The 1,047,491-nt window shown below is 41.6% G+C and overlaps 40 protein-coding genes and 6 long non-coding RNA genes across 78 annotated transcripts in view; 34 read left to right on the top strand and 12 right to left on the bottom strand.

Annotated features, from left to right (window-relative positions):
* Positions 1–8,044: 8,044 nt before the first annotated feature.
* On the top strand, positions 8,045–10,330 carry LOC145554844 (olfactory receptor 8G17-like). Its single transcript, XM_081615554.1, has one exon. The coding sequence runs from the start codon at positions 8,132–8,134 to the stop codon at positions 9,083–9,085; it is 954 nt and encodes a 317-aa protein (XP_081471680.1). The 5' UTR covers positions 8,045–8,131; the 3' UTR covers positions 9,086–10,330.
* A 2,948-nt stretch (positions 10,331–13,278) lies between these two features.
* LOC103459877 (olfactory receptor-like protein COR6) lies at positions 13,279–14,380 on the top strand. The gene has a single exon (XM_008401806.2). It carries the CDS (start codon positions 13,372–13,374, stop codon positions 14,323–14,325), a length of 954 nt encoding a protein of 317 aa, XP_008400028.2. The 5' UTR covers positions 13,279–13,371; the 3' UTR covers positions 14,326–14,380.
* Positions 14,381–18,101: 3,721 nt separating this feature from the next.
* LOC103459879 (neuronal acetylcholine receptor subunit alpha-10-like) lies at positions 18,102–27,262 on the bottom strand. 2 transcript variants are annotated; one of them, XM_017303008.2, is made up of 7 exons: positions 25,730–27,262; positions 25,127–25,371; positions 22,388–22,533; positions 22,166–22,320; positions 21,745–21,991; positions 21,389–21,674; positions 18,102–19,410 (listed from the first exon to the last, which is right to left on the bottom strand). In XM_017303008.2, the coding sequence occupies exons 2-7, from the start codon at positions 25,335–25,337 to the stop codon at positions 18,755–18,757; spliced, it is 1,701 nt and encodes a 566-aa protein (XP_017158497.2). In that variant the 5' UTR covers positions 25,338–25,371; positions 25,730–27,262; the 3' UTR covers positions 18,102–18,754. The 2 variants fall into 2 exon arrangements, with proteins under 2 accessions (XP_017158497.2, XP_081471354.1); XM_081615228.1 differs by having other exon boundaries at positions 25,127–27,262.
* Positions 27,263–28,742: 1,480 nt separating this feature from the next.
* siah2l (seven in absentia homolog 2 (Drosophila)-like) lies at positions 28,743–31,527 on the top strand. The gene is made up of 3 exons (XM_008401808.3): positions 28,743–29,327; positions 30,120–30,299; positions 31,067–31,527. Exons 1-3 carry the CDS (start codon positions 28,896–28,898, stop codon positions 31,436–31,438), a joined length of 984 nt encoding a protein of 327 aa, XP_008400030.1. The 5' UTR covers positions 28,743–28,895; the 3' UTR covers positions 31,439–31,527.
* A 2,223-nt stretch (positions 31,528–33,750) lies between these two features.
* On the bottom strand, positions 33,751–37,434 carry rbmx2 (RNA binding motif protein X-linked 2). 2 transcript variants are annotated; one of them, XM_081615227.1, is made up of 7 exons: positions 37,101–37,434; positions 36,528–36,627; positions 35,754–35,869; positions 34,910–34,961; positions 34,710–34,839; positions 34,449–34,632; positions 33,751–34,361 (listed from the first exon to the last, which is right to left on the bottom strand). In XM_081615227.1, the coding sequence occupies exons 2-7, from the start codon at positions 36,530–36,532 to the stop codon at positions 33,937–33,939; spliced, it is 912 nt and encodes a 303-aa protein (XP_081471353.1). In that variant the 5' UTR covers positions 36,533–36,627; positions 37,101–37,434; the 3' UTR covers positions 33,751–33,936. The 2 variants fall into 2 exon arrangements, with proteins under 2 accessions (XP_081471353.1, XP_081471352.1); XM_081615226.1 differs by lacking the exons at positions 36,528–36,627; positions 37,101–37,434 and adding an exon at positions 35,999–36,024.
* ap4m1 (adaptor related protein complex 4 subunit mu 1) lies at positions 36,790–44,003 on the top strand. Its single transcript, XM_008401809.3, has 16 exons — positions 36,790–37,108; positions 37,938–38,020; positions 38,158–38,243; positions 38,303–38,409; positions 38,476–38,572; positions 39,017–39,127; positions 39,396–39,473; positions 39,551–39,613; positions 39,875–39,941; positions 40,025–40,078; positions 40,159–40,265; positions 40,341–40,432; positions 40,827–40,871; positions 42,521–42,571; positions 42,793–42,910; positions 43,159–44,003. Exons 2-16 carry the CDS (start codon positions 37,960–37,962, stop codon positions 43,348–43,350), a joined length of 1,329 nt encoding a protein of 442 aa, XP_008400031.2. The 5' UTR covers positions 36,790–37,108; positions 37,938–37,959; the 3' UTR covers positions 43,351–44,003.
* A 1,717-nt stretch (positions 44,004–45,720) lies between these two features.
* On the top strand, positions 45,721–55,238 carry LOC103459883 (arrestin red cell). 2 transcript variants are annotated; one of them, XM_008401814.3, is made up of 16 exons: positions 45,721–46,169; positions 48,809–48,839; positions 49,293–49,353; positions 49,435–49,479; positions 49,708–49,805; positions 50,569–50,667; positions 51,366–51,425; positions 51,749–51,816; positions 51,913–52,048; positions 52,132–52,216; positions 52,325–52,397; positions 52,723–52,860; positions 53,110–53,193; positions 53,448–53,524; positions 53,599–53,653; positions 53,732–55,238. In XM_008401814.3, the coding sequence occupies exons 1-16, from the start codon at positions 46,147–46,149 to the stop codon at positions 53,817–53,819; spliced, it is 1,221 nt and encodes a 406-aa protein (XP_008400036.1). In that variant the 5' UTR covers positions 45,721–46,146; the 3' UTR covers positions 53,820–55,238. The 2 variants fall into 2 exon arrangements, with proteins under 2 accessions (XP_008400036.1, XP_008400035.1); XM_008401813.3 differs by having other exon boundaries at positions 45,723–46,169; positions 53,729–55,238.
* Positions 55,239–59,260: 4,022 nt separating this feature from the next.
* Positions 59,261–65,630, top strand: cdx1b (caudal type homeobox 1 b). The gene is given in 4 exon segments (XM_008401815.3): positions 59,261–59,736; positions 59,738–60,233; positions 63,306–63,454; positions 63,653–65,630. Coding segments are annotated over 4 exon segments (1,137 nt in total). The 5' UTR covers positions 59,261–59,472; the 3' UTR covers positions 63,881–65,630.
* On the bottom strand, positions 60,311–61,644 carry LOC103459884 (uncharacterized). Its single transcript, XR_532824.3, has 3 exons — positions 61,134–61,644; positions 60,863–60,992; positions 60,311–60,436 (listed from the first exon to the last, which is right to left on the bottom strand). It is a non-coding gene; the product is annotated as an uncharacterized LOC103459884 (long non-coding RNA).
* A 9,776-nt stretch (positions 65,631–75,406) lies between the features above and the next one.
* Positions 75,407–79,720, top strand: taf9 (TAF9 RNA polymerase II, TATA box binding protein (TBP)-associated factor). The gene is made up of 7 exons (XM_008401816.2): positions 75,407–75,541; positions 76,584–76,665; positions 76,773–76,909; positions 76,986–77,120; positions 77,195–77,276; positions 77,356–77,469; positions 78,960–79,720. Exons 1-7 carry the CDS (start codon positions 75,506–75,508, stop codon positions 79,115–79,117), a joined length of 744 nt encoding a protein of 247 aa, XP_008400038.1. The 5' UTR covers positions 75,407–75,505; the 3' UTR covers positions 79,118–79,720.
* A 3,829-nt stretch (positions 79,721–83,549) lies between these two features.
* LOC103461422 (odorant receptor 131-2-like) lies at positions 83,550–85,045 on the top strand. The gene has a single exon (XM_008403721.3). The coding sequence runs from the start codon at positions 83,863–83,865 to the stop codon at positions 84,859–84,861; it is 999 nt and encodes a 332-aa protein (XP_008401943.2). The 5' UTR covers positions 83,550–83,862; the 3' UTR covers positions 84,862–85,045.
* A 4,882-nt stretch (positions 85,046–89,927) lies between these two features.
* LOC145554927 (odorant receptor 131-2-like) lies at positions 89,928–91,760 on the top strand. The gene has a single exon (XM_081615863.1). The coding sequence runs from the start codon at positions 89,928–89,930 to the stop codon at positions 90,924–90,926; it is 999 nt and encodes a 332-aa protein (XP_081471989.1). The 3' UTR covers positions 90,927–91,760.
* A 3,945-nt stretch (positions 91,761–95,705) lies between these two features.
* On the bottom strand, positions 95,706–98,713 carry LOC103459887 (uncharacterized). Its single transcript, XM_081615862.1, has 5 exons — positions 98,516–98,713; positions 97,636–97,738; positions 97,302–97,345; positions 96,375–96,489; positions 95,706–96,302 (listed from the first exon to the last, which is right to left on the bottom strand). Exons 1-5 carry the CDS (start codon positions 98,696–98,698, stop codon positions 96,190–96,192), a joined length of 558 nt encoding a protein of 185 aa, XP_081471988.1. The 5' UTR covers positions 98,699–98,713; the 3' UTR covers positions 95,706–96,189.
* A 9,454-nt stretch (positions 98,714–108,167) lies between these two features.
* On the top strand, positions 108,168–123,065 carry LOC145554854 (uncharacterized). Its single transcript, XM_081615638.1, has 10 exons — positions 108,168–108,359; positions 112,559–112,636; positions 112,710–112,965; positions 113,897–114,489; positions 114,612–119,857; positions 120,280–120,478; positions 121,838–122,070; positions 122,157–122,441; positions 122,509–122,615; positions 122,708–123,065. Exons 2-10 carry the CDS (start codon positions 112,568–112,570, stop codon positions 122,944–122,946), a joined length of 7,227 nt encoding a protein of 2,408 aa, XP_081471764.1. The 5' UTR covers positions 108,168–108,359; positions 112,559–112,567; the 3' UTR covers positions 122,947–123,065.
* A 4,732-nt stretch (positions 123,066–127,797) lies between these two features.
* LOC103459936 (GTPase IMAP family member 7-like) lies at positions 127,798–132,006 on the top strand. Its single transcript, XM_017303010.2, has 2 exons — positions 127,798–127,994; positions 131,253–132,006. The coding sequence occupies exons 1-2, from the start codon at positions 127,895–127,897 to the stop codon at positions 131,864–131,866; spliced, it is 714 nt and encodes a 237-aa protein (XP_017158499.2). The 5' UTR covers positions 127,798–127,894; the 3' UTR covers positions 131,867–132,006.
* Positions 132,007–133,860: 1,854 nt separating this feature from the next.
* On the bottom strand, positions 133,861–145,852 carry apbb3 (amyloid beta (A4) precursor protein-binding, family B, member 3). 3 transcript variants are annotated; one of them, XM_008401818.3, is made up of 13 exons: positions 145,552–145,852; positions 141,384–141,547; positions 141,242–141,300; positions 140,809–140,857; positions 140,449–140,598; positions 140,001–140,128; positions 136,875–136,880; positions 136,655–136,769; positions 136,190–136,271; positions 136,038–136,121; positions 135,685–135,800; positions 135,431–135,610; positions 133,861–134,730 (listed from the first exon to the last, which is right to left on the bottom strand). In XM_008401818.3, the coding sequence occupies exons 1-13, from the start codon at positions 145,598–145,600 to the stop codon at positions 134,473–134,475; spliced, it is 1,440 nt and encodes a 479-aa protein (XP_008400040.2). In that variant the 5' UTR covers positions 145,601–145,852; the 3' UTR covers positions 133,861–134,472. The 3 variants fall into 3 exon arrangements, with proteins under 3 accessions (XP_008400040.2, XP_081471878.1, XP_081471879.1); XM_081615752.1 differs by having other exon boundaries at positions 141,242–141,297; XM_081615753.1 differs by lacking the exon at positions 136,875–136,880 and having other exon boundaries at positions 145,552–145,851.
* A 1,835-nt stretch (positions 145,853–147,687) lies between these two features.
* sra1 (steroid receptor RNA activator 1) lies at positions 147,688–149,751 on the top strand. 2 transcript variants are annotated; one of them, XM_008401820.3, is made up of 7 exons: positions 147,688–147,766; positions 147,845–147,942; positions 148,491–148,604; positions 148,683–148,766; positions 148,834–148,982; positions 149,071–149,179; positions 149,264–149,751. In XM_008401820.3, the coding sequence occupies exons 2-7, from the start codon at positions 147,918–147,920 to the stop codon at positions 149,518–149,520; spliced, it is 738 nt and encodes a 245-aa protein (XP_008400042.2). In that variant the 5' UTR covers positions 147,688–147,766; positions 147,845–147,917; the 3' UTR covers positions 149,521–149,751. The 2 variants fall into 2 exon arrangements, with proteins under 2 accessions (XP_008400042.2, XP_081471969.1); XM_081615843.1 differs by having other exon boundaries at positions 147,702–147,942.
* Positions 149,752–151,734: 1,983 nt separating this feature from the next.
* On the top strand, positions 151,735–169,721 carry camk2a (calcium/calmodulin-dependent protein kinase II alpha). The gene is made up of 18 exons (XM_008401822.3): positions 151,735–151,973; positions 153,869–153,963; positions 156,878–156,937; positions 159,734–159,788; positions 161,543–161,608; positions 161,699–161,771; positions 162,168–162,270; positions 162,720–162,803; positions 162,888–162,982; positions 163,059–163,181; positions 163,470–163,553; positions 163,638–163,680; positions 164,796–164,836; positions 164,912–164,960; positions 165,082–165,157; positions 165,838–165,932; positions 166,005–166,233; positions 166,466–169,721. Exons 1-18 carry the CDS (start codon positions 151,912–151,914, stop codon positions 166,467–166,469), a joined length of 1,437 nt encoding a protein of 478 aa, XP_008400044.1. The 5' UTR covers positions 151,735–151,911; the 3' UTR covers positions 166,470–169,721.
* LOC145554774 (uncharacterized) lies at positions 151,980–156,946 on the bottom strand. The gene is made up of 3 exons (XR_014090765.1): positions 155,109–156,946; positions 154,780–154,844; positions 151,980–152,788 (listed from the first exon to the last, which is right to left on the bottom strand). It is a non-coding gene; the product is annotated as an uncharacterized LOC145554774 (long non-coding RNA).
* Positions 169,722–170,235: 514 nt separating the features above from the next.
* Positions 170,236–173,276, top strand: rps14 (ribosomal protein S14). Of its 2 annotated transcripts, none has more exons than XM_081615124.1 (5): positions 170,236–170,372; positions 171,125–171,278; positions 171,350–171,511; positions 171,588–171,664; positions 173,165–173,276. In XM_081615124.1, the coding sequence occupies exons 2-5, from the start codon at positions 171,130–171,132 to the stop codon at positions 173,230–173,232; spliced, it is 456 nt and encodes a 151-aa protein (XP_081471250.1). In that variant the 5' UTR covers positions 170,236–170,372; positions 171,125–171,129; the 3' UTR covers positions 173,233–173,276. The 2 variants fall into 2 exon arrangements, with proteins under 2 accessions (XP_081471250.1, XP_008400046.1); XM_008401824.3 differs by having other exon boundaries at positions 170,265–170,372; positions 171,128–171,278.
* A 2,763-nt stretch (positions 173,277–176,039) lies between these two features.
* Positions 176,040–190,318, top strand: LOC103459894 (A disintegrin and metalloproteinase with thrombospondin motifs 2-like). The gene is made up of 25 exons (XM_008401826.3): positions 176,040–176,214; positions 177,788–178,227; positions 178,812–178,971; positions 179,944–180,041; positions 180,634–180,717; positions 180,924–181,007; positions 181,398–181,551; positions 181,724–181,829; positions 181,916–182,059; positions 182,135–182,267; positions 182,969–183,082; positions 183,250–183,395; positions 183,466–183,555; positions 183,651–183,733; positions 185,203–185,336; positions 185,619–185,742; positions 186,776–186,856; positions 186,930–187,093; positions 187,180–187,339; positions 187,410–187,542; positions 187,629–187,839; positions 188,020–188,149; positions 188,221–188,295; positions 188,586–188,868; positions 189,468–190,318. Exons 1-25 carry the CDS (start codon positions 176,148–176,150, stop codon positions 190,108–190,110), a joined length of 4,041 nt encoding a protein of 1,346 aa, XP_008400048.2. The 5' UTR covers positions 176,040–176,147; the 3' UTR covers positions 190,111–190,318.
* Positions 190,319–192,916: 2,598 nt separating this feature from the next.
* Positions 192,917–196,988, top strand: ndufa2 (NADH:ubiquinone oxidoreductase subunit A2). The gene is made up of 3 exons (XM_008401827.3): positions 192,917–193,119; positions 196,635–196,741; positions 196,817–196,988. Exons 1-3 carry the CDS (start codon positions 193,016–193,018, stop codon positions 196,906–196,908), a joined length of 303 nt encoding a protein of 100 aa, XP_008400049.1. The 5' UTR covers positions 192,917–193,015; the 3' UTR covers positions 196,909–196,988.
* An 891-nt stretch (positions 196,989–197,879) lies between these two features.
* Positions 197,880–203,018, top strand: ik (IK cytokine). Of its 2 annotated transcripts, none has more exons than XM_008401828.3 (19): positions 197,880–198,091; positions 199,080–199,146; positions 199,223–199,315; positions 199,404–199,463; positions 199,570–199,737; positions 199,821–199,935; positions 200,012–200,082; positions 200,158–200,204; positions 200,909–201,072; positions 201,151–201,259; positions 201,324–201,363; positions 201,437–201,594; positions 201,671–201,752; positions 201,856–201,942; positions 202,045–202,102; positions 202,177–202,265; positions 202,339–202,447; positions 202,526–202,560; positions 202,833–203,018. In XM_008401828.3, the coding sequence occupies exons 1-19, from the start codon at positions 198,082–198,084 to the stop codon at positions 202,858–202,860; spliced, it is 1,590 nt and encodes a 529-aa protein (XP_008400050.1). In that variant the 5' UTR covers positions 197,880–198,081; the 3' UTR covers positions 202,861–203,018. The 2 variants fall into 2 exon arrangements, with proteins under 2 accessions (XP_008400050.1, XP_081471717.1); XM_081615591.1 differs by having other exon boundaries at positions 202,794–203,018.
* Positions 203,019–203,884: 866 nt separating this feature from the next.
* Positions 203,885–208,966, top strand: chm (CHM Rab escort protein). Its single transcript, XM_008401829.3, has 17 exons — positions 203,885–204,035; positions 205,054–205,120; positions 205,239–205,311; positions 205,386–205,510; positions 205,576–205,676; positions 205,744–205,796; positions 205,862–206,005; positions 206,089–206,205; positions 206,273–206,384; positions 206,466–206,688; positions 207,078–207,155; positions 207,484–207,585; positions 207,662–207,725; positions 207,904–207,997; positions 208,067–208,165; positions 208,359–208,504; positions 208,592–208,966. The coding sequence occupies exons 1-17, from the start codon at positions 203,894–203,896 to the stop codon at positions 208,868–208,870; spliced, it is 2,019 nt and encodes a 672-aa protein (XP_008400051.1). The 5' UTR covers positions 203,885–203,893; the 3' UTR covers positions 208,871–208,966.
* Positions 208,967–209,155: 189 nt separating this feature from the next.
* On the top strand, positions 209,156–212,748 carry LOC103459899 (GTPase IMAP family member 8-like). Of its 2 annotated transcripts, XM_008401831.3 has the most exons (4): positions 209,156–209,324; positions 209,596–209,740; positions 210,475–211,080; positions 211,721–212,748. In XM_008401831.3, exons 2-4 carry the CDS (start codon positions 209,734–209,736, stop codon positions 212,518–212,520), a joined length of 1,413 nt encoding a protein of 470 aa, XP_008400053.1. In that variant the 5' UTR covers positions 209,156–209,324; positions 209,596–209,733; the 3' UTR covers positions 212,521–212,748. The 2 variants fall into 2 exon arrangements, with proteins under 2 accessions (XP_008400053.1, XP_008400052.1); XM_008401830.3 differs by having other exon boundaries at positions 209,156–209,740.
* A 221-nt stretch (positions 212,749–212,969) lies between these two features.
* LOC103459900 (uncharacterized) lies at positions 212,970–217,155 on the top strand. 2 transcript variants are annotated; one of them, XM_008401832.3, is made up of 6 exons: positions 212,970–213,395; positions 214,226–214,306; positions 215,200–215,493; positions 216,343–216,471; positions 216,548–216,643; positions 216,714–217,155. In XM_008401832.3, the coding sequence occupies exons 2-6, from the start codon at positions 214,258–214,260 to the stop codon at positions 216,764–216,766; spliced, it is 621 nt and encodes a 206-aa protein (XP_008400054.1). In that variant the 5' UTR covers positions 212,970–213,395; positions 214,226–214,257; the 3' UTR covers positions 216,767–217,155. The 2 variants fall into 2 exon arrangements, with proteins under 2 accessions (XP_008400054.1, XP_081471506.1); XM_081615380.1 differs by lacking the exon at positions 214,226–214,306 and having other exon boundaries at positions 212,973–213,395.
* A 975-nt stretch (positions 217,156–218,130) lies between these two features.
* On the bottom strand, positions 218,131–254,166 carry LOC103459901 (arf-GAP with Rho-GAP domain, ANK repeat and PH domain-containing protein 1). 4 transcript variants are annotated; one of them, XM_081615379.1, is made up of 27 exons: positions 254,076–254,166; positions 251,655–251,743; positions 230,300–230,376; positions 230,175–230,233; positions 227,921–228,349; positions 227,719–227,817; positions 227,224–227,413; positions 227,048–227,143; positions 226,558–226,665; positions 226,399–226,459; positions 226,188–226,308; positions 225,288–225,552; positions 225,015–225,214; positions 224,822–224,907; positions 223,067–223,249; positions 222,900–222,968; positions 222,725–222,824; positions 222,591–222,647; positions 221,916–222,048; positions 220,786–220,885; positions 220,516–220,717; positions 220,277–220,322; positions 219,958–220,172; positions 219,396–219,605; positions 219,216–219,321; positions 219,000–219,141; positions 218,131–218,349 (listed from the first exon to the last, which is right to left on the bottom strand). In XM_081615379.1, the coding sequence occupies exons 3-27, from the start codon at positions 230,374–230,376 to the stop codon at positions 218,281–218,283; spliced, it is 3,423 nt and encodes a 1,140-aa protein (XP_081471505.1). In that variant the 5' UTR covers positions 251,655–251,743; positions 254,076–254,166; the 3' UTR covers positions 218,131–218,280. The 4 variants fall into 4 exon arrangements, with proteins under 4 accessions (XP_081471505.1, XP_008400056.1, XP_008400057.1 ...); XM_008401834.3 differs by lacking the exons at positions 251,655–251,743; positions 254,076–254,166 and adding an exon at positions 231,666–231,996; XM_008401835.3 differs by lacking the exons at positions 251,655–251,743; positions 254,076–254,166 and adding an exon at positions 231,824–231,996.
* LOC103459902 (platelet-derived growth factor receptor beta-like) lies at positions 233,328–250,831 on the top strand. The gene is made up of 27 exons (XM_008401836.2): positions 233,328–233,479; positions 234,194–234,262; positions 234,987–235,055; positions 235,217–235,311; positions 235,387–235,585; positions 236,307–236,567; positions 236,648–236,778; positions 237,162–237,243; positions 237,376–237,450; positions 237,752–237,935; positions 238,300–238,415; positions 238,495–238,606; positions 238,679–238,766; positions 238,841–238,949; positions 246,022–246,116; positions 246,201–246,333; positions 246,436–246,540; positions 246,608–246,712; positions 247,708–247,810; positions 247,876–247,982; positions 248,057–248,172; positions 248,944–249,066; positions 249,151–249,262; positions 249,342–249,441; positions 249,556–249,661; positions 249,732–250,042; positions 250,512–250,831. Exons 3-27 carry the CDS (start codon positions 234,998–235,000, stop codon positions 250,603–250,605), a joined length of 3,120 nt encoding a protein of 1,039 aa, XP_008400058.1. The 5' UTR covers positions 233,328–233,479; positions 234,194–234,262; positions 234,987–234,997; the 3' UTR covers positions 250,606–250,831.
* A 164-nt stretch (positions 254,167–254,330) lies between the features above and the next one.
* On the top strand, positions 254,331–269,791 carry csf1rb (colony stimulating factor 1 receptor, b). Its single transcript, XM_008401839.3, has 22 exons — positions 254,331–254,447; positions 261,453–261,725; positions 261,807–262,109; positions 262,214–262,347; positions 262,431–262,593; positions 262,711–263,047; positions 263,760–263,875; positions 263,965–264,070; positions 264,291–264,454; positions 264,677–264,783; positions 264,887–265,013; positions 265,101–265,205; positions 265,283–265,393; positions 266,162–266,321; positions 266,510–266,583; positions 266,659–266,747; positions 266,941–267,063; positions 267,146–267,257; positions 267,346–267,445; positions 268,698–268,824; positions 268,908–269,037; positions 269,111–269,791. The coding sequence occupies exons 1-22, from the start codon at positions 254,393–254,395 to the stop codon at positions 269,176–269,178; spliced, it is 3,084 nt and encodes a 1,027-aa protein (XP_008400061.1). The 5' UTR covers positions 254,331–254,392; the 3' UTR covers positions 269,179–269,791.
* A 1,551-nt stretch (positions 269,792–271,342) lies between these two features.
* On the top strand, positions 271,343–279,432 carry tmprss15 (transmembrane serine protease 15). Its single transcript, XM_081615885.1, has 27 exons — positions 271,343–271,454; positions 271,524–271,648; positions 271,820–271,887; positions 273,199–273,341; positions 273,829–274,008; positions 274,169–274,288; positions 274,549–274,654; positions 274,734–274,843; positions 274,929–275,069; positions 275,149–275,298; positions 275,369–275,474; positions 275,549–275,705; positions 275,781–275,922; positions 276,440–276,529; positions 276,608–276,733; positions 276,813–276,956; positions 277,028–277,138; positions 277,333–277,456; positions 277,522–277,629; positions 277,697–277,746; positions 277,814–277,894; positions 277,973–278,117; positions 278,201–278,382; positions 278,587–278,682; positions 278,772–278,911; positions 279,083–279,137; positions 279,204–279,432. The coding sequence occupies exons 1-27, from the start codon at positions 271,343–271,345 to the stop codon at positions 279,326–279,328; spliced, it is 3,237 nt and encodes a 1,078-aa protein (XP_081472011.1). The 3' UTR covers positions 279,329–279,432.
* Positions 279,433–280,449: 1,017 nt separating this feature from the next.
* On the top strand, positions 280,450–283,337 carry ttc1 (tetratricopeptide repeat domain 1). The gene is made up of 8 exons (XM_008401840.3): positions 280,450–280,571; positions 280,935–281,259; positions 281,648–281,708; positions 281,795–281,907; positions 282,431–282,467; positions 282,545–282,693; positions 282,884–282,938; positions 283,010–283,337. Exons 2-8 carry the CDS (start codon positions 280,942–280,944, stop codon positions 283,147–283,149), a joined length of 873 nt encoding a protein of 290 aa, XP_008400062.2. The 5' UTR covers positions 280,450–280,571; positions 280,935–280,941; the 3' UTR covers positions 283,150–283,337.
* Positions 283,338–283,382: 45 nt separating this feature from the next.
* Positions 283,383–286,298, bottom strand: pfdn1 (prefoldin subunit 1). 2 transcript variants are annotated; one of them, XM_008401842.2, is made up of 4 exons: positions 286,203–286,298; positions 283,964–284,130; positions 283,803–283,887; positions 283,383–283,509 (listed from the first exon to the last, which is right to left on the bottom strand). In XM_008401842.2, the coding sequence occupies exons 1-4, from the start codon at positions 286,236–286,238 to the stop codon at positions 283,426–283,428; spliced, it is 372 nt and encodes a 123-aa protein (XP_008400064.1). In that variant the 5' UTR covers positions 286,239–286,298; the 3' UTR covers positions 283,383–283,425. The 2 variants fall into 2 exon arrangements, with proteins under 2 accessions (XP_008400064.1, XP_008400065.1); XM_008401843.2 differs by having other exon boundaries at positions 283,383–283,506.
* Positions 286,299–289,803: 3,505 nt separating this feature from the next.
* On the top strand, positions 289,804–293,212 carry LOC103459907 (deoxycytidine kinase 2). Its single transcript, XM_008401844.2, has 8 exons — positions 289,804–290,066; positions 291,190–291,308; positions 291,649–291,732; positions 291,863–291,972; positions 292,184–292,331; positions 292,518–292,633; positions 292,714–292,813; positions 292,913–293,212. Exons 1-8 carry the CDS (start codon positions 289,970–289,972, stop codon positions 292,937–292,939), a joined length of 801 nt encoding a protein of 266 aa, XP_008400066.1. The 5' UTR covers positions 289,804–289,969; the 3' UTR covers positions 292,940–293,212.
* Positions 293,213–295,078: 1,866 nt separating this feature from the next.
* Positions 295,079–303,684, top strand: oatx (organic anion transporter X). Its single transcript, XM_008401845.3, has 16 exons — positions 295,079–295,279; positions 295,452–295,532; positions 295,610–295,777; positions 296,315–296,388; positions 296,459–296,588; positions 299,098–299,201; positions 299,336–299,490; positions 299,836–300,004; positions 301,139–301,262; positions 301,334–301,449; positions 301,577–301,631; positions 301,712–301,871; positions 302,212–302,320; positions 302,401–302,479; positions 302,798–302,925; positions 303,251–303,684. Exons 2-16 carry the CDS (start codon positions 295,506–295,508, stop codon positions 303,399–303,401), a joined length of 1,749 nt encoding a protein of 582 aa, XP_008400067.1. The 5' UTR covers positions 295,079–295,279; positions 295,452–295,505; the 3' UTR covers positions 303,402–303,684.
* Positions 303,685–307,382: 3,698 nt separating this feature from the next.
* pwwp2a (PWWP domain containing 2A) lies at positions 307,383–312,021 on the top strand. The gene is made up of 2 exons (XM_008401846.3): positions 307,383–308,226; positions 309,438–312,021. Exons 1-2 carry the CDS (start codon positions 307,415–307,417, stop codon positions 311,035–311,037), a joined length of 2,412 nt encoding a protein of 803 aa, XP_008400068.1. The 5' UTR covers positions 307,383–307,414; the 3' UTR covers positions 311,038–312,021.
* Positions 312,022–315,170: 3,149 nt separating this feature from the next.
* Positions 315,171–323,724, top strand: slc23a1 (solute carrier family 23 member 1). Its single transcript, XM_008401847.3, has 15 exons — positions 315,171–315,617; positions 315,701–315,753; positions 317,586–317,741; positions 318,483–318,640; positions 318,708–318,796; positions 318,879–318,946; positions 319,572–319,753; positions 319,840–319,960; positions 320,038–320,194; positions 320,269–320,416; positions 320,492–320,597; positions 322,033–322,162; positions 322,249–322,392; positions 322,831–322,926; positions 323,210–323,724. The coding sequence occupies exons 1-15, from the start codon at positions 315,602–315,604 to the stop codon at positions 323,476–323,478; spliced, it is 1,893 nt and encodes a 630-aa protein (XP_008400069.1). The 5' UTR covers positions 315,171–315,601; the 3' UTR covers positions 323,479–323,724.
* Positions 323,725–324,163: 439 nt separating this feature from the next.
* Positions 324,164–329,186, bottom strand: LOC103459938 (uncharacterized). Of its 4 annotated transcripts, none has more exons than XM_008401878.3 (4): positions 328,894–329,186; positions 327,971–328,318; positions 326,342–326,516; positions 324,164–325,965 (listed from the first exon to the last, which is right to left on the bottom strand). In XM_008401878.3, exons 2-4 carry the CDS (start codon positions 328,307–328,309, stop codon positions 324,578–324,580), a joined length of 1,902 nt encoding a protein of 633 aa, XP_008400100.2. In that variant the 5' UTR covers positions 328,310–328,318; positions 328,894–329,186; the 3' UTR covers positions 324,164–324,577. The 4 variants fall into 4 exon arrangements, with proteins under 4 accessions (XP_008400100.2, XP_081471375.1, XP_081471374.1 ...); XM_081615249.1 differs by lacking the exon at positions 328,894–329,186 and adding an exon at positions 327,060–327,212 and having other exon boundaries at positions 327,971–328,079; XM_081615248.1 differs by lacking the exon at positions 328,894–329,186 and adding an exon at positions 327,101–327,212 and having other exon boundaries at positions 327,971–328,079.
* A 267-nt stretch (positions 329,187–329,453) lies between these two features.
* mat2b (methionine adenosyltransferase 2 non-catalytic beta subunit methionine) lies at positions 329,454–336,242 on the top strand. Of its 5 annotated transcripts, none has more exons than XM_081615253.1 (8): positions 329,454–329,574; positions 330,325–330,519; positions 331,716–331,830; positions 333,034–333,186; positions 333,362–333,558; positions 333,652–333,693; positions 335,454–335,570; positions 335,735–336,242. In XM_081615253.1, exons 1-8 carry the CDS (start codon positions 329,545–329,547, stop codon positions 335,906–335,908), a joined length of 1,023 nt encoding a protein of 340 aa, XP_081471379.1. In that variant the 5' UTR covers positions 329,454–329,544; the 3' UTR covers positions 335,909–336,242. The 5 variants fall into 5 exon arrangements, with proteins under 5 accessions (XP_081471379.1, XP_081471377.1, XP_081471378.1 ...); XM_081615251.1 differs by lacking the exon at positions 329,454–329,574 and adding an exon at positions 329,701–329,880; XM_081615252.1 differs by lacking the exon at positions 329,454–329,574 and adding an exon at positions 329,702–329,880 and having other exon boundaries at positions 335,457–335,570.
* Positions 336,243–345,081: 8,839 nt separating this feature from the next.
* Positions 345,082–620,884, top strand: ntm (neurotrimin). 3 transcript variants are annotated; one of them, XM_081615741.1, is made up of 9 exons: positions 345,088–345,379; positions 542,021–542,111; positions 579,269–579,501; positions 592,375–592,500; positions 601,490–601,618; positions 605,086–605,206; positions 605,418–605,569; positions 607,612–607,647; positions 611,553–620,884. In XM_081615741.1, the coding sequence occupies exons 1-9, from the start codon at positions 345,157–345,159 to the stop codon at positions 611,651–611,653; spliced, it is 1,212 nt and encodes a 403-aa protein (XP_081471867.1). In that variant the 5' UTR covers positions 345,088–345,156; the 3' UTR covers positions 611,654–620,884. The 3 variants fall into 3 exon arrangements, with proteins under 3 accessions (XP_081471868.1, XP_081471867.1, XP_081471869.1); XM_081615743.1 differs by lacking the exon at positions 345,088–345,379 and adding an exon at positions 541,555–541,701; XM_081615742.1 differs by lacking the exon at positions 607,612–607,647 and having other exon boundaries at positions 345,082–345,379; positions 611,565–620,884.
* Positions 620,885–627,136: 6,252 nt separating this feature from the next.
* opcml (opioid binding protein/cell adhesion molecule-like) lies at positions 627,137–913,094 on the bottom strand. 4 transcript variants are annotated; one of them, XM_081615739.1, is made up of 8 exons: positions 912,742–913,094; positions 782,067–782,142; positions 693,415–693,650; positions 676,190–676,315; positions 635,999–636,136; positions 632,584–632,704; positions 631,239–631,390; positions 627,137–630,131 (listed from the first exon to the last, which is right to left on the bottom strand). In XM_081615739.1, the coding sequence occupies exons 1-8, from the start codon at positions 912,800–912,802 to the stop codon at positions 630,031–630,033; spliced, it is 1,011 nt and encodes a 336-aa protein (XP_081471865.1). In that variant the 5' UTR covers positions 912,803–913,094; the 3' UTR covers positions 627,137–630,030. The 4 variants fall into 4 exon arrangements, with proteins under 4 accessions (XP_081471865.1, XP_081471864.1, XP_081471866.1 ...); XM_081615738.1 differs by lacking the exon at positions 912,742–913,094 and adding an exon at positions 817,979–818,111; XM_081615740.1 differs by lacking the exon at positions 782,067–782,142.
* LOC103459915 (uncharacterized) lies at positions 709,773–715,814 on the top strand. Its single transcript, XR_532829.2, has 3 exons — positions 709,773–710,007; positions 715,200–715,366; positions 715,443–715,814. It is a non-coding gene; the product is annotated as an uncharacterized LOC103459915 (long non-coding RNA).
* Positions 818,320–820,701, top strand: LOC145554881 (uncharacterized). The gene is made up of 2 exons (XR_014090922.1): positions 818,320–818,846; positions 820,334–820,701. It is a non-coding gene; the product is annotated as an uncharacterized LOC145554881 (long non-coding RNA).
* Positions 913,095–944,891: 31,797 nt separating the features above from the next.
* LOC103476231 (pannexin-3) lies at positions 944,892–956,062 on the bottom strand. 3 transcript variants are annotated; one of them, XM_008428421.3, is made up of 6 exons: positions 953,845–956,062; positions 953,335–953,527; positions 948,069–948,211; positions 947,585–947,799; positions 945,789–946,540; positions 944,892–945,450 (listed from the first exon to the last, which is right to left on the bottom strand). In XM_008428421.3, exons 2-6 carry the CDS (start codon positions 953,516–953,518, stop codon positions 945,392–945,394), a joined length of 1,353 nt encoding a protein of 450 aa, XP_008426643.2. In that variant the 5' UTR covers positions 953,519–953,527; positions 953,845–956,062; the 3' UTR covers positions 944,892–945,391. The 3 variants fall into 3 exon arrangements, with proteins under 3 accessions (XP_008426643.2, XP_081471452.1, XP_008426642.2); XM_081615326.1 differs by having other exon boundaries at positions 944,892–946,540; positions 953,335–953,600; XM_008428420.3 differs by having other exon boundaries at positions 944,892–946,540.
* Positions 956,063–956,167: 105 nt separating this feature from the next.
* Positions 956,168–1,047,491, bottom strand: part of pknox2 (pbx/knotted 1 homeobox 2) — a 92,422-nt gene continuing 1,098 nt past the window's right edge. Inside the window, exons 2-13 of one of the 5 annotated variants that reach the window (XM_081615320.1) lie at positions 1,018,844–1,018,886; positions 988,914–989,020; positions 986,454–986,590; positions 985,884–985,895; positions 970,305–970,476; positions 968,202–968,387; positions 967,929–968,064; positions 965,507–965,604; positions 962,417–962,536; positions 962,063–962,139; positions 959,565–959,743; positions 956,168–958,121 (exon numbers count right to left, since the gene is read on the bottom strand). In XM_081615320.1, coding sequence (XP_081471446.1) covers positions 957,787–958,121; positions 959,565–959,743; positions 962,063–962,139; positions 962,417–962,536; positions 965,507–965,604; positions 967,929–968,064; positions 968,202–968,387; positions 970,305–970,476; positions 985,884–985,895; positions 986,454–986,590; positions 988,914–989,000 — 1,539 coding nt within the window. In that variant the 5' untranslated portion in view covers positions 989,001–989,020; positions 1,018,844–1,018,886 and the 3' untranslated portion in view covers positions 956,168–957,786. The remainder of the gene's footprint in view (positions 958,122–959,564; positions 959,744–962,062; positions 962,140–962,416; positions 962,537–965,506; positions 965,605–967,928; positions 968,065–968,201; positions 968,388–970,304; positions 970,477–985,883; positions 985,896–986,453; positions 986,591–988,913; positions 989,021–1,018,843; positions 1,018,887–1,047,491) is intronic. The other 4 variants (XM_081615324.1, XM_081615323.1, XM_081615325.1 and 1 more) reach the window with 4 other exon arrangements.
* Positions 1,002,490–1,007,057, top strand: LOC103476230 (uncharacterized). Its single transcript, XR_535425.3, has 2 exons — positions 1,002,490–1,002,952; positions 1,006,605–1,007,057. It is a non-coding gene; the product is annotated as an uncharacterized LOC103476230 (long non-coding RNA).
* On the top strand, positions 1,031,493–1,032,644 carry LOC145554921 (uncharacterized). Its single transcript, XR_014090975.1, has 2 exons — positions 1,031,493–1,031,983; positions 1,032,144–1,032,644. It is a non-coding gene; the product is annotated as an uncharacterized LOC145554921 (long non-coding RNA).

Genomic DNA, 1,047,491 nt, shown 5'->3' with positions numbered 1-1,047,491 from the left:
GTTTCTCAAGCAAATGTAATCATTAATGAGGTCCACAGTGAACTGCTCTCTAACAAACATTTACAAACAGTTTCTGATGCTAATTAGCCTTTAGGGAGGAACATGGAAACCAAGAATTAGATGTTAATAAGAGCTCAGAGAATAACACCAAAGTACAGGAGGGTAATAGTGACATTCCCTAAGGTCTAAAAGGACTTACCTTTCTGTTCAAGTATGAGAAACTTCTTATCACTGATTATGAACAGGATTACATAACCTTTCAGGTGGTGAGAATAAGCAGAGCAGGGGTTCAAAGCTGGAACTTTTTTCCAAGACAAATTCCTCCCTCCTGAGTCACTGTCATACCATCAATACCAGACAAATATTAGATACATTCTCACAAATCTTATAGAAGTATTGTTTTTAATGTTATTTCTTTATGGATCACATTTAAATTTCCAGCTTTGGCCTTCAAAAAACACCTATTCATAACCCCCATCCATTGACTGGATGCTTTATGAACTTCACATGTAAATGGACTAGTAACGCTTCATTATAAAGTTATGGTTGATCATAACATGCTTACTTTTAGCACCATTGGAGAAAAGGACTTTCCTGTGTTCATAGACCAAGGGTGCAAATATCATATTTAACTAGTTCTTGAAGTTGAGGAAGTCAGTTTTAATCGACCCTGCAGAAATCCTTAGATTTACTGCCACAAATACATTGGCATGATCCAATAATCAATCAAAGGTGACTTGAAAATGAATTTTCAATGGCAATTAGCTATTTTCGTGGTTAAATAAGGAGTAAATAAAATTAAATGTGAACCAAAGTCAAACACTATTTATTCACAGAAGAGTGAGAAGTGAAGGTTAATGAAAAAAGCCACCTGGAGCTATTAACTCCCTTTATGACAGTCTCTGAACACAACACTTCAGATTTAATTGAATCGCTTGCTGGTCATTAAGACTCAGGGGACAAGAGAGGCCTCATTTCAGCCAAGTCCCTAACAAAGCTGCATACAGTCAATCAGTGAGTAAGTTTGTTCTAATGAGGCCAGTGTTGAGTAGTCATTAAAACAAGGCTAAGTACAGTTTTATCTTGGACAATACAGATCAAGAGACTGATGATTACTAGCAGCATTCACTTCTCCTTGATGAGCATGAATAGACAATATATAGTAACTTGCATTAACTCATTGACTTTGAGCATGACTTCTTACTGATGTTATGCTCAGTGAGGAAGTTAACTAAGAGTGCTTTTCCTGATACAGATCTGATCCTTAGCAAAGTCAAACACAATGTTAGATAATTGTTCAATTTGAGGTTGCTTTAGACAGGGGTTTCATAACATAAGAATTAGGTTTGAATTTAGACGACAGCATTTTTTTTCAGTAGTTTCCGTTCTGTTGGATATTGGCACAGGGATCTTGTATTGTGCAGGGGCTTTCCATGTCAGACCCATGACTGACATGGAAGGCACAAGGCCCTTTCCATGTCAGACTTCTATGGAGATCAGAGGTGTTGATAAATCAGTGTAGTTAGTCAGTTGTGAATCCCAAGCGTTGATTGATATTTTTAGTAAAGTTAAGAAACAACAAGCCAGGAGATGTTGGGTCTGATAAAGAAGAGAAGAAAGAAAGATGTGGGATGAGGGGACTAGCAGCACAGGGTGTCTCCAATGTGGGAACATTGAGGTGCAGGAAAGAACCAACCAAAGACTAGCTGTTGTGACTTTTTTACACTTATATGTTGTTCAGTATGATAAGTGACTGATTTACAATTATATGTTAAGCATAGATTACATGATTATTATTAATTGAATTGAACATGATTGTATATAATTACAAGGATGAAGTGAAATATATTTAAGTACAAGACATGATTTATTTGAATAGAAGAAGTCTTTTATTTGGAAGAATGCTTAAGTATCTGGTTCTGTTTTGTCACTATCTTGCTTTGTTGATATTTTGGTTGTCTTGGTTACGAACAGCTGTTGCCGTTATCAGCTGTCACCGTTTTCTCTCTTCAATAAAGAACTGAACAGAAAGGTTCAGTAAAAGACATACGAGCCTCCGTTTTGTTTGAAGAAGCTTCACTCTAACACTAGCACATCCCTCCATGTCTGCAAGATCCATTATCCCACAACCAAGTCCTGACTGTTGTGTAGTAGTACATGTGGTGTGGTGTCACAAATGTTAATTATGAAGGTCTGGGTGCCAGACTCTCCAATTGACAAGGCTTCCCAACTCAAAAGTTATTTAAAAAAATGGAAAGGACAATCTTGTGAGGTACAGTTATTTCTCCAGTCAATATAAAAGTATGTAGGAGTGTTTAGGTCAGCCAGAGCTACATTGAAGGTGTAGCTTTAAATGTGTATATGATGGATGTTATCAATACTCAACACCAATTCAAGTAAGAAATCTGAGAACTGATCTAAAATTTCAGTCATCAAAAGCCTGGTATCTATCTATGGGGGCCAATGGGCGATTGACAGGGCATATCCCAAATCAAAATTGACCTTTGGTAAAACCTGGTTGAAAGATCATGTAGAAAACATGAAGTGATGAAGGCACTGATTATTTTTTCCCTCAGTTTTAGGTGACACAAGTCAGGCCTAAGAAGGGGTCTGGGACGTTTCAGGCCGTCAAAGATTATAAAAACTAATTTTATTTGGAAAACGAGTAAACCAATAGAATAGAGGAGTGCTTTATATTACCAAGTGAAAAAATGCCATTAAAGTGATGGAAGTAGAAAACACATACACACACATTTAAACTAATGAAAGGCAAGTCAAGTTTATTTGTATAGCAAATTCAAGAAAGAAGGGAATTCAAATGTTTTACATGATGAAAATTGCATTGCCATGGTATAATAACGAGCAGTTATAAAAGTTGTTACCTAAACCAGAATCAATGATGTTCCAGTTTTTTATTTTCAAAGGCAACTCTAACCGACAGGTTTAGTCTGGATTTAAAGGAACTCAATGTTTTGGCTATTTTTCAATTTTCTGGAAGTTTGCTCCATATTTGTGGTGCATAGATACCGTCTGCTCCTTCTCCATGTTTGCTTCTGGTACTGGATGCAGAGCAGAAGAGGAACCACATGATTTAGGAACTAAAGCATTTTAAAGTCTATTCTCAGACCTGTGAAGATGTTGCTGCACTAATCAATGCCACTAAAGAGAAACACCTGGATGAGTTTCTTTGATGCTGAGACATTAGTCCTCTGATCCTGGAATTGTTCTTCAGCTGATAGAAGGTCCACTTTGTAACCATCATAAAGATGGGTCAAGTGCATCACCCCAGCCAGATTTCAGGCCTGTTGGCCTGTTTATAACATCCATATCTCTGTGAGACTGCTCTTGCCTGGTCCATATCAAAAAAATAAACTATTTCAGTCAGTTTAGATTCGATAAAAAGCAGAACTCTGAACAATATCCCACTCAACTTTCCTTGTTGACATGTTTTTGTGCTCTTATTCTTTGTTTTCTTATTGGATTATTGTGTGTCGCATCACGTGACCTGTTTAATTTAACACACTAATTTAAAATAAAGGGTGTGTCCTTAAAACAAAGGAGGAACAACATGAAAGCCAAACTGTCTCTCATGCTGTCATGTTGAATGCTGAGCCAAAAAAGTTTCTGATAAAAGGTTATGGGCCCAGAATCGATGAACAAACAGGTGAATGTCGCGACGGATAGTGTGCACCTGCTGTACAAATGAACAAGGAAAATGAACAGAAGAGAAAAGGACATCGCACATAGTAGCTGGTCAAGACTTCTCTTTTATGGAGATGAGAAAAATTACAAACTATGGGAAACAAAGTTTAAGACTTCAATTACAAGGGCTGAATGGTACAATTTTGACAAGCCCTACCGATGATGACGATGAAGACGCAAAGAAAAACGCAGAAGCTTATGCAGAGCTCATTCAGTTTTTGGATGACAGAAGTCTATCACTTATCATGCATGACGCAGCAGACGATGGGCGTGCGGCGCTTGGAATCTTGCGGACCCATTACGCTGGCAAAAGAAAGCCCAGAGTGATTAACCTGTACATTGAGCTGACTTCACAGCAGAAGTTCTGAGATCGTGTGCTTTAAATGTGGGATGAAAGGCCACATAAGCAGAACCTGCCAGCAGAAGCAGTGGTGCAGTCACTGTAAGAATAACAGTCACAGCAATGGAACCTGCAGACAGAGAAAACAGCGAGACAACGCACAGAAAGTAGCTGAAGAGTCGGGCGGTGACAAAGAGTATGCTTTCCGGGTGAGCGATGCCGACACGCAAATGGACGACATCAAGAGAGGTCCTGGAATTGTTCTTCAGCTGATAGAAGGTCAGCTGAAGAACGTGATGTGCAATGTCGCCAGTGCGACATTGCACATCACGGACATCAGGAAGTTTGAGATTTGATTAAAGTTTCCAGGCCGAAACGCATTGCATGGAATTGGCAGATGGATCCAGGTGTCTTGGGGTTGCTATGCAACGAGGAGACGCGGAAGTGTGTTTGATCGACAGCAAAGGTCAACCGCTTAAAACAGTGCTGAGGAGCGCAGTGTACATCCCTTTATATCCGCGAGACATCTTCAGTGAAAACTGCAACATTCTGTGGAGCAACGATGATCTTCAAAGAAGGAAAGAACGTTCTTCTCAGAGACGGTACCAAATTCCTCATTCACGTGTGGCGGGAGCAGTGTGGTAAGAATTGGTAACTTAAATTTAAAAGCACTATTTTGATAAAGATTAAATTGATTGCAATGACTCCACTAAAAAGCCAGATAGACCCGCTACAGATGAGGCTTGAGACAATCTCACAATTCAATAAGTTTATTTATTACACAATTGTTTTAGTTTAATCAAAAATACTAGTTTAAAACCACTGACAGTTATAAAAGACAATTATAGCTCAACTCAGAGATGGGAGTGTAATTCGGGGTAGTGTCCCAAAAGAAAAGAAACAGCAAAAACAAAAGAAAATCGTGCACCAAACCAGAAATAGTACCGCCACCCGGAAAGTCCACCACCAACACCACGAGCTGGCCGTTCTTGTCAAAATAAAGGAAAAAGAAACATTCGAATTACAGACAATACAATTCAGTCCACGACAAATCAAGCAGCAATAGTCAAAATTGAGGGTCCATCCTGGTCCGTCTGTAGTAGACGCCACTCAGAGCGGCACTAGAAGGAATAGTCCGAGCTGGTCATCAATCAGCCCAAATCAGCCACACTGGACGAGTGATAGGAGCCAGCTTTACGCCGACCATGACTGTGGGCATGAAGCCAGCAAACAGGACGACAGGTAGGCAGCCGACAGATAACCCAGTCGGGGACAACCAGAACAGCAGGCAAACAACCGGCCAAGGACAAACAGCAGCGGCTATCAAAAATAAATGTTAGAAATGGAATCTGAAAGCATGCAAAAAACTAGTACTTCACTTACCACTGAGCTCTTTAAGTAATGCCTCTGGCAGGAAGGAGGAAACGGGGAGCTTGTACAGGCGGCCTGGATATACAACAGAAGCTGAGCTAAAGCTAAGCTAAATAAACATAGTGTGGGATTCTTCCTACAAGGACGATGGATCTTCGATCAGAGCGTCATTAAGCGCACTATTTGAGCGCGCATTAATTTGCGGCTGTTATACAGAAAATGGAAATGAATCACAAGTAATAAGCTTGATGGAGAAAAATGAAGCCTGCCTTACCTAGCATGCAGCACCAGCAAACGCCGAGGTCTGAACTGGAAGGAAAACAATGTGATGTCAACCAGGTGAGGGAGGGCCCTTTATATACAGGCAGCCAGTGCCACAACCAATTAGATTCAGGCACTTGTGTGGTGCGTTCAAAGGCTACAAGGCATACTGCTACACACGTATGTAACAAACTATTACTTACACACGCTGGACAATGAATGTGGTGATCAGTGTAAAAAATTTTATGACTTACAAATTTGGCATGAGATTCTTGGACATTGCAATTACAGAGATGTACTAAAACTAGAAAATGTTGTTAATGGCATGGAAATTAAAGGGAGAGGTGAACCAATGCCATATTGCGAAGTCTGCACAAATAGAAAATTTGTTCAAACTAGGAACAGGGAGCCATATGCAAGAGCTAAAATACCACTAGCAATGGTCCACACAGATTTAGCAAGACCTACAGACCCAATGTCCAAAGATGGCCACAGATATACATTATCCTTCACAGATGATTATTCTAGTGAAGGATATACCGTTTGAAAAACAAGAGTGACACAGTACAAGCTACTGAAAAGTTTATTGCTGACATGGCTCCACATGGAAAGATTAAATGTCTGAGGTCAGACTATGGTACAGAATTTACAGGAAAAGAGTACCAGGCATTACTGAGCAGAAATGGTATCAGACACGAGACCTCAGCGCCATATTCTCCATTTCAAAATGGTACGGCAGAACGAAACTGGAGAACTTTATTTGACATGGCTATGTTAATCGATGGTGGGTTACCAAAAATGTTATAGCTATATGCAGTTCAGACATCAGCTGTAGTGCGAAACAGATGTTTAACAATCTCACAAAGCAATCGCCTTACTTCATGTTGATAGGCAGACAGCCTAACATTTCTAGAATGCAGAAGCTTGGATGTGTTTTTTACACTTACAAACAAGAGAAAGGAAAGCTGGATTCAAGGTGTGAAAAAGGCATTTTTATAGGGTATGACAAGAATAGTCCAGCCTGTATGGTCTACTATCCAAACAGCAGGAAAATGTAGAAACACAGGCTAGTGGAATTTGTATCCAACGAGAAAAATGAGACAGCTGTAACTTTGGATGATGATGATATTTTTAGAATTAGTCCCAGAGCAACCAAAACTCCAGATGCTGATCCAGTAAATGTTTCTGACCATAGCCTGAGCACAGAAATGAACCAATGGCGAGTACCAGCCACACAATGAAACATCAGGAACCAAAGAGAAACGATACTCTGTCAGAGAGAGAAAGAAATCAGGTTATCTAGACCAATGGTCCCCAACCTTTTTATTACCAAGTACCGGTGAAGACTTGGAAATTTTGCTGTGTTTTAACTCACGATAATGACTAACGGGAGCCCTGAGCTTGTTTCTCTGCAGACGGTCCCATCTGGGAGTGATGGGAGACAATGACACATGAAGCATTGCTTATGCACGGGGTGCTTGGTCTCAACGTGGCGAAGCAGTTTGAAGCTTCATTAGCGAGCCGGTCGCTGCATGTTACGCAGAGCGGACTTGTAATGTGGGACTCGCCTACCGATCGGGAATAAATCCATTCTCCTGTCTCTTCTCTGGGCCTTTACCCCAGTTGCAAAGAAACTTTCCAAAGACATCTGATCCGTTTCTTGCTCATTTTGCTGCTTGTGGGCTCAGTGTTGGTGCGCAAGTAACCGAGAGAATCCGGTTAAATGATTTTCAAAATAAAAGATCCTCCAGACTCAAATAATACATAAAATGGAAATATTTAATTATTTCTTGCGTGGCCCACTACCAGTTGGTCCACGGACCGGTGCCGGCCCAGGGGTTGGGGACTACTGATCTAGATCAGTCTAGACATTTAAAATTTTAATAATTAACTATTATCATGATTATTGCAGATGGTGATTCTTGGTTAATGTCAAGTTGTCACAACAGAGAAATTTTGAATAATGCAAAATTTGGTTTCAAAAGGTTATTATTTACCGAATGACACTTTACGACAAGAGTCATAAATATTTATGAAGACTTCATCAAGTTCATGACAGGTGTTATGTCATGTTTTTGACAGTGCTGTCAGTCTTATGCATGACTGACATGCATAACACTGACATAAGGCACATTACATTATATAATGTAATGTGCCTTATGAACAAATTAAAGTGTGAGGAAGATAAACCCCTTTGAGAGACCGTTGTAGTCACGACATGGGTTTCTTAACATTACATCAGTCAGCATGCAAACATAAACACACCCATCCAAAGATAAACTATATCTACCAACAGGAGCATTACTGCTGACAGGTGGTAAAATTTTCCCACAGATACCACGCTCCTCTCCATACGCTGCCTGTTACTGTTATTTATTTGTATTGATCCTATGTTACGACTTTTGTTGCTGTATTGTGACTTATTATAACTTGTTTCAGCTTTTGATTTTCAGACTGATGGAAAACTTCACCTACAACAGTTTTATGCTCCAGCTGGAGGGCATAGATTTCACAAAGGATGTTGTATACGCCGCCTTTTTCTTGTTCCTAGCTTTTTACATTTTTACTGTGACTCTTAACTTGGGTTTTTTGATTCTGATCATTATTGAGAAGAACCTTCACCAGCCCATGTACATTCTGTTTTGCAACCTGACAGTCAGTGATATCATTGGAACTACATTACTCTTTCCTCGCCTGCTGGTGGATATTTTGAGGCCTCCGTCTGAGCGCTTCATCAGTTACTATGAGTGTGTGGTTCAGGCGTTTCTGAATCAGTGGGTGAGCAGCACTTCCCACACGCTGCTGATGATCATGGCCTTTGACAGATACGTTGCCATCTGCAACCCTCTGCGTTACTCTGCAATAATGACCAGGAGGATGTTGGTGAAGCTGTCGGTTGCCGCCTGGGGCGTTCCCTTCTTGTTTGTTTTGGTTCTGATCGGACTCTCTGTCAGGCTCAAAAGATGCAGGACTTTTGTCTCAAACCTTTTCTGTGACAACGCTTCATTGTTTAAGCTCTCCTGTGAAAGTGTGGAGATCAATAACATCTATGGCCTCTTTTACACTGTGCTGCTGCTGGTAGCATCGGTCGGCAGCATTGTTCTAACCTATGGGAAGATTGCTGTGATATGTGTGACCAGTAAGAATATATCAATGAAGAAAAAAGCCCTAAAAACCTGCAGCACTCACCTGGTTGTCTACCTGGTTTTGTCGTTCAGTGGATTTAGTGTTATTGCTCTGCATCGATTTCCTCAGTACTCATATTACAGAAAAATCCTTGCCATTCTGTGTTATATCATACCTGGAAGCCTCAACGCTATTATCTATGGTGTCCAGTCAAAAGAGGTGCGACAGTTTATGTTTAAAACACCTAAATGCAGAAAGGTTTTGCCTTCCCAAAAGAAAACATGATTTTAATATGCTATTCTCGAGTGTGTGCATTTTATTTGATTTCAATCAATATTAAGATATTGTATTTGTGAGTCAATATTTAATAGTGTTATCTCCCTGATTGTAAAGAAAGAAAGAGCTGTCTTTATTTATGGCTGATAGTTAGGACAAGTTAGAAAAGAAGTGGGACAGTCCACCAGATTAAGACAGTGGTGGAATCAATAATTGACCACATAAAGCATTTAGGAACCTTTTAAGGTTTTACTCTATTTTTTGGGCAACCAGGTTGAAAGATCATGTAGAAAACATGAAGAGATGAAGGCACTGATTATTTTTTCCCTCAGTTTTAGGTGACACAAGTAACCCTAACAAGAGGTCGGGACGTTTCAGGATGTCAAAATTGTAAAAACTAGTTTTATTTGGAAAACATGTAAACCAATAGAATAGAGTAGTGCTTTATATTACCGAGGGAGAAAATGCCATTAATGTGACGGAAGCAGAAAACACATACACACACATTCAAACTAATGCAAGGCAAGTCAAGTTTATTTGTATAGCAAATTTAAGCAAGAAGGGAATTCAATGTTTGACATGATGAAAATTACATTGCAATGATATAATATTGAGCAGTTATAAAAGTTGTTACCTAAACCAGAATCAATGATGTTCCAGTTTTTTTATTTTCAAAGGCAACTCTAACCGGCTTGTGTTTAGTCTGGATTTAAAGAAACTCAATGTTTTGGCTATTTTTCAATTTTCTGGAAGTTTGTTCAAGATTTGTGGTGCATAAAAACTGAATGGTGCTTCTACATGTTTGGTTCTGGATGCAGAGCAGAAGCAGAACCACATGATTTAGAAACTGAAGCTTTTTAAAGTCTATTCTCAGACCTGTGAAGATGTTGCTGCACTAATCAATGCCACTAAAGAGAAACACCTGAATGAGTTTATTTGATCCTGAGACATTAGTCCTCTGATCCTGGAAATGTTCTTCAGCTGATAGAAGGCCCACTTTGTAACCGTCTTTATGTGGCTTTGAACCGTCAGAGCCCCACATAAAGACAGTTCAGGTGAATTTTGCATCCAGATTTCAGGCCTGTTGGCCTGTTTATAAAATCCATATCTCTGTGATAGACTGCTCTTCCTGGTGTGGCACTATGAAAGAGAACAAGGCATGAAAATAGTATCCCCCTCATTTTATTTTTATGCTAAAGTTTACTTAAAGCGAGAAACTAGCGATAGAATTTATTATACCTAGCAATGTATGGATTTCGCCATTGGAGGGCGCTCAGCGCTGCATGCAACAGTGATTGATGCTCTGGCAGGCTGAAGAAGTCCGCCATTGCTGAGAAAACAGTTTACAGCAGATATTAGGAGCAGCTACTATAACCGCTGTGCTTTCTGTTCAGAGGTAAGCTGCGTTATAAATAGCACCATAACGCTACTAGCCTCTAATAAGTCCCGTCTGGCAGAAAAAAAGGTGTTTCAACAGAACTAGTGATGGGTACGGCAACACCGATGCGTCGGCGAATGTGTCAAGCCCACAGACCAAAACCCGTGTCGGTGCGCGTATTGGTTTCAACAAGTCACGTGACCGATACAGGAACTGTTTCGAAATGACATTAACGCGCCAAACTGTCTTTATAAGGAAGCAAATCTGTAAATCTGTCAAAAGCATATGCCAAACGAATTCTTGATCTTTTACAGCATCAACTATGGAGCAGCTTCAAAGGAAAGGTTTCCACAGTGTGGGACCATTTTGATCTTATATTGGAGAATAAATTTGTTTTCATTTTTGTTGTTTCATCTGGTTCTTGTCAGTTTCTACTTGATCTATCTGAATCCAAATTCAGCTGAAATTAACTCTTAGTTTACTTTCATATTGTGTTCTGCAGGTTAAGTGTCGCATATGTTTGACTAAACTGTCTTATTTAAATAAATCCACCTTTTCAATGTTGAGGCATTATGAGGCCAGGCATTAGAATGAAGTCCCAGATACACCTAGATAAACTCAGATATACAGCCAATTACTCAGTTGCATTTCATAAATTATTTCATATACAGTGAACCCATCTCTATAACGCGGTTCGCCTTTCGTGGCATCACTGATTCGCAGATTTTTTTTTTTTTTCACAGTGTTCTGTGTCCTGCTTGACTGTATGATTGTTAAAAATCATACGGCTTTAACCGTATGATTACAGTTAAAACCTTATTGGCACTCTCTACCTGAGTGCCAATAAAGTTACGGTATTTAATACAGATTGTCCATTCAGGAGATGGAAACTGAAACTTTGAATGCCAGCTGGAAAAAAAACTGGGCAGAGGCAGCAAAACCCGACCGGAGGCTCGCTTGACGAGATCCATCCCTCTGCCGCTCTGCCGTAGATACAGCTGTGAGTCTCGCGGGGCAGCTTGGAGGAGACGCTTTAATGACATGATCCGGATCACATTAAGGCCCGAATGATGCACACACACAGCTGATCTGAAAACAGGTTTTGTTCTTTGGTTTCAATGTAGAGTAATTATGCTGTATAATAATTGTAACAACTAAAGGTAACTAATTTCGCCTATCATGGGTTATTTAAGGAAATCAACACCTAAGAAAAACAAGGGTTCGCTGTAAATGTAGTGTTTACTTAATTTTTTTTCTACAGCAGGAGAAGTTTTGTCAAAAATTTCAACATGTTGTATAAACTTTTTTCTTTTTTTTTTTTTTTATAAAAAATTGTTGAAAAAGAAACAGTCCATGCATACTCATTCCAAACACATTCACTTAAATTTTCACTTTATGGTACATGTTCACATTATTTATTGACTGTATATCAAATATATTTTAAATTTAACTGGAGATATGACATAATACAATATATAATGTTCAATAAAATACAAAGACTTAAATCTTATTGTATAGACTAGGTCATCAAATCACTACGATGCCTGTAGGAATTTTTAATGACCAGCAGGTGTCAGTATTGAGTGACAGTATGGACACAGAATCAACACAGTTTTGCACATGACGCCTCATCTACCCATCACTAAACAGAACTGAACTGCCGAGCTGAATGTGAAGCCGGAGTTAGCATCAAGCTAAAGTAATTATGCTAATGGCTCGCGCTGGCTTGGTTGGTCGGTGGAAATAGGGCCGCAAAATATTTTCTAAATATATGTAGTTTGAGTTCAGTTAATTTATGTTAGAGTAGATGTACAGTGACGTCAGTGGTATGTGTGCCGCTCGTTGATTTTTGTGTTTAGCGGTTGAGCTTTGCCAGGCAGAAGAAGTCCACCATGCCTGAGAAAACAGCTTACAGCAGATATTAAGAGCAGCTACTATAACCGCTGTCCTTTCTGTTCACAGTTTAAACCAAGTAAATATGCTACACCAGAAGTGACCCGGCCCATCATTTTCTGCTGAGTAACATTGGTTTTATATCATAAAAATAAACTACTTCAGTCATATTAGATGCAATAAAAAGCAGAACTCTGAACAATATCCCACTCACAACTTTCCTTACGTCAACAATATCAACTATGACCTCACCTGAAAGATATCAGTGCAGTGGGAAGAGGAGCTTTGTGGATTTAGAATCTCTAATTTGTTTTCTGCAATTAATTGGTGAAATTGTGTAATTTTCTCCAGATTGGTCTTGATTGTGCAGAACGTTGGTTGTGGGATTTTACAGATTATGAATAAGAATTTAGTACATTTTAAATATTCTTCCTAACAAAAATCTAATGCTAAATAAAGTCAGTTTATAACTATTTTCTAACTTTATAACTGATATTGAGACAGGTGTGGAGTTAAAAGTTGATTCAAAATGCTGCACAAAGTCTTCTGGTGAAACTTAAAATGACAGATTATATTTCTCCTGCCTTAGCTTCCCTTCACTGGCTGTTACATCTACAATTAAATATGTAAAAATAAAATGTTAAATTTTTTTTTCATATTTACAGCCCTTAATAATCAGTAACTTACTTTTAGGTGTCTTGTATTTAAAATAATGTAGAAATTAAAGTGTGAAGAAGAAACCGTTCCAAAGATAAACCCCTTTGAGAGACCGTTGTAGTCACGACATGGGTTTCTTAACATTACATCAGTCAGAAGGCAAACATAAACACACCCATCCAAAGATAAACTATATCTACCAACAGGAGCATTGCTGCTGACAGGTGGTAAAATTTTCCCACAAATACCACGCTTCTCTCCATATGCTGCCTGTTACTGTTATTTATTTGTATTGATCCTATGTTACGACTTTTGTTGCTGTATTGTGACTTATTATAACTGGTTTCAGCTTTTGGTTTTCAGACTGATGGAAAACTTCACCTACAACAGTTTTATGCTCCAGCTGGAGGGCATAGATTTCACAAAGGATGTTGTATACGCCGCCTTTTTCTTGTTCCTAGCTTTTTACATTTTTACTGTGACTCTAAACTTGGGTTTTTTGATTCTGATCATTATTGAGAAGAACCTTCACCAGCCCATGTACATTCTGTTTTGCAACCTGACAGTCAGTGATATCATTGCAGCTACAGAAGTCTTTCCTCGCCTGCTGGTGGATATTTTGAGGCCTCCGTCTGAGCGCCTCATCAGTTACTATGAGTGTGTGGTTCAGGCGTTTCTGACTCAGTGGGTGAGCAGCACTTGCCACACGGTGCTGATGATCATGGCCTTTGACAGATACGTTGCCATCTGCAACCCTCTGCGTTACTCTGCAATAATGACCAGGAGGATGTTGGTGAAGCTGTCGGTTGCCGCCTGGGGCGTTCCCTTCTTGTTTGTTTTGGTTCTGATCGGACTCTCTGTCAGGCTCAACAGATGCAGGACTTTTGTCTCAAACCCTTTGTGTGATAACGCCTTGTTGTTTAAGCTCTCCTGTGAAAGTGTGGAGATCAATGACATCTATGGCCTCTTTTACACCGTGCTGCTGCTGGTAGCATCGGTCGGCAGCATTGTTCTAACCTATGGGAAGATTGCTGTGATATGTGTGACCAGTAAGAATAAATCAATGAAGAAAAAAGCCCTAAAAACCTGCAGCACTCACCTGGTTGTCTACCTGATTTTGTTGTTCAGTGGATTTAGTGTTATTGCTCTGCATCGATTTCCTCAGTACTCATATTACAGAAAAATCCTCACCATTCTGTTTTTTGTTGTACCTGGAAGCCTCAACACTATTATCTATGGTGTCCAGTCAAAAGAAATACGCAACTTTTTATCTGAAAAAATTAAGACACATCAATGTTTTCAATTAAAAAATAACAAATAGTGACACAGACTTTATTTTTCTTGTATACCCAATAAAACGTGAGTTCCAACTTTTATGATGTGTGTTTTTTACTGTGTACATATTTCACTGTCTTTAGAAATTAATTTTGATGCAGTGAATTTATGCTTTGCATCTATAATAATAATAATAATAATAATAATAATAATAATAATAATGGGACTTCATGTTAACAGAAATATGCTCATTAAGGATGTATATATCTTAAAATGTTTAATCTCTTTTAATCTGACGAGTGTTTGTAGCTGACTCGTGATTAATCGCAAATTAATCAGATTGATGAAAATATTCCTCATGTACTTTAACACAGTATTTTTTTATCTTTCTAATGTTCTTAGAAACACTGGAAAAATAAACTTTTTTCTTTGAAATGTACTTTTATTACAGTTGCAACTATATCAAGCAATACAAAATCAATAGCTAGCAAAAGTGTTTGCACCCATTGAGCTTTTCTGTATTTTGCCACATTATAACCACAAACATATTAAATCAATTTAATGTGAAAGACCAGCAATAAGTGGAATACAGTTGTGAAGTAGAAAGAAAACTATCCCTCATTCTAAATATTTTTTACAAATAAAAAACTGAAAAGTGCGGCCTGTAAAAGTATTCATTTGAGCAGGGGTCTCGATAACGGAGTATTTTCCGCATTTCACCAATTTTGTTTTTTAAAAACGATGGAAAAATTTCAAGCCTGACCTTCATTTTGACAGGTTATAATTGCCTTGTTCACATGAGCAGACATTATAGACTTTACGCTAAGAGTTCATCGCAGAGGCAACTAAAATCAATCAGTCAATAAAATCCTTTCTGAAAATCATCTCATGGACTCTGAACTAAATGTTACTTTCTGATCGGGAGCTGACAGCGTGTTGAAGAGATACGGACCGGACGAATTTGGAGCCCTTCTGGTTCAGAGGGGCATTTGGTTCAAAATGTCCTGCACCTTTGGTTCAAATGGCGTCTTTAATTTCAGTCTCCACTACATACAGAACAGAGAAAACTAAAGAGAATGCAATGTTGTGTTAATCCATTTATAGGGTAGAGTTAGGGTTAGGACGGCTTCAAATGTTTTTGTGTGGTTTCTTCCCCAAAACAGACATATATCTGACCGTGACATCTGCCGCGCTCCTCCTGAGCATCGCGCTGAGACCATGGGAGGCTAAAGTCTTCCAGCTGCAGTGCTAAAACCGCAGGGTGAGTTAAGTTTAAAGCTTTGCAGTGGCCGAGCCGCATACGCATTAGTTGTGCATCCGCCGCACACTGCGCATGTTACAGTCTAATTAACTTCTGCACCTTTATTTATTTCCTCAAGATAAATGTCGGCTCCATTGTTTAGACTATAAATGGATTAAAACAACATTGCATTCTCTTTAGTTTTCTCTGTTCTCTACTGGAGACTTGAATTAAAGGAGCCTTTTCAACCAAAGGTTTGAAACGCGCTTCTGAACCAGATGCACCAAAGCGTCGGGTCCATATCTCTTCAACACGCTGCCAGCTCCCGGTCAGAAAGACGCATTTAGTTGAGAGTCCATGAGATGATATTCAGAAGGGATATTTTTGAGTGATTTTTGCGTAAAGTCTATAATGTCTGTGCATGTTCACCAGTCAACAGTGTTAATTATAACTTGCCAAAATGAAGGACGGCTTCAAATTTTTACATCGTTTAAAAAAGATGAGGAAAATATTCCGTTATCGCGACCCCTGCATGTAGGTATCAACTGATCACCATCCACCAACATTAAGGCAATCAGCTGGTCCTGGTCTTAGTCCTGGTTCTGGTCCTGGTTCCAGTTCTGGTTCTGGTCCTGGTTCTGGTTCCGGTCCCCTGGTCTTGGTTTTTATTCTGGTTCTGATCCTGGTTCTGGTCCTGGTTTTATTCTGGTCCTGGTTCTGGTTCTCTCCACTGGTTGCTCTGGTAGCAACTTGCTGGTTTCCTGTGGATAATCAGACGAGGTTAAAAGAAACTGAACAGAACAGTTCTGGACCTGGACGCCACCGGACCTGGATGGGACTGGACCTGGACGGTACTGACCCGGTTCATGTGGACGTCAGACTCAATGTCAGATCAGATGTTGAGGGAATGACTGATTCCCTGTTTGTTCTGTAAAGTGAACTGATCTAATGAACTCAAAGCGGAGAGCCTTCACAATGACGTTCCAGGTTTATTTCATCTGCAGGACTCTGGCGCCCTCTGCTGGCCGCCATTTGTCACTGCTCTCTGGAGTTTACATGAGAATTTTTGTTCTTTTGATCAGATAAACAGCATGAACCTTTTAGTGTCCTGCTTATCAAACTTTAGCAGGTTAGGCCTTACCATATTAAATCTTCCAGATATAAATCCATATCTGATGCATAAATATTAATATTAGTGAGACTGCTTCCACCTGGGCCCAAATACAGAGACGAGCCCTGCAGGAGGAAAACGATTTTAATGACAAACGCCTAACGCTTGGATACAACTGGTCTGGTGGTTGTCATGGAGAGTCATTGTTCTGGGTCATTGATGGAGTGGTTATGGTTGGTCGGCCTCTCCAGCGGTCCAGGTGTGGATCATGGTTCTGACTCAGGTTTTCTGGAGACCAAAACCTCAGAAACGGTTCTGTAAGCATTTCCAGACTGATGAAAAAATTTTGTTTCTGTTGTTCAGGCTCTTCATATCGGAGCAGCATGTTCTGCTGTTTCACAAAAGTTCTGGTTCTGATCTGGCCTTTTCTTAATTATGGTTTTAAAATTGCATTTTTACATTTAGACAGATTATCTTTGATATTAAAAATCTGAAATATTTAATTATGGCATCAAACTAGAACTGCAAGCAGATCTAATAGGTTCCTCGCCCGACCTGGCAAGTCCCCTCCTTGAGCCACCCACCCACATGCAATAGGTAGAACAGGCAGCACAGGCCTGTTCCATGCAGTGCTGCCTGAATGCATCATTTTATAACAACATATTATTATGGTTCTTTTCGGTACATTTGTTTACAGTTTCTTCTTTATTTTTTTTCTTGTAAAGTGTCTTGAAATTAATTTTTGATCAACTGACAAACATTTTTCCTCTATAGTGTAGTAATTCTATTTGGCCATAAATTGGAGCCAAATCCACATTTATCTTGGCCAGCAATATGTCTGAACTTCAACATACTTATCTCTTGTCTAACTTCATCTATGGGGAATTTCAAGTTTAAATGAACCATTTAAGTCATCAAATCTATATAAAGTAATGTTTATTCGACCATAGTATGATTTGTTTACTGAGTATTCTTCTGTTTTGTCTCGTTTCAGTTTCACACTTTTTCGCATTAAATCCTCTTCAAATACAACACTGGGCTTTTCCTTGAAGGAAGTGACAAGAGACACAGTTTAGCTCACATTGGGTGGATCAGTGCATTTATCTTCAGGACTGTCCTGCATTTGAAACCTTGTGGGATCAAAAACCATTCTGGAAAATTGCCAATTTGGCCAACGCTTACAGAGCGCCGGCGATGATGAGGCTAACGGGAAACACGTTGTGGGGTGTGCAGGTGGGTGTGGGTAGAGGCTGTGGAGAGGAAGGACCTGCGGAGTTGGGCGAGGAACCCATTATATCTGCTTGCAGTTCTAGGTTAGCTTTGTCTTCTATTTATTTTATGCTTTCAGGGGGTGACTCATATGTCATCCCCCACAGGTCTCTGCAGTCCTCCCGTTCTGGATCTCTGTTCTGAACCGAACACGTCCGGTCCAGAGTTCATTGGGTCACAGATTAAAATCAGAAGCAGAGAATAATTATAAATATCATTTATTGTAAATCAACACAATCACAGATTCAGCTGATTGATTATACTTACTGAACAGTGAGCGACTCATGCAGTGTTGGTTTATAAAGTGGATAAAATGTAAAAGAATCAGAACCGACCCCGGTCCAAAATAAAGCTCCCAGGTTTTAGGACTTTAGATGATTTTATGTCCTTAATAAAGCACTAAATGATCAGATTAACGGATAATCTGTTGCCATTTAATGTTTCAAGAATCAGAATGAAAACCCTCTGAAGTTAAACATCATCAACAAACATGAGGAAGTTCTGGAAGTTCTCAGGTCCATGAATGACTCGGCAGATTACCCAGCTAGAACCAAACGAGCCATTTGGACTTGCAGGGAACCGGACCCAGGTTTTCCTGGTTCAAATATTTACACATTATTGCTTCAGATATTTTAATGTGACTGTATTCTTCACTTCCAGAAAACCAGACTTCATTTGAAGGTTCTGGGATAAGATTCTGCTTGGTTCTGTTTGGGTTCAAAGGTCACAAAGCAAGACATGGTGAAAAACTTCAAACTTGATGAGCTATAAAGGTGAGAAACCTCAGCAGAGTGGAGGTGGCGCTGCTCATGGCGTCGCCACGGCGGATCCGTCCAGATGTTCTGGTCGGATCCGTCAGACAGCCTTGCCCAGGATCAGGACGCTCATGAAGAAGAACATGATGAAGAAGAGCCACATGAAGAAGCGGTCCATGACCTTGGCAACCTTCCTCCACTCGGCAACGCGGCGCTGGGCAATGCGTTGGTCCTGGTAAGACCCAGCGATGGACTCCACGCTCTGCAGCAGCCGCTGGTGCTGGCACACACACCTGGTTCTGACCCGGATCTCCCTCTGGGTCGCTCCGCCGGCCGGCTGCTCTGCCTCTCTCTCCTCGGAGTGGTCGATGGTGACCAGCAGATCCTCCTTCCACACCGTTTCCTGCCCTCCTGCCTGCTGACCCCCCTCTTCCTGCCTCCCAGGACCCTCCTCTTCCTCACCTCGCCCCCCCCAGGCCCGCCCATTGACATCCCAGCTGGCTCCTCTTCCTCTGTCGTCAGACCGGCTGTGGGACTCCTGCCGGGAAAGTGGCTGCTTCCTGGACGGCGCCCCCCCCAGGCAGCTGGCCCCCACCTCGCTGACGAAGCAGATCCGGGCCAGGAAGTTGAGGACGAGGAGCTCCGCCCACTTTGGGACGGGCCGGGCCTCGGAGCCACAGTGGTGGATATTCATGATGAAGATGGTGAGAGCGGTGGACGCGGTGACCATCGTCATGGTAGCGATGTAGTACTTCCCTGGTGGGACACAGACAGGTTACCATCTGGACTCAGAACCAGGTCAGACTTAAAAGGCCAGTACCATGTCCTCCAGACACATAGGGCCATTTTATAGCTCAGCAACTATTATTATAAAAATATCAAGTATAACTTAAAAGAAATGCTACTTCCTTATTTAAAGCCCTGAAATTTGGCCTCTGTCTCTTTAAGAATCTCCTCCTCTCTCTGAAGCTCCGCCTCTAGGAAGTCATCCCAATATGGCTCCTCTATTAACAAGTTATGGGCTAGGTCCACCCAGGCATTTTGCTCAGCTGAATGGTTGCCATGGAGATTAAAGGATTTCTCACACATGAAAGAATCAAACCAGCACTGCAGGGAAAAACATTAGAATACGATGAAAGCTGACTTTACATGATACTGCCCCTTTAAACAGAACCAACCCTGACCAAAGCTAACTGACAAACAGATTATTTTTCCTATTTCATCCATATGGCCGTCACCATGGCAACGAGGTCAAAAAGACATGTATTTATTAAAGCTGAATATTTATTAAGTTTGAACCGGTTCCTGACTTTAGCCTGCTCCTCTTCTTTTCCCTCCTCAGTGTGTGTGTGACAAGGTGTGTGTGACTCGGTGTGTGTGTGTGGATTTAAAGCTGCTGCCGGAGCTGCCCGGTGCTGAATGGATCGGCGGATCCTGAGCAGTGATTGGTGGATTCGCTGACAGGAAGCATCGACCCGCCGGCTTCCTGCTGATTGCTCTGCCATAGTCATTACGGCTGATCTGCTGACTCAGCAGGATTTAAACTTTTCCTGGTTCTGCTCTGATGGAGCGACCTGATGTGGATCCCAGCCAGGAATCTAAATCCTTTAATTAGGAGCAAGGCCTTCACCCCCCAGCAGAGCTGGAGGCTTTATCCGTTTATCTGAAAGTCGTTTCCTCCATGGAGTCAGACTGAAACGCTGCTGTTCATTAAAACTTCCCTCAGAGAGATTACAGGATTCAGTGAGAAAATAACTTTATGCCTCCAGATATGATTATTAGATAAAACTGCAGCATTTCTGTTCTGCACAATTGATTCTGACCTATAATAATGAGGTAGTTAGTGGTAATAATGTGATTATTAATGTGATTAAACTCAGCTGTTTTATTGTTACAAGCTGACATTAAATCTCTGCCTGCATGCAGCATCAGCTTCATCTGCCTGCAGCTTTAACAACAAGCGAAATAAAAAAATTGCTTTTTTTTTTATCTAATAAAGAATCATAGAAATGTACATAATCTCACTGCATCACATTCATTTTCATATTTATTTCTCCTGCAGATATAAAAACCAGAGAGAAATATTAACATTTCTACCTGAGATCATTTCTGAATAAAACACTCCAAACATACTTATTTTTGTTGTATGGCAGGCAGTTTTAACATTAAATCAGTTTAATCTATAATTACATTCTAGTTATCTAAGAGACGGCTGCTTAAGTCCGCAAAGAATTTATTGTTTATTCTTTCCAAAAAACACAAACAATTAGCTTAAATTGCTTAGAAGAGATAAAAGTGCTGCTATTGAACAACTTAAAACAATATTTGACTTTTAATAACTTTAAATGCTATGTAAATCTGGGGCAGTTTGACAGAATAATTATCAGTGACGTTTCCTGGCTAGTCAGAATATTCATTCAACATATCTGGAATAGAAAAACCATCTAGATTAAATATATCTACTTCAATCGAAGACATAACAAATTATGATGAGTCAGAATTCCAGATATCTATAAGTTAGTTTTGCTGACTCATCATTCATCTGCACTAATCTAACATCGCATATCTATGCTTAGGATATCTTGAATGATGGAGTCATTAATGTGCCTTTAATTGGAACCAAAGGTAATCTATCTTAATTGTGTTTTATGTTGATGTTTGATAGCAGACATGTTGAATCCTGCTGTCAGACATTTCTCCTCTGCTGAGGTTCAGGACAGAGAAAACTCCTCACCGATCAGTGGGACGCTCTCGGATGGCGGCATGCTCTCAGCCACCAGCAGCTGGAACACGGTGAGGGCCAGCAGCACCGTCACGCCCAGCGATACCTTCTCGCCCGAGTCGGCGGGCAGGTAGAAGCCCAGCGGCGCCAGGAAGGAGATCATCATACAGGGCAGCAGCAGGTTGAAGATGTAGAAGGAGGCGCGGCGCTTCAGGTGCAGCGTGAAGGTGATGTCCGGGTACGGGTCCGAGCAGCAGCCGTACAGGATCACGTTCTTCTTGGCCGGCATGCGCAGAACCTGCGGGACAGGGGCCAGAGGTTGGTCACAGCAAGCTGGGCAGCAAGCAACATGGCCGGTGACCTCTCACCTCCCACTCCACGTTGGGGACGAAGTCGGCCAGGTCGGCACTGTCCAATGCGTTGAACAGGTCCATCTGGTTCCCGTTGTGGGTCCAGGAACCGAAGGTCAGGTGGCATTGCTGAACGTCGAAAGGGAAGAATGCCACGTCCACCGAACATGAGCTCTTAGTGATGGCCGGCTGGTCCCACGTCACCTGGCCATCGTTACGCAGCACCACGTTGGTCTCCATGGAGCTGGAGAACTCATCGTCCGCACTGCGGAGAGGCGAGGGTTAAACCTCAAGGAAATCACAAGCCCTGCCCACCTAATGTAACTCCTCCCACATGCAGAACTCATCATCCACACTAAAGACAAGGAAGGGTTAAACCTGGAGGAAACAAGGGCCTGAAGACCACAAGCACTATCCATCCTATAGTAGCCCCACCCACCTATTGTAGAGCACGATGTCGGGCCTCCAGACGTAGTGACTAGGGATGCGGATGGCGTCCAGGCCGTCGTACTCGTCGCTCCTCCAACTCAGGAAGGCGTCCATCCACACCTGGCGGATCCACAGGTAGGTGGTCAGGATCTGGTTCCGCTCGTCCTGCAGAGAACGGAGCAGTGAGGTTGGGGAGCCGCCGAGCGCGTTCAGATGGCGGCGGCGTGGTTACCATGTCGATGATCTGGGACAGAGTGATCTGCAGCGTGACGTTGATGACGTGGTCAGTGTCATCCACCGGCCGCAGAGCATTGGTGTAGTTGGAGAAAAGGTTCTTGAGCAGCTTCTGGGCGAAGCGGCCATGGGCCGAGAAACACCCTGCAGACCAGATTATTCTGGATTATTCATGCTGAAATGCTTGGTCTATAACTTTTTCTCATGTTTCTTTAATTTCTCTTTTCAAACGTTAAACTTGTTTCCAGGAGTTTCTGTCCTCTGATCTGATTGTGAATCATTTGTAATCCGCAGCGCTTCCTGCTGCAGCTGATGCATTCCCTCCTTAATTAACCTGATCATCACCTCAGCCTAAATCTGGAACAGGAGGATTACACTAATCCATTCATTAATGAGGAACAGGCTCAGAATCTGATTCAATTCTTTTAGAAATTAAAGTTGTTTAGCATTCTTTTTATGAGTTCACATTTCTGTACTTATGTTTTTATTGGTTGGATGCCTGCAGCTGCTGACCAATCAGATGAGAGAACCCTGCAGGTGATCCATCAGAACCTGATCTCCCGTCTCCCCCTCTGATCAGAGGAACTTCCTCATAAGGGTGGAGGGAAACTCTGCATATCCATAAATCAGGAATAAAATCCAAGAACGGCCCAGAACCAGCAGCAGAACCAGCAGCAGAATCAGCAGCAAAACCAGGTGGGCCTGCTGAGGTTCTGTTGTGAGCCCAAAGCTGCTGGGTTCCAATGAAATGAGGTCCAGATGAATTATAACTAGAATATGAATGAATCTGCCGTGGTTCTGATGAAAACAGGAATAAAACCCAGTGAGTCTCTGTGGCTGTTGGAACTGAACTGGGTTCTTGTTCGGCTCGGTTCTGGTCCGATTCATGTTTCATTGAGTTGAGCAGCAGCTTGCTGAACTAAAAAGGAGCGGCTGCTGCGGCGCTGACCTTCAGATTCCTGAGGACAGGAGACGCTGCTGCTCTGGACAAACATGGACATGCTTACTGGACCTGGTTCTGGCCCGGTTCTGGCCCACCATCTGCACCAGCTGGGGATGTTTGTCAGAACCTGGCGGCCTTTAGCGCGTCTGGGAGATAATCTGAGACAGGACGCCTCCCATGTCTCTCTGGGCTAAATATTTACCTTGTTTAGGCTGATTCTCCCTGGCAGCCGTCTTGCCTCTGGGGTTATTTACCTCCAGATTAGATCAACTTCCTGCTCAACGTCCCTCTGTTTACCTCATTTCTAACCTTTATTAGTCAGCGTGCGCTTTAAATCTAAGGACCAAATCACAATCTGAATCAGATACAGATCAAAGTAGTCACCATAAACATTTATTTGTGCTGCATTACATCATGAAATATTTGCTGCTGCCTCGTTAATAAACCCCAACATTTGATTGGTTCAGCTGACTTTAGGGGCACCAATCAGGTGACGCCTCACAAATCATCATCATGATTATTCCTCAAGTCACAACTTTTACCCAACAATTACCAATAACTTAAAGAAACATTTTATTTATCTACTCATTAAGGAGAACTGGGTGAATCTGATGCGTCAGGAGGCGTGAAGAGGGTCGGGCGCAGCAGGCGCAGTGGGCGAGTCTGATCAGAGGCTCTCTGTCTGTCGCTTCTTCTTTCTGCAGCTTCAGAGAGACAATCCTGGGTCCAATGAAATCACCAGAACCAACTTCCTGTTTCTGTCTGAACTGAGGAGAAAACTCTGATTCTGCTGGATGGACAAACAGCGGGTCCAGGTCTCCGATTATCTGGTTCTGAAATGATCTAGACACCAAGCTAATGCTAACCTGGGCGGACCTCAGCCGTTAGCATCCCATAATAATCCATCATCACTGGATAATAATAATAATTTTTTTATTATTATTATTATTATTATTATTATTATTATTATTAATGTTTACTATTATTAATATTAATATAATAAATACCGTTATTATTATTATATCATTAATAACAGTAATAAATAATAATAAAGCTCATGGTTTCACAGTAAGCCAGTTCCTCCTGTCCCTCCGTTACATTTGATGAACTCTGGAACTGGAATGTTCTGGTTGTTTATTTCTGTCTCTTATGATTCGATTCTCCAGTAAAACTCTTGATGTCCATAAGCATCTCCCCCCTCAGCATGATGCTCCCTCTACCGGATCACCAGCCGGGCTAAGCTCCGTCCACACTGGGGACTAGTGTGAAAAGACTAGTGGACCAGAACCGGGCCACAGAAAACCAAAGCAGCCAGATAGAACTGAATAAATGTAACCAGAGAGGATATGGAGAACCTCCAGACAGGTTCTGGTTCTGGTTCTGCTGGATCAGCTCAGTGAGCCCAGATTGAAGGTTTTGGTTCTGATGAGAAAAAGTTCTGCTGAAGTTCTTCTCTAATGCTTCAGAAGCTGCTGGAATCTGGACCAGACCGGGAGATTCTGCCTCACTCTGACTGTTTACAACCTTTACCTCATGCTGTCCTGGTCCGTTTCTTTCCCATTCCACTACGTCTCACTGCCCAGCAGAACCAGAACCAGTCTGTAAATGTCCTGACTTCTGTCCTCCAGGTGGGACGTGATGGACTCTGTCCGTCCAGAACCTCCACAGAACCGGCTCTGTTCTCAGAATAAAGCATCAGAACTTTGTGTTTCAGTTCCGAAACCAGTTCCAGTAGAGGTTTCGGTTCTGGTTCTGGTCCAACCCGAGCGTAGACCCACATTAAACTGTTCTTACCTGGAAGCAGCAGCAGCAGCAGGACGGCCGAGGTTCTGCAGCAGAGCTCCATCCTGGTTCTGATCCGATAGATGGAGTGGGTCCAGACTGAGGAGGAGAGGGAGGGGGAGGGGCTGAGGCAGAGGATGGTGATGAAGGTCTGAGCGTGTGCAGTAGAGCTCTGGTCTCTGATGTATGAGGAGTCGTTAGTGCTCCACCTGCTCTGCACCATAGGACAAAACTCTGCAGGACACCGTCCACCGTGCCTGGAGGACAGATGACCCAAAACTCCATCAGTCAGTTTTGGGTCTGCTGACCCAAAACTCCATTAGTCAGTTCCTCTTTGACCCAGTTAAAGGAACCAGAAGACAGACTACAGTTCATCTGTTTCACGATTGAATCAGATGAATCGATTCAAAATGGTGAAGATTTTTGTCTGAGCATGCTCAGTTCAGATCAATTCAGTTCATCAGTACAGTTCATTCATCTATTCATTCCAGCTGATCCTGGTTATCAGTGCAAAAAGCTAATTTCATTGTTAAAATGAGATTAAAAAGTTTCTAAGAAAACCCAGCAACATGCTCATCATGCAGCTCTGGAAGTGGGACTTCCTGTAGAACCTACCTGTCACAGTCAGAGTCTGCAGAGGTTTGTCAAAATGTGGTGAGCAGGAAGACAAGCTGACTTTTTCTCCTACTGCCCTCCAGTCTGCATTATCTGCTGTTATTCCAGCTCTTAACTTTTTGTTTCCTCAGTTATGTCTACACCTGCTCTGTGTTCCGATTGGCTGATTCCCTCCTGGAGGCGGGGCATCAGCAGTCATGATGCTGCCATCACCTAATCGTTTTATGTCTCCTGCTGTTAACTTTTTACTGTAACATAGAAAGTTCTCCTGGTTCAGTTCTTCTGCTCTATCAAACCTCCAGTCGGGTCAGACGGCCTCTGGTACCGACCCGGTTGTGGTCCTGCTGGAGGTTTTTTCCTGTTCCAATTAATTTTTTTTCCTCTCTACTGTCGCCCCCTGCTGGTCAGGAGCAGCTCTGCTGGGTTTCCACAGAAACTGAACTGATTTAATATTCCTCCATTAAAATGTTAAAATAGAAAAACAAAAGAAAATATTTTCATGAGAGCAGAAGATCAAAGATTCCTGCTGTGAACAGAACCAGAACCAGGACCAGAACCAGCTGAAGGTTCTGGAGTTTCTGATCCAGTTTCCCAGCTGCTGAAGGACGGAGTATGTGACGTTAGCTGAGTGTCCAGCAGGGGGCTTCAGAGACTTTTACATCAGCAGGATCAGGTTCAGCTGCTGGGTTTGGGTTACCACCAGGCTGCAGGTCAAAAGTCACAGGTTGCTTTTGGGTGTTTCTAATATTTATATATTGATTTATTATTATTGATTTATTTGCTATGCCTTCTAGAGTTGTTATTTTAAAATTTGGTTTGCTGTGTTGCACGATGATGATAAACGAATTCTGCTTCTGATCTGATGGGCAACAGTACCAGAACTGGAACAGAACCAGAACCAGGACTGGAACAGTCCTGGTTCTGCTGTTGTTCTGGTTCTGCAGAACAACAGCAGAACCAGAACATAATCAGCATTCTTCATCGGGTTGTTTAGCCTCTTCAGGTCTTTGATTCTGGTTTTGGTTCTGTACCGGACGGTTCTGGTTCTGGTCTGGAGAACCTCTGGAGGTAATGGTGTAAAGAAGTACTCTTCAGTCAGAAGTGTCAGAGGACCACTGTAATACAGACTGCTACAGGAGGCCGTTCCTGCCCCTCATTGAATGATTTGCATTATAACATCTACAGATCCTTCTCAAAAAATGAGCATATTGTGATAACGTTCATTATTTTCCATAATGTAATGATAAAAATTAAACTGTCATAAATTTTAGATTCATTGCACACCACCTGAAATATTTCAGGTCTTTTATTGTTTTAATACTGATGATTTTGGCATACAACCCAAAATTCCTATCTCAAAAAATTAGCATATTTTATCCGACCAATAAAAGAAAAGTGTCTTAATACCAAAAAAGTCAACATTCAAATAATTATGTTCAGTTATGCACTCAATACTTGGTCAGGAATCTTTTTGCAGCCTTCAATTCGGCGTGGCATGGAGACAATCAGCCTGTGGCTCTGCTGAGGTGTTATGGAGCCCAGGATGCTTCGATGGCGGCCTTAAGCTCATTCAGAGTGTTGGGTCTTGCGTCCCTCAACTTTCTCTTCACAATATCCCACAGATTCTCTATGGGGTTCAGGTCAGGAGAGTTGGCAGGCCAATTGGGCACAGTAATACCATAGTCAGTAATACCAGTGGTTTTGGCACTGTGAGCAGGTGCCAGATTGTGCTGAAAAATTAAATCTTCATCTCCATAAAGGTTTTCAGCAGATGGAAGCATGAAGTGCTCCAAAATCTCCTGATAGCTGCTGCATTGACCTGACCTTGATAAATCACAGTGGACCAACACCAGCAGCTGACATGGCTCCCCAGACCATCACTGACTGTGGGTACTTGACACTGGACTTCTGGCCTTTTGGCATTTCCTTCTCCCCAGTCTTCCTCCAGACTCTGGCACCTTGATTTCCAAATGACATGCAAAATTTGCTTTCATCCAAAAAAAATACTTTGGACCACTGAGCAACAGTCCAGTGCTGCTTCTCTGTAGCCCAGGTCAGGCGCTTTTGCTGCCGTTTCTGGTTCAAAAGTGTCTTGACCTGGGGAATGCAGCACCTGTAGCCCATTTCCTGCACACGCCTGTGCACAGTAGCTCTGGATGTTTCTACTCCAGACTCAGTCCACTGCTTCCTTAGGTCTCCCAAGGTCTGGAATCAGTCCTTCTCCACAATCTTCCTCAGGGTCCGGTCACCTCTTCTCGTGCAGCTTTTTCTACCACACCTTTTCCTTCCCACAGACTTCCCACTGAGGTGCCTTGATGCAGCACTCTGCGAACAGCCTATTCGTTCAGAAATTTCTTTCTGTGTCTTACCCTCTTGCTTGATGGTGTCAATGATGGCCTTCTGGACAGCAGTCTTACCCATGGTTGCGGTTTTCAGTAATGAACCAGGCTGGGAGTTTTTAAAAGCCTCAGGAATCTTTTGCAGGTGTTTAGAGTTAATTTGTTGATTCAGATGATTAGGTTAACTGCTTGTTCAGAGAACCTTTTCATGATATGCTAATTTTTTGAGACAGGGATTTTGGGTTTTCATGAGCTGTATGCCAAAATCATCAGTATTAAAACAATAAAAGACCTGAAATATTTCAGGTGGTGTGCAATGAATCTAAAATATGTGACAATTTAATTTTTATCATTACATTATGGAAAATAATGAACTTTATCACAATATGCTAATTTTTTGAAAAGGACCTGTATAACATTTAATTTCCCTTTGGGATCAATAAAGTATTTCTGAATTGACCAAATAGGATTAATGATTTATAAATATTCATGTTTCAGTTAAATGTTTATATGATACAAAGTTTTACTTTGATTTAATGCAATATGTAGATTTGAATGTAATTGCTTGATAAATTTATGGGACGTTATGTGTTCTTTCACTTCTCAACATTATGTAATGCCACGCCCCCTCTCTCTCTCATTGGCTGAGCGGACCGTCACTTCAAACTGAACCAGCCAATGGTAGTGTGCGGATCAAGATGCAAACTAATACAAACTAACCGCCGCCATGTTGTGTCTCCGCGGCCCGGAGGGACGTCCGGTCGTAAATAGTAAATGACGGTACCGCCCGCTGGGCCGCTGACTGGACTGGACCACAGCAGGACGCCATGAGCCGTCCGTCCTCAGCCGGAGGTGGAGGACTGGGAGCCGGTAAAGCAGGTGGGGGAAAGCCCGGAGGCTCCGGAGGCACCGCTTCTGCCGCCGCCGCTGCCGCCGCCGCCGCGGCCGCAGCAGTGGCAGCTACCGCCGGTGTGGGCTCCGTCCCCGGCTCGGGTTCCGCCGCCTCATCCTCCGCCGGTTCGCTGCCGCATGCCGCGGCTCTCCCCGGCCAGTCCCCGGAGCTGACGGCGCTGTTCGAGTGCCCGGTGTGCTTCGACTACGTTCTGCCGCCCATCCTGCAGTGCCAGGCGGGTCACCTGGTTTGCAACCCGTGCCGCCAGAAACTGAGCTGCTGCCCGACCTGCCGCGGCCCGCTCAGCCCCAGCATCCGGAACCTGGCCATGGAGAAGGTGGCCTCCACATTGCCGTTCCCCTGCAAGGTAAGGTACCGGACCGGTCCGAACCGGGCTGGGCTGGGAGACACCGATCACTCCGCTCGACGCTTCCACTGCATGCGCGCGCGTCGGGTGACGTCATGGGGATTCCTTCTGAACCAAAACAAAGCTAGAGTCTGTACCCGTCCGATTCTGGTCCAGAAACAGAACCAGGAATGAGACATTCAGGTGGTCAGAGCGCAGGAGTCTGGTTCTGGTTCCTCAGGAACCAGAGACAGTGTTCAGTGTGATCCTTTTTTGGAATAAATATTATTAATTCAATGTTGATCTGGTTCTGGAGCTGTTTGGGTCAAGCTCTGCCGCTCTGCCTCAGTGTAACAGAACCTGCCGTCTCTGGTTCTGTTACAGACACATTAAAGTTGAAGTGGATTGGACTGAAATCTGAGTCCTGACCTCTGACCTGATCTGGGTTCTGGTTCTACACATCAGCATCAGAAATGTCCTCTTAACTCTAAAAAAGCGTTTTTTATAGTTTCATGATGTTTTTTCTGGTAAAATTGTCTTTATTCTGCTAAAATGTAGATTTTATTCTGATAATCAAACTTCTGGCTCAGGAATAAAAAACACTTTTTAACTGTATTTTCTATTATTTATTTGTTTTTAGAAAAGAAAGTGAGGGGAAAAGAAATTTATTAAAATCTGATCTGGTTGGAAAAACTCACTTTTTATTTTTAAGCAGCAGAACCAGAACCTGTTCTCAGCTGTCGAACCCAGACATCCAGTTCTGGTTCTATTCTTGTTCTGACCCAGTTCTGGCTCGTTCCCCTTTCCCTGCAGTACTCTGGTTCCGGCTGCCTGCTGGTCCTCCACCACAGCCAGAAGGCCGACCATGAGGAGCTGTGTGAGTTCAGGCCGTACACCTGTCCCTGCCCTGGAGCCACCTGCAAGTGGGCGGGGCCTCTGGAGGCCGTCATGCCACACCTGATGCACACGCACAAGTCCATCACCACACTGCAGGTCAGAACACACACACACACAACTGTCTGGAGTCCAGTCAGAACCAGCAGAACTAGTTCTGCTGATTGCCTGAAAACTGTTAGTCATCAGAATAACCGATCAGTAAACTAATCAATATCTCCCTTCAGATATCCTGAGTCTGACCAGAGGTATGTAAACTTCTGAGTTCATGGAGGGAAAAAATTGTAAACATTCCCAGGTTTTCACCAGAACTGGTTGTGATGGTTCTGATCAGAACCCAGACGACTGGTTCTGATTGGACTATAAATCAATAACAAACACTTTAAAGACGTGAGCAATATATGATCAATGGATAAAACAAAAGAATGAATGTACAATATTTTCACTGATCTCTGATCCCGATCTGCACAGCATTCTGGGAGATGTAGGCTTTAGCCGCTTAGCCTGGGCCAACTAACTCTCACTTTCTGGTTGCCTAGCAACAGCCTGTAGGGTAACAGACAGTTTCAAATTCCCCCTGACTTTGGTTGCCTAGCAACAGCCTGCTGGGTGCATGGCGCAACAGTAGTTTCAGGTTTCTCCACTTTGCCTCAGAACTGCTTTGAAATCAAAACATGGAGTGAAAACTGGACAAGAGGTTAAAGGTCACATCACCAGTTCTGCTGTATGTATGATAATAAAAAAACCTGATCCATAATTATCAATATAATAAAGTTTTCTAGGGTCAGGGTCAACCACACACACTATGGGCGTGTGTGGTTGTGTCTGAGCTGCAGGTCAAAGGTCAGCATGCTGTCTCCCTGCAGGGCGAGGACATCGTGTTCCTGGCGACGGACATCTCGCTGCCCGGCGCCGTGGACTGGGTCATGATGCAGTCGTGCTTCAGCCACCACTTCATGCTGGTTCTGGAGAAGCAGGAAAAGTTCGAGGGCCACCAGCAGTTCTTTGCCGTGGTTCTGCTCATCGGCGCCCGCAAGCAGGCCCAGAACTTCGCCTACCGCCTGGAGCTCAACGGGAACCGGCGCCGCCTCACCTGGGAGGCCACACCGCGCTCCATCCACGACGGCGTGGCGGCGGCCATCTTGAACAGCGACTGCCTGGTGTTTGACACATCCGTCGCTCACCTGTTCGCTGACAACGGCAACCTGGGCATCAACGTCACCATCTCCATGTGCTGAGGATGGCGTGGTACCGACCCGGTACCGGCACGACCCGGTCCAGATCGGGTCTGATAAAAACTGTTGAAATAAAAGTTCTGTTGGGTCTGGTTCTGGTTCTGGTCAGTGATCTGTGGATCAGAACATTGTCTAGCTCAGAGACAGAACCGTTTCAGTTTGTTGGACCTGTCCAGCTGGCAGAACCTTCCGGGTTGATGGTCCACTTCTCCAGGGTTCGGTTCTGGAACCCAGTCAGAGAGAACTCTGACTGGGGTCGGTCATGTGACCTTTGACCTTGTGTTGGCAGAACTTCTACATCATCAACTGGTTCCTGCAGAAGTTCTCCTATGGGCCAGCAGGGGGAAGGAACCTGTTCCGGTTCTGGTGTTTCCCTTTGGCTTTGAGAGGAGAACCAGAACCTCCAGGAAGTCTTCATGTTGACTGCAGAACCAGAACCGCTGGTTCTGGATCAGTAGAACAATCCAACAGAACCTGACTCGTTCTGAAGGGCTTTTGAGCCGAACCAGACCGACCCTGGGGTTGGGAGGTTTCTGGTTCTGATCCAGCAGTGAACAGTCCAATCTGCCACCACAGCCTTACTTTTCTACCGCTGCCTTCTTTCTGTGCTGCTGAAGTTCTGATGAGACCCGCTGGACCCGGAGTACTGCTCAGCTCTACAGAACCAGAACACAAACAGTCCGGGTTCACTAATGACTGCAGCAGGAAGATACCTCAGAACTCCTCCAGAACCCCTCATGCCGGGAACTGGACCCTGACTGCAGCTCAGGACACGCTGGTTCAGCAGAATCTGCAGATTTGCGGTCAAAGTTCAAGCTCAGAATATGTAACGCTACTATAAAGATCAGTTTATGTGAGCAGAAGAAGAAACATCAACTTTTTTTCATTATTAGAACCTTTACATTTCCAGCTGAGGCCAGAGAAAACCTCCGGCCCTTTAAATCATTCCAGGCAGTTCAACCTCACAGACACCTTCAATCAACGTATGAATGTAAAACACCACAAATGCATCAATAAGGAATAAAACCTGCCTGATGCTCCATCCACCCACCGTTACATTGTCGGGTTCCACTTGCTGAAACTAGCTTAGCATCGTTAGCATGCTAGCTGTTGGATTCCAAATAAATTTCTGACTCACGAGGAGATGAGCTTCAGATGTTGAATATAAACACTGTCTTTTAGTTGGTCTGTGATTTGGTCTAACCGGTTCTGGGTCAGTGTGCTGGTCCGGACCGGGACCACAGCCGTCTGGAGTCCAGTCTTCACCGAGATAATCTAAATAAAATCGAATTATCGGATTCAGTCAGGTCCAAGTCTCATCTGGATCCCTTCAAACACTCCTTATGGAAAATAACTTATTTTTCTCTATTTTTAAATAAAAACGGATATCAGGCGTCTAAGCTGGCATATAACAGGTTAAACCCTAAAAACTGCTGAATGTTTTGAGCTGGGCTCAACTTGATGAAAATTATACTGATACAACATTCATCTGTAAAGTTTTCAGCAGTTTTTGTGTCGGTACTGCCACCTTGTGACCGCTGTAGCTGAAAATAAATCAAACAGTAAATCAGATTATGATTTAAAGCTAAACAGCCAGCATGCACGGGACGTTTTAATGATTAAAACAAAATGTTTTAGGTTTATTCACATAAACTCATCTGTTACTATGTTTTCTCTAACGGGAGCTAATTCAGGTAAAAAGAAAAGTCTTAATTGATCCCAGATGGACATTAAATGTTCATGTCTGACCTCAGAACCACCCCGGTTTGGTTTGAAAGCATGTTGAAGAACCCTCAGACATGCTAACAGTGTTAGCATTAGTGTTAGCATGGATGCTTAGTGCAATAATCAGGATTTATCAGAACTTTTTCACTTGCAACTGAAACACAATTAAGTTGGCGTCATAGACATCATGGTTGGCGTGACGTCAAACACTGACTTCCTGTTGATTCAAAATTACACTTCCCGTTTCCTTAAGCCTGCGACCACACTTTTTTCTGATTGGCCAGTTTAAAACACCCTACAAAAAAATGTGTGAAGAAATTATTTCTACTGTTTGCTGTCTGGAGGTAGATTCACCTTTTTCAGATGCTGTAACCAAATAAAAGAGTGAATAACCAATGATTTTATTTGCTTCTATTTTTTACCTCAGAAACATTCGGTTCTGTCTGGATAAACCCGGATCAGAACCTGGTCTGGATCAGTGACTCAGAAAAGCAGGGAATCACCATCGTAACCAGTGACTCAGCATTTTCCAGCTGCTTTTTCTTCTATTTAACTTAAAATGTTTCTTAGAAATGAAAGTTTCACCCAGCATTTATTTATTTTTTATTAAACAGATCTGTAAAAGTCTTTTTTTTTTCCTGCTGCGGTTTCAGGCCAGCTCCCCCTGGTGGCCGGACGCCATGCAGCTACAGCAGCAGCAGGAAGTGACATCACAGGAAACACTTTTGAAAAGAAACTTAAACGAGCTTCTGCTCCGGTTTCAGCAACCATCGTCTTCATCTACGCTCCATCTCTCGTCTCCTTGTGTCTCTGTCTCTTCTTCGGCTGTCCTCTCTGTCCCTCCATCTGTCTTCTCTGTCTTCCTCTCTCCTGTCCTCTCTTCTACCATCGTCTCTCCTTCTGTCTGTATCTCTGTCCCTGACATCTCTCGCCCTCCTTTCTGTCTCTCTGTCGTCTCTCCTTCTATCCCTGTCGTCTCTGTCCTCTCTTCTGTCCATCTCTCTGTCCGTGTCCTCTCTGTCCCTCCCTCTTTCTGGCACCCCATGGTGGTTGTACTTGTCATAGGCAGCGTCCTGTTTCTCCTCTTTAACCCGTATGGCTGCAGGAGGACGAGGAGACGAATCGGTCGAGGAAGACGACTCTCTGCTCTTCTTCTTCTTTTCCTTCTTCTCTTTCTTTTTTTTCTTCTTCTCTTTCTTATCTGAGGAAAATGAAAACAGCAAAAGAAGAAATTAAGAGACATCTGGTTTTGGGTCGGGAGTTTCTTGTCAGCAGGAAGTGACCTCACCCTTCTTGGCTTTCTTCACGGGGACGTCCTGCTGCTCGTCTTCCTCAGACGGGGCGGCAGCAGCAGGTTCAGTGGGTGCGCAGCCGTCTTCTCTGAGACGCTTGGTGATGTCATCAATGTCCTCGTGGTCTTTGGGAGGACGGTAGTTCTTCACATGGTCCACCCGGATGGTCCGCCCTTTGATCTGGAGCCCAGAAGCATGTCAATACCAGCAGGGGGTGGGGCCTCTCAGCAGGGGGCGGGGCCTCTCAGCACGCTCACCTTAATGCCGTTGAAGTTGTCCACAGCCAGGATGGTACTCCTCTGGTCCTCATAGCAAACGAAGCAGAAGCCTTTGGACTTGCCCGTCTTCTTGTCTCTCACCAGGTTGATGTTGACGATCTCGCCGTACCTGACCGGAACGTAGCTTTAGCGCCATGCTAACAGGACGACCTCTGGAGGTCAGAGCGAGCGGGACTTACTGGGAAAAGACGCAGATGAGGTCGCCCTCTGTCAGCTCGTAGGGAAACCCACCTGCAGGACCACAACACACACACATATACACACACCCACAGCTGATCACACACAGTGTAGATCATCATTTTTCTGTGTTCACACCCTGTTGCATCACTTCCTGTCTGGACCTGGATGGAAATACACAGGACTATAACAGTCAAAGCTAACTGCACTAATTATTATTTCCATTTTAATGTCTTACCATAAAGATTTTCACCATTCCTTTTTGAATCTTTGTACAAATTAAAGAATTAAACGGTCATTGTGAATTCTTTAGCGTTTCATGAATGTTTTAGTGATTTGTTTTTTTTGCTAATCAAAATTTATTATTTTGTGGAGCTACTTTAGAAATATTTACAATTTTGCAATATTTTTCCTCTTTAAATGTTCCCTTCAAAATCCACAAAGAGAACCAATTTGAGAAAAAACAATAAGCAGACAAATGTAACATTTTAATGTTTCTTCTTTAAAGACTTTGATCATGAATGAAAACTAGACATCAAGTCAGGCTTAGGCAACAGCAGAAACACAGAGTCACTTAAACTCTGATTTTCATCATTTTCACAGAAAATCTGGGATAAACTCACAATTATGTGTTAGTTTTAAAAACCAGAGGAATGAATAATCACTATATTTAGAAATGAAGTCATAGAATATGAATGCAACGTTTCACAGAATAATAAAACTGAGTTCATTGAATTATTTAGATATCAGTTAGCATCTTATTCTAGATGAGCCGTGTCTGTAGTAGCTGCAGATTTTTGGCCACTTCAGGCCTCCGTAGTAACATGTGTTAGGTGAAGGCCTCACCGACGAAGATCCAGGCGCTGTCCCTGTACTCGCTGTGCCAGGACACGGCCTCCTTGATGCCCAGGTCGGCCTCGCGCTCGTTCAGCTCATTGATCAGCTTCACCTTCGTCAGCGGACTGCAGATACAACAGAACCACCGAGTCGGACTCAACAACCAAACTGGACAAATTGGGACATCAAGTTTAATAAATCCATGCATGGTTTAAATATGTATCTCCTTATAACAGATAAAGCAGCTGCTCTACATTAGTCTCATCCATCCTCCGGTGTGAAGTTAGGTCAGACTTCACACTGGGCATCAACCCCTAGTCCCCCTTCCTGGAGGTTACATCCTAGAACAGGTGTCCACAAAGTCTAAACCAGTCCAACCTCCGAGTTCCAGCATGAAACTTCTGGTAGCAAGGGGAACCTTTCACATCAAATAATCACATGACTAAATAAGGCTGAATCGTTTTTAAATCCTCAGGAAGAAAACGGTCCAGATCTAAAATGATAAAGTTTTGGTGTTACTGTGTGAGCCGATTTAGAGAGCACCATATTTCTGTCTCTGTGGATGTTCTAGTTTGGGTTTGTTCTGACTTATCAGCCAGTTATTGATACACGTAAGTTTAAACTGATCAGATTGTGAATGAGGTCCGGGGAGGAGCGGAAGAGCGGCTGCTTCCCGGACCAGCTGCGACTGCAGGTCCGCTACAGTCTGCAGGAATAGGTCCTCAGGACATCGGTTCACTACCAGCAGAAAAGCAGCCTGAATGAAGGAGAAGAATCACTTACTTCATGGTTTAATACAGCTCGGAGGAAGCGGCGTGAGGAGGAAACGGTTTACTCTGTTTACATGACCAACTTCCGCTTCAAATCTCTCCTCTGCTGCCACCTAACGGTCAGATTGATACTAGTTGGTTATTAAAACGCATCTACTGTAAATCATCTGAGAGTTTAAAAGATGAAATAATTAAATAACTTAAATTAAATAAACAGTAAGGAGATTTTAGTATTTTTCCTTCTCAATAAACCTGATAAAAAAATCCGTTCTACTCCCCTCCTTTAGGGGGCGCTGTGAAGCTAGCTGTTAGCTGTTGAACCGGTTTAAAGTCTGCCTGGTCTGCTCGTAAACGTTACATTTATGTCTAATTTGACCTCTAAATATTTCAGAAAAATTGTTTATTCCGACGTTGATCAGTTTGATGTGAGCTAGAGTCATGAAATATCTTTAGTTTTAGTATAATTTAGCTAAATGTAATAACCTAGCTGCTAAATTAGCTCTTCTGCTGTTAACTGAGGGAACTTAAACTTTCAGGATTTTTATGTAAATAAACCGAACCGAACCGAAGCGGGTCCAGCTCCTACCTTCAGTGGTAAGTACATTTAATTTAAACCCGAATGCTGGAGCCAATTTAAAGCTTCCTGTCAGTTTCTGAATGCAGAGGTTTCTGTTTGGTGGAACAGAGAGGGATGGAAGTGAAACGTTACAGGAGCAGAGGTAAATAAAATAGAAATAAAAGAAGGTAGAGGACGTTAGGGACGGGGATCAAAGGTCCAAAGATTCTGGAAAAGGGGCAAGGTCATTTTATTATTATAAAATATTTAATCAACAAGGTAATTTAAAGAGTTTTACATGATTAGAAGGAAAATAAAACAAAAAACAAGCACACACAAAAAACATGACACAGCAGGCAAGAGGTTGAAAAACAGACACATATGATGATGCTCCGCTACTCACCAAATCAACTCTAACCAAGTAGGTTTCAGCCTGGTATTGAAGGGACTCGATGTTTCGGCTGGTTTTCAGTGTTCTGGAAGTTTGTTCCAGATCTGTGGTACATAGAAACTGAATGCTGCTTCTACATGTTTGGTTCTGGTTCTGGATGCAGCAGCAGATCTTTGATCCATTCAGTGATTTATGAACCAACAGAGGGATTTAAACAGGCGGAGAAGAGGAAGAATAATTGTTGCTTTAAATTAAGAACATTTTAGACGTTTAATGTTATAAAGCTGTTATGTCATCATCCGGTCCGTATCTGACCAGACTCCAGAACTGAGCTCCCAGTAAAAACAACTGGGCTCTTTTCTGACCAATCAGAATGCTGCCTCAGCTGTGCCGGGTTTGGGTGGGTTCTGTGGCTCCTCCTGCCAGACAGGGGCTGCTGTTGAGCTCAGCCTGTGGTAACCTTCTGTTTGTCTCAGAGGGACCAAGACAACAACGACGATGATGATCTCTCAGCTCTTCATCCTGTCCTCCAAGGGCGACCACCTCATCTACAAGGACTGTATCCTTCTGACCCGGTTAGCTCCAGGTCCTGGTTATGGTTCTGGTTCTGGGTCTGGATTTGGTTCTGGTCAGCCCAGCATCAGCCAATCAGAGTTTAGCTTTTTTCTGTGTTCAACACTTGACTCTGAGACTCAGATCGTGGAGAGGCAAGAAGTGATGTCATCGACATTTTCTATGAGAAGGTCACAGCGCTGACAGGAGACCAGCCGCCCGTCGTCATGGTAACACTGCTGTCCCTCTCTCTCTCTATCCCTCCATCTGATCCTCTGTTTTCCTGCAGAGCCACAAAGACCTCCACTTCGTCCACATCAGGCAGGGCGGTCTCTACTGGGTTGCCACGACGACAGCTGACTCCTCTCCATTCAGCATCATCGAGTTCCTGAACAGGTTGGTGTTGGTTCGCCCCCAGCTGCTGACCCGTCGGCCGGTGGTGACCTCTGACCTCTGCTCCAGGCTCAGCGGTCTGGTGAAGGATTACTGCGGCAGCCTGTCAGAGAAGGCTGTTCAGATGAACTTTGCCCTGATCTACGAGCTGCTGGACGAGGTGCTGGTGAGTCTGTGGCCACAGTCTGTGCTGTTGGTCTGACAAACAGAAGAGATGCCCTGAGCCAGAGCCGTAGCTCCGCCCACACGCACAGAGCGATTTGTGTTACTGTTGCTCATAGTAACATATTTAACTGAAAATGTGTGAAGAATGTCAATAAATATAAAAAATACAAAAGATAAAAAACTTGATCTGTCTGTGTTGGAATAATCAGAATTATTTTACTGTAGACAGACAGTGTCGCTTTTTGTAGACAGAAAAAAAGCAACAACTTTGTTTTTAAACTAATGAGAAACATGACAACTAGTAAATATTGAAGCAGCAGAGACCCGAGGAAGGTTCCGTGTCCGTCTGTCCATCCGTCCTGCTCTAGACACGAATCGCTGTGTCAGTCTGAATAATCATTTAGCTCCATGTGAAAGCGTTCAGGCTGTGACTCCATGTCTCCAGGACTACGGCTACGTCCAGATGACATCATCAGATGTCCTGAAGAACTTCATCCAATCAGAGGCCGTCTCCTCCAAACCCTTCAGCCTGTTCGACCTCAGCAACGTGGGGCTGGTACGTATCGCCCCCTACTGGGAGTCATTACGTCCCTTGCAGCCGGGCCCTGGTCACAACCTGATCAGAACCTGATCAGAACCACATCAGCAGAGGTTCTGCTCCTCAGGTCCAGCAGTCTGGGCTGAGTTGGACCAACATCTCCAACTTGTTGTTCTGGTCCAGGTTCCAGGTGAAGCCTGGAACCTGTAGAATCTGAACCTGTGGTGCTGGTTCTGATGGTTCTGGTGGTTCTGGTTCTGATGGTTCTGATTGTTCTCTGTTGCAGTTTGGAGCGGAAACCCAGCAGAATAAAGTTGCTCCCAGTTCTGCTGCCACCAGACCAATCCAGTCCAGCAGAGACCCGGTACCAACACTCTGGCTGTGTTTGACCAGAACCGGACTGCTGGTTCTGGTCACTGACGTGGTTTTGTTGTTCTCTAGGGAGGGAAGAGCGAGATCTTTGTGGATGTGATCGAGAAGATGTCGGTGGTGATCGGCTCCAACGTGAGTTCAGTCCAGGTTCTCCACCACCAGTAATATCCAGAACCAGAACCGCAGTCGGGAGGTTCTGGAGATTCAGACTCAGAAACAGAACAAACCTGGTGGTGTCATTCAGAGTCTCAGTGGAGACGTTCTGGGCTTATCTAGAGATGAACTGGACCTTCTGCTCTCCAGCTATCAGAACCTGAACGGTTTTGCTGGTTCTGTTGACCCATGACCCGAGCCGTCAGCTGCAGGCTGAGCTGTCTGTGTTCTGATCCACAGGGGGTTTTGATGAAGGCCGACATTGAGGGAGAGGTCCGAGTCAAGTGCTACATGCCGAGCTGCTCTGGTGAGTCTTCAGAACCAGAACCAGAACCAGGTGTTACTGGTACACCTGGTCCCAGTAACACCAGGTGTTCCTCTGTCTCCCAGAGATGCGGATCGGTCTGAACGAGGAGTTCAGTGTGGGAAAATCCCAGCTTCGAGGTAAGCTCCATCCCCTGACCTCTGACCAATGACCTGTCCAGTAGCAGGCTCTGTCCACTGAAAGGTTCTGACCCGTCTAGGTTACGGCGCCGCTGTCCGGGTCGATGAGTGCAGCTTCCACCAGTCGGTCCAGCTGGACGAGTTCCACAGCCACCGGATCCTCAGACTATGTCCCAGCCAGGGAGAGGTGACCTCTGACCCCAACATAACTGAGCTCTTCATCCTGTGATGACCTCACTGACTCCTACTCTTCCTCCTCCAGCACACAGTGATGCAGTACCGGCTGAGTGACGAGCTGCCGTCAGCGCCACCGTTCCGCCTCTTCCCCAGTGTGGAGAGGGACTCAGCAGGACGGTAAGCCCCGCCCCCTCAGGGGTTCTGATTCTGGTTCCGGTTCTAGTCTCCATCAGACTGGAGAACTGTTAGTCTTCACCAGCAGGGGGCAGCATCACCATCACCTCTATATCCTCCATGTTTATGCTTTTCCTCATTTTACTAAACAAATATTTTATTATTATCCATCTGACCTTTGACCTTATTCCCATTCTATACCTATGGTGATGTCACTTCCTGAGTTCTTGATGAAGCATTTCCAGAATATTAAAGCTGCTCAGCTTGTTTACAACTGGCTGTTCCTACCAGGGCGTCTCCATGGTAACGGTGAACTGCCACCAGGGGGCTCAGGTCCCTGCAGATGAAGCTGCTCTCTGATTGGCTGCTCTAATGAAGCTGTTGTTGTCTTCCTCAGGCTGCTGATGTACCTGAAGCTGCGTTGCGACCTTCCGCCCAAGAGGTCAGTCTCCCTGCTTCCTGAGGGGGCGGGGCCAGCGGCTCAGGTGAAGCACACCTGCTGCTCTGCGTCACTCTGCTCCCTGAGCGCAGCTGGAAATGGTTTGTTTGTTCAGGAGGAAATTGATCTGGGTTCTGTTGGTTCTGGATGGATCGGCAGTACCCAGGCCACTGACCCCATCATCACTGACCAGAACCAGGCCGGCTTGCTGCCACACCCTGCAGCCACTGCTCTGGTTCAACATGCAAATCAGGGCAGAGTGGCTGCAGCTCACCTGGCGGGTTGCTAGGAGACCACAGCTGGGTTCCTGTATGAGGAACAGCAACTTCTGGTTCTCCTGGTTCTGAACCGTTTGGTTATACCTGAGCGGGCCTGGTTCTGATCCTGGCTCTGCTGATGGAGCTCAGTGACCCGGTTCTGATCCAATTCTGATTTGGTTCTGACCCGCAGCTCAGCTGGACAGCAGTGCTGCTTTTTTGTTTTGAGTTTTGCTCACTAATTCAGGCTCAGATCATCTCCTGCCTCTGGTTCACAAACAGACACCAGCTGCATAAACTATAAAATAACAGAAGAATCAAAGATTAATATACAACAAGAACCCGGTCAAAACTGACTCAAAAGTAACCGGTTCTACCATCCAGCAGGACGGATCTGTCAGAGTTGACACCTATTAACACAGATTAAATAACACAGGAAAGACAAGAGAAAGTTAGATTCTGAATACTCGCGAGGAGAACAGACTGAGATGTGCTTTCAGTAACAATCTCCTACCGCTCTGAAAGCACATTTGCCTGCCCCTCTCTTTTTAGGATCCCTAATCACAGAGAGCGCTGTAACTCTAAAGGGAGGGGGAAAGACACTTCATCACACAGTTACAGCGCCAATGATTGTCACTAACTAACAACACAATCTTATCTTGCACTAGATAATCCAGTTCCTGACCCAGGGTCAAACAGAGCAAGTTGTACGTCTTCACGGCGATGGTTTTACAGCTATCTAACAGGTCAAAAAGCAGGGCGTTCTGTAAAGAGCTGCTGTCACTGCTCTTCTTCAGAGAGGCCCTCTGAGGAAGGAAATCAGAGTGATTAACAATACAGGAACATTTCTTAAAAGATATGACTAAACAAATAAGAGTACATAACATTAAGTACAGTAAGAACATTAGAGATGTATAACAACATTTGATGACAATACAATTTACCTAACAGGTCACATCTACATCCATTCATGGGTTAGAATGGCCTAGTCAAAGTATGAACCTGGATCTAAGTGAGAATATCTTGTAATTATGTGAAAAAAATAATATAGTGTGAATAACTTTCATAAATGTAATTAATTTAAATTATTTAGTTTAATTTCCCTTTGGGAAAGTATTAATATTAATAATAAAGTATTTTTTTAATTTGAATTGAATTGAAGGTCAGGATTTGTGAAAACATTTCAGTTCAGGTTCCTTCATGGTGGAAGATAAACTGTCCATCTAATCCAACAGATTATCTACCTTAGATTACACAGGAACAAATGAATGGATTCACAACTGCAAACTACAGACACTATAGTAAGTTACTGTAACAGAAAGTAGAAGTCACTGTAACAGGAAGATGGAGCACAATGATGATGATGATGACGACATCACCTTCTTCTCTTTGTAGCACCGCCATCAACCTCACCGCCTCCATCCCGGTTCCTAGAGGTTCTGTGAGGTGAGCGTTGCCATGGAAGCTCTGATTTGACTGTGGTTCTGGTGTTTGGCTTCCGACCCAATTTGGTTTGTAAAGTCGGATGGAAATAAGGAGCCGGCATCCGTTCCTGATGGATGGTTCTGGTACTGATCCAATGGAAGAACCAGAACCTGTCTTGGCCGTGGATGGATGCTGACCCCATGGTGACCTATGACCCTTGTGACCTCTGTGTTTCTCCCCAGTCTGTCCCAGGAGCTCAGCAGTCCTGATCAAAGCGCGGAGCTGCAGCTGCAGAACAGAACCGTGTTCTGGAAAATCCCGCGGTTCTGTGGAGGAACCCAGCTGTCCGCCCTGTTCAAGGTGACCCGGTTCTATTCTCTCTACCTTCTGGTACCAGAACCTGCTGGTCCACAACCAGTTCGCCAGAACCTGTAGATGCAATAATATGTCCAGTTTTTGACCCATTTCTGGAATGATCTGCTCCATATTTTCAATCATCATCAGAGTAGATGGGTTCTGAATCTGGTTCTGGACAAGTCTGGTTCTGGGCTGACAGCGCATGGTGTCAGTAACAGAACCGCTGATTCTGTCGTGTCCTCTGTCCCCAGCTGGACGTTCCGGGTCTGAGCTCCGCCTCCATGCTTGAGGTTGGTCCGGTCGGACTCAGCTTCGAGCTGCCTAAGTGGACCGGAACCGGATTACAGATCCGCTTCCTGCGCCTGTCTCCCATCCATCCCGGCCCATCTCAGCGCTGGGTCCGATACGTCACGCACTCCGACTCCTACATCATCCGGATCTGACCCGGTTCTGAACCGGCTGGACCTGGTCTGAATCTCTGGAAATTCAGTTCTGTTGGACCTTTTAAAGCAGAACTCTTGAGTCTAGAACCAGGAGGAAGTTCTGTGCTGATTCAGCCTGATCACGCTCACTGACCCGTTCCACTTCTGCTTCAAAACTTCCTGCTGATAATGATTCACCAGCCGACCCGGAGCAGTGCGGTGCTGAAGGTTAAACCCGGCTGCGGCCCGGCCCGACTCGCTGGGCTCGTCCCTTCCTCTGGGGTCCCACAGGAAGGCCCGCGGTTCTGATCCAGAACAGCGACAGGAAGCAGAGGAGGCTGCAGAGACAGCGGTAACTGGGTCGGCTCTGGACTTCCTGATGGAAACAGTTCTGACAGGCCCGGTTCTGAACAGCGCCTCCATAACATGTTGCTGCTCTGTTCCTGTTCAGGACAGAACCAGAACCAGTCCAGAACTCCTCTGACCCGCCCTGAGGTGATAGTTATCTGAAGAAAAGTTCTTCTTCGAGTTCTGTGATTTGAATAAGTTACTCTGATTTGCACTTATGCTAATCAGCTAATAGCAAAGCTAATTTTAGTCTATGGATAAATTCTGAAACACTTATTTCCTTGGATGTTTTTTAAGATTTCATTTGAATAAAGTTTGACATCTGGGTTGAAGTTTTAGTTTTTGACTGTTAAAAATCTTCAAAAAGTTAGACGTAATAGTCATGCTCTTATTTTGAAGTCTGTGGATACAGCAGCTCCAATTCATCACTCCACAGTTAACAGTTTAAAATCTGCTGAAGGCCTGGTGCTTTCTGACCGAATCCCTACCGCGGTCAGTTAGGCTAAACTAGCAACAGCGTTAGCAACAACTGTGACACTTAAACATGGTATAACTCATGTCACTGACACATGGGGCACATCAATATGACTGAATTTCGTGCTTTAGCATTAGCTTCTGCTAATTACTGTGTTGGTATAGCTACTTAGCATTAGCAGAACAAATATTTATAATTAGTGCTTTAGGATTAGCATAGCTAGGTTTGTAGTTGGCGATCCTACCACTGAGTTAATGTCCTTCCTTAGAGGATCATAGAAGCATCCATACAGGGTGACCTCTGACCTCTGGAGGGACCCTAATCTCCTTACCTGCTCTGTTAACAGAACTCTGAGGTGATTCAGATCCATAACTGGAACAATAACATAAATATTATTTTGATCAGTTTCACTTCCTCCCAGATGTTGAAAGCTTCCAGATGTTTTTCCATGAAGACTTCCAGCTGTGAGCCCAGCCTCTTCCTCTTCTCCCTCCTCTTCCTCAGCCTCTGGGCCGCGTGCAGAGCCGACCGGAGCTCCTGCAGCTGAGTGAACATGTTCTGCTGATTAACATCTCGTTCCACTCAATAGACCGCAGGACGGAGCCGGGTTCTGCTGGGACCGGCTAGAACACGTCGGCACCAATAGTAGCCCGGGAGGTTCTGGTCAGAACTCAAAGCCAGGATCTGGACCCAGACTCACCAGAAGGTCAGGACTCGGAACCAGAATCTAGACCAGGATCGAGGTTCTGGAGGAGCTTGAATCAGTTCTGACCCAGAACCAGGAAGTTTTCAGTTTTGTTTTCATGTTAAGAATTTTAGTTTCAGTTTCTATGGCTTCTTATTAAATATTAGCATAAACTTAAAACAAAACACCTTCCTGCTGAGTCATCCTATCTTCTTCAGCTGTAGAAAAGTTTTACAGCCTGATGAACTTCGGACTTTCATCATAATTAATGTTCATCAATAAATCATGGAGTTTTGGTTTTGATCTGGGAACCAGCTAACCAGGACAGGCCCAGGTCTGCTGGTTCTGACCTCAGATAAGCAGAAGGAAGCGGGTCAGCGCCACAGACCTGCTGCCTCAGCTGTTCTGGGGAAACAACAACTGGCTGGACTGAACCGGTCCTGGGTCAGAAGAACCTGGCCAGCGCAGTGTTCAGCTGGACTCAACCGGTCCCGGTTCTGAGCCGATCCCGGCTTGTGGATATTTCCTCTTTAATAAATAAGCTTTTATGCTTCTGACTAATTGAAATAATTTTATTTTCAACTATTTGTTTATTTTCATTTTTAACAGTTTTCCAGAAACTTGTCAGGCAGCTTCAGACTGATCATGTAAAAAACTAAAACAGGTGAGGGAGAAATTGTGCTTGCATATTTATGAAAATATTATCATTAATATTTGCTATTTTTTATTACATAATAAAGTTAGAGCCCTGAACAGGTCCAGGTTCTGATCTCGATCCTGGTTCCGAACCGGTTCTGGTTCTGATCCCTGCCCGGTTCCTCTCAGATGAATCCTGATCTGTTAAACGTTTCACGCATCGTGTTGACATGTTGGAGGACTCCGCGTTGCGCAATCTGCAGTCTGCGCGCGCACACACACACGCACGCAGACGCAGGTTTGTGTTCCCGCATCCCTCCATCCTCCTCCTCCTCCTCCTTCTCCTCATCTGGATCGAGTCCTTCACAAACCTTAAATCCGAGTTGTAACCTTCTCAGTTGCGGTGAAAGTGCGTTGGTCCTCGGTAGTGCGGGTTAACGGCGCGCTCGGTCCTCACAGGCACAGCAAGCCCGCTCTCACACACGCAGCCGTTGCGGAAGCTCGGAGCAGCCGAGGCGGCGCTAAAACCTATTAGCATACTAACCAGTTCTGGGTGGATGGACGGCTGAACGGAACCTCCCGGACCGAACCGACACCGCCTGACAACCAACAACACTCCGCCGGCTCAGGCCTCATTTTGTCGGGATTCTGCTGCCGTCCGCCTGCCGAGGAGATGGGGGACAAGGCGGGCACCAGGTAGGGCTGTTAGCCGCTGTTAGCTGCGGTTCTGACGGGCTGAGCTAGCGTTAGCAGCCGCTCTGCTGGTTCTGGACGGGGGAGCTGGGCCAGGCGGGACCGGCGGGTTTAACTGCTTTATTGGAAGGGGGTACCCCAACCAGGGCGAACAGAACCCTCGGGGCTCGGTTCGGGTCTGTTCCCCCTGAGGACACCAAGGCTGCGGGCGAAGTTAGCCCCGCAACAGGGTGGGGTTAGCGGGGCAGCCCAGGCTCCAGAACCGGTCTGACCAGAGCCACTGCTCTGGGACTGGAACAGGTTGGGGTCGTGGGTGGAAAACACGACTCCAGCATGAAGACAGGTGGGCGGAACGGACCCTGGAAATCCTGGAGTTTCACGGAGATTTCCGTTATTTCCGCCCAGGGAACACACCGAGCTACTCCGGTTAAATATCAGCCTGGTTCTGGGTCCACCTGCTGGTTCCGACCCAGGTGGAGGAGCGGGTCGGCCCGGGTTCAGTCACTGGCCTGAAGCCAGTAAACAGAAAGCCAGCCTGACGGCCTTCTGGTTCCTGCAGACACCTGAACCGACTCTGTAGTTTGTTGTGTTTTCATCAGAACCAGGACCAGAATCAGGCCGGTGGAGCCCACTAACCTGCTGCAGAAACGGTTACATGTGGATCCAGTCGAACCGATAACTCCCAGTTTCACATCCTGGTTTTAGGAGTTTCCGGGTCACCTTCCATGGAGACCTAGGATTCAGTTCAGGTGTTGCTGCGGGGTAGACGGGGCCCCAGTAGCAGTTGGTGTTACAGTGACTCTTTGAGGCCTCTGACTGCAGACGGCTGCCTCGTGCTAACAGCTGATGCTCCTCAATGACCTGTCCAGGATGACATTTGGTTGGGAAGTCGTTGCTTAGTGACCACATGAACTCAAAGCCTCAAAGTGGGCAGAACCAGAAAGGCTCCCATCATGATCCAGTTGATCCCATCAGAACCGGTCAGGAACCTATCGGGTTCTGATGTTCTGTTTGCTGCTTTAAGGATCCACCAGCTGGTTCTGTGTACGTTCACTCAGGTTTCCATGACAGCAGTCCTGTTCTGCTGATTCCAGAACCGATCTGCCGGCCCAGATCGTTTGTTTAGGAAATCTTCAGTTTTCCATTTTGGAAACGTTCCAACTTCCTGAATCGCTGCTCAGCCACTTCCTGTCAGGAAGCTGCTGGCAGGGCAGGAAGTGAGGAGCCAACATGGTCGCCAGCTGCAGGGGGAGAGTTCTGCTGCAGCCGAGTCCACAAGGACTCGCCAGGGGAACAGGCTGGTTCTGGTTTGCTGCAAGTTCTGGTTCTGGTTCAGTGTTTCCTGCTCCAGTCCAGCTGGTTCCAGTTCACACAGAAAAACCCAGAACATTCAGAACACTGAGACTGTCAGGGTTTTGTTGCCGGTTCTGGTGACACTCGGTGCTGAAGCCACAGGCTGGGTGGGTCTGTGTGGTTCTGGTTCTGGTGATCAAACAGAACCCAGTTTGGACCAAAACTAGAGGTGCAGACTAGGCCAGAGGAGCCTCTGGTTCTGTAGAACCCGGCTCGTTCTGGGTCAGATCATCAGAACCAGCCCACAGCACCGCCATGTTCCAGTCTGTTCATCTGATTTCTAGAGAGAAGAGGCTTTCAGGATCGTGATCTCTGACCTTTGTCCTACCTGTAGAGGCTGACATGGAGCTCGTTTCTCTGAGCTTCCTGCTCTGTCCTTTGACCCCAAGCTGACCCTGCTGAACCAGGAGCCTTTCTTCAGGTTCCTTCAGATAGAACCAGTATCAGCTTCTCCTCCTCGTCTTCCTCCTGGCAGCTGGCGTTTTCCCAGCAGGCCATGCTGCAGCAGGTGGAAGTGATTCCCAGGAGGAGCTTCAGTCTGTAAACACAGCGACATCAGCAGCTGGGCAAGAACCAGAACTCGGTCCAGTCTAGGTCTGACTCATTAATACTGAATAATAAACAGGAGATAAAGGTCAAAAGTCAACCAGATTAACAGAACCTGAGATGGTGGGTCGGCTGAATCGTTTTACTGGACCGGGATTTTCCTAGAATCAGAACCTGTTGATCACACCACTGTGGAGCTGCTCCAAACACGTCACTGGTTCTGATGGTTCTGGAGGTCCAGGTGGTTCTGGAGGTCCAGCAGCTCGTTATTGTGTCAGAGGTAGAGCAACCTGATACTTCCTGTTTGGTGGTTGTGGTTCTGATGGTGGCAGGAAGTGAGCGTTGGACCCCATCAGAGTATAAATGACAACTTCCTGAAGTTGTGACGGGCCTGGACCCGGACATCCAGAACAGAACACAGACTGTTCTGGTTCTGCTCACATCCCAGAGGGTTCCATTAGGCTCTGGACTTTGAGTAAGCCTCTGACTCTTCCAGAGCCAGTTGTTTAGAGAAGCTACTGCTGTCATCAACCACTTCCTGCTGACTGCACACCAACAGGAAGTTCACACACACACACACTTCCTGTGGCTGCTGATGCAACTCACCTGCAACCTGTCAGAACCACTTAGAACCCCATTCTGGACCAGTGGTCCCGTGCAGAACCAGGGGGCCTTTCAAACAGAACCAGCAGCTTGTCTCGGACCCAGACTAACTTTCTTCTTCTTTTCCTCTTTCTCCTCAGAGTCTTCAAGAAGTCCAGTCCGAACTGCAAGGTGAGTTCTGCTGAGTCCAGTCTCTGGTGGCCAGACTTCGGTACTGTTCAGTGGTTCAGGATCCACTCAGGGATGATGATGAACTAAAACTGGATCAGAAACAGGAAGTCAGCTCTAAAGCCTGACAGAGGGGGAACAGCACCTCCATGTGGTTAACATAGACCTTACAGGTTCTGATGGAGACTGGTCCATCAGAACCTTCATGGGTCAGTACAAAACAATAGCCCAGTCAGACACTAGAGCCAGGTCCGGTTCAGACTGAATCAAGACAGAACCGGGTCAGGCTATAGGAGGAGGTTCTGTTCCTAGAGGAACCCAGGTTCTGAACACAGATACAACAGAACCTAATGAACAGTTTAGAGAGCTGATCTCAGTGTCATAGACGGAACCAATGAGGACCTGGTCCAGTTTCTGCTTCTGCTTCTAACTGGACCTCCTTGTTCTGACCCGCAGCTCACAGTCTACCTGGGGAAGCGGGATTTTGTGGACCACCTGGACCACGTGGACCCAGTAGGTGAGTCCCGAGCTCCAGAACCCTCAGATGTTTGACCAGAACCGGGTTCTGGACACCAACTGATGAGTGTTTTCCTCCCAGATGGAGTGATCCTGGTGGACCCGGAGTACCTGAAGGACAGGAAAGGTGAGCCGGACCTCAGAACCGTCATTGGGTTCTGTTGGAACCACTCCTGATGCTGGAGGGTTTTTTTCCTTCAGCCAGATGGGTCGGTTCTACAGAGCGGGTCAGACCCAGCAGAACCCAGAATGAAGGTCCAGTCAGAAGCTCTGGGTCTGAACCCTGACTCCGGAACACGGATCTGGTGGGTCCCGTTGACCAAGTTGACCTGTACTCCTCCTCTTCCTCCTGCAGTCTTCGTCACACTGACCTGCGCCTTCCGGTACGGCCGGGAGGACCTGGACGTCCTGGGCCTGTCCTTCCGGAAGGACCTGTACATCTCCACCTTCCAGGTGAGACTCTCCGCCACGAGGAACCGCCGGCTCAGACTGACACCAGAACCACGGCTCATTTAGGAGGATACAGAACCCAAGAATTCGTCAGCTATAAACACCGGGTTCCCCCTGACATCCTGCTGAGCCCGGTGGGAGGGCGCTAGAGCAGTCATCCAGCGGCCTGCTGTTTTTGAGTTGAAAAAGTTTTGAAGTTGGCAGAAAATGTTAGAATATCACAAGGTAATTATGTGTTATTGGAAAACATTAATAATACCTAAACATCAACTATAAAGTCTTTAAAAAGCCAAACAAAAAAAATTTAAAAATCCTGAAATAAATAAACAAGCTATGCCTATCCTGGTGGGGGCAAAAGGAAAGGCTGGTGGCCCGCCAGGCTTATAATACACTGGGGGAAACCTTGAAACCCCTCAACACCTGATTCCCCAGCGCTCAAAACAAACTTCCAACAGTGTGACTACAACTCAGCTTTTAGAGTTCTGACTGAGAAATGGTTCCTCAGTCATCTATGAGGAACCATTTCAGGAGAATACACCTCTGTCAGCTATAAACGGTATAATTCTTGCTTGGCCCGTACATTCACAGCACATACTTTCAAAAGTGCAACTGTAACTGTAGAGCCCCAAGGTAGAGACCCATAGAGTCTCTGTAGAGTCCTGTTGAGACCCCTGCAATTTAGTGCAGCCCCATAGAACCCTGTAGAACCATCCACCTGCAGCTAAATGCTGATCAATGACAAGCTTTCTCATGTCGTGTTCTCCAGGCGTTCCCTCCAGTTCCTGAGGAGAAGAAAGCCAACAGCCGGCTGCAGGAGCGCCTGCTGAAGAAGCTGGGCCAGCACGCCCATCCTTTCTACTTCACAGTGAGTCCTTTCTACCGCTACAGCTCTACCTAACTCTAGAATGGTTGTTAGAATCTGCTGAATCTGATGGGTTTCAGTGGAGCTTAGGTTCTGGTTCTGGTCCTTTGGTTCCTCCATCCAGCTGTGTCTGTGTATTTGCTGAACTAGATGATAGCAGAGCCTTGGTTCTGCTCAGCATCACGGAGGCCTGAACAGAACCGGGTGCAGGTTCTTATCTCAGGAAGTCACTCGGTGATTCACTCGCTTCCTGCTTCACGCCTCTGCAACCAGTTTCCTCTGCAGTGCGGCATTGTTGTACTCCAGGTGACCCTCTGGCCACACTAAGACCTACAACTGTGGAAAACTTCTAGAAATTACCTTTGACCTTGGAGGAAACAGTGAAAGCTGCTTTCTGATTCTGATGCTCCCAGATCAGGGTCCAGGAAGGCCCTAGAGGGCCTCCTGCTCTTTTCAGAACAGAAGAGTCTCCAGAGCTCCGGTCTGCAAAGCAGCACTGATATTCATCAGATCTAGGTCTCTAGTTTATAATTTATAGAGATTAAAGTGTTAATCTCACTGCAGACGGTGAGCCATGACCTCTGACCCAGGGTTTAAATGAGAGATGAGTGAATGCATCCCATAATAACAAGCAGTCTATATAGCTCTTAGCATTGATGATGATGATGATGGTTTAAACTATGATGCTTACTGTGTTCCAGATCCCTCAGAACCTGCCGTGTTCGGTCACCCTGCAGCCCGGACCAGAGGACACTGGGAAGGTAACAGCTCACCAATAATCACCAATATTCATCATTGATCAACAGTAGAGCTGAGTGTCTGGCTCATGTCTGAGGGAACCAGTACCTGGACTCTAACTGGACCACTCCGGAACCTTAACGTTGATCAGGTTAAAAGATGACTTCAGGGGTATGAATAATTCTGAGCCTAGCTGTAGTAGAGGAAGCAGATCATCAGATAAATCAGCTGGACTGGCCCAGTTCCACTCAACTGGACTGGCCAGTAAAACCAGTCAGTCAGCATTAGTCCAGCCTGGTTCTGCTGGTTCTGATTCTGAAGTGAACCCGGTCTGTCCTCCTTGTAGGCTTGCGGTGTGGACTTTGAGATCAGAGCGTTCTGTGCCAAGTCCATAGAAGAGAAGATCCACAAGAGGTGAGTTCAGAGCAGCAGTTCCACCCTGACACCACCAGGTGGTGCACTTCCATCCCACCAGTGTGCCCAGTGCTCCCATTGTGCTGTGTGTCTCAGGAACTCGGTGCGCCTGGTGATCAGGAAGGTCCAGTATGCCCCGGAGAAGCCGGGCCCTCAGCCCATGGTGGAGACGACCCGCAGCTTCCTGATGTCGGACCGCTCCCTGCACCTGGAGGCGTCGCTGGATAAGGAGGTACTGCTGCTGCTTCTTCATCCTCCTCTTCATCGCTCACGTCACCGCTATCCTCATCCAGGACTCTGTTTCCCATCATGCAGCTGTACTACCACGGAGAGCCCATCAGCGTGAACGTTCACGTCACCAACAACTCCACCAAGACAGTGAAGAGAGTCAAGATCTCAGGTCTTCTTTCTCTTCCTCTCTCCTCCTCCTCTTCATTTGTGCTCAGTGGGACCAGAAAGTTCTGAAGAACCCATTGATGTCACTCTCTCTCTCTCTCTCTCTCCGCAGTGCGCCAATACGCCGACATCTGCCTGTTCAGCACTGCCCAGTATAAATGCCCAGTTGCCCAGCTGGAGGCAGAGTGAGTCTCAGTTCAACCACAGCCAACACATGATGATGATGACTTGAGGCTTTCTGTCGGAAACCTGTTTGAAGATCAACTGGTTCACATATCAGCTAGAAACTGGTCTAAACTAGTTTGAGATAAGTTAAGCTAGTTTGGACCAGTTTTAGTTGGTGTAAACCAGTCTGAACTGGTATAAGACAGGTGAACCAGTTACAGTTGTTTTGAACTGGTTTAAGGTAGTTGAGTCACTTAAACCAGTTCACATCTGTTCACATTGTGTTTTAACTTTACGCCAGAATAGAAACTGGTTGAGACTAACGTCAGCCTGTGGTTTTCATAGCGACCAGGTGTCGTCCAGCTCCACCTTCTGTAAGGTGTACACTCTGACTCCGACGCTGGACAAGAACCGGGAGAAGAGAGGCCTGGCTCTGGACGGGAAACTGAAGCACGAAGACACCAACCTGGCCTCCTCCACCATGTAACACACACACATACACGTCATCATTGACTTTCATTCATTTCTACAACCTGACCCTAAGCAAAAGTAATTTCACACCTTAGCCCTAAACCTAACCTCTGACCCAAAAACAGTGTTTCCCCTCATGGGGACCAAGGAGCAGAGGTCCCCACAGGGACACAAAAACCTGATTCTTTCTCTCTCACACGCACACACACACATACATACGGCACTATGGTCACATAAACTCCTTTTCCTCCTCTTCCGCAGAGTGAAGGACGTGACCAACAAGGAAGTTCTGGGCATCCTGGTGTCCTACAGGGTCAAGGTCAAGCTGGTGGTGTCACGCGGAGGGTAAGACACTTCCTGTTTTTTTTATCAGTCACATTGGGAAGAAAATACAGACAGACAAGCACCTTATGGCCAATCAGAGCTCTGCAGGTCAGTTTCAGGGGTGCTATTGGATGCACTATTCAATTTATTAGCTTCAGTAACAGACTGGACCCGTTACAATAAAAGCTTGCAGCCAGTTGACTGAGCAGTGATCCCAGTTAGTGGCTACTGTTCTGGTTCCACCCGGTTCCAGCAGCTTCCTGTCTGTCCTACAGGGACGTGTCGGTGGAGCTGCCCTTCATCCTGATGCATCCCAAACCCGTGGAGCCGCCCGCGTCCCGCCCACAGTCAGGTGAGACATGCCGGCACTTGCCCTCAACCCATTTCCATGGCAACCTCCACCGCTCACCCTGTCTCTGGTTGCAGCCGTGCCGGATTCGGACCCGCCTATTGACACCAACCTCATCGAGTTCGACACCAAGTGAGTCACAGACGGGTTTGATCAGCTGCTGGCTCTGGTTCTGGTTCTGACTGTCTGTCCGTCTCGTCCTCTCAGCAGCGTCTCCCAGGACGACGACTTCGTCTTCGAGGACTTCGCCCGCCTGCGCCTCAAAGGCGTCGTGGATGACAAGGATGAGGACTGCTAGGAGGACGCCTCACGCTCGCTTCAACACACACACTGATACACATACACACACACACACACTGATGCACACCGACACGCTTCATCACCTTACATTCCCCAGCAGGGGGCGGGTGAGAGCTGGACTGCATTGAGGCTCGGTGGTTCTTCTTCTTCTCCTGTTTCAACTCCTTATCCCCCGTAAGCCCTCCTTCTTTTCTTCAGTGGGCGGGGCTTAGAGCTGACCACTTCCTGTTAGGTGTCCCTGAACGTGGATTGGTTTTGTCTCAAACCAGCGTCCCCGTGTCCTCTGTGCTGCTCCAGTTCAGCTTCAGACTTTGAACCAGTAGAACCAGTCACTCAGGCAGCAGGAGCCAATGGTCAGCCTGTAGCTGAGTAGAGATCTGCTGCCACCTGGTGGCCAATCCGAATCTGATGTTCTGTTGGTGTCTCAAGTTCAGGAGTCAGAATCCAGTTCCTCCCAGTCCCATGATCAACACCAGCGTTCCCAGTCCTATTCCACTCCACGTGAACTGGCTGAACCGGTCCGGTCCAGTCTGGTACAGCTCCTGGTGGTGGCTTGTTGAAGGAAGTGGAGGTTCTTCCTGATGGTGCCGATCAGAACCAGAACTAACCTCACTTGTTCCTGTTTTTAGAGGAGAATCTAAAAGGTTCAGATGTTCAACTTAAACGGGTTTGGATCCTCTTCAGGTTCCAAACCCGTCTATTCTAAACCCGTCCTTCAGAATATTGTCCCCTTTTCAGCACCAAATGTTTTGGGTTTTCGGGTTGGAGATGAGGTTCTGTCAGAACCTAGACGTTTGTTCTGCAGCTGAATCAGGGTAGTTGAGTTGTTTCTAGACGGAACCGGTTCTGACCTGATTTTGTTCCTCCAGCTAGACCTGAGCCTCCATCAGTCAGTTCTCCTGTCGCCCTGCCACACTGACCCGTTCAGAACCGAGCCCCTCTCAGCCGGTCCTCCGAGCCGCCCGTCCGGCCTCGTTCACCAAGAAGAAGAAGGTTTTTTGTTCCCACGCCGTGCTGTGAATCGTTGGAGCTGTGATTCTGTCCTGGTTTCGTCGTGCTCTGTGGGGTTCCTTCGCTCTACGTGTAAACAGTGCCACCCCCTGGCCGCCGCCATGCCCTGGGCCGCCGCCACGCCCTGGGCTGCCAACGCTGCCCTCTGGGCCGCTGCCATGCTTATGTCTATACAACAGAGAAGTGATCTGGAAACATAGAGTTCTTCTTCTATTATTATTATTATTATTATGCTTCTGATTATTATTATTATTATTATTATTATTATGGTGACTTATTACTGCTACTGTATCATCAGCGACCATGATTATCCTCATAATCAGTTCAGAGTCTGTTTGCCATGTATTTTTTATTTTCAGATTTTTATTTAGTTTTCTTTTTATTATTAAAGTGAAATGAACTAACAGTCTTCCTGTTATTATTGATTATATAGAAACAATAAACAACTAACAAACAAAAGCTTAAAAAATTAAAGTTATACTTAATATCTGAACCATCCATTTTCCGCTTGTCCAGAGTCAGCAGCTTCAGTAAGGAGGCCTAGACGTCCGTCTCCCCAGTCGTTCCCAGCAGAATAACATCGTCCCTCCTGTGTGTCCTGGTCTTCCTCCGGGTCTCCTCCCAGTAGGACCTAAACTCCTCACCAGGGAGTCTCCATTCTAGCCAGATGCTGAGCCACCTCATCTGGCTCCTCTCAGTGTGAAGGAGCAGCGGCTCTACTCTGAGCCCCTCCTGGATGACTGAGCTTCTCTCTCTAAGGGAGAGCCCAGACACCCTGCAGAGAAAACTCATTTCAGCTGCTTGTATCCGTGACCTTGTCCTTTGGTTCATGACCATAGATGAGGGTAGGAACTTGAATTGACCGGTAAATTGAAGGCTTCACTTTTTGGCTCAGATCTCTCTTCACCAGAACAGACTGGTACAACGCCTGCTTCACTGCAGACGCTTCATCCATCTATCTGTCGATCTCCTGCTTCATTTGTCCCTCATTCATGAACCCAGAGATACTTAAACTCCTGAACTTGGGGCAGGATCCACCCTCTTCCCCCCCCCCAAACTGGAGAAGGCACTCTACCCTTTTCCGGCTGAATACCCTCGGTTCTGGAGGCACTGATCCTAATCCCGACTGCCTCACACTCTGCTGCGAACCGCTCCAATGAAAGCTGTAGATCATGACCTGATAAAGCCAATAGGACGATATCATCTGCAAAAAGCAGAGACGGGATCCTAAGGCTACCAAAGCGGATCTTCTCCACACCTTGGCTGGTCTAGAAATCCTGTCCATGAAATTAATGAGCAGAATCTGTGACAAAGGGCAGCCTAAGCTGAGTCCTACTCTCACCAGAAATGAGCCCGACCTACTGCCTGCGGCCCGTATCAAAGGCTCTGGTACCCTGGTTCTCCAGGAGGGCTCCCTTAGGGACATGGTTGAATGCCTTCTCCAAGTCCACAAAAGACATGTAGACTGGTTGGGCGAACGTCCAGCACATTGATCTCTGATTAAATTTAAATTGTTTAAAACTAGATTAAAATGCAGAAAATAAAAATCGGTAAATAAATCAGAAATGATCATGTTTGTTTAGAGCCATCCTCTCTCTGCTGCCCCCTGCTGTTCAGGAAGCTAGTGTCATTGTACAACCCGGAGCTAGACGGAACCGGGTTTAAAGTGGTTCTAAGCAGCCTCTGGTTCTGGTTCTGTTGGATCCAAGTCATGTGAGGAACATTAGACAGAAAAGCATCATTTCTTGTTCAGTTATTTAAGAGAAAAAAAAATTATTTTCTTTATTGTGCCGGACAATAAAGTCTAAATTATATTTTCATAAAGTTTTAGACACATCTAAAGGCTGACGGCCTCTGGCCCTCGATGAATGCAGTTTCATTCACTGGTTCTGATGGTTCATCATAGCAGACAGAAACCAGTCAGAAACTGGGAACCAGTCAGCTCCGTTTAAATGGTGCAGAGGCTGACGGCACCAGCAGGGGGCAGCAGAGAACAGCGGATAAACCGGACACAGAAAGACACTTCATCCCCTCATCAGAAAATATTATTATTATTATTAAATATGTTTCTATCACGGCTACAAAAGAAACCATCTGAAAGCCAACATGGCTGCTGCGTGTTCCGGTCCAGTTCGATTCGGTCCGTTTTAGAGGTTCCCAGAATTTATTTCTACATTGTAAGCATCAGCGGAAAAAATTATTATTATTATTATTATTATTATTATTATTATTATTATTATTATTATTATTATTATTATTATAGTTGTTTCTGATTTTATTTTCAAAAACAGACTTTTATTTTGAAGATCTTGTGTTTTCTCTGACCCCATTCTTCATCATTTATGGCCCACCATCATCATCATTCTCCATAAAGTGAAGTTTTATGAGCCTCGGGGTTTAATGATTCACCTGCAGACAGGTGAAAGAAAACAGAACTTCTCTCAGATCACCGCCGACTCCCGGTTCTGGTTCCGGTCCTGGTTCTGCTCGATTCAGTAAGAACCTTTTCCCGGTTGGTTCTGGAGCTACGTTCTTGCTTCTTCTCCCGAACTTTGAACTCCTCGCGGTTTAACTGAAGGACCGGTCCATTGCTCAGCCAACAGAATCAGAACCGGAACTTGAGGAACGCTCCAGAACTTCTCTGGTTTCTCTGTTGGGTTCCAGAAAACGTTCAAAGTTCATATGAAGCAAAATGAAATATAAATCTGATTTATGTTCAACGCTTCAGACAGAAAGAATGAACGGATCGATTGTCCCGATTCTGAAGATCCGGATCTTTTTTTTTAATTCTGAGTTTTTTCTGAAAGCAGAAGAAGCATCGATCTGTTTTGGTCTATCGATCACATCATTTATCACCGATTCATGTTCTGGCTCATATGTTGACAACTAAATACATTTATTTATTTTTATTTATTCATGAATAAATTAGAAATGATTTTATTAATTTCAATAATATCACACTCATTTTTATTCCAGCTGAACTGACTCGTTTATCATTAATAATAATAATAATAATAATAATAATAATAATAATAATAATAATAATAATAATAATAATAATAATAATGATGTATAAGTCGTTAATTATTGCCTACATACATAAAATAAATGGACCAAAAATCAAATCAATTATTTGGACCTTTAAAATGGAACCAATTAAAAACTAGAATATTTCTGAAACCAGCTTTTGTTTGTAAATAAAGCGTAAATGTTTGTAAATAAACAATAAATGAACGCGGAGGCGCAGCGCGCGGAGGCGCAGCGATGATCTGAGGCAGAAGTTTAAACATCATTAAAGCTCCAATCAAACACTTGAAAAGATGAAAAGTGAAGCTTTACGCGGCTTTACGGCGCTACACTAAACTAAATACTCATCAGCGTAAAACAATAAATCTCCCATAAATCCATAAAGATGCAGATAATTCCTCCACAGGAGGCCGCGGAGGCATCTTCAGAGTTGTCGGTTCGAGTCCCTCAGAGAAAAAAAAAATGAAAACACGGAGAGGATTCATGAGAGAAAATATGAGAAATACTCCCGGCAAACAGGAAGAGTAAGGCCAGGAAATATGGGAATAATGAAATAATCTGTTCACTGCAGAAAAACAGGACAGAAATTCATGTTTTTAAGTGTTTATTAATGTTAATTATGAATTTAAAAAAATAAAATAAAATTGTAATATTAAATCAGAACAATAAAAGCATATTAATGCAGAAACATGGAAATAATCAGTTAGGTATCTGCTTAAAGGTCTTTGTACTGATGAGACACACACACACACACACACACACACACTCTCTCACACACCCGAGAACATTCTTGCGTGTCTAGGTTAGCAGATGTGCGTGTCTCTCTGCGTTTTCGCGCGTCCTGCGCTTGTCCAACATTGACGTCCATGGAGGATAAAACCGAACCGGGTCAGAATATTTAATTACAGAAAAGGAGGGAGGTGACGTCAGCAAATGTTTACGTTATAATTATGAAACGTTTTTAGTTTTTCTGCTTCCTCAATCTGTAAAATGTTCAAATTTTTTTAATATTAAAATGAAATCTAGCTAAAAGTCTAGATTTCACAAACGTTTTGAACATGTTTATGATTATTTATATGAAAAAAAACCTGCGGAACATTTGTATCCGCGAATCGAACCGCTGTCGGTTTCATCAGAATCATAACCACAAAAAAACATAAATTAATGTTTAATAATCCTGATGAATAAAAAATTTAATCCAATTAAATTATGTATAAATGCTTAATATAAAATAAACTGAATCAATAAAAACAGCTTAAATAGATAAAAAGTATTATTATTATTATTATTATTATTATTATTATTATTATTATTATTATTATTATTATTATTATTATGCTGAAGGCGTATTTCGTAATTAAATTTGTTAACTAGTAATAATCAAATGAAGGAGAAACTCATGTAAAAATGATTTTAAATAAATACCAATAATTAATAGAAATTAAAACATTACTGTAATATTAAGTTCAAGCACATTCTTTGAACGTTTTAATAAGTTTAATTCAAATAAAAGTACATAATGTGATTTTCTTATGTTTTAAATGAGTTTAACTAAACTGTCATAAATGATCAGATATTTATAGTTCAGTTTATTTCTGGTGCTTTATAGAGAAATGGAGCGAGGCCCTTTGAAGTGTAAATGCCCCCCTGAGGATGATGAGGATGATGATGACGATGTCGGGCTCCTGATGAAGGCTGGAGGAGGAAGAGGAGGATATCGGGCCATAAACGGACCATGTGACCGCGCCCGTTTATACCTGGCGCAGACGCAGCGCGCGCAGACTCGCAGGGCGGCCGGCAGGCAGCAGGTGGAGGCGCGCGCAGGCCACGGACACGCGGACACAGAGCTCACCTGCAGACAGGTGAGCGGCAGCAGGCAGGCTGGAGCCGCAGTATGCTGAGGGAGAACCCTCACCTGGGAAGATGTACGTCAGTTACCTGCAGCTGGACAAGGAGCCCACCATGTACCCACACCAGAACCCGGTGAGCCGCCACCCGGGGCTCAGCCTCAGCCCCCAGAACTTCCCGGTACCAGGCCCGCCGCAGTACCCGGACTTCCCCGGGTACCACCACCACCACCACCACGGCCTGAGCGCCGAGCCGCAGCAGGCCGGGCCGGGCGCCGGCGGATGGAGCCCGGCTTACCCGCCGCCGCCGGCCCGGGAGGACTGGACCGCGCACCAGTACGCCGCCGCCGTGGGCGCTCCGACCGCGGGCGCCGGGCCCGCGCTGAGCTTCCAGGAGTTCCCCGGTCAGCCGGCCGCGCTGCTGCCCGCCGCCCTCAACCCGTCCGCGGGGCAGCTGTCCCCCGGGTCCCCCAGAAGGAGGAACCCGTACGACTGGATCCGAACCTCCGCGCCGCCCAGCAACCCAAGTAAGAACCCGAACCAAAATCAGCAACTGGGCCGCCAGACGGTACCGAAGCTGCAGACAATTAAACATGATAAAACGTTAAATTCATCGGTTTATTCTTAGTTAAACGTGGAAAATGTTGTTCCTGGTGGTTCGATTCGGAGCAGTTTGGACCGGGAGCCTCGCCGCTCCCAGCAGAGAACTGTTGGACATTTTAATATGAGGCTGATATGAAAACAGAGACGATACGAGTCAGCTTCAACAGCTGCATAACTCTGTCAGGAAATATACTAACTAACTAACTAACTAACTAACTAACTAACTAACTAACTAACTAATTATTATTATTATTATTATTATTATTATTATTATTATTATTATTATTATTATTATTATAACGCGGCCTTGTCACTACACTGTCATTAAATATTACATTTATATTATTTATCATTTAGTTTTAATCTGATGTTCGGATTTTCAAAAATATTTCATTCTCTTTTTTTGCATCAGATTTTATTTGAATAATAATAATAATAATAATAATAATAATAATAATAATAATAATAATAATAATAATAATAATAATAATAATAGCTTTTCTCTAACGGAACAGAAGCATTTCACTCCGATTAATCCAGAATAAATCCTTACTATCGGTGTGAGTTCGGCGGGAGGAGGTGGAGCCGCGGGTTCGGGCCGCGGTCCGTCCGGTTCGGTTCGGAGCTGTCATGAAACCGCTTCATGATGGAAATGTTACGGGTCGGGCCGACACACCTGGAGACTGTTGATGAGGAGATGATGAAGGCGGGACTCACTCAGAGTTGGAAGTGGACCAGAACCAGAACCAGAACCTGGAGTTATTTGCCTGTTTCTTCATTTCTGGGACTAAGATGAGAAAACCGAACCATCAGAACAGACTCACCGTCCTGTTTAATACCACGACCTGCGGTTCTGTACTTGGAACAGAACCGAACAGAAGTTACTTCTCCTGTTCTGACCCAAAAAGAAACCCAAATCTGGTTCTGAGTTTGGAGGGAAAACCTTCAACCGGTTCTGATCCGGATCAATCCGGGGTTCCGTCGGGTTGACGGAAATCGATTCTCCTTCAGAAATATTTAATATTCCGGAATTTTGCTCAAAACTCATAAAAGCTGATTTGATCGACAGAATAATACTGAGGAACTGGGCTGTTGCCATGGTTACAGTAGCCAGAACCCGGAACCACCTCCTCTGTACTGGATCATTAAAACCCGATCCCTTCCTGGCAGTAGTAGAACCAGAACGTCTGGACCTTCTAGGACAATCCAGAACCTTTTAACTTCAGATTCTTTTTCTGTTTATTTAAATAAATAAAATAAGGCCATCTTATTTATTTATTTATTTATTTATTTATTTATTTATTTATTTATTTATTTATTTAAATGATTACATTTTCTTTTTCATGTTTCCTTGCTTCGTTCTGATTGGCTGAGATGAACAGAACCAGCCCGTGGTTCTGGATCTGTACTGGGTCAGAACCAGGCTCAGCTCCAGTACGGTGGAGGCAGTGTGCTGCTGTGGGCCGTTAGTCAGGAGAGACGGTGACTTGAGAGGTCAAAGCACCAGAACTGTCAGAATCTGCATTGGACCTTCAAACGGGTCTGAAGAACATCGAGTTCTGGAAATGACCGGGTCGGTTAGGATCAGATCGGGTCTGATCGGATCGGGCTGGTGTCGGTTCTGATCTCCAGGTCCAAGCTCAGGTTTGTTTCTGTGGCCCATGTTTGATCGGGTCGATTCTAATTGGATGGGGCCGGTGTCGGTTCTGACAGACGTTCCTTTGGTTCTGAAATGCTGGACCACTAACGAACCGGACCAGACCACTGGTCTGGGTTCTGGTTGATGTTGTTGATAACAGGTCCGGTTATCAGGCTCTGACAGACAGAACCGGACCGGGCGGCTGGGTCGGTGCCAGCTGCTGCTTTCTGTTTCCTCAGACTGGTTCTGTCTCCTGGATCCAAACCGGTCCGACTGGTCCGCGGTGCAGCCTGAAGGATGGACCCTCTGGCCCGACTCTTCAAAACCGTTAACCCTGCTGAGCCACCTCTGACTTACTGCAAAGGTTCTGATTGGACTTTCTGTGTGGTCAGGAGGACTTCCTGTTCCAGGCTCATCGGGTTAGAACCGGTCCCCATGGACACACCACTATCTGGACCAGAAGATCTGTGAACAGAACCAACTGGATCAGAACCAGCTAGAGAACACCAGCGGTACCTGGTTGTGTTTTATGGACCGGTTTGGTCCCGTTTGGCGGTCCGACCCGGTTTGTTGGTTCGGTCCGGTGAAGTTATGAGACGAGACGATCAGTTTCCAGTTTGCTGACTGCCAACTAATTTATTGATTGACTAATCGTTGACTAATCATCTAAAATAGATGATCTGGGATATCTACAGTGGTGCAGCTGGTAGTCAGCTGGTGACTTTCTGACAAAAACTCTGACCTTCAGCTTCGGCTCCAGGTGCATTGTGGGTGATATAGGCAGCAGCCATGGGAACTCTGAGGCCACAAACGAGTGATAAACTGAGTGGATGAAGGCGTCTGACTGCAGCAGTGAGAACCGCTCTGCCTCAGGCATCCTGCAAAAACTCACATCTTTACATAATGACAGCCGACGTGATTAACAGCTGCAGCTGAGAGGAAGAAAGACTGCAGCAGAACCGGGTCACTGTTAGTCACAACCGGGTCACTGCTGGTCAAAATGATTGCTGTACGACCCACTGATTATTTATATATCTATCCAACAGAAAGTGATGTCATTAAAAACTGTTATGATTATAAGCCATAAGCACTGTGAAGCATCTAATGTTCACAAGGGATGGATGGATGGATGGATGGATGGATGGATGGATGGATGGATGGATGGATGGATGGATGGATGGATGGATGGATGGATGGATGGATGGATGGATGGATGGATGGATGGATGGATGGATGGATGGATGGATGGATGGATGGATGGATGGATGGATGGATGGATGGATGATGGTCGGTCTTGTGACCTGTCAGGATCTCCTCCTCTGGATCCTCAGCCTCTCTTCTCCTCTTTGTGTTCCAGATGGGAAAACTCGGACCAAGGATAAATACCGGGTGGTGTACACCGACCACCAGCGGCTGGAGCTGGAGAAGGAGTTCCACTACAGCAAGTACATCACCATCCGGAGGAAAGCGGAGCTGGCCACGGCGCTCAGCCTATCAGAGAGACAGGTAAGTTCCGATCCGATCCGATCTGATCATCAGGAAGAACTTCCGCAGCTTTCTGATTGAGGCTCTGTGGTAGATTTCTCTGTTTTTAACCGATTTGAAGTAATGTAAAAGTTTGTCATCCATCTTTGAGTAAATCATATTTGAAACTCAAACCGACCGGCCGCGTTCTGCAGAACCAACGTTCTGATCTGTTTCCAGGTGAAGATCTGGTTCCAGAACCGCCGAGCGAAGGAGAGGAAGATCAACAAGAAGAAGCTGCAACAGCCGGCCTCCTCCACCACCACGCCCACCCCACCCACCTGCAGCACTGGAGGGGGTGCTCTCAGCAGCAGCAGCAGCAGTGTCGCCATGGTTACCAGCAGCAGCGGCAGCAACGGGCTGGTGTCTCCGTCTTCTCTGACTCTGAACATCAAGGAGGAGTACTGAGTGGTAAAACCTCAGAAGGAGTCGTCCTTCCACCAAACTTTCTCTGGCTGTTTGATCCAGAACGGCTGGAAGAACTCTGATTGGTTCAGAACTCGGCTCCTCTGGTGGTTGGACCAATCAGCTCCAGACTCGGGGTTCAAAGGTCGCAAAGCTTCAGGAAGAACTGCTCTGGTTTCTGATTGGCTGACAGGAGGTCAGGTGAACCCGGAGTGCCTCCTGGGTTCTGGTAGAGCTGCTGGACCCGACCCGCTCTGTGCAGAACCTGAGACCTTCAGCCATCAGCAGAGACTGCTGTCACCTCTGACCTTGATCTGGACCTGCTGACTCATCGTTACGTTTTTTACCCTCAGACGGTTCAACAGCTGATGGTAAAACTGGTGGTCAGAACCAGATGTTTCTGATGGTTCTGATCGGCTCTGATTGGTTTTGGAAACTTCAATCAGAACCATTTTCTCATTTTTTTCTGGATTTAAAACTCAGAAGGTTTTTTTTCTCCATTCAACAAGAAATAATTTAAAACTGTATTAAAATGAAAAACGTTTTATTGGACGTTTTACTAAAACAGAAGAAATTGTTTTTAAAGGTTGTTTTATTTTATAATGTTATTGTATAACAGTTAATCATTTGGACTCATGTGATCATCAAAACCAAAACATTTTGAATTTTATACATTTGTATAAAGGATTTGTCAGATTTATTTATCAGCATGTTTACCAGTCAGTCGTCTCAGAAATACTAAATATTACTAATAATATCAATAATAACTCGATCAATCTGGGAGCAGCTGGACGTGTTTCTGAGGTTTGAGGAGAATATTTTTATTTTAAAGTTTTAATCCTGAGGATAATTTCCTGTCCAGATCAATATGATCAATTTGATCATCATTTTGTCTGAAAAACATCATAAAAGGTCTAAACTTTTATTAAACACGTCCAGATTAAAGTCAAATGTTTATTTATGTATTTTCTTCTTCAATCGATTTTATTTTCAGAATTTAGAGACTAAAATACAAAGAAAGAACTAGAAACAGATTTTATGTTTATTTAGAAAAGAATGAAAACATAACAATAGCTTGAATATTTATTTAATCCTTAATAAAACGTCTGAAGGAAAGTTGATGCAATCTGCATAAATATTATGACATCAGACGTCCTGAAAACAATTAATAAGCTGTTAAAAAAAAGTAAAAAATCCAAAGACTAAAAAAAATTGTTTAAATATTAAAACATGATTAGAAAACAAGAGTCAGTTAAAGTAAACAGAACTCCCATCAGGGAACCAGTAACTAATGGGAACCAGTAACTGGTAACCAGTGGCCCGGTCCAGTCTATCAAAACATTAATCATTAATAATTAAACTTCCTGTTTCTGTCGGACCAATCAAAGTCTCTTCTCCCATTGTGTCCATGGTAACAGTGTCGTCAGAGAAGTTCTTGAGGGAGAATCTGGACCAGAACTTTCACTGGTCCGGTCCATTGATCCAGTAAAACCGGGAGGAAAAAACTTTCCAACTCAAAGTTTCAACATTCAGAAGCTGAAATGTTTGGAATCAGAACTCCAGATCTTGACCCACTTGGTGGTTCTGATACGGTTCATGTTCTTGTCCACTTCTGTAGGAACCGGGTTCTACAGAAGTTCCTGCTGATGTTTGTTTTTGCTCTGATTTCCTGTAAATGCTGGTGATTTTAGAATTCATCATTTGTACATTTTAAATCTCGTTTTTATTAAAAACTAAAAGTTTTATTGTAAAAGTTTGTGTTCGTATTTTTGCTCTGCTGTCCTGGACTCCTGGGTCCAGAACCCAGACCCCAGACCCAGTCAGGATGTTCTGGTCGAGTAAACGTCCCATTCCTGCTGATCGGCTCGGCCTCGACGCGCAAAGATAAAATGTTTCAGGAATCAGAATTTAAACCAGACAGAACCAGCAGTCATGTTGGTGGAACCACTGAACTGGGCCTGATCGGACCTGGAGCATCGATTGTCTGTTTTTAATAAGCTGTTCTGGAGTTCTGCTCAAACAGAACCGTGTTTGCTGAGCGGCGCATCGGTTGAGGTGTGGCGTCCAAAGGGCAAACACAGGATCTGCTATCTGTCCACACTGAGACCTTTGTCCTCCAACAACAGCCCTATCTGACGCTGATACACACTATCTGCAGCGGGTGTGTGTGTGTGCGTGTGTGTGGCAGCTAACCATGGAGGCCGGCGTCTTGAACTTGAGACCTTCGTTCTGTCACCAAATGAAACAGATCTTCAGGATTTGTCTTGAAACTCTTAGAAATCAAAAGTTTTAAAAATGTTTTAAATTTAAACAGACTCGAACCGTCAGCCCTGAGGAACTCCTGAACTGATCTGTTTCTGAATCAAACATCTTTACAGCTTAAATCATAAATCACCCGGTCATGAAGTGAAGCTGATTATGACCAGGTATTTCCTGGCCTTGACTCTCCGTTGCCATGGCAACGGAGCTGCCTTCAGGTTTATCAGGTCAGTGGTTCCAAGACTGGCTCCAGCAGCACAGGATAAATCAGAACCTCATTACAGTTCTGAACCATATTCAGAACTGCTGAGAGAAAATTTAATATTTTATTTTAATATTTTTTAATCAGAAACATTCGTTCATACGCTTCGTTCATACGCTAGATTATTCAATCCAATTGATTGATTTTTAACTTTATGAATTAAAGTGAAATATTTTTATTTTTGTGACCCGATAAAATCAGCAGTTCCTATTTATAGTCATAAACACCTTAACTTGAGACCCTGTATCGTTTATATAATTCATTAACATCTGTGACACCTGCAGCTGACGTCACAAGGCGCAAATGTCGTCACGTCGCATGTTTATGCCACGCCCCCTCGTTAATGTGACCTGAGTGTGAAAATATGCCAAGTCACTTTGAGCAGAAACAAAAATACTCTGAAAAAATTTTGGAAACCTGAGATTAGGGTCATATTTTTTATTTTAAAAAATGTTTAAAATATTTTTTCAGTATTAAAGGTGAAAATTTAACTAACTTAAATCAGGTAATTTTCTGATATTATTGACAGAAAATCAGTGATGGAAAGTTAAAGCGTCGGATTCTGTGAGAATATCTGGGTCCAAACGGGTCAGACCAAGTTGGATCAGGAGGGCCCTGAAGGTCACCACAAGGTCAATTTGAAGTACATCTAATCAGTTCTGATGCATCACAACCGACCAGAACCTCTAACAGGTCCAGAGGAAATTTATCTCAGCGTTTCACTCTAATTTTATCACATTTTAGTCCAACCAAAGGATCCAGTAGAATCGGCCCATTGGTACCAGAAGGACTGGTGGTTCTGATGGGTCGGACTACCTGCTGGTTTTTAATGGAACCAGAATGTTTTAGTTCTGTCAACGGTTCTGGTCCTTCAGTGGTTTTGACACAGCAAGCTGATATGGTTCTGGCTCTGGTCCAGTCTGGTTCTGGTAAATTTTGGATGTGGTTCTGGTTCTGACCCATACAGGATGTGGTTCTGGCCCATTCTGGATCTGTTTCTGATCCATTCTGGATGTGGGGGTTAACCCAACCCCCTAACCCTAACCTTGTCTCCTGATAGGGTTGGTTCAGAAAAAGCCCTGTTCTATTGGTTCTGTGAGCTCCACTCTGCTTCCTGAGAGCTGAGCTACCAGGAGGACCTGATCGGCCAATCACACACAAAGCTGCATCGGCAGCAGCCAATCAGAGACTAAGTAAGGAGCTGACGATTATGTTTGAGCAAAATGAAGCAAAATTATCAAAATCATGATAGAAAGTCCAATTGAGCTGCAGGAGGTTCTGGAAGAGAAAAACATGATCCAGATGTTAAAACAATAAATTCAACATTTAATGGAGAAATTCTGGAAAACATCAAAGAATTAAATTCAGTTTATTTATGAAAGAGACCGAGCTACAGGTTGAACATCTAACTGGATTAAACCTGTTAGAGATCCGTTTATATGTACCGATAGAAACAGAGGATCAGATCTGGATCCTTTAACCTGATCAGATCCAGTCTTCCCAGTCAGAGGAATCCAGAGTATCTGGGTGGATCCTCTGCAGCAGCTGCTGCTGCTCCTCGCCTCATTTTTGGGCAAACAGACGTAATGAGTGTGAAGCTATAAAGTTTATTATGGGATGGCTTCTCCTCAGAGACGCAGAAATGTTGGAGGAGGGCAGAGCTGCAGATCTCTGAGGGGGAAATGTCCCAAGCAGAATAAAAAGTTCTTCCTGAAACGATCTGGAAGCTGATTCTTCCTCTGATTTTCATATTTTTGACATTTTCTAATATTAATTTTCCTTAATTTGAGTCAGAGACATTAAAACGTCTGGATGTGATGGAGACGTTGTCTTAAACATCTGATTGCTATAGAAGCTCAGAGGATCTGCAGGTTGTCTCTGATTGGTCAGAACCTTTAGCCCACCTGATGCCCCACCCACTTCACCCCGTTTCAATGCCAACAGATTGTTGGACAAATGATCAGGTCCAACCAGGTTCTGGTCCCTATTGGACCATCAGAGACCGAATCCGGGAGGACAGAGCAGACAGAGGTCCAGAGTTTCCCCCAGTGTATAAGCCTGGCGGCCCGCCATGCTTTACTAGCCCCGCCGCCAGGCTAAGCGTTGCTTGTTTACGTTTCTAGGGTGGAAAAAAATGAAAAAAAAAAAATTTTTTTTTTTTTTAAAGCCGGACTGCAAGCGTCTCTTTTACTCTTAGCATTTCACTAGCAGAGCAGCTTAATAAAGGATAGGTTTATAATAGATAGGTTTATAGTTCATGCATTTAAACCCGAAAGCACGCGGACCAATCACACAGCTGGCCCCTCTGCGCTTTGCCTCACGCGCTGCCGCTGCTTTACCTCAGCTGGATCGCGCGCATCTCCTTTCACTCAAACCAGACACAGGCTGACCTGTATGGATATTTACATCAACCTACTGTGAGGAATTATGATCCTTTGGAGAACTCTAGGTAAGAGTTTAAAACCCGCCGCGTTAGCTCTGGTTGCGCAGCTCAAAGTGAACCGCAGGAATAACTCATAGCGAATTCAGAGGTCGTTTTGTGAAGTGGTGAGAATGATTTATCTTTGTGAACGAACAATTATATGGGACGTTTACATCTCAACGCGCTGCCCAGCATGTGGCTCTGTCTCCGTCTTCCCTGTAAAGTTTATGTCTGTGGTCCCGGTTGGCCGGAGCGTTTGTGGATAACGAGCAGCGCTAACCTTATCATACAGGTTCAGCCCGGTGAGGAGCTTTCGCGCTCTCCTCGCAGTCACGCATCACGCTGATCTTTTATTATTTTATTATTATTTTTAGTATTTTTTTTCTGGTTACACGATGCATCAAACCATATCATATGCGTTGTCTACTTAGAGTTAATGTGCAGGACCACACGGAGATCTGAGAAACTTGTGACCGTCAGGCACAGTCGAGTCCCATAAACTTGATCAACCAGAATAGTTACTGTGACGATTAAAAACTCAACAGACACGAAATGAAAGCGCTACTAAAGCCACATTAGCAGCATTGAATTAAATCTCCCGTTTGTTGCGCGTAGCAAGATTACCTCATCATGCAGGGCCGGTCCAAGGCTGCATGAGGCCTTGAGCAGAATTTGATTTAGGGGCCCCTTTTGTTCCTAAAAATATCAGCACCTCTAACAGCTTCTGTGTTAGATTTAGTGAAATATGGGAGAAGGGAGTAATTTAATTAGCCAGCCTAAAAAGCAATAAGTTATAATCGCACTTTACTAATTTATATTTGTAAATTCAAAGATTAAACTCAGAGCATCAGATTGTTGCTATAGTAACAAAACAATCTAACTATGAATATTGTTCTTTGAAGTTTTACAAAGTAAACTTGCCAGCTCCTTAAAATCGTGTATTTAAATGTTAAACAATTTAAAATCATTTAATTTATGTCTTGGACTCTCCAATCTCTGGGAACGAGGTCGCTGAGGTGGTCAAAAAGCTCCTCGGTGGCAGGGCCCCGGGGGTGGATGAGATCCGCCCGGAGTTCCTTTAGGCTCTGGATGTTGCAGGGTTGTGTTGGCTCACGCGACTCTGCAATATCGCATGGACATCGGGGGCAGTTCCTCTGGATTGGCAGACTGGAGTGGTGGTCCCCCTGTTTAAAAAGGGGGACCGAAGGGTGTGCTCCAATTACAGGGGGGTCATTCTCTTAAGCCTCCCTGGTAAGGTCTATTCAGGGGTCCTGGAGAGGAGGGTCCGTCGATTAGTCGAACCTCGGATTCAGGAAGAGCAGTGTGGTTTTCGTCCTGGTCGTGGAACACTACATCCTCAGCACGGTCCTGGAGGGTGCATGGGAGTTCGCCCAACCAGTCTACATGTGTTTTGTGGACTTGGAGAAGGCGTTCGACCGTGTCCCTCGGGAGGCCCTGTGGGGGGTACTTCGGGAGTATGGGGTACCGGGCCTTTTGATACGGGCTGTCAGGTCCATGTATGACCGGTGTCAGAGTCTGGTCTGCATTGCCAGCAGTAAGTCGGGCTCGTTTCCGGTGAGAGTGGGACTCCGCCAAGGCTGCCCTTTGTCACCGATTCTGTTCATTACTTTTATGGACAGAATTTCTAGGCGCAGCCGAGGTGTTGAGGGGATCCGTTTTGGTGGCCTTAGGATCGCATCTCTGCTTTTTGCGGATGATGTGGTCCTGTTGGCTTCATCGGAACGTGATCTGCAGCTCTCACTGGAGCGATGGCTCATCTACCATCCAGTGTGTCAGGTCAGTGCGGGTCGCTCTGTCCGGCTGGTGAAATAGTTTGGACCCGAAGGTTAGACCACAAAATCATCACTTTAATGCTAGCTAACAGCTAACTAGCTAACTGCTTTGATCTCATCACGGATAAATCATTGGCCAATCAACGAATGTTGTCTCCTGCCACCCGGCTAGGTCTGGCTGGAACCACCAGAACCATGCAGGATCAGTTTTGACCCAGTTTCATCCTGAGGCAGAGGTGGGCTCACAGGCCAACGACCAATCAAAATGCTTCAAACTCCTGCGTTAGTTTGATGGTTAATCTGCTGAAAACCAGTAGAACACAAAGGCAGAACCAGAAGCAGCTGGTTCTGATGATCCCAGAAGGACCCGGCCCGCATGGAGTTGATGCTCTGGACCATGTCCAGAACTCCAGCCCGTTTCTAGATCCATCACATCTCTGCTGTTTGGAAAGTACTGGTTCTGGTTCAAAGCCCTGTTTTGGGTTGTGAATTGAGTAAACTGGTAATCTGACCTGCTGGTTCTGGTTCTCCAGGTCTGCAGCCTGACTGTGGGACTCCAGCAGAACCAGCAGGTTTACGACCCAGTCCAGTGGGGAGCTGATCTCTGTTAATGAGGAACAACATCCCTGGCCTCTTATCTGGGGTCAAAGTTCATCCGGCAGCAGCAGGAGGCCGAGCAGGAAGTGGCACCGTCCGAGAAACGCTGCTCCGCAGCTCCGTGTTCACCTCCAACTCGGTTCTGGAACGTTCTTCCTGGTTTTACTGGTCTCTGGGTCCAGGTGGGTGGGGTAGGTTCAGCTGGGTTCGGGTGGGGAAGGTCCGGTATCAGTCAGCCTCCGTGTTCATGAAGCTGGTGAAGGGTAGCGGGCAGCGGCCATTTTAGGACACATTTCTGCTCCTCCAAACAAAATGGCTGCTAGCCACGGGCCGGCTGCCGGTCCGGACAGGACCTCGGGCCTCCGAACTGCAGCAGAGCCATCTCCTCTGTTCTGCTCCCGCTGCTCCATAAACAATGATTAGAGCAAATAAAAGAGCGTAAGTAAGTGCACCCCTCGCAGCCCATAAACTGCCAGGCTTATATAGCCGCCTGTTTATGGGTCATTTTCCCATAAACTTTCATTTACAATATGCTAACTGGCCCTAATACGGCTATTGGCGCTGATGGAGGATCAACACAGAGCCGTAAAGCAGCGGTAGTAAAGGCCTGATTAGCCCAGATTAGCATCGCTCCCACCGGCGGCAGACTACTGGTATTCCCCGCTAAACAAACCGGAGGACGGCGGCTTCCTCAGCCCACACCAGCTGAACCAGTGCTCCCAGTTCATTCACAGTACTCCACCGGATACTGGGTGCTCCTGTACCAGAACCGGCCCGGTACCGGCCTTGGTAGTACCTGTCGGCTCACCGCTATCAGCTCAGGTATTCCAGGTAACTCCGGATCCTCTGCTGGTTTAATCAGATTCTCGCCTTTAAACTCCGATTTATTAAAACCTGTTTTTTTATGTCACTTTACTTTTATTCATGGTTTTATTTTAGTCTTAGAAAATATTAAATGAGCAAAGATTTAATTTAATTATTTAACAATATTAAAATTGAAATTATTAAAACGTTAATGTTAGAAAATAAATATTTCATATTTAGTTGTGTTATTTATTTAAAAAATATATTTTGTGTTTCATTATTATAAAGTTTTTCTGTGATGAAATTCATATAAAAATTAATTCTTTAGACGTGGAAGTTCAGGTTTTCTTTAAACTATACTGATGAGAATAGTAATAATATAGAATACTATAATTGATTTCTAAAAATAATGTAATTATTATTGTGTAATTATATTTATTGATCAGAAAACAATCTGAAATGTGACAAAAACAAAATTGATTTAAGTTGAAAATTAGAAAGACGTTAAATGTTTAATAATGAATACAGAACATATTTCAAATAAAACCTTAGAATAAAGCAATTATTCTAAGGTTATGAATAATTGTTAAATTAATTTAGAAATAATTTATTTGTAATTAATTAATTTAACAGTATGAACTGTTAATGTTGCATTTCTTAATTTTAGAAAATAGGTTCTAGATAGTTTTGCACATTCAACATGTCAACCGTCTGAAAACTTATTAACATTCACTGGCCTCAAACCAAACTGGGACTGATTTAACTCTTATTGGTATTAATTTTATTAGTATTTATTTTATTGGTTTAACTGTGTTGTTTTATTATGTTGTGAATTGAGCTTTTAATTCATTATTGTGTGCTTAGTTTGGTCACTTTATTTTTATGCTTTTATGTTATGACTGTAAAATTGCTTTATAAATAAAGTTATTGATGATGATGATGATGATGATGATGATGATGATGATGATGATGATGATGATGATGATGATGATGATGATGATGATGATGATGATGATGATGATGATGAGGATGATGATTGTAAACTTTACTGTTAAAATGTTATTTTCTTAAATTTAATAAAACACAATTTTGTAATACGTTTGTTTTTAATTTAATAATATTTTCATTTAGTGTAATTGTTCTTTTAATGTCAAATACATTAAATTGGTAAAAATTAGTTAAAGTAAAATAACATTTTATTAATGTCTGATTAATTTATTTTTTCATTTTGATAAAATTAAAAATAATTTAAAGATCAGAACTGATGAGTTTAATAAGGTGGTACGGGTCAGAACCAGAACAGGAGAGGTTCTGTCTGGTTTTGCTGCTGAGGGAGGAAGAGGAAGTTCAGTTGATGAGAGGAAGATCATCCAGGAGAAACCGTAAAGCAGAGAGGAAACCAGAGCTGGTCCGGTTCTGGTACAGTTCTGATCTGGTTGTGGTATGGTTCCGGACCAGTCTGGTTACTGATGAGTTTCTCCGCAGAACCAACACCAACCCAGATGAGATCTAATCAAGATCTCATTAAGTGGAGGTGCTGGGTCTACCATCCAGAACCAAGACCTAATGGGTTCTCTGGTTCTGGTTCACCTCTCTAACCTGGACTTGGTCAGAACCATCTGCTAGACCTGAAGGTTCTGATGGTTCTAAAGGTCCAGTTCTGTCAGCCTGATGTTTCTCACCTGCAGAGCTGAATACCTGCTCTTCCTGAGGTTCCACCCCCTTCCCGATATGACCCAGCCCCGTATAACACGTGGCCCCGCCCCTGAGGCTCCGCCCTCTTCCAATCTCCCCCTCGTTAACCTTCGTCCCTGTGATAATGTCTGAGGTTTCAACATTCCACATTCCTGATTTCCCTCCAGAACCTCCAGCTGTAGAACCCGGCCGCTGATCCGAACCTGAATGGGTTGGCAGGAACCGGTCTGGGCTGAGACCTGCTTCAGATTCTGACCCGGTTCTGGAGGCTCTGGGAGGCGATGCCGGGTCCCTCTGACCCGGCTTCAGCAGAACCCAATCAGGGTGTGCGTGCGTGCGTGTTCCCGTTAAACAGTCAATCGTTAACCAGCAGCAGCTAAAGGCTTAGTGATACCTGAGTTCATCACAGGTTGCCATGGTGCTGACCTGCTGACCCTACCCTGACCCCAACCCGTTATGGCTTCGCGACCCGGTGAAAAACTCCTGGACCTGCTGCCTAAGGGTGCTGTTATTATTATTATTATTATTATTATTATTATTATTATTATTATTATTATTATTATTATTATTATCCTGTGATGTCATCACTTGGGTTCTTCTTTGTTGCAGACAAAGCGGATCAGGAAGAGGAATCATGGGAAACTATTGGATCCCATGACTCCTCTTCAGGTTCTGGAGGTCCAGTCTAATAGGAACCATCATGTCTGGGTCCAGAAAGCCTGAAGTTCTCCAGAACCGCTGTGTTAACCTGACAGTAGCTTTTTCTGATCCAGAGGAAGAGTCGGACCTCTGGATGGTGTCAGCTCAGGATGTTCTGAAGAGGTTCTGGTGTGCCTCAGCAGCGGTTCTGTGAAGGTTCTGCCGGGCTTCCTCGGGTCTCTGTGGTTGACCTTCGACCTGCAGAGACTCGTTGCAGATAAGACATGGCACGCAGCTCCGTTTATGATTCTCAACAGGTTTCCTTTTGTCACGACCCAGACATGAATAATAACCTTCAGCTTATTGATTATCAGCTTATGGATTATTATTGTTAATGAGGCAGGCGCTGGTTCGATGTTTTCCTTCTCTGATTATTTCTTCACTAAGCTACCGATAGGAACTGAAACGTGAAGACTTACTGATGTTTCCACGTTGTTCTTTATCCTGCAGCGCCCCCTCCTGGCTCTGCATCACTTTAGCGCTGTCTCGTTGCGTTCTCAATGTGTTTCTTCTCTCCTCACTGTAACCAGATTTCCTATTAAAATATTAATGACTGTTGTGCAGATTTTGACGAATTTTATATGTTTTAAATGATTAATAAAGATGAATACCATGCAGAAGGAGTTTATAAAAATGTTAGAAATGTTTGATAAGGAAGTCAACACTACAGTTGTTAAAGTTTATGATGAGATGAGAGAAGGTGTGAAATATGTGAGAAAAATAAAATAAGAAATGTGGAAGAGATGAAGAAATCCATAAATATCAATGACTATTTAAACAACAGGCAATAACACAAATTAAAAGGAGACAAATTATTGTTGTTTTGCTTCCAATTGTTTTACTTTTGTGTGTGTGTTGTTCTTACTCTCTGTTTATATGTTTTTCAATATTCTTGTACATTTATATAATTCTGTTTTCTGTGTGCGAAAACAATGATTGTTGATGTTGTTTCAGCATCCTGGTTCCATTCTGTTCTATTTGAGCCAGTTCAGATTGTAAATCGGTGCAGTTCCTCATGTGAACCTGTAGGTGGAAGCACTGCACTGCTGTACCGGTATTGCGTGTAGTATGAAGCAGCAGAAGCAGTAGCCGCTAAGATGTCTGCACCGAAAACAATCCCAAAAGATGCGCAGGTAACTTCCAGGCATCTATCACAGTAAACTGTTTGGTTTGACTGAACTAAAGCAGTTTCTGTCATATTAGCAGTTGTTCTGAACTGCAGCTAAAATGAACGGAGACTCTGTTTAACTTGTTAGCTTAGCTGTTAGCAGCTAGCTTTTTAGCTCCGCGCTGTTTTCTATCGTAGGAATAAAAACAAACATTTGAGTTGAGTTTATTATTATTTATTGATTTAAGCTAAACATAAAGCACATTTACAGAAGATGACATTTATACTTATTATACATTCCACTTGTGTTTTTGCTGAAGCTTTGAAGCTAACTGCAGAGGTTTAAAACGCAGAGGTGTTGTGGTGAATTTGGTCACCTGGTTATGATGCTCAATCATCCGTTAATCAGTCCAGCTGGTTTACGGTCAGCTAAATGTTTGTTTAAATAATCACAATAAATCAAATATCAGTTTTAATAATAACAGAAGTAGATTATCATCTTGTATTATGTGATGTTAAAACAGATGCTGATGAACCACGATTATTATTATTATTGCCTCCATAAAAGTTCTTCTCTCAAAAATGAGGGCGGCCATACAATGAAATGCATTTATTTCAATAAAACATTTAAGACCTTTTGCTTCTTCATAAATCTAATTGATTGCATTTTTTCTTATGTAATGAAGTTACGAGAATCATGTGACTCATCTGGTAAAAATAAATGTTGCATCAGAATAAACCAAAACTTGAGATTAAAATCCTTCATAGTTCTGATTATTTTCCTTTTTTATTATTATTATGAACCTGAACACTAATTAATTGTCATAACTGTTGGAAAGGAGCAGATTATGGGTTTAATGTAGTGGTCTAATTCAACAAGCAGCTACCAGCAGATTTAAAACACCGCCTAGAGAAGATCAGAGAACTCTGGTAAAGGAACATTAAAAACTTTATTTAAAATATGTTCCTGTCTGATTGATGCAGAAAGAGTTCAGAGTATTTTCCAAGCCTTGCCAGAACCCATCAGAGCCAGGCTGGTCCTGATGAATCCGCTCCGTGTTTTCCAGGTGATGATCCAGATCCTGAAGGACATGGGCGTGACGGAGTACGAGCCTCGAGTCATCAATCAGATGCTGGAGTTCACCTACAGTAAGTCACTGAAAAAGAAAGTTCAGGTCAGGTGACCTCTGACCTGTTGAGGGTGCTCTCAGGTTGACCTCTAGCAGGAAGTGACCTGTGACCCCTGCTGTCTCCAGGATACGTGACGACGATCATCGAAGATGCTAAGATCTACGCGTCTCATGCCAAGAAGTCTGCGGTGGACGCCGACGACATCAAGCTGGCCATCCAGTGCCGGATGGACCAGTCCTTCACCTCGCCGCCGCCGCGAGATGTAAGCCCCGCCCCCCTGTGGCCCAGGGCCCAGTTGTGGTTCTGGTTCTGGTGACCATGCTGTGCTCTGTGTCCAGTTCCTGCTGGAGGCGGCGCGGCAGAAGAACCAGACGCCGCTGCCTCTTATCAAGCCCTACACCGGCCCGCGCCTGCCGCCCGACCGCTACTGCCTCACCGCACCCAACTACCGCCTCAAGTCCATCCAGAAGAAGGTCTGCTCCTCTTCCTCACCCCCACCTGCCTCCACTCTGATGACTTCTGACCTCTCTTCTCTCCTCCTCTGCAGGTGTCGTCGTCCGCCGGCCGGATATCGGTGCCTCGCCTCAGCGTCGGCGCCGTCTCCAGCAGACCCACAACGCCCACACTGGGTGAGTCCAGGAGAGGAACCAGTAGAACCAGTGTTATCAGTACACAGCCTGACCTCTGACCCCTCTGTCTGGTCCTCAGGAACCCCTTCAGTCCAGTCGGTCTCCTCTAAGGTTGGAACCCCGGTGTCTCTGACGGGTCAGAGGTTCACGGTCCAAATCCCTCCGCCCTCCCAGACGGCCACCACCAAAACCAGTAAGACCTCCTCCCTCCCAGTGGGTCGACCCCAGAGCGACCAGTTCTGGTTCCAGTCCAGGTTCTGTCCCAGGGCAGTTCCTCAGGTTCCGGAAATGTTCTAGATTTCTTCTTCTGTGGTATTAGTCAGATAGAACGTTGAACTGGTCCCAGTCTGAGCCTGGTTCTGGACCCAACCAGAACCAGAAGCAGGCTGATGGTTTCTGTGGAAGGTGATGAATCCTCCCAGTAAGTGACTCTGTTTTTCCACCATCCGGGTCAGAACCATCAGAACTTTAGAAATATGATAATTAGGTTTGAATGTTCAGGAACATCAGAGTTCTGACGGCCATCTTGGTTCCTTCTACTTTAATGTTAAGTAGTTCACTAGCATTAGCTAGTTAGCTACATTTAGCTAATAGCTCTACTAGCACATGTTGGCTGTTGGAAGCTAATGTAATCATTAGCTTCAGTTCTGCATTTGGTTCTGGTTTTGATTCTGGCTCGTTGGATCTAGTCAGTCAGAGGTTGTGGGTTTGAGTTCTGCTGAGAGAAAGACTCCGGCTGATGAAGTCTCCACTCAGCTGACGTTTGACCCTCTCCACACTGCCTGAACCATTTGGATCTCAGCTGAGATAAACATGAAATGGGACCTGCTGACTTCCTGTCACTGTTTAGTTATCAAACACCAGAGGGCGCCATAAGCAAACTAAATACATTCATTGAATTTAAGACATAGAGCTGTTGCAGCAAGAAGGTTCTGGGTTCGATTCCCGGTCTTTCTGCATGGAGTTTGCATGTTCTCCCTGTGCATGTGTGGGTTTTCTCCGGGTACTCCGGTTTCCTCCCACATTCCAAAAACATGACTGTCAGGTTAATTGGCCTCTCCAAATTGCCCCTAGGTGTGAGTGTGTGTGTGCATGGTTGTTTGTCCTGTGTGTCTCTGTGTTGCCCTGCGACAGACTGGCAACCTGTTCAGGGTGACCCCGCCTCTCGCCCGGAACGTTAGCTGGAGATAGGCACCAGCAACCCTCCCGACCCCACTGAGTGACAAGGGTGCAAGAAAATGGATGGATGGATGGATTTAAGACATGTCATGAATCAGGAACAAATCCTTTTGTTTAATTAAATAAAAATAATTAAAGAAACATTCAATATAAAAAAACTTAATGTTCATAGAAAATATGAAAGTAGCTCACATGCTGCGGTTAGCATGCTAATATGATGTAGTGAGCTAAAATATGGCTGTATGCTAGTTGTATTTCAGAGAACTTGATGCTTCCACAGATTTATTTTTCATAAAATAAATGTGTAATACGTCTCATGTCCTGTGTGAGTGAAACATTTTTCGGAAAGAATTCAATTACAGAATAAAATCAGAAATAGTTTCTAAACTTTCCAATAAAACCAGAATATAACAGAAACCAGATAATTTCCATGAAGTCGTTCTGTAGTTTTCCATCAGCTGACCAGTGGCAGCAGACTAATGGCAGTCGTCTGTGTCTCCATAGCAACAGCGGCGTCGCCGGCCGTGTCCAACGTCCTAATCAACCCGTCTCTGATCGGCTCCAAGAACATCCTGATCACCACCAACATGGTGGCTCAGAACGCCGGCGGAGACGGCCTGAAGAGGAAACTCGAAGATGACGATGACTACGATGCTTTATGACCACAGCTGGACTCAGACATAGATGCTGGTTCCTAGAAGCTGAACCAGGACAACTTCTGCTTGCATTTTCAATAAATTAAATAAAACCTGAAACCAAACATGAACAGATCACTTTGATAACCAGAAGTTACTGAGTTCAGACCAGAGATGATTTACTGATCACAGAGGATCATTAGGCGGTGCTGAAACTCATAAAGTTATGGATCCATAATGTATCAGAATGAACCCATCAGTAATGGTCCGATCAGTAGAACTGGGCCCATGTTAACAAATGAGTGAAGGAGAGTTGAGTGTTTAACTCTAGCAGAGAAGAAGTAATCATCTCTGGTTGGTTTCATTGTCCAAAGGGTATGGAAATATAAATATCAATAAATATTGGGTATAACAGAAATAATATTTGATATCGGCCCAGATTTGCATTTCTGTGTTTTAGAAATGGAAATCTGAACCGATATCCAATATTTTTTACCTCTATTCTTAAGTGTTTTTTTTTTTTTTACCGTTTCCTGTTGGATGCTGTGAGATGCTCAGAGTGGAGTTTGGGTCACAGGGACAGAACTACTTGGCTGAACTGCTGACTAACAATAAATGGTTTCAATTCAACTCAGTTCAGAAGTTCTTTATTTGTTGTGAAGGAAAATTAGATGCTGAAACTCAAATCATCAAAGTATCTTCAAAGAGTTGTAGATAGTGATGCTGTGGACAGGAAGGGTCTCCAGTAGTAGTCAGTGTTGCAGCTAATCTAAAGAAGTCTGACTGAAGACAGTTGCCTTATGATCATTATGACACACTGACAGATCAACATCCAGGCAGCAGAGACCAAATTCAACCAGTTGGTTTTAGTCCTGATTTAAAGGAACTCTGTGTTTCGACTTTCCCAATTTTATGAAAGTTTGTTCCAGATCTGTGGTGCACAGAAGCTGAATGCTGTTTCTCCATGTTTGGCTCTGGTTCTGGTGCAGAGTAGAACCAGAAGCAGCAGATTGATCCAGCAGCAGCAGATCTTTAATCCATCCAGTGATTTCTAAACTACCAGCAGCATTTAAAGTCTCTTCTCTCAGTGAAGAACTGTAGAAGTGGGTGATGTGCTCCATCTTCCTGGTTTTAGTCAGAACTCCAGCAGCAGTGTTCTGGATCAGCTGCAGCTGGACCATTGATTTGTTAGACAGACCTGTGAAGATGCTGCTGCTGCTGCAGTAATCAATGCCACTGCAGAGAAACGCCTGGATGAGTTTCTCTGGTGCTGAGACATTAGTCCTCTGATCCTGCAAATGTTCTCCAGCTGATAGAAGGCCCACTTTGGAACTGTCTTTATGTGGCTCCGAAGGTTCAGGTCAGAGTTCATCCTGATCTCTAGTTTCTAGCTGGAACAACTGAAGCTGCGGATGACTCTAGAGATATAGCTCTAGATCTATAAGTCTAGATCGTTCCTCTTTAGGTTCAAAGATATCTTCAATTTCTGTTCAGATGGTGAGTTTTGGCGCAGCCACTTGGGGACATCATAAGGTAGAGCTGTGAATCATCTGCGTTGTCATGGTAACTGGTCGTATTTCCTGTTGTAACCTGAGCCAGTGGGAACATATAGATTTAGAATCCGAGGGATTCAAATGTGACCTCTGACTTCTTTGATGAGAAGTGTCCTATTGAAACAAAGAAATCCCAGTTCTTTATGTGAGACTCGAACCAGAACAGTGCTGAACCGGAGAGTCCGACCCAACTCTCCAACTGGTTCAGTGGTGAATCCTGAATGACACCATCAGGTATTTGGCTAGCACCGCTAATCCACCTCACCTGCTTTTTCCGCTGCTCTGTAAATCTGTCCAGCAGTATTGTTGGAGAGCCGGACAGAGAGACGATGGAGTCGGAGATCTGATGTTATGATGAATGGAAGAGATTCAACTTCCTGCGTTTTCTGTAAAATGTAAATTTGTAGCTTAAAGTGTAGAAGCTCAGAGGAAAGTCTGGTGAAAAACTTCAGGAAAATAAAATGATATGATAAACTGAAATCTGCAGAACTTCAGGAAAATCAAAAACCTTGAGGAATTGGTTCCTCTGCAGAAGTTTTTCCAAGTTTCTATTAAACTTTTAATCCTCAGAGAATCTCCTCCATTAGAGCTGCTGTCAATATTTACTGCTTTAATAATTAATGCTGCTAAATGAGCCGCCGGGGGAGGAAGGAGCGCTCCTCATCATCATACCCAGAGGATTACATCACTCAACAAACTATCTCCATGGCAACCATTCAGTTACTGCTGATGACTTTAATATGAGACTCTTCAAGATACAACTTTTATTAATCTGCAGTAACTGATGGATGTGAGGCAGAGACTGGTCGGAACCAGAACCTTTAGTCAGAACCAGTACCTTTAACTGGGTCGGAACCAGAACCCCTGACATAAAACACAAACACATGAAGACCAGCAGAGGTTCTGGTCCACCGCGTCAGAACCAGAACCACTTTAATGCTTCCTGGATAAAATGGTCAGCATCAGGGAGAATCCAGAACCTGAACAGAACCGTCTACTTCTGGTCTGGATGATCAGAACAAGACGGTTCTAAAGGTTCTAACAATGAACCTTTATGGATCCTCAACCCGTCATGGCTCAGCAGAGATGAAGGATGAACCGTTTTAGACGGAGAAACGTTCTGCTGGAACTCAGTTAGCTAAATGCATAAACATAATGAAATGATAGACGCCTCATGAATCGCTCTGGTCTACTTTCGCTGAGAGACATAGGGCAGCCATCTTGGAGCAGTTGACTGCTCCAAGATGGCCGCCGTATTTCCTGCACCCTAGCAGCCAACCCAAGGTCTACTCATTTATTATGTCTGTGGCTAAATGTAGCTGAACTGACATCAAGCTAGCAGACAGACAGAAGCAATCGAGCTGTAGAGATCAGATCAGATCCAATGGAAGAAAAACGACTCATCAGGAACAAAATGTGAAGATTCTGGTTTTGTTCATTAAAACCAGAGACACATCACTGATCCTGCCAGCCTTCTTCCTCCACCATCACCAGGGTCGCAACTACATATTATTCAGGTGGATGTGAACACATAAATAGGTCCCCCTCCCCCACACCCGAAGGAAGGTACGTGAAAGGTAAAACTCACTACATTTATCCCGTTATGGACGGGACATGAAGGAGTGTAAGGGCGCTCAAGTGGATGAGAACACATCACCGGCGCGCAACCCCTTCCAGACAGGGTTTTGACGCCCCCTCTGGTGCAGCGCCCCTATGCGTTGATTGCGCTGCATGCCCACTTTTTGCACCACTGATCATCATCATCATCATCATCATCATCATCATCATCATCATCATCATCATCATCATCATCATCATCATCATCATCATCATCATCATCATCATCATCATCATCATCATCATCATCATCATCATCAATCATCATCACCATCACCATCACCATCATCATCTGTCACTGAGCCTTCACCAAGAGGTCAAAGGTCAGGATGCTTTTAGTTGACGACAGTACAATGTTAACCCAATAAGTCAGTCCTAAACATTCTGATTATCTTCAGTCTGAACTCAGTGACCGTTACCATGGAAGCGCCACAGGGCTGTGTGTTCGGTCCACTTCTCTATGTCACTCTGTGGCCCAGCAGCTTCCAGATCTGCTGTCCTGCAGAGGTGAGATAAACCCGTGATCCAACACAGATCTGGAGGGTTAGAGACCCCTGATCTACATCCTGTGGATCCACTAAGCTGCAGCTGGATGGGTTCACCGCCAATGTTCACTTATGATGTCCAACTGCCTGACGATGAGTCCATAGCAAACTCTCCCTGAACATTAAACCCTGATGAACTTTAATCAGACAGAGGAGAGGGAGACTCTCCAAAGATCCTAGTCCAGGATGAAGCATCAAAGATCTAGGAGCAGGAAAAGCTCTGGATGAACTACAGAGAAACCCAGAGTCCATGAGAAAGACCAGAAGGAGCCATTAAGGGAAGATAAAACTCAGGAAGTGGATGACGTTGACGAGTCCTACCAATGGACTGAAGGCCGGCACAGAAAACGAGATCAGGAACAGGATCTCAGACCAGTGGAGGTCAGGGTCCACCACACCGGAACAGAACCAAGATGGAGGATGTGCAAAGACTGAAATAGGTCAACAGGTAGCAGCTGTTTGGAGCTGGTTGGTAAAGCCAACATGAAGCACCGTAACCTGGAGGTGGGAACAGTCTAACATCTGATCAGATTCATTAACTCTGGGACTGAAGAGTTTGACATCCTCCTGAGTTTCCAGTTCCAGACCAATAAACACGATGACCAACCAACTGGGTGGAAAAAACAGAAAAGATCCTCAGACAAACCAATGAAAACCTCAGGGAGCATCGTGAGGAAGAGGACAGCTGTGGTCTTTTGTTTTTATTAATTCAGTGAATCGTGTTGAATATGAATCAGCAGGTCTGACCTTTATGAGCATCATCATGAAAACAGTTCTTGTTATAGTGAAACTTTGCATGTAAACTTTTGTTTGTCAACAGAACACAGTACTGAATCAGTAATGAAGTGTTGATGACGTTCTGCTGCTCAGTGGTCATGTGATGTTTACACCCCTCAGCTGTAAACATCACCGGCGCTGGTGGCAGGAGAGAGAGGAAGAGATAAAAGCTGATGACAGGAAGTGGATCTGCCAGTCTGGCCGGTCTGACGATGCGGGGTTGTGGTGGCTGTGACCTCTGTGACCTCTGTGACCCTGCTGGGCCTGTCATGATGCTGTGATGCTGAGCAGGAGGAGTGCGCTGAACGTGACGGTGACGGGGCCTCACCAGGGGGTCCTGGGCCTGGTGCTGTTCACCATCGTCACCACGCTGCCATGCTGCGTGTTCCTCTTCATCAACATCACCATGCTGTACACGCTGCGCAGCCGGCCGCTGTTCAGAGAGGCGTCCCGCTACGTGCTGCTGTTCAACCTGCTGCTGGTGGACACCGTGCAGCTGTTCCAGAGCCAGTCCATGTTCCTGCTGTCCGCGGTCAGCCTCACGCTGCTGTACCCGGTGTGCGCCGCACTCATCGCCTTCAGCAGCCTGGCCCAATGCGTGTCCATGGTCACGCTGGTCAGCATGTGCCTGGAGCGGTACGTGGCTGTGTGCTACCCCCTCAGGCACAGCGCCATCGTCACCCTGAGGAACACTGGCGCCGCCATCAGCGTCATCTATGGCGTCAGCTCCTCCCACGTCATCGTCCAGCTCAGCCTGATGCTGTCCCGCTTCTCGGTAGCTGACCTGGGGGTCATGCAGATGGTGTACTACTGCGGGAAGGAGAGCGCCTTCATTGACCCCGTGTCTGACCACTACGACAGAGCCTTCACCTACTTCCTGTTCCTGCTGGGGGCGGCCACCGTCTCCTTCGCCTACGCCGGCATCATCGTGGCGGCGCGCTCTGCGTCCACGGACAAAGCGTCGGCCTTGCGGGCGCGGCGCACGCTGCTGCTGCACCTGGTGCAGCTGGGCCTCAGCATGTCCTCCACCGTCTACAACTCGCTGCTGATCGTCATCACCAGCAACCTGGAGCGCGTCCCGGCCGTCCGCCTGCAGATCAGCCTCTACATGGCCGTCATCATCCTGCCCAAGTGCCTCAGCTCACTCATCTACGGCCTCAGAGACCAGAACATCCGGCCCATCCTCATCATGAACCTCATCTGCCAGTGCAGAGGCTCCGCTCTCCACACCAGAACCAGAACCAGAACCAAGAACAGAACCAGAGTCCAGCTCAGCTGAGACGTTCACTGGAAAATAAAGACAATAATGAGAGGAAGTCAGGGAAAATGTTCAGCAACAGAATGTTTGGTTCTGTTTTCACTGAAACAAAATTTATGGGAAATGACTGAAGGAGTAATAATTATAATAATTATAATAATAACAATAATAATAATTTTGATGGTGTTTTTATTTTCAGAATAACTTCAAGAGACCAGGAACATGTTTGTCTAATAATTAAAACATTAAGCAAATTTTTCATGAAGAACTTTGAGTGATTTTTTGAAACCTGCAGCTTTTAAAACAACATGAACTTTGATTAAAAACATGTTAAACCTGTCTGCCTTAATGTTGAATATGGAATATCAGGATTATTATGATGTTGGTGTTTAATAGGAAGGAAAACAGGTTTCCATCGTCATCATCAGGTTCAGGATGTTTAAATCAAACTTTATCATTTCCAGCTGTAGAGTGATTCCTCTCTGTAGATACAACTGGAATCACAGCAGAGTTCTGCAATCACTGAATTCCTCTAACGGCTAAAATCTCGTTAAGTTTAAATCTGTTTTTGATTCATAATAACTGGAACATTGGTTCATTTTAGTTATATTCCAACTCCCTGTTATGTCTCTTTATTAAGCCACTGTAACTGTTTAGTTTTGTGTTTTTCTCAAATAAACCAGTTTACATGCTGCTTTGCTCAAAGGTCAGATGGCAGCTGAAGGTTAGAAAACTGATTTTGAGTTTGGTGAATAATATTCTTCTGCTGGATTTTAACCAAGTTCATGAATAAAATCTAGTTTTAATGACTTGATAACTCAGAGTAAAGAGCATCAGTCATTTTCTCTGGTTTTCACCTTCATCGTTCTGCTCCTCATCACATTTCACTGCTCAGCTCAGAAAACCACAGAGACGTTGCTTAAATATGTCTTATGGATTTTATAAAACCCTACTTCAAATGTTTGGTGATAATATTCTCATAATCATTTTTATAATAAGGATAAGGAAACCTGCCCAGAGGCAGCCCCAGCCTGTTTGGTGCCCGGGGCGAACAACCCCACCGACGCCCTCTGACAATCTTCAGTGTACATCCAGTTTATGAACATTTTACACAAAGTTTTGCCTTTGATATTATATTTTGAAATAATATTAAAATAACCTGAGGACTTTAAGATGTTTGATAATAATATTCAAGTGTTTACGTCAGCAGATGAATAAACACGTTGATGGTCAGATTTTGTCTCTTAACCCTGGAGGGGAAACCAGGCAGTCGGCCCACTGGCTGCCAAGCAGAGTTATTTATCTGAGACATGAAAACTCACAGCTGGAGAATAAAAATGTTCACAGCAACAAGATGGAGGAGACGACAGCCTAACCCTGTTTATTCAGAGGGAGCAGCAGGAAAATCAGGAGGCTTTATTAAATCTACAGAAAAAAAAATATATAAAGAAAGTCACCAGAAGATATTGAGTTGTTAAGTTGAAGCGAGACTGTAATAAAAAATAAGAAAAAGAACAATCAAGGGAGTTTGAGTTGTAAAAGTTAGTTCATCAGCAGTGATGCTGTACAGGGAAGCAGAAGTGAGTAAAGATTTTTTTATAAAAATGATTTTCACAGACATAAAATCACACTACACTGTATAATAAAAATCAACCTAGTTGAGGGTAAAGTCTTTCCTCTTGATGGATTTTCTGTTTCTAACCTCCAGATGTCACATGTTTACAGGTAAAACACATGACAGACTGAATTTATCTGAGCTGAGATGAAACTGAAACTATTCAGCATCAGAACATCAGCAGGAGCAAAAACACCTACCAGACACCGACATGAAGGATGAAACTCTTCTTCTTCATAAGAACATTTATTAGATTATATATTTTTACCTCATTCTGTGGGATTATATCTATTTTATCACTGTTTATGTTTTGGGAATATTTCTGTATTTGACTGTTCTTTACCTCCATAATATTAACTATCTTAAAGTTTAAAGACTTTAAATGAATGTTTTTATAGGATTTTATATAAAAGAGTCACCAAACTTCATCATCAGTAATTTTCTAAATCCAGTTTGTTGCTGCTCACTTCCTGATAAACTTCGACTTCCTATTTATATCAGTGGATATTTTGTGTTTTGTTTTCATCCATCATCTTCTGCTTGTCCAGAGTCAGCAGCTTCAGTAAGGAGGCCTAGACGTCCCTCTCCCCAGTCGTTCCCAGCAGAATAACATCGTCCCTCCAGTGTCCTGGTCTTCCTCCGGGTCTCCTCCCAGTAGGACCTAAACTCCTCACCAGGGAGTCTCCATTCTAGCCAGATGCTGAGCCACCTCATCTGGCTCCTCTCAGTGTGAAGGAGCAGCGGCTCTACTCTGAGCCCCTCCTGGATGACTGAGCTTCTCTCTCTAAGGGAGAGCCCAGACACCCTGCAGAGAAAACTCATTTCAGCTGCTTGTATCCGTGACCTTGTCCTTTGGTTCATGACCTAAAGCTCATGACCATAGATGAGGGTAGGAACGTAGATCGACCGGCAAAATGTAGGCTTCACTTTTTGGCTCAGATCTCTCTTCACCAGGACAGACCCGTACAACGCCTGCTTCACTGCAGACCCTGGATCTGAATCCATTGAGCGGTTCTCTGTCACGCTTCTTCAGGTCAATGAAGGCTCTTCTCCACTGACCTCTGGTTCATATGCGGTTCTGTTGCAGGAGGTCTAATGGTGGAAGTCACCAGTGTTGAATATGAGACGTTACTGTGAGAACAGGAAAGACTTTATTTGGGTTGTTCTTATCTTCTATATCTACAAACTGGAGAAATTTGAGAAGAAGGTCTTTTAGTATGAAATAATTGTTAAAAACAACAAAATTACAAGAGAAAATGTTCAAAGACTCAATAATTTTGCTGAGAGGAACCGCCTGAGTCACAGAGCGGTCAGAATAAGACCCGGATCCGTTCCCAAAACCCTTCCACCTTTATTGATTGATAATCCACTGGCTCGAGGCGGAAAGAACTATGTCAGAATTTAGTTAACTATGGACTGATCCAACTTGTATCACAGGGCTGTCAAACTCATTTTCATTCAATCAAGATCATGAATGCTCTTAAAGGGCCAGTGGTGCCAGAATGTACAGATAAAACCAGTGAACCAACTTTTAAAATATTAATAAATTGTTAAAATTACATTACATTCGTCATCTTTTCACATTAATCAGTTCCTCCAGGGTTTCCCATTTTATTTGTAATTATTTGCAATAAAAATCAAATGTTTGTGGTACTAATTTAGAAATATTTGCGATAATTGCAGATATGTATGACAAAGTGCAACATTTTATTGCTCACCTTATAGAGCATCAACTATAATTTGACGTCAATTAAGGCTGAGGCAACTGTTTAGTAAAAGTAAGAAAGTTAGCATCACTTAAACTCAATGTTTTTCATAATTTTTGCCAAAAAATGTTCAATAATTAGCATCAGCATAAAAAAGTGTTGGAATTTGTTGATTTGGTGTGAATTTATACAAAAGATCCTGAAAAACTGGAGGGACTAACTGATGTAATCTGACAGTAACTATATAAAAACTGCTTTTATTTGAACAATAAAATATTATTTAAGAATATTTATTTTGACGGCTATATTTATGTGTTCCTCTAGTCTAAAAACTATGGCAGGCTGGATTTGGTACCCCAGGCCTCGAGTTTAACACATGTGATGTGTTGGAACCTACACATAATCATGGACACACTGTGGACCATATTATTTCTAAAGTTTCGATTATATCTAAAATTGTAGTGCTTTATGTTGCAGATCATTTTGGGTATTTTTTGATAGTTTTCTCCCTGATTAAATAGATAACAATACACAACCCAGATAGCACAATATGGGTGAAAGATCACTGTAAAAATGTCAGGCAGAGACATTGAATCTACGTTGTAGCCTGGCATTGAAACGGAATGGAAAGTGGTCGATGACTTGTATGTTGAATCCACGTTAGGGTTTCAACCATAACTGACATCATCTCAATGTTTATTCAACCATTATTTGAATGTGGATTTGCATTCACATTTTACATTGAATCAATCCCTAAGGTCTGCATCTGCATGAGTTCACCACCAATGTTCACTGATGATGTCCAACTGCCTGGTGATGAGTTCATAAGAAACTCTCCCTGAACATTAAAACCTTGATGAGCTGTAATCTGAGAGAGGAGGTGGAGAAGCATACTAGTTCAGTCAGTACCAACAAGGATCTCCAAAGATCCTCCTCCAGGATAAAGTATCAAAGACTCAGGAGCAGAAAAAGCTCTGGAGATGAGAAAACCAGAGTCCACAAGAAAGACCAGCAGGAGCCGTCATGGGAAGACAGATTCAGGAAGTGGATGGTGCTGACGAGTCCTACCAATGGACTGAAGGCTGGCACAGAAGACGAGATCAGGAACAGAATCTCAGACCAGTGGAGGTCAGGGTCCACCACAGCGGAACAGGAGCAAGATGGAGGATGTGCAAAGACTGAAACTGGCCAACAGGTAGCAGCTGTTTGGAGCTGGTTGGTAAAGCCAACATGAAGCACCATAACATGGAGGTGGGAACAGTCTAACATCTGATCAGATTCATTAACTCTGGGACTGAAGAGTCTGACATCCTGCTGAGTTTCCAGTTCCAGACCAATAAACACGATGACCAACCAACTGGGTGGAAAAAACAGAAAAGATCCTCAGAGATCTGGAAGAGAACCATCAACCTTTAGAGGACAAACCAATGAAAACCTCAGGGACCATCGTGAGGAAGAGGACAGCTGTGGTCTTTTGTTTTTATTCATCATGAAAACAGTTCCTGTTACAGTGAAACTTTGCATGTAAACTTTTGTTTGTCAACAGAACACAGTACTGAATCAGTAATGAAGTGTTGATGACGTTCTGCTGCTCAGTGGTCATGTGATGTTTACAGCCCTCAGCTGGTTGCAGCAGAGAGAGGAAGAGATAAAAGCTGATGACAGGATGTGGATCTGCCAGTCTGGCCAGTCTGGCCGATGCGGGGTTGTGGTGGCTGTGACCTCTGTGACCTCTGTGACCCTGCTGGGCCTGTCATGATGCTGTGATGCTGAGCAGGAGGAGTGCGCTGAACGTGACGGTGACGGGGCCTCACCAGGGGGTCCTGGGCCTGGTGCTGTTCACCATCGTCACCACGCTGCCATGCTGCGTGTTCCTCTTCATCAACATCACCATGCTGTACACGCTGCGCAGCCGGCCGCTGTTCAGAGAGGCGTCCCGCTTCGTGCTGCTGTTCAACCTGCTGCTGGTGGACACCGTGCAGCTGTTCCAGAGCCAGTCCATGTTCCTGATGTCCGCGGTCAGCCTCACGCTGCTGTACCCGGTGTGCGCCGCACTCACCGCCTTCAGCAGCCTGGTCCACTGCGTGTCCATGGTCACGCTGGTCAGCATGTGCCTGGAGCGGTACGTGGCGGTGTGCTACCCCCTCAGGCACAGCGCCATCGTCACCCTGAGGAACACTGGCGCCGCCATCGTTGTCATCTGGGGCGTCAGCTCCTCCCACGCCATCGTCCAGCTCAGCTTGATGCTGTCCCGCTTCTCGGTAGCTGACCTGGGGGTAATGCAGATGGTGTACTACTGCGGGAAGGAAAGCGCCTTCATCGACCCCGTGTCTGACCACTACGACAGAGCCTTCACCTACTTCCTGTTCCTGCTGGGGGCGGCCACCGTCTCCTTCGCCTACGCCGGCATCATCGTGGCGGCGCGCTCTGCGTCCACGGACAAAGCGTCGGCCTTGCGGGCGCGGCGCACGCTGCTGCTGCACCTGGTGCAGCTGGGCCTCAGCATGTCCTCCACCGTCTACAACTCGCTGCTGATCGTCATCACCAGCAACCTGGAGCGCGTCCCGGCCGTCCGCCTGCAGATCAGCCTCTACATGGCCGTCATCATCCTGCCCAAGTGCCTCAGCTCGCTCATCTACGGCCTCAGAGACCAGAACATCCGGCCCATCCTCATCATGAACCTCATCTGCCAGTGCAGAGGCTCCGCGCTCCACACCAGAACCAGAACCAGAACCAAGAACAGAACCAGAGTCCAGCTCAGCTGAGACGTTCACTGGAAAATAAAGACAATAATGAGAGGAAGTCAGGGAAAATGTTCAGCAACAGAATGTTTGGTTCTGTTTTCACTGAACTCATTCATTGGAAATGACTGAAGGAATAATAATAATAATAATAATAATAATAATAATAATAATAATAATAATAATAATAATAATAATAATAATAATAATAATTCTGATGGTGTTTGTATTTTCAGAATGACTTCAGGATACCATAAACATGTGTGTCAAATAATTAAATGCTGAAGTTGATTTTTCATGAAGAACTTTGAGTGATTTGTTGAAACCTGCAGCTTTTAAAACAACATGAACTTTGATTAAAAACATTTTAAACATTAATCTGACCATGCTGAACATTAATCCTGCTGTGTTTTCCTGAACCTGCCTGCCTTAATGTTGAATATGAAATATCTGGATTGTTATGACGTTGGTGTTTAATAGGAAGGAAAACAGGTTTCCATCATCATCGTCATCATCAGGTTCAGGATGTTTAAATCAAACTTTATCATTTCCAGCTGTAGAGTGATTCCTCTCTGTTGATACAACTGGAATCACAGCAGAGTTCTGCAATCACTGAATTCCTCTAACGGCTAAAATCTCATTATGTTTTAATCTGTTTTTGATTCATAATAATTGGGATATTGATTCATTTTATTTATATTCCAACTCTCTGTTACGTCTTTTTATGAAGCTACTGTAACTGTTTTGTGTTTTTCTCAAATAAACCAGTTTATATGCTGCTTTGCTCAAAGGTCAGATGGCAGATGGAGATTAGTAAGCTGATCTTGAGTTTGGTGAATAAAATTCTTCAAGTGGATTTTAACTCGTTTCATGAATAAAATCTAGTTTTAATGACTTGATAACTCTGCATAAAGAGCATCAGTCATTTTCTCTGGTTTTCATCTTCATCGTTCTGCTCCTCATCACATTTCACTGCTCAGCTCTGAAAACCACAGAGACGTTGCTTTGTCTACATTAGTCATTGGGCATATTCTGTAGAGCATTCACACTACCGAGTTCCTGATTCATTATTATTGTTATTCCCCATTTTTTCATTTTGTTACTACTTCTACATTTTCTCTGCTATTCCATCTGTTCGTCTTCTACATGTTTTTGTTGTTTCTGCTCTCAGTGGTGATGATTTTTGGTATTCACAACTTTATGAAATATTCAGCTTCTTATGCATTTGTTGACTCCACTGAAATAAATGAAAAATGACCAAGTTGTACAAAAAGCTCTTCTTTCATTTCCACTTACTGTCAGAAACACCATTAAATTTTTTTAAATGTTGTCATATCCTTCGACTATGGTTCAACATTTTCATATGTTTTATGGGTTTCTTAAAATCCCTTCAAACTCTTCAATGTTTGGTCGTATTATTCTCATAATTAGCTTTACAATAAGGATAAGGAAACCTGCCCAGAGGCGGTCCCAGCTTGTTTGGTGCCTGGGGCGAACAACCCCACCAACACCCCCTGACAATCTTCAGCGTTCAATGAATATGAGACGCTACTATGAGAACAGGAAAGACTTTATTTGTTTTGTTCTTATCTTCTATATCAACAAACTGGAGAAATGTGAGAAGAAGGTATTTTAGTATGAAATAATTGTTAAAACAACAAAATGACAAGAGAAAATGTTCAAAGACTCAATAATTTTGCTGAGAGGAACCGCCTAAGCCACGGAGCGGTCAGAATAAGACCCGGATCCGTTCCCAAAACCCTTCCACCTTTATTGATTGATAAGTCATTGGATTGAGGTGGAAAGAGCTTTGTCAGATTTTAGCTGACTGATCCAACATGTATCACAGGGCTGTCAAACTCATTTTCATTGAATCAAGATCATGAATTCTCTTAATCAGTTCCTCCAGGGTTTTCCCATTGGATTTTTTTATTATTTGGAATAAAAATCAAATGTTTGTGGTACTAATTTAGAAACATTTGCAATAATTAAACATATGTATGACGAAGTTCAACATTTTATTGCTCACCTTATAGATCATGAACTATAATTTGACATCAGTAAAGGCTGAGGCAACTGTTTAGTACAAGTAAGAAAGTTAGCATCACTTAAACTCGATGTTTTTCATAATTTTTGCCAAAAAAAATTACAATAATTAGCATTATAATAAAAATGTGTGGGAATTTGTTGATTTTGTGTGAATTTACACAAAAATTCCTCAAAAACTGGAGGGACTAATTAATGTAATCTGACAGTAAGTAGATAAAAACTGCCTTGATTTGATCGATAAAATAATATTTAAGCACACCGTTATCTTGACTGTTCTATTTATGTTCCTCTGGTCTAAAGGGCCACATAAAAGCTGTGGCAGGCTGGATTTGGCCCCCAGGCCTCGAGTTTAATACGTGATGTGTCAGAACCCACATATAATCTGTGCATAATCCCACACTGTGGACCATATTATTTCTAAAGTTTTGATTATATCTAAAATTGTATTGCTTGATGTTGCATTTCCAGATCATTTGTATTTTTTGACAGTTTAAGCAGGGTACTACTGTTTGAAGGTACAGTAGTACCTTCAAAAAGAAGCATCATATAAACTACTGTTGACCAATTTATTCAGGCCCTTCCTTCATCTGCTACAAACTCCTGTACTTCTCTCAGTGATTTAATGGACAGTTTTATTTTTAGAATTGGAAAAAACCATAGCTCCCATTACAACAAAAGTGATCTCTGGAAAACGTAATCCTCCTCAGAGAAACTCTGAGTCAATTAGAAAAGGGGAAAAAGTGTGCTGAAAAGCTGAACGTCGGTGGGATAAAAGTAAATAAATAACATAATAAGCATAAATAACATTTGCACAGTGGAAAGTAAAAGGATACTGCAAATAAACACTGCCAAATATATTATCCGCAGAGAAAAGGAAAATTAAAATATATGTGCAAAGAAAACAGGGAGTGGGATTGAAGTGGTGGTGGGGGGTAAGGTATTATTTTTTCTAAATCCATTTAGAGCATAACATCCCTTAGCCAGTGAACTGGGAGTCGGGTCTTTCCACCTGAATAAGGCAGCCCTCCTGGCAATTAATGATGAAAATGAAAACATTCTTTAGTTGAATTATGGTAAAGCCAGTTCTGAGTTCCAAAGATGGCCGAGAAGGGGTTTGGCTTGATCTCACAGTGCAAAACTTCAGATATTGTATGGAAGACTGATTTCCAGAAACTAGCTAGAGAAGTTGTTTAAATCCAGAACATATTGATTACTGTTGCAAGTGCACTCCTACACCTGTCATGTGTTGGATCCATATTTGGGTAAATGTGCACCAGTTTAGTTCACAGAACAAAACTTCAAATGGAAATGCTGCCAGTAAAGCAGAACTCGGATGTTAGCTGCCCAGCAGTAGTTTTCAAAGTTAGCACCTGACTGCCCAGGCCTTTTCTTAATCTGGGGTGTTTATCTTTCCTAGTAAAAGAAAGAATTAATGAGTCCAGAGATCTAAAGAATGTTAGGAATCATAACAGGGAAGTACTGGAAAACATTCACATATTTGGGGAGCAGCATCCTTTTCACAGAGTCAATTCTGCCTGCAGGAGACAATAACAATAAGGACCATTAAGATAAGAGCTGTTTTGATTAATCAGTAAAGGAAGAAAATTAGCTTTAAATAGATTTTTGAAATGTCCTAGTGACACATATGCCAATGTATTTAAACTGTTCAGTCACTTTCCTAAGGGGAAATCCTCCATAATTAACATGGACGTATGAGCCAATCAGACGCTCTGTTGTTCCAGGATTCAGTCTTTCACTTCCTGTCTTTCACTCTCTCCGCTGGATCATCACATTAAACCCTGATTTTCTCCATGTTTCTTTTAGTTCCTGCTCTTGGTTTCCTCCTGGCAGATTTGTTTTGTTATTTATCATTTTAATTCAAAAATACCAACTCATCTATCTCCAAACATGACACTAATCATAATTTGAGTTAACCATTAGTTATTTTCAGACTAATTGATATTAAAGTAGAAGATTAACAAACAAAAGTTTATATTTTTCTGTTAAACATTTAATAATCAATTTGGGGAATTGTATACATTTTGTTCTTAATTTAAACTCTATTTCTTAACTCCTTGTTTTTTATGATAATGGTTGCATTAAAGAAGAAATTCTGCAGAATTCAGAGAAAATGGACGCCATCAACTCATCTGAAGGTTGTTGCAGAAATAATTCACAAAATCAAAGTATCTCTATTTAATCACTGATGTTTTTAAACTTTTCCAAGACTTCTTTGTTTTCGGGGTGATGCAAGTTTCATTCAGCTTGTCTGTATAATCATAACTGCTTACTGGACATGTGATTTTCTAGAGTGATTTGGGTTAGGGTCAACAGTTGACCCTAACCCCGGCTCATTGGACACTCGGTCCGTTCCACCGCAATAAGGTGGCGGTCATCCTGCAGAGCTGCTGCTTCTCCACCCTGAGAGGAGCCAGGTGGTTCGGATGGTGAGGCGTTCAGATCCCACTGGGAGGAGACCCAGAAGAAGACCAGGACGATGTTCCTCTGCTGGGAACGCCTTGGATAGAAACCTTTAAACTAATCTAAGCTGAACTAAACTTGAGTGAGAGGTCAGGTTCCTCCTAGTCAGCAAGGTTTTCTGCTCAGCAACTGCTCATCTGATTCAGGCGTGTTTGAAAGTTGCAGGACGGTGCAGAGGACTGGAGCTGCAGATCCCTGATTACAGCAATAATGAAGATGAAAGAAATGATTGATGGTTTTATGATGGCATTGATAAAATGCTGTACTGGCTGCTTGTTCATTCTATATTCTTAATCAAAAAGTTTATTATCTCATGTTTTTATCATGTAAAACACTTTGACCTGCCGTGTTGCTGAGATGTTTGGTACAATAAACTGGAATTGAATAAACAAAACTGCAGCTGCATAAGAGAAAACATGTTTTCTTTAGAAAAAAAAGGAAACAGAGAAAAACTGTCAAAATGTTACAATACAAAGTTACCTATCAATCACTTTATAGATCAGCTGTGACCAATCTGATATTCAATAAGATCAATAATTAAAGAGACACCAGCAGAGTGGTTAGAAAATGTTTTCACATGATGTTATCATCCTCCATGTTTGTTTCTACTCGCCGTCCAATCAGACAGCGGGATTTTCCTCTGAACCTTCATAGAGAATAACGTCGATTTAAACCCAAACATGTCGGATATTCCTGGTGTCAGCAGACCAGACGGTCACATGGTCACTGCTGAGGATGATGATGAAGGTGATGATGGTCAGCGGTGCAGCAGGTCCCACAGGCAGCAGCAGCACAGTGCAGCACAACATGCGGCCAGGTACGACCCGACACCGCCCGGCTGCTGATTGGTCCGAGGATCCATCAGCAGAACTGTCGATGACATCATCAGTCTACCGTTAGTCTGTGGCCAATCAGACTACAGTCTGCAGGTGAGGAGGTTACCTGTTGGCTTCGCTGGATGGGAGGCCTGGTGTTTGTTGCCGTAGTAACCAGGTGACATCACAGAGGCCTCCTGCTGTGCAGCGGGTCCTGGTTGGAGAATGGTCTGAGGGAAAGTCTGCGGCAGAGGAGGTGGGGGGTGGGGTGTTGTTGGAAATTCAGATGTGAAACTTTAATCTCCTAATTTAACTCAATAATCTGCTTCAGTTCTGTTCTGGTCCAGAACCGGATCAAAACTAAACCAGTCAGTAACTTTTATTTATTAAACGACTTATGGATAAACGTCTCAAAGCGCTTTACAGGAAGAAAAGATGCTGAACACACACTAGAAGTTTTTGGCTCCATCTGCTGGTCATAATTTGAACAACAGCTCATGGTTTGTTTCCGTCTATTGTCTTTGTTGTAGTTTTTATATTTTTTATTTTGTTTCTAATGTTTTTAATCTAGTTTTTATGGATGTTCATATGCGAGAGCAACACATTGTTTCAAAATTTCCTCTGGATTACTAAAGAACCACCCAACTCGGCCTGGCCTGAATGGCGCCCCCTGCTGGCCAGTTACTCTGTTTTCATCTTGTTCTGCCGTTTGTAGTAAATTACTTTTTTAATCTGAATGAGTTTTTACTTGGATAATAAACGTTAAATTAAAACGTATGAGTATTTCTGTAAAGTAAGATCAGCTGATCTCCTCAGATATTAAAACTTTTTGGCTTCATGACTGGGAGAAAGCTGGATTATGTTTAAACTGGACTTTATAGTTTGATTTTATTATGTTTGGATTAATTATGATAAAACAGCTTGTAATTATCTGGCTGTTAATATAATAAATACAATTCCTGTAGTTTATTCTGAACTCATCACGTCACATCAGCAGCAGGTGAATCAATCACATGACGTCGGACAGAAAGCTACCGCGGTTCATTCTGGGTACCTGATAGGCGGAGCCGGGGAAGGCGGTGGGCGGGGAGTAAAAAGCTGAGAGAAAACGACAAAAATACATTTTACAAAAAGTGAAGCAGAAAAAACAAAAACAAACCTTTAGAGATAAATGAGGTCGTCTCATAAAGGTGACAGATAAAGTCAGTAATGTGAAAATAATGTGATAAATTTAATTTCTCATTTTTTAGAAAGAGAAATTACAATAATGACAGAAATATTATAGTAATGAAGTTGTGGCATCTCAGGAATGAAAAGTAAATAATAGTTCACTAAAGTTTAAATTTTACTAAATGATTTCTGGCTTTGTGATAAAAACAGAAACGAACCTGGAGGAAACATGGAGGGAGACGAATCGTCTGGGAAGAACGGACGATACGGAGGAGGATGATCACTCATCTGGACGGATGGATGGTTGGATGGTGGATGGATCTATGCAGAAAGCAGAAACATGTTTTTGCTATCTTAAATGATGAAATCTAATCATTTAAAGTAAATGATTAGATTCATTTTCAATCTGAGACATTATTTCCATCTCTGTGGACGCCTGAGACGCTCCAGGACATAAATCTGATGGGTCTGCTGCAGATTCATCTGTAACAATCTCATTAGCATCGCCATGATGTCGGATTTCCCTCCAAACCAGTCAGTCTGACCTCTGACCTTTCACCAGGCAGTCAGTAAACATTTGTCCCTGCAGAAACATGTGGACATGACTGTCCACCAGCAGACACACAGTGCAGTCAGATGCCTCCATACCAGCGCTCATCTAATAAACAGGTTGCCATAGCAACCGCCACACAGACACAAATAGCCGTCTGTCCCACACAGGAGCAGCTTGTTCCAGTTAACCCAGTCAGCTGCTGCTGGGAGAGCTGGACTGGCAGCGGGTTGGCATGGCAACAACCAGAACCAGTCTGATACCTAACCAGCATGCTAACCAGCTAGCTAGCTCCTAGTTACTACAGCAGGTACTGATGATGTCATCCAGGTGATCTGGCTGAGATTGGTGGACAGGAACCGTCCATCCGTCCTGCTGCTGCTCCGTCTTCACAAGAGGACAGAGACACCCAGCGCTGATGTCTCTGATGTCTCCAATGTCTCTCATGACTCCAACGTCTTTAATGTCTTTAGTTTCCAACGTCTCTGACGTTTTAAATGTCTCTTATATCTAATGTCTCCATGAAGCCTGAAGAAAACTGGGCTTACCTGAAGAGGAACGGCTCTGCTGTCCTGATCAGATGCTGACCAACTGAGGAGACGGTCAGAGACACAAGGACAGGGTGAGGCCCCGAGGACCACCCTCCTCATCATCATCTTCCTCCTCCTCCTTATCCTCCTCGCCCCCTTCAACTCTTCGTTTTCTTCATTTCCTCTTAGCTGCTTTTTCATTTTTCCTCCGTTTTTATTCCTCTCCTGTGAAGAAACTCCAGTTTGCAGTTTGCTTATGAATCATAAATCTGTTTTTTAAACTCTGTTGCTACAGAAATACGAAGTAAAATCTGAGTTTTTACTCCTGACTGAAATCTTCCTATTGACTCTTCAAAGGAAAACAACCTTCAGGTTCGTCCTGACCTGCAGATAATATCCCATAAATCTGCCTTTTCATAAATATCTCCATAATCTCTGCTGGAAGTGTCATTTAGCCCAAACCTTTCCATCTCCACCAATCAGCATTAGCTTTCAGCTCTGTGATCATGCTGCAAACCCAAAAACAAAACTAGTAAATATTTTAACAAACATCAGCATTTAAACAGTTTATCTCTTTTATTCTGTAAAAGAAATATACAGTGTATATATATATATATATATATATATATATATATATATATATATATATATATATATGCTTCTTTGTGTGCTTTGGAGTTTCTTTGCTGATGAATTTTTTTGAGAAGCGATAAAAGCTGGATAGCTCTTTAGTTGCTACAAAATAGAGCTGTATTTCCTGCAGCCCACTGGCTGCAATGTTGACACCACGAGATGCCATGAGACCTAAATTCTGAACATCATGGCATAGGGTGCATCCCAGTTTTCCATGTCTGGCGTATAACCATTCATTTTAGCTTTTAAACTGGTTATGTTGATCTTGTGTCCAGAAAGAGGGATAATCGATTGCTTAGTATCATGACCCGTTTGTGCTGAAGATCCTGCAGCTTCCACTTTGTCTTCCTAACATGGCACCTCCTCACCCTGACTCTCATACTGAGGAACCACAGAACACTATAAGTTAAAGCACATATTATTCCTCCAACAGGTTCCAGAGGCATCACCTCAAACCAGATGTTGGACTGGATTTTATTTCATTTATGTCATTTGTGAATGTTAGCGTCTCTTTTTCGACAGTGGTTATCATTAAGTCTCATCAACATCAATATTTCCACTACATAAGAGACAAAAAAAATTAGTTTGATAGAGGAAAAGCCTCAGACTCTGAGCTCAAAGCAAGATGCCAGAGAGCATCAAACTATTTTTTTTAAATATTACAAAATTAATTTAATTTCACATAATCATCGCGGTAGAAGCCTTTTGTTTGTTAAATACTTAATGAAACATACTTAAGTGTTACATGTTTGTTGTGAATGACGTGTACTCACAGACGAACGAGATACTTAGTCCAAGTTTGTCGTTTATTGAATGTTCAGCAGCTGTGATGCGCCACAGCAGAGGTAAACAAAGGTAAAACAACCCAACAGGTGATCAACTCTAAACCACTCGCACCTTTTTACTCTCCGTCTTTCTTTGTCGTTTAAGTTGCCGTGGCAACCGCCTGCGCTCCTCGAGCCGAGCAGGGACTACGTTAAAAACATAACATTCAGTCCATTATGATATTAGGTTCTTCTTTAATAAAGTTACGAATGTTTTGATAAGCCAATGAGAGGAGGACCTGCTGGTCTCAGCATCCTGGCGGCGTTCAGTTTGTCACCTAATGCCGAGATCAACTCAAAACCTTCCGTGATCGACGTATTGCAACGCTGCTCTAGCAAAGCACGAAGACTTCAGAAACAATATGAAATGGAAGGGGTGAGGGGTTATCTATTAACTGATTAAGTCGTATTTTAGATTGTTCTTGAAAACCTAATCAGTCACGGCTGATTAGTGGGTGAACTCACGGCTGCACAGTGAACCCATTGATTTTTTTTTTACAGCAGACAGTCGCTCCCCCATACCTGCCTACTTTCACCCCTGCTCACAAGCTAATAAACATTTCATCAGGACAGACAGAAAGTTAACTTGTGACATCACAATGAAATGAAGTATCCTAAAAATAAATAAATAAATGTTTACCTCCGAGAATAAAATATAGGGTAATGAAATGCACAGAATTTTGTTGCATTTGTATGTACGCAAGGATGTCTTGTATGTATGTATTTTATTTGAAAAAGTCCGCGAAGTAAAAATATATCTGGGTCACAACTTTTACCGGAACTGATAAAAGGAACAAGGGACACTCGGTTGAGAGAAGAAAAAAACAAAAAGGGGTGTGACAGCAGGCTGGGAAGAGGACGCCGAGCGACGGACCGGGGAGCTTAAAAGACGAGCCCGGAGATACCTGAGTTTTTTTGGACTAAAAGCGTTGCCAGATCAACTAACAAAGGAGTCACAATTCTTCTGGAGGCAAGATAAAGCCACACGGAACGATGACCGGTCCCGATGCGCTCGCGTTCCAGGCCTGACAAAGGGAACCGCCCGGGTACACAAACGCCGACCCGGTGAGACCCTTCCATTTTTTTTTATTTAGGTTTTTTTTGTGTGCACGAAGACTGATAAATATTTTTGGGCCCCAACGTTGTTTTTTTTGCGCAACAAGAATTTTACTTTTTTTTGATCGCCTGATTATGGACTTTTCGATGGATTATTATTATTGATGAACAATTTATTTTTGTTGGGATTCAGGCTGGGTTATAGATTTAGTTTTGAATGTGGGGTTGTTTAATTATAAAAAATTAAAGAGTGACTGGTATAATGGCATGATTCCAGGAAAACAGATGTGTGGTTATTAAATGTAGCGGGTCTTTCGTAGCCGCATCCGTTAGATGACGTGTCCCCTCTTTCTTTTTATTAGAACCAAATCGTTTTTCTAGCGTTGATTAGTTAAAACTGCGGTCATACTTATTTCTAAATTTGTATAAAAACAAGTCAAAGGACTCTCTTGTGCGTGTACATTTCTCGTTTATACGAGGATTTGTTACAGAGTGGTGGCCCGTATGGGGTGCTTTTTTTTATGAGTATGACAAAATTGATGCATAGCATTTGAATGTTTTTGTTGTTTGGCATTTGTTAAAAACAATTTATGTTGCAGTAAAAGGGATAACCATATTGACTTAATGGAAGGAATTTCCCATCATCAGATAGAAGCTGAGGAATCAGATGACAGGGTTTCAGGACCCATTTTAGAGACAGAAGAAACCGACAATGTTCCAAGAGGTGATTCCTGGGTGACCCGGAGAAATCCGGTGAGGGAAATAACTTCTTTACTTAGCTCATTGTATGTGTCTGATGGGGAGAATGACGAGGAAGAAGAAGAAGAGATACCAGGTTTTACTCCTGCGGATCTCTCTAGATTCAAAGATGAAGTAACAGCAGTGATTGAGAAGGTTAGCACTTTAGAGGAGAACTATCAGGACTCAGTGACCAGCGCCTTAAATCGAGAACAAAATATAAGAACTTATATAGACCGAAGTGTTGAGGCATTAGAACAGCGTATGATTACAACCCTAAGAGAGTTTGAGGAAAAGTTAGTTCAGTGTTTACATCGACGTGATGATAGGTGGAGAGTAGAGGTAGAGAGATTGAAGCGCGCCTATCGATCTACTAATACCCGACCCCTGATCAGGGCTGAACATGATTTGGACTTGTCTGCTGTTCAAAGGACACCTAAGATGGCACCTTCTACAGTGCAGATCCCAGTAGTGTATACTTCAACTGGTCAGAGGCCACCAACCATCCATTCAACACAACTGGCTTCATATAGGCAGAGTGAAGACCATCAAAGTACATGCTCTGGTGACCAAGATCGACCAGCACCTGGGCTTTCCGAAGAGCTACCAGCTATGCCGCCTAGTAGTAGGGGAGTATCTACCCTTCACATGGCTGTACCTCTCTCTTCTGGTAGAACGGCTGTAGTTTATGCCAAACCTCCCATCCACATGGACTTTCCCACATTTGGAGAGGCACGAGAGGTAGCAGATGTGTTGAACTTTATTGACAAGTGTGAAACATTCCTGTCTGTGAGACCACTCTCTGACCCTGAATTAATTGGGGCTTTGACCGGTGTCTTAAAAGGACCCGCTCACAGCTGGTGGTGTGTAGCCAAGAATCAAATCCAGAACTGGAAGGATTTTAAGGAAGCCTTCTATGCTGCATTTCTCCCCCCAGATTACCTCTCAGAGGTGGAAGAAAAACTTCGAGAGATGGTGCAGTTGCCTGAGCAGTGCCTGAGAGACTTCGCCTTCGACTACCGAGCGTTGTGCTTGAGGTGGAAACCTGATATCTCAGAAGCTGAGCTGGTGAGAAGGATCCTAAATAACTGTAAACCTAAACTGGCTGGTTGCCTCCGAGGAACTGTCACCACCATGGATCAGCTGGTTACAGTAGGGTCCCAAGTAGAAAGAGACTGTGCAGGAGCAAAGGCCTATTGGGGGAAGGTGGACCAACAAAAATCCAAAGGCAAAGCTCCAGCAAAGCCAGCATCTAAGGGGAGCTTCAGAAGACCAGCAGATGTAGTGTCTGTTGTTCAGCAAGTGCCGAGGCTGGCGTCCTCACTTTTATATGTTCCTGTAGAGATCAGAGATAAGAAATATCATGCTGTCCTGGATACAGCCTGCACTTTTACACTAATGAGGCATAGCCAGTGGCAGGAAATGGCCCGGGCAGATGAACATTTAAAACAAGCCGACCACCAAAGGTTTGCCCTGGCAAATGGGAAAACTTACAGCGTCATGGGAAAAACGACTATTCTCTATTGCTGGCATGGCATGATGTGGTCGTTAGACACGTTCGTGGTTGAAGATACTAACCTCACATTTCCCATTATTCTAGGCCTGGATTTCTTGACAAGAACTTCAACCATCATCAACTTAGGTGATCACACCTATGGAATCAAGGGGCCCAGAGGTTATTCGTTTTACCCTTTCATTGCTCCACCACCAAGCAATTCCACTGGGTGTCCTAGTTCATCTTCGCTGAGTCTAATCATGGCTCTGCCCATTAAGGACACGGATGACTTCCCAGCGAAGAGAGGACCAGCGGTTTTGAACCAAACCCCTGAAGTTACTCGACTCCTGCAAGCCTGGCCAACAGTGTGCACTGATACGCTGGGTAAGACATCCCTGGAAGTGCATCACATTTACACGACAGATGAGATGCCAGTTCGATCTAGAGCCTACAGGGTGTCACCCTTTAAACGGCAGATAATCAAAGAGCATATAGAAAAAATGCTTCAAGATGGCATCATTGAGCCCTCTCAATCCTCGTGGGCATCTCCGGTGGTCCTCGTCCCAAAACCAGACAAGTCCTTTAGGTTTTGTGTGGATTACAGGGCCTTAAATGCCAAAACTCGCCAGGATGCCTACCCAATGCCTCTGATTCATGAGGTGCTGGAATCCATGAATGGAGCTTCAGTTTTCAGCACACTGGATTTGAAATCGGGCTACTGGCAAATGCTAGTAGCTAAAGAAAGTAAAGCCAAGACAGCTGTAATAACCCCTTTTGGGCTGTATCAGTTTAAATGTATGCCTTTTGGACTGAAAAATGCTAGTGCCTCATTTCAGAGACTTATGGAACGAGTGCTTGGAGAGTTGAGAGGGAAAATTTGTTTCGTATACATTGATGATGTGATCATTTTCTCTCCCTCACCTGAACAACATATGAAAGATCTGGAGGCAGTTTTTACCAAGTTACACCAGGCAAATTTGACCCTCAATCTGGGAAAATGCAATTTTTTCCAATCGGAACTCAAATTTTTGGGTCACATAGTGTCTGGGAAGGGGGTGCAAGTAGATGCAAGTAAAAGCTTGGCTGTCACAAATTATCCCAAACCAGCAGACAAGAAATCGCTTCAGCGATTCTTGGGGCTAGTGGGCTGGTATCACAAATTTATTGCTCATTTTGCTGACATAGCTGCACCTTTATTCCATCTTCTTAAAAAAGACAGCAAATGGGACTGGTGTCCAGACTGCCAGCAGGCCTTTGAAAAGTTAAAACAGGCCCTGGTGGAGGCCCCTATACTTATGCAACCTGACTTCCAACGGCCGTTTGAGATACACACAGATGCCAGTGATGTAGGCCTCGGCGCAGTACTGGTGCAGATGACACCTGAGGGCGAGCGGGTCATTGCCTATGCGTCTAGATCTCTGAGGGGTGCAGAGTGTAATTATTCCACCTCAGAGAAAGAGTGCTTGGCTGTAGTGTGGGCAGTTGAAAAGTGGCGACATTTCATAGATGGATCAGAGTTCACACTATTTACTGACCACGCAGCATTGACTTGGGCGTTCAATTGTCCAAAGGCATCCTCTCGTTTGACCCGGTGGGTGCTTCGGCTGCAAGGATACCAGTTCAAAGTTCGATACAGAAAAGGGCTACATAATTTGGTTCCCGATGCGCTGTCAAGAAAAGTGCATAAAACCGATGTCACGTATGTTGCAGCAGTCATGTCCAAACCTCAGTCCGAGTTGCCTTTGTCATTGGCTGAAATCAAAATGGCTCAGGAGAAGGATTCCTCTCTGATTGACATGGTCCAGACGTCGGCTGAGAAAGACCCCAACAGAATAGGGTTCTGTCAAGTACATGATGTCTGGTACAGGAAGTCCTGTATCAAGAACCAAGGCGAAAAGTTTCAGCTGGTCGTGCCCAAGTCGTTGATAATCCAGTTTCTCAGTTACTTCCATGATCATCCTCTAAGCGGGCACCTAGGGAAATTAAAAACCCTGTTAAGGATACTGGAAGTAGCCTGGTGGCCCTCAGTCAGAAAAGATGTCTGGGCCTACATTAAAGCCTGTGTCACCTGCCAAAGATATAAACCTGACAACAAAAAGCCTGCAGGGCACATGCAGCCTACCCCAGTAACCGAAGCGTGGGAGAAAATCGGGGTTGACCTGATGGGTCCTCTACCTCGCAGCAAGAATGGAAATAAATACCTGCTGGTAATCATTGACTATTTTACCAAGTGGATAGAGGTGTTTCCACTCAAAGACAGCAAAGCTCAGAAAATTACCAGCATCTTGAAGAATGAAATATTTACCCGCTTTGGTGTCCCTCAAGAGCTAGTATCAGATCGTGGCCCTCAGTTTACAAGCCATGAGATGGAAAAGTTCTGTCGCACATGGGGGGTGATTCAGAAGTTCACTACAAGTTATCATCCCCAAGCCAATCTCACTGAAAGGTCAAACCGAACAATAAAGACCATGATAGCCTCTTTTGTGGGAGAACACCATTCAAACTGGGACCAGTGGATCCAGGAGTTTAGATTTGCCATCAATGCCGCTCAGCATGAGACAACTGGAAGGTCTCCTGCAGAGCTCACTCTGGGTCGGCCTCTCAAAGGCCCATTGGAGAGAATCATTGGCCACTCTCCTAGCCCTCAGCAGACGCCCTATAAACTTCTGGACAGACATAAAGAAATGACTGAACAGGTGAAGCGGAAGATAGGGTTGAACCAGGTCAGACAAGCTAAGTATTATAATGCCCGTAGGAGAAGTGTACAGCTCTTTCCGGGAGACTTAGTCTGGGTTCGGTCTCATCCCCTCTCCAAAGCTACTGATAAGTTTTCCTCTAAGTTAGCGCCTAAATGGTCAGGTCCAGCAGTAGTGAGGAAGCAACTGGGTCCTGTGAATTACCAGATACAGTGGACAGACCAGAATAGAAAGACGGATACAGTAAATGTGGTGAACTTAAAACCCTATTATGGAGATCAGGTCCAGGTGCCTCCGGCAGGGGGGGGGGGATCTGTGACATCACAATGAAATGAAGTATCCTAAAAATAAATAAATAAATGTTTACCTCCGAGAATAAAATATAGGGTAATGAAATGCACAGAATTTTGTTGCATTTGTATGTACGCAAGGATGTCTTGTATGTATGTATTTTATTTGAAAAAGTCCGCGAAGTAAAAATATATCTGGGTCACAACTTTTACCGGAACTGATAAAAGGAACAAGGGACACTCGGTTGAGAGAAGAAAAAAACAAAAAGGGGTGTGACAGCAGGCTGGGAAGAGGACGCCGAGCGACGGACCGGGGAGCTTAAAAGACGAGCCCGGAGATACCTGAGTTTTTTTGGACTAAAAGCGTTGCCAGATCAACTAACAAAGGAGTCACAATTCTTCTGGAGGCAAGATAAAGCCACACGGAACGATGACCGGTCCCGATGCGCTCGCGTTCCAGGCCTGACAAAGGGAACCGCCCGGGTACACAAACGCCGACCCGGTGAGACCCTTCCATTTTTTTTTATTTAGGTTTTTTTTGTGTGCACGAAGACTGATAAATATTTTTGGGCCCCAACGTTGTTTTTTTTGCGCAACAAGAATTTTACTTTTTTTTGATCGCCTGATTATGGACTTTTCGATGGATTATTATTATTGATGAACAATTTATTTTTGTTGGGATTCAGGCTGGGTTATAGATTTAGTTTTGAATGTGGGGTTGTTTAATTATAAAAAATTAAAGAGTGACTGGTATAATGGCATGATTCCAGGAAAACAGATGTGTGGTTATTAAATGTAGCGGGTCTTTCGTAGCCGCATCCGTTAGATGACGTGTCCCCTCTTTCTTTTTATTAGAACCAAATCGTTTTTCTAGCGTTGATTAGTTAAAACTGCGGTCATACTTATTTCTAAATTTGTATAAAAACAAGTCAAAGGACTCTCTTGTGCGTGTACATTTCTCGTTTATACGAGGATTTGTTACAAACTTACACTCTGGAACTGAAGCTTAGAGAAAAACTTAGTGACTCTTAATCAGTCTTTGTGCTGCTAATTCAGGTGTAACAGCTGCATCAGGTAAAAGGTTCATCCAGTTTGTTTTTTCTATTTTGATTCAGGTAAAGGAGCAGAGAAACAGTCAGAAGCAAATGGCAAAAATTTTCCAATAGATTGTTTTACCAACCTGAAATCACCTAGCAGTTGTTTCAGGTAGGTGAAACAACTGTTAACCAGTTATTCAGAGAACCGTTCAGGTAGGCTCAGTACCTGAACGGTTCTCTGAGTAATGATGGATATCTCTGAGTAATGATGGATATTCTTACTACATAGATTAAAAACAGTGGATTTTAAATCAGATCTTGGTTATAAAAAAAAAAACATTTTTCTAAATGTTTATTATTCCAGTGAAGTGAGAGGCAGCAGAGGAGGAAAAGTTTTTCTGCCTGTCGGTTCAGACACCTCAGACAAGAGACACCTTAGACGCGTCTCTTGTCCTCCACTGTGGCAGGAAATGGTTAAAGGTGGATCAGAACCTGAACCACGTGGTTTACAGGCAACAGATCACTACCTCTGCCAGTTCCAGGAAGCTGCTGACTGAGCCAATCAGCACAGCAGCATTTTAGCTTCTTTAACCCATTTTATCATGATCATGAAAAAATAGATCAGATTTTATGATAATAAAAAAAATTAAAAATGTGATTAATTTTTTTTGCATTTTTTTTCTCATCTTTCTACCAATTTTCTGAAGCTCCCCCACCGCCTCCTGGAGGCCCTCCAGGGGCACACGGCCCCCACTTTGATTCATTCAATAATGGACTGTCTTTCAGTCCATTGACTTTATAATCTGGAGTTCTTGTGTCGACCAGAAGGTGGAGCTACAGTCTGACTCAGCCATGAGTCTGCAGACAGAACAACCTGAGATCATGCTGCAGCTGCTCATACACAAACACACACACACTGGGAGTTCCATGATAAACTTTCTGTAACCTCTGATGTCACCTCTACACTGCGCTGTGATTGGTCCTCTGCATACTCCTAAAAAGCAGCGGACCATGAGGAGATGTCCCACAGCAGCAGACGTCTGGGAAGGACTGAGGGACACACAGCAGGATTCTATCTGCAGCGTCCAGCACAGTAAGTCACGTTCCGTTCAGATTATCTTCAGGATTCAGAAACTTCCTATTTCCTCAGAAAACAGCAGAAAGAGACCAGAAACACTCAGCTGGTCAGCTGGCAGCAGAAACAGTTGCTCCTGTTTCAAACAGGAACTGGAGCAAAGGTAGCTTATTCCTGATGTTGCAGGCGGTGAACTGATTATAACGAACAGCTGTAACCTGTCTGGTGATGTGATAACCAGAGGTCAGAGGTCACAGTGTCAGGTGGGATTGGAAACACTGAAGCAGTTTTTTGTGTCATGTGACCCAGTCCAGGTCTCTGCAGAACAAGGACAAACTGTATCTAAATTTATCCTCAGTGAAATAAAACCTGAGTTTCACTTTGAGTCGGCGCTGGTTCCCTTCAGCCTGTTGACCCGGCAGAACTCTGACCCGGCAACTTCCTGGAAACCAGCCGAACAGAACCAGCTTTCCTGTAAACCTCTCTGGTTCCGATCCAGCCTGCCGGTTCTGATCTAGTCTGCTGCTCCATCTTTAACGTTTGGAGGCTCTTTGGCCATTTCCATTTATCATAGAAACTATTCTGTTGTAGGGTTGCCCCCTTTCAGAAATAACAATAAGGGACGTCCACCATGACGTGTGGTTCTACTCTCATGTTGTGGGACGAACGCTGAAGTGATACATTATTTTATGGTGGTATTTTTTGTTTTTAAAAAGTAATCCATAGAGCAGTCATTCATACATAGAGTATTCCAAAATTGTACTCCAATTAGAGTAGCATACCTTAAACACGCTTAATTAAGCAAGTGTAAAACATATATTGGTAAACTGCTCAAGTACTGAGCAACTGATCGTAACAACTGATTTAATAATCAAAATGTATCCTCAGACAGCCAAAAGTATAAAAGTTATGTGAACATTTTGGTACTTTAAATAATATTACCAGAATAATTTATACAAAAAAGGAGTTAGGTTTGGAGGCTGGTTCTGGAACAAATTCACCATGAGGGCCAAGATAGTCAGACAAACAAAAAAAAACAAACAGAGCAATATTTCATCATTAGATATAATAAGTGTCAAGTTAATATTTCCTGTGTTTTATTTTGGTCATTATTGTTACAATTAGTTTTAATATGTGTGTGATAGAAGTGTCTATCGGACATTTATAGAAATATGGAACAAATCGCGTCCCGTATCAGTTCAATACGGGACGCAACATTTAACAGCCAAAAACGGGATGATTCCGTATTTTACGGGACGGGTGGCAACCCTATTCTGTCGTTAATAAATTACAAATAAAATTAATCACGTTCTTAACTAATGCTGTTTGAAATGAATAAAATGAAAGTGAAATAGTTTTTGCATTTTTAAATACATTAGTGAGTATTGTAACATTACGACTCTCCATTATTTAGCTAGTTCTTTTGCTAGGTCTTTAGCTAGTTGTTAGCGCTGAGCTCTGAAATCATGTGATTAAAACCACATTTTCAGCTGACAGTCGTATGATTGGAGCTGGAACTGGAAGCACCAAACTGTTTACCTTTGGTCACTAAATTAATTTATTGCCTCTAAATTATTATTAATAACTGAAACACAGCAGCGTTCAGCCCAGACATCCACCATGTTGGTTGGGGAGGAAGTGGCTAAATAAAGAATCAAATTACTTGTTCCCTGAATGCTAGAACTATCTTAACTAATAGTTCTTCACTCTGTTATGTATACGTCACCTCAAAACATCACCTGAAAACAAACAAAATGTTATAGTGTTTCTTCTGACTGAATTTAGCGTTTTAAGTTGTGTTGTGTAATTTTTTATTTCAGTCTAAAATACCACAATGTGAACAGTCTGAAATGAATAAGTTTTGATTCTTACTCATTGGGCAGCAATTTATTACCAAATACTTTTTAACTGGAGGGATTTCTTGGTTTAACTTTTAGCTGAGTGGAATGGTGCTGCTGCGTTCTTCACCTCTGAATGTTTCACATCCTGTTTCTTCTGTTTACCTCATGCTTTCCTCCTTCAGCGGGGAAATAAACACTCTAAAGTTGGGCATCCGCTGACAGGAAGACATTTTTTAAACTAACCTTGAGCAATAAGTGGGGGTGTCAGAGAGATCCTGGATGGAAAATCTTCCTCTAGACCTTTTAATCAGATGTTGTTCATCCAGGAGTAACTAGAACTTCGACTGGGCCCAAAGTGGCAAAAGTACCTCAATTTAGTCAAGTTAGATGAAAGAGCAATAACTGATCAGTGCCTTAACAAACAGCTGCATTTTCCAAATAATTCACAGAAGACAGAAAATAATTTTCTTGAATCAAAAATAGGTTTGTACTTATAAACATATGCTGCGTAAGAATAGGCCACTGCTGCCACCTGCTGTTTTGATGGAGAACTGCATGTTCTGGATCTGTGCTTTGCTCTGGGGTGTTTCCTCTCTGGGTTGATGTTTATATTAAACTTTTAACTTACTGACCGAAGGCAACACTACAGCATGTGAGCATCCAGTAAAGTTTGGTGTGATCATCAGCGGTGACTTCCCTCTGCCAAACCTTCTGAAGTTACTAGATTTACTCTGTAAACAAGTTGAATACAAATACAAAGTTAATCATTTTAAGACCTCCAAAACTGACGTCTCAAGCATGATGCAGTTTCTTCATGACTTCAACTACAACATTTAGCAAAAGATTCAAAAAGTAAAATTTGTCATAAGGACTAAAGGCAGAGCTTATTAATGGATGTCTTAACCTTTGTGTTTACAAATGGGGTCTAACCGACCCCACACACGTAAAACTTGTATCATTTGGCACAGTCCTCCACGTTTGCCTCAGTCCTCGCACGCACAAGGGTTAAGTGGATGTCTTGACTACAGTTTCTATTTATATACTGTCTTCTTATTTTTCTCTGTCTTAATCTAAAGGGTTTTGTATATTTTTGGAACTAAGATGCAGGTTTGAATGGTGGGTGCGTGAGTGAATGTAAGTGTGTATAAATAAATGTTTACAATGTTAAGTTTGTTGTTTGTAAGTTTATTGTGTCCTAACAGAGAAAATTCAATAAAATATATTGGGGGGAAAAACAAAAAAAGTACAACTTGCTCATAAATTGGTGTTTTCTCTCTTTTCTCTGCTTTGCTGACTTGTTCCTGTTTTTTTGCTGACCAAAAAGCATAGAAACAAAAATAAAAGGAAAAGTTTTGAGGATTACCTTACTCATTAAACTCTTGGGGCTTTAGCCAAATCTATTGTCAGTATATGAACCTGTAGAAACAGTGCCACCTAATCATCTGCAATTAAGAGACAGTGGAAATATTTTACTTTGACATTGAAATTTAATAGAAAAATAGAACTTGGAGAAACCAACAGCTGACCCAACACTTTGTAGAATCACCTTAACCAGGAAAAACCCAGAGTCGGTTTTCCATCTGACATTTAGAGTCAGAGATAAAATTATAATATAATGACAAAATCATTCCTAACACCCGGTTGTCATATAACAATATATATGACAACCGGGTCGTTGTCGTACCATACCACGATCCATGGTACGACAACCATGCATCGTGTATGCTGTAGTTTATGGTCTCTGTTGAACACCTATCGACTTGGGCAGAAATGTCGAAGGTAAAAAGCGTTCAAATGAGTAGAATGTTCTAAAAAGACCAGATCCAACTAACTGCTGTAGATCTGAGGTGCTGCTGCTCAGCTCTTACAGCTTTTATCACAAATTAGCTTATCAGGAAGTGAAAGTCCTGACCACACCCAGACTTCAACACAAGCAGAGCACTTTGTGCTCACAACAGAAATTAGTCATTAGGCCTACAAACAAAAGGTCACAAATTTTCCATTACATTGTCAATTGGTGCCACACTACTGAAGGTTGGACTTGCCCAGGTAGGGTGGCATCAGTTGGGCACTGAGATCCTGACGAGGCCCCAGCTCAGCGATTGGTGTTGGAGATTTCCTGATGAGCTGTATGGCTGCATCGTTGTTGCCGTTGGAGTTTCTGGCTCCCGTTTGTGCTGATGGACCAAACAGCAGTCCAGATTCCCAGAACCTCTGTGGCAAACTCCGGATGTCCCTAAGAAACGACGTGTTCGAACATATCTGAATTCTAGTCATTGAAGGTCCTTCAATCGCTTTGATAAAGTGCTGAAGTTTCTCAAGAGGAACACTTGAATTTATCGTTTCCTATAGATAATCGATTCTTTGTCCTTGCAGAGCTGAGAGATGGTAATCACCATTACAGTAACCAATGAGACCCCTTACACCTGGTACCACTCTTATGAAAAAGACGAGGTAAGAGTCCAAGCTGAGATATGAACCAGTGGAAGAATCTTCTCTTGACTGTTTCTTCTCCTCGTCTCCACAGAGTGGGACAAAACTGAAGCCACATGGTACAGCAACAGGAAGATGGCCTTTAGGATTTTCGTTGTTAAAATATCCATTCCGATTGTTTGATGCTGTTCTGGACAGAGGTGTCTACCTTAGCTACGGAAACCACTCTGAATGGGACCTCCACTCTGACAATCGCATCGATGATTTCACTGTAAGAGAGAGCGATGATCGGGAACACTTCGAGCTGGTCAACAGCTCTGATGAAGTGGTTGACCGCTGTCCCAACTATGGTAAGTCTTTCAGAAACATTCAGGCTGCACATTAATGCTTTACTTCCTGGACAGGCGTGATCTGCTGTTCGTCGCGAACCTGTTTCTACTCTGCGATAAAGGGAAGTTCCAGTTAGTTCAGATATATCTCACATATATCTCACAGTTAATACTGAATGATGAACTAGATTAACTCAGCTTCAATTGTTTGACTTTATACGTGAAATGATTTGGTACATGAAGGATTAGGAGCCAACTCAGCTGGAAATCAAGAGACGAGAACGCTGATCACTGCTGAATGTTGGACTGAGAACACGATGACTGAACATCTTTCTAAACGTCATGTTTAGATCAGTGGTCATTTCTTATTTATGTATTTTAATCCATTCATCCATCCATCCATGCATGACCTTTGTCCACCATAGTTGCCTCTTCTTCTTTAGTGAATTATTTAGGCGCTTGAAAACTAAATATTTTTGCTAACCAAGTACTTAGCTTACTAAATAAAAATAATTTAGTTTGTAGTTCTGAAGAGAATAAGTAAACGAAAAACAACAACAACAAAAACAAAAACATGGCGGAAATATGACTTTGAACATGAACCCCTGATTTCTAATTAGGCTACATAATCCCAAATTACTGCTGTTAATTATTGACTGAGAAAATTTTCAAAACAGCACCCCATATTTTTCAACATCAATCTTTTTGTTAATGATTTTATTAATCTACTTTAATGGGTAGGAAATTTTCTGAATTTTTAAGCCCAAAAAATTGGACCCTTTGCCTGAGACCTATGGTAGCATTACTGACTTGATTTGAGAAAAATTTAGTTAAAATAGTTAACTTTTTTAAACCTTCTAAAGAAATACTAACCCAGAACATCCTCAGTTAGCTGTGATTAAACTAAAGAGGGTAATAAAATTCACAAGAAAATTCCTGAATTTTCTTTTAGCAAGAATCGAAGAAGAGAAACGAGAAAGAGAAGAACGCAAAAAACGGCAACAAGAAGAGAAACGTCAGAGGGAAGAAGAGGAGCAGAGGCGCCAGGCAGAGCTGGAACGAAAAAGAAAGATCCAAGAGGAGACAAAGAGGAGACAAGAACAGGAACGCCGAGAATGGGAACGTCGAGAACGTGTACGACGAGAACAAGAAAGGCAAGAACGTGAACGACGAGAATGGGAACGACAAGAACGTGAACGACGAGAATGGGAACGACAAGAACAGGCACGACTGGAACTTGAAAGGCAAAAACAGGAAAGGCAAGAACGTGAACTACGAGAATGGGAACAATGGAAGAAACGGCAAAAAGAACTGCAGAGAAAAAGGCAAGAAGAGGAGAAAAGACGCCTGGCAGAGCTGGAGCAAGCCAGGAGAATCCAAGAGCAGATTGACTGGGAGAATAAAACCTCCAAGAGAAAGATCAGAAAAGCTCAGGAAAGACTTCAAGAGCAGGAACAAGTCAAAGCTCAAGAACACCAGCAGCAAAAGACTGAAGTCCTATACCAGTTGTTGGACGATCATACAGCTTACATAGAGAGGGATGAGGTAAGGTTTGAGATCTTCTGGGTTTATCACATTAAATATGAAAAAGCAAGTTAGATTCTGGCAATAGTTGACCATATGATTTTATACTTGATGCTAATATTCTGAATTTATCTTTTATGCAGTTCAGAGATGTGCAGCAACAATTTGAAGAACTTCTGTCAAGCTACCAAATCAAAGAGAAAGAGAAGTCAAAGATGAACCTTGAAGACAGAATGAAGTCTCTCCAAAATGTGCTGATATTAAATTACCTAGAACAGCACAATATCCCCATCTGGTCACAGTGGGCTTTGGATCAGGCCACTGGATACGTGGATCTGTCCTTGACCGAGCGCTTCAGTGTTCTGGAGGCTGTGGTCAAGATTACTCTGGATGGCGAGCCTGATTTTCAGTCTCAGCACAGAACTGGACAAGACAAAAAAAACAAATTCTTTCTCAGTTTGGAAGATCAGCTGCAGATTTCTAATCCAACTCTAGCCAGACGGGTTTTAGTAAATATTCTTGAAATTACTTCAAAGTTACCAAAACACGGCAAGGAGATCCTCAGTCAAATACTTTTCAACAACATCTGGACTCCAAAAGAAATCAAGCTGTTCATTGGACGGACATTGGGCATGGATCAGGAAAAAGTCTCAAACATCCTTCACTGGGTGTGCACCTATAGGCTAAGCTGCATACTGGCTGTCACTGCACTGAATCACAAAGATCCCATAGGATATATTCGAGACTCTATATCATGTGAGGAGGACAAAGATCATGAGACTCTCCTGAGTGAAATGCAGGAAAATAACTATCCAGAAGATCTCCTGTCACAACTGGAAGACACTCTTCAGTACGTTGAGGCAGTGTTGCCCAGATGTAAAGGAGTGGACCTAGAGTCAGACTTGATTGAAGACTGTAAAAAGTGGATAGTTTCAATAGATTTTTACAATCCAAACACTGATATGTTAAAGAGCATCCTCATTGTCATGTCCATAGCCGTGAAGACGTGCACAGCCTTCATCACCTCCAGTGGAAAGAGCATTCAGGGATACTTTCCCAGACTGACTCAGCTTGCATCGTTACTGCTACTGCTGCTACAACAGTCCCAGGACAAACGAGGATGCCTCTTGGAAATCGGAACTGGTGAGGGAAAAACCTGCATCTTAGCCATGTTTGCCACCATCCAGGCGATACGAGGTACTGCGGTGGATGTTGTGACCAGCTCCCCTTTGCTTGCCATTCGTGACCAAGAGGAGTGGAAAAAACTCTATGCAATGTTTGGTGTGACCTCGTCAGCTGTTCCTCCACAACACCAAACTAAAAGTTCCTTCGAAGACCATGACAAGCTGCTTGAAGAAGCTTATTCTATGCAAGTAGTTTATGGGACTGTTTGTACTTTTGCTGCAGACATACTGAGGCAAGAGTTTGAGAAGAAAACAACTCGAGGACAGAGAAAGTTTGACTGTATTATTGTGGATGAAGTGGATTACATGACATTGGACAGTGGAGTCCAGGTGACCTTCTTGTCACATCAAGCCAGTGGGCTGAGACACCTGGAACAAGTCCTAGCAAGCATCTGGGCCTTGATGTCTACCTGCCGTCCGATAGAAATATTTGAAACAGGCGAGATCCAATGGGGATCTAGGATCCAGTACTGTCACAAGGTTGCCAAGCAAGTTGTGGTTGGCCCACAATCAGACTTTTCAGAAGCTGACATACTGTTGCTGGGTGTGAAGCTGGGCCTTTATTCTCAGGAGGATCTTAATAAAGTAAATGAAGCAGTGAGTCAAACTCAGACAGAGAAAGGCAGCTCTGAAGATCCCACATTGCAAGTCATTGGAACTATCATGGCCAAGTTGGGACATCAGCAGCAGCATGAGCTGTTCAGGGAACTTGAGACAGCAGTGCTTGATGGCGTGGTGGTGGACTGTTACTCACTTGTAAACAACAAAGCCAAGCGCCATGGTAAAGACGATTCTTCCGCAGACCCTGATGTCAGGATCCTTCTTCTGCAGAATGGATGTGCTTGTGAAATCATGTCTGAGAAATCACTCATTGAAACAACTCTTGAAAAACTGAAATCCAAAATTAGATTTTCTAGTGAGTGCTCATTAAAGTCAGTGGAGAAAACTGAGGGATATATTGTGATTCCATCTTTCTTGAAAGAGTATGTTGAGAACCAGCTGCCCATTTTTGCAGAGAATGCCTTGAGAGCCATTCAGATGGCGCTAGACAGAGAGTACATGATTGAAAAGACACCAGAGGTTGACAGGCCTGGTTTCTGCAGTGAGGACTCTCATCATTACGATGCCATAATTCCTGTGGACTTCCAGGCCAGTGGGGTACTAGAGAAAAACAAGCGCTGGGGTGAGGGACTGCAACAGTTTTTGGAGATGAAACACCAACTGGCAATTTCACAATTATCTAACGTCACAAACTACATGTCAAATGTCCACTTCTTTAAAAAGTACCTGACAGGCAAAGGGATTTTTGGAGTCTCTGGGACATTAGGGGGCAAAGCAGAGAAAGCATTTCTTAAACGGCAGTACAAAACAGCCAGTTACATCATTCCAGCTCACCGTCATAAAAAGCTTGTAGAACTGCCTGCAGTTCAGGTTTCTGGAGGAAAAACTGAGTGGATCCAGGTCATCTGTGAAACTACATGGAGAGCTGCAGACAGGGGGCAGGTTGTTTTAATTATCTGTGAGGATGTCAAAACTGCCAAGGAGCTGAAGGGTAAAGTACAGGTTCAAAAAAGACACTCTGCCAAGATCAGCATGTATACAATCAGCGAAAAGCACAACATTGAAAAGGAGACTTTCAGAAAGGGACACATCATCATAGCTACAAACCTTGGAGGCAGAGGAACAGACATACATGTTCACCAAGAAGTCAATGAGTGTGGAGGTCTCTTTGTGCTTCTCACATACTTCCCTGGAAGTCACCGTGTAGAGAGACAGGTGTTTGGACGCACTGCCCGCAAAGGAAACCCAGGAATGGCGCAGATGATACTCAACCGGGATCTTCTAGCACCAGCATACCAAGGCCACTCAGTGGAAACCATGAGACAACTCAGAGAGGAGTACGAAGTCAGACGTTTGGATGGTATGGAGAAAAATGAGCTGCTTCAAATTGAAATGAAGGAAAGTCTGTTCTCCACATTTTGTGAGTTTCTCTGTGACTTTGACAAGCATTACACAGAAGAGGAGAGGAGGGATATCAAAAAGCTGAAGTCAAAAGATCTTCCTGAGTGTTTTAGGAGTCATCATCAAAAGTTTGATTATGAGACTGCGATCAATGCTTTGAAAGAATCATGGGCCTTGTGGCTCATCCTCCATGAAGAGCACTTCAGCAGGCACGATGATATCCACCTCTTGAAAGAAAACCTTATGAAGGTGTTGAAGAACACTGCGGATCAAATCTTAAAGGGGAGGAGCAACAATTTCTACGACTACATTAAACTGGCAAAAAGCAGAACTGACATACACCGCAGCAACAAAAAGGAAAGCGACTTTGGAGCATTGCTGTACTGGCAGAATGCTGTGCAGTGTGATCCTTTCTACTGTGCTGTGGCACTTTATAACCAGGCGTACATCACAGTCAACCTGCAAAGGAGCGGCTACAAAAAGGAAGCAAAGCAGTTGTTGGAAAAAGCAAAGACTGCTGTGGATGTGTACCTGTCAGAGTCAACAAACACCATGATGTTTTGTAATTTGGCTGTGACTAATGACTTTTTAACCCACCACAAAGACAGCAACCTGCAGAACCAAATGAAAGCCAGAATGAGTGTCTTCAAATGTTGGAAAGGATACATTGAGAATGCCCTGAAAGCCCTCCAGCACATTGAGAATAGCAAAGGAGAGGCGATCTTAGAAGACTCCAGTGTTTACAGTCTGTCCAAAGACAAAGACCCCATCACCACGAATGAACTAATGGTACTTCATGAGTTTGGTCTCTGCATCGTGTTTGATGTTAAAAAGAAGCCAGAGTTTTCCATTGACGCCTTTGCTTGTTTTTGTCTTGGAGTTGTCCAAGTGGCAGCAGGTGTTCTGGTTTGTGCTCTGTCCTATGGAAGCGCCAGCCAGTTTGGGCTTGGACTCATCAGTGAAGGAGTTTCTGACATGATTCATGGCATAAAGGGGATGATACAAGGAAGCTTTGACTGGGCTGAGTGGGCAATCTCCAAAGCCATCAGCATTGGGGTGTCTCTGGTCTTTGGTGGACTGAGCAAACTCCAGGGAGCTGTAAGGGCTGTACGAAGTGGTGCCAAAGGTCTGGTTGCTGGGGCTAAATGTAGCTCCATCCTCACAGTGAAAGAGTGCTGTAAACATGCAGGGAAATTTGCTGTTCAGGAACTGGCAAAGCAGGGATGTGTTGCTGCGCTAAGTTACACTGCCAGCAATGCACTTCCAGCTGTTTTTAAAATGATTCTGGATAAGGCCTTCAGGGACAAAGTCTTTTCAATGATAAAAGCTAATAGCCGTCTGGAGTCTGCTCTCACAAACTTCATTTGTTCAGCAGTACCAAAGACGGCCATGGAGCAGAACTTCACCAACTTCACAATAGACATGAGTTGTGAGAATGAAATCCGTCTATCAGTGGACATGATGACACGAGACATAATCCCTGACCTGATGATGGACTGCACCCAGGTTGGTAAAGTTCTTGATACCCTGTCAGAGGTCTGTGGTTCTGTGGTACGGCACATGGAGAAACAGAAAGAGATGAAAGTGCTGATGAAGCTTTTGGAGTCGGCCCAGTATATCAAACTCTGTGTAGAAATCTTGAATTCATTTCCTACAGAAGATGTCATTCATAAAGCCTTTGTGCCTGGGTTGTTGAAAAGCCTGGATCAGCTGCCGCAGGAAAAGTATGACAAGGATGGAAGACACTCATTAGCTGATGTGAAAAGGCTTAAAAAAGACCTTCTCCACATTATAGCTACAAGTGTTTCAGAGTCATTTGTTGAAGCTTGCTCAAGACACATGACCTCCATCATCACCAGAACCTGCATGACTCAAATAAACAGCGCTGCTAGTAGTGCTGTTGGGAACCTACTGGGCAGGGCTAATACTCAAGGTTTCTTTGACAACCAGCTGTATAAACACCAAATGAAGGAAGCCATCCACAGACCGTGTGAATCTCTTTCAGATGAGAGCAAACAGGACCTTCATTGTTACATAGAGGAGGTTTGTGATGTTGACCGTCCTGCTTCAGCTTTGGACATCCATGTCCTTACGCAAAGTGACGCTCTCCAAGGCAAAGGGATCAGAGTTATAGTTGTGGACAAAGATAAGAAGAAGCTTTCTGAGGATTACTTTCCAGGAAAGGACAGTTCTGCAGGAGATATCGTCCTCCAACTGAGCAAAGACCCAGAAGCACAAAAACAGTGAGTAACGATTGATAATCTGATATTGACGACATTGATGTGTTTTATTCTGTTAGAGTTAATAAGTATTCATCAATTCATTTTCATATTACCTTATTCACAGTAAATGTCCTCCAAATGCACATTAATTCAATTAACTGCACTAAGCAAGATAGTCAGTTACATTTCTATTCAAATTGGTAAAAGGATCTCCAGGAAGCCAAGCTGACTGCATTGAGTCACTTCCGATGCAGCAATCTTTGGCTTGAAGTATCAGGATATTTTTTTTAAATCATGAATTACCTACCACATCTTAAATTACGTCGTAAAAACCTCAGATTACCTTCAGGTCCCCCTGGTTTGCTCTGTTAGATGGTGTTTCCAGGTAGACTCATTTTGCAGCTGTATAAAAATGTTTTGATATTTCTGTTTGTAATTTTCAGGACATTCGCAGAACGGCTTGCTGGTGAAACGAGGCCCTACAGCGGACATTTTGACATTGTGAAGCCAGATGGCGCTGTGATCCCAGTGAACTCTGCAGATATGAACTGCTTCTATCATGCTGTGGTCCAGGCCACCAGCTGCAGTACTGCTGACCACAAACAGAGGGCAGTGCTGCTTCGAAGTGAAGTGAAGCATCTGGTGAGTATGATGACATTCAAAACATTAACAAAACATAAAATGTGCTGATAAGGAAACTAAAGTATTTTTATGTGGAAATCATTTAAAAGTTTTGAGAAATACCAAACCTAAAGACTTCCAGTCACTCTGGCAGAAACTCACAGCCTCCTGCTCCTCTCACCTCCCTCAATCTCTGTTTAAAGCCTTTCTGAGTTTTTATTTTACCTTTACTTTATCGGAATAAAATCACGCTGAGATTAAAAACTTCTTTTTGAAGGGAGTCCTGGCCAAGTGGCAGCAATAAATAAAACACCAACAAGTAACAGTTTAAAGAAAACAACAAGCTATGAAAAACTGGTGCATGCTTTTGAAACTTTTACTTTGTAGGTAAAGGCACTCAGTGAGATAACATGAGCTAATTTAAAAGTTTTCTGTAGCAAGTTCCAGGATCAGAGAACAGAAAAAAAGTCTTCTCAGCCGATTCAGTCCAAGTAAAAGGAGCAAAAAGAAGCAGTCAAGGCAGAAGAGTCAACATTTCTCAGTGCAGATAGGCTGGCAGGAGTCCAGGTAATACTTAGATAAAAACTGAGCAGGACCAGTCAGAACATCCCACCTGTGAGGATGAATCAGTGTCTCTATAATCCAACACAGATAAGCAAACTGCATCTCTATATTAAAAACAACTTATTTCAAAAATAAAACCCAACTTTGATTTTAAACTTTCCACTAGACTTTCCACATTTGATTTAAATTCCTCTGGGAAAAATAAATCAGTTTATTTGTATTTGTTTCAATAACAAGTTCTAAATGTAATAAAGAGTGCTGGATAGCAGCAAAGCCTTTCTGTAATAGTTCAAAGAACAGAGTAGGAGTGGATCCAGTTCAATAAATAACCGTCATCTGCATAAAAATACAAATAAGACGCATTTTGTCCAAATTCATTTATATACGTTATGAACAAAAGGGGACCTAATATAGATCCATGTGGTACCATTGCTACATCTCCAGACAACAAATCATATTTATGTTTATGTTTTCCAGACATAAACTCTGACTAACAGACTGGATTAAGATATAGCTGAGCATCATCAGCATCACAGTGGATATTTATCCCCTGCTGTCTGATGGTTTCACCAACTGGGTGAATATATGTGATGATTGGTGGTGGAGTAAGAGGAATAAAACAAATTAATTAATGATAAATGTTGCTGGTGGAACTCAGCAACGCCACTTAGCTGCTTAGTTTATATTTATATCCCTATTGTAATTTAAAATCTCTGCTTAATTTAGCATCCTGTTGTCAGTAAAAACAAACTGAATGTAGCTTTGGTGTAAGGAAAAGTAGACATGGTGAAATGTTTGTGACGTGGCATGGTTCAGATGCTTCAGGACACAGACAAGTACGCAGCAGCTGTGAACCTGCAGAGAGGATATGAAGAAACCCACAGATACCTGGATAAATACATCATCAGTGGAGGAGGCAGGAAGACGCAGCAGGCTAGCAGAAAAGACTACAATGACAAACGAAACACAACAGACATGCAGGATTTACAGGAGCATGAGGCCGATCTGATAAAAACCTACGACCTGGGTCTGGTTGGAAGGTTTGATGAGTGAGTTCATTCTATCCAAAGATTTAAATTGGCAGCCGTCACTCTGCAACACATAGTCATCTTAACTTGATGTTTGGTTTGTGAAGCATCAAGGGCCTCCGGAGGACGAACAGACCCAACACTGATAACAACAACCAGAGCTGTCCTGTGAATGCAGATCACATCCCACCAATCAACACCTTCCAGAAAGCTCATGAGATGCTGCAGAAACCCGAGAACGAAGCCCTGAGGAACAGGCTGAAAACAAACGAGCCTAAGCTTTACGACATGATTGATAAAACCGGAAAGCGTGGGCTCTGCAGAGAGGTTCTCACCGAACATCACAAGCAGGCGCTGACCACCGGAAACAGCAAGGGCTCCCACAGAATCAGGTGAGAATGTGTCACTTCATGGCTGATTGCGGCCCTTTGCTGATGTCACTTCCTCTGTTTGCTGCAGGGAAAAGCTCGCTGAAGTTCTGATTTCTGGTGATGCTCATAAAGCAATGAAGATGTCCTTAATAGCAGCCAATCCAGAGATGTCGGAGTCTCTCCGGAGAGATGCAGGTACATAAGAGACTGATTCAGCTGCTGCTGCAACTAGCCTGCAGAAAAACAGGCCATTTCAACCAGTCGGCTAATGTTTTCTCTCTGTGCAGGAATTTATCAGCAAAACAAAAGACCTGATGTCATGTCCACCAAAGCAATCAGGACATATCACGGCATTGGAGACAGACTGCTGTTGGATAAATACTATGACATGGGAGTCATCAATCAGAGCTCTAAAGATGATCTTCATCAGTGGACAAAGTCGCAGCTTTACTCCAGGAATTCAGCAGAATATCATGAACTGCTGGAAGTGCTGAAGCTTTCTGCTAAACACCAGAAACGCCTTTAGATGTACATTTATCTAAATATTAATACTTTTCATCCTTATTTCTTTTTTTTTTTTTTTTTTTTATATTAACATTTTTTATTGAGAAAGCACGTTACAATACAATTATATAATTATACTGATTACGTTCACATTTTTACATGGTTTCTCTGTTTTCTAATTTTAAACACGTTAAAGAAGAAAAGAAAAAAAAATAATAATAATAAAATAAAAAAAAATAAATGAATAAAAATAAAATAAAATAAATGGGAGTGGCGGGGAAGCCTGAATATCAACCAATAATTGACAACACATATCAAATTAGAGCATAAATCTGAATGATACAAGGTTTACAGAAAATCAGACATAACAGGTTTGACATATTCTGTCCACTTTGACCATATCTTGTAGAAAGTGTCTCTCTGCACATTAATGGAATAAGACAGTCTCTCCAGTACATAAATCTCTTTCACTACATTTATCCAGTCATCAGTTGTTGGAGGTTCCTGTTTAAGCCATTTTCTTGTGAGGGCCTTTTTGCTCCCGGCCAGTAAAACGAACAGAAGTTTTTGATCGTTGTAGTTCAGTTTGTCAACCGGAATGTTACATAAAAATATGCATTCAAAAGTTAAAGGAAAATCAACTGTGAAGATGTTCTGTAAATGTTCATGGATTTGAGACCAATATTGCTGAATGGTTTGGCAGTCCCAGAAAATATGGAAATGATTGGCACCATCCCTTCCACATCTCCAGCAGGTAACATCCCCTCCCTGGTATCGTTTCTGCATTGGGGTTATGAAAAATCTTATAATATTTTTCCAGCAGAATTCACGCCAAACCTTTGATCTTGTTGTTGTCCATGGCATCTTACAAATGTGGTCCCAATCTTCTTCTGAAATCGTCAGACTGGCTTCTTTTTCCCACTTCACTTTAATATAAACAGTGCTGTCCTTCTTACACCGCAGGATGGCGTCATACAACCTGGAAATAGTTTTGCCTGGTTTTGATTTAGTTAGTAATATAAACGTTTCCACAAATCTCAGATTATGTAAATGTACTTTTAGATCTTTATTAAAATAATTTCTGACCTGTAAAAATGTAAAAAAGTCATCTGCACACAAATCATGTTTTCTTTTCAAGGTCTCAAAACATTGGAATGCCCCCTTATGGACGAAAGAATAGTAGCTAGTTAGGCCTTTTGAAATCCACTTCTTGAATCTATCATGTTGATTTGGGATGAAGTCCGAATCATAAGCGCACCATCTTAAAAGTTTAGAGGCATTTTCTAAACCACAGATTCTAATTGCTTCGTTCCATGCAGATATCATTACTTGTGATATAGGTTCATCTGCTAAATTAATTTTGCTCTGTAACTTTGTGTCAGCTATTATCGCTCTAATCGGTATTGTTTTGACCGTTTCCCCTTCCACATTTTTCCATCCTGCAGTGTAATTCGGACAGCACAAACACACCAAAGATCTCAACTGAGCTGCACAAAAATATTCTCGTAAACATGGAAGCCCCCATCCCCCTTTTTCCTTTTTTAATTGTAAAGTTTTGTATTTGACTCTGGCCTTTTTCCTTTTCCAAATGTATTTGGACAGCATCTTATCCCATTCTACAAATTGTTTTGACGGTATGGGAACTGGTAAGGATTGAAATAAATACAAAATCCGGGGAAGAATGTTTAATTTAATTGATTCAATCCTGGAGTGTAGGTCTAAGAAAGGTATGGCATTCCATCTTTGGATATCCGATTTTATGGCTATGTTCAGGGGGGCATAATTGGCTTCAAACATTTCAGTAAGGTCACGATGGATCACCACCCCCAGATACCTAACACTATCCGCCTCCCATTTCCATTTATAGCAATTTTTAATTTCAGATGGTGGGTCATAATTTACCGTTAGTACCTGTGTTTTGTTCACATTAACCCTGTACCCTGAGTATAAACCGAAAACTGATAGGATTTTCATTATTTTGGGGAGAACATGGGTAGGATGAGATATAACAAGCAACAAGTCATCAGCAAATAATGCCAATTTTTGCTCCCCTCCTATGGTCCTTATTCCAATTATATCCCGTCTCTGTCTGATCCACTGGCTCAATGGTTCTATAAACAAGGCGAAGAGGAGTGGCGACAAACAGCAACCCTGTCGAGTACCTCGCTCGAGTATGAATGATTCAGTAAGGTCTCCATTAATTTTGATTTTGGCTGTTGGTTTATTATACAACCCAGATATAGTATTTATTATAGATTTATCAAATCCAAATCTCTCAAGAACCTGATATAAAAAGGACCACCTCACAGAATCAAATGCCTTTTCGGCGTCTAAACTCAACACTAAAGTCTCTATTTTTTGTCTATGAACCTGATTCATAATATGTAGAACTTTCCTAATGTTATCTTGAGTTTGTCGATGTTTAATAAAACCTGTTTGATCATTATGTATTAGCCCTGGTAGGATAGTTTCAAGTCTCTTAGAGATGATGGAAGTGAACAACTTATAATCAATATTTAATACACTGATTGGGCGATAGTTGTTACAATCTAGGTTGTCTTTTCCTTCTTTCTTAATTATAGAGATTATTGCTTCTTTCCATGAGGGGGGTACAATTTTTTCCTCCATTACCCAATTAAATGTTTTCTGCAAGGTGGGAATCAAATGATCCTGCATTATTTTATACCATTCTGGGCCAAATCCATCTGCCCCTGCCATTTTTCCCCCTTTTAGTCTTTTAATTGCCGAGTGAATTTCTTCTCTGGTTATTGTGGATACTAACAATTTATTTTGTTCCTCCGTCACTGTTGGTAGCTCTAGTTTAGACAGAAAGGTATTGACATCTTGATTATTATCTACATGGGTTTGGGAGTAAAGTTTTCTGTAATAATTCTGAAAACATTGTTGAATTTTCTCCTCTTCGGTTTCTATTTGACCATTTAAAGGATTTCTTATTTTGTGTATAGTCCTCTCTGCTTGCTGCTTTCTGAGTTTATATGACAGAAGTTTTAGTGATTTCCCCCCTACATCTCAGTACTGCTGCTTGTTAAAAATGATTTTTTTCTGTACTTCAATCATGTTTAGGTCATCTAATTCTTTTTTAAATTTTTCCATGTCAGATTTAATGCTGTCGTTCATAGTCACGGAGTGTTGATGTTGCAATTTTAACAATTTGTCTTCCAGGTGTTTACGTTTTTGCACGTTTTCTTTTTTTAAGTGGGAGGATATACTAATAATTTTCCCTCTAATCACTGCCTTCATTGCATCCCATAGTATTCCTGGTGACACCTCCGAATTATCATTTTGAGCTAAATAATTCTCTATGTCTTTTTTTAAATTATCTTTAATGTTTGGGTAGTTTAAAATATTTGTGTTCATCCTCCATACTGTAGATCTATTTTTTCTGTTCAGACAAATATCAGCATAAACTGGATTATGATCAGAAATTGTACATGGACCGATTTCACATGTTTTAATTTTAAACAAATCATTCTTAAACGTAAGAATGTAATCTAACCTAGAATATAAGTTATGTGGGTGTGAGAAGTGGGTGTATTCTCTCTTAGTTGCGTGATGTTCTCGCCATACATCAACTAATCCTAGATCGCCCATGAGGTGTCTCACCCTCTTACCAATATTTCGTCCATCACCTTTCCCACTAGAAGAATCAAATTTGGTGTTTAATAAAATATTGAAGTCACCGCCGCATATTAAAGTTCCTTGGATCCTAGTAGGTGCAATTTCGAGAACCTGTCTATACAGGGACCAATCACTGCCCGGTGGAATGTATATATTCAGGATGGTGGTCATGGTACCATCAATCCTGCCCGTAATCATTATGTAGCGACCTTCTTTATCTTTGTATTCTGATATATGTTCATAGTTAAGAGTTCCAGATAACAAAATTGCCACTCCCCTTCGCCTCCCAGAACTGTGGGAAGAATAAAACACGTGTTTAAAACCCATCTTGTTTAATTTAACATGCTCGCTATCTGGTAGATGTGTTTCCTGCAATAAGACAATTTGGGCTTTGTCTCTCTTAAATTTAGATAAGACTTTCCACCTTTTTACAGGATTATGTAAACCATTAATGTTATTTGACACCAATTTTATCAACCTGCTACTCATCTAAATTATATTTCTTAATTATATCACACAGATTATTGGGCTCCCCGCTCACTCTTAAAAACATTGAACATAGAACATATAAAAAAGTCAACATTAAGAACAAATAAAACTCAAACTGAACTCTTGACTTCCAAGGTGGGGGTCTCAGATGAGAGCCCTGCTTCACCTCCAAAGGCAGCTTCCTCATCGATTAATGAAGGGGCCCTTAGTGGCTAAGGCCTCAGCGTAGAAAGCACCGCGAGAAACCTGCCTTATTTACTTATTGTACGTCATAAACCGAATGCAAGTCTTAATTATTAATAAGCGTGGATAAACCTTAATTTTCTTTGTGCGTGGGGGATGTCCTCTTGAAGGCTCTGAGTTTTTCTTTGTAACCGGCTGCGGGGTCCCGCCTCTTGTTTGCTGGCCCGCTCCCCGGTCCGCCGCGTACTCTGCTCCAGGTCAGCTGCTTCAGTTGTTCCAGGACCGTTTCTGGTGACTTAACGACCCGCACAGCGTAGCCTCTACTGGACATGTCTTCCGTAGCTTCCAACACCGTGTTGTAAATCTTGGTTTCATCGCCATATTTCACCCTCAGCCGGGCAGGAAAGAGGGTCTGAAAAGGGATTTGTTGCTCTTTCAGAATCTTGCGCACTTCTGCGTATTCTCTTCGTTTTTTCAAAATCAGAGGGGGGTAGTCATGGTCCAAGTTCACTTGCTTGCCGTTCCAGGTGAATCCTCTTTTCTGCCATGCCTTGCGAAGGAGAAGTTCTTTGGTTTTAAAACTGAGGAATTTTACAATAATAGATCGCGGGGGAGCGTCGCTTGGGGGCGGAGGGCCTAGAGAGCGATGAGCCCGTTCAATGTGCATGTCGAACTCGTCTTGGGACAGCACCAAACCCTCCCGCAGCAACTTCTCCACAAAGTCACCCATTGATGCAGAGTCCCGTTCTGCCGCCTCGGGTACGCCATAAATGCGTATGTTCTCTCTTCGTGTACGGCTTTCTAGGTCCATTAGTTTATCCTCCAGCTTTATCTGTAGCTTTATTATTTCAGTGACGGCGTCCTCCGTGGTTAAAATCCTCTCCTCCGCTTTTTCAATCCGATCCTCAGCCTCATCTAGTCTGGTGTTCATTTTTCGAATTTCTTCTTTGATTTCCCCCAAATGCGCATTATTTTCCTGTCGGAAGCCTCTTAATTCCTGCAATACCGTCTCCCATTCAGCCATAATACCACTCTTGGTTGCTTAGTTCAAATCAAAAAGTGCTGCGGTAGTTTTTCAAAGCAGAGGTTCGAGATGGATAGCGGTTAGCATTAGCTGAAGTGCTAGCAATATTTTCTCGACTTTCAACAACCGCTTAATGGCGCTACAAAGCATCGGTTTTGAAGTATTTCGCTCACCCCTGTTCTTTTCCACCTCTATAGGTATGTTTTCGTCGTTTAAGTGGGGTTGGGTTTTCAATTTCTTAGGTTCTCTCGGGAGCCCGTTCACAGCGTGGCCATCACGGTGACGTTCAAACCGGAAGTCATCCTTATTTCTTTTAATGAACCATTTTCTGTTGCTCCACTCACTCAGATGAGACTGGAAGCAGGAGTTTCGTTGAACTGGTAATGATTCCATGCAACCACAACTCTGAGACAGAGGAAGGTCTGGAGCAAAGGACAGCATGATAACATGAATCAAATGTTTGCTTAGGAAATAACTTCATATTTAAATCACAAGAGGAACATTTATATTTAAATGTGAATGACCACCCTGCTGCTGGATCAACCTGCAGACCGCTCAAGTCTCCTGATTCTGGATGCAGGACCAGAACCAAATATGGAGAAGCAGCATTCAGCTTCTATGCTCCACAGATCTGAGACAAACTTCCAGAAAACTGAGAAACAGCTGAAACACTGAGTTCCTTTGAATCCCTAAACCCAGCTGGTTAGAGGTGATTTTAACTGGAACATTGACCAACATCCTGATGTGGAACAGCGACACTTAGTGTAATGTGTCATTACATTTGTGTTTCAGGGTTGTTGTAAACAAACACTTTAATAATCGAGTAATTATGGAGGAATTCAATGGTGCTAAACTCATGAATTAAGAGACGATACACAAACTCCATTCTCTCCGGCTCACTGACAACCAGGAAGACATTTAATACATTGAGTGTGTGTTGGAAGTTCCGAGAATTCTGGGCTGACCTCATGGAAGTTAAATCTGCTCCTTCAGAGGACCATTAGTCAAATTGTTAGTTCTTATCTGTCCAAACAGAGACTCTGACCGAGTCCCTTGCATGCCAGGAATTTCTTGCACAACACCTTATTGGGTCAGATTGAACCAGCACATTCAACATAATACATTCCTTTTCAGTAAAACATATCTTAATGTGAATCCACATAACTTCCAACTACTAACATAATTATATTCTTCAACATAATCTATCGATTATTCTTACGATTAATCGAGTAATTGGATTAAAATTAAATAAAACATTGGTAAATCTAACATAATAGCAGTATTACTATAGAATATCAATATCAGTCCAATTTTTCACATTTGAGCATCCCCAAGAATAACTTTTCTGTAGTTTAGAAAATTAATTTGTAACAATAATAGCTCACTTTCTAAGTTAACCTGAAGAAAAGTTATACAAAAATCTGAAATTATATTCAATTTAATGACAAATGTAATGGAACATTTTATGATGTGCTCCTCACCCCTTTTGTGCTTTAGATTGTATCTGATGTGAGATCATGTGTCTGCATGAGCTTATCATGAGATTGGTCAAGCTGCTCTCCTATAACAGCAGGGGATGCCTTGATTCTGGAGACTATCTAGTGTTACTTGCCCAACCCAGGACTTATCTGCCCTCTTTAGCATGAAAGAACAAACCCTATCCTTAACAACAGACAAATGGCCAAACCATCTGTGTTGGGCTCCACAGAATCCCTGGTACATCACAATCAGGGATTCACACCTATTGTCCAATCAAGTCTCTCTTCTCTGACCAGAACCTATAAAAGGAAGCCAGATCCACTGTTAGTCAGAGCAGACTTGACAGACCTCTTGACTCTGTATTTCTGTTCTCACCTTGCAAAGTTTTAATGCATTTCTTATTTCTTCTTATCCAGACTCTTAATTTTTTCCACTCCCGACCAAACAACCAATCAGAGCCAGGAGGAGGGGCTTAGCGCTCTCAATCAAGCTCATGTACTCACTTCTAAATGTGGCAGAAAAACAACCTCATGTTACAGGAAAACAGTTTATCTACTGTTATCGGTGGCCACGCTTAAATGTCATAAATGCTTAGCCTTAGCATTTATGACAGACTAACTGTGATGAAACAGAGAGAAAAGGGGAGGGTGTGAGAAGCACATACATCATGTACAGCGATAAGACCCGCCTCCTGGCTCTGATTGGTTGTTTCTAATATGTATTTCGGACAGCCTGAGGGACGAAGCAGAGGGCTCAGTTTTTGCAGATTGTCTCATACTTTCACAAAATGTCCACTTATTCAACAAATATTAAAAAAAAAACATTTTTCATAAAAGTTAAATACTGCTGGTTTAATAGAGGTCCTTTGATTTCTGACCAATGTGATTATATTTTTCATTTTTATGTCTTAGGAAACAAAAGTTCCCATTTATAAAATAAGCTGAACTCTGTGCATCATTAGTCAATCAGGATCTATGTTCATATCCTCATATTCAGTCGATCAGAACAATGAGGCTTGTCTGTCAGATTAATAAACATCATTTTCATTAATCTCAGTTCTATATTAAAATGTTTTTATTTGATGTAATATTCCGATTTTAAATGCCATGTTTTCATTGAAAATCAGCGTAATTCACAGGAATAAAGGCATTAATGCAGACATTGTTTCACTAAATGAACTGATTTTATGTTTCTGTGTAAACTGGATGTTTGTGTTTTGAAGACATTTATTTGAAGACATTTATTTAGAAGCAGTCCATGTACAATAAACTGTGTGAAAAGTTGATTAAATATTTTTTCATGCTTTTGTAGGAGGAGTCATGTTAGAGGACATGTTATGAAATGCTGGGATCAAACCATCATTTGTGTGTTTTCCTGCTGCAGCTTCTGTATGTGATACTAATAAAGCAGATCTCCCTGAAAGGCAGTGTTGCTTCTTCTTTATAGCTGTGTGTGTTTCTAACTGATGATGAGTGACTGTCCAGACAGGATCTGATGAACTCTGCTGTTTTCAGGTTCAGACCTCAGACTGGTGCTGGTGGGTCAGGAGCGAGTGGGGAAGAGCTCAGCAGGAAACACCATCCTGGGAAAGAAGGAGCTGGACTGTCGGTTCAGCTCCGTCCCTGTGACTCTGAGCTCCCAGAAGGTCGAAAGTGAGGTTGAAGGTGGCAGAGTGGTGGTGGTGGACACCCCTGGCCTCTTTAGCACCCAGCTGTCTGCAGAGCAGGTGAAGGAAGAGCTGCTAGCAGCTGTGGAGCTGAGCTCTCCTGGTCCACACGTCTTCCTCCACACCCTCCAGCTGGGCAGGTTCACCCCCCAGGAGCAGAAGGGGATGGAAACACTGCAGAAGATCCTGAGTCCTGAAGTCTCCAAACACACCATGCTGCTGTTCACCTACGGAGACCGTCTGGAAGACACCGATATCCAGCAGTTCATCAGAGAGGATGCCAACCTGCTGAAGCTGCTAAAGAGCTGCAGCGGCCAGTACCACGTGTTCAACAACAAGAATATGGAGGAAAGGAGTCAGGTCCAGCAGCTGCTGGATAAAATCCAGATGATCTCCCAGGATGGGAGGCTGATCTACCAGAGAGGAACCAAGTCAGAGGAGTCCAGATGCAGTCTTTCTTGACTTGGATAAGGAAGCAGTTGCTTAGACGCTGATGGGTGTTTGCCGCAGCGTCTCCATCAGAGGAAGGAAAAAATGTGACAACATCTGTACATACAGCAGAAGGAGGTTCTAAATGTTTCAATAAAGGCTATGATGATAAAGTGACAAAGTTATTGATCTGCTATTGATGAACTAATCCTGTTTTCCTGGTCCATAATAGAACAGGTCAGAAAGCCTGTGCAACAGTGACTGTAGTACGGCTATGTGTCTTTTACGGCTATTAAGTTTAAAATAACTATGAAGTCCAGCACTGGCATTTTCCAAACAGTAAGACATTAATAAACACAACTCCAACATAATGACTTACATTTACATACTTTAACAAGGTCACTAAGCTAACATTCAACTGAACCACTGAGAAAAAGATGGAAGAATAAACATTTAAATAAACATTTAAAAGTAAAACATTATACAAGAATAGAACCAATATTATGATGAAAGATGTCCCAGTTCTGTATGAACTGAAGGCTGAGAAACCAGGTTTATTTTAGAGGAAACTGGGAATGAAGCCAAAGAAGACCAGAAAACTGTGATGCAAACTGAAGAGTAAAGTATGAGGACGGCTCAATTTGGAGCAGCTTTAAGCATCAATGCTAACACACTGCAGGGCAGCTGGGGCTACTGTGCAGTAGCCAGCCGTAATAAGAGTGTGAATATTGATGGAAATGATTTAATTGTAAAGCATCTTTGAGGGTCCTGAAAAACCCTATAAAAGTCTGATGTAACTTTATTTAACTTAAAAGCATACTGAGATCTTTTATCCTGAGCTAATTAATCTCTGACACAATTAAATAACTTAATTAACACTTAACGGAGTCATGTTGGAGAATCTGACCCACTAAATAAAGACTGCATGACTACCTCCAGTTCTTCCCTAAGGAATGGCAGTCAGTATCTTGGGACCCTTTCCTTCGTCAACCTCCTGACTTCAGCATTCCCTCCCTGAAGTTCTGCTCCAACAGGGATGACCTCACATTTTTCAGGTCCACAATGATCATCACAAGCTCTGGTGGATGTCTGGGGAGCGGGTGACTGAGTTCGCTCACTCTTTAGCTGCTGCTCTGCTGATGTGGTCTCACTCCGCTCCTGGATCTGGTGTGGCTCAAATGCTGGAGCTTCAGGATAAACTGGTGGCACTGGAAATGCTTTGTTTGTCTCACCTAGTCCAGTGTTACTGGTTTCTGTTCGTCTCCATCATATGGATCTCAGATTACCTTTATATGTCCTTGTTCATTTTATCATCATCATTTCTGGCTCCAACATCGTTCACCATTTCCATGGTGTCATATTTTCATAATATTCCTCATCCTGAGTCTCTGAGCTGCACTGTTCTATCTGCAGTTTTAAGGAAACTTTTGGCTTCCGGGTTTTCGTCTGAAGGGAACAGGGTAAAACCAACTCAAACTTCTTTTTGAGACTCGGTTCTCACTGCATCACAGAGGACAAGCTAATGAGCTTTAGAGACTCTTCTGAATCAAACTCACCAATCAATTTAAGGTCTTTGACTCTTACTATTTTACTGACGTATGACCTCAACAATATCTTCATCTGTGTTACCATGTAGTGTGTCCTTCAAAATGATCAATCTCCAGGCATTTGCACCATACTTACTGTCAACAATAGGAACCTTATTTTTATCTGGTCAAAGTTACAATGGGTACTTGGTAAACTCTTTACAAAGGTTCTTGTGGCGTAAAATTCACCTGGTTGGCTCACCATGTTGAGTAACTGAAATCTGGAGGTTTACCTGTAGCTGTAGACCCAACGTCAAACTGGGAGACACAGGATCCTCAGAACTAAAACAATCTCCAAGTTACCAGCTGATTTTTACATTTCATTGTAATAAGCAATGAAAGCATTATATTGTCATTGTTATGCAACTTAAAAAGCCATATTGCAAATTAAAATAAACTGATAAATGAAAGAACAATAAATCAAGTCAGCAGGAAGCAGAATTAAGGATTTTCTGTTTTATTCAGATTCATTCATACATGACATCATTTCCAGACATAAAGAGCCTCAGCAGCTTATTGCTTCCTGAAACTTAAAAACTCCTCAACCTGCAGAGGCTTCAGCTGGGAAACCAGGAAATGTGAGACTAATGTGCGCCCCTTGGTGGTCAGCAGCACACACCTCAGCCTCAGAGTTTCCGTCCAGAAGAAGCTGACTGAGGAGCTGCTGTCTGGCATGGAAGAAGCTTTCTGCTCTAACTCTACTTTTCTGCTTTTGAAGAATATTTTAGGGAAATCAGAGGCAGAAATCCTCCTGGACCTCCATCACTCTTCATCAGAACAATTCTCTGCTGTTCTGTGAAGGAGTAACTTGGTATTAATAGCTAACATCTGAAAATCCTGAGTCGGTTCAGTTTCTACAGGTTGGTTTGTTCTAAAACGGAGGAAGAATTGATCGCTCTGATTGGTCAGACACCTGCAGACGTTCCTCCTGTTCAGTTCAGTTGCAGCGACAGGTGAGACAGGAATCCAGCTGCTCCTCAGGTGGGCCTCGCCTCAGGTGTTGCCAGTTCAGACACTGATGTCATCGCAGTCCAGTCGGACCAGCGGCCATCACTACGAAGTGGCGGCTTGTTTGTTGCGGAACGTCTCGAAGAACGCCATCATCCCTTTCCTCACATTGCTGCTGCTGCTGCCCTTCGGCATCGGCACCAATGTGGTGCTGCTACTGCTGTTTCCATGGTAATGGGATGTCAGCGGGGGAAAGGCGACGCCGTCCATGGAGTTGGCTCGTTTCACCTTGGATGGAGTTGCACGCCAAGATTTGGTTCTGGGAGGCGGAGTCTGAGCCACCAGACACTTCTGGTACTGGAGCTGATGGGAGGAGACAATGAGATGAACCACCAGCAGGGGGCGACAACACAATGGCTACAAAACACATGAACACAGTGTTGGGTGTCCCAGGCAATCCCAGAGCTGATTCAGGGTGGGATTACTATTCACATCCAGCCTGAGGAAGCCCGAAAAGCCGTTTGCTTTTCGGGCTTCCACAGGTTTTCTTTCTCTGATATTAAAATTTTGTTTGATAATCTGAAATGTTTCAGTGAGATAAGAAAGCAAAAACGGAAGAAATCTCAATGGAGTGAATACTTTTTCACAACTCTATAGCCATCAGTTGCACCCTGATGACATCTTAATTTGCTTGCTTGCAGTCAGAGGGAGAGGGATCCCCCTGTGGTGAGAAAGAGTACTGCTGAGGATGGAAACTAATTCACAGCTCAGTTTGTTAAACCTAAAATCAGTCAGATAATAATACTCAATAATACCAGCAGTACCATCAGCGGTACTATCAACAGTAGTATCAGTAATACTATCAGCAGTATATCAGTAGTACTATCACTGTGATATGGCCCCTTCCTGCAGGAGGAAAAAGGAAGGCCTACAGCTTCTCTTTAAGGGTGATGATATTTTTCTGTCGCCCCCTGGATTTCTGAATTTCACAGATACTGAAATGTGAAACTCTTTAGCTGTGTTTTGATTCCTTGTAAAAGCTCATATTCATCCTCATCCTCACCATGCACGCCGCCTGGACGGCCTCAGAGATGATCCCTGCGTCCGGTTCACACCAGAACACGTGACACTCGAACTGCTGTGTCCCGGCGTCCACGATCACAGCGAAAGTGTGGCTGTCATGGCCAACGCCAAGGAAGGTGAGGAATCGCACCTGGCATTCCCAGAGCGGCTCGTCTCCATCCTGCTGGCAACCAGCAACAGTTAGACAGGTGAAGCGACATATTACCTGAGCTCCACCAGCAGCGAGGACGGTACCTCCCCCTTCCACAGAGACAGAACCCTGTCGCTGATGTGGATCACCGTTGGCTCCCAGTCGTCGCGGTCTGTGGAGTTCATGATGCTTTCGATGGCTCTGTTCAACACCTCCATACCTGCAGAACAGCAGACAGTCCAGCGGGTCGGTTACAAAACCCCCCTTCATTCAGAACTGGGTCTACTGATCAGGATTAGCAGAGGCTCAGGCTGCTGGGGAAACTGGGAACTAGATCTTTAGGATATTGTAGAGCTGACGACCCAAGGATGATTATCTGATTGGTCGGTTTAACGATCTGGGAACTAAAGCAGAGCTACAGAACACCTGGTGGAGAACAGGTGAGTCTCTGTCCTACCCATGGCTCTGGACACTGGCAGGTTCCCGATGTACTGGACCTCAAACTTCTGGACCTGCTGCCTCACCGCCTCCAGGAACTCCACTGAAACAACAGGGCATGGTTAAAGAACCAGTACCTGGTACCAGGTGGACCCAGAGCAGGTGAGTCACCTTGTCTGGGCAGGTCTTCAGGTGAGATGCTCTCCATGGTGAGAGAACGGGACGGTCTCATCAGAGCTTTGTCCGACATCATCTGCACGAAAGAAAGAGTTCAGTCAGAACCGAACAGCACAGGAGGAAACCACGTTTCCATGACGATCAGTGAGAAGATGGCAAACACTGGGTCTAACAATAGGTCCAACAGAACCAGGACCTCCTCTAGTAGGTTCAACAGACCAGAACCTCCTCCATTAGGTCCAACAGAGCCAGAACCTCCTCTAGCAGACCTTTCTCCAGTTGTGGTGTTTGCTGATGTCTCAGTTGCAGCAACCTGATGAGCTCCTGCTGCTCTGGAGACTGATGTAATCACTTGGTCAGTGTCCTGGTTCTGACCCAGACCACCAGGCTGCACTCGGCTCTTCAGACTTTGGTCTTCATCAGTTCACTAGTACGGTACTTCAGGTGTTGGAGTCTCACCTTGGAGCACATCTCGTGCAGTGCTGAGGCGATGGCCTTGGCCGGAGCGTTACAGCGAAACACGTGACACTTCAGGACGCAGCTGTCCTTATCGCCGGCCACAAAGGCGAAGTCCCTGAATGCACCATAAACACACACAGAGAGCCTGGTGAGCAGAGGCAGCACAGGGGGAAGTCCATGGATGACCCTGACATTCGGCTGTGAGTGTGGAGGGGTTTACCTGTCCCTGCACACATAGGGGTGGGCGTGGCAAAGAAACAGAAAGTAACAGTGTTAGAGCGCAAAACACAATGGTGAGCTTGTTTTGAACTTCTTAGCATGCAGGAGCAAAGCAGCAGCAGTGAGTCCAGCTTAGCTTAGCACAATGACTGGGAACACCACCCCTCAGAGGCCGGACCCGTCCTACAGCTACAGGCGAGTCTGACAGACAGGTGATGGACCAGTGGACTGTCCAAGCTGGGGACAGATGACATGACTGGTTTCTACTTTAGTTTCTGCACTCAGGATCAACCAGACCAGATGAATCCATCTGAATTCATCAAACTCTCTGGAAACACAGCTGAATTTCTGATGGGCCTAACCCACCAGCAGGGGGCGCTAAGAGCAGATATTCAGATGGGTTATATTCCTGTTCTGCTGAGTTTCCAGTTGTCTTTACATCCAGGAGGAATGAACGTTCAATGCTCAGCTGCGATTCCTAAGAAACTTCAAAGTACTGTGAATAACTAGCTGAGCTTAATGCACTGTGTGATGACTAGAATCGATAGGAATCCATGTGTGATTAAACTTAAATACTTTTCTGTCAAGTGATACAATTGTTGTGAATTGGTGCAATATAAATAAGTTAATTGAATTGAATAGTTTCACTCGTCATAAATTAATAAAAAGTGAGAAATAAAAATAAAAATGACATTTTAAATTTGTAAAGTTTATACCACAGATTTATATACAGGTCATTCTCAAAAAATTTGCATATTGTGATAAAAGTTCATTATTTTCCATAATGTAATGATAAAAATTAGACTGTCATATATTTTAGATTCATTGCACACCAACTGAAATATTTCAGGTCTTTTATTGTTTACCTAATACTGATGATTCACCTAATCATCAGTATTATCACCTAATACTGATGATTTTGGCATACAGCTCATAAAAACCCAAAATTCCTATCTCAAAAAATTAGCATATTTCATCTGACCAATAAAAGAAAAGTGTTTTAATACCAAAAAAGTCAACCTTCAAATAATTATGTTCAGTTATGCACTCAATACTTGGTCAGGAATCTTTTTGCAGCCTTCAATGCGGCGTGGCATGGAGACAATCAGCCTGTGGCTCTGCTGAGGTGTTATGGAGCCCAGGATGCTTCGATGGCGGCCTTAAGCTCATCCAGAGTTTTGGATCTTGCGTCTCTCAACTTTCTCTTCACAATATCCCACAGATTCTCTATGGGGTTCAGGTCAGGAGAGTTGGCAGGCCAATTGGGCACAGTAATACCATGGTCAGTAATACCAGTGGTTTTGGCACTGTGAGCAGGTGCCAGGTCGTGCTGAAAAATTAAATCTTCATCTCCATAAAGCTTTTCAGCAGATGGAAGCATGAAGTGCTCCAAAATCTCCTGATAGCTGCTGCATTGACCCTGCCCTTGATAAAACACAGTGGACCAACACCAGCAGCTGACATGGCTCCCCAGACCATCACTGACTGTGGGTACTTGACACTGGACTTCTGGCCTTTTGGCATTTCCTTCTCCCCAGTCTTCCTCCAGACTCTGGCACCTTGATTTCCAAATGACATGCAAAATTTGCTTTCATCCAAAAAAAGTACTTTGGACCACTGAGCAACAGTCCAGTGCTGCTTCTCTGTAGCCCAGGTCAGGCGCTTCTGCTGCTGTTTCTGGTTCAAAAGTGTCTTGACCTGGGGAATGCAGCACCTGTAGCCCATTTCCTGCACACGCCTGTGCACAGTAGCTCTGGATGTTTCTACTCCAGACTCAGTCCACTGCTTCCGCAGGTCCCCCAAGGTCTGGAATCGGTCCTTCTCCACAGTCTTCCTCAGGGTCCGGTCACCTCTTCTCGTTGTGCAGCGTTTTCTGCCACACTTTTTCCTTCCCACAGACTTCCCATTCCCACTGAGGTGCCTTGATGCAGCACTCTGCGAACAGCCTATTCGTTCAGAAATTTCTTTCTGTGTCTTACCCTCTTGCTTGATGGTTTCAATGATGGCCTTCTGGACAGCAGTCAGGTCAGCAGTCTGACCCATGGTTGCAGTTTTCAGTAATGAACCAGGCTGGGAGTTTTTAAAAGCCTCGGGAATCTTTTGCAGGTGTTTAGAGTTAATTTGTTGATTCAGATGATTAGGTTTACTGCTTGTTCAGAGAACCTTTTCATGATATGTTAATTTTTTGAGATCGGGATTTTGGGTTTTCATGAGCTGTATGCCAAAATCATCAGTATTAAAACAATAAAAGACCTGAAATATTTCAGTTGATGTGCAATGAATCTAAAATATATGACAGTTTAATTTTTATCATTACATTATGGAAAATAATTAACTTTATCACAATATGCTAATTTTTTTAGAAGGACCTGTAGATCTGATGGTTCTGATCAGATCTGCTAAAGTTGAGAGTTTGGGCCATTAATCTGTTTTAGAACAACTCTCAATGCTGGTTTTATCATAAACATGTTTTTATGTATGTCTGAACAAACAATCGTATCGTGTCTGGATCACACAAATAAACCTGTGAAATAAAATGCTTACTTTTTGGTTAAAAAATTAATTATTTGCTTTATTTATAATTTCCTTCATTGTTTACTGTTTTAGTTTGATTTTATCCCAGCATGACTGTAATTGACAAGCTGAATATTATTCTGCCCAGCGCTGTGCATTTGTAATGTCACATAGCTACACGCAAAGTTTTTTTTTACTGAAGGCGACTCAGGGCACCAGTCATCAGCCTCATTCTGATTGGCTGTCAGCAACACACGTTTACAGTTTGGTCGGTGATCTGTTCACACAACCCGACCGGGTCGCCCAGTATGTCTGTTTAACCAAGGCCAAGGGACGGTTTCCTTCTCTCGCTATCTCGCCCACCGCCTTGCTGACTGACCCAAATAAGAGCGGACTGCTCCAGACTTTCCCGGTGTTCTGTTCAGGACTGGCAGAGACATCATGTAGCTTGGCCCCAGCTTAGGTTGAATCTAGACCAGGGTTCTGCAGGTCCGGTCTTTGAGTACCGCTGGAGGGTTGGACCTGGAGAACCCTGATCTAGAGTCATGATAATGTAATTGAAGTCGATTCTGAAGTTTTTGCGTTTCGAGCAACCTGGGTCTGATCAACTCACCTGCCGTTGTTGCAGCCCACGCCCCACACTCGGATGTTGATGATTGGCTGACAATGGAGGGGTGTGTGGTCTAATGGGTCCAATAAGGTCAAGGTGTCTTTCTTGAGAACCAGCATCATCTCCCGACCCTGCAGGTCAGAACATGCTCTCATAAGCAGCTTCCTGCTGACTCCGGTTAGCTTGACCTGTTCTGGTTTGTCAGCGTCCATGGATGTTAATGTAACATTAATTTAGTGAGCCCCCTAGTGGCTGGTGAGTAGAACAGGTCAGGAGAACATTACGCAGGGGAATGGCATTTTTAGTTCATTCATGTAAGTGCTGTGAATACGACCAACAATATCAAACTGCAGAACTGCTGTCTTTTCACAGAAATCAAACTCAGTAAAACCCAGATAAAAACAGGTGCAGTTCCAGCACACTGCCACTAGGGGCAGCCCTCACATCTCACCTCGCCCCAGGCCCCGGACCTGTCTCTCTGCTCGGGGCTGCCACAGTGAGACAGCTGCTGGATGACGTTACTGACAGCTAAGCTGCTGCGACCGGGAGACAGGTCCTCCTCCTCCACCTGCAGCCAGCCCAGGGAGCGAACGGCAAAGCACTGCAGAGAGGCAGGCAACATCAGATTACTGCTCCACAAAACTACGGTGGAGAGAGATTAGAACAGATTAGACCATCAGATTAAATCCTGATGCAGAGGAGGAGCTAAACTCTTATTCTGGCCTCATGCCCTTCATCATCACTTCCATGTTATTGTCAGAGTATTGGAACTAAAGTACAGTTTTTCATAGAGAAGATGTTTTTATGCTACCTTTGAGTCAGGGTCATGGTCAGTGAGATAGTCCTCCTGCCATGAAGACCTGAGGAGAAAGAAGTTCATATAAACTGTGGAGGTTCTGACGATGACTGGACAGTAAATTATGTCAAGACAGCATCTGTATAAAACTGCTGGTTTACTGGGATAAGCACTTTAGAGCTGCTGGTTTACTAGCATAAACACTTTAGAGCTGCTGGTTATGGGGATGAAGACAAAAACTGGTGGTTTATGGGAATGTGAACATAAAGACTGCTGGAGAAACAAGGCCAAATTGCCTCCACCTCCCAACTTGGAGGACCTGATTAGGCCAGCAGCCTTCTGAGGTTCAGGTGTGAGGCTAACAGAACATCTGTCTGTACAGAACCAACTGCTCAGAAGTTGTTTGACCCCCAGCGAACCTAACAGACGGACATTCATCCTGAGTTACCATTCCTCAGAGGCTCCCTCCGTCTCTTTGGTGGTGCTCTGGTCTCCTGCCTCTTCCTGCTGAAACACCACAGAAAACGATCGGGCTGAGCCACACTGGTGCAACCGGAGAAGCTACAAGAGGAAAACCAGTCATGTCTCACCTGTGTCTCAAGAGGCTTTGGTGTCCCGGTAAGGCAGGGGTGCTGCCACTGGGTGGCGCCGGTAGGAACGTGCCAGTAGTAGGTCCCCGTGGAGTCTTTGATTGTCCTCCAGCCAGAAGGAAGGTCTGGGTCCAGGAGGAGGTTCTGGTCTGTCCAGATGTTGTCTGTAGGGAAACAAATAGCTGTCATCAAACAGACATACCTGTCTCTGTCAATGCCCCCTAGAGGCAACAATGCTCCCCACCGGTAACACAGGAGTGAAGTTTTATCAGATCCATTCAAAACTGCCTCTATAGCCAACCAGTTCCTATCTGCTAGTTATTGTAAAATAAATATATAATAAATACATTTACAATATAATTATAGAATTAGCAAATATGTAGTAAAATGAACCATCGAGGAGTTAAATGTTTCTGTGCTTTATTTCAGGAAACAAACAAATTAGCTGCTAGAATAAAATTTGCATCATATCTGGAGCCAGTTAAAAACATCCCTGATGATTTCTGCCTGCATTGAAAACAGAGATTATCCAGTATTTATAGGAAAGATTGTAAATAAGCAGATCCTCTTTCACAGATTAAAGCACAGAGACAAAGAATAACAATTAGACCATTATTAAATTGAAAAAAACTAATATAAATGTTTATGGTCCACTAATCTGGAACAAACTTCCAGAAAACAGAAAGACCGTTGAAACGCTGAGCTCCTTTACATAAAGAACAAAACCATTTGTTTATAGCTGCCTTTCATTTCTGGTAACTGGTGTAATAGAAAATTTCGTTTTCAGTCTTAATTCATTCTTGAAGGAACTGATGATACTTTTTACCATTTATTTACTGATAATATCTGCTTTGTTTTTGTATTTCTGCAAGATGTGTTTGTCCATTAAATAAGTTTGCAGATAATGTTTAGATGTATGCCGTGAAAGCAGAAGAGACCTGAAGACGTCTTGGGTAAAATGCTTGATCTAATGATTGTCTTAAAGGACTGATGTGTGGGATGTAGTTTGTACCCTGTTTGAGCTGAACCCATGAACTGACAAAGAAGTGTTAGAAGTTCCTCCTGAAATCCTTATCAACTGTCTTTCCTGCCATAAAATCATCTCCTTCAAGAGGTGAGAGATAGTTCATGAGGAGGGGGTCAGGGTGTCTCTGTGGCCATCTGGCAGTAGAGATAACATCAGACTTTGGGAGGGTCTTTGTCTTGCTGTGACTATATAACGATGTGATGGGTGTTGCGCAGGGCTCTTCTACTGACTGCGCTCAGTGAGAAGGGTCTTCGAACGCTTTTGCCTTCGAATAAAGAAACTTAAAGACAATGATTAATCTTTCTCTTATTGAAACAGATTCTCATTCCTTGATAAGGAAATTTCCATAACACTGGAACATTGATCATCATATTTATGATGGCATTTGACAAAATGTACAAAATGTAATGTTTATTGTTTCACAATTGGTGACTGAATGATGTTTCATGGTGAACACACTCTGAAATTCCTTATTGCTGAAATGTGCTGTGTGAATAAACTTAACTTGGGTCTGAGGAGAAAGTCACGTATTTATCACTTTTAATCAACAATGTTTATTTTTATCTGTCATTGCAGGTTTTTAAAACATATTTTGAAAAAATGTATTATGAATTCCTCTAAGAGCTTTAAGTCAACTTCCCATTTGTCAGCTTGGTGAAAATGTTATGTTTTAATTGAAGTCAAACTGTCATTCAGAAGATTTGAACTCAGACTTTCAACAGAAGTAGACAACTTATTGATCAGAGTTTCTTCTGTCCAGTCAGTCGCTGGGCTGAAGAGCTCCTGTCCAATCAGCTGTCCATGTCAGCAGGTCACACGTTGTTTTTATATTTTGCTGTGATCAGATGACATATTGATTCTCATGCCTGCATAAAGACGAAGCAGGAAACTTAACCCTCCTCTTCTTTATGTCCTCCTTGTTGACTCAGCAGTTTCATTCCCGCAGATGAAGGTCACCTTGATCATTGAGGGTCGTTGCTGACTCATCAGAACCGTGTTCATCACTCAGGACAGCAGAACCGGCCCAAGGTTGAAGCAGGTCCTGTTGGAGCCTCCAATCACTGCAGCTCCTCCTTTACCGCCACTGTTTTTAATGGTCCATGCTTCACATCTCACCTGGATTTCTAGTTTAACGCAGTTAGCTGAGTAGTTTTTAACAAAAGCATGTTAAAGTCTGTTCTCTCAGTGAAGGACTATAAAACTGGGTGATGTAGAACTGGGAGATGTGCTCTATCTTCCTGGTTTTTGTCAGAACTCCAGCAACAACGTTCTGAATCAGCTGCAGCTGGACCGTTGATTTGTTAGTCAGACCTGTGAAGACGTTGCTGTGGTAATCAATGCCACTAAAAAGAAATGCCTGTATGAGTTTCTCTGATGTTGAGACATTAGTCCTCTGATCCTGGAAATGTTCTTCAGCTGATAGAAGGCCCACTTTGGAACCGTCTTTATGTGGTTCTGAAGGTTCAGGTTGGATTAAACATCGGAAGGTTAGGGTTATGTTACTCTAAAGCTTAGATTTTAGTTTAAATTGAACAAATTTAACCAACTAAAAAAGACCTGAGACTAAGCATGCTGACTAACGTGACTAACATTAAAACTAACATTCAGTCTGACCCGACCGGAACCAAAGGTTCTGTCACAGTTAACACATCCTCCGGTGAACGGTGGGTTGGTGGTTTCAGATGGATCTGATTGAGATTTCTATTCTGATAGGACTCGGTTCTGTCTTGTTGACCCACGGGTCAGGCTGGGTTCTGATCTCCTGCAGCAGTGGCTCTCTGAACCCAGATCATGTTGCCGATCCAACATCATGTGTCAGGACGGGCGCCATTGATTGGGTCAAACTGCTGAGCAGGAAGAGATTAAACTGAAGAAGCCGTGAATAATTAATAAACCCTCGGACACACGAACCGCTGAATCAGCTGAGAGAGCCTAGACATCCTTCGTCCCGCTGAGCTGCTGGACGGAGGCCCAGGTTCTGAACAGAACCAGAACCCTATCCTCCCAAAGTCTCTGGGACAAGATTGTTTTAAAGCATCAGCCTCTCCAGGTGCTTATATCCAGTTCTGACAGGTCCAAACCAGCAGATAGGGACAGACAGATCCATGTCCTCTGGAGCAGAAACATTGCAACACTCTAAAAGACTTGCCCTCTTCTTCCTCACAAACACGTCCTTCCTCTTCCTGGTCCTCCAGACTCTGAGGAGTTTTGCTGAAGAGCTGCAGGTCCAGAGTCAGAGAGGATTCCAGCTGGATTTCAGTAGGAAGAATCTCTAAAACGTTGTCAGAAATAATTAAAACTTTCCATCGATTTCCATCTGGAACTCCAACAGCAGATTCATCTGAAGTCATTTTTCAATTTCTGCTGATATGTAGTTAAAGACATGACGAAGAGATGCAGAAACTGATTACAGAGTTTCATTACCAGCAGGAAGATGAGGCTGAAGGAGGTTCTAGTTGAGGGCAGAAAGTGGATCAGAACCAGAACCAGAGGTAGGACCCGCTCAGGGATGGGAGTAATGTGAGTGACTGGTTAATATAAATCCAGCAGAGAAAACATTCATGCATCAGAGCAGCAAACTACTGAACTACCGATGCTGCTTCAGTCAGGAGCCCTGCAGAGCTCCACAAGTTCTGGTTCTTCTGGACCTTCTTGAAGGGTTGTTGATGAGTGGTTCTGATGGGTCGGCCTGCTGGGAAGGCTCCCTGTGGTTCCAGGTGTGAATCCTGGTTCTTACTGAGATTCTCTGGAGTCCAGAACCTCAGAGGTGGTTCTGGAACTATTTCCAGACTGATGCAAGTCAGACACTTTGTTTCTTATCAGTACCAGTTCTGCAGCTTGGTCTTTGATGAGCTGCTTCGTTTCTTCATCTTTGTCCGATACTAAACTCAATTTGACCAGATGAACTCAGGAGCTGCAGGACTTTCTGTCTTTAACTCTGCCACAAGTTGGGATTCAAACTAAAACGTCATTGAGCATCTGAGTGTTTACACCCAGAAACATCCAACATAAACCCCAACCTGCATCCATTATGAGGACAATCCTCATAATGCTGTCCCACGCCCAGGACCTCTGAACGGATGGAAACCTGAATGTGTGTGTGTATGCGTGTGTGTATGTGTGTGTGTGTGTGTGTCTCACCATCATAGTTGACGATGATGATGGCCAGCATGTAATCCTTGCCCATCATGGTTCCACCCTCCCCGGTGAGTTGCAGTCAGCTGATCAGGCCCAGAGGACGGCTGCTGCAACCTGTCTCTCCCCCGCTGTCCCCCTGTCTTTGTGGGTGTCTCTCGTCCCGACGTACGCCCCCTTCTCAGACACCATCAGTGTTTCTTCTCCTCCCTTGTTTTGTTACCCGTCCCGGCGTTTTCTCTGCCTCCTCTTTGCCTCTCTCCTCTCCGTCTGATGAAGGATGCTGTTTTCCTCCTCCTCCTGATGATGTCATCACTGCCCTCCCTCTCTGCCTCACTCGCTCTCCCCTGTAAAAAAAATGACTCCACTACAGCAAGTGATGCTGAAAGTAAAATCTGTTGGAACATCTTCATCCTGAGGCTGAAGCTGGAACAGAAAATACATCATCAGGCTCGGTGGAACCGATGAAGATGATGCTGCGACTCTCAGCAGTGGAGAACCTTGAGGTTTTAATGGACTCATATAAATCCAAATATTTCATTTTGTCTAAATGTTAATCCAAACAAAATGAAGAAAAAAAAAACATCTGTTTAGGTGATTAGTTTGTTATTCCTACAAATCTGTCCATATTGAGACATTTTTTCAATATGTAACCTTTAGAGTTAGGTCATATGTGTCCAAACTTTTGGTCACATGGACCAAAATTGTCAAGTTTAGATGACTTAAGAGCCAGAAAAATTTAATCTTATGTATTCAACAATAATCTAATCATGCAACACTTTAATTAAATTAATAGCTTTGTTGTTGGTAAGGAATGTTTAAATGATTAAAGATCTGGGTTTGCCTCAAAAAGTAATTTTGATCATTTTCTAGGCATCAATAGAAAAAAAGAGAGAAAAAATTAATTCATTCTGAACAATAAATTCAGGATCTATTAGAGAACTCTTGCTGAATTTAGCCAACTTTAATAAAAATAATAATAAAAGCAGATTTGGATGCAACAAAGTCTGTTTTTGAATAAAAGTCACAGGAAAGATGTGGAGCTTGGAAATAAAAGGCATTAAAAAACAAATTGCTGCTGTGGCCAGTGTTTTCTACTGTAGGAAGACTTTAATGTCTCTGTGATGGTATTGACCTAATTAAAAATAAAAGGTTTCTATCTACATCAAACAACTATGATGTGGGAAAGAATTTCCATGATTACAGGGGCCACACGCAATACGATTGGGGACCGCAAATGCCCCCCTGACCACACTTTGGACACCCTGATTTAGGTAATGCAGTCAAGCGATGTAAAGCAATATCTATGAGTGAATTTTATTGGATAGAAAAACCAAAACAGAGAATGAAAAAAAGGTCCGTAAAATAGTCACTGTAAATCCACCTGAAGGCGTGCTGACGTCACACTGTTTCAATAGGCGTTTCACGGTGGCCACGTCCCGGACATTCTTGAGGAACTGGCAGCACGTAAAGTAAGCCTTTGCAACAGGAAGTAAAATTATTCATCTCTTCAAAGTAAAAATAACGATAAGTCCTCTGAAGGACTTCAAACAGAATCAAACTGAACATTTTGAATTCCAGCCAGCGGTCAGGCTTGTTCTCCGTGTGGACATTCTCTGAGTACTCCGGTTTCCTCCCACAGTCCAGAAATATGCATGTTGGGTCAGCTGCTGCTGCAGTGGATGGGTGACCTGTTCAAGATGGACCACACATACTCACAGACACCTGGAGGCATTAACTGCCCTGCGTGAAAAATAGGAGCAGAAAACAGATAGAAATAATCATCCTTCAAAAAGAATTTATATTCACTTTATATTAGCTAGCTGTGAGTTTTATGAATTCAAAAGCATTAAAACACAAACATATAGCAATATAATTTTACTTCAGCTGTAATATACTAAGGTTTTGATGCTTCAGTTTTCTCTCAATGGGAAAACTTGAAGATAAAAACCACACAATTAACTACCTGTAACTGATATTAACCTAGAAATTCTTCAGTCAAGAGCTGATTCTTTGGCACATTTGAACATGTAAATGTTCATAAATATGACTTTAAAGAAAAGATAAGACAGGAGAAATCGAAGAGTCAAAATAAATTAAAAACAGCTGACATCAGAAGCTTTTATTTTTGACATTCTGACCGGATGTGCTGACTGCAGTTATATAACTTAATGGGTTATTCATTGCAACAACAAAACACAAGACTTTGTGTTTAGTTTGGGTGAGTTAGACAAGAAATAGCCTTTAATTATATCCAGAGTTTAATCGAAGTTTATTTGACGCTTTTATTCTGTAAAAGCTCTTCCGGTTAGCCTAGCCGCTAGCTTTGCTCAGCCTTCCTGGGAAGAATCAGCTGATTCCAGGCTCCAACAATGGAGGACATGTACGTGAAACCCGGTGAGTTTCCTCCAGAGGATCAGTGCAGTCCGAGAGAATATTACCAGAGTCCCGCTGCGGGGATTAAAACGGCCGGGCAGTTAGGCGCCTACTAACAGTCACAGACTGGAACTTCACTTAAAAACCTCTGGATTCAAACTAATCTGATCTGTACCATAAATTTAAGTGGATTAATTATGGCGGCGATGACAGACCTGTGTGACGCGATGAATTCGGGTCATTAATAGTTCATCTAATGTCAACCAGCTCAAAATATGAGTGCTGAAACGCTGATGATTCATAAACTTGATGTTTGTTGTGATGTTTGATTATTGATCATAAATTTCTGTCCTGCTGGATTAAAGCTGTTGGATTATTGATCAGAGCTAATGACATCTGCATTATTTATTTATTTAGTCAGCAGGGAGTCTCTGGACTCTTCAGTAAAATAAATGTTTATTAGAGATTATTTTCCCCACCAAGACGTTCAGTTTCAGAGTATCTCACTATAAATTGGTCATAATCAGGATTTCTGCTGAACTGTATTTATTTAAATTTCTGTTTCCAAGGTAACCAGGAGCGGGGCTGGAACGACCCCCCTCAGTTTTCCTACGGGCTGCAGACGGCCCGCGGACCTCAGAGGAACCCCTTGAGCAGGAGAGCTGTTCCAGCAGCGAGCTCAGGTAATCTGACTCACCTGAGCACTGACTTTACCTCATCTGTGATCTGATGTGAAACATCTGAATCTGATTGATCTCCAGGTCCAGGTGCTCCACCCCCAGCCCCTCCCTCCTCCAACCTCATGGCCCCGCCCATGTGTGGAGTAGCTCCGCCTCCTCTGTCAGGTAAGAGTCAGAACTGTCTCACTGCACCTGTTCAACGCACCTGAGTGACAGCTTTAATGTCCTCCAGCTGGACGTCCACCTGAGGCAACGCCCACTGCCCAAAAGGGACCAATGAGAAAGCAGGGAGAGGTGGATGGCAGCTTATCAGAGCCTGACCTGGAGACTGTGATGTCAGTGCTGAGCAGAGCGCTGGAGGCCTGCAGGAGCTCCGTGAGGGTGAGTTTCCACCAGCACAGGGCGCTGGAGGCCTGCAGTACTGCACCTGGCCAGCAGGGACACACACTAACCCGTCACCTGTCTGTAGGCTCAGGTGTGTAACGAGGTTGCTAAGAGGCTCCGCCTCCTGGAGGACAGCTGGAGGTCCGGTAAACTCAGCCTACCTGTAACCAGACGCATGGATGTCCTGTCCCAAGGTAACCTGTCCCACCTGTCTGTCTCATGCCTGTCTCATCTGACTGTCCCACCTCATATCTCACCTGTCCACCTGTGTGTCCCAGAGCTGCAGGCCGGTCACTGGGACTCTGCTGATGAAGCTCATCGCTCTCTGATGGTCGACCATGTGACCGAGGTTAGCCAATGGATGGTCGGCGTTAAGCGGCTCATCGCTGAGACCCGCAACCTCAGTCCAGATCACCTGAAACCGCTCCAGAACCCAACAGAACCAGCCCAGGACCCAACAGAACCAGCCCAGGACCCAACAGAACCAGTCCAGAATCCCATAGAACCAACCCAGAACCCAGGATGCCAGTCTTGAGTTTCCCAGAACCCTGCATTCCAGCTCTGGGTAACTTGGCCGGGATTCTGTGCGGTTCTTCTCATTTTCTGCGCTGGACCGGTTTCAGTTGTTTTGGTATCGGTACCATCAGTACGGTACCATCTGTTCACCAGGTTTGGACTCCTACATCCTGGGGCTCTAGTTCTGCTCATACAGACCCAGAACCTGAACCTCAGGCAATAAACAGAACCAGACCTACTCACATCAGAACTGTGGACTCTTGATTCTGGAACCAGAACTTCTCTGGGTCGTCAGGTGGACTCGGACTAGAAGAACCAGGACTTTAAGGCCTGGACTCTGAGGGTTCTGGACATTAGGGAACCAGAACTTCTCCATCAGAACCTGCTGTTTAGAACCAAACTGAACCAGAGCAGACCTTTCAGCTGATTGGATTGGGAGTTGACATTGACGTTTCCCAGCCAATCAACTGTGCATAGCTCCATTCTGATTGTTCAGTTTTCCTTCAGGGGCCACTCTGATTGGTCTTCTGAAACGATCACAGCTTTGACTATTTCCTCTCTGTGTCCTGATCCGATTGTAAGCTTGACTGGTTCTGTTGCGGCGTAGCAGCAAAATAAACATCTGAAAAAAGTGGCGTGTCTTTATCAGCTTCATTAATAACCGGAAGGAGAATAAATGCTGCATTCAGGTTTCGAATAAACCAGAGAGTTTCTGACTCTGGTTCCAGTTAGAGTTTCTGATAGTTTTTGACTGGAACCAGAAACACTGATGGAAACATCATGTGACTCATGTCAGACTCCAGGTCCTTCCAGGCAGCTCTGGTTTATGATTAGAGCTGTATTTAAATTTAAACGTTTGTTTTCCTGTGGCATCGTACGGGCTGTAGTTCCAGTGTTTGTCCAGCAGGTGGCAGCAGAGGATCAGCTCGAGATGCTGAGGCCGGTTCCCACCTCACAGGTAAGGCTGGTTCTGGTCAGGCTGGTTTTCTTACCGGGCCTGGTCTGGATGGAACCTGCTGGTTCTGGAGCGGCCCTGATCAAACGTCAAGTAAATCCGGATTGTTTTTAGGTTCGGCTTGTCGTTATCAGAACCAGAACCCGTCTGGTTCGATTGTTATCAGAACCAGCTGGCAACAGGAAGTAGGCTGGAGACCCAAATCAGCAGAACTTCAAGTTCTGATCAGAACCGGGGAGACGGTTCCAGATCTGTCTCTGAGGTGTCCAGAACCTCTGGGTGAGCGGCACCAGAACCTGTCTGGTTTTGTTGGACTGCAGGCTGAACTCTGCTGACTCGGCCGCCCTCCTCTTCCTCCTCTTCGTCTCTGGAGAAAGGAGGAAGAGGAGGAAGCCAAGCAGAAAGGAAGAGATCGGATCCCATCGGAACCAGAATCTAAAAATAACCCGGAGGAAGGAAGAGATGCTGCAGGCGCCGACTCACAGAGATCTGGACCAGAACCTGGAGGACCAAGACTGGGCCTTCAGAATCAGATCTTCAGAACCAGACCTTCAGAACTGGACCTTCAGAACCGGTCCTGAACTACTACAGAGCGTCCAGTCAGCCTGTAACTGCTGAGTTACCAGACCTGACATTATTAATGTTCCATGAACTGCTGGAACATTAATAATGTGTTCATCTGGAATGAAATAATCCTCTTTACCATTCATCCTGGGGTTTTCTGATGCTAATCTAGAAATATTTACAATATTTGTGCTGACCTTAAATTTGTTTTTTATTACTCAGCATATTAATCATGGACTTTGACTAGACATGAAGTAAATCTGGGGCAGCAGAAATACTGCCACCTACAGGTCACGTAAAGCCACTGTGTCTGAACATTAGATGTTCTGGATTAGCGGGAATAACTGAGTAAATCTGATGTACTTTAGCATCTCTACAGGGCCACAGTAGAAGCATGTGGAGGGCCACATGTGGCCCCCGGGCCTTCAGTTTGACACATGTGATCTGAGAGGACGTCCAGCAGGGACATTCACTGATTGATTGGGTTGGGGTAGCCCAAACCCAAACCTTCTCCAGAATCAGAACTTCAGCTCAATAAAATCTCTCTCTCTCTCTCTCTCTCTCTTTCTCTCTCTATTTATTTTTTACTTTTTTTCTCTGTCTCCTATCCGCTGTCAGCTCTGGCTGAGGACTCAGTTTCCATGGCGACGCAGCGCGGCCTCTGATTGGCTGAGGGTGCAGTGGGCCGGGGGCCGAGCCTGTAAAGCTTCGGCGTCTCGGTTCTGGTTCTCATTTCGGTTCGAGAGACGAAGCGGCTCTTCTTCGCTGCTCTCTCCCTCTATCTTCCTCCTCCTCTTCCTCCTCCTCCTCTTCCTCAGACGGTCGGTCCGACTCCTCTCCATCGCCGCCTCCATCATCATCCTCGGAACCAGTCGACCCCTGACCCTCACCATGGCAACGGTCATCAGCACGCGCTTCTCCGATGAGTATCAGCTGTACGAGGAGCTGGGGAAGTGAGTACCACCTTCATCACCCTCCTCTTCCTCACTGACATCACACCTCTAACTTTCTATCTCCACAACCGATAATCTATCAATAAATGATCGATCAGGCTCATCCTGATTTAAAATGTAGTTTAATTATTATTAGTATTATTTCTTTATGACTTTATTGGACGTTCTGATCATTTTTAAAAGTTTTCATGAAGCTTCGCCGTTTATAATAATGTTCACATTGATTATCAATATTATCAGTATTGCATTTAAAAAAAATCAAATTTAAATCTGTGTTTATCTGAATTTAATAATTAGATCATTTAAAGATTCAGCCGGTGATTATTACAACTATTGATTATAGATTAGAAATAATATCAGGTCTAGATCATAAATTATAGATTGCACCAGGTATGGATCATTGAATATATCAGGTATAGATTATTGATTATGAATTATACCATGCACAGATTATAGATTACAGCAGTTTTAGATTATAAATTATAGTTGATATGAGGTATGGATTATTGATTGTGCTACTGATCAGTCACTGATGAGCAGCAGGATAAATACATCGATGGACGGATGGAGAGAAGAGTGAAGCACCTTTCTGACCCCATCCCACTCACCACCCACCCACACACACACACACACATGCACACACACACACACACACACACACACACACACACACACACACACAGTCTCCCTCACACTTAATGCCAGGTCTCTTACATAATGCGATGGTGGGCGGCAGATTGCAGCTCAGAAGAAACTCGACGCTTTCAGCTTCACTTCACCTCAGGAATGTCTCCAACTGATTATTGATTATTGATCTGAAGGGTTCAGGTGAAAAACAGAGATGGTGGGGTTGATGACGATCATCTGCATGTCAGAGTCTCCCATTCATTCATTCATTCATTCATTCATTCATTCATTCATTTAAATACAGAGAGATAAAGATGGAGGAAGATGATGGTCTGGTCAATGTCCCATGTCCTCAGGCTGCAGATTCAGCCCGAGGTCAGAGACATGACCAAAAACCCCAGAGCTCCATCCCTCTGTTAGCAGGTCAAAGGGTAAAGGTCAGGTCCCTGAAAGCCTCTTCTCTCGAGAAACAAGATGGCAGACTGATGTCAGCAAAGACTTCTGGGAAACCATCGAGACTCAAGAGGAGATGATGGACCGGGACAGACAGAACCGGGACCTACACAGAACCAGACCCAGCAGATCTGTAAAGCATGGTAGAGGAGGGATGGTGATGTGGGTCATCTCTGCATCTTCTGGAGGCAGTGTTAATCGATCTGTCCTACAACAGAATGGCCTAGTCAAAGGCCAGACCTTGAAGCTGAATGCACTGCATCTACGCTGAGAAGACTGGACCAGAACCATCCTGCTCCGATGGACCCACATTTACCTCCCACCCCGACCTGGAAGGGCTGTTTCCATGGCAACAGCCGCTCAACTGGGAAGGGTCACTTAGCTTAGCTTAAACATTCAATAGCTCAGCATACCTGTGTGCATCGCCCCCTGCTGGTCGCATCAGAAGAACTCTTTTCTGGAGGGGGAATGTGGAACAGGAAGTGACATTCTGCACTTCCTGCATGACGGACGTCTGGCTTGGTTCTGAGTCCTTCGGACCCGTCCATGTCTGTTCTGGTGCTTCCTGAACAGCAGGTCCAGACATCCACCGGGTCCATCCAACCAGGAGGCGCAACGACCAGCTCCCTCCTCCATCCCTCTGTAAACGTAACAACCATGGAACAGAAAATGCCTCCAGAACCTTTCCTGGACGGTTTTCTCTGGTTTTAGCTGTTTTACTGGTGGATGGACGGCCCCAGCTGTCCATCTGTCCGTCTGTTCACCTGTCCATCTCTCTGTCCTGTGACTGATCGGTACCTCCTGTTGTGTTTCAGGGGAGCGTTCTCCGTGGTGCGGCGCTGTGTGAAGGTTCTATCGGGTCAGGAATACGCTGCCAAGATCATCAACACCAAGAAGCTGTCCGCTAGAGGTAAAAGGTCAACAAATGGCGGGCATGTTGCCATCTGAGCGGCTGTTGAGATGCAACCGGCCCAACTAGGAGGAGAACTGACATGATAGGCTGAAACCTAACAAGCTTAAACGTGATTGGCTGAAACTTAACAAGGTGTTTGAAGTTTGGGTCATGTGGGTCATCTAAGTCAGAGAATAAATGATAAATATCAAACTGTCCTTAAGCAGCCGGTAGCAGCCTGACAGCAGCAACGGCTCCGGCTAACCCCGGCCAGCTAGAGATGGTTTGCAGCAGGAAAGGATTCATGCTGGCAGTTGCTGGCAGCGGCTGGAAGGCAGCCAGGGCAAATCAGGGTAAATCAGGACAAATCAGTACAAATCAGAACAAATCGGGGTAGGAGTGTGGGAGTTGGTCCCTCAGTCTGTGAGCTACTGGTTTGTTATGGTTGTGTCCTGGAGCAGGACCTCCACCTGCCTGCTGCTGGTGGTCAGAGGGCCCAGCAGGGGGCGCTGGTGAACTGTTAGCATGAAGAGCTTTGGAGTCCTCTGGCCTTGATAAAGGCAGGACAGCTACTGGACCTTCACCATCAGCTTCATTACAATTGAAATCTAAAGTCTGGAAAACATTCAGGGTTCTGCCTCAGAAAACTGGTTCCACTGGACAGGAGGCCTGCCTCCCTGTCTGCTCTGGAACCAACAGAACCAGAACCTGCACGCTGGTTTTCTATGTTAGAGTACCAGGTTCTGTCTCCAGAACCTGGTACTCTAACATAGAAAGTTCTGCTGGTTCATGTGGTTTTTGTGTCTCTGCTCTGTCTTCTCAAACCCCAGTTACCTGATGGTTCTGGTGGTTCTGGTTCTGCTTGTTCTGGTTCTGCTGGTTCTGCTGCAACTTCTTTCCTGTTAAAGGCAGAGATTTCAGAATGGGGATTGCTGCAAGTTAATGACTGAATTCCTGCAAAAGAAACCTCTAAATATTTACAACAATAAATTGGACATCATGTATTGACCAGTTAAACCAGTTAAACCAGTCAGCATGTTGCTCTTAAAAGACAGACTCAAGTAACGCTGAGGGAACTGCAGCCGTTTACTGTCAGAAGGTTTTATGTTGTTGCTCTAATTTAGTCTCTAGCAGATGTATAGTCAAAGCACGGCAATATTTACCTGATCAGAATCAAACAGAGGAGAGGACTGCCCTCCCACACACACACACACACACAGACACACACACACACACACACACACACACACACACACATCCCCCCGGCTGAAACTCAGTCAAGTTGAAGGATTTTTCACTCTGGGAATTTTTTCACTATTCTGGTTTTAAGATTCCTTCGGTTGCTTAGCAACAAGCTGCAAAGTTGACAGAGAATATTTCTGTGTGAGCTTGTGTGTGAGTGTTCTGCTGCTCAGTGTTACATAACGTTCCTGCAGCTGTTTAACACACCTGATCAATCAAACATCTGCCGCTGAAAGAAACTCTGACTGGATCCCTGATTCACATCGGGAACTCTGAGAATTCGGGGAACTTGGGGAACTTGAAAGAGAACTGTTCCCTTCCTGTCTGTCTCTTCCAGGAGGAGCATCTGTCCCTCTGCTCTTCTTCATCACTTTTATTGTTTTGTTTATGACTTTTGTGCAGAAATTTGGGCAAACTCTCTGCTATGAGCTTTATAAAGAAAATTGGTCTGGGTTTCCCTGAATGACCCAGATCCATAATGACCCGATACCACCGTGAACCTTTACCTCTGTGATCCCACTGAAGGGGAGGTTCTGGTAACTGCTTATAGATAAATGGTTAGCAGCTGTTGGCAATTAGCTGCATATTGGTAATTGATCAGTAGCTGTTAGCGGTTAGCTGCTTATTAGTAATTGATCAGCAGCTGTTAGCTGCTGATCAATTACAGCCACTACGCAGCTGACATAGCTGCGTAGTAGTAATTGATTAGCAGCTGTTAGCGGCTAGCAACTGTTAGTGGTTACCTGCATATTGGTAATTGATCAGCAGCTTTTAGCAGTTAGCTGCCTGGTTGTGAGGGAATGAGCCATTCTATCAGCACTCAGACTGAGAACAGAAACACACACACACTCACTGCATGGCTATAAAGACACAGGGCTGCAGCGTCAGGCGCCACCTACCTGTGTCTTTATTGTTTATGTTCTTTTGACGGGCTGAACTGAAATGTGATTTCAAATGTGGTTTGGTTGAAGTGAAGTATGGTTTGGTTTGAATGTGAACGCCAAGTGGACCGGAGACCACTCTAAATGCAGGAAGTGGACTACAGCACAGAGTATTCTGGGTAAATACAGCCAAAGCTAACATGTTAGCCTATTGCTAGCAGGAGAAATAGCTCATGGTCTTTAGCCAAAGACTAAGGGGAAATCCTCCAACCACTAAAGTCTGACGCCAACATTTTAGTTTCCATTTGGTGAAGAAGGAAGTTGCGCTCAGAGGTTTTCCTGTTGTTTCCTTCAGTGGTTCTTGGTGCAGCGCCCCCACAGGCAAGGAGGGGAACAGGTTGCTCAAAGGGTTTGGTTGGTTTGACTCAGAGCAGAGAGAAAGAGAACCACAGCAGCTGGAGTCAGAACAGATGATGAAGTTTTTAGTTCCAGTAGAACTGGGTCTACTGGACCATCAGGAGGAAAAGCAACCTGAGAGTTGGATCAGGAACTGCAGTGATTTATTCAGCTGCAGAGAGCGACTGAGAGGAGATGGCAGAAACTCCTCTTAGTAAGGAGCGATGGTTGACGCGTTGCTAGAGGTGGTTGACCTGTTGCTAGGGGTGGTTGCTAGAGGTCAACCACCCCTAGCTAATCCTACCTAGGGGTGGTTGACCCATTACCATTACCAGCACCAGACCCAGACTAACTGAATGTCCCTCGTCATCTTCATCGTCAGCTTCTGACCAATCTTCTCTGTTTGTCCCCAGATCATCAGAAGTTGGACCGAGAAGCACGGATCTGTCGGCTGCTGAAGCATCCCAACATCGGTGAGTTGCCATGACAACCTGATGCTGAGATGATTATGAAACTGATTTCTGGTCACATCTCAAAGAAAAACCTCTCATTTGTATCATTTGTTCTGCATATTAATAATGCTTTTGGAAACAATCAAAACAATATTTACACTTTGAGGAAATATGAGAACATGAAGATCTCCACCAGTCTGGACCAGAACCAGGACCAGAGCCTCCAGATATCTGGTCCATTCACACCCAAATGCAGAAGGTTCCTGATTCCTCCTGGTTCCCGGTTAGCTCTGTCTCTTTAATGAGTTGCAGGTTGAATTCCAGGAAGCCTGGTGGCTCCAGAACGACGACAATGATGATGATGATGATGATGATGATGATGATGATGATGATGATGATGATGATGATGATGATGATGATGATGATTGATCAGGGTGATGATGCTAGTAACGCTGCAGACCCTCTCGTCCTGGTGTTGCTAACGGTAACCATAATCTAGTAGCTAACATCTAATTATGGAGGAGATGCTGTCGCCATGGCGAAGTCAGAGGAGCCTTCCTCCTCCAATCTGGTCTCAGATCTACTGCCTGTGGATCTGCAGAGCAGGACAGCCGTGGAGTTCTGGGACCTCCCAAACGAGGTTCTGCAGAACCTCCTTTGGGCCCGGCAGTTCGGATGAGGCTGATCCGCTTCGCTTTGACACCCTGAAATAAGAAGGAAGGGGTGCCAAAACTTTAACGTCAAAATTATCAGCAAGTCAACAGAAACTACTGGACAAAGACAGAAGGAAGGAAATCTGGGTCCAGTGTTTAAGTTACAGTTCAGGTGATCTGGCACTGCTGGGGTTAAACTACCAGAAGTTGTACTGGTCTGGTCCAGTCCAATCCGTTTTGGTTTGTACTGGTCCAGTCTGGTCCATTCTGGTCCAGTCCGGTCTGTTCTGTACTGCTTTGGTCTGTACTGGTCCGGCCCAGTCCTGTCTGGTCCGTTCTGGTCTGGTCTGGTTTTTACTGGTCCTATCTGGTCCAGTCTCTCTGACTCGGCGGTTCCTTCCAGTTCCGGCGGTCTCCCGCTCCGTCTCCTCCTGGCTGACGATCTGCTTGCTGAGGGTTCAGGAGGATTTCACCGTCTGAGCTGCAGTCTGGTTCACGTTTCTCTGATCAGATGTTCTTCAGCTGTGGACTTTCATTGTCCACCGTCTCTGTGGACGAGTTTTAGTCCTGTCTTGTAACACTGCTTCGGTTCCGTAAGGTTTCCTGAGACAGTTTTGTCCTCAGAGTCCCGTTTTGAACGAACCAGGTTTCCCTGATGAATGAACGCAGCGAGCTGCTGCTGTTCCTGCAGGTTGTGGTTACATAATGACCCGCTGCACTGCGCCCTGAGGTGGATTGTCCACCTTAGAGACGTTTGGACGCCATCAGAAGGACATCGCAGCGTCATCAGCGTAAACGCATCACTTTTCATTCTCTCATTTCCATCCAGGTGGATTTGAAACCAGACGGTCTTTGTTTCAGTGAGTCTCCACTCTCTGACTCAGAGATCTCTTCAGGATGAGCAACAAGCCTTTCAAAATAAAAGCTTGTCTGAACAGCGCTGCTCTTTGTGAGAAACATTTGAAATGTAAAACTGAAGTAGTAAGCCTGATGAAGTCTGGAGGAGAACAGCCAATGGGAGAAGGCTCAGTCACATGGCCCAACAGGCCAATAAGCAGGCAGCGGTCCAGCTCCTCGGCCAATCAGGACGCTCTGTGGGAAGGTGATGCTCCACAGATATGAGCGGTGTTACGTAACTGTGTGTGTGTGTGTGTGTGTGTGTGTGTGTGTGTGTGTGTATGTGTGTGTGTGTGTGTGTGTGTGTGTGTGTGTGTGTGTGTGTGTGTGTGTGTGTGTGTGTGTGTGTGTGTGTGTGTGTGTGTGTGTTGCTAGGAAACAGCGCCCATAGGTGAAGGCATTAAAACCATCCGTCCTCCTACACACACCAACAGAACGTACCTGTGTGGAGCACTCAGCAAGAAATCATCAGGTTTCTCTTCAAACACTCCTACACACTGCAGCAGTGGGGTTTAATGTGTGTGTGTGCGTGTGTGTGTGTGTGTGTGTGTGTGTGTGTGTGTGTGTGTGTGTGTGTGTGTGTGTGTGTGTGTGTGTGTGTGTGTGTGTGTGTGTGTGTGTGTGTGTGTGTGTGTGTGGGCAGCAGCTTCTTTCTCTTCTGTGATAATATGAGATATTATACAATATAAGCAGAGAACAGACGCCTGCAGAGAAGCTCATCCATCATCTCAAGACAACTTCCTGCAGAAACTCATTTAGACTCAACATCAGCTGGTGTTCATCAGCATCCAACCACTGGAACATCCAACCACCAGGACATCCAACCACTGGAATGTCCAACCATCAGGACATCCAACCACTTAATCATCCATCATCTCAGGACAACTTCCTGCAGAAACTCAGTGATAAAATGTCTGACAGGCCTAACATCAATTGCTGTTCATCCAGCATCCAGCCACTGGATCATCCAACCACCGGATTATCCATCGTTTCTCCTTCCTGCTTCATCTCCAGATCTCCTGCTGCTCTGTGTCAGATGGACGATAAATGAAAATTCTTTGAGCGATTCTTATTTCCTGGTTTGTTCTCGTGAAGTGATTCCCGTTAAATCCATGAATGTCTTTAGGATTATTGTGAGTCAATGATGGCTCATTAGCTGTTTCTGCAGTTTGACTCTAAATAAGATCAATAATAATCACTGAGGTTATAACCAATCATGCAGCGATTGAAGCTGAGATTCAGAGAAAACCTGTTTTCTGTCTTTCAGTTCGGCTTCATGACAGCATCTCAGAGGAGGCGCACCATTACCTCATCTTCGACTTGTGAGTTCACACCTGACTGGTTAAAGGGACTGTGTGCAAGGCTCATTGCCATCTGGTGTTCAGGCTGGGAACTGCAGAGACGATCATGCACACAATACATAGTGTCTTTGCAGTCAGTTAAATATTCTGCTGAGAATAAACGAAGTGAAAACCTTCAGTAGCTGCGTTTCCAGTCACCATAAAACGCACAAATAGGATTTACAGAAATAAACTTCTTTAATGCAAACGTCGGAGCGCCGGCGGCTGAAAAAATTCTGGTTTTTGCACTGGGGTGGTGTGGTTTTTCAGCAGTAGTGAAATTTGTGTTTTGGAAACACCGCTGTGATGTCATTGACACACTTCTCTCTAGTTTGATTTCAGCTGATTATTTGCAGCTCTGGTCTCCTTGGACTAGACCATCTGGCTCCACCAGAGCCGCTGCAGCATCACACTTCAGAAAATGTCTCATTCCAACGTGTTGAATCCATAACTCCTCTGTAAAATCACCAACTACAGTTTCCCCAAAGCACCGCATACGTAGCTGCTCCCAAGTAGCCGGAGCTTGTTGCTCCACTGCCTGAATCAGATGCTGACGTCTCCTCTGATTGGCTGATAGATGATGAGCGCTAGCACCCATCACTGCAGGGTTTCACCCAGAAAACTAGCTGAGCCTGGTGGTCGGGGCGTCGAGGCATTCCAGCGGCAGGCCGCCGTGTGGGGGCGGCTAGCAAAGCATGGCGGGCCGCCAGGCTTATAATACCCTGGAGGAAACCCTGTTACTGCCATTATTTTAAGGACTTACTGTATAAACAAGCTTATCAATGTGATTTTAATCTCATTTCTTATTTAATGGAAACAGTTGGGTGTTTTTGACACTAGCAGAAAAAGTTTTGTGAACATAGTGTAACAGAAACGCAGCTAGTGAGAAGAACAACAATTCATGTCCATCTGCAGTTTTTTCCTGACACTTATCATCAGTTTACCATCATTTGATCTGAAATGATGGAGGAATGTCTCCTGGTGATGATCAGGGAGCCATTAGAGCTTTTTATCGGCCGATTAAAACGCTCTAATGGCTCCCAGTGATGATCAGGCTGGAGCTGCCATGGCAGATCTTCTCGGCTCTAATGGCCGATAAAAGCTCAGATCTTAGACCGGCAGTGATTTACCATGCGGCTCCGTGTTCAGCCTGCAGCCATCGGGATAAATCATTGATCAGCTCCAATCTGATCTTTATCAACAGGAAACATTCAGACGGTTAAGAGGAAGTAGAGTCCGTCCAGTGACGGAGAGCAGATCAAACCTGCAGCAGTCGGAGCGCCGGCGGCCGTTAAGGATCCGGCATATCGGCGCTTTCTGGGTGTTGACTCAGTTCTGCTGTGAACCAAACACCTCCTTCTGTTACATCACATTCTGTTGTTCTGCTGCTTGACTTTCTGCAGCCAAATTCAGGATTATTTATAGAAACGTGCTGGTTTTAATGCAAGTGTTCTGTTTCTGGGTTTATTTAACACCTTCACCTCTTTGTTCATAATCTGACTCTCACATCCTGTAATTCTTTTATCCTAAAAAGAATCCGACGCATGAAAACATTTTTACTCTCAGAAAGAATCAAAACTTTATTTAATTAACTTCATTCCGTTTTATGAAATGAGTTCCAGTTAAATTCTCTTATTTCTTGATTGATTTATTCTAATAAAATCATGTGTGTCTCACTGTTACCATGACACTTCAGATTATTTCCCTGATTATTGACCAGATTATGGGGTTTCCAGGGTTACAGGTGGAGAGCTGTTTGAAGACATCGTAGCCAGAGAATATTACAGTGAAGCTGATGCCAGGTGAGAAGCACACCTGCTCCTTCAAATGTCTGGAGACATGACACCTCCCGTTATCACCTGCACTATGTGACCTCTGACCTTTACCTGCAGCCACTGCATCCAGCAGATCCTGGAGGCTGTGCTTCACTGTCATCAGATGGGCGTGGTCCACCGAGACCTGAAGGTATCGTTTGACATAAATGTTCTGGAGAAAACTGGAAAATGAAAGAGTCTCATGTTTGCTCACCAGAAATATTGTAATTGGCTTAAGATGGTTATTGGTTCTGAGCTCCATTAGCATGGCTAGCTAACAGAACTCCTGTTGATGTTAGAAAATACACAGAATTAACATTGTTAGCACCAACCATTTAAACCAATGGGCAGAGTTAGCATTGTTAGCGCTCCTCATGTAAACCAGTGGGCAGAGTTAGCATTGTTTGCAACCAATTAAACCAGTGGGCAGGGTTAGCATTGTTAGTGCTCCTCATGTAAACCAGTGGGCAGAGTTAGCATTGTTAGCGCTCCTATTGTAAAGCAATGGGCAGAGTTAGCATTGTTAGCATGTGCTCTGTGTCTCCAGCCAGAGAACCTGCTGCTGGCCTCCAAGTCTAAAGGAGCGGCGGTGAAACTGGCCGACTTCGGCCTCGCCATCGAGGTGGAGGGCGACCAGCAGGCCTGGTTTGGTGAGGCAGTCCTGACTGTAGTACTCGGATTACTTTTACTGAAACTTTATCATGCCTTCATGCTTCATTTAGTCCAAGTACTCTGTGTTGTTGTTGTTATAAATGTACATTTTGTTTATTCAGTCTTAGCTTTAGGGTTTTAAACAAATTTAGATTTTAGTCTATATTCTGTTTATTTGGTTTTTTTCTTTCAGAAATATTGTCAAAATTATTTTTATTGTATTTTTATTATAAAATAAAAATGAAACCTGTTATATAAAATACAGGTTTAATTTTTACTTTTCTGTCTTCCTCAACATGTTTTGTTCTTATTTTCTAACTCCATAACAACAAGGCATCTTCACTACCAAGCTGGCTGGCGCTTAGCAACCAGCCCAGTAGCCATGGTAACTGCGTGCAGCAGATGTTGCCTCTGGTGTAGCTGTGTAGCTTCCTCTGTGTGTTTGCAGGCTTTGCAGGAACTCCAGGCTACCTGTCTCCGGAGGTCCTGAGGAAGGACCCATATGGGAAGGCGGTGGACCTATGGGCCTGCGGTCAGTCTCTCCTCATGTCTCTGTGTTGGTCACACTCAGCTGACCCACTGCATTCTGGGTAAATGCAGCATTTCTGATCTTCAGGCGTGATCCTCTACATCCTGCTGGTGGGCTACCCTCCGTTCTGGGACGAAGACCAGCACCGCCTCTACCAGCAGATCAAAGCCGGAGCCTACGACGTAGGTCACATGACTCGCTGTGAAGTCATCGACACGGAGCGCTGCGGTTGGTCAGTCTGCTCTCCTTGCCTCCTAGTTTCCTTCCCCGGAGTGGGACACGGTGACGCCCGAAGCCAAAGACCTGATCAACAAAATGCTGACCATCAACCCGGCCAAACGCATCACCGCCGCTGAGGCGCTCAAACACCCCTGGATCTCTGTGAGTGGGGGGAGGGTTGGAAGATGATGATGATGGTGATGATGAAGACATTGATTAGGATGAAGATGATGATAATAACAATGAAATTGTTAGTGACGATGATGATGATAAGAATAGTGATGATGGTGATGATGATAATAAGAGTGAGATATTAGTGATGATGATGATGATGATATCGTTAGTGATGATGACGATGATGATAACGATAGTGATGATGATGATAATGATATTGTTAGTGATGATGATGATGATGATGATGATGATGATGACACAAACTCTTCCTCCCAGCACCGCTCCACCGTGGCTTCCTGTATGCATCGCCAAGAGACAGTTGAATGTTTGAAGAAATTCAACGCCAGGAGGAAGCTGAAGGTGAGGATTTTCACAATAAAGTGACAGGAAGTGATGTCATAGGGCTTGACTTCTGACGATGCATTTTCTGCTTCTGTCCTGCAGGGAGCCATCCTGACCACCATGCTGGCCACCAGGAACTTCTCCGGTAAGCTGATCAAAGGTCAGAGGTCAGGCTAGAGGCCACAGGACTCCTCATTGACTGTGAGGGTTGCAGGTCATGACCTTTGAACTGGAGGCTTGTGTTTCAGTAGCTAGAGCCTTAAAGAAATCTACCAATCAGCTGCCAGCTTTACACACAGTTAGCGGGTTAGCACTGTGTGTGTATGTGTGTGTAGGTGTATGTGTGTGAGCAGCTGCTGTGGTCTAAAGATAGCAGGAAGGGAATCCCCCACCACGCTCCCAGTCCTCCCAGTCCCTCCAGCTGGACCAAATCGTGTTCAGTCATCTGCACATGGTCAGTACGGGTCTGAGAAGGAGCTGCTGCAGATGTTCTACTGGTTCTGCTGGTTCTGTTGGACCACCTCCTGTGCAGTTCAGCGCCCCCTGCTGTTACTATGCTCTCTGAAGAAAACCTAATAATATTCAACATTGAAGTTTCATTTTTAGAGGGTAAAGTCTTTCACCCCACAGCCATAGGCAAGGTGGGGTCAAAAGGTTAAAGATGTCAAAGGGCTACCAGGTTCTCAACAAGGTGGGCTTTAATCTGGCCAGAAAGTCTCAGATTCGGACTACAAATCCTCCCATGATGCATTTTTCCATCAGAATCATCGGATCGTCTCCAAGCTGCTTCTGCTCTCTGTCAAACGGATCACAACCATCTGATACGGTCCTGAACCGGGCTTAAAGGTCCGGATACTCAAACAGCTGCAGCTCAGAATACCAGGAACTATAAAACCAGAACCGGACCCGTCCTGGTGTAACCAGCAGAACTGGACCTGTCAGCAGCTGGCTCAGTGAAAGCAGGCTGGTGGAGATCAAGGGTCAGGTGCTCTCTGCGCAGCAGAACCGGGCCGGGTCGGGCCCTCAGGAATGTGCCGGGCTCTGCTGCTATCTTAAGTTGCTCCTAAATTTGGCCTCAGCCCCCAGGGAGCGACCTACAGGCAGGCGGACCGCCCCCGGCTGCGGGGCAGAACCAGGGCGGTTCTGACGGGTCCGGTTCTGCTCCCTGACTTGCGATGGCGCCGCTCCTCTTCTCTGCTTTCGTTCCATTCTTTCTCACTCTGCTGCTTCTGTTTCTGTTCGTTGTCATCCCTCGCTCAGGAGGAAAGAGTGGCAGCAACAAGAAGGCCGACGGCGTCAAGGTAACACTGCTTCCAGTCACTACCAGAACCAGTACCAGAACCTACCCCACTAACTGACCGCTGTTTCTGCTGCAGGAGTCGTCTGAGAGCACCAACACCACCATCGAGGATGAAGACACCAGAGGTGAGACTCCGCCCACCAGACCTGCCGCCCAACAACAATCACCCACCAATCTGACCCTATGTGTGTGTGTGTGTGTGTGTGTGTGTGTGTGTGTGTGTGTGTGTGTGTGTGTGTGTGTCAGTGAGGAAACAGGACATCATTAAAGTGACGGAGCAGCTCATCGAGGCCATCAGTAATGGAGACTTTGAGAGCTACACGTATGTCACCGCTTCACAGTCCTCACTGTTAGAGGCTTTTATTCCGAAAGGCCTTTTGGTACCAGGAAGATGGTAGGGGTCACGAATTTTCATGAATTTAGCTCTCTGCTTTGAACATCTTAAAAAAGAATGAGCTGTGTTTCAGCTGCTCACATTAGCAGGGAAATACGTTCTAATTCCTCAATCCAGCGACCTAAAACATGTGGTGGAGCGCTGCTACACAAAGGCGGACCAGGTTCCTAAAACATAATTATTAATTCTACTTGTGTTAAAAAACCACACCAACATGGTATTTTGCAGAAACTAAAGCTAAACTTCTACATTAACAAAGTACTTATTGGAAAACCAATGTTAAAACGCTACACTACCAATGTACTTAGTGGAGGCTAAAGTGCTAAATTCAGCCATGTTGATACCCACCATGCATCATGAGATGAACATAATCTCAAAATAATTGATATTTATGAGTTTTAGCATGTTTCTGTGCTAAAACTGGTTGTTAGCGTTGTATTCTTCTGTAAACCTTCATTGGCTTGTTGAATATTTTGCATTTGCTCATTAAAGTTTCTTCAGGGGTGGTTATACTGCTAGTTCTGGTCTGGCCAGAACTGCTCTGAGGTCAAGAGGTCCCAGCAGAACCTCTGTGGTACCTGCACCAGAACCTCTTTTTCTGTGTCCAGGAAGATGTGCGACCCGGCGGTAACGGCGTTCGAACCCGAGGCTTTGGGAAACCTGGTCGAAGGCTTGGACTTCCACCGCTTTTATTTTGAAAACTGTGAGTTTGTCTCAGTGTTGTGGACAGGCCAGGCCGGCTCACCTGCACAGGTAACCGCTGTGTGTGTTTCAGTGTGGTCCAAGAACAGCAAGCCGGTGCACACCACCATCCTGAACCCCCACATCCACCTGGTGGGCGACGAGGCCGCCTGCATCGCCTACATCCGGGTCACGCAGTACATCGACTCCAACGGCACGCCGCGCACCGCCCAATCAGAGGAGACCAGGGTGTGGCACCGCCGGGACGGGAAATGGCAGATCGTCCACTTCCACCGCTCAGGATCGCCCTCCACCCTCAGCAAGTAAGAACCGACTGCAGAGGCGTTCAAGCAGGCTGGGACAGACCAGACTCAGCAATTTGTCCCAGCCTTACTGAACGCCTTTACGCTGCAGCTCAGCTTTAGATGAGCTGCTAGACAATAAATGAAACATTGACCAGTTTAGTTTCCTCCAGTGTTTTATGGTTATGATGTTTGCTGTCATGATGCTTCCTCCACCGTTCTGAGCTGAAGCTCTCTTCCTTTGTTCCTCCAGCTAACGTCCTCCTCCAGAGTGGGCGGGGCTCTGATGGGGCTGCTGTCGCCTTGACAACGGGATGATTGACAGCAGGCCAGCTGTTGTCTGATACCAACCATTCAGGATTTTCTTTGAGGCGTTGGAGGAGGAGACTGCGGCGTCAGAAAGTTTCGGTCATCCAGCAGTGAATCCCATCACCAATTAACCAATCAGTCATCCAACCAATCACACGACTTTGTAACCGACCAATCAGCTCAATCCGGGCAGAGGGTAGGAAACCTTGTATCTCCAGCTGTAGGCACACAGCGCCCCCTTGTGGTCAGAAGCTCTCATTGATTAAAGTGTGTGGTTAGCTCTGACCTCTTTGATGCTACTGAGCATGTGCAGAAAGCTCTGTGCTTACATCGTCATGTCAGATGTTTATTATCAACTAATCAGAATCTGAAAACCATCAGAACCAATCACATTGATTCCAATGAGCCTGAAGTAGTCTGAGATACAAGGCTTCCCCCTGCTGGTCACTTTAGGTATCTGCAGTAATAATATTTAGTTTATTGTTATCTTTAGAGTTAAAATATAAATAAGTTGTAATATTGATTATCTGCTGATTACAGAGTTTATTATAATATCTCATTTACATACATACATACACACACACACCTCTACCTGACATGCACACTGCACCCTCTGGTGTTCAGAGAGTGCCAGAAACTTCCTACACTTTCGATCTTCCACTAACACCACCCACCACACCTAGGAGGGCCTAACAAGCTAGTTTAATGAGCTAGCTTAGCGAGCTGTCTGCTGCCTGCTCCTCCTCCATGGCTCCTTCAGCTGGAGGAAGTTTATCGTTCTGGTTGAAATGTTTTCCATCTAGAAACAGGAAGAGGAAGTGACCTCAGGTCTGTGGACTTGATGTCTGTAAGGCTAGTTCTGCTGGGAGATTCTAGGCACTGCTTTAGTAGAACCAGCAGGTCGTTTCAGAACAAACCCGAAAACAGACGGCCAATCAGAACCACGGACACAATACAATGGCCAATCAGAACCACAACACCATTCACATCAACCTGGTACGAGTACCAGTACCATGGTCGGTACCGGTACCAGTACCATGGTTGGTACTAGGTGTAGAGGTGAGTAAATGGATCAGGTTCTGATCCAATATATTTAAATAAAACCTTCTAAACGGTACAGATCACAGATGTTGGTCTGAAATGGATCAGAACCAGCTAAACTTCCATGATCATTAAACACCACCAGGTTCTGCTGCATATCCAGTTGGACTCATCCTACACAGTCCATCTCCTGGTTCTGGTTGGTACTCTTGTTGAACTTGTCTGGACCTCTGTCAGCAGAGCCACCAGGTTCTGCGGGTTTGTTCTGGATCGTCTCTGTTGGGTTTTTAGGAACTTGGGTCGACCTGGACTGAGGCAGAACTCAGCAGCTCCCTCTGGAGGTTGGTTCTGATGGACCCTGCATGGACAGCTCGTGTTTCTTCCTCCTCGGTGCCGGTTCTGTACAGACTGTGTGACTCTCTGCATGCTGGACTTTGTGTTTAGTGTTTGGGCTTCAGGCGCCACCGCGTTCCGGCCGTTCCCGGCTCTCGGACCTTTCCTTTGCTAGGTTTTAGCTCTGCTAGCATTCCTCATTGGGATCAATGGCGTCCGTTAGCCTTGAGCTAATGAAACGCCACCGGTGCCACTTTGATATTCTGCCTCTTCGGACCCGTTGTGTTTGTCTCTGAAGCTTTTAGGAGCTTTTTACCGTCGGGAGAATGTAGAACTTTGTACAATCAGATTCTTACCATGACGATGACGAAGATGATGATATTATACCTTCTTGTGTGGCGTTTGTATATTTGAAGCTTTTTAAGCTTCCAGCTTCCTGGTTTGGGTTTTTCCGTGTTTTAGCAGCTGCTGAATGTTTTCCCTGCTGCTGCCCTTTGGTTCGCTTCACACTGATCTCTGGGTCATTCGGAGTCCAGGCTGAGGACACAGGGGTGCGGGGCATCGGGGGCGGACCCTTATAGCTGATGTTTAAGCCACGCCCACTGATCCAACAGGAAGTTGAGTCAGAAAGCCGCTGCACCTTAAAGCTGGTACATCAGATTATGTTCTGGTGACCTGTTCTGTTCTTTCTACTCTGAATTCATGCTTTTATATCAGTGGTGGGCACACTAATGCTAATGCGCTAACAGCAGATCTAATTTTTAGCTTCAGCGTTGTTGCTAACTTATCTTGACTTAATTTTCTGGATAAATTCTAAAGTGCTAATTTTCTCAGCTGTTTTATGAACTTTCAGTTGAATAAAGTTTACAATGAACAGCATGTAAACACCATTTTGTTATGAACTTGTAAATTATAATGTCAACATTAAAGTGGTGCTGATGGGTTGTCAATAATTTGAATGGCTTTAGTGTTAGCATTTGTTAAATACCGTGTTGTAGCGTGTTAGTATTAGCGTAGCTAACCTTTTAGCTATCGCTGCACACCACTGCAGAAAATCTTTGTTTGCGCTCCTGTCCCGTTAAGATGCTCCCCTCTTTGCTGATTGGCCAGCCTGTGGATGACCCCTGACATTTAGAGCCGGTGTTTGCCAGTCTGCAGTGCAATGCCCCGTCTGGACTCCGGGTGGCGCTGCAGAGCAAACGGCTGTTTCCTACAGTCTCAGTGGTTTTTACAGTTGCACCTTCACTCTGAACTCTTACGACACTTGAAAGTATTTATTAGTGGTGAACGATGCAAAAATATCTGAGATGTCATTTTTTAGAAACTTTTGCTGTTGAAGCTGAGTCAATTCTTCTCCCGAAAAGAATCGTTCTGCTGCTGGATCCGCTTCAGGATCCGCTTCCCGACTCAGCGGCGCAGTGGCGGCGTTATGATGTGGGATCCCACCCCCCGCCGCAGCTCTGCGGACAGGAAGCAGGAAGAAGCTCCAGACATTAATAAGTTAATAAATGAGCCGGCTGAATGTATCCCTGCTGGATTAAGGTCCAGCCCAGAGAGCTGCTCTTCCTGCTTTCTGTCCCCCTACAGAACTAATCAGTGATCAATAATCCCCAATAATCCTCAGCTTTTTCTACTATGATGGATATTGTTATGTACTGTATTAACTGGACTAATGCTGCATGCTCAGTGTTTACCTGTGGGAGTCTGTGTGCGTCTGAGGGAGAGAGTGTGTTTTTAAATAGTTTCTTTTGTAGTTTTTGGAGTATTTTCTTCTTCTGCATCGTGCTCAATATGATTCTGTAAATAAATGAGATGGTCAAACTCTCTGCTTTGATTGGTCTGTTTTTCCTCCCAGTATTCACTCTAATATCTGGTTTCTAGATCCTCTGAGCTTCTGCAGCAGTACCTGGTCAGAACTGTTTAATTTGTCAGTTAGGAAAACTGCAGAATTTTAGATCGATTCTAATAATACAGTTCAATAAAACAGGAGAAAAAGAAATATGGTAAATTAATAAAACTTTAAAATGTAATATAGTCATGCATGCACATGAATAGTTTAATTAATTAAAAATTATAAACAGAAAATAAAAATATAAACTGTAGTTGCTTCAAAATAAATGTATGTTAAAAACAAAGAAATTCATGTGAAACAATATTTAAAAATGAAGAAATAAAGGTAGACTATTTGCATAATGTAAAACATTATGCAAATAGTCAAGTTCAAGATGACAAAATTAAAATCAAAGCACCATATAATTAGCAACAAAACAAAATCATGAAAATATAAAGAAAGCTTCAAAGTTTGATTCCTGTGATCAGAAAAAAAGTCGAGATTGAAGGATTCAATCTGTTAAACAGCGAGTGGAGAAGTGTCCAGCAGGGGGCAGCAGCAGCAGATTGAGAGTCTCATTATTTCTACTTCCGGTGGCGGAGCTTCCTTCCTTTCTGATTGTGCTCAGTGAAGAGACGCTTGTAAGGTGAGTCTTGCTGAGAAATAAATCCGTTTTAATCTTCCTTCCAGGTGACTATCCTACCAACCGAGGCGTGTTTTCTGACAGAATGATGGATTAAGGTTCTGTTGGGGTCTGAATTATGTCTCTGTGAAATATTAGAGCTACGTTTATGTTCCGTTTTCCTCTGTTTTTCCGCTGTGCCGTGCCGCCATGTTAGTTTCTCACGGTGCGTCCAGCAGCGGGAAAATAGAGCTGGTTTATTGTGAAAGTTGTTGTTTTAGAGATTATTTAGGGTTCGGAACGATGCGATGGGCTGATCACGGCGTTGAAATTCTTCGCCAGGTGATAAATGTTAGGTTTATTTTAGCGGTGTCTGAGGGAAAGCTAACATGCTAACATTATCCTCGCTGTGGGTTTCTCGATGTAAATGTAGAATTTACTGCAATGTTTAATAGCACATCTGCACAACAGGAGAACATTCTGGTGTCAGTCCGTTAAAAGGACTGGAACAGCAGCTTTAACTGGTTTTGGTATCGGTTCTGGTTAGCATCAGTTAGCATCCGGAGCATCAAGTTGCAGGTCGAACCTCCATGTGAGCATTGTGCCCGGTGCTTCCATTGCCGGACAGCCGCTGGTCTGACTCTGAACTTGGTGCTCTGCTTGGTTCTGAACACACCCAGTAAGATTCTGAGAAGATCCAATATCTCTATGATGTTATGGTTCTAAACAGACAGTTAGTCTGTGATGTTCTGGTTCTGATGCTGTGGTTCCTCCAGCAGACATGGCTCCCCGTAAAGGCAAGGAAAAGAAGGAGGAGCAGGTGATCAGCCTGGGCCCACAGGTGGCTGAGGGAGAGAACGTGTTCGGCGTCTGCCACATCTTCGCCTCCTTCAACGACACCTTTGTCCACGTCACCGACCTCTCCGGGAAGTAAGTGCACCCCTGGCCCGACCTCCAACTCCCAGGTCCGGTTCCTGGTTCTGACGGCCGCTTGTTTCCAGGGAGACAATCTGCCGCGTGACAGGCGGCATGAAGGTGAAGGCGGACAGAGACGAGTCGTCGCCGTACGCCGCCATGTTGGCGGCTCAGGACGTGGCACAGCGCTGCAAGGAGCTGGGCATCACGGCGCTGCACATCAAGCTGAGGGCCACTGGAGGGAACAGGTAGGCTCAGCTGGAGGTCAGGGGGTTACTGCCCGGACGTCAGAAGTCGGCACGCTGAGCTGTGTCTCTGTTGCAGGACAAAGACTCCTGGACCTGGAGCCCAGTCTGCACTCAGAGCTCTGGCCCGGTCCGGCATGAAGATCGGACGCATCGGTACTACTCACACACACACATACACACGCAGTCGTGTTTTCCATTGACTTCCATTCATTTCTACAGCCTAACCACCTTAGCCCTGACCTCTAAGCAGCGTTTCCCCTCCTGGGGACCAAAACATCCCCATAGGGAGTAGAGGTCCCCACAACCCACACTGCAGACAGAGAGGTTCCTACCAGGATATAAAGACCTGGTTTACACACACACACAAAAAATGTGTTTAGTGTTCCACCAGGTGGGTTCTGGCCCGGTTCTGGTCTAGTCTCCTCAGGTAGAAGCTGAGCTCTGATTGGCTCGTTTTCCTTAGTCACGTAGTGGTTATTATGGAATATTTGTTAAATTTGTCTGAATTGGCAGACTGGTTTGTTTCCTTGGTAACCATGTTAACAGTAATCATGAGGTCAGTATGTAATGTTAGTGTTATTGTGGTTCCCATTGGGACTCTGCTGCCCCCTGAGAGAAGTTTGTCTAAACTTAAAACTTTAGTTTCTATCTAAAGTTTAACGTTGACTTTAACTCAGGTGAAATCTACTGATTGAGTCATGTGACGATTGAGGGATTTTGGGTAATGAAGGCGCCAGCAGAACAATACAGTTTTCTACACTAGAAATGTGTAACAGATACTGACATCAGGGGTAGAGATGGAGGAACGCTGACTTGCTGAGGACCGCTCCAGGTTTTATGTTTATTAGAGGAAACGGGAAGAAGATCTGATAATCTGAACTTTAAGCCGTTAAAGTTTCTGCTGATAGTTTCTCTGATGATCTGACTTAAAGGTGCTGTAGGCTGGACTGAAACAAATCTTTACAAGAAATATGTCAGACATATTGATCACTTACAAAATAATAAAAGGGTCCCATTTCAGATCAGTGGCCGCTGTTGTAAACATAACTTCATTTTGTTTCCCATTTATATAAATACTTTTAATTCAGTGTTTGTCATTAACATCTGACTAACTTTCAGGGGAAACTAAAATAAATCAGAGGAAACTTGGTCACTTCCAAACTTTCAGTTATGAGAGTTTTGATTCAAGAGGTTGAAAATGGCTGTAGAATTTCTGGGCTAGAGATCAGTGAAACGCATTAAAAACATCTAAACAACTCAGACTTATCATAACTCTCATTCCTGGATGGTTTTTCTGCTATGCAGGCAGAAAAACCATCTGTTGCTGGGAGGGGCATTAACCTGGGATAAATTCATCATCACAATTTAATGATCTAATGTTTAAACTGTTTCCTCTGCTGTTCATTGACAATATGGAGATCAATAACTGATTAAATGTTAACTGAGGGCGGTTCAGAAGTCCTCCGTCTCTCTTTTGGCCTTAAGCAGAACCTGTCTGTGGCTCTGCCTGTTGCCATGGTTACCACCACTGGTCACCAAGGACTACAGCCTGGTTCTGTTGCCATGGCTGATGATCTGTTCGGTTCTTCTCATCAGAACCGCCAGCACTGTCCCTTTAACTGACCGCCATGTTGTTGTTCTTCTTGTGTCCAGAGGACGTCACTCCGATCCCGTCAGACTCTACCAGGAGGAAGGGCGGTCGCCGCGGTCGTCGTCTGTAATCAGCTGCTGGAATTTCACAATAAAAGCTTGTGGTTAACTCTGAGCCTGGTTGATGTGAAAATGTTCTGATTGGTTCTGAAGCTAAAACCCACTGAGCCCAGACCAGCTCTGACCAGCAGGGGGCGCAGCCAGCCAGACGTCAACATGGGGTACATGAAGGTCTATGTTGCCTTTCAAATGACCAATTTATTAATCCGAAACGATGAGGAAATGCGTGATTCTGCTCTGATTAGCATAAATGTTAGCTCCATCTAACAATCAGTTTCTGATCCCTGAAGTTTATTTCTAAAAATACAAAATCTACAGCGATATTACTCAGAAGAAAGTAAATTTTCCCATAAACTCAAGCAAATGTAGCCACACTTTAGAACATTGGCAGCCTGTACTTAAACTAAATGTGATTTACAGTGGATATTAAGTTTACGTGCCCTGATCATGTCAGGTTTTCATCATGTAAAAAAGACAGCTTTTTACACAATTTAGCAGAAAAAAACCCGCAAAGGGAAATAAAATAACCTGGCTGCATAAACTCAAACAGCTTGTTGCAGGACTTCTGGTTTTCTTCCAGCCTCAGTGTTCCTGGGAGGATCCTGTTCTATTAAAAGTTGCTCCAATCGGTCAGATTGAGCTGCCTGTGCTCAGCCCTCTTCACATGTTTCGTGGGATTGAGGTCTGGACTTTGACTGGGCTCATTGCAGTGAAGCACTTCTTTACCTTGTTCCTGTGTGTTTTGGGTTGTTGAAACATGAAGTTCCTCTGAAGGCTGAATGTTTTACTCCAACACTGACTGGTATCTTGAGCCTTTCAGGAATAGGTCCAGCTGAACACAAATAGCCCCAGAGCACGATGCTACCACCACCATGCTCCACTGTAGATGTTTTCTTTTCAACAGACCATGACATATTTTTGCTAATGAAACCGAGCCTGGATGTTTTCCTGTCAGCTCAGGCTTCCCTCTGGCTGGCCTGAAGCCCAGAAACGTGAAGACAATAGTCATCTCGTGTAGTATCCGGACAGTAGTTACAGAAACTCCTGCAGCTCCTCCAGTGCTTCTCTCGGCCTTGATGTTCAGACGTCCTGTTCTTGGTAATGTCACTGTTAGGCCATATTTTCTCTACCTGATGACAGTCTGGTAGAGTCATCTAGTCATCATGGTATCTGTGTTCAATATACCATGGAACACATATTCCATGTGTTCCATGGTATATTTAATTCCTTGGAAATTCTTTTGTGGTCTTCCCCTGACTGATACCTTTGAATACGGAGACCCCTCTGATGCCTTAAAGGCTCTCCATGCTCTCCATGTTTTGTGCTGGGAGATGTCTGTAGACGTCAGGAAAAGCAAACGAGACCAGCTGAGCTCTTATTTGATTAGACTCTTTACCAGGTAATGTTTGAATGGAGTGGGTTAAACCTGATCACATCCCAGTTATAAAAGGACTTAAAATTATGGCTGTTTATTTTTACTTCACTTCCCTGAAAGATTTGTGTTTTTCAGTGGTGTAATAAAGGTCATAGGTCATATTAAAGGTGAAAAAAGTTGTACAATTATTTACCTGGCTGTGGTTTGATTTCCACAGCATTAGCATTAGCTAGTCATCATGTAGCTAACATCAGCGGCTAACATTAGCTAGTCATAATGTAGCTAACATTAGCTGCATCCAGCAGCATTAATCATTCTGTTAGTTTTGGGAGAAACTGTGCTAAGATCTTTGCTGGTTTGCTGCCATGATTCTGCGCAGACACACACTTGTTTCTGCGCAGCCGCAGGTCTCCGTTGTTGCCAGGTGTAAAACCGGGGTCGAGTTTCTTAGCGCTGATGTTATAACATGCTAACAATAGATTAAGCTGTTATATCGGCTGAAAAAAGTGCGGTAGACAGAGGGCACAGATACGGGAAGTGCGGGAGCCCCGAATGTATCAAACAGAGATAGAAAGATGGCCAATCTGAAGTAAAAATAAAAATAACAGCTTCCAGGCAGAGTTAGCCATGCCTCCTAGCCAGGCCCGGAGGGCATGGCTAACTATGGGCCAAGCCACTGGGCCTGGACCGTTCTCATTTCTTCATTTTCGGTCCAGCTGCTGCCTCATTTTTATCAGAACCGAGTGGATCCGAACAGAATCAGAACTTCCTCATAACAAAACGTTATTTAGATTTTTCCACGTGTGAACAACAGAGCAGCTGATTAGATTCATCATCATGGAGGGAAGCTCCAGTCTGAACTATTGGAGCGTTACCTTGGAGACGGCCCTCCGTCGTCTCTATGGCAACGCCCGGATGCTGCTGGGAAGTTGGTATGAAAAGGTTTTCCTGCCGTGAGCTGCTCTGGTGGAGCCAGTAGATGACTTTCTCAGGTTGATGTTTCAGGTCGGTGGATCAGAGCAGCTTTGGACCTGGTTCTGATAACATCAGGTTCTGGTTCGGTCCAACTGTTATTACTTAACCACATTTCAACCAAAAACTATATATAAAGTATCAACAAATTAAGCAAAATTTTGGTTGATTTATGGTTTTTAAGGTTTTTGTAGCAAAGAGGTTTTCTATCCGTTCATTTTTCCAGAGTTTCTTTAATTATTCGTGGACTGTGGATGCTAACATTAGCATTAGCTGCTACATATTAGCATTCAGATGCTATTTTAGGTTAGTGTAGCTTCTCTGATAGGCTAACTTCTTTTAGCACAATTTGAATACAGCAGAACTTTCCAGTGTGACTGTAGCTGCTGTCCAGCAGGGGGAGCATTCACACCGAGCAACTGCAGCAATTCTGGCTGGTCCAGAGTCACAACATCAAATTATTTCACACACACACATATGCAGTGGCGGCGGAGGGAGGAGATAATGACAGAGTGAAAAAGCCGGAGCTCCGGCGCTCAGTCAGTCTAGATTGGTCCGTGTCCCGTCTGTCCCTCCAGCATGGACCGGCTTGGTTCTGGACTGCTGGTCCTCGTCTTCCTGCTGCACGTCAGCTGCTGCTTCTCAGGTGAGCTCAGGTTCCTCTCTTTTTCTTCTGTGGTGGACAGGTCCTCCAACCATGACCTCTGACCCCTGCATGCTCCCTCCATAGGGCTCAGAGTTTATGGTTCAGGCGCTCAGAGAATGTAAAGCAGCTCAGGTTTCATCACATCCTCGTGTGTGTGTGTGTGAGAGAGAGAGAGAGAGAGTGTGTGTGTATGAGAGTGTGTGTGTGTGTAAATCATATCAGCTACTGTGAACACATGCATCCATCCGTCTGGGGTTCCAGGGAGGGAAAACGTCTACTGAGCACGCTTAGAGCAGGGACCTGCAGGAGTCAGAGGGATCCTGGTGTTCCTCCAGAACCGAACCAGAATCATTTCTCCAACAGAACCAAGGTCCAACCCTCAGGAAAACACCGGGAAGAGTAGAACGGATCCAAACCAGAACATCAAAACAACCTGGAGACAGAAAGCAGGAAGAGAAACAACTGGACCCCTCTGTACTCGACTGGTCCGAGACAAACGGGGAGAAAATTTAAATTTACAGTAAGCTCAAAAGGAGCCAAATTAAAGATTAAAATTGTCTCGGAGGAAAAAGGAGAACCAGCATTTTGTCTCTAGACAGACGGGTTGGTTCTGGATGGAGTTTAATCAGAACCATCTGGCTTCTCGGAACTGGAATCAGAACCAGGATGTTTTTGCACCTGAAGCAGCCATGAGTTTGCCTGCGCATGCTCTGCTCTGATTGGTGGAGCTGGGTCAGATGATTTCTGGTGTGGTTCCAAAACAGGACAGGAAGTCCAGGATATATGCCTCAGAGTGAAGCATCTTCCTTCAGCTAACGTCTTGGAGCCATCAATGGACACCAGTCGGACCAGGTGGTACCAACGGACAGGAAGAACCCAAGAAGCAGAGCCAGCAACTTCCAAGCTAAAGCTCTAGAGCAGGGGTGTCAAACTCCAGTCCTCGAGGGCCGGTGTCCTGCAAGTTTTAGAAGTGCCTCTGCTGCACCACACCTGAATAGAATAATTAGGTCATTAGCAAGGCTCTGGAGAACTGAGGAGGTAATTAAGCCATTTGATTCAGGTGTTTTGTACCTGTGGCACATCTAAAAACTGCAGGACAGCGGCCCTTCAGGACTGGAGTTTGACACCCCTGCTCTAGAGATCCCCTGACACCAGAACATCAGAACCAACGGTCTGGTTCTGGACGGCTCTGCTGTTGAGGCTCTAGCATGGACAGAGAGAGACCAGTCCGGTCCTACACAAATGAACCCGGTCCAGTCCACAGTAATGAAGACCAAAGTGTCTGTTGTTTGGGTCTGACCATAGTCCTGGTACTGGTTGGTACCGGACGGTACTGGTTGGTACCGGTTGGTCCTGGTTGTTGAAGACAGTAGCTCCTCCTACTTTAGCTCCAGTAACCTGTCACACATGATGAACTCGCTGGCTGTAAGTGATGACTGACTTCTGTGTTTTTAATGAAGGTTCTGCTGAAGATGCAGTTGAGTCCATTTCACATTAACCGAGTCAATAATTGTTCTGAACCGCTGACGTTGATTTGATGATGACCCGGTCTTAAATATCTTCTGTCTCCCAGGTTCTCTCCATCAGGTTCTGTCAGAGTTCAGCATCATTCGTCCAATCAGAACTGACTCAGAGGGACGGCTCCTGTCAGAGTCAGTCTCTGCCCACCATCCATACCGAAGCAAGAGACACGCCCCTTCCAATAAGGACACGCCCAACAACTCCCAGGCACAACAGGCCCCGCCCACTTGGAGATCATCCTTCAGCCATTCATGGAGGGGGAGGAGTCCCAAGGAAGAGGCGGAGCTCTTCTACAACGTGACGGTGTTTGGTCGGCACCTCCACCTGCGGCTGCATCCAAACTCCCGCCTCATCGCTCCCACTGCTACCTTGGAGTGGGAGGAGTCAGGATACCTGCACTCTGAGCCAATCAGAGAGGATGACTGCTTCTACACAGGAACAGTGTCAGACCTGGATGACACGTCTGTGGCCATCAGCAACTGCGACGGACTGGTAGGTGGTTTCCAGAGCTGAACTGGTCCAAACGATCAGGACCAAATGCCTGAAAGATGAGGCTGAAATGTTTCGGGGGAACAGCGGCCATATTGGACTGGAGGTTGAGAAAAGCTGCCAGGGACGAAGACTAGAGCCAAGGATCAGGTGGTGATGGAGGATGAGAAGAGGGTTGGTTTAGCAAAGGAGAGTGGTAGAGACGATCTGGAGACTCCTAGACATCTGGTTCTGGTCCTGGTTTTGATTCTGGTTGGTGTTTAGGTTCTGGTAGGAGTCAGTGTTTCAAGTCCTTGAAGATCTGTTTCTCTGTGATCTGCTGCGGAATCTCTGGGTCTAAGGAGGGAGATGTGTTTTGAACACGACTCTCAGCATTCCGCCATACTGGCTTTGATCATTTTGATCTTTATGATGATGATGATGATGTTTTATCTCTGCATTGATCCCGAGTCAGACTCCAGAACCTTTCTGTGAATGAAGCTGGTTGTAAACTGGGCCGATCCAGTTGGTTCTAGTTTAATGCTGGTTGCTGCCCTGACAGGTAAACTGATCCAGAACCGGGTTACAACAGGTTCTTGTGTCTCTAGGCAGGGATGATCCGGACCGGAGGAGAAGAGTTCTTCATTGAACCGCTGAAAGACGATGAGGAGGAGGGCAAAGGCGAGCAAAGGCACATTGTTTATCACTCTTCGGCCATCATCAGGAAACCATCAGCTGCTAATCAGACCTCAGAGGACTTCCTGCGAGGTGAGTCAAGCACTGGTTCTGTTCTGCCAGGTCTGGTTCAGATAACAGCAACCATCAGGAGGTCAGAGGTGTTTGGGCTTACTAGGGGCTATCAATGTCATCGTTAAACCCAACTAGCCAATCAGGGATCAGAACTGAAACAATGGAAGTATGGATTAATCAGTTTTCAGTCAGAACCAATCACACTGACCCAGCGCCACTTCAGAATACAGACCTGAGTTCAGATTGTTGCATTCTGCGCTGCGTGTTAGCATGCTAACAAACCGAGCCGAGCCGCAACTCCTCCACTTCCTTCATTCCAGCTGAAATAAGGAAAATAAAATGGTGGAAAAGGTCCAGGAAACTTGGCTTTGGGCTCAAAGACTGAGACACTCTGGTACACACAGAAACACACTGAGACACTCAGAGACCTACAGAGACACACAGAGACCCACTGCAAGCAAAACAATGGAACAGAAAATGCTGTGAAACACATTTCAACACAAAATGCACAGAACACTGAGGAAGAGGTTCCCTTCCCCCTGGGTTTCCTGCCAAAGTGGACTGTAGTGGTTCCCAGTGGTCTGTACTGGTCAGTACTTGTGCAGCCTCATAACCGTTCTTCAAACTGTTTACGAGGTAAAGAGAGATTTTCTCTGCCTGGTTTCCATAGCAACCCTTTATGGACATCAGGGTTTGTTGGTTTCAGTTGGTGAGGTCAGAGGTCAGCCTTTGGCTCCTTTGCTTCATCTGGTTTTTATTTCCAGTGTATGTGGTAGTTAAAGCCTGTGGTGATGAGCTGAACCCTGGCCGGAGATCCACCGCTGTTCGGTTGACTGGGCTGGGACTCGTTACAGGACTGACGGATTCTAATGAGGTTCATGGAGGTCTCTGTAGTTCTGGTCCATCCTGGAAACACCATCAGTTGTTTGGATCCATTGAATCAGCTGAGCTGACCTCCTGATCTTCAGACTGCATGAATTGTGCTTGCAGGGCCGCTGCTAGGACTGCTGAATCCGAACCCAATGCTGGGTCCAAACAGGTCAGGTCGTCGGCGCCGTGACACCTTGGCTGAAATGTTTCACATTGAGGTACGTGACCTTTCTGACCTTTGCTCTCTGAACTCCAGATTTATGTCGGAACAAAGTATTAGTGCCTTTGATCAGTTGAGCAGATAAAATCCCAGGAGTCCATCTGCTTCTCAGCCAACCAGAGATTAGGATGAGTCAGTGAGCGCCAGGAGAAAAAAAACACCAGATAATTTAATCAGCAAAGACTTAAACCGCAGCTAGCGAAGCCAGACTGGACGATTTCATAGACCCTCATCTGTCTGGTTCTGGCTCATCGTTCTGTTGGCGAGTCTTCACAGTCTTCACAGTGATGCATAAGAACGGTCTGTCCAGGTTCTTCTGGACAACAGAGCCGAGTCTGGTTCCGTTGATCAGAACAAACCGCCTGAGAAATGATTGGTCAGACCCAAAACCGCTCACTGCTGCTAACCTTCAAAGGTCAAAGGTTATCTCTTCTCCATCTCACCTTGTTTTTTTATGACTCGACGTTTTCTCGTGTTTTTCTGTGTTTCTATATTGATTAATTGTGTGTTTGATGTTTATGGGGTTTTCTGTGTGAGGTGTTTAGTTTCCTGCTCTCTGATTGGTGCTCACCTGCCTCTGCGTCCTCCAGGTGCTGCTGGCCGTGGATTACTCCCTGCTTCTCTTCCACGGCCGTGAACACATCCTGAAGTATCTCCTCACCTTGATGAACATTGTAGGTGGAAGCAGTCGTGAGCTTTGCATCCAGCCATGTTGGCGCTGCAGAGCGGCACTACATGAATGAACAAGAACCCAGAAGTTCTGCTCTGGGTTCTGGTTCCTTCTGTTTGATGTTCTCCTGCTCTGTTCAGATCTGCTGAGGTTTCCTGCGTTTGGTTACATTCAGAAGCTCCTCATGCAGATTCTGCTAATTTCCTCCAGGTCAATGAGATCTACCAGGAACCCTCTCTGGGGGCCAACATCAATGTGGTGGTAGCCCGGATCATCATGCTGACCGGAACCAAGGTACGGGCTGCAACGTCCCTTTGGGAAGTCACTCTGCTACCAGGAAGTCACTCTGCTCAAGCCACAGCTAACAGGAAGTCACTCTGCTCAGACCACATGCTAACAGGAAGTCACTCTGCTACCAGGAAGTCACTCTGCTCAGGCCACATGCTAACAGGAAGTCACTCTGCTAACAGAAAGTCACTCTGCTCAGGCCACATGCTAACAGGATGTTAGCATGTGGCCAACAGGATGTTAGCATGCTCAGGCTGGCCTGAGCCAGCATGCTCAGGCCACATGCTGCTCAGGCCACATGCTAACAGGATGTTAGCATGTGGCCTGAGCAGGAGGCAGAATAGCTCCTGTTTAAAGTAGAAAACCAGTAAAAGCTAGAATTGTTTGGTCCCTCAGTCCCAGGAGCTGATTGCGGTGGGGAATCCTCAGAAGAGCTTGGAGAACGTCTGCGGATGGTCGTACCTGCAGCAGGTGGAGCAGACCCAGGAGGCGCAGCACGACCACACCATCTACCTGACCCGCCAGGAGTTCGGTCCCACTGGCATGCAGGGTACCACTACTTTACTACCTCTGGTACTGCTGCTGTATTTCAGCTACATATAGTACCAAAGCTACCTATAGTACTACTAACACTACTATTACTACTACTTCTACTAATACTGCTACTATTACTACTACTAGCAATAATAATATTCCCCTTCCTGTGCTGCGCGTTGCTGCAGGTTATGCTCCGGTCACCGGGATGTGCCAGCTGCACCGGAGCTGCGTCCTGGTTCTAGAAGACGGATTTTCCTCGGCTTTTGTTGCTGCGCATGAGACGGGCCACGTGTGAGTCACACAAGAATGGTGATACTAAGGATAATTCTACCTGTTTAGTGATAAATATCTAAGGTAAGGTGTGTGCGTGTGTGCAGGCTGGGCATGGAGCATGATGGGGAGATGAACAACTGCATGGACGACGTCCCTCTGGGCAGCATCATGTCTCCCCGGGTCCAGGCCACCTTCTACCGCTACCACTGGTCCAGCTGCAGCTGGAGGGAGCTGCACCGCTACCTGCAGTGAGTAGCAGCAGCAGCAGCAGTGCTTTCAGTGCCAGGAGGGTTTCCACTCACAGCCACTCCCTCTGCCTACAGCACCTACGACTGTCTCCGTGATGACCCCTTCAGCCACGAGTGGCCCGCCCAGCCGCAGCTACCGGGCTTCCAGTACACCATGGACCAGCAGTGCCGCTTTGACTTCGGCCCGGGATTCAGCATGTGTACCGCTGTAAGTCAGAGTCTAACCGGATCCAAGGTTCTTACTGATCCAGAGTCCAACCAGACCCAGAGTTCAGCCAGATCTAAGGTTCTCACCGAACCTAAGCAGCGACCCGTTGCAGCTGCCTCTGAGTCGGTTCCTTCTAAAACTTCTGAGCAGAATGATCCAGTTATTAACCCGAACAGAAAATGAGCCTAATACGATCTTGTGGTATCGCCCTTCAGCCGTTCATTCCCAGACTGGTTCACTGTCATACCAGTTTGAGGTCAGACTGGTTCTCTGTCTGACCTGTCTGACCAGTCTGAGGCAAAGAGCTGGCAGACATCCTGGCTGAAATGTTTCCAGTCCTGATCCGGTTCAGAGGAGAAAACCACCAGAACCAAAGTCATCAGTAGAAATATCCAACTCACTGGGCTCAGAGCTGCTGGACCCGATCTGCCAGGAATGCTTCCTGTTATCAGTTCAGTTCTGCATCTGGACCCGGCCAGCACATGGACCCTGCCAACATCTGGACCCGGCCAGCAGCTGGACTGGAAACGTCAGGGAGCTCATTAAAGTCCTGCTGGTGTTTTCCTGTCAGTTCTAGGTTTTTCCTTCATGGAGCTCAGGGTTGTTTTCATTTCACATTTGGAGAGATTTCTGATTAATTTCTGATCAACAAGGTCATGTTAAGCCACAGATTCTGATCTCTGAGTGATCTGTGTCTTCAGTACACAACTCCTGACCCCTGCAAGCAGCTGTGGTGCAGCGACTACAACAACCCGTTTTTCTGTAAGACCAAGAAAGGTCCGCCGCTGGATGGGACCAAGTGTGGACCAGGCAAGGTGAGTTCACAAATTAATCATCAGTGTATATTTAACGGCCAAGTTCTGCTAGCAGCAGAGGAACCATCCGGTACCTCCCCAGTACCAATTGGTACCACTGCAGGACATGTTTCCAGTCTTTATCCACACAACCAGATGAGTCACCAAGGCAGCTGTCTGTGTTGCAGCACTGCTTCAAAGGCTTCTGCATGAAGTTGACCCCAAACCTCCTGAAACAACATGGAAACTGGGGGCGCTGGAGTCCATTCGGCAGCTGCTCCCGGACCTGCGGGGGCGGGGTCCGGTTCCGGACCAGACAGTGTGATAACCCCCCGTGAGTGACCAGCAGTGATGCCAATCACTGGCTGCGCCAATCAGACACACTTACCTGTCGCTGTTCTCAGTCCAGCCAACGGAGGGCGCACCTGCTACGGGAACAGCTATGAGTTCCAGCTGTGCAGCCAGGAAGACTGCCCCCCCCTCACCGACTTCAGGTCAGGACCTCGTTCTGTCCTCTGGCTGACTGGATCAGAACCTGGTTCTGTCCGCAGGCTGAACGGATCAGAACATCTGAAGTGTTGTGTTTCAGGGAGGATCAGTGTAAAGCCTGGAATCCATTCCTGGAGCATGAAGGAATGAAGCATCATTGGCGTCCATATGAGCATCCTGACCGTAAATACACACACTCAGACACACAACTTAGCATGATACTAGTAGCAGACACGTCTATGCTAACATGATGCTCAAAACAGACACACCGCTATACTAGCTTGATGCCAGTAAAAGAAATTGCTATGCTACCAAGATGTCATAAAAGAAAACAGCTATGCTAATGTCATGTCAGTAACAGACACCCCGCTATGCTAACATGTTGTCAGTAACAGACACTCTGCTATGCTGACATGATGCCAGTAAACAGGAACTAAGCTGTTCCTGGCTGCTGCTGATACAAACAGATGTGTTTTAAGACCTTTGGGTTCATATTTCAATGGAATCTCTTCTCATTGTGGGGACGTTGTGTAATGCTGTGGGACGGACCAGATCTGGGTTCAACTTCAGTCTAATGTCCCTGGAATGCACTCTGTAATTCACGGTCCTCACAAATACCAAAGACAGACCTGTGTGTATGAGTGTGTTTGTACTTGTTTAGGCTAACTCTTCAGGACTTGTTCTGGCATTTTCACGTGTCTTCTGAGGACAGATGACGGAGTACAAAGACTGGATTAAAAGGTTAATGAAGTTAATTTCAGGGTCTGTAATTAACTGCTCACATGTAAATCTAAAATCATACATCAATTAAATAAGTAACATTTCCAATTCAAGTGTTAAACCGCTGCTAAATTATTGAATAAATAAGACATAGTAGCTCAACAAAGATATTTATAGTTTTTTATTCTTTCTTTCTATCTTTCTTTATTGCAAACAATAAAAAAAATTGCATCCATTGCTGTTGTTAATACCAGAAATGTGCAAATATAAAGGTTCTGGCTCAGGACTTCTGTATAGAAAAACCCCCACAAAAAAACTGTTAATTCCGTTAACATTTTTAAAACATTAAATTCTATTAAATCCATTAATCTAATTAATGAATTAAAATTCGGACCAAAGCAAAGTCTGAATTACCCTAATGTGGCAATAAATACATGTGCATGTGTGTGTACATTATTGGGCATAACACATATAGAAGACCACTTTCACCACTTTCACCCACAAATAGAGGTCAGTGGGGAAAGTGAGGACATTTTTGTGGTCCTCACTTTTTTTGCAGCTCTACTAGTTTATATAGCTTTAAATGTAAGCAGTGGATTAAGTTCTGGATAGGGTTAGTTATGACTAAACTGGTAATGGTTTAGTGTCCAGGTAAGGCACAAATGCAGTTAGTAAAATGAATGGAAGTCAATGCAAAGTCCTCAGTTTGTATAGAAGTACATGGATGTGTACGTGCGTGTGTGTGTGCTCTCACATGTTAAAGTCATCAGACAGGAATCTGTTGTTGGAAGGAAACTCTGAGCCTCTCCTCCCTTTAACTCTTCATCATCTGAGAATAATTTAGTGTCTGCAGGATTTTTATGATCATCTTCAGATATTCCACCTTAAATCTCTCTAAGCCTGTGCGTGTGTGTGTGTGTGTGTGTGTGCAGAGGACGAGCGCTGCCGTCTGTACTGTCAGTCCAAGGAGACGGGCGCCGTGGTGTCCATGAACAGAATGGTGCATGATGGGACGCTGTGTTCCTACGACGACGCCTACAGCGTCTGCGTCCGAGGAGAGTGTGAGGTCTTTATTGTGCTTCAGTTTCCAGGCTTGACTCACATCCTGAGCTGTTTTTCTCCTGACTCTTGCTTCTAATTTACTGAGGAATAAAGAGGGAAATAAAAACTCTTGACCCAAAATGATCCTGAATAATTAAGATTTCATTTTCTTTCAGGCAGTTGTTGTTTTCCCTGTTATTGACCAATTTGATCATTTTATTGTAGAATTAATTTCTATTTTCTGAGGTCTCGTCACTCAGCAGCGTTGCGTTGTTCAGCATTGTTGCATGTGCCCCCCCACCCGCAGCATGTGGGATGCGACGGCCAGATCGCCTCGGACCGGCGGGAGGATCAGTGTGGAGTCTGTGGCGGAGACGACTCCACCTGTAAGATCGTTAAGGGGAACTTCACCCGCAGCACCAGGAAGCTAGGTGACTCACTGATCAGGCACAACATTATGACCACCCACAGCTTCTCCATCAGAGAAACCCTGGGGACAGGGGTCAGGGTCTTAAGTCTGATGAGTCTGATGTTCTGTTTGTCCAGGCTGTTCCATCCAATTGTCATGAGAATTATAAACTAATGTTAGAAATGTCACAAAAAAACAATAACAAAGAAACAAACATGAAATGTGAATTTCCATCTGTTGGTTTGGAGTAAATCAACCAGGCTGACATGGCTCAGGTGTTGCTGCTACGCAAGGCAGTAATAACAGGAAGCGGAGGTCACTAACTGGACAAGGGTCCTTGGTGCCTCTGATAAGACTCAGAGCCACCAGTAACTGGGAGCGGTTGTTATATTTGTGCTAATGTACTCAGCTAATGTGCATCACAAGTCTGTATAGTGCTGTTAGCCACAGATAACCACAGCTAATGGCAGCTAGCAGGAGCTAGAAGCAGCTAACCAATGATATCTCCTGTCTCAGCTATGCTGATGATATTCAGCAGTTTCTTATTACCACCTCCTCACATGAAACTGAAAACTTTCTTTCCTGTCTTTCTTTCTTCACTCTGGAGAGTTAAAAACATTTTTTCAATCTGGTTTTGGTTTTTCTGTCTAGTTTTACCTCAACTGTTTAGGACTTTGGGATTTCCAAATCCTGAAGGAATTTTGAATGTAGAAAAAAGTTTTACAATTCTTCAAACTTCTGGTTGTGGACCAACCAGTCCGAGGCTTTAGGTTCCTCGTATGATCAGGTTCTGACTCCTTGGACTCCAGAACCAAAGCAAACTTTCAGAGCTCTGATGGAGTCTGTGGTCGTAATGTTATAACAGGTTCATCAGTATCAGAATGATACTGTAGCTTGAGACGCTGATCTCAGATCTGCCCTCCCTGGTGCCACACAGAGCAGAGTTTAACACTAGAGGGCGCTAGGTACACCATGTACTGGAAGAAGGATTCAGTCCTGAATGCATGGTATGTTTTGTTTTGTTCTTTTTCTTTTTTTTTTTTTTCTTGCTGTAGGTTACCTGAAGATGCTGGAAATTCCCAAAGGAGCCAGGCGTCTGGTGATCCAGGAGTTTAAGGGGAGCCCTCACACCCTGGGTAGGTGGACCAAAGACACTATGGGTCAGCCGATGACTCAGGAACAAATTTGATCTAGAGTTTTACGCTGCAGCTGTGAAGAACCAGGAGACGGATCATCTCTTCCTCAACGATGAACATGAGATTCCTGAGAGCCGGGTGGTGATAGAGAAGGGAGTGGTGTGGCAGTACAACAAGACCGGTGAGCAGGAGGCGCTGCACAGTAACGGGCCGCTGAAGTACAGCGTCATACTCATGGTCAGTCCAAAGAAGGACCGGCGCAATACTGCCAATAGTTCTGAAAGGCCTAGAAGAGCCAACCTCCTCCTTCCTCTGCTGCGCAGGTCCGTTCTCACCTGGATTCCAAGGTGACGGTGTCTTACAGCTACATCATTCAGGACCACATCCGGTCCTCTCTGGAGTCTAACCTGGTGCAGGAGGAAGCTGTGGTCTATGAGTGGGCCCTCAAGAAGTGGTCCCACTGTTCCCAGCCCTGTGGTGGAGGTATGTCCTGGCCAGCAGGTGTCCAGTCCGTAATGACCCTCCTGGGACTAAAGGTCAGCATCTCTTGCAGGGACGCAGTACACACGGTTTGGCTGCAGAAGGAAGGCTGACGGGAAAATGGTGGAGAGGGTCTACTGCTCCGATGTCAACAAGCCCAGACCCATCAGCCGCAAGTGCAATGCCGAGACCTGCAGATCTCCACAGTAACTCATGCAGATAACCACAGAAACCCAACATGACCAATCCGTCTGGTCAGCAACATCAAGCTAACATTTGGCTCTTCCACCAGGTGGGTGACTGGGGACTGGGAGGCCTGCAGCGCCTCCTGTGGGCAGACAGGGTGGCAGCGCCGCTGGGTAAGTTGCCAGCAGGAGTCCAGCAGTGGGAAGCAGCGCCGCTCAGTAAACAGCAAGCTCTGTGGCGATGACCGGCCAGAGGCCAAGCAGACCTGCAACCGGTTCCTCTGCCCCGCTGGTTGGAGGACTGGGCCCTGGACTGTGGTGAGGACATGGCTACAGGACCTTGTCTAACCCAGTTCTCCTCAAATTTCTACAGCTTTCTTTCTGTTCTCAAGACCAAATTCCTTCAGACTTCCAGTTTCTTCCTTTGTTCTGGTTTTAATTTGAATGATGTTAAGGACTTTAACATGCTTCCCCTCACCTTCACGAATATGTTCGCAGTGTTCGGTCTCCTGTGGAAACGGGACTCAGGAACGTCAGGTTGCTTGTTTGAATCCTGAAGGCTCACCTGGAAACTGCAGTGATCTTCAGCCAATAGCAGCGCGCCCTTGTCAGGCCCCGCCCTGCAACGGTAGGCATTGACCAATCAGCAGGTCTCTCTGCTGCAGCCAATCAACTTTTGATGGTGTGTTTCCTTCCCAGGAGATCCAAAGAACGCCATCATCCTCTGGCTGTCCAGGTCCAACCCCAGCTTCCCGGCTCCACAGACATCTCCCAGTAAGAACCCGCTGATCCGTCTCCATGTTCTGACCCGGTAGACCGACGTCTCCTCATTTGTCCCCTTTATGCTAACAACTAAACCAGTCAGAACCAGCCACGTCCAAGTGGACCTTTGGAGCGTTGCCTCTGTAGTGGAAGGGTCAACTCTCTGACCAGAACTAATTATTGTTGGTGTCTGTCCCACCGGGTCAGGCTGGCACTAGCATTGCCCAATCTTTGAGGGTTCTGTAGAACTTCTTGGACTGCTTAGATCTCCCATAACTTTCCTGATCCATCTGTGTCTACAGGGCAGCGTTGCCGTGGAGACCGATCTGTCTTCTGTCGGATGGAGACGCTTAGTCGGTACTGTTCGATCCCTGGATACAGGCAGATGTGCTGCAAGTTCTGCAGTGAGAGGAACACTAGCAACTCTGATGGGTTCAGTAACTTCACCAACTCCAGCAACTTCACCAACTCCAGTAACTTCACCAACTCCAGCAACTTCACCAACTCCAGCAACTTCATCAATTCCAGCAACTTCACCAACTCTAGCAGCCAGAGTCCCACTGACTCCCCAGCAAACAACAGCAGGTCAGTAAAGTAGTCAAAAGAGTTTCAAGACATAAAATACACACTGATGTAAAACCCACTGAAACCGGGTCAGACCAGGTCTAACCAGATCAAACTGGTTCAAAATTAATCAAAGCGAGTCAGAATGTTCTGATTGTTATGAATCAGCTGTCTGCTTTATAATTGCATGAAATACCTGCATAGAGCTTTTAGCTGCAAACTTATATTTATTTTGTTTTCTTCACATTTCTCTTCTTGAGACGTTCAAAGGATTTATTGGACCAAACTCAGAAGATCGTACCAAACAATCCATACCAAAGAGCAACTACTACAACTGTTTGGTATTAGCCCTTTAGCTAATAGCAAACAGCGAATAGCAAAAGGCTAATACCAAATAGCTAATACCAAATAGCTAATACCAAACGGCTCATTGCAAGTGGTCTATATCAAACAGCTAAATACCAAACGCCTAATACCAAACGGCTATACAAAATGGCTAATAGCAAACGGCTAATACCAAACTACTGCTAACAAACGTCTTGCACCAACATGGAGTAGAGAAGCCAATGTTTCAGAGCTCATTCCTATTTTGATGTGAAATTTGTGCCTTTGTCTTTTAGTTACTGGGAGCTGACTGAAAGGATGATGTCGGTGACTTCGTCTACCTCATCAGTTGGTGATGTCACCAGTGATGTCACCAGCACACCCACCCCTACAAGCAGGAGCAGCACCGACTTTCTCTATGTGGACTACGACTACGAGTTTCAAACGTACGTTGACACGCCTGTTGCTCCAGCCACCACAGCTGCCGCAATTACTGCGGTTACCATGGTCACCACGGTTACATCCACAGCTGGGACTACAACAGCGCGGCCAATAGAAACCACTCCCGTGCATCTGCTGAGCAGGAAAACTGCCCCGGTCTCCGTGGTTACGGTTGATCAGAACCAGACAGCGCCACCAATCAGAACCTCCGAACACACTGCCCCAGCAACAGGGGCGCCGGTGTCGGCCTCCAGGGAGAAGAACTCGGTGGATGAGGTCCAGTACCGGGTGGTTGGAGCAGATGGTACCACCAAAGACCAGCAGAACCTCTTCGTTCCCCGCGTGCTGCCTTTCCATGAACGTACTCAGAACCAGCGCATCCAGCAGCTTCTGAAGGAGAAGCAGCTGCAGAACCTTCTGAGGCTGGAAGACCGGACCAGGGCGAGGCGGAACCTCCTGGCCCGGCAGAACCGGACCAGAGCGAGGCGGAGGGACTGACCCGGTTCTATTGGGCTTAATATCAGTCAATGAGAAACAGAAACTGACAGAAACTCCTCCATCTTTGTTTCTCTGAGCTTAAACCAAAGTTACTCTATCAGGCGTGAACAACCAGAACAGGGGCACAGAACACTCCGGTTCTGTTGGGTTCTATACTCATGCTGTCTGTACCAACTTATCCTGTCTTAATAAAGCAAAGTCTCTTTCAGCTGCTGATGTCATCATGACTCATCAACATCTGGATTGCATCAGTCCGTCTGAGTGTCCCGAAGTCCGCCAAGGTTTATGGGCCAACTAGAACCCTTTACGGGCTGCTGAGCCCACCAAAACCGGCCAGAACTAGCGGCTCTGTATCAGAACTTGGTGTGGACGGCGGTTGGAGTCCTGTCTCAGTCTGGCAGCCATTTTGTTTCTAGAGAAGAGTTTTTCTCCTTCAATCCTTCCTAGCAGCCAGACAGAACATTCATGCATCACTAATTCGCTTGTTTTTATGTAAAATGCTCTTTACCTACTGCCACCTAGTGATAAGAAAATTACATGATTACGCTGCTAGTCACTACTACAGCAAAGACACTCAAAGATGGCATTATTTGCAGATAATTCGTTTTCAAAAAATATTTTAAGACCAATTACCGTATTTTCCGGACTATGAGCGCACCATACTATAAACTATACCTTCAAATTTTTTTAACCACCCCCTCCTGGAAACTTACATATATCAGCTGCACCGGGCTACAGGCAGCTGGTATCTCTGCCGCTCTCGGTTTTCCAAAAAGACCCAGCAGAGGGCTGCATCATAATAACTGCTGGATATATTAAGGACACAGTTCTCCGTCTCCAAATCCGGTTTTGTTCACGCCGTGTTTACGTGCAGCGGCTCTATTTCCCTCCTGTACTGCCAGATCAATACTCCTCAATTTAGAAGCTGCATCATATGAGTTTGAAAACATTTCTCCGTCCTGCGTGCTGCTAGCATGTGCTTGTAAATGAAAATTAGCGCATTCTTCTTTGATTTCCAATTTTGACTTCCAATGATTCACTTCCTGCTAAAGAGCCCCCTGGTGGATGAAGAAAAATCCACAGAAAAGCCGCATGTTCAAAGTGTAGGAAAAAAGTAGCAGCTTACAGTCCGGAAAATACGGTAGGTGAAATTGGATAATTCCCACGGCACACCTGACGATCACTCACGGTACACTAGTGTGCCGCGGCACAGTGGTTGAAAAACACTGGGTTATAACATAACCGCCCCCCCCGCCCCCAAAAAAAAGTTTAAAGTAACTTAAGTTATAATTTCATTAACACATGACTTGTATTGAGAACCACTGCAATAAATCAATATTTATGAGGAATTTTATTAAGTGGAGTTACTTATTAAAACTTGTTTTTAGTCAGAGCCTTAAGTTTTTGTAAAGGTGTAGCAGAGATTAGATCTGTGATGCTGAACCAAACTCATATCTAAACATCATTTGAATCTTAGGTTTACTTCTATGGGGCTCAGCAGGCTGGTTACTGAGAAAAACACTTGTTATTCATTGCTACTTACTAGTCATTTTTGATGGTGCAGCTTGAACAAAAAATTTGAACCACATTTTACTGTAACTTTGCCGACCCCCCCCAAATTGCTCTTGAAAAATTACCCTGTTTACGGTCCCCTCCAATAATGAGATGGGATCTACACCCTTGACTCTGATCTCTGGCCTCTGACCTTGGAGCAGGTGCTGACTTGAACCCAAATCACCAGATTCTTGTCCCATCTCAGGCCCTGGTGTTGCCATAGTCAGTGTTTCCTGGGCGGGTTCTCCGGCAGCCAAACATGCAGGTTCTGGAAAGCGCTGATCCAGAACCGGTCCCTGCTTCCAGAACCACCTGATGCCAGTCGATGAATCAGCCACCAACTGAGACAGGAAGCAGGGAAGGGCTAAAGCAAGCAGGGCAGGAGGACCAGGGATCAGGGAACATGCAGATCCTGGAGGAGCAGGATCTGCATTTTTCCCTGGTCCCTGAGTAGATCCTGCTCCTCCAGGATCTGCATGTTCTAGTTCTGGTTCTGTTTCCAGACCAGAACCATGCCCAGGAATTAGCCTGGCCCTGCATAATAAGGCGGTTCTGATTTGGTTTTCCGGTCCCGCCCCCTAGTGGGCGACTTTTAAACAACACGTTTAACTGATTAGCTTAGGCGGTTACGTGGTCCATGAAGGCTTTGACCGATTAGAGAGCCCGGTCTGTCAGCGCGGTTCTGATCCAGATTTGATGGTTTGTTGTTCAGATGGATCAGATCCGTTTTTCTCTGGATGAAGAAATAAAACCACGATTATCTTCAGCACATATTTCAGATCTTATTTTTGTTACTTTCAGTATTTTTTACTGATTTGATATCAGCCATATGTTCTCTCAGCTCTGATTCTGGTATTTATGCTAAATGACTTTTCTGGATAATAACCTGAATAGGTTTCTGTTAGATGTAAAACTTTCAAACGATAAAGAGACAGAATCAGAATGCTCTAATTATCATAAAACAGTAATTGACATCAATTTTTTCCCCATTAATCATAGCAAATCCTGAATTTTAACAGCTGTACACTTCTCTTTACTGTTTGTAACAAAGAACTAGCAAGGTGAGCGCCCTCTGGCGGCCAGTAGTTTATCTGTGATCAACTTTTCAGTTTGCTATCTTTAATGGTTTAAACATTTTCAGTTTAATGTCAGGTATAGCTGTACAGAGTTTTGCAGATTGTAAGTTGATGCTGCAATTTGACTTCCTGTGAAACGTTGTGCGTTTATTTGCGCAGCCTGATCCTGTCAGGACAAACCCAGGGAGAAACACGCACATATGTGTAGCCTGTCAGGATTCACCCGGGGCTGAAACAACTCACAGCTCGTCCTTGACAGACGAGAAGAAGCCAAGATGGCGGCCGCCGCAGCGAGAAGCCTAGGCTCCAATTTGGCTAAAAACCTCAGAGAGATTCGCCTCCACCTCTGCCAGAGCTCAGCAGCCAGCCAGGGGGCCAGGTGAGCGGGGAGCCAGGGCGGCCGGGGCCGGGGAGGTTCTCCGGTTCATACCAAGGTTAACTACTACTAACCGGGGCTAGCTCATGCTAACTGATGCTCACCGAGGCTCACAGGCGGTACCTTCTCCCTCGTTCTGATTATTAATCGCAGTGTTGACCCGGGTTGGTCTCCACCTACTCTACCGCATCCTGCGGCCCAGAGACGGGATGAACGGAACAAGAACCTTCCGGGTCCTCTGAACAGCAGATTCTGCTGAGGTCCAGTTTATTGAGGTTCTGTCCGGTCTGTCAATCCCAGAAGAGTGACCAACTGTTAGTGGGTCAATGGTTCTGCTGATTGGGTCACTGAGCTGAAGAGAACCGGGTCCAGTTCAGAACTACTGCAGCTCCAGAGTCGCACCCTGTGACGGGTTGCAGTCCTCTGCTCACCTGGACCAGGTGGACTAAGTGTCTCTGTTCTTGTGATGTGTTTGGGTGTAATTGGTTTCCTAGGACTCCAACAAACCAATCGCTGACCATCTGTCTACCTGGTTATTGTCTCGACGTGCTGGTCAAAAAATTTGAATATCATGAAAAAATTTATTTAAATCAGTAATTTTGTTCAAAAAGTAAAATTTGTATATTTCGTTACTCACAACTAATGGAAACTCCAAATTCAGTATCTCAGAAAATTTGAATATTGCGGAAAGGTTAAATACTGAAGACACTCTAATCAGCTAATTAACTCTAAACACCTGCAGATCTGACCTGACAGTTGTCTAAAAGATGACCTTTGACACCTTGCACAAGAGGGCGAGAGACAAAGGTCTTTGCTAAAGAGGCTGGCTGCGCACTGAGTTCAAACACATTCATAGGGAATGAAGCGATGTGGTAGAAAAAAATGGACAATCAGAATAACAGCACCCTAGAAAGGATTGTGGAACAAAACCCATTTAAGATCACAAAGAGTGGACTGAAAGCTGGAGTCGGTGCTTCAAGAACCACCAGGCACAGAGAGGCATGGGTTGCGGCTGTCGCATTCCTGGTGTCAAACCTGAACCAGAGATGGCATCAGAAATGTCTCACCTAGGCTGAAGACAAACAGGACTGGACTTCTGCTGAATGATCCAAGTTTATGTTCTCTGATTAAAGTAAATTTTGCATTTCCTTTGGAAATTATGATCCCAGAGTCTGGAGGAAGAGAGGAGAGGCAGAATCCATATTGCTTGAGGTCCAGTCAAAGTTTACACACTCAGTAATGGTTTGGGTGGCATGTCATCTGCTGGTGTTGGTCCACTGTGTTTTCTGAGGTCTAATGTCAATGCAGCCATCTACCAGAAAGCTTTTGAGAACTTCCTGATGCTCACCAACTTTATGCAGATTTAATTTTCCAACATGACTTGGCACTTGCACACAGCCGAAGCTCCTAGTACCTGGTTTAAGCACCATTGTGTCCCTGTTCTTAATTGGCCAGCAAAGTCTCCTGACCTTAACTCCATAGAAAATCTCTGGCGTATTGTGAAGAGGAAGATGTGTTACTCCAGACCCAACAATTTAGAAGAGCTGAAGGTCACCATCAGGACAACCTGGACGGTCATTACACCTGAGCAGTGCCACAGACTGATCAATTCTATTGCTGCAGTAATCTGGGTAAAAGGAGCCCCAACATGAGTGCTGAACATGCTCATGCTTTTCATGTTCATATTTTCAGTGGGCCAACATTTCTAAAAATGCTTTTTTTATATTGGTCTTAAGTAATATTAAAATTTTCCGAGATACTGAATTTGGAGTTTTCATTAGTTGTGAGTTTTAATCATCAACATTAAAAGAAAAAAACATTTGAAATACGTCAGTCTGTGTAACAAATGAATATAAAATACAACTTTCACTTTTTGAAAGGAATTACTGATTTACATTTTTCATGATAATCAAAATTTTTGACCAGCACCTGTTGGTGATAATTACCTAGATCAAATCATTATCTCACCTGGTTATGTAGATATTGTCTTGTTATTACCTAAGAATGAATGAATGATAATAACTCATGAGGGAAATTCACATGGTTATTACCATGTGAATTTTTTATTATGTTAAGCAGTTATCATGTAGTTATTACCTGGATGTTATCTTATTAATACCTGGTTACTTGGTTATCTAGTTATTATGTAGTTATCAACTGGTCTTTATCTAGAATACTCAGCAGAGGAGAGCCCACTTGTCCTACAGCAGGGGTGTCCAAAGTCGGTCCTCGAGGGCCGGCATCCTGCATGTTTTAGTTCTCTCCCTAGTGGTTGCAACAATCTCAGCATGTCAATGTTCTCCTTAGGCCTTCTAATGAGCCATCATTTGATGCAGGTGTGCTAAACCAGGGAGAGAACTAAAACATGTAGGATGCCGGCCCTCGAGGACCGACGTGGGACACCCCTGTCCTACAGGGACATACCCTAATAGATTCATCCTGGATTTATTTGGATGCATGATAACAGGATTTCTGCTGTTTCGAGTTGGCGTATATTGGCATATTGATAAATTTGTGATGGACTGATCCGAACTAGTAAAAACTTAGACTGACATGCTGTGGGACAGAGACGCAAATTGGATGTGATTCTTTCGCAGGCAAACTTTGGCAAACTCACTAGCGGCATGGAATCCATCTTGGAGAAGTTGCTAGTTTCGGCCCGATGGGAACGACCACGCTAATTTGGATGATTGGAAATAAGACATGTACCGGTTTAGACTTTAGGGCGGATGGAAATTTTAAGTCTGCCCGATCTAACGACAATAGTTTATTCTGAATCTGGCTCCCTGTGGCCTTGGCTGGCTGACTATCTTAAATCTCCTGGTGTTTATCTAAACAAGCCGCTCTTTCCTATCTCCTCCCCCCTTCTGAATGACAACCATGGAGTCATATGGAGTCAAGGACTTGGTCTGAGATAATACCACCTTATCATAAATGTTTTTGCATAGGAGAGCGGCTGCACAAAATTCATGGTCAAACTGCACACACATCTCATCTTACAGATACATTTCTGTGATGTCACTGCCTTTGCTGGCCATGTCTTCTATGTTGCTGCTTGTACTATCATTCCCTGATGTGTTGGTTCTTGCCCCGTCTGTTTATTTGTCTAGTTTATTGCTTATAGAAATTGTGCAGTACTCTTTATTTATACCAGTATTATACTTTTTAGATTATTATGCAGAGAAACTCCTATTAGTTTTTCCAGAGAAACTCCTTCTACCTTATAAATGATAAATTAGGGAGTATTTATAATTATCTTGCAACCCAGAAAAGGAATTAGAACAAACTTAGAATTCAGAACAGGAACATTTAGTTTTCTTCTTCTGCTCTTTCCTTTGGTTTGTTTTGTTTGCATTTCCTTCTAATTCATGTAAAGCACTTTAAACTGCCTTGTTGCTGAAAATGTGCTAAATAAAATTACCTTACCTTGCATTACCTGGTTATTACCTGGTTATCACCTGGCTACGGACCCCCCTGGTTGCCACGGCGCCCCTTGATGGTTGTGTTTGGTGTTTCAGGGACTTTGTGGAGCAGAACTACGTGGGCCTGAAGAAGGCCAACCCAGACCTTCCCATCCTGATCCGAGAGTGTTCTGGAGTCCAAGCCCGGCTCTGGGCCCGATATGGTGAGTAGGCGAGGGTCTGCGGAGGTCTCACTCTGCTGCATTAAGCTCAACCTGACCTGATGTGTTTGTGCTCAGATTTTGGGAAGGAGAGGAGCGTCTTGGTGGACAACATGTCAGCTGAGCAGGTGGCCGCCACACTTAAGACTCTGGCCCAGTCCAAACATTAAGCCCCGCCCCCTCAGAGCCAGCTCTACTTTCTCTATTTTCTCTGTAAATGTGTTGATATGAATAAAGACTCTTGACTCCACAGCTGCGTGTTTACTGGGAGGAGTGGTCCGGATGGTTCATGTTGAACGGGTCAATACCAGAGCATCTCAGATTCACTCTTTATGATTTCATAAAACATTTTAAACATAAGAAGCATAAAATTTTACAGCATCTACTTTCCAAGATTGTTTGTTTTACAGAAATAAAATTCTTTCAGATCCTAAGTTTATTCCTAAATCACCCAAATAAGAAAACATGTCTTGTTTTTTCTAAAAGTCAGATTTTAATGTCTGATTCACAGCTGAACTCCATCTGTGTGAATGAGACCGACAGCTTCACTCCACACTTTATAGATTTTATACTAAAACTCATCCAGAAATTCATAAGGTAGAACAAGATAGATCAATTTAAACCTGCATCTCAGTTTTTAAGCAGGAAAATTAGGAAATTTTTTGTTTGTTTGGCACATTGTCCACACAAACAAAAGATCTGAATATGGTTCTGCTTTGCTTTCAGCACAATAAAACATTTAATACATAAAGATTATGTACATAAAAAGAGCCAAAAAAACATGTACTTTCTTTGTTTAGTTGCTTTATGTTATGGTTATTGTAGCTGAACGTCAGAGGTCGTTTATTAGATAATTGAGAGAACTGAAGCAGCAGCAGAACCTCCAGCTGGTCCTGGAGAACCTTCAGAAGAAGAAGCTGCATTGACTTCTCCAGCCTGCAGGGGGCGGTGCTACCCTGCCCAGCCTGACGAGAAGAAAGCCCTAAACTGAAATTTAAAATAATTTAATTTTTACATAATCAGTGTCAAATTTTAGCCTTTTAATTTCTTTCATTGTTTTATTTTGTTTAATCATTTTCATATTTCTAGCTTCTGTGCCCCATTATGCGCTACTTTAAGCCTCCTGCTGGGGTCGCTGTCTGAATGAAACGGCAGGAAGTGACGCCAGTGCGCCTCTACACAGCTTCAGACAAACAACAAACAGCCGCAGAGAAAATCAGCTTCAACCGACAGAGAAACAATTAAACACAGAGACTTATACCGTCCCACAGCCAGGATAAAGCTCCTGTCAGCCCGGAGCAGAGGACCAGAAGCCCGCGGCGGAGGACCAGAGACCCGCAGAGATGCCTGAGAGTGAGTGTGTTAGCATGCTAACTGTTGGTTAGATAGTGTAGCATCCTGTAAGACTGATATCTAGCTAAAAACAAATCTATATAATATAGCAGTATGTCAGTTATGATTATGAATTAAACTCTATAATCCCTGAAACATCTCTGGTTGTTTCAGAATGTGTCCTTTAATTTCAAAAAGACTGTTAGCTAAGACCGTCTCCAGACTCCGCTCTTCTTCCGCCGGTTTGAAGCATTTATGCGGTCCAGTTTCTCCTCTTTGCTGCTTTTAAGCTCTTTATCATGAAGAATAAAACTGAGGACTCGTTGATACTATCGGCACAATTCTCATCATCTGTAGAGTAAATTAGACCTGATAAAATCAGATTACAGTGGCTGGTTCCGTGCAGACCTCCAGATGTTGTCCAGATGTTTCCTCATCGGTCTGGCTTTAGGTCTGGCACCCAGGGCCCGGCTGAGGCGGGCCGGGTTCCTTCTGGAGACTCCAGGAAACTTTCCTTCTTTTGTGAAACGTGAGAGAATGTAATGGAGGTTGATGAGCTGAGCGCCTCCGCTACAATAAATAATGGTACAAATATTCACCCTACATGATTTTTTTGCACATTTTACATGCACAATGTATTTTATTTAGGCTTTACTCAGATTTTATGTAACAAACCGACACAAGGCAGCAGAAACAAGGCTTGCAATTTCTTTTAAATAAAATCCTCAAATGTGGGGCAAATGTTTGTATTCAACTTTACTCAAAAAATATACACTGATAAAACATTTGAAAGTCATGGATCATTTTCCATAATTTTTCTGAGGGAAAATTCTGACCTCACCTGTCTTCTGCTCTGTAGAGCTAGCAGACGCCTCAGTCAAAGGTCAAAGGTTTGTCCTGGGACTGGGGGTCCTGTTTGTTCCTCAGCCTCAGCTTCCCGTTGTTTGGAGGTAAATGTGTAGCGCCCCCTGCTGTCCGCCTGCTGCCTAACATATTGTCTGTGTTGCAGCTGAGAGCTACTCCAACCCTCTGGCCCCGGAGGGCCACGAAGTGGATGACCACCGCTCTGCCGCGCAGTGAGTGCTGCTCACATACACACTGCAACACACATCGTCACTGCTCCCGCTGAACTCTGTGTGTGTGTGTCCTCAGGTCCAAACTGACCAACGATGACTTCAGGAAGTTGCTGATGACGCCTCGGGCTACGCCTGCCTCGGCTCCGCCCACCAAGTCCAGACATCATGAGTGAGTTGGCTCAGAAACCAGGCAGAGGTCAAAGGTAAATTGTTTCTGCTGCACCCCTGCTGACGGGAGCCGTGTGTTTATTTCCCAGAATGCCGAGGGACTACAACGAGGATGAGGACCCTGCGGCCAGGAGGAGGAAGAAGAAGAGGTCAGAGGTCACGTTCCGGGCGGGTCAGAGTCGGTCCATCTGTCCTCAGCCGTCCTCAGCTGTCCCCTGTGTGTCCCCTGTGTGTCCCCTGTCTGTCGCCCTGCAGCTACTACGCCAAGCTGCGGCAGCAGGAGATGGAGCGGGAGAGAGAGCTGGCTGAGAAGTACCGGGACCGGGCCCGAGAGCGCCGAGACGGCGTCAACAAGGACTACGAGGAGACCGAGCTCATCAGCACCACGGCCAACTACCGGGCCGTCGGACCCACCGCCGAGGCGTGAGTAGTGCTGCTGCTCCTGATCCAGGTCCAGGTTCTGGTTCTGGTCTCTACATGTAAACCCGGCGTCTCATGTGATTCAGGGATAAGTCTGCAGCAGAGAAGCGCCGGCAGCTGATCCAGGAGTCCAAGTTCTTGGGTGGTGACATGGAGCACACTCACTTGGTGAAAGGTCTGGACTTCGCTCTGCTGCAGAAGGTCAGGCTGGGGTTAAGTGGTCAGGAGTCAAGGAGGGTCCGGTGGGTTCGCCTCTGAATGTGTGTGTGTCTTCTAGGTGAGAGCTGAGATCACCAGCAAGGAGAAAGAGGAGGAGGACATGATGGAGAAGGTCCAGAAGGAGACCAAGTAAGACCAGCGAGTCCTGCACGGCTAGAGCGGGTCAGAACCGGTTTTGATCCGCTCTGCTCTGTGTTTGAACAGGAAGGACGTGGAGCCAGAGGAGAAGATCGAGTTCAAGACTCGACTGGGTGAGTCCCCGGTACCAAGGACATGTTCAGAGTTCAACCCAGGAGTCCAACTGATGCTAGGCGACCCCGTTGCTGGGAGCGATCAAAACCGTTGCTAGGTGGTCAACCCTGTTGCTAGGGGGCGGTCAAACCAGTTGCTATGTGGTCGACCTTGTTTCTAGGTGTAAACCTGTAAACCTTCCAGAGAGTGATTGGTTGTTTCTCTTGCGTAACGGCAGTTGGTAACAGTTTTATGCAGCATTGGCGCCTCCTGCTGGTGAGGTCCAGATGTCTCAGTTAACCTTGTCATGGTAGCTGTGACTTCCTGAGGCTCAGATGATGCAGCAGGTCAGATTTTGGCTCTGATTGGCTGAAATGTGAAACAAAGTAAAACAATAAACCCAATGCTCCGCCCCTCTACTCCAACTGGGCGGTAGAGGGGGCCTCTTTGCTCAGACTGAAGCTCCGCCCCTTTACTGCTAACATCAGCAGCAGCTGACATACTGCAGGAATCTGAGGGAAAATTCAGAGAGAAATTGTTCTGTAGTTGTAAGAGGTTTTTCCCAAATGGTGTCACCAGTGGCCGCTATTAGCACCATGCTAACAGTATCTCACAGTAGTTGCCCTTAGCCTCATGCTAAAAGTAGCTGTTGTTGGCGTCATACTAATAGTAGCTGCCGTTAGCCTCATGTCCATCCTGAAGCCGTTGTCCCGTGCGTCCCTAGGCAGGAACATCTACCGCATGGCGTTCCGGTCGGGTGTCCAGGAGAGGAATGAGCTTTTCCTGCCTGGCAGGATGGCTTACGTGGTCGACCTGGATGACGAGTTCACCGACACCGACATCCCCACCACCCTGATCCGCAGCAAGGCTGACTGCCCCAGCATGGAGGTCAGACACATCCCCATGGAAACAGTGCTGTCCCTCTGTCTCCTTCTGTGTCCTCACGCTGTCCTCTTGCTGTCCCAGGCTCAGACGACTCTCACCACCAACGACATCGTGATCTCCAAGCTGACCCAGATCCTGTCCTACCTGAGACAGGGGACACGCCACAAGAAGATGAAGAAGAAGGATAAAGGTTGGACTCACTTGCAGCCTGTGTCCCCTGGACTCTTCCCCATCTTAACGTGTCTCTGTTTCAGGTAAACTGGACGACAAGCGAGCTCCTGAAGCTGATCTCAGGTGGGTTGTCCTGTCCTCCGCTGTCTCTGTCCCCACGCTCGGCTGTCCAGTAACGCCTCCACTCCTCTTTCAGCATCTTTGAAGACATCGGGGACTACATCCCATCCGCCACGTCCAAACCCAAAGACAAAGAGCGCCACCGGGGACGAGACGAGGACAGCAAGAGCAGAAGACACGCCTACTTTGAGAAACCGCGTGGAGACGAACACCCGCTGATGGATGTAGACACGGGTAGGTGTCCCCCACTCTGACCTGTACTGACCAGCTGATGGGTAATCTGTCCATCTGTCTGTTCCTCGTCCTTCAGGTCCTGGGTCGATCAAAGACCAGATCAAGATGATCAATGAGAAGTTTGGAGCAGCAGCCAACCAGTGGCAGAACCAGGAACCATATCCTTCTTTACTGTTACTGTTTACTGTTACTTCCTGTCTGACTCTGATCCGGTTCTGAAAGGTACCATGAGTCCAGTTGTCAGCCTTAACTGGTGTTTACTGGTTCCCAGAGGAGGGACTCCAGTAAAGAGCAGCTGGGAGATTTCTTTGGAGGATCCAACTCCTACGCAGAGTGTTACCCGGCAACGTGAGACACACACACACAGACACTCTCACACACATGCCAACCCAGGTGTGTCCTACCCTGAGGACTAGCCGCTATCCCCTCTGATCAGGTGTGTCTCTGCAGGATGGATGACTTGGCAGTGGACAGCGATGAGGAGGTGGACTATAGCAAGATGGACCAGGTAGGTGGTTCTCCCAGTATGCCTTGCTGCTGGCAGCATGGGGTCGGAGGTGATGGCCTGTGGTTCTGTTGCAGGGGAACAAGAAGGGTCCGCTGGGCCGCTGGGACTTCGACACCCAGGAGGAGTACTCTGATTACATGAACAACAAGGAGGCACTGCCCAAGTATGCCGGCTGTTCCCTCAGTGTTGACTGGCAGGCGCCAGGCTGCTGCTGACGCTGACGTTTGTCCCCACAGGGCCGCCTTCCAGTACGGCATCAAGATGTCTGAAGGCAGGAAGACGCGTCGATTCAAGGAGACCAATGAGAAGGCGGAGCTGGACCGCCAATGGAAGAAGATCAGCGCGGTGAGTCTGATGAAGGCTAGCGTCTGGCTGAAAGCGCCTCCCCTCTACTTTTTTAAGCTAAACTCTGTTCTGATGCAGATCATTGAGAAGAGGAAGAAGATGGAGGCTGATGGGTAACTACTTCCTGTTTACTGCTTCCTGTTCATCACTTCTTGTTTACTGATACCTGTTGATGCATTCCCATTTTCAACTTCCTGTTGACTCTTCCTGTTTACCACTTCCTGTTTTCTACTTTTTGTTTTCTCCTTCCTGTTTACGACTTCTCTTCTTGTTTTCTACTTTTTGTTTTCTCCTTTCTGCTTTACACTTCATGTTTCCCCCTTCCTGTTTTCTACTTGCTGTTTAGTATTTATCGTCTGTAAAACTTGATCCGTTGTTTTTCCAGTGTCGATGTCAAGAGACCAAAGTACTGAAGACCTCCTGAGGTTCTGCTTACTGACCCGTACCAACCTGTTGCTAGGAACTTTAAACACAGTCTGTTGTCATGGAAACAAGATTTATTCTGATTATTGTATCTGTTGTTATTGATCAGTTGTTGTGATTTCCCAATAAAAAATCCCATCAGATCCCAGTTTGTCTCACTGGTTTGATGTTCTGGACCTTCCAGGCTTCTGTAGCAGGAGATTGGGATGAAGGCTGGACCGAGGAATGTTCTGGTTCTGGTCTTCAGCGATCCTGAGGCAAGTCCACTCTGGGCTGGTCAGCAGAACTTGGACTCTCCTTCTAAGGTTGTAGAGGTCCAATAGAACCATTTTGAACCAGTTCTCTGATGGTTCTGGGCTGGTTCTGAATGAAGTGTAGTACCTGATGCCATCAAGGGGCTGCGCTGCTCTTAGCTTAAAGTTCTGGTTCCGTAGAACAAAAAGGATCAAAGTTCACAGAAAGTTTTTTATTTCGCCTTTAAATAATAAGCAACTGTTAGAGTTCTGAATGGTTCTGGTCTCAGGAGGTTCGGATTCTGAGCTTGTTAGCATAACAAGGTTCTGTTCATTCGTGGCTGAATATGGATCTGGGCGGTATCCATATTCAGATCTATAGATTGTTATGGTCTGACTCTAGAACCATAAATAAAGGGAAGCAGTGCATGGGGTAACTTAAAATTTTCGGACATTGGACTTCTCTTGTCTGTGTTGAACATATCAGCTCAGTGCAATGGCTCAGTGATTACAAGATGTTTGGTTTGACAAACAGTCGCCATTACTACTACACACACAGGCTTCTACGGATTACCAATCCTGTATTACGCACGGGTATTTCTAGACTAGTATATCGCCATAGAGAAACCGTTATATTAATGTAATTAGCGCATCCATCCATCCATGCTGACTGGATTTAATGACGTCAGTCAACAGTTGAGGTTCAAGCTTATATATTTTTTAAAAGCAACTCTGCCCTGGTACATGTAGGCAGCCATCTTCTCCCTGTATTATACCTGAAACTCCATAAATGACAGGACACATGAAAAAAAATAATGCACTGAAAATAAACAATGAACACGTTTCCTCCTGGTCACATGACCGTGCATCTTCTGCCAACATGGCTACCGAGGACTTGCCGTCTGATTTTGACATCGTCATTTTGGGCACAGGTAGGAGCTAACCTAGATGTTATGACGTAATATGGCTTGGGTCTTGTGTCGGAATGGGTTTTGGTTCCGTCTCGATCCAAAACATCCCCAAAGACAAATGTAAACCAGTCTGAACCAGACCAGGAGTTGAACTTAAACAAGCCGTTAGCTAGAGGCTAACAGTCAATGCATTTTCAATGGCAGCGGCTAGCAGCTAACGGCTAGCTGCCAGATGGAAGAAGTAAGATAAACACTACTACTACTACTAATAATAACAATAATATTAATGTTAATAGTAACGATGTAGTAATGAGGCTTAAAGTGACAAGAAAGAAGAAAAGCAGAAAAAGGACTACAAGTCTGAGCTAGCCTTAGCTAGCTGAGGTTAGCAGCTGCTCAGGCTGGTGGGTGTGTCAGATCATCGGTAGTAAACAATGTTTATGGTCAGCAGCAAATCAATAATCACTTTTATCATCATTGCTCTTCTTTATTAGAACTGAATTCCTGATTTGTTCCAGATTAATCAGAATCAGAACCTGGACCAGAACCAGAACCCCCATACTCAGCAGATCGCCTCTGTGGTTCTGCTAGCTGGTCAGAACCAGAGAGCCGCCTTGTGGAGGTTCTGTAGAAACCCGGTTGTGTTCCTGGAGGTTCTGATCTGGAGGTTCTGCTGGGTCTCATAAAGTTCTGGTCCTGGTTTTGTTAAGCAGAACCCAGATGTTCTCTTCAGAATGAAGCTTGCTGCTCCGAGGCGTCCACCAACATGCCTGATTTAAAACATCTTCAGTTGTTTTTACTCCAGAGGAAAAGTTCGTTTCACTATGTTTATATCAATATAATAAACAGCAGAGCTGCACAGAGACTGAGCCCCTTACTTTGACTAGGACACCAGGGAGGTCTGTGGGGATTGTGTGCTATGTCGTTCTGGTGGTTCTGGGTCTGGAAGGAGAAGAACTGAGGCGGGCCTCCTTCATCCCCTCCGGTCATCGACTCTGAATGTTAGATGATGAATCTGTATCGGTTATTGATTGATCAGGTTTGGCTGAGTCGGTGGTGGCAGCTGCCTGTTCGAGGGTCGGACAGCGAGTTCTCCACCTGGACAGGTGAGCTCCAGCCTGTCTTAGGTCAATGTCTACTTAATGATCAATCAGGTCATTGATCATCACCAATAATATCACCTGGGAGGGCTTTTTTGTGAAAGGCTTCTGCTTGTGTCCTTAGGAGGAGCTACTATGCCGCTAACTGGGCTAGCTTCACCTTCAACGGCCTGCTCACCTGGATCCAGGAGCAGAACGTGAGATTATTGGTTATTGATCATCTGATCACTGATTATTGATCTCCAGCTGATTGATGTGTGTGTGTCGGTAGGAGGAGCCAAAGCCAGAGGAGGTCAGGGATTGGTCAGGTCTAACGGAGGAAGGGGAGGAGCTAATTCACCTGTCACAGGCAGACTCTGCCTCCATCACCAACCTGCAGGTGTTCAGCTACGCCAGGTAAGCTCCGCTCCCTGGTTCACCTGTGGGCTGGGACGACCTGTGAGCTGTTTACATCTCCCCAGTGAGGAAGAGGAGGAGGAGGAGGAAGCTGCAAACACCACAGAAGAAGAGAAAGCAGCTGATGAAGACGCGGTTAAAGAGTCGTCAGAAACAGAATCTGCAGGTGGGACCTCATCAATACTCATTAACTATTACTGATCAGCATCTGGATTAACGACTCAAATGTTCAGACTCAAAGGAGGAAGAGGAGGAAGAGGAAGGAGCTGGGGAAGAAGAGGAGCAGGTGAGGAAGAGTCAGCTCTTTAATCAGGTCTGATCATTTGACACTAACTTATCAACCAATCACAGCCCGCTCAGGCAGAAGGGGAGGAGCCAGAGGCTGACCAGCCCCGCCCCTCTCCCTCCGGCCAATTAGAGCCAAGCAGGAAGAAGATCAGTTACACCCAGCTGGTGAAGGAAGGCCGGAGGTTCAACATCGACCTCGTCTCAAAGGTAAACGCAACTATGATGTCGTCATCTGGACAGCAGGAGTCAGCTGATGATGTCATACACTAAACCCTTCCCCGCCTCCTCAGATATTGTTTTCTCGCGGCTCATTGGTCGATCTGCTCATCAAGTCTAACGTCAGCCGCTACGCTGAGTTCAAGAACGTCACCAGGATCCTCACTTATCGCCACGGCAACATAGAGCAGGTTGGTATTTGGTTTTCCACCCATCTGCCGGGTTCTCTGCTGACCTGTGACCTCTGACCCCTGCCAGGTGCCGTGCAGCAGAGCAGATGTGTTTGCGAGTCGCCAGCTGTCAGTAGTGGAAAAGAGGAAATTGATGCGCTTCTTGACTTCCTGTGTGGAGGAAACAGAGGAACAGACAGGTGACTACTGCCTGTCCTCCTGATGACATCATCAGCTATTCAGCCTGAGGCATTGTGGGTAATGCAGTCTTCTGCCTTCAGCCTACCACGGTCGGCCATATTTGGAGTTCCTGCGGGACCAGCAGCTGGGGGACAACCTGCAGCACTTCCTGCTTCACTCCATTGCCATGGTAGCCGAAGACACACCCACAGAGGAAGGTCTTGCCTCGACACGTCACTTCCTGCGCAGCCTGGGTCGCTATGGCAACACTCCCTTCCTGTTTCCTGTGTACGGCCTTGGAGAGATCCCCCAGTGCTTCTGCAGGTGAGAACCAACCATTCCCATGGCAACGCCACCACAGGTGGAAGGGAGGGAGGTTCTGCTCTGACCCGGTATTGCTCAGCAGACATCAGTGCTGGTTCTTCTTGATTTTAAAGTTCTGGTCTGATCCGGTTTGGTCTTCTGGAGGTTCTGTTTAAAGCTTCTCAGGTTCTGGTTGTATTGGGTCGGGTTTGATCAGCTGGTACTGCCTCCAACCAGGCCGGGTTCGTAACAAGCTGGACGGTGTTTGTTTGCAGATGTAACATAAATCATTAGTGTGTTGCAGTAAAGAAGGGGCGCGGCCAGACAGACAGCTACCTCTGACTGGATGCCATTAGAAGCCAGTTGAACGGTGGTTCTGGTTCTGACGCTCTGACCCGGTGTCGTTGCAGGATGAGTGCCGTGTTCGGAGGGATCTACTGCCTCAGACATTCTGTCCACTGTCTCATCGTGGACCGGGATGCCAACAGGTAACCATGGTAACCGCACCAACCAGAGCCATGGGGCGGTTTGGACCAGTAGAGGTCCGTTTGAATCAGAGCCAGAGTGTCCGGCAGTGTTCGGTCCTGCTCCGACCCGATTCTCAAAGAGTGGACCTGGTTTGACCTTTGACCCGACTCACCTGTATCAGTGATGAACCCCAGGTTCAATCAGAACCACTCGGAGGTCAAACGTCAACCCAGTTCTGCTCCATTAGGCCACAGAGGGGAAGAGGTCAAAGGGCACGACTCCATCCAAATGGAGCATGGATCTGATTCTGGTCCAACTGATGCTTTGTAATATCACTTCCTGTTGCAGGTGCACGGCGGTGATAGACAGCCGAGGACAGCGAATCAGCTGCAGCCACGTTGTCATGGAGATCAGTTACCTGGATAGGAGCAAGGTGGCTACGCCCTCCAAGTGAGTTCAGTGAGAACACGGAGCACCTGGTGATGATGATGGTGATGGTGATGGTGATGATGATGTGTGTCTCTAGGTTCCTGAGCCGAGCTGTTCTCATCACCGACTCCTCAGTCCTTCCCTCAGAGTCCAACCAGCAGGTAACTCCCATACCTCACCCCCTCATCAGCAGGTAACCCCCACATTAGCAGGTAACCCCTCCATTAGCAAGTAACCCCCACATAAGCAGGTAGCTTTGCCCCTATCCACACTGCTGGATCTTGATTAGAGCAGTAAACAGGAAGTAGGAGCTTAGCCATCTCACTTGTGTGTGTGCAGATCTCCATGGTAACGGTTCCCCCTGAAGGAGAAAGTCCTGCAGTGAAGATGGTGGAGCTCAGCCCGTCCTCCATGACCTGCATCCCTGGAACCTGTGAGTGGGCAAGGCTTCATCAGGTTGCCATAGAGATGGCCGCAAGCTCTAACTGGTTTTCTGTTTCAGATCTGGTCCACCTCACCTGTCGGTCGGTTGGCTCTGCCCACCAGGACCTGTCTCCGTTGGTAACCAGGATGTTCAGAACCACAGAGTCTCAGGAGGAAGGTGAGCAGCAGAACCGACCCGGTTGTGACCAATCAGAGCGGAGGAGGAGGAGCCAACACCTCCTCTTCCTCTGTGGTGTAATGGCCAGGTTGGTGGTAATGAGGAAGACCTCTGGCCCCACCTACCTTTGCTCGGCCTCCCTTGGGCCGGACTCATCTGGCCCCGTCCCCTAATGTTGTCCCTCTGTCCCCAGACCGGCGTCCCTCTGTCCTCTGGAGTCTGTATTTCAACATGGCGGACGGCACAGCGTCGCAGGTCGAAGGTCAGCCTCTGCCTTCTAACGTCCACATCTGCCACGGTCCAGACAGCGCTCTGGGACATGAAGATGCCGTCCAACAAGTGAGACACCTAGGGTCACCTGGTCCTCACAGCTGGTGCTGCGTTCATTGTCATCATGGCCTCAAGCTCTTCTTCTGCTGTTTTCAGGCGGCGTCCATCTTCCAGAGCATCCTCCCAGAGGAGGAGTTCTGTCCTCCTGCACCCAACCCAGAGGACATCGTCTACGACGGAGACAACACGTCCACTGGAGAGGACAGGGGAGACATGGGCCAAGACGACGAGCAGAACCCAGAGCAGAACCAGGAGAACAGGAACCAGAATCAGGAGAACCAGAACCAGGAGAACCCAGACCCAGAGCAGAACCAGAACCAGGGGAACCCGGAGCTGCAGAGCGTTGGACCTGAGGAACGTCCATCTTCATCCTGAAATCTTCCAGAACCAGCACCGGGTCAAACTTTCTGCTGGCTTACTTTGTTCTGTTTCAATGTTTTGTCTCAATAAAGTTTCATTATGAATCCAGAAGCCCCAGCAAGTCAGATGTTTACATACCCATCAGCGTCTCAGCGCATATTGGACCAGAACTGACATAAATAGCGCATATATATATATATATATATATATATATATATATATATATATATATATATATATAAAGCGCAAAAAAAACATTTTTTTTTTTATTTTTATATATATATATATATATATATATATATATATAAAGCGCAAAAAAAACATTTTTTTAAATAATAATAATATAGCCGCAACGCGCCTGCGCAGCTGCATCGTGTGCTTACGGGAAGTGACGAAGCGAAAGTAAATCCCTTCAGAAAGTTCCCTCAGCTGCGGCTTCTAAGTTGTGCGAACCGGTTTACCTGAGCAGGTGAGTCCGGTCTGGTTCGGTTGTGATGTCAGAGTTCCGAACCTGCACGGAGCTGTTCGGCCCAGGTGGGTCTGGACCTGAGCTCGGTACCAGCCAGGTTCTGGAGCTGCAACTCAGGCGGTTGTAGGTTCTGCTCTCTGATTGGTTCTGATTAGTTAAACTGTCAGTTTAAACGGAACCAGGAATGAGTGGGATCCTGGGTAGTTCAGGTTCGGGTTCGGGTCTGGATCAGAACCACAGCTAACAGCTGATTTCTGCTCCGGTTCTATAGCTTCACTCCCTGGATCCTGATGGATGAGACCTGAGGGAGAGGAAGAGGAGGCCACCTGACCCATCAGTCCCGGTCCCGATGGTTCTGTTAAGGCTCTCATCAGCAGAACTCTAACCCGAACCATTCAGACCGTCCAGGATGTACGGTAAGCTAGAAGGGCCACAATTCAGAAAAAAAGTTCTTTATAAAGTAATAATTTAGTCAGTTTGTCTTAAATATGTAAAGTTTAATTCAGAATCAGCCAGGGTATTGGAGCAGGTTCACCAATCAGGTGTCAGGGTTTATTCTCAGAAAGGGGCGGGGCCTGGCGGCTGACTCATAGCATATTTGGAACATGGTCTACTGCACTCCAGAACCGAAGGGGGCGCTACTTCCCACAAGAGCCTCGATCTTACGGTTTTTTTATTTTTAATCTTTAGAGCTGTTAAAACAATTATCAAACACTAAAGTGGTTGTTGGTTTTACTCTTAATTATTTTACTAAAGCTGCAGACAACTTTACTTACCTTTACATTATTAGAAAGATTATCTAAGGTGGGAATATGCGCCCCCTTCAGTTCTGGAGAGTCTCCAACTCGGTTACGACTCGTAAGGCCGACTTTGTGTTTCAATATGGCTGCTCCCAGCATCAGCAGCAGTGTTGGTTTTAGTTCCATGCAGCAGCAGACAGACCAAGGTTTGTATTGGCTTTAGTGGCCTTTATTTAATATTGACTTGACAGGAAAGGGGGTAATGAGAGAAGGGGGAAGACATGTGGTAATGGTCGCCAGGCCCGGAATCGAACCTGCAACCGCGTCAAGGACTAGGGCCTCCATATGTGGGTTGTGGTTAACCCTTGCGCCACCACAGCACTCCATGATGAATGTTCTCTGTCCTGCAGGACCTCCAGCTATGGAACCAGAAACGGACCCGGACCTGACCATCGTCCTGCTAGGGAACTCTGGTGTGGGGAAAAGCGCGTCAGGGAACACTATCTTAGGCCGCACGGCGTTCCTGTCCCGGGCGTCCTTCAGTCCCAGCAACATCCCTGTCAGACAGGAAGCGGGTCGGGTCTTCGGGATGCAGGTCCGGGTCGTGGACACAGCCGGGATCCTGGAGTTCGAGGAGCAGATCCAGTCCTGCTGCCAGGAAGTTCAGCGGACCAGCCGGGCCCACCTGTTCCTGCTGGTTCTGAAGCTGGACCGCTTCACCAAGGAGCAGATCCGGGCGGTTGAGGCGTCCCTCAGGGCAGTCGGGGGGCGGGGCTTCAATCGCTGCTTCTTGCTCTTCACCCACGGAGACGGCCTGAAGGACGCCTCATTAAGTGACACCACCTCATTAAGGGACGCGGCCCTGAGGGACTTTGTGTTCAAGGATGAGCAGAGCTCGCTGCCGGAAGTGGCCCGCAGGTTCTGTGGGAGGATGCACCTGTTCAACAATGAGGACGGAGGAAGACAGCAGGTCCAGGAGCTGCTGGATAAGGCTGGACACCTGCTGCTATCTGCAGGTAAAGAGCTAACAAGCTAATTAAATAACAAGCTAGCAAGCTAATTCCATAACAAGCTAACAAGTTAATTAGATAGCCAGCTAACGAAGTGGTATCATGTAATATTGACTTTATATTGTGTTCTAATGTTTTTCCCTGTAGTATTGCTTTGATTCTTTCATGTTTGAGAAATCCTTTAATCTCCATGGCAACCATTCCTATGCCTGGGTGTACCTAACCCCACCTTCGAGGCGCAGCTCCTCCATCACTCAGCTCCTTCAGACTAGCCAGCAGCAATTAGCAAACAGCTGGTGGAACAGCTGAGCTCATTTCTGGTAATAATGGTAAAGGGTTGACAGAGGAGCCATGTTGGGATGACTTCCTGGAGGCGGAGCTTCAGAAAGAGCAGGAGTTTCTTAAAGAGGCAGAGACCCAATTTCAAGGCATTTAATCAGGAAGTAAAATTTCTATTAAGTCATATTTAATATATGAAGCATTTTTATAACAACTGAAGGAAAAATGGAAAACATGGTACCGGCCCTTTAAGGAGTCAGCAGGTGGCCCACTGGTTCTCTTGGGTTGATTGTTCCGTTTGATATTCAAACTGGTTTAAACTGGAAGGGCATAAATACTTTTCTCCTCACTTTCTCTGGTCCTGCAGAATCTTTCAGTGACGGGATGGACCGGGCCACAGGGTCTGATGGTCCAGATGGTTCTGCTGGTTCCACCGCCCCGCTGAGGGACAGGAGGATTGTCCTGATCGGACCAGCTGGTTCTGGAAAGAGTTCTGCTGGGAACACTCTGCTCGGGTTCCAGCGCTTCGAACCAGACTCAGACTTTGCTGGAGTGTGGTCGGACCCGGAGCGTGGTTCTGCTGAGGTGGGTCGGGTCCAGCTCACTGTGGTGGATTCGGCCGGACTGCCGGAGGAGATTCTGTCATTGGACCGGCTGGTTATGGAGCTGCGGGCCCGGATGTTCCTGGCGGAACCGGGACCTCACGTAGTGGTTCTGGTGCTGAAGATCGGCCGGTTGAGCTACGGTTCCACCCAGCTGCTCCGCCTGCTGACCCAGCTGCTGGATCAGAACCAGAACCTGGCCCGGCATGCTGCGGTTCTGTTCACCCACGGAGACGCCCTGGGGGGGCGTAGCCTGCCGGACCGGGTCCAAGCCAGCAGCTGCGTGTCGGACCTGCTGACCCGCTGTGGCGGCAGGCACGCGGTTCTGGATAACACTCGGAACCGGGACCGAGTCCAGGTGGATTGGTTCCTATGCCTGCTGGACCAGATGGTCCAAGAGAACTCGGGCCGGTTCTGGAGCCCAGCTGACTGGAACCGGCCACCAGAACCTGGTCAGACGTTCTGGAGCAGACTAAGAGGATCGGGTCTGCTCAGGGTTCTGTCTGCAGTTGGGTGGATCCAGATTTTGCTGGTCAATAACCAGAACTATAGGTTCTGCTGCTGACCCAGAGACACGGGACCAGGCCCGGTCCTGGTTCTGGTTCTGGTCCTGGCTCCAGTTCTGAATATATCTGGACCATTCTCTGTTTCAGAACCAGACTTGTCAAACCAGACCGGGTCTGTCCACATTCTGCTGCTGAGCCAGAGACAACAGTTTTTATTTTTCTGCAGAACAAAAATATTTCTGTTTTTTATTTTGCACTTTTATAATAAATTTTTTAAATTTCATGAATCTGGATTCGTATCGTGGTGTTTTTATCCATGAAGCTAGTTAAAAGTATTCACACCCCCAGTTGGCAGCAACAGGATATGGGAAGCTATTGCTAAGCTAGTCTGTAGTTTCAGTGTTTTGCTGCCATGTTAGCTTGTTGTTAGCTTGCTGTTAGCTATCACCCCACTTTACCCAGAATCCCCATCTACTTTCTGTTGAAGGTTTCTAAGTTTCCTTTGCAGCAGTCAAACTCATCACTTCTCTCTCTGCAACTTTTTTCTACTGCTCTCAAGTTATTAAATCGAATGTTGAGATTCAGAACCAGCTGGGCCCAGAACTGAGACACCGCCTGCTGGTTCATGGCTCCACCAGTAGGGGGAGACACCACCTATTTCCCAGCTGAAGATTGTTTGGTCCAGTCAGTTCTCACTGGGCTCAGCTAGAGGGACGCTGCTCCTGCACATACCTGGTCCTGAGATCCTACCAGAACCTGACCTTGATCCAGAACCTGATCTTGATCCAAGTCTGGGCCAGAGCCGGACCAGAATCCTTCAGGAATAGATCCAGGAACAGCAGCAGCTCGGTTCTGCTCTCACTTCCTGCTTGGTTCACTTTGGCTCCACTTTGAATCGGATCTGCAGCGACTCGGGTCGACCAGCAACTCTCAGGTAGGAAGAACCTCTATGGGTCAGAACCCGTACACGAACACACTCTAGGAACAAAGTAACATCCATAGTAAAAATATTAGTATGAATGAAGGTTTATGCTGGGTGTTCTGGAGGGGTGACCACCATGGACGTCTCTGGTGCAGTGGGGTTTCCACTCAGGGCTCTGGATTTGGGGACGACTGGTGAACATTATTATGGAAAAATCTTACAGGCACATACACTCAGTCTCAGGTGTGTGTATGTGTTACTGCGGTTTGCAGTAAATGCATCAGCTGTTGGCGTGAAGCATGTTCGTTCCACCGAGCTATTATTAAACACGGCGTTAGCTGTTCTGGTTTCTGTTTTTTCTCTTTCTGCGAGTTTAGAGGCAGATCAAAGGTTTTAGCACCTTGTTACATTAAACACCTACTGTCTTCCAGACTAGTCAGGTCTGCTGGTTCTGATCTGCATCCAGAACCAGAACCAACCAGAGAAGCTGCATTCAGTTTCTATGCACCGTAGATCTGGAACAAACTTCCAGAAAACAGAAAAACAACCGAAACCCTGAGTTCCTTTAAGACCAGAAACCTGTTTAAAGTTATTTTGATTTTTGATGACTGGATCTCTGATCGATATAATCGATAATGATTCTGATGACGGCATTTAACATCATGTCTAACGTGTTTGTGAAGTAAATGTGGTCAAAGTGGCTGTCTGCCGGCAAAGCTCCACCAAAGGAGCGGCGGCGACTCGGTGCTCTGATGCGTGGGTGGAGGATGTGAGTCCTGTCTGGCTGGAAGTCATGTGACCCAAACCCACTCTGACCACTGACTCGCATTTCCTCTCCACAGATCAGCGGGGGGGCGGAGCCAGCTGTCGCGCCATGATGCCTTGGGTGATGATCCTGATGGTGATGATGATGAAGAGAGACAGTTAGTGACCTTTCATTGTTCCCATCAGAACCACAACCAGAACCACTTGGCTCACGATGATGACACCTTCAGTCATAAATCAGAACCAGCAGGATTTGATTTAACCACACAGGCTTACCAATGTTCAGGGTAACTGTGCCTTAACCAAAGCAATAAATACCATCATCATTCAGATTTAATCAGATAAAATTGATAAAATATTAAAATCAGATGGGTTTTTCTTAAACCTCAGAGTCAGCTTCACTCTCAGACTGTGGAGTAAAACTGCTGATAATGCACTAAAAGCAGAGATCATTTTTAGCTTATAGCGCATTAGCGCTTTAGCTAACTTTGAAAACATTTAGCATGCTTGGCTTCCCTTAAATAATTTTTTCCAGATAAATTCTAAAGCAGAAATTTATTTGGTTGTTTGTAAACTTTCAGTCAAATAAAATTCAACATCTGTGTTGAATTTTTTTTTTCCGACTGTTAAGAATCCAGCAGGTAGTTAGCCGTTCATGCTCTTATTTTGAGGCGGGGGCACTGTTTCCACTTCCTCTCCATATATTCTCTTTGCTTCCAAGAAATTTTATGGGGCAAATTCCAAGGCTGCAACAACAAACAAATGAAGAATACAAACAACGTGGATATTATTAAACATTTAAATGCAAAAATTAATTAATAGATCTCCAAACACCTGGCAGTTTGAGGGAAAGTTGTTGTTTCTGGGCAGCAGGAGGAAATTCATCTCTGCTGGAACTTGTGAACAGAATCTGGGAGGAAAGGATTCAAAGACTTGAAGGATGCAAAACTTTAAAGTCTGGTTGAAACAGAAGGGAAATAACAGTGCCACCTAGTGGACAGGTGATGTACTGATCCATAACATGCTCTCTATGTGTGACCTCTGACCCCAGCTGCCTCGGCTGACATCACCAATGTAACTAGAACCAGCGGCGAGAAACTCAAGCTGTCGCCTGACCCTAGAACAAGGAGGATGGGGACCGGACTGGAATTCAGGTGGACCCACCCCCACTTGCTGCTGGACAACCGGAACACCAAGTGTCACCACGACCGCTGTGAGCTGCTGGAGGACGGGTCGCTGAGCTTCAGCAGAGTTCAGCCAGAGGACTCTGGAGTCTACACGCTGGAGGTCTACAACCAACAGGGGACGAGGCAACACAAGAAGGTGTTCCGCCTGCAGGTGGAAGGTGAGTCCAGCAAACACCAACAGCCTCCATAAACACCGTGATGCTAACACTTGCCTATCCATTGCTAACTCCAGCCTATCCATTGCTAACTCCAGCCTATCCAATGTTAAAACTAGACTATCCAATGCTAACATTAGCCTATCCAGGCTAATGGATAGGCTGAATAATAACCCATAATAATGGGTTATTATTCGTCTTAATAACCCATTTATTAAGACGAATAATAAATTCGTCTTAATAATTTATTATTCGTTTAAGACGAATAAATGGGTTCGTCTTAAAACCCATTTATTTTACTTGGCTTTTAACTCCTGCGGGATCTAGTTTTAGAGTGTATGTTTTTGTTTTTAAACTGTAAGAGTTTTTATTTTTTTTATTATGCTGTGTTTTAATGTACAGCACTTTGTATCAGCTGTGGTTGTTTTAAAGTGCTTTATAAATAAAGTTGGTATGGTATGGTAAGTCCTGTCTATCAAAAGCTAACATTAGCTTATCCAATGCTAACACTAGCATATCCATTGCTAATGCTAGCCTATCCATTGCTAACTCCAGCCTATCCAATGCTAAAACTAGACTATTCAATGCTAACATTAACCTATCCAGTGCCAACTCCTGCCTATTCAATGCTAACACTAGCTTATCCAATGCTAACTCCAGCTTATCTGATGCTATCAGAGACTAAGCAGCCTGAGCATGGTTACCCTCTCCAAAGCTAATGCAGCTCAGAAGTCTGGTTCTTGGTGTCACCCTTTCATTATTCTGACACTGCTCATCAGCAGCATTGGAATGGTGATAGCCTCCTGTTACCAGGTTGTAGCCGTGACCCTCCACCCATCTCTGTGTCCTCAGAAGTCAACCAGTCCAGGACGACTGCCATTGTCTGCTCGCTCCTCCTGTTGCTAATCCTGCTGCTCCTCATCATCTCCTTCCTCCTGTGGAAGAGGAGGCTTCTCAGCTCCAGGACTTCAGGTGCAGCAGGTCAGAGGAAGGCGGAGCCAACAGGTGTTCTCTATAACCACAACATGCTGGCAGTCACTGACTACCTGTTCTCCAGGTGAAAGGGAGACCCAGATCTACATGGAGATGCGTGGTAACCATGGCAACAAGGATCAAGAGGAGGGGGAAAAGAAGGAGGAAGAACCTATTTATGGTAAAAACATGAACTCTGACTTCTGACCTCAGTGTTGATCTGCCTCTGAAGTTCCCCCTGTTCTTCACAGTTCCCTGTTATCCTGGAGTTCCTGCTGAGCCGGCCGAGAACATCTATGTCTGATGGCCAATCAGAGCGCTGCGCTGTGGGGCCGGCCAAACAGAGTGCTGCGCTGTGACGCAGGTCAATCAGAACGCTGTGCTGCAGGGCCGGCCAATCAGAACGCTGCGCTGTGGGGCTGGCCAGTCAGAAAGCTGCACTGTGGGGCCGGCCAATCAGAACGCTGCGCTATGGGGCTGGCCAATCAGAACGCTGCGCTATGGGGCTGGCCAATCAGAACGCTGCGCTATGGGGCTGGCCAATCAGAACGCTGTGCTATGGGGCTGGCCAATCAGAGCACTTTGCTGCAGGGCCTGGCCAATCAGAGCGCTGCAAGGCTGGCACTCAGCTGTGATTGGCTGAGCTGTTAACTGTTTTCCTTTCTACCAAATAAAGAAATAAATTAACCCAGACGTTGATGTTAGAACCTACTGATGTCTTTCTCTTCAGGTCCGGCCAGGTTCCTGTCAGACAGAACCAGGTCCGTTCCAGTTTTTTCTGCCTGGTTCTGCTTCATGTACTCAGAACCAGAATTCTGGGACCATCTGGACCTGCAGCTGGTTTATGATCAGAGACCTAGAGGTCCTGGAAGCGTTCTCTGTGACCCAGGAGAAGGTTCTGGTGATGTTACACACCGGAACGGCTCATCATCAGGCCACAGGAAGCCAGTGGAAATCTGATCTCTGGGACAGGAAGTGGTTTCAGAATAAAGGTCATCAGAATAGTTGTCATGTTTCTCAAGTTTAATGGGTCAGAGGAGAAAGTGACTTGGAACTCAGAGCTTCACCTGCTGGCAGAAACACATCACCGCAGGTGGAGGATCCAGAGATCCAACTCCAGTCATGATAATATTACATTAAAGTTAAAGTACTGTGTAACCCAGCTACTCCTGAATAAACATTATCTTCACAAGTTACTGAAGTAACTGAGTAAATGTAACTAGTTACTCTGCAGTGAAGAGGACAGAGGCCGAGTGACTAACACCCTTAACGAATGAAATGACTTTATGAGGACGAAACGGGTAGCTGACAAACATTCATGTACTCAGAAAATACTCCAGATCACCTCCAGAAGATTAAAGATGGCCACCATGAAGGCCACAGGTCAGCAGGACATCATCATGGTGGACATGGACTCTGTCCTCAAAGGAAGACAAATCGGTATACAGGAAGACGACCAACAGCTTTAGGACTCCCCCTCCTTCAGGTGAGCCTGGTATTGAAGGAAGTCCAGAGATTCCAGTATGAACCCGGTTCATGTACTGGACCATGGGGAAACAGTTCTGATGCTCTTCTGAAGTCCAGTGAGTGGAACCAAAGCAGCGGTTTTGTGGGCCATCTCCATGTTTCAGACAGCAGTAAAGACACAGAACTGCCCAACAGGGGTGCCACAGTAGACACAAGGCTTTTATTGTTTGATTCAGTGGGATTACATGAGATTGGATCAGAACCAACACCCAGAAGACAGAAACCGGTCATGATTTAAAAAAGATTCTGATGATCAGGAAATATTCAGGCATTAAAATCAGAGAAACTTCATCACAGGATGGTGATCTGCTCCTCTTCATCCTCCTCCTCTGCTTTGTCTTCATCCTTCCGGTCCGGAGTCTGCACACAGATTGGATCAGAAACATGAGCATCACCTTCAGCCTCACATCCACCAGCCAATCAGAGCTCAGGTTTACTCAACACGCCTGGACCATTCCTTGACACAAAGGATTCGCGTTACTGCCATCTAGTGGTCAGATTTTTGTCAGGTTATTATGATTCCTTTCTCAAACTGTGGTCCCTGGACCGTTGGTGGTCCACGGGCACCCACAAGTGGTCCGCGTTCTGCATGTAAACCACTTATTTCCCGTGATGTCAGCTCAAAGTGCGACGGTACAACTAGTTTACCAAAAGACTGTTAAAAATAATAATGGAAAACTGGTTTTAAACCGGGTCACTCAAAAGAAAAGATTTAGATCCAGAACCAATCCCAGAGCAGAGCTAGTCCCGGAGCTAATCCCACAACTAGTACCAGAGCCAATCCCAGAGCTAGTCAAAGCCGCTAACAGTGTTCCATCCGCTTTCAGTTCTGGTTCTGTTAAACACAGCTAGCTATCTGATGGCTAACAGTTAGCTTACAGACGGCTAACGATTACATTTTCGGTAGCCAACAGGTAATAGTTAACAGAGTATTCTGTGATGTATTTCAGGTGTGTATCAGAGGTGTGTATTCTCAGGTGAGTCTCAGACAGTGCGGCAGCGGCGCTCACCAGGAACAGAAATGTGTGGTGAATGATGAACTCCCTGGTGAGTGCGATCATGTCCTGGCTCATGACGTGGAACATGGAGGGCGCCAGAACCACGGCCAGGTTGTGGGCCGACATCTTGTTGTCCAGAGAGAACACCTGGACCCTGGACAGAGTGGGAGGAGATAGTGAGCAAACTGACGTCAGGCAGGTAATCATGTCAGTGTTTGGCTCAGTTACATGTAGAGGTGTCCAAACATCACGTTCAGGGTGGCTCTGTTGTCAGGGGGTAGTTGCCGTAGCAATCGTTGGTACTCTTTGAACCTGCTGCGCTCCTCTGGAATCACTGGGAGACAGTAACTGGTTAGACTGGTGACTGCAGGTGAAGATGCTTCACCTGTAGGGTTGAGGGGGCTGTACCTGCAGCCTTCTGCCACTGCTGCAGCTCCGCCTGCGGCACCAGGCTATGCTGGTCCCGGATGATCTGCTTGAGGGCGGAGCCAACGTCCAGGACACCCTGCTCGTCAGCCTCCAGGGGGGCAGAGTTTGGTGACGTCATCAGGGCCTTCACCAGCTCTTTGACCTTCAGCGCCAGGCCGCAGCGCCGGTACAGGCCCTCCACCTTCAGCCCTGCACACAGGTACGCTCCGCCCACTCAGGTTTCCATGGAAACACTCTAACACAGTTCAGCCCAGTTTAGATCAACGGCGGTTCTGGTTCTGCTGGAGGCAACCAGGTCAGTCAGGAGGTTTTGGTACCCAACTGGTTCTGGTCATCAATTGGACCGACCCGGTCCATCAGAATCAGACATGGGCCACTGATCTGGACATGGACCCTATTGAATCTGCTTCAGATTCTACAGCTGGATCAGAACCTTCACTTGGATAATTCAGAACCAGGTTCTGACCCGGCAGCTCTCTGGTCCACTTCCTGTTGCCACAGATTCCTGACAACAGGAAGTGGACTCCTGACCCAGACTCACCGTAGGTGGTGATGTGTGAGATGCAGCGCTGGATGGCCGGGGAAACAGAACCTTTCACGGCGCCGTCAGTTACCACGTTCTGACCCAACCCAGCTGGATTCTGATTGGCTGGCGGTGGCCCCTCAGAAGCTGAATGCTGATTGGCCAGAGCGCTCTTCAGGTGCTGGAACCAGGTCTCACTGCTGAGCTGCTCCTCAAAGCGTAACGACACGGTCCTGATGGGAGAACACCTGTCCAGGCTCAGCCAATCACAACTCGGGAGGAGTTGCTCACAATATGAATACTTTTGGACTGGACCGAAGGCGTGTGAGAGACTCACCTTTCTGCTGTTACCAAGGTAACGGTGTCTTCATACAAAACCGTCTCTGATAGAGGAAAGAGATCCAAATGGAAGAAAATTAACATCAACTCAACCAGATGGGGAGCAGAGGAGGACAGGTGTGTTCTCTAGAAAGAACAGGAATGACTATAAACATTCATTTCCTAAGGGTGTGAATATTTAGGGGTGTAAATATTTTTAGGGGGTGAATATTTTGGGGTCAGCCAGTGCGGCTCTACCTGTGGGACTGAGCATGCTCAGTGGGAAGCTCAGGCTGTGCTGCCCGGCTCTCTCCACCGGGTGGAGGCTGACTCCTTCATCCCACAGCACCAGCCAGGCGTCAGACTGAGTGGAAGCCCCGCTCACATCCACCATGCACACCTTGCTGACGGCTGAGGCCCCACCCACCTCGGCGTAGGACACTCCTCCTGGTAGAATGACCTGAAGGCAGGGCAGAGGTCAGTGTGTCTGCCTCAGCGGCAGCAGCGGCGACGGCAGTAGGTTTCTACCTTCAGGATGTGCACCAGGTGATTCTGCAGCGAGTCGCTGTCGTCTGCAGCACAGACCATGTGATCGTTCAGCGTCACCATCTCAAACTGGGGCTTCGACCTAAACAGCCACAGGTCACGGGATCAGAATTGGAAAACTGAGCAGATCATTCCTGCTGGAAGAGCGTCTTGAGGCTGTAGCATCTCTCTATCGAACTCTACGTCTGGTGACTAGCATTAGCATGCTAACTCCTCAAGTCTTTTCATATTTCGACAGCCATTTTTCTTTTCAAGATGGCAGTCATTTGGAAGCCTTTTAGACCAATTTTGAAGCCTATTAGACCAAATGAGGCAATCAAATGCCTCATCGTTTGTTTTCCACTTTGCTCATCCGGTTCATAATCTTCTAAAGTGAATCAGAAACTGAGGAGCTAGCTGTTATCCAGCCTCACTTCAGGCGTCAACCGTAAAGACATGAAGATGAGACAGGCGTCTTCATATTTATTGTTAGCCAAGTGCTAAGCGACTTACAGTCAGCTTCTGGTAATTGTTATGTTTAGCAGCTTAGTGTTATCTTTCTCTAGTTTTCTATGTTTTTTGGTTTAGCGTTAGCGAAGCTAAGATTCTTGTTTTGTGAATTAGTGGTTGGTGAAGCTAACTTTGGTTAGCTGTGCTGTGTTACTGCTGATTTTAGTGCCAATACATTCTTCATTACAAACATGGCGGCCATCTTGAAAAATCAAAATATTTTCACAAAATATTTTTATGTCCAGTTATTTCTGATTTGATATGAAAAGTATTAATCTGTGATAAATATTGGCAAATTTAGTTAAGTTTCATTGATAGCCATGTCCACCATCTTGAATGTTTTTAGTGGCTAGCATTTGTTTAAAAAAATTTAAAAAATAAATCAATCCTCTGGAAACATCTGGACCACGTTCGATTCTTATGTCCGCATGTGAGGATTTAAAATAAATAATCTGCTGCATCATGATGGAGGTTTGTGTTCACACACTTCAACTGGAATAATTCATTTTTATTAATTTCTGTTTCAGGTGAAATGAATTAATCTTTTTACATTATTTTTACTGATGACTTTTGATTGGCTGGTTGATTCTTAGATTTCTATATAAATTATATTCTGGATTTACCCGTCTTTGAGGAAAACGGACAGAACTTCTCTCAGGTCCAGGACGTCACAAGCTGCAGAATTATTTTCCAATGAGAAGAAGAAGCGATCTTCCTCCAGTTTCCCGTGGAGCTCTTCGTCCTCCTCTTCCTCACCTGCCCAGGTAACAAGGCACACATCATTTAAAGAAACAGAGCGCCTCCTGGAGGACACACTGCACTGGGCCGACTACAGGCTCAGAGCGTTCTGTGAGGGGAAGGAGACAGCATGGATGTCCAATCAGAACATGGATGTCCAATCAGAACCACTGGCACGGACAACAGAACCAGCACCATCAGAACTGGGTCATCAGGTTCTGGAGCTGGTTCTGATAGCAACTAGTCTTAAGCCTCCTACGGACCCACGACTCCCTCTGCAGGCGGTGTTGGGTACTGCAGCGTTTCTGCTGTGATGGAAGAACCCAATCAGAACCCGGCTGGTTCTGAGCCTGGAGTGACACCAGAGAGACTTTTTGGTTTGGGGCCAACTTCTGATGAGGTCCAACTACACCAGAACCAAACTCTCAGAATGGCTAGGACTTCCTACATTACAGCCTGGTTCTGGTTCTGGTTCTGGTCCAGCAGTCTTCAGGTTCTTTGTGTTTCTGTTCAGAGGGAATCTAACCTTGGCTGTCCAAGGGTCTAAGGTAGAGCCTCACCTGTGGGGGCGGAGTCCTGCTTCCTGTTGGCTGGTTGAGGCTGGTGAGGTCGGACTTCTGCAGGAGAACACAGGTGTGTTAGAGGCTTCAGCTGTGACCTCAAGTGAGGCCAGGTGAGGTCAAGTGAGGTTTACCTGTGTACTCGTTGAGGCGCAGCAGTTCAATCTGCAGAGCCTGGCTGGCTTTCTCAGCCAGCAGGATGGGGGAGGGGCACTGAGGATCAGATGACGACACCTGTACACAGGTAGGATGGTTCAGGTGAGACGGGGTGCAGAGGGGGTGGGGCTAAGCTAAGAGAGAGAAAGAGACCTTGGCTCCAGAGCAGATCAGAGACATAGTTTCCTCCACATCGTCACTGACAACCACCTGGCACAGCCTCTGAAACATCATCATCATCATCATCATCATCATCATCATCATCATCATCATCATCATCATCGTGTGTTTTCCTCTGACCCGGCCACCTCTCTTCTCACCTGGTTCATCATGGAGCGGCTGGAGGTCAGAGCGTGGACTCGCCTGTAGCGCCCCCTGCTGTATTTGTTCTGGATAAACGCCGCCCTCTCCTGCTCCGTCGCCTCTGGATGCAGCTGGTCTGCCGCCGGCACGGCTGGAGCCCACACCTGATTGGCCAGTCGGTTGCCGTAGGCGACAAAGAGCTGAAAGGATGAAGGGTTGAAGGTCAGGAAGAACTTCCTGTGTGGCAGATTCAGTCGACTGAAACGCTCAGGTTTGTTCAGGTCATAGATCCAACATGGCCTTCACTAAACCTTCACAAATCACAGTTTAACAAAATTTGAACTTTCTGCCTCTTGACTGAAGAGTCTGAACTTTCTAAACTAGAGCGATGCTCAACATGGTAGAAAATATGGTGGATTCTGCCTTTAGCAGTTAAGAGGCTAACTTAAGCCTGTATAATTCAGGATGTTTATGTTTGGACTCATGTTGGATTACAGTCAAATCTGTCAAAAAACATGGTATAACACATAAAGGTACAGCATGGCCACCATGTTTATTTATACAGATTTCTCTAAAGAAGAAAATAGAAGGTGTGGGTGGCTAGCCCAGGCATACTAGCTATTAGCTTATCTCAGGCTAATGGTAGCCCATCTGAAGCTAAAATCATCTTCTCCAATGCTAATGCTAGCCTACCTAAAGCTAACACCAGCTTCTCCAATGCTAATGCTAATGCTAGCCTACCTAAAGCTAGCACCAGCTTCTCCAATGCTAATGCTAGCCTATCTAGAGTTAACTCCAGCTTCTCAGTATTGGAATGGTCATGGCCTCCTGAGACGATTGGCCTGAAGGACCAATGTTGATCCTTCAGGCTTCACCTGTATTAGTGGTTTGGTCTTAATTTTGGCACCAATAGGACACCATATGTATGTAGTGTTCTGGAGACAGTTGTTCCTGAGTAAGCGGCTCTGCTGTTTCCGTGTTGCTATCAAGAACCACAGTGATCTAAAACACTGCAGCCAGATTGCTGACATTTTGAGTCATTCTGGTGATTCTAGTGAAGTGTAAACCTCTAAACCTCCAATTATTCAGCTTTAGCCAGACAGGAGCTCTTTACTTCAGACCCTCATACCTATCAGTCCTCTTCACAGTTCAGAACCACCCAAACGAAACGTATGTCTTAGTTTTCAGCCTTGGCCGCTACACCCGCGGTGTTTAGGATGTTTAACACCTTCACTCTTCCTGCATATTTGCTCAAAGCTGCATTTCCAGTTTGTTGCTGCTGATAATTATGCTGTTACATTTGTGCCCCAATCTGAGACTGATCTGAGTGTATATGTATGTGTCAGCAAGCAACAGTTAGTGATGTGTATGTCTGAATCTGTTCTGACAAGCCTCCACAGTGATAAACTCTGACTATTGTCAGGGTATTCCCTCCTCGGATGAAAAACAACACATACCCAGCCAGCCAATCAGCATCAAGTTAACCATAAAATATGCTTATTTTGTGACTTTTAGTTAATATCCCTGCATTTCTTCAGCTACCATGTGAGGTATGAGAGAGATTTCATAGTTTTACAGGAGAGTTTTAGAGATGTAGCCAGAGTTGCTTATCTCGCTTTGTGTCACAAGACTTTCGGAAAGCCAGCTTTGCCTTCTGTTGAAGCTGCTGCGCCTGAGTAAACTGTACCAACCCCCAGGTGTTTAAAGCTTAGTTTTGTATGAATCTGAACAATAATCTTCGTTCCCCAACATGTTGATTATTGAGGCTTCACCTGTAGCAATGGTTCAGTCCAGGTCTTGTTGTCCATCCTCAGGCTGCGGACCCTGGAAAGGTTGCTTCCCAGAACTCGGTGCTGAGCTGAGAGCAGACAGACGTTGATGGACATTCAGAGCAGTCTGGTCTCTAGCAGTACCTTTGGTAGCCAGACTCTCAGTGGCTCCGCCCACAAGTTGTTCGTTTCCTACCTGCACAGTTATGGCAGATGACCAACAGCAGGTTAACTGACGCCCACTCAGGATTGGCAGCTCCGCAGTCACCACACACTTTGTTGTAGGGGTTCTCCCACAGACGTAGTGCCACCTGGCTGCAGGACACAGCACTCTGGATGGTGGAGGTCAGGCTATCCAGCCAGAGCTTCAGCTCCTTTGACGAGTCAATGGACAGGCTATAGCACAGAAACAAAGTTAGCAGCGGCGCCAAGCGTAGCAGACAGGAAGACTTGACAGACATGTGAGTACTTGAAGGTCTTGTATGGTGTGACGAGGGCAAACGAGTGCTTTCCTGTCACTTTCACCGTGGCTACGTTCAGGGGCACAGAAAAGGAGGCGATGCCCAACTGGAAGTTGTCTTTGTTTTGGTAAATCCAAAGGTCGTGACCCCAGACAGCAGCGTAGGCACGGCTCCGGGAGTCTTTCAAGGTGACCTGTCCATGTAGCTCAGAAGGGGTGGGGCTTTGCAGGCCACGAGTTGCCAACAGAGATGTGACCCACCCTTCCTGAACCTCTGGGGGGAAGAAAGGAGAAGAAAATAAGGATGAGATTCCGAGGTTCTACCAGAGGAACAAACCCAGAGGATTCATGCTCCCATCTTCTGATCTACTGCCAGAAATGCGTCTGGTCCTGGGTGATGGATCAGGGGTGTGAACTGGAAATGATTTGATCTGACATCTCTGTCCTGGTGACTCCCTGACCGCCTCAGTCCGCTACAAACTGCAGGGTCTTTACAGAGAGAAGTTCTCACTCTGTGGCTCCACTAAACTTCACATCAGGACCAGAACATCTGGAGGGATCAAAAGTCATATCAAATTCACATGAAGAACTTATGGACCACGACTAAAGCTATGCAAGGCTTAAACAGCAGACAGAGTTCAGCCAGAAACGTCTTCAGCTCATATCAGAAGACAAGAGATGAGGCGAAAAGAGACGGGACAAACTGAGACCGATGAGAACCTGATTCAGGACAGAGTTTTTAACAATGTACTTCTTGGAATCCATGTCTATGTTTGTGTCTCCTGTGACGTGCGGACAGCACGTTCATAGGTAATCATATTAACATGAACCGGACCTGATTCTCTGAGGAACCAAGTCCCAGGTGTCCCAGCAAGACAACAGGACTCTGTCCAGACATCACTGTCCTACCGTTACTGTGAGCCATGAAGTCGTAGCGTTTCTTCCTGAAGTTGACGGAGAAGCGTCCTCTGTCTTGAGACTTCACGTTGGTGATACTGGAGACATGGAACAGCACCTCACTGAACCAGTCCTGATCCACAAAACAAGAACCCGGTCAGTCAGCTGGCCAACACACACCGGAGAACACACACACAGGTAAAAACACAAGGAGAACACTTACTGTTCGTTTCTTACGCAGGGACATCAGCTGGCCGTCCAATGTCACCCATAGAACGCTGTGTCTGATGGACAGTGAAGATATCATCACCTGGTATCCATCCATTTATCCATCCAGATATACATCCCCCAAAGCACAACCCTGAGGTTCTGATCCTGGTACCTGAAGCCCTTCCAGACGTCCAGCCAGCTAGCCCGGACCACAGCGCTCTGAGGGGCCGAGCCTCCGCCGCCGCTGCCCTTCTTCCTGGAGACCCTGATGGTGGCTGCCCTGCGGAGCAAAGAGCCACCAGTGAACTCTGTGATCCTTTAATCTACCCCAAGTTAGCTCCACTGCTCACTGGCGCCACCTGGCTATAGCATGACAGGTGTTCTGGTCACAGGATTCTAGTGTGACCAGGTCGGAGTTCAGCGTCTATACGTTATCATTATTAAAACTGAGCTCAGATGTTATTATAGACTGGTTTCTATGACAACATGTCTGCCAATGCAGCACTGTAATAGATGTATGGCTTTTATTTTGAAGACACAGGACGCATCAGAAAAATAGGAGAGTCTGGAGGCGTTTCAACTAATCATCAGCTCTACTTAAATGTTGAACAGCAGAAGAACCAGGAAGCAGTTCCCTCAGAGAACATCGGACCTGGACATACCTAGGAGTCTTCTGCTTCACTGGTTTGGACTTCCTGCTTGGAGGGGGTGGAGCCGGGCGAGTTGGTTTCAAGCGATCTGATTGGTTGGGTGAAACTCTAGAGGGTAACCAATGAAAAAACAGCATCAGTGTTAGAAGAAGGAGAAATCATCATCATCATTATAATCAAAACCTCACCTGGTGGTAACTGGGTCAGAACCAGGATCCTTATCCACTGATGCATCAGAACCAGAGGCAGCAGGGCTACTACCTTTATCCTCCTCCTCATTGGATGATTCTGATTCAGCTTCTTCCTGATTGGTGCAAGTAGCCAACACTGTGACATATGGATCTTCTTCTTTGGTGGGCAGAGGGAATGGAGACTGAACTGGAACCAGAACCATTGACCAGAATCAGACAGAAATAAGGAAGGAAGGTCAGGTGAACAGAAACAGAACACAGATCTCAGATCAGAACTACTTGGATCAGTAAGACTGGAACCAGTAGAACCCAGAGAAGGAATGATCGGACCAGTGAGACAGGAACCAGTAGAACCCGCAGCAGGAAACCAGGGTTTATAAGAGCTTTGATCAGTGGACAAAGGGTTACAACTGAATTCAGATTAGTTTAAGTGGATTTAGAAGGACCTGGATCCAGGTCCTGAAATTCTAGAACAAAGACGAGTACCAGTACCTTCCTCAGCAGTAACTCCAGCGACCTCCATAGATGGAAACTTGACTCCTGTGGTTGGGTCCAAAGATGCCTTAACCAGCTGCGACAGAACCCCAACATCTGGACATGTTCAGAACAACATGGACAGGCAGGTGTTACCATGGGATGATGTTTCTCCGTCCTGGGTCAGTCTAAGACCCAGAGGATCTGGGTTTAGGCTTACCTGTGTGACTTCCTCCGTTCATGTTCAGTGGTGGGCATGGCTCAAGTGAAATGGGCGGGGCTGAAAGGTTAGGGATGCTGCTAACAAACTCATCCAAGCTGGTGATGTGACTCAGTGAGCTGATGATGGTTTCTAGGCTCGGAGAGTCTGAGCTAGTGGCAGCAGGTGTTGAGGGGGCGGGCATTAGCTTAGCCTCAGCATTAACAGCCACAGCGTTGGCAGCCTCAGTTAATCCAGGGATGGTTGTGGAGATGCTGTCAGTTAGGCTGTCTATGGGGGGAGGGGCAGAGGGGGCGGAGCTGCTGAAGCTGGTAGCGACTCCAGTCAGAGATGGGATGTTGGCGGCGATGAGGTCCGTGATTCCGTCTAGAGTCGGGAAGTTGTCCCGCGTTGACCCACGAGGTGAGGAAAGAGGGAGAGCATCTTCATCTGGGGGGAGGAGACAGTGATGTCATCAGGTACATCATTTGATAGGTTGATATTGACATTAACGCCCCCTGGTGGATCGCTCAGGAAATGCAGGACCCACCAGCGATGACATTAACGCCCCCTGGTGGATTGCTCAGGAAATGCAGGACCCACCAGCGACGACATTAACGCCCCCTGGTGGATCGCTCAGGAAATGCAGGACCCACCAGCGAGGACAGAGACTGAGCCGAATCTTAAGTATTTGAGGACCGGGAGGTTCTGGCCCCCACCTGGGCTCGGTCTGAGGTCCGATCACGCTTGTAGCTCTGATGTGGTTCTGATGAGATGGGTCTCAGTCTGAACGGATCAAAGTGATTCTGAACCAGAGAGAAACTAATTTAATGATTCAGGACCAGAACCAGCAGAACAATCTAGCAACGTTTGTCAGAATGTTTCCTGATGGAGCTTCCAGAACAAACGACTTCATGATGATGAACTGGGCCAGAGGTTCTGGAGGATGACAGCAGAACATTCTGGGTCTGCAGGATGTAGGAGACCCAGTTCATGGAGTCCTGGTAAAGTTTTAGATCAAAACTTTCTGGGTCTAGTAACTTCATGATGTCTGACTCCATGTCTGATCAGATTCCCTCTCAGAACGAGCCGAGAGCCAACAGTTCTGCAGCTCAGTCTGGTTCCAGGCCTGGTTCTGTTCTGTTCAGGCTGCAGAGCACCAGACTCAGCTCAACAGAATAGCGTCAGAGGACAGACTGGTTCATAGAAGGATCGCTGGAGCTGGCCAGTCAGACCGGTTCTGCTGGTCTATGTCAGCAGCTGCTGGTGAACAATCAATCAGCACGGGTTTTGTGACGGGCCTCAGCGGCCCAGGTCATGTGACCTGTCTCTCCTCTGAATAACAAACTGCCCACAGATTTTATCTTCAAGAAAGAGAAACGAAGACGGTTAATCAGTTCAGAGAATCTCTTACCTGATCCGAACCAAAACTAAACAGTTTTCATGTCAGAGCCCAGGTTCGATTCCGGTTTGGAACCCAGATCATTCCTACTAAACCTGCAGATCAAACAGTTTTGCTCCTGGTTCAGGAGGAACCGTGGTCCTTCAGAACCAATCAGGTGGGTCCAAGTGGGTCTGGTTCTGGCAGATGATGACATTACAGCAAAGGACAGGAAAGGCTGCAGATGAAAGATTTCTGCTGCTGAACAGAACCTCCCAGAACCGGACTGGTCAGGTCCATCTGTTGACTCGCAGGCAGATGGACCAATCAGATCACACCTGGAAACTCCTGTTTACATCCTGATGGCAACCTGACTCATCATGACACTCTGATGAGGTCATAATGATGTCACATCAGGAGTCAACCTGCTGAGGTCACAGCAATGGCCATCCACACATAAGACATGGAGGAAACCACAGAGATCCATATTTTTTAAAAATTGAAATCAACAGAAAAGCTGCGGAGATGGGCCAGGTGGGGTCATGCGACCAGGATTACATGCTGCAGGTTGGACAGTTTCATGTTCGACATCAGATGGAGGACTAAAGCGACATGTGAACGGACCGAAGCGGATCCAGATTGAATATGTTCATCCAGTTCCTGAAGGTTAATCTGTTCCTGATTAACCTTCAGGTTCCTTATCAGTTCCTGATCCAGAGGAGCCTCAGGGTCTGACCGGACTGATCGGACCCAAAGACCAGCGTTCAGGTCCGTCAGAGCGGCGGGCCAAGAACCGAGACCTGAGGAACATCCGGACACAACTCTGCACTCTGATGCAACTCTCTGAACCTGTTGGACCGTCAGTGAGACTGGAACCAGAACTAGAGTGTTTACCTGTGCTCTGGTGCTGTCTTCCTGGGAAGCTCAGCTGCAGGTTTTCATGCGCCGGGTCTCTGAAACACAAAGTCTGAGTCAGCCCGAGTTGGTCCAGTGGATCAGTCGGTACCAGGTGAGCTCACCTGCCCATGAGGGAGGGGAAGCTGCTGGAAGAGTGAAGCCGAGGCTTTGGAACCGGATGAGAAGGGGGCAGAGCCATCTGCAGAGCAAGAGCACAGAGACGCATCAGAGCTGACCACTGACCTTCCTGAGGACAAGAGACCTGGCAGGGAGAGGTCAAAGGTCGTTCCCAGGTCCTTCCTCAGGAGGAAGACACACCTGGAAGAGCCAGACATTTCCCTGAACCAATAAAGCGAAGACATGAGGAGAACCAAGTAGGATCCTGAGTGATTGGATCCATCCCGTCTCCATGGAGACGTTTCCTAACATCATGGAGGAACATCCTGGACCACCATGAAGCTGTTACCGAACCAGAACCTGAACTGAACCTGAAGCTCCTCTACTGGGTCATCTGGTGGTTGGTTGTGATGTCACCAGAACCTGGACTCCTGTCTGACACACAGGCCTGGAGCGGTACCAGTACATATTCAATAGTTCAGGTGGTGCCGACCCGGAGATGGTGGTCCACTAGAGCTTCTAAACATTTATGGAAAAACTTAATCAATTTCTATAAATGAAAAAGTTAATCAGCAGGTTTCAGTTTATCTCCTACAAGGACAATATGACTCCTTCTGTCAGAACTGCCTGTCAACAGAACCGCTTGCCAACAGAACCCAGAACCTCCAGTCTCCATGTTCTACTAACTCCCAGTTTGGGTTCTGGATCTGTGGTTCACCTGAACAGGTAAACTCTTTCTGAGAAACGGAAGCAGATCTTACCTTGCTGTCGTCTCCTCAGAGGCTCCCAGACACCTGCAGTTCACCTGTTCACTGGTTCACCTGTCTGTTCCCGGACCTGTACCGCTACCCGTAGCTCACGTGTGGACCAGGTGTGTCTGCTCTATTCTTCTCTGCTCTAATAAACTGCTGCAGCTGGTTTTCTGTCTCTGTGAGGACACACTCTGCAGAACTCTCCAGACCGAAACAAAACCCGGTCTAACATGCTGAACTTCTGAAGTAGTCCAGAGATGTTTCCAGAACCAGACAAAATATGATCCAGAGATCCACAGAGCCCAGGTTCTGATCCGGAGGGAGAGTTCAGAACCTGCTAGCTCAGAACTTTCAGAACCAGAACTTTACAGAGGACGTTTCACCAGAACAGCTAATCTGGGTCTAGATTGCCAGTTCCTCTGAGACAGTTTTACAGAGCGGTCTCACCTGTTCTACCTGTTGCAAGAATGTGGGCGGAGCTTCCTCTAACTGTGCCAAGTCATGTTGCTGTGTGTGTGTGTGCATGTGTGCATGTGTGTGTGTGTGTGTCTGCGTGTGTGTGTGTGTGTGTGTGTGTGTGTGTGTGTGTGTGTGTGTGTGTGCGTGTGTGGGTATTTACCGTGTCAAACCTGCATCAGAATCAGAACTCTAGATTCTGGTATCGGTCCAGGAGTCTCAGAACCTTCAGGCTGTTTGTGGTTCTGACCCGCTGATCTGATCTGCAGAACTCCCTGAGAGCTGATGATGATGATGATGACAATGGTGATAAAAAGTTACCTGTCGGACAGCAGGTCCGAGACCTACTGAAACCCGATCCAGCTGGTCTGAAAGGTTCTGCTGTACTGGTCCGGTTCTGCGAACTTCAATTGGCGTCAGAGTGAGACATCCAACCCAGAGAGAATCTGTGGTTCTGAGAACTGGGACTAGATTTAATCTGTAGACTTTCTGTTAGACCAGGCCCCTGTCAGGCCACGCCCCCATCAGACCACGTCCTGTTATACCACGCCCCTTATTTCCCATTCCATACCATACCAACTTTATTTATAAAGCACTTTAAAACAACCACAGCTGATACAAAGTGCTGTACATTAAAACACAACATAACAATAAAAAAATAAAAACGTACAGTTTAAAAACAAACAAACATACAATTTAGAACTAGATCCCGCTGGAGTTGAAAGCCAAGTAAAATAGATGGGTTTTAATACGGGCTTTAAAAGTCTTAAAACCCATCTGGGTCTCAGCGAAGCAGCACCACCTGCAGGCCCACGTTTGGGTCATTGTAGTTCTGAATCTGGCCTAAAAGCAGAACCATCTCTCTGGCACCAGAACCGGGACTGTGTTCCTGCTGTTGGGCCAATCAGATCCGGGTCAACTGGTTTTGATCACAGAGGCATCAGATAGAGAGTCTGGCTCTGTCAAATCTAACTGGGTTCATCTGAACCTGGTTCAGAACCTGTGATCAGAACCATCCAGTAGCTCTCCACCAGCAGACAGTGAGTGTGGAGCTTTGGAGTCCTCTGGGCTGGATGCAGCGACTGTAGGCTCTAATATAACTGCTATAACTATTCATTTTATAATATTATAATATTGAAAAAGATTTATTTGAAAAAGTTTTACTTTATTAGTATTTCATATTTCAGTCTTTAAAATGCCAGAATGTATTTAAATTCTAACTCAGATTTTCTGATCAGTTATTTCAGAAACATTTCCACCAAACTCTTCCTCAGGGTTCAGTCATGGAAAAAACATTGAGGTGTTTCTGCCATCTGCTGCCCCCTGCTGGTTCCTTAATGCCAGCACAGTCTGCTTCACTCCAGGACCAAAACAAGGACCAGTACCAGGACCGTTACCAGGACCCAGGACCAGGAACAAAACCAGGACTAGAACCAGTACCAGAACCTCTCATGTGGTTCTGGTTCTGGTTTAGTTAAGCCTGAGTTTAGAGTTTTGTTACTGACATGAACTGAAGTCAGTCTGAAGCTCCCACACTTCTGTGTATGTGTGTGAGAGCGTGTGAGTGTGTGAGTGCGTGCAAGTGCGTGTGTGTGTGTGTTCTGGTTTAGTTATTCTAGTTAAGACCATTTTTGGTATATTTCTATCCTTGTGAAGACCGATGGCATTATGGGGCCCAAAGCCCAGTTCTACTGCGCTGACCCCGTGGTTTAGGGAAAATGTCTGGGTTACGGATAAACACGTTTACTAAAATGAATCCTATACAAGGTCCTCATATGGGTAGAAGAAGAAACTGGTGTTTAGACCCGACCCACTTCCTGTCAGAGGAGAGACGGGGCGGGCGAGCGAATTGAAAACAGACCTCCTCTCTCTTTCTCGCTTGCCCAGCTGGATCAGAGTCAGACTGAAGAGTAGCAGTGAGGAAGAGGAGCAGTGAGGAAGATCCAATAGAACCGAGGAGTGGAGTTTCATCTGAAGGTTTCTAATTTTTCTTTCTGTAAGTTTTGCTGATTTTGCAGTTCTGAGGTTCTGCTGGTCCAGTTGGAGGTTCTGTCGGTACAGCTGGAGGTTCTGCTGGTCTGGTTGGAGGTTCTGGGTTTTAAACCCGAGCAGTCTGGCAGGAAAAGTCTCTGTGTGGAGTTCAGCTGGTTCTGATCCGATCCCCTCCATGGCTGCTCTGAAACTTGTTTCAGGTCAGGAAGTTGATCCACAGAGGATCTGGTCCCAGATCAGCAGCCGGCGGTTCTGATCCGGTCATCCAGAACCTCCGGGTTCCTAAAGAACCCGCCTAAACTGCCAGAACCAGCAAAACTATTCTGACAGAATGACATCAGGACCGGCTGAAGGGTTGTAAGATGGATGGACAGCTCCAAATACATGGACCGGACCGGGACCGGAGCTGAACCCAGATCTGCATCTGGACCTGTAACTGTAACTGGACTTAGATCTGGACCCAGAACCGGACTTAGGACAGGAGGTTCTGGAGATTCTGCAACTGGGCTTGGTGAGCTCAGAGACCAAGATGGAGGCTGCTGGCGCTGTGACATCATGAGCATCTGCTGCTGACCCCAGACAGTCACATGACATCATCATGACATCATAATGACCTCAGCTCACTTTCTCGAGTCCTGAGCTGTGACAGCTGCTGGTTCTTTTTCTGATTCTGCTCACTCTTTCTTTCTCTGTCTACAGGTGTCAGAGGTCATCAGTCTAAACCAATCAGGTGCCAGACAACAGGTCACATGGGGCGCTGACAGCCAGGTGAGAGTGACATTAGAACTGCTCTGTGACTGGCTGTTGCAGGTTACCTGGACAGAAGTTACCTGAGGACGAGGACATAGCAGCTGCTCTCTCTCTCCTTGCTGCAGCCACAGGAAATACCTTCTTGTTTATTTTCTTCTTCTGTGGTCGAGGCACATTCTTTCCTCAGCCTGGACCAGCTGTGATTGGCTGAGCCCCCAGCAGGACGAGCTCTGATTGGACAGCTGCCCTCCGGCACAGTGAGGGATTTGTTCCCGTCTGTCTGAAGGAGCTCAACTGCTTTAACAGACGCTGCCTCCAAGAAAACCCGCCAGAACCAGAATCTGGGTCATAACCAGGCCTTTCCCTGTGGTTCTGTTCAGCAAACTGTCTGAACAGAACCACAGAGATGGAACGGTTCTGGACCTGGTCCCGGTCCAGCAGACGAGTCAGAGTAGCAGATGAGTTCAATTCATAAAACTGAATCAGAACCTGATAGACTCGTTAAGAGGCTCGTTAATGACCTGGCAGATGAGTCTGAACCTGGGTCTGATATAAACATTCAGATCAGTCGGGATGACCAGATTAATCTGGATTAGAGGATCCTGCCAGGCAGATCAGAGCTGATCAGAGGATTGATGGAATCTGATCAGTTGCAGGTTTTCAGGCTGAAGCTGGAGGCGTCTGAAAGTTTCATCTCCAGGCCTCGGCTTCTAACAGACTTTTATTGTGAAATGTCCATCAGGACCAGCAGCCATGACGGCATCCATCAGAGCCACAACAGGAAGTCTGAACCTCCTGCACTTCCTGCTGGGTGAGTTTAAGAAGCTTCCCCCAGGTGAGGCCTTCTATCTGTTCCAAGGAACTGGACCAGGTTTCTACGGTCGGTTCTGTAGAACCCTCTACCGGATGTCTGGCTTCTCCGTCACATCATTGTGGTTCTGACCAACCGGAGCTTCCTGTCCGTCTGTCCAGGTGTGTTCCTGAGCCATCCTGAAGGTGGCGTGGCCCTGGAGCTGCTACCTTCCTCCCCAGAAGTTATCCTTCAATCACAGTCCAACTTCTCCGTGGTGAGCTTCACCTGCCCGTCTCTAGGCAGATCCAGCTGTGTGTCTCTGCAGTGCCGCCTGACTTTCTGTCCACAGGTGTGTTCAGGGTGGAGTGAGGTGAAGTGGCACTTGCCTCAGGACGCTGACGGAGGTCCAGAGGTTCTGGTACAGATCGATGGCTCCAGCCGCATCCTGCAGCTCCTTGGCGCCACCTGGAGGAGTTCTGGCAGGTACACCTGCGAGGAGCCGTCTGCTGATCAGAGCCGTGTGGTGGACGTCTTTGTACCTGGACAAGGTAACTGTCCTCAACAGGTGCATGAGCATGGAAACCTGGTGGGGTTTCAGAGTGTCTGCATGGACCAGAACAACCCTGATCCAGTCAGAACCACTCTGATTGGACCTGCAGGCTTCTGTTTTATGCCTCATCATGATGCAGTGGAACCAGTGGAACCAGTGGCTTAAACTACTGGTGAGTCCAGAGAACCCAGAAGACCAGTCAGAGAACTGTAGGTCTTCTGGGTCCAGCAGAATTTTAGCAGATCCATCGGGTCAGAGGGAGGTCCGCGGGGTCAGAGGGAGGTTCGCCGGGTCAGAGGGGGATCTATTAAGCCCTGATGAAGCACATTGTTGCAGCTCTCTGATGTTCTGGAGAAGTCTTGGTGGACACAGCAGCTCATCTGTGAACCGATGTTGAGAGAGGAACAGAATCCTCTCGTCCTTCAACCTGTTGCTTCATCTGGACCCTCTTGTCCTGATAGTCCTTTGGTTCCTCAGACGGACTCGTAGTCTAGCTTGGACTGAACCTCACCTATAGTGCAGGAGCTGCAGCTGGTGGACCCCCAGGCTAGCTGGTGAAACATGTCCACCTTCCTGAAGCTTCTCCAAACCCAAAGTTTATTCAGATTTTCTCCTGCTCTGGCTATCTCTATGTGAGAGAAGTTTCTCCATCCAGCCGTGAGGTTCTGTTGGATCATTCAGACCAAATGTTCAGTCCATTTGTTGGTTTCCTTCCTCAGGTCCAGAGCAGTGGTTCGTCCCACAGAGTTCCTCTCAGGTGTACAAGCACTCAGAGGAAGGTACCATTCCCTGCGTGGTGTCCGACCCAAAGCTCAACGTCTCTCTGTTCGAACGACCCGGCAGAACTGCAGTGGGCGGGGTCAGATATGTGCCAGCTCTGGGTTTCGTGGGATGCCTCAATGATGCAGGACATGTCTGTGTGGCGACAGACGGAGACCAGGAGAAGGAGTCCCAGGTCTTCTATGTCTTCACTGTCCTCGGTAAGGACACTTTTACTGACCCGAAACATTCTGGACCCACCTGTAGTGACCAGCTGTCTCTGTCTCCGGCCTGTCCTCAGAACCGAAGCAGATGGAGATGGAGCTGTCAGTGTCCAGCCAGGTCCTGAAGCAGGGGGAGGTCCTGACCATGAACTGCTCCGTCAGAGACGTGGACATGGCCTTCTTCACATGGACCTTTCCCCGCAGACAGGTAGCCATGGCAACAATACTGAGTGAATAGCAGCAGAATGACTCTTGAAGACTATCCTTCTTTCTTTCTGCTTTCTGAATCTGGTGTGTAACAGTAGGAATTGATTCACTGAGTCACAACTCGGACTCGGCTGTAGGCAACCTGGTTATCTGGCAGGTGGAACAGAGCCGAGGACTCAGGGAATCTGAGTCACAGCATCTCTGTCATGACAGAGGTTCTGGGTGTATGGGGGGTCGGACCCCTGACCCTGGCATGCATCTCAGTACACTAGAGTACGTGGAAGCCTTCAGAGTTAAAACATGGATGAAAACCAGAGCACCATTTTTTTTTGCATTTTATCTGAATGGTGATGTTCAGTAACCAACTGAATGGTTTCTCTACAGGAAGTAGAACCTCTGACAGACATCCTGTCCAATGAAATTCGCTCATTCATTAACATCTCCAAGGCAACAGTGTCAGACTCAGGTATGTGTTTCTGCAGGTCTATCAGATCCTACACGCCACTGCAGTAAGACTCTTGACACCAAGAGGTTGCTATGGCAACTGATGATGCTGCTTTAGTTGACAGCTTGTTACCATGGTGGCTGTTTCCTGCAGGTGTTTATGTGTGTAAAGCCCAGGACTCGCAGTTTAGATGGACCGTGAGGAAAAACATCACAATAACTGTTTTGGGTCAGTAGCACACACACGCAATCATGTTTTCATCACTTGTGGGGACTTCACATTGACTTCCATTAATTTCTACAGTCTAACCCTTACCTTATCCTTTACCCTACACCTAAACATCACAGACCTAACCACTAACCCAAAAACAACAATTTCCCTCATGGGGACCAAGAAAATGTACCCACAAGGAGCAATGGTCTCCATAACCCCACGTTGTAGACAGAAATAGGTTCCTATAAGAATATAAAAACCTGGTTCACACACACAGACACATGAACAGGTACAGGTAACTCCTCCCTCTCTGCAGACAAAGGTTATGTCTACCTGTGGCCCTCAGGTGAGACCAACATCTCGTCTGTAGTCCACCACACCGTGGAGCTGAAGGTAGTGGGTGACGCCCACCCCACCCCCACCTTCACCTGGTCCAGGCTAAACCAGACTATCGCCATGGAAACCAGCTCCATCAACACCACTCACCTGACCAGTAGCAGGTATGTGGAAAGATTCGTTCATAAGTTTAGTGCAGTGAGAGGTGGAGGCCCACACCTTCAGCTCATCCGGGTCTGTAACCTGACCTGGCGCTGAGTGGAGAGGAACTGGAAACCCTCTGGCAGGTTGAGGTCAGGAACCACAGAGTTTAAAGTTCAGGGTTCTCACATCAACATCTGGTGAGAACAGCTCTGTGGTGACAAAGTTCTCCTTCTCAGGTAGAATCCAGCTGAACTGTCCACTGTTCTCAGCTGGGACAGTCACTGAGTCCTTCCTTCATCAGACGGTGTTGGTCCTCCCTTAGACTCTAAAACATTTTATCCAGTTGGTGGTTGGTTGGTTGGTGGAATGATTGGTTAATTGCAGGTATGTGAGCACCCTGACGCTTCATCAGGTGCAGTTGGACCAGACAGGAACTTACACTGCAACTGCATCCAATGAGGACAGCAGAGAGGAGATCATGTTCTACCTACAGGTCACAGGTGAGAGAGATGTGCTGACTGGTCAGCTGGGGGATATTTACCCATCTGTGAGTTCACCTGCCAGTGTGTTCTTGTCCAGCTCCTCCAAGGATTTTGTCTCTGTCAGAAGTTGATAAGAAAGACATCCTGTGTGTCAGTGAGGGAGTACCAACTCCATCTGTTACCTGGTACATCTGTCCACGTTCGATCAGGTAGACACTCATACACACAGATGAAATGATGACCATGTTTCCATGGTAACCTTTTGATTTTTCCTGGTGCAGGTGCAGCAATCTGAGTGACGGTTGGAGGAGCCAGTTAGGGGCCTTAGAACAGGACGTCACCACAGTGATAGAAGGAGGCGGTACACTGGTAACCATCATCATCACAATATGGGAGGGGCTGACTTACCAATGGCTAACCACCCGTGTGTGTCACCTGTTCAGGTAAAAAGTGTGTTGACTCTGAAAACCCTGGACTCTGTGTCGGCTGTTCGCTGTGAAGCTACGAATGCAGCAGGAGAACGAGCGCGAGACCTGCGAGTCCTTCGCACCTGTAAGTACTGCTGGAGTACCGAAGTACATCTGTGGTTCAGGGTGAATCCTCCAACCTGAACCATGCTGCAGGATGATCCAGGCTGAATCCTCTGTGGTGTTGAGGATCCATCAGCTGCTGAACCTCAGAAGGTTCATCCTGATACTGAGCTGAAAAGCAGCTGGTCAGACATGGGAAGGTACCTAAGCAGGAGGTTCAGGTGTACTGAAGGTGTACTAGAGCTGATAGGTATTTTCCTAGAACCTACATAAAAGAACCACAGACAACGTATATGAATTTCATGACAAACTTTGCAAAGGAGAAGACTCTATCAATTGCTCCTCCGAGCCGTTCATAGAGCGTTCTGAAAATCTTTGGGTAGAGCTTGTCTTTTATTTTCAAACTTCAAAGAGGGAGGATAGGCAAGATAAGACAACAGGGAAACAGCTGAGGTCGTAAAACATTTTACCTAAACACAGCAAAGGTCGTAAAACAATTTAACATCTGTCCCATGATCTGAGCCCGGTTCAAATCTCGGTCAAACTGTTTCACATGAAGATAACAGGCAGCTGTGACTTCTAGGTCAGTTCACACATACAGTTTAAAGAGGAGAACACTTTAAACTGACTAACATTTAGACTGAAAGTAACAACAAAATGATAATACCAAAAAATCCCTATCATTCCCCCCTGTTTATCATTTTACCATGTGTATAAACCGTAGTCAAAAGCTAAGCATAGAAAAGAAAAGAAATAAAATAGAACCAAGAAATGCAAAATATATATATTTTTTGTCCTAGTCAAAACATAAAAATTACACAATGAACATAATGAATAAATGAAATAAACAAAAACAAACGAAAGAAACAGCAAAAAATCAAATGCAGTTTTCTCATCCCTAACACCACTTGTTTTCACATTTTTGGTGTAGGAATCATTCAGCAAATGAATTAATCTGTTCATTGATTACAGAACATCATCATTGCACAGAAAATCGTCAGAATCTCAAAACAAGTCCTCTCTATTTGTCTCATAGGATGCCTTTGCTAGCTGATAGCTGACAACAGTTGTGTTAATCGCCTTAAACATCATACTTCGTAGGTATGGAATAATGCAAACCTTAAAAGGACAGAACAGAACCGAAACAATCAGAATAGGTGTCACGAGCTTCAACAGTAAAGTCCACCATCGACCAGACATGAGCCATGAAAACAAATCAAAAAAGGATGAGCCGCGTTTTCCACTCTCCACATATTTTTCTTAAGATCCTCCAGTTCCTGTTTCATCCGGCACAAAAGTGCAGCACGTCGGGCCAATAATTTCGCAGACCCCTCCCTGAGGGGCAGTGAGGAAATCCAGAACAACACGATTTTGCATAACCATGTTTCTCAGTTCAGTCAGCTCCTTCGCGGTGCCATTGGCCAGCTGGTATGTGATGTTGATTAGTCGCAGTAATCCGTACCTGTTTATCTCTACGTGGTCCCGAATCTCACCTACTCCAACCCACGGAAACAGACCTTGCATGAATTTTTCTCCGCCGTTCCAAATCCTGAATTCCCATGGAACTCCAGTGTCTGTTGTGAGGCCTCCCCAGCGTTTGACCTCAGGCATCACGCTTGGAGCAGGCAGCCAGAATGTGTCGTCCTTTCCTGATGAGTACAATCAGGTACAGGAAGTACCAGTCTGCCATCACCCATGAACCATAGTCTCCTGGCACTATGGTACTGCACAGCGTTGTCTCCTGTCTTCTCTTTGTCTTATGCATGATGTTGAAAAACCTCTCCTGAAACAAGTTGTCACAGTCTGGGTTGTCCTTCCAGACTTTGCAGTGTGGAGTCATCCTTTGACCCCTGCAGGCAATGCAGTCGATGTAATCCGGTGTCGTTTCGCAGTAGGTGTAAACTCTGTTACACAAGTTCCAAGGTAACGTCCCAAGAGAAACATGTCCGTTGTTGAACATGCAGCTCCTCAGAGACCCGGGTTTAGCTCCTGCTAAAGAAATGGTCTCTGGTATTTTCCATGCGGTTAGTGGAAATGGAAATACGTCAGCATTAAAGGAACAGTTCATAGATCCAAAAAGTTCCTTCACGGCATCTCCTATCTGAAGTAGAACAGAATAGTCATTTTTCCACCGTTTGCATCCCTTTGGCATGGGGACGCTGAGTCGTGGTTGTGTGCTCAGGCCATAGAGACACATCTATTTGTCATCCGTGATGTGTCCTACACGCAGACCTGAGTTGTGTGTGATTGGCAGCTGCGCACACACATAGCAGTTCACAGCATGTCCCTCGTACGCGGTTCTATTCATTAGTTTCCACCACAGGTTGATGCTGCAGTCACAGCGCAGTAGAAGATCCATCTGGCATATGGAGTCCCCATTGCTGCTCGGCGCACAGAGATGTCAGAACCCCCAAACTAAAGACGGGGGAATCTTAAGCGTTTCTTCACCGGGTTTGAGACGAGCTACCCTAAAAAATAGCCCCCCTTTGAAGTCCGGTCTTCCTCCCTCCGCCTACTTAGGGGTTCACCACTCCCTGCAGCTTGCAGTGACTTAGATGTATCCAGCTGGGTCTTTACGACTGTTGGTGTGGTCATCAGCACCTGGAAGGGTTCTTTTATGACCTTTATGTAGACCCAGTTTCCTGGCTGGATGGGGGTGGTTTTATTTATTTCCTGTAGAGGAGAACAGTCAGACGGCAGTAAATTTGCATTTAACACCTCTTTCTGTTTCAGGATCCTGATCATATAATCTACCAAAGTTTGTTCTTCATCAGCTTTCTGTAAGTCTGGAGCAAACAGAGGCAATATGTATGCTCTCCCATAAATTATTTCAAAAGCAGGCTTTGCTGGAACTACTTCAACTCTTTTAGAAAAAGCATAAATCATCATCTAACAGTATTTGTTAATTCAAAAGTTCATAACAAAAAAAATTTTATGTAAGAATTTAGTAGTTATATAGTATTACCTCACCATTTTCCCTTTCCCCCCTTTTTACACATGGCATTGCCCATGTGTTACAATCATTTCAGCTTCAAATTGGTCTTTGGGAGGAATAATGGTTAATTCAGGTGAACTCTCAGGTTTATTGCTTGTAGAAGATCCTTTAGCAAACAAGTATTCTTAAGTACAGGTTTACCTTTCAGTTATATTTGATTTTTCTTGTAATTCAGTAGCTTTCAACATCTTTATATTATTTCTCCAAAATAAAAATGTTCACCTTTAACCTAAAACAAATCTTATATCCTCTAATTCAAGATTTTTCTATTTGAACTTATTGACTATCAATCAAATCTGGATTAAAATGTTCTAGACTGAAATCTAGAAAATGTTGCTTTTAATCACAATCATCAGTTTTTAGTAGCTGTTTACAAGGTTGCTTAAAGTCTCAGACTTTCACTTAACCTCGCATTTCAGACAAGGTAACAATGTAAGTTTTTTATAAAAAATTAAATGGTCAATAATTTTATCCGTTACTCAATTTAGCAGTAAAATTTCTCTCTTCTCAAAACAATTGTCATTCATCCCAATATAAAACACACAAACACAATCCCAATCAATTTATAGATTCTTTATATAATTAAACTCTAAGTTAAGTGTTTCAGTTAAATGCAAAGAAATACTTCATAGTATTTCAACACTGCAATATCAATTAATTTCAACACTTAGATATGTTTAATTTAGTTCCAAACTTGTATATTTATTTCAAAGAAAATAAAACATTTGCAAATCATTATTAGTTTTGAATCTAATAATTTTAGTTGGTGTAATTTAGCCGTATCACACTCAGTTTTTTTTTTTTTCTTTCTTAACTTTTAACCATTACAGTTTTTTCCTTCACAGTTTCCCAATCTATGGCTCGTGGGCCCTAAGAGGATCACTGGTCCTTCTGTTAAGGACTGAGTTAATGGGTACAAAATGAAAGATTTTTATCTAACATTGTACCTTAAAACCTTCAAAATGTTCTTTTTCTAAATAGATAATTCCTTCCTGCTAGTAAGTAAGCAAGCAAGTCCTCATTACAGTAGCAGTGTGTGTATCACAGCAGTGTGTGTGTATAACTTATCTCGCATTTCTCCTGTCTCACTTCTCGCTTCCGGCTCCTGCTGCTGGCGTCGCTGCAGCTGGTCCCCCCTCTGTCTCTTCTCCTGCTCCCTGTCAGTCCAACTTGCCGGTGTTGGATTATTTATAAGTTGTCCAGACCGTCCCTTTGTCCACCAATGAAACAAGCGGCAAACAGTTCAGTTTGCTTTCTTTTTCCAAACGTCTAGCAGGACTCCATACAGTAGTTTTGCTGCATGGCAGTTCCCAGATGTCAAGGAATTAGGACCAGTGGACACTTTATTGCCTTCAGTGTCCAGTTGGTAGAAATCGTCCTGTCCTTTTTCGCTTCTTTATCAACTAGCTGGTGATAAAGGAGGGAGTCATCTGATTGGCAGGACAGATCTGAGCTGAGGTCAGAGGTCAGACGCAGCGCAGCGAGGCTCAGACAGAGGAAAAGGAAAGAAGCAAATAAGAGTCAATTATAACTTTCTCGCATTTCTTTTCATCGTATAGTTTTTAGCCACTTATTATCCAACTTTTTAAGAAGTCATAAACCATTTTCTTATTCAAACACATATAAACATGAAACATGTTAAAAGCTGTAGTCTCTTTCATCATGTTCACCATTAACTTGTAAAATGTAGAATGTACGTTTAAGTTAACTTCATCTAAGACACGTCTCACCAGAGAACAATGGATTTCTCTAAATTTGTTGATCTCAGTGCTGCAGACTGTGAAGTCAGCGGGCAGCCCTCCTCTCAAGGCCTAAGAGTTACGAGGCTGGACAATGTCCAGGTCGGTACCTTACTCTGACCGCTGACCCCTCCAGCTAGAAGCCAAGGATCGTTTCACCAAGTTTGTTTTATAATCTTTAAACATAGTTCTCTGAGGAGAATTTTATTATTTAGTTTTAGCTTTCGACTTGTCCTCTTTTAGGAAAGTCCTAATTCCATTTTTTTTTTCTTTTTTTTTTTCCCATCTGCTACTTCTATAGTCCTTTACGTTCTTTGCTTTGCAATATTTTGCCCAATGGTTTAACTCGCCACAACGCCAGCAGACATCTTTGTCTTGTGTGGTGTGACTTATGGGTCGCTGCTCAGGGTGGCCTCTCCTGCCTTTGTTCCTCCCTCGGCCTCTCGAGGGCCCACGGAAAAAGGCAGAGGTTTCTATTTCTCCAAAATCCTCCATATGAAAAACATCTGACCCTGTTTTTGGTTTTTTGACTACTCTTTCTGCATGACGTGCCCATGTCATCAGTTGTGGAACCGAGGCAGTCTCTACTTCAACTAAATGTTTCCTTACCCAGTTTCCAATTTCTGGCAGGAAACTTAACAATAAAGCATTTTTCAGTTGTTGTTGATAGGCACTGTTTGGGTCGTCATTTGACGTGATCCCACTATGAACTTTGAATTCTTTTTCAAATCTAAACCGAAAGTCATCCACCTCTTCTCCAACTTTTTGTTTAATTCCTGACAGACGACTGTAATTTGCCCTTTTGCGGAAAGTTGTTCTAATTCTCTCACATAACGGGTCCCATTGTGCTTTGAAATTACCAGAGAGAGCAGGGTTAACTCCTGGAGGGTATAGAATTGGAGCTAAAATATTGTTATTCATTGCTTTCCCTGTATAATTTCCCCTATTTAAAACACTTGCAATTTCAGCTTAAAAATATTATTTATTTGAATTTATTTAAATTTGGTCCAGGTTCGTTGACTCCTAGGGAGTCCTATGAACTGGAGCTCTTTTCAGTGGGCCAGCAATTAAAATACCTTGTTGTGGTATTCCCCGCTTCGACTCTTTCGAGTGGGAGAATCTTGCCTATTGCATCCACAAGAGGTTTGCTGCTTTAAATCCACTGTTTTATATGAGGTAAAATACAGAGCGGTATTTAAACCTCCAATCACTCTCACACACACAAAGCAGCAGTAGCAAACCAGCAATATAAGCACAGTAATGACTCTACGATTTAGCGCAACATTATCTGTTTTTGCCTTGTCAGAAAACTCAGCACCAGTCATGTTTTACCCATCAAAAAATCAAAACCACACAGCAATGACAAGCTTCCTATCCGCCTGAGGACTTGCCCTTATGGGGTCTCCTCGAACAGAGTTTTAGCAGAGCGACATCATACAAGGATTCTCAGACCTCAGAGTTTTAGCAGAGCGACATCATACAAGGATTCTCAAACCACAGAGTTTTAGCAGAGCGACATCATACAAGGATTCTCAAACCACAGAGTTTTAGCAGAGCGACATCATACAAGGGAACTCAAACCACTAAAATAGCCATTTTAAAATTCACCTACGTTTCTGTAGTTTTCGGGTTGTCCAGTCGGATCTCGTCATTCCGCCGTTGGCAGACAAAGTCGGACCTACGTCGCTGGCCCAGCGAAGAATTCTACTTCCTGGGTCTTTCTTTCCAGGTCCAATTGACTCTGGCCATGCATGGATTCAGCGCGTCTTCCTCTGCCTGACAGCGGTCGGTATGAGAGATCCCGGGTTTCGGCACCAAAATGATAGGTATTTTCCTAGAACCTACATAAAAGAACCACAGACAACGTATATGAATTTCATGACAAACTTTGCAAAGGAGAAGACTCTATCAATTGCTCCTCCGAGCCGTTCATAGAGCGTTCTGAAAATCTTTGGGTAGAGCTTGTCTTTTATTTTCAAACTTCAAAGAGGGAGGATAGGCAAGATAAGACAACAGGGAAACAGCTGAGGTCGTAAAACATTTTACCTAAACACAGCAAAGGTCGTAAAACAATTTAACATCTGTCCCATGATCTGAGCCCGGTTCAAATCTCGGTCAAACTGTTTCACATGAAGATAACAGGCAGCTGTGACTTCTAGATCAGTTCACACATACAGTTTAAAGAGGAGAACACTTTAAACTGACTAACATTTAGACTGAAAGTAACAACAAAATGATAATACCAAAAAATCCCTATCAAGAGCAGATCAGGGATGTTTGGTTGAGGTTTGAGAAGTCTTGGAGAAGACACTGATGTTCCCGTTGAGGCTCCGTGTAAGACTCTGTCCTTCATCTTCCAGCCCTTCTGTCCCAGGTGGTCGTCTTGGTGACGGTTCTGGTTCTGGTCATCATAGGCGTGATCTTCTTCATCATCCTCATTGCTCTCTGGAGAAACGTCAGTAAGATCATCAAGTTGAGTATTTACCAAACCTCTGCTACGGCCCAAAGGATCTGGAGTCTGGTCTCTTCATGTCTGCAGAAGCCTCACTATGAAGCTCGCTGGAAGCTGATGGAGTCTGGAGGTTCTGACGGACAACCGTGTTCCTACGTGGACCCTGAAGACCTGCCCTACAGCTCCGCCTGGGAGATCCCCAGAGACCAGGTGGCACTCGGTACATAGCACCAGCACCTGCAGGTTCTGCCTGGCAGAAACTCTGCATTCAGTTCACCCACAAATGCCCCGTCAGGTCAGACTAGTGTCTGTCTGTCTGCAGGTCAGGTCCTGGGTTCTGGTCCATTTGGACGGGTTGTAGAGGCAACAGTTTCTGGTCTGACTGGCTCTGACACACCAACAAAAGCTGCAGTGAAGATCATGAAGTGTAAGGTCCTCCCCCTCTGAATGTCTGAGTCAAAGCTGCGTCTCAACCTGTGGTTGTGGTTTTGCAGCCAAGAGGGATGCGGCCCAGTCTCTGATGTCCGAGTTAAAGGTTCTGGGTTACCTGGGTCCTCATCTGAACGTTGTCAACCTGCTGGGAGCCTGCACCAGCCCAGGTACACAGTGCACACCTCAGGAGATCCACTTCTGGTTTCGCATTCTGCTCTGAAAACAGCTAATCCAGATGTAATCCAGAATAAAGATGTTACAGGAAAAATGGGCCCAAATCCCAGAGTGAAACTGGATTATAGGCAAAAATTTCCATTCCAACGCAGCCGTGTGATTGGTTAGGAAAAGTAAGATAATTTTATTTATATAGCACATTTTCAGCAACAAGGCAATTCAAAGTGCTTTACAAGAATTAGAGAAAATATAAACAAAATAACTAAAGAAAAACAAAAGTATAACAAGTTTACAAAAGCTACATATTGGTTCCCCATGTTTAATAAGAATAAGAATTTATAAACCAGTCGGGGTTTATTTGGATTCTTGACTTGATCTGATAAAACTAAGTATTGGTTCTCCATGCTTGATTCTATATAGTAGATGGTCGTGAATGTGGATCTAAGATAATGAGTCGTTTCTCTGGGTTCTAATTTTGTTCTAATTCCTGCTCTGGGTTGAATGAAATCCTCTGGATCTTTTTGTTCTAATAGGTTTTATTCCTATTCTTGGTTGAGTGTCTAAATGCTCCACAGTTTATAAAGCATTTAAGATAGATGCTTCTGTGCTGGGTTGCTACGTAAGTATAAGTACTCCATAATTTATAAGATGGGAGTTTCTTTGGATAAACTAGACAGACATGGCAAAGAAATGACACATCAGGAAAAATAGCACATGCAGCCACATTTAGCTTCTTTGGTCAATGCAGCTGAAAAAAAGATAAAGAAGAGATGAACTCTGTGATCGTCTGATCAGCCTGGGAGGAAAGAAATCAGAGATTATACTGGAAATAACCTGGAGTGGGCGGGGCCTGAAAACCAGATCCTGGTTTACCATCAGAACTGCTCCTCAGCCAGATGTTCGGCCGGGTCTACTTGGTTCTGTCCAGGTGTGCTCAGACCTCATCCAGAATTTGTCCGTCAGAATAAAGTCCGGTTCCATGTTTCAGGTCCAGTTTACCTGATCACTGAGTTCTGTCGTCATGGCAACCTGTTGAGCTACCTGCAGAGGAACAAAGACACATTTGGACAGGTGGACATGCCCAGCAGGAGGTGAGCCAACCCTCTGACCTCTGACCTCTCTCTCCCAGTGATTGCTCAGTGTCTCTCGCCCACAGTAACAGCGACGGCGGCTACATGGACATGAACCAAGACGGGCGGGGACGTTATGTCCCTCTGAAGGAACTGAGAGACACCGACCAGGGGACAGGCCTCGCCCCCACAGGTGATGTCATGTGATCAGGTAAACGCAAACAGGAACAAGATGAACTGATGATCACCACTGCTGTTCTCTTTCAGACCACCAGAAGGCGCCATCGCTCCTCCTTAGCGACTCTCCCGTCCTCACCCTGGAAGACCTGTTCAGTTTCTCCTTCCAGATCGCTCAGGCCATGGATTTCCTGTCCTCCAGGAAGGTACGACCACCGCCATTTTGCTTTCGGCAACCAGACTGTCCTCCATCCTGCTTGATCAACCCATCTGCTCAGTTTGACTCGGCTGAATTTGCCTTTTTAATGTCACACCAACTTGACGAAGCAACTCCAGATCAAAAACAAGGCTTAAAAGAATCTGTTCAGCTTTAAATGAAAACCAGAGAAGATCAGCTGGAGTCCTTAACAATGATGGATGTTTGCTACAGTCTGACCAACCACAACATAACCCAGGGAATTATCCCAGGATAGTCTGTAACCCTACCCCTGATCCTGATGGACCTCCTGACCTTCTCCAGACACGTTTCAGCAAATTCTTCACGTTTGGACCAACAGTCCGGTTCTGGTGCCACTAGAGCCTTTAGCCCAGTTACCCCTGATTACTGATAAGCTGCTTTCAAAGCAAGTACTGCTGGTCAGATGATTCTTCCTCTGTTCTTGTTCCTTCTGAGACGTTCAGCTCTTTGGTCAACACCTTGGAGAAGTTTCCTTCTGTCAGACATGAGCAGATTGTGGCTCTTGGTCTGCCAGAGAGAGTCTTTCTCTATCTGAGTAATTCGGAGGTCAAAGTTCACTTCATCTGAAAGTGTTCTGTTCAAGAACTGGGATGAAACGGTTTGGAGAAGCAGCAAAGACCCTTCATAGTCCCACCTGGGAAATTTGAGCCCAGATGTCTCTAGAACCGTTTTACCGCCTGGTCCACATGTGTCTCTAGAACCGTTTTATTGCCATGTTCACATGTTGTGTGTCCCTCAGTGTGTCCACAGAGACCTGGCAGCCAGGAACGTCCTGGTCTGTGAGGGGAAGCTGCTGAAGATCTGTGATTTTGGTTTGGCCAGAGACCTTCAGAAGGACGAAGATTACATCATCAGGAGAAACGTCAGTCCCACACAAGACATTGGTCCCTGATTGATTACATCATCAACCAGGTAGCTCAGGTGTCCTGTGCCTGTTTGGTTTCAGAGCTTCCTGCCGCTGAGGTGGATGTCTCCAGAGAGCATCTTCCAGAACATCTACAGCTCTGAGAGCGATGTGTGGTCCTACGGAGTCCTGCTGTGGGAGATCTTCTCTCTGGGTAACTCAGACTGACCAGTACACAGACCGCAGTATAACCAGTGTAACCAGTTTACATGAGGTGGTGTATTGTGTGGCAGGCTGCACCCCGTATCCTGATCTCCTTACAACCCGACAGTTTAGTTCTGCTCTGAAGAGAGGACACAGAATGGACCGACCAGAACACGTTACATCTGACATGTACGATGACATGTCTTAACACTCATTAACCTGTCTTAACCCGCCTCAATACTCAACACGTCTCCACACGCCTCAGCACGCATCAATAAGCCTCAATACGTCTTCTGGTTCCAGGTATGCTGTGATGAAACAGTGCTGGGATGAAGATCCTCTCTCCAGACCATCTTTTTCATCATTGGTTGTTGTCGTGGGCAACATGTTGCCTGCTGACTACCGACAGGTGAGCTGATGTGGATGAGCAGTCTGAGTCAGGTGTGAGGTCGTCACTCCTCTGTGTGTTGGGTCCTCAGCGGTACACCCAGCTGACTGAAGACTTCCTGAGAGGAGATGGTCCGGCCGTCCTGCAGTCCAGACGCAGCCTGTCCCGGACGACCGAGACGGAGACAGAGACGGACGTCCAGAAGGACAGAAACTCCTCCCACTGCACCGCACGCTTCCAGGAAGCTGAACTCGGCTTTCACTTCACAGAAAGTCCTTCCTCTGACGTGAAGGAGCACCTGCTGGAGGCTGAACCAGAGGACTCGGGCCCCACCCATAATACTTACATCCTGCCTGTTGTCACCATGGAAACCAGCAGCAGCACTGCGCTGGACGCAGTCAGGTACACGTGAAGAGTCTTTCTGTAAATCGGGCGTTCTGGCCCAGCTAGCACGAAGTGATGTCAGAGGTATCTCTGCTGCCATCTTGGTTCTGGAGAGACATTTTTAAAGGTTTTATTGGCTCTAGTGTCCTTTATTTGATAGTTAATTGACAGGAAAGTCGGTAATGAGAGAGGGGGGAAAGACGTATGGCAAAGGTCGCCAGGCCGGGAATTGAACCTGCAACAGCCGCGTCGAGGACTAAGGCCTCCAAACATGGGTTGTGCTTAACCCCTGCGCCACCACAGCACACCCGAGAGACTTTTTTTTTTAACTTCAGTAGAACCTGTCAGAGCTGGTTCTGGTTCTGGGTCCAGATGGCCTTTTCCTTCCATGCTTTTATTGTGAAACTCCTGCAAGAAGCTGTAGAGCATGTCACATGTCTTCTCAGTAGCGTTTCCTTGGCGATGACTGTCTTTTTTTTCCCTTCAGCCCTCTGCTGTCAGACCCGGCCGCCATCTTGGAGTCACAGGAAATGACATCACCACCAGAAACTCCTGCTGAGGAAGAGGAGAGCTGCCTGTGAAGATGTCCCTTCCTGCGTTGGCCCCGCCCTGATGCAGCTGGACCAATCAGAGACAGCGGAGCCGCCATGTTTCCTGCTAATGCGAAGAGAGAAGCAGCTCTAGCTCCGATTTATCCGCAGTCATACCCGCCATGTAGCTCTACTCAGCTTACCTGCTCCTGACCCGGTTCTGACGTGGGTCAGGACTGAGTCAGGACTAAACGCTTCAATAAAAATATATCCAACAGCTTCTCAGTCTCATTCAGCAGACATGATCCACCTTCTGTCCCATCCCTGTGGGGTCGCGGGGTCATGCTGCTGCTAGTTTTCTGTAGCATGTCTGCTTCCTTCAGGTGAGTTCAGGAGTTCTTGGAGGCAAATCTTTATCAGTTTCTGGTTTTCAGAACTAAATGACGATTAAAATGTGAAGTATTTATTTAGCACCAGAGTCTTTAGCAGTTCATGTTAAATGATGGAAACCTGTTAGCATAAACCAGTTATCTTGCAAACATCAGGCTAGCTTTGAAATTGAGCCTTTAATGCGGAACCGTCTGAAGAATCTGGTTCTGATTAAAGCTAATTTCACCCCCATCATCTCTAAACTGCTCTGATTGAAGAACTAATTTCAGACCTGCACTAGATTATTCCACAGTAACAGCACAATAATCTAGTTTCTAATCTAGATTAAACTACTGCGGTTTTTGGGTAATCAGGTGGAATGTCCCTTTGGCTGAATCAGAACCAGGTTCAGATTTTTCCGTGTTTAAGGGTTTCTGTCTGCAGCTGCTTCTGGTTTCTAAACGTATCAGGTGCCAACACCACAACCTGAATTGCCCGTTTCACTGTAGCTGTGTTCTGGTTCTGGTTCTCATTCAGCCTAAAGATTAACATTTAGTTTTTATTAAAATACTAAAATGACCTCCAAGGATAACACACTGGGTTGTGTTGAATGTGAGGAGTCATAATCTGCTGGTTGTCTCATTAGAATCTATTTAAGCTTCAGTGAATGATGGAAACTATTTTTATTCTGCCAGTTATTATAGCATAAATAACATTTATGTTCCTCAAACCTGCGATGCACTGGCGAAAAGGTCCAGGGTGACCCTGCCTCTAGTCCAAAACGTCTCGTTGAAGATTGGCACCAGCACCCCTGCAGACCCTTAACAGGGACAAAGGTGTAAGAAAATGGATGGATGTTCCTCAAACTAAAATGGTGAAGGATGGAACACTTTATTTGAAAGGGTGAGCACTGTGCATAAGACACGACACTGTCATAAATAACATGATGAAGTCTTCATGAATGTTTACACCTGTTGTCATGAGGTGTCATTCTGTAAATAACACGTTTAATGTGATGCACTAAAAGTTGCATTAAAAGTTATTTACAGAATGACACTAAATGACCACAGTCATAAACACTCCATGTTCATGAATGTCGCGTCAGTCTTATGCACACCCCTTCAAATAAAGTGTTGCCATAGTTGTTTTCTGAAATCAGCGCATCATCATCGTCGTCGTCGTTTCTGTGTTGCGTATTTTTGAGGTGTGTTTTGGAAACGGCTGCAGTTTGGTCCTGAATCTCAGGACTTGAACATTGTGGATCTGGTGCTGCTAACGCTGCAGCGATATGGAGGTGGATTACTGTGCAGCGATAACGCGAACGTGTCTTCCTGACGGCATGCGGTCGGTGCTCACACGGACAATCTGGAGGTGTGCGCTGTTACAGCCGGCCTAGGCTGCGTCCAGCTACTGGCAGTTTCTACTGTCTGCCAGGTTCTGCTGCCATCTGCGACTCGATAAAACCACGGATAACTTGTCTTCAGCTCCACAAAATCTTTGGATTTTGGAGCAAAACGGACAGAAATGATAAAAACAGCACTTATATAATTATTTATTGTAGTATAATGAAACATATTTGGTGCTTGCCATAGCAATGCATGGAAGGCACCTGTTGTTCTACCGTCAATAGAATGTAGCTTCATTAATTAATTAATTAATTAATTTATTTATTTATTTATTTATTTATTTATTTATTTATTTATTTATTTATTTATTTATAAATTCCTTCGTTCATTTATTTATTTCAAATAAACGTGCAGCTCGATCTCGGCATCCGGGCTATTACTTTAATTGGGTTTTCGAGTAAAAATGGCGACGTAATAAGCTAAAAACGAGCAAATTTAGAAATTTAGAGTGTGTTTTAGGGTGGACCTCTGACTTTTTAACTCGCTCTCACGCCCACAAATATCGCTCTGTTGGTATGAAAGTCGGTCATGACATCGCACAGAATGTCTGCTGCCGTAAAATGTTTTCAAAATTTCTCTAAAGTTTTACGGTTTTATGTCAAGATTCTTCAGAGTGAACTGGTGTCGCAAGGAAAACTCAGGCTCTCAGCCATTCATTTTCATCCATTTATCAAAAATGTCAGAGCTCAGCGCACACCATCTCTCTCTCATCCGTGTTATTGCTGTGAGTGGGGTACAAATATGAATCGCGGTACTATCGAAAAATAACTATTAATTTCATAATTATGCATGAAGTATTCCCTGTAATATCAATTCTATGACTGAGGTTTTGAGATAAACTTCTTTTCCTTAGCAACTTCATAAATGTTAAAGATTTTCAGAAGTGAAAGAAATCTATTACATCTTATAACAAAATTCAGCTTTCCAACAGGGATGTAGAATTAAATTATGATATAAACGATTTAATCCTCTGGCTAAGTTTTTATTCACAAATACTGCTTTCTAAAAATCACCTCCATCAACATCACAAAAGCCCAATTTTTGTCCCAAAATGTTAATATCCTTAAGATTTGAAATTTCTTTTGCATTCATTACATTTTGTTTTACTTTCCTCAGTTGACTATTCATTTTATTTCTTCTCTTTCTGGTCAGTTTATCAAATCTCTGTTTAATTACTAATGTGTGCCTTACTATTTTTTTAGAATTAATTTTCTATAAAGACAAAAAACCAAAAAAAAAAACATTGTCATAATTTCGCCTTTTGACTCCAAAATTCACATGCAGCAATTAATTGTGGGTAATACATTTCACCAAAGTTCGCATGAATGTGGGTTTGGTGTAAGGGTGAAAATAGGACCCAAAATGGGCGGAGTCAAAGAAGGAAGTGGAGAATTTGGGACACTGACCGGACTTTCCTCCTTGATGCTGGATCTGACCACGCCCCTGGACCCTGTTGCCCCGCCCCTGTCTGTCTTTCCTGAGTTCATCTTCATTCTCATAATGTTTACAATCATCTCAGATTCATAGAGACATGAGAATCATATTCAGATTTCATCACTCTTCAATATAATAAATTATAAAGGAAAACAAGAATCAGGATTATTTTAACTATTTGTAATTCAAATCATTATTATTATTATCTATTTTTTCAGTTTTGGGCTGATCAGCAAAATGATTTTAACTAATTCATATCGAATAACCAGATAATTCAGCCATGATCTCTCAACATATCTGGACTCTACTCACTCCAGGTCACTCCAGGTCGTCACAGATGAACTTCTGGTCCTGTCTGATCCAAACCTGAACTCGTCGGTTTCTCAGAGTTAAAACCTCACAAACGTTTTTTTATGGAGTCGCTTATGAGCTTTGAGAACTGTTTGATGATGTGATTGCAGAATCAGATCATGTGACCAGAAGAGGAGGAAGAACAGGAGGAGAAGGAAGAGGAGGAGGAGGAGGAGGAAGAGGAAGAGAAGTAGGAGGTGAGTTTGTTTCAAGAGGAAGTTTCTCCTTCAGCCAGATTCACTCTGGCTTTAGCCTGAGAGAGAGAAAGAGAGAGAGAGATGAGGCTCCATTCAGTGCTGCTGTTGATCGCCCTCGGTGGCTGCGCTGCTGCAGGTCAGATAATATTTATTTACTCATTAATTACCCATTTATTACTCTCTGATGCACATTAATTACCCAAAATGGTTCATGAGTTTATTAACATCAGAACAAGTTCATTAATAATCTGATGATTTTTGTCAGATTATTAAACCAAACACACCACCTCTTACAGTTTTAAAATAGCTGCTTATTGTAATTAAGTATTACTATGATTGAGCTGTTAATAAATGTTAATAACCTTTTGTTACCTGTTGATTTCATACCTAAGTTGAATTAATGTGGAAATGAAACCAGGCAGATTCATGGGGTTCACTTACTTTCTAAATTAATAAAAACAACAAACTGATGATTTCATGGGAAAATGTTTTTTCATTTTTTTTATAAAATAGATTTGATAATAAACAGAATCTGTTCAAACTAATAATTTAATGTTTCCTATAAACTCAGTTGATCATATTTCATGTTAACAAACAATAATTAGCGGTTTATTACTGCATAATTAGTGTTTACATTAAAGATACATAACTAATGAACCCTTAGGTCACCATATAATAACCTGATGATTATTGATCTGATGATTATTGATGAAAGATCTGATGATTATTCAGCCGCTGCGTTTACAGATTTGTTTTACACAATAAAAGTGATATAAAAATAATCCAGGAACATAAAAACTGGCTAATTAAATATTAATATTTATGGACCAAAAATGTTTTCCTCTTTTAAACTTTATTCAATTGATTCTCACCTGAAGAAGCTTCTCAGAGCCGTTTGGGCTGGGCTCGGAACCAGAACCAGGCCACTAACGAGCTCATTACAGAGTGAACCAATCAGGCCGGAACATGAAGCTGGTTCTGATGATAATCAGTTTTTTCTGACAGCAGCAGATCATGATGGTCTGGATCTGGTTCCGGTCCAGATTTTGGTCTGGATCTGGCCTAGTTTTGGTTCTGGTGAAACGACTCGGTCGAAATATTCCTCAGATGTTTCTTAAGCAGTAAGCGGCCGCAGATCACACGACCCAAAAGGAAGTCATACCTGAAACAGTTGCAGGTTCTGTTTCTGGTTCTGATTCTGCAGGTTTCGTTCCTGCAGGGCCCCAGACGGCCGTTCAGACAGCAGACCACAAGCAGGTTACCATGGTGACGACACCTTTGGGATGAGTCCAATAAATGGTTCAGCTTTTGGCAACAGAAACATTAAAAATAAGATTTTAAAGCAGAAAATGTGAAAAATGCTTTTATATAATTTATTTTTCAAGGTTTATTAATTCGTCTCCATGTTGTTAGTTTATGAGACAAATAATCTGAGAACAGATCTCCTAGAAATAAACAGCAACAACAACAACAATAATAATAATGATAACAATATATTATTATTTTTGTTATTGTTATTGTAACAAAAATAGTAATAGCAAAAGAAGCTTATTATCATTGATAGTAATAATAATAGTAATAATAATGATTATTATTGTTGTTATTTTCTCAATAATAACAATAGAAGTTTTATATTATTGATAGTAATAATAATAATTTATTATTATTATTATTATTATTATTATTATTATTATTATTATTATTATTATATTAATATTACAGTTCAGTTTGAACTGAACGTATAAAAATACAAACTGACGTTTTGATCATTTGTGACATAATAATGTGTTTCCTGTTTTGATCTGCACGGTCTCAAGTTTCTGATCGATTGCTAAACGTTTCTACGTTGAAGGGAAACTAGACCTGGAGTGATTGACAGCTTAGCGCTGTCAATCACTATTGTGCACACGCTGCTCACTCACTCCCCAGTTGCCCTCTGCTATGGTAGCAGAGCCTGTAGTGAATGCTAGGACTAGTTAGCATAGCCACCATTGAGAGCAGTCACTGGTGGCTATGCTAACCCGCTACTATGCTAACTTTCATTACAGTTTTCCTCACAGTAGTTCTTTCTCCGTCATCAGCACATTTAGCAGTGAGTACATGATGCTGATTGACAACGCTAAGCCCCACCTCCTGCCTATGATTGGTTGTTTTTGGTGCGTTTCGGCAGCATCTGCTCAGGGAGGATCCGCTCTGATTATCTGAATCATAACAAACATGGAGACAGATCAATAAATCTGTAGAAATTTCTGATCATAAAGTTCCTCTGACGTCTCACACATTAAACCTCAAAAAGCAGCTGAAGGTCTTCTGGTTCTAGTTTTGGTTCTGGTTCTGCTCAGACAGCTGAGTCCTGACTGAAGGTGACCTGCTGCCATGGAGATGTCCGAGTTATTTTATACCCTGATTGTTTATGACGGGATGTAAACATGAAACTGAACAGAACCACTGTGTCTGACCCGATCCCGGCTCACCATTTCTGGATCTGATTCAGAAGAACACCTGTCAGGTCCAGAACCACCAGAACCACTGACAGGATCTGCTGCAGAACCGGACCTCTGACATCCAGGAGAACTGGACCAAGATGGAACCGGATCCCTGAAGAAGAACTGGACAAATCCACTCCACGTTCTTGACCCGGTAATCAGCCTGAAGGCACTCCTTGGTACCGTTGGTACCAGCCCATCACCAGAGGCTCTGGAACCGACCCCTTCAACCCCCACTCCTCCTCAGTTGAACCTATAAATACCAGTAAGTAGGGTGTAAACATTGTCGCCGTGGTAACCGGTTCCTCCAACGCGCTGCAGAGTTCAGACCAAAGAAGAAGTCAGAGGAGGAAGTGGGAGAAACCTGGGGGGGGGGGGTCCAGTGTGTGTGCGTATGTGTGTGTGTGTGTGGTCTGTGGTCGAATGTGTTTCCTGGCTCTCTGAGGTTTCTTCACTTCTCCCTCCGATCTGAAACCGACTGCAGAACTTTCTCCAAAAACAGAAGTGGGACAATAGGACCTGCAGCAACTCAGGGCCGCTCCCGACCCCGGGGCCTGAACCGGGTCAGAAACCTGGTGCCAGAGCCGGTGTTCTGATTTTGGAGCCAGAACCTGATCACCATGCAGTGATCAGGCTCTGCTGATCACCGGACGATCTGATCCAAGTGCAACAGAGACCTGGAGTCGGGAACTGACCTGAAGGCCTCATAGAGCAAGAGGAAGGCAGGAAGTGCCCCCTGCTGGTGGATCAACCTGCAGTGGGGGTCACCTGTCTCTGTCTCCATGGAAACTTCAGATTGCATAGATCAGACAGGACCAGAACCAAACCGTAAAGTCGCTGAACAGAAACATGAGAGGATGTAGCATCTTTGAATCAAAGGAGTTATAGATCTATTGTTATAGACCTATATTAATAAATCTAGAGTTATATATCTAGATTTATAGGTCTGGGGCTGTAGATCTAGATTTATAGATCTAGAGTTGTTGGTCTAGATTTATAGATCTGGGGCTATGAATCTAGAATTGTTTATCTGGATTTATGTATCTACAGTTATTGCACAGCTTCGTTTGTTCCAGATGGAATCTAGAGATCAGGATGACCTCTGAACTCTGACCTGAACCTTCAGAGCCACATAAAAACGGTTCCAAAGTGGGCCTTCTATCAGCTGGAGAACATTTCCAGGATCAGAGGACTAATGTCTCAGCACCAGAGAAACTCATCCAGGCGTTTCTCTGCAGTGGCATTGATTATTGCAGCAGCGTCTTCACAGGTCTGTCTTTCAAATCAATGGTCCAGCTGCAGCTGATCCAGAACACTGCTGCTGGAGTTCTGACTAAAACCAGGAAGATAGAGCACAACATCCAATTCTACATCACCCACTTCTACAGTCTTTCACTGAGAGAAGAGACTTTAAATACTGCTGGAGGTTAGAAATCACTGAACGGATTAAAGATCTGCTGCTACTGGATCAATCTGCTGCTTCTGGTTCTACTCTGCATCAGAATCAGAACCAAACATGGAGAAGCAGCATTCAGCTTCTACGAACCACACATCTGGAACAAACGTCCAGAAAACTAAAAAACAGTTGAAACCTTGAGATCCTTTAAATCTAGAAAACCCAACTGGTTAATTACTTTTGAAACTTTGATCAATATAATCAAGTTTTATTCTTGATGATTCTGATGATGATTACTGATCAGATTGAATATTTGTTGATGACAGTTTGATGTTTTACGATGTAAATCCTCTTCAACTGCTTTGCTGCTGAAATATGTTTTACAAATAATCTTCAATTGACTTGAGTCCCCAACCGGACCAAAACCGGACCAAAACCGTATCAAAGTCATACCAGCTGTCCAGGTTAAACACGATCAGCAGATTGAACCGGGCCAGAGGAGCTTCAGTGAACTTTGGGTCCATTCCACCATCAGTAACATGGTGACACCCTGCCAGAGTGTGTGTCCGTGTCCGTGTGTGTGTGTGCAGTTTCAGTTCAGCTTTTCTCAGATTGTGAAACCCGATGACGTCTCCAACGGTCACATGAAGTTCTGCAGCAGATCTGTTCACTGGAGGCGGTTCTGATCCAAACAGGAAACATCTGCTTCTTGGAGGATCTTGCAGTCTGAACCCACAACACAGCCACACGCACACACACCAGAGACCAGAACCCAACCAAAACCATGGCATTCAGAGTGATGTTCAGCGTTTTGCATTCAGATCAAAGTTCAGTTTAGTTCTAGTCTTACCAAAAAACCTCCTTCCTTGTTTGCTGAATCCAACATGGCTAAGTGCTAATGGCTAAGTGCTAACTGTTAACGTGACTTCTGATAGCTTCCTTTGACTGTGGCTTTCTTCTGATAGTTGCCCTGTGGACAGGTTGCCTGATAGTTGCCCTAGTTGCTGTTGATCATTTTGTCCTGGGTCTCCATCTTGGCTGATCTTTGATCAGAGCTCTACTTGTTCAGCTTGGAAGTTTAGCTGGACTTTGACTAGGCCGTGTCTTGATTCCATTGGGCCAGACTCTTTGGTTTCTGATTGGACGGCGAGACATTCAAAGCCTCAGCATGCTGTGAACTCCCTGAGCGCTCTACATGCTCCTCCGTGATGCCGTTTGCGCCAAATCATCTCTGAACCTCTGAGGCATCACAGAGCAGCTGGAATAACACTGGGATTAGATTAGATTACACACAGCTGGACTCTACTTAGTCATTAGGAATCATCAAGCAGCTTCTGGAGACAACTGAATAACCTCAGAGAAAAGGGGGGGTGAATACGTTTTCTGCATTTATTAGTTTTTATTTGAAAGAAATTAGTTTGAATCATGAATCATTTCTACTTCATCGTTATAAGGCACTTTGTGTTTATATTAAATTCCAGTGAAATATATTTATATTTATGACAAAATATGGAAAAGTTCAAGGGTATGAATACTTTTGCAATACGTGAATATATATATACACAAATCTATGTGTGTATATCTATATCTGTATATAGACAAATACACATGCACACACATACGTGTGTATCTATTTGTGCATCTCTATGTGTGTGTTGTGAGCGTTGCTGTTGCAGTCGAGGTTTTTGCAGCAGCAGATATTGCGGTCGAACCTCAAACCCCTCTCTCCTCCCAGAAACCATCGGGCCTTAGTCACTTTCTGTTTTTATCAAACTTCCTTCACTGTCCTGTCAGGCGCCGCCTGAACTCACTGCTGCCCTCTGGTGGCCACTCCAGAGAATTCGTTGATGCTTTCAGGTCGGGCTGCGCAGGTTTTGGTTTTCAAATAAAGTCTAATTTTTGCGTCTCCATTAATCTCTCGGCAGCTTTTGGTTTCATGTAATCCTTTTAGTTTCTGAATGTCTAAACTCACCTGAGCTGCCCTCACCTACCCTCACATGGAGTCAGGTGTGAAACTGTCGTCATGGTTTCTGACCTGGGAACTAACAGAGCTGGACTCTGTAAAGTTTCACCTCCACGGTCGTCTTCACTGCAGGTGACCATCGACCCGCCGACATGACGATGGGCGCCGCCCAGGCTCCCGACCAACCAGGGCTCGACCCTGCTGCCCCGGGCTCCACTCCCAGGATCTCAGAACTGGTTCAGAACCAGGAGCAGGGCGACATTTGGAGAGCACAGGTTCTGGAGCTGCTGACCCGGTTGGTTCAGGCCCAGGAGGAGCGGGCCAAACACCAGGCCCAGGTTGTGCAGCAGCTCAGCATTCTGGTCAATCAGGTGAGTTCAGCCCAGGTAGCCCAGTTTAGATCAGCTAGGTCCGGTTAAGCTTATTGTCTAGTTTATGAGACATTTTGAGTTAATCTGTTAGCTTTAGCATTAGCTAACCTCCAGAACATCTGGATCAGATTTCTGGGTCAGCTTGGTACTGCTCCCATTGATGAAGGACCAACAAGAACCTTCTGCTCATGATTGGTTCTGATCCATTCTGACTGAACTCACCTGGACTCACCCTCAGGGCTCCCAGCAGATCCAGAACCTACAGAACCTGGCCCGGCACCAGAACCTGCTGGTGGAGAACCACCAGGCTTTACTGCTGCAGACGTCACGCATCGCCACCCAACTACAGGAAATCAACAAGAAACCCACCGCTCTTGGCCAATGAGATCCTCTGACTACCCACAACCAGCCAATCAGATCTCTGTCTCTATATGCAACCAATCAGATTCTTTGGAATCAGACATGTATTTGAATCAATGTATTCTTCTGAAGGCTGACCAGATTTCTTAATTAACCAATTAGCCTTTGCGTTTAATAATTAATTAATTGATTGACTGATTCTGTGATGTTTTAAACTGTAAAACACAAACTAACTGTTCACCTGTTCAAGCTCTAAATTGCTTCAGGCTTTAATTGCTCTGTTAATAAGGATTTTAAATAAAAGTTGACATTTTTTTCTGCAATTTTGGCTTCCTGTTTATGATGAAACTCAACACCACCTGTGTGTTCACACACTTGTCTGTTTACGTACAGATCTGCATAGACTCGCTTTATATGAATCTGCCAGGCTTGGCGGTTGTTGCCAACATGTTCTGACGTGTGTGCACCACCTGGTGTCGAGCACCACTTGGTGTCCTCAAGTGTGCGCTCTACCTGTTTCAGGTATTGTTGGTTTATCGAAATTTGTCGTGTCTCTTCGTTTCAGAACCTCCAGGACCAACACGGATCCAATTAAACTCGATCCTCCAACCAAACCAGTCAGAGGTCGTTCTGATTGCCGGCTCTAAGGTCCAGCTTGGTTGCTTTGGTGGCGGGTTGGTGGACATGTCCACCACTGCGCTTCGTCCATTACCTAGGGATCGTCTGAACACCTTGCAGATCAGCAGTGTGACTCCCAGACACACCGGTACGTACCATTGCAGGTACGCCAACCAGAGCCTGAACCACCTGAACACCTGGATACACCTGTATGTCAAAGGTAAGCAGGCCCAGTGACCTTCCTGTTTACTTCAATGACATCACTGACATTACCTAATTTCCCGTGATTCTCCTCTGTCAGATCCAGGTAACAACTCTATGGTGTTTGTCACGCCTCGCTACACAGCTGACTATCCTCAAGAGGGTGATGACTTCCTGTACAAGTGTCTGCTGACTGACCCATCTGTCACAGACCTCACCCTCCAATCAGAGGGTGGGGACCAGGGGCGGGGCCTGCCCCCAGGTATGAACGTCACCTTAGACCCTCGAAAAGGAGCCTTGATCAAACATACAAGGATGTCCTTCAAAGGCCGGTACGCCTGTTCGGGTTGGAGGAATGGGCAAGAGTTCCGATCAGAGCCGTTTTCCCTGATGGTGGCTCCCAGTAAGACACTTGTCTCTCTACACACCTGTCGGACATTACACCTGACTGTCTACCTGTTTGATGCCTCCGAGTCTCTGCCTCACCCTCTATCTGTCTGTCTGCAGTGGAACTCCCTCCCTCCGTTGCTGTCAGTCAGGGTGAGTGGGTCCATCTCCGAGGAGAACGGTTCACAGTCACCTGTCAGAGCAGCAACCCTTCACACAGCTACACTGTCACCTGGACTCACCCACACATAAAGGTGAGCAGTCAGAGGTCACTTGTGTCTCTTTGGTCCCTAGTGGCCCACCTGTCTGCCTCTAACAGGTAGTTTGGTTGTTTTAGGACCTGGAAGTCAAGAGAAACCAAGACTACGTCAATGGGTACGTTAACATCAGCAGCACTCTGACCGTCTCTTCTGTCAACCATCAACACAGCGGACTGTACACCTGTACTGCTGCTGGCAGAGCTGGGGTTGCCACGGCAACCACCCACCTGACTGTGTTGGGTTAGTAATCAGTCAATACCAAGGCGATGATAACAGATCAGGGTCTCCATGAAACTGGACCATATATCTGGAGAAAAGGCAACCTTCATGCCATCTTCTCTTCCTCCTCTTCATCAGATCAGCCTTACCTGAGGATCTACCTTCAGACTGCCAACACCCAGCAGGTCTCCGATGACCTGCCAGGCAACTTCAGCAGGGGACCCGAGGCTACGACTGAGGAACCAGCAGCTAATCTCAGCTTCGATTCGGAGGAGCTGCAGAGAGAACTGGTGTTTAACGGGAGCAGAGGCAGCGGCTGCAGGACGGTGGAGGTGTTCGAAGGTGGAGACCTGACCCTGACCTTCATCATGGAGTCCTATCCTCCAATCAGACAGCATCACTGGACAACACCAGAACATGTAAACAATGATGGCAGCAGTGTGTATGAGAGGAGCTACACAGCTATAGCCTACAGGTATCCCAACCATTCCACCTTAAAACTCTGCAGACCAACCATTTCACTTGAAACCCAAAATACAGAAACCATAGTAGTCACGCCTCCATAAACCTGACAATACCACCTTAACTGGTGGTATTGTCAGTGCCAGCTGCACTGTGGTGCACTACCACAGTGCAGCTGGCACTGTGGTAGTGCCAGCTGCACTACCACACCAGTGCAGCCGGATCTACCAGCTGCACTGGTGTGGTACCAGCTGCACTACCACCTTGGAATGTCCAATAATCATCAGTAGCCACCTTAATAAATGCAGATATGTATACCAGACTTCCACACCACCTTTAAAAATAAGCCAGCTGCACTGCCTACCACCTTAAAAACAGCCTATCAATATTTCAGTCTGACCACCTTAACGGCTTTGATATAACGTAACCTTACTAACGTAACTGAAGACCTTTTAATATTAATGTTTGTTAAGGTGGTATGTTTGACACCACTTTAAGTTGGTGGTTCTGGTAATGTGTTTTTAAGGTGGTATTACTGGTATTTCAGCTTGACATTGTTGATGAGTGTCAAGGTGGTATTTTAGAGCAGCCACTGAGATTTCAGTGATATAAAGGGATTTTATTTAATGATTGAAGGAGATACTTTTGGTCACATTTAGTTGCTTTTTAAGGTGTTATATATAAGCTCTGTGACTTGTTTTAAGGTGGTATTGTTGTTGGAACAGGTCAGAGGCCAACCTTCTGGTGCGGCGTGTTCGTCAGGAAGATAGCGGTCGATATTCTTTTAATTTTTCTAATTTGTTCTTTAACGGGTCGCAGGATGTGGACCTCCGGATCTACCGTAAGAACCGGTTCCACCTTTTCTACATCTGATTGTTTCTTTGGGTTTTTCGTGCTGGTGAACCGTTCGATCTGATCCAAACCCTACAGGTTCTCCGACTGTCAGCATCACGCAGCAGAACCAGTCCCTGATGTGCAGCAGTTCTGGTTACCCACAGCCCACGGTCTTCTGGTCCATCTGCACCCATGTGGACAGGTATGTGAACTGAGCTGCCACCGCCCCCTACAGGCTCTGCATAGTGTGTCCATGCACACATGCATGGGGTCACTTGCAGCGCCCCAAGTGCCACTGGGGGCACTGCAGTCTGTGGCACTTGAAGAACATGAAGTTTTATTTATTATTGTTGGGAAGTTTTGGTCAGAAACATCTGCAGCCATCAGAATAAAAGCCAAGATGAAGCTCTGATCTCCTGCAGGTGTGAACCCAGCTCCAACCATCAGGTGTCTCCATCTGCTGCAACCTCAGAGGACGGGGAGGAGGTGAGGACATTCTTCCCTCTGTCCACCCCTGATGATGATGTCACAGTCATGTGTTTGGCGTACAACCTGGTGGGCGAGTCTCGTCAAGTGTTTGTTCATCGTGAGTATCATTGGAACCCAAAGTGACAAACCTCAGAGATCTGATCCCAGACCAGCTCCGCTCTTAGCACCAGACTGGCCTTGGTACAGTCTGGACTCTGTAAAGAAAGAGCAGAATAGGATTAACAGAGCTCAGTGTCTAAATCCAGATTAGGTTTAAAATTGACTCCTGCCTAGAAAACTGAACAGTTGCTAACTTTGGTCCATCCGGTGCTGCGTTCAGGTTCCACAGGAATTCGCACCGTCTTCACTCCAGCTCTGATTGGAGCGCTGAGCGTCTCCTCCATCCTCCTCCTGCTGCTGTTATTTGTGTTCTACAAGTGCAGACAGGTGAGTTCCTCTGGGGACGGTGAGTACGGGTTCTGGTGTTCTTTGTGAGTAACAGGAACCAAAACCAGAACCACAGGCAAACCATCCTTTTCTCTTCGACCAGAAACCAAGGTATGAAATTCTGTGGAAGATCATTGAGAGCAACGATGGCAACAGCTACACCTTCATTGACCCCACCCAGCTGCCGTACAACCAGAAGTGGGAGTTTCCTCGAGACAAACTGCGACTCGGTATCAACGGGACCTTTGACCTCTGTGTAGCCTTCCTCAGCCTTCCTCTCCCATCTTTTTACCGTGTCCCTGCTCTTTGTCCTTCAGGCGGCGTCCTGGGCTCGGGGGCGTTTGGAAAGGTTGTTGAGGCGACGGCGTATGGCCTGGGAACAGAAAACAAGGCTACCAGAGTTGCTGTCAAGATGCTCAAACGTGAGTGGTCCCGCCTTCACAGTCAGCATCCGGCTGCCATGTGACCAACCACCTGAGTTTTATGTGTATACCTGCAGCCAGCGCTCACTCAGAGGAACGGGAGGCTCTGATGTCAGAGCTGAAGATCCTCAGCCATCTCGGTTACCATGACAACATCGTTAACCTGCTGGGAGCATGCACGCAAGGAGGTAATCAGTCCGAACCCAAAGGGTGTGACAGATGGAACACAAAGACCTTGGGATTACCCGCTTTAAGCCTTAAGATAGCCTTAAGTCAGTTCCTAACCATTCATAAGCATTAGTCTAGGTTTAAATGGCCGTCCATGCATCATGTAAACCCTCTGGTTCTTATGGACAGTGGAGTTTGTCTCAAGCTGTGTTTAGGGTGAGAGGCGTTGGACACCCTGGACAGGTCTAGAGTCCATCACAGGACAGACAACCACGCAAACTCAGACCTGAGGACAAACACAGACACCAGTTAGCCTAACTGTTGTGTCTTTGGGCTGTGGGATGAGTTATTCCAGAACCAGCAAGGAACCAGGAAAAGCCTGAAACCCTCTGGTCTAAACCAGTCTGAAACCGGTGTGTTACTGGTCTAAACTCGAGCAGTTTCAGTCAGGATTCGGATCTGGTGCGTCATGCACCAAGTTTAAGACTCCCCAGAACCATTCTTAGGTCAGGTCTTATCTAGTGTAAACTGGTCAGAAACCATTTAAACAGTTCCTTACCCAGTCTGAAGTGGATCTTGGAGGAACCACAACGGCTCTCAGGTGTGCGATGTCCATGTGTCGACGCGTTCTCTCTCTGAGTTTGTATCGCCTGCCGATGTTCATCAGAATATCCAAGAGACGCTTCAGAATTCAGATGAAAGTTCTGCACATTGGTTTATTGATTGTTTCATGTTTGCTATTAGCTAAAACACTTTGAATCATATCTCTTAACCTTTGACCCTGACAGGCCCCATGCTAATGATCACAGAGTACTGTAGCCATGGCGACCTACTCAACTTCCTACGGACTCACATGCCAGACTTCATGGCGTCCATGATCACCATAGACGAGGTTGGAGATGAGGTCTTCTATAAGAACCTGACAGGACAGCAGGAAAGGCTACGCAGGTCAGAGGTCATCTGTACAAAAGTTAGAATCTGTCTGTTCGAGTCTGGTCTTCAAAACAGCTAAGATGGTTAAAGTCAGATGATTGCTATTTATTCCTGCTGATGCTGACGAGTTCCTGCTAGTTAATGTCTCTCCACCTATAAGACCTGGGCAGGTGAATCATACCATCCAATCATGTGACCTGCAGTGACAGCGGGATCTCATGCTGGTCAGAGTACCAGGAGATGCAACCGTCCCTGACTCCAAGTCCAAATGAGCCAGGTAATACAGAGCCCAGCTGGATGCACCTGGTTTTACCTGCACTTTCACCTGAGCTCACCTGGGGTTCTCTGTCAGGCGAGCACATGGTGAGCCTGTCCCTCTGTGACCTCCTGAGGTTTTCCTACCACGTGGCTCAGGGATTGGACTTTCTTTCCTCCAGAAACGTGAGAACACACCCCGACATACACACGCAGTAAATCAGTTCAGGAATGTCTCAGAACCAGAACCCAGCCAAGCCTGGTTCCTACTGCAGTCCTAGATCCGGTTTAAGAGCTGCTACAGCGGGAGGGTGAGGCAGAATGTGTTTAAAATGCTGAAAGTCCTCTGACCTGTGTGTCTCACCTGTTGGTGCTCCAGTGTATCCACAGAGACGTGGCAGCGAGGAACGTCCTGCTGACTGACTGTCGGGTTGCAAAGATCTGTGACTTCGGTTTGGCTCGAGACATTCAAAACGATGACAACTACATTGTTCAGGGAAACGTCAGTAGTTTAACTCAACACAGACTGATTCCTCGGATCCAAAGGGAACTTAATCTTGAAATTTGGCGTTTTATTTTGACAGGCCCGGCTGCCGGTGAAGTGGATGGCTCCAGAGAGCATCTTTCAGTGTCTGTACACAGTTCAGAGTGACGTCTGGTCCTACGGGGTCCTGCTCTGGGAGATCTTCTCTCTGGGTAACCGTAGGAACAGTATCCTGAACCTCACTGAGAAAGGTGAAGCACCTGAGCATCTTTGAATCACTTCCTGTGTTCATCTGCTCAGGTAAGAGTCCGTACCCCAACGTTGTTGTGGATACCAACTTCTACAAGATGATCAAAGACGGCCACCATATGGAGCAGCCGGAGTTCGCTCCTAATGAAATGTGAGAAAAATCTTCTTCATGCTTGTCATGTTTGGAAGCCCGGACAAGGTAGAAACACGAGTAGACAAAGAACTCTTCTTTAACAGCTTTTATTCTTAACTTGCTCAGCAGTACAGCAGCATCAGGAATTCCTTTCCCCCATCTTATTACCTCTTCTTCTCCCCTCTACAATCAGTACTATTCTCATACACCACCTAGTGGTAGACACAACAATGCTGATTTGATGGAAATTTTACTGAAGGTGATGCTCACCTGTTCAAACCCTTTCATTTATTTTCTCACCTATTTTCCTAAGAATTTCCATGGCAAAAGTTCAAGTAGGTAAACCAAAACCTGCATGAAGAAGGGAAATGTAGTTCCTCCAACCCCGGTCCTCCAGCTCTACTGACCTGGAACACAACTTTATTTATAAAGCATTCAGAACAACAGAGTTGGCCAAAGTGCTGCACATTAAAACAGTTAAGAGATTAAAGCAAACACCTCAAACTGAGTCAAAAGCCAAAGAAAACGATTTAAAAAGAGGAAATGAATCAGCGTGGTAGGTTTAGGGTTACGCAGTCACAAGCTTTTCTTTTGCATCTTGAAGCTGCAGTGAAGAAACGCTTGAACTCACTGGTGAAAACTGCCCAACGTTGACCTTAACCTTGCTCCGTCCCTGGGCAGCTTTGGGTTTGGAGAGTCCAGTCCTTCTGGTTTCAGAGGCTGAGCCGTGATGGGAGCCAGCCTACATCTCCAGAGCTGTTCCTTTACTGTCAGCCAGCTGCATTCACTGACTGCAAGGCCACATCTGAGACCTTGGCCTCACCTACCATCTACCTGGGGCTGCTGGACCCCCAGGATCCTGATCTCTGGACCTCCAGGACCCGGCCTGCTGGAGGAGTCATGGTCCACTAGTAGGGCTGCCACCTTTCAGAAATTGCACAATATCGGTCAATGACTGGGGCAGTCATTGTTTGACTGCCCCAGTCAAACAATGACTGGGGCAGCCTACTATATAAAGTACTCGGAGAGCACTTCTTTTATTATTATACATCCACATTTGTAAAACACGTTACAAATCGCGTCCCGTATCGTTTCAATACGGGACGCTACATTTAACAGCCAATTACGGGACGGTTCCGTATTTTAAGGGACGGGTGGCAACCCTATCCACTAGCTTACTATGTTTTCCGCCCACTCAGCCATGAGCCAGGGCCAGTCGTTCAGGCGGTAACACTGTGCAGCAAACGTAACGAAGCTGATTTCCTTTCAGGTATCACCTGATGAAGCTCTGCTGGAGTCTGGAGCCCACCCACAGACCCACCTTTAAAACCATTGGTCAGCTCATCGAAAGGCTCCTCCCTTTGACGAGTGACATGTTGCCTCGTCACAGCGACCAGGTGAGGAAGCTGAGGGTTATCCAAGTCCTCGGCGTTGTCCGACAGGCTGTGGCTTCATTGTTCCACTCTTCTTCTCTTTTCAGGTGATGTATGAAAACATTAATGAATGCAGAGCAGAAGAAGAGGATGATGATGATGATGATGATGATGATGATGATGATGATGATGATGAGGTCCAAGGTGGAATACTGAAGAGAAAAGAAGAAGAGCAAGGTAAGATTTCCTAAAGCTGTTTGCATCCTTCGTAAAACTGATGTGGCTTCACTTCCTGTTCTCCTGCTAACAGATTGCCATGACGACGATGAAGGAGAGGAGAGGGAGCCGACGATGAACAACATCTACCAGCTCTCCTGATCCTCTCTTCTGACCGGTTGCCATGAACTCACATTGAGTTCATCTCATCTCCACACATCAGCAGCTCCTCTCTGCTCTCAGACTCTACTAGAGACTAAAGCCAAAAAAGGAATGATTTGCCGTTAATCCAGCCTGGTCTTGTCTGATCTACTCTACAAACTCTGGAGCTCCAACCGTTTGAAGGTTGGAGCTTTCAACCTGCAACATGATCTGATCCTCTTCTCCAGATCTTCCCTTCACTCCTTCAGACTGAAGCCGATCCGCCAGGCTGGTTTCCAACCCAGAGGTTAGAAATCCAGAACGCAGCTCTGAGGCTCCCCAACCAGGTTTGGTCACTGGGTGGGGTCACCACCTGGAGTCATCAGCTGGGGTCACCAGCTGGGGTCACCAGGCCGTCCGTCCAACAAGTTTCCTTGTCTGATTTCGGTGATTTCTTCCTCTTCAGGTTTGGCAGTTTTGGACGTTAAGCGTTTTTCTTCTTCTCTGAAACGTGTTCAGTGTTGCTCGATAAATTCATGTTTGTGCTATTTGAATCATGTTGTGTCATAAAGTAAACAGGAAGTGCTCTTCAGAATAACAGTCTGGGCTTTATGGAATAAACTCAGAAACAAACCGTTGTGTCTCGACTGGTTTTATTTTCTGAACTTCTAGGCTTCATATAAAAATGTTTGTGATGCACTGAAGATCCATTTTGGACCAGTACCGGTGACATATGAGGTTCTGGATCAGAGATTCTGAAGGATTCATATGAACATCTGACACTATTACCGGGCTGGACTGGCTGGCTGTCAGAACCATCACCCTGGAACCCCAACTGGTTCTGCTGCTGCAGGTTTGGATCTCTGAGACCTGTTCAGGTTCTGAGTCGTCTCCTGCCGAACTGTTCTGATGACCCGCCATGTTCTGACCCAACCTGATGGAGCGGACTCTGCAGGTGAGCCCTCAGGTGTGTCTGGGTGACAGGTAATGATCAATAAGCCGATCAGGAGAAAAACAGCTGATAATCACCAGCTGTCAGCTTTATCAGGTTTATTTCTCATCAGTCACGCGGCGGCGCCACAGGTGAGCGTCCTGCTGCGCGGCCAGGTGTGGGCGGGGCCTGATTGGCTGACAGCTTTACAGGTGCTGGACTTTAGATTGAGATAAACCAGCAGCAGCTGCTGACGTCAGCTCAGCTACATGCTGACCCCGGCAGAGGTCACACTTCCCCAGCGGGGGTCTTTTAAGCAACATGCCAGCACCAACATACTAAGATATAATGCTGGTCATGAATGATTCTGCAGAACACCGGAACCGGGCCGATGGAGCCCTCCCACCGCTGGCTCCTCCGTTATCAGCTGCATTGATTTCTGGTGAGTCAGGGATCGATATAAAAGATCTGATCGGAGGATTGGATCAAAACCGCTTCCTCCTCTCAGTAGGACCAGGAGCTGAACGGAGCGCTGCAGGTAACTGGTTCTGGTTCTGATTCTGGGTCGGATAAAATGGTCTTTAACCTCAAAGAGCGCTCTTTAATATTTCAGGTTTGATTTCTTGGCTCTTAAAATAAAAATAATTTAATGTTTTACATTTTAGATTTTATCAGAGAAAGTTCAGGTTTTTTGTTTCAAGATGTTTTAATCTGTTTTATAGAAATTATAAATGTATCCTTCCATACTGAGAAAACCCGAATAAATATACACAAATGAATAATTTCTCCTTATTGTGGGCTATTTCAAATAAGAATAATAATTTCAAAGTAATTAATGATTGAATTATTTTACCACAGTGTTTGTGTAGATTTAGCCAGAGAGCATGCTGGGAGAAATAGGCCAGTTCATTTCCGGTTAAATTCTGGTTGCTTTGAATATTTCAAAGTGCAAATTGTTCCAATATAAGAAAACAACATGATTCTGATCCAACCTTATGAAGTGAACTTAAGTCAGCTTAACGGAAATGATTCTAACTGAACTGATTCTATCTGAACTGATTCAATCTGAAATGAACTGATTCAATGTGAACTGATTCAATCTGAGCTGATTTTAATCAGTTCTACCTCAATTGAACTGATTCTATCTGAAATTATTCTATCTGAACTGAACCGATCCTATCTGAACTGATTTTACCTGAACTGAATTGATTCAATCTGAAGTGAACTGATTCTTTCTGAAGTGAACTGTTGAGGATGACTCGCCGCCTATCCTCTGTGGAGGTCGTCCTCTTCATCGTCTCATCCCTCCTCTTCCTCTGCTGCGGCGGCCTCTGTGTCATTTCTTGGCTCAGCCTGACTTCTGAAGGTAAGTGTTCCGGTTTCGCTCATGTGACGGCAGGTTCAGCGCTGATGATGTCATCGACAATGCGTCCAGGTGCAGATGAAGCCACGCAGCTGTCGGGGCGGTTGGTGATCACAGCAGGAGTCGAATTTTCTGACGAGCTCCGAAACTCCAGCAGTCACCGGTTCAAATCCCTGGCCTTTGACCTTCAGCAGCTGGTGAGGCTTTTATTGTGAAGGGTCACCTTAACACTTACCAGGGGCTTTTATTCTGAAATCCTGGAGACAGCATCCTGTTATAAAGGTGGCTTTTAACATAAAAACCAGAAAGTTTTGTTCAGCTTCAGGAGAGGTCAGCTGACGGCAGTCTGGCCTCTGATTTGTCGGCAGGTTTATGAGGCGTTCAGCATCAGCGACCTGCGGTGGTTCTACCAGTTCTGTTGGGTCCAAGATTTCAGGTCAGACCTACGATCAATTACTGACCAGTCACTGATCAATCACTGATCAATCAATCACTGACCAATCACTGATCAGTCAATCATTGATCAATCACTGATCAATAAATGAACCAGCTTCTAATTTTTATGTATATAATATTTTAAACAGGAACAGATGAAAACAATTTGTTCAGTTTAAGCAGAGTAAAATCTCACATTTACATCAAACTAACCAAACTAACCTGAGTGAAGTTGCCCCCCGCCCCCACCTTCTTCAAATCAGACAAAAATTGGCGTCAAACGTTCGTGCTACGTTTGTGCTGGTCTGTGCAGCAACATTTTTTGTTTGTGCCGCTATCATTTTAAAGATTTAAAGAAATGTTTCTGGAGGTCATCCAAGGTCAACCATCCCACCCACCTTCTTCAAACCAGACAAAATGGGTGTCAATCAACTCAACTACGTTTGTGCTGGTTTGTGCAGCAAAAATTTTCATTTGTGCTGCTTTGGCTTTGAAGATATTAATGAAAGTGTTAAGGTCAAAAGGTCAACCAGCCCCCCCCACTTTTATGAAATCCATCTTTCTTTATATCTTTAAAATGATAGCGGCACAAACGAAATGTTTTGCTGCACAAACCAGCACAAACGTTTGACACCAATTTTGTCTGATTTGAAGAAGGTGGGGGGGCCAACTTCACTCAGGCACCAAACCAAGCAGCATGGCAGCGTTTCCATGGTGACTGCAGGAATCGGTCCAACAGATGGCGGGTCTTCCCCGAAGTGATGAGCTGTGAAACAGAGAAATAATTCCAGGCAGGAAATAGTTTCCAGCTTGGGCTTAGACATCAGAGCAGAAAGAAATACACGATTCACAACATGAGGAACCTCAAAATACCATTTAATACATGAAAATAACATTTAATACATGACAATACCATTTAATACCACAGTAGAAAACATAATCTTGGAAAGTCAAAGCATCTGAAGAATAAAACCCAGCAGAGAGACGAGTGCAGCCAGGAGGTTTGTGGGTTGTGTAGTCTGTATTGTAGCTATGGGCTCCAGGTTTCCAGCGACAGGTGAACAGGTACACATGGCCGAAACTATGACATCATCAAGATAAATGTTTGAAACTAATCTGACCTCATTTTGAAGGAAACTCGAACATTTTTAGTTCGGACTTCTGACACCCACAGGATGAATCCAGAATAATTTCAGCTGCTCATCAGAAAGAGAAATATAACAGGAAATGAGGAACTGGACAAATTCACTGATCATTGATCGTTTCATTCACTGTGATTATTAATCATCTGGCATTTGGTTCTGACCTCCAGTCCTGGCAGCGTGGTGGTGACCTTTGAACTGAGGTTCAGTAAGCTGATTGACATTGAGGAGGTGGAGCAGCAGCTGAGGGCGGGGCTTCAGGTGGCTGGGGGCGGAGCCTTGGTGATTGACACCAACAGCATCCAGATTACAGGTAAGTCTGTGATGTCACATCCTGATCAGGGGTCAGGATGTGACATCACAACATGAGCAGAACATTGGATTAGATTAGATGTAATCTGGCCATTCAGAAAGAAACACTCAGCTGATGTCCACCATGAGTTGATCCAGCGCCAGACCCAGCTGAAAGCAAGAAGCAGGAACCCGAACCGGAACCAGACCGGTACCAGCCAGATGGTCCAGCCAGGAAGGGATGAAAACAAGAAGCTTTTAAACTGGGAGGACTGGAAACCAGTAAAGCTTTCTGGAGCTCCCAGTCGATCTGAAAGACTATTCAACAAACCATCTGGTTCTTCTAGATCTGGACTGGACCGGGTTTGGAAGAGGACGGATGGACTCTGAATCGGATCAATAATTATCAATAGTTATTAATAAGGATCCTTATTGATTGTTATTGATGAATGTTGATCAATAGGCAGTTAAATCCAGTCAGGCTTAACTGGATCATCTCTGTTAATCCGGTTTCACTTCCTCCAACCAACTGGCAGCTCTCTGTTTTCCTGCAGAGAAATCCGAGAAGACAACACCTACAGCAACCAGCAACAAGCCTGCAACAACTAGCAACAAGCCTGCAACAACTAGCAACAAGCCTGCAACAACCAGCAACAAGCCTGCAACAACCAGCAACAAGCCTGCAGCAGGTGAGACACAGATCAGAAACAGAAAAATTGCAGGGGGTTAATAGGAGGAGACAATGGTTCTGATTGGGTTTTGATGGTTCTGGTCAGGTTCTGATTGGGTTCTGATCAGAACCTGACTGGCTTTTGATGGTTCTCTCTCTAATGGGTCTGTGTTTTGCAGTGACGTGTCCTCCTGGTCAGACTACCTGTTCTGACGGGTCCGGTTGTGTTCCAAGCAACTGGTTCTGTGATGGAGTCCCCCACTGTTTGGACTCGTCTGATGAATCTCCCTTCTTCTGCGGTCAGTAAAGAATCCCAAAGGGCAAATAAACCAATCAAAGTGGTGCATTTTTTAACCAAGAGGGGCAGGGGTAATTTGGGAATAGTCGTGTTGCGTTCAAGTACCTGTTAACTGCTAGGCGCTCTCTCAGATAACAACAGGCTCATGTGATGGTTGATTTGCCCTGGAGGGTTTTGGCAAGAATGTGATGCATTAGTGTCTGGAAATCAAAGGTGTTCTGGTCATGAAGAACTGTGATGTCACTTCCTGTGTCTCCATAGCAACGCCATGTGATGGACAGTTTGTGTTGGAGGGGCCGAACGGATACTTCAGGTCGTCACAGTCTGACACCTACAACAACAACGTCTTCTGCCGCTGGATCATCAGGTCAAAACACAGTTCTGAAGGTTCTTCCTGACCTGGTTTCCTCTTTAGGTCCAATGTTTTCCTGTTGCGATGCGTTCAGGTTGAGCAGGGGACTTTCGGCCCAGATAACCTTCCAGCAGTTTGAGACGGAGGCGAACATTGACGTCCTGAGGCTGTACGAAGGAGTCGGACCCAACAAGGTTATAGCAGGTCAGAACTTCTTGGTCTGGAGTACCCTGAACGCCTCACGGTGTGTCCAACACATTAAACTTACAATTTGTGATCTTATTGGCAGCTGAGCTCTCAGGTTCTGCCCCCCCTGGTACCGTGTGGCTGCTGACCAACCAGTCAACAGTGGAGTTTACATCGGACAGCTTCAACAGTCTGCCGGGCTTCAGAGCATCTTTCAGAGCTGCCGATACCGCTGGGCTGTCCGGTAAGAACCGGGCTGGGTCAGAACCCTATCCTACAGTCAGAACAGGGCTGGATCAGAACTGGCTGCTTTCTGGTTCCAGACCCGGAGAAGCTCACCTGCAGCTTCGAAGATGGAGTGTGTTTCTGGAGGCAGCAGCAGGACGATGAAGGAGACTGGATGAGAACGAGAGGCCCCACTTTCCCCTCATCAACAGGTCCAAATTCTGATCACACCCTGGGGAACAGCTCAGGTGAGTGGGCCAGTTTAGTTGAATGGATCCGTGAGAGCGGTTCTGGTGGGTGAACGCTGATCTCTGATAGGTTTCTACCTGGTCACCCCTATGAGTCCTGGCCAATGGGAGAAGAGATTCCGGCTGCAGAGCCTCCCTCTGACTCCGTCCCCTCACCCCACCTGCCTGAGCTTCTGGTAAACAACAAACATGTGAAGATCTGCTGTCTGATGCTGGGTACCAGGTGTGTGAGCATGTCACCTGTCTGCAGGTATCATATGTTTGGTGTGGACGTCCATCGTCTCAGAGTCGTCCTCCATCCCTCATTGCCAGACGCTGATGCCATCGTGCTGTTCCAGAAAGACGGTAACTATGGTGACACCTGGAACTACGGACAGGTGACCCTAATCCTGACCTCAGACGCCATGGTCAGTGACATCACCAGGCAGTCCACATTCCAGACGGTGTCAGAGGTCACCTGACTGATCATGCGGCCTGTGCAGGTGGAGTTTGAAGCTCTGAAGAAAGGAGGCATGTGGAATGACATCGCTCTGGATGACATCACACTGACACCTGAGCCCTGTGGCCCCGCCCCTCCGGAGCCAACCAACGTCCCACCTCCCACCACTATGGCGCCCATACCACGTGAGTCAGCCATGCCCCCACAGTGGCTAAACATCAGGTCACACCCCTACGCTAGCTAAACATCAGGTCACACCCGTACGCTAGCTAAACATCAGGTCACACCCCTACGCTAGCTAAACATCAGGTCACACCCCCATGCTAGCTAAACATCAGGTCACATCCCTACACTAGCTAAACATCAGGTCACACCCCTACACTAGCCAAACATCAGGTCATGACCCCAGGCTAGGTAAAAATCAGTCACGCCCCCATTCTGGGTAAACATCAGGTCACACCCCCACACTAGCTAAACATCAGGTCACACCCCCATGCTAGAAAGACATAAGGTCATACCCCCAGGCTAGGCACACATCAGGTCACAGCCCCACATTGGGTAAACATCAGGCTATGCCTCCATTGCTGGGTAAACATCTATAATCTATAATCTAGTTGAATTCTAGTCAACTTCCTCTGTACCTGAGGAAGGCCGTGTTCACACCTGTACACCTGACCCCGTCCTTTTCTATGATTGGTTCAGCTGACTGTGGTGGACCTTTTGATCTCTGGGAGTTTAATTCCACCTTTAGCTCTCCGAACTACCCCCATTCCTATGGAAACATGGCCAACTGTGAGTACATCTGTGTTTCTAAATGTGTTCCTGAGCCTCATCTACCTGCTAACTTCACCTGTCTGCTCACCTCTGCAGGTTTGTGGACCCTGCATGCGTCAGCAGGTCAGAACATTCAGCTCCACTTCCTGGACTTTGATGTGGAGGCGACCTATGACATGGTGGAGGTGCGGGATGGGATGGGGTCTAACTCCACCTTACTGGGTAGGCTCCAAGTTCACCTGTCCTGAGTCTCCAGGTGGGTTTGCACGGACTCAGGTGACCTGTTGCTGTTTCCTCCCAGCTGTCCTCACTGGCAGCGCTGGCCCTGCCCGCGACCTGTTCTCCACGTCCAATCAGATGACGGTCCGGTTCTTCACGGACAGCAGTGGTGACGGCCGAGGATTCAAAGCCAACTTCACCTGTGGGATGGCACTGGGGTCTCCAGGTGAGAGCACGCCTCAGAGATCCAGAATCTGTCCCAGCTAGAGGTCCTGATCACCGTCTGCTTGTGAACAGCTCCGTGCGCGGCGGCTCAGTTCCAGTGTCAGACGGGAGCCTGTATCCCTGGCAACAGCCAATGTGATGGCGCGCTGGACTGTCCCGATGGTTCTGATGAAGCCGACTGCGGTACGTAACCAGGTCAGAACAGGGAGGGGTCGGGTCCAGGTAATCCCAGAACTGAGCCTTGGACCTGGTTTGAGTAGAATCGGGTAGAAGATCTGGTAGGAATCAGAACCTCCCCCAGGCCCCAACCCTCGTCTCAGGTGTTGGCACAAACAGGAAGTGATGCGTTAACCCCTCCCCACCTGTTACTGTGTCAGTCAAGCTGCAGGTAAACGGCTCCAGGCGGCTCCGGGTCCAGATCGGCTCCACTCCGCACACCGTGTGTTCTGACGGCTGGACCTCTGACCTGTCGGACTTCACCTGTCGGTACCTGGGACACAGGTATTCCTGATCTGCAGACAGGTCCGGTGGAACCAGAACCGGTTCTGAGTTCTGACTGCTTCCAGGTCCGGAGACGCATCTCTGCTACCAGCTCTGCCTCAGGACTCTCCGTTCGTATCCATCAACCTGACCAGAACCAGAACCGGTAACAGGTCACTGGAAACCAGCGTGAGGTAAGCAGAAGCAGAACCAGATCTGGTTCAGAGGAACCTGCTGACCTCTGACATCTCACCTCCACAGTGAGACGTGCAGCAGCGGGGAGGTGGTGTCTCTGAACTGCACCAACCAGCGTGAGTAAAGCCGAACCTGAAGCAGAGAAACGCTGCAGCCTAAGGCACTGACTACTGCTGTTCACAGCCTGCGGGCGCCGCCAGGTCACCCCAGACCAATCAGAGGCCAGCATTATGGACCAATCAGAGGGCAGAGGACCTGCAGATGGTGAGAACCTGGATTATGCGTTTAACCTCTACTTGACCTTGTCAGGGTCGTTGGGTTCAGTCTGACTGTCGCTGCCAGGTGAGCACAGAGTGGTGGGCGGAGTCAATGCAGCGAAGGGGGCGTGGCCTTGGATGGTGTCTCTGCATTGGAGGGGCCGCCATGTCTGCGGCGCCTCGTTGATCGGTAGCGACTGGCTGCTGACAGCGGCGCACTGCGTCTACGGGTGAGAGATGCGCCTGAGGCTAGCTGCAGGTGAACCGCCGGCCTGCAGGTGACGCCATGTGCTGTGTTCTTCTCTGTCTACAGGAAGAACCTCCACCTGGAATCCTGGTCGGCTGTCCTTGGGCTGCACGCTCAGTCACAGATACACGCTGCGGAGGTTCAGACCAGACTAGTCGATCAGATCGTCATCCACAGAGAATACAACCGGCTGACCAAACACGGCGACATCGCCATGATGCGTCTGCAGCAGCCAATCAACTTCACCCGTGAGTTACACATCAGAGTCCAAGTTCCCTCACCTGTCTGGGTTTACAGACAGAGCTCTGACTGTTATTCCATCAGCCAAACAGACAAGACTCAGGGTTTACCATGAGTCAGGCTGATGGTAAACCCCGAGTCTTGTCTGTCAGGCTTATGGTAAACCCTGAATCTTGTCTGTCAGGCTGATAGTGGCCCTTGGTGTGTTGCAGAGTGGGTTCAGCCTGTGTGTTTGGCTGCTGAAGGTCAGATTTTCGCTGCAGGAAGGAGATGCTTCATTGCCGGCTGGGGCCGAGAAGCAGAAGCAGGTTAGAGGCGAGAACGGCCAGCAGAACCCAACGTGTTCTCACCTGTTACAAACCCCCTCCTTCACCTGTCTCACCTGTTTGAGTTGCAGGTTCTCTTCCTGACATCCTCCAGGAGGCGGCGCTTCCTCTGGTGGAGCAGGCTGAGTGCCAGCTCCTCCTACCTGAGTACACCATCACCTCTAGCATTCTGTGTGCCGGTTACCCTGAGGGCGGAGTCGATAGCTGCCAGGTAACGGCTCACCTAGTATTACCTGGGCAGACAGTGCAGAATCACCACAAGTTAAACTAGTTCAGGAAGCTGGTCCAATGACTGACTGAGGGTCAGAAATGATCTGACAGCTGATTGGTCAGAGATCGTTCCAGATTTTCATTGAACTGGGAATATTCTGTCACTTTGCAGGGAGACTCTGGAGGTCCACTGATGTGTGAGGAGGACGGACACTGGACTCAGATTGGTTAGTCTCTCTCTCTCTTTCTCTCTCTCTTTCTCTGTAACTTGCTCTCTGATTGGCTCCTGACAGGCGTGACCTCATTCGGCGATGGCTGCGCACGACCTCAGAAACCTGGAGGCTACGCCCGAGTGTCAGCCTTCGCCTCTTGGATCGCTCAGACCAGACGCTCTTCCTCTTCCTCTTCCTCTCTGTAACATGGAGCACTCGGGGGAAGTTGCTTGATCAGAGCAGTAAACCTTTGAACTTTGATTAAATCTGAAAATGTAATTGAAAGAAATAAAAAAGTGTTATCTTTTGAGTTGAGTTCTGATTTCTGACCTGGTCCTAACAGAAGACAGCACCTGGTGTCCTTCCTGGGTTTCCATGGTAACAGGTGGACTGGTGGAGAATCTCTGAGCTAAAACGGAAGCTGATTGGACCTGCTTCAGATAGTAATAATTTCCTGTTTATTAATATGCTTTTTGGAAGCTCCGCCCACTGTGGGAGTGTGGCCATCATCATCTATGATGGGGAACTCTGGTTCAGTTAACTGGTGATTATTTCCACAGCCATGATGGAAACATTCTTCGCAGCATGATACTGCCATTGGTTATGTTGCATTATGGACCCGATATGACCCGGTGCAGACTAGAAGCTTCATCAATCAATCAATCGATCCATAAATCCATAAATTTATACTTCACACACCCAGAGAGACCAAAGTTCTCTACAAGACAATAAAATCAAACGTGACCAATAAAACCCGTACAATAAATAAATGGACCACTAAAGATCAGAACATCCTGATCATTTTAGATGATCTGGGTTCTGAAAGAAAAGAGCTTTTAAAACCAGGAATTGATGTGTTTTCAGTCACTAAAAGCAGGAAATGTCGGTGAATTGGAAAACTTAAAAAGCCGTTAATCAGATCAGGCTGCAGTTAAAACAACATGATGTTCTGTTTCTGTTTACTTTATATAGACATGATCTGAGACAAGCAGCGATCGCAGTGATGAAAACTTAAAACCCAGAATTAAAACCTAAAATCAAATCAGAAGCATCCAGGCAGGTATGTACTTAAATTAAATATTTAATTTACTACGTGTGCTTCAGGTAAATTTAGATAGTAAAAAATTTACATTTTAGTTTGTTTTTTTTGGAAAACAAAGATAATTAATAGAATATGATAATGTTTGTATAGCCCTGCTGGACTGGCGACCTGTCCAGTTACCCCACCTCTCGCCTGGTGCCCTCTGGAGAAAGACACCAGCTGACTTCTTGGCCCCACTGGGATAAAGGGGGGAAGAAAATGGATGGATGGATAATGTTTGCATAAATTCATGTCAGTAGGTGGCAGTAATGCAACCATTACGTTTCTTGCCAATAAAAAATAAATCAAGAAGAAGAAGAACCCGGAAGTGACGTCAGCCTACCCGGCTGCCTGTGAGGTGTTTTCAGGTGAGAAGGCGTAAAATCATCTGGTTTTAATATTTAATTGTTTAACTTGCTGAGAGACGTCATGATGACGTCACTCTGATCCGGATCGCTTCAGCCCACTGACGTCACAGGGTCGCTTTTCAGCAACAGCTAGCTCCGCTGCTAATTGAAAACTTTACATCAATTTCGCGATCTCACTGCCTTTGCAGCTAGCTCAGCAGCTAGCTGTTAGCGTGTAGCTGATCTGAGATCTCCGACCTGCTGTATCACGTGATCACGCTCAGGCTGATGAAGATGATGATGATAATGGAGGTTTAAACTGGCTGTGGTGTCTATCTGAGGTCCAGCTGGAGGGTCAGAAGGTCAGTGAACGTCTCATTTCAGCTTCAGGATGAGCACCCGAGGAGCTCAGAGGGAGGAAGAGGAGGAAGACTTCTACGACTGTCAGGACAGCATGGAGACGAAGGAGGAAGAGGAGAAGGAGGAAGAGCTTCCGAAAACAAACAGAATATGTGGGAGAGGAGACGCAGAGAGGGAGCGATGGACAGAGGGAGAAGGGGAGGAAGAGGAGCGTCAGGAGGAAGTGGACCGTCAGAAGGAAGAGGAGCGTCAGGTCCTTCAGGATTCAGATGAAGAAACGTCCAGAGTGGAGTTTGACGATGACTACCTGAGGGAGGTGGAGAAGGAGCTGACGGAGTTGGAGAAGGAGGTAACACCAGTCTCTGCTCCACAGTTCCTCCTATTTTAAACCAGTTAAACTAGGGGTGTCCAAACGCGGTCCTCGTTTTAGTTCTCTCCCTAGTGGTAGTAACAACATCCTCAGCATGTCAATGTTCTCCTTAGGCCTTCTAACGAGCCATCATTTGATGCAGGTGTGCTAAACCAGGGAGAGACCTAAAACATGCAGGGTGCCGGCCCTCGAGGACCGACTTTGGACACCCCTGAGTTAAACCAATTCAAGCTAGTTTACGCCATTACAACCAGTTCATAACAACTTAGCCAGTTTAAACCAGTTCAGGTCAGTTCACACCAGTCTGTGGAGCTTCAGGCATCAGGTTCTGGGTAGTAAATCTGAGCTGTGAGTGCTTCTGTTTCAGAGTCGTCGGCAGCAGAGCATCGCTCTAAAGGAAACGGGAAACGGCCTATTCAAAGCCGGAGGTGAGTTCAGTTCTGCCCAGGGTTCAGGTCATGATGCGTTCAGGTGCCTTTCTCCCCTCCGTGTAACTGTGTTTGTGTTCCTGCAGACTGGAAAGAGGCGGAGCTAAGCTACACGCAGGCATTGGCTCTATGTCCGGTTAGCTGCAGCAGGGAGAGAGCGGTGTTGTTCTCCAACCGAGCGGCTGCAAGGCTGCACCTGGTAAGGCTAACGTGATGCTAACGCTATGCTGCTCCTGGTAAGGCTAACGTGATGCTAACGCTATGCTGCTCCTGGTAAGGCTAACGTGATGCTAACGCTATGCTGCTCCTGGTGAAGCTAACGTGATGCTAACGCTATGCTGCTCCTGGTGAAGCTAACGTGATGCTAACGCTATGCTGCTCCTGGTGAAGCTAACATGATGCTAACGCTATACTCCTGGTGAGGCTAACGTTATGCTACACCTGGTAAGGCTAACGTGAGGCTAACGCCATGCTACTTCTGATTAGGCTAAGGTGATGCTAATGCTATACTACTTCAATAAAGCCTGCTGGCCCCTACGTTTTTAAATATTCTAAATGTTGGTTTCTTTGAGCTTTCTTGGCTTTGTTGCTTTGCATCTAGTTTTTGATATATGAGTGGACTCGGCTAACCCAACTCTCCTGTTAAATAACAATGTTAAGTGTATTAGCATTATGCCAACAGTTTGTACTAGTAGTACGCCAACAGCTTTGTGTCTTTTCAGGAGCTGAAGGACAAAGCCATCTCAGACTGCAGCAGAGGTGAGTCATCACATTATTTTATCACCTTCTACTTTAAATAAGCTAACCAATCAGCACACTGGCTCTGGTTACCATAGCAATAGACCTGGATCCAGAGTACCTGCGGGCGCTGTTGCGGAGGGCGGAGCTTTATGAGAAGTCAGAGAAGCTTGATGAAGCTCTGGAGGACTACAAAAAGGTTCTGGAGCGAGATCCGAGCCACAGCGGAGCCCGGCAGGCCTGCATGGTGAGTTCACTGACCACTGGGACCAACGAGTGCTGAAGTCTGGTTCTGACTCCATAAGGAAAACGGGTCAATAAATTCACTGTTTCAGATTCTGTACACCAAATTTGATCCAAACCTCCAGTTAAGCGTTCAGTTTAAAGTCTTTTTGTCCCCGTCTCACCTGTGTCCTCTTCACCTCTGTGTCCCTCAGCGGCTGCCTCAGCAGATTCAGGAGCGAAACGAGAAGCTAAAGGAGGAGATGATGGGTATGTACTGCTCTTGAATGCACCGCATCTGTGCTATGAACACCTGGTCCCTGAACGTGTCTCCTGTCCAGGTAAGCTGAAGGACCTGGGCAACCTGATCCTGCGGCCGTTCGGACTCTCCACCAGCAACTTCCAGGTCAACCAGGACCCGTCCAGCGGTTCCTACTCCATCAACTTTGTCCAGAACCCCAATAACAACCACACCGGATGATGTAATCATGACATCACAGAAACAGATTATCAAACGTATGGTTGAGGTTCCTGTTTGGTTAAAGCTACAGGATACTTCAGGCACCCCAGGACATTGCAACGCCAGACTTCTGACTCAACCCATCAGGAGCTTGCTTTCTGATGACATAATCTGCTGTATCAGCTGTTAATAAAGCAAACAAGAAGTAATGCAAGCATGCTTTTGTGACATCATCAAACAGATGGAAAACGGGGCGGAGCTTAATGAGTTTATTATGAGCAGGAAGTGAGTGATTGGTCAGTGGGCTCGCCGGGACAGCAGCATCTCTCTGATGTTGTCCTCTGCTTCCTTGACACTGCGCTCCAGGTACACCTTCTTCTGCTGAACACACACAGGTCAGAGGTCAGAGCAGCCCATACAAACACAAACCAGGCTGAGTGTGATGATGTCATGGCTTTGGAAGAACCTGATAGGCTAACGGTAGATCCTCCAATTTCATTCAGAACAAATTTTAAAAAGTGAGTTTCTGCTTTTTGAGTAAATGATAAAGTCTGAGCCGCCTCAGCATGATGAAGGTCACAACTCAGTTCTGCAGAACCAGACCTGCTGTGCTAGCTGGACCCGCAGCAGAACCGTGTTGTGTTCAGGGCGTGCAGTAAATCTCAGCTCTTTACCTCCAGCTCTTTGATCTTGTCGTCTACAGTCTTCTGTTTGTCGGTCAGCAGGTCGTCGATCTCCTCCTTGGACTGCAGGACAAACCTGAAATGGCATACAGTCACCAACTGCCCCCACCCCCTTTACCAATGATGTCACGGCTCAGGGTGGAGCCACTCACATGCGGCCGACGCCCTCGTAGAGCCGCGTGTTGGCAGGCAGCGTGGAGATCTCGGCTTGCGTCAGCTTGGTGTGCTTCTGAACCCGACCGAGCTGCTCAATCTGCAGGTCGGCCAGTTTCACCTTCTGCTGCGTGTCAATCATCTTCACCTGCAGCTCCGAGAAGGCCTGCAACAACAGGAGGCGTCACTCTGAGCTAAAAAATAATAATAAACACAACCCCAACGACAGGAGAGGACACTGTGAGCTAAAAAAACAAAAACAAAACACAACCTCAACTACAGGAAGCGTCACTGAGATAAAAAAAAAAAAAACAGCCCCACGACGGGAGGCTTCAGGGCTACAAGTGGAGTCTTTGCTCCAGTCATTGAGGGACAGGTCCCTGGTCCAACACATCTGAGTCTCCTGCTGAGTTCTGTTGTTGACCTCATTATTCTCCTCATGTGTGTTGAAGCAGAGACGCCTAGAAGCTGCAGAAAATCTCCAGGCCTGGAGGACCTGGGGCCTCATGTGTAAAGCGTGCATATGCATAGAAAATGTGCGGCGCCATATTTTACCCACAATGTATAAAAATAAACTTTGCGTCAAAGTTTGCGTAAATATTTCTGTTTTTCCCTGGCGTGAAAATGCGCTGCAGCCACGCAAACTTTTCCTGTGGACAATAACTACAAAACGTCAAAACTCACTTAAATACACTGAAATTTGACTATATTCAGTTATTTAGACCAAGAAGCATCAAACCCGATGTTTTTTTTATTATAATATTTTATTGTTTAAACGTAAACAATGAAATTGAACCGCATTTATCCTCAGACAATAGCAAGCACACTAAAGATAAAAATAAAAGGATGTGAAAATCCCACTCCAATGTAAATAGTACTTTTCCTCAGTTTTTGGCTCAAAGATATAACGCATCAGTCTGCGCATCGAAGCGCATGGAATGCATCTATGGGGTAATTTCATTCTCACTAAACAAGAAAACAGGGCTGGATCAGCAGATTAACTCCAAACGGGTTTGATTATTTTTAAGGTGATGAAGGTGTGTACAATCACACATATATAAGCAGCTGCTCAAAGGTGAGCCACGTAAATTGTGGAGCGCTTTGGCTCTGATGGAGTACATCGCCAATGGAAGGATTCAGAGGGAGTGTGTGTTCAGAGATCATGTTGATCTGCTGGGAAATGATGGTTTATATGCGTTTAGATTGCCCAGACTGATCATACTGGAGCTCTGAGCGAAACTTAAAGAAGGAGGCGTGCAGTCATCCTTCAGTCAGCTATGCCTGCTTTGTGAATGTGCCTTTATGGACAGAAAGCATCTCTATTCTGTAAATGTACAATTTATGCACATGATTCCACTATTTAGAATAAAGGTCCACATTCCCCACTCAAATGACTCTCTGACACACTAACCGTCTTTAAATCCCAGCTGAATACTCTGCTGTTCAAATAGGCATTTGCACAATCTCTTTATTTTTCCTTTTACGTATTTTTAAGTTGAATTTTCTTTCTTTAATATGCTTTATTTTTGTGAGGGGACTTTAAGGGCCCTGAAATCACCTTTTGAATTAAAATATGTAATTATTTGTATTATAAATGCTTGCTACAAACAAGGACCGTCGCCATGGTTATAGCTTCACGTGGTGGCAGACTTCCGGGTATTTAAACTAATTTACATATGTATTTATGGGAGGCGACAGGGCGGACCAGCAGCTGCGCTCTATTTTCGGCAAATTGGGATTTATAAAGGCAAAGTGCGCAGCGTGCGCATTGCTTTACGCATCCAGATTTTTTTTTGTGCGCCACACTTTTCTAAATTTGTCCGTACACCAAGTTTTAGTGTGAAAACTGCGCACTCATTTATGCACTCTGAACTATGATTCAGAGCTGAGACTCTCCGGGTGAACCTCGGGTTCTGACCCTAACAGAGCGTCATCATGAGGAGAGCGGGGCGGAATCTCGCAAAGAAAAGCGATAATAATCATCATCGTTAGTTCAGAAACAGAAGAGTTCTCCGGGTTCTAATAAAGGTTCAAACCCGACTGCAGAGGAACCAGAAAGTTGGAACCGCTCTAACCGAACCCCGGACCTTCCACACATATCCATAAATGAGGTTCTGGTTCCGGCTAGCCAGATGCTGCAGGCTAATTGCTAGCTGTTAGCTTTCTGCATGGCCAGACCGGAAACAGGTGAGCGCAGAGAGTACCACTTAGTACCAGACAGAACCAGAACCTCGGTACCTTCTTCAGTTCCAGATCCACGGGAGCTGCCATCATGCGCCTCTTCTTCTTCTCGGCTCGCAGCGGCGTGGAGGACTTCCGGGTGCGTTACTGCCCCCAGCGGTGAACGGAGAATGTTTTTCAAGCAAACATTGAACAGATGGAAACAAAACCAAGGCAGATATCATGTCTGAACACAAAACATGGACGGGATCATAAAATTCAGAGTAGAAAGAAGTGAGAACATAATGCAGGAATAATAAAACATTTAGATCAATGAAAGGTTTTCAACTATTCCGATTCACTCTTTAAACTGCTTTTATAAAATTTGGTTTAGATTTAAACAATGAAAAATTACCTGTTAAAATATTAATTAGAAAATGTTCTTATTTAAAATATAATGAATAAATATTCAAAATAAAAACACCAAATCTAATGATTATTCAGACTGAGGTCATACAATGTGAAACAGTTAGCAGTTAAATACTAAATGGATTAAATCTCATTTTCAGCTGTCGACCTTTAACCTTCATCAGGTGGATCCGTGGGACCCAGATTCAGGATTGTCCTCTGGGTTTTTATGGTGGAGGAAACACACACACATTAACCAGTAGGTGGCGCCATATCGTTGCTTGAAACATCAATAAACCATGATCCTCAGTGGAATAACAGCAGTGGTGGAGAAAGTACTCAAAAAATGTACTTAAGTAAAAGTACAAATACACAGTCAAAAATGTACTTAAGTAAAAGTCAAAGTACCACATTAACATTTTACTTAAGTAAAAGTAAAAAAGTACTGGCTTTTAAAAATACTTAAGTATTAAAAGTAAAAGTACTTGCTGAATGCATTGCCTAATCACTAATATCATTAAGTGTGCCGATCGTATTTAATTTTAATACATCAGAAATGTGCCATTTTAATGAACAATGCCACAGATAAAGCCTGTTTTTATTGAGTTTACTCTGTAACATAGTTTAGACTTAGATATGTGATTCTATGCATCATAATTTCACGGATGGAAACATCTCGTCTCCTGTCCTAACATAACATGAACTTCACTTTTTTTGCCACACATTTATTTTGAAAGAAATCCAACTGGCAGAGGAGGACATGGAACCAAGGAGCCTCGTAGCAGAGTTGTAGTCTAGACCACCGAACCCAAGACCAAATCAAAACCAGCACCCCGTGCTACATGACAATAAAATTAAGTGCACCTATCAAAATTGCTTCTCAAATTGATCTGAAAGATTCACTTTCCCATAAAAACACCTAGATATTAAACACTTAGAGCTGAAATAAATTATCCAGTGACAATTCAAACTCTTCTTCATTCTGTTTTGCTTTCATCTCTGTGCCACAATCCACAGAGGTCTCCCGCCATCCCTAAAGAAATAACGCCCTGTGCGGTTGCCCATATTGCCAATGTCAGAAATAATAATTGTCTGCACCATTAAACATAGCAATTAACAACGCTCAACTATGAACACTGTCCAAGGCCCAATAAGCAAGAAGTAACCAAGCAGGAGGAGCACCGTGACTGTTCTCATCCTCCCTCCTGCTGCAACGTCTGCCACCATGACAGGTGACGAAAACAAAGAGTAATGAGCATGCTCTGTGTTCTTACGTTCTTGTTTTATTTATTCACCAATTAAATATAAAGATATTTTAATGAAATAAAATAGCTACTGCAGTGTACAGAGCATTACAAGAACAAAGAACGGCTCTCAGTGAGGCTTCAGCACTATAGGACTTAGTCAAGATCTGTCCAGAAGAATCGGATCGTTCCTGAATGTCATATTACAATATTGCACTTTGGTCACAGCGTTGTCCCATATATGCAACACCTCAGTCAACACCTCCACACAATAATTTAGCGCATGAGTGACAACTGTTTTTCATCGCAGATGCAACATGTGTCTCAGTCAATACAGCTAGCTTTGCTAGCATCACGTCCACGGAGCTTACCTTTCTTTAAGCTTTCCTTCCAAGTGACGTTAAAAATTGGACGAAGTTCCCACCGTCTGTGAAAGCGAAGCGCTGCTGATTTTACATGTCGCCATATCTTATGATTTATGAAGCGCTATTATATTACTGATGCTCAGAGGAAACCACTGCGCATGTCTGGAGCTCCGAGTGCGAGTAAAGGTGGAGCCGATGGGTGACAACAGACACCGTTATTGAGACAAAGCTGTCTACACGTTATTGCTTGGATTTTACGGCGCCACCTTAAATCCCTGAACTTCACATTTTAACGGAAAAAAAGCTCAACGCGACTTGGATGTAACGAGTAACGCGACACTTTGTAGAAATGTAGTGAAGTAGAAAGTACAGATACTTACTGTAAAATGTAGTGGAGTAAAAGTAGAAAGTATCCATTATTAAATCTACTTAAGTAAAGTACAGATACACGAAAATTGTACTTAAGTACAGTAACGAGGTACTTGTACTTCGTTACTTCCCAGAACTGAATAACAGTCACATTGAGAAGAAGAAAATGTGTTTTTATGGAAGATTGGGCTGAAATACGTACAGGAAGATTTTAATGACAATATGGAGCTGAGAGTTCAAAGGAAGTAAAACAAGTAAAACAGATGGTCTGGCCTCTTGTCTATTGTTGAGGATAGGGGGTTGTTCTTTGATGCTAAAGGGGGCAGATAAGTTCTGGGTTGGGCAAGTAACTAGATAGTCTCCAGGATCAATGACATCCCCTGCTGTTGTATGGCACTGTAGAACCCTATAGGAGAGCAGCTTGATCAATCTCATGATAAGATCATGCAGACACGTGATCTCATCATCTAAGATGATCTCATCTTTAGATGATCATCTTTAGATCTCATCTAAGATGATCTCATCATCTTAGATGATCTCATCTTTAGATGATCATCTTTAGATCTCATCTAAGATGATCTCATCATCTTAGATGATTATAGGAGCACATTATAATGTGCTCCTATAATGTGTGAGGAGCACATTATAAAATTTTCCATTACAGTCCCCAGTTCTTAACATTATTTTATCTGAATTCCAGTTATATTTTAAATCTCTGAAATATATCGAAACATATGAATACCTAACTGAAAGGGTAATGGAATTGCCCACCAACGCGCATGTTTCTTTCTAAAGCATTTATCTCCTTGTTGTAGTTCTACTTAGTATTTTTATTATTAAATCAGCTATTCTTTTGCATTCCCATGAGTCCGCCTCTCCAATGTCCTTTATAGAGCTACACTATTGTGATTTGGAATAATTATGCTTGTTTTGATAAAGTTAAAAAGAAGAAGAAAAAGAATATTTGATCTTTTGATTTTTAACAAAACATTTATTTATACAATAATTTAACAATTAGACACTATTAAATACATGATCAGGACATACTTAAAGCAGACATTCTTTAATAAATAAATAAATAAATAAATAAATAAATAAATAAATAAATAAGCAGCTTATTATATTGTAGCTGTCCCTGCCCTGATCAGAAATGGTGCACAAGACACACCTGGTGGCTCTATGAAAGAAGTATTATTAAATTCCCTCTGAATATCGTTGTAGATCCCACTCCATTCCGGTAGGTGGCGGTAAATACACTTTAAATTAGTTGCCATCCGCCAATAAAACGCATAGGAAGATGAAGCCCCGCCCCGGAAGCGGAAAGCTGTGAGCGCGGAATTTAATCTGTGAAGCGAGTCGCGCGGTTTTCACAGTTTCAGCGCGCGCGCTCAGAGAAAGACCAGCTGGACAGGCAAACATCCGCAGCCTGAAGAAATCCTCCCGTGATCACCGGTCAGACATGGCGACTCCTCCGAAGCGGCTCCGCGGAGTTCCGACCGGTTCCCCGCTCTCCGGCTCCCGCAGACATAGGAAGATCTCCATCGAGGGAAACATCGGTGAGTTCCACCTCAGAATCTCTGGACTCAAGAACAGAACCTGAGCTAACCAGAACCCGTCCGACCTGCCGGACCATCCACCAGCGGCTGGTCCGCTGCTGGAGGGTCCGGAACGGACTGCGACAAAAAGGCGGCCCGGGCGTTTTGGACCAGACAGGCCAACCAAATATAAAGCCTCAATATTTATGATTTTAAAAATTCTTTATTTTTTAAACATTGAGAAATTTACAAGAGCCTAAAGGTCACAGTTCCAGTCTGTGATCAATTTCAGAATTCCTTCTCTAACATTTCCATTTACAAAAAAACAAAAACAAAACAACAAAGAAAACAATAAGGGAGCATAAAAATAAAGACATTTCTTTTATGTACATGTACCATCTATTATTAATCAATTCCACATTGTTGCGTTGTTTGGACACCCATTGAGCCCAGAGGACGGTGAACTGGTTCAACTGGACCTGGACTGAGGATCTTCTGATCCGTTTCATTAATGTTCTTCTGCAGCGTCTGCTCACAGCTTCTTCAGGCTTAAGATTTGATACAAATATTTTGTAATGTCAGGTAGAGGTTCTGTGTTATCCAGAATAAAGGTGGTACATTTAAAAGTTAAGGCTTCATTGATTTCTAGGGAGGGGGTTGGTTTGTCCCAGCACAGCACACAATAAAACTTAAAATAAATAAAGTAATAAGAATACACATACAACAATAACAATGAGCAGTGATAGTCTTAAGGACACACATATTGCTCAGTACATTACTAAATATATATTCGACATTTAAAACACTCTAGAGACCATGAATTATAAGGAGCTTTGACCTCTGGATGTTTGACAGATAAAAATGTTCAAGATAAAACGGCAAAATTAGGAGGGACGATGGCGTGTTTATGAAGGAGAGAAATGGTAGTCTGTTTTCCACTCAGCATCACACTGCATTGCATCACATTTCACTGCATCACTCCCTGTGGCCGGCAGCTCAACTGTCAGCTGGATTCTTGTTTTTCGGTTTGTCGGGTTCAGTAGAAGAGGAGCTGATTGATGGGTCCTGGTTTAGTCAGTGGCTGCTGATCAGCTGATGGATCAGTGCTGATCAAGTGTGTGTGTGTGTGTGTGTGTGTGTGCAGCTGCAGGTAAATCCACCTTCGTCCGCCTCCTCCAGGCGTCTTCCTCAGACTGGGAGGTGATCCCAGAACCTATCGGGAAGTGGTGCAACGTTCAGAGCGACGGCGACGATGTCTACCAGGTGAGCAGCTGAGGCAGCCAATCAGAGGCTGGTCCAGGGTGGGAGGAGCTTCCTTTTGTAGATCTGTAGAGACCAGAATGGACTCTTTGTGATGTCTGCTTCATTTCATGTTGGTTCTGGAGAGAAGTTGTGAAGGAAGTTAAACGTTCATAAATTCATTAATGGGTTCAAGGATCAAACGATATGAAGCAGCAGGAAAAACTGCAGCTGAAAAATAGAAAGTTCTGTTGAATTTTTGGTATTTTAAAGACTAATATGAAAGTTTAGCTTCTTCAGACTCAAGGGTGAAAGTTTCTCCAAATTCATCAGCAAGACCTCTGACCTCTGTCCATGCGCCTAGGAGCTGAGCTCCTCCCAGAAGAGTGGAGGGAACCTCCTGCAGATGCTGTACGACAAGCCGAGCCGCTGGGCCTACACCTTCCAGGTAAGTGCAGCAGACTCCGCTCCCTGAGGCTGCACTGCGCCTCACCTGTGTCTCACCTGTGTCTCACCTGTGTCTCACCTGTGTCTCACCTGTGCCTCACCTGTGTCTCACCTACGTCTCACCTGTGCAGAGCTACGCCTGCCTCAGCAGAATCCGGTCTCAGCTTCAGCCTCCATCAGCCAAGCTGCAGCAGGCGGAGAACCCGGTTCAGTTCTACGAACGCTCTGTCTACTCAGACAGGTACAGACCAGAACCCCCCCACCCCCAACTGGGTTCGGTTCCTCCAGAACCTGATCTGGATTTTCTAGACAAATCAAACTGTTATGTTTCTGTGGCTGAGTGTGAAAGGTCATCATCACAGGAACATCTGGCAGGTTCTGTCAGGGTTCTGGTTCAGCCCGAGATTCTGACTGAAACCCAACAGAACCTTTTCCCTCTCCACCTGTCTCAGGTATGTCTTTGCGTCCAACCTGTTTGAGAATGGAAACCTGCTGGACACAGAGTGGAGCGTCTACCAGGACTGGCACACCTGGTTGCTGAACCAGTTTGAATCCGATATCGCCTTGGACGCCATCATCTACCTGAGAGCTCCTCCGCAGGTAAACGGCCTCTCCCTAACCTCCCCTGCCAGGTGACCGGCCCGGTTCTGAGAGTAAAACTGGGTCAGTCACTTGGCTGGGTTTGAATAACTGATATAAACAAAGCAGACCTTCAGAAGGCGGTGCCTTCAGGGTCCTCTGTGTGAACCTACTGGCAGTGCCTTCAAGGTCCTCTTTGTGTTGCAGCGCTGCATGCAGCGGCTACTGCACCGCGGCCGGCAGGAGGAGCAGGGGATCCCTCTGGAGTATCTGGAGCAGCTGCACTTCAAACACGAGGCGTGGCTCTACGACAGGAACCTCGGGTAACTGAGCACGCTCAGACGGCTGTTGCTGCTGCTGCGTTCAGGGTCAGTGGGATAAAATAATTTTTCTGTGTGTGCAGGCTGGACTTTGAGTACCTCAGTGAACTTCCTGTTCTGGTTCTGGACGTGAACGAAGACTTTCAGAACGATCGGATCAAACAGGAAGACATCGTTGATAAGGTGCTTTTATACTGAAATTCTGATGGAGCTTTTATTCTGAAAGTCGAACACAGCTTTTATTCTGAAAGTCTGCTCATATGACATATATTTGTCCTGCAGGTCAGGGAGTTTCTCAGCACGCTATGAAGATTCTCCAATCACCTCACAGAATGTCAACAGCAAGGCTTCTGATTGGACAGCAGCTCGTTATGATGTCCCCCTGTTGCGACTTTGTAAAGTTTTATTTGTTCAATTTTTATAGTGAAAGTGCTAAAGAGTGTGTTTAGGAGAGAATGTGTATTTATGCTTCCGTATTTTTTATTGCTCTCAAACACTGGAAGTGTTCCTGTTTTCTACACACTGGGGTGACAGTGAACACATCACTTCCTAGATTCTGTAAATAAATGAAATTGGACCCAAGCTGCTCTGAGTCTGTTATTGGTTGTTTCTGGATGGAAACGACCCGGTTCTGTGCTGTTAAGAATCTGGCTCTGAATAAGACGGTGATGGATCTTAGAAATCTGAACTTTTTTTTTTTTTGCCTTTTATGTATATTAAACCTGGATTTTCTGGTTGTAATGGAAACATGAAGCTTTCCAGTCAGTGCTCCAATAATGGATCTGAATGTTTCAACAGTTCCGGACATTGCCACTCAGAAAACGCTGAACCAGGTCTGTTCTGATTCTGGTTCCGGTTGGGTGGGTGGACCTGTGATGGACATCTGTCCAGATTGGGTCCATCGGTTCTGGTCCTGTGCTGTAACCTAAAGCATCAACAAAGTAACGTTGCTAAGGTAACTGGGTGAGACTGCCCCCCCGAATCCCCAGACCAGACCTGGATTTAAACTTTCACCAGTACTGGGTCAAAGATCCACAAAAAGCTGAGTCATTCTGACTCACTGAGTCTGACCAGAACCCAGACAAAGCGGAGTCGTCCTCTGCTGCTGCACCCAGAGGCAACAACAGAGGACACTCCAATAGCAGAGGAACACCAACTGGTCCCTCTATGGGCCCCAGACCTCCAGCTCTCTGAAGAGGTGTGCGGCCCACTCTTGACTCCATCAGCAAGTCCTTAATCCTGCAGCAAGTGGAGAAGGGGCTTACCAGATCTTCCAGTTAGCATGTCAGTCAGTCAGAAAGGGTGGTACTGGAGCAGATCTGAAGTGGACCGAGTTGAGCTCCAAGTGGAACACATCATGGAGGACAGAGGGAACCGCATCTCCAGCTGACCTGCTACAATCTGGTATCACAGGTGAAAGGTCTTCTGCATAACAGTGAAGATTGAGACTGAAGGGAGATGCTTCCGAGAGGGAGAAGGTAGAGAACGACCAGATGAGTACTGAGCCCTGGGGGATGCCTTGAGGCCGGGGCAGTAGAGGAAGAACTACTGTTGAGGTATGACCTAACCCAGGCTGGAGCAGACTGGAGGTCACCTGTTGGTTCATCTGGTTCCCTAAGATGGACTTCATGCTACTGTCCGGTCTCTAGGTGTCAGCAATCTTTATGAATAGAAAACATTTATATTCTTGTGATGCTCTCACACGTCTCTGGACAGGTCATCAGTTCATTACGGAGACAGACAGGACGAACAAACACACACACACGCACGCACGCACACACACACACACACACACACGCACACACAGACCAGGCCAAGGTCTCAGAATCAAACCTGGCTGCAAGGCAGCAATGCTACCATGAACTGATCATATTCTCTAAATTTTACTTTTGTTTTTTCTTTTTTTCTGTTATGTTTTGTAAGTAGATCCTGTGAGTCTAGAAAGATGTCTTCTTTTACTTTTTGAACTTTACTGAGACTCATGGCGGGAGCGTTGTGCGTATTTATGTATTTGTGGGCGGAGCCAGGGTGGTCCACGCAGCACCTGCAGCTCTGCTTCATGCAGATCAGGATGAATGGAGGAACGCAGCACGACCTCATGCGGGTTCATGCAGCTGAATGTTTCAGGATTCCCTCCATGCCTTATGAGAGAAGCATGAAAACTCAAACTGTCAACTCTTATGCATGAGGCCCACACTGAGCCTCCAGCAGCTTCATCATGTCTCCTCTGCTGCTTCCTGATTGGCTGAGCGGCTCTATGTGACAAACTATGTGACCGACCACAGATGCTGCGAGGCACGGCCGACCTGCTGGGATGTTTGTTGTCTGGGACTCAGCTGGACCAAGAGGAGCCCAGCAAAGAGCCGGGTCAGTGAAACAGATGGAGGTGGGGTAGCGGGACAGGGTTGGGACAGGGTGTTCTGGACCGACCAGGGTCAGAGCAGCAGGTGGACTGGTGAAGCTAGCCATAGGGTCAAAGGTTAACCTTCTGGAGACTCATTGATCCGAGGCCGTTAGCATCAACCAGAGTGGCTCAGTGCTGGAATCAGTCCTGTTTCCTCGTCCAATCATTAACCTCCTGCAGTCGTCCTCTGTTGCTCCACTCGGCTCCGTCCTCTAGTACTCCAGTCCTCCAGCAGCCTGCAGACGGTAAGTACAGCCAGAAAATCCTCTTTTCTTTTTCTATAATCCTTCAGGAATTTCCCCAGACTGTTCAGATCTTTCAGGTTTTGGGTCCCGGGGAGACGGGGTTTTGGATGGTCTGGTATGCTAGCGGGTAGGTTTTGGGTAGTTGATGAGTTTTGCTGTGACGGACCTGCAGTTCGGACCCTGACGTGTCCTGGCCGCTCCTGACTGTCCCCATTGCGTTGCTGGGATGGGTTTCACCGACCTGCTGGACCAGGTGAGTCCGCTCTCTTCCTCTGCGGCGCTCCTATCACCTGATTAGTAACTTTCCTCTTCTCTGGCTGCCATGGTGAGGTGGGTGGCTTTGGCAGGTACCAGTGGATCCATGTGATTCTAATCAGTTTACCTGGTCTGATGACGGCGAGTCATAACCTGCTCAACAACTTCGTCTCAGGAATCCCGGTCCACCATTGCAAACCAGCGACCAATCAGAGTTTGCATGACCTGGGGCGCATCTACCAGGTAACTGTTTCTCCTCCAGGTTCTGGAAGAGCCGCTCAGCCAATCAGGAGGCAGCAGAGGATACATGATGAAGCTGCTGGAGGCTCAGTGTGGGCCTCATGCGTAAGAGTTGATAGTTTGAGTTTTCATGCTTTCCTCACAAGGCATGGGAGGAATCCTGAAACATTCAGCTGCATGAACCAGCATGTCTTTCCAGGCTCACGGGGTCACCTTACAATACATAACAGAAAAAATAAAAAAGAAATGATCAATTCAAGTGAAAATGTTTCTTTGAACTCAGCAGAGAATCCTCTGGAATGGACGGGAGATCAATTATTGCTTCAAATGTTTTTATATCAGGCTAAATGAGCTTCAGTTTCATTATTGTTGACTGAAAGTTTGTGTGGCTGCTGCGCATTTCCACAGCAGGAAAAGTTTGCTTGTGTTTACACAATATTATTTTTTTTACATGCATGAAACATCGCATTATTAATGAGTGACAGAGCTGATGCAGTCTGATTGGCTGTTCTTAAGCGGGACTCTGATTGGCTGCTTCAGGTGGACGAGCAGCAGCTCCTGACGGTCTTCATCCCTCCAGATCCTTCAGGAAATAGACTCGACCGCTGCAGGAGGTAAACTGGTTTCTGCCCTTTGTTCTCCTTTGTGGTGACATCTCTGACATCACTTCCTGTTGTAACTCAGGTACGTGGAGCCTCAGTGGCACATGTTGAGCCTGAACATTTCTCTGAACGCCAGCGAGCTGCAGACCGAAGGATGCGTGGATGGATGGATCTTTGACCAATCAGAGTTCTCAGCCACCACCGTCTCCGAGGTAACAGCTGTGATTGGCCAATCATCTCAGCAGGAGATGATTGGTCTGAATTCAACCTCTGGCGTCTGTATGACAACATCAATAACAACATTAACAGCATTAATAACATTACTAACTGGAATAGTAGCATTAATAACATTGATAATAACATTAATAATAGCATTACATTCAAATTCAAGAACTTTATTAATCCCAAAGTTAAATTAAATGTTGTTGTAGATTGTAATGGCTGTTGGCAGGACAGATCTCCTGTAGCAGTCTGTGTTACAGGGAATCTCAGCGAAGAAGCCTCTGACTGAAGACACTCTGATGAAGAGGATATGCAGGGTTGGCCAGAATTTACTTGGCTTTACGAAAAATCCTTCTTTGCATCGTCATCTATTCAGGTCCCTGGTTCAGGTTCCAATGGCGCTCTCACCAACAGACTGATGTTAGATTCAAACCTTGAAGGATCTTGTCTTCCTCCAGTCGCTCTGTTCTTCTTCTAAAGAACTGCATCTCCAATCTGTCCAGATGAACACAGAGGTTTTTATATTCCTAAACCATTCCTCCGGGTCTCCTCCCAGTAGGACCTGAACTTCTCACCAGGGAGTCTCCATTCTAGCCAGATGCTGAGCCACCTCAACTGGCTCCTCTCAGTGTGAAGGAGCAGCGCCTCTACTCTGAGCCCCTCCTGGATGACTGACCTTCTCTCTCTAAGAGAGAGCCTTGATACCCTGCAAAGAAAACTCATTTCAGCTGCTTGCATCCGTGACTTTGTCCTTTTGTTCGTGAGCATAGATGAGGGTAGGAACTTAGACCGACCGGTAAATTAAAGGCTTCACTTTTTGGCTCAGCTCTCTCTTCACCAGGACAGACCGGTACAATGCCCGCTTTACTGCAGACGCTGCGTCAATCCGTCTGTCGATCTCCTGCTCGATTTTCCCTCATTCATGAACCCAGAGATACTTAAAGTCCTCCACTTGGGGCAGAATGTCCCCCACCCCGACCTGGAGAAGGCACTCTATACATTTCTGGCTCAAGCCTCGGATTTAGGCATTGATCCCCTTCCCGACCGCCTCACACTCGGCTGAGTACCGCTCCAGTGAAAGCTATAGATCATGACCTGATGAAGCCAATAGGACGACATCCTATTGGCTTCAAAAAACAGAGACGGGATCTTAATGCCACCAAAGCAGATCTCCTCCACACCTTGGCTGGTCTGGAAATTTTGTCCATGAAAGTAATGAACAGAATCTGTGACAAAGAGCAGCCTTGGCGGAGTTCCACTCTCACCGGAAATGAGCCCGACTTACTGCTGGCAATGCAGACCAGACTCTGACACCGGTCATACAGGGACCTAACAGCCCATATCAAAGGGCCCACAGGGCTCCTCAAGGGACGAGGGGTCGAATGTCTTCTTCAAGTCCACTATACACATGTAGACCAGTTGGGCAAATTCCCAGGCAACCTCCAGGATCCTGTTGAGGGTCCTGGAGGTTGCCACCGGGCCCTGCCACCGGGAAGCTTTTTAACCACTTTGGCGAAATTGTCCCCAGAGATTGGAGAGCCCGACCCAGAGTCCCCAGTCTCCACTTCCTCAATGGAAGGCATGTTGGTGGGATTGAGGAGGTTTTTGAAGTATTCTGCCCACTGGCCCACAACGTCACGAAACGAGGTCAGCATAGCAGCACACCATCCCCACTATAAACAGTGTTGGTGCCATACTGCTTCCCCCTCCTGAGATGCTGGATGGTGGGCCAGAATCAAATTGAAGCTATGCAGAAGTCTTTCCCCAGGGCCTCTCTGAACTCTTTCCACTCCTGAGTTTTTGCCTCAGCAACCATCCCTTGGACTGCCGTTACCCATCAGTTGCTTCTAGGGTCCCGCAGGCCAAAAATGCCCGATAGGACTCCTTCTTCAGCCTGACAGCATCTCTCCAAAAAGGGAGGATAATTTGAACGGCTGTTTGGCGCATAAGCACAAACAAATTTCAGGGGTTCCTGAAATGTGCTTGTCTGCTTCCTATATGGGTGGCGTTTTAAGAATAATCTGACTAGCTCACATACTTCATGGACTCCATCGTCTATCAGAGGTAGGTGGAGGAGAATCTGAGACCATCTGTCAAAATATTACAACTGAAGCCAAACTGGATCCTGCAGCATGACAATAACTCCATCCTCCTAACAGGAAGTTGACGCCTCCTTTTCGACTCCTCCGGGATTTCTGGCTTCAGCTGCGGTATTATTTCAACTTTTACTCCAGAAAGGCAAGAATGAAAGTTTGAAAAAGAAAAAAATGTCAATGAAAGTTCAAAGCTACTCCAACATGCTGCCACTCTGAGTGGCCCAGCTCTTATTAATAACATTAATACCAACATTAGAAACAGTGTTAATAACCACAGTAACATTAATGACCAAATTTATAACAACATAAATCTCACTAATTCACTTTACGATAATAAATTGCTTCATGTTTCAGAGCTTCTAATGCACCATCCTGACTTTATCTCTAAACCTGTCTCTCTCAGTGGGACCTGGTGTGCTCTCTGCGTCCTCTGAAGCAGATGATCCAGACCATCTATATGGGTGGCGTTTTAACCGGAGCCATTGTGTTTGGTGGCCTGTCGGACAGGTGAGACTCACCTGGTCAGAGTTTCACCTGACCCATAAGGGCTGTGGGAACCATCAGACATGTTCTATATAAGTCTGAATTTATGTCATTTCTACCAGCCATGGGTATTTCTTAACACACTGTGTGTCTCTCAGGTTTGGCAGGAAGTCTGTCCTTATATGGTCATATCTACAGCTGGCTGTGCTTGGCTGTAGCTCCGCCCTCTCTCCATCATACACCGCTTACTGCATCTTCAGGTTTCTGAGCGGGATGGCTGTGTCTGGAATCATCCTCAACGGAGTCTCACTCAGTACACATTTACCTGTTTACATGTCTGACTGGTTACCTGCTTGTTTGTCTGTTCAATAGTTTAGCTATAGAGCTTAGAGGTAACAGCACTTTTCCCCACTAAGGGGAGTCAAAATGTTTTATGTGACAACTTTACTGAAGAGCTCTTCTTCTCCTTCATTGAGAAAATTAAACCAAATTTTCAGTCATTTCTCTACTGCCCCCTTTTAAATGTTAGATTATTGTGTAACATTTATTCCAATTATTGTCAGAAATGTTAACATTCTTTGTTTACTGTTGGATAAAGTAGAACAGCTGCGAAATCTGTGCTCACCTACTGACAGTCTCCCTTCCTGTCTCTCCTCAGAGGTGGAGTGGATCCCTACCAAAACAAGGACCGTAGTGGGGACTCTCACCTCCTTCTTCTTCACCTTTGGTCAGATGATCTTGGCAGGCCTTGCCTATTGGCTGAGAGACTGGAGGAAGCTCCAGCTGGTTCTCTGCGCGCCTCTGTTTCTGTTCTTCAGCTACAGCTGGTCAGTGAAGCCCTGGTACAGTGGATCCCCGGATTCAGGGGGGTTAGGAACCACAGGCGCCGCCAGCTGCTAAAAATACTTGAGATCACGTCTAAAAATGCTTCTAGCTACTTCTCTCAATAGTTCATACACCAAATATACCTTCGTACCAGGGATGGAGTCGAGACAGGTTCTTCCAACACCAGAACGGGGAAAAACAGGTCGAGACCCAGACCGCTCTGTGTTAGCGCTCATCCCGGCGCTAACACAGATGCTAACATCAACAGTCTCCTTTATGGCCACTCTGGAGTGAACCGCCAATCAATGTCTAGGAAAATGAAAGCAGCTCCTGGATAGAATAGTTAAGTATTTTAAATAGTATTTTAGATTTGATATATTCGGAAATCTGCAAATAATTGTAAGTTCTAGTAAAAAACCCCAACATGAATTGGTGGGGCGAGGAGGGAGGTCCACTTTACCTTCCCCCAATTGGTCAGGGGTCTGTCCTGTGATCAGTCAGGTGGTTGAATGTCTGTGCTGTGATTGGTGTTATGGAAATTTTATTTATGAAAGACTGATAATTTGTTTCAATAATAAGAGAAAGATTAATCTTTGTCTTTAAATTTCTTTATTTGGAGGCAAAAGCGTTCGAAGACCCGTCTCACTGAACGCAGTCAGGAGAAGAGCCCTGAATGCAGTCACATCACATCGTTATATAGTCACAGCAAGGAAAAGACCCACGCAAAGTCTGATTTTATCTTTATTGCCAGATGGACCACAAACACAATCCTTACCCCCACCTCATGAACTGTCCCTCACCTCTTGGAGGGGAGGATTTTATGGCAGGAAAGAGAGCCGATAAGGATTTCAAGTGAAACTTCTAATTTTTCTTTGTCAGTTACTCATGGGTGCAAGGTCAAACTACATTCCACACATGTCAGTCCTTTGAGACAATTCCCAGGTTAAGCATTTTACACAAGATGTCTTCAGGTCTCTTATACTGTCACAGCTGCAGAAACATCTAAACATTATCTGGAAACTTCTTTAATGGAAAAACACAACAAATATAATTAGTAAATAAATGGTAAAAAGTATCATCAGTTCCATCAAAGATTAAATAAGGCTAAAAACAAAATTTTCTATTGCACTGGTCAGGTGGTATGCAGAGTCAGCTCGTTGGCTGGTGCTGAACCGTCGGTCTGAGGAAGCCTTAAAGGGCCTCCACAGAGTCGCTCGGATCAATCGGAGACCAGAGGTCATCAACAAACTGACCTTAGAGGTAACCTCTGATTACATGTACAGGTGTTCTCTGACCAATGAAAACCTGACTTTGGCACCATGTGACTACAGGTACTTCACTCTCACATGAGTAAAGAGATTGAGTCGAGCCGCTCGTCGTTTACAGCCTTCGATCTGGTGAAGACCAGAAGGATAAGACGCATCTCCATCTGTCTGACAGCCGTCTGGTGAGACATTCACCTGTTTTAACCAGTTTCACCTGTTTCTAGCCTTTATGTTGCTGTTCCTGTTGGGGTTAGGTGTTCATGGTGAATCTCTACCTGTGCAGGTGTTTACTTGTGTACCTGTCTGCAGGTTCTCCACCAGTTTTGCTTACTATGGTTTGGCGATGGACCTGCAGAAGTTCGGGGTGAGTTCTCTGATTTCTGCTCACATGTCTTCCTTGTTTCTGGAGTGAACTGCGTTCTGATTGGCTGTGGGCCGTTCCAGGTAAGCATTTACCTGATGCAGATCATCTTTGGAGCTGTAGATATTCCTGCAAAGTTCTTGGCTCTGGGCATGCTCAGTTACCTGGGGAGGCGGGTCTCCCAGGTGTCGTGCCTCTTCCTGTCGGCTATCATCATCTTTGCCAACATCTTTGTCCCCACAGGTACAGAGGTTCTGGTTCTGATATGACTGTAAATCCAGCAGCATGAGTCTCACCCTGATTCCAGATCTGATATCTACCCCATCTTCATTGGGTTTCCAGAACTATCTTCAGTTCTGGTTCTGATCCTGACTCCATCTCTAATCTTTGTTCAGATTATGTGTTAAATTCTGACTCGACTCACTGTGTGGTACCGATTCTGACCCAGGCTAAATCATTGGTTCTGATCTGGATGTAATCTCTAATCTATGATTCTAACACTGATCATTCTGTGATGTGTGGTTCTGGTTTTAACCCGGTCTGTTGTCCTAATCTGGTTCTGGTCCTGGTCTCTGTCCTGCAGACATGCAGAGCCTCAGAACCACCTTGGCCTGTCTGGGTAAAGCCTTCACATCGGCCTCCTTCACCACCGTCTACCTGTACACCGGAGAGGTCTACCCCACTGTCATCAGGTGGGTCCAACAGGCCCGGTTCCATCCTCATCAGAACCTCTGACCGGGTCACTAGAACATATCATGTGCTGTACTTCCAGGCAGACGGGAATGGGTTTCGTCTCCACGATGGCAAGGATTGGCAGCATGGCGGCGCCTGCAGTTCTGATCCTGGACGAGGTGAGGCCGACTGGAACCAGAACCAAAATCAGAACCTTCTGGTACATTTTATGGCTAAACAGCAGCTGGTCCGCTTGGACACGGAAGTATTTATTCAGCCTTGGTTCAACAGATTCAATTGAGATGTAAACATGGTTCAGTTTTGGCAATCACAGTCCAGGTGTTAGGAAACTAACATCTGGTATTGATTAATTATTGATAATAAAGGTTCAATTAGAGCGAGGGTAATGTCAGATTTTTGGACCTCCATGCTTAAACGTACAGTATCACATCATCACCGTAGCAACCGACCCACAGAGCTGTTCTTCACATTGCCAGGTGTTTCCTGCACTACCCAGTGTGGTCTATGGGGGCGCTGCAGTACTGGCCAGCGGTTTCGCCTGCTTCCTGCCCGAGACGCTCAATAAACCGCTGCCCGACACCATCGAGGATGTGGAGGAAAACAGGTGAGCTGTCTGCTGCAACTTCAGAATTCTTCAGGTTCTGACCCAAATCCTAAAACAGAGAGCTGCACCTCAGCCGGTTCTGATGAAACGACGCAAAATCATAAACAGAACAAATCAAATACTGCTGAGGTAGATCCCACTGCAGGATTCTGCAGTGGGATCCTGAGGTTAGACCCAGTATCTGGACCCTGTGATCGTGGTTCTGTCTGGGTTCTGGGAGGTTCTGATGGACGGCGCTGCTCCTCCATGTCCCTGGAGCTCACTGATCAGTTCTATCTTCTAATAAATAACCTGATTGGAATTGTTAATTATTCTGTGTGTTAAGGTCTGAAGGAAACTGTGGCTCCCACCTGAAAGAGGGCGTGGCTCTGAAAGAGGGCGTGGTTTCTCCTGATGACTGGGGCGTGGTCACAAAGGAAGGCGTGGCTTTAAAAGGACTGAATGAGAAAGAGGGGAGTGGCCTCAATGCTCTCTAACCAATCACAGGATGCTACATCACAGTGTCTGGACCAATCACCGCAGGCCAATTAGACATGTGGACAATTTTAACAGTAAAATTTAATCTATAATCAATAAGCAGGTGATTGTTTAGAGATGAGAAGAACATGAGCTGACCAGATGATGAATGACATTTAATGTCTAGAGTTGAGATATGAATAAATTGACTGAAGACACTGATTATTGATCACTGATTATTGATTACTGATTATTGTCCGAAGCACTTATTGGCTGCTGTCAATAAACATATTGATAATCTGAGTCTGATCTGTTTCTTTTCTCAGTCACATGGTTCACAGGTCATGTGTGCTTTAAGAACATTGAGTAGGGATCATGGATCCAAAGGGGCGTGGCCTATTACCTACACACGTTAGCATGCATCCGCTTCAGTTACCTTCATAGCTTCAATGACAGTTGCTCTCCAACCTCAGCATCACCATGGCAACATGGTCATCAGCAGTGGTAGAGAAAGTGCTCAAAAAATGTACTTAAGTAAAAGTACAAATACACAGACAAAAATATAAACAAGTAAAAGTACCACATTAACATTTTACTTAAGTAAAAGTTAAAAAAGTACTGGGTTTTAAAAATACTTAAGCATTAAAAGTAAAAGTACTTTCTGAATGCATTACCTAATTGCTAATATTATTAAGTGAACCGATCGTATTTAATTTGAATACATCAGCAATTTGCCATTTTAATGAACAATGCCACAGATAAAGCATGTTGTGTTTACTCTCTGTAACATAGTTTAGATTTAGATATGTTATATATGATTCTATGCGTCATAATTTCAGGGATGGAAACATCTTGTTTCCTGTCCTAACATAACATGAACTTCACTTTTTTTTTGCCATTAGTGGCATTTATTTGGAAAGAAATCCAACTGGCAGGGGAGGACATGGAACCAAGGAGCCACGTAGCACTTTGTAGTCTAGACCACCGAACCGAGACCAAATCTTGGCACCCCGCGCTACATGACACAATAAAATTAAGTGCACCTATCAAAATTGCTTCTCAAATTGATCTGAAAGATCCACATTCCCATAAAAACACCTAGATATTAAATACTTAGAGCTGAAATAAATTTAACCAGTATCAATTCAAACTCTTCTTCATTCTGTTTTGCTTTCATCTCTCTGCTACAATCCACAGAGGTCTCCTGCCATCCCTAAAAAAAATAACGCCCTGGGCGGTTGCCCATACAGCATATGTCAGAAACCACAACTGTCTGCACCATTAAACATAGCAATTAACGGTAAACAACGCTCAACTATGAACACTGTCCAAGGCGCAATAAGCAAGAAGTAACCAAGCAGAAGGAGGAGACTGTTCTCATCCTCCTTCCCGCTGCAATGTCTGCCACCATGACAGGTGACGAAAACAAAGAGCAATGAGCATGCTTTGCGTTTTTACGTTCTTGTTATATTTATTCACCAATTAAATATGAAATAAAATAATAACTGCAGTGTACACACGCAGTGAGGCTTCAGTCCTATCAACCTTAGTAAAGATCCATCCAGAAGAATCGGATCATTCCTGAATTTCATATCACTATATTGCAGACTTTGGTCACAGCGTTGTCCCATATATGCGACACCTCAGTCAACACCTCCGCACAATAATTCAGCCATGAGTGACAAACTTTTTTCATGCAAATGCAACATGTGTCTTTGTACAGCTAGCTTTGCTAGAATCACGTCCACGGAGCTTACCTTTCTTTAAGCTTTCCTTCCAAGTGACACTAAAAGTTCTCTCGAAGTCCCCAGTCTGTGAAAGCGAAGCGCTGCTGATTTTACATGTCACCATATCTATGATTTATGCAACGCTATTATAATACTGACGATTAGACAGATATCTTCTGCCGCTCAGAGGAAACCACTGCGCATGTCTTGGAGCTCCGCGTGCCAGTAAAGGGGGAGGTGATGGGTGACAACAGACACGTAAGTCACGTTATTGCTTGGATTTTACGGCGCCACCTTAAGTCCCTGAACGTCACATTTTAACGGAAAAAAAGAGCAATGCGACTTGAATGTAGCGAGTAACGCGACAGTTTTGTAGAAATGTAGTGAAGTAAAAAGTACAGATACTTACTGTAAAATGTAGTGGAGTAAAAGTAGAAAGTATAAATTATTAAATCTACTTAAGTAAAGTACAGATACACGAAAATTGTACTTAAGTACAATAACGAAGTACTTGTACTTCGTTACTTCCCACCACTGGTCCTCACATAGGAAGAACACTGGATAATCACCTGCTGTCGCTGCTTTGTCTCCTATTAAAGGTAAGGTAAGGTAATTTTATTTATATAGCACATTTTCAGCAACAAGGCAATTCAAAGTGCTTTACATGAATTAAAAAGAAAAACAAACAAGAGGAAAGAAAACTAATCTAATGTTGTTCTAAAGTATGTTAGACTAGGTGCTCCTGTTCAGGGTTGCTAAGTATCTAATACCATTTCTAAATGGTTAAACTAATAGAAGGGGGTCCAAACTGCTCCCCCTGCTGGAGGGTGTGTGACCTGTAGCCCCATGTTAGTCCTTGTTGACTCCTGTTTGTCTCCATGTTATTGAATTGACTGCAGATGTTTTTGTGCTTTAGTTTTATTCCTGATGGTTATTCTGCTTCTGGTCCATTCCCTTTCGCTGTTTTGCTTTTCAGTTCACCCGTTTGGCTTGTCATGTCCTTTTCTATACTATAATAATAATAATAATAATAATAATAATAATAATAATAATAATAATTATTATTATTATTATTATTATTATTATAATGCCCATTACATCTTGAGATATCAAAGGGCTACGTTGTGACACTGAAAGGCATCAGAAGAATTAAAAAATCTGTTCAGAAATTAGCCTCACCTGGTCTGGTCCAGGTGAACAGAACTGTCCACTTACTATGTAAGATTAAAATAAAGACTTTAGACCCTAAGCTTTGTTTTAAACTGAGCTGCAGTGACCCGGTTCAGGTTCTGTTCAGTCATCATCTGTGTTTTGATCCATTCAGGATTCATTCCCCTACAGTTAGCTGGTTGATGGCCCAGCTGGAATTGATATTGAGTGGTGTGGGAGGAGCTTGCTTTCTCAAACAAATTCCCTATCTACCTAGAGCCAGTTTCCAATAGCAATTCAAACCAAGAGACAAACAAATTCGTCTTTCGACGATGTACAAGAGTACCAAAACACATCAAACAGATTGAAATTAATCCTGGTAACTTCACGTTACATCATGTCCAGGTTATGATGGTGAGTAAACCAGACATTTACTGGCTTAATCAAGTGGCAGTAGAAAGAAGTAACTCCCATATAACAGGAATAAAACCTCCTTCAGGACCAGAACCTGGATTAGCAAAAGCAAACATCTTCTACAACCAAAGCTTTGAGAAGTCAAATGCTGTCAGAGGAAGCATTGACTTTCTATTGGGAGAAGTAATACACCAGTGACTCCTTCATTGTTGAGAAACAGTGAAGCAGATAAACTGTGAGACTGGAAGAACATATTTGGATGGAGAACAGAGAATATATGGATGGTGGCAGCAGTGAGGGAGGAGTCACAACATCTTATTTGCTTAGATGAATCCAGCCTGATCGCATCAATAATAATTAATAAAGTGGAATATTTTAATATACATATGAGATGTAGGTTTATGATTAGCCTGGAGTTCCTTATTCAGTTATTTAAGAGATTTTGCTCCGATGTGGCTCACATTAGTCACGTGATCCTGCTGCTGGATCCTAACGGGTCTTCCCGCCGGAGATCCGGAGGGTTTCATAGAGAGAAGCCCCGACCACAGAATGCGCCGCCAGTTTCACCGGCTGACAAACGATGCGAAGCCATAGAGTCTCGCTGAATCAGCCAATCACAGACGTCGCTCTGCCCCGCTGTCATTAACTGACAGGACATCGGACCAATCAGAGCAGCTCTAGGCAAGAGGCTGCGGAGCAGGAGGGCGGGGCTTTATTGCCACTCAGTAGATCAACGGAACAAAATGGCGGCCGTGGCTGCGGAGCCAGGAGCTGCGGTTCCGACCACAACACGGTCCGAGAGTCCGCCGGAACCCGGACCGTACAGCCCCGCACATCACGAGATTCCGGCGGAACCCAGCGACGGCCCAGAATCAGGTCCAGGCGGGAACCCAGACAACGGAGAATCCAGGGAGAGCCGCCATGTTGGTCCAGAGCAGAACCCCGGGGCGGGACCGGTTTTACCCGCGACAGACAGAACCACAGAGGGTCAGCTGGACCGGAGCGGGACCACAGAGGATGTGCTGAACCGGAGCGGCGTCCACCCGAACCAAACCGCGACCACAGGCATTTCGAACCTCCCGGTGGACTGCAGCGGTTCTGAGAGGGTCTTTCCCGGACTGCCGAACTCAGACAGTACCAGTACCTATCAAACCATTCCCCTGGACACGCAACCCCCCGCAGTTTTTCTGCACTCGGTTCCGGACCCCGCTCCGGTCTCTGAGGCTGGTCTATCTCTGGCCGAACCAGCAGAACCTACCGAGACCACGGAACTGGACCGGTGCTACACAATTCTGGAGCAGGAGGAGTTGGTACCTGGACCTACGGAGGATTCAGTTTTGGATGAGAACTCAGAACCTGCCAACGGGTTCTGTAAGAGCTCATCGGGACCGAAGCACGAGGATAGCTCTGGGTCGGAACCGAGTTCTGTGCTGGACCTGAGTCCTGGTACCGAGGTCCGAGTCAGCCTGGAGCACGTGATCGATGACGCGCTTGTGGTGTCGTTCCGGCTGGGGGAGCAGGTCTTCTCTGGGGTTCTGATGGACGTGTCCAAAAGGTACTGATCACACCCACAACACCCACAGCAGGTTTCGTATTGTTGTGAGAACAGAACTTCTGATGCCATGTGGGTTTAGGATCAGTCGTCAGAACCGACCCCGTTAGTGGTTGGTCCTGAAAAGTTCTGATGGTTTCTGACTGGATCCATCCATTCATTAGTGGAAGACCTTCTTCTCTGGTGTTTTTCCAGTAGCTGAGCCAGTGTCGGGTTCTCCACATCATCTCCAACTTGTTGTCTTTACATGATTATCTCCTCTGACAGAGCTGGTTGTGAGAGAACCGGATCGCCAGCATTGTTTTGGTTCTGGTTTCTGCATGGGTTCAAAGGTCCAGAACCTTCGTCAATTGTCCTCAGAGCTTACAAACAGAACCAACATGGTGTCCTGCTGAGTTTTGGGTCATGCTTGATGTTCTTGTGCACCAGAGGCAGAACCTCTACAGCAGGGGTCTCCCAGTCCAGTCCTCAAGGGCTACCATCCTGCAACTTCTATATGCATCTGTGCTAAAAAATGTCTGAATTCCCTCAGCAGCATTCATTCAGCTCTGCAATAGGCTGGGAACAAGCAGGTTATTTGATCCAGGTGTGTGAGCAGAGATGCATCTAAAAGTTGTATTGTGCAGCCCTTGAGGACTAGACTGGGAGACCCCTGATCGACAAAACCTCTACAGACCTTGGTCTCAGTAACAGCTCAGCCAGCTTGGTCTCTAGAGAGAGACTGGTGAGGTCGGGGTTCTATGGGTCAGAAAAGTTAGGTAGGTAGTTCATTGATCATGAAGGAAATTATCTGGCCCATTCATACAGACAATAAAATTAAAGAGCCACTAGATAAAAACAAACTATTAAAAAACAAATGATGATGGCAGCTTTATTTCACCTGATGACCCCCACCTGGTTGGTTCTGACAGGGCTCTGGTTGGTTCTAGTTGGGTTCCTCTCATCCAGCGCTGCAGGAATACTCGTTGGGTTATGATTGACCCTTCCAGACCAGCTGATGACTCAGCAGGTTTTGATTCAGAAGTTCTGGACCAAAAACAACAATCAGATTGGAAGTGAGCTGAGCCACAACCATTCAGACTCTCCAAAGCTTGGTGGTGTTTTCTCGGTTGTCAGGGGGTTTTGACCCAGTTCTGATCTGGTCGATTCTATTGATCAGATGTTCTGGTACCAGCTGCTGTTCTGGTTCTAACAGTACTGCCATGTCTCTGCAGGTTCGGACCTTTCGGGATTCCTGTCACCGTGTTTCCCAGACGAGACAACCGCTGCCGTCCAGCGGCGTCTCTGCAGGCCGCCGCTAGCGACGGGCCGCACACTGAGCTGGACGAGGCAGCCGCCCCCCAGCCCTGCTGCCCCAAGCCGCCGCCGCTGTTCCAGGAGGGGGCGCCGTACCCGCCGCCTCTGTTCATCAGGGACACCTACCAGCAGGCCTTACCTCAGCCGCCGCCTCGCAAGATCAAGAGGCCGAAGCGGCGCTACCGCAGTGAGGAGCCCACCTCCATCATGAACGCCATCAAGCTCCGCCCCCGACAGGTGCTCTGTGATAAGTGCAAAGGTGTGGTGGCGTCAGGCGGCCACCGGGAGGCGCGACGGGGGGAGGAGGCGACGCGGCGGCGCCGGCCAGCGGACGCTCCTATGTCCTCAGAGTTGAAGCGTTTGAAGATGGACGACAAGTCGGGGCGCAGTGCCGACAAGCGGTCATCAGGGTTACCAGGACCGCAGTCCTCGCGGCGTGTCCTGAGAGGCGTGGTCTCCTCCTCTTCCTCGACGGCGGCATCCGGCCGGATGCGCCTGCAGCTGAACTCTAAGAAGGTTTTGACCCCGGCGCCAGACCGGCCCGACGCCCGCAAGGTCCTCCAGAAGTTGGCTCCACACCGCCGGCCCAAAGACCAGAACCAGGACCGTGGCAAGACGGTGACCCGGGCCGCGGCGCTGCAGAACCACGGCCAGAAGGTCCACTTCACCCGCCGCTTGCAGAACCCGGGTGGTGCCGCCGTCCCTACGCCGCTGCCACCCAGAATGCGCCTCAAACCTCAAAGGTATCGTACCGACGACCCGGCGCCGAGCTCCGCCTCTGAGGCGTCGCCCCGACCTGCCGCAAGCCCCACCCCCTCGCCGCCAGCTCCTCCCACCCCGCCCCCGGCCGTTGTCGCCATAGAAACGAGTGACGGAGAGGCACAGGAAGGAGCTGGCTGGCAGGAGGCGGAGCCTCCCCTGCCGTCCTCCTGCTCCCTAGACTCCTCCCACTCAGAGTGCAGCTCCACAGAGACCTTTGACCTCCCGCCCCCTGGGGACCCACCCTCCTCTTCCTCTGCCCCTCCCCCTGCCCCACCCTCCTCCTTCGTCCCTCTGTGCACCCCGCTGGCGGGCGAGGACGAGGAGGACGGCGACCCGAAGCGCCGCAGGAAGTCGTCCACGTCCTCCTCCTCCTCGTCTTCGTCCTCGTCGTCCGTCTTCTCCAAGTCCGTATCCAAGTGTCTGCTGCCGGATGGCCGCACCGTGTGCGTCGGCGACATCGTCTGGGCCAAGATCTACGGCTTCCCCTGGTGGCCGGCACGCGTGCTGGGCATCACGGTGGCGCGCCGCGGCGACACTGGGCTGGCGGTGCGGCAGGAGGCACGGGTCTCCTGGTTCGGCTCGCCCACCACTTCCTTCCTGCCGCTGGCGCAGCTCTCGCCCTTCCTCGAGACGTTCCAGTCGCGCTTCGACAAGAAGAGGAAGGGGCCGTACCGCCGCGCCATCGCCGAAGCAGCTAGCGCCGCCAAGCAGCTGACACCCGAGGTCCGCGCGCTGCTCACGCAGTTCGAAACGTAGCATAGGCCCCGCCCCTATTACACTGGCCCCGCCCCTTTCATTCACTGGGAGGAGCCCACCCAGACTAATAAGGACTGTTTCCTGTGTGGAGAGGAGGGGAGGAGCCTCAGATGGCAGGGGGCGGTGCTTAATCTACCACCTGGTCAGGTGGCAGCATTTCAGCTCGCTGATGTCATCATTTATCAGGAGATTCAAAGCGATGATTGGCTCACGAGGCTGACATCATGATGACATCACTCCTACCTGACCTGTTGTAAACACTAATCTCTCATCAGGCTCCATAATGGTGAGGTCATCGATCAAAATGGCTCACAGTTTTATTTTTGTATCTTTCGATGACGCTCTGGCGCACCCTTCAGGTCCTACTGGGGCTTGAAATGCTGACACACTGACATCACTTCCTGTCGAGTTTGACTGAAAATATTTGTACTTTATTTTGAAGTTCTGTTTAGACGTTTAACTGTGAAATTGAGTGTGGTCCAAACTGAGGCTGGGGGTCCAGAACATGGTCGGGAGTCACACACTCCAGTCCCTAGTCTGCTTACATCATCGCAGCTGTGTTTGATTGGCTCCAACAGTCAGTTCAGTTCATTGGTACACTGGGTCCCTTTAATCTGGATCTCACCTGGTTCCCAGTAAGGTGGGTTCCAGTAAACAGGAAGTAGTTTTAGCCAATCAGATTGTGCGATGTAGCTCTTGGATCCTCCTGGTTTACGTTCAGAGATGTTTTGTTTTGACGTCTCACTCGTTCTGTGTTTGGAGCCCTGAGCCTGAGTTCATGGACCGGGGACAGGTTTGACATGTGGGACAGGTGGGACAGGTAGGACACACTGACTGTTAGCCAGACGAGGATGATGAAGGTGGATCTTCTCTCTGCTGTGACTGTCGGACTCTTTTTACCGTCTGTTTGCAGATCAGAGACTCTGACCAGTGTACATGTCTTTCTGTTTGAATCTGTTAATAAACTGTCCAACTGCTCTTTAACCATGGTGGGCGTCATCATTTCCGCGGGCGCCATTACTTCCCTGGGCGCCATTACGTTCCCCTCTGTTTGACTGCCGGTGCCTTGCTCATGGGCACGCCTCAGACTTTCTCACCTGCAAACAGATGTTGAGTAAACTGGTCTGCAGAGCGGCTTCAGAGTGTCCCAGCAGGCACTGGCTGGATCAGTCTGTAGAAAGTATTCACGCCCCTCCCAGATTCCTCTGAGGGTTTCAGATCATCAACTCATGTTGGCATTAGACAGCCTGAGAAATGAGCAGGTTTTCTGTGTGAAAAAGTATTCACACCCTGAACGCAGTAACTGGTCCCATCAAGTGTTTCCAATGGGAACGCGTTTGCTGATGTCCCTGAGCTGATCCGCTGTAGATGTTCCAGACCTGCATCTCCTAGACATGTCCCTGGTCCAATTAGAACCTCCTCAGTCCAGTTCGGGCTGGTTCTCCTCAGGGTTCTGTCCGGTTCTGCCAGGGGTTCTGGGTCTCCACAGGTGGGGTGTGAGATTAGTGTGGAAATTTTCCTATGTCTTATCCATTTTATCAATTCTAGCAACATGATCAGTTTTGTTCCTCAGTAATGTAGCAGTTAGCACTTACAGTTTAACTGTTAGAGGTTAGCTGTTATTGTTTAGCTGTTTGAGGTTAGCTGTTAGAGGTTAGGGGTTTCTCATGTTCTCTGGAGGTTTTGCACATCAGAGCTGCTTCTGGAACTCTTGTGGCCTACTTCCTGTTGTCAGGCAGGTTCTGTGACCTCTGGGTTGCGGAGGTCAGGCTGGTTAACTGAACCTCAGGCCCGGGTTGGTTTGGAGCTTTTTCCTTCAGGGCTTTTTAAATCATGATTTAAAAACTTTTAGCTTTTATTCAGGTTGCTTTTGTCTGAGATGAGTTGATGATCTGAAACAGCAGCGATGCTCACGCCTGTGTCAGTGGGCGCAGTTTATTGTGTGACCTGAGCACAGGATGGAGAGCAACTTTACCTTCAGGAAGCACCTGGTTCAGACCGAGCCAATAATCAATGAATTGATGATGTGGATAAAGTGTAAACAGCCTTTCTGTGTCTCTGCAGCGCGCCGCTGAAGAGCTGCTGACGCTGGAGGCCGGCTTCACGCAGTGGGCGGGGTCTGAACACAGACGGACATCAATAATCAATATTTAAGGCAGAGTTTATATTTATGAAGAAAAATCAATGTATTGATCTTACTGCTGTGTTTCCATGGATGCTAGGTTCAGGTTATAGGTTCTTGCGTCCTTCAATCAGAAATTGATCAGTTGATCAATCAACCAGTGAATCAACTCAGCTCGGCCCCTGATGGAGAGTTTCCTCACCTGCAGACACCATCTTCAGTTGGAACCAGCAGGTGAGGCTCCGCCCCCAACCCCTCACCTGGGTGTGGCTCCAGGTGAAACGGTGGGCGGGCCGAGCAGCGGCTTCACGCTGCACAGGTCAGAGAAAACAATCGAACGAAGTGATAAGTTTTTATTTGGTTTGGAATCGGATACAAATTATTAAACTGTCGGACCGGATGTGATTTTCATCTTTATTGATCGGGTTTATGTGACCCAGAAATATTTCTGTGTGAAATGCCAGAGGTTTAGTGACACTGTGGAGGCGCTGGGGCCAAACGTGGACCTGGCATGGTCAACAGCGATCTGAAACACGCAGACGGTTCCTTCCTGCTGCGGCAGAGGGATTTCCTGCTGCGGCAGAAGGACTTCCTGTTGTGGCTGAGGGACTTCCTGCTGCGGCAGAAGGACTTCCTGCCGCGGCTGAGGGACTTCCTGCTGCGGCTGAGGGACTTCCTGCTGCGGCTGAGGGACTTCCTGTTGCGGCTGAGGGACTTCCTGTTCAGAAATGAGCCGCAGAGAAGAAGACGTTGGATGCTGGGTTTGGGTTGAAGTCAACAGTCTGTGATGTACTGGGAACCAGCATTGGAACCAGTCTGGCAGGACCATCCCTCATTCCCCTGAATGATACCCTGGGCAGGAAGACTGCCTGCTTCCTGTTCCTCTCAGTGTCTGGTTCTGATTGGACGCTTCAGGTCACGTGACCAAGGAGTTTCTTCCTCCTTCACGTCCTCATCCTCCCTTCATCTGGTTCTCCTGGTTTTCAGCTCATTTCAGTCTCACGATGGTTCCTCTGGTCCAACTTGGTCCGGTTTGCTTGTGCCTATTCTGTTCCTTTTCTCTGGTATGGTTGGATCTGGTCCGTTCTGATCTGGTCCAGTCCGGTCTCTGTCCTCCAGCTCCTTGTCTGGAGGCGTTTTGAAGTGTTGGTGAATTTTGGTCCCATGAGTCGGTTCTCCAAATCAGCCTATCAGAGAACAGGTTCTCTAGCAGCTGATTCTCCCAGTGACTTGTCAGATCTGCCCAGTTCCTGGTCCAGTCAAAGTATTTCAGTGGGAATTTCAGAGTTAATGGATTTAATCGGGCCAGAACAGATATTTAAACTGGCTTGGTCTGAAATGGTTTCAATGTCTAAATTTATTTCAATATTATCTGATTAAAGCTGCTATGTAGTTTAATCTGATCTAACCTGGTTAAAACATGTTTAAATTGGTCTAAACTGGTCTGAACTGGGTATTAATGGTCTGAAATAGGTTAAATCAGCTGGAACTGGTTCCACAAAGTTTAACTGAACCAGCAAACAATCTTCTGAACTGGTGAGAAGTAGATTAAATGTGCCTGACATGGTCAGAACTGGTTAAAACCGGGTTGAACTGGTTTAACTGGTCATAACTGTCTGACCTTGTTAAAACTTGTATAAACTATTTTGAACTGGACTGAAGTATGTTGAGGTTAATACTGGTCTGACCTGGTCTCAACTGGTTTACACAACGTCTAAAATGTTCTAAACATCTCAGCATCCTGTGATTGAACCAGTGGGAACTGGTCTGAACTGGTTTTAACTGTTTGTCTGATGACTTTTTGAAGGTTTGATTTTTTTATTATTTTTGTCTGAGTTGAAAATGATGCAAAGTGGAAATTGTTTTAATATTGTTTACAGATGGAAATGCAATAAAAATGCTGCATGTGTGAAACATTTCCCTTTGTCGGTGGGTTATTTATTAGGGGTCAGAGGTCACATCCTGATGATGTTTCCCACCTGCTGTCCTCGAGGTTTGACTCACTTTGGATAAAGAAAGAAATCAACTTAATTAACTTCACCAGGATGACGATGAAGATGCTGTCTGAGAGACATCAGCGCGACGGTTTCCTGTCCTTCAGCGTGATGTCACACTGCCGTGGAACCGGCCATGATGAAGGCAGGCGGAACCAGTGAAGAACCAGTATAGAACCACCTGAAAGCTGCCTCCACACACCATTCCAACTCCAGCTGAATCCAGGCCCATGTTTTGCTCTTCATGTTGATCGAGGAGGAAGATGCCTCTGCCTGACGAGTTTCCTTGTCCGACTATCAGGCCATGACAGAACCCTAAGGTCAGAGGTCAACAGGAAGCCTTTTGTCTGCTGAAGCAGTTTCATCACAGCTTCCTTCCAGGCCTCACAGCGAGAGCGGCTGGTGATGAAGGTGTGCTGCTCTCAGCTTCTTCCTGTCCTCGGGGCCAATGATTGGCCCCCCAGGTGAGCTCAGGTGTGAGATGGGTAAAGGTTTCTGTGCTGATGGTTAATAATCTGTTAATAATCTGCCGGACTTTATCCTGAAGCCCAGAGTTCCTTCAGACGGACGACTGCAGCTCGGATGGAGGACGACACCAAGGTAAGGCATTCACAGTTTTGATCCTGGTTCTCGTCCTGGTTCTGGTCCAGATTGGGGGAGTACTAAGAACTTGAGGTGAGGCTTTCAGGGCTCAGAGTTGAACTTTGTTTCAGTTTCAATCAGATGACCACTCTCATTCAGAAACGGCTTCTGTGAAGAAATATTATTAAATCTGTGACAAACAAAACCTAAAAATCGTCCAGCTTCAGGTGTCGATGCACCTCTGGACACACAGGTACATAACACCTGCTTCAGGTGTTGTGTCCATTCTCAGAAACACGTGCACCTTCCTGGAAGTGGTACTGAAGTTTGTTTGCTCTGAATTGGGTCACAGTGACACAATCAGCGGTTTATAGTCCATGCCAATGATTTACACAGTTACTGCATTCCTCAGTTAGATTCACCTGGAATCACAATGAGAACCAATCACTTCCTTCTGTTAGGCGAATCACAACAAACAAGCATCTCCTTTCTGCTTTTTGTGAAGAGGTTGTGTCGGAACCAGGAGCTGCTAATTAGCTACTAAGGGCTAACTGCTAGCCAGCAGGTCATCATCAGATTCCTGCTATGCAGAATCAGGAGGTGTTAGCACAATGGTACGGTGGAAAAACTTAGCAACTGTTGCTTCTCTAAGGGTCAAAGGTTATTTCCAAACAACCTAAAGTTGAAAATGACCTAAAGTTTCCTCTGGAGAACCTAAAGTTCTCCAGAGAAAAACACCTCTGTTAGTAATTTGTCTCTTCTGCAAAAGTTTGAACCAGCACCTTCCTGCAGTTGCTGTCAGTTTTATTCCAACATTTCTGTTCTTTCACAGGGAGCTTCTTGCTGTTTCTTGTTGTTTCTGTCCTCACAAAGGACGTTTTTGGCCATTTATCTTTGTTTCTTGCCGTTTCTGGCTACTCCTTGCTTTTTCTGGCCGTTTTTGTTATCACATACGCCATTTCTTTGATTTTTGTTCCTGGCTGTTTCTGGCCTTTCCTGGCTGTTTCTTGCCATTTCTGTTTCTGGCCATTTCTTGCCATTTCTGTCCTCACACAAGTTGTGTTTGGCCATTTCTTTGCGTTTCTGGCTGTTTCTGTTGTCACACAGGCCATGTTTTTGTTTCTGGCCCCTTCTGGCCTTTTCTGGATGTTTCTTGCCGTTTCTGTCTGACCACAGAAAGCTGCCAATGGGAAGCTCGCCCTGTCGTTTCAGTCGTTTGTTTCCATTTTCTGCTCTTGTAGCAAGGCAGACTCTGGAAGAACTCTGGTCAGAACATCAACAGCGACTAAACATTGTTCAATGTCTGATTGGTAAATAAAAACATAAAACGTATTAGTCGTCTTAGGAATGCATTCCTGTTTTCTTCTGTTTCTTGTTGGACACAGGTAGATTTTACCTGCAGCGCCATCTGCTGTAAGGCTCAGCTGAGACCGGCTGCTGATTGGCTACTGCCTCTCAGGCTGGGTTTTTATTGGTGAGGAGAACCAGCTAGTGGATTCATACTGATATGTTTATCCTGCAGGATGAATTTAAAGGCGAAGTTATGCTCATTCAGCTTCCCTGGGTTTCTCAGACAGGAAAAAACTCTTTACTTTTAAAAGCCTTCAAGGGAAGCTAATCAGAGAGGCAACTGCTGCTAATGTCCTAATTATCTGGCCTCAGTGTTTTGGACCTGGAACAAAATTCTGGACCTTAACGAGTGGATTCAAAACTGCTGATGTAGAAAAATCTGTTTTCTCAGAACTAAACCGTTTCTTCTGCAGTCAGCATCTTATTCTCACTAAATATTCCTGAACTCCATCTGTTAAACCTGAATACCTGGTCAGGCTGCTGCATCTGTGTCCAAACAGAGCCGGGATCACCTGGAAGATGGACGGGGCCGCAGGCCGAGCAAGGCCGACTCATCCATAAACCAGCCAACCAGAGCAGAGAGGGCGGGACTAGACATGATTTACACCATTGAAGACGTCCCACCATGGTACCTGTGCATCCTGCTGGGACTACAGGTGAGAATCAGACTAAACCGGTCCAGTTCCAGCCAGAACGGTTCTGTCAGAACTCTGCAGACCATAAAGGGTCAGGTGGAATCTGACTGGATGATTCAGTTTACTTTGTCTTGTTCTTGATGAATACGTCACAAAGCAAAGATGTTCTTCAAACAGCCTAAAACGGTTCAGTCCATTTAAATCCTGTTCAGGAGTCCGATCCAGTAAATCTGGAGGTTCTGACAGAATCCTGCTGGAGCCGGTTTTCCCTAAAATAACTTCTAATTATTCTTGGCAGCAATAATCAAATGACCAATGAAGTCATTTTACTTCATTGGTCAACATTGAAGTGCAACATTGAAGAGTTTTAGGTTTTCCTCCCCCAGAGTTGATTTCCAATCAGTTTTATTTGGGGCGTTGCCAAGGAGATCCTGTTTTGGGTAGCGGATCTGAAGCACCTTCCTGTATGGGAGGCTGAGTCCTTGATCCTTGACAGGGAAGCAGCTCCATCACAGTGGGTCAGAACCAAACTGTAGCACGGCCAAAACTACCAGCGGTTGATCGGTTTCTTGAGACCAGAGAAGTTTCTGAGTCTGACATTGGTTTGGCAACGTTGCACACCGGAGCAAAAGTAATTTTACGGACAACTGGTTAATTTGATCAAAACTGCTCATCAACTGCCCACTGGGGACGGAACCACCATTTGGGTCATTGAGCTTTCTGCTGAGACTGAAGGGTGACACTTTTCTCATTGGTTCACAGCATTACCTGACATGTTTCAGCGGCACCGTGGCAGTCCCATTCCTTCTGGCTGAAGCTATGTGTGTCGGACGAGACCAAAACACTGTGAGTCAGCTGATCGGAACCATTTTCACCACCGTTGGAATCACAACGCTGATCCAGACCACTTTTGGAGTCAGGTAGGTCTCTGCTGAAGCTTCAGGAGAATATGAGGAGCTTACGACTAAAGTGAGTCTGTGCTTCCAGGCTCCCTTTGTTTCAGGCCAGTGCTTTTGCCTTCCTGATTCCTGCTCAGGCCATCCTCAGCCTGGACCGCTGGGCGTGTCCCAGTGAAGGTGATGTTTCATTTCTGAGCACTGATGCTTTGTTTCTGTAAGTAAACACGGTGAGTCTGATATTTCTGGGTTTTATTTCCAGATGTGATTTATGGGAACTGGAGTCTTCCCCTCAACACCTCCCATGTCTGGCACCCTCGGATCAGAGAGGTATGATGATGACCCAGGTGGTCAGGCATCTAGATATGGGTCAGGACTAATGAAATTCAAGTTTTAAGGGTCCACACTGACGCCAAGTTAACTTTTGACTCATACCTTGGTAGAATCTCTGCATCAGGAATCGTAAGAACCAAAACAAAACCCATCGAAACTCTGGACTCTTCAGACAACTTCAACAAGTTCTTAAAGAAGACTAAACTCTAAGGGTCTGAACCTGGTTCAGAGAAGGTAATGACAAACTCTGGACGGGACCAGAACTGGACCTCTGACTCTCTACTGGAGCCTGGTTCTCTTCTGTTGATCAAAGTCAGAAGTTGCCAGGTTCTGCTGCAGGTCTGATAATATTAGACATTACTCAATCTTGTCAGACTTCAGTTTATCTTAAAACTGCATTGTTAAGGTGGTTCTGATCCATTTAGTATTTTATGGCACGGAGTCCTGGTGGAGTAGTATGTCACCTCTGAACCCCCACAGTGCCCTCCTGACCCCTAGCCAGCCTGCATCTTCTCCGCTGGGTTGGAGGAAATTCGTTCTTCAGGGTCTAAAAGATTCTGTGATGTTTCTGTTTTCTATAGGAGCCCATGCTGGAGATGTTTTATTGTTTGCTTGTTTACAGATTCAGGGATCCATCATCATATCGAGTCTGGTAGAAGTTGTGATTGGTTTATCTGGATTGCCTGGTCTGCTATTGGAGTACATTGGTCCACTCACCATCACACCAACCGTCTCCCTGATCGGTCTGTCCGTGTTCACCACCGCTGGAGACAGAGCTGGGGCCCACTGGGGCCTGTCTGCTTTGTAAGACCCCTTTCCACCTATCAGCATCTCGACTTATCAGTTTGAAACACGTAACCCTTAACAGACATGTCTGTTTCTCTCAACAGGTGTATGTTACTGATTGTGCTATTTGCTCAGTACCTGAGGACAACATCATTTCCTGTTCCTGTTTACAGCAGAAGAAAAGGACTGACGTCCACCAGAGTCCAGATCTTCAAGATGTTTCCTGTAAATGAGACTCCACAGAGGCGGTGAAGTCAGCGATGACGTGATGTAGTGATATTATCCTCTGAATCTCATCTCAGATCATCCTCGCCATAATGCTGGTCTGGCTCGTTTGTTACATTCTGACTTTGACTGACCTGCTCCCTAACGACCCGGATCGCTATGGACACAAAGGACGGACCGACGCTCGTGGGGACATCATGGCGTCAGCTCCCTGGTTCAGGATGCCCTACCCATGTAAGGGATTCGCCAAGGTGACGCCCCTGATGTAATAAAGACACAGGGCTGATGATGATGGTGATGTCCTACAGGTCAGTGGGGGTTGCCGGTGGTGACTGTTGCTGGCGTGTTGGGGATGCTGAGTGCCACCATGGCGGGGATTGTGGAGTCCATTGGAGATTATTACGCCTGCGCCCGACTGTCGGGCGCCACACCGCCACCAATTCACGCTATCAACAGGTGAGTCTGGAAGTCGGTGGCTGGCTCCGCCCCTTTGCTGTTCAGGTTGTTGATTTGCCGCATTTCTTGTTTCAGGGGGATCTTCACTGAGGGAATCTGCTGCATCATTGCTGGTCTTTTAGGGACAGGAAATGGATCGACCTCCTCCAGTCCCAACATCGGAGTCCTTGGAATCACCAAGGTGAAAATCTTCTCCAGGATGAATGAGGGCTTTCTTTATCTGGTCAGATTACTCCACGTTTTACTGGTTCCAGATTAATTGGTGCAGGATTTTCTGGTACTGGCTGATCTGTTGCTGGATGTAGTAATCCTGGGCCTACTGGTCCATTTATTACTAGTTCTGGGTTATTGATCATAGGATTTTTATGTTCTGCTCTATTTAAATGCATTTGTTTATTTAGTGTCAATTGACGTCACGTCACCATGGGACCAGAGTGTCTTGTAGTTTCTGGTCATCACTAGGAAGGAGTGTCTTAATTTTATGTACTGCTTCCAACAAAGGCAGCTTTGCAGTTATTTAAGGCCAGTGGGAATCTCTCTGGGTGTTGCTGATGAAAAGGGGAAATGGTTTTCTATTTTGCTTAAACAGTTATCTGGCTTGTTCTTAATAGAAATGTAAAGATGAACGTTCTACTCTTGGTCAAAAATAACACTGATGTTCTCCATTACTGGAGATCAGGTGAGTTTATGTAAACTCTGGATCCATAGACATTTTCTGACTTCTTGAAACAGGTCGTTACTATTTAAATGCTCACATACTTGATTAACAACTATTTTCTCAAGAATTATAAATTAGAAAGGAAGATTAGATATAGGTCTGTAATTAAGCCATCTCAACTGAGAAGATTTCTAAGTAAAAGTTACATTACAGCTAGCTTAAAAACTGGTGGTCCATGTACTAAGGACAGATTCATCAGATCTAAAATGGTGGCTGGAATCAAAGAAAAACATTTTAAATAATTTGGTTCTGATTAGGTCCAACATGCATGTTGCAGGAAGAAGATCGGATGTTTGATAAGTCAAATCTCAATTGACTCAACACAGATCAGTTCTGTAGTTACATTAATGCTTCTTCACTTACTGAGGATGATGAAACCTTCATGTTCAGGAGGATGACAATCATTTTATTTAAGGAGAAGTCATAAAAATATTTTGTTCTCGCTCGGTGCAGAGTCTTTTTATACAACAGTAGACTCTATATGTATAAATGTCAGGTTAAGTTAGATATGAGACATGAGGAGCTCCATTTTCTCTCTGATTTCCTGATATTTAAACCACACAATATCAGGAAGCTAATACTCTAAAACTAAACTCTGGTTTAGTTTCAGAACCAGCTCTGAAACCAGTTCAGAGCTGGTTTAGTTCAGCTCTGAACTAAACCAAGGAGATTTTTAACAGGTTTAGATTGTCTAATGAGGAAGTAACGCTATGAAGAATAACAATTAGAGAAGGAGATAAAATTTCTCACTCCAGCTATATTTCTCAGAGATTCAGAACAGCGTTGGTAATAAACTCTGTAGACCTGGCCAGGCCAGAGTGTTTAGTCCATGGAAAGAGAACATGACGGCGTTTTGCAGTGTGTGTCGATGTTTGCCTGAAGGTCAACCTGTGTGCAGGTGGGCAGCAGACGGGTGGTGCAGTTTGGAGCTGGGATCATGTTCATCCTGGGAACGGTTGGGAAGTTCACGGCTCTGTTTGCCTCTCTGCCGGATCCCATCCTTGGAGGAATGTTCTGCACATTGTTTGGTGAGCATTGTTTGGTGAGCCACAGGTTCTTTCAGCTCAGGTGAGTTGATGACGTCACATTAACCCTTTTTTTTCTTCATCTGCAGGTATGATCACAGCTGTTGGTCTATCAAACCTGCAGCTGGTTGATTTGAACTCTTCCAGAAATCTTTTTGTTCTCGGGTTCTCAATGTTTTTCGGCCTCACGCTGCCAGCATACTTGGACGCACATCCGAAAGCCATCAGGACAGGTGAGTGTGTTTACCTGAGAATGTTGATGTTCATCATGTTGATGTTTTTGTTTTAATATTTTCCTTGATTTGCTGCTTTGAGTCCCTCAATTTAAAAGATAACCGCTGAGCTGACTCCCCCTGCTGGTGGATAATGAAATGACACCAGAGTTACACACTGCTAGCAGCTGGGTCTGCGTCCATGACCTCCAGTCACCTGTCCTACTTGTTGTCATTGCCATGGCAACTGCATCTTGTGACTGGCCAGGCGAGTTCAGCTGGACTTCCTGACCAATCAGTCGTTCTATAGACCAGAACTGGACCTCAAGCTGGTTCTGATTTGGAAACTGATTCAGTATGAATAAAATCTGGAGTCCTCCTAACTGAACGTTAGAGACGCTTCTGGTTGGCTGTACTGGTTTTCATCTTACTGAAACAATTCTCTCTCTTCTGGCTCAGGTGTTGTAGAACTGGATCAGATTCTGACAGTTCTTCTGTCCACTGAGATGTTCGTTGGAGGTTTTCTGGCTTTTTGTCTCGACAACACAATACCAGGTGAACAACAACCCAATCATCTGTCGCCAATAGCAGCAGCTGATCAGGAGCATTTTCAGTTCTAGTCTTCATGGAGAACTTTCTACAGAATGTTTCACAGAATTTCAGTTTTTAATATCAAGCCTCTACAAATACATAAAAGCATTAAGTACCTTTGATTAGATTTATTTCTTAAGAAAACCAATCCAAAAATATTACAAGAATGGAACCCACAAAACCTAATTATTGTTGACAGATGGAGCTGCAGTGATGTCACACACCTGTTTTCTTCTTCTGTGTTCAGGAACGAGGGAGGAGCGAGGACTTGTGCAGTGGAGCTCCTCAAGCACCGCCCCCAAATCAGGCCCCGCCCCCTCTCCAGGCTCCGCCTCCTATGACTTCCCTGTGGGGATGGGCGTGGTCAGACGGACCCGCTGGCTCCGCCGGTTCCCCATCTGCCCCACCTTCACAGGTTTCAGGGTGTGTGAGGAAGATCTGCCCCCGGAAGGGGAGGAGCTAGCGGGACAGGGGGAGGAACTAGCAGACGCCCCCCTGCCAAGCACCAAGGTGTGACAGTGATGTCATCGGGCTGAGCCAATGAGGTTGAATTTAATCAGATTAAAATAGCAGGTTCTTCCGGATAATTGAGCAGAAGGTTCATCTGTCAATATTATTGATTAAATTATGGCTCCTGCAGCTGGACTCATGACAGTTTCCTAATTCCTTTCTGCTGTAGCTCCACCCCCTCCTCACCAGAACCGGTACTAAATATTCGGGTCAGAAGCTTGTTAGGTTTTCAATAAAATGTATTGAACTGTGTTTGTGGTGATGCTCTAATTTAACTTTACAAATGGCGCCCCCTACTGGTCAAAAGCAGCAGAGTTACTCAAGAATCAACAAGTTCTCATAAGGAACTACCTGAGCCTGGTTCTGTTTGGACCAGCTATGGTGACGGTTCCATAGAGTTCTGATGCTTTAGTGGTAGCCGGTTCCAGAGGTCAGGTCTACTTTCTGGAACCACGACTGAACTCTGACCTTTGGGCATCCTAAAGGTCAGGAACCATAACCCTTGATTCACAGAGATTCAACTTTCACCATAAAAGTCTCTTCAGTTCCGATCGGTTCTGATCGGTGGAACCAAACTGTCCACATATCCAAGAAACAACGAGTCCAGTTCCACTGCCATGTTGACTTAAGAATGTGGCCATCTCAAACAAGATGATTATCAAATTTAAAATGTAAGAGTCTTGAGCACAAATTTGATCACAATGGTTAATTTATTCAAACCTGCAACTTCAAAGTTTGACATTGAAAGAATGAAAATCTGACATTTTTGATTTCAGCACAGATTTCACATTAAATGAAGTTGCAGCCTTATTTTTATGAACTCCACTGCTTTTCATGTTGAAGTTTTATTGACATTTAATAGACACGAAGGAGTCAGTAAAGCTCAGAAGCAAAGGGTTAACCCTAACCCTAACCCTGAAGTCCTCCACTGATCACATTACGGTTTGTCAACAGAACTTATGATGAACTTTGACCTCCTGAGGAGGGAAGCTGCTGTAGCAGAGACGGCCTATTTAAAGTCCTTTGGTTTCCAGTTTGTTCTTGTCACTGACATTAAACATGAATGAATTAATAAAAAATTAAATCTAGAGGAGCAGCTGGAGCTTCAGGTGTGATGAAGGATCATGGTGACGTCATCATGAGGTGTTGTCATGGTAACAGGTAGGTAGGGGCCACTGTACAGCAAGGGCACGCCCATCAGTGGAAACTGAATGACTGGCAGGACTGTTGGGTTGCCCCCCAACATTGGGGGGGCGGAGCCTGCAGGTAGGAACACCTGGACGAAGCGTCCAGTTTCCGGGTCCAGTAGCAGCTTCCTCTGAGCTGCTGGACCGGTGTCCATGTAGAAGCCATGTTGACTGCTGGCGTCTAACACAAGGTGACAGGAAGCAGGGACACTAAGCAAGGCTCCCGGTGCTGCAATGGAAACCAGGTCCTTGCATACCTGGCCAGGTGTGAAAGTCTGTGAACTCACAGGTAAGGGCTGCTGCGGCAGTTGAACCTGTTCACGTCTCCCAAAGCTCCTGCGGTCCAGATTTCCACTGGTTTCAGTCCGATTGGAAGAGTTATCCCTGACTTTGATTGGACTTTTGTCAGGGTTCACCAACAGGTGGGGGGGAGCTTGGGGATGGAGGTGGGATGACATGCAGGTCAGAGGAGGGTGAATAAAGGGGACGCTTCTCAGGTTGGGCTGCAGCCTGTAAAAACAGGGATGGAGGAGCTGGATGGGAGCAATGGGAGAAGCTTCACATCGGGTGGAGCGCTGGCACTGGGTGGAGCATGGACGGAAGTGGGGGTCTGGGGCAGACTTGGAGGACTTCTGTTTCTGGAGATCAGGTGGTGAGCGCTGCAAGGGGGCAAAGGAGACTGCAGCTGTCTCCGATTGGTTCAGCTCTGAAGGGACATGGCGGACAGGTTGGACATGGTGGACGGGTTGGACATGACAGATGGGTTGGACGTGGCGGATCGGTTGGACATGGTGGACGGGGGGCATGTCTTCAGACTTGTCCATTGGATGAGTGTTTTGTTTCTTATTTGCTGCTGGACGGCTGCCAGGGTCGTCCTGTTGCCTGTTCTGTGATTTGCTGAGAGATGCCGTAACCATGGCAGCACGATGTTTACCCTCTGCAGCAGGGTGACGTGAGACGCTCTCCTCCTGGCCAATAGCATTGCAGCTCGTTGAGTTTATGCTAACAGCTTTGCTGTTGTTGAGGCTGTTGAAACTCTTCACATCTCTGACCAGGTGCAGTGGAGCTTTGGATGCACCTGTCTTCCCCTGCTGTTCACCCTGCTGCCCAGCAGGGGGGGCATGTGGAGCGGGTGGGGCAGGTGCTGCCTCCAGCTTCTTCAGGCTGTTGGCTGTGCTGCTGCTCTGCTCCACCTGCATCTTCTTGGACAGGATATTCATTAAGAGGCTTGACGCCATCTTTGTTTTACTTTCATCCAGAGAATAAGATTTCTGAAGGCATCGCCGGCTTCCTTCCAGCGGGAGACCTGAAAGATCAGAAAACTGGATCAGAACTCAGTCTGGCACCAGATCAGGTCATGTTTGAACAGGGAAGCAGGATGGAAGTCAGTTCAATCTAGTTTACATGAAATAATGAGCAGCAAAAGGCTTTGAGGACAAACGGCTGATCAGCTTCACAACTCAGTATGGAAACCTGATGACCAACCAACCAACCAACCAACCAACCAACCAACCAACCAACCAATGAATCATCCAACCAACCAATCCATCCTAAGTCAATGTTGTATCTCTCTTATGTTTCAGTAATGACCTTGGATGAACTGCTGCTGTGTTTTAGGATTACATTGAAATTATTTTCTAAGTATCTGAACTCCATCAGTCTATAGACAGAGAAGCTTTTACCGCTATTGGCCCCTGCAATGCGGCCTTTGTAGACCCGGTAGCTGGCAGCCTCGCCGCCGGCTGTGGGATGTGTGTGCAGCGATGCAGGCATGCTGTTCTGGCGTAGAAATGAAAATGGACGGGAATGACTTTCGGTAACTCCTCCCCTCTCAGGAGGGTCGTCCTTCTTCATCACCTGTTCAGGTAAGCAGACAGGAAGACAAATATGCTCATGTGATGAAGTATTCAGTTCTTAAGAAATGTCCCCCATTGATGGTTTTACTCATTAAACAAAAGTGAAGAATCACTCACACACTATCAGCTGCTGCCCCGTTCGGCTAAAGCAGCTTCAGTGAGAAGCACCGTCTCTCTGACATCAGCCTGAGAAGGTTTGGATGATTCCTCCAGGAGACATTTGGTTTCTTCACTAGCTTATTTCTATAATCTCTGTGAGTTCAAGGTCTGGACTTTAACTAGGCCCAGGTCTTAATTGTCAGCCAGTTCTTTGTGGATTTATGGAACGTTATTGTCATGGTGCAGGATCCAGTTTCTACAAAGGCCGTATTGTCATTTTTCTTCTTCAAAGCAGCGGCTCTGAGGATCAGATTAATCTGATCTGCTCTGCAGGATATCCAGCAGACTTACCTGGATCTATAAACAAATACAATAAATCTAATCTAATCTATCTGATCTACATCTATGGCCACCTTGCTAACAGACTGAAGGACTGAGGATTGACCTGGGAGGCAGCAGGAGTTCCTCAGGGTTCTGGACTCTCACCATTCCTTTCTCTCTCTGCTCTTCAGACTTCCAGCAGTCTCTGGTTCAGAGATGGACCAGAGGACGGAGAGCTGCTGGACACTTGGCGGCATGGAGGGAACAATCAAATCATCTCGGATGGAAACAAAACAAAAGAGATGATTTCAGAAGAAACAGGGTCAGGATTTATCCTGTTTCCATTCATGGAGAAGAAGTGGAGGAATATAAAAACCTCGGAGTTCATCTGAACAGACTGGAGAAACGTCTGGAGGAACAGAGCGTCTGCTGACAAACTAGTTTAAACCATGACATAAAGAAAATATTGACAGATGGTCAACGTGTTCTAATTCAACCAAATATAATTTAATGTTTGACCACAACAGGCGAAAACCAAAACAATTACAGCTGAGTGCATGACTTTGGAGTAACTGCACCCACCGGTCTCTTAAAGGGACAGTGACCACAAAATGACAGGGTGGACAGGAAAGTCAGGAACTTGAACAAATTATGGGAATGCAAAATAAACCTTGTGATGGACGGGCACGTGTCCAGTTGTCCCTGCCTTTGGCCCAGTCACTGCTGGAAACTGACAAATATCTAAATGTTTGAATGTTTTGTCTTTTAACCCGTCTGGATTCAGTGTGACCATCATGAGGGAAATGGCAACAATGTGCATTCTATCTGAGATCTGCAGCTCTGCACTAAGACGTGTGTAAATATTCAGGCATTAGTTCCATAAAGCCACATGATTCTGTAAAACGTCCTCTAGATGGATTTTAATGAGAACAGCAGAGGAAACCTGAATCACTTCCAGGATCAAATCTGATGAAAGAACGTTTTTATCTTCTGTTCTTGGGAAGGTAAATCAGTGACAATGTCAGAAAAACTCACCTGTGTTTCCATGGTTACGCGTGCACACTCTAAGCCACTCTCAGGCTCCGACTCTTCATCGTCTGATTGGAGGATAACGGAGGGAGAGAAGTGTAGAGACAGATCCTCCTCAGACCATTCGCTGCCTTCATCCTCCTCCTCATCATCCCTGCTGAAGATGTCCAGGTACTCCACCTCACTCTCACCTGTCCAGGTGACCTCCGACTTCTTGTCTGCAGGAACTAGCGAACAGGGAAGGATCTGTGGGCTGGAGCTGTGATGAGGTGGCAGGTCAGCTTCAGCGCGGCCATGTGCACCAAGGTCCTTCCTCGCTCCTCTTCCTTCCTCCAGCATGCTCATAGTTTGTTTCTGTGGAGAAAAAAGATTTTTTTAAAACCCATTATGCTGGTGTTTGGTGTTAATGATGGGTTTACTAGAAACTCTAAGTAATTTCTACAGAAATATTTAAACGGCTAAATTACCTTCCATGTTGTAGCTATCAAGTTTACAGCATTATGTCAATATTCCGGTTTAACTTTCTATATTTGTTATTTTGTCTTTATTTATGATTCTCCTCAGAAAGTTCTGCACTTCATCCTCATGTCATGATTAAAGAATACCTTATTAGTGATTAATCATTTTATTGGTGTTAGTAATCACTAATAACACTGATTAGTCACTAATAACACTGATTAATCAGTAATAAAACTGATTAATCAGTCATATTACTGCGACTCCCTGCTGCTGACTTTACATACATTTCTTCAGAGTTTAAATCTCAGAGTTTTGGGTTTTGTGGCTCGGTTTAACTTCGACTCAACGGGAAAAAGTTCTGAAACTGAAATCATACATCAAAACATTTTCAAAGCTAAATGAGTTTATTGTTTAGTTAAAATAAATAACATAATTAAACATAAACAGTTGTACCAATCAGATCTGTTTACCTGGAATCAGATCAGAGATCAGAACCGACTCAGATCATTCAGGTTCTGGACCCAGCAGAGTCCGGCTCCAGGTCCAGATAGAATATTACTATTACTATTACTATACAACCAATAGTCCAGGTTCCCGCTGCAGCTGGTTCCAGTTCTGGAGTCTCTGGGTTCAGAACCAGACGATCCACAGCAACACTGCAGGAGAGAGAGAACTTTCTATTTGTGGAGCTGACTGACAGACGAGGCTGCTGCTCTCTCTCTCTCCCTGTTTCACTAAAGCTTGCTCGCCCATCTCCAGTCTGTCAGCAACACTCTCTCTCTCCTGTCCACATTGGTGTTGTCTCCAGCAGTAACCCAGGTACAGAGCCATTGATTGGTCCAGGTGAGTTAGAGGAGGGATGTATTTAAAAGTTGCAGGTGGACGTTTCAGAGGATGGAATTGTCCATTTCTGATTTAGACTTTATTTTTCTGAAACTCAAGGTTCTGATTTGAGTTTTGGTCCAGTTCTCGCTCCTGACCATGCGGTGGCGGTAGTGGGCCACCTCGTTACTTGCAACTCTAGAAATAACCAGCAGCAGAAGAATCGTCATTTCCTTTGCCATATCGGGAGCTGCAGCTGGGTGGTTCTGGTTCTGCGGTTTCGTGGCGGTCCGCGTCAGATGCCTGGGTTCCAGTTCTCGGCTCTGCAGGTGGGTTCGCAAATTCGGTAGAAATCAGGAAATCAGCACTTGGCTCCGAGTCATGCGTTATGGACCCGCATCACAGTTCAGCTGGTGCTGCTCTGGTCATTTCCGGTTAGCCGCCTGCTATCGCCAGTGCTGCTTTACGGCAATCAGCTGATCTGACCGGAAGTGAAGGAGCGAGTTGCGTAGAAAGTCCTCAGACAGAGATCAGTGACTGACACCAGAATCGGTACCGATCAGTGGACGGACATGAGCAGCGCATGCGCAGAACAGAGGCTGGTGTTCAGCCCCGGGCTCGTGCAGCTGGTCCAGGTACAGTTTACCTGTAAAAAAAAAACAAAAAACTGCTGGAGGCGTGGCTCCGGGTCTGCAGGTGGGAACAGGTGGTAGAACTGGGTCGGATAGGAACAGGTTGGGCCAGGCAGGTCTCGACGGGTAGCAGAGACAGGTGCGAACTCAGGTATGCCAGCGAGGCGAGGTGGTCCCGTATTAGGAGCCAGAACCGAGCGTCTCCATGGAGACCGAGTAGAGCTGTCATCAAAGTGAGGCCTCCATGTTGTTTCTAAATGTGCTCTAGGACTAGTTCTGGTTCTGGTTTCCTCTGGTTCTGGATTCTAGCGGTTCTCTGGTGTTAATATTCAGTTCCTCTCGGTATTTCGGACCCTCCCTTCAGTTTGATATTGAACTTGCCGTTTCCATAGCAACAGGATATGGCCCTGTCTTAACTGTCTAACCTGGCTCTCCGCTCATCCCCAGGATGAGGTCCTGCCCCAGGGCCCGAGGGTTGTGGTTACCGGAGCGACGGGCCTTCTGGGTCGGGCCGTCTGCAGGGAGTTCCAGAACCATGGCTGGACGGTGAGGGGAACCGGCCTGCGGCGGGCCAGGCCCCGCTTCCTGCGCTGTGACTTGACCGACGAGGACGCCGTGCGCCGACTGCTGCAGGAGACCAAGGTACCTGAACCCGACCCCGTATGAAAACTTTTGACCTCCTCTGCTCTGTGCGGGTCTAGATGCATCCTGTCGCTGCGTGTGATTGGCTGCAGCCTCTGCGATGATTGGTTGACTGAACCACCCCTTCCACCAATAGCAGACTACAGACTTCCTGAATGCTTGGACTAGACCAAACTGAGGCTCTTTAATGCTTGGACTAGACCAAACGGAGGCTTCTGAATGCTTGGACTAAACCAGACTGAGGTTGACTTTATTGATCTCAGAACAGATGAAATGTTTTCACTCATCATCATCTTTGAGTTTTAGATCAGATTTAATTTCTGTAAGTTTACTCAAATACTGATTCTAAAATATGAATGAATGAACATGAAAGATCTGAACATCCAGTAAAATCCAGATTCTTCTGGATCAGAGTTGGATCTGATCCTTCAGCACAACCTGGCAACCCGCAGCATCCTCTTCATCAGTCCATCCAGAGTGTCTTCAGTCAGAGGACTCTTCTGATTGGTTGTTACACAGACTGCTACAGCAGATCTCCCCCAATTAATAATACTTTTAAACTGTATTATCAATAATACTTTGTGATCAAATTATTATTGATCTCAGAAATAGAACTGACCAGCAGCAGTACTATTTCCCGCAAATTGGGATGCATAAAGGAAAGGTGTGCAGGTATGTGCGTGCGCATGGCTTTATACATCTGAGTTTTTTTGTGCGCTGCACTTTTCTAAATTTGGGATCAGTTATGATCGGGATCAGTTATGATCCCAATAAAACTGATTGGGATCAATAAGTTATGATTGAACTGAATTGTTCCCTCTTACTGTTAAGCCGTTTAAGTAATGGCGGCTAATAACTAATTAATTTGCTGCATTAATTTGAACGTTGCCTCATTTTCAAAATGTTTGCAGCGTCTCTCTCCTTGGACAGCCAGACAGGGTCAAAGGTCATGGGTGCAGCAATGTCGCTTTCAGAGAGATTAATTTTGTCTGTAAATCAGACATTTTGTGGATTCACTTTTAGCAGCAGAGAAACATCAGGAAGTACCATTGATGATGTCACTGATCCTCTGACATCATCAGTTTTTTTTTAGTAAAGAGAAATAAACTGGAGGGTCAATTAAAGGTCTGCTCAGATTCTGGTGCTGATTGACTTCAGCCGGTGTCGTCATGGTAACCTGAGCCTTTCTGTTCCAGCCCGACGTTCTTGTCCACTGCGCCGCAGAACGCCGTCCGGACGTCATGGAGAGAAACGCGGACGCGGCGGTCAGCCTGAACGTCCACGCCTCCAGCACAGTCTCCAGGGAGACAGGTCAGTAGTCACATGACACCGCGGAGCCAGACTCCAGGTTCAGACCACAGCCTTTTATATCGGGGGGGAGGGGTGGTGGGTGTTGGAGGTCAGAGGTCAAGGCAGGGTCTATGCTGGAGCTCAGCGGTGCATTATGGGAAAATAGAGGCAATAAAAACCAAAAATCTATTTAATGGCTCCATGTTCCTTGGCAGAAAACTAAGAAAAGTTCTTGGTATAAATGTTGTCATTTAGTTATTTTGTATTTATTTATTTGTATAGTTTTTTAAACGTTGGTCATAAAACCCGAATTTAGGCAATTTTCCACTTTTACTGTTTCTAAAGATGAAATCAGACGTTAGTGTTGGTCCGTTTATCTGCTGAGTCGCTTCTCTTACTTTTTAATTGCACCTCAACAAAATGAAATCGACCAATTAATGACTCCAGGTTCATTGGACTCGTCTCTTTAAACGTTTTCCAGTTTAATTTTCATAACATGAATAGTTTTAATTACACAGAGTCTCTGCAGTTAGAGCAGCATGCTGCGGCTCTAGAAAGAATGATCTATGACTTGTTTGCTTTTTGGGAAATGATTGAATGGATTCATGCATCATCTTTGCTTCTTCATATATAAAACAAAGTAGCATTTCAATAATGTGATGCAGTTTCACTGCATTTCTGTGTTATTTGCTTCGTATTTAACATAATTAGTGATGAATTGATAACATTTGTAAATCCTGTAGACTGTTAATATCTACTGTCTGCACAGGGATTTCTACAGAGAATGAAGACATTAATGTCATTAATATTATCTAACGTTGTTTTTGTCTCCATTTTAAAATTTAGTGGCCTCCTGTTGCCCCCCCCCCCTCACCCGTAGATCTGCCCCTGGTTCAGACCCGGACCCACTCTGGTTCTTTATGACCTGGTCCAATCAGGTCTGGTACCACAACCCAGTTGGTTCAAATAAATCTAGAAATCCAAAAACAGGAAGTTTGTTTTTGCTCTAACAGCAAAACAAACTTGTCACCTCTGGGAGGTGGATTCTGTGACGGAAACCTTCTGGTACTACAGAACCAGTCTGACTGGTCCAAACCAGGGGATTGTGTTTTGGTTCTGATCGCAAGGAAAATGGATTTTAACAATCCTGGCGTTCATGTGCCAGGAGGACCACGGTCATGTACGTTTCCTGCAACCTTTGACCTTTGACCCTTCTGACCACAGCCGCCTGCGGTGCCCTGCTCATCTACATCAGCACTGACTACGTGTTTGACGGCCGGAACCCTCCGTACGGCGAGGACGACTGTCCCAACCCACTCAACCTGTACGGGCGGAGCAAGCTGGAGGGAGAGAGGGAGGCGCTCAGACACTGTCCAGGTAAACGACTGGCAGACAACAGGTGGCCTGTCTTGTTGTCCAGGTGACTCACCTGTGGGGGCCAGCAGGTGGCGCTGACGGCTTAAAGTTACCCGATGATGTAGCATCATGACTACGGAGGCAGCTCAGGATGACCTCATGGTTCATTGGTGGACTGACGGCTCCCCTGTTTCAGGCGCTGTGATCCTGCGTGTTCCCATCCTGTTCGGGGAGGTGGAGTCTGTGACGGAGAGCGCCGTGACGTCGCTATGGCAACAGGTCCAGGAGGCGACGGAGGAGCGGCGGGCGCTGGACCACTGCCTGCAGCGCTTCCCCACCGACGCTCGAAACGTCGCCGCCGTCTGCAGGAAGCTGGCTGAGAGAGCGAGACAGGTGGGAGTTCAGAGCGCCGCCGCTCCTACTACTGATGAAGAAGAAGATGATGATGATGTCAGATCAGTTTGACCTGTGGGTGTGTGAAACCAGGGTCATCTAAATGAGTTTTGGCTGGCAGATCCTCCAAAACATGTAAGAAAACTTTAAACAAAATGATATTTAATGATGTTATATATTGAATAAATATTATATAAATGTAATATTTTATTTTAATATATACTAATATATATTAATGCTATACTCCAGAAAAGCAGAGTGCAAAAGTATTTGCTGCCTTCCTGCTTTCTGATGTTTTGCATGTTTGTCGCTCTTCAGTGTTTTAGGACATCAAACCTGGTTAAATGTTGGTGTAAGATGAAAGCAGAGTAGAGCTACGATTACTTTGTTATACCAGAAAGGTCTCTGCTGTCAGAAATGATTCTGTTTCTTTATTATTTTTATTGGGGCCTTCTCTGAAGAATTGCCGTCGTTCCAAGTATCCACATCGTCTGAAAAATAAAGATCTGGGCCCTCATGTATACAGCGTGCGTACGCACAAAAAATGCGCGCCGCCTCACTTTACGCACAGGTCGGCATTAATAAAAATGGATTTGGCGTGAAAGTTTACGTAAATAAGCGGAAAGTTTTGACCTGCTGTGGAAATGTGCGACAGCCACGCAAACTTTTTCTGCGTCAAAACTCACCTAAATACACTGAAACTTGAAATCTGACTTCGTTCAGTTATTTAGACCAAGAAGCATCAAACTCGATGTTCATCATGACTTTAATATTTTATTGTTTAAACGTAAACAATGAAACTGAACCGCATTTATGCTCAGACAGTAACATAACACGCACACAAAATAAAGAAAATAAAAGTAAAAGGACGTGAAAACCTCACTCCAATGTGAATAGTACTTTTAGTGTCAGACTTCCCTGTATTTATACTAATGTACATTAAGATGTATTCATGGGTGGTGACAGGCAGACCAGCAGCAGTTCCATTTCCCGCAAATTGGGATGCATAAAGGAAAGGTGTGCAGGTATGTGCGTGCGTACGGCTTTATACATTTGAATTTTTTTGTGCGCTGCACTTTTCTAAATTTGTCCATACGCCAAGTTTTACTGTGAAAACTGTGCAGTGTTGCATACGTGAGGCCCTGATGTTTGATAAGTCAAATCTCAGCCGACTATAGAACACAGATCAGTTCTATAGTTACATTAATGCTGCTTAATTTACTGAGGATGAAGCCTTCATGTTCAGGAGGATGACAATCATTTTATTGTTAATAGAATCAATTTTATTTCAGGAGAAGTCATGAAGTTGTTACTGCCGAGAACTGGAACCGAAGGATCCTCAGAGCCGTGACTTTGAGGAAGTTTGGCAACTGGACCGAGATAAAACTTGAGATTATTATTATTCTCCTCTGTTAGTCCTCTGTTCTCGCTTGGTGCAGGGTCTGAGATTTAACAAAGAACTATGAGGCAATACGGCCGTGTGTCAACACAAGGTCAGGAGTTTGATGACAGGAGTGTGTAGGTCTGTTAATGCTTTGAATAAAATGTTCTGACCCTGAATGTCCTCCACTACAAACTGAAGTCATTTTAACGCTTAGGGACAGAAAACTTAGTTATTTCAACGAGTTACATATTACTATTAATGACTGCATTCCCCGAGGGCTGAAGTCCTGCTGCCTTTAGATGTGTCTAGTCCTCCACTGTTGGGTAAGATGGGAAAACTGCCTCACTAGCCTGCAGTCATATCTACACAGCTCTGCTGATATGCTAATAAGCTAATATGCTAATGAGCTAATATGCTAATGAGCTGATATTGGAGCCAGATGAAGTTGTGAAAATGCTAAATAAGGAGGAGTTCCCAACCAGGTCTCTGAAACCAAATCTGTTTCTCTCAGCAGGATCCGTCCATCCGAGGAATCTTCCATTTCTCTGGTAAAGAGCAGATGACCAAATATGAGATGGCTGTTGCCATGGCGCAGGCCTTCAACCTGCCGTCCAATCACCTTGTACCTGTGAGTCAGCTGATCGTTTCATTGGAACAGCAATCAGCTGCAGCTGATCGTGTTTTCCTAAGACATTCATTATTACTTGCTGCCAATAGATGAAGTGGTAATGATTGGAGTTCTGCTGGTGGTTCTGTTGTTTCATCTCATGCCGTCTCTCCACCTGTCCACAGCTGACGGAGCTGCCTTCCGGGTCCGCTCCTCGTCCAGTCAACAGCCAGTTGAACTGTTCCCGCCTGGAGCAGCTGAACCTGAGCGTGGAGCCGCGAGCGTTCTCCGTCGCCATCAGCGAGTGTCTGTGGCCGTTCACGGCCGACAAACGCTGGAGACAGACCGTCTTCCACTGAACCCGTCCTGCTGAAACGACACCAATCCAATTCAAGCTTCACAATGAATGTTTTAGTCTTTTTTTTTTTTTCCTTTTTGAAGAGTGAAACACTGGGAGGGAGGGAGGAAGGGGGGCACCAGCGTCTCCAGATGATCTGCTGTGGACACTGAAGTGATGCTGTCAGTGGAAACGGGTTGAGCTGAATATTTCCCCTCAGGCCTTGATTTAAGTTTAGCTCTGGTTTAGTTTCTGTTAATGAATCTGATTACACTGATAAAATATTACTGCTTGGACTCGAGCTCTACGGTGTCCCACAGAGGACAGGAAATGACAATAAAAGAAAGTCATTCTGATTTTTGTCTGTCATCTAAGGTTAAGATCGAGTTCTGGAGTCCCGACAGCTTCAGACTGGAGGTACGAGGGCAGGTTATGTGTCCAATTATAAAGTCATGAAGTTTAACTCGAATTATGTTGGTGTTGGGTTTTATTTTCAACAGTGAAGCGTCTCGTCCATCAGCGTTCCTGACGTTTGTGCCCAAACGGGAAACGTGGGACAGGATTCAGTGTTTGGAAAGACAAAAGTGATAATCCAGCCTTAATCTGGCTGTGAGAGAAGGAGTCTCGATGCCTCGGTGTTTAATAATCTGACATCAAGGTTTAACATGTCTATGTTTCAGAAAAACACCAGTCAGGTTTTAGATCCAGTCCAAAAACTGCTAAACATTCAGGTGTTGGAACATCTGGAATATAAAGATCTAAGGTTTTAGGTAGTGATTTATGCACGTGGGTGGTCACATTTTTTTTTATCAGTTACTTTGACAGTCACTTCACCCATTCAGTCCATCAGTCAGTGAACAGGTGAGATAATCAGAGCAAGTGGCAACAGAAGCAGCAGAGTCCTGTGGAGCCTGTAACTCCAAAACATCTGCATTTTTGACAGATTTTTTGGAACTGCGTAAGCCAGAAACACACGGTGCATCCAGTGGCTATTTGAATTGAATTCACCTGTAAGTTTTAGATTTTTTTTTTTTTTGTTGGAATTTTGAGTTGTTGGACAAATAGTCACTACAACGACTTTGATCAATTTGGTTGAAGGCGGAGAAAATGTGGTGACGAAGGGCAGGAGAGATGACGTATCAATGGGCTTACGTAGTTTCCAAGAATGATTTGAAGCATTTCCTTAGGAAAGAGCGACAGCACCCTCTGCTGGCCACAGCGGAGAACAACGTTTTAGTGGCTTCTCTCAAGTCAGCCTGCTGACTACAGATCCTATGAAATCGCAATAATTGTGATTTAATGATACCGGCAAAAATATGTTTGGGGTGAAAACTTGTCTTAAACGGTAAAGCATGCGTATCTCTAGGCTTAAAGAATACTTTAATATCCAAAAAGTGGCTGTGTTGAAAATTTTGTCTTATAAGTGGTTATATTTAAAAGATGAGTTTTTTGAGGTATTGTGATTGTCCTTAAAGACTCTTCAGAATATGACTAAACGACCCAAATATCATCAGAAATCGGAAATAATGTATGGGTTTCTTTTAACATTGTTTTAGGGCTGAGGTCTCCCTCTGGGCCATAAAAATATTTGCGTAAGCAGGGCGAATTTTTTGCCCTGCAGAAAAAAATTCTCCATTGAACCCAGCCATTCCCGGTGAGGTTTATTTCTAACAGCTGTACGAGCTCTTTCTCCGATCATCTTTTTGTCTGGATATCCTCTGAAGATCTTTCTCACTGCCTCAATTCTTTTCCTTAATGTCTATATTTGTGCAAAGACTATCGGTGTCGAGTGAAAATAGAAAGGAATCTTCAGGAATAATTAATTAACATTTTATTTAAAATCATACGTGACGTTAAGCTTGTATTCTTGGTGGATAAAAGCTCTAAAAAGTAATCCAAATACTCTGCCGACTATCACAGTCGGAAACAATTGGTCTCCCTGTTTTTTTTTATTTATTTTTTATAATATTTGGTATCAAAGTTGTCTATACCCCTCTTGTAAATATTGGTTTTATAACGATGTTTTTATTTCACTTTAATTCCTGAAGAGCTTTAAATTCTTCATAACTAATGTTGGACTTGATATGAATTGGATGGAAATGATTTTGGAAAAAGTCTTGATCAGCAGTAACAAGGGTAAGTGTCTGAGGTGGAAGTAGGACTAAAACACTAAACATTGGAGTCCAATCTGATTTTGGAGTGAAAGGCTGAGGCTCTGAAGTGGATTTATCCTCATAGTAGAGATCTAATTTGACTCTGTGATGATATTGTTGCATTTCATATTTACATTGAAACCATAAGTCTTTACTGTAACCTGCAGTAAGTCCTTTACTAAGTAAGGTAAACTGCGCATCCAAAAGTTGGAACGTTTTGGACAGATTAACACTTTTCACCCCTCCGGTTGCCATGGGCTTGTGGGGATGTTTAGTTTACATAATCACTCAATGTTTAGTGTTTTTAGTCCAATAAACATGCTCTCTTTCTGTACTGAAATTATCGCCTTGTAGAGCAGGAATGGGATTCTCCAAACCTGTGCTGAAGCTGTTCAGAGGCTGAAGCATGCCCTGCTCTCTGTGAGGTAGACCTGAGGAAAAGTTGATGGCTGGGATGAAGATGTGCGCCTCAGGAAACCGTTCTTGGGCTATTTTTAATGGTTCTCTGTGGGAGGGATGAGGTTGTGGAGGGTTTATGGCCGGCTGAGGCAGCTCCTTGGCAGGTAGAGGTGCATGGAGTGGCCCCTGGTTCTTTTGGTTCTCCAGACTAGCCCTGGTTCCAGCCATGGTTCCCCTTCTGTAGAACCATGGACCGAGCCCTGATGACTCTGAACGTTTATCCTCCAGTTGCTCCAGAGGCCTCAGCAGAGCACCAGGCAGGAGCTCCCTCACAGCTCAGCGCCGCTCTGGAGCTCCAACACTGCTTGTGGATTTAATTGGTTGTATTTTTTACTTTTAGTAGTTTTATTTTCATCATTTAGCTTTGTAGTTTTAATTGTGTGCTTAAGAAGCTTTAGAGAGTTTTAGAAAAAAATTTCTTAACTGTAAAAATGTTTTCGTTTTGTTAATGAGCTCACCAAAGAAAAAGAAAATAGGCACTCCTAATTACGATCTCGTAATTATGAGAAAAGATTTCATAATTACGAGATAACTGGACTGCACCAGGAGTGTTGGATCAAACAACCTGGATGGGTAACTGAAAGAGCTGGGCTTCCTGATCCTTCTTTGGTAAAAGCAAATGTGGGACATAAATGTTGCATAGCTTAAATTTATTCTGAATAATTCTGCCCAGAAGCACAGTCATAACAGATAAAATAAACATAACATTTGGAAATGTATGCAGCATCCAAAAGGACGGGTGAATTTAAATATTTTCTAATTCATTTTATCAAAGCAAGAAATTGCAAATGGTCCTAATTTTCTTGCTTTTATTTTTACTAGTTGAACGTTCAGTTTACATGTCTGCTCATTTGTATACAGACTCTAGCAGGCGGCTTTATGCCCGAGGATATACGAGATTTGTCTTATTCCCACACATTATTATCGCCGCAGAGTTTTGATCTTATGAGCTCTCCTCGGTACACCTATTGACATAAACTGAGGCAGCAGGATTTTTGAAATCCCACCTTGCGCGATCTCTTTGCCCATCAGATTTTTTTGTGATCATTACCATGCCAAACACCTACTCAAATAAATGTCAGTAAAAGTCAAGACATTCATCTGACTCCCTAAGGCATAAGCGTCATTTACCATAAAAAAAAAAAAAAATCACTATGACTCCAAACTGCTCAAGCATATAAAACCAAGGACCACATCCTAATCAAATGCGCACCAGTAGATGAGATGTTTGTTACTGCTTTGTCTCTGCATCAGTAAGAAAGCATTTATCTGATAAAAAAACAAAAACATTCTAAATGTAAAATCAATAAATTCCAATCAGGTCCCAGCTTGTTTAAAGCCCCAAAGCAATATATATATATATATATTTCCACAAAAACCTTGGCTTTCTGGATTCATTTGTGTGTCACTGTGCATTACCAAGGCAACAGAAGGGACAAGCATTAACATTTGGATTAATAAGAATAGGGTGTTGCTTTTGTATGCAAAAAGAATAGTTGCTGGTGACGGATGAAAATTCATGAAGCTTATGGCATTATACATGCTGTTCTCCTCTCAGTTTCTCACAGACGGACCCTCTGGCATCTTTAGTTGATTTTCTCACTGCTCGTGACAAAGCACTGTTAAAAACCTCCCGTCTCTCTCTCTGTCTCTCTCTCTGTCTGTCTCACTCTCTGCCTCTAGAGAAGAAAATGCATCACCTGAGCTTTCAGAATAGAATTTCCAGCCCAGCAAATATTTTGTCACATAAGTTGAAGTGAAAATGGCACATGACAGAAAGTCAGGTTTTTATTCAATGTTCTTGTACAGGTACAGGTTGATCATCATTTTATGATGCAGTAATTCAGTAATCCATTTATTATAAGGAACATCCCGTCCAGGAGTGATGCTGACGAACCATGATTCAGGTTTGTCTCATCGTTCTAGCCTTATGTGGATTGATGAGACAAAAGTCTGGAAAGTGTGGGTCTTGTTACATCTGGTATAAAAGTAAGAGCATTTAAGAACCAGAACATCACACCAACAGTCAAACATGGTGGTGTGATGGTCTGGAGCTGCTTTGCTGCCTCAGGACCTGGAGCCATGAGTTCTGCTCTCTAGCAGAACCCTGAAAAGCGAATGTCTGACCATCAGTTTGCGATCTGAAGTTCAAGAGCACCTCAGTTCTGCAGATGGACAATGATTTGAAGATCGCCAGCAGGTTCAAGTCTGAATGGCTCAAAACAAAACCAACTTAAAATTTTGGAGCGGTCCAATCATAATCTGAACTTTAATCCAACTGAGATGCTGTGTGTGGCCTGAACTGAAATAGGTTGATTTTGATGCCAAGGGAGTGCAACAGAATAGATATTGGACATAGCTACACCGCTTCATTTATTTTTGTTTTAATTGAAGACGGTTCTGTTGTAATATGGAAATTATTCATCAAGCTGCATTTCTCATGTTTACACTGAGGGTGGCAGTAAGCATGTAGTTGCAGACGTTCGCCACCAGAGGGCATATCGAACACAATATTGAAAACCTTTGACTCCGCGAGCCAACGGTAAGCAAACGGTAGTAACGGCTGTTGATAAGCGGAGACGCTAATTTTTGCTCCATTACGTGTGTGGTAACAGGTAAATATAAATTAGTAGCTAAATTAAAGAAATGTATTAAGTGTGCTAAAAGTTCATGCTATTGTGGGAAAAGTTGGCCGTTTATCCCTGAGCAGAGGCGGGTAGAGTAACCCAAAAGTCGTACTCACCCAAGAGTAGCAAGTAAAAGTAAAAAGTAGCCACCTAAGAAATTACTCAAGACTAAAAATGTATTTGATGAAAATGCTACTCAAGTACTGAGTAACTTATCAAATGATCAATTATATAATATTTAAAAATTACATCAGGTGGACCAAAATATAAAGTGGAAAATCTTAACTGTGACAATAATTCATCTAAGTAACAAAAATTGATAAAATCAGACAAAAGAAAATATTTCCATATAAACTTCTTTCAACATAAAACTTACGAAACTTTAACAAACACTTGGTTTTTGTCTGGTAAATTTTTGGTTGAAACATATTTGTTTTCTTGCAGTTGGTAGAGACTCCAAAAGTGTTACTCATGTAAGAGTCGCAATACTTCATAATAACATTACTCAAGTAAAAGTAAAAAGTACAGAGCAGTAAAAATACTCCTAAAAGTATATATTTTTTCATAAATGTCACTCAATTAAATCTAAATGAGTAAATATAGTTACTGCACAACTCTATCCCTGATTATGTAGTGGTTAAATATTTATTTGTTAGTTTGAGTAATCTGGCAGCTTATCATTATCCATTACCTGTGATGTTAGACTTAAATAATAATGGTTCTATAATTGTTTATGTGCTGGGAGAAGTGAGCTAAGGTGGAATAATTTGTTATTTGAGCAAAGTCATAAAGATTTATTTATGGTGCAAGTCAATGGCAATCGAGCAATGCAATGGCTGCTGGAGAGAAATGGTCTCTGATGCTCTCATACTTGTCTTTTCTACAATAGAAACACAAAACCACACTGACTCATTATTTAGTGTGCAACAGGAGAACCAGTCGGGTTTATGGGACAATTACTTTTTCAAACAGGGTCAGGTTGGTTTGGATAGATTTAATGAAATCATTTTGTATTTATTCAGGTTGACTTTGTGTTTGATAGAAAAAAAAAAAAAATCTCGATGAACCAAATGACTAAAAAGCAGAAACAATTAAAATCTGTAAGGGGGCAAATATGTTTGTACACAAATGCTTGTATCAATGCAGCCAAATCAGTAAGAGTCTCCCTTAAGTCATTCCTCAAAGGCTGGAAACTTGCAACTCTTAGATATCGCTCTGTTTCAGCACACCTGGCTCCAATATGAATGATTAGCAGAGCTCTGTCTAGTCTGACCATATGCTAGTGAGACGGTTTCACCGTTTACTTCCAAGTGTGATGGAGAGGGAACAAATCTTAAAGGTGCAGGACTCCAGCCCTCGAGGAACGCAGTCTGATACCATCCCCAAACAGGAGGGGCACAAATCATCCCATTCTCCAGCTGGCACGTCTAACATGATCTAACACCCCCCCTTCCTCCAAATCAAGGGTAAGGTTGAACCAGAAATAAAACAGAGCGCAGAAACAAATGGGAGTCACAAAAAAACACAAAAAGCAAGCAGAGAACGGCTGTGATCAGACAAGCAAAGAAGCTGATTAAACTCAGCTTCTGAGTTTAATCAGCTCGTAGTTAAGCAAGAAACATGACAGAAAAAGAAATGACTTACCTGTTGAAGAATAAACAACACCTGTGCAAGAGTTAGCTGCACAGCCTCTGAAGGTGAGACAATGTACAATGTAAGTCACGAGTCTACCAGCCTCAAGCATAACGGCATTACGAGACGAATCACCTGCACTAAGCAACTTGTGCGCAAGAAGATAAAAAGAGACGGAGCTCCTGATGGCATGTAGACTCACCGGTACCACCGGGGGATGTGGGGGGGGGGGGGGCCCATGTGACTTTGTTGGTATAAAATAATCCACCTGTGCATGCACAGTAAGGCTTTAAAATAATAATGTTCTTTAAAATGTTTTACAATATATGCATTTTTTTTTGCTATATTCAGAACAGTATATGTAAAGCTCCTGATTTACTTCCACTGAAAAAGGCAAACAATTTTTCTCTTAAAAAAGAAAAGTAGAGTCAAGATTCACTTCTTTTTAAAATCATTTTACTTGTATAAAAGCAAGCACGTACCCTTTTTTATAAACACACTAAAAGTATTGAAAGTAGAAGTACTTGCTGAATGCATTTCCTAATACAATGCTCTCACTGAGTGTGCCTCCTGTACATATGTCCTTTTAATACATTAACAATGTGCCATTTTAATGAACAATGCTGCAGATGATGCATATTTTTATAGTGTTTACTCTCTGTGACCCAGTTTACACTCGGAGCCGCGATTCTGCGCATCCGGATTTCAGGCATGACCTGCACAGTTAAATGCTATTAAGCAAAGTAAGAGAGTTATTGGTTGTAACTTTCTGAGTTTTTAGTCAACACAAAGCAAAACCAACGTGTTGTTTTAACTGCAGTAAAAACATTCAAGTAAAAGTGGTTTGTTACATAAAATTTGAATAAAACCTAAATAAAATACACTGTGCTTGTAAAATGTGAAAAAAAAAATTAATGTAGGGGAAATATTTGTACTAATATTTCAATATTGACCAATGAAAAAATGACCTTTTTTCATTGCCCAATGAAAAAAGGGGCATTGGTCACACCTGACAGAGGAAGAGACACTGATTATTTCCACTGACATTTAGTTTCTCATCAGCTGCAGTCATACTGAATATCCCGCAAGCATCAATAGTGAACAATATTTTAATTTCCTGACACCTTTTGCACCCGAGTGTTGAGCCACATGGAGTTGTTTATTGAACCGGTTAACTTGAATAAGTCATTGATTAGGTCAGGTTAACAATGTTTGTGTCTGTTTTTCCTTTGTTTGTTTTAGGGTTTTAGTGTTCAGAGGAGAAGCACGGCGCTTCAGGCCCGTGTAACCAAAGGTGGTGATTTGATTCAAGACTTTGTGACGAAACCTCTAAAACTGTTTGCTGGCTTCTGACTGGTTTTAATTAATGAAATTGGACGTAATTCCAGTAAAGCCAAGGAGTTGTTTTTGTGTTTAAATCGAAGATCGTGTGAGCAGTAAATGCTGCGTTGTTTCAGCGACGGTCGTGTTGGAAAAGTTTGAATGCTTCTGTGTCGTTACAGCAGCAAGAATGATCACAGGCTGCAATCACTTCACGCTACAAATAAAAACCCAGAGAGGGAATCTGTTTACGCCTTCTTGATATATAACTGTTTTGGTTTAGACGTTTCCTTTTTATGAAATAGCCTTAATTTTTTTTTTTTGAGAGAGAGTAAAACCTTTGAAAAACATATTGCTGTCTCTGGCAGGTAGCTTTTTATTATGCGTAGTATTCATTTATCCTAGCATATTTCAGTCTTTGAAACATAATGAAAACTGATTTTCTGACATGATGGTAAGGTTTTTATTCCTACAGTCTGACAAAAGCATTCAAACTAACAAACAAACAAACAAACAAAAAAAAACACGAATTGTTGCGTCTCTGTCACAGCTTTCGATCAAGGTAACAAACATTAGGCAGAACAAGTTTAATCCTGAACCTCCCCGGAAGATATTCATCTTGACTAAAATCTCCAGAATTTAAAAGACACTGTGGCTCCTTCCATCGTCCTACTTTGTTTAAAGAGCTTTTTCGGAAATTTGATATTCAAAAGGTTCTGTTCAACATGGTTTAAGAACAGGGGAACACGTGAAGCTTACGTCTGTATTTATTGAGCTGGTTGCAAAAAGGCCAACAATGGCTAAATAACATCAGCTGCACGGCCACAAAAAGTCATTATTAGCGCCGCTTCAGCTAATTTAAACAAATTAAAACCGGAGGTGGGTTGATTGGCGCTTCAAAATAAAAGCGCCAGACCAACAATCGGCCAGTGAACACAAGGGCGCCCACCAGGTGTCTCTTATTTGATGGAGCCTGGCCGGAAGTGGCTGCAGCGTTTTGCCGGTAGCTTCCCCCTCTACTCGCCTCCCGGATCCTCACTGTTGAAGGTGGGAGTTTTGTTGCGCGCTGCAATCAGTGGATGTTTTCCAGTCAGCTCGGAGGACTGCGAGAACTGGGAGAATTGGACTTTTGTGGATTTTCAGAAGATTTCCGACTTATTTCCGAGTCGACCCCCCCCACCCCCCAAACCCCCGGGTCCCCCCTCCAACCTGCCAGCATAGTCAGCCGACCGATGGGCAGCATGAAGAACCCGCTGTACTGGGCTGTGCTGATCGGAATGACCATCCTGTTGATGGAGCAAGGTAAAAATGTTGGAGCACTTCTTCTAGACGCGTCTGCGCTTTGCATGCTGTCGGGTTGTTGGCAATCAGCGGGACGCTTTGCTGATGCCTCCGCCGGTGTTTTTTGCTCCTTTGCTGACCGCATCATGACTGCGGGCTATAAGCTTCTACTTCGGTAAAGCGATTAGTGAGATGCGGCTGAGCGCTCCTGGCTGTCTCGGAAGTATTTTTACACCAGTAATGTTGGACTGCGTCCTGTGACCGTCTCCTCTCTGAAAGTTTAATCCTGTGTCCGGATGATCCCAAGCAGACGGGTTGTTGACTTTTTTTTAAACATTTTTTTATTTCACGTTGTTTAATTTTTAATTCGTTTTTGGTCGCATGTCAGTAATAAGTGCAAAAGCGAGAGGAGGTGAAGTGTTTCTGCAGCGTCTTTGTGATTCACCTGCGCGGTGCGGCTGGCTGCCCCCCCCCCCCTTTCCGCCCCCCCTTTCCTTTCCGCCCCCCCCCTGTTGTTCTTTCTCCCGGCTTCTCTGCGCTGCAAAGTTGATTGCGCATTAGTTCTTTAATTCGCATCGACAGCGTGGTCAGGTCACACAAGTTAAGCCGTGTATTCGTCTCCAGGGCTGGAGGGAGGTGACGGGCTGTTGGAACAGCTCGGTGTGTCTAACCTTGTCTACACCTGGCATTAAACAGTCCGTTCATGCGCCAGACTTGAGGCGCCGCTGATACGGAGCTCTTGCCTGAAACAACCCAAATGTGAAAATCGGTCCCCCGATTTAAAACGTTATGGATTCATCATTTTTTTTTTCTTCTTCTACTTTCAAACTCTTATCGCCAGTTTGCAATTATTCTGTAATACCTCTTTGTCCTTCCATAATTACCCTTGGAGTCAGGATGGAATAGTTGAATACACCAGTGAGTTGATGAATCAGTGAAATAATGAAATCAATAAAAAAAAAGGGGGGGGGATAGAGATGTTGTAGGCAGTCAGTGAACATTTTGTCCTCAAAGCTAATGTGTTGGAAGGAGAAAAATGAGTTTGTGTTTTAAGCATTTAAGTTTGACAAGGGCTTGTCATGGCCGGAGCAGCGAGTTTCAGAGTTGGGGTTTGAACCCCTGCATGGAGCCGTGAGTCGGTCAGTAACGGCTCCAGAGGGCCTCAGAAACCAAAGTGAACAACAACAAAAAGATACACGTACATTAATTATACACATTTTACAGTAGATGCAAGTTCTTCCAAGCAAATTCAAGTTATATATTGTTAGGTGATGCACTTTTGGATTGTTATTATACCCCTAATTTAGCTCTGTTAAATGCTTGTATTCTATGCCCTATAGAATATTATTTAAAATCTGAAATGAGGACGTTTACACTGCAAACTTAATTCGGTTCGTTGGAGCTTGTCGCTCCGACAGCTGACGTCTCCTGTGACCGCTGATACATTTCTCATGGAACTGTTTACATCCATCGTTCTTTAATAACTTATCGCACACAAGCTGATCGTAATTTAATGTCTTCTTTAACGGAAACACTACAGTTGCAAAATGGTGTTTGCTCAACATAATCTGAATCTAGACAGAGATTTGCGCACATTTGTAACGGAAACGCAGCTGGTGCCCATCAAAAGTTGTCCGGGGAAGAGCCAATCGTCCACAGGGTCGTATGGGGAGGGAAGGCTTGGTCGTGTGGTCCTGTCCAACAAATAAAGCTACTGGAGCTCAGGTTTCTGAAGAACTTGTCCAGACACGGACATACAGACATGCACTGTGCATCACAGGTTCACAGGTTGCTGTTGCGCATCTGCAGACCAGTCAGGGTGCCAGCACTGGGCAAATGAGTGTCAGCTGGACCGATTTAAGGCACTGACACTGTGTGCATCTTCCCCTGATCTCAGTTCAGATCAAATCCACCTGAAGCACATTTACAGACTCGGATTATTGCACACAGAGTGAGATGAGTATAATTATTGAGTTAGTAGCACACTTGGCAGTACAGCACCAAGAAATTAGCTGATGACTGGAATCTGAGAAGATGATCACTGAACACATCGCGTTCATGCGCTACCAGGACAACAACACCCTGAGACCATCTTGCAGTTTTGACCGAGACTGTTTTAAAATGCTCTTTGCTCTGAGAGCAAAGCAGAGCCTGTGGGTGGGTTTACATAAGTCTATGTTCCATTTTATTCTGTGCAAGTTCTAAAAAGTTGAATGAATGTTTGTAGTCTCTGTAGGAAATGTGGATATAAAATGATCTGAAAATTTTCAATATTTAGTTTTGTAAAAAAAAAAAAAAAATCTGCGCTCGGCAGAGAAATTTCCATTAATCATGAACAGCAAGGAGATATTTCATGTTTACCTTAAGATATATTTTAATTAAGTTATACAAGTAGATAAATGGAACATATTAAAAGAAAAAGTGATCTTCTGTGGTTAATGAGAGCAAATGTAAACGAGTGGAGAAACTCCGGCTCAGTGGCAGTGGGCTTCTATCCCCCCACTGCTATGCAAAACCGTTTCACATAGGATTTGCTGATATAAACCCTCTGGTAGAGAACGGAGTGTGGATGCATTCCTGCAGCCAATGCTCTGATTCAGATATTACAACATCCATTGAAACGCTGTTGGATTTGTATTTTTTGTGTGTGTGTGTGTGTGAATTTTTAAACGGAATTAACTTCATGACTGATCTATCTGAAGCTGCCATGCGTCTACCTCATTCCGGTGGATGTTTTTTTTTTTTTTTAGATTTGACTGACAGTCCGCCGTGCATCTTATTACAACCCCCACATGTTCAGCCATGCATCCTGGTGCCACTCATGACTTTCCGTCTTCGGCTACAAAAGCATCTGTTACTGCTGTGGATTGTAGAATGAAGATGCGTCTCAGAGTAAAGTGAAAGAGTTGGGAGAAAGAGAAGAGAGGGGGACACGTTTATGCGTCAAACAGTGTTCAGCCAGCTTTTTCCAGTGTGCATTGATTGAAACATATTTTCACATGATGATCCAGTTTTCAAAAACCTCGCCTGCTGTAATCTGGAGCACTTTAGGTGTCCCGATACATCAGGTAAGAAGTAGAGATGCACCAATCAGACTTTAACTAAACCCTTTTTGGACTTCTGTTTCCCATTTTGGATGTTAAAAATATGCTGGGCTCAGCAGTATGGTACTAAACACAAGACTATACAGATAAAAATGTTAAAGAACTGTGATGTTTTTGTTGGATGTTTTGCTTCGTAGGAAAAAAAAAAGAGTATCATTTTATATCGGGACAAAACTTTTGAGGTGATTAAAGTGTAAAAGGCAAGCTAAGGAAAAACAAAGTACACCAACTTGCAAAAAAGCAGAGGAAGTGTTGGATTGAAGTGTTGGGCTGGCAGACAGAGGACGTACCTGTGGAGTTATTTGAATGACAGCTGGAGTGAATTATGGATGGGCATTGAATTATGAATCTTCCAGTGGTCATTACGCTGCGTGTGAACCGTAAAGGTTCAGGGGAAGTCTGTTTGATACATCACCAACTTGTTTTATTTCAATATGTTTCCGCTACAACAATTACATGCGTAGTGTTTAATTAAATTGGATAAGAAGAAGGTTCACCCTTAATAAGACAGAGGCTATGTCTTATTATTATGCGGGTGCCTCAAGGTCAAAGGTTAACCCTTGAGCAAAAGCTAAAAATATTCTATTTGGAACTCTTTTATCAGATTATCGGAACTGAAACCAAATGCAAACAATGCAAGATTAAATTAGCATGTCATTAATTTACGACAACACTCGGTTGTTTGAGATCAAAGCATTCATAGATGGAATATTTTCATTAAGATTAAGTAATTAGTATCATTACAAAACACAACAAAGAGTGCATGCCCATACTACAAACATATGATGTAAAACAGTAGTGGAACAAAAACGAGCCATAAAGCTAAATAATGCATTAGAATGGTGACGCTTGCTGCTGACCATCTATCATCTATCTTAAATAGATGATCACATTTACTGATCATCTATTTAAGATTTTATAAACTACCTTAAGAAAAAAGAAAATTCAGGAGAGGAAAAATACAAAAAAAAAAAATTTTAAATACAACCAGCTTCCCTTTTGAGTAATATTTGCATTTTTTCTCCAAGTTTATGGCGTGACGTATTTTCCACTCACCCAGATTTTGAAGGTGATGTGTTTAGTTTCAGATGAAGTAAAATTCACCATGAAGCCAACAAAGACAGAGGCTAAAACAGACCTCAGAGTTCAGGTATGTGTGTTGTTTTGTGTATTCCGGTACCTATTATGTACCCCAACATGTTTCAAAACACTTGACCAAAAATAGTTCAAGATCTGAGCAATAAGTGGGGGAAACTTTCAAGGTACATCCTTGCAAATTTTCTTTGACAAAACTAAAACATGTTTACCGATTGCTGATTCATTCAGATGTTAAATGGAGAGGCTGAAACATTCAGCTGTAGTCTTATCCACTAATGACTCTTATATGACAAACCATCAATACAAAAGTAGAGAAAAAAATAATTGCTACCAGAATTGAAAAATTGTCATTGACCATGGAGTTATGGAAAGTGCTCACGTGTGTGTGTATATATATATATATATATATATATATATATAATCTCCTTCATTAGGGCAGTTCAATATATTCTCATCGCAATATCAATGTTTCTTAATGTTCATTTTGCAGAAGATAGTTTGGAATGCATTGATTGCTAGTTAATGTATTCCAAGTGTTATGAACTTGCATTTTCTTTTACCCTAACATAATATGTTAACCAAAGATGGAGATCCTGAAACCAGACACAAATGGCTTTACCCAAGAAACTGGAAAGATGGGATCACAAATCAGAAACAGACAAACGGGGAGATAAAAGACCAGCATATCAACTGATGTAGTCATTGCAATGTTTACCTTTATGGACAACGTTGCAAGATTTTCTAGTATCATGCAGATCTTCTCTGTCTTAATTTTCCAGCTAAGGAGCAAACCTCCTAAACAGTTACCAAAATTACACTCGATCACACCGACCCTTTTTAGTCTGCTTTAGTCGGAACTGTAGCTCCTTTGTCTATAAAGTCCGGTTCATTTGGGGAGCTGTGAAAGCACAATTGAGCTCTGATGCAGACCAAAAAAGTGAACTCTGGTCCACCTAAACACCTAGGTCTCAGTTCGGTTGCGGTCGGTGCTGTGTGACCACTCCAAAAGACTGTAGCGGAGAGAGTTCTTGGTAAACACAACCAAAATAAATGTGAGTCTAGCGCTGGTGCGAAAATGGCTTGTAGTTTTTTTACAAAAGACAAAAAAGAAATCCTACAACCAACACATTCTGATACTACATTTTCTGTAAAAGGAAGTTGCACCCAGTGTCTTCTGAGGTTTTGTGTCGTTTCCTTCAGCTGTTCTTGGTGCAGCGCCCCCACAGGAGGATGAAGGGGAACATAGCTTTGAAGGGGTTTGAATCTTTTTGCATTGATTGCAGTGTGAAAGCAAACTGCAGAAAATGTAACAAATGTTGCAACTTTGGTCCCCAACAGAACAGAGTTTGCTGCACTGTCAGGTGTGAAAACACCCTTAGTGAAATTAGTTTTTGGTCTATTATATCTTGGTTATAACAAAAGCCTTGGCAATAAATGATATATTGTTGGAAAGTTTGTTCATTTCCCTTTAAACAGTACCACGTTTGTATGGGAAAATACATTTGTGGCTTGAGCAACAAAGTTGAGTATGTGCTTTACATATGGGAACCAACCAAGAGTTGAATTGGATGACTTGAGTTTGATGGAAGTAGATGTATTTGCAAGTTGTGTTTATGAATTTAACAAGCAGGGACACTGTTAAATTGTTAAGTAGATGATCTGGGCAACCTGGCACCTTCCCATGATGGTAACCAGTTTGGTAGACACACTGCTGTGTCGTGTGTTACAGGCATCTTTTTAACTTTTTCCCCTCAGACTTTGTGGAGATATTCTCCATGCATGAAGCTGTTGCGGAGCTGAACGGCTCCTTCGGTGACAGACTTCTACACCCTAAATGCTCAAAGGAGATTATTGCAGATTTTTCCTCTCAGTAGCTGAAAGACTTTATCACCATTACTTCTCCCAACAAAATAAACGTGTTTAAATATATTCTGCTTTATTCAGTTTTACTCATTTTGTGAGGAAAAATTCTGCTGGTATTTGCACCCCTCTGCTGTCACACAATTTTTATCATCACTTATGATTTTACATTTTTTAAAACTATTTCATTACTTTTTTTTTTTTTTAAAGGTTTCATTGACTCCAGTGGCCTTTATTTAATGATTGTCAGACAGGAAAGCGGATTGTGAGAGAGGGAAGAGGCGGCAAAGGTCATCAGGTTGGGACTCGAACCCATGAGGGAGGCGTTGAGGACTGAGGCCTCCGTTTATGGGTTGCCTGCTTTTTATTGTGTTTTCATAAATTTCACATTCTTACATTTGTGTGCATCTACTTACTTTGCCTGTCACTTCGCTACTGTTGCACCGGGATTTCCCCATTATTATAAATGATACTTCTATTCTTCTCTCGCATCAATGACATAAAAGCTTTACTTTTACTAACTTCATTCATATTATTATGATCTTGTGACATTGACAACTCCATCATAACTTTAAAATCTTTTAATAAACAGCAGCATCCCTCGTTACATCCTTATTGCTCTGCTGCTCCTCTTCTTGGTCGCATGCAGGTCACTGTGCGGTTATAAACTGATCACACAGAAATCTAACAATAATATGAGTATCTCAGTTTCTCCGGCAGTTTGAAAGGCACCCTTAGAATTTCTACTGGAATCTGAAAAACTCACCACAATGTCCCAAAAATGCACATCTCCACAATTTGGAGATGTGTTCCTCTCTAGCCGAGACCCCTGCTCCACACGGTCCAACATTTAACATTCGGGGCTCTGATAATGGCACTAAAATAATTTGTGCTGGGCAGGGGCGCCGCATAGGGGGGGACAGTAGGGACAGTTTGATGGGTGACCAAACTTGCATACTGTATGTGAACTGTTGTATGTTAAATTCATGAGCAGTAAATATTGAGCAAGTATCAGTATTGCAAGTCTCTCTCTCTCTCTCTCTGTCTGTCTGTGTCTGTCTGTGTGCATGTCTACAGATCTACATCTATATATCAATATCTATCTTTATACATATCGATATCATCTATATACAGATATAGATTTATGTATATATATATATAGACTGATATGTATGTATATATGTTTATATATATGATATATAGATCTCACTATAGAGATCTATATACATAGAACTATGTATAGAGAGAGATCTATAAATATATTGATCTTTACAGATCTGGATATATATATAGATCTATATGTATAGATCTATATATAATATATATGGGAGAGATCTCTATATAGATGTATATATAATTGAGAGATCTATATATATATTTATAGAGATCTATATAGAGAGATCTATAAATATATAGATCTTTATATACATATATAGATCTATATCTAGAGAAAGATCTATAGAGATCTCTTATATATATATATATATATATATATTGCCCAGAAAGATTAATAGTTTTCCAAATTTTTTCCCAATTTGTAAAGGTTTAGACTTGGAATATTCTCTTTTTGTTCCACGATGTTTACATTTTCTTTTTCTAAATCTCCCTTTAGTTAATAAATGTGGTTATCTGATTTTCTATTTAGAATTTGAAATGAAAATCTTACAATGATGAATATGAGTACTGATGTCCTGGCTTTTTAATATAATTTAAAATGTCCAATTAACAATAGTAGCTCTTTTTTCCGCCAATCACTCAACCCACTCGTGGCCCCACCCCGCTGACCTCCTGTCTCGCCTTTGCTCTGAGAAGACTTTTCTCAACAGATCTTTCTGGTACTTTACTTTAGCACTCAGCTTTCGATTTATATCAAACATCTCATCCAGTTGTCTCATGAGGTATTTCTGAAATTCAATACTTCCGAATTCAGGTTCGTTACATTTGGCCTGACATGTACATGTTGCTTGATTTGTTTTGGAAATCACACTGTGCTGGGAATTATGCTGCTGTTCGCCGTCTTTAGCCAGAACTGAAACTTTGTTCTGTGTTTCTGTGACGGATTTATTTTCGGTGACCGCCTCTGTGGTCAAAATCACAGGTTCTTCTTCGCAAATCTTCTTAAAGGAACCCTCCTGATTACCGTCTTCTCCAAGCAGAAAAGTGTCCTGCTTAACATTTTCAGCGTCGGACTTGGAGGACTCTTTCTTCTTTGGTGTCTCCTGCAGTACGGAGACCTTTTCCTGTTTGGTAACTAGTGAATCTTCTTCCGTTCTAGAACTTTCAGATGAAGTCCTTACATTAGTGGGGGCCTGTTTTTCCAGCCATATATGAAATGGTATCTTTTTCTTTTTGCGCCTCTTCTGTGTTTCTGTGATGCATTTATTTTCGGTGACCAGCTCTGTTGTCAAAATCACAGGTTCCTCTTTGCAAAACTCGTTCTTAAAGGAACCCTCCTGATTACCGTCTTCTCCAAGCAGAAAAATGTCCTGTTTGTTAACATTTTTAGCGCCAAAGTTTGAGGATTCTTCCTTCTCTGGTGTCTCTTGCAGTACGGAGACCTTTTCCTGTTTGGTAATCTGTGAATTGTCTTCCGTTCCAGAACTTTCAGAGGAAGTCCTTACATTAGTGGGGGCCTGTTTCTCCAACCATACATGAAACGGTATTTTTTTCTTTTTGCGTCTCGTCTTTGGCGGCTGTTCCCCCTCTTGCAAATCCAGTGTCTCCTGTGTCTTGGATATGAAATCCTGCTCAGTTACCAATGGTGTTATATTGGCACAAATCTCCTTTTTAAAGAAACCTTCTTCAGGCAGAGATGTGTCCTGCTTAACATTTTCAGAGCAAGACTTGACGGACTCTTTCTTCTCTGCTAGAACGATTGTCTCCTGCAGTACGGAGATCGAAGCTTTTTCAGTAACTGGTGAATCCATTCCAGTTCTTTCAGCTGAAGTCCTTAGATCAGCGGAATGTTTCTCCAACCAGATGTCAAATGGTATCTTTTTCTTCTTGCGCATGGTTTTTGGCGGCTGTTCCTCAGACTTAGCGGGCTGTTCTTTCTCTGCTATATCGACTGTCTCACTCTTTGGTGGCTGTCCGTCCCCTTTGTGATCAACCTCCGCCAGTGGTTTGGTGCTCGATTCACTTTCAGTCACCACTGAAGAGTCCTGCTGTTCAAATTTTTCAGCTGTCTTCTTTAGCTCCTCAGCTTCGTGCAGCGCCCACCAGACTGCAAATGACAGCTTCTTCTTCCTGCGCTTTGGTGGTTTGGGTGGCTGTATTTCCCTCTCGACAATATTGTCGGATGCGACCTCTTCGAATCTTGGCTGGTCGGACAGCATTGTAACCTTTGCTTGTTTAATGGTTCTAAGATGAATTGCTTCTCTAGAAACTGTAAAGATTTTACGTTAAGTTTGATGTAAATCTCAAAACGAAATGTACACCAAACAAAGTTTAAAATCCTACTGCGAACTGCTGAGCAAATTCTCAAGAGAAACTATCAACAACGGCTGCTAACAGGTTGTGATGGAAGTAGATCGCTGTGACAAGCTTATATAATCGCTTGTGTTGTCAGAATTCTGCCTTTGGAGTTATATTGTGATGTCACATTGTGATGTCACAGTTTCGTTTGGTATTCTGATGGATTTTTTATGAACACGGCTGATGCGCGCGCAACCTGAAGAAAGAGTCAGCGGGCTTTTAAACTGTCACTAGTTGCCATACTTACCCACCATTGCCTTGTTGTTTTGACGTTGGTTAGCATGTTGTCAGCGTAGCTAGCCTAGGCTACTGTAACTGTTTAAAATTGAGTGATAAAATAAGTTATGCTACCCAGGGATTCTGTATGAGGGGGAGGGATAGTCCTAACTACCCCCAGGGGGCAACAAGGGACCCTCCACAATTTTCTTTTTTTTTTTATTAAAATTTTTTCATAGAAATTGAATAAAATGGGGCCCTGTCATTACAAAATTAATCAGTGTTTTCTAAAATTTTTATTTTAGACCAAATGCTCAAAGGAGATTATTGCAGATTTTTCCTCTCAGTAGCTGAAAGACTTTATCACCATTACTTCTCCCAACAAAATAAATGTGTTTAAATATATTCTGCTTTATTCAGTTCTACTCATTTTGTGAGGAAAAATTCTGCTGGTATTTGCACCCCTCTGCTGTCACACAATTTTTATCACTTATGATTTTACATTTTTTTTTAAAACTATTTAATTACTTTCTTTTTTAAAGGTTTCTTTGACTCCAGTGGCCTTTATTTAATGATTGTCAGACAGGAAAGCGGATTGTGTGAGAGAGGGAAGAGGCGGCAAAGGTCATCGGGTTGGGACTCGAACCCATGAGGGAGGCGTTGAGGACTGAGGCCTCTGTTTATGGGTTGCCTGCTTTTTATTGTGTTTTCATAAATTTCACATTCTTACATTTGTGTGCATCTACTTACTTTGCCTGTCACTTCGCTACTGTTGCACCGGGATTTCCCCATTATTATAAATGATACTTCTATTCTTCTCTCGCATCAATGACTAAAGTCGGATAAAATGCAAAATGACCATTCTGATTGACTTGGCCGGGGGGACATCGGGATTGGGCCGTTCGGACTGAACGTAAAAAAATGTCTGATTTGGGCAAAAGAAAAAAGGAAAGAAAAGGCTGAGTCACATTTTCCTGCTATGTTGATGTTACAAAATTCTTCTAGCAGCAGTGGTCAGATATCCAACCTGACTCATGACAGAAGATTGTTGAAGGTCAGTGTTCAAATTGTTTATGGATGTACTTTATTCTGTGTGTAAATCTAACCCTGTTTGGTTTAGAGCAGGATCCCATTCAATTCAACCAAAATTGTATAATTAAACCCTGAAAATGCAAATAGAATTGATTTGAATGCATCACTGAAATAATATGGCAAAGTTTGTAGTCATGTTGTCTTGAAACTAGAAGGTCTTCATTTTGAATCCCAAAATTCAAAATGAATTTTGGGATTCATACGAACATGAGCTTGCATACAAACATGCAAGCTCCACGCAGAAGGATCCATCCTTTGGCAATATCAGTGTTGAAAAACACTGATATTGCATGTTCGTATGATTTTTTTTAATGATTTTGTAGCATCTGTGCAAACAGTATACTATATTTCTAACTAAAAAATGGATCATGACCAACAAGGTCAATGGACTAGTTCTCTGAAGTCTAGATACGACTCAGGAAGGAGTAGACAGACTAGAAGTTGCAGATGCGAGTGCCTTGTATTCACAGTGATTAATTATTTACATTAAAGTAAGGAAAAAAAGAAACATTCAAATGGCCATATTAAAATAAAAGGAAATACACAAAGAATGAAATATTAAATCAAAAGAAAACAAATCAGCTCCACAGTTCCAGCAACAAGCCACACTATTCAGTTCATACACCCCCCCTGAACTGGGGCGGTTCAACAGGATCAGGTGAGTTGTTTAGACGGCTTGCTGCAGTTCATATACTGACAAAAGTCAGATCAGAGTGGGAACAGTTTTGTTCATGGGCTGCAGGAAGTCTCCCACCAGCCTGGTGGGGAAACCAAATCTTAACACACCACAAGTGAAATCCTTTTAGGCTCTTGAACCTGATTCTTCAGCTCGCCATCGAACCTGGCCTGTACAATAAAGCAGGACCAGTCTCAAATATAATCAAAACATTCCAGTGTGCACACACAAAAAAAAAATACGATCGGCACTCATTGCAATATGAATAATCCTAATGATCGTTTTACTAATCAATGCATTCCCAAATACATTTCCAAATAAATCTTATTCATAAAAAGTCAATAATTATGCTCCACAAACAATATAAAAACACATCAAGCTAGGCAAATACTTTAATATTTAAGGCATCTCATTGTTCTCCAATTTGTTTGTTCAGAGTCGCAATATAGCATCTGGATTGATAACGCTAAGTCTTCATAAAATGACTCACCAATTCCGCAGTTAAGGGAAACGAAAAATCGGTTTCGTTTCCCTTATCCCTCAGCTCACAACCGGAGACTCCTAAAGTTGGTACAATTTTATCAGCATCATACAAGATTAAAGAGAAACAGAATGTTACACTCAACCGACCTGCAGCTCTGCTCTCCCAAACCCGTTCTAATCCTCCATGCTTTTCACTCCAGCTAATATACCCAGCAAATTAGCTACGGTGGTACATGTGACTCAGACGCTCAGCAATGATTGGCTGCTTAGTAAATCTCGCGAGAATTGCAGTTATATAATCAAACTATCGCGAGATTTTGGAGGGCAATAGTAGCGAACCAGAAAATGGAACTCAGCATTTCACTTGGGTTACAATTTTTTTTGGGTACTCTGGCTCCCTACCACAGCCCAAAAACTTACTGTTGGGGTTTAAACTGTACTTAAGACAACCTGAACGCCGTGACGGTCCTTGTACTCAAAGTGTGAGTTGAAGCGGACCGTTCGGACAGCCTGCAGCAACTTCCTCGCTCTGCTGTAGAGAAGTTTCTTTGCTCCAGAGAACTACTCCTCTTCTGAGGCTGCATGTGAGGTGGAGCAGCTTTCAAGATGTACTCCGCCTTGCGCACAGTCTCTTAAGAACCTGGGGGCCTCAGTTCAAATGATAACGTTGCTGCTTGCCATTCAGAAATCCTTGTACAAGGAGTTGCAACTGATCAGAGGCTTCCTGTTAGTAAAGTTGAGTCTTGCTTAACTCCTCTGTAGTCTGACTCCTGCAGGGTTTTAGTGAGCGCACAGCCGCAGCAGCGCATGGCATGTACAGATGTGGCCCTACATGCATCTAAAGATGAGATTTAGTTCTGAAAACATGAAATATTAATGAAGATATTTAACATTTTGCTTTGCATGGATGCCTTAGTGTGTGAAACAGTTTAACTGAAAGGTTGAGTGGTGATGTCAATGTTATGAGATTTGCCGGCTTGGAAATAAGCACGTAACAAACACAAATACCACAGCAGATGCAATATGGAATACACACACACACACACCCACACACACACGCGCGCACACACACACACACATACCTTTATGCCACTGTAGGGTTGTCATGATGCAAACATGTCAGACTTGGTAGTTGTACTACAAAAAAAGAGATAATACTCTATCATTTTCAATACATTTGCAACTGTTTTTCAAAAAACGGGTTATGTCTAAAAAAAAACAAAAAAAACTTAAAGGTTGGAGATATTTTTCTCATCTCTACTATAGGAAAGTCTGCATAGAAGGCTATTTGGCTCCTGTTAAGAAATAATTTGAAAGTGTTGTTTTGCTATATATCAAAATGACAGCAACATAACGGTTGTATTGGGTTTTATAACCTTTTAAGTTGTACAGTTACTTCTAAAAGAGATTTAACACTGTATTCATGGTTCCTGTCAGTGCAAAACGTTTTTTTGCAGTGCAAAGAACTGGTCCACAAAAATGTTTTTTCAGCAGCAGTTTGTGTGTTTCTGGTAATTTTGCATAATATTTTCTTTGATGATCAAGAGTCAGCAGGGACGCTTCCATCTGGTTCTCGAAGGTTTCTGCTCTCAGTTTCAGTCTGGATCCACTGAATACACAATGACGATCCCTTATGGATCACTTAAAATGGGAATGGAGATTGTCAACAAACCAAAGTTTTGTTTTTCGTAATTTTTTTATTGTGCCACAAAATACCATTGTAATTAGTTGTGCTTTATTTTTACTAACTTCATTCATCTTATTATGATCTTGTGACATTGACAACTCCATCATAACTTTAAAATCTTTTAATAAACAGCAGCATCCCTCGTTACATCCTTATTGTTTTGCTGCTCCTCTTCTTGGTCGCATGCAGGTCGCTGTGCGGTTATAAACTGATCACACAGAAATCTAACAATAATATGAGTATCTCAGTTTCTCCGGCAGTTTGAAAGGCACCTTTAGAATTTCTACTGAAATCTGAAAAACTCACCACAATGTCCCAAAAATGCACATCTCCACAATTTGGAGATGTGTTCCTCTCTAGCCGAGACCCCTGCTCCACACGGTCCAACATTTAACATTCGGGACTCTGATAATGGCACTAAAATAATTTGTGCTGGGCAGGGGCGCCGCATAGGGGGGGACAGTAGGGACAGTTTGATGGGTGACCAAACTTGCATACTGTATGTGAACTGTTGTATGTTAAATTCAGTGGTGGAGAAAGTACTCAAAAAATTTACTTAAGTAAAAGTACAAATACACAGTGAAAAATGTACTTAAGTAAAAGTCAAAGTACCACATTAACATTTTACTTAAGTAAAAGTAAAAAAGTCCTGGCTTTTAAAAATACTTAAGTATTAAAAGTAAAAGTACTCGCTGAATGCATTACCTAATCGCTAATATCATTAAGTGTGCCGATCGTATTTAATTTTAATACATCAGAAATGTGCCATTTTAATTAACACTACCACAGATTAAACATGTTCTTATTGTGTTTATTCTCTGTAACAGTTTAGACTTAGATATGTGATTCTATGAATCATAATTTCAGGGATGGAAACATTTTGTCTCCTGTCCTAACATAGCATGAACTTCATTAGTCACATTTATTTAGAAAGAAATCCAACTGAAAGGGGATGTAAAGAAGGTGCGGGCGGGGTGGAGGACATGCAACCAAGGAGCCATGTAGCAGAGTTGTAGTCAAGACCACCGGACCCAAGACCAAGACCAGCGCCCCGCGCTAAATGACACAATAACATTAAGTTTATCATAATTGGTTTTCAGATTGATCTGAAAGATCCACATTCCCATAAAAACACCTAGATATTAAATACTTAGAGCTGAAATATATTTAACCAGTATCAATTAAAACTCACTTCATTCTGTTTTGCTTTCATCGCTGTGCTACAATCCGCAGAGGTCTCCTGCTATTCCTAGAAAAATAACGCCCTGGGTGGTTGCCCATATTGCACATGTCAGAAACCACAACTGAAACATCGCAATTAACGGTAAATAACGTTCAACTATGAACACTGTCCAACGGCGCAACAAGTAACTAAGCAGAATGAGCATCATGACTGTTTTCATCCTCCCTCCCACTGCGATGTTTGCCACCATGACAGGAGACGAAATCAATCAATGAGCAATGAGCATGCTCTGCATTCATACATTCAACTTTTACTTATTCAGCGATTAAATTAATGTCTATATATATATATATATATATAGCTACCGCAGTGTACACAAGAACAAAGAACGGCTCTCAGTGAGGCTTCAGTCCTTAGGACTTAGTAAAGATCCGTCCAGAAGAATCGGATCGTTCCTGAATGTCATATATATATATATATATATATATATATATATATATATTTTTTTTTTTTTTTCCCAATTTGGAATATTCTCTTTTTGTTCCACGATGTTTACATTTTCTTTTTCTAAATCTCCCTTTAGTTAATAAATGTGGTTATCTGATTTTCTGTTTAGAATTTGAAATAAAAATCTTACAATGATGAACATGAGTACTGATGTCCTGGCTTTTTAATATAATTTAAAATGTCCAATTAACAATAGTAGCTCTTTTTTCCGCCAATCACTCAACCCACTCGTGGCCCCACCCCGCTGACCTCCTGTCTCGCCTTTGCTCTGAGAAGACTTTTCTCAACAGATCTTTCTGGTACTTTACTTTAGCACTCAGCTTTCGATTTATATCAAACATCTCATCCAGTTGTCTCATGAGGTATTTCTGAAATTCAATACTTCCGAATTCAGGTTTGTTACATTTGGCCTGACATGTACATGTTGCTTGATTTGTTTTGGAAATCACACTGTGCTGGGAATTATGCTGCTGTTCGCCGTCTTTAGCCAGAACTGAAACTTTGTTCTGTGTTTCTGTGACGGATTTCTTTTCGGTGACCGCCTCTGTTGTCAAAATCACAGGTTCTTCTTCACAAATCTTCTTAAAGGAACCCTCCTGATTATCTCCTTCTCCAAGCAGAAAAGTGTCCTGCTTAACATTTTCAGCGTCGGACTTGGAGGACTCTTTCTTCTCTAGTGTCTCCTGCAGTACGGAGACCTTTTCCTGTTTGGTAACTAGTGAATCTTCTTCCGTTCTAGAACTTTCAGATGAAGTCCTTACATTAGTGGGGGCCTGTTTCTCCAGCCATATATGAAATGGTATCTTTTTCTTTTTGCGCCTCTTCTGTGTTTCTGTGATGCATTTATTTTCGGTGACCAGCTCTGTTGTCAAAATCACAGGTTCCTCTTTGCAAATCTCGTTCTTAAAGGAACCCTCCTGATTACCGTCTTCTCCAAGCAGAAAAATGTCCTGTTTGTTAACATTTTCAGCGCCGAACTTTGAGGATTCTTCCTTCTCTGGTGTCTCTTGCAGTACGGAGATCTTTTCCTGTTTGGTAATCTGTGAATTGTCTTCCGTTCCAGAACTTTCAGAGGAAGTCCTTACATTAGTGGGGGCCTGTTTCTCCAACCATACATGAAACGGTATTTTTTTCTTTTTGCGTCTCGTCTTTGGCGGCTGTTCCCCCTCTTGCAAATCCAGTGTCTCCTGTGTCTTGGATATGAAATCCTGCTCAGTTACCAGTGGTGTTATATTGGCGCAAATCTCCTTTTTAAAGAAACCTTCTTCAGGCAGAGATGTGTCCTGCTTAACATTTTCAGAGCAAGACTTGACGGACTCTTTCTTCTCTGCTAGAACGATTGTCTCCTGCAGTACGGAGATCGAAGCTTTTTCAGTAACTGGTGAATCCATTCCAGTTTCAGCTGAAGTCCTTAGATCAGCGGAATGTTTCTCCAACCAGATGTCAAACGGTATCTTTTTCTTTTTGCGCATGGTTTTTGGCGGCTGTTCCTCAGACTTAGCGGGCTGTTCTTTCTCTGCTATATTGACTGTCTCACTCTTTGGTGGCTGTCCGTCCCTTTGTGATCAACCTCCGCCAGTGGTTTGGTGCTCGATTCACTTTCAGTCACCACTGAAGAGTCCTGCTGTTCAAATTTTTCAGCTGTCTTCTTTAGCTCCTCAGCTTCGTGCAGCGCCCACCAGACTGCAAATGACAGCTTCTTCTTCCTGCGCTTTGGTGGTTTGGGTGGCTGTATTTCCCTCTCGACAATATTGTCGGATGCGACCTCTTCGACGCTTGGCTGGTCGGACAGCATTGTAACCTTTGCTTGTTTAATGGTTGTAAGATGAATTGCTTCTCTAGAAACTGTAAAGATTTTACGTTAAGTTTGATGTAAATCTCAAAACGAAATGTACACCAAACAAAGTTTAAAATCCTACTGCGAACTGCTGAGCAAATTCTCAAGAGAAACTATCAACAACGGCTGCTAACAGGTTGTGATGGAAGTAGATCGCTGTGACAAGCTTATATAATCGCTTGTGATGTCAGAATTCTGCCTTTGGAGTTATATTGTGATGTCACATTGTGATGTCACAGTTTCGTTTGATATTCTGATGGATTTTTTATGAACAAGGCTGATGCGCGCGCAACCTGAAGAAAGAGTCAGCGGGCTTTTAAACTGTCACTAGTTGCATAGTTACCCACCATTGCCTTGTTTTGACGTTGGTTAGCATGTTGTCAGCGTAGCTAGCCTAGGCTACTGTAACCGTTTAAAATTTAGTGATAAAATAAGTTATGCTACCCAGGGTTTCTGTATGGGGGGAGGGGTAGTTAGGACTATTCCGAGGGATAGTCCTAACTACCCCCAGGGGGCAAGAAGGGACCCTCCACAATTTTTATTAAATTTTTTTATAGAAATTAAATAAGTTTAACTGTCATTACAAAATTAATCATATTGTGTTTTCTAAAATTGTTTTTATCAGTAAAAATTAAATGTTACCCCTCCCAGACCAAAAAGCACACATCCATGATCCGCTCCTGGATCTGCATGAAGTGCGTTCCTGCTTAGCGCGCTTGATGGTGTCGGTGTTTTGTAGCAGTCTGTGCAAGACGAGAACGAATGTGGTGGTTATTTTGGTACTAAAAAATTTCAGAAAATCAGGTTTCCAAAAAAAATTGAGAGATAAGAGAGAGAAAAAGGTAAGAGTGTCAATTTGTAAGCCAGTTTGTCTTCAAGAGGTGGATAGACTGAGATTATCAACCATTCAGCATAGTTAGCTTAGCTACAGACTGTAGTTTGCCTCCATTTCACTAGGATTTGATGAATAAGGAAAAATATTACTAAAATATTAATATTTTTAACTTGTCCCTTGTACCTTTTACCACTTAACAACAGATGAGTTAGTCAGCAGCAGCTGTAACCCACGTCCCTCCTGACCTGCCCTCTCCTAAGTGAAATTAAAGCTGCAGTATGTAACTTAATTTTTATTTTTATTTTTTTTACATATTTGTTAAAACTGTTATGTTGTGACAGTGTGGTATGGCAGGTAATCTGTGAAAAATCTATTTCCTCTGCCTTCTCCCAGTGCTCTCTAAAAACAACTAATCAGTGGCAGGAGAGTTTTAGTGCTGTCAATCAGAATCTCATATGGCTGCTCATCCCTATGCTGCAGCTAGTGCAGCCTGTTGTGAATGCTCAGTCTGGCTAGTATCGTTACCAATGATGGCAGATAAACATTTTTCCTGTAATTATTTGTTTCTCCTCCATTAGCATATGTAGCAGTGAGTGAATGAGGTTGATTGACAGCACTAAGACCCTCCTCCTGGTTCTGATTGGTTGTTTTTGGTCGGAACGTTGCATTACTTTAGCTAGCAATAGTAGTTCAGGGAGGAGATTGATTGTTTTCACAGATTATTTGTCTCATAACATACTGGCACAACATGGTGACAGCTTTAACAAATACGGAGAAAACAATTTTTATTAAAGTTATGTACTGCAGCTTGAATAAAATGCAACTACATAGCATTTTTTTGAGAAGTCTGGATTGCTTTATGTATATTTTGCACGTTGCCTATGACTGTTGGTTGTGGGGAGAGCCATTTCAGTTATAGAAAAAATGTAAGCAACCTATTTGCATACTGTATGTGAACTGTTGTATGTAAAATTCATGAGCAGTAAATATTGTCCTAGTATCAGTATTGGACCAAAGAAAGAAAGGCAGTTGCAAGCCTTTAAAATTGTGACGCTTTTTGTGGGTCAAATAGACTCAAAAAATTGTAACAGTAATTTTTTGTCATGGGGCCCAAGATTCCTGGCGGCGCCCCTGCCGCTGGATGAGATCCAGTTTTGTATCCAACGCAGTGAGGGAGCAGCACACACACGTAGCATCTGAACCACGATCAACGTTGATAAAATTAGTTGTAGTGTTGCCAGCCTGGTGTGGGAGGGATCAGGTACACAAGGTCAGCATAGTCAGATCTGCTTCAGATTCTCCAACCAGTCCATGGTGGTGCATGCAGACCACAAGTTATGCATAAGCTACCAGTGCTTCTAACTGGCTCCTCCAGGCTTCAGCCAGGATGTTTAATGCATGTTCAGAACAGTCGGGGAACTGGCAGAATACGTAATCGGGAACTTTCTAGTTTTCTGTCTTTGAAGGTGTCTTTTCTTCATAAACAAAAATTTTGATTAAATGACAAAATCAATTCAGTTTTAGATTATACAGAAATATAATTTTGCCTAAATACCTGAGTTGAATAGGGATTTCAACCTCCTTTTTTATTTTTATTTTACGATATCTACACATAACATGGACCAAAAGAGAGCAAACATCCTACACAGTCAGTCAAGTTAATTTAACATGAAGCTCAAAGTCAAAAGTGACTCATTTTATTGAGTCTACCATTAACTCTGCGGTGCTAAAAGGAAAACACCAATGGCCTGTTCATCCACAGCAGGGCACGGTGCAAAAGAAACAGAGTGCTTCAAAGACTAGATAGACTAGACAACTAGATAGCTGATGTCTAAGTTTTACCTCGCTGATTTTTGGGAGAATGACCTGTGGTTTGATAAAACTGAAACTAAAGGGTTCAAATAAAAATCAATTTGCTTAGATTTTCCTGAAAACACCATTGATGTACGGCCTTGACAGCCGTGTCAGTTCTCAGCTGCTGAAGGGACCTGGGGCACGAAGTAGATGACAACACGAAGAAAGAACATTATGTAGAAATATTGAAAAAATATCTCTAGGCGTCAGTCAGGAAGTTAAAGCTCGGGTACAAATGGGCCGTAACAAAGCCCTAATCTCAGTCTCATAGAAAATCTGTAGGCAGAGCTGAAAAAGTGCATTTGCGTTTAAAAAGGACTCTGTTACGTCTGTGCTCTATAAGCAGCAAACTGTTGTGAGAGGCTTCTGGAAAATATGTAGCCAACAAACTCAGAGGCTTGTTTTTAAATGGAGTCGTTTTCACCGCAGTCCGACGTCCCTCAGTCGTTTTTGGGATGCAGCTACGACTTCAAACATTTTGGGGTTGCTGCAAAGCTTAAAGCCACTTCTATTCAGCCATTCAGCCATTAAATGAAAAATGTATCATTTTTCCTCTGTTTCCACCTTCCTAGTTACGTGGATGGTAGCATGTGGAGCAAAAAGTAAAATTTTGTTTAATGTCTTAAATAGAGCAACACTGCCCTGACACTCATCTCACTATGCTTGTGCACAGATATGTGGAATCAAAACAACGCTACGGGTCCATAGGACCAGTAAAATATCACACAACCTCCCTCTTCATTTAAAACATGCCACAGTGCAAAGAAACCAACAGCGCTTAAAATAAACCTCATGGTATAAAAAGTCTTCTCTTCCCTTATAACCGAATCCATTTATACCCATTTAGTCCTTTAACCCACTACACCAATTGCGAATCTTCAATCATCTAGCCTTAAACATTTAGAATAAGTTCTTTCACCTTGAACAACAAAGCGTTAGTTTCAGATAATGCATGGCTTTTACAGAAGACATCCTAGAGCACACAGGAGGGATCCAGAAAGCAGAATCCTCGCGGATGGCCCGGCTCCGGTTGGAAGGTGAGGACAGTTCTGCGCCGGGGCCAGTTCTCTGAAAATCCTCTGTGATCTCTTACTGAAACGTCCTTTCTTTTAGGCTCGCCTGCAGCCAAGAAAACGGCCGCCGTGCGTTTCTTCTGCTGGCAACTTCAGAATCTATATTTTTCTTCCCAATTATGTGCTTCAGACATGAAAGGCAAAAACAAAGGCTCAAACGCACGCCTTTTGTGTATTCATCCAATTCTCTGTAGGAGACTAACAGAAGTCTTTGTGTCCTCACTTTAGCAGCTCTGCTTGTTGCTGTATTAATGCTGATTGGCTGACGGCTTCGAGTTCTCCGATTTCCTCCCACCGTACGCCTGCACTCATGCTTTCTGTCGACCGAAGCCCATTCAGAGACGAACATGCTGCGCGTCGGGATGTGGTCTGGGTTGCGTCGGGTCTTTTTCTTGACTTGTGAACGCCCTCCCACACACACAGCCAATACAGGGTACAAACACACCGGTGTACTCTAAGTGAAGGTAAACCTACAGTGGGATCATCAGTAGCCTGACTCACTTATGGGTGGGATAGAGGAGCTAAAATGTTATCTAAATATGTAAATTGTGGGGATTGAGAATGAATCGGTTCTGTGTCAAAGCTCTATCTACTTCACCTCTTTGAAGATCCTGACAGACTCTATCTATCTCAGCAGATGGTGGAAGTTGTTTTGCACAGGCAATCTTTTTGCCATACAACACGGTAACAGGGAGATAATTTTGCCATTAGTATGCAAAAATATTCTCTGATCAGAAACCTGAAACTGTTGCTCGGGTTTTCAGCCGAAAAGTTTGATCCCCGACTTCCAGAGCCGACGGGATCTCAGGGAAGATTTTAAACTCAACAATTTGCACGATGCGTTCATTTAATGCATGTGAGAAAACTGAGCAAGCATTTACGTAAACACACTTTTAAGTGTCATATTTAAGTATAGTTGTTTGTTGTTCTGCACTACGTGATGACAGACAAAACTATTTGTTTCAAAAGAAAATCTGTTACGGTTCACGCAATACAACATTAAAAACAAAGATGTGTAAAATCTGCATGCATAATATCCTGTAGCGGTCTGTTCTGCAACGAATTCGAACAAGCCTCTGGCGCAGTTGTTTTTTTTTTCCAATGACCGTCTCATGCAGGTTGTCTATAATTTGCTTGATTTTTAAATCCTTCTTTGCACCATCATCTCCAGAGATCTCAGGTTGTTGATGCTGCTGGACCAACAGATGACGGCAGAAGAGACGGCGCTGGATCACATTATGTTCCACAGGAGAAGAGTCTGACATCCAACTGCTCTGCTTTTGGAACATAAAGGAAATTAAAACAAAATCGCTAATGAGCCTACTTGGAAAGCTTTTCTTAAAAATCATATAATTAATGGAAAGACGACTCAGATCAGTGATCTACACGAATGTTACCTTGTTTTACTGTTCCTTCATGCACCATAACTGTTTACTTTTGCAGTGAAATGGCTAAGTACCTGTAAGGTACTGGACGGTAATGACTCAAAGGTCAGAGGTGAAAGCATGTGACTGAGGGTGCAGCTAGATTTGTCGCACCCATGAACCTCTGAGGTTATTGATTTACACCACGAGGCATCGGAAAGTAATTACCTGGTTATATATGAGGTGATTTCTCTGCACAGGGGATAACCTTTTCACTTCAGTATAACATCCTCGACTCACCCTGGAAAGTAATAGAGGACATGAGGGACTTCACATTCAGGAGGTTTATCACCGCTGCAGACGGATGTTCTCCTCTGTAGATGTTTGGACTCTGTTTTATGGTTTTTATTGCTCAGTTGTTGAGATCTTATTTTAGTTGTTCCCTCGTGTTAGTTAGTTCTCATTATTTGTGCTTAGTTTTGTTTTTTAGATTATTTGATGTTTTTGTGTCTTTCCCCTTTTTGTTCTCTCTGCTGTAGTCATCTTGTCTCCTCCTCTGCCTGCCAGCTTGTTGATCTGCTCAGCTGTTTCTCATCGGTTAATTTCTCTTTCCCAGCTGCCTTCATTTGTCTCCGATTTGTCCTTCTGATCAGGCAGGTTACTGGACACCATTTCTTTTCCCTCAGTTTATTTAAGCTTTCTGGTTTGCGTTGCTCTCCACTGGCTCCTTCCGTTGCACTCCGTTATTTTCATGGTTCCTTGCATTTTTGTGTCCACCATTATTTCTATCTGTAAGTTTCCCGTCTACATTTATGTTGTATATTTTTTCATCCACTCTACACTCGGGTTCCCTTTACTACCAAACACGACAAAGGAAGGACATTGCTTGACTTACTAAGAGGTAAAAAGGGAATGTTATGCTTAGGAGCTCTCATACACCATGCTTTTCAGGCAAAATTGTTTGTCCCTCTCGGAGGACGCAACAACGTATTCATCCTTAAGATGAAGCTGTTTTTATTAGTCTGCCTTCAGCAGAAAAAGAGGACAAAGAGACCAAAAACCATCCACCAACTGTGAGCTGAGTGAGAGGGGGGTAAATCAGAGAGAAATGGAAAGCGTGGCATACTGGAGGTAAGCTGGGGAAAAGAGGGAGAAAAGAAGGTAAGGAGGCAGCGAGAGAATGAGAGAAACGAGAACTGCTCCACGTTGTGCTGGACGGCTCCCCTTCCCAACAGTCTTAGCAACCAGGGCACAAATTTAAGTTGCCGAGAAAATGGATATCAGTATTCCTTTGAGCCCTCTTCCTCCTTTCCCCACTATAACCAGACTTCACACATGCTGCTTTTATCAACTATGAATGTTTTGAAGTGAGAGCTGTGTGATGCTCCTTGAGTGTTTTTTTTTTTTTAAATTCACTTTGCTGGCTTAAGCTGTGGCGTTGTGTGCTAAAATTCCGTTGCTGTGGGTAAGAATGTGGCGCCACAAATTATCTTAAAGAACAATTTTATAGTTTGGAATGAAAAGCACCAACTACTATTGTTAGTTAGTTGTAGTTCTAATTATTACATTTTTTTCCTAAATGATGACACATTAACTTACTTCTCTGTAATAATCTTGTTAGACCTCTGAGAAATATCTAAAACTCAGAAATATTGCGGTTATTGCCTAATTCATTTCTTTTTTTGTGCCGCTTGTATAATGCCTTTTTTTTTTTAAATTATGCAAATACAAAGTCTCTATTTATCTATACTATGTTCTTGTACAGTGATAAACTCACAACAGTGTCAACTAGATTAATACTAAGAATGATGCTAATGTGCTGTGTTTCTACTATTCACACATTAAACTTCCAATATATATATATATATATATATATATATTTTTTTTTTTCTTTGCTCCATAATGACGCACTTCAACTTCTCCTGTTCCAGTGAAATCTCAGAGGTTTTTCCTGTTAGCATGCCCAGCCAGATATGTCAAATGAGGATTTATTCTTGGGACCAAGAATAAAGAAGAAAAAGTCAAGAAAAAATAAAGCTCTAAAACTCTGAACCATTAAGCTGCACGTCTGTCTCTTGAGCTGACGTGTTCTCTGCTGTGCTGTTGGCTCCAGAAACATAGCCTTATTTATTTTATTTGACGTGTCGCGCTGCTGTACATTCATCATCATCACATGTAGTTTTACAGGCCTGTGTGAAATTTTCACCCTTATCTAAACTCTGCTTACCTTGGGATTTCAGTGTTACGACCTCCTGGTCCATAATACGGAGCAGAAAAAGCTTCGTGGTGTTGAAGTGATTTTTGTTGTCAGTGATTTGGCACTAAAATATCAGTACTCTGTCTTTTTAAAGATTGAGTACTGATGGGGATTTTTTTTCTGATCAAAAGTCTCTTTATTTTTACTTTAATAAAAATGAGGATGGGCTTTTCATGTTTAGCAGTTTGTGTATGAGATTGAGGTTGCTGATGCGGGGGAATATAGAGTTTGAACATCTCAACTTAATTTTTTTTTTTTTTTTTTGTAAATCTTTTGATCAGTTTGGCTTTCCAGCGGTCGATAACTCCATAACTTTTTATCTCCGTTTTGAATTTGAAAATGTAATCGTATTTCTTCAAAAATAAAATAATAAGATAAATGCTGGGCGGTGGGAGGGAAATTAAGGCAAAAAAAAAAAAAATTGCACGCACTCAAAATACAAGTGATTTTTAAATGTCTTTAGTTTTTAATTATTGAAGAAAATCCACCAAAACACATCGGAAAAATGAAAAGGGCTATTTATCTGGGTTCTTTTTTTTTATCTACACATCCTTGGATCAGATTGTGGCTTTTACAAACTTTTTGTCTTTTAAAAAAAACCCTAAACCAGTGGTTCCCAAACTTTTTCTCCTGCGCCTCCCCAGTGGTTCCCAAACTTTTTCTCCTGCGCCCCCCCAGTGGTTTCCAAGCATTTTCTGGGCCCCACCTATGGATTACAAAGGCTGTCTGGTTAAACGATGTTTGTGAGGGGGGAATGGAGGAGGGGAAGAGAGGATTCTTAGAGACTCCCTGTCTGTGAGAACGGGGGTTCGGGGAATCGACTTTTTTGGGGGGCAAAATTAATGCACGTAGCTGAACGTAGACAACATCGGAAGCCTACATGCTACTTGGTAAGCTTAAGGTACAGTATTGATATTAGCTAGCTAGTCATCTTTTAGCTAACATTACCTGCATCCAACAGCTTTACTCAACTCAGTCGGTTAGTTTGGGGGAAAAACTGTGAAAAGTTCTTTGCGTTTTGCTGCCATGATTCTAACACACACCTGCGTAGCTCCACACAGCAGCAGCAGCAGGTCTCCTTCGCTGCAGCACACGTGTAAACCCAGCGCGAGCGTCGTAGCGTTCATGTTGCGTTTAAATGCGGCTCGGACAAACAGGTTACCACATGTTAACAACGGATTAAACAGTTTTAACTGCTGATAAAAGTGACAGAGGACACAGATATGGGAAGTGCGGAAGCCCCTACTGTATCAAATTGACAGAGGAATAACAGAAAGTTGGCCATTCTAAGGTAAAAACCCAGCGCATACAGCGTTCATGTTTTTGTTTTCATCCAGACGGTACTCTCTTTATATTCAAGTCTTCCTCGAGAAGCACCAATAAACGGTAACATCCGGCAGTAGTTGGGGGTTTGTCAGATAACAGACAGTGTTCGCCTGCAGGAGTGCAGATGAAGTGTCAGACCTCGTCTCTGAGATGATAAAGACATGCTCCTCGTCAGCTTTGTTGACTGCAAATGTTTTTCTTTTGCTTTTTTTTTTTTTTGAGTCGGAGGGAAGTTGCTCAGCATGAATTTGCCAGAAATGGAAAAATGCTGACGTCTAACAGGGGAACAGTAATCACTGAGATGCAGTTTATGCTGATTTTTAACCAACTAGAAGATTCACAGTATAATATTTAACAGTAATAATATTTAGAAATGTATGATTTAAAAAATATAGTTGTTTTTTTGTCAGAACAGACACCATATTGTTGAAATATGTAGAATTTTTTTTGCAATATTGCAACATAATGCATCGGATACATTTAGTAAAAAATACAGTTTAACAAATAAACGTGTTTTTTTTTTGGAGATATGAAAACCTCAGGGATCAGCACCTCAGCTGAGACTCAACATATAACAGGTGCCACTGCTACAGCATTGATAGACAAGATGTCTCTATATTAACTTACTACTAAATATTATAGCTAAAGATCTTTAGTCTGCAGTGAGGATGACGGCGACGTCACAGCAATAAAAACAGAACCCCATCCCCACAAACGTTAAAGATATGGACGTACCCCCACAAAAATTTGACAGTATCTGGCTCCAGACTCGTATGTCTGAGCTTCCGGCGAAACAAAGGCCGTCATTCAGTCCAACATGTCGCCCGTGTTTAAGGCCAAGTTTAGGACTCGCTCAAGTCTAGGAGAAAATATATTTCTGTGAACGTGTGGACTGGAAAAGACCCGACAGGGATACGATGTGAAAACTGTGCCTGCAGCCATGCCTCCAGAAACGTTACATTGGGACATTTTTTAAAGAAAGAGGCGGCATTTGACCCCGCCATTAACTTCCAGTCCCTCTGCCACTGTGACAACAAACTCCTGTTGTAAAGAATTATCATATTTATCTTCCTCCTGCACATTTGAATACACGCTCGTAATGTTAAGACATATTTATTCTGTCTCGTAAACTCAAATTGGTTTGCTTTTTCCACACGTCTTTCTCTCTTTCTTATTATGAGCTCACATCCCCTGAGGATTCCAATTTTCCACCGCAAAACTTTGTTCTTCACCGTCAATTACGGCAGGCCAATGTTTCCTCTCACCCTATTATTACAAATCAGAAAACAATTACATATCACTGACTGCGTGATTGCCTCCTGTCACTCGAGCCTTCTCTTCCATAATTTAATATTTTGCTCAATGATCACTCTGAGCGCTAATAAAAGAGGCTCCCGTTTACAGCGCATTTCCTCGTCGTCAGCCACCTTGCTTCTGCTGCTCGATAGATGTTCGGTAGAGGAGAACTCCTCGGTTTGATGGTGTGTGATTGAGCTAAGCACGAGACGGGCCTTCACATTCTGAGTGATGAATATCTGTTGAGTATTTAGCCTTTCAGCAAAGAACCTGAAATACGTCTTCTCTCCTCAGTGCCAGAGACGCTGGCGCTTCGCGTAAAGCAAACGGCAGAAATGGTTTGAAATGGGAGTGTTGGTGGGAAATCTTCCTCAAGTCATAGTTCTCAAACAATAGAAGCACCACTATGCTGCCTTTATGGTGACTGGCATATTTATTGTTTTTATATTTTCAGTTATTTCCTTGGAATTACCAGAAAGAGAAGCTTGGTGGAAAAATTACTAAAAAATAAAGTAGAAACTTAAGTGAACAACACTGAACCAGAAACGACTCCTGAATATTTTCAATGACCAGAACATCTATGAAGTACAACCAGCAACAAGTTTAAGAACAATGCATTTCTTTTTAAAGCAAAAGGTTAAACAAGATCAAAGTATAAACAAACCATTGTTTTTCTCTAATGATGGCAAAGATTTATATGTATCGGAGCCACATTTTATTGTCGGGTTGGAGTTCGTGAGAAACCATTTTCTTTTCCAACGTCAACTCTGACCTCTTATTGTTTTTTACTGCAAAGTTGAAATTTGTGACATCACTATTATTCCTAATACTTTTCTCTGTAGGTTAGAAAATTAATCGGTAACAATAATAATAGCTAAAGAACTGCACAAAAGATCTTAAATTCTAAAAAATCAGGAGTCTCACAAAGACACTTTAAATGCGGGCTTAAGTAGTTGGTTTATGTATTTATCTTCACTCAATTTAATAGAGAAACTCACTTTGCACAGACATTTTATAGCCGTTGTGTCCATGCGTTTCATGCCTCATTCACTTCGTACCGTCCTGTAGGCAGGAGCTCCCAGGATAATAACAGAAAGGCCGTTATATAACATTCATGGCTCCAGCCAAGTTGAGGATGCCATGAACAAAACTGACATTTTCATCAACCGATGAAATCTCCTGGGATGCTCTGGACAAAACCTGAAAATCTGACATGTCTGGAGGAACGGTATGTTTGGTTACTCCGTATTGCCAACACTTAGAAATCATCAACGACTCATTGGTAGAAGTGAGAGCGTTTGCACAACACAAGTAATTATCCAACACGAATGAATGGCGCTAAATAGTTAAGACATAATTTAATGAAGCTTCGTAGGATATGATCTGCGTTACTATCAGGTTACTCTACTCATTTGATGAATTCTTGCAGCCCCATATTCGAGAGAGAAATTCAATTTGATATACAGTTCTGAACTAAAATGATGGGCCTTTTAGTTATAGAGTAAGTAAAAATAAATAAATCTTTTTTTTTTTTGGAAAGTTACAACAAGCAAGTTAATCACATTATAACTTATAAAGAAACCTTGTTTAACACTGTTTAGGTTTGAATATCTAATATTTTTAATGTATGTAAATGGCCCAAAGGTAAGACAAAAATAGCTGTTTCTCCGAGTGAAATAACAAAAACACGCATTCCCTGTGGATTCAAATATCAACGGGCAAATCATCTCGACCATATGTGGATAGTCTTATATCTGGGTTCACCTGCTTGTAGCCACCGTTTCCTTCTTTTTGTAGAAATGGCATTATGATGTTCCAGCTACTGAAGGTTAACAAAAAAAAAACATTTTTGTCAATTCTCAAAAATCTTCCAGTCAGGATTTTAGCGGTTCAATCACCGGCTTTCTCAGCGCACTGGCAAAATGTCTTCAGTGCATTAATTTGCTGCTTGTACTGACATGAGTGTGTGTTGGACAGAGATAAGGCACAGAATGGACCAACAAATGAACATCCAGTGAGAATTTGTGCTCTTCATTCTGCAAATACGGTTTTCAGTGTGAGACGACTCTGAGCGGTGAGCAAGACTATAGAAAAGCCTTTTAAAACCAAATTTCTCCCTCCAATCGGCCAAATGTAATCCACTTCTGTTCGTGACATGACATTTAGCACATGTTTTATCTCAAAAACAAAATGGCAGGAAAGCACATGTGCTGTCACGAATGAAAAATGACGGCAATACAAACCATAAATCTCACGGCTTGAAAAATCCTTTTTCTGACATCCTACAAAAAAGATATGTTGTGCATTAAACTCCTATTTCCAATTACTCCACAGATTAAAAAAAAAAAAAAAAGATATTGTACTAATTCATTCACATTCTGCTCGTGTAATAATTCCACTTTAGTCTTTGTTGCAACAACTTGCAATGCAGAAGCTTTTTCTCGGAAATGTTACTGTCATTGTTGACCAAATAATGTTGTCTGGGTTGTTATTTTGGAATAATAGTAGTAATAAAAAAAAGACAGAAACAAGCAAGAGATGCAATCGGCTTTAAATTCAGATCAGATGTAGCCCATCTCTGCACAGGTAGAATTCTAAAAAGTAAAACAGACTGAAATACATCAGGTTGAAAACTGTTTTCTGCGCTCCTCCACCACATCACTTCTCTTTGTGCTGTGATGGATGCATAGCCTTTAGATTTGTCTTTCTTCATTACAGCTTGATGATGGAATATTGGCTATTTTTGGACCGCTGAATAATTTTTACACTCTGCTCTAAATATGTGTCGCACATAAAGGTAAAACTGTTTCTGAAGGTGGAGGACGCCAGGAAGGATACATCCTGGAATGATGCCTACTTTCAACACGGGAGAAAATAATGTATGCAGACGTTTACTGTTGTCACAGGTTACGTCATGTGTAGGTACGTCAAAAACATTTGAATATTGAGAAAACTTTTATATCTTTTTATGCCCCGGATAAATAATTATAGACTGAAAATAATTGCAGAACCACTAAATCAGCTCTGGTGAAGCTCCTTCAAGTTCTTGTGTGAATTTTGCTTGACGATTCTCTCATTGCTGCAGGTAACCTTGTTTCTTCTATTCCTTACCATAGTTTTTCCTTCTGCTCAACTTTCTGTGACTTTGCTTAAATGCAGTACTGTGTGAACAGCCGTGTTCTTTAGGGTTGGCCTTTTGTGGCTTACCCTCTTTGTGGAGAGAGTAGACCGTCTTCTGGATATTGTAACTCATTTAGTTACAGAGTTATTGTAGAAGTTGATGGCTGTGGGCAGAAAGTATCTCCTGTTGCAGTCTGTGTAACGATGAATTTGAAGAAACCTCTGACTGAAGACTCGTGAAGAGGACGTCAGGGTTGTCCGTAATTTTCTTGATTTTCATTCAAAATGCTTCCAGAGGTTCGAGCAGAACCGGCCGTCTTTGCTCTGATGCTGCTGCCCCAACAGCATGATGCTCTCAATAACAGAGCTATTGAAGATCCGCAGCTTCTTGCTGCAAACATTGAAGGATCTTGGCTTCCTCAAAAAGCTCAGTCTGCTCCGTCTCTTCTCATAGACGGCTTCACTGTTGCGTCTTCAGTCCAGTCTATTGTCCAGATGATTTTTCTTAACCACCTCCACTTCTTCTCCCATGGTGCTTTTTTTATTTTCATGTTCAAGATAAGACCATCCTCACACCAGGCCACAGTGGACATCTGATCGGTCAGGAGTATTCCCCATGATTGTGTAGTCTGCTGACCCAGCCTGACGGCCCATTTAAGGGGTCAGGAAACTTTTGCAGGTACTTTGAGTGATTTAGCTGTAACAGATATTCACAAAATGAGCTTCACTTCCTTAAATGAAAAATATTGAATTTTTTTTGTTGAAATATTCATATTTTTTTTCTTTAGTTGTACCTGTATGATCGTCCGCGTAGCGACAAAGCATACATGCCCAGCTGGAGTCGGAGCCACATGGAGGTCGCACTGCGAACCTGCTGCACATTTTCATAACATATTCTTCCTTCATGAAGATGGATCCGTATGGAGAGAAATGACAGAGTTTCCCATGCAGCTGCCTCAGGGCTGCTGCATTGTGAGCCCTGGTGTGCTGAAATTAACTGCCAGCATTGGCGTAATCCAATATAGAGCGAGATCCAAGTGGAGAGAAGATGGGGGTGAGAAATATTCAACTTTAATATGAAGCTGAAACTCCAAACTGTGTAAAACACAAAGCAGGCGACTTGGTAAGAAAACCATGACATTAACAAGTTCAGGAGGGAAACCCCAGCATCCCTCCCTCCGGCTCATTTTGGGGAATCTTGAGGCGTTCGAAGGCCAGAAGGATTTCCGTATACTGCCTGCCCAAAAAGAAATCATGTCCATGTCAGAAGTTATCAGCTTGAGAAGTCGTTAATGTTTCGACGTCTAAGGAGATTGCTGAAATCTTGGATGGGAATGAACAACTGACGAATAAACTACAAGAAATCAGGTAAACTAATTGCTGAGCTGAGATGAGTCCTGCACAGAGACCCTGGTCTTGTACCACAGAGCAGGATCAGCGGCTTATCAAGCCGACTCCAGGTTCAGGTCAGGATCTGCTTCATTTCTTACCTTGACTATTCAAAACGGGTGCAGACAAAGTTTCCAGATTGGAGAGCAGGACCATGAAAGCGCTGCCTTCCAACCAATCAATAACTGAAGCAAATGACAGAAATTAAGAGGACAGCAGTTGGTGCATTGCCTTTATTCTCTTTGCTGAGTTATATCATTAGGTTTTCCCTTCATTGGAAAATCTCTTGATGTTGCAGAGTCTGGATGAGAGGAAATGAATGTAGATGTTTACAATACCTCCATCTGGTGGACTAAAGTTAATCTCTAACAGGGTAAACTTTTTATTAGGAGCAGTTAATGCAAAAGCCAAAATATCACAGGCGTGTTCATTTGACTGCAATATTGATAATCATATTTGTTTTTTCTTTCGCAGGTTAATTCCTGAGTTACACTGACTCACCTAGTGCATAAATAGTAAAAAAAAAAACTTTAGTATTCAGTTAGTAGGATCTCTCATTCATGGTTCCCTAAAGGAAAAACGGAAAGCAAAGAAAACAAAAATCACTACACTAATAATCACTAAAATATGAAACCCACACAGTGCCACAAAACTTAAACTAAGTCATTGACGATGCTTGGAACTTAAACGTAAGTCATAAAAAAACAAACCAAAATGTATTAAGTATCAAGTTGATTTTAAGTAATTTTGTTCAACAAAGACAATTTAAACAGATGCCTTTCTGCAGCACCTGCATTAAGCCATTACCTAGATTTGTATCAGTCCTGACCTGATCAACTGTACTTGCCAACACAAAAAATCTCTGAAAGAATCATTCTGTCACACAGTAAAGGCTGAAGGGAAAAACAAATTTAAATATGATGGCAGATAAATTCTCCCGGCTGTCCAATACTGTCTTGTCCCATTCTAATTTCAAAAGACATCAACAGTGGACTCACTGCTGCAGGCACAACCAATTTAACATCAACATGATAACAATTGCGCTGGTGGAGAGACGAGAAGGTCTCGCTGCCGTCGCGTCGCCGTGGCCTCGCCTACTTGGGAAGTATGCAGCAGTTTGTTGGTGAAGGAGGAAAATCACGTCCAGCTTTTTCAGAGCAGGAAATGACAGCAGGCAGACGCGGAATCGTCGCGTATTCGGCCTCGTCTCGCATTCACTGATCAAGCATGAAGATTTGACGGCTCCACGCCGTTCCCTCTGGTTTCAATCTACAATCGGGTGACGAAAGGTTCGGCAGGAGATGATGACTCTGTTCAAGCCGTCATTTTCTACATGTATTAAAACAAAAAAGTAGAAGACAGAGAACACTTGTGAAAATTATGACTTTCATGCAGAGGACTGTAATAAGAAGGACGTCCGTCTCCGGATTGGACCTCACAGACGTAAAGTGCTTTGCTACTCCTGATATTTGAACTTGAGGGTTTGATTGGTCTCAATAGCTCTTCCATTAAGAGCTGGTGTTGACCTGTGTGGAATCATTCCTGCTATGTAAGGACAAATGGACACCCTTCAAAAGCAATGCACACTAGCAAATAACCAGCTATTTCTTTTTTAAGAACTGAGATCTGTGGATTTCTCTTTTGCTATAAAGGTTAATTTAAAATGGCTTCATAATGCCATTTTAATCTCTCTGCTGTTGGCTCTACATCTATGCAGCTTCTGTTTCTACACCTCTGTGATTTGGGGTCATATTTCAGGCATTATTTAAGCTGCTTGATGCTTTACCCGTCTGCTTCTTTTAGCTAAAGATGCTTTGAAAAGACAAACTTACATGACCTTACATGACAGTGTTACATGACGAGCTTAAACGGGTCATTATTTTTTTTTGTTTATTTTTGTATTGTCACTGAGGCAGAGTGGTGGAAGAACAACGGACAACAAAGCAGAACTTATTGAACAGAACAGTATCGCTTTTTGACATTCTGCTGAGAATCACTGAGTCTAACCAGCTGATGTTAGCTGGTTAATTAACACGCCTATCTACAAACTTATAGTCTGCCAGGTTAGAAGACATGCTGCTCAGGCCTCGTACAAATCCAACTCTCATAGATGGTGGTGCTCCTTTTGTTTCAACCCTTCCCAAGTATTCGACTTTCTTTCTTGTAAATGTTTTGTGGTGTTGAAAAAGAGATGGGCTGAAAACAGACGGAGAAAATTCCAGTCCCTTCTGAATTTCTGACATCTTTTTGTCAGAAGGGTTTGCATATATTAGTGAGTCACTAGCAACCTTTGATTTTTAAAGAAAATACATTTTTTGTTTTTGAGATTTTTTTTTTTGGCTCTATTCATAGGTTCTCTGTGTTGCCTGGATTATTCCTGTCAAGAAAAATGTCCTCAGAAGTTTGCTATGTCTGATTTTATACCACATACAAAAAACAAAACTTTGAACAACAAAGTACTTAATTTTTTTTTAAATTCAGTATGTGCCAATTCCCATAAAATGTCATCTCAGGGCTCTGTTGTAATAGAAGATTTCCTGTCTTAGGAGTCTGTGCTGATTGCATCAAGTCTTTGACTTTGCAGCAATCCCTCCTCCTGAGCAAGCATGTAGTGCGAGTTGAAAGGACTACAGGAGGAAACTTCCTACAGAACCAGGCTCAGTAATAATGTGAACGACTTGGGTGGTTGGAAAGACAAAGCAGTCGCACAAAAACAGAGTTACTGATCCAAAAATACTCCTCCTGGTAAAGAAAAAGGTGAGATTAATCTCAATCCTGGTGAGAAATGGCTAAACAGAAAGGCTCTAATAAAATCTATAGGATGGAGAACAGATGCTGTTCTATAGCAACAGTAGAGTCTTCAGTGGCTATTTCCAAAAGTGAGACAAGGTTACAGACGGAGAAATGGGCCAAAGTGTACCATCTATAATACGACGCTACAGGCAGCAGTAGCTCAGCTGATTAAACACAGAGATGCTGGGGCAGGTGCAGCTTTGGAGAGAAAAACAAGTCGTGCACATAAAAACTGACCGAACACACCGTGTCTAGTCTTCTGTCAGCGTGCATACATCCTCCATAAACACATTACTTTTGCTGAAATGCTCATTAAAAACACTTTGTGATAGTTTAATGAAGAAAAGTGGAAACTGTTGATTTATGTTGAAAAAGAGCATTTGTGGTTAGAGGCTGTATGCACAAGGAAGATGGTACAGGAAAGTTTAAACATGCATTTTAAATGCAATAAGGTGACTTAAAAACATTATCCAAACTCATTGCCTTAAGATGTTTTTATTTTTAAATCAAAAATGTTAGTTTAATGGTACTAACTGGATTATTTTGAGTAAGTTCAACTGATAATACAGTACATGAGACATATTTATTCCCTGTAACTTAAGAATTTATTTTTTCTTGGATATATGTAAGCTACTTGCACTGTAAAACATAATTAGTTATTCTTACTTGGGGGGAAAAAGAATACTCTGTGCCTCAAAAGGTTTTACTTTTCATTAAATTAACTGGTGAAGTAAAATGAACACCTGTAATTATTTTTTTGTGTAACTTAAGCTTATTTAATAAATCTGAACATGCTGCAATTGCTTAAAAGGCATCCAAAGCTTAATTTTCTTGTCTATGTAAATAATCTTCAAGGCTTTCTGAAGGCACATTTTTATAACTTGAAGCTACTTGTATTTAAAAATTACTTTCTTGAAACGGTTCATGGCTCCTGCTTTTTATTCATTTCCCTACTCAAACGTCGACAGAAAATGTAGAAAGCAGTGATGGTTTGCTCAGTTTATTTCAGTAAAACAAACACAATGTGCAGCTGCACCATCAAGCAGAGATGGAGATGAACATACAACTCACTCATGGTGTTCAAATGTAAATGCCAAAGAAAGCCATTAAGAGTTGTGCTGCTTTGAAAATAGACTCATTCTTGATGAAGCGACTGCGTAGATGAAGTTACACTTTTCACCTTAAACATCCATCCATCCGTTTTCTTAAGCCCTCATCCCACTGGGGTGAGGGCTTAATATCTCCAGCTTTCAACGGGCGAGAGGCGGGGTCAACCATGGCGGGTCGCCAGTCCATCGCTGCACCTTAAACATTTTAAAACAAGTTTTTGTGACGAATAAGAACATGGTTTAATTAGTTGCTGCTGCCGGTGGCACAAAAAGGCCCTCAACTTATTTAAATCCAGTGCTTAGCGCAACTATGCAAATAATAATAATAAAACAATTAAATCCACTTAATCAATTTGATCAAAGTCAACATTGTAATTCAATATACACCCAAAACTTCACTGGACTTAGTTTGTGTTAGCAAGAACCTGATCACTCATCTTTTTCAAGGTGGTTTCTGATGAACCCACCACCACCTGTGCTTGAACAAAAAACGTTTAAATTACATTCAGAGTCGCTGCTGTACCTCATGTGTACTGCTCATATGACTATAATTACAATCAGTTAGTAAACAGTACTTGCTTAAATCTACATCAAAATAGTTTATTATGCGTCACACATGGCAGGTTGTAAAAAAGGAGGCAGACACATTTCAGCCCTTCATCTAGTTATTAATGCTTCATTTGCAGCTTCTTTCTTTCACTTACAATGTGCGCAACATAGCCTTTTGGGTCAACTTCAATGCAACCACAGATATGGACAATTCTCACCATCACAGTCGATCACATCATGATTTTCCTCATTGTATGGCTGTCAGCAAACACAAATGACTAAACAACGGCACAATAGCTCTCCCAACGAGCTGAAAAAACCTTAAAAATTGAATTTACACAAACAAATTTGATGATAGTTCCTATCCTATCTTATCAAGACGGCACATTTCCATGGTAACTTTCTTCCGCTCTGGTCTTGTGGGAACTCTCTTGGCCAAATGAATCAATGAACGCTTTGGGAATAACTCATAATAATCCTTTGATTTAGTCCTTCAAATGTTTACATGGCAACCTATCACTTCCTCTGCTCCCAGCTATGCAATAACTGGAAGTAGAGGAAGTGGAAAAATTCATTTATTATACATCAATGCTTTAACACAAGGTTGCTGTTCAATAGGTAAACTAACAAAAGTGTCCTACAGTACATGAACCCACATCAGGATCCGTACATCTGCTGCTGATGAACTAATCACTTCTCCTGATTAGGGGCAAACATGAACAAATCTTTAATCAAAGGTGCAATCAGTCCATAAAAAAATAAAAACCCTGAAAAATGCCAACAAAAGAAAATAACAAAAAAAAAAATTTATATTTAAAAAAGCAGTTTAATCAGAAATTATATTTCCATATTCAGAATGACTGCTCTATGTGATGCAGAATAACTTAAACCACTGATTGCAGTTAAACGTCTTGATGTCGTCTAATACAGTTGCAGTCAAAATGAAAACACACCATATGTCAATTGTATATGGGGTTCTTGAGTCATTTAAATAGAAATAAGTACACCCTAAATCCACAAAATGCACAAAAACCTTAAAATTAAACGGGTGTACTCTTGTTTTACCATGATTGCATGATAAACTAAATCGTTAATCTTAGTGAACACCAGTAGTAGGTCGTGAAAAAGTTGTTCTGCTAAAGTCAATACAAAGTTAATACTTCTACAAAGTAAAAATGTTTCATTCTTTAAAAGAAACGTGGCTGTTTCCAACCATCTTCTTTCAGATGACAATATTTGATTTTTTGTTAATTGTATTATGTTTTTATCATGTGAACCACTTTCAGCTGCCCTGCTGCTAAAATGTCAATCAACTCGACTTTGTTCACCACTGCAGGTTTTTAAAGCTCCACTTGTTTTGCATAAATGATGTAATCTGATAAATAACTTGGTTTGACACATGATCCTTTCTGGACCACAGTAAGGATTCTCATGACGATGAGCTGTGATACCTTTAGTAACAAGGGCTATTGCAACCACAGCAGTAATTGCCACTCTAAACAGACATCCCCTTTAATAGCTGGAGTTGGTGATTTAGGTGGTGGAAAGAAACGGATAAATGGAGACCTATAAAAGCTCTCTCTAAAGCTTAATGTCTGTCCGACGTTTAAGGACATCCAGCGAGGCCTTTCCCAGTCTATCTGCAGCGAATCATAAAAATCTCACCGCTCACTTCAAAGTACAGCCTATACAGGAAATCGCTTTGAAGGATCTCTGAGGATAAGTGAATCTCAAAGAAGAGAAACTTTTCCATCTAAGAGTATCCATTGGTTATCTTTAAGGCGCAGCTTTACAGAACAAAGGAGTGGAATGGTCTTCCTTGGTGAAATCCAACAGTATAGCGCAATAGACTTTACATTTTAGTTGGTGATTACTGTGGTATTACCACAGGCGTGGTGAATGTAAGAAAGATGGAAAACCTCGGGTGATTTTTCTGTTATTATTCCTGAAGTGTCCCTATCGCCTTCCTTCTGTGATCATGGCGATGCCTCCCTTTTTAGTAAAGATTGAACTTTTGTTTCTGATTTTTGCAAATGCTGTGCATTAGTCTTATCTAAGAATATTGGATTGTGTGTTTTAATTAATTCAGTCTGGCATTTGCTTTTTGCATTTTTTAAGTTTTATCTTCTCGGATAGAACGTCTCTTTGGCCCTCTTTCTATTTCTGAGCTAGCTGCGATTGATTTGTCATTCATGCATCTAAATTAAGAGCACATTTCCATTATACACTTCCACCTCCATACTTAAAAAAAATAAAATAAAAAATCCTCCCTGGTTGGAAATATTCTTTATTTTTCTACAAAACTGTTTCTAACCCTACATTTTCTACAACCTGTACTAATATCCTCTTCTTCTGCCAATAAAATGACAGGGGGGGATTGTTGGGATGTCACTTCTCGTTTGTGGATTTGTTCTAGTTTTCTTCTCAGAGATTTCTTACAAAATAGGAATCTGTTCTGTTTTAGTTTTTCACAGAGCAGTTTCTCTAAAGCTAGAGCTGCCTCAGTGTGAAAGATGCTTCATTTGGCCATCACCTTTAGTGCATGCAGGTAAATATGAAGAGACTCCCCAGTGAAGCAGTCTGCAGCTTGAAGAAGCTGTAAACAGATTTGTCAGCTGCACATCCGTGATGCAAACCTGTTCATTCCACCACACGTTGATCTGATTTGAGTTCTGCTGAGTACATTGGAGTACAGCGACATCTTTGTCATGTTCTTGAAACCAGTTTAGCTGTGAGACATGGTGCAAAACTGTCCTTGAAGTGGCCGTCATGCCCTCCAAGGAATAAAGGTGTGAATTGAAAGCCCGGCTCCTGTGTGGTGGTGGTGTGGTATTCTGCTTGCTTCAAGGTTCTACGTGTTGAAGGTTTAGAGCTCGTTTGCAACCGTCCTGCCAAGCCGCCTGCGTGCGGCTAGCTGAGCTGCTGTGATCTCAACGCGATATGCAAATTCTCTTAGCAATTCCTTACAAACTTGATATACGGTTAAAAGTCAGAGTAGATCAGCCGATCCTGACCAGCCCGACTGGCACCAACGAGGTAAAATTCACTTAAGTCCTCCCCAGCTGCCTCCTTTTGTTGGGCCTGCCAGAGGTCTCATCCTAATGCGATATTCCAGGAACACTTCGTAAGAAACGCGCCTTTACAAGCTGTCCAAACCACTTCCGTTCCTCATCTCTCTCTCTCTCTCCCCGTTAAGAGAAGCCAAAGTTGTGATCCTCTCTGAAAGGGGAGATCAGCCCCTGTCCCAATGAAGCTTATTCTGGTTGCTTGTCTTTGTCACCTCATTCTTTCAATCTTTACCCTCGGCTACAGTATTGAAAGTGAGAAAGTAGATAATTTAATAAATGAAACGTGAACTGCCTTTTGTTTCAGCCCTTTTTTAACCACAGACCAGTGCAGCATTTGCTCCACTGCCGAAGATGCTGTAAAATTGACCCAGAGATTGTGAAATTTTCACGGCACGATGTGACTTTGACTGTCGCCGTTACCTTGAAGCAAAAAAGGGTTGTTGCTTTTTTGTTGGCTGCTCATCGGTCCGAGCGTGTGCTTGAGTGGCTAGGAATGACCGCGCTACGGCAAAGACAATTAAATGGTTTGCGGAAGAGAGAAGAGGATCTGTGAATTGCTGATGACCTGTTAGAGAGACTCAGAGTCTGGGTTCTGTCTGAAGAAATCTCTTCCCCGAGCTCACCAACAACCGCCACTACAGGTGCTGCCTGAAGCTGATGAGAAGGAGCTAATAAAGGAGCAGGGGAATGAGGCATGCGATGTACTAGTTGTGAATGAAGTAGCTCTAAGGACAAGGCTAAGTATAATCCATTTGTATATTTATAGGCATACAGTTGGAGCCATGCTTTGATGCATTGTGTAAAAAAAAAAAAACTTTTTCAAGACTTTTACTGTTCTAAGTCGGTTAGGATTTCTAAAATGATTCTGACTTCCTAGCTGATGTCTTAAACTGTTGCTTCGCTTTTCTCCAAATGTCTTTCCTTATAACTCTATAGCTCCACCCCAGCAACACAATTTTGAGTGAACTTAGTTTGGATGGTTTGATTCTCGAGCCTGTTTTCTTCCATATGTTATGATGGTCAAGCTCAGTTTTAATTTTCTGTTAACACACGACAAAAATGAGTCTTTCTTTATTAATGCTTTTGATACGATCTCTCTAGTAGGAGAATTTACAGCCATGAAGAAAGGTAAAATTACCACACTCTTTGGTACTAGCGGACTTTACTGACAGCTACCAAACAGGAAACAGGCAGGAAGACGGGGGAAGACTTGCACCAAAAGTCTCGAGGTCAGGAATCGAACCCAGTTTAAAGTTTGTAGCCTCTTTACGCGTGGCGCCCGCTCTGCCACAGCGTCCCACACAACCAGCTGTAACAGCGCTGCATCTCTCCTAGAAGCAGCATCCTGGTGATTAGACTGTACTTCTGCACACACATGCATGGTGAGAAAGCAAAATGGAATAAGAAAACAAAACCCTTACAATGTACCCTGCACACAGTAAATATAAAGATACAAGCAGAGTTCTCTGTAAAACTATGATCTGTTTGATGGTTATCGTTGCAGTATTAACTGCTTGCTGACTGTTTGTCTCAGGCTGTTTGCTTCGCCCACTCTTGTTTCAGTGTGGCACTTTATTGAAGAAATAAATGGAACTGCATATGCCGTCTACTTTATCCATTGGGCTTTGGCTGAGGGAATTATTGAAGCATATTGGATTCATAGATCATTGTTACCAGCCGGGGGCTTCAAGTATCATTAATATTCCGACTGTAAAGATCACTGAAGTGTTCCCCTGTTCCTTCTGGGTTATTACAATGTTTTTCTCAGCTTCAAGATTTTTTTTTTTCTTTCGTTTGCTGACTTTAAAAAATAGTGTAAAGTTAATTTTTTTTTTTTCTGGAATTCAGTTCGCAGAATTACATTAGTCTTTAGCTACCGGTAGGCGATGACTGCAAAGTGATTAAAAGTTTTTATCAAGGTCTCTCTCTTCTATATACAGTCTGTTTAGTAAAATGCATTTATGATGATAAACTGGAAATATGTTCTTAGAGAGCATTTATGTTAAAGTTTTTATGGAGTCTATTTTTATTGAGCATATTGAACAGTAAGTCTTTTAGTTATAAAAATGTCTGTTTCTGATCTGACTGCACATTTTCTATTGCAGACCTTACACACTTTCATTCTTTCCTTTAATTCGCCATCAGTGCTACGTGAAAACATTTGATAACTTGATCATGTTTTGACATCATGGGCAGCTTTTTTCTATTGTGCCAAACCACTTTCAGTTCTAAAATGTGAAACTGAACAGATTTTCAGACTTTGTGCAAATCCCTGTGCTCATTTGCATTTTTTTTTTTTTTTTTAGATAGACTTCACCCTCATCTAAGGGAATTTCAGGATTTATAAACTGTGAGAAGAATTACTTTGGCCATGTTAAGTCTTGAGGCAAAATCATCCTTTCAAAGAGAATATAAGAGATGGAAATGAACTGCAAAGATTGATAGGAATTTGCCTTTCAAACAGAATGAAGCTGAGATGAAAAAGGAGGAGCGTGTGGGGAAACAACTTCTGGTTTTTGTGAAACTTCAGTCTTTTGTGTCAGGAGAGTCTCTGTCCTCTTACTGTGCAGAGAGTCTTTAGATGCATTTTGTAGTGCAGGTCAATGGACTGAACATTTAATAGTGCTATGATCCATTTTTAGTTCAAACAGGTTTCCTGCCAATATATAAAATGGTAGTGTTGTAAATCTACTGTAACCACAGCAGCTTGAATGGGGACAGAAATATTTGATGCTTGTTGACTTTGGAATAGTTTTTGCCTGCACAGTACAACACTTCTAACATATGCAAGGAACTATGGCTGTAGTGACACACTAATCTCGCAATACGATACGTGATAGTTTGCTCACAATACGATATCTATCACGATATTCGGCAAACGATACGATTCGATCCAATTTAGTACAGAGTGATTTTGGTGACATTTTGTGACTCTTCCATAGACTTGGATTGAATTAATTGAACTGATTATGTAATACTGGTGTAATAAATGTATGTTATACATTTGCTTTGTTTAAATGGTAATTGTGTGGCGTTGTGCATTTGGTTATGCAGGAAAGGAACCAATTTTGTCTTATTCACTTATATTAGATAATGTAGTAATGTTTCATTACATGCCATTTTACATGTACATGTGCAACTGGGTAGAAAATATCAGGTGGGATGGCTGTCAATTCATGTAGATTTGACATAAAACTTAACGTATCGATACTCGAGGATAAAAAATCGATACTTAGCGAGGAAAAAATATCGACACATATCGTAGAATCGATAAAATTACACAACCCTACAAGTAATTCAATGTTTGTACATGAGAACATTGAATTCCTGCTAATTCCTTCCCAGCACTTCAGCAACCTGCTCTGAGTGAAAACGAGACACGAGCTGAACGCGTTGATGCCGAATAAACTCGTCTGGTTTTGGTTCAGCGATGTGTTCCAAACTGTAGAAGATAAAAGATGTTTTGTTCATGTTCTGAACAAGATGAAAAACGTATACAAATAGTTTAATAAAATCCATTAAACATAAAAACGGTGATGTGTCCCTCTGTGTGTGTTGCGAAACATGAAAGGTGGAAAGTGTGTACATGGCAGGATATGCAGGAAAACGCAAAAATACACAACCTGAGTGAAAACCTTGTTATCTACACTCCCCTACAGCTTTTTCTCTTTCTTTCTGTTTAATAGTGAGATCAGAAAGGAGGAGGTTCAGGCAATTACTGGCAGCCCAGGCTGTCTCCACAGACTCACTTTCAGCTGTACTGTGAAAATCTGAGCCCCTATTTCAAATGTATGCAAATTTGATGCAATATGGAGTTAAACAAACTGACACGAATTAACCAGCGCAGTAAATATTTAGACATGGAAAAGAGTACGATGAGGTCTAAAACCTTTCTGTATGATCAGGGCTTCACAATCTCATCAGGATATCAGAAGCATTTGATACCATTCCTAAACATTGAGATGACAATATGAATGATGATTTTCCTCATTCTTTTACGGTTTTGCTTGTTTTAGAATGACCTCTCTCTCTCTCTGTGAGCTTTTATCCTCCCGGCCACTAAATGTGGTCGTCGACGGCAATGAAGGTAAAATATATCGCTTGCATAATTTGCAGGCAGGAGAATTAAAATACAACAAGTATTACATCAAAGCAGCCATTTGTGTTTGTGATATTAAATACAGTAAAATTGTGATAAGGTCTGTTAGCCAATTCACAATATGGTGACAAAGCATTTTACATAAAAACCTCTAACTTATATATAAGGAAGTCCTTTCAATCCAATCACACAGATTCCAATTCCAGAGAATGAATGTAAGTTATAAAACAGTCGGATTCAGTTTATCACACCAAATGCTCAAAAGTTTCTTAGGAACTCCAATTTCCATGGCTTTGCAGTAATCAGTCCTGCAGAGTGAACATGTATGTGGCAGTGGAAAGTGGACTGAACTATTAAGTCTTCAACTTTGCAGAAATCCCTCATGTATGCATGAAGCAACGGCGGGAAAGTAAACTCCACATCAACATAAAGAAACCTCCAACAGAACCTGGCTTGGTGCGAGCAGTCATCTGCCACAACCCTCTGGAGGTCTGAAAAGACGGAGCAGACACACGCACGCAGGCACGCAGGCACACACACGTCACTAAAATACACAGAGCAGCAGCGGTGCAGGAGACCCATGGTAAAGAGAGTAAAGAGTTAATCGTACGAGTAGCTACTTTATTCATGGCTTCATCTAGGATAGACTGTCGGATGTCTCTAAGGTTTGGTTTTGAACATTTCATACGTTTTTCACACATTTCAAATTAAATTTTCTGAAATGCATCAAGTTCATGTAAAGCATCAGTACTTGCAGTATTAGAATGGATTTCCACTTTAAGTAAAATCCTAATGGATGGCGACTCGTTCTGGCATCACCGGGCCTCGGACCCAATCCCTCAGTTGAATCCTTTTCCTTGGGATCCCTGCATGCGTCTTCACAGCACTTGAAGCAATTACTTCTCTCCTCGAAACTTGTAAGGAGCAATATACCTACCTGTGACGCCCCTTTGATGCAAAGCGGTAACGGCATGATGAGTTTCCGTGGAGGTAACTGTTTGACAAAAGAAATTATTATTTCATGCTCCACTCTTTCTACGAAGCAACAATCTGCTTTCAAAGTGATGTTATGTTTTCTGTCCTGATGTTCTTCTAGGCTTTTTATTGACTGTTTATTAACACTGAATATCTGAATTTTTATCTCCATTTATTTATGTCCTCGTCCTATTTTTTTCCATAATGGAATTTAGATTTTCACCGTGACTGAATAAAAGATGTACAACCTTCTAATATTATGAATAAAAAAGCTTTGTAAGATATTAGTCCCGAAGCTGCGCCAGTGTCCTGGTGAAGTTGAGTGACAATAAAGTAATATCACATGATTTACAGGACATGACAGCCTGGAGTGGACTCCTGACTAACTTAACTTGTGAAAGAGACTGGGATCTTTCAGGGGGCAAGAAGCTCACCTGAAGAGTGAACCTTTTTATGGACTGGTCTGCTCAGAAGTTTACTTGACCTGTTTATTGTTCGTTGTCTTACATTTCAAAAACTGGATCAGTACACCTTGAAACGATGCCTGTAAACGTAAGACATTTAATTTCTGGTCATTTTTAAACCGTCTGGCATGGATATTTAAGTTTTTATCCAAATGTTGCAGCCTTCCTGCTGCTGCTGAGATCAGCCTGGTGTGTTTCACAGTCGGGTATTGAAAACGATGTGCTTCAGACTGATGTCCCTGAAGTTAAAAATCTGCCTGTCTGCTGTGCGGAGAGCTGAAGCCAAAGAACGGTTTTAATCCTGCTACCAGATTCAGGCAGGTAGTGCTGTCAGTTCAACTCAACTCTGTTCAATACAATCTGGTTTTATGGTATCAAATTACAACAAATGCTGCATAAATGCACTTTTCCAGACTGTCAGGTCTAATTATTATCCTACTATATAGGTCACAGTTATATACAACAAGTCAATCTCCTTCCAGTCCAAACAAAACACACGAGAGCGTTTAGATCCAGACGGGCCGAACAAAACAAAGACGTATCTCTGAGACGACTCAGAACCGACTGAAGCACAATGACTTCCCCAAAGTCTGACACGGAGCACAAAACCAGACTTTGTTTTATAATCCTTGACTGAGTTCAACATTTCATAAAATCAAAACAGATGGAAATGACATCGACCAAAAAAAAAAGATGAAACCCCTTTTTTTTCTATGACGGCAATTCCTGCCAACATGTAGCCGCTGTTGCCAGGCTCAGCAAAGCCTTCCCAAAATAAGTCGAGCCACTTCCATGGATCGCAGCGGGCTTGGTGTGGTTTTCTTTGAAAGCTTGTTTTTTTTTTTTTTTCTTTTTTTCTTCTGTGAACATAGAGTTGATAAGTCAGGCCAAAGAGCTCCAGTTTCGTCTCATCAGTTCAAAGGATTTTCTCCCAGAAGCTTTGGGGCTTGTCAACATGCATTTTAGTTAAATCCAGTCTGTTGTGTGTGTGTGTGTGTGTGTGTTTTCCTGTCAACCGTGAAGCTCTTCTGGCTCTCCCACTATGGAGCAGACTTAAGCTTCCAAACGAAACGGATAGGAGATTGTCGTAGCTCGAATGTATTTTTCGGTTTCTTTCGCTGTTTTTCCATCACCCGATTCATCTGATGGTCTTTTTGGTCACATCTTCTGGCTTCCATGTCCCAGGAGCTTCACTGCAGTTCAAAAAAACCTTCTATGTTTTAACATCATTGAAAGTTGTGGCCAAAAAAAAAAACAAAAAAAAAAACATGGAGCACCTTTGGAGGAGCTCTTATAGCCTTCATCTATAACATGCATGTCTATAATCTTCGTCCTGAGCTCCACAGACAGCTCCTGCTTTTTACTTTCTCTGTTCCCTGTGTGGTGGACGCTCTGGCACAAAACTAGCCAGCAGCAGCAGCAGCAGCATGTTCAATTTAATTGGGCTGAATCAAAAGCCATGATCAATGGCCTCTTTAGATGCACTATTAAATCTGGCCGTGCTCCTTCAGTAGGTGTTTGCTGAATACATAGTGAATCCCTTTTGGTTCATGACATGCTAATGGATCTGCGGTACAGGCTAGACGGTTACTTTTAACCGAGTCGTTTGTCAGAGGTTTTAATGAGCGCGAAGGGTCTCTGAGTGTATATTTACATATTTGAAATCGTCTGCGGCCGTGCCTTCACTCAGATTGAAGTTTCCCCGAGAAGCAAACTTTGAGACGTCTCCTGCCGTAAGAGTAATTTTGAGAAGCGGATTTTCAAAAAGAACTATAAGAAACAGGATTTTTAAAAGAGCATAAGATATCAAGCAGTGGCCTGTTTACGGAGGCGGAAACTAAGTTTAAAGTGCTCCACATGTTACACTGTCGATGTCATTTGATTGCCTTTCCGAGTCGTCTGAGGACAAACCGAGCGGCAAATGGGAAGCATCTTTCATTAACTGTGCATGAATGTTGGCAGATAAAAAAAATCTTTGGTCTGCTACAATTTATTTGGGCCAGGGTTCATAGCATTGAATACTTTTATATTTACTTATATACTTTAAGAGAGTACAGTTTGGTTTAAACCCAAAGCTGTCAACTCGCAAGGTTCTGTCTTGAAATTATTTTCAAGTTTGTTTCTCAAAGAAAGTACAACATTCATATCTAAACACTTTAAAACAATGTTAAAGGAATATCAGCTAAAAATTGCGTGTAATTTACAATTGTTTTTATTTGCGTTTTATTCATAGGATGTATGTCGTAAAGTGTTTTTGCTCCTCCTAATAAAATCAGGAGGAAAATCTTTGTTGACATTCTTACAGACAGTGAGCAGCTTCCATCTGTATTTTCATATTATTTTGTGTTGATGAATTTCACTTTTTATGTTGCAAAGCCTCCTTGCCATTACCTTAATCACTTCGCAACTCTTCATCAAATTCAAAGACTCTTCTGCCAGTGCTATAAACCATCTTGTATGTTGTTAGAGCGTGAGGACTGAACAGTACAACAAAAACCTGCAATCATATTTGGAATATCAGTGTGTGCAAAATCAATATCACAAAGAACTCCATGAACAACAACATATGCAGGTATTAAATGTTGTTGTCTGTGGAGTATTTGGTGATGCTTGTTGATTAAAGCTGAAAAAAATAAATGTTTTAGAGGCTTGTGAAAATGTAAGTGTGTTCATGAATGAGTGTAGCGTAAAGTTCTTTGGAGCTTTCTGGACTAGATGAAGCGCTGGACAAGTGCAGGCCATCTCATGAGGATGACAAACATATTTTTTGCAATGCTAGTATGCTTTTCATTGTTGATGCAGAAAGACATGGTCAGATGTTGCTTTTTAAAATTAATTAATTTTTTTCAGTTTTCCAGTATCTGTATAGACCAGCAACTGTCTCAGGACTAAATTTGTAGTGACCCAAATGTAATGTAAAAAATTCAAAAACTTTGTTTGCTGGTTTTGATGATGGAGACGAGAGTCGGCTAATTCCTCTCTGGACTTTTATTAGAAGCAGGTAGTCCAAGCTCAAACAGAGACCGGCTCCAGGCTGGAGGAAGGCAGCTTCACGGTCAGGTCTTCCGTTTTATACCTAATGATGCCCTTCATTATCAGTAAACATTGTGTGGGCGCTGGTCTCAACGATATGCACTGAGGATGCCATCTTCTCTCTGTGCCTGCTAATGTGTGAATACAGAGACGGACAAGCCGGCCAGTAATCTGCTGAAGTCCCGTCCAGTCGGACCCGGCTGGTCGTGTTCATCTGAACCACGTATTCCTGTCCTCTTAAACTGGAACTTAGAAAAGTATTCATACCCTCCACGAGCATCTGGGCCCACCTTCTGAACAATACATTTTCTCCCTCAACAGGTTGAAAATGAAAAGCTGTAGTATGCAACTTTTACACAAATGTTTTCTCCATATTTGTTAAAACTGCCACCGTGTTGAGACGATATGCAATATAAATCACCAAAAACAGACAATCTGTTTTACACTGTCACGACATAATGATTTTAACAAGTATGTAAAAAGTATTTTTAAGTTGTATACTGCACCTTTAATACCAAAATACTTAAAAGTTTTACAGCAAACCCTATCATCAATGCAAAAGCCAATAAGGTGTTTTTCTGACATCATTCAATCAAACATTATTGGGGGGAAAAAAGTGCTTTTTGTTGGGGGGAGGGGGATTCTATGAAACATTCAAATAAAATATTGTCTCTTTCTTTGAGTGATGTTAAAGACACACTTGTGTTATTTAATAACTCGTGTACCTCTTGGTACCACTTGAGCCTAATTATAACCTAAAAATAGAGATGAGTAACACTCGGCACAGAGAAGAGATCAGAAGCAGCTTTTCAAGAGTAACTCATGTCTGAAGCCTGCGGCTTTTTTCTCTTCTCATGTATTTAGGGTAACGGCAACGCTCGTCTGAAACATCCGAGGAATGTTTCAGAAGAACAGCGTGTCTCAGGAGAAGTGAAAACAGAAGTGGGTGACTCCATGGTTTGTAGCATTGTTCTTGCACGCCAATGATTAAAGAACATTATTAGGGATAAACTTTTTGTAAATGTGAATTCCACTTGAATGTTGTGGGTTATGCATTATTCAGATCCAGGATTTTCCTCACTTAGCAGTCGGAAGCAGCAACATGCGAACGCATTCAGGTGGCGTTCTCGTCAAATGCAATAAAGCTCCCTGCCATGTGTAAAGAAAAACCCCAATCAGCATTCTCTAGCTAAGACCAGAGTTGAGCTTTTTTTTTTTTTTTTTTAATAGGCTTAATAATTCAGGAGAGCTGAGACAACAGAAACAAACACAAAAAATGGGGAAAGTTGTATTTGGGATTTTCTGCATATAAGCGACCAATACGTGTGTGTTATTGCAATCATATACAAATAAACAAGTGCCCATTTTTTCATTTGCTGTTGGTTAAAGGTTTTACATACAGGAAGGGCTTTGCTTGCAGATGGAGGTTCCTCCCTTGCCTGTGAATAAATTGGTAGCGAAACCAAAGATAAAGTTGCTTCTTGCTTCAGTCACAAAGAAAAAAGATTATTCTATAACAGTCCTGGGCCGTTGGGTCTAATCTCTATCAGAATCAACTGAAATTATAATCTCTATTTAAATTACTGTTTACTCTCAACAGTCTCTTGTCTTTATTGTAGTTTCTCTTGGCTGCACTGTTTCCCGTACACGCCTCTGTCCACTATTAATGTTTCGTCCAATCAGATTTCATTCTCTATGTGGTGCCTGGGTCAATCTAATCTGCCCAGCACCTTCACAATCAGTAGAGGAGGCATAAGATCAGCAAATAATACAGCAGTTGAAAAGTTTTGTCTTACCCTATTAGCTTTCAAATTGGTCTCACAGAGCTAACTGGAAGGCCCATGATGATGTCAGAGGTTTTCTGCCCTCTGGTCAGAGTGACTTTATCAGCCCCAGGTTTTGCTAGATAAGCACAACCTCAGCAACATGCGCTGTGCACATTAACACTTATGAATTTACAGTATTTCATACCTACAATGGCTGATGTAGAAGGTCACAGGAAAGGTCAAAAAAAATTTCCAGGGTGACTTTTTCCATAGAACTTGGACCAGTATTAGCCACCTGGAAAAGTGTTGATAGTTCTGGGCGGAACTGCAGGCTTACCACATCTGAGGAGCATTGCAAATGGTATTGGTGGGAAAACCTGCTATTTGCAAATGATCAACTTTGTGTTTGGATTAACAGAGGGAAAGTTGTCTAACCGAGGCAGCAGATTGACATCAAGATGGTTTGTGTTGTAGGAAACCCCTCAACATGAAGCAGAACAATAATTCATTATTATGTCACTTATAGCTGCATGTTCAGTTTCCTGACACTTACAGGAAACTTAACTCGGAGGACATCTATGATGAACTTAAATTCATGTGTTTATGATAAACTTACATGTAAATACTAACTTTACTGGAGGAATACATCCATTGACTAAACTGCTCCAGATTCAGTCCCCAAATATGGCCGTACTGCAGCACTGTGATCTCAGTTTATTTTAGCTCAGTTTCTTCACATAGACTAGACGTTACAGCTGCTTTAGAGATTTTTTTTCTTTTTTTTGGTAAAACCCATGTAGTGCAACACAGGAAATTGCTACTGCGGAAACATGACCCTTGTTTACACCCACTGCCCCTTTGTCTCTGTTGCAGTGCAATGCGAGATTGTAGAAAGTAGCCCGACTTCATCTGAAAGATTGACTGTGCAACACTTTGCTGACCTTTCTCCATCCCATTCCAGTTGCCAGCCATTTATTTCTTGTATACCCCCAAAGCAGACTAAATGTGTGCCTCACTTAGGGGAGCGACCACAGGAGGAGAACATTGTCTCTTTCCCCCATCAAGCCGCAGAAGATAAAAGACACTCTTCATTTTCGATCCGTCTTCGCTCCTCCACTAACTCTGTGTTGTGGTCAGACTTGGGAATGGAGGGAGAGGAGATCAGTGAAGGAGGAAGGGGCGGAATACAGATCAGCCGCAGAGAGAACTCATGCCCAGATTATTCGGCATGCCTAATTGACCTCTGGCTCAGAAACGCCGTGTGCTGCTGCACGGTCTGCCCTTCCCCAGGACCTGCCACCTCAGACCCCCGCTGCCCGCCATAATATTATTATACGCGTTTTGTACATGCCGTTGCAAATTGGAACTCGTGGGACCCATCTGTGGGTTTTTTAGACTCGCTCCCTTTGTAGTCTTAGGATGGCAGGAAAAAATAAACAGAGTCAATTCTTGATCTTTCCAGCGGAGGCAGAACCGTTCAGTCCCCAAACCATGCTTTACATGCTTAGTGGGAGAAATAGATAACATGCTTTACTTAGATTAGGCTTCTGCTATTGTTTCTGATGTGTTTAATAAGCCAGGATGTGTTTCCATTCAAACTCACTGGCTTAAATGAATTATTAGATTCATTCAATATTATGATCAATGAAAAGATAAAAAGCTGAGCTGTGTTTCACCAATGTTATTGCACTCTCTCGCATGGCTCTGGCGCTGAGGAGGGTTTTCCCCAGCAGGTCTATAGAAATATGCACTCATTAAGTAGCCGCTCAGTCTAGATAAGTGCGGTAAGATTTTGTTTAAAGCTGTTTGGGGGGAAAAAAAGTGACAGCAGTAATACCAGGCATTTAGTACAAGTTTTGTTTTGGTATTAGAAGAACTCTCATGTCTAAGAAACTTGATGTACATACCTGTTCCACATGGTCGTCTGTTTTAGACTCACGCGCACACACTACACACTAGCCTTACGGTTTATTGGTCAGGTCATTATTATGTCAGACAGTGTATCTGAGTCTTCCACTCAGATACACTGAACCTCATGCTGGGCAGTAATACACACATTTTTCATTTGTCTCCTTGAATATGAAAGAGAGAGAGGAAAAAAAGCGATGTTCTCTATGAAGAATTGCTGCATTTTTGCTCATTGGTTGTTTGCCGTTATATTTACATTTAGATCACAAATGGCATGTACTACAAGTGTCAGATACTAATACTTTAGTATCACTCACTCTTCAGGTTTGAGTACACCATTGAGTTGAGGTTAGTTTGTGCAAGAATCCAAGGCTTCTTATTTAAGCCTTGGCACGATGAAATAAGATGGGTTAATATACACTATATTTGAAAGGAAAGTCATCTTCACAGTATTTACAGAAATCTGAGCATAAAGAGGAAGGTTTTGACCTGCAGTTCAATTCAGTCAGAAAAGAGAAAATCAGTTTAGAAATTTGCAGTTATATGTTGATTTACCGCCTGGTTTTTCACATTGTGTCAGCAGCAGTAGGTTGTGACTGCTTGCGCTTTTTCCTTCAGCACAAATATTAACAGAGTCAGGAATCAAACTGTGGCTTGCAATGATCTCACTGGCATCTACTGCAAATGTTTTCTGACTAAAGTGTCTCCAGTGCCATTGAAGATAAATCTGCCTCGCCACTTGTAACGCTCATTTGGTCTTTGGCGGATAATGTGCAGATTGTCGTTTGGTGGAGGTCACGAGTCTGTAATAAAGAAAACGAGCTCCTGATATACAATCAGCCCCTGCGTGTGCATCATAAAGTCCCTTCTCTTTAGTTAAAACCTCATTTTCTAACAGAGAATTAACTAAACAAACCTTCACCCCGCCACACACACGCACACACACACACACACACACACCGAAAATCGTATAATTCAAATGGTTGAAAGTCATAAAACCACAGCTTATTTTTTGTAAATCATCTCTGTCTCTAACCTGTGTGGGCAATCACCTTCTCCATATTGCAGACTTAGATTGCCAAGATGGGACGGTTGCAAAGAAAAATACAAACTAAAAAAAAAGAGTGTTTCTGACTGAGAAGTCAATTGACCACAATAGTGCAGAGCGAAATATTTGTCTGTGCCAGGACTAATGGATGCCGTTTTTATGGCTATTAGGTATAGAAACTGCTATGGAGGTTGGACACATTCCCATTTCAATTATAGCAGAGATCTACAGTGTTGAACAATGGTGAGGATAATAACCAAGGTTGTTTCTAATTCACAACAGTTTCTAGATCGTGTCATTTGACAGAACTAGTCCTGTATAGACACCGTATGAATAGATGATACCAAAGTAACACCACCTTAAAAAAAAAAAAAACAATTTTACCTTCACCTTTCCTTTCTCAATTCAGCTCCTCTGAGCCATGTGTTTTGCAGTACGAGCCTGTAATACACCACCTGGCTTTCCCTGTCAAAGAGACCGAGTGTCTACAAAAGGGTCTGAACAATTCTCCTTCCTAGCTAGGAGACTGTCCCTGGAGCTCAGAAAGAATTCTTTTCATTCAGACCAAATGCTTCTAATGCCCACCTAGTTAAAGTTTTTTTTATTCTGCCCACACTTTGTCCTTGTAAATTAAACAGAAATAATAAAGTGAAAAGAATTAAATGGCCATTCATAGCTAATGACGCTGCCTCTATTCAAAATGTTATGGCTGTTTCAAATGACTGAAAGTTGCTTGATCACCTTGATCTGCATGAGAATGCTTTTGATTACTGTGAACATCTTGTTTGGATGGTGTCAACACATATAAATAAAAATAGTTCCCCTAAGACGCACCTGCTAGTTACGGCAACAAAGACCAGTTTGTCTGAGTTTCCTTAGGGGACTTTAATTACTGGGGTAAACTGGAGTTTACCGGTTTTAATAATTATCATGATTAACTTTACTTCCTGTAATTTTTCAAAATAAAAGCTACAATGAAAATGTAGTGCACTGTGAACATTAAATAACATGCTTTATGAATACTAATTGGTTTGTGTGTTTGGATTGCATAGTGCAATTTGTCCTTGTAACTTTGGCAACGTTTAGAGAGTAATAAAAGACGCGTTGCAGACGGAAATGGACCAGCTGCTAAACTAAATGTTGTTGGACTTCTCGTAAATGTTGTAAAAAATATTATCTTTAGCATAATCTTTTTTTATTGCTCTGTTTTTAAGTTTATTCAGATAATCTAAGAAGTTGTTCTTATTTTCAAAACAAAACATTGCAGTTGAAAACCAACGTACTGACCTGCTGTGTGTTTGTGAGAAAGTCGATATACATCGCATCGCATCATGTGCCAGTCGGATCTTACAGAGACAGAAGATGATGGATGGACGAGCATTCAAAGTGCTATTTTGTTAGTTTTTTCTCTTGAGCTCTTTCCATGTTTCACGTACTATAAACTTGAAGCCTATCCATATACATTATTCACTAAATTTGAAAAGATTTTATTTCTACAGCAGTAAAGGTGCTTTTCCACTACAAATCACAATACACACTTACACATGCTGAGCTATGTCTTCACATTGACTAGTTGCATAGATAAGTGTTTGTAGAGTAGACACATTTGAGTTTTTCCTGCCTGCAGTTTGGCTCAATTTTTTTGCTCCAACGTTGAATCTTAGCACTATTGTGTGCATTGCATTTGCTTTGTCATTTAAGACAAATGTATGATGAATGTCAAGTTTCAGAACCAGACTGGTGAAACTTAAACAACCCCTTCAACAGAAGATTGGAGGAGGGCTTCATGATTGAAACCTTTTCAGATTCATAAAAAAGTCCAGGTCCATTCCATCTTTAGCCCTTATTTCTGCGGTGTAGGTGGAGGGCAAAGTGGCTTCCTAGCATTTAAAAACTGAGCTTCTGCTGCAGTACACTTTGAAATGAAGACATAGGAGAGCACTACCATTCACAAATAACTTTTTGTCAAATACTTTTAGAGGCAAATTAATCATTGTAATCTCTAGTTTCAGAGATTTCAACTTATATTGCATCTGACCATTACTTATGCATATGAATAATGGCAAACCTGTTTGTCCACTTAAAGCAAAACACATTTGTATGGTTCAGGGGTATAAGAAGTCTTTGTTCTGTCCACATCGGCTCGAGAAGGAGCGGCTAATGGACGACTTGCAAGGCTCATCCATATTTTCTCTCTCTTCTGTGCGGTTCTCTGAGACTTGACTGGTGCGTTGAGATTCCCATGCAGTTTGTTAAGTATTTTATTTTGAAAAATGTCAACTTCAGCCTCCGCTTTGACTTCTTTCCAGCAAAGACGCTTTACACATCTGCGGTCCAATCATCTTCCTCTAAAACGGTTACTTCAACTGAGCCGCTAGCACCATTAAACGAGAAAGTTCTGCTTCAATCTCAAGTCATGTTCGCCGTTTGGCAGAGCACACGTGTACGTCGTAAACCCGCCTGGCGGTGTGGTTCAGCTTGGAGGATGCGGTGAGGTGAGTTGCTGTAGGTAACCAGGGAAACCTGAAGTTGAATTTTAACAATATGCCTTATTCTCCTGGGAGGTAATATTTTATTGTAAATGTCTGTGTGGGGTTCATGCGACTAGTGTTCAAATGTGAGGGTGGGGGACACGTCGCTTTCACGTTACTATTGCATGGTGTAGTTTGATGAAAACCTACATTTTAAATTATTAAATACTTTTTTGTAAGGAAAAATAAAAAGTAAAAGAAAGCAACAGTTCTACATTTCCCTGTTTGTCATGAGCAGAAATAAAAAAAAATGTTTTGATTTACACATTTATCAACCAGCACAAAGGGTTAAGTTAAGTCATGTTTGTTTACCGACAAGAAAGATGCGAGAACTGATTGTCCATCAGGTCCTTAATGTCCCACTTCTCTGTGGACTTTTTTTTAAAACCATAAACTAAATACCTGCTGCAGAGGGAGGCAATCCGGTCATATCACTAAACTAACAAGCTTCTAGATTTATACACTTTCTCAGTTTCTAAAGGACTGTATGAGACACTTAGATTTTTTTTTTTACCAGAAAAAGCTTTTATCTTGAGTCCTATCGCTGAATTTTCCTCCTCAAAGTTTGTCAAGATTCAGCCTGACAAAATTTCCTCCAACGTGGGAGAGGTTACATAGATTGTGTTTGGTTGACCTGTTTTTCTTTTGTCTTTCAAGAAAAGTTTATTTCTCTTCTGTTAAGTTTGTTTATGTGGAGACAAAAGAGAATGTTGGAAAATATAAGGCCGTACAATAAAAACCTCAGTGCAGGTTAAAAATACCAGGATTGAGTTATAAGGAATATAGATCCGTTTATGTGCTACACATTCAAACTTAAGGTGAGCAGCAAATACTGAGTTCTAATGTGATTATCTGCAATGTAACGCATATTAATTGGAAAACACTGGAAGGTTAGCTTGTTCAAATGTAAGATTACTGCAGAGCAATTTGTGTAGCACTAAATCATAATTTCAATACTTTAATAAGAGGGAAACTTTTTCCTTATTGACGTAAACATGAAGTGCTTTTACAGTCGGACTGTAAAAATTTGATCTGCTGTACAGCATCCTGAAGAACTTATCGTTCCACTGGAGCCAGCATTAACAACCTTTTATTTCAATCTACTGTTTTTATGATGGGAAGATAAAAATAAACAAAATTCCTTAACATTGCCAAACTGCTGATGTACAATCCTTTATTCACAGGATGAAAGTGCAGTTAAATATTTATCTAAGTACCGACTATTTTAGGGAACACTAATTTACTTAATTGTTAGCAGGGAAAATGAAAAATAAAACAATCAATGCAAAGGTAATTTATTTACCTCAGACTTCAGAATCTGTCATGACGTGAAGGAGTACAGGCCTTTTTTCATTCTGAAGGGCTTTTTCTTCAGCAATATTTGTTTTATTCTCTGGTTTACTTTGCGTCATTGGACAGGAGAGTGAGTGACACGGCTTAGTTTTCTTCACTATAAGATGTAAACCTTGTTTGGGCTAAAGAATATTGAACATGCATTCTTTAGCCCAAACTGTTTTCTTAACAGTTAACAAATGCTAACTAATATTAACAGTTAAAAGTGAATGTATTGTAATGTACTTTACAGGCTCATAGGCACAAATAGCACAATCAAGTATCTGTTACCTTCATTTGTTCTGTTGTTTCTTAAAAGAAACGAACGCCGTTTTTTTATTTTTTATTTTAATGGGCAACCTCTCATACTTGATGAGTCAATTAAACAGACTGCTTTCCTTCTACTCATTTTTCTCTTGTCGTTTTTCGCCAGTAGTAACATCCGGCTGTTGATCCTGTGCATGTTTCCAATGAGCAAATTCATTTTCGTAATTTCTATTCCACAGTTAATGAAAGCTGATTTTGACAGTTCGGCTTGACCACGCAGAGAGTCCTTTGGCGTGATAAGCTGAGTACCCCCAAGTGTTTGCTAATTGCTGCTGCTAGTCTGAAGGAGCTGAGTGGGTGAGGAACAGGGGACGGGGGCTCTGTGAGGCAAAAGCTCGTCTGGCGACTGAAAACTTCTCTTTGCTAAGGAGAAGTTTTGGTTACATTGCAGAAGCAACCGTTTAGCCTCTGCTGGATGAGTAAAGGCAACACTCCAGGTATGTGCTTACTCAAAAAGGGTGAATTTACATAATACCTGTCTTTAAAAAAACAGAAAATGCAAAAATAGTTTTACAGTCACACATCATTCGCTTCTCAGTTATACACTGCTCAAAAAAATAAAGGGAACACTTAAACAACACAATATAACTCCAAGTAAATCAAACTGTCCACTTAGGAAGCAACACTGATTGACAACGGGGACCCTCGTCGGGTCAATCAGTGTTGCTTCCTAAGTGGACAGTTTGATTTCACAGAAGTTTGATTTACTTGGAGTTATATTGTGTTGTGTAAGTGTTCCCTTTATTTTTTTGAGCAGTATATTTTACTGAGAAGCAAAAAATATAACTTCAAAAGCTTTAAATCAAAAGCTTCAAAGCTTTTGATTTAAAAAAAAAAGGACATTAGTATATAAGCCTATTATGGACTTTACTGTAATTGATATGTCTTCACTGATGATTTTTAATATGTGACTATTATGGGCTTTCACAAATGAAACGTTGCTTTAAAGTGGACACATGATATGACTTTTTACACACAAGTGTTTTTCTGTGCGAGAACCTGCATGTGTGTAGAGAGAAACACCTTATTGTTTGGGAGAGTGTTTCAGATATGTCTCTCAAGCATACTGTATTATTCAAAAATTCAAGTGAATTAATGAGATAAGTTTAATGTGCAAACTAATTTCTGTTGTCGTTTATCTATTGAAAGTGAATTTCATGTACATTATCTTGATGTATCGGAGGAAATCCATATCCATGACGGTTGTTTTTTTTTATCTTGATTTATGTGTGTTGGTATCAGAGGGACGTTCAACCATGCTGCTGCCTCACAAGAACCATAAGTTTAGGTTCCTCCAGACAAGCTTGGTGTACAACTCGGTTTGAAAAATTTATCTCTTTGCCAAGTAAGGCAAGCAAACTTGTTAGTTGAAATCCCTCCACATTCAGACTGAAAGTCCAGTTTTTTGGCTTTAAAATCTTTGATACAGATGGGTTTTTTTCCCCCTGCTAAGTGATTTTTAGCTGCTGTTTCGGCACTTGCAGTGTCTTCATAGAAGAACAACTTCTGAAATCAGAGGTATCTTATTGATGCTATATTTTATGCCAAATCTCCCAAGTTTAGATGTCTTTTTGAAGTGATGTACAATGAAGTTATTTTTATATAATTATACGTAATGTAAAGTGTACTTCCACTTCATCTGTACAATCTTCATCGTCACCTGAAACAGGAAAACGGTTCCAAGCTAATTGTCAGGGAAAAGTTTTGATCCTTGTGAGCATTTATGCTTCTGGTACTGCCTGGTTGGATGACAGGGTGGTAAAGCTGTGATTAACTGTGTTGCAGGAAAAGGTGAGGGTGATTTCTACATGTGCCACAAATTCCTTCTACTGGCTGTAGGCGCAGAGTATTAGGACTGTTTCAGTGATTAGACTCGGTTTGAAGCTCAGTATGGATTTGGATTGCTTCCCTTGACGATAAAAAGGTCTGGGGTGGGCTCCGAATCCAACATTAGGATATACATACCCAACTTTAATATAGTTAACTCATATCAGAGGCGCCTGCAGGATATTATTGGAGGGTACGCACAACACTATCACTGCACCTGACCTGCAAGAGCACAACCACATCTCCGACGTGCATCATGTGCATGTCACACAAAATCGGCACAAACCTAAACCATATGCAGGCGTAACACGCATGTCCCACATTTTATTTATTTATTTTCTTTTACAAATTATGCAAAATAAGGACATGAAAGCAAAGCAAACCCATTTGACCCAAGTTAGGAGGAGGAAGGAGATTCCCAGGTTCAGGTGGTGTCCGTACAGCTGCTGGTCCCCTGACCCACGTAGAACCAACTAAAAATTACTCAGAGGAAATTTAGCATGGTTTGGGCTACATAAAAATATATACAATATGCCAAACTTAATTTTAATGAGCCTGGAAACCCAGCGTCTTGCTCTGTATTACGGTCTTCTTGACGCAATTCTTCACAATTTTAAGTTTGAAAAGCTCAGAAAAAGGATTGACACAAAAAAAATTAAAAATAGCTCTTTATGGGAAATAAATGCACCAAATAGTGCTAGAACACATATATAAGCGTTAACATTAGTTGTTACTAATAAACTGTCATCTTAGCAATCTTTTCATATGCTAATTAAGTCGTTAGCATCGCTGCTATGCTAATACACAGTACACAAGCGAAACAAGCTGTTGGCATAAGGCTAATTACTGGTATAAACACATAATCACAAAACAAACAGAACATAGATTAGACTTACAGCATTGCTTTCGAAGGTGTAAATAAAGGTTCAGGACAAGGGAGGTGAAGTTTTGTACATGGATAGGCAGGTTTTCACTGTAAAACATGTCTCGAGTCACACAGCTTCTCGTTCATGACCAGCACATCATCAGCTGTGCTCACACAGCTCCCTCCGGTGGTTCCACCAGTGTTTTGACTCAGCAGGGTATTCAGCAAGTGGACGTGCAGTTTCTGCGTTTCCCCGACTTCCTTGAGAAGCGTAGCCAGTCGTGTAACGATGACCTCTCTCCCAGGCCTTGTAGCAAGAGTTATGCTGGGTCTTCCCAGAGTAGAGGTTGCGGCGGGGCTTCTCATTCTGTGTAAAGCGGGACTACGCACGTTTGAGGTGGAGCCAGTTGTAGTAAATTCCAAGAGAGGTGAAGGTGGATTCATCTTCTTTGCCAGATGAAAAAATATTCCATCTTTTGGAGGATCTGAAATGACGAATCAGAATCCAACAACTACATGCATTTGTACCTCTGTTAATCACTAAAAAAAACAACAAACTGAAATTGATAAAAATAACAAACAAAATTACTCAAATTTACAGGCAAGAAAATAATGTTCAGTTCAGCTAAAACAGCCAAGAATGTCTAAAAACAAAACACTGCAATATTCTGGGCTGAACTTCTGAATAGTCTGCTCTTCCTTCCTTTGTAGGAGGTAAAGTGGCAAAGGGGAAATGAGCCTGGTGGGTGGGCATTCGAAGTCATCTTCCTTCTTATTGACCAATAATAAGATCCAAGCTTCAAGTTAAGTTTTTTTTTTCTTTTTATTGCCAATTTTGGCTAGATCAGTCCTCCAACAAAGGGGCTTTTAAAAACTTTTTTTTTTTTTTTATTGCAACAACTGAAAACGGGGCTGAGAATAATTCTCATTGCTACTGAGAGCAACAGAAAGTTGTTGTACATTTGTGGCTGATAGTCGTCCTTGAAGAGCCACTGGGCCATCGTACAACAGTAATCGCCTGAATTCGGTTGTCTTCCGTTGACTGTATTCCATCAGTGACCGCGGTTTCGAGAAACATTTCTTGCAATATGATCTCTGGTTCATTTCAAGTGATTAGAATGGAAATGATAATAGCAGATAGACATCACCTTAAAGCGTCCCTTGATCCACAAACTTAGAATTTTTTTTTAACACGTCAAGCACAAAACTCAACACCATTCCTACGCCAAGGGTGAAACTCCATGATGGTGGTCTTCATCTATGAAAAGTTCAAAAGTTTCATCTGTTCGTAGAGGTGCTGTACAATCAGGAAACACAATCTTGTTCTCCGTGTAAAGCCCGTGCTCTGCACAGCGTTCACAGGAGCTGTAACCTGAAGGACATTTGTTAAATTTCAAACTGTGCATCACAGATACGGGCACCTGGAAGTAAAACATTAAAATGTTTTCATTTGTACTGCAACCTCTCTTGAGTTACTGACTTCAGGTCTTCAATAAAGTCTTCTAAGTATTCTTTGACAGTCAGGTTTGTACAAGCCTGCATGCAAACTAATGACAATAACACCACTCTTTGAAAACTCCGTAATCATGGCCAAAATAGGCCATAACTCAGTTTTTGAGCTTCTGAAGAATTGTAACTCATCAATGTTCATACGTAGAGATAAAGTGTCAGCTGAAGGATGAAGTTGTAGCTTTTGCCACTCCAAAATGATAGAAAATACTATCTCCTATTTCTTCACTTGAAAAGTTTTAGGAGTTGTCAAGACTAATTGAATCCTTGGGTAAATCCAAACTATAGTGCGCTAAAATATGTAGTAGCTCTGTCTTTCACTTTGTGAAATATTTCGACTTGCTGCCTTACCAGCTAGCAAAGTTTTAAGTTAAAGTGTGGGATCAGTTTCTTCGCAGGTGCTGTCCAAATCTTCTTCAATGCTACTGGCAGTAACTATATCTTGTTCCAGTTGTTGTTTCATTTTCATCTTCAAATTCTGTATCAGACTCTTTCTCATTTCCACTCAGACCAGCTTCACAGCTCCTCTTCTCTCTGGGTATGTGGTCGTCCACTTCAGAAGCACAATCCAAATCAGAGAATGCGCCACTTTTGACCTTGAAGTCTTCCAAAAACTTTAACTCTGAACTTTAGTCGTTCCTGTGGCTCTTATCCACCTCTGTCTCATTATATAAACTCATAGTTTCTAATTGTTTTTTACTGGTTTCTCCCCTTATTATCTAAATGTTTGGTTTCTGTTGCCTTACTTGCATTCCACGTTTTGCTACGCCGTAATTTTGACGTTAAAATCGTCAGATTTCTTGATGTTGGATCTTTTCTACTGCTCTAAAGACTACTTCAGTTAAACCCCATAAAAAGACACATAACCTACATCCCTGTGTGCTTAATCACTACAAGCTACATTATTTTCGTAATTTTCTAAAAACCTACATTTTTTTAGACAAACTGCTGTTAAGAAGCAGCTAGAGGCTGAAGTTCCTGTGACATTTTATTCACAAAGGTTTATTAATTTACAGAGCGAAAACACTATGTTTAACTAACCTTGTAAAGCTTTAGTTACATTTCTCAATAGGTTTCAGTGACAGTCTGCCTGTGCTCCAGCGAAGGGTCGAGCTGCTTTTAACACTTTGCCACAATGCTTCTTGTCATGTTTTCATTAATTCTTTTTTTTACTCTGTAAGGAAAAGTTACATTTCAAAAAGCAAAAATGAGTATTACAATTATTCTTTTCAGGGCTTTGCGACTAATTACATTTGCATTTTCAGCTGGATTTTGGTCCCAAGTAGTAATAAATCAACATAATTTTCCCTTTTTTCCCCACTCGTAGTTGCCTTTATCAGAGGTTCACTTATTTGCTATAAAGCTGTGAATAAGTGGATATTGGCTAATATTTATGGTATTTTTCATAACAAACCAACCTTTACCAAGATGATTGAAAAGAAACGGCACTAACCTAAAACCTTTTGGTTGTTTTCTGTGTATCTGGGTGACTGGAGGTCTCATCGATAAAGGATTGCGACCGATTCATACTAACGGTGTAGGTATGCCAAATAAGCAAATGGGTAATATGCCAAAAAAAATACAAATCAAATCAAATTTATAAAACCATGTGTAAGCGCAACTGCACACAATTGTACGCATCACAGATGTACCTCAAACATCCCACATCAGGTTCTGCCCTCTACATGCCCACATTCAACCAAAAATAGTCAACATCAGTTTATTTAAATGAGCCAGCTAATCAATGTTATTTCATAATTAACGGGAGACAAAAGGGGAAAGAAAACACATTTTCTCAGAGGCAGAAAGTGATGTGAACGAGGTGGCGGGTTGAAGAAGACATAATTTCCAGCTGCCACGGTAACGTGAAATAAACTTTAGAAACCTCCACCTGGATGCTAGGAGCTGCGCTCCGTCGTTGAGCACTCACGGCGCCAGTGGATCCGTCCCGCAGCGTTACGGACGTTAGTCACGACGGTATTTAGATGTTTACAGGAATCACTGTGAATGTTGATCACCTTGTCATAATTTATGCTTAAAGAAAGACATAAAATAAAACTGGAAGATGATTATTGGGAAGACAAATGTGATGGTGATGAAACGTTTAAATATTCTGAAGGCTTTGGTTTAGGATTGAGGCTGCCTTATAAACCTTTTATTTGAAAGGTTTTCATGCTCAAGCATATATCAAAATGTATTTTTAAATGCTTATGATGAAGGTGGTCTATGATTTAAGTTCAATATGCAGTTAAATGTATTAAGGGATCATGAAGTGTGGCTTCAATTCCCCATCTCACCATCTGTGCCATTATTTTCACCCTGTTTCCAGAACAGTGATGGCGTGAAGGACCGCTCACTTTCAGTCATAGTTATCAGTTGTAAAAGTCCTACTATTTTGTTGCTTTTTAAGTAAAATAAATAAAAAATCAGTCCAGTAAATGCAGTGTATTCCCAACTTCCTGGGTTATTCCAATACAGAATTGACCAGAGTAATTTTATTTTTATTTTGCCTATATTCTAGCATCACAGCTTCCGTGGTTATTTCTAATGCTGGGATTTTCTAATACATATTTTTCCCCCCATTTCTACAGACACACTGAACCAGAAGACTTTAAAAGTCCTTCCACACATATCAGGTTCACCAGGCTGCTCCCTTTTGGCAAATAATTAATTTCATTTCTTTTGTGAATGTTCATATTGAAACCACACATCTGACTCCTGAAGCACTGGCTTTATGCATCCAACCAACCAAACTCAAACCTGTTTTAAATACACAGAACATTAAAGCCATGTAAAAGAAAACAAAGTACCCTTTTTTTGTCTGACTGTGACCAAATTGGGTAAAGACAATTTTTTTTATTTGGTCAGTGTTCCATTTGAACATTTTCTTCCGTTTCAGCCCTTTGTGACAGCGCTGAAATAGGAAAAGCTCTGGAGCGAATTATCATCTGACTGCCTCCTCTGTTAGAGCTGTGCAGCAGGTTAAAGGGTACGCTGAGGGAGCACAAACACCTGACCAGCAACGCTTCCCGAAGACACCGCACGGAATCAATGTCTCTGCAACAACCACTTTTTTTTTTTCCATAGACCTGTAAAATACTTCAATCGGAACGGAAAATCTTTTCTCGGCACGTTGTTGAAATACCCTTTTGGGGTTTTAGCTCTGGGAGTTTATTGTACGTTATTGGCACTGGACTTTTCTTTGAAGCTGTTGGCACCAGTGATGCTATGCATCAGCTACATACTGACTCATTTGTTGTAAAATTTTAGAAATACTTCCATTTTATTAGTAACTATTTTACTAAACGTTCACACACAGTTTATATCGTTCCTCTATTGGTTTTCCAACAGATTTTCCATATCGAGACAAATGAAACAAAAAGACATCGGCTAACCAAACTAAAGTTTTATTTATTTTTTCCTTTTCCATTGAAAATAGGATTTGAACAACAAGCAACATTCGAACCAACTGAACGTTTCCACATTTTGCCATATTAATGCACATCTCTATTTTTTTTTGGGCGGGGGGGTTTGTGCAGTAGACCAGCACAAATGATTAATTTAGCGTTTAATCGTCCGTCCGTCTGTCCAACCTTCCCTCTCTCCCATGAGTTGAGAACTGGGTGAGCTGTATTTGTTTTGAAATAGACAAGTCCTGCCACAAAACACATCAGTACATTTCAATAGCAAGCTTTGGGTTTTTACTCAACAGCCAACTTCTACTGTCAGTACGCGCATCAAGCGACTGACAGGTAAGTTCTGTTCTCGTATGTTTCCTCTCTACCACCATCGATTAACGTCCATCGATTGTCTATACACGCTTTATCCACGTAGGGTGGGAGGATGGTGCAGAACGGAGGTGCCAACTTCCAGAGATTAAAAGAATGCACATTTTTCCAAGTTAAATAGAACTGCAAAAAAAAAAAATGTGAAAAGCGGGCATTCTTTTGTATTCAGGCCCCTTGACTTAATTGTCAGCAGAATCCCATTTTCCTGTTATGTCTGCAAACAACTAGAGACTGAAGAAAACGGCTCTCGGCCAGTAAGTGGTGCAACAGATTTTCAGTGAGATTTGGGACTGGGCTTTAATTTGGCAATTCCAACTCATGAATATGCTTTGATTTAAATAATTTCACTGGCTTTAGCTGTACATTTAGGTCTTTGTCCCGCTGAAAGGTGAATCAAGCCGTCCGCAGCCTCTGACAGGTGATTGCCTTGTATTTAACTCCACCAGCTTCCAATCAACTCTCTTCATCTTTCTTGTTCTTGCTGAAGAAAATTATCCTGACATGTTACACCAGGTTTTCCTGTGGTGTTTTCATGGTGATGTGCATTTTTTTATTATTCTTCAAACTCCTATGAAACTGGCATAGAGGAAAAAAGAGTTGTATGGTTATTTGCAGGGCCGTGCAGAGGCCACTAAAGGGGCAGGTGCTCAAAAACAAAAGGGCACATCTAACCACATTCTAGGACAGAATATTAACAAAGCCACTCAGCTTTCAGAGTTTAATAAACAATGATAAATTACAAAATTGTGAGATATACAATCAAAGCTAAGGGAAATCTCTATATAGAGCATACAACTATGCATATGTAAGATATTTTATTGGTAATTTCTTTTTGTAGGTCTATTTTGCTATAGGAAAGTTTTGCAATATTCAAAACCGCAATTTAGCAAGATATGTAAATCAGCGCTAGACCACCAGACATATTTTGTCTTTACAGAATTACACTATTTAACATATAAACAAGGGCACAATGCAACCTTTTAGTGTACAGTAATCTATAATTACCATCTTCATCTCCACTGCTGCAGTGGAGATGAACATGGTCCATTCAGGAAAGCAGAGCTGCATCAAACTTTAACGTGAAACTGCAGAAAAAAGAACAAAAAAAAGAAGCAAATATTTTGTTAATGTATGTCACCATGAGAAACGCCTGCTGAGTTTTGCTTAAGAAACTTTTTTAAACATTTAAATCACACATCTGTCTCATGAAGTAATATTTTTTTGCAAAACAAACTTATTTGTGCATGTCAAATATTTTCTAAATATTCTTTTTTTTGTTTGACTCAAAGTTTTGCTTGTGATTCTCACATGACGTCGTGGGCAGGGCCCAAAATCGCAACAAAAGATTTCTGATGTGTGACAATAAGAGTTTATGTTAGGCACATAACTTTTTAAGTTCACAGGACAAAAATGTGTTATTTAATTTCAAAAAGTTTTTTAAACAAAATGATTTATTCTTTTTAAAAATAAATCATTACAATTCCAAAAGTTTTGATTACAATGTTATTTTACTTAACTGAGGTTAGTTTTTTTCCCCCATTGAATAATTGGGAGAAAAAAAATTAACTGCATACTCTGCAAACCTTAAATTTACCTTTAAATTCTCTTACAATAAATGACATATTTCCCCAGTAACAATTAGGAGTAAATCATTTGTAGGGAGCTCCAAAAATATTATACAGCTCAACTCAACCCAACTTAAAGTCTGGGTCGAGTTTTTTCCCCTTCATTAATGACAAGCTTTTATTACATTCATTATATCTATCATGGTAATTCAGGGTGAGTTATTTTCAATTCTAAATTAATATCCTTGTTGGACTTTTATTTAAGTGTTATTCTCCTTCAAGATACATTTACCAACGCCAGAATAAATGAAACGTACATTATGTAGCAAAGGAAATTAGAAGATTGGACATATATCCATTATGGAGATGATCGGTTTTGGACGGGCGATGTGCCTCGTATTGCATAAGCGATACTGAAGAATGACTGATATCATTAACGGTACAGGGAAGGAGCTTTTAGTTATCTTGCTTTGCTAGCAAAGTCGTTAGCTAGCAGCTAATGGCACAACAACAGCCTAATGTCTGTATGATAAAAATACTGAATCGATAGATAAGAATAGTTTCTCCTCACCTGTCTGTCTCTTCCCACTCAGTAGTTGCAGAAGCAGAGGCCTGTCGGTGTCTGTTGTATTTCATTACCTCTCGGCTTAAACCGCGACTCCGTGCTGAAGCAGAATCGATACTTCAACGTTTTCCGTCATCTGACAAGTAGCAAGTCTACTCCACTTTATTCACCAAAAACTGTTCTATATTTTGGAATATTCGCTACCTTGAGCTCCAGTTAGCCGCCTTATCTCAATGCGCGAGAGGCAACTGCGTCATGTGTCACGGGCAAAAGGTCAAAGGTAACAAGGTGACCGGAGGGCTTATTATGTTGTACAAAAATAAATAATAATAATTTTAGTACATGTTATGTGTCAGAAGAGGGTTTAGAAAATAATAATACAAAAAAATAAAAATGTACCAAAAGGGCACTTGGGGGCAAGGAGCAAAAAGGGCAGGTGCTCAAGCACCCCCAGCTTCCTCCTCTGCACGTGCCTGGTTATTTGTTAATGCTACATTTTTATATTTGGGTAATGGGTCTTCTTTACCCACTTACTTTGATGATTAAACTGCGTATCCAACATTTAATTTGTGTGCAAAGTACATTTTTTGCAAGTACAACTTAGGATATAAGACGGAGACTTCATAAGAGGTACTGTAGATGACTGACGTTTTTTTTTTTTTAAATGTCAATCGAAAAATAAACTTTTTAATATGAAACAACTTTAATGTAGTTTTTCTGCTCTACCATCAGTTTCATCAGATTCTGAGATGTTGAGAAACTGCCTTCACAGATGAAAACATGATCACATTAATCAGCTTCTACAGTTTCTGTACATGCTGTACTGATGTAGCACAGATGCATATTCAATTTGTCATACAAGATACTTTATGTTTAGAGTTAATTATATTTGTTGACTTTCATTCAGTTTGTGAAAAGGTTTTTGGTCTATATCCATACATGTAAATATCTCAATCGTGACTTTGAAGTTTCCACACTAACTAAATCTATACATTCATTACACTTGGAGCTTGATGTTTTGCTTTAACACAAGAAAAACCTCACACATGACACATTTTCAGCTCAACAGCCTGTCTTTAGGCATGCCGAGCCTGTAGTGGATCAGAAGTGAGAACATGTGTGAAGCCATGTGGTCCCAGGAGCGGCTGCAGCCGATGGAGTCGTACCTGCTCAGTCAGAAGATGGGCTTTTTCAGCCCCACCATCAGTGTCCTTGAGCGACACACTCACTCCCACGTTGCCTCTGAGTTGGTCATAGCAAGAGGCGTCCATCTTTGAACGCAAGTGCTTTATGATTATCCTGGGAATGATTTCACAGTGAAAACCACTTTATTTGGCAGGGTGTGCCTAAGACTGACATGACACTGTCATAAACATGATGGCACCTGTAATGAACATGACAGTCTTTATGAATGTCTATGACTGGTGTCATGAAGTGTCATTTGGTAATTATTGACACTTTTAATGCAAAGTTGTTTTAAAAGTTGGCTTAAAAGTCCATTAGAAGTGCCAATTTTGGATTATTTTGTAAATATTGACACTTTAATGTAAAGTTGGCACTTTTAGTGGACTTTCAAGGCAAGTTTTAGAGCAACTTTGGATTAAAAGTCTTATTATTCACAGAATGACACTTCATGACAACAGTCAGACATTAATAAAGACTCCTTCATGTTCATGACAGATGTTATCTAAAGTTTATGACAGTGTCATGTCAGTCTTATGCACACCATGTCAAATGAAGTGGTTTTCACTGTGAAATCATTTCCAGGATAATCATAAATCACATATATATATATATGTGTGTGTGTGTGGGACAGATATTACAGTCTGCATGACAGTTTTTTCCTCCCTTGCTTGTTAGAATGGAATGCCTACTGATTGACTTTGTTCATCTAAATGTTTAGATGAACAGTAATTGTCTGGGTCTGTTTTATCAGATTATAACGGATTCGATTTTTTCTGTGCTACACATACATTTAGACACATTTGTCCATATAGCTCAGACTGAGCCTTATTTCTGTTTGTCTCTCTTTTAAAGACTTATAGCTTTGATTTTTATCTTATTGGGTGACCTCACATTTTTTTCTTTTTGTAATTAAAGAGTTTTGTCTCAAAGAGGATTTTTATTCTCAATAAGATTATATAAAAACATTAATACACATCTTCCAAAGAGGCAGTTCCATTATATATATATATATATATTTATTTTTTTTTGCCAAAGCTGGCACACGTTGCTGAGCTCTTACTCATGATTGTTTGGAAAGGGCAGCTGAATAATTAGTTTGACAAATGAATTGGACAAATCGGATCATTTGTCAAACTAACTGCAGAAATTGAACATTTTATGAGCTGTCAGAGTTAACCACATATTCCTGAGACGTGGCAGATGGCTGTACAGTCAAACATAAGAGATTGTGACTGTTTTGCATAAAAGCTTCCAACCAAAATTTCCACCTAATGTAACTGAATGTTTAATAATTCAGGCACCAGCTGGAACTGCTACAATTTTTCCTCGGATGAGCATGATTCACCACGATACTTTGTACCAGTGCAGTTTATGTGCTTAAGCATGAATCAGTTTCTTCCTGGCTCTATAGATCCACTGCGTTTAGTTTTCAGAGCCAGAGAATCGGCCCAGTGCTTTACGTCAGTAAAAATGTTTGGCATTTCCCCCGTAGGACCATTTCTGTAGATTACCTCATTGCAGGAGTTTTTATACAAGGATTATAATATTTATCTAAGCTTTCTGGCACATACACTTTTTTAAATTCAGCAGCACACCCGATCTAACAGCGTTAAAAACATGCAGCGTTTATGAACGCATCACAATCAAGAGCAGTTCGGTCCCAGCAACGCTGCAGCCCGGCGTTTAGAAGAGAATTTGTTTACGCCACAGAACGGGATTAAACTGTTTCCCTTGAACCGAGTTAGAAATGCTGTAATTGAATATAACTGCTGTAAGTGACACCAGGATTTCCACGTATTAAAATTAATTTGACCAAAACAAAAAGACCATTGAAAGGTATGAGTAAAAAATGTCTCGTGGCGCGACCTAATAATTTTTTTTTGTTTTGTTGTAGTGTTGAGTACAAGTCTATCTCCTAAAAATCCTGTGAATTTATCTAATTTAATTTTATGTGCGAGTGGGACCTGAGGTGTGCATTTAAAAAGTTTTCCTTTTCCAACTCAATTTAAATATATTGGGATACATATTACTCAAGAACATAATGGCCCCTTTAAGCAACTTTTTAAAATTATACTATAAAACTAAACCGAACATGGATAACTGTATAAATCCGCCAGTCTCATTAGAGATTTGATTTTAATGTATCCCAAAAAACAAAGGCATTTTTTAATAAAATGCCTTGTGGTTGTTTGTGTAATGTTGGTGGTTAGTGGGTTTCCACTTGTATAAACGGCTAATTTCTGTCCTTCCCGAGTCGGACCTCATCCTCCATAGAGACATGTTTATTAAAAAGGATTCGTGATCCCAGAAAGACGCAGCACCTGCATTAGACCCTCCTAAAAGGGCTTGGCAGGAGGTTCTAGGTGTGATTATTACAGATAGCCGACGATCTAAAGCCCAACATTACATGTTGGCCACGATCTCTTGTAATTCAAGATCCTACTGCATTTATCTGAACTGGAATAAAGACGTTTCCCTTGGATTCTTCCTGTGACAGATGCATGCTAGAACTGCATCTGTCACCCCATTTGAGCACTAGTTTTAATATTTTTTTCCAAAATTTAGAAAAAAACAAATCAAGCCTGACTCACTTTGACTCTATTGGCGCGAGGCTGTTGGGCGGATTTTATCGTGTTGGAAACAGAACTTGCCTTTAACGAAGAATATTTTGATACATTGAAGGTCAGAGAAAATGAAATATTTGTTGAAGAGGAAATGTGATGTTTTTTTACTCAACTTGGCAGTCCTTTATGAATCATTACAACATAAATATATGACTAGTTTGGTAGAGCAATGTCTGTCATGTCCTCTGAAGTTTGTTTTTTTGTTTGTGTGTATGCGCTTTTATGTACCATGATGAAAAAAAGTAAAGAAAGCAAATTATTGCAGCTATTTAAAAAAATCCCATTACTCTATGTTCAGCACTGAGGAGAGCAAAAAGTCTGTTTTTTCATCCAACACCTGTGTTGCATATTCAGAGATGTGTCATGAATTGGGTTGATTGACGCAGTGGACCCGTATAGGTTGAGGCGCAAAAAATGATGGTTCTAATGAAATCCAAGGGTACAAAGTCCAGGCAGCACAGGTGAGCAAAAAGGCAAGGAGCTCTGACTCTGGTAGCAACTGGATAAACAAATGCACGAATGACACAGCAAACAAGAGGAACTGACACGACTGCAATGACAAGGACCTGATGGGGAAACACCGACACAGGTGGGATCAAATGCACAAGTGGTAATCAGGGAGCACGAGACGCAGCTGGGAGCAATCAGGGGCAGAAGAGGAGACACAGGAACTAAACAAACCCACGGAAAACCAACTCCTCACAAGATGAAAGTTTTCTGCACCATTTTAATTGCATAAACATTCAAACAAACATTACTGCTGGGGTGGGGGCAGGTTATCGCTTTAGTAATGAATAAACTGTATTCTTGTTCTCGTACGACTTGAACCTAACTCCTATTTGATGACTGCAAACTACATCACCACCAAAAGAATATTTGTATTTGAGCAGCCATCCGTTCCGCCCCGGCTGAGCTTCTTTCCTGCTGTGTGTTTGCATATCTGTGACGGCTCAGGTTGAGACAGAAGCTCCAACAGAAATTACTTTGCTTTGCCGTTTCCTAGGATGAATGCCAATTATTAAAAACACAAGCACATTAGCAGAGGGTTATTAGTTTCACATTGTGTTGTCAACCGCCTGGATGTGTGATGAGCAGATTAATGCTCATTTGACTGTGTTGGGATTATTATATTAGCTGGCCTGCTTGGGAGTGAAAAGTGTCATTTGCAGGCAGGCAGATATGGAAAGATATGTTTATGTTGGGCTTTTCGTGCTCGACTGTTTGGTTTCATGGCTTTAGTTTGTGTAAATAGGCTTTGCTCATTGTGCTGGAAGTATTTGCTCTCGGTTATCATGTTCAACATTTGGCCATGTTGTCGAGGGAGATTTTGAGTCTGTCTGAGATATTTGAGTTGGACGTCGCCTGATGCTGCTTGGTCATGATTTCAATTATAGCCAGTAAATATTAAAACCAAAAATATATTTAAAAAAATTCTTGACAAAAACTGTCCAGCTATTGCACTCGAGGAACAGTGAACAGATGTAAACACGCTGCACATATAAAGTATTCTCTCACCCATACGGTCGTTAAATTCAGATGTTCCAACCACCTCCATGGTGGCGGGTGAATAAAATTCAGCACCTGGGTAGAAGATGTGCTACAATGAGCCTGCAGATCAGCTGGTAGAGAGCATTATGGGATGGGTTTCCATGGCATCCGAGGCTGCAAAAAGTCGTGTGCATTAGGGGTTGCATGGCTTCGCGTTGTTTAAAGTCGAGGTCAACGTGATGGAAGTTGAGTCGAGTTCGACTAGCTGCTGTGGCATCGGAGAAACTTGCGTTTTCTTCACCTCACATTTCCAGCAGACACTGACAGAGGACAGCTTAGACTGATATACAGAATACAAAAACATAAACGGGACATTATCCCGGACGTCTTCGGTAGCAGCGGAGGAGACTCGTTATTTTTCTGTCACTGGTCCAAAAAGTTGCACTAACTTTAGTCTAACATTTTTTTTATTTTTCTCTAAACCCCAGTTGATTCTGATGATCAAGTCATTTGCTCACCTAGTAACAGCCTCGTCTAGGAGTCAAATTAATACATTGACCACAATTGTGCATGTTGGAACGTTACAAACTGAACTTACAGGTCCTTCTCAAAAAACTAGTATATTGTGATAACGTTCATTATTTTCCATAATGCAATGATAAAAATTAATCTGTCATATATTTTAGATTCATTGCACACCACCTGAAATATTTCAGGTCTTTTATTGTTTTAATTCGGGGTAGAATTAAATTCAGCACACTTGTATTTGCTCCAGGCGGCTCTCTCTCGATGCGCTGCCGCCTGCTCTGCTGACTCCGGCCTGCAGCTCTTTAACTTTCCTCAGAATGCAGTTTGAGCTACGTTTGTCTGTGTTTTTGTAAAACTGTCTTCCAGGTCAGAAGCTTCAAAAGGGTGACAGCCTGACATCATGCCGCACTATTATTCAAGTAGTCGGCACCGCCTGGCTCGCGATGCCCCAAATCACAATAAGAGCATTCTGGCAAAACTGACTGGACCAAAACAAGACATGTTTTTATGACCAAGTTTTCTCAATTAATTACATATTCCTAAAAGCAGTAATTTAATTCCCCCCCCCTCTTTTTTGTAATGACATGCTGTCATTAAAAAAGTAGCGTCACTAATACTTTTATTGCCAATGTAGCGTTGGCATATACCAGATGGCAATGTAGCCGTTTCTGTGTGGATCAGCAAAGCAAACTTTTTTTCTGGGTTCCCTTCATTTCTCTACAGTTAAAAAAACCAACAAAAAAAAACATGACCCGGGAGCGAATGAATGTTACTGAGAGCAAAAAAAAAAAAAAATAGTGTGTGATTGATAGTTGGTCAGCTTTTCCCCGTGCGGCGCCTCAAACTTTGTTTTTCACAGAATCTGTCACCGCAGATGAGGGCGCATTCTCGTCTAATGCTATGTGACACCCGCCCCATCCGTGCAGCTGTCAGAATAAGTATCGCAGATCAAATGTAATCTGATTCTGGTTTCACCCCAAGATTCGCATCTATCCGCGGTGCGTGCATCTGTGATGTTCCTAATGGAGCAGGCATCACACGATCACTGGTGGAATCGCAGCATCTGTCCAGGACAAATCCTTGTTCTTCTGCAGAGGGATGAAGCAGCAGATCAAACATAGCTTTTGCCAGTGCGCCATTCTGGTCTGCATGCCTTGTTATTACTTTCTGTTTGGCTCGTCTGTCTCTTCTTCTCTGTATATGCATCCTCCACCACTCGCAAAAAAACCCAAGGCAAACAGCATCCTGCAACAGCACACATCACAAGCTAGATTTTCTTTCTTCAACTCACATTTCCCCTCAGTAGTAGTTTGAGCTCACCAACACCTTATGAATACTGCGCAGCATTAATGGTTATGACCTTCTCCTTGTCTCCCCCCCACCCCCATTTGCCCTTACTGTCTCGGTTCCCCTTCAAGTTGTTTGTTCCGTTTTGGTACAGTTGTGCAGGATTTTTCCGAAACAGATCGGAAGAGAGGGGAAGGGGCAGCGGGGGGGTGAAGGGCGGGGCAGGCTGCCAGAAGCTTCTGCTCTGTGCCTGGCCTTGTCAAATTGATTGATGAGAAAGGCAAGCTTGTGTTCTTGGCAGGCTGGGGATTCATCCTCCTGGCATCTCTGATATACTTATCTTGGTTTAAAGTGGCGGCAGCGGTAGAGGTGGGAGGGGCTGCCATCACGCTGCAAGGGTGTAAAAAGGAGATTAAGGTGCTGCACATCATGCTAAATGAGATTAGGCGCCATCTGATGCACATGCTACAATGCTATATGTGCTAGATTCCACTTTTTTTTTTTTTTTTTTAGTTTTGAACTCAACCAGTCAAAAGACAAGAGTGATGGAGGAGAGATGAGAACGTACACGTTCGAAGCTCATGTTTGCAGACTCCCTGAGACTTCAGCACCGTCGGTCTGAAGCGGCGCCGGCTCCTCAATCACGGATGGATTTTTTCGAGACCTCACGTATATGAATAAAATATTATTTGGGGTTGCATATGAACAAAATTACATGTGTGGGGAGTTTTAGTGTACTCTAAATATCCTTCTGTCTCCAGTGTCGGACGCCTCCCGTCTGAAACTTGGAGAAGGATAAGATGCGACGTTGTTCTGATCAGCTGTCCAGATGTGAGTTATATTGTTATTGATACATCTTGCCACGACGTGTAGCATGATTAATGTAGCAGCAAATTGTTTTAGGAGTCGTGACGGCACGATTAGGTTTCATCACGCTGCATAGACAAGTTTTATTGAAATTACAACAAAAGTCCATATATACATATATATCTGCCCCATTCTCTGTCTCTGTCTTTGTGTTAACTGAATATCATGTTTTCATGCTAAATCTGTGAGGTCTCGGTTCTGAGGCCCTCGTCGACCCTTTTTTTTTTTTTTTTTCTTCTGTCCTTCCTCTTTGTAGAGTTCTGGACCACTTTTGCTCTCCCTGCAGACTAAATGCAGAGAAAACCCAGCAGAGAGAGAATTTAGGCAGCTCGCTCATGTGTGTTTGCAGAAGCAGACTTTGCTCACTGGCGCCGCGCAACTTTTTCCCTCTAAAATACACTCACAGAGCAACAGACGGAAAGAATTGGCTGGTGCTGCTGGCGTGGAAAAAAAAGATTGCTTTTGACAGGGTTTCTCGCTCAGTCATGAGTGATAGGCAACCTCTCGTTCACCCACTCAAACACTCCAAACCTCAGTCACTGCTTCGGCTTCCTCACATCATGAGCAGGAGGTAACTGCAGTCTCTTGTTCTCCGACTCCCGGTTCTGTCGACGTTTCTCTCCGGCTTCTTGTTAAAATTTTAATTGTTTCGTTGCGGTCGTATGTATAGTTCCTGTTGCACTCGCCCTTTTATTTCCCCTCTAGCAGAATTGTGACAAATTGCGAGCGGTCTCATGTTCTCGTCTAAGTTAAGAAAACATTTTGTTTAAGACAAATGGACTGGCCTGACTAATGGACTGAATTGAGAGACGTTGCTTGCAAAGTGGTTCTGAATCAGCAAAAGTTTCTCCAAATTATGAACCACTAGGAACTGCGAACATTACGAACAGTTCCAAACTCTTTCAATTAATTATGTGCCAATTTAAAATAATGAACAAACTGGATTCAAAGCCTGAGTTGAGACGAGTCCACTTGGTGAAGGAGATGCTGCTGATGCTGTTTTAGGTTTATCGTCTTTTCGTAAATTATCCATCAGTTTTCCGCTCACTAATTATGTAAATTTATCCTTAATTTTGGTCCTGAATAGAAACACTTGAGGGCAGAACTGAAGACGAGGCTCAGGAGGATTCTGACGTCGAAGCAACAGAACGTTAGGTTTTCACATGTGCTGACTAAGCAGCAACAGATAGATCATCTTGGGCCATAATGCTTCTGATTTTAATTTGGTAACTGCATTTTTTTTTTTTAATTGAAATATTGAGTCACGAGGATTTAATGAGATTTTGCAGTTGTTTGGTGATTTGCTTGTTGAAGCCTGTGTCGATGTGTGTGGGGTGAGTAATTACGTCCCGAGTGAGATTTGGCTTAGACAACAGAGAAGAGAGATACAGTATGTACGTGGTCCAGTAACCATAACAACTACAACAGCCAATAATGCAGCTGTGGTGCTTGGCCAGGTCGAGTGACATTTCTGCCAGCCTCCAAATGATCAGTTCCTCTGTTAGTCTGCTCACAGAATGCTTAAAAAGATAGTTTTTGATTGTATTTCATAGTTAATTTTGATATTTAAGATATCGCCTGATACGTATGTCTGATGTTCAGATATAGTTCAATTTGTAAACATGGGCCAAAAGTATAGAAATAAATGCATCTTTTATTGCAGCAGTTTACTGTGTTTTCAAATTGAAAAATGCAGGGTGCGTTCGCAACAGCCCTGTTTAGTACCGCTTTAATTAGGTTATAGTTCGTCTGCTTAGAAAGTCCGGTTCGTTTTGGGAGGTGTGAATGTGCAACCAAACTCTGATGCAGACCAAACAGCAAACTCTGGTCCAACTACAAGTTGGAATGAACAAGTGGACCAGAGGACGCTCCGAAAGCAGGAAGCAGACGATGGTGCAGGGCATTCTGGGTAAATGCAACCAAAACAAATGTAAAAAAAAAAAATTGTAGAAGTTATATACTGGAGCCTTAATAGTGGTGGATGGGGCATTACCGACACCTAGTAAAGACGGTTTTCTTTTCTGTCTAGAAAAGAAAAGATAAAATATAAAAAAAACACTAGAACTCATGTCTTATAGAAATTGCACTGTTTTAAATAGATTATGACAAGGTAGCCTTACTCCTTGAGTCTTTTTTTAATAAATCGATAAGGCCAAAATTTGACAAATATCGGTTGCTAAGCAAAACAAAATTAGACATTCAGCCCTCCAACGCGCCTGAAAAACAAACACGCCTCCAGACGTGACGATGAAAACTGAGTTCATGACGATGAAGTTAAGCAAAATAAAATTAATTGCCACACAGCTTCAACATGTTGGATCACGCCTTGTTTACAGCTTTGTAACTGTCATGGCTTCCTGCCATGCTGGTCATGTTTTTGCACCTCATCCATTTTATTTATTAATTGTTAATTAGTAGCATTGTTTGGAATGGTTGACCAGGACAGAGGAGCAGTGGCTGCTGTTGGCACAGCGTTTTGCAGAAAATTTCTTTACTTTCTGGTTTTTCAACATTTTTCCTGGTTGAGACACTAAGAGACTCAGTATTGCTACATTTTTTTTTTTCAACTTTAGGAATGCTCTTAGAGCTTAAGGTACTTTGTGGATAACTTATCTTACAGTGGTAAAATCCTAAAAACGAAATTAGAATTCCAGAAATTCAAAGATTTTTTTTCCTGAAATTTTCCACTTTTACATTCTTTGTGCACACTTGTCCTGGTCTTAAATCTCATGATGAGAGGCATTATATCAAGGTTCCCAGGATGTTGTGGAGAAAAGGGCCGCAGCAGCACAGATTGGAGCCTTTAGGCCCTTTTTGACTGGATTTGATTACCATGGTACCGTGATTACTATTACGATTTGAAGTCTGTTATTAAGAGCATTGAAATGAGTGAAAAAAATAATAAAATATTTCACAATATTCCAATTGTTGTAGACGTACCTGTAAAGCTTGGTTAACATTCTTTGAGTTGGGTGTTTCAAAGTGTTTTTTCTTTCATTTTTGTCATCTTCCCTTGAGAGTCCAGGATATGTTGAAAGTGACCTCATGTGCTCGGCGTAATTTGTCAAGGTGCCACACTTATCTACACCCGAGATCTGTTTCTCTGGGATCCTCAAAATTAGGACATACATTAACTGAAAGTTAATCAAGTTTTGGCATTTCTTAATTGAATTGTGCGAGTCCTCAACTTGACGAAAACATTTATGTTTTTCCCCCCCAACAGCCCTGGTATGAGATGCTTTTCTACATTATTCATCATTGCTTTCCTGGAAAAAAAAAATCAACAGGTTATTTTAGATTCATATAACCGAAACATATGTATGCTCCTGAATTTATTTTAAAGTATTTTACAGGTCTGTACTTGGGATTCCAGTTTATGTTTCCATGGTTTCTGCACAAGGACTTTCTGAGTCTGAACCTGATTCTATTTCTGGTTTTCTTTCTTTTCTTTTGCTTTAGTTAAAAGTACATACCTTCTTTTCTTTTCACTCTAATTCCATTCTGGTTCATTGTGTAAATTATGTCTTGTGTTACATTTTTAAACACTGCAGTTTGTGCTTTTGCTATGCATCCCCAATGTTTTAAATACATTTATGTCGCTCGCCTCCCTAAAACCTCTTCTCGGGAACACGACCGAGCCTCCGCTTTTCGCTTACCGTTATTAACATGAGGGGCGAGATTGTTTAATAAGGAAACCTGAGCATGAGCATATTTTGCATGGGACGAGCCAGTGACAATCAAATTAACATAATTATTCATTAAATAGGCAAACAATCCCAGATGTTCAACCGCCAACAGATGTGCACCTTCTGTCCGCAGCCACTCGGTTTGAAAGGAAGCGCACAGAAACAATGAAAAAGAGCGATTTTTAATCATTTTACCTGAAGAATAGGAGATTGGGAAAACCTTTACAGAATGTAATCTTTTACCGTCGATAAAGCCGGAAGAGACCATCTAAGAAAAAAAAACAACAACTAGGAAGCCAGCGAGGACTTTGGCAAGCAATTTAGTTGTGGTGCGTTACTGTTTGAAATGCACCTGAATAATTGATGGCAAGAGTTCTGATCTGCATGTGAAACTTATGCTACATCATGAAGAGGCTATATTCACGGCCTTCAAGATTCATCCTGTGCAACAATGACTAGATCGACGTCTTCAGAACCTGTACAGCATGTGAAACGTCCAGACTGCATTCAGCCGGAGTCAAAGGACCCGGAGTCTTTATTGAGAACGGAGTGCGTTGTTCACGAGGGAAGAGAATCTGAACGGTGGTCGTCCGTTCTCTTGGTAGGAGTTGTGGAGGTTGAGTTTTGTGAAGATGGTTGAGTCATGAGCAGATTCAAAGGCAGAGGATATGAGAGGCAGTGGACGCTGTGATCTGATCGAGTCCTCCACAGCCAACGCAAGGTCAGAGAAACCCGTCCGTTTTGCTGACAAAGAAGAATCCTGAAGGCGCTCTGTTTTTGTTTTTGTTGAGGTCGAAAACTGATTAGTTTTTAACTTTTGAGTGCAGCCTGCTGGAATATGTAAGGAAAAGAAATGCTTAAGAATTGCTTTACAAAATGCTGATTTTCTTATTTATTTACTTATTTATTTGTATGTCGTTGTCAGCAGTATGTAGCCGAACCTGGTTAACAAGCTGCTGTCTCGGGAGAATTTGTGTTGAAAACAGCCTCACCTGCAACGGTGCCACTTTCAGTGAGGCGAAATATTGTTTCTGGGTCCTGGAGAAAAACTCAGTGACTCTCAGAAACAGAACATTGGCTTACACAGTGTGAATCAAAGCTTTAACACATACAGCACTGCTGAGCGACTTACAGCGTTCTCATCTCTTATTCTTTTTGAGAGTGGTGTTAATATGCATTATGTTGGGCTTGCTTCTATAATCCATGATATAATAAACAATGCAGACTCACCGCAGGAGCTTTTCATCTGTATGGAACTATTAGGGGATTTTTTGATTTTTGATTTTTTGATTGTTGCTTAAAGCGACTGATGCTGCGACAACCTTCCCTTCATTTCTCTCTCTTTCAAGCACCACTGGTGAGGAGCAAGCTACGTCCTCAATTGATTATTATTTGGCAAATATGTAATGAATATTCTCAAAATGACTGAACTGCAGGAAACGGGTGCTTGCTCATTTTCTTTACGTCTTTGTATCACATCCTGCATGTGGTACTCGGTTATCTTCTTTTTGTCCTCATGTTTTCACCTCTTAATACATGTAAGGGTCAGTTTGGAATGTCTTCAAGTTTCTGTGCTTGTAACCATTTGGCATTTAGATGTATGTTTCAAATCACTTCATTTTTGTGTTTTTGTTTTTACTTCCTCAAAAGATTTTTTTTTTTGCATGTTAAGAAGGAAAATACTAAAGTGGATGTGAAGTCCAAGAAACCCAACTCGTAGAATTTGAAACTTTGTTTGCTTAAATCATGCTAAACGACCGGAAAACTTTTCTGCGCGGCGTCGTTAATTTTGCCATGACGTTGATTTTTTTTTTGCCATTTCATTGACGTCGTCGTTTTCCATTAGCTTGGTTCACAATGTTGTTTTTAAACGGACGCACATCTTTGGATGCATTTCAAACGTATCGCTTGCTTGTGTGAAATCACTGAAAGTATGAGAAGAAATTAGACACGATGTAAGGAAAGGAGTTGTTACCCTCACAGGTCCGTCTCTATCTCGGGTGCAATTTCCAGATGAGCTGAAATGCACTTCTCTTGTTTCACCTCCTACGGTAATAGCTTTCGGTCTCTTTTCATTTTTTTGACACTAGAAAACCTACACAATTGATAAATGTTATTTTTGTTGTTGTTTTCTGAAATAGCAAACGGTACTGTGATGCATCAAACACGCGGTGCATTTCTACTTTTCACTAACTTGAAAAAGCGGGTTCCATCCACTTTATCCTTATTCAATATGCGATCGCTTTAAACAATGTTTCTTTGTGATTTCGCCTTTAAATTAAATTTGAAAATAAAGCACGGATTCTCAGTTTAGCAGAGAACAACCCGACAGACAAATCTTCACACATTTTGCCTTAGGAACTGAAATAGCTCAAGCACGACCAGAAGAGAATCTATTAGTCGACTGTTTGTAAAATTAGCTCGACCTTCTTAGCTGTAAGGATAATGCTTATCCTCCAAGACTCACACAGTACACAGAATACACACAATAGCTCTCATGGAAAGTGCAAATAGACCCCGACTCACAGTTTCTGTTTGTAGGACAGATTTGTTTTTTTTTCCCTTTTTCATGAAAATCGAGTCAATTTGAAAGATTGGACAACCTGGTTTTAATTGGGTTCCTCTAGATATGAAATTTTGCAAATTATGAGAAGAAGTCTGATACATTTGCCAGTAAAGTCATTATGCAGTTTGACTTCCCCCTTCTTCACTTGCAAAGACATGAGCTACTGCAACTACAGAGTAAAACTGAGTCCAAAGTAAATATTCAGTCTACTGTCTGGATAATCAGTGATTGAATTCCAGCCAAAAATAAGCCTCGATGCTGACTGATGTGGAAATCCACAAACAGAATCTTTGAATCTCAGATTAGAAAGAATTAGATTAAGAGATTCCCAACATGTCACTGAAGTGACGGCCCCTCTGTCCTGAGAGTGGGAAGACGGCACTGCACGCATTACACACACTGCCCTGCTGCTGCTGCTGTTTGTTTCTACAAACACTTCCTCTACTGTCCTGCTGCAAGCTCAGGGCGCTCACCCCACCGAGACTAGTGTTACTGTGTCCACAAACAATCTGTTCAAATGAACAAATCATTTGAGTGAACGAGCTGAATCAAATCATTTTATTAACTAATTTGTTCACGTCTCAGTTCCGAGAAGGTCAGTGTGAGGCTGCCGGTCCGAGAAGGTCAGCGTGAGGCTGCTGGTCGGCTGGAACGTCTGTGACTCATAGAGTATGATAAAGATTCCCTCAGTGAGAGACACACTTTCTTTCCTCTATTCATTAAACTACATAAAATGATTTTTAAAGCGTTTTTAAACTTTGTTTGTTGTCATAGCAGCTAATGCTAGGCTAAGGTACAAAATATTTTCTTCGTCACGCTGTGGTCAGCGGCAGCAGACCGCCGGCACTTATAAACAACAATGTGCTTAAGAACATTTGTACGACTTAAAGGATTCCCAAAAGTGTCAACACTAGCAGATGTGACATCAAACCTGCCTCCTCTCAAAATTGTCTCAGAAATATTTCAAGATGCATTTTGATTAAATGAAAACTAAATTCGGTGTCTGGTGACTGATTAAGGTATTAAGAATCAGTTGTCTGAGGTGTAATTGATTTATTGATTTCTCATTAAAAGAATAATCAAACTGACAGCAATGCATCATTTTTTTTATTTGCTGCTTATCGTTTTTTGTAGTTTATTACTTTTCTTTATTCTTTCTTTTTAGCTAAGTGCCAAGAGCTTTGAGTAAATGAAGTATTTTAACTGCAAGGTAATTTATTTTTTTAATATATTTTGTAGAGAAGTTTGTATTTATTCCATATATGCATGCAGAGCTTGTTGTTTGAGAAAGTCTGTCTATCTAAATCCTTGCAGTATCTTGGCTATAGTGTGTGGAAGATTAGAGCTGCCACCAGGCAATAGAAAAACAGAGCAGTAGTTATTACTTTATAATGTGAAGGAAACCTGTGCAGCTCACTTTCGTCATGTTTTCTCCCAGTGGCGACCATAAGACGGTTTCAGCCTTTACCATATTTATTTCATGTGGGGGTTTTTTCTTCAAAACCAATGCACTGAATGTTTAACTAACTAAGGCTAAGACCTTAAACTTAGACACTATGTCTAAATAACTACATATTCCAAATATTCTTATATCAATAATGAATATTCCAATTTGCACAGCAGGCAGAGCAATGTTGTCTTGTTTTTATTATAAGCATGCTTAAGGCTAAATACACAACACAATGTCGGTCGAGCAACACAGGAATTTAAATGGCTTCTATCAAACTCTCCAGTTTATAAAACAAAATATTTAACAAGTAGAGCAGCTCTGATCGCTGCAGCAGAAACAGGAATGTATAAATCCATCCATCCATTTTCTTTACACCCTTGTCCCTTAGTGGGGTCAGGAGGGTTGCTGATGCCTATCTCCAGCTATCGTTCCGGGCGAGAGGCGGGGTCACCCTGGACAGGTCGCCAGTCTGTCACAGGGCAACACTCACACCTAGGGGCAATTTGGAGAGGCCAATTAACCTGACAGTCATGTTTTTGGACTGTGGGAGGAAACTGGAGTACCTGGAGAAAACCCACGCATGCACAGGGAGAACATGCAAACTCCATGCAGAAAGACCGGGGCCGGGAATCGAACCCAGAACCTTCTTGCTGCAAGGCAACAGCTCTACCAACTGTGCCACTGTGCAGCCCGAATGTGTGAATCATCATAGAGAAAAGAAAGGTTGCTATCTGGCCACATCATGTGTTGTCATTCGATATTGTTAAAAATTTTAGCAGTGCCACACTTGACACTAAAATGACTGGAACCGGAACGCTCACCAAACTTTCAATTTCAGGATTTTTGATGTTTTCCATTTTGTGGCTTCATTTTTGTGGTGAGGACCAATATAAAATAACATCTAGTTAATTAGAGGTGTTGTAATGACTTCATTATGATTAATCACACTTATCAAACACCAGTATTTTTCAAATTATTAAAATAATGATGACAGTAATAAAAAAAACACTTTGATGTTGCTTTCTGCAGATTTTGATGCACTAACTTAGTGGTACAGAGACTTGCTCTGATAACAGAGGAAATCATTCGATTTGAATAGTTAGAATGCATATCTGACCTAATTATTAAGTCTAAATAATAAAGACAAAGAACAGGTTTTCTGCAGGTTGCCCTCCTGTTTGACTGTTTTTAACTTAACGAAGAAAACACTTTCATCAAGACTTCATGGGAAATATTACATGGTACTCTCCATCATGGACTCTGGGTCCATCATCCAACACAGTGGCCACACTCTGGAAACAGATGCTGGCAGCCCTTACCTCACCGTCTCCATGGTTCTAATTAATGACGGGGTCCTGGATGTTTTCCTGTTTGCATATAAAATCCTACTAAAAGTGCCTCGACATTTTGGTACGAAGTTATGCTGCATAGTAAGCAACAGATGCGCTGCCTCTCAGCGCATCTGTTGATGTGTTTTGCTTTTTTCCAACTTCACGTACTTTGATAGCTGGAAGACAATATCACTAAAACCAATTTTCCAAGTCAGTTTATAGGGTGCAGAAAAAAAATGTAAAAGCACAGTAGATGTGTCATGCATGTCAAAGCAACAGGAAGAGGAAATACTGGAAAATAGCGAGAGGCTCCCAGCTGGCGGAAACGCGTCGCGGCTACATCATGGTGCGTCACTGTTGGCTGTAAGTCTTCAAGTATATGGAAAGTCACAAGTCGTTCCTGTGAAAGTCCAAGTCGAGTCCAAACTTCTTCGGCTTTCTTGAAGAAGTTTGAGACTAAAGTAACAAGAATTGTGACTCGATTCTGACTGTAGTTCTTTGCTATCCGGTTCCAAAAAAAAAAAAAATCCCATCAGTTGACTTCGAGATAAGACTTTTTTTCCTGGGTGAGTTTTGGGAGAATTCAGGGAGTGTTTTCACGTTTTTTTTTTTTTTTTTTAAACATTGGTTTCATTTGGCCATAAGGGGCGAAAAGTCAACAATGATCTATTTAAAGCTCAATTATCCCACTTTAACATAAATTATAGATGAAGACTTTAGCGTTTACTCGCTCAGTTAACCTAATTAGTTTTCTGACTTGCCAACGTAAGCACCTCTGAGATGCGAGGCAGACTTTCCCTCCATTATGATCAAGTGCAATTGGGGACAGTAAACAGAGTTTGAGAATATTGGAAAAGATGAGTTCTCCCCCACGGTGATCACACATGCTGTAGAAGATACTGCAGTATCTCATTACGAGCCGCCCCCAACCTGTCCTCAATCTGTTTTTCATTCTTTCCAATGAACCCGTTTTTTTTTGTCTCGCAGGTCTCAGGTTTATATGTATTTCTAATCTGAGAATTTCAGAGGGAACATGCTTCCACACAGATGTCAAAACTCCTACCAGTGACAAATTTGCTCATCTGAACCGCAGTGAGTTCACATCCCTGCATGCCTCTGCTTTCAAGCTGAACATTAGGTTCTGGCAGAATTTAGTAAACCTACATTCCTGTTTTTTTGTTGTTTTTTTTTTCCCCCTTCTTCTTTGTTTGCTTTGCTGGGAGCCTGAAATCATAACCCTGCAGGCTAATTATTATTCTTAGTACCTTGTGAGATTGACAGGCATTGCAGGCTGTGTACAGCTTTCAGCTACCACATGTGGTAGAGCAAATCTTTTGCAGCTTCTGTCTGCGAGCTGTGTCAGAAGGGAGAACATTTGACTTAAATTAGATGCTTAAAAATATCATGGATTTAAACTTATTTTGACGGTTCGATCGAAGTCGCATTTTTTTTCTCCTTTTTCCGAGTTGTTTATAAAAACTATTTTGCCTACAAGCCTGAAAAATGAGCAGATACTGAGCGTACTTTTTGAGCGTCACGCGTTCTTTCCTTTTACAGACGTATTTCCAATGTATTATGTTTTGTAACTGTAATCTATTGCCAATTAAAAAACATGTTATCAATCTAAGGAGATGCAGATAATAGCATCGAGTTATTGATTCTGCAGCCTCCCATCTCCTGGGTGAGCGTGTGGTGAGAGAGGACGGAAATGAGAAGAAACCTCCAGCAGCACCACGCTCAGTTTGAAAGTATTTTTAAAGTTTTTTTTTTGTTTATTTTTTTTATCTAACCATTATTTTTACCATGACGTCCCTTGAGATGAAATCTCTTTTCAAGCGAGAACTGGCCCAAGATACAGAGCTCACACAAGTACAAACAACATAATATGCGACAAGTGTTTGTTGAAAAAAGTGCTGGATATGATAAGAGACAATCTTATTAGACAATCTGCTCCCAAACTCTGGAACTCACTCCCACCTGACCTCCGTAACATCGAGTCTTTGCAATATTTTAAGTCCAAACTCAAAACCCATTTGTTTGAACTAGCATATAGCCTTTAATTATCTTTGTACTATCTTATAAATCTTGTTTATGTTTTTATGTTTTTTATTACCGGTATGTATTTTATAATTTGCTTGGTTTTATGTCAAGTTGAACTTGGGTGTCCAGAAAGGCGCCTACAAATAAAATGTATTATTATAATTATTATTATTATTAATTAGAGACTTTTCAATTCGTAATCTTTTCTATTTTTCTTCTATACCAATACTTCACGACCTGTCCAGGGTGACCCCGCCTCTCATTAGCTGGAAATAGGCACCAGCAATCCTCCCGACCCCACTGAGGGACAAGGGTGTAAAGAAAATGGATGGATGGATGGATACCAATACTTCACACAATATTACACATTTTAAAGCTTTTGAACACTGGATTCATAAATATGCTATATGATTTTTACTGTGATTATGTACTGCAGTTTAACTCGACTGATTCCTGTTTCACACACCGAGATCTTTCATGTCTAAGAGAAAACACACATGATGATAAAATTATTCTTTAGGTGTAACAGGTGTCATTGTACGGTGTGTGGTACTAAATGCAGTATGTTTTGGAAAAAATTAACATGTTTAAAGTCTCAGCCTGTTGAAAATGTTGAATACAATTAAATTGAATTGATTTTGTCTTAAGGACTTCAATTAAATAGTCTTTTGTCACAGTGAGTTTGCAGGAGTTTGTCCAAACAGTCACAGTTGAGAATAAAAGTCCTGTCACCAGTTTACCCTTAATCTCCATGGTAACCATTGGATGAGATGGTTAATGGACAGTTTTACCTCAACCTTTCACCAAGCATCCATATCTAAGCATCGTCTCACAGCAGGCTGCTGTCTGGACAGAAGGACGGTAGCAGCCAGGCGGCGTCCCCTCAGTGGAAACGAGTCAAAAGTCAACAAACATTAGCAAGAAATAGCTGTGGTGTGATTATGTTCTGTAGGTTTACTACAGGCTGTGCTTAAGCAGCCTAGACCCACAGCAGCATAACCACATAGACAGCTCTGGAAACTTAAACCTCTCTAAGATTTTTTTAAGAAGGAAAGTTTTCAACCTACTTTTGCAAAACTAGACACGGTGTCTGCGGTTCATAGAAACCGGAACGGTGCTTCTCCATGTTTGGTTCTGGTTCTGCCACTCTGATGAGGAATTACCTATTGAAGCAGAGAAGTCCCTGTTCATTAGATAAGACTTGAACCAGTCAAGAGAGTCTGACCCAGCTCTCCAGCTCTAGTATGTCATGGTCAACAGTGTCAATGCTGCGCTGACGTCCAGCAGAACCAGCACTGCGGTTGATCCACTGTCTGTGTTTATGTGGATGTCATTGGACACTTTGACAGGCGCAGTCTCTGTCCTGTGGTGAGGACAGAAACTGGACTGAAAGACGTCAAAGCAATGGTTCATTGCTAATAAACGTTTGAAAACTGTAGTAACACAGTTTTTCAATGATTTTGCTGAAGAAAGGAGGGTTGGAGATCGGCCCGTAGTTCTGCAGGGTTGATTTGTTCAAATTTTTCTCCATAATCACTGACGGGATCTCGATGTTTACAGTCCATTTAATATGTAGCGCAACCGAAAAGCGCTGACTTTTAACAGGCCAGGCAATAAGAGTAGAGCATAACTATTTTCATTTTCAGTCGCATATTTGACAGTTTGCTGCTCTGCCGACGGGCGTCGTCATTTATCATTTCTCCCACAACTTTAAAATTGTTCGTGGCTCTATTAGCTGCACTGTTTCAGGGATCAGGAAAGTTTTACCTTTTTACGGTTAATATGACATGTTGTTAGTAAGATGTGCAAATATAAATGAAGCCATCCGTCTTGTGAGAGGTGGTGATGGGTGCACTGGGCAAGAGGCAGGGACAATACTTTGAAACCAGTGGATTGGTTGCAGCATGCTACACTGAATCTTATTTCTCCTCTGAGGTTATAGTCTTGCAAACTGCACATTGCAGGATCTATATTTACACCTGGACATTTAAAAAATCTTATGTATTTTGCAAGGAAAATATATCTGACTGACTTTATGTTCTGTGAAATCTTTATCAAACTCTTTGCCTCTGACATTTTTTTTAGGTCAGATTTCCTCTAACTCAATTAAAGCAGCTAAACCTTATATTGGATTTCGCTTCTTCGGGATCCTCTGAAGCATATCTATCCTATTAAGGAATTCCACAGGGTTATTTCTGAACCACGAAGTTGAAAAGTTTCCAACTGCAGGTTGAAACGGTGTGTTCACAAAAGCGACACTCAGTCTGAGGTTGAAATTCATGTTGTTGTTTTTTTGTCAACCTTCATTGAGGCAGACTACCAACCAAAATATTCCACCTAAACTAATGACTGCTGAAGAGTTTACATAATGGAAATATTAAATCTCACATATTTTATGCTGAGTGGGAAAGCGCTGAGTTTTTTTTTTTGTTGTTGCTGTTTTTGATGTTTACATCTGTGGAGCATAAAACGGATGTTCATGACAGAATCGCATATAGACCTTGATATGGTAGAAAATAACTTTTATTCTTGGCTCCCACATTCTCGCATAAGCATTTGAAATATTTCCTTTTGTCTTTACAAAGTTTGAGTCGTGCAAAACAAAAACAGTCACATTTCTCAATGTGTAACATTTATCTATCTCTGTCTCAGTCTGCTGGTGACTGGAAATGCTGCTCCTCTCCAGTTGACGGATTTGGACAAGGTTTCCTCCTCCTGTGCCTCCAGCCACAAAATATACACTCACCGTGGAGTCGGCATGTCTGGTGTCTCTGGACTCACCGAGTTCACCAATACAAATGGGCCACTAATACTCATTTTTTACAGAGCAGCACTTTCAAGGGCCGACATCAATTTGCCTGGAACAAATTGATAGTCTTACATGAAAGACTAAGTTTGCTGACTTTGAATTGGCCGGTTGTTGATGCTTTTTTTTTTTATTTGGTTGGGATTAATCATGAGATACTTGCAGTATGATAACATTGTGTACATAAATAATTCATGCTGCTGAACGGATTATGTCTATAAAATATCATCAATGACTTTTTCTGTTGTTTGGGTTTTAAAAACAGACGGGATGGAGATTAAGAGTCAGCGGTTTCATATACTTATGACAATGACTTATCAATATCTATCATTCAGCTAAAGATAAAAAAATACGAAGGACTTTGACATTCTGATTTTCTTAAAACAACTGATAAAAATCATCTGCAAGATGGGAGGAGGCTTGAAAGAATCGATCCACATGATACGCACTCTGGCCAGTCTGGATTAAATAAAAATTGGTGTGCAATTGGCAATAATAGATGGCTTATTAATCTATCACTAGTCATGTGGGGTTGGAGCCTGGGGCAATTTTGGGCCTGCTCTTGATCCCGGTGGGGGGGCCGCTTGTGCTCCTAGCAGGGGCTGCCTCCCGGGTGTCCCTAGCCTAGAGGGAGCTGGAAGCCATGTTGGCTGGGTTTTATTAGAACAGGAGAATGAAGTGGAGGTGAAACAGCGTTGGAGGGGAAAAGGTTTGTTCGGTGGATGCTGAATTTAGGTCGTTCCACCATGTGGGGCAGCTGTGGGTTTTGGGAGGGCTGGGTGCACCTGTGGTTCCTGGGGTCCTGCTCGGTCACTGCTGTGTTCTGGACTGAATTCCCTCAGACTGGAAACATAAAATGCTGAAAATTCCCCACTAGGGGGAGTAGAACAACAAATTGGGGGGGCTGACCAACTGCAGGCTAGGCGCGGTATTATGAGTAAATGAAAAAATAATTCTTGCACACAGCGAGCGTAATCAGGGTTGAATTGGAACGATTCTTTTTCCAATTCTGATTGCTTATTTTGACTCTGGAAGGAAGAAATGGTGAAGTTTCAAGAAGACTTCATGTCTTCTTGAAACTTTTACATTGCTGTTGTACATCAGGATATTTACCTAGATAATATTACCTACTCCTGCTTACACCTTATCCACGTGTTTACAGCACATTTTGCCATTTGCTGTACATTTACACCTATTTAGAAAATCCCATATAGTTTTTAAACACAGACGTTTTAAAACATTGATGCCAAAAACCGGCCCTAGCTGACTTTTTCTTCTCTCAGACATAGTTGTTGTTTTTTGTTAATAAGCTTAACGCTTTAATTTTCATCCACTTAGTGTGTCATGTTGTAATTTAGTAGTATTTATGTTTGAAGTTAACATTTACATTTTCTTTGAGCTGTTGAACTGTTTAAATATTATCACCTAGCAACCCAGGCCTCATTAGATGCCCTGCAACACTTGTGGCCGTGCCTCTGATGTCCCTAACCACACCTCCACTCATGGAGCAAAACACACAAACAATAAATAGCTCTTACAATTATGTCCTCACTGATGCAAAGTATTATTTAACAGGTTTGTCATCACATTGCTAGAACAGATGGTCAGGCATGGCCAATTAGGCTTTATTTCTTAAGCAATTTTCTCACTGTGATGCAAGTTTCCCCTCAGTGTACAAAGAAGTATAAAAACCTTGGAAATTATAGAAACAACTCATTTTATTTGTATGCGACTATAAATGAAATAATTGTTGGCAAATGCAGTATTTTGGGTTTCATATAAGTGGTACAAGAGGCTTTAGATGAGGGTTTGTGTGAATGAGCTCAGTTCAAGGTATCTGGGATTTGTGGTTTTACACACACACACACACACACACACACACACACACACACACACACACACACACACACACACACGTGTGTCTGTCTGAAGGCGTTTTCGCACTGCAAGGAACGTTACGGAACGGAACGGTTTCAACCGTGTTTGCATTAGAACTTGCGACCGGTTCCACCCGGCCCCTTGGAACCACAAGTAAAGAGCTGTGGTTCCAATTGGGCCGGCCAAGCGGTTCTGCTTAGAACCAGCAGCTGATTGGCCGCTGGTTGTTATGGAGTCAGACGTTGATTTTCCGTTGACAGCTGGCTCTCACTAAACTGTATTTTATTTTGTAAAGAGTGCTCTTTTCAATATTTTTATTATTAGTTTTAATTAGCAATGGATTCGTCTCAATATAGTGCAATCACCTGGTCTAATGATGAGGTAATTTTTTTCCACCGCTTACTCGCTGATGAACGAGTACAGAATGAGCTAGATCGGTCAACGAGGAAAAAGAAAGTTTTCCGCCGCATCTCTGAGGAAAAGGCTTCGGCCGCTACATCGAGACCATTGTTTAGTTTCAAAAATAATGACGTCAGGTACAGCTTCGATGGCGCCCTCAGTGTATATGCAAACACAACAGGGCTGGAACCGTTCCGTACCGTTCCGTTCCTTGCAGTGCGAAAACAGCTTAAATATCTCCCATTTACTTTGACTGCTTTCGCTTTTTTAAATTCTGCTTTATGCATTTCAGTCTGTTTTCTTTCACCAGTTTGCTGTTTTAATGTGCCTCTTAAATAAAAGTGGTCTGGCCAGCACTGGTCCCAGTACACGTTCTCCTTGGTTTGTTCTGCTCAGCCATGCTCTTGTTCAGGAGAACAAGCAACAAGGCAGAACATTTCCGAATAAAAGATAAAGTGTGAATATAAAACAAAACCTAAGTCATTCAGAAATGTTTTTGAACTGACCAATACAGTAACGTGTTGGTTTACCATTACTAGTTTGTTTCAAACATTTGATTCACACCAAAAAGTATTCCTGTTTATAGTTTGAGGTCAGGAACAGCAATCAAAGCGGTGAAGAACCTTGTTACCTAAGAGACAGATGTGCTTCTGAAACATTTATTTTCAGCGCACTATACAGACTCATATTCTTGCTTGAAGCTTTTTAACCATGTTTTTCAGCTGCCTGGCCTGAATGTGTGAGAGAAACGCAGCCGTCTGAAAGGAACACCTCCATTTTAATCCTCACACCTCACTCTTTCCTGTCTGGTCATGCATCAGCTTAGCTTTGCCTATGCCTAATGGTCTATATATATATATATATATATATATATATATTTTCTTGCAACCAACACAATATGTCGGGGTAACTTCCCCAAAAATAAGAACTGGTTTAAGGCAAATACAATGAGCCCTGTTCTCAGTGCCTGAGCTTGAACTTTTTCGTGTTTATTTGTACATTTTTGTTGAAACAGAAGTTTGAACAGTGTTTCTTCACACTGTCCCGTCTTTGCCGGGTTGTTTTTATCTGGTTGAGTTTCTCTTGTTGTCTCTTGCCAGATTGTATTTTATTTGGAACCAATTTGCCATCATAATCTGCTGGCATTCTCAAATATTTTATTTTTCTGTTGCCACGAAGCTAACAAGATTTGTCTGAAAAGTCCCCCGTTAGTAACTGTGTTTTTAATTATCAGGAGGTCTGAGCTGTATAAAGTTGTTGCTCTGCATCAATAAAATTTAGTTCTACTCAATGTGACAAAACGTCCACTCAACTAAATGAACGAAATGATCTGTGTTAGTCTTCCAGCTACACCTCCATGTATGGTGATCATAGGAAAAAAAAAGTAGGACCTGGCAGGATTTTCCTACATTTGTTTTAATACTTAAATTGAGAAAACTCTATTTGCATGAATGAAGTTATGAAACACATTATCCTGAGCACGTTTCCTTTGTACATCCCTATCAGTGCAGAATTTATTGTAAATGAGGTAATATTAGGCTCAGGGGAAAATCAACGTCACATTATGTCAGTTGAACGAGATCCTAAACGAAGTTGAGAAATGCAAAAACATTTGGCTTGGCAAGCTGCCTCCCGGCATTAGGGCGAAACTTAAGACGAGTGACCGGGGCAGCGTGTGTGAAACTGTCGAAGCTTTTGGGTCAAAGCAGCACACAGCCACTGCAATGAAGGAAAAATGGCCTGAAATAAAGGCTGAAACACGAAAACGGCTCATAACCAAAGTGTGGTAAAAGAAAGTAGGATTTACGGGGTGTTGTTGAGGCATTTTTGACATGACGCCTGTGTTTGTTCACACAACTGCTGCAAATAGAGACTCGCAGGAGGTTGTTAATCTTCTGAATCTGTAGTTTAAAAAAAAAAAAAAAGAGAACCACTAACTTCAATGGTCCAAGTGAGGAAATATCTTCATGGATTTCTCTTGTTGCAAATAACAGCAGGGTTTCCCTCAGTGTATTATAAGCCTTTCGGGCCACCAGGCTTTACTTGTGCCCCCACCAGGCTCAGCATTGTTAATTTATCTTAGGTTTTTCTAAATTATTGCCTTTTTTTTATAGCTGGTGTTTAGGTATTGATCTTCCAGTCTTCCAAAAATGCACAACTATCAAGTAATATTTTCAAATTTTCTGCCAACTTTAAACATTTTTGTACTCACAAACATGGTGGCCAGCTGGATGGCTGCCCTAGCGCCCCGAGCAATTGGGGCTTGGCAAGTTTTCTGGGGGAAAACCCTGAACACAGATTCATGTTATTACCATCTGGTGAGTTTATCTGTCAAGAAGCCACCTCTCCTGTGCTGCTAAAAAAAATTAATCCACCATACACTGCATCAGGCCACTCAGAAAAAGAATCGCTGTTTGCATTTGTGCTTCACATATTGTTTGTGCTTCAATTAAATAAAAAATATGTCCTGTTAACAGAAACAAAAGGTGAAGGCTAGCAGCTCACTGAAATTTGTGCTTTGATTTTGGCCTGTTCAGTTGAACTGTTTGAGAAGCTTCAAGGATTTATGGATAATTGAATTCCTGGCCTGGTTTTAGACAGCTTGATGTGGTTTAGGGTGTTGTGAGAAATGTATATTTCATCATCTGTTTCTGGTGTGCACAATTGTCGCACATCATTAACACTTTCCCAGCCTAACCACCGTTGCCGATGGGCAAAGTTTCTCAGTTCGTTATCGATGTGTAGAAAACAGTGAAGACGACCTTTATGCGTTTTGGCACACCTCTTACCTGAGGCCCCAGGTGTGAACGTGTAGAGCAACAAGCTTTCAGCTTAGGTGATAAAGATGAACAGTGAGCCTTCAGTTTGTGGAATAAAGAGGGAAATGCATTTATCAAGCATTTCCCACTAAGAAACAACTGCTTTCAATAGGAACGTTCACTAGAGGAGATGGAACAACATCACAGCTCTGGTTTGGATCCAGTAGTTAGGATTTGTCCTTTCTGGGATAATAGAAATGGTTTTAATTACAATGATAAGAAACTCCACTTTTACAAACCAGTAACTCATAAAGTTGTGGAGTTTGGTCCTCGATTTGTTAATGTCCTGCCATTTTTTTTTTTTTTTTTAATTCAAGCTGCTAAAGAGGCTTCAGTAAAAAGTTCATTCAACTAGAATTTTCATAAACTCAATGAAATCCCCCGGACAACAGCTGATCTCCAAGTTGGCTAATGTTCCCCAGTTAAATAAAAGCATTAAAAGCCTCAGCATGCGACACGGAGAACACAATGAACAGCTTTCAGCGGCTAACAATGAATCTGTGTGCTCCATTCTTTACGGGTTCTCTGGCCTCCCCGCCACTTCTCTCCTAAATAGACGGATCTCTTTTAAAAGGGTTCACTGAGCACAGGCCGGAAATGACGGAAAGTATATTTCTAGATAAATTTGCTGAGGGTCAACCACGTGCTGCGTGGGCTTCTTTAGAAGCCGGGCGAAATCAGGTCAAGGGGAGAGTTGGATGTTCGATTTTCCTGGCATGGCACCTGTTTGTATTATTAATCTTCTCCGGTTGCATTTCAAAGTGCGAAGTACTCAGGGAGTCTTGTACGGAACAAAAAGTTTAGAAAAGAACAGTTTTCCTGTACTTGGTCTGCCCAACTTGGCCTGTTTCAATGAAATGTTTCTTCGTGTTCTCATCGAACGTTTTATGAATTTCAGAATTTATGTGGCAACTTTCGGGAAGCCATGAGAAATTTGATTGAAATGATTAAGAAAGTCCTCCACGTCTATTGTCAAAACAATGTCATGTTACAGCATAACGTGAAAATATAAAGGAATTAATTATGTAACTTTAACCGCATTTGGACATCAGGGTTCCAGCTGCAGCCCAACACATTTATTCTTTCTTTGGAGTTTCCTCTTTTAGCAAAATTACATTCATCCTGTATTTTAATCTGGGTTTGTAAAATGCATAGGGAACAGACTGACTCCAGAATCCTTAATCTGTTTAAACTCCGGCATTTAGTGGTTTAGTCATTTTAAAACAATTTGACCTTTTGTAATTACTATGTTTTTTTTTATGTTTTGAAATGCAGAATTGCAGTATTTCCTTAACAACTTGTCAAACCACCATAGTAATTCAAATTGTCTTGCCAATTGCAATGGCTAATACAATCTACAGAATGATTTGAGTGATCAATTGAATGGTTCCTTCAGGAGTCAGAAAAGGCCGGATCTGATCTTTTTGCGCCACGAAGACGTGAAACGCTTGTAGAAATTCATGTCCAATCTGTGTTTGTTTTCAGTTCATTACAGAAGAAAGTCGATGCGATTTTGAGTTGTTCAAGTTGCTTTGCATGTTGTAATTGAAATGTACTATCCCCTATTCAGAATAACAATAAACCAAAGAGAACTAAAAAAAAAATGGAGTGTGACCAGATAAGAAAAGTAAAGTTGGTCAGCTGCCAAATTAACTGATCAAAATATTAATCCGAAGTTATTCAGATAACATCAGAAAGAAGTAAACAAATAAACCCGTTTCTCATGTCCAGATCAGAATTAAACAGCTTTATTAGTTGTGGAATAAAGCACTTTAAGATCATTGTCATAAATGGTTTAATAGAGGGAGGTTCTTTTCTAGATGGCAGGAGATCAAACGGCTTATGAGCGAGATCAGGGAGTTTTCTCAAAGACCTGAGCCGTTTTCTTCCGTGTCCTTTTCAAAATAACCTCTGAAGAAGAGGATGAGACACTGATGACTCTCTGTTGCTGTTGCCACAAGTTGGTAAGCCCTCTTTTCAGAAACATTGCAGCAACTGAATCATGATGCCTTCTGGCAGCAAGGAGCGTCTATTGTCCCTCCTGATGGAGTCTAAAATCCACTTACAGACAGAGAACCGTCCTCTGAGGAGAAAGAGCCCCGCTCTTCACGGTTATGGAGCGACAGCGTTGAAGATGAAGACGATGAATACCTGACTGTCAGAACTGCTCTTTTATGCACAACTTGCATGAATGTGTAAACCTCCTTCGGTGGGAGTTTCTCTTTTTTCCCCCTCTGTTAGTCAGAACAGTTCAGTCTACTTAGGGGTTGTTTCTTGTCCATGTAAATGGTAAATGGCCTTTACTTGTGTAGCACATACCAGTACACATTCCCACACTCTGGTGATGAGCTGCATTGTAGTTTATCAGTTCTATGAAATGAAATGGATTATTTTCCTATCGGTTTCAAATCTAACAAAATCCATTTCGAAGAGTAGATTATTTTTATCTAATCGGGATGAGATAGATGTCTGTGTTACGGACATAAGAATACCAGCTTTCACATCTAAATTGGAAATTAAATGATTACATTGCAAGTCAAATCAGCAAAGGAAAAAAATATTTATCATCGCAATAATATACCTTCAATAAGTAGTTTGTAGTTTGGTTACTAGGTAGAGATTAGATATGCGTTACTCTTGGTTTACTGACTAGCACTAAAAACAACCTGAGCGACTGTTATAATCAGGAAGAGACAAGAATGCAATTATTTCAAGTCACTAGGGACATGATTTATCCAGGTAAGTTAACCTCTTACCCCCTAAGGGAGTATAAATAAATTTCAGCCTGACAAAAACACACAAAAGTAAATCACTTATAGCCTCACAGCTATTAGATTTAATAAGAAACTTTTGGTACCTCTGTAAAGGTAAGATATCATAGAATGGTTTTCTGGTGTCAGCACCATTGTAGCTTTGACCCTGCCTGAAATATTAGGGACAAAATACAAAATATTTTGCATTTTTTTTAACCTCGCCAAAATTTTCTTTGAAATAAACATTGAAAACACTACCAAAATAGTATTTGTAACACAAAAAAGTAGTACAGACTTTTAAATCTAAATGTTGTGTAAAAGTATACCAAATTTGGACTCAATCAGATGAATCATATTTATTTTAGAATGGTATTAGTGAGAAATTTCTTAGGCGGAGAGGCCATTTTGGCACATTTATCCAAAATGTCACCAAACTGTGCCAAATGTGTTTTTTACATCAATACTGGGGGTTTGTTAAAATTAAATAGCTTATTACCACCTAATGACACTTTCTACATATAATATAACCATTGGTCATGACATTTACCCCATTTATATGCAAAATGTACCATTGTGCACAGTGTAATATGTATAATAATGATGATGTGAAAGCTCTTTCTTTGACTCCAAATAGAAAACTTTTATTGAAACAAGATAAAACAGTCAAAAATACTTTTGAATAATTTAAAAGAGCAAATAAACAATTTTGAAAATCCACCACCACCATCACCACCAAAAAATGGACATCTTACCTCAAAGAAGGTGAAGAATCATGAGAGGTGGGGAGGTGGGGGAGGTTCAGCTCCACCTGAGCTTGATGGTTCGGCTTCCACTCGACTATAAATAAAAATAAAGTATTTGAAGAATTAGAGGTTTATTACAAAGTAATGAACCAAAGTAAACATGAAATCCTTACTAGTAAAATAAACATATTTTAGTAAAACATAAGTAAACAAATAACCACATGGTTTACTTCCTGCCGTTATTACAAGCATATAATCACTGAAATAAATAAATAAATAGAACCAAAACATCAAATATTTTGTGTGAAATTGCGGGGGGAAACTTACACATCACCGAGATCAAGTCTGTCAGCTGTGTCCGGCTCTTCCTCTTCCTCTTCCTCCTCGTCCGAATCCCACCAGCTATCAGAAGATTTAGCTCCACTCGTAGCAAATCGGAAAACCGTTGTTGTTCAAAAGCCTTCAAAAGCCTCTAAATCGTCCAGTTTCTGCTGCTATGATCGATTTATCATAAAAAAATCAAAACTGAACTCACGGAACCGAGATAACTCCACGTGCTCAGACTCCCGTGTACCACACGTGCTTATGCCCCGAGAGCGCACCGAGAACGCGCAGAGAACGCATAAATTACGCACACATTTAGATCGGGTTCCGAAAAATACGTCATGATTTTGCATAGCCGACATCTTGTGCCATACTCTGAGAGTCTTTCCACTGTCTCGTGAAGCCATAAAATGGCCGTGATGATCAGCTGATCGGGGGTTTTCCGGGCAGTTGCGTCATCGCCCGAGGACCTTTAAATCTCATCAGCTGTTTTAAATAGCTCTAAAATCTTAACATTTGGCAAACCTTATGCGGAATAGTTTTTGAAAGATTAAGCCTCTTTAGCGGATAATAATAAAAAAAAATTTAAAGGCACACGAGCCTTGTTACAGAGCGAGTCGAGGTCACATGGCAGCTGGAACCCTCGAGGTCCGTCGGGCTAACAGGTTAAAAATTGTTTCCAAGAAAAAAGCAAGGTGGACTCTGAGAAGCACTTGACCCTCAGAATGAAGTTAAGAAATAAAATATCTCATTATGAAGCACAGAAATCAGGCGAGCCCGACAAGCGTTTTACTTTTTTGCAGAGAGATTAAACACTGCGATAAACCAAACTCTCAAAACTGATGCAGACTTTGTGTAGGACAGACGACATGACATCTAAATTCTAACTACAGCTGGATCGCCCGACTTCACACTGAGTGTGTGACTGACTGTACGAACCTCTGTGTCCACAGCATCTGGATCACCTGTGAGCTAAAGGAACTGTTAGACAGGAAAAAGATCCTTCAGGGAGCGAGACTAGAGTACACAGACGCAGCTCAAAGTCAAGATTAGAGACAGCAGAAAGGCATACAGGAGGACGGTGAATGTGCAAACAAAGATTTTACATAAAATAAAAAAAAATATGGAGAACTCTCAGCATCCTCTTCATGAGCGCCACAGCAATGGCTAATGGATAAATTCCCGAATCAGTCCGTCTTGCGCACACTTTTTATGCTTTCCTCATCAGAAAACAAATCGGAACATTTGACTGAAAATCGGCAAAACGTTGAATATGTTTAAAAGCAGAAGCTCTCACTAATAACCGAGTTTTGAATACAGTCTGGTAAATCCAGGAGGCTACTTACTAGCACGATGGTCTGAATGAAAATCCAAAACTAAAATAATTTTATTTTTCTCAAAATCACAGTGGAAGGTACTTCTAATTTCATTTCTCTTTTTGAAATATTTGTGTCTGCTTTTAAAAAACCCCAACAAAAAACGAAAAGTCAATGCTTGAAGGTTTTTGCTTTGTTGAATAAAATACGCTTTCTGAATTTTTTCGCACCATTGTTTCAAAAGAACTCATGCTGTCGCATTTTTGATTAAATATCTATTATTACTCAACTGCATATGCACAGACGAGCAAAAGATAAAAGGAGATAAAGAAAAAGTTTTTTTATCACTCGGGTTTAGACGGTACGACATTCCAACACCTTTTGATTGATGGGGTTTAAAGTACTTTATATAGGATTTTACCAATTTTACTTGACAGACATTTATTTAAATAATAACTGTGAAAGTGATTGTGATTGGGTATAATCCACATGTGGCTCTAATAGAGGTATAAATTAAACCCTTGAACTGAGGCTGTGCTATCTTAAATTATTAGTGCAGTTGAGATAAAAAAACAAAACAAGGCTAAGCTAACTTTATGTGAGCAAACTGGGAATTTGAAACAAGACCGTTTTAGTACTTTACCAGAACTGGCAGTTTTTGTGTTGCGTGCATCTTGGGGGATCTGCATACATTTAGGCTGCATTAGTATCTCCAGTCTGTTCGTGCGATCCCAGACTGACTCCACGACGTTGAGATCAAGACTCTACGGTGCCAGACCATCTGCTGCACTTCTTTTTGCGGCTGAAAATAATTCATCTCCGTTCTGAGTGAATTGGTCGCATTTGTTGTTGGTTAGCACAATCCTGTGAATTAGTCATAATATTGAGCCTTGGAAAAGCATCAGTTTGCATCAGAAAAACAGAATTTGCAAGTAAAAGCCCCAAGGAAACGTTTAACCAGTGTCAGAAAAAGAAAGTAAAACGGCTACGATCGGCCAATCTTCTGACTTAATTGAAAAATGTTCTGGAAATACCTGAAGATCAGTGGGCAAATACAAGCCACCTTCAATATTGCTTGGGTTGTTGCAGTCATGTGGTGTAAATTATAACTCATGAGAAATATTTAAACTGAGAAGAATCTTGATGTCTTCATTACAACGTTCACCTGCTTCCCCTCCGCCACCTTATGTACACATAAATGGCATATTTACATCTACTTTAGGCTATAAATGAACACGGACTTGTGTTTATTTAAGGTCTATTTATAGCCTCAGCACCAACATCATGTGTCCTTCTCTGCTTAAATATTTCTCCCAACAGATAACTGCGTAGGCAGAGCAGGTTGAGATCAACACATCAGGGGTTACGTCGAGTACGTCACGGATCAGAGAGTTGGTTTTGTTTTCTGAACCTAAAGCGTCGTCTGGCAGGAGTGGAGCTTTGCACTGAGTATCAAATCAAGATGTCATGTTTGATATTTTATTTGATATTCAGTCAATTGATGTCAACTGAAGTGTCTCCGAAAAGCCTCAATTAAAGATATCCTTAAACTTTTTCAGAGTTTGCTCATTTGGCAAAAGTGAAAAAGCCAGAACTCTGAGACTGCTTCAAGAAAACCTTTATCTAGTTATTTGAACTCTTAAATTACTGTTTTTTGGGGGGGGTTTTTTGCATGTTTTTGTGTCTAAGGCCAGAACATGACAAAACCTTCACTAATGTATGACTGTTTTTTTTTGTTTTTTTTTTCAAAATTACGTTCAGACGCTGACAGTTTCATTCACAGGGATTCATGCAGGATCGTGCACTCAGCAGACTGTTATTAAAGGAGAGTGTCAGAATTGTAAAGCCACTTCAGGTTTCAAGCAAAAAAAAGTAAAAAAGAAATGTGTGTGTATATATATATATATATATATATATATATATATATATATAAATTTTTTTACAAGAAAAAGAAGCAGGCAAAAATGAAACTTAATAGTATCAGTGGCGCAAAAAGTGGGTATGCAGCGTATGCAACGCATAGGGGCGCAGCACCAGAGGGGGCGCCAAAACCCCATCTGGTGGGGGCGGCGCGCCAATGATGTTTTCCCCATACACCTCAGCGCGCCTTACGCTCCTTCACCTCGCACACATAATAAGATACATGTAGCGAGGTTTACCCTTCACATATCATCGCCTGGGGGGGGGAGCGAGTGAGCGTCGCTCCTTCAACCTGACATTCCTTCCCGGGGGGAGCGCCGATTTATGTTTTCGCATCCACCTAAATAATGTGTAGTTGCGCCACTGGTTAGTATAAGTTCCCTGAGGCAAACGTGGATGTCAGTCAGTTATTTAGTGACATCTTAAACTCTGCATAGATCAGGTTTTTTTTTTTTTAAATCAGGACTGTTTGGAACGCTCCATTAGCTTCCCTATGGCCACACCAATCTTATGGCCTGTCAATAGCCGTGGACGTGAATTTCTGCTTTCATTACAGACTTTATCGAACGTTCTGCATGCAGAACATCAGCGAAGCCTTTAATGAAGTCGTTCTATACATGGTTTGCCATCTGTAACAAAGCTCAGCTCTGTCAGCACGCTGGCAAATCCACACTCTGCTTTCCATGCAGCAAGTTGCTCGTCGAAGCGTCGACTGTCGCGGCGGACTCTTTGTTGCCGAGGAAAATACATTTCCCATGCACATTAAGCTTTACAATCTGATGTGAAAAAGCTATGGGATGCTGTGTAAAATTAAAGCATCGGTAAAAGTTCAACGTGCAAATTTGGATCTGTGAAGTCATTTCAGCAAATGACTTTGCTGGAAGTTTTCCTAGAAGGTAGAATTATTAGGACTGAATCTTTGATTTTAAACAGAATCTAAAGACAAAACAAAAACACAACTAATCAATTTACAGTTCAGTTAATCACAGTGCAGTTAATTTGAGCGTACGGACTAATCCGATCATGAATGACACTAAATGATTCGTTTTTACAATTCTTTTTATACACTCTCATTCAAATTCATCTTATTGTATCTGCTGCGGCGCGAAGCTGCACAGCTGGCAGCACTGTTGCCTTAAAGCTAAAAGGTTGTGGGTTTAAATCCCACCATGGAATCTCATTGCACGCAGAGACCACTGGAGGTCTGAACCAGCCCGCGGGAATCTGCGAGAACGAGCGATTATTGGCAACAGATGAACGCATCCGTCTTTAAAACTACGGGCTGCATGTAGCCGACTCCCATACACACACAAAGATTCGATTACTTTAATTAGAATCCAGTTCAGCGCAGTAAATATATCGGAGTAATGTTTAGAAAATAGCTGCTATGGTAATGGCCTAAGAAGGAAAGGACCAAATAAATGGATACGCAGTCGCCAAAATTATCCAGTGAACACAGATCAGTGAAGTAAGAAATGGAACTGTAGCCACCGCCGCACTGCATAATCACTTCATTAAGACTCAAGTCAGCTTTTCTGAGTTTGTTTTTGAAAATGGAGTGGAGTTGGATGGCGAATGGGGTTAGAAAGACAAATCAATGGGGGGATTAACACAAGAGGCCAGATGGTTCAGGGAGGGGGGTGAGACAGAGGCCCGCGCACCCAGAGCAGGAGAGGAGAGGTAAGCAGATGGCAAATGAGAGGCCTCATAAAATCATATTACCACTGGTGTTATCATTGTCATGATCACAGGTGCCATCTGCAATAAAGGTGCTTGTGTCGAACAGTGGTTGCTGAAGGTCTGGGGGGGATGACGGATGGCGAAGGAGAGCTTCGAAACTCGAATATTTACTTGTTTGATCTCGATGATGGTAATTACTGAAAAGAGGATTGTCTCAATCAGCAATTCCCAGTTGTCTTGGTGCTGATTAGGATCTGAGTGATGTGATGTTGTGCTGCTGAAGTCATTTAGTCCTCTTAGTCTGTCTACGTGTTCAGTTCTTTGGGATGTTTTACTGATTTAGCGTGCATCGCTGATAATTTAAGAAACTTTTATAAACTTTGCTTTACCTCCCTGTTATAGGGTACTTTTAAACTCTCTTTTTCAAAAAATGTTGATTTCTCATTGTAAAACCTGCAGTACAACTGTACATGATCTAATTTCCTGTATGAATATTGATTCATGTGTGAGCATCCTTCTGACTTCTAACGTTTCCTAGAATGTCTCTTGTATCAACTCATCATTTAAATCTGCCTTATGACGATTATGAGCTAAAAGCATGTTTTCATTTGACCACTGCTTTTCATAATTTGATGCTTACACCAAGGAAAGTCTTGCATTTTTAATTGAATAACATATATATAAACAAAATATATTTTTATAAACATATTTTAATGAAAAAAAAATATTTCTCAAGTTCTGTAAAAGTCAAAAAGTTTTGAAGGTGTAGGATGTAACGTCCAAGTACATGCTGACCAAGTATGGTCACCATGTACAAACCTCCAAAAATCTGTCATTAAACGGAGCATTAAAGGCTCATATTTTATCCTTAGTTCCCATTAAACATTCAGTCTTCTAACATGAAAAGTTATCTATTTTCTAAGTTATCAATAGACGAGTTATTACAGATTAAAATGTATTTATTTATGTGTTTATCCTGAAATTTACTTAAGGGGGATTTGCTCTTGCAATGTGCCTCCTATCAATCCTGACCCTTCAGGCTCCTCCAGACTAGTGGCAGCAGCAATTAGCAAACACTGTGAGCCTGCTGAGCTCATCACGCAAACTACAACGCTCCTCAGATGGTAGTAAATGGCATCCTGGAGAATCACCGTAATGATGATGTGCTTAATGCAGAGCGCTGTGAAGAGTAGGAGCTTCTTAAAGAGACAGAAGCCGATTTCAAGACTATATAAAGCATGAAACAAACTGTACAAAATGTGTTTGGATGTATTTTTGATGCGACTCTGCGTAGTTGCTTATATTTTACAGACTGACTGTTTTAAGGATAACATTTTAAAGAGGCTTTCCCTTGGCCACTTCTCCAAACAAACCTTGTTCAGTCTTTTTGATTCTACATGTCAAAAGCCTTCAGCACAGGCTGACCGACCTTATGGGCAGATCTCAGTGGAACATGAGCTGTAGGAAACGGCCTCGGATGTTTTCCACTGGTGAAGAATCAGTCTCTCTATCACCGTCTCTCACTCGACTCCTAAGTGTTTGGATATGGCCGTCTGACGCTTCCTGGAACAACGGACAACAATGGCTTACGTAAGATCACTGCTGACGTCTTTAAGCCCTTTACATTCTGCAAATGCACGCCCCAATGCTACCGACGGGCAAATTGCCAAAATATAAGCTTTAATAGCGGTGCTGACAGCTGGTGATGATCGCTTTTTTAATTCATTTGACTAGCAGCACCTGGCTGCTTTGAACTCCCTTGTTTTCCATGGAAGCAGCCCCCATGGGCATTTTTTTATTTTTTTTTGTAGTTGAAATCCGTCTACCTTTGTTGAGTTTGGCAGGACTCACGCTGCATAGTGAACACTTGCCTCATAGTTTCAATCTTAAATGCTTATTTTCCCTCAGACTTATTAGCAGTCTATGTCGCAGAGGCAATCCCGTTTGAGTTCTTTCAAAGACTAAAGCACGAGTTTGTGAAGTGGCACCAGGAACTAATAGCTACTACCAAGCAAACGAGTGGCTCTCAGTAGCTGAAGATTCATGTGTGGGGAGGCAGTGAGGAATGCTTAGCTGCCCAGATGAAAAAGTGAACAAGATTTGCCAAAAAATATACGAGAGGGTAAAAGGGATTTCAAGATAAGGTCAGTTAAAAATAATGCGCAGAAAAAAAAAATCCAGTTAATTTATAAATCATCGATTCACAGCAAATGTCATTCTGATGAATACCAGCTCCACTGAGTCTGTTCTGCCGATGCAGATTTTTATTCCAACTGTTGAATGTAACAAATATTAACTATACGGGAAAAGGTTACTGTCGACTCCATTCTAGAATCCAATAGAATATGAGATTACACGATTTCCCCTAGTTATGCATCTTCCCCATACATCCCTACACTTTATCTGAACTCAAAACAAAGTGCAAAACAATGTGCTATTTCCCCTCCCCGTGTGTTTATGGAGTACATTAACAAACAGCAGGGATTTATTGCATTTATTGAACTCGTTCTGGCTGATCACTGGCCAGAGCCAATAACTTCATTGTAATCTAATCAGATCGGTTGACGATCTGAAGGAGTCCATCTGAAATCCCTCTTTCAATCTAAGTATGTGGCAGAGTGACTGTGAGTCCCTTCAAATCATCATCGGTCTAAAATAATGATGCATGCAAAGAAACCCCTGCCAAGAATCTTCCACTCACAAAATAATGTGGGGCGTGGCGGCTGTGAGAAGGCAGAAAGTGCCCAGCAAAAAAAAAGAAGTCACTTCCGTTCAATAGAAGTTTGTGTAGGAAGCAACAGATTGAGTCTGAGTAGTTTTGTCTGAGGCATCTGCATAATCATTTGTTTGGAGAAGAAGAGGCCGGCGTTAGCATTGTGCCAAGAGTGACCAGGACGTGTGGGGGGGTGTGGATTTACATGCACTGCTCAATATCAATATAGTGAAGGAAGAGCGAGATTCAGTCGACATTAAGAAGCACTTTTTCCTCAAAAACGACGTACAGTTTTCAGCTCGCCTCTTTCAGTGGGGTTCAGCTGCGTCTGAAAAAGATCCATCAATCCCAACACCGGCGACATCCTTTTTTTGTGCCGCTGGCAGAATTTCTGGCTGCGCAGTGCTTTTGTCTGGGCTTTGGTGAAATGAAATGTTTTGTTTCTAACGTCTGCGCTGGAAACAATGAGACAATTGTGTCATCAACAAAGGATTAAAAACTAGAACAGCAACATCAGTCCATTTTTTCTTTGTTTGGCTGCCAGATGATCTGCTTGAAGCGCAATGCATCAGTGACAGTGTAATGTCCATTACCGTGACAGTTTAAACACACTGAGAATATTGCACGTCTCTGCGACGGCTCTCAATCTGTTAGCGAATTTCCCACAAGGTGATCTTGAGAACCAAAGGAGGAAATTAAAAAGATGACACGAGCGATGTCTCTGCATGGTGCTCCGGCATTATGCATTCAACATATGCACGCAGAGATTCCTTTGTACACCTATGTGCTCTCGCAGACTTATAACCGTTGTCGGTCATGACGGCCCTGTATTTCCCCGAAGCCTCCGTCTGAAACACGCCGGGGTCACGAGGAGCCGTCAGGTGGGTGTGTGTACAGGTACGCGCCACAGATCTGAGCGTTGCAGTTCAAACTGGTGCATATTAAGATATTTGTCATGTATTGCATTGAGGCTGTGTTGAGCAGCATTACAATGTGGATGGGGACTTCCTTTGATGAATAATAGAACACATTTATAGAGCCTTCCAGGGAGCCTAGATACCTAGCAGGAAAAAAAACAAAAAGAAAATCTGTTGAAGGAAATGTTTGAGAGCAAAGTTTCATGAATAATTGAAAAGGTTTTTTTTTTTTATATATATAATTTGCATAATCTCACCTTCTTGAAGGTCACATCTGCTGTTGTTATGTTTGTGCCCTTAAAATAGGGGAATTGAATTACAGCTCATTGTTTGGCTCGGATCAGTCGCTATACCGACAGCAGCGACTACCTTCCGTTTATCAAAAACGACATGTTCTAGTAAAACACAGACAAGATGTCAGCGGATGTCAGCGAAACACGGAGTAAATCTGTGCTTTAGATTAAAAAAATAAAAAAATTCAGCTACAGACGGGTGGAGCTGAAAACTGACGTCCCGAAGATACAACAGGAAAACGTACAGGAGTTCTAATGATTTATAACACTTAAAAAAATCTTTCCAAGTTTAAACTCTTGCGCTCTGATGTCTGGTGTATGCTCTTAATCCGTTTTTGCCTCCGACAGGCCCAGCACGGTCGGGTCAGAGTTCAACCGACGTAGCTGTGAGACGTTCATTTTCGCTCACCCCCTTCAAGTCGCACCGAGCCGAGCTCCTGTGAAAACCCTCCAGATGGCCGTACAACACGTCACGGTGTTTTTGTTATATGTGTGGTTCACAGCAGCATGGTGAACGCAACACCATGCTGCAGACACCAATGACTATCTTGAGTTCACAAGTTTGGAGGAAGAGGAAATAATGATCGATGAGCTGAAGCATCTCATTCTATTTTCTGTATTATTCATAGCCGAAAAAAGAAGGTTTGCCCACTGAATCGGACCAGAACTGACGCAGCGGGAGTTCAGTCTCGGTCCAACAGTGTGCATTTCCTCACAGCCCCAGACAATTACTCTTTAAAACCAGCCATGCTGGTGTCTGACAGGAAAAAAACCCGGCTTTCGCTGTTTCCCTGCATAAACACTCACCAAATTCTGATTGGTCATAATTTTGTGAGTGTCATCCTTGCTATTCCCCTGCAGGACTTTTGATATTATTCATTAAGGAACAGCAGGATTTCATGAGCTTTCAGATGTCATAATAAGACTTACACTACTACTGTTATACTGTAATAAAACTTTCTTTTAGTTTCTGGTTTCCTCCTTTGGTGGAGAGGAGTCTGTGCAAAACTTTGCCATTTTCTCCACACATTTCACTTTCTGCCTTGTGTCGACCAGTACTATCTACGTTTTCATTCTGTGTGCAAGAGGCAAATAGGAGGCAGGGCACAGTAAATATAACTTTGCCATTTTGGATCCTTATCAAAACAGGTAAAGATGGCTGAAAGCTTCTCTCCTAAAGAACCATAAAAAATGATTATGGAAAGGAGACAAACTTTTGATGATGATTCCAAAGACGACTTGTTTTTGTGGGTGAAAATTTGGAGTCTGACAGTGAATTCGAATAATAGGATGAGATGGAAGAGCAGCTAGCTCCAAAGCAAAGACGAGCCAAAGGAACAGCCTGTGAGCAAATTGTCTCCAGGTCCAGAATAAGCCCAAGAGCAGCGAAGAAGAGAAAACATACTGATGTAAAATATTTAAAATGGTGAAATTGAACGGCTTCTTGCCTCGGAAACTGGCCGACCTGCCCGTGTCATAAGTATGCAAACAGTGCCGCCATAGCAGTCGTTCAGTGCAGGACATCGTTATTTTAAAGCTTTAAAATCCTAGGTTCCATCCAGAAAATGATTCAAGATTTGCACTTACTTAGAAGGATGACAGGGCTCAGGGCTTTGGACGGAGGAAGGAGATGGACAAGCAGAGCTCTGTCCCTGGTGGGCTAAAGGGACAGTCTGTTCAGTAAGGCTGATGAATTGTCTGGAGCAGTGTCAGGCTGAGGACCACTTGACCCATTAACAAACACTCAGGGACCACCTACCTTGAAAATGTCCTGTGTGAATACAACATCTTAACATATACAAAGTGAAATATTTTGTATATATTAGTCTGTTTGTGCCACCTCAACTTTGCAGGTTTCATAGCCTCATTAGCTAATATTTCATAACACGGAACACAATGCGTTTTTTTTTATCCTCCTCATGACCAATCTAACTAAAAACCCCAAATTCTATGTAGTCATTGTGGTATTTTCTTTTTACCTTGGTAGTGAATTTTCTGAACTGTTGTCGAGTTTGTGCAGCGATTGTTTTTGAGGACGCTGCTGAAGATAAACCGCAGCCGCCCTGGGACTCAAAAGCTATGCTCGACAGGATGTCGCTTTCGTTAGCATCGAGTTGTTGCACTTGTACACTAACTGTGCGTGTTGCACCGTTAGTTTATCTCATGGCAAATAAATGGCTGTTCACAGGCAGTGCCTTGTGGACCACTAGGGGGCGCCCACTGACCACCAGTGTTCGGGGGACCACAGTTTGAGAAAGACTGGAATGACAGGAGTTTCATCTTTTGGGTGTTTGAACTCACTTCAATGGGCAAAATACGTTCAGGTGTTTTGCTGTAATGTAATTGACTTTGAGGAGATAATTGATTTAAATTTGAGTAGAAAGTTAGAGTTTTTTTTTAAAAAGGTTCTTTAGGCTCTAGTGGCCTTTATTTGAAAGCGCTAAGGTAGGAAAGTACGTAAAGACAGAGAGGAAAGACATGCTGCAAAGGTCACCAGGCCGGGAATCGAACCTGCGACAGCCAGCTTAACCCCTGCTCCACCACAGCACCCCCAATTAGAAAGTTAGTTTGACTTTACTGGTAAATGTGATCTATGAAGCATAAAAGGCAAATATGTACCATAGTTGTTGCTTGTAACTAAGATGAAGTAGATATTTTTAGCAGTTGAAGGAAAAGTTGTTTGTTTTGAACCGAAAACCCCAAAATGCTCCATGTCCACCAGACTCACAGACACCGGCTGAATAACAAATAAATGAACACAGCAGTTGCAGTGTGAATGTTGCCTTAGTGAAATGTTTTCCCAGGGTAAACGACAAACAGACTCGGCTTGTCGTTCCTGAGTGAAGCGTCAAATCCAGCTACCTTCTCCCTCTGCTCTTTAGTCCAGTTCTGGCCCCACGTTGGAACATGAACTACCAGTCCTGACGGTTCTCCTGAAACAGAAACTCTGTGTGCAACAAAATGTGTCGTATTGTGTTTCTAATATATTTTTTAAAGGAACCAACAAGAGCCGTTACTTTGAGCTACAGCAGCCCCTTTGTTTCTAAAACAACAAACTAGCCATTGTGGTTAAAAAGAATCAGTGAGTCATGCTTTCCCCTCCTGCTCCTCTTTTAGTAGATACTGCAAGCAGGCAAAATCCCGAAGGAGCTGCAGATATCCGATTGCTTTGACCAAGATGTTGTGAGGTGGGGCTTATGATCTACGAAATTACATTTACAATTTCTCTTTTTTGTTTGCAGCTTTTGCAAAACAGAACATACACTTTCTGCCAAATGCATCTTGCCTAATGCTAGGTGTCATTTCAAGGTGGTAAGCAATGCTTTTTACTGAGTCATTTACTGGTGGTATTATAACGGGTAATCAATGTGAAAAGTGATCATTTCTACAAACAAATACAAGTGTCTCTACTTCCTGTCATCAGAGTATAAAGTAATCATTCCCTGAGAGGATTGTTGAGCAGAATTGTAATTTACGCAAACCTGATTTTCCCTCTACACCAATCTTAAGAAAGTCCGGTCCACTCGGAAGGACATCAGGAGTGCTCTGGTCTGAAATGTATCCAATCAAAAAGCGAGGTGACAGAAAAATGGAGGGCAATCCAAAATACATAGAAGACAAAACAACCGCCGTGGTGGACCGGAATGTCCAGTGGGCGTGTCTTTATATTGTATTTACTCTGTCATACATAGCTCATTATCTATCATCACTCCTTCTTCCACGTCGGCCATGTTGGTTTACTCTGAACTTACGTTTGGTCTCAAGAGGCTTTGAGAGACTTCATGTCTGACATCTGAACGTTGGCGAGGGAAACTGGTTTGTGTTTGGTGTTACTCCACACACTGCAAGACCAAACCTGTCATACCAAAAAGTTATTTTATTATGTCTGTGCCCTCTGAAGTTTTGAAAATCAGCCAGCAGTTTTAAAATCTCGTCATGTGAACCAGGCACTGAGTTGCTTTCAGTCGGTAAAAATGAGTTCCCTGCTTTCTGACTGGCAAAGATCACCGTTTAGAATTTGACACTTTCCATGAGACGGTTTGAGTGACATGAAGGTATTGTCACAACACAAAAGGAATTATACAAAATTTAGATTTTGTTTATGTGCCATTTAGAAGAAACACTGACTTCTGACAGCTGAAGTACAAACCATAGACCACCTCGGTGTAATTAAGTGGTATGTGGGAAGTCTTCCATCTTTATATCCACAGCAATGTCACTGTGACGTCCGCCCCCTTTTCAACATTTCTCAAGATAGGTTAGGAAAGAGCAAATCCCTGCGGTGTCTGTCTGAGATGAGGAGAGAAATGGCCCCTGAGAAACTGCTTAGGAATGATTCAAACAACGCGGCTCAGATTCAGATGTGCTGCCCCGTCTTTCAAAGTAAAAAAACCCCAATACTAATGGGATCCGATGGCATCTCTAGGAATCAGGCCCAATCTCTAAACTCAAAGGGCTCAAAGGATCAATTGTTAATCTCCCAGCACCAAACACTGAAAATGTATTCTCGTGATTCTCTTTGTGTATCTGGAAAGGAATGGAATGGGGGAAAAATAAAACGTATAAAGCCTCTGCATTTGTCTCAAAAATGAAAGATTGCACTAGTGAGTTTAAATATTACAAACACTGCAGAAGACACATGACACTGATGCCAGTTTTAATCCTGCTTTTTAAATAAAGACCCTTTAAAGTGGTGATCGTTGTCTCAATCTGTTTCATGAGGACAAGAACGTTGAAATGCTTCGCAGTCACACAGTGGAGGACATTCCTGGACACTGGTCAGTTCGTCCTGCTTCCATAGCTTATCTCTCAGGCCAGCTGCTATCAATTCAATTCAACAGATCGTATCAGGCCGGTTTGGTAGCCATTTTGGCTGGTTTTCGTACTCGATCATGAATTCCTCAGGAGAACATTGAGGCAGTGGGTCAGGCCTCGTTCATTGATCATCCTGAAAGATTCACCTGGACCTGTATTACTCTACCGTATTGAAAGTACTCAAACGACCTGAACTTTTTTCATCTTGTCACAAACGTCAATAAATATATTTTGGATCGAAGACAAAGCTTTAATTGTGAAGTGGAAGAAAAAAGAATACATTGCTTTCAAATGTTTTCAAACCTGAAAGACGGTGCATTTCTTTCGTCCATCCTTCTCACTAGAACCAAACTGTAAGCCGTTTATCGTTGTGCAATTTGTTCTCAGTGTTCACACAGCTGTTCTGTTTGCAACATGCTGCAGTAACAGATTCATTATGGCCTCACAGTTTACTGCTGGCTATTTAATCTAATTTCCAGTGTCTAGTGTTACATTTAAGGCGCGTTTGAATATAAAGTTTCTGTCGATGGTGTAATTTTGAGACGCATTTCTTAACTGAAATTAACAGAAGGTGAAGAAAATGAACGCCTCCCAGTCTTCATGTGTGAAGCAATATCATTTAGGTAAAAGGGACTTTTTCCAGAGAATACTGGAGGTCATATTCGTTATGTTTTTAAATAATCCAAAGTCATTTAATACAGCTTCAATTTGAATGCAGTGATTATTATAAAGCTGCAAGCTTTGTTAAAGCTTTGTAGGCAAATTGCATGAACAGATTATGTTCTTAACATCCTACAAACCATGAACGTGACTTGATAATATTGCATATTGACTGCATTCTGTCTGCTGTAATATGTAGCTCACACACTGGCTCCCTTCTCCCTTTCATGACCTGAGATACAAACCATTAATAAGATTCGAGGCTGAGACCACGAGTCCAAGTCAAGTCTCAAGTCTAGGTTGAGTCTAAAACTCGATTTGCCTTCTCTTTACATTGACTCAGCCTGGAGTTTTTAAATAAATTTGCATAAAACCACTTTGTAAGGGTTAGTTCCTTATTTATGTTTTTTTTTTTTTACCTTTATTGTTTTGTTTGGAAGACCATTGCGTTGTGATCGGGAGATCATATATATATATATATATATATATATATATATATATAAACTCTAAATAAGTAGATAAATACTCTCTGAACAACTTTATCAATATCATGTGACGATGTGAGCCAATGGCTTCCACAGTTTTATCTTAAAAAGTACAAAGCTGTGTTTTCACAACAGTGTTGTTGGTATTAAAATCTACTAAACCCATAAATAAAACCTCATGTATTTATTAAAAACTTTACCACCTGGAGCGACTCTTCTGCCTGGGACTTTGGAGAGTTCTCCCAATAACTCTGTTCCAGACAACAAAAACAATTCTAACATGAAAATAAGAGTATTTCTTTCTTGTGCTTTTTTTCCCCTCTTTGATGACACTTAACTGTTGTCATTAAGTGCTAAAGTTGCTCCCATCCGTACCATTTGTAGTCAGTTCCATCAGCAGAGACCAGAATGTGTGTGGAGTTTTTTCCACATCAGGCAGCAAAGTAGCCGTGGTGTTTACTGTGTGGTTCCAGAGTCAATATACAGAAAAAGTCAAGATGAAGACACACATCTCAAGTGAGCAGATTGGCTGCATGTGTGAATTCTTCTGTGGGTTTCACTGCGTTGTTTTCTCTGAATGTATGCAAGATATTTATATAAACATTTCCATTTCACACTGAAAATAAGAGACAAGTGAAAGGAGAGCCAGCGCTGGGGGGGGGGGGAAGAGGAAGTGAATAATGGAGTTATCAAGATTGTCTCTGCAGTATTTGTGTATTGTTATTCTATTCTCCGTTTCTACTTTTTACCCCGGCAGAGTGTTAGAAAGTGCAGCTTCAAATGCTCACTGTCAGAAATCCAATTGCAGCCGTTTAGAACGAACCAGATTGATGACGCTGAGAAAATCCCTTCTGAACAGTAAATAAAGCTGCAAAAGGCCACACATTGTCCTATGTTTACATTTTTTTAACTCATGTTGTCTTCAATGTGTCATAAAAAATATCTGGACACAATTTTTGTTTAGTGCATAGCTGCCCCCCACTGGATTATGTATTGTTGAAGCTCGTTATGATGCGTTACGTTTACATGTTAAGAGTCATGTCTCAGATATTTTTACTCCACTGTGAAGCCAAGAGCTATTTATATAAAGAAAATTAAAACCAGCTCTCCCTCCTAGAGGACAAATTACCTCTTCTCTCTGACTCACTCCTCGGCTCACACGCACGGCGTTATTATGCGGCGCTGCTGAATGGACTAATCCTTCATGTTAAAGGCTCATATTATTCCTTCGCTGGCTGTTAAGTTAGTGTGACATTTATTCTGTGCATTAATCACTTGCATTTGATGATCCATTGTGTTTAACCTTGACTGCAAGACACAGAGAGGTAATTCCTGTGTGCGGCTGTTTTCACTTTTTCCTAAGAGAGAGCTGTGAGGCGGATCGTTGTCGGTGCGCCCGGGATCCATGAATGTGTTGTTACAGATTTATTTGCTCGTGGATGACGGCGTCCAAATGTAGCATCTTCAAAGATCCACTAAATGTATGTTTAAAGTAGAATATGGAATGGATAGATCATCAGTCCGTCACTTGATTGACAAATGTTGTGAGAAAAATGAGCTGTTTTAAAGCCCAAGACCAACTAACATACCATGTCTTTAGGCTGCCTGAGAGAAGAGCAAATATGATTTAACACTAACCAAAAACTTAAGACAATTTCCGATGCTAATTTACCTACCAAGTGAACACAGAGTTTTTAGCCTGAATATAGCTGTCGATATAGGATTTTTCGTCAAATGAAATGAACTAAGCAGAGTCTTCATCTGAGACGTTACTCTTGGCACAAATCTCTTTAATTTAAAAGCCGCATAATCTCTTGTGATTCAAGGAACGGAAAAAAAATAAAAAATAGGATGGACGTCATCTGTTATATTATGTGAACGTTAGAAGCTTCCTGATTGCTTTTTCTTTTCATCTAAAAAATGTTTTTAAAAAAATGACTCCCAGTACAAACACAGTTTGTGCAACACGGTTGTAATAAAGGCTCCTGTTCCCTGTGAAACGCTGCCGTTAGGCTGACAAGACGCTCTGAGCTTAAGACGCATGTAGTAATGGAGATGAAGAGAAGAGCAGAATCTGTTCAAATTCCATTACAATAAATGCATATATAACGGACCAGTGCACTTGTGCCCATTCCATAAATATTTAAACAGGCCCACTCAGGGTTCAAGGCCTACAAGATTTGGGTGACACACAAACACACACGCACACACACACACACACACACACACACACGCACACGCACACTCACTGGAAGTGCCATGTCTCACTAAGGCAATTATGGTTTGAGGAATTTCTCATGAGGCTTACCCCACTACTCGACTAAGCAAATACCTTTATATCATCTGAAGAAAAAAAATGAGATGGAGTGGAGTGGATGTTGATAAAATAAGGCCCAGGTGCACTGAAGCGCCAGGATGTAGTAAATCAGCCATAAAATTAATTTCTAGAAAGTGTACGCTTGTGTTAAGAAATCTAGAACCCATTGTAGTGAGAACTGTCATTTGCATCAGGGACATCTTCTGTGATTTATCGTCTGTGATCAGCTGGTTCGGTTGCACTACGCAGGCCCCACAGAGAACAGGGACATGGATACCGATCAGTCCGTTTGGATTTCAACTCGTCATTTAAAACTTTTAAAGGTTTTGAAGCAGCCTAGACTTTAATGTTTCAAAGTCTCCTGCTCCTTCACATGTTTACATAATTTAACAGATGTTTTTTTTTTTTTTTCCCCGTTTAAACAAATTATAATACAAATGTTAACTGGTGTCTCGATGACATCAGGCAACATCCAGAAGTTGGATTCGAACAAAACTGGAGGTGCTAATCAGCTGCTTATATTTCTAAAAACGCTGCAGTGTTGCCTTGGTAACACATCCTAATAATTGTAAGTAAAAAAAAAAAAAAAATAGGAGGAAAAATCCTACCAGCTACACACCATCCAAAAGCAGAGGGAATAATTGTTCAAGTTGCAACGCCTCAGATATAAACATCATGTTTTCATAGTCGACTATAAAAACAAATCAACATTAACGTTGGAGAGCTACTCCAACTCTAAACTGCCTTTGTGTTAAAATCCAGGAGCCTGATTACTGATTGTTTTGGGGAGTTCTGTTCTGTACAACTTTGCTTTAATTTATTCGAGTTTGCTGACATCATGTGCCACTTTTGCCCTCACTGTGCAAAAGTAAAACTTGCCTAAAGCAACAAAAATGGATTTTATAAATATGTGCAAAGTAAAATGTTTTATTACAAAAGCTAAACAAACAAAACAAAAAAGAGAGCTGAAATTTATGGGTGGAGCGGGAATCAACCAGCATCCTGCTGATTGTCCAGTTCCAAAAAAGACAAAAAAAATAAATACAGTACTGTAGAATAAGGTGAGCCTTTTCTATTATCTGACGATGAAAACGGACAGGAAGTATGCTTTCTATCTTGTTACTTATAAAAGTCTGCAAATTTTGACATAGCCACTTGCAGAATAAATTTCTTACTGCATCCATAATCAAAAGAGAAGAGCCACAGTGGAGGGGCCAAAGAGCCACAGGCTGTTCACCTCTGATATAACCCATCCCAGGTTAATGAGGAGCAGCAATTGCTCATCTTTGTGACTCCTAATCCAGTTGCTCCTCCTTGGCACTGTTTTCACACCTGTGCAGTCCAGATCAGGGGTCAAAACAGGGTCAAGCTACGTCACAGTAGAGTTGAAAAGGCCACAAATTGCAAGTGACATTTTCATGCCTATTTCGGTTCAAAATAGCTGAAAAAACACAACGCAGCCCGGACTTTTGACATGTTTACCAAAACGCCGCTTCCATACAAGCAGCACCTGACTGTGACTTTTCAATGCTTTGAGAATCTGAGTGTAATTTGCACAGCATGGTTCCCACGCAGCGAGGGGGCAGATAATCGTCACTGTGCGCTCAGTGGAGCAACAGACATGCATTACGGCAACTGAAAGAGGGTCGGGGTGGAAATGGCTTCTGTTGCAGCGGGTGAAGATCCATCTGTTGTAAGATAAAACTAGTGATCCAAGTCCAGGTAGTCGGGTTCAGACTCCCTGAAGCGTGTCTGTGTTTAAGGTTTTACTCATCCCATCTTTAGAGATCGGAAGATTCAAGCTGCCGTTTTGTTATCATGAAGTTTCTCAAAGAGAGCAAATACAAACGGTGAGATCACATAGCTGGAGAGAAATAAATCAGGATTTGCACTTTAAGCTTCAGGAGCACATTACTAGATATTGTTTTTTTCCTTTGTAAGAACGATGTAACTCTTTCTTGTACAATATTTTTGATTCAAACAACTGCACAATATTTCTATGTTTAATGTTTTACAATATATTGTTGTTGTTAATAATGTTAATCCTATTTTATATATTAGACGTTTATTCTTTATTGTTTTAGTCGGTATTCGCAACAGACAATATCTTAGTCATGTGATTCGTTCTGCTTTAATTGATCATCTACTGTAATTTCTCAACTAGCAACTCTTTGGAGTTCTAGTTATCAAACTGTTCTCTTTTGTATTTGCTATAAGAAATTTGTAAATATGGATAATAACTAATGTTTATTTAAATATTGGCTGGCAGAGTTAAACTTAAAAACAAAGAAACAACCAAAAAAGATCGCTTTTAAAATTCTAAAAATAAAAATAAAAAAGGCCCACAGACAGTCTAGAGGACAATGTGTGGCCCTCCAGATGTCAGAGGGCCACAGTTTTAGATTCAGGATAATAGTTGTGGCCTTAAATATTATTTTATCAGTCAAATCAATTTAGTTTTTATTTTAATAGGGCCATATTACAGAGTTTTACGTTGTGTGAAAAGAAATGCTTTCCCTCTTCAAGCTAACGTTGGTTTGCAACAACAATTCGTACTTTTACATGCATCAATATTATCAGCAAAGCAATTGTACAGTATTTTTGTCAATAAGGTTTTTCAAAAAGTATAATTTGTGATGCATAAAACAGACATGTAAGCAAATCTTAGCTGGATTTGCATTTGCTTCATAAGAGATTGTCCCGACACTGACGACATTTCAGTTTTCCTTGCTGTAGTTCAACACATTTGCACCATATTTTCTGTTCTCATTCTGATTGCAAAATTTAATTAGCTATTTAAATATATTTTTAACTTGCTACCAGCATCATGTTGTACTTTCCAAAACGGTCTGTGGCAACAGACTGCTTGCTGAAAAACTCAAATTAGGGCAAGCGAGAAAAGAGATCATGCATTAAATCGAGTAAAAACACAACAATAGCCTCATCTATTTCAGTTATCCCTGACTGTCACAACACCTGAATCTCACTTGGCTGGCTGCTGAATGTTCCCTTTAGCTTGCTATTAAAGTTTTAAAAACTTTCTGTTTGTTTCTGGTAAAGGAGACGATGCGAGTCGGTCGGCTCCTTTTCAGACATTTATTCACCAACATCAGAAAAAGGTAGTGCAGGTCAAGCGAGGGTCAGTCTCAGGCTGGAGAAAGGCAATGTTCTGACATCCAGAACGCCGTTTTAAACCGTAGAATCATTTATGCATAGAGTGTTAGTTCCATAGTTATTTCTTGCTCACAGGTACGTATGGGACAACGATTAGGGAGCATGTTAAGCCTCCTGGCTCAGTTTTGTGTTAAGCCAGGAGGTCCTGCTTAACATTCACTGCGAGACCATGCAAGGGTACCGTCAGAGGCCAAACAAGAAGTTTAAGAAAAACCTGTTGAAATTGCAAGTCACTTTTCTGATAAAAGAGACAAAAATAAACTTTTAACTCCCTTCCTTTGGCTCTCTGACCAGATCTGATCTCCAGAGATCTCCCACATCCAGACAACAGGATGCTGAAACTGTGACTGAGTTATTTGTGTTGCTGGTGCTCACACACGGCGGCAGTTCTTAAAAAGCCGTCAGGTAGCTGCAGCCCAAGTTGAGAACATACCAAACATTGCCAAAACATTTAGGCGTGCTCAATGCCGTCCTCAACCCACTGGGACAGTGGATGTACTCCACACAGGCCTCAGTGCCACCTGGGCCTCCCGGGAACAAGACAGACACCAGTCGTCTGACTGAGACGACAATGACTTGACTGCACCGAATGATGGAACCTCCTGCTAATGACCTGATTATGTCACTCAGGTGTGTTAAAGCCGAGACGCCTCTAAAACTTGCAGCACGCCCGCTGTCGAGGGCTGCAGTTCCCGTTGTAGTAATCAAACAATGCAGTCAAGTTTAGTTTCTTCTTTGAATTTGGTGAAAAGTGCTCTGTCTAAGGGAAATCAGCCGATTACATCGAATCTCTGACCTGTAGCGTTCGCTCCTACTTGACGAACACGCCGAGACAGCAGACAGCTAATTTCATTTAGTTGTACCAGCTCTAACTGCGCAGGGATAACTAGTAATTGCTTTTGCAAAAATGAGGAAACTTATCAAGCCATCAGTGAATGAGGTGCAGATGAGTATTTATTGGTATTTAGAGTTTCAGCTGTTACCTAAAGGAAGTTGATTACAGAGTGACAGTCTGCAAACATAAAGTAATAACTTTGTGTCAATGTTCAGTACAAGTATAATCTTGCAGTAGCAACAGGAGGAGTATTTAAAATTATTTTAAGACATCTGTCTTAGAATTATTCTTATTCTCAGACTATAATGCTGTATTGTCAGCAATACAGCAAAGTCAGTGGGAAAGTGGTTCTTTTTCTCATTCGTATTTTCAGGCAGCAGCACATTCATAATCATCGTTTCAGTCAAAATTTTAATGTAGTTTTATTACTGTATTAGTAAAGGCAATATGGAAAGAATATGGAAACGCTGGAGAAATCTGATGACTTTTTTGGAGTTCAGGCTGGCTGGGACAAGTCTCTTTAATCTTCTTAGACATTATGAAAAAAAACAAAACAAGGGGAGTTGAAGGTTAAAACGAGAGGAAGAGAATATGAGGATTCATCCTGTGCAAGCTACAGACTTGGGTTGTGTTAAACTGAAGGGTGAGGTGGGACAGGAAGTGGCTAAACATGGTTCTTTTTTTCAAATGTACATTTTGTAATTCCACTAATTAATTTCACTAACATGTGTTGCCTCTAAATGTCCACGTTTGCTATTTTGAGATTATTTCGAAGGAAATGCATCACAGTTGACTTTCAGCAAATCTTAAAATGACAAAGGCAGCATGTTCTGATAGACATGCTCCATTAGAACAGACTATTTTTGAAATATTGAAATAATAATAATGTACCCAGGGTGTTTTATTGACTGTGTGTTGCTGTACCAGCAACACAAATTGTACCAGCAACACAAATTGTACGCAGGGTGTTTTCCTAGCAGCTTAATTGGTCTCTCCAAATTCTCCCTAGGTGTGTGTGTGTGTGTGTGCATGGTTGTGTGTCCTGTGTGTCTCTGTGTTGCCCTGCGACTGACTGGCGACCTGTCCAGAGTGACCCCCGCCTCTCGCCCGAAACGTTCGCTGGAGACAGGCACCAGCAACCCTCCTCACCCCACTAAGGGACAAGGGTGTATAGAAAATAGATAGATGGATGGATGGCGTTTCCTTAGCATGTGGATCCATGATGTCACCATCACAGAGCTGTGTCATCAGAGTCCAAAGCATCACAACCAGAGGTGATCTGGAGTCGTACCTCATGGCTCCACATCCCCTCAGCGTAACTACATGTACAAACAATGCTGATCTCTGTTGACAATATTCATTTTTAAACATCAGTCGCAGCGTCGCTCCAAAAGTCTCTGCTTTGTTGTGAATGGCAGCCTAAAAATGACATGGTTTCTGAACACACAGCACGTCTGCAGTTCATGATGGCTGGTGCAAAGCATCCTGTTGTGTCTGGACTCACACAGACGCAGTCGTATAGTCGCATCTGTGACAATAGTCTGTTCTGGGAGAGTGAAGCCATCCTGTGCTGGCCCCAATATTGGCCCAATATTGGGCTCTGCATGTCACACTTGTGACAACCCACACAGTAACCCCCGTCATCACTAACCCAATTCACACAGCCGCTATCGGTGTGTATCAAATTATGTTTGACTCGTGGTGTTCTTCATGGACCATAAAACTTCATCAGTGATTGTGTTTTACATAACACCGGATCCCCTAGTTATGAATAAGGTGAAATAAAACTGTTTAGAGGAGCTGTGGGTTTCCCCCCCCAGCAGCACATATGTTATTATTGCATATGAACAAGTCAGCATGGTAATTATGGCACAGAAATACACATCAGATGGTTCTACTCTCTGCACAGCTTCAAATAAACATGTCAGCACCCAAAAATCTTTAGCCTCACAAACAGTCTAAAAACCAGCGGGGGGGTTTTCCACTGGCTGTATCCATCTTTTCCCCTTCATTTGTCAGAGGATGGCAAGTCTGTTTAGACACAGAAATGAACAATTCAACTAAATTGTTCTCCTGCATTCACGTCAAGCTAGTTTTTTTTTTTTTTTTGTAGTAGTTTTCCAAGCATCCTGGAAAGCCTTAAGGACTACGATAATGATGACAGTCATGTCGTGATTATAATTTGAATGGCAAAGCCAAGGCATAGCTAAGAAATGAGAAAGTTAAAAGAGGCCATAAATCAAATGTCAGTGAAGCAATTGCTCATCATTTTATTGAAGTCATTGTCGGGGCAACTGTTGCTGATAAGATGCACAAGGTCATGCGCAAAATTAGGACTGTGCGTCTTGTTTTCGGAAGCTCTTTCTTAAGCCGCAGAAAGAAAAAGAAAAGAGAGCCATAGAGAACGCTGAGAAAGAACACTAAGCTGCACAGAGATGCTTCAGGTTTCTACCTTCAAATTACGTCATTTAGATTCGTGGCACGCAGAAAACTGATGATGTACAGGGACCAACAGTGTCCCAGCAAACCTGGCGATTAAAATATCAATGTTATTCATGTCACCTTCAGGGTAGGTGCACACCTGTTTATGTGATGCCTGGTCCTGGTGCTTTTTAGTATCCGTTTCCATGTGGCTTCGTTATTGACTGTGTAGGCAACTGCTATCGATCGGCCTGGCGTTTGAAGATAAAGTTGCCAGTTTGTTGGGAAGAACGAGCAGAGAAAAAGCAACTTTGGTATTCAGATAGTTTGGAATTTGATGAATTAATTGGCCTTTTTTTTTGCCAGTCGTCTGAAAAAGTCAAAATAAGATCCTTAAAATGAAAAAAAAAAAAGAAAAGGAGGACATTGTTTACATTTTAATGACTCGCCTTCGCTGACAGGATCTGCTCGTATCCCTTTAAAACGACACGGAGAAACGAGGATTGCAGTTACGGGTTTATCTAGGATACTGTCAGACAAATAAATGTATAACCTTCTGTTCTGTGAAGCACTGGAGCGTGCAGCCTTCTGCAGGATGCAATAAAATGTTGCTAATGCAGCTGAGCTCGGAGAACTTGGGATGAATTTATTAAAACAGCTGTCTGCCATGGAGTCGTGATTTGATGGAACCGAACTGTGACTCTCCTTTGGCCAATCAACGCAGAAGCAGAAAAACATAACTAAATAAATCACCCACTTTTTAGGATAATGAAACATGACCTCAAAATGCAAAAAGTAATTGCTTTCTTTTTCTTTGTGTTTTTTTCTAGGTAAGTGAAAAAAAAAAACTGCTGAAGCTGATTGAAAGTGGACTGCCTTCAGGTATCGCATTCAGCCGCTCACCATCATTGTTTTGCGAAGTTAACATGTGGACTGAAAATCAGGTGACGTGATGGAATAAAACCTGGCAACGACTTGACTAAAACATTTCTTACCAGCACAGAAAGATGTGTTGATCTGTTGCACTCCAACATTGAAAACAGCTCAGGAATGTTGCACACCTTGACTTAGCACAGTGGTTCCCAAACATTTTCTCCTGGGCCCCCTATGGATTACAAATAGCTTTCTTCTTGATCGACGTGTGTTGGGGGAGGGGGGGATTCTTAGAGACTCCCTGTCTTTAGGAAGGGGGGGGGGGGGGGCAGACTTTTTTGGGGGCAAAATTAATGTGTTGTTGTCTAGCGGAACATAGACAACAACACCAGTAGCCTGCAGGCTACTTGTTAACAAGCTTAAGGTGCTGGATTGATATTAGCTAGTCATCTTTTAGCTAACTTTACCTGCATCCAACAGCTTTACTCAACTCGGTTAGTTTGGGGGGAAAACTGTGAAAAGTTCTTTGCGTTTTGCTGGTTTGCTGCCATGATTCTAACACACACCTAGGTAGCTCTGTACAGCAGCAGCAGGTCTCCTTCACTGCCGCACAGGTGTAAACCCAGCGCGAGCGTCGTGGCGCTCATGTTGCGTTTAAAGGCGGCTCGGAAAAACAGGTTACTACATGTTAGCAACGGATTAAACAGTTTTAACTGCTAATAAAAGTGACAGAGGACGGGGTGCTGTGGTGGCGCAGGGGCAAAGCACAACCCATGAATTGAGCCCTTAGTCAATCAATCAATCAATCAAATTTTATTTGTATAGCACATTTCAGCAGCAAGGCATTTCAAAGTGCTTTACAAAACAAAAACAGAAATAAACAGTGAGAAAGAGAGAAAATTAAAAAATAAATAAAAAAAAAAAAAAAAAACAAACTCCCTTACCAGAGGACGCCGCCGTCCCACACAGAATTTAACTAACTTATAGTTAGAGGAGTCTGCCCTCCCGCGGACTTTAACTGGTTCCATTCCATTTCCATTCCACTTTAATTTTCATCGTTTTCCACCCTCATTTTTCACTTTCTTCCCCATACATAAAAGAAAGAAGAAAAGGAAAAAAAAAAAAAAAAAAAAAATTAAAATTAAAAACATTAAAGACATAAAAACATGGAAGACATCAAAACCCGCACTCTAACCCTAATTTAGCCATAAGCAACTCTAAACAGGTGGGTTTTAAGTTGAGATTTAAAGGCACCCAGTGTTTCAGCTGTTTTACAGTTTTCTGGAAGTTTGTTCCAAATCTGTGGTGCGTAGAAACTGAATGCTGCTTCTCCTCGTCTGGTTCTGGTTCTGGGGATGCAGAGCAGACCAGAACCAGAAGATCTGAGGGGTCTAGATGGTTGGTACAGTAATAACAGATCTTTAATGTATTGTGGTGCTAAACCGTTCAGAGATTTATAAACTAACATCAGTATTTTAAAGTCTATTCTCTGAGCTACAGGGAGCCAGTGTAGGGACTTTAAAACTGGTGTTATGTGCTCTATCTTCCTGGTTTTAGTGAGAACCCGAGCAGCAGCGTTCTGGATCAGCTGCAGCTGTTTGATTGATTTATTAGTCAGACCTGTGAAGACGCTGTTGCAGTAATCAATGCGGCTAAAGATAAACGCATGGATGAGTTTCTCTAGATCGTGCTGAGACATAAGTCCTCTAATCCTAGAGATGTTCTTCAGGTGATAGAAGGCCGACTTTGTGACTGTCTTAATGTGGCTCTGAAGGTTCAGGTCAGAGTCCATCACTACTCCCAGGTTTCGGGCCTGATCGCTGGTTTTTAGTTGTAATAACTGAAGCTGTGCATTGATTCTAGTTCGTTCCTCTTTAGGTCCAAAGATAATAACTTCAGTTTTGTTTCTGTTCAGCTGGAGAAAGTTTTGGCACATCCAGTCATTGATCTGTTCTAAGCATTGGATGGGTTCAGAGTCACCTGGTGACATCGTGATGTAGAGCTGTGTATCATCCGCATAATTGTGGTAGCTAATCCTATGTCCTGTTATAATCTTTGCCAGTGGGAGCATATAAATATTGAAAAGAAGGGGTCCTAGGATTGAACCTTGGGGTACCCCACATGTGACCTTTGACCTCTCTGATGAGAAGTTTCCAATTGAAACAAAGAAATCCCTGTTCTTTATGTAAGATTCAAACCAGTTGAGCACTGGACCGGAGAGTCCAACCCAAGTCTCCAGTCGATTCAGTAAAATGTCGTGGTCAACAGTGTCGAAAGCTGCACTGAGGTCCAACAGAACCAGCACTGTGGTTCTCCCACAGTCTGTATTTATATGGATGTCATTGAACACTTTTACAAGGGCCGTCTCCGTGCTGTCCTCATGCCGGTGGTCGCAGGCTCAATTCCCAGCCTGGTGACACCCGCCGCATGTCCTCCCCCTCCCCCATAACCCCCCCCCCTGTCAAACTACCCTCAAATAAAGGCCACTAGAGCCAACAAAACCTTAAAAAAAAAAGTGACAGAGGACACAGATATGGGAAGTGCGGAAGCCCCTACTGTATCAAATTGACATAGGAATAATAGAGAGTTGGTCATTCTAAGGTAAAAATCCTGCGCGTACAGCATTCATGTTTTTTGTTGTTGTTTTTTTTTTTCATCCAGACGGCTCCCCACCTCCCCCCGCCTGCAATGGCACGGCACTCCCCCTAGGAGGGCACCCCACAGTTTGGGAACCTCTGACTTAGCAGAAGCCGTATTGCTCCAATCAGCTGATAAAGTGTTTTAAATTTCTTGTTACTCAAAAGTGCTGTTTATAAGAAAAATAAGTTTTGTAGGATTCAGGATTTGTTTTACAGTACTTAGTGACGATGACTCCACAGATAATACGATCACATTGTTAAAATGCTTGACTCTCGAAAGTAAAACAATTTTCAAGTTTTCTTAAAATATTTGCTACAACTCTGCTGATGCCATTCACCATGTCTGCAAAATAATTTCCTCTCCAAATGTTCTTCCTTTTTTCAGTTTTGGTGATTTAAGGGCTTTTATTTTATTGACTAAGCAGCGATAAAAGTAACGTGTGAAGTTCACCTGTACGGTGGTCCAGCTCACCAGCACACAGACCGTCTGTTGCACTACAGTACGTTTTATTCTCAATATAACATTAATTCAGAATACTCTGAACAATTAGAACCCACTTCAATAGGATTGCCTGTTAAGAATAAGGTCAAATAAATAATCAGAACCAATGTTTAGAAAAGTATTTTAGGCAGAGTGAGGTTATGACAGTTCTGATTCCAAAAGGACAAACACTCACAAACCTCAAGAGACTTCTGATTAAGTTGATATTTTTGCTGTTGCAAAAGGTTTTCAAGGATTTTAGAGGCTGCTGTGTAGTCAGTAAGTTAATCTGTCTGTTTCTGTTTGTGGCGCACACGTCATAATGCATCCAGCACATCGTTTCCATGGTTTTTACTGCAAGTCATCTCAAAAGATCTGTTTACAAAGTAAACCGATCTGACACTCTGCAGCACAAACACTGATACAGTTGTGTTTTTACGAGTTTAGATGATATTCCCCTTTAAAATCTGGTCTATAAAGTTCAGAGTGCAGTTTATGCAGTTTGGCCAAACCATTGTGGATGTTTAAAGGAAGGCATGTCTCAGTTTAATAAAAATGCTCATCTCACCACTTCAAACTGAACTTTATATCACTTATCCTGGGGGTCTTGTTGAATAAAAGCAGACCCTTGCTGTGATAGTTAAAGATCTCTAACAAACTAGAAAGAGTCCTCTAGAACCGGTTCTCTACAAGAACTGGTTCTCTATTCCCATCCCTGATTCCCGTCCCCTGGGCAGGACACTGACTCCTTTATGTTGGGCGCCACTGAGTCACACTCTGAGTCTCAGGCTCTTAAAGTCTGCTGGAGGCAGAAGGTCCTACCAATGTTCCCCCTTTGTGAGTTTAGGACAAGCAAATAAAATATCTTTGAAAATGTGTCAAAAGTGAGTGCCAGAAATCTTTCTCTGCTTTTTGAAATCCTACATCTGAAAATAAAAACTGCTGCATACCATGGGAAATTTGACCATGTTATCATTTCACCACTGGTGTGCACATACGTATATATACGTATATGAAAATTATGTTTTTTTTCCTTCCTTTTATTCCATTCTTTCCTCTATGTTTGATCAGTCCGTACTGTTGTTGGCTCTTTCGTTTTCCCCGGGGTTCCCTTGGTTCTGTCTCTGACCGCACAGTGTGGGCACTTTGTTTGATTCATATCAGCATCACAGTGTAATGGACCCACAGGTCAGATGCCTATTTTGCACAGTACATGCAGTTCCTGTTCCACTGTTCTTGACACAGCTGTCAGTATTATGTCCAAATGGCCCGATTCGGAAATAGTGTGCTACTGATTTAATATGGGTTTTAAAATGAGAAAATCAAAAGCAAAATAGTGTTGCAAAAAAGGATAAAAGCACACAGTTTTGGTACAAAGAGTAAAGCTCTCTTTCTAACAGTACGCTTCAGCGGTAGCACCATTAAGCTAATGTGCAGGGTAATGCTTTTGAAACAATTTATCAGCATAATGGGTAAAGGCTAATTGAGTGAATTCTTGTCCAATTGCACAACTTCCTGATAATCCTGACTGTAAGCCAGTCAAACATATAAGTCACAAATTTACACTTCCTGTACTATGTGTATTTGAAAAGGGTGAATGCCCTTTGCCTGTGACAGATGCTCTACTTAAAGCGACAGTCCCCCCACATGCGCTCAAAGGTCTGTGACGGATAACATCCAACAGCAGAGCTAGGATGAGGAGAAAAAACACGAGACGGTTTCCCAGTCAGGATACAGCAGTCTGTGTCAATTCAAATGGACATTCAGAGTAGAGAGCAGCTCCATGTAAGTGGCAAACAAACAGATGAAACCTGCTGGGGGGAAAAAACTATTGGAATACTTTTGATCAACTCACTTCTTTGTTATGGATGTAAATATAAAATGTGTTCTGCATCATCTCAGGGTTAGAATCGACATATTTCATAATTGTCGATGTCGGATAAATAAAATCTCAGAGCACTTGCCATTGTCCATGGGTTTTGGCTCACTTTTGTGACATTTTCTTTGTTCATTATTGTTAGTGAGGTCTCACAGTATAAAGTTGTTTATCACCGTCATTGGGGTCTTGGCATGTACCCAATATTATGCCTTGTGTTGATTTTTCTGTTTGTGCTTCTTTTTTTTATACTCCCTGTTTTTTTCAATCTCCCTCCACAGCTGTTCATCGTTCCACTGATTAGTCTCACCTTGTTCTTCTTTGCATTTAAGCCTTTTAAGCTGGTTTCTTCTGTTGTTCTCATCCACATTTAATGACTCCAGCCATTGATGAAAGCCTGTTTTGCATTATTGAATCTTTAGTCAGTTCAGTGTACCTGCTTCTGCTCTACCTGCATTTTGGTCCTGCCAAACAAACATTGTTTATTTTCTTGAATGAGCAAAAGTTTTAACAACAAGTAATAATAAAAATGGAAAAAAAAAAATTACAATTCTGCAATGTTAACACTTTGCTTACATGATGGAAATAACGTTTGGCAAATTAATGTCTCTCGAGACTTACAATCAAGTCATTTACTCAAATGAAATTACGTAAAGGGTGATCGTACTTAGACTCTTTTCTTGCCACTCCTGATGCGCTCTACAGCTACAGTCATCTGAGTATTACTACAGGATACAGGACTCAGTGATTTTGTCCTTTTAAGCCTCAACTGCTTGACTACTAGAGAAAAACACACAAGAAGGGCGACATTAAGTTAACAGCATATCTGGATTTTTACTTTTCCCCCTTACTTTTGTTTTTCCTCCCTTCCTTTCTTCCTTTCTACGGTGATGGCCTGTGTCTTGTGTCTTTGTGGCTACATACCTGGTGCATTGCATCAGTGGCTGCAGCCCAACTGAGTGCTGGATGATTTGCAGAAATGGGGACAATTTGCTGTAGCTTATGTGCAGGAGGTGCTGCCTTCCCACTTCCCCAACTCTTTAAATGTGCTGGGGGGGGGGCTCCTGTGAAAAACGAGCTGCAGGCAAGACGGCAGTGTCAAAATAGCCTACAAATGAATGAAAGTAAAGGAAATGAGAAAAGTGGTGGGGGGAATGCGCAAATGTGTGAAGCTATTTGAAAAGAACATATCTGACACCGGTACTTAGCAAAAAATTTTTTTCTTAGCTGCAGTTGGAATTTTCACAGTGAAAACTTGCCCATGCAGGTGTACCTTGTGGAGAATTTATCCGTTCTCCAGGCTAAATTCTTGATGTATGAGGTTGAAGAAGAGTCAGTGAGATGAATTCGATTTATTAATACCAAAATGCAGCGGGGCCATTTCTCATGCTACCTTTAGGAGCTAGCAGGACAAAAATGGCAACAAGCAACAGTTTTCCATTCCTTTTGTTAGCCTCTGTCTAAGCTACGTCCTAAGGAGGGCGTTCCCTAGCGTGTCATATCCCTTAGCTTTAGCTTTGCTACTAGCTAAAAGAGAAGAAAAACAGAATTATTTATTCTCAACAACCTCCAATAAAAAAAATGATAATAAAAAATGACTATAGGGTGGTGAGGCAGTACATTGCAAATCATTTGTACCCCTACCCCCAAATTTCCATGACATTTTCATCATGGATACCAACATAGGTTATTCTGCGTGTTGGAAAACCATCTACTCAAAGGCCAAAAATTGACTAAGGCCACTTTCTTTTACAAAATGTTCATTTGAAAGGGGGGACAAAAACTTACCACATTTACAAAACTTCAGCATATGAACCAAACTACATGCAAAATGACTGTTTCTCCTGCTTTTATTATTATTTTTGCAGAAACCAACAACACTGTCTATTTGCCAAAATGAGAAGGTGAACCCTTGCACCCTCAGATCTTTCGCTGATGATGAAACAGTTGTTAATGTTTAAATACAGACTTGTCCTTCATGCTTTTCAGTTAAGGCACCTTGTCACAAGCTGTGCCAGTCCTCCTCCTCCAGCGATGCATTAAGCTGGATATTAATCTAATATAATGCATCTCTAGAGAAAAGTGTTTACTCGCTCGCAGAGGCAAACTCAAGGTAAATGTGCCTTCGGCTTTCCTCGGATGCACTTGAAAGAATAGGTGCAGCGGTTTTTAGAACGTATATGCAAGAGAAAACACAAAGTGCCACAACGCGTTAGTGTGCTCCTTAGAGTTTGCTGTGTTGTTTATTTTGTTGCTTTGTTCAGTCCTTCAGCCAAGGCTGCAGACCATAGCAACAAATGACTACATTCTAGAAAGCAATTGGTTACACTAATGGATCAATTTAGCTCAGAGGAGAGTTGAAAAGCAAGCCGGGGCTGAGACAAGTTCAGTGCAAAAAGTGCTGACAGTTTTTGAGCTGATCACAGAAGAATGAAGAGAGGTTGCTTTGCAACTCTAAACATTAAGCGACTCTTTATATGCAGCTACGTTAAATATGTGTAGCCGAGTAGCATTCGATACTAAATTCATCTTTTAGCTTCCGAACCCTGAAGGGAAAATGTTGGTATTGGAAAAAGCATGAGGTGGAATAAAAACTCTGCTTAAGAAATTACACTTCCTGCTTTGGCTTTTTAGTTTAATTACAGTTTGTTCAATAACTATTTGACCAGTGACAACTTTTTTTTCTAATTCTGATTCTGTACAGAAAAATTCTGTACTTATTGTTGCTTCCAACAATGATCTGGAACCGTCCCCGACTTGTTGCAGCCGTGTTGTTAAATAGAACAACGCAGCTGCAGTTGAAGAACAGACTTTCAGCTTTAATTCAGTAGGTTCAACAAAAAAGATTGCAGAAAAGTGTGAGCAACAAAAGCTTTTTTATTACAATAACTTTGCTTCAGGGACTCAAAAGTAATTGGACAATTGATTCAAAGGCTGTTTTATGGGCAAAAACGGAAAATAAATCTTCCAAGGGATTGCTGCAATGCAAGAAGAGGCAAAATCTTCAGTTTGATGAAAAAAAAAGGACTTAAGACATCAATGGAAGACAACAGTAGTAGATGATCACATATGCTAAGTAGTTTAAAGACTTTAATTTGAATAGTCTACAGATTTTTTTTGTTTGTTTCACCCAATTACTCTCTTCTGTGTCAAAAAAAAAAAAAGAAGTAGGAGGCGTGTCATTCTCAGTCATCAGTATTTCTACCAACATGCATACAACTTTATCCGGCACACTGACATGATGTCATATTTGTAGTGTTAATGACATTGGTACCTTTTCTTCTAATATAAATATTAACAATACAAAAAAAAAGAATAGAAAAGCTAGACTGGACATTGATAAAAAAAAAAGAAAAAAGTTAAGAGTTCTGGAAAAGCATTTTCTTGGCAAATGAACCACGATGAACCTCAGTCAGAATGATGGCGAAGCTAAAAGTGTGGCGAGTGGAAGAGCTCCTGATTCAAAGCATGCTTTGGCGACGCCAGTGAAACTCTGGTGCTTATCCACGATGTGACACGGGACAGAAGCTGCCGAGTTAATTCTGGAGTGTTTAGAGACTTTTACCGTCAGCTCAAATCCAGCTAAACGCAGTGAAATTTACTGGGCAGCATTTCATAACACAGATGGGCAACAACCCAAAACCTACAGGAAAAAGCAACTCTGTAGTTTGTCAAAATAAAAAAAAGTGGCTGTTTGGAGCTCATTGAGCATGCCTTTTATTTGTTATAGAGAGAAGGAGCGACAAACACAGCAACTGAAAGCCGCTTGGCAGAGTATTTAAAAAAAAAAGAAGAGGAAACCCAGCATCTGGTGACGTCTGCGAGTTCAAGACCTCAATCTGTCTTTGCCAGCAAAGGATTTTCAATCAAGTATTCAAAATGAACATTTTCTCATCAGTCTAAATTGTCCAGCTATCTTTCAGCACCTTTGAAATGAAGTTGTTGTGTTCAAAATGCTTTAGTTAGTCACATTTGCATGCAATCTCATTGTTCAAACCGTTGAATCGAAGCTGACAGTCTGCTCCACAACTGCCTCCGAGTCGTTTCATTTAGAGCTCATTGTGGTCATTTTCAGAACAGGAATTCAAATAAAGTTTCTCTTTATCTATATATTTTTTGGAAAACTAATTGTGAAATTGTCATGTCAGAGTACTTTAAAATAAAAAAAAGGAAAAGGTGAATTCAGTCCAGTGATGCATGCATTATAATTGATAGTTATGAAACAATGTGGTCGAGTTCAGTTCATTGTTGAAGTTTCATTGACTTGCAGCGTTCGTTCCTCCTGGACGAACGTGTAGCAACGATAAACACAAATCACTTGCACTGTCTTATTGACTTTGCACATAAATTCCATAATAAAAAACACATTTCTATGATTTTCTCTTTTTTTTCGTCTCCAAAACATATTTTCCCAGAGCGAAAATGAAAAAAAAAAAAAAAATCCACGTATTTGCATGGATCAGACTGAAGTTGTGAAATTAAGACTAACTCTCCCTTTGTGTAAGGGAGAGTTAGTCATGGCATTTTGCTGGAGTGCCTGACAGAGAGCCAGAACAGGGAATGACCTACGAGTAACTTTAGTTTCTAGCAAGAAATACTGAGGGTGCTGGACTAAGAAAAATTAAATGCATGAAATACATTGCTTGTGAACTAATAACACAATTAAAATTTGCATACATGTTGTTTTTATTAAAGATAAAAACATGTATGCAAATTATTATATTTGCTAAATTGATATTTTCTGGTTTTATAAGTGTAGATGCACCAAGCAGCATTACCAGCACTTTCCCCCCCCCGTTTAATAACAGTATTTATAACTGTTGCACTTAATGAAATGACTCAGACATCCAGACTCACACCGCCTGGCCCCCAAACAGTGGCTCTGACATCCGTATGCCTCACATCCCAGGAAATGGCAAGATTTAACAACCCCATAATTACAAATAATGTTCTAGGCAGTGAGAACCATTGATGAATCTCCACTCATCCAATAACTTAAGCCTGATAAGATTTCTAATGATTAGGGCATGGTGCCTTGCACACACCACCTAGCTCCCGCTAATGAAAATTATTGGTCGTATACATCAGGCCCAGACTGATGCGCAGTGGAAAACACGTAAATCTGAGCAACTCCGCTCCGCAGTTGGGGAGGCCGGCCCTAAACGGGAAAGCCGTTTGAGTGCGCGTCTTGGCACTGACAATCATTCAAAAATGGAAACGTGGTCAAATTGCAAAAAGAGAAAGTACCACGTAAAGCTCAATGAGACACAAATCAGCGATGGCTCATTAAAGGTGAGGGAGGTGAACAGCTGTTGAAGAGCAGCTTTTAAAGGAAGCGCACGCAGACTTCACCACGCAGGCCGCTCACGTTGAATCCAGTTCCACGAACACCGAGGCGTAATCTGTCCTCCAAACAACGGGCGCTGTGCTTTATTCGTCGTCATGAATCCTACCTTTCTTGTCTTTGGCCAAAGTTAAGGGGATTGTGACGAAAGACAATAAAGCTTATAGATTGAACTCGACTCTGAGTTTGTTTAGCATGAGGAGTTTTTACTGCTTCGAGTGGCGCTTATCTGTGGCTCTGCGCGGCACTGCAGTCACTACTTAAAGGGAGACAAATCAGACCTGCTTTGTAAAGAAGCTCAATGTGAATTAGTCCCAGTTCCTTTACTTCTCTAAATTCTGCATATTAACTGAAGCTAATGCCTGTTTCTCAAGAGTTATCCAAGGCTTCAATGGCTCCAAAGTTTCTTTAAGACAAAAGTTACTGATTCAGAAGGAGAAATAAAATAAAGGTCACTTGTGTTAAGAAAGCAACGACAAGTGCTATAAATTGGATTTGGAGCGGTGTATAATCTAATTCTGTATAAATTATATTCCAGTAAATGAACAGGTAAATGCTGATCGGTGTCATGCTGCTACTTCATTATTATTTTTTTCTGCATCGGGGTTTTGGAAGCAGGTCTATTTCAACAATCCTGGCAAAAATGCATTTTTGTTTTTACCATATATGACATGAGGCAGAACTAACATCCCTTCTACTGAGTCAGATGTGGATGTAAAACATTGTTTTATTCTGTAGTGACTAGATTTTGGGGCCTTTCTTTTTTTTCCCCCAGTATTTTGCATGCAAACTGCAAGTCACAGCAGTTTGTTCTTATCTCGAGGCGAACAGAGTTCTAATAGATTTAGAGAACAATAAGCGTATTTCTGTTAAAATGTAAATATCTGTACTTGGTGACCATGGAAAGTCCGTGAAAATGACAGAGAAGTTGGATTATTTCTTATTTTTATTTTGGTGTTTCTGTAGCATTAAAATAAATGGCTAATTCTGTTTTTAAAACCAGTTATTACTATATGCTTTAATAAATAGACAAATGATGGCCCTTTTTGCTCCAAAAACCTGAAACCTTTTCATGCCAGTGATTTAAAGCGTGACCCCTGTTTGTCATAACCAGCCCTTGTTGCATTGCTTTCAGGTGGAGCGTTTTGGATCGTTTCTTTGAAGGTTGTTGTTTTGTGGAATATTTTTGTCGTAGTTGTTTTGTGTGACAAATGCTGATGGAAAAAATGCATCGTCCCGTCACCTGCAGGGCTTTTAAGTGATTGATTTTGTCCCGTTTCCAGTTTCTAGTGAGACTTACAAGATGGCCGATTCCAAAAAAAAAACTGCAGTAGGTGCCAGAATAACGTGGCCGTGCCGCACTCTGCACTTTTTCTGAATACATCGGATGTGGGGGGGAAACACACACTGCCTTCCAGAAAAATCCATAACATTTGATTTATTTTTATTTTCTTTTTACATAAACCTATTTATTTGAAATATATTACAATGTCTATCTGTCAGTATCAGAAGTTAAGTAGGAAGCAATTGCAAGAACTGTCAGCAGTTTTTTGTTTTTTTTTTCTTCTCAGTTTATTTATGTTTCTTTTTGCTCGTTGTGCTAATTAGCCACCAACAGATCACAACGATCTGTTTATGAGGAAGATTGAATTTGCAGATGCTTGACTAGAGACTCGGCTCCCTCGCCGGAGCCCGCCCCCGCAGCAGTGTTTCCCAATACAGCCAGGCAGGGGCTCGGCCTCGTCTGCACCGAACGCGGAGTCGTCCCTGTGTGGCGGAGAGAGAGCGAGGGAGAGAGGCTCCGGATAAGATGACTTGCTGCTGTCAACGATACAATTAGAGCAAACCCTCCCAGGAAGCTTCCCTGATGAATCACTGGCAAAACTTTGATTAGATGTGCTGTGGCAGAGCTCGTAATGAAGTTCAGCAATATGCAATTACCACGTTTTGATGATGTGATATTATCATATTGTTTTACATGCAGTCTAGTTAATATTTCATGACACTTGGTAAAAACCTTTAAGCAGAGCACTCGACGTAAAAGAAAGAAGGTCGACGGAGTTGAAACAGACGTGCTAGGCAATAAAGAGCATGTCTAAGAGGAAAGACTGAAGGACGGTGTTGGTCAGAGCAATGATCAGGCAGGCGGCTTGTTGCTACTTAGATCAAGAGTCTGAAATGTCTTTCTGTGCTTCCTGGTAGCGTTTCAGTTGCTGGACGTAGGCTTGATATGAGGAGAAAAGCCGCTCTGTGTCATATAAACAGCTGGGCCACAAATATTCCTCTAGTTCTCCTGAAAGCTTGTAAAACATAGTACAGCAAGGCAAAAGACTGCGACTCTTCTAATTGACGTTGCTCTTTTACTGGCGGAGACGGAGCGATTACCGATTGATGAAAGCCTTTTATAATCACGCTGAGAAACATTTATACTCCGACTTATGTCTCGTAAGCAAAGCCTTGGAACATCTAAGTTCAGTTCAGAGCACAAGTCTTGTTGGCTTGTCACCCTATTACGGAGATGTTTTCTGTTTTTCCAAACATGCCTGCAGATTCTTTTGTGAATGCAGGATGAAAACGACCTGTAATCAGACTAGAAAGATCTGCAGCCTGTAGCTGCCTGGAAGTGTCGAAACAGCATCCATGGAAGAAGTGCAACAGAATAGAATCTGTGGAGAATGTATCTTTTCTCCAGGCTGAGTTCTTGATGTATGAGGTTGAAGAAGAGACGGTTAGTTGAATTCATGAATACCAAAACACAGCTGGTCCATTTCTCATGCTACCTTTAGGAGCTAGCAGGACAAAATGGCAACAAGCAACAGTTGGTAACTTCCTTTGTTAGCCTCTGTCTAAGCGACGTCCTAAAGAGGCGTGTCATATCCTTTAACCATAGCTTTCATTTGCATTTCCTAACATGTCATTTTCTTTAGCTTTAGCTTAGCAACTAGCTAAAAAGAGATGGAAGGAAAACACAGAATTATTTATTCTCAACAACACTTACCAAATTTTTAAGCGTGACCTAATAACCTCTTTTAACAACTCAGCTGGTGTTATTTTACCATGGAAGAAGTCAGAGGACCAAACTCTTTTTATTTGAAAACATAAGGTAATGAGGAATGTTGTCGGTGAATCGGTCGAAAGCAGGCACGGGTGAGACGGTGACGACGAGTAAAGTGTTGCATGAAGGAAATAAAAAGATTTACAAAAACTGAGAAATTCCCTCAAATCTAAGAAATAATTTGCTGCTCTAGCTATCACACTGGGACACGGGGGCAGCCACACCCACTCAGTATCGGCAAACAGAGAGAAGAAACGATAAACGAGCCAAAACAAAAAAAAGCAGAGCTTAAGAGGGATTGGGTCATCACAATAAAAAATGTAATGATCCATCCACCCACACACACACACACACACACACACACACACACACACACACACACACACACACACACACACACACACACACACACACACACACACACACACACACACTCACATGTAAGGGTTATTTGAAGTGGCCAATTATCCTAACAATCGTGTTCTGGGCTTTTGAGGGGGAAGCTGGAAGACCTACGGAGAACCCACTCGTGCACAAGGAGATCGCCCAGATCCCCACACAGAAAAGGCCCCGGCTGGTAAGTCTGCCCCGGGAGGAAACGACAGCGTTCTCGTTTGCTGCAGTGAAAGATGGCAAAATAAGGAAAACATAACGCGAAGCATGATGTTAGAGGCATCCGGCTCCCAGGGTGATTTCTGCAAAGGAGACGGGATGACGGCGCCGTACGGAGGAGAAGGACAGATGGGGAAACGCATCACAAGATTTTGGACAGCCACCTTCTTTCCTCTGTAGGAGCGTTGGAGACGGGTCAGGACTGCGGCTTCCAGCATGACGATGAGCCCAAACACACAGCCAGGGCAGCTGAGGAGTGTCTCCGTAAGAGTTCATTTCAAGGCTTTTGAGTGGCCTAGCCAGTCTCCAGACCTCAACCGAACAGAAGATGTTTGGATGGAGCTGAAACTGTGTTGCCTAGCAACAGTTGTCAAAATGGAGCGACCTGTAGAGTACCTTTATGAAGGAATGAACAAAGTCAATCAGTTCTAAACAAAGATTTTTGTGATGAATGTTAAATCTATTTAAAAAAATCAGACGATGTAATTATCTACATTATTTTCGAGATTCCGCTTCTCACAGTAAAGGTGTACACCTTGAGGAATCTGTGGTGTGTTCAGGAATGTTTCCTTCTGCACAAGAACCAGCTACCCCGACTCCTCCGAGGCGAATGTTCTCTCCCTTCTCTTTGTATGTGAATTGCTTCACCTAAGGGGGTTCATATGATCCTGGACAATGGCCAGTCTACAGACAGACAGGAGGAGTCCTAGTTTGTTACATCAAACTAGGACTCGTCTTTCGTAGTTTGAGGAAAAGGACAGCTAAAATCTCTGCACACCCCAAACATCCTGGCCCACTATCTCAGAAGTGAGGGGACCAAATTTTTCAGATGTTTTTTGAAATCTGTTTATCTATATTTCGTGTCGGTCGCACCTCTGGGTGAAAACATGATGACGGACTGAGCAGCTGTCGCGGCTGAAGAAAGTGTGAGGGACCGAGGGCGCGGAGGGGAGTCTGTGGGACACGTCCCATGCGTAAACCTCTGTCCTTTACGCCCATGTTCTGGACGGTAACAGCCCAATCTTTCACCTTCAAGCTGGCTATGCAAAACGCTATTCGTAAAAAAACAAAAACAAAAACAAAACAAACCCCCAGCTATCTCAAAGGCAGTTTCTTCCCCCAGGCTGCCTCTCTAATGAACCCTTGAGAGTCGGAGTGCCCAGATCTATCGATCGACACTTGCACTACTTCAACCTCGTCTTCCTCTTTTGCACGTTTTTATTTGTATTTCCCTTTTCATGTATTTATATTCAAAATGTCTTGATTAAGAGCAAAGTGGAACCAAAGTAAGATTTCTTGTTTCATACGCACAAACTTGGTGAATGAAGCCAATTCTTTCTTTTCTATTTTTCAATAAAATCTTTCGCTGTAGTTGCCTGGAGTCCGAAAGCCTTACAAACGGCTCAGGGTCACAAGACCGACTGATGGATATCTGTGATTTTCGTTCTTATCGGTTTGGAAATTGCCTTAGAACAGGGCATTATGTGTTGCTTTTTTTCATTTCAGCCTGCTTCATGTAGTCATACAGTTTCTTTTTGAGTGTTTTTTTTAATTATTCCACAAATCAGGCTGTTCTAAAAAAAAAAAAAAAAAAGACTAAAAAAGAATTGGTTAAGATTTTTTTTTCCCCAATAAAATAAATAATTTCAAAGCTGCCGTTTATCTTTGGTTAGCATTAAAATTTACGTGATGACCTCAAACACATCAAGGTGGCAAAAGAAGTTAGCGGAAGTTGAGAAATAAATGTAAGGGGTTAAATACGTTTCTTCTCAACTCTGCATAAATACTCTAACAAAACGGATGAGTATGAGGGGAAAAATAAAGCTTTTTTTTTGACGACAAAACAACCAGTCCCCTCTCCTCTGTGATGCTTGAAGTTTCTTCATCTTTTCTTTTCAACATGTTTGGCCCCAACATGAACTGAATGGAAAGCCACTAATGGCAGCCTTAATTGTCTCCACATTTGTAGGTGAAGTGCTCTAGAGGCCTAATGAAGCAGACCTGATTGCTCGGCTCTGGACCACACTGGATGGAGGGGACAGGGAGAATTTAACTCCTAGCACAATAATCCGTTCCTATTTACCGCAACTCCACAGCGAGGAGAAACTACAGCAAGGGAGACGTAAAGGCGAAATGAAATTCCTTTCACATTCAAACTGCTCTTTGAACAATCGGCAGAGCTGCCACTGCGACTTCATCAGAGCAATTTATCGCCCAGATTGTGCTGTATGACCCTTCTTTCTAATCATACATGAAAAGCAGGTACTCGGGGAAAATTACGTGAGGAGCAGGTTTCTTCAGCTTACTACCCTCGGTATTAAAGGACGCTAATTTCCACCCAAGCACACTCCGGCTTATTGGTTTTTCATCAGCGAGTGGAAGATTTGTCAAGGTCGACGCTGACAAGTGAGCAAAGTGGGCGTCTCTCGTGGAAGCAGCAGGGATGCAGAGCAGATGACAAGGACTGTGTTCTGCATGTCATCAGCACCGCTATGGTTGTGTCCTGAGCACACTTCCTCCCAGGCTCTTGTGTGGGTATGTGTAAGGGTGTGTGTGTGTGTGTGCACTTGAGATAAGTGTTTGTAAAGTGTTTTTGTGCTTTCATGAAATTTAGCTCAACCACATTCCACTTTGTCTGGCGTCGTCAACGCACAGTCACCATCAGCACCAACTGGCACTGCGGCTTTAAAGGACCTCGTTTAAATCTGGAGTGATTTCTACTCGGAATAGAAAATGCTACGACTCCAACAGCTTTGCTTGCTTTTATGCAATTATGTCCAAAGTGAATCAATAAAAGAACACATAAGCCAAGGGATCTTTCTCTTTCTCTTTGTTGGACCTCTTGTTTGGGAGGCCAAGAGTGTTCTTTTTTTTCTTTGGGAGAAAGTCTAGATATGAAGTAAATTTTATTTTATTAACTTATTAATAAAAAAAATATATGGAAGCAATGTCTGACAACGCAAATAAACAATGAACTGATACATTTAGAAAGGTTTAAAACCTAAAAAAGAGATTTTTAGGACAATTATATATGACTCACATAATCAAACTAACTGTTAAGTTAGACAAAAAAAGGAGAAAAAAATTGAAATTATTTATTAGGGGACAGAAAAAATACCTTTATGCCTATTTCTGAAAAATGATCACCCTTATTGGCAGCACCAATTGCCATCAAGTGTTTTGATGTGCGCTTTACATCAATATGGAGGAATTTTGACCAACTCTACCGAGCAGAATTTCTTTAATCTCTCACACTAAAGGGTTCTAAGCATTAAATTATTCTAAGTCATAACTAAGACTTCACTACACTTTGGCACATTTTCTCAAGTTGTCAACTTTGCATTACGGCTTTGTTCGTATAGTGAATACGCTCTTGTCTCATGTACTTCATATTAACGTTTTTGTCCAAAAAGATCTCTTTGCGACGCGAAGACTGAAAAAATGTCAAGTTGATTACTGTTTGGGTCATGCTTTAGAGCGCCGGTCAGTAACTCAGACGCAGAACTGCACCGAGGATGAGGGAAAGGAAAAGACGGACAGGCAGGTGAAGTTTGACGGTTTGACTGCTGAAAATGAACCGGCGGCAGACTTTAGTGTAGACATTTCACTTGAGAGGGGAGATTTATCCTGGAGAGACCTGGAAGGAGATTTATTTCTAAATTTTGAGAGAACATATTGTGTGAAAAAGGAGAAAGGGAGGCCGACTATCGCTAACAAAGTTATCTAATCAGTCCAAACGCCCTGGACTGGTTTCCAGTCCTTCACAGGGCGACTGTTCAGTTCCACGTAGGAAAACTGCTTTGTGTCGAGGTATTGTTTTTCAATGTGCTTCTCAACACTTAGAATATTCCAAGTGACATAAGGGACGTTTCACTTCTCATTTCATTAAAAAAATATATGGTTATAAGCCTAACATTAAGCGCAGTTTGAAGAAGTTCTATTTAAATATAATTAATAGATAGTTAATGCTGTTTCTATGAGTAATGAGAAGCAACAGATACCCGTACTGCATGCTGGTGAGCATCACTGTTGCAGATCAGAGGTCTGAGTTCACCTGCAATCCAATGAAAAGTTTTCCTAACATATTTTTTCTTATTTATGACAAAAAAAATAAAAAATCTTTCTAGCACTTAAATAACTGACTGAAATTTTGTTCTTTGCCCCTTTTCTCTGCATGATTTCAAACTGTTTGGCTGAAGAGATAATGCTGAGAGAAAGTCATTTTTAGGCAGACGGGACTGATTGATGGAATCGACTCTTTGAGATAAGGGAGAGGGGAGACAAATTGAGCAATTCTTTCCAAATTAAAAAAAAGTGAGATGCGAATTAACATCCATCCATCCATCCATCCATTTTCTTCCGCTTATCCGGGGTCGGGTCGCGGGGGCAGCAGCTTCAGAAGGGAGGCCCAGACTTCCCTCTCCCCAGCCACTTCTTCCAGCTCCTCCGGGGGAATCCCAAGGCGTTCCCAGGCCAGCCGAGAGACGTAATCCCTCCAGCGTGTCCTGGGTCTTCCCCGAGGCCTCCTCCTGGTGGGACGTGCCCGGAACACCTCACCAGGGAGGCGTCCAGGAGGCATCCTGACCAGATGCCCGAGCCACCTCAACTGGCTCCTCTCAACGTGGAGGAGCAGCGGCTCTACTCTGAGTCCCTCCCGGATGACCGAGCTTCTCACCCTATCTCTAAGGGAGAGCCCAGCCACCCTGGGGAGGAAACCCATTTCGGCCGCTTGTACCCGTGATCTCGTTCTTTCGGTCATGACCCAAAGCTCATGACCATAGATGAGGGTGGGAACGTAGATCGACCGGTAAATTGAGAGCTTCGCTTTTTGGCTCAGCTCTCTCTTCACCACGACGGACCGGTACAGCGCCCGCTTCACAGTAGACGCTGCCCCAATCCGCCTGTCGATCCCCCGTTCCCTTCTTCCCTCATTCGTGAACAAGATCCCCAGATACTTAAACTCCTCCACTTGAGGCAGGACGACCCCCCTGACCCGGAGAAGGCACTCTACCCTTTTCCGGCTCAAGACCATGGCCTCGGATTTGGAGGCACTGAGCCTCATCCTGGCCGCTTCACACTCGGCTGCGAACCGCTCCAGTGAGAGCTGCAGATCACGTTCCGATGAAGCCAACAGGACCACATCATCTGCAAAAAGCAGAGATGCGATCTTAAGGCCACCAAAACGGATCCCCTCAACACCTCGGCTGCGCCTAGAAATTCTGTCCATAAAAGTAATGAACAGAATCGGTGACAAAGGGCAGCCTTGGCGGAGTCCCACTCTCACCGGAAACAAGCCCGACTTACTGCTGGCAATGCGGACCAGACTCTGACACCGGTCATACAGGGACCTGACAGCCCGTATCAAAGGGCCCGGTACCCCATACTCCCGGAGTACCCCCCACAGGGCCCCCCGAGGGACACGGTCGAACGCCTTCTCCAAGTCCACAAAACACATGTAGACTGGTTGGGCGAACTCCCATGCACCCTCCAGGACCCTGCTGAGGGTGTAGAGCTGGTCCAGTGTTCCACGACCAGGACGAAAACCACACTGCTCTTCCTGAATCCGAGGTTCGACTATCCGACGGACCCTCCTCTCCAGGACCCCTGAATAGACCTTACCAGGGAGGCTTAAGAGTGTGATCCCCCTGTAATTGGAGCACACCCTCCGGTCCCCCTTTCTGAACAGGGGGACCACCACCCCAGTCTGCCAGTCCAGGGGAACTGCCCCCGATGTCCATGCGATATTGCAGAGTCGCGTAAGCCAACACAACACCGCAACATCCAGAGCCTTAAGGAACTCCGGGCGGATCTCATCCACCCCCGGGGCCCTGCCACCGAGGAGCTTTTTGACCACCTCGGCGACCTCGTTCCCAGAGATTGGAGAGTCCAACCCAGAGTCCCCATGCTCAGCTTCCTCAACAGAAGGCATGTTGGTGGGATTGAGGAGGTCTTCGAAGTATTCCGCCCACCGGCCCACAACGTCCCGAGTTGAGGTCAGCAGCGCACAATCCCCACTATAAACAGTGTTGGTGCTGCACTTCTTCCCACGCCCGAGTTTTTGCCTCAGCGACAACCCGAGCCGCATGCCGTTTCGCCCGCCGGTACCCATCAGCTGCTTCTGGAGTCCCACAGGCCAAAAAGGCCCGGTAGGACTCCTTCTTCAGCTTGACAGCATCCCTCACCGAAGGTGTCCACCAACGGGTTCGAGGGTTGCCGCCTCGACAGGCACCAACAACCTTGCGGCCGCAGCTCTGATAGGCCGCCTCGGCAATGGAGGTACGGAACATGGTCCACTCAGACTCAATGTCCCCCACCTCCCCCGGAACGTGTTCGAAGTTCTGCCGGAGATGAGAGTTGAAGCTCCGTCTCACAGGGGTGGGTAATCTGAACTGCCGTTCGGCCCGTAAGCACAAACAACAGTCAGAACCCGTCCCCCCACCCGTAGGCGGAGGGAGGCTACCCTCTCGTTCACCGGGGTGAACCCCAACGTACAGGCGCCCAAATGGGGGGCAACAAGTATGCCCACTCCAGCCCGGCGCCTCTCACCGTGGGCAACTCCAGAGTGGAAGTACGTCCAGCCCCTCTCGAGGAGACTGGTTCCAGAACCAGAGCCATGCGTCGAGGCGAGGCCGACTATTTCTAGCCGGAACCTCTCAGCCTCGCACACTAGCTCCGGCTCCTTCCCCACCAGAGAGGTGACGTTCCGGCTAGAATTAACAGTTTTTGCAAATCCCTGAGACTGCAGAGAGTGAACGGATCGGTTCGGGTCAGGAAAAAAGACTCTTATTGGAGAAAAGACAAAAGACGGGAGAACACATGAAGCGACTCGCAGTCTTATGAGAAAACTAAATCTGCCCGTATTTTATGTAGCTGCTCCTTGCACTTCTTTCAGTTATATAGTCTAATCAAAAGTGAAACAGAATTGAACAAACTGAAAAATAGACATAACAGGTACTTGTGGGAAAGGTGGGGGGTTGTGTGTGGTGGCCATTAAAGGTTCAAATGCTATTTGATTGAATGTCTTTGAAACACCCCCGACTGTACAAAAATTAGCTGCCAGCAAGCTTTACCTTGACATAGCTGTGCATGATAGACTTATCTCTGGGCATGCCAACATCAGCTAACAGTAAAGAACAGACACATCGAGGTTAATTGGCTTCTCTCAGCTGCCCTCAACTTTGACCTCCCTCTTTGTGCAGATGTTTTTGATTCAGTTGAATTTAACATCTAACTGAATTCTTTAGTTTGCCTGCGCTGATAGGCTTTCTCAAACATAAAAAGTAAAAGCTAGTTTTAAAGTTTCATGTGTGTGGATGAAGAAAAGCAAAGAAGAAGAAGAAATTCTTAAACCAAAAATCAATTAATGTTTTACCAACCTGAGAGTGGAATTGATCGGTGGTGCAGTGCCGGGGCTGGTCTGCTGTCTTCAGACGGTGCAGACCAGAGCAGCTTTACTTTTGGAGGTGACTCGGTTCGTCCCAGGAGAGGACGACACAAATCTGTAGATATTTTCCTCTCACTGTTCAGTCATAATGTGTTCCCAAGGCTGTCCAGACCAGACAGGGTGATGCATTCTCAGCTGAGGCCTGACTGCTTTTCACGGCTGAAACCGGCAGCCTGTCATCCTCACGCAATTGGATTAGAGTAATAATACGTCTTTTTGCTTCTAGAGGGCTGCTGCAGCTTTCTGGTAGTTGGTTTATCACCTGTTTGGTTAATATGACAAAACCTGCTGCCTTTCTTTCTTTCTTTCTTTCTTTCTTTCTTTCTTTCTTTCTTTCTTTCTTTCTTTCTTTCTTTCTTTCTTTCTTTCTTTCTTTCTTTCTTTCTTTCTTTCTTTCTTTCTTTCTTTCTTTCTTTCTTTCTTTCTTTCTTTCTTTCTTTCTTTCTTTCTTTCTTTCTTTCTTTCTTTCTTTCTTTCTTTGCATAACATGATGTGTGATTGTTCTGTACGACTGCAGAAGACCATGGTCTATTTGTCACATTTATGCAGGTTGCTATTATCCAACAGCTCCAGCGTAATTGAATACTGAGAACAATAACCCCTTTTTCTGCTTTTGCACAGTAAAAATATTCAGACACGCAACATAAATAAGCTGTTCGACACAAATTTTCAGGCGTGCCATGACCTCATTTGTGATGCTGTTTGGCACAAAACATCTTTTTTCTTACTGAGTAAACTAACATTATTCCGGTTTTTAAATCGTAGGCTTATTGTTTTTATATTTACTTTGTTTTCAACTTTTTTTTAAAATTAACTCACATGCTCATAAAACTGTCAGGAAAAAAAAATGCGTGGGACATTAGAAGAAACATTTATTTTTCCGGACCTTAAGAAAAATGAAGAGTCTCTGAAATCACATTATTGATGAGCTATATGTACACCAGGTAAGGGAGTTTATTCATATGGCACCATTCATTTACATCACAATGACATTTCTCAGACAATGTTACAGCTGATGAGCTAGCAGTAACTATGATGTAGGACAGGGTGGCTGACAAAGAGTAGGCGCTACAGCTGGAAGGAGCCCTGCAGATCTGAAGGACATGATTACATTTTGTTGAGCCAAGAGACAGATTTCCTAAAGTGTCTGGAATGTGACGTCTAAGAGTCCGCAGTCTGGACCTAATCTGTTGAGAGGAACAGGTTACCGCAGCCTGGGAGATTGTTAGGTGAGAGAGATGAGACCCAGACACCAGAACCTGGTAGGAGGGGAGGCATCGACTGAAGATCTAATGAGACTCCAGAAAACACTCACAGGCTGCATGTTGGACTGTGATCCACTGATTTTCTGTTGAAATGAATGGTTTCGAAATCAGGATTATTTATAACGACTACTGATTAAATTTGGTAAAACTATGCATGTGTTACATATGGAAGCCTGTTTACACCACTGATAAAAAAAAGACCATCTTCTCAGATGCTGTGTCATTATGATGATATTATAATAAGATACTGTCTCTTTATCAGCGTGGCAGAAACGGGCTTCCGTAGTTATGCTTAGAAAACCGGAATAACAAATTTGAACCAGTTTTCCTCATAACCCCTTGTTGAATATTCTGTTACAATAACAAACTATATATATTTTTTTTTCAAATATGACCTGTTGAATGAAGATAAACACAAATAAAACGAGCAACATCAGTCGAAGGTTATCAGGTTATTTTGTTAGCGTCTTTAAATTTGCACTAAATACTTGTCGCTGGGTAACTCAGCCGCTTCAGTGTTTGCTCATCGCTCCTCTGCCTTTCCATATGGTTCTGGACGACTCACGGCAGATTAATTTCAGGATGAAATGGTGACGCAGGATGTCGGATACAGTAGGAGACTCGGTTCAAACCAGCCATCAGTTCGTTGGGTGACTCTGATGTTACAATCGTTTCCTCCTTCTGCCATCTTGCTCCTACTTTTCAAATAAACTATCAAAATTTGAGCATCCTTTTTTTGACGCAGATTCAAAAACAACGGGAAAGAGAACATCAGAGGCAAGCGGTTCATTCTGAAACATTTATTGTTCTTAAAGATGTTTCACCTCAGGAGCTTTTCATCAGTGCAGTCATGATCCTGATCTGGCCATTCATAAACTAACGACAAACTGATCGGCCAACATGCTTTAGGAATTAAATCAAGTCAGGTGAACATTATTACCTCCGACAGGCAACTTGTGTAGACAGCAGTGGACACATGCAAAGTAACAAGACATACAAAATGCTGACAAAGAATCGGCCAGGCTTTTAGCAGCCAGGATAAAAGATGTTTTTCTGTCAGTTTGTCAGACATTTTGGAAGGTGAAGGGTTAAAGAGTCAAATCTGTACCGTCTAAAACGCAGAGTCTGAAAAGTCTCCCAATGTCAACAACGACCGCTTTAAAGCTGCTGACTTGTTGTTTTTATTATTTTTGGCCTGCAAGATGCAAAGTTAGCAGCAGGATAACACTGGAAACCATCTGAGAATCTGAAGTGCAACATTGTTAGATATTAAGCCGGCATTGGCTGTAAGGAGCTTTATTTTGATTCTCGTTCTGTTTCCGACACATATACGGCTGTGCTTAGCTCGGTTCCCTCACATACTTAAGATGCAGCCGTCCGTACCTTCCAGCTCTCTTTGGGATGATAAAACGCAGTCGTTCCACCGCTGCACTTTAACAATCTCTCTGCATTAAACTTGATACAACCCACAAGCCTTAGGGGAGAAAATTGATCCTCTTGCAGACTTTCGTCCCATCTTTTCCTACTGTCTCAGACAGATATATTATTTTAGACTTTCAGTTTTCTTATCTTTCGGGGCAATAAAGGTGTCTTAAGAAAAAAATATATCTATACATGTGTAAATTATAATTTTCTTTTTCTATTTACACGGAATTTTGTGGCACAACATCATAACTAACCAAAGTTGTTAACTTTACTGAAATTTGCAGTGAAAACGAGTCAAATTAATAATTTGTTGAGTGACTTCTCAATCACTCATAAGGAAATGAGGTCATTTAACAATTTTTTTACAGGGGGAATTATTTTTTTTGTCACACCTAGGTCAAACACATTTTCATATCAGACTAAGATAATTGGAAAAAATGCAAAACGTACTTTCCAAATGGCGAAAAAGCAATCACCACCCATGTTTAATCCTTCATTAAACGGTATAATCCATCTTTTATGAAAGCTGAGTTCAGCTTTACTACCTAACAAGTAGAATCAGGAAAGGCAACATACAGAGCAAAAACAGTTAAACAGATTAAGTAGCACTTCTAGCCTGAAAAGGAATGCAAGCCATTTCCAGTGCCATCAGTAATAGAAACCTTGGACAAAAGAGAACCTTCTCAGGTGTTAGCCAGCTGACCAAATTTACTTCAAGTAGACTCCATAGTCGACTCATGCATGAGGTCGTAAAAGATCCAAGAACTTGTGAGGCACTGTGGGTCTCAGCTGGGCCAGTCGGGGTCAGTGTTCAGCGTCCACCACAGAGAGAGACGGACCCAAAGCCGTTACTGCAAATGATCAAAAAATAAAGAATACAGCGGCTGCTTTGCTGCTTCAGGACCGAATGGTTGCTGTAATTAATAGAGACATGAATTTCTGTTCCGTAGCAGAGAATCCTTCAGGACAGTTTCTGCCCTCAAGTGCACTTTGGTAGTACAGCAGAGAAATGATTTGAAGTACACCTGCAAATTCACATCGGAATGACTCATTAAAAAGAATAAAAAAATGGTTTTGGAGCAGGCAGGCTGAGTTTGGTTCTGTGATAAGAACTTAGACATTGCTCACGCTTTAAAACATGCAATGATGCTGAAATTCTTAAATGTGGGAAACAACATTATGTGTTTATTCAGGCAATTTTTGCTATATTAATATATTGTTGATGATTTAAAACACTGAAATAAAACAACAATTGTTCTGCAAATACCCCGCCACAGCAACACAGTGTAGATGATAAATGCATGACACAAAAGTCTACAACAAAGTCAGCCATATGTGGAATCAGGCTTGGCCGTACATGGACGTGTTTGAAGCTCTGCTGTCCTCTAGAGGAGAACAGAGGGCATCACGAGTCACCAGCAGCCTGAGACCACAGAGACCACATCACAGTGGACAGGAAGCCATGATGTCTACTTTAAAGACAAATGTCTCCTCTTCTGTATCCAGTCAGTTTCGTGCAGTACTTTGGTTCTCGGTAGAATGATGGCGCAGTCGGTGAAATAACTGCTGCAGACGGGAATTCACAGCTATGCATTAGGAACATTTGGCTATTACAAGATCAGAGCTGTATGTATCAGCAATTTAAGTTGGATGTTGTTGAAACTTGGAGAGACTAAAGGGACAGTTGTAATTTTTTAAAGATGTGATTCATCAGAAGTCAAAACCTGGAAAATAGAAAGAGGCACTGCAATGTTTATAGGGTTAACTTCTAATTTTGCTTAGCATTCTGTACAAGGCCATTAAAAAAAAAAAAAAAACACACAAAAAATTACCACTTTCAACGCTGAAAATCTGTCAGCACAATCTCACTTCATGGTTTATACTTTTATCCCAGAGGAAAGTCACACCAGCGTCTGATAAAAATAGAGGCTCTGTAGTTCAGAGTCTTTATTTCTTTTCTTTTTTTTTTTGCAAAATTGAAATATATTCTACGTGTGCACATTACATGTCAAATTCTCTGACACATCAGTGGAACAGAAGTTGCAGAATGAAACGACGTACAGCAGCTGCCTCAAAGACTCAAAGCTGTTGTAACTTAGCAACAGCCTGGGAAGTGGGATCAGAGATGAAAGGGTGGAAGAGGTAATTGGTGGAGAATGAGGGTGACTGGAGGTGGTGCAGTGGGTTAATGACCAGCGTGTTCAATCTTGAGCTCCCTTGTGTATCATCTTGTTAGTGTCTATCTGGTTTGTCACAGTTTAATTGTCATTTACTTCTTGGACCTAAAGAGGAAAGATCTGGAGTCGGCTTCAGTTATTACAGCTAACCAGCAACCAGGCCTGGAATCAGGGTGTGGTCTGATCTGAACCTTCAGAGCCACATAAACATAGTTACAAAGTCGACCTTCTGTTACCTGAAGAACATCTCCAGGATTAAAGAACTAATGTCCCAGCAGGATCTTGAGGAATCCGAACATGTTGTTCTTGTTTTGACTAAAACCAGAAAGTTAGAGCACCAAACCCCAGATCTAAAATCCTTACACTGGCTCCCCTTAGCTCAGAAAAAAGACTTTAAAATAGTTCTTTTAGTTTATAAATCACTGAATGGCTTAGCACCATTAAAACTCTGCTGCTGTTGTATCCGCATTCATCTTCTATGCACCACAAATGTGGAACAAACTTCCAGAAAACAGCAAAACAGCTGAAACACTGTGTTCCTTTAAGTCAAGGCTTGCTTTGGAACAATAATAACTCAAACATTGGTCAACATATTTGACATGTATTGATGATTTTGTCGATGGCGCTTGACAAAATGTAGTTTGTTGCTGGTTTCTCAACTGGTGACTGTATGTTGTTTTTATGACTTTTTATTTTTGTGTTTTTTTTACATTGTAAAGTAGTGGTCCCCAACCCCCGGTCCGTGGACCGGTACCGGTCCGTGGACCAATTGGTACCGGGCCGCGCAAGAAATAGTGAAATATTTCCGTTTTGTGTATTATTTGAGTCTGGAGGATCTTTTATTTTGAAAATCCTTTAACCGGATTCTCTCGGTTACTTGCGCGCCAACACTGAGGCCACAAGCAGCAAAATGAGTAAGAAACAGATCAGATGTCTTTGGAAAGTTTCTTTGCGAAGGGAAAAAGGCCCAGAGAAGAGACAGGAGAATGGATTTATCCCGGACCGGTAGGTGAGTCCCACATTATAAGCCCGCTCTGCGTAACATGCGGTGACCGGATGCTAATGAGGCAATGAAGCTTCAAACTGCTTCACCATGTAGAGACCAAGCAGGCTGTGGATATAAGCAACACTTCAGGTGTTATTGTCTCCCATCACTCGTTGCAGAGAAACAAGCTCAGGGCTCCCGTTAGTCAGTAAAGTGAGTTAAAGTTTTCACGAAAGTAAAATGTTCGTTTTTGTGGCGCATCTGTATCTTATTTTGAAGGGATATGTAAACGCTTACATGTGTAAACGCTCTGACTCTGGTCGCTACCATAGCGACCAGAGTCAGAGCGTTTGGGCTGCGGTCGAGAGGAGATGAGTAGAGCTTGTGAGTCTTAAGTCTGGTTTAGACGGAAATATTTAAGAATTGTCGGCCGATTCTCCAAACCTCTGTGACCACAGAGCTGATAAAAGTACAACAGGTTCGATCGGTTCATGTTCAGCCACACGGCACGAACCTATTCCAGTCACGAACATCCCGATTCCAGAGGATAATCCAGTAAAACCCCCAACATAGCGGGAATTTACAATAAGCAAACACGGATGACGATGTAGAAACATTAGTGATAGTTTGTAGAGTCATTTAAATAAAAGACGTAACAAAAAGAAAAGGCGGTGGATAAAAGACGACGGGAGCAGCTGCTCTATTTGCTGCACTATTGATTTGGAGGTGAATATGTTTTTTCATAGTTAACATTTTTAACTGAATAAACATAATAATGACCTTTAAATTTAATAATAAACATTTCCACATATCATCTCCAATATCCACCGGACTCTCAGTTGCGTGATATGTCTGCTGTTTGGGATTCCCCTCTGTTCTTATGTCACCGCGCTTTCTGATTGGCTACCTGTCACATTCAGCAGGTCGTATTCTAGTTCCCAGACAGGAAAAACCCCACAGGTTGTGATAAAAACTCCAAGACAACCCAAATTGGGTAAATTCAGGATTTAGCGGGAACACCCCAACCCCCCCTCCCTATACGGAAAATACGGTATTTTCCGTATAGTTCGGAAAATACGGTAAATGTTTTACATGTTTTCGGGGGGAAGAAAATCTCTAAGGAGTAATAAAATACTTTTCCACAGTATTAAGTACCAGTTCACAGTATGGGACATAGTCGATTGTTGAGGGAGGGTATGAGTTTCATCAATTTGTGAAAGTTGTTTTGTCTGTTTTTTCTTGGTAATAGACAAAAAAAAAATCATCAATGTGAACATTTTCTCTTCAAAGCCTTTGGGAATTAACTAGAAATGTTCTGAGTTGTAATGACTTAATAACGCCAGTCTGTCCTTTAAGAAGAAATCATTGAGTTTTAGGGTCTTTCTCTTGTTTCTGATTGCGACCCTCCCTTGAGGACAAACCTTCAAGCCGTCAGGTCGGCAACTGAAGACTTGACACCATGTGGGTGTTTTTGTTATTTTGAAGTGAAGTATAAGTCTATTCATATTAAAGTTTTTTGTTTTTTTTAAATGATGTGCAATGATGATGCAGTGTCAGTATTTCAACAGGTTGTTGAGTCTCCATCTCCTCTAATTAGACCTTTAAAAACGTCTAAGGACTGGTTTGGTTGTACATATTCTGTAAAGTCTGAAAGGAACGGATCAGAAACTGATCCCAGATCCCATTTAATCAACCAAATTTCAATACTTATTTTATTAATGTGATTTCTAGAGTAGTACGTGTTGATATTTCAGTCAATTGCCCCGAATCTCGCAGCATTCCCTCGACTCATTACAAACGGTCACTGAACCGAAGCTAATCCTGGGGTTCTGCTGCTGATCTATATGGAGGGGAGCAGCGTGCCCTTTATGTCTTAGCTGTCCTACAAAGCTCCAAGATCTAAGGAAGATTAACTGAAAGGCAGTAAAATTTAGCTGAAGATAATCCAATTATAAAATATTGAAAAATCTCAAATCCTTTTTGGTGTTGTTCAAAGCTGTGTGGAAAAAAAAAAAAAAAGAAGAGAAAGCTCTTTAAGGTAGAAGCATTTTTAAAGCAGTTACGTTTTTTTCCCCTCAAAAATAAAACTTCAAAAGAGTAAAAAAGTAAATAAATAAAGTGTTACCCTGTTACTCCAAAACATAATCATTAGACCAGCAACACACCTTTTGAAAAATAATAGAATATCCTTCTGTAAGTGGACAGCAAAACCAGAGAGCCGTTTTCTTTTTCATCTCTGAGCATCAGGCGCAGCGGGTCGTCTGCGGGTTGAATTGAAATTGAACACCTGTCTAAGTTTCCATCTTTCACAGAGCCAATTATTATTGGTTGTTCTGTAGTTTTTGTTCAGAATTTGCTCTTGAGTTTGAAGCAGACGGTGTTTGTCAAAGGCAGATGAGAGTAAAAAAATAAATAAAAATATGAGGCACTTCACTGCTAGTCATATGTCTCAGTACCTCCACAGTATAGGAAACGTTGGACATGCGCGATGTTTACGGACAGACTCACCACAGGCGGCTCAATTTACCCAATAAGCATCATTATTAAAGTATTAAAGATTCCCATTCTGTGTCTTAAAACGCAACTTTTTTTGTCTTTGAATTTGATTGTAATTCACACAATATCCTCTCTCTCTCTCTCTCTCTCTCTCTCTGTCTCTCTTTCTCTTTGTTTTCCCTGGTGGGTTCATTAAGGAACAAGAAAACAATGAGAGAACCAGCCTCATTTGCTTACGCTGTTGCATCAGATAAAAGTGAATTCTTGCAGTTGGCTTAGTAACCATAAACGCCAGGCTGCATTTGAAGGAAATGGCTTCCTGGATTGCACTCTAAACCTCACTGGTGCACTATATCACTATGTTGACACTGCCTGATGAAACTGTCGAAAAGAGCAACATACATACCCTCAAATGGCCAAAGGCCTTGTTTGATAAACTGGAACAGGACTGAAAACAGATAGCGGGGAGCACAACTAGTTTTGCCAGAGGCATCATAGGATTGCTTTCTCTAAACCATTAGCATCACTTCTATCCACCGTGTTCAGCAGTGCGGCACAAGTATCTTGATCCGTCCCAATGACTCCAAGCCGTACGGAAGTGTGGGCTGAAGCCCTGTGGCTGGAATAAAGGGGATAAGGTAGGTTTTGCGGTGATTACTGTTTCTTTCCCGAGGTCAGTGCAAGATGGAGGTGACGGAAATAGTCAGCTCTTTTACGCAGTGTCAGAGCTGGGAGCGAAATGGATTCAAAATGTGACAATAATGTGACTGTTTTAAATAATTACATTAGGCAAAGCAAGGTGAGCTTACCTGTTCACACACCAGGCAGGAGTTTGTATTTTGATTATTTACTTCAGTCCTCCTCTTGTATCTCATCTTTATCCTGTGATTTTATGTGGGTGTGGCGCAAGCCGTGAATTACAATTTCCTATTGGAAAACTATGCATTTACTTAACTGAAGCTGCTATTTGCCCAGTATGATGAGGTAATGACAAATATGGATAAAACTTCATTAGTTTTGAAGTGTCTTCACTATCAGAATCGAATGTTCCTCTGAACATTTACGATTGACGTTTCAGTGCTTCCCTTTTTGGTCTGATAAATATTAAGTGAAATAATCAACGAGAAAGGACCATCTGTTGGTTTCACTTGCAGTTTCAAGCATTTGGCATGTGGGGGGTAGGTGAAGACTAAGATTTAATAGTGTTTTACTGAGTCGATGCTGTGATATCTAGATCGCAGTTGTGCTAATTCTGCAGCAGAAGTCTATGTGTGCAGCATAACTCACCCATGTGACACTCGTCCTTTTATACATCAAAAAGGAGCAATTTGTTTATAAACTATCAATTGTTAATTTCTCTTAGAATGTCAAAAGAGTTTAAATTTGATTTTCTCATCATATTGTGTTTTTCTACATTACTTAGATAGATAGTTTATGTAATGTGAGCCATTCAGGGCAAAAGTAATATATTGTAGAATTGATTTTTTTTTTTTTAAATAACTTGTCCTCTCTTTTCATAGCCATCATATTTTTCTGAAGTTCCAACTGGAAAGTGTCTGTTACGTTTGGATGCCCTTTATCTAAATCCCAGACAAGGTGCCACAGATTACAGATTACGTCTGTCTGCTGCACATTCTGTGTGTAGCACAGACTTTTTTCTCCATTCAACATTTTGAATTTATGTAGATTATTATTATTATTATTATTATTATTATTATTATTATTATTATTATTATTATTATTATTATAGTGAATGAAGATATGTGCGATATTTGATAGAAGATTCTCAGGAGAAAAAAAACTAATGTTATTACAAATAGCTAAGAAGGACTATTTGATGTGGTAAACATTATCATAACCATATTTATATTAATACACTCGTGTTTTTCTCCATAGATAAACCAGATAAACATGTGAAATTATTTTATTATAGCGTGAAATATCAATACACATTTGTAATATAGATATTTTCTCCTCACAGGCTCTCTGGGTTCTGACCTAGTTGTTAAAATACATCCTAGAGCTAAAAGTGGTCATTTCTAAGATGTTGGAAACTGTAATCTTTTCTTCAGTGCCTCTTCAAAGTCTTAATGTAATATTTTCCTCCCACTCAAACGTGATGCATCCATGCATGGGTCTGTGTGCACCTGGCGTTTCAGACTTGGAGCTTTACATATTTTCCCCACTAGATGGCAGAAGAGTTCTACTAGGTTGGAGAACCTGGAATCTGGGTTGGTGTCTTTCTCTGAAAAAACGGGATTTCTACCTCATTGGAATACAAAGATTCTGCTCAGATTGTCATTTGCACAATGTCGCTTTTCGGGTGTCAAATAGGTTTTTATGGCTGACGAAAACAGTGTCTTCCAATGGGGACTGTCTGACAGGATGTCCTGAAACCGCAGAAGCAAGCTAAAGATAGAACATATTATTTCCATGAATATATACCCCAGAAAGCTCCCATGCCTAAGCATGTGCTTCATATGTTCCCACCTGAATGTAAATGGGGGTTAATTTTGATCAACTTTCACATAATCCGTGGCGCTGTAAAACTCCATTTTTGAGCCAGTTTAAATATTAATTTCATTGTTTCACAAATAAGACCGTTTTCTCGCTCAATACTCCATGTTTTCCAATGAACAGTTTCGAAAATGACTTTTGTCCTTAAATGGGTGGAACAACAAAGTGACTCAGAAGGAAATATTGTGCTTGGTGGCCCACACGTGTGCCTTTCTATTGGCATGGAAACAAACAGGCATGCCTAATAGAATGGCTCGAGCAAGCAGAAAATAAATTTCCTGCTCCATGCACACCAGCTCTCTCCAGTTTCATCCTTATTCATTTCAGTGCTGCTGCCGGTGCTGTCACTGATAGTAAGGAAGGCAAGGGCTGTTCATACACAAAGCATTTCTCTTCTCGGAAGAATTGATTTAATGACAGCGTCCTCTGCCCGCAATCGATGGGGCAGAGGGAAAAGTGCATTATGAAGGAAGGAAGAGTGATAATGAAAGATCACAAAGCTATTCCCATCACTCTAACTAGCACCATCAACGCTGCACTCTGTTTCATTCCCAAAGCGCCCAGACCATTGGTGGAGTTTTCTTCTGCAAGCCCCGTAAATTTCTCTCTCTTCGTATTTAGTCGCGTTTTGTCTGGATCTGAGCATGTGCTGTGGGACGCATCGTCACGCTAGTTCATACGAAAAGGTCAAATTACTTTTGCCTCAGCTGGATTTGATTAGTCATCATCCACACGTCTTCAGCCACTTGTCTTGGCTTCTTCTCAAGCATGTGCATCGTGATTTTAGTCGTAGTCGTGCTGGTGACAGGATGTTTAATATCACCAAAGCGTAAAGCATAATGTTGCGTTTTGCTTTACAGTCAACGTATGAAGAGGGAACCATAGATCAATGCTTAACATTGGCAACAAAATGCTAAAGAAGGAGCCATATGAGATGGAGGAGGTTTGACTAGGAAAGCAGGACAAAATCTTACCTGCAGTCGGTTTTTGTGAATCTTCTGAGTCTTTTTGATCAGTAGGGGAGACGATGGAGAGATATTTCTGTCTGTAGCTTGGAGCTCTTTTAAGCTGTTGGATTTAAAATGAGTACTTACACATGTCTGCTGCTAAATGGCACAGCTCTTTCCTCTGCAATACTAAATACTAATTGCAAAGTACGATCAGAGCACAGAGTGAAATGTTGCAAATAATACCATAGGAATACAAAAAAAAAAAAAATCCTAACATTAAGAATTTTTGCTCAACACTTAGATGCATTTTCACACAGTCTGTGTTTGTGTGTGAGCAGAAATAAAGCATTTCAACAGACAAACTTGTAGAAGTGTCATAAAGTATATATATTTGGTTAATTTTGGTTGGCTGGACGGCTCCGTGGTGAGGGGTTCCCAGGACACGCGGGAGGGACCTGGGAACGCCTTGGGATTCCCCCCGAGCAGCTGGCACAGGCGGGTGGGGCGGGAGGAGTCTAGGACTCTCTGTTTCGGCTGCTGCCTCTGTGCCCGGACCCCAGGTCAAGAGGAAGGCAATAGATGAAGCTATTTTGGTTGGCTTTCTTGGAGTTTAGTTCAGCGAATACCGATTTATGTCATTTCCTGCTCGGTCCCTTCTTTGGGAAACTTTTCTTTCACCTTTCAGACATGGTTCTCTGGTCTTTTTCAGCCTCCATCCTGACCAATATAGCAGTGAGTTTTGCTTTTCCTTTCCTAGTTTTTCACCACAGCTTGACGAGGGAGCAGCTTGGTGGATGACAAGTGTTGTCAGAATCTGGAGGATTGGTCTCATGGTCAGCTATAGTATTGGCAAGGTGATCAGCTAGCGGAGCGGCTTATTGGTCAGCTGGAGATATGTTGATATTGGCAGTTGGAGAAAGATGACCTGCGAGGGAGCAAAGTTGGATTCCACTGCACTGGAGCCAAGTCTGTATAATCCTCTGTGTAGATCCTGCTGGAGTTTTTGTTCTGGCAAGACCTGGTGCAGCATATTGCCATGTTTTTTTTCTCTCTCACACTTATTCAACGTCTTCTTTAGTGGCCCGTACATACTCCTATCAAAGGGTTGGAGTTTGTGACTGCAGTGAGGGAGGGAATGTGAGCATCACAATGCCGTTGCTCTACCAGAAGTCAATGACTGTGAACTGTGGTAATCCATGAGGGAGAAGCAGCTTTCTTTTCATGGCTGACCTTGGTGTGGTTTTTAAACCGCTTCAGAAAGATGACGAAATGTCTTCACAACATCTGTGCCAGCTGACATGGCAAACATTGTACAATTTTACCACAGATCTGTTGCACATGTCCTGATTTTTACCAACATTTCACTCTTAAATAAAATACTGAGAGGAACCCCTCAGTTATTTCATCATCTAGGAATGCTGAAAGATACATTTTCTTTTTACATTTAAAAAAAACCTCCCTTAAAAATACAAGTTCAGGATGTCGTGGTGTAATTTAAAATTATAACTGTATAGCCAATAACTAGCTCAGATTACAGCTAAAACTATGAACATGGAGAGACTATATCCCCATTGACATACAAGGTTCACAATTTAAGCTTAATGAGTTAAACTTCAAAGTAGGTAATGATATTAGAGAATAAATTGAAGCAACAACACTTCCTATTTTTCCTACATCTATAATTCCTTCTTAATTTGCCTGCATTTGCCATCACTTGCTCCTTTTCACATGCGGTATCCACTGTCAAGGGGGCGTCTAGACATGCAAATCATGGAGTGCCATGATTTGTAACTCGATACTAATTGGAGAAATCAAAGGTTACAACTATCCCCATCTCTAATGATTCAAATGACCAGTGGTAGATATCAAGGCTTGTCTTTTAGCACACAAGCTTTTCTTTTTCTACTTGACATCATACTAATATGCTGAAAGTTTAGTAGAACAATATCATTGATGGAGAGAAAGAATGTCTCCAGAGCAGGTTAGGGTTTACACTTTAGCTAACTTGCAGCTAAAGTCAAGTAGGCCATGCAACAGCTTTGAAAGACTCCTAAAAGCTAGAGCTGAACTAGAAGTTGTTTTTTATACCTTAAGCTTTGTAGGTGCAACACCCTAAAACCGGACAGGTCAGATCAGAGACAAGTACATGACAAACTATTATGAGATTCTGAAACATTACTCAAATTATCCCTTTAACTCACGTAGCTGACTTCTGTTCATATAGCTTTTTTTTTTTTTTTTTTAAATAAAATGATCCTTCACATCAGTGACTGCATGTGTTGTCAAACATTGTCGAAAAAAATGTATTTTTGAGTGGCAAATTTTTAGAATTTAGGGAACAGTTCTGTTTTATTTCAGCTACTTCTCAAATCTCCTTCTAATCATTCTGGTTTAAAAAAAAACCTGGAAAAAAAAAATCAAGGATACCTTCGAGAAATTCGTTCTCCTGCAGATGTAAAAGACATGAAGCAGAAAGCTAAAGCTTGATTTGTTCATCTACTTGTTTATGTTCTTCCCCGTCAGTGCAGCGGCTGTGGAGGGATTCACAGAAATCATACTCTGAGATTCCAATTTTTTTTTCCTATCTGAGAAGTAAAAGGGAGATTTTCTCCCACATTATAGCTTCAGTCCCACGTAATGAGACAGCCAAGTCGGTTCCTCTCTTTTCTCGTCGAAAGTGAATGACTTTCAGGTGGCAATCACTGCATGAAATAGTCCTTTAGACGAGCCTTCAGATTTTCCTCCCGGGCAACCATGTGATGATTTGACAGTTGATCCAACAGAGATGAGTTCCTGGTTAAGAGGTCCAAACCAGCCCTCTGATACACACGACCACCAGTTTTTCAAATGTTTGCTGAACAAATCTAACAACGAGAACCGAAGCAGCAAACCGGGCTTTCTGAAGCATAATGCTGAGTATTTGTCAGAATGCAGAAAATTGATCACCTGCCTGCGCCTCCAGGCCTAATAGGCCTCTCGTATATTGCTTTATTCTGCATAACGTAGCAACTCTGCAGTAGCGGTGCTGTTTTCACAGACCTGAGCAAGATTCCAAACTTTTCTCACATCCACTTGGCTTGCCTAATGTTGCTGCTGTGGTGGTGTTTTTTCCTCCCCCCACCCCTAATTCCCAGATCACTGAGGAGTCCAGGTGTTCATGCAGAGCAGCTTGCAAGGCAGCAAAGTGAGATTCCGAGGCGTGATGACAGTCAGCTCACGCTGCAGTTCTGCAGCATTGTGCCCGCCGCCGTTCCTGGGGGAAAGTCAGATCCTTGGGCCCGCGCAGCTGGCGCCGCCTCCTGCCAACAGCCGCAGCGCCCCGTCACAGATGTTCACGCAGTCCTCTCAGCTTCCAGCGCTTTGTGTTGACCTCATTCACACAGACAGGCAGCCGCAGAGTGAAAGCGGGCCGTCGCAGCCGTCAGTGAAAATGTTTAGGAAATTTGCAGAGAACACCGATGCCCCGTTGAGAGTTGATCCAAATGGATCAACCGGTGTCACCCATGGCAACTAGCAGGTGATCACACCATTTCTCTAGTTATTCTAGTTTTTTTTGTTGTTGAAGCAAACAAACAAAAAAACTGTTATCATCAACAGTTACCTGTAGTAAAACAATCTGTTGTCACCATGAGTGTCATGACTTTGCATTTTTTTTGTAAATGACGACACTTTAATTCAAAGTTGGCACTTTTAATGGACTTTCAAGGCAGGTTTTAGAGCGACTGTGGATTAAAAGTGTCATTACTTACTGAATGACACTTCATGACAACTGTCAGACATTCATAAAGGCTCTGTCATGCTCATGATAGATCTGATGTCATGTTTATGACAGCGTCATGTCAGACTTATGCACAACCCATCAAATAAAGTGTTACCAAGATATCTTCTATCCATATAGATATACTTACACACGTTACTCCCAAAGTCCAAAAACTTGCATTTTAGATTCATTAGACACACTAAGGCTGTTTTCACTCAGCAGGTCTTGATGCATAATTCAGGGTTTTTTTGGCTGAAGTGGTGCAGTCATTCATGCTGCTGATTGATGCAACCATAACCAGACATATGAACACCACATGACCTGTTATCAGTGTGAAAAGATGTTGAGCAGTGGATCTCACAGTATTGCCACCAGATCATAAAGGGAGCCAATAAAAAGGAACGTAGCTTTTGTCACATCCTTCCCCAGCCTTCTGGTTCGACTGGACTGACTGCTGCAGGAGAAATGTTGGCTCCTGAGAAGGACCTAAGTGTGAGTAGTTGTGTCATTTGAAGAATAACAGATTACACTGGTGACACGGGAACATCACAGCCTCTTCTTTCCTGATGGCACTGTTACCTTACTAGTTGAATGCGCAAATAAGGAGCTTTCTGGGATTTAAAACCATCGAAGATGCCCGATCACTATCAGATCAAATTATTTGTTTTTACCTTTGTTCTCCATCCATTGTGCTGCAGTTCAAGATGCTGTTATACAAATCAGAGTCCATTTCTTCAGATCACCCTGCCTGACTTTGAAAGATGAAAGTGCAGCTGATATGATCAAATAATCAAATTTAGAGTAGTAATATTTGTAACTTGAGAAAACATGGACCTCTGAACGAAGTTCACACAAAGCGTCATGACTTGAGGGATAAGTTGGGTGTGTACATGGATATTTATTAAATGAAATTGATTAAAATCTGAGTCATTCAGAATTTTTATGTCAGACAAAAATCTCAGTTGGATTCATCAACCAGAATGGCTTAAAGGCTGTTTTCACGACTGATTCAGACCTAAAGACCAACATCATCATTAAAGATTAGTATCAAGTTCAAACACAGCATGATTCTTTTCAGAGCATATTGTTTTATAACTAGGATGAATTGAAATGCGTGTGTGATTGGAATGAAATGATTTTTTTTTTGTAAAGGGCCTTGAGACGACATGTTCTGTTACAAATGCTTTTACGTTACCTTCATGCTTCAGAAAGTGCGCCTCCTTTCCTCACAGTTAGACCCCAGATAAAAGGGAGTTTTGGTAACACCAGCCTCTTTCTAATCTGGCTACATTCACAGCAGGACTGGACAGTGGCTTTAATAAGCAATTATTCCACTTCCACCCTTGATCAGTCTCCTGAGTGTGTATTTATTCTGGGAAGTTGTCGTCTACATTTTCACACCTGGCAGCCTTGGCGTTCAAAGCTACATGAAAATCCACCTCAGCGCAAAACTGAGATTCTGCCTTCTGTATTTGATGCATGATGCTACGGAGACGTGGTTATGCTTCTCTATAAAAAAGCTTATTGTTCATTCAACATATTTACCGTGTTATAATTAGGGTTGCGATGAAAGGATTTAGCTGGTTCCGTCTGTACGCTGTTGGACGGTCCAGTTTGTGGCTATTTAGCATATGGTTGAGAAACAGCTGGCCGGCTCTCCTGAAGCACAACGGCTGATCACAACTCCTGGGAATCCAGACGGCTTCTTGGGGGAGATCGCCATATGCCTGACTGTGCAGATTACTAAGAACTGTTGTGTTTTTGTTTATCCGTCTCCATGATGTTGTCGATGCTCGTCTGCCGTTGTGCTTAGATAATCTGCTTTCTTCTTTGTTCTCCGAGGCTCATTTTGAAAATGGCTGGATTTGATTTGCGGTTGTCATGTTTACGGTTAGTGTTTTTTTTTTTTTTTAGAAATTGACAACACTATCATAAGATGATGTCAGGAATAGTTTAGCTAAACAATAAAAGCTTTGCCACGATTTAAGGTTCAATGTGGTTATGTTGTTCAGCTAATGACAGACAGAACAGAACAGCAACAACTTTACTCAAGTTTACTCGAAATGAAGTTTCTGGCTTTTATGCATAAACATCTGAGATGACCAAATAAATAGTGACCGGCGGTACATTACATCTGCATGAAAACGTTTCCAGAATGGTTCTATTATCATTGATTCATTTGTTTTTGCTCAACAAAGATGTGACAGTTCAGAGTGTAATCTCTGAATATGTAAAGGAATAAATAACATGCAGTGTCGTACAGTGGAACAATAGTCGAGGAGGCTGATGCAGCATCCTCTCTCTTTGCTAACATTGCAATTTAGTTTGGCTAAAAATAATTATCTTGCATGTTAAAAGCAAACCAGAGAAGAGAAGGGAAAAAAAATGGAAACAAGAAAAAACCAGCAGCTCTACTGGGAGAAATTAAATCAAGCTGCTCGGCGTAAGATGTGCTAATTAGCAGCCAGCATCGTGTTAAAGTATAATCCTATGGAAAATCCGTCCCAATTTTAATGGCCCATTTATAACGCAAACAAATCACAACTCTTTTAAATGCCAGAAGCACTCCGCTCGTCTTCTGTAAACATGCGTAGAGGTTTTCACGACTTTATTTTTTTTTTATGGTAATGGTAGCCTATAATCTTGAAACAAAATCCAAAACATTTTAGCTTGCAGTAAATAGATGTTTGCTATTTCTTAGGAGGCACCGAGAGAAAAAAAACTGAGATATTACTGCAATGTTTATTCATTTCCACAAGGTTTTATTCATGAAAAGTATAGAATTATTTCAGAATGAGTTTGGGGGTACTTAAATCAGAACTGTGGCTTAAGCTTCTTGTCCAATTCAAGCTAACTGGTTCATAACATAGAATTGATCCGTTTTTTTTCTATTTATGCTTCAAAAAAACCACGGAAGTCCACAAAAGAACTCCGTCCACATCCACATCACTGTATCCCCACCTGGTGGGACAGAGCCTCATCGGATTAGAAGAGCAGCTTTAAGCATCTGTGTGCCGCATGTAACTGTTGATTCCCAGTGATTTACTTCCCCTCGTCCCTGAAGAACTGTGAAATCAGAAAAAGGTACTCGCGCTCAGCCATTTTCTTCTCAAGTAAATCAGAACTGAGGTAATCATTCAGGGGCTTTCAGTTTGTCGGCGTTCGGCACCAGAAAGATTTGCATTTGAATAGCCGGAGGGAACCACATTTGTTGGGATGTGTAAAAAGGAAAAAAAAAAAAAAAAGCAACCTCAAAATAAACATAATTTTTGCTCCTTTAGCGAAACCCCCTTTTTGCCAAGAGGGGCAACGTTTGGTCGTCTCCTGTGATAAATCTCAAAGACGGAGCATTCAGAGATGGAGCTCTTTGACCCATCCCTCGTTGCTCGTTTAGTCCTGGTTCATGCAGAGTTCTTGTTCATCTTCTACATTCTCATCCTTTCAGATCACCCCAAAGTTTTGCTTACAAGTGCTGGGAATGTAGAGATGGCTCAGCAAATACAAACACTAACTAATAAAATCTGTGTTAATTAGACCAAATGTTTTAGGTCATTATCCTGATGCACGACCCACTTATGACCAGTTTCCTGTTGACTGGTTGAGCTCACCAGATAAAAAGATTCAACAGTTCATGATTTGTGCCGAGGTTCCTAACAAGGTCCACAACATCTCAGAAACTTTACAGTACCTAATAATGTCAACAAAGTGCTTGTCTACATATTTATACTTTCTTTCTCACTCGACACACCAGGAGTGTTTGTTAGTGAAGAGTTACATTTTAGTCTCATTGAATCAAAACACCAGGCTACAATTACATTCTCAATTATGGTTACGTTTGTTCCAGTAGGACAGGAACGGCTTTTATTCTGGGATAGTTAGCAAACAAAAGCTCACCATCTCTCCATCTGCTGAAAAAAGTGACAGAGGACACAGATATGGGAAGTGTGGAAGCCCCTACTGTATCAAATTGACATAGGAGTAACAGAGAGTTGGCCATTCTAAGGTAAAACCGAGCGCATACAGCGTTCAGGTTTTTTTTTTCATCCAGACGGCTTCCCGTGCCCCCCTTGCAATGGCACGGCGCCCCCCCTAGGGGGCGCGCCCCACAGCGTGGGAACCTCTGGCTTAGTTACAACAAGATGTCATTATTTGCTACAGAGAGCTTTTCTTTACCGTTACTGTGAGGCCTTTGTGTTGCATTATATTTCATTTGCAGGATATGGCCTTTAATTAATGTTAAAACGATTGTGACGTACCACTGTCCCATTGGTGATTTAGTTAAAACAATAAATTCTCAACGTGATATTTTGTCACATTCTTTTTGTAATTCTGACAAAAAGTTAATAAGTCGATACAATTTAGCACGTTCTTCATAAACTCAACCCACAAAGTGTGACAGAGAAATGAGAGAAAAAAATATATATTTATGACGTGCAAAAGCAATTTAGTGGGTTTTCTTTGAAGCTTGTCTGTTTAAGACTTCTTCGCAGCAGGTTTTCTGCATCCCTCCTTTGCCCCTCCATGTACACGGTGTGAGATTTTCATACAGCAAGAGATGTCGCAAGATTTCAACCCACCGCCGTCACCATCGCCACCCAAGACATTCAGATTCCCTTCATGAATTTCTCCAGTGTTTCCTGTTTATGCGGAGACAGATTATGTATCATGTTTTTAATTGATCCCTTTGGGGTGGTCGCTCACAATGAGGGGAGACTCGGCAACACGCTGGTATGAACCTCAGTCCAGTGATTACCATGCAAACATTGCGTTTCAGATACGTAGCTCCAGGCTGCTGTAATTGGTGCTGCATAGACACAGACAGTGAAGAGACTCTGTGGCCGACTGCAGTTGGATCGGGGCGTTTTTGTGGTGCTGTGTGTATTAGCGCATACACATCCCTGTGGACTATTCTCTGTTCAGTCTTGGGAGTTCATTGAGATATGTTATTCCTTCCTCCATTGTTGGAGTCCAGGACGGTGGTGCTGCAGCTGCACGGCATCAAGAAGGTTCTGGGTTCAAATCCCAGCCTGAAGTCTTTCTGCGTAGAGTTTGCGTGTTCTCCTGGTGGATGCACGGCCTCCTCCCACCATCCAAAACAAGGCTGTTCGGTTAATCTGCTTTTCTAAAACGCCCATAGCTATGTGTGTGTGTGTGTGTGTGTGTGTGGGGGGGTGCGTGTGTGTGCGTGTGTGTGTGTGTGTGCGTGTGCGTGTGTGTGTGTGTGTGTCAGTTTAGGTGTCCGTGGTGTGATTTAAATATTTTTTAAGGCGGTTACCCCCACAAAGCCGGTTTTGTCCGTCGTCTTATTGGAATGTATAAGACTGAACATATAAGTCATGCCTTAGGTTTTGGCAGTGATAAAAATGTGTTTAGTGATTTCTTCAGTTGGATTTTACAGTTTTGATAAAATATGCTGAAAAGCAATTCCTGCTTTCCACACAATTTTAAGCTGTTTCTGGCAAAAATGTCAGATTTATCCCAAGAATGAATGATAACAGATTGGCCTTACTCACATGCTGCAGAATGTTGACTTGCTTGATGATGGCTGTTCTTGTGATGACAAATTGCTACTGGACATTTCTGATTAGGTTTTTCCTCTAATGCCACATGTTCTGCATGTACGTAGCTAACATCCGGAGAGTTTTTCAGTTTTTCCAGTGTCGAATGAACCACTTCTTTATCGGTTTCTTCCTCTGACACCAGTGTTCAGTCATGTTCTCGGACATTACGACATCCTCACCAGGGTGTTTCTGTGTTGTCTGAGGAAGATGAACTCAATGTCTCATGTATTTTATGGTGCTGTTTCTGAGTAGAAGTGTGAAAAACACCTCCACCCATGGATTGTATCAAAATGTATTGCATGATTCTATTAGCATGATAAATAAGTCACGTCAGACTTGTCTGCCCGTCTTTTCTTCCACAAACAATTGATTTTCTGGATATTATAAACAATTCATCAGAGAAAAGGGACATTGCACCAGTGTTCTGTGATCCGTTTCCTGACTGCAGAGTTTCACACTGAACTTTGATATTGTTCTTGGACAGAAGTGGCTCTCTAGCTGCCCTTCTCGTCATGAGGCCGTTGTCCAAATGTCTTCACCTCCCCGTGTGCTCATACCAACCTAATATCAATGCTGAGCAAACCCTGGCCTGGTGGATGTACAATGGTAAAGAGAATACTTCAGTAGGATGCTGTTCTGGAATGTGTTGCCGGTGCTGAAACTAAATCATTCACCTTGAAGGTTTTGATGACCCTGAAAGCAGTTCTCTCAGGTGTAACAGTATAAGCAACTGTTCTGCTTATAATGACAGGAAGTAAATGTTGCTATCAAAAACGCTTCTCTCAATAAATTCTGCCTCGGTTTTAAATAACTCATTCAGAGGACGATGGCAATTACAAGGATTTATGTAAGTGTTACAAACTGCTTCACATTCAAGAAAATATATTAAGACAACAACATAAATGGCACAACGAGAAACATTATGCATCTTCAACAAGTCCCTACTCTTTCCAGCACTCTCTCTTCAGTATGTCATCACGACATTTACCACTAGCGTTGGACTGAGACGTAGTTTGTATGACGAGCTCAGTAAGTGCACATTTCCACCAGGTGTTTGCTAATTGCTGCTGCTGCTGCTGCTGCGGCTAGTCTGGAGGAGCCGACCAGCAGGAGCTCTGGATAAACAGGCGGCTCTTTGAGGGAGCAAGTCCTCTGAATGGTTGTCATGGGGGATTCAAATATTTTTCAAACATGCATGAAAGAATCAGATCAATCCTCCAGGTATATTCCAAATGAGGGAATATCACCATGAGACAAAGATACAAAAAGCATTTTCTTTTTTTTTAAGTAAGCTGTCTAATCAAGTGAAGCTTGTTGATTCCAGTCAGCAAAATACTCTAAGACTTTTAAGACTTTTCACAACAAAAGCAGAAAGTTGCAAAGCCGCACATTTGCATAGCTTAACTTATTTATTTCCTTGCCATGACCGTAACATGACAAACGCCCCTCTGCTACAGAGGTCTGGCTTAAAGGATGTCTCTGGGGAAAATGACTCTCTTATTTCCATCCATATGTGACAGGTACTAAAGAGCTGCGAGTGTGAGGCTGCCTTTTTTTTTTGTCCTCTCTAACCTCACTATTACTTCACCGCAGCCCTTAAGGTTGCCTTATCCCTCCGGGGTATTACATGTCCTCATCCCCGTCTCTGGACACTTTGAGAGCCGAGATGATCCTCATTAAAGCGTGCGGACAGAGGGCATGTGTCTTTGCGGTTTTTCTTGTCCACACACTGAGAAACTCAATCTGACAAATCCTCTTATAAAGATATCGCTCTGCCTCCATCCAGTCACCAGCCTCTGTTCCCATTAAACGTTTCGGCCCGATTCGTCCTCTCCTGTATGCGCCCGGCGCCGATCAGAAACAGGCGGCAGTGAAACTAGGACAGGCAAAGTGGATGGTTGTAATAAATGATGAATATCCTTGGCTGAACAATTTTTTTTTTTCCCAGGGATTTGACAGATGAGGTATGGCGATCACCATCAATATAGTCTGTGTGGCATGAAGATGAAGGGTCAGGTTACCATCCCATCAACTACAATAATTGAACTGTCGAATAAACTGCATAGCCCTCTTCTGGTATTCCTCTACCTCTTTCATGAAATTTTCATCAGCCAAAGGCAGGGAGTTATTCCTTGTCTTCATTTACTCAGCTGACTGGAGTACTGTTGAGGACTGGGCTGACAGGAAAGCTGATCGGCAGACGTGTTTTTATTAAATTGAAGCGGCGTTCTTCGGAGGAGTGCGGTGCAGAAGAGAGCACGGCGTCTGACCTTTAAATGCGAGGCAACCACAACACGCTTGATGTTGAAGTCCCGCCCTGCCTTTACAGCACAACCTCTTACAGATCCCAGATCTGCTGCGTTGCGGGCGGCGTTAAGGAATGCACAGCAGGCAGCAGAGAGACTTTAACAAACTGTCACTCAGGTAGAACAGCGTTTTTTTTTGTTTTTTTTGGATGGTGACTCAAAATGAACGCTGATCTCTATTGACACAACAATAGTGTAGTAAAATTAATGTAATGTAATTTTTTTTGTCACTTTCAGGTGATTAGAGTGCAGTGATTAAAATACAAATGTTTCCCTGTATTTAATTTTTTTTTTAAACTAAGAGAAAATCACAGTTACGCTGATCCTTTTTTTATGACACAACATTGTTGACAAGATTATTTGGTAACACTTTATTTGAAGGGGGGTGAATAAGATATAAATTTGTTCTAAAATATTACTGATGCACTTTAAAAATTAGGTAACTTTATGTTATTAAAGGTAAAATTTAAACAGTAATGATTTCTTGGTTAATGTCAAGTTGTCATAACAAAGACATTTTGAATAATGTCAACATTGTATTAAAAGTGTCATACTTTACTGAATGATGCTTTATGACAACAGTCATAAATATTCATGAAGGCTTATTCATGTTCACAACAGGTGTTATGTCATGTTTATGACAGTGTCATGACAGTCTTATTCACCCCCTTCAAATAAAGTGTTACAGATTATTCAATAAAGTTTACAGTTATAAACTCTTGAGAAAGAGTGAAGCGATCCTTTGAGCCACACATTTTTGATAAACGCTTGTGTTTTACTGCTGTTTCTCTAAACCGGCTTGTGGTAACGTGTGTTTTTCCAACTGTGTTTGGATTCAGATCAGCGTTTCATTTGGTTCAGAACAGCATTTAGAAGAACAGTGTCATGTTTCCACTGAATAAGAAGATTTTTAGTGGAACAAACAAATTTGCCCATTCTGTTTTATTTTGTTCTGTTCTATGAAAGATAAAGAAAAAGTGGCACTAATGGGATACTGTAACAATTTTTCAATGTAAATTCAATATGTCTGCTTCCTTGATAGCAGATATAATCAATGGAAAGGGACTGATGGGATGGTAAACTGTCTGGAGTTGTTCTGTTGTTGTCGTTTTAATTTTATTGCTACTTTAAGAATCAATACGCTCCATTCAGTTTTTTATACGGGACTCTTTGCTAAAAGCAAATGTTCCATATTTACATAATGTGCTTTTAGGACATTTGACCACGCTTTATTCTTCAGTTCGCAATCTCATGCCAATATGCACAATGTGATCTTTATAGAAAATGTTTTCACTTCAGTTACTTGGATGTGAGTTTGTTCTGAATAATATCTACGGTAAAAAGGAACATTTTGAAGTCCGCTTCTTCTTGCAGATTGCTCTGACAAACACACACACATTCCTAAATCCTTTTAAAATCTCAGTTATTACTCCTGTAATAATACTATGTGAAATTATGGTGAATGGATGTGGAACTACTGGTAAATTTAGTGGGGAAACTAGTTTGTCACTAATTTCAATAAAGTAATTACACATATTTTAACATGCTAAATTTTTTTTAAAGCAATTCATTGCACTTTTCTTCTTTACACCACAAAAGTTCTGAGCCAGAAACCTATCAATGAAGCAATTAAAGTCTCAAATAGCATCTTGATGCTAAACATGTTGCAGCAGCACAGATATTCCCAGTGCTAATGTCAGCGGACTGACTATATATGTCAGTCCACATTTCTAACGAAGTTCCATGAATGATCAGGACTCAATGAAACACTGAACGCTGAATGGGTACAAGAGCCCCTTGCACAAACCTGATGCTGGAAGAATAACAGATTAAAAACAATAAATGTCTTTGTTGTTGCGCTCATACATCTATTTATTCAATAATTCAGCAGCAAAAAGGGTTTTTGAATTGAAAATGTCACTAATTTTGTCAAAAGGATTATGAAACATCTAGAATGTCAAACATCTCACGAAAGAGCTGGAATTTAAAGAAAGCAAGAACTATATACTGTATGTTGAGTGAAGAAGACACAAAATAGTTTGTACCATGACTCACAATGCACAGTAATTAACCAGACCAGAAGACAACCGCAGCTGTCACTTAAAAGAATAACCTTTATCAGATAAGGAAATGCTTTTTCCAATATGAGCTACATTACGGCCGAGCATTAATTAAATCGAGTGTGAGGCTAATCATGTCGAGAAAACAGAAGCTTGCACAAAACCACAGGGCGCTCTGGGGCGGCTGACGCCTGTGGGAATCAGAGTAACAATGCTAGTCAGAACTGGAGCACAAATTACAACATCTAATGATTTAAATTCATCCGTCGGGTTTGTTAAGTCTCCAGTCTCCTACAACCAGACTGCAATTATTCTGATTATCTCCTAAACTAGGAAGTCACCATGTAGATCTTCACTTTATGGAGTTTAAGGTACTGAGATGAACGCTTCCTTGTTACAACCTTCTTCTTTTTTTTGGATGGACGTTGTGGCAACACCCAATGTAACTTCATAATTCCTTCTATAGTTTTGGACTTTGTTTTCACTGGTCAAATATTCAGTTTTTTTCTTTCCTGTCCAGGTTTGAGAAATGTAAATTCATACAGACATGGTTGAAAAAGAAACAGTTTTAATGATAAATGTCCATTATCACACACACACACACACACGCACACACACACCCACACACCCCCACGCACGCACACACACGCACACACACGCACACACATAGAACTTCCAAATTTATAATGTAAAAGTATTGTAAAATATACAAAGTAACCTTGTTGAGTTACTGTTATTGCACAGTGTTGATCTTAGCATTTAAGTGCGCTCATGATTGTGCGCTAATAACAAAAACTACACATCGATTTTGCAATATGAAAGTGCCACTAACCGCTATTAGTCTATGATTACAAAGCTCAGTCTAGGTTTTATTTCCCCAGCTGTAAAGAAACGGCTCAAAAAGAAGCAGAAGTGTTGCGTGTGTGTGCGCGTGTGTGTAAGTGTGGTAGGAATTGTGAAAGGACAGAAAAACAATAATGTCGGTCACAGCAGCATATCCCTGGGGAAGTCAAGAGGGAGCAGCCATGGCTGCAGGTATTGCATTCACTGATACAGTTTATAATCTCTTGGAGTCCAAAACAAGGTGCTAGCTGGCTGGCTGGCAGTGTAGCTAAGGCTGATAGACTAATGGAATTCGAATGGCTGGCCTCATCTTGCTGTTATGATGGCTGGGTGACAGGCCCTGATGGATAGCTGGAGCTAAAGGTTCGCCTGACAGTCAAGCTCTGGTTGATGAATTGTGAGATGAGACAGACATACAAAAGCTGTGGGCAGCCTAGACTTAAAAAGATCCCCCGCTCTCCCTCTGTGTCCCTTCCCCCCACCCACCCCACCACCATTCTAGCCGGTCATCCAGCACGCTCTGGATGACAGCGGCAGCCGAAACATTTTCATCCATCTTACACCAGGACCTTCTGCTGTGATGCTGATGCCTTGGGCTCAGTGACTCAGCACTCAAATGAGAGAATTGGTGAAGATTAGAAATTGTTTTTGTGCTGACTTTTTTTTTTTTTTTTGGCTTTGTCATGTCACTAAAGCTAAGTGTAGGATTATTGAAGCCTGGCGAGCGTTACGTTACAGTGGTCTCATTGAAACACACTTTCTGTTTGGTGGACAGCAAGTCTTTTCGAGTGAAACTGCGAGTCGTCGATGTGACTGACAAGTCAAGTTCAAAGTTCGTTATGATGCCACCAAGTCGAGTCAAAAGTCATTCAATTTGTGACTCTAGTGTGTCTTGATTCCTCAGCACTGGTTTATAAACTCATCATTGTCGGTATTTAAGGTGGGTTTAAGGTAGCACTGTCCTGTTTGAGAGGACATGACTCGAAATAGTTTTAAAATGTTTTTGAAAATTGTCGGCTTTAAGAACCCATGGAAAGGCAAATTTTGATTTATTTGTGTTTTCTAATTTAACATCTCTTAGGTTTTCTGGCACTAAAATATGATGATCTATCCACCGTAAAAATGTAATGCTAATAGTATATTTTTTCACAATAGGTATTATGAAAAACAACCTACAGATAAAAACATAATCAGAAAAAAAACAACAAGCAAAAATCTAATTGTTTTTTTGTAGATAAGTACAGATGATTACAAAAGAAGATTCAATGATAAAAATCAGAAACAAAACTACTTGATGTTTTGAAAATTGATTTTGAAAAGATTTTTGATTTGGTTTTTTGTTTTGGTTTTCAGGATTGGTCTTGATTGGTAATTTTTATAGATTTTTGAAAATCTATAAAAATGTGGACTGACCTCTTTCAAAATTATTCCTTACCCAAACAAGGGAAAGAATGCGTTCATTTAATAATTGACCTCAGGATTGCAGTATGAGCGAGAAAGTCAATAAAAAAAAATCATGCGGTCAGAATGTTACACTTTTAAAATATATCTTTGCTATGCCTCCTCATTTCAGCAGCATTACTCACACTGACAGGGCTCTGTTGCTCCTCTGGACCTGAGCTACAGTATTTTGTCTATCGTTGCTTTTTTAAGAGGTGGAGAAGAAGAGGAATGTTGTCTCATCTTCAGCTTTGGCACACATGCTTTTCCTCTAATCCTTCAGGCACTCAATTTGCAGGCAGTGAAGTGTGAAGCTCTGTAATGATGGGTTATTGACCCATTCACTGTTTGGCAACAAGTGTGGAGGTAAAGCCGATGGACGATTCCTGTTGTTCCATGTGATATTCTGAAGCTGCTAATCTGCTGCTAAGGGTAATGTAGATGAAATGGATCATTTGGTTTTCTAATAATGAGAACACAAAATGACGAATAATGTTTTGTTGGTTAAGGTCGGTTCAGATTCAACAGACAGATATGATAAGAGAGGTCTGAATGTAGACGTTGGCTCGTTTAAATTTAAAAGTGATCCGTGTTGTGTATGAAATTTGAATGACGCAAAAAGCAAAGACATTTTATAGTGAAAAAACTGTAAATATTGTACAACAATACAAAAGTGGAGTCAGTCCTGGGGCCATTTGTGTTGCCCTCAACCAGTCCAGGCAACTGTTAGCGATACATATTTAAAAAGAAAATGTTTGAGTAGAATGTGGCTGTTGTGAGAACTTAAAATAAAAGATTAGAATCACATAAAAATTCTATTTAATTTGATATTAAATAGCAAGGCAAACATCCAGTGACTGTCGGTAAAAAGCACACTTGGAAATAACACATTGTATGCTGCTTTTTTTCCTTTCTTTTTATGTTTCAGCTCCAACATGATTTGCAGAGCTGTAGAGATCAGGCTACTTTGCTTGTTTTATGAAAACAAATAAATGAGCTAAATAAGAAGTTTGAATGGTCCAAAATAGTAGTAATAGGCGTTTTGCGCAGCTGAATGGTTGCCATGGGAAATTCAAGGATTTCTCAAACATGCATGAAAGAATCAAGGCAACACTCTCCAGGTATGTTTTTGATAAAAGAATAACATCATGACATGAGCTGAAGCTCATAAAAGTTGATTTTACGTAATACTGCCCCTTCAGATAATCTTAAGAGATATTCATGTGGAAGAATGGTCCAGTCCACGCCAACCCAATCTAAAATTAGGGATATTTACCACGTTGGATTGTCTTGGCCCGATATTGCAGTGTGTGCGTGGGGGTGTGTGTGTGTGCGTGTGTGTGTGTGTGTTCCCAGTTGGCAAACGAGAATGCAGCCTGTTGAATGTGACTTGCAGCCAGTCAGGAAGCAAGGTGACAGAAACACGGAGAAAATCTAAAACACAGAAGATGAAAAACTGGCGCAACAGAAAGTCCGGTGGAAACCAGAGCTCTCTCTCTCTCTCTCTTCTTATGGTTTTTCTCTCTGTTAAACCTGATCCTCAAACTGTTGCCATTGCTTCTTCCCAGTCGGCCATGTTTGTCTGTTCCGAACTCAAGTTTGACCTCAAGAAGTTTTGCACGATTTCCCATCTGACATCTGAATGCTGGTGAGTGAAATCAGTTGGTTTGTGGTGTGTGTGTGTGTTTCTCCTGCCACGTGACTCAAATCCGTTACAACTACAATTTATTATCATCGTGTGTGTGGAAGTTACAGCACAACTTATATCCCAACCTTATCACCTCCATGCAAACTGTTTGATTGACCTGCACGTTGCTGGTCCTCATATCCGTTAGGTTGAAGTCGAATTAAACTATTCCTTCTAGAACTTTAACTTAGCATTGCATTATTTTTTTGTACTGCACTAAAGGAACAATTGCCAGGTTATTCAGATATATCAAGTGTGAGGAGTGTTTCTTGGAAAGGTCACTTTTATTTAGAGAAGAAAGTGCATTTGCAAAAATAGTTTTTTCAGGTCTTAGAAATACAACTTTAAGGGAAGAGTTTATCTTCTTTTTTTAAAAAAAATTTAATTCATTTCATTACTTACTCTGTTGCATCTAAAAGACTTGGAGCATACATAAGTCAAATTAAACAATTTACCCCTGTATTGAAGCTTGCAATATATATAATTTTTTCTTTAGCAAAAAAAAAAGAAAAACAAACGCGCTTAAAAAAATGGATTTACATCGGATTAAGTTTCTCTGTTTTTCTTTTTATTCAATCATCCGTCTTCTGCAGCGCTCCCCCCCCCTCCGCTCTGCCTCCTCTGGGGCACCTCTGGTTATCTCTCCTGACACGAGGAAGGGAAACCTCGGGGTAATGCTTGACAGGGAGTCCTCTCTATGATTCCCTGCAGCTTTTTCAATTCTCTTGTTGTCACTGCAGCAAACTGGAAGGGACTCATAAAAGAACCCTGTCATGTCATTGTCGCAGACACAGTGGGAAACCGAGATGGCCACAACCGGCGCCGCTGCTGCTGCTCTGCGTCTCCGTATATTCTGGTGCGAGTAAACAGAAACCGCACTCTGACGTTAAACAAACCAGCTTCCAAAAAATAGTATATTTTTTATTCATATTTATCACCGTTAGACATGAATTCATTCTCATTTATATATATTTTTAATTTTCATCCCATATATAGTGGGACAGTCAGAGAGCTGCTCTGTATTATAGCTGCTAGCAGAGTGCTAGCTGCTGTCCAGCAGTGTGCTCTGTTTTCTTTACCATAAAGGACGCTCCCTGACCGGCACATCTTTAGCTTTCCGTGTCTGATTTCTGTCCTCTGAACCCCCAGCTGGCTGCGGCAGATGGCCAGTTATAGTTAAATAGAGTTTGGTATCTCTTTGTTCCACTGTCACCACATGCTTGCTTCAGAGGAGGGAACTGTTTTCAGTTGCCGAGAAGTTGGAAACCGAAAATCTGTTGAGTTTTCTGAAACGGGAGAAAAAATTTTCTTTAAAACAAGATCTATGAGAGAGTAACTTAATTACAGCTAAAATACCATCACAAACAGAGCTCAGGATGGCGTCTCATCTGGGTGGAACAGGTGCAAACGCAGCCAAACTGCAGCAAAAAGTTGCTGGGTTTCTGCGTTATTAATTTCCATGTTTTCTCCTAGTCAGCAGACAAACGCTCCTCAATGTGTCGCATTTCAAAGGCAACATTGTCTTTGATATCAAAATGACACATTTATTTGAACGACAATCTATTGAGGACTGGTTTATTCGGAAGTGACTGTTTTCTTTGTAGACTCGGGGAGTTTGTAATTACCAGATGGGCAACGCAACGAGGAGCTGTTGTGTAAATGTTGAACAAAGGCATTACGCCTCGGGCCTTTTCCTTTCATCTAGCAGAATGGTTGCAAAGTGAAAGAAGCTACACTCTCATTTTGGGTTATTTGGAGGTGATTTTGTAAAATAAACATGATAAGGATGTGCTGTTAACATCGCCATATGTACCAAATGGTTTATGTAACTCTGACTCTTGTGACATACACTGACAGTGTTGCACTCGGTCGCTTTTCTTGGCTTAGTGGAGTAGTTCTGACCCAGAGGTCGTTCAGGGCTTTCTTTTCTCCTGCAACCCCAAAAATAACTGGGATTCAGAAACCAGTGACATCATCCGATGTACATTTGGAAATATGCTTTTTTTCAAAATCATATTTAGCAGTTGGATCCAACATCATTTTTAGGACTGAGCCACATAGTTTTGGCGAAAACGGATCCCTCGGATTTCTTAAACACAAATTTCATGCTCTTTGTTTTTCTGTCTTTGTGTCGCAAATTTGGAGCAAAATGTTTTTGATAGTGGAGTTTTGAAAATGTTTTTGATTTGGAGCTGAGATATAGTACAAAATCTACCATTTCAATATTCCTAAAAAAAGGAAGACCCCTTATGAAGAAAAATAACTTTGGACTTGGTTTTCCCTCGCCCGGACGCGGGTCACCGGGGCCCCACTCTGGAGCCAGGCCTGGAGGTGGGGCACGATGGCGAGCGCCTGGTGGCCGGGCTTTTACCCACGGAGCGCGGCCCGGCTCAGCCCGAAGAGGAGACATGGGTCCCCCTTCCAATGGGCTCACCACCTGTCGGAGGGACCAAAGCGGTCAGGTGCACTGTGTTATGTGTGCGAGTGTGAGAAGTTCTGGCTAGAAATAGTCGGCCTCACCTCAACACATGGCTCTGGTTCTGGAATCAGTCTCCTTGAGAGGGGCTGGACGTACTTCCACTCTGGAGTTGCCCACGGTGAGCGGTGCCAGGCAGGAGTGGGCATACTTGTTGCCCCCCATCTAGGCGCATGCACGTTGGGGTTTACACCGGTGAACGAGAGGGTAGCCTCCCTCCGCCTACGGGTGGGGGGACGGGTTCTGACTGTTGTCTGTGCTTACGGGCCCAAGAGCAGTTCAGATTACCCACCCTTCTTGGAGTCCTTAGAGGGGGCATCAGTTCCTGATGAGTTTCTGATGTACACAGACTTCTCCATCTGTCTCTCGCTCTGCACCTTGAAGAGGAAATTCTGTCTTTGTCACTTTGACTCAGCCTCTGCAGGTCGACTAATGATCATGTACAGCTGGTGGAACTGGTCTGTGTAAGAAGGCTCCTCCTCACCTGCAGTACATAGTTGACACTGTAACAAACCCTCATTTGTATCTTCCTCAAGGACGGGACATCGAATTTGGTTGGTTTCCATTGCAGGACTCGGTTGGGATGTGTAAGGAGACCAATGGGGCCCCTGGTCCTCGTGATCAATCAACCAAACAAGCGCTGCATGCTCAACTACTCTCTTAAATTCCAGTTCCACTGTAACTTCCTGCAGTGCAAAAATTATTTCGTTTTTATTAATGCTTGACATGAAGTGAAAGGGCAGCGCTGTAGAGCAGCGCAAGAAAAAACAAAAAAAAGAATAAACACGGAGTGTAAGTGGGTTTAAAAATGATTGGAGTTGTTTTGTTGTGAACCGACTGGCTCAGTGAGGAGCCTGGATCAGTTCAGGAATGATCTGCAAGGCAATGAAAAACAACCGGAGGGCGTCAGACGCCACCTTGAACTGACTTAGTTTTGTATTGATCGGAGAGAGTTCGCCCATGATTCCACTTGCTTAATTGAGCGCCGGTCTAACCTGTGCTGCTGCAAACGCAGGAGTCCAGCAGGAGATGGGCAGAAATAAAGCAAAGAAAACAACAATCCAAGGTTATGGGAAATAAAAATCAGCATGCAGCACTAAGGAAATGTTTAAAAAAAGATGCAGAGGTCCTTTTCACTCTTACTGTTAAAGGTGACAGATGTTGCTGAGTCTCGACAGGCGAAGCTGCATCCCAGTTGGCCGTGTGTGTTTACTTCAAATAGCAAAATAAAAAAGTGGATAACTGACATCCACAGCACTTCCTGTGAGAGAATGTACCTCACATTATCTACAGTATTGTCTTGTGAATACAATTTGCAGGTAGAAGATGAAAGAGACAAGCTGAAGAGTGCTTACAGCAAAATTTTGATTTTATTTTATTTTTTCTGTGAGCGTCAAGCAGACTGAGTGGAGGCAACTTGGTGGCAGACTAAACTCGCTTGGTGTGTTCTCCTTCTGTTTTACATCCACATATTTGTTACGGAAAAAGGGTTTCTCTCTCGTTTGCTCACCCCTCTTATCGTCTCATCTCTGAAAAAGGGGCACAGCTTGGCAGCACAGAAATGCTCAAAGTACAAATCTTTATTTGCTGTACGAGAATGAAGCCAGTAGTTTCACTCTATGTTGCAGTGAAACAGAAGAAAGCGATCCTGTAGCTGTGCTCCTGACGTGTCCATGAAAGAAATCCCAAGCGTGGCGCGTCTAAGACCGAAACAAGACCAGGACTTTGAAAATGCAGCCTCAAGACCAATCCTGAAAACCAAAACAAGTCTCAAGGACCACAACGCTGCGGTCCAGTAAGGTCTCATGTATAAATGTATAAAGTAACTAACTATTGTTACTTAAGTGTATAGATTTGAGTTTCAGTAGTATTTGTTTCAGCTGCCTGAATGGATAAGAGTTTTGTCAGTATTTCAAAGTGCAACTGTGATCAGAAGTGAAAGCAGAGAAAGCCGAGAGAGAGAGAGGAAAGAGAGCAGCGTTGGAGTGTGTGGCTCCAACACTGAGGGAAGCTGAACAGATTGTATTTGAAAGAAAGCAGACATTTTGAATGCAAACACTTCAAAGGATTCAAATTGAAAATGTTAGCTCTTGATATTTGGCATTTGAATTTCTGCACGTGTTCAGGCATGAACAGAACGAACGCACTGATCTTATCACGCCGGTATCGATACCGATACTTACCTCGGTATCGATACCGATACCCAGGTCAATAAGCCAACCCTTACCGAGATTCGAGTTTGACTTGCTGAGACATTCAGGTGAGCATCGCTGGACAGTTTCTAAAATACACGGCGATTCCCTCAAAGTGTTGAATTTAGAATAACAATATTTTAACCACCGACGTCTGCGCCCTCATAACCTTTTAAAACATCACCGAGCTACTTCCAAATGGCATATCAAACCCCAGTGAGTTATTAACAGTAGTTAATCTTTGCACCGTTATTATCAGGCTTTCTAGTGGCTTTAATTATGAGGAACGGTTTTGGTGAATAATACGCCACCCATGAATAGACTTCATTTGGCAGCTAAATCTGCCCATGTAGTTCGTTCAGTGAGCTGGAATTGATACAGTAAAAATTCTTCAAGGCAGTCAGTTTGTACATCAGTCAGATTTGAACAGATTAACTGAGGGGATGATATTAAATGGAGAAAAGTCTGAATATGCGGCACAGTTTAATATGTTCTGGTAAGCCGAATAGGTTTTTATGTTAGATATCAGATAACGTAGTTTCGCAAATTACATGAGGCTTTTTCACAGCGGTAAAAAAAAAAGTCCAGTTCCTTTTTAAGTTCTAAAGTATCTACCTCTATTAGCACAGAATGAAGGCTTTTATATATTTCTGCGTGTCAGCAGACTCGCCGGCACGGGCCTGACATCCCTACTCATCCTATCTGCAGGTCAGCTGAACCACGGCTTTCTACAGAGATAATACATACATTTTTCAGCAGAAACTCCAGGGAGTGATAACGCACTGGCTCATCAGCCGTCGAAACTGTCAAAGTTTTTTTTTTTGTTTCAGTCCCTGTTTTCTTTGAGGGGAAAATAGCAAGTAGATAACCCCACACTGTATTTATATTAAAAAAAAAAAGACCCAAACATCTCTACGTGGCTCTGTAATGTAATGGTGACCTGTCCAGGATAAATCCCACCTCTCACTCAATATTTGCTGGATACAAACACCAGCTTGCCTGAACAGACGCAGGCATGTTGACAGCAGTTCTTAGTGTCCGACTGGTAGACTACAGTTCAGCCCAATGCTTCTTATCTCATAGTGGATTTAGATTTGAACTAATATTTTGATTTTACTATCATGCTTCCTCTGACCACGAAAGACCTTCGATTTGAATTTGATGTCTAAAAGGAACGTGCAAAAAGACGGTCAACAAATAAGGCAGGTTTGACAGGCTGAAATGGCAATTATCGCTCACATATGCCTGCCTCATTTTCTGTCAAAGACAAACTTTTTGGTTGAGCAACAACCTTTTTAAATCTCTAACAGCGAGGGGTATAAATAATTTAGCTCTTGACTCTCATTTTCATACGACGGTAAGGATAGCTGCAAATTCTTTTGGGATCTCTTTAACTTTCGAACCAGACAAATAGCTGTCTTTGTCCTCAAAGGTTTCTGCTGGTCTTACCAAAATGTTCACTCTTCCTGCAAAGGTCAGCAGCACCACAACCTAGACTTCTGGGGATTAAAGATGCAAACCTCCATGTTTTAATTATGTGCACATGATGTGATGCACTTCTGTGTTATTTTTTTTTTAATAACAATACTGGATTATACTAATTATTTCCTTACTAGAAATCAAATTTTTTGTGACATTTTACAGAACATTTCAGCTTTTGTTATTTACATTTAAGTATGGTAAAAATATATTTGTGTATAAATAGGGTAGGAAAACACTCCAGCATTTGTAGGGCGTCCTGACTTATTTATGATTGTTTTTGAAGGGACTGCATTTTCTGGTGCTCTGATGCCATTTTTTGTTTTAATCATTATTTATGAACGTGTCCTTTCTAGAGGCAGCACAGTGGCACAGTTGGTAGCACTGTTGCCTTGCAGCAAGAGTCCTGGCCTGGGGTCTTTCTGCGTGGAGTTTGCATGTTCTCCCTGTCCATGGGCGGGTTCTCTCTGGGTACTCTGGCTTCCTCCCACAGCCCAAAAACAGGACTGAATGACTCAGTTCTGCTTAGGTTTAGGGTCAGGGTAGGGTAACGCAAAAGAAAAAAAAAAAATTCCCCATGTCCCCTAGAGGGCTCCGTAGTGAAGCGATGCAGTAGGAGCCGATGTTGCCCACACAGTTACTGTTACCACTAACTGCAGCCGGAGAGATAATGAATTCTGCTTTGCTGGAAGCAAACATTCTTCTGCTGGTTTTAATTGAGCTTAGTGAGGCTGACCAGGGATGCAGGTGACCTCTGACCTGCAGTGTGTTTACTCCTCTCCTCCTTCCGCATGTATCCATTTTTTTTTATTTTATTTAACTCCTCAGTACTATCTATGCGACTTTTATTGGTGGAAAAAAAAAAATCAATCAATGCAGAATACAGCAACACTGTCTGGATGTCTCAGAACCGTTTTTGAATCAATTAGAATGAGAATCATTGGCCAGCTTTGTGTCCACAAGCAACGAATTTGACTAAACATAATAGATTTTAGAGCTAAAACACACAGATGAGAGAGATCGTGTGATATTTGTAGGTAAAAGATAATCAGAAAATCACGACGGTAAAAATATCAGTTTAACAGTTTAGTAACTAGTTTCAAATATGATCAAGCTTTCATTTTTTATTAATCTGGTCTCCGTACACACGCAGCACACACAAACTGCAACAAACGTGCACATTTTCTCATTTTAACCGAATGAGAATGTTCCAAGTCATGTTGTGTTTACCAAATTCTCAGCTGAACTATCTCTCCCACACACAGACGGAGCACGCCTGCCCCACATTCGGGTTGCTTTGGAGGGGAAAAGCGCCGGGGCTGATAAAACCCAGCGCCAAAAGCTCCTTTGGGGAGCACAGGTGTCATGCGATGGGAAACCACACAGACGCCTATGGGGAGCCACGACTTTCTCTTATCTGACACACTCAGTCCTAATTCCTCCTCTGCCTAACGAGCCACTTGATCATCCTGCCAACATGTGCTGCCTGATCAATTTGAGCAGAAGGTTTAAAAAAGAAAAAAAGAAAAAAAAAATAGATGGTAACATTTTCTCACTGCTGGAGATATTTAAAGGACTTATCAACAACTAGCAATAAAAGCCAGCAGGCACTTCTGACCCTATTCTGGCTTTAAATGCGAGCTTGTTAGTGATGGCTGTGGAAGGCTTTTATTACCGAATCGGCAGCAGATTCATATTCTCCTCTCCTTTACCGTCACGGAAGCAAAATTAGAGCGGATGAGCTTTTTCTGCTCCCCGAAAAAAAGGTGTTCGCCACGTAAACATTAAAGGTTGTCATAGGTCGTACTTTTCTAATGGAAGAAGTTGATGTTGTGTGTGCACTTGCCCCCTCAGTGAGCCTTGAACACGCTCATTTCCTTTAACTCAAAGCGATTCTCTCATTCATTAAAAAGGCCTAGCCCTGAGCACTAGCACAGCTCAGCATGTACCTTTCTGGTCTTCTAAACCAAGGTTAGCTCCCCATTGGGACACTTTGTCATTTATCAGAGCACAATGGAGTCCAATAGGAGGTCAGGAGAAAGGCCTTGTTTGAAATTTTAAAAGGAACTATGCATTAATGTGCGGCCGGGGACGGCCCCTGGAGACTTTCACTCTCTCTCGCTCTCTCTCTCTCTGTCTCTCTCTCTTTCCTTTTCTCTCGCTCTCTTTTTCTTCCAAATCCTAAAACGACTCGACTGTTGGAGATAGTTTGTTGTTTCTGTCATTTCCAGTCGGCTCTCTGCCTCTCTCCGTTTGATGAATTGTTTGCAGGTGATTCATCAGAGATGCTTTACCGTGTGCTTAGTTTTGTTGGCACAGGTAATTACTCGGAAGTAGTTTGGGGAGAATAAAGAGAGATGATGGGATTATTGGAGGATGAGTCTAAATAAACAACTAGAAAAATGATGTAGACTCTGCAGGGGGGGAAAAAACAATATATTGAACTTTTTATTGTTCTTTTTTATTTTGTCTCTTGTGATTTCTCAATTTTCTAAACTCTGTACATTTTACTTTACTTTTGTTTGTTTTTACACGGACGGCAACTAAATACCAAGCAGACCGTGTCCACATCCTGAGGCTGCTGATTGTGTACTGTGGACACGCATCGGCCAAGAAGCAAGTACAACTCAATGATTGGGAGTAAGGTTGCATTTCTTCGCGCCTTTGTTTCCTGGGTGACGTGTCGTACGGGATTATTTATTAACTTACTTGTGAATGGAAAGAGGTAAACAAAGAAATGCTAGTTCAAACAAATAAATGTCAAGTTTGTTTGACATTTATTTATTTCCCAGTTTCTAACTTCTGTTAAAACTGGGCGGACCTGGGCCAGCGGGGCAGACGACACCTCGACTAAACCTGCCTTTTCTCGAGGTCTTCCTAAAAGGGCCGCTTTATTTCCTCACTTTCAGACCAGTGGAAACACTCGGTGCAGTCCGCCGGCTTCCTTAGACAAACAGCTTTGTGGCATTTTGACAATTTACGTCCACGTAATGATTTGTATTTCATGTGCCTAAATTTGAATATTAATCTTGCCATTTCGGGTAGAGGCATATTGGACTGGACATGGAATTAGACTGAGCTTAAATATATATTTTTGAAATGATTTTCACCTAATTTGACGTCAACGCGAGCAGTTCGCTAGCTTGGATCGGTCCCCACATAATCCTAGTGGAGAATTATCCCAGAATAAGTAAATCGAGTTCAAATGAGGAGTCTAATTCAGCCTAATGATGGAAATCTCAATTTCTGTGTCTGCATATATATTTGACAGAAACGTCTCAAGGGGACGCAGCACCTCCAGGCTTTCAAACCGACGTCCTTTATAGGGGACCGGAGTGATATTTGACTGGCCCTCATTAGCCTGGCCTTATTTCCAAGACTAATGACCCTTTACTTCTTCAAGCTCTGTGCCAACAGGAGGCATTTCTTGGTGGAAAATTGCTCCAATCTGCAGATAATAACTGAGTACGTGAAGGGTGACAGAATGCTTCTGTCAACTAAAAGATTAATTTCAATGATTTTTCCGTCAGATTCCCCTCCCGCTCTCTGCAGATTCTTCACTGCTACTTTATGCGTCACAGCTAACTGCCACTGTCAAACATTTATATAAAGCTTCTGCTGTTCATCCCGGTTTTTCAGTTTGCTTTTATTGATAATGTTATGGAAAGCGGGACGAAAAAAAAAAGTCCCATAGTCTTATTGTCAGTAAGAGTACTTATCGGAGGCCTGTGTTCTGCCACACTCGGGCGACACATTTCATATCTAAGAACACATCTATCCTTCTTCTCCTCTCTGTGCCAAGTAGTGCTCGGAGATCGATTTGTAATTTAGGCCGGCGTGTTTCGTCTTGTCCAGCTGAATGATTGTTAAAAACAGGCAAACTAAAGAAAGTAGTTTGAAATGCTTTTAGAGGATGCTTGTGAAAACCATTTTTTTGTGGAAGATGATGCTTTTGTTCACGGTAGCTCGCTCTAAATTAGGTTATTTTTAAATTCGCAAGCATATGATCAGTCAATGATTAATTTGCTTGAGTTTATTTCCAGCTAAAATCAAACTATTTTACTTGTGTTCTATTTTAATATATTACAATGAAAACCTATAAGTTTACAGCTATTTTATTTATGCCTCTGAATATGATTTTTTGTAGAATAACAACTGACTTGAAACAAAAACGATTTTTTGGATTTGAATATCAACATTGCGAGAGAAAGCAATAGGTTAAATCTAATTACACTTGAACTGTACCTATTTAACATTAAGTGAGTGAGATCAATTTTTATGATTTACTAAGAGTCTGCACTTTTCTGACTGTGACTTAATTTATGTTTCTGCATAATCACTGAGAACATGTGCAGGGAAATGACACTTTCTGTGAGTTGCAACAAGTCCAACATAGAGACATATGGAGTGTGTACATAACATGGACTGTGCTCAGGATGGAAACACTGTAATTTCATGCAAGATTTCTCCATTTCAAAACAAATGTTCAAGTCCACAAAATAGTTGTTTTTAAATGAATCCGTCTCTTGAAAATTAACAAAAAACCCCAAGAGATGGACATTTGTAACATAATGGAGTTCCATGTAGATTGACTGAATTTGTCTGTCTGATTGGACTGATTTGATTAAATACTTCTGCACTCTCCTTGGGAAGCAGATCTGTGTGGCTGTAGAGGATATATATGAGTCTGGTCCATGTATGAGACCCAAACGAGGTTTAATAAGATTTACTCTGCGATAGTTAAATGTAATCACCATTTATGCACAATGGCTCTAAGGAGGTTCAAACTCCTTGTAAAAATGTCAAATTTCTGTGGAGCAAAAAATAAGACTAAATCGATCTTGTTAAAAGTGCATTATTTACAGTTCTAAAATAATAACCTTTACTTAACCAGATAAGAACCTCATTGAGAAAGATAGCAGCACTGTCTGCTCTCTGTATTTCAGTGCCGTTTTTCAAGACAAATACACTTTTAATAGACAGCAATTTACCAAAAGGCTCCAATAATCTGGTAGCACAAATCCTTAAAATATTTGTTCAAGAAGCTGTCGGTTCAGTTTCAACATTTAGTTTTTTTGGTTTCACACCTGGCACTATTTATAAAGAGACTGAGCTAACTTGAAGTCAAGTTCAGCTGCAGAGTGACTGACCTGACATCTGCCTGTCTGCATCCTTTAGTTAAATCCATTCTGTACACAGAGGCTACCAAGGACCAAATGACCTTATGGTAGAAAGACATTGGTCAGTCAAAGAGCTAAAGATACCAAAGAAGATATATACATGTTTGGTTGTTTATCTTGTGATGTATTATGGGTTCCTGTAAAGTTCACTGAGATGAACAGGACATTAGATTGTCCAGCACTGGACAGTGTGAGACGTAAGAAGAAACGTCGACCAAGACGCAGAGAATAAAAGGACTAGTCAAGACAACGAACAAAGTCTTTGGTGTCTGCGAACAGCTGCGCTTCGGCGCCGTGAGCAGAGCCCGGACTTTTGTCCTCAGCTTCTTACAGTAAACCATTGTAGCGTGCTGACAATGAGAAGACCAGGTCAAAGGGTCATGGTGCAAAATCACTTGCACAACTTGATGCGGAGTTACTGCCGCTGATTAATCCAACCATTTGGTGAAACATACACGATATTTATGATCAAACGTGTCTGTCAAACTGAAACTTTCCTAGTGCAAAATTATCCTATTTTGCACTGGGAGAATTTAATTACATGCTGTAATAAAAAGCTCTCCTAGTCTATCAGTGTGTGAATATCTGCTCTTTTTCTTTTTGTTGGTCGTATGAGAGCTTGGAATCAATAGAGTCACCGTGAATATTAATATTAACTGTGGCGCCGTAGCTCACATATCATTATTAATAAGAGGTTTAACACAATCAAAAGTTGAAATACTTTAAAACCATTTTTTGTGGAAGAGGATGCTTTTGATTTGATAGTGTTTTAAGCATTTAATACTCTTCCTTTATGACTCGCCGCAGAATTCCCAGTCTAGTGGAGTAACTTGTAAAGTGGAACCGAGTGCAGCCGTGTTTGACCTTCACTTGTTATTGCTCAGGGACCAGGGGAGGCCAGCAGTCTTAGCTGCTCATATTCAGATTGAATCTATCAGGTCGATAGAAAAAAAAAAAGAAAAAACTGATGCTCTTGCAAGCCTTGTGATGTACAGTTATTGTTGCTGTGGGATTAGTCTATTGTAAGCATCCAACAGATCAAAGGCCAAGGACAGTTCTACGGAGCAGTTTAGCAAACTGATGAAAAGATGAGCTTCTGCGAGTCCCAGCGCAGCAGAAAAAAAAAAGAAAGAAAAAAGTGACCTGGTGCTTTTCCACCGGAGCTGGTGACGCCGGAGGAGTTATTGAAGCGTGGATGGATAGGTAAGGGGAGGGGTGGCGGCTAAATCACCGGCGACTATTTTGTGTGAATTTTTTTTTTCCTAACCAAAACAAGTTGTTCCAAGCTGTGTGTAATTCACCACACAGATGATGGGTTTTACAGCTTCTGCGCGCGTATTTTGTCCGCAGAAGATCTGTAAATCTGTCAAGGAATGAGTCGCTTCCATTTCCCTCGGTGTAATCTCATTTGCCTCCGGTGCCAATGGAGCATCAAATGTCGGCGCCGGCTCCCGGTGGTTGGATGCCGCGACTGTCTGTTTGCCTGAGTTTAGCCTGGGAATAAATCCCACCTGTCCCACATGAGGTGCTCCATCAACCACAAAAATCCATTATCCCCCAGAATGTTTTAGAGGGGTAATGGAATCCTTATCTTTATTTTGCACTAGGAGAATTTAATTACATGCAGTAATAAAAAGCTCTCCTAGTCTATCAGTGTATGAATATCTGCTCTTTTTTTTATATTATTTTTTATGGGGCTCATATTGTTGTGTGACAATGTTCCTGGGGGCTGACGTCTATATTTTCCGGTACGGACTTGCCAATCACCGGCTGCAGTCCTGATTCGGCTCCCATCGTTTGCCACTCTATTACATCTCATTCCGCAGATAAGATGAGATGAAGCCTCATTTCATACAGCATATGCTTAGCAAACATTACTTGGCATTTGCCTGCAAACCTGTTGTGAGCTATTAAGATGAAAATGAGCTGGATCTGAGCATCGCAAAAGAGACGAAAGTAAATATTTAATCACACCAAAGCTTTTGTTTTTACGTCCTTACAGGATTGCACTTTCCTCCCCGAGCTCCGACTGTTGTTTGCGTGTTACGTAACTGTTGTACTCTTTACGCATTTCACTGAGACGCTGCAACATTTTGTACTGCGGATTGTTGTAGCTGTTGCACATTCTTCCTTAAAGTGATATAATCTCACAGTGATGGCTGCATCCACTGTGAGCTGAATTGCAGGTGAAATAATAAAACCTCACTGGGAGGCAAAATCACAGGAACTGTCAAATCAGTAACGGTCTGCGGTTCATTTAAAGCAGCAACAGTAAAAATAGTGAACATTTGGGATGACAATATAATCATGTTAGTCCATGTTTGGAAATATCAGTGTGTCTGTTGTAAATTACAGGAACATAATCATTTATTATCATGTAAAAAAAACAAACTACTTTTGTAAGGCTCTTTATTGGATGAGCTGTAAGGGATTTATCTGTTTAACTTTGTTTTTTTAAAATTACTCTTCAATTCTATTAGTAGAGTCATCTTCAGTCGATTAAAATATACATCCTGATGGTTTGACAGATTAAAAGTACCTTTTCATTTCTGTTTTTAATGGGGTTTGTTAATGGCCTGATGTAATATTCTATTTTTAAATGTCATGTTCTCATTAGCCGTAAGTGGAAAATCATCATAATTACCAGACGTAAAGGCGTTCAAACATGCATCTGTGTGCAATTAATCCATATAATGTGTTTCCACGAGTGATGAGATAAACGGGCTTCCCAATACCATTCAAATTTATTGAACGGGGTGGTGCGTTTATTTCCCAAATGGAGAGGAAATGCTGTGCGCTCACTGAATTCATTTGGTTTAAGGTTCAGGAATCGTCGTGTTTGTTCCTGAACTCACCGAGGATCGAGAACCTCTGGAGTCAGAATCCTCCGTGGGAACGACGCCTGCCTGTGTCAGACCAGATGTGTTTCAAAGCATCGTGGTGTGTTCAGTGTGTTGCAGTGCAGGACTGAAGTGTGGCTGCAGGTTGTGAAATTTTAAAGAGTCCTCCCGGTGCTTTCTTCTTCAGGCGGGAGCTTTGGGAGCTGCTCTCTTCATCCACTCAGGCATCGTTTACAACAAAACTAACAGAAAAACAGCTATGCAGCTGCAGTACATTTTGCTTGAAGTGGGGTCCTGTTGAGAGGTTATGAGCAGTTGGTAACTTACCTGCAACTGTGAGATGTTCTAGCCTTAAGTTGTGTCACATCCTTGATTTAAGAGCTGCTTTAAAAAACCATCATGTTTGCGTTGAGCAGCTGTTTTGCATTCATCTGTTTCCACTGACCTACTAAAGTGAAACAGATACTGCAAAACCACGTTTGCTAACTACATTCAGCCGGTGTCTGTAATGCTCTAAAACGATTATTTTTAAAAGAAGAAAAAACAAGAAATATTTCAGTCTATATACCACCTTCCTACTTTTCCATCAGGCATTTATTCTGTTCACAGGATGTAAACAGGATCTGTTTTTCAGAGTATATTTCAAATTATATGTCAGGCGTAACCAACAACAACAGCAACAACAACCTGTCATGTTGACAGCTGGTGACCCAAATGTGAAAACTACTGGGAACAAAAGGTGAGATTAAGAGAAAGTTACATTTTTGTTGTCAGCCACAAATATTTATTAATTTAACTTTATCAAGTTGCAACAGTTTTATTGTTTATAACAATTCTGATTGCCAAGAAATTACACTGAATAATCTCTGAGGGTCCACAATAGTATCATTTTTGTTAATTTTAAGGAGTCGTTTATATTCATGTTGTTTTTATGAAAATTAAGGAGCCATCACAATAAATGAAAGGTTAAGCTTTCTGCTGACGTTACTTTTCTATCACTTTTAACTGTTTCACACAGAGACAAACTAAGATCTCTAAGTGAGCCAGATACATTTAGAGCCAGTTCAAGATGATTAAAGACCACAAATTGAAAGCATTAGGATAGATTTCACAACCAACCAGTCGCACATCTCAGCAAGTGTTTTATTTTAATTTTTTTGTTCTCTGCTTGAGTCTGTTTTATGCCTTCCTTTGTGGCAGCATAAGAAAAATCAGGATGGCTGTGTGGGTGCTGGGACTCTCATGCTTGACATTTCCATCAGTTGCTTTTTGTGAAACTTAGTTTTTTTTTCTTTCTTGAGCATTATGCTGTCTGTCTTCAATTAATCCTTACATTCTTTTTGTCAGGAAAGAGCGTCTGCTGCATGATCGTTATGATGGCATCACATTACAGAGGACTCTTCTTACTGCAGAGCTGCACGAGCAGATTGATGTCTGTAATGAAGAAAACATCTTGTTTTGTGTCAGTTAATTAGGTTTTATAGTTATTAGCATCACTGTCAGCAGAGCTGACCTATGACCTTTGAATGATAATATGACCTACCCATCTGGAACCCTTCACTTCCTTAGACAGGGTCTTGTGGAAATGAAACGGGGCTTTGAGCCTAATAATCTAAATGTCAAGGAAGCTGGGAGTCATTCAATAACATTTGCAAATAATAATAATACAATCTTTAATGCTAAGGACATCGTTTTGAACACAAATATATCCAGGTCATAAAAATCTAAGTCAATTTTGGTGTAAATCTTCCGATTTATGACTGAAACATAGGAGAGGTGATGAACAAATACGACTTGTGAAGGTCAGAGGTGACAAAGTTAAATAACTTTAACTTTTCCTCCAGCATCAGTGTGTACTTAGACACGTATTCACATTTATTGTTAATGTTTTTCAACGTTTACATTTTTCTGCTCACAGCCTCTTAAATGGACTGGTTGTTTGAAGTCTCACTGGTTTTCACCGGAGCAACCGTAACGTCTCACTGGGCAGTCAGAGAGATGCCCAGGTGTCCAGCCCTGCTTTACTGGGAAAGAGGATTAGTTTAGTGGGCGTTTGGTGAGCAGGGCCTGGGGGCTTACAGGAGAGCTTGCTGACTTGTGCATAAAGTGAGGGAGGGGTAACAGTTCTTCAGTATTGTAAGGAAAGCATGGAGATACACTAAATGACATGCAAATGTTCTCGTGTCATTCTTTTGGACTTGCGGAAAAAAATATAGGCAATGCAACCAGAACAGGGTATAATATCATGCAACTTTTGACGATCGCAAATGAGGATTACTGTACTAAAGGAGGCACAAGTTTAATAAAACAAACGTTTAAGTAAAAAAAAATACTTTTAAAAAAAAAATTTCTGTGTCGAAAGGTTTTTAGATTTATACTGGATGCAACAGAGCCAGCTCCTTCCTCCAGATTTATTTTATTTATAAATTTTTTTTTTAGCAAATATGAGATTGGCCTTTATGTTTTCAGTGTTTACTTTTGCTTTGAAACTCGACTGTAGGCGCCATTTTTGTCTCACTCCTTTCTTAGTCATGATGAACCTTTTTTCTCATCCTGGAATAATTTTGGTAGAAAGTTCATCGCCACTCCAGGTTTCCCCTATTAGGGAGTGATGAATCTCTCCATGGTTTGCTGGAGACCCAAAGTGCTAGAAATGTCTCACCAGTCTGATAGATGCCACTGGCTTTGTTTTTTTCTCTCTCTCTTTTTTATTTATTTAGATTCATTAGAAAAAAGACACAAAAAAACCCCAAATACTATGTCACCTCATGCTCACAGGTGTGAAAGCTCCTTGGATGCACCTGCAGCTGCAAACAATCCATCCAATCATCGAAGGGGTAAACATCAGCAGGGAAAGGAAGTTTTTGTGTTCTGCTGTCCTTTTCTTTGAACGCCGTATCCGGCTTTCATCATCACGTTGTCAGCTCAGTCAGCTGGCCTCTTCCCAGTAGCTTTTTCTCCAAACCAACCTGTGTATAATCTGTCAAACGTCACTGAGGGTCGTTGTAGTCGTCGTCAAAACCAGAAAAAAAAAACCCTGCGCTTCTGTGAGCAGAGCCACAAATAAATGTCCTCATACCGGAGCGAGAGAAGACACCGCAAACCTGTTTATTACCATTTCTATACTTGAATGTTTTCCCAAATAACATGCATATATAATATATATATATATCTTTTTTTTTTATGACAACATGCTGCCCAGCTTCAACAACGTCTCACTCTGGAATAGCATAGCATCGACTGCTTTCTCGTCTGAGAACAAAGTAAGGCACTTAAGTGCACTTACCATCCCTCGTAGTCAGACAGCCACTGCTCAAGGGTGAGGAAGACAATTTCACCAGCATCAATCTCTTTATTAGAAAGTAATGGTCACTTACATTTCGGATTTCTAACCTCAAAGGGCTTTTAGTATTGATTGTTCAAGCCCACAGTAATAAAGATCTCGGCAAATACTCCTTGTGAGGCTTAAAGATGAGCGAAAGCCTGAAGGACCTGCCGTCCCCTCTGTGGGAGCAAGTGAGAGGGCTGGACACCAACCGGTTGCCATGACAGCCACTTAAAACAGAGCGTGCCCCTACATGTCACTGCTGCTGTTTGTTTCCCGGTAATTATTCATTTTGTACACGAGCCAAAACACAAGTCAAGGACTTTCCGTGGCCACGTTTGTGAATGTTTCGGCGTAATTGCTTTAAACCTCAGCTTGTATGATGTGAAGGAATCTAGAAACGTGGATTCAAGAAGACGTAGAGAGAAATGTGGCGTATGGATCATGAAGCAATAAGGGGAAAACTCCCTCTGTTGACAAGTAGTAGCTGAACGTGCCCAGCTGTCTGATTTGCTGAAACATTTCCACTGATGTGCTTCCTCGAGTCAGCGAGGTAATCATTCACAAGCACCCCGTTACCTAATCTACCCCTGTGGTCAAAGAGAGTCCTAAAGATGGAAGGTGGCCATCTGGAAGCGATAAGGCCGATGTTTAGATTGGCGTCTAAAGAGTAAGCATTAGCTTTTTCACCGTGGACAAGAAAATGTCTTGGGGGTGGGGGGAAATACCACAAGACTTGAACTTGATACCAGTCTTGATTCTGGAACTCTTTATGTTAATGCATTTCATACCATGTGATTTGTTGCTGCAGCAGAATCGTGTTAGAAAGATCAGGAAAAAAAAAAAAAGATATGCCCATCAGATATTTTACACTTAGACTCTGAAAACAAACAGAAAAGACAGTTGAGAAACTTGCTAAGACAGAACAGAAAACGGCGTCCGTCATGCCAATGGTGACAGATGCATCACCGTCCTCAAAAATGTCTGACACTGTTTGGTATGTCTTATGAATGATTTCCTCTTTGGTCATGAGAGAACTAAACCATTTCTCTGTGTGTTTGTCACACCACAGATCATCAACAGATGCTCACAACCGCATATTTTCTTAGGACTCTTTCATAACAAGACGTGGTGTGTTTGAAGTCCGGGCTGAGGACTTTACTCATCCATAAACCATCACCGCATTTGCTTCAGACGTGTCTCCTGCTTCCCTTTTTCTCTCGTGTGTGAATGAGACCCCGAGATACTTAAAATCATAGAGACGCTCATCCCAAAGCAGAATGTAAGAGGATTTGATCAAAAAGTTTCTCTGTCTTTAAATCAGTCATTTGAATTGAAAAATTAAGCACTTTGTGCTAATTTATATAAAATTGTGGTCAGATTTAACAACAACAAAAAAAGCAATTAGTTGCATCGGTTCATTAGATACATTTTTGCTAATTGGTGATGTGAACTGAATCTTAACCTTCTATACATCCTGTCTGTATTGAGTTGATTAACTCACTTTTCATATGAACTGAACCTGTTTGCCTTTTCCTGAATTAACAACATGCATAAACGAACTACGCTAAACTGAAGTGAACATGACTGTACTATTAAGGATTCAATTGGCAGCTACATGGTCAGTAACAGTGAGGAAATTGATGAGGATAACACTTTAGCAAGAATCCATTATCTCTGATTTTGTTTATTTGTATTTATATATTTAGTTTATTTTAGTTTTCCTTCTTATTCTCCACTAATGCTGCACACTACTGGAAAAAAAGCGAAGCCTAAAATGATACATCCAGGCCAACAACCCGACAGGGTCTGTGTGACGAGTCTAAGTGCTGCAGTTCTCTTCCCTCCAATATGCTTGCCACTTGAAGAGACTCAGCAGGGGCCTGTCATCTCTGCTGATGCTTATTGTTGGTCTGGCATATAGGAGCACTTAAAAGCATAAGGCCCTCGCATTGCAGAGGAAAGCACTTTTATTTGTATCGTTGCGTGATCATTGCAATCATGTGCACCTAAGTGGGCTGCACCCAACCCGCACTGCACAAATCCCCCGAACCGGTAAAAGTCGTCTCTGGGAACAAAGCAGTCAGGCTGACATGGACACTTGAATAGCCTTCTATTCAATGATCAATGAATAGCCTAATGATCTTAGGCAGACCATTATGTATTTAATTTTGCAAGATTTTTTTTTTGTTTAGTTTTTTTAAATGAACTTGTTGCCCAAAATGAATTGAGAATTAGTTACGAGCAATTGAGTTGTTGCTGGAAATAAAAAATGTTTCGGTTCAAGTAAATAAAATATGCAACACTTTGAAATTGAATTCAACCATGTGAATAAAATAAGGCTATTTGGCAATCGTGCTTTCAGAAGAGTACACACACATTTGTTAAAAGGTCAGATTTTCCCATTGTGACATAATCAGACTAAAACAGTTCAAACCTTTTCCAGTTATCATGTAACATTATATGTCCTTAATTTAATCTTCAGCTTTCTAGCAGCACCCCGATCAAAAATTGAACCCACCTAGTAGATGTGTCCATCAGACCTAATAAATTCTCATAAAACAGAACGCCGCAGTTACTGCAGCAATTGATTTTTAAAGCTTGTCCACTAGAATACATAGATAATTAGAGGCCTAGTTTTTTTGTCAATATTTATGAAAGAGAGTGACTGCAAAACAAGATATTTATCACCCTTATTAAAATGAACATGTTTTCAGAAACAATTGAGATTTAGGTCAGGATGCCAGACAGAAATTGTCAATTGTTCTCTCACTGAAAATATCAACAGCTCATTAGACGAAGAACAGCATGAACCATGTGAGCAGGGTTTTTAGACTTGAAAACGGGCCTTTGACAACCGGAGCATACTCTTGGACAAACTGTAAGCAATTAATCAACTGGTTTGCTTCTTATCTCAAAGTAGAGAACAAAATGTTTAGAAGTACGGTAAGCAGTAAACACCCCAACAACCTGGAACATCGTCACATCTCGTGCGAGTTGCTGTTTATCGTTTACATATGATGTTTGAACCAGCTGTAAAACGCTGATGCTGACGACACGATCATTATGTATCGGCTGAAACTGCTGCAGCAGAGAGATTAACAAATGACATAAAATGCACATCAGAATGTCCTTACAAGCAGATGCTACAAACTCAATGAGAGACTTAAAGTGTCCAGGCATGAAATTGCATTTTAACATTTGTCTTACTGTGTAACTGGATGGAACCAGGATATGTTGTATCAAAATTGTTAATATAAACAGTTACAAAAACCAATGAAAAGACATGGTTCAGTTCATGATTTTTTTCCTCAAAAGGAAAAAAAAAAATCCTTGAAAAGCATATTTCCTCAATCTTGAGATTTCTATCATTTACTCTTAGAGAGGAGACTTTTAAATGTGTGAAGATTTAAAAACATTTTTTTTTTGGCTAGAATATTCCTGCATGTCACAAAGACGAACACAAAAAGAAATATACCAGGAGGATGAGCACATGACAGCTGAAGAGTGAACTCACTTCCAAGCTTCCTTCATCTAGTCGCCTTCAGCGGTGAAAGTGACACACGATTCCAATTCACCTCTAGCAGAAAAAAATGATAAAAACGCCGAGTCATTTGACATTTATTTAATGACGAGGTGAAAAGGTGGGCACAACAAAACCATCATCAGCATCACCAAAGAAGCAATTATATAAAACAACTTCTGATTCATTTTGACTTCATGAGAAGGTGCAATTCTATAATAGATTTTAGATGATTTCTTTAGATATCTAGAGGCATTTTTCCAGATAGTTTTGTTTTGTAGCATTACAAAACCTAAGACTGGTTACACAAACTTGTTCATGTCACTACTCTAAGCCTACTGTAACGTGTAGCATGTTGCTGCTGTTGACAGCACTACAGTATTGTAACACTCAGACAAATAACCTTCACACTGAACATGACTCACTGGCTTAAAATAGGCAGCTCACCTGCACGATTGTGCATGGTACAAAGCAATTGCTTCCTGTTCTCGTGTCCTGAGCAGATATAACTGGAGACGTTGGTTACTATTCTGAGAAAAAATATAACAAATCAAAATCGTCTCACTTCTCCGGCACCATTTCCAGCAACAGCCATGATAACCGTTGGCCCCGTTTCCCTTTTTCTCTGTAGTGCCTTTACGGACATGCACGTTTTGTTAAGTTGTTCTTCTTACGTTTGGGTCATTTTCATATCGAGCATAAAAAAAAAAAACAAGAAAACATTCATAAGGTTAGGCTTTTTGTGATTACAGTTTTATGAGTTTTAGGATTTAATATCCTGATTAGTCTCTTATAATCTGGACTTTATTATTATTATTTTTTTGCTTATTTCCGCTCCTTAGAAGAGTGGCATCTGTCTTTAGTGTTTTCTGCTTCAGAGCAGTCTCTCCTAATAGAAAGTGATGGACTCTTCTGTGTTTTGTAATTGCCTGGTAATCATTTCCAGATTGACTGAAATTAAAAGTAGCTTCTTAGAGATGTCGTGTCGTTCCTCCTTGTTCCACGCCGATGTGAAATCTCAGAAGCAGCAAACCGACTCGCACTTTAGTTTTTTTTTTTTACAGACACACTGAGGACAATTGAATCAATGCGCTTGATTAGCAAAATCTGACTTCCTACAAACCCACTTAGTCCAGTGGCATATCAGTGGAGATTTCCCACACCGCCTCTGAGGTTTTTATAAGTCTATTTTTTTCAAATACAACTCATGTGCTCGTGTCCTTAAGTTGATCGACTGATAAAATAATTATGCCTCAATTTGCAGAGGAAAAACCTTGAGGTGGCTGTCATGTTGTACAGGTGCAGAGTAATGAAAGGTTCAGTCATAGTGAGATGATGCAGTCAGATGTGTGTCTGAGACTGAATGAAGACCCCCAGAGACGAGGGGCGCCTCGCAGACACATAGAGAAACACCAATGGACTTCCAGCTGGGGTCAGATTTTAGATCTGCGTGAGGCCGGGTGGTTGCTTTGTGAACCTTACTTTGGTGTAAACATTCAGCCGCTGTGAAACTCTGTTAAGTGCTGGCAGCGCTGTCCGATGTGTCCCTGAGGCTTCCTCTGCTTTCGTTAACTTTGTGTTGGGGCTGACACAAAGTTAGCCCCAACACAAAGAGCTCCGGCTCTGCAGGTCTGAGGCCTAAACATGTTCCCCATCGAGTGGAGTGGGAACTCCTTGTAAATTGAATTCATGCACGCCAGTGGACCGAAGTACACTGACTCATCCATCTGGAGATTCACTTAATCAATAAAAAAAAAATAAATAAATAATACTAAGAATAATATCTGAAACCAAAACAAACGTGGAAAATAGTTCTCCCTTTAAAATGAACTATTTCCTTTGAACAAACCCATCATTATGATTTGATTCTTATTTATTTGTGCATTTCTTCACGTATTGTCTAACAGCAAAAGTTAGTCAATGCACCTAAAACACTTTACGCACACGAATAGTGCACATTATATGCATTATTGATTTACGCACGTAATTGTTTGTTACGTAACACTTCCCCCTTTGACTCCGTGTTTGGCGCAAGCAGAAGCAGAAAGCGCTGCTGCTGAGAGGCAACAAAAGAAACAGAAGATCTGTTGGAGACGAAGAGAATCGGGAACTTGGCATCTCTCTCTCCTTTAACACCCCTGAGCCCCCCACCCTCCTCCGTCCCCCCCCCCTCCTCTCCCGCTCCCCCTCCTCGCCTTGCATTCAGTGCTAGATTAACCGCCTGTGTGATCCACGATCCTCATAGACGCACTGAAGGGATTTGCGCTTATTGTTTGGAATTTATTTTAATAAAGAAAGAAAGAGAGAGAAAAAAACAACTGGAGAGAAAAACGCACTTTGCTTTCGAATGACAGCAAACAGTAAGAGTGTGTGTTCCCAGACAGAGAGACAGGCTCGGTGTATGTGTGTGTGTGTGTGTGGTGTGCGCAACGCGACTACCTGCACACAGATTTGGATTAGGACTAATGAACTGGGGTTGAATTATCTCCTCAGGGCTGTTGACCAGACGCCTCGTTGTCTCGCTGTGGGAGTTCTTTTTTTTTTTTCTATCTTTTTTTTTTTTTTTTTTTCTCCTTCCTTTTCGGATCTGAACGATGCCCGTCCGTAGATCTTCTGTCGCTTTTCCCAAATGCTCACTTCTGGTGTCGCTGAGGATTTTGCTTCTTGTGCTTCACGCAGGGTCTCCGGTCTACAGCCAGGGGGATTCTCAGTCCGACAACAAAGTGATGGACAACATCACTGTCCGACAAGGAGAGACGGTCTTCCTCAGGTAAGCGCAGATTAAGTGATCTAGCAACGTGGACCTGCATTGTGTGTTTTTTTTGCTGCTGGCTCTCGTTTCGGAGTTGCTTGTGTTGAAGTTGCGCGCCGCGCTGCCTGCGGGCTTCACCCGGAGGGATCGACGTGAAGGGAAGCGCAACTTAACAGGTTGCCTCCTTTTTTTTTTTTTTTTTTTTCTTTTATCATGAAGCAACCTCGGTTTTAAAAGGGGGGGGGGATTCTGCGGGATTAGTGCCAGAAAGAACATTGAACGCAGAACTAATAGCCTCCTTCTAATCTCCGACAGCTGTCAGCGGCACTCTTGGCTGCATTTGCAACTAATGCAGAGTTTAGTGGGGGAGATGATTGTTTTCTGAGAAGACAAACAGCTGGTCCAGTTAAGGCAGCGGGGAGGAGGAAGCTGCTTGGTCATCGAGCAACACTGACCAGAGCTGACCTTTCCCCTCCTCTCTCTGAGGGAGGCTTACTGCCCTCACACGGATCTAGGTTGTGCCGCTGGGATTTGGTGAGCAATGATCACAGCAGTCTCACTTTTAACAGTAGATGAATGTCACAAAAATCTACATTGGTTGACAAGTTCAAGTTACGAGAGATCGTTGCCATCACTACTAAAAATGTGTGGGGAAAAAAAAAAGTCGTCATGAAATAAGTTTATTCATTTCATGGTCGGTGAGAAAGATTTTGGCTGACAGGATTTTTTATTTATATTTTTTTCTCCCCCACTCCTCAACCATTACTTGCAAAACCGAATACTCCAGAGGTGTGAATAGTTTTGTAGCTACTCGCTTTGCAGAATCAATTTAATACACAAATTGGAAACTTTCTTATGTACCTCTTCAGGACACTGCTGTTCAGAAAACAGGCTAACCAGTGTCACCGTTATTCCTGTCGTTTATCAGGAAATGGGTTTCATTTTGACAAATACATGTTCTCAAATAAAATCAACTTTTTGAACTGCACAGTTTGAAGGGGCTAACAAAAGTCATTATTTATATTTTGTCCCTGCTTTCCTGCTCTTATTACACTTTTTTCACACACACACACTCGCAACACACACACATATATATATATATATATATATATATATATATATATATATATATATATATATATATATATATATATATATCATGATATCATTATATATATATATATATATAAAAAAAAAAAAAATTCCCTTCTCACCCTCCGCGGGTGGTCTGTTTCATCCTCTGAGCTCGGGTCCTCTACCAGAGGCCTGGGAGCTTGAGGGTTCTGCGCAGTATCTTGGCTGTGCCTAGAACTGCACATTTCTGGACTGAGATGTCTGATGTTGTTCCTGGGATCTGTTGTAGCCACTGCTCCAGTTTGGGGGTGACTGCCCCGAGGGCCCCGATGACCACAGGCACCACTGTGGTCTTCACCTTCCAGGTCTTTTCCAGTTCCTCCCTGAGGCCCTGGTACTTCTCCAATTTCTCATGCTCCTTTTTCCTGATGTTGTAATCACTTGGTATTGCTACATCCACCACAACGGCTTTCCTCTGTTCTTTATCCACCACCACAATGTCCGGTTGGTTCGCCATTACCATCTTGTCTGTCTGGATCTGGAAGTCCCACAGGATCTTAGCTCGGTCATTCTCCACCACTTTTGGGGGTGTTCCCCACTTTGATCTCGGGGCTTCCAGTCCATATTCTGCACAGATGTTCCTGTACACTATGCCTGCCACTTGGTTATGTCGTTCCATGTACGATTTCCCTGCCAGCATCTTGCACCCTGCTATTATGTGCTGGACTGTCTCAGGGGCCTCCTTGCACAACCTACACCTTGGGTCTTGTCTGGTGTGGTAGATCTGAGCCTCTATTGCTCTGGTGTTTATATATATATATATATATATATATATATATATATATATATATATATATATATATATATATATATACAGTGGGGCAAAAAAGTATTTAGTCAGCCACCAATTGTGCAAGTTCTCCCACTTAAAAAGATGAGAGAGGCCTGTAATTTTCATCATAGATGTACCTCAACTATGAGAGACAAAAGGAGAAAAAAAATCCAGAAAATCTCATTTTCTGATTTTTAAAGAATTTATTTGCAAAATATGGTGGAAAATAAGTATTTGGTCAATAACAAAAGTTCATCTCAATACTTTGCTATATACCCTTTGTTGGCAATGACAGAGATCAAACGTTTTCTGTAAGTCTTCACAAAGTTCTCACACACTGTTGGTGGTATTTTGGCCCATTCCTCCATGCAGATCTTCTCTAGAGCTGTGATGTTCTGGGGCTGTCGCTGGACAACACGGACTTTCAACTCCCTCCACAGATTTTCTATCTCATAGTTGAGGTACATATCTATGATAAAAATTACAGGCCTCTCTCATCTTTTTAAGTGGGAGAACTTGCACAATTGGTGGCTGACTAAATACTTTTTTGCCCCACTGTATATATATATATATATATATATATATATATATATATATATATATATATATATATATATATATATATATATATATATATATATATATAATCTGCTGTCTTCCTCCTCCTTGGTGGAGCCGGTCCGCCTGTACTTCTCCATGCTCTGTGAGCTGTTTGTGAAGAGCTCAGACTGTAGCTGCTTCACTTCTGCATTAAAAGGAGACAGTTTCTGGCGAGAATTCGGTCTGGACATCTCCCAGTGGGAGCGGGCCTCGGGGCAGACCCACTAGATTAAATCACACTTCTGCTTTGGGAACGAGTCCCACCACCACATGAGCAGAAGGATGAAGTTGAGGGCAAAAAAAAAAAAGTTTCTGAACATCTGGGTTGGTAAACCTGCAACCTGCTCTCAGATGGGCATACTTGGCATTAGGTATTTGCTGTAAATGTCAGATTTAAATACTGTGGTTATATCTCAGTTATTAGTTACGACTGTAATGGTGATTGGAACTTTTAGATTTAACCGCTGGAGTACAGATAATTGCTGCAAATAGCGGCGCTTATTAAAGTGAAAAGGCAAATAACTTTTATATTTGTTTGAATGTTTGAAGGACAAGCTAAAACAGACTATAATAATTATAACACATTTGCTTTGTTTCCAAATGTGTGAACTTAATGGCAAAGTTTCAGATACTTTTACAAACAAATTATGATGTAAGCATTTTCTGAATTGTTGATTGGCTCGTATGAAGGGCGTCCTTTTCTTTTTATTTTTTTTATTGTCATAATGTCTATCTGTCACACACTGCAGTCAATTTGTAAGTACAGCTCACATTGTGATCAAGCTGCCTTTTTAGTTTTTCAGCTTCAACCAAAGTCGCTGCAGAATCTCTTTTTACTGCTTAACCAACATGGAGGTTCAGCCGGCTTCCTGCATCAAACCCCAAACAGCTGTGTTAGAAAAAAATGACTTAATCTTCAGAGTTCATTCAGAGTGTGATGCATCTGAAAAAAATAAAACAAACAAAAAAATTGAGCAATATTTTTGCTAGCTGGAGAAAGTGAGACTTTGTCACTTCATCAGCAGAAGAAGTGAGTTATATTTATTTCTATTTATTTAGGTATATTTCAGTGGCACATTTAAAGTTTGCATCACAATCAAGTAACTATGTTACATTCAGATGATGTGGACATTTTGTAAAATAACTTAAAAGAAAGGTGACTTCACATTATAGTGCTATCTGACACCTTGAAATGGGTCTCTGCCTCTGCAGAGCAGCTTTTGGCTGCCAGAGGAGATTATAAGATAATCAAAGCAACATAACATTTATAAACTTAAAAAAGAAAAAAAAAAGTTGAGTTAGTTTGCATAATGCACCCTGCCCCCTATAGAGAATTTTATTGACCATGAAGTTCTGAGGAATTTTTACTTGCAATTTGTTTCTTAGGCAACAAACGAAGTCCAGCTCCGTTGGGAGCCGCCAGCCTCCAGTGCTCAATGTAATTGTGAAAACTTAAGTGTATTAAGTTTAAAGTCCCATTTCTCTTTGCTTGTTATTTGACCCAATTTGAACAAGCAGCTGAGGAACAGTTTATCTTAGCGGGAGCTCAGCTGTGAGCACTCACCTAGCAACCTACTAGAACCGCAGCCGAAGTGCGCGCTAGCACACACGGCGCTCTGAATCACGTAACAACGCCGCAAGCCAATGTTCGACACCGCTTTATTGAATTTTCACAATGAAGATAAGGATCTATTCATGAAGGCAGAATAAGAAATTGCTGAAACAATACGGCAGGGCAGAGACTCAGTGGCACCTCATCTGCATACAGGGCCAGAAGCGCTGCCGGTGAGCGCAGAGTGAAACACACACACACAGAGGACTGGTGCATTGGAATCACCAATGCCTCTGCATTCAGGATGGTGACTGATATTCTAAATGGAGTGAGATCTGCTGTTTTATTCTGGTTTGCATGGTGAGCATCCTGCCGCCTTGCCCCTATGCCGACTGCTGCTCTTCCATAAGTTTATGTTCATTAGAGAATATTTTATTCAGTTCTACGTTTGAAATTAAGCAAGGTAGTTAGTGCTGCGAAAACAACCTCGCTTTTCTATTGACCAGAAAATTACGCAAATTGAAGTTGCAAAAATAAATTCACTCAATGGGAACTCCAATCTAGAAAACGCATTTCTCGATAAAAAGCTGCTGAGCTAAGACAAGGTGGTTTTTCAGCTGTATTGAAATAGATGTGTGACACGAAAACGCAATCAGAACACTAACACGATCAACAACAGGAATTAGTAGGAGGATGACGGTTTGTTTTAGTTTTTCACCGACAATCGATCTACCAAAGCTCTCACGGGTTCATAAAAAGTTACTTGTTACTTAAAAATGTTGAATTCGTAGCTCTTCTGTAAAATTGCCAATTGCAATTTTCCCAAAACATGCTGTACATGTAGGCGCTCATGGTGCTCCTATCTCTGAATAAAGTCTCCTGGGATGGCTGACGGATGATGATAATAATAGGAATATATCACATTTGTTTACATTCGTCTCTGCCATAATATTGAATCGCTTATTCATGTAATTTAAATTTTTTTCTTATTTAATGGAAACACCGTAATTGTGAAATTTTGTGTTTTTTTTGTACGCTAGCTAAAGACAAAGCTTTGCGTTATGAACATTTGTAACAGAAACACATCTAGAGTCACACATGTGTACTAGAACTATAGTTAGATTTAATACATTAGAATATTACTGAGTAGTTCATTTACGTCAGTAAGTCAACTAACCAGTTCAAACACAGTATTTAAATTAATTAAACAGACTGACATTTTCAGCTCTTTATTTCTGTTTACTGTGATGATTTTCCAATTACAGCTAATAAAAACACAACATTGAAGGTTGAAAGATTAAATTAGACCAATTCAGAGAAGCATTTTAAGTGTTTTACTATGTTTAATACCTGCACAAAGGGCTGGTATTATGTACTTTTCAGGCACGTTGTGCTGGAGAGGCTTCAATGTCAGGACTTTCCTAGAGAAGTTTTACCAGAACAGTTGTATTCAAGTTACTTTGATTGTAACTGAATCTGAATGTGACAAGACGAATGGATTTAATCTGAATTAGTTTCAATTTTGATTTGGGCCGAGATGGACCAGCTGGTAACACTTGTTCTAATATGTATGAAAGAACTGAACAAACTTTGTTTTGAAAGTGTGTTTTAGCAAAACAAAGCAATTTTCACATTTTCCACATTATGCCTACTGCCACATGACTGAAGCAGAAAAAAGCTTTCTGTAAAGAGCACAAAAGACGGAATCAAAAGTACTGTAGTGAGTGATGAAGGAACACATTTTTCACTTAAAAAGAGTAGACAGACGATGCAATTTGGACTTGTTTGTTTAATCAAACACACGTAATTGTATCTTGAGGAGTACATCAGAAAATGGTGAAGAGAAGTGGCGTCTCCATGGTGATCTGGTTTGGATTCTTGCTTCGCAGCTCGGAGGTTCTCAGCTCCGGCTTGGGTGGTGCTTTTTTGATTTCCTCTGAATGCATAAGTCATAATATGCAAACCGACTATTAGTGTAAACATGTGTGGGTGTTTCTGAAACATTTATTCAACTGCTGGGAAATGTTATGTCACTCAGGACCGTATAAAAAAAAGTATAACCTTTTTCTAGCTGTTTGAAGATCTGTTTGAATTACCACAATAATTTCCATTTGCTAAACATCAGAGCAATGAATCAGACAATGTATTTATTTTAGAAGATATTTCCTTACTTCTGTCTTTCTTTCACATTTTTATATATCATATGATTAGTGTTACCGTACACAACTTTGTTCAATGTAAATGCTTTTACGGCTTTTTAGTCTCTGAGTTAAATGGATGCACTCTCGGATGTATTTTAATCATCAGGAGAACGTCAAAACAAATCAGACAAGATATGAGGAAGAGAATAGTGGATCTCATTCTGGCTTTTCTATGGGCACACATTTCAAAAGTTTTAAAGGTGCTTCGTTCACCTGTTCAAATATTTGTATGACATTTTAAGCAGCATGCATATTTTTACCCATCATTCCGTCTGTCCCCGGATAGGAACATGTATTGCTACTAAGTGTGTAGCAACACACTTAGTAGTGTGTTGCTACACACTACTAAGTGTCAGGCACAGAACAAAAGCAACAAAAAAAAAACTGTGAGGTCATTATTCACAGCGAAAGGAGCCCTGCTCCAGTTTGGGTTGAAAGGCCAATAGGATGGGGAAAAAAAACAAACAAACAAACAAAAAAAAACATTATTGCGAAAACATCACATGGTATAAAAGATAAAAATAATAATTATTATGTATTTAATCTAAAAAAAACTCTAAATATCTGTATAAAATGCCGGAAGAATATCCTCGCTATCTGATGATCAGCATGCTGTATGTTTTGCTTATTCGTTAAGGCAGACGACAAAAAACTTTTGCCCGTGTAATTCTCCTCACTTGCTGACCCACTTCTGTTCATGTATTGTTTGTAGATCAGGTATGGGAATAATTTTATATGTTTTCTAAATGCAAAAACCTGTGATGGCCCCAAAACGTTTCAGGAAAGCTACAAAAGAGCTACAGCTGAAACTACATATTTCCCTACGCTTTTAAAAAGAATGCAACCAAATAATAATTCTCATTGAATTAGACTAAATATCTCCAGTATTTAGAATCAGATTATGCAAAATTATTTCTATTTCCTGAATGTCAGAATAATGAGAGAAATATATATTTTTTAGAGATTTAGAGATATTCTGAGTCTTGCATCCATTACTTTTATTTTGGAAGAATTACCTGTAAACTGTGTGATTTTGATTCACGTACCTCAGGGTATCCTTCTCTCATGTTTTCTGTATTTGTCCTGTTAAATCGCATTTGGTACATTGATCTCAGCATTGTCTGAGAAAGACTTGAACCTGTAGGGATCACCTGAAACCTGATTCCAGTTTTTTCAAGTTAATAATAACTTTATTTCACGCTCCAGAATTATTTGTGGAGTACCACAGGGTTTAGTGCTTGGGCCGATTCTCTTTACTGCATGCTTCTAGTTCATAAATTTAGACAGCATGGAGTAAACTTCCACAGGTATGGTGATGATACTCAGATAAATAAATCAATAATTCCTAATACATTTCAATCAGTTCGGCAGACTACACGCATGTTTTGAAGACTATACCTGTCTGTCCATACATTATATAACAAGCTTATCCTTGAAGGGTCCTAGGGCGGCTGGTGCCTATCTCCAGTGGTCAACAGGTGAGAGATGGGGTACACCCTGGACAGGCTGCAAGTCCATCCCAGACATTAAAACCTATATCTTTTTAAATTAGACAAGACAGAAGAGACCTCTGGAGATCCACACCAACCAAAGAACCTCCTTGAATAAGCTAGTTTAGGTAATGGCTGGTTGAATTTTTGTTTCATCAGGCCATTGGAAATGTCAGTAAAAAATAAGGTTTCGTACTTTTGCACATCTGCAACCTGTATCCTGAATATATGACTTTCAACATCAGCCTTCTTTCTTGGCCACTCTGCTCTCCAATACCTTTCATGATGACGCAGAAAATCTTTCGTAAACGTGGAAGGTCTGCAGAATCTATACGCATGTATCCCATTTCAGACCGAATCTTTGTGGATCGTGTGCACCCTCTAACCCTCTGCAATTTGTCTTTGCTCACGCGATGCAATGCAGCGCTCCTTATTTGGAATCTTTGTAGATCAGGCCCTCTTAGTGTCCTTTCATGTTTGTTACATGAAAAGGACAGAAACTTGAATAAATCAGAGTTATGTTTAATTTTTGAAGGCACACCGTTCTCCAGTAGTCGAAGGAAAAGACATAGCGCCTCCCGAGACGGCATGTAGTGAATGTCGCCACCCCGGCCAAAGTTGGCCGACAGCCTCACGAGACACTTATCAGCCTGCGCAGACCATGTCGGTCCGAAAAGCCACGCCATGTTAACAATGATCCAGTCTGCGTGATCGTCCATCTGTTACTCAGGTTTTATGCTTCATGTCAAAGCTTTTGTTCCCATGAGCAACATGCTTTCGTTTGCCCTGATATTTCTTTTGTTTCTTTGTTTGTTACGTTAATGAATTTGTGTCCCTTACGTCAGCACGCCGTCAGTCAGTCAGCCAGAACTTCCTTTGCTGCCGTTTTCCAATCCTATCTTGCAGCTGAAACATCTGTCTTTCAAAGAGGACGTGCATGTTATTCCTAAAACGTCAAGAGCTGAGATCGGAAAGCAGTCATTTGAGTTGAGAACAACAATTTTCTTCATAATTCCATTTTTTTCCACCTAACTGTCTTTTCAACTGAGTGAAGCTTTCAGCATCAAAACATGAAGATTCCAGTTAGTTACTATACAATTTTACCAACTGACTTCAGTGTTGTTTATTCAAATAGAGTACCTCCAAAATAAATGTCTAACTTAGTTAAAAAAATAATGGCTGGATTCTCACCGTTGACAGTCTTACAGTTCCATGTACAGTAGACGTGATGTGATCGTCCACCGTGTTTCCATCATGCTATAGCAAACCTATACTAACTGTACTGATTATCTACAGCATGAAACAGAAGCCTGATATTGCTTTGGCATTCTTCGCGCTTCTATAACTGCAGAGGGCACAGACAGCTGACCTCCAATGATAGGGTGTAATATCTGTTGTTAGCAGATAATCTTGTTGCTCCCATGGGGACTAAATGAATCAGCTCATCCCACACCGATCGTATCGCATTTGCTTCTGATTAATCTGGAAAGCAGATCAACTCCGTGGTGGTTGTGTTTCTGCAGCGTTTCTGAGCAGATTTTTTTTTTTCGGTCTACAGGGCACGTCGTCTTGTTTGGCACGGCCATTGAACGACTCTCAATAATTTACTTGTCTCAAGACGAAGCTAATAAAAAGGAACAAGATATTTTCAATTAAAATTTCTATTTAAACTTGTGGAACAAATAATGCAGTTTGACAATGAGACCTTCAGTCTCATAATAGGTTAAAACATTTTGAAGTTTGTGCACTAAAACAGTTTGATAGAAGTTTCTTTCCAATTAGCCTTGGTTCTTGGTATTTCATTTAGTTCCTCTGTTGTTAGTGCAGTAAAGTCATTGTCAGAGCACTGTGATAAGTTAGGTCAGAAATGTGGGGTTTGACAGTCTCTGCCCTCTAGATGGACAGTCTTCCCCCATTTGGGGGAAAAGCTGGTTGGTTCTGGGTTGGCTTGCCATCTCCCCCATCAGGGAGAATTTCAGTGGGTTTTCTTTAGTTTTAGTTTTTACGGACCTCAAGTTTAATTCAATTCATTTCAGTTCATTTATACAGTGCCAATTCACAACTATAATGTGAGAGTCAAGAACCCAAAGATTGGATTGCCTTATTGTCTTGAGTTGGGTTTTTTTTTTTTTTTTTTTTAGATTCTTCTTTTCTCCCCATTTTAGTTTATTTATGTGGTTCTCAAATAAATAAACAAAAACAAAATCAGCAGACCACATCAAACCACTACATAACCAAAGAGATCCCTGAAGACGACCTTCACTCTCAATCCTAAAACAGGAACAAGGAATCTTCCTGCATTCTTGTTCTACATCTCTGTTAGTAAGAAATATTACTTAAAGTGTGAGTATGTGACAGTGTATGCTGAGAAATGTACATGGGATAAATGTGTCTGTCTGCATTTTTTCATTTAGTAGAAGAGAACCGACTCTGGTACCTTATGTGGAACATTTTTGAGCAAATGTTAAAAGCTTTACGGTTTTATTAAAAACCATTCAAATTATGGTTCCGGAGATCATTTTACTTCCCCCTCCCCACCCAAAAAACACTGGATTAATTATGCTTCTGTTGAAGATTTTTTTTTTGTTAATGAACTTTTCAGATTTGAGTATCATATTAGACTATCTGTGAAGAAATATGAAAGAGACACTATTGGACTTTTTCAATAAAAAAAAGAAAACTTGTCCAAATTTGAACGAGGTTAGTAACCACCGTGCCATCCCACCGATGCTTGTCTCCACACCACAATGCTCCCATGCATTACACCCCAGATGACAGGTCTCAGATAAATCATCATTTCAAGTTTCTCCATAATGCTAGAGTACATGGTTAAGAATTATTATTTCTCCCTGCAGAAGATATTCAAGAATGACCAAAACCAATGTACGGTAGATACATCATGAGCTATTAGCTTCCTAACTGCTTGTAGGCCTCCAAGTCAAACTTTACAATTCTGTTCAGTAAGGAAAAAACGAGAATAATTATGTACAAGATGTGTTGCTGGGTCCATTGGAAATTGTACTCTGGTTAAGATTGTAATTTTTCCAATAGCCTTTTCCCACAGATTAATTACCTCTGGACAATCCCACGTCATGTGCATAAAAGAGCCAATGGTTCCTTGGGGTCAAAACGAGCCATTTGGATCAGACACTAATCCCATTTGATGTCTTATTCTCTGCATTATACATGTTATACGAAAGAATTTCAGATGTATAAATCTGTCACTGGGGTTCTTGGAAACATTTACGATGCCATCCCAAACGGATTCCCAGTCTAACTCCTTCCCTGAACTTGTCACATCTCTGCCCAGTCATTCCTGATGTAGGAGTGCATTTCTCAGAATTGTGAATAATCTTTAGGAGACATTTGTATCCATCTTAAAAGTGGATGTCCAAGAAACCCCGTAGGCTTCACAGGCTGATCTTATTCTAATATAAAGTAAACGGGAATGGTGTGCTTTAGACAAATTCTTGAAAATTCAAAATACTATCATCTGCTCCATTAAGCTCTCCATTGACCCTCCCTTCCTCATTTCCTTAGTGTAATGTCCAGCGCACACGACACGAGTTGTCATTATAATCATTATAACCTATTTATGTCACGTTGACGAAGAACAGCTGAAACCTTACCGGATTTATCAACTGCGGTAGCAATTTGGCTCCAACTCCCCCCCTGGTCATTTCTATATTCTTTGCACGAAATGTTGAATAAATATTAATGTTGTTTCTACATATCATCTCCAATGTCCGCTGGACATCGGGTTGCAACGTGTTAGCTGTTTGGGATTCCCCTCTGTAATTTCCCCTCAGAAAGCACAGAGGAGAATCCGCGCTTTCTGATTGGCTACTTGTCACATTCAGCGTTAAGCTCCCAGTCGGGGAAAACCCCTGATTTAGATCGGAGCGGCCACGAAGATCTACCGTAACACACCATGCACTACAGGATGATCGGTTACGAAATCACCAGCGACAATCTTAGATCAGCCAACGATGTAAGATTGTCGTAAGGGGAAAATAGGTGCAAAAAGTTGTGTAGTATGAACTATTGCATTAGGTTGTCGGAAGTGCCCATCTTTCCCCTATTTAAATCTAGTGATTATTGAGGGACAATATAGTATACAGACTTCATAATCTGCACTCTTTTGGTTGAATGCAGTATTTATTTCCACTTTGGCTTTATCTTGTTTAGTTTTTATTCAAGTACGTTTTTTGTTAATGGAGACTGAGAATCCTTTTTGTTTTTGTTTTTTTTATTTATTTAGTTTATCAGTTCCAGTGTTATGTGTTCTTTTGAAAATAAAGTGTATCTATCTATGGCAGGAAATCGCATGCATTATTAGTCATTTCCATTAAATCAGTGTCAAAAGGTCTTGAAACAATATTATCGTTTATCGCAATAATTCTTTAGACAATCGTCCAGCAAAATGTGTTATCGTGACAGGCCTAGTTGTATCCTAGTGTCAGCTAGGCTGGTTGCCATGGTTTCTGATCATTTCTGCTTGACTTTTGTCAGCTTCTGTTTGGATCTTTAAGCACACATAAAGTAGTTTTAAAGCAAAAATAAAAAAATCTAAAGTTCTCAAATATAGAACATTTGTTAGGACTGAAATGTGTAGGACGTATTGTAGCTGCTAATTGTTTTACTGTTAAGCAGCTGAGCAATGAGGGGGATGCTGTTCATTTTGCCTCTTCACCATTCCATACCGTAGCAGTTTTGGACATTTCTTGCTTGATTTCGTCTTCTGCCTCAGGACAAGTTGCACCCACTGTGCGTCACTTCATAACTGCAGGGCTACAGGCTGATAATGGAGCACTCAGCATGTTGCTAATATTTAACTGATGTCTTTTCCTTTTGCTGACCAACATGTTTAATACGTCGCTGTTGTAAATATGGAAGATTTACTGACCTGCTTAAAATGAGAAATAAACATCAGCGTCAACTTTTAAGACGCTTCACCAGGGTTGTGGTGTTGCAGTAAACTCCCTGCTCCGTGGCACAGCTTGTAAAAGGCCTTGCCAACATTGTTCGACTTCACCAGTTTTCTCCAGACAGCCTCCTTGATTTGGCCACTCAGTTAAAAACTGGACATTCTTACAGCAGATTTGAGCTGTCAACACTAATTTATTGTTTCATTCTCAGCCATGATTGTTCAGGTTGTGCTAAGGGAGCTGAGCATTTCTGTTTGTGTCTGCTGCTGTTACACATTGTGCATCAGTCTGGGAAGATTTTAAACAATTTGATGGAAATGAGTAAAAAATAAAAATAAAAAAACTCATGTTTTTGGTACTGATTGTACCAGCGCACTAGATATGTTATCAACCCTGCTCTGCAGCATACTGTTAGCAGACGTAATTGCAACATAAAACTTACATATTGGTTTCATTTAGCAGCAGATGGAGTGGAAATGTACTGTGGGCCCTCGGTGTTCGTGGGAGTTAAGGAACAAGTATTTCAGCTCTCCGTGCTGCATTTTCTCTTGAATATTTTAGAAGTTTACGGTTAATTCTTGTAGGCTTTGATATAACCCACAGCTGATAAAACGCAATATGTTGAAATATTTTATTGTCGTATTTCACACCAGGCCACTTCAGGGTTTGCACTGGAAGTCGAAGTAAACAGAAATCATGAGATATGGGCGCAGAAATTTTGTGTTGATTAAGCAGAAGTTGACACGATCGACTGTTGGCATAAAGTGTTAGAAAACGATTTACTAACTGTTGCATTTGGCATTTCTCATTTGGTCGTATCCTAGACAAGCTTCACCTCACCGTGCATAAAAGAGCTGCTTCAGTTGCTCGTAAAATGGATAAGATTGGGAGCTTAGAACAGATTGCTTCTGTCTTTTAGAAGCAAATTGGGAAATTAAGACGTATTGGGCTCTGAGAGCTAATAATGCCTGGAATGTGTGTGTACAGCATTTGATATTTTATTGATCAGCAATTGTAAATCCATGATTGACTGACCTGGAAATCAAAGATCTCATCAAATCATGCTGCTGTGAAGTGTTTCTCAAAGAGTATACCTTCTGCCTCAGTAGCAGGACTAACCAGACCTATTTGTGGTTTACGGTGGGGACAGTGACGTTACCTGACTATTGTAATACTGCAGGATTTTTCATTCTTCTACCTTTTTCATAGTCTCTGGTCCACTGGTTTTGATCCTTCCTTTTTGTATGGATATAAACTTATCCAGAGTCAGAGAACCTGGCTTGGCTGAGCGAATTGAAACCCATCATCAAAGTATCATTGAACATGACAAAAGAAACCCTGAGTGTATTGAGCTGGCTTTGTAGTTTAGGCCTGTGGCAGAGAGAAGAAGAAAAGAGTCAGGAAAAGGAAAACTTCCCAGCAACCAAATATGGAGGGTAACAAGAAATAAAACCAAACAATTCAACAAAAAAAAAACATAAACACAAACAAAACGATCAGATAAATCTGAACAAATACTTTTCTCAAAAGAACTTGAATATTAAAACACACACTGAACCAAATCACAAACATGTTAATACTCATAATTTAGATATCTCTAACTTTTCTAATCTTTTTTAAAAATCTTTTTCTTGCTGTAATCCTTTGCTGTAACCATTTACGTCTCTGTCTACATCAGCCATCTTAGTCTGAAGCTAAGCATTGAGTTTCAGCTGGTTTCTTGCCTGTTTCCAGTCACCTTTCAAAATCTGCATTAGATTCAATTTAGTCTTTGGCTCAGCACAGAAATATCCATTTTCTAATTCACGCTTGTGATGGATTTATTGGTTTGTTTTGGCTCAGTGTCAGAAATCCTGAGGGGCTTCCAGTTGGTATAAGCTGAAATGATGTTCTTTGCACTTCTTGATAATGGCTCCGATTTTACTCACTGGAAAGTTCAGAAGTTTAAATATGTAGCAAAAACCTTGGCCAATATTGGGGGTTTTTCTTTGCTTTTACTAGTGATGATACTCTGTTTGCTAATGAGATTGCTTTTCATAGTTGTTTAGCGCTTTATTTATTTCACAAATACTGACAGACTTTAGCTGGGCTCTTAATCTCCATCTTTGCTTGTTTCATTCTATGCATTGAATACATTCCAATTTGTTTTATCCTAATTGGTGGACTAACTTGTTTTGTTTTTCTTTTTCATTTGTGGAATTCCTTTGGTTGTCGTTGACATATGGTGCAAGTTTCACGTCGGCGGCCCCATTAGAAACACGTAAACTAACCAAAACGTTAAGACGTCCAGTATTAATGTTGTACACTCAGGACTCTGGAGTCATTTAGTGGCCCATTTTGCTACTCTATCATGTTTCCATAAAACTGTTGAAAAGTGGAAAATGATGAGATGTCAGCTAATGCTGTGTGTCTGCTGGCTGATGGTCCCACCGCCCGCCCAGTTAAGTGCTTGCATGGCAAACCGAGGGTAATGGAATTATTTGTCAGCATGCGCCGAGCAGCGTGCGCCTGTGAAAGATTATACTAAGAGGAGCCCCAATTCTCCTGTTCGGCTCTCACAAAATTATCAATAACAATCCAATTCTTTGCTGATGAAGAGGTTGTCTTATTTTTCTGCACGTAATTGAGAAACCGGAATCTCTCCTGTCTAATAAAGTGTGATAGTTGACGACCAGACACACAGCTGAGACGCAGATCACTTTAGCGACTTTTCTCGTTTGCATTCTGTGGGTAAAACGTGTGTTCACCTGAAAAGCAGGCCGGGTTTGGTTTGGACTTTTCCGTTTAGCTTCTGAGGGTCAGAAACATCTCTCACATCAGCAAGCACTTTCTGTTGCACATTATAAATGTTACAATCTGAAGACTTTTGTTATATTCTGGTCATAATATTAAACACAAACTTTAATGTTTCACCTTGAATGAAAGGTTTAATGAGACTTGATCAATAGAAAACTTGCACCCAGCAGATCCAAACTGTTATTCAGTGTTTTTCTCTCTTTCAAGTCTCAGCTTTCTACACTTTTTGAGATTTCTGGCATTCAGAATTTTTTATTTTTTTTGACAAATATTTTCCGTCTTACAGATTTATGATTGATTTTAAAAACACATGCACGTGATACGATGAATCTGTCTGAGAATCTACGAAACGATTAAGAGAATTTACTTTTTTTTTTAATCTCTGATTATCTCAGTGGTTATTGCAGATTTGGGACATTGCACAGTTCCAGCCACATTGAGGTGAATTACATGCAGGAGATAACTTTAAAGTTTAAGTTGGTCCCCCAAAGTATTTGACAGAATTCTGTAAAGGTGTTCAATATTTATATCCTGTTTTATTCCAACTTTTGACCAATAATGTCATGTTTGAACTAATTTGCTTCCATTTCTTAGTATTATTTGTGTTGCTGTTGTCATCTGGTTGGAATTTTATTCAAAATAAAACATAAAAAAAAATGCTTTAATAAAATACAAGAGATTTTTTTCCTTATTAAAACTTAACCCTTTCATGCATAAATTATGATCCTTTGTGTCAGGATTTTATTTTATTTTTTAATTTTCTTAAGGCATAAGAAAAGGTAGGAAAAAAAAGTTTGTAACAAAAATAATGTTTTCATTTTTTTTTAGGTGATCAATTGTAATTTTCTCCAAATACAAAGTTGTTATTTGAAAAATACATCAGTAGTATTTTTCTCTAGGGGTTATCTGATGTCACAATATTTTTTTTTTTACCTGCCAGAGTCGTCTACAGTAGAAGGAGGGACCAGAGTCATCTGTCAGCCATATTGGATTTAACAAAAATAAGTTCTTGCATTTGCAGCTGATTATGCTTTTAATAAACTACAAGAGTTGATTTTCCCTCATTAAAACTTAAACCAAGTAGTTGAAGACGGGCCGGTCTGTTAGGAACTCCGGGTCCGCTGTCTGCATCCATTCTCAGGAAGACAAGATTTATCTTTTTACTGTGTCTTTATTGCAGAGAAGGAGCAGAGTTAGAAGATAATTTAAAAAAACTTTGCAAATATCATATTAATTATGTTTTTAATAAAGCACAAAACCCATAACCAGGCGATTGTTTTCACCCTGGATGGGGATCCCTCGACTTTCAGGTCTCACAGGATAACAAGAGTCTTGTGTTGGAAAAGAAGCGATGAAACTGTAACTCGGGGTAACGATGTTGTGAAATGAACATTTTGAGCAGGGAATGCTGGGAACAGCATCTCGTTAACCTCGAGTTCATTCTTCATTCCTTCTGCTTTGATACAACTGTTGCTTGATGTAACCCCCTGACTCGTTTTTCTTCACAATGTCGGGTCTTATCATTTCTTTTGTGAAATAGGCCAGCATGTGCTGCTGTTTTAATTTCAAGCTTATTAAAAAAAGAAGGATGAAATTGAGGGAGAGTATTAAAGGGTAGAATTAGCATGTAGAGACAATCCTCTGTGAAATTACTTCAGCGAAGGGCAGCTGGTGTTACCTTTAAATCTGCACTGTGTCTTCCAGTTCCACTGTTTACCTGTTTCCCTTCAGCATTAATTAACCCGCCGCTCACTTCTCATCTCGCCTCCAATCGCTGCGAAGTCGGACCAGCCACTCCAATCATTTGGCATTGCAGATTTGATCGTATTGTCTCAGATTCCCTGTGGCAAAATCCGCTAAACCCGACATGTAATGTTGGTTAAATAAGGCAAGATATTTGAGGGAAATTGATTTCTCTTTAAAGCTTCAATCCAGAAAGAGCTGTGTTTGCTAATGTTCAAACAGGAAGTGATGTACGTTGTATACCTTCAGATTTCTGATCTATCTGTTGACAACTTTTCTGCTACTGTACATACTCATAATCAAGTAATTCTTGCCATTTTAAACTTTAGGCACTTTGTGAATAATAACAGCTGGTTTTATGCATGGTAAAAAAAGTGGGAGGCTTAGTTTCTGTGTCTGAGGATTTATGCTAACCTAACTGTTAGGTTAAGTTTATCATTTACTAATTCGTATTAATGGGTACTAGCAGCTTTTCTCTCAGGTTAAAGTTGGTGTCTGTTTACTCGACAATGCTTGTTTCACTGCCTGAACGTGTGAGCTGGTTCTCTGAATCATTAATTACTGTATGTCACTTCATTTGTGTTTTTTCCACCTAAAAAGCTCAGTTTGTTTATCAGTTCAAACGCCGAATGGACATTCGGCAGAATTTTCTCCTGTCACAATAAGCCGCAGAAAACACCTGGCAGCCTGAGATGAGAGGAAATTATTTTTCAAAAAGCTCAGATGGTAATAAACCTGTTTATTTATGATCAGCTCGGTTGTTTCCGTTTTGTGGCATCAACAGGCACTTTTACAAGCAGTCGAATGTTACAATGCAGGGAGCCACTAATTTCTGTTGACTTCGTAAAGTGTGAAAAGAATCTACTCTTTGGCCAGCTTGTTAATTTCAGTCTCCATCATCTGCTCCTTTTATAAAAGTCATTAAAAACCCTGCCTGTCAAAAACTGAAAGGAAACCTTTTTAAATCACCGGATAGTTATTGAGCTTTTCACCGCTGGTGTTACACCGTGAAGCGAATATATTTGCAGATATATGAAATAATCTCTCCAGAGTGTTCAGAGTGCAGACTGTACTCTGCCTGAGTTGGCTTTTTTTTTTTTATCTCCCCCCACCCTCGATTCTTTGTGTGGTATTCATGGATAGGATCTTAAGGCACAAATCGGCTCAAATGAGCTTCCTCTGTAGAGAGGCCGGACTCAGCCTTAGAGATAAGGTAGAAAGACCTCAGTTATCCTCCGCTGCATCGAAGCCACTTGAGGTGGCTTTAAGCATCTGATCAAGATGCATGATGGGTGAATCCCCTGTGGAGGTTTCTGGGCTCATCACACTGCAGCGGGACCCTTGGGCAGACCCTGCTGGAAGGACTCTGTATGCCTTTTGGACCTGGAAAACACCCTCAGATCCCGACCTGAGAGCACCGCTGAGTCTGGACTTTACCAGGATGGAAGGATGGAGGGAAATAGATAGATGGGCAGACAGATAGATCCTGAACTGGTGGAACTTTGTCAGCTACATCTATTCTTAGGAACCAGATTCAATTATATGACCATGTCTTTATTGCAGATGAGAAACAGAACTCTTTTTTTTCATGTAGTTCATTTAGGGTCTTTTTTTCTGGGAAGAACATGTGTGCCTCTGTGACCAAAAAAAAAACTGGTGTTGCTGTTTCAGCTTCCATTTATATTTATTTACTTATTATTTTCTTGCACAGAGTCTTTGAATTTTTAAAGCTGGCGTTTCTGGACTAAGGGCTCTAACATGCAACACAGCAGCAGCTTGGGATGATCTTCCTTATCTCACCCTGTTGGTTTAAAGACATAGAACTGCTTTTTACATACATACAGAAGCAGGAACGGCTAAAAGGCACTAAACAGTTTCAGCTTTACTGCATCTTTTGTTGAAGGATGAAAAGGCACCACTGTAGAGTTCAGAGGTGATCACTGAAGCCTTTAGTGCCTCTGCGCTGTTTATCAGGGTGAGGCTGTTAAAGAAAAAGCTAGAAGACGCGTATCGATGTTTGTGGGACAACTGTGGCTCATCATACAAGAGAGTTTTGACTTAAGAGAGAGGAAAAAAAAAGCCTTAAATGTTAAATAAGCTAAAAGCAAATTGGCTTAAGTTAGGCTTTAAAGTGTTGCTTCAAACAATAGCATACCAGTGGAGAACAGCACCCTGATCTACACCACAAACAGAAGCTGCATGTTTTCATGCTTGTAGTTTTTGGTCAGAGAGATTTGATTGTTTTACTTCAGCTTGTGTTGTTTTTTTCCCTCTAATGGAAATAAGAGCATGTTCTGTGGTGTTAATCACTGGAGATGCTGTGGGTTTGCCGACACTGACTCAGAGAGAGAAGTCTCTTTCAGTTGGACCGTCAACGTCCAAATCCACGCTGAAAGCTTATGAAAGTGCACACGGTGTCCGTGCGACCCCCGCCGGAGAAACGCACAGAGTGAAAAACCTGTGGAGTCTAAATGACTCATAAAACTGCAGGACGGTTTGAAAAAGGAGAAGGGGTTTTATGTAAAAATAGCTTTTTTTTTAAAGTTCTTAGGTTATAATGCTATTCCCTCATTAAAAACGTTCCTGGAGTGTTGCTTTGATTCCTTCGTGGACGTTTGAGAAATCCTTTTATCTCCCATGGCAACCATTTTGGAGGTGCCTAAACGCTTGCTCCAACAAAGCTCTGCCTGTTTCTACGCAGCTCCTCCTTGGAGCTGAACTTCTTCCTCGCAGAAAAAGAAAACTTTTAATTCTAATCTGGATGTCGCCGGAAACTAATTTGAAATATGATCTATCTTTTTAATTTCACAACTTGTGACAGGATATTTTAAATGTTGGCAATATTTGGAAGGTGGATGAAGGAATTTCTGGAAACCTGTAACGTGTTTCAATGACATATTGTGGTCTAAGATGACTCAAGGGCCCTTTAAATTAACGAGTAAGCACCTTGTATTTCAAAAGTTCTGGTCAAAAGACCAGTATTCTGCTTGACCTGTTTAAATTAGTACAGTTCATAAATAAACATAGCTGAGTAGTGGAAGTCTGATAATTTCACTAAGTGAAAACATTTATTTATCAAGAATTTTGAAAAAATGAAAAACTGAAAAGAAAGAGGCACACCAAAACTTATTTGTATATTTTTCTATAATCAATAGAAGAATCTTTTTCTTCAACTGGCCTCGGTCAAACTTGACAGTTCAGTTTAATTTGATTATGTCTTTAATTGAGTCCCATAATAATGAGACTCTTTGGTGTTTTCCACCAAGAGAAAATTAGCAAAATGGATGAACTGTTGCCAAAAACACTATACACATGACAACTCACAAGAATTTACTTTATTACTACCGGTTTCCAAGGAAACACAAAAAGAAGAAAAGGAGCATCCTTTTGAGCCACTCTTTCTAGATTTTAAGTGTGCAGTGCACTCTTCAGCTCATCAGTGTGTTCTTATCTGGGTCTGGCAGTGAGTTCTGGGTCGGCCCTGGGGCCTCTGCTGCAGAAGAGTCTGTTTCTAAGGGCTTAAACTTCGAGTGTTTTAGGTTTCATGTATTCATGTTCAAGGATTTAGTGAGGACCATTTCCCAGTAGAATATTATAACTTATACATGCTAAGTTACGGGAGAAACTACTGAGTGTAGCGCTCACTGAGCGGTGGGACTAAATTCATTATATATATATATATATATATATATATATATATATATATATATATATATATATATATATATATATATATATATATATATATATATATATTAGATATTAGATATTTTTAATGTGCAGAAAGTTTAGATTTAATCTCAGACTTTCAAAAATTGTTCCCATCCCAAATCAAAATGTTTTGAAAATTCAGATTTTGATGTAGGCAATAGCAAGCAATCATTTTTTTTTAATATCTTGAACAGCTGCTGGCTTAGCAGAAGGTATTATGAACATATTGGACATATAAATTACTTTCATCACTGTTGTGGGGATAAGAGAATAATCACATTGTCTGATTTGCCCTCCATCTCGACGTCCATCCACTGAAAGTTGACTATAAAGTGTAGTCAAGCAATACTCCTCCAGTTGCACTGGACGTACATTTTGAGAGCTTTTAGACTTGGACACCCTCTGTGGACTCAGGAAGTTTGCTGCCCTCCAGGGCTTTAAGTAAGCCTTCACAGAGTTCAGCGGTTTGACTGAAACATGTATGAGTGCCGAGCTGTCAGCGCTGTTCTGATGCTTCTTAATAAAAAAAAAAAAAAATTTAAGTCTACAGATAGGTAATGATCTTTTGTTCGAGGAAAAGATTACAGAGAAAAAGATAAAAGTCAGAAAGTTTAACTTGGATGTCTTAACCTCAATTAAATTTAACATAATCCGCATTTTATTCCTATAAATGCATTGAAGTAGTAAAGTATGTGGCTGCACAAGTAGCATCTGCTGTGGTATTGCATAGGGAAATAAGTCTAGTCAATAATAACTTACAGTCCACAAAGATACAGACATCCTCTATTCTAAAAAAAAAAGAGAGTCTAGTATCTAAGATGGCAAGATGAACTGTTTCTTTATGGGACTGAATCCTCTTCAGCCCAATTTAAGCTACTTGACTGACTTGATACAGTCAATTTGATCCACTTCAGTTTAATTCAAGTCATTTCATTTGAGTTCAGTTCATTGGTGGGATCAGACAAACGCTGTAGGTTTGCATCAGTCTAAGCAAACCTAGGAAAAATGAGATTTTTATCTTTGTGAAATGTTCATCTTGAACAAAAAGAAGTGTTTTTGATATTTTTCTGAAAATGTGATGTAACAATATGAATCTACGAGTTGACTTTTTGAATCTTATTGACCACTCAAAGTGCTTTATGCTAGAGTCCCATTTAGCTAATCACACAGATGAGTGGGCAACTTGGAGTTAAGTGCGTCGCACCTCAACATGTGACCACTTTGTGCTTGAATTGCAAGGCGAGTTCTCAAAATAACTTAAGCAAAGTTGGACATTAGCTAAATACAGGTTTCAACTTAAAAGTTAAGCCATCATGCTATGAAAAGATTTGAAAATAATCTGTCTTATGAGGAAAAATGTATTTCACTGAAAAAGTTGATACGTCAATAACACTCACAAAAATGGAGCAGAATAAAACGCTGATCCAGCCACGTGTAACAAGCGACTGTTTACCTTCACCGAGTCAAAAACTGAAGGAGATTTCTTGGGAATTCCAATGACTACTTATGATAATTTACAAAAAGGAAAAAAAAAAAAAATCCTAGCATTCTCATTTTCAGATTGAAAAAGTTTTTTTATTTTTTTATTTCCCTAAACCTAATTATGTGCAACAATTAAATAACTGACTCACAATATGCAAGTGACATGTTTGGTTATTCCTAAAATTAGTCAAGTGCGTTTTCGTCAAATATTTTGTAACTGAGAAAACAGAAGCAAAACAAGGTTTTGCATCACTGTTTCAGGGACAAACATGAATCAAATAAACGAGGAGAATTCGTTTTCTTTTGCGTTACAAATGTAATTGTAGGTTGGGATATTTGAGTTTGTTATGTAGTGCCTAATCTTGACCCTCGAATAAGTTAGAGTAGCTTTTTTAGACAAAATGATGTGCATTGTAGAATACATTCTAACCCTTATAGATTGATTCATTACCATGCTGACAGTTTTCCTCTTTTTTCCCTTCTTTTTCTCATTTTTTACTCCAGTGCACATTATCAGCTCTTTGCAGACTCTGGTCTTAACTAATTCCCACTGCCAATTATTACAGGCCAGACAACAGCTTGTTCTTCATCCAATGACCCTGAGGCGCCGAGTGTAACTGCCCACTGTATCAGAATCAATCTTTCAAGGTGATAGCAGAATCCTTTGGCAGAAGAAAAAAAACCCCGGTAGGATAACAAATTGGTCACCACTGGAAAGCCGATGCCTTGGCCTGTTGGAAACAGATTGGAAATCAGTCATGATTAAGCTAACTGTTGTTCGGTGGGCAGACGAACCAGGAAACAGTAGAAACCTTTGCTATAAAATGACAGTTTGCTAAGGAAATGTTTTTGTTTTGTGAACATGCGAACTTCAATTTTCGATTTTCAGAAAAGCACTGGGTGCATTTGGAGTAGCACAAAAGTTTTATATAAATATCTTTAAAGGGAAACTGCCCGTGGAGCGTTTGGCCAATTAAAAAAAACACCCACCTGCGTACGGTCAGAGGGTAGCAACATTTCTAAGGTATTTTTAAATAAATCTAATTTGTGCTACTGACTATGCACAACACATATTGGTATCAATAAAGTCTATTATAATCTATCAGGACTAAATAATAAAAGCAACCTGACACACTCATTACTAAGGGTAATTTAGAGAGACCAATTAACCTAAGAGTTATCCTTTTGGACTGCAAGAGAAAAAGTGGGATTATTCAGAAACATGCACTGGAAAAACAGGCAGAGTCCATGCAGAAAGACCGAGGATGAGGATTAAAGCCAGGACATGCTTGCTGCAAGGATTTGGTTTGGGTGATTAAACTATGTTTAATAAAGTAAAATGATACAGGAAGTATTATGTTTACTGAAACTGGTTCTGTTCTTCATTAAAAAGTGCTTTCTTGTTTTTTTGTTTTTTTTTGCAATTAGAGCTGATTTATCTTACACAGAGAAACCATTCAGTTTTATTGCTTTGATTTTGATTGACTCTTACACATGAACTCTTTCTAGCTCTTACAAGTTGCTGTGGGCCCACTTCTACGGACTCTGATGCTCTGGTAGATTTTCCTTGACTGTGTGCTCGGAATCATTGTCTATAGCTGAGAAATCCTATGATTGTCAGATACCAGCTCTGACTACGAAACCAGTTTGAACCCAGTTGGTTCTGATTTCTTCACTTTGTGGCAAAGACGGAAGCAGAGAGTGGAGCTGAGGGACCAGATAAATGAACCACGAGGAAACACTGCAAAGCTAAAGACTTGGTGTAATAAAACCCTCCACTGTCACCACACGCTTGTTTAGGAGGCATAATAATGCAAAGTTAATGACTCGGTGCTATCAGAAGATAGATAACATTTTACCATTTGGTATTATAAACTTAATTGGAAAGCATTGTATTAGAACTAGGTTGAAGGGGAATTTGCATCATTTGAATATGAAGCTGTGCGGTTTGACTTTTTAGGTTTTCTGACGTTAAAATATGCTGAAATATGCCCTTTAGCTGCTGGAAGGTTCCTCTCTCTTTTCCCCTCTTTCTTTTCTGTGTCTGCAGAGACCGGTAAAGCCTGAAACATGGCTATTGTTGTCTGGTTTCCTTTTAATTCTCTGTCTAACCGAACTCGCTGCTATTGGACAGATAAATACACGGACTCCTCCGTGTTTACTCTCTGGGAGTTATTTTACCCACTCTAGATACCGCGGCTCTTCTCCCGTCACTTTTAGGTCCACTTAATTCTGAATCGATGCTCATCAGCAGAGGCCAGGGGTGACTGTAAATGCCTGACAACGGTGCACTATCGATCAGCGTCCACCCAGAATAATTTAAACTGCATACGTCATTATTGATATGGCCAGAACTGACCCAGATTCAGTGTTGCCGCTCGCGGGGGCTCGTCAGGGCAGCTGATGGGCGGAACGGTGTGTGAGAGTCCGCTGAATGCCAGATAATTACAACAGAGAGTTGTTGATTCCCTGACCGTACACTTTGCCAGCAGTCTCTTTGTTTTCTTGTTTGTTTGAAATCTTCCCCCCCCCTGTAATAGAGCAGTGGGTAATGAGGTCGTGATGGAAAATAAACCAGCAGTGTTTCACGCTTTTTCAAGCCATCAGGTCCGGTCGAATACCTGGAAATCCTAACCGCTGGCATTGCAACACCTAAAATATCAGTTGATTAGCTGACATCTCTGCTGTATTACTTCTTCGGGAAAGCCTCAAAAAACGGCAGCAATTGAATTAAAGGTCAAATAAATCTGTATAACGATCAAACTGAAAGCTCCTCTGAACATCGGCTTCATTTCTGACCAGCGTCTTTGTCCTGTTTTACAACGTTGAGTACGTGGTTTGGATGAAATGCAAACTAGATTTTTTATGACCTTCTTTAAACAACAGCTTGAGTTTTGTGCTACTATCCACACATTCTCCCATTTGAGTAAAATATTCATGTAGTGTACAGATCCTAAAACCCAGGCCAGACTTAGAACCTTTACTGCCTTAATTTATGTTTTGTTACATAAAAAAAAAATCTATTATTCCTCTTTAGGTGGTTGCACCATATGAATAGTTGTGAAAGTATAAATACAAAATAAGTGTATATTGTGTATTTAGTGCTCTAATTAGCTACTTTAGAATAATTTAAACATTGTAAGAACAAGGAACTTCTATATATTGTAAATATAGAGTTTGCTTGTAAACATTATCGGTATACGTTCATATTCTTAGCTGCTGTAGGAAATTATTTTATCCAAATTGATGACATTAATCCACACGTCTCTTCACAATCGTTTCCTGGTGTGATAGTGTTTTAAAACTTCACAAAAAAACATTGCATTTAAACTAATTTGGTCAGTGCAGTTAGCTGACCCTTATGGTTATCTAAAGGTTTCAAAGTCAAGTGAATTGAATGCATGTGCAAGCTAGATTTTATTTTTTTATTTTTTTTAATTTTAACAATTTTTAAAGAACTTTATTTACAATTCACTATTATGTACTGAACTGTGACCAGGTGTCAAAAACAAATCATGAAAGTGGTGAAAAATAAATATAAATGATTTTTGTAAGGTGCTCTGGATATTTCCACTGAAGACTTCAACTGGTCTCGTCAGTCCATACTAGTGATGCATAACAACAGATGCAGCTAAATGTAACATGTTAAGAATATTCTGAAACAGACACCGAGTAATGAAGTCAATGTGCTGTAAAAAAAAAAAAAAAAAGAGAGAAAAAGATATTTCAGGGTGAAATTTCTTTCCTCTGTATCCAATTTTTTTTTTGGAGTTAAAAGACACTTTAGTCTGTGATTGCTGATTTACTGAACCTTCTATGGCCTATAAGAAACCATTTCTACAATATGTGCCAGAATTTGTATTGTATCAGCTCAGTCTAACAAAAGCACACACACGCACCCCCCCCCCCCACACACACACACACACACACGGGCACACGCAGTGATGATTGTCATCTGACGGGTTGCTGCCTTTGTCCCACTAGCTTGTCTGTTTTCTATATTTTTTTACCTCTGTGAAAACAAAGTGTAAGGGAGTGGGAGGAGGGTGAATTTCTGGCTGCTAACTGGCCAATGTTTATGTGTCATCATAAGAACTCGCATTAAACCCTGGCTACCAGTGTGTGTGTGTGAGTACAGCTTGGTCTGGCCTGTTGCTCTGAATCCAAAGCATTTCCATCGGGACAAATTATATCCTCTCCAAGAAATGTTTCCTCCTCTCGTTTAAGGGCCTCCCCAGAGAGGGGGAAGAGGCCAAATCGAACCCAGCTACATCACCCGTAAGTGACCTCCCTGAGCTGGTGGGTGATAAACTGGAGCAGCATTGTGTCCGTGGAGCTGTTTGTGGAACAATGGACTACTGTGCATGAATAAAAATCTAAAATGCACTCCCATAATTCTTACCTTCTTTACTTTTTTTTCTTGGCACGTTTTTTTTGTGAAGTGTATGAAAATGTTTGTTGTTTTTGTTTTTGCAGTTTTGGTGGATTTTATTCCTTCAAGATTACAATACATTGCTTATTGCACATTAAATTTACTATGCTATTATTTTAATGTCAAAGGAAGATTCATGGCTGCCTGGGGTCTTCCTGTGGTTAGAGCTATTGTCTCTGATCATAAATGCCCTCAGCCCTAATCCTAACCACACAAGGTCCCTGTGTGGGTGTTCTGCTGCTGGATGCTCCTTATAAAACAAGCAACAGCAAAAGTAAAGAACTTTGTGTGGAATATAGTGAAGCAAGATGTAAATAAATTATGCAGACCCTTAAAGTTTAAACACAAGCTGGTGTTACAAATGGACAATGAGTCGAAGTAAGTCTGGCTACAAAGTGGCTTGTGGTCAACAAATCCAGTGTCTCGGAGTGGGCATCAAAAAGACACTGGTTGCTCAGTTAAACCTTTTCTGTCCAGAGGAATGGACAAAAGAAAATCCTAAAAGTGTTTCTGAGAAGCTTGCAGACGGAAACAGAAACAGTCATTTCAGGTTTACACTGTAAATGAATCTACAAATTGATTAATTTTCACACATTTGGCCTGATAAGACAGCTTCTCCTTATTGTAAGGCTGATGTAAAACTGCAGTAACGTAGTAAAAAGATCCGCATACCTGACTTTCAGAAATGCTTTCCTTAAGGTGAAACATGAATGAATCAGCAATATTTGTCTTTCAGCTGATCTTCAAACATGACTTTGCATTTCGACAATTTGGTGGAACTCTGGTTGCCAGGATGTAAGACCGCTGGGCTTCATGACAAGTGTTCATTTCAAGGGCTGGAAAAAGTCAGGGTCAATTTCAGCAATCTTTTTAATATACATCACAGCGACTGACCTTCTCACAATAACAATACAATTCACCTTAGCGAAGCTGTTTTAGTTCTGTATTGTTGCTGCTCAACCCTAGCGGTAAGTAACTATTGACTTTAAACATAGAATGTCTGAAGATTAATAGAATGAAAGCTTAATGTGTAGAGCAAAAGCAACAACCCAATGTCATTATTTATATTAAATGATACTGTATTTTTATGTAGTGTTAGATAATATGTGAGTCATGTGCTGCACAAACCAGAATGTTTGTGTCGTCCAGTGGCGCAACTACACATTATTCAGGTGGATGCGAAAACATAGATCGCCGCCCCCCCCCCACCCAACCCCCCGAGGGAAGGATCGTCAGGGTGAAGGAGCGACGCTCTCACCCCCCACCCCCACCCCCACCCCGAGGCGACGATACGTGAAGGGTAAAACTCGCTACATTTACCTCGTTATGTGCGCGAGGTGAAGGAGCGTAAGACGCGCCGAAGTGTATGGGAAAACAATCATCGGCGCGCCGCCCCCTCCAGACGGGGTTTTGGCGCCCCCTCTGGTGCTGCGCCCCTATGCGTTGCATACCCTGCATACCCACTTTTTGCGCCACTGGTGTCGTCTACTAAATGAGACAAGTATGTCGACCTAATGGAAACGAAATCATCCTCAACTTGATGCAAAAGGTTTGTTTTGACTGAAGACTTCATAGTAATGCCCATGGATTTCCAATCTGTCACATAAACAATTAAAAAGCGCGTGAAACGGAATAAAGAAACAATACAAGGGGCAAATAACAAACAAAAAGCAAAACGACAAATTTAAAGTCCTAAATTCTGTGAAAGGTTTATGTTGTAGGCTGGAAGAGGAGCCGTTCTGCACGAATCAACCCTGCGATCCCATGAACAGCTCTCGTGAACGGATCATTCACAAGAGACTCAGTTCACTCAGAGCTGACATAATGTCCACTGTAGATAAAAGAGGTTCTTGTTTAGAGGTTGGATTCCTTCATATATATTTTTGCAGAAGGCCTCCCAACACTACTTCAGTCAAGCTCGATGCACCGGCCTCAGTCACGTCACATGTAGCACAGTCACCTCTTACACTGTTGTGTTGTTAAACACTGGCAGAGCACCTGTCAGCATTTCTGGACTTTTCTACTTAACGGGAAACCTTGCCCTCTTAGACATTTGCTTCCTCCTGTGATTTAAAGTTGAACACGATTGCGGTCTGTCACTGTTATAGTAGAAATTCCTGAAATGCAAGGCAAGCTGAGTTCTGATACCACCTTTGGAGACGTCTCGCAGACACAGAAAGTGCAGGAGAGAACAGACCACAGGAAGTCATAGTGGGGCTGGGGGGGCAGCAACATGAGGTGCTTGCTGCCAACACAATGTCTGTAAGCTTTGTCTGAAATTCAGACCCGGAGGAAGCGATCTTTATGAAAGCCTGACAGAGACCCTTCCTGGCCGTGCTGCATCAAATAAATACTGACTTGAAGGGACTGAATATTTAAGCAATCAAGTTTTCATGTTAAAAATATGTTTTGCCAAAAAAAAAGAAAAAAAAAATAAAAGATTTTTATTGATCATTATTGATTTGTAAAAGCAACAAAAAGTGTAAAAAAAATAAATAAAAAATCCAAGAGGGGTTGCCAGATTCTTCCTAGTCACTTTTATGACTGGGAGAAGTCATAAAATGTACAAATTAGAAACTGTACATTTTTCTGTCTCGTGTGTCTTTGCTTTAGCCCTGGAACAGCCAGGCTCTAGTCCAGGTTGCACTCTGTTATTTTTTTTTGCCATGATCTGTTCATGTCATTGTGGCCATAAAATGAAACCATGTTGAAACGGAAATGATCAAAGTAGGTGCAGAAAGGAGGTCAAACTGGAACGTCCAATGATCCCAACTGCTTTGATGATCAGTGAGATATCAGCAATAGCCTGGGAACAGAACCAACTTAAGACGGCTATGGGAACTGACAGAGATCATTATAGCACCAGAAGTTTAGGCATGAGTGCGTTTCATCCGGCCAGCTCCTTTCTGCACAAATTAGAAACTGTAAACTATCCTTAGGAGTTGGACCTAGTGTGAGGTTTTCTGTCTTGCGTATCTTTGCATTAGCCCTGGAACAGCCTGGCGCTAGTTCAGGTTGCACCCTGCTATCTGATTGTTTACCTGCTGTGGTAGGCTTCAAATGGGGACAGATATAACTCTGAGGTAAAGCTGTATACCTGCTAAAATGTTCTTAAGCAATACATTAAAAATACAGGTTTGAAAAGCTCACCTTTCTGTGGGTGTTTGACAGGAACATGTTCTGAATGCATCAAACGCATCATGCGACCGTTCAAGGTTAGCAACAGCACAGTCCACCCACTTAATATCGATTAAGTTCCCGTGTTGCAACTGTAAAGTTTTAACCCATTCAGAGTTGAGCTATTTGCTTAAACAGAAGAATTCATAAGGTGGGATCTTCTGGTCAAACACTTCCACCATGTCAAGATGTCCAAGTAGTTCTTATATGATTCACCAGCAGTTACTGAAACAATCAAGAAGTTGTAATTTTTTTTTCTGCGTTTTATCCATATGAATGGAAGAATGCCAGCTTCCCTGCTAAGTCTTCTCTTAAGCAGTGATGTCAAACCGCAGTTCTCGAGGGCCAAAGTTCTGTAACTTTCAGATGTGTCCCTTGTCCTACATGCTTGAATGAAATGGTGAAACCACCTGACTAGTATGCAATCAAGTGCCTCTGCTAATGAGCTAATCTTGAACCCGGGTGTGCAGAAGCACATGTTTGAAAGTTGCAGCATACTGGCCCTTGAGGACTGGAGTGGGAGACCACTGTCTTGAAGCATAACAGTTTTTCTGCCCTCTTGCTTCTTTCACGTTCTCTCTCCTGATGTCTTCCAATAATTAGCAAAAACAGAAGCTAAACCTTCTGCTTGGTGTAAAATGAAAACATGCTAATCATAGTTTTGTTCAGTGAGTGCAAGAGACTGTAGGCAGTCTGAACTCGCCTGTCTTGCTGTGACACATATTCTCTCACTCAGGGTGTGAAACAAACTAGATACTTTTTTTTCCCTTTGTGTGAAAGAAATCACACACTTACCCACAACTCTACTAGATGCAGCATGCCAGTACCAGGCTGAACCCCGTTGTGCTTTAAGAACTGTCTTAATTCTTCACGGCTTGGATTCAACAATTCAAACCTTCCTGCAAGATTTTGGTTTAATATCGATATTAACAATTCAATCGGCAGAGATTTGTTAGTTGCATTTTGTGATTCACCATGTCACAAAGGTGCTCCTCTTAGATCTGGTGACTGTGAAGGCAAATGGAATAAAGTTCACTCATGGTTTGATCTTTGTGACGCGGCGCACCGTCCTGCTGAAAGCCGCCATCAGATGGTCGGCATGTTGCGGTCATGAAGAGACAGCAACAATACTCTGTGGTCTCTGTGGTGTTTAAAACATGCAGATGCTCAGCTTGTACCAAGGAACCACAAAACAGGACAAGAAAACTTTTCAAAATTCTAACCTCGCCACTTCCACCCTGATTCTGTTTGAGCTTCTTGTTATCGTCTCTGTCTTACTTGAGTCCATCAAAATGTTCGATAAGCTACATCAGGAATCCCGTCTTAACTACGAATTAGGCGATTTATTTATAGACCCAATAATTTAGATTAAAACTACCAAGTCAGGACATGACTTGATTATCAAAAGAATAATAGTCAAATAATCCAGTCTCAGTTGTTGTTTCTAAATTCCTCCCTGATAAGGCGTAAGGTTTAAAATAAGGCCTAATTCCATCGCTGAACAGCAAGATCCTACACCTGATTATGGACTAAATACACACAGATTCTCTCCATCATACACAAGTTTATTACACAAAAGAATTGTGTAATAATTCTTTTAAACAAAAAATAATTTTTTTACACAAAAAATTGAAAGAAGGATGAAACTAATATTTGCTCAAAGTAAAAACAGTAGAAATCCTAAAATAGATGGAAAAAAAGAACCAATAAAATGATTAAATGTTGTCACAGTTCAGTACAAACTGTGAATATAGACAAGGCAGATTTAATCCATGAGGAATTTAGATTGTCAATTAGTTTGATCTTATTAAGATTAAGAGGCAAATTAGCTCTAAATTCAGACTAGTTTAGACTAATTGATAAGCTTGATATTGATTACAAATACCATTTCACTAATGACAAAACTTTAATTTGAGACTGTAATTCTTTATTATTCTTGACCAATAAAGCATCACTTTAGCGGTAAAATAAAGTAATGGTTTATTTGGAGAATTTTGGAATCCTCAAAAATAATTGATCCTTAATCTATTTACCAATTACTGCAGTCATAGATAATTTAGTCATTTGGAATGCAGGTAAGGCGGCTCAAATGAACACAAAGAAACTAATATTATGAGGTTTGAACAAAGCACCGTAAAATTCAATATTATATATTCTTGAGTGTCATCTGTTGCCTTTGTTTCGGGAAAGCTGGAGTCCTGACTTACATTTAGCTGATGTTAGCTTCAATGAAAAGCCACATCAAGGGGTTGTTTGAGCTGCTGTTGTCGCCTCAGATCAGTTAGCCCATTCTGCTCATCTCTAACATCATGAGGCCTTTTTGTTACCGGATGTTTTCTCTTTTTTCGTACCATTTTGTGTAAACTCGGAAAGCGCCAGTAGATTACCGTTTTTCTAAAACACTTGAACTGGGCCGTCTAGTGTCTGGCACCAACAGGACATCCCACATTTAAAGTCGGATAAATCCCCTTTGTTCTGCATGGAGACAGCAGGTTTAAATTTCAGTGAGTCGTCTTCACCCGTGTGTAAATGTCTAAGTGGATTCCATCGCTTCCGTGCAATCGACTGAGTTTCTCGTTGTGTTTTCAAGCAATTAAACGGGTGCACTTAATAAAGACTCACATTTCTTGATGTGTAATGGTTGTTGTCCAAAAAAATCCTTGTAGTCAGACAGGAGAAAAGAACTAAAAGTCCATCTGATCTTCAATGTTCATTTGAGCATTTCCAAAAAATGATGCTCGCCATTTCTTGGGATCCAATCAGCAGCACTCTAGGAGCCATGATGACTGTTTGCCACCTAAGAGAGCCTGCTGAAAGACACAGAAAATTAATATGAACGCATGATCTTTATATCTCTTAAATAACAAAGGGTAATCAGGTAATGTTTTCGTTTAAAGGCTGCTCACCACTATGACCTAACAAAGAATATGTTTGTTTCCAAAGTCTGACGGAAATCGTATTTCCTGACATTTAAAAGCCCAGTCACTAACAGCAGGATGGACTTTATGCAAAAGTGGACATTCAAGTTGTAAAGCAGACAATGTCATAAAAACCAGTTAATGCCATCATTTTGTGCAATTTGCGCTCTAGAATGCTGACATTTTGTAGAAATTATATTTCATTCTGAAGTGCATGACCTTTGCTCTGCTTGAGCAAGGGTCATGGAAATGGTTTTGTGCAGAGAAAGAACTTTCAAAAGCAATTTGTACACGCTAAGTTACTTTCTGTTCTGTTTTCATCAGAGAGCATAATAAACATGAACTTTATTATTTAGTGTGTGAGACAGCAGCTGACCTATTAATATAGCGTTAGAGTTTAGGCATGAGCGCGTTTCGTCTGGCCAGCTCCTCTCTGCCGAGCACACAGATTAGAAGCTGTACATTTTTCTGTCTCGTGTGTCTTTGCATTAGCCCTGGAACAGCCAGGCTCTAGTTCAGGTTGCACTCTGTTATTTAATTCCTTCCTACTATGATAGGCTTCAAATGGGAATGGGTGTAACTCTGATGTAAAGCTGTATACCTGCAAAATACACTTGGAAAAGAGATGGAAAAAAAAAAAAGTGAAATCAAAAGGAAAGACTGAGCACACTTGATGTCACAGCTACACAACCTGATTATTTAAGTACTTTTTCTGTTAGACTATATAAAATACAAAGCCAAAGGCAGTATGAAGACCGATTGTGTAGCTCATGGGATTCTTAAGTAAAGTGCAGGAAAGAAAGAGATCAAAACAAGATGCTTTTAAGGACCGGAAGAGAGTAAGGAGTGAAGACGAGCCTCCAGGGATCAGGGCGCGACCCAAACAGGTCACAGGTCATGGAGCATCTCTTTGTCTTCAGAGCAGCAAAGTTCCATAGCAGAGATCAGTGCAACTTTTCAATAAGCTACTTGGAAGGTGTGCACTTAGCAGCAGACGACTTTGATGGTAAAGTGGTCAATGCACCAAGAAGAATGCATTAACGTCTCAGTGAAAACTGCTGGAGACACTTCTGAGAATATTGAGCAGAAAAAAAAAATATTGAAAAAGCTTTTTATGTTGGGGAAAAAAAAAAAAAAAAACAGCCAAAAATCCTTATAGCTGAATACAGTAAACTTACAAAGTTTACACAAGAAATACACGAGGCGACTTTTAGCTTTAACATCTGCACCATATTGATACAGAGGGAAATAAGTGCTCAAGTTTTATAGCTTTTTTTAAATTCAAGAAAATATATATTTTCTCTTCTGTTATGTTTTCTTACTTTGTTATTGTTATTTTATCCTCAGCGTGATCTCTACTGTGCGTCGGGAAGCTTCGGTTCATTTCGGGGGCGATTTACGGCTTATTGTGAGGCAGCTGGGCTGAAAATGAGCACCCAGAGTCTAAAACCTCAGGCCAGAGCAGTGTTAACCCCCAACCACATGAATTGATTTAGAACTTTATAAATTAAACAGCAGCTAAAATATATCCATTTATATATCTTTCTGCCTAATGCACCAACACACTTTTCCTTCATTACGATTTGAAGCACATTCAACCTGAATTTTATGTGAACTAGTGTGAGAAAACAATACCTTACAGTGCTCTTGACAAATTTAGAATAAAATTGAGTGAGAGGCTGACGGGCAAGTAGAATGGCAACATGAACGATCAAACAGTTTAATTTTTTTATAAGAAATTAGCTCAGTAAAGCAAATTTACGTTTCTGTATATCTAGTGATTCTGTAAACTTAAAAAAATGAGTTGATATACACACATTTGCTGGCATAAGTATTTTATTTATAGTTTATGTGATGCATGTTTCCATTGTTGTGCAGGTTTTCGTATATATACCTAATTTTGTGCCTTATTGTTTATCATATACTGTAATTCCAAATATCACCATTCCAAATTTTCATCAAACATCTCATATTTGATGGCTGCAGTTTTTTTTGAAGTGAATCTACATTTTCCTGCTCTGTTGTTGTCAGGTTTTGGTGGGACTAGCACGTCTGATTTTTTAGAGGGTGATGTTTAGATTCGTCAGTTAAATTCTAACAAGCGTAGATTTTTTTTGGAAAATGGGTCGTGTTAAAAAGCTCACAAGTGTTTCTAACCTGTGCGATTTGTACAGTCTTATAGACTTACGCTTGACTTACTACAATTATACAAGTAAAATTGGTTGTTCACCATAAAGTTGGATTTTTTTCTAAAAAAAAAAAAAAAAAGTCATTTAAATGTCATGAAATGACATCAGACATTTCAGGAACACTTTACAGTGAAATCAGTCATTCCCCATTCTCACACACATTCAAAGGCCTGCTGATGGTGAGCTACTGGGTTGTAGCCATAGTTGCCCTGGGTCAGTCTGACAGAAGTGATGCTGTTATATCGAGCCACCTGCCCTTCTGACCAACACCAGCAAACTAGGCGGGTGAAGCGTCTTGCCCAAAGACACGATGACGGAGACGGACGGGGCGAGGCCTCGGACAGTCGACCCACCAACTGCAGGGCAAACGCCCACCGACATCACCCCCACGTTGTTCTTTAGTGTTTCATGGACACATCAAGATATGGGACTTTTTGAAAACGATGCATTGTTTTCTGTACATCTCTTCCTGCAGTGTATGCAGTTTGGTACTTACACCATAACTCTGTACAAAGGCCGCAGCAGTGAAATGATACTTCTGAATTAGACTTTTCACAAAGTGTGGCTCATTTTGTTGCATCTACTTGAAAAGCTTTTTACATTTCTGCGAATGGGGGAAAAAAAAAAAGAAAAAAAAAGAAGTGTTTTATGTAACGGTTTAAAAAGAGAGTTTCTGAATAAATAGCGTAGGAAACTTAGCTTGTATAGCATGCAGCGCTTAACAAAAGATCCATTAGAGATTTCCTCCTATTACCTCCCCATATGTGCAGTCTTATATACTTCTTCCATTTTCTCATTCCCTTCAAAGCAGCAGCAGCTTTATGACCCTACCGTTTCTCATCACAGTGATACTGAAAGGTGATGCCAGGAAGCTGTTCATGTTACTGACCCTCTCTGATTAAATTGAAACCTTGACAGAAAAATTGCTCAGTTCCTCTAAATTTATTTAAGTTTATTTTATATATATACTTTTTACATTTTAGAAGGTCTTTCATTCAACTGCAGGCAATAGCAAAAGTTTAGAAGTGTTAGAAATGTTACGACCATTATTTAAAGTCTGCTTGTTTGTTAGAGGTTAACGCTTTAACCCACAAAAACAAATTAAATACTATCTAAATGCCTATTATTAGCTGAAACCACAATTTGTGTTTTAAGACACTTTTGATATTTTTGAATATTGTAAATGAACTCACGTTGCAAATAATGATCTAATAATTACAAATTCTTACAGATTTTACTGCTATTCAGTGGGAAGTGTAAATAGGTAAAAACATCAAAAAAACATCAAAAAAATAATGAAGCATTGACTTAAAAATGTTGAAAAGAAATGAGAAAAGGTTAAGTGTAAATGTTTGGTGGTCACTATTTGAAACCAATTTAGACTTTAGAGATGGGCCATGTATCTCTTGGACTATAAAAATGAAGTCATTTAATCGCTCAGTGTAAACACAGTAAAACTGGAACGTTGCACTGAGAGTGTAAGTGAAAGAGGTGCTACATAGAGATAGAAAGGCACAGAAAAAAGTAGAGTACTTACCCACGGTGGGACCTCAGAAGTACAGAATGAATGAAAGAGTGAAACGGGGATATTAGCTTTCAGCTTAGTGCCGGACCGCTTTGTGCTGATGCTGCCGGGAGTTCTGACACAAACTCTTGCACGGATGCTGGCTCTCGTGAGCCGGTCGGGTCGTAGAGGGACTGTCATCTCGAATGTAAGCCGTGTGTTTTGGGCCTGAAAGCGTATGGCTCCGCTGGAGCACTTTCTGCAAACCAGAACATTTTAATTGAAGCCTGTAGGACCCGAGTGGGGAAAAAAAAAAAAACACACCCGCCAAAATCTGACAAGGTTGGCTGTTTGTAGAAAAAAAAAAAAAGAACTAAAGTGAATGAATGGAGAGCACAACTGTTCAAGGCCCATAGATTAGGTTTTATTTAACTTTGACCTGATTGTACGCAGTAGATTAAGTCATTGTTCTGAGACTGACATGTAGACAGAGAAATTTCCGTCTGCGTTTTAATCTTTACATTATTTGCTTGTTCTTTTTCGCAGGTGCGAACAGGGAGACGTTGTGACACACACAGCATGGCTGAACCGCTCCAGTATACTTTATGCCGGAGAAGACAAATGGTCAGTTGATCCCAGAGTGAGTCTGGTGACCCTTAACCAGGAGGAGTTTACCATTAAGATTGAAAATGTGGACATGACGGATGAAGGACAGTATGTGTGCGCAGTCCAGACAAGCAGAAGGCCGAGAACAACCTCAGTGCATGTTCTTGTCCAAGGTAAATGAACGTCTAAGAGCAATCTGGCTACTGTTGTGTGTGTGAATTAGCGAGAAGGCAGTAGATAAATAACATCAAAAAAGTTGTAAGTATTTAGTGTTAAGAAGGTTCCAATAACTTGTGGTTATTTAATTCTGCTTGTTTTGTTTTATCTCTGAATTTGAAAGGAACCAGGAGCAGTTTCACTTGATTTATGTATTAGTTCTAACATGTAGGAAAGAATTAGGATTTATCATAAAATATGCTTTAACTGTGTTTTTATCCTGGTGATACTGGCGCCTATCTGCCTTTCATTTATTAAGCTGTAGAAGGCACAAACTCTTCAGAAAATAATGCTCCCACCTCACATTCCTGGACCCATTGAGAATGGTGCCAAGGATCTTTTTTTTTTTTTTAAATCCCAAAAATTTCATCAAGGGTGTGAAGTGCTGCGGAGAGAAATACCTTCAAAGATTTTTTTTTTTAAACAATAAATAAAGTCAAAGAGTAATAATATGTGACCCAGACTGGCACAATTTCCTTGTTGCTCTGTGTTGGAAAAAAACAGCAAGAAAAATGAATTCAGAAAAACCAAACATCAATTATGTGTCCTTTTTTTGTTGTTTTTCATTAGTTGGTAGACCTTGCCCTGGATCTATTCTACAGTGTTCAGTGTGAAATTACAGGAAGATGTATTTTAACAGCCAATACTGTCGACTTGGAACCAAAGAAACACATACAAATAAGAGATCAAGAGGAATTAAAAATACTTTTTTTATTACCAGTCATTTCTATACACATTGTTAGCCACCAACAAAGATGTACTAGCAAATGCACAGATAATAAATATACATATTGAAGTGGATCTGACAAACCTGAACCATTAACTGCTGCACTTATCTTGTGAATAATTCCCTACCTAATTTGTAAAATGCTCCACCATTCGTGCCAGGCATGTATATTTTATTCAAATATACAAAGAAGACAGATGGAAACTGATTTCTCAAAAGCAATATTTGCCTCCCTTTTAATAAATGTCTTTGGGTGCTTGTAATTTGCACCAGGTCAGCATGCACCATCATGCAAACTCAGTTGGAAGTTGACAGGAAGAACTCGTATAAATTACTCTCTCCCCTCAAGCCCTCAGTTGGTTGTGGCAGATGGGCTCTTGTACTAATCCAGATTCTGCTGGAGGTCTCTTCCTGTTTAGGGGGAGTTTTTCCTCTCCACAGTCACTGCCTGCATGCTCGGCATGGGGGATTGCTGTACAAGTCAACGACAGAGCAAAGTACATGCTCATCCAGGAGGAGTTAATACTGCAAGTCAGTGACTTAGACGGAAACCATTTTAAAACGTTTTGAATAATTAATTAAGCAAACTGCACAGTTCCATAACTAAGATCAATTGGAATGCATGTGTGCTTGAATTGAAATCATTTTTTTGTAAAGCGCCTCGAGACGTTTGTTGTGAATTGACGTTCTATAAATGAACTGAACTGAATTGAGTTCTGGTTTCTGCCGCTGACTGGGCATTTACCTGTGACAGCATCTTAGGTGAAGTTTCTCCTCCTGTCTCTCCCTCATTATGATCAGCCTGGGGCTCCTCAGGCTCCTCACGCATCAGGAAAGCACAGCAGACAAAAGGCTCTGAGCAATTTTGATATTTTTAATCATTCTATGTTTTGGATTTTCTTTTCTGTTTTACTTTTGCTTCACTTTCCTCCTTATGTTATTGATATAAGCGAGTTACTCTTCTTTGACAGTTGTTTTTAAAAAAACATACATAAAAGTTAGTGGAAGCAGGAATGCTTCATTTGTTGATCATAGCTGCTACTTTCTTTAGGTCTGACTGACATAACTCATGTTTTCCAGCAGAAGCAAATAAGACACAGTTATTAGCGTGATGCTTACAAAGCCAAGACACTTTAACATGATAAATCGGACTTTTGCAGTCAAAAGTCCTGACTCTGTGCCACAGGTGTATTTGTTTGCTCCACTTCATCAAGCTTGTTGCTGGTGTGGTAACACTTTATTTGAAGGTGGATGAATAAGACTGTCATGACACTGTCATAAACATGACATAACACCTGTCATGAACATGAATAAGCCTCCATGAATATTTATGACTGTTGTCATAAAGCGTCATTCGGTAAATTATGACACTTTTAATACAAAGTTGACATTTTTTATATTGATCGTCATGATTCATAATACTGTGTAAAACGGTCAGCAGACAGAATCTAATTGAAATACATTAATATGCAGCTTTCTTCTCTGCATCTGCAGGCTCTTCCTCCTTGCCCGTGTGAGACTTCAGCTTAGATGGGCAAGATATGAACCTTTGTTGATATTGTTACATTTAAAACAAAGAAAAACTGCATGTTGTTTTTTGGAATTCTAATCAGTTCACTGAACTGAGCCTCTGCCCTGATATTCCCTTTTAAATGTTGCTACATGTTATTATTCTTATCCTGCTTCCACTTTCTGTTGAGATTAAACATTGAATCAACAATATGCTTCAGGTGCTCCACTCCCGGCGTCTGTCTTGCATTAATGTTGAATCATCAATCAATCAAATCATTTTTTTATGGCACATTTCAGCAACAAGGTATTGCTTTACATCATGAAAACACAAAAATACAAAGTTATAGAACACACAGTCAACAGTGGAAACATTACATTTTGTCAAGCGCCGTCGTTTCAAATCAGATTGTTGATTAATGCTTCATTGATTGTGTTTCAAAAGCAACTCTAGTCAGGTGGGTTTTTAGTCTAGATTTAGACTAAAAATCTAGACTAAAAACCCACGTTGTAACTTTTTGCCCCAACTCCAGCCAGGCCTCGAACACAGGTCTCCCGGGTGGAAGACTCAATGTCACGTTGTAACTTGACAGTGTTTCAGCTGTTTTGCAGCTTTCTTGAAGTTTGTTCCAGATTTGAGATAAATAGAAGCTGAATACTGCATCTACATGTTTGGTTCTGGTTCTGGGGATGCAGAGCAGTGGTGTGTGATGTGGTCTAACTTCCTGGTTTTATTGAGAACTCGAGCAGCAGCGTTCTGGATCAGCTGCATCTGGAGGGTTTAATATTTTAGGCAGACCTGTAGAGACACTGTTGCTGTAATAAATGTGACTAAAGACAAATGTGATCCAGGATTAGAGGACTACTGTCCTCTAATCCTGGAGATGTTCTTCAGATGATAGAAGGCCGACTTTGTGACTGTCTTTATGTGGCTCTGAAGGTTCAGGTCAGAGTCCATCACTACTCCCAGATTTCAGGCCTCACTAGGTTTTAGTTGTAATCACTGAAGCTGTGTGCTGGACTCCAGATCGTTCCTCTTTAAGTCCAAAAATAATAACTTCAGTTTTGTTTCATAAATGCAACACCAATTATTTGCGGTAGGAAGTACCAGTTATTAATATAGTGTTGTCTTAAAACAATGTTTGAAGACATTGTGTGTCTTAAAACAATGTTTGAAGATATTGTGTGTCTTAAAACACCTCTGCAACTGTGTGTTCAGTCAGAGATGTTTTGTGTCAACTGAATGTACTGTAAAAAATTGACTGAAATTTAACTGTGCCAACCTGTTCTCCCAATGTTGCACCTTGCCCAGCAAAATGCATCTGTTCTGTTTCTGGGATCTAGTCTGGTATCTTCATCATCGTGATAATTGCATGTCTTTTAGGAAGTCAGTATAGTTTGGGACATTTATTTGAATCAATTGTCTTTTTGTGTGTTTGAGTGTAAAAAAAAACCTTCTTTTATTTCATGCACTCAACGTGAAGTGTGGCTTCATTCAACAAAATCTCCTTCACACAGAGCGGATGATCAGATTTTCACAGAGATGCACTTATGGTGTGAAGCTGTTCGTAGGTAATGAGCGCAAATACGGACGATGGTGCAACAGCAGATATTCTTGGTAAACCTACATTGTACTGAGGCCTTTCACTTTGAAGCTTTGAATAAACTGTTGAGTTCAGCATGGGTTTAACTTTCATCTCAAACTGGTTGTAAATGTAATGAATTTGATAACCCTAATAAAAATACAGTGATTGAGATTGAACATTGTCAGACATCGGACAACCGATAATGAAAATCTTGTGCTAATGTTATATCCTCCTGACTACCAGGAAAAAATATATTGTCCAATCACCATTTTTTTAAAATCCCACAGTCTAGGTAATTAGAATTCTGAAAAAAAAAACATTTTGAAAAAAAAGTTTTGATTTTTGAAATATGATGTGTCCACTACAGAGGACAATTTTTCAACTTTTAAATACCACAATAAAATACAGTCAAAATAATTTATAGAATGTTTTAATATACTGCTAAAAGACTTATTTAGAATATTCCAACAACATTTTAAACCAAAATCTTCACAATAAAAAGTTGTATGCACTTACTTTGTGTCTTCCCATACAATGTGTTATTACTGATAAATGCCATTTTTATGAATTAGAAAAAGGTACGTACAAAAGTCCCACCCCTTCACATGTGGTATCATTGAAAAGCCCTAAATGTCCTCTCTAGATACCAAAAGGAATTAATTCAGTAGAATGCAGGGGGTGGGAGATATTCAAGTTTAGAAATGTCCTCTACAGAGGACAAAAATGAACTACTGGTAGTCAGGAGGATATAAGGTACTTTGTCAACAGAGTGGACATAAATCACAGTTGATTCCGTTTGACATAGATAAGTGTGTAGCTAAGGCCAAGTTGCTGTATTATGTAATTACCTAGCAGACGGAGTGTGTAGATGTCACAGTGGTTCAATGCCGGCACCAATGAGTATTAACACACGGCCTCTTTCCACGTCGTGTAGACCTCACATTCTGACTGTAGTTCTTATATCACCCTTTATTTACAATCTCACTCCCAGAAAAAACCATTGGTCGAGTTTTTGGCACATCTAAATGTGTGTGTTCTCTTTCATCCATTAAAGTGGACTCAGGGTTTATCTGTTAAGATGTGTCTCTCTCCTAGATGAAGCCGCCAAAGGAACTACTACTGCCGTTAACGTCTCACTTCTCTGTGACGTAGAAAGTACTCCTGGATCTGTTTCTTTTTTATGTGCATGTTCTGCGTTCTCAAATTCCTAGCTGGTAACAGCAGATTACTGCTGACTCTAAGCCTGGTTCTCCTGGAAGTTTCCTTTCCGCTGTCACCACATGCAGGCTCAGGGAGTGAGGGTTTGCAGTAAAGTCGACGGCACATGCAGTCTGCTGCGTTTCCTTAGATGGAAAATGTTCTTTAACCAATTTGAATCATAATTTGACTGCATTTTTAGATAAATAAGATCAAGTGGAACGTATGTATGATCAGTATTCATCCTCCAGCAAGAATGAATAAAATAAACAGAATGTGCAATTCAGAAGTGTTCAAGTTAATTAGCTTACACTTTCCTCTGGCTGCCTATCAGCATATAAATACTGAAAAATATTGTAAAATGCAAAGAATACACAGTTAAACTATAAATTAATGGAAGAACTGAGCATCTTTTGCTCCTGGGTAGGGTTAGAGGTTAGGGTAACCTCAGGAGCAGAGGTTTCAAACTAAACAATAAAGACGATCAGTTTCAATGAACAAATGTCTTCTTGTTATGGACAATTTTTCTTAAGTAACTATGAATTAACTCTTTGCTGCAAAGAGAAAAAAATGAGGATTTTACTTCCATAGTTTGATGTTTGAGTATATTAATTACTATATATTTTTATTTGACTCTTTACTGGAATTCCTGAAGGAAATTAACTCATCCCAGTCTATCTTTCTGTTTTACAAGTAAAAGAATCTAAAATTTGGATGAGGAGTAGAAATAACTAGGAATACGTGGAGCTGGTTGTAAATTGCTGGTTTTATTTTTGTCATGTCGGTTTTAAGGTTGCGAACCCACATGCAAGAACACAGTCAGACAGAGCGAGTCAGAAACAATAATGTTTATTGAAGGATCAGGGAGCTGGTGGCGAAGCCGAATCGGCGGACCGGTTCTTCTACTGCCAACGGGAAAAAGCAGGGTTAGCGAGAACTCAGCGGAGTTTCTCCAGGAAATGACTGAGGTGAGCTTACTTGGCGTGGAGGTATTAGGGGCGAAGCGGAGCGCGAGCCGAGTGTCCGTTGACGAGCGATGCTTAGCTCTGATGTCGGGCACGGCCTGGAGCCTGATCCGTCCAGGCGGTCCTCCGGGAAGTTCGGGCGTGGGCCTCCTGGCCCGTAGCGTCCCGAAGGGGAAATCCCGGGGAGGGATCGACGAGGGGAGATCACGCACACACACACAGGGAGTGGCGTCTGACCGGGAACACCGGCAGGCGTCGGGAAATCACACAGGAGGGAGGTGATCCACAGCGGGGAGACAGACTTACACGAATGCGGGGGCAGCTGGTTTCCGGGAAACAACTAGAAGACGGCGGGAGAATCTGGCGAGGGAGACAACAAGGGTTAGACGAGAGTAATCACAGAAGGCCTCTTTCTGGAACGCTGGTTACCGTGGTAGGCAAACACTCAGGCGGTGAGACGGAGTGTAGCTGCTGCTTATATCGCAGGTCCACGCCCTCTAAACCAGCTGCAGGTGTGTGTCCGGGTTGAACCAGGACACTTCTCAGGGGTGGAGCATGGGTGACATCTGCTGGATGTCTTGAGAAGTGGTGGTTCCAGGGACAGGTGGAAATAAAACTAAGGAAAACAAACTAAGAAACTAGGAAAAGGGGAGGACAAACAGACCCTGACAGTACCCCCCCCTCAACGGACGCCACCTGGCGGCCGAACAGAGGACGGGGTCTGGGAGTCCCTAAAGTCTCTAATAAGGGAGGGGTCTAAAATGAATGATCCCGGAACCCAGGAACGTTCCTCAGGACCATAACCCTCCCAGTCGACAAGGAACTGGTGACCCCGACCTCGTCGCCGAGTGGCGACAATCCGGCGGACGGAGAAGGCCGGATGGCCATCGATGACCCGGGCGGGTGGAGGGGTTCGGCCGGAGGGCAAAGTTCACTGGAGAGCACTGGCTTAATTTGGGAAACGTGGAAGGTTGGGTGGACACGCAGAGACGGGGGAAGGCGGAGGCGTACAGCTGAGGGGCTAATGACTGCCAGCACTTCAAAGGGGCCAATGAACCTTGGAGACAACTTTCTAGACATAGACTTGAGGGGAATGTTGTGTGTGGACAACCATACCTTTTGTCCCACTATATAAGCAGGTGCAGGGGTTCTACGACGGTCAGCCAGGCGTTTATTGGTAGCGGAGGTGTTGTTGAGGGCAGTGATAGTGTCCTTCCAAATCTTATGGCTTCGTCGGATGTGGTGTTGTACCGACGTGATCGAGAGGTTCTCCTCGTCAGAGGGGAGGAGTGGTGGTTGGTAACCCAGGACCACTTCAAACGGAGAGAGACCTGTGGCTGCAGAAATGTGGCTGTTGTGTGCATACTCGACCCATGGGAGGTATTGGGCCCAATCGTTGGGGTTCGTGGAGGTCAGGCATCGCAGAGTCGTCTCTAGCTCTTGGTTCATACGTTCTGTCTGGCCATTGGTTTGTGGATGGTAGCCAGAAGTGAGGGATACCTTAGCCCCCAGAGCCGAGCAGAACTGACGCCAGACCTGTGATATGAACTGGGGGCCGCGATCCGAGAGGATTTCCTGCGGGATGCCATGTAGTTTAAAGACATGTTTAATTAATAACAGGGCAGTCTGGGCAGCCGTGGGCAGCTTACGTAGGGGAACAAGGTGACATGCCTTGGAGAAACGGTCGACGATGGTGGTCATACCTTTACTGGTTGGGAGTCCGGTAACGAAATCTATGGCCACGTGGGACCAAGGGCGCTTAGGTATGGGTAGTGGTTGTAGGAGTCCTGCGGGGGGTTGATTGGATGACTTGTTCCGGGCACAGATTGGGCAGGCTGAAACAAACTCCTTGACATCCTTGTGTACGGAGGCCCACCAAAACCGTCTGTTTATTAGCCCAATCGTGCGGCTAACGCCGGGGTGACCTGAGAACTTAGAATTGTGTATCCACTGGAGAAAACGGGATCGGACAGAGGACGGAACATACACCTTACCCGGTGGGCAGGACTCTGGGGCTGGTTCTGTTTGCTGAGCTTGATGGACGATGTCTTCGATCTCCCAGGTGACCATTCCCACGGTGCAACTGGGAGGCAGGATGGGAGCTGGGACCACCTCAGCGTCATCTGGGGAATAGACTCGAGATAGAGCATCGGGTTTAACATTCCTTGAACCTGGGCGAAATGTGATAGATAGGTTAAATCGAGAAAAGAACAGAGACCAACGAGACTGGCGGGGATTGGATTTCTTGGCTGCTTGCAAGTATGTCAGGTTCTTGTGATCGGTCCAGACCAGTACGGGGTGTTCGGCGCCCTCCAGCCAGTGGCGCCACTCCTCCAAGGCGAGTTTAATCGCGAGAAGCTCTCTGTCGCCCACGTCATAATTCCTCTCAGCTGGTGAGAGTCTACGGGAAAAGAAGGCGCATGGATGGAGCTTATGGTCGTGGGTAGACATCTGGGAAAGAACCGCGCCGACCCCGGTGTCGGAGGCGTCAACTTCCAGAATGAATTGCTTCTTGGGGTCAGGCTGGACCAGAATGGGAGCGTGTGCAAACCGGGACTTGAGCTCCTCGAAGGCGGCCTCCGCTTGAGGGGTCCAGACGTATTCTCTCTTGCTGGAAGTGAGAGCGGTGAGGGGTGAAGCAGTCTGACTGTAATTGCGTATGAACCTCCTGTAGAAGTTTGCAAACCCCAAAAAGCGCTGTAGTTGTTTGCGGTTTTCGGGTTTAGGCCAGTCGAGTACTGCCTTGATCTTGTCCTCGGATGCTCTAACCTGTCCCCTTTCGAGGATGTACCCTAGGAAGGTTACTGAAGGGCGGTGAAACTCACACTTTTCCGCTTTTACATACAGCTTATTCTCCAGAAGGCGTTGGAGAACCAGACGGACATGTTGTTTGTGCTCCGCGAGGGATTTGGAATATATCAGGATATCATCCAGGTAGACGAACACAAAGACATTGATGAGATCCCTCAGGACGTCGTTCACCAGGGCCTGGAAGAAAGCAGGTGCGTTAGACAACCCAAACGGCATGACCAAATATTCATAGTGGCCCATGGGGGTTTTAAACGCCGTCTTCCACTCATCACCCTCCCTTATGCGAAGGAGGTGGTAAGCGTTCCTGAGATCTAGTTTTGTGAATATGGTTGCTTCTTGGACGGGCTCAAAGGCTGAGGATAATAATGGCAACGGGTACTTATTCTTGATGGTGATCTGGTTGAGTCCACGGTAGTCAATACAGGGCCGGAGAGAGCCATCCTTTTTCCCCACGAAGAAGAACCCTGCTCCGAGGGGAGAGGATGAGGTGCGGATAATCCCTGCAGCTAGAGACTTGTTTATGTACTCCTCCATGGTTTGCCTTTCTGCTCTAGAAATGTTATATAGCTTACTGTTGGGTAATGGGGCGCCAGGCAGTAGATCGATGGCACAGTCATACGGTCTGTGGGGTGGCAGAGACAGGGCTTTGTCCTTACTGAAAACAGGAGCTAGATCATGGTACTCACGGGGAATGGAGGAGACGTCAGATGGGTCGATCTCAGCTGGCTCTGTAGGCGTAGTGACGACTGGAAAGGCGGAATGAAGGCAGGTACTGTGACACTTTGTGGACCACGACTCAATCTTGGTCTCGGCCCAGTCTATGTGCGGGTTGTGCTTGTATAACCAGTCGAAACCAAGGATGATGGAGGCACTGGCGGCAGGAAACACGAGGAAAGTAATCTCTTCTGTGTGATTACCTGAAGTGAGTAGACGCACTGGCTTGGTTTGATGGGTGATCTGTGGCAGGTTCCCTCCGTCGAGGGCTGATACCCGGAGAGGAACTGGAAGCGGCTCGATTTCAATAGACAGTTGCTCGACGATGTCTGAATTAATGAGGTTCTGTTCACACCCTGAGTCAATGAGGGCTGATAAAGAATATGGTTCGTTAATGATTATGGAGACAGGGATGATTAAGCGAGATCTTACTGCTGTAGTCTCCGGCAGTCTCCCCGTCCTTACTGCCGGACCTGCGGGTTTAAACGTATTGGACAGTTAGCGATTACATGATTGGGTTCACCACAGTAAAGGCAAAGCCGGGAGCGCATCCTCCTCTGCCGCTCCTCTGGGGTTAGCTTAGCGTGTCCCAGTTGCATGGGTTCTGGTCCTGTAGATGAGGGAAAGGTGGGTGGAGGTTGGACAGTCGACTGGTTACTGACCTGTGCGGAGCACGGAAGGGCGGTGCGGCGGGATCGCTCACTCATCCTTGACCGAATCCGGTTGTCTAATCTTATGGCCAAGTTAATAAATTCATCCAGAGACTCTGGTTCATCTAGAGTAGCCAGTTGGTCCTTTATCTGCTCATTTAACCCATGAAAGAATGCGCTTTTAAGCGCAGCAGGGTTCCAGCCTGAAGCAGCGGCCAAGATTCTAAAATCGATGGCAAAGTCTGACACAGTCTTCTGGCCTTGCTTCAATCCGTGTAGTTCACGGGAGGCTGAAGTCTTCTCAGCCTCTTGACAAAACACCTGCTGTAACTCCTTCAAAAACTCGGGGAAGGTACACCCATAGTTAGAGGCTGAAGAAAACCGGGCTTCGGCCCACTCTAGGGCTCGGCCCGTCAACAGGGATAACACGTAGGAAATCTTAGCACTGTCATGCAAAAAACTCTGCGGTGAATGATTAAAGATGATATTGCATTGGAGAATAAACCCCTTGACCTTCCGGACGTCACCTGAAAATTTCTCTGGCGCTGAGGGTCGGACGTCCGAAAACATGGAGCGGGCTGGTGGATCCGGAGCCACTGTCGGGGAAGGTTGAGAGCTGGGAGCCTGCTGAACTGAATTCCGTAGGAAAGTGGTTAATTCTGTTAGTTTATCGTTAGTCTCGGCTTGACGACTAGCTAACTCCCGTAATGCGGAGTCATGTGACTGGACTAGCGCGTGTTGTTCGGACAGCGCCCGTCTGATAGCGTCTGCTGAGGTTCCGAACTGGCCTGAGTGTTCTGTCATGTCGGTTTTAAGGTTGCGAACCCACATGCAAGAACACAGTCAGACAGAGCGAGTCAGAAACAATAATGTTTATTGAAGGATCAGGGAGCTGGTGGCGAAGCCGAATCGGCGGACCGGTTCTTCTACTGCCAACGGGAAAAAGCAGGGTTAGCGAGAACTCAGCGGAGTTTCTCCAGGAAATGACTGAGGTGAGCTTACTTGGCGTGGAGGTATTAGGGGCGAAGCGGAGCGCGAGCCGAGTGTCCGTTGACGAGCGATGCTTAGCTCTGATGTCGGGCACGGCCTGGAGCCTGATCCGTCCAGGCGGTCCTCCGGGAAGTTCGGGCGTGGGCCTCCTGGCCCGTAGCGTCCCGAAGGGGAAATCCCGGGGAGGGATCGACGAGGGGAGATCACGCACACACACACAGGGAGTGGCGTCTGACCGGGAACACCGGCAGGCGTCGGGAAATCACACAGGAGGGAGGTGATCCACAGCGGGGAGACAGACTTACACGAATGCGGGGGCAGCTGGTTTCCGGGAAACAACTAGAAGACGGCGGGAGAATCTGGCGAGGGAGACAACAAGGGTTAGACGAGAGTAATCACAGAAGGCCTCTTTCTGGAACGCTGGTTACCGTGGTAGGCAAACACTCAGGCGGTGAGACGGAGTGTAGCTGCTGCTTATATCGCAGGTCCACGCCCTCTAAACCAGCTGCAGGTGTGTGTCCGGGTTGAACCAGGACACTTCTCAGGGGTGGAGCATGGGTGACATCTGCTGGATGTCTTGAGAAGTGGTGGTTCCAGGGACAGGTGGAAATAAAACTAAGGAAAACAAACTAAGAAACTAGGAAAAGGGGAGGACAAACAGACCCTGACAATTTTAAATCGTTGTTATTTCACGTGGCAGTGTAATTGAACTGCTACCACACCTGTAAAGTGCTGCTTGACGTGTTAAAGCTTTTAAGATCAACGGATGCCATATAAAATCTAATTCTTTGCAACAATTTGAGAACAGATTAAAACTCATGCAGTACAAAAGCAATGCAATTAAAAATGTCAACGACTGATGACATGTTATCAATAATATGATCAATCATGAGGGTATTTGCTGAACACATTTTCCTTTTTTTTCTTCTTTGCAGTAAAGATTTCAGATGGGAATCATCTATCAACAAAAACAAATCTCAAACAAATAAAAGGGAGCAAGTTCACCTGAAATTACCTTAGGACTCAGAAGTGAACTGGTCAGTTCCAGGGAATGTGTTTAACAGAACTGGTTCTGATCTGAATTACCAACAAGAGTTTTTATTACAGAAAGCAAACTGAATCTGAGGAACCTATTAATTGCTGATTGTTTTGGACTTTCAACCTCATCCAGGAATCAGATCTGGACCTTTGAATATACAGTTTAAGAACACATGCTTCGTAGGTAAAACAAAAAAAAATCTGATTTTCTCAAGTTCATGGCAGCAGTAGCTCTGTTAGAGATGCTGTCATGTAGAAAAACTTTAACATAGAATAAGAAGAGAGAGGGGACACATGGTTGATTGCAGCAGAAGCTCCTTCAGTGTCTTCGTCCAGAAACGAGACGTCAAAGACACAATTATTCAAACAACAATACAAAAATTTGTGTACAAGAAATTGCTTATTGGATATTTTATATATTTAACTGAAGTTAAATAACACTTCAACCAACAGAAATGCAGAACTGTTATTTTTTCCTCCTGCAAGGTGATAAGTTATTATAAAGTGATTCATTAATTTAGCTTTTCACAGAAGACTCTTTAAACCTTTAAGAGACTTTTCATTTGTAAACAAATAGTGTTATTTTTAGATACATGAAACCATTTACTAATAATTTCCACCTCTTTCTCTCTTTTTGACTTAGTGCCTCCAAAAATCATCAACTTTTCAAGGGACATTGTGGTAAACGAGGGATCTAACGTCACCCTGATGTGTCAGGCCAGCGGTAAACCAGAGCCGTCCATCAGCTGGAAATTCATCTCCAGTTCAGGTAAGCCGTTGGTTTGCTCCTGCGGAGGAGACGTTCAGCCTGCTTCGTGTTTCAGTGCGTCATGTTGCTCCTGCCTCTCACTCTGCCCCACACATCCCAGGTGTTTTCACATCTATCAGTGACTTTGTCTCACCCCTGGTGGATTTTGCGCTTCACTGACTTGCCATCATTACCTGTTCCAGATCATCATTATGCTGCAATCATTTAGTGGGAAATAAATTGGCCTTGTTGTAATTGGACTAATTAATTACTATAACTGAATGGACGTAAATATTTTATGAGCGGTTTGACTGATGGAACAAAGGAAGGAGGATTAAAACGGAGCGGGACGCTGCTTTTGGTGGCGCGCCGCGGCCAAACCTGTTTCTTTCTCGTTTTCATTCCACTTTCTATGTTTTTAAGTGTGTTTGCTTCTCTATTACTTTAGGAATATTGGATTAAACTGAGACTCGGTCGCCAGTTCTGTAAGCTTGTGCAGCCTTGCGTGGCCTAATTAGGAAAAAAAAAAACACATGCATTTATGTGCTTTTAGAGAACCCAAACTCTGTGGTGTCATTCGTGCCGTTCTTTATTTAAGCCACAATTTGTGCGTTGAGATGCTAACATGGTGTAAATGTAACTAACCTGCCTGGGAGGAGATAAGCAGCGAGAGGAGACGGTAATTGTTTCTTTGGAGAATCAGAAACAGCGCGCCAGCTGTTTCCCCTGGAAATCAGAGCCAATTGTTTTCACACATAGATTTGGGTGTAATATAATGGTTGAGTGGATTGCTTCACGAGGCTTATTTTATTATTTCTCTCTTTCCAAAATGACTAAAGCAGTACATTTATAGACCTAATGAAGTGGGAGGCCGTTGTGGCCGACGCTGGGCAGACGTGGCACTTTACGTTCATAGCAGAGACCAACAATCCTCGTATACATTCCTATTTGTGTCTGTCTTTATGCAACAAATTCAAGTCGAAAGAGTACATAACGACAAAGAAATGAGTAACATAGCTATAGACGGACGCTTAGTTTCTGTTTCGTTGTTAAACGGAACTGGCCGGTGTGTCGGAAAGCTAATTATTTCTCCTTTTCCCCCATGATTTTTCTGCCAGCATTCTTGAGCTCACGATTCCCAAAACGCTGTCATATTTCGAAGGAAACCTCAGACTTATAGACTGATGTTTACAGGCTTTAACAGGCAATTTGCATTTAAAACCGCTGCACAGATTGTTACAGCCTAAAGGCCTGAATATACCCGAGTACATCTATGAATGCGACCGAGTAGGAGAGCTCAGAGCATTCGTCTCTGTCTGTATTGCACAGTCACCTCTACAGTATCGGTACGGGTGATGAAATTTATGTCACGCAGGCTTTGCAGTTGAGTGGACGAGAGAGTGGAATGAGAGGTGTGAATTAGGTTAAAGTGGAAAGAAAGAGGACTCCGATGCAGGACAAGGACAAATGCATTATTGCTTTTTATAATAGAACCGCATCAATAATTTATTGATGATCGGGAAAGCTTGCTCTGTTTTTTTTTTTTTTTTCTCCAATTACATGGAATGAGTTTAATTCGGTGGACTCGTGATGTGCTTTGCACGAGCTGAATCTGATTCTTTCATTTCGATAACTTGTTTTATCTGCAAACTGTATCTGCCTTGCTACCTTTGTCTTAATTATGCTTTAATAAAATTCATATCTTGTTTTCAAAGAAGAGTACATAAGATGATTTTTAGAAACTGTACATATAGGCTGTGAGTCAAAGGGTGTAACTCTATGAGGTTATTTTTTTTATTTTTTTTATCAAAGGTTTTCATTTTTTATTCTCTACACAGCAGATTCTTGCCCTTTGAATTAATGTCAACTATGACTCATCATATCAGCTCCTTTGTCAGCAGTCACACTGGAGGATTGACAGAGAAAAACAGAGAACAGCATAGCAGCATGTTCTAATTCTTGGAAGAGCCCAAATGTTTGTTTCAGTATCCAGCATCTTCTGTGTAACACGTCAGTGTGGAGCTACTCAGTGCGAGCACTCCTGTGTGTTTTAAGAGTGAATTAAAAAATAATGAGACACGTGGTGTGTGTGCGTGTGTGTGTGTGTGTTTGTCTGCGTGTTTGCGTGTGTGTTCTCCAATATCCAAAGGATTTCAGACTAGGAATGGGGCACTCAGAGGACTGGGACAGCTGGTCATCTCATTTGATATATGGTTGGCTTTAGGGCCTTGTGATGGATCAGAAGTGATTCCTGTTTTCCCTGCAGAGCACACAACCTGCACAGTTTCCAGCGGAGGTGGCCAGCTTACCACGCGCTGCAACAGGGCAGCCAGAACAAACATGCAGAGATTAGACACTCAGAGAGCTTGATTGAAAATAGTGGAATGTGGAGGTTGTAAAAAGAGCCTGGGCTATGAACTTCAACAAGCCACCAAGGTTAAACATTTCCATGTTGTAAATATAAGAAAAATACTTTTCTTTTCCTCTTCTTGCAGTTTAGCAAGAAGAGAAACTATAAAACATAGTTGAAACCAGATATTTACATACGCAACATGAAAATAAACAATACTGACATTAAATCAGATTACATATTTACTGTTCCAGATCAGTTATCAAAATGCTACAATAATACAAATTATTTAGATAATTTCTTTTAAGTTTTTTTTGTATTATTCTGCCTCAGGTGGCCTTTATTTGAAAGTGGGTAATGAGAGAAGGGGAAGACATGCAGCAAAGGTTATCAGGCCGGGACTTGAACCTGTGATGTCCGCGTCAAGGACTAAGGCTAATACTAAAACAGAACTCTGTAAACAACCAGGTGGTTCAGCAGCGACCTTTTGTGTCTTCCTCTCCTTGTAAAGACGGTCCATGACTGTCTTCTGGACATCTGTCCGATCAGCAGTCTTCCCCATGATGGTGTCCTTTCACTCTGACCCAGAGTGAAAGATGGTTTAAGGGCTCAGAAACCTTTGCAGGTGTTTTCTGTTAGTTAGCTGACACGGTGCGATACCTTGAGTTTTGAGTTAGGACTCTTTGCAGCACGTTCTAACAAACACTGAATGTTGGGTTTTCATTCCCTGTAACCCATAATCTTCAAAATGACAAGAAACAAGGCTAAGAACACTCCTCTCTATGCGTTACAACTCTATAATATATATGAGTTTCACCTTTTTTAGATGACTGGCAAGCATTTTTGAGACATACCAGTAGTGTTTGTAAAGTAGATGGCGATATGAAAAGTGCACCCGTCTCTATTTTCCTGGTATTTGACCAACACAGACCGGCTTTAATACGATCCCCAAAATAGCTTGCAGTGAGCGATGCTCTGCAATTATGAGTGAGTCAAATGTTGATCAGCTGAAATAGGGAATTGATCTGCCCAGAGAATAGCCTCATCAAGTTTTATGTCATTTTAAGCATGATCGCTCTGTTCCAGAACGATTTCGCCGTAGGAAATATGAATTGTGCAACAGCTCAACTGCTTGCCTGTAGTGAAGCAATTAGACTTAATACGGGCCATCTCAATAGGACATCACGACGTCTATTTAGTTGACAACTCTCTTTTAAAACATTATTAAATACCCAAAGGGAGTCTCAGAAGTAGATCTACATTACCACAAGGTTTTTTTTTTTTCTTTTTATGAAAGACTGGTTTATCTCAGGCTTAAGCTGACAGAAATAATGACAGTACATTTACTGTAAAAAAATAAAATAAAATAGAAAGAAAAAAATAGTCACTGAAAAATAACATGTCTGTTCAAGCATAGCTTATACACACCTGTAACAGAAATCTAATCCAAATGCCTTTCGTTTTGATTCTCTAAGTGTTATAAATAAAACGTTTAAACATGGAGAGTCACAAATATTTTCCTCTAGTTTTGGTAAAGTATCTGCAGGATAATAATGAGTGTATAAACCACATTACGGACGGCACATTCGCTTCCCGAATACACCCCTCTTTGCATTAGTAGCTACAAAACATATGGCCAAACAATGGGAGCTGCAATCATTTCTTCTTCTATCTTTACATGAGAAAGAATTTTGGACTTCCATCCCGAAAAGCAGCAAGAAACGCTCTGACAAGCAGAGCTGAAATCAATGGGTGCTCTTATTTACAAAGCGTTAGCAGCAGAAGATGATAAAATGGAATTTATTGACATTCTCCTGGAGGCTTTTGAGAAACTCAAATACTGCTTTAATCTTCTTATGGACTTCTGAGAATATGTGCCCGCTTCTTTTTCTTCTTCTTCTGAGGGACAGTAAAAGATGGTTTAGATTCAAAATCGTCCAGCTTTCTTTCCCCATGTTGATAACTATGGAGGCTCTGAAGGGCAATATGTTTTCTAGCAGTGACCAAAAAAAAAAGATAATTAAACTGACCTTATAACTTATTGGAAGATTTCGAGATAGTTCTCTTTTTAACCGAATCTAATTGAGATGCTTTTTTTCTTTTTTTTTTTTTAATTCATAAAAGTTACACTTTTTTTTTTTTTGGTGGCCCTGAAAATGAAGTAAAAAAATAAAAATAAAAAGTGTTATGATTAATTAACTCTGATCAATTTTACCTTCTGTCAGTTTTTCTAAAATGCTTTATTAAAATAAATGTTCAGCCCTGAAAAGCAATTAAGAAGTGAAACAAATAAAAGGTTAATTTCTGTGTGTTATTTAGAGGGCATCCCATGAAGTGAAACACTTCAGACATCTGAAAAGGGATCAATTAAAAGTATTAAAAGTAAATAATAGAGGGCAATACTTTGTAGATAAAGTATAATAAAATAAATATTACATGTGCCAGAAAGATCAATTTACTAAAAATCTGAGATTAAGGTTAACAAATTTTACAGATTATCCATGAGTTACTTTTGCCGCCATGCTTAGTGCTGTGATAGTGTTCCTTATACTTCTAAACAAACAGTTTAGTCAAGTTTATATAACGTATGAAGGAAAGTGTAGAATAGAAATGCTCAGTTATCTCTTGTTTCGAAGGGTTATCAAAACTACTTCTATTGCAAATAACAGAATACTGTGAAGAATGCCGTATTGAAGGGGAGTCTTCATGTTGTCAGCGCAATAATGAAAACTTGAAAGTTTCTGAAGAAATTGAAACAGGGCCTGCCAAAGTGTGCCTGTCGATTTTAGCATCAGAACTCAACGTTCCAATGCTAAAAATTAGCCTCAATGCTAATCAGTGATGGACATTTTGGTCTTTTGCTCCTGTTTGCTGTTCCTGTGTTGAGCCTTTACTGTTTTGTAGGTGAAACGGAAGCTAAAAGCCAAAAATCATGCTAAAATCACAGCACCACCTAGAGTCCTGGCCTAATAACTACAGGAGAGTCAACATGTGTTGGTGGTCTTCTCTTTACATGGAGCTTTTCCCTAATCGACATTGAAACCCCCATCAGTCTCCAGACCGCGTTCTCGTGCAAACGTAGCCTGAGCTTCCTTAGCCAGATGCGTGGCTTTCAGGCTCCAATAAACATCTAATATTAATCATTTAGACTTCCCAAACGATTCTGCTCTAAGCCAGTCTCTGCAAACGTTGCATCCTTTCGTTTCACAACGTTGCTTACAATACGTTACAAAACAGTGTGAAAGCTATTGACAAGCCAAATCTATATTTCCAACAGATACTCTGAGCTAGCAGCCGTTTCAGAAGACATTGAGCTGCCTTGTTTCATGGTAACACAGACCCAGAGCCACAGTGTTACCAAGATTCTATTTTTTCCTCTCAATCTTTTTATGCTTGGTTTCTTCAAAGGGAGGGAAAAAAAAAACATCAAAAGGGTCCTGGCAAATTAGGAAATTCCATATGCTGACGGCTGATATTGAGCAGAAGCGCATGTATACTCGCATCTCACCCAGGCATGATTTAAGAGTTAAACTCATTTGATGGGTGGATTATTTGTGTTTTCTCTTCTCTTGTGCTTTATATCAATACTGTAGACTTTCTTTTTTTTTTTTTTATTCCCAGCCAAAAGAGCCTAAGCGTACGTGGCGCCGTCGCCACCTCTTCTTTTAAAGCTCTTCTCTCAGTGACCTTTCCCTCACGAGCAAGCCGGTTACAGCTTTTTGATTCCCAGTTTGTCGTGGCTCACGCTTGCTGCCATCTAAGCAAATCCTATCTGCTATATTCAATTTCCTTTTCCCTTTGCCTGCTTCAGTTCATCAATTTGAATCTACCCTCTTTGTGTCTCCACACTCTTTCCTGAAATGCGCACATCCCTCAAGCATCTGCTCTTACTGTCCTCCCCACTAACTTGCTCACCTTGCCCTGCGCCCAAATGTCTTTGTCGCTTTCCATTTTCTACCCCATTTTCTTCTTTGCCCTTGAGTTTGAACATAGCATTTCAGGGACACAGAGAGGGTACATTATCTTCTGCCCAGCCTCTCCTGAGACATCCCTCCTCTCTCTGCTTTCTTCTTCTGGAAACCTTCTTCTGTGTGGTCTCCCCAATGACCTGCCATGTCACTTTGATGGCAGCGTAGGACAAAGTACTCTTCCCGCTAATGAATAGGCCACAAAGCCAGAAGTCCTATTTAACAAAGACTAAGCCACTGAAAGTCAAGGGTAGCTTTGCATCGCTGCTGAAAATGCAAGTAGAATCCATGTTGTTTTTGACTGTGGGAAAATGTTTCTTTTTTCTTTGTATTTTTCTGAATGTTGGCTGGTGCTGCAGGCATTTATAGTAAGTGGGTGATGGAGCTTTATTCTGAGACAATTTAAAGTGATCAAAAACCAACAATCAGCTGAGATTTCCCATAAGTTAAAGTGCAATTACTTAAAATTCTTCTTCTTCTTTTTTTTTTTTTTTTACTTATTTGGTAAAACTCCACGAAATATTGCAAAGTCATTCTAACCAGCATACCCTCTATATCAAATCAACTGGTGTTCAGGTGTGTGTAGATACACAACTCAAGGTTGATGAAAATATATTGAAAGGTAATTAAAAGCGTAAGCAAACTGCAGGAGAAATGGGTTTCTAGTTTTGTTTGTCTGGCATTGCACCAAAAAATGTATTGTAAGACTTTTGATTCTGTGGCTTCGATGTGAAAACACCATAATGTAACTTCTCTGGCGACAAGGATCTTAACAAGCATCTGAAACAAACAAAACTTTCAATTCTCCACGCAAAAACCAGAAAGAATGCACTGAACCTGGGCTCGATGCGCAGAGGCCAGTGTCGGTTACACACCCAGCCATGAGACGGCTGGGAAGACCTTTCCAACGTGTGCACACACCGATGAGACCGGGAATATTACACTCCTGGCAGATCTAAGTCAACTAAGAGTGCGAGGAAGCTGAAGTTCTTCAGGCAACATATTAAATGCAAACTGCGTTTGTCATGATGTCTGTGAGTCCCAGGAGGGGGGAAGGGATGAAAAAAGTGCGAGCAGCAGCTTTTAGGATAGTCACAGTGAGACTGACAAAGAAGTTCAGGTGTGTTTTCACCTCGGTTAGCATTGAAAACACACATTTTGAATTTTGGTGTGGAGCTGCGCAAAATTAAAATGCAAACACCAAAAGGCAGAGAGAGGTATGGAACGCTGCTTACAGGAGGGGCCTCTTCCTCTACAGGAAGGTAGAGAAACAGAGACTGTGAGGAAAAAGTACAGATTTATTGACAACGGCATCAGAGTTGATGCATTTTTAAGGTTCAGTAGATCAAAAAATATATATATTTTCAACTCTTTATGTTGTTCTATTTTCATTATATTAGTGATATCTTTTAATTGTTGACCTTTTTAAATCTTTTGTTTTACTTATTGGCGCTTGGGTAACGTTTAGCTTTTCACCGAGATGGCGAATTTCTGTGCCTGGGTTTTTAGGAGGGTTATATTTACTTTGAATGTATTTGCAAAAACACAAACAGCAGATATTTTGTGTGTGTTTTTGTTTTACAGAACCACACTATAATTCTCAAACCAGTGGGCCAAGTGAGCTGTGATTTATGCACACTGTTAACATGTCAGACATATGCTTTGGCTGCAGGACCTGGCAGGAATTCAGCTCCTCAGCCTTATCATGATTAGCTGTCCGCTGAGGTTTTACCGTGTCTTTAACAGACATTATGGTCTCTGCTGGTGACTTAATAATACTATAAATCCCAGCGAGGAAAAGTGAAGCTGAAATGTGCACACCTTTAAAGCACGGGCCCTCCTGGTGCCTCTCGTCAGGTGACGAGTGTCACGGAGACTTTCCTTCCTCTTAACAGCCTTCCCAGGTGCAATTCAGTAATGTACTCAAACCCAGCCGAGTGAGTCTGTGAGCATTTTATTAGTCACTTTTAACGTCTTCGGAGGGAACGTCGTGTCAATTATGGCTTTTTGTTTTCTGCACTGAATGCTGTGTTTAAGTCTCTCTGTCAAGCACGTTCCTGTTGATGATAGTAAAAGAACCAGATCTGGTATTTTCACTTTCTCATATGTCTCAATAGCAGACTCAGGTGCTTGCAGGCATAAGAGACGGAGTAAAAAGGAAAATAATACGGACGTTTTGGCAGACGAGGAATGATGAGAGGGGGCCGAACAAAGCACTAATCACGAGACGTACTCTGAAAATGTCAATGTGCTCAAGAAACCTCTTTGTAAGTGTCGAAAGAGACAATACAACGTGTATGAAAGGCCGACAGAAGTAGGCATATGTCACGATATTTACAAGTTTGAAGCTTCGACATGCACAGAATGTGTCTGGTCATGTCAGATCAAATTGCTGTTGTACGTTCGTGGGAGAGACCTCAACACGCCGCCGTTACTCCGTTTAAATCCTGGTGCTTTGATGCGATTTACGAAGCATCAGAACGACCACCGTTGTCGTGCAAAAGCAAGTAAGAAATGATAAATCACATAGTTTTACAAACTATCCATTAGCCTCTGTAATCAACACCTTCCTCCTTCTATCGTCCGATAATGTGAGGAGACGCCACACAGCGACACCAAACGAGGCCACAGATGTTGACTCGTCATATTAACTGTTAATGACCCTCTCCGCTCTGTGTGTGATCTATCGCAGGGGACCTGGCTTCAGACGACGAGCTGCTGGAAATCTCATCCATCTCCAGACAGAGAGCCGGGGTTTACGAATGCACGGCCGTCAATGATATCGACACGGACGTTCAGACTGTAGACATCACTGTCAACTGTGAGTCCAAAACGCAGAATATCTGCTCCAAGTGTTTGCTCGCTCATTTCAATTATTCATCACGAATGCATTATTGAGTTATTTAGGTATTAGGCGATGTATTAAAATTCTGAATTTAGAGGTATTTGTGATGAGGACAGTGTAGCTATATTAGATGAATGCTTACTTATTATTTGACTTTATGTAGTAGTTAGTTTTTTTTAAGTTAATTGAATTGTTTCTACTGATACTTCCTTCTTAATTTTGCCCCATAATCTGTAATGTGGCAAAATTATGGCTAAATCTGGGGTCAGACTCTGAGGTCAAAGACATCAGTGCATAGAACCACAGGTTGAAGTTTGAATGCTGGTGACGTTATTGTTTGTTGACATTACTATGCTCTCTTGCGTCAATCTTACTTATGTGATACAGAAATAATTACATTTTATGGTCAAAATTATTGCCGTCAATAAATAAAGTTAGATCAGGCCTGAAGAATACAACCTGGCGTGAGTTCGATCCGACTTCACTGGTTGACTTTAGTTATAGGGCTGAGTCTGTAGTGCACCCGACATCTGATTTAAATTATGATTTTACTGATTTTGTTTTTAGACCACCATTTAAGTAAGCAGCGTTAGAAAGAAAGAAGGAATGAAAGTAAGAAAGGAAGGAAGTTAATTCAAACAAATACAAATTTTGATGATTTATAACAGTATAAACTGTATAACATTCTGATTGGAAAATATTCCAATTAGAGTAATACTAATATTATGATTTTCTTTATAATAATAAAGAAAATGTAAGCCTACATATTAAGAATTATGCAACAACAACAAAAAAGGAAAAAAGTGCAGATTTGAGAAGAAATAGGCCGTTGAGCTTGGAAAGCCTGACTGGAATGAGGTCAGTGATCAGTACCAACACGACGAAGGAATCCTTGACAAGACACTGGAGAAATATTCCTGTGGCGCGGTGAACAGAAGACGGCCTGTCACTGTCGTCAGCATGGCAGCACTGAAGATCTCAACGAAGGCTTGATGTCTATACAGCCTGCATAATTCATGATTTCATATTGGACCTCCCAAAATAGTCTTCACTGGAAATATGAGCTGTTCGATAAATGCAAAAGGAACAAATGCTTCACTTGAGATGTGAACTTATTTAATGTTACCCGCAGCTTGATTGTTGTTCCCATAGCTACAATCTAATGCTATGAGTTTAATCTTAATGTTTGAGTTTGTTTTTCTTCACCAAATGCATCTCAGCAATTAAGCTTTAAAGCTTGGGCAGTTAATCTTGTCCCGTCTCCACTGTTTGTGATGTGTTTTAACAGGAAGAGGGGCCCCAAAACCATATTCTGCTTACGGCCCCAGACAACCTTGGGCTGGCCTTGCATAATAAACCACAGCCACAGCACTGCACATCTCAGTGCCGGATGTGAGACACTAACAAACACATGATTTATGTGGCTCTAGCAGAGACGAGGCTTTTCTGTTTCGTCACTGTTGAGTTTTTAATAAGTGTCACAAAGACTATTTGTTTCTTAGGCCGGGCTTTATGGGATGAGTTTTTCTGTTCTCCGCGTTCATGGTCAACCGGCCGGCCCTGTAGCGCTCGTTCATGTGTTTTGCAGGTCTACTCTGCCTGACTGAAACAAAGGGAGATGTAGAGGAGGTGTGTGATATGTGGCATAGTTTGAGGCATTGTGCCGCTGCAAAACAACGGCATGCTGCCTGACTCCAGAGTGAGCGTGACAGCTCCTCCACGGGATAAAGCACCAGCCCATCAGGGACATCTCCGGTCATTTGCCAGTCCACCCCTGGCTAGCAGGCTTCATGTGGACAAGATTCCAACAAAAAATGTCAAAGCAGCAACACAGATGACAATAACAAAATGAGCACAGTTAAAACAGATGTCTTGTTTTTACTGCTCCTGAACAGGCTAGCAGTGGTGCTGAATTAGGTTTAGCCACAACACAAAGGTGAAAAATAACTCAAGCTAGCTTTAACACAACAGCACAGTTTGCTGCTACAGGGAAGCTAGAGAATTAGTGAGTAACAAAAATGTTGACTGAAAGAGAGCTGAAATAACACTCACACTGCTAAAATACCAACTTTATTTGCTACCTAATGAACAAAGACAGGGTTAGCACCGTGTTACAGTTTGCTACTGTTGGAAGCTTGAACAAGCTAGTAATTTAAATTAGCAGGCTAATGCACTCTTTCCATTGTTGATATTCTAACAGAAATGTTGACAGAAGGAAAATTTACAACATAGAAACTTAAGCTTTCTTTTAAATGTTGTAGCACCACCTAGCGTTAGCACAGCAACAAAATAGCTGAGAAATTAAAACTTCTTAATGGAGGCAAAAATATGTCTGTTCTCCACATTCTGACAGTGCTGATGGATGAAGAACCAAAAACTAACAAACAAAAACTAAACATTTAAAATTAAAGCTTTATTTTCTTCTTTTTTTTAACAAGCAGCCTAATGAGAGACGTTCTTTACAGATGTGTTTGTATCAACATTTATTTTAAAAAGATGCTGCATATATTTTATGTAAAATTATGGACAACCCTGAAAATCCTCTTCATGAGGCTGCTTTGCAACCACAGAGTCTTCAGTCAGACTGATTTATTATCTGGTTAATTTTGTTATTTTTCAACTCATAGCCTTTTTGTTTCATGTTCCACAGTCCAGGTGCTGTCCTGCTTAGTACAGCTCAGGCAGACAAGCTTAGACTTCAGTCTTTTCTGCCTACTCCAGATTTAGAAAAAGGTCACTCGTGTGTTATTTCATCTAGACTTGATTATTGCGGCACTTCATTCTGAGATAAGTAGGTGAAACATCCAGACTGTGGCTCGTACAAATTGCCACTGCTGAGCTTTTAGAATAGACGCAAAAACGTTCCATATTTGTCCAATTCATCCTGTTCTTCAAAGTCTGGCTTAAAACTCACTTTATAGTGAGATCTATTTATTCACTTTATAGGTCTATTTAAGTAGGAGCCTCTTCGAGAGGCACCTGTTTAAATATTCAATCTTTTCAACCTTTTTCAAGACTTAGTGAATCTTGGCATCTTGTGAAGATTTGTTTCTGTGGTCAGATGAGGCTAAAACTGGTTAACAGCTATTTTGAAGGATCTGAGATTATGTCAAGGACATTTTCTGTCCCCTCGTTTTCTTCCTAAATTAAATGTAAAGGTTTCAACTAAAGGTTGAAACTAAAGGTTTCAACTAAAGATTGAAACGTTCTAAAACGTGATAATTGCGTACTGCAATAAACAGTCAATCTAAAAGTTTTGGAACTTTTTTCCAGAGGTGCCACTAAATTTAACGTTGTACATAAGCGTTGTACAGATTACACTTATGCTTAAAAAGCGCAGGCAGAGACAGGAAAACCACTACTTCTGTGTCCCGACAAGCTGAACTTTGTGCTGCCCTGCACTTTCCAAAGCGGCTCCTCTATCTTCTGCCGTCTCCTTGTAGACGCTCCAAGCGTGTCAGAGGGCAGAGATGCTGGAGTGACTCCGGGTCAGAGAGGAGTGCTGGAGTGCGAGGCCGATGCAGTGCCAGAGGCAGATTTCGAGTGGTATAAAGACAACAGAAGGTAATCACATTGGGATTTACATTTTTTTTTCCAATCAGGACATGGAAGTATGAAGAGAAGAATTAACCGTATATTTTTGTTAGCCAGTTGTCTTGATTAGAAATCCATTGCCTCACTTGCAAATGATAGAATTTGGGTTCCAAGTTCAATAACAAACTTCTTTTTTTTTCTTTTTTTTATACAGTATGACATATATTCTTTCTCTTTCCAGGATCTTTAATGGCTTTGATGGCATGGAGATCATCAACACAGGATCCTTGTCAAAGCTGACCTTTTATAACGTGTCTGATGGTGATTACGGGAACTACACATGTGTTGCCATCAACAAACTAGGCAGTTCAAACACAAACTTCCTTTTGTATGGTGAGTATTTGTAGAAATAGTCGCACTTAATTGTGTTAAAAAAAAAACAAAAAAACAAATTAATTCTCTTCTGCTGTACAGTTGAACTGTTTTCAGCGGTCAGTTTAGGCAACTGAGCGTGGTTTAGTGGACAGTGACGGACATTATTACAATGTTCTTGTACTATGCTGTAATTTAGTTAGATTATTTTATTTTTTTTGGCGTTGACATTCTTAATGAACTTTCTTAGAAAGAACAGTTGGAATCCATCCGTCTTATTAAGATAGTTCATCAGTTCTGAGAGGGGAGAACTAAAAAGTAGAGCTGGAAGATGCTGCAGAGTTGCAGAATCTGTTCTTTGAAGGAGTCGGCACCAGGCTCCCTGCTGGGCCGCCCCACACTCTGCCAGACTCAGCACCTCCTCGCAACATTTTGTTCAAATTCTTCAAATTTAGGATACTTTTAAAGACACATATGAGGATTTTTGGCTGACTACAATACCCTAAAAATACAATATGATTTGTTTCTTTCATACATTTTGTGTAAACAACAGTTTATCAGTAAATCTTATTGTGAGATTTTGTCTTGCAAATATTGAAATGGAAATGTGAATATCTGCACATAAGGATAATATCAATTATTATTTTCACCATAAAAGAGAAAATATAATTGAATGTTTCCTTTTGAAGAAAAAAGTTTTGCTTTGTCTTTCTAGAACTATTATACTAGTTTACTTAAGCACCACAGCAGTAGTTAAGGTAGTGCTTGTTATTTACAATGGAAGTTATTTAAATTAATCAAAGTAACACACAATATGTGCTGGTAACCCATCACTTACTGTGCCTTTCAAAAGTTTTCATGGCCTTTTAACTTTTTTGTATTTTGTTACATTGTAATTGCAAACTTCAATGTATTTTATGTGCGTGTCTACAATGATTGGCATTAAGAGAGTAAAAGTTGGGTAATTATTTGCAAAAAAAAGTTTAATTTTAGTCTGATTTGTGCTGAGATCAATTTTCAAGACCTATCACAACTCAAGAACAATGGCTTGAGTTTCTGAAATTCCTGCTAACACCTAGCTGGATTTAAAGGGATCCACAATTATTTGTAACAGTAGTCTTTATTTGAGAAATATTTATTCTACATGTTAAAACAAAACCATGAAAACACTGTAGGCTGTTTGGTTTTTATAAATGAAAATAAATATTGTCTGGTAACACTTGTTTAAGGTCTTGTCTTCGGTCTGGTGTCGGGTCTATGATTTCACATTCAGTATCTTTGGCAGTGGCAACAGCTATGTTATAATTTAAAAGAGCTTCCATCGTTGCCTGCTAGCTGCAGTGTTTAGGCGCTTTGTGGATAGAAACGATCAACACAGCATGTGGTTTTAGCTTACAAGGGTAACAACCACCTGTTACATCCTTCATTAGTTTAGCTCATGCAAATGACTTGGTCTTCTGGAGAGAAATGTTGTGCTTCCAACATTTCATTTACAGCCAACAGTGACACAGTCCGGCATTGTCTAAATTTACAACAGTCTAACGCAATATGATTAAAAATAACTCGGGTAAATTTAGCATTCCTACATTTACTCAATAGATTCCAGTACAGAACGAACCCAAACTGCGTCATCAACCCAGCATTCATTGCACGGGTAAAAAAAAAAAAGGCAACTTCCACAGGCAAAAAATATAATGAAAGATATAAAACTTTTCAAGTAATTACGAGTTTTTATGCATCACAAACAGCACTTTTTTTTAGTTAATAGACAACTTACAACATATTTAGGCCAACTTGTTCAACTAATTGTGGATCCCTTTAAGGTGAAATTATCAACAAAATGCCAAGGAGAATCAATATGCTGATATGTTCCCACCGGTGAGTCGGCCTTCTAGCACTGGCAATATTTTAGCTTGAACCCCTGAGGGTATGACGGTGCAGGCAGAATGTAAAAAAAAAACTCTCACAGGTCTACTTCTCAGGCTTTTTTCAAGTATTCTCAATGATGTGTTGCTGTTCTGTTTCCAACTTGTGTCTCTGTTGCACTTGTTTCCCTGATGTAGTGGTAATTGAACCCACTAGCTCGACACTACTGCAAGGTTAGTATTCCACACCAGCGTGTATTTCGGCAATGTTCAGAAAGCATTAACTGCATGCCGGTAACCCCTTGAATACTGTCATTTTCACAGTTCTACTCAGTTCCCTTTTTCGTTTTTTTGTATTTGACGAGCAGAAAGAAATAAACTCTTGGCTCTGTCGATGCTTCTCCATCCCTGCCTTTTTCATTAAATGAGATAGATGTTTTAATGATCGTGGGACGGGTTTAAATCACGATGAGGATAAATGTCAAAGCAAACTGCCGTCAGTGTATATAATGTGACTGATTGTGAAAATGGCAAATGCAAACTCCATTTCTTAATCATCTTTCATCTCTCTCCTTTTCACACCTAACTGGCCCTGTGTGACATTGGCTTCATTTTGATTTTTGCATGCTGCCATTGTAAGTATTCATCATCTTTTTACCATTCATAATGTCCTTGAGTGAACCTGTATGCCAGTACGCCTCATGACTGTGCGCAGCATTCTGCAAATGTAAACAGATCTGGAGATGTTGATACTGTTTATATAATCTAAACGGCGATCTTTTCCACACCTCGGGTGTAAAAAGTCTACAAATTGTCTTAGAAGTGATTACCATGTGCTGCTGAAACAGAGATAAACGCCTCACTTATTACATGCAGTGACTGCTAGCTGAAGAGTCTCGTAAGCAAAGCCACTTCATTAAGACAGCAGAAGTGTATTAATGGCTTTTCTTTTAAATACAAGTGAATGTAATTATTCCAATAAGCCATATGCAGGATTAGAGATAATCCGCTGTGGCGGAGCAACTGGAAAGAGACCCCAAAGGATACTGTGGAATAGCGAAAATTCAGGGGAAATGATTAGTCGCTACATCAAAAGCTTCAAAGTACAAAGTAAAAAATTTGGCCTCAATCGAAATGCATTGTTTGTTTGGCTTTTTTTTCTTTCTTTCTTTTTTTTTTTTAGATTGACCTAATTTATCAAAAGAAAAAAAAGAGATGAATAAAAAGGTTTCTCTAATTGCAAAGCAAACCGTCATGTCGTAATAAGCACATAACCTTGATTTTGAGGTCTAAATTGCTCTGCAAAAAAATACTAATGAATACAAAGAAATGATGCAATTTGCTTAATTTTAATCTAAAAATAGTACCCAGTGTTACACAAACAAACAGTCAGCTCTGGCCTGGCAGCATATCTATACTTGCTGTATGTGCAGAGAAAAAGAAAAACAAGTCCAGAGTGAGACACAAAAAACACCCACCAATATTTATTTTTGCTTTGAAGGTATTGCAAAATAAAACAAAAATAAAAATAGATGAAGTTCATTATGAATTCAAAATACTTTATTAATCCCAGAGAGAAATCCAACTTTGTAACTCACGCAGTTTTCTTCAGAAATTGTTGCTGATGCTGATGGTTGTGGGCATTAGCAAGTAAACGATAAGCAGAGTTTGTCGAGGCCTTCTGACCTTCTGCTGTGTATCACCATTGCAATCTGTGATTGCATTGTTTTGGTGTGGAGTGCTCAGATAATTCATCATCAACAGATTTTATGGCATGGCGCTTCACTTTCAACAGCAGAGCGGTGATGAAGTGTCTCGCATTTTCTGTCTGATTGAAAGAGTTGCTATATTTAGAGTGATTGTACATTTGCACCTGTGTTCAACAACATATTTCTTATTTGTCTGTAAAAATGACAAAAATTGTAATTTTGTTCTAACATTGTTTGTGCTAATATTGCACACGTGTTTCCTAAAAACCATCCCCTGCAACTTAAACCAGAAACATGTTAAATTTATTACTCCAGAGAATACACTGATGTGGTAAACAGTAACAACAAAATGTCCAATAACCCCAGGAGAGGTTCTGATACAATAACCAAACTTAAATGTGCATATTCTCCCTTAAACAAAACAAAAAAAACCCCCACATATTTAATATATTTCTCTGCTGTGCTTTCCCTGCAAATCTTTCCTCATTTTAGCAAAAATAAATAAATAAAAGCAATAATTGGATCTTGCACAAAATACTATATTTCCTATTACATGTTTGTTGCACAACTATCAGCTGCAGCTTTCATTTAATATCATGTCATAAAAAATTCTTTGAATGTGGACGTAAATGTAGTTACCATATGCTGCATTCCATTTGCCTTTGAAGATACAAGTCATTTTGTTGTAATCAAATAATGTGAATTTATCCTCGTGTCGCCGTGTACCAGATAGCATACAACAAAGGACAGCATTTCACCGGATTCAACAAAAATGAGGGTGGAGAAATCATAAATACCCAGGAAAGGATGAAAACACCAAGCAAGAATACATACGTCCAGTGCAATATACACTCAACAGCAAATCAATGTAAAAGATTGAGGCATTCAGGCAGATCTGCTTTTGAAGTTACGTTACCATTTGCCTGATGTTGTATGTTCAGACTGTCCACAGAAATGTGTGAGGAGTTTCTGACTCCCAGTTCCTCACTGAGCAGTAAGGACACTGCCTGGTCGTCTGCCCCATGAATCTGGTTTCGTCTGCAAGTGTAGTGACCAGGTTTTCCTCGTGTCGTGCATCTTTGGGTGTTAGCAGTGTGAACAGCAATAAGCACATATCCTGAATTTTTTTTTTAGCATGATCAAGTTGGAAACGTTTGTTCTAGTCAGGACTGACTGTGCCAAGACTCTGTCAGGAAGTGTTGGGAGAAGTTTTAGGCCAAGCAGAAGGTTTCTCTGTAAGTCTGGGGAGTGTTGATATTAACAATGCACAGGTTCTGGTATAAATGTCTCTAGATTCCAGATTAGGGATCGCTTTAACACAGATCGGGGCATATTCTATCGTCTGTAGGGTGGTTAGGGGTAATAGGCAAACCGGTACAGATACGGCGATGCATAGAGGTTGGCTGTGATCTGTGGTTTAACAAGCTGCTCAAACATTTAGTTATTCAGAGGAGACATAACATATATATTTTCCTCCTGGTTTCAGTAGAAACTTTGAAGCATCTGGATGACGGCTTGACTGAGAGAGACATTAATGTTGTCAGTTAGAAGATCTCCCAGTTCGGCGCAAGCTTTGAAGACAAACCCTAGGATGTTTTGAGGACCTGCTGCTTCCTGGGGATCCTGTTTAAAGCCCTCCGAGCGTCAGCTGTGCTGACGATGAAAGTCGACATGTCGTGTGGTGGGGGAGGTGCCAGGTTTCTCTCTGGCAGTTAAATTAAACGCGTGCAAGCTTGCCGAAAAGTTGTTGACCCTGCCTCCATGAGGAAAGTCGCTGCCCTCAGGAACGGGGGACGGGGTTTATAGCTTGTTAGTGTTTGGATTCCCTGTCAGCTTTGTGTGGCGTCCCCTCTGCCGCCGATGTGCCCCCGTGTCTTGATCTCTTTCGAAAGTGCAGAGTTGCCGTCTTGTCCCCTGTCCGCCCCGCTGGCTGCAAACGTGGCTCCTTCACTCACATTATTTTATCATATAAAAATGATAAGAATTTAAACTGCAAACAGTTTGTTCTTGTAGGTGTCAGTACTTTTGTGCATAACGGACTTTGAGGTCTTCAGAAATGTTCAACTTTCTAAATACTAATTAGTGGAAGTTGTCATTTTCAAGTTGGAACTTGGTAAAGTTGGAGTTCAACATTATGACAGAGGTTCGACAGAAAAGATAGGAAAACAATTTCCGCTCCATCTCACCTGAGTTGACACTTAACTTAAATACCATAATATATTATATCTAATCACTTTCTGTTTAATGCACATTATTACAATGCCACACAGCACGCTTCATTCCCCGACGATGTTCAGATTTGTTATCAGCAGACAGACCCTCCATCTAACAATTCACCCACCGGTAGCTTTAGCACTGTGGAAGAAGCAATGACTGTCTGTGAAACTAACTCTAATGTTTTATTTTCCCCGTTTTCTTCCTTCCTGTCAGGACCGAGAGCAGTTCAGGACGGCAGTGGCGGTGTGAAGACAGCGCACTTTCACACCTGTCTCCTCTTCATAGCATTTTTGCCCTTCCTGCTACGCTTTTGAAGAGAATTGGATTTGAAAACAATTGGTTTGTTTGCAAGCCTGTGAGTGAGTGTGTGTGTGTGTGTGTGTGTGTGGGCGTGTGCGTGCGTGTAGGGGTGTGCGTGTGCATGTGTGCGCGTGCATTTTTTTTCTCCCACGGAAACATAAACTGATGCACAATGAAGTATCTTGTAAAGCACTGATTTTGACCTTCTTAAGTTTTGGTTGTCTTTCTTTCCTCTTTCAACTGAACACTTTCAATATTTTTGTCTAAATTATAAAAAAAAAAAAACTATGTGTTACTTCCTTTGACATTTAAAAAAAAGTAACCTGTTATTTAAATGTCTTTATCTTATTGCGATGGTTCTTTTATTTTTAATCACATTGAATATTAATCTCAACTGCGGCAAAATGCAAATTTTCAGCTGGTATGAGAGGTGAATGGTAAATACCTCAAAGTCAAAGTGAGAGAGTGGAGCAGGAGCAACGGAGTCACATGAAGACATTATCATTTTGTAATGTATATTATTATCATTCAGTCTGCTTCGGAAGCAGAACTGTTTTTGACTTTAAAAATATTTTTTGTTCCTTCTCAGCGTTGTAATATTATTATAATATATTGGAGTTGTGTAATGCTAACTTTATTTTAATTTTCCAAGTATATTTAGTCCTGAATATGTTGAACATGAGAACAGAAAAGATGAAAATTGTAATTATTTACAAATATATCAGATTATCTGTCTTTGTTGTCTATTTGTTTTCCCCTTTTCTTTTCCGATATAACCTGTACACAAGAGTGTTAAGTATATTCATAATAGTATTTAGAAATGGTGACAGAGTTTTATTTCATTTTTGTAATGCAAATTTATGGATGCTTCTTGTTTTACCTCATGCCATTTATACATAACATAATTATTTGGAAAAAATAAAATAAAGTGGACCTGCTCATGTTCATAAAAAAAAATACTGGATTGTTCATAATCTGTTAACAGAAAGTACCATGTTGTAGTTTTTATAATAAAAAAAAGAAGAAAAGAAACACAAAATATGCTGGCTGCCCTAAATGATGTGCTGTGGCCGGACACAGAGCCCTGTGGAGTTCCTCGATTGACCTCATGCTTTTCAACTGTGTGTATTTGGTGGAATTCAAATAGTCCAACTATTTTAGAAATTTTTATCTTTTATTTTTTTACTTTTTTGAAAAAAAAAATTATTTATTCTCAGATAAGAAGCACAGGATTTCCCAAGTTGAATTCTGTCAATCACAACAGGAAGTGGTTTGTTCACGGTCCCTCGACGTTGATTGTCTCTGGGCCCAAAGGAGTGACATCAAGGTTTTAACAACAACAAGGTTTTGGATATTAGTGTAAGATTGTATTTCTCAAAAAAGTCAAGTCTGTCTCGTAAATGTTGTCTTGGTAATGAGGCCCAGAGGTGAGTTCATGATGCCGTCTGTATTTGAAAGTCTTATTTGGACAGCAGAACAGAGAAACTATAATGCAAATGATTTGTAAGCAGTGACAAAACTGCAACAGGCTGCAGTTACTAAAGATGCTGAAGTCGACATCCAGCCTGTAGTGCCAGATAACGGGCTGTTTAACAGGTTGATACTGGATTGGAGTGTCTCTAGTTTGAAATTCAAAACGCTTAAAGTAATAAAACCTGAACGAGGTATTTCTACAGTGAACAGATATTCTTTAAAATCTTCCTTTTTAATAAGTCAGGATGGATCAAATTATATATACAGTATATTATATTCTTTGCACAAAATCCATCTCAGATCAAGAGATTTCACCTGTTTAGTTCTGCCTGTTTTGAGCTCATTGAACTGCAACTTTTATGCAAATGAGCTTCTGCTGGCTGAGCATTATTATTATTTCTTCTTCTTATTATTATTATTATTATTATGACCATCTTAGAATAAAAAAAAACACCAATATCTGGAGTTTAAAAGCCGGACTGAAGGACTGAGATATTTGTTAAAATATTGTTTGTGTATTATGACAACAAACAAAGGCCATTTTTAATTGATCAAATATATTATCCTCATCTTGTGCTCATGAATCCAATATTATATATATGAAGGAAGTGAATTTGAATTTTTATAGCAATTATTCACAGAAATGATTTCTCAGGATAATTTATAGTCAAATCAGATGACCAAGTTAATCCAGCTCCGTTTGTCTGTCCAGCTAATCAATAAAGATCATTTTCACCTTTCTTACTGACACAGAAGCCTTTTCTTTTGCTCGTGTTGCAGTTCTCTAGGCTCAGTAGATCTGTCTACTTACTTTATTCCACTTTCTCTTTGCCATCTTCTTCCTCTGAATGCTTTCTGCTCCGATCTGAAGTCACTTCACACATCACTACAGGTTCTCCAACCACATCATCAGTCCTCTCACCAGTGCTCTAGTGATTCTGTACCCAAAATAATAATAATAACAGTAATTCATTTTTAAGGCAGTCCGTCGATCTTCTGGCGGTGGTGAATTTGAAAAGATCCCATTAGGGAATCCATTGGTCAATTCCCCCATTTTTTCTGTTCTATAGGAAAATTGAAAGTGCTTCTTCAGAAACAAGTCAACCGGATTCTTAATGCGTAATTCTCTTTGAACGCATCCTGAAGCCAATAGACCATGAAGTCGACGCAGAATATTCAGGAAAGGCTGAAAGGTTTCAGTTCGAGCCTTACCTCGAGAAGATGTGAAGAAATTGCACCAGCCAGCGCCCCGGTGTGTCAAAATCCATTTCCGCATGATCAGTTAGAAAGGATAGCCTCCCAAAACGGGGAGAACTTTCAGCTTTTCCTTCAGGGAATTCTTCTTTTTTATTTTGATTTTTTCCTTCCTCATGACTTGCCTCCTCTCTCGAGGTCCTCGTCCATCATCTTCCTTTTGAGCTCGGCCCCCTTTGTGGCTTTGATATTGAGATTTGTACACCTTGATCTGGAAAAAAAAAGAGCCAATATCCAAATCAAAGAGGCATGAAACAGATAGAGCCATTATTGAAACTGATTGTGGTAATCATCGACTGAATCTGACAGACTAATCATGGTTTGTTTCCACACGAGAGGAGGAGAGACAGAAAGCCTGCAGATGATTATTCATCCCCCAGTGATGTTTGGAAATGACATGGTAATTATTCCATCCTAGCTTGAGGGATGGCGCTACTGATCTCCCGTCTATCCTGGACAGTCATTTTGCCACACAATTAACCGCATTTAGAATGAACTGAAGTTTGATCACCTCTCTGGGAGCTCTGCACTTCATCAAGATGGCGGCTGCCGGTGTGCACAAGGCAATCACTGCCTAACTGCTCAGGTTATTTGTGAAACAAGCTGGGCAACGGCTACAGAAAGAAGAAAAGAATATCAGCAAACAGAAACATGCCTCGGTTTTTTTTTTCTTTCTTCCTAAAGCTTTTACATTAGTATCGTGGCTGACAGTTTGTTGTGTTGTGCTTCCGTCAAGATTTGTAAAAGATTGGTGAGTTTTTCTAAACGGTGCCTCGTGTGTTTCATTGTTGTTACGTCTGCCAGTTTGTGGGTTTATGTAAAGTCAGATATATTGTCCCTAAAGCTCCTTGGTCCCCAGGTTTAGCTTTCAGCTTTAACCTTAACTAACTACATGTCAGGTTTTAATGGTCGTTACTGATAATGATTTTTAATGTCATATTAACTTCAATATTGTGAATGTTTGGCCTGCGTTGGGATAGTAGGATCAGGTTATAAAGCACTACCTCGTAGAACAATGTTCAGTCCATCATCTGAAAAACCAGAGTTTGGCACAACTGCAAACATTAATAAGAGATTTAAACTAACAGGCCTTGCAAGTGGGGCATTGTTTAGTGGAACAACCCAGAAGCCCACAGTAACTCTGGATAACAAGTAGAGATTCACAGCGTAAGAGGGGAAATCTTTCTAGAAATAGCCATGAAAACTCTACAAACCTGGTGTATTGGCGAGGATAAGCCATAGTTAAAAGGTACAAGTTCCAATTAAAGTCTGCCACAGGTCCTGTTTGAAGACGACAAACAACTGAAGGGTCTCCAGCCTCAAGATTTGCAAAACCGGTGGGAAGATACACCGAAAGATCTGCAGCTATAATCGGACTGAAACATGGTTCAGTGAAGTATGGTGTGCAAAACCACTCCATGCTTATTTTCATTACAACTTTACCCAAACTTCTGTTAATTGTCCTGCTTGTTGTCTGCATCCAGCAACACGTGAAACTGAGAAGATCTGTGATAATGAAGCCTTAGGCAGCAAACAGTTTGATCTGAGTCGAGGTCGACGCCGACGACACTCGGTCCCTCAAAATCCCACAACTTTTCAGTCTTCGTTCAACCATGTAGGATGTTAGAAAGAAAAGCATCAGTATTATTTCTTTGTTCTAAAGACGTCTTTACCCACAAGAATCCAAAGAAAAGATGATTGCCTACTTTTTGCTTTATAATGTGATCATAATATAATGTTGTCATGGTTATGTCATTGCTTTATAGGAAATATCCTCCGTGGGCTGCAAAACGAGGCTGAAAATATCTGCAGCTGTCATATACAATAAGTGCGACATCGTTATTTGTGCAGCCATATAGAGTTTGCAATGTTCTGCCTCGGTTACTGGAGGAAAATATTAGAAGTTTCCAGCTGGTCCGTATATTGCCTTGGTAATTGGACACATCCTCCACTTTAAAATTGGATGTTAGACTCATCAAGTGAGATAATTGCAGCCCCTCGCTAAACACACACAGTACATTATTGTGTTTATGAAACAATTGACTTTGGGCGTTAAAAGGGAGATGTGGAAAAAAGCACGGAGAGAAGCGATTCATCATGACCAGGTAACCGTGTTAGTTACACCGCCTCTGTCTGGAAGGACGGGTCAAAGTTCAAGCAAGCTAATGCGAGAAACATTTGGAACTTGAAACGGTTGAAGAAAGAAAGGAAAAATAAAAACAGATGTTTTGTGTTTTTACCAATACATCATCACGCATCACCTGAATTTAAAAGACAAAAGTGGAAATAAATTTTCAAAACAATATCCGAGGTAAATAATTCAACACGGTCACATGAAAGTACAGAAGCAGAAGTGGGCACAGGTGATTCCATAAAAGCTAACTTTGGACTGGAAAATCATTCAGCTTGTCTTGGATCGAAGTAGAATATTGTGTAACTTCCTTTGGTCTGCATGGCATTTAGAAGTTTAAAAGTCGGGCTTTTTTACAGACTTGTCAGAGCAAATGCAAATTCTTCCAGCTGCTACCAAGCATGACTTTTAAAAGGAGCATGTTTGACGTACCACTGAAGCCAAACCTACTTTTTATATTCTCTTGCACAAGGCGCCAGAGGATCTCGGATTTACACTAATAAAAATGTTCTGGTTCTCCACCAGAGTTTATCTGTCATACAGGAATGTAAAGGTCCAGATCCAGATAGTCGTCCAACTCTGGCTCGTTTTGTTTGCTCCGTATTGTTTGCTTGTGCTCTGCACAGGGATTGTGGCGCTCAGCCTCCCGCCCAATAAAAGCAAACATGCCTTCACACTGGGCCGAATAACAAAGGAAAAGACCATTACTGGGTTTAATGTACTGATATTCTTTAATAAAATGCTACATATTGCTTAAAATGACACCATTTATATTGTAGTTAAAGAGTTGGAATAATTTCGTGTTGGATGGAAAGTGAAAGGAGCTTCAAGGGGATTAGCTTAGAGGAGGCTTGTCATGCAGGATCCCCACAATCAGCTGAGATTTATTTTGAAAAATTCATACGGCATAAATTTAGTCTTTTGCATAACAAGTCTATAAATTAGGCTGGCGTGCCACCAGCATGGCAGGGAGCACAGTGTTCGTTCGGTAATTGTCGAGAGGTGCTAGTTCATATATTTTTGGACCAAGATTGAGCTGCATGTTTAAGTTATGGATTGTAAAGCTGTGTGTTTTCATTCTGCTTTGGAGATTTTTCTTCAGAGAAACAATGGCATAGAACATAGAAAACAACATATTCCTCTGCACTGCCATCACAGTTTTACACAGTAAGTAGCTGCATAGTACCTTTCTGTGCAATCTGTCCAGGGTTTTATAGATTTTTCTGTCCTGACCTCAAACTAAGCTGTTTGTCCGCTCCATTACTAACAACCCCTAACTCCACTTCCCTAAATGACACCACTGTCACTTGAAACATGAGCGCACCGTCTTTAAGGCAAGATCCTCACATTTTGACTCGAGCAGATCAGCCAAAAGCCGTTTCTCATATTTCACCAATGCTAATTGTACGTTCTTGTGTTACATGATGAAACAACATTTAGGCAAAATAAGAATCCGTCAGGACATGAGGTGTAGAGGCAATATGATTTAATGATCAGGAAATGTTGCTACTCTGTAAAATACACAATGGACATCATTTTTTTTAGGTTTCACACAGCTTTATAAGCTTTATAAGCAGTGCCAGTACTTGTTAAAGAGACCACCAAATCCAGAGATTCTGCTGGAAAGACAAGAGTTCAATTAAATCCAAAATTAAATCCAAGACGTGGTCAAATGATGGTTTTTGATAGATTTATTAGGGAACCTAAATTGTTTTGTCGTAATTTCTTGTTGAAAAAGAAAATTTCCACTCAGTTACTTTTTAATCATCAGAGAGTTGAAAACAAAGCAAATCCAACCCTGAAACCATTTCACTCAAACTCACTGTTTTGTCTATTCGAAATGAAGTAAAATACCATAAGCAGTAAATGTGATGTATTAATAGAATAATACTACAAATGAACCCCCAGACAATAACAATAACAAAAACCATGAGTTCTTCACATGAGAAAGCCTGTCTGACTGAATTACATCCAATTAATGCCTCCTGTTGGCTTCACATTCATTTCCAAGAGTTTGTTCATGTGTTTTAAATGGAGTTCTACATCAAAAAGGCTTTTTACAATCAGAATACTGCATTTTTTTTAAAGTCCCGTTGGAACATTGTGCAACTTGTGGATAGCAGAGCTCTAAAGATTAGAACCAAAAACTGTCCAGAAAACCAGCAGAGAGCATTGAATCTTCCATTTTACTTAGACAACATCCTGAGGTGAGAGTTACCACTAAAAACTCTCTTACAGGAGGAATAGATCTCCAACTGAGCCAGGCTCTGGTTGAGTGCCCATCTGCCTGAGTGTCCAGCTATGAGTCAGACTGTGACATTGTGTGAAACTATCAACACCCTTTTTTTTTCTTTTCTTTTCTTACACCAAAATCACCACCAGCTTCAATATGTGCAACATGGAAAGCCCTTTTTAAACGATGCTAAAACAATTTGGTCTGGCTTTCATCTGCATAAATATAAACACATTTTGGTTGAGCCACGTCATTTAAATGTAGGTAAGCTGCCGATTAAAGTCAGCTTTAAGTGGCATGCGTCATATTTCCCAATTAAAAGTAGTGATGTCCCGATATTGATATCAGTTCTGGTATCGGTATCGAGCCAGATATCAGCGTCATATACTCATAAAAGCAAGACGATATTCCAAAGCAATGCCAGTTTTCTGCTGGTTTCATTTCTTTCACTAACAGATCATCGCTATATTGCCGTGCTTCACTTTTTCGTTGCCCATCATTTTGACCAACAATGTCAAAACAAATCCTGTCATAATTTGTTTTTCCCCACACAATTTCTAAAAGGATACTGACATTAAATTTCATTTCATTTTCATTATGTTTAATAATGTTGAACTTTTTCTCTGCAATGATCAAGTTTTGAAAGGCAATATTTCACCAACTGAAGCGATCAGAAGTTGCAGAGACTTTCTGAACGTCACCTGATCCCACAAACGCTCAGAGGAGGAATCATCCTGCAGCAGTGGTCCGGCTGCGCTAGACGCGCTCCAAGGCCTACCGCCCATAAATCCTCAACGTTCCACCGTCGGCCCTCAGACCGATCAGATCAGAGATGATGCTGTGACGTACATTGTTCTTGATTGATTTAGAGAGTTCTCTGTGCGTAAAGTTGAAACTGTCACATGCCACATTTTTCTGTCACCATTTGAAAAAAGAAAGTCCATCAAAGACGGAAAATATTTGGAAAGGATATTATCTATTCATAAAATAAATGGATGAATAATGCAGAGGAAGTCAAAAAATCCAATTAAGTGACGTGGATGAGTACAATACAATGTAGTCACCCGAAACGATCCGCTGTTTAGCTCCGGTTCTTTGAATTCCTCATGTTAATCTATTTGACGTTACATGAAGTTTCCTTATGGAGTTTTTCCTCCTGGTAATCGTTCATTGCTACACAGGCTGGAGCATTTTATCAGTTGTTGGCACAACCTTTGTCTTCTTTACCTCTTGATATGGACAGACTATGTTTATCTCCTACATACAGGATTTGTTTCTATTCATTTATATAGGGCCAAGTTTCTTTAGTGTATATTCTCTTGGGAATGTACACTTCCCAAGTGAATATTCCCTTCCCGAGGGAACAAAAAACAAACAAAGAAAGAAAAAACTAAAACAGAAAAAAGGATATAAAAAAGTGATGCAAAATGGTGTCAAAGTGACTTGGCTATTTTTGGCAATTTGTTTTTATACACTTTAACCTTCAGATCGGAGAGACTTCCTGTGGTCACGCAGGACTCTGGTAAACCGCCTGCTGCGATGTGCTCAGGCGTGGCATTGCAGAGGTTATTGCTTTTGTCACAAAACAGGAAAACTGAGGTATTTAACAGGGTAACTTTGCATCTGTCTCTGTCTCCTTCCTGTTCTTTCAACCCCTCGCCTGCAGTGAGTGGCCCCATTAGACCTCCGTCATCAATTCGCATTTCTAGTCTGCGGTTCACACTCCATTTACTCTTTCTTTCTACTGTAATATTAAGCCTCAGCTCATTTCAAAGTTTTCATGCCGTTGTTATGTTTTCCCATCGGAGGTAAAGGCATTTCAATCAAACAATCACAGGCGTACAAGAGCGTTCGTGTGGCCTGTCGCTGGTCATCCAGCTTCTGTAAATAAAATCCTATTTACTCTTTTTTGTTTCTCTGCCTTCGGTGACAGTACATACCCAACACGGTTGCACTTAAACATATTTTCCAAGATGTTAATACAGTAAGCCGTACAGATAAGATGCATAAAAAATTGCCATCTTCTAAACTGTAATTTAAAAAAAAGAAAAACATCAAAGACTTCAAAGCGGCAGAGTGACTCATTTTCTCAATCTAAAGGAACAAACATGGAAACAATATCAAAAATCAGTTTACAAAAAAAAAAAAAAAGAAGGATTTCAACATTTACGTGTTGCGAGTGTTTGGCTTGTGGAGAGACATGCCCGAGCAGCGAGGCATCCAGCGAGCAGACCTCCCCCTGAAAACATGATTAATGAGATGACAGCCATCAACCTTCACAGTCTACAGTGCTTTCATCCGAGGCCAAGAAATGGATTTCTGCAAAAATAAAAAAAAGAAAGAAAAACAAAGCCTGAGAAATGGTTACACCTCCTGGTGTGAATCAGAAAAGGACATTCAAATGGCTCCCTTTGTGTGCACATGTATTTTTATGATCCCAAAGAGAAGCGCCCTCTGGGTTAAACACGCTGCAGTCACACAGTTACAAAGCTCAAGCATATAGGTGTAAACAGATGCAAATGAAGCTGTCAGAGAGGGTTAATTGCTAAAGGTGGAGATTTCTGTAGATAAGCGTGAGCCGTGTCTGTGACGTGTGACACGATGATCTGTGAAGTATTTAAAGCTTTTTGCAGAGCCCACGCTTGGATGTGGCGTTCTAAGCTTTTATCTAGTTTTGCCTTTTACTGCGCCACATGTTTGGATTTTATAACGGCGGGTTGCCGGTTCGAGCCCCCGCGTTTGTCAGGAGGGTCGATGGTGCGATGTGGCTGCCTCTCTTCTGTCTGACTGCCCCAGAGCAGCTGTGACTACCGTCCAGTAGCTCGCCATCATCAGCCTGTGAATGTGCGTGTGAATAGGAGAGACATATGTTCTTTAAGGGTCACGAGAAGAAGTCTGATGTCATTTCATGTCACATTTCATAAGAAGACAGTATTATTTGCCGCATTTCACAACTGGTTTCTTGACAGATGGTACATCAGTGTGCACCTTATGCTGTTGTTTCTATATCATTCTTTCATAATGAGACGGTGCTTACATAAAAGGTGAGCTTATTCACAGGCAAACATCACGGCTCTTCCTTTCAAAGACACATCAGTTAAACGTGTTTTGCAGCAGGTACATCAGCGGCGTCATATTGAGCCCTCAACATTATTTTGTGTGCCCCCCTCCCCAACATTAACTGAACAAAGGGACATATTTAAAATAAATAATAATAATAATAAAAAACATTTTAGCAACATTTTAACTGAATTTATTTGACTTCTAAATGAAAAATGTGAGCTTCATGATGGCTCAGTTCTTAGAACTAACACCAGCATGAAGTTGTGTTAGTTCATACTTGCCAGAAGTTAAATTATTTTATATGTGAATATTGTGAATATATACAGAGTACTTTTATTCTAATATAGAATAAATTGTGTTAATGTCCAGTAGGTGCAAACAGGAAATGTCTCATTACCTCAAGAACGATATTCAAAACAAGGAAAACAAAACAAGAAAGAACTTTGTTCTATAATTATATATAGAGTTAAGAATTATTTGCACAAAAATCCATGGCATTCGTGTCCAGTTTTGTCAGTCTTTTCAGAAAGTTAATCTTATATAAAACTCAGTTCACATTTAATATATGAAACCTGTTTTTCTGTTGCAGTAATGTTCTGCTTTATTTACTAATACTGGGGGATTTCACTTTGGCATAAAGTAAAAGATAAAAGGAACTGTGTGTGTGTGTGTGTGTGCGTGTGTGGGGGTGTGTGTGTGTGTGTGTGTGTGTGTGTGCGTGTGCGTGCGTGTGTGTATGTGTGTGCGTGAGCAAAATAATTTTTATATGATGAAAAGAAAAAAAAAAGCAGATTGTGGTAGAACAAATATGTCTATTTTGTTTTCATAGCAGCAGATGTCTAGTCTTCCTGTAAGGTGTTCACTGTTTTCATCAGAGAGAGGTGGCTGGTTTTTCCAGACAGTTGTGTCCAGGATGTGTGGGGGCTGCAGAGACGCCAGCTGCATTTTTTTTCTGACCCTCAGACCTGTGCAAGTCCTGATTGAAGGAAAAGTCAGCTTTTTGTTTTTGTTGCAGTCTGGATCTGTCCTGTTCTGTGGATGAGTAAAACCACACAGTGCTTTGACTGAGTGTATTAGACGGTAAGCAGGTCCTGCCACACAACGTAATGGACATGCAAAAGTCTGTGTCACAGAAAAATTTTATGTAAAAGAATAAGTAATTTTTAAACGTATATGTCAGACCTCTGAAAAGAATGTCCATTTTCTGACAGTCAATGTTGATATGTGTTTAGTATGAGTTACTGCATTGCTGCAACATGTCATGTGGTCCTGATTTTAGGTCAGTGTAGTAATAGTTCACTTTTTGATCAATAAATGTGTAAATAATGAGCTTTGCTTGACAAAAAAAATTTTGTTTTTGTGATACTTGATTTTTTGAGCTGAAATTGTGCAATTGTTTTTTCAAAATTAGTTAAAAATAAAAAATCAAGTGTTCTGAAAAAATGTTGAAAGTTTGCTTAGAAAATAATTGCTATCGAAACCTGTTATTGTTTGTCTGGTCAAATCTACTAATAACTTGTAAAGATGGGTTTTTATCTTTATAACATTTTTCTCCAGCCGCCCCCACTCCTCTCCTCAGAGGAAAAAAACAAAAACAACAGATTTTTGTTTTAAACAAAGTTTAATAGACAAAAATGTCTATTTGTCCTGTCGTTGGTTCTCTATCGTCTTCTTTTGGTTGGGATTTTTCTTGTAGCTTTCTAAAAGCTCTTATTTAGACCCACGGCAGGATGTCCTTGACCTTGGCCTCGGCTGTGGAGTGGCATCACATTTCCCAGCAACACTAAGTCTTCCGGGATTTGAGCGGACTTTCAGACCGCGACGAGACGGCTTCTTCTCAAACGGCTGTTAGCGGACAGTTTGTGTCCTGCAGCCAGACAAAAGGGAAAACATGCAACAAAGAACCTATGCAGTTTAAGTGTAAACAGCTGAGCTACCGCATGTGTTTCCGATAAACACAAAACAAAAGCGGAACATTCTAGACACGGAATCGGTGGTCTAAATTTTTGTTGCTGCCCTTCCATGTTACCACGGCAGCCATTGCATCTGAAAAACACTGCAGTGTGAGGAGCGCTCCTGTGTGTTATCCTGCTCAGTGTTGTGGGGTCAGGAGCCTGTCCTCGACCCTCCATTCTCACACACTCAAACACACAATTTAGAAGTAATGAGAGAGGAACTCATGTCCTCCTGTTAAATGAGAAATAACTGCCTCATCATCCTCTGAAAACACTAAGTGGGTTTCATCTCTTACATCACGGCTCACTTTTTTTTCCCATACAGTCATATGAAAAAGTTTGGGCACCCCTATTAATCTTAATCATTTTTATTTCTAAATATTTGGGTGTTTGCAACAGCTATTTCAGTTTGATATATCTAATAACTGATGGACACAGTAATATTTCAGTATTTAAATGAGGTTTATTGGACTAACAGAAAATATGCAATATGCATCAAAACAAAATTTGACAGGTGCAAAAATTTGGGTACCCTTATCATTTTATTGATTTGAATACTCCCAACTACTTTTAACTGACTTACTGAAGCACAAAATTGGTTTGGTAATTTCATTAAGCTTTGAACTGCATAGCCAGGTGTAGCCAATCATGAGAAAAGATATTTAATGTGGCCAAATGCAAGTTGTTCTCCTGTTTGAATCTCCTATGAAGAGTGGCATCATGAGGCTCTGTTTGTGAAATCAATTTCATTTTGGAATAAGGTCCTGTGGACTGAAGAAACAAAGATTGAGTTGTTTGGTCATAAAAAAGGAGTTATGCATGGCAGAAATAAAACCCAGCTTTTCAAGAAAAACACTTGCTACCTACTGTAAAATTTGGTGGAGGTTCCATCATGCTTTGGGGTTGTGTGGCCAGTGCTGGCACTTGGAATCTTATTAACGTTGAGGGTCTCATGGATTCCACTCAATATCAACAGATTCTTGAGAATAATGTTCAAGAATCAGTTATGAAGTTGAAGTTATGCTGGGGATGGATATTTCAGCAAGACAATGATCCAAAACACCGCTCCAAATCTACTCAGGCATTCATGCAGAGGAGCAATTACAATGTTCTGGAATGGCCATCCAGTCCCCAGACCTGAATATCATTCAACATCTGGGATGATTTGAAGCGGGCTGTCCATGCTCGGCGACCATCAAACTTAACTGAACTGGAATCGTTTTGTAAAGAGGATTGGTCAAAAATACCTTCATCCAGGATCCAAGAACTCATTAAAAGCGACTAGAGGCTGTTATTTCTGCAAAAGGAGGATCTACTAAATATTTATGTCACTTTTCTGTTGAGGTGCCCATACTTTTGCACCTGTCAAATTTTGTGTTAATGCGTACTGCACATTTTGTTTTAGTCCAATAAACCTCATTTCAATACTGAAATATTACTGTGTCCATAAGTTATTGGTTGTATCAAACTGAAATAGCTGTTGCAAACATCCAAGTATTTAGAGATAAAAATAATTAAGACTAATATGGGTGCCCAAACTTGTTCATATGACTGTATGTTTTTGATAACGTACGGTATCCATCACCAGTAAATAGTTGTGCTCCAGTGATACACTTCCACACTACAGAATGAATATGGAAGGAAATTGCTGCACACACTCCACCTTACATGTCAATAACTCTGACTCCTGAATTGACACGGCTTGATTTTCTCTGCTGCTCCTCATTTCCACTCCGGTGTGGACCTGCGTAGATCTGAGAGCTGGGCTTCGAGGAGATCCTGTCCCATCATCACCCAAATGGATAAATTCTCCCTGGGATATTTTCTTCTTTCCTTTCTTCACTCTTCTCATTTCCTGAAAGTCTCTTTCATTTTGTCAACTCGTTAAATAAAGTTCCTTTTTGATACCGCTGCCAGCAATTGATCAATAACGTCTATTTTACACACTTGGTTAAGACCGTAATTGATATACATCCATTTAATTATTCTTTGCATAATTTTTCTCTTAATTACAGAGAACATTTTTTTAAATTGAAAATCGTTAAAGACAAAGCAGGGGATGAAGGAATCTTTCTTGATTATTACAAGAGAAGTTCTACTGATCAAACTAAAGAATGAAAAAGAAAAGAAGGTTGTGATTAGATCTGTGCAGTTTGGACATTTTACTTTTCATCGTACAATGAGAGCACCGGGCCATGAATGACCCCAAAACTACGATGTCTGCACTTTCAGACTTTCAGGCAAGGCGCATTTAGCTTTATTTCGATTGAATTACGTCTCGATGAGGACTTCCGCCACAAGCGCTGCTTAATGCTTCCAAAGAGAGAAAATAATCTTTTGTCTTTGGATCTTCAGATAATCCGTCTCATCTGCAGACGCCCGGGGGAACCATCGTCGGTGTTGTTTAACCTTGCGGGCGCGACCATCACCGGACGTTACGGACATCTGGGAGAGACGCGTTTCAGAACCAATAAAAAATGGAGGCAGAGCAGACAGAGGGTGGCTATGGCAACCAGATATAATAGAGCCATTAGCTGTATTATATTGACATATGTTTTCCTTACTCAATTTGCTTGTTTTGCAACATGGTAATGAGACAGCTGGCATCTGGACACATGGTAAAAAGTCAAGCTCAGAGTGTGAAAATGATCTTTGATGTTGGCAACTTAGGCATAAAATCTCAAAGGTCAAAGTAACATGGTAACACTTCTGGCTCGTGATGCTTGATATTTTAAGCTGAAATTGTGCAATTTTTTCCTTCAAAATTAGTTGAATAAAAAAATCAAGTGTTCTGAAAAAAATGTTGCAAGTTTGCTTAGAAAATAATTGCTGTCGAAACCTGATTGTTTTTCTGGTCAACTCTATGAAAAACTTATAAAGTTGGATTTTTATCTTTAAAACATTTTTCTCCAGCTGCCCCCCCACTCCTCACCTCAGAGGGAAAAAAACAACTAAACAAAAAAGGTTTAAAGCTTAAAACAAAAAACTGACAGACAAAACTGTCTAATTGTCCTGTCGTTCGTTCTCTATCGTCTTCTTTTAGTTGGGATTTTTCTTGAAGCTTTCTGAAAACTCTCCATTTCCATCGTCCCCATTGAAAGGGACGGATGGAGGAAGCAGGGAAAGAAAAAAAAAAAGGAAGGACCAAAGTTTCCATTTAACGTGTTTTACAAAGTAATGTTTGAAACTTGAGAGTTTTAAAATCATTTTTGAGCCTGAAGAAAACAACCAATGTCATTGTAAGTTTGCTTTTTTCTTCTGATTATTAAAATTATGAAAGTAAAAAATAAAAGGAGCCATATATGCGTAGATACATGTATGTGATCTGCATATATGGTAGATATAAATGCCACACCTTTGGAAAAAACACAACTTAAGTTCTAGTCGGTTTGTTTTTTTCTTTTTTTAATCGGGATTTAAAATAAAGTGATTCAAGATTATTGACATCAATATTTGTCATGTTGCTCTATCTGGAATGGAAAGTATGACACAGACCCTTTAACCTTGGTTTGCAGGGGTCACAGCTGCAAAAAACCCCAACAAAAACAAACAAAAAAACATAAGATAGATATCACATCCTGTGAAATACACTGACTGGCCAAAAAAAAAGAGTGTAAGTTTTATAGAAGTGCAGGGATTGTTGTTTCAGCCGGCAGCAAGTTAAAGTTGTGTGAAGCAGCAAGTAGCCGCAGCCAGAGACCAGGACCAACTGGACTGAGTCTGAGTGTTTCAGGTACATTTACAAACAGATTGAATATAATAATGTGCTTTACAGACGTTGGTCTATCTTACTGTCTCATCAATCTCGGTCACTTAAAAAAAAATAACAATCTGGAAAAAAAAATGAAACATTATTATTTTCTTCACTCTTTTCTTTTTTTTGGCCAGACACTGTAGTCCGTAACTGACTGGTTCACTATCATCTTCACAAGCACATAGGTGAGTAAAGTACAAAACACTCCCATATACATCACTCTCGTCCAGGTTCTTTTGTCTTCAACACGATTCTCAACTCATAAGGTCTTTGCACGAGAGCGGAGTGAGCGACAGAGGGACGTCACGTCCGGCGACCGCTTCCACTTCTCAGTCAACGGGGAGCTTAAGTCAGACGGTTGACTGAAAACCGTCCCCTGAACGTCGGTCCGCCGGCCTCCGGTCCTGGAGGAACAGCTTCCACTACTGTTGATGTCGGGCACATCAGGTCGAAAGTATACACATTCACCACACATGAATGTCGCTTCATAGCAGCTACAGGGAACATTCATACATTAGCGAGACGTTTTTGCTCTGATATCGTTTTAAAAAAATGAAACCAAAGAAATTCTTTAGCAAGTTTGGCAAAGAAATGACTGAATGACAGAACAGACATTTCAAGTCTTCATTTTTTGTCTCTCTCTCTCTGTCACAGTTTTACATGACTGCAGCATGACAGCAGATATGTAATGTAGAATAAATAATAAATACAGGAAAAGAAAAGTAAGAAACAATAAGAAGCTGGGACATCCCGATCGTAGTCCTGAATAATGACTCAGGAGATCCTGATGAAACTTCTATGCCAGCACCTGATGCAGTGACATGATTTACAGCCAATTTGGGAAAAAAAGACAGAAAAATATATTTCTCCCCTTACAATGTTTAGAAGTTTTGTCATTGTTAAATGTTTGGCCTCTGCTCAACCCAGGACAGCCCATGATTTAGTTCTCAGCCACTCCATCTCTTTAGACGTTGTGATCCTCCTGGGTTCAGTTCTGCTTTTGCTTTAATTCTTTCAGCTGGTCTCATATTTCTCAACCCCACCGAAATGTACGGTGAGACAATTTGCTGCAAAGTGCTTAATGTCAAACGTGTCCACCGTTAAATGTGCTGAAGTGTTTTACTGCGACTCAGACTCACTGGAAACGTCCCAGGTTTTCAGCAATACTTATATGGATTGAGAGGAACAATTGCTTTAAGTGTGAACATTGCACATTTAAGTTTTACTTCCACTTTCCAGGAACAATAAATAAAAAGTAAAAAAAAACAAAAAACGATAAAAATAAATAGAATAATGATTTAGTACAATTAACCTACCATGCGTTTTTCCTTAAACGTTCAAAAAGATGGCTGTAAGCTCTAAAGATAAAGTCTGGTTTGCATAGAGGTCTAATGCTCAAAACAGAAGCATGAGGACCACTGTGGCTAAGAAGAGACGGATTAAATAACCTAATAACACAATTTATACAGGCCTCTACATTAAAACAAGGAGTCTGGAGGAGAGACGGGGAGAAACACGGTTTGGGAACAATAGGTACAAATAACTAAAAATAACTGAAATGCTTGTTAAGTACGCAAAAAGCAAGAAGTGGTTAATTGAACCTGACACAGTTCACAGCGCTGTCACACAGCGCAGACCGGACCGTCGTCCCTCCTGACGCTTTTGTTTCGAAGTAAAGAAATCACACCAATGAGTCGCATGAGTCAAAATTCAGACTGTGGGTATGAACATGCCTTGAAGCTGCTATGACATCAGTGACGATGAGGCGTTTCAAAAAAAAAAAAAAAGAAAAAGAAAATGCCATCTCAGAAACGAATGCCTTTTCATAGAGTGCAGGAGTTAACTGTTCACTTTGTACATTTTCTACACACACTATGATCAAGGTAAAAATGAGGATGCACTATGCTATAGGACTTTGCCTGAGAAATAATGGTGTATTCTTTAATGTTCTCGACCGATCGCCTCGGAGGACCAGCGTTTTGTTTTTCTGTTTTGCATACAACTGTAAAAATACAGTGAAATTCAACAATCACATTGCATTATTTCCTCTTTTTTTTGTTTTTTTTTTTGTCATTGACTTAAAAAAGCTTACTGGTACTGTACAGATATTGAACAGATGTCACACAATAATAGTATTAATCTGAATTTACACTTCAATATTGGGCAATAAACAGTCAACTATCAACAGTAACACACATTTTTTTCTTTTTTTTTCTCCCTATTTCACATACAAAAAAGGTTTTGGGGGGGAAAGGAGGTGACACACACAAGCTCTGTAGTTTTACCATCATCAAATTAGTGCATGTTTAAAACTTTTCCCTTCTCTCCACAGTCGCCTGTCGCTCTCGGTGAACCGACAGAGAACAGACTCCGATGTAAAGCCGGAAAGGAAATACGAAAGAAAGCAAAGAGCGTGAGCCAGTGGCGTTCTTGGTTTCCTGTTCTTCTCATAGGACTAAATCGTCTGTTCTTGTTGTTTCAGTGCTGCGAGAAGCTCGAAGTGAGGGGGGGCGGGGTCACATCTTCCATCAGAACTTGAGCAGGTGGGATAAGGTCACAGTCAGCAGGAGGCAGGCGGAGCAGCGGCGGAGGACGGGCGTCCCGTTCACGTCGTGCATCGCGCCCGGACCTGCGGAACAGAAACAGTCTGCAAGTTTATTTGATTTATTTTGAGTGTGTTTGTACTACAGGCACAAAGTGACTCCTGCCCACCGTGGTTTATAGCACTGCTTTTTATATTCTTTACCTTTGCTTTATGCTAGAAGTTTTTGTTTTTTTTAAGCATGATGAACAAGTATATTATAAATTGGGAAAAAAACAAAACAAAAACAATCTAGGACTAGGTTCCAAAAACATATATTCTAAAAATTCACAAATGTTGTTTTTTAAACGTTCCTAACATTCAGTGGATGTAATTTCACTGAATTACATCCACTAAATGGATGTAATTTCCATTCAGTGGGTGTAATTTCACTGAATTACATCGGATGTAATTCAGTGAAATTACATCCATTAATGTGGAGTCTCAGATTTGACTCCACATTAAGTTGATCTGATTTACGTATGATTTGTTAACGTTAGACTCGGCGTACGGACGGCGGCGTTTTGCAAACCTGAAAGAGATTTGAGGATTTCTCAAACATGCATGAAAGAATGAAAGCAACACTCCAGGTGTTTTTTTTTTTTTTTTATGAAGGAATCACAAATCAAAATCTCTGATTTTACTGTTTGACTAAAACCTTATTTTCTCTCCTTCTACCTCTGAAACTGCAGGTTGTTTTTTTTTAATGTAACAACATGCAGAAATCACTCTGTGCTTCCTGTCCATTTCACCCTTTAAAAGGAAGATTAAATCAACATATTTAAAATAAAATGTTTAAATAAACATGCTTGTTTTCATGAAAATAAGGAGCTTTGCAGGCCGCGCACAGGTGTCACCTGGGAATTTTTCACAAATCTAAATATAGCCCTTTTTTAATATAAACATGTAGACAATTTTCAGACTTTGTTTGGCTCAAGAGAATAACATATATTCAATTATTTTTATTTAATGTTTTATTTGGCCTAGTCTTCAGCCTCACTATCTTCTCTGAGATCTAAAATTGGCCTTTTCCTCCCAACAATGTTGGATAACGATGCAGTAAAGAAGACAAACATGCAGTGAATTACATAAAGAACCAAGACCTTCTACAACAATGTGAAGTTTTAGGACTTTTTAAAGTATTTCTATACTCACCATAAAGAATTATACTGGCGTTAGTGATTCCCATGGTGTTCATGGCGACACAGGTGTAGTTTCCATAGTCTTCCTCTGACACGTTGAAGAAGATGAGCAGCGACTGTTTTCCTTGGGTCTCTATCTTCAGACCGTTTATTCCATTGAGGAGCCTGTAAAATAAAGACAATCTATCAAACTGACCAACGTGTTGTGTCCAGACAATAATTCACGCTTTTCAATTCATCCTCGTTCTGTTGGCTCCGATGGTTTATCTGACGGTTTATCTTAACACATAAAAATCAGCTTAAAATAGAAATAGATTTGAAGAAATACACAATTCTTATTCTATATCAATCATTTCTACAGTTCTTTGTAATATTTAGCATTTCATTTATAAAAAAAAAAAAAACCCTCCACTAATCTCCACTCAAAACCCCTGTGCAGATGTCCGAGTTTGGTCCAATCAGATAAACCATACATTATTTACAGCTGGTGACCAGAGCAGAAAATAAATAAATGGAGGACAAAGACATGAAACGTTTCAATTTGCAGCCATTTGCAGGAGCTCTGGGAAGAGACTGGTGGACGTATGGAAAGACAGTCTGTCATATATTTGTGCGCTTTGTAACACCTGCTGGAATGTAACAGAAATGTTCAAATTTGTCACCTGGTGTTAAATAAGCACCAAGAAATGGTGAAATGGCTTAAGAGCATTTCAAGCGTCAGTCCGGGTGACTGACAGCCGCTTCATTTTATGTTGCAGGTTTTTATTATGAGAAAAAAAAAAGGTTTTAAAGTCTTTAAGTCTAAATACAGTCCTCATCATTTTCCTAATAACAGAGGTCTACTTTCAGTTTTAGAAGTCAACAGTTTATGTGCCATATAAATTAAATGTAATGGAATTTATTAAAATGCTGTAATTTTAGTCACTTTTTAGCCTAACAGCATTCATTTCGTTTTCAAGTTTTACCAAATACTAACAGAACTAAACACTTTTGTAAGTACTAAACCATTAAATGTTCTGATGCAATCCTTTGTCAAGAATAGTTTACCAGGTTAACTGGCTTTCAGAAATTAATTTTCTAAACTCTGACAAGTTCGTTTAGTAAAAATTCCTACATTTTTAAAGAAACGTACATGAAAAAAACCAATAACAGCTGCATTTTTTTAAACAAAACTTGATAAATGATAATCAGGATTTCATTTAGTAAATCTTTTTTCATATACTATGAGTAAACATTTTATTAATTTACAGATCCAACCAATGACGATGGGGGAAAAAAACAGAAGAAAAAAAACGACTAAGTGTTGCTCTTTTCAAAGCCGTTCTCACAGACACAGGAAGCAGAGACGGTAAACTCGCCTGCGGTCTTCTTTGTACCACTCAAAATCTGCCCTGGGAACGGCAGAGGCTTCGCACTGCAGAACCCCTCTTTGTCCGACCGGAGTGCCTGTACTCCTCGCCTTCGAAATGAAGGGGGGGTCTAAAAATGAAGCGGGGAAAAAACAAATATCAAAACCAAACCACAGCGACAGAGTCAGGAGTAGAAACATTAAAAAAAATAATACATATTAGTTCTACGTCCCTCCTGTTTCAGTTTTCCAAATGGAAACGTGAATAAATGTAAAATTATTACTATAAACTCAACTCTGACTGGTTGGTGGTGACTTAGACTTATTTTATTGTCATTGCACAAAGAAACGGAAGTAAAACTGGCAATGAAATGTCATCGTAATTATTCATGTTCATGTTTTACATTGTTTTTTTTCCCCTCTTTTTTTCTTTTCCACGTCAACTAAAGGAAATTAATGGTACTAACGAATTATCGCATTTTATTCATTCAGTGCTTTAATGCAGAGTTGAGATTGAACCTTAGGGAGTAAGTGATAAAGTAGAAAGAGGACAAATAGAATCAGGAAGTCTGTAGAGACAGGAAACAATAAGATTAGCAGCATCATCTCTGAAGATGACGTTTTAGATTAACGCCAAAATGAAAATACACATACGTCACACTGAAGGGTAGATTTTCTTCAACCTACAGTTGAAGTTCCTTCTATGAAACCAATGCAGCTTCGTCTGGACTCCACACAAAAAGACCCCGGCTTAGAGAGAACCACTGATCTTTATTTTCTACTGCTCCACTTTTCAGACACCTTGTCAAACCGAAACCTAGACAAACCTTCCAATAACACACAAAGTACGCATAATTTTAGAACTCAGAACAAAGTCCCACTTGTTTGAAATGGACGAATGCTTCCCTCATGAATAAAGACTTTAATTTAATGAAGTCATGTATAATTTATCATTTCAATTAATGATAAGAACTCAAAAAAAGAAAATGGTGGTTGGTTTTTATGTTATTTACTTTAGAATCAGACACAAGAAAGAAAGAAAGAAAAAATCTTTCTCTCCAGACTTTCAGCCTTCAAAAGTCAAAAATAATAATGATAAAAAAAAAAACGTTCTCAAACATAGAATTTAACTTTAATTATTAATTGGTTAGGTTTATGTGACGTGGACGTTCCTTTGTTCATATTGTTAGCATTAGCTTTTTAAAGCAGCCGTGATCCATCTCACTCCATCAATGCTTTCATTATCCATCAGCAGTGGAAAGTTACACGCCGATCAAAGCAGAATCCTCTCTAAGTCCAACGTCTGACGGATTTCTTTTTCTCTTTAGACGACACTCCAAGATTTCCACCTGCTGATGCGAATGGGATAATTCTGCGTGTGTCAAACAGGTGTCACGTTGAACCCAGTTCCACCTTGGAGAAATGGGTTTTTTTCACCTAAACATCTGATTTTGTGGAAACATCCCTGCATAATCTTCTCAGAAATGATGAAATGAAAAATAAAGAGATGACATTTTTTCAGCAAGGTCACTTCAAACAAGGAAACTATTCCATTCTGCCTGATTGAATATTTACCGTTTTAATTATCTCTGAATTGTCTCCGTCGCCATGTCAACTAATGTTAGGCGGCAACATAAAAGACATGTAGTTTGCTTCACAATAAGAAGCAATTTTTTAATTGAAATTCTGTTTTAACTTCAGGCATTTTAAGGTCACAGTTTGACTTTTCTCATTGAATTAATCTCTTTTAGAAAAAACCATAAACGCACCTAGAAATAGCCAAGGATGTTGCTCATGATGAGTTGAATAGGACGTTTGTGTCATTTTCTAATAAAAAAAAAATAGTGTAATTATTGCAAAAATATTTCATAAAACAAATATACAACAGTAAAACTGGATAACTATGAAATGATGATTTTTTCAGGGAATATTTGATTCTAGAAAAACTATTTTTTAATGTTTTATGTAAAGCATGTAGGATAACATGGATAATCTGACGTGCACCATCTCGGATGCACCATCAGACTGTTTAGACGCTTCATATCGTCACAAAACAAAGAAAGAAATGCGTCTCGAGGGGGAATTTGGCAGAATTAATGTGTGGTCTCAGCAAATCCAAGTTTTGACATGAAAAGACTTCAGTCAACAATCAATTTAATGTTAAAATTAAATTTTTTCCAGTGCTCTGTTTGTCCGTTTTCTGCCTTTTCCTGAGCCTAAAACGTAAAGTTGTTAAAACGAAGCCTTTTTAAAAAATGTATTTATTTCATTCAGAATATAAATAACACTTTTCCGTTTTTAGATTTTGATTGTCAATGGATCTGAAAGAACAAATAACACTTGGAGTTTAAAGCCATCAAAAGTTTCTGGTTTCCTTTATAACTGAAGAACATACCATGTTCTGTTTACAGTCCATTCTATTGAATTTCATACGACACTGAATTGTAGCATTTTTCACAAGTATTTATTTATTTTTTAAACACATAAAGACGCTTATTGATGTTGCAGAAAATCTTACCTTGATATTAAAAAAAAACTCTCTACTGCCCTTGAAGCAGGCTTTGCAGAAACCTGTTCCCAGTTTGTGTTGGTGCATGTACACATTGGTTCCCCGTTGTTAAGCCTGGCACTTGAAACTGCCTCTGCATGTATTCATGTGTGGATGTTCCAGGACCAGGTTACCAAGTGGAGGTTAACTAATAAACCACCACTTAAGTTGCTGTAGTTAAACGTATCCAGCCACACAAAAAGCTGAGTACCGTTGCAGGTCGACGCACATCGACGGTGCCGTAAAACACTGTAATTTTCCCTCTGAAGTAGTTTACACAAATAGCTGCTCCGTCCAAAGCACCGGTACTTTTAGAAACCTGTGTAATATCACAGCATTAAGTTTACTGAATAAAACATAAATGCAAATATCGCTACATTCCGGCTACTGCTGCACTGATTCTGGAGTTCTTCTTCTGCTGTTGCACTGAATCGCCACTTGCCATGGAAAAACTTTCAAATTGGTGGGGAAATTTTATTTTTGGACATGAAGATAATTCTGTATGTCTTCTGTAAAAGGAAGCATCTCAACATAGAGTTCGAAGGTTAAACCTAAACACAAGCAGACGCCTAAAATGCAAATAATTTGGACCACAAGTGCCACAACTTAATACGCTAATAAGGTCCAGAATTGAAATGTATTTCTTTTAAATCAGAACTGTAGATGCATAATTAAACTATCTTTATATTAAACAAACAATATTAAGACGTAGACAATTATTTGCGTCAGTGTGAACTTCCTGCGTCTGTTTTGTTCCTCTTTTCGCAAGGAAACGATGTGCAACCAAAGCAGCTCCAAACGTCCTGAACCCCCAACGTCGTCTGAAAGTCAAGAGCCATTTCCATCCTGACCATGAAGGCGGCAGCCTGGTGCTTACAGTTGACTGTGACTTGCACTCTCCTGATGTCAGAGCTGGAGATGTCGTTTGAGGCGATGCACTCGTATGTTCCCGACTGCTCTTTGGTGATCGAGATCAGCTCCAAATGTTCCCCCTCTGTCACAAATTTATGGCCACCTGCACAGAGCAGAGAAAAACCGAGAAACGTGCATTTAGTCTTATGGCAAAACTCACTGGTTTCAACGGAGAACGCGTTACCTTAAACAAAATGTTACATATTATTTATATTAGCAATATTTGATATTATATTAGTGAAATATGTAAAGACAAAAAAAATCTATAAATAATTAAAAAAAATAATAATAAAAAATGAAGGCAACCATGTTTTCTGAGGTGATCAGATGATGAGGTCTCTCTTTGGTCTGGACAGTTTGGTTCACATATAAAGTTCACACCTGTTTTATTTTTCCAGTGTTGTTGAATTAAATCAAATGTATATTTCTGACCTTTTACTGTTCAATAAATTAAAAGGAACTAGTTTTTTGCTTGGCCAGACCTTTCTGTAGAGACATAGACTTACTTTACTGTCATCGCACAAAGACTCAGCAAAGAGTTTGGCAACAAAATGTCACCAGCTACTGGAGAGCGAAGGAAAAAATACTGAAAAGATGTAAGTGTGCCTATAAACAGATATATGTATGTATACTTTTGATCTTTGGTGCTGCTGCACTTCCATCACACTGTGACAAACTTGGTCAAGATTGTGAGAGTGAGGAAGCTGCAGAGTTTGATGCTTTCCTACATGGCAGACATCCTCGGGGCCCGACCTGCTAAAGGTTTGCATGTATAAAAACAGACACAAACTTGATATCAAGTGCAAACCTGATCCACAAACAACACACACGCAAACGGGACTGTGTAGCAAAACGAGGAGAATCGCAGGTGCAATAAATTTAGCATTGCGTAGGTTTAGAACCAGACTCCTAGATGCTGCTTTTTTTTTTTTTTTGCAACTATATCTAATACTTTTGAAAAGTAGGTGTAAAACTGGTATTGTATGTATTCGGTCACTGTGGCGTAGATACATTGACTTCATTGCTTGTCTAATATTTGGAATATTTTAAAGGATGCAAAATAAAAAAATGAATAAAATAAAAAAATTAAAAAAACAGATTTTGAGCTGCAAGATTACTGAATAATTCATCACTTTATGGCAGCACACTGCTGCGTCTTGATGCTCTGCAGGAGTGCGTCTATTTTGCCCGGAAAAGGTGATGCAGATTATATTTATCAGCATGTTACACAAAGATCTTGGCTGGTGGTGTGGCACATGCCAGATCACATATTGAGTAAAATGGGTGGGTGTCAAAACTCCCCCATCGGATGCCCATATAAGCCTTAAAAAAAAAAAAAAAAAAAAAAAAAAGTCACGCTAGCAGGAATGGAACCAAAGGAAGCCTCTGCGTGCGACGGCTCGTCAGTTTTGTCCTATTTTGAAGGGAGGATTTACCCTTGGCTGAAGTTCAGTGATGTGTTCTGACTCACTGCAGCCCGTCTTGTGTTACTAGAAAGAAAAAAGATAATAATGTCTGTCCCATACCAACAGTGTTAGCCCCAACATTACCTTAAATTTCCCGGCTGGTTTTCTGCACAAACTACATTAATGACTATTGTATTTCCTTGATGCTGGTTAGCAGGGGAGACATTGACTTGTAATTTGCAGCTTCCTGTCCGCACTGAAAAACTGTTTCACTGTTTGTTTTTTTAAGTAACATAGACAGCATTTGACCATCTCTAAGTTTAAATCTAAAATACTTAGAAATATTCTGATGAGCAATTCTTAGGCTACTGACCCAAATCTCTCTGTTTTGTTTTTTTTTGCCACTTTTCCCCCAGAAAATCTAATTTGTGGTGCAACGTTGGATGCGTATCCGATCATTTTTTATTTTACTCTAAACAGTCGCGTCGCACTTCAACCCACTTTTGCGTCGCTGACGTGAATCGTGCATCATATTCCTTCACCAGAACAATCCAGATGCTGTAAATAAAAAAAGATGTAAGCAATAGCTGAAATTTATGAAATTACAAAAGAAGTCTTTGTCAGTGAAGCGCATCACTATCACACCACTAGTGGTCTGACTGCACAACCAGACAGACGTTGCAGTCAATGCAACAAAAGGCCATCGTAATTAGGTTGTGCTTTCTTTTTCTTCGCTCGCTTCGCGTTGTTATGATCTCACGATAATGCTGTCGCCTCACGCTGCTTGGTATCTTTACTATCGATCCAAAGACAATGGATTGATTTGTCTATGGATCCCTCTGTAGTACATTATTACTTCTTGTAGTCGCCTCTGTGTAAACCGTTCACACTGACCGCCGTCACATTTGTTTAGTTCTATGAATGGTTACACACAAAAAATTGGATTTTAGCCAAAAAAAATAAATAAATAAAAATAATGGAACTGAGCATTGCAGATTGTAGCCCAAGTTATTGTTCAAACCCTGTTTTGCTTCTTGAGCAGAATGTACTGCCGTATACCCTGTAAAAATTTCATTTGGCGTTGGGATGGTGGTTAAAAATGGCCGGTGGCAGCAAAAACCTGGGCTGCCTACGGGTCTAATTTATTTCACTACCTTACATTAGTCCTGTCTATCTTACTAGCAGAGTTTTTTTTAGCACTTAGTCAGAATAAAGCTGTTGACGCAAAACAAGGCAGAGCAAATAGAAATAAAATCCAGTTCTCACCAGCTGCTATGAAAGTTTTTTTTAAAACTCTGGTTATCTTAAGATTTAAAAACATCTCCTTCATATCTCCCGTCTCTCTAGGAATTAGTTTGAGTCTTAGGTGAGAGCTGCTTTATGAACCGTTATGGAGTGTTTTATTATGACATAAATGCAGAATTTTTAAATTTTTATTATTATTTTTTTTTTCTGTGCTAGGCGAGAAAATAGATTGGCGTTTTAATCCAAATCAACTGAAATGTCAATCAAGCGATATTTCAATATCACCATAATGTGCAGACGTTACTGCAGCTGGCTGGGGATTCACTGCGAAGGCTGTGGGCAAGGGGATAATCAGCTTGTTGCACAGAACCTGGGGATCTGCTGGCAGTTAATTGAACATTTTCATCACGGATAACTAGATTAGGTAGAAGGAATGCTGCTGAGTTAGTAGACTTATCTTGCAGCGGCCAAAGGATCGAGAGAACTGCGCCGACAATAATGTAATTTACTCACTAAATTTGTGGGAGACTTGATTATTTATGTCTGAATTCAAACGCTGTGCTTTTCCTTCAAAATTTAAGGCTGTAAAACTGTTTAAATATCAGCGTCAATTTAGAAAATTAAGTGGGTTTTTTTTGTTGTTTTTTTAATTTGGAAAACAAGTGCGACCCATTTCCGTCTTCGCGGCGAAAGCTGAGTGAGAGCTCAGGGCCTGTTGCTGCTGGGTTTTGTCCCAGTGAGTACGTTTTGTCTCGGCTCTCATCTGATTCCCATTAAGCCCGCCGCAGATCGCTCATTTTGGAGACGAGCGAACAGGCGTGCGCCTCCGTACGCTCTTTTATGGAAGAATAATCAGTCACATCTCGGTATTCAAATAGCAATCTGCAGGTGAAAACAGCTTGGACAATACTCTGTTTACTCCAGCCGAGAAACCTGACGACTGCAAAACCAGAACGCCGAAGCGTTCCGAAGCGTTCCAAAGCTGCGGAAATAACGACCTGGGGATGAATATTAGGATATAAATGTCAATCTGACTTATCATGGAGAATACAATTAAAGAGTGAGTCATGAAAATCACATAGAACTTGTAGTGAAGAAAGGCCAAAAAACAAAACAATCATCATCGTTATCGACTGCCTCGTGGAAATGGTCTGTGGCACTTCTTGCCAAATCTTTTGTGCAACATTAGCGTCCACACGGCGTGACTCGATGACTCATAAGAGGCACGTTATAGTGCCAGGCAGTGGCCGCAACGAAAAACACTTCAGACAAAACCTCAGCGGTGGGAACCATTAGCCTGAGCAAATCAGACACTGAACAGCATGAAGGCTTCAGCTGAGAAATGAGTCCGGATCAATTAACGGTTTTTACAGTAGAAAAGAACAGAAGACCAGACAGGGGGCAAAAAGGTTAGAAAATTACTTACAAGGCACATAATAGAACAGAGTATTTGCTAACCTTGGAGATGGTTCTTATACAAACCCCAAAACAGATATAAATTTGTTTTATGTGGCCTGTAAATGGTTTATTGGGAAACATTCAGATAAATCTAGATGTAAGACGTTGCAGCGAGGGTTCTGGTGCTCTCTTGATGGTTCTTCTAACAAGTGTATTTCAGCTGAGTCTCAGCATTACCTTTTACTCTCTATGCTGTAGAAAGTACTCCTGGGTTATTGCTTTTATTTTGTTTCTGCATTTCACATGCTTTGCTATTGTTGAGGCAATTACTCCTGTTAACTGAACTGTGTCACTTTAGATATTCTTTTTTTCACCTTTGTTTCACAGAAGGTAAGCGGTGTCACGTTTAAACGCAGAGCCAGACATGGAGATGCTGCTGCCATCGTCTCTGTGGGTTCTCCTTGCCTTTTATTGGAAGTGCAAGTGTATTTTTTTTTATTTCTCCGCTTTTTCTCTCAGCTGTTCCCCCTGAGTCTGACTCTGCTTGAGGTTTCGTCTTGTTAGAGGTTGTTGTTCCTCTGCAGTGATGCTGCATGCTTCGCTCAGGTTAAGAGATTCCTGCAGTGCCAGCAACTAAAGGCTGTATTTCTTTATATGTTGGCATTTTATGATCAAGTCAATCTAAGTTGTCGGATCAACTTAGTACTGAAGTAGTCCATAAATAACCGGACCTGGATTTGGCTGAATTTACTGGACTGTACTTGAATTAATTGTGGTAGAGTGTACTTAGTACCTACATGGATCATATACAACTGGTTGTAAATAATGTTCTTGTACAATAACACACTCCAAAAAAAGTTAAATATTTTTATAGGACGCTGGATATTCAACATGATCTGATGCCACCTTTGCATTTGCATTGCTTCTTCTTCTTAATAATAATTAATAATCAGTCAGTCTTGTAAAAAATAATTACAGCAGCAGGATCTATTTATTCTAGATTCAGTTTTTATTTCTGTATCGATCATACATTGTCCCCCCAACATCCCCCCTCCACACACACACACACACACACACACACACACACACACACACACACACACACACACACACACACACACACACACACACACACACACACACACACACACACACACACACACACACACACAATTTCCCTAAGGGTGCGAATGTGATTTCATTCAGAAGAATCCACAGAAAGAAAGCAGCGATCAGGCCTGTTAGCTAGGTGAACTTACTGATCCGCGATGCATTCAAGTGAACATAAAATCAAGTACTGTGGATTCTCCCTGACAGAAAGAAAGAAAAATGCTCTAATAATCCTCCGGTGTTTGGTAAGAATTAATTCACACAGAACATGAACTTTAATCTGTACGAGTTAAAGAAAAAAAAAAAAAAACGTTAGGAAAATTGTGGCTGCTCCGTAATGAATTCAGTTAATCTCACCATGCAATTTTCCCTGTCAACATGAAGCGCCCCAAACCCCAACCCCTCACAATGTGTTGCAGAACGATCAATATGAAGTGCTGTTCCTTTCTAATTAGCTACTCTTGATTGCAGAGAAAGTTTAGAGGATATACAGCGGCGAGGATGGCGCGGTGGAGGTGCGGGGGGGTTCGGGTATGTGTTTGACAAGAAGCCACATACTCCAGCTGTAGAACAACGCCACTCGAGACCTGATATGAAGCCATGTATCTGCTCTGACAGCAGCCAGCAGTTATTTTAAGAGCTTCATGCTTCCTAGCCATCGCAGAGCCCCGTGGTCATTCTCTAAGCTGAATTCTGTACTCAGCAGACGGTACTTGAAACAGGTCATGGTCCATTTGATTGCTAGACACTCGAGCTACCCCCACAGAGCACCGGCGTCTCCCTGAGGACTGGTTTCCTGCTGACACCATTCACTGGCCTTTTCTCTTCACCTTCACCTTGCTGTCACATTCCACCAATACCTCTTTGCCCCAGGCAACAGTCTGGGCATTGAAGGGCACATTTAAGTTTAGTTGCATCTCCCATCCTGTGCTTTTTTTTTTTTTTCTGACTTTGACCTTCTTAGACCACCATCCCCTTCCTTTCACTCATTCACCCTGGAGCAGAATAGTGCCTTAACAGAGGACACTGTAGTCGTGTCCTTTTAGTGTTATGCTGTTTGGCAGGGAGCAGGGAAACCCTCTTCTAATCCCCTTATGCTGCACTTGCGGTTCATTTAGATGCGTTTGCATCCGAGAGGAAAAGAACGCTGAATTTGTGCGTTTCTTGCATCCCGGTGGCAGATTTTAAAGTTGTGGAAGAAAAAGTAAAGGAAAAAAAATAATAATAACTTAAATCACACAGACTCCAAAGGGGTGGTTTAAAAAAGTGGGCTTCTCTGAAGTAGCTATAAATAGTCACTATCTTACCAGCAGCAGACAGGAAGTACAGAGAAGTTGAGAGCTAATGGCTAATCAGATCTCGAATAAAGATTTCGGTTGTATACTTTAATAGCTCCTGGTTTAATCCTAAGATATTCTAGTCAAAATGTATACTGTAACGCTGAGGTTTTGCTCCTCAACATAAGACTGAGTGTTACTGAAACGTGAGGAAATGTGCTGAGGCGGCCGATTGTATCAGTCTGACCAAATCAAGTCAGACTCCTAACCAAACGCAACTGAGAGACGATTAACATTTGTGAATATGACAGAGAAAATATCCTGTCTGTCCCCCGGGGAGATGCAGTAACAGCTGTATGATTCAGAACATGAAAAGGAAAACAGCTCTGCGAGGCGTGTGGAAACTCTAGAAACAAAGAACTAGATGGTATAGTAGCTCTTTATTTGTTTGTTTTGTTTTCCTCCCATGACTTTACGTTCCTGCAGTCTTCAACTGTAAGACACATTCTTTCATCTGAATCTGAATCCTTTCATTCGGAGATTTGCAGTCATTGCTTTAGGGGCATTACTCATTCAGTCCGTCCAGTCGCTGTCTGCAGCGCTGATCCCTGCGGGGCTGTAAGGTGGGTTTTTATCTCCAGAGGTCATTGGGTGATGGGTGGGGTTCACCTTGAACAGGTTGCTGCTCCATCATTCTATTCATGGAAGAACTGTCATCCCACATTTCCTCAGCTTCTCCGTGAGTGATCCTTGGCTTCCCTGATTAATGTACAACTCCACTGTCAGCAAATCCTGCTCGGGGGGGGACTGATCATAACCCGTTTATAGAGAAATTATACTTCAAATTATGGCCACCAAAATTATTCACATCGAGACGTTTGGAAATGAGATCCAGGCAGTAATAGCTGGCGGTCTTATGCCGCCCGAATGTTTTCTAAATACTGACAGATTTTCAGGATCACTTGAACAGCTGCCAACATTTAGAGTGAAATTTATTTTAACAGACTTTTATAGGAATGTATTTACTTAGAAAAATATAGATCGGTATTTTGCCATCCTCATTACATCTTTCCACCAATATTATTTTTATGTTTATATTTTTAACATTCCGTTTAACAAAAAGAAGAAAAGAAAAAAACCCACACACACCCACCAGTAAAAACAATAGATAGAAAGCTGCGTATACCTGCACTTTTGTAACTTTAGCTTTGTCAGCATTATTATTCACCTGGGCTGCTGGTTCAAATCCCTGTTCTGTCCGTCTCAATCGCTGTCCTTGGTGGCGCTGATTGTAAGGCCTCAGGGAAACTGTGGCTACATCATAGTTTACCACCATCAGTGTGTGAATGTGTGTATTAATGGGTGAATGACTGAGTTTAGTGTGAAGTGCTGGGAGTCCTCAGTCCTCAGTCTTGATAAAGTGCATTACAAATGCATTTATTCAAAACCAAAGCAGCAGCACACAGCGCCGGTAAATTTTGACCACGAAACGATTAGAAAGGAATTATAACTACATCGATAGGCAAAATAAATACACGCATTAATTACAGAACAGTTGAGGTACAGGTTATCCGTCCATCGGGAGGGAAAACCTCCACTGAAATACGACGTCGTTGTGAAACGACAGACGATGTCAGACTGACACAGAATGTGAAAACATGGCTTTATCCTTAATTAACGTAAAACAAAAAAAATAAACAACCCCCTCAAAAATTAAAATCCATTAATCCACCATTTGCTTAGATATGTTGGAAATGGAAATTATTCTTCCTCTTTTTATTTATGGTTTATTTCCATTGCTGCGTCTCGCGCACAGCGATATTTGACACACTCATTCAGAGACGCCCACCAAACCCGTGTTCTTCAGCACAGCAGTCACTAATCAGTGGTGCCGTTGTGGATCCTGCCACCTAGTTATTTCCCTAATTTCGTTCAGTTCATCGTCATACGGCAGAGAGCTGAGAGGCAGACGAGGCCTCTTCAGAGATCTGTGTGAAAAAGCTTTTTCAAACTAATGACTTCTTGAGGATCCGTTATTTTTTGAAGCAACGCACAACTTTCTTTTTCTTCCAGCTCACGGCACCTGAAGGTGAACCTCCACTAGAGAGAAGGCTCACTTGTGGAGTCCTGAGGATTCCCAATTACTGTTAGTCTTAGGAAAAAACAGCTCTTTTGACACGTTTATGTAGCTCTGATTACATTTGGTGGCTCGCTGTGTAATTGTGGAAGATTTGCTTTGAGACATAGACTGTAGTTTCCTGCTGAGAAGAAAGTTGTGGTCATGAAGGATTGTAAAAACTTGTAAAAAAAAACAAGAAACTTAGTGATATTAGAGAAGAGCTAACCACCTCAAGTGAACTGTTGTTGTGCTATTTTTGTCCATTTTGTCTGGCAGAACCTAAAATCTCATTTTTCCAACATTGAGGATGTAAATCCCTCATCATCTTCATTTTTCTAATATTCATCTGAATCTATTGAGGAGAATCTGACTGTTATTTGGAACTGGCCATAACTTCATCGGCGTAGAAAACAAAAATAAGAACAATTCTGATTCTAAAGAAAAGTAACATCAGAACACGTCATTAGATCTAAAGGAACAATGGCACACAATTTTTTGAAGCGCTTAGGGAGGCGTTGATGTTTTTCAAGTCTGTTGATTCGAATAATTGTCTTTTTCCAAACTTGATTTTGCCGTCATGTGTGTAAAACACCACCAGCTTCTTTAACACAGCTGTCGCCCTGACCAGGCTCCTCAGTTGACCCATATTTTATCTACGTATTGGTGGCAGCCTTCACTGCACCATAATGTTTGGAAAAGTTTTCACTTTTCCACCTCGATAGCTTTATGAAATGAGATGCTTTCCACGTGACGCACAAATCAAGAAAATAAACGGCAGCTGAAATTTATTCAGAGTTAATCAGATTGTCTATATCTGACGGCAGGTGTAAATTTAAACTGGAGGCTAAAAATTGAACATGAAAGATTTCAACATAGTCTTAGTCTAAGGTTGGGCACCCTATTCGGCCAAGTTATTGCAGCTGTTTTTTAATCATTATTTTTCTGTAATTAATTTGTTTCCACTTGAATTGTACAGTATAGATGTTATGTTAAAGATGGACAAAGTTGTGAAATAATTTATCAATGTTTTCATTGTGTTGCGTTAACATGCAACACCTTTCAGAGCCACAGCTTGATTTGTCTGGAAGAATAATAGAATAAAGGGCCTGGATGAGGAGCAAAATGGGTGAAGGTAAAAATATAATTTTTTATTTTTTTTGCCAAAGATTCAGAGAACAAGAACACTTTCATGACAAGACCACAGATATTTCTCATCTTATTCTCACTAAAAATCATCAGACAAAAATGTAATCTCATTCTTTACATAAAACAGTTGCCAAACTACGCATTGAGCTTTAGACAGCAAAAACTTAATGTACATCATCAAAAACACCAACTGATGACAAACAAAGCAGACTGTGCGTAATACATTCCAAAGTCCCTGTGGACATGGAGGCTATTATAAGGTAATGGTGTTTATTTAATAGGTAAGAGTTTCTTAAAAATTATCAGCAGAGCTGCAGATATGCATAGATTCAGAAAACTCATTTCCATAAGCCATTAAAGGGGACATTGACCAGTACCTAAAAGACATTGACCTGATAGTATCGAGAAATCAATTTGTTCATGAAACCTTCTCTGTGCTGTTTGAACAAATAAAGTCCACATTATATCCAGGAGTGTCTCTGAGACTGAAATGAATGTCTCTGTGCCTGAGTTTAAGAAGAATCGCACTCATTAGTGAAGCCATAATGCAAAGTTGTTCTTTGTAATTGCTTGTTTGGAGTAAACGAAGCAGTAACCTTGTCACCACCCGAGGTGCTCGATGGAGTCGCATTAATGAAAAACTCGTCCTTGATTTTAATAATACAATTCAGGGTAACTAACTTGCTATAGCTTTTAATTCATAGTCAGTTACATCCCACTAAATGAAAGTGTCAAAGCTCCTCAGCCAAAGGAATAATATATATATATATATATATATATATATATATATATATATATATATATATATATATATATATATATATATATATATATATATATATATATTTGTTTCTATGTATTACATCTCTAAGACATTAACTTTAGCTCTTCTTATTCAACAGGTTTTAATTGGTCCATTAATCCTCAAGCTGGATTCACAAAGTCTACCGACAAAAACACTTAAAACGACAGAACGTGGTTATTCAATCTTGAGGGAAAGGAAACCATTCTGTCCGTTCTAGTCTTGGTCTGAGTAAATCAGGGACCTTCTGACGATGGCCTTCAACTTATTGGATGATGGATTAATAACTGTTTTTTTTTTAATGTAAAATAATAAAATAACTACAACTTTTGGCAAGAATAAAGTGTGGAAGCATTCATTTCTCCTTGCTAAGATCACACACACGAGGTGAAACACGGCTACTCAGCGTTTTGAAGGAGGCCCAACGTTTTGTTTGGGGTCCTCTGTTGAAATGACAGAAAGCACAATTCAATTCAAGTTATATATATCGTGCCAATTCGCAGCAAATGTCATCTCCAGGCACTTTGTAAAAAAAATAATGTCAATTCAAACACACATATATTCCTACTGATCCTCGTCATGAAACGGTATGCTTGCCTAATTAGTCAAAGTAGTTTAAAAAGTTGCTACAGTGTATAAGAAAACCCAGCAGAGGTCTGCAGAACTCTAGATTTTAATAGCAGAGTTTTGCTATTCAGTCAAAATGAAAGGACCTGCCAGTAAGAGTAAATGTTTCAAAGAAACTGCATGTCGTGAGGTTAAATGTGCAAGGAGCCTTGATCCCGAACAAAATACCTCTGCATCGGTGTTCTCTTAACGTAAGGCTTTACTCAATGCCCACCGCCTGCAGAGAAAAACACGGTCCGTTTTAGCACCTGCAATCCAAACACCTTCTTTTATGGGGATATAAATGTATTCAGACATTGATATGGAGATATTTTTTGACATAGAATTGAAAATCTTCTAGAGCAGGAAGTGTCAAGCTCACTTTCATTTTGGGCAATATCAAGATTGTTAATATCCTCAAAGGTCTCGTTGTGGCAACTCGTACTGATGAAATCACCCATTAGCAAACTTTGAAATAAAGCAATAACTGTCTCAACATTTGATTAGTACTTCTCGCTCGAAATTTAATACAGGATATCCTTTCAAACGGATATAATTTGGCAAGATACAGATGAAAACTGATTTGATTTGACTGACAAAATAAAGTTGAGGAAGATAAGTGACGTCTTAGAAGCTCCGTTTTCAGAGAGCCACGTTTTGGCTCTAGAAATAACGTTGGCTTCTCTAAATAAGGAGTTAAAATATTAGATTCTGTCAATGTTATATGATCAATTCTTGGCTCTTAATTGGCTTAAATTTAGAATTTTACTACTTATCTTTATGCAACTCCCACATTTGAATGGAAATTCAAAGTATTTAATTTACTGCGATGTTTTGCCACCGTTAATCACCACGAATGGCCTTGAGCGCGAACAGCGCATCTCAGATGGATGTGAGATGGATGTGCCGTATCTGTTCTCTGTTCAAAGTGGTTTCAGGAATGCTGTGAAATGAGTTGTTGCTTCAGTGGAGCTTTTGTCTCCCCAACCTGACTATCAAAGCTCCGATTCGGTTGAAACGCGGGCAGAACCTGGATAGAAATCCAGGAGAAGTTGACCGCAGGGATCCCCGTCATTCCTCCCCAGGTCCTCTGTGTGCTGCGGCTTCTCCGCCTGCTGCGTCTCCATCTACCGCGCTGTCGCTCCAAAATCTTAACTGGGTCAAGTAAACAGATCATTTTTCAGTAATCGGTAAACAGACAGCAGAAAGTTTATTTTCCCTTTTCTGTCGTTTCTTTCTTTCTGTTTTTCTCTCCTCCTCCTCCTCCTCCAGCCGGGAGCTAGACTTTATTTTTAATCTTTAAAGTGGTCCTGAGCTTTTGGTCCACGGTCCCTCTGAATGTCAAACACGAAGACAAAAACCTGATTTTTTTTAAAAATAAGGTCTTGTTATAAACATTGTCTTTAGCATCACTAGACAGTGTATCAGAACGTGGACTTTGTTAAGAGCGTTCATATGACCGCCTCCTGCTGCCCTTAGATCCTCCACAGCGTGACGGCCGTCACATCAGCATATTTAATTATCGCCTAGGAAACCGCAGGGTTACGGCATCAGAAGTTTCATTTGGACGGTGAGGGAGCCTTGCTGTCAGGGTCTACAAGACGCGCCAATGCGGTTCTAAATCAAAAAGGATGATTAAGTTTTATTAATAAAAACAAATATTCATGACTATAGAGACATCTTGAACAGATCGGACAGCTTTCACGGAGCTGCGTGTTAATTAGACTGAATCGCTACTTTAAGAGAATTATTACTTTTTGTGCAGCTGATTTTATAACACAACACCGGCCGTTATTGTTGATCATATCAGACGCTTGGATGCAAAATTAACTCACAGGCAGCAGTCGAACCGCTGACGTCTGATAAGATATTTGTGGCAGAGAGGTGCATCAAAGAGGCTTGCTACTGTACAGAGGGTTATTTTTGGAAACATCGGGATGTTAAAAGTTAGGAGGTGAAATGTTCTTTCAAAATATTCACATCTGATGTTCCTGATCATCATTAAAACGTATCTGCTGTTTAAAATATGGGTTTAATCCCTAGACTTGTCCATAGCCCGGACAGATTAAGGTTTAAAGAAAACGTTTACATTTTACAACATGTTTCTTTTGACTCAAAGAAATATTTAGAGACGACTTCAGACTTGAATCTCTTTGAGAGCTTCAGATTAGGGTGATGTCAAAGACCTCAAAGATAATTCATCAAAAAAAAAAAAAAAAAAACTGGAAACAAGCAAAAGAGACGGTGAACACATGAAGGGTTAGCCTGCTGTGACGCCAATCAGCTTGTTGAAAAATGGTGAAACATCTTCATAACGGTTACTGGAAAATCAGAGTCACTCTAAATTCACACAGAAGCCTTCCACCCCCACCCCCCTCCAACAACTACCACCACATCAGTTGCCAAGCAAAAACGTGTCCTTATCAACTACCTGCACACAGCGGGCAAAATCTCCAGAAACCCAGTGTGATAGCGAAGTGTGAAATTCCCATTTCGGTGTTGCGTCAGTCTGCTAATTCTACCTGAAGATAATTAATAATGATCTGCCAGTGAGGCATTCATGCGCGGCATCTACGCCTCACTCCTGTGGCGTCTCACAAAGCCGGAGCAGAGACAGTAGCTACGCATGTGGGACGAAAGGAAACACGATTCGAACTGGGAGTGTCTGTTGCATTCAAGCTTCATCAGGTGTGCGACTGGCTTTATAATGTGCTTTAAATAAAAAAAAAATTTTTTTTTAAAGATGGCGTGTGTAACACTACGCAACTAATGGTGGCTCGATAATGATCTGACATGGAAGCTTTAGTCTGGAAAGTCTAGGCGGCTCTCGTGAGGGATCACAAGCCATTAGCTGTTCCTTTAGGGACCAAAGAGCCTGATTCTATTGAACAGTTCACTAATGTTTTTTTTGTTGCCGCTTTGAAACCTAAAGGAAGAGTAGTGGCAAAAAAAAAAAAGAAATACCCCGGAGCGTCTGGGTTTGAATAGAGACAGAGAGAAAAATGGGGATTTTGCTTCGTACTGATGTGGAAATATTTAACAATATCTGTGTATATATTCAGTGAGTTGGGAGAATTATTGGTGGCAAACAGAAAGGACCTCATATTGATAATGTTTACATTTTAATTAGATAAACTCAGGGTTTAGTTATTATAGTGTTTTGATATTGAGATAAGTCCCTATAAGTGCTGTAGAATCTGTAGAAAATCCTCCCTGGCATCCTGTAGAAACGTATTCAGCCCAGCCTCTCTCCACCAGCATCTGTGGACATAAAAGGTGCCTGTTTCTTCTAAGAACTGGCTGATAACAGACTGTTTACTCTTTAAAACCTGTTTCTCACTGCTTATCTTCGGGTACACCTTGCTGTCAGGCTGTGCCATCCAGATCACTTCTGCTGATGTTTTTTTTATTTTATATTAAATAGTCAAATAAATCAAACAAGTTGGTTCTTTCTGTCTCATTATGTTATCATTTTGCCCCTTATGCACATAAATCGCAGTTTGGTACCAAACAGCAAAAAGAAACAGCAAAGAACGGGCTTCTTTTTTTTTTCTCGCAGTTGAAAAAATGGATAAAAGCATATGCCCCACTTTCTGATAAAAAATAAATAAAATAAAAATCAGACTGAACTTTTCCTGTTCTAAGTCTGTTAGGATCACGGAAATTACTTCAATTTTCTAAATGTCAGAATATCGATGTTTTTTCAGAGGGTTTATTTTTTATTTTTTTATTTTTATGACCTAATATTTACGACTCCTTTATTGTCGTCTACTTTTCTTGGTAAGCCGCCACCTGTTTGTGATCGGATCTGAAATCTGCCCCAAACATTCGCATAGATGCATCTATCCTGTCACGAAGCGCCCGTACCAACACACACAGCTCGTCATCTGTTCTCCTATATTTTAACTTGGCAACCACTTTGCAAGCCGCTGTCAGGAGAGCCTGTCATTAAAAGCTTCAGCTCAGGAGCAAACAAGAATCTGTAAAGTCAGAGTGGGCACTAGATGGAAGAACTGGGGAACCCGCCCACACCGCGCGGGCACAACTTAATCAGTCTGACGACACAACATGCAACAGCTGCATGTGTTCGCAGCACAAAATGTAACCATTGCAAAAAAAGGACTTGAAATTGCTCAATAAATATGTTTTGCTTAATAATATTTTTTTTCTTCTGCGCAGATGTAGTTTACGTCTCTATGATGAGCAGGAAGCTTTGATGTTATAAAATGCGGACAGGACTGACCTGGAAGTAGAGCGGGAAAGGAGTGGTTATAATTACCCTGCATCCGTTTTCATGCTTTGAAAGAAGGAATTTGAACTTTTTGTTTCACTCTTTCTTTCCAAGTAACAGTTAGAACCATCAATGAAATTTTACTTATTGAATCAATTGACAGTGGGGGCTGCACAGTGGCGCAGTTGGTAGAACTGTTGCCTTGCAGCAAGAAGGTTCTGGGTTCAATTCCCAGCCCCGGTCTTTCCACATGGAGTTTGCATGTTCTCCCTGTGCATGCATGGGTTTTCTCCGGGTACTCCGGGTTCCTCCCACAGTCCAAAAACATGACTGTCAGTTTAATTGGCCTCTCCAAATTGCATGTGTGCATGATTGTGTGTCCTGTGTATCTCTGTGTTGCCCTGCGACAGCCTGGCGACCTGTCCAGGGTGACCCCGCCTCTCACCCGGAACATCAGCTGGAGATGGGCACCAGCAACCCTCCTGACCCCACCAAGGGACAAGGGTGTTAAGAAAATGGATGGATTGACAGTTAAAAAAGAATAGAAAAATCTAATTTAGGTTTCATTGGTTTGACAGAAAATGAATGAACTGTTGTTGGGCTGCTGGAGGACAAACTGACCACTTTTTTTCACTCTGCTGCTTTCTTTCTTCTGCTACTCTCCAATTTGTCTCTGCCATTTTGTTTAGCTGTGGTTCCTTCCCTCTCCTGGTATTATTCTTTTTCTTTTTACTTTTCCTTAACACAGAAAGTAATCAGCTGTTCTGTTTTGCTATTTCTTATTGCGCATTTTGCTCTGTTGTGGCCGACGGCCGCTTGTAACTGAGCCAGGATCTGGAGGTTTCTTCCTGTTAGAGGAGAGTTTTCATCTCCACTGTCACCACATGCATCACTGTCTACTGTCCAGGAGGAGTGAATCCACTGTTTGATAATTGGGATCGATAGGAATGCATAACTTGAGTTTAGTTGAATAAAGAGCAGATGGTCATAACAGGCTCAACAGCAACAAGCAGGACACTTTGTAACGGGGCTGGCAAGTTTCACGCAGTTTCAAAAGAAGGATCAGAGAAACGCTGGAAACATGACAAACAGCAAAAGGAGCAAAATAAGTTTTGGCAAGGCTGCAGAAAATGAGTGCACCATACTTGGATTAGGAAGAAAATGTCTTGGGTGAGATGAAAGTCAGTGATCAACACTAATTTCAGTCAAAGACAAAGCAATGGCATTAGTATTAATACAGTTTTTTTCTTAAAGTTTTAAAAAATGTAAGCCTTAGTGCTACTTTTAAAATAATGGACCATCTCTGTTTCTTATGACTTCTACAGCCGCAAGCCTTTTGTTTTATGATTCCATCAGGACTGACACTTAAACCACCAAAGATTTATTTTCGTTGTTAAGCCGATGACAGAAAAAAAACCGTCTAGTCTTAAAGCTGAAGTCTATGGAATCACTGCAACCTTCACACCTTTGTTCGGCAGCCTTTCACTTAATGCTGCTGGAAGACATGAAAGTATAGAAACATAACACGTCCTCATCCCCTCTCACCTCACCTTAAGGCACTTTTAAATGCAGTTGCATTTAGCCGATTTCTTTGGGTGCCCAACAAATATGCTTTCATTTTTGCAACATGTTAAATTTTTTTTGTGGAGATAAGATTGGAAACACATATTTCTTGTTTTCCTTATGCGTCCATAGCACCTGAATTAAAGTTTCTTAATGTGAATAAAGACAAAACTGAGACTATTGGACAAACTTGAGTCCTTTGCTGCTCGTCACACATCTCCAAGAATCTGTTTCTCTTCCAGAGATTAAAGGAGGAAACAGCAGATTGATGTTTTTACTTTTGCTCATTCAGACTTTCCTTGTTTGGGTTCTAGATTACTCATCCATTTGCTGTTTGTCGCTGCTCTATTGTTGAAACCCTGACAGTCACTATCGCCTTGACGTCATTGGCAATAAGTTTATCAGCTGTTCATAAGGCTCTGATTTCTGTCTATGTAGATGAGTTTTACCCCAAAATATTTCAGCAAGAGCACCGGCGTCTGCTTCCCCGATGCGCTCAGATGTCTTACAACCAGAGAACAGATACTGAACATTAGGAGCAGCTTATGCTGTCCTACAGAGACAGATTGCTCAAAACATAGTTTCAGAAGAAAGGAAAAAAAAAAAAAAAACTGCTTGGAAAGTAGATCTAATTTAACTGCACTCTATTTTAGTGAAGTTTCAAAAACTGATTTTTTTCAATCTATTTTTGATTAATTAGTTTGTTCATGATCTATTTGTTTTACTGTTTTAATTACCCGTTTTTTGGTTTGGGTCATTTCAATTAATCGTTTTCATTTTGTCGTGTAGCACTTTGGTCTCGCTAGTTTTAAAAGTTTTACTGAGAGTGACTTAGACTTTGTTTTTCTTCTTGCAGTAAGCTTTGTTCCCAAACACTAGTTTACAGGACCTGTCCACAATGGCATTTAACTTCTTAAACTTTTACTGGAGACATCTGCAGCTGTTTTGCATTTGATCTAAGGACTACCGTAATGGTTGATAGATGCAAACATGCAAAAAAAAAAAAAAAGTAAAAGTAATTTGATTTCTCCATTTGTAACCACACATTGTTTTTTGACAAGATTCTTATTGTTCATTTGCTGATGTATAAACCTATTTTAAATAGTAATGGACACAACATGAGATTTTTTTCCTGAGATCCAGTTGTCATTGTAATTTTGTCGCAGTGATTAATATACAGTATCTGGAAAACAGTTTGTCTGTTTCAGCGCTTTGTGGTTTTGTAAAGTAATAACAGATTTGGAACCAAAAACTGGCAAAATTGTTTCAAGTTAGTTTCTGTGTCAGGACAATTATCAAGCAGAGCACCCAGAACGATACGAGGCAAATTTACATCCACTAAACCTTGTAAACAAATTGTACGTTCATATGCATTTTTAAAAAGAGGTGGGTGGTTGAAGAATCATTTGCTCTTCAAACGATTCAGTAAATGAAATAAATGAGATTTAAGCCTCCATGTATCCTGATTTGTTTTTAGCAAGAAGAGGCAGAACTGCCAAGAGCGACGAGTCGGAGCAAGAAGAAATATAAAAACTGCACCAGTTTCTTTCTATCTGCAGTGACTTTCTTTCAAAATTTCAACCACCGTTTTTTATGAAAAAAATAAATAAATAGAGATCATGGACAATCTTTTTAGACCTTTGAGCGAGTAACTGCTTTGAACATGCAAACTGCAAGTGAGACGGTAACTGGAATACTGGAATGTAAACTTACAGCTCATAGTTAGCAGAAACATGCCTAGTTGAAAGCTTGGCCCCCATGCTGTGTGCTGACCCCTGGATGACAAGTTTCTGTGCAACCATGTGACGCTGTGGAGGTCAGACCAGGGAATCAGAGATTTGAATCGTAGCCATGAAGTTCTTCTTTGTGAGAAACGAAAAACATCCAGCCAGCAGCAGCCACATGGACCAAAAAATGCCTTGCCGATGTCAGAGGCCAGAAGAGAATTGGCAGACTGGTTCAAAATTATAGAAAGGCAAATAGCTCATATAACAACTGGTTACAACAACAACAACAACAACAACGACAACAAATAAATCATCTCTGACCAGAGTAACCACACCAGGTTCCACTTCTTTTATCATTGAACAGAAAACGGAGGAAACAATTTACACAAGGTTATTAAAAATGGGCTTTTACAGATTGGAAAAATGCTGCCAAGTCTGATTAAACTGGCTTAAATGAGCAAGTCAGAGTTTAAGCAATAGGAAAGCAAGAATGTTTCTTGGTTTTAATCATCTGAATCATGTTTTAGCCTCTTGTTTTGGGTGCTACGACGTTTGGAGCATATTGTTGTTTCACACACATATACCAAACATATCCTATCTGAGAGCTGCTGCTAACAACATCCATCTCTTCTGATGGCTACTTCCATCAAAATACTACACCATGTGCCAGTTTTTGTAAATTATCCCTCCTTTATTATATTTGTCCTTTGATCGATCAAGTGATCTATCATTTGATCAATGATAACAGTTCCACTCCACCTGATGTTCGTCCTTCACACAGCACAATAGTTTTCACGTCGTCCTACTTTCATTTAATGACAGGCTACGTTACGCCTCCAACATAGAAAGGTAGGCGGAAATTTTGGTATTTTAAAGACAAAAATTACAATAAATAAAATAATCAGGTAAAAGAAAAAAAATTCCCAAATCAATTAATGAAACTTTAACAAAAACGGCAATAATGAATAGCCATACTTTGTAAGGAAATGACTCAAGTAAAAGTAAAAAGTGCAGCAGAGTAAAAAATAATCCTATAAGTACTTTTTTTTTAAGCTGCTAAAGTAAATGTAATTGAGTAATTCTGTGATCTCCAGAAAAGTTTCCGGAAGTTTGGAGAATCTCTGCCACAAATAATTAGGCAGTTCTGTCACCAAAAAGGGAGTCAAACCAGGTTCACCTGATAAAAGCGGCTCATGCGAACTTTGTTGCTTTCCATGAGGTTTCAGGTCATTTCAACCCATAAAGAATAAGAAAATGAATAAATATTCTAAGCAAACCTCTAATTTCTTGCTCAAGTTAAGTCAGTTTGACAGAATGGGGACAGTCTAACCAAATTTGATACATGGTAATAAAAAATGTTGCTTTCTCAACAGAGCATATCAAATTATGCGTCAAAAATAGGTTTTTATTCCACGCTGCCTTAATTAATGACAAGGTAAAGGCTTAATTACAAAGAAAACATGCCTCTCTTATATTTTCTCAGCGTTACTCAAATGTTTCCCTGATAATGAAAGCAGAACTGAGAGCTGACATACTGGTACCTTTATTAAAAGTTTTGAAGAAATGTGCACAGAAACGGAAAAAAAAAAGTAGTAGGCTCATTTCTACCTAATTTATTTAAAACATAATGAGGTTTATAATCATCTCAACAGTGACCACAGCACCTTTTATAATGGAGTGTTGCATTCTCCAAACAGTAAGAACCACTTGTGTTTTTAAGTTACCGTAAATGAAATCTCATTGCTTCTGACTGTCGCTCTTTAGTTGACTTTATTCAAACCATCCCAAACAGGTTGAGAGAAACTCTTTTGTACTTTCTCTTCTAGTATTTGTTTGTAGAATGCATTTCTTCCTTTCTTTCTTTCTTTCTTTCTTTCTTTCTTTCTTTCTTTCTTTCTTTCTTTCTTTCTTTCTTTCTTTCTTTCTTTCTTTCTTTCTTTCTTTCTTTCTTTCTTTCTTTCTTTCTTTCTTTCTTTCTTTCTTTCTTTCTTTCTTTCTTTCTTTCTTTCTTTCTTTCTTTCTTTCTTTCTTTCTTTCTTTCTTTCTTTCTTTCTTTTAGCATTTCCACTCCACTCTTAGTCCATCGCTCAAACAAGCACAGTCATTTTCTCGTCTTCCTCCTCACGTTTAATGACAGGTTACATTACGCCTCCCGGTCCCATCGCCACCTTTCTCACCTCTCCTTGAGCGTAATTAAATTGCTGAGCCCACCGCCAGCCCCGCTCTCCCAACTCCTCTGCCTCGTTCATTTCAAATGTATGACCTTTTCCAAGAGCAGTTTTCAATCAATAGGTGTTTTCCCTCATCAGCTCATTTCAAAGTAGAACCACCGAATGAAGTTATGACACGAAAGGGCCGTTACTCAAGCCTGTAAAAATGCCAGTCAGGCCCCCGTTTTACAGAAGGCGCGCCGTTACTGCGATTCAAAGGCGATTCGATGAGTTTATTTGTAAAATTCTCAGTCGGCCGCTTCCTGCATTGTGGAAAAAACAACAACAGGCTGGGTCAGAGCCGAGGTCGGAGAGGGTAAATATGCAAACTAGACAACAAGTTTCGACCTGTTTCTGATTCACCACAGATTTAAAAAAAAAAATCATCTAGTCCTCTATTTCTACATGCAATTAAGAGTAAAGAAATAGAAGAATGGCAAAAACGGTGGAATGAATAAGAAAAGAAGAAGATTATATAAAGTATGAAAGTCAGTATTAATTTGAAATATTACTGAGAGAAACAGAAGGGAAGAAATAATAATGATCAGATTAAGAGTAGATCATGCCTATTTAAATGACATTTTGTATTTAATAGGGATAAAAAATAATGATAAATGTGAAGGACGTGGAGAGAAAGAAAATGTAGAAGACGTATTGATGAACTGTAAAAACATGCCAGCCTGAAAGGGAAGAATGGTTGAAAGGACAGGTCAAGAATGGAGTCTTAAAGGGATATCGGGAAACGCAGGAAACATAGTGGATATTTACAGATTAAGGAAAAAGCATGATTTATTTATCTTGAGAATACAAAATAAAAAAATAGAACTTAATAGATGTAAATCAGTGTTGCTACACACTCGTGTGCAGTAGGTGGCGGTATGCAACTTAAAGTTGCTCGCGATCCGCCATAATAGAAAAGAAGAAGAAGAAAAAAAATAATTTCTACATGCAGCGCTGTGAAAAACAGACTATGTCAGAATCCCGGGTTGTTTGAGCTGTTTGAGTTTGCTTGCTCACTTTCCTGTTTACTCTGCTAGCCTTAGTTTCTGTCTTTGCTTTTACTAGTCGTTTATTTATGTCAGATGTACTATTTGTGCCTTACGTTTAGTTATCCTTTGTCATCGTTATGTTTTTCATCATCATTTACCTCCTGGATCCTGTTGCATTTCGGTCCCACGCATCATGACGCTCGTTTGTCTCACCTGAGAGTTTAAAAACATCAAGCAAATTTAAAAGTCACCAAAAAAGATAACCTATCGTAACATAATCAATTTTACAATTACGTTTTATTTAATATCGGATCTCTTTATGAAGTCATAAACTAACTAATGTCGAGAGCAACCGCTATTTTACTGCTATGTGTGGCTTCACAAGGGAACCAGTGGAAGGTTTTTAGCTCCTCTTCTGTCCTTAAGTAATTGGATTGTTGGCAGTGAATTAGAAAACATCCCATCAGTCATAGACTAGTAATCCTAATATCTATTAGGCAGCCAGTCTGAGGCAGTATCTGACTTAATTCAGTGATAGTGAACCCTGACATTTTTTGAATGAAAAATGAGAAATAAAACATTGAAAACATCTCATTGAAACAGTTTGTCAAATGTTTCCAAAGGGCCAAGAATCCAATTCGAATAAATGAAGACATGGTGTGTCTCTCCTGACAAAGTGCCTCGATGACACGGGTATTTCAACATCTCATTATATTGACATATAACGGTTAATTAAGAAACATCATTCCTCTTAACCCTGAGTCTCCAGATAAGAGGCCATAAGACCCTTCTCTCTTTCCCACTCTTGAAAGGGAAACAGGTGTTCATGCAAATCCTCCCCTCGTTATTAATGGTGCAGTTTCAGGAAGGAATTTATCACTTCACTGTTGAGATTAATGATGAAAGACAGAACAGCAGACGCCAGTCATTTGGAACAGTCTGCACCTGTCTGAAGCTTTCTGACGGCTGTGTTGGAGTAAAAAGCAACACGTTTTATGTGCGGAGCGTCTCGGCAAACTAATATTTTCTTTAGATTCCTCTCCAAAGTGTAGTTCCTTCTTGGTGCTTCTCCTTCTTCCAGCCATCTGTTTTTTCATTTACAAACTCGCTGCAGACCTGCTCCCCTTCCTCCTTCATGCTTTTTTATTTTTTTTACCTCTTCTACAGAGCACTTTAAGCTCTGTGCGGCTGACTGAAGGCTTCAGGTTTCCCACCAGGCACCAACACATCTACATCAACATAGGGCGCTCACACAACCACATCCTACTTTTGCCACATCTGACAGACAAACAGCCTCAATTCTGACTGTCTGGACTGGGATTTCAACACAAGGGAAAGCTTACTGGGACAAATCGGGAAAAAAAACCCCCAAACAAGCCACTGTTCGGGTTATTTGCATGATACATTTTTAATGTCTGTTTCCCTAATTCTTACAGGCTAACGCCGTTGACTGCTTGGTCACCACTGGAAAACGATCAAGACGTATTCCTAAACAAGATATCGTCTTTAATATCAACTGACTGTAACGTAAACGTAACTTATGACTTGTTTAAATGTAACAAAGTGGGTTTCAAGAAGCAGTTTTATTTCAGACAACGGAGCTGTTTTCATGTTTTCAGTGGTGCAATTCATAACACATAGGGAAATTAATTCACACACACACGCACACACTCTGCAGAACAATAGACAGATACAGTCTCCACACAAAGACCCTATGAGCAACTTAATCATTCTGAGAATTATAACCCTCAATTACATCTGAGGAATATGCAACGCGAATACCTGCTTTATAATATTAATATAATATTATATTTACAGTTGCACCAAAAATCTAGTCTACATTCTAATCATACTATGTTTTGTACAAAGATATTTCTAAATCTAATACATCTGATAATAAATATGATAAATTTATTGATACATGTTTTTTTTTTTTTAATTAGCTGTCGGTGACTGTGCTCATCGAAGCCAAACAACAAAATATGAAAGACCAGCTGAAACTTTAGATTATCTTATTGTAAAATGTTTCTGTTGGAAACAATAATTAGTAGGAAAAAATGTAAATAAAATCAAGATGGGCATGTTTTTGTATTTCACAGTATGTTTGCAATTGCTGAGAACAATTATTTGTTCTTCCCAAACAGCCACTTCAGATTTAACAGCATCAAGTGCTCACACTTTCAGCTGTATAAGCTCACAAAATCTGTATTTATACAAAAGCATCCCTGCAAGAGGATTCACAGAAGAAAATGTTCCTGTTCAACATTTTCATTTACATCCACCGAGGATGTCCCGATATCCACCCATCCAGGGTAGCCCATCTGCAGCTACTATATATATATATATATATATATATATATATATATATATATATATATAAATTATTTTATTTATTGTACATTTAAAAATATATGTCTCACCAAGGTGAGGCAAGCTTCGATTCGATTCGATGTTGTGAAAATGACATCAGCTTTAGTGTCACTTGGATGATGATGATGACAACAGGCCTGTTATTCTCACAGGCCTTTCGCTGAGTAATAAAACAGCAGGTAGCTGGATGCAGCTAATTTTTCATAAACTCTACAGGGAGACAAGGAATGGGGACATGGTCAACATCGCATGTATAGAGCATCTACTTTACACACAGACATCTGAAATCTAATTTGATAATTCTATATATCCATCCATCCATCCATCCATTTTCTTGCACCCTTTTTCCCTCAGTGGGGTCGGGAGGGGTGCTGGTGCCCATCTCCAGCCAACGTTTCGGGCGAGAGGCGGGGTTAATTCTATATACTATATGTCATTTTATAGCAATCATTTTATTATTATAGTTTATTTTATCAATTCAGTTCTGATTGCAGGGGCTATGATTCGATTGAAAATTGTTTTTGGATTACGAACAATTTTTCATACCGATCCTCTCTAGTCTGCTATGCATCGCAGAACAACAGATCGAGACATTAAAGTGTCTTTTGTACATTTATTAGGTTTTACACATTAATGATTAGAGGGACATTTTTCACGTGGTGTCACATTTCAGTGCCACTTTGGTGGTTTTTTGTTCAGGAACTGGCAACGTTTCACTTTGTTTCTTGGTAAAACTGTGGCGGAGTTGATCAAACAGCAAATTTGTTCTGTTCTGTTTTTTATTTTGCAATATCTACTTTGGGACACTTTATATCATTCTGAGTCGACGCAAAAGAGAATCACAAATCTTATGTGAAAAGATGTTTTACGCTAACTGGCAACTCTCTCTCAAATGATTTTTTTCCTTAAATTTATATTTGCTACAACTAAAGTCTCTTCTACAACTACCTTATAATGACCAATGTTTACAAGAAAGTAAAGAGACCAGAGCAATAAAAACATAATAATAAATAATGATCAGAGAGACAGAGATATTGGAGATATTGGTAAAAGTTATAATAAGTTATAACTATTCATATGTGCAGCCAGAGCCCTCTGTCAGACTACTGATTTGTCCCAAGGTGTGTATCGTGTAAAGTTTTGGAGATGTTTGGAAGTTTTGAGAACATATTTAAATTTTAGGTGGCTCTTGGCACTTAGTGTTACACTGGATGTACAGCACCATATATAATGTGTTAAAATATAAAAAAGTAACAGAATAGTAACAAAAGTTTTTGGGGTTTTTTCCCCAGCGAACTTAAGGTGCAGGCAAGACACTCCTGAAAACAGCAAAACCAGGATCTGACTATACCAGGGAGGAATCAGCTTCAGGATGCTACTTCTAAATCAATAATCAATGCGGACGTTTTCATAGCATAGCAACAGACTGTAAAAGTCAGTAAGAAATCTCTTTCCAGAAAATCAAAGACTTTTAAATAACAAAAAAAAAAAAAACGTTTCAGGCGTTTGAGCTTCACTGATGGTCATAAATGTAATCATCTTTCACTTAATAAGGTTTACATGACCAACATTGCAAGCTGATGTCTGTTTGGTGCACGTCCTCCTGTAGTGGATGCGGAATCGAGATGGATCGTCCTCGGTGAACCTGAGCTGCGCTCTGTGATTTGAACGAGTTTTATTTAGAGAGCTCATTTCCCAGAACTCTGTCCATCAACCTCTAACGGAGAAGCACAAGCTGTTCTGTTGTTATAAGGTTTGGATTCTAAACCAAAATCAAGATCAAAAAGATCGCATGCCCCGCTTGAGCAATGTATTTATAGATGTTCAGAAATGCAACAATGTGAGACGCTTGAATGGAAGATAGGTTTTATGTACATGTTGACAATAATTGTAACTTTTAGCACACAATCTTTTAGAGTTTTTGGAGATAAATAGCTGTTTTCAATATAAAAACTGCAACCCCCCACCCCAAAAAACCCCATTGTTGCTTTAAAAGAAATTTTGATGTCTAGCCTATTTCTTTGCTTTTGTGAAAAACTGGATTTGATTGCAGGTGAGCACCAAAAATAAATTAGTTTTATTCATCAAACAAAAGAAACCAACGGCAACTGGATTGTAGCCGATGGAAAAAAAAAATAAAACGATGGTGCCTCATCCCTAATCGCTCGTCTTTTGACCTTCAGCTATGATAAGTCCAGTCAGCTGCTTTCTGAAGCCATTCTGACCCACTCTTCACTTTCACCTCAAGATGTTTGAGACGTTTCTTCCATTTCCAGCCCATTTCACGTCTCTTCACTTCACGCCAACGAGATCAGGTTCTGTGCTCTGACCTGGCCCAAGACTTTTCATTTCTTAGTTCTCAGTCAGTCCTGGGTGGATCCACCCAGGAGTGGATTCACTGGTGTGTTTCGTTCATTGTCAGGACCGAGTTTTAACTTTTCACAGATGTTGTCACATCGCCCTCAAAGATCCCCAGATGCACGGTGGACTTCATGGTGCTTCTTAATTTCTGTCGAAGAATAAATTATGCTGACTGTAAAATTTCTGTCCACTGTAAAGCCAGCAGCTTAGCAGAGGCTGATAGCCTCAGTATGTAAGAGCAGAGATGGCGTCTTAAAAGTCTGATTGAATTATTAAACTAAGACTTTTTTTCTGGAATCAAAGTAGACAGAACACAGGTAGAACATAAAATCTTGAATCTGTGTGATATTCAGCCTTTTGGATTTTGTGAGTGAGTGACTGTTTGCGTTGAGTGGATTTTGTGTGTTTGGAGTGTGTGTGTGTGTGCGTGTGTGTGCGTGTGTGTGTGTGTGTGTGCACGACTGTCTCCCAGAGGTACAGCACAGCGCCCAGGAGCAGTAAAGTGTAGTGAACCTCAGCAGCCCCAGGCTACAGACACCAGGCACACCCAGAGAGCCGTCATGTTATTAAATATCAAAACATTATATTTAATGGCGTCTCCTGTTTCAAAAGAACTGCTCTGTTTTTGTTTTAGAACATATTTACCAGGTCGGTGTGCAGTTCTCTGTGAGTTCTGCAAACCTTGAAGCCTTTGTTTCATGCTTTCCTCCTTTCTCCCTCTGCCCATTTCCTGGGCTATTCCTGCCAATAAGGGCCACTACTGTCAAATCTTTTTCGACAAAAAATATGTTTTTACTGACTTCAAGAACTGCATTGCCATTCCTCAATGTGCCTCCATTATGTTCTTTGTTCTCTCTGAATGAATGGAAACCCACGACCCCCCTATGGATAACAGGCCACGTACAAATGATGAATGGATGGAATATTTACCTGATTGAGTCGAGGTTAAATCTGTTATTAGTAAAAAAAAAAAAATGGTCAGGACTACATGTTGCTCTTAAAAGAAAGAGCAAGAACTGCTTTCAACCCAATGAGCAAGATAAGAATTTTTTTGCAGATCAAATCTCTAAAAAAAATAAATAAAAATGTAATGTCTGCATTTTATTGAAATCTAAAATCCTCCCAAAGGACTTAACATAAATATTCTGTCAGCCCAGGAGTCCACTTACACCAATTTGTTTATTTATTTTTTTTTTTAGCTGTTTATATCTTTTTAATATTCAAACCTTTTTCACTTTGATCATATAAAAGTGAACACCTGAGGACATTTGGATTATTTCTCACCATGACGATGCCGACATTGTGCAGACTTTGTGGCAGTTTCTTGGTTTTCCAGTTCAGCTCTTCCCTTGGGCACTCGTTATGTCATTCTGCAGCATTTTCTCTGTTTGCTTGGAAGCCTGTGACATTTTATATTCTTCCTCCTCCTGCTGCTCTGGTCCTCTGATGGTCTTCTGTTTCTGCCCGTCTCTGCAGTTTGGTACAGTTTACAGTACATGTTTTCAGTTTGCTCTCTCTCTGTTTTTTTTTTTGTTAGCTTGTCCGTTTAGCTTCAGTGTATATCAGTACATTTAAAAATAATAATTAGACTGCTCTGATGTTCGCATGCAGGGTTCTGCCTCTGCGTCGCCCCCCTGATGAACTGCTGACCGGTCCGGTGGTCATCCTGCCTCTTGGACTCACATTGCTGGATCTGCCGTCATGTTCTGGCTCAGCAGGAGAGGAGGATGGCGAGCTTGTTCCTGAACTGAATCTGATGAAGAATGTGTTCAGATCATTGGCTCCAGACCTCCGTCTGTTCAGTCCTCCTGCTCGCAGCCTCTGATCCTCTTTATCCCTGACCAAACATCTCTGATATTGTTGTGCCGGAGCCTGCTGACCAGGTTCTTCCTACACACCTCCTCGCTGCCTCTAATCTTGACTTTAAGTTGCTTCTCTCTCTTCCTTAACAAGTCTGTCTCCCATTGAGTCTCAGGATAAAAAAAACAATATGTTTTTTTTCCCCTTTTATATCCTTTCTTCAAAGTCTATCACAGTGTTTCTCAACCTTTTTTGGGCCAGCGCCCCCCCCAGCCTTTATCCAGGTCCCTCACCGCCCCCCACCAAAGAATTTGCAGGCTACTTTGCACTGACCATTATTTTATCATTAATATTACTATCACTATTGTATTTATCATCAAAAATAATTTCCCAGAGAACAAAAAAGCCATGGGAACAGAAATTATTTTCACAGGTGTTTATGAAAAATTTAATGGACATTCAACTTAAAATTTGTAGTCCTAACAGCAGCCAATCAGAGTGCAAAAAATATTCTTGTTTTTTTGCCATTTTCTAGTTGAGAAATATTCCACAAAATGACCAGATAAAAGATGAACAGCAATGGGAGTTTAAACTTTGATATATTTGATCTATAATGACTGAGCTCTGCAACATTAAAACATGGGTAGAACTGTAACTACATTAATCATAGCTCTTCTTCTTTTCAGTGTTTGTCAGTTTCTGGTGGTGCAGCTCTGTGCTGCCTTCAGGAGAATGGGACATCAGAGTATCAACCATGAAATTTCACCCACATGGCATTTATTGTGCAAACCAGAGCTTTCAGTGGAAAAACAAAAGTTCCAGGTCCTTTTAATGCCGTACAAATATGAGACAGAAACATGGATTATATCTTTATATAGACCTGTCTATTCATTTATAGATTAATAGTTTTACTGGACAGAAATTACAAAGAACAAATCTGGTTCTTAATCAAATCCTAATGAGTCAAATTCAAAGTGTCATGGAGTCATCGGCCTCATGACATTCACACTGACATGAAATATAATATTGAAGAAATAAATATATCAAATCTAATTAAAAACATAAACAAGTGATCAGTTCTTTACTGTTATGGTCTGTAAGATATATTTATTCTCAGTACTAGATGTGGTCTCAACAAACCCATGACACTTCAACAATATTATTTTACCTTTTATCTGGAAATAGTGTCTGTTTATTCTTGCCATACAGTCCCTTGTATTAATTATTGCTCTAAAGGTCTTGCCATACCAGTTTATTCCTCTGTATTTACTTTAGTTTCTTAGTTTATTCTTGCATTTTGTTCTTCATTCATTTCCATTTAGTTTCCTTTGATTAGTATTATCCTCTCTTGGTTTATTGCTATGTCCACTTTAGTTTCCTTCCTGTTGCTAGATTTATTTTATCGTTTATTGATCATCAGTAATTTTCACTCATCACCTGCTGCGCCTCCTAATCGTCATGTGTTTCACATTATGTGTTGATTTTTTCACTGTTCAGCGTCAGATTCTCTGTTTTTATGCCATAATTCACATCTAGTTCGTCGCTCCGTTTTATGTCCCGCTTCTCCTGTTTCAGAGTTTTGCGTAAACCCCTAAGGTGCAGGGCGGTCGTGAAGCATATCGATGGGGAAAAGGCAGACTGACATAAACCTTTCAAAACAACTGAAACTATTTCTGCATTCTGATTATTGAAATTTAAAAGTGCTGTGTTGTTCTATTACCCTCGTTTCATACCGGACCACTTACAGCACCGGTGTTAACACTATAAAATGAACGTTCTCTATCGTGGTATCACCCATGGAGGGATTTCTTGATTTAAATTCATTTTTCAGAGGGATACAAAGTCAGGGTATCGTGATTTTAATATGTTTATAAGAGCGATTTTCTGTTGTTCTTCTATGTAAGCGGGCAGCTTTCAAACGGAAATAAAACACTTTTTAATAGGTTGCTGCTTTGACATGATCACAGAACTGGCAAAACATATAAAAATACCAGACAAAGTGAATCACAGCACCGTCATCAGCCGGTGTAACGCTGAACTGATGGGGAGAAGCTAGTAGCAGGAGCGGAGCTGCCCCAAAAACTAACAAACACTGAATAGAAGAAGAAGAGCTGCCATCTATACCGTTGCAGCCAAGCATGATTTAATGTTACGAAATACAGTTTTAACAAGTTGCTCAAAGTCTAAACTGGCATTGTTGTGCATTTAAGGTGTAAAGTTTACCTTCGACCAAACGCCCCCCAAAGGAATCCCAGCACCATCCTTTTGTAAAAATGTCTGCCAGCGCCCCCTGCCGTCCTCTGAACGCCCCCTGGGGGGCGGTACAGCCCACGTTGAGAACCGCTAGTCTATCAGATAAAAATCCTGGTAGAGAAATGCAATCATCCAGTAACGACGCTGGCTGGTCGTCAGGAATTTTAACTCGTCAAGAAATAACATACAGGGTATTTGTGAAATGTCATGTCAATTTACATTTACGAAATGTTAATCTCTTTTCTGTTCCTCATATAGGTTTTATTTTACGCTATGAACACCAGCATACGTCCTCACTCTGCTCCCTGTGATAACTGCATCGCCAGCACCAAGACGTGTTTCTTAGCGTTTCCCTTATCTCCAGGCGGCATTACTAGAAAAGTGTGCATTTCTTTTCTGCTGTGTAACACCATGAGTGACACTGTTTAGGAGAATAATCCCGAGTTGACAGCAGCTGTCTGGGCTGCTGTGCTTCTGTCACAGTCTCTCTGCGCTGCCAGTTCCTCAAAAGATGTCCTTCAGCTTCCATGTGAGCATCGCGCCTCACTGTTTAATGTCAAATCCTAAACCCACAAATTCCAAAGAATTGGGGAAAAAACAAAATAAAAGCAAAACAAACAAAAAAAAACACACACACACACAAGTAAGCTTTGCAATTACTTAATGTAATTGATTTTATTCATGAAACGTTTTTAAAAGATGTCTTCTGTCTCGATTAAATAGTTTATGCTGTCTGTCGAATTCCTGACGCTACGCAGCGTAGAGAACAATGTGACATTTCTCTGCTGTTATGGTGTAAAACTGACATTGTGTGTTAGCTTCACATAATTGTATGTTATGATGTTTCATAAAAGCATCTAGTCATGCCTGTTTCTGCAAACTGCCACCAACCAAACCATCCGTCCTCAGCAGGACATGCTGTGATGCAACGGGTGGGGTAAACTTTAAAGGCGCATTCTGCCCTTTTTAGCTTCACTGACACATATGATGTGATATGAAATCCTCGAAATAAAGAAAGAAGAAAAAAAAAAACAGCTCAGTATCAGTTTCCTTCATTAGTGCTGAACATTTCTTTTCTGTCAATTTAGCGCATTCAGTTGATTTAACCAGCTCACAGAAAATGTCCTCCACCCCCCCAAAAAAACGGATCCAGTTCATTTCCAGTTACATAAAAAGCAATTCAGTCTGACACGATCCAATTACGAATCAGTTCAAAACAGTCGGGTTCCCTTTTAAATTCAGCTGCTTGCAGCCTAATTAGATTGCTGTGATGCAACACAATCAGCGGCAGGAACAGAAAACTTATTTCTGGATGTTAGTTGTTTGCAGCGATGTCAGCAACATGTTATTTAGAAACACATTACTTGAAATGTTTTTACTGTAAACCTCTTTCTTTCCAGTAATGAGCAATTTAACCCGTAACTATTAACAAACCATCAGTCAGATCAAAATCACTCATCCAAACCACTCTGCAATTTTACTTAGTAAATAGAAACACTGTGATTACAACTTAGTGATCTCTGCCGGGTTGTTGTAAATATTTTCTATTTAAATGGTCTAACTTGTGCTTCAAATAATTTTGTTTGCTTATTTTTTGCATTTAAAGCTCATGACTACATATGTGCATTATTTATTTGATAAAGAACAGATACAAGAAACATTGATCAAGACGTTCAGATGCGTTCTTCTGTATTCATAGCCGTGGCTAATTCACAACTCCGGTCTTTACAAATTACCGTTAAGAGTTATATATTCGACGAAAAGTTAAGATCAACAGTAAATACAATACAATTATTAAAAAGCGATGTAAAATAATCTATTCAAAATGAGTGAATTGAAAGAATAATAATGAGTACAGTTCTGATTTATCTCCAGCAAATTCCTAAGCCACAAAGTGAACATTTTAATGTCAGTTATGGTCTTAAAGTCAGACGGCAGCGACAGCCAAAGCTTACAGCTCCTAACAGAGAAGGCTGCTTGTCCAAAGGTCGTCCTGTAAAATGGTGTTTTACAGTCGTGATCTGTGGCACTTCTGCTGACTCTGTTGGCGTTCGCTCTCTCTACAAGTGCATGAAAGAGCTCGGCTGCTAACGACGGATGCATTTACGGAATTGTTTAAGGATCCTGTGAAATGCGCCAACCGATAATGCACACGCTGAATTTAAATTAGATTTCACGCGAATTCAGTTTGCAAAGACTTGTCTGTGTTGCACAGCTTTGGTGAGGTGCAACAGAGAATCGCTGTTGTTCTGACTGATGCTCTAAGGGTCAGACAGAGAGGTCAAGGTCCTACCCAGGAGGCGCCGTGGAGCCGTGCAACGAGCCGGCATGCTGATGTACAAATCAAAGACGTGTTTTTATTCATTTAATGTTGAACGATTTAGTCCTACACAAGTCTGTGTTTTTCATTCAGCCATAGTTTTCCTATGTACTGCATCTCTAGTCCATTGTTTAAAATGCCATAGAAATATTCATCTGAATATCAGTTAGTGGTTTTCGTCTCTTTGCCCTCTCAAACTTTCCCGCATGGAAATTTGTAGACTAACATATGTGAGAAACACATGACGACATTACTAAAAACAAACTATGGGGAATGAAAACATTACTAAAAATATAAATCAAATGACAAATACAGGTAATATGAAAAAGATCATTCTGGAGTTCACCGATGTGCAAACTGGACACGTACTTTGTTTAAAAAGCATGTATAAAGCTAAACGGCTTTAAAACTTGCACTTTTTAGAAAAAAATAAATAAATTGCACCTTTGGTACTTTTCCCTTCAGATTTGTAGAATTAAGAAAACGCTGACTAAAAAGTTAGTCATTGAATGCTTAAGCTTCACACAGCCTCTGTAGAGATTTATGCTTGCTGTTGGTTTTGTGCTGTGTTTCTGCCTCAAAAAAAAAAATGCTTGCTGTTGGTTTTGTGCTGTGTTTCTGCCTAAAAAAAAAAAATAAAAATCATTGTAATCAATGCTAATTCTTAACCCTTTCTGGGGAAATGACAGACAAACGATGAAATCATACGCGTAGAGGAAAAGTGGGAGAGTATCAAAAATGTTTGACTGAAGTCATTCAGTTTAAAAGACACTATGCATGTATGTATGTAAACTCTTGAATTCAAGGAAAGTTACAAAGTTGTTTTTTTTGGCATTTAGCAATAGAAATAATATTGGTAATTCTAAGCTAAAACTATAAAAGTTTGGTTGGATTTAACTTTAGACAGTAAGGGGTGGAGGGTTGAGTTTGTGTCCTTTTATTTGGTGTATGAAAATATCTGATTTCTCCTCAAGCTCTCTTTATATATTTCTAACAGAATCGCTCATCCTACCTGGTAAAAAAACCCCTGCAGACTGTTGGATTTTCCAGATGGGTGGGGTATTGGGGGGTAGTAATGTATTCAGGAGAGCTTAGAGAAACTGAGTGATTATTTAGTAAATTTATGCTCAAGTACTGAGGCTGTTATTTTACTCAAAAATCATATAAAGCATAGTGCTTATTTATTATGTCTGCCAGCTCTAATCTAGATCATGCCGTTAGTCTACAGTATTTTACCCTTTATTCTGTTTTTATATATTTTATGCGATACCTTTTATTGTCTACTAAAGGGACAATAAAATTAACTTCTATCGTATTTCATTCTATTATGTCCTCAGAAATAGATTCCCAACACCAGCATCTGAGGTGAGATCCTCTGTGGGTTGATTTAGGGCGAGTTCCCCCTTCGTTTCCTCCTCACCGAAAGAAATCAGGTGAAGTGGTTCCTCCAACTGGGATGCATCTTGAACGCCCCTTCTGGAGGGCTTACAGGGAATCTTCTGCTGTACATATCTGATTTTAATATTTTGCTTTGATTCTGGAGGTAAAAATTTCAAACTTGTGTGTATTTTGGGAAAACCCTTACCACTTTGGGGCTGAGGTTGAGCTCATGTGTCTATTTGATTTAATAGTTTAGCAACAGAAAAGGGTTGCCGAATTAAAAATGTCAATTTGTCGATATTTTTGCTCAGTTTTGTTTTTTGATTTAAATGTGATTAATTGGGATTGGTTAACTACAATTAACTAAATTCAGCATATGAAGAGTCCCACCACTAGTTATTTCATCTAAATTGTATTTTGTGCAGGGAGCATGGAAGACAAGGACTGTCTTCATGGTCCGTCTTCAAAGGACCATGAAGACGTCCATTTGTCTTCATGTTGTCTTCTAACGGCTGTCTATCCAGGGTGTACCCCACCTGTCGACCAATGACATACAGAGATGGGCACCAGCCCTCCACAACCATGGCCAGTAAGGACAGGCAGGTATAGATGATGGATGGATGGATGACATTTGGAGCTGCAGTCACGTACAACTCTAGAAATGACTCCATAGTGAAATCTGAGAGAGTGTTTGCCCACTGGACATCTGCTGGACTGACCCTTGATAGGCTGGAGGGATCTGAACCGCGCTGTCCCTAAACAAACAGTTTTCCTCGAACTATAAACCTTTTAATCCTTCTGCTGACCTGCTGCTGGAATCAGAGGACGCTGCTGAATAATTTATGAAGTCCCCTTGTGCTCAGATGGAGACTAAGCATTGAACTGCATAAAATAATGGTGACTTAAGTTGGCTTGGTACATATATTAAGTAAAGGGCCAATGAGGCTGCACATTTATGGTCTGCCGCTCTCCACACAAGTCTCATTTATGTCAACACATCTACTGCAGGATTTATCGGCGCAAATTATTGTGGCTCGAGAGCCTCTCTGCAGCTAGTGGTGGAAGGAGGGGGGAGCAGGGATATTATTTACTATCTTGTGGAATATGATGGCCGCTCAGTTTACCTAGCCTTAAAGTAGACCCCATCGTTTTTATTTGGTTTCGTTTCCTCGGCAGCAGGAGGCTGTTTCCTAATGTCACACGTCAGTTTGAAAGTGGAACGTCAACGCTTGCTTCTGTGTCAAACAGCTGCTGTGCTACAGTTGTTGTTTGTTACTCGCAAACTGTGAGTGTGAAATTGTTTTAATTGGTAGTTCATACAAAAAAAAACCCCAACAACCGTCAAACGACAAAGCGGCTACAGGGCAAAATCTGAGAGCTTCGCAGAGTGCAGCTGGACTCTGGGAGAAGGTCGCTTCCTTTAGCGTTGATCTAACAGCTGTGAGTGCTCTCCTCAGAGGGAGCAGTCCATTACTGCTGGTAGCAAACGAGAAAAAGCAAACCATGAGGAGCAGCTCGGGAAAATGCCTCTCTGAGGGAAAAGCCATTTAAGATTCCGTGTGACAACGAGAATTTGCTTAGCCGCCTTAACATTTCTCTACGTAGTCTGTCTGTTCATGCAACTCAGAGAAATGTCAAATAAGATAATCCATTACGCTTTCCCCCCACAAACACAGAAACAAAACACACCTACAGGCAACACATCGAGCTGTCTGTATTCGGATGCCAGGAGAACTCGTTTCAAGTGAAATTCCTTTTGCCACGACTGCAACCCGCTACCTACAGCTGGAAATTAGGGAAGTTAATGAAGCACGGCTCTCTTTGAATAAAACCCATCAAGTTTAGGGTTTAAAGAGGAAACGAAGTGATTTTTTTAATGATGGATCGGAAACGTTACGGTGATCCACCTGGCTTTGTGGGAAAGATTCTACTGGCTGGAGATAATGGGGAGGGAGTCGGAAACAGCTGGGCTGTAAGCATCCCTGTCATTTCCAGGCTGAACATCTAATCCTATAGAGAAGCAGCACATGACTCACGCTGCTCAATGCTCAGTGGGAAGCGCAGTACTGACACAATTAGAGCACGGCACACACGAGTATGCATGAAGATGAGAACACACACACACACACACACACACACACACACACACACACACACACACACACACACACACACGCACACACACACACGCACACACACACACACACGCGCAGCTTCTTGGCATTTCCTTTGGCTGTGATGTGCCAAGAAAACACCAAAACAGCTGTGGCCACCAGCCAAGTCTTAATTTGATTGGAGCCAGTTTGTCAGGCCACAGGTTGTGCTGCTCCAACTACCTAAATTACTCAAGCTGAAATAAAACAGGTCAGTAGATTTAAATCTGGCTGCAGTCATCATACATAATAATTTGGCTGGAAATGCAAAAAAGGTGTAAAGAGGTAGATGTTTTAAAGTAAGCGGCATTTAGCGTGTAAACAGATATTCCTATGAAGTAAACTCTAGAGATGTGTGGTGGAGATTCTCTTCACTATATGTGAACTGAACACACGTTTCGTATAAAATCCTAATGGAGAGAGTAACTAAAACGCAAAGAAAATAAATACAGAGTAATATATGTTTGGACAAAGATAAACAAACTGCCGTTTGTCCCCTTTCTTTTCCATCTCTATGTTCATTATATTCGAATAATGAATATAGAAATTTATAATAAATGGAAAGGTATTTATGAAGGAACTTATCTTCGCAGTATAATGTAACTTCCCATATTTGTCTGCTTTGACATTTGCACACGTACCGTGACAAACCCTCGTGAAACTCAGAGAGCTCCGAACGTGACACCTTGCAGACTTCTACTTGTGTGCGGACGCACCGTTTGTCAGACAGAGTTTAATTTATGTCTTCAGCAGCGGAAGAAATAAATGACGTGAACCCAAAGGGAAAGCGGGAGTACTCCTGTGATCAGAGCATTAGTTTCCAACAGGTTGCCGACAGACAAGGAATTAGAATGAATGGAGCTGAGGAGTCTAAATTTAAACCGAGCACCAAAAGCTCTGCAGGTGTTGTTCTTTTTTTTTACTTCATAGAGGTAAAAAGCCCAGGGAGGAAAAATCCTCATTCCACATTATGCTTGGCTTATGACAGACCACCAGAGAAGAAATGTCAGCTTCTCGAAAGAATTAACAGCACTGCCGAGAGCAGATGAGGGATGAGTTTAGATTTTAGAAATAATGGGTAAAGTTATGTTTTCTGATGGGTAATAATTCATCAGATCATGACGTTTAGATTTATTTGTGGTGTTCCTTGTTTACGTTGAAGCCAGCTGCTCTGGATGTGGTGAACAAAATTCTATGCAAAGCATTATGGGTAGTAGGGATGAGGCAGACCCTGATACAATGGGACGCAGGAGTCCATATTTTTAAAGGATATTATTACTCTACCATTTTAGGTGCAATGCATGCAAAGTCTAGATCCCAGTGATACATAATGGAGGAACTTTGACTGCCCTTGATGTCAACACTTGATATATAGTTTTTGTACTTTAGGCTAAACAGAGCGGTGGGAACATTGTGATGCAGAATAGTGAAAGAAATGTTGATTAATCCTTAATCAAAGGGTCCCAGGGAAAAAAAACCTGAATATTATCTGTGTATTTATGAGTTTAATATGCTTATATAAATTATGTGTGTGTGTGTGTGTCTGTGTGTACTTGTATGCACTACATATAGCAGACCGCTTTCACAGCTTTTATCAATGCAGGTCATTTGTGGAAAGTGAGGACATTTTCTTGGCCCTCACTTCGTTCAGGTCTTCTGCTCTCTCCTGGCTAAGCTTAGAAGTACGGTGTTAACTAAGTTTTGGTTAAGGTTAAGGAATAAACTAGTGAAGTGTTAAGGAAACATCTGGGTTAGGCATAAATGTGGTTACTAAAAAGAAACTGAATACAAGCTCCTCTGACTGATAGAAGTACAAGGTTGTGTGTGTTTGTGTGCGCATTATAGAGGGTGAGACATTCAGAGACCTTTTTTTTTTTTCTTTTTCACGGAGCAGCCATCACGTTGTTAATCCTGCTGTTTTCGCCAACATGACCTTTCAAATGTTCATCTTCAGGCTGTACAATCCCAGAAAACTTTCTGTCCTCCGCTTAAATCTTGCCAGTATTTTTAGCGCACTATAGCTGACTGTACTTGAAGGAAACTGCTTCTCAGGGGTGAAAATGCACTCCGGATTTCTGTACCGAACTGACAGTAAAGTCTGCTGTCCGCATTGTATTTCAAAGCGATCAGAACTGCAAGGCAGAGAACAACTTGATTGTTAAAATAAAGACACAGATTTCAAGGGTTTTAAGAATTTCGCAACCCTTCCTGTGATTGTTTATTTTTTTTACGTTCTTCATATTCTAATTTGTCCGGTGTTTAATGGGCACAACGGAGGCAAAAAGACGATTCTTTTTACTCAACATCTGTATCCGCGCTCCCGAGGTAGAACAGTGCCGTTGACAAAATGAAAGCTGGACGTGTAGGAATTAATTCAGCGCGGTGCGCCACAGCGAATGGGGGAAGAAAGCAAAAAAAAAAAAAAAACAATGGAGAAAAATTGTTGAAGAATTAGTCAAAATCACTTGCTCTCTTTTTTTCCTCGATCTCTGTGTCGGCTACTCTTCGCGTAGACCCGTTGCCGTAGCAACTGATTGACGACAGCTCCATCACTGTGTCAGGACTCGCCACCAAAGATACGCAAACATTTCACAGAACATTCAGAGAACAGAACATTGAGTCTGTTCCAGGGTTATGTTTTCCAGCTTGATGCTTATTTTGCGATAGTTAGCAAGCGGTCGTCTGAACAAAGCGCTGGTTGCTTAGTTCCTCACGTGTACATGTAAGATTTGGCGTTTTGTGTTGACAAATAAAACCAGTGCTAGACATTGTCGATGAGTAGGGGGCGTCACATTGCAACATGTCTAATCTCCTGGGTGAAGCGCTTCGTCAGACAGGTTTGAGTTTTGCCGTAGTCCTCACCATGCAGATGAGGGATCCTCAGACAAGAGGGTCACCAGCCCAGTGCAACATCTTCATGGTGTGATGACGCCCCGGCACCTGAAGCTTTTCTGTTCCATTGAAGAAAGAAGGATCCCCAGATCTCTGACTGATGAAACGAGGCGTCTCCAGTGGGATCTCCTCGTCATGCGTCTTACTTGAAATCAGTTCCCCTCACAAGATAAAACTTTCTTCCGCATTCGCTAAGTTAATGTTTCCAAACTGAGCTGGACCGGCCTCGCTGGTCCAGCTCATGTTCTGCCACGCTCTTCTGCAAGACAGAACGACGTTTTGCCTTCGCCATCTTGGGATCATGGCAGTGTGAATGCCTGACTGAAAATAACATTAAAAAAAAAAGTAGTTTATGTGCAGATTTTGACTTGCTAAGGCTAATAAGCATAACCCGTCCATCACCTGGTGAACAGCTTGGCGACAATTGTTTTTTTTAAAGAATTTTTCTCCTCTTTTTTTTGTGTCTCTTGCTGGTGTTTCTTGTTTTTGCACGTTTAATAACTACTTACAATCTGGTTATGATTCAACCTCAATGATTATGAATGTCTTTAAATTATTCTCCCATCTTAAAACTTTTTCAAGTTTCGTAATTTGTATTAGTTTTTTTCCCCCCTCTTCCACACTGAAACACACATCGCGGCCAAAAGTATTCAGTTGCCTGAAAATGAAGAAATTCAGGTCTTAACAATGAAGATCGTGGGTTACAAGACACTTTATGGAATAAAACTTTGCTGACGAGCATTGGGGCAGAAACGGGTCTTAGTAAAACAGTAAAACAAAAGAAGAAGTCCTCTCTACCTCTGGCTGACTGATGCCTCCATGTGACGCTGGCCTCAGGTCGTCCCACCGCCTGGCACATCAGATTGACGCTGCTGCCCTCGTTCACCGTGACGTCCTTCGATATATTCGTTATCTTGGCAGGTACTGACAAGAGAAGGGAAAAGGAGTGATTGATGTTTTCAATGTAATTAAAGACACGTGAACAGAGAGCCCACAGTCCCACATGATCAGAGGCACAACATGGATAAAAATAACACCAAGGTTGGGGACTCAATTAGCATGAAATTAGCTGACAAATCTGACAATCCTTTGGCATGCCGTGATGTTCTACATGATTGATTTTCTTCATAGCGTACTGTAGCTTTGCTGCGCTGCTCATTAGACGAGCATGAAATGATTCGGAGCTGGATGGGATTTTATTTATTTTTTTCTTGTATGTGTCTCTGACAAGGCCATGTGTGTTTATGCTTTGAGACGAAAGATTTAAATCAAAGGTTTTTCCATTTGCTCTCACTTTGCTTTTGGGTGTGTGCTTTCCGACGGGTCGTTTATATAAACGGAAAAGCTTTTTTTTCTTTTCTTTTTACTTATTTATCAATTTCTATTTTCATTAAACACGGCACGTTTAACTGTAATATGTACTAAAACTCGGCTCTCATTCCCTTTTTTGTTTAATTCAGCGCTTCCACTAATCTGGACCGGAGTTAACCTTCCAAAACTAATCAATACAATAATTATGCGGCTCTCTTTATGTCGACCTTATGTTAAATTTTAGCATTTATTTTGTAAACACAAATCAATATGTCACATAATTTTTAAAGAAGCATAGGTACCTGGGGAAATATATTAATATCAAGACTGAAAGGAAAACAGGGAAAAATGATTTTTTTCCCTCATTTCTTTTGTAAGCACAGGGGAAGTCATTGCAGAACATCTAATCTTAAAGGTCAGGCATTGTTGGCTCTATTTGCAGGCTCCCACTCGCCACATAAGAAGTCAATAAGGGAGGTTTTACAAGCTAAGAATTGACCTTGGTGTATTTCCTCTTTGTTTGGTTTGTTTACTATGAAATAGACAGAGAACCATCTTTGCGGCTCTGCGTGAGCCCAAACAGCCCTCCTCTTGGAGCATTTTCCAATTGTCAGTAAATCGGTATCTTTATAATCCAATAGAGGGCCCTAAAATGATTTGAGTCCCCTTCTCTATGAGAAGTCTTCCCTTGTTCAACAGACAGAAAGGCCTCAGCTTATTCTCCAGACAAAGAATGAAAAAAAAAAGGAAGAAATAACAAATTCTGATTAATTCAAAATTTGTATATCGCTAAGGTAAACAAATCTAGATGGTATTAAATAATTCTGGTGCATCTGAGAGGTCTGTGTCATTTCATCTAAGCCTAGCTCTCATTTGCATTTCCTAACATGACATTTCCTTTAGGTTTAGCTCAGCAACTAGCTAAAAAGAGACAGAAGGAAAACACAGAATTATTTATTCTCAACAGCAACAAGGAAAGCATGACCAGCTACGTCCCCATTTAAAACTCTCAGCTCCTCACCTGGCAAAAAGCGAGGAAGAAGCTTTGCATTAATACGTCTAATTGTAAGATACTAAAGATTAATTAGGGATGAAATGCAGCGCGGGATGTCAATGAGTCTCTGAGTGGGGAAAAAAAAAGCAAACTGTGGCGGTTTAAAACTGCAGCACCTCCAGCAGAGAATGAATGAACGAGCATCTGTGTCCTTCTGCTTTGAGACGCCGGTGGCCTGGCGATAAAACTCACAGCTCCCCTGCTACTCGGGCTGCTGTGACTGAGACAAGAGGGCCTGTAGAAATGTGACTCTGCATGTTTGTGCTGCCAGTGCGCTAAAGCCAACAAAGTTTGTGTAGCTGCATTCCTCTGTCATGCTTTTCTTTCTCAGATCGTCCTGCTGCTAAATGTGCACGGCATTCGTTGTGAGTTTTTGTCAGCTCGTCTGCTTCGTTAAGGTGCAGTCGGTTTGCAGCCGGGTTCGTAGCGATTGCAGATTCCAACACACCCATAAGTCTCAATCGCTCCTGCAGTGTTTAACCCAGGTCTTATCTCCAGACGCCGCTGAGTTTCCAGTTATATCCGTTGCACTCTTGCAGCCTCGCCTTCAGAGCTGAACCAAATAAAGTCATCTTGTGCTTTTACTGACGTACCTCACTCTTAACGGTGCTGCAGAGGATTGCCTGACGGTAGAGCAGAGCTGCCTTTATCTATTTTGACTCTGTGCAACTATTTGCAAAAGATAAACGCCATATTTTGTTTTGTGCACCTTTTAGTGCGGTAGCTTCCATCGAAGTGCACATATAAATAAGACAGCAATACAAAAGAATGGCCTGGGTGCAGTCGACTCTGCTGAGTCCTCTGGGCCAGAGAGCAAACCCTCCACAGCACAACTGACCAACTGTGCCTTCTTGCCAACAGCAGCAAACTTCTGCAGCTCTTTTTTTTTTGTTGTTTCGTTTGTTTTTCCTGAACTGCGTAGTTTTCCCGTGGAGGTTTCAGCTCTTATGAGAAAAAAAATGAATCTTGAACTAAGCAGGACGAACAAAAGGTTGTGGATGACTCGATAAAAAATGTAAGACTGATCAGTGAAGTCAGCATGTTTTGAGAACATGCAATGTTACATGTGCAGAATGTAAGGCAGGCCGCTGTGGAGTAACGCACAATGTCTACAATGTTAACAGTGAGGTGATTTTTTTTTTTATTAAATTTTTTTTTACTTTATTCTTCTGTCATTTTCCAGAAAACTCAAACAAGCAAAAAGCAAAATTTGTGGACTTCTTTACATCTTAACATCCCAAAAGGAAAATATAAATAAAAATTCAACTTCTCAACAGCCTGGACTGTTAGCATGCAGGCTAAACCTAACAATGTAATCTTAATAAGCTATAGAAAAGAAAATAATCTTCTTTACAAACTCTCTACACCGCTAAATCCCTTCAAAATATAATTTTCCACCAGCAGTAGCACCAAAGACAGCACAGATAGAATAAATATATACAACTGTAAAAGAAAACGAAAGCCTCTATTTTCTATTTGGTTCTACCCGCTGGTGCGATCATTGCTAGGAAATAAACCTTTAAAAGCATTCATTTTGGGGTAGCCAGTGCCTCCAAACACCTCAGCTAGATGGTGAGTCGAAACAAAGGGAAACATGAAATGACAGCGAGTATGCACAAAAATATGGACAATAAGGATGTACTTTTAACTTAAAGAAAACTCTAATTTATCACTGACAAACAGACAAACCTGCCATTAAAGTTGCTGCGTGTCTCCATGGTTTCAAACAACCATCAGGCCTCGAAAAATGATATGTGACCAATTCAAGTCAAATTTTGGACAAGAATCCTTTTAGATATTATCATTGCCATGCTCTGAAAAAAATGTAAAATGAGGAAGATTGATGACACTGTTACATTCTTGAACATGTGCCTAATTTTTAAAGACTGGCACATTTTCAGAGTTTTTTAAAGACCAATCTTGTAGTGATGGTAGCCCATGCTGGTTCTTGTTTCTTTGTACTCTGTTTAAAGATAATTTTAGAATGTATGCCACGTTTCTTGCTGTGCTTTACTGTTTTCTGAACAGTTCTACGTTGGTAAGTGTCCATTTCATACTGGCTATGGATGTTGTAGTGTTCAGTATCTGCTTGCGCTTATCCCAATCCACGTAAACAACAAAGAAAGGAATTCTATAGCAGTGGCACATACTGTATGTGCACTATTTATGGTGTCTGAACGTTTTTAAGTTTATTCCGAGGAATTCTTATTAGAAAAAGGAAAATAAATCGATGTCAGCCTGTCACAGGCAGTAATTGTGTATGCCACAGAGTCAGAGGCAAAGGGACTCGATACTGGAGTGTTATTTATCTAAGGCAGCACATGTTCCCTCCCAAGTGAAAGCAAAGCAAACACGGCGGTGGCTGAAAGAGGATCCTTTCAAAGTGGTTCATAACATTATTTCCCTGAAAGCACTACTACTACTGCTTCTGCCTACAAAAACAACAATCTCATTTTTGACAATGTTTTTTTTTCTTCCTTTAAAAGAATATGTAATTGGTAACACTTTATTTGAAGGGGAGTGAATAAGACTGTCATGACACTGTCATAAACATGACATAACACCTGTCATGAACATGAATAAGCCTTCATGAATATTTATGATTGTTGTCATAAAGCGTCATTTGATAAATTATGACACTTTTAATACAAAGTTGACATTATTCAAAATGTCTTTGTTATGACAACTTGACATTAACCAAGAAACCATTACTGATTAAACTTTAGCTTTAATAACATAAAGTTACCTGATTTTTAAAGTGCAATCAGTAATACTTTATAACAAATTTATATCAGTAATGTCTTATTCACCCCCCTTCAAATAAAGTGTTACCAAGTCATTTATAAAAGACAATGTCTTGTCCTTAGTTGATAAAGGGACGTTTAGTGCAGCATCGGAGAACAAACTTTTGAATTCAATTCTACTTCTGTTTCAGTGACAAGAAAAAGTGTTTTGTGGGGGAAATGTTCTTAACCCTCAGTCACCTTGAACCAGGTGGGTCGGTCACAATCGGGGTTTGTTGTCAAAGAGATTCTGTTAATGTGATTTATTGAGAAGGACTCCACATCTCCAAAGGGACGTGGTTCACCAGAGGAAATCATGTAATGCGGAGGAGAATTTCTTTTTGCTTGGGGTTAAATTCCCGTTTGGAATTCTTTTACCACTTAATAAATCTATCATCATTTAAAGAATGCAGCTTGTATTCACTCAACTTCTCCCATTTTTTTTTTACAACAACAAAAAAAAGTGGGACAATTCTGAGTTTGAAACGAACATTAAAAGGAAACATCAAAATGTAAGAACATGAAGAAAAAAAAACGAAAATGCAAAAGCATTCAGAGGATTATATTAGACTGAGGCTGGACCTTTGGCCTCCCAGGATATTAAAGCCTCTGCTCTCGTTCTAACATGAATTAAATCCTGAATTGATGCTTACTTCTTTGTCATATCAAATTATCACCTCCCTGAAGCGGCAACAGAATCGATGTCAGTGAGTTTTTCATCCTGCTGTTTTATTCTTCAGTCTCCTGTCAGTCTCCTGTTCACCACTCTTGTCCTACGGTTGTGAATCCAAAGACAGAATTTTAAGAGAATGAAAGAAACTCAACATCCTCGTCCTGTAGATTTAAAATACCTGAGCAGTGGGAGGAGCGACTGGTGCCTCGTGGAAATTAACTTGTTTCGTTTGGTCACTAGTTGGAAAATTTCTCGAGCATCTATGTGGTTCACATGTCCTTCTGTGCTGCATTTTTCACTGACGTGTTCATTCCAAAGCAAAACCTGCAGCACTGAGGTGATGTTGAATGTTAAGCTCCACTATTGTCTTCTATTAAGAGAGCAAAGGTATGAATAGTTTAGCTTCGCCCTTCGGAGCAAAGCTAAACTTGGGAACATGGCCTAGGGGTTTCCATCCGTACAAAACAGTGTGTGTGTGTGTGTGCATGTGTGTGTGAAGGAAAGAGAGTAAACATTAAGGTGAGAGAGAAAGAGAAATCCTCAAAGCCTGCTTTTCATAAACTGCTCTGAATGCAAACATTTCAAACGCGTTGCCTTTCAACCAGCAGCGTATCAGACCACAGCGAGGAGCTTTCACCAACATGTAAAAACGAAAGACGGTTAAATTATCTTATTTAGCTGACATAATTTTCATCCCAGACACTAGAAATCTGTATCTCTTAGTGTGAGGTGATGAAGCTCACTCAGGACGTTCGGGAAACCAGCAAAAACAAAACAACAACAATGAATTGGGAAGCAGTCGGTTCTGGTTCTGGTTGGCGCACATGGGCTCTATCAGAGCAGCACTGGGAAAACCACTCATCGACGTTCAGACGTCTTAGAAAGTGGAACTGCAAAGGATCTTGGGTATCTCAATTTCAATCGCACGAACATAAAACACGTGAGTTTATGGTCTTTTGTCCGGGTCTGTGTCCCGAGGGTAAAAGTGAAGGCTGCTTGCAGAGATCAGTCTTGCGCAACATTTATAACGTTAGCAATGAGTTCAAACAAATGCTGGGAAATACGGTTTGATCAGTTTGTTTGAGGAAAATGGGGTTTTCGTCTAACCTTCCTTCCTTGTTTGCGGAAAATGGCGGCCAAACAAACAGTTGGCACAATATCTTCCTTCCGTTTCTCACTCACGTATAACAGGCCCAGATCAGGACTGTGCATATTTGCACTAATTAAACCCGGTCTTCTTCTGCTGCTACAAAAAAAAAAAAAGAATATATAGATAGTTATAATAAAACTCATTTGTAGAATTCAGAAATAAAAGCCTTTAATGTCGTCATGATTCTAACATGAGATGAAATTGTTAAAGATCCATAAAACTCCTTGAAGTGAAATACTCTCGACAGCAGTTTCTTGCATGAAAGGCAATTTTGATACAATGAATTGGTACCTTTTTTTTTGTAGATAACCATCTACAAAAGACAAATATTTCCGCTTGTTAAATTGACAGAACAAATTGTGAATCTCCATGAATCTGTTATCAGATGCAAGACGGTACGTCATCTGCTCATTGTGAACATTAATTAAATTACTGCGTATTTAATTTGACTATTTTTAAATTTGTATCCGATGGTTGAAAATGCAAAGCTGTAGGAAAGTATAAAAGATCCGTTGCTTTCCATCAATACCACCACAGTAAGATGTTGCCATTTTGGATTTTCGAAAAAGTTTCCTCAAGTTTGGAGCAGAGAAAAAGATACGACAGCATCGTTGTTCTCAGCAAGACGCTGATTTCATCAGAAAATGTGACACTACTCGTCTGATCAAAGTCAATTATCTGTGACAGTTAGCAAAGATAAACACTCACCGAACGCTCAATTAGAAACACCTGAACTCCTGTTTAATCATGCAGTTTCAGCAAATTAGTCAGTAGGGTGACAGTAGTTTAATGCATAAACTCCTGGAGATCACTATCAGGTGTGATTAAAATGGAGGAAAAATTTGATGTCAATTACTGTGATTGGGACCGGTGGCAGAAGACTCCAATTGTTGCCGTCTGAAAATTTAAGTTGGGATCATCATTCAAAACAGGTTTTGTAGATCAAAGAAAACAAAATGTGGCTGCAGGGGAGTTTTCCACCAAAAAAAATTAAAAATCTCTAGAATAATTTCACACATTTACACGAAAAAATTGGATAGCATCTGCTAGCAAAATTGCTAACTTTCTATGAATAAAGGATTAAAGTTTCTGATGCTGGAAAGTTAGCAACTTCTAAGAAAAAAAATACAATCTGAAAAAAGTCTTCTTGATTTTAGTATAGACTCTTGCAACAAATAATGCTAAAGGCTTTCCACAATTCACCCGTTTTGTGAAGCCTGCGATTCTGAAAATTGGTTCTTTTGTTGGACGTTTTCTTCCAACATCACTAAACCAAAATGCATCTTTCACCAGGTTTGTTGGAACGATTTCAAGCTGAATCAGTTGAATTTTTATTTTTTTCCCCCACTTGATATTATTTCTTACAGTAAAATGATGGTTTCCAGTTTTTTTAATAATAGCCTGATAACTGATCTAAGATGATCAGTTGCTTGTCTAATCTCATTGCTGATATATTTCCATCCTGACATTGTGTTACATCCTTCTACCTTAAAATTGGTCAAAAAAACTGATGCATTGAAAGTTCCTTTAAGTCAAACGTGTGTAACATTTAAGTTCATTCAACGCAAAAAAGTAAGTTGTCATCTCTAAACCAAAAAGAATTAAGTGAGATTAATGCAAATAGGTCCATAATATGAACTATGGCCCAAACACACTTTTTCGAGTGAAGAGCGGCATCACACACTCGTCAAGCCGAGCCCGATTTCAGAAGAACTTTGTTGCATGTCCACATAGTATCAGGTTTGCTCCCGGGGACAGCCTCGGGATCACTAATGATTTGTTTACTTGTGTTACATCGCATAAAAGGTCAAACACACGATCCTTCATGTAACTCAAGCTTCTGAATGTAAAAATAACCACTATTCAAAGTGAAATAGTAGCTTTTCCTCCTGAAATGCAGAGACTGACTTGAATGGTGAAATAAATCAATAGGCAACGACGTGCATTAAGATATTTCTACATTCAATTTAGCTGTCCATAGTCTTTCAGACACATATGTATTTTATTTCCACATTGAACCAATAATCCAAACATAAGAAAAAAACACAACATTTTCAATATTTTAATGTCCAAGGTTAAACAGCTTGATTGTGACTGAATGGCTGCAAATCTGAACAACCACACTTCTGTGTAAACATTATGATCATGATGTAGGATAAACACATAGGATGTTTTCTGCTGCCTTCTCAGACATCTAATTAAGGTAATTCCCTAGAATCTACCACATCTTCCTATAAAGATGGGTGTCTTTCAGTTTTTAGCCTTGCTGCAGAAACACAATCAGTATTGTAAGTTTTGGGTAAATAGTCTTTTTTTCCCCCTGTATGGAGATTTACACACATCCCTGCATGTCCAGTCTAAAAGAAAGCATTCGATTTAGCGCTCCCTCAACTACGGCCAGGAGATTTGGATCAGGACCAAAAATAACGACATCCTTGAGACAAACATCTAAAGGGATGCCTATACGAAGCAGCTGACGGCCTGGGGGCAGGTCAGAGTAGAGATGCTGCTCCTCCTCATCGAAAGATGACAGCTGAAGTAGTTCAGACATCTGTGCCTTCTGAACACATTCCATTAGAGGTTTTCTGGCCATCTCCCACTGGTAGGTCACTTTCTGACAGAACGGACCTCACTGCAGGCGCTATGCAGCACTGAAGCAGCTTGTGACTGGTCGGAGTTGTGGAATGCCTCTAATGAGAGGAGTCTGGGTTTCGTTCTTAAATCTGCGCCACCTGACACTGGATAGGTAGACAACAACGGAGGCAAGGTTCAAGGTCTATAATTTTGTTGTCAGCTCTAATTTGTAGAAATAAGACAAAGTAAAACGGCACCTAAAGGATATGGCTCTGGTAACACGGTTAATGTTACGTATTTAAAGCACAGAGGCCCTCAGGGAGCGGGTGTATGTTTTAGCAAGAGCATAAAGTCACTGTAGACTCCTGTAGGAACAATTAGCATCAGTTCAGGGGCCAAAGAACAACCTATTAACAGAGGATCGGTGAGTCGTGATGCTAGAAAAGACACACTCGGCAACAAACAGGAAGTTGTTTGGTGTACTTCAAGTTTGAGAGATTTTTAAACAAATAAACAAACAAAAAAATAGAGCAAATACTGTATCGTTTGTCAGCTGTAAAACTAAAATAACTAAAAGTGTGGCATCTAGCAAGATGTGGTTTGCTGCAACGCAAAATCTTTAGGCTTCAAGTGAAACACAGACTCAGTTAAAACAACAAGAGATGACATAGGACTGAGTTATAACTCATAGGCCGTGGGTGACATATACTGCTTCTGCAGAATAAAGACCAAGTTAACAAGTCAGCTGCAAACAGGGAACCAATCAAATTGAATAGATGTATAATTGATCATACAGTTTAACCATCTTCTGGATTATTCACCTTTCAAAGAATACCACCTTTACTACCAGATCTCAACTGAGTCTTTCACGTCAGCAGTACATACGTCTGTTCTCAATTGTCATTGGCAGGTTTTCTCCCGTTGTCTGTATTTTAGTTGGATTTATGTTTCCGATATGCCCGATTCATTATTGCCGTGTAGATACTTCAGAAAATTTGAAGCTAAACAGGAAAACTATCATTTTAAAATTCATAAAATTCAGTAACTGGGATATAATCCACACTGAAAAATGACTTTCCTGTCCACCAGCACAGAATTTACATATTCAGAGAGACAGCGATTATATGGTTCGGCCAAAGTCACACAGAGGGAAACGCAACCCGCACAGAACTAAAGTAGTTTTATTTGGGATTACAAGAAAAAAATGTCTTGATGCTGTTTCACTTCCTTTGGTTTTTTTTTTTTTTTTTTTTTTTTTTTGCACTTAGTCACTATGGTATATATTACAAAGAGCTGGAAGATATTATTCTTTCTACTGGTGTGTTTTCTTCTGTGGAGTTGTAATGGAAGCAGACTTCCCACACAGCTGGGGGATATTAGTTGACAAGGTCATTGGGCTGATTAATGTCGTCTTTACAGTCTCTCCTCGACACACTCAGCACAAACCTCCACTTTAGAGATTCCAGAGAGCTGAGCAGCCACGGGATCGAAAGGTCCCACTAATATCCCCAAAGGATTTACTGATCCGTCGTTGCCAAAAAGATATCAGTATACCATTTACTGCTTTATTGGTAACACCGGGGCACAGCATAATCTCTGCCATTTTCTCACAAAACAACAGCGGTACTTCCCCCGGTTTACCGAGCGAGTTCAGCTGCGTATGAGCATTCTTGTTTCATCGTGATGAAGAGCAGTGCGTGTAAAATGACTCCACATGAGCATAAAAGAGCGCCAGCATGGGTCCTTGCTTCTCTGTTCTTTCACCGGATCGCTGTCCCTCCACCGTCATAAACAGAGCAAATATGGCATTGATATCGCAAACAGCAAGCCTGCATGAGCACTACCATTATGTTTACGAACGTGACTTGGAGTGTCTTTGTACGAACTGAGACACGCAAGTTAACAAAAAAAAAAATGGGAGTGAGGAGCAAAGAGGACCGAATACGAAATGCTGTCAAAAAATTAGGTTGCCAATTCTTTTTAATTGAATTTTGACACAATCTTATTTTTCTACTCATGAAAAGGTCATTTAATTACAAGAAAGTTCAAGAAAGACCTCGTTTTACTTCTTAAATTTATGATACATTCATGAAAATGTGTGTTCTATCTAAGACTGAGGGAAATCAGACGAGAGACATTACCTCCTAATATCTAGTCCTATTCCAATAGAGATGGTCCTTGCAGACGTGTGCCACCTTTGACATCATCAGTCTGAGGAAATTTTAACCCACTCCTCACATTTGAAGGGTTTCCCAGATTTTAAGGGGTCAAGTGTGGCAAGCCTTTAGTAACAATCTGAGTGAAAATGTTTTAATTACATGTACAGCTTTACCCTTTAAGGACAGACAGACTTCAGACAAGCAAGCTGAGACGATATGTACCGTCCATGCAGTGAAATTGATTAAACAGAATAAAACCCTTTTCACTCAGAAAGTTTTGTTTTCTCAAAGTGAAAAACGCTAAACCTGCTTTTATGCATTTCTCAGATAGGATCTAAAAGAAGCCATGTACTTTTTCCCAGATCAGACTCAGGTCTTCCATGGTCAATTGATTGTTCTTGTACTGTAATTTGTTGCAGGCAGCAGTAGAATAGCAAATATGAGACAAATGCTGATGCAAGACTACAGTAAGATGCGCAGTGCAGCTTTTGCAACTTATATTCTACACCCTGATTCCTGTGATGTTCCATAGAACAGGTAGTGTAAGTCTGTGCTAACACATGTACATCTTGAAAAAATAATAATAATGCCGTATTCAAACTCTATAATTTAGAATTTGTCAGACTTTTCTTGCTTTCTTTTACATTTAAACTGAATGAGGAAGATGAATTGCAGCAGACTAAAATTATGGTCAAACATTTTGGCATTTAATCAATGTTGTATTTTGAGGCATTAACATTTTTTGCTCAGGTCATAATGACATATAAGACCAAATACCACAATGTACATTCCCAAGGAGTTTCATGAGCAAATACATAAAATTTCTCATGAGAGTCAATATTTAAACTATTGACCCTTCTTTGTAACTTCAGAAAGGTACTTTCGATCACTTTGTGGATGTAAACATCCAGGTTTTATTCCTACCTATTGCAGTCAGACCCTTTACTCTATCAGAACGCCCTACATCTGGACCACACAGAAGTCGTGATCACAATCCCTTTTTCCTTCTTCAAACATTGACTTTTCAAATAATTGCAGAATGCTATTTACTTAAGGTTCCATGTGAATGCTCCCTCGCCCATTTGCTGCGTGCCGATCTAATTGTGCAGTATTGAATATCCTGAAGTTTTCCTTGCTTCAGCTGAACTTCTCATCATGGCTTTCTTGATGATCCGGTAAATTGGTCTTGGCTATTTTTTTGCTCACGTGTAAGGCCATTCAGATGTATACCAGTGACAGACGGAGCCTTTTATTTCTTTTAATATATCGATTTAAAACAGTCATGTTTAGCAGCGCAAGATTTCAGGGGATTAAGTTGTATTTCAGAAGACATTTTTCTTCATTGATTTGTTTTAAAGATTAAAGGGGTTCATTGTATGAATGGTACATAAGCAATCCAAACATTTTGATGGAGATTTAACCTTTGGTTAGTGCCTCCATTTTGGCTCTGATCTATTATTAGTCAATGAATGTATACTGTGTACCTCAAGTTTTAAAGAGGTAGCAATACAAAGTTCTGTTTAAAGTTCATGGATGACGTTTCAATGAGACCAGAATTACACTTTAAAATTGTGTTGTGTCAACAGTGAACATTACCCTGAAGACACGATGTTGAGGGTGAAACATGGCCGTGGCAGCAGGTCCTTTGTTTCAGAAGACATGAACCTGATCAAATATGATGGAAAGACGAATGAAACTAAATTCTCAACAATCCTAGAATGAAACTGTTGAACGGGCGCGAACCACCTGAAACTGGTGAAGGACAATGACCGTAATCACATAACCAGAACTACAAAGGACATGCTTTCTGCCTAGCTCTATGGCTCATCACAGCCGATCAAGAACCCGAGTGGAACCTACTGATGACAGTTACTGTGCACATCCATTCAATGCTGAGAACATAACACGTTGGCTTAAATTGAAAAAAAGTTAATCCTGCTTTTATCCAATGTTGCGTTGTATCGCAGAAAGCAATCTCGTTTCCTGCTGATCAGAATCAGGACTTCCATGAACACTTGATCATTAATCTACTGTAATGTGTCGCTGGGAGCAGTGAGAGGAATGGCAAGTGAGTTGCATGTGTCGCCATTCTAACTTGAATGTTGTACCCAGAATACAAAATTTTTTAAAGGAAACTGTAGTTCTGAACAGCACTTAGATTTGTGTTTTAAGGAATAGGGTGCGCTTCCGAAGAGTTATCATTTATTCAAGGTTGTGTGATGTCATAAATAAAAGTAAGCAAGCAAGCAAGTTAATCTGAAAGCTCCAAATTGATGTCGTTTTTTTGATTAGATCTAATGACCGATGTTGTCTTGATACATAAGTAAGAACGATAAAATTTTGCTTTTTATATTTTGTCGTTTAAAAAACTGCTTTTTTAAGTTCTGATAGAAAACACGTCATTTTCAGTGACGTCGTTGGGGAACACATTTACTAATTGATTTGGTCTCATTAATACCAGCGTCTTGATCTTGGTCCTTTGTGGTTGGTTCACTGGCTTCTGTGAACTTTCTTAGTCAGAATGAATGAATATTAACTATCCTGAATTATTAGGTAGTAGAGTTGTAACTGTAGCTACATTTGTCTCCAACAACCACGGATGGCTCTCCATTTTCCCAGTTTATGAATACGTTTGATCTAGTGACTCCACCTAACCTTTCAAATTCATTTGACAAAATGAAACGATCTACTTATACTAGAGACATTTTGCTCGTGGCATTGAATAGAACCATTTTTTCTGCATTTGGCCATGGTATTTTAGAAATCTGCAATACTTGTTTTAATAGTAGTTCTGAGCAGCACTTAGATTTGTGTTTTATGGAATAGGATGCGCTTCCAAGTTTGTTCAAGCATACTGATGTAATTTGGGTCTATCACAGCTTAAAGACTACAGGCCTATCTTTAATATTCCTTTTATTTCACACATTAAAAAATATTGGCAGAACAGCTCAGTTATTTTGTTGGAAAAATAAAAATACATGAGCCGCTTAGACAGCTTCACTCAATGTTTTGACTATTGGATTTTGTTTGACTCTTGGACATCTACTGTACTGTTTTTTCTGGATCTTACACTTTTCTGTTGACACCTCAGATCGACACTGTTACGACCGGCTCAAGGTCATGACCAAAACAGGAGACCATGCAGTGGTTAAAGTGCAGAAAATAAACATTTCTTAACAAAAACTACATTGTGAAAGTCAGTGTCAGTGGCGTAATGCAAATGCTTGGATGTGTTGTATGAGTGCATATGGAAGTGTTGAAGTGCAAAAACAAAGACAAGCTCAAATGTGAGTGCGGACCCAACAGCAGAGCACCTCAAGCGCCAAGAGGCAGAGTGGAAGGCGACCCCAAACCTCAAAACAAAAATCATCTGCTGCCTCTGACTGTGCGCCTTTTATGCACCGATTTTGAAGAATCTCTGAAGACATATTAAGTCCCGTTCTAATAAACCTAACTTGTTCAAATAATTAGAATAATAGTAGTATAATAAGGTCAACTGCTATGATAAGCTTCCTTTTCTGTAGTTTGGGAAGTCATATGTTTAAAGAAAGTAAGTTGTGGACAACCAGCAAGCACATTGTTGAACTCGGGTGAGTCGGACACAGACATTCAGTTTATTTTAGTTCATCTCCTGAGGATAAACAAAAACCCCCTGTGAGGTCCTGACAACTCTTCTCAGCACAAAGGACGTACATAAATAATCAACTAATCAAGGATTATTTTGTGGTGTACTCTTTTACAAGCAGAAGGTTGGTTCAGGATGGGCATGTGGCGTGAAAACTGAAAATGTTGAAGGATTTTCAGGGATCAGTGGAGACAGGCTCTTGGTGGGGACTCCCAAATGAGTGAATGGTTACAGATAATGTGATAAGGGAGACATGCAGGAGGGTATTTGTTCTGTCATCTGGGAGTAAATGATGCGGCGGCTGGTGAAGGAAGAGGTGACAAAGGCCAAACAAAGGGTGTATGATGACCTGCATACCAGGCTGGACAGGAAGGAGGGAGAGAATGATTAGTACAGGTTGGCAAGGCAGAGAGATGGAGATGGAAAGGGTGTTCAGCCGATAAGGGTGATTAAGGACAGGGAGGGAAATGTACTGACAAGTCCCAAGTTAATGACGGAAAGATGGAAAGCACTTTGAAGAACTGATGAATGAGGGAAATGAGAGAGAATGCAGAGTAGAATAGGTGGCTGTTGAGGACCAGGATGTAGCCGAGATTAATACGGATGAAGCGAGGGAAAGCCACTTGGTCCAGACAATAAGCCTGTGGGAATGTTTTAGGTGAGGTGGCGGCAGAGGTTTTTACTGGGTTGTTCAACGAGGTCTTGAAGAGTGAAAAGACGCCTGAGAAGCGTTTTGGTGCCAAATTTTAAGAACAAGAAGAACTGCGTCAACCGCAGACAAAGCAAAACTAATGAGTCATACCATGACGCTGTGGAAAAAAAGAGCAGTACAAGATAGGCTTAAGTCAGAAGTGAGCCTTATGGTTTCATGCCAAGAAAGAATAGTCAGATGCAAATTTTGTTTGTGTGATGCTGGTGGAGAAGTACAGAGATGGCCAGAGGGAACTGGGTTGTTCCTTTGTAGATTTACAGAAAGTGTAGGAAAACTGTGGTACAGCAGGAGGAGGTCTGGAGAGGTAGTGGCCCATGGTATGTACAAGAACAGTGAGACAGCAGTGAGGTGTGCAGTAGGAGTGGGACTGCAAAAAGGTTCTATTCTTGGTCCGTTCTATGACAAATAGACGGCTTATAGAGAAGGTGATTATTTGTAGAGCAGTGGTCCTCAATAGGCAGCATGGGGTTTGAATCCAGCCCTCAAATCACACATTTTTGGTTCCAACACTGTGTGTGTGTGGGTTTTTTTTAACAGTATCCACATTTCCATACTGACACATTGTGGAATTGAAACCATTGTGTTTCCCCAATAATGATAAGGCCTCTAGATGTCAGCCACGTAAAACAGCAACAGGGGACTTTCAGCTCCCATGTAACGTCAGCCTGTCACAGTGTCACTCAGATATTACGGCTCCAGCACCACAGTTTTACTTTCACTAGCAAACTGCAACTAGCAAGATGTTGCTAGTTGCAGTTTGCAACTAGCCTCTTCAGTTTGTAATGTTCTGTTTAAAAGAACCAGGAAAAAGCATTTGCCTTTTTTCTTCTTTTAGTATCAGGTGAATTATGCATGTGTTGTGTGTACTGTAATACTCTAGTAGTTAATATTGTGATGGCAGTAAGTACAGTAATCAAAACATGGATTTTCTGTGAGCATCTAATGTCTAACTAGCTAATGTAACAACAGTGGTATTGTAAAATGCTATAGTATTAGTGCTTTCACACAGAGCACTTTAGCGGAAATATTTGTTTACACTGTAATTTAAGAACTATGAGGGAACACCTCCAGGATGTTGGCGTTCACACACTCTCACATGCGCCAATGAATAGTCAAAATGTTTTAATTCTGTTTTAATTTGTGTTATCTCCAGATCTGTTTATGAGACTGGAGTGGTGCAGACTGTACGAGCCTTTTCACGGTTAGCGAACATGGATAGATAGAAAAATGACATTTTGTGAATGCATAATATTTTGCGAGAGACTTGGCTAATATTTGATTTGATTAAAGCCAGGGTCTAACGCTTCGGGGTTATTCGTTTCAACATATTTAGATAACGTTGTTAATTAATGTTGGCCGGTGGTAATTAAGGTTATAATTTAATGAGAGAAAAAAATTCTTAAGTTAATAAGATCATTTTATTGTCTTATTGAGTTCCATGGAACACGTTTTACTCGAGTTGTTTTCTCTGCGGATTACAGAATCATAAACAGGGGATTCTTTATCTGCTTAGGATGGCAGACGGCTCAGTTCTGATGTTGCACATTCTCATTTTGATTCTCCATCAGATATCTCTACCAGCTAATGTAGTAATTATGTTTGATCTTTCATTAAATGTCTTCTGGTGTAGCCACAGGGTTTAGACTTCTCATAAAAATCCTTGATTACTGAGCTCAATGGCTGTAGAAAGCGTGGATTAAACTGATTTCATCATCAAGATGAAAGATTTTTTCTTTTTTTTTTATTGTACAACACCCGCTATTAATATTGGCAGGGAATTTAAAATCAAATTGCAAATGAATGTCAGTTTCATCATCAGGTCTGATACTCTTTAAAAAATCATCTAATCACACCCTTCAAAGCTTTCCCCTTTGATTTTTAGCCTGACAGCGAACACCCAAAGGGGACAAGAGATTGACATCTGGCAGCCGAAACGGATCCCTGACAAAGCTGCCGCAGCTCCGCGCAATCCGACGACTTACCTTGAACGATGAGATGCACTTTTGTGGATTTTGGTTTCTTGTTGGTGAGAATGGAACAGACGTAAGGTCCCTCGTCGTGAACGTTGACATTTTGGATCTGAATGCTGTACTCTGTGATGGCGGTGTTTTCCATCAGGATGACGCGAGGATCCAAAGACCACTTCTCCGTCCCCGCGAACAGAATGGTGGTACGGTTGAGCCAAGCCACTCGAGAGACTTTGCTATCGACGCTGCATCTGGGTGGCAGAAAGAACGATACAAACTATTAGCATTTTGAGCAGTGATTTGCGGTAGAAACGGTTGCATTGCAAAACTAATTGCAGGAGTGGTAGTCTGTCGTTACATGTTGTAAGTTGAGCCGAAAATGTCAACAAGGTCAAGGCTGCAAATTGGTAGTTTTGCCCAACGAATTGCATCAAACACATGGATAACATCACCCAATTAATTTATATAAGCATAGCAATATCGATCAGCCATTGCACGCACTAAGTTGAACTCATTACCCATTGTCACCGATTCTGTCCGTAACCTTCATGGACAGAATTTCTAGGCGGGAGCCAAGGTGTGTAGGGGATCTATCTATTTTGGTGACCTCAGAATCAGATCTCTTGTTTTTTGTGAATGATGTGGTTCTGTTGGTATCGTCAGAACGTGATCTAAAGTTTTCACTGGAGCAGTTGATGGTCAAGTATGAAGTAGATCGGGATGACAGCCAGCACCTCCAAGAAAAGCCGCGGTGTGAGACGGGAGAGAGTAAAGTGCTCGCCAAGTTACGGAAAAGTGAAGCAGGAGACGGACAGGTGGGCGATGCACCGCTCTGTCATGGAGAAGAGAGAGCCGAGCCAAAAGGTGAAGCTCTCGATTTACCAGTCAATCTATTTCCCACGCGCATCTAAAGCTAGAAATTGTCCAAGAAAAAGTTAAAAGAGCCACAACCAAATCAGCTGAAAATGTATTCCCTTTTGACCATAATGCTTTAGCGGTTGTGCCTTGAAAGCTTTCCAAGCATTCTCATAATTTTTCATAACCGCTAATAAAATTAGCCGTACCGTGCCAAACAAGGGCGTGCCAAAACCCGAGCCGCCTTCGCTGGAAATGACCCTAGTCTAGTCAAACAGTATCACGTGGCGCTTGGCAGCTATTTCTGTCCTGAGGATTCACTGTTTCTTAGCACAACAACAGAAAGTCCTGTAGTGACTGGTGGAAAGAACAAGTGCTGAAATCCCAAGAAAGATGTAGAGGCTGTGTAAACTTCTAACCATATTTAAGGTACTACTTCATAGGAATTGCTTTTTCTAAGCTGTATTTGATCCAACGAACCTACAACACGTCACATCCAACAAAACAGCAACCACAACGTTGTTAATTCGATGAAAAACTCGAAATAAACTAAAATGTAGTGAGAAGTTCAGTAACTGGAATATAATCCACACTGGAAAATGACTTTGAAACGGCAAATGTTACTTTACTTCAGTCACAGTTAAGTGATTACAAAATTTGCTGAAGCAGGTTATTAATCTGATCTAATCTAAAAAGTATCAGGTACACTTAACAGAGTCGGATGGAATGTCAGAGACTAATTAAAATAGAAGATATGTGATTTCTTTTAAAGCATGTGGTGAGATGAGGGCTCTGGCAACACTTGAAATATTGAGAAACATTCTTTGCCAGCTAGTGGACTTCATCAGGATCAGAAACCTTTGGCTTTCTTTTACAAATTTCAATATACAGATAAACAAACCTTGCCATCAGCATAGTCAAAATAACTTGTATTCAATCACAACATTTGTGTTAGATGGAGGCACAGGAGTGCAAAACAACATCATGGGGAAATAAATAAACCAAGCCAAGTATCAGGAAGTGAATTACGAACTGGATACATTTTCCAGAAGTCTCACAGTCCCACTCTCAACAATTACACACAACACCACATGTTAAAGAACCGTTTGCAAACTTTTACAATTGTGGAAATTGAAATAATGTCTTCAAATAAACCTTGAAATAATTCAATATAACATTCTGTCCTGGCGTTGTAAGATTTGGAAACCTTCGCTTCAGTTATATGCACTACTCTTGTACTTCTATGTAAATAATCCTTACACTTTACTCATATTAAACTTCTAATTTCTCTCGAGTAGAATGTTTTCTCTTCTCTTTCCGCTTCTGCGACGGTACAGCGCCGGTCTGTGATTTCTGCTACTGGCCAATAAACGCTGATAATTGAGGGGAAAAAAGGCATAGAAAAAAAGATAGAAAAGAAGAAAAACTGACTGTGAAAGAAGCAGTAAAGGGGCATTATTTATTACACTAATGGTTTCTGTGCAGCTCACAGACACCCGTAGAGCCTCACACAGCCAGAAGTGTTTGCTAACCCCAGACACTGTTCCTTGTAAATAGAGTTAAAAAAGAAATCATAGATTCACAGATTAGCACGTCCCTGCTGAATTGAATGAGTGTGTGTGTGTGTGTGTGTAATAATGTGTGAGAGGAATGTCATGAACAAGGCTAAGAGAGACGATGAGCAACAAGAGTGTCAGCAACAACATGACTAAAGGGCAGCTGGACCGAACAGAAAAGGCCAAATGTAGCAGCAGATAATATAGATGCTCCTTGTTAAATATATTAATTGTATAACTACAACCGTATTTAATTATTTAGTCATTACTTTGCATTAGTATTTCAAGCTGACAAATTGTGCAGACGTGGTGTTATGTATGCTGCAATTGAACTATTAAGAGACTGCACAGAAACCAGCAGGAGGTGTGTATGTGACGGGAGGTAACACGTCTCATTAGTGTTCAGCGGTGGGAGGAGAAAAAAAAAAGCAGGGTGATCATGTGCAGAAATATCTGCTGGAGGAGCTGTAATGGCCTTAAAAAAAATCTAAAGGTCAGTCAGTCATTAAACTGTGGCCTTTTTGTTTAAGCCGGCGGATGATGCATATTTTACATGAAATTAATAGTCGTTCATTTACAAAAAAAAAAAAAAAACCCAGGGTGGCACAACTGTTTTTTTTGTTTTGTTTTTTTTTTATGATCAGGGTGACTGTGGATAGCAGCCAGAGTGCTTGGCACTATTCCCCACAGGAAGGAGACGTGAGTGTGAGAGCGCCTGTCCATCACGCTCGTCTCTGTCACTCCCTGTGACGGCACAAGAGCTCCAGACTGTTCCCGACCTCTCGCACACCGACTTCTGGAGACGGACGACGCTGAACTGAATTAAGCAGTTAGAGCGCATGTGTCAAACTCAAGGCCCGTGGGCCAAATCTGGCCCGCCGTCACTTTTTGTGTCTAGACTAAACACGGTTAAATATTATGTCATCATTCAATGCAGTTTTTGTATGCCTACTGCCAAATTATAGCAATCAGTCCCTTCAGGTTTTTGAGAATTATTGTGGAAATTCACACAAAATGAACAAATTCCCACACTTTTTTTAGCTAATAACTGGGAGTTTAATGCAGATTATTTTCAAAAATTGTCCAAAAACTTTACTTGTACTAAACAGCTACCTCAGCTTCAACTGATGTCATATTATAGTCCATGATCTAAACAGTGAGTAATAAAAAAGTTGCAGATATCGTCATAAATAAGCGGAGATAAAGCAAATATTTCCAAATTAGCACCACAAACACTTTGATTTTTGATATTTTTTAATCCCAAAAAGAATCCCAAAAATACTGGAGGGACTGAAAAAAAATTCAATAATTTTATGTAATTTTAACAGTTTGTGAATGGGTTTTTATCAATACATTCTTGCACAACTGGCCCTTTAAGAGCATTCATGACCTTCATTTGGCCCAAAACGAAAATCAGTCTGACATCTATGAGTTACAGAAACTGGTTGTAGGGGGAAGAGGCTGCCCCCAGACCCCCCAAAAAAATAAAAATAAAAGCTCATTCTCACTTGGACCACTGAGCTCTTGGCTGTGATTGGGATGTATGCTTAAAAAAAACAAAAAAAGACCTCACATGTACCTTGTAACAGAATACAGTGCTGTGAAAAAGACATGGGTGCATTACATCATGTCATCCACGTCCTGAGGCCAAAGAGCCGTCACTGCCAACACACTGTTTTACTCCTAGAATGCTATTTCTCCAAAATGCACACACACAAAGAATTGTTTCCCCCCCAAAAAGCCTGGAGCATCATCAAGATCATACCAAACTTATTCTCTCATTGAAATCCAGTTGCCATCAATCTAAACAAATGATTGTCATTTCCTGGATAACTGGGAATCTACACTAATGTACAGTGTGAGGTTATTTTTATTTTATTTTTTTTAAACAGACAGACCTTTGCTTTCTTTTTTCTCTATCAGCAGAAGTTTGATGCCATTTCCACCCAGCCTCTTTCTTACTGTTGAGTCATGAAGCCCGAAGCTACAAATTTGTTATATCTTTATTGACGTATAAAACTGGGGTTGCATTGGGAAAAGCTTATTCCACAACAATTCTGACTGTAAACAAGGACAACAAACAACCTGATTGGGACAACTCTACTTACTGCTGCTCTCTTCAAAGCCGACACAAGACGACATTGCTGTTGACAAGTCTCAACGGCAATGTTCCCACTCTGCTTCCTCTACCAGAGTATTCCAGGAATACCGGATGATGTGTTATCGCTGCCACACGGTGTGTGGTTTCAAATATTACAAAGAACATGCATGTCTTGGGTGAGGAGCAGTTTTTTGAAAGGTAGAAAACGTAGAACAACACTTATTCTGTGTCCTCTTGTGCAGCAGCTTCAAAGGCTTTTATGAACTGAGAATATATGAATATATGAAAGAATATAGTTATTTAAATCTGATAACCTGAATAGAGCCTCAACAGCAACTTGAGCAAACACTGTTATTTTGGAGACAAACTGATTATAAAGCTGCAATCCTATAATAATTATCTATTAGTCTGTCAAACAAGCTAATTTACAGAAAATGGTTGTAAATTGTTTTTATAACAATTTTTCTTTATTGCACAGTCAAATATAACCTGATACTTTACTTTTATTTCTGTAATTATTCTAGCTGCCAATCAGCATCTGGCACCTCTGAGGTCATCCCAAGATGCAGGTGTTTTTCTCGAGCTTATAGTTAAAATAATAAATCAAGATGTGCCTGGCTTATGTTCAAAGACACTTTGTTGACTTTGAGGGAAAAAAAAATTAAATTAACAATTTATGACAGACTCAAACCTCCTCTGCAAAGCCAACAAGTAGTTTTAAATAGACTCTCAGTAAACTAGAAGGATGGGTGAAAAAAGCAGTTATTAAAAAAAATGCAATGTCAAAAAGACAACTTTTTACGCTAAACATTTTATTAGAACTCACGCATACTAATATATGATTTAAAACTGAACACAACTCAATTCCATGTTAAATAATTAACACAAATACAAGTGTTATGAAGAACCAATTCAAAAAAGAAAAACCTTCTCAGCTCCCCTCACTGTCCTCTGCAGGGTCCAGTTGTCTGTCATTTTGGGACTTAATGGAAATACCAAGGTGAGATTCAGCGTGTCGATCTTTCTAATGAGACTATATAAACGTCAGGGGCAAAAGATGCAACAAGTAAAGTTTCAGAGCAAGAAGAACCAACATGTCGGCCTACAGTTTCCTCAGCAGGCCTCGTTCTGATGAAACTCAATGTTGCTTTCATTCCTTTCTTTAACCGATTAAAAATAAATGAAGTCCATTGTTGCTGATTTTTACAGACTTATTTTCATGAAGGTAAGAATGGAAACTCTCACTTACAGCCAAAAAAAAGAAAAATCGATACAGACAGGTGAAGTGTTTTGATAGAACACTATTCACACCTGGCATTAAAATCCACCCTGAAAGACTGACTGATCCCAGTTAGCCGCTTTGCATGGAGATGAGCCGAAACTCTACCCATGTTGCAAATGGAGTCGGGCTCAGGACTCAACATTTCTGCTGATATTTCAATAAGATAAGATGCGTTCAGTCCGTACAGCTAGTTTATTGTGACCTTTACTAAGATTAGTCACATTTTGAAGACTTATTTCAGCCACAAACTCTTCAAAAGCATCACTGTGAGGCTTAGGAGATACAAAGAGAGAGGGGAATGTGAGGTTTAACAAAATCACATTTCACCCCACAGTCACTAGAGATATTAACCCATAAAAAAGCACTGTAGTAAAACAGATGGCAGCTAACTCACATACACTTTCATTAGTTCATAAAAAAATACAAGTGGATATTCCTTGAAAAATATATATCTTGTGCTTTGCAATTTTTAACACAAGCTGTTTCAATGAGCTCCTAAAAGTAACTTAATTAAACCTAAATCTTTCCTTAACAAAAGATTTAGGTTTTCTTAAGAAATAAAAGTAACTTTTATTTAAAAATGTGTGTTTTTACGTATTTGTTAAAACTGTCACTACTGTCATGATAGTATAACATGGGAAAGGCAATCTGTGAAAAAAAATGGAGTTCCCCTGGCCCTTTCCTGTTGTTCTACTGCCATCTGCAGAAATGCACCGCTCCCAGTCAGAAACAACCAATCAGAGCCAGGAGGAGCTCTGATTGGTTGTTTCTGACCTAGCGGTGTAGATGGCAGTAGAAGCACTGGAAGGAAGCAGAGAAGCTCATTTTCTATCACACATTATCTGTCTCCTACTGACAGTTTACAGTTTGTGACATAGTGACAGTTTGAACAAAAATGTGAAAACAATTTTTTTAATTAAAGTTACTTACCGACTCTTTCACAGTATGATATTGGGTGTGTATTTTTTATTTATTTAAGAGCTTAGTAGGTAACACAGCAAGCTACCAGGAGCAACGTAAGGTCTGCAGGTTTCCCTTCAATGTATCCCAGGATATAATACATTTATTCACTCATTACATTCAAACTGCTGATCTAATACAAACCCAAGGACAGTTCTGAAGGCGTTCTCAAGAAAGTTATTCTAAATGTGATCAGATCAATGTGGACTCATTCTATATCAGTGTTTGAACTGGGTCTTCTTCGCCTTTTTGTCTCTCTTTTTTTTCTTACAAACTAAGATACTTGGTTTTCTACTTATCACACCATCTGTTTCTGCTTAGGAGTGTTTCTGGTTTGAATAATCACAGTAGAGCTTTATAAATTAACTATCTAGCGAAAGAAATAAACGCTGTGGGAGAGGAGAGCAGCAAGAAGCCAAATCTGCAAAGTGCCTGGAGGTATAATTTAAAACTTTTTATGTTTATAACATTTGTAAACACCAATGTTATAAGTGCTCATGCTTCCAGTTTGTACTTCATATTTGCTCTTCATGCTATATGATTAATAGATCGGACTCCACAGGCTCAAAATGACTAAATAAATAAAATAAATGTGAGACGAAAGGTTAACAAAGAAGAGTTTTAAAAGATTCAGAGAGCCATCAATCAGGAGCAATGTGATTACAGTACAGTCAGGTTTATAAGGGATTGTCTTAGGAAAACAGAACATGTCTGTAGATATGAGAATGCAGCTCAGTAAGCTCTCAGGCTGGAGGCTCTGGGACAGACCTGGTGACAAAGAATTCATATTAAAGACAGATTATTGTTTTCCTTCCAAGCACACAATGCCTAACCTTCAGTTCAATGGACCTCACAGGATGAAGAGCATTACTCAAGCTGTCACTTCTTACTGCCACTGCAGGGTCAGAGGCGACAGCTGTGTGTGTGTGTGTGTGCGTGTGCGTGTGTGTGCGTGTGTGTGTGTGTGTGTGCGTGTGTGGGGGTGTGTGTGCGCGTGTGTGTGTGTGCACACTTCTATCAGAGTACTCCATCAAAGCTCTGACGCGAATCTGAACTAGTGGACAAACACTTCCTGCGGGACAAAGGTGGTGGAGGGAGAGCTTCTTTCGTTTGTCTTAAATGATCTAAAGTAAGCTCGGAGAGCCGAACGCATTTTAACCGCATTTCCACATAGCAGATGACAAAATCCGACTGTAAACTTATCGTTATTATTAATGACAGATCTGGATTTGACCCAGGAAATATTAGGGCAGAAATAATAGTTCCATTCTTTATTGGGACTGTAGAAGCATCCCCAAAAACTTTACTGACAAAGACTTTTATGTCAGTACATATATGGAGCTCACACCAGTGATTACTATATATACTATATTATATTGAAAAATATTATCAGTGAGTTAATGTTTTGTGTGTGTGTGTGTGTGTGTGTGTGTTCACATCATAAACTTCCAGCTTTTACCCTTTAGAACTTTTCTGGAAAACTCCTGAGGGCAAACTTTTTTTTTTCTCTTCAGCAGTTAAATCCTCCTCATTTGCTGCTCCTATCTAACTTTGTCCCTGTGCTGTTTGCTGCTAAGAAGCTTATACACTCTGTAAATCAGCTGCCTTGAGCTGCTGAAGAAAAGACCAACTAAAACCAGTAAAAGTCACAGATTTTCCCTCCACTGCTGTCCATCGGATCCACAAACGGCAAACAAGACAAAATGCGCCACAACACAGTAAAACCTTGCATCAGATTTTGCACCGCGCTGTTTTCCTCGTCACTGTTAACATTTAGATTCACCAAACCGCTGGGATTACTTCCAACTTAAGCCAAGGACTCTGTGGCGTTATGTTAACGGGTGTATAAACTGACAGCTTTTGGTTTCGCAGCGGCAGTCCAAGGATTGAAGAATATATACAAAAAATAAAATGCTTTTCTTTGATGTCAGTTGGACACAAACACAATTAATATGTATTGGCTGAAGCAAAATGGCTTAAATGCTCAGTTAGTTGGACTGTTTTACTGTCTGCCCGACTTCAGTTGTGACTCTCACCAATTTACCAGCGGAAACTGAGAAGCATCGTCCACTGAAGTGGGAGTAAACAACTCCTTCATTAGGCCGTTGGAAGTTCAGCTGAAGCGGAACATTTTATCAGTCAGAGTCTGAAACGTCCAATCAAACGGATCTCACGCGTGTTCACGCATCCAGACTTTACCAACACTTTCTCATCAAGATAAGACATTTTTATGAAAAAGTATATAAATAAATATTAAGAAATCTATCAGCATGTTGCCAAAAATAAACAGTAGATGCTTAAAAAGGGCTAAATGAATTGTCTATCGGTGCAAGGTCATATATGGGTGAAGGCGTGGTGTGCAGGATTAGAAACACACACAGACACACACACACATATATATATATACAGTTGACCTATTTATTTCACTATGAATGCTTACATTTTTCACTGAATGTAAAGTTTAACACATCTTTGTGTTAAACTTTACTATAAAAGATAAATCCAAATTGCATAACAATCCTTTATTGCTCATTAATAAGTGAGCCGTGACCCTGATGGCTTTTTGTCTTACTGATCGTGTTAAATAACTAAATGTGTGTCACACAAAATAAATAAAAAAAGGTCCCAACAAAGGCTTCCTAAACTAAATCTTTTCACTTAGATTTTTTGTGCAGTGTGAAGAAGACACTTTGACAGACCATCGATAATGATCATTTAGTAAACCATTTAAACATATATAATTGAATATTATTCAGAAGATATGTTCAGCCAATATTTGCCAAAGCACAGAAACATAAATACAACTCTATGGAATCACAACAGTTCATTGTACATGGTAAAATAATAAAAATATTAGCATTCAATGCTAAAGTTATTAATAATAATCTATATTTTTAGTCCTGACAGTGGGTGTAGGTGGCCGGTTGTACAGTTATGGCCAAAAGTTTTGAGAATGACACAAATATGTTTTCACATGATCTGCTGCCCTCTGGTTTTCATGTGTGTATGTCAGATGTTTTCATCACATACAGAAATACAATTGCAATCATATCATGAGTAACAAAAGCTTTTATTGACAGAATGAGTTAATGCAACAAGTCAATATTTGCAGTGTTGACCCCTCTTCTTCAGGACCTCTGCAATTCTCCCTGGCATGCTCTCAACCAACTACTGGACCAAATCCTGACTGATAGCAGTCCATACTTGCACAATCAATGCTTGCATTTTGTCAGAATTCCTGGGTTTTTATTTGTCCACTCGTCTCTTGATGATTGACCACAAGTTTTCAATGGGATTAAGATCTGGGGAGTTTCCAGGCCATGGACCCAAATTCTCTGTTTTGTTCCCTGAGCCAGTTAGTTATCACCTTTGCTTTATGGCAAGGTGCTCCATCATGCTGGAAAAGGCATTGTTCATCACCAAACTGCTCTTGGACGGTTGGGAGAAGTTGCTCTCGGTGGACATTTTGGTACCATTCTTTATTCATGGCTGTGTTTTTAGGCAAGACTGTGAGAGAGCCGACTCCCTTGGCTGAGAAGCAACCCCACACATGAATGGTTTCAGGATGCTTTACAGTTGGCATGAGACAAGACTGGTGGTAGCTCTCACCTCGTCTTCTCCGAACAAGCTGTTTTCCAGATGTCTCAAACAATCGGAAAGGGGATTCATCAGACAAAATGACTTTACCCCAGTCCTCAGCAGTCCACTCCCTGTACCTTTTGCAGAATATCAGTCTGTCCCTGATGTTTTTCCTGACCTCTTTCCTTGAAGTTCTTGATGATGCGATAGATTGTTGACTGAGGTGCAATCTTTCTAGCTGCGATACTCTTCCCTGTTGGGCCATTTTTGTGCAGTGCAACCATGGTTCACAGAGAAGAAACAATGATGCCAAGCACCAGCCTCTTTTTAAAGTGTCCAGTGGTGTCATTCTTACTTAATCATGACAGATTGTCCTCATCAACACCCACACCTGCGTTAATGGAGCAATCACTGAAACAATGTTAGCTGGTCCTTTTAAGGCTGCAATGAAGTTGAAATGTGTTTTGGGGGATAAAGTTCATTTTCTAGGCAAATATTGACTTTGCAATTAATTGCTTTTAAGCTGATCACTCTTTATAACATTCTGGAGTATATGTAAATTGCCATTATAAAAACTGAAGCACTAGACTTTGTAAAAATTAACATTCGAATCATTCTCAAAATTTTTGGCCATGACTGTAGACTAGTGATTCTTACACAAGCCAGCGTCTTACCAGTCTGAATATAAGTAAATAAACAAATAAAAATGCAGTAAGCATCTGTTTTAAATCAGGTTAATTTGTATTTTGGGTCTTTCATTTAATCTGGTATTTTGGATGTCATATATGTTCAGTTTAGATTGTGAGAGTGACTGGTTCATTCTGATATTATGCTGCCAGTTTCCGTCCCCGAAATGAAACAGAAAAAACTTAGAACACAAAAAGATGATTCAAATGATTGGAAATAGGACGGGAATCACAAAGACAAGGTTTTTTCCATGAATATTTTTCTATTTTTTTCATTTTCTATTTCTGAATCCTTGCAAATTGTTGATAAGCGGAAAATATTGTCAAGAAATATCAGGCCAAATAAAATACCGTGACGCTCGCCTGTCACCTTATGAGTTAATGAACATGCTCCATATGTTTCCAGTACAACTCACAGAGATTTCTATGGACCTTTGTCTCTTGTTGCCATAGCCACCAGGCTGAAGTGCTAAGAGCATGTGTCTTGCCCTTAACAACATCTGAACAATGGACTTCGTTTTGAAGATTTCTTGCTACATTGTTCATTGCTGCTGTTTTTTTACACCATCAGTTCTCAACTCTCCCAACACAGAGATTAGCAGAAAAATTTGTTTAGTGAGTCACACCCAAGAGTGTTACATTTTACTTTAAGCTACAAACGCAATATCCCTACTCCCAGCTGTTTCTCCATGTGACTCTCATTACTCCGTTTCTGTCGAAATGCAAACCGGGAGCGACACATTGTTTCATTTTTGGTACCCTCCAATATCCCGCTTCTCACACTGCTGTTTTGGTGATTTTAAAATATAATGCTGAGTGCAAGACAACGACTTGCGGAAGCACATTACACAGTAATGTCTACTGGTTTTAGTTTTATAGACTTGCTAGGAGGAAAAAGAGGCGGGGCGGGGTTAAACGGATTCACCACCTGGGTTAAAACAGGAGGCAGGCTGTGCTGCGCACATCCACGGCACAGCTAATCCTCGCTGTGTGGCCAAGCTTTGGGGCACGTCATGTGACCACAGCCGGCCTATCAAACAGAGTAATATAAAGCATGGTAACAAAAGAGAAAGCACCGGACATATATATATATATATATATATATATATATATATATATATATATATATATATATATATATAGAAGGGTCTTCTAAAATCCAATTTCAGAGGGAATTAATGAATAAACCTCTTACATTACTTTATCTCAGACTTTTGGTAAATGATGCTTCAGCATCAACATTTTGTACAGTAGCTTTACAACCTGTTCACTGACTGAAACAGTTGTAGAGACACCAGAACGCCTGATAAAATAAACATCCTAACAGCAACTTAGTAGCACTAGAGACCAAAAACATGATGAAGTGAACATTTAAATAATAAATTACCAGGTGCAGATTCTTATCTAAAAGAGATTACAAAGTATATTCTGCTTCATAGTAAATCCGAGTGAACTTGTTAGACAACTTTTCATTGTGAGACAATTTGGCCAAGAAAATCCAGCAGTTTGTGTGCCGTCCAAAGAACCGCTGCCATCACCGACCGCCAGCGCAGATCAGACAGTAGATTTTAAAGTGAGAAAAAATGAACAGCTTCTCGTTGGATTTTGCTTATTCGTAGCTCGACGGTGACCCGGTGTATTGACAGAGTCGGCTAATGAAGAGGCTTAGGCTGACACTTAGCTAACCTTTGGTTCCACAGGAAAGGAAGAATCCTCCATCCTTTTTAAGGCATTTGTGTGACAGCATTTGAAACAATGACAGAGCGACACACAAGATATGAATAATTTATAAGCGCCGTGAGAATACAGGTGTGCTCCCACTTCGGGAACGTGCTGTGGAACCAGAGGAGTTTCCTGGAGGAAGTTATTCTGCCTCCCGCGTCTCCGAAGGCAAAACTCAGCCATTTCTCACTGGTTACATTTCCTAAGCATTTTATTTTATTCATCTCAAACGTTTTCGAATTTTGCTTAATTTTAAACATGTCTTTTTTTCTTTTTTAAAAAAAATCTGTTTCATGTTATTCTACAAGTGTAATATATCCCATAGCCTTGCTTGCTACTAAAATGACTAAATGGGAAAAAGTTCAAGATAATCACCTGCTTAGTGTTCAGAAACAAAGGCAGAAATTTATTCTTAGATTCAACTCTTGGATAAATTATTCTCTGGAAATATATAAGAAAACTTGTGTCACAACAAGAACTTCACAAATGTGGTTTTTTTTCCTATGGAAATGTGGGAAGAAGCAGCGATTCAATTTATTTTTTAATATTTTCCAGCTAAAAGTGTTCTAAGCACCTGGCAGCTACAACCAATTACGCGGACTAACTCACAGTTAAACACAGCAAGCTGCATCACAGTTTGAAGAGACAATAATTGGACTCTCCTCTTTCACTCAACTTTTCTTACTGCTGCTTTCGGGGGATGAAAACAAAATACGGCATGCCGCCCACAAGTACGCCGCTCCGCATTGCTGACGCTCACAGGCCAGGACAGAGACCGTGAGGTAAAAAGCCAAGTTACTGCTGCCAGGGCAGATTTTGTAGCCAATCAGCATCAAGTTACAAAGGTCAAAGTCACCTGCCAAGCGTGACCCTGCCCTGAGTTTTCAACACTCAGCAAATTTAGTGCGGTACAGTCCTAATGAAAATCAACGCTGACAACCAGGTCAATGCTTTAAAAGTGCAGAGCTTGATGCCAGTATTTGCATTACTAAACCAGAGCAACTTTATTTGTTGTCTTCCTCGCCTCACTGAACGCTGCCATACATCACGATGCAGAGCGGCAAAATTAAAGAAAGACTTTGTTTTCCGCTGTCCTTGCAGGTGGAGAACGATAAACAGGATTACACCTGTGCAGGATTAAGCTGAGACTTTTGTTCTGGTTTTCTCGAGTCATGCATGAAAGAGCCAGCAGACTTCGAAGGGCGAGGTGCAGAGCTGAGTTCCTTCCTAACAGACGCATGACTTCCGATGAGAGCTGTGGAGTTTAGATCCTCGATGATCAGGACTCACGATTTGGTGGCGAGGCACGTCGTTGAATAATTAAAAAAGTAACTTTGTCATATTTATCTGACAAATAGGTACAAGTCTATATAAAAAAGTATTCAAGTCCTAACCCTAAAGCTAACCCTGAGCCTTGAACGTTTTGCCCTTTTATTGCTTTTTCAAATCAGTCATGAGCAACAAATTGGACAACGAAAAAAAAACTGTAAGGTCAAAGTGAAAACTGATTTCCACAAAATAATGATAATTAGATTTTTAAAAAAATAACTGTATAACGCATGTCCTGGTAAGATGACCATTCTGATCATGATGCAGGACGGCCAGCCACACTTTATTTTTTGACCTTGGTTCCCTCATGATGTTTTGGCATTCAACCTTCATTCTGAATGAAGGTTGAATTCAACCTTCATTCTGAATGAAGGTTGAAGGTTCACCATGACACGGTCACAATCAGTCCCCCCCCATATAAGGTTTATACAACCCAGTAAACAAAATTGCTGTTTGCCCATAAATGTTAAAGTTACTCATCTGACAGCACGGGTCACCTGACGACAGCAGAGTAATGCACAATGAGCTCTTGGACTTGATAAAGAGCTAAACGAGTACAGAGTCATTTATCTTTTAAACAAATCCACTCTCAGAGGTTATATACCACACTATGCATTAAAGTGAGTAAATATCAGGATATGCTGCGGCCGATGAATTAACCAAAAACCGTTTCGATAACACTCAGCTTGCCACTCAGATTTCCTCGCAGCTTCCAGCTTTGTCTAAGAGCTCAGATGTCTGGCTGTCAGGCCAGGCGCAGGATGACATAAACCACCATATCTTTCTTTTTTTGCTTATCCTGTCACAATGAGAACAAGAAACGTGCCTCTGCTGACAAGTGAGTTTCGGGCGTCCTTTGTGAAAGGAGATAATTTGCCACATCCCAGAACATCTCACGTCTCGACAGAGACCTTCTCGAGATATTTGATAGGTTTGCGAGGCTCACAAATGTGTGCCAGTCAACACAACTCAAAGGGAAATCGGTGATAGGTAGGAATATAAAACAGATGGTCCTCGTTCTGCAGCACACGGAGGCGATGCGCCGCGCGTCAGACGATGGATGCGCTCTGAAGTAAAAGGAAAACTGTTTCTATCAAACTGAGAACATGTTTGAAATGTTAAGATTTATTGCAGCACATTGCGTTGTCTCTGGAGCAACTAGCATTAGAGTGGCAGGGACTATAGTAAATGCAGTATGATGTTTATTTCAATGAGACGCCTCATCCGTCACTGCTTACAGGTCCTGTAGAATGTTAAGTGAAGTTTGGGATTCAGGCTCAAGCCTCCTTAAGGATGTTTCCTTAGCATTAATGAGAGAGAGAAAAGCAGTGGCTGCATGGGGGTGAAAACATCAGCCACCGAACGTAGCCACACTCAGCACATGTCGACAATGGCAGCACATTTGCTGAGAGGAAGGGGACCTTCCTAAAATAATAGCCCAAGACATTTTTTTTACCAAGGGCTGCACAGTGGCGCAATTGGTAGAGCTGTTGCCTTGCAGCAAGAAGGTTCTGGGTTCGATTCCCGGCCCCGGTCTTTCTGCATGGAGTTTGCATGTTCTCCCTGTGCATGCGTGGGTTTTCTCTGGGTACTCCGGTTTCCTCCCACAGTCCAAAAACATGACTGTTAGGTTAATTGGTCTGTCTAAATTACCCCTAGGTGTGAGTGTGTGTGTACATGGTTGTGTGTCCTGTGTGTCTCTGTGTTGCCCTGCGGCAGACTGGCGACCTGTCCAGGGTGTACCCCGCCTCTCGCCCGGAACGTTAGCTGGAGATAGGCACCAGCAACCCACCCCACTGAGGGACAAGGGTGAAAGAAGATGGATGGATGGATTTTTTACCAAAAGTTTTTTTTTTGCCTAAATCATCTTTTGGCAAAATAGAGGTTAAATTAAATTTCTTTCAAATTTTTTTCAAAATAACTTTTAGCCAAAAAAATGACATAAGCCCTTATTTTTAGGAAGGCGATGATATAATAGTACCAACACATTTGACCAGATCTACTGCAGCTGTAGGGTTGTCACCCGTCCCGTATCTGGCTTATAAATGCCGTGTTCCGTATTTCTATAAATGTCCAATAGACACGCCTATCACATATATATCAACACTAAGTGTAATAATAATGACCAAAATAAAGCACAGGGAATATTAAAGTGAGCCAAATTGTCGTGGCAGGAGATAAAGGACCAATCCCAGCCCCTCAGAACGCTACGGTCCTACGCTGTTGCCTAGAGACGGACACTGCGCAGCCGCGGTGAGTTGCTATCAACCTGCATCTTTTAAATGTCCTCAACCGGATACTCCGAGGTCCTTAGAAGTAAGAACTCTGGCAGAAATACACAGACGTGAGTGGAAAGATGCACATTCCAGGCTGAACAATGTCTGCAATTTAAATAATTGCTAAACAGGCAATTATTTAAAAAATGTGTCCATCGTGTGCTGCTGTGTGATGTGATTGATATCAGACAATAGATCAGGAGAGAAACTGCAGACCCGTTCGCATCTCTTTATCCCTCAATCATCTCCTGAGGCTGATACGGTACAGAACTTTTTATTATTGATTCAGTTTCTTATTGCATTTTTAAACGACTATTATGGTTTGATTATTTGCTTAGATGTTGAGTTTGGATGATAATTTATTTAACAAATAATAGTATCTGCCCAAGTAATATGAATGGCAATTTAAAGAACAAATCATGCAAATAGACTAACAGTACATAACTAAATATTTCCTACTTTAAAACGGTTTGTTAGGATTTTCTGTATGTTTTATTTAGAAATATTGATGCATTTTATGAATAATTATTCAGCTGTCATTTAATGTGTTATGTAACTATTATTTTATTAACGTGGTTTACCAGTTTGGGTAACTTGACTTCCTATCAATGAAGAAAAAACATGCTAACCAAGATTACACCAGACACAGACCTGCAGCCCAGGGGCGGTTCTAGACGGGGGCCAGCAGGGGAACTGAAGAAATTATACTACATCAATGTATTTTTTTGATATTGAGTGGTAGATATTTTTAACCTTCACAATTTTACTTTAACAATTGCCAATAATAAAAAAAAAATTGAATTCTACACTTTTAGCTTCTGTATGAAGACAGGATCACATTTTCCATTTGCATCGGCTAGATCAGGATCTGCAACCTGAATCTGGAGACACAAGTGGCTCTTTGGCTCAGAATATTAAATGATGAAATATATTGCTCTGTTTTTTTTTTTTTTTTGTTTCATTCTTTTTTTAAGTGCTCCCCACAAAAAATTACTGAATACACACATGGTACATTTGGTGTAGAACCAGCCTCCAAACCTAACTCTTTATTTGTATAAATATTTTGGTAATACTATTTTTTCCAGATTTTTCCAGATGGTAATAATACACATTTTGAATATTAAATCAGATGTTATGATCATTTACTCAGTACTTGAGTAGATTTTTACCAAATACATTTTACACCTACTTCATTAAAGCTTAAGTAAATCTACTCAAGTATAAACGTGTTGAAGGTATGTTACTCTGATTGGAGTACAATTTTTGTGGGCGTTCCTTATTTTGATTTCTGAAAGGTGGCAACCCTATGCAGCAGTCCAGCTTGAGCTGCCTTTCCAAAAGGTTTGCAGGACTTCCTCCAGTTCCTTGCTAGGCACCTTGCACAAAAATGCAGATTTTATCACACGAGACAAATCCAATTAAGGAAGAGATGCACTGCGACTGGCTGGCTTCCATTGGTTGTCACAGATCAGGCAACACGACATATAAGTGAATATAAAACCAAAAAAAAAAAACAGAACTTAACTCTCTTCAACTATGTCTATTTCGGGTTTGAGAAAACAGAAAAATACAAAACTACCGAATGTTGAAATTAAGTTCTTTTTGCACATACAGTGATATTCATAGTTTACATGTTGCAGTTTATGACTCTGAGCTTAGCTTGGTTAATTTTGTCACCGTATTTTTGCATGTTCGGTCAATTAGCTGTGTTTTTCTTTCCTCCATTACTTCCTGCTTTCCAACAGCTGTTAATTTCCTCACCTGTGTGGCATTAAGTAATCAAACTCTTCAGAGGTTTTTCTCCTCGGTTCATTTACTCCACGCTCGGATTCGTTGCTGCTGTCACCAGCCTGTTTTCTCGCGTCAACTTCAACTGTTCATTAAATCCTTATTTATCACCATTCTGCTCCGGGTTTTCTACAACAACATCGTTACATGACAGTGAAGTAAAAGGAAAGCCAAGTAAAGACATTCATTAGATGAAAAATGTTACGCCGTAAAATATATGTTATAAGGAAGAAAGAAGATCATGAAGCAACGTCTTCTTGAGATCTAAGCATATTAGCAGTGAGTTTTCAGAGTGGTCATCACTCCAAAACATCCTTTTCGGTAGATAATAATAAGAGAAGGCAAAAAGATCTCCTCGTTATATGGATGACAATGTGTTCAAATCCGTAGCATTTTAAATTCCCAGCAAAGCTTTCTAAATTGAAATAAATCCCTGAAAGAGATGAATCACTCAGTTTTTTTCAGGCCTATGAATCTATTTTGAATTCAAATATTTTGTTTGCAGCAGAAAATTATTTCCAGATAGTGAAGGCAGACTTGCAACCCCCTGAAAGAAAAAAGATATAAAGTTACTTACAACTTCTATACTTCATATGCACAGTGCCTGAAACAGTTTTATTCACATTTTGAAACAATCATGGGCAATAAAATTAGTAAAAACAAAACAAACAAACAAACAAAAAATCTTCACTGTCAACGTAAAAGTTGATTTCTACAAAATAATGCCAATTAAATAAAAATATTTTACATAAAATAGGTGACTTCATAAATATTCACTCCCAGAGGGTCTGTGTGGATCGGTCTCGGTCAGGCTGCTCACCTGGGCGCTGCAGTTTCACTAAATTCTTCCTGCTAAACTGCTCCAGCTCTGTCAGGCCGCGTGGGGATCAGCTGGGAAAAGCCCATTTTAAGCCATGCCACAAATTCCCCATTGGATTGAGGTATGGGCTTTGACTGGACCTATCCAGAACGTCCACCTTGTTATCTTCAATCCATCCCTATGTAGCTTTAGGTGGATGCTTCGGGTCGTTGTCTTGCTGGAAAATAAAAGTTCTCTGGCAGATGGAAGCTAACATTTCAAAATATTTTACTGCATTTGTTTCACCTACTTTTACAAGCCTTCCAGGGCGGATGTTCCATCAGACCCACAGTTTCCGAAACCACACAGAAATAAAACCTTGTAGGAGTGCACACGGCTCAGTGTAAGCTCATGGGGTCCAAAATCCCCCATCTGTTAAGGCAGTGGGAGTGGATGCTTTTTATAGGCATTGTATTTGCACCATAATAATGCAATGCTAATGCTAGTGTTAGTTACTGTGGACTTCTGTGAAATGTGCTTTGTGATTGTTTAATCTTTTGGTATAAATACTTTACTTTCTGCTATTTCATTTAATCAGCCTAAAAGTTTCACAACCATCATATTAAGGCTATATAGGACATATAATCACATTCATCAAAAAATTACAAAAACAACTTTCCTGATTTGCCATGTAACACATTCAGTAACTCTGGGTTACCTTACCAGTGTAATGTAATGTAACCGAGAAGATTTTTTGGAAAGTCAAAAAAACCTTCAAAAACTTTTGAAAACGTTTTTGAAAACTTTTTTTAAGTTTTCAAAAACTTAAAAAATATGTACAAATATTTCCAGGGTTTCCCCCAGTGTATTATTATTCTGGTGGGCCACCAGGCTTTACTTGTGCCCCCACCAGGCTTAGCATTGTTTATTTATTTTAGTTGTTTTTTTTAATCATTGCCTTTTTTTAAGACTTCATAATTGGTGTTTAGGTATTAATATTAACTCAAAAACATAGCGGCCAGCTTGATGAAAGCCCCAGCACCCCTAGCAACCGGGCTTAGGAAGTTTTATGGGGGAGACCCTGATTTCAGTTTATTTATTGCTTTCTGACTAAAAATAATCCTGTTGGTTTTGGATCTAATGGAGAACCCTCTCTTACTTCAAAATAAGAGTCTCGTAAAACAGGTTCGCAAGCTTTAAGCGCACCCGCCGCATATCTGGGAACAACAAAAAAGGCACACATTTCACTTACCAAATAAGGACATGGTGACAGACTATATTTTGATAAGAAATGATGCTTTGATATTGCTAGATTTTAAGCCATGAAATCTTGCTGCACTGCTGTGGTTGTGATGGAGTCAAATCATAACATTAAAACTCTCACCACCCCTTTTTGTTCAGTCGTCACGAGAAAATGCTAAGATTACCAATTCTGAAAATTAAAACAGTGAAGTAAAAACAATATTACGCCTCACCTTGCCTTTACGTCAATTCTATAAAGTGTCTTCAAACATTTAAGAGTAGGTAAAACGTGCTACATTCATAATCTCCTTGTGTGTATTTAACAGTCAGTGTGGTGTTGCAGTAAAATGAAAATTTAAATCAATCTTTGTCCAAAAAGTTGCACCATCTAAGACCAGCTATCTGCTTTCACTAACTACATCAAATGAGTTCTTGTTCTGTAATGCAGCAGATGATACTGGTACCAGTAGTACTATCTGCTGTTACCATAGAAAGTAACAAGCCTTTTGCCATTAACCACACCGTGTTACATTAACGTAATCATTTCTTTTTGTATCTGTCAAACTGCAAGGTCACCAGGAAATTCTGAGTCACATCAGAAAATGCATGAGAAAAAAAAAAACATGTAACATAAAGCAACCAATAACACAGAGGAGATGAGATGAGAAGGCACTGATGGTTCACATCATGGGGCTGTCATCGCAGAGTACAGAGCAATGCATTTTTTAAACTCAATTTTAATGGAAATCAGACCAACTGCTGACCTCACAATGTCTATAACACCAACTAATCAAGCTGGGAATAAAAGCCAGAAACACTGATCCAACAAACACTGTGACGGAAAGATAGAAGACATCAAAGATGCTGAAAAGAAAATAAAGAAATTGTTTTAGTGTGTCAACCAACAAATGACCTGGATTTTAGTATGTGAAACGTTAAAAATAGTCCTTCAAAGTTTGCGGCCGGAGTGCTGAGAATGATTCTTAAACATGGACTGGAAATGTTGTCGGTATGAAACCAACACAACCAGATGTTAAAATGAAAACAAGTATTAAAAAAAAAGTGCAGCTATGACTGTTCCTGGTATTTGCTCACTGATCTTTTCCCCAGATAGTATCCTCCTAAAATCATTCATAAAACAAAATGAGGACAGAATAACTGCTGGGTTCAATAATAACCCTGAAGCTTTCAGTAAAGAAAACACAGACCTTCTCTCATCTGGATAGGTTTTATAGCTGAATGTTGCTGAGATAACAGATATATATATTTTTTGGGCTGTGGGACACGGATCATAAATATTCATAAATAACGGTCTGCATTAGTACCTTTTGTACAAGTGTTTTCATTCCCTTGCTTCGCTAACCTATTACTCTTTCTGCTTCGAGATGAACGGTTTAAATCTTGTGACCCGTTTCATGTTTTCCCCTTTAACAACTGTGATATAAAAAGATGTGAAAACAGCGTTTAAAATATTTTTGCTTGAGCCTTCATGCCTCCAGCAGTTATTAATTGCTCCCATTAAGGAACAGAGGTAGCCTAGTTCTATGTGTGTGAGATAGAAGTTGCTGTAAAAAAAAAAAAAAAAAAAAAGTTTAACATTTTTGTTTAACCCTTGCTGTCTATAGGCAGTTACCAAGCAGGAAATGGGGAGAGAAAGACATGCGGCTGAGGTGGAACCCAACACGGCTCCAGTGCTCCAGTCTCTGTATGCAGGGCACCAGATCTACCACTGCAACCCGTGACGCCCTATGGTTCAGACGTTCCCTATCACCGCAATGCTAAACCCTAAAAGGTATTTGTGTCAGTTGAAGAAAAAAAAAAAAGCCTTACAGCTTTGTGTGGATTTCTTCTGTCTTTTTTCTTTGCAGAAAAATGTCAAATTTTCGAGCGAAAAGTTCAGAAAAAAAGACAAAATTCCGAGGAATCCCACCGACTGACCGCCGACGTTGCCAGATCTTTCGAAAGAAACAACCGGCTCTATGAAAACGAGCCCAACTGGCAACCCACCCCCCTTGCGTAAAACAGAGGGGGATTGTGAACAGTATAAATGTAAATATATCTGTTGATAAAAATAAAAAAAAAGTTATGAAATGAGATAGCCAGATATCAAGTTTATATATCCACTGTTATGGGACTAATTGGGAGATTGATGACAATGAAAATAGTTTGAGTGCAAAAGCACAACAATAATAATAATAATAATAATAATAATAATAATAATAATAAAAACGTTCTATATGGATGTTTGTGTGTTTTTGTATATTCTACTGCTGGCTGTAAAACTCTCAGATTTTTTTCCTCACTGACAGAAAAAGCCCCTCACCGTCTTACCATTTTAGTTTACACCTTGCTTTTGTTTATTTGTTCTCCCTGATTATTCTCTGAGTTTGTTTCTTCCCGTTTTATTTTTTCGTTTTGGGCTCATTTCCCCTTTTTTTATTTCTTTGCTTTATTTACCTTCGCTCTTCCTTCCCAACTGCTTCCAGTAGTCTCATCTCTCCCCTGCCTGCATTCCTTCTCAGCTGCATCCACTTTCCCTGATTAATCCCTCTGATTCCTCTTGTTTTTTTACCACCTCTACCCCAGTACACATGTAGCTCCTGTTTTTCATTCCTCATTACTATTTCTTCAGTTGCTCTTAACCCTGTTTTACTGATTCTTCAGTTTGCTCTTTCTGGTTCCCCATGTCAGGTTGTCAGTTCTTGCTCCACTGTTTATCTTTTTGGTAAACCTCTGCACTCCACCGCTCTGCCTTTTGTGTCTTTACTTGGTTCCCACCTCATTATTTTATGGAAATATCTCTTACTTGTTGTCGGAATTGGGTTTTTTTTTTCTCTCCACTACCTAAGAAGCCTGTATGTACATTTTGCAATCAAAAAAAGCATCCAAACTTTATGTTTCTGCTGCTTCAGGCAGTAATTATTTGAATTTCTCAGTGCATCTCTACCTTAAATGAGAACACGCCGTCTTTGATGTGCTGCTTTTCAAGGTCGTTGGCACCAGTCAACGAATCAGAAGAAATGTTTGGTTCTTTGTCTTGCGCTTAAGAACAATCTGACGAGCGATGAAGCTCCGGATCAAACAGTTTCCAATGGATTGAAACTGAACATTGTGACATCATTATTCCAGCAATCAAATTAATAAACAACGTCTAACAGAACATGTCGGTAAGTAAGTGGCCAAAGCACACGTGTGTCATCGAAATTCCTGTTGGGAAACCAACGTCCTAGAGTTTGTGAAGAGAGAGGCAAACATATTTCACCATATTTGACACAATGTCTGCGTATTAATGTGTGTATATTGAGTGCAGTGAGTTTACTTTACTCCATTTCCATTTCGACAAGGGCCGACTGTTTGAGCATGTCCATAGAAATCCTGCAACTGTGCGTACATCTGCAGATCAGCCTGTGCAAAGTTGACACTGTTGAAATTCTCATCCGTCCTGCTCAGACTAATATCAGTCCTTTTTTTATCATTTCACAAGCTTCACTCGCTTACATAGGGGAGCACCGAGAGCTGACATCTGACTAACATGCATGACGGAGGGAGAATACCAACCAGAGTCTGAAATAGAGACCCGTCTGGGCCGCGGCTGTCAATTCAGCTGGGTCGGGGGACGGCTAGATTAATCTGTGATACAGCTGTCCATCATCCCGTACAATCAGGTCTTATTTTTATCTTTCATCAATCTGAATTACTGCAGACAATGTCTGATAACGTGAAGTAAATCCCTTCCCCGAGGGAGGCTTGTAGCCTGCGCCACACTTTTCATTCCACAATTACCTCCAGAAGAACAAGAAAGAGTCACATGCACATAAGCAGTAGAAACCATATATTTACATACACTGTGTAAATGACGCTGTCTGGACATGAAGACAGCGTCATTTACGCTGCTAAAAGAGGGAACTTTTAACTGTCCTAAAAGTTCCCTCTTTTAGGTGGCCAGAGTTCACTTTAATCAAACTGAGACCTATGTTTTAAGACGGACCAGAGTTGTTTTTCCTGCATCAGAGTTTAATTCCGCATTCACACCTCCCAAAATGAACCAGACTTTGTAGACAAACAAACTAGAGTTGAGTTAAAGCAGCAAAGGTGTCGTTACTGCTTAGTACATGGAAATGTCCAGTCATTTTATTGTTAGGATAGATGATTGTTTTTGTTGCCCTGTGGATTTTTGTGTTCTGATGCGAGTTGTGTGTATAAAAAATTAAATGATCTTACACTGGCCTTTTCTCCAGGCTGGTACTGGAGAAAAGTGTCATTATTGAAAGTGAAACAAGTCCTGTACTCGCCTGGGCCACAAAGCCACTGGGAGAGTAAGAGGCCGTTACTCCGAAAGTGACCTAACAAGCCAAGCTGTTTCCAAATGTAATTTTGGAAGACGTGTCTTGTGATTCAAAAAGAGCCTGAGTTGAAAGTGTTTTGAAATTATGACCATATTTTATAAATTACTTTTGAATTTCACAAATGCTACTTATTTTTGGCAAAACTTAACAGTTAAACTGACTTTAAACAGGAAACGTTCAGACTGATTCAATGTCAGAGACAAAAAGGCTATGAGTCTTTTCCTAAAGTTTGTATACATGTCTGCTTTCAACTGTACCTACAGTAGCGTGAAAGGATAATTCTTCACAACATTGGTGTTGATAATCATGAACTATCCACAGTCAACAATAACATTTGCCAAGTACGCTTCCTGCACTTTGATGTCTCACCCAGCAAGTGGCAAGTGCCTCTTCGAAGGTGATAATTAATAAAACTCTCTTTCACCATATGTCATAAGGATAAGTAGTTAATTAAAAACGAACTGGGGAGGGAGAAGACCTCATGGGTGTTTTGAAGGTTGGGATCCGGAGAGGACATGTTAACTTGTTCAACATTAGCTGCATGAACTCTGTTGGAAATAAAAGATTTTTGGAAATAAAATACCACAGTCAGACAGGCTGCCTGTCTGACTGTGGCTAAACTAAACTAGATTTAGTTTATGGTGCCATAAACTAAACCATAAACGAAACATTTAGTTAAAAAGATTGCATTGATGAGCAAGGCGTTCAAATCGCTTAAAGCCAATTGCTTTAGCATGAGGTGCAGACGTTTTATTAATAGTTACAGGGAATGTGTGAATATTTGAACAAGTTGAGGCTCCTTTGTTCGCCATGAGCAGATAGAACCCGACGGTCCAGCATCTGTGGTAATAATTATAAACAGCATGTTTAGAATTTTAAAGGGATCCAAAGGGATTAAGGAGAAAAAGCTGGTAAACAGCAGTAGTAAGTAATAAAATTCAAATATTATAGTCATAGGAAAAATAGTATTGTAATAACAGTCCTGTGAAATAAACTGAAGCAAGAAAGAAATTTATCAGCAACAACCTTGGAGACGAAAAGTGTCAAATTTCTTATTTGTATTATTTTCCAAAAAAACCCAGTTGAGGACCATCATCCTATGGTTACGAACCTTTATCCAGACAATTAACCAATCTGCCCAGGGTGGAATAGCCCTGCAAATTACCAACAATGAGAAAGCAGTTGAAAAAAATTGTCCATAATGCTCATCACGCTGGGCAAAAAGCAACTCGCGCATCATGAACGCACCATGCTGCTCAGATGAGAAAACGAGGCCATCAAGAACATAACGCGACTTTACAACAAGATAGCAGAAAAAGAAAATAATCCAGCTGCTGCAATGCTCCAGTCGACGTCCAAACCCCAACTTGAATGTAATTTTATTTAGAGAGAGCGTAAATCTCAATAAAACTGCCATGGTCAAAATGCCTCCACTGTAATATATGAAACCTTTGCAAACAGCAAAGTAGAGTCAGCTACTAGGATGCAACTGCTACCAGCATGCAACTGCTTAGCCCCAAATGACACATGTTGGGGTCCTGTTCGCTGAAGCCCAGAGCAAGCCCAGCCAGCCTTCAGGTTGCTCAGTTGGGGAATTTGTGAAGCACCACAACTCCACACTTCTCTAGCCAGCTTCTCCTATATTAATCCCCATAATGCATGCAAAATAGCTGTAAAGCCGAACCCTGCTGGCTGTCGGGACAGCTGCCAAAAGCAGGCTGCAAAGAACGTACTGATTGACTTTCTGAGACAGTAGGTGGTGCTCCGTGCATTTATGGTAAGACTTTCCAGCCATGACGGATTTTGCTTGTTACAAATGACTTTTTCACGTCCACAAAACAGGTTACAGCATGTAAATGTATTTTTATGTGAAACGTTCAAAGACTTACAGCAAGTTCAACTTCAGGTTGGAATTGAGGAATAATGCAAATCGCCACATAAAAAGATCCTCTTCTCAGCCATAATGTTTTGAAGTTTATCAACGTGACGGTATATTAAACACCAGCAAACATTCAGCAACATCAACTGAAGGTTTGTTGAATTCTTAATCAAGACGTTCATGCAGCAGCTACAATGAGTGCTTTGCAAAAATACGAGGGAGAACGGGGAATATATTGTTATTCACAAACCGCAAAAAACGACACACACATCAGGGGACGGGAGGCAGACAGCTAATAACCCGTCGTAATAATAACCGTAGCTGCCGAGGTGTTAGCTCAAACAGAGACGTTAAACCCCACAGGACCATTTGCTTCAGCCTCCAGACTCTGGCAGACGTCTGACACCTCGGCACCGAGTTCATACCACAGACAAATCAATCTAGAAATGAAAGGCTAATTGCCAGGAAACTCACAGTTTTGACCCGTTAGGCCTGTTCCAGCCAGCCACCTACCTGCCCACACGCACCAGCTGAGGGACATGTCAGCCGAAACGGCATAATGTGAAGGAGGCGACAAGTGAGCAAAATCCAACCACTTGTATGGATAATTCAGGTTTGTCTTCTATTTGACACGGAAATATACACAGAGGACTACAGAGTTTTTTGCACTGCCAGATGAAATGAGGAGAGTCGTTATTGAAACGTCGCTTATCTGAGAAGCATCAGCAGCTGGAACTGAATCCAAATGACTTCAGCAAATATTTACATGCGCTAAATAATTCAACTCAGTCTATTAGTGTATTTACAACAGACTGCAACGATAAAACGTTTTTATATCATATGTTAATATGTCGATATTATGTCATCAGTCATCATCCTTCTATACGTTCCAGACTTTTTATTTTTACCATCAACCATAATTTTACACATTTAACATACTACTGATTAAAGAAAAAGAATAAACAGCTGGAAACCAAACAACAGAAGGACCTGCAGTTAAAACTGAAACAAATCTAAATAGATGAATGTTAGTTTCTTATAAACAAACATAAGAAGCCTTATAATTCATAAATGATGATAAATTATATGGCTTCTTCTGAATTCTAATATCTCACTCTGATCAGAAAGCTATGAGGGGGATTAAGGTCAAACCCATGTCAATAGTTCTTTGGTCTGCTTGTTTGGTCTGCATAAAAAGTGGACTTCGTTTAATTATTTTTTATTCTTTGGTTTGGTGTGGTTTGCTTTCACATTGTGCTTTTTTGTTTTGCAAAGGGACTGTAATTTGTAAACAAAGCCACAGGTGACCATCATTGCTGCCATTGGACAGAAATGACAGTGAGCGAGACAAAACACACACCTGAAAAGTAAAAAAAAAAAAAAACATGGAAAATGTTCATGCTGTACTTCTGTCGGGCACGTGTGTGGTTGTCATTAGAGCTGTAAAAAGATTTTAAATGTCAAGAGCAGCTCACTCAGTGCAGATTCCCCTGTGGGACATTCTTAATCCTGGAACAGCGTCAGTAACTGCTGCCGCGAGCTGAATGAGACGAGATGCTCTGCATCCTCTGACTCACAGCCTGCCTGCCTGCGGCGGCTTCACTGAACAGGAAAGGGCGGATCAGGTACGATTTCAGTCCAATCAATGCATGACATCGTAGTGTCAGTAACACTGAATGGCTCATTTTCACCATGATGCTCGGCAACGCATGAGGTTTAAAAAGACGTCCGTTTCCTGTAGTCGGTTCGGATCGAGGTCGCTCTGTATTCACACCAGAAGCGATCCGCACCAGAGTAGATTTGGAAGCGAACCGAGATCAGCTCAAGGCCTCGGTCTCGGTCCGGTTGTTAAAACACTCCGGGGTTCGCTTGAGTGTATTCACGCCTGCAGAGAAGGTCCAGATCGGCGAGGGAAACAAACCCAGGTCCGTTTGAAGCAGACGAAATGTGTTAGGTGTGAATACAGGAAAGCCAGGACCACCTTTGTGACCAGTCACCTTACCAAGCACTGGACAGAAAAAATGGAGAAGAAAATAGAATTCAGTGCTTAAGTCAAGGTCTGAGAGTTTTTAAAAGGAGATTCTTTTTACTTTAATGTCACGTTATAATGTAATTCCCTCATCTTGGAATGTTGTTTCAGCGCATTCAAGCATGTTTGAGAAATCCTCGATCTCTCATGGTTGCCATTCGGGCGTGCCATAATGGTTGCTCATGCAAAGCGCCGCCTACAACCAAACAGAACTAACCTGGGTCTCTATAGATGCAGTTTTGGAACTTGTCTCTGAATGGGTTGGGATGCTTTGAACCACAACAGAGCTCCGTGTTAGTCATATGGACGGGCATTCAACCTGAAATATTTTGACGGATGAAGTAGAGCAGCCCTCCATATTGTGTGGAGGAAAACATTATCTCACCACATTTTGACTCAGTGTTTTATATAAAATAAAACACTGAAAACACTGATTCATCACCAACTCCTTTTCTGGTCCAGGAAAAAATAAATATTTCTGATTATAGGAAGTCGAGTTACTGACAACAGCTCACAACAGGAGTGAATTCCCAGGATGGTCTAGTCGGGTAGAAGCTGGTAAAATCAATCAAATGTAAAACTAGGGAAACCATGAAGACTAGCTCCTGTGCTCAGTAAAAGCATGACGATGTGAGGTTACCCTATCGACCTTTTCTGTGAAACTCTAAGCTCCACATTTGCTGTCAGATAGAAACCTTTGAACTCCAAAAATGGATCTTTTCACAAAATGCAAAAAAACCCATCTTGTTTTTGAATGTAAAAGTCCTGCTACTTGGCCAAAGCTACATGTTTTTTTTTTGTTTGTTTTTTTTTTACAATGGAAAAATCCCAGAAAGATGGGGGGGGAGTACCAATAGATCCAATGGTTTTATCTGACAAAAAGATATATATATATATGGCCATGGAGTTTCTTTGCCATCATGACCAACCTTCCCTGTTATCATCCTGTAAAATCCAACATGCAGCAATTTAAAAAGCAGCGTTCACATTCGACATTTCACACAAATATAGTAATGATTATCTAAACTCATGGTTAATTAGAGATCATTATTTTGAAAGTTTACAATTTCCTAAAAATGAAGATAATAAAGCTATCGACCTAATGAACCTCTTTTGTCACTCTCCTCTAAAACATGAAAACTGTACACCCCTGCACTCTGGAAGCTACAGTAATTCTCAGAGCATTCTTCTGATTTCCTGTATTGTTACCTTCTTCGCCTCACACGCGTCCACACTTAGACTGTTTACAGACAGCGCAGACCACCCAGCCTCGTGCAACAAGGCAATTTCCAAACACTTGCTGAGTAGCTATCAAACATCGCCTTCATCAGGGATAGCTCTGCCTAAAGCGAGCCTTCCAGCTGTGGACTGACAATAGGAATCCACTCACTTGAACCAAACAAGAATACATGGACAACAATCAATAAAGCTTCTCTTCGCTCCAACTCACAAAGGCAGCATTTTATTACAGTGCACACTGAGCACGCCGATATTGTGCAGCATGTATTTGTGTGTTGGGGGGGGGGATATACTTCTGTTGTCCAGGAAAACATCACATATTTGTTTTTAACCGGTGCAAAGGGCTCTGTTAACAACAAAGGAAGCGACGTGTACCGTGTGCAGGAGCTGGTTGAACAAGATGGAAGCTTCATTAACACAAGAGCAAATTAATGAATCAGTCTGATAACGACAGGCCCATTCAATAAATCATAATATTACTGAAAATCCAATTTATTTCAAGAACTTTATCACTAAGTGAAACACATTATATATGTATTAATTACACACAGATGGGTGTTTGAAAGTCTTTGTTTCTGTTAATTATGACGATTTCCCACTTGGATCCATTAAAAAACTTGACATTTAAAATTAAAATATTACATCAAGCCAATCAACAAATAAAGATGTGGGCTTAATGAAAAGATATGTTTAAGAATATTTTCTTAAGGTCCTATTAATCTGACAAGCAGGCCTCGTCAGAATGCATATTCTAATTTATGGCTGCAGAAAACCATTCATCACTGTTTCTAACGGCTGGAGGGATTTCTGGCCCTACCCAGTCAGGACAAGACTTCAGAGTCTCACGCCACAGAAAGCTGCAGGTTCCTCCCTAGGAAGCTGATCCAACTTAGCAATAAATGTAGCCGTCCCCAGTATACTGTCCAGCCAACCCATAGTGCAACCCTGCTCCAGACTGACCACCATCTTACCATTTCAGACGAAGATACGAGCCATCAGTCCTTTCACTGCCCCACGCTACTCACTCCAATCACGATGGAGTGTCTGGAGAGGCTGGTTAAGGGTCACTTGATATTCAGGCTACCGGCAGCACTTGACTTTATGTTTGCGTACTGGTTTGGTACTATGTCACTGCAGAGAGAAAATCTGCAGCACTTTGTTAGACCCTAGCATGTCCAAGGCAGAGCTGTACTGCAGATGGTCTTTGCTAAGCCAGGTCAGCGTTCTGAACCCGACTCCCTTTACACCGATGAATCACTGCAGCTCAAACCATTTCACCAGGTTGAATGGCTACACATCGAGATGAATGACAGTGTGAATGAGTCAGGTTGTCTCATGATAATAATAACAATAATAATAAGGTCATCAAAAGACAGAGGTTCCACACATGATAAATGAGTAATACAGATAATGCATAAATGATTTACTAACAGTTAGTTAACTGTAATGAGACGACAACTAAGCTGTATTTCTGCCATTTATTTTACCATCATACCATTTAAAATGTAGTCATTAGAACAGTATATTTATTGGAAAAAAACTTTTTTTTTTCTGAAGACATACATTGAACTTTTGTCTGTCTGTATCAAATAATACAGCAAATGCAGTATAATTTTATATGCAGTTGGTCAATATTCTTTTTCATGTTATTTCTGATCTCTATGTTTTTCACAAAGTATATAATGAAGATCTCAGAACAGCATTCACATTTTGTAGCCCTTACATCAGGAGCAGTTAATGGTTACTTTCATTAAGAGCAAAGCACAGACGATGCTGGTTAGTCAGAGCTTTCGCTGTAAAAAAAAAAAAAAAAAAAAAAGTTTTTCCATTTAAAACATGAAGACAAGACGGTCATGGAGTTTGTATTTGAATCTGTTTTTGGTTTCTTTTTTTTTGTAATTAGTGTTTCTAGCATTTTGAAAACCGCAGACATTCTGTTTTCCCTGGAGAATAAAGATCCTTGCATTAAATGAGATTAAAAAAAAAAAAAAAAAAGGCTGTCTGCGATGGCAAATCCAGCTCATCTTAAAACAAAGTTTAAAAGCTCCAAGTTATGATGAGAGCACAGCACCGACCTTCCCCGGTCTTTACGAAACATCTAACGACTTGGATTTCACACCATCAGTGTGCGTGTGCACGGGTGTGTGTGTATGGGTGCAAGGGGGCTGGGGGGCAGGGGGGTAGTGAAGTCATTAGTGAAAAATTATTTCTATCTATGCTGAAAACGGTGTAATGTTTAGATCGAGTTGCGGCTTGATAACTTCATTCTACTCAAATAATTGAATTAAATAACTTCTACCTTTTTGTTCAATAACATGTTTTTAATTTATGTCCTGTAAAGAGAAGCTTTAGTTTCTGTACCTCAGTGTTTAATATTCCAGTGTCTGTCTCTCTTTTGAGCTTTTTCTCCAGACTGGTGCAGATATGTTCCAACTGGAAACGGTGGTTAAACTCGGGCCAAACATTGTGCAGCATCCAAGACAATAAAAACTCCACTTAGTCTTTCTGTTATGTCCTTCAAGTCTCACTCTGTCACAGTCTATGTACACCACAAGCACATTTTCACCAGCAGAAAGAAAGTTTCTGACTTCTATGTGCTTCCTCTGCTTTAAACTGATACATAAAGTTAAATAAGTTTGAGTTTGTCACTTAGAAACCAAGAAAATCAGTGCTAAACGGTGTTGTTACTGCCACCTGATTGGTGTGTCTGCTGATCAGAATGATACGCTTTTAACCATTCGGTCTCTGCTCGGGGTTAATCCAGAAGAAAATAATGGAATTCTATTTCCATCTCAAGCACAACAGCTACAGCAGGTATAGCACATTACAACTTGGATATTAACGAGGCAAAGTAGAGAGTCGAATCTATCCATAAAACAAATTACATAATAAGATACGTCAATAGCCATTTCTAGCTTTTTCACTGTATGCTGCAAATGTCAGCTTCCTCATTAAAAGACACAGCAGCCACTTTACTTTCTGCAAAAAACACTGAGAGAAAGTGGAGCGAAAGCGCCCTGACCATCAGCATCTGGGGGCCGGAGGGGGGGGAGGGCTGCTCAGATCTGACACCGACATGAATTAGGGTTGAGTCGGTTACAAACGGACAGCTTTAAACAGCTTAGACTGGAACTAAATCAGCCCTAACTGATCAGATCTGTTGCTAGAAAACAAACCTTCAGAGTTCACCGTCTTCAAACAGCCTATAAAGATGGCTGGTGTGAAGCTGACCTAAATCTGTGTTGAATCATTGCCATCCACCTCCTTCAACCACATAAAACCTTGATAAAAGAAAATTATATAACTGCCAACTATGATATGGATCTGGTCAGTAATTTTAATCTTTGTCATTCTGGTTCCTTTCTTACTCGTTGCTGCAACTGTGTGACAAAAATTGTGTCATTTTGTTCTCAGCCCTCATGTCATCCACCCCTTCTTGGTGCAACAGCCGCCGGCGAACTTTTTTGCTCCCCTCTGCAGGGGAAACTATTGGGTGGTTGGTCATAATTTGGTGGATGTGTTTATAGACCCAAGTACTTGACTTCCCAAAGCAACTTTTCCAGCCAGGAAGCGTCATGAATAGTTTTGAGGAGCAATCATCCGAAGCTACGAGGATGTGCGTACTGTTGGACCGACACGCCCAACTCCTCCTGCTGGGTTCTGGTCCAACGGGGTGGGCAAGTGTCCCAACGACGCCTTCTGTGCTTTTTTTCCCAATAACGTGGGAAATAAAATGGGATGCTGCAGCTCGTCAGTCGTTCCCACTCCTCTTGAACTTGTGAACTTGTAACAGTCGGTCCTCTCTGCCAGAGTTGTTGTGTTTATTACCCTGTTGTACTGCTGTATGTTGCACACGTACGACAAAACACAACAAATGGACACCGAAGTGAGAGGGGTGTCACAGGAGGCTTGGCTTGGTGTGTTCTGCAGACCTTGAAGAGTTTGAAAATAAACGCCCCATAACCCTGGACCTCACAACGACTGTTTGGCTTCGGTCTGACCATTCTGGGCCCTTTTACTGTATGCACATTCTAATCTGCAGTTTCTGTTCATTTCTGCACAGCTAAAATAAGCAGCATTGTTTGTCTGTTTGTTAGGCTGAATAAAAGTAAAGGTTCATTTGATTTGTAGCTATATTCTGTAATGACGATATAACCGCAAGAATATTCATCCCGATTCTTGCCACGGACTCGTTGTTATAAAACTTGTCAGCGGCAAATCTGTTGGCATGAAGTTTTCCTTTAAACCCACAAAATGCAACATGGCGATCTAAACCACGCTGCAGGAAAACGGCTGAGGTTAAATCCAAAGTGGTCCCATCTGCGGGAGCAAATTACCGATGTCTGTTGATCTTGATGTGTTTTGTCAGATACACGGCCACATGATGCTCTCATTGTAAACTGGAACACAAAGTTGCCGGCAACAGTTCATCATCTGGCAAATTCAGAAATTCAGACCTGCTGCGGCTTGGCCATGCTTCTGTTAAAACAGATTTCTGCCTGTGAGTTGCTTCGGGCTATTCCTCAAAGTGACTTATTTAAACTAAACTTGAACCTTTAAGTTTTCACTCATTTTTTTTTTTCCACTTAGTTTCTCATCCTCGCTTTTGTGTGAGCGAGGATGACCACAGTACCCACAACCAGGTTCTCTGGTCATGTGCCACAGTTAACATATGGCCAAAGAGCTTCCACTTTTTCATCGCTGCCAGCTCTTTGAAGCTGCATCTGTGTCAGAGCTCTAAAGGGCAGCAACAGTGACTAAACCTACTAACATCAAGAGAGGACGCCAAACAGTCATTGTGCTGACGACTGAAATCTGACCTTTTAGATGTGATGTAACGACTTTTCAGAATCAAATTCTGCGTGAAGGGCTTAAATTAGAAACAAAAAGTTTAATCTACACGAGTGTTTATCATACTCTACTGCGATTTGAAATCAGATGGGAGGTCTGTGACATGTTTTACTGCTGAGGTTTTATTTAATGGCCACCAACCAATGCTTCAACAGAGCAGAGCTTTTCCTTTTGCCCCACTTCTGTTTGTATGAAAGCCGGCTGTTTATCGTGCGTTTGATGCTGACAAGTCAAAGCTACGTGGTCATAAGCCATCTTGGTAAAAAATAAAATAAAAGTTTAAAAAGGCTGTGAAGAAGTGTTTATGATGTAGAATGCATTCAAGGTGGTATTTCTTTTCTATTTAAAATGCCTGTTTACATGTCATTTTATCTGCAGTGTTTTCCCCATACCGCAGAACAAAAAGATATATCCTTGTCTGGCACACTGGAATACAGCGAATGCATTTCTTGCAAAGTCTGGCAAACGCATCGCCTTTCAGCCGGAGATTTCTGAGACGCAGAGTGACTTAGTAATTGTCTGAAATGTAACAACAAAGATCTCCTTTTAGAACGCCACGCAGTTCGTTTTAAAGTGTGACAACAGAGCGAGTCGACTTTTCACAGGATGCGGAGCCGGATCTATGCAATGCAGGGATGGACGGAAGTAAACTTTCTTTTCTTTTCTTTTCACATTTTGGCGTAACTTCTGCTACTTTCTTTATTTACCCAAATTTACTGTAATTTATGATAAATTACAAAATCACTGAAAAGTGTATTATTTAATTTACTCAATTCACCAAGCAAGACATGTTATAGATCAGTGTTTCCCAACCTTTTTTGGGCCAACGCCCCCCCAGCCTTTATCCAGGTCCCTCACCGCCCCCCACCAAAGAATGTGTAGGCTACTTTGCACTGACTATTATTTTATCATTAATATTACTATCACTATTGTAGATGTTTTGATTTTTATGCTTGTTTCTGTATTTACCATCAAAAATAATTTCCCAGAGAACAAAAAAGTCATGGAAATAGAAATTATTTTCACAGGTGTTTATGAAAAATTTAATGGACATTCAAGTTAAAATTGGTAGGCCTAACAGCAGCCAATCAGAGTGGAAAAATATTATTGTGCCATTTTCTAGTTGTAAAATAAATGACCAGATAAAATATGTACAACATGCCAGTTTAAACTTTGAACTATTTGCAAAACAACTGATCTCTATTAAAACATGGGTAGAACTGTAACTACATTAATCATAGCTCTTCTTCTTTTCAGTGTTTGTCAGTTTCTGGTGGTGCAGCTCTGTGCTGCCTTCAGGAGAATGGGACATCAGAGCATCAACCATAAAATTTCACCCACATGGCATTTATTGTGCAAACCAGAGCTTTCAGTGGAAAAACAAAAGTTGAAGATCCTTTTAATGCCGTACAAATATGGGACAGAAACATGGATTATATCTTTATATAGACCTACTGATTTATAGATTAATAGTTTTACTGGACAGAAATTACAAAGAACAAATCTGGTTCTTAATCAAATCCTAATGAGTCAAATTCAAAGTGTCATGGAGTCATCGGCCTCATGACATTAACACTGACATGAAAAATAATATTGAAGAAATAAATATATCAAATCTAATTAAAAACATAAATAAGTGATCAGTTCTTTACTGTTATGGTCTGTAAGATATATTTATTCTCAGTACTAGATGTGGTCTCAACAAACCCATGACATTTCAACAATATTATTTTACCTTTTATCTGGAAATAGTGTCTGTTTATTCTTGCCATACAGTCCCTTGTATTAATTATTGCTCTAAAGGTCTTGCCATACCAGTTTATTCCTCTGTATTTACTTTAGTTTCTTAGTTTATTCTTGCATTTTGTTCTTCATTCATTTCCATTTAGTTTCATTTGATTAGTATTATCCTCTCTTGGTTTATTGCTATGTCCACTTTAGTTTCTTTCCTGTTGCTAGATTTATTTTATCGTTTATTGACCATCAGTAATTTTCACTCATCACCTGCTGCGCCGCCTAATCGTCATGTGTTTCACATCATGTGTTGATTTTTCACTGTTCAGCTTCGGATTCTCTGTTTTTATGCCATAATTCACATCTAGTTCGTCGCTCCGTTTTATGTCCTGCTTCTCCTGTTTCAGAGTTTTGCACAATGTGCACGTCGTTTTTTTTTTAAGCCCCTAAGGTGCAGGGCGGTCAGGAAGCGTATCGATGGGGAAAAGGCAGACTGACATAAACCTTTTAAAACAACGGAAACAATTTCTGCATTCTGATTATTGAAATTTAAAAGTGCTGTGTTGTTCCATCACCCCCGTTTCATATCGGACCACTTACAGCACCGGTGTTAACGCTATAAAATGAACGCTCTCTATCGAGGTATCACCCATGGAGGGATTTCTTTATTTCTTTATTTAAATGGGTTCATTTTTCAGAGGGATACACAGTGAGGGTATCGTGATTTTAGCTACCAGTAGCAGGAGAACGGAGCTGCGCCAAGAAGCTAACAGAAGCTACAAACATTGACTAGAAGAGCTGCCATCATACAATTGCAGCCTAGCATGATTTAATGTTTCACAATACAGTTTTACCAAGTTGCTCAAAGTCTAAACTGGCATTGTTGTGCATTTAAGGTGTAAAGTTTACCTTCGACCAAACGCCCCCCAAAGGCATCCCAGCGCCCCCCTTTTGTAAAAATGTCCGCCAGCGTCCCCTGCCGTCCTCTGAACGCCCCTTGGGGGGCGGTGCCGCCCACATTGAGAACTGCTATTATAGAGGTTAATTCCATGTGGACTGATGTTTAAAAGCCTTAATTCCCATGAATTGTGATGATTTTTCAGCCAATGAAAACACATAACTTCAGACCAACAAAAGAACGTTTGTAATACAGAAATGTTGGCTTAATGAAAGGAATGTTTAGTAACTACCTGAAGGTTATTTCCTAAAGATTTCATACATTTGACAAAAATTATTAAATCAACAAATCATATGACCTAAAATAATCTAAAACATTTTTAAAATTCCAGATTGGACCAAGGATTATGTCACAAAGTCAAGATAGGCCAGCTTCAATTCTTCATTTTTACTTTTTGTTTTCTTCAAATTGTAATTGTAGTTTACATGTTATTTTATCTACAATGATTTAATAATGCATTTCATTACAGAAATGTAATCAAAAGATGAAATTAGAACAAATCAAAAATAATTTTATACAGGGTTAAGTGTAAATGATCCTTTCCAAGTTTGTCATTAAAATTAATGTTGCGTTTTGTAACTTTGTCATCATTGTTTTAAAATGAAAAAGATTTGTTTTTATCTAAATATAAATTTAGTAACCCAGGTTATGGCTGACTTGGTAACACTTTATTTGAAGGGGGGTGAATAACATGACACTTTCATGAACATGACATAACACATGTCATGAACATGAATAAGCCTTCATGAATATTTATGACTGTTGTCATAAATCAGGGGTCCCCAAACTTTTCCCTGTGAGGGCCACATAACTTTTCCCTTCTCTGGTGGGGGCCGGAGACAGTTTGTAACAGAAAAAGTGTGAGGAGTGCCTAAATGTAAAAATGTGTTGTTTTCCAGAAAGCACAATCAAATAACATTCCCTGGGTTCTTCACAGAACAAAAGTCAGGAAATAAACAATAACACTATAAATGAAATACATAATAACCAAATAACCCTCTCTGGGTTCTTCACAGAAAAAATCCAGGAAGGACTAACATTACTATCATACTATCATTACTGATATAAATATTACCTTTAATAACAAAGTTACCTAATTTTTAAAGTGCAATCAGCAATACTTTTAGAACAAATTTAAATCAGTAATGATTTATTGGTTAATGTCAAGTTGTCATAACAAAGACATTTTGAATGTCAACTTTGTATTAAAAGTGTCATAATTTACCGAATGACGCTTTATGACAACAGTCATAAATATTCATGAAGGCTTATTCATGTTAATGACAGATGTTATGTCATGTTTATGACAGTGTCATGACAGTCTTATTCACCCCCCTTCAAATAAAGTGTTACCGCTGAATTTTTTTCAAAAAGCTATTTAGCAGCCTTAGTCTTAAACGTGTCATAGTTTTTGGGTTAAAAAGCAGATCAAACACAACCCAACCCAATCAATCTGACTACAGCGGTCCAAATAGTGTGCTGAATAAAAATGTAGAAGTTCTAACTTTAATGATTCAAGTCAACCAAGATTTTAGGTTGAAAGAGTTTCACTGCTTTACTTTTTTAATTTTTATTTTAGGATGCTTTAAAGACAATGAAGATTGTTCCTCGAACCCCTCAGAAAAATGACACTTTGACATTACCTTGGAACACATCATGTGATACAATTAAGAAACTCAGAAGGGAGAACCGTAGGTGAATGAATTAAAAATATTTAGCATATTTAGCCTAACTGAACTGTAACACTGCAACTATAAAACTGTTAAGATGGTTTAATGAATGGAAACTTTTTGTTGGGAGGTTCAGAGTTGGTGCGGTCCACTTTATAGCCATTTCAAATCACAATATACATTTACTGCAGACACATGACGGCAGGAAATGGGCGCAGCCTCCCCCCTTCTCTTATTTTTACTTTTTATAGGAGGGTTCAACACCCTGCTTCACCCCTTAACTAACTCCATCAACATGTCCGAAGAAAAGAATGAAAAACTGTGTGTGCAGCTCACCTCTGGACCACCGTGTGTGTTCAGACATTACACACACGCAGCCCCGGACCACATTTGGGGAGGATTTCAGGCAGCTAGCAGATTCTGCAAACTGGCTTCTTATAATTACAAGCCAGCAGAGGAGAGGGGGGGATGGATCACCTATTTCCTGCTTCCCCACAGGCAACATTGGAGGCTACAAATTGAAGATGATTCCCACACATGGCCCAGATTCCGCCCGGAGTCAAATGCCCCTGTGCCCCGAGTAACAGCTTATCTCTGCGCAATAACAATGTCAGGAGAAAATTGTGCACCTGACGCTCCGCCTGTCCTCCCCTCCAACCAGATCCTTGTTTTCTATCATCATGTTGTCTCTCCCACGACAGAAAGGCAAACACCTGCCGCAGATCGGGAGGACGGCGAGAAAATAGCCCCGTCCTAATACCTGAAGATCCATGCCCAGTGTTGGCTTGAATAAAAGAGATAAAAAGGAGTCCTAACCTATCCTTAAATGAAATAATAAGGTATCCGGGCAGCTGTGTGCTTTGCAGTAAACTCTAATTAGCTCTGCAGAGGGAATGTGGGAGCGTCCCGTCCTCTGGGCTCAGTTAAGGTTCGGATTAGCGGCTGCTGCCGAGTCCGCCATGTGTGAGGCTCCGTCTGTTTGGCATCTGGCAGGAGACTTGTCACTTGCTTTAAATGTTTTGGGTTTTTTTAAACCGAGTTCTCTTTACCGAGGAAGAGAGAGAAAGGAAAAATATGAACTGATATTGATATGCATACTTATGAGACGGCATCAGAGCAGCCTGTGCGGCATGAAATCATCGTTGCAGCAGAATAGGTTTCTTCAGGGCTATTGGGAAAAATAAATAAATAAATAAATAAATAAATAAACAAATAAATAAGGGTGTCATGATAGTCCATTGACCTTGTTGGTCATGATCAATTTTTTAGTTAGAAATATAGTATACTGTTTGCACAGATGCTACAAAATCATAAAAAAAAATCATACGAACATGCAATATCAGTGTTTCTCAACAGGAATTAAGGCTTTGCCATATTATTTCAGTGATGCATTCAAATCAATTCTATTTGCATTTTCAGGGTTTAATGATTATACAATTTTGGTTGAATGGGATCTTGCTCTAAACCAAACAGGGTTAGATTTACACACAGAATAAAGTACATCCATAAACAATTTGAACACTGACCTTCAACAATCTTCTGTCATGAGTCAGGTTGGATATCTGACCACTGCTGCTGGAAGAATTTTGTAACATCAATATAGCAGGAAAATGTGACTCAAAGCCTTTTCTTTCCTTTTTTCTTTTGCCCAAATAAGACATTTTTTTACGTTCAGTCCGAACGGCCCGATCCCGATGGCCCCCGGCCAAGTCAATCAGAATGGTCATTTTGCATTTTATCCGATTTTTATGTCATTGATGCGAGAGAAGAATAGAAGTATCATTTATAATAATGGGGAAATCCCGGTGCAACAGTAGCGAAGTGACAGGCAAAGTAAGTAGATGCACACAAATGTAAGAATGTGAAATTTATGAAAACACAATAAAAAGCAGGCAACCCATAAACAGAGGCCTCAGTCCTCAACGCCTCCCTCATGGGTTCGAGTCCCAACCCGATGACCTTTGCCGCCTCTTCCCTCTCTCACAATCCGCTTTCCTGTCTGACAATCATTAAATAAAGGCCACTGAAGTCAAAGAAACCTTTAAAAAAGAAAGTAATGAAATAGTTTTAAAAAAAATGTAAAATCATAAGTGATGATAAAAATTGTGTGACAGCAGAGGGGTGCAAATACCAGCAGAATTTTTCCTCACAAAATGAGTAAAACTGAATAAAGCAGAATATATTTAAACACATTTATTTTGTTGGGAGAAGTAATGGTGATAAAGTCTTTCAGCTACTGAGAGGAAAAATCTGCAATAATCTCCTTTGAGCATTTGGTCTAAAATAAAAATTTTAGAAAACACTATGATTAATTTTGTAATGACAGGGCCCCATTTTATTCAATTTCTATGAAAAAATTTTAATAAAAACAAAAAGAAAATTGTGGAGGGTCCCTTAGTTAGGACTATCCCTCCCCCCCATACAGAAACCCTGGGTAGCATAACTTATTTTATCACTCAATTTTAAACAGTTACAGTAGCCTAGGCTAGCTACGCTGACAACATGCTAACCAACGTCAAAACAACAAGGCAATGGTGGGTAACTATGGCAACTAGTGACAGTTTAAAAGCCCCCTGACTCTTTCTTCAGGTTGCACGCGCATCAGCCGTGTTCATAAAAAATCCATCAGAATACCAAACGAAACTGTGACATCACAATGTGACATCACAATATAACTCCAAAGGCAGAATTCTGACATCACAAGCGATTATATAAGCTTGTCACAGCGATCTACTTCCATCACAACCTGTTAGCAGCCGTTGTTGATAGTTTCTCTTGAGAATTTGCTCAGCAGTTCGCAGTAGGATTTTAAACTTTGTTTGGTGTACATTTCGTTTTGAGATTTACATCAAACTTAACGTAAAATCTTTACAGTTTCTAGAGAAGCAATTCATCTTAGAACCATTAAGCAAGCAAAGGTTACAATGCTGTCCGACCAGCCAAGATTCGAAGAGGTCGTATCCGACAATATTGTCGAGAGGGAAATACAACCACCCAAACCACCAAAGCGCAGGAAGAAGAAGCTGTCATTTGCAGTCTGGTGGGCGCTGCACGAAGCTGAGGAGCTGAAGAAGACAGCTGAAAAATTTGAACAGCAGGACTCTTCAGTGGTGACTGAAAGTGAATCGAGCACCAAACCACTGGCGGAGGTTGATCACAAAGGGGACGGACAGCCACCAAAGAGTGAGACAGTCGATATAGCAGAGAAAGAACAGCCCGCTAAGTCTGAGGAACAGCCGCCAAAGACGATGCGCAAGAAGAAAAAGATACCATTTGACATCTGGTTGGAGAAACATTCCGCTGATCTAAGGACTTCAGCTGAAAGAACTGGAATGGATTCACCAGTTGCTGAAAAACCATCGAGCTCCGTACTGCAGGAGACAATCGTTCTAGCAGAGAAGAAAGAGTCCGTCAAGTCTTGCTCTGAAAATGTTAAGCAGGACACATCTCTGCCTGAAGAAGGTTTCTTAAAAAACGAGATTTGCGCCATGGAAACACCACTGGTAACTGAGCAGGATTTCATATCCAAGACACAGGAGACACTGGATTTGCAAGAGGGGGAACAGCCGCCAAAGACGAGGCGCAAAAAGAAAAAAATACCGTTTCATGTATGGTTGGAGAAACAGGCCCCCACTAATGTAAGGACTTCCTCTGAAAGTTCTGGAACGGAAGACAATTCACTGATTACCAAACAGGAAAAGATCTCCGTACTGCAAGAGACACCAGAGAAGGAAGAATCCTCAAAGTTCGGCGCTGAAAATGTTAACAAACGGGACATTTTTCTGCTTGGAGAAGACGGTAATCAGGAGGGTTCCTTTAAGAACGAGTTTTGCAAAGAGGAACCTGTGATTTTGACAACAGAGCTGGTCACCGAAAATAAATGCATCACAGAAACACAGAAGAGGCGCAAAAAGAAAAAGATACCATTTCATATATGGCTGGAGAAACAGGCCCCCAATAATGTAAGGACTTCATCTGAAAGTTCTAGAACGGAAGAAGATTCACTAGATTTCAAATACTAAACAGAAAATCAGATAACCACATTTATTAACTAAAGGGAGATTTAGAAAAAGAAAATGTAAACATCGTGGAACAAAAAGAGAATATTCCAAGTCTAAACCTTTACATATATATATATATATATATATATACTGCTCAAAAAAATAAAGGGAACACTTAAACAACACAATATAACTCCAAGTAAATCAAACTTCTGTGAAATCAAACTGTCCACTTAGAAAGCAACACTGATTGACAACGGGGACCCTCGTCGGGTCAATCAGTGTTGCTTCCTAAGTGGACAGTTTGATTTCACAGAAGTTTGATATATATATATTAATCTGTCTATATACATACATATATATAGATCTCTAGATAGATAGATCTCATATTATATATATAGATCTATATAGAGAGATCTCTTATATATTATATATAGATCCATATATCTATATAGATCCATATATAGATATATGGATCTATATATATATATATATATATAGATCTCTATATATAAAACTAGTTCTATCTATATATATAGATATATACATAAATATAGAGATCTCTTATAGATAGATCTTTCTCTAGATATAGATCTAAATATGTATATAAAGATCAATATATATATTTATAGATCTCTCTATATATAGATCTCTATAAATATATAGAGATCTCTCAATTATATATATACATCTATATAGAGATCTCTCCCATATATATTATATATAGATCTATACATATAGATCTATATATTTATAGATCTCTCTCTATACATAGCTCTATGTATATAGATCTCTATAGTGAGATAGTACCGCAAGACAAATATTCTGAAGAGAAAGAGAAGGAGTTATCGGGCTGCTGATCAGTGGTTGACTTTATATTTGATCTCTCACATGGACTCATGGAAAACCGGAGCGGGCCTTAGTTACAGAAACTTGTAAGCTGTCAAAATATTTGAAGCAAAACCACTGGAAGAGAAGAGAGCGCAGAGGACAGAGAGACAGAGATAGACGCTGCAGAAAGGCGGCACAGCAATCCCCTCGTCTGGATGTTCCGCCTCTGCCATCGCCATGAGAACTCGCCCCGCGGTCAATCAAAGAGCCATTCAACCTCGGAGAATAAGCCAATGCCGCGCCTGGCACCTGGGCTCTCTTACAGGCACACAGGTAAGGCCGAGGCGCGTCCGTATGTGGCTTAACGGCGGGCCTGAAAACGTTGTTTACTCTGTCGCTGAATGGACACCGCGCCTGCTGTTCTATTTAAGCTGTCAGGCATCACAGCCTCAACACAGGCCCAGCTGGCTGGCTATGAGCCTTCCACAGTAAGATTGATGAGGGGACGCCTGGCAGAGGGAGCGAGAAACGGGCCTTTGTGTTGTTCTGTATGTACACATCATTTTCTCTCATTCCGCAGGAGAATCAGCAGCAGCAGATTAAATGACAGAATTAATTTCCTTCACTCCGTACACATGTTCCAGTGAATTTGTGTAACCACTCAGTGTAACCTGGAATTAATTAGGCACACTTGAATTCTAATGCTGCAACGGTAACTCGGCGCTGCGGCCGGAGCTAATTGATACCGTCCCGCATTAAAGTCCTATTTTATCCCGACGCCAAGCAGCAAGCGCTTTATGTTTTCGATATAGGCCCCGAAATTTGGAGCAAAACCCGTCTAAAGGAGGATGATATTGCAGCCTCTGCTCAGCGCTATGGTGATGCATCCTGCTGCGAAAATGTATTTGTCACATTTCAGATCGCTCCCGTTTTTGGTTTATTGTCTCACGAACATGTTTCAAATCACCAAACATATTTTTAATATTATGCTATCATCACCTCAGTAAATTGAAATGACAAAGGTAACTTTCCCCCTCAAGCTGAGGATGAGTTGTGCCACCCATTGGAGGCAATAACAACCACCGAGGCTTTTACTGTTTACTGCAGAAATCTTTTAATTCAGTAGAATTTAAAAAAAGTTTAACGGCTTTCATGGTCTATTCCAGGTCATGCCCTAACAACTCACATGTATTAAAAAGTACAATTGGTGAATAGGTCACTTCAAAGCAGTAATTTCTTTTCCTTTTTTTTTTTTTTTCAGACGTTCAGGATGACTGTCTTGCCACATAAAGCCGAGTGTGTTGGAGTTAAGGTCAGGAACTGATGGCCTTAACTTCAGCACATCAGTTGGTACAAATGATTCTACTTTGTACCAGAATCATGCTTTTCTGGTACAAAGCATGATTCACGTCTTAATCATTTACAGGAAGTCATCCAGGTCCTGAAAGCAGCAAAGCATCCAGATCACCATCACAATGCTAGCAAAGTTTCACTCCTGGTATGATGGGGGTTTTTGGTGGAATGAGATGCAGACCTTCCTAAAACTTTCACTCTTTTCTCGTCACACCACAGAATGTTTTTCCAAAACTCGGGGATTATCAATTTGTTTTGTTTCTGTTCTATTAGGCCAGCAGCGATTTTTGCCTGGGAACTTTCCCACGGATGCAGGACCTGCCAAGCCTCTGGCTTATTACTGAAGAATGAACTGACCTCAGCTGAAGCAGGTGAGGCTGTAGTTCATTAGACGTTATGTGCTGCGGATTTCTCTGTTGCCTTGGAGTTATTTTGGTGGGTTGGATGACCACGCTTGGGATATTTTTATATTTTCTCTGTTTGTGTGTAATGGTTTCTTTTGAGGTTCACTGAAGTTATGACCCATTAGGCTGTGTAACCTTTTCCTGTCTGACAGATGTCTATAACTTTATGTCTCATCTGTATTTGGATGCCTGCAGCTCAGGGCATAGCATGATGTGGCTTTTTTTTTGTTTTTTTTTCCTTTTAGAAAATTTTTGCATAATTCATCTTGTCATAAAAACAATTCTTGATTCTACTGGTCTGGTAGTAATCCAGGCTGAGTGGCTGATCTCAGATTTCCAAAAACAATGGGCTATTCACAGTAAGAAAAAACAAAGCGGTACTTAATTCTTCATTGGAAAACTTCATTTTGTATTTACTCTGCTTATCTTCCTATTATATTTAAGTGTGTTTGATGATCTCGATCAAGTGTGATCAAAAACAGAAGAAAATAAATGGATACTCAAAAAAAAAATTTAATAAAAGAATAGAGGAAAAAAAAATTTTCACACTACTGAATTACTGCATGTACCAAAGTTAGTTCTGTGATGGTTTACATTTTTGTGTGCTAATGGATTTTAGTCTATAAAAAACTCCCTTTTGCCATCTGCTGTTATTTAATATACTCCAGCTGCCAGCACTCTTTTTATTTATTTAAACACTTAACAGGAACTCAAAGCACCCACAATGTTGATTTTGTTTGACAGAGGCACTTACTATGACTAATTGTTTCTTTCTGCAGTGAGGCAAAGCTTGGTTTCAGAAGATGCTATCACTTTATAAAAGGGCTGTGCTACAGAGTAAGATTCAGGTCTTAGCCAGCTCGAAGTGAAAGTTTTTTGTCACAAAGCTGGCTGTACTTCACCCAAACCATCATGGAAACAAATGATGGGTTACAACTTGCTCTAAAACAGTTTTTGTTCAGGCCTTTGGAACAAATTTTCTCCAAAAAGCACCAAAATGATCATAACTTGATATTTTCTACAGCAAAATCCAGCTTTAAGGTCTTATCAAGATAGCTCTCACTAGGTTGCAGTTGAGTCTTTTCCCCCATGCGGAGCAGTTCAAGTATGTTTGTTTCTCACAAGTGACAACAGTAATGGGCAGGAGATGGACTGACTGACCGAACCTTGTCTGCAGCGACGCTGTGCCACTCCGGTCTTTCTTAATGAAGACAGACTTGTGCCAGAGAGCGAAGCTCTCAGCGTACTGACTCACCTACATCCCAACACTTACCAGAAAAGAAATGAGATGTGGAATATGTGGAAAAGCATGAGGCTCAGAGCAACTGAATTGGATGCCCTTCATAAGGTGTTTCATTTCTAAGGCTCCCATATACTTGAGGTACTGTGCATTTTCTTTGAGTCGCACAGACTCCACAACCTGTACGCACCCACAGTACACTGAGTAATGAAAACTCAACCGTCCGTGGACAGATTGCCTTCATTTTTTGTGACAAATTACCTAATTTCCCACAATCCAGATGGATACTAGCGAGTTTGATGAGCTAGCCCAGCTTCTTCTCCACCAGTGCAGCCACTGCACACCTGTTGGTAAGGCACAGAGTGACAGGCTGGCTGATGCCGTCCTTGGAACTGGTTTCAGCAGCTCTTAACTTAATCAGCAAAACAGTTTGATATGAACATTGCTTCCCCCCCACAAGCTGCTTACTGAGTGATGCATATCACACATACTCAGTCATAAAAGTTTATCTTTGCTTGGACATGTCCGGTCAATGTTCAGTTTGAGTGTGCATGGACCTCCGTGGAGCAAAGTAAGCCCAAGTATGTGGGAGACCGACGGGGAGCTCAAAGCACACCTCCATGTTAAAAGAAGTATCCTTAGGCAGTAGGGGTGCATCAATTGCTGTTTTCTGGCCGATTGCCGATCTTTTAAAAAGCCGAATTTACCATTCCGATTTTGGCCGATACCATTTTTTTGTCTGAAATGTTGCTCAATTCATCAAGAAAGTTGCTAAACTGGCAACAATGGGGTGACTAGTGTTAACAGTAAATGTGCAGACAAGAAATCTCTCACAGGAGAAAAGAATAGCACAGTGGTTGATCTTTGGACCTTTGCCAAGGTTGATAACATCAGTGGATAAGATCGGCTTCACATGTAAAAATCGGCCGATCACCGATCTCCCAAAGTTAAGGAAATCGGCACAGATAAATCGGCTGACCGCTAAATCGATGCACCCCTATTAGGCAGTTGAGGAATCTGATAAGGATCATTCCTACATCATTCCGTTGGGAGGTTTTTAAAGTATGTAACACTGAGAGGAGATCCCAAAGCAGAGCCAGAATCTGCTGGAGGGACTAAATATCTGTTTTGGTCTTAGAACACCTTGACATCTAGACTGAAGCTAGTTTATGTTACTCAAGGAAAATATTGAACATTGATGCAACAATGTCTCTGTTTTGGCAGAGAGATCTCATTCTCAACACATTTTAATTCTTCACGATCCGATATCTAATCACCCACCATGCCTTAAGCTTACATCTTATCAAGCAAGGTTCTTATACTCATCAAAATATTTTGTTCAGAACAGGCAAAATTAAACTGGTGGATGTTTTGCTTTTCGAAAGTCCAACATTTTTGAATTAGTTTGAGGAATAGAAACCAAAAACCTAATATCAGTCTGCTCATCAATTCTATTCTGATGTACTACTGGGATCATTGTGTTGATCCAATAAGGTCCAATCACTTTCAAGGTGAAGAACTTCTGCAAAATTGTTACAGTCACATTTTTCATAGTAAATTATAGCAGTAACAGCCCTTTTGTCTAAATTTGCGGCACACAAGAGAGAATACTTGCAGCAACATATTGCTATCTGTTTCTAGCTGTCAACTGTATTCAGAATGACTGATGGATCTAAAGACCAGAATAATATCACACTTAGATTTATTTATGGGTTGTCAAACTATATCGGTCCGATTTTTGAAGCTTATGCACAAGCATGCATGGCTTTCACTCTAGCCGTCTGCCACCCGGCCCCTACACAGAAACAAAATCCTAAATCTTAATCCCTGTATTGTCTGTAAACTGTGGTTAATAAAATATAGTCAAGAGGGGGAGCCACTGACATTAATGAGGGTAGACGAGATACAGCATGGAGCAGATGTGAGGTATCAAGTTATTTCAGGTCAGGCACTGAAAAGAAAACTTTGACACTGCATTCTATATGCAAAATGTTAAATCTGCTTGTCAGGTTCTATCCATTGCATCACTTTTGCACTGCAAGTCACATTTATCTATTCCCACATACAAACCTCCTCTCATTCATACATCAGAGATGTGTTCATACGCTCAACTTGGTGTGCAGTGCCATTCTTTTTTCTTTCTTTTTTTTCCAAGATGTTCTCAAACCTACAATATCTTGATTCACAGAATACAGTTGGCTCTGTTCTCCACTGACCCATAACCAGCCTATATGGAGTAGAAAATTGACAAATACGTCAGAAACCTTTGCAATAAGAGGTCTTATCTAACTGTGGCACACTCATTCTTTTCATACCTTTGCCACTCTATTGCCATGAGCGAAAAACAACTTAGCATTGCATCATTGGCACTTCACACCATACAATGCTCAATTTAACAACTCAGGCTTCCGCTGTAGATTTTTGGGATAAAAACGCTACCATATGAGCACCTTGGATTTCACTCACGTCCAATGAAAACCAAGCATATCCAAGATCCAGAATTAATGCAACTACAATGCAAATATTGCAGCAATAACTCAATAACCATATTCTGATCCCTCACATTCCAGAAGCATCACTCACATCGGGATGCTGGATGTTTGAAACTAAAGGTGAATATGGCAGTCAGTTGATCCTTTTAATGGGGAAAAAACTCAATGTTGCAGTGGTGACATCAAAAGGAAAGTAACGCAATATGTTCTTATGCAGAAAAAAAGTGTGAATCCCAAACAGCTGACCTCAAAAGGCAGATTCAGAGTCCATACATGGCACATATTCCCTCCAGATTTATAAACTACCTGATTTCTTACATAATCACATTTATTTTCTTATAGGTACACCATTATGTGCTGCTAGAAAGGAAACAGTGTGACAGAATAACGTTCAGCGTAATTCTGTGAAATAAATTATTACAATTTTGCTGGAAAGGCTGTAATAAACATGGCTCCAGTTGAAAATATTTAAGTTTAGATTACATGGAAAATCAGAAAATAAAGTGACTTGATGTACAAGATTCACCTACTATGTGCAATCATGCAACATATGGCATAATTAACACTTGCATTAAGGTGCGAAGGATGTGATGCATCGGATATTACTCATGCAATTGGAACATATGGCAAAGTCATATTAAGGGTAAATAGAAGGGAAAAACATGACCAAGTTAACTCTGAGAATTATTCTGCAAGGAAAAAAGGCAAACATATTTCTTCACCGAGGAGATCAAAGAGGACTAACTGCAGACACACACTGGATAAAGAAAGTTATGAGCTCTTTCCCCTTCATGAGCAATTGAGTCTGCCAGAGGACAGGAACATATCCTGCAGACTTAGCTAACCTAAAAACTAACTATGCACACGGCTAAAAATAAGACTGATAAACACCCTGCACTCAAGATCAACATGTTGCGAGATAATGCAATAATGCATTATCTCTACAGTGCCGAATTCATTATTTAATTCGGCACTGTAGTCACACAAATTGACATTCTTTTAACATTTTCTCATAAACCAGGAATAACTTAGCAGTGCTGCCATTGCACTAATCTGGAAAAACAATATGGGTAAAATTTAATTTTAGTTAGGCAACAACGTAAATCTCTAAGTTTACTTCATTATTTAAATTTCTTTCATTTGTTTTACCTTCTTGTTTTCCAAATTACTTTTACCCTTAGATTGAACATGTTATTGTTTTTGTTTGTTTTGTTTCTTTTCGTAAGGAAGCAAGCATAGAATGTTACTAAGAAAATGAAATAGATTACTGCATTATCCTTCATTTATTCAAACGTACGAGAAAACAAAATATGTATCTTAAAGAGCTTGTTTGTGAAGGGAAGAACAAATTGATTGAAATTTGCTATTTTATATTTGAAAATACATCAGATTTTAATGTGGGAAAAAAAAATCAGCCAAGATTTGTACACTCATACAGCCTGGATTTTTGCAGGATTTAAGAGCAAAAGCATGCTAGTCCGTGTGGACGTGTGTATGCTCCCATTGACACCGCAGGTTGTTTCTGGGCAGATCTCCACCCTCACCTGGAACAGGAGGTCATTTAGCTCTAGAACAGTGTCAATGTGACCCAGCAGCGTTACACTGAGACATAATCTCTCAGAGGTTTCCAAAGGATCTAAGTCAAGCAAACATGGATCAGTTGTGTCAGTTCTTTCGTCCTCAGGGAACTGTCTGCATATTCTCCAACACATAATGTTTCTATTGGTAGTCATTACCAAGGATCATTGACTCAAACTGCTGTTATGGGCAACCTAGCATCCTCCCCGGTTCCTCCAAATGCTTTCAAATTTGTTCAGAACTCATTTGTGATACGTGCACGGAACCAATGATGGACCTCCAAATTCTGTTAGTCAACAGCAAATCCCAACAGAGCTTGATGATGCTGAGCAGTGAGAACACAGCCCTCTGGTAAACAGGTAACCCTTGACCCTGATGCGTGTTTCTTATTTTCTGGTCCAAAACCTTCACACCAGTGGGTTCTTGCAGGTCTTTTTGCAGAGTTCTAAAAGTGACCTCTGCCTCTTTACGAGCAATGAGTAGATGCTGGTCCTGCTGACGGATGAAGGACCTTCCATAACCCAGTCCACGTCTCATAGACTAACTTCCTGTCTTCAAGAATCTCTGCCATGTTCTTTTGACTGGGCTGTGTGATAAAGCAAACCTTCTGATAATGGGAACCTACCGAATTATTTCAAATGTATTTGGTCTATGCACCACATAATCAATTTTGATGACTTACCTATGAATTAGCGATGTTTGTGTTGCCCAAATAAGTTCAGAAATAAAAGGACATTTTTGTAGCTCTAAGACAGCAAAGCAGAATGAAAACATTCATTGTCCCTAAGTTGCGTAAGCAGCACATATTCATGCAGTAACGTTCTCATTGTGCAAAGGACAGTTGAAGTAAAAATAGAATCGAGGTCACAGATAGCCTTTGTTGCTCAGATTGTTTCTGCGTCTTGGTTCCAGCTCTGCCGTTTTGGCTTCTGTACAAAGCTCAAAGCTCCAAAGGAAGGGTCTGATTCAATCATCTGTTGTTGGGCAAGACACCGAAGCCTAACTCGTTGCCAATATACTCATCAGGATATAACTGAAGAAAGGAAAGTGCATTTAGACGTAGCTACTCGACTAGAAGTGCTTTGGTATGTGCGAATATTTTGGGTGTGAAATGCTCTGCAAAGTAGACTGAAAAAAAATAGTCGTGAACATGGTTCTGTTTTCTTGACTTCCAGGTTTCTAAAACCAAAAGTCTCCATTTGGATAAGTTTGACTGTTCAGCCACTAACCTCCCACACTTTATCCATACAGAAATAAGGCAGGGAGAAAACAAAAAAAAAAAAACAAAAGCAGCTGTACTGTGAAACACAACTGAGTTAATTGGCGAATATACAACAAGACGTTGGTTTAGTATCAGTGTTACTAAGAATACAGCAGCACACTCAACTAATTAACTTAGCATGGAGACTAAGAGCCTGAAGCATATATTCTTCTACTGAGTGAAAAATAGATGCATTTGTAAGCAAAACTCGATGTAAAGTCAGGAGACCTCCAGCATAACTTTGATCACAGTGTTTGCAAAAGATTCTGCAAAAGATTTTCATACTTATATTTCCAAAACCCTTAATATGGTGCATCCTCCCCAAACTAACTAACCTTTGTAACCAAGAGACCTGCACAGTGAAGGCAGATTATGATTTTATGATTACCGTTTTAATAATCCCAGCAACGCTTTAGAGTTCTGACTTGAAACTGATGGAGAATTTGTGGAGGGAGCCAAAGACTTGGAGTTCATCATCAAGAATAAACAATAAATCATCATCATCATCATCAAAAAAAAAAAAGCCAACAGCTATGGAAGCATGCAAAATGCTGCTCAGTAATTACAGGAGTTTGATTACTGTAGTGTCAATAAACAAACGTTAGTATTATTGTGTGTACGTAAAGTGTGCATAAGAACACATTTTTATTTCACAATTGATCATAAATTTAAAAAATTTTATTGTGTCTTTTATTGCCCCTTGTTTTCCTCTCAGAACATTATGAATAGAATTAAATATGTAAAAAAAAAAACACTTTAAATTGTCAGTTGTCAAAATATTCCCTATAATTGTCGCATCATAAGACCAAACTTGTGGAAGCACAGAATAGCAAGCGCAAATAAAAAACAAACTGCACAGAAAGAGGATTTTTATGATTTTTATGAATGTGTACGCATGCGGCATCAAAACATCTCCCATTCAAAGGGTGGCAGCAAACACACAATGAATCCAAATTAACAAGCCAATTCAAGAACAAATGAAACGCACTAAGACCCACGGAAAAAAAAAAAAAAAGAGGCTGTTTTTAGTATTTGGGCATTTTATCCATCTGTACATGTTGGATTGGATCGTATTAGCCACTATAGCTAGTGACATGCATCCGCAGGCGCCGTTACTAATCATGAGTCACATCAACAAAACCATATTATTCTGCTGCAGGATGAGCATTCATCTGTTCCAGAAATGGTTCTGGCTGCCTTATTTCTTGTCAGATTTCAATAAGATATGGTTAAAAATAAAGCTGAGAAAATTGCCAATATTATGATTTGTAAAAGTATGTATTCTCAAAAGGCATAAATCCACAAGCAGTCTGGTCTCTGCCAGTATCTGTCAAGACGCTGGAGCGCTAAACAAATTAATTTAGACATAATTGCTTTTGTAGCTGTCAAAGTTTGGTGAATACTTCAGGAAATGCTTTTGTCCAATTTGATGAATATTGTGAGATTCTATAAACGAACAAGTCAATTAGTCAAGATTATTGCCTTTTGTTCAACCACCAGAAATTATAGCGGCTGCAGCGCGCCACAGAAAAAGAGAAAATATCGCAACACAACAGGTTGCAGACAACTCAAAGCCACTCTTATTCCTCTTGTTACTCTCTCTCTCTGTCAGTTCTACTGCCAGACACACACCGGTTCTTGTGGCAACCGACTGACAGACAGCTCCAGAAATTGTGCTTAAGTGTACAAGAAAGATCCACACCAAAAAAAAAAAAATAAAAAACACAAAAAGATTTAATACTCAAAAAAAGAAAACAGAGCATAAAAATCCCAAACAGAACATTCAGTCCATTACAGTATTATGTTTTGGGCTTGACGTTTATTTTGTGATTACTGATAAATGGTTGATCTTGTCAGAGTGAGTGTGTGGGTCAGATAACCGAAACTTGCCAAACTGCACAGCACGTGTACATGTTGAGGTTGTCAAAGTCAAGCTACCGTAACTGACTATTTTAAACATTTCTTTGGTGACCTGTAAAAACGATACTCTTGTTGTCGTAGCGTTGACAAATCAACAGCAAAAAAATTATTTCTTTCCTTTTTTGGATTTTGTCATTTGTCCAACCATCAATGTTCCCGACCCCAACGCGTAGCAATGGTGCATGTGTGTCAATATGTTGAGCGCAGAAAGCAAAACGTTCATTTCCTAGTGAGAGATCATTTTATTCATAATCTTCTTCCTTATTTCTAAGTGGACACATCAAAAACAAGGCTGTTGTGAAGAATGTATATGCAGCACATAAACACAGTTTAGGTCTCCAAAGCCAATTGAACATGTTTTAACCACGATGCTTACAACATTTTAGTAGTTTACTGATAATCCTAATCTCAGCTCCTGATGAAATTGGTTCTTTTCTTGGCAAAAATGGGCTCCTGAAATATCAGCCGTTTTTTTGAGGCAAACAGATACGGTGCTGAGGAAACACTCTGCCCAGCTTAGCACTGTGAAAGTTTGTTTTTGCTACAAAGTGCTTTCAGAAAAATACGACAACAAACCAACAGGTGTGTTCATTTGACTATCGCCATGAATCCAGAGACCAGAGCTGCAAAGTGGCACAGGCACCATTACATGTGCTTGATTAGATCATTGAATTCCAATTGATTAAAGGGCTATGAACCATCTGCCACCTTTTTGAGGGCTGTGCAAAGAGATTGATGATGTTTATCAGTTTCTATAAAACTCCAGAGGTGGCTCCAGAGCCAGCTCATAACTGGCCTTTAGATCAATATCGCTACAACAGACAAGGCAAAAAATGATGGAAGCATGCTTTCAGCCCTGCATGTGTCTCTGTCTGTGTGTGTGCGTGTGTGTGTGTGTGTGTGTGCGTGTGTGTGTGCGTGCATGAACCAGAGTCTGAAATTGAAGCATCTGCTACCAAGCACAGCCCATTCCAAGGGTGGAAATGGCTTTCAAACAAACCCATAGGTGTGCTGAAAATGACTGCTACCAACTGCAAAACCGTGGAAAATTAGAAGTTATACTTGGTTTTCACATGCGGCTTGGAAATTAAAAAAAAAAAGAGATATAACAGAATATATAAGGAACGCCTCTTTAAAAAGTGTCTCAGAATTCCCAGAAGTGTACGCAGAAACTCTTTGAATTTAGATGAGTAAATCAGACTCCTCTAAATGCTGGTCTAATCTCAAGTGATTTTATTTCTATGAAATGTGCATCATTTCATGTTCGTCAATAAGGCCTTTTAAATTGTACTCTCATCGAGTCAGTGTTAATTAGTTAAAACACTGCAAAACGTAGATAAAAAAGAAAAACACTCGCTATCTCTGAAGCTACATGTTATTAATCATATGCTTATCGCTCACACTTATCTGTCCTATTTATCTGATTTAAATCTGTATCTGTGTTATCACTGCCTATGTAGGCTAATAATTAATTACATTTCCTCAGCAGTGACTACTGGGAACAATGTATTTGCAAAGGACAAACCACGTCGGTTTTTTCAACTTTTATCTGCGGACAGCTTTGTTTTGTATGTAAATTACTCTAAATTGAAAGGTCGAATAACACCAGACACACATCACCTTTCAATAGGTAGTGTTTATATGGAGCAAATAACCTTTAAGCTCAGGGAAAAAGATTATATTTTTAACTGACGTGAACCCCAAAAAATCTGCCAAGAAAATAAGTTTGATCAAATTTATTCTAGGGTCTACCGGAAGGGAGTTAATCAATGGTAATAAGTTAGGAGTGGCATATTTAAAGCAAAAAAATGTTTAAGGTAAACATTTTTTGCTTAAGGTAAAATGTTCAGTGCTTTGAAACATGATTAGCTTATGTGCGTACTCTTTGTTGTTTGCAAACTATAATCCATTTTACTAACCTAACTGACTCTTCTCTGGTGAACACAAAGCTCTCCTCCAAAACACAATCTTCTTAAAAAGAGTGTGTTTACAGTGCCACTTTGTGCATCCTAAATTTGCAATTAATTACTTGATTAATTACTTAAATTAATAACAGTATGTTTATTTACTAGCATACGCCGTGATATGTGTCCAAGCTGTTCCCAGCGTTAAAGTTCAGACCCTCAAAGTCTGATTGTTTGGGTAAAATTGACTTCATATCTTAGCCCAATATTTTGTGTTATTTGCATTAAAATAAAAGTGCTAGAAAAGGCTTTGAAAATCCAGCAGCGCTTTTAGCTGTTAATTAGTGCTTTCTGACAGATGGTCACAAAAACAAATACTGCTCTAAAAATAAAACTCAAAGACTGCACAACCACAGTCAGAGTCAGTAGTGCTAAACGACACAAATACAAAAAACAATTAATAAATCAATAAAATTACACATGTGCAAAAGGCTGGTGAGTGTCTCACTTGACGTGTCTCAGGAATGTGAAAATTAAAACCTACTTGGTGACTATATGCACTGTTACGGCTGCTACGTGACCGAAACATGTCTTTTCAATTTGCACTGATGAAGCCGCATTCCTGTTCTGACAGTCGACGAGAGCCCGCCTTCATCCTGTGTTACACAGACATTTAGAGGACTGACTGTCCCAAACGGTTCGACGGTGTGATCGGAGCGATCGAGATCATCCACGTCGGCAGCTATTCCCTGAGCTAATTCATCAGCATGGCGAGGACCAGTTTCAATGTATCGGACACAGAAGTTCACTTTGTAGAGGCCACAACCGACCTTGTCACTCGAACAGCAACATATTTTCAACCAGTGAGAGACCTGAACTCTCAAGGGCATAACCAAGTCATAGTCAATGAATAATTTAAGCACTTGTGTCACTCTATATATTTCATCGAAGCATATTGCCAAGGAATAAAAAAAAAACTCTAAATATTGGGGGAGAGTCGAAAGGTAATACAGTACCTCCTTTTTTTTATGGGGTTTTGTTTGAAAGATCAAACTCTCCTTTTTGCTCGTACGTTCTTCGCTCACTGAATATGGAACTCGTTTCTGCAGCACACCAGAACCAGAACCATAAAGGCTGCGGTACAAAGACAACACACAGAGGGCCTGTTGCCGGTAATGACTCACGCTGACAGAAACACACAGGGACCAGTCATTTAAAAGTTCAGCCCCGTGGCAGTTTGCAGAAGGAACAAAGTGTTGATGGGCATCTTCGTTACAAAGTCAGCCATTGCTCTCTGTTGGTTTAAAGAAACTGAGAGCTGACACACAAACTGGAAGTCGCATTCATGAATGCAACTTCAGAAACAGAAGGGACACTGTGGATGTTTATGCCGCAAAAAATGATCATCCGAATATATTTTGATAGCATGATATTTTACCTTGAAGTGAATTTGATCATATTACATAAGCCTTTGTGCTAAAAGGTTTTCAGAATACCGCTCCCTAATGATGAAGAATAAAATGACAAATGTGTTTTGTAATTAGAGTTTCCTCGTGTATCTATTATGAACTTATAAGCTAAATATATCACCACAAATGCATCAATGTTGCCGAGAAAAACATAAAAAAGGAAAATTTGAAACGTGGTTTGCAGAGAAGGATTTTATTTATCAAAGCAGAAGAAGCCGTCTATTCCAACCTGATATTTTCCCCTCATTGTTAAATCGTAAATTGTTTGACCATATTTTTGGACGGCTACGTTTCGATTTAACCAGTTTCTCCAGGCCTGATTACCTAACTGTAGAACTGAGACATCACATAAAAGACTTGCTACAAACAGAATGCCTCCAAAATGGAGGCAAAACCAGTTTTAAGGATAATTATTTTCTTCACAAGGGGCGAGGTTAGTTTGAATTACTTTTTTCCCCCCACTTGAAGAGAGAAATAATCGTTTCAAAGCTGCTTTTTGTATTTACTCAGTCTATCTGTCTTTGATTTTAAAATTAGCCTGACCTAAAAATATTTAAGTGTTACACAAAAGCGAAAAGGGAAGATATACTTATTTCCCCCCGGCAAGGTAAATCAAATATATAGGGTGAAAATCCATGTAGAGACAAAGTAAAAAAAAAAAAAAAGTTCATTCTGATTTGCAAACAGATAGTTTTTGGAAAATGAATTTCTTACAAGCTGTAGAGGCGCGCAGTGTATTTTTATTAGCACATCAACGCCATGAATCATGTTTTCCGCTTTTACCAACGTTTTTTTAGTGGAAACTAAATTTAATGCAACACCTCTAATCACAATCCAGCTGCGCTGCTCATTTCTGTAGCTGCAATCGCTGCACAACAATACGCAGCAGCGCACACCTGACAGGTTTCCAGCCCTGTAATTAAAGCTTTATGACCATGATAGCTCTGACCTCCATGGAAGTCGAGTGAGGCGCGCCCATTTGACAGCTCTAAATTCAGTGCGGAGTCAAAGGGGTCACTGTCAGCAGTCTGCTTTTCATAGTTCTCATTATTCTCGGCGCAGGGGAAGGAACACTAGACATCCAGGAGAAGGTTAAACGCCTACAGCCTCGACGTTAACGCCACGAACCCCAATTCTGATAATGTGCTCAACCTGTACGACCATGCTGCGATACTTGGCCAAGATTGAGGAGAGTGCCATTAAGTTTGCCGCACCAGAAATTTCCTGCGGTTTCGTTTTCAATGTTTAACGCAGCGCGCCTGAGATAAGAGGGCCATGTGTCATAATTACACCCTCCCTGTGAGTACACTATTACAGGAACATGAATCAGCCTTTCTCCAGAAAAGAACAAATAATGGTAAAAGAATAATGATATTATGTTGCTGCTTAATTTTTTTATTTTTTATTTTTTCCAAAAGTCTGGGAGCCCATTAAGTGCTGGGCGGACTGGCCCATTTCTCAGACGGAGAGTCAGATTAATAGTGGAGCTCATTTAGTTTCCAAAGTGTTTGTTTGATTTATACATGCCTCTTAAAAAATGCATAGAGCTTTCTCCTAGGATGACGGATGGAAATTAATAATAATTGCTTTCACATCTTGTATTCTGTCTTTGTGGGGCTTCAAAAGAAGAAGTTGTAGAGACGTCGTGTAAAACCAGCCCAGTGCTCTGCCCTTCGCTTTGGGCTCTCGGCTATCGAGAAACGATTTGCTTCCTGGAGGTGTGGACTCTGTCGAGGTTTCAAATTTCTCCCAATGTTTGGCTGCGACGCATGCGATGCGCCAGTTTGACGGTACAAAGCTCACGGGAAGTCGTCTGCGCTCTAAACAACCATTCCTCGCTGCGAAGATTTGAAACTAAAATTAGACGGTGACGTTGCAGCAAACGTAACATCCTGCTTCCTGACACAGCAGAACACTGTGAATTTCACCCTCTTCTTCCAAATGTGCCGTCCAAAGTGAAAGAGCCTCAAAAGAGACGCAGGTCGTTCAAAGACATGACAAGACTTTGATATTCCACAAAATCCGCTTTGCTATGTCGTGTTTGGATCCACTTTTCATACGTAGAAAAGCAACGGCGGCAGCAGCTTTGGACTCTCTGCCGAGCGGAGAAACTTTTCGTGAAACTTCCGGACCTTCCCGACTTCCTGACTCCAAATGAAACACGTGCGACACGTCGGAAACGTCGACAGCAACGTGTCAAACCGCCGATGCGTCCCACGTGTTTACTTTCAGCGAGTTGGTGCTGAAGTTCTGCTGTGTTTTAACCCCTCCATCTGCCAGATCCATCAAATGCTGACAAGTGTTAATTGGATATCAACAATTCATTAGCACATTTGTACTCACTTACATCCAGGTAAGATTTAGATGCAGATACGATGCACACGAGTCTAGCCTTTTAGAAGACACTGCGACGTGAAATATGTACATTGCAGATGGATTACAGGTTTATTCCATCAATTTAAATGTCAGCCTGACCTTTTTCATTTGGTTCAGCCCTGTGCTTCAATCATGTTTAGCTAAATGATTAAAAATGTGACTTGAATTAACTTAACAAAAATTGCAACGGCCTCGTCCGCAGCAGCCTTAAATCGAGGCAGGAGTCTGCAGACTGCATTACGGATCCACAGCCAGAGACACACAGTGAATCATTTTAGTATCAACTTTGAGCTGGGAAGCCGGAGTGTGGTGCTCGCCGGCATCCACTTCCACACCTGTCAATTACAGTTTCATAAGATTATTTTATTGCAAATTGTGCTCCAACTCGCTATTACCTGTCTCCATTTCAGATTCTCTTCTGTTATTTATTGAGTTGCGTATTCCTGTCAGTAATTTAAAATAGCAGCGTTACACATGCTGCTCTGCTCCCGACCGTCAGATCCAAAGAAGTGAATCATCACAACACAACACCGGGCTCCGCAGATGGAAAGCATTCTGCTAACGGTTAGCAGAAAAACTCCTGATTTAATGTGGATTTGAAATACTAAAGCAGAATATTTCTGTCGCAGTTAATTTGTTCAGCTCCCCTTATCGAGTTTGTATCTTGCAAGCCCCTTTTTACAGGTGAAAGTTTTTCGCTTTATTGAACGTAAAGTTATTCCTGGTGCGAATTGCGAAGGAAGGAACGGCAGTCCGACTGCTCAGTTCAAGGTTTTCGAATCACCAACAGCTACACACGACAGGATTATATAAGATTACGTTCAAATGCACAATTTGACCTGCTTTTGTACATACACAAGAAGTCTGTTAAAAATTAATGTGCAAATATTGTAAAGTACAATTTCACATTTCCCCTAAAGCAGACTGTTCCAATTCCTTGACCTGAAACTGTGCGTCAAATCTGCTGTCAAGTGAACCTCTTGCTTTCTACGCCACAATAACAAGCAATACATTCTTGAGTTAATTCCCTTTTAAGTTTTTTCCTAAAGATTTTTTTTTTTTTTTACATTCAGCGGAAGCCTTTTGAACAAGTTCCCTAAGTGTAATTAGAAAGCAGGTTCTTAAAAGCTGAAGGCGTCGTATCGTTTGTGGCCTTGATTTGGATGCTTCATTCAAACCGAAAGCTTCCAACCGCGTGCCAACTTCAACTTTGCTTTTCCACCTGAAAAAAGCTGTAACTGCTCTTTAGTTTACAATCGATCAACATTTCTGCTGTCACAAGGCCAAGGAAATCACCTGCCAGGATGAAAACAAATTAATTGCTTTCAAAACGCTGAGGGTGCGTGCTCCAGTTCGGCTCCGTAATTAGTTTATTTTTTGCGACTTGTTGGTGTCATGACAAGTGCAGAATTAAATTATTGACTATTAATTAACGCAGGCTTCTAATAACTAACGTCAACTACAAGTTGGATGTTAATTATTTTTATTTTAGTTGAAAACTAAGTGAGTCTTTTGGAGCCTAAAGAGTGAACAAATCTTTTACCTCAGATATTCTTCTTCTCAAGAAAAGTAGCCATTAGATTCTTCTGAAAGCAATGTCAGCGTTTTGAGGTGGCCCAGGTAGAGTCCGCATGTGAATCTGATAGGAAATCTGCTTGTGGAGCTAAATATTTGCATGATGGCAAGAAGACTTGGAGCTCATCACTGAAGACAGATCGTCAAAATGCGAATGGAAACAAAAAAGTCTGATTACTGTATTGCCAAGAAAATATTTCCTACAGATGACCGAAAAGGTTATGAGTCATTTTCAAAAACGATTCTTTCATAAAACATAAATAAAAACACAGATAGGTGATTTCTGACTACTGACACTTAACATTACATCGTCTATATGTATATAATACGTTGTGTTCTCTATAGATGAGACATATTGGTGAAGCGCACCTGCGTTATGCAGGTCTGCTTTCACATTCTGGGACGCAGATCCCAGACTCCCTTATGCTATGTTGAAATTCTCACCCAGAAAATATTTCAGTGTGCTTGTCAGAGAGTTAATTTGGTGCAGTCTGTTCTTTGTTCTGCTTTCCTATTTCACGTTCTCTGATGATTGATCAGCCCATCTGTCCTCCATTAAGTGAATACCTCCCTCAGTACATATCACAGATTTAATGGCCGTGATGGAAGAATTTCAAGAAATCAGTGGTCACAGCATATGAATCCATATAGTACGTACAATATTGTTTGATATATTGCAGCCTCATCTCACTGGGCCCCTGGTTGAAGGTCGTTTCGACAGCCACGGTGAAGTCAGGAGCTTTCCACAAATACAAGCGGTTCATCCAAGCAAACAGCCACGCAGAGCACAGAGCTGAAGGGGGTTAGGGTTTTGGTAAAAAAATAATAATAATAATCACCAAACGGATTGTCGTGGGCTGATAGAAGCCTGAACAAAACCATTATGCTGAGGCTTGGTTGACCTATTTTATCCACTCCAACAGCAATAAGACAGTAGACTTCTCTATGTGGCATTCTATTCATCTTTCACTCTTCAAACAAATGTTCAGTTAGTGAAAGGTTCATTTGAGAGATGAAACTGCAGGATTTACACTCTGGCAAAACAAAAAAAAAAAAAAAAAGACCGGACTGGAACTAGATGATCGTGAAGCTTGTTTAAAAATAACTCCTAATAAACTGGATTTTTTTATTCTTTAATTACTGAGCAGGCATAGATCCTCAAAAGTCGATCTTATAAACTTAATGGTGCTTATTTCATCAAGAGCAAGACCATTTGGATTCCAATTATTTGCTATGAAAAGCAATTACACTGATAGCATCATAATGCCGTCCTGTCTTATTTTCATATTCCTCCTATCAGATAAATTTGACTTCAACATCCTAATGACCCATTTCAGATAATTTTTATTAAAGACGACGGGCACAAGCACACATCGTTCAACGCGCTTTTCCTCTAGACTTCTAAATTTGACACCGGATACGAACGCATGGCCAGAAACACGGAGCAAGAAGCAGCATCTCGCAGTATGACTTACTAATTTAGAAAAAGGGAGAAAAAAAACATTTTGATGTCGTTCCTCAGATGTTCTTCTCTCTATTAGTTAAGAAAAAAACATGCAGTAAATGAGAATCTCTGATTGCTGAATCTAGTGTTTGTGGGTTGGAAGAGAAGTGCAAATGACTTCCATCTGCCGGACTCGATACGAGAGCTTTTCTTCTGCATGCACTCAATCCAAAACTGCTTTGCGAAAGATAAATTAGCACGACAAAATCGCCTTCTTCGTTAATTCCAATCAGAGTAAAAAAAAACAAATAAATAAAAAAAATTACGTTTGTGGCTGAAAGTGACACACATTTGGAAGGTTTTGCTAAATGGGTTCGACTTTGGATCGCAGGGAGAAACTGGAGGACTCACTCAAAGACGAGTTGCAAATGAGGTTTTCCCTCGCTGTCCGTTCGACCGACGCTGAACGTGAAATCCCGGTCGGTAACCGTTCATTAGCTAATATAGGAAACAACTTCTCTGGATCACAATTCCGGCTGCCTACATCATTACATTGTGAGCTGATTTGAAAAGTAATTTGATTAGACCATTTAAAACAATCATAACGAACCAGCAGCTATAAATTATTAGCTGCTTAATGGCTCATGTTATTGCACGGCCTGAGAAGCTGATTGCTGTGCCGCACTGAAATAATAGTTTAGACTCAGACCGTGAAAAAAATACAAAAAAAGACTTCCCCATAGTGCCAAGCCAAAGCAAAGGTAGCTGTTTATTTGGACACAGGTGAAGGCGAGTGCTCAGGGGAAAGGTCAAAGCTTTTATGGGATAATATTCTTCTAAAAAGAAAAGACAGAGGACAAAAAAACTAAACAAAACAACAGGTCGGGTCTAGGTTGACTATTTCTGCTAAACAAGAGAACATTCTGCTAAATTGGCTTTATTGATTCTCCAGAGTTAAATTGTGTATGTCAGAAAAGATTTACAATAGTTTCAGAGCTTTTCCTCCTGTCCAGCTTCCATTTATTATCTTAGATACAGCTCACAGAATATGTGTGGGTAGAGAGATGGTGTTGCTCCACAGGTCAGAGAAGTGGCCTCAGGACTACAGTAGCATGCTATACTAGCATGGTGTAAAAAAAAAAAAAAAGTCAGAATGTTTAAAGCAAATCACAGTGCAGTCAGATCATTGTCACCAGACCAGCAGCTTTGGGAAGGTTTTGCAAAAACCGTGCTGTGAGGGATTTGTTACACTACATTTTTCGTTCGGTTCAAATTATCTCTAGCTGGAATATTTGAGATCTAAAATGTTTTCTTGTTTTTGTTTTTGTTTTTTTCTAAAACTCACAAGAGCTCACGGGGGAGCCAACGTACATTTTCTTCCTCCAGCAGCAATTGTCAACAAGCTCTTGACCACAGAAGTGTCAGCCGCTCGCTGCTCCGGCGCTGCTGAGTGGAGCAGCAGAAGACTGAGGCAGCACAGGACACCTCCCAAGAGGAGGCCCTGTGTGGAAGGATTTCAAACTTGTTGCATTGATGAAAGCAAAAACAAAAAAAAGAGAAAAAAACAAACTATTGTTAGACTTGAACCCAGGGCCTTCTTGCTGCAAGGCAGCAGTGCTAGCAACTCTACGTTATATTTTCAAATTCTAAAGTTTCTTTCTTCCAAAAGACAGAGTAGAGACGACAAGCTGATGTTGCATGCAAAAGTTAAATAGCTATAGGAAATCTACCACCGTGCCTTGGAAATGTCATAAATAGGTAATGTCCCACTACCAGCTACGTTTGGAGCCGAGTGTCTGCACCAAGCTGGATTCAAAACAAAACAAAACAAAACCCCACCGTTTCCAACATTGAAACCATTCAACACCACAATGCAGTGGCAGTTCAAGAACGGTTATATTCAGGATAGGAATAGAAGATAGACCCAGGTGGAAGAGCTTCATAATCTTTGATTTCCTTCATAAGTGTTGGGTGGAACAGATCAGGAAATCTATAAGCCAACAAGGGCACATCTGCAGAAAATGAACGACGTCATTTTGAGGAGAGAGGTGAAGGAGAACTATTCTCTTTATGGCCGTCTGTTGACTGATCCCCGTGATGAGCTCCTATATAACCTCACTAAAAACCAGGGCTTTAGCTTACAGATGCAAATAAGCAAATGTTGCTTAATTTCCCTTTTGGGATCAATAAAGTACTTTTGAACTGAACCGAATCGAGTGTGAGGAAAAATGCTTGGGAATATATATATATATATATATATATATATATATATATATATATATATATATATAATTTTAATAAATTCATTTTTCACTTAAATTGGGCACAACATTGTTTTTTGTGAAGAATTATTTTTTTTCCAATTCTCATTTTTAACATCAAAGCAAGCTGCCATTTTATCTATAATGTGCAACACATTGATCTGTGACAAATACACTGTGTAAGCTGAAGGGGGCGACCTGGTCTCAGACTAGTGGCGAATTACATACGGAAAAAGATCACATCAAAAGCCACCGCTATAACGAATATGACAAAGAATCACACAAGTACTGACTTATCTACACTGATAAAAAAAAAAGATTCCACAGTGATATCTCAATCATTCTAATACTGTAAAAGCAAAAAACTTGATACAGTTTTTTTTTTTTTTGGTTTAACAGTGCAGAACCGAAACATCAACTAATTCCATTTAGCTAGCAGCTTCAGCATGATATTTCACGACATCAACTCCAGATACGGACGCGATTCCCAAATGTGATTAACAATAGAGGAGGAGGAGGGGTGTCAATGAGAAGCTAGCAAATCAATTTATTACAGCCAGTGGTTTCAGCCACTTATTTGTTTAATGTGGTATGACATTCCTCCCAGATGACTCCCCGTCAGTTTTATCCATATTAATGAGCAGCATCAGCCGGCAGCGTGAGATAAATTTGCTGCCTCCTCTGTCCTCGCATAGAGAAACCCAGTTGCAATAAAACGTAGGGCTCCTGTTGGTTGTAATGTGCCGAAACCAAACACACCAAAATCTGACTTCTACCAGAAGAACGGTGAAACAGTTTGAGGTGCTTTCACATCCCAACATGTGTGCCAGTTACTTTAAGCCTTTCCTTAAATGACTGCTGCAGCTTCAGCACATTGTGATCTGGTTGTCAGCTTAAGGCAATAGTTGAAACATTGGAATTTTATATTGCATGATGCAAGCTAAGATGTTTTGTTTACGGTACGCCTGTCGATATAAGCAAACATGAAAGAGTCAGTTTGTGGCTTTTTTTTTTTTTTGCTTTTCTTGCTTGATTCCTACCAAAGACAGATAGGCTATACCACAAACGGATCAGACAGCAACAAACAAGATGCTAATCAGAAGCAAATCACCGTAATGCACATGTTCGTGGGAAAGCTTTCGTATTCAGATGAGCTCGTAAGCAGAGGGCTGGCAGCCTAGTCAAATTTAACGGTCTTATTTCCTGTACTCTGCTGTTTGACGAAAGATGCTCTTTTTTGTTTGGTTAACATTCCTCCATTACCGTTAGTTGGATCTCATTAAAGCAATGCCCTTATGCTGCGTTTTTAACATACCTTCACTGACAAAGTGAGCTTGGCACACAGAGGGAAAAAAAACCTCAGTTAGATTATAGCTATGCCTACCAACCAGAGATTTGTTTGGAAATGATCTAGGGAAGTAGGTGGGATGTTCAGAGGTCTTCAAAGACACACAAGACATTAACACTTGGCAGGGATTCGTAGAATTTGTGATTTAGGTTTGCATGGCCAGACGGTCATTACATACAACTGTCCAACATGCCCAGAATGTCACATAGGTCCAATCTTGCAAGTGGAAGCTGAGGGCACCTAACACATTGTACTTTTTTCTTTTTTTTTGCTCACCCAAGATACACCACATCAAGAAAACACGTTACGGCTCAATAGGTACAATCGCCGTCTTGCAATCTAAAAGTTGTGTGTGCGATTCCAGTTTTCTCTTTCCACATGTTGAAGTGCCCCAGGGTAAGGCACTTAACTCCGAGTTGTTGACAGAGTACGAATGTGTGTGGCTGTCTGTGCCCATCAATGGCCCATCTGTGGACTATTGTGTAAAGCACTTACAATGGTCAAAGAGCTAGATAAATTCAGACAGGATTCCCATGACAGCTGCATGTTAGATTCTTTGCAGCGCCGCTTTTCGTTCCACACCAGATTATAGCTGTCCAATCATGCGGCAGCTGTTACATCAGAGCAGAGATGGCTGCGATATGAGTGCCGCTATGATCACTATCAGCCAGAATTAACTGATTACATGTTGTATTGTACCGTGTGTGCTGATAAACCATGGGTAACCAGCATGTGTCTGAACGGACGGCGGTATCTCTGGTTAGCTCAGAGATCAACGTCAACTATATCTCTGATGGCCCACTTGTAACTTTTGAGGACTTACTTCTTGGTGCACAAGAGAAAATTTGGTTCTACACTGATTGGGTGTTGTGTCCATGCCCAAATAGAGTGCCGAGCCTTTTTTCTTTTTTTTTCTTTTTTTTTTTTACAAGAAACCACCTCTGTGACTTTACTTGTAGGCATCTCCAGCTCTACTGGAGCTTCATAATAAACTGATAGTTAGACTCAACAGTACAGCATGCTCAATTAATTATTGTTATACAATAACCCTGTCTAAGGAAACCCATCAGATTGGAGTTTACCAGGGAATCATCTGGTAAACTGGTTTTTCCAACTGCTTCACAGCTACGGTCCTGCAACCTTTAGTTGCATTCCTGTTCCAGTCCAATTGAATCAAATAAATGGCTCAATAGAAAGCCTGTGAATCCAAGCCCGGTGCAGAACTTGATAATGAGGTCTTTTAGACATTTGATCCAAGTGTATTCAAGCAGAGACCCACCGAAAAGTTGCTGGACCGTAGCTCCAGAGGACTGGAGTTGGAAACGCTGGATATTAAACGTACACAGAAATGGATCTTGAGGACTGACTTTAGAGACCCACTCTTCTAAAGCCAGAACAGTGCCTACTTCTTCTAGAGTTGCAATCCTGATGATTAAGGATTTCATTCAATATTGATCACTCATTTTGTCATTAGCTCAAATGAAATTTGAGAAACATTTCAACTATCCTAACCCTGAGCAACGTTCTGTAGTCCTATATGTGGGTATGAATTGCTCAGAATGAACATGACCTGCTTTATACTGCATTAACCCCTCGTGAGCGAAAAGACTGGCACTATGAGAACTGATTGAAGAACACACCATATATAGTAACCAGTCCTGCGTGGCACGGCAATAAATGATCAGCAAATAAGGCGTGTGGGTAACAACAGCAATAAAAACGTTAATTGTTATTTTCCAACTTCCACAAAAGTAGCAGTGTTTGAAGCGATTGTAGAAAATGTGGCAGCACAAGTCCATTAAAAGGCTGCTTGCTAAACTGTTGCTTGCAACAAAAAAAAAACAAAAAAGAAGAAGGAAATTACCACCGACTTCTTTTAATTGGAATCTACATGAGGTGCTGGTGGTTAGAGAGAGAGAACGACAGCGTGTTGACGTGAAACAGACAACCTACTGTATCTAACCAGAGCATCTTCTTTGGAGACGATGACCTACTTTTCCCTTCACTGCATTTTTAGAACAAGTGTCTTTTGCCACAGAATCCATTGCAAAAACACGTCTTAGTGCACTCTCTTTTCATAAACAGCATGAGATATTAAATACAACCATTAAAGCAGGGGAGGTCAGTAATTAAGCAAAGTCAGTCACTAATTAATTTATCTCTACATACTTATCTTTGCATAGCACATGGGGAATATTAAAATTAACTTCTAGTCTGACAGCCTAAAGGAAGTAAAAAAAAATGAGGAAAATCATTAATCACTTAGTTTTCCAAAAGAAAGCAGCTTGTTGCAGTGGAGTCCTACTGCCTACAAGGGTTAATTCTGGGCACACATATGCATACTATGATGATAACAGAATAGAATAATAGAATGTAATTATGATAGTGAGTTAGCAATTTGACTGGCTACCTTAAGCCTGCAAGGATAAACTAGTACAGAGAATGTTAAGAGTTCAGTTCACTATCAAATACAACATAAACACAATAACCCTATTTAAGGTAAAGCACATAAATGATTTTAGTAGAGCAAACTAAATTCAGTAGTCTGTGTCACCCATAGTGGTCAAGTTGAGGATGTTGTTCTACATCCTGGGCTCGTGCATGTGTATGAGTTGCTCGCACCTTCTCCCTTGCTCTCTGCTGGGCTACAAATAGTCCATCACGAGAAAGCCTGCCATGAAAGCTAAGGCTAGTTAGCAAAGCCAAAAAACAAACAAAAACAGTTTTCCTGTAATGGCAATTTTTGTCTCTGCCATTAGCACTTCTAGCAAAAATAAGCATGATTGACAGCGGTAAGACAATCCTCCTGGCTCAGATTGGATGTGTCAGACTGGGAGCGGTGAGATTTGCAAATGTGCAGTTCACCTCAAAGTCAGTGTAAATGTTGACCTTGTAAATGCAAATAGTTTGAGGTAGGCAAAACACTCTAAGACAGATGTGTTACAAATGTTTCTAGCGAATGTTTGCAAAAGCATTCATACCCCTTGAACTTTTCCATATTTTGTGATATTCCAACCGCAGTAGACGGAAATGCAATAGATCCATGGCTGAGGTGGAGGGAATCTGTCCACAGGACAACTGTTAGTCGTGAGCTTCTCAAATGTGGTGTTAATGGAGGAGAGGCCGTTGTTAAAAGAAAACTGTTTGCAGTTTGCCAGAAGCCAAAGCAAACATGTGGACAAAAGGTGCTTTGGTCAGACGAGACCAAAATTTAACTTATGCCAAATGAGTGACGGAGAACTACCACTGCACATCACTCTGAACCAGAGGTCACGTTAATGGAATATTTTCCGTATTTGACCGGTTATTTTTTAAAGGACCGGAAAATTTGAAGCCCGTCAGTCATTTGACAGGTTATAATTCACACTGGTGCACATGTGCAGACATCATAGACTTTATGCAAACATTTAATCGTAGAGGCAACTAAAATCAACCAATAAAACATCCCAGTCAAATTCCAGACCTACATCCAATCCAGAATCTGTGGCAAGATCTAAAACCTTCTGTTCATCTAATCTGACTGAGCTGTTTTTTTAAAAGAATAACAGGGAAATGTTTAAGTTACTAGACGTGCAAAGCTGGTAGAGACATACCATACAATGCACAGCTTCAGTTATTACAACTAAAAACCAGCGATCAGGCCCGAAACCTGGGAGTAGTGATGGACTCTGACCTGAACCTTCAGAACCACATTAAGACAGTCACAAAGTCGGCCTTCTATCACCTGAAGAACATCTCCAGGGTTAGAGGACTGATGTCTCAGCACGATCTAGAGAAGCTCATCCATGCGTTTATCTTTAGCCGCATTGATTACTGCAACAGCGTCTTCACAGGTCTGACTAATAAATCAATCAAACAGCTGCAGCTGATTCAGAACGCTGCTGCTCGCGTTCTCACTAAAACCAGGAAGATAGAGCACATAACACCAGTTTTAAAGTCCCTACACTGGCTCCCTGTAGCTCAGAGAATAGACTTTAAAATACTGATGTTAGTTTATAAATCTCTGAACGGTTTAGCACCACAATACCTTAAAGATCTGTTATTACTGTACCAACCGTCTAGACCCCTCAGATCTTCTGGTTCTGGTCTGCTCTGCATCTCCAGAACCAGAACCAGATGAGGAGAAGCAGTATTCAGTTTCTACGCACCACAGATTTGGAACAAACTTCCAGAAAACTGTAAAACAGCTGAAACACTGAGTGCCTTTAAATCTCAACTTAAAACCCACCTGTTTAGAGTTGCTTATGGCTAAATTAGGGTTAGAGTGCCGGTTTTGATCTCTTCCATCTTTTTATGTCTTTAATGTTTTTAATTTTTTCTTCTTTATTTTCAACATTTTAATGATGTAATGTTTTTTGTTTTTATTTTTTAATTTTTTTTTAAATCTCTCTCTTTCTCACTGATTATTTCTGTTTTTATTTTAATTATGTAAAGCACTTTGAAATGCCTTGCTGCTGAAATGTGCTATACAAATAAAATTTGATTGATTGATTGATGCCCTCAAAGACCTGCAGCTTTAACTGCTGAATACTTTTGCACACTGGACTTTTCAAGTTTTTTTTATTATTTTTCATAAAACATGTTTTAAATCATGCATCATTTTCTTTCCACTTCACAATTGTATACCACTCTCTGATTATCTTTTTGTTTATTTGTTGTCATGTGACAAAATGTGGAATAGTTGAAGGGATGTGAGCACTTTTGTAAGTCACTACAATTAAAATCTGGCCTAAATTAAATGGCCTAATTTCTTATCTGCAAAGCTTTGCATGTAGGGAAATAAAAATTAGTCCTTATTGCAGAAAAAAACAAAAAACCTTGAAGTTGTGGACGTATGAAACACTTCTACAAAGGAGAACAAATGTATTTAAGTGTAATACACCCTCTATTACAATCACACCACAGTATTTAACAAATCTTGTACAAAAAACGTATCACAATTACTCCACAAAAAGTGTCCATGTTAAAATATCCGAAAACCTTCTCAGCTCTACTGCATACAGAATCCTACTAAATGTGCCTCGGGTATTCTGAAATGTGGTCCAATTAGTAAGGAAATCTTTGGGCTGAAGTTTGTCCACAAGTTGCTCCTCTCTATGAATATGATCAGACGGGTGAGAAGGACGGTAATGTATTAAAAAGAGAAGGAAGCGGTAGGTGGGAGGGAGGCATTAGAGCGTAAATTGCCTGGCAGAATGTGGCATGAACGGAGGGTGTTCTTGATGAGTATTAATGATATCAGAAAAGTGCAGCCAAACATGCACGGTGGAGAGACAGCGAAGACAGGCTGTAATGGATGAGGCTTGGTGAGAGAAGTGGAGGAGCTAGTTGGACTGCAGCACAGCACATAGGTTACTGAATATTAAAAATTAATGACTATCTCAGTGATTTACGGCAACACAAGGGTGCTGTAACCCAACCTGTGTAAGATGGATGTCTTGGGGAAAGCTAGAAGAAGACTGATGCAAAACCGTGTGAACTACTAGAGAGTGAGGGCATGGGAGCCTGACCCTTATCCTCTGGTACTTTATATCCAGTTGGTGTTTCTCTGACTGGCGAAATGTTTCTACAGTATCCTTTAAGAAGAAGAACAAAAAAAAAAAAAAAGAAGAAGAAGCAATAAGACCTTTCGCCTGTGCTGTGAGAAGCATATCTCAGACTGGGGTTATAAAAATAAAACATGCTAGGTCTGCTATTATCCAACTTTGAATGAAACCATAAACCTCACCCTGAGTGGTTACTGAAAGGAAAGAAAAAAAAAGAGAGGTGGAATCTTTCTTGGCTCATTCTCGGTAAGTGGTAGATGCGTAATGACCTGCAAAGTCACTACAGGGCCCTTTCATTAGATATGTTTGAATTTCATTTAATTTAGTCTATTCAATTGGATTTTTTTCTATATTTCACCCCCCAAAAAAATATTTCACTCAAAAAAAAAGAAAAAAAAAACTCCTTGGGTCCATCGCAGAGACACACCCACCATTTAGAGAGGCTTATTAAGCTAAAATATATATCGGCTGTGTGAGGAAACAAGAGCACCCACGGAAAACCCACACAGAAAGACCTGAGCTGAGATTCGAGTCCACGAATAAAAGCAGTGCATGCATTTATATCGAAACGCAGAGATGCGAGGGAGTTGTAACGAGTCGTACCGATGCAACCAATAGGAAAGTTCACCTGCCTGGGCACCGTTTGCCTGAAGGAGGCCAGCAACTTGACGGCTGTAGGCAAAAATAATGCCGAACTAAACTAATTGCACCCAAATGTCAAAATTCACACTGAAGCATAAATTGAGAACTCTAAAAAGAACATATTTAGAAAGATTACCAGCAAAAAAAAGTTGATTTGGCAGTAAGTTTCACTTTAAGTATTGACCGATCATCAAAAGTGTCAAGGAAATTTATCAGAACATCTAACATCTAACGTTTCATTCCAATATATGAATGTGCTTTATTGCCATCCGTCTTCTCATTTACCTTAACCATCTTATTTGACCTTACTAAAGCATCACCACAGCATGATGTTGCCACCACCGTGTCTCGCCATGGCGATGCCGTGTTCGGGATGTGTCTGGTTTCTTTTCTGCCCCACGTAGAGTTTTGCATGTAGGTCATCATTTCATTCTACTTTAATCAAACTCGTCCTCCCTGACCTGCCTGCTGTTTTAAGGGCTTGAATCTCGGAATGTCCTTTTTGTGATGTGGAAAACCGTGCCTTCTCTCCTTCTGCTTCACGGGTAAATACTAATTCATGTTCGTCTATGTCATAAATCCCAATAAAATTCACCAATGTTTGTGTTGGCAACATGACAAAATGAGACTGCCGAGATTAATGACTATGGTGGAAACGAAAAGCATGTGCCGACTTTGAATCCGTCTGTTTGACTGGATTGGATGGATTATATATTTCAGGATATGATATGGATTGCTTTTGTAAGTCGCTTGAGATAACGTGTAGTGGTTGGTGCTCTAAACTGAAGCCACAAAGTTCATGAATCCTTTTGGAAAGCGATGTGTTAGATACGGCATGTTTTGTTTTTGTTTTTTTTTTCTTTGTTACTGAAAAACTTTTTTTTTTCTATTTTAATTGAGATATAAAAAAAAAACTGCCTTGAACACAGACAGGAAACATAATCATGTTTCACAATGGCTAGCTGAGTTTATTAAAATTACTGATATACGGTTGTAATGATACAAATGATGCACGATTTGAATGAAGTAAATAAGCTCGGTGCCCGTTTCTTTCACCGTTCCCTCATGCTTGTTACCGGAGCACACCCTTCTCTGCTCATTACCATCATTTTACTTTCAGAACTAGCTAACTCCCTGTTAGTGGAGCTGCTGCGCATGGCAGTGTTTTGGGTCAGATTGTTAAGCGTGATGAAACGCTGAGGCTGGAGCTTGTTAGCAGCGAATCACAACCTTTCTTTCTAACTGCACTTAAAAATGGAAAAATGTAAAAGGAGAAAAATGAAGCGCAGTACTGGACACTTTATGCTCAAATTAAAGCAACGTTGCTGTCACATTTTTTTATTTATTTGTATATTCATTTTTATGTGATTTATTACCACTCGTATTAAAAACATATTGTTCTTCAAAAGGAAATTATGCTGGTTTTCAAGGCTTTTTCTCTGAACAAATACGAGATAAACATGTTAACTCCTATTTACTCGAAGCCGTGTAAATGATTTATGCAGCAGGGCCTCCTGGAAAAAAAAAATAAAAAAAGATCTTTTTGGTGTCAGACCTGATCAGTGAGAAACGGATCGGAATCGGAGGGATGGTAGTAATATTTCTGTTTCTTCCCGTTGCTATTCAAGATCTTATCTCACGGTCAAAATAGTAATATTAAAGCATTGCATGAATAATATGTAACTTCTATCTGCAGATAAACAGGGGTATATATTTCAAAAAGTGAGACCAATATTTTTGCTCATACAGAATGAGCAAAAAAATAAATCGTCAAAATGCCAGCAGGAACAAGCAAAAAAGGTCCCAAGCAGTTATAAGAGTTTGATTGCTGTCACACTATTAAATATTTTTCCATTGGTTATTGAGAAGGCTTTAAATAACTTTTGACATCATCATTTATTATTGACCATAATTGTGTTTAAATAAAGAGGATTGATGATGATGATGATGATTTTAGGAAACCATAATACAAAGGTTAAAAAGCTAAAAAAAAAACAACAACAAACAAAAAAAAGCAGTTCTCAAACTTTATTCCTGTATGAGAATCTGAAAACAAGATTGCAATCTGTGTTATGTTAGGGTCGTCATTCCCAAACCTAAATCTTGAATGCAGGTAAGTTGTATAAAATGTTATTGTATTTTTTTTTTCTTTTCATTTTCTCACAAATGCATTTGCTTGTTTTTAGTTGTGTACTTTATATTTTAACATCACAGACCTGGCATTCTAATGGACGGGTCATTTTCATCATGCAGTCAAACATGATAATATTACACCCCTGATTCACTGACCAACCTGAAAACCTTTACGATCTTCAAGAAGAAACATGTTCCTCAGCAGAATCTGATGGGAAAAATAAAAGTTTAGGTGTTAAAAAACATGCCGAACGCTTGGCCTCATGGGATATGCCTTTTCCTTTCTGCATAACGAACAGACTCAAGTTATTGTGGCGGAACCATCTTTGAAATTTCCAGGTCAATTTCCTTGAAAGCGTCAGGTAACGTGATGTTAACGCCTTTCAGATTTTTTGAGCACAACGTTCTCAGAGCCAGTCAATCGCTTCCTCCACTTCCTTCAGAACCATTTTGCCCATTTTATTACCTCTCTCTGACTCCGTTTTTTTATTGGAAACTTAACACATTTACTTTGTCCTATTTCATTTGTAATGAGCATATTTCCCTGTAGTGCTGCCTCTGCATGTTGAGCCATTTTCTTTTTTTCTTCTTCTGCAATACCAATGCACCTACACTGGGGACGACATATCAGTTTAAGAAACTAAAAAGGTTGTTTCATGGATGAAAGCCATAAGCAGAAGTTGTCAGAGACATTTGGACCGCTGCTCCATGGATTCAATCCGGTTTGGCTTCATAGTATTTGCATTTTGAGTATTGTCAGTGTGCCAATTTTTATTGTTCCCCAGTGTAAAACGCATATGGCATTAAAACCTAGCCTGAGGCCATATGAACTGTTGGCGTGCAAAAAAAAGTGTGTGTCTTGGTGTTTGGTCGCTGTGCGTTTCCCCTGCAGCTCCGCATCACCCATACGTGAAGAAAATAAAATGTGCGTTCTTGCAAGCCCACAATCGGAGTTGAGTTGACTTTGCTCAAAGATTATGTTTGAGTCTTCACGGTGGAAGTACTTCCCGTGTGTGCAGTCAGAGAAGGCCGGGAAAGAGTTTTGAATGAGATGGCTGGGCGACGGGTGAAAAGCAGACAGACGGCGCCTTACTCTCCACAGGCTTTAGGGTTTAGTTTTTGAATTGATTTTGGTTTTTATACCAATTAAAACAACGTAGAAAATATATTCAGAGTAAGCTGGTTCAACTGTGGAATAGTTACCCTGTAGTTGCAAGTCATCGCTATGTCTTTCTGTTTTCTATTATGTCATGTTTATTGATAGGAAGCATCACAGTTAAATTTTCAAGCGATGATCTATATATATATATATATATATATATATATATATATATATATATATATATATATATAGTGAGAAAAAAAGAAAGTAGTCGTAAAAAATAGTATTTAAATAGGCTAAGCTTTTTTCTCTTAGTTCGGACAGCAGAGGGTTTGACCCAGAATCTCACCGAAAACAAGTTAGTGACCTGAACTGGATTCTGCAGACCAGGAACAGCCAGGTGCAGGTCAATCATTGCGGTGCGTCGCATGCGGGCCGGCTGCCTCTCAAGCAACTAAAGTGCTTCCATTTAGATGACAGGAGACACACCTGCAAATTTCAAGTAATAAGTTACTGTCCTCAGTCCATGTTGAGTTACAGGTTCTAAGAGCCAGAACAGCTATAGGTACGTTGCACTTCAATAAAAACAAACAGCCATGGGGTCAAACGTCAGCCGCGGTCCTTGTTATTGGCTTTGCACAGGTGATAGCGGCTGAGCGGGAGGTGAGAAAATTCACTTACAACCACACTGTGTTGCCCTCACAGTGAAGCTCGTTGCTTTCAGGGGAAATAAATCCTTGGCTAAAACCTACCATGGAAAATATTACATGTTCAAGTGATTTGAGTTAGTTAATATTATTGTTTTATAACTAATAGATGTTATTGAGCTGAGTTATTGAGCAATTAACGCTATATGCATTAATTGATTATTTTTGGGAAAACATTTTTTTAATGACATAGACAACAAGCGTTGAACACAATTACAGGATTTACTAATTGATATGCAAGATTTTCCCTACCGATATTTGTCAGTCCAGCAAATAATTATTGTGCGATATATCGGAGCAGGACACAATTGGACTTTTCTTGGACAGAAAAATAGAAACATGCACAGGCTTATTTACCGATTAAGAATGCAATAGTAAAAAAAAAAAAGAAAAAGTGGAATTAGTTGCTAAAAAAATGCAAAGTTGCATATTTGGGATTACTGTATTTTCCGCACTATAAGGCGCACCTTCAATGAATGGATTATTTAAAAACCTTTTTTTTTACATATAAGGCGCACCGGATTATAAGGCGCATAGAATAGACGCTTCAGTTTGGGTTGCCAATTTGTTCTGTACTCTATTATTACACATCCACATTTGTAAAGAAGTGATCCCTGAGTACTTTATATAGTAGGCTGCCCCAGTCATTGTTTCACTCACTGCGTTGGTGTTGCGATATTGTGCCCAACTGCTTTCTGGGTAACACAGACCAACCGACACGCTGCCGCCGCAGTCTGTCTCTCTCTCCCCCTCCCCCCCCGGCTTTAAATGTATTATCAATCTTTCTTAACAAACCAGCTTTCTGACAACTATCCCAGCATGCACCACACACTTCTTCTTCTACGGGGTAAAATGAAGTCGGCGGCTGCTTACCGTAGTTGCTAGACCTGTTGTGGCTCAATATTGGTCCATATATAAGGTGCACCGGATTATAAGGTGCACTGTCGGCTTTTGAGGAAATTGAAGGTTTTTAGGTGAGCCTTATAATGTGGAAAATACGGTACTTTGATTTCAAAGGGGTGATAAAGTAGCCGTTTGCCCTTGTGCTGATTCAGAAAAGTACTCAAACTCTACACAATCACCTGCTGCAGCCTATCAACAAGCTCTGAAAAAGCTTTTCACTCGCAGAAATACAAAACACGGTTAACTACGAAGAAGAGGACAACCCCAGACGGACACAGTGCACGTTGGTTATAAATATCTCCCAAAGGAAAATGCATCACAGATGTTTCCAATGGATGCCACAAATGGCAGGAAAACATACACACCCATTAAGCAAAAGCAAATCTTTAAGAGGAGCTGATGTCGGCTGGTTTGACCGCATATTTCCAAGTATTGGCTCACTTGACCGCAGCATACCCACACCTTCTGAACTCGTCTTCAGAACCGTTGGTAAAATTGCTAACCGCCCGCGCACCCTGCTAAATCCAAACAAGGTAAACATGCTTGTTTTCCTCACCGAAGCAGTAACAATATTCCTCCAACATAGTGTGAGCCGTAACATCCAAAGAGGTCAGCTTTGGTCTTATCAGAACAAACTATACATTTTTACAGGTGTTCTGCAGTTAACATTAAATAAATTTTATCGTGCTTTTACTTCAGCAGTGAGTGTGGAGAGAGGTAGAGGTCACTTTATTTATATAGCACATTTTCAGCAACAAGGCAATACAAAGTGCTTTACAGGAATTAAAAGGAAATACAAGGAAAATAACAAACCTAAGTTTATTTACTTTGCTGATCCAAAGTAAATAAATGTAACCAGGTGAAAAATGGGTACATGTCAAATGTATTTTGTAAACCATGTTTTACTTTTATTTCACCGACTGGTTGTAATTCTTGTTTTTGTCAGCATGTGGTGCTGTTGCTACAGAGAGGTCTAAAATTACCGGAAGTAGAAAAAACCTCTTGATTATGTACTGTGGCACTAACTGGTAAAACGGAAGAGAAGGACATTTTTTTGATCTGAGACCTGGTGGAGAAGACGACTCTATGGCCACATGAGAGAAAAATCCAAGTGTTCGGTAATTAATGTTGGAACTGAATTATCTTCCGTGGACAAAGCTACAGAGATGATGCTAATGCCATGTTTTTCTGTTTGTCCTCCTCTAGAGGTGCCACTGCCGTTTGTTTAGCCGCTATATAGATTTCAGCTTTTATGTGAAGCTGCTTCTACTCTGTTTAGCGCTAACCGCGTTGTTAGCCCGCCATTTCACTGAAGCTAAGGCTTTCTACCGTTCGAAATACGGAACATTTATTTCTCCATATATTGAATCTCAGTCTTTTTATTTTGTTTCAACTCAGAGGGAACAGAGTCTTTTTGAGAATAAAGAACCCCTTCTGACCATTTCTCTGCACAAACAGCCATACTAGTAGAAAATTTTAATTAGCATTGTTAAATGCATGATTGCCACAAAATATGATCTGATAGGTGTAAAATTAGTATAGAAATAAATTCTTGTTATAAACAAAACTGCTCATGGATCCACTGGGGATGACTGAACACATAATGTGCTACCAGCTCTTTGCCTCTGTGACACTGCAGCACAGCCTCCTCTGGAACAGGAAATGATGTAAAGATGCAGAAAACTCTGAGGTCACATAACACAATCCCTTACTTATCAATCACTGCATTAACAGTATTATAAAATAATACATGACAAACGGTAACGCATTCGATTCTATTGGATTGATCTGAATATCCGCTCTGTGTTGTTGATACGAAATGGACTTTAAAGACAGTCTGAGCAGACAGTGGTAAAGAAAAAAAAAAACAGAGGAATGACAGTGTATGTTCCTGATGATTTATTTATATGACTTATTTATAAAACAAAAGCAAATCTTCCTTCTGAAGCTTAATTTGAGTGACAGCGAAAAGCAATTATTCTCGCTCACATCTGCCCAAGTTCAGGTTGGATGTGGCGTCGCTCTTTATATCATAATGATATCTATTTGGGTCTCTCATTAGCTGTCCTAATAATGCAATTTCCTAGAAGAAAAATATTCCCCTGGGAAATATATCAGGGAATCACGAAGCAGACGCTGCGATCGTTCATTAAAAGATTTTGTCAAGATTACATCCATTATGCACTTATGTTCCAAGCACCATTTCTTTATTATGCAAAGCAGAGAAGCTTACCAAGTTATGTTAATTAATTATTTATATAAATGCGTGTTTTCTTCGTCCATGTTTCACACCTGAAACTTGAAACAGGCCGGACATGTTAATCAGTTCCATATTTTTCCATCAGAAGACGAAAGCATTCAGGATTTTAATGTGAAGAGTGTTTACATCGGTAAACAAAAGACTTGATCTAATAAAATGTGCCATAAACTGGGAGACGGCTCGATCATTTCAAATCCAATCGCCAGAGGGCTTGTTGCAGATCCTACACTGTCAATGATTTTTATATCAGGATAAATGTCAGTGGACCTGCTCAAATACACTCACAGACACAAAGCTAGCATGTGCACAGTGAGTCGAATCCATAATGAACTTGGGCGTCCAATGTCCTTTAAGTCCCATTCAGAACATTTCTCAGAACCTTCTCTCATCTGTACAATCCATCCAACGTCTTTGGAAAATTCAGCCTTAAAATGATCCACAAACTAGCCCCTTCATTCGATGCTAAACTACTTCGATGATCCAAAGTGCTACAACAAAGAGATTTGATGACAAGTAAAAAGAGAGCTCAGATTTCTCCAGGTTAGTTTATCTTCAGAGGTTATTAGTTCAGTTTGGGGTCAAATTCAATTAACCTGTTTTCACATACGACCCTCTGAAAGACCAAATTCAATTTATTTTAGGCAGGTGGTTGTTTAATTTCAACCCATCGAGCCACGTTTCTATCATACTGTAAGTTCACCGACGGTAACCTCTATAAACACAACGGGATGTTGAAGTTATCAGACTGCTGTCATTTTGTATCGTGCAGACAGTCATTCTGTCTACTTCAAGCTTTCTTTTTAATTAAGCTTACAGTGAGAATGGTTTTGGTTTATAGTTACTCTGCAATTTGTTTGCCATTTTTAAATAAATATATATATATATTTATATTTATATATCTTCACTCATCCTGTACGCACTTGCTGCTGTTAACTTTATATGTTTCTTGTTTTCTCCGTCCATAAAAAAATTTGCCCTACTTGTATGTCTGACTCTTTCTTTTTTCTGTCATCTCATCGCCCAGCCGGTACGGTAGACGGCAGACCATTAGCCTGCTTCCTCTTGACGTTTCTCCCGGATAACGGTTTGCTGTTGTTCTCCGCCGTTGCTCCGTATTTGCTCAGGTTTGAGGGGCTGCAGTAAAGTTTACCTTTGATGCAATTGTCTGTTTATGATCAACTAATTACGATCTCATTATAACTAAATTGAATTAAGATTTCATTTTTAGCCATGAGTATTGGTATAAATTGTATTGCACAGAGATACAAAATGTACGGATTAGATGTAAACTGCACCAAAAAAATGAAGTGAACTGAACTGAAATAAGCCTATTAATCCACATCTGACCAGATGCACCAATCAGATCACTCCAAGTGGTCAATACAGATAAGTCCAGAATTATTCGTACCCCCTTAAATGGTCCCTCAGTCCAGTTTTGTAGGCTATACAATCATGGGGATGACTGCTGACTTGACAGTTGTCTGAAAGGCGAACGCTGACACTTTGCACAAGTCACAAAAATATAACTGCTAATGAGGCTGACTGTTCAGAGAGCTCTGTGTACGAGCACGTTCATGGAGAGGAGAGGTGAAGGAAAAGAAGAAAACAAGTGTGCAAGCAACAAAGACACTCACATCCTGAGAATCGTGAAACCAAATGTGGGGAAGATTCACAAAGAGTGGACTGCAGCTGGAGTCGGTGCTTCAAGAAGCACCACGAACAGATATACGGCTTCAGCTGTACAATCCCATGTGCTAAACCTCTCGTCACACCCAACTATTAGGTTTAATAGTTGTTGGTTGAATTACCAAGATATTTGTTTCTATTGTGAAAGAAGGTCGAGAAAGTTAATAAGATAGCAAAACTTTGTAAAAGGAGTAAGAATTTTGAATGAAATATCCTTTAAAAATGATGTCAAAAATTATTTAAATCTTTCACTGTCATTAAAGGCAAAATATCTATTGGCATCACATCAATCAAACACTTGTTATAACGGCGATGTTTCAACATATTGCCTTCATGCAATCCAAATCTTTGAGTCTCAAAAGCCCTTCTTGCTCTAATCTCTGGCTCCCCAAACAGATTCTCTGTCATATGGAGGGCTGGACTTTCCCAGGGTCACCTCAAAACATTAATATTTGTTCCAGTCAAAAGTAATTTGCTATCCAAATTTATGGATACGCATTGAATAACTTTGGTCTTGTCTGCCCAAGATTGTTACATAAATTGTCCCGCTTATTGTAATCCATGGTATACACTTGGCTATTAAAAGGTACTGGACGTAATATTGTACAGCAACATAAAGAAGAGCTCTGAGTTAGTAGACCTGAACACTCAACATAAAAATATACATGTTCAAAGTCATCCAAAGTTCAGCAAAGTCCCAGGTAATTATTGCATGTACTGATTTACTGTAAAAATGCCAGAACTTTGTGGTAAAACGGGACAGCATTAGAGATATGATGCAGTTCATCCTGGGGACAAATATGAGTCAGACTTGGACATCAAATGAAGCAAACATCCAATGTGCTTTCCCCCTGTGCTGTACAGAAAGCTTTTGGTAATTCTCTTGTTTCAGCTGAGAAATGCCAAAAATGTGCAGAAATGTCATGTTTCGTTTTGTGCGCACTGCGATAAATGTAATAAACGTTGAACAGAATTTGGACCTGAATCAAATTCTGTTTAAATCCTGAAACATTCCTGAATACTAAATTAGTTTTGAGAATCGGAATAAAACAGAATTGTTAAATTAATAAATACACTCCATCTCTAAAAGGACCTGCTCACCTACCCAAAACATTGATTTTAGGTTTTCACAGCACTTCCAAGGCCACAGATGAGTAAAATCCAGCATGCAGACTGCTTCAGCAAGCATTTGTGAATGATTATTGCTCTTAGGAGATCCTTACATAGTTATAAAATTCATTAATAAATACAGAGACCTCTGTATGGTTTATTCATTTGGTTAGTTGTTTTTTTTATAAGTCCATGCAAAATGTTATGGATGCAGTCAGCAAGGAGCAAAGAAAAAAGCGAAAAAGGAGCATTGAGATGGGTTTAGTGCTTAAGTGATTAGTGTGGTAAGCTCATAAAAGTATTCTGCAACAAAATGTTCCTCCCACATGTTAAACAAAATTACCGCAATCAGGATTCCTACCACGTGATTCTTTAAAGAGGCGGCAATGGCTAAAAAGGTAAAGGGTTTATATAACAGGCTGAAGGTCGGATGAAAACCTGTCCCTTCCTGCTAACTGTCAAAGTGTCCTTTTGTCTCCGTGAGACACCGAGCCCAACGTTGCTCCTAATGCTTTCATTGTGGAGGGGAAAAGTAGTGTAAAGGGAAAAAAAAAAAAAAAAGACCAAATGTACTGTTAGAAGTCCAGTGAATGCGCGCTGGTGTGGGTTATGTGAAGTGTAAATTGCTTTCTGTGATCAACTCAATAAGAAAAGCCCTGTTAGCTAATATAAGGAAATGACTGCAAGTGAGGCAATCATGAGTTCAAGGTGGCTCCGTTCCAAATACCGCTGATGCTTATGCTACTTTCGCACTGGCACGAACTGAAAGGCAGATCAGTGTTTACATGAAAATTATAGACGGGAAATCATTTCCCCAAATGTGTCCAAAGACTGATTAGATAGAACTAAATAATGATGATGCACAAACTAATTTGAAAAAGTCCAACCGATCCAATATGTGCTTCAAATGCAAATCGCCCTCACAGCTGTTTTGCTTCCTGCCTCCGGTGTGTGGCCCCCCGGCCCCCGGGCCCTCCCCCGTGCGCCTGAGCCTCTCCAGCCAGCTGTCCCTCCAAACCTTTGCATGGTTGCCATTTCGGTGCCCGACGCCCCTCACGGACAGGGATCACTGCTTCACAGGTATCACAGGTATCGCAGCTCCAGCCGCAGGTTGCTCGGCGCATGCAGCAGTATAGCTGTCAAATGTGTGGACAATGCAATCGCATGCCAACTCTGCAGGGATTATTCCCACCCACAGTAGCCAGAAAGAGGCATGAGAATTTATTTTTTTCTCTCTCTCTAGTTCTTTAAACACCATCCAGCTCCTCTGCACCTGGGGAAAGACTCAGAGCAATGTGGGCGGATAAAGTCTGGTTCCCTGGGACTGTGCGACTCCTTCACTGACAACCAGTTCATCTTCTGAGGGACGGCCGGTTGGACACAGTGCGGAGGAGCGCAGTGGAGCCTCGGGTCAATGCATTGTCAACTCCCTGGTCCACTTTCAACACCTTTTAACGCCGCTCTTGGAATTCAACCCTGTGTCGTGGAAGCTGCACCGCTTCTCTGATACCTTGCCAATTGAGAGGGGCCCAGGTAAAGGCTTAAAAAAAAAAAAAAAAAAAAAAAAAAAGGAAAGCAGCAATGTTCCAAAATCCAGAGTGAAAGCTGCTAAAGTAATGGTTTTAGAAGAACCAGCAAGTCTCTTCAGGGCTGCTAATCAGTGAGAGCCAGGACAAATCTGGAATGGCTTAGACTGGGGCCAGGAGCTGCACAGACCAGAGGGAACAAGAGGAAGACTAAGCAGATTTTTTGCTTTAGACATTTGCACCCTCCCTGTGGCGATCTGGTGCATGATGACCTATGAGCCAAAAGATAAGCTGCATAGCTACTTATCTAGCAAGACGTATGAGGCTTAGCTATACCTTTTGACCACCTAAATACGTGGCCAAAAGGTGGATCAAACACATTTCTACGAGTGAGACTATCACCTTAAAGTTGTTTTTTTTTGTAATTTAATTCAAAAAGTGAAACTCCTAAACATGGGTGTATAATTTAAGCGTTTAAGCCTAACCCTTTTTTTATGGCTTTCAGATAATCTCAAAATCCAGTCTCAGAGGAAATTAAGAGTATTGCTAAAATCCAAAAAATAGTTTATGAACAAATGTTATATTTTGTCGTTGTGGCCAACCAAAATGTGGGGTCAGATCCTAGACTTGACCAGCTGTCCACAGCAGGCGGTCACCGACCCTCTTTACATGAAGGTTAAGCCGTGAAAGGTCACTGCTAAAGAAGTTGGCTGTTTACTCACTGGGAAAGTTGAGTGGAAGAAAAATGTGTGGTAGAAAGGAGGTGCACAAGCTACATGGATAACTGCTGTCATGAGATGATTATTAAACGGAGCATCCCCAAGAGCTTGGGGAGATTTACAAGCTGTTGACTGCAGCTACAGTCAGAGGTTCAAAGACCACTGCACACAGATTAATCCAGGACATAAGCTACAACTCTCACATTTCTTATATTATGAATAAAACGGACTAGAAAGTTAATTTCTTCTCCAAAGTCCTCTTTTGAGACAAAAGAATGTTTCTGATTTCACTCGGAAATCAACTCAGGTTCCAGAGCCTGAGCAAAAAGCTCTGGAGATGCTGATTTCATTTTCCATCAGAGCTTGGCGCCTGCTCACACTGCAGAATGTGCTGAAAGCTCCTTTAATTGCCCTTGTATCGCTGTGCTTAAATGGTCAGTAAACTCGCCAGACCTAAACTCTAAAGCTAATCTGTGGAGTACTGTCACGATGAAAATGAGAGATGCAACAGCGCAGACGAGCTGAAGGTGTACCGACGCATGGACATGTTGTTCAGTAGGCCGATAGAAATAACCATCGGAATTTAATGAAATGCTTGAAATCAATCACTCTGTGTAATAAATGTAATATGAGTTCACCTCTTTTAAAATTAATGACAAAAAGTAGATTTTTAATGGTGGTCTAAATGATTGAAAAGCAACTGAAAACTGCAGCTTTAGTGCTGAAAACACATCATTTTAAATCTCATATCCATCAAAACAGAATTCAATGGTTTGTTGTTGTGTTTTTTTTTGTTGTTGTTGTTGAGGCTAACAGCCATTACAATCTACAATAACCCTTCGAAGAATTGGAATTAGTATGAGTTACAACAGCCTTTAATTCCCTTTGGGATCAATAAAAGTATTTTTATATTGTATTGTTTGAATACCTCAACAAAAGCAGAAGTTTTTTGTTTTTTTTCCCCCCCAGTAGAATCAATCATGTTATCTGGGAAGGTTTTCCAAAATGTTTGTCTCCGTCATTTTGCCGAAAGAAAAAATATCAGTCACAGCTTGCCAATCTATTCTAGCTGAAAGTGTCAGATAGATAATTCCGACTTCAAACAGCCCTCGCTTCGCATGAGAAATGTTTAAATCTACAGCAATTTAAATCTACAATTAGAAAAGACGGAACAAGTACAGCTTGATTGGCCTGCTTGCCAGGATTACGTTGTGCTCTTTGTAAAGGCAACATGGCAGGATAAACTCGGTATGCAAAACGCAATGTGAATAAATGTAATGCTTTGGATTTGGTTTGCAGCAGAGAGGGGGAAGAGAAGGACAGACCCAATTTGACCCTGGATCCGCGATAAGCTACCGAGTCAGCAGGCAGCAGACGTGGGGTTTTACCACAGGTGCCGAAGATCCAGGATAAAACGTTTTCTGCAACTGTCTCTTAGTCCCCGCTGACACTGACTTCCTATAGAGACCTGCCCATCTGTCACCTCTCCTGGAGACGAGGGCCGCCCTTCATTGGCACAGAGAGAGCTCGATTTTTCTCATCATCATCAGGGTGAACTCTTTTTCCCTAAAGGAGCCGGGTATTGCATGTGATATCACATAGTTACTCCAATAGCTATCGAAACATCTTCAGAAAAACTGAGCAAAAGTGTGATCAATTTAAGCCTGTTGTAGTAGAGATGACTTATAAGGCTCAAATTATACGAAGGCACTCCACAGCACTATTACTTTCTTCAATTTACTGGGATTGCCAGAGGAATTTTAGTGAGACCTAACCCTGAGGATGAAAGCCACATTGCTCCTCCCGACTCTGATATTTGAGCATCAGTCAGATCCTCCTCTCCAACACCCCAGAGGGGGAAAGTGAGGTCCCCAGATAATTGAAACACACCAACTTGCGTGTCCTTGAGCATCCATTATGTTATGTTGTTGAGTACTCGACTTATTGCCTGCTTAGTCATGGCATTTCACGCTTGTTTAAGGGTTACCTTCAGTTCATTTATGTACTGAGTGTGAACGTATGACCTTCTAAATGACAACTAAATAGATGCCAGAGGTTTTTTTTTTTAGAGGATTACGTCTGGAGAAAGTGAAACATCTTCATCTGAGGAACACCAGTCTCCAGGAGTCATTCCCTGATGCTGTGACCTCAGTAGGTTTGGGTGCTGTCATCCACGAAAAAGAAAGTCGACCTAAGTCACTCTTGCGATGCCACAATAATTGGACGAATTACTTTATTCAGGTACTATTACCTTTTTAAACTACTGTTCATAAGGTTCATGGCAGTTCAGTATTGACTGGAGTCTAGTCAGTGTTGCATTCTGGCTGGTTGAGTCTGGTCACCCTCAGTCAAAGAGTGTACCACCGCCTCCTCCCATGGCTCATTCAGTGGCAACAGTAACTGATGCATGGCATTCTCCTTGACAAGTCTTGGTGGTTTTCTATTCCGCTCAGAAGAAATCTGCTTTCTTCAAATCGCTGTACTGAGGCCCATTGGTTGCTCATCCAGAGCAAATGCTCGCTGACACATTCAAGAAGATGAATCCTGCGCCAATTACCGTGGAAGGTCTTCTCACGCAGAGACCATGCTGACGTAAGCAGGGTTTTTATATGGGCGGATGTGACACTCCGGAGTCTTTCGCCTCCCTTTGGATGTGCCTGGAGTTAAATAGCATTTACCATCTGGCTCCACAGGACACTGTTACTAAGGAAGCAGTCATCAACATGGTATCTGGCCAAAATACATCCACTTCTACGTCTCTCTGTGAATCTCCCAGACTCTGTGTGTCTGTGCAATCTGTTAATGACACTCTGTGACACTTCGGTGGCGTCTTCCCTCAGAGAACATCCTGCCCGAAGGCTCACAATGCCCAGGAACTGCTTATTGGCCGTTGGGTGTCGTCTTGACTCCACGTGGCCAAAATTTGGACAGCTCATCGAAGAAGGACCGTTTAACTGCGAGTTGTCATTGATCCCAAAAATTGTAGTGTTTGACACATAAACTGAGTGCTGGAAATTTGTGCCATTAGACGTGATTTTCTATTAGAAACAGTTGTTATTCAGTAAGCACTGAAACACTGAAAAAGATATGCAGACTTAGAATTCAGAGAAGGCCTAATGAACATCAAAGGTTATAGAGCATAAGAAAAGCCATAGATAGATAGATAGATAGATAGATAGATAGATAGATAGATAGATAGATAGATAGATAGATAGATAGATAGATAGATAGATAGATAGATAGATCTGGACTTCAGGTTTACATTCCTTTGACACAGTATTGCATTATTTCTGACAGATTATTGAGTTTTATTTACTGGGGCAGATTTTAACAACAACAGCATCTATAACATGTCCATACTGTGTGTATGTGTGTGTGTGTGTGTGCGTGCGCGTGTGTGTGTGTGTGTGTGTGTGTGTGTGTGTGTGTGTGTGTGTGTGTGTGTGTGTGTGTGCGTGTGTGTGCGTGTGTGTGTTAGAGTGTGAGTATTTTTTTGTGTAAGTGGGATGGGTTCGATCAATATTTTTACAGGTTGCCTATAGAAGCCTATTGCGGGAACAGACATAGTTAAAGGAGCTCAAAAAAAAAAAAAAAAAAAGGCCTTTCTACGCCCTCATTTCCAAAGAAATCTTTCCAAACTTTTACATTCGCAGCCCATCGTCATTTTTACACCTCTGCTGACACTTCACTCTAGTACATCAGCTGTGCATCCTTAGCAAGATATTAACCAAGCAGATCAATAACACTCAAGGGCAACGAGCCCGGCTGTAAACACCGAGTTTTAGCACCAGGACTCGTTTATGTCGCACACAGTTAAACACACAACAACAAGCATCTGTGTGCTCCATAAGCGCTATTCTCAGCCAATTTAACTCCTGGGCTGCTGTGCCTCGGACCAACACACGGTATAAAAGCCCGACAGGAGCTCGTCGTTTGGGAATAATAATTGAAATCATAATAAAAAATTAAAAAAAAAAGAACAGTTCGAGACTTACTTCAGCACGGCGCTGTCCCCCTGTCTCACGGTGATGTTGTCCTTCAGTGCAGAATCCCCGCTCCTGGCCGGAACTCCTGCAGGTACAAGGAGTAGCAGTTTAAGTCCGAGGACGACCAGGAATTTCCCAGGTTCTGCCAGATAGCCACACATTCCCATGTTTGTTTGCTTCTTTCTTTTCCTCTTTCTTTCACTGCGCAACTTCCAGAGAATAATAGTAAAAGAAGAAAAACCCCAAACTTAACGCGGCCGTATATATTCCTTCGGCGTCCTTATCAGCCTCGGCTCCTGGCACACGGATTTTGCTGCCACTATATGCTGCCGGGGGAGATGCGTTCTGTCCGGCTCTCAGCAAGACCACCGCGTTTCTCGGAGAAATGCGCGCCGTCTCCTCTGCTCCCGACTGTAATCTCTGTGAAATGGATGCTGAGGCACAGATGCATCAGCCTGAGCTCCTGTACGTTTCCCTCCCCTCCCGCGGCGTCCTTTTCTCTCTGTCGTCGGGGTGAGACGGTGGGAAGCTGGGAGCATTCAGAGCAAGCGGCTGAATCCGCTCACTATCCTTTTTTAATTAAGTACACACATGTCTCTCTCTATCTCTCTCTCTGTCTCTCCCTCTCTCTCTCTCTCTCTTTCTCTCTCCCTTATGTCTTGGTCCTCTTGCACCATGAGGACCTGTGGACATACCTGCCAATTCATAGGGGGATTCCAAGTTGTGGTCCATGGAACACCAAGCGGTCCCTGCGTTCTGCATATGGGACACTTGAATAACTTGAACTATGACTCCTGCTCATAACCTTGGGCTACTTCTTATTATATTCCATGATGGTTGAATCATAGCTACATGCTAATCATCAAAGATTGGAAATATTTCTAAAGATGCACACCAGCATATATCACTACAGACCTCCAAAGTTGCCACTTTGTCAACTCTGCTTCTCTGGCCAACGAAAATAATAGATTTGATATTGACCCGATGTTTTTATGCTTTTAAATCGCTGACAGGTGATTAATTGTGTGTTTTAATATATTCATGTGTTAAATTGCTGCTGTATGGGAAGTATAAGTGCTCATAAAATGTAACCAAGCATTCTGTCCCGTACAATCACCTGGTCTGCTCTCAGTATTGTGAGCCAGCAGCCAAAGCCGAACCACAACATGGGCTTAAGGTTTTTCTCTGTGGGCATTTTGTTGACATAGAGAACATAGATAATGTATTAGAATGCTTGTTAGAAACTTTAAATGTGGATGACTGATTTGTCTCAATTTGTTTCTTTTTTGTTTTTTTTTATTAATTGAAATAAAGTGACCACAGAAATACTTCCAGTTTACTTTAACTGCACCTGCTGAAACCAGAACTTAGACTTAGTCTTTTTTTTATTTATGTATTTTGTTTTTATGAAGCATAGACATGACATGTAGTCATGTTCAAATATGTCCAAGCTTCAAAGACAGCTTTAGGTGTGTGATAAGATCACATGAAGTAAACTGCTAAGTAGTTACTTCAAGAATATTTCTCACTGCACCTGATTGGCTTCCAGCAGAAAATCCTGTACTGTGGCATTTCCTCTCCTGTAGTAAATTTCCCAGTACTCAACAGCAACTGAGAGAAGGTTACTCCACTACACATGCATAGAGGTAGTAGCAAACCTTTTTGTCAGGGGACAGCTGATATTTCATTTTCTAGTTCTGATGTGTCCCACCCCTTTCTGATGTCACTCTGGGCAACTGCCCCACGTGTCCCACATCAAAACCTGTCACTGTGTGCACGTTTTCTAAAAACGTTTTAATGTCTCAAGTCAAACATGTCTGAAGGTTCTCAGTTTTCCAGGTTTTTGTATTCAGAGAAGTGATTTTGCCTTAAACGTTAATTTAGAAATGTCCCTCTTCATTCATTTCCTGTGGAACAAAGAGGTGACAGGCACTTGTCCTCATGTCATCGGTGGGCCCAAACGCAGCAGGTTGAGATGTTGACGAGTGATACTGAGGATTTAATGAAAAGAGATGATCATAAAACGTACAAAACAACCCAGTCCTGACGCCTCATGCATCAAAGCTACTGGCGTGAGCGATTGTGCTTGTGAAATTTCAAGCTTGTACATGTAAATGTTCACATGTGGGCTAGTGGCGCGACAAAAAGAAGTTGAAAAATGTTCAACATTTGTTGCCGTCTACCGTCACAGAAAACATCCATCTTTCGTAGCTCCCCATGTGTGGAGTCCGAAGCATATTGCTGTGAACTATGTATCCCTCCACGGGATAGAGGCTTTTACTAATTCGATTAATCGCAGGTGTTAACGTTAACTCTGACGGCACGATTTAAAACACAATCATTCACACAGCAACGGTGCCAGTGTTCTGACTATCTGTGCTACCTCGTCAGCTTTTCCTACTGCAGCCTCCAAAACTACTACCGTCATGTTTACAAACAGAAAACTATAGAAGGTTTTGTTAATGTTCAACACACTGGATAACATTTGAATGATGGGACTGAAGTGGAAGCTTAGGCTTTAGGCTTAGCTGAGCATTGGGACAATTTATATACACAACGGATATTCATCTGAATATCCTACCCGTTTAAAATTAAAAGCTACAGATGTATGCACTAATCCTTTTATTAGAATATCCTGTTAAAAAATAGTTTAAATACAGAGTTGTTTGTAAGAATAAAACAGTATTAGACAGGGGAAAAGTTTTTATTGGAATTACATTAAACACAGATAAATACAGATCACCGCAATTTTTTTTGTGCATTAATACGTTGCATGTCTGTTAGCAGATGCAGCGCAGCCACAATGTGTCCACCGAACTGCCAGGTCACTGAAATGATAGAATGTGTTACACAGCTATTACACAGCTTCAATCCCACACAGTATTGCTACCAACATCTATTTAGCAAGGTTTAATAATAATAAAAAAGTGTAATTAAACTAAAATATTATAGTATAGGGACAAAATAGCCCACAAAACAATGTACTTTGTCCTGATTAACCGCCAAACAATGACTCGTTTACAGTAGTAACGACTTTGCAGACGGCAAACTAAAGCTGTCTGTCAAACTAAAAACATGAAGTAATACAGCAGCTTAATGAAAGCCAGGTATAAAATAAAACTCCTTACTCAGAAATCTGCTGAGTAAGCAGTGTGTGACGTAGCATTGACGTGCGCATGCGCATTACCACAAGCTAGGACGGATTTACGGGCAGCACAGATAGACAGAACACTGGGAAGGAGGCAGCTACGTATCTATGGGGGAAATTTTCCGCCACAATTCGAGAGCAAAAATTTTCAGTCTGAAAGCAGGATTACATGTCTTTTGTTCTCAAAACATTTAATACTTTTGTATTCTGGGTTCGATTCCCGGCCTGGGGTCTTTCTGCATGGAGTTTGCATGTTCTCCCTGTGCATGCGTGGGTTTTCTCCGGGTACTCCGGTTTCCTCCCACAGTCCAAAAACATGACTGTTAGGTTAATTGGCCTCTCTAAATTGCCCCTAGGTGTGAGTGTGTGTGTGCATGGTTGTGTGTCCTGTGTGTCTCTGTGTTGCCCTGTGACAGACTGGCGACCTGTCCAGGCTGTACCCTGCCTCTCGCCCGAAACGATAGCTGGAGATAGGCACCAGCAACCCTCCCGACCCCACTGAGGGACAAGGGTGCAAGAAAATGGATGGATGGATGGATGGACTTCATGTCTTTCTTCTCAAAACTTGTAACGTTCACTCAAACCTTTCTACTCGCATGTTAGCACACCGCTAGCGGACGTTTAGCGTTAACATCGAGCAGGAAGCTGAGGCCATTATTGTTTCTCCCTTGTAGCAACCTGCGCCACCCAGTGGACATGACGTCATGTTCTTCGGAAAGACAATTTAAAAACGGAAGACATTCCAGAAAAAGACAGAACATGGAGGTGAAAATGTCAAATGAGTTAGATTTAAATAACTTTCAATTACTATACATAAAAAACTCCCAAAAGATAATCAGAGAATCATTTTGTGTCATTCTCAATCATCACTTGCAGCAATCTGGTAGGAAGAACCTTTAGATACTGATCTGTGGAACATGTTTCCACAGGTCAGCTGGAATGTCTTGTGTCTCACAATGGTGTGGGAGCATGATGGAGGCGCACTGATCTGATTCTCTGCAAAGTGAAGGTTTTGGAGTACTTAACCAGCACAGACATCAAATACGACTCAAAGAAAGAGAGAAAAAAAAAAAAAAAGCTCACCCATTTTAGAAAGCAAAACATATTATTAGTTTATAACGTAGTCTGAGATGAAACACAGTACTACAGTATCAGAGACGCTAATCCAGGAACTACCTGGGATGACCAGCGGTGGCTAATTCTAACTTCTGTAGCTAATATAACAGGAAAAGGGAAAGGAAAGGGCGAGTGGACTAATAGCAGCACCAACACTATCAGACGGATCCATACATCACTGGGACCGACTCCAAGTGGCAGCTACACGGTAATATGTGCTCATGGGTTTGATGAGCACCAGTTTAGCTGCGGATGGCGCAATATCATCACGAGGGGAGTTTCTTAGTAGGTTACCGGCTGATATAGAGCGAACATATTAGGTGACATTTCACAATAAATGTATTTAGTTCCTATTAAAAATGAGAGCCTCTGGCTAAATTCTCTTCAATGCAATTGCAGTCTGTTTCAAGTTAAAGGCGAGACAAAAAAATAGGTTAAGGACATCTTCTAGCAAGGGTAGAGGAAGGGACAACATTCATGCTCCATCTCTAAAACTATCAAACACTGTTCTCTTTTAATGACCTCGACCTACAAAGTTTGAAGCTCGTAATGATGTTCTATCTGACTGGACGTAGCATTGTAATAATACAGTTGAATAGTGCACAGAAAAATCGATTGAAATTAAATCACATTTTCTTCCTTGTTGGTTGTTTTTTCGTTATCAGAACCTTGTTTTTCTCACCAAGCTTTGTGGATCTACAGTTCAGTGAAACGAGTTTTTTCTTCTTACATATTTCCTCCGTTTTCACTTTTTCTCACTTACATAAAATGTTTCACATCAGGAAACACAGTTACTCAGAAACAGCCTGAGTAAATACAACGTAGACTAAACAAAATACAATTTCATTTATTAAGAGAAAATGAAAAAGGCCTCATTCTTCTTAGTTTATGATTAAAGTACAAGCAAACAAAAGAAAAAACGCTTCTGGATAAACCACATGTATAATTTGTTTTTATATCAGACCCACTGATTCTGATCATTTCATTTGTAAGGTTGAGATCACAAGATATTTTAAATGTATGCCTCAAAGCTTCAGTCTCTTAACACTTTAAATTGTTAAGAGACTGGTGGGATGGTGGGATGGTGGGAAATTAGGTTAGGGTTGCACAGTCCCAGCCACAAACAAATGATTCTGATCACTGACTGAACAACTGATGCATAGTTGTAATCCACATTTATTAAATGCTACATTCAAACCGTTATTAGTTCAATTGTGACAAAGACGGCTATTTCACACATTGTGTTGCTCTCCCTTGGGATGCAATAAAAGCTTTCGAAAGAAGCGTATTGGTCAAACCTCTAATTTCAGACACTTACATCTCATTTAATGCATATGGGCTTATATAAATGATTTTTGAATGTAATAAAAACGGCACTGAAATGAAAGGTACGGCAGGGCAAGCGTGTTCAGTACCATTCATGCACAGGGCAATTCAAAGAGATAAAGTGGTAAAAGAAAAGAACACACACTTCAAATAGAAAAACTAAACCATCACCGAAACAATCACATAAAAGACAGAAATAATACTGCTGAAAAAGTTTCACCAAGTCTAAAGCAGTCATTGGCCTTCATCTATAAGCTCTGGTTGTTTTCAGAGCTGATTTAAAAGCGACGACGGTTTCTGTACATCTCAGGTTCCAGAGCTGAGCAGCATACAAATTGAACACTGTCTTCACTGAGTCGCTTCCCTGATGTCAAGTCTCATTCTAGCCGGTTAATGTCTTGTTCAGGTTCAAGCCAAGTGGGAGTGTCTCCATTGGCAGCGTGTTCTTCACTCTAGTCGGTCTGAATACAGGCAGGAACGTTGGAATGTGAACGGGTCAACAGTTCGGTGGCAAACCTCAACGTTGTGGTTCTGATGGACTCAGATAAACCCAGATGTTTCTCTTTGCTTTTGAAAGACAAGCAACCAAAAGTGTCAAGAAGTTAAAATTAAAGCCTAAAATGATTATGTTACACGTTGACTTCCATCTGTCTGTTATCCTTGACTGTCTCAAATAAACCCAATGTATTTCATTTTGTGTTATAGAAATTCAGCGCTCACCCAAACATGATAAAAACAATTCAGATTATCTTTGCCCGAGGCCATTCAGTACCTTATAGATGATAAAAAAATAATAAAAAGAAAAAGATTGAAAATATATCATTACGCAAACAGGGAGCCAGTGAAGTCATTTAACTACTTGTGTGATAGGATTTTCTTGATGGTACAATGTGAATTCTTTGTTCGGCTTGTTGATGTTGTTTAAACTGAATGAAAATAAAATTCATCCATCCGTTGTCCAACACGCTTATCCCATGTGGGGTCGCGAGGAGTTAAGGTGCCCATCTCCGGTGGTCAGTGGGCGAGAGGTGGGTTACGCCCTGGACAGTTCGCTGGTCCATCGAAGTGGAAATGAAATTCAACCGAATATAGATCTGGAAGATGACTCATCTGATCTGTACCCGCCTCCGCAGGTAATGAGCCAATCAGTGGCTGATTTCACTCTGAAATTTCTTCACTCTGATGAAACAATTTAAACATAAATTCAAAAATTCATTTTTGATCCCAACTTGTAATTTCATGGGCAGGAAAGAACTCCTGTAGTGGTCTGTATTAAATGTGATTTTTTTTTAAAATTCAATTTGTAATTAAACTATACCACTCTCTTTTGTAAAAACAATGTGTACATTCAAGATTACAAAAAAATATATTTTTATTTCCCTTCTTATACGTCCGTTTTAAATGTTTGTGGAGAGCAGAGTGAAACTGAACTCATATTCCTTGTTTGTGCGCACTAAACCTGGTGGATAGAGCTGATTCGGATTCTGAAAAGAAGGTGAGGTTTTATTGCATTTTGGGCTTAGAATAAGAATCAATCCTCTTGATAGTAGACATCAGACACACTGCTACCAGAGGTGAAGAAGAAGAAAAAAAAATAGTTTACTACCAGGTTGTGAACAAGTAACTTCTCTCCCAGCAGAGAATCAAGGATGTGTGGCATTGATTTCAACAACTTTCATGTGCTTGCAACGTCCAGTTTGCAGCTGTGCCCTGGAGGTAAATGCATGTGTCGGACTAACACTCGGTATCGACAGAAAGTCAATCTTAAGAGACTCGAATTTGTTTCAAATGGATGGCTTTTTGAGCCATCTTGATAGGACATATTTGCACTGCATTTTAGTTAGGTTGTCCGATAAAACTCCCGACTTTAAAACACGGTTTTGTTTTGGCCCATATATACCGGGTGTACTGACCTTGGGTGGAGTTTCCAATCCATAAAGGAATGCTGAGCAGCCTATTACATTCCATTTCACCCTTTGAGTTAATGGTTTAAGTCATTCTTTCTCAGATGACACATATTTTATTAGTAATTGACCTCTGCTTAGCAAGCTCTACTGTGATGTATTTAATTAAACATTGCATAACTGTCTCATAGACTTTGAAGAAAAGGCAGTAGCTCCCACATTGCGTTCTGAGTAGAACATGCCAACAGTTCAATTTGGAGTAAATTTCCAACCTTGTTGGTCAGCTACAGGAGGTCTTTTGTAAAAAACAAAGAAAAAAAAAAAAAAAGAAGCCAGTTCTCGCATAATTAGTTTGGAGTGTAAACCACCACTTTCATCGAGGAGAAGAGGCTGCTTTGAAAGGAAAGTGCTAAAGTTAATCAGACTCCGAATTTCTCTCAGACTAATTCGCGGGGAGCGTTGTTTACTAATGCTCCCGCTCTTTCCTCCTTCCATCTTCCGATCTGTATGCGTGGAAGGGCTGCCGGCCACGAGGGACGGCGGGGAGGCACGCTGCCGCGTGTGGAACAGCAGCTCTCACGATTACGATGACAGCTTTTTTTTGGGGGTCTCACGAGAAGCACGAACAAGTTAATTTCTTTACCTTAATGTCAGTTTGACAGACTGTTAAGATATTGGATAGGCACGGAGAGAAACGACAGCGCTGTGACGGCACCGGATGCCTTCATGGGAGAGAGACACAAGTAACGAACTGTGTTGTTCTCGTCTGGTGTCAAGTGTTTGTGTAAGTGTGAAGACACGGACGGGCCTGTATTTGCAAGCTGCGGACTATCTTCTGTTGATCGGGCTCCTTCCACTTACCATTTATTTTACATAAGAGGCATTGCAGCATATAAAGACAATGTGCAGCACCACACAAGACAACCAAAAAAAAAAAAACCAGAAAAAAAATGCTATCTGAATAAAAGGGCTTTTGAGACAGTTTATTGATCGATTGTGTGAATCCACCCTAACATTTTCAGCTCAGCAGAAGCAGCGGTTAAGGTAGAGAGACACATACTCTGCACTTTCCATGTCAGCTGTTTTCTTTTCACTTCAACATTTCAAGGTTTTATGCACAATGCCTCGGTGTCACAATGATAGAAGTCCTTAGCTAACATGAAAAAAAATAAAATAAAAAATCCCTGAAATGCATAAGTCAGAGCTGGTTGAATGACCGGCCTGCCTAAACCTATTCATCAAGCCTGTTGTTCGGTTTATTTAAAAGTTGTTATTGTGTAATTATGATGACGTTTTGTGCGAGAGAAAATGGTCAAAGATAAGACTTAATTAAAATGATATCTGGCTGGGATGCAGCCCAAGTCCTGACGATGCCCACATCTTAATGGTTTTTAAATTAAACCCCTTCCTGACCTCAGCAAAATCCTGATAAGTGGTCTTAATTAGAGTCAATGGGTGGAAGGAGGAGGTGAGCTGAGGTTCCCGTTGGCAAACCTCCCCTCTGTCACGGAAAATAAGATCTGATGACGTTTTTACGACACCATGTAAAGGCCATTGCCTGAGCTGATAAAAAAAAACAAAACACCAGACGATTCTTTCTTCTTTTTCAAACTTGTCTTGATGTTGGCTGGTGCTATTCTTTTGACAATTGTACTAATAAAAGTGTGGCTGTTTTGTCAAAGTGTGAAAAAAGCACACAGAATTGTCTACCTCATACCCCACTAATAAAGTGGAAATCCACCAAGGGTACTCATGTCTTCCCACTTTTTTTCTCCCAAAATGTCTTCCGTCAGTTATCTTCAAGTATTTTTGTTATGAAAAAGTAACATAAATGTTTCATATTAAAACCATAAAACAATCCTTTTTGTAAAAATACTAATAATAAAAAAGTTAATATTCAAATACGACCCTAAATTTCTCACTTACAGTATAACAACAAACAGCAGCTGGGGAAGTATGTACAGAAACGGCAGGAGAACATGAGCTTGTTCCTCTCCGTGAAAACATTCTCTGACCAGAAAAAATTGGCTCAGCACATGTTCACTTTGGAGCTCCCAATTAATTATCACGGGTAGATCAAACTTACCAGCAGAACAGCCTTCCTGCTTCATAAACGAAGCACTTTGCTTTTGCAGGTCATAGTTATTGATGAACAGTGCTTTGCTGCAGTCAGGTCTATATCAGCCTGATGCCGGTCTGAGGGAGAGCTGACCTTCAGCTGAGTGGGTCACAGACAGACAGGCTGTGAGATCGCAGCAGACAAGACGGGCTCTGTTTAGCTTCTCTTTTTGTTCGCGTGAAGATTCACTTGCATAACATTTTGATTTTTCGAGAATTGTCATATTAAATGCACAAATGACCAACTTCTCTGTCTGATTCCATGCTTTTCTGTGTCAAAATCTCTGATTTAATCTGCATTTGGTGCCTGATTTGACTTGCTGTTCAGTCCTCTTGTGAAGGGAATTCATACTGTAAAAGCTGCAGTATGAACCATTTGCTCTGATTGGTTGTCGGAAACAGCCAATCAGAGCCAGAAGGAGGGTCTTAGCGCTGTCAATATTGCCTGTGTACGTGATGCAGCTGTGCTATTAGCAGAAAAAGCAACTTGCAGTTGCACGAAAACCGTTTATCTGAAGTCATCGGTAGCAATGTTAGCTAGCCTGTGCTGTAGTGTAGCAAAGATCAAGCGGGAGGGTGTTAGCAGCGTTAAGATCCTCCTCCTGGCTCTGATTGGTTGTTTCTACTTGAGCTGCGTATTTCTGCAGACTGCAGAAGGAACTGGATTTTTCACAGATTGCCTGTCTTATGTTATGCTGACATAACATAGTGAACATGTTAAGAAATATGTAAAAAGCACAAATGCTACATGCTGTAGCCTTAAGTTAGGTTAGCTTAGCTGGATGACAATTTCTTGGTAATTTTGCAGTCGTGCCACACTAAAAGTTTGGCATATTATTTTATAACCTAACCTTCTTAAAACATCTCCACAACCCCCTTCCCGACCTGTCCGCCGTGCTCCTAATGCTTTTTGCTCATTAATGTTCTCTATGAAGCATTTGAGGCTTTCTTTGGAGAGCTGGATTCCTTTTTCTAATTGAGAAAGTTACATTTTATGTAGATGCATCAGAGTAAAAAAAAGGGGCTAAATACAATGCATACCAGACTTTTGAATTTTTCAGACATAAAAAAAAATATAAAGCAGATTATTGTAATAGATGGTTACAAGCATTTATTATTTTTCATCCACTTCAGAACTACATCCTACTTTGTGTTGACATAGTTCATGTGAAATCCCAATAAAATGCATTAAACGTTACAGTTGTAACGTCACAAAATGCGAAAATGTTCAGTGACTCTTTTGAAAGGCACTGCACAATGGCAAAATAAAACCACCACACATGCACTTGTCTAAGCCAGCATTCCTGCAGTTTGTTTTAACATAAAGATATAATAGGACTGTAGTCTAATTCATCTAAGTCATTGGAAATATAAATATATATATATGTTTTTGAAACCCCTCAGGTCCTCTGCTCTGCTGCACACTGGGTCATGTAGATCCAATGACCTTGCCAAAGTTCCAGCGTGAGAAACCGTGCCAAGCATGCAGAAATGATGAATTAGAACAGCATTGTTTTTTTTTTCTTTTTTTGTTCTGCTCGCATGAATCATTGTTGATGCATCACACAAACGTGGCTATTTGTCGAGTCGAAGGGGAAAAAAATAAAAATAAAAAAGGTTTATTAGCAAGTCCTCTCAAATCAGCATCTTTATGAATGGCTGCAACATTTTATAGTTATTATTCCTATTCATTTCATTTCAGTATAATTTCCTGCAGCACCACATCAACAACCAAGACAATGGGGGAGCCTGTCAGATAATCCGTGCTAATCTTTATTCACATCATGCAAGAGTGACCGGCGCTAACAATGAACAGGCCTCTGACCAAAGCAAACTAATACTCAAGAAAAATATGGCTGGACTGAATCTAGACAGCTCATTCAGTGGGCTCAGTCATCTGTTAAAAGCTCAGAATTTCTTTGGCACACCAAGAGCAAAATTATGGATCACATTTATGAGAGGCCGATGCCGGAAGGCTCAATGTGCAGTAAAGTGTTATGAGATATAATACAACATAATAATATTTACTCTATTGTCCTTACTGTTATTCAGAAACATTTGAGTGATTTTGTTCGTGATTGGAGCGAATCATTTCTGACATCGCTGCTTTTAAACTGAGAGCTGAACTCGGCCCACTGAGGCGACATTAAACAACGTTGCGTTTTGGTTTAAATGGCTGCCGTAATGTGAAAGTAGAGAACCGTTATTGGCAAAATGCATGCCTATGTCCCCGATTTGATCTTTGAGCTGTAAAAACAAAGGGCACGAACCTCGACCACCAAAATGAAAGCATCATCTGAGTGTCGTTCTCAGATCTCAGCTTGCAGGTTTTTGGAGTTGCCTATAATATACCTTTGTGAGACTTAAGACAGACTTAGATAAGTAAATTACATTTTACTCCTTTTACATTATTAAGCAATCCAAATATTTCTGGATGTTTCAGCGGGAAAACAGAGAGACTGTTGATCTTTTTTTTTTTTTTTTTTCAGTGTTAGATGAACCTAACCGAAAAGATTTTGCAATTTTTTTGGTACCTATCTATGACTAGAAACCTTCCTAATGCCTAAACCAGATGAAAAAAGCCAGAGACTGGGGGAAGAAAAAGACAAAATTACAAGTTCTGAGAAAACATCAGCGATGAAAATCAACTCCTCTACCCCAGCATTTCCTCACAAGTTCTAAGAAGACACAGGCGATGTTAGAGGAAATCTAAATCTACAAGGCAGCAGCAGCAGCTGATCATTTTCTGCTTTGTGAGTTGAATGTCTATACTGCTAAACTAGCAAAAATTTGCACACAACTTAAAGATCTCTCTCAAAAAGACTATTTTGCCTGTGTTGTTTAACATGGCCACCGTCATACCTGCACCAAAACAACTGTAACAGCAGCAGCTACTGATCTGTAGTGCTGATCTATATGTCGTCAACAACGAGTCGACGTGGTGACAGAAAGGCCCAATAGCATCCCGCCTTTTCTCTAACCTTACAGTTTGCCTGTTGTATCAGATGATTCTACAGTGAACTACACACACACAAAAAATCTCACATAAAAATCTCACATAAAAGAACAGCTAGTACCTCGTCTGAGTTCTCGCAAGACTTCAACCCAGTTTCCTCACAGCAGCTCGGAGTCCAGCTTTTTGCATTGAGGCTTTAAAACATCACTTTCCAAACAGATCTGAAAGTTCCAGTTATACATTTTTAAATAAATCAATATGACAGCAGCACAAAAAGGCTTTCAGGTCAAATGAGCTCAGAGGTCCCTTAAGGATTTGTGTTCAGTCCCTTGTTATTTAATCTGCAGAGACTTTACTGTATTGCCAGATTCAGGACAAAAAAAAAAGCTCATTAAGTTTGCAACAACTGGTACAAACATCCTGGCGTAGAGGTGGAACCATTGGTGGGAAGGTGTCGGGGAACAAAACGAAAACTGTTTTGTGGAAAAACAGAACATCAATCCCCTACGGAGAAAAGCAGTCACACATTATTTGGGTTGGTTCTGGATGACTGGGAGTTTTCTCCTGGATACCCAGCCCGACACACTTGGCCAGGAAAGCTCTTCCTCAGGAGGCTGGAGCACATGAGAGCTCCACCCTTCCTCCCTTTCTTCTACCTTGGGACTATTGAGAGCTTTCTGACCTGCTCCATCATATCTTGACATGCCGACTGCACATCGTCTGCCAGGAATATTTAGCAACTTAAGGGGCGAATGGGTTGAGACAGTCTGCCAGATCTTACCGTCTTCCATAAAAGCCATTTTCAAGTAGATATGCAAGAAAAAAAAAAGTTGTCAGTATTGTGAGAGATCTGTTCCACCCCTTCCATGTGTTATTTCTTCTCCTGCCATCTGGAAGAATGTATCAGTTTATGAATTGAGATGAATCCTGATGTGCAGCAGCCTCGCTCCCCTGGCAATGAGGCTGCTAAATTCCCATTAACATGGATTTGGATGAGGGGGAGAGAAACATAGTTCAGCTACATGTCAAATTTATCGTGAAATTACGCATATTTGATCCATAATTATTTGTCTTAATCGTAGCGGAGTGGTTCAGATTTCTTTCTTTCTCAGGAACCCGACTCGTCTTTACTTTAAATTTAGAAGAACCGCAATGCTCCGGGCATGAAGAGGATCGCACGGTCTCAACTTTGATCTCAGGTAACGGCATCCGCCTCTGTCTTCATTTATCAGACAGCTTAAATCAGTCGCCTTTCCTCAAGTCACCGCGCGCCACACAAATGGCTGTGTCTGTTTGCAGGTTTTAAAAACCTCAAGCTTCTTTGCTGTCAAGCAGGCGTCTCCCCATCTGATGTGATCACAGGGCCTTCCATGTTTCTCCCTGCTAATGCTGCACAAAGTGTTGCAAAGTCAGTCAATGAAAGCACGACAAGGGGACATGAATTATTTAGGAAGCTGGTTTAAGATGCAGCTCTGAAATGATCTGAATGCTCTGACATGCTGTGATATCAATAGGTGTAATATTCTCTGCGCTCCCAGCAGGCATGTGTTTGGCAGATATGCTGATACGGTATCAGGCACTGTCCTGCTGACCTCTATGTGACATTCCTGTTTGTGTGTGTGCGCGTGTACTTGCTTAGCTGTTGTTGTGAGGACTTACTCTAGACAAACAATCAACATTTGTAGCTGTGAGGACATTTTATCATGGACGCACAATGTAAAAACATATTTTTTGGGTTAGGAAATAAGTTTATGACAATAATGAGAATTGAGTTTAGGTTTGGAGAATAGAGAAACGTGTCAGGATTATGGGGCAAATTTTTCTGGCAAAAAAATGTCAAAATTGGATTTCATGTTTTTTGTTCTCAAAACTTTTAATACTTTTGCTTACATTTTCATTTTGATAGCAGGAATTCATGTTTTTTTTCTCAAAACTTGTAATGATTGTTCTCAAAATGTCTCCTCGCGCTCACACTTAACCTCCGCTCGCTTACGAAACATGGAACTGCCTTTTGGCGCTGTCGCCTGGAAACCTCTCAGCCAATAGAATGAAAGTGTCGTACTAGGTGCTTTTGTTTCCTTCTACCGGGTGTGCCTGTGTGGCTACTATTGACTGTAGCAACCAGCGCCACCCACTGGATGTAGGGAGAAACAACGACGTCAGCTTTCTGCTCTGTAGTGTGCTGCTGATTACTAACAACCTTCTGATCTTAGGCAGGAGTTTCTTCACACAACCAACTCTCAGCAAAGAGTTTCTCCAAGCAGAGACTAAGTCTAAGAAGATTTGAGTACAATCGTTACAAGTTTTGAGAAGAAAGATATAAAGTCCTGCTTTCAAAATAAAAATGTAAGCAAAGATTTTAAAGGGTTTTGAAAACAACAGTGTGGACTTGGAGTGTGGAAACTCCTTGACACAGGCGTGTGCGGATCTGCAAATATGTAACCACGGAAGCATCAGGGGTGGGGAACATTTTGGTACAGGCCTACACAGAGTTAAATTTGTCAAAATTGTTTCCTTTTTATCTAATCTGCCAATGCCTGTCGAGTTTTGACCAACTCAGCTAGAGACATATAATGGACGTAAAAGTTGTTTGAAGGTCAAGCTCAAATCATCCTGCATTATCCACATCCAGGGTTTGTTTTTGAAAAGCCTTGAAAGTATGAAAGCCATCAACAGGGAATCAGTGCGCCTTAGTGGCTTGTTTTGAAGCCTTGCAGCCAATCTCGCCTCACAGAGTACAAAAGAGAATCAATTCAATCTCCTAAATACTTTCTTTTTACATCCTAAATGTTGCTGCAGCATTGTTTAGGGTTGGTAGTTGTTCACACAGAAGTGCTTCATCTAGCAGGAAGCAAATATGGGACGGATGTTTCAATGATTGGATAAGTAAATGCTCTGAGAGGCTGATTTAACAATTACTTTTGGGGGGAAAGTCTAATAGGTTTTTGTGAGAAATGAGAATGAAGAAATTAGTTGACTGAAGAGCTAAATTAATTAAGTTTATGCTTTGAACAGAGACTTTCACTACAAATTTTTATTACTCTTTTTCTTTAACAATTGGAAATTTGACTATCGGTGTTAGTCTTAGCAACATTAAGCTTAATTTTATGCATGTGTGAGTAGCACTTTAGCACAGTTTACACGGCGATAATAACAGTTGAAATGAGAAGATCAGATTGAGGGATGATCGTTTGGGCACAGACTGCCATCCCAGAAATGGGCTGTGCTCAATTTGAGGCATAGAGATCAAGCTAAGCAATTTCCATTCCAGTATCAGTCAAATGGAACTGATACCTCTCAGATGTTTTTTTTTTTTTTTTTTCTGTACCCTGTCTTGCTGTGTCCTGGAGTTTGGAAAAAAAAAAAGAACATGCCAGTCTAAACACGAGGAAACGGAGACGGATTTCTCAAACACTCTGACAAGTCTGCGAGGTACGTCTGTAACTTTTGGCTTGCTCTAATCCCATTCCGAATAATACAAACTCCTAAATTAGAACATGATGAACCAATCATTTTAGTTGAATATTATGTATTTACCTATGACACACAGACCTTGAAGCCTTTATGAGTTTCTGCTAATGGAAACACATTACGTAATGTCACATAAGAACAATTGAAAGACATTTTAATGTAGTAATTTGGGCTTAATGAAAAGTATGAAATTGAAAATAATAAAAATTGTCATGCACTGTAGGGATACAAGGCGCAGACATACAGATGTATTTCTGGAGAATGGCAACAAATGTTAGATTATACAATTCTGACAGTGGATTATTGAGTTTTTCAACAAACACACAATTCAGTACAAAATTATATTAATATTTAACTTCTCTTATATTGGGTTATCACTTTTCAAAGAAGCTGTACAAAAGACTATTACCACCATTAAAAGATATTAAAATGTATGGGTTTTGGGATTACTTACATGTGAGAGTTGTCTGACACTCTTCATAATAATCACACTTTGATCATATTTTCCTGAAACACTGAGATATAAAGAGTTTAATTGCTACATTAGAACTGTTGAATGTAATTTGTTGTCTATACTACTTATGTATTTCAAGCTTTACTTCTGGAAAATAAGAACTTTGCCACTGGAGACACTGTGAGGTCAGGGGTCAGGTTGGCATCGGCAGACAGGCTTTTGTCATGTCAGTCTCAACCTTGACACAAACATGTTACAAAAATTAAAGGCATCAAACAGCATCAGTGCGACTGTGCTCCCTAAATGACTCAACAACAACTTTGACATCTCAGAATAGCCACTAGGTGAAAAACTTTTATTAAAATGTTCACACACTCCTTATAAACATGCTCAATAAGCTCTTCTTAAATTATTTATTCACTTGACTAATTATTCCAGGCAAGATTTGACCAAAGCCATTAGTATAAAAACATACATAATATTATTAAGCAAAATATAACAATCTGGGCCTTTTCAGAGACGTACCCAAAAACCATTTCTTATTTTGTTCAAAATTGAGACTCATGTCTTTGCTCTTCTGCTTTTTTTCAAAGGACAGTTGCGCTGCGCTATGGATTCTTTATTACTTGGCAAGAAAGGAGTGTCAGGATTTCTTAATGCGTACATTTTGGATGTAATTCAACAGTTTTGATATACTCAAACAAGCTAATCTGCGTTTGCCTGCCTGCTGATGCAGGCAAAAACAGAGAGTGATTTTGGGTAACGTTTTTAACTAAGATACTTATTGTAACTTCAGGGTTTCTGATCTGGTTTGAGGTGATGAAGGTATTGTAAACCTTCCAGGATAAAATAGGTAAAAACAACTGATGCTAAAAAGTATTTTTATCAGTCCAGTCAGGGGTTCTGCAGAATATCCTAAAGGTTCCTAAGACCACATTCTTCTTCACAGTGATTGCAAGGATTTTTCTAGTATGAAAGCACTTGTTGCTGCAAAAAGATATACAAAGAGTTTGTGCTCGTCTTGAAACCTAACTACGTAGCCACTTTCAGAGTTGCAAAGAATTTACCTTTGAGTTAACTTGTCCATTGGACGTTTGCATTCGGGTCCTCTCCTAGTGGAGAGTGAGATACGACTGAGTACATGGGGACCTTTAAACGTACTCTTTTAACTCCAATATTGAAAAAAAAAAAAATAGAAAAAATTATTCCAGCTATGCAGGTGATGATGGAAATGGATAAACTGACTGAGATTGTGAAACTTGCACTATTGGTTGTTATTTTAAGCATCTTTCGTCCTGTATCACTCATATGTGTATGTGTGCCTAAGGAAACACAGATAAAGCACTGATATTCCTACTGACAGCCACTGCTTTGAGTGAGAATGAAGGGACACCTGATGGTTTAATAAGTTTTGAAGATACATATGTGCACACCAGACAATAGTGTGAGGCCATGTTAAAAGTACCACACTAATCCATCTGTAGGGAGTTTGTGTCTATTTTTTTTCAGCTCCAATTTCCCAACATCATATGTAAGGCATGATAAGGATTTATTTAAACGCCCTGCTTAGGTTCTGTGCAGGGACGTTTTCTGCCGCAAAACTCCCTTCAAGCCGAGCCAAGCGTCCAAGACACTTGGCTGTGGATCTGATTTTGTAAAGTGCGTCATTTTAACTGAGAGCCGGAGTATCCCTCCGTCTGTCCATGCAACTCTTGATTAAATTCCATATTTAACAGATTTCTTTGGCTGCCTTCTTTCACTAGCATAATATTGAAAAACAAACAATACAAATATCATATTTTATAAGCTCCGTCTGCTCGACCAGTTTTCTTTTTCCATCTCCCTGACTGTTCTCCATCTAAGCATTTTCTTCAGTTATTGCTGCCATCAACTTTATGTTCTTTTTGATTTTTCTCACATTTATTTTGTATTTATAGAACTTATACATAAGTGGTGTGAAAAGTGTTTTGCCCCCCTTCCTCATTTCCTGTTTTTTTGCATGTTTGTCACACTTAAGTGTTTCGGAACATCAAACCAATTTAAACAATAGTCAAGGACAACACAAGTAAACACAACATGCAATTTGTAAATGAAGGTGTTTATTATTAAAGGAGAAACATTTATTTGGAAATGGCTTTATAACCCTTTCCAGACTGATAGATCTTAATTACTTTCTTTCTCAATTGTTCCTAAATTTCTTTGGATCTCGGCATGATGTGTAGCTTTTAAGGATCGTTTGGTGGACTTTACTGTGTCAGTCAGCTCCTATTTAAGTGATGTCTTGATTGAAAACAGGTGTGGCAATAATCAGGCCTGGGTGTGGCTAGAGAAATTGAACTCAGGTGTTAAAAACCACAGTTATAGTATATTTTAACGAGGGGGGCAATCACTTTTTCACACAGGGCCATGATGGTTTGGATTTTTTTTCTCCTTTAATAATAAACACCTTCATTTACAAATTGCAATTTTGTGTTTACTTGTGTTGTCCTTGACTATTGTTTAAATTGGTTTGATGTTCCGAAACACTTAAGTGTGACAAACATGCAAAAAAACAGGAAATGAGGAAGGGGGCAAACACTTTTTCACACCACTGTAGCTATAATTAGGATGTGTCCTTTCGGTGTACAGCTTTGTTGCGTCTAGAGAGAGCTACCAGCTGAGCTACTGCTGCCAATGACTTCATGTCATCTCTATAAGTGATACTGTCTTTATCATTATGTGGAAAAAAAAGCTACTGAAGAAGCTATTCAACCACTAACAATACGATGTGTACTCTGTTACTCATTCCATAGATGTCACCTGTAACCCAAAGGCTCTTAGAGATCGAGAAATTCATTTATTTTTTTTACTGTACTAAACTTGATTATTTTTGAATTTTTTTTTTTTTTACGGGTAGAGGATTAGGATTGTGGGCACCTTAAATATAATACTTTTACAGAGACATACTCCGTCTTGTTTAACCTTTTCTGTACGTTGCTGTAAACTGTCCAACTGGAGAGATGAAACTAAAAAGAGGCAACTTATATTTTAAAATCAGACGGAGCCAGATGGAGAGCACTGGATTGAAACAACAAGTAGCATGGGACTAAAATCAAGAAATTATTTCTAGCATTAGCCATTTATTTGCCATTTTAAAAACTCTAATAAGAACAGGGCCTTTGAAATTTTGCGGGACTTCATGAGAAGATCAGATCTATAATGGGGGCAGCAGTTCCTCTACTTGCTTTGTCGACGAGACACCTGAGGCTGCCGTCATCTCCTTACTTTGGGCCAGTCTGTTTGTGTTACTCGTGTTTCTGGTTTGTCTCGTCAAATCCCCAGTTGGTCTGGGACACTGAAAGTCTATAGGAAGTTCATCCAAGTTAAAATGGAGTTGTTCATTTCTACTGTAACCACCTGCTCATTCGGAAGGAGAAACGCGGCAAAGGCAGGGACTTGATGCAATAGCTTGGTCTTCCTTAGGTAACTTTTTAATAAACTGAAATGTAGAGCACTTTGTTACACATTTTATTGAACTGGAATGTATGTAATTATATTGATTTGACTTTCCATTTCTCTACAGCTCTGCAACAAAGTCTCTGAAAACCAGAGACGTACAGAAACTACTTCCTGGCTTAAATCAGCTCTGAAAACGATCCTGTTTACAGCAGCAGTACCACACACTCAGTATTTGTGCTCAGGGCACTCATGGATAGCAACGGCGCTGGATGAACCTCTTCTGTCACCCAGGGTGATTCCAGATTGAAATAGGTTACTAGTCCTAGCAAACTTGAATGTCTGCCCTAAAGCGTGAATTGTTTTCTGCACTGCAACCTGCCTGCCCACTCTGAGGTCTGGCTCACTGATGCAGCCAGATTTCTCCCCACCCTCCACCTGCAACAATAAATCTTCCCTCAACTGTCACTCCTGCGTCCTGGGGCCAGGTGGATTAAAGATGTGTAGGCACAAAGCACATTTATATGCCTGTTTTTGCACTCAAGGAAAATGTGAGAATGACTTCTTGCATTCTCGAGTACAAGCGCAGGCACGCACGCACACACATATACAAAGTATTTCTGTCTATCTTCACAATGACTTTGCATGGACTTTAGTTTGTTCATCATTCATTTCTATAGCCTGACCCTGAACCTCACCTAAAACCAGCATTTCTTCTTATGAGGCCCCATAATTAACAGTCAGTCTTCACAATATAGTATGCATTTGCTTACAGTGTATTAAATTCATGAATTTAAATGTTCTTTAGAATTGACATGTGGTGCATACTAGCTTGTTTTTCTACCCACTTTCCAACAAACATTTGCAAGCAAGCACATGTATTCAAAGAAGAATGCTACCTAGCAGCCAGACACAGAAAATGGTCGATGGTATGTATTTCTTTTTATCAACTACAGAGATCAACTACAGAGACCCCAAAACACTACATACTACATTTAGTCATTCACCCATTCACACACACACACGCATTCATAAGCAGATGGTGGTGAGCTACTGGATAGTAGCCACAGCTGCCCTGGGACACACTGACAGAGGCAAGGCTGCCCTGCACCTGCCCCCTTGAGCCCTCTGACCACCACCAGCAGGCAAGGCGGTGCCTAAAGACTCATTGACAGAGGTGAAGGGAGCGGGAATTGAACCCATCGATTGCGTGACAAACTCTTACCACCATGTCCACCATCGTCCAGATCTGTGTGGATTCGTCTCTCTTACAACTTTTCTTTGATTCTTAATTTTTGAACGGAAAACCAAAACCAGACAACATCCGGTGAGAGTGAAGCTGGACGACGGAGTAGGGGCTTAACTCAATCCAAGCTTCTATCAAGACTTCCCTAAAGCATAGCACTATAACCACCATGTTTTACCTTTGGATTTGTATGGAATGTGTAATGATAATTTGTTGCATGTAGGCCATATCAAGTAACATATCAGACTTGCTACAAACTGCAGACAGCATTTCTTAGGACATCTTTTAACAGGGGCCTTTGTCTTGCCAACTTTACAAAAGACAAGTTTTTATAGAGTGCATGTTAACAGATTGTTCCATCTGAGCCGTGGATCCTAGATGGTCTTTCAGAGTAACTATACGCCTCCTGACTGCTTCTCTTCTTATTGCTCTGCTTGCCCTGACTGTCTGGTTTACAGATGTGCAGACAGTCCAGGTGATGGATTAAATGTCCAAAGCCTGAGATACTGTTCTATAACCTAACCCTGCATTAAGCTTCTCAATAACTTCATGCATGGCCTGCCTGCTGGGCTGGTTGTTCACTAATGTTTTCTAACAAACATCTGGACCTTCACACAGCAGCTGGATTTATGTGGCAATTAAATGAGACACAAGCGAACTCTATTTTCTGATTAGGTCAATTTAGAAGACGGTTGGTAGCCCTAGATTGTGTTTATGGTTGTCTGAGTCAAGTTAAAACTGTGCATCTTCTCAATTACACACTTGTGTTTACCTCGCGAAATCCCAAGACTGTGCTTTGAAGTCTGGGGTTTTAACGCTACAAAATATTCAATTGGTTTTCATACGTCTGCAAGGCACGATAGCCGTAGTGCGCTGTAACTCCACTCACGTCTCTCCGCGAGAAATGTGTCTCGCGACCCTCAAAACACATTAGAATGATGGAGAACCTGAAAGGTTATGTGCATGTATCGCTTTTAATGTGCAGGTCTTGACTGTCTTCACATTATCCTATAGGGGAATTTTAATGTGTAAAGACGCAATATACACATTCAGTGGTGTATTACTGTATGCTACAAGGCGGTCGCAAAACAAACATCTCCTATTGCAGCATTAAGAATGCATGTTCAGCCCATAAGAAATCGCCTCTCATTACGTCTGAACATGTGACCGTTTACTTCATCCTCACCTCCTCCAGGAGGGTATATTTAAGAAAACTCGGAGAGAAATGAATGATAGTGCATTTGATGTCTTTATCTTTGACACAAGTAGAGTTCTTACAGGAAATGTCAGTACCTTTGACTTACTGTATTTTGGTCTTTTGAGGGAAAATAGGTGTTTCTTTTGAGGTTATTTTGAGAAAACAATGAAAAATATCTCTGATCTAACTTATTCAGAAGATTTTCATCATGAGAGACTTATCCAATTAAAGTAATTGTCATTGGCTGGACTTTCCAAAATAATAATATTTTGTTAGCAGTTATTTGTCAGTTCATTTTCTATCTATTCCTAATTATACCCAGGATTACGGTTTGCTGATGCAACATGTCCAGAGGTCAGAGGAGACAGACCTAAAAGGCTTTTTTGCTGATCTCACCTCATTTTATAACTTGTAAGGATAAATCAATTGTATTTTCCTCCCAAATATCTGCATACGTAACACATCGGTATTTTGGACTATAACTGTTTGACTTTGAAACACATCTAATTACATTTTCTAGCACAAACTACAAGGATTTCAAAACGCCGTTGCCTTCAGAGTCAGCTTCATGACGCTTTTAGAGTTCCAATTTTTTCGTCGATGATCTCAGGAGGTGTTAATCCTACACAGTTTATTATTTAGGTCACTGTGGGTGGTGCTGCTAATACTGCACATGAACGCCTCCTGAGCAGGCACAGACGGAGCTCAAAGACTGCAGCTGCTGCTCTGCTGACTTGCTGCTCAAGCAATGCCCTTTATTTATATATGGCTTTGGTCACAAGCACAAAGACGCACACACACACACACACGCACACACACCCAATTCACATTCACACACATATGCTATATTGGCATTACCAAGACAACAGACATGGCAACATAAATCATTTTTCTTGTGTCTGCCTGTCCCACATATTTCTCCGTCACCAGAGCTGCGTTGTATATCCCCCCCCTATCAAACATGTAACTGCTGAGCTCAACAATTGGAAATGATCTTTTGGAACAATTAGTCAGAATTTAGATTGTTCTCAAATGCTTACGTCAACAGGTTTGTACAGTTGGAGTGCTTTTTCAATGGGGAGGGGGGTTTCCAATGGTCTAAGATTAACATTTGAATTTTTTTTTCTTTTCTTTTTTGGCCACCCAATTTTGATGCAGGAGACACACAGATTTGGAGAACAATATTACAACTGGCAACAGAAGAAACATTAGGTGTAATTACAGTCACTTTGTTATCTAGGTGAAAACCCAAGAAACCTATGAGAACAGTATTTCACATAAGAGAATATATATGTATGTATTCCAAATATAGAAAAACACACTAGTCTTTTTTAGTGCTGCAAAATCCCTTTTGGCTCCAATTAAATGAAAGAGGTAAGGTGCGGCATATTGTTCGTTCTCTGTCTAAGCTTCTTTCAAACAGCCCATGTTTACAAGTATTATCTTGTACAATTACAGAGCTGTCAAAAATGGTTTGCGCCATTACAATCCTCATCTACAAAAACAAAAACCAAGGTTAACCTGAAATGCAAATGTGGTTCAAACAAACCTGGCCATATCGAAAACATATTTTTTTCCTCCTACACTTAACTTTCATCTCTGTGAAACAATTTGGTTTCACTCGTCTTTGTAGGAGTATTTGTAATCCAGACCTATTAGTGGATTTTGATTACTACTTCTCAGTGCAATGCTGGTAAAAATAAATTAAAAAAATGTTTAAGGGTTAATAGAAGAGCAATGTTGTGATGACTTCCTGAAAGAGGAATTTAAAAAAGAATGAGTTTTTAAAGCGACACAAGCCTGATTTTAAGGCACTAAATTACAAAGCCAAATGTCTATATTTGACATGTAGCATTTTTTTAGCAACTTAAGTTAACATAGTTACTTGATTGTGCTATAAAATGACAAAATGCACATGGTAAATGCATAATACTGTCCCTATAAGTCGTCCTGGTTCTGAACTGGCAAAGTAGACCCAGTCCATATCTCTACCACCTGTATTTTCACTGTGGAAAGGATTTTCTTTTTCCGAAGTGATGTATTACCCATATGACAGATGTAACACGGCACAGACTCACCAGAAAAATTTCACAGAATTATTTTTTTTTCCCCCACAATCCTTGGGATCATCAATGTGTTTTGTGGTAAATGGGAGATGGGCATGGTTGTGTTTCTGTTGGCTCTTGAAACTTTTCCTACAGACTTCATTTTTACCGCAGTCAGTCACGAACGCTGTCATGGCTCGAGTTCATGACTGTCATTCAGTCATGAACTCTGACATTAACTGAGGCAAACAAGGTCTGCTTGTGTTTTAGATTTGTTCTTGGTTGGGGTTTTTTGTGACAACTTAGATGAACTGTTGATGCACCCCTTGGAATAATTTTGGCCAGCCAGCCAGAAAATATTGTGGAAATGTTCACCGCTCTCCCATATTTTATGCATCGTGAATAACAGCTTGACGTCTGAATTTTAGCATTTTACTCAGATCGTCTTTGTCAGTTTTTATGATTTCTTTCATAACCTTGAAACATTTCGATGTGTTTAAAGAACCAAAAACAGAAGGATGTATTTTCACATAACTCTCTATATATTTCATTCTCTTTCTGAATAAAATTGGATAAGTTCAACTACTGGAAACATTTGCAGTGGCACCGCTTGGTTAATTCCCCGTGGTAGATCTTAATTAACACAGCAGAACCTCGCACGATGATTCTCATGCCAACAGTATTTGGTCAGTGGGGATGATTGCTTGAAGTTGATCTGCTCATTCAATATTCATTATTTTCCTGTCCTATTTTCTCACGGGGCAGAGCAGGTCTGTATGGAAATCTCACATCTCCAATTCATACCGTCTTGAAATCGAGAGACTTCATATCAAATTAATTCTATCAAAAGCGCAGGAACTATTTTAAAAATTAATCAAGCATGAAATGCTTTTCCTCCCCTCCAAGTTGATTTGGCCACATTTAACTTGTTTTAACCTTGCATTTGAATGAAACGTGAAATAAACATTTGTAAATTGTCTGAATACTGAATTTTTTTCCCCCCTCCCCGTCCTTACATGAACGAATTCTTCCAGGGCTGCCGTAGTTAGCACTCAGAGTTAAGATTGCACCGAGCTGCCTTCCATTTTCAGTTTACTGTAACAATGATGTGGGGAAGAGCTCAGAGGATGGATTTATTATCCTTATCAAAAAGCCCTAGAGAAGCCAAATATAAACCATTCATCGGCTCTCAGCCCTTAAGCACAAAGCCCAAGGGAGTGGCATTAAGACAGCTAAAATATGCTCTTTAAAAGTGTGTTGAAAGGAGGTGCCACCGCGCCACACAAACCCACAATAATGTGATCAAGACGGCAGCACAGTGGGCTGTTCTCCAAACCTGTTATTGTTTCCATCACGTTTGACAAAGTCTTTGCAGGACCAGACGCACAAAGGAGAACTGTCTCAGAGGCATTGTTCCATTTGTTTAGAGGTCTGAACGGTAGAAGGAACCGAATCACACAGATTCACACAAACGTGGGGCGCGAGGACATGTAGGAGGTTTGGAAAACGCCTTTGTTCTGCGGATTATCCTGTTACAAAAATGTGCAAAAGAGATTCGAGTTGAGAAATGGAATGGAGACGGCAGCAATTAGAAGTTCTTTGGAACATTATTTTAAAATATATCTCTGATATATGCACAGTTTGACGCAGTTAGCAGATCAACTCGCAGACTGACTGAGCAGAAGATTCACCTTCACCTGTAAACAATTTAAACTTTTTGAATTTCTCGTTTTTTATGATATTCAAACTCTTTCAGACTTCGCTGTTTAGTCCCTTGTGACATGAATAGCATAAAGAAGCTTTTCTCAATCGGTTTGATTAATCATTTTATGAAGAGCTTCTGAACTTCTTAATTTATTGTCTTAATATTAATAACTTGAAAGGATTGCTGCAGCCAGGATAAATGTTTGCACAACTTTTTTACTTTTCATACAAGTTTTTGGGAATGGTTTTCCTAATATGTCTCTGAAGCTCAAAGCGCAACAGACAGGCTAACCATTTTATATAAACATTATGACAGGTGACATTTAAACTGCTTTTTTTTGTTAAAAGAAAGTCAGACAGCTCCACAAAAACAAAAACGAATCAATCCACTGACCTTAATGTATCGTTGACTTATTGAATTGAGCTGTTCCAATCAGTGTCGCGGCCACTGGGTTGCAAAAATTCAGGCTACTTCTCCAAACATTTGTGAAAGGATAAGTCGCTCACTGAGTCTCACCATGTTTCTGTGATAAGAAACCAACTGTGTAATAAGTTCAGTCGTGACTTTTCCTCACCAATAAATATTCCAGTCTGTTAGTACAAAGTCTTGCCAATTATTGATAGCAATATACCAATCAGAGGCAATGTGGTATGTTGAGAATTATCCTTTCTCGTTACAAAGTTCTTGGTGTAATGAGGCTGAAGAAGAGTCAGTGAGCTGAATTCATGAATTCCATTTATTAATATCAAAATGCAGCAGGTCCATTTCTCATGCTACCTTTAGGAGCTAGCAGGACAAAACGGCATCAAGCAACACTTGGTAACTTCCTTTGTTAGCCTCTGTCTAAGCTACGCCCTAAAGAGGCCGTTCCCTATCGTGTCATACCCTTTAACTATAGCTTTCATTTGCATTTCCTAACATGCCATTTCCTTTAGCTTAGCAACTAGCTAACAGAGATAGAAGGAAAACACAGAATTATTTATTCTCAACATGCAACTTATTCGTAATTAAAAAGAGCAGATGATGACATGTGTAATAAACAGTTTTTCAATTTTCTGTGTAGCCAATAGCTACAGATCTCTGAAATTCATGTGGCCTTTAGATTAACTAAAGAATAGTGTGTATAAAGCTTTGTGGAATGGTTTTGCCTGGGTGGGCAGCTTCATCGGAGCCTCTCATCATCAGCTGGGATGGAAAGCGTTAGATGCAGTGATGTAAAGCGTTCCACCACCGGACTCCAAAGCGGCACAGACGTCCTCCGTGGAGCATTTCGCCCACTTAGTTTCACTGAAAGGAACCCCAGATATTTTTGAACAATTTCATGCTCCACATGTTGTGAGAACAGTGTGAAGGTGGCGCCTTCCTGCACCAACAAGACTGCACACCAGCGTGCAACACAAAGTTCATGAAGTCTTAGGTGAGAGTGAAGTAACAGGAAGGAATAACGCTCACCACGCTCTCTCTTGACCTTTCTTTGTATGCCTGAGAGGTGAGAAAGGTCAGAGTGAAAATCCGAGTAGGTCACCAGTTTGTGACCCATCTGGCATCAACATCTGTCGTGCCATTTTTAAAATCACCCTAGTCCCATTTCGTCCTCCTTCTGAGGATTAGTTTGAATGTTTGGAAACCGCCTTCCAGATGCCTCAATACGTTAAGGTTCAGGATGGCTTACTTTTTATTTATATTAGCAAGCAATTTACCAGATGAATATAATATCATTATAATATTGAATGTATATTCAAACTTTTTTGCCGTTTTTTTTTTTTTTTTTTTTGCCAGGTCTGTTCAGAAAGCAATATCTGAGAAAAATGTTTTAAATCTGCGATGGTCGATCTCCTATTCAATATTTTACTAGAGAAGGTATGAGTAGATGTGTTGTTTTTAAAAACATGAATTAAACATCCTCAGTTATGATTAGTTACTGTTTCTTTGTCAGCTCGGACGTAGGAACCCCTGGTCTTTTGGCAAAAGTGTGAGATGCTGTGATTCATGAAGATCGAAAGTTGTTTAGAATATACCTCAGTCCTTCGAAACACCAGGATCTAGGCTTATTTGTTTTCTTTGCGCATGCATATCCCTGCATCCCTTCATTTTCTTGGAGTCTCTCCTCTGTCTGCCGAAGATGAATATCCATCCTAACCCTGAAATAACTAAGCTGGCAATGATGACTAATGCCAGGAAGATCTTGGAGAGGCACAATCGCTCACTGTCATAAAGTTAGCCTCACCCAGGCAGCCCTTTCTGAATCTTCTCCTGTGGTCAGCTTTCATTTGCAGGCATTTTGTCCTCCAAGTTTTAAAGACGTTTAGACTCGTTTTTATTTTCTCTTCTTCTAATTTTCACTTCCACACAGCTTCTGACACATGTTTTAGGTTAACAGGCGAATAACTCTCAAGCGTCTTCCACAAAACCACTGCCGAAGGTTGCTTCTGGCTAAAACTACACCTACGGTATGCACACCAAAAAAAAAAAAAAAAAAAACTTTCAGTTTTAACAACCGCCTGATCCATATCTATGCAAATCCGCTCTGGACATACAGGGAATAGGATGAAAAAAAAAAGAAGAGCTTTATATTCATTGTAAAATTATTCATGAAATCATAATATTAATTGCGTGCTGTTGAATAAAGGCAAAATGCTTTTCAATTTAAATTACAATCAGAATCACCTGTAATTAAATTTTCATGCTTCACATGAGTAGGTACAGAGAACAGGCTGTCAGGAATAGGTGTCAAATTAGCCTTCATTGACATTAACTAGATGTACAACACCCACCGCTAATTATTTTCCCTTTATTTTTTTCTCTCCTTTTTTTGTAGCTCTTGAAAAAGCATAATAGGGTGGAAGCTAATTTCAGGTACACAGATAAGCCACTGATATCATTCATCGAGTGGAACGTTTCAATTTAATTAGAAACACTGGAGTTGCTTATTCGGAAACCGAGATGAAAGAAAACATTTTCCCTTGTATCGGGTGTTAATGTGCAGTGAATGCGTTTGCGCTCTCGTGTCGTAGCCGCTGAAAAGCGTCTGATCCTCGCACTGAATGCTGCCACTTCTGATACAGTTCCCATCCTGTCCCCCCCACCCCATTTGCGTCCTGTCGGGGTTCTTCGCTCCAAAATTAAAGGCATGAAAAGGAGCGGAATGAGCCTTAATTCTGAGAACATTATGCTGAAACTTCCAGCAGCAGTGTGTTTATCACGAATTTCCCTCTTGGCGAAAAGCAGCGGTGCTTGCTAAGATAAGCCCATGTCATTTAAAATATCGCCGTCGACTGACAGTTTGTAGTGCTCAGCGAATATGCGGAGCGATGCCGGCGCTTTACTAAAGGACAGATTTTCCTCTCTCTTATCGCAAACTGTGCTAAGTGACACGTCGGACATGCAAACAAGCCGTAAGGTCAGAGTCAATCAGGCTCGGTCTTTTTGCTGTTTGGGCACGTTGGCATTTCATCCACCGCCATCAACAGCCAGTCATCTCAATAAAAGACGGGTCGGGCTCTTAATCTGGCAGCTTTAATTTTTCAAGTTTTAATCCCTCTTTGGGTGGGGTTTGGTGTGAGGTTTCCAAGGCGACCTGTCTGAACAAATAAAAGTGTCTGATAAGATCAGACTAAACTCAGTGGCAGCAGTTTGAGTCCTCTCAGTCTCTGCACAAATACTGCAGATGTATTTGACTTAGAGCGATCTATTGGACACAGAAGGAAAATGGTGTTGAGAATTATTTATTTGCATATTTACAAAATAAAAACAACTTTATTAATAACAACGCTAACCCAAACCCAGGCTAACAGTACAAAGTGTGCAAAAAATCAGAGTTTCAAATCTTGTGCTTGAAAAGAAAATTTCAGCTTAATATTTATTGACGCAATACTAATACTCATTGGTCAATGACCAGTGGAAGACATCATGCTGTAGCTGGGATGACCACAGTGCCTTAACAGGCATTTAGCACAGCCAGATCCCCAACTCATGTGCTGTGATAACGTTCCACAATTTAACAAAAATACTTCACTAGCCGTTGGTTCTGTTTTGTCCAGCCCGACATCATCCATGTTTCTATGCAGAGTTTTCTAGGTTCAGCCTGCTGGCTGTATCAATCTGCCAGATCACGACATCTCGAGCTCTGCCAAGAACGGGGTCGGCTTTTGGATTTGGCATCAGTTGTCCAGCAGCATTAATGATGGCTTTTTTCTGTGCTTTCGGGATGCTGTGGTAGATTGAATGTTATGCTATTATGTTTGACATCCAGTAGATTTGATAAACTGATCAAACAGATTCACACAGCACATCACCGACTCCCGTGTTGGTATCTGGTATGTCTTAGGATTTATGTTCCAACATTTTTCCAACAAGAACTTCTTTCTACTTCAGATGAGAGGAAATTATTGATAAAATATTCACCTAATGTAATTTAAAAAAAATCTCCACTAAACCTTTAATCTTATGGAACACCAAAGAAATGCTTTACTCATCGGGCCATGCTAGAGTCTTGAGCACTTTGTATTTTTTTTCTGGATTAAAGTTTATTTTTAACCGTCCAAAAAAAAAAAAAAAGACTCAAATTGTTTACAAACATTTTCTCATTCCTTTTTGAAACTAAAAAAAGAGACGCCGCATTTTAAATTTAATTGTAGATTTTAAGCACAAATCAAATTGCCACTTGTTTCTTTAATATTCAATTCTAAAGTTAAAATCAAATGACCAAAAAAAAACAAAAAACTTTCACCGTTCATCCATCCCTGCTCGTATTTACAGTTTTACTCATTGTAAATAGCGTGGCTGCTGGCATTCGCACAACTCAATTGTTTGCACAAATTTTAATTTTAATTTTGTAAACATATTGTCTTAGTGCACAAAAATACACTCACTCAGTAGCACATTACTTGAATCTGAGCAGTCTTTTCCTGATAAGAGCATATCATTTTATTTTTGTAAATTAGCCCTTAGTTATTCTTAATGTTTCTTTTAACTTTTTTATTATTTTATCTCTGTGTGGACATACATGCCTTAATGTCCTGTCACTTTGCTCCCCATATTATATATGAGAAACTAATCTATGGAAAAGAGCAAAAATAATATAGACGGCGGCACAAATTGAAGAAAAAGAGAAAATACACAGACTTTAATCCATATATTATGCTCCTGAATCACCTCAAAGGGAATTTTTACCCATTATATTTGCAATTCGAGACAGAATACAAAGAGTAGTTGCAGAAATCTTGTATAACTTTGCCCTAAAGCAACCAAATGGAGTTACACGGATAAACAGAAAAATATGACCACATATATCATACTGATATTAGCCTAATTGCATTGCATTGGAGAAGGAAATTAAACCCTACTCCTAATTCTATGCCCCATTTGTCAGGAAGTGAATGGCACTTAAAGACCCCGCCAATGCTGATAAATCTGAGCTGTTAAAGTGTAGGACTGAAATGCTCTATCATATCAGGAAGGTCTCAGGAATAGTGACAGAAGCTTTAGAGGCGGCTTGGCATTTGCAAATAAATCAAACAAAAGGCAAGGCCGGTCCTCAGATGGAGTCTGGGTCGTCTCCAGTAGAATGACCTTGGCTAACATAGTCTAAACTGGTTGCCAGGGATCCTGTCGGATCCAATCAGTGTTTTGTTCAGACGCAAAGACTTGGGATTTTTTTTTATTTATTTATTTATTTTGCTTGCCCAAGGAATTGCTGTTGGCTTTGTGTGGGGGGCTAATACAAGTCTAATACAATTTTGACTTATCACAGCGAATGTTTCATGAAAGCCGTATTTTCACCCCTGATAGTGAAAATAGAAAGATTCAATTTCCAGGAGTTTATTCCTTCCTGTAAGCACAGCAAGCTCTTTGATCTTAAATATGGATATCTTCAGAGGCAACGTTGTGAGAGCCGGAGCAAGAGTCTGATTAAACCATAAATTCCATAGCTGCTCCTCACATGGATAAACTAAATTATGATCATATAAATAAAATTAAGGATGATGTATGTATATATATATATATATATATATATATATATATATATATATATACCCACGCATCCCTGTGCATGCATCCGGGTACTCCGGTTTCCTCCCACAGTCCAAAAACATGACTGTCAGGTTAATTGGCCTCTCTAAAATTGTCCCTAGGTGTGAGTGTGTGTGTGCATGGTTGTTTGTCCTGTGTGTCTCTGTGTTGCCCTGCGACAGACTGGCGACCTGTCCAGGGTGACCCCGCCTCTCGCCCAGAACGTTAGCTGGAGATGGGCACCAGCAACCCTCCCAACCCCACTGAGGGACAAGGGTGAAAGAAAATGGATGGATATATATATCCATCCATTTTCTATATATATAATTACTACTCTAAAAAAATGCATACTTTCTTGTATTCACAGAAGTATATAACGATATGCATATAAACCAAAGATTCTGTTAATTGAATGCATCCAGTTCAGTAACATTTTTTTCTATCTCCTTTAAGATTCCACACCAAAAAGGAAAGGTTCTTAGACTTGTTCTAACATTCCCAAAAAAATAAAAGTCCAGCAACCTGCTAGGTTGTTGCTAAGCACTCCATCTAGTCCATATCCTCCATCACAGACCACATGTAGTGAACACCAGATGTCCAACAATCATCTATTAGTGTCCTTAGTATGAGAGGCTTCAGCAAATGTGTCGTACACATCCATCACCTTAGCTGTATTCAGAGCAGAACAGAAATCAAGATAGTTTGTGATAAAGGAGATTTGGCAAAAGGCAGGAACACAAGGGCTACCAATAATTATGGTTCATAGGATTTCGCTTGAAGAAAGTGATGAGCATTAAAATATTTCAAAGGACCGTGGCTTCAGTGGTTGCACAAACAAAATCTCAAGCATTGGAGAAATTTCGACAGACGGTGCAAAGAAAGTTCTGGTAGGTCACAAGAAGGTTTAAGAAAACCTTTTAGTGACTGAAAAAGGAAACACTGTAACTGTTTCAAGAAATATGCTTTGGAGTGGGGTCGCTGTGGCTCTGGACTGAGGGTGCCTCTGGGCTGCAGAGGAAGGAATCTCCTCAATCCAGTCCCTATATCCTCCTTATCCTCCTACTCAGGAGAAAGTGGTCCAATCACAATGGCAGAGAAAGTGAAAAAGCTCCTTAGCAGGCAGTAAACCAGATGTGAGTGAGAATCTGAGATGCTCCAGTCACTTTAGAGCTGTCTTTGTTAAGAACCCTTCAATGTTGCATGGAGGACTGGAAGAAAAAAAACCTGGTGAAGTGGAGACTTGTGGTCCCAATATTTCACGCTGTCACTGATCTTGTTTGTGGACGGACTCATCTGAAGGCATGTGATGGAGATGAGGGTGTCTGGTTTGAGAATCTCAGGGTTTTATCTTTCCGTGGACGATGATGTTCTGTTCGCTTCTTCGGGCCATAACGTGTACGGTATCGACTCATGGCTGAGTGTGAAGCAGCTGGACGGGGCGTAGGCTCATTTAAGTGTAGAGGTCATGGTTTCTGACCTCAAGTGCCTGAGCTTAAATCCGTTGGTGTCTCGTTAATGATTAATGTTAGAATCGAGTGGGACATGGACACATGGTTTTGACTGAAGTGGATTAAAAAAGAAAAAGTAAAGTGTTGTTCTAATTGTGTGAAATGTGACAAATGGTTTTCTATTGAACTTAACATTGCACTTAGCAAATCAAGTGTTTGATGGCATATCATGGATTTTAGCAATTTGAAACGATAAGATAATGTAATTTGTACCGCATCTGTATTGACAATAAAAGTGATGACATTGGTTTTATTGAGTAATAAGAGTATTTTTTTTTTTTTGGAAAACACATCCTTTTGCAAGGTCACTTGTTTTTGTAACTGCAACTTTACTTTTTTTTTTAGCAATTTCATTTCTCTTTGGTGAAAGGAGGGGAAAAAAGTGTACAATTTCTTTAACAAAAAAATATTTAGCACACCTGGGCGTTCTACTTGTCAAAATTGAGTGACAGACATAATAGCAGACCAACTCCTTTATGCTTCTGCTATGTAAATTTGAGCGGTACACAGCTTGAGGCTTACCAAACACCTCATTAACAAAGGATGAATGATGGTGTTCATTAAGGAGGGGCTTCAGCTGTGCAGATTTGCATTAACTGATGTGGCTGAAATCAGAATACTTGCAGGAATTGCAGCACTTCAAAAGACAGAAACAAAGAATAAATTATTTGCGTCACTGCGCAAAGAATAGAAATAGTAAAGTTGTTCAAGTGAATGTTAATATATCTCTTGTTAATCGAACAGAAATAAACTTTTTGTTGAAGCATTTGTAAATGTGGTTGAAAACTGAGTAAGTAGAAAGAACATCCATAGATGTCCAAACAGGTTTGGAAAAATGATAGTTGGTTTGAGTGTCAGAGTGTCTTTTTTTTGTCTTTTTTTTACCTCCAAAGCCTCTAGCTTTGTTGTGTGACACACCCTGTTTGCTGCTGCTTTTCAGAAGACATAGCTGTGCTGCTGTCAATCAAACAGAACCCATACGGGGTGGAAAGTACATGCTAACAGTGACGTCCACTTTGTCCTTAGCTAGAGCCGTTAAGCCAGGCGGAACCGGGAACCTTTAAACAAATTACGTCATTACAAACTGACAGCATTTCTGTGACTGTTTCTATCATGGAAGTAGTCACAAATATGAGTCAATGTAGCCAAGGGCGTAGGAACAAGTTTATCATTGGGGGGGGGACACATATTGGAAACTTGAAATATCCGTAAATATCTTGAGCAAAAAAGTCAAACAATGGTGTCAACATGTTTACTCTAATCTGACCCCTTGTAACGAGTAATCTAACGTGTTACTATTTACAATCCAATAATCAGATTAAAATTATGTATCCAAGTTACGTATTTGTGATTATTTTTAGAAAACACATATTGTTGCTTTCTTCTTTTTCCTTGGGGAGATACGTTTCATGTGTAACACCAGCGACACAAACGTAAACGATGGAGGGAAAAGAGATGCACATTTTCTAGCTGATGGATGAATTTTTCATTGAGTGATCAAATTACTCTTTCAAAGTAACTATGCCATCCATGGCAATAAACTAACTACACTACATGTCATATGTGTGTAGACCTGTCACAATAACAAATGTAGATTTTTGATAAACAATATTATTGTTGTTTTTAGACCATTTTTAAGTAATAAATGTTAATGGAAAAATTATAATGCAAGAACACAATATGAAAGATCAGTAAACTTTAAATTATAACGAACATTTAACACTGCAACTGGAAGGCATTTCAAATATCCAAAATAAATGAACAAAACGACAAATAAAAGGAATTTTGAAGTCTTTGTAAATAAAATGTTCCTTCAAAAATAGGTTTAGCTGAGACCAAAGCACCAACCTGAAAGCTTTTATCATACAGTTTTTGGTAGAAAGAGAGAGAAATAAAAAGAGAAGTGATAAATCATGCCAATGGAAATTATTGAATTTGTTTTCATTTATCATGAGCACGGAGCTCGGTTCATTGTGCGCGTTGAAGCGGACACGCAGCGGCACGAGCTGACGCCGCCGCATGCGCAGCGTGTCGCAGCGCCTCGTGCATCTCTGGATCTTTGCAACTCGGTGTGGATCACGCGCGCCGCTCTCCCAGGCGGCTCCAATGTAAACCTCAACTATAAACGCCATATCGCTGTCTTGGCTCAAAAACGCGAACTGTTACAACCGCGACCATAACTCAGCCTTCAGGAGAGTCAAAAGGAGATGAAAGCTCAGCGGCTGGGCTGGTTTATAATCAGTGAACTCACACATTGTGATTAACATTAGAGTTGCTACCTGTAACTATCCTGGCTCCCTGGCTGGGCTGGCAGTTTTGGCGGGTCTGAATCGCTGCCAACAAAAAACTCCGCTTCATCTCCAAGACGACTAACAAAATATGTGTCCAGTTTTTGGCTTTTCCTTGCTCTCTTTTTTCCATCCTTCTCACTTTGCCGCTCCATGGAGCTCCAGTCCATTTCAAAAGAGCAGAACAAATTTTATGTTTTTTGAACAATAACCATTTTTGTTGCTAAGAGATGAGTATGTTTACTGGTAACCAAGAGCCACGAAGTGAACTTCAGATTATTACTTTTGCAAAATTTGCCAACGGTAAATGTCTTATCTAATCAGGTAAGCGTTATTTCGAAAGAGCTTTTGTTTTATAAACTACTTGTTATTAATTTGGTTTTAAGAGATAAGCGGGTTTTTTTCTGGTAACGAACTGCCACGAAGTATAAATCGAGATTTTTACTTTTGAGTTGAATGTGTGTTTAGTATGTATATATTAGCCACTAATGACAAAAAAAGTAACTTTTCTGCAAAATTCACCAACTGCACAATTCTTGTTAGTGTATAATAAGGTGTATTTCAAAAGAGCGGGAGAAACATTATATTTTTTTATCAATAAGAATTTTTGTTGCTACGCTGTTAATCTGTTGCTTAGAGATGATCGCGTTTTCTGGTAACCAAGTTCCACAAAGTTCCATAAAGTAAACATCTGAGAGAGAGCAGAAGAAATCCTATGTTTTTTGAACAATAACAATTTTTGTTGCAAATCTGTTGCTAAGAGATGAGTGTGTTTACTGGTAACCAAGAGCCACGAAGTGAACTTCAGATTTTTACTTTAGCGAAATTTGCCAACGGTAAATGTCTTGTATCTAATCAGGTAAGCGTTATTTCGAAAGAGCTTTTGTTTTATAAACTACTTGTTATTAATTTGGTTTTAAGAGATAAGCGGGTTTTTTTCTGGTAACGAACTGCCACGAAGTATAAATCGAGATTTTTACTTTTGAGTTGAATGTGTGTTTAGTATGTATATATTTGCCACTGATGACAAAAAAAAAAAAAACTTTTCTGCAAAATTCACCAACTGCACAATTCTTGTTAGTGTAAAATAAGTCGTATTTCAAAAGAGCGGAAGACACATTATATTGTTTATCAATAAGAATTTTTGTTGCTACGCTGTTAATCTGTTGCTAAGAGATGATCGCGTTTTCTGGTAACCAAGTTCCACACAGTTCCATAAAGTAAACATCTGAGAGACAGCAGAAGAAATCCTATGTTTTTTGAACAATAACAATTTTTGTTGCTAATCTGTTGCTAAGAGATGAGTATGTTTACTGGTAACCAAGAGCCACAAAGTGAACTTCAGATGTTTACTTTTGCCAAAGTAAAAATCAAAAAGCAGAGCACAAACATTTCTAATGTCCACATTAAAAGTAGGCTTTTTCCTAAAATAAGCTTTTTAGATATTTTGTTTATTTATTAACCATGTTTAGCACACTGAATGGAGGAAGTCAATGTAAGACAACATGCTAGTTATAGCCCACATGCCACTGGCTGCATTTAGGCTAATATTACCATTATTTGATCTCGATATTGCCTAATGTTTTGTGATACAAAGTATAGGCTACAGAACAAAGACAGAAATATTTACAGAAAGAGATGTTTAAGCAGAATCATTGCAAAGGCAGAACTGAGAAAAAAAAACATTTATCTTAAACTCCTAGAACTGGCTTTAATTCTTGAGTTAAAGGAATTCTATTAAAAAACAGAAACACCTGCTTTAAAAGCAGACTTAAAATGTTCCTGTATCATCTGATATAGTTCGGACAAGTTCAGATCTGATATCACTTGCCTTGTTAAATTTCCTGTTCCCAAGTTCTCTGACGAGGCCCAGAAATTTGATAATGAGTCAGATTTCTAAGCTTTAAAATGTTATCAGAAAGGTAGAAAGTTTGCAAATTATTTTCCTTACACTTTACAGTTATGCAGCACTTTGTGTTGATCTGAAGTAATTATCTTTGTTGTAAAATATCTTGGAATTTGTGGCTGCAGCATTGCAAATGCTAGAAATAGTTATGGGATGTGAGCACTTCTGCACATCATGGTGCTTGTTAGAGAGCCCTAAATATTGTATGTTCATGTTGTTTCCTCAGTTACTCAACATATACTGTTACAGAAACTCACAGTTTCAGTGTTGGGGTCACATTGTATTTGGGAAATGTTTGATAGTTGTGCACATAAGAAAAAAAAAAAGTATTTTACTGCTAGGTGAAACGCTAGTTAAAATCAAACCTACTTGGAGATACTCAGACAATGTGTATATTTATTTATTCATATTTATATAAATTCCCTTCTCACCTTCCGCAGGTGGACTCTTTCATCCTCTGAGCTCGGGTCGTCTACCAGAGGCCTGGGAGCTTGAGGGTTCTGCGCAGTATCTTGGCTGTGCCTAGAACCTGACATTTCCAGACTGAGATGCCTGATGCTGTTCCTGGGATCTGTTTTAGCCACTGCTTCAGTTTGGGGGTGACTGCCCCGAGGGCCCCGATGACGACAGGCACTACCACAGGTCCCTGCGCTCCTTGGCCCTGTAGACGCAGGGTGAATCCTAGCAACCTGCGGCCTCTTTGCCGGGAGCACCGGACGCCACCTGATGGTGTAGACCCGCGTATTTCTGGCAGGATCGGTTTGGTAAATGCCAGGTCACTGACAAATAAAACTTTGGTCATTAGGGATTTCTTTTTCTGTTATTGATTGGATGTTTTATTAACAGAATCATGGACAAGTGGTTTGGTGACGCCAGCATTTTTAATGAACTTGTACCTTGGAACTGCGTCTATTTTAGTGCTCCAAGGATGTCGGGGTCCGGTGGAGGTATAGTGACCGTCTTTAAAAGCAGTTTTACTTGTAAACAGTTGCCTCTGGCCTCGTTTAGTAGCTTTGAGATCAGCCTATTTGAACTCGGCAGCTCTCACACTGTGCTGTGTGCGGCGGTCTATCAGCCACCAAAGTACAACAAAAACTTTATAAATGACTTTTCTGATTTCCTGGCTGATATGCCACGAGTTCTCATTGTTGGTGATTTTAATATTCATGTCTGTCGTCCTACTTCACCTATGGCTCAGTCATTTCTTAATGTTATCGATACTTTTAATTTTGTGCAGTCTGTGACTGGTGCTACCCATAAGCATGGTCACAGTCTTGATCTGGTTTTATCTTATGGTCTACCAGTTTGTAATTTAGTGATTGGTGACTCATTATTTTCAGACCATATTTCAGACCATTTATTTGAGATAACGCTGTCTTGTGCTAAAGCTAAAGCATGTGCTGCAGCTTGGTTCTATCGTGTTCTTAACCCTTCTACTGCTGGTCAGTTTTCTTCTGTTTTTAATCAATTTATTGGTGTATAAAGTGCTTCATAAATAAAGTTGGTATGGGATGGTATGGTACTGTGGTCTTCACCTTCCAGGCCTTTTCCAGTTCCTCTCTGAGGCCCTGGTATTTCTCCAGTTTCTTGTGCTCATTTTTCCTGATGTTGTAGTCACTTGGTACTGCTACATCCACCACAACGGCTTTCCTCTGTTATTTATTCACCACCACAATGTCCGGTTGGTTCGCCATTACCATTTTGTCTGTCTGGATCTGGAAGTTCCACAGGATCTTAGCTTGGTTATTCTCCACCACCTTTGGGGGTGTTCCACACTTTGATCTTACAGTCCATATTCTGCAGATGTTCCTGTACACTATGCCTGCTACTTGGTTATGTCGTTCCATGTACGCTTTCCCTGCCAGCATCTTGCACCCTGCTGTTATGTGCTGGACTGTCTCAGGGGCCTCCTTGCACAACCTACACCTTGGGTCCTGTCTGGTGTGGTAGATCTGAGCCTCTATTGCTCTGGTGTTTAGGGCCTGTTCCTGTTCAGCCAGGATGAGTGCCTCTGTGCTGTCCTTGAGTCCAGCTTTCTCCAGCCATTGGTAGGATTTCCTGATATCAGCCACTTCAGTTATTTGTCGGTGGTTCATCCCATGAAGGGCCTGGCCTCCCATGATGGTACCTCCAGCACCTCATCCTCTGTTCCCCATTGTCTGAGACATTTATTGAGCACATCGTCTATTGAGACCTTGTCCTTGGTGTATTTATGGATCTTGGATGTTTCATCCTGGACAGTGGCTCTCATACTCACTAGTCCTCTGTCTCTTTCCTTGCGGCTAGTCTCAGGGTGCTGAATTTGGGGTGGGACCCTCCATGCATGGTTAGTAGCTTCTGAGTCTTAACATCCTTGATGTTCATCTCCTCCTTTGGCCAGCTAATTATTTATTTATTTATTTTTATTTCTAACAGACAGAAAATACAATCAAGAAAGAAAAAAATAAAATAAAATAAAATGAAACAGACTACAGAAATAAGAGGTAAAACAAATTATTATGCCCAAGTGACATGCAAATTTTATATTTTCTGTTTGAAAAGGAGCAGGTAGAAGATATAATCTTATAATGTAATATAATCAATTAACTATCAAAACATCAAAACGAGACAACTTGTTTCCATTTTACATGACATTTAAAGATGTCCCATTATTTAAACACTAATTATATCATCAATAGTATTTACAGACTTTAAAACAGTCATCTTATAGAACATATTTTGCAATAAGCTGCTTTGTAATCAGTTTTTTAAGCTGGTTTATATTTCTACTTTTTTGAACTCATCATTCAATCCATTCTATACATCTACTCCACGCACCGATAAACAAAACCTCTGCATGGTTGTTCTAATACATTGTTTTTTAAAATGTCCTTCACCTCTTAAATTATAACCGCCCCCTCTGTCACAAAACATTTTCTGTATATTGAGTGGAAGTTGCTGATTTCTGACCTTAAACATAAATTGTACAGTTTTAATATTTCAGTATTCTGGGACCTTGTTGCTCAGCTTGGGTTCCCAAAAGTTCAGTTTTGGGCCCACTCCTCTTTTTACTGTACATACGTTTATCTCCTCCTTTCGCCAGCTGATTATTCCTGCAGGGTCTCTGATTACTGGTAAGGAGTAGCTGTTTATTGCACGGATCTTGTTCTTGCCATTAAGCTGGCTTCTTAGGACTTGCCTTATTCGTTGGAGGTATTTGGCTGTGGCTTCTTTCCTTGTGACCTCATTCAGGTTGCCATTTGCTTGTGGTATTCCCAGGTACTTGTAACTGTCCTCAATGTCTGCTATTGTTCCTTCTGGGAGTGAGACCCCTTCTGTGTGGACGACCTTCCCTCCATCCGACCACACTTCTCTAGTCCAAATAACATCCCAATGTCAGTGCTGTAGATCCTGGTGGTGTGTATTAGTGAGTCGATGTCTCGCTCGCTCTTGGCGTGCAGCTTAATGTCATCCATGTAGAGGAGGTTTAGGGTAACATTAATGGTGGCCCCATTCTTGAGTCGGTATCCGTAGCCAGTCTTGTTGGTGATTTGGCTGAGGGGGTTCAGATGCAGAACAGCAGTGGACACTTGTGCAAGTGGTTTGCAGTTTGCATTATATATAAATAAAAAAATAAAATAAAAAAACAAAACTTCAACTGCAAACCAATTGTGCAAGTGGTTTGCAGTATATATTTAAAAAAATAAAATAAAATAAATAAATAAATAAATAAAAAACTGCCCTGCGACAGACTGTTGACCTGTCCACGGTGACCCCGCCTCTCGCCCGAACGTTAGCTGGAGATAGGCACCAGCAACCCTCCCAACCCCACTAAGGGACAAGGGTGTAAGAAAATGGATAGATGGATAAAAACTGCAACTGCAAACCAATTGTGCAGTTTGCAGTATATATACATTAAAAAATAAATAAATAAATAAATAAAAATAAAAAAAACCTGCAACTGCAAACCACTTGCACAAGTGTTAATCAAATGGGGCAGAAATCAAAAACTCTGGAAAGAATCATAATTCTTCCCAGGAAACTCTCTGCCCCGCTGCTGTTCTGCATAGGTCTGAATCCCCTCAGCCAAATCATCAACGCGAGCCATCCCGTCCTTCCAAACAGACTCCAGGATGGTGGCTCATGGGATCCTCCCGGTCAGAGCCGTCATGCACTCCCGCAACATCTGCCCCCGACCCGGAGTCGGTTAGGCACCTTCGGTGGGAGTGCAGAGCTGCTGTGGACCTGTGGGCAAAGGCCGGCTCCTTACAATTCCCATACTTGCCAGCAAGGGGGGTCCTCGACACGCAGCTAGTGCTGCATGGGGTGAGCCACCGGAAAACATAAAAAAAGGGCATCATGGAGATGTGGCTCACCCTAGCCACCATATGGACCTCCAGAAACCTGCTGGTAAGCAGGCGCAGGCAGATGCCCACCCACGTTTCTGTGATCCGAATGGTGGAAACAAAAGAAAAACATAGAGCTACAGGTGACACGCCTGTAGCTCAAGGACACAGGCATAAAGAAGAATCGCCTGCGCCTCTTTGGACGAAGGAGCCGGCGCTCCACAGACAGAGGTCCCAGCAGCAGCGGCCTGGCTCTCCGGGTGAGGCATGTGGGAAGGAGCATTGAGGGAGGAAAGCCCCTCTGAGCTCTATCACTGTTTGGAAGAACGGGATGGCTCCAAACTTCAACCAGACTGGCCACGAATACCGACACAAAAATGCAGCCACCAAAAGTCTCCTCCTCTACATGGATGGCATCAAGCTGTACGCCAAAAGCGAGCGAGACATCGACTCACTGATCCGCACCACCAGGACCTACAGCACTGACATTGGGATGTCATTCGGACTAGAGAAGTGTGGCAGATGATTACAAAGAGAGGGAAGGTCATCCACACAGAAGAGGTCTCACTCCCGGAAGGAACAATAGCAGACATTGAGGACAGTTACAAGTACCTGGGAATACCACAAGCAAATGGCAACCTGAATGAGGTCACAAGGAAAGGAGCCACAGCCAAATACGAGGGGCTACCCAAAAGTTTACACAATGACGCTGCTGCACGCGCAGTTTTTGTAGTACACAATTCTGCCGCTAGGTATTTGTTCAACCACGCCTTCTCAATCATTGTGCCAAGCGGCGTTGATGTGGAAGGTTTCATCTACCTGCATTGAATTTTCTTGTAAGAGTCGTTTTGTCCAGCCGTCGTTTTTCTTCATGGAGAAGTTCTATGAGCAGCGCGGCTGAAGCTTTGCTTCCTGCTCGGGAAAAAATCATCGGAAACCGTTCAAATGTTAAATGTTAAATACCGCTTACAAGGATGACGCTATGTGTCAAGCTCAAGTTTACTCGTGGTTCACCCGCTTTAAAAATGGTGAAATGTCAATTGATGATCAACCGCTTTTTTCCGGAGCAGGAAGCAAAACTTCACAGCTCTGCTGTGAAGCCGGAAAAAAGGTGTTGATCATCAATTGACATTTCACCATTTTTAAAGGGGGTGAACCATGAGTAAACTTGAGCTTGACACATAGCGTCATCCTTGTAAGCGGTCTTCAACATTTGAACGGTTTCCGATGCTTTTTTTCCCGAGCAGGAAGCAAAGCTTCAGCCGCGCGCTGCTCATAGAACTTCTCCATGAAGAAAACGACGGCTGGACAAAACGGCTCTTACAAGAAAATTCACTGCGGGTAGATGAAACCTTCCAGCACACTGATTGAGAAGGCGTGGTTGAACAAATACCTAGAGTAGCGGTTCTCAACGTGGGCGGTACCGCCCCCAGGGGCGTTCAGAGGACGGCAGGGGGCGCTGGCGGACATTTTTACAAAAGGGGGGCGCTGAGATGCCTTTGGGGGGCGTTTGGTCGGAGGTAAACTTTACACCTTAAATCCACAACAATACCAGTTTAGACTTTGAGCAACTTGGTAAAACTCTATTGTGAAACATTAAAACATGCTTGGCTGCAACTGTATCGATGGCAGCTCTTCTTCTATTCAGTGTTTGTAGCTTCATGGCGCAGCTCCGCTCCGCATCAGTTCAGCGTTACACCAGCTGATGACGCTGCTGTGATTCACTTTGTCTGGTATTTATGTAGGCTACATATGTTTTGGCAGTTCTGTAATCATGTCAAAGCAGCAACTTATATTAAAAAGTGTTTTATTTCCATTTGAAAGCTGCCCGCTTCCATGGAAGGACAACAGAAAACCGCTCTTATAAACATGTAATTACTAAAATCACGATGCCCTCACTTTGTATCCCTCTGAAAAATGAACCCATTTAAATAAAGAAATCCCTCCACGGGTGATACCACGATAGAGAGCGTTCATTTTATAGCGTTAACACGGTGCTGTAAGTGGTCCGACATGAAACGGGTTTGATGGAACAACGGTACCAGCACTTTTAAATTTCAATAATCAGAATATCGAAATTGTTTCCGTTAAAAGGTTTATGTCAGTCTGCCTTTTCACCATCGATATTTTTCCCGACCGCCCTGCACCTTAGGGAGTTTTTTAAAAAAAACGCCGCGCACATTGCGCAAAATTCTGAAACGAGAAGCAGGCAAAACCGAGCGACGAACTAGATGTGAATTATGGCATAAAAACAGAGAATTCGACGCTGAACAGTGAAAAATCAACACATGATATGAAACACATGACGATTAGGAGGCGCAGCAGGTGATGAGTGAAAATTACTGGTGGTCAATAAACGATAAAATAAATCTAGCAACAGGAAAGAAACTAAAGTGGACATAGCAATAAACCAAGAGAGGATAATACTAATCAAATGAAACTAAATGGAAATGAATGAAGAACAAAATGCAAGAATAAACTAAGAAACTAAAGTAAATACAGAGGAATAAAATTGTATGGCAAGACGTTTCGAGCAATAATTAATACAGAGACTGTATGGCAAGAATAAACAGACACTATTTCCAGATAAAAGGTAGAATAATATTGTTGAAGTGCCATGGGCAGGGGCACAACTACACATTATTCAGGTGGATGCGAAAACATAAATCGGCACAACCCCACAAAGGAGCGTAGAACATCAGCCGCCTCCCAGACGCCGATACATTTAGGGCAGAACTCGCTACATTTACCCCATTATGTGCGCGAGGTGAAGGAGCGTAAGGCGCGCTGAAGTGTACGGGAAAACATAATCGGTGCGCCGATTCAAAACATCTAAAATAGTGATATATAACATTAATAATAAAATAATTGTCAGTGCAAAATAGCCAACAAATTCTTTGGGGGGCGGTGAGGGACCTGGATAAAGGCTAGGGGGGCGCTGGCCCGAAAAAGGTTGAGAAACACTGACCTAGAAGCAGAATCGTGTACTACAAAAACTGCGTGTGCAGCAGCGTCATTCTGGAACTTTTGGAACTTCTGGAAACGTATCCATACCTTCACTGCACTAATGTAATTTTTTTGTTTTGTTGGGTTTCCTAGAAAACACATGACATTGGGTAGCTTAATTATGATCATTCTTAGTTGTTTGACTCCTAAGGATGTTTAAGAGTTTAGAAATTCAATCTTCTAGACATAAGAGAAGTCAATTTAAAATGAACTTTAATGTGTGTAAAAGACTCATGTGTTGTCTCTGCCTGGCAGAGCTTTCCATCCAGATTTGCTTCATGATTGATTGTCCTGCAAGCTCTCTGTATTGTGCATAATTTATAAATAAACCTGATTGAGTGATTTTACCTGAACAGTGCTTGGTAAGTTTTTTTCCACAACAATGGACAAAAACATTAAAGGCTCTCAAGTAAAAGGCGTGGCTAATGTTGGACCCATGAGCCCATGCTAACATTAGCATATTAGCCTGCAAAGACTTTTATGCGTCATCTTTTCAAAGAACAATTTACCTGTAACCATATATGCGAGTAGTGAAGGCATACATGACACATGAAAATATACTGAAGACGAATAACTCACCTTTAAAGAAGCTCTGTTTCTTCCAATGGAAGCTTCCTGCACTTTACTGCAGGAAGCACCACTGAGCTGAAGCATTCACTCCAGTGACAAAAACAGTAAAATCCAGTTTACTCAAAATAATGTAGTCTTGTACTTTTCTCAGGCCAAACATGTACATTGCTCACATTACTTGAGTTGAATAAATTTAGTGAGACTTGAGTAAAGCATACAAACCTAATTTAAGTAAGAACAGGTATTGCCTTTTAGAATGTTCTAGGCAAGGGCGTAGGAACGAGTCTGTCATTGGGGGCGACGCATATCGAAAACCTGACAGATCAGTAAATAGCTTGAGCAGAAATGTCAAACAATTATGCCATCAACACATCAGTAATGCGTTACTCTAATCTGACCCTTGTTTCAGTAACAAGTATTCTAACACGTTACTATTTACAATCCAATAATCAGGATTCCAGGATGAACACTCACTTTAGCATTTGCCTCACAACTAGCAAGCTACATACTCTGGTAGCACAGACAGGCTACCAGATTCTTATATATCTTATTGGTCAAAAGACATTTGATTATTGGTCAAAATGCACTGATATAAATTGACTTGCAGTTGAACTGGTTCTACTTCTTTCTAAAACCAAAGTAAAAAACAAATAATAAAATAGGACTCTGCAGTTTTAAACTCAATACAACAGTTTGACCAACAAAAATAAAATCTAAAAAACAAGTTTTGTTCTTCTTGAACAACTCTCTACATCAGTGCAACAATTTGATCTACAAAATAAATAAAAATGATACTTTTCACGTCTAACAGACCTTTAGCTCCTCACTGTTAACTCAGTCTCACTTTCCAGCTCTGCATTCAGTAACTTACCAAACATGAGCTATAAAAAACACTGAAGCAAAAAGCCTAAATGTTTTTATTCTCCTGTCATTTTCAGCCGTAAACATTTAACTAAAATATCTAGTTATGTGTTTCTGTCTCTGCCTCCCTCTGACTCTCTGCAGCCTGATGTTCCTGCATGGATTCATGGATTTACAACAGACACTACAGTAACTTACAGGATCAGAATGTGAACTAAATATAAAAAGCATGTTTTTATCATACAGAATGAGAATTTAAACGACTTCATTTTCAGATGTATACATTATTATACATCTCAACTTTACTTTGTAGCAAAAATTTTCACTAATTTATTTTTAAACCTCTCCTCAAGCACTTTTATTGTCTCATGTAATTAATATAATTTTTTAGATAATTAATATAATTAATTAATATACTTTTTATATCTTCACACTCTGAAACTCCACCTGGCTCTCCTATGCCTAATCTGGTCCTCTCATAATAAAATAATTTAGCTTATTTAAAAATTAAAAACAGTTCATACGTATTTCACTGCACTAAATGAAGACCTCACCAAGTACTCAATTAACTCAAATTGACTAATCTAAATCAAAACAAACTGACATCCCCCCCCCCCCCACATTCTCTGAACAGGAAAGATGGCCAGTCTCCCTACCCAAAAAGAATGTTCACCAAATGTCAAAGTAACTGAAATAAAGAACTGATACAAAATACATTTGAACTGAAAATAACATAATATCAATAATCAACATGGGATGGAACCCCTGGTCTCCATCACAGTGACTCATTATTTTCAGACCATATTTCAGACCATTTATTTGAGATAACGCTGTCTTGTGCTAAAGCTAAAGCTAAAGCATGTGCTGCAGCTTGGTTCTATCGTGTTCTTAACCCTTCTACTGCTGGTCAGTTTTCTTCTGTTTTTAATCAATTTATTGGTGTATAAAGTGCTTCATAAATAAAGTTGGTATGGGATGGTATGGTACTGTGATCTTCACCTTCCGGGCCTTTTCCAGTTCCTCTCTGAGGCCCTGGTATTTCTCCAGTTTCTTGTGCTCATTTTTCCTGATGTTGTAGTCACTTGTTATTGCTACATCCACCACAACGGCTTTCCTCTGTTATTTATTCACCACCACAATGTCCGGTTGGTTCGCCATTACCATTTTGTCTGTCTGGATCTGGAAGTTCCACAGGATCTTAGCTTGGTTATTCTCCACCACCTTTGGGGGTGTTCCACACTTTGATCTTACAGTCCATATTCTGCAGATGTTCCTGTACACTATGCCTGCTACTTGGTTATGTCGTTCCATGTACGCTTTCCCTGCCAGCATCTTGCACCCTGCTGTTATGTGCTGGACTGTCTCAGGGGCCTCCTTGCACAACCTACACCTTGGGTCCTGTCTGGTGTGGTAGATCTGAGCCTCTATTGCTCTGGTGTTTAGGGCCTGTTCCTGTTCAGCCAGGATGAGTGCCTCTGTGCTGTCCTTGAGTCCAGCTTTCTCCAGCCATTGGTAGGATTTCCTGATATCAGCCACTTCAGTTATTTGTCGGTGGTTCATCCCATGAAGGGCCTGGCCTCCCATGATGGTACCTCCAGCACCTCATCCTCTGTTCCCCATTGTCTGAGACATTTATTGAGCACATCGTCTATTGAGACCTTGTCCTTGGTGTATTTATGGATCTTGGATGTTTCATCCTGGACAGTGGCTCTCATACTCACTAGTCCTCTGCCTCTTTCCTTGCGGCTAGTCTCAGGGTGCTGAATTTGGGGTGGGACCCTCCATGCATGGTTAATAGCTTCTGAGTCTTTATATCCTTGATGTTCATCTCCTCCTTTGGCCAGCTAATTATTTATGTATTTATTTTTATTTCTAACAGACAGAAAAGACAATCAAGAAAGAAAAAAATAAAATAAAATAAAATGAAACAGACTACAGAAATAAGAGGTAAAACAAATTACTATGCCCAAGTGACAAGCAAATTTTATATTTTCTGTTTGAAAAGGAGCAGGTAGAAGATATAATCTTATAATGTAATATAATCAATTAACTGTCAAAACATCAAAACGAGACAACTTGTTTCCATTTTACATGACATTTAAAGATGTCCCATTATTTAAACACTAATTATATCATCAATAGTATTTACAGACTTTAAAACAGTCATCTTATAGAACATATTTTGCAATAAGCTCCTTTGTAATCAGTTTTTTAAGCTGGTTTATATTTCTACTTTTTTGAACTCATCATTCAATCCATTCTATACATCTACTCCACGCACCGATAAACAAAACCTCTGCATGGTTGTTCTAATACATTGTTTTTTAAAATGTCCTTCACCTCTTTAATTATAACCGCCCCCTCTGTCACAAAACATTTTCTGTATATTGAGTGGAAGTTGCTGATTTCTGACCTTAAACATAAATTGTACAGTTTTAATATTTCAGTATTCTGGGACCTTGTTGCTCAGCTTGGGTTCCCAAAAGTTCAGTTTTGGGCCCACTCCTCTTTTTACTGTACATACGTTTATCTCCTCCTTTCGCCAGCTGATTATTCCTGCAGGGTCTCTGATTACTGGTAAGGAGTAGCTGTTTATTGCACGGATCTTGTTCTTGCCATTAAGCTGGCTTCTTAGGACTTGCCTTATTCGTTGGAGGTATTTGGCTGTGGCTTCTTTCCTTGTGACCTCATTCAGGTTGCCATTTGCTTGTGGTATTCCCAGGTACTTGTAACTGTCCTCAATGTCTGCTATTGTTCCTTCTGGGAGTGAGACCCCTTCTGTGTGGACGACCTTCCCTCCATCCGACCACACTTCTCTAGTCCAAATAACATCCCAATGTCAGTGCTGTAGATCCTGGTGGTGTGTATTAGTGAGTCGATGTCTCGCTCGCTCTTGGCGTGCAGCTTAATGTCATCCATGTAGAGGAGGTTTAGGGTAACATTAATGGTGGCCCCATTCTTGAGTCGGTATCCGTAGCCAGTCTTGTTGGTGATTTGGCTGAGGGGGTTCAGATGCAGAACAGCAGTGGACACTTGTGCAAGTGGTTTGCAGTTTGCATTATATATAAATAAAAAAATAAAATAAAAAAACAAAACTTCAACTGCAAACCAATTGTGCAAGTGGTTTGCAGTATATATTTAAAAAAATAAAATAAAATAAATAAATAAATAAAAAACTGCCCTGCGACAGACTGGCGACCTGTCCACGGTGACCCCGCCTCTCGCCCGAACGTTAGCTGGAGATAGGCACCAGCAACCCTCCCAACCCCACTAAGGGACAAGGGTGTAAGAAAATGGATAGATGGATAAAAACTGCAACTGCAAACCAATTGTGCAGTTTGCAGTATATATACATTAAAAAATAAATAAATAAATAAATAAAAATAAAAAAAAACCTGCAACTGCAAACCACTTGCACAAGTGTTAATCAAATGGGGCAGAAATCAAAAACTCTGGAAAGAATCATAATTCTTTCCAGGAAACTCTCTGCCCCGCTGCTGTTCTGCATAGGTCTGAACCCCCTCAGCCAAATCATCAACGCGAGCCATCCCGTCCTTCCAAACAGACTCCAGGATGGTGGCTCATGGGATCCTCCCGGTCAGAGCCGTCATGCACTCCCGCAACATCTGCCCCCGACCCGGAGTCGGTTAGGCACCTTCGGTGGGAGTGCAGAGCTGCTGTGGACCTGTGGGCAAAGGCCGGCTCCTTACAATTCCCATACTTGCCAGCAAGGGGGGTCCTCGACACGCAGCTAGTGCTGCATGGGGTGAGCCACCGGAAAACATAAAAAAAGGGCATCATGGAGATGTGGCTCACCCTAGCCACCATATGGACCTCCAGAAACCTGCTGGTAAGCAGGCGCAGGCAGATGCCCACCCACGTTTCTGTGATCCGAATGGTGGTAACAAAAAGAAAAACATAGAGCTACAGGTGACATGCCTGTAGCTCAAGGACACAGGCACAAAGAAGAATCGCCTACGCCTCTTTGGACGAAGGAGCCGGCGCTCCACAGACAGAGGTCCCAGCAGCAGCGGCCTGGCTCTCCGGGTGAGGCAGGTGGGAAGGAGCAATGGGGGAGGAAAGCCCCTCTGAGCACCATCACTGTTTGGAAGAACGGGATGGCTCCAAACTTCAACCAGACTGGCCACGAATACCGACACAAAAATGCAGCCACCAAAAGTCTCCTCCTCTACATGGATGGCATCAAGCTGTATGCCAAGAGCGAGCGAGACATCGACTTACTGATCCGCACCACCAGGACCTACAGCACTGACATTGGGATGTCATTCGGACTAGAGAAGTGTGGCGGATGATTACAAAGAGAGGGAAGGTCATCCACACAGAAGAGGTCTCACTCCCAGAAGGAACAATAGCAGACATTGAGGACAGTTACAAGTACCTGGGAATACCACAAGCAAATGGCAACCTGAATGAGGTCACAAGGAAAGGAGCCACAGCCAAATACGAGGGGCTACCCAAAAGTTTACACAATGACGCTGCTGCACGCGCAGTTTTTGTAGTACACAATTCTGCCGCTAGGTATTTGTTCAACCACGCCTTCTCAATCATTGTGCCAAGCGGCGTTGATGTGGAAGGTTTCATCTACCTGCATTGAATTTTCTTGTAAGAGTCGTTTTGTCCAGCCGTCGTTTTTCTTCATGGAGAAGTTCTATGAGCAGCGCGGCTGAAGCTTTGCTTCCTGCTCGGGAAAAAATCATCGGAAACCGTTCAAATGTTAAATGTTAAATACCGCTTACAAGGATGACGCTATGTGTCAAGCTCAAGTTTACTCGTGGTTCACCCGCTTTAAAAATGGTGAAATGTCAATTGATGATCAACCGCTTTTTTCCGGAGCAGGAAGCAAAACTTCACAGCTCTGCTGTGAAGCCGGAAAAAAGCGGTTGATCATCAATTGACATTTCACCATTTTTAAAGCGGGTGAACCACGAGTAAACTTGAGCTTGACACATAGCGTCATCCTTGTAAGCGGTCTTCAACATTTGAACGGTTTCCGATGCTTTTTTCCCGAGCAGGAAGCAAAGCTTCAGCCGCGCGCTGCTCATAGAACTTCTCCATGAAGAAAAACGACGGCTGGACAAAACAGCTCTTACAAGAAAATTCACTGCGGGTAGATGAAACCTTCCAGCACACTGATTGAGAAGGCGTGGTTGAACAAATACCTAGAGTAGCGGTTCTCAACGTGGGCGGTACCGCCCCCCAGGGGGCGTTGAGAGGACGGCAGGGGGCGCTGGCGGACATTTTTACAAAAGGGGGGCGCTGAGATGCCTTTGGGGGGCGTTTGGTCGGAGGTAAACTTTACACCTTAAATCCACAACAATACCAGTTTAGACTTTGAGCAACTTGGTAAAACTCTATTGTGAAACATTAAAACATGCTTGGCTGCAACTGTATCGATGGCAGCTCTTCTTCTATTCAGTGTTTGTAGCTTCATGGCGCAGCTCCGCTCCGCATCAGTTCAGCGTTACACCAGCTGATGACGCTGCTGTGATTCACTTTGTCTGGTATTTATGTAGGCTACATATGTTTTGGCAGTTCTGTAATCATGTCAAAGCAGCAACTTATATTAAAAAGTGTTTTATTTCCATTTGAAAGCTGCCCGCTTCCATGGAAGGACAACAGAAAACCGCTCTTATAAACATGTAATTACTAAAATCACGATGTCCTCACTTTGTATCCCTCTGAAAAATGAACCCATTTAAATAAAGAAATCCCTCCACGGGTGATACCACGATAGAGAGCGTTCATTTTATAGCGTTAACACGGTGCTGTAAGTGGTCCGACATGAAACGGGTTTGATGGAACAACGGTACCAGCACTTTTAAATTTCAATAATCAGAATATCGAAATTGTTTCCGTTAAAAGGTTTATGTCAGTCTGCCTTTTCACCATCGATATTTTTCCCGACCGCCCTGCACCTTAGGGAGTTTTTTAAAAAAAACGCCGCGCACATTGCGCAAAATTCTGAAACGAGAAGCAGGCAAAACCGAGCGACGAACTAGATGTGAATTATGGCATAAAAACAGAGAATTCGACGCTGAACAGTGAAAAATCAACACATGATATGAAACACATGACGATTAGGAGGCGCAGCAGGTGATGAGTGAAAATTACTGGTGGTCAATAAACGATAAAATAAATCTAGCAACAGGAAAGAAACTAAAGTGGACATAGCAATAAACCAAGAGAGGATAATACTAATCAAATGAAACTAAATGGAAATGAATGAAGAACAAAATGCAAGAATAAACTAAGAAACTAAAGTAAATACAGAGGAATAAAATTGTATGGCAAGACGTTTCGAGCAATAATTAATACAGAGACTGTATGGCAAGAATAAACAGACACTATTTCCAGATAAAAGGTAGAATAATATTGTTGAAGTGCCATGGGCAGGGGCACAACTACACATTATTCAGGTGGATGCGAAAACATAAATCGGCACAACCCCACAAAGGAGCGTAGAACATCAGCCGCCTCCCAGACGCCGATACATTTAGGGCAGAACTCGCTACATTTACCCCATTATGTGCGCGAGGTGAAGGAGCGTAAGGCGCGCTGAAGTGTACGGGAAAACATAATCGGTGCGCCGATTCAAAACATCTAAAATAGTGATATATAACATTAATAATAAAATAATTGTCAGTGCAAAATAGCCAACAAATTCTTTGGGGGGCGGTGAGGGACCTGGATAAAGGCTAGGGGGGCGCTGGCCCGAAAAAGGTTGAGAAACACTGACCTAGAAGCAGAATCGTGTACTACAAAAACTGCGCGTGCAGCAGCGTCATTCTGGAAACTTTTGGGTACCCCCTCGTACCTCCAACGAATAAGGCAAGTCCTGAGAAGCCAGCTTAATGGCAAGAACAAGATCCGTGCGATAAACAGCTACTCACCAGAGTAATCAGAGACCCTGCAGGAATAATCAGCAGGCCAAAGGAGGAGATGAAGACTACTGACCATGCATGGAGGGCTCCACCCCAAATCCAGCATTCTGACTAAACATGAGTCATAGGTAAGGTAAATAAGGCAGGTGATTCCTTGAGTTTTCTAAATTGAGGGAACCAAACCTTTTTGGAATCCTAAAGACCTTTATTGGAAATAACAAACTGTTCCACAAACAGGAGCCATAATACTGGATGGATAATAAATGACTAAAACTATATGATCACGTAAAAGGTTAAAATAAGATTCATAAATATATATGTATAGAAAACAACAAGGAAAATGACAAAACAAACCCTAATTGATTTCTATTTGCTTTTTCTCTTTCTCTCTGTCTGAGCCTCGCGCGGTGCATCTGACCTCTGACCTCAACTCCTCCCATCTGTCCTCCCATGGACCAGATGATGTCCCTCCTACAAAACCAGCCGATGAAAATGATCGAGAAGATCTGGAGGATCAAGAAGACAGAAAAGACCTCCATCACCTCCAGGGGACAACTGTCAGTCTCCTGTTGGGCATTTGGACTGAAAACTGTGTGAGACTGAGCTTTAACAACCTCCGCTGGTCTGCTGTCCAGTATCAGCGTAGAGGAAGAAAAGCTAAACATGCTTCAGAGCTGTGAGAGAAGACGACTCTGAACTGCTGACACTTTTTTCATCTGTGGACAACATGGACATTTTCTGAGGGACGATCTGGACAACCCAAAAATCCAACACCAGAACCAGTTGGACTGACAGGAAGCTGGAGGAAAGAGACAGGGGAGGATTTGGCTGCAGCAACGCCGAGACCGAGTGGGGGAGAGGGGCGAGAAGGAAGGAACAACATGAATCCACATCAACCACTGTGAAGGACAACCTGTCTGTAATGTCAATCTAGATCACGACTTTAAATCTGAAACAAGAGAGCAACAGAGTGAGCAGCAAAACTTCACTCTACCAAGTATCAAGTACTTCAACTTTTGACACCAAAGAGGACAATGTCCAGAGCAACAGCTAGTTTGGATGTTTCTGAAAGGCTCTCCACTCAAAGAACTATTGCTGGTCCACTGTCGAGTGACCGAAGTCCAGAGTGAAGTTTTAGACTTTAATGACAGGAGGTAACAAATCCTCCTGAGCAGACAGGTGATCTGTGTTCCTGCTTCTACGCTTGACCTACTTTCCAGATGGAAAATCTGTGCTTTCTTGTTGGGTTTTGAACGGACACTTATCCATACCTTCACTGCACTAATGTAATTTTTTTGTTTTGTTGGGTTTCCTAGAAAACACATGACATTGGGTAGCTTAATTATGATCATTCTTAGTTGTTTGACTCCTAAGGATGTTTAAGAGTTTAGAAATTCAATCTTCTAGACATAAGAGAAGTCAATTTAAAATGAACTTTAATGTGTGTAAAAGACTCATGTGTTGTCTCTGCCTGGCAGAGCTTTCCATCCAGATTTGCTTCATGATTGATTGTCCTGCAAGCTCTCTGTATTGTGCATAATTTATAAATAAACCTGATTGAGTGATTTTACCTGAACAGTGCTTGGTAAGTTTTTTTCCACAACAATGGACAAAAACATTAAAGGCTCTCAAGTAAAAGGCGTGGCTAATGTTGGACCCATGAGCCCATGCTAACATTAGCATATTAGCCTGCAAAGACTTTTATGCGTCATCTTTTCAAAGAACAATTTACCTGTAACCATATATGCGAGTAGTGAAGGCATACATGACACATGAAAATATACTGAAGACGAATAACTCACCTTTAAAGAAGCTCTGTTTCTTCCAATGGAAGCTTCCTGCACTTTACTGCAGGAAGCACCACTGAGCTGAAGCATTCACTCCAGTGACAAAAACAGTAAAATCCAGTTTACTCAAAATAATGTAGTCTTGTACTTTTCTCAGGCCAAACATGTACATTGCTCACATTACTTGAGTTGAATAAATTTAGTGAGACTTGAGTAAAGCATACAAACCTAATTTAAGTAAGAACAGGTATTGCCTTTTAGAATGTTCTAGGCAAGGGCGTAGGAACGAGTCTGTCATTGGGGGCGACGCATATCGAAAACCTGACAGATCAGTAAATAGCTTGAGCAGAAATGTCAAACAATTATGCCATCAACACATCAGTAATGCGTTACTCTAATCTGACCCTTGTTTCAGTAACAAGTATTCTAACACGTTACTATTTACAATCCAATAATCAGGATTCCAGGATGAACACTCACTTTAGCATTTGCCTCACAACTAGCAAGCTACATACTCTGGTAGCACAGACAGGCTGCCAGATTCTTATATATCTTATTGGTCAAAAGACATTTGATTATTGGTCAAAATGCATTGATATAAATTGACTGGTAACTGAACTGGTTCTACCTCTTTCTAAAACCAAAGTAGAAAACAGCTCATAAAATAGGACTCTGCAGTTTTAAACTCAACACAGCAGTTTGACCAACAAAAATAAAATCTAAAATACAAGTTTTGTTCTTCTTGAACAACTCTACATCAGTGCAACAGTTTGATCTACAAAATAAATAAAAATGATACTTTTCACGTCTAACAGACCGTTAGCTCCTCACTGTTAACTCAGTCTCACTTTCCAGCTCTGCATTCAGTAACTTACCAAACATGATCCATGAAAAACACTGAGGCAAAAAGCAAAAATGTTTATTTTCCCTATCATTTTCAGCCGCAAACCTTCAATTAAAATATCTACTGATGTGTTTCTGTCTCTGCCTCCCTCTGACTCTCTGCAGCCTGATGTTCCTGCATGGATTCATGGATTTACAACAGACACTACAGTAACTTACAGGATCAGAATGTGAACTAAATATAAAAAGCATGTTTTTATCATACAGAATGAGAATTTAAACGACTTCATTTTCAGATGTATACATTATTATACATCTCAACTTTACTTTGTAGCAAAAATTTTCACTAATTTATTTTTAAACCTCTCCTCAAGCACTTTTATTGTCTCATGTAATTAATATAATTTTTTAGATAATTAATATAATTAATTAATATACTTTTTATATCTTCACACTCTGAAACTCCACCTGGCTCTCCTATGCCTAATCTGGTCCTCTCATAATAAAATAATTTAGCTTATTTAAAAATTAAAAACAGTTCATACGTATTTCACTGCACTAAATGAAGACCTCACCAGAGCTTATTCACCTTTCTTCAACATCATAATGCACTGCTGTTCTCCTAAATATAATATAATATAATATAATATAATATAATATAATATAATATAATATAATATAATATAATATAATATATAAATACACGTTAAGCGGTCGAGTATGATCAGGTGTTGCTCACTTTAAATAATTAAAAAGGCTAATTTTGCTGCTTTTTCAGTTTCATTCTAAATCATTGTGACTAGACTAGCTAACTTTTAAACAAAGTTAGCAGTAAAATTTTGGACATGTGACTATTCCAGAATTAAAACAGCTTAACCAAAAAGATTTAGTTCTATATATGAAAATAAACTGAACACAAGATTTAATTTTGCCATAAGCAGTATTTATGGCAAAATTCCTGACAGATCGTTTACCTCATTCAAACAGAGTTTCTCTGACCCCGTCTGCTGCTGCCTTTACTCTGAGCCATTCAGAGGGGTGAGGAGGGAAGGGGAGGGGGAGGAAGTGCTCTGCTGAATGCGCTGTTGTGCGCCTTCGAAATAAAAGCATGTGAGTGGAAGATTTTAAAATTCTTCACAACTGAGGTGAAATTATTGGGGGGGACGAATGTGACTCTCTTCAATATTCGGGGGGGGGGACATGTCCCCCCCCCCCCCCCCGCTTCCTACGCCTATGAATGTAGCATTAACACAGAAGTCAAGCATAGCTAAGCTACCAGAATTGTTGCTAGTCTTAAACTGCCTTTTTTTAACACAGCTTTGGGTGCAACTGGAGGTAGTTGTATGTTGAATGAGGCTACAGAGATAGCTAAAGCTAAAAGAAATGACATGTTAGGAAACGCCCTCAAAGCTAAGATTACAGGACACTAGGGTCTGGGAACGTCCTCTTTGGGCCATAACTTAGATAGAGGCTAACAAAGGAGATCACAACTTCTTCTGCGATGCCATTTTGTCTGTTACCTCTTAAAGTTGGCAGCTCATAATGGACCAGATGTATTTTGGTATTAATAATTCAGCTCACTGACTCTTCTGTAACCTCGTACATCAAGAACTCAGCCTGGAGAAAGGATAATTCTCCACGGCACGCTGTAAGTTTACGCTCGCAAAAACAGAGAAATCTGTGAGGGACCAACGCATTGTACTGTTTGTGACATGGATCCCTCAAAGAAGAATCCAATTCTTTCTTATTAAAAAGAGAAAATACAGTCTCTTTTTGTGGCTGTGAAGAAAGCTAAATTATTGATAAGTCATTTAATAATGTCATGTTTGTCTGTGACTCCACAGTTCTACAGCAGAAAGCTGTCATCAAGCAAATGCAGCCCCTCCACCACCTTTTACAATCGCGTGTTGTTGACGGAGAACTATTGAAGATGAACTTAGAGAATACGGCGGCACTAGAGAGGCACTTTGAAGGATGGCTTTCTGTTATATTAGGTTGGGGAAATTGGAAAGTGCTTGGCAGATTCCCTTGATCTCCAGTGACTTTCATCAAAGGTTCGGAACTGCATAGGAAGATAGCAGGATTATTTCTGAGTGTTTGTAGGCTTTGGAGCCGAATTAGTTATAGCTTAAGAACACAGAGGCTTCTTGCTGTCTAAAGCCTACACTTGTGCAGAGTTAACAAGACCGGTGCGTGTGCGTGTGGGATTATGATCACATAGGTCGAATCAGATCACCAAGAGATAATCACGGAGTGAAATGAAAACCAGAGTTCCCAACAAATGGTTTAACCTTTAACGGGGAGTTTTCCCTGATGTGAATGTCACGCTCTCCTACAGCATGACTGTGAGGAAGGATCGTGGATTTCATCCTCCCTGCACCACGTCCATGAAACACATTTGTTTAGGGTGGAAAAGTGAAAACATGGAACCACACTATCAGGAGGAATCAGCAATTTGGGTATTATGTGTACAGGATACACTTGGCTAATAAATATAACTATATTACTTATTAAATTTGTTTGCAGTTACTTGAATCAGCTTTGTTATTCAGCTAATAAGGACACGTCAAATGTCAAAAGTTACATTAATAAACAGCAAAATTGCTCTTTTAAGTAAAGGTTCAGTATTATGTGTTTCCAGGATCAGCTGTGTTGCCTTCAGTATGCTCTATATACCAAATGTAACTTTTAATTGGAATTTGACACTGTGAAATTGGCCTCTGTCTCTTTAATGGTCGCTGCTCTTGCTGACGCTTTTCCAACACGTCATCACAACAGCGCTCCACCACTAAGCCATGTACAACTGTCCTTAGGAGCTTTGGACTGAGAAATAGTTTGTCTGATAAGCCCAGCAGTCCCACCAGCTGTTTGCTAATTGCTGCTGCCACTAGTCTGGTGGAGCCGCGTGGGTTCGAGGATTTCTCAAACACGCATGAAATAATCAAAGAAACTGAGCAGGTGTTTTTTTTTATTTTTTTATTATGAGGGATTAACATCATAACCTGACATGAAACTCAACAGATTTTACGCCCCTTCAGAAAGTTAAAATTTTTAAAAATGTGCAACCTCAGGGGGTTTTTAAGGGATCAAAATGTGACTAGTGGCAGTTGCAAGATATTCTAAAATAAAGTTTTAGTTTTCAAGCATTACACAATTATCCTAAAACTCATCAGTTACAAGATTCAATCAGTAAATCACCCATTACTCCTGCTATTATTATTATTCTCTTCCTCTTTCTATCATTCTTCCTTCAGGTTCAGTTGAATGCTGCTTCCAACATCACCCTCATCATCACCCTCTGCTGCTCTCCACTCTTCACCACTTTGTCAGCTTTACCTACTCGGCTCAGTCCATGTCAACACATTGACATGTCGTGAGAGGATTCTTTGACCTTGATGTACGTTGAAACTGTCAGTGAGCCTCAGAGAAGAGCTGGTTCTGCCTGTAAGCTCACTCAGCAGAGGCCTGGATAATAAGCCTAATCAACGGCTTAGCGGGCTACATGTATGTTGAGCTAAAAGTAAGGCTTTAAAAGGAAAGGAGTTTTTTTTTCGGTCCTTCTTATTCATGGTGTGAACAGTGAACTGGCTGTGGACTCATTTTACCCGCTTTACATCAGTGAGACGGCAGACTAAAAGAAATGGCATATTAATCACCAGATTTATAAGCAAAACATTCTACTATACCTCTTTTTACCTTCAATAGATTGTTTTCTTCATGAACTCATACCACTGGACAGAAATAACAAAAAGACTCAAAGAGGTCATCCTTGTTTTGTCTGTTGTGCTGCACGAAGCGGCGGAGTGGACCTGTGCCGTCACCTGTAAACCTGTAAATTAGGTTTTTGATGTGGTATGAGCTGCATAATGTTTGATTTTGACGTGTACTTTGTAGGGAGGTCTGTTAGAAATCAGATTTTATTTTCACAAGAATAGGAAAATGTGCATGTGAAGATCAAACAGCATTTAATCAGCAGTTTCATTTGTAGCTGCCTTTGAGGAAAATTAAACATTATTTGGAACAGAATCAGATAGAACCGAACATCGCTGGAGTCAAGAGCTTTATGTCACAATTTGAACAACAGATTTTCTTTTTTTTTACTAAAATGTTGTTTGTTGTGTTAAATTATTTTTGAAGTCCCATTCTCAAAGGACAATACTCCGATTTTGAAGGTCTACATTGACAAAATAACTTTTTAATCAGTCTGGCATAACATGCACTTTTATAAACTTTTTTTTTTATTAGCATTTTTATATAAGGTTTTGACGAGCCCAGTCATAAAATCTCTGAAATAATTGCATGTGATTAAGAATACAAACAATCCAGCAGAAATTGCACACGACGTTTTAGAGGGTTTAACTCCCCTTGAACAAAACACCTGGTAAAACTTTTAATCTATTCTGCTAATTTATGCATTAAGAGGCAGTTTAGAGACAAGTCCATTTTAACTTGGAGTTGCACTGAACTCCAAGTTACCAACTCAGTGCCTCAGTGCGACTCTTTAAAAGTCCTCTGGATGGACAGACGAGAAAAACAACGTAAGTGAAAGCACTTTATCATCCATCTACCCTTGCAGTTGGCAAAGTTATTTTTCTTTTTAAAGCAGTTAGTTACAGAACATTTGCTCAACACTCTTTATCCACACAACTCAACCCAGGAAAAAATGTGGCGAGAGGTAAAGCCTGACCCAGTTGCTAGAAATTTTAGAGGAAGTATGGGCCAGTAAGAACACAACACAATTCAAGACACCATCACTCTAAATATCAAGTTGATTCATCTCATCAGCACAATTCAATCTGGTCTCGTTTTAATACTTGATATTTGCCTATTTACCCAGTTAGATTTCGAGTAAATGAGTTTGCTCCCACCACCACCACACACACCCACCCCCACACGCGCGCGAGTAGACACACACGCACGCAAGCACGCTTTAAATCGAGGATCATCTCAGTAAGAGGGCACTCCTGTAGGCTTATCTGAACATAACTTTATGTTCTAAGTAACAGCAGGGCATGATCACAAACTAGGTCAGTCAATTTCTTTTTTCATTTGATCATTACTTTTTCTTAAGGGCTGATGCTCACTGAGAAAGAAAGAAAAAAAATTACATTTAGTATACTTTAAAAGCATCAACTGATGTTTGCATTAAGTGGTATCTTCCCTGACCCACATAGAGTCCAAATGAAACATGGAAGCTCAGATGTATACATACGCCCCAACGAAAAATTGTTAATGTCCCTGTATTATTTGAGCTACTGAGATGCTAATCAGCTGCTACTAGTTATAAAATCAATGCTTTGTATGCGTTAACGGTCCGAAGTTTACAAAGTTGAAGCAAAAATCCTTTTCGCCGTGCAGCATCCAAAACCAGAGGGAATAATTGTCCAAACGTGCAAAGCCTCAACCAAAATAATTTATGTTAACAAAAAAGATCAAACCAGACGTAACACAGGAGTGCCACTTCAACATGCTGACCCCATAAATGGTACGATTCTAGTTCATTCAAAAGTTGATTTAACGGACGTCCGAGCTGCTTCTTTAGACTTTCTTTTTTCCTCTAAGACAGCATCCTCTTTAGCAAATATATCCCAATTTCACAAAATGGAGGCAATGACTCGGATAATGTAAAGCAGCACTAGACGGAACGAGCGAGCAAGTGGGGCGAGTGTTTCTAAAACAGTTGAAGTGAGCAATGAACAGTTTTAACAGTAAGTGAAGGGCATGAATCACAGAGAATGGTTGGGGGGGGCAGATTCTTAGTTTGGCTTTCAGACTTTGTGTAAAACCACCACTGTACCTGCGATGCCATCGGTCATGCCCTCTCAAGACCGGCCAGGTCCTTCAACATGAATCATTCACATGACTTCTGCTGTTCCACTTTTACATGGTATTAAATTAGCTGTTTAACTGTTTAATATATGATTTCTGAAAACCCCACATGGCACATTAACTATCAGACCTTCACCCCCCCACCCCGTAGCCCATGGAGCCCATGAATATAGACGCCAACTGTGGGCAGCCGAGGTTATTCGAATCACAGTTTGTGGGTGGAACCGTAATCAAAGAGTCTCACATACTGACTCAGCAGGACAGCTGGTGTGGCCTTTTACCGCGTGAGTAATAGTTCTGACTCCTACATGGTCTGATATCTCTCTCAGAGAGTGATTCCACTTATTAAAAAAAAAAAAAAAAAAAACTTTGCTGATACACACACACACACACTTGTCCTGTTCAAAAACTATACACAGAACATATGAGCTGCTATGAGAGCACCGAGACTCATGCTGCCTTGTTAAAGGTCATCGTGGATGTCAGCCAGCAGCTCTTCAACACTAACTCAGCCTGAATGTGAGGCCGTTCAGTGTTTTAACCCAGAAGGAGTCTGAACCTTCTTGCACACTTCGAAAAGTTGTAGATAAAAGTGTGTTTAAAATGATTTTGGTTTCTAATTACTTGCTCTTCTTCTTGTTCAAACATGTCCATGTATTGTAAAACACAGCAAGGGAAAAGGTCTGACAAAGGTTAGCCCCTAACAAAAACTAAAATTCCTAGAGAGATTTTGAATTGAGTCGAGCTGGATTAAAAGTCTTATTTTTAAATACTTGACACTGGATAGCCATAAAGGATGGACTGATCGATGAAACCCATTGTTGTCAATCACAGCTGAATTATTAATGGATTCGGATATATTTTTGCAACTATCAGTTTCACAATCCAAATACCCCAAACTACTGTCCTCCAACAAAAGTGTATGTCTGCATCTGACACCAAAAAGAACAGCAGATCCGCCTGCTTTCTGATTAGAGTGCCTAGGAAAAGTACTTCTTATGTTTCACCCTTTTAATTGCTATAAGTTATTCATCAGGCTCAATCAAATTTTTGGACAAAAAAAAAAAATACATAAAAACACACCCTTTAGTGTCAAACAGCTGATTTCAAAAAAGAAAAAGAAAGAATCATATTTTATGTAGCAAAACATAAGTGCATAAATATCCTCTCACCCCCTTTTTTTTAATTCAACAGAGGTCCAGACTATCTGTGGTAACAGTCACACCATGACTGGACTGGTGAGGAGCTGAGTGCAGTGACTGAGGTACAAAAAGCGCTGGTTCTGCTCCGTTCTGTGGTCAATCAGGATTTGACCACAGGATTCCTGGTCGTCATTACATGAAGCCTAAAGAACACTCCAAGCTAATGAGACAAAAGGTTATTTAAAAGTATAAGTCAAGGGATGGAAACAGAAAAATCTCTAAGACACTGAACATCCCTTGGAGTTCAGTTAAATCAGTTAAGCATGGTGGTACATGAATATTTATTATTCTATAGCAATTTTTTTATGTAATTGTTTCTTTTTTTTTTTAAGAAATTTGTTTTCTCTTGGAAATTATATGGATTTTTTATTATTTTTTTTCCTTGCCAATAAAACAAATTTGCATGATCATGATTGATTTGTAAATATAATACAAAAGGTAAAATATCCAAGAGGGTAAATACTTTTGATAGTAACTTCTATGAATTGATATATAAAGTGTATACCTACCAACAATCCCAACATCTCAGATTCAGATGAATCGTTGCGATTTGTAATGCTTCTGAACGAAGACTGGCAGCATGTCTTCATTGCCTCAGGATGGAGGTCGGACCTCATTTTGCATTAATAAAGAAAATATGTCCTGCAAAACAAACAAAGTTGCCTAATAACGCTGCCGCTACTATGCAGCTACATAAGAGTAGCAGAATCTCTTTTATGTTATGAATCCATCATTTCAACCAGACAATTTGCGATGTTTCTATTAACAGGCTGTATTCTGTCATTCTCAATAGGGGTTAGCAATAAAACAGTTGGCGTTCACGCTTTGGCCTCAGAACTCAGGGTTTCTCGCAGCGTTTTAAGATGATTTAGCTCTGGAGAAATCATATAAGAAGATCTTCGTATCCCGGCGACCAAGTCCAACACTGATGCCTTAACATTTCCACAAATATATTCAGTCATTTTGTTTCAAGGAAATGCCTAGCATTGAAACATGACGTTATAGGCCTAAGCCTGGCGATTCTCATTCCTCCTTAGCGAGTGGTTAAAAAGATGTTCCTGTTGACCAGTGGCTACCTACGAGCCAAAGCCGACCTGCAGGCAAACTCTATCCAGCTTGCAAAGAATTAAAAAAAATATCAATAAATCAAGAGCAGACAACCAGAAGAATCAGGCAGCCTCCCTCAGAGTGCTACTTTATCATATCAGAGCACTTGGTCTCTCACTAATGTGGTGGAAACACACACCAAACCTCCTGCTGGAGTTAATTACACCAAGTACTAGAGTTGGTTAAACACATCCTTTTTCTATTATTCTAAGTTATTGTAGTGTTACACTTGTATTCCATCATCTGATTTGATCAGTGAGGAAAGCTAAGCGATTTAGCTTCCTTGTACCATGAAGTTCAGCATCTTAAATGCAGGGTTTAAAAAAACACAAGGAGAAAAACATTACCGCTCCCAGCCATGGATTAGATTGCTGTCTGTTGCATCCTTCATCCTAACTAACTCATTAGCTTTATTAGTCGCATGTTTCGGAGTGACTCGGACTGAAACCGACGATCAACGCTATGACAAAAAAGCCTCGTAGAACGCGACACCTGATGTAGAGCGACTCGCCCTGTTCCTTACAAGGCGACGTCACAGACGCGTCGTGAAATGTAGCGCACAGATGGTGCAGTACATAATCTGGAGTGCTACTTGAGCAGGAGAAATGTGAGGCTGCGGCAGCAGCAGTGGGCGTTAGCAGGAACTGGATTGCATAACTCATTGTTTATTGACTTTGACGTTCACAATAGAAAGAACAAAACGGCAGAAATGCAACTCCGCTGTTAGATTTAAGCAGAATAATATCCTGGAAGCAGACCAAGGGAAGCATGCACATCAAGTGAACGTGAACTGCTGTGCCACCTTGTAAATGAATTAATGTAAACATGAATAATGATTCCAGCTGCTTGCCTGGGCTTCTATTGTACTGCAAGGTGAAGGTGCATAGGATGAGCGCAATGAGTTATGTTACAGCTGCAACACCTTTTCTGTGCACATCTGAATGGATATGCTCCTCAAGCCAAATATTAAACTCTGTTCTACGATGCCGTGACCTGTTTTGCAACTGTGCATACACTTTAGTTTGTTTATTTTATTATTTTGCTACCTATTTGCTATTTAATGCAAACATAGTTGCGTAAAAATGTAAAACAGTTGCGGAGGGCGGAACATTTTGAGAACTTTTGCAAACTGAGGTTTTTGCAGCAATAAATCAGAAATCGGAAGCTGCGTTGTGTTTACATTTTGAAGTCAGAAAGGAAATCTGAGAATGACGTAAAACCTAAATTGAGCCGTAGAGTCACAGCCCAGTGGGGCTTGCTAGATTAGCAGAGCTGGTTAGTAGATGGTATTTACTTCTACTTGAATACTTTTACTATCTACTGACCCAGTTGTGCCGTTTCTAGGTTAAGTGTATGTATCAGAAGGATCCAGCAATGGGTGAAAGACAAAGAGGAGCGTAAATACTGAAGGGCAGGTGGAAGTGACAAAGGGACCAGCAGCGCTAATCACAGGTGAGAGGACGCAGCTGGGGAAGCGAGCAGGCAGGGGCAAACAGCAGGCTGAGGGTAAGGTGACAAATAACGTCAGGGAAAACCTAAAAGTGAACTAAACGGGGAAACAAAAAGGAAAGCTAAACTAAGAAAACAAGTCCAAAGCAATAATTGCCAGAACCAAGACAAGGAATAAAGTAAAAAGGCAAAATCTAAAAACAAGTAAGCAATAAATGAATAATCAAAACAGAAACACAAATTAAGCTATGATTTATGGTGGCAGTTTTAATAAAGATTAAAAAAACGTATATATATTTTTAAATAAAAGTTACAGTATGTACTGTAGCTTTAAATATGAATGTAAAGATCCATGGGTGCAGCGTACAAACAGATGAGCTTCCTGGTTCAGTAGCTGGACATGCTCACTACCCAGCAGACTCAAACCCGCCCCATGCTGAAGTATCCACATGCTGAAGCATCTAATTGCGCAGACTAAACAGTTGGACCTGGTTTAGCCACCATTCCCCACGGGAACGTTCCTGGCAACGTCGCGGTGTGGAGGAGGTGAAATATTCAAACTACTTTTGTTCCATGCTGTTTTGCAGTTTTAGTATCGTTTCATGTTCATCCCAATTTTTGTTACCGTTTGTTTAACCATTCGAAGTCGCTGAACTGAGGCAATTTTTTTCCACTAGATGTGACTTAACCACAGTGAGAACGGTTCAGTCATTCCTAATAGCAGGAAGACAGGGGTGGGGGGATGTTAGAAAGACTGGTGGATGCATTCTTATTTTGTCCTGTTGAAGATAAGAGTATGTGAGTTTAATGTATGGTATGAAATGAACTCCTACTCATCCATAAATGATTGCGTACCAGAGAGAAAGAAGCACCTTCTTCCTGAACGCTTTACGGCCCCCTGACGCCACCGGTCACAATCACAAGACTGTTTAAAGTGTGTTAAGTCGTGCTCGGTCTCAGGTGGAGGCACATTTAACCATTATGAATTGTATTTACTCTCTGGAAGTTAACTTCAGCAAACATTTGTTCACCTCCACATCTAATTAGCCCGGCGTATTTACCAAGGAGGTCTTCTGCACACTGTCTAAGTTCAAACAAAACTGTAGTCCCCGTGCTCATTCAGCACATTCTGCATCCTCTGCTCATTTACGCCGAAGCCTCTCGCTGGCAGTTAATTCTTCCTAATTCATCACAGTGTTTGCTAATTAGCCAGCAGCTCTGGGATTTTCTCAAGTAGAGTCAACACATCAGTTTCTTTATTTTCTCATCCAAGAAATTTTGTAGTTTTGAACTTCATTTGGTGTTAGGAACCTCTACGATGAGCTATTTTGTCCTGAAAATGTTCAAAAGAAAATATTGCATTGTCTCAAGCCAAACATCTCAGTTTTCTAGGTTTTATATTAAAAGAAAAGAAGTCATTTTATTGCTTCAAACTGAATGTAGAAATGTTGACCATAAACCGGTTGTGCTTCGGTTGAAAGGATAATTCATCATTGGAAAAAGGTGGCACCATATCAGCTTGGTTTTTAAAAGAAAACCTCGCTGCTGGGGTAACCCACAGAGGGAGAGAGGCTTTTAGGTCAAAACGGGTCATGAGATTAATCTGCATTTTTGTAATATCAACACATGATGAAACCTTTCAGATGAATCGCATGCGTTAACGTTAGTTTAAACCCGAACCAGGTCCAGATAAGTGGCGGTTTTGCACGTGCCTTCTTAACTAGCTCTCTGCCCTCATGCTCTCAGCCAGTCTAATTCCCACTTGCTCTGTTTTGATTACATCCTCCACAAGCGTTACCGTGGTTAGCAGGTGGACTACAGGTTTATATCGTAGGCCAGATTTTTATCATTTCTACTGTGGATACCGCATATATATCACACATTACTAATTAACACATATGTGAACTTGTTGCTATGAGGAGGGGCCCGGGTGTGTTTTGTCTTATTTCATATGCCATCCATCCATCCATCCATCCATCCATCCATCCATCCATCCATCCATCCATCCATCCATCCATCCATCCATCCATCCATCCATCCATCCATCCATCCATCCATCCATCCATCCATCCATCCATCCATCCATCCATCCATCCACTTTGTGTTCAAAGTTAATCTGGTTCATGGTCACAGCTGGCAGGAAGCAGTGTGGACTCCTGACTGGTTGCCAGACCATCACAGGGTCAACACAAAGGAGGACAGAGGACAGACAGTCACACACAGAAACACACACATTCCTGCATGCGCACACACAGGCTGAACATGAAAGACACCAGCAGAGTGTTGAACATAGCGCCTCCATCATAGACCGTCACACCACCAGGCACATGGTGGTAGAGGTGATGTAGTAAGAATAAAGCTTTATTCTTTTTTTCTTTTTCTTGTATTATTTCTCTTTTCATCGACTTTGGTGCAGTTTTACACCTGTTTTTAAAGTGCTATAAACTTGACATTGACATAATTGCATGTTGAAATTTCTCAATTAAATTTGACTCTGTGGTATTTGTAGAGGACTATACATCAGATTAGAGCAGAAACATCTTTTATTGTCCCAGAATGGGGGAAACTCAGGATCTGCATTTAACAGGATTGAAACAAATGAGGTCGTTTTAAAATGAGTTTGAATAGAGTTGGTTTAACTCAACATAAAGTTGGTCTGTTTGTGTTATAATTTGTCTTGTGAAGGCAATTAAATTAACCGCCGCTGTTAAAGTAAATCTGTTTAGAGTTTATTTACGCAGGAGAATGCCGGTGGAGCAGCTTCAACTTTTTCAGGGATAAATCATTCTTCATCGATGTGACAGTTTAACGTTGTCCATCTTCTCCTTGCCACCGTTTCTTTCCACCACAAACGCAGTTCATTTAACACAAGACTAGATTTCACTGTAAAATGCCTTTCAAAGAATGGAATCCTCTGTTTGTTTTACTACAGGAGAGGAAGTCCCACATGTTCCCTGGAAGAATCACTTCTTCATCTGAAAAGTCAATGTTTTTCATCACATTCACTGTAGTCTTCATCTTTTTAAACGTCTGACCTGAAATCATCAAAGTCACGTGATGTGGATGTAAACAGTTGAGACATGGACTGTAGAAGATGGATGGAAAAAGCAGATAGTCGTCAGTGTGTACAAAAAAAATCAAGAATCAAACACATAGTTTTTTTTTTTTTGCATTCTGATGCAAATGATTGCTATCACTAAATGTTCTTTGCTGAATTTGAAGTACAATTCAGAATGCCCCATTGATGGCCTTCTCTTTATCATGCACAACAAAAGAAATTAATAGCTGACCAGATGGGAGACGATACATAGGAGGTTAAGGGACGAGGCTTGTTGTGATCAGGCAGCAGAAAAGGGAGCGATCCTTCATCGAGTGACTCGGAGAGAATAATCATTTAAATGCGCTTTTCAAGGCATTCACTTTCCCACCATAACAATCGACCCCCTCTGTTTTGGTTGCTCTAAATAAAGAAATGGTCATTATCTTCCCTTGGAGATCCACGGAGCCCCATTGACGGAAGGCCTGTTGTGTTGGCAAGTGAGCAATGCCGTCTCGTCGTCGGGCATAAATACAGTATTGATTAGCCATTCTACACAGCTTTCTCTGTCATTTTTCTGCCCGGCTCACCATGAAGAATTAGTGGACAGTAATCACCGCGCGTCCTGCAGGCGGGATCATCTGCTGGTCCCGAAACCCAATAAATCCTATTCACACACTCGCACCGAATCCACCTGTCACCATGAAATATTCACCAGACAGAGTATTGGAAATACTGCTGCTGCTGTTGTTGTTTGCTGGCCTAAAAATCAGGTCAGACAGTCTATATTTTCTTCTTTTTTTATCATTTGTAGCTAAAGAAATGCCTCTCCTTGAAATCCGAGCACTCATATTCCAGGCGTATATCCAATATTTGGACTATGAGTTTGACATTTCATCACAAGTAATGAGAGCAAGACATTTTCTGCGGAATTTCCATATTGGGCTCCAGCTTGCTGCGCAGGCGGCACAACTTGTACTCTGGGAATGTATCAGAACCAACACCGGCGGAGAGGAGATCTCACTCCATCTACGCTGCAATTCCTGCCAAGCAATTAGGTTTCCAATCGGAAGTTTTACCCGTCTGGTGGAAGCGTCGGCCACTCTGTCTTTTAAGAACGTTTATGCACGTGTTGCAATGTAACAGGACTGAGCAAGTAAGTAAAATTTTTACACAGATATTTAGAAATGTATGTCTTGTGGCGAGTATATCGGCTCCTGGATCCTTTTCACGGTTTATGACGCCGCAGCCATAAACTTGAATGCATTTCATTGGGACTTTATTTACAAAACCATCACAAAGTAATTAGGAAGTGGAAGGAAATTGATGACTCGTGGTGTCAACAGTTTTATAGAAGTAATTATTCCTCCGTTAGTTGTTTTTTTTAGATATATTTCTACCATTTTTGTACACCGAGAGACTAAAATTAATGTCCATTCTGTTTTTGCAAAATAGATTCTTAGGACAGAGACAAAGACAGAGCTCCAGGATATTTTCTTAAACCCAACTTCACCTTAAACTACAACATTCTCCTTAACCTGTCTGCTGTGATCCTTAGTCTTTGTAATTCTGTTTATTCACAGATTTTCTCCAACAAACATCTGAGGTCTTCATGGCATAAAAGCGTTCATACCGACATTAAATTACTAGTTGGTGAACTGCATCGAATATTCAGTCCTGATTAGTGATGGTGTAGCTCCACCCAGAAGTGAGCTAAGTTGAGGCAAAGTAAGGTTGAAGTCTTTACTAAAAGCAAATAAAATCTTACGAAAAGGTGACGATCAGAACATGTTGAGTTATATGAATGAATACTGACAGAGGAGCTGGGAACTCAGAAAATGATCTGCAATACAGAATAACTGAACATAAAGGATGAAGATGAGGGTTAACCTCAATAAATAAACAACTAATAAAGGACTGGTAAAAAGTGAGGAAAATGTACATTGGTGTCTCATCAAGACTGTCAAAAAAATCTTCTGAGCCCTCAAGTAATATTGTTTTCTGAAAAAGGACATCAATTTAAAAATATCACTTTGTCAGAGCTTGAAAGTGTATAATTAGCCTTTATAAATATTCCTTCAGGGAGTCCCCCCAGATTTGTAAACTATATATATTTCAGTCATTGCTCAGAGTGGGATTATCCAGCCTCTTCGTTTTTATCTCCTTCCAACTAGAGCTTTAAGTTATGCCTGATTTGCTGAACCTTGAAGGTGGGGAGCTAAAACTCTTCCGATATTGATAATCACCACCATAAACCAAGCGGAAGCAGGAAGGGGTTTGTTATTTTGACTTAGTATTTGGCCAAAGGGCCTAGGCTAGTTCTGAAGGGGACTCTGTACAATCTTTAAGGCGAATGCTAGGAGTAAAAGTACTACAGGATGGCTCTGAAAGAAAACAGTCAAGTTCATAAATTCTAGTAAAGTTCAGACCTCATCCCTGTAAAACGGCCGAGGGGAGATTTGTGGCAAGTTGTGTGGTGAAAGAACAAGACAAGCATCTGATGAAAACACTTAGCGGTTTTCTGTTTAACTTGGCAACATTTGCCAAGTTTATTATGTGACTAAAACTAATTAGCAAAGATTTGCAATAATTAATTTTTAAGTTAGGTTTTTATAAAACCCACAAACCCGTCAGAGGAGTTAAAGGAGTCGCCCTAATTGTGTTGTGGAAACTCATTAAAAGTTCCTCAAAATTCAAATTAAGTTGAAAAGAGATAATGAAATTCCACATTGACTTTAGATAAAGGCTGTTTTTAAAATGTCTTCTTTTTTGTTTTTTATTGCAAAATTTTATTTTATGTTTTCAGAAAGATGACAGTTGAACACTTTGTGTCGGTGCACACCGGGGATTCTGTGTCGCAGGGACTCGCTTTTTACTGTCGTCTCACATGAGACGGGCGAAATCGTGTTGTTGTTGCTGTTTTCTAATACTAAACGTAACACACAAAAACACTTTATTAAACAACGGTGTTTTTGTAAAAGTAAAAATATGAGAACAGCACACATGAAAAACTTGCAGCGTCATCTCCCTGCACCAAGAATTATGATATCCATGCAAAAAGTTACCGAGCAAATGGAAAAGATCTGATGGAGGAAATTCCAATAAACTGTTTTTCCATTGGTTTTTGAGAAGATCGTAAGATGTAAAAAAAAAAAGTATGTATTTTTTTAAAATTGCTACACATTAAAATGTCTTATCTGTTTTAAGAAATATTTCCTGTTAGAATATTTTCATTCATTCAAGAAGTTTATTTTCTATGTTTAAATATGCCAGTGGTATGAATAACTTTGGGTTTCACTGTAACTACAAACAGCTGTTAAATATAGTAAGGGCAAACATGCTTGAATTCATTGATTTTTCCACAGAAGATAGATATATACACGAGTTATGTCTGCTACCACAAAACATGAAATATTAATTAAAAGTCAGGAAAATCAGATCATCATTTAATATGGGCATTTACAAGGTTATGTGGAACACTCACATTGAGCTTTTGAATCTTTCATTTAGTGGATTATGGCTAAATGAATCACACGGCGTCACTGCTGAGGCAGTGTGATTGTGCTTTGTGATATGCCTACAAGTAGCCGCATCGATTGCAATCATTCACAAATTGTGAATTTCATTGACCAGACAGGATTTCTAATGAAAATAAATCACTTTCTTAGTATGGAAAATCTAATTAAAGGGCACTTAACAAATGGAAAAAAAAAAAGGATTCTGGAAACTACTCTTATCACAATTCTTTTATTGATGGCTAAATTTAGATAAACCAGGATTAAAGATTCAGGTCAGGCGGCTCAAAATCAATAAATCAGCAAAATGTCATGCCGTACGTCAGTATTTCTCTCTGGTGGAGTGTAGCTTCAAGCTGTCACGTACACACAGGAAGCATATAAAAGAGTCAAGAAATCAAAAAAATACATATTTCTTTTTTTGTCTGAAGAGAAAATATATAATGCATCCAAAAATAAACAATAAAATGTAAAAGTACACGAATTTCGCTGCGGCTTCTGCAGAGCTAATGCTGTCACACAGAACAACACCAAAAACAACACGTGCGCCGCTTCCTGTTGATAATGTCGACAGAAACTTGCAGCTGCTAGCTTACTGTCAAGCGCACAGAGGCAGACAAACTCTCTCCTTTTCAGTCTTGTCGGGGATTTAAGGTCTTATTCTGGGCTTAGTTTGGCTTTAGAAAGCTCTAACAGCGTGTAAATAAGTCTCCTGTTGGCATGGCTACTCATCATAACAGATCATTGTTGAAAAGTGCCAGAACAACCAAGTGAATTTATTTAAATGGAACAGAAGCAATCCAGTATTTCACAGCAAAAAGAAAAACATTATATCAGCAGACATACTGTAACAAGCTACCACTAGAGTTTGGCCTTATCAAGAATTATTTTACATAATTTAACACCTCATAAGGAAAAAAATAGTGAGACATGTTTTTCCTGAAGAAAAAAAAAAGAAAGTGCTCACTGTTTAATGATAGTTCTTGGTTTTTTTATACAGCTCCCTCAAGTCCCAAACAGCTAGAAGAACATTTAAATGTATGCAAAAACAAAGCCTAGGGATTAACCCGAAGAAAGAAAGAAGAAAATGAGGAAAGATGGAAAAGATATTAGCATGCATTTTTGAAAACATCTGCAGCTATAAATGGTTGTATCTGGTTATTTTGTATAATTTGGTGGAAGCCTTATTGTCACCATTTATGAGTTATGAGCTTGTTTGTCAAACAGAAGTTTCATAGAGGTGTAAAGAGGTATTTATCCTTCAGATGTCTGTCCATCTCTAATCATAAATTGAAGAAATGGCAAACAAAAATAGAAAAAAACCCCCAAAAAACCCCCCCAAAGAATGCAACGAATACAAGAAAGGATACTGAATTGGGGAATACTCCCGGTAAATATCTGGCCAGTTAGGATTTTGGCCGATACTGATTTATTTATTTATTTGTTTTTTTGTATGAAATGTTGATGCGTAAAGCAAGAAAGTCGCTAAGTTGGCAACAGTGGAGAGTGGTTGTTGTTAACTGCTAATTTACAGCCATGACTCGGTGACCTTGTCTGTCAGTCAAAGCTCCGTCACTGCAGAGGAAAAACTGGACAGTGGATCATTTTTAGACCTTTGCCGAGGCAGATAAGATCAGTGGATAAGATTTGCTTCACGTGTATTAGTCGATCACCAACTTCCCAATATTAAGGAAATCGGGGCCGATTTATCAGCCCATCCATCTAGTTCAAGGTCGCAGGGTGAACACAAAGGAAACCCAGACATCTCTCTCTCTCTCTCCATCAACAGAAGGGATGGTCCCATCAGTGGGGTCCGTTTCCAGTGGAACCATAACGCCGGACTTGGAGGCGCCGACTCTCATTCTAGAAGATCCTTCAACATCTTCCAGCTGCTGAAGGTCAAACCACAAAGATACCAGCAAAATGTGGCATTATGGCTCCATAAAGCAGCTATGTAGGTTATGATCTGTCTTATCTTACAGGTGTCGGCCGGCTCAAACGAATCAGAGCCAAAGCAAACTGAAATAGTAACTTGCATAGTGCAGAACCGAGTATTTAAAGAATATTCAATAAAAAACATAGGTTGGAGATTTGAGCTTTTTGCCAAGCTTTTCTCTCTCTTTGTTTCATGAAAAATAAGGAAAACTAACATTATGCTACTGTTTATTCCTCAAGGCTAAGAAATGAAAGTTGGAGGGGATGAAGCGGCTCCATTGGAGGAACAAACGGAGCAACCCACAGCTACTGTGGTTCACGTTTCCTCTTTTAGAGGTTTTCATGCATCAGCACCAACAACTCAGGGAACGAGTCATGAACAGCACCTGACAATATTCTCTGATAGGAGCATCTTAAAAAAAAAAAAAATTATTAAAATTGGAAAGTATATAATTAATGTTCACAACAATGACGACCGATTAGATTCTGTATCCGCTTTATGTGCTGATGATAGACATTGCTGTGATTAATAAGTGGTTTCAGACGTGTTTGACTTGCATTCGAATTGTATCGTGTGCTTCGTGGACCGGGCCTCCGCGAAACCTGACGTTCAATCCAGCAGCCGTGTGGAAATAATGTCTTTTCGACAGAGCCGCAGGTGAAATCTAACGTGTTGGAAACATAAGCTCACAGTTACGAAACATTTTTTGATCACCAGCCACTATCTGTCAATAACCCACTGACGTCGTCACAGACCCACACAACTTAAGTTGACAGTTTGAAAAATTATCATTAAAAATTGATAATTTATTCCTGCACATTTCAACCCGTGTTATCAAAAGACAGTTATTAATAAGATAAAAAAAATAAAAATAAAAAATATGAAATGTGCAATCTTAACACCGCATTCCGAGAATCCAATAAATATGACCGAAATATCCCGGTTGCTGAAAGCCGTCCTCCCAGGCTCCCCGAGATTCGTTCTTATTTGCAATAAAATGCAAACATAAAACACCGAAATCATGAAGACGATTCTTTCTAAGACGTGTAAATAAGACATAATCCAGAACGAGTTGCTTTCATCCACATCTCCAAAGCAATTTAGAATTTGCCACAGTTTTACTGCTGTCAGTGCAAAGCAATTACTGTAAAACATCTTCAGAGATGCTTCACAAACACCTCTGTTCATCCTCCGCCTCTTGAATTGGCTTTCTTATATCTCTCCATCAGACACTGGGAAATGTTTGCCGCTGAACCAAAGTCCCATGTGTTTGTTTCTTCGTGTTTGGTCTCATCACTCGTCCAAAAGACAACGGAAGGATGAGACTACATTTTAACAAAGGGCAGATCGTCGAAAAATGTAAATTTCATGAAATATTCAGCTGTTTGTGGCAACATTGTTTCACATTCCTTTAGGATCTTTTGTTTTATGTTGCTACAACATTACCTCCCTGCCACTGCAGACTGTATATCATGCTTAGCTAAAAGGACACGCATCAGACAGTTTATTTTAGGTGCATGCGTTCAATTGCATGTCACCACTATTACCCGGTCACATGAGGCATCTACCAGACGGGCTGCACAGACTGCTTTACAAACTACTGATGTACTTGGATTTTCACCCGCAGCCGTCTCTCAGGTGTGTAGAGGATGGTTTGAAAAATAAAAATAAATTTGTGTAGACAAAACATAACTAGTGAGAATGTGAAGCAGAATTCAGATAAGAAACTTGCAGGACCTTGAAGCAGATCTACAGGGAGAAGGTCGCTGGGTCCAGTGGGCTACAACATTCAGTTCAGTTCATTTCAGTTTATTTGTACTGAAATGAATTCACAACAAATACCGTTTGCTCTTTACAAAAATAAAATCATATTTTCAGTCAGACACATTCCAATTGGTACTAGTTATCCCACACAACAGTAAGCTCAGTTAATTATTCACAATAGTTTCACATCTCAACTCTTCTCATGACAGCTAAAAAGTTCTCATGGACCTATTATAGACAGCATTTTGAGGGCGACAGTAAAAAAGTTAAGATTATAAAGGAATGTAGTAAATTTTATCGAGTCATTGACTTGCAGCATTCAGTCCCCTGGACGAGAAGCTGGCGGCAGCAGGAAATCACTCGCGTTACTTCGTTGACTTTACAGCAGATCCTCATACATTAAGATGGAAAGGTCAGAGTTTGGGAGGAACAACATGAAAGCGTGCTTCATTCTGCTTAGTAGTTGTTGTGTTGTGTAATACCACTCCACGCCATTAGGTGGAGCCGCTGACAAGAATAAATGAGAAACAGTAGGAAGAGTGAGGGAGACGAGGTTAGAAAGACACGGCGTTGGTGCTCGTTTGGTTAGTTGTACCTGATGTGCTACGTTACATAAATGCACCGAGTTATTCAAGAACGTGTCTCGTTTCCACACCATTACGGTATTAACGGTTCAGGCTGTGTTAAAATGGGGTGGAGAATGCTGTCCTGGCACACTTTGTGGTCTTTTGAAGTAACCGAGACTTGACTAAACGCCAGAGTCTGCCTAAGTGCAGTGAATGCAACATCTCTGTCTGAACCCAGAGCAGCATCTACCCAGATTTTCATCTGCCAATGTGTGTGTGTGTGTGTGCGTGTGCGTGTGTGTGTGTGTGTGTTGCAATCACTGAAATCAACACTGTGTATAAGTTACAGTTGCGGCATTTTATTGGGAGATATTTCTTCTTGAAGCTTTAGTGCCCTTGAATGAGCAGTAAATGGAAAGGAAATGGGGAGGAGAAGGGAAGACGTGCGGCAAATGTTTCACGTTACATTACAGTCTTTTCGCTTTTTCTAGGTTTAGAATCTTTTTTTTTTTGCCAAATTCTGTCATTTGTCATTATTTGTTTTAAATGGTTTCAACACCTGATGGCAAACTATTTTGTTTTTTCCCTGGCAGGCAAGTAAGTAAGTAAGTAAGTTGTGTTAATATGAACATCTTTAAGCTTTTTTTCCCCGATAAAAATAAGAAATTCACCCCCTTGATTTTTCATTCAAAGAGCAGATAAACTGACGAGGCTGAGGAGTTTATTTATAATATCACAGGGAAGCAGAGCCTTCAGCATTGCCAAGCCAGCAAAAGCTTTCAAGGTTCAGCTGCTACAAAATGAATTTCTCTTTGTTCCATTACAAATGGCATAAAATGTTTAAAAAATAATAATGAAAAGAAACTTTACTCCAACAATGAATTCCAACATTTGTTAAGGAGAAAATGCCTTTTCTGAAAACTCAATTATTGTCCGTCAGTTCCAAAGGAAGACAGTTCTCATATTGAGAACGCATTTCTTAATGGAAACCTTGGAAAAAACACAATCTCCGCTGCAATGGGAACAATAAGGTGAATATTGGAGCGACCGAACATAACCAGGAGCGAGCTGTTCAGAACGACGCGGGAACTTTATTTGTGTTGGACAGAAAGAAAATCAAATAAAGCTGGACATAACGCAGCACATTCTGATCACTGGAAGTAAAACGTTTAACATCTTGATCAGAAAAACCTCGAGTTCAAAATATATATCGCTCTACGGGTCATTTCAGGCTTTATTCTTAAGTGTTTATTTTCATGCTTTGTTCTACATCGTTGCATCATTTTATGAGTTCTATATATTAATACTGTTTTACCTTTTAGTAGTTTACGAGATTCATGATGGCCTCATCTTGAACTTAGTTCAGTGAAGTGTTGGTAGCTTAGTGAGTTTGTTGATTAATGCATTTTATCTGGAAGGCTGAATTACTTTTTGTATACTGGAGATGAGTTGTAAAATGTGTTTATTGCACGTCTTCTCACTGGTTCGTAAATGTCAGTGTTCCTGACAGTTTATTTGATCGCCCAATAATTTTACGTTGTGGAGTGTGTGTGATGTGGCCGCCCACCTACACACACACACACACACACACACACACCACCAGCAGCTCTTCCACAAAGCAAAATTGTTTGTACGTAGACAAAAAAAAAAAATAACCCAGGTTTTAAATCTACCCTGTAAGTAACTTCACTCGGTGGGGCCATTTGGGGCTCATCGCACATAAACAGAAAGTCCAATGTGCGCCGTAAAGTCGTGTTTAGAAACCAAGGTCAATTTCCCTCTTAGCATTCGCAGTAATTCAACCATAAACCATTTCTCATCCTGAAACTGCAACAAAAGACATAATTATATGTATTTGTGTCATGCCAACTCTGGTGTGCTGCCAGGTCTTGCATCAAAAGATTATTCATAACCTTTTGCTGGAGAAAAAAAAAATGCTAATTTGTTAGTATTTGGATCATGGATTTGGCTGACAAAGGAGCGCAGAAGGGAGAGCAAACCTCAGCCCTGCTGAAATAACGTGTCTGCATGTCGGCGGTGCCGTTTGCCTTCCCACTGCGGGATGAGTCGCAGACGTCTCCGATTGCGACACGAAAAAAACAAACTTCAGAGATCCGAAAGTGCCTTTGACCCCACGGTTCCCTACTGCCGTGCACGGAGCTCGGCGGCTCGCCCGCGCGTTTAGCTTCCGGCTGCAGAGCCACAAGAATTGAACGGCACCGCTCAGCTGACTCCCGTCATACAGACATCAGCACGGGCGAAAAGCTATTTTAATGTGCTAACTTTACAGTAAAGTGCTGTAAGCGGAAACACGGAGTGATTTATATGCAGGTGGATGTGAGCAAATTCCCGACCTGCCCTGCGTTTACGAAACCCATAATTTAGAACGCAGCTAATTTATAATCTGCCGGGGTCATTTGTTATTTAAGTACAGCTGCCCACGCTGCACCTCTCCGCCGAGCACTTTCCTCTGTAGTGAGTCGATTAACCTCTGCTGGTGAAAGCAGAAGTGGCTGAGACTTTGCCAAGGTCACGGGTGCTGCCCTTTGCTGCTCGCCCCTTAAATCCCTGGAGGTCACAGTTGCCCTCTCGGCGGCCATTCCGGCTTCCTGATCTTTATGGAAAACTACCGAGTAAAAACACCCATTAAATTAAAACTCTGAATGTTTATTGAAAGAGTAACGTAGCAGCATCACACCACTACTACTAAGCTTAATGTAAAGCATATTGGTTTTTTGTTGTGAATCACAAGACGAACAGGATGGAGAAGTCATCATTAAAACAATGTTTCCAGGTTTTATTCTTTTAGCGTATTCTTTATGTTTCGACGTCGCCGAGGAGCTCCCGGGACGAGCGTCTGACTCAAACAGATTAATGACGCTTTTAAGTTGCCTAATTACAGCTTTCAAGATAATGAAGGTCACCGCTTGTTGTGTGGGAAACAGAGCATGTAATGCTAGTAGAGAGGAGTTCATTTAACTTGAGAAATGGATTAAAGTCTCCCACTTAACCCCAGGCCCCAAAAACACTCCAAACCTGGTGAACACGAAACCTGAAGAGTCACAGCTGATCAGCTGGAAAGCACACACATCTGCTGTCCTAACTTGCTTTGCGTTTTACGTCTTCACTTAAAGCAATCAGTTTCGTCGCACGAACGCGTTAAAGCGAGTTCAGAAGGCTTACGAAAATGTATTTTTAAAGTAAACATCGGCTAAATGACGTGAACTCAAACAGTGCGCCAGCTTGGCTCCTGGTAAGCTGTGCAAGGCCAGTTTTGAGTTGTAAACGCTCTAAACTCCCTTCATGTTGAATCAGCTAGTAAATGATTAAACTGAAACATTAACAATGGCTCTGGTCATAATTTCAACAGATGTGTCTGAAAGTAGCTGTGAAAGGATCTAAACAGAAGTTAAGAGGTGTTGAAAGAAAAGATGTAAATGTGAAATGAAAATGCAAGAAGAAACAAACAACAAAAACCAGGTCAGTGAAACAAAGACGACACGGCGAATGAGAAAAACTGAATACTCAGCTTTTTCTTTGCTTGCTGGCATGAAAAGCTTCTTATAATAACTTTACTTTACATTTACTGGTTGACAATAAAGTCCATGTGCAACATGTTATAATTAAATTGATAGAAAATTGCATTAGAGGTTTTTTTGTGGCATTGATCACGGTGTAATTTGTCTTGAAGACTTTACTTTGTCCTTCACTGATGAAAACCTGACTTGGCTGTTTTGTTCAGACTACACGCGCTACTGAAACCCGTTTCTCCAAACTGTGTCGCAGACAAACAGAAGTTCTCGCTGCAGAGTGAGGTTAGCTCGCATCATGTGGAAACACTTTTAAAGAAGATTTTTGTGATGCTAAAGCGCGTCCAAGTTAAAAAAAAAAGTTTACAGTAAGGTGAATAATTTTATAAATGCTTTTGTTAGACCGTGCGGAAGGAAATCACTAAAAGTTGCTCTCTGCCTCCACGTGTCAAGTAAGTTAACCTCTGACTGGAAATTCAAGATGGTCTGGTTTCCTTCTTGAACTGTGGAAGTTGCACCTTAAAGCCCAGGGTCTGCTTATGTTTTGCAGGACAGTTCACTGAAAACAACACATAAAAGGTAAATGGCAGCCACATGTTGGTGGTGATGGTCATTTACTGAAATAGGACTAATAAAACACGAAGGAAGAAACATGTGAAGAACTGCAGAGAAACTGACAGCACAAACAAATCATCAGGAGCACACACACACACACACACACACACAGCCATGGATAGATCAGGCAATCGAAGTAAATAACCTGATGGGTTTAACTGGTGGGAGTGGGAGGGGAGTGACTGAGTGACATAAGAATCAGACGAGGACTAATTAGGGGAATGTGTTGCAGCTGAGTGAGAACCAGACCAGAGGAGCTGAGGTGAAGGAGGAATTGACGGAGACGCAAGCAAATAATGTTTATTGAAGATAAAGACTGATAAAAAGAATCGAAACAAATGAAGACGGAATAAAACAAAGAAGAGAGTAAAGCCATGTATGAAGGGCTGAGAGTGGCAGGCTGAACAAAACCTCAAAACTGACACCAAAAACCAAAACAAGGAGTCAAGATTCTGACACCAGTGGATCACAAAAAAAAAAAAAAATAGTAATGCAAGTCTTTCTGTTAGAAGCAATGTGAGTGTTTTGCACCAGAATAACCAGAGTTCCAACTTGAATCGGATCATCGGTGGAGTGAGTTAAGGGCAAGGTTTGACAATAACCTTAAAGTCTTGGAATTTATCAGCAAAGAGAGATTTTTAAAAATCCCAGTGAGAAAAGATGCTGAGCTATTATGTGGAGGATTATTTTAATATTTTTATATATTTCCATTAAGGGCACCAATACGATTTGATGTCTTTTTTTTTTAACAATTTAAATAAAAGCAAACAAATGGCTTCTTCTGTACAAAGTGCTACATATTTTACCTTGCTTTATTACCTTTTTTTTTTCAAAGTCTGTTTTGTTGTCCATTAGTTTTGAATGCTTTTGGGCTCAGCTGTATTTTGAAGGGTCAGAGCAGCAGACGGACAAGGACACAATTTCCTTTCAACCCTTCACAATAACAGGCTTAAACATTCTCCTCTCTGATCGTCCAATGACTCCATTTCTGAAACCAGTTAACCTTTACAGTCACCCCAAAAACACTTAAATGCAAGTCAATGGGTCCATGTGGACGCCGGTGTCCTTGTGACAGTTAAAGGGTTAAAGTGTCCTCTCTAAATGTTGGGCTTGCTTAATCTGTGAATATTATTATATATTTTGTTAAGTCTGTTTTACATAGTCTTCACTTATACATCTCAATAAAGGTATATTACAATTATATGAATATATGAATGAGGTTTATTTTCTTAACATTTGCGATTATTGCTGCCAGCAAAAATAGATAATATATTGCATCTTACTAATCTCAAGCTAGTGTTTTATTGATTGTTTGCAGTTACAGTAAAACCCGGACTCCTAAAGCGAAGCCCTTAAAATGTAATTCCCTTATATTTCAAGAAAAAAAAAAAATTAAATCCTTCTTTGACGTTATGGGATTTCAACTGGCAGACGCTTCTTCATCTGTGGTTCGCCGTTTCTGCTGCCTCACTGTGTCTATTAGAGACCAATTAAGTGGGAGTGAAAACAAAGGCAGGCCTGGTGTTGGTGGAGGCTCAAACTGGAGAATTATTTTAGGTGGTGGGAAAGCCGAATGTAGGGCACCACCAGAATTACAGTCTTGTTTGAATCCACCGAATGTGACAGAGCTCGTCTCGTGTGTGTGTGTGTGTGTGTGTGTCTCCGCGCTCCGGAGGCAGCAGTCTTTCATTAGCAACCCCTTGAAGAATCTGAAAGCAGTCGGATGAGGAGACTATATTGTCTCGGCTTACTATATGTGCCCCGACTGTCTCAGACAATATCCTTTCCATTATCCATGTCTCCCTCTATCTATCCAGGCTTTCACCTCCATCTCCTGCTTGCGTTGCGTCTTTTCCAAACAAGCTGAATCTCACGTCTAATTGCCTGCTGGTTGCTGACGGACAGCTGAATCACAGCAGTGTCATGGCTGCCTATATGTTAATAATGTGGGAGAGGGGAGACATTTTGGGCTCCTATCAGACAGAGTTACTGGTGAAACGTTATCCCTTACTTTTGTTTTCGAGGGGACAGGTTTTCCAGACGCATAGTGGCGTTTTATGGCATTATCAAGTAAGCCTTCAGTTGTTAGAAAAATGCTGTATTTATTTATCAAATATGACTTAAAAGACATTTAACTTCGATATTTAACACCTTGAAATTGGTCCTGTCTCTTTAAAAGCTCCTGCTCTTTCTGAAACTATTCATCACATCATTCCTCTATTAACCCTTTAACAGCGTTTTTTTATTATTTTTATTTTTTTTAACCAGCGTTCACTGAGAATTAGCTTGCGGACGCGCAGTTCCGCCGGCTGTTTGTTGATTTCTGCTGCTGCCACTAGTCTGGAGGAGCTGAGTGAGGGAGGGCTGCTCTATGAGGAGGAGCTAAGTCCACCCAGACGTTTTGAACAGCTGAACGGTTGCCATGGGAGATTAATAACATTATAACAGGATGTAAAGCTTAAAAAAGTTGATTTTAAATCATGCTGCCCTGTAAACACATGGTGCTTACGTTGTCAAAATTAAACCCTAAACAGCATATTTGCATTTTAAAGGGACTATTTTGTCTGTGACTGAAGTTTTCTTTTGCACACAGCCGTAGACGGCAGCTTTTGCAAAGAGAAACGAAGCGTTGTACGTTCCATACACATCAGCTGGCATTTATTTCCATATAATCTGACAGCATTAGTTGCTTCGGATGAATCCAAACAAACTATCTTTTCTCCTTCTGCCTCACGCCATCGGATGATGGCAGACATCTACGCCGGGAAGGGCTCCGGCTGTATGCCTGATAGATCACCGTTTTTGCACGAATACCCCGAACCCACATCGAGCGGTAATATATTTTAAACAAATAGCGAAGATGGAATGATGCGTAGTCTCAGCCGGCGCGTCTCAGATCCGGGGAGAGCAGCGTGGCAGGATGTCAGCGGCGGGTCAGCAGAGATTTCTTGCTTCAGGGAGAAATCCGGCTTCCAAAACAACTCACTGCCAGCATTTCTTCCACACGCTAGACGATGACAGCTCGACACTGTAGCTGCTAGCTACCTGCGAGTCGAAATGGTGTGTAATTGTCTATGTATGTGCAGATTTTTCTCAGGAGGATGTAGTTCAGTGCAGCGTTCTCTCCGAACGCACATGAAGGACGCTGTTTTTGTTGACGACGTGCGAGCAAAAGGGGAAAAGTAAGTATTTAACAAATTGTTTTTCTCAGTAAATACAATATTTTCAATGGGTCTATTAAAACTGAAATTCACGCCAGATGTCTGCAGCAACCCGCATATAAAAAGGAGGCCATAAAAGAAGTGTGATGAAGTGAAGTGGCCCGGGGGAATAACTACTGAACAAACGAGGGTTTGTTTGGTCCAAAACGATGGTCTATAAAAATATTAACATGAAATTGCACAAGTATAATGGTGTGATTCACAAAAGCCGATAACACTCTCAAGACCTGTGCAACCTCATTGATGTAAAAGATACTAATTGGTTACAGAGCTATTTCTGAACTACTGAATGTTTCAGCGAGAACCACTGGGGATGTAATCCAGAAGTGGAAAATAATTTCCTTTACCATAAAACCAGCCAAGGCCACAGAAGAGTCAAAAACAACCAGAAGAAAAGAGAAGAGAAGAGAATCTACTGCTTAGTTAAAGCTGGCTGTCAAAACATTTGGACAAACCAAAACGAGACATTGAGAATCCAGCCGGAGATCAAAAAGGAAAGTGAGGTTTTTGGTGGTGGGAACATCATGACACTCTGGCAAGTTCATTTATAAGAATTATAAGACAAAAATATCCATTATTAAAAAAAATAAAATAAAAAATTGGTTCCAAACAAATAGCCAAGGAAACTTGGTTTAATTCAGAAAAATAAAATAAATCTTTATGCCTTATTCAATCATCCACCCCAAAATCCAACTGAAACTCTAAGGAAAGAGCCAGAGGTAAAAGCCACAGACCCTCAGAAGCGTCCAGATCTGAAGACATGTTCTTGTCAAACTCAAAGTTCCCCATGTTATCAAGTTATCATAACAAAAAGTATTATTTTAATACCTGCTTCATTTAATAAATACGTTACAAGTATCTTTGTCACTCAATTTACGGACTAATTGTTACCTATGAACTCATCGGATTCCTACCAACATCTAATGTGGATTTTATGGCACCAGGCCAGACAGAGGCGACATGTTCGATATTTCTTTCTCCCCCCAACGGGATAAAAGAAAATTCTCGCCAGCAGCAGAAGCGGGCAGATTCAGTTTAGTTGCATTTCTCTGATCCTTTCATACACTCTGCTGTGGAAAAGTGTTTGAAAAGGCCATGAGAGGGAGCTATGGCCGCCTCTTTGAAAGACCAAGTTGGTTGTTTGTCCGAAGAGTCAGCAGGCCTGTGAATGCCAAGCGCAGCGAGGCAAAGATGACAGTCAGGGAGCTAATCCTCTGAAATAATTTGGTAGGCAGTCTCTGAACTTCCACATTATCTTCCTCTGCATACGGCAGATGATTTAAGCGCCTCAGCCCACTTTTGACAGGTGAATAAAAGTCTGAACCAGTTTTTTTTTCTTTCCTTTTTTAGGTAGACCAAATGCTGTGGACGAAGTCCACGTTTTTGGCCCGCAGTTTAAATTTCTTGTATACAAACGGTGCGAGCAGCCTTTATTTCGAGATAAGGGAGCTGACAGAGTGAGCAGTCTGAGCCTCGGGGCTGAAATCTGCTTGCACATTGGTTTCAGCTTCATGTGTGACGCTGGATGGTATTATTTGCCGGTTACCTTGTCACTGCACTCGCTAAAAAAGATATCCTCGGTGCCTATATTCCCTCAAGAACGCTTCTGCTACAAAACCACCTGCTTGGCACCGGAGAGGAAATGTTTACCCATTCAGGCAAATAAATAAACATGTCACAGAGGCAAACAAGAAAGAAATGACTCCCCAACGTCATACCTGTGTTGTATTTGGAAAAGTCAGCACTGATGAGAAAGCTGATAAATTGGGACGTCTTCGCCAAGATTGCTTTTAGCAGGCTAACAGGCAGAAATGGAAAGCTGCAAATGTGGAATGTACTGGCAGAAAAAAATAATAATAATAAAAAGAGGAGGAAGAAGAAAGATCTCCACCAGCTGTCTAGAATTGAACATCTTCATTTTCAGGAGCAAAGTGAGCCAGAGTCAAGATTTAATTGGCACACGAGATAACTGAAGTTGAAAAGAAAAGTCTTACATTTAGCTCAACGCTCATCCTGGCTCATCCTGCTTAGGAAAACGTATATATATATATATATATATATATATATATATATATATATATATAAATAAATATTTATGTATATCTATATGCATTAGTTTCTGCCCCAAAATCATTTTTTCCCACTCATCTCTTGCTTCATGACCTGACGTGGTTAGCGGATCGTTGCACTCATCCTGCCGGTGATTTTAAATCCAGGTGTCACTGCTTCCTGTACGTCTAATTAAGATCATGACCCAGGTTCACAGGAGTCGATCCGACATCATCGGTGCGAAATCTAAGTCTCAGTAAGCCTTGTATGTGTGTGAAGCACTTCGCTTGAGTCAAACAATGTCTGACTGTTCTGTCCGAATACTCATTTAAATAAACAAAGCAAAGTACAGTAAAACCTTATAAAATGATAAAAACCTTATAAAAACATGCGTCCTTTCCCTTAATTTTCCAAAAATTGTGTAATTAGTTTTATAACAGTTTTAAATTGCCTTGAAACTTACTCAGGGTACTTAGATGTTGATGTAGATATGAAATAGTGGCGTACGGTGGTCGACGCAAACCAAGTTACGATTGTTTTTTTTGGCACTGTGCTGCGTGTGCTGGAGGATGGCTGCTTAGAAGAAACACCTTCCACCTCCTGGTTATTTTAAGCACACTGCAGTAAATTATTAGAGCAAAGGAGAGCATAAAACCCAAGCCTTAAAGATCACAGACCTGTAAAAGCCTCAGATAGCATGGGGAGAGCACATCAAACCGTTTCCTTGTGTGAATCACGTTGTCTGCTTGGCAGATGCTGTGCTTTGACTCTCCTCCTACTTGCCTCCATCCTGACTTCAAGCAATGTAGACAAAAGCCTCAGGAAGCCCCTCAAGTTACTTATCTTAGCAGAATGGATAGGCACAAGCCTCCCACTTTCTTCACACAGCTAAAGTTCTAGCAACAAATGTTTCGCTACCTGCTACGCATTTGAAAAGTTACACAGGCTTTGTTTTTTTCTTTGCCAAGGTTCTTGTTATCAGTGAACTGAATGATCAAAAAAAGGCCGAGCTCCTCCACAAAGCTTTTTAAGAAGGCATAACACCGGAGTACTCGATGTGTAAATGATATTTGTTTACCTTCCTGGCGTCTGGGTTCACATTTAATTTTGAATTAATGAATATAAATGTGTTTGTCCAAGTGGTGCTTAATGTGCACGGTCTTTTCATTAGCAAATGTGATGGAGCGATGACGAAAAAAAGAAGAAAAAAAGAAAGCGCCTACTCTCGGCATCATGTCTCCGGTTTGAAAAAGGAGATTTTAATGCAGATTGCACTCTTCATTAGAAAACTGATTTTGCCTTCTCTTTAACGTGTCACGATATGGAAATGAAATGCACAGGATTTATGAAACAAAAAAAACAAAAAAATGAAGTAAGAAATGGAAATCAAATGAAAGCAAAACATATCTCTGCTCCTGGGATGTCCAAAGTGTGGTCCGGGGGGCCATTTGTGGACCTCCGAATGACTGTGACTGGACCATTCTAAAGCATGCTTTGATCTAAAGCATCACTGAATTTGATGCCTGTAAGCCAAAGAAAAAAACAAAAAAAACATGTTAGACATAGAACAATACCAGAGAAAGACTGCGTACTCATATAATAATACACAGAGACAGCCTGAAATAAAGTTACAGAACCTCTTACAACACACACACACACAAAAACTTTAACTAATTTCATGCAAAAAACAGTTAAAACAAAAAAACTGCATTTGAGGACAACTTGAAACACCCCAACTGAAGTTAGATGGAAAAATACGAGCAAGCGAGATCCAGATTACTACTACGAACTCAAAGCGTATGTGAAGTTGTGCCTTCATGCCCGGTTCTGCTCTCACTGCGTCGGAGCGCGCTCTGATCCGGATCCCGGCTCGCAGGCGGCGAGGCAGAGAACAGAGGGAAGGGAAGGAGCTTTGAGAGACGTTGCTGCTTCTCTCTCTTTCTTTGCTCTCAGACCTTTGTGTATATGTGTATTGTCAAATTTGGCCCTGAATTTTAAAGAGGTGGAATATGAACATGAATTATTTAGCTTAAATCAGTGTGAAGTGAAATTGTGTTCTCTAAACACCGTTGATTTTTATTTTTTCAGCTGCATATATGCGGCGGGGCTTTCTTCAGGTTGGAGATCTGTGATTCTAATTTAACCAGGGGTGTGTCGTGTGTGGCCTTGATCGCGTAATGGACTGGCAGGTTGTTGTGGGTGGACCGTACCACCTGCTCCATGACAGCTGGGATAAAATATGACCAGCCACACCTCTCGACCCTGAACACGAAGCAGATCGAGTGAAAACGAATGAATAAGCAGTCTAGTCTTACAGTAAGCGTCGACTAAATCGCCTTAAAAATGTTAACAAAAATGCATTACTTCCCAAGCCGTTTCCTTTGATATATAATTTTTTTATATATATTGGTTAATAATTTGTGCGTTGTTGTTTCCTTCGCCGCCCATGCTGTTCTTTGTGCCTGTATATAAAAAGGCCCACAATAATATTTTCAGTCTGATTTGTATCCCTTTTACAATGCATCCTCCCTGCATAGACGAACAAAAGATACTGCAGCCTTGTCGGCAGCGAAGACTTGCGATAAGCAGAACAATCTTTTATGAAACATGATGGGCTGGATGCACAAGCACAGTGCCCACGCCGAAACAACTTTGCAGCTATTGTAGTTACAAGAAAAAGACTTTGGAAAAGCATGAAGGTTTTCTTATGTGTTCGGTTTGGGAATAAATATTTGGATGTTTTTTTTATGCAATGGAGCATAAAAAAAATGGAGAAAAAAAAAAGAAAGTAGAAGTCAATATGATTTTTGTTGTTTTTCCGTCAATACTTTGCTCCCAGTTTAAACTCAAACTGTTGGGTCTCTCACCTGAGAGCTGTGGATTCCCAATAGTTTCCGTTCTAGACCTGGACTAGAAACGCGGCTGTTCTCCCAGATGCCTGAACAAAAAAAAAGCAAGCCACAAATGCCTGAACGCAAACCGCGCCTTTCTTCCGAAATGCCACTATTTTTAGCCAGTCCTCACACAGCCAAATGCTAATCTTCATCCGGCATCTTTTTGAAGTAAAGAAGATACTTGAGGTGGATTATTCACGGCCACATAGCCGTACTCTAAATCCCAGTTAAGGCTGCTATGAATCCCTCTCTGTAATGTCAGGAAGGCTGCTACATAAATAAGTGTTGCCGCAATAAGTCATGCACACGGCACCGTTTACCAAGGATAACGTTCAGGTTTAAGGAAATGAAAGCTCCCGCGTCTCCCTCCTTCCACCTCTTCTCTTCATCTCTGCTAAAAAAGACAAAAGGGGGGAAAACGCAAAATCACAACCGAGCGTCCACGTCTCGCTAATGACAAGCCCGGCCTTTGCTGCTCTGACGTTGCATTTAGCACTGCCAATTGATATGCTAATGTACTATATGTTTGCGCTCACATGCATATTTTCATTTCAAAGAGCCAACAACAAATGCAAGAGCTGAGCAGGTCTGGAAAATGGGTCACCGCTGCTAAATGTTGATAGTGCTACTTTGCCCCCCAGTGGCGCTCGGGCTGAGTGCAGATGAGGAGGTTTCATTAACATAACCTTCAGGGTGTTGATTTTTTTTTTTTTTTCCTCTCCGCACAGATGCTGGGAATGTAGAGGTGCTGCATATGTGCTTTGTTAAAACACCTTCAACAGACATGCCTTTGTCTGGCAAAAACATGTTTTTCATATTAATCTGAAATTGTAGGGTGAAGAGGTTTTTTCCCCCTTTTCTTTTTTTTCTCGTCAGGCACAGTTTTTGCTTTCGTGACTCATTTACAAGCTGCTCTGACGGATGACTCATGTATTAAGGATACTTGGCATCCCATTTCAGAAGCTGCTGTAAAAGCCACTCTATTTTAATTCCGTTTATCATCTGAAACCATGTTTATCACATCCTCGCAGGTTAACAGGCTTTGTTCGAAGGTAGAAACCCAAAGCAGGGATGTGTACATATCAGTAAGAACCTGCTGTGCAAAACATTGAAACCAATCCGCGCGCTGTTGCCAAAAGACATCAGGTTCCTTGAGAGACAATAAAGATTTGATTATTTATTTCTGTGTGTAAATTAACTGGCTCTGTTTTTTGGTTTGCTGCTAGATATGAAATCCTGCAGGAGATGGTTTCCCTGTCTGTCACCCCCTCTGCTAATTATAGCCCGGGAGAAGCAGCTCGTGCTTAAGGAAGTGAATGTTTAAACCAACCTCATGTCCACGCACACACACACACACACAGGCCAACACAAGTTTTAATAATTCACAGTGATTAATGTTATCTCAAGCCAGATTGTATTGTTCCATATGGACTATCTTAGTGCTTCATGATTTGTTCTGCAACCACTCGTTACTTCTGACGGACATGAAGGTATATTAATTGGGTCGTAATTACTAATTATTGTAAGGTTCTCTTATTTGAATCCTGGTGTGATAAGTTAAGGAACAATAACTCTTTAGCTCTAAACATCTGGAGATCATTCATGTTTTTAAGCATTTATTTCTGCTAAGTAAGATTACTTTCTGCTTTCTGACATTTATGATTAAGATATTACATCAGAGCAAAAAAAATAAATAAATAAAAACAAAAGTGTGCTTAATGCCTGGTTAAGGATTATGTTAAATTCTACTTTTGATCAGATAAGTTAGCCTCCTTGAAAAGCATGTAGTTTAATATTACTATATGTCCTGTAAATTAGCAAAATATTGTTCAAAATAGGGAAAAAAGAAAAATAATTTGAAAATTGTTAAATTCACTGTGAAGTTATCAGCTAGTAATTTCTCCCTCGCTTTACGCAGCCTGCTTCCCGCAGGAGGGAGGTTTCGGTTTGTGGTCCAGATAAGTTTCCTGTTCAAATCAATGAGGATCAATGTAGCGTACCAAGAAATGTAACTCCTAAACCAAGACCAGCTGAACCACGACTCGTGTAAACTGTTTCACCTCAAGCTTTCTCATTTTAGTTTTCAGGCCACTGGCTACCAGAGGTGTCACTCAGAAACGCTGCTGGTGAAAATAGGGACTGTTTGTTGTAAAGCTGGTTGTTTGCCCCTTGTCAGCATTCCTGTCATGGTGTTAATGGACTGGAACTCGGATAGGGTTCTGTGTCTTCAAGCTATGGCTTCCTGCACACACATTGGAGCAAAATCCAGGCATCTATGGATGAGTTCAGGACGAAAGGAACAAATCGGCTTCGTTTTGCTTTAAAGCAAAAGTTAGAAATGTAGCTGATATTTGTTTCTTTTTTTTTAAATTCAACTAGATTTCATCCCACACGTCCTTCCAGGGTCGTGATTCTATGCTAACCAGCTTCAATGGCTACTATCCCATTCCAGCACGCGGAAGTTTCTTTTTTTATGTTTATGTTGTCCTTTTTGCATAGGCAGAGTGCTGACAAATCCATTTTACAGTCCAACTGCTGCCACTGCTACCAAGTAACACTGCTAAATGTGCAGTAACATATTCATCCATAATATCCAAATGTCCAAACAGACAGTAATCAGAGTAGTTTTGGTGGTCGCCTCTTAAAAACTTCACCATCTACCTACTCTCAGTAGTGAGGCCTTACTTACTCATAGTTGCTAAGGCGTGAAAATCCCTGAGCTATATATTTTTTTGCAGAATTAGGTTGACAACAGCGTTTGCATATACTGCTCATGTTTAAAAATCATTTTTATGTTTTTTTCTGAGCCTGTGTGAGGAAAAAATAGCTGAATTGTAGTAGTAATAAGAATAAGAAGAAACTGTGGTCAAACTAGAGAGAGAGCAGCTAATTTAAAAGTTGTTTTTTATATATATATATATATCTGCTCTGTGTGGAGGCAGGCTCCAACAACCTGCAACCCAGCAGAGATTAAACAGTGATGTTGTGTCTCTGTGCTCCTTTATTTCATTACAGCAACTGCAAAAAAATAGCTTGTGTTAACTTGTAGCTTTGTAATGATTTCTGGTGAGTATAAAATAATTTCACCACATGGCTGCTGCACACTGGACTGTGGAAGCCTCCGTCCCCCGTCAGTCAAAACCGCAACCGTTGTAGTTATAGTAACTAAGTAACTTTCACTCAAAGTATATTTTTGCTTTTGTTGCGCTACAATTTGACAAGGTTCCAGCAACCCGCTGAAGTATTCTTTGTTTAAAACTGCAATATGTCATGGAAGCAAGACGCTTTTAATTCGAATATGTCATTTCTAATAACTTTTTATGACTTCCTTATGTTGTCTAATCGCTCTAATTGGGCAATCTCTTGTTTTTCTTTTCCTATCTGTTTCTACATGGTTTTTTTTTTCTCTCTTTTTTTTTTAGTACGGCTCTGCGTGCTTCCATTCCCTGTGAAACAATAAACGACATTTCTATTCTACTCTACATCAGTAAAAGCTTTTCCGCCGCCATTTTTCCACGCGATGCGCCGAGACAAAGCGAGCCGGTTTGTAGGTGAGACGATCCCGTTTTTAAAGAGGGCCGCTTCTTCCAGCTCGTAAGCGTTTGCTTTATTCCCCATAATCAGTCCTTTGAGACTTGCCCGTGGCCTTGTTTGCAATTTTCACAGACTGTCATGCATATAAAAAAAACGAGAGCGTTTTCATTTAGCAAATTCCAATTGTCGTTCTTAAGTGGCTTTTGTGAAGGGCTTACCAAACTTAATCCTTAATCTCAACGAGGATGGTTACGCCTATCTGGAAAGAATTCCGTTTACGGAAGGCATCACTCAAAACCAATTCCGTTTAGTCTTTCCAGCCGCGCGCAGCCAGTACCGCGAACGACGGCGCAAGCACATGCGAGGCAGGACCTGCTTGTTTCACATAAAGCTCACAATTGCTGCCTGGAAAACAAAAAGAAAGAAACGAAATAAACACAATAAATAAATACCGGAATTTAACATCAACATAACAGAGCACCTCATTACAGGAAGAAGGAATGAATATGGGTCATAATAAGTCACACTGATAAGCCGTATTCCCATTAAAGTATTGGCAGCGTGGGAGGGTTGCACGGAGGAAAGCCATTACTATGAAACAACTTGAACAAGCACAGTCTCCTGGGATGGATTAGGCGAGTTTATTCGGTAAAATAAATATTTCCCAGCATTTATCATTTTATCTAGAGGTCCAAATTGCGAGCAATGACTGGGATAATCTTGTTTTGCTGAATAACTGCAGCACTACAAACAAGCTGGGGGGATTAGTAACCCCCTGTTGAGAGATTTTTATTTCCACAGAGGACGCTGATAGCGGTTGGCACCGAGGGCAGGGGCTTGATTTCTGAGCAGTAAACATTGATGTTTTTTTTTTTTTTCTCCTCGCTGGAAGAGCCACAGTCTGTCTGGACAATATTTCATATCGATAATAGCATTTGAGGGCGCTTGAGTAAATGGAGTTGGATACCGCAGGTGACGGCGTGAGGTGACCTTATCACACTGTGATGAACTGGAAATGGGAAACTGAAATCAAAATGCCATCACGGAGAAGGAGGCGGAATTCATCTGTGGCGCGACCGACGGTTCGGCTAAGATGGGTGAGAAAGAAAAAAACAAAATAAAAATAAAAATCAAAAACATGCCCCGTCGGAAAGAAGATTGCCAACCTGACGGGATGACAGGGTTTTGAGGGTTCGGCTGATGGAGTGTCCCGTCACGCCTTCGGGGAAGTGGAGTAGTTTATTTAGTTTTTGATTTAAGGGATCGCTCCATTAGCATTCAAAACAAGACAAACGGCTATTTGGAACTAATTAGGTCTAAATGGCACCTGATCATGATTGCATACACACACACACACGCACGCACACAGACCGTGGCAAAAATGACTGCTGTCTCTTTCAGAGACCCTGAGAATAAACATCAGCTCATTCCATCCAGGTCTCTGAGCAACAACTAAGGTCAGGACAAATTGAGAGTCTTTGCAGCTGTGAGCGAACTGTAAATGAGCAAGATGAATATCGCCAGAGACAGATTGTCTCAGGATCAGTTAGATGCAGGACACACACATACGCACGCACACACTCATCTTACAGTACCCTTCGAGACAAAGGTCGTCCTTTGGAGAGGAAAACACAGAACGATGTCTTACCTGTGAAGAAAGGACAGAGCGCAATTAGTTTGATCCGGTATTGACTAGCGGGCGGTGCTCGGCATCAGCTTGTTTGATTTCGAAAACGTTGAGGACATTTCTCTCATTATAGATCTGTATCTACAGTGCTGTACAAAAGTATTTTCCTCTTCAATGATTTCTTTTGTTTGTGCTTTTTTTTGTTGCAACAATTAGGTGTCCAAGATCATCAAGCACATTCCCTGAGTAAATAGAAAACGTATCATTCAATAAATCAATCATCTGCTTTTTTAGTAAAAAAAAAAAAATTCCAAAGCTTTACATTGTGAAAACATAAAAAAAACATAAACACATCCTGTAGTCACCAGTTTAGAAAACCAGTAAGAAACATTACATTTTGTCGATCGATATTCATCAAATGTGTTGGTCAATGTTCCATTTATTAAGATATTTCTGCTCATTCTTTTACATTTCAACTCAGGCACAATGAAGGATTTTTGGACAGAAATGTCCAGTGTAACCTGATTCCACAACACAGCAAAGTTCACACTTTGACTAGGCCACTCCAAAATGTTCTATATATATGTATTATTATTTTTTTGAGTCCTGTTTCTTGAATCGCTAACCTGCGGCATAAAATGAGTGGCCTTGAGTTTAAAGGCACAAACTGATAGCTAGAGAGCAGAAATGTCATAAAAAAAAAATTGAGGCTTCAAACTACGGCCAGAAAATTACTCTGTAACCTCTATGTTTTTTTTTGTTTGTTTTTATAGTTGTTGTTGTTTCACTTTGAACAAAAAAAAAAGATTTAGAAAAGTGTGGCTTACCACACTTAATTTATGATTTTACAAGTGGGGTGGGGTGTCACATGACTCCTCAGATCTGGCCTCGGCATGTCGCACGCCTTCAATTTGCCACTTTAGTGACTCAGCCTCAGTTCTTTGATTAAAAAAAAAAAAAAAAAAAAAGATCCATCACGGCTCACTTGAGATCGCCAAGTCTTGCACAGGCTTTTAAACGGGGCTCACTGTCTAAGCACTCGCAGCGCGCCATCCCAGCAGATGTCAGTGTTACTCGGCCTATTTAAAAGAAAGAGAGAAAATAACAAGCACAGACGCTGCAGTGCATGTATAGCTGAGCAAATAGCAATCACAACCCTTCTGTGATACCTTTCTACCAAAAATGATTCGCTCAGCCGGCCACAGTCTGAAACTGCAGGGAGATTTGCTCCGAAGTTAACATGCAAAGAGAGTGTGCACAACAACTTGATGAACGCGGCAAAGATGAAGAGGGAGGAGGAGGAGGAGGAGGAAGAAAAAGCCCGAGAATCGGATGCCTGCAGCACGCTCAAGATTGCAATCTTTTAAGAAGCCGAGAAAGCCAATTAGACGAGGTTTGATTTAATAAGAACTGTGAGCTGACTTTTTAACAAAACACTGCATTTGTTGACATGTTTGTGTTTTGTTTTACGCGACAGACAGACGCTGTGACTAAATGCTGATGTGGTTTAACACTTGCATAATTAATTAAAAGTAATATTACAGAAAACGGATGGAAAAAACAAGTTTCGCCTCGAAACACGTGGTGAAATAACCATCTATTTTTGTTTCAAGCTAACGCAATCTTTTAGCAAGAGACAATAGATGCTTTAAAAGTTAATGCCACAAACTTGCTTTTTCTTGAACTGAGAAAGCCGTAGCGTCTGAGGCCCAGAGGCAATGCGATGTTCGCAGCATCAATTATAGGATGAACAGGTGCTGAGAGAACCGAGAGGTTCAAGATCTGCCAGAAAAACGTTCAAAATCCATCTAAAATGTCTACGTTTGAACTAAACTTAGGACTAAAAGTGAACATGTTGGCAGTGAGTCATCACAGGGTAGAAATATGTTGTGTTTCACTCTGGGCTGCTTCTCTACACTACACAGTGTTTTATTCTCTTTCACCAGTGCCAGTTTCCACAACACTTGGAGTCTATATGAATGGCGCCCCGGGCAAAACCCTACTTTTGCAGCTCAGATGAGTTCTTTATTTTGTAATGTAGATGATCCAACACGGCACAGAATCCGACATAATCCACAATTACATAAATTGATGATGAGAGGGTGAGTTTTTAGGCACAGATTGTAGGTCTGGACACACTGAGTCAGACCTGAGACCGGGTAAGTTTATACTGCACACTGAACACGGGGCAGACAGCGGCTCAGGCAGGAGCGTCCTGGAAGCCAACGGGTCGCCTGTTTGTGCTCCTGCTCCGTCACACTAAAACGTCACTGCTTCTGCTTACATCTCCATAACCTGCATTTGTAATTCTGTGCAGTTTTACTCATTTTAAACAATATTTCTCTTGGCATTTCCACATCTACATTGCTAGAATAAGCGTGTTCAGACAGTAGATGGATGGATGAAAAGTCTGGCGTCCTTAACGCACAAATACACTAATGCATAACGTAATTTTTCTTATAAATTATACCATTCAGTTGCCTTGGATTGCATTATGCCACTCTATGACGTAGAAGTTGGAGAAGGAAATATAGAGGTCGGCGTTGGTGCAGAGGCACTAAAGATTTTATTTGTTAAACATATAAAAGTTAGATTTTGAGCTCAAACGCATTTATTGGTACAAAGGTGGAGATGAGAGTATGTGGTTGAAGTCTCATGTCAGAAAAGTTGCACACGTAACAGGCACAGGACCATTAGAGGCTTTTTAGCACTTCAAGTTTGAGTTCAGTGTGCTTTGGTGAGTTGGGTTCTTGTTTTATTTGTTCTGATTTTTCTTTTTCCTGCTTCCTTGAGGAATCGCTGTTATTGTGTCTTCATTTGACTTCAGCTGCTGGTTCTTCACAGCTGCTGTACATCAGCGTGATCATTTCTCTGTTTTTACTCCACCAGTAACTCTACTCGATATCCTGACTGCTCATTTCTGCAGATTGTGCTGCCAGTTAGATTATGTTCCTCTGCTTTGTAAGTTTAATTTGATGTATTTATCATCCATTCTTATATTTTCCCGCATGCCTCATCTGCGCCGCTTGTTTTCAATCAGCTGAACCTGAGTTTTAAAATTGCAAAAAGTTAAGAATAAATGATTTTCTGCTTGTTGGACAGTGACATCACGGGTGTCCTTTCAATCTGACAAGATGCTTTCAGGTGTCTTAACTAATGAACATAGGAAGTTGTTTCATAGTGTCTTTGGAGGTTATGGGTAAAGAGTCTACAGAGTTTGGTGTATAAGCGACTTGGCATGATTAGCTAATGTTTATGAGATGGCAGCCCTGGTTACAGAATGTTGTACGTTCTGCAGTTCTTCAGCAGCTCATGCTGCTGTTCTCACCAGCCAGACTGCTTAGCGTCACTCAGCCAAATCTCCAAATACTCGTTCCGTCACTCAGACATTCACAAATGCACTCACCGCCCACCTAATTAGATAAACGTAGCTTGAACTTACCTTTTCCTTCAGAATTAATTGATTGACAGTGACTTAAGTTTCGCAAGGTGTCAGAAACATTCCTTACAGCATCGGTCCAATTTTTGTATCATATCTACAAACAGTTGCCAGTTTGCAAATTGTGATGTGAATCTTTTCTTCCACCAAAATCTCAAAAGTGCCACGACCGTCTGAATTCTGAGGTCATAAAGGGATGGAGACGGTCGGTAACAATACCAAAGTAGACTGTCGGCTTCAAATGATGCTCCATTGATGTTATTGGGCCCAAAGTGTAGCAAAAAAAAAATATTCCCACACCATCAAACCACCAACCCTAAAGTGAACCTTTGAAACAAGGCTACTTGGATCTAAGCGCTAAAGCTGTTTTCACCAAATTCTGACCCAATCATCTGAATACTGCAGCTGAAACTTATACCTTTCACACCGAGGAATGATTTTACAATCTCTTATTGTCCAATTTTGGTGAGACTGTATGCATAGTAGTAGCAGTGTTCACTGCTTTACCTGCACATTTCACTGCAGACCAGACGAAAATTAAGTTTCTTTCCCATAAGTTCAACAAATTGCCGGAATGTGCTCTAAGATTTCATACCAGTGCAAATGCAGAAATTAAAATGCCAAACATGAAGAGCTTACGCCTTGTGTTTGTAAACAACAACATGGCAGAATAACATAATACTTTTGTGTTGACTGTGAAAGGGAAAATAGTATTTCCATTTAGCCAACTGCATATTATGGTTACACTTAATTAATAATCAATTGTGTGGTGGAAGGTAAAAATAAAATCATTTAACTTATTTTCTGCTGTTAGTAAATTCAAAAATGTTAATAGTCAAACAAAAGTTTGGATGTGCTTTTAAGTGATGATTTCTCCATTGAAGGACAAAACGGGTACAACTGACGTCCTCTGGAGCTGCTTTTTAAGGAGCTGTTTTCTCGCTGTGCTTGATTTGTTGTTTGTTTCTCTGCTTCATCCCACTAAGTACGGACAGATTGCAGGGCGCCCGGAACACACCTGAGACCACGAAGCAATGACCAGAAGATTTCACAAATTGAGCATCGCTGGCAGAATCTTGGCGGACTGACCTTCAGGGACGGCAGAGGAATGAACAGAGTCTGTCAGAGGCTCGGGACGCCATCCATCTTTCTGCGGAGAGTCATATTAATATGGGTGCAGATATTGCCTCGGTGGGTAAACTGCCAGTTTACACCTTTGTAATTAATTTTCAGGTTGAGAGGAAGGTAATTGCCACCCAGGCATGAAAGTGAGACTGCGAGTTGTTTTCTATCCGGTCTGCCTCCGTCTAGATAGGGATTTCTAGGCTCCCTCATGTTCAGCTCAGAAAGTGAAGAAAACAACAAAGAAGATACATGTACCTTTAACTCTCCCCATCTGTCTAACTGATTATTATGTTCCTGCAGGAGGGAGCTGTCATATCGGGGCTACGCGTGACAGAAGTGACTTACCCGTAGAGCAATCTTAGTCGTTTGGGCCTGGTTCTTGTGTGCAGGTTCACAAGGGCAGGGATGCAAAATTGTGTAACACATTGATTTTGTGCTTATGTCATCAATGATTGTAGCAATCTCAATACAGAAAGTGTATGGTAACTTGGGAAGATTTGTGGGGACATACTTGATTTAACCTTACCATTTATAAAACTATTATGTTAACTAGTAAGCATAGCTAACAGTATTTATTAATACAAATTTCTATGGCATTCTTTTTGCCATTTAATTTCTTTCAAGCCAGTCTGTTTATTTGCACTTTTTCTAATTTGTAGTAACATAAGAGATCCTTAGGGAACTATTACAGTCTTAGAGCTATTCACAGTCCTGATGCAAAGTCCGAAAAAAAAAATAAAGAAAAATCAATCTTTTTTCTTTCAAGTAATGAAACTTAATCAAATGGATTTTTTTTTCTTAGAGTTCTCAGAAGAATTTGATTTCCAGTGTTCAGTCCAAGCACCAGGCATCAGGGTTATTGCTGCTGTATGTATAGAAGGGGGGAAAAAACACTAAACAAAAACAAATTAGTACCGCTAATTGCCGTGTGCTGGGTCTGACCCTGTCACAACACTGTGACCGAACCTTAGACGGTTTTAAATGATCCTCATGACTGAGTGTGTGTGGCTTCCATAGTAACAAACCCCAGGTTGCAAAAAAGCTTTCAGAGTAAGAGACGGGGTATTTCTGAGGACTGTACCAAGTAAACTTAAAGTTAAAAGATTTTAACTTAAAGATTAGAGCTTTTCATCGTTATGGAGAAACGATAAACGGAAAACTCCAGAGGAAACGATATATAAAGCTAGCTGGTTAGTGATCACCACTTTAAAACAGGAGGAGACGGAGATCTGAATGAACTGCATGTGATTCTGCAATATTTGTAGCCAAACAGAAAAGGAAAATTACTGTGCGGTGAAAGCTTTTACATGTCAAGCGTCAACATCCATCATGGGAGAAAAGTGAAGGTGGTGAAAAACGTTCTAGGTCATTATAACATCCCTCCATGTAAGTTAACTATACGAATACCTCAGTATTTACCTGGATCAGAAAAGTCTGAGTGAAGCTGTAGACAAGACGAAATAAACAAAGCATCTGTATTACTGCAGGGAGCTCAGGTCCTTCTGTGGCTCCAGCATGATGTTGTAGATAATCTATCATTCTGTTGAGGAGCGTGCCGCCTCAAATGGCATCATCTGTTTGGGCAGCAGCATTGAGAGATTTGAAGAAACCGATAAAGAAGGCAGACTTCTGGAGACTGCTCTGGAGCGACTGAAGATAACTGTATAAAGAAACATCCATCCGTTATCATACACGTCATTCCTTGTGGCGCCACTAGGGGTGCTGGTGCCTGTCTTCAGAGGTCAATGGGTGAGACAGATCACCAGTCCATCACAGGGCTGAATATAAAGACCCAGACTCTGTAAAATGATGAGCACAGTGAACAGCCTGAGCATTGTGTTTTGCAATAATGTAATAAGAACGTCACCGTCTATTGTCAGAGATCTGTGTAAGCTGTATAGTTTTACAGGATTCATAAAAACACAATCATACCTATAATGCACAATTTCAATTTCCGGTCAGCCTTAATGAATTACAGCCTTAATGAATTACTTTTCTAAATTACGAAGTGTGCCACTGTGAGTTTCACGTGTATAAAAAAGTTGGGAGTGTAATGGTTGGCAGGTTTCAGCTCAACAAAGATAATGAATTCCTGCAGATTTCCTGTTTCAGTAAACTGCTGTGTGTCATGTGCAGTAAGAGCTGGATGCCTGAAAGACATCTGGTTTGACCTTGTTTAAATGATAGAATATGACAGGACTGCTGCTTCTGCAGCATCAGGAGGCACAGACAGTTTGTGCAGATTGAATCAGGTCATAGAAATTTGGTAGTTGCCATTATAACTTCAAGTACATTTTTATTGAAGGCACTTTCCTGTGACTGGATGACGACTGCTCATGAAGGAAATTACCAAGATGTTAAGGTGGACGATATTTCCCAGATTCCTGGAACTATTCAGACAAGAGAACAGCCCATTTGAGGATTTTTACTCATAATAGACGGTCCAAGAAAAATCCTCTAAAAATGTCATTAAAAAATGTTGAATGGAGAAAAAAAAAAATCCAAGGTTCCCATGAAGAAAAATAAAAAATAAAAAAAAAAAAGCTCCCCTCAGCTCTAGCGGCTGGAACTTTACATTTTTTTTTCTCAATTTGCTGTAAATAGTTTTTAAAATGTATGAGTATTGAAGTTAAGCAGTCTAATATTTAAATATAACACTTATGAGAAATGATTTTGGGTTGTTTTGCTCACAGCAAGCACAACATACCGATTACAAGCTACGGTTGCTACGACTATTGACAGGTTAGTTTTCCGGTCTTACCTAACCGAGATAAAAGTGTCATCACTGTCGCAAAAGAACACAGTCAGCTGTGCTGAGACATACATTCGCCACTACTAACAACAGTAATGTTGACAAAACTCACTCTGAAATCACGCAGTGTGAAGCTCGATGCATCTTCAAACATATCACCGCTTGCTCACGTTTGAAATAGTCCTACATGAGCCGTGCTCAGTCACATTCAGGTACACTCTCAGAGTTTCGATTGTTCTCCACCTACACATGGCTGTAACATGCAGTCGCTCCCTTACCAGATATTTAATGAAAAAAAGAGGATAATTAGCTGCTGCTGATCTATGACGACAGCATAGCATTAGCACCGCTGAGCGAACTGTCTCGAGCAAATTCCTTTCAAAGTGTCATTTCCATCGTCTCTCGAGGTAAAAAAAAAGAGATTTTAAACAATGCTGCTGTACTTTAATATCAAAACAATTACAACTCATGTCTGCTTTGATTTTCCCACGCTTCTGTATTATCTGTAAATGAATTCATATTCCTTGAGACAAAAGCATGTCCAGTTACTTTGAGGGCTTTCTTCTGTAACTGAGGCCAGATGAAGTTACTGAAAGTTAATAGTTCAAGTCCAGATTTAACATGTGAAAAATAATTTGCTTTTTCAAGCGTTGAACAAAATGTCTTTTTTAGAAAGGCGAATAATTGTACCAATAGTTATATAAACGTCTTTCGATGTGAATTTTGACCCAACCTGACTAATTTCTGCCTTGTAAATCCCATTGCTGCACCTTGGTATGGACATGACCTTTGCTTTTTCTTTTTTCTTTTCTATTCACAGCTCTCTGTACTTACAATCAAATGTAAAAGGCCACTGATGTCAAAATGAACTTTTGTCATGATGGCTTCTTCCTGAAAATAAAAGCTCAATTCTGAACAACAGAATTGCAGAAATATGGCTAGTATTATATTATTCCTGAATGCAATAAGTATCACATAAAGTAGCGAACTTGTATTTGATCAGAAAAGTCTTTGCTGTAAGAATACTTGTTGGCACAAATCGTGCACCTTTGGAAAGCCGCTCATTTAAAAATCTGAATCAGATTTATCAGCCACGATAGTCGACACAAAAAAGAAATTTAACTTTGGTTTCAAGCACTCAGCATACAAACATTAAGTACCCATATTTAAACTTTTGGGTAGATAAAATATTGCACAAAAGAAAGTACCATATTTTCCGCACTATAAGGCACACCTAAAAACCTTCAATTTCCTCAAAATCCGACAGTGCACCTTATAATCCGGTGCGCCTTATATATGGACCAATATTGAGCCACAACAGGTCTAGCAACTACGGTAAGCAGCCGCCAACTTCATTTCTCCCCGTAGAAGAAGAAGCGCGCGGTGCATGCTGGGATAGTTGTCAGAACGCTGGTTTGTTAATAAAGTTTGACTGACCCATCTATCTACTGACCTGATAACCAGGTCGTCTGCAGGTCATTTAGCACCACGTTCTCCACCAACATGCTGTGCGCGAACAGAGAAGGATCACCATTGTCCGGCCACGCCCCGGCCCAGTCGCGGAAGGCTCTCCTCGCTGACCGGAGTCTGACTGTTTTGTAGACATTCCGTTTAGTGCAGCTCCATCTAGTGGATGCATAACGTAACTCCAGCCTCTACTGTAGCGTCTATTCTACGCGCCTTATAATGCGGTGCGCCTTATATATAAAAAAGGTTTTAAAATAAGCCATTCATTGAAGGTGCGCCTTATAATGCGGAAAATACAGTACATGTGCATGTATGTATATGCACAGCCTTTTTTTATGCATATTCTGTATATAAGGGCAAGAAAAAAAAAGGTAGCTAGGCTGTGGCAGTGCAAACATGCTTGTTGTGTTTCACAGTAGAGAAGCTGGCAGCTCTGGCTTTAAGACATTCATTGTGTTCATCAAGCAAGAAAGCCTGGGAAAAGAAACTGTTACTGTAGTGGCTGGTTTTTGAAAACGGTGATCTGCAGTGCCAGCCTGAGGGTAGTCTCAACAGGTAGTGTCCAGTATGTGTGGGGTCCACAGAGATGCTAGTGGCCTTTTCCCTGACCTTAGACCTGTTTGAGTCCTGGATGGAGAGAGGATCAGCCCTCAGCTCCTCCAACCTGCAGCAGAGTTATTAGGAGAGAAACTAACTTCTCTAAGCTCCACTGATCTCCTTGGTCATTTTGTTCCAGTACTTCTTGGACATGGTTCGCTTGCTTCCTCAGATCTGACGTTAATCATGGTTTACTGATGTACGCGCAAAAGGTCTTGGTCTGGACACACATTCTGACAAAAAAACGATGTGTCATGTCACAGTTTCAGTAAGCTTATCCAAGTATCTGGATAAAGTAAAAAAAATAAAAATAAATAAATAAACTGCGGCTGGCCCATAACATCTGCATTGATTCATCTCTCCACTTATTAATAGTCGTGACCACAGGCTGAAAAGATTTTAGGTTTCCCTGTAGGGTGTATGCGAACTGTGCAGTATGTATCTTCTAAGACTGTGTAATAATGGTCCAGTGTGTTTATGTCTCTGGTGGGACTCGTCACATTCTTGTTTTGTACTTTGGAGGTTCCCTGGCAAAGTTTGCTCAGTTAAAATCCCCAAGAACAATAAGGAATAATAGATGACGTCTAGGTATTGGTTTGTTTCTCCTCGTGTCTTTATCAGCTGTTGTTCTTCAGCTTCTAAAGTGCCGGCTCGAGGCAGGCTGTAAACACTGACCAGAACACACGAGAAACCCTCCCTCAAGTACATAAAAGATTTACAATTCATAAAAAAATGACCCCAGGCGAGGACTGCATATCTCCTATAACACCGGTACACAAGAACACCAACTTTTATGTGTACAAAAGGAGATTTCATCTCCTCTTCATTTATCTGAGAGTCTGCGTCAGCTAGCAAGTCCAGAATCACAACAACGTTGTCCGCAATGTGCTCACCAAGCCAGCTTGGGGTGAAGCGGAGGGCAGCAGATCCACATAAGCCTGAGTTTCTTGAGCTAATAAGGAGCAGGTCTTCCATTTTGTTCACAAGGTGGAGAGATATAAAGGGAGGATGCGGTCCCCGCTGGCAGAGCTTGATGAGCATCTCTGCAATGTTGTATCCATCTGCATCGCGGGTAAATCCGTGGTTTCAACTAGGATCTCAGAAAAACTTCCTGGAATGATGAAAACTGATTAAAAACTGTCCAGAGAAGGCAGCACGAGTTTCTTTTTGCTGACAGTATATAACAACAAAGTATGGCAGAAATGCACCCAAAAAAAACCCTCAAAGTGTGAGCGAGCGCAGTATCGAAGTGACCAGAAGAAACCCTGTAGTGATGCTACGCCTGTGGAAAAAAGTTGCAGTGCTGAATATCTGCATTGTGAGAAGATATTCTCTTCCAGTACCAAACAGGTTATTCTGCTATTTGCTCTTGTTTGCTGTGGAAGAACCTTTCACAAGCCGCAGCTGCCAGGTTTTAATCTGTTCCCTAATTAACATTTATCATAACTCAGCCAATGCGGTTGTGGTGAGTCACTTGGGCACAATCACCAAGTCACCAAGCTGATTCCACAGCAATTCAATTAGTCTGAGATCAGATCTAGAGGCAGGCCGTCCGATCCTCTCCTCTTCTGATTAATTCCTCTGTGTGGACATGTAGAGACGTGGCTGATATCTGGTGGTACGGTTCTCATCTCCATTGTGATCGTCTCCAATGACGACGAGCCTCTCCTTGGAAGTGACAAAGACGCCAACCCCACACCATCGATTTGGCTTCCGAAACCTATGTGAGAGTGCCAGGGAGATGTAACAGTTTTTTTTTCCTGCTCTCTCTCTGACACGAATTGTTACAACAACAACAAAAAAATAATATATAAAACAAGTATTTATTTTTGTGCTTAGTTCATACAGGCTTGAAGATGTAGGTATATTGTTATACTGATGAGGAACAAAGATTCTTAGAATGGATGCTCTGTTTTCCTAGAGGGGGGAAGAAATGAGCAACTGCTTCCTTGAACATGCGTAAGAAGCTCCTGCTCTGAGCTTTTCAGAGTGAGTCAGGGATGACATGTAAAAAAAACAAGTACAAGCAGAAAACCGTGGAATCTATTTGGAAAACTCCTGCAAATGAAGCATCGTCACATGGATCCCACTTTATGCTTAATTCATCATTTTATCAAAAATGCCTAAAGATTTTGTAAGCCTTGTCATAAAGGGTCATAAAAGAGGCTTAAAAACTAAATGTAAGCTACACAGTAAATTTAATTTTAAGACTGAATCCCATGAATCCATGCTTCAATCAAAGGGAACATAGATGGTGTATGTGTTTGCTTTTTTAGCTTTTGATTTATTGTTGGATTTATCCCGCCGCGGGTTTTCTTTTGCTTGGATTTCCGCACTCACTAATTATCAAACTATGCATGACCAAAATCCAATTAGCATTGTCGTACAACTTTTAGTGATACGCCAGAAAATGTTCTGACAGAGGAACAAGAAAGCTGCCTGTGACTCAACCTCACAAGAAATACTGTCAAACTGTACATGTGGCTTAAAGAATGTTAACTTTTCGGGAGGACATCACTCTGGTCTGGCCCGCCACCTAATTAGGAGCTGTGATCTGCTGGCTCTCTCCAGGATCTTGGCTCCAAGGGTACTTTGGGGTCCCTGATTGATGGTGTCCACCTGCTCAGCCGTGTGCCTCCCCACCAACACACAGATGGTGGGAAGAGGAGAGTACTCTTTTACCCACTTTCTGCAAATGTATGAAAATATCATCCTATGCTGGAGACAAAATCAATTTTTATACAGCAAGTATAAAATAATGCTGAGGATAGAAGCTGAATTTTCTAAAAAAAGAAAAACAAAAGCATATCCAGGTAGACGTCTACCTGATGTCAGAAAGTGACTTCTTCATAGCTTTCAAGTGCAAACATAGAAGTTACTCTTCCCTTTTTATTTTCATATGACAATGAGTAATTTGTCAAGTCTGAAATCAATGAAACAGGAAAATAACTTGTTTAGTGAGGCCAGGGAGGTCTCACTAAACAAGTTATCTTCATAAACCCGAGTAATCAGACTATTCTACAGCTTAAATAAACTAGACGCAGAGAAATAGAAGAATCACTGTAGGAAAAAGTACTTAAGTATTATATTTTCCTCACGAAAATGAACAAAAGATACTGAAGAAACTTTTGTAACTACTTCTATTACTACATAAACTACTTCATATCAACAATGTAAATTCCCCCTAAACTCTACAGTGCACAAACTTCCATGTAGCTTCAAAATGAAACCTAAAGCACAAAATATGGTCATAAAAAGAACCATCTGATTTTTTTATTTTTACATATTGAAAGACATCAGTTTAATGCACACAGACATGGAACATATACATATTGGTATGGATATGCTATTGATTGCTTAAAATTGATTCCAGTGAAGTTTTAACTTTTGCTCTTGAGTTTTAAGAGGCAAATGCACTTGTTTTGTTTATCTGGACGGTTAGCAGCCCCGTCACCAGGGAAACGCTCTCTCCGACATTGGAGGAGAGAAGAGGTACACACAGCATGCTGCTGTGTTGAACCGTTTTGCGCTCAGAGAGGCACACATGACAGGGCATGTAGTGTGTGCGCGTGTGTTCGGTGGGGGGAGAAAATGACCAAAATGTGGGGCAATTTTTAATCCAGAAACTCACGGTAACAAAAAAATCCAAGGGAAAACCCTCTACATACCTTTCTGGAAAAGGAAAAAAAAAGAACAGGTGCTCTGGTGCCACCTAGTTCAAATTTATTGAATATGACTGTATATTTACTTCACGTTTGCCCCTGGTGTAATTTATTCACGATTGATGTAAAGTGGCGGTCTCAAACGCCAGTCCTCCAGGGACAGTGTAAAGCAACCTTTGGATGTCTCTCTGCATCAGCACACCTGGCTCCAATAGTAGCTCATTAATAGAACTCTGTAGAGCTTGACTGCATGCTAGTGAGGCAGTTTTGCCATTTAATTCAAGTGTGTAGGACAAGAGACGCATCTGAAAGTTGCAGGAGCCTTTGATGTACATCTATTACGGCTAAACAGATGAACCTACCGCACTGCCCAACCAACGTGAGCATGGCACAAAATGGGCCGTGTTGGGTCCAATGTTTATCATAAGTGTGTGAAACAGTGTTGTTATAATTCTGGCATAGTACCGTTGTTATGACACACTTTGCGCCTTTGAGATTCAATACTTTCATAAGTGAGTAATAGCAATACTATGTACTTTTTTTAGTTTTGTTATCCTTAGCTTACCATTAGTGGGTTTATTAGTACTGGCGTGTCAGTGGTTGCAGTAGTAGTACTGGTAGTAGTTGTAGTAGAAAATATATTTGGGATAACACAGATTCACAGACCCAGCTAGTTTAATTCCCAAGAATCATTTGCCAGCCACTCTGGTCTGATGTGGATGCTGTGTCGGCATTATTTATTTTTCCTTATTTTAGCAAATGCTATATTTTCTGCAATATATTTTCAATAAACAAAGTGTGACAGTGCTGATTTCCCTACAGTCATATTACACATAAGGTAAAATTGGTTCAAACTGCTGGAGTAATGCACTTCCAGTCTCCTAGTAATTTGAGCTCAACGTCACCCTAGTCCAGAAAAACTCACACACACACGCACACCCCCACACACACACGCACACACACACGCATACATGCAGCCTTACAAATATTCACAATAACCTTTTCCCGACGGCACGCAGAGCAAGTCAGCATGATGTGTCCAATTTGACCACAGGGTAACTTTAAATCTGCTTACCTAATCCTAAATGAACTTTGCTTTTACATGGCAGGGAAAATAAAATAAAATAAAAACAATTGAATATTGCTTAAATGCATTTTAATATATCAACTACTCAATCTACAGTCAGTTGGATGTCATGCAATTTGGCACTTTCCAGTTTTTTTTTTGGTTTAAAGAGATCTGCAGAGCACTGGAATTCAACTGCTTTGACAATACTGAGACAGTAAGAAAAATAATGCAGAACAAAAGAAATGTATGCAAAGATGTCAAAATTCTCACAGAAACATAAAAATAGAACGCCCCCCCGAAAAATCTATTTAGACAATTTTTAAGCAAAACAAAAATCAACTTAGGGTTCAGTTACACTTTAATGTATTTACTTTCATTATTTTTTTCTGATTTGAAACAATCAAATGTGACACAAAAGAAAAAGAAAAATAGAGATAAACCGTAAATGGTAATATTGTTTCTCACATGCCTCAGAAGGGAATAAACTGATTGGCTATTTGTTAATGAAACAAGGGAAGACAGATGACTTAGATGTCACCACAAAAGAATGATGAGCTACTGGAATTACAAAGCTGTCATTGTACGTGTTCACCTATTTTTGACTTTGACAGCTGTCTACCATGATGTAAAATCCATTAATTACCTGACATTAGGTGATGGGACTGTCTTCGTGCAAATACCGAGCATCAGAGATTTTGTGTTTGAGACATAGGAAAATTGTACATATGTGCATTCTGCTTTTCAGACATCATGCGCGTCGCTGGTCATGTATCTCAACACCATGTAGGGATTCAGCAGGGAAGGAATAAATCAAAGAGTAAGTTAAAAAAAAGAAAAAAGTTAAATAATCTTTAAAGGAAAACTGAAAAGAACTTTAAAGAGAGAGTTCAAGAAGGCTTGAAAATGTTCAGAGGTAAATGGGTCTGCGCATTCTGCTGAGGGGATTTAACTCAATGGGTAAGGAACTGCCTCTCGCTGTGGGAGGATCTCGTCATGGGACCCCTCCCTGGTGTCTGCTGGCCCTCACCAGGTGCATTTCCTCCTATGGAAGTGGGCCATGACCAGCGCGATTTGTACGCACCCCCAGTCCAATGCGCCAGCCATAGACCTAGCTTAATCCATCTTTTCTATTACCGATGCTGGTGCTTAAAAAACATCCTGGTTGGCTGTGACTCTGTGTACGTTGAACCTGCAGACAGAGTCAACGTAGCCATGTGCAGGAGAATTGGATAAGGAGACACAACAACATGGGTGATCTTCTGGTCACAAAGGCTGAGATGTAGGGCTGGAAGGAAGTTAGCGACTTCTGAGTTGTTGATGCCGAGGGCGACGTCAGGATCCCTGACCTAGTCTGCGAGAAATATGTTACAGTGCTTGTCCTTGATGTGGCCATTCACTATGAACTGGATACACACACCAGTTCAAGCTGCACCAGAAAAAGTGACTTCCTACCAACTAGTGGCAGGTCAGAAAAGGCTGGAGGCTGTAGTGTGAAGGTCACAGGTTTCCCTGAGGGAGCGTGGGGTAAGTGGCCATCAAGTAACACCACAGTGCTAAATGAGTTAGGAAATCCTGCAGATCACTGGTACTTGAGATTAACCGTGTGCATCTGACCAAATAGGTCTATCTATGCGTCATACTGAAATAATAACCAATTCTGTTCCAACAGGTTGGTGGTAAGCAGAAAAGGAGAGAGCGTGGATAAGGTCTGTCCCAACTGGAGAGACAGCAAGTTCAAATTGTGGCAGTGGCAGCTATAGTGGCCACCATGCTGGGGTTTCTGAAACATATGTAACGGCTTTTGTGGCATATGCCACTGCGTCCGTGACATATGCCACGACTTTTGTAACAGATGGCGCAGCTTCTGTGTAATTTCCGTCACAAAAGCCGTGGCATCGGTCACACAAACTGTCACCGGAGCTGCACCAAAACAGTGGCGGCTGTATGTGTAGAGGTTCATGCAGTAAAATGACCTGCTACTAAGGTCAAGAAGGAGACCCAGAAACCTTGTTCCTGCAACATATATGTGTCCCACATTGTTCTTCTCTCAAAGATGTCTCTGTCTTCATAAGAGATGTGAGCATCTGTGCAGGTGTTGTTGTAGCGACTCCTCACAGCAACAAAATAGACTCAGAATAAAAAGACCCATCTCCTTCAAGGTCTGGGGAATATGAGGTTGACGGAAATAAAATATGAATTCAACCTCTCAAAGGAACTAAACACAATACTAAAAAGGTACATACAGTAGAGGACATAAATAGACCAAAAAGTGGATGCACAAGCCATGGGGGTGAAAGTTCAAGAGGTGAGATGCCCTCCATAGAAAGATTTAGCAAAAGGTTTGAACACAAAAGCCTCCAGTCTTTTCATGAAAAAACTGCTGCAGCAGCATGTAAGATACTTGATGGTAAGGAGCCTCAAAATCTCGATAAGAGATGTTCAGGAAACACACAAGAATGGGAAGGTACTTCTAAATTCAAACTTCAGTAACCTCCATAGAGTGGGTAAGACCTTTCTCAGCTGCCCCATCTTGGCAGAAGAGGTACAAACAATCACAAAAAATGTTTAAGCAAAGCAGATGGCAATAAAGAGCAGACTTATTAAGACAGGAGATAAAGAGAATGAAACTTGCCAATTACTATAATGCCATTCAATGTAACAGCAAATTGCCTAGTTGTCTGAAGCGGTTGGCGACCCATTACCTTGAGATCAAATGTACTAAAAAAGCCTCTTTAACATTATTATTAACTACCTAAGTGACACTTCTCTAACTCATTTTTTCTAAAACAGTATCGTGAAAGGGCAAGCTGAAAGGCAAAAAGAATTAAATAAAGTTTTGATTTGTTAAATCAACAGTTGCCATCCTGTCTCTTCCTTGATGTTAAAGACTGAGCAGTATCAAACTGCTTAGTTTCAATTATAGTTAAATGCAGAATTCATTTATTTGCTCCTGAGTTTATTGTTAAAGTCACGGTGGATGATTAGAATAATAATGTTTTGTAAGAAATAACCCGTTTTAACATGTTTTGACTGCCCTGCTTCGCCTTTCAGCTTTGATAGAAAACGTCGGCAAACTCTTGCTCATTTCAGAGAGAAAAGTGAATCAAAGCAAGAAAAATGACACGAGCACTCACTGTGGTTTTCATTGACCGAGTGCCTGCCTTTGACGTGGTCTCGCACAAACACACCGATGCAGTCTCGCGTGGGGACGAGCTCTTTAGAGGACTCGTCTCGGTCTCCTACGACACCAGCAGTTCCACAGCAACAGGCGAAACTGAGAAAATCTTTGTGAAAGTGGGAGTGAAACAAGGTGACCCACTTTCTCTCCTCAAACAAACTCGACTTCCCAGGAAAACAAACCAGAGTCTGATTAAAGCCGACAAAACGTGAATTGTACCAGAGAAGGGAGTGGAAGCATAAGCTGTGACGTTCATAAGGTCTGAAAGTTATGAAACAAGACCGCAAAGATCAGCAGAACTTTTCCCGAAAAGCACTTATGGCCGGCTTGGTCGTCCTCTTTGACTTTGCCCAGAGAAGGATGTTCCTTTTTAACTATCATGACCTCATCGTTGCCTTATGGAAGCCCGAGCAGCACCAACAGTAGTGACAGTGCGTTGAGGGCCCAGTGCCTACGTTGCTGTGGGCAAAATAACAGCAAATGAGATGTGACAGCTGAAAGAGAAAACAGGCCCAGCTGATGGGGCTTAAGTGAACACTGGGTACCATGTGAATCAGTATTTCTCATGGTAACTGCAAAGAGGTTACTCTTGCAAATATTAGTTTTATCTAATGGATTCCATGTGTGTACACTAGTCGTGTACATAAATCTGTATTTATGACTGCGTGACGAGGTAGAGCGCGAGCAAAATCTCAGGTATTACTGTCCACAAATGACTGTTATTTGAATAAAAACAGATAAATAAATCAGTGGGTTTTACAGTCACCTTTAAAGCTCGTCTGTTTGCTAAAGATCTGAGCTCTCCTTTTGATTTACAGGAGTGAGCTGATGGAGGAGGAGGAGGTTGGAGGTCTTACTGAAATTGTTGTTTCATCAATAAATAATGACAGAACTCTAATGGCCGTGCTGCGCCTCTGATCTATGATCAAACAGAAAGCACTGTTCTCCTCTCAGACTACAAATATAGCCACACACGATGCATCATACATACACGTGCTCCAACACGCACGCGCGCATGTGCACGCCAACACACACACACACACGCACACACACACACAGTGGCGAAGAGGACAAACACTCCTGCCAAACCTAACGCAGCAATTTCATGTTGCATTATTTCTCTAAATGATAGCTTCCACAGTTCCACAGCCACTGCTATTGTTCCTCTTGCTACTTCACGGTCTTTAACTTGCTGAAACACTCTCATGTCCCTACTCTGGTCGGTTTTATAGCACTTAGGAGTGAGCTGAGCGTGGAAAATTCTTCCTTGGGAAAAGCAGTACACCACGCAATTCGAACTTTTTTAAGACCCATCTCAGTGAATATGTCTCATACTTAAAATGTTTGAAGAAAAGTGGTAAAACGTTTTTTTTCTTACAAATCATTCTAATCATTAACCATGACCTTAACCCTTTCATGCATAGTGGTCACTATAGTGGACAGCTGTCTAAAAGCCATTTTCTTGTGCTTTTTGTGGATTTTTATGTTATAAGTGCACACAGACCACTGAAGTGGACACTAATGCATCATAAAATACATTATCAAATGCTGGCCATCAGCTGCAAATGCAAGAATTTACTTTTTGTGAAATCCAATATGGCCGACAGACAAAAAAGCACACCAACCGACCCGGTCCCTTTTTCTACTGTAGATGACGATAAAATGTAAAAAGCCCTACAGACCAATACTACTGATGTATGTTTCAAATAACAACTTTGTATTTGGAGAAAATTACCATTGATCATCTAAAAAAAATACAAATTTTACAAAACCTTTTTTCTACCTTTCTGTTTTATGCCTTAAGAAAATCAAAGAAAAATTTTGGAAAAAAAATCCTGACACAAAGGATCATAATTCATGAAAGGGTTAAGATAAATAAATGAAACTGTCAAAGTGAAAGCAACATATCCCATCCTGATGCACCTAATCTGACACCCTTGATCCAAATGGAAATCCGCTACGCACATCCAAACAAATTAAATCAAAATTGTCACATTCATACACCTTAGCACAGTTTTGTACTTCTTAGTGGAAGTTAAACCGGGATTCGACTAGAATAAAACGGCGCGGCGATACAACATCTCATCAGCTGTGATGACTCAGCCGTTTCTCCACAGTTGTATTTTTTTGTACGAAATACACGGACACTGAGCTGAGATACTGTTTGAAAAAAATAAAAAATCACCAGCAGTGTGCACACAAGTTATTTCAAATTATGTCAGTGTCAGTAGTGCCAGGACATGTTTGCTGTGTCACCCAGCATCAGGTGAAAAGATCATGTAGGAGGAGACCTGCCCATCAAGAGAGACGGTTGAAACAAACGGTTACTGTATCTAGAATGACTTACACACACACGCACACACACAGAGAACGTGGAAAACAATGTTCCTGTTTGGCAGAACTACTTTTCTTATATGACAAGAGATTAGTTACTATGGAGTGAGATAGTAAGAAAGAGAGGAAATGAGTCTCTTATGTAACAGCTGGCAACCAAAAGATGTGACAGGACCAAGTAAAAAATCGACTTTGTTTCTTTACATTTACACACACTTAGCATGTTTGTCACTATGCCAGAATGCGTGGCAACACAGGAAACAGTTTGACAGCAACTTAAGCAACTTTGGCACTTGCACACAATGCTTCATTTTTATGTTTAATAGAGACATTAACCCTCCTATTATGTTGCGGGTCAAATTGACCCGTTTCAAAGTTTAAAAATATTTTAAAAATAGTTGCAAGTATTTTTATTGCATGAAACTTTTTCTATTTGTCTTAATAGGTGAACTCTACATATAAATTGAAAATTTATTCATTTTACACATTTGCAGCCCCCCCTGCGTCTACTTGTTACATCGATACTGTTCGGGTCAATTTGACCCGGCAGTCAAGTTAAAGTGCAAAAAAAGATTAAAAATGTCCAATTCTGTTTGTTTCCTTACAGCTATGAACCTTATTTCACAACACACACACAAACACAACACAACACACCACATACACACACACATACACACACATGCAGACACACAAACCCACTTTCTCCCTGCTCTCTTTACTTCACAATGAACTGCGAGAAAGCAGGTGTTCATACAACTTTTGACGGGAACCTATTCTGTTCCCGTGGGTAAACTCCACCCACACTGAGTGGACACTCAGTAGAAGTGGAGGGGAACATAAATACTCTCTGCATGACTCATTTATCTTGATTTTAATTGGCGGGTCAATTTGACCCGGAACAGTATGTGTGTCTCAAGTTCAATTATAAAGATCACCCTTTGAAAAAAAAAAATTAAATGTAATATAAAAAAATTTACCAAAGATCACTTTCAAGGAAATTATTGTTTTTTGTGTCTAGGTTTTTTTCAGTGGACATAAAAAATGTAAATCCCATTTTTTATGTCCAAATGAGTAATTGAGTAAGTTGTCATCATTAATCCTTAATTTCTGAGAAATAAAAAACATAATTGCACAAATTTTGATTGAGATGGTTAGTATTAGAGTTAATAATCAGATAAAAAAATGTTTTGGAGGAATTTTTTGGTTCCTGACACTATTGCATGATAAAACACTCCCCGGGTCAAATTGACCCACGAACATTATTGCTATACCTCAGAAACGAACATAACAGGAGTGTTAAGCCATCTTCACGACAAACTAAATAGCTTTTCAGCACATACTGCTATTGGACATTTATTTTTACATCACAGCGTCACACAATTAGGATCAGGGGTTTAATTTATGCTCATCCATTTCCATCAGAGCAAGGTAAGGCTAAGACAGTCCTACTTAAAGCACGCTCCTTTCCCGGCTAACCTCTCCTCCTTCCTTCTAGTCATATCTAGTTGCTCTCAGTCTCTCACGAACTTCTCACGCTCCCCCATGACTTGGCTCTAATCAGTCCGTCTGTCTCGCTTCTTGTAGCACTCGGCTCCAAGTTTCGTGCCAATACTGCTAACTCTTTCTTACCCTATTTTCACCTCGCTGCCTCTATCTGAATAACAGCATTGCTGCTAACGTGGCACTCACGGAGCAGTTCTTCAGTTCTTCCTTTTTGCTGAACCGTGGTGATCTGATTGTAGGAATCGTTCAGTAAAAGAAGAAAAGTAATGTTGTTTTCCATGAACATGACGTGTGGTGATGGTATCAGTGTAGCAACCTAAGTGACCTAGGCTGATTTAGGTTGTTTTATTCATGCCGTAGTGTCTCATGTTTTTCATCTATTCAGTGGCTCTTCTTTCGGCACAGACTGTATTAAACTCTACTTCCTTTGCACTTAGCTTCTTTTTCCCTGAATACATTTCTTGCTGCTTTTCTGTGGCCAATTCAAGAAGCAGAATTTTATTTCATTTTCTTTCTTCTTTTCCTCAGAGAAGGTTGTTTTTCTTTTCTTCTTTTTTTTTTTTTACCTATCACTTTTTTGACACGACTGTTAGCACAAAAGAAACTTCTATCAGTGCTTCTGTTTTCATATTTCATCTTCATGATTCTAAACACTACTCTCGTAAAAAGAAGTCAGCTGTGGGAGCGACGGATTTGAGGGATCGTTTTAGTGTAAAACTAATTGGATATCGGGTCTGTTGGCCAGTCTCAATAGTACCTATAATAATCCCAAACTGTAGGACAAAGCTTTTCATCTCGATAATGAATCGGAGAGAGGCTCTTCAGAAAACTGTCGGAAGTATGAGATTTTTTCATCTCACTGCAGCTTCCTCTGTTTCTGCTAATCGTCATTGTGCGGCGGAACAGAGTAAATGAAATAAAAGCGATAAATATCTCCATTGCAGTTTGTTCTTGGTTTTGTCTATATTGAAGAGTCGTACTGCTTGGGGATTGGATAATACCAACACTATCAGAAGACCTAATAGTTTTTGAAGGAGAATATCACAGATTCATTTTCTCTTTCAGTAACAGAGAGCATGAACTCTGAAACTCATGGGATGGGGACACATAGAAATGGGAGTGTGTGGCGTGACACAAGGTTGCAAAGATGATAACACCAAAACAAATAATATTACATCTTATTTAGGCACCTTTGGAGAAGCTCAAATGTGCAGTATAAAGATTTTCAGAAAATTGTCACATTCTGACTCCTTTGCATTGATTTGGCTTAAGGCTCTGACTTTCTCCTTCAACCAAAAACCTCATGACAGTATGTCAGCAGTTTGAGTTTGAGCTGACCATGCTTGAGACTAAAATGCTAGAAGTCTGAGGTATTTATCCCCCTTGAAACTTTCCCTACAGAAATAAATCAACACGTTCAATGAATGGTTGATTATGGTATATTTAGTATCCGTGAACATCTTGTAATTTCGGGACTATACAGATGTCAAGACCCAAAAAGCAAAATAACGGATTTTTGTCAGAAACAGACATACGGTAAAATCCAAGACCGTGATCTTTTTTGATGGTGTTTTTTATTTATTTTTTATATATATTTTAATGCGAGACATTATTTTTATTAATTGGTTTCCTTTCCAGTATGGCGACTCACATTTTATTGTTCAATTGTAAAGCGTGCAAGAAGATAAAAGTTATATTTAAAGTTCTCAATCAAACATATTCTTATAAAAAAGAAAAGATTTTGCCAGTGGTTTGATCATCTACAACAGTTACAGCTGCCACCTCCTGAGGCCTTTTTTCAGCTCCAAAATTGCACAATTATATTTACAGAATTATTACATTCATAAGAAAAAAAGAATAATTTAGAGCAGTTAAAAGTAGAGCACAGCATTGCTGGAGTTATGACTGGATGAAATTACTCGGGTTATGGGTCCCAGCTGAGCAACAAGAAAAATCACAGCAATTTCCGCAGCACACAGCCCTGCTACACTGCTAAACGCCAGCATATAAAAACTAAAACCACATATTACAATAGTAACTTATTTGTAAGAAATTCATATCATCGTGTGCTGAAGGAAATCATCCTCATAATCAGAGGGTTTTCTAAGAAAAGGCAAACAAACGTTGCCTGATCCAACAGAAACAATCTGTAGACTTTTAAAGGCCAAACCTTCATCCATCTATGAAATCAAACATTGTGTAAATCAAACAGTCACAAGCTGCTACTCAGAGTTGTTCATGAGGGACATTTAGCCACAGACTACATGCAGGTCAACACTATTTCACTGTTGCTCCACTGCTTGCTTTAAAACAAGGCCTGTATCAATTTGGGTATTTAAAAAGGAGAACAAAATGTTGTTTAGAGCAATAATGTCATTATCCAATGAGACTCGATGCCGTTTGATTATTCTCCTGACTCTTTTGCCTTAACTCGTCTAAAGAGCACTTTGTCCCGGTCAGATTTTGGTAAAAAAAAATATCTTCTCTTCATCTCCGGATTACAGCCCCAGTGGGGAACACTGAAACATCCGCAAGCTTACAAATACTTTCATGACGATTGGCAGAAGTGTGTTTTGGTCGCAAGGTTGCAAAAACCTTGGGTGATACTTCAGAACTGAGAAAACCTGTAACAGGTGAATATTATGTAGGACTAAACCAGAACTTATTTTCCACAGTTAAGGAGCAGATTTTAAATCTCTTCCTGGCTTTCCATGCTGGTTTAAACCTTTTTGTCCTAGTGTCCTCACTATTCTCTGTTCTTTTACACATAACTTATTTTATACAATAATTTGCTTTGATGACAACTGGTTTAATTTCAGGTCTGTAGCCTAAACATTTTAGGCTACTATTGTGTATTTGAAATATGTTTGCTGCTGTATGAATCATGTTAATAGAACATATTTCTCCATGTCCCTTGAAAGTTTAAACACTATTTATTGTTGTGCTTTTGTAAAATTTCAAAACCGTACAGAGTCCATGGGGAACATCTCCTTTGCTAGTTGAGATTTTTAATTACATGGTTGTGGTTTCCTAGGACTGAAAGTCACACAGAGCCTAAAAAGTATTACACCTGTTACCCTTCAAACTGCTTTCACCAAATCGATCGTGTTGCTCATGATCGATTGGCGAAAGCAGTGAAAACGTTAAAATATTCAAGGGACTGAAAACTTTTCGTAGGCACTATAGATTCTTGTCACTAGAATCTGGTGGGATTTTTCATCCTTCCCATCGTGAGCCAAGGTTTCTGATTTACATCCAGCAGCAGGTTATCAGCCATTGCAGTTTTTCATGAAATCCCCACCTGAATCCACCCACTACAGCATAAATTTACACTTTTACACCTGAGGGGACTTCTTAAAACTCCTCCGTCAGAGGAAAAGGGGAGAGACAGAGAGAGAGAGAGAGAGAGAGAGAGAGAGAGAGAGAGAGAGAGAGAGAGAACCAGGGTCTGGATGTGATGAAAGTTTTAGTTGGCAGTGATGATACCTTTTCAGATCAGACTTTTATGGGACTGTTATTTCAAAGACTGCCTTGCTAAAAGGTTAATAAAATATCCCGCCTTTCCTTGCTGGAGAAAGACAGCAGGCGGGCTGGAATGCCGTCTTCCAACAGATGAAGTCATTTGAAAACCGGGTCATGTATTTACTCAACTGATCTTGGTCTCATATTAATACTAATTCAATTATCTGAGATATGTAGATATGACACAAAAATGCAAGGAAATAACTGAAGAAATATTTATAAGTGGGTAAATGCTTTTTGTTTTCAAAGCACTAAAACTCAAATAAAAAAACACATAAATTCCACTTCTGTGTAAAAGTTGTGGTTTGACTTCCCCTGGTGAAGAATAATTTAAAACCAAAGCGTGTGCAGAGATCAATATGTTATCCTCGAGAGAAACCGCACGATGCCAGAGCTCACAGGTGGATTTGGGGGTGATGGTCAGGCACGACGTGTGCTTGTAGCAGCCGTTGTGAGGGATGGACAAATGTGTGCTTTTTCTCTCTGCTTAGACTTGGTTGGCTGATTGCGATTCAGTCAGCTAGTTAGGAGATGAATGTGGCGCTTTTTGCAATAGATAAAGAGATTTAGCTAATTGTCACCATCTGTCGGTCTGTTTATTGCCTGGCCAAGAGAAAAAAAAATCCTCACCAAAACCAAAGCCTTCTTCAGCAAACTCAAAAGATGTCCAATAGGCAAAGGTCCTGCGGCAAGTGATGGCTCCAGAACCACTCTGTAATGAGTCCAATGTGTCCTGGATTTGTTATCCTGGAATATACTTGTGCCATCAGAGTCCAATCTTTTCACTGAAATATAATTGCCCGTGATGTAATTATCCAATAGCTGTCCATATATTTCCAAACAAGACGACCCGTCGAACGTCGGCATGTTTCTAAACGGTGGAAAAGGAACCGACAAATTTCCAGAAACTAACACATTTCCCACTGATATGTGTAGATTTCAAATAAAAGTAACATTCTGACCACTCAGTCCGAAGAGCCTCTGTTGCTGCTGGAGGATGGTGTAAGAAATTATGTGGGTTAATAAACCTAACAGGTGAACATTTTGACTCATCTACTTGTTGCCTAGAGCAACACTGATGTGACGAAACAAAACGTATGGTGGATTTATTTTATTGTTACAACCAAAACATAACCTTTTTTTTGTACTTTTTGGGCCACATTTATCAAGCATTTTTAAAACTTCTCTTTTATTTCCCCTTACAAACTTTTCTTATCCGTCTGTGCTTTATTTTCACCCTTTAACATACTCGCCATTTAGTTTGCCATAACAGCTTCGCAACTCATTTCTGCATTTCTGAGTCTTTTCCATACTTTTGTTTCATACAGACTAACTGTGGATTCTTTCAAGCTCCCTATTGTATGGTGCATTTCTCTAGATGTACATGTAAAGAGAAATTTCTGGTAGCAGTAAATGGTGAGATTAAAAGCTTTCTAAGAAACTGGAGGCTACAAAGACATCCGATACATTTCTCAAAAATGTAAGAATCAGCAAATGGATAAACGTACTGTACATGCTTCTTTCACTGTATTTCTTTGGCTGGTCACATAAATACATCCCCTGTAGATTTTTTGTTAGCATTACACTAAGCAAAACAAAACATACACACGTACGCATAAATAAAAAGATTAAAGCAAAACATTTCCCAGACAGCATTATGATGTTGGACATAGATTTAGATGTCGTTTGAAAGATTCCGGATTTCACATTGATTTCAGAGGAATCAAGACATTAAGTAGCAGTCTACATTGATTAACTGATCATTGCTGATACTGATGAAGTCAGACTTATTGACAGTTTTCTCCTCTACAGGATTCAGGGGTTGGTTAAATGACAAGGAGTAAAAACATCAACAAAGATGAAGTCGGAACAGACCATTAAACCTGCAGTCTGAAACTTTTTTTCATATATGTGTGTGTGTGTGCGTGTGTGTGTGTGTGCATGTGTGTGCGTGTGTGTAAAACTGTTAACAAGGTGTGATAGTATAATATGAGTTAGGAAATCCGGAAAAAAAAACACAAAACACAATCAGTTTCTCTTACTTCTCCCACTGTTCCTATTGCCACCTGCAGAAAAACACCGCTCAGTCAGAAACAACCAATCAGAGCCAGGATGAGGGTCTGACACTGTCATTCACCCACGTGTATGTGCTGCTCACACCCTCCTCCTTTCCCCTCTGCTATGCTACAGCTGAATCGACGAAGTCAGCCATAAATGCTCAGGCTAGTTAGCATGGCCACTGATGATGGAGGATAAACCGTTTTCCTGTAACCGTAAGTTGCCAGTATGTGGGCATTCTGTTCGTCTAACATGATCCATTACTTTGTAAGATTTTTTAAATACATAGTTGCTGACTGTCCCAGTCCAAATATGACACGTTCGAGTTAAATTAGTCACGTCTGTGATCCGATCATGAAGGTCGGAGGAAGCTGCACACATCTGTTCTTCATGGCTTCGGATTTTCCACAGCAGTAAATGAGGGTTTGAAATGAAATACCACAAATACCACAGGAATGGAAGCAGAGAGAGCTGGTGGATTTCATCATTCGTGGTGCCAGGTCCTTAACCACTGCTGAATGATTTGAACGGTTCAACACCATGTCAGTGGTGAGTGTTTAAGATTTTGCTTGTTTTTATTACTTCTGTATTGCCTTTTATGTTAGTACAAGCTAAAAATTAAAAAAAAAGAGAAAATTGGCCCATGGTTTCACCATCGGTGAAAATCAAACATTTGGGCCAGATATGCGATGAGTCAACCATAACCTCCTCTGTATACCGGAGTATTCAAGCGTTAAATCTGAGTTCCAGTGTCTCACAACTCAAACTTGTCCCAAAAGGGCCATTTAAAAAGAGCCTCATTCCCTATTAGAGCAACAAATCTACCACGGAACGGCTGAGAAACAACAGGACCGAGCTGCCTTTAAAGTGCACGCTTTAATCTGATTGAATTGCTTTGGCTGGACCGAAACAGACCCACGGCTAAAAGAATTCATCAAAACCTCGATAGCAGAAGTAACTTTGCAAAGAGAGAGGGTTGGAATCTCAACAAAGACGTGAGGAACTGATGAGGTCATACAGAAGACAATTAGTTCAAGTTATTGCACCTGATGGCAGTTTCACAAGCTATTGATTTATGGGAGGAATTAGTTTTTTCCGCACAGTTTCTGCATTGTGGCTTCATTTGGGATTATTTCAGTTCCCTTATGGGAAGCCATTCCTCTTGAATTGAACAGCCAGATAAGATAACGGTGTCAGTTATCACTGCTTATGAAATCACGTAGAAGGTCAAATTAACCCGTCTCTGACCCTCAGCAAAGCCGGTGCATCACCATCGCGCCGTTACAACGGCTGGCTGCCATAAATCAGTTTGATTTACTGTTCAACTGGTAAATCATTAAACGGAGGACAATTTTAATCTGAACATAAACCAACAACACAGTCAGGACAGAGCGATACTGTTTTCCAGCGGCTTTCACAGCCAATAGAATTTGGGTGTTGCAATCCCTCGCAGCAGCCCCATAACACTACGCTTCATTGTTCCTTCATGTCAGTGGTTTGCTTATCCAATAACGACTGTAAGTCTGAAACTCTCATTTAGTCACAAATGTTCACTGGGGGGTTGAAGTACTCACACCAACGGACAGCATGTCTATAGAAATGGACGACTTCTGATGAATGTTAGCCTCTGTCCCGTCTTCCCACGATGCTTTACAACCGAATCAGACACTGGAGTCACTGGAAACAATAACTCCAGTGTCTGGGATCTACAGTTGATTATGTGTCATTAAAATGGTTATTTAATAGTAGTTTTAGAATTATTTTGTGACAATGTGTTCGGCAGATAAACAGACCTCTTCACAGGCGTTGCTCAAATCGCATCCTGGGCCCTATACCAAACGCCTCGTCGACATTTTTTTTTTTTTTACATTTTCCAATGTTAAAATCACAAACATAATGTATGTCGACTGAAGACAAAGTAGCACAATACTGCATTTTTCTTTTTTCACAACCACTAATCTGAAAAATGTAGGGTGCATTTGTATTGAACCCCCTTGAGTTGAGTCACCACCACCTTTCAGTGCAGTTAGAGCAATTAGTATTTTGGGGTGTCACAGATGTAAAAAAAAAAAAAAAAAAGTTAAAGAAGTTAAATAATTAATTTGATCAGATCTTGCTGATTTAAAAAAAAAGGCTGATTTGTCCTGTTCCGATCCAGTTCCTTCTTTTGAAGGAGACTGGGACTTCATCAGCATTCTTCCCTATGAAGGAAAAACAGGCTTTCTGTTCAGGTCCCCAAACATATGAAATATTACTCTACATTTTTGGTATGTTGAATTCTTTACTAAACAGCAAATTTCTGCTTACGGCTTCCAAGCTCAGCATTAAAACCTGGCCTCAGCGTTCCCTGCTGAACAAGCAGGGGAGGAAGAGATGTTACAATTTCCAGGGGAGCTGAAGAGAGTGGCAAAAAAGACAGACTGCTTGGACTGCAGCGTGAGAAAAAGAGTTTTCATTTTTGCTTATTTTACGTCTTCATTTCTATGGCAAAACACAATTAAACATGTTTCAGTGTCGCGCAATCTTGTCATTTTCAATAATCACCATCATTTTGCTCAGCTTCAGTCATGACCAAACAGACTGCAAAGCAGTGGAGGCAACAGAAATATATATATATATATATATATATATATATATATATATATATATATATATATATATATATATATATATATATATATATATATATATATATATATATATATATATATATATATATATTCCCTTTGTATCAAATACTATTTAATAAAAATAACACTATTTATTAGTTACAAGCATAAGTTAAGTCATGTTTAAAGCAAAACTGCCCAAATGACAAAGTTTAGACAAAACAGAACTTACTTGTTCATAGTAGATTTTTGTTTTCTACGTCTGCTGTCCTTAATTATGAGGTTGTCTTTATTAAAAAAAATATATTTTCACATAATTAAACTCTGTCATTTTTCACAGCTGAAACGGAGCCACATTCTGCCGTGTTCATTAGCGATTCTCTTCTTCTGCTGCTCAGCAGAAAGATAATTGTTCTTCTTATTGGCGCTAAATTAAATAACAAGTCAACAGAGCCATTCTCTTTGATGTTCTGCTGAAACAAGGGCTTCTTACAAGGTACTTTGTGTGAAACGGTGTCAAAATATGCACACTTCTCAGCATTTTTTATTTTATTTTTTTGCAAAATGACAAGGCTTATGCTTATCAAAAACACTTCAATTACACTTCACTAACACTAATGGAATTGGCAAAAATGGAAGCTGAGGTTCACATTTCAAGTGAGCCCTACTTTCACCGTCTTCACAGAAAGACTCTCACCTTAAAAGCGAACCGAGTCATTTGAAAAACGAATTCTGCTCTTTAGTTTAGTGAGTGTATTTGACACTGTGGAATTTCCATAAAAATAAAAAATAAATCTCAGGTTCAAAAGTCTTTAGCATTCAGCCTTCGTAGGAATGTCATCAAAAAAAAAAGAAAGAAATGATTCAGTCATTTAAATAATCTTTGTAAGTAAAGCTACTTTCCACCAAAACGTTTTCACACCCTTTGAATTTATGTCACATTTTGTTACGCTATGGTTGTATTATTAGCATTCATATTATTAGCATCATATGTGACAGACCAACACAAAGGAAAAGGAAAAATGTCTTTAAAAATTTTAACTACTACATATCGTTTGGACATTATTCAAATTCATTCCCCATATGGTTTCATCAGGGACAGAAAAAGACTGTCAGAGTAGATGGGAGACTGCAAAAGACTTGAGGATGAGGTGGACGGTCCATCTTCCAAAAACACTGTAGAACTGTAATCACACACCCAAAGCTGCAACAGAATGGTTTATATCGAAGCATATTCATATGTTGGGATGGTCTAGTCAAAGTCCGGTGTGTGTTAGGAGTTGGCAACTGATATTCACAGAGGTTCTCCATCCACCTGACTAAGCTTGGACATTTTGTAAAGAGAAATTTCAATCTGTAGCTTGAAGACGTTCTCTTCATGGGGTATGCTTTTCAGATTACTCAGATGTAAGACATCTCTTTTACGTTGGTCTGGAATAAAATGCACTGACGTCTGTCTGTATGCCACAGAATATTGATATTTCCTTTAGTCAAATCTGACTTGTGTCTGTTTATTTATTTCCGTATTGGTTAGCACAAGTTAATTAATCAATTTTAAATTAGTGAGGAACATTCAGTAGTGTCCCTAGCTTACATAAGGTGAAGATATGCTAAATTTATGGAGCACTTTTCTAGTCATACCAACCACTTAAAGCACTTTACACTAGAGCCACATTCACCCAGCTGCACTCACAATCATGCACAGATTCACACTCCAACACACAGATGAGTAACTAATTCAGAATCAAGTGCCTTGCCTAAGGGCACATCAACTTTTGGCACGAGCCAGAATCAGACTCACAACTTTTGAAATGCAAAACAACTACTATTCCTTCAGTTTGGCAACTAACAGAGGCCCTTTTATTTTAATACAAAACACCTTCTCTCATTCAAAAATCTTTGCAACACAAAAACAGATCCAATTTATGCCAAGAAATATAGCATATGCATAACTTTAGGTAAACATGTAGACACATTCGAAGTCAATTGCATACATTTTAGCTTAGCTGAAATGACTAATAATACCCTTCCTGCACCTTTACTGTTATTTAAGTAGTTTTTCTACCAACGGTCTGAGCAAGATGAATATATTAATGCATAACTTCCAAAGAAAAAAGAACAAAAAATATTTGGAAATTACAGTGTTTGTATGTGCTACAGCACCTCAAGCACCGACCAAATGCACCAAGAAGGCAAACGACCTTGTCACCAAGAGTACAACACCTGGTGTCTTCCAGGTGGCTCTCACCCAGCACCAGCAGGTATGCAGCAATTGCTCAGTCAGTAGAAGAGAGACGAACTGCAGCGCGAGGCACCAGGTGTGAAAGTAAAACATGGCCAGGGTGTGTGCGTGTGCGTGTGTGAATGTGACACAAAGTGAACAGAGAAAATGTCTCGTGTAAAAGAGCTGATTTAATCCCAGTTCATGCTCGGTGTGAGCCTTGGAGAGATTTTGCTTCCCGTTACCCAGCAGCCTGGACGACATCACCATAATCATGCGTACGCCGAGAATTAGAATCAACGGAGGAAGAACGAGTCCGATCTGATTGAAGTGGCACAATTATAGATATACGGCATATAGACTCATACAGCGTTGAGCAAAGACAAAATGACCCCCAAATTAATGGTGGCATGTTGACAAAACAAAGATTTATGTTTTATGTTCTAAGTATAAAGCTTTTTTGCCAACAATATCTTTATTGATACTGTGGTAACAGAGCACTTTGTTGTACAAACAGAAACATATTGTTATTACAAAAAAGTTTTTATATAATAATATATAGCTAAAAAAATTTTCTTTTGCCTTGGTGGCAGCTTTACTCTGACATAGAAACCATTGTGACGGAATAGAAATACTGAAGAACAATCAATCATGTTGGCATGCTGGGTACCACCTCCACAAAACTCCACCCGGAGGTTCCTGGTGAAGGGGGAGGGGTGGATTGTCGTGGAAAAACTGGAATGGTTCACCCAGAATCAGAATGGTTAATCACACACTTGACAGCTAGATAGAGGTCACATTTTACATTCCAGTGAGGCCTAGTAGTAGTGCCGTGTAGGTTGACAATAGTTGTGGCAGCCCTGATGTGTTGACTGATTTCAACATCCAACCACTGTTACATCTTCATGCCCCATATTCTGGACTAAACCATTTCTACTGCTGCAGAAATTACATGGTGCACAATTTTTGAACGTCAAGTTCAAGGTCAACAAAAATAAAGAAAAGGAAAAAAAGGAAAACCTATATAAACATGAGCATTTTTGGCAAATACCAACCAGGTTATCCAACCTTTACTGTCTATCTGGTTTGGTAGGAGCGCCTGGCTTCCAGGGTTTTCTGAGAAGTAGGTGGTGTCACCTTAACACCTGCCCTCTAGAGATTGATCTTATTGATCTTTTTGTTATTTCTGCTGAGAGGTTCCTCAGTCCAACAGTATGAAATCTGTTGCTCTCTGCACTGTTTGTTTTCTGTTGCTCTTCAGTACCTTGAACAAAATTTCCAGTGATCATTTCTAATCCAATTTCTTTTTTTTTTTTTTATTTCTTTAATTTTTTTTATTTTTGCTTTAACTAAATTACTCCCACAGTCTTTACGCTCATTTCAATGTTAATGGAAAATCCAGAATGCACAGGCTAAGCAGCACGCTTAGGCCTACAATGAGAAGTAGGTGGTGTCATTAATTGTTTGAATAATTATATGTAAAAGGACACAAGAAGCCAACAAAAAGTTTCCTAATGTCTGCCATGTTTGGCTTCTTGAAGAAATTAAATAAATAAATAAAAGACATATGAATCTCATCTGCACACAATCTCCATTACTGCAGTCGGGCTCTTTTACTAAGAGCTCAGTGTCACGCATTACAAATGACAGAAACATTCTTTCACTGCAGCACCCATGTTGAATATCTTCAGTATGCGCCTATGGTAAAGAGTGAAACTTTCTTCGCCTCCGTCTGTTGAAGAAGCAACATCAGAGTCAGAGACTCAACAAGCCCTGAAGTAACTGAAGTTCGCTGAAAGAATCCTTCCATTCTTTTCAGAATACCAAGTACTTTAACTTACACCAACCTCCAAATGTGAAATCAGCATTCTGAGCCTGAGACATTGGACTCACTTCAGACAATTAGAAAAAAACACAAGAAAGACAATGGTCTAAGTATGAAATACAGCAGTAAGCTACAGTGTGTCCACAGCAGGCCTGGGACAGACTGACAGAAGCAAGGCGTGAATCGCTGCCTCCTGACCGGGGTTTGACCCGGCAACCCGAGAGTTACAGGGTAAACCTCGACCTCCTGAGCCAACATCACCTCAGACGTTCCGTTCCTCCTCAAGTCCTGAACTAGGGACTAGAGCGCCGCTCAATGGTCCAGACTCCTGTTTTCAGACGAAAGACAATTCTGCATTTCATGTGGAAATCAAGATCCCAGAGTCTGGAGGAAGAGCGGAGAGGAACAGAACCCACAATGCCTGAAGAAGACTGTGGAGTTTCCACAAAGTACTGATTTCGGGGTGCCGTGTCATCTCATTGTCTTTACCAAATTCCACAGTCAATGCAGCCCTGGAGATGCTGATTTCATTTTCTAGCAGGATTTGACACCTTGACCCACGTTATTCCTGTTGTTGATTGGCCAGCAAAACCCTCCGACCTGAACTCCATAGAAAAAAATCCATGCAGTGTTGTCAAGAGGAAGATGAGAGACACCAGACCCAACAATACAGACGACCTGCAGGTTGCTGTCAAAGCAACCCAGATTTCCAGTACACCCACAGAGAACTATAAGCTGCATTAATGCCATAATTCACACAAAAGGAGCCCTGACCAAATATTGAGTTTGCAGAAATGAAAATACTTTTCAGAAGCCTGATAAATCCTTTTTCTATTGATTTTATGTGATTTACAACATTTTCTGAGACACTGAACTCTGGGAGTCTCCTTTTTTTAATCATCTGCAAGCCATAATAATAATAATAATTATAATTAAAAGTACCTGAGTAACATATGAGTTTCACTTTCTACAAATGACAATATAGAACTTTTTCTTGATAGTTGAATTCTTTTGAGATGTACCTGTATTTTACCAACATCTACCTAACAGATTTTACATTAAAGACCCCGTATGAAAAAACAAAAACACAACATTGATGATGTTTGGGGTTGCATTGAGATACATCGGGTTCCTTGATGCAGGATAGAGGTAAAAGTTCCTTAAGACATTTGCGCAGGAGAGCCTAGGTAGCAAAGACCTGGTGGTTTATTATCATGGTAGCAGCGTAGCACCATCCTGTATAATTCAGGCAGAGCAGTGGCCACATGTCCAAGACAAGGAAAAGATTCTGCTTTGAAGCAGGCCTGGCAAAATTAGCCTCAAGCGTATGCTACCTCGTCATGCTAATTGTGCCAGACTAGCGTTATGCAGTTATTCCAGGTTGCAGCAAGGGATGTAGTGCAATCATTATACTGTAGCTAAAGCTACATACTTATTGCAGATACACCATTTTGTTCTCACTGTCTGTCATTCAGTCTGGCAGTTTCATGTTTTTTATCATTTAGAATTATTGATTCATCAAATTCTAGGATTAATTAACTTTCTTCAGACTGAAAAGTTCACACATTTCCTTAGTGTTTTGGTAGAGTTTGCCTCGAAAGACTTGGGATGAATATTTCAGGTATTTTCTCACAAGCTTCAAACAATAACTTGCTGAATTTTTGGTCCGTTCCTCAAATGGTGGAACTCAGTCGAGTTTGTAGGTTTTCCTACTCACACACACCTTTTTATTTCTGTCCACAAATGCTTCGTCGGACTATCAAAGCTTTGATGGCTTCTCCTAAACAAGGACTTTATTGTCCTCAAGCTGCTTTGAAACTGATTTGGTGGTATAATTAAAGTAATTTGTATTGAACCAATATTTTACCAGTAGAAAGAAAAAAAAATCTCCTTTCATGTCCATTTGTGGCCAAGACGTCCTGTCTTGAGGTGTTGCCTCTGTATTCCCACATTTTCGTTCCTTGGGGATGCAATTTGTTCTGTAAAGTGCACCAGTCTCTCCTGTAGCAAAACACTTACAGCATGAAGACGACACAGTCAGGATGGCGTTGTCATGCCTACAAGCTTTTCTTTCTCCTGCAACTAAACCTCTAAATTTAAAAATCATTTTTCTTTTGACATTTTGCAGTTAATGCCAAACAATTGGAAAAAAAAACAACAAACCAAAACAAAAGAGCAATTTTTTTTCCCACATTTAAATTTAGACCATCATAAGGAGATACTGCTGACATGCAAAAATGCTCGAAAAGTGCAGAACACTGTCTTGGGTAGGCTTAAAATAGTAGGTAAAAACCCAAAACGTCAAGCATTAACAGTGTAGAAGCATCTTTATTCTTCCAGGCTCACTGCAAGCTAGTAATGTTCTGAAAGGTCCTGCAGGCTAAGAGAGTTTTTCACCGGATCTTCATCGCTGTGAGGACACTGTCGGAGCACGCAACTGCTTAGCGACTTGTTTTCACACGCAAACTCTGTATAATGACAAGAAAATTGGGTGCAGTTCCATTTTTTGCGCAACAGCTCACAAACATACATAAAGTCCTCTGAAGGGTTCTTGATAATGATTCAAATAAAACTTGACAAATATGAATTTGCGTCCATTTGACTCAAGCATCAGAGCAAAAACAACAAGCAAATCTTGGACTCGTGTTACATCAGCTTAAATTAGCTTTTCTACGAATGTGTTCAACAACTGCTATTTTATTTCTATTCAATTTTTCCAAGCTTGGCTTGTTGTAAGGTGATATAGAGTTAGCGCCTCGAGTGGGGAACAAACATTTAGGTTGGTAAAATGTTCCAGTTTAACTCAGTTGAGTAAAAAAAAAATGTATATTTGAAACATTTTTAAAGATTTATTGATCTGAAAATTTTCTGGTAAATGTTGCTTTTAAGTGTGACAATTACTGTATATTCATTGGTGATGGTGAGCTGCGCTGTGCTGTTAGCCTGCGTTCATTCTTGCCTCAGAGCCATGGTACCAGCACCAACCGTCATCTTCATATAGACTGAAAAAGCCGGGGATGAGGCAGAGGAAACTTTCTCTTTGCACTGAAATAGAATCCATTTGACAACTCGGCCAACACTGCACGTTTCGGCAAACTCAAGAGTCAACTTTGTTTTCCAACTTTCCGAGGAGAAGCCTCACAAATATCAGTGACACAAAGCTTATAGGCAAGAGTGTAGAGATTACGAAGCCATGCATCAACAGTGCACTTCTGTGTGCATCTAAAAGGAGCTGGATATCTAGAGAGAAGAGGGGGGGGGTGGAAAAAAGGATGTAAACACGCACAAAGAGCAGGAAAAAAGAAGAAGAGGTCTTACCTGGAAACACAAGGACAGCAAACACCCATGGCAGGATGATGAAACATACTGAGTTACACATGCTTCCCAAACAGTGCTGATTGTGATCTGCCCGTTTGTTTTAAAGAGGCTCTTTTTGTATCTTCGCCACAGTGGGGCTTTTAGATGTCTGCCCACTTTTCTATCTCTTTTTTTTTTGGTCTCGCAGCCTATTCTCTAGCTGTCAGCGCGCACAGCGTCTCATCCCCACTTGGAGGCAAGTGAAGATTTATGCAATCCAGCGCAAGTCGCAGCTGCGGAGAAACAGACGATTCCTCACGCGGCGTTCAGGCTCCCTCTTTGCTCCGAACTACAGCACACAGAGGGACCAGCATTCTGCAGGATTCGGGGCAGAGCAGGGGGAGGGCAGCCTGTGCTCAATTCAGATTGGCTGACGGTTCTGCCGTACTCTCAAGAACAGTCCCAGCTCTGTTTTATTTTGTGTCCTTTTATTTCGCTGGCTGCTTTGACTCAACCCTTCTTTTGTTTTTGCCCCTAAAACAGAGCAGAATGGACGGATTAATGCAATCGCTGCACACTGATTTTTCCCCTGAAGTACTTTTTGTACAATATTCTCGTTGTTGTTGTTTTCACTAGCAATCAGAGAGATGCTCAGAGAAACTTTTTCCCACTGGTTGCAATGGGGTACCTAACTTTACCAACATAAGATGTTGGTAAAAGTAAGTCTGTCAGTGCAGACCAATGCACACGTTGTGTGTGAATGTCCCAGTGAGGTAATCCCACACAGAAAGGGACATCAGCAAGGACATGCCCTGCTCAGATCTACTGGCACTTCACTAATGTGAGAAACAAACACCAGAGATGTTTGGGTGCCAAACCAGGAAGAACAGGAGTGTTAGAGGTCAGAGTTGGGACTTTGAATTCAGGGACAACGACAGGTAGCGAGAGAGAGAGAGACAGACAGAGAGAGAGAGAGAGAGTTGGCAGACATTATGGAGAGAAGGAATGTAGATGTTGTATGTGTGCAGAAGACCAGATGGAAGGGAACGGTGTTTCAAAGTGTTTTACCAAAGCAACAGATAAATAAGAGGAACAGAGTGGAGATTTTGCTTAGAAGACAAAAATATTGGTTGTACAATATTTTTGTACAACCAAAAAGCGGGGGGCGGGGGGAAAGGGTAAATGGGTAAGAGTGGAAGTCAAAACAGGGTGATTATTTCCTTTGTTGCCCTGCAAGAGGCAAGGGATTGTGAAGTAGTAGCTGGGGAGAGTATAACAAAACCAGAGTTATCGAGCTGTTATAGTTGCAAACTGCTTAATTACCCTCTGTCTCTTTTTTGTGCATTTTCTTATTGTTGTTAAACATCATACACATCAACATGGAAATCAGCCACTTGGCTATAATCTCATGTAGTTGCATGTAAATGTGAATTAGTATGTAATGTCACATTTTTAAAAACAACTAAAAAATGCCATCAATGTACGACAACAAAAGTGAGCATTTTTGTCATCTATTAATCAGTGTGAACAAAACGCTGAGCTTTGTATGATTTGATGTGAACAAACTGATCGCATGGCAGCCAATCAGATTTCAAGGGTAGCTGGTGCAGAAGTAAGTTCAGACCAAATGGAGCAGTTTAAGATTTGAAACACTGCCACCGTTGACATAATACCCGTTGTTGAATCTCTTAAATTTTTTTGCAATTAGCTGGAGAAGAAAGAGTAGAGATGGGTGGGATGTGAAACAGGTTAGGGCGCCACAAGATTGAAAGGGGAATGTGTTGATGAATGAAGAAACTCTGTAGAGAGTAAGGGAAGAGAACTTTGAGGACGTGATGAATGAGCAGCATTAGAGAGAGGAGGACAGATGGTGCAGATATACTGAATCACACAGTAAGGGAAATTAGTAAGACTGAAGTTAGGGCAGCTTTAAAGAGGACGATGAGAAGTGCAAGTTCAGCTAGTCCAAATTACATGCATGCGTTTTGTTAATGTTTGATTATTTTATTGTGAGTTATTTGTGCTCCATAGGTCTTTCCATACTAATTTTGCAATTTTTATAATTGCTGTTAATGTTAATGACAGCTGGGTTTAGTTTTTGAGTGAGTCTTTCTTCTATCATTGTCAGCAATCTTCTCCTTTTGGGTTTCTAGATCTTTTGTTTGGCTTCCCCTGTGCTGCTAGATCCTTCTGTTTCACTGCCTCATCTCTTCCATTCCTTTCCGAGGTTTGGCGATCTGCTTATCGCCGCACCTCCCACAGGCCAAGAGAGTGTGGGAGGTTCTGAAACAGGAAGTGGAGGTTGTAACGGTTACATGAAAGAAGTCCTATTTCATCTACAAACACATGAGGATGCGCACACCCTGGACATCAGTAAAAGCACGCGGTTGAAAAACTGCGATTCCAGCATGGCGGAGAGCTCTTTCATCTGCCCCTGCATGTCTGAAACCACATCAGTTGCATTTCTAAAGCAAATGTTTTATTTCAAATGCTCAGGGAACCTCTTTGAGCAACTTTGATGAACGACGTGCCAAGTCTCCGATGCACACTTTAAAAAATCACCGAAAATCGGCGTCTCCCTCTTTACCCCAAGTTGTGTCAAGTTAGACGAGAACATTCCAGCGTCCTGAACATCCGTAGAGCTTTATTACTATGATTATTTGGAGCAAGGCCGTTTCAGTCACAGAAACCCATGCTCTACAGCAAGAATGCTCTTTTTGTTCTTCAGCATGTAATCCTTTATGTGTGTCGATGGTTTCATTCATTAAAGTAATGAAAAACAACCAAAACAAACTGACCTTGTGTCAAAAAAGGAATTGCCCCAAACCTAATAAATGGTCGTTCCAACCTTGGCGGAAAGAGCTGCCATCAAGCATTAGAGATAACTGGAAATGAGTGTTTAGTATTGTTATAGAGGATTTTATTTATAAATCCAGCCATATTGGAGGGCTTTCAAGCCTGTTAGAGCATTTTATTTGGGAAAGTCTTCCTACTCTATACTCCTTCAGAAAGCGATTGACAAAAGAAGCAATTTTCGAGACGTTCTTATCCCAGGATGCCGAGAGTCTGTGATTGTTCTGCAAGGCAGAAGGACGGTATAGACAGGTAGAGCTCGCTGGAAGAGAATGCAATGCACAGGACGTCCAATTTGTTTTCACCGCGCAGCGGGAAGACGGCGAATGTTCTCTGCTTTTAGAGAAGTCGCTTTTAGATGAAGCCAGTTCTGGATTGACACGGAGGTAATATTCACAAAAGCTCCCAGAATTCAATACACGCCACACATTGGGTGCTTCAGACTTCTGTCAGATACACCCACGGAGCTGCCAAAGGGAGGACGAGGAGGAAAATCAGCGAAATATCTAACCCGTCTTCTGAGAGTGACGTGTTGCATCTGTGCATCAGTGAGCGTCTTCTAAAATGTGTGACCGCGTGTGGTGATACCAACAGTTTTGTGTCGGTTCAACCCGAGTAAGAAGTGGTTGTGCAACATCAAAATAGGCTTGCAGAAATCCTCTTGGTTTAATCTATTAGTCATGATGTTTGGGGCGCGAGCCGGCTGTTATGTGCAACGTGAAGAAGAAGGCATTATCATTAAGGCGAGTTTAACACAAGGGAGAGGCGAACATTATCATTAAAGGGACTTCCTGTGTGTGCTCAACAGCTCAACTGTGTCTTTGCCTACACACACGCACAAGACAAACACACACACGCGCACGCACACACACACACACACACACGCACACACACACACACACACACACACACAGGGCTGCGGCAAAGTAGTCACCCAGCTTTTATGTTAATGACACCATTATGAGCTGCGCCTCAGTTCAAGTTTGTCATGTAAAGATTCCATAATGCATTTCAAACTTCTAAAAGTGAGCTCCACTGATGAATGCGCTCATTCCTGCTGGGGATCACAATAAGGGGTGCGTTAACAACAGTCATCACAGAGTTTGACGGTGGTGCAGAGGCTCTGAGACGCAGCGTTCCAGTTCTGGAGGTGTTCAACGTCGGTATGGTGATAAATGGCGGTCGGACAAAGTGAGTGGAAAAAAAAATGCAGTTAATAGAGGAGCTATCAATACTTTTAGAAAGGACAAGGATAACAGAGGTAGTAAAATATTTGAGTTCCTGTGGCTTCCACTATTAGCACATTGAGCAGCGCGTACATGAGCTTGACTGACGATGCTGAGACCCTCCTCCTGGAGCGATGTTTAGGGTTGGTGTGCTTCTGGAAGCTGAACCTCCACATCTGTCTCAAAACTTGTTACTTTTATTGTGCGGTTTCTTCTATGTTTGCTTTGAATCCTCAACAAGCTTCCTGCTCATTTCCAAAGGAAATCATTCCCACAGCATGTTGTTGCTGCCTCTGTGTCTCACTGTTGGGGTTGCATCGTTAGTTTTCTTTCATGCATAGAGTTAGACCTCTATACCAAAAAGTAAACTGTCATATTTATTAGGATCTCAAACTTTCCAGATTATATTTTTCTCATCAGGGAGTTAATTATTATTTTTTTTACTGTCATGAGGTCATGACAGTATCTGCCTGTCCAAATGTAACAAAAAGGCTGTAAGGTCTCAGACTGATCATTTTTGTTAGGCTGATAATAGCCCGTTTGTCTTGCAGTTTTCAAGAATCTGCCCAATTTTAAGTTTTCATTTCTTGTCCCTGCTTTTGATTTTTTTGCATTTTGAAGCTCCACTTACTAGGTGCTTATGAGTCACCAGCACGATGTGAATAATTATAATTTCCTCTCCAGACATCAAATTGTGATCAGGAGTGTATATGCAAAAGCAAATTGTACTTTTTGTCTCGGAAAATACATTGCAGATTTTAGTACGAGTAAAAAAATAAAAAAAAAAAGAAAGAAAATGGAACCAACACTAACATGAACAAGAGGATCAAGAGCAGAAAGAAATTAGATTAGACTGTCAATTTGAGGCATGAAAATATGTAAAGTTGTTGGAACGTCTTCCTTTGTTATAACTAATCATAGGGTTACTTGTGTTTTTACTTCTAAGCGCACAAAATAGACGATTAAAAACAAGAGTACAAAACAGAGAGCGTATGTGGTGAACAATTACTTTTTGCATTTGCATGTCATGATTCTTTCATTCTGCCTCTCTTGGGAAGGATTCATCATTCTTTTTAACATAAACTAAATGAAAAACAAGCCAAAAACTAAAAAAAAAAAATATCTGCTTAGCCAATGGGCCCCATACTAGTTTTTAATTTTGTGCCATCCTTGAATTTCATTATTTTCTCAGGTTGTGACATTTTATTTTAGCGATGATGCTCGCTCTGTTTTTGTGCTATTTGCTTTGTTTTCAGGTTTCCCCGATCCTCGTATTTTGCTTTGTAATCGTTCTCTCAATTAGTCATTTTCCTTTATGTCCTTGAGCCACGCTTACCACACAGCTGCTGTGGATTTAGTGTAATTAGACTCATCTGATCCTCTCACCACAATCATTAAGCACTATCTATCCTATTACAGGAGGCTTCATGGTTTGGCTTTTTGTCACACCTGCACATAGTACTAGACTAATGTAATCTGACTAATTAAAGAAAGCTGTTGTCAAACAGACAAAACCAATCTGAACCAACCTATATAAATAATCAACTAATTTAAGTCACAAGCAAACCAAGAAAAAACATGTAATGTAATGCACTTGACTTATTTAAGGTCAAAGTTCAATTCAATAACAAGAGAGAAACCACTGCCAACCAAAAACAAAACAAAGACTCGTCTCATATTTGCCAAAACAGATGTTGGCAATCTTTAAAATTTTTGGATAAAATATTGTATGGACTGAAAAGAATTTGTGTGTCCTATTAGAGCTGGTGTTGAGCCAACCCAGGGTTTCAGGAAAAGAGCATCATATCATATGACAGTCGAACAAAGTGGAAGTAGTGTGATGGTCTGGGGTTTGCTTTGCTCCTCGAGGATCCTTTAACGTAGCTGAATCTGAACCATTTTAAAAAGGAAGTAAAAATTCCTCCACAGATTAAAAATGCTCCATCAGAGTTCAATTACTTTTTCACTCAGGAAAGTTGTGTATTTTTCTTTTAACTCATGTTACCTTTGATTCATTTTAGAATGACTTTGACAATCGGAAACTAGAAGGAAACAAAATATGTAAGGGAATAAATATATATTTTTTAAAGCACTTTAATGTGGTCCCAGAGTTTCGCCACATGTTCCTATCTATGTTTGCAGCAGATAACATTTCCGATAAGATTTTACCGTCACCTTGTAAACATCTGTGACCAACTTAGCAACACAATTTGACAACAGTAGTAAACCTAGATCAAGATATACATAAGTGAATGATGATAAAAAGTAACATGGAGAATTTTTGATGCAGAGTTTTGTGACCGCTTCCTTTGCGATAAACACTGGAAGAAAAACTGGTGAGTAAAGAGCTAAAACTTTCTGTTGGTAAAGAATTATGTAGGATGAAAAAAACTGGTTAGTTTGCTTAATTTTCACCCTGTTGGACCACACCTGTGTCACTAGAATTTAAACACAGCCGTACCTTCAGGCTTCATCTTACTCTTTTGTTCTTTGTTTGACCTTGATTATGCAACCTTTCCCTGTCCACCGCCAAATGTACTTGATGAAGTGGACCCTGGAGCAGGTGGCAAGAGAGCCTGCAAATGAATGCCAGCAGTTCAAAGTGAAGAAGTCGGGCCGCTTCGTTGTTTCGTAGAATAATGGCGCGTTTGATTTACAACGTCTTGCAAAAGTATTTTTTCTCCCTTGCCCAGATTTCATGTTGGCCCGCTACATAAAATATGGCAGACCGACATAAAGCAGTGCACAATTGTAAAATGGAAGAAATTCTTACATGATTTTCCAAAAGGAAAAATCTCATAAGTCTGTCGTGCATTTGCACTCAGCAACCTGAGTCACTGTTTTGTTGAGCCATCATTTTGCTGCAATTACAGTCAGTACGTACACTGAACAGAAAAAAAAAATGTTGGCTTACTGTTAACAGCAAAAGCAAAGCGCTCTCTGGTCAGGATTGTTTTTTTGTTGGTTTTTTTTTTTCAATTCACAAAATACTGAACTGCATGAACTCCTAAGCATTCCTCATACAGTTCTGCAACTCAAAGCGTAGAAACCACACCTGCTTTAAATTTCTAACCCGTCACCCAAAAGGTGTCGGATACCACACGAGAGAAAAAAGAAGAAAGAAAAGTTCACTCCAGACGAAGTGTCAAGAGGCAGTTTTAAGAAGTCCCAAGCCAGAACAACAAAGGGAAGAATGATATTCTACTCCCAGAGGCCTGGAAGAGAGAAAGTGTTCTCTGTTCTTACAGATAATGTGCAAGGCTTGGTGAACGTCTTTGGGGGGTTGCTCATGCTTTTTTTGCCTAACAGCATAGAATATGTCAGAGTTTTATTAAAACAACGACAACAAAAAACATCTCTAAACCTTAATTTTCAAGTCCTGCCATAGAATAGAATAGAAATGTATTTTGTCGTCCCACAGTAGGGAAATGTAGGTGTGTTTGTACCATTGAGACATGTAGGTTCATCGTAAGAATAGTAAAAACAAAAGAAAAGTAAATAAAAAGCAAATACAAACAAGATTATAACACCAAAACTATTGAACAGTTATCAGAAGTGCTGTACTCTGATCCAACCAATGTGCAACTGAGTAGGATACATTTACTTAACAATGTACAGAAATGTGTAAGTGTGCACTAAAAGACAGCAGACTATTTACAATATATCAAAAAATAACATTTTAAGCCGTGCAAACAGATGTGCATTACCAGCAGAAATGCTTTTTAAATGAGTACAACTGCAAATACCAGCAGGGATGTAAATACTTATTGATTTTGTCTAGAGCAGTGATGGTTATAGAACCTAACAGCTGAAATGAGGAATGATGTCCAATCGTTCCCTTATGCAATTAGAATGCAGCTGAAGTATATCACTGCCATGGGGCATCAATTCACAACTAATTTCTTTTTAATACACTTTACAATTGAAATAGATCCAATTTATACAGAAATCTAGACTATTAATCTAATTAAACTGTCAAATACAAGTCAAATTACATCAATACCAGTTTGATATGGGTTCAATGCAATGCTGTTTAGTTTATTATGCCAATTCTGAAAGGGGCAGCTTTGTGTAAAATCGACTTTTTTCGGCTTTGTTACAAAGTTTTTTTCCTCATGGAGTGTTGCCTTGATTCATTCAGGCATGTTTGAGAAATTTAATCGCCCCTGAATTTAATCACTGAGCTCTGCATGACTCCTGAGGAGACCGAGCACTGCCTTCAAGGACGAAGCTCCTCCTCGCAGCTCCTTCAGACTAGCCAGCAGCAGTTAGCAAACACCTGGTGGAACTGTGCATCTCCTGAGCTCATTATTTAAGCTACTTCTCAGAGTAACGTTGGTAAAAAAAAAACATTGTTAAACGGTTAGTAGAGGTTTTATAAATAGCAGGAGTTTTTAAAGCGATAGAGCTCCAATTTCAATGTAAGGTATTAAATTACAAAGTCAAATTTCCTGTAAGTCATATTTGACATACATAGCATTTTTATAACAATTGTAGGTCACACAGTTACTTAATTATGCTGTGAAATGGCACCATGTCTTGGAAATGCATAATCCTAACCCAGCTTTCTGAGGAAACCACCTGATTGCAGTGAGTCATTGAGTTTGACTCGACCCCTCATACATGCGTAAACAGTAAAACGTGTCATGTCAGATTGTGCGACACCAGCTCCTTCCCCAACAGTCCTTGGCCCTGTCCCACATCCTGCCATCCTCTGCTGTCTGTATTGAAATAGCACATCAATCAGAGTTCAGAGTTTCCTGCAGATTCAGAGGCAGATGTGAAATCTTGATGCAGCAGCAGATGTGTATCAGTCTGTTCGGGGTGCAAAGAGTGCAGAGCGGCTTTTCAGCTAAAACAATGATGCGAACGCATGCATGAACAGAAGACTGTCACTGCCGGGGTTATTAGCAATGATGTAGAAGTGTAAAAAAAAAGACTGCAAAGATACGTATTTGTTACTACGGTCGTGGTTTACTTTTGCTATTTTGACCAACACCAAGAAAAAAAAAAAAAGAATAAAATAGAGCTTAGATTTCTGGAACTAAAAATGTTGCTATCAGCAGATATTTAAGACAACTAGCTTCAAATGCAAATGAAAAGATGGATATATTTCTAGCACTTACACTTAATATCAATCATAAGAAATTAGCTGAGTATCCAGAGTCCCAATTCTAATATTTAGGGAAACAAAAGATTCAAATCCTGGGGAAAAAAAACAACATTTATCTCCACTTGTGGCTTTGTAGCGGCGTATAATGTTATAATAAATGTTACGCCGGTCAGGGGGAACGATGTTTGTTGTATTGATTTGTATGCATGTTTTCTCCAGCTGCAGCGGGTTGGAAACTCAGAGCTACTAATCAGAAACCCCTCAGGGGATGAAATCTAATCCTGATGTAGACTTAATTGAGAGTTTTCTCATCAGATAAAAGTTTCTTTACACAAGATCAGCAAAGTGTTCAGATCAGTGATTACACATAATGGGGGAAAAAAAGGTTTTTTAATATTTTTCGTCCATCAAACGAATGGATCTGTGTTGTTTATTTTAACTGTTAAATTAGGTGAAAAGGAAGGATCTGTTTTTGAGAAAAAAGGCATTTGAAAAAGAGACTTAATGCAAGAGAGTATTTATTTTTTTACTGCTCGGTGATTTTACTTCACCAAGCAGGTTTGGGTTCCGTGTTTAATGTCTTGTTATTTGAGTTACAGAGTTAATGGCAGGCTTTATTCCACTTGTAAAGCTCTTTAAAACAGCCACTTGATAAAGAAGGTAAAATGTCAGCAAGAGTGTATTTTTACACAGTGATAAAAAATGTTCAGCCCCTTCAGAGGTAAGATTTCACTTCCCAACCATTTTTTTCTTTCAGTGATTTTCTGGAGTTAAAAATAATCTTCAGTAAAATAGACAGTCATATTCTCACCAGTCGAATGTTGATAAACATGTTGACCAGAGTTCATGAAATTAAATAGGTTTGGAAATTCAGCTGATACATTTTCTTATTATTGAAAATTAATGTCACCTAAAAAAAAAATAAAAAGCTGATTGTGGAATACTAAGCATGAACAGCAAAGAGAAAATCAGAAATCGAAATTAGCAGTGTTGGGTTTGACTGTAAACCGTGATAGATAATACAGGAGGTCTGCTTAAAATAAAACTGATATTTAACTGGAGCGCAGCCGTCAGGAGAAAAGCCCTTTGAACCGAGTTCACTGGTGAAGACGCCGCGCCTCCTCCTTGTCTTCGTTCTCTGATTGAACATTTAAAAGTTGCACTTTGATGCCGAGTCCTCGGTAAGAACCGCATCGCCATTTATGTCAAGCCAAGTTTCTGTTTAAATGCGCAATCAATACTCTGATCTGAAATAAAGTCATGAATTTAAAAAAAAAAAAAAGCCTCGTTTGAAAGGGATCGTCTGACGTGCAACAGCGATGTCCCCAGAGTAGCGACGCAAAGCTTCTGAGACTTTCAGGTTTGCAGTTATGGATTATGACAGATTTGGGCTCATTGTCATTCACAGCGTCGTCTTTGTTTGTTGAAGTCGGTCTGCAGGTTGGAGTGATAGACACAGAAACAGTGGAACAAGTTGAAGAGAAGTGTTTGTCCTGTGAAGAATCTACTGGTGCCCAGAAAGCGTGGAAGTCGCTGACGAGGCCCGTACGTTGGGAGGCGGACGCAGAGGAGATGAGTTGACGGTCGGCTGACGCAGCTCTTGTTTTTTGGGTGGGGCTGGAAGCCAGAGACGGAGATGCTGAGCTGTGAGTGCTGGATGGTGTCAGAAAGGTGGAGGATGATGCGCTTCAGAACAGATTACCAGTCAATAGGTCAAGAAGTCTGGGATTCGGTTCATGATATCTAGAACTGTAGCTACGGGGGGGGGGAGATTAATTTGGGTCGTTGCAGGGATTGTGAGAAAATATTGATGGGTGGGACGTGATTTGAAAAAATAAAATCTGACACATTATTAGAGATTCAGAGGATTTCAGTGGAATGATGATTCAGTGGAATGGTTTCTGGTGAGCAGAGGTATAATGGATAAATGTGTTTTTTTTAGGGGGGAAGCCAATAAAAAAATAAAAAAAAGCACAGAAGGGAATTTCATTTGTAAGTAAGGACAATGAGAATGAGCCACTGTGAAGGTTTAAAAAAATGTTTTATCTCTCTCCACAACACGGCTGCAGAGTAAACCCCCCGAAGCTCTGAGTCTGAGATGCCGCAGCCTCGCCGTACGACTCGACTTTTGATGTTTGCTCCTGAGGGAAAGGACTGTCCTGATTTCCCATCAGCTATCAGCGCTGCGGCGACAGACCAAAGGTTGTCAGGCTGCAGCTGAATCGCAATACCGTTATGAAACCTCCTACTGAGAAACCTTTGCAGAAAGACGACATGTTGTAATCAAAAAACAAAACAAACAAAAAAAAGCTTGAAAGCAAATAGATGCAGAGGCTGTCAGGTGGAGGCTTTTTTCACAAAGAATTAACTGTTGAAGTGCATTTCCTCGGTAGATGTACTCAAGATCCCCTTTACCTTCTATAAATTTTAACCCAAAAAATTAAAAACCCCAAAAATTAAAAACTTGTAAGAAAAATGTTACAGCCTTTTTCCATTAATTATTACGTTAATTTGCTGCAATTTTAATATGACTAGAAGATTTCTTTTTCTTTTTTTTTGGGGGGGGGGGTCAAAAATAATGACCATTAGACTTTGTTTTCAAGCCTTTTGAACTATGCTTGTCTTATTACCCATCAGAAACAGACTTTGATCTTGGCCAACTGAAATACACTTTAAATCTGTTTTGCTGCAGAAAATGTTAACTTTTGACAGCGTTGCATCGCTGTGGTGAATTCGTGACACACTTTTCTAATGACGGAGACCAGTGAAGATCTGAATTCATTGAATCGCAGCCACATTCAGACACCAACACGGACGGCCTTTCTGGATAAGAGCCTGGGTTTGATTCCCGGCCCGGCGTCTTTCTGCATGGAGTTTGGATGTTCTCCCTGTGCATGCGTGGGTTTTCTCTGGGTACTCCGGTTTCCTCCCACAGTCCAAAAACATGACTGTCAGGTTAATTGGTCTGTCAAAATTGTCCCTAGGTGTGTGTGTGTGTGTGTGTGTGTGTGTGTGTGTGTGTGTGTGTGTGTGTGTGTGTGTGTGTGTGTGTGTGTGTGTGTGTGTGTGTGTGTGTGTGTGTGCATGGTTGTTTGTCCTGTGTGTCTCTGTGTTGCCCTGCGACAGACTGGTGACCTGTCCAGGGTGACCTCACCTCTCACCCGGAACGTTAGCTGGAGATGGGCACCAGCAACCCTCCTGACCCCACTAAGGGACAAGGGTGTCAAGAAAATGGATGGATGGGTTTGTGTGTCTTTAGGCATTCATTTCAGTTCAATTCAGTTCATTTCTACAGCGCAACGAATGTCGTCTTGAGGCATCTTACCTAAAAATCATTTCAGTTCACTTACACACACATTCCAATTGACCTTACTTATCAAACAAGCATATCACGCTCAATTAATTGTTGAAGGTAGTTTGAAAAGTCTCTATCTAAGGAAACCCAGCAGATTGCATTGACTCACATCCCAATTAGGAGAAGCTGAATCTGCTCCACCACAGACTCCACTTCCTGTCGTTAGAGATTCATGTCATTTCATTTGACGTGAGACAATAGTTTTAACCAAGTTTAGGAACCAGAGCCATTGGTATGAGGCTCATATATAGATTTCCATAGCAAAAAACTGATTTGCATTCACTCTGTATCTGGATACAGAGCAAATATTGATGCATGTCTTCTCAGGGAAATAAATTTACATAGGTTTTCAGATATTGTACCCAAGTGGCTGAGAAAGATAAGATGCTGCTCTGAATAAGCAGCTGAGAGGCTAGTTCATAGGCATCGCCGATAAAATTCCCCCTCCCTTAAGCTTGAAACTAATGATCCACATATACCATTTCCGTGACGATTTTGAATAATACGGCTCAGCCTCGGGACTCGGAGAGATTTGCCGATATGTTAGGCACGCTCACAACTTTCCGGGAGCAAGATACCAACTGAAGTTACCTGTTGGTGTTTCACAGTCGACATTTCATCTGAGCTGAGCGTCGGCAGGAGCCTGATCTCTTTGAAAGGCGGTGAGCAGTGTGGAACTCACCGTGTACGGAGCATAACTCTTACTTTGCTTGTGAAATAATAATATAAAAAAAAAAAAGTTTGAAGAAAGTTTACATGTTAGCCACAATCACCTGACAGAACTCTGCTTCTTAAAAATTAGAACTCTCTAATGCCATTCAAAATTCGGTAGCAGTCCGTCAGCATTGATCTAATGTGGCAGGTTTCAGCAAACAGTTTGGAGACGAAGGTGCGGAATATTTAGCTTTCCAATCACCTGCTACTTTGCATGCAGTCTGCCTGCAAAGTAGACTGAATGCAAGCAGTCTACTTTGCCTGCATGCCACCTGAACCCAACACTACATTTCAACATTTCAATAGCGTACAAGAAGACTATTGTCGAGGAATGAATAAGACCTGCTGGCTGTAAATTAAAACCTACCACCCAGTGACACCATTACCAAAACATCTGAATCGTTGCACCATGTAATTGACCTTGTCTGCTCAATAGAGTCGGGAGGATCTTCTGCAGTGAATGTGAGCAGCTTGAAATGCCGGCGTGGTGCAGCGCATTTGGGGGAGATCTTTGCATAATTGCGTGTGGCTTTATATCCAGCACAAACTGACACAAAATCCCAGACTAGTGGTTATTAATTTGGACACAGAACAATGGGCAGATGGAGCAGGTAATTGTAAGGAGCTGCTGAGCAGACAGTGGAGAGTTTAATTGAATTAAAGTATGGTTTCACCCCACAGGCAATAAATCTTATCTGGTTTCCAGAACATCCTCTTTTACGCTCTCTTAGTAAAAGTAAGGATGTCTGTTGTTCATCTGTTGGAAATTGTGCGTGTCTGTTTGTTTTCCGGAGTCTTTCTGTAATAGAGGAATATTGCACACCCTCTGACAAACAGATAAACTTGTATCTGTCTTCAAATTGTTTTTTTGTAAACTGCAGCAGTGAATTTTCAAATCTTTTCCCTATTCTCTTACAGTGAAATATTAACTTGATATTTTTTTTTTTTTCTGTATCTTATCAGTCGAAAACGTGTTCTCTGGATATTTTATCACTGGTGGTTTGGCCTTGGAAACTGAAGTATTTTTACTCTCGTTGTGTTTGTAAGGCCCAGAGCCAGAGGAAAAATAAATAATTGAAATGTTGCGTTTCCTTTGATTTTTGGTCCCCATGTTTTCTTTTTGTTTTACATTGTGTTGCATCCTGTGCAACCTTAGAATCGCTGACAGGTTGTTCAGGTCTGATCGAGCGCTCCTGTGCACCCTCTAACTTTAAGAAGCAAAGAAAATAAATAAAAATACACATATAGGCTGCACTACATGCCACAGGTATCCACGATGTAACAAGATATATTCAGACAGAAATATATTACACAAAGATTTATATAACTTTTAATGGAAGTTTAAAGTTCCATACAGAAACGCCTGTCTGTAACACAGCTGCTGAAACCACTGAAGTGCCTGGCCTTCTGAGTGCACAGCATTTTCCTGGCCAACGTTTCTGCTCTCATCATTTACTCATTTTTAAATTTAAAATGAACAGTGCACTTATATCTGGCATTCACACATTTTTTTTTTTCTTTTCAATGTCATAAATGTTAATTGGAAAGTTGGAGTGGTTGCTTTATAATTCTTACTTCAGCAAAAGTGAGATGGGGGGAAAATGTGCGTTTTACACTTTTGTTGCGCAGTAATTGTGCCCAATAATAGTTTTTCCGATAATCGTGCACATTTAGATGTTCTTGTAAGAAAGCCAAGACGTTACTCATAGCACATTTATGAACAGAGAGCATTGTAGGTGGTGAATAATAAAAAAGAATCCTCAAATATAAGTTTGCCACATAATTGTGCACACTGCATATTTGATTGTAAATCTCTGCATACGAATAGATTTTGATGCTAAATTGATAAAACGTTGCGAAACCAGCTGGTAATCCTTCACGACCTCACTATATGGATGACAAAATGAGGATTTTAATAACCAGGAGTGCATGGGCATTTAGCACGACAGAAATATTTTATTAGCTTCATTAGCCACACAGGAAGAGGAAAAACATACATCAATCAGAGAAGAGATTAAGCAGACAAGAAAACAGAAGGCTCAGATGTCAAATTTAATAGAACACTCCCAGGCAGTCGGCAACACTCTGTACAGTATTCTTCCCTTGATAATTCCCTGGAGACGGCCTGTATTCAGTTTCCTCCGGAGGCCTGTGTCTTTTCTCGAAACCATGGAATGGGCATCAAGCAGCTCGGGACAATAAATATTTTCCCATTAACATTCAAAACCCATTCGCCTTAAAGTTCTGTATGCTAATGGTTTAGCGGGTCTAGCCTTCCGTATTCAATAACCGGGGGAGAAGCTTTCTGCAGAATTTATAAGAAGATTAAAAAAAAACTAAAGCAGAATTGGAAAGTATATTTCTCTTGTGATTTTTGTTGTTGTTCTTTTTCTTTTCTTTTTTCCCTGGGGGGTTTTCTGTACTGATAAGAATTTGTCCAAGTCAACCCACTGAAACGGTTCATTACTTTGCATAATAATAAAAGTACAGGACCACCCCGAGGCACAAATACCCACCTTATCAAATTACAACATCCTCACAGGCTGAAAATCAGAAAAACGAAGACTATAACCTGTGAAGAAGGCATTACGGGATGAAGTGCCTCTAGTATAAGTATATTTGCCCACTATAGCTAGTTAAATATTACAGAGCTTTGGGATAGAGCATGTCTTTTAAAAAGTATCCGCATTTTACATAACACCAGAAAAAAACCCAACAAAAACGAAAGAAACAACAGCAGTAAAAAGATGGATTAACTCCATGGAACTACGCATGAATCTAAACTGGTGAAAAGAAAAGAGACATAGACAAATTTAATTCACTAAACAGCATGAAAACCTGCAGGTGCTTGAAATGAAAGGCTGTCAAAACGTCAGTATCAAAGTTCTGTGTCTGGATATCAGCCAGCAGACCAGTGTACAGGTTCAAATGAGCACAGCAGAGCCCTGACAAAACATGCTAATCAGATCTGCTCGCTTTGAAGATGAGAACTAACGGCCGTCCTGTTCGATCAGTCGAGTAAAAGCTTATAAACCCAATTAGAGCGGGCTTTTATGATGGATGAAAGGCCCTCCCTATAATGGCTCGCTAATAACTGCCCCTTTGCACAACAATGGTCTAATTGGAGTAGACTGATGCGATGTGAGCTATTTGTAAGACATCTGCATCTGTATGTTCAAACTCAGCGTAATTTAGTTATGTTTGAAGAGGCTAAGCTATAACAGATGACATGAAATGGCGGCAGGCGTCCGTCCCTCTGTGAGCCGTAGCCTGGAGTGAAGTGGTGAGACTTTGGTTCTCAGGTCCTGTCCTGTACACACATCTGTCAACACGAGTCACTAAGAGGGATTTTATTTTTATTTTTTATTTTTTACACAGCAAAAATTGGAATAAATGATGTTAGCTTCACTCAGGTCCAGCCTCAAGGGATTGTGAGTGACCTTTAGCCTTGCTGTTTGTTACCTGTTGTCATTTTGAAACAAAATTATTCTCATTTTGGAGGGAGTGTGATTTGTAGAGAGATACTTTGAGTACCGTATTTTCCGCACAATAAGGCGCACCGCGTTATATGCCGCATAGAATAGACGCTACAGTAAAGGCTGGAGTTACGTTATGCATCCACTAGATGGAGCTGCACTAAATTTTGCACTGTTGCTGCACTGTTTTGTTTGGAATGTCAACAAAACAGTCCGACTCCGGTCGGCGAGGAGAGCCTTCCGCGACTGGCCCGGGGCGTGGGCAGACGATGGTCACCCTTCTCCATTCGCGCACAGCATGTTCGTGGAGAACGTGGTGCTAAATGACCTGCAGACGACTTGATTCTAGACGGTCGGTAGGTAGATAGGTCAGTCAAACTTTATTAACAAACCAGCGTTCTGACAACTATCCCAGCATGCACCGCGCGCTTCTTCTTCTACGGGTGAAAATGAAGTCGGCGGCTGCTTACCGTAGTTGCTAGACCTGTTGTGGCTCAATATTGGTCCATATATAAGGCGCACCGAATTATAAGGTGCACTGTTGGCTTTTGAGGAAATTGAAGGTTTTTAGGTGAGCCTTATAGTGCGGTAGTTATTGGACAACTCGTTCAATGTACCAAGGACGAGAGTCGAACCCGGGATGGATGAGTAGAGGTCTGTAGCCTCTGTATCACTGTGTCACAGTCCAATTTTATGTTTCAGGTTAAAGAAAAGCTTGTTCAGAAATGCTTTTATAATGCATTGCACTCTGTAACTGCATGCAATGTGGCTGGTGGGGCAACTGCAGCTTGTTGTCTAGAGCTACGTTTGTCTGGATAATGTTGCCAAAGTATTAAACTCCCCTCCAAACAACAACATGTAGGCGTTTAAATCACTTCCACGGCCCCATCTGCTTAAAAATCAAATCTCTTTGGTTGAAGAGTGATTCTACAAACATTTGTAAAACGTCCTCATCATTTTAATGTTGCACAGTTAAATGTTATTGCTATTATAAGAAAGCAGAAACAATTACAGCTTTCTGCCTCCAGAAGATTCATGAAAGAAAAGTATCAGCATGTTGCACATAAAGAAATTTGTTTTTGGTAATTAAGAATTAGCGAGTTTGATAGAACCAGGAGTTTGGACACTTTTCTGATCCAAAGTCTAACAAAGGGAGTGCCAACAGTGCACCAGTTTTCACTACCATTCGAATATTGGGAATATTTATTAAATCAAACTTTCCAAATAATTTGAACTCCATCATTGAGACTGGAAGTTATTCACAAGCTGGAATCCGCCCAGAACTGGATGGACATTTGCAACAAATTCAGACATTAAAGAAAGCAAAGAAGCTAGTTACTAAAGTTTTTTTCTATTTTTGATAGACATTATAATTTACTTCTCCCCGTCAGATCCTAAGAATTTACAGAGTCTACAAGTTTTACAGAGTCGGTTAGTTTTATATCAAATGAATGTCTGCCGCCATCTCTCCCTCCTGTGCGCGCACTTGCTAAAATACACAACTTAATGCACAAAATATAAGAGGAGAAAATAATTCTGAAGCTGCACACATTCCGATAAAGCGAGGAAAACACACAGCAATCTCCCCGCCTCCTGGTTGTTCCGAGTTTCAGAAGCATCAGAAACGTCTGACAGGAAGAAGAATAGCATTAAAATGAACAGCTATTTTCCATCAGCAAAATTCCCATTAGAATTAGACGCATCTCTGCTGACCCACAGATATTAGCAACAGAAAGAAAAAATAAAATTCATTTTAGTGCAAATTTAACTGAGTGTATCTGGAGGTGGGGTGGTAGGAGCTGAAATTCTATAAGTCATGCTTATGGACTATTGATTGAGATTAATGACCAGGCCTTTGGGAATGAGGTCTAAAACAATAACCTATTACACTGGTTAATTGATCATTTGAAAAATCAATAGCAGTCCTATCCTCAGGCTAAAATTAATGTGTCTGCCCCTAATAATTCATTAACTGTTTGAAAAGCAGTTGGCTTTTATTTTCTCCAAGAGCCAAATTAAAATCCAACAGCAGAAAAACATCTCGCTGATTTGCTCCATGAAGTCTTTTTTTGTTCACAGCGAACTTCTTCAGTTTAGAATATAAAGTGATATATAGATTATAACAACAATAAATCACAATCTTCTAGTTTACTAGTGGGGAAATTCAGTTCCTCCAACTCTTTTTGAGTGATGATGTGACACATATACACCAGTGGCCTGATTCTGTGTCCTGACAACAGTGCTAACATTCTCTGTAAAATCCTGTTATATGCCAAATTATTATTACAGTAACGATCAAGCTTGGTATACAAATTACAGGAAACCATTTTAATGTTGTGTAGGCATGCAGGTAGGTGTCCAGTTTTTTTTTTTTTTTGCAGTATCTGTTTTATGCTTTTCTTTTTTTAAGCCATTACTAACTGGTTCAATAGTTAATAAACAACGCAAATCTTCAAATCTTGTGCATAATGTTGACCCCCTTGCCTGTGGGGGGCGCTATACCAAGAATTACTGAAGGAAACGACACAGAAATATCAGAAGAAGAAGCATGACTTCCTTCACAAAATGTAAATCCTGCATTTTACCAAATGTAGGATTTCTCATTTTCCATCCATCCATCCATCCATTTTCTTACACCCTTGACCCTCAGTGGGGTCAGGAGGGTTGCTGGTGCCCATCTCCAGCTAACGTTCCGGGCGAGAGGCGGTATACACCCTGGACAGGTCGCCAGTCTGTCGCAGGGCAACACAGAGACACACAGGACAAACAACCATGCACACACACACTCACACCTAGGGACAATTTAGACAGACCAATGATCCTAACAGTCATGTTTTTGGACTGTGGGAGGAAGCCGGAGTACCCGGAGAAAACCCACACATGCACAGGGAGAACATGCAAACTCCATGCAGAAAGACCGGGGCCTGAAATCGAACCCAGAACCTTCTTGCTGCAAGGCAACAGCTCTGATTTCTCCTTTTGTCTTTGGAAAAAGACCACAAACCATTTTTACTGCTGAAGTTAGACACGCATGTTTATTTTGGTTTTATTTACCCAGGAATCCCTTTGTCCCCTGTTTTTGGAGTGATCTCTGGTCGGTGCTCGGCGTTCACATATGCATTTAAACCACGCCACAGTTCACTTCAACCGAACTGAGCCCTAGGTTTTTAAGCAGATCAGAGTTCGTTATTTTGGTTCATATCAGAGCTTGAATGTGTATTCACGCCTTCTTTCTTAACAAAAGAAGCAGAGTTCAGTTAAAGCAGACTAAACATGGCTGCTGTGAATGGACCCTAAGACTGGATACATAAGCTGCTCCTGCACCGAAGCGGTTTTAACCAGAGACCCGCGTAGTGTAGAGGAACGTAATTAGGAGTTTAATTTTGAAAAGTGCCAGGAGGACATGCGTCAATTATTGAAGTGGAATGACTTGTACTTGTGGGTTTGTGTGCATAGGAAGCTAATAAACTAACATGAATTTATTTCATTGTATTTTGACCAGCAATACAGAGAAAAAAAAATATTTGGCTTTATTTCAGTCCCTCAAAACCTCAAGGGCCTCTGTCACACCTCCAAATAAATAAGCTGCGTTTAAAGATAAATTTTAAGCAAGGCATGTTGGAACATAATAAAAAGCACCTATAAACTCTCTATTCTCAAGGAAGTAATTAAAACCCAAATGTGCTGTTAAGGTGCTGCATACTGATGGAAAAAAGCAAGAAATATTACCAGAAAACTTGCACTTGTCCAAGACTGTATAGCGATAAAGAAATCAGCTCAGAGGTTCAAAAGGCATGTTTTTAGCTTCAATTAAAGCTGACTTTCAAAAGAAGCACCAGAGCGGGAGATGGCCGCTGTACAGATCTCAACAAACAAAAAAACATTGATGTATTTTGATGTATTCACTGCATGCAGAATTGAAAGGTCTGAAAGAATCAAGAAGCAGCCAAAATGCTTTGATCAACATGTAAGAGAGGCCAATAAAAAAAACCTGATCTAAGTGGACCGTGAGGTCTGTACATGCTCTGCAAAAGCAACAAGTTCTTGCAGGTTGTTTTTGACACTGCTAGAAAAAAAAAAAGTAAAATCTTTTTTTGTGTGATGTCCACTGATATCTATAAATATTGCATGACTGGTTAGAAATCGAAGTGAGTGAGGTTTACACAGCGGGAAGTCCAAATGAGGAATTCCTTGTGAAGTATAAAAAGGAGTCGATCCTACTAACCCAAGAGAACCAACAATAATTTCAAGCACTTTTGAAATTATTGTCATCTATTGAGGGGAAAACTTGTTATCTAAAGCTAGCATGGCTCTGAGTTCAATTTCAAAAGCCACAGGAAAGCCTGATCACTGCCTGGCCATTCGAACTGAGAAATCCCCCCAAAGTAAATCTGTCTGATAAACTGGCATACAACAAAAGATTTTTTTAAAAATAAAGAAATTCAAAAACATTTGAGGGCATTCGCAAACACGTACAACACAAAGTCGTGAAGTTTTCCCCCCTCTCTTACAACCCACTTTCCTGTGTGACATCCCTTAAATAAAGCCCACTGTGTAAATCCTTTTAAATAAAAAGGATATGCAAAAGATCAGACAGACCCAGTCTGACGTTTCACTGCCTAAAAAGTGACAAATCAACAAAGTCGACCAAGCAGCATCGCTGATGCGTTTTGTTTATGGGGTAAAGAAGCATCCTGACCATTGGCCAGTTTGGACTGCAGCAGACCAGCCAATCAGGAAACTCCCTTCCTTACCTCCCAATGGCTGAGCACCCCCTCTGTGCATTATGAAATCTCCCAAGTCATTTTTGATGCCCGTTGTTTCAAACAAGAATGGGCCAACAAAATGTGATATTTAAGGTGGAATTACTTTTGCTTTCAAGCTTAGATTAGCTAAAAAGAAATCCACATTTTTTGTTTATTTACGTGGGTTACAATTAAATACAGAAACAGAAGAGTTCTGTAAAGACACACCGTAGATGTCTCCCTTCGCTCCTCCCCTGAACCGTGCTTGTCATGTAGAATAACCTCTAAGTCATGGAGTTGGTGGAAAAACACGGGGAACACAAATGCACCACACAGACAAGAAGAACCCTCTCACTGAGTGGTTTTCTTATTCCAATGATAATTTTTATGACTTTTGTTGTTTATTTAAACATCCCTCCTCCATCACTTCGCTTTACGAAGAGCGCACACGTTCAGCTGGAACGAACAGCAACGCACAAAGTTGGAAGAGGTAAAAGAGCTGCATTATGTCAACCGTAATGCAGGAGGAGGCAGAGGGTAGGCTATATCTACAGAAACAGAAGCTGGATTTGATAAGGTGCCACAATATTTCAATTTGATATTACATATGTCTATATAAACCTCAGAGTTTGAGTCAGAATCGCTTGAGAAATGGCTGGATTGAGTGGAGTCCAAAGCCACGTTATCAGCTGAAGAAAATGTGTTCAGGACCACGTGGCAAAAGCCAAAGTCTTCACGTACACAAACAGAGTTTAGCCGACTTAAACAAATCTAAGGGCTGCTTTATGTGGAAGACAGGCCATGAAGCTGAAGCACACGGCTCAAACAGCGGACACGATTTTCTCGCTGGCAGGAACAGGCTGACTCCTGACTCCCTCGGGTCTGAGGTAATCTGACAGTATCAGGGAAAGTGCGAGAACAGATGTGCAAACTGGATGAGCTTCTCAGGTGGTTGGAAAAGCAACACGGAAGATCAAAAAAAAAGAAGAAAAAAATGCTATCTGTCTTATGCTTCCAGTCCGTTTGTGGGTTTAGTTGAATTCACTACAAATTAGAATGTAACCTAACATTTAAAAGAGGTATCTGTAGAAAAATATGCGATGAAGGACTGAAGAAAACAAAAGTTGCGTTTTTGGCTATTGGTACGACGAACCAGTGTCTCAGTTTGACCTTTTCAACAGCGCCGACAATTCCCTGACATCCCAACACGGATCAGGAAGCCCGGCTGTAACGTTTGGGTTCCCTCATGAAACCAAACATCACATATTTTTGCATATTCCCTATGCAAAAAATATTGAGTTTTATTAGTTACTAATTTCACTTTAATGCAAGTCTTTTGGGGCTTGTTTCTAAATGTGAAGTTGCTTATTTGGGCTTGGAGTTAAGCAGAGATCAAGTCCCAGAATCTGTCTGACATCCAGGTATTTTTTTTTTAGTCAGGCCTGTGTATCTTTTCCCAGATAATCCATCCCGCATTTATTTTTTAATATTTGTTATGCGAACATCCAGACTACTCTGGACTGTATAATAGACATGAACACAAACGTGTAGGTGAAGGTGCTCAACTCATTGCCACATTTTTGCAATAAAAGCCTCTCTAGAGATTGCTTTTTCTTATTTTTGCTGAAATTATGCAATGATAAAAACTGCAGATGGGTTAATAGAGACTAAAAGTGGAATGTCCAGGTAGGATGTTGTTGGTCAAAAATCTATTGTCTTTAATTCTTACAGATTAACTCTTAATTTCACTTTAAACACTTCTTGAAGCCTTTGCATCCTAACAGGTCTAAACTTCATATTTTTGGCAAAACAAAAACAAAAAAAAACAACCCAGCTCATATTTCAAAGAAAATGTGCTTCTACTGCCAATATGGAGGCTTCTAAAAACAGAGTAGTCACATATATTGAAGGAAAAACACTAAAAGCATTACAAAGAATATTAATCTCCAATTCTTTTTTTTAATCATAGAAAATAAAAATACAACACTGGTTCCAACTTTTTTTTTTGTCATTTGGAACAATACATCCCTGTTAAAGTGAGGTCATTGTCTAGTGGTCACTGTTGTGATTAGCACTTGTATGGCTCAAAGCAACTTCCATTACATTTGAAAGTCTCCCTTAGACCAGAGGGTTGATGGTGGCAACACTAACCAAGTTCAAGCATTTTCCCACAGTTTTCAGAGGTAACAAAAAATTCCTCTCGACAGCTGTCAAAGCAACTTTATGTGCCTAAAATCCTACTTTTTAAACTCCTAGAACGTGCTACTAACACTATTTCTCTGTGTGGCACCAATCAGTCAGAAACTGTAAATTCAACCTATTGCAAAATATTTTTGGCCAAATGCAATCCTCTTGGTTCAGAAGTATGCACTTTTTAAATCACTTCTCCAAAAAAAAACTCAACATATAAAAGGTAAAATCAGTGTACACACAGCTCTATGTTTCTTTCAACAAATAAAACATAAGTTCAACCTCCAAACCTTTGCTCACACAGTTTTCTCTCAAGTGGATTAAAGCGTTTTCTCCAGAGCTTGCAGATGTGCTACGAGTGGCAGAGAAAGAGGCTACAGGACGTCTAAGAAAAAAAAAAAAAGTTGAAGAACGATGCTGATGTGGACGATCTGAAAACATCAGAGCAGAAGACAGATGTGTAACGGTAGTGGGAGAATGACAGGCGATGCAGCTCAGCCACCGTAGGGGTTGGCAGGAGAGGTCACAGGAGAGGTCAGAGTCAGCATGAATGACGGTCAAACTTCATATGGACGTGTCCATCAACAGAGCCCGCAAAACAAAGATGAGGCTGAACAGAATTTTAAGAGGTGCAACGCAGGCGCAAGGCTCAATCTGGTTCTGACTCGTTCAAAAACTACGGGGTACTAGAAAAAGAAAACAAAAATCAGGAAAGAAACTTTTACTTTAAACATCATCGTCAGCCGCTGCCTGTTCTCTGACAGTCACAGCTGTGACACTGTGACAGATTAATGTACCGGGACCTGATGACGGTACTCGACAACGAGGAAACAGATCGATGATGTGTAGGCAATTTGGTGCACTGCTCCGGAAAACCAAGCACAGCCGAGGCCAGTTGGAAGATTAAGCAAACATCCTCTATCAGCACCTTCAATCCTGTGAGTCTCAGACAGATAAATGGGAAGCTGCTTACAGGGAGCTATTATCTCACGTGTGACTTTATCAATTACACAGGATCATTATCTCGAAGCTAGAAGTTGGGGGGATTGTTGTTAAATGTTAAGTTGGATGTCATTTTGAAGAGAAGGAGGATTTCTGGAGGAATCTTACAGGTGGTAGGAGGAATCTCAGGAGGGCAGGAAGTCGTGATAGCAGCAGATTTCGATGAATATGTTAGTGAAGGAAACAGAGGTGACATGGTAGGTAAAAGAGAGGAAGGCAGAGGAACAGATGGTTTGCTAAATGGAAATGACAAGTGTCAGCAGGAGACGGCGGAACATAGGATCACATGAAGAAGTGGAGGAGGGTAAATACAGAACTGTGTCCAAAAAGAGGCGAGGAATTATAAAGTAAAGCCGTCAGAGGGCTTTACTTTATAAAGCAGCACAGACGGCAGAAATAAAGAAGACTAAGAAGCCAAGGGCTCGACCTTGGAAATCCAACAAGCATTCGACGGATGAGTTCAGGTAGGTTCTCTGGGTAAAAAATAAATAAAAAATCACTACAAAAAAAATATCACTACAAGAGTAGAGGTGGTAGAGCAGATAAGGTGGAGATGAGAGTACCATGGTGTTTTTGATGAGCTTGTTTTTGTTAAGCAGAGTCCCAGAGAGTGAGAAGATGGCAGATGATCAGAGGACAAGTGTGCCGGTGCAGCTTTTCAAGAACAAGGCAGATGTGCAGTCAGAGGGATGAAGGTGATTAGCCACATGATCCAATTCTGGGTGGTGAAGAGGGAATGGAATAAAGAATCTAATTATCAGTGTAGAAAATGCTGTCAAAAGAATACTTTGAAAAAAAAATCTTAAAATCATACCATGTCTAAAAACCTTTACACATAAATTGCATAAACTTTAGCAGAAAGACTTATTTTGCCGCTGTTTCTGCATATGTATTTTTCATACAATTACACATTTTTATGCAGAACTTATTCCATTGTCACACTTTTCTCCAGTGCGCTACCAGCTCTCATGCTGAATTTCATGAAATACGGCGTAACAATGAGTTGTTTTAAATTCCCCGTACATACTGTGGCATCAAACCTTTAAAATTCAAATGATTCTCTTTTTGTACATCTCCTGTGTCTGATCTCTGCTTCTGGAAGAGAGAAGTAATTATGTGCTTGTGTGATCAGCTTCTGCATCATCAGTTTCCATCAACACATTCAGTCGGTTGAGAGAGAGAAAAAAAGGATGACAACAAAGAACTTCTTTGGTGTTTTCAATATAAATTTAATAAGGAAACTGTTGAGGTGGAAGTCCTTGATTTAGTTCCTTGACCTTCAGTGCGTGTCCTTATCGCTTTCACTTCATTTTTATTACTTATGTTCAAACGAATTCAGTTTAGGTTACATATACAGCACTTATTTACAAAGAAAGCATGCACATTTAAGTTCAAGTTAATCCATTTCATTTTAGTACAGTCAAATCAGTTCAACCAAATTCACAATTACATTTCATGCTAATTTAGCATTTTGGGATACCAAGATGGAAGCTCCTTGTTCAGAAGGGCAGAGCGCTCAGCAAATGAGAAATGATTTCTTGTCAGAGGAGTGGGCTGTGTCGAGGTTTTAGATTTTACCCAGTTGCTAATGTTTGGTGGTGATTTATGTAACGTGCCAGTTCGACGCTGCGAAGCTTGCCGGAAATTACCAGCACTGTAAACAACCGCGAAGACAGAAGCGTCAAGACAAACGAGGCGGCTGTTAATGTTAATTCAATATTCGGAAGCATGGCCGACACCGACGGAGCGGCTTCTTTCACTTCCACTGCTGTCATTGCTACAGCTACAGGCAGACTGCGACTCTAAACCGGCGCAGAAAATCAGTCGTCCTTCACAACTTCTCTTTCTGTTCGCTTATCGGCCCGGTTGAAATTCTGTCAGAGGAATTCAAGTCAATAGGAGGCAGCCCAGACTGACCTGTGAGCAAGAACTGAATCGAGCTAAATATCGTAGGAAGGCAGTGGATCAGCAGACTAGTCTGCTAGTTTTTGCGGTTTTCAACAATCTCTTTAAAAGTCCAAAGCACCTTCATCAACAATACGTTGGAAACAGAATGTGGTGGGATGGTGTTCCACCCTCCTCCACTCCGTACACCGGGCACCGTTGATTGGTGGGCGGGGCGAATGGCTTTATAGTTGAGCGGGCCGCTGCAGGGTGCGTACGTCTTTGTTTCTCCCATTGTTGCTGCGGTCGGCGGCTACATGTCGGCTTGTGTGTTTGGTCGACTCGTCTGCGATCGTAAGTGGCAGTTTTGCTATCCGTGGCTGAGATCATGGTTGGTTTTTGGGTGCTACACCTGTCGCGCGTTTCTGCAGTGTTGCTCTGATGGCGTTGCCGGCTGCAGCTGGGGGTTGCTGTGGCGTGCGACTTCCGTCTGGTCCTCACCTGCTGACCCGCTTCCTCCCGGGTTAGGCTGTGTTTCCACCCCTGGGTAAGCTACCTGCTATTTAGCTTTTGATTTGTTGTATCTGGATCCACTGTTAATGGGTTTTCTGTTTGAGGCAACTGATTGTTTGGAGCTGCAGCGCTTTGGACGCTCTGCTGTCTTGTCTTGCCATTGTTTGTTTTGGCTGCTCTCAACTAAACCTGTTGCGGATTGGGCCGGCTGTGTAGGTGGGGCGTTACTCCTCTGGCCCCATAGAAGGGCATTTGGAGGTGGATGACTACGATTTGTTCCATTGTTTTGTGATTGAAGTTACTAATTTGTTCTTTTTTTGTTTTACTAATTTCTTTTGCATGTTTGGAATAATTGAACTTGTCTGTCCTTTTTCCTTTTGGGTTCCTTTTGTTCCAGGGACCCAAGTAGAGGGCCTGAAGCCTCGTTTAAAAAAAAAAAAAAAAAAACTGCTTTAAAGAAGAATTGCTCATAAAATATTGTGCACTGCTAAATCTGTGTTCGGGTGCATCTTGTTACTTTTAAAAAGCTCTCCACCTGGTGGTCACAAGGACTGTGGTAAAATGGAGTCGCGTTGCATAATTAAAAAGATTCTTAATCACTCAATAACCTTATAAAACACTATTTATACCACACGCTGTGCGGTCTGGTTATGCCCCAGCAGTTTGAAGGATTTACAATCCTGTGAAAAACGAACACGGTGAAATAAACAAATATTCAAATTGTTCATTCTAAGCTAATCTCTGCCCAGACACAACTCTTACATGAACAATTCTCATCAAACGGAGATCTCTGGCAGACGGTGAGTTACATGATGAAGAAAGAAGTGTATCCTGTGCACTTTTGTCCAGTGTTATAACGGCCAACAACAAATACTGAATCCGGTGTCAAACAAGAAATATACTCCCAACTCTGAAGTCTTTTAAGGCAGTACTGCCAGACAATATCCTGTCTGTGACATTCAAATTTGTCTATTTGATGAAACTAGCAAAATGTGGACACGAGACTCCACTGCAGAGGACTATTTAGGAACTCAATGTTTCAGCATTCTAATATTGCATTAACCCGCTTTGGCCATTTTAAATGTTATAGAGGCAATATTACAACATGCCAATAATACTCTACAATTTTTTTGGGATTTTGTTTTTGCCGATAATATTTCATGTCACTGTCATTAAACTCCTTTGAAAATGTAATAGCTTTCTGTGACATTGTAAAAATTCATAAATAGGATTGTATTTGTTAAAAATAAAACACTAATTGCAGCTTTTTGTGCCGTTTGATCAGCGTAAATATAGTGAAGTGTGTAGTCACACTCAACTCCATTCAAGGATCTGCGCTCTCCAGCACTCGCTCTTTGATTGAGGTTGTTGGGGCCAATTTTAGGTTCTTGTACTATTCAAATTCAAAACTACTTTATGTAATGTTAATATATAATATATCTTTAGTTGGCATATTACCCAGTGGCTCAGATGTGTAAATTCATAATTTAAGGTATGAATAACTATTATTTAAATAACTACTGTGCAGTGCATTTGGTTGTTAGATCAGTGTGCAATAATTCAGGAAGCAAACAGTGGTCATCTAACCTACACTTAAAAAAATAATAATTGTATGCTATTGGCTCATAAATCTTATATTGAAAAGTTATGTGATTAGTTTCATTACTTATAAAATGGCCAGAATAGTTTCTTTATTTACTGTTATCAAATTACAGCTTCTTTTTTAACCAGGAGAATCACAACAGGACCAGTCCTGACATAAGTATTTGGTCAACAATCATCGTTTCACCGCCTCGGCCTCATGCAGCCTGTAGAGCTAGCATGAAGCCATCTGTGCAAACCCTGTAACAACATTGCTATCGTGTTTGCAAACAGGGGGACATTGAACAGGAGGCTTTGGATGCCTTTGTTCTCTCATTTCTCTCGGTCAAACACCTCTTTAAAGTGTGAGCATTGTGCCAGCCATTTTGAGCTGTGCAGAGCTAAAACAGGGGGAAATTGATGTCCAGCCTGCTGACAAAGCGAAGACTTGCCAGTGACTTCTCCGTTCCAAAAAGGCAAGGCTCCAGCCAACGCCAGCCCGGCATCCTCACACACAACGACTGCTTGAATCTGGCTGCGGCAGAGAGGCTTTAACAGACCGGCCGCGGAGACGGGACCTGCTGAACGTCTGATAAGTCTCATCTGAAGCAGGATGGCAGTCTCCTCGGTTTTGATTACAGGAATTATAAATATCATCAGCAGGCTCGGTTGTGAAGCTGCTCTACATTAGTACGTTGTGGCCATCCAAGCAATGACGACAGTCTCACTTAGGCGTGATTCAATGATGCCCTCAAGTGGCCCGAGTGCAGCAGCAGCATCAGATACAGCAGAGAGCAGAGGCCTGTGAGATTGCCTTTGTGTTAAGCTTTGAATTAAGACTCCCCTCAATTCATAATACATGGCTGGGAATATTCATTATCATAACCTCGCCGCCTGTATCTTACTGTGTGCCAGATGAAGGGCGGAGAACAGGAGGTGGCATGCCCTGCTTTTGATAGAAAGTATATCAGCGGATATCCGCCTGCTTTAAAGTTTAGCTATTGTTAAAGTCAAGAGACTATGTGGAGTGAATAAAGGCTGCTAACATGCACTGTCTGGATATTTTACTTGATACCTCACAGCAATGGCAAATAATCCAAACACAGGATAGCTCCTTAATGTATTGAGGTAACTAGATGTGAGGAAGACAACTATGTAAACCTCAGAAAGAGCAAGAATGTGACTATGAAGGGCGGCGTGGTTGTTGGTGCCAGAGAGGCTGGTCTGATCTGCTGAGGTTTTCACCCAGAAAATGGCTTGAAAAAGGGGACACTTTGTTTTCAAAGCCAATAGTAGCTCAAACATGAGGTTTCCTGCATACCGTCTCTAATAAGACAAAGTGTTGAACCAGCACAGGCGTCGCCTGGTCTGACGAGTTTTGATTATAGAGTCAGAATTTGATGAATGAAAGTTGATATCTATATCGTGTCAGGGGGCTGCCTTTGGTGTATTCGTATTGACACACATTAGGTCACTTAGTACCAGATGAACATCAGGTGAATGCTCCGCCTACATTATTGTCTTTGCCTACCACGTCCTTTCCTTTATGACCGTAGCGTGTTCATCTTCAGGATAGAGCGCCGTGATTCATAAGTCACCGTGTTGATCTGCGCCACCAAGAGCGGTTCTTAAATCAATATGTATTTCATGGCCTTAGCATGTTTCACTAATGTGTCCCATATGAAAAGGTTCCTTGCTTAATTATCTGGCAACATCGCTGCTTGTACGTCTGTGGTGCAAAGTAACTGCTTTGACCCCTGAGTTGGGGGGGGGTCTTTTTTTTTTATTTTTTTTGCGTTACATCGCAAAAGAACGTGGTACAACGGTAAAGCCAGATGCTGAACGTCGATTAGCTTGACGGCTGCTCAGTTACATGTATGTGTTTTTGTTTTTCACTCACCACTTCAAGAGTTTGTCACAATGAGGCACATTCACACATTCCGACAGCACTTTTTTTCCATCTTACACACAACGAAATAGAAGGTTGGACGAGGTGAAGCAGGGCCTATAGGTCACTAACTTCCAAATGGAAGGATAGCGCTGAACTTGTGACACACTATATGGACCCTAAAGACGTTTAAAAACCAACCCGGACGGTTTGAAATAATGTTTTGTGAAGAAGTCATCAGCAGTTTGTACCTTTATATACACTGAGGTTACAGTGAAGTAAAAAGTGAGAGACTGCTACATTTAGCTTGTTCGTTTTCACCGAACAGCTGACGCTGTCATTTCACAAAATAAATCCCCAGAACTGAGAGACTGTAAGAGTGAGTGATCAGGACAGTGAAGATGACTTGTCTGTTTCTGGGGAGATAAGAGGATATCTGTGTGAGCCAGAATATAACACAGGATATTGGCTGATTGGAGAAAAACAACAAAACAGAGCACAGAGAGAAATGGGCACTGCTTGTGTGTGAAACTCTCAGAGAGAGAGAGAGAGAGAGCCCCATCAACCTGCTAGCTCAGACGTGATAGCCATATATCACTGCCATCAAATCTTCACAGCAATTGTTGTCAGGAATGGGACTTGACAAGAACACAACTCCATCGTCTGAGAGGAGGGGGGTGCTTTATCGTCAGTTTGTATTATGAAGAGTTTCCTGCACTCATAAATTCTGCGAGTTTAATTAACTTTTATGACAGGAAAAAAAAGTCAACACATTTAAAAGTCTCTCTCAGCTCCTGGAATGAGGTGACAGCTGCACTCATCAAATGGCTACATCTTTAGAAAGAAAAGGTTCTGCAGACACTTCCGTCGGATGACGGCAAACGGAGACTGCTGAACGGAACTGGATCAGGATCTCAGTCAATTGTAACAATAAAAACTCCTGGCGAAGCCATTTCTAAATATAAACATATTAGAAAAGATCAAATTATCAGAAAGAGGTGAGACAGATAATAGGAGGATTTTTTATTTATTTATTTTTTATCACCTACCCATCCTTTTTCTACACCTGGTTATTCTTGTAGGGTCATAGTGATGAACAACTTCATTCAATTTGCTGCGACAGAAAACTTTTTTTTAAACTAATTTGAATAGTGAACCAAACTTAATGCACTGGTGGATAAGTAGGAGCAAATGGAAAGTATGTGTGACTTTATTTTGGTAAAACGCCTTGAAATGATGTGTTGTGAGTTGACATTATATAAATAAACTGAACTGTGTGTGTGTGTGATTACGCCAAAGAGACCCCCCACACACACAGACAACAACAAGGATTCATACCCAGGAGAGTGTGGTTGCTCTTCTTGTTCCTGATCTTCTAACTTTGTTTCTGATAATTTCTTTCCAAATATCCATTTAAAGGGTGCAAGAAAATGGATGGATGGATGGATTTAGGCAGTGTGACTTCTCATATCAGTTGATGAACAACATAAGTCAAAAAAATGACACACATTTCTTTGTTTATATATATATAAAAAATATTGATACCAAGAACTTTATTTAATGTTGAAGTGAAAAGAAAATAACAGAAAGATTATAAAAGCAAGCTGTCATAGAAAAGCAAGTGCATAACATGGAGTATAAGTAATATTTATTAAATGTTACAGTGGATGTCACAGAAAATGAACTAAAATCATGCAGCACAATCATACAGCAGTTTCCATTTAACACGCGTTTTGTCTCTTGACATCAAATAAATACTGACTAAGCAGAAAACCTGAGCTCTTCACAAGTGTTTTCTCCTGACAAGTGACATCCTGGCAACATAATTACATGAAACACTTTTTTTTTTTCCACCAACTTTCCTTTGACACTTTTTAAAAATACATTAAGGTCTCTGCTGAAAGACAGAAGAAAGATCTGTGGCAGCTACACATGCCCAGAAGCTAAAACCTGACAAATCCATATCCCATTGACATTCCCAGTCAGAACAATTTGACCTGAAATTCTAAAGGAGGCTTTTTTTTTCTAGAGTGCTGAGGCCCAACTGGTGTCCAACCCTCTCTTCTCCCAAACGTCTTAAAACTCCCCCCGCACCCCCATCGCTATCACATTGATTGAGTCCATTGAAGGTCTAGTACTGACTAAATGGTGCAGTCTCCTTCAACTCATGGTACCCCTGGTGGTTTGGCTCTGTAAAGAAACAGAGAGGTCAGTTAGGGCAAAGAAGTACCACAAATCCATCTCTTCTGCATGTTAAAGAAATACTACAGCTCTTTCTGTTTTACACAGAAAGGCAACGGAGTAAAAAAAAATAAAAATACAGAAACCATTCATTTTGAGTTAATTGTTTACAGTTTGAGCTGCTTTCACCTACGTTTAATCTCCTTACACAACAATATGAAAAGCTGCATGTAAGCAGCAGTAGCATTCTGGAGATTATTTAATGATTTTCTGTACGTCCCAGATGATGAAAATGAAAATAGACGCTAGTAGTATACGTTTGAGTGTATAGATAAGTGTTGTGGTACCCAGGCTCATATTTTCTTCCATTAGGGGCTTCTTCTCACTGCAGTTCACCACTCGTCCCTGAGCCGCTCCCAGAATAGTCATGATGTCCACCAAGTTGAGCTTTCCTTCCTCCTTGGCCTCCCCTATTTCTTCCGCCAGCTCCATCGCCGCTTCTTCACGTTCCTCCATTTCTTCTTGTGTCAGCATTGCGTTCAAGCCCTGCCCGGCTGTTGCGTTGCCCACTTGTGGCGGCGCAAGGGAGCACAGAGCTCTCACCTGCCCGTAGGACTTCAGGTGAGCTACATTCGCACGCAAAAACAACAAGAGGACGTTGAGGTCGTTCAGTGGGCAGCCGAGTCTTTGGCGGTTGATGAGATCCAGGGCCGGGAGGACCTCATACACGGAGATGAAGCTAGTGTCCCAAACAAAGAGTCGAATAATGCTAAAAAGGACGATGGGTCCCAGCAGGAGGTAGATCGCTCCGTTGACCACACTTATCACCTGAAAGACCAGCTGCCCTATCATCTTGCACTGAACCAGTTCAGGAATCCAGTTCTGATCCCGCAGCATGCCTGTACGAACAAAGCAGTTAAACTCATCCTGCAGCAAGGCCGAAAGGTGGAAGTAGGCAAGATACAGGCAGGCAGAGGTCATAAAGGTCAGGAGGAGGAAGCCCCGCAAAAACAGCATGCTGACGAGGAAGTAAGAATTTTGCTTGCACTGCATGTATCTCTCCAGTAGGGGGTACTCAAAGTATCTCTTCCGCTTGGCTCTGGAAATAGACAAGAAGAAGAGAGTCAGGAAGACGTTGCTTTTCACACAGCAGCGTGTTTTCTCAAACGCAATCATAGTCCTCAAGATGCTGCTCTGACGTGTCACTGGATTGGACATCGCATGATTATCGTGCGACACACATCATGAGTCAGGAATATCGACGGTCGATGGAAAGGGACGTTTTCGTATTTATTGTAAACACTACGACTACCAGACAACAAGGTCCGTGTGTTTCACATTTCATAGTTGAGTAAAAAAAAAATGCAATTGAAGAAAAAAGTAGCAAGAACGTGGCAATTAGGTGAGTCATGCCAGCTTAAGTAGGACAATCTTAACATGTTGATGCTTAATATTTAACGACGAACAAACTGTGTCTCCCACAGCGACAATTGTTTCAAACTAAATCAATTGTCCAATATAAAAGAGAAATGTGTTTAGTCCTCACTTGCATCTTGACATAACTTGATGGAAACCAGACTATTTATAGATTTGCATAATGGGAGAATACATATTTTATGTATCAAAATGTGGCCAGTTTTCTGTCTGTAGATTGTCATATTTGATAGAAACGAGATAGGAAAGAAGGGTGCTATGATCTTTTTTTTTTCTTTTTTGACAATTTCATCAAAGCAGCATAGCTTGGTGGATATGACCTATTAGTAATGGTGCCCAGGCTGCTCACCGCATCTCCAGCACTGATGTTACTAGGGTTGAGTCAATACAGAACATTTGTAAATTTACACTTCCCAAATTAAAATTTCTTCCTTTATCAAAATATTCCAGTTGACACCATTATATCTGACATCAACAGCTTCTCTGCTGTATTTATTTTTTCTTTTTTTATTGCCTCAGTATGTTTTTCTACCACTCCGATAAAAATAACATTTTCTGGAATCATTAGGATTCCAGAGGGGTGAATGAATACCCATGAGGTTTGGCTAGTAGTCGCTGTAAGCAAGACCACAGAGCTACGTAGAATTTGACAGGCCAATATAAAATAACAAATGTTTGTGCCATGAGCAGAGCCAGGGAGAAGTCTTACCTTTGAAGCTCGGCCTGAAATGTGAGCGGGTTTCTCGTATTCTGCCGCATGTCCAGAATGCTTTGGGCCAGTCGGACCGATCGGTTGTAAGACTTGTCGAGTTCATCTATTATGAAGAGGAGGTCTGAGCCCAGTGTGGGCGTGACAAGCTGGCGCCAGATGAGAGCCGGCAGGTACATCAGGATGGCCATGGCCAAAAGAGAGTAAGGAAACATCTGAAACGACGACGAGAGAAAGATGACAGAAGTGGGCCAAGGGAACAATAAGGAGGCAGGAACAAGTTCAAACAAACTAGAACTTGAACTTTCTGTTGCGTTTGCAAACGAGGTCCTCATTAAAAATGTATGGTGACATTTTCAGCTGAAGTTTTTTTTGCAAGGAAGAAAAGAAAAAAGGCTTCAGCGTATTGCTGCTCGCAGTCTATCAGTCGAGGTAAGTGGGTGAAAGCAAGTCAAGGGAGCCCAGTCAAATGCATTCCACTCACTTTGTGCACCCACAGCGAGCGCTCCTCAAAGTTCCCGTCGCCGTCAAACTCGTGGTGCATGAGAGAATCCCAGCAGTACGTGTCGACATAGCCGGCCTGCTTGACTGTGAAATTGCTGGGAGGGAAGCAGCTGATTTGAGGCCCTGCGAAATAAACAAATCGGAGCTGTAATCTGAGCTGCAAACGTGGGGAGCGGCTCTTCAACTTTCGCTTGATCGTGCCGTATCGGAGCGCCTGCGAGCGGCCTCCCTGCACTCCCAGCTCTCCACATAGAAACTGACAGATAACAGCACTGGAGGTTCATTACCGAACGCAGAGATCTGAGCTTGTTTTTTTTTTTTTTTGCCCTTTTTCCTTCAGCGATACAGATTTTCAAGCAGAGAAATCACATGTTTCCAAATGGCAACCTGACATTTAAAAACCCTGGATGACTCCTTTCTAAGTTTGTTGCTTCTGCAGCCTTATATTTAGTTCACCTAGATATTACCGCATGTGGTTCAACCACTTGAATCCGTTCTGCACCAATCTGTCATTTACCATGGCTGCTCCACCCTCTAACAGTAGGGTGAGGTGGGGCCACACCCTTGGTGTGTCCCACCCGTTTCAGAGTGATGGGAGAGAGACTTTTTTTTTTTTTTTTTCAGCCTCGCCTTCAGTTGCCCAGCTCTGGAAGTAAAAACACACAGCCACTAATTTACTGAGAGGGTGTGATTCCTGCTACAAGCCAACCTTATTATAGATCACAACTACATGTTTCCATATGCTATCTTATCATATGTGTGTGTTCTTAGTCAGCTAAAACTAAATCCACTTTATTTATGGTGAATGTCTGTAGTTAAGATGCTGTTTCATTATTTTTAAACTTGAAACCTGATTCAAACTTTTTTTTTTTTTTTTTAGCTCAATACAAATGTGAAACGGACAATAACAATTGTGGTACATGTTAAGATTTTTTACATTTTTTTTGGAAAGCAAATGTTCTGTATATCTATCCTTTGACTGGTCCATGCAAGCTAAATTCAGGATCTTCTACGGCTTTTTACAAAGTTTTATGAAAGTTGCCATTCCTGCGAGGCAAAGGCTTGTAAATTTCCTCCGCATACGGTTGGAAAAAAAGCAGTTTTGTGGGTGTGTGTGAGCACCTCACACACAGAGGCTTTTGGTTCTCAACACGGCTGTCTACGGTTCCCAGACTCGGGACCTTTTCCTGTACATCTCCCCCTGTCCTTCCCTTGACCTTTCCTGACTCACTGCTGTGAATTGAGGCCACAAGAGATCAATATTTGTGTTTCATTACAATTTATTTCAGATATTTTATATATAAACCAAACATCTCGGAATCTGTTCAGATATATCTCCAGTTTTGCTGAGCAGACTACTACGGACTGCTGCAGCCCATAATATGCAGGGGGGTATTTAAAGGCTCTATTTCAGGGTTTCCCCAAGTGAACTCTGCTGCTCAGGGCCCACTGTCCTCCATGTACTGGGTGCTTCACCTCTGCCACATACCTGACTTAAACAAATGGAGAATTTATTTATTTTTTTTCATGCTTCTGAAAGCATTCGGCAGCGCGCTGATGGGGTTGCGCAATCATTTGCATCAGTTATGCCGTAACAGGAAAAAGCTCGGAAACATAAAGGACCGCGGGGCCCCCGAGGGCCCGGGTTCAGAAGCACTGCCTTAAGGCACGGAACCAGCAGAATGGAGAATGCTGAATGTGTTTGCAGGGCTTTACCCAGAAGCCCCTGTGTGTGTACGTGGGATCAGACACTCCTCTTCTGTCACCTCATCTCATGAGTGATCCTTGTTTGTGAAACCCACTCAGAAAACACATCAAAAAAAGAATATGCTGTAAGAGTATCTCTGAAATAAAAGTAAGGCAAAGCCAAAAAAAAAAAAAGTTAGACATTTAATGAGTGCTTTGTTATTGATTTTTCTTTGCTTCCCTTTTCTACCAAAGGTTTTACATCTGCTACTCCTTTTGGCATTTTTCAAGGTTCTGGAGTTGTTTTAAGGCGGCTGACAGCTTTGATCTCTGCCCCTACTCGACTAGCTGCTAGACTCAGCGTCTCAATCTGCAGCAAGGCAGATGATGCAGAACGGCTACATTACCATCTGATTGTGAAGAGAAATTTTGAGTGAACGTTCAAACGGTTGCAGAAAATGAGAACGGAATGCAAATTAGACGCGTTTGATTTGATTTGTTTTTGATTTGGACCAAATCAACGAGGCAAAAGCGTAACTCCGTCAGACGCTGACGCTGCGCATGGCTGCGATAGACAGGAAGTAGAGGCTGCTAACTAGCATGGAGCGCACGTCTCAGAGAAATGGAGCTGTGTGTTGGACCAGTTGCAGCTGTTCTGTCTTGTCGACTGTTTGTGAAGTTCTGTGCTGTCCGTATACGTTTAGAAAGAAATACAATTATAATGCACTGAAACAGTGGAAAGTGCTGATCATGCTAGGTAAAAGTTTGCTACTTTTACCTAGCATGACTTATTTAGCAGCTGTGCTTCTGTCTCTCCTTTAGCGCATTAGCTATTTTTTGGAAAAGTGAAGAACCACCTCGAGCAAGTATAAAATCCTTTTTGCAAAGTTCTCTCAAGTTTTGCTGTTTACGTCAACCTTTTCTGATGCAATACTTCAAAATGCGGATGAAAAAAAAGTTAAGTGAAACGTGGCTTTGTACTGGTGGAGTACATGTGTGACAACAACAAAAGAAGTGCCTAAAAACCCTAAAAATATGGAAAAAGATGGAAGACATACATAACTACGTAGAAAGGATTTCGAATTACTAAAACAAGTAAACAGGGCAATTAATTTTGCAATAAAGTCTGGAATTCACATGGCCAATCAATGTGCAGAGGTGGAATTACAGCAGTAATCACTCGTCTGCCACCTGCCCGCCGGTTTGTGTGTCGCTTCCGTGTCCAAGGTGCAAAACCGAGGCAAATCTCACGAAAGCGTGTCGCCGTTCACTCGGATCAGCTCGACTCAAATCAGTCTAATATCTGCAGACACATCTATCATCTGAACCTGCTGAACACGTGGGCTATTGCAGTCGCGAGTGGCGACGTCAGCCATTGCCTCAAATGTCAACCTGGCCATCAAGCCTCGGCGAAACCGCGACGAACACGAGGAGAGACGCTGAGCGGGTCCTTGCACCCGTCCTCCTCAGCTTGCTGCTGCTTTGTGTTTGTCTATGTAGAGCAGACGTTCGGCGCTTGCAGACACGGTTCTGTGCACTCGTAATACATGCAGGAGCATCTGTTTCCACGTGCTCGGCTTTTGCCAGTAATTAAATACCATAATGCTGCCACACGGATGGCGTAACCCTGTAAGTGTCACCCCGACGACCCTCTCCGTGCACACAGTTGCTAGGCGATTCATGTGTGAAACGCTCCCAAAACGAGAGGCAGGAGTTAACGTTATTAACCCTCAAGGAGATGAACCAACAACACCGCCTTGAAGGGAATCACTTTTCTTTTCTTTTCTTGCTTCCCGACTGCATGCGAGTTAGCAGGTCGGCCTTGGGCGAAAAGTAGATACACAAATAACCACTTTTTAGTGGAAATCTTGGAAAATCCTTCAGCCTCTGCCTATTTGGCGCCGGAGCAGAAGCTTGCTCCGTCGCTGCTCCTCCATCTCCCAATCCCCAATTAACGTTGGCAGATCCCCGCCACATTTGTGCCTCGAACAAGATTTTCTTGGCTGAGAGTGCAGGTGCAAGTAAACCCGACTTCTCTGCGGCAGAGCAATCAAGCGCCGTTGTGAAATCGTCAGTGTAGCAAAACCAGACAGCCAGGATCCATGAGATGAGCCCCGGCACTCCAACCACCACCACCCACCTCCCCCCGCCCCCACCCGCTGCTGGTTGATCAACATATCCCCTCATTTGACTCAAATAGAGAGGAGCCGCCGCACAAGAACTTTGCCTTGTAATTACAGTTTGCCCGTCTCGGTAAACGCGGCTCTCAATCATCCCCTGTGGTAATTAGCATCAGGAGCATCAGGCTGATTGCAGGCCAGCTCTGAAGGGAAGACGCTCTGCTCAAAGTCACGAGAGTCAGTCTCTTTACTCTCTCCCTCCTTTTAGAATGACTCCAGACACCCTGGTTGTGAGATTTTCCATTCTATATATATATATATATATATATATATATATATATATATATATATTCTTTTTTCTTTCAGATTGGCTGAAAACCTTTTAGATGACAAATGAAACAGCAGAGAAATCATTCAACTCCCCAGTGGAGTTTCTCTTTCAGCAACTTTGGCTGCTGCTGCCATTTGCAGGAGAAAGATTTTCATTTAACTTACTTCTGAAAATAACTTTAAAAAAACACACACACACACACATTCACGTTAACCGCTGCGGCAGAGATCACTGCTGCTTTAGTTTGTGCCAAAATCCCAGTTAGCAAGAGTTAGCAATGCTGCTCCATTTGGAAAGCTCAGGAATGAGACGCCGCGCGGTCAGAGTTCCTCTCCGCAGCCTGTGTTTGCGTTCAGTTTCGTGGACTTTAACTCCGTCGATTCGAAACCGTTTTGAGTCGGGCTAATTGGAGCACATCAATCATTTGCATCTTTATTCTAATATTCCTGAAACGTTTGACTCAATTTAGTTAGCGAGTAAGAAATGGGCAACTTCATGCATGAACACATACAAATTAACTCTCCCTTCATGTAAGATTTAAAGCGAGGTTTTTTTTTTGTTTGTTTGTTTGTTTAATTTAGCCATTTCTGTGAGCAAAAGAACAGGAGAGAATTAAACAAATTAATAAGCTGTTAAAGGCCAGGATGAAAATCCTGTAAAAGTGATGTGTATATATATATATATATATATATATATATATATATATATATATATATATATATATATATATATGTGTGTGTAATAACTGAATAAGGACTAATCTGTGTGTGGGAGCTACGCTGAACTGTGATCATGAATTTATTATTTTACTCTGGGCTGAATGAATTTACAAGTAGTTCCCGTTGAGGGTGAACTGGCACAGTGCCGTTCAGGACAAGCACAACGTAATTAATATGCAGAAAATTCTAATATTACTTAAAAAGAGCAAAATAAACAAACCAAAGAAAAAAACACACCACTGTGCAACACAAAGCCTAGCTCTTATTGCAGGGGCTGATAAAGGGCAAAAGCAAATGGAAACCAAAGCAAATGTCCTGTCGCTGTGTTTTTAAAAAACAACAACCAAAAAAAAAAGGACGAAAAAGCAGCTTAGAGGCAGAACTGCTCACCCAGGGAGATCTCGCGGGCGAAGGCCATGCAGACCAGCATCAGTGGGAGGCCCACAGACACATACTTGATGACCTTGTCCAGAGGAAGCTCCAGTTCCAGGTGGTTGATCCTGTATATCCCAGAGCTGTCCTGCAGCAGGGCATCTGATAACATGGCCTTGGCCGCTGCCTGGGCGATTGACATTCTGGACACCTACCCGGTGATAACAGAGACGCTTATTTTTCAGGACAGTAAAGGAGGACAGGGAGACGGTTGAAGCGTTCAGCTGTGCATGTAAAAAAATAATAATAATTTTAAAAAAAACAGAAAAGAAGAAGAAGTCCTGCTCGTGACCTTCAACACGTCTCTCCCACCGCGTCGTTAGTTATTAACAAAATGGGATACAATAACACGGAAATGTCACTGCGTCTCTTAGGCTTTTTCTTTTTTTTTAAAAGAAAAACAACAACAAACAAACAAACAAACAAACAAAAAGCTTCAACAAGTAATGAAACTTTTAAGTTCCTTACTTTTAGTTCTCCCGTCTTTTTCTCCCCTGATATCCGTTGTTTGCGGACCCAAAGAGTCTCCCTCTTACGGCCCGTGTGGAGCTGGAAAGCTCCTTAAGTATTCAGGGAGTGCCTTGGTAAATGAGGGGTTGGATCTGGGCTGGACCGGGCCGAGCCGGGACTGGCTCTAATTACAGAGTGGACATCTGGGAGCGTACATGTGCCCAGATGGCACTGACAGCAGCAGACCTCCAGTACTCAACAGTGGGCCTGGAGGCAAGCCTCTGTGTGTGTGCGTGTGTGTGTGTGTGTTTGTGGCTCTGCTGTAGTTGGACTGTGAAGCATGCTGGCTGTGGCCCACTTCAAACAAGTGAACCTTCGCCAGTGGCTTTTCCAGCCTCTGTCATTCTGATTCTATTTTTTTCCCCCTGCTCTTCAGCCTCTGAGCCGCTGCTGAGACGCCGCGGCGTGAAGGCAGGCGTGTTCCTGACTGCATGCATTAAGGGAGAATCAAACATGGAAGAAGCGTGTATTCTGTTTGAGGGGGTCTGACGTGCAGGGAACACTGGTGGCTGAAAAGATACTTTGTGCTAACATGTCAGCGCTGCTGAAGAGCTGGAGCAGTTTCTCTTCCAAAACTCTTGGAAAAAAAAAAAAAGAGAGAAAAAGCTTTAAGATCATCATTTCATGGCGGCTCTTCTGATCGTGTTCTCTCGCAGACGGGAGAAAATGTTTAACTGGAGTCGGCAGTTGACTCCGATTCCTATATTCTTTGAATTTAGGGGATATGTTTTTAATAGGCGGCGGAAACGGATACGAAACAGTACGAAAACGGAAGCGTTTCTGTGTTTTTCTCACCTGTTTATTCGACTGGACAGGTGGAGTTGTTACGAGATGTTTCCTATTGACACTGCTTACTACACTTCATTAAAACTGTTGGGAACATAAACTGTATAGGCGGTGTGTAGATCACACACATTCTCCCTGGCTGTCTAGCTTCTTCCCACAGTCAAACAAAATGCGTGTCAGGACGGTTAGCATCTGTAAAATGCGGTTCAGAGAGAATGTGAATGTGGGTTTGTGTCTAACAAACACGGCCCAGCTAAGGCCAGCAATGACTCAGCTGTTCAAACTTCAATCCAGTTTCGCCTTTGGATTAAAGTCTGTTAAGTTTGTCTATTCTTGGGCAGAAACAAGCCCTGGTTTCTATCGTATAATAATGTTTAATTTGGGGAAAGAGTAACTTTTAATCGCCTAAACTATGTTTACTTTGTCTTAGTGGCGTTTCCCTGCTTGTTGAGCTACAGCTGGTCTAGATGCTAAAGCTCCTGCATCCCAAAACAGCAATGCTAATAAATGATTTAGATTGTTTATGGCCCTTATTATTTGCTTCCTCATTCAGTCAAATACTAATAAAGCATCACTTCCTCAAAATAAAGTTCTGTCTTTTGGAATGTGAAATAATATTTGGACTGCATATAAAGTCTGTCAACTGGTCTAAACTGGTAGTAATTCATTTAGGGCTAATTTGCTCAAAATATCTCTGCAGTGCAATACTTGGACTTCTTTAAGCAGACAAGTTCAAACTGAACGCATCTTTTATTGGTCATTGGCTCTATTTCTAGCTACTTTGCTTTTACATTTGCTTTTAGTTCCATCCTTGTTTCACTTTTCGCCAGTCGTTCACTTGACTGAACGTTTGAATTCTTTCGTTTATGGTATTCCACATTGGAGAGAAGTATCTGAACATGCGCAGTGTCTCGCCGTTCAAAGAACACCGGCGCTGGACATCCGTCTCCATAGGTCATTTTAAAACATAAGCCTCTTCACAGCGATGAGTCTGAGCTACTCAGATTCTTTAAAATACTCATTGATTCCCCACTAATTGCTCTCCAGGTAAAACCTGTTTGTGTTAATAATGGGAATCTCTGGCAACTACCAAAAATACCTTTTGGTTTTTTAAGCATGGCAGTAGGATGCGCGTGCGATGTTAAACATGAGCAAAGAATGCAGCAGCTACATTTCAGAAAGCTGCATTTTTAAAGCAGCGCCAGCTGAGCAGATGAGTGGGTGTGTTCCTGTGTGTTAGATTACAGGTTTGAGGGAGAACCAGTGGGTGGGAAGCTATATAAAACATGTGACAAAGAGCTGAGGTAAGTAAGTGAGGTAAGGCAATGCACTGTGGGAAATACAGACATAGGGAAAAGCAAGAGAACCCCCAAGATTATGTTTTATTTTTGTTTTTTTCCCCTTTTGGTTCTTTTCTTTATACCAGGTTTTTAAACTGGTGTGTTGCACTTCTTCGACCGGACATAGAAGACGTCAGGAAATGCAAATGAGTACATCAGATTTACATGTTTTAATTATTAAAACTGATCTATTGAAACACAATAGATTGTGACAACAAAGTGTACAAATGAAATAGAAATATTCCCCTAGTTGCTCTGGAAGATCCATTAAAAAAGGCGATCAAGAAAAGAATATTAATGAGCAAAGTACTTCACAATGAACTATCAGAACATTCAATACAGCATGAGTTGTTGTTTTTTTTCTCTGTTAAACATTTTCACATTAGCAATGACTGATTTCATTTGTGTTCTGGACAAAAAGAAGAATCCCCCGAAGAATTTCATGTGATTCCCAGTTTTCTCAAAACGCCTTCTCTGTTTTGCTCGTTTTTTTTTTTTTGTTGCTAAAAATGTCTCTCTGCTCTGAAGTTTCCAGCCGTCACCGTGGGATTTCTGCTGTTGCAACAAGTGAGATGAATCCAGCAAGGTGATTAAAAAATACACAGGCCGTTATTTCTGAGGGTCCGCGGCTGGATTGGAGTACGTATGTACATGTCGGCCACTTCTTTTCAGTCAGAAACTGTCACCTTTGCTCAAGTTACTCTTTGAGGGCACACACGCAGGCAGACACACAAATAGAACTGAATAAATATGCAAACCTCCCAACATCAGGATGCAAACAGAGGGAAAAATCCAATTTACATACTGTATGAGCAGTCAGTGTACACCGGTGTACAACAACTGTTTGTTTTTTGTTTTTTTCCTCCCCCGTGTTTGTGTGTGTGTTTTTTTTTGTTGTTGTTTTTTTTTTTTGGCTCGCAGAAGAAGAAACTATAAACTGAGCGAGTTTCGAAACGTCATGCTGAAGATGTGGATTCGCTGCAGCGTCGATTCGGGGGTCGTGGAAGAGACTCTGTTCAACCTGAGAACCTCGTAGTCGTGTTTAAACGCGTGTCGCAGCAGAGGAAGCTCCCCCCCCTTCTGCAGATGTTTGGGAACGCCTCCCTCCGTCCTGTCGACCTTTGCCTCCCCCACCGCGCCCCGTTTTACAAAATAAGATGACACGTTTTGCTGCTAAAATCAAACTACGACCTCCTGTCAGTAAAAACAAGATTAAGAAAAAAAAAAAAAAACATTCTGCAGCCCTTTTTTTTTCTTCTTCTTTTTTTAGGAACTTCAGGTGCCAAAATATTACATTCAGTTTAATATCTGTTCCCACAAATCATCAAAAATTCTTCCTGTGCAGAGTTTAAGATTTTTGATGCATGGAAACGACTCCTCGTTGTTCTGTGCAGCATTCTCTCTGTTTTTTAAATTTTATTTTTATTTTTCAAAATATCCCAGAATGTATTAAACAACAGGGATTGTTTCCATTCCATAACTGACCCAAGCTGTGAAGTCCAAAGACGTGCTACCATCCAAACATCCCAGCTGGTCACTGAATGATGACGTACAACGATGAAGATGCAACAACACAGATCTCGTGTGTCAGCGAGCTGAACTTTGTTGTCTACGATCAGGGCGTGTTGTCTGCGGTGACGATGCAATGTGGCCTTAGAGAAGCAGGAGTTGTTCGGCGTTCGAGCCAGGCCGGCGTGGTGCGAAAGGGGCTCGCATTGAGCTCGACAGCTCGAGGTCAAAGTTCACGCTGCCCTCTCTCCCTCTTCCTGTCCAGCTACTCCAGCTCGTCTCCTGCGTCCATGCTGAGCTCTCTTCGTCCCCCTCCCCTGCCGGACAGTTGCCTTCCTCTGTTGTGTTCCTCCTCTCCTTCCTCTTCCTCCTCCTCCTCTTCTTCTTCCTCGTCCATGCCTTCCTCTTCCTCCTCCTCCTCCTCCTCGTCCTCGTCGTCCTCCGTGCCATCCATGGAGTCGTCGGCCCCCAGCATGGCCTGCTGCATGGCCAGGGTGGCGGAGTCCGAGGACAGCGACTGGAGGCCGTCCATGCTGAGCGGGTCTGCGGCACAGGGCAGCGGAGTTAGTCTGGGCGTGGAACAAGCTAGCCACACAGTTACTGCAAAAAGAAAAACGCTTAAATATTTTATCATTGCTGCTCCTGCAGTTTCCTGCAATTTATTTTAATGAGATGTCCAGAAAAAAACAAAACATGCTGGGCAGAAAAAAAGTTTCCCCTTTTTGGGCTACAAGAGCATAGAGCAATGCATCAATAAGGATTAAAATAAAAGATTATATAAAGTATAAAAAGAATGATAGTTGTTATAATAATTTTAATTATAACTGTATAATTCTATAAAGATAACAATGCTGTAATTATATAATAATAATACAATTCTAAAATATTAATAGAATAAAAAATGTAAGCCACTGTGAGTACAACAAAGAGACATAATGACAGTGATAATGAGCATTATCATTATTGTTATTCTATTTTACTGTACATCATCACAGCTGAAATAATCAATGTTATTTTCTTTAATTAGTAGCAGTAGAAATATTTTTAGCAAATAAAAAAACCCCATAGATGAATGAATACTTGTCTTTTGTTTGTTTGTTTCTGTAAATACCACGGAACTGATTTATTTTTAAATCCGGGTCATCGTGATGCGAGAATCTAAAAATATCTAATATCCAAACATGTAAAACACACGAAGAAGACACTCTAATGAGGTGCAAGACTAGATCAGGTCGGGAATGGAACTAATGGGGGAGTTTAGTTTGCTTCCTTGCATCGTTCAGTCTCTTACCTGCGTCACCTCAGGTGCCGAGATAACAGAGAATAAATTACAGGCAGCTTAAATCCATATTGCACTCTGGGGACAGTTCCTTTGTCTTTGTCTGAGTTGCTCTCAGGAGACTTCCAACTAGTTTTAAAAACATGCTCATCTGATTCCTGAGGGGAAAGTTCTCTCTCTCTCTCTCTCTTTTTAAATAATAAAAAAAAGATGACAAGCTTTGCCCTTGAAATAAACTCTCGCTCAGCTCGCAAAAACCAGGCAACACCGCCATCTAGTGGCTAGAATTTAAGTTCACGTCTACTCGTGACGAAAACGTGGATGTGTCACAAATGGAGTGTGTTGCACACTTGTTCGTTATTTTTCTTGTCTTGTAGAGCTTTTAATGAGTTTAGCTGAAATTAATGTCGTCTTGCAGTGGAGGAACTGTGATCAACAGCCACCTCAGGTCTACCAGACAGTCGGACCCCAGTCATGATGATGATGAATCCAACATTTGCTACATCTTCAGCTAGAGTGTCTTGCTTTCACGCTGCTCCGTGTCAAACTAAACAAACTCTTTGAGCGACCTGCTTACCAGGTGTTTACCAAGAACCACTGAAGTAAACGGCATAAAAACCTCAGAGGGCAACGCAGCCTCAGTTCATGTGAAATTTTACCGCAACAGCATGTAAAATAATGTTAAAGACATGAAACAAAATGTGTGTCCATGCAAACTGTGACTTGTGGATAAGATGTTGATTTTTGTGTGACTGTTGGCCTACTTTCTGAGTTGTTCACGGTCTGAGATCTGTGCGTCTGTAGTACTCCGGCCACGATAGAGTCTGGCCAGAAGCGCTGTGTGGGCCGGTGCTGGGACTTCATTTTCTTCGCTTTAGGAGCCGGGTCCGGATTACTGGCATCCAACATGGGCTGAAGAATCCGGCGCCGGGCATTGATGAACCTTAAAAACCGAAAAATGGAAAAAAGGATGACGGAAAACCTAACAACATGGATGGCAAAGATCAGCAAGCAAAAACACTTTTGTAAAAACTATTCAATCATTCAAGCACATAAACCACTTCTGGTGACAACAGTCTAAAGATATCGACTGCAATCAGTCTATGAGATTTTGGTGGATACAAGTCTTCTTTAGGACTTGAATATTTGAGAACATTGAGGTTTGCAGAACAGTTCTCTGTACAAATATTGTATTGGCTCATTTTTTCCTGCACATGGGATCTTACCTGGTGGGTCTGGTGCTAAAGGCATGGACATGTGCATCCTTGATCAATGCTTCATTGCTGTCCTTCAGTCCTACACTCTTTGACCATTGTTAGAAGGTGGTCAACCACTACAGCTATCTGCCAGTGGTATAGCCCGTGTCAGGCCTCTGCCTCCAACAATATCTATCTACTGTACGTCATTGGAGAAAAATGTGTTTTGTCAGGGGAGACAAAACTGGGCTTTTCAGCTCCAAACACTCCATGTCTGATGTAAAACATTGTATATACACTGAAAAGCATCCTATGTCGACTGTTGAGGATGTTGGAGAACCACAGGTGTTGGGAGTCTGTCCATATAAGGCCATTGGGAATCTTGAGTGCATGTCATTAAACTCTGCAAAGAGTAATGGTAAGATCCCTGTACACTGGTTGTGCTGTGGTGGCGCAGGGGTTAAGCACAACCCACATATGGAGGCCTTAATCATTGATGCGGCCATCGAAGGTTCGATTCCTGACCTGGTGAACTTTGCCGCATGTCTTCCCCTTCTTTCATTACCCACTTTCCTGTCAAATAAAGGCCAATAAAATCTTTAAAAAAAGAGATCCCTGCATGCTTCAACCTTGTGTGGGGCAATTAATTCACAGCAATAAGTGTGGCACCACTTATTTTGGGAGAAATAAATATGTGATTTGTTTCATCATACTGAATAACTGTACTCACTGCTAATGGTAATTTCACAGTATAGCGTGAATTTATATCATTGTGTTATAATGGATTTAACACATTTTTGTTATGAGTGTGAATAATTGAGGCAGCAATGTGGATACAGTACTCGCATCTTCTTTTTGTTCTCTTGTCAACCCATCCAAACATTCCAGACTTGCTCAGTCTTTTCGACGTGAGCGGTTGTTTGTGTTCGATCTCCAACAAAAGATATTGAGGAAAATGTTCCCGAAGTCTTTCCTGTTCTTTCAGATGCATTTTCTGGGTTTCTTGGAATTTCTCAGACAACCTAACCTGCCTAGAGCTTGTTAAGACATACACTTTTAGAAGATTTTCTTGAATGCCTCTCAATTATAAATAACCTGCTTGACTCCATAGTGAGAAACTCCTGAACGTATGGACTTTGATGAGTATGCAAACCTTCTCAGAAAGATCATACACAACAAAAATGTCTTCTCTATGGTTAGTGCTGATGTATCTGCCCCATCGCATGTGTTAATATCCACCTGGATGCTCCAAAGCAGTAAACCTTGTAAACTCCAGTTGTTGCATGGTTCCTCAAAGTGGCTACTTATAATTAGAGTCTAAATAAAAGCTAACGAATGCTAATTTCTTTAATAATTCTTAAAGAGGGAGACCTGAGTTTTTCTTAGTTGTCATATTCTATCCCATGACCAATACAATCCATACGTACAAGGTGTTTCATTGTGCTCTTTAGTTATCTATGTTTTATTTTTTGTTTGTCTGTTTTGCAAAGATATGTTTAGTGAAAAATACACCCAAAAACAGTAAAATGACCTCCTCCACCACCAAAAATTGGAAAATTATCAAGAAGGACAGTAACAGGAACTGGCAATGAGTGAATAAAAACTCCATACTCATTATGCCAATGAGTATGGCTTACATACTACGGTGGTGATTATCTGCCTTAAAACAGGTGAGTCTATTGACAACATGCTACAGGAAAGAATGAGGAAATAGCAACAGAAAAAGAAAGGGGAAAAAAAGGAACAATACTTTTAGATCCTAAATTTTACTAAATTATTTCTTAAGTGGTCAAATTACCAATAGCCAATATCTAAAAGGTATTCTCCAGAAGGTACAACTGTTTGTGTTCGTATTTGACACTTTAGAAAGTATTTAATTTCTGGTGCACGTGACATTTACGGCCAGCAGATGGCAGCAAAGCTGTAGCAAAAATAACCTGAAGCTCAAACGTCTTGAGTCTATACTTTCAGGAGTTGCCCATGTGCCCAGTGCTGCCTCTCTGTATGAAGACTTTCACCCGTCAGTGCAGATTTAATTAGGAGCTGTTAGGGTTGCAGCAGCTTACCAGTTGTTCACTTGCAAGAGGGTGAGACTTGTTTGTGCAGCAATCTGCCTCTTCTCGTCTTCTGTTGGGTATGGATGCTGGAAAAAGGAGGGAGGACGCACAAGCTCAGTTTTTCCTCCAGGTTTCATGCGAGTGTTTTACTTGTTAATGAAGGTCGACTTCTGTTGAAACAAATAATTCTACTTCCCTGTCCCCGTTTCACGCTTGACTATTCACCGTCAAGTTTATTAGTACAGCACGTTTCTGCGACGAGGCAGTTCGAAGTACTCTACGCGATCCTCGTCTCTTCTAATTCTACAGCAGCCGCTTCGAAACAGTGGATCAGCTCTGATGGATGCTGATGCTAAAGCTCACCATGAGATGTTGGAAGAGCCAGGAACGCATGATGTTGGTGGCGTGTTTGGGCAGGACCCCTCTCTTGTTCTTTGACTTCTTGTCTTCACTGTCCAAAAGAGATGACAAGTCCACATTTACCTTTGCAAAAGGCAAGAAGGGAGGAGGGAGCATAAAAGGGGGGGAAAAAGGCACAAAAAAAAATGGTTAGGCTTAGTTATTGTTGCCACGGAAACAAAGGGAGACTACCAATTACCTTTCCTTTTTTCAGCAGCAAGGGCAGAAACACCTTCTAAAGTGTCACCATGGTAACTGAATTTGAGTAATGATACTTAAAATATAAAAATGCAGAGGAGCCTACGAGTCTGTAGTCTGCTCGGTGTCTTACATTAAGAGTTAAAAGAGCCCAGGGTCAGGCCCCAAGTTTGAATTTCACAGAACGGTGCTGGTTTAGTTTACTACTGGTGGGGAAGCAGAACGTGTTTGACTTGCTTTGCTCACAGTTGTTGACCTAAAGCCTGTTGGAGAGAAATGATTATTCAGAAGGTTTTATCTGGAGTGTGAACGCAAGACAAAGAAACGGTCTTAGGGCCGATCCCGTCTTTGGCAGCATGTAGCGTAAATATGGACGGTGTGTGTTTCTGTGAGACTGAGCTTATTGTGGATGAAGCAAAATCACGTCATGCTTTTCAATGTCTTAAGTGTTGATACCAAGATTTACAGTTGAAACCACATGTTTACATCCAGTGTTAAAAAAAACAAAAAAAAAACATAACCTTCTGCTCAGTTTCTGACTTTAACATTAGGTTTCTCTCATTTAGGTTGATTAGGGTTACCAGTTATTTCTACATACTCTCCTGTCATCATTATGCCATTTATTTTGTGAAGTACATCAGGGACAAGCTTTTGCCCTCTTCCTCCCAACATAACAATGGTCAATGCCTTAAACTTTAGTGTCATAGAACCACAGGACATGTCTACAAAAAGTGTTGTCTTTTAGAGCATCTGAAACTGTAATCTAGTTTTATTTATGTTGCTTCTTCCTCTCTGAGTGACCTCTCAGCGGTGCAGAACCCATTTGACCGCAGCACATGACAGTTTCATTGGACGTTCTACTGCAATCTGAGGTTGATCTTTCAATTTTCAGCCTCCGTAATACTTCCCCTCTGCCATTTTTTTCCTTCCACTCTCAATCCCTGCATTGTTTGGCATTTGTGTCGCTATTACCTTGCCATATGTGTTTGTTTATTTGTTCTTTGTTTTTTTTTTAATTTCCCCAGAAGGAATGCCTGTTCCATTATGGGTTTAAATACGCCTCTATCCCGCGCAGAGTCATTGGAGTTGTTGCTGCTTGAGACTTTATGAACTTGTCTGTTTTCCATCAGACAGCTTTTCACCACAACAGGCCTGATTCAAGCTTTGTCCTCCTGAAAATGACTCGATAGGACGACCGAGGACAACTTTTGACTAACTGGCTTCATGGGATCAACTGACTTATTTTCATTATAATCAAATTGCAGGGTATGTAACCGGGTCACATATGAACTGATTTGAACTGGATCTGGATCAAACTGGATTCTCCCCGTTTTTAAAACGCCATGTTGGAACTTCACGTCATTTTGGTTGAATACACTGAACTGTATTGAGGTAGTAATAAAACCCAGCACGCTTCCTAATATTGTAAATTCTAGGTTTATACTTGACATTTAATGGCAACTAGGATAAAATCCACGATAAATAAAAGCTAAATTGGACTGATATGCGCCTTAGGAAGTGTGTGAAGTCCAAATTTAAACAATCATCCATGTGCTCCGGCAGTGCAACGCATTACATGGGAACTTCGCTTATTACTAATGACTACAGCTTCACATCGCATTTATAGTTGTGACACAAAACAAGACTCATTACAGTTGCAGATGGGCTTCACTTGGATAACCTCCCTAGCCCAGGGTATGTACGCGTTCCAGGGCAAAGGGAGGCCGAGTTAATTGGCGGCACTGAGCTCGAGAGTGTGATTACCCGGGGCTTGTCTGCAAAGTAGCTATGGGGCGGTGTTCAATTCCCAGCACAAATGTAGCACTCTGCTTTGGCAGGGCTGATGCTACCCAGTGGGCTCTTCTATAACTGTCAAGCACAGAATTACCTCTGTGAAAATCTAAGTCAGCACTGCGGCAGATACAACACCGCTGCTCCAGGTTTTTATGCATTGACACTGTGATGCATTTGACGTCGCTAACTCTATAATTAGAGTTCTCTTTTGTGAACACGCAAGCATTCTCGGAAGTGGACGTACAAGTAAACTTGTTTCAGAAACACCTTGGAGTACCGTTCCTGGCCTACCTCTTGATGTTTTCCGTGTTTCGTGGATTCTGCCGGGATTTTAGGTCACAGAACAACAAAGCAGCTTCTATTTGAGAAGCAGAATTTAAATGAATAAATAAATAAAACTCAGAAAAGTGTAGCAGGCCTCTATAGCCCCCCAGAGTCGATACTTTGTAGCATTACCCATCTTTTCATCAGTTTGATGCTGATCGAGACCCACCACCTCTGAATACACTCAGGAAAGATTCACCCAGTAACCCAAGTCTGGTGAAACCACTAAAGTTTTTTAAAAGTTGGTAAAATTTCAAAATAGAATTATTATTGGTCGGCATCACCGGAAAGGTGCTTTATAAATTAATTCCACTTACCATTTAGTCTGTGATGCTAAAGGTTGCACATGTAAGGACACGTCGGCCCCTACATGTTCTGTAATAAGCTCTTCTGTACATCTACAGTAGCTGCTAAAGTGTTACCTTTGCAACATGCATATATCTTCCATAGTGTCCACACTTAGACTTTTCAGCCATGAGTCCTGACAGGATCGTAATGTCTTTTATGATCCTGCCTGATAAACATCAGGAAGAACAAACAATTTCCATTTGCTTGGCAGCAGGGGGCACATTCAGGTAGAGACAATGAAAAGGAACAAAGCGAGCGGGTGAGGTGTGGGGGAGGCGAGGTGTGGGGGGGAGAAGGGGGCTCAGTGAAACATAAAGAGACATGTTGAAAAGTCAAACTGTAAAACAGTGGGAGGTTTGACGAAGCACCGCACAGTGTACACGGCATTACCTGCGAGTTCTGAATCTGGATGGTTCCTGGAGGTAGTGCCTGCGTTAACACTTGCCCTTGCGATGTCACCATGGCAACCGGCTGGTACAAGGTTCCACCTGAGGGGATAATTTGCCACCGTGAGTATCAAGTGGCCTCAACAGCTACTGGAAGCCCCCATCAGGCGCCACCACCGGAGGCTTATTAACGGCTTGTCGGTCTCGCAATCAAAAAAAAAAAAAAACACAAAAAAAAACACAGCAAATAAAGAAAGCAAGTGATTAAATCCAAGGTGGTGTAATGTCCTTTAACCCTGACAAAACAAGAAGAAGGAGGTGGAGTGTCTTGTTTTTTTTTTTTCTTTTGCTCCTGGCTTAATTAGCCTTGATCAAGAGACTCTTATCACAGTCTGTTTGAGCTCTACAGTGTGCAGTGATCAAAGGCGAACACATTGATTTATTTTGGGTTAAAAGGGATTTCCAGAGGGCAAGATTAACATTTCACTGTACAAGCCTGACATTATAAGAGCCAAGCAGCAAGCCAAGCTCCCGCTCGAGCATACACAGACATAAAAGTTATGGCCGCAATAAAAGGCATGCCAGTTCCACTGATTGCTTCTCATTAGAAGACGGTATGTACTTGATCATATCGATTTGTATGCGCGGTTTCGGCAGCGGTTTGCGTGTCTGACTTAATTTATTCCAAACAAGTCGTCTTCGGATCGTTCCGCGCGGCTTTGCGCACATGTGGCGACGGAGCATCGCTTCGGATACGTTTTGCTCTTCTGACACATCAATAATGCTCTCCCAACTAGAGGGAGGGACATGTGGAGTACTTCCTGAAAAATCTATTAGAGCCCATACTGAGGAGGTCAAGAACGCATCACCTTTTAACAGGATTTTCCTTTGCAGAGAGAAAAGAGCAAAGTGAACATTCTTTGTTGTAATAACACATGATAATATTAGTCATTAATTATTCTGTCAATTACTGTGATGATTAATCAGACAAAGTTCTGCAGATTTTTCATTTGTTAAGAACTGAAGCCTTTTATGCCAATTATTATTATTATTATTATTATTATTATTATTATTATTATTATTATATCATTACCATATTACAGCATATAACAGCATTCCTTTAGTGAACTCTTGATCATTTGTAGCAAAGGATTTATCTGCTGCAGAAAATAAATAAAGAACAAGAACATTTTCAAAATGTGAAAAGCTAAGTAAGCCCTTTCCACCTGGTTTAACATCAACACTATTTTTGGATTAACTGATGAATAACTGGATAGCAGTTCTCAAAATGATTATATATATATATTTTTTTTTTTTTGTTACAGAATTTGAATCAGATCAAACCAAAGCTTCAACCTGATGGATTTTGAATTATTATTATTATTATTATTATTATTATTATTATTATTTTATTTTATCTTAAATGCAAAGTGTATATATTTTTTGCAAAGTTTTGTCTCTGTTCTTTTATCAATTAATGATGAATGAATGATGAAAAGCAGGTCAAACCAATCCGGTCTATTGTGGAAAAAGCAGCTGCCTTTTAAACCTAAACACTAGCTGTTTCCCTGCATTCAGCTGCATCTGCAAAATTGTAACCCACTGTTTATTTTAAGTCAACTACGCTAAAGGGGTTTTAACCATGGATGACCCTCTTTAAGGTCATCACTTAGCGTCTTACTCGGATTTAAATCTCCATGTGTGCTTGGCATGGAGCTCACAAGCCGATGGGCAAATCTCGTCTTTCAGGTAGAGAGGATGTCTCCTGGTCTGTTTATCATCAGTTCTTGAATTTAAAAGAATAAAAATAGGATTAATTTGAGATAATTTAAGATATACCAAGGCAACCGGCTGGTATGGATTTTATTTCCATTTTTAAATGAAATTGTCATTTCTATAACTGTCATTTTTATTTACCCTTGTAAACTTTAGACTGATTTTAACAATATTAGCCACTAGAATGTTTCTAGGGGACAAACTGAGACATTCTATTGTGACAAAAAAGCAACAACAAAAAAAAAACCAGATACAAATTTGTTGGGATGCGGGATAATTTTTTTTATCAGTATTTTTCACAATACTGTACACGAGTGCTGTTCCTGTAGTTTTCAAACAGTGTTATCTTAATAAGACTGACGGTGGCAGTAGCTTCCACCGTAAGGCTGATTTTTGCAGATGGAAACATTTCCAAACAGTCAAATTAGTTTCTTAGCTAACATTGGAATAGTGAAGTAATCTGTGGTTCACACAGTCAGACAATACCATGGTGAAATGTTTTTGCAGTTTCGAAATTGACACCGTTTCAAACCTCGGCATAAATGAAAACCGGCCTCCGCATTTTAACTTGCAGTTCGGCAAACTTCCGGTTCTTGATCTCAACTCAACTCTGTCAAGTTTGTGCCACAGGTGTGCAATCACATCCTAACCTGATACCACTTGTGAGTTGATGGCGGTCATGGCGACGTTGCTTTGCTGCAGACCTCCGGCGGGCACCACAATCCCTGAAGAGTTAACAGAACTGGAGACAGAGGTCATGGATGGAGAGGAGGTCTGAATTAGTTCCTGGGGGGGATCGCAGAAGGAGATGATGGTGAGCAATCGTGGTGCGGGGCAAAGCACAGAGCAAAGCATACCTGGTGGTACGCGACAAGGAATGCCCAGAGGAAACAGCTCTGCTCCGAGGTTTGGCCGAGACTCACCTGCTGCATGCTGAGACTGGTGTGGGTCGGAGAGTAGGGCCCTCCGAGGTCGTTGCGCAAAAGGTTGTCGCTGTGCATTTTGGTCTTGAGGCAGGTGATGTAGCGATTGCAGAAGTCCTTACAGAGCTCATTGACCTTCTCCAGCTCCAGTAAGTGGATCCGTAATACCTGGATAGCCTTCACCATCTAAGAGTACACACAGGCACACGCCGAACCACGTCACTTTTGTACATGTTACGTCTGCGGTGGACACAAGTTCTTTGCACCACGTTCTGGAGTGCAGTGCCCACCGAATTAGAGAAAAAGAGGATCTTTGAAACTCTGAGTCAGTCCTTGGTGGACCTACTGGCTAAGACCTCCATAGTGTGATCAAATAGGTTTGGGCATTTGAGTCTGAGCCTACTTAGAGCCTAGGCACAGTTACCCATCCAGCCTGAGTGATACCCAAATATTGGCCAAATAAACTTGCAGGTTTGGTACTGGTTTCCTTAAACGGGTGACTTCTAACATTATTTTAAGCAAAACATATCCAGATTTACACTGAAGTTGACTGAATTTAAATCTGACTGTATTAGACTGACTGAGGGAAATGATTTGGGATGAGTTAACTGCATATTATTCTGAACTTTTAAGATTTACATGTAGTTTTTAAATCCCGGGTGCTACTATCACAGTGCTACTAGTAGTGCACTTAAAACTAAATACAATATGGACATAAGTGAGTTATAAAAATATCAGGAAAATATCAAAACAGCTTAGTCACAGACACACCCATTATATTGTATTCAAATGAAAGGATACATCCTGCCAGTACCTCTGCGTTTTGGCATCTTTGGCTGCTTGTGGCACGCTGTGAAACTCTGCTCTAAAGTCGCCACTGAAGGTCAACAGAATGGTCAGAAAAGTGCTTTGCCAAGGTGAAGATAAATGAGCTAATGAAACTGCCCTCCCTTAATCAAGGGACCGGTAACTCCTGTACCCGTGGCAGCCAGCAGGGCCCAGAGTAACGTCACTGCCCTGTGGAAGAGTTAGTGCCCTCTGGGAAGGGTGCTGACACCCAATGGCTCATAAAACACACAGATGCAGGGTTAATTGACTGTTCAGCACTTGTCAGCATGCCCTCCTGTACTGTGATGACAAGGCTGACCATTTAAAATCCAATTTCTCTTGATCAGCAGGCATTCTCTTTGTATTTGTAATTCTTCATGGCTATTGCAAGCAGAGTGTGTGTGAGAGTGTGTGTGTGAAATGAAAATAAAACTTTTCAGTGAATTATTAATAGTGATGTTTGGATACAAAAGGTTTTAGTAAGGCAAAAAATAAGATCTGCTTGTTCATTTGTAATTCGTTTACACATCAATCTGTATGTTTCCATTGGAGGGGGAACTGAAAAGCTGCTTGCTGCCATAAAATAAGGAGCATGTTTACCCTAATGCTTACCAGATCATTTTTATGGCAAAATAAATTTGCACGTTTGGTCCTGGTTTCCTTAAACGGGTAAGGAAACCAGTACGAGTAAGGTACTGGTCTCCTTACCCATGGAATAGCTACATGTTAGTTACATGGAATAGTTACATGTAGCTACATGTAGCCATTGGAATATATGGCTACATGAAGACCCAACACAGAAAATCTTATCCATAAGGCTATTTAGCTCTTTCTTTCTATAGGTGTTGCTTGCAGATGAGCTGAGCCACAGCCAATAAGCATCATGCTTTCTGGTTTGGAAGAGTTCAATGCAGGTGAACCATTTAAAGTTTTTATGCTCGCTTGAGGTGTTTTGTTTTTTGTGTCTATTCTGGAAGAGAGTTAAAGGAGAAATTGAAACACATTTCTCCTTTAACTCTTCAACTGTTCTGACATTTACTTGTTTGTCCCGTATGAATGAAATCACTCTTTTCATTCACTCTCAGAACCAGGTAACAGGTCTATTCTGATGGGTTTTTTTGGTGAAATTTAAAAAAATTATCTCCTGACAATTGGATAGGAACTTGGCCCGACGCTTGGCCCCAAATCTGTGGGGACACCCGAAGAGGGACGTGGACAAGAGACGTCCCAACCTTTTATGCACTCAGTGTTTTTCTGCCTCAGTCATTGACGCACCAAGTTGTCGAGCTCCGGATCCTCGCTGAAGAAAGGCTTGTGTTCTCGTTCTTGCTGGTGAACAAAGTTTTCAATGTCTACGTCGAAGCTGGCCGACGTGATGCATTCGGATCCCTGCGTGGCCTGTTCACATTTCTCAAACAGCAGAGCCAACAGGGGGAACAACGGATGTCTGAAGGAGACGAGCGGGAGAAAAAAAAGAACTTAGTGCAAACCAAATACAGCAAGAGAAAAAACAAACAAAAAAAAAACGATTTGTCAATTCATTTTCACCTGATGAAGATTTTCACATTTTATGTTCACTTTTTCAGAAAACAAAGTAGAAAATTTCAAGTGTTGATGGTATTCTTCGATGTCAGTCATTTTCTGCTCAAAGGAAATGCTCTACATTTATCCAAGCACTTTGAAGGTGCTGTCATTCATATCCAATTCACTTCAACATTTTTTCAAAGATCTCCAGCAGAACCTTGCTTAACGTGTTCAGGATTTTCCTCAGGGTATGTGATGCTGCTAAATGATCAAAACTACCTGTACAGTTTAACACAATAAAAGCAGAACCAGAATTACACTCAGGTTAACGCCACTCCAGCCACAGTTAGGATTAATGCATAAATACGTTTAATAGCATTATGTGATTTAATTGGAACGTATAAGTAACTGTATTTTGTTACAATTACCTCTAAAAATACTTGTATTTGCAATTTGCAATTACCGACTGCTATATGGCAGCGCATAATATTTATTGTTTTTAGGACAGAGTTGTGGCATCATTGTCCAGAAAATGTTCCGCAGCGCTTCGTGAGACAGATTGTGACTTATGAACACTGTATAGGATTACACGGCAGAAACCTTTATATCAAACCTGATTAACTATAGTTATTTTCTGCAAAATTTAGCTGACCAGGACACATGAAGCTTATGATTTATGTCAACTCAAAAAGACAAAATGACAAAATTCATCCGGCGGAAGAACTTGAATTGACAGCACCACCTACCATGTTGATGCCAATAAATACGAACCTCATTGTTCTTCATTTCATCGTTAGTCCTTCTGGCTCGTTTGACTGGGTTGTGTTTTTTTTTTTCCTGCTGTTAGCTTAAAAGCGATTTCAACAATTAGCATCAGCATTACATAATTAACTGACTTCCTTCTACTGTCCATCACTGGATCTCACTGGGATTGTATTGCATTTGGAATAAACAGAGTTGATCTGAATAATATATAATGTGGTGAGCTAAGCGACCATAAAGCTGAAAAAGAACTAACTGTGGATCCAATGATGTAATGATGACCTCTGTTGAAATTTGCCCTTTTAACTTAGTGACAGCTGTTTTTCTTTTTTAAAAAAAGGGAACCTATTCTGAACATCACTGGTATTTATTTATTTATTTATTTATTTATTTTACTTTGCATCATTTGTATAAAGACGTGTGTGGAAGTACAAATTGCACAGCTTAGCATATGGCTAGGCAAGGCCACTGCTCAGACTCTAACCCCTGGCTCCCATTTGCAGCCTTTAATAGTCGTCTATATTATACTCTAATCTGCCTGATCCCAATTTAATGCTGCTCCACCAAACAGGCATGGCAGGAATACTAAACAGGGGGTCCACGTGCTGAAAGGAAGGCCTCTACCTTCTGCGTGCTAGGGTTTGTGCTCGTGGTGCAGGAGAGAGCGCGGTACTCAGCTGGGAGAGGAGCGAAAACGAGGCCAAAACTGATAGCAGGATGATGTGGAACATGGAGATACTTTTCCGTTTAAGATTTGTACCATCAGTCCCAGCAATAGGCTAACCTATTCTTTAAGTGCTAGCATGACAAACAATCTGAATCTACTAAAATATCTAAAGCATAAACAATTAAACAGGGGCAATGTACAGGGGTGTCGAACTGCTGCAAACAAAGGAAGTAAAGGAAATGTTGACAATGCATAAGTATTAATAATGGGTTGTTGAGGTTAGTCCTAAAAGAAAGTCAACCGTAATGAGACTGCAAGTTAGAAAGACCCAACTGCACAGCAGAAAGTATGACGTTGAACGTTGTGATCACGTCTTGCAACGTAACTATGGGGACAAGGAAGCTATGCTGGACCGTCGGCTCAGTCTGTGACTTCTAGTCTGATTTAAAAAAAATGAAAGCCAGAAAAAAGAGAAGTACAGGCGAGAGTTCACTCCCTGGCCAATCAGAGACTCATAATGTTCTGACGTTGCAGAACCCCAGCAAAGCAGGTTCTAAAATATGCTGGTACCACGCAGCCGTTCCTAGAGGAAAACCCATAGAACCGAGTCGAGGCGCACTGAGTAAACCTGTGATATAGGACTGTTGTGTCCATATGCAATGTTTAAAAGTTGGCTAATAATACAGAGCAAAATTGTAGCAGAACAAATTTTGTCAATTTGTAAGCTGCCATTTAAGATCTCAAGGAACTTTTGGTGGTGGCTTAAATTCAGGGGGGTTGTGGAGAATTATCCTTTCTCCATGATGAGTTCTTGATGTACGAGGTTACTGACGAGTCAGTGAATTCATGAATTCCATTTAACAACTAGCTAACAGAGATAGAAAGAAGACACAGAATTATTTATTCTCAACAGGGTTTACCCAGACCTTCAACTTCTCTTCATCTCCAGAGACGCAGCGTTTACGGCTGTTTCTCTGGACAACATCGCGGCGTCCCGTTGCAGTCTGGAACTCTTTGTTAATGTTTTGATGACGAGAACTATATGTGCAGCCTGACAAAACTTGGCAAAGCAAATCCGCCTAGATAACAGTAACATAAGGCAGCCTGTAAGACCGGACAGAAGGCTTCGGGCTCCTTAGAGCGAAGATAAAAAAGAAATGTGGTGCGCTTGCTGTAGGTGGGTTGTGTAATGTGTGCACTTACTCTTAAGGAATATTTACCACTGAAATGTATTTGAGGAGACAGAGAGAGGTGTGAAAAAGGTAGGACATAGTTCGCCTCTCATGTAGTGAAGACCAAAGTTATTCATACCCCTGATAGATTTATGTTTTGCATCTACTAAGAAATGAGATGAATACCTCTCAAAAGATATTGAATTCCAAATCCAGGAGTAACAAAGGAAATATTTATCTTAGTATTTACACTGGAATAATAAATAAAAATAGATACACACTTCTAAATCATTAAAATCTTTATTGGTCAACAGCGATCTGATTCTTTTAATAACAGCTGTCTACATTTTTGCACTCTTTCTGCTATCACTGGCTGTAGGATTCAAGTTGATCTGCTTGGAAACATCAATAATGCTTTCAAGTTGGAAGAAACATGTTGCAAAAATAAAAACCTTATTTAAAGCCTCCATCTGATTATGTTCTGTTGTAACTACTGAGCAAAGGCTCACTGCAGCTAAAAGGTTTAGGTTGATGAATTAAAAGCTGCGGTCCATCGCGGTCTCCATCTGAAGCGCACATACTGAACTTAGCGCGGAACGAGACTGGAGCATTTCCGAGATTCAAAACCTGAAGTTGTCAGAAAACCGAAAGAAGCTGCAGCAAAACTGATTGGGGAATTTTGCACGATTTTACATTTTGAAAACGTCAAAAAAATAAAGCAATCCTTCCAGCGCTGTCTGGGCGGGAATGAAATAAAATTGCTCACATTTCCATCTCACCCACCCGGGGATGAGGTAGAAACTCCACTGCTCTTTGCTTCCTTATGACCTTTACACAGTCAGGATTAAGACAGATGGAGTGTGAAAAGGCAGGTCATTTTTATGTACATGGGCCTGCATGTGTGCGTGACTGTGTGGTCACATTATGTGTGCTTTTTATTCTCTCTCTTGCACTATCTTCTAAACCCCCTCCCTGCCTCACCCCTCAAGCAGCCCTCGTGTTCACAAGCGAGCACGGCATGTCCTATCTGCAGTGCGACGGTGGGGATATTGCTGGCTGGGGGATCATTACAAGGGCCATAAAAGAGCGATTTACAGATCGCCCAGTGAGTGGAGTCAGCACGGCAGGTCCTCCCACCCTGCAGCGCCGCGCCGCGCTGGGTCACCAGCAAAAAGCCCAGAATCAGAGGCCGGTACGGACCGAGCTGAGAACTGTTGGGCGAGCTTGCAGCGTCGGGTTTGTGGTCAGTGAGTCAGAGGATGGAAACAGGCGTCCGTTTTATTGCTGAGGTTCAGCCGACCGGCGAGATGTCCAGCGGAGTTACAACTGGGTATTCTGTGGATTATAGGAAACAGCTGGTGGACGTGAAGCTGAGTTTCTGGAAGGGGATGCGTGAAGTAATACGGAAATGTGTTCCAACCCCAAAGATGTTCGTTTTAACATGGAAGACCAACATAAAGGACATAAATGTGAAGTGAAAGGAGAAGGAAATGTACAAATACGCCAACTAAAAAGAGTGACATAGATTAGTATTCGGCTCCATCAGTTTTATCTCATGTTTGGTCCCAAATAAAAGAAAGTTGCTTGATTGCAGGTAAACACCAAAACTCCATGTTTCCATCTAATTTAACAAAGGGAATGAATCAATAGAAATCTGTATTCTAATTGTGGAAAGGTTCGGACAGCATACAGCCAGTGTTGCTAAAATAACAGACTAGTCCATGTAAGGTTTCCCTCACTTTCAGCTCAAACAGATTTCTTCAGTTTCTCTCGTCTTCAGCCTGTTTCAGGTCACATCACAGCATCTCACTGAGATAAGGCTTTGAATCATTCCACAGCTTTCCATTATTTAGTAGTCCTTCCTGGGTGAATTTACCCCTTTTCTTTTGAGTCCTTGTCATTTTGCAGCATCCAGTTCTGCACCAGCTTATTCTTTTTTTTTTTTTTTTACAGATTGTCTTATGATTTCCTTCAGTGTCTGATACAAGGTGGAATTCTTCATTGTTCTGTGCCAATTCTATGTCGTTTTTGATTAGCTGTCCAAACACGTCGATCTTAGATTTCTCTTGAAAACTTCCTCCCAGAAGTCCTTATCTACATTCTCTGTCTGGCACGCTTTTTTTTTTGACACGGCAGGTTTTGACTCTCAATTCCAATTTTTCAAATAAATCTTTTTTTTTTTTTGACTTTGTTGTTCATGCCATCGAATGACCGCAGTCGGACTTCTGTGTGAACGCTTTACAAACCCAAAGAGGTGCAGAAGAAGAACGCAGACGTCACACAGAAGAGCACCGATTAGTGGCGGTCGAGCTTTTAGCCGTCTCCAGTCTGCAGTCTGCAGTCTGGTGTAGCTTCAGGTCTTTGAAAACGTGTGTTGGTATCGTGCGGTCTGCTTTGAGGGTGAACTTGCTTGGCTAATATAAAAAAAGTATGTGTTTTAATATTAGCCGCTGAGAAACAACTAATGACGCTCTCTTCATATGCAGCTGATGTAATCTACCATTTTAACTGGAAATAAAAATGTGGGGGGCCAAATCTATTCACCGTATATTTTTTTAATTACATTCATAGAAAGTGTTAAAGTATGTTAGTATGTTTGCTTTTATTACTTGAATTGTTCAGTTTTGCTAAAATTGATACTAGATACCGACAGAAGACAAGCAGGCTTTCATAGGCTATTTCTTTCATATTACTGCATGCGTGCTGCATGTTCGCATTCAGAGAAGAGGCTCTGCATGCCTAAACCTTCTGCATCCCGAGAAGAACGTAGGATTTAACGTAGGATTTAATTTAAGGGCTTTTCTGAACACAGTGAAGAAAAATAAACCTGTTCATTCGAGGCGCTGCTGCAAACAAGCCTGAATAAAAAATTTAAAAAATCGCCGCAGTCATCTTCAGAACAAATTGCATTTGCCAGTGTTTACAGAAACCTAGCAAACCACCAAGAGGGCACAGATGGAGGGCAGCGCTTTAAAAAAAATATGTGTTTATTTGAACGCGTGCGAGCCGGAGGTCTCTGCGTCTGCGCTCCCCACTGTGTAGCAGTCTAATCAGGCCCGCTGTACGCCCGCGTATTAGAAACCAGATTTGCTGGAGTCAAGCTGAGTTTGCTCCCAACGAGGCCCCTGTTTCCCCGGGCTACATGTCTGAAACACACCCCTGTGTTCGAGGAAAGGTGCGGGGTTAGAGTGCACAAAGGAACACACACACACACACGCGCACACACACACATTTAAATAACCCCGAGCACTGAATAATTCCTATTTCCGTTTGACTACTTTTATTATTTTAGACTCATGTTTTATTCTAATGCACTGTCCTAATCTGATGTTTTGTTGTTATTTTTTTTAACAATGCAGTTTCCTTAACTGTTTTTCTTTTTAATAGCCCCCTAACCTGTCTGTCAGTTAAGGGTGAAAATAATTGCACACATTTGGAAATTTGTTGGCAACAGCTAAAGAAAGAAAGAAAGTTTGTTGTTTTGTTTGTTTTTCTGGTCTAATAAAAAACTAATTCAATGTAGGAACAATTAGTTGTTTGTCTAAGTCATCGGGGGGGAAAAAAAGCACCAACTAGTAAAAGAAAAATATATCTTGAACTTTGTTCTCATCTAAAATCAACCATAAAAGAAACTCGTAAAAATAAGTATCCAACAGAAACAGCCAATAAAACCACTTGAGCTCTGACACAGTTTCCTGCATCCAGGAGCCGTTGAGCACCAACACATGCTGACCTGTGAAATGGAAAGAGGCACGGCCTTTCTTTTTTTTTTTTTTTTTTAAGCCCGTCAGACGGCCTGAGCAGCTCGCTGTAGGAGGACGCATTCATGCATTTTGGCACTGAGAATAAACAGACTTTATGGTGCGTTACAGAGACCCGTGAACACACTGCCAAGCCCGAAAACCTTCTGGACGACGTCCTTGGATCCATGGAATTAAACGTGTTTACTTGTGTTGGGTAATAGAACTTCAAATTTCTGTGTATTTTATAATTTTTTTTTGGCTTTTAAAAAGAACTAAAAATGTGTATGTGGCAGAATGGAACCTCGAAATCCTAAATCTGTTCTTCCTGCTGATTTAGTACAACGTGCTACATTAGACTTTTTACGAGAAGATGACACAAAAAGCACTCTCGCGGTGCTGTTTATTGTTGATCTTCATCTGAGGGAGACAAACGGCAAAGTTGTCCTGTTAAAGCAGTTTATTTTTTTTGGTTTTTTTCCGGTAAAGAAAGTTCTTCCAAGTCAAAGCTTGTGAAGTCACAAGGACGTTTCTGTTTGAAACGGAGCGGACGCTCGCGTCTCTTTCAATTAAACGCATATTTCCGTCTCCGAGCCGCGGAGAGCGTTACATCCGCAACCTGCAAAAAACAAAAAACAAAAAAAAATAATAATAAAAAAACATGAGAGCCCTCTCCGCCTATTTAATGAGATGCAGAGAATCCAGAAGGATCTTTACAGTAAATGCCACAACTCATTAGGCTAATCACCCTATCACACAAACACTCAGCTGTTAATAACAAAGCAGCCAGAGAGAGAGAGGAAACCACACATCTCATCATAAAGCTGGCATTCCAGCAATTAGTGAAAAGAAACATTAAAGCCTAAGCTGCCGACTTCCTGAGGAAAAATGATTCTTAGAAAAATGGCAGGGATGTTATTTTCTTTCATGCGAAAAGCCTTCAGCCTCCATATAGGCACGGCGCTGATGCAGGAAGGCTGACAGATCCGAGCGTCTATAGAAACGACACAGCAGCTATTTGTGCCTCCTTACATCATCCTACCTACTGTGGGAGTGGGAGATGAAGTCCAGTTTAAATGTGACTGTAGCAGCAGTCACATTTAAACGGCTAAAAGCAAGCGTTTAGCCGTTTGCTCCCTACGTGTGAGGCGTTTATTCTTCACCCTTCCTTTCCATGCCAGACGGCTGACCTAGGAATCAGATTGTAACAGGTGTGGTGGATATGTCACAATCCTTAACTGTGAAATCACTGCTTATTTTCTGCCAAAATGTAGTGATAAATAACTGAAGCTAGAAAATATTTAGCCGGTCACGAATAAGACCTCCATCAGTATCATGCGGGTCCACAGAGGAATTTAGGGTGTAAACTGGATCTGGTGTTCAAAATGAAAGGATAAATCCCATCAAGAGCAGCAGTTTGTGAAGCACTCCAACCAGTCTGCCTGCCTGGCATTCCACTGGCGAGACGAGCTCTGATCGGTTAACGTGCGGTTCGGTTCTACACCAGGCAGTGAGCTTTCGAAGTAAACATTAAATGCTAATGTCGTTTGCAGTTTTCAGTGATATCATAAAGCACGAGCTTATCAGTGAATGCGATCACCTGTAGATCAAATGGTGTCGGTGACATACCCCGTTCGGTCCTGCTAGTTCTACCACTGAAGTAGGTTTGTAAAGTCTGAGAACAGCCGGACTGAGCCAATGCTGGTTTTGCTAGTGGAAAACGAATCTGGCCGAGAGCGTATGGTCAGAGGTGGTCTAGTGGAAAACGTCTGCAGTTTTACTGAGATCACCTTGTTCAGCATTCTGACGCTTCGTCTGAACTTCAGGAAGTCGGTTTTCCTTAATCTCTAAATACCTTAATGCATTGAGTTGCTGTCATGTGATTGGCAGATTGACCACTGGTGATAATTCCTTAGCTCATAGTCATCTCACTTTCTCCAGTTGCTAGTAAACGCAGGACTCATCCTATGTTGCCACAGCAACAAGTCCTCCAACCGCAGTGAACACCATAGACATACACTTCTGGATAGGACGGTGCCTATCAGCCGCTATAGCTAGTGATGTGCATCTTCAACTGCATTGATTCATGTCAATCAGGTTGTTCCGATGCCGGATGAGCAGGAATCACAAAAGTGTTAGTAGTGCCCTTATTTCTTATCCGATTTCTATCAAATATAATTTAAAGCGGAGGAATTTGCTGATGTTTTGATACATGAAATATGTCTTCTCCCTCCCTGGATATAAATCTAGAAACAGTTTGGTTTCTGTCTATATATATATATATATATATATATATATATATATATATATATATATATATATATAATTTTATATATATATAAAATTAATTATATATAATAAATTTTATTAATTTTATTAATTGTCCTATATATATATATATATTGGACAATTAATTACATTTTTCGTACTATTAATTGCCGCTGTAGGATACACAGCTTGCTAGCTGCTTTAAGATATATTTTATCCAATTTGGTGACTGCGTCACAATGTTCTGCAAATAAGGCAGTCCTGCTTTTGTTGTTTATTTAAGCTATAGTTTCGCCACAGCCAAGAGAAAATAACGCTTTTGGTGAAGAAGAAAAAGAAGAAGAAGCTATGTGTCAGCTGTATACCACATGCACAGCCGTCGCCATGGCAGCCGACACCATTTTTGCTTTTAATTAAAACCTTTTTTTTACTGAGTGGCGAAAGAATATCCCCTCGGACCTCAGCGAGCCTCATTGTATTGACAACTAAAACGCAATACGATGACACCCATGTGACACACGACGGTGAGCATCCACCAGCAGAAACATAAACCGGCGTCGCCGCATGTAGATAAGAGCCGAAAGGGTTCGCTTTCTCCGGCAAAGGGAAGATTACTGCCATAATTGTAGTCAGGAATCAGAACTCGGATCGTTTTCTTTCACAGAACCACCTGAGATAAAAATCAGAGCAGCTTTAGGATTAGTCACTCTGCAGCAACAGCTGTGCTTTCTGTGACAAAAAGGCCCCGAAGGCAGCAAGAGCTGGAGCGCACTCATTGGCTGTCATCTGGCTTTACCTTTTCAGGCTCTAACACACTGCATCCTGCTGTTTGCTCTCATTTGCTCTCTTAGTTTGAATCGTGCCCGACAGCGAACTGTTCCAACACGTCATGTGACAAACGCAGATCCGTGTCTTATCTCCACCACTTTCAGGCAGCTGAAGGCTCGGCAACGCAGCTGGTACGTTGCTGCAGTTCAGACGATTTCCTGATATTATTGTTTTAATGCCAGAGGATTTCTCAGTCTCAGCTCTTATCTCAATTGTATCGGATCAAAATCACCTGCGTGAAGGAAGTGGATTTGTGTTCGATCGACGTTTTCTATATCGCGGCAATGCTTCTCGGCAGGAAACTACAAACCACCAGAAACCGTGACTATTTCCCTTTAAATGGTGCCACATTTGTAGGAAAAATCTAGTTGCCAAATGCCAAAACTAAACAGCTCATTCTGCTGTGGACTTTGGTTTTGAGTTTCAAGCATCAATCAGGCATTGTACCCTGGAGATTGAAACCTGCTGCAGCAGTCAGTCGCTGTCTGCTTCATGTTTAGCTATTATTTGGGGCAACTTCAATCTGGGTTCCTTTAAACCAAGTGGACACGTTATTTATTTATTTTTTTCTTCAAATCGAAGACAAAGTGAGATACGTATGATAAACTCTGCTGATCTACACACAAATGCATTTTTTTTCCTACAAATGTGTATTTCAAGAAAAATAACCTGGTTTTTTTAACGACACGAGATTTGTGACAAGAAACTCTGTTACAACAATAAAATAATCAACCAAACACAAATGTCCTCACTTCCAGTTTATGTCATCATCATCATCATCAATCCAACATTATAGAAACATAGGAAGTGACTCTACTCGTATCACCCCAACACAAAGTCAGTTTTTATCACCGGCTATCCATGTTGTACAGTCTGCAATCAAAGACATTGACTATAATACTCAATTAACATTAAAAAATTTTAAATACTGTGGTGAACAACCATGTTTCTCTCTGGTTTGGACCAGACTTTAGTGGACAAAGCATCTCCTTCACCGTCAACACAGGTTCTAAAAGCGTTTCAAAGTTATCCAGAATCCAAAGTGTTGTAAAGCACGGTGATATTAATTTATTTCTTTTTTCATTTTGCTCCTGGGAGTATTTCAAGCTGGGTGATGCTTGGATGCTCTGGAAGGTTTCATTATGAGCCACAGCAGCAAAGGTAGCATGAAGAATGATCAACCATTCATCCCCGGAGGGGTTCTTTGGAAAGAACCATTGTTTTCGGACAGTAGGGACAAAAAGCCAACATCACATGAAGGGAAAAGGCTACTCATATTAGAATCAGTGAGAACGATCTGAACTGAATTAAGACTTCTGTTGAAGTAAGATCGTCCTAATCTTTCAACAACAACAACAAAAAAAAGGGCTGTGCCCTAATTAATTATAGTGAAAATATTAAAATCCTAAAGAACATATGGGGGAAGGGGGATGTGATGTTAGGAAAAAATAAAAAGTCAGCATGTCTTCCTCTTCTTACCGAGTCCCATCAAGTGTTTTCAAGTAATTTCCACCGCCAAGAATAGATCCACAAATCCCAGCGCTCATGGTGCACACAAGCATAATTAACATAAATATGATCTCTGATGAGGACCATGAAATAATAAGAAACTCCACAAAAAGAACTGATATCTAAAGTATGAGGGAGAAAAGAGAGAGAGAGGGAATAAACAAAAAGAAACAAAACAAACAAACATCTAAACATAATGTGTAAAAATGCTGGAGGATGGCAAAACACAAAAAAATATGTACAAATATTCATCGATAATTTCATTTCATTTTTAACAGTTTTATTAGTTTAATTATTTCTTACATCATTAAAATGTTTTTTATCACTTCGTTATCTCTAGGAGGTTTCTCTCTGAGGTTTATGTTGTTGTTTTTTTTTATTATTTTGGTTTTACTAATTCTTCCAACATTTGCTCTCAGCCCAGCAGGTTTATCCCAGAGTCAGTTTAAAGATGCCATAAACCAATCATGAGCTCTACAGGACCGGATGAGGACGTCGTTACGGTGTAAAAAAAAAAGAAACCCTGCCTGAGTGGTCTTTGCGGGGTTTCAGCGAGGTTTAGCGAGCCGTTCAGAGACATGCTGAGCTTGCTCTTAATTACCCATAAGAGAACATGAGAGGGTTTTTAGGCATGAACAACTCTCTATTGGAACTGTGGCAGCTTACTGGGGTCCTAGGAGCAGCATGGTCGCAGCCTGTGAAGTGAAGTAAAAGCGCTGAAAATGTTTCCTCATACTTAGCAAAGCAGACACTAACGGTGGAGGCGCAGAAACCTCCCGTATTTTCTGCAGACCGTGATAAGACCATGATGACCGCATCCCGAAACCGCATCCTGGCAGGGTGGTTCCAGGACTCTTCATCGGTTTTTGATGTAATTATGACAGTAAAGAGGTCGGATCATCATCGGAGCGTGTTTTGGCTCAAGGCGGCGAAGACAAACGAACATGATGAGTGCTGAACGTAGCGACTTCACAACTTCCTTCACATTGAACGAGTTGCAACAATCAGGACGTTGTCTAGGTGTGCAGGTCACAAAGAGTGCGGCGGGTGTCTCACCGCATGAGGACAATGACTGGACCTGTAAACGGGCCAACATCCTACAAGTGTAACGTTTCTCTTTGCTCTAAAATGTGCTCAACGGATCTTAATGCGTGTTAAATTTGAACTGAGTTGTTTTTTTTTCAATCAGTAATTATGGTTAAGACAGAAAATAAAACCATTTAAATGGTAAAAAAAAAACAAGGATTAAAATAATTAAATGATATAATTGTTTACATCTGGATAAAAATCATGACTTTAACATGGATAACTTCAAAGCTACTTTGGCTTAGCTGTTTATTGAGTCAATATTCTCTTTATTATTTACCTGCTTGTTTATTTTACCATATCTCAGACGAGTAAAGAAAAAAAACCTCAAACGACGCTCATTTAAACGTCCGTGTAGTTCTCGTCGCCATCATGAGGCTCATCCTTTGCGATGCCGTTTACTGAACGGGATGGAGAAGGAGGACGGCAGCCAGCCAGAACGGGTACATGGAGGAGGAAGAGGAGCTGCCTCCACCGGCACCACCAGGAGCTGCTTCAAACATGGCTGCTCACATCAAAGCCCGCCTCGTCTCCCGGGGGAGCGGCTCAGGACTTCGCGGTGGCTCGCCTCGGGTCGAAGCGTGGAAGCTCTCACCTCCTCAGAAGGCGGTGGCGGATACCTGCGGGCTGCACCCGAGGAGCTGAGGCAGATGGCAAACCGCTGGCTGGAAGCTCCAGGATGGCAGGGAGCGCACGGCGCCCCCAACAGATCCAGTTGGCTGCTAGTTTGCTGACTCCATCGGGGGAGGGGCGGCCGGGCTTTTAGACATGTCTGTGTATTTGAATATTTCACTTCATAAATAGGTAATGCAATCTCATTATGAAGGTACATCAATATTATAGTGATAAGCTGAAAGCAAGAAGGAGGCAGTTGTGTTTTGAGACTTGCCCAGCAGCCATTTTTTTTTTTTTTTGTGTCTTTTTCCACCGAACAAGAATGGAAACTTTGGGGCTTTTGTGAAGTAAAGGTAAAATAAATTTAACCTCAAATGTCTCTCTTTCTTGCTGTAGCAGATACGATTTGCGGTTCGTTCTCTAGTGCTTCAGGCCTGTGGCTTTTTTTATTTACTTATTTCTTTTTTTTTGTACTTCAAACTAGTTCGCTTCATACAAGTAAATACAAGTTGAAACCTTGAGCTGGGGTAACATCTGAACAACATTTAGTGCTTTTAGGGGAAAAGAGAAGACATGAAATTCCCTCAATGTCTATCAAGAAATTATCTTTATATGATATGATTTACAAGATTAGAGGAAGCTCTAACTGTTAATTTATTCAGTGTTTCTCCATCGTGTTTGCACCTGCCTGATCTGGTTCAGAATCAAAGGCTTGAATTCACTCCAACCCAGAGATAACTGAGGAAAACGTGAAGCTGCAGGGAAGAAGAAAATCTATCAACACAGAGACGTAGAAGATCTACATCCATGACGCTGAGAGCGGCTTAGAGCCGCTAACTGTCCTGACATACAGCGTTTAGCACAATAATTACAACTCTTGAACATTTTTCACATTTTGTTACACTGCTGCTATCTATAAACTCGATTCTATTCTGTTTGGAAGTAGAAGTAGAGTGACTCATCATTTACTACTTTTTCACAAAGTCAAAGCTTAGAAGTGTGGCGTGCGTTTGTATGCAGCTCCCACAAATCACCAGCAGTTAGTGTCTATCTGTGAGGGGTGTGATCTCAGTACGGATCCAAACACGAAGGCCTCGGCTGTTTATTTGAGAACGTCGGAGGGGAAAAAAATGGTGTCAAATGTGACAGAAATGTGTAATTTGGGTAAATGAGGGAAAAATATGACTTTTTTTGTGTGTGCTGGAAAACTAACTGCTGGAGGCGCCATGCTGTGGGGAAGATGGATGGAGCTGAACACGGGTTGCCGAATATTGAGGTGCAGGTTCACTTTCTAGCAGGACAATGAGCCAAACCCTCCAACCAGATCAAAGAATAAACCCTCGCTAGAACGGCCCAGTCAAAGTCAAAGTCTTCAATCCACCTCACAATCTGTGGCAGGATTTGAAAACTGATGTTGACAGATTCTCTCTGAAGGGTCTGAATACTTGAACAAGGTACTGTGTATGTGTTTGAACTGCTAAAAGACTCCCACCCTGCTCTCTCTCACACACACACTCACATGTGCTCGCACACGCGCACACACACACGCATGCAGGACAACATGAAAGCTTCTTTTTGCGAAGCCACAGAGGCTAGCAGCATGCAGCTCTCTTACATTTAGAAACTTGAAAAATCGCAAACTTTCAAAAATGACCATTATTAATGACCATCAGAGCTTTATTTCAATAATCATGCCTTAGAAATAAAACAGTATGTAGATGTTAATTGGACGTTTCCAAGCAATAAATCCGATACCGGAACTAGTTAAAATCGACAGATAGGACAGTTCTAAATTTTCTGTTACTCCCTGCAAAGCTTTCACTTTCCACCTTCCCTGGTTATAATTAATGCAACAAATAAATGAATAAATAAATGCAAAGCTATCGTATGTTATGATAATTATATCTCACATATGTCGCCTCGTTTAGATTCCACATCAAACGCTGGCTTCACGACGGTGTTTTATAAGACCGACAATAGAAATGAGCACACAGTGGCTCCCACATGCAGACGTATTTGCAGGTTATCATTTTTGCAGAAATGCTGCACACGTTTCGACCACCTATCATGAGTAAATGACAACTGTGTGAGCGGTTTACATCCATAAAGACATAACGTGAATCCTCTGGTACTCCAGAAACAACAAACCACATGCTGCAGAGGGTTAGTTTCTATTTTCACAGTAATTCTAGTTTGTTTGGGGTTTTTTTGGACAGTAAAGAAAGTTTTTAGACTTACTGTGACTGAAGCAGAGTCTTTGGAAACATTTTTTTGCAATTTAATTGATGCCTATCTCCAGATTCTACAAATTCAACATTTGAACATCTGTAATTGAATGCATGCGGTTTTGTTATCATCAAGATTAAATGTGACAAACATGACAGTGGATTTAACGGATGTGCAGCATGACACAACGGCTGCTTAAAAAAATAAAATAAAATCACAGTTTAACCAAAACCTCATCATCATGTGTCTTGTAATTCACAGAGAAATATCAGGTACTTTTTTTTTACTGCTTAAGTTAATTCCCTGTAATGGGATGGGACACGTTAGGTCTTTAAAATAAAATGGTGACAATGGTGAAATCTACTAAAACTAAAATGTCTTCATCATTTCATTCCTGATGCTTTTCCAAAGTCAGAATGTTTCATAAGACCTCTGTGATCTGGAGAGTAATCCTTACCTTTGAAAATGGCTGTTGGCGTGAAAGAGAAATAAATTCATTTCACAATGTTGATCTCAGATATCTGTAAAACAAATTCTGTTTGACTAATGAAAAGTCTCAGATCAGATTTTACTTCTTTTTTCACCAGACCAGTTTAAAAATTTGTTTTGCTTCTTTAGCTTTCACTGGAAATACTGGTCCAGTCAAATAACCAGAGCTCCTTCTCCCAGTGCATTCTTCTGCGGGCGCAGAATACTTTCCTCTTGGAAGTTGTAAACTCAAGAGGAACTGGGCCTCCCTTAATCGCCGAAAGCACTATTTTGTTTATGAATCACACCAAGAGGTAATTAAAAAGAAACCTTTTGGGTACAGTTTTAGAAGTTTTTACGACAAAGCCCGCTCAGAGCGGACGAGAAGCAAACACGTCCTGTGACATTTACTAACAAGAAGCTCCTCAAACTGTTTAACATCACAGAACATTACAGGAATCTGATGGGTCAGACTTTAAAAGTATGAAGGAAAAAACTCAAGGAGATGTTCTTATGTAACAATGATGTAATTAATAAAAAAATATTTCCTCCTACGTACCTGTAAACAGCTCTCTTGTCAGACTCAAGCTGGGCCTGGGGGTCAAGGGTCACACTGACAGAGTTATTTCCTGCTGCAGAGGCTGCTGGGATGTGGACCTGTGGGGTCTTGGAGTTCTGCTGAGTTGTGCCCGTCATCTGGCAACAAGAGACAAAAAAAACCCCCCACAAAGTTAATGACGATTTGAACGTAGAACTCCCACAAAGTGTTTGGGTGGTGATCAGTCAGAGTCAGAGCTGGGAAACAATATTCTGCTTCCATTTAGTAAATGACAGAACATAACAGCTTCACCAAAACGGCACCACGGATTGGTGCAAAGGGCAGTGGAAAACCAAACAGGAATTTAATGTGTTGAGAGAAAACGACGAGTTTGGACCCAAAAGCAAAAAAAAAAAGTCACTTCAGGAAAATAAAGAGGAAAATAACATTACTGTATAATAGTACATTAATATACCTGGTACCTTACTGCGACATATCACTACTGTAAAAGTGTTTCCTTCAATCTGTTGATTCTCCTATGCACCGTCAATTAATCAGATAATTATTTTAGTGACATTCACTCAAATTCAATGTTTTATAATTTGATTTGATTCCATTTGGGGTAAAAAAAAAAAGATTAATTCAGAATAAAACTGTTCATTTTGTCGAAAGGCTGCGATTCATCCTGGGGGACCATGGATACTCCCATCCAGGTTTCAGTACACTTCAGTCATTTCAGCTTTATTGTCAGTTTTAATGTTAATTTGAAAATATAATCAAGTTACGCGAAGTAACTAGAGAAAGACTGCTCAAGTCGGACTGGCACTTATTAAACCAACATTAAACGTGGTCCGACTTTTGGTGTGGAAACTCATCATTCAGCATAAATAACGTAACAAACTGCTTCCTGCGTTTCACGTTACTTTTTTTTCTGAGGGTTTGATAAGTCAGCGACCACGTTCTCCAAACCGAGTCCACTGCATACCCCGCTTTCCTCTCTCTCCATCAATCACTCCATGGAAATGGGTCTAACGTCTCCCATCCCCCTGTTTTTTTTTTTTTTGAGTCAGACTGAGGTAGCAGGAAGCTTCAAGTCTTAATCCCAACAACAAATGGGAAATAAATTACCTTCTTCACACTTAACTAGTTCTCATTTGCATTCGTGGAGTGCGCCTGTGCTGCCGCTCTGGACCTCTCCCCCTGGCACTAATCCTCCGGGCGACACCGGAATGCGGACGAGGAGGAAATAATAGGCGATCAGAAGAGGACGCCGGGCGGCGCAGCCGCCGGACCTTCGGCGCGGCGCTTCAGGGTGCGCATCTTGTTTCAAAATCAGGCCTTCCTGCATTATCCAGCGGCCTCCATAATTTCCACAGGATTTCTACTTGTCTTTTCAGATATTTCCATTCACTCACGATTGGCATAAAAGTCATAATATTTTGAGGGGGTGTATTTTTCTAAACTGGAAGGCGTATGCAATGTATAATTTTACATTTGGGGCACAGACTACTCAAATCCACACAAGATTGGAATTATTTAAAACAGACATTCGGGTGACTCGTGCGCTTTTTGAAACCGTTGGCACGTTTCTGTCGACATATTTGACTGTTTTAATCAGAAATGGCAGAACTCACTGAAACGAGTGGGCATTGTGTTACGGACCCCGTCATAACATGACTACTGTTAGGACTGTAATTATTATGACAGTCAGCTAATTTTTAATACAAAAAAATTAAGATTTTTGTTCTAGAAGCTAAAGGTTATCCTTTGTTGTCTACTTGAAAAACTAGTTTCACGCGTGTTTGAAATTGTTGTCCTGTTGAAACTCCCATCTCTGTCCAAGTTTTAAACATCTGGTGTGGTGTGTGAGGGGAGACTAGAGAACATGTAGGTAGACATGTGCTTTTATTATTCTGTTTACAGTATGGAATACCATTGCAAAAATAGTACAACATTTTTGTTTTGTTATATCAGTCATTTCAAAACAACTTCAGTTTTAAAGATTTCCCACTGGAGCTTATGTAAGGGTTACATAAACCCTTATGTCTGCATTAGATTGCAATGTAACTGTAATCATTACTCATGTCAAATGCATTCTGTAGAATGAAACATCCTTTACAGAAGTAAAACTGAATATGCTGCGCTGATTTAAGATTATTTCATTTGTACTTCTGTGGGGTTTCTTTTATTATTATTATTCATTTGTAAATAGAAAAAGTGGAAATCTTAGTTTTCCCAAAGTGATTGCTAAACTCTGATCTAACGGGATTATGAAATGAGACTTTAGAGATATTTTATTAGGGTTAGGGTTAGGTTGAGTGAACTAACTCTTGTTAATCCCACTCTTAACTTCTCGCTCTCGCCGATATTTTTTTTTCAGATTTTGCAAATGCATTTTGTAATGAAGCACGAAACGATCCACAATCTGACAGCTCAACCTTTCCTTCGGGGACGGGCTGCTGCTGAAGACGTCGCTCTCACCTGTTGACTTTCCTGGTACGTTGGAGGAGGAACGCTCTGGGTGGCCATCATTGTCACTGCAGGCGGTGGGGAATCATGTTGCATCATGGGACAGCTTCACATTGAGACTGGAAGACACACAGAGGGAAGGAAAGAACACCAAACATGAATCGGGTTTGAAAGGCGCTTTTTAAAATCTATTACACCGGCAGCCACCAGGTGCTGCTGTGACTGAGTAATCAAAAATGAAACACACAAACACACACGTGCACACACACACACACAGCATCTCAGTCTTCTTCTCCTGATCTCGACAGACTGGTTCATTTCTTTCTCTTTTCTCCTGAGTTTGCCTCTCCATGGTGCTGCGCAGAACCAGCAGACAAGTCAGGATGATGTATTAATACGGAGTGATCAAACGACGCAACCAAGCAGAAAGGAAACAAATGAGAACATCCTCAATCACCAAGGCCCGTTCCCACAAATATTCAGCAAATACTGAGCAGCGGCAGCGGGCCCCTAACGGCGCCACAGACAAACCCCAAGTATTTGTTTCCCAATTACAGAGAGCCGGGCCTGTTTACTAATTAGAGCCGGCTCTAACGCCACGCTCCACGACGGAGCCGCAGTAGGACAGTCGTCTCTGTTAGTCAGCTGCCGGTGTTGTTGTTGCACTTTAACCAAGCAAGTCATGAAGGCTAATTAGGGCTCTTCGGGACCCCACAGGGTCGAGGACAGTACCCTGTGGAACTCTGCCGTAACCGCTGGCCCCACCCCCACTGATGGAGCTAATTGGCTCGGGGGAAAGTTACACACACACACACACTGCCACACCAACAGACCCCCTGCCCGCTCGCCAACAGCACACACACACACACACACACACACAGCAGGTCATCCAGCCTGGAGCTCCACATAACCTGTGCGTTCGCACCGCTTGAAAACAAACCTGAATATGTAACCTTTTGTCTTTTTTTTTTTCCAATATTAACAGAAGCTCTTAAAATTGTTTATAAAACGGCCACATATAAATCCATGTCAGTCCATGGAAGGCAGCGGGCCAGTCGACTCGGGTTGACTGGTGTTGACCTGGAGGGAACGTTTCATTACAGGTTAGTCAAACGGAACCGGAACATCTGAGCACAATCCCAGTTCTGGTTCCTCCAGAGCTGCGACAGCATGCCGAGAATCTGAACGCAAGTGAAAGATGATGAGGTTGTGACTGGATAAATAAAAGCTAATCTTTAATTCCTCTTCCATCCTGGGTTAAACATTTCATTCAAATGTGAAGAAATGTCTCCTTTTATACACAAGAGGCCCTAAAACTGCATCCTTGTCTGTTTGGATGCTTTATTCGTCTGAATAGAAGAACTTAGTCGACTACGGCCTGACTAAAATTAACCTTTCTAACTACTAATTATAACAAAATGACATTCAGTCAAGAGGGTATGTCTAAAATTAAACTGAAATGTGCTGACAAAATGAACCCTGCTCGTTACGTTCACCAGGAAAAACACTGATGTTTTCACTGATGTACAAAAAAACCCACATTGCTTATAAAGATCATGCATGACACAGAGATGAAGTCAGTTGGCTTTGTGATAAAATAGATTACAGATTGTTAAACACAAAGAGATTAGCACCACTTTGTTCCATAGTTCTCTGTTTAATCTGTGCGTTATGTCCAGATGACAAGACATAAATACGTTTTAGGCCCTTTTTGCATTTGCTCTGTGCCGTAATCTCGTCTTCACTCTCTGAATCTGCACAATAGTCCAGCGTGACTAAGAGAGTCGGATCCTGGCACTGCCTCCGCCTGGAGAACAATGGGACTGAGATGCTTCTTTGTCTGATTGGCATCCAAGCCAAGTGTCGCTGCCAACGTCCTGATAATAAATGGTGGTTTGGTTTCTAATTTAAGGTTTTTAGCTGAAAAATCTGCATTTTTAACGTGCCTCGCCGTTGCCGCGTGCGATACGTCGCGCGCCTCCGCACTTGTTTGTGAGCGCCGCGCGCGCTTGCCTCGGCGAGTCATTCCGTGTTCTGATTGCGTCTTCTGGTTTCTGTTCCCATTCCAGCTGGTATCAGCTGAAAGACATCTTCTCTGTTATCAGCCCTCATTTTAATTGCAAATGCAGCGAGCGTGTTAGTGATTAAATGGAAAATTGCACATTAATTGATGAGACTGAAGATAAAGCCAGTCCAATTACCACATGGTATTTTGGGCCTCTCAAGTTTTTCGCTGTTCCTCGAAGGAACAAGCCGCCAAATGCCAAGTTTGAGCAGGCAATTGGGCATCCATAAATATGCACAAAGAGACGCGAAATGTGTGCACAAACACATGCCGCACGCTGGCTGCCCAGGCGTGAAAACACATACAAGAAAGACAAGAAGGAGAGAAAGAGAGAGAGAAGGAAAAAAAAAGACTAATTTTAACACACATGTCCTCCTCGGTGTGAAAGTACAAACCTCTCTTTGAACTCACCAAAGGTGTACAGTTACACAATAGGCTGTCGAATTCATTTTGAGGACAAATGACATGTTTGTTTCCCAACAAAAGGCCTTGGAATTATGACACAGTTCATAATGCATATCAACGGGAGAGCGCCTGTAGTCGCAATCAAAATTCAAAAGCAAGCATAAAGTGGAAAATGAGAGAGAAGTAGGCATAAAATTATTCCAACCAACATCAAAGGCTTTCCCGAGTTTAGATTGGAGGCAATTTCCTTTTTTTCAGTGGATTCTGTGCAGTAAGAAACACTTCTGTTCACAATTCAATTTTCTAACAATCTCAGGGCGTACGATGTCCTCCTTCTGCATCCATGCAAGGTTACATAGCCTCCCTCTCACCCTCTTTTACCTGCAGCGATGAGACGAAAAATCATATCAGATTGCATGTAATCTGATTACTGACCGCCACCGCTAAAGCCTAAATATGTCTGAAGTCATTTTTCTCGTCAGCTTGGAGGGAAATTTGTCACCCGTGGCTGAAATTCAAATAAATGTGGACTGGGATTGCTTCCTGCTTCCAAATGAACTGAACTCCAGTGAGATTTTTATAGTTATAAACACATCGACACCCAGCACTGAAATATAAACTTAAATGTGTTTCAGCCAAGTTAGTTTACGATGGACGCAACGATGTGACTGCGTGACTTTTACTGAACTTCCTTTGTAAAAAGCAAAGTTTTGGTAAAGATTCCACACAAAAAAAAAGCGACATTTCCCTTTTGTATCCAGAACTTTTTTTCCTCAGGAACTTTAAAACTCGTCTCGTCCCTGCTTGACTTGTGTTTCCACAGAGATCTGAGGATGTCCTTAGATTAGGAAAGTTAAGTCCCCATGTCGCTCTTTGTGTGTTCTTGGAGCGCCGCTCTTTTGGAACGGAGTTTAAAAGTGAGAAATCCATAGCTTGTAGATTTGTTCTAGTACTGGAACAGTTCCTTTTTGTCTGCAAACACTCAAAACCCTCAGCTTTCATTTTGCCTTTGTCACAGGGGAGAGCCAAACAAAACATAGTCTGACTTACAGATTGATGTTTTACACAAATTAAATGTTATCCTTTTATTATTTCACCACAATTACACACTTATGTAAGCACCATGGTCTTTTTTATTAATATTAAAGTGGATATAAACAATCCTCATTTGTTATGACAGTACATAAGAGTGATCATATTGAAAAACACATTAAATAAAAACAGCCACAAATGTCTTTCTTAGCCTTTGTAATTATTTTTGCAGTAATTAAAATATTAAATAAAAGATACAGCAAAACCTATTCAAGTATTAACCAAGAGTTTTTCAAACTAGTGCTAGAGGACAGAGCCGGTCAATGATCCTAGATCACCTTTAGTCAAAATTCACCCTCATGTGTTTTTTCTTTTTAATAGTCCTAAACTGGAATATATAAACATAACAGGATGGGTTCAGAGCCCTGAGGAAGACAGTCGTGTGTCGTGAAAGCATTTGCCCCCTTCAACTTTAATTATTAGTCAAAGACCACACAAGTCAACACAAAATGCTCATTTTCAGTCAAGGTGTTCATAATTAAGGGAGAGGAAAACATTCTGTGTGAAAAAACGATTGCCCTCTAAACCTAATAACTGGTTGGGCCAACCTTAGTAACAACTGAGGTCAAGCATTTTTGCAGAATTGTTGTGATTCAGTCACACTGGGTGGATTTTGAACATGAACTGCATTTTCAAGGTCATGCCACAGCATCTCAATAGGATCCAGGTCAGGACTTTGTCAAGGCCGCTCCAAAGTTCATTTTATTTTCCTCCAGTTAGTCAGAGGTAGACTTGCTGGTGTGTTCTGGATCATTGTCCTGCTGCAGAAAACAAGCTGGTTTCAGCTTGAGGTCACACAAATGAGTGAACATTCTCCTTCAATCCAATCCTCTTTTGACACAACGCCATGTAGGTTTGGATTTTTTTATTTCCTCCCTTAATAATAAACACCTTCATTTAAAAACTGCTTTTTTTGGTCAACATGTGTTGTCTATGGCTAATATTTAAACCAGTTTGACGTTATGAAACACAAAGTGTAATAATATTCCCATTATGGACCCCCTCCTCAGTCACGGATGCAAATTTAAATTGATTTTAAAAAAGCTATGCAGGTATTCAACCGGGCGACATTTCTATCAGCCCGTCCAAAATGCACGCCTACATGTGTGGGAGCAGTCTCCGACCAAAACCTCATTTGATCTATCCCGTTTGAATATTGTTGTTAGGAAGTTGACCTGCAAAAGCAATGAATAACATTTGGAAGTAGGCATGTCACCTTGGTCAGACATTATGCATCTTGAGGGTTGCTGAATAAATAAATCAGGTGTTTTTGAATATGAGTGGGATCTAATCATCGCCTTATTGTCAGACCTGATTTACAATGCAAACACCAGGAGGCAAAGCCTTGATGGTGTTGAGTAAAGCCACGGAGGGAAGGACGGAATGGTAATGAGATCTGGACCTGCGAGGGAGGAGTCTGTGTACATAATTGTGCCTGGACTCAACAGAGAAAAAAAAATCGAAACGCACACAGATCAGGGCAGGCGGGCCTCCGCATGCAGGAATGGACACACATGCAAACGCAGGCATTTATAATGATGTGCGCACTGCGCGAAGAGATCTTAAGGCTTCAACCGGTGTCATCCTTGGGGCAATAAATCTTTCACAACCTCACAGCCTGAAGTACAAGTACAAGTACAGATGTGCACACACATTAAAGTAGAAGCACATACATAGCCGGAGGCAAGGAGAGTCTAACTCGTGGTTTTAGGGCTACAAATATCCCCCAGGCGAAAGCAGGCTGCATGGATGCTGCAGTCAGAATCCGGTCCACGCTCCCAGGCCACCTCATTAACCCCAGCCACCCGTCTTCCCTCCGTCCAGCCAGGCTTGCAACGCTTTGCTCCATTCTGGCCGATGCCTCAAATTCCTGCTAACATAATTTATTCATCATCTGCTCTTGAGTTGATTGGACGCAGTCTTGTCCACAGTAAAAGATAAGGCATGAAACCGAAGGTGAGTTTCAGCGTAGCTGCAGACAACATTGGTCATAACGAACACGGTCAGGCACGGCGTGGCTGGTGTTGACCACGGTTTGAAAGCTTTGGGTCTACCTCTCTTGGGTCGAAACGATATACATCTCACTTTTTCATCTTGGCATTCTGTACATTGCTCCGTCTTGCCTCACCGCAAACATACCGGTGAAGGTTACAGTTGAGGCGCTCTGTTCTGAATGAAATATTCAAAGGAGAGATCTCTGCACCGTGTTTTCGGTTGCAAAGAGGTAGGCAGCCATTAAACATGTCTACCAAGAACAGTTAAGTTATAGCTTGAGTTTGTTACAGTGTGACAAGATTTTTTTTATTCCCTCAGATAGCCGTTTCAGTGTCAAGTAGATTAGAAGAAGATGGTGTACGTTTAACAAAACCTTGGAGCTTCATCTCAAGGAAACTGAACACTTTTCCTCAAGGTTAGCGCTGAGCTATCAGCCGTTCTTCTCAATTACTTTCCTTCAAAAGATCCCTTTCACTCGTCCTTATCAATTCACAATGACATTTTATCCTTGAATTTCTATAACCTTTCGAGTTTATTGTTTCATCTTGAACTTCTTAATGAGCGCCCTTCAAGTATTCAAATAGGCCCCACAGCCTTAATGAAGACACAAGGATTTCCCTCGGGTGCGGCAGTTTGCGAGACTCTCTTCCCGACTGCTGACAAAGGCGGCGGCGCTCCGATCTGACTGCAATTCTTGTTTTCTTTGTATTTATGCAAATGATTGTTTGGATGTTGCACATTCCAAGTTTGATTGTGTTGCCTCGGGTTTTCAAAAAGAACATTAAACAATATGGATAGTGTAAAAACAACACTACGGTTAAAACGGCTGGAGTATACCTGTGGGATAGGTGGTCAGCTTGCAAACGACGTTGTTACCGCAGCTGAAAGAACTTAATCATTTCTCTCTGAGAAGTTAAACTTTATAAGAATCTTAAGCCCGAGGGTAATTTCTAATCACTTATAGGAGTTAATTATATTGTCGTCCTTATTTACGTTAAAGAGAGTTACATACGGAGCAAATGTATATGCTAAGAATTTCAGAATTTTATCTTGACCAGTTAGCACCGGTACTTCTACGCAATGAACGCTCCACAACAAATATAAACCCCTGACGAAAAAAATGAGACAATGATATATTATTTCAAAACATTTTTGACACTTGATGTGACAAAAATTCTGTACTATTTTGCAGTAAAAAGAAACAACTTCATGCTCACGCATAAAGGTGCACCGTGCGTATCCTGTAAGCCGCGTGGACGGTTGAGATACGAAGCTTGAGCCGCTCTAAAAATCCAGCAAATAGTCTGAATGGTTAGTGCTCCGTTTGTGCAGGTTTGTGCCGTTAAAATTTTTGTTTGTGCAGTTTTGGTTTCTAAGGTATTAAAAATTATTTTTTAGGTCATCCAGAGTTCACCATTCCCCCCATATAGCTCCAAAACAAACCAAAGTGGGCTAGTTTGTTAGTGCTCCGTTTGTGCAGGTTTGTGCTGTTAAAATTTTCGTTTGAGCAGCTTTCATTTTCGAGATATTAAAAGTTATAATTTTGGCAGAATACGTCACCAGCCGCCCCAATTTTGCTCCAAACATCAACATTTTTGCTTTACCGCTGTTGTGTCGCCGCCACCAACTGGTATGTAGTGTGGACCACAATGTCACTATTATATTATACAAATGACTAAATCTGATTTTGCTTTATTTGGTGTTTTCAGAGTTTATGATTCAGCCGATCACATTCACCCTATTAGGGTGAATCTTACTCTAACTGTATTGATTATGCACGACTTATAGTCCCTTTTCTACAAAAATATAGCAACCTCAATTGCATAAAAAAAACAACACCGAAACAAGACTTGCGTGAAAGAAATGTGCTGGAAGACAACCAACAAAGAACTAAAACAAAAAGTACAGCCTGCAGCAGGTGAAATTAATTGTCCCCTAATTGGGTGAATGTGAGTAAGATTCACCCTAATTGGGTGAATGTGATCGGCTGAATCATAAACTCTGAAAGCACCAAATAAAGTAAAATCAGATTTAGTCATTTGTACATGTAATATAATCCTTGGGTGACATTGTGTAAAAAACTATATTTGCGAGGACGTTCGGTTTGAGTACATTTACCTCTTTGGGGTGAAGTTCGCTGGAGAATTTGGGGATATTAATTCACATTATCGTGATCAAGATAAAAAAAAACGCACACAGAGAGTGATGGGAACATCGTGATATTAGAAATCTGAGTTATTTATAGAACAATACTTGTTCGTACAAGTACAAATTCATGAGTGACAAACTCGAAGGTGTCTTTAAGGATCTTCTGTGGTCGTGAAATCCTGCAACAGCAGCTTCAACATCCCCGATGTTAAAATGTGGCATCGAGCCGAGTGTTTGAATTCTGTGGTTGACACACAAACACAGGCAGGAGGAGGATTTCTCCTTCTAGGCTGATATCCATCAGAACACCGAGGGCATTAAAAAAAAAACATCCAAACGGGAACGAAATGAGAAGCTTGAGGAGGGAAACATAATTCACACGAGTTCCCCCGCTGAATCCTTTCCAGTACCTCTGCTCTGCCTCCCTCTCCGTCTCTTCTCCCACCACCACTGCCTCTTCGCTCCCCGCTTTCTCTGCCGTTGTGTTTGTTGGCTCGCGCGTCGTGCCGCTTATCTGAAGCTTCATCAGCAAAGTTCCTCTTCTTTTTTTTTATTTTTTATTTTCTTGTAAATAAACACTTTCATATCAGAAAAAGAGAGTGCCACCCATGTCACTCTGCAACCACTTTGGTTACTGCTGGAGTGTCGTGACTGAGAAGTAAATGAAACGGATTGCAGGAAGGCTTGCTAGCATAATTCCTCAAGCATTTAACACAATAAACTGGTGCTAGCCCTCTATGTGAGCTCTTATTAAAAAGATGGTGACTCTAAACAGGGAAGCATTTAAAGTAGACATAAGACAGTGGATATTTTTTCCTTTTTGAAATCTCAAATGTCAGTGTGAGCAAACGTATTGAGTCGATGTGGATAGTTTGGACATGTGCTCAGAGGAAGAATCGTTACATTTAAAATAGAAAGGTAACATAAAGAAGTCATTCTTATATTACTAAAGCAGAATTGTAGAAAATGTTGTGTTTTTTTTATCTCTGGTAAACAAGATGAAGAAAAATTTTCATAGCAATTTCAGAAACAAAATTAAAATTTGTCCTTGAGAAGTGGGACTTGACAGACCATGAGCAAGTGAACCAAAGTGTAAAATGAACGAAGCTCAGTTTTTCATATTTCAAAAGCAGACAAGCCATTAGAAAACAATGTTCCAAAAAAAGGGATTTTGAAGTCACGCCTCTGAAAAGCAGAAATAAACTGCTGTAGATAGACATAGCATATGGAACAGCTGACTGAACTTAAATAAATTGTTTTTATTCTACTCACCAACCAAAACATGGGGAGGCAACTACCCATCATTGATTTAAAAAAAATGATAAAGAGAACTTTGTGCCACAAGAAGTAGGAGAGTCAGCAGCAGGTCATTTTTCTCAGTGCCTGAGCCAAATGAACGGCAGACTGCATATCAGTGCAGTCTGCCGTTCCGATCTCCAAGAGTTTGTCATTTGTTAAAGATCAAATGACAAACTGTTGTGGGAAAACTAACTGTAAACAAACTCACATAGAAAAATGTGTTTATCAAAGTGAGACTTTTTGTCTTCACTGCTTAATTGCTCTCTGAGTTACTTGTGGCACGATAATTAGGAAGAACAGGTGTGCTGACCCATCCCTGTCAGCCTGACTCAGACTAACGGCTCAGACGTGAGCTAGAAAAGACAACTTTTACGTAAACACAGTCATTTACCATTTATAGACTGGGCCTGCGGAGGAAAAAATCTTTTAAATTCTTAGCAGTTGTGTTTGTCGAGTCTAAAAAGAACAGAATTTCTACCCGACCACCTCCTTGTCTTGGGACACATTTGGGATGAGAATTTTCAATATCTGACCTGATGTTTGAGGTGAAACATTACCTTCACTATCTTATTGTTTGGCCATTGTGATGTGTGTGACGATGTTTTATATTAAGAGTATACGGACAAAGAGTTAGGCGCATTTCACGTACAAGAATCTAAGATGGACTTTGTAACAACAGCCAAGCACCAACAACCTTTATTTAAGCATAATAGTCTTGTTAAAAAAAAAAAATGCTTCTGAACTTGTATGTGGTACTTCCATTTTATTGTCCACCTTACAATGTCATCAACTTCAATTGTTTGCTGTCTAAATGATCCAAGTCGAACAAAAGTCTGAAAAGAAACATCAGATGATGTTCTTGGTTTGAAAGTGAAATACGTCTTGGTATGAATGTTGGCGTCCAGGGATGGTCCTGTTGCACAATCCCCCTCTGCCCCGCAAGAGCCCCAAATTGCACACTTCCTCACAATGAGATCAGCAGAAGGGAATATTTGAGGAGAGTCGAAGTGGGATTAATGAGTGGGGGGGATTAGCAGGTGGGGGGAGTCTGTCTCCGTGCAAATGTGGGTCTGTATGCTTGTGCCTGTCTGTGTCTTTACTATTGGCCACTTCGGTCTCTGCGGCTCTCAGGCTGGGGGGTATAAGGGCGGGGAGGGGATGGTGAGTTTGTCTTGGCAAAACGCATCAGGCAGGCAGAAGTCTGCCTAACAGAGCAGACAGAAGCAGACGATGGCTGAGCTGGCACTAAGGAACTCCACTGGGCTGGTCGCAGTCTGCATGGTCTGAACATGTGAAGACGGACGGAACAAGCTTCACTTAGCAAGTGGTACGTGGGGACATTTCTCCACATCTACACATCTGGTGTGATTCGTTGTCCTTGTGGCCTGCATTTGTTTGGGTAACATCACGAAAACTTCACCAAAGGAACAGTGAGGACAACAGCACAATCCACAGGAAAGATCGAGGATTGTGCCTTTACACTGCCCTTTAATGAGGATCATCATTATATGTCATCAGTGTGATTTTGTACTGAACGGGTCACTTTTCCACCTAACTGAGTTTTGTCCATACTGACTAGAAGGAGGTCGATATCTATCCAGTCACTTATTTTGTTACATATTTTTGCTTTGTTATTATTATTATTTTTTTGTACTTTCTTAATCATGACTGATTTGTAAAAGCAATAAAAAGGTTAAAACATTCAAGGAGATGAATACTTTTTATCGCCACTGTAAACCTGTGGTCCGCTGAGGAACCTACCCTCTGGGAAATAATTATTCAAGTATACAACACACATGAGTCTCAACAAACCAAAATATGCAGTGATTTATTTTAGTCAAAGATGATTTCATATTTACGTTCTGCCCTGATTGTGAGACGATCAGCCGGTGGCAGCTTCCCGCCTGGAGTCAGACCCACAGAGGGAGGAAAAATACAGCTGATAATTACAATTCTTTGTGATTGTTTAGAGGCAAAATCGAAACTGAACAATGAATTTGATTAACTGCACGGCCCTAACCTGTGAAATTTTTAGGTTTTAGTCACAAATATTCAAATATTTCCCATGACTGATTAACAAAAGTAAACCACCTTTGGTTACTAAAATGCCACAGTATTTCTCAACAAGTTGAAGTTAGTCTTATGAAGCTCTGCCCAGGTAGTGTCAGCATGACCTTGTGTGAGGAAAATGTGTAATCTGTCATTATGACACCTGATTATAGAGATAAGTGCGTCAAGCTAAACACCCTTTATTCTGTTTGTGAAAAGGATAAAAAAAAGGACCTCTTAGGTTTTGCAGATGTCTGATCATGAAAAAGACGGTGTCCAACAGCTAGGTGGGCTTGCAAACAAGCCCACCTAGGGCTTGTGTGTGTTTGCGTGTGTATGCGCATGCACACGCACACACACGCACACACACACACACACACACACCAGCAAATCAGTCAGCTCTCACCCAGAGGAGAAAGTTGGTGTTGTTGACTCTTCTATGCTTAAAAAAATGTCACGTCTGTCTTTAGTTCACCATTAATGTAGCCCACTTAAAACTCCAATGTCTTAGTGAAACAGCAAACAGACTGCAATTAGCCAGCACCGTTCACGTCTTAGCCAATGACTTAAATCAATTTTGCACTCCAAATCCACATTTCAGGACCAAAAACAGCAAAGAACACTAGAGATAAAAAAAAAATACATATTCCCACCAATCTCTTAACAAGGACTCACCCTAAGCCATAAATACAGATGGATGGATGGACTTTAATTTCTTCTGTGTGGTTCCCAATGTGATTCTTTTGTAACTAAAAAGAGAAAATAATTCTGACTGAGGCTCTGCTTGTTTTTGTTTTGTCCTGATCTTATGTTTTCACCTCCTATTTCTCCTGTCCTGTCATGGATGAGCAGCAACGTCACTGATGTTGCAACAGAACCCATTTTCAATCCGTCAGGATTCGACTGTCTAATTTGCTACAAAGATGTTTCTGTGTACAACTTTCAAATGTGCACAAAAACCTGATATTTAGAATAATTATTCAAGTATTTGATTATATTCATTATCCTGTAGCATACAGCATAAGTTGAATATTAAAGAGGCGTTTAACAGTGAAAATCAGCAATATTTAAAGTATCATTTATTTATTTATTTAATATATTCCACCTCTGCAGAACTTATTAAAATGCCAGTCGGTCAGACGGAGCCAGGAGAAAACTATAAAAACATCACAGTCCACTGGATTTCAAAAAGTAAAGACAAACCACCCATTACAACTCGAAACTCAGTTTTAATAATTTTTTTTGTCCAAACAATGATCTTCTACTGCAATTCAAAACAATGCAATACATCCACAGAAGTCATCAAAAACCTTTTCCAATAGATCCAGAATGAGTTTTCCATTTAAGACGGGAGGAAAAAAAGAGAATGAAGTGAGGCAGGAGTCACCTGAAATGTGAGGAGCAAATAATGAGGCCAACAGCAGCGTGTGTTTGCTGCTCTTGGCTGGATGGACTCTGTTTGTCTTAGTGTCGGGGGGGGCAAAGAGAGCCGGCAGCTGAGTGGAAACACCAAACAAACCCATATTAAATTTCTTCTGAAATGCCATGGGGGAGAGACGTGGAGTACGACTGGCGGGGGGAGAACAGACAGAGAGGTGGACGGCAGAGGCACACAGGCTGCAGAGGGTGAGAGGAAAGAAGGCACTCTGTGATAAGGGGTGTGTGGACTGCTTCAAATAAAAGAGACATTAAGGTGAGAGAGATTCTGCGGCCTAAAAAGGAAGGCATGGGGGGTGAGTGGGGGTGGGAGTCTGGTGGGAAGAGGAGAGGGTAAGGTCATGGTGGATAAAGAAAGAGAAGCTGGGAGACAGGAAGAGAAACAAAAGAGTAGTGAAAAGAGAAGGACATGCAGAACAAGAGAGAGGTCCGCAGAACGAGCAAAAATATATCCCTGAAGTAGTCCGGCTTTGTTTGGGAGGGGGAGCACATTGTTCTAGTCCTGTTCATATAGAAATGATACTGCTGTTCTATAGATCTGAATAACAAACGAGGCTAAATATACACAGGATATATTGACCTGGGAGTTAATGTCACTGCCACGTAGAATAAAATATAGTGCTCCAATGCAAGAGCAACTCATGCATCAAGTACCATATATCATATGCTACAAATAACTGTACGGTAAAAAAAGAAATAATATATATATATATATATATATATATATATATATATAATAAATTCCCTTCTCACCCTCCGCGGGTGGTCTGTTTCATCCTCTGAGCTCGGGTCCTCTACCAGAGGCCTGGGAGCTTGAGGGTTCTGCGCAGTATCTTGGCTGTGCCTAGAACTGCACATTTCTGGACTGAGATGTCTGATGTTGTTCCTGGGATCTGTTTGAGCCACTGCTCCAGTTTGGGGGTGACTGCCCCGAGGGCCCCGATGACCACAGGCACCACTGTGGTCTTCACCTTCCAGGTCTTTTCCAGTTCCTCCCTGAGGCCCTGGTACTCCAGATGTACCCTGGTATATATATATATATATATATATATATATATATATATATATATATATATATATATATATATATATATATATATATATATATATATAGCGTTTTTATTTAATTGTCATCATGTTGTTTTCACTGAAAGAAAATAGAACCTTCCTGACAACGGGAAGAGGGCTAAAAAATCTGAATAAAAGGAACAGCGATTGTCCAGGTCAGAAGGACATAAAGCGAAGATGAGAAATAAAGATACTGACATCTGTCAGTCTGGAAAGGCTTACAAAAGCCTGAGAGCCACACGGAGTCTTTATTTACCTATGGAGAGAACCTGGAGCAGCGGTGAGTAACCAAAATGACTCTCGGAGTGCAACAACAACTCAACCTGGGGGTTTCCAAACCAGCCTGGAAATATGGGGGAAAAAATGTATCCTCACCTCAAGCTAATGACCTCCTGTGACACTGTCTACTGTGATTTCAACCACAGAAGAAGAAGGTCTCAAACAGGAATGGCCTATCTAGAGTCATGCAAAAGGACCTCAACTGGATTTACAGGTGCGTTCACCCCAGCCCTGTTTAGTCGTCTTTAATTGAACTCTAGTTGTTTACATAGAAAGTTTGGTTAGCTTGGGGTTAGCTTGCTAAGTTAGCTTGGGGTTAGCTTGGGGAGGTGAGAATGCAAACTCTGGTGGAAGAGTTCAATGGGTGTCATTACTATTGCAAAGCACTATTGACATCTGCTGCCTATAGCGTGTACCTGTGCTGTAAGTAGCATAGATATATGCAATATATGACACACGCAGGTTCAATTTAAGATACTTAAGCCGAACCTTATTTTATACAGAGCATTGAGCAACACTCTCATGCTATATAAGCTATCGAGATACTTCCACAATCAGACAAGCTCAAAATAAATAAATATTTTTTAAAAGAGAATAGGTTTTTTTTGTTTTTTTTTACTTACATAACATAACATTCACATGAGCCCAGCTAATAGCTACCAAAAGGGGCAGCCATGACATGTCCCCAATGTCTAACATTAAATCTCTGCTCAGCTTTGGGAGTCAAAGTCATGACCTCTGCTCTCTTACACAACAGTCAATAAAAAGTGTTGTACAGTCTGTGTGGGTGGCGACCACAAATCATAAATATCACCAGAGTCACAAGCTAAGCTGTGCCAGAAGTAATCTGAGTACCTGTTGATGTATGTAAATAAATCGATGATTTTATTTTTTTTTACGTAGGACTGCTCGTTTAGTCTTTAGTAAATATGATATTCAATGTCTCCTTGATTTTACTTTGCCCTGATATATATATACACGCATAAATGTACATACTTCAGAGTTGTTGAAAGAAACTTGAAATCCTGGTTGAAGCTTTTGGCCAGATCACAATCCTGAGTCGCTAACAGGTCGTACCTTTCTTTCGGGCGACATGAGAGGGAGACAAATCTCCGCCCAGTTATAAAGAAAACGGAACGCAAGCGTCCTACAAAACGGCCACAGAGAGAAGTGACTGTTTGCCTTTTGTGTAAATGCCAGTGAGACTCTCTTCAGCTTTCTCTAAGAGCACAAACTGCAGGTGCACCGACAACAATTCCTCTAAGGAGAATGTTTGACGAGCGAGAGCTGGAGTCTGTGGGCGAAGCCGAGGTCTGCTTTGAGGTACGAAAGCCTCCAGTTATCCCTCTGTGCTCCCCTCTCGCCTCTCTTTTCTTTCCTTCTTGGCTGAAAGGACATCTGGAGCGCATTAAAGCAGTAAGGACATTGGATCTCCCCAGAGCGCTTGGCTGGATGGGTGGCCCACTGTAGCCCCCTTTCAGCAGCAGGACCCGACCCTTCCTGATTGATAGTGGGAGCCCCACACACACTTAAAAATGACACACACACACACACACACTGCTAAATTCTATACAGCTGACATGAATCACCAACTATTGAAATAATGGCAGTGCTGCTAACAGACTTCGATTACCATCTAGGTTGTTTCAGAATAAACTTGGACTGGTGCGCTGCACTGAGTATGACTGAGAATGAGTCAGATTTAATCTGTTGACAGTGAACAGAATTTGGATTTAGATTACAGATGAGCAAAGAAACCGGCTGGTGACTTAAACTGGATGATTTTGAGCTAACTCGTGCCCGGCTTGCTCAGAAACTCAAAGGCCGGATCTTTTTCTTATCGGTGAAGGCATCGTGCGGTGCCTTTGGATGTTTTACCCTTTTTATTGCTTTGCAAAAATCAACAATTGATCGGCAAAATTTGACTATTTTGATTAGAAAAAAAACCTTTAATTTTAAACAGATTTTTTTTTTTTCAAAATAATGACAATTAAATAAAAATATGAAACAGAAGTTAGATCACTGCATAAATATTCACCCCCCCTCAGGTCAATATTTAGTAGACATGCGTGGATCGGTCTCAGTCGGGCTGCACATCTGGACGCTGCAGTTTTACTCCATTCTTCCTGCTAAACTGTTCCAGCTCTGTCAGGCTGCGTGGGGGTCGACTCTGAAAAGCGCTTTTCAGGTCCTGCCACAAATTCTCTATGGGACCGAGGTCTGGTCTTTGGCTAGGCCACTCCAGAACGTCCACCTTGTTATCTTGAAATCATTTCTTTGTGTGGTGTCTTCTCTCTCTCTCTCTCCCTCTCTTTCCTTCTTCACAGTCACCCAGGTTGTGAGGACGGATTGATCTAGGCAGATTTACACTTGGGCCATATTCCTCCCACTTGGTGATGATTTAAGAGATTTTTTTTTTGTCCATCCACTTACTTGTACTTTTCAATGGTCTTTTCTCTGATTCGGTTGGCGTGTCCTTTATTCGTCTTACTGTAATGGGAGTCGGAAATCCCAATGAACCAATGAATGCACCTTCTAGAGACAGGTGTCTTTATACTGCAATCAGGTCACCTCCATTCCTTTCATTGTGAGACTTCTAGCACTGGTTGTCTGGATCTCTTAGGGGAGTCACTTTAAAGTGAAAATAATAATAAATGTTTTTATTTAATTGTCATCATGTTGTAGGATCCTGTTTTCGCTCTGACATTAAGTGGGTTTTTTTTGGGGGGGGGAGAGGGGTTGTCATTTTTGTCAAAAAAAAAAAGCCAAAATTGTGTTGTTCATGACTGACTTAAAGCAACAAACATGGTAAAGCATCCACAGGGGTGAATATTTTTCAGACAGTGTACAAGCTGCAATCTAGATTCACCTCCTCCTAATCTTCCAATAAAAATAAAATGTTACTTTATTGTAATTAAATACATAAAAATAATTACAAAAATTTCTAATATAAATATTTAGCATGATTTATATTAAGTTTTCTTTGGCCATTCTTACACTTTTTTTTTCCACTCAAAGTGAAAACATTGCCAGAGAGCAATAGAGCAGTAGAGTGGGAGAGACTCTTGCAGTGAGAGTCTCTCCCACTCTCCAGTTTTTGATGATAAAAACGTGTCCCCTTTTATCATTTTGAGCTTCGTATCTTCTTCGATGATGAAACGTACTGATCCTGGAAATGTTGGCAGCCTTTTTGCAATCTCACATTTGTATCTTCAATGTGAAATTTCCATTCGTGCAAAGCAAGACGCACTGAATTTCAATATGGAGGCGTGAATTTGCCTCTTTTCCAAACAAAAAATAATAAGTGACTGAACACGGCATGAACCTGTCAGTAGGTTAAGACTTTTAAAACCCCTACAATGTTCCGCCATACTGTGGCGGGACGTTTGTCTTAATACCCGGTGGTTGTTTACGGCGTTCTAATTTCTAATTAATTCAAGTTTTCAATTCAAAGCACTACAAAAGACAATATGTAAAGTAGATTTATATATTGTAAAAAAAAAAAAAAAAACAATGCGTCAGGTTCTGGGTGGAGGTTGGGCTTGGTTTTCTCCTCTAGATGGAGTCCTGGAGACGGTTGCACCGGGGACGGACCTGTTACGTCATCTACACACCGGTCGGCAATTACGCCCTTACCTGCAGCCCTCCTGTTGTCCTCATTTTCTGTGTACAGGGAAAACACATACAAATCTCGGTCATTTTGACCCGAGGACAACAGGGGGTTAAGAGAAGCGGTTTGCCAACACTTCGACGCCAGATTGTTGACTAGTGATGGTACTCTCTTGGCCCCTAGCTCTTGTTGATTGCTGTGTCTCCCTAGTCTTGTTGTCAGAATAATTTGACTTTTTTGATCTCTGTTTTTGCAGAACTTACCCGAGCATCCGGATCCGGACATCCGCTCCCTGTTAGCCCCTCGTGACGCTGGCGGAAGTTACCCGCCAGATGCCCGAGTCCCCTTTGCAATCTGACCGTTGAATCCATCTCTCTCAAATTGGCAAACCGCCCGCTCAGACGCTCTCCAAGCCCTGGCTGACCTGTCCGTCCTCCAACGCCGCCACTCCAGCTCAAGTCAAGCTGCTGCTCCTTACTTCCGTTAAGGACTCGACGTTTCCTAGCAAACGCCCCCGAAAACCAAAGAAACGGAAACCCAGAATCTCTGATTCCCTCCTAGGGGTCACAAATACCACAACACCCGTATGTTCCTCCTTTACTCTCTGATGCAACGCAAATTTCCCACAAACCTCAAACTCATCATCTCCCCTGTTTTTTCGCCGCTCTAACCAGTTTTCCCCCTGCTCATAATAAACCTATTAAACTTTTCCTGTTCTCCTGCCTGTGTTCTTGCATGTGGGTTAATCGTATCACACCCGCCATGACACAATGTAGTTTTGGAACAAGATAAATAATGTTTGCCAGATCTGCACAGATTAGAAAATTATCCAGCATATTTACAGAATATCTGTCAATTGTCATAAAACTTTAGATTGTAAATAATTAAAAAACATTTAGTACCATCCGCCTTCACCTCTTGGTTCATACATATATACTGTAACTCCCTGAAGTTGTGTGTTCCACACGCTGGTAAAAAAAAAAACTGCAACGCAGAGCCTGTTCTCGAACAAACTCTGGCAGAATAGGAGGGTCCGCATCCATTCAGTCGGCTGGCTGGCGCCCATCTCCAGCCGTCATTAGGAAAGAGGTGAGGCGACGCCCTGGACCGGTCACCAGTCTATCTCAGCGCATGACTGACACCAGAAAACGAAGAAGAAAAGTTGCCACGGCTCAAACTTGAGGTCTCCAGCTATAAATAATGACATCCTATCAGGCATCAGTTCCATACTTCCCACTGCCAGGCAGGGGTCTACTGTAGTTTGACTCCATCCACATTGCTGGGAGGCAAACGACATGGTGGCTGGAAACGTGGCGGGTAGTCGGTGATGCTGTGCATTTTGTCCAATTTTATCTCCCATTTTACAACATAATCAGCGCTCACGTCTACCAGCAAGGAAAACTCTGTTGTTTTATTGACTGGAGGTTAGAATCTATCTGAAAATGGGGAACAGTACTAAGAAACAGACAATGAAATTAAGATGGTCCACGTGAACATTTTTAACTGTTTGTGGTGCATTCGCTTATACCAGTCAAATATCTTTAGAAGCAGTGATATAGAGGTCCAGCTTGTGCATGTCCATTGTGAGTATGCCCACTGGAAATCCTAGTGTACATTTTTTTCTGTCCCTGTTTTGTATCCCTGGCAACGTAAGCATGAAATCTGTCTGAACAAAGGGCGTATTACAGATAGTTTTTTAAAAAATCGTTTAAATTTGATGAACGCAAGTGCTTCTTCCAGGTAATCTGGTGTTAAAGTCTGTGTTCATGTCTTCCTGTGTGATCAACTTCAGGTTCAGAAGCTATAGAAAGGCTTTTACTCACAAAAATAAAGAGCAAATCAAAGCCCGTCTTGTTTCTCTGAATTGTTTTTCATTAAAAGGAAAAAGGGGATAGTTCTATAGGATTTCCTCTTTTTTTTTTTTTTGCTCTCCAAGCAATGAAAATCCACAAACTTTTTTCAAAGGGGGAAGAGTTCAAAGAAGCTCCTCATTTCCAGTAAATTGCTTTGCCTGATTTGCCATTTCAAATAAATTGCAATGTTGGCCAAAATTTGCAATTCACAGGAAGATGTCCCCTGAGCCACACAGAAGAGGTTAATCCATATTTCACATTTGAATATAAGATAGAAGAAGAGAAAAAGGGGAAGGAGGAGGAAGATAGGTAACTCTTTGCCAGGAGACGAGAAGCGGCGGCGGGGAGGAGGGGGAGGGAGGTGGGAGAAGCTGTGGGAGTGGAGAAAAACTGAGAGAATGGGAAGAAACAGGCGTCATTTAGAGTAAATGGCATCCAAAAACCCTCTCCAATTATCTTTGCCTTCCATGCCAGTGAGACTGACTTAATTAAAATGACTTGAGAGGGAGGGGAGAGAGGAAGGAGCTGCCAATGATTGAGGGGGCAGGGGGGCGACGTATCTACACCGAAACACAAAGCTCAAGCATTGCACAGGCTGTCCACCATTCTCCCTTTTCAATTCCCGACTTCAAAAGAGAATAAAGAAATAATAATAATACAGTGAGGGGGCTCTCACCATTTGCAGCCATGTAATTGCACTATTTAAATCCTGCATTTTTTTTTTCTTTTTTATCAATGTGAAAATATTGGTGGCAGGGGTGGTTTGTGTGTGTGTGTGTGTGTGTGTGTGTGTGTGTGGGTGTGTGCGTGTGAGACTGCTGGTGGGTAAATGTAGAAGAATGGACAAGAATAATGCTTTTTGTTGTTTCTGTGCCTCCCTATAATAATTTATATATATATATATATATATATATATATATATATATATATATATATATATATATATATATATATATATATATATATATATATATAAAGAAAACCCTCTAGCACTGACCTTTTCAGGGGTGTTTCTATGGCAACAGAAAACTATCCCTGTCCTATGAAAAACTACAAGGCCCACTTATAACAAATACTCAGAACTCCAATTTTGCGTGTGCATTAACAATGCGGCTAATTCTCCCAACAATAAACACTAAAAAACAAAAACTGGTGCAATACAAACACAACAATTATCAGTCAGAAATCTGTAATTAATTATTTTTATGAAATGTTGACTTGTTTTCTTAAGACTGCGTACTGCAGCCCTATTGGTTCTGATCTGAGCTCGTGCCTGTGCTGTGTTTTGTTGTTCTCTTCTGAACAACAAAACACTTATTTCCAATCGTAAAAAAGACAAACTATGACGTGGAGTTGGGTTAGCAGGCGTCGGCTGCTCAGTCAGCTCAACGTTCCCAGTGTGAACTAACATTCACTTATTTGCTCCAAGTCTGTCTCCAAAAACACAAACGCCTTGTGTTATCCTCCTTATTGTATTTACTTTATTGTCTTCACTTCTGTCTCATGTTGATAAAAATGTTTCCACTTAAAAGAAAGAATGAAAGTATTCCTAAAAAGAAAAGTCACACGGTTTTATGGTGTTGCTTCTACGTGGACAATGGTCATTTTTTTGTAAATTAAATGTCCCGTGTGCTAACTTTCAGCGAGGTAAAAGTATTTTCAAGATTTTCTTAAGACCTCCTATGTCATAATTCTTAAAGACGAATCCATATTGGATATTTTCCAGAAACCTAATATTAACTTTCTGAGGTCACTTTAGTGGTAGAAAACTGCATGTATCAATTAGATGTTATACTGTTTATGGAAACAGTCAAACATGCTAGGAAAAACTTAACATTAATTCTAAAGGAACTTTGTTTTGAAGATGTAAATGAAAAAACAAAATACAACAATTTCTGGCGAGTTTAATCACGGGACGATCCATGTTTGACTCTCGATTCGCTTTTTAAGTCATCCGACTTTGGTAGACATGCCTTCCCATGTCTTCCTCCAATGAGACTTCCCGTTAGGGAAGTACCAACAATCCCAGAGGGCTGGAGGACTTACACTTTAACAAAACGCCGTGCAACTTGAACTGAGACGCGCTCTGTGCCAACCACCCCATGTGCTGCTGATGTCAATAGAAAAAGGCTCCATACAGGCTTCTCGCACCTTGATCGTCCAAAGCACGCTCACTCCTCATGTGTCACAGCTAACACCTGTTACTGTCCCTTTGTTTCGCAGGCCCATTGTGACGGCCTCCGCTGTGTTCCCCACAAACTTGCTTCGTTGAACGTGTTTGCACAGAAGGCTGGTGGGCAATATTATCTCGAGTGTGAGAATTCACAGAACGGGATCATTTACACGACCAACTAATCGCTGTATCACTGGGAAGGTAGGGTATATCTAACTATATCTGGTAAAATAAATAAACAAATAGGCATAATTTCGGTCTTTTTGAATACTAATTAGTTGAAAGTCAAAGTAAATGCTTTAAAAGGGAGACATTTTGATGTGTTAAGTGGTAAACAGGGTCGAGAGGTGCTCTGGAAGGTTGACGGAGTAAAGATGGCAGCTGTTATTTTGTTGGAGTTTTTTTTGGTGAAAAGCCAAGTATCATTCCATATCCATTTCCCTCCCCCCCCCCATTTATCTTCCTGTTCTCCCCCCTTCCCCATTCATCGCCGCAGTTCACACAGGCACATTCTCCTCATCCAACCCAAGCCCTCTCTCTTCCCCTCGCCGTCTCCGTCTCAGGGAGATTCACATTCCCTCGCGTTGAGCTCAGGGAGTTGTTTGAGAAAAACAGGGAGCGATAGCGCACCGAGCGCACCCCGGTGTGGTTTGGACCGCGGCTGCTTGTTGGTCGGTTTGGGAAAGATTCGGTCTAGTTCCAGGTTATCTCGGGGAAACATTCGGCGGGAACCTTCGCAAAAGTGAAACACAGATAAAGCGAGGCAGGGCTCTGCAACCTTAACCTTCAGTTTTTCGACTCTCTGACTAAACTCTGCTCCCCGCTAACGCATACGGTAAACACACACACACGCACACACACACACACATCAGCACAGTCTCAGCTCCAGTTGCCAGGGAGACCGCCATACCAGGGCTCTGACCCAGGAGGTTTGGGACTGTTTTTCCAACCCCAGATCCCACTCCCCCTCCCTTTCTGAAGCCGGAGAGATAGCAGCTGTGGGACAGCTGTTTCTGCCACGGCCGAGCCTTAAACCGCAACCGTCGTCCCACCATCCCGGCAGCTCAGACGGACAGCAAATTAGGGGACAAAAACACCCTGCAGCCCCGATGATTATGCACATCTGTCTCACACTTCTTCAGGAAGAGTCTGGTGGGGGGAAAAAAAGTGACTCAGGGAAGAAGTTTTGCTATTTCGACAGACACAACACATCACATTTCATCCTTTATTCATATGATACGAAAGCAAGCAAGTCATTTCAATATACTCTATACACAGCAAAATTCAGTTTTATTAATTTTACTCCTGAGGTGTGTGTTTTATCAGAAGACTCCAAAAACATCCAACTCAAATTCAATCAAACCCAACAAACATGAGATAACATGGACTCGCCTTTAAAAGAAGAACTCTCCAACAAACCTCCATTTTCCTATTTAACCCTCCTATTTGTTTTTTGTTTTTCGTTTTTTTGCTGGTTATTCCTCTATTTTGTGCATTTGACTGCTTCGTCGTTTCTTATCAGTTTGTACCCACTTTTTACAACGAGTTAGTTAAAGTCATTTCCTATCGTGCCCTCATAGGCTACCGTAGTGAAATGTATTTATATAACTCCAAATGAAGCATAAATTATTTGCATTGGTTTAGGACTCATAGTTCTTTCAATTGAATTACAGACAACAGGCTCAAACAGGGATCAGAACAGTAATAAATGGAAATGGTTTTCAAAATAAACTGAATTGTCTATGAGTGTGACAGAGAAACAGGCACGGACCAATCGAAGGTACAGTTTGTTCAGGGGACAAGTTGAGCAACAACATGCACAGGGATTCAGCACAAGTGAGTATTTTTTTTCGAGCTGTCGTAAACGTATTTCTTCTTAAAAAGATCCACGATGATCGTAATTATTATCGTGTCATAATCAGCATAACTCCCAATCTGTCATGCAACAATGGCCTCTTGAATATCAGGAACAGCACGATGCCATGCATCCTTAATCTGGACCTAAGCTAATCTCCAGTTCTGTCATTTTGGTGATTCGTGTCGTTGATCTTTAGTCGTTGTTTTACTTTGGTTTTAGTTTTACCAACATCCTTTTGGTTAGACATTTCAAATAAAATTGTTGTTTTTTTAGGTTTATTACAAGTAGTGGCAGAAACCCTAAGGCTAATAAATACTGGTGCAAAACTGTGCAGTAAAAACTGTATGCAAACCACTAATCATACACAGCATACTGTACCTACAATAAAAACACACTTGTGTGGAGTAGTATGTGGAACAGTGGATGAGAGAACAACTTTTAAAGCATGAGCATCACACATTATGGCAAATACTGGCTCAAGAACAATACCAACAAAGCAAAAAAAATAAAGCAGACACGGCTGGTACCAGTCAGAGGTTTGGACTAATTGGCCTGTCCTTTATGAGCAGACGTGTAAAACCTTGAAAGTGTAACTATGAGTTCACTCTCACCTCAACTGTGCAGTCAGTGTATGACTGACACAAAATGTTTCAGTAAAATGCTTCAGACCTGAAGGGCCGTATTTCCCTTGGAGCCAACTACATTTGAATGTTCTCCCTGAAGTAGATAATTGTCTTCCATTTTGGACAAACACTGAAGAGGAAATTGTCTCTTTTTTTTATTATTTAGATGAGCACAATTTATTTTACTATTTGCTTCAGTGTTGTTGTTTCTAGAAATCTTATACCGTATTATGTGAAAACAGAAAGGTCCATCTGTGATTCCTAAAGAAAGAGTCGAGGTCCTTATGTCTTTTTTTCCCTACAATATAACAATAATAAAGCTGTTACAAATAATCATACAGGGATTTAGCTACAATGGAGAAAAATGTATTTATGAACAAACAAGAAACGAATTCTGAAACATTTCCTTGTCTGTAAAATAAATCTTAAGCAACAACATAGTAAATACAAATCTCAAAACCTATATAGTGTGAGTTGAGAGATTTTTTCTTTGTTCAAAGGCTCTAACAGAGCTAGTACATATATATTAATAAGGAATATCTGCAAAACCTCCAAAAGAGCTGCAATAACCCTAACATCTCACACAACAAGGAGGTTGTTTTTGCTGATAAAATATCAGAAAAACCATTAAGGTAAGACAAAAATGTGTGGCAAAGCTTTAAAGTCTATTGAAGGAAAACAAATGAAAAGAAAACATCTATATTATTCGTTTCAGAAATACATTTGAAAGAAGACTAAAAGTCAAAATGTTGAGAAAAGCCACTTGATACCATCACTCCACTGTGTAAAAGAACCTGCTCTGGTTGTTAAGCAGGCAACGAGTGACCTGCTGTGATAGTCCGGCTTTAAACGTGTTCTGGTTTTGTGTCATACACAAACAATGTATTATGCGTATGCAGTAAACATGTCTTAGCTGCTTTGTTAGTCTTGACCTGAGCGGTTTCTGCTTGCACTTGTTATTTAACCTGCACAGATTTATACTTTGGATCACTGCCTTTGATTTCGGAACAGGCTGTTGTGTAAAAGAACCCACATTCACGTCTATTTCTGTGCTGCTCGGCTCTGCCTCTGTCTAAATAATGTGTGAATAATGTGGGAGTACTTGGCCTGGACTGTCCACTCTGCAGAAAACAAAAAACAAAAACAACATTACACTTCTTCTGTCTTTTGCTGCTACTTTGCTGGTAAGGGGCTGCTGCCCAGTCGTGAGGCACATCATAATAACTTGTTTACGTTCAGCTGAACGGTCCAGATCTGTTAAGCATTGCGTCGATTTTTCCACTTTAGGCCACAGTAGAGGTTTTAAGTGGCTTTGTGTTCACAGTTATGTATCGCTCTTTAATAGCAGAGTACGATTTTCTTTTTTTGCTTGAGTGACAGGAAGAGAAGCGGGCTAAGTTACTTTGGTTGTGATTTGGCTCTCCCCCTCCATCTGTTTTGTTTTCCCTCCATCTTGCTGTTTTTGATGAGCTGGGTCTGCAGCCCCCTTTATAAAATCCCATTAGCTCTTAATGAAGTCAGGCTCCTAGCCTCTCGGCCTCACCTCATTTAGCACGATTGTCTGGCGGCCATTAGCATGGAGGCAATTACAGCCGCACGACAAGAGTAATTGGAAATGCCGACAGGGACCCTGAGAAATGGGAATAAATAAATAAAAAATATATTCCAACTAATAAGCTCCCATTCAGATAGCATGGAGGGAGCTGCATGTGTTTAAGTTAAATCAACATAATTACAATTAGGGTTGGTGGGGTAGACACTATTTCTGAGGCAGAAATTGATATGAGTGGACTAGGAGACAACAGTTAGGCACGGAGGTAGCGAGGGCGATGGAGAGATCACACAGTGGGGCTCATAATGAACAACATCAAGTGTTCAAGGGAAGTCGTGTCACAAAAAGGTCAGGAAAAGTTTCTCAGGATGTGTCCCCTAGAAGGTCGATCACATAGTTTCACATAGTTTTCAGTCAAACTATTGACACAGAAGATGATCAAAACCAGGGAGGCACCGATGTGGAAATTTGGGCCGATATCAATATCCAAAATTGATATTGCTATAACAGACCATACATATATGTATGCATGTATGTATAACAGCTATACATAACCAAACAAATACCACATGACCAACCCTCACAAAACACATAAGGTAGAAATACACATTGGCTATTAATATCGGCACATTTTTATTTTATCGGACCGATGTCAATACCGATATATCATGTGTTCCAGTTATTGACTTTAGGAGAACATTATACTTTCTCACAAAGCACCAGGTTGGATAGCGTGATGAAATTACAGTTTGGAAACTGCTATTTCATTTTTATTAAAAAACAGTTTGATGATAAGAAATAGTGGAAAAAAAAAACTGAAGAAGAAGAAATCTGGAGGGGTCAAGAACCCTGGTGTGTAAGGATGGAGGGGGGACATTTCGACCGCACGAGTTCAGGAATCATTGCACAATCTTAGAGGCTCTGAGTAAGCTGAAACAACAGGCAGGGTGCTGGCACGGTGCCATATTGCCATGGCACCCCCATCCCCTCCCTCCTACTGCCCACCACCCTTTCCCTGCCTGCTAAGCTGAATGACAGGTGGCAGAAACCTGATCAGCATGAGCCTTCAAGAAGAAAGGAGTCCCATCTGAAACGGGCACTCTGCCTGCTCGCCCAAACAAGAGGGCCACGGCGTATATGCTTCTTGTACTGAGCGGTGTGTATGAGTGTGCACAAAAATAAAAGGGTACGTGAGGAGGTGCATAATGGACATTTTGGCCGAGGCGCTGAGCCCTGGCACTGGATATCCAGGACTGAAAGGGGGGAAACAGGAGGCTAGTTCCCACAATAGTCAGTGTGAGAGTCCCACAGGGGCGTCCACAATAGCAGAGCAAGCGGCTGTTGTCAGCGGCGACCTCCGAGACCTTACTGCTTGAAGTGATTTGATCCCACCCTTCAGCACTTCCCTTTTAGCACTGGCCTTCGGTTAATGCAGGGATTATTAAAAGAGACGTGGATCTAGAACATGTTAGCTTTACAGTATCTGACCTGTGTGCCACAAGCTTAAGTAAAAGCACATTTAAGGCCCATAAACTGAATCATACAATGTCAAACACAGTGTAGCGACCAAACCTGATGTCGATTTTAGTTTTGGTCAGCCAACAGTGTTTTCTTATCCCTCCAAACCAAATCAGATCTGAAAATTCAGCTGCAATCACGAGATCACCAGAGCATCTTGGCACAAAATGAAGAATCCCTCCATAGACCTGGCCTCGCCTTTTACAACTCACTGTTGCTGTTATTCATTAAAGAAAAAGCAGGACGTTTAGTTGTGCAAAATAGCTTGCTGAGCAATCTCTCAGAAAGCTGGAGTGATTTTAACTGGAAAGGGGGCAGGGAGGGGGGCTATGTTAGGAAATGAGGAAGTGGGGGTCTCCAACCAGGAGGAGATTTAATTAGTAAAATCTCATTAAGTCTAACAAAATTAAGCGTAAAACAATCCTTGGCAGGGAATCATGGTGGAGATTCTGAGAGAGGAGACGCAGGGAAAGAGTGGGGAACACTTGGGGGCTGAGAGGACAAGGAGACAAGCTGTGTGATTATTTGGGAATGTGTGGAAGAAAACACAAATGTCTTAGTTTACAAGGCCTCCTCCGACTGTCAACCAAAGGCAGCCGCACGTTGTCTACGTGGTCCTTTAAGTCTGAAGATAGTCAAAGAATACAATTTAAAGAGTCATTCAAGGACTGAATTACATTTGAGTTAAAAGACTACAGAATAACGGAGTAACAGAGCTAGCTTGACTTTAGTAAAGACGTGTCATAAACTGTAGAGTAGGAATTTGTTTCCAGGAAAAGAATCTAAAGGAGTGATTCTGAAAATATGTCTGAAACATAACACATAGTTCAGGCTGTGGACAACAAGATTTTGCAATCTGTTTTTCTATTTGTTTTTGGTTTTTGTTGTAAATTGTAACGTAACTGGATGAAATTTAACGTGAACAAAACCAACTTTAGCATTCCCAGCGCATGATTCCAGGTTGACCTCATAAGGTGCCACAATTCCCACACATGTACTCTCCACCTTATCAGCTCGGCATCACGTACAAAACAGCCAAAGCGAACACTTTCTCCTGCCAAACAGTTTATTGTGGGACGCTGGGTATGCTGTCATAAAAATTGACCTTTGTTCAGACGTGTCCAGTGGACGTCCACTTTGAGTCCTCATCGAGCACGTGTGGACATCCGCGAAGTGAAGTACGCCTGAGTGTGTTGGACACTTAAGATTACAGAATGGACTCCTGGGTTCACTTGTGCTGAGGTTTACTTGTACGAAAGAAGAGCCATATGTTGAGAGCACTGTTGGGTTTCCAGATTCAAGAAGATTACCAGACTTTATGGAGGTAGCCAGTTTTTATTTCCAAGTGCCAAATATGTGTATATATTAGCAGTCCCTGCACAACAACCGCATCACCACCATGAATGGTGGTTTGGCAGAGAGACCAAACCAGCTGGCTCATCCATGACTGTACACGAAACATACAAAAACAAAAAAAACAAAAACAATAAATAATATATATATATATATATATATATATATATATTTATATATATATAAATACTGCTTTCTGATTTTAGTTTTGCTCACAAGGTTGTGTAGGATCTGAACAAGCCCATCCCCGAGTTCCTTTAGAGATTATTTCTCATTTAGCCAGAGCTTAAATTGTGTGCTTTCAGTCCTTCAATTTGCAATTAGGTGCCAACATGAGGGACCAGAAGACATTTAAATTTGAAGGCTTAATTCAGTCCGAACCACAGGGACGGCCATTAATATTCAAATCCTCCAAGAAAACAATTTAGCACTTTTTCAACTGACTGCTTATTGGCCGAATAGAGCAGAGGTGGAAAACAGCTCACAATAAAATACTAAAGGAGGAGACGTTCTCTTGAAAGATCTGCTGATTAAAGCTATTATGTACAAACATATTAGAAAACTACATGATAGGACAGCTTTAGAAAAATGAAATAGGAATCACTCAATAATTGCCTGGGAAATAATGTGAATGTGTTTGTGACTTGGTTAAAACAGACCAAATCATTGAAGCATTGGTGTATCGATATGCTGAAAATAAAGGAGTAAAAATTCTAAAAGTTTGCTCCCTTTCTGAATCAAAGAAATATTGTTGCTTTGATATTGTTTATTTATTTATTTATTTATTTATTTATTTATTTGACTCACGGGACAGGAGAAGAATAAAGAATAGTTTTATTTTTCTTTGACTGAAATGTGTTGCGCATAAAGATTTTGTGGTATTCTCGTTTAGCGACATAATTATATTAGTTGTGTTACCACCCCCACGCCACTAGAGGCAGTAGCACTGCAGGCCCGAAAAGATGCGACTAAGAAGCAGATTCAGAAGTACACCGAAAGCTACAGAATTTGTTAAAAGCTGTGAGCTGCGCTGAAGTAAATAAAAAAGAGAAGTTGAAATACATGCTGAGAGTGAAACGCCTTCCTACAGATGAATCTATATCACAGATTTCAAAAGAAAAATTAAAAGGGAGAACGCGGATAATATAGGAAATAGCTCCCCCTTCACTTCCGGAGTGCAATGGTCCCATTTCCAAATAAGGTAAGAGACTGACAGTGGTCCGTCCCCGCCCCTTTCTGTTTGCTGCAGCGAGGTCCTTCTCCGTCCCGCCCGCATTCACGCTGCACTGTGCCAGTCCAACTGAAAAACCTGTTCCTCACCTCGCCTGTGGTGGCGCTGCAAAAAAAAAACTACCAAAGGACTCGCCACTATACCTCGGAAGAAGACCAACACAACTTCCTGCTTTGCAAAATGTAAACAAAAACGGAGCCGTGTAAGATTTTAGCAACAGAAGGACTTCTCCGTTTTTATACCTTTCTTTACTCATAAAGCATTAACATTTTATTCACACATGGTCAAGTGTAGAATCAAAGATTGCTCAGGAAAAAAGCAACAGATAACTTACATTTAGCTGGCCCGCACCAAACATCCGAATCTCCAGTCACAGCCTGTGAAAAGAGGCAAAGGTTCACCTATAAGTTATAATTATATCTCTTATTTTAACTTACTGCAAGAATCAAGGCTTGCAGATATGTGCAAGTCTGTAACAATGCAATTAAACTTACTGTTAGGGTTCACAGAGAGCAAGTAATTGGGAAAAATATTGATAGATTAAACAGTCCTAATTTAATCTTCACCAGAGTGTTTTCTCGTTTTGCCAGTACTGTAAAAATTTAAATAGATATTTAAATCTCTCAACATCCAGGGAGAACATATACCTTTCATAAACACTTTCATTTATTGTTGCCCTATTTGCCTAGATTTGCTTTGGAGATGAACATTTAAGGAAAACAAACACATCTTACTTGTGATGAAAAAGTTGATTTATTGGGATTTTAACATTTTTTAAATCTTTTTTAGTTTTTCAAATGTTGCCAACCTTTTGGGAAGTCTTATTCCGTTCAGAAGCCGCTGTTTTTGTAATGCTAGCTATGCTAATTGCTAATATAAGACGCTTCTGACAGTTTCAAATGTCAACTCCCAAATTATTTTGTCTTTCTTCTAAAGACACAGTACAGCTGGTTTTAAAGCAACTTCTGTCTTACACATAATCACATATCCACACACACAACATGTAACATCACCTCAGCTCATAAGCTGAATAATTGATCACTTATGGCAGAAAGATCAAGAAAAATGCTTTCAGTACTCTCCTTCTATCTTCTGCTAACATTGATTCTGTATCTAAAACGGCAAAGATCAATATCGGCAGTTCATCGCTTTCCATGAATCGGAAATATGCCACAAAATTGTAATTTTTCCATCTCTGGCTTAAGGAAAAAAAAAAATTCCTTCAGACTGTAAAACTTTATCCCCATAAAACAAAGGATCATGTGACTTACTTCTCAAAATGTTTTCAAATTTTTATTTAAACAAAGTAAATCAAATGATCGAACCCAAAATGTTTGCATAACTTTCAAATTAAATTTGTGGAAACATGGAGGTCAGTCAGACTCGGGCTCCGCTGAGCGCTTGCCAGGCTGGCCACGTTTGAGCCACATGGCGAGCAAGTCGTGGCGCACATGTAAAAGATTTAAGTTCAATCGAGCATTCAGGGCCGGACACCTGATCTCTCGCTTAGAGCTCCACTTGAACAGTGGGAGTGTGGTCGGGCCTCACAGCACGCTGCCACCTCCTGCAATCTGCTAGCACAGAGCCTCTGAAGGGTTGGTATTTAACCAGTTCCTGCACATCTCAGTGGGGACTGCTGTGTGTGTGCGGTGGCTGGGTATGACCAGAGGCCCCACGCTGATCAGGAGGGGAGACCAAAATAGAGGAGGTGGAGATTATAAGAAAACAGTTCCAACATTTTTGAGTTTGACTTATTTCAAAGGGGGGGTAGAAGATAAATAAAAATATGTTTTGTAGGTAATTTTCATATTGGTTTTTGGAAAAACTAGGAAATTCTTTTTGATTTTTAACTAAAATAATGTGAGAAAGTACTTATAAAATCTGTCAGAAACTGGACGTGCTCATGTTTATTGATGCACCCCTTGCAAAAAAATCCCATGAAATTCACATGTGAACACATGTGATTCACATGTGAATTTCATGGGATTTTTTTTTTGTAAGAGATGACATACCTTATTAAGTTTAATAGTTACTACCAAGGAGAACTGCGTATATAGAAATGGAAATATTGGGATTTCTATTTGTCTCATTCCTATTTTTTTAGGATTTAAGATTCAATATAGTCAAAGTTTATAGATAAAGAAAAAAAAAAAAGCCCCCGATGTGGGGTCTTTGGAAAAGGGCCACTCAAACGTGAGCAGGGCTATGCAGAAGAATTTCTAAGGTTTCTTTCAGCCACAAAGAAAACATTTTAGTCTCTCCGTAATCCTTTCCGTAGTCCTCCCTAAGCCCCTTCCTCCCTGTCGTCCCTCCGACCCCTGCCTGAGATCCTACTGAAGCGCCTCCGTCTATTGAAACCTACCACACACACACACACACACACACACAGACACACGCACACACACACACACACCAAAATCTTCAACTGCTCTATATGACCCATTAGAGACAGAGCTGACCTTCCTGTCCACGTCAGAGTAAATCAGAGCAGGAGCCAGGGGCACCGAGGGGCTCCCCCCAGGGGGCTGGAGGTCTAATCACTGTGTTCCTAACAGGAGTCACAGAGGAAACATTAGCATTCCTGAATCTGCTTCGCGTCTCTCGCACTGCCTCCGCACAAGTGGACCTGGGGACACACAGTGCTGGTCTGAGGTTCACATCCACTCATTGTGGGCATGAATGCCACAATGAGTTTGTAGAAACACGTTTGAGTTTATGATGTCCTTTAATCCACACAGGCACAAATGTATACATGCTGGCTAGCGTACCCCAGCAAATGTCTGGTTAAATGTTCTAAAGTTGCAGTGAAGCCACGAGAAAAGCCTTGGGGAAACTCTGACTGTCTGGGTATTTTATATTTTCCTCACATAAATGCTTCATATAGATGAGCTGCTTTCTTGACACACAAATTTACAATCAGGTTCAGGTCAGAGCTTTACAGAAACTTTATCTTTGCCTACTTCATCCACTGCAAAAGCAGTTTGGTGTTTGCTCTCCTGTCGGAACACCCATGTGGACAAGTCAAATGCCCTGGGAAAGAAAAAATGTTTACGGTCAAATGAGATCAAGAATGTTTGAAAGATTCAAAGTGAACCTTTCAACCGAAGAACACCACTAATTGTCAAACATGGTGGAAGTAGCAGTATGCTACAGTAATTTTTTTATTTTTTTCTGAAAAATAGCACAAAATGGATGTAAAATGAATAAAGACCACACAATTCAAAGTTTTTAAATTCCTCTCACAGCAGCAAAGGACATGATCCCGACTTGGATAACGCAGAGTTTTTAACAAATGAAAGATCCCAAACACACCAAAACCCAGAACAATTCAACAACTGAGATAAATGTAACACGCCTGGTGACGGCGAGGTCATGTAAGGTTTCACCGCCACTGGAATCATCTCCATTTTTACTAAGCAAAAATACTAATAAAACTAGTAAAAATATATCAAAGAAATCCCTCAAAGACCATCATTAACCTAATTCATCAGGTTTTTGCCATGTGGCTTGTGCGATAATACCATTGTTAACTTGTTTAATCTTTTTATTTTGTCACAACATATATTAAGGAAAATATCTTGGAGACAAACAAAATACTAGAACAGGTTAATATTCAACATTGTAATTGCCTAATATTTAATTTACCTGTCTGCAGGAAGACTTTATGATAAAAGGATATGTATTAAACATTATATTTATTAAGATTATATGGATTTTTTTTTCTGTTTGTTTATTTGTGGGTCGCATTGTGGGGAAGTGTAAGACACCAAGAAGCTCAATTGCTCAGCTCTCAGTTTGTGTGTGTGGGTGTATGCGCGTGTGTGGGTGTGTGTTCTCCCTCGGCCTCATGGGCTGTTCAGCTTCACCTCACACACATTCATGTCAGTTCAGCTGAAAATTCTTGCAGCGTGAACTTGTGTGGTACTCTATGAGTTCAGCAGCATATGAATCAAACATATAAAAGAAGGAAAAGTGTGGGGGGATAAAAAAAACAAGCTGAAGATTTGGGCTAGAGATACTAACTCAAGATGAATAAACATTAATGTGTTTTTTTCTCTCTCTCTCAAATGAAAATAAATGATCAAGGTCTGGAGAGTGATGCTGAAGTTGCTTCTTTTCTCCTTCAGGGGTTATTTAGCCTCGAAATGGGTGGATAACGTCGCTTCTGCATACACCGAGGGTTAAATATCTATTTATATGAATCGTTTTTGTTTCTATGGCTCCAACATAAACTCACAGAAATGTGCAACTGAATAGTTTGTTGCCAGCGATCAGATGCATGTTAGTTTATTGTAAAGACTTTTTTACCTAAGTTTTTCTCTGGCACAAAACGGCACGTTGGCTTAAATCCATTAAAGTCGTCAGCAGGTGAAGCTGTGAAAGTCCAACTGAAATCGTTATCAATCCAATTAGCAGCCTGGTTACTAATTGCTTGCAATTAGAGATGTTACAACCAGGATTTGTTTTGTCCCTGTTGAGTTATTTAGAGTTACGCATTTCTTATACTACAGTGCCTTCATTTGATTTTTTTTTCACATTTTGTCACATTACAACCCCAAACTTTACTGTACATATAAATGACCGACCAACACAAAGTAGTCCCGAAATGTGAAGTGGAAGGGAAATGATACAACATATTTGGATCTTTTAAAAAAATTAAATAAAATTCCTCCTTATTTTAAAATCTGAGAACTGGTGAGAAGTATTTTTGCGAGTTTTTTGAAATGCAAGTTTTAGAAGATTTTAATGTTTTTATGACATAGCTGAAAAGAATATCCATAACAGAATATAACTAATATAACTGGTACTTTTAGAATATAACTAAAAGTACCACGACTGTTTTTTTAGGACTATTTGTGCTTTTATTTTTGCATAGTTTCCCACAAATATCTAAAAATATATATACATACATTCTATTATTGCAAAATACTTTGTGTTTTCCTTTATTTTAAAACGCATGAATACAAACAAAATGGTGGTTCATCAGGAAGGACAACAAAATCCCTATAGTAGAAATTTAAAACAAAACACAAGTTGTCTTTTTTTTTTTGTTACTTTTTTGTTAGTTTTATTTAGCGGAGATAAAAGAAAACATTTCTTTGAATTGTAAAGACTGCAGCCCTCTGTGGATGTCCACAGCGTTCTCCCTGACCTGCCTGTTTGTCCACCAATATTCTCTAAAAACCTCTGAACTGGACTCAATTATTAATTAGGCGACTTGTGAATGGAGCTGATTGTTCTACATATTATTTAGGGGTATCGGATCCAGGGCGACCAAATCCAATTTTCTGAATTTAATTAGTAAAAACTGAAGGAAAGCCACTTTCCTTATTATGTGACAGACTTGATCTTGGTCTGTCACATAAACTCCACGTAAAATGCTTTGAAATCCACGGTTCCAAGAAAACAAAATGTGAGGCAAAGATCACTTCACTTGCAGCTGAAATTATAATTGCACAACTTCAGGTGAAGTTAAATAAATCTAAAGAAACCACAAGTCTGGAGCTGCTTTATACATGAAATGTGCATCTTGCTAAATGTTCCTCTTGCTGCTGCAGTTGCTCGTATCATTTGTACGAAAAGCTCAGAAGAGTAAGGTAAGCTCGCTTGATCAACTCAGCTTCTCTGCACACCCAAAACCAACAGGAATAACTGAACATTCACAACTTCCTGCCTAAATGTTATATGCAGGTTTGATGAGGGAGCAGGTAACCTCCAGATGGACGCCTTCAATCCATCTTGCTTGGGTTGGAGGAGTTCTGGGGTCAAGGTGTCAAGGGAGGACCAAACGACCTGTTCCCCCACAGTTCCTCCGCTTCAACAGCCCCCCAGCTGTTTAAGGGCTTCCATAACAACAGCTGCGCAGAGGTTTGGTGGTTCATGTTGCCATGACAACTGCAGGATCAATTGGCATGCACAGACTCTTCGTGCTAATAGGAAAAGTGACATTAAGCCACAACTTCATTCCAGTTAAACAATGGAAGTGAGTAATGGTGCTAATAAAGAGACACAAGGAGAATGTAAACCGCAAACTGCAAATCGCAACGATCTCGCGCTCATCCTGACACAAACAGCTCCAAACGTGCATTGAAAATGACCTCAGTGGTGACAGAAATTCTTTCTAGGTTCAAACAATACACGCTAAATAGGTCTTAACGCCCGGCAGCTGCATGTGCTATAGATCACTGGCCGACAGGATGTACAACAATCAGAAATATTTCTGTTCGCCTCGCAAACAGGATACTGGGGTCACTTGGCCACCGTAGCAGAGCGGCTTCGTGGGAGGGACGCAGGCCCCAAACAGACTGCTTCAGATGCACGGGTTGTGATCCATCATGCGCATTTCCATTATAAAAAAAATCATTAGTTTGTTGCTGTTTTTATCTGGCTGACCGGTGTTCCAGCTAATTCCTGGCAATTATTTGGGACCCGGGATGGGAATGCAGGTACTCCCAAAGGAGTAACCCGAGCCGCCACAGTATCAGTGTGGGTGTAAGCTCAACATTTAATGAGCACATGGTTGATCCAGGCAGCTGTGGCAGACAAAACACCATGAAAACCTCCGAAACCAAAGGAAGCACGCTGCACCGCTGCCACACACAGCGACCAGCAGCGCAGGAGGTTCCCGAACTTTGTGTCTCTGATCCTTGCCTGATACTTGACATTGATTATTTCTCCCGTTCTCACAGAACATGATATTCTCTAATGAACAATGAAGGGGGCTGTCTGTAGGGTGGAGGGGAGGTGGAAGTGGGGTGGGCAGACAGGAATCTACAGCTAAAAATACCCCCACCGTGATGACTCAATACAGAGTGAGCAAACACAAAGAGACCTGTTAATTTCCTCCTGTCTAGGCTTTGGGTGACGGTTTCGGAAAGGAACTTCCAGTCTTCATTGGCACAGATGGATTCCTTAATGAATCTGACTGCATTAGCGGAAAGAAAGTAACAAAAGCAACATAAGGGGGGCACTGGGTTCCAAAACAGATTACCCAAACGGAGGGTAATGATGTAAAGAAGATTTATAGCCTAAAAGAACTCTTAAGGTGTTTTGCGAGGACATGTTAGGCGGCGGTCGGTTTGCTTTCTGGTGATTATCACAATCATCTGTAGACTGTAGACAACATCTGCAAGTTCAAGGCCTCTTCAGCCTGGAAGTGTTGCTGGAGAACTGATTGTATTTTCAACTTTTGGTAAAACTGTGAGCCTTCCACGACAATAAATTCAACTGGATGATAAATTGTCCCAGTAACTACGACAGCAATGGCTGTTTAGAGACCATTTTTAAATAATATATTGAAAATGGCACAATAACACAAGTTTGTCCTCTCAAAGACCAGCAAACTTTGATTTTTGTGAAGAACAAATTACACTGGAACTGGAAGATATTTTAAATATCCATATTTATCTATTTATATATATATATATATATATATATATATATATATATATATATATATATATATATATATATATATATATATATAACACAACAACCAAAACCATTAAATAAAATGATAAAATGGAAATGAAAAACACACACAATGGAAACCATAAATTAAATGGATTATGATGTTCCTGTAAACAAAATTGCCCCTCGGACAATATGAATCATCACAATGGAAATTATCAAGCTCATTTCAACTGTACATGCAATTATAATGAGCAATTAATTGATTAATTGCTTATTGCGACATGCTTAAATGAGAGCTACAGTAAAGCAGTGTGAGGGTGTTTAGCTGTATTTTTTTTTCAATAACTTATTTGCAGCTTTGTAAAATGCATCTTTTTTTTTTTCTTGTTCCCGATTGTTACACACCTATTATCTCGTCCCCTGCAAAACTTTGACACTTCATTGTTGCCCTGCTGCTTCATCGCTACATGATGAAGCTGCTACAATTTCTGGCTTCAGTTGGTGTTAAACATGGACCCAAAGTGAAATGGGGTGAGTCTTGCGATCAGTAATTGTAGCATCAAAATGTGTGGCAACCACTGAACACATTGCATGTTTGCTCATTTCAATTGGTGAAACAGAAACTACAATATGTAGTTTGGCTGTAACCAACCTCCAGAGAAAGCTACTACTATGTTTAACGCAACAGTTTCAGTAGTTGGATTTTTCATTAAAGACGATGCCGTGCTGAGTTAAAAAAAACAACAACAAAAAAACGTAGTCTTGTATTATCATTGTAATAATTAAATACTGCAGGTCTGGTCTTTACATCTCTGGAGGCTCAGAGACTTACGATCATAGTAAAAAAAAAAAAAAAAGCCAGATCAAAGTTAGATTAAACCTTCATTTATCATCCATAACAAGGAGATAAAGCAACTAAACATGCTGGTATACTGAAGTAAATTACTTCAAGTTGTCCTTGTAATCAACCAATGAAGCTGAAAAGTTACAACCATAATTCACAACAAATAATGTTGGACTATAAGCCTAACGGTTGTAGGTTTGTCAATTGATACAGACTCTCTGAGAGTACAAACTGATGAAACTATCACGAGGTCCACTGCAACAAACATGTTTTTGTATTTGTTCTACAGTTGTTATTTCGCCCACAGTATTATTTATGAGTCTATTTAGTCGGTTTGAACTGAAAGTTTGTCCAAAAAAAAAAAAACCCACAAGCTTAAGGCTTTCCTTATATGACAGATATTAAGGTCAGTGTAATCCTGTTTGCTCACCTCGACATCCATTTCTTTCCACAGCGCAAAAAAACCTCAGCAGGGATTTTCAGAATTACACATTTATCAATGTCTGCCGGTGTTATTGGATTTCAACCCAACTTCCCAAATGTAATAAAAGAAATGTAAGTCATAAGACTTTATGTGGAGGAATAATTATGTGAACATGCACTTCAACACTATTGCTCTCTCTATTCACTTAGAAAAATTCTCACAAATTTAGGCAAGAGGTTCTCCAGCTGAAATCCACCAAACGAATCGTTTAAGCATTTCTTGCTCTGCCCATGTTTGACATGAAATAAATCTGCGCAGTCAAACACGTCTTAGCACTTTCTCAGTCAGAAAAAAATCCTTATTACTGTATGTTAGTGCTGTGTTGGACCTGCTAACCTGGGCTCTTTTTTTATGTTCTTAATGTTAATATTTAGGTTGGTAGAATTCTTGAAAAATAGGCGTTTAATTCTGAGTAACTCTTTTCAGTGTGGAGATAAATAACCCTTCCTCTCTCTAAAAGTATGAGAAAAGAAACAGCTTGTAGGAGTCCAGCCAGTTTTCTTTGTGGGAAAGACCTTTTGATATAAATGAATGGAGTGGCTATTTGTTGTGATTGCGCTTCTTGAACAGCTGTCTCATTTCTTATAGAATATTTGAACTGCCTAGCCCTGATGGGTAAGGCACATTCTCTCTGTGCAATGTGTTACAGCTACTCCGGTCAACACCACAAAAATCATTTCATCACATTTTTTTTTCTTTTTACTTTGAGAGAAGTATCTCGAATTAAATAAGACTTGTTTAGCTAAGGTTAAAAAACTGCAAACTTAGAAACCAACAGGGCAGTACGTTCTTGTTACATGAGTTACTTTAAAGCAAAATAAATTTAAAAAAAGAAAGATTTTGTTAGCAATTTTCCCAAAATTCATATTTTGTCACCTTCTTAAAATAATGGTCAAGTCGTTTTCTGTCAAAAGCCATTTTTGTTTTGTGCCTAAATCAACTTTTGGCAAAAAAGGATTTAGGCCATTATTGTAGGAAGGTTGCAATTTTATATTTAAAAATGTAACGTTGACTCGTGTTTCATGTCGTTATTAAGCTCCTCCACACTTTGCAGCTCTCTGGTAGCAGCATTGCTGTTTTATGCGGAAAATATTTGCAGAGACATAAATCAGGAGCCAATCAACGAATGCAGTCTGCTGTCAATCACATCGCATCTGCGCAGGATGCAGCTTCATGCGGCTCGTGCCGCCTCTGAAGTGAGAATGCAAGACAGAGAAGAGTCAGTTGTCGAGAAAAGTTGAGCTCATCCCATTTCCCCATGCTGGAGATTTTAGTTTAATAATAACGATGAATACAGTTATCTTTAAAAATAATGACACAGGTGACATCAAGACCCAACAGTAGAGTCAGACTGTAATAAAATTAATCTGGTTGTGTGTGTTGTTATTGTGTCCTGCAAACTTTGCTTAGATTCTACTTTTTTCTATTTAATCATAAAAAATCATAGTCAGGCAGAAAGAGAGTCATGAAACGGGAAGAGCTGGTTTCCTGAAGAAAGAGGAAGAAAGTTTCCAGCCTGCATGTGTATAAAAATAGTTCAGAGTCAGACTATTCCTTCTTTTAAGCATTAAAGAATAAAATCTAAACATTTTGAGTAATTGGATAAAACCCAGAGTAAAATACTTAAATTATTAATAAGAACTTATAATTAAACCAATAATTAATATTGGTTTAACCAGTGGTTGATGTTGGTTTGATTATAAGAATATTTACACTAACTCTTACACTTGTGGAAATACTTACGGGTGAAACAAGTAACTGTAACATGGTGTCAAATAATTTGAATAATGGATTATTCTTGGTTTCTTTTCAGAAATGTCTGTAATAACATTACAATTATAATAAGAGTAACTAATAAGTTATGGTTATAATATTATAAATGAATGCTAAATCAGGGAAACTAAAAGGTTATAAATGTGATTTTGACATTGAACTGGAAATGGTGTAAAATGTGTAACTGTAATTAAAGGTCACTGATGTTGTGTTGGAGGTAGATGGTAGGTGAAAGGTCAGGGGGAAAGAGGAACTGATGGGAGAGCAGAGGTGACCAAGGCCTTATTGTTGAACTTTAACTTTCCAAAGAAAAGGTTGGGCAGGCAACAGATGTAAGAGGACTATTGAGCAACTTGGGACATTAGCACAGACATCAGGACATAATGTCTCCAAGGTGATGGATATGAGATCATATCCATCATTGGCCGAGATCAAGCAGTCGGCCAATGAGACAAGCACAGCAACAAAGCTAGCCAATGTAAACGCACCAAAAGGGTGGATAAACCCTTTATAAGGTGGGTGCAAAAGAGGAATCTTTGGATGGATCCTTCAGGTTGGATCCTTCTTCTCCGCAGCTGAAGAAGAGCCGGGGCCACGGAGCCGAAAACTGAAGACTGATAAATCTGGCCCGACTGGACTAGAACAGAAATGGTTAAAGCCGCTCTAGTGCAATTAACCCCTTATTAGCCCCTTCAGATGTAAAAAAAATAATATATATATATTTTAATTGTCTATATCAATTATAATTGTCTATATATATGAGTTTGTAATTTGATGCTTTGAAATTTGGGCCTCTGTTTCTTTAAGAAGCTTCTGCTCTTTCTGACATGCTGCCTTTAGCACATGGTCACAACAATGCTTCTCGTTTTGCTGTTTGCAGCCAGAAGCGTTTCGAGAAGTAGTTTTTATTGCAAGTTCAGCTTAAGTTCAAAGTCACAGTTCCAGTTTGCTAACTGCCGCCTGGCTAGTCTGGAGGAGCCGAGTGGGAGAGGCACAAGGAAGGAAAGCCTGACTGGAGACTGCAGGGTCAGAGGACGAGTTTTCTGGAAACAGTCGGAGCTCTGTGAACGTTTAGGCGACCCTGAATGGTTGCCACGGGAGATTCGAGGATTCCTCAAAACATGCATGAAAGAATTCAAAACATGCATCAAAGATGCATAACATTACACAATGTCCCCCGCGCCCTTAACAATGCATCACTATTTGCAAAGCTTGTAAAAGTCTGTCAGTTATTCATGAATATGCAGCAAATGTTTTCCAATAGAATGAGGAAGAAGTCTGTTTAGTGAAATGCAAGCCCTTCAGATAGAAACCTAATTGGTACAATGTTGTGACAAACCTTCGCTGAAAATGCATATTTTCTTATTTACTTGCAAAGGAAGACCTCACTGCCTGCAGTCATAAAGTCCTCAGTGGAGAAGCTAGCGCTAGCTTGCCTCCTCTCTGCTTTGAGATGACTAATAATTTGGCTCATAACTGATTTTCTTGCAGTTCTAGTTAATTATTTGAGGACAAAACTCAAAAAAGAGTTGTTCTGCTGCTTCATAAAGACCTTTGGTTTGAGCACTGCATTTATTAATAGTGTTTCTGCACTGCATTGATCGTCTAAAGAGGAGACGCAAACACAAATTCCACAGGCGACATCCACCAAATAACCGAGTTTATATCAGTCTGCATTTTACTTGAATTCCAATTAATTTGTTTATTCATGTAACTGTCTGTGTTTCAAGCAATAATGAAAATTCTGCAAAGGATTTTGGACAATTTGATAATGTTGAATTACCAAACTCTTATGTCAAATTAACTGTACAACAATATTCAAACATTAGAACCACGTCTCTTTAAACAAATGACAGAGAAAACCAACTACAGCTGATGACTAATTTGTGAGTACGAAGATTAGAATCAGAAAAAGAAAAGAGGCGTCCAGATTCTCCGCTCAGTACTTTGAAGAAACTGCCTTTAAAATCCCCAGAGTCGTCTTGTTCTGATTCTCTGTAACATTCCAGGTCTAAATGAGGTTTGTTTAAAAGAAGATATCTAAGCTTGTATTATCCACTCAGCTCCGTTATTTACATATAACGTCCACTGGGCATTAATTATCCTGTCAACGAGGAGAATCTTCAATAAACGCACAACAAGAACCTTGAATTTTGCTCAACTTCCTTTTTGATGTTCTGTAAGAAAGAGAGAGAGAAAAAAAGGAAAGACTAATCAGCTCTTTTAGCTCGGTTCTTTACCACGACGGAACACGAATAGATGGATACAGTGGAAATTGGAGTCTTTCTATTTTTCAGAATAGGTTCTTCTGCTGGGGCTGACTAAAAGTTGGAGTAAGATAAAGTAGTCCTTGCTTTTATTGCGAGAAACAGAGCAAAAAAAAAAAAAAACCAGCTCAGCATTGCTGCACAAAACGATTTGAGGAAACAACAGGATATCATCTCAGTTCTTACAGATGTTTGTGTTGAACAGATGTTTCGCATAGCAATACTGAAAGATCGTCTTATGCTACATGTGCATAGTATTTAGTTTTAATGTCTAAATTCGACATATTGTTTGACTTTCACACTGTGTTTATAAAGATGGGGGGCAAAGGGGGTGGAAACAAGTGCAACGTGGAATACGTTTCCTGAGTTTTGCTTTAAAACGGTTCAGTGCCTCCATCAGAGTCTTGCTGTTGCTTCCTGAGCGCCAGTAAAGCTCAGACACGACGTCTTCTTCAGGAAACATAAAGAACTCTTCATCTGACTTTGTTTGAAACAGTCCGCGTCTCTTCATCATTCCCACCAGACCCCATTATTTTTTTTTTATAAAGCCAGTGTTTCTAAAGCGGATTTAGACCAGTTTTATAGTCGGAGCATGAAACGGTTAGGGCGGGAATGGAAAGCAGAAGCACCGTGGACTTGGCAGACACGGCCGAGGCAGAAAACACAGCGAGGAATTCCCCGCAAGCGTCACAAGTAAACTAACCTTGCTAATGTTTCTTTTTTTTTTTTTTTTCCTTCCTGACTCGTCCCTCCTGGTGAGAGTCCAAGAAAAGAAAGTTAACTCTTTCCAAATCTTTCTGATTGTGCTAAATGCTGTTTTTTTGTGTGTGTGTTTTTTTTTCATGGTGTGCAGCTCCTTCCAACAAAGCATTGCATCCACCTGGACCAAGCCTGCAGAGTATCCTGACAGTCAGGTGTTCTTTATAATGCATTTCCTCACATTAGAGATGCTCCACTTATTTAACAGTCCCCTTAGCTCAATATCCAGGTAGTTAAAAGTAAAGTACCTTCTGTCCATTTTCCAAGACAGAGAATTGTGTCTTTAAACTTTTAGATGCTTCACCATCTGCATTAAATTTGTCGAGCAACAAACGCCACCGACTGTGGGGATTTAAGGAGGGTCTATGCCAGTTCACCGAAAATCTTTTAGGTTTTTTGTTTTTACAGAAAATGTTGTAGTATATTTATAGTTTATATAATGAATATCTAGCCCTGTCACAATAGACAATAAATTAATTAATCGCTCGATGTATTGAAAGAAATTCAATCATTTTCACTTGCTTGATTGGTTGTTTTGCTCTTTTTTCTCTCTCTCTTTTCCTGAAACTGAATGATAAAAGTCTTCAGTCTGGTGTTTTGGTCTCAACTATCCCTTTTTTTTTTGTTGAAAGATTATTTTGTTTACACAGACTACGTAATTTATTTTGTTTGTTATTTTCTTTCTTTCTTTTGGATATGCCAAATGTCTTCCGATTCCAGTGTTTAAATGTTCATTAGAATTTCAATTTTAGTGACTTTTGAGGTTTTGTTCTTGCATTTTTTTGCTATCATTGCTATTACTATTGAAAAGGATCTCAAAGCAACAATATTATCATTTATCGCAATAAGTTCTGGGACAATTTATCGTCCAGCGATATTTCTTATCATGACAAGCCTACAAATATCCTTTTGAAAACTAGAAGCTATACTCTTAGCGTGGTAGCAAATTTGTCTGTCTTACTTTGGGCAAAACTCAACGACAAATTAACTAATGACTGAGTACTGTGCTGTAGTTTACAGTGCACACTGCCAGAGTAACTCAAGAATGCAGACTCCCTGAGAATTTCCATATTATTAAAAACAATGAATAACACACCCTTAGCTGTACGCTTTGTAAAATAGAAAAAAATACTCTTGACTAAACAAATTCAGCTAACAGGTCTCCAAGATCGCCTGTACAAGCTGCACTTTTGGGACGAAGACACACAAAATATGTGTGTTCAGAATATCATGAAATGTGTTTAAGTGGTTTGAAAACTATCAGAGGCCATCGATCTCAGTCACTGATAGTTTTGGGAAAGCACCTGGCCTTCTTAGTACAGGCCACTGCACACAAAGGGTGAGAGGTCACATCTGGGGATCTAATCACGAGTAGGGAGCTGATGATTTTACATAAAGTCTGGCCAACTAAGCACCCGCCCCAAACCCCCAGCCTCCGCCACACACACACACACACACAAACAAATGTCCTTTACTTTGTAAGCCAAGCAAACAAATCTGATCAGCACTATCCAACCCTGTGTATTTGCAACGCTTACACCAGAGCTGTACTGAAGCTGTGCCAGCAGGGAGACAAACACACCAAACAGACCTGGACTGGCGGGTCTTTAAAAGCTTCGTCACTTAGCAGCAAAGAGGAGCTTGTATCACTGGTCGACCGCTGTATTTACCTTCCCGCCAACTCAACAGCTGTCTAGAACACACACACACGCGCGCGAGGACACACACAATCTTATATCACTTATACGGAACCGCCATCAAAGGTGTGATTTCCTGATAATGGCAGGAATCACATTTAATTGTATAAGCTCTGACACCCCTCCCTTTGTCATTTTTTTCTTAACATATATATATATATATATTTCATTAATGGCTATCTGGATCTGGAAATAGTTCCGCGGTGAAGAAGCTCATTATATTTGTGTTTTGCAGACTTTTGGCTCAGGTTAGCGAAAGGTGTGACTTGCCAGAACTGCTCCCCGGCCAAATAGGAAAAAAGAAAAAAGCAAGTGAAACATTTGGTGTGAAAGACGTTCCTGTTGTGGAGAACTTGCAGCTTCGAAACTCTCCAAATCGAGGAGAGCTTCCTCTCGAATGAGCAGGGCTGTATTTTTTTTAACACACTTTGTGTGCCTCTAAACGTGTAATGTGTATACCAGACTGAATGGCAGAATGTTTGCTGAAATAACACTGCGTTCACTCCGCACGCTGAGAGCGGTAAATCATTTTTAAAGGCCTCCGTGATTTATCTACATGCTGTTTAAATAAAATGCTCTAAAATGGCTGTAACTGATCAAATTAGCAGATACTCCTGTTCCATATTATGCTAGGATGTTACTCTGGGCAAGGCAACACGACGGGTGATAGTGATCATTGGTTTCCGTCAATAAAACCCACCAAATGGTGCAGCATTAAGCTGAAAAAGGTTATTTGAATTGAAAAGCTACTGCTAACTTGTACTTGTGCTAAATGTCAGCCTTTTAAACTAATGTCAATATTGCGTGTTGTTAGTTCTCGTCAAAAACAAAATATTGAATTTAATGTTTTTGTTCACTTGGACCCAAACTTTAAATGCTCCGAGAATATTACAAGCACAAAACAAGTCCTTCCAATCTTAAATCGCCGTCTTTCAAAGATTCAAGTTTCATTGTTTAACTTTGTTGCTGAAAAGATACGAGACATTTTGTATTATTATTGTTTTCAGTTTAACATTTTGGCTTTATTTAAAAATATAAATAAATAATCAAAGGAATCCGATGACATAGCTGTCATTTGTGTTAAACGTTTTTATCCAAATCCAAATCACCCAATTGTTCAAATTTAAAATTGAACTTTTATATACACATATATATATATATATGAAAATGCAGCCTGTGTGCTTAATTTCTAAAAGAAATACCTGCACATAACTCCAACTGGTTGACTGACAAGAAACACAGCCATCAGCATTGAAAAAACATTGAAAATCAGCATTGAAAAAAGTCGAAAATGACCACAAATCGCCTTACAGACAGTGAATCAGTCTGGTCAGCTCTGCTGTGTTGGCCATCAATCCAACTCGAACACCATCAAGGACAGAGACGACTTCAGGCAGGTAGAAAATCAAAGAGGATGACTTCCTGATGCAGTGACTCTAATGGATCCTGGTTGTATATTTTAGATCTATCTCTCTTTTTTCTTTTTTTAAGGAATGTCTTGAGCAGAATAATCTCTGAGAGACGTCTTATCGGGGGCTCATATCCGAACATGCTAATTACCCCACACACAGTTTGAGTTCATTTATTATGCATGAAATAATATAATATGATGACTGTGATAATTATGCGCACTTAGATAAGATAAAAGAGTGGTAACTAATTATGGTGAGGGAGTTGGGGGGAAAAGTAATTATTCTTTGCAGTGCGTTGAAGTCGGGGTTCAGAAGGAAGGGGGCTCGGCCTGTTTTCCTCTTCCCTTCCAGTTCAGTGTTGCAATTAGCGCCAGGCCTCGCCGTCTGCGCTTCCTGATAATATTTGAGCAATATTTTTCTTGATTGAGCACACTCAGATTGTTGTTTTCGGCATTTAAAGAAGAGGAAAGTCGGCGAGAAAACCTCTTTCTGCACGCGCTGATTTACAGCCGTGCGTCTGTTATGATAATTAAAGCGCTCGCGCTCCCCGAGTCTCTTCACACGCTCCAGAAAATCTGACATGTTTACATTTCAGCTTGAAAGGCAACACGACTCGGAAGCCTCGGATCTCGACGGCGGCAGCAAATCAGAAAGGACACGGAGAGGAAGGAGTGGTGCTCAGAGTCGAGTTGTTAAATATCACCACTTCTAAAAAAAAAAAAAAAAAAAAATCGGAGCTGGCGTGCGGTTAGCCTGCACCGCTGTACAAACTGATTTAATACGGAGCAGATTTCTTTGACAAATTGCGAGTCTGCCGCCACAAATCACGGGAAGCAGAGCACTCAGAGTTTTTCAGTCAGTGCTTTGGCTGGAATTTTCTGTGTAAAATAAACTTGTGTCTGATGGAGTGCGGCATCCCGGAAACAGAGATTAACAAGGTTTAATATGCTGGCATATATTTTTTTTTTGCTCATGTCTCAGGGAAGAAATGCCTTAGAGGGATTCTGGGTATTATGTAGGAACTAAACTGGTTTGAGTTTTCTGCTACAGACAACACAGTCAAATGCAAAGACAACATAATAATACAGACCTAAGATGGAGGTTAAATATTCACATTTAATAATATCTTCTTCTTTTTTTTGTTGAGAAATTTGCTTCTATAATTGAATGTAAAATCCAGTCTTTATTTGTTTAGTGAATATCTCATACCTAAACTCTTAACAGGTCGTTATAACAAAAACACTCTTGGGTGTGGACATTGTTTTACCAATTTTCAGTCTCAATGAGATGCTTAGAATGTGATCAAATGGAAGCTGTATTTTCTACTGAAACGTTCAGGTTGCTATTAATCTTTAACCTCTAACAGACACGGACACTTTCTGCAGATACCAGAAAGGAAGATGGTTGTTCAATCTACTGCAGGGCAATAAAGAGCAATAAGGATATCCATCACGAGAGACCTCTGATCAATATCAACAGAAAATACATTTGATAGAATTTTGATCATTTCACTGAACTCAGACCCAGAACCGCTCAGCATTCTGGGGAATGTAGGCAGAGGAAAAGCTTTAGCTGCTCAACCTCTCCTGGCCAAGAAAGGTCAGTTGCGTCAACTAATTCACTCACTCTTTAGTTAGCTAGCAACAACCTGTAGTGTAACATGCCGTTTCATGTTCCCCCCAACATGCTCTGCGTTACTTAACTCCTCTCAGGTCCACACATGCGCCTTTGAGGTGGACTCAAAGGTGGAAAAGAAGTTTGATACGTAAGCCACTTAATTATCTTATCAAATGTTTAGGATTTTGATTTGGATTTCCCATTTGGATTGTGGGAAATTAAATTTTCCAAACTTGCTAGCGTCCAGTGGATTGTAAAGAATTAAGGAATTTGTCACAACCGTCCCCAGATGATGCGCAGTGTGTTGCCTGAGTGTGTTGGAGCAGTTTCATGTTTTGGTACCATAACTGCTTAAAATGAAAAAATAAATAAATAAATTATATATACTGCTTAATATGTAGAGAATAAACCGATGCTAACTGTGCTTGGGGAATAGTGATCTTGCAATTTGAAAATGTTTGATTTGATTGATATATGTTACCACGCAGTAATGTGCCCCTGGGCAAGGCACTTAAATATCAGCATATGAGTGCATATTTGTGAATGAGCTTCAGGTACGGTTTTGAGCAGCTTGATTAGAAAAGAACCATATAAGTTCAGTCCAACCATCATAAAAAACATGTTATTAGTTTTTGTTTAAAGTGAAATCCACATGAACTGCAGACCTGTGTTATATCGACTGCTCTCTGTCACACAATGCATCTCTGGCCTTGATAAATAATTTATAAACAAACACATAAAGGGCTTATTATTAACATAGTTACAATGAAAGGTTAAATCATCATTTGGATTGATCTTAAATATTTCAAGTGTGTTATAAAAAAGAAGAAGAAAAATGACAGTGCTCCAGTACAGTAGCACTGGAGCTGAGTTACATATCAGTCCCATCACTGATATGCATCAGAGAGACAGTTCTGTAATGTGTCCCTCTCTCTTATTATTGTTTAATAAACATTTTTGAAGACAATACATTTTCATTGTTTTTTGGTACTTAGACTAAGAAACTTCTATGCCTTTGTGGAAATAATCTTATTTAGAGGAATCAGCCAAAATTGTTATCGGCAGGTCAGAGCTTTCTGAAATAAGCAGGGGGGGAAAAAAAATCTCTTTTTTTTGTACACATAACCAGACATCATTGTGAGTCGTCTCTGAGTTGAACAGACGCCACATTCAGGTGGCTTATGAGAACATGCGTCACACTCATCCGAAAATATCCTTTTACTCGCTTCCACCCCCAAGTCTCCCTTGTTCGGCTTTTTTGTCAGCTCAACTATTTGCACAGTCCGAGCCTCGGGCCAAATCTTTTACTTAGACATGATAGTGGTTAACCGAGCACCAGAAGGGTTCAGAAAACACACTTCACCACAAACTGCAACACAAATCTTAACAGACTTTTCTGCCTCTCGGATCCTCAAAGACATGGAAGTGACATTTTCCAGACGAAATGTTTCCACGTAGGTGTTGATCTGCTCTCAATGGAGAAGAGGAAATAAAAGACAAGAAGACACGGGAGCTAACAAAGGGACTGACAATCAGCTCTCTCTGTTCTCTGCAGGTTAACGTCGGCGCGGCTCATGTTTCCTGACACTCCCAGCGAAGGCATAATGTTGTAAATCTAATGAAGTGAGGAGAGGAGAAAGCAAGGGCGACGGATACAGACAGCCGAGGCAGCGATGATAGCACACCATGCGTTTCATATGGACAGCTGATGCTGGGAATAATTGAGCTACTGCAGAATTCTGCAGAAATGACTTCTTCACACACACACACACACACACAGTCGTGTTTTCATCACTTGTGGGGACTTCACGTTGACTTCCATTAATTTCTACAGCCTAACCCTTACCATAATCCTAACCCTTTCCCTTACATATCTAACCCTTACCCTAAACCTAACCACTAACCCAAAAACAACAATTTCCCTCATGGGGACCAAGAAAATGTCCCCACAAGGAGCAATGGTCCCCATAACCCCACATTGTAGACAGAAGTAGGTTCCCATCAGGATATAAAAACTAGGTACACACACACACACGTGCACAGGGATGCTCTTTGGATGTTAAGCTGTGTCAAGACCGTGACTTCAAGCTACTATTGGGACATCTTTAGACAGAACGAGAAAAAATGTTTCAGTTTTGCTAAACTGACTTAAATGATTAAAAAGGTTAACGTTTTCTCATTCACAATTCTCAGAGGAAATATTCAGAATGAATATATAGTTGTACAACCTAGAAATGCTCATCCATCCATCTATTTTCTGTACATCCTTGTCCCTAGTGGGTTCAGGAACCTAGAAATGTAATGTAAATAAAATCTATTTTCAATAAAACTACATTAAAACTTCCGCTGCAAACGCTTTCACTGCTCCATCAGCTGCAGATGAAAATCATCTGGGTTGAATTACAATGCAGGAGCACTGGATATATATAGTCTGTAGCTGAACATCCTGGTGAGACAATGTGCTGAGTCAGTGGACGATCCTGTAGCAAAACATAACAGATATCCTTAAAATTATCGTGTGTGTAAAAGATGTCGGTGAAAATTCCTATCTTTGACGATTTGTATCGTCAGAAATACAAATGACGATGAATTATATATTAGCTTTTTTCATTTAACTGTACGGCTGTGACTGCACAGCGCCACAAAAACAAATGCTGCTCTTGAAAAACATTCCAACTTAAAACGGGCTTCTTTGCCAGATAACTGTCCACTGCAGGTTCACTGCTACGGCAAATAAAGTTACCTCGCTAACATCAGATCCTAACGTTGGTGTTTCTTCTCATTCACCCTGAACATATATCTCTCTGGCGTTTCAACTGGCATTGATTCACATTTACTAAAATGAAGCACAAAACTTTCAACACTGATTCACAAAAATATTTAAAAAGCAATTCAATAATCAGATTCAGGGGCAAATGAAGAAGGTAGCTCTAATTTTAATCTGAGAGTTTAGTTTGTGTCTGGGTGTCAAAACCAATATAACTGGAACTATCGTAGAGCTGTAATACTAGCAAATATAACAAATGAATGCAAAATATTACCGTATCCTAGAATCGGCTGTAACAGTTGAGGTTGGTTTTCAAATTAAAGCAGTAACTTAATTTACTTCAGGTTTATTTTAATGTTTGAATCTTTTACCGTCTCACCTCTACTTCCAGAGTACTTTTATTTTTTTTACACTAGACTGTGTCAGTTAATGGTCGGGGTGGAAAGCAGGATTTCTGTAAGCTCAAGGTAAAATACACTGGCTGCACAGTTAAGAGCCACGCTAACTACAAGATGAAACTTTTATTAGAATCGAAAACCTGCGGCACTGAGGCATCAAGGACATACCAGAGGCCTTCATGGAATGTGATTCGGGAATAGAACAGTATTTCTCTTTGAATATTTTAAGACTGACAAGACAGGAGACAGTGGCACTCATAACCTTACCAAGGAAAAGGGTTCGACTGAGGCCTTCGCTCTCATAAAATCGCTGCACACAAGTCATTTGCTCTTATTATAAGTGGTTTCAGTAAAAGTAAAATAAAAACATCAGAGTAAATGCTCGTGTCCTTGCCCCTGCTCTGCACAATGCTTTGACATAAACCGCCGTTTCACCAGCGAGTGTTTCACCCAGACGTCCTCAAAGAGCACTTGAAGAACAGCAAGGTACACAAATGGATCTGAACACAGAGTCACTTTTGTTCCAGTCAGAGAGTAGGGCCAGCTGCAGACAGAATGAGAGTGTTGTCCTTCACGTAAATGCTTTCCCAAAGTGAGATCGGCTGTCATTCTTCAAGGAGGCAAAAGTTGCAGGAAGAGCAACATAAAAAAAACTTCTGTGATGCGGCTTTTTCTATTCAGAATGGAAAAGGTTGTTTCCTTCACTAGAATTTTTACAGGAGAGACATTTTTTGCTCCTTCCTGCTAGAAATTTGCTTTTAGGAGGAAGTTGCTGGAGCAACAACAGCATTTCAGAACATCGACATATAGGACGTAGATAAAGGGGACGATGTGATTACAGGTTTTAATGGCAGCATTATTGTTTCAAAATCACTTACTATTTGAAAGGTATTAATTTTTGGCACTAATAAACTAAAGGTTCAATATACAGAGCATCCAGGACACAGTGGAAGCACAGCAGGGATTTGTTTTAGTTTCCAGAAGTATTAGTGTGGTGTAATGCAGTTTTGTTCAGTTTTATGTGAAGGTTTGTCTTCAGAATAATCAGATTTTCCAGTTTTACTTGCTGAAAATCTGACACCTGGAGCAACTGACAAAAGAATAACGTGTGTTATTATCACACAGCAGGTGAAACGAGACACACCTTCCTTCAAACTTTCAAAATAAGAGTCTTAACGTGGAACACAAACTTCAAATATCACGCTTTAAAGCTCTTTTAAACATCTTACAGCGAGTGTATGACAAGAGCTGGTAAATCAACCACTAAAAGATTTAAGAAATGTAACTTTATTTTTTATGTCAATTTCTTTATTGACTACTTGTAACAACATTAAAAGCCCCACACTGAGTTCACCACGAACAACAAAGTGTGCTCAAGTAGGCAGCTGTGAGGTTGTTCGACTTCTTGTCTTTTCACCGACGGTCAAATGCTCATTTTCTGCACGGAGCTCTCTGGGGATGGCTCTATTTTGCTTTGAAATTACTGCCATTTCCTTAAAAATGCTAATTTTACAAATCTAGATCTCATTCAGAGGAGTTCACCAAGTGCAGTTCTCAAGCCCATCACCAATGTTTTAAAAAGCCTGACCAGCCAATTCCGATGTGTGCTGATACCAATTATTTGGGGTCATAAAAGTATTACTACTAGTACTACTAATAATAATAATAATAATAATAATAATAATAATAACTATAACCACTAATGAAATAATATTGACAGTAACATGCTTTAGGGAAATGGAGTAATGGTGTTGGCCTCTGAAAATCCTGGCATTTTCAAAGCATTTAAACAAAGCTGCGATAAATAATCCTGATGTTTTCTGGCAGATAAATGAGAAAAAAAAAAAAGAATACTTCCCTGCTGCGGTAAAAGCACTGCAGAGATGAAAAGTTGTACCTGAACGCCCTGGAAGTCTGAAGTGGTCGTGAAATGAAAAACAAAACTGCATTTCGCGAGGAGAAGCCGCTGTCAGAGCTTCTTGTTGTTTGAACGTTTTGCCGTGTGGCGTAAAGTTGGAGCTATTAGCAGAAAAAAAAGCACCCCTGATGACACTTCAGCGATTTTTCAGAGCATAACTCTGTGGGAAGTTTTCAAGAGCAGCAACAACATTGCGGCCTGTGCATTTATTCCTTTTGGATGAGAAGTGAAAACATAGAGCAGCACAAGTGCTTGGTGGCGTTTTTTTTTTTTGTTTTTTTTCCCTTCTTCCTTCAATCATCTGCTGTTCTATTCAAATCAAATATCTTGAGCCTCGCTCAGCTCAGCTGTTACCACGACTCCCATATATAATAAATTCAGGATTTAGTTACAGGCTTCATATTTCTCTGCTCATTTATTGGGATTATCCACATTCCACCAGAGATCAGAACCGCGTCAACGTCGAGGGTCTCGCAGGCGCAATGTCATTTGATTGTGTGGCCCGTGTTTGAATAAAGATCAATGATATCTAACAATAATGTTTTTCTTTGTGATCACCGTAAAGAATATGAAAAAACCTTTTCACGGGCTCTGCGGATAACTGATATAATTTAAAGATGCGAGCACAATGGATCTGTGTGTGTTCCTTTTAGGTTCATAGGAAAAACCTATGACCGACTTTTTCCTCTCTACTGCATGACTTTTTCTCAGTTTAGGGAACGTGTCCTGCTGGGTTTTTATTTCCTCTGAAAAGACGAGCACAATTAGAGTACCGATCCTGAAATCATTACCTAATGACTCAAGGCTTTGTGGGACTCCTTTCATGCTGTGGCAGTCACTGTTCAAGCACACATTTGGAATTACTCTGATGATGACAGCATCTCTGAAACTTTGTTTGATGTCTGTCTGCAGAGCAGTTGACTCAAATGTACTAAGAGCTTTCGGTCAATATTGAGCTCTTCTGACTCAGGGAAGTAAATCTGAAGCAGTCTTGTTGAAAGTTCACAAAAGTCATTTAGAAACACTTAATAGTAACGGGGTGCGTTTGTCATTTCCGGTTTGTTCCAGTGCCAAAGCACACACACATAAAAAAAAAAAAAAAAACTAGCATACACTTTGATACTGCCTTATAAACACTCTTTGATTTCTTTTGTGTAAACAATAAAAAAGTAATGTAATGTAAAGTAATGAAAGTTGTAGTTATTATTTTTTTCTGCACTATTGTGGATTTTATTTTTTCTAAATCTGTGACATACTTTACGTTCCCACAGCAGTTCTTCATGCTCAAATCAGATTATTTTGGCCCTAAATGTTTTTTTTTTCTGTCTTTTTGCGAAATGGTTCATGCTACTGAACGATGCGACTTCATTCACACTTCTGAATGGTTTACAAACCCATAGTGAGTCACATGCATGGAAGAAGAGCATAGACGTCACACTGCAGCGCTGTTTAGTAATAATGGATGCCACCATCTATACAATACAATCGATTTTATACACAAAATGCTGACAGGAAATCATTTTTCTGCCTTCGGTTTGGTGCCGCCTCAAGCGCAGCGCCCCTGTTCACTGGGTATATGCTAGATAGAGATATCAAATATTTTCAGTTTTAAAACCAACTACATTTCCCATCATACCCTTCCGATGGTTTAAAGTCCTTTCCCCAGTATAATGAGAATCTCATAGCAGCCCATGACATATGAAAAAAACTGAAAAACACAGTCATTTCTGACCGTCTTTAATGACTAGAGGTAGGTGGCGTTATTAACCAGGTCAGCATTCTCCCTTACTTATATAGTATATAAGTATATATATAGAACAGTGTTGCTGTGATTAGAGAGAGCGGAAGTACTACACACCTCTGTCCGCTAAACATCTGTCGTGGCAACAAGAAAGTTGTGACCTGCAAGGGATCTCGACACAGAAGCACATACCAAACAAACAGGGCCACAAATACTGTCAGATAAATACAAAACAGGCGTTTAGCATACAATACCATAGAGAGACAGAAAAGTCACCTCAGCAGATTGCAGTGTTTCTGTACATGAGTAGAATGGCAAAGTGCTTAAAAGAATACTCAATTGATTCCATATTTGTTCTGTTTTTAGTCCATTTATTAAAATAAAAATATATATATTTTTGGTATGAGGTTTGCGTAGGTGGAGTAATACTGTGAAATTGTAAAGCTGTGGTATTTTCTCCAAAAGGTTATTCCACTGTGAGAAATTCATATCAATCTATGCCCACTTACTAGGCGTAGATTTTGTCTTTTTGATTCTTTTCTGTTTTGCTTTTACGACATTCAAATATTCAACATTTACTGTGTTTTTTTTTTTTATCTTTTCAACTTTGTTGCAACTTTTTGCCATCATTGGCTCGTACACATGAGCACGACGTAAAACTCCTCTTTTTACAGATGATGGTGATGTAAATAGAGCCAAAACCAACAGATGAAGCATTTTGCTATGCAAGTTCAAAACCGGTCTTCAGTCATGATGAAGAAATTCCTAACAGCAACAACAACATGAGACCCCGGTTGGGAGTTTTTAGACATAACCACAGCTTGATACAACATGTATTTATTGTATCTGTGTTTCCACCTCGTGTCCTTTCAGAAACGGAGCTCCCTGATGTTGACAGTGTATTGAAAATCGTTGAATCTCCCTGCTGTTGTTCTTGAAGCATAAATCAAGCCGATCCCCGGTGGCTCAGTTAGAGCCGTGCCAACGCAGCATCGGCCAGGCGTGCACCGGCTGTCCTTAAGTCAGAAACGGGCCTGCAGCGCTCCTCCTCTGGAGAGCAATAGGGATCAAGCGGGCTTAGCGGGCATGACCTGCGAGGCCGCAGACAGCGTGGAAAACATGCAACGCTACACAACTGTCTTCGGGGCGGCGAGGAGGGGGGGTCGCTGCACTATTGAACGAGGCAAAACGAGCCGGCATCACGCTGCTGACGGGCCGGAGCAGGACCTGGATGTAGTCCGCTGAGGATACGCCCCGGCCCGCGTGCGAAATCCTTATGAATAATTCCGAACAGGTCGCTCTTGCTTTCTCCGACCGGATTTAGACGGGTTACATTTGAACAGAAACAGTCTGATCGCTGGAGGGTACATGCAAAGGGACGACAGCAAGTTTTAGAACATCCAAACACGATGTTCCTCCACTGGTTACTGTTGGAGAAAGCACTGGCCTTGTACCGAAAGCTATGTTTTCAGTTTGCTGTTCTTTTATAATCATTAAAATATCCATTGGCGTGCCAGCTGCTAAAAATATACATCATTAGAGAGAGTAAAGTGTACATCAAAGGGACATTGGAGACCATCCAGCTGGGCAAGTCTATGATTGGCATGCATGGCATGGAAGTTGAAATATTCATTAACATTGCATCCAAGAAGTCCTTGGCGATTGTTTTCTCACAAACACGTGAGCCTGTCACGATAACGTTTTGATAAATTGTCCAAGAAATTATTGCGATAAATGATAATATTGTCATTTTGGGGCCTATTTTTAAGTAATAAAATGATAACGGCATGACAATGCAAGCATGCGCCATTTCTAGAGAACACGTAACGCTGATACTGGATAGCGATTAAATATCCAAAATAAACTAACAAAGCAACCAAAGGCATAAATAAAACAGAATATGAAGTGTCTGTAAACAAAATTGCTGTTCAAAAAAACTACCTATCATCAAATGTCAATGAAAACAGGCAAAACTCAGACTTTTGGAAACAAAAAAGTGCAAGATGGCAACAAAAATATTCATGTAAATAACTCAACTAGCATTCCTCTGGCGAGTTACTGACTCCAGAGTTCAGTCTTGGAGAGAAGCCTTTTGTCATCCTGTCTGGTTTTTTTTTTTTTTTTTAGAAAGACTTGAGGAAAATGATCAATCATGCAGATGGAAATGATCAAACTCGTTTTAATTCATCATGCGATTAATCATCACGTGTTGCTTATTGCGACAGGCTTACAAACACTGACATCATGTCGCTATATGGTGCCAGCTCAGATGCAGAAATTATCCAACCTGGAGATGTAAATTCTGTATATCCGGAGAAAGAGGAGCAGAAAGTGCCTGAGTGATCAGTTTTCTCAGGATCCCCCCTCCCCCACGTATTTCTGTGTACTGCTGGTCAGCTGGCTTCAACGCAGGAAACAAACAAGACATTTTCTTCTGTTCAGACACAATGACCAGCCCTGTTTAACCAGCCAGTATCAATTTTTCCAACTTGTTGCTTTAACATAAAGCAACATGGTTCAAATGTGCTGAAAACCTACAACTAACTTTCGTTCATGTTTGGATTTTTATAGTAAGCATGAAAATAACAAGGATATCATTATTATAAATGTAATAATTAAGAAGCTGTGTGGTAAATATAGTGGGACCGTGTTATTTTTGGTGGTGAGAACCATAAACGGGCCCGTGTCTGTTATGCGTCAGTAAAAAGGCTGAAGGAAATCACAAGTTTTCCGTCCATAGTTTAGTCTCCTCTACTGTTTTGGTCGTACAGAACTAAAACAGTTGGTTTGGGACGTCTGATTTCCTCACTGTTTACTTCTTCATTTAGTACGACTGAATCACTTTATTAGTGATTACCCCTCTCCCCCCCCTACCCCCAGGCCCCCTTCCCTAAAGAAGCTGCAGGAATGCACAGCATCTCCTCCTTATCGTGCCGTTTATCCCATATAGCAGAGATGGAAAAATGCAAATGGGGATGGAGCTTTCTGCAGCCCCCAGGCTGCTTGTCCAATGACACAAATCATCAATTAAGATCCCAGCAGGGTTTGCTAGATCTGCTAAATTGACATGATCCCTCTTCTGAAGATACGTACATCTGCGTGGGGTACATGACAACAAAGAACAAACATCTCCGAGGGCAACCGTGTGCGTGCGTGTGTGTGTGTGTGCGTGCGTGCGTGTATGTGTGTGTGAGGAAGAGGGACTGTTTCAACTGTTACAAGAGTCTCAACAAAGCTTCAGTTAAAACTCAGGAGTTAGTTCCTCTGAGGGTTTCTACCTGGCGACAGCGAGGGCAGCTGAAGCCGTCTGAGTCTCAGGCAACCAGGTGTTTAGACACCAAATACTTCAGGTTTACTTTAACTAAGCCAGTCTTCTCATTTAAAGCCAGATATGCTCCAATCTGAACACGGTTGTGGTATTTTTCTGCTATCGCCACAGGCGAAGGTAAACCTGCTCAGTAAAATGACCACAGAAATGTGGAACCCGCAGGTGACGCCGGACCGGAGGGCCACAGATCAAAGCCGAGTCGACTTACAGGAACCCTGAGGCACTCCAAAATCGCAGCTCTGCCGTTTTTTTTCTTCTTCCTTCAAATCAAATCAAATCAAATCAAATCAAATCAGAAAGAGGCCCGTTCCCTGCCAGTTCGCTCTGTCAAAAACATTAGGAGCAGCCAAACCCAAGAAGTTTGGGACTGAATGTATGGAGGGGAAGGAAATCTGCTGCTGGGTGGCGCACAAAGAAGGTCAGTGTTCAGTTTAGAGAGTTTTTTTTTTTTTGTTTTTTTCCCTCAGGCCTGAGAGCAAACATGTGAGCTCAATGAACAATTCAACAAACAACACCAGACAGAATTCTAGTGCCCAATTTTTAATATTGAGAAATAAAACTCAA

The sequence above is a fragment of the Poecilia reticulata genome, chromosome 14, assembly GCF_904066995.2.
Source record: "Poecilia reticulata chromosome 14, P_reticulata-male-v2, whole genome shotgun sequence".
NCBI classification, from domain to species: domain Eukaryota; kingdom Metazoa; phylum Chordata; class Actinopteri; order Cyprinodontiformes; family Poeciliidae; genus Poecilia; species Poecilia reticulata.
The sequence above is the reverse complement of the archived record's forward strand: the minus strand, read 5'-3'. Positions and strand labels throughout refer to the sequence as shown.

Coding starts and splice junctions, on each gene's coding strand:
- LOC103459907 (XM_008401844.2), top strand. CDS start 289,970: ATGGCGACTCCTCCGAAGCGGCTCCGCGGAGTTCCGACCGGTTCCCCG. Junction 290,067..291,189: donor CTCCATCGAGGGAAACATCG/GTGAGTTCCACC, acceptor GTGTGTGTGCAG/CTGCAGGTAAATCCACCTTC. Junction 292,814..292,912: donor AGGAAGACATCGTTGATAAG/GTGCTTTTATAC, acceptor TTTGTCCTGCAG/GTCAGGGAGTTTCTCAGCAC.
- LOC103459901 (XM_081615379.1), bottom strand. CDS start 230,376: ATGGCTCTGCCCCCTTCTCATCCGGTTCCAAAGCCTCGGCTTCACTCT. Junction 224,908..225,014: donor CATCTGCCATAACTGTGCAG/GTAGGAAACGAA, acceptor GTCTGCTCTCAG/CTCAGCACCGAGTTCTGGGA. Junction 220,173..220,276: donor ACCTTGGTAACAGCAGAAAG/GTGAGTCTCTCA, acceptor TTCTCCCATCAG/GACCGTGTCGTTACGCTTTG.
- LOC145554854 (XM_081615638.1), top strand. CDS start 112,568: ATGGTAATCACCATTACAGTAACCAATGAGACCCCTTACACCTGGTAC. Junction 114,490..114,611: donor CTTACATAGAGAGGGATGAG/GTAAGGTTTGAG, acceptor TCTTTTATGCAG/TTCAGAGATGTGCAGCAACA. Junction 122,442..122,508: donor AAGGGCTCCCACAGAATCAG/GTGAGAATGTGT, acceptor TGTTTGCTGCAG/GGAAAAGCTCGCTGAAGTTC.
- LOC103476231 (XM_081615326.1), bottom strand. CDS start 953,518: ATGTCAATCGCCCAGGCAGCGGCCAAGGCCATGTTATCAGATGCCCTG. Junction 948,212..953,334: donor CGCCCGCGAGATCTCCCTGG/GTGAGCAGTTCT, acceptor TTTATTTCGCAG/GGCCTCAAATCAGCTGCTTC. Junction 946,541..947,584: donor TTTCAGGCCGAGCTTCAAAG/GTAAGACTTCTC, acceptor GTCTATTTCCAG/AGCCAAGCGGAAGAGATACT.
- oatx (XM_008401845.3), top strand. CDS start 295,506: ATGGGTTTCACCGACCTGCTGGACCAG. Junction 301,872..302,211: donor CAACATCTTTGTCCCCACAG/GTACAGAGGTTC, acceptor TCTGTCCTGCAG/ACATGCAGAGCCTCAGAACC. Junction 302,926..303,250: donor GAGGATGTGGAGGAAAACAG/GTGAGCTGTCTG, acceptor CTGTGTGTTAAG/GTCTGAAGGAAACTGTGGCT.
- camk2a (XM_008401822.3), top strand. CDS start 151,912: ATGGCAACGGTCATCAGCACGCGCTTCTCCGATGAGTATCAGCTGTAC. Junction 162,983..163,058: donor TCAAAGCCGGAGCCTACGAC/GTAGGTCACATG, acceptor CTTGCCTCCTAG/TTTCCTTCCCCGGAGTGGGA. Junction 163,182..163,469: donor TCAAACACCCCTGGATCTCT/GTGAGTGGGGGG, acceptor TCTTCCTCCCAG/CACCGCTCCACCGTGGCTTC.
- opcml (XM_008401855.3), bottom strand. CDS start 782,224: ATGGGAATGTGTGGCTATCTGGCAGAACCTGGGAAATTCCTGGTCGTC. Junction 693,651..782,066: donor GGGGACAGCGCCGTGCTGAA/GTAAGTCTCGAA, acceptor TCTGCCACCCAG/ATGCAGCGTCGATAGCAAAG. Junction 631,391..632,583: donor TGGTACAAAGAAGACCGCAG/GCGAGTTTACCG, acceptor TTTATTTTACAG/GCTCCTCAATGGAATAAACG.
- pwwp2a (XM_008401846.3), top strand. CDS start 307,415: ATGGCGGCCGTGGCTGCGGAGCCAGGAGCTGCGGTTCCGACCACAACA. Junction 308,227..309,437: donor CTGATGGACGTGTCCAAAAG/GTACTGATCACA, acceptor ATGTCTCTGCAG/GTTCGGACCTTTCGGGATTC.
- LOC103459879 (XM_081615228.1), bottom strand. CDS start 25,337: ATGGTGCAGAGCAGGTGGAGCACTAACGACTCCTCATACATCAGAGAC. Junction 22,321..22,387: donor TGTCCCAGATCATCGACATG/GTAACCACGCCG, acceptor CGTTCTCTGCAG/GACGAGCGGAACCAGATCCT. Junction 21,992..22,165: donor GACATCGTGCTCTACAATAG/GTGGGTGGGGCT, acceptor GCCTCTCCGCAG/TGCGGACGATGAGTTCTCCA.
- chm (XM_008401829.3), top strand. CDS start 203,894: ATGACAGGACACATGAAAAAAAATAATGCACTGAAAATAAACAATGAA. Junction 205,797..205,861: donor CTGGGGAAGAAGAGGAGCAG/GTGAGGAAGAGT, acceptor AACCAATCACAG/CCCGCTCAGGCAGAAGGGGA. Junction 206,385..206,465: donor GGAAACAGAGGAACAGACAG/GTGACTACTGCC, acceptor TTCTGCCTTCAG/CCTACCACGGTCGGCCATAT.
- pfdn1 (XM_008401842.2), bottom strand. CDS start 286,238: ATGATGGCAGCTCCCGTGGATCTGGAACTGAAGAAG. Junction 284,131..286,202: donor TGGATCTGGAACTGAAGAAG/GTACCGAGGTTC, acceptor CTGTTGTTGCAG/GCCTTCTCGGAGCTGCAGGT. Junction 283,510..283,802: donor ACAAGATCAAAGAGCTGGAG/GTAAAGAGCTGA, acceptor GTGTGTGTTCAG/CAGAAGAAGGTGTACCTGGA.
- ntm (XM_081615741.1), top strand. CDS start 345,157: ATGTTTTCCAGTCAGCTCGGAGGACTGCGAGAACTGGGAGAATTGGAC. Junction 579,502..592,374: donor AGTGCATGTTCTTGTCCAAG/GTAAATGAACGT, acceptor TTTTTGACTTAG/TGCCTCCAAAAATCATCAAC. Junction 605,207..605,417: donor TGGTATAAAGACAACAGAAG/GTAATCACATTG, acceptor TTCTCTTTCCAG/GATCTTTAATGGCTTTGATG.
- LOC103459936 (XM_017303010.2), top strand. CDS start 127,895: ATGTGCATGTCGAACTCGTCTTGGGACAGCACCAAACCCTCCCGCAGC. Junction 127,995..131,252: donor GTCCCGTTCTGCCGCCTCGG/GTACGCCATAAA, acceptor TGCTGTTTTCAG/GTTCAGACCTCAGACTGGTG.
- LOC103459900 (XM_008401832.3), top strand. CDS start 214,258: ATGATGCCTTGGGTGATGATCCTGATGGTGATGATGATGAAGAGAGAC. Junction 216,472..216,547: donor CAGGACTTCAGGTGCAGCAG/GTCAGAGGAAGG, acceptor CCTGTTCTCCAG/GTGAAAGGGAGACCCAGATC. Junction 216,644..216,713: donor GGAGGAAGAACCTATTTATG/GTAAAAACATGA, acceptor TGTTCTTCACAG/TTCCCTGTTATCCTGGAGTT.
- taf9 (XM_008401816.2), top strand. CDS start 75,506: ATGTCTGCACCGAAAACAATCCCAAAAGATGCGCAG. Junction 77,277..77,355: donor ACCCACAACGCCCACACTGG/GTGAGTCCAGGA, acceptor TCTGGTCCTCAG/GAACCCCTTCAGTCCAGTCG. Junction 77,470..78,959: donor GACGGCCACCACCAAAACCA/GTAAGACCTCCT, acceptor GTGTCTCCATAG/CAACAGCGGCGTCGCCGGCC.
- mat2b (XM_081615251.1), top strand. CDS start 329,818: ATGAGCAGCGCATGCGCAGAACAGAGGCTGGTGTTCAGCCCCGGGCTC. Junction 333,187..333,361: donor GGCGCTCAGACACTGTCCAG/GTAAACGACTGG, acceptor CCCCTGTTTCAG/GCGCTGTGATCCTGCGTGTT. Junction 335,571..335,734: donor CGTCCAATCACCTTGTACCT/GTGAGTCAGCTG, acceptor ACCTGTCCACAG/CTGACGGAGCTGCCTTCCGG.
- ttc1 (XM_008401840.3), top strand. CDS start 280,942: ATGAGCACCCGAGGAGCTCAGAGGGAGGAAGAGGAGGAAGACTTCTAC. Junction 281,260..281,647: donor TGACGGAGTTGGAGAAGGAG/GTAACACCAGTC, acceptor CTTCTGTTTCAG/AGTCGTCGGCAGCAGAGCAT. Junction 282,939..283,009: donor GCTAAAGGAGGAGATGATGG/GTATGTACTGCT, acceptor TCTCCTGTCCAG/GTAAGCTGAAGGACCTGGGC.
- LOC103459938 (XM_008401878.3), bottom strand. CDS start 328,309: ATGAGCATGCTGGAGGAAGGAAGAGGAGCGAGGAAGGACCTTGGTGCA. Junction 326,517..327,970: donor GCGTAACCATGGAAACACAG/GTGAGTTTTTCT, acceptor TTACCTGAACAG/GTGATGAAGAAGGACGACCC. Junction 325,966..326,341: donor CATTGCAGGGGCCAATAGCG/GTAAAAGCTTCT, acceptor CTGATCTTTCAG/GTCTCCCGCTGGAAGGAAGC.
- LOC103459887 (XM_081615862.1), bottom strand. CDS start 98,698: ATGAAAAAGCAGCTAAGAGGAAATGAAGAAAACGAAGAGTTGAAGGGG. Junction 97,346..97,635: donor TCCCTCCATGTTTCCTCCAG/GTTCGTTTCTGT, acceptor GTTTTCTCTCAG/CTTTTTACTCCCCGCCCACC. Junction 96,303..96,374: donor CCATCCAGCGAAGCCAACAG/GTAACCTCCTCA, acceptor TGTCATCGACAG/TTCTGCTGATGGATCCTCGG.
- LOC103461422 (XM_008403721.3), top strand. CDS start 83,863: ATGCTGAGCAGGAGGAGTGCGCTGAACGTGACGGTGACGGGGCCTCAC.
- LOC103459877 (XM_008401806.2), top strand. CDS start 13,372: ATGGAAAACTTCACCTACAACAGTTTTATGCTCCAGCTGGAGGGCATA.
- LOC103459894 (XM_008401826.3), top strand. CDS start 176,148: ATGGACCGGCTTGGTTCTGGACTGCTGGTCCTCGTCTTCCTGCTGCAC. Junction 187,840..188,019: donor GGACTGGGCCCTGGACTGTG/GTGAGGACATGG, acceptor ATATGTTCGCAG/TGTTCGGTCTCCTGTGGAAA. Junction 188,869..189,467: donor TCCCCAGCAAACAACAGCAG/GTCAGTAAAGTA, acceptor TTTGTCTTTTAG/TTACTGGGAGCTGACTGAAA.
- LOC103459883 (XM_008401813.3), top strand. CDS start 46,147: ATGGGGGACAAGGCGGGCACCAG. Junction 52,398..52,722: donor GTTGCCCAGCTGGAGGCAGA/GTGAGTCTCAGT, acceptor TGGTTTTCATAG/CGACCAGGTGTCGTCCAGCT. Junction 53,525..53,598: donor CGCGTCCCGCCCACAGTCAG/GTGAGACATGCC, acceptor CTCTGGTTGCAG/CCGTGCCGGATTCGGACCCG.
- slc23a1 (XM_008401847.3), top strand. Junction 320,598..322,032: donor GAGTCCTTGGAATCACCAAG/GTGAAAATCTTC, acceptor ACCTGTGTGCAG/GTGGGCAGCAGACGGGTGGT. Junction 322,163..322,248: donor AATGTTCTGCACATTGTTTG/GTGAGCATTGTT, acceptor CTTCATCTGCAG/GTATGATCACAGCTGTTGGT.
- ik (XM_008401828.3), top strand. Junction 199,936..200,011: donor ACTTCGCTCTGCTGCAGAAG/GTCAGGCTGGGG, acceptor TGTGTCTTCTAG/GTGAGAGCTGAGATCACCAG. Junction 201,260..201,323: donor GATGAAGAAGAAGGATAAAG/GTTGGACTCACT, acceptor TCTCTGTTTCAG/GTAAACTGGACGACAAGCGA.
- rps14 (XM_081615124.1), top strand. CDS start 171,130: ATGGCTCCCCGTAAAGGCAAGGAAAAGAAGGAGGAGCAGGTGATCAGC. Junction 171,279..171,349: donor GTCACCGACCTCTCCGGGAA/GTAAGTGCACCC, acceptor GCTTGTTTCCAG/GGAGACAATCTGCCGCGTGA. Junction 171,665..173,164: donor CATGAAGATCGGACGCATCG/GTACTACTCACA, acceptor TCTTGTGTCCAG/AGGACGTCACTCCGATCCCG.
- LOC103459902 (XM_008401836.2), top strand. CDS start 234,998: ATGACGGCATCCATCAGAGCCACAACAGGAAGTCTGAACCTCCTGCAC. Junction 247,983..248,056: donor GACAGGCCTCGCCCCCACAG/GTGATGTCATGT, acceptor GTTCTCTTTCAG/ACCACCAGAAGGCGCCATCG. Junction 249,263..249,341: donor GTGGGAGATCTTCTCTCTGG/GTAACTCAGACT, acceptor ATTGTGTGGCAG/GCTGCACCCCGTATCCTGAT.
- sra1 (XM_008401820.3), top strand. CDS start 147,918: ATGGAGGACATGTACGTGAAACCCG. Junction 148,605..148,682: donor TGTTCCAGCAGCGAGCTCAG/GTAATCTGACTC, acceptor ATTGATCTCCAG/GTCCAGGTGCTCCACCCCCA. Junction 148,983..149,070: donor CCTGCAGGAGCTCCGTGAGG/GTGAGTTTCCAC, acceptor ACCTGTCTGTAG/GCTCAGGTGTGTAACGAGGT.
- siah2l (XM_008401808.3), top strand. CDS start 28,896: ATGAGCCGTCCGTCCTCAGCCGGAGGTGGAGGACTGGGAGCCGGTAAA. Junction 29,328..30,119: donor CATTGCCGTTCCCCTGCAAG/GTAAGGTACCGG, acceptor CTTTCCCTGCAG/TACTCTGGTTCCGGCTGCCT. Junction 30,300..31,066: donor AGTCCATCACCACACTGCAG/GTCAGAACACAC, acceptor GTCTCCCTGCAG/GGCGAGGACATCGTGTTCCT.
- csf1rb (XM_008401839.3), top strand. CDS start 254,393: ATGAGGCTCCATTCAGTGCTGCTGTTGATCGCCCTCGGTGGCTGCGCT. Junction 262,594..262,710: donor CACCCACCTGACTGTGTTGG/GTTAGTAATCAG, acceptor CCTCTTCATCAG/ATCAGCCTTACCTGAGGATC. Junction 268,825..268,907: donor TGCCTCGTCACAGCGACCAG/GTGAGGAAGCTG, acceptor TTCTCTTTTCAG/GTGATGTATGAAAACATTAA.
- LOC145554844 (XM_081615554.1), top strand. CDS start 8,132: ATGGAAAACTTCACCTACAACAGTTTTATGCTCCAGCTGGAGGGCATA.
- LOC145554927 (XM_081615863.1), top strand. CDS start 89,928: ATGCTGAGCAGGAGGAGTGCGCTGAACGTGACGGTGACGGGGCCTCAC.
- ap4m1 (XM_008401809.3), top strand. CDS start 37,960: ATGATGATCTCTCAGCTCTTCATCCTGTCCTCCAAGGGCGACCACCTC. Junction 39,614..39,874: donor CGGTGGTGATCGGCTCCAAC/GTGAGTTCAGTC, acceptor TCTGATCCACAG/GGGGTTTTGATGAAGGCCGA. Junction 42,911..43,158: donor AGCTGTCCGCCCTGTTCAAG/GTGACCCGGTTC, acceptor CTCTGTCCCCAG/CTGGACGTTCCGGGTCTGAG.
- LOC103459899 (XM_008401831.3), top strand. Junction 211,081..211,720: donor ACACCTGCTGCTATCTGCAG/GTAAAGAGCTAA, acceptor CTGGTCCTGCAG/AATCTTTCAGTGACGGGATG.
- rbmx2 (XM_081615226.1), bottom strand. Junction 34,840..34,909: donor CTCATCTGCGTCTTTTCCCA/GTAAGTCCCGCT, acceptor CGTTCCGGTCAG/GTACGGCGAGATCGTCAACA. Junction 34,633..34,709: donor ACAACTTCAACGGCATTAAG/GTGAGCGTGCTG, acceptor TCTGGGCTCCAG/ATCAAAGGGCGGACCATCCG.
- tmprss15 (XM_081615885.1), top strand. CDS start 271,343: ATGACTCGCCGCCTATCCTCTGTGGAGGTCGTCCTCTTCATCGTCTCA. Junction 275,070..275,148: donor CGATACCGCTGGGCTGTCCG/GTAAGAACCGGG, acceptor TTCTGGTTCCAG/ACCCGGAGAAGCTCACCTGC. Junction 278,118..278,200: donor GCGGCGCACTGCGTCTACGG/GTGAGAGATGCG, acceptor CTCTGTCTACAG/GAAGAACCTCCACCTGGAAT.
- ndufa2 (XM_008401827.3), top strand. CDS start 193,016: ATGGCGGCCGCCGCAGCGAGAAGCCTAGGCTCCAATTTGGCTAAAAAC. Junction 193,120..196,634: donor GCAGCCAGCCAGGGGGCCAG/GTGAGCGGGGAG, acceptor TTGGTGTTTCAG/GGACTTTGTGGAGCAGAACT. Junction 196,742..196,816: donor CCGGCTCTGGGCCCGATATG/GTGAGTAGGCGA, acceptor GTTTGTGCTCAG/ATTTTGGGAAGGAGAGGAGC.
- apbb3 (XM_008401818.3), bottom strand. CDS start 145,600: ATGATGGGCAAGGATTACATGCTGGCCATCATCATCGTCAACTATGAT. Junction 136,272..136,654: donor TGCACGAGATGTGCTCCAAG/GTGAGACTCCAA, acceptor TCTTTCGTGCAG/ATGATGTCGGACAAAGCTCT. Junction 135,611..135,684: donor TGTCTCTGTGGAAGGGGGAG/GTACCGTCCTCG, acceptor GGTTGCCAGCAG/GATGGAGACGAGCCGCTCTG.